Raw genomic sequence first — 1,153,433 nt, 5'->3', positions numbered from 1 at the left:
CTCAGCCTCTACAGGAGTCTCCTGTGAGGAATTGTATCAAAAGTCTTTTCTGAAATCTAAGTATAACATCATGAGAAATTCATCAGTGTAAGGCTCTCTGAATTCTCAGTGCTGTTCCCTAATTCATGCCTGTGTCAGTGTTTCCACTGCTGTCACTCTTTAATGCGAGCCAACCAATAGTAAAAAGCTGCCTACCTTTTTCAGCAGCAGATAAGCAACCCTGAAACACATCCTATCTGTGGCCTCTCAGTGAACCTATGGGGCTGATATTCAGAGCTATTTAAGCAGGATGGAGAGGTTCTGGTCACTTAAATCTCCTGTCCCTGCCCAACTGCCGATATTCAGCAGCACTAAACTGTTTAGAGGACTGTGTATAGTTCTGGAGACTGCATCTTTAAAAGATATAACAGGATGAAGTCAGTCTAGAGTACAGCTACTAAAAGGTTCAGTAGTCTTTATCATAAAACATATGGACCAGAATTAAATATCTCATCATGTAAAGTGGGAAAGGGGAGAGATGAGTGTGACAAAAAGTGGGAATGACCAAGGAGACGAGATAGTGTCTCCTATCTCATCTCCTTGGTCAGTGTCTCCTATCTAGATTTTATTGTGAAAATCCACAAAAAGCAAAATTGCAGGCCAGTCATACATATACTAATTTATGGACTCTATAGAGTTCATGTTTCAGCATAAACCTTCATCACGAGTCTCGGTAATGTAGACAACCATAATGGAACCGCTATCAGTGTGACTAGCACTAAAACTTGTAAAACAATCATGTTTGGAAAAACAAGAGTCAACAAAATTGTGTGCCAGATTTCCAGCAGAAAGTGAGTGAGCCACTTGTGACGCCTCATTGGTGGTACCAAACACTAACATGATTTGGAGCCAATTGCTGCATAGTGGTTTCTTTGGCATCTATCAGGGGCATTTTCGAAAGAGAAGGGCACCCATCTTCAGACACAAATCAGAAGATGGGTGTCCTTCTCTCAGGGTCACCCAAATCAGCATAATCGAAAGCCAATCTTGGGCGCCATCAACTGCAGTCCGTCGCAGAGATGACCAAAGTTCACGGGGGCATGTCGGAGGCATAGCAAAGACGGGACTGGGGTGTGCTTAAGTGCTGGGTGTCCTTGGCCAATAATGGAAAAAAGAAGGGCTTACCTGATGAGCATTTGGTCGACTTTATTTGGTCCAGTTTTTTTCACGACCAAGCCTCAAAAAGGTGCCCGAACTGACCAGATGACAACCGGAGGGAATCGGGGATGACCTCCCCTTACTCCCCCAGTGGTCACCAACCCCCTCCCACCCTAAAAAAAAATAATTTTTTCCAGCCCCTATGCCAGCCTCAAATGTCACACCCAGCTCCATGACAGCAGTATGTAGGTCCCTAGATCAGTTTTAGTGGGTGCAGGGCACTTCAGGCAGGCGGACCCAGGCCCTTCCCCCCCTACCTGTTACACTTGTGCAGGTAAATGTGAGCCCTTCAAAACCCACCAGAAACCCACTGTACCCACATCTAGGTGCCCCCCTTCACCCCTTAGGGCTATGGCAGTGGTGTACAGTTGTGGGGAGTGGGTTTTTTGTGGGGGTTGGGGGGCTCAGCACCGAAGGTAAGGGAGCTATGCACCTGGGAGCAATTTCTGAAGTCCACTGCTGTGCCCCCTAGGGTGCTCGGTTTGTGTCCTGGCATGTAAGGGGGACCAGTGCACTACAAAAGCTGGTTCCTTCCACGACCAAATGGCTTGGATTTGGTCATTTCTGAGATGGGCGTCCTCGGTTTCCATTATCGCTGAAAACCAGGGACGACCATCTCTAAGGTCAACCTAAATGTTGAGATTTGGGCGTCCCTGACCATATTATCAAAACGAAAGATGGACGCCCATCTTGTTTTGATAATACGGGTTTCCCCACCCCTTCGCGGAGACATCCTGCGAGGACGTCCTCAGGAAAACTTGGGCACCCCTTTCAATTATGCCCCTCTTTGCTTTTTTTTTTATTTTCTCTTTTTAAATATTGAGCATTTAACTTTAGTGCTTAGCAGCAAAAGAAACAGTTACAATTCTACGAGAGGGAGAGTAGATGGTATGGGTGGGCTGTCTGGATAGGCCATATTGTTTTTCTATGCCTTCATTTTTCTCTGTTTCTATGGAAAACCATGTTGGCAAGTCTCTTATTCCATCCACTTATTTCCAGCTTCTGCTCAATGCCAGGGAAGGAGTGTAGCCAGACCGGCGGGAAGGGGGTCCAGAGTCCGAGGTGAGGGGGGGGGCACATTTTGCTGGTGGGGAACCCCAATCCCCACCAGCCGAGGTCCTCTTCTTCCAGCGAAGGCTTCGTTCTGTTTCTGACGTCCTGCATGTTGTACGTGCGGGATGTCAGACTCACAGAAACAGAACAAAGCCTTGCAAGATGGCTTTGTTCTGTTTATGTGAGTCTAACGTCATGCACATACAACGTGCAGGATGTCAGAAACAGAACGAAGCCGTCACAGGAAGAAGAGGACCTTGGCTGGCGGGGATTGGGGTCCCCCACCAGCAAAGGTAGCCCACGGCGATGACAGCGGCAGCAACAATCCAAGGCTGTTCCTGAGGCAATGGACGGTTAAGTGACTTGACCAAGATCACAAGGAGCAGCAGTGGAATTTGAACTGGGTACTTCTGGATATCAAGACTGGTGCTTTAACTACTAGGCAACTCCTCCTCAATTTAATTTCTGCACACAATTTTGAGTGCCATATATAAAAGCCAGGGGTTAACCTGTGAATGGGTGTGCATTAACTGCCACTGAAGAAATGCAATTGTGTTTGCATTATTTTTATAATCAGTGTTTGCTAATTTGCATTTAAGGGCATTTTGTGTTGGGGTGTAACTAGGTGAGGCAGCATGGTGATTACATTGCATTTAGCACATGGTAACTACTTTGAGGTAACTGACAATTTTGCTGTTGACATGAGTCCACTTACAGCCTCCTAAATAGGAGGTGCTATGTGCATCTCTGCAAACTGTGACCAGGGTACCAGGAGCTGATGGGCATTTTAATGTGTGACCTGCAAAAGTAATCCAGTCTTGATGTTATCATGGCATGCACAACTGGGATAAGATTTACCTCAATGGAAGGAGAGAGGCAGCATAGCTGTCACAAATCCCTTTCATTCTTTCAAGAACTATTTAAAAGCCTGCTTTTGTTTTGGGTTTTTTTTTCAGAATTCTTATAACTGATGTATTGTGGTTCTTTTATGCAAGATTTGTAAGACTTAATGTATTTTCATTTTATATTTTGTTGTATTTTCTATTATGTGCTTAAGTTATGTATTTTGTATTTATGTGTATTATGCAATTTTTGGCTTGTTACCTTGTGCTTTTTTGGTGACATGTCCTTAGGTGAAATAAAGTAAAGTATTGCTTGCTAGTTCTTTAAAATCAAAGAAAAAGTTGATTTGTTTTTCTCAGAATCAAACATACATACAGAATAACTCTTCCAATCTATTCTGACACTTATCAAACTAATTTTTGAAAGTTCTGTTTCAGATTTGAAAAGCTTGTAAAACTGAATGTTCAGGGGTAATTAGATAAGGATTCAAGCAATTTACTATAAGTTTTGAATGCAGATCATCCTTCATATGTCACTGTGCTAGACTTGCTTTTAAATTAGAATATAATGAGCTTGGCAGCACTATTAATAAAACAGTAATTCACGGGAGACTTTGGCGTTTGTATACTACTTGTGGGAAGTATACAGTTGTACAGTCTTTGGCATTATAGTGGGTACCTGTATAAACCTTTTTACCCTTTGATGATTATGGACAAATAAGAGGAAATTGAATGCACGGTGCCAAACATTAGCGCTTCTTCCATTTTGAATTTTCAGCATGCAAAAAGGAATTCTAATGGATGCAAGGCAACAAAATAGGGTGAAAAGATTTATAGAATAGCGTGTGTCTCCACATGGATCTGCAAGGGGGGCGTGGCCATGGAGGGTCATGGCTGAGCTAGGGGCATTCCCATAAAATGTGCACAATGTTATAGAATTTGGGGGCTCGGCACCCGATTTGTGCACTGAGATTTACAGCTGGTTTCAGTTGGTGTAGCTCTTCATGCCCAAAGTTGCGTATGAATCCCAGTGCTCTGCGTTATTCTATAAAAAGGCAACAATCCTGGTTACAGAATACCCTTCAGCGCCAATTTTTTTCAGCACTGAATTTTGAGCACCATTTACAGAACTTTTCCCCATACAGTGCTATTACAGCACAACTGAGGGCAGCAGAAAATGAACCACATTTATTTGTTTTCAGTAGCAATAACCTTTCAAAAACATGAAGCATGATCAATCATTTCTGAGTGACATCATTTGGAATGCAGTTCAGCAAACGTCTTGCATGGTAACTACATGTCTTATATACTCTTAAATACTGATCACTTGTTTTACAGAATTAAAAGGATTAGTTTCCCCAGAAATGATTAGCAGGATTTCATTGCATTGTTTCTATTTTTCTTCTTGGTCATATAAGCTTTGGAATGACAGTAAAGTGACAGTGACTGTCACTTTGGTCTCTTGCACTTGAAAATTAAGGGTTGGTATAGATAGATAGGTATATAAATAGATAGACAGATAATAGATAGATGTAGATTCTATCCGTCCTTCCATTTAATAAGTTCAACTGGGTGACTTATATGTGGCAGACCATTTTCTTAAGCTTTGACCTCTTCCAATTTTCTTCCTGTTCTGTCTCTGTTCTTAAATATATTGAAGTTCATTTCCCGATTTGATAGATTGTAAAGAGCTTTGATTGTTGACTGAAAGTGCCAATAAACTATATATACAGACACACACAGTGTCTAGAAAAAACGAGATCCACAACCGTTTCCGAAATATCCCAAAAATGTCTTACTGCAGCGAAATTTGAGAACTTTATTTTTTAGCAGGATGGCACATCAGTGCATCAAGCTTACAAAACAGTTCAGCTCTTAATTAATGAAACCCCAGAATTCATTGAGCTAACAGCTCAGTGGCATCGAAGATTTCATGAATGTGCCAAGGTTGAAGGAAGACACTTGAACACAAATTATGAATTAACTAAGAAACCCCCCCCCCCTTCTCATTATAAAAACCAAGGGGTGCTCGGTTGGAGCAGCTACCGGAGCGAGCCTCGGGCCCATTGAGCCAGGCCCCGGGTCCGCGACCCGAGGGGTGCTTGATCAGAATGAGGGCAAGGAATGCTTGGCCGGAGGAGGGACTGATCTGGACAAGCGAGCCTGGGCTGAACAGGCCAGGAGCTTCGATCGAGAGGCCGGGCCCGGCTTACGAGCACTAGCGGAGTGCCAAGCGAACTTAGATGGGGAGGAGAGGTAAGAGGGAAACAGCGTCCTCTTCCCGATTCCTGGACATGATTGAGGATAATAATAATAACATCAATAATCTCCTCATTCCTTATACCCCTTCCCATAGTCTCCATTCTTTTCATCCAATCTTTTCACCCTCCCATCATCCTCGGCTCTCTGTTTGACCATCTCCCATTAAACAGCATTCAGCAATTTAGGTCCCAAACTTGGGAACACACTCCCTCTTCACCTTACGAACCAACCCTCTGTGCACACATTCAAAAAACTGCTCAAAACCCATTCTTTTCTCGGTGACTTTTTGTCACTCCCTCAACTAATGCCTCATTCACAAACCCCATCCTTCTCTTCTCCCCATTCCATCTCTTCCACTTCTCTTTCCTTTCTTCTCTCTTTTTTTTTATCATGATGTGAACCACATAGATGTCTTACAAGGTCCCCTTGTGGTATATCAAATGTAGCAAAATAAATTAATTGATGGGGCAGAAGGGTATGGTGACATGGGTGGGCAAGCTGAGGAAGAGAAGCTGCAGCATGCAGCAGTAGACATGTGGCTCCCCTGGCAGATATTATGGCAGTCATACATGAGTGAAGCCCTAACAGCGGGTGGGCTCTGTAGACATAGCCTCATCCCAGGCTGTGTGCTCTGTGCCCATCGCTACCTGCATGCCTCCAACATTTGCTGGACAAAAGGGAAGTCCCAGAATAAGTACATAAGTACGTAAGTATTGCCATACTGGGACAGACCAAAGGTCCATCAAGCCCAGCATCCTGTTTCCAACAGTGGCCAATCCAGGTCACAAATACCTGGCAAGATCCCAAAAAAGTACAAAACATTTTATACTGCTTATCCTAGAAATAGTGGATTGTCCCCAAGTCCAATTTAATAATGGTCTATGGACTTTTTCCTTTAGGAAGCCATCCAAACCTTTTTTAAACTCTGCTAAGCTAACCACCTTTACCACATTCTCTGGCAACTAATTCTAGAGTTTAATTGCACGTTGAGTGAAGAAATATTTTCTCCTGCAGGCTACATCCCTCTAAGTCCTTGTTTGGGGTTATACCTATCTCCCATAGAGGGGAATAATCGAACGTCGCCGGCGAAATAGATCGCCGGTGATCTATTTTGGCGGTGGCACAACAGCTGGCCAGAACTGTACTATCAAAAAGATGGCCGGCCATCTTTTTTTTTTCGATAATACAGTTTAGACCGGCCAAATGCCTTGGATGTCACTGGGTTTGAGATGGCCGGTTTTGTTTTTCAGCGATAATGGAAAAAAATGTCGGCCATCTCCAACCCGGCGACATCCAAGGCATTTGGTTGTGGGAGGAGCCAGCATTTGTAGTGCACTTACATGCCAGGACACCAACTGGGCACCCTAGGGGTCAGTGTGGTGGACTTCAGAAACAGCTCCCACATGCATAGCTCCCTTACTGTGGGTGCTGAGCCCCCCCCCAAACCCCCTACCCACAAATGTGCACCCACTAAAAGTGCTCCAGGGACCTGCACACACTCAGGACTCTAGGACTTGTTGCTGCTGTATAACCTTGGCACAGCAGTTGACACCTGAAGACTAATGTCTTTGAAAAAGTGCTTTATTTGAATAAGCACCTTTACTCACAGTTAACTGCAGATCAGAGGTTGTGCCCCACTGGCAAAGAGTCTCCCTGATATTGAGATTAGCAGTAGGTCCGAGCTGGCAGAATGCTGTACAATGCCCTCTTTCAGCAACATTCAAGGTAATAACGTTTTCTAACGTGGGTAACACATGAAAGGGATCTAAAACTGGCTTACAAAAATGGCCACTACCTCATTGACTACCGGAAACAAAACAGGGCACACTCTGACCCAGTTAGCAGGGGGGGGAAAGCACCATGGGAGTATAGCCCAGTACCCTACACCCAGCACAATGCATTGCTGAGGTGACTCTGCAGGGTACCTAACAGAAAAGGTGTCACACTCACCCGAGAGCCACATCGCAACCACGGAAAGACGATACAACACATTCTGCTGGCTGGCATACAGGCTGGCAAAAAAGGTTTTCAATTTAACTTTTTTATAGTATGGGAGGGGGTTGGTGTCCACTGGGGGAGTAAGGGGAGGTCATCCCTCATTCCGTCCGGTGGTCATGTGGTCAGTTGGGGCACCTTTTTGAGACTTAGTCGTGAAAATAAAAGGACCAAGTAAACCCGGCCAAATACCGCTTAACGCCGCTTTTTTTTTTCCATTATCGCTGAAAGCCAGCCATCTGGTAGCCACGCCCATGCCCCACTTTCGCTTCACCGGCGACACGCCCCGAGGCGACGGGAAAGTGGCGATGCTGTTAAAAAGCCAGCTTTCGATTATACGCTTTTAGCTGCTGTTGCGAAATCGCCGGCGATCTCCCGATTTGTGTCGGAAAATCGCCAGCGAAAAGTTTCGATTATAAGCTGGATAGTTAACCTGAGAATGTGTTATGGACAGAAGTGTGGGAGTAAGTGCATAGCTCTGTTACCAAGTGTAATAAAATTCAACCTCTTGTAGTTTAGCAATTATGTTGCATTATGTAGATGAAATGCCTGTGTTTTTTAAAAGCATAGTTCATTAGAATAATTTTCTATTTGAATCTGTGGCCCTATACTCAGTATTGTATTTTATTCAGGTGTAGTGCTTTTTCATTTGACATCTGATCTAATAGGAAGTTCATTAACAGTTAACCACTAAAGTCTGAAAAGGCCACAATACTCCTTGAAACCTCTAAACACAGAAATTAGGAGGTTCATTAATTAAGGGTATCATTCTGAAATGGCCCTATTAAAGCATTATAAAGTAATATCCCAAATCAAAGTAATCTAAGCTTAAATTTTAGATTAGTGCATATAGGAGCTTATCCTAGAAGTAGATGAGATGACTTATCCTCCTACATCCACGTACACACACACACATAAACAGGAACAATGCTAACGTCTACTTATTCTGATACAACATGAGTGAACAACACATATAATTGAGTAAAACACTGCTGCCAGATAAGTTTATTATCTATATTCTTCATTCAGTTCTTCACATGACCTCATAAAAGGGGTCCTACTTAAAATTCATAAAAAGTTAAAAGTATTTTTCTCCCCGAGTAATTAAACATGCCTTCATACGATCCTTCAGTCTTCATTTCTATTGTGCTAATAAAAAAAAAATGGAAATCAGTATTTTCTGGAGGCATTCATAACAGGATAAAACCTCTGACCTCCTCCTGCTTCTTTTGAAAATTAGCTTCTGGTTTTTCGTACTTAACACTTAGGCATCCCATTATTGCTCAGATTTTGCTACATTCATTTTAAACTTCATGATCTCACCAATAACTTAATATTAGCAAAAGCACATTTATCAAACACAGTAAGAACATAATTTGTTCAATATTAGAACTTCTGTTTATAAGGGAAATGATTTGTTCTGTGTATCTTGTTGAAAGTGTTCTGTTGTGTTTTTAAAAGGGGGGAGGTGCTTCCATCCCCCCCCCCCAACAAAATTTAATTTGAGGTTATGTATCCTTAAATGGGTTTGTACTGTCTTTATACTTTTTTTTTTTTTTAGAAATAACAGGGTAACTGCATGTGTGATCTTAGTCTAGTGGTATGTACTTCTGTTCCTTGAAGACTGCAATAGGTTAAGGTTTCAGGCTCTCTCTAATGAATATGCATGAGGCAGATTTACATACAATGGAAGTAGTATGCATGCAAATCTACCCATGCATATTTATGAGAAAACTTGACTTGTTTGAGGCCCTTGAGGACTGTCAGTGAAGAGCACTATCCTATCAGCAATTGAACATAGGAATGCAAATACGGAAAACAAAAACAAATTGTGAACTATAGATATGAAACGTTGCCCTGTTATGATAGTATGACAGCTAAACTTTATAATACAAAAATAAAATTACAGAGCTGGTGCGATTCTCTGACTTTTTTTTTTCATTCTGTAGAGCGTTTTCAACAAATTCGAGCCATGATTACTATGACTTTTCAAGTTTCTAAATTGTGGAAAAATAATTGTAATAATAAAGCTCTCGTGGTTTAGCTGGCAGGCAATATCACCATCTGTCTTTCTCCCCAGTGCATAATGGTCAATTGAAAATGGCAAGAAATGAGAGGCTTGTCATTTAAAAAACAGTAATTCCCCAGTACTTGTTAGTATTAATTCAAGCTGTTATTTTTCAGTGTGCCACTAAAAGGTAATTGCTTTCAAACCGTATGACATATCAAAGTTTGATTTAACAGTATCATATATCACTGAGAGTAGGATGAAACCAGTGAATTATCTGGATCTGCTCTCCTGAGACTGCTCCTTCTTGCTTGCAGCATGGATTGCTGATAACAGCAGTTGAAATTCCTCAAAGTATATAGTGTCACCATTGGCCTCTGCATAACACCAGCCAGCTGCAAACCCTCAGTGACCTGTCCCTTTAACCCCCCCTTCAGTCCATTCTCCCCACCCCTTGGCCACATAACAATGCTTAAACAGCTTTAGAAAGAGATGTTAAGCCAGAGCTGGGCAAACATTACACAGACCAGGCAGTCACCTGGGATGAACATGATAGTTGGGGGGGGGGGGGGCCTCTAGAGGTTGGTCTAAAAGTTACTTGGGGAAGGGACAAGGATTAAGACTTGCCTAGGGCACCTAATACCCTTACACTAGTCTTAAAATTACTATAGGCACGTAAACATGATAACCAAACCAAACTACATTTTAAGATTCACTGCATACTCTCCTTAGCAGTGTTGCCAATTACCTAGTCCCCAAACCTGCCCAAAAGGTTCACACCCCCGCCGTCATCAACCCCGCCCCACCGTCATCAGCTCCACCCCCGCCGTCATCAACCCTGCCCAAAATGTCATCAAACCCCACCCAAAATGTCATTACCCCTACCCCCTGCGACCCGAAAAACCGCACAAAAACAGCACAAAAACCCCCAAAATAGCCCAAAAAACCGCGACCTGCAGCGGACAAAAATTTCCCGCAGCGGGTCGTGGAAAACTGCCCAATTGGGCAGGAAAACTGCCCACCTGGCAACCTTGCTCCTTAGCAAGAGAAATGGACTCTCTTTTCATTGCAGGAGCAAACTTTTGATGAGTCACTGGAAGGTGTTAGATTTATGTTGAGACCTCTAAGGTTCTCCTCTGTCAGGATTCAGAGACTTCTAGTGGATCTACTAAAACACTGAACACTCCTTTTGGAGGGAAACTGCGATTGATATAAAACCCCCGACCGTATTTGAATTCTTTGTCTTTGGCTCTTGCTTCTCTGGACGTTATACCACAGAGTGAGGGGACAGGTTTTTGATACTCAGTGTACTAAGCTGCTGGAGGGATTAAGAACTTTGGCTAGTCCAGCTGTAGTGCTAAGAGAACTAAAGAAGTGGGTGAACAATAACAGGGTTAGTGAGGCTTTTGCATTTGCTCAGAGGTATACCTGGAATAGAGAACCAGCACCTGACTACTTCTGAGGTGGAAAAAAAGATTGGAGCAGTTGGAGGAAATAGAAGATACAACAGGAGATCATGGTCTTGAGAAGCTGGAAGTGGAGGTCACTGAAACCAGTAGTTCTGTTTCCAGCCAAAACTGAATCCGCAGTCAAAATCTGAACCAAAACTGAAACTTGACCCCCTCCCCCTCCCTGCCACTATGCCTCTGCTGCAAGTCTGTCCCCCCTGGAGTAGCCTCCCCACCAAACAGAAGACCTGTTCTTCTAGGCCACCAACTAACTCCGCCCTCTCCCCCCCCCAGGTCTATCTTCTAAAAGAAAAAAAAAGGAAGGAAAAAAACCCAAAGAGTAGAGGTGGACCAAACAGTCTTGCAGCCAGTAGTAAGTTATAATAAACTTTATTCAGCACCACTCGTGTATATGAACATGTGCCATTTTTCCTTCTAGTACGTTCTAATTAATTAATTTTCCCAATAGATCAGGTTCAATGTGGCTAACAACCTTTTGTGATCAACAGTAGAAAAAGTGATGCGGGACAGTATACATTAAGTAGTAATAACAAAATAAATGAGGAGTGAGTAATTACAATATGTAATATGGAAACGAATGCTAGATGCAAAAAGGTAACAGTTTTGAAACTGTTAATACTAAACGTCAGTAAACTGTTATATAGTACTAAGATATGTACTGCATCAGGCTGAGGGTTCCTGGTGCTTTATTTATGGCACACAGATTGCAATTGCAACTACTGACAGGGGTGGAATGAGAGTGGTCTGGGCCCCCGGGCACTGAGGATGGTCTGGACCCCCTGCCTTGCTGCTGCCCAACACCCCCCCTACCACTGCACTTCTGGCCCCCCTACCGCCGCAGCCAATGTCCCCACTGCAGGGCCTTGGTGGTCTAGTGGTCTCTGCAGGGGTGGGGGGGGGAGTATGTTCTTTCTTTTTGCTGCTATTCCCCCACCTGCCAGTGCCGCAGTGTTTTCAAAATGGTAGCTGTGACTTCCCATGCTAGTCTCGCGGGTCTCAACAGTCTCACAAGACTTCAGCAGGGAGTCTTGACTGCCATTTTTAAAATACAGCAGCAATGCTGGGCAGGGGGAATAGTTGCAGCACAACGGGCAGGAAAGAACATGTTCCCCCTCACAGAGGTCACTAGATCATCAGTGGTGCTCCTTTAAGGTAGGACTGGGGAAGGCTGTAGTGTGCTGCGGGCCTCTGAGCCGCCTAGAGTCTCTGGGCCCTCGGACACTGCCCGGTTGCCCAAAAGGTCAGTCCACACCTGCTACCACATATCCACCTCTACCTCCAGGAATACCAGGAATAGCACAAGGGCACTCTCACTCAAAATGGTATATCTGTACCCAGGGAGCAAACACAAAGCAGGGAAACCCTGCACCCAGGAAAGTGAGGATTTACATATGAACAGTGCCTAACCCCAAATCAGTGTGTCCTGTTTTGTTCTGGTCTACCACCTAATTCTAGAGTCTCTGCCTAAGTCTGAGACCATGCTGTCTTGTCTCTGTTGCCCCTTTTCTGGGCATTCATTGTCCCTGCCTTTTCAACAATACCTTTTTCTCCTCTTCTCTGGCATCATCCCCTGCCTACGCCTTGCATCTCCTCCCAGACCCCCTTCTCTCAATCCTCCAACTTAGCCCACATCAACATTTTCCCAGTCCCTAGTCCCAGTTTCAGCCTCTACCCCCTTTCTTCAAGCTCCAAGTCCTTCACCCCAGCATTAGCATTATTTTCCAGCCTCCAGTCCACTGCTCCAGATTCAGAATCAGTTCCAGCTCTAGTTCTTACCTGCTCTCAGCAGGAGTCTGAAGCCTCCATTCTCTAGCTTAGTGATCAGCCTTCAACCCTCAGCTCTAGTTCCTACCTGCCTCTACAGTGCCATTGAGAGCACAGTGGCAGGAAGCATGTTTTTCCCTTCTACAGCTGTACTTTTCCTCTTCTTCAGGCTACCAAAAGTTTTGAAACATGAAATATATGACGCTTTCAGTGTTTTATCATAGTTTCAGGGCTTTCTGAAATTATATATGAGATTATATAAGGTGAATGATTCTCGGGATACATTATGTAGGGCTCCTCAGGGGTCGCCCCTATCATCTTCATTGTTTAACATCTTAATGCAACCCTTAGCGGCTTATCTAGATCTTTTACAGTTACAGTTTTTCATTTATGCTGACGATCTCAGTGCTAATCCCTTTTTTTTAATTTATTTATTATTTATATTTTCAACTTCACTACATAACGATGTTCATACATTGAAATGTATAGATTTGGAACATAACTACAAGTATTTATATTACAAGCAAAATCTTATCATATTAGTCCACAAGAGGAGGATCCAAGATTAGGAAATTCTAAAAATAAAAAACTCACAATGTGACATTTATCACTAAACTGAACTAGAAGGACATTGGGATCCTGCAGCCTAGACAGTACAGCTATGTTGGAACGGACATCAAAGGCGGGTCACGTTTTACCTCTTGAGCTAAGACAAATTCTTTTAATTTAATAGGACAGAGAAAAAGGTAATTTACCCCATTTAGAGAAATCATACATCTAGATGGATATCTAAGGATAAAAGTTCCTCCCAGGGAAAGGATTCTTGGTCTAAATGCCAACAACTCCCTTCTCCTGGCCTGGGTTTCTCTAGCTAGATCTGGAAAAATACATATTTTCCTGAAATAAGAACGTAGAATTAATTATCTGACTCCAGAGCAAACGTTATAAGTAAAGTTGCTCGTTCTGAAATGTCAGAACGTTCTAGAAAATCAGTCAAATTATCTTGAGGAGGCTCTGAGTCTATGGGTGTAGGTTTCTTAATGTATTACATTTTAGACACCATAGGGTGATTTTCAAGAGGAATATCCAGAACTTCCAGAAAGTACTTTTTCAATAATTCAACTGGAGGAATAAACGATGATATCGGAAAATTAAGTACTCTGAGATTATTCCTTCTGCATTGATTTTCCATATATTCCAATTTCTTTGCCTGGATTTTGTTATCTTTTACTCCAGGAAATCTGTCACATGAGCAAATGTATTAAGTTGTTAGTAGGCATTTGATACCTGGATACATACTTTCAGTTTGAAAATTAATAAAGATATGACCAAGTGTCTATGGATAGGATCTCTGACTTATTTGAAAGATAACCCTACCATTAGAATAGGTAATTTCAATATTGTTTTGATACAGTCTTTAAACTCCTAGGAGTAGAATTGGATAGTCAGCTCTCTCTTGCTCCTCAGGTAACTAAGGTAGTGAATAAATCCTTCTAGTCATTAAAAAAAAAAAACTTAGGATCATTCACTAAACGTTGAGTTATCGGGTTTTTGTTTAGTTGTGCAGTCTTTGATTTTGTCTACACTGAACTATTGCAACTCTGTCTACATTGGTTGTTCAAAGTTTTAATTAAAAAACTGCAGAGTGTACAGAATGGTGCAACCTGGGTCATTTTCTTGGTTGATAAATATGATGTCTTCTCCTCTTATATGATACAATTACATTGGCTTTGATGGAGGCCAGATTACATTTTAAGATCTTTGTGTTGACATTTAAGGCTTTTCATGGAGACTCTCCAGATTATTTGACTAATCTTTTTGTATTTTTGAATAGGAACCGTAGTAGAGTTACCAGAAATTTGATTCTGTTAGAGTTTCCCTCAGTTCTTTTAATGAAGGCCTTGCGCCCTCATCAGTCTTCATTACGATATCAGGCTGCTTTTATCTGGAATTCTCTTCCTATTCATTTGAGACAAATAGAACACTTTTCTGAGTTTAAGTAATTGTTAAAAACTTTTTTATTTAGAAAATATATTTATAATTCATAGATATTTCTTTTCTTCATTTTAATTTAGGATAATTTGTCATGTAAATGTCTGCAGTATGCTTCTTATCTTTATGTTATTCGCTCTAAACTTATTGGTTGTAGCGAGTTATAAAACCTTAATGTAATGTAAATGCCTCATCTCACATTTCAAATCTGTAGGGCAGCTTGAGGAAGAGAAGCAGCAGAGCTCGAGGAGGGGAGAATATTCCCCATCCACTGTGAAGGGGTTGTTTGGGCCAATAGGTTCATGTTCCTGGGTAAGAATAAAATGTTGGTAAATGTGAGAAGCTTCTCTTGCTTATGGTTGTGTTTGGTACTTTACCCAGCCGGGGGTCTAAGAAATCAGTTGAGGAATTTGTCTGGGAAAGGTGTCGGGTTGCTGGTTCTGAGATCCAACACCTATTGGCCCAAACAAAAGTGGGGTTTCTGCTCGGTTCTATTTGGATCAGAACCGCCAAGCGATGACAGGTGCACATGTCACAATTGGCAAAGTCCAGAGAATTGGTCCTAACTAGCAACTCACCGAGGGTACGGTTCTTAGGACATACGGCGAACAGTGAGAAAAAAGGAAGACGGCTGTGGTAAGTACCTGGGGTTTATTTTTGGGGTTTAACTTTATATTTTCTTCTGTGTTCTTTCCTCTTTCTGCTTTAAGATTTTAAGATAGAATTTGTTTTGTTGTAATTGTGCAAACTCCTCTAGAGCTGGTCTCGAAAGGAAATTTTTGGCATGCCATAAGAAATGGGTTAGTGGTACTAAAAATGTGAGCATTAAAATGGTTACAGTCAGGCAGTTTTGACAAAGAAACTCTTTTAGCTTTAAAATTGTGGATAGAATGCACTAGAACGAAGAAATACAGTAAGGAGATACATTTAAATTTGTGGGGATTATGGAACACTATGGCAAACAGTGGTTATGATCAGGCAGCACAAGGTAATCCATGAGACAGATTGGCAACCCTAAGCTTGGACATTCCAAGTGTGCTCAGCCTGAATGAAGGAAGACCAATGACAAAGGGCCATGCCTAGGGTCTCTGGCGCCCCCCTGTAGACCATCAGTTGGCGCCTCCCCTCCCCCCGTGAAAATGATTTTGCCATAGGACTGGGCCAGCAACTTTTGTTTCTTTGTTTTGTCCTTTATGATACTTTTGTTAACTTCATTGCATGCTACGATTTTTGGTTTTGCAACTCCGATTCTTTGGGAGAAGAGCAGGAGATTAAAAAAAAAAAGTTCAAACAGTAATAATCAGAACAGAAAAGGGTCGGGTTTTGATGTCTCTGACAGGCCAGCTGAGTTCTGTAAAGTCTTGCACGTCAGTCCCCTGCCCCCCCTTTTCTCCCCCTAATTGTTTGTAAATTATTGCAGGCTCACGGTGGCCGAGGGGTCAGAGCAGAGGCAGAGTGCAGAGCCTTTCTGAGATTACGCAACGCTCCGGTCTCGGCGCCGAAATAAACAGAATCTCCTGAAAGGTCATTTCATAAGACTCTCTCACTCCAACTGGCAATGGAAACTCTGATCATTTCTCAGCTAGTGAACAAATTTTCTTTTAAATTTACCTCCGTCTGGTAGCGCAGTGTCAGTGAAGAAGGCGGTGCTCCCTGTCCCGACGTCTCTAGCCTTCCCTTCGCTCAGTGTCCCGCCTTCTTCTGATGTCATTTCCTTGACGTCAGAAGAAGGCGGAACACTGAGCGAAGGGAAGGCTACAGATGTCGGGACTGGGAGCGCCGCCTCCTTCACTGACGCTGCGCTGCCACGGAGGTAAATTTAAAAGGAAAAAAAAGGAAAGGGATCTTGGTGGGGAGAAGAGGGCGAGCAGTTGGGACATGGGAGTGGGAGGGCGAGGTAAGCATGGTGTGGCGGCGCCCCCAGAGGACGGCGCCCCCCTGCGGTGCTTACCCAGCTTAACATGTTGACATGGCCCTGCAATGACAGATGGCATGGTTAGAAGGCGGGGTGGTAAAAGCTATTACAGCCAAAATAACATCCTTCAAAAAATAGAAAGAAGGATTTGAATTAAGAAAACAGGAAACAGCATCAGCCTGGCAATCCAGATACACAGTATTTTTTAGTTAGGTGAAAAGAAAATTTGAAAAGGTGCTTGCTATAGAGGCAAAAATTCATAATAAAAACATTTTCAGGTACATTCAAAGCAGGAAGTCAATTGGGCAATTAGATGATCAAGGGGTAGAACAGATACTCATGGAGGAGAAGGCCATAGTGGAAAGATTCAATGAATTTTTTGCATCAAAAGAACTGTTATTACTATTACTGTGTGCAAATAGTGCCATGTGTAGCCAGGCAGCCTTATAGGCTCTATGAAATGCTGCCAAACCACTGTCCAGCTGGGTCAGCAGAAAAGAGTCAATGACATGAGACAGATTAGCAAATCACCTGGACCATATGTATATACCCAAGAGTACTGAAAGGTTACAGAATACTAATAGTAGATCTGCAATGCCATTTTTGAGTTCTGTCTTTATAATCATCTATGGTACCTGAAGATTGGAGGGTGGCCAACATGATGCCAGGGTGATGCAAGAAACTACAGAACAGTGAGCCTGACTTCAGTGCTAGGAAAAACAGTAGAAACTATTATAAAGAACAAAATTACTGAACTCAAATACAGACATTGTTTAATGTGACATATTCAACATGGGTTTAGGCAAGAGAAGTCTTTATCTTTATTACAACACTTTCTATACTACTATATTCTGTGTAGTGTCAAGGTAGTTTACAATATAAAATCAAATAAAGAACACACCAATAGAAGAAAAAAGGCAGAACAAAAGGAGATGATGAAGGAGAGAGAGAGAGAGAGAGAATGAAAATTAGAAGAAGAAATGACAGATAAGGTGAAATTATAAAGAGGGTAGATCAGTGTCCACTAACTGAACACCTCACAAGCTCTTCCCCACACCAATCCGCTATATTTTTGGAAGGCATTAATAAACATGTGGATAAAAGAGAACATAAGAATAGCCATACTGGGTCAGACCAATGGTCCATCTAGCCCAGTATCCTGTTTCCAACAATGGCCAATCCAGGTCACAGGTACCTGGCAGAAACTCAATTAGTAGCAACATTCCATGCTACCAATCCCATGGCAAGAGTGGCTTCCCTTATGTCCATCTCATTCACAGACTATAGACTTTTCTTACAGAAACTTGTCCAAACTTTTTTTTAAACATCTATGTTTAAAAAGGCTTTGGACAAGTTCCTGTAGGAAAAGTCCATAGACCATATGCTAACTGCTGTTATCACATCCTCTGGCAAAGAGTTCCAGAGCGTAACTATTCTTTGAGTGAAAAAATATTTCCTCCTATTTGTTTTAAAAGTATTTCCATGTCATTTCATTGAGTGTCCCCATGTCATTGTATTTCTTGAACGAGTGAAAAATCGATTACTTTTACCTATTCTATACCACTCAGGATTTTATAGACCTCAATCATTTTCCCCCTTAGCCATCCCTTTTCCAAGCTGAAAAGCCTTAACCAATTTAGCCTTTCCTCATGTGGGAGGCGTTCTTTCCCCTTTGTCATTTTGGTTGCTCTTCTTTGAACCTTTTACAATTCTGCTATATCTTTTTTGAGCGACGGTGACCAGAACTGAATGCAATACTCAAAGTGGAAATAGGAGGAAATATTTTTTCACTCAATGAACAGTTAAACTCTGGAACTCTTTCCTGGAGGATGTGGTAACAGCGGTTAGCATATCTGGGTTTAAAACAGGTTTGGACACGTTCCTGGAGGAAAAGTCCATAGTCTGTTATTGAGACAGACATGGGGAAGCAACTGCTTATCCCTGGGGGTAAGTAGCATGGAAACTATCTACCTTTGGGGGGATCCTGTCAAGTATCTGTGACCTGGATTGGTCATTGTTGAAATCCCATAAAGCAATTCATATAGTGTAATGTTCTTAGGTGAAATAGGTTAAGCCCAAATAAATCAGCATGTATATGATTAGCCAGAAAGGATTAGAGTTGGAGATGCAGCTTTAGATTGCTGAAACACCCCTGAAAGTCAGTATGGTAGTATGCAGTTTGAAGATTCATCTAGATTGAACATTGGACCTTAAAGCACAAATTCCTGTAGTGGTCTGATCTTATCTTGCTATTTAATGCTTGCTTAATCTATAAACCCATTTTTTGAAGATGAAGATTTTATTCCAATGATTCATACCTTAATTATTTATTGATTGGATTACTTTAACTATTTGTACTCTGGCCTGTCAAAAAAACTACATTGTATGCAATTGATTCAAAATACGGCAGCACGATTATTGATGAGTAAAAAGCGGTATGCCAGAGGGAGGGTGCCCATTTTTAGGTGCCAAGAATTCACCTATTTGGAGTCTATTCTAAAATGAAAAAAATAAATAGTCATCTACTTTTCTTTATAGAATACTAGTGTTAGATCAAAAGTGTGCCTATATTTTAGGTGTGATCTCTTATACCAGCCATTGAGCTGGTGTAAATGCTCATGCCTAAATTGTTAAAGAACATGCATAGATGATACTATTCTATCATGTACATCTTTCCCATGCTCCATGTAAACTCTTCATGTGAATGCCCGCCTGCAAAGTATGCACCATTGAATATTGATGCATACTTATAGAATATGGTGTATCAGAAAATGGACATATAAGCAGTTAGGCACTCAATTATGGAATGCTCTACTCAAATAAAATCTACCCAGAACTACCTAAACTTCCATAAATTATTGAAATCAGTATTGTTTAAGAAGGCTTATTCCCAAGGTTTTACTTAACTAGAATTAACTATTAATATAAATTTCAGACCCAAGGACTATAATTACCTGTTATTATCTCTTGTCTTTTGCTGTTTAATTGTTATTTTATTTCTTTATTCTCAATTTGTATAATTGTTCTTCTTGTACTGTAGCTTGCACTACAGACTTATGTAAGCCACTTTGAGCCTGCGGTCAATGGGAAAAGGTGGGATATAAATGTAATAATAAATAAATATGTGTCAATATATGCACATAAGTGACTAGAATAAGGACATTTATGTGCGTTATTACATTCTAAATCGAAGCAGATCCTTACAGAATTACTCCCATTATACCTATTTAACATTTGTTGCATTGGTTGCCTGTGGAAAACTGGGTTAAGTTTAAAGCATTATCCCCCCTTGTTTCCTAAGCCATGCTAGTGACTGCCATGCGCTAATGCTGACACTGCGCATTCACTTTGAATGGGCTGTGTCAGCATTGCCGTGCGGCTTAGTAAATGGGGGGGGGGGGGGGTATAAATTTGATCTTTAAGACTATGCATTATAAAATATTTGAACATTTGGTGGATATTTTGACTATGTATGAGCCTTGGAGGTCTCTTCATTTTTCACGACATCTATTGATAAGTGTTCCTTCTTGTGATCAATTACAATGAAGTAGACACAAAACTTTTGCATATTTTGCCTTAAAACTGTGGAATATTTTACCTTTATCAATCAGTGCTGAGACTGATTATATGAGATTAGTTAAAGAATGTTTTCATACAATGATACTTGATGATTTATTTATGTATTTAATTATAGAGGCTTGATATACTGCCATTCAAAACATGGTATGTCAAGGTGATTTACAAATGAAAATAATCTAAGAAAAAAAGAAATGGAAAGGCAGGATGGGGAGGAGGAGGAAAATAGGGAGGAGAATGAGAAAATGTTGAGAAAGTATAGAGAGGGGAGGGAAGAGTGATAGTGTGGCCCTGAGCGAGACAAAGAGAGAAAGCCTATCTAAGGGAGAGCTAGTCAGTTATATTGAAGGCATGTCGAAAAGCCATAACTTAGATGCTTCTTGAATTTGGAGGAAAAGAGAATATTTAGGGGTAGGGCGTTTCAGAAGGAAGGACAAAGGTATCAAAATGCAGAGTCTTCTGTGCGATCATGAAAGACATGTAATGGAGGCTGGAGAGAGAGAAGAGTAGATTGTGATAAGCAGAGGGTGAGACTCGGAACACAGATTGTCAGATCAGCCTGATAACTGGGGGAGTAGGGGCAGAAACATTAGGGTCTTGAATTTGATGCAGACAGAAACTGATGATGAATTTTGGCCATTTAAAATGTGTGAATTTTTAAAAATTATTTTATGAGGGTTTTATATATGATAATAATTGCTAGGAAGGTAAGAGTCAGTATTTAAAATTTAATTGTATGATTTTATTCCTTTTGTACCACTCCATGAGTAACCTTGTAAGGAAGGAAGGAAGAAAGAAAGAAAGAAAGAAAGAAAGAAAGAAAGAAAGAAAGAAAGAAAGAAAGAAAGAAAGAAAGAAAGAAAGAAAGAAAGAAAGAAAGAAAGAAAGAAAGAAATTATTCAAATATATTTATATCCTGCTGATCCCAAATCCTCAGCAGGTTACAACAAACATACATAAAATTAATAAAATTAAATGCAAATATACATAAATGAAGTGTACAAATACAGCATACAACACACAAACCAGAATATTCAAAGCTAACAATACTTCAGCTATCCATTTGACAAAATCAAAACAACCTACAATCATCCTAACTTAAATATTAAGGCACACTTTTACTACGCTGAAGTAGGTTAAGCAGTTAGCATGGGTTTTAGTGCATGCAGTTAGCGCAGAGCCATGCTAACATCTACCAAGCACTAATAACAGCCAGCACAGTAAAAACCCTGTGCTATTAAACATGGGATTAGTCAGGGCAAGGGCAGAGATTGGACATGAATCACACTTTGCAGTTTGCACACAGAAATTAATATTCACTGTCATGCACAATTAGCTTGGGTGCACTTAAATTCGCCTCTAAATGATGATGCTAAGCCATGGTAAGGAACTGTCTGGTAAGTGCAGGGGGGGAATGCTGGACATGACCACAGTTACCACCAAACAAAAAACAGTGGAGACAACAAAAAGTCAATGGTGCGCTAAAAGTGTCTTCAAGGAAACACAGTGACTTGACTCGGGTCGTGTTTCAGCTCAAAAGGCCTTCCTGAGGAGTCTTGAAGTGTTTGCCCAATGGATTTATGTAATATTTGTTCACTTGCAACATCAACTCAATGTCCAAATCAGGGACGTAGCTACGGGTGGGCCTGGGTGGGCCTGGGTGGGCCTGGGCCCACCCAATTTTGCCTCGGGCCCACCCAGAAACACACATCCATTTCTCTCCCTCTCCCACCCCTGCCGCGGCGCTTACTATTGGCGCTGCCTGGCAGCAACTCACAGACGTGGCGTCCTGCTCCAGGGCCTTCTCTCTGCCGTGTCCCTGTGTAAACAGAAGTTGCATCAGTGCGGTGGAGGGCGGGCTCCAGAGCGGGACGCCACGTCTACAAAGTGCAAGGCAGGGGTGGGAGAGAGGATCGCTGCAAAATGACGACGATGCCAGTATCCATGTAGCGGTAATGATGAAGTAACAACGGTAGGGCTCGCGGCAATGATGTAGTCTGTGGAAGGCAGCGCGGGACCTCTCAGCCACGTCACACTGATGACTCTGCGGTGTCTCACCCCTAAGACACGGACTTCCTGTTTCTGAGAGGGCAGAGGGGCGGGACTCCCGCCCTCCCGCCCTCACAGAAACAGGAAATCTGTGTCTTAGGGGTGAGACACCGCAGAGACACCGCAGAGTCATCAGTGTGACGTGGCTGGGAGGTCCTGCGCTGCCTTCCAAGGACTGCATCATTGGGTTTAGTGGTGAGGAGCTGTTAGTGGTTGAAGGGGAGAGAGCTGCTGTAGGGGCAGGAAGATTTGAGAGTGCCAGAGAACAAGAAGGGGAAAATTGGGATAAGGAAGGACACTGAGGAGGACTGAAAAATAGAAGACATGCTGGATTGGGGTGAGGAAAAAGGACACAGAGGAGGACAGAAAATAGAGGAGATGCAGAATTGGGGGTCGGGGATATAGGGAAGGAATGCTACTCATAAGAGAAGGAATGGGGGTGGGGGACACAGGAAGAAACAGGACATAGAGAGGGCATGCTGGTTATGAAGGAAGAATGGTGGAAGATTTTGGATACCCAGAATGAATGCTCACAAGGGTTGCTGGATAAGTGAAGGAATGAGGGAAGGAATGGCAGGGGGGGGGGGGGGGGAAGAATGGATGCCAGGAAGGACTGGACACAGAGAGGGGTTGATGGACATGAGTCAAAGAATGGGAGAAGAATCTGAACACAAGGAAGGACAGGATGCAGGACATGTTGGACATGAGATAAGGAATAGGGGGAGATTATGGCTACAGGGAAGGATAAGAGCAGGGTCACAAAGGTGAGGTGCTTGACATGGGGGAGGATAAGAGCAAAAACACAGAGGGAGGATAAAGACATGGACACAGAAGGGAGATGGATGGTGGACATGGAAAGAGAAGAAAGGTCAAATGGACTGAGGATATTGGAAAAAAAGTTAAGAGAAGAGAAGACAGAGGAATGCAGAAACCAGAGACTGGGACAACATGATTAGAAAAATAACATGACCAGACAACAAAGGTAGAAAAAAAATGTTATTTTCTGTTTAATAATTGGAATATGTCATGCATGAGAACTGAGCATGCCTATGGTGCCGAAGCCAGTGTCACATGGAGCAGTGCCTTTGACTGCTGTGCTTTTCTAAACAGGGATCTGTGGGCTAGAGATCTTCACCAGCTAAAGTATTTCATTTTTGTAAGTTCATGGTTGGGGGGGGGGGGGGGGGAGAAGGGAAGAGGAGAAGCATGCCCACCCAACCTGCCCACTGGCCCACCCAAAAACTGCCTTCTGGCTACGCCACTGGTCCAAATACTGTGCACCGTAGTACAAAAAACAGCAGGTTCTGGTGTTGATCCCAAAGGTCTTCTACTGAAGTGCCAAGCAGAGTGGTGTTTACCAATTCACACATGTTATAGAATAGGGCGTAGTGCATCAACACTCAACAACTATATATCATACAAGACCTCAGCAGCAAGAGAAACAAGCTAAGTTGAAGTTTATTATTTTGATTTAATTGAAAACATTAGCTCACTATAGTAATAATAACAGTACAAATAGTTGAAATACAAGATTTTGGACAATGAGTAGGCAGGCAAGTCATGGGTAGTTTGCCCATGTGAAACGAGTCACTGCCGAGGTCCTAGATGATATGTAGCTGCAGAGCGCTGAGTGTTTGAGTTATTCAGTATTGTGCAGCTCCCACTATTTATAAGCAGAAAGCTGACCAGTTTAATAGAATAGGGCATAGGGCAGATCCGCGCATAACTCCTAATTACTTCCAATTGAGTGCTTGTTAATGCCAATAATTGATGGTTAGCTTAATTGAATAATTAGTTTGTATACAGATCTGGGATCCGAGCCCAAATTTGGGCAACCTGTACTGAATCATTTCTAGGGAACAATGATTTAGGTGTGCTGGGCCGATATTCAGATTGAGGGAGTTAGCCCAGCTATCTCCCACGGTCACCGCTAAACCTGGATATTCAATGCCAGGCTGTTCCCGATGACCGGCATTGAATATCCGGTTTAATTTTTGGTCGGTTTAAAGAAAACCAGCTAAGCTGATTTTCAGACTTAGCTGGCTATCTTTAAACCGGCCAAAGATATCCCATGTTTTCAGGCGGCCAAATATGGCTGCTAAACCGACGTTAAAAATCAGTGTATAGCTGGTTATGTCTGGCGATGTAAGAGGCTGTTATCTGCTAATGGGATATTCATGGGGGGTAGTCGGGTTAAGCGCTATTTAACCTATTAGCAGCTGTTCTGGCCAGTTAAATAGCTTGTAAATTCAAATTATAGGTACCAATAATGCACATTAAGTGCTACTATTCTATAAACTAGGCACACTATTGGCAACTAAATTTAGATGCCTAAAAAATAGAAACCTGTTTAACTCCTCCTCAATATTTATACATATAACCACCCACCTAAACCACTAAAATAGTGTAGAGCCTAATAGAGCAGGACTAAATTAAATTAAAGTGAACAGTGATCAGAACTGGGTGCGCAAGAACTGCTGTCCAGCAATGCACTCGCCACCACAACCAACATCATAGCACCGTCAGCCCTCCCTACCTACCAAAAGATGTCAGTACCACTGAATGTTCAAAATCAAAACTGTAATGATGAATGTACTTAGCTTGGGCTGGCAAGGCAACTCCTACGAAAATGCAGTGAACAGCAGTGCTAGTCCCAGTCCTATATAACTCCTTTTTTTCTTATTTTATATGCTGTGCAAATATTGTGCAATTAAAATCGTGAATACACTTCCATCATAACTCAATCACGCTCTCAACATGTAGTCATATGTTTCACCTATCGGCGTCTTCAGGAGAACGGATCTAAAATACAAAAACAAATAGTCCAATCTGTAATGCTCTTACCACTCGTATTCTCAAACTACACTTATACTCATTAACGTTTTAAAGTCTTACTTTAAATACAGGGGCCATCAGACGAAAAACAGTCACCAGTCCTGATCCTAGTCGAAAGCACGCCGAGACATGCGCAATGGGGATTTATAATCCGAATTGCTCACAGGTGGGTAACCACCCACCAATCGATAGCTTTGTTGAGACCTCTGGGATATGTAGTCTGCCAATTATATATGTATTGAGCTTCCCTCTTCAATAGAATGCAGACAATATTACCACCATGTGGTTGATTTATGCAAGCTAGTACCACAAATCTCAAATCTTCCTCTTTGAGATTTATGGTACTAGCTTGCATACATCAACCACGTGATGGTAATATTGTCTCCATTCTATTGAAGAGGTGCTATGCCTAATTTAAGACTACCCCTATATCAGGAAGAAGGTGAGAGCCTAGCTCTTCTCCCAAATCTTTAATGCCTGTGGTGACTACTCACACCACATCTAGATTAGCTTGAGAACAGTTGTAACTAAGACCAGTACCATACCTTTGTATATATAATTTGCTTTCAATTTAGCTATCCACTTATTTATCTCAACACCTTTGTCCTATCCATTCTGTCTGAACTGCACTTGCCTGCCTCCCTCCCACTAACACCCCAGCTGCCTGTTAAGAAGTTTTATTTGTATTATGCTAACATCATAAGTTTTTATGTTATATGAATGCTCTACCATGCTGCCTAAGATGGTTTATCCTTTGTATTCTGCTGACATTTATCACATTTATTTTATATTAATGTTCTACTGTGCTGTTTTAATATGTACATTTCTGGTACTGTGTCATGTCACTGCTATTACTAGGATGTAATCTGTATATCCTTCTGACCAAGGAGTTAGGTGACTCATGGGGTAGGGATCTAGAGGCTAAGGGCCCCTTATACTAAGCTGCGGCAAAAGGGGGCTGGTGCTGACGTTGTTACGTGTTTTACATGCACGCCAAGGCCCCCTTTTACCATAGTTGGTAAAAGGGAAGTCTTGCCTTCCTGCAGGAAATGGCCATGTAGCAAGTAAAGCACTTGCTGCGCAGTCACTTCGGGAGGGAGCCCTTGCCTTCACCCACTGAGGTGACGGTAAGGGCTCCCGCATTAACCGGGCAGCGTGCGGCACTGCCTGATTACTGCTGGGTACACTCCAGAATACAAAAATAAATACATTTTTGGAGCACCGGAAATGACAGTGCGCTAGGGGTGGGAAGTACCGCCAGGCTGCTGCGGTAGCCTGACGGTACTTCCTGTATTGCGAGTGGTAAGCCTGCATTGGGCTTACCGCTACTTAGTATAAGGAGCCCTAATTGAGCTGCTGGTGTTGATTGGGCTTTGGGAGGATTGGCTCCCCTGTTGATTGTATACAAATGATATAACAAAACAAAACAACACAACACAAAATAAATAAAATTACAAAACAAATGGGCAATAAAAATTGGAAAGGCACACTTTTTTTCTATGAACACTCCATATTATCACACCACTAGGGCAATGAATAATGCAAGTAGAATACTCAAGGCAGAGTATACCAGCCAGCACTGTATGTTGCTCATTCCAAAGAGCAAGTACCTCTAGTGGCCAGCACCAGTGAATACATGAACCTCATATCGTTAAAACTCTTGCCAGAATTCATGCAATAAACTCACACTCTGTTAAAAGCTGTGCACAAGAACAAACCTAATAAGGGAAACTATTCACAACATAAATTTTAACTGACTACAAGAGATATTTTTAAAGGGCTGGGAAGTCTCCCAGGCACATTACACCTCCAATTAGACAGATCTATTTAGCTCATGCAGCATCTGGCATTCTGGGTCCTGGTACCAGTGCAAAGAAAATAATGAAAGCTAAAAACTGTAAGGAAAAAGATGGCATCATTACAAAAAGTGACAAAGCACACAGAAAAGATCAGTGGCATGAAATCAGTAAAGCTCTGAATAAGCATAGACCTGGGTATTTCAAATAAGACACTGCACATGGCTCCGTATCAGATATTCAAAACAGAAGAAATTCTTTCAGATTTTGCGAGTGCTAAAGCATTTTCTGTCATGAATGCTAAAGATAGACACTGGCAAATTCTGTTAAATGAAGAAAGCTGTTTATCTTACCATGTTTTGACAAAGACCAGAGCTGCCCAATCTGAGGAGAGCAGGAAGCCCCTTTAAGTAATGGTAAATTAGCTCAAAATAGGGCTGTGCAGCTGAAAAAAAAGTTTGGTTTATGCTTGTTTTAAATTATTATTATTTATTTTTTACAGTTCTGGGGGTATTTTTTGTTTCACCTATTTTTTCTTTGTGCATGCACTCTATGCATGCTAGAATTTTTTTTTTTGGGAGGGGCACACAGATCTATTGTGCAGATCTTCATTTCTAGGTATATACACATACACTTTAAATTTGAAGGTGCTGAAATGAACCAAATATGCACTCAGGAATGCACAGCCTTAGCCCAGAATCCACATGTGCAGCTCAAGAATTGCTGTTATGCTGTTGCACAGTCACCACTAGCCTCAAGCAACAAACTTGTGCACTTTGTAGTCAGCATCTGCATCAGCCCAGTTGTGATCCTGCAGCATGTGCCAACCTAGTAGCTAGTGTCATGCCTGACAGAAATGTTGGGATGCCAGGCAAGACTCAGCAAAGATTTATCACTGAAGTAGTACAAGTCAGTTTGTAGCCACTATGAGCAACATAAGTGAAATGAGGGCTTCTCAAGAGCATGGTCCACAAATTTGATTCCCTCAGCTGTGGAAAGGAGCATCAGAGACATGGCTTGTCTGAGTTAGACCCTAGCGAAGGAGGGAGGTATTGACATGAAAAGCTGATGAGCTGATGAAAGACTTTACCTTCAGTGGTATAGATTCTCACACTGGCTGACATCAGCTGTATGCATTTATTATGTGCTTATTTCACAAAAATGTATAGCCTATCATTCCAGGAAACAGTTCTTTCTCTTAAGGTGTTACAGCACAGACTGCATGGGGTGATTCTGAAGGAACAGCCATTCTAGCAAGTAGTACAAACTCATTTCAAAACAGACAAGAACTTAGGGGATATAATACAGATGAAAAGGCCCCTTTAAATAGGAGAGCTAAAAACAGCTATCAGCAGGAATTTCTTGGGAATAGTCCAGTCAAGCAGTCCCCAAGAGAACAGGGAAACCAAGAGCAGCAAGTGAAAATGTGGGTCAGGACACCCAAGTGAGAACATGGGTTACTAATGTTTTCCACTGCTAGTGTTCCCTAAAGTATGAGAGGGAGGGGCTACAGCTGACAGGGAACAGGGGTTAGCATAAGGCTGCAGACAGTATTAACCCAGAGGGAAAACTGAGGCTGCCAACTGGCAGGTATTCGACAAATCTTGTTGGTTTTCTTCAAGAGAGACAGGTGACAAGCAGGATTAGAAAGCAGCCATTGCAATTGCCAGTTTTCTACTGACCACCAGACTCTGGACTGGCAAATAATTATTCCTCTTCCTTGCTCCACAGATCTTTCATTTTATCAGCAGGTTTAGTATAGAAAGTGGCAGCAGTAGCACATACAACTTGTTCTCTTAAGATGGAGGACAGAGACAGTTTCAGTTTATTCAAAGCTCAATATATCTGACTGAACTTATTGTTTTCCCACCCAAACCCACTTCTCCTCTCCCTTCACTCTCTATCTCAGTTGATAACACCCTCATCGTCCCCGTCTCATCTGCCCGCAACCTCGGTGTCATCTTCGACTCCTCCCTCTCCTTCTCTGCGCATATCCAGCAGATAGCCAAGACCTGTCGCTTCTTCCTCTATAACATTAGCAAAATTCGCCCCTTCCTCTCCGAGCACACCACCCGAACTCTCATCCACTCTCTCATTACCTCTCGCCTTGACTACTGCAACCTACTCCTCACCGGCCTCCCACTTAGCCATCTATCCCCCCTTCAGTCCATTCAGAACTCTGCCGCACGTCTTATCTTCCGCCTTAACCGATATACTCATATCACCCCTCTCCTCAAGTCACTTCACTGGCTTCCGATCAGATACCGAATACAGTTCAAGCTTCTCCTACTCATCTACAAATGCACTCGATCTGCAGCCCCTCCTTACCTCTCTACCCTCATCTCCCCTTACGTCCCTACCCGTAACCTCCGCTCTCAAGACAAATCCCTCCTTTCAGGACCCTTCTCCACCACCGCCAACTCTAGGCTTCGCCCTTTCTGCCTCGTCTCTCCCCATGCTTGGAACAAACTCCCTGAGCCCATACGCCGGGCCCCCTCCCTACCCATCTTCAAATCATTGCTCAAAGCCCACCTCTTCAATGTCGCCTTCGGCACCTAATCACTACATCTCTTCTCAGGAAATCTCATCTACCCCAACTTGACATTTCGTCCTTTAGATTGTAAGCTCTTCTGAGCAGGGACCGTCCTTATTCGTTAATTTGTACAGCGCTGCGTAACCCTAGTAGCGCTCTAGAAATGTTAAGTAGTAGTAGTAGTAGCAATATATCATCTTTCACTACACCAGGTATCAAAACAGTTTTCAATCAAGCTAAATAAGATAGAGAGATTGGCTAGACAAGCGACAGATGATACTATTATTAATAGCATTTGTATAGCGCTAGCAGACGCACACAGCGCTGAACACTTCGGAAGGACAGGTAGGGTGCAATGATAACAAAGAGAATACCACAAAACAAAGACTGAATTAAGGAAAGAACAAGTGGAGACATATGCTGCAGCAAAATAATAACTTTTAAGCCCTTTTTTAAACCTGACATAGGAAGACTTGGTCTGAAAATAAGGTAGCAGAGCACTCAATAGAATGGGTGGTATAAAGAGGAAGGTGGTCTGCTGGGTTGGTTCAAGGAAGCAGAGTTACTGGGAGAAGGTGTAAAAAAAATGTTCATGTTGAGAATGAATAGGATATGGAGATATTACAGGAAGTAAGGGTACTTGTAACGCATTTGATATATTGCCTTTCAATAGGTGATTAGTGAGATATGAGAGCAGATCTAGGTAAAAGGATTTGCATGCAATTAATACAATCTTAAAATGTGTTTATGTTTATTATGATTTAGTGTACCACTGTTGGTGTGGGAGCATAACTAAACAGTTTATAACAGCAAATATAAGAAAACTGGGGAACACAATAATAATGGGCAATTTCAATTACCCCAATATTGACTGGGTAAATGTAACATGAGGGCATGCTAGGGAGGTAAAAATCCCAGTCCATTGCTATAGGACGTCTTGAAACAACCATGACAGTATTATCCTAAAACGATAGTTCCTGGGATGGTTCCTGGCCTAGTCAGAGTTTGGTTCATAGGCAATGCAGGCCTTATGCATACAAAAAGATATGGGTAGTATCTCCCTCCCACTGCAGCACTAGGATGCAGACCAGGGCAATGCAGGTGATGGCAACATTCACTGCTGGCACCTGCATTACTCTGCGACATAATTTAGGACAGCTTACAATCTGTCCTAAATTAAGTTGCTGAGTGATGTGGGTACTGGATGTGAATATTGGGGCTGCACTTAACTGTTTTTAAAAATCTGGTCCCCTGAGCACCCCTCTCACACACCTGACAAAGCCCCTCCTTTCCTGTCCCTCCCATCCTACACCAAGAAACTAGTCCCCCTCCCCCTGGATTGTCCCCCTGCCCCCCCCCAGCCATCCAGGTAGCACCCCCAGGGCCTACCTGTATCCCTTGTGGTCCAGTGGTGGTCATTGGGGGGTAGGAGGGCATCCCCCTTGCTCCTGCCTCTTGGAGCTCCCTTCCAAAATGACTGTTGTGACCTCTTGCTCCAGGCTGCTAGTGCTCTTACCCTGGCCTGTTGATATTTCTTCTCCTCCCTCTCTCTCAGGAACATGTGTATTATATATTTCCTAATGTCAGGAGAACTGCCTGAACTCCTCCCCTTTTCCCAGCTGCTGGGCACCAGTGTTAATCAGACTGACATCAGCACAAGGAACCTGCAGAGCTACCTTGTCCTCTGGTTTTCACACTCACCTGCCTGAAGTGGGAGCATGGAGCCTTGCTGTGCTGTTTTGCCCTACTCAGGCTTTCTTTCCTCCCCCATGGCAGCAAAACAACTGGAAGGTTGTGGGGGGTATTTCTAACTTTTCTTGTGGTTCTTTCAGCTTCAGCTACTTCTGGGGCTCCCCTATATCCATACCTTAATTATAGGTGCATATTTTTTTCTGTTATACTAGTTTTCTATAAAAGAAAGTAGGCACCTATGTTCCTTTATAGAATAGGCTTCTACCAGACACCCTCTCAGTTCCTATTTGCATGCACACAGTTATAGAATTATCTTAAGGCTGCTAAATGGATCCAGATTCGCAGGACAGGGTTGATCCAGTCTTGGGTTTACCCTCAGTTTATGCTTGGACTTGCAGTCTTGCTTTTCTCAGGGAATGCAATAGGAAAATAAGAACTACAAATCCCTGCATGCAATGGGGTAAACCCAGGACTGGATCAACCCTGTCCTGTGAATCTGGATCCAGTTGGCAGCCTTAAATTATCTTCAAGGTCTTTTTCTATCATCATATTCTACATTTCACTGTTGCTACAGACAGCAACTATTCTGTACTATATATGAAGAGACAGAAGGTCATTGAGTACCAAAGATGCAAAGGCTAGACAAACCTCACACAACGATATAGAAATGGGGTGCATCTAGTCTGATTAAAAATACTTTTAAGTGCATCTTGATACATTGCCTATATGTTGCTGGTCAGTGAGTATATTATACCTGAAGACTTGAAAAGTAAAAGTGAAAAAGAAATGTGCTGCTAACTTTCCTATTGAAAATGTCATGCCCATAGGAACCAAAAATGTATAACTGAACACAGGTTGCAGATGCAAACTCTCCACTGGGATGTATGCACAGAAAATTAAAAACAGACTCCTTGTGCATACTTTGCCAGGATTGCCCTGGCATGTCCCCAGTCCTTGCTCCATTTCCACACAAGGAAACGTACACACATTGTGGACAGCTTTCCTAATTTTTTTTCACAGCAGAGGGTGAGGGATGAAATTTAAGAAGGCATGCATTTATGGTTAAACACTCATTTACCCACATACCCCTGGGTTCTATATATGGTGCTCATAAGTCTGCATGGAAATTTGGATGTGTGTCCAATTTCCACGTACAATTTAATTGAATAAATCAGTGCCGATGATTGGGTACTAATAAGGTTAATTAGCAACAAATAGAATTTATTTGCGCATCTTGCTAGGCATATTTTTATGGATACGTGTGTAAAATTCTAGGGCCCCTTTTATTAAGCGGCGGTAAGCCCAATGCGGGTTTATCGATTGCTAAATAGGAAGTACCTCCAGGCTACCGCAGCAGCCCGGCGGTACTTTCCACCCCCTAACGCGCTGTCATATCCATCACTACAAAAATATATTTCTTTTTGTAGCACCGAAGTTTACCCAGCGGTAATTGGGCAGTGCCAAGTGCTGCCCAGTTACCGCCAGGTTAGCACAAGAGCCCTTACGCAAACCTCAATGGATGGCGGTAAGGGCTCCCCCTGAAACGGCCGTGCGGCAAGTGCTTTACTTACTGCATGGCCATTTCCTGCAGAAAAGAGAGACTTCCCTTTTACCTGCTGCGATAAAAGGGGGCCTCAGATCATGTGAAAAACAGACGACACCAGCGCAGGCCCCCTTTCGCTGCAGCTTGGTAAAAGGGAACTTGGCCATGGGAGGGGCATAGGCGGGTCATGGGAATTCCAAGAATTTGTGCACACTGTTACAGAATATGCCAGATTGATGCCTAATTTAGGTGCGGGGATTTACACCAGGTTTCAGTTGGTATAAATTCTTGCGCCTAAAAGTTAGGCATGGATCCTGGTGCTAAGTGCTATTCTATAGATAGCAACCAACTCAGAGCACCATTTATAGAATTGTGATTACCAATTATTTTTTTCAGTGTCGATTTTTCAGCACCACGGCTAGAACTGTGGCCATAAAGTCTTCTTACTGAAAACTAATATGATGTGGTAGAAAGTTTTCTGTGGTACAATAATTAGAAGCACGATAACCTCGAGTGTGAAAATAAGCAATTTTGTACTCGGTAGTATAATAATCCCTATGCGGGACTGAAAGGGTTTACTGGAATTGCAACTGAAAAAAATAACAGAATTTGGAGATGGAACCAGCAAGACTGAAATTATGCTGCAAGGCTAAAAAAAGAGTATAAACAGTCTTGGCACTGAACCGTCTCTGCTCTGTGTGACATTTAAATCTTAGTACCTGAAAATGTTCTAAGCTTTAGATTCTGAATTCATTTGTGTTATAATAATACGGTTGCCAATTTATATAATAAGTCACCGCTTTGTGGAAAAGAGGGGTCATTTTTATAAGCAACTTGAGCACGTGGAACAGCATTTTACACCCTCAGTTAGGCACCCATAAACCTGCCTGAGGTAAACATGCATTAAATGTAGGCACTTGAAATATGTGAAGGGTAAGGTTTTAACAGCTTGCAAAGGTTGGGAGCTCAAGTACATACCTATTTCAAGGCTATTTTCTAAAGGCAAATAAGCACTTATGTGTCAAAAATAGCCTTACAAAAACTATCAGAATTGCAGCTAAAATGCAGCAGTAGCTTAATGGTTAGAGCTGTGGGCTAAAACAAGGGGAGCCTAGTTGAAATCCCTCTGTGGTTCCTTGTGAACTTGTATTTAACCCTCCATTGCTTCAGGAGCAAACTTAGAAGCTCTTTTACTAAGTTTTGTTAGGTGCTATCAAGTGCCTAATGCAGCAAAAAATGAAGTACCATGGGGCTAGGGGCAGACTGACAGATCTCTGCCCCCCCCCCCCCCCTTCTACCTCCCATCTGACAGAGATTACTGCTTCTACATCTATCATAATATTTCTAAAGGTTACTCCATGTAGCAATCAGAGCCCTTCTTTTTTGCTATGACTTGATACACATAAATATGTATCCGCTCCCACTCCTTCAATAAAAAAAAAGATTACTGGTAGGGTGTTTCCCTGCCCCTATCTCCCTGCTGGTAATAAGAATACTATCTAGGAATTCCCTCTACCTCCTGTTCATAAAAGCCCAGTAGTAGAGTCCCTCAACTGGCACACTCTTTTTGTGGCCAATAGTGAGAGAGGGGTGGGGAATCCTCTACTACTATCTTTTTTTGTAAGCAAGAGATAGTTTTATGCAATTTTAAAATATGGAAGGAGGGCGAGAAGGGAACTGGTAACCCTGGAGAACACTGGAAGAAAGGGGATCTAGAATCCCATAGAGGTATGTTTGTACATTCAAGATGGAAATGGAGAAGGGGCAGTGGTCTTGCTTAGTCTCAAAGTTAGTTATTGTACATTAAAGTGCACAAATGTTGTTGAAACTGTTGTGAATTTAGGGGTCCAGAGCCCCCCAAGAAGGCTGGAGTGACCTTAAATCTGACTCCATCTCTAAATAGCACTAGTACTGGGGTAATCAAGGAGTTGTGAAGTTCTGAAAGGAATTGCCACTAAGAGAGATGTTAGGTCTAAGGAAAAGATACCAGCCTTATGACAAACTGGATTTAGATTACAAGTTATACAATGCAGAGAGAGATAGCCTGATACAGCAAAAGCATTTATACTTACAGCCTTTCATCATTAAGTGAAGCCCACAAATCATCATTTGGAATGAGGAGTTTATTTGCCAAGGTACAAGTCAAATCAGTGATTGACAACAGGCACGTACAATCAATTAGTTATAGGAATATAATAATCCAGCTGCAAACAGGTGTTAATTAGTTCCTAATCTTTTATAATTTCTCTTACCAATTAAAGGTTTTACAAGGGAAAGCAATTAGGTAATTTGTCAATTCTGCTGGACACATTGGTTTCCCTTGGAGAGAGAGAGTGCCAACCCTTCTCTCTCTAGCTTAAACCAGGAAATACCCTGATTTTTATAGGTGCCCTCAGGATATGGATAATATGACAGTAGATATACCTGATTGGATCTATGCTAATGTCATGGTTGTCACTGATTGGCTCATGCTAATGAGTTGCTTCTATCTTGCTAACATGGTTTTGTCTTTAGCTCGCTTGACCACAAATCTTAAGCAAGACCCTGCATCCAGCTACACCTGGCATGACTCACTCATTTCTCAACTTGTTTTTCTAACTTACATTAGAGAAAATTCCACTTTGTAACAGATACGGCTTCCATTTTGTGCTGAAATCCTCCATTTTGTTTCCATATCTATTGACCTAACTTTTAGGCCTCAATCCGGGCTACAAACTAGGCCATACTTTTCCAGTAAGCTCCCAGTTATGTCAGCCATCAGATTTCTGACTCAGCCAAGGTCTGTAATGGCCTGAGCTCTATGACTGGGCCCTCCACCATTCCAGTGGGGGGTCTCTGGCTGTACCATAATTATACAAAACTCTAGTGCAGTGGTTCTCAAATGTTTTTTTTCAGTGGGACACACCAGGCGATGCTCGTATATCTGACCACTGCTTACATGACTCTCATCTGGCACAGTATATAGCAGTTCTTAAGTTAAATGTAAACATGATCTGCATCCACAAAAATCCACACACACACCCCCCCCCCCCCCCCCCACACACCCCAACAACAGGTACAAATCAGATGTAGGACACTTCTCCATGGAAGGCACCATTCAAAAAATATTCTGACTCTCATGACATCTGAGCTATAGCAAAGTAAATCTCTCCACTACCAAGCAAAATGTGAAATAATACAAAACCTGAACAAAATCCTAACATACACGTACAAGCATGTCATACAAAGTTAGCACTAATTCCTATGATTCAAGCAGCAAGAACCCGACATATGAATAGGCAGCACTATAAATATTACACTGGGCACTATAATACTTATACACCTCCTTCTACTTGTAAAACAGAAAACGTGGGACAGCTACAGATCTCTACACAGCCCACTTATGCAAAACATAGACAAGCCCTCACCAAAAACAGAACAAGGGATCACACATTACAAATACAGATATGAAGACAAAAAGTGAACTGAGAACCCCAAGAAGTCAAAATAGGCATGTATAACAACATGTGACAAATAAACACAGAAATGCATGTCCTCTTATAATGAATATAACACATGGAGGGGCATAATCGAATGGGGTGCCCAAGTTTTCCTGAGGACGTCTCAGCGAAGGGGTGGGGAAACCCGTAATATCGAAACAAGATGGGCGTCCATCTTTCGTTTTGATAATACGGTCAGAGACGCCGAAATCTTAACATTTAGGTCGACCTTAGAGATGGTCGTCCCTGGTTTTCAGCGATAATGGAAACCGAGGACGCCCATCTCAGAAACGACGAAATCCAAGCCATTTGGTCGTGGGAAGAGCCAGCATTTGTAGTGCACTGGTCCCCTCTCACATGCCAGGACACCAACTGGGCACCCTAGGGGGCATCGTAGTGGACTTCACAAATTGCTCCCAGGTGCATAGCTCCCTTACCTTGGGTGCTGAGCCCCCCAAACCCCACTCCCCACAACTGTACAACACTACCATGGCCCTAAGGGGTGAAGGGGGGCACCTACATGTGGGTACAGTGGGTTTGTAGTGGGGACCTCCATACTGCTGTCAGGGAGCTGGGTATGACATTTGAGGCTTCCATAGAGGCTGGCAAAAATATTTTTAAAGTTTTTTTTAGGGTGGGAGGAGGTTAGTGACCACTGGGGGAGTAAGGGGAGGTAATCTCCGATTCCCTCCGGTGGTTGTCTGGTCAGTTCGGGCACCTTTTTGAGGCTTGGTTGCAAGAAAAAATGGACCAAGTAAAGTCAGCCAAGTGTTCATCAGGGACCCCTTCTTTTTTCCATTATCGGCCGAGGACGCCCTTGTGTTAAGCACGCCCCAGTCCCACCTTCACTATGCTTCCAACACGCCCTCGTGAACTTTGGTCGTCCCCGCGATGGAAAGCAGTTGAGGATGCCCAAAAATCGACTTTTGATTATGCCGATTTGGGCGACCCTGGGAGAAGGACGCCCATCTCCTGATTTGTGTTGAAAGATGGGCGCCCTTCTCGTTCAAAAATAAGCCTGAAAAACATCCAAGATGCACATTTTCTAAACTAGTTAATAAATTCAAAAAAACCCACTTGTTTCTACATTTGTTGTCTGGACATTTTATTTTTCCATCATATTGGTCCAAATTTTTCTGTCCTGCTTTCCTATCTTATGCTTTCTTTCCAGGGGCTACTGTTCATTTGTCATTTGTCATCTCTCCTCTCGTCTTGTTCCATTCCCTTATTACATCTTTCTCTGACATATTGATCTTTCCCTTTTACCTCTATCCTCCTTTTTGTTTCTTTTCTGCCTCTCTGTCAACTCAAACTTCACCCAATTTCTCACCCTGCACTTCTCTATCAACTTCTTTTTTACTTTTCAACTATCAGCTTTTCATATTCTTCTCTCACCACCTAGCACATCCAGTTCTATCCCATTCCTTCCCCTGTATCCCCTTTTATCTTTCCTCTACTCTTTATTACCACATTTTAAACCTCTGTACTTACTATCCTTCTTTCATTCATCCCCTTCTCAACCTCCCATGACCTCTCCCACATGGTTCCCCAATTCCCATCTTCTCCCCCTCTCTCTTTTCCATCCCCACTTTGTTGACCAACATCCCCTTCCTCTCTTTCTCCCGCCCTTGCAGTCTGACAGCTGCACGTTTCTTCCCTCCACCCTCCAGCATCTCCCTGTACAATTACTGTCCCTCTCTTGACCCTTTGGTCCAACATCTCTTCTTCTCTCTTCCATCCCTCCCTGCCTTTGTGGTCCAACATCTCTTCCTCTCTCCTCCCTACCTCTCTGCCCCTGTTGGCCAACATCGCTTCCTCCATCCCTTCATCCACATGTCCATCATTTCTCTCTCTTTCTTCCTTCCATCCCTTCCCTCCCTCCACCCCTATGGTTCAACATCTCTTTCTCCCTCCCATCCACCCTCAGGTCCATCATTTTTCTTTCTTCCCTCCCTCCACTCCCAGGTGTATCATTTCTCTCTCTTTCTTCCCCCCCCTTCCCTTCCTTAGGTCCATCATTTCTCTTATTCCTCTCTCCCCCTTGGGTCCAGCATTTTTCTCTTTCTTCCCTCTCTTTCCCCAACTTCAGCATTCTTCTCTTTCTTCCCTCCACCTCCTCTTGGGTACATCATTTCTCTCTTTCTTCCCTTCTCCTTCACTCCCAAGTGCAGCATATCTCCATCACTTTCTCTCCATCTCCTGTTTTACCATAAACTGTGTCTGCAAGGGGGTTCCCTGGCCATGGCAGCAATTCACGACTGCTGCCTGCAGCCTGTTCAGAGCCCCTCTTTTGCTGAGGCCCACACCTGTGTAACAGGAAGTTGTGTCAAAAGGAGTGGGTCATGGCAGAAGAGAAGCTGCAAGCAGTGGCTGGGAATTGCTGCCGCTGCCAGAGAACCTCCTCAAAGATGTAGTTTAAGGTAAGAGAGGGAGGAAAGTGGAAGAAACAGGGATGGGCAGTACAAGGATGCCATCAGCATTAATGCATATATTTTATAAATTACAAATAAATGTGCCAATTCCAACTGACACCTAGAAGCATCAAGTTACATCTGTTTGTTCACCTGTTACTGAAGTATGCAGTAGTTTATCTTATCCCTTCAGACTTCAAAATTGTGTGTCATGTATGTGAGCTAAAGAAATCCAGAGCTTGATTCTATATATGGTGCCAAAAAAATCAGCAACCAAAAAAGTGCTATTCTATAAGCCGTACTTAAAGTTAGGCCTGGCTTATAGAAAAGTGCTTATGCCTGGGAATTGTGCCTAACTTTAGGTGTGGCCATTTTTAAACATGATGCAAATGTATGTGCATACATTAAGCACGTATTCCTGTTATTCTATAACCATGCATGTTATGTTTAAATCATTTTTATTGATGGTATGAAACAATACAATCTTCAAATATTCCACTAGGACAACATCTACCATCGTTTTACATCCTTCCCTACCCTACCTTCCTTACCCTTCTACCTCCCCTCCCTTCTCTATCCTCCCTTCCCTCTAACCCATCTCTTCCCCCCCCAGCAGTGACACATAATTACATATTCAGTAGTTGGCTTCTTGTTTCAGAAGGCATTGTGTCTAGGAATGGGCTCCATCTGACTATGAATAGATCAAACTCTTTGCAAGGCTTTTCCTTGCACGCTAGTCTCTCCATCCTCATCAGAATTATCATCTGAGTTCTCCATATCTGGATCGATGGTCCTTTTACCTCCAACCAGTCTATTAAGATAGTTTTCTTCACCATCATGGTGGCTCTTTTCACAAAATCGGAGTAGCCTTTAGGTCTCGGCCTGCTGAGCTCCGGCTTGCCAAATAATAGTAGAGGCGAGTATGTCCAATTTGTCCTCCACAATCTCACTATTTGCCCAACTAGGCTAGTCCAGAACTGTACAACTCGTGGACAACTCCAGAACATGTGTCCCAGAGTTGCACCACCCCCTCCACACTTGGGGCAAGCCCCATCAGGAGACAAGCCCATGTGGAATGCCCTCCAGGGTGGAATATAAAGCCGCAGGGCAAACCGGTATTGGGCCTCCCAATACACGGCCCAGTTAGTTACTTGTTTCAGTGTCAACACATGTTCCTTAAACACACTGGGGGATATTTGCACTGATAGGTCCTTGCTCCAGTCTCTGTCATACTTAGCATAGTCCAGTTTCAACTTAGTGTCTTTTATATGTCTGTGGTGATACAATAATGGCACCTTTTGTTGTGAGTTCAAGGACAGAGCTGTGGGTAATTCTTCCTGAATGTCCTCTGCAAGTGCCTCCCAAGGCAGACTGGCCACATAATGTTTTATTTGCCAATAATGGAAATGGTCTTTAGGCCCTAAAAGTTTTAAGCCTTGTAATTGTGCATAGGATTGTAATCTCCCATTCTCAGTAAGTATTGGTTGTAGATAAACCATGCATGTTAATTTTAGGAATTCCTCCGTTACACCTTTGACCCTCCCATTTCCACACCCCTTTTTCAGATCATCCATTCATTTTAGTGGCAGATCCTGCACCTAAATTTATATGCATAAATTCCAATTAAATATAATTAGTGCCAATAATTGCTTGTTAAAAAGCCAATTATCGGTGCTAACTATCTCATTATTCAATTAAATTGCACATGCAAATTAGGCACATGCCCAAATTTGCACGCACAATTTTTGGTGACTTTTATAGAATTAGTGGGCTAGTGTGTTCCCTTGGACACTTAAGTCAAACTACTACTACTACTTAACATTTCTAGAGCGCTACTAGGGTTACGCAGCGCTGTACAATTTAACAAAGAGAGACAGTCCCTGCTCAAAGAGCTTACAATCTAATAGACAAGTGAACGATTTAATAAGTCAAAGATTTAATAAGGTATTCCTAATCAAAGCTGCTTGGGATATAATTAATCATTATCTTTAGGGATATATAACAATTGACCTACTGATAGTTCCTTCCAACTAATTGCAAAAACTTCTGTCTAATTCAAATCAACTAATTGGCGAGTAGGTCTCTATTGTGATGGTATTTGCTAAAATCTTTTGTATAATTGTGTTTGCATAGTTGTTTGTATAAAGAAATGGTTTATGAGCAATGCTAACACAACCCATTTGCCCCTATACTACCGGTGAACGTAGCAAACAATAAATCGGAATGTTCACACGTCAATGTTTTTGTCTTTTCTTTTTACTGTGGCACGTTCAGCAGAAAAATAGCTACATGCCACTACAAATCATTTCCATCTCAGACTCATGTTGCTTGTATTGCAAAATCTTTGACATTTCAGTAAAATATTCTCTAATTACCAGTTCTCTCTAATTCACGCTCAATAGGTCTGTTGAGGAAAATGAAAGATTGTTATTCTTTTTTATCAAGAAAACACTTGGCACTCTTATTTTGTGACAGCATAGGTCAAGAGAATGGTAATGTGATTGTCAAATGCCAAACTGACCAATATGTAAAGTACATTTTCTGTTTATATGAGTTCCTGTCTGTGTGCTGTATTGATTTCATATGGCGTGTGTTTAATTCCTTAGTTCATTATTAAAGCATAATGGTTTGTACATGAAGTTTATTACTCTGAAATTGATCCCTTTGTAAATGAAATGTATAGCTTTTTTGTAAAAATCTATAGATTTGTATATAATATATTGTTTTTCAAGTCAAGTGTATTGTTTTCTCAAACATTGATTTATGTAAGCCATATTTTGTTGTTGTTAGGAAGCCCTAACATTTCATAATACTGCAGGAAATTCTTATTTATACTAAACAAGCCTGCTATTTAAAAAAAATGTATTTTCACAGCACTTAGAGTTTTTTTTTTTTTTTTTTACTAACGTTTAGCTTGAGTTATCTGCAGCAGGGCCCATAGGAATAAAATGGGCCCTGCTGTAGATAACTCAAGCTAAGCTTTAGTGAAAGACCCCCTTAGACTTACAAAGTTACATAGGTCTTCTTTTACAAAGCTGCGCTAGCAATTCCTACGCAGCAATTGAGAGGAAGCCCATAGGAACTGAATGGGCTTCCTCTCTTTTGCTACACAGAAATCACTAGCGCAGCTTTGCAAAACAAGTTCATATCTATCATATATACACCACACTAGAAAATGATTCTAGAAAATTCAGTTTGTGGAAAGTAATTATTTTTTAAGCAACCCCTAAACATTAGAAATGGCCAGTACTTTCACTGAGTAATTTATGACTGCATGCATGGGTACAAAGAACACATACAGTATACTTTATTTTGTATAGCGTTTGTTAAATTTTCTAAATTCAAGTATATGTGTATTCCGCTTTCAAAATTTCCAAGCAAAACCATGTATTCACATTTGCACCTGATCTTTGGGGTATACACATTTTCTGGGGTAATTTTAGTACATATGCTTGAATTTTCAAAGAATATAGGCCAGATATTTAGCAGGCAGTGATCAGCATTTTGCTGATTGCTGCTGGCATTTGAACTGGAAATTCAGTGATGGGCTATGTCCAGGCTCCAGCATTGAATTTCTGGGTATACAGAACCAGCCAAAATGTAACCAGTTAAGTGAAATATTCATCACTTAACTGGCTATAAGAACTGCACAAAGATAGGACTCCCTTTTTTGAGGTCCTATTTAATTGGTTAAGACTCCTGCTCAGCTTAGAGGGATCAGTGGTCATAAATGTGCATGCATATAAGAACACTTGCATGTGAATAAGCTACTACCTGTGTTAACAGGATGCCTAAATGGAAGCAGCCAGTTGTAGACTTGCCTTCTATGGTGGAAATTCTACAACTGGGCACTTCCAATTAGACACCTCAGGGCCACGCTGTTGGAGTCTGTTCTATGACAGTGCTTCGGCACCCAAGTTCTGTTATAAAAATGCTAGCATAATCTGGTATTGGATGCCTAATATTTACACACTTACAGTTACACTAGCTATAGACCTGGCATCAATGCAAGCATGTAAGTGCAGGAGGGACATGAGTAACTTATAGTATTTTGTATGTTATGCACAGAAATTGGAGACACTCTGCCCATGCTCCTTTACATTTACATGCTATGTAAGTTACACACACTGGGCCAAATATTCAGACTGTGGGAGGTAGCCAGTTTGCCTCCCACAGTCAGTGCTGAGCCTGGATAGTCAATGTCGGGCTATTTCCAGTGACCAGCATTGAGTATCTGGTTCATTTTTGGATGCTAAGAGCATAGCCAGCCAAGTTGATATTCAGCGCTGGCTGGCTAAGTTCATAGCAGCTAAAGACAGACCTGCTTTTTTTATACATACACAATTATTTCAAGGAATTACTCTTGATCAATAAGTGTTATTTTCTCAAATTGATAGACAAAAAATATAATATAAATTTTAACATATTACAACACTCAAGTCCACTTTAAAGGAAGCTGGGGGTGGGGGGGGGGGGGGGCGGGAATAATGCTGGGCAGACTTGTGCGGTCTGTGCCCTGGGGGAGACAGGTGCAGGTCGAGGTGGGGTGTGCACAAAAAGTGGCACATATGAGTTTATTTTGTTGGGCAGACTGGATGGACCGTGCAGGTCTTTTTCTGCCGTCATCTACTATGTTACTATCCAGCTCATAATCGAAAGTGATCACTGGCCATTTCCCAACACAAATGGGGAGATGGCCGGCGATCTCGGAAAAGCGTCGAAATCGGTATAATCAAAAGCTGCTTTTTTTGACAGCATCACAGCTTTCCCGTCGCCTCGCCAGCGAAAGTTCAAAGGAGCGTGTCAGCGGTGAAGTGAAGGCGGAACATGGGCGGGTATGGGCATGGCTACCAGATAGCCGACTTTCGCCGATAATGGAAAAAAAATGGCATTAAGCAGTATTTTGCCGGGTTTACTTGGTCCTTTTATTTTCACGACCAAGCCTCAAAAAGGTGTCCCAACTCACCAGATGACCACTGGAGGGAATGGGGGATGACCTCTCCATACTCCCTCAGTAGTCACTAACCCCTCCCACCAACCCACCCCCCCCCCCCCCCACTTTAAACACTTTTTTCCAGCCTGTATGCCAGCCTCAAATGCCGTACCCACCTCCATGACAGCAGAATGTGTTCTGTCCTCCGACAGCCTTTTCCTGCTTGTGATGTGGCTCTGGGGTGAGTGTGACACCTTTTCTGTTATTTGCACTGCAGAGTCACATCAGCAATGCATTGTTGTGGGTGTAGGTATTGGTAGTTGGTAGCCTCTGCTCCCCTGGTGCTTTCCCCCTGCTTACTGGGTCAGAGTGTGCCCTGTTCTGTTTCCTGTTGTAGTCCATGCGGTAGTGGCCATTTTTGTAAGCCAGTTTTAGTTCCCTTTCCTGTGTTACCCACGTTAGAGAACATAGTTTTTTTTTTTTTGTTACATTTGTACCCCGCACTTTCCCACTCATGGCAGACTCAATGCGGCTTACATGGGGCAATGGAGGGTTAAGTGACTTGCCCAGAGTCACAAGGAGCTGCCTGTGCCTGAAGTGGGAATCAAACTCAGTTCCTCAGGACCAAAGTCCACCACCCTAACCACTAGGCCACTCCTCCACATTTACATTTACAAGTTCTTACCTTGAATGGTGCTGAAAGAGGGCATTGTACACCATTGTGCCAGCTGTGACCTACTACTAATCTTAGTACCAGGGGACTCTTTGCCAGTGGGGCACAACCTCTGATCTGCAGTTAACTGTGAGTAAACGTGTTTATTCAAATAAAGGACTTTTTCTAAGAGATTAGTCTTCAGGTGTCAACTGGTGTGCCAAAGTTATACAGCAGCAATAAGTCCTAGAGGTTGTATCCAGGTCCCTGGAGCAGTTTTAGTGGGTGTAGTACATTTGTGGGTAGTTGTTTTTTTTTTTTTGGGGGGGGGGGGGTTGGGGGGCTCAGCTCCCAAAGTAAGGGAGCTATGCACGTGGGAGCTTTTCTGAAGTCCACCCAAGTGACCCCTAGGGAGCCCGGTTGGTGTCCTGGTATGTCAGGGGGGCCAGTGCACTAAAAATGCTGGCTCCTCCCACGGCCAAATGCCTTGAATTTGGCCAGGGTTTGAGATGGCCGACATAACTTTCCATTATCGCTAAAAAACGACGGCGGCCATGTCAAGCCCCGGCCAAATCCAAGGCATTTGGCTGGCCGGAACGTATTATCGAAACAAAAGATGGCCGGACATCTTTTTTGAAAATACAGGTCTGGCCAGCCGTTTGCAAAATACATTGCCGGTCATGTATTTCGCCGGCGCCGTTCGATTATTCCACTCTATGTTACATAGGAGGAATTAAAGAAAAAGAAAATATCTATTTAGGAAATCTTATATCTAGGAGACATTTAAACAAGGTTAATTCTATTTCACTTCTTCAATTCTTTTAGATGTTACAAACGATGTTAATTGTGATGGGTCCATGAAAACATATTTTTGTGACTTATAACATACAATACATTTACAAGGAAATCAAAGGTAAAATGTAGCTCCTAGCCACAATACTTCTGGTTTCAATATAAAAAATTTCTACCACGTGGCACTTACCCAGTGGTAATTGGCAGTTGATGCACATTGAGCGCTTACCGTGTGGTTAGCACATGAAACCTTACCGCTAGGTCACACACACTATGGTGGTAAGGTCTCAGGCCGAAAATGGACGTGCGCTGGTTTTTATTTTGCCACACGTTCATTTTCTGGCACAAGAAAATGCCTTTTTTCCAGGCGCGCAGAAGAAATGGACCAGTCTGCATCCAAAACATGTGCCTACACCAGCACAGGCCACTTTTAGGCCACTAATTGTCAAGTTCCTCTAGCCAGTAATTCTCCTTTCATATGTCCCCATACATGGACCTCCTGATTGTCAATCTACTTCTGCATACAACACCTCATACCTTCCCACATAAACTTGCTGTCAAAACTAAACTGCAACCAGCATTGATTACTTCTCAGGACCTGAACTTGCTGACAAAAATACATTCTTGTAGTCACCGATCTCCCTCTTGACCTGAATACATAGTCAAAATAATCACAGCTATACCTTGATTATCATGTGCTGGACTCTATGCTTTGAATGCTTCTTAATCTAAAACCGTGATATTCATATCAAGCTAATATAAAAATCTAATACCATTTGATCATTGCTTTCAAGATCTATAATACTTTTTCATTTGGCGCAGGACAGAAAGTCAAGCTCAGAAAATAGAGATGAGATGACCCCTGATCCTTTGTCTACATGGAAAAGATGAAAGAAAATTAATGTTAAAAATGAAAATAAAAAAGTATTTGTCACAGATATATAATTTGATGCAGACATCTTGTTATACTTATAGAAATCATTATAGGGCGATTTTACTAAAATGCATTAAGAAATGGACTTAGCACATTTTAATGTGGGAATTTTCCCTGGACTAAGGTCATTTTTAATGTATCTGTAAAATAGGGCTTTTTTTTTTCCTTTTTATTTTTGCAGGTCCCATGCTAATTTTTCCATTAGCATGCCAGACCTGCAAAACTATTAACACGGGCACACTTATACCTCCTACGTTGGGGGCGTTAAATGCTCTGATATTGTCTATATTATTCAGTCAGCATATGCTAATGTGAATGCACTAGCTGGATAACTCTTTCATACCCATTCCCTGTCTATGACACACCCCCTCCTGAAAAATTTGTTAAAAAATGATTTGTACACACTGACAAGCAAATTACTGCAAAATGCTTTAATGCATTTTGTGATAAACCTTTTATCCCACATTAAGCACACGTTAGCACTTAAAGCAGTTTAGTAAAAGAGTTTTGTGGTAACGTGAACGAGGGTGGGTCCAGAGCCCAGGTAAGACAGCGCCACACTGCAGTTGCAGGTGAAAGGAAATATGGTTTAATATAAGTATAAAGTAAGGGTCCTAATTCCATTTACAGGTAGGGGAAGAAAATAAACACAAAAAAGTTCTTAAAATGTAAAACCCCAAAAGATTCTTAAATGTAGCAAGTTTCTCCAGTGGCCTGCTGCTGCAAAGCCAGTGCATACATTACTGTTTCTCAACACAGCAGTACACTTCACTTGTCTCTAGCCTGGTTCCTTAGAGTACCAATATAGTCTTAAGTAGTTACTTGAGTCAAAGTCCAAAGTTGCAAGGTTCAAGTTGAACCCTACCTGACTGTAGTAGTTGCAGTTCACACGTAGGTGGTGGTGGAGGCAAATGTAGTTGGGAGTTGCTGCTTCCCTGTGGGCCTCCTTAACCTAGCTATGGTCTCAGCTTATATACTTCCTTGACCATGCCCTACTGGTTCCAGCCCTCCCGTGTCACTTCCCCCTTGGCTCTGACACTGTGAGGGATTGTTATCAAGGAAGAGGGGCAGTGTCCTATAGACTCCCTCACAAACTCCTCTAACATTTAAAATGCAAGCAAGAAAAGGAAAACTTGGATCAACAAAAATTATGCAGTGGAGGTAACGAAGGCTATTTTAGAAGCCTTATTCATAACTTTCATATGGGAATTCAAGCAGTAGATTGAATCTTGCCATTTCTTGGAATTCTGTAAGGTACTTATGATTTGGATTGGCTAGTGTTGGAAGCAGGATATTGGGCAAGATAAACCTTTGGCCTGATACAGCATGAGAATCCTTATGTTCTAAGGACATCCACGTGTAAATGGTGGGTTTAGAAAGGGCTTAATTCACATATGGAAGTCCAAAATACATAGAAAGTGCAAGAGGGCATGTTGAGGGTGTGGTTTGGGCATGATCTGGGTGATCAACATGGTTTTACCAAAGGGAAATCGTGTCAAACAAATCTCATTGAATTCTTTGACTGGGTGACTGGAGAATTGAATCAAGGAAGTGCTATAGACATAAACTACTTAGATTTCAGCAAAGCTTTTGACACGGTTCCCCACAGGAGGCTCTTGAATAAACTGGACAGGCTGAAGATAGGACCTGAAGTGGTGAACTGGATTAGGAACTGGTTGACGGACAGAAATCAGAGGGTGGTGGTGAATGGAATTCGCTCGGAGGAGGGAAAGGTGAGTAATGGAGTGCCTCAGGGATCGGTGCTGGGATTGATTCTGTTCAATATATTTGTGAGTGACATTGCCGAAGGGTTAGAAGGTAAAGTTTGCCTTTTTGCCGACGATACTAAGATTTGTAACAGAGTGGACACCGGGGAGGGAGTGGAAAACATGAAAAAGGATCTGCGGAAACTAGAAGAATGGCCTAAGGTTTGGCAATTAAAATTCAATGCGAAGAAATGCAAAGTGATGCACTTAGGGAGTAGAAATCCACGAGAGAAGTATGTGTTAGGCGGGGAGAGTCTGATAGTTACGGACGGGGAGAGGGATCTTGGGGTGATAGTATCTGAGGATCTGAAGGCGACAAAACAGTGTGACAAGACGGTGGCCGTAGCCAGACGGTTGCTAGGCTGTATAGAGAGAGGGGTGTGACCAGCAGAAGAAAAGAGGTGTTGATGCCCCTGTATAAGTCGTTGGTGAGGCCCCACCTGGAGTATTGTGTTCAGTTTTGGAGGCTGTATCTTGCTAAGAATGTAAAAAAAATGGAAGCGATGCAAAGAAAAGCTACGAGAATGGTATGGGATTTGCGTTACAAGACGTATGAGGAGAGACTTGAGGACCTGAACATGTATACCCTGGAGGAAAGGAGAAACAGGGGTGATATGATACAGACGTTCAAATATTTGAAAGGTATTAATCCGCAAACGAACCTTTTCCAGAGATGGGAGGGCGGTAGAACGAGAGGACATGATATGAGAGTGAAGGGGGGCAGACTCAAGAAAAATGTCAGGAAGTATTTTTTCACGGAGAGAGTAGTAGATACTTGGAATGCCCTCCCGCGGGAGGTGGTGGAGATGAAAACAGTAACGGAATTCAAGCATGCGTGGGATAAACATAAAGGAATCCTGTGCAGAAGGAATGGATCCTCAGAAGTTTAGCCGAGATTGGGAGGCGGGGCTGGTGTTTGGGTGTTGGGGCTAGTTCTGGGCAAGACTTCTACGGTCTGTGTCCTGAAAATGGGGCTAGTTCTGGGCAAGACTTCTACGGTCTGTGTCCTGAAAATGGCAGTTACAAATCAAGGTAAGGTATACACAAGAAGTAGCACATATGAGTTTATCTTGTTGGGCAGACTAGATGGACCGTGCAGGTCTTTTTCTGCCGTCATCTACTATGTATATAAAAAAAATCTACACATATTTTCTACATTTCATAAAGGGACTGAACATGTATGACCTAATATTTTTGGGTCCGATATTCAGCCTGGGGTGGTGAGCGTACGTAAATATCCCAGTACCTAAAACTATGCGCCTCTATTTATACCAATGAAAATGTGGACTGGGCCATATTCTATAACAATGTGTGTAAATTTGGGCGTGCCCACAAAATGCCCATTTCCCCACTCATGGTCATGCCCCTTTTAAACTGCATGCTTTAGAATTTAGGCACAGTTCATTTCAGAATACGTTGAACGAGTTATGCATATAAATTCTAATTATTGCCAATTAGTGCTCATTATTGATTAAGTGTTGTTAAAAATGCTGATTGGCTTGTTAAGCCAATTAAGTTACGCACATTGTTATTGAATACGCATAGATCTCAGCACAGTACGCTAGATGTGATATATAGAATACAGCAGTAAATGCCTCTGAAAGTTAGCAGCTAGCCCCAATCAAGCAATTTAACCTGTCAATTGCTGGCTAAATCGCTTTAGTAATTATTCATTATTTTTCTCTTTTCATAAGAGTGGACTTATAGTATATGCCAGGGGCGTAGCCAGACTTCGGCAGGAGGGGGGTCCAGAGCCCGAGGTGAGAGGGCACATTTTAGCCCCCCCCCCGCTGCCACCGACCCCCCCCCCCCAGCCATTATCGACCCCCCCGCCGCCGACCCCCCCCCCCCCCCCCGCCGCCACTGCCAACTTTGTTGAACCCTGCCGATGACCCTCTTGACCCCCTCCCGCCACCAACCCTCCCCCGCTGTCACCATGGGCTACCTTTGCTGGCGGGGGACCCCAATACAATCATCATTCTTTATGCAACATCCTGTGCATTGAATATTGCTATGTTGGTAAGCTATTGTCTTTCACATTTTGATATCTGATTCTCCAGTGGGCACAATATGATATGTCTTTCAGTTATACACTTGGGGACCCTTTTACAAAGGTGTGTAAGGGCCTATGCGCATCCAGCACATGCCAAATCAGCACTACCGCCCGGTTACCACGTGCCCCAGGCAGTAATTTTGCATTTGGCATGCGCTGAAGACATGCGGTAGAAAATATTTTCTATTTTCTACCACATGGTGCTTATCTGGCGGTAAAAGGCAGTGGGCGTATTCTGCATGCCTACCACCCAGGTAGCATGTGAGACCTTACCGCTAAGTCAATGGGTGGCGGTAAGATCTCAGGCCGAAATAGATACACGCTGGTTTTTATTTTCCCGCACGTCCATTTCTGGCTCCTTAGAAAAGGGTCCCTTTTTCCAGGACAGGGTAAAAACTGGCCTGGTGCATGCCAAAAAGATGCACTCGCACTGCTGCAGGCCACTTTTTGCCACATTTAGTAAACGGGTCCCTTGGTTCTTATATCGTCACATCACATAAGTTATTCATACACATATAATATATCTTATATTTTTCATTGCACTATTTAATGCGTGATCCTCACATATGCGTAATACACTTACAGTGGATTAGCACTTATTTTCACATACACCTCAATGGGTTTTACCACATCTACATTTTCAAAGTTGTAATTATTTAGTAAAACAATTTGGGGGCGGGGTCACAGTACAGTTATTTGTTTACACATTGCATTTCTATGTAAATTTGATTTCCATAGCAGTTATTTTATCAGTAATGTTTTTTTATTGTAATGTTTTCTGTTTATGTTTTAGAATTGACCCTGAGGCAGGCGTTGGTTCACGCTGAAACACGGCTCATATCAGGTCATTAATAAAGTTCACTTGTTCCATTCTTAAGAGCCCTTTGTGCTTTTTTTCTGGACTACTAAGTCACTTTCAATATCAGCCCCTTTATGTTTGGATTTACATCTGCTCCCTGGCATGTATAAGTTTTTAAAAAGTACTCATTTTGTCCAACTGTTTACAGGAGAGATTTAAGGGAGGTATCATCCTTAATGACCTACTGTTTACTGCACCCTCCAAGATGAAAATAAAGATTGTGGCCTCTAGTTAATTAGCAGCATTTATACTTATAAATTTGAAAAATAGCTCCCATATATGTGTGCTGACAATACATCTGTTACAAAATACCAAATCATGTGTACATTTTTATACCTCCTCTGTTGATTTTTCCCATTTGTAAATGTGTACAATGGCTGTTCCCACTGCACATGGCAGAAATACACAAGTACTTCTGCCAGTACTTTAGAAAAGGTTCTACGTCAGCAGATCTCTTTCTAAAATGGCGTCACAATTGAGCACATCCTGACCTGGATATCTCAATTCCCAGCTTTACGTTCCATATAAGTCACCAGCAAATAAATTGTACATTTAAAAATATTTGCAAACTGTACAATTTTTGCATGTTCATTGCATTTTGCATTTGTGTCATTTTCATGATTTGTACATAAGGTTTTGCCTCTGTCACTTTAATGTGTACAAACAAATGTTATTCTAAAATAGTATCCACAGATTGGAGTAATCATACTTACAGAAGCAAGCTAAGAAACAGAGAAATTAAAGATCACATTTTGCTTCTCCCTCATGATGCAATCCTGGTCATATCTCCCACTATTGCCTCAGATTTCAACTTAGAGAGTAATATACCATAACTGAAGCAGTCACCACCTTGGCCCTTCCTTCTTCCCCCCCCCCCCCCCCCCCCCCTTAAAAGCACATGCAAGTCAAATTAGAGTCCAGTTTCTTTAGAAAATAAAGGCTGCAGCTTTATTGTAAATACCCTAACATTGAAGTCTATTTCCCAAGCCTATATAACCTATCTCTGCCAGAAAATGCTCAGCTTCTTCTAAGGGTTTCTGCCTCATATCAGTAGGAGAGTAGCTAGGAATAAATGGCAAAGAGGGTTTGTCAGATGATTCACCTCAGCCAAGCAAAATCACCACCCTTTTCAAAGCCTGTCCTGTATAACTAAGGGTGAAGGAACTAGTGGCTCTCTGGGGCTTCAAAGCCCAATGACAAGACTTGCAACCAAATGGTTTTACACAGATTGCCCATAAATCTCCCTTTTCTAACTCCATCTTAGTAGGCTCAGGTACCCACCCAAACTATGACAAACATTTTAAATGCTCGTAACTTAATAAAAAGTAGCAACATATGCAGCATAACAGATGAGTAACTAACAGGACATCTCCAACTAATGTGAGTACATAAAAGATGGGAAGGAGGGCTGAGGGGACTGGAAAAGAGGCCCAAACCAATGTCCATAGGCCCTTTTAAATCTATCTCCCTGTTGGCCTATCTCCAGCCAATGCAGCTTGTTTAATGGCATGTTAGCATGTTCTGATGTATGCTGGAGTCAGTATACTTACCACTCCTCCTCCACCCCTCCCTCTTCCTCTGGCGCGGTCATAACACCATTGCCAACCTTATTGGGGAGAGGGGAGACCTGCAGCATTGGCAGATTAAATATGACTGGACATGGATGCCCAGTTGCTGGTAGCAATTGAGCAGGCCACATAGCACACCTCTGGAATGGTGAAAGGAGAGTTTTGATTTCGCTGAGGAGGAGTTCACAGCAAGTTACATTCAGGGTTTCCCGCAGGCAGAGGCCACTTTTAGAGAGACTGTAAAAAGGCGTTAATCAGCTAGCACGTTCAGATTACTGTGCACTAACAGGTTAACACAGAGTAATGCAGGTGCACTTAATGTCCCTAAATAGGAGGCAGTAAATTTCTCATGTTAAGTTTTTCCAGGAATCACAAATTAATGCAAAAAAAAAAAAAAAAGGAAAGTGCCCTAAAAAAAAGTACCATTGTAAATCTGGGCTTAGTGTGTGGGAAAGTAAGGTTATATCGTTATAGAACCAAGGAGGCAACTGGAGAAAGACCAATAGCCTATGATGTTAGCTCATATTAATATGCACTAATAACCATTATTTACTGTAGGATTTATTTTATGCAATTTGGTCTTATATGGAAGACTGACCCCTAGTGGAAGTACTGCGGGACTACTTCTAAGGGGTTATGAACATCATTTTTCACCTGGAGCCAGGGACACTAAGAGACAGAGCCAGCCCCGAGCAGGGCCACTCCCCTACTTGGGCTGTCACTACCCCTGCCCCCTTATCTTCCTGCATCTGCTCCTCCCTTGGTCTGTCACTCTCCTGTTCTTGTGTGCCGGGACCCAGGTTATCTCGTTAACGCAATCACACAGGTCCTGACAAACAGGAACAGGAGAGAGACAGACTGAAGGAGCAGAACCTTCTGCCTGCCTCTGGAAGCCTTGCTGGTGCCAGGCCCCTCTTGGAGGCTAGGCCCGGGGAATCTTGCCCACCCCCCTCGGTGGATGGAGCCAGATGGGGCAGAAGCAGAGAGGGGCCAATCCTGTCCTGTACCTCTAGACCACCTGGGTTTACCCTGGGTAAGTCTTGTTTGTTCTGAGGAGGGTCAGGAGGATGGAGGAGGTTGGTTTGGTGTGGAGGGGAGAGGCTTTCTGAAAGAATGGAGCTTCATCTTTGGTGTGATTTCATGTGGGGGCTTATTCAAGAGGGGTTCAGATTGGGAGGATTATTCAATCGGATTTCAGTAAGATGGGGGCTATATTCAAGGGAGGGATCAGCTCAGGGGGCTTATTCAAGGGGGAATCAAATTGGGTAGGGAATTTTTGAGGGGAGAATAGATCAGAAGATTAGATTAGGTGGGAGGATCTTCGAGGGAAAATTGGATCAGGGTGGTCTTTTTCAGTGATGGATTGAATTGGGGAAGTATGCTGCTGTGGCAGTATTGTGTGTGTTTTTATAAGGCTGGCACTATGTTATATGCTGTGCCAGATAACATGGGTGCTTCCATGGTATCTACCATAGTATGTAACATGATCCCCCTGTGGTAAGTGTGACAAATGCAAGGTAGATATTGGGCACAAAACCTACATTTACTACACAAGCTTTCACATACCATGTGCTAGTTTTTGTTCCAAATGTGCAGTAAGTGGAATAACTTATTTATTTATTTATTTATTTATTTATTTATTGCATTTGTATCCCACATTTTCCCACCTCTTTGCAGGCTCAATGTGGCTGCAGTTTAGTAAACATGCTCATCAATTATGTATTCAACAGTGTGACAAGGCGGTGGCCATAGCTAGAAGGTTGTTAGGCTTTATAGAGAGAGGTGTGACCAGCAGAAGAAAGGGGGTGTTAATGCCCCTGTATAAATCATTGGTGAGGCCCCACCTAGAGTATTGTGTTCAGTTTTGGAGGCCGTATCTTGCTAAGAATGTAAAAAGAATTGAAGCGGTGCAAAGAAAAGCTACGAGAATGGTATGGGAATTGCGTTACAAGACGTATGAGGAGAGACTTGCTGACCTGAACATGTATACTCTGGAGGAAAGGAGAAACAGAGGTGATATGATACAGACGTTCAAATATTTGAAAGGTATTAATCCGCAAACGAACCTTTTCCGGAGATGCGAAGGCGGTAGAATGAGAGGACAGGAAATGAGATTGAAGGGGGGCAGACTCAAGAAAAATGTCAGGAAGTATTTTTTCACGGAGAGAGTAGTGGATGCTTGGAATGCCCTCCCGCGGCAGGTGGTGGAAATGAAAACGGTAATGGAATTCAAACATGCGTGGGATAAACATAAAGGAATCCTATTCAGAAGGAATGGATCCTAAGGAGCTTAGCCGAGATTGGGTGGCAGAGCCGGTGGTGGGAGGCGGGACTGGTGGTTGGGAGGCGTGGATAGTGCTGGGCAGACATACGGTCTGCCAGAACCGGTGGTGGGAGGCGGGGCTGGTGGTTGGGAGGCGGGGATAGTGCTGGGCAGACTTATACAGTCTGTCCCCTGAAAAGGACAGGTACAAATCAAGGTAAGGTATACACAAAAAGTAGCACATATGAGCTTATCTTGTTGGGCAGACTGGATGGACCGTGCAGGTCTTTTTCTGCCGTCATCTGCTATGTTACTCTGTAATTATGTATTCAAGTGACTTGGAAATCACTTTACTTAAAATCAAAAACAAACAAAAGCTTATCAAACATAGGGTCCTTTTACTAAGCTGCACTAAGTAGCCAGCACTATCCCCAGTGCAGGTCTTTCCAGTGTGCTGAGGCCACTTTTAACATAGTGGTAAAATGACCCCATTTTTCATTACTCCCATTAATGTCCATGCACTAATTTCCTCATTAGCGCATGGCCATTAGTGCATGAACATTTACCGACTATTTTCTAGTTGGCAAGGACTCACGTACTAACCACATGCTAATCGGTTAGTGTGTGGTATATCTGTGCTAACTGATTAGCACAGAACATGCCTGAGGAGTAGTAGCCTAGTGGTTAGTGCAGTGGACTTTGATCCTGGGGAATTGAGTTCAATTCCCACTGCAGCTTCTTGTGACTCTGGGCAAGTCACTTAACCCTCCATTGCCCCTGGTACAAAATAAGTACCTGAATATATGTAAACTGCTTTGAATATAGTTGCAAAAACCTCAGAAAGGCGGTATATCAAGTCCCATTTCTGTTTCCCTATTTGAGATTCAACATGGAATGTTGCTGTTGCTACTATTTGAGATTCTGGAATGTTGCTACTATTTGAGATTCTACATGAAATGTTGCTATTCCAATAGCAACATTCCATGTAGAAGCCTGCCCTTGCAGATCAGCAACACGGCCGCACAGGCTTCTGTTTCTGTGAGTCTGACGTCCTGCAAGTATGTGCAGGACGTCAGACTCACAGAAACAGAAGCCTGCGCAGCTGATCTGCAAGGGCAGGCCTCTACATGGAGTGTTGCTAGTGGAGGAGTAGCCTAGTGGTTAGTATAGTGGACTTTGATCCTGGGGAGTTGAGTTCAATTCCCACTGCAGCTCCTTGTGACTCTGGGCAAGTTACTTAATCCTTCATTGCGCCTGGTACAAAATAAGTACCTGAATATATGCAAACTGCTTTGAATGTATTTGCAAAAACCTCAGAAAGACAGTATATGAAGTTCCATTTCCCCTGCCCCTCAGGCACCCCCCCCCCCCCCCTCCAATGCTAAAAAAATAATCTTATATTTTAAAGTGTGGGAAGCATGTGCTAATCCCAAAATTTCCATGGGACTCCTGAGCGCACCCCCTGGTAGTGCTTTTTAACCTGCAGTAAGCATGCATTAGTGCTTACTGCAGCTTAGTAAAAGGGTCTCATAGATTGTTCGTATCAATCCTTTGACTGCTTCTCAACTTGTTTCTAATGCCTATAAAAATTTAACCAGCTTTAAGTATGTCAGAGTTCGGTTTCAGCTGTTTCAATCTGAATACTTTTTTAAAAGATAGAAAATAAAATAGCAAACGCCTTATTTACAGAAAGAAAGAAAGTCTTTACACAAAGGCATATAGAGTAGACTAGGCACCAGGAACTTGAAGTCCATCAGTGTGATGAAATAAGTGGGATGAATTTTAAGGAAATTAGAATTAGAAGGACCTCAGGAGACCCATCAAAACAAACTGACCATGGCAACATTCTACTGCAAGCTGCAGCTCTCTGGTGACTGTTCTGTCTGATTTACTTTGGATGATTGACAGTAAAGACATCATTATCTATCTAGACATCAAAAAGAAAAGCTATAAAAGCTTGTTCAAGCAAATGATATTTTCACACTTCAAAAGCATATGTTATGTAATAAATAAGCAAATAAACTTTTTAAACAACCTGTTTCTGAGAAGACAAAGAATCACATGCTATGTGTTAGATATAGAGAAGAAATTACATTTTTTTTCCCATGAAAATATTTGAAGAATATAATACTAGTCAGTTGCTTAAAAATCCAGGAAAATAAGAGGCAATTTACAAGAAGTCTAAATGGTTGCAGACTGTGGGAGTCATTTATTAACATTGGTTTGTCACAGGGCACATTGCCTAGAATGGACTCTGGCAAATACAATGCAATAACAGCATTAGCACAGGCTGTTAGTAAATGACCTTTTAGTTGAATAGGGTTTTTTTGTTGTTGTTTTGAATATATGTATATTAATAATTCAAACAGAGCAAACCACAGTTCTCAAGCTCATTTAGTTGTAAAATGCATAATTTCCCAGAATTTTCAGAAGAAAACCAAGTGGGTACTTTTCCTTTAAAAGGTTATATATATATATATATATATATATATATATATATATATATATATATATATATATATATATAAGGATTTATTTACCGCCTCTTTGAAGGAATTCACTCAAGGCAGTGTACAGTAAGAATAGATCAAACATAAGCAATAGACAATTACAGGAGTAAAAATATTCAAAAAAATACAAAGTATGGCATGGTATACTACTTACAATGTCAACACAATACGTAATAGAACATTATAGGCGATAGCGAAGGGTAAAGCAAAGATGTAATATATATATATATATTTGTGGCATTTATACTCCGCTCTTTCCCGCTCGATAGCAGGTTCAGTGCGGCTTACAAAGTATGGTACGAAGTATCACAGAGATAATACAGGTATGGAAACAATCCAGCTTATTTTCGAAAGAGACGGATGCCCATCTTCCAACACAAATCGGGAGATGGACGTCCGTCTCAAAAACAGGTATAATCGAAAGATGAATTTGGACGGCCCCAACTGTTTTTTTTTTTTATATTTTCAATGATACACAATACAATGTGACCATGCAATTCACATTTAAATCCATAAACAGAAAAACATTTCAATTAACACATGAGGAAACAATGAGAACATTTTTTTTGTCCACATAAGAAAAAGAAATTGGTTCCAAGATAGGAAAAATTTTAAACAAAAGTATTAAATCAATAACGCTGTTGCTACCTCTCTGTTTATACTCCAGCCTGTTGTATGGGAGGGCATATAACATTCACATCACCTCTAGCATCTAGGAAATCTTTAAGCTGTTTAGGGTCCACAAATTGAAACTGTTTACCTTCAAACATTACATTGCAAATACAAGGAAAACGTAATACAAAGTTTGCTTTAAATGTCTCAACTCTGGGTCGCAGTTCCAAGAAGGCCCTGCGTCTCATTTGTGTTGGCCTAGATAAATCTGGAAAAATCCTAACCTTGGAACCCATAAACAAGCTATCTAAGTGTCTCAGGGAAAGCCTTAGTACTGCATTCCGGTCTGGTTCCAACACAAAAGTGACCAGCATAGTCGTCCTGTGAGTGATTACTTCCAAAGAACTTTCCAGGAAGGAAGTAAGATTCATTTCTGCCTCCATCCCTCGTATAGGAAATTCTCCCCTTGTTCCCTTAGTGTTCCAGATATGATAAGCCCGAGTTATAGGAGGCAATGAGTCTTTATCCATTCCCAGTAAATCCGTCATATATTTTTTCACCATGTCCATTGGGGAAATTAAGGGAGATTTGGGGAAATTAAGGAACCGAAGGTTAAGTCTACGAGCTTGATTTTCCAGGTATTCTAACCGTTTGTGTAGAAAATTACTATCTTTAACCATAACGGATTCCACAGTCCCCATTTCTTGAATTTTGGTGTCCAAACTTTCAATCTTACAGGACTGCTGCGCAGTCACTTGTGCCTGTATCAGAACGGCTTCAGAAAGAGTTTTAATATCATTAGTATTTTCTTGCAACATTTTTTGCATAGAGGAGTGAGTGTCATAGACCATATCCCAAAGTGACTCAAGCGTCACATTTAAGGGTTTAATTATTCCACCTGCTGGTACCGAGGTGTGGGACGGGGACTCAGTACGTGATAACTTATTCACAATATGCTGTGGTAATACCTTTAGGGCCAGATCGGCCGAAAACGCCTGGTCCTGTGTCCCAATCCGATTAACAGCAGTCCTCCCCTCTAACAGTTGCGGATTCAACACTCCGGTGTCCGTTTCTGCTCGGGCTGCTGAAAGTAACTCACTCCCCGGCTGTGGTGGAGCCCTGCGTTCCACAGGGCTCAAGGAAGCCCCGTCTCCGCTTCCCATCGACGTCAATACGTCGGCGTTTACAGAGGGAGTCGATGTGCAGAGAGGACCCGGTAGCGCCGTGGGAAATTGCAGAATAGATTGTCTCAAGCCCGACGATGGTCCAGGAGTCGAGGGGATCTCCTTTACCTTTCCCCTTCGCTTCCCCATTGAAAACGAGGAATCGTGGGTCTCGGAAGAAACAGCAGTCTGCAACAAACACTCGGAGCCACTACAGGTGCATGCGTTCAGAGCGCCATCTTGGAACCCCAACTGTTTTTTGTCACGGGGACGGGCAAAATTCTCGGGGGCTTGGTCGAACAGTAGCGAAGGCGGGACAGGGGCATTCCAGGACGTGGTTAACAGATGGACCTCCGCGCCTGATAATGGAAAGAAGCAAGATGTCCCCGATGAGCATTTAGTCCACACAAAGTTGGTCCTGTTTTTTTCACGACAAAGCTTCCAAAAAGTGCCCAAACTGACCAGATGACCTCCGGAGGGAATTGGGGATGATCTCCCCTGTCTCCCCCAGTGGTCACTAACCCCCTCCCACCCTTAAAAACAAACTGTTTAAATATTTTTTCCAGCCTCTATGTCAGCCTCAAATACCATACCTAGCTCTATGACAGCAGTATGCAGGTCCCCCGAGCAATTTTAGTTTAGTTGGTGCTACGCGGGACCCATGCAGAGAGCAAAAATCGGAAGAAAAAAAAAACATGCAAGTGCAGTCAGGGACGTCCAAATTAAAACAATAGTAATAGTGGTATTTGAACCAGCCACCTTCTGATTACAAGACTTGTGCTCTGACCACTGCACCACTTATTTAGACATTCTTTCCCTTTCCATTAAGTCCCTCTAAGTTTCTGACAGCCAATCACAGCTCATTTACCTGACATCGGTGTCAGCTAAAGGAGCTGCGATTGGCTGACAGAAACTTGGAGGGACTTAATGGAAAAGGAAAAAATGTCTAAATAAGTGGTGCAGTGGTCAGAGCACAAGTCTGATAATCAGAAAGTGGCTGGTTCAAATCCCACTATTACTATTGTTTTGATTTGGACGTCCCTGACTGCACTTGCATGCTTTTTTTTTATGTCCCTGACTGCACTTGCATGTTTTTTTTTCTTCCGATTTTTGCTCTCTGCATGGGTCCCGCGCAGCACCAATTAAACTAAAATTGCTCCGGGGACCTGCATACTGCTGTCATGGAGCTAGGTATGATATTTGAGGCTGGCATAGAGGCATCTCAGGGGGACCAGTGCACTACGAATGCTGGTCCCTCCCACGACCAAATGGCTTGGATTAGGTCCGTTTTTGAGATGGCCGGCAGCGGTTTCGATTATCACTGAACACCGCGGATGGCCATCTCTAGGTCCAGCGATCTCACCATTTGTGTCGTCTATCTCTAGAGTCCACACAAATGATGGGATTTCAGCGGGCCGAACCGTATAATCGAAACCGAAGATGGACGGCCATCTCGTTTTGATTTTACGGTTCGCTCCGCCTCTTCGCGGAGCCGTCTCCGGAGATGGACGTTTTTACACATGGGCGTTCACGTTCAATTATGCCCCTCAATGTATCACAGAGATGACATAATTACATAGAGTGGGTTCAGTGCAGCTTACAAAGTATGGTACAAGTATCACAGAGATGAAACAAAGTGTGGAACAAAGTGTCGCAAAAGTGACATAATACATAGAGTGGGACGATAATAAGAGATGTGGGGAAGGGATTGGACTGTGGGTAATACTAATGGTGTGGAATTATGTGTGGAGTGATGTTTGAGAATTAGTACGGGTCTTTTGGGTAGGCTTGTTTGAAGAGGTAAGTCTTCAGCAGTTTTCGGAAGGGTAGGTGTTCAGTGGTTTTTCGGATGTGTCGAAATATATATATATATTTCTTTACCTAATAAATAATATATATTCCATCTGTGGAATTGTTCCTTTTTCCAGCAAGTTAGCTAGCCATAGGGTCAAACAGGTACACTTCCTCCTTCCCCGAGACACAAGTCCAGAATAATTGCTATTTAGTAGTGTTCTATCAGCTAAGTACCTTGGATATATATTAGGAGTTGTCCTCCTGAATATATACCCTTACAGTCTTTTAATGTCCTTGGCAAGATACAGCCTCCAGAACTGAACACAACACTCCAAGTGAGGTCTCAGCATTGACTTCTAGAGAGTCATTCTCATCACCTTTCTGCTGGTTACACCCCTCTCTATGCAGCTGAGTATCCATGGCTATTGCCTTGTCGCATTGTTTCATTACCTTGAGAACCTCAGACACTACCACCACAAGGTCTCTTTCCTGGTCTGTGTACATTAACCTCTTACCTCCTATTGTGTATATCTCCTTTGGGTCAGCATGGGTCATATAACAGAGGGGCTACAAAGCATAGACCAGGATCTATTCTTTGTAGCATCTCTGTTACATAAACCATGCTGACCCACATTTTAGCTGTGAATGCAATTCTCTGTTACTGTAAATGTTGCTACTTTTATAGCAGCAGCATCTAATATTATATAAAAAAAATAAGCTAAAATATTGAACAAAAAAACAATGTCCATAAAAATGTGTCTAAAAATCCTTTCCTCCAAAAGATGTACTTGCTGCAGTGAGCTGTTCATGTACCAAAAATGCAAACTAAATCCACAAAAGAAAGGTAAAACATGAATCAAAATACAGCTAGATGGCCCTTAGTAACATATAACACTACATGCTGTTCTCATGGAATGTTTTCCTTGAAATTGCAGACCAGACACGGTTCAGCTATTATCAAATCTTTAACTAAACAGAATAAAAGCAGCTGTGACATAAATGGAAGTCTAATTATAATAGCATCAAACACAGCCAGGTCTTCATACATGTCAACTGGATCATGTAAATGACTTAATTGCCTTGTCTATATTATTTATATTCATAAAATCATTACATCAAAATATCGGAGTCCATTCTTATTTCAAAGGGATATTTAATTTATAAATGACTTAGGTGATAGGTGAAAAAGCGGTATTTTGAATAAAAATTCTGATGTCACCTTATTTAAATTTGTCTAGACGAACTGAAAGGATAAGATGACTTGAAGATCATAACTGATTGTGCCAAGCAAGCTAGCACATAAAGGATAAGAAGATGGAGAAAAAATTATTATCTTTCTCGCATAAGTCATAATTAACACTCATCACATCATCATATGAAATATATATAGCTAGAAAAGGCCATAAGAACATAAGAATAGCCATACTGGGTTAGACTGATGGTCCATCTAGCCCAGTACCCTGTTTCCAACAGTGGCCAAGCCATGTCACAAGTACCTGTCAGAAACCCAAACAAGTACCTGGCCCAGTTTAATGTGCACAATTACAACAGGTGCTGTACATCCCTTCCTTCTACTTCCCACTTTCCCATTTCAGGGCCCTGAAGAAAAGTCTGCACCCAAAAAGTTAGTTTTTGTTTAATGGTTGTTTAGGCAAGGGCATATAGGGAGAGGCTAGGCTCAGGGCAAGGTCAAACAAGACAGAAACCAGGCAGGACCAGGTACCAAAAGTAGAGCATAAATCAAGCATGGAAGAGGTAAATTTGAATGAGACATGAAGTAGAAAAGAAGTGCACTGAAGTAGAACAATTAGCAGGGATGGCAGTAGACACAAGACAGGCCCACCTAAAATGAACCAGCAAAGGTATCTGGCTGGGCTTCTTTATATACTACAATTGATAACACACACCTCTTGCTGATCTAATGGGCTCCTCTAGGTGGGGGGTGGTGGGGAGGGGGGGCTCCTGCCTCTTGGGCCACATTTCCTGGAACTCAAGTTGCAGCTAGCAGTCTCTATGTTCTCCATCTGCAAGTCTACAGGTTCGTTTTCCGACAAATCCTTACAGTTGTATCATTGGAAGTACATCTTTATTGGCTTCTTTATTTCTTGTATTGTATAACCCCACATAAACTTCATGCAGAAGAGAGGGAAATAGAACAAACCATTCCAGGTTTTATTAAAATATCAGAAAAAATATCAGAAATTCAGCAGTTGTTTTTTAGCCATGTCAAAAAGTGACTTTAGTGTGTGGGAAAGACTTGCATATCTCGTGTCTGAAGTAGCAGTGTCTTAGTGTTCCAGTAAACATTGTCATTCTGTAGAGTATCTTCAGACCTTGGAACTTCTGCCAAGCTGGAACAGCACTGACAGTGGCCATTGTTTTGGTGATGCCTATGCCATGGGGAAGATAAAGGATAAAACATAGAAGTACATTCATGGTCATAAACATAGCTGCTGAGTCTCAGAGGGCCCTGCAAGCTCTACCATTACAAGTGGCTGAATACGGCAAGCTCACATCTTACTCCTGAGCTCAGAGACAATTAAACTAACCTCATCTCCAAAGTTCTAAACCATGGAGAAGAATGGAAGCTAAAAAGGATTTTGAGACCCAGTAACCAGACAGATGGTAAGTATAAGTTAATTCTGTATTTTAAATCCAATTTGGGGTATAGAAAAGGTGTTCAAGTTAACAAAATTGGTTCTTTTGTGTCATAAGCATATATTCAAACATTTCATCTGGTAGAACAATTTAACTAACATTAACAACTCAAATTTCTTTAACAAGTACAGTAATACTGCTCTGGAACAACAGTGAAACCATCAGATAAGTATTGACCAAATTATCTTCTTTTCTTTCTTTTATTCTATAGCCATAACTTTCTTTTGTAGTGTTATGTCTTAAGAATTGATTCTTTGTGATCTTTTTTTTAGGCTTTTCAGATGCAGACATCCAGTCTCTAGAAAAGGTAAGTTTGGTTAAACTCAGGGGTCCTTTTACTAAGCCGCGGTAGGTTCTACGCGCATGCAGCATGCGCCCAAATGAGTCTACTGCCAGGCCAGCACCCCCTCTTGGCGGTAATTTCAGATTTGGCATGTGCCCATAATGTGTGGATGAATTATTTATGTATTTCATCGTAAGCATGCCGGTTCCATCAGTAATTGGCGTGTGTCGACTGGTCACTGCATGTGTAGCGCACGAGCCTTTAATGCTAGACCAATGAATGGTGTTAAGGGCTCAGGCTGGTTTTGGGCGTGCACTGGTTACATTTTTACCGCAGGCCATTTTCATCTCCCATAAAAAAGCCATTTTTTGTAGATACAGTAAAAACTGGCCTGGCACACACCCAATATGCGTGCTTACACTACCGCAGGCCAATTTTTATCATGGTTTACTAAAAGGGCCCCTAGGTGACTTCTCAATGTCCTTTCCTTTGCTGTATATGGAGGTGCAGACTTATCTTTACTTTAGTCTCTCTTTGTGCTTCTTTTCTTCACTCTGCTTAACTATTGTAACTCCGCAGTAGCGGTAAAAAAAACTGTGATTTATCACGGTTACTGCGGAACTCCGCCGGGGCATCAATAAAATCTAGACCCTAGTGCTGGCCCAGAAGCGCTACACCACATGCATGAAAAGTCACACATGCTCGGAGCCTCCTCTTACAAGCACAATCTAGCCATTTTTTCACTTGCGCCCAGCTGGGAAACAGCACAACTCGGCTGGGCAGCATTGAGGGGGGGGGGGGGGGGGGGGTCATCTTGAGGAGGAAGAGGTTCAGTTGGTTGACTGATGGAGGGGTGGTGATCTGGACTGAGGATATGGGGGATCTTTTTGCAGGGTTGTAAACCTTGACTGGAGGGAGGAGGGTCATGTAGAAGGTAGCAAGTACCTGGCCACTTTAAGAAGGCACCCTGGGGCATTGGGCCATATGTTAGCAGCCTGATGTTACTAAACCGGAAAAATAAGAACAGATTCGAGCTGGCTTTTTTTTTACTCAGGAATACTGAAGCTTGTGATGAGGTATTTTGCATGCATTTGCATGCTTTGCATCCCATTATCATGCAGCTCACAGTGATGTTAACTAATATATTACAGTTAAATAATACATGATTTTGTCATTTAGTATATATTAAGAGGCAAACATCACACATTATTCCCTTAAGGTGTGTTTGTAACTCCCCCCCCCCCCCCCTTAAAAAATGACAGCTGTATCTGTCACTGAGAAGAACTATCCAGAACTTTTAGATAAATATATCATTATCACAGAATTGTCAACAATTATAAGTAGAGATATGCTTTTGTTTGAATCAAAATTTCCTATTTAATTGTTTTTAGTTTTGAAAATGAAAGACAAATAAAATAATTGTTTGATTCTCTTTCAATTAAATGGAAAAGTGAGGAAAGTGATCAACAAGACAATCCAATCCAATCCAAAAAAAAGTCTTTAATAGATAAATACTGTGTTTGTCTACAAACTTCTGTGGGAAGTTTTATAGTTTTTATGCTGTAAATATTATTAATTTATTCATACAATTGTTCATTCTTATGTGTTAGTTCTATATAATGTTTTTGTATATATTCATTCCTTTATATGCTCATATAAGTTGATTTTTTTTGATTTGATAGTATTTATTATTTATTCCTCTATAAAAGTTTTTATTATCTTTGTAATCTTTTATATTTATTTATTTTCTATTATTTATAGAATTTTGGGACTCCTGCCACAGGCATTCTTGATGAAACATGGCTGTGTTGAGTCATTTTATTTCTCTACCACAGATTTCCTCTAGATGAACACATTATTTATCTATTAAAGACTTTTTTTGGATTGGGTTGTCTTCGTTTGATCACTTTCCTCGGTTTTCCACCTTATTGTTGTTTGTGTGGGGACTTCATCCTTCTTCTGCATATTGACCTTGATTGTCTTTCAAACACCTTGAAGGTAAGGAACTGCCTAAAGCTAGACAGAAAGTATGCACACAGATGTTTGCATTCTAATCATTGATGTGCACATGCACATGCCCTCCTACCAAAAACGTATGCCTTATGCTTGAAAAACATAATACTGTCTCTATACCCATTCTTCTCACCCCAAACTCCTCTTACCCCCAATAATGTTCTGTAAGCCCTTGTCACCCCTGCCCCAAAGTTGCCTATTCAAAAACATCGCCAGCTGACCCCAGCATGGCACCATTATGAAGTACAGTCCATACTCCAAAACAACACTAGTCTCAGATCAGATAGTGTTATTTATTTATTTATTTTGCTGTACTTGTATCCCACATTTTCCCACCCATTTGCAGGCTCAATGTGGCTTACAATATGTCATAATATCAATTATCATTAACAGAGTAAGAAGCTCAGTATATTGTTACAATAAAGATGCGAAGAATAATAAGTAAATTAAGGTAAGTAAATAAGTAACGCATAAAATAAAAGTGAGATGAGGGTAAGTAAATAAATAATACATAACATATGAGTGAGATCAGGATGAGATATAATGATCAATAATGATATTGTGATTGAGGTAATCAAATTAAAAGGAGATCAGTATTGGTTGATTCAGGTGTAGTTTATGAGTCAAGTCATTGTGAAGGGTTTTTATTGTAAAGCTTTTTGAACGAGTTCATCTTCAGAATAAAGCACTAATGGAGCAGGAAGGATCCAATATTCAATGTGTTAACCATCCAGAAATGGCTCCTGGTTGGTTAAATCACCTGTTCAAGGCTAAATGTTAATTTTCAGCAGCACTAAACAAGTTAGTACTGCTGAAAATAACCAGTTAGCACTGAACTGAAAATCAGCTGTTTTGGGGGCAGAGTCTAGTCTTGGCCAGTTAAATGCTGATATTCAACACTTAACCAGCCAGAGTAGTTGCATCAGTAGGATCACATAAAAGTTAATCCTCTCATCACTGCGTTAGCCCAACATTGAATTTCCAGGCCATTGGCTAGGAGTGGCCTAGTGGTTAGCATGGTGGACTTTGGTTCTGGGAAACTGGGTTCAATTCCCACTGCAGGTACAGGCAGCTCCTTGTGACTCTGGAAAAGTCACTTAACCCTCCATTGCCCCAGGTACAAATAAGTACCTGCATATAATATGTAAGCCGCTTTGAGTGTGAAAGTGCAGGGTACAAATGTAACATAAATAAATATCAAGGCCATAGTGTCTATATGCTTTTTTCCTCCTGCATGCAAGAGGTTTGTAGCATCCCACTAGCTACCTCATTGACTGACATTGCATACTCAGAGCTGGGGCATCTGCCTTTCAAGCCTCCAACATTGGGTGGGAATTTTCCAGCCTTCCAAGGGAGAGGGGTGATTGCCTCCTGAAGTTGGAGACTCCCACCCAATATGAAAGCCTTGGAAAGTCTGTTCATGGGTAGCTATACCTGCATTAACATTAACAATGACATGCTATTGACACTGACTGGGGAACTCAGTCAAAGAAAGGACAAAGATTCATTTGGCATAGAAACTTCTAACCTAGCTCCCGGTAGGATGATCCTGCTACATAACCTAGTTAAGTCTTTTATCTGCTTAGTAGCACATTTTCTCCCAAACCCTCATCCTGCCTCTAGTATCTGTCTAAATAAATTGCTATTGTCCACTCTTTTTAAATGGAAAGCAGAAGTGGTGACAGTATAACGCCAAAGATAATGCCACTACTTTTTCATCATGATTCACTAGATCAATAATGTGAAGCTTATCCTGAATATAGAAAAAAAAAAAAAAGCAAAACAAACCTCTGTCTATGCTTCAGTGACAATTGCAAGAACATAGAGCAAGCACATAGCAAACAGCTGTGCCTGTTTATCTGAGAGCTAGGAGTAAATGACATGATCACTAACAAGGAAATAGAAAACAGCAGGGAAAGCTCTTTGTTTGCTTTAACCAAGAGTTCGGCTTATCAGCGATGGCTATAATGAGGTTCTAGTACATAAACACTGTCATATGCGCTTTTAAAATGTATGCTGTCTGCGCAAAATGGCAAGTGAGTAAAAATCAGGGTTTAGCTCAGAACAGCAGTTAGACTCCGTAAGAACGCCACTGCTAGCACGCCACTAGGAACTCAAAATGTAGCATGGAAGACACAGACGGTAAAGAAGGATATGCTAAACAATACACAAGAATCGGTTAGGCTTCTGTAAGATAACAGTGCAGAAAAAATGTTTCAGCAGAGATACTCATGTGCTTCTGAGATATCGAATGCTCAGATTAGCCTAACAAGATGATGTAATTGGAAGCCATATTTGAACCGAAACTTGTTTTTGGATAATTCTGGGATACATACATACATACGAAAATGTTCATGTAAATGTTGTAAAGTCATTCCTCTTTTAAAATATTGACTGGCCTAAAAGTACACACCATATGATGCCAGCATTGACTTTGCAGGTAGGCATGTACGGGGGTGAAATTTGGACAGTCTTCTCAAGTATTTATTTATTTGCACATTTATAGTTTGTTTAGGCTAAGCAGAGTACAAAATAAAACATCCATAATTTAAAACAATATACTAGTCACATATAACTACAAACATGGCTGACAGACAAACAAACTCTTAACCTATACACCTTAAAAGATAAAATAAAACAGACCATATGCTGCATTAAGGCTCAATGTCAAGTTTAAAACTCAGTCGGCAATATCTGCCTGAACATACGCTAACCTATATGTATCTTTGCATAATCCAGATGCAGATATTTATGTCTGCTCAAGCTCAGTTGTAAGTGTTCATGCTGCAGATCAATGTGATTTCTGCAGCTTAGGCTAATATTTTATAAAGACTTGAGGAATAACATTTTAGAAAGGACATCCCAAATAGATATCCAACAAAAGACGTGCAGCCCAACAGGGCATTGCTGAAACCCTGAAATGAACGTTCAAAAACATGTGAAATCAGCCTCGGAAATGGCTGGCCAAAAATGTCATAGTCGGACAAAATAAAAATATTCATGAACGTATGAAATATTGATGTCAGATCTCATGTGTATACATGTATAAGGGCCAATTGCCTGCCATTTTTGAGGGAACAGACAAATAACTGTAGATATCATATGCTGCAGATACAGGAAGCAAATCACACTGAAGAAAGTGTTGGGATATGTTGTCCAAGAGTTTGAGTGCCATATCAGGAAAATTTCAGATGTTCAACACATGTAGCATGATGTGCCCAAATGTACATCCACAGTAGCAGTGTGAGCAGTGCAGGTCCTGGATGTACATTTTCTGATGCTCACAATATTGTGCCCTCACCATTATCTAATGAACATGGATGCCAGGAGGGAGCCCAACTTCTTGATGGAAGAGAGTGATCTCCTGGCAGTCATGTGTATAATGCACCACAGGGATTTCTTCAGGCACCAAAGGAGGCTCTCACCTCACAATGTCTCCAGATGTCACTGGTGAGATATTAGACATATACTGGAAAGGTATGTTGCTATCACTGTTCTAATTTGCACATGCAAGAACCATAATACATTGAACACGCAGCTTGCATCTATAACTCCTCTAAGTTTGCATGACCATCCCAACAGCAGAAAGGCAAGACATGCACTGAGACCACATTACAACCCCCCCCCCCCCCAAAAAAAAAAAACAAAAAAAAAAAAACAAGGATCATATAGATAGTATCTGCGGGGCTAAAAGCTGTCAATTATTCTGATACACTGAGTATGTAATTATCCCTGGAAGGCGCACACAGTGTATATTTTTCTGAGACCGAGGTGACTTGGCCCTTATGCACTGAGATTTGAACCCACTTCACTAGGTTACAAGGCTACTGCTCTAACCATCAAGCTACTCCTTACTGATGGTAAGGTGTGATCAGAGTCCTTCACAGATATATTGCACATACCTCTCTATCCCAGTCTCCCTAATGAAGAAATTAGCGTGTGGTCATTTACCCCCCCCCCCCCCCCCCCCCCCCCCCCCCCCGAGCGTGACCATTTTTCAGCCATGCTAGAAAGTGACTAGAGTGCACGGCAAACCCATACACTAATTGCAATGCTGGATACTTTCTAGTGTGGCTTGATACTAGGACCCCTTAATAAGCATGAGCTAATAGTCAACATGCCACATTAACTGTTAGCTCTGTTAAAAGCCATATTAAGGGATCCTTTTACTACAGGGTGGTAAAAGGACCCCTGAAGTGGCATTGGCGCCAGGGGCGTAGTCAGAAAATAGATTTAGGGTGGGCCTAGGCAAGAACTGGGTGGGCACCAAGTGTTCTCCCCCCCCCCCCCCCCCGCCCCCAACCCAAAAAATATCTCAGCTGTTGAAAAAACGCTTCTTTCCACCTTGGCAGTCTGCAGCAGGCATGCCCTGAAAACTACTACTACTACTATTTAGCATTTCTATAGCGCTACAAGGCATACGCAGCGCTGCACAAACATAGAAGAAAGACAGTCCCTGCTCAAAGAGCTTACAATCTAATAACTGAGCATGTGCAGGTGCCGGTAGCGTGGAGACTAGCATTTTTGTTACCATCAGGGGAAGTCTTCAGCTGGTAGAGCTTGGGATCTCCACCAGCTACCATTAAATGTGTGCTACTGTTGGGTGGGCCTGAGCCCTAAGTGGGTGGGCCCTGGCCCATCCAGGCCCACCTGTGGCTACGCCACTGATTGGCGCACAGGTTTGCTGTGTGCCAAACCTCCTTTTACTTATGTCAGTAAAATGGAAATGACGGTGCAGTAAATGTAACACTTGTCACATGGCTATTTCCAGGGAGAGCCCTTACTGCTTGATGCATCCCATTTAGGATGCAATAAGGGTTTCTGCACTAACCTGGTGCTAAGAGGGCAGCGTGCAGCGCTAAAAAATTAAAAATAGTTTTTTGGCACCAGAAATGCCGCACAATAGGAGTCTGCTCTACCATCAGCCCGGTGGTAGGGCCGAATCGCTGTACGCCAAGCCCATGGTAGCCCTACTTCAGCTTGGTAAAAGGGCCCTTAAACCCCTTACATAGCTTAATAAATAGGCCTCTCTGTCGCTCTTGCTTCTTTCTTTCCTTCTCTTAGTTGAAATAAATGAATCATGAAAAGATGATAAATATAAGTTACAATGAAAGAAATGATTGTTTGAGCCTGGTTTTTGGCACACAGCTTAAAATACTTTGCACTATATATTTATAACTTCTTCAATCAAAAAGTTGCTTGTAATAAGAATGAATACTCTTGATCACAAGCTCAGTATGTCTATGGAAAGTACTGCATTTATAATTCTCTTGCTGAATATTTTTCTGTGCTGTATAGCCTGTGACTTTTTTTTTCCCAAGTCAAAAAACAAAAGTTTGCTTTTCCAAACTGACAAAAGTGGGCCTAGGGGGAATTACTCAATAATAAAGCTATTAACACATTTTAAGAAGCCAGGGCTTTGTTTGATTTTCTATAAAAATCAATCTGGCTCTCTATCAGTTAGTTTATCTTTACAAATGCTTATATTATTCTGATAACTACACCCTATGAAGGCAATCATGTTTGCGTCACACCTAGATTTTTCCCACAATTCAACAGCAATCAGTGCAAAACAACAGCTTCCTCGGTGTGAAAAATAAAACTGTAGATAATTTATAACAGTTGAGTATAAATAAAGTGCCAGTGACACATCACTTTTACTTAGCAAAAGGACCAGGCAACACTTCTAAGCTGTAGGTTTCTAGCTCTACAATTGTCAAAATAAAGTAATACATGTTAAAAAAATATGATTATTCTTCTCAATAAAAGGTATGAGTAATCTCTAGCTTTCTTTGTTGGGTGCTTATAATTAGGGTGAACATTATTTCATAAAGTCTTTTAAAGGTTTAAAACTCAGAATAAAAGGATCCATTCACTAGATCATGCTGTCGTTAGCATTCACTAATAACTATGCTAATTACTCTTGATTTGCCGCACAATCTAAATTAACAGGCCAATATTTGAACACTGTGGTTGGCATTTTTAAACACTAGCTGCACCTTTTAAATTATTCACATGTTTTTAGTGCTGCTACATGGTTAGTGAGTTGTGGTGAATATATGTATAGTGCAGCTAAATGGATAGTGGTGACATTTGGTCCACTAGACAGATAGCTATCCAGGTAAATTTAGGTCTACCATTTTGCTTGCTTACATTTATTCCGATAGCTATAAGGGTAGTGGATTAAATATTTGCACTGTCTGTATAGCTGGGGTGACATGTCCTTTCTCCACCCTTGCTCAGTTACTGCATTTTCTGGATAGTGCTAAGGTGGTCTCTAATTATTCTGAATGGCACTATCTCTATAGTGCTGCTGAAAATCAAATGGTAGAGACACCTAGGACACATATCTGGATAACAGCTTCCCATTATCCAGTTAAGCGCCTTTGAATATTGGAGCCTAAATAAATAGTAGGATAAAGAGCTCATTAGCTATTCTTGCTTCCAATAGTGACCAATCCAGGTGACAAGTACCTGGCAGAATCCTATAGAGCAGAAAGATTTAGGCATGCACTTACACTGTGCATATTTGCAAGGGGGCATACAGATGAGAGAAGCATGGGCAGGATATGAGAGGGACTCAAATTTATGTGCAAAACTTACTGAATACTATTAAGTTGTGCATCTCTGCCATATTTAGTTGCCAGCATGTATGCCAGCTCTATGGATTGTGTAACTGCTGCCATCTAAATGTTAGGTATGTCTATGCCGGGTTACACTAATATTCTATAATAGAACTTAGGCATCCAGCTTTTGTTATAGAATACAGCTCCTACCAGGTAGCCTCGGGGAGCCTAGATGGAGGCATCCCGTTTTAGAATTGCCCCCTTAGTGGTATAGAGGATGGAGTAAGGATCAGAAGTATTAAGGTAAACTAGGAGATGAATACAGACAGGCAGAGTAAGGTGGTAAATGCATCCCTCCAGGTTGGAAGGAGTTCTTCAGGGATCACCAACCCTTTACCCTTTAACTTAGGTGGTAATTTACTGTCATCAAGGATGATCTCTAGAGCCCATTTTATTCCTATGGGCCTAGTGTTAGTTAACATGTGACAGAAGTGTTAGTATGAACCAGATGTTAGCAAATGACTCTGTTGGTGAGCTGAGCACTATTATCATGGTAACTTTCCAAAATTGGTGTACCTTAGTGAAACAGTTCCCATGCTTTACATTGTTAATTACTTTTTACATTGATTCCATGGCCATAGTTGATTCCTGTGACTTGAATGAATTAAAAGAAACAGTATAATCAATCACAACGTTTTACTCTGCAAAACGTAGTGTACCTGTCTAGTCAAAGAAAGAGCTGATAGGCAGTGGTAAAAGCTAACATAGCATCTTTCAGGAAAAGGAATGCAGATCCTAATGAAGAAACAAGGAAGGAGAGGAAAGGAAATGGGATTTGATATATCATCTTTCTGTAGTTACAAGGTGATCAATAGAAATAAAAGAAAAGAAGATGATACCTTTTTATTGGACTTTTGAAGGTAGCCCTTCTTCCATCAGATCAGAAATAAGCAAGTATTGATAAATAACAGTATATATAAGTGAAACATCAAAGCATTCCAGTGACAGTCTCACAGGATGAGGGTGGGGTGGGTTAGGTGAGAGCCAGGGAGAGCCAGGTGGATGAGGGACAGGGAGATATGCATGGTGATAAGAGGGTGACAAAACAGTAGAATCTTATGGTTTATAATGGGCTAGAAAACCCAGATCTTTAAGTCCTGTCTGGTGGATATCAAAATATTTAATCATTCTGACTTCAAACTTCAAAGGTCTTACGTTCCTGGATTGCCTTAAAGTTTCCTTTTAGTATTCTCACCATAAAATCATTGATACAGTGTTCTGGTTTTGTAAAGTGCTGACCCACAAAGGTGACAAAAATATACAATGGTACTGGACTATTGGCCTCATTGAGGCTTCCACCACTGCTCTTGGAGCATTCTGAGCTCTGCCACAATCTAGCCAAGTATTTGTCGATGGGCCACCAGCTCCTGTTGCAAGTCTCTGTGCATGGTTGAGACTTGCAACAGGAGCTATACTAGGGTGTCTGTTTGAGGGAGCCCACCAGCAGTAATGGCCGCCATTTCATGGCAGACCTCAGCTGCTGTGCCCTCCAGTATAGCAGCTGGGGGGATATTTAAGCACCCATTCTTCCCCCTCCAGGGGTCCTCCCCTTCCTTGGCATCTGGATGTTACATGGCATGGGCCTGTTGTAGAGTGTGTAGCACCTCCCATGGCCCAGAGTTCATTTCTACTTCCACCCATGCTCTCTTGGAGGTGCCTTGGTCCTGGGCGGCCTGATCTTGGGCAGGCTGGTTCTGGGCATAGAAGCTAGCTCTGTGAGTGCTTCAGCACTCCCAATATTGAGAACATTCCTTATATGTGTCCAGGAAGGGGTTATTTCCACTAGGCTTAGCACCTCCAATAATTTTGAAAAGTTGACTCCTATGGTCCTGGGCAGATCCAAGGAGGGCTGGTTCTGGGCAGTCTGATCCGGGGTGGGCTGGTCCTGGGTGGCCTGGTCCTGGGCAGGATGTTCTGCAGCTAGATGTTGCTTTTTATGCCCCTAAGTTTGAGGAAGATACAGAGTTTTGATCTTTTAAAAAAAGAGTTGAAGAGCTTATGGAGGAGTCTGATATTGCTTGAAGGAGACCTGTATACTTATTTCACTTTCTTGGTTTTTGGCCTTCTCTTGTTTCATCCTTTTCCATCTTTTCTTTTTGGTCTTTGTCTAACATTATCTTTTTTTCCTGACATTCTTATGGCATCTTTCTTTCCGACTGAGGGTTCCTCCCTGTCTTTGTCTGCTATTCCGGTGCACTGGGGTCACCACCCATTATAGTCTTTTTCCCTTCCTTCCCACCCTAGTTCCTGTCACCAAGTTGTGCTATTTCATCTCTAATCTGTCCCCCTCTTCTTTCTCTTCCATCCCCTCATTTACCTCTATGGTTTCCTACTACTCTTTCGGATTCTTAAATTTTGGTTTTATTAATTGCCGTTCTCTTAAATCTAAATCTGTACTTGTGTTTGATCTATCTTCACAGCACCATCTGGATATTCTCTGCCTTGCTGAAACCTGGTTGAGGGATGGCTAGGAAGTGTATCTCTATCACTGTCTCCCTTCTGGATTCTCCACTTTTCATACAGCACATAAAACGAAAAGAAGCAGAGGTGTTGCAATTTGCCTTCCTGTTTCCCTTACTGTTTCTGAAATTCGCAATTCTCTTACTTATTCTGAAATTCTGATTTTGAAAATTATGTTACCTACTCCTCTGTTTATTGTGGTTTGTTATTGTCCACCTTCCATCACTAGTCTTGAATGGGATGCACTATTACTCAATCTTGCTGAAATTAGCACGCATTTTGAGAACTTGATAATTGTTGGTGATTTTAATGTTCATGTTGACCTTCACTCCTCACCCTGAGGTTCAACTTTTCTGCCTTTTCTTCATGACATTTCCTTTGTTCAAATGGTTTCTTTCCTTACACATTTTCATGGTCATACTCTTGACTTTAGTCTTAGTTCGCAACACCACAGTTTCTTCTGTTCCATGCTTTTCTTCTTTACTGTTGTGTTGGTCAGATCATCTTATACTTTCATTTATTTTTTTCTCATTCTGTTATCTTTCTGTCTGTCTCATTCAGGACTGAGTCTTCTTTAGCAATATCTTGTCTTCAAACTCATTTCATCTATAAGGCCCCTAAGACAGTTCCTCCTCTCTTTACTCATTTTCTTGTAGATTTTCTCTCTCTTCCCTTAAAGGACATGGTTTCCAGTTGGAATTCTGTTCTTTCAGACCAATTTTCCCAGGTTCCTATCTCCCCTGATATGTCCTCTCACTGTCCATTTCACCCATGGTTCCATCAAGGACTTCATCTTCTGCACCGTCAAGTCCATAGGACTGAGCGTATTTGGGGGAAGGATCATTCTGTTGTTCACCTTCGCTCCTTTCGGTCTATTAGTAGATTTTACCATTTGCAGATTAATCAGGTAAAAAAAACCTTACTTATCTAAGACTATTTCTAATTCCCAGTGTCCTTATAGGAAATTGTTCCAGGATTTTTGGGGTCTTTCATGTCATCCCCCCTCAAATTCCTTATCATCTTGTCCTACAGCTGATGCTTTAGAGTTATTTTTTGCTACTAAGGTTTCTCATCTTCAAAAATCTCTTCCCCTGTTACCCTGTCCTGCTGTGGACTCATCTACACTCTCACCTGCTCGTGATTTATCTTCCACCAACTTTTTCATCATGGTCTACTTGGACTTCTTTTTCTCTCCCTTCCCTCCCTTAGTTCATTATCATGTTATCAGCTATGAAGCTTCCTACTAGCTTTTTGGATCCATTACCCTCCCATTGGTTTAAATATTCCAGTCACGGTTTGACTCCTTTGGCCCTTCATTTGGTTTCTCAAAGTCTCTCCTTGGGGCATGTTCCCCAATCTTGAATGAAGGCGGTGGTTCACACGCTACTTAAAAACCATTCACTTGATCCAGCAATTCCAGAAAGTTATCGTCCTGTCTCCAATTTACACATTCTTTCTAAAATCACTGAATGTGTTATATTTAATCAATTGTCCTCTAGGTTCACTGATCTGTCCATTCATCATTCCCATCAGTAGTAACATAGTAAATGACGGCAGCTAAAGACCTGTACGGTCCATCCAGTCTGCCCAACAAGATAAACTCATTTTACATGGTATGTGATAGTTTATACCTGAGTTTGATTTCTCCTTGTCATTCTCAGGGCACAGACTGTAGAAGTCTGCCCAACACTCTTCTTGTACTAAGTTCTGATGCTAACGTCAAAACCCCTTAAAATTTACACTCCAGCCCATCCATATCTATTCAGTCATGATCAGGGCATAGACCGTAGAAGTCCGCCCTGCACCGGTTTCGTTTCCCAATTACCGGTATCACCACCTAATCTCCACTAAGATTCCGTGGATCCATTCCTTCTAAAAAGGATTCCTTTGTGTTTATCTCACACATGTTTGAATTCCATTACTGTTTTCATCTCCACCATCTCCCGCAGGAGGGCATTCCACATATCTGTTAAAAAATACTTCCTGACATTACTCCTGAGTCTGCCCCCCTTCAACCTCAATTCATGTCTTCTAGTTCTATCATCTTCCTGTCTCCGAAAAAGGGTTGTTTGCGGATTAACACCTTTCAAATATTTGAACATCTGTATCATGTCACCCCTGTTTCTCCTTTCCTCCAAGGTATACATGTTCAGGTCGGCAAGTCTCTCCTCGTATGGTTTACAACGCAAATCCGAAACCATTTTTGTAGCTTTTCTTTGCACCACTTCCAGTCTTTTTACATGTTTAGCAAGATACGGCCTCCAAACAGGGTTTTTGTAATTATCATAATACCAAAACTACTTTAGCAGCACTTTTGAGCGAACTTCATTCCACCCTAGATGCTTGTAAGGTGTCATGCAGGGTTCCCCAAGGGTCTAAACTTTCTCCTCTGCTTTTTAATATTTTCTTAGTCCACTTGCTACCTTGATTCAGAGTTTTAATATAAAATATTTCACTGCACAGATGATATTCTCCTGCTTTGTCCTGCTTCTCCTGCAAATCCATATCTTGGTCATCTACAAGCATGTCTTGATACTGTTTCCAATTGGTTTTCCAATAACTGCTTGGTATTGAACACATCAAAGACCATTGCTTGTTGGATTCTGGGCCCTTATGTTACCCACCCCCACACTCTTGAGTGTGATGTATAAAATTGACGGTGTTCCAACAGCCTGATGGTTGGGGATGGGACGACTTTCCTATGAAGAGAGGCTGAGAAGGCTAGGGCTTTTTAGCTTGGAGAAGAGACGGCTGAGGGGAGATATGATAGAAGTGTATAAAATAATGAGTGGAATGGATCGGGTGGATGTGAAGCGACTGTTCACGCTATCCAAAAATACTAGGACTAGAGGGCATGAGTTGAAGCTACAGTGTGGTAAATTTAAAACGAATCGGAGAAAATTTTTCTTCACCCAACGTGTAATTAGACTCTGGAATTCGTTGCCGGAGAACGTGGTACGGGCGGTTAGCTTGACGGAGTTTAAAAAGGGGTTAGATAGATTCCTAAAGGACAAGTCCATAGACCGCTATTAAATGGACTTGGAAAAATTCCGCATTTTTAGGTATAACTTGTCTGGAATGTTTTTACGTTTGGGGAGCGTGCCAGGTGCCCTTGACCTGGATTGGCCACTGTCGGTGACAGGATGCTGGGCTAGATGGACCTTTGGTCTTTCCCAGTATGGCACTACTTATGTACTTATGTACTTATGTAGTCCTGCCAGCCTGGTCGGAACACCTGACACCAAGAATGAGGAGTGGGTACAATAACTAACCACGTCACTCAGCCACTCGGACTCAGTGAGGAAATGAAACTAAATTTCAGGATACTTGCTTGCTTGAGCGTACAAACCCAGACAGCAACAGGTTTTTTTTATCAATAACAAAGTAATATTTATTAGTATCCCTTTTTCAGTGAAATAGACTAAGTAATTTCAATGCAATTAAAATTTGTAGCAGATAGAGGGGAAGGGGATTGAATTTTTAGAGTGGGTTTCAAATTATTTTGGGATTTTTGAGGGGGGTTTAGGAGAGATAATTGCAGGCGGACTGTAAAAAGTGGTATTTTTAAATTTTAAAAGCAGGATTTAATAGGGAATGGGAAGTTTTATTGGTGTAGAAATTTTGGGGTGATTTGGATATAGTTTTATAGGGTTTTTATTTAATTTTATTACTTTTCCATTAGTTTCTATGGGATTAAAATGGGGATTTTGCACTGCTGGCCAGAATTCCGCTGGTCAGCAGTGGAGATTGGAATGTTGGTACTAGTTAGGGATTGGCTGGAAGGGTCTTGGAACGCAAGCCAAGGCTGGTTTGGAAGGCAAGCCAAGGCTGGTTACCAAGGCAACCGGGGAGTTGCAGTTGGTCAGAGTGGGATTGATGGTCAGAGAGAGTGGAGGTGCTGAGGAGGTGCTGGTAGTGAGAGGAGGGTTTTAATGGTAAAAGATAGGATATTGGGAAAAGTTTCTGGTGATTGATGGTGAATGAAAGTGAGGTGTGTAAGGAAGGTGTGATTTATAAAATAAGTTTTAAAATTTTATTAGGATAGGGTGAATGTATGAATAGGGTAGGAGTTAAGGGGAATTTGGTAAGAGAGGGTTATTAGTGTATTTGTAGTAATAGCATAAGGAGTATTTGGGAAAGGGTTTAGGAATAAATTAAAAGTTTAATTCAATGGAAGTAGAGTTATAGCTTAAGGGGTAGTGAGTTAAAATAAGAGTTTGAATAAGTGTAATAAAAGAATTGTGTGGGAGTGATTGGGTGAAAGGGACAATCAATCTCTCTCACCTCAAGTTCAGGGAAAAAAACTAAAGTTTAGACCTGGAAGATAGGGAACATTTAATTAATTTTATTTTTGAAGAATAGTTGGCCACAGTTTTTCATATACCACTCCTTAGTTAAACTGGTTTCAGTTCAACCCAGGAAGAGAGGGTTTTGCTCCCATTTCGTTTGGTTAAGGAAAGGTTTAGAAGGAAGACTTCACAGAAGCAAGGCATCTATTGACAACGGGCCCCCACGAAAGAAAGACGGCGACAAGAACGGAGTGTGAACCAACGACAGCTAAGTGACATTCTGGGACACAAAAAGTGATTAGAAATAAAGAGAGAAAGACTAATAGGGAAAAAAAAAAAACAATACTTACCTTATTTCCATGGTGAGAGGGGTGGGCTGCTTACGGAGACCTGAAAAGAGAAAAGAAAACACCAAAGAATCAAATTCAGGGAAATACTCACAAAGAGAGAGAAAATATAGAGAAAATTTGGGTTTGCTAAGGTTAATTTATACTTATCTGATTTTGGGGTGTGTTCTGACGAAAGCGGACCTAAAAGAGAAAAGAGGTACAAAAATAAGTAAGATAGCACAACAAAAGAGTAAATCTGCACAATGTATTACTATTATTATTTACTTTAAATGTGATAAGATTTGTTATAGTGCTTTCTGAAATTAAAATCTGTCTTAATGTTTAAAACTTTAATAGTGTGGTGGTTTTAGTTAATTTGGTTAAGTATCCAATTTAGTTTATTTTTCCTCCCACATCTTTTTGAAAGGGTGGGACGTGGTTAGTATTCCTGCACCATCCCCTGAGCTCCGTGTGGTACCCAACATTAGCCACGACTACTAATAACAGGTGTTGGGTATACCACCACAGATACAACGGAGCGCAGGAGGGTGGTGACAGAATTGGCGTAGTCGGCAGGATACGGCTTCCCATGGCGGCTTCCCCTTCCATCTTCTCTTTCTTCTCTCCGGAGACTGGGTTTGTTGCAGAAACAGAGGCCCCAGGAGACAAAAACTCAGACCCTTTTTTTTTCCAAATAACTTTGTTAAATCAGCTATACCGTCCCACTGGAAGCTCTAAAATGGAAAATTAGTCAATTCCCTTTTTCCCAAATTCCCACAACACAATACACACTTCTGTATTTGCAGATTACCCCACTGGTTACCCCCCAAAACAGGAAAAATCCTGCCGACTACGTCAATTGTTACCCACCCCCACACTCTTGAGTGTGATGTATAAGATGACGGTGTTCCAACAGCCTGATGGTTGTAGTCGTGCCAGCCTGGTCGGAACACCTGACACCAAGAATGAGGAGTGGGTACAATAACTAACCACGTCACTCAGCCACTCGGACTCAGTGGGGAAATGAAACTAAATTTCAGGATACTTGCTTGCTTGAGCGTACAAACCCAGACAGCAACAGGTTTTTTTTATCAATAACAAAGTAATATTTATTAGTATCCCTTTTTCAGTGAAATAGACAAAGTAATTTCAATGCAATTAAAATTTGTACAACAAACCCAACAGTTAACTAAAACAAATACTTTCTTTTCTTTCCAGGAGTTCACACCTCTGCATCAGATTAAAGAAGTCAGATAAGTATTACATTTCTTTTTTCTTAGTTCTGTTTCCCCTTTTAAACTCTTCTTAATGCCCCTTTGGTTAACTTTCTTTCTGAATTTGATACTTTGTGTCAACTTTTATGTTTTTCAGGAGACGTCTCCACTCACTTTTTACAGGAACAGGTAAGTGCTTTATTTATTTTCTTTCTCTTTTCCTTTTCCCTTCCCAGGTAAGTCTCTCTCACTTTTCCCTTATCCTTTACCCCAGTCCCGTTTTTCCCCCCACAGTCACTTAGCTGCTGATGCTTCAGACTTCTTTTCTCCCAAACGTGCAGCGAAATCTTTTTTGCGTCGGGGCCCTTGCAGTCGTCTTCAGAAGAATGTGTACACGACTCTTCTTCCTAAACCTTTCCTTAAATTTAAAGTAAATGGAAGCAAGACCCTAGCTACTCTGTTTAAGTCCATAAGGATTCTGCACTTCAAGGAAGCAAATGTTTTTTTTTCACTGTGGCCTTCTAGCTGAAGAAATAAAAAAATAATTTCAGATTCCCTCTCTGTCAGATCCTTTCCTTCTCTACCTAAACTTTTTTTTATTCCCTAACTAGCACTAACACAGGTGTGTTTGGCAGTCTTCTTCTTTTCACCATTTATTCACAACACACATATCCTCCTTCCACATTCCCTTCAATTTAAAACTAAGCTGTGACCCTATTAACCCACAACTTAACCCCTACTTAACCCCTATCCCTATATGCTTAACTCTTGCTTAAATACACTATTTCCTAAACAATCCTTTCTAGACCCTTCCCCTGTTTCCCTTATAATTAGCCCCTTAACCCCCAAAATCCCAAAATTCCCACTAAAACACCCTAAAAATCTTCTCTTTTAACCTTTAACCTTCCCACTAAGCCTTAACCAATTTCACTATAAAATCTCTCAAATTAAAAACTCTCAAACACCATAAAATTCTCCACATCACCAAGTACACCTCCTCTCTCTCAGACTGTCCAACACACTCTCTTCACCATTCACTCCACATTTACACAAAATTCCCAAATCTCACTTTCTCAATCTCACTTTTACTATCACTCTCACCTCAATACTTTCACTACCAGCCAACTCACTTCCTAAAACTTTTAATTTCCTTCAATTCCACACTGCCTGTCCCACATCAAACAGCACATCCACTCTCTTCAGTTGCCAGAACCTCTCTGCAACTGCCAGCCAGCCCCGTCTCCCAGGTAACCCCTCCTTAGCTTCCCATTCCAAAACCCTTCTCAAAATTCTAAGCTACCTTGCTGACTGGCGGAATGTTCACCAGCACAAGTAAATCCCCATTTTACCACTTTGTTTTTTTCTTCTTTCCCTAACCCCATGTTACATTCGCCCATGCAGAAAAAACATAATATTGTCCCCAATATTATCCATTCTCAACTCAATTCTCTCCAAATATCCATACACTCATCCCCTACAACTCCCAATGCCAACCCTAATCCATACACACCTCATTTAAATAAAGGAACTATTCTCCCTCCCACTAAGCAAACCTTTTATAACTAAATTTTCTCAACTTAACCATCCTTTCCCAAATTAACCCAAAATAAAATTGTCTTTAAGAAATGAAGAACACATTCCCTTATTACATCTGTTTGAACTTCTGATTTCTCTAGTGCTTTCAGACTCACATGTATTTCCAGCAGAATTAATGGTTATCTCAGTGTACACAATATAATCACATAAACTCTTCCCAGTTACCTTTTCAGGTACTGGTTCCACATTTTTATCATTTTTTTCAACCTGAGTTGGTGCCATTACAATTTCTTCCACCTCCAAATCATATTTCTTCACCAAGTCTCTATTAACAGTTTTCTTCCCAAATTTGTCATTTTGAATCATTATCACATTACCGGTCTCCCCATACATTTGGACCACCCTATAGGGACAAGTTTCCCAAACATCCTGGATCTTGTGTCTACCCGGGAATCTCTGTCTCCGGAGCAAGACCCAATCTCCCACTTGCAGAGATTCTCCTCGTGATGTTTTATCGTATTGAATCTTCATTTTCATTTTCTTGTGTTCATCTGTTTTCCTTGCCAGCTCCTGTGAAAACTCCAAATTTTCCTTGTGGACTCTCAACCAATCCTCTAGACCTTTTATCTCTTCCCAATCTCTCCAATCTTCATTCTCAGCTACTAATGCAGTTTGGGGTAATAACGTCTCCCTTCCCAAGAAGAGATAGGCAGGTGTAAATCCAGTGGCACTATGAACAGAACTATTATACACCTGATTCAGTTCAGGAAGAAATTTCGACTAAGACTTCTTTTTATGATCTGGAAACGTACAGTACGCAAGATCTGATGCAACGTCCTGTTGAACCTTTCACATCTCCCATTGCCCTGGGGATGATACGGAGTGGTTCTAGTCTTCTTTATTCCGTACCAATTGCAAAGTTCTCTGATCACTGATGATTCAGGCCCCAAAAGTCTCTTCACTCCCGGGAATGTGTCTAACCATTCCCGGGAGCTGAAAATACTTTTGGGGCCTGACGGGGCCATGCGGAGGAGGCGTGTGTTGGGCCAGCCACTGAGGGGTGTGTCGGGGGTGCGCGCGTGCGCACTAATTGGTTTTTTTGGGGGGGAGCTCCGGCGAGGCCTACAAGCCTGGGCCTCGATTTTTAAGCCGGAGCTCCAGAAGAATCGCGGTTTTCGGGGCAAATTTTTTAAATGGCTCCGTTTTCGGCCCAGGACCAGCGGGACCAGATCCGTTGGTTGGGATCAGGTGTGGAGAAAATCGGGAACAAGGTAAGGGGTCGTTTGGCCCGGAATTTTGATTGGTTAATTTTTAATTTGCATAAATTGGGTTTTTAATTTTTTAAAAATCAGGGGTTTATTGGTTTTAAATTCTATTTGCATATTTGGGTTCAGGGTATTTTTCTTTATTTTTGTGGGGGGTTACATTTTAAATTTTAATATTTTTGGGGGGTGTTCTGGTGTAGTGTGGGTTTTAAGGGGTTAATTACATGGTAAAATTTTAAATTCGACGTAGCAGATAGAGGGGAAGGGGATTGAATTTTTAGAGTGGGTTTCAAATTATTTTGGGATTTTTGAGGGGGGTTTAGGAGAGATAATTGCAGGCGGACTGTAAAAAGTGGTATTTTTAAATTTTAAAAGCAGGATTTAATAGGGAATGGGAAGTTTTATTGGTGTAGAAATTTTGGGGTGATTTGGATATAGTTTTATAGGGTTTTTATTTAATTTTATTACTTTTCCATTAGTTTCTATGGGATTAAAATGGGGATTTTGCACTGCTGGCCAGAATTCCGCTGGTCAGCAGTGGAGATTGGAATGTTGGTACTAGTTAGGGATTGGCTGGAAGGGTCTTGGAACGCAAGCCAAGGCTGGTTTGGAAGGCAAGCCAAGGCTGGTTACCAAGGCAACCGGGGAGTTGCAGTTGGTCAGAGTGGGATTGATGGTCAGAGAGAGTGGAGGTGCTGAGGAGGTGCTGGTAGTGAGAGGAGGGTTTTAATGGTAAAAGATAGGATATTGGGAAAAGTTTCTGGTGATTGATGGTGAATGAAAGTGAGGTGTGTAAGGAAGGTGTGATTTATAAAATAAGTTTTAAAATTTTATTAGGATAGGGTGAATGTATGAATAGGGTAGGAGTTAAGGGGAATTTGGTAAGAGAGGGTTATTAGTGTATTTGTAGTAATAGCATAAGGAGTATTTGGGAAAGGGTTTAGGAATAAATTAAAAGTTTAATTCAATGGAAGTAGAGTTATAGCTTAAGGGGTAGTGAGTTAAAATAAGAGTTTGAATAAGTGTAATAAAAGAATTGTGTGGGAGTGATTGGGTGAAAGGGACAATCAATCTCTCTCACCTCAAGTTCAGGGAAAAAAACTAAAGTTTAGACCTGGAAGATAGGGAACATTTAATTAATTTTATTTTTGAAGAATAGTTGGCCACAGTTTTTCATATACCACTCCTTAGTTAAACTGGTTTCAGTTCAACCCAGGAAGAGAGGGTTTTGCTCCCATTTCGTTTGGTTAAGGAAAGGTTTAGAAGGAAGACTTCACAGAAGCAAGGCATCTATTGACAACGGGCCCCCACGCAAGAAAGACGGCGACAAGAACGGAGTGTGAACCAACGACAGCTAAGTGACATTCTGGGACACAAAAAGTGATTAGAAATAAAGAGAGAAAGACTAATAGGGAAGAAAAAAAACAATACTTACCTTATTTCCATGGTGAGAGGGGTGGGCTGCTTACGGAGACCTGAAAAGAGAAAAGAAAACACCAAAGAATCAAATTCAGGGAAATACTCACAAAGAGAGAGAAAATATAGAGAAAATTTGGGTTTGCTAAGGTTAATTTATACTTATCTGATTTTGGGGTGTGTTCTGACGAAAGCGGACCTAAAAGAGAAAAGAGGTACAAAAATAAGTAAGATAGCACAACAAAAGAGTAAATCTGCACAATGTATTACTATTATTATTTACTTTAAATGTGATAAGATTTGTTATAGTGCTTTCTGAAATTAAAATCTGTCTTAATGTTTAAAACTTTAATAGTGTGGTGGTTTTAGTTAATTTGGTTAAGTATCCAATTTAGTTTATTTTTCCTCCCACATCTTTTTGAAAGGGTGGGACGTGGTTAGTATTCCTGCACCATCCCCTGAGCTCCGTGTGGTACCCAACATTAGCCACGACTACTAATAACAGGTGTTGGGTATACCACCACAGATACAACGGAGCGCAGGAGGGTGGTGACAGAATTGGCGTAGTCGGCAGGATACGGCTTCCCATGGCGGCTTCCCCTTCCATCTTCTCTTTCTTCTCTCCGGAGACTGGGTTTGTTGCAGAAACAGAGGCCCCAGGAGACAAAAACTCAGACCCTTTTTTTTTCCAAATAACTTTGTTAAATCAGCTATACCGTCCCACTGGAAGCTCTAAAATGGAAAATTAGTCAATTCCCTTTTTCCCAAATTCCCACAACACAATACACACTTCTGTATTTGCAGATTACCCCACTGGTTACCCCCCAAAACAGGAAAAATCCTGCCGACTACGTCAATTGTTACCCACCCCCACACTCTTGAGTGTGATGTATAAGATGACGGTGTTCCAACAGCCTGATGGTTGTAGTCGTGCCAGCCTGGTCGGAACACCTGACACCAAGAATGAGGAGTGGGTACAATAACTAACCACGTCACTCAGCCACTCGGACTCAGTGGGGAAATGAAACTAAATTTCAGGATACTTGCTTGCTTGAGCGTACAAACCCAGACAGCAACAGGTTTTTTTTATCAATAACAAAGTAATATTTATTAGTATCCCTTTTTCAGTGAAATAGACAAAGTAATTTCAATGCAATTAAAATTTGTACAACAAACCCAACAGTTAACTAAAACAAATACTTTCTTTTCTTTCCAGGAGTTCACACCTCTGCATCAGATTAAAGAAGTCAGATAAGTATTACATTTCTTTTTTCTTAGTTCTGTTTCCCCTTTTAAACTCTTCTTAATGCCCCTTTGGTTAACTTTCTTTCTGAATTTGATACTTTGTGTCAACTTTTATGTTTTTCAGGAGACGTCTCCACTCACTTTTTACAGGAACAGGTAAGTGCTTTATTTATTTTCTTTCTCTTTTCCTTTTCCCTTCCCAGGTAAGTCTCTCTCACTTTTCCCTTATCCTTTACCCCAGTCCCGTTTTTCCCCCCACAGTCACTTAGCTGCTGATGCTTCAGACTTCTTTTCTCCCAAACGTGCAGCGAAATCTTTTTTGCGTCGGGGCCCTTGCAGTCGTCTTCAGAAGAATGTGTACACGACTCTTCTTCCTAAACCTTTCCTTAAATTTAAAGTAAATGGAAGCAAGACCCTAGCTACTCTGTTTAAGTCCATAAGGATTCTGCACTTCAAGGAAGCAAATGTTTTTTTTCACTGTGGCCTTCTAGCTGAAGAAATAAAAAAATAATTTCAGATTCCCTCTCTGTCAGATCCTTTCCTTCTCTACCTAAACTTTTTTTATTCCCTAACTAGCACTAACACAGGTGTGTTTGGCAGTCTTCTTCTTTTCACCATTTATTCACAACACACATATCCTCCTTCCACATTCCCTTCAATTTAAAACTAAGCTGTGACCCTATTAACCCACAACTTAACCCCTACTTAACCCCTATCCCTATATGCTTAACTCTTGCTTAAATACACTATTTCCTAAACAATCCTTTCTAGACCCTTCCCCTGTTTCCCTTATAATTAGCCCCTTAACCCCCAAAATCCCAAAATTCCCACTAAAACACCCTAAAAATCTTCTCTTTTAACCTTTAACCTTCCCACTAAGCCTTAACCAATTTCACTATAAAATCTCTCAAATTAAAAACTCTCAAACACCATAAAATTCTCCACATCACCAAGTACACCTCCTCTCTCTCAGACTGTCCAACACACTCTCTTCACCATTCACATCCACATTTACACAAAATTCCCAAATCTCACTTTCTCAATCTCACTTTTACTATCACTCTCACCTCAATACTTTCACTACCAGCCAAACTCACTTCCTAAAACTTTTAATTTCCTTCAATTCCACACTGCCTGTCCCACATCAAACAGCACATCCACTCTCTTCAGTTGCCAGAACCTCTCTGCAACTGCCAGCCAGCCCCGTCTCCCAGGTAACCCCTCCTTAGCTTCCCATTCCAAAACCCTTCTCAAAATTCTAAGCTACCTTGCTGACTGGCGGAATGTTCACCAGCACAAGTAAATCCCCATTTTACCACTTTGTTTTTTTCTTCTTTCCCTAACCCCATGTTACATTCGCCCATGCAGAAAAAACATAATATTGTCCCCAATATTATCCATTCTCAACTCAATTCTCTCCAAATATCCATACACTCATCCCCTACAACTCCCAATGCCAACCCTAATCCATACACACCTCATTTAAATAAAGGAACTATTCTCCCTCCCACTAAGCAAACCTTTTATAACTAAATTTTCTCAACTTAACCATCCTTTCCCAAATTAACCCAAAATAAAATTGTCTTTAAGAAATGAAGAACACATTCCCTTATTACATCTGTTTGAACTTCTGATTTCTCTAGTGCTTTCAGACTCACATGTATTTCCAGCAGAATTAATGGTTATCTCAGTGTACACAATATAATCACATAAACTCTTCCCAGTTACCTTTTCAGGTACTGGTTCCACATTTTTATCATTTTTTTCAACCTGAGTTGGTGCCATTACAATTTCTTCCACCTCCAAATCATATTTCTTCACCAAGTCTCTATTAACAGTTTTTCTTCCCAAATTTGTCATTTTGAATCATTATCACATTACCGGTCTCCCCATACATTTGGACCACCCTATAGGGACAAGTTTCCCAAACATCCTGGATCTTGTGTCTACCCGGGAATCTCTGTCTCCGGAGCAAGACCCAATCTCCCACTTGCAGAGATTCTCCTCGTGATGTTTTATCGTATTGAATCTTCATTTTCATTTTCTTGTGTTCATCTGTTTTCCTTGCCAGCTCCTGTGAAAACTCCAAATTTTCCTTGTGGACTCTCAACCAATCCTCTAGACCTTTTATCTCTTCCCAATCTCTCCAATCTTCATTCTCAGCTACTAATGCAGTTTGGGGTAATAACGTCTCCCTTCCCAAGAAGAGATAGGCAGGTGTAAATCCAGTGGCACTATGAACAGAACTATTATACACCTGATTCAGTTCAGGAAGAAATTTCGACCAAGACTTCTTTTTATGATCTGGAAACGTACAGTACGCAAGATCTGATGCAACGTCCTGTTGAACCTTTCACATCTCCCATTGCCCTGGGGATGATACGGAGTGGTTCTAGTCTTCTTTATTCCGTACCAATTGCAAAGTTCTCTGATCACTGATGATTCAGGCCCCAAAAGTCTCTTCACTCCCGGGAATGTGTCTAACCATTCCCGGGAGCTGAAAATACTTTTGGGGCCTGACGGGGCCATGCGGAGGAGGCGTGTGTTGGGCCAGCCACTGAGGGGTGTGTCGGGGGTGCGCGCGTGCGCACTAATTGGTTTTTTTGGGGGGGAGCTCCGGCGAGGCCTACAAGCCTGGGCCTCGATTTTTAAGCCGGAGCTCCAGAAGAATCGCGGTTTTCGGGGCAAATTTTTTAAATGGCTCCGTTTTCGGCCCAGGACCAGCGGGACCAGATCCGTTGGTTGGGATCAGGTGTGGAGAAAATCGGGAACAAGGTAAGGGGTCGTTTGGCCCGGAATTTTGATTGGTTAATTTTTAATTTGCATAAATTGGGTTTTTAATTTTTTAAAAATCAGGGGTTTATTGGTTTTAAATTCTATTTGCATATTTGGGTTCAGGGTATTTTTCTTTATTTTTGTGGGGGGTTACATTTAAATTTTAATATTTTGGGGGGTGTTCTGGTGTAGTGTGGGTTTTAAGGGGTTAATTACATGGTAAAATTTTAAATTCGACGTAGCATATAGAGGGGAAGGGGATTGAATTTTTAGAGTGGGTTTCAAATTATTTTGGGATTTTTGAGGGGGGTTTAGGAGAGATAATTGCAGGCGGACTGTAAAAAGTGGTATTTTTAAATTTTAAAAGCAGGATTTAATAGGGAATGGGAAGTTTTATTGGTGTAGAAATTTTGGGGTGATTTGGATATAGTTTTATAGGGTTTTTATTTAATTTTATTACTTTTCCATTAGTTTCTATGGGATTAAAATGGGGATTTTGCACTGCTGGCCAGAATTCCGCTGGTCAGCAGTGGAGATTGGAATGTTGGTACTAGTTAGGGATTGGCTGGAAGGGTCTTGGAACGCAAGCCAAGGCTGGTTTGGAAGGCAAGCCAAGGCTGGTTAGCAAGGCAACCGGGGAGTTGCAGTTGGTCAGAGTGGGATTGATGGTCAGAGAGAGTGGAGGTGCTGAGGAGGTGCTGGTAGTGAGAGGAGGGTTTTAATGGTAAAAGATAGGATATTGGGAAAAGTTTCTGGTGATTGATGGTGAATGAAAGTGAGGTGTGTAAGGAAGGTGTGATTTATAAAATAAGTTTTAAAATTTATTAGGATAGGGTGAATGTATGAATAGGGTAGGAGTTAAGGGGAATTTGGTAAGAGAGGGTTATTAGTGTATTTGTAGTAATAGCATAAGGAGTATTTGGGAAAGGGTTTAGGAATAAATTAAAAGTTTAATTCAATGGAAGTAGAGTTATAGCTTAAGGGGTAGTGAGTTAAAATAAGAGTTTGAATAAGTGTAATAAAAGAATTGTGTGGGAGTGATTGGGTGAAAGGGACAATCAATCTCTCTCACCTCAAGTTCAGGGAAAAAAACTAAAGTTTAGACCTGGAAGATAGGGAACATTTAATTAATTTTATTTTGAAGAATAGTTGGCCACAGTTTTTCATATACCACTCCTTAGTTAAACTGGTTTCAGTTCAACCCAGGAAGAGAGGGTTTTGCTCCCATTTCGTTTGGTTAAGGAAAGGTTTAGAAGGAAGACTTCACAGAAGCAAGGCATCTATTGACAACGGGCCCCCACGAAAGAAAGACGGCGACAAGAACGGAGTGTGAACCAACGACAGCTAAGTGACATTCTGGGACACAAAAAGTGATTAGAAATAAAGAGAGAAAGACTAATAGGGAAGAAAAAAAACAATACTTACCTTATTTCCATGGTGAGAGGGGTGGGCTGCTTACGGAGACCTGAAAAGAGAAAAGAAAACACCAAAGAATCAAATTCAGGGAAATACTCACAAAGAGAGAGAAAATATAGAGAAAATTTGGGTTTGCTAAGGTTAATTTATACTTATCTGATTTTGGGGTGTGTTCTGACGAAAGCGGACCTAAAAGAGAAAAGAGGTACAAAAATAAGTAAGATAGCACAACAAAAGAGTAAATCTGCACAATGTATTACTATTATTATTTACTTTAAATGTGATAAGATTTGTTATAGTGCTTTCTGAAATTAAAATCTGTCTTAATGTTTAAAACTTTAATAGTGTGGTGGTTTTAGTTAATTTGGTTAAGTATCCAATTTAGTTTATTTTCCTCCCACATCTTTTTGAAAGGGTGGGACGTGGTTAGTATTCCTGCACCATCCCCTGAGCTCCGTGTGGTACCCAACATTAGCCACGACTACTAATAACAGGTGTTGGGTATACCACCACAGATACAACGGAGCGCAGGAGGGTGGTGACAGAATTGGCGTAGTCGGCAGGATACGGCTTCCCATGGCGGCTTCCCCTTCCATCTTCTCTTTCTTCTCTCCGGAGACTGGGTTTGTTGCAGAAACAGAGGCCCCGGGAGACAAAAACTCAGACCCTTTTTTTTTCCAAATAACTTTGTTAAATCAGCTATACCGTCCCACTGGAAGCTCTAAAATGGAAAATTAGTCAATTCCCTTTTTCCCAAATTCCCACAACACAATACACACTTCTGTATTTGCAGGAAAAATCCTGCCGACTACGTCAATTGTTACCCACCCCCACACTCTTGAGTGTGATGTATAAGATGACGGTGTTCCAACAGCCTGATGGTTGTAGTCGTGCCAGCCTGGTCGGAACACCTGACACCAAGAATGAGGAGTGGGTACAATAACTAACCACGTCACTCAGCCACTCGGACTCAGTGGGGAAATGAAACTAAATTTCAGGATACTTGCTTGCTTGAGCGTACAAACCCAGACAGCAACAGGTTTTTTTTATCAATAACAAAGTAATATTTATTAGTATCCCTTTTCAGTGAAATAGACAAAGTAATTTCAATGCAATTAAAATTTGTACAACAAACCCAACAGTTAACTAAAACAAATACTTTCTTTTCTTTCCAGGAGTTCACACCTCTGCATCAGATTAAAGAAGTCAGATAAGTATTACATTTCTTTTTTCTTAGTTCTGTTTCCCCTTTTAAACTCTTCTTAATGCCCCTTTGGTTAACTTTCTTTCTGAATTTGATACTTTGTGTCAACTTTTATGTTTTTCAGGAGACGTCTCCACTCACTTTTTACAGGAACAGGTAAGTGCTTTATTTATTTTCTTTCTCTTTTCCTTTTCCCTTCCCAGGTAAGTCTCTCTCACTTTTCCCTTATCCTTTACCCCAGTCCCGTTTTTCCCCCCACAGTCACTTAGCTGCTGATGCTTCAGACTTCTTTTCTCCCAAACGTGCAGCGAAATCTTTTTTGCGTCGGGGCCCTTGCAGTCGTCTTCAGAAGAATGTGTACACGACTCTTCTTCCTAAACCTTTCCTTAAATTTAAAGTAAATGGAAGCAAGACCCTAGCTACTCTGTTTAAGTCCATAAGGATTCTGCACTTCAAGGAAGCAAATGTTTTTTTTTCACTGTGGCCTTCTAGCTGAAGAAATAAAAAAATAATTTCAGATTCCCTCTCTGTCAGATCCTTTCCTTCTCTACCTAAACTTTTTTTATTCCCTAACTAGCACTAACACAGGTGTGTTTGGCAGTCTTCTTCTTTTCACCATTTATTCACAACACACATATCCTCCTTCCACATTCCCTTCAATTTAAAACTAAGCTGTGACCCTATTAACCCACAACTTAACCCCTACTTAACCCCTATCCCTATATGCTTAACTCTTGCTTAAATAGACTATTTCCTAAACAATCCTTTCTAGACCCTTCCCCTGTTTCCCTTATAATTAGCCCCTTAACCCTAGAACGCATGACGTTAAAAATATACATATTAACGTCATGGGGGCCTTTTAGGCCCCCATGCACATAATGTAGAAAAACACACTTAAATAACTTTCACAAGTTTATTTCAAAATTGCTCAATAAAATATGAATAGTGGACAACATTTTAATTATAATTTTTCACAGAAAACACCAAAAAATCTTTTTTTTCCCAAATTTCACGCAAAGACATGAAAACACACAAAAATGCATAGAAATCTATAGCAAACTAGCTGCAGCTACATTTTATTCTAACTTTCTTTCTATTATATTAGTCTTCCAAACAATTCTGACATGTTATTTTTCAGAAGAGTGTTCTTTGCAAACAGTTTCCTTACAAGTGGAACAATATCGCTCAGTTTTCCTCTCTATGTTTCTTGGACACATGAAACAACGCTTTCGTTTTCTTTCTCCTGGCTCTGGAGTAATCTGAAACTGTACGCCACAACGTTTCATTGCTTCTTTAGTTTTCTTTGGCAAGCATTTCAAGTCGCTTCGCTCCATCATGTGAGGTATTACAAGTTCATGACAAAGGTCCTTCAAGAATAAGCGTCTCCCGTTCTTCCTCTGTGCATGAAATTCAGGATGAGTTTCTGTATAAATAATGAATGAATTTAGGGCTGCTACATCAAGCATATTTGAAAATAGTACTACAGGCCATCGTTTTGTTTGCCTCTTACACGAATATTCTCCCACCATCTCATCCATTTTATCTACACCTCCTTTTGTTGCATTGTAATGCAGGATGATTTCTGGTTTCAATTTTTGGTTATTGCTGTCAACACTGCAATCGTGATGCATGGTACTGAGTAAAATTACAGATTTCTCCTTCTTTGCCTTGTAAGATACCAAAGTCGCTTTGTTATTGAATCCAAAGACACTCTCATAAAGTGCTCGCTGACGATTGTGTTTGAGTGCTGCTGGAATTTCTCGTCTGTTTTGCTTTATAGTACCAACAAGTGTAATAGCTTTTGCAGCAGAAAATTGCCTAGTTCAACATTGGTGAAATAATTGTCCATGGTGATGTTTCTACCTGAATTGAATATTGGAACAGCAAGAGTTTTGACTATTTCAGACCCCAGATCCTTCTGTACTGGTGCACCAACCTCTTTGCCACAGTAGATTACGCCATTTATGCCATAATAATTTGCAGAATCACACATCCAGAAGATTTTTATACCGTACTTGGCTGGCTTGCTGGGCATGTATTGTGTGAATTTGCTGCGTCCTCTGAACGGTACAAGTTGCTCATCTACAGTAACATTAGTACTAGTATTGTAAAGTTTTGTGCAATTTTTGATAAATATGTTCCAGATATAACTGATAGGGGCTAATTTGTCTGTTTCAAACCTCGCTGCACGAGTTCGCTTATCATCAAAGCGAATGATCCTTCTAATTTCCTCATATCTGCCCACTGACATTGTCGCCTTATAGTGTGGATCAGAAAGTGGGTCCAGAAATAATTCTCGTATTGGGACATCATACGATTTTTGACTCCCTGCCAGCAGGAAAAGTCCAATATATGCATAAAGTTCCTCTTTTGAGATATTTTTCCAGGACTTATTTTTTGCTGAAGCGATACGTCTTCCTTCTAGGTTTGAACATAATAGGACCTCTTCTGCAATATTGTCAGAAAAATAAGTACAGAATACATCTTTAGGGGTAAAGTAACTGGGACTTCCCACAGCTCCTTGAGCCTGTCTCACAATATTGTGTATTGGAGTACGTCCGACTAATGTAGGATTACTGTCCCAAAAAACATTCATTTTGGATGTTCTACTTATCACTTCTTGAGGATCCACTAGATTCACTTCTTCATCATCAGAAGAATCACTGGATGAGGATGTTTGATTAGCTGGTGGCAGATATTCTTCATCAGACAAAGATAGTTCACTTTCATCATCGCTTTGAAACATAATCGCTTCAATCTCTTGGTCAGTCAGACACTTGGAGGAAGACTGTGCCATTGCTGACTAGATGTTAGAAAATGAAACAGATTTCCTCTCAACAGCTTATCTTATCACAGGTCCTTCAGCAATTAGCTCACAGTGTATACTGTCCTCAGTGTTCAGAGGACCTGAGGTGATGTCATGGCCTTATCACTCCCTCCAAAAATCACATGACATCCTCACATGTTATTATCCACACCCTGGCCCCTCCACCAGCATTACTGAGTACAAATAAAGTAACTTGAGACACAAACACTTCTGAGAACATGATAAAAACAGCGGGGGCCTAAAAGGCCCCCAATTCGTACAGATGTAGTTTTCACCAAACAAGCATTGTTACACCATAATGCCTATGAAAAAAAATTATATGAACAACTGGATATTATCAACAATGACATACTTGAGTAATACCTTGAGTTTCAAAATTCTAACTAAAGTAATTTTGCAGATAATAGCAAAAATGTAAGCATGGGGGCCTAAAAGGCCCCCAATATGCGTTCTAGGGTTTAACCTCCAAAATCCCAAAATTCCCACTAAAACACCCTAAAAATCTTCTCTTTTAACCTTTAACCTTCCCACTAAGCCTTAACCAATTTCACTATAAAATCTCTCAAATTAAAAACTCTCAAACACCATAAAATTCTCCACATCACCAAGTACACCTCCTCTCTCTCAGACTGTCCAACACACTCTCTTCACCATTCACTCCACATTTACACAAAATTCCCAAATCTCACTTTCTCAATCTCACTTTTACTATCACTCTCACCTCAATACTTTCACTACCAGCCAAACTCACTTCCTAAAACTTTTAATTTCCTTCAATTCCACACTGCCTGTCCCACATCAAACAGCACATCCACTCTCTTCAGTTGCCAGAACCTCTCTGCAACTGCCAGCCAGCCCCGTCTCCCAGGTAACCCCTCCTTAGCTTCCCATTCCAAAACCCTTCTCAAAATTCTAAGCTACCTTGCTGACTGGCGGAATGTTCACCAGCACAAGTAAATCCCCATTTTACCACTTTGTTTTTTTCTTCTTTCCCTAACCCCATGTTACATTCGCCCATGCAGAAAAAACATAATATTGTCCCCAATATTATCCATTCTCAACTCAATTCTCTCCAAATATCCATACACTCATCCCCTACAACTCCCAATGCCAACCCTAATCCATACACACCTCATTTAAATAAAGGAACTATTCTCCCTCCCACTAAGCAAACCTTTTATAACTAAATTTTCTCAACTTAACCATCCTTTCCCAAATTAACCCAAAATAAAATTGTCTTTAAGAAATGAAGAACACATTCCCTTATTACATCTGTTTGAACTTCTGATTTCTCTAGTGCTTTCAGACTCACATGTATTTCCAGCAGAATTAATGGTTATCTCAGTGTACACAATATAATCACATAAACTCTTCCCAGTTACCTTTTCAGGTACTGGTTCCACATTTTTATCATTTTTTTCAACCTGAGTTGGTGCCATTACAATTTCTTCCACCTCCAAATCATATTTCTTCACCAAGTCTCTATTAACAGTTTTCTTCCCAAATTTGTCATTTTGAATCATTATCACATTACCGGTCTCCCCATACATTTGGACCACCCTATAGGGACAAGTTTCCCAAACATCCTGGATCTTGTGTCTACCCGGGAATCTCTGTCTCCGGAGCAAGACCCAATCTCCCACTTGCAGAGATTCTCCTCGTGATGTTTTATCGTATTGAATCTTCATTTTCATTTTCTTGTGTTCATCTGTTTTCCTTGCCAGCTCCTGTGAAAACTCCAAATTTTCCTTGTGGACTCTCAACCAATCCTCTAGACCTTTTATCTCTTCCCAATCTCTCCAATCTTCATTCTCAGCTACTAATGCAGTTTGGGGTAATAACGTCTCCCTTCCCAAGAAGAGATAGGCAGGTGTAAATCCAGTGGCACTATGAACAGAACTATTATACACCTGATTCAGTTCAGGAAGAAATTTCGACCAAGACTTCTTTTTATGATCTGGAAACGTACAGTACGCAAGATCTGATGCAACGTCCTGTTGAACCTTTCACATCTCCCATTGCCCTGGGGATGATACGGAGTGGTTCTAGTCTTCTTTATTCCGTACCAATTGCAAAGTTCTCTGATCACTGATGATTCAGGCCCCAAAAGTCTCTTCACTCCCGGGAATGTGTCTAACCATTCCCGGGAGCTGAAAATACTTTTGGGGCCTGACGGGGCCATGCGGAGGAGGCGTGTGTTGGGCCAGCCACTGAGGGGTGTGTCGGGGGTGCGCGCGTGCGCACTAATTGGTTTTTTTGGGGGGGAGCTCCGGCGAGGCCTACAAGCCTGGGCCTCGATTTTTAAGCCGGAGCTCCAGAAGAATCGCGGTTTTCGGGGCAAATTTTTTAAATGGCTCCGTTTTCGGCCCAGGACCAGCGGGACCAGATCCGTTGGTTGGGATCAGGTGTGGAGAAAATCGGGAACAAGGTAAGGGGTCGTTTGGCCCGGAATTTTGATTGGTTAATTTTTAATTTGCATAAATTGGGTTTTTAATTTTTTAAAAATCAGGGGTTTATTGGTTTTAAATTCTATTTGCATATTTGGGTTCAGGGTATTTTTCTTTATTTTTGTGGGGGGTTACATTTTAAATTTTAATATTTTTGGGGGGTGTTCTGGTGTAGTGTGGGTTTTAAGGGGTTAATTACATGGTAAAATTTTAAATTCGACGTAGCATATAGAGGGGAAGGGGATTGAATTTTTAGAGTGGGTTTCAAATTATTTTGGGATTTTTGAGGGGGGTTTAGGAGAGATAATTGCAGGCGGACTGTAAAAGTGGTATTTTTAAATTTTAAAAGCAGGATTTAATAGGGAATGGGAAGTTTTATTGGTGTAGAAATTTTGGGGTGATTTGGATATAGTTTTATAGGGTTTTTATTTAATTTTATTACTTTTCCATTAGTTTCTATGGGATTAAAATGGGGATTTTGCACTGCTGGCCAGAATTCCGCTGGTCAGCAGTGGAGATTGGAATGTTGGTACTAGTTAGGGATTGGCTGGAAGGGTCTTGGAACGCAAGCCAAGGCTGGTTTGGAAGGCAAGCCAAGGCTGGTTAGCAAGGCAACCGGGGAGTTGCAGTTGGTCAGAGTGGGATTGATGGTCAGAGAGAGTGGAGGTGCTGAGGAGGTGCTGGTAGTGAGAGGAGGGTTTTAATGGTAAAAGATAGGATATTGGGAAAAGTTTCTGGTGATTGATGGTGAATGAAAGTGAGGTGTGTAAGGAAGGTGTGATTTATAAAATAAGTTTTAAAATTTTATTAGGATAGGGTGAATGTATGAATAGGGTAGGAGTTAAGGGGAATTTGGTAAGAGAGGGTTATTAGTGTATTTGTAGTAATAGCATAAGGAGTATTTGGGAAAGGGTTTAGGAATAAATTAAAAGTTTAATTCAATGGAAGTAGAGTTATAGCTTAAGGGGTAGTGAGTTAAAATAAGAGTTTGAATAAGTGTAATAAAAGAATTGTGTGGGAGTGATTGGGTGAAAGGGACAATCAATCTCTCTCACCTCAAGTTCAGGGAAAAAAAACTAAAGTTTAGACCTGGAAGATAGGGAACATTTAATTAATTTTATTTTTGAAGAATAGTTGGCCACAGTTTTTCATATACCACTCCTTAGTTAAACTGGTTTCAGTTCAACCCAGGAAGAGAGGGTTTTGCTCCCATTTCGTTTGGTTAAGGAAAGGTTTAGAAGGAAGACTTCACAGAAGCAAGGCATCTATTGACAACGGGCCCCCACGAAAGAAAGACGGCGACAAGAACGGAGTGTGAACCAACGACAGCTAAGTGACATTCTGGGACACAAAAAGTGATTAGAAATAAAGAGAGAAAGACTAATAGGGAAGAAAAAAAACAATACTTACCTTATTTCCATGGTGAGAGGGGTGGGCTGCTTACGGAGACCTGAAAAGAGAAAAGAAAACACCAAAGAATCAAATTCAGGGAAATACTCACAAAGAGAGAGAAAATATAGAGAAAATTTGGGTTTGCTAAGGTTAATTTATACTTATCTGATTTTGGGGTGTGTTCTGACGAAAGCGGACCTAAAAGAGAAAAGAGGTACAAAAATAAGTAAGATAGCACAACAAAAGAGTAAATCTGCACAATGTATTACTATTATTATTTACTTTAAATGTGATAAGATTTGTTATAGTGCTTTCTGAAATTAAAATCTGTCTTAATGTTTAAAACTTTAATAGTGTGGTGGTTTTAGTTAATTTGGTTAAGTATCCAATTTAGTTTATTTTTCCTCCCACATCTTTTTGAAAGGGTGGGACGTGGTTAGTATTCCTGCACCATCCCCTGAGCTCCGTGTGGTACCCAACATTAGCCACGACTACTAATAACAGGTGTTGGGTATACCACCACAGATACAACGGAGCGCAGGAGGGTGGTGACAGAATTGGCGTAGTCGGCAGGATACGGCTTCCCATGGCGGCTTCCCCTTCCATCTTCTCTTTCTTCTCTCCGGAGACTGGGTTTGTTGCAGAAACAGAGGCCCCGGGAGACAAAAACTCAGACCCTTTTTTTTTCCAAATAACTTTGTTAAATCAGCTATACCGTCCCACTGGAAGCTCTAAAATGGAAAATTAGTCAATTCCCTTTTTCCCAAATTCCCACAACACAATACACACTTCTGTATTTGCAGGAAAAATCCTGCCGACTACGTCAATTGTTACCCACCCCCACACTCTTGAGTGTGATGTATAAGATGACGGTGTTCCAACAGCCTGATGGTTGTAGTCGTGCCAGCCTGGTCGGAACACCTGACACCAAGAATGAGGAGTGGGTACAATAACTAACCACGTCACTCAGCCACTCGGACTCAGTGGGGAAATGAAACTAAATTTCAGGATACTTGCTTGCTTGAGCGTACAAACCCAGACAGCAACAGGTTTTTTTTATCAATAACAAAGTAATATTTATTAGTATCCCTTTTTCAGTGAAATAGACAAAGTAATTTCAATGCAATTAAAATTTGTACAACAAACCCAACAGTTAACTAAAACAAATACTTTCTTTTCTTTCCAGGAGTTCACACCTCTGCATCAGATTAAAGAAGTCAGATAAGTATTACATTTCTTTTTTCTTAGTTCTGTTTCCCCTTTTAAACTCTTCTTAATGCCCCTTTGGTTAACTTTCTTTCTGAATTTGATACTTTGTGTCAACTTTTATGTTTTTCAGGAGACGTCTCCACTCACTTTTTACAGGAACAGGTAAGTGCTTTATTTATTTTCTTTCTCTTTTCCTTTTCCCTTCCCAGGTAAGTCTCTCTCACTTTTCCCTTATCCTTTACCCCAGTCCCGTTTTTCCCCCCACAGTCACTTAGCTGCTGATGCTTCAGACTTCTTTTCTCCCAAACGTGCAGCGAAATCTTTTTTGCGTCGGGGCCCTTGCAGTCGTCTTCAGAAGAATGTGTACACGACTCTTCTTCCTAAACCTTTCCTTAAATTTAAAGTAAATGGAAGCAAGACCCTAGCTACTCTGTTTAAGTCCATAAGGATTCTGCACTTCAAGGAAGCAAATGTTTTTTTTTCACTGTGGCCTTCTAGCTGAAGAAATAAAAAAATAATTTCAGATTCCCTCTCTGTCAGATCCTTTCCTTCTCTACCTAAACTTTTTTTTATTCCCTAACTAGCACTAACACAGGTGTGTTTGGCAGTCTTCTTCTTTTCACCATTTATTCACAACACACATATCCTCCTTCCACATTCCCTTCAATTTAAAACTAAGCTGTGACCCTATTAACCCACAACTTAACCCCTACTTAACCCCTATCCCTATATGCTTAACTCTTGCTTAAATAGACTATTTCCTAAACAATCCTTTCTAGACCCTTCCCCTGTTTCCCTTATAATTAGCCCCTTAACCCTAGAACGCATGACGTTAAAAATATACATATTAACGTCATGGGGGCCTTTTAGGCCCCCATGCACATAATGTAGAAAAACACACTTAAATAACTTTCACAAGTTTATTTCAAAATTGCTCAATAAAATATGAATAGTGGACAACATTTTAATTATAATTTTTCACAGAAAACACCAAAAAATCTTTTTTTTTCCCAAATTTCACGCAAAGACATGAAAACACACAAAAATGCATAGAAATCTATAGCAAACTAGCTGCAGCTACATTTTTATTCTAACTTTCTTTTCTATTATATTAGTCTTCCAAACAATTCTGACATGTTATTTTTTCAGAAGAGTGTTCTTTGCAAACAGTTTCCTTACAAGTGGAACAATATCGCTCAGTTTTCCTCTCTATGTTTCTTGGACACATGAAACAACGCTTTCGTTTTCTTTCTCCTGGCTCTGGAGTAATCTGAAACTGTACGCCACACCGTTTCATTGCTTCTTTAGTTTTCTTTGGCAAGCATTTCAAGTCGCTTCGCTCCATCATGTGAGGTATTACAAGTTCATGACAAAGGTCCTTCAAGAATAAGCGTCTCCCGTTCTTCCTCTGTGCATGAAATTCAGGATGAGTTTCTGTATAAATAATGAATGAATTTAGGGCTGCTACATCAAGCATATTTGAAAATAGTACTACAGGCCATCGTTTTGTTTGCCTCTTACACGAATATTCTCCCACCATCTCATCCATTTTATCTACACCTCCTTTTGTTGCATTGTAATGCAGGATGATTTCTGGTTTCAATTTTTGGTTATTGCTGTCAACACTGCAATCGTGATGCATGGTACTGAGTAAAATTACAGATTTCTCCTTCTTTGCCTTGTAAGATACCAAAGTCGCTTTGTTATTGAATCCAAAGACACTCTCATAAAGTGCTCGCTGACGATTGTGTTTGAGTGCTGCTGGAATTTCTCGTCTGTTTTGCTTTATAGTACCAACAAGTGTAATAGCTTTTGCAGCAGAAAATTGCCTAGTTCAACATTGGTGAAATAATTGTCCATGGTGATGTTTCTACCTGAATTGAATATTGGAACAGCAAGAGTTTTGACTATTTCAGACCCCAGATCCTTCTGTACTGGTGCACCAACCTCTTTGCCACAGTAGATTACGCCATTTATGCCATAATAATTTGCAGAATCACACATCCAGAAGATTTTTATACCGTACTTGGCTGGCTTGCTGGGCATGTATTGTGTGAATTTGCTGCGTCCTCTGAACGGTACAAGTTGCTCATCTACAGTAACATTAGTACTAGTATTGTAAAGTTTTGTGCAATTTTTGATAAATATGTTCCAGATATAACTGATAGGGGCTAATTTGTCTGTTTCAAACCTCGCTGCACGAGTTCGCTTATCATCAAAGCGAATGATCCTTCTAATTTCCTCATATCTGCCCACTGACATTGTCGCCTTATAGTGTGGATCAGAAAGTGGGTCCAGAAATAATTCTCGTATTGGGACATCATACGATTTTTGACTCCCTGCCAGCAGGAAAAGTCCAATATATGCATAAAGTTCCTCTTTTGAGATATTTTTCCAGGACTTATTTTTTGCTGAAGCGATACGTCTTCCTTCTAGGTTTGAACATAATAGGACCTCTTCTGCAATATTGTCAGAAAAATAAGTACAGAATACATCTTTAGGGGTAAAGTAACTGGGACTTCCCACAGCTCCTTGAGCCTGTCTCACAATATTGTGTATTGGAGTACGTCCGACTAATGTAGGATTACTGTCCCAAAAAACATTCATTTTGGATGTTCTACTTATCACTTCTTGAGGATCCACTAGATTCACTTCTTCATCATCAGAAGAATCACTGGATGAGGATGTTTGATTAGCTGGTGGCAGATATTCTTCATCAGACAAAGATAGTTCACTTTCATCATCGCTTTGAAACATAATCGCTTCAATCTCTTGGTCAGTCAGACACTTGGAGGAAGACTGTGCCATTGCTGACTAGATGTTAGAAAATGAAACAGATTTCCTCTCAACAGCTTATCTTATCACAGGTCCTTCAGCAATTAGCTCACAGTGTATACTGTCCTCAGTGTTCAGAGGACCTGAGGTGATGTCATGGCCTTATCACTCCCTCCAAAAATCACATGACATCCTCACATGTTATTATCCACACCCTGGCCCCTCCACCAGCATTACTGAGTACAAATAAAGTAACTTGAGACACAAACACTTCTGAGAACATGATAAAAACAGCGGGGGCCTAAAAGGCCCCCAATTCGTACAGATGTAGTTTTCACCAAACAAGCATTGTTACACCATAATGCCTATGAAAAAAAATTATATGAACAACTGGATATTATCAACAATGACATACTTGAGTAATACCTTGAGTTTCAAAATTCTAACTAAAGTAATTTTGCAGATAATAGCAAAAATGTAAGCATGGGGGCCTAAAAGGCCCCCAATATGCGTTCTAGGGTTTAACCTCCAAAATCCCAAAATTCCCACTAAAACACCCTAAAAATCTTCTCTTTTAACCTTTAACCTTCCCACTAAGCCTTAACCAATTTCACTATAAAATCTCTCAAATTAAAAACTCTCAAACACCATAAAATTCTCCACATCACCAAGTACACCTCCTCTCTCTCAGACTGTCCAACACACTCTCTTCACCATTCACTCCACATTTACACAAAATTCCCAAATCTCACTTTCTCAATCTCACTTTTACTATCACTCTCACCTCAATACTTTCACTACCAGCCAAACTCACTTCCTAAAACTTTTAATTTCCTTCAATTCCACACTGCCTGTCCCACATCAAACAGCACATCCACTCTCTTCAGTTGCCAGAACCTCTCTGCAACTGCCAGCCAGCCCCGTCTCCCAGGTAACCCCTCCTTAGCTTCCCATTCCAAAACCCTTCTCAAAATTCTAAGCTACCTTGCTGACTGGCGGAATGTTCACCAGCACAAGTAAATCCCCATTTTACCACTTTGTTTTTTTCTTCTTTCCCTAACCCCATGTTACATTTACTTGTGCCATTACTATTTAATTCACCAGTCCCCACTGTATATTCATTCAAATACCTTGGTGTAGTCCTTGATTCAGCTCTTTCATTCTCTCCTCAGATTTCTTCTGTTCTTCAGCGTGGTTTCTTTTCTCTTAGGCTTCTTCACTTTGTCTTTACATTTCTGGAGCTTTTATACCTACACACTGTTGCATATTTTTATGATATCCCTTCTTGATTATGCTAATGTGGTTTATGGAGGGCTTCAAAATTTTCAACTTTGTCATTGACAGACATTGCAGAATGTTTCGGCTTGCTTTCTTTGTAAAGCTCACAGGACTGTCTCTATTATCCATCTTTTGTCTTCACTCCACTGGCTCCCAATTAAATATCAATCTTGGTTCAAAATTCTTTGTCTTACCCACAAAATTCTTCACTGTGACCCTCCAACCTATCTCTCTTCTCTTATCATCCCTTATACCCCTTTTTGATTCTTTCGATCACTTGATTCTCTTCATTTGGTTCTTCCTTCCCCAAAGCAAGCCTATGATGAAGCTACTTCTCACACTGCATTTTTTTTTCTGGCACCTAAACTCTGGAATGATCTTCCCCTGGCTCTGCAGTCTGAACTGTCCTTCTCCCTTTAAGGTTCTTTTAAAAAATCACTTTTTGTCCCTTGGTTTTTCACCTCCCCTTACTTAGTGCAGGTTGCTGGTCGCTGGTGGCCTATCCAGTTGAGCTATCTGACTGTATGTCTACTCTAGCATGATTGTTTTTTGTCCTATAGATTATGGAGTTCTTTTCTGTTTCAATTTTATTGTTTTTTATTGTGAACCACTGCGATCTTATTTAAGAAGTGGTGGTATACTAAAACTTTTAATAAACATAATAATATTAGGGGAGAAGTAAAGCCTCTTTTGCATGTTTGATAGATGTATTTTTAAGTATGATTTTGCATGGCTTTTTTGTTTGACTTTTTTAATGTATGTTTTATTTTGTTATCTGCTGAGCATTGTTTAGATAACGCGGAATATACATTTCTTAAATAAATAAATAAAAGGTTTGCAATTGAGATCAACACATCCTGCATGGCTTGCATAATGGTGCAGCTGACTATCGTGAAGCAAGGGTAGGGACAACTGGGGCAGTTGTTACCTGTGGGACATGTCTAAGGTGTGGCACCAATGCGATGACATAGCAGGAAATCCCTGAGGCAATTATTTCAGAGCTGTTTGTCCCCTGAGAAGGTTGTATGGCTTTGCACATGCAGGATGGATTCTGGCTCTGAAGGAGGGCCCTGGGTGAGCAGGCACTGGCTAGGAGGCAGTATGGCACTGTGCTGTCGCATGGATGAGACAATTGTTACCATTTTTGTCAGGGATGTGTGTGTGTACAACCCCATGCCTATGTGTCCTACAGCTGGTTGACAGATGGCAGGAGACCCTGTCAGAGCTGCCCATCCTTCTGTTCATCCAGGTGTTTTAGGGTCCTCACTGATGACAGTGGCTGAACATCACCTCCTGACTTATGTCCATACTTTGGGGGTGCCTGGGGGTAGGGGAAGTATACACATAATGGGGATTGGAGGTCCACTGTAATGTGGAGGTTTCAGGGGCCCCCAGCTTGGGACTTGAGGGATGTCTTACAGGGCAGCAAACTGAACTTTGGACCTGACAATGGAGCTAGCCTCTTAGAACAAGGTTGTTGTTATAGGAGGAGGGCTGGGGGCACAGGCCCCTACTAATTCTTCAGTACTAACTAGCATATTTTCCCCATTTCGGTGGCCCCTGCAACTAATGGAAGAACAGAAAGGAAGAATCTGCAAAAGCAGAAGGCATAGGCAGCATGAGCTGTTTTGTTCTTGCTCTTTCTGTGATTATTGTAGTCCTGATTAAGTCTCTACCTCTAACGTACACTGCATCCCTGCAAAAACTGTTACAATTTGTGCTGCTTTTGTCCTCATTAAACTCCATTCTCTCTGTGAACCATCAGCATACTTCAAACTGCACTGATGCAGGCAGTTCCATATGCTAATCTCATTCATGGAAACATCAACATCAATGACAACTTTGGCAGCTAATTTTGACTAGGAGTGTATAGCTTAAATTTTTTCATATCATTTCCTTGTCATTTACAGGAATTATTGTTTTGTTCATTTTTTTCTCAATTTTTTTTAATTTCTGAGCAATATTGTTGGTAATACATACTCTCAGAAACAATGCACCCCTTTTCAAAATGATGGGGAAAAATGCAGGTTTTCTTTCTTTGTAATTATTAGTGCACGCTGTTCTGAAAGAGTGAGCCCTCTTTTGAAAAAGTGCATACCTTGCTCAAAGAGTACACACACATTATCCCCTGGATTATATATAGGTCGCCAAATTTTGAGTGCCAAAATCGGGGCGTGGATCCCAGATGTGCTTGGAAACTAATGTCAATTAGGTGCTAACAATAATTGGGGTTAATTGGCACTAATTCGGACATGCATAGATCGGCATATGCACTATTATGTAACACTGGGCGCCTAAATTCCATACCACACAATTTAAAAAGGGGTATGGTTATGGGGGGCCATGGGTGTGTCAGGGCATTCCCAGAAATTAAGCATGATGTCATAGAATACTTGGATTTTTGCAACCAACTGCCATCTGTTAGGTGCCAGGATTTACACCAGGTTTTGCCAGGCATATGTCCTTGCACCGAAAGCTGGGTGTGAATAAGTTCTCAATACTACATGACTCACAATCAGGATTCCGCTCCCACTATAGCACTGAAACTGTCCTAGTCACTCTCCTGGCCAAATTCAAGCAGGAAATAGCCAAAGGTAAAACATACTTCTCCTCCAATTCAACATGTCGAGCGCATTCGACATGGTAAACCACAACATATTACTGAAACTCCTTGGCCACTTCGGGATTGATGGAAACATACTTAACTGGATCAAGGGCTTTCTAATTACCAGAACATACCAAGTAAAATCAAACTCAAATATATCACCACCGTGGAAAGCAGCCTGCGGAGTACCTCAAGGATCACCATTATCCCTAATACTCTTCAACATGATGATAATCCAACTGGCAAAGTCCTTGTCCAATCGAGGTCTCAGCCCATTCATCTATGCAGATGACGTTACCAATTAAATCAATGATGGCTTGAACATCATGAACTCTTGGACAAACTTATTCCAATTGAAACTGAACACTGAAAAAACTCACTGCCTCATCCTCTCATCTCAACATAACAATTACAAACCCACAACCATAAGCACCCCAGGACACACACTCCCTACTTCAGACAGCCTAAAATACTCAGTGTCACAATCGACCACGACCTTACCCTCAAGAACCAAGTAAATACCGTAATAAAGAAAATGTTCTATGCAATGTGGAAACTTCATCGCATGCCCCCTAGTCCTCGTATTTTTGGAAAGAGTAAACAAATGATTCATGTTATTCTATAAAGGCTGCTTAGTGCTAAGCGACCTTTATAGAATTTGTGCTTAGTGCAGTTTTTACGGCACCTAACTTTGGGTGTCATTTACTGAATTTGGCCCCTTTGTGCATCATTAGGAAAGATATTTTTTTCCAATGTATTTCAGGTGGAAAATGACAGGAGGAAAAAAAAATCCCCATGTAATTTCAAACTAATGCATATCCCTAGTTTTGCCATGTTTGTGGTGCAGGCAGCAAATCCTTGAATGGGTTCGAAGGGGGGGGGGGGGGGGATAGGGGATGGAGTGCATGGCTGAAGGTTTGTGCAGAGCATCAGATATCATTGGACTAACTCTGGAGAAAACATTGGAGCCTAGAATTCCAGTGAGGAAAGAATAAATATTGATAGTGGAGTGAAAGGAGCTTATTTGTTTCCAAATTTATTAATTGCTTTCTACCCCACCATATGGATACACCATCTAGGTGGCTTACATTCTAAAAGATGAAAACAATGAGAAAAATGTGATACACATGGACAGACAGTGAGGACCAATAATCCAGTTGATTAAGGACTAATGATTGAGCTAAAATACTGAAGGCCTGAGGCTGCAACAAAATGTAATTTGTTTAAAAAACAAACAAACAAAAAACAGCATACTACCTGTCCAACTTGGATCTGGAGAGCAAGATCTGTATCTAGAATTACCGCAAGTATACGTGTGGTATCAACTTGTGAGACTGGACTTCCACACAAAAGAATTAGGTGAGAGCGAGGATCCACGATGGCGGCGGTTTGACTTTGCGCTACGGACGCGTTTCAAGTTGCGTTCGAGCAGATCTGGAGGGAGTTACCTTGCCCGTTGATGCGATGGACAAGTGACGTGGGAAAGTCAGGGATTTTCCCTCAGACCCTGGCGTAAAACCCCTGCTCTCCCAGCCGACGCTTGAGCACTTTGGAATAGCGCCCGGGACTCCGTTGACTTCTACTCCAGTTGCTGGTGTCAGCGTCTCGGCGCTGACCAACAGTGTCGACGGGGCTTCTCTAAGGCTTGTTTTTCGTGCAGAGCCCCCTCAACCAGGAAGTGAGAGCTTTCAGTCGAGTCCTGCAGCGTCCGCCCAAAGTGGTAAAGGAAGCGAGCAGGGAGGGAACCCGACGGCATCACAGAGGTCATCTCCTGAACAACCGACTATCCCAGAGCAGAAAGCTGTGACTGTTGTGGATTCTGCGACAGTGAGTACCCTGGAACAAGTTGTTCAAGCGGCTCCCCTGGTATTTAATGTAGGGCAGTTTGAAAAACCAGCTGTAGTGACCCTAGAGTCACTTTGGGATCTGAACTCCACAACCCTCCTTACTTTACAATCTGCTATTTCAAAGAATAATGTAACTATTAAAGTTTTGGCAGAGTCTGCTCTCAAACAATTTCAAATTAACGAGACTCATGCAACTGAAGTAAAACTCCTTTCTCAAAAAGTTGAAAAAATGGAACTTGTGGATCAAACATTAATTAAAGAAAGGAACTTTGCTTCTAGACGCATGGAATACCTGGAAAATCAATCTAAAAGACTTAACCTACGTATGATTAACTTTCCCAAAATCACCTATTCTTTCTCCTATACAGATGGTTAAGAAATATCTTGTTGATATTCTGGGAATGACCGAAAACTCATTGCCACCAATTACAAGGGCATATTATATACAAATTGCTGGGCAAGTCCCAGGAAACTTAGACCCTCAGAATGCAATGAATTTAATGGATTTTCTGGAATCTTCTCTGGAGGTGGTCACTCAAAGGACCACTTTGTTAGTGACTTTTGCACTAGAGTTGGATCGAGATGCAGTACTCAGGCTTTCCTTAAGGCACTTGAATTCTTTATTTTTGGGTTCAAAAATAAGAGTTTTCCCGGATTTGTCCAGGGAAACTCAAAAACGTCGTAAGCTATCTCTTGCTTTGCGCCCAAGGGCTATTGCCCTGGTGGCAAATTTTCTTTTGAAATTTCCATGTGTGTGTAGGATTCTACTTCACACTAAACAATATCAATTTTTTGAACCCAACCAGCTGGATATTTTTTTGAAAAGTAAAGAGAGTATTATTGTGAAAGTTTAGACCTGAATGAACACTGTATAGCACTTAGGAGTGAATCTACAGGGCCTAGCACGGTCTTTGGTTTAATTGGAATGTTTGAAGCTTGATATTGATAGCTTGAAAATAATTTTTTTTTCTATGATTCTTGGATCATTTCTTGCTATTAGTGGACGATGGGAGTATTGTTAATTTTCTTTCTATTTTTATTATCTGAAGAAAGATTACAAATTGTGTAATATTATTCTGTTTTGAATATTAATCTCAAAATGTTTATAAAAAAAAAAAAAAAAAAAAGAATTAGGTGAGTCAATCGTTTAAGAGTGGTCAGGGAATAGGAGTAAAGTAGATTTTGTTCTTTGAAAGCCAGGAAAAAAAGTGACTTCTAGTGAAAATTGACATGTAAAGAGCAAGAAGCTGCTACAACATCACTAAGTAAAACTGAAGTGTCACATTGTACTGTTTTGATATATTTATTTCCCTCTATATCTATTACATTGCAGCTACAGGAATATGTGTTTGTGACACTTTTAGGTCATGACTCAAACAGGCAGATATGCTCAAGTTCTGCCCTCTTTCCTTTAAATTAGCTCCTCTCCTGCCCTCCTTCCCATCAAAGAATCTAGTATTAGACTCACTTCCTCTGTCCTAACCCTTTTCCCCCCATGACTTGCAGCTAAAGAGGCCTCCTAGTGCCTCTGGGCCTTCCTCTTACCCTAGTGCAGGGGTTTTCAACCCAATCCTTGGGGTACACCCAGCCAATTGAGGTTTTCAGGATATCCCTATTGAATTTGATTGAGATATCCTGAAAACCCCGACTGGGTTTTTCCTGAGGACTGAGTTGAAAACCTCTGCCCTAGTGCATCATCAGGTCTATGGGGCAAAAATGATAATCAATTTTGTTTTTCTGTTAGCACCAAAATTTAGAGAATCAGGTCAGAGAGAATCAAAGATATCTTCAAAATAAATTGGAGAGCATAGGGAGGGAAATATTCAATTGCATTTTCCTAGGAGCAAAACAGGTGGCCGGGCTGAAAATTGTCCATTCCTCTCAGTGGCCAAAATTAAATGTGTTTTTTTTTTTTGAAGGCAAGGGATATTGGGTTTAGTTCATGCTTTTTCCAGGTATAGATCAAGGTGAGCTACTTTCAGGTACTGTACATATATTTGCCATAGCTGAAAGAGGTCATATGGGGAAAACATAATGTGTGAGGATCATATTTTGAAGTCCTTTTCTGTGTAAATTAATACTGAATTTCAAAATTCTCCCTAAGACATGGTATACTTTGACTATTAGGAGACGTGGAGGGGCATAATCGAAAGGGGCACCCAAGTTTTCCTGAGGACATCCTCGCAGGACATCCTTGCGAAGAGGCGGGGAAACCCGTATTATCGAAACAAGATGGGCGTCCATCTTTCGTTTCGATAATATGGCCGGGGACGCCCAAATCTTGACACTTAGGTCGTCCCTAGAGATGGTCATCCTTAGACTTGGTTGTTTCTGATTTTCGGCGATAATGGAAACTAAGGACGCCCATCTCAGAAACAACCAAATGCAAGCCCTTTGGTCATGGGAGGAGCCAGCATTCCTAGTGCACTGGTCCCCCTGACATGCCAGGACACCAAACGGGCACCCTAGGGGACACTGCAGTGGACTTCAGAAAAAGCTCCCAGGTACATAGCTCCCTTACCTTGTATGCTGAGCCCCCCAAAACCCACTCCCCACAACTGTACACCACAACCATAACCCTTACAGATGAAGGGGGCACCTACATATGGGTACAGTGGGTTTGTGGTGGGTTTTGGAGGGCTCATATTTATCACCACAAGTGTAACAGGTGGGGGGATGGGGCTGGGTCCACCTGCCTGAAGTGCACTGCACCCACTAAAACTGCTCCAGGGACCTGCATACTGCTGCGATGGACCTGAGTATGACATTTGAGGCTGGCAAAAAATATTTTTAAACCATTTTTTTGAGGGTGGTAGGGGGTTGGTGACCACTGGTGGAGTAAGGAGAGGTCATCCCCGATTCCCTCCGGTGGTCATCTGGTCAGTTTTGGCACCTTTTCGTGTCTTGGTCTTAACAAAAAAAGGACCAAGTAAAGTTGTCCAAGTGCTCATCAGGGATGCCCTTTTTTTTTATTTTTGGTTGAGAACTCCCATGTGTTAGGCACGCCCAAGTCCCGCCTTCACTACCCCTCCAACACGCCCCACGACGGAAAGCAGTTGTGGACTCTCAAAATCGTCTTTTGATTATGCCGATTTGGGCGACCCTGGGAGAAGGACGCCCATCTTCCGATTTGTGTCGAAAGATGGGCGTCCTTCTCTTTCGAAAATAAGCCTGCTAGTGAAACCAGCACTACATTTTAAAGGAAATGAGCTAAAAAAGAAAGTTATATTTTGGTCAAGTAACTTAGGTCAGTGTTTCCCATGTTGGTCCTGGAGTATCCCTTGCTAGTTAGGTTTTCAGGATATCCACAATGAACATGAATGAGATTGATTTGCATCCACTGCCTCCATTGAATACAAATCTCTTTCATGCATATTGATTGTGGATATCCTGAAAGTCTGACTGGCAAGGAGATACTCCAGGACCAACTTGGGAAACACTGCCTTAGGGGCCTTTTCTAAAGCTTAGTGCATGCTAATGGATTTTGCATGTGCTAAATGCTAAGATGGCCACTATGGACTTCTTAGCATTTAGCAAGCACTAAGTTTTAGTAAAAGGGGCCCCTAGCAATTGCATAGATAATACATGAATAGGCTGTGTGAGCAGAAAACATCCTGAGGTCAATTCGGATTCTTGTTATTACATGCATCTGGACTAAATATGAAATCCAAGGTAAGCGCATCCCTTTACAAAGGATTAAAATAACCAGTCTTCTGTTATTTTTAATGGTCTTGCTTCAGGTAATTGGTGGTAAAGGTGGCTTAGTCAGCCACAAGGACCCAAGTATAGCCCCAGGAGAACAGATACAGAAATAGAACAATATAACTTGGAGATACAGCAAAAATAGAAGGTTGTAGGAGACATTTTTGGTCAAAGAAAGATCTATAAAATCTAGGAATTGAATTTATTAGTATGCTTCAGACTGCTATACAAAAGAGTGGACAAAATCAATTTAACTCAGCCTCTGAATTAAGATGCATTCATTTGATTCCAATCCACTAAATAGTTCCAACATAGTAACATAGTAGATAATGGCAGATAAAGACCAGCATAGTCCATCTAATCTGCCCAGATGGCAGCAGACAGTGTAGGTGGTTCAGAGACGGAGAAGACAATTGGTTTGGCACATGCAATTTTATTGTCCATTTAGTCTGGCCAACATGGCAGCCAGAGATGCATCAGACACTCTATGCAGGTTACAGTGGATTTGCCGTTGAAGCCTACTACAGCCAATCTAAATCTATATTTCAATAATTGGGACTCAGATTGGAGAAGTCTGCCCAGCAAAAGGAGAACTCAGAGAGGACAAGACCATAGCAGAGAAACTGAATGAATTCTTTGCTTCTGTTTTTATGGAGGAAGATGTAAGCCAAATCCACAAATTAAAGAGCAGTAAATCACCTGGACCTGATAGCATGTACCCTAGGGTACTGAAAGAACTTAAACATGAAATTAGTGATCTGTAACTAGTCATTAAAATTGTCCGTAGTATCTGAAGATTGGAGGGTGGCCAATTTAATGCAGATTTTTAAAAAGGTTTCCAGGGATGATTCGGATTATAGACTGGCAAGCCTGACTTCAGTGCTGGCCAAAATAGTGGAAACTATTATAAAGAATAATATTACAGAGAACATAGAAAAACATGGTTTAATGGGACAGAGTCAACAAGGATTCAGCCAACAGAAGTCTTGCCTATCCAATTTGCTTTATTTCTTTGAAGGCATGAATAAATATGTTGATAAAGGTGAGCCAGTTGATGTAGTGTATCTAAATGTTTAGAAAGCTATTGACAAAGTTCCTTATGAGAGACTCCTGAGAAAATTAAAAATTAATGGCAGAGGAGGCAATGTTTATTGTGGATTAGGAATTGATTATTGAATAGAAAACAGAAGGTACGGTTAAATGGTCATTTTTCTCAATGGAGGAGGTTAAACAGTGGAGTGCCACAGGTATCTGTACTGGGATCAGAGTTATTTAACATATTTATAAATGATCTGTAAATCATAACGACAATTGAGGTGATTAAACATAGACTGAGAGATCATAAGTTTAACATACTGCATCAGAAGAGAGAAGCCCCTCTAGTGGTCCATAGTTTAGATAAACTATACACATTTTCAGATTACAAAGGTATTGTCATAGACCAAATTCAGAAATCACCTAGAGGAGGCGACTGTGACTGTGTCTTGATCCATAGAGAACAACGATGGATCTACCTTCTTAACACCCTTATACCTAAGGGGTTAAAGAGTCGTATAGAGTGGAAGGCGTTCCTGTAATCTTACGCCGGCCCGTTCAAGAACATGAAGTAGTACTGTCCCTTTAAAGATTCTGTAGGAGTCTTGGTTCTTTAAATTCTCAGGTCCCTTCCGATAGGTTGTCGATGTTGGCGTTTGTTTAAAACCAGGTGCCATGTTGAGTGCTAGTTGTGTTGCTGATAGAAACACTCAGACACATTAAGGCAAGCTATAACCGCTAATAATTGCTGTATGCCTGTTTCCATCATACACATTCTCGTGAACAGTCACCTATTTATTCATTTCAGGGCACAATTTGCGATCGAGGGCTTAGCTCCCGATGAAGCATTTGGGACACAGAAGCTTTCTGTCGAGCACAAAATTTGGGACACAGAAGCTTTCTGTCGAGCACACCCTCCCGATGACGCTACAGCCCAGATAGGTGTATTTAAACCTTTACAAATTTGTGAAAATAGTGTATAAAAAAGAAAGTAATGCCAGTCTACTATTCACAAAATCTCAGATAGTGAATATAGAGTTTCTGAAGTTTTTCCTCCATAGATTAAGCATTAAGAGAATCTATTCTTGCTGTACTTATTATAGTAGCATTTAAAATAATAGAAATTCCTGCTGCGGCCTCAGTGCATGGCAATTTTCATGCACCCACACTACAGCAACCACTTTTTAACACAGCTTTGTAAAAGGGCCCCTAAATTCTATAAATGGTGCCTAACAAAATCCGTGCTGAAAAAAATAGCACTTATAGAATAATCATTTATAGAATAGCACTTAGTGTCGGGAACCGTGATTACATTTAGGCATGATCATTTACACCAGCGAAACCTAGGAGTAAATCCCCATGCCTAAATTAAGTGTGGATAGCCATTATTGTAAAACAACGTGCATAAATTGCAGCAATGCCCTGATCCACCCATGCCATGGCCACGCACCTCTTTTTTGACCTGCGCCTAAATTTACAGGTGTAAATTTTAATTAAATCCAATTAACACCAATAATTACTTGTTTAAAAGTCAATTATCATGTGCCCAAATTTGCACACGTGGAGGGGCATAATCGAATGCAAACGCCTATGTGTAAGAACGTCCATCTCCGAGAACGGGTCCGTGAAGGGGCGGGCCGAACCGTATTTTCGAAAAAAATGGATGTCTATCTTTTTTTGCGAAAATACGGTTTGTGCCAGGCAAATGCATTGGATTTGGTCGTTTTTTTGAGCTGGGTGTTTTCGTTTTTTAGCGATAATCGAAACCGAAGCGGCCCAGCTCAAAAATGACCAAATCCAAGGCATTTGTTCGTGGGAGGGGCCAGGATTCGTAGTGCACTGGTCCCCCTCACATGCCAGGACACCAACCGGGCACCCTAGGGGGCACTTTTACAAAAAAAAAAAAAAAAAAGTAAAAGAGCTCCCAGGTGCATAGCATCCTTCCCTTGTGTGTTGAGCCCCCCAAAACCCACTGCCCACAAGTCTACACTATTACCATAGCCCTAAGGGGTGAAGGGGGTCACCTACATGTGGGTAGAGTGGGTTTTTGGGGGGGGGGGGGGTTGGAGGACTCAGCATTAAGCAGCACAAGTATAACAGGTAGGGGTGATGGGCCTGGATCCACCTGCCTGAAGTCCACTGCACCCCCTAACAACTGCTCCAGTGACCTGCATACTGCTGTCAGGGAGCTGGGTATGACATTTGAGGGTGAAAATAAAAAGTTGTGAAACTTCATTTTTTTGTGGTGGGAGGGGGTTAGTGACCACTGGGGGAGTCAGGGGAGGTCATCCCCGATTCCCTCCGGTGGTCATCTGGTCATTTAGGGCACTTTTTGGGGCCTTATTCGTGAAAAAGCAGGGTCCAGGAAAAGTGTCCTAAATTCTAGCTAAAAACGCATACTTTTTTTCCATTATCGGTGAAATGTGCCCACATCTGTTCGGCCGATAACCACGCCCCAGTTCCGCCTTCGCTACACCTCTGACACGCCTCCATCAACTTTGTCTGCATCCGCGACGGAGTGCAGTTGAAAACGTCCAAAATCGGCTTTCGATTATACCGATTTATTCATTTTTGGGAGATAAATGTCTATCTCCCGATTTGGGTCGCAATATAGGCGTTTTTCTCTTTCGAATATAAGTAGGATGGGGCCCTTTTACTAAGGTGTGCTGAAAAATGGCCTGTGCTGGTGTAGGCGCGTGTATTGGACATGCTTAGGTCCATTTTTCAGCGCGCCTGCAAAGAAGGCCTTTTTGCCTAAAATGGATGTGCAGCAAAATAAAAAATCAGTGCGCGTGCATTTTGGGCCTGAGACCTTACCGCCACCCATTGACTTAGCATTAAAGTCTCACATGGTAACTGAGCGGTAATCGTCAGCACGCGTACACTGCCAATTACTTCCCGGTTAGCGCCATAAGGTAAAAAATAGAAATTATTTTCTTCCGCTCATTTGGATGTGTGTTAAACTTAGAGTTACTGCCCGGGGCACGCGGTAGCCGGGCGATAGTTCTAATTAGACGCACATTGTATGCGCGTAGGTACCTACGCGTCTTTGTAAAAGGGCTCCATAATTTTTAGTGACTTTTATAAAATTTGGGGGTATATGTCAATTTTCCATGCCACTATCTTGCATGCCATAGAGGCATAAGAAATGTAAACAGCATTCCTATGCTATAAGCACATTCAGCACCAGCAACTGTAGTTTTCTTTTATCTTTTTGGGAGCTGAAGATCTTGCAGATGATTGCTTTCTCTTGTGTCTTGGTAAAAAGGCTTTATGTGCATTCATTTCATTTGCCCCATCCCCCATACAGATAAAAGTAATGATAAGAGAAAAATGTAATCATTTCTTTTGGTTAGAGGCAATGATGAATTTTCAGCCGGTCATACTGTAGTCATATGTTTCTGCCAATGATCAATGCACTGCTTGGGTATTCATCCACTTCTGGGATAAATATAAAAGATCTTTTGTGTGTATGTGAGTGTGTGTGTGTGCGCCAGAATGCTGAATGGCAGTGTCACAAGGGAGGTGGGAAGACAGGGCCATATTCCATGTACAACGATGGCATTTTAAAATTGTCAGCAGTTCAATGTTCAGCGGAGTCAGTCAAGGATGCCCATGACAACCTTTGGCACACTGCAGATTTCTGTCAGCTTTAAACTGCTGTGCAAATAAGATATGACAATGCACAGTGCTGTGTATTAAACAAACCAAAATTGAGAAATTCCACAAAACATCACCATCAAATTAATACCTTAGCCCATCTCTACTACTTGCTCCCATCCAGCCTGCCTCTACAACTTTTTCTTAACATCCCAACCCTTGTCTACAATGCTGTATGACTTCTAGGCCTATTTTCACAACTCATCTTCCACTAAACATTTCACAATGCTATCTGTCTTCATGCATACACATGCACCCTCCACCCACAAAACTTACCCAAGTGGTCTCTGTTCCATGGAATCCTATTCTTCTCCAACTTCATAAAATTTGCAAGCAGAAGATAGTGTCAACCATTGTCCTCTGGCTTCGCTCCCCATGGTCAGAAGTTGGTCCTCAGTACTCCATAATCATCCAAACAAATGCTAGTCCACAATCTGCTGTAGTCATCCAACCAAAGTTTAGTCTGAGATCTGCTATAGTCCAGCTATTTTGATCTCCACAAAGTCAGCACCCTCTTCTGGTATCCATCTCCAGCAGATGAACCTCTCACCTTCAAGAAAGGAAAGATTAGTCTCCTAGCTCTTCAGGCTCAACAGGTGTAGGGTCTTTATTTGGGTCTCCCTTTACAGTTAGTGTGAGTCTGTAACCACCAGCAATCAAGCGTCTTGTAGTCCTTTCAGTCCTGGGGTAAACAGGTATCCCCTCCCCTACCCCCTCTGAGGGACAAAGAGGGTTCTTTCCTCCCTTCCTGGGTCTTATTAGTGTAATACCCCATAGAATGAGTATTACTAAAATGATAGATTTTTTTTCCAGCGCCCTGGGTGGAGGGAAGTCACTGCCAGAGGGTTGGAGTTGTAGGTTGTCCCTGGGTTGGAGAAAGCCCAGCCCATAGGGAGTAGTTGTGAAGTAAAATACAGAGAAATACTGCCCTATGCTCTTTAGGGGGTCCTTTGGTTGCCTGCGGGTGTTTGGTTACCTGATGGTTCTCTGCCAAGAGACCAGGAGGAGAAAAGGGGAATCCTAAATGAGGAGTGTGTTCACTGGCTGAGGGTTGTGGATCCTGAAAGCAGCAACCAGGAGTTTGTGTGTGCTCCGGGTGGGCACAGGAGAGACCCAGCCCGGGAGCAATGGATGAGAGCTCAGTTCTAGGACCAGGGTGGATCTAGAGAGGGGTCACCTCTGTAAGAGGGTCAGTCCAGAAGAAGGTCTGAGTCACAGAGATTCAATTTGTGCTGAAAATAGCACTGCCTTACAATATAGGCGTGGACAGGAGAAGCTGTAAATACCTGTAAATATAACACCAAGTATCCTGTAAATATAATTTGGGGAAGAAGTGGAAAAGGGAGTTACCTCTCGGGAATAGCAACAAGGATTATTTTGGAGTGATAATTTGCCAGTTGCTGTTTGCATGTTGTAAGTGTTCAAATAAAACTTTTCACTTGATTGAGACTTTAAGTACTGCCTGATTTGTGGAAGAGAGAGAGAGAGCTGCATAGCCTCTCAAAACCCCAGATCTCTGTTCCAGACCACTGACCCACTCCCAAGCTTGACTGCAAGTGTGCTGAAACTGATGAGTGAGAGGAGATTGGCCCTGAATGTGAAACTAGACTAGACTAAACTGAACTGAACTCTGTTTTGTGGCCCAGGGCTGGAATTAGCACTGGGGTGAGACCCGGGTTACATTAGCAAGCAATGTCCACTGTTCACTCACTTATGCAAAACAAATGCTAATATCTCTCTGTTAGTTCAGTCACTGGGTATTCTTCTGTTGCTTCCAGTACTCAGGGAATTTATGAATAGAATCCACAAGGGTTAATCCCCCCCTGCCACCTCTCACATAGCCTTCCCTGACAAGCTACAACCTCCCATGCAGGGTCCCGGGACTAACCTCTTATCCAACTTGTCATTCTATAAGGCCAAGTTATGGTATATCTCCTTGGCTGGGGTTCTCTCCTCCCCAAGATGGGACATACAGCCCATCACAGATAGACTATGCCACTTTTAAGAGTTTGTAGATTTTTTCAAGCCATAACAGAGTGGACACCCCGGAGGGAGTGGAAAACATGAAAAAGGACCTACGGAAGCTAGAAGAATGGTCTAAGGTTTGGCAATTAAAATTCAATGCAAAGAAATGCAAAGTAATGCACTTAGGAAGTAGAAATCCACGGGAGACGTATGTGTTAGGCGGGGAGAGTCTGAAAGGTACGGACGGAGAGAGGGATCTTGGGGTGATAGTATCTGAGGATTTGAAGGCGACGAAACAGTGTGACAAGGCGGTGGCCGTAGCTAGAAGGTTGTTAGGCTGTATAAAGAGAGGTGTGACCAGCAGAAGAAAGGGGGTGTTGATGCCCCTGTATAAGTCGTTGGTGAGGCCCCACCTGGAGTATTGTGTTCAGTTTTGGAGGCCGTATCTTGTTAAGTATGTAAAAAGAATTGAAGTGGTGCAAAGAAAAGCTATGAGAATGGTATGGGATTTGCATTACAAGACGTATGAGGAGAGACTTGCTGAACTAAACATATATACTCTGGAGGAAAGGAGAAACAGGGGTGATATGATACAGACGTTCAAATATTTGAAAGGTATTAATCCGCAAACGAACCTTTTCCGGAGATCGGAAGGTGGTAGAACGAGAGGACATGAAATGAGATTGAAGGGGGGCAGACTCATGAAAAATGTCAGGAAGTATTTTTTCACGGAGAGAGTAGTGGATGCTTGGAATGCCCTCCCGCGGGAGGTGGTGGAAATGAAAACGGTAACGGAATTCAAACATGCGTGGGATAAGCATAAAGGAATCCTGTGCTGAAGGAATGGATCCTCAGGAGCTTAGTCAAGATCGGGAGGCGGGGCTGGTGGTTGGGAGGCGGGGATAGGGCTGGGCAGACGTATACGGTCTGTACCAGAGCCGGTGGTGGGAAGCGGGAACTGGTGGTTGGGAGGCGGGGATAGTGCTGGACAGACTTGTATGGTCTGTGCCAGAGCCGGTGGTTGGGAGGCAGGGCTGGTGGTGGGGAGGTGAGGATAGTGCTTGGCAGACTTATACGGTCTGTGCCTGTGCCAGAGCCGGTGATTGGGAGGTGGGGCTGGTGGTTGGGAGGCGGGGATAGTGCGGGGCAGACTTATACGGTCTGTGCCCTGAAGAGCACAGGTACAAATCAAAGTAGGGTATACACAAAAAGCAGCAAATATGAGTTATCTTGTTGGGCAGACTGGATGGATCGTGCAGGTCTTTTTCTGCCGTCATCTACTATGTTACTATGTTACATAGATAACAATATTCTATATCTATGATTAGGGGTCCTTTTGCTAAGCCACAGTAAAAATTGCAGTTACTGCTGCTTAATGTGGGACTTTACCCTATAGTAGCTTCAAATTTAGTGTAGCAACAATTGGGAGCATTCCCAGCATTTGCCATTATCCCCCGCATTCTATATAGTGTGGCTTAAGTTACGCACTCAACTACAGTCATATTCTGGATTTGCAAGCACAACTTAATTAGTTAAGAAGTCAATCAGTGCCAACATGCAGAACTGTCTAAGCTTAGTCTATAACATTATGCACTACATTCTAAGTTGCATAGTTGAAAAGTGGGCATGGCCATGGGTGTGGAACAGGCAGGTCATGGGCATTTGTAAAATCTATGCATATTGTTATAGAATACATCCAGTCCACGCCTAATTTAGGAATTGGCATTTGCACCAAGTTTTACTTGACATAACTGCCCACGACTAAATTTAGTGTCACGGATGGGCACTCAGCGTATTCTATAAACTGCACTGAAATTAAGGTTTAATCTATAAAGTACATCTAAATTTAGGGGCATTTTACAGAATACGCCTAAGTGTATTTCGTTTTGGCACCGACTTTTTAGACTTGATATATAGAATCTAGTCCTATCGGTGCCACATTAACTTTACAGATAGTATGTGTGGTGCTGAGCTTGGAATCAGCACAAAAGCACTTAGGGGGCAACATAATAAATTAGTGCCAAAAATCATGGCACCAAGCAGTATTCAATAAGGGCAGTTTCATGGGAGAATGCAATTAAAGAATACAGGAATAAGGTGCCACGTATACACAAACATGTAGCCATGATCACTTATACCGTGTCAAAAGCTGGCATAAGCATTCTTGGCTCTGTGACATCACATTCGCTCGTTACTTACAGAATTCTGTAAATTATGCATGTGTCCGATCGAGCTGCCCATTGTTCATCAATGTCCTGCCCACATGAACTCACCCCTTTCACATATACATACGCTAAAGCAAATACACATGTATTTTATAGAATGACAATTAGTTCATAGGTGGGTAAGTGATAATAAGTGGTGCCTCTTACCCACATATGTGCCAGCTTGGGTCTTGAGGGATGCCTCATAGGGCAGCATACCAATCTTTGGACCTGACAATGGTATATCCAATGAGTTTTGATTTGGGGACATAATATACCATCCATTTGGGGAGCAAATAATGCTGTGATGGCTCTCTGTGGTCAGTGTACTGTCCTCCTTGAACACGTCTTTGTCAGATATGTGTCTGGAATAGGGGTTAGGGTTGTGTTCCCTGAATGCAGGGGAAATGGTCTTGATTCCTACTATGGGAGAGTGATGGGGAGGAGTCGGCTGTCTTGGTACACGCAGTACTAATGACATAGGAAAATGTGGGAGGGAGATACTGGAAGCCAAATTTAGGGCCCTATTTACTAAGCCATGATGTAGGCATGCTAACATTTTAGTGCATGCTAAAAAGTAGCGCACACTAATGCTAAAGACACCCATATATTCCGATGAGTGTCTCTAGCGTTAGCTCGTGCTAATTTTTAGTGCATGCTAAAAAGACAGCATGCCTGTAGCATGGTTTAGTAAGCAGGGCCCATAGACTTTTAGGTAAAAAGCTGAAGTCCAGATCCTCCAGGGTTGTGTTTTCGGAAATGCTCCCCATTCCACATGCAGGACCTGAGACGCAGGCAGAGCCCCAAAGTCTCAATATGTGCTAGAGAAAATGTTGTAAGACTGAGGGATTTAGATTTGTTAGGAACTGGGCAACATTCTGGGGTAGGGGGCGCCTATTCCAAAAGATAGGACTCAACCTTAACCGGGATGGAACCAGGCTGCTGGTGCTAACCTTTTAAAAGGACATAGAGAAGCTTTTAAACTAAAATGGGGAGGTAAAGCCAACAGTCACCCAAGAGTGCATGGTTCAGTATGGAGTATCCTTGATGGATACTACTGAAACAAGACATTTAGAGAATCCCAATAGAGAGGTTTCAACAACGGTGAAAGAAAGCCAGAAGTGTTTAAGGAAAGAGCAGGGTAAAGGATGCACACTAGCCCTGTCAACTTAAGAGCAGCTTGTAGATGTAAAGAAAAAACACAATTTGAAGTATACAAATGCTAGAAACCTAAAAAAAACAATATTGGAGAGTTAAGAGTATATAGCACTTAATGATCATGTAGATATAATAAACATCTCAGAGACCTGGTAGAAGAAGGGCAATCAATGGGACACTGTATCACAATGATAGAGTGGATGAAATTGGAGGGGAGGTGTTGCACTATATGTTAAAAAGGGAATTGAGTCAAAGAAAATAAACATATTACATGAAATATATAGCAACGAGAAATCCTTAAGGATAGAATTCTTGTAGGGCTGCATTGCTGTCTGTCCGGACAGAATAAACTGAAAGATGAGGAAATGTTTCCAGAAATTAGGAAAGCTGGCAAATTGGGCAACAATATAATAATGGGTGATTTCAATTACACCAATATTGACTGGATAAATGTTACATCAGGGAGCGCTAGGGAGGTAAAATTCCTAGACATAATAAATGACTGCTTCTTGCAGGAACCAAGAAAAGGGGGAGCCATTTTAGATCTAGTCATTAGTGCAATGCAGGGCCTTGTACAAGAGGTAACAATGTTGGATCCGCTGGGAAACTGTGATCATAACATGATCAAGTTTGAACTAATATCTGGAGTGAAGCCACAAAGGAAATCTATTGTAGCAGCACTTCATTTTCGAGAGGGTGGCTATGATAACATGAGGAAAATGATTAAAAAGAAGCTAAAAGGATCATCTGAAAATGTAAGGACTCTAAATCTGGCATGGATGTTGTTTAAAAATACCATCTTGGAAGCCCAGACCAGATGTATTCCACGTATTTACAAAGGTGGAAAGAAGAGAAACCAACAGCCTGCATAGTTAAAGGGTGAAGTGAAAGAGGATATTAGAGCTTGGGTATCAGTAGAAAAATGAGAGTACTGGGCCCAGATATGCAGGGAAAATTATGGAGATTTGCATAAGTGAGAGTAGAATGGCTTGCTTGTGGGCAACACCAATATGAGCAGAGGTGCAGTCCAGTATGTCCACAGGTCCTGCTTGGGTTGATGTCATATTGTATTTAATTTTTAGATGGGCTAGTTAGTTACCGACTAGCTGCTGTGGAGAATGTTGCACTGGGAAAGGATACCTTGTGGTATGTTTACTGGAATAGTTGTACGTTAAAAAAAATTTATTTGTTAATTTTAATGATTTTCTAATTTATTGTTTTGGCTTATGTATTATTTTGATGTGAATGAGAGCATGGTTATTAAAGCTGATACAAGAATTAGTGCAAATGCCAATGCAAAGTTTTTCTGTTTATATGTTCTTATAATGCAACCAGTACTGGCCACTGGTTTTCAACTCCCAACATACCTGCTAACTCCAGAAAGTAGGTTTTCGTTATTTTTTTTTTTACATACAGAAATAAGTATGAGCATTTTTAACACTTCCTGAATCATAATTGTTACAACAACTCAAAAGGCGTAATAAAGGAGTGTTGGAATATGAGTTTAGCACTTCTTAACACGGCACTTTCCTGTACACAAAACCCAAATTCAATGCAGCAGTATTTAGTGCTTTTTAACATTTTTATGTTATGCAGGTTCTATGCTAATCTTTCCGTTAATGCGCAGGACTTGCAAAAAATTAATGTGGGAGCCTTTACTGCCTCTTATTTAGTAGATACTAAGTGTTTCTGCGTTAAGTCAGCATTAGTCCGCAAGCGCCAATACAAACATGCTAGCTGGTTAATGCTTCCATGTCCATTCTCCGCTCATGACGCCCCCATCTAAAAAACGTATTTAAAAACAAAATAATGTTCAGTTAGCTTTAATGCATTTTGCAGTAAGCGTTTTCTCACATGTTAAAGCTTAATGCCCTGTACTAAAAGGACCCCTAAATATATTTATATTTGCCAAAAATGCACAAGCATTACAGAATAACTGGAATCAAACATGTCTTACTTTACTAACCTGAAACGAAAATGTCAATCCCATTACCCTTTAAAAAATGAAAAAAATTGTGTTTAATAAAAATTGTTTTTGATATTTTTTGTAGTCCCTCTTTTCTTCTCCCTACTTAGAGAGGTAATTACTAAACTGCAGTAAAACAACACATTTTACCACAGTGACATTTACCTTGGGAGTCACTAACATAACATAACATAACAGTGGAACTTATATACTGCTACTACCATAAAGTTCTAATCCAAGATGCCATACTCCTGGGAATTGCAGAGAATACAGTACAATGATAGAATATAATATTACAACGTTTTAGCTCAAAATATATTTCCTGAATAGCAGTGGCCTAGTGGTTAGGGTGGTAGACTTTGGTCCTGTGGAACTGAGGAACTGAGTTTGATTCCCACTTCAGGCACAGGCAGCTCCTTGTGACTCTGGGCAAGTCACTTAACCCTCCATTGCCCCATATAAGCCGCATTGAGCCTGTCATGAGTGGGAAAGTGCAGGGTACAAATGTAACAAAAATAAAATAGATACTATTGGAGATAGTCATGGAATGTTGCTACTATTGGAGATTCTACATGGAATGTTGCTTTTCCACTAGCAACATTCCATGTAGAAGGCTGCGCAGGCTTCTGTTTCTGTGAGTCTGATGTTCTGCACATACGTACGTGCAGGACGTCAGACTCACAGAAGCAGAAGCCTGCGCAGCCACATTGGTGATCTGCAAGGGCTGACTTCTATACATGGAATGTTGCTAGTGGAATAGCAACATAGAATCTCAAATAGTAGCAACAGTGGAGGAGTGGCCTAGTGGTTAGGGTGGTGGACTTTGGTCCTGAGGAACTGAGTTTGATTCCCACTTCAGGCACAGGCAGCTCCTTGTGACTCTGGGCAAGTCACTTAACCCTCCATTGCCCCATGTAAGCCGCATTGAGCCTCCCATGAGTGGGAAAGTGCGGGGTACAAATGTAACAATAAAAAGTCTAAAAACCTGAGAACAATAAAACTGATAAAAAGAATCAGAAATCTGTTGCCAAATTTTAGGAGTCTGATAAGCTGGCAACATCTCATGTATATTCAATCTCTCCCTACCTCTAGTAGAAATAAAAATAAAAGGTGAATTGTTAATAGCTAATAGATATGAACTAATCAACTTTCGCAAATCTCTGAAGACCTATCTCTTCAACAAGGCATACCACAACGATCAATAATTGAAACCGTAACACATCACCCCATTACCTTAAATTCTGACTGACTCTATGACGTTTTGCCTAATTCTACTAAATCATCCTATTTTCTATGTAACACCAACTATAACTTCCACTCTGGAATGGCATATGTCAGGACGGAGCTTTGTAAGCCACACTGAGCCTGCAAATAGGTGGGAAAATGTGGGATACAAATGTAATAAATAAATAAATAGCTCTTCTATTTCTAGAGTAACAAATTGAAATTGAGAGAGTAAATATTCCGAGCAAGTGCCATAAGACCTTAAACAAGAGATATGAGAACTTAAATAATATCCTGACTTCTATTGGAAGCCAGTGTAATCTTGTATAATACCTTGAAACACTGTCATGTCGAGTATAAATCTAATGAACCATGGTATTCTGAATTGTCTGAAGCCTTTTCAACATTTGATTAGTTCCACCTGAAATTAAAAGTGTAAGGCCGTTGGTGCATGCTGAAGGGCGACCGTTACCATGCTCTTTGTAGCGTTTCTGAAAATTACTTTTTAACTGACTTTCGCCCAGGTTTGTTATGGCACCTGCTTTACTATTGCTGCCCCCTTCTTATCCAATTCTGGTTCTACTTCGGCCATGCTCTACTGCTTTTTTTTTACACTCAGTCAATGTGCTGTTTCTTAACTCCCATACCTCCTGATGTTCCCTCACCCTTGATGCCACCACTACCCACACTCTTAAAATGTGGACTCTTGAACATTTGCTCGCTCCGTCACAAATCCACCTTGCCCTCTGACTTAATTTCTTTATATTCCTTCAATCTCTTGTTCACTTTGTCCAGACAACATCTCTGTTCTACTAGATGCTTGTCCCCCTGGCTTTCAAATGATACACATCCTCTGCCAAGCTCACCATGGCAGTGGAGTGACTTGCTTTTTTCACTCCTCCTTTCAGGTAACTCAATGGACTATTAAACTGTTCACAGGTTCTGAAGTCCTATTGCTCTGTTTGTTGACTAGCTCTCACCCGATCTTCCTTGCTGCTTTATATCAGCCCTCTACGTTCTTTCTCGATGAACTCTGTTTTCCCCACTTCTTCTTGTAGGGGATTTTAATTTCCCTCCCTCAGAGACTTGCTCCTCTCTTCCTTGCCTTAACTTCCAGTTTGTATTTGACCCAACACATTACCTTTTCTACCCATAGATTTTGCTGAGGACTGGACTGACCACCAGAATATGAGCTTATACTTATTTTTACTATTTCCTTCTGTCTTATTTAATGCTGATGTTCTTTTCATCTTTTTAAAAAATTTTATACTTATGTAAACTGCCCGGAAGGTCTTTCCAATTAGGAAATGTGACGGAAATGATAAAGGGGTGGGATGACTTCCCTTTGAGGAAAAGCTGAAGCATCTAGGGCTCTTCAGCTTGGAGAAAAGATGGCTGAGGGGATATATGATAGAGGTCTATAAAATAATGAGTGGAGTAAATGGGTAGACGTGAAGCGTTTGTTTCCTCTTTCCAAAAATATTAGGACTAGGGGGCATGCAATGAAGCTATAAAGTAGTAAATTTAATATGAATTGGAGAAAATGTTTCTTCAATCAACATTTAATTAGACTCTGGAATTCGTTGCCAGAGAACGTGGTAAAGGCAGATAGCTTAGCAGGGTTTAAAAAAGGTCTGGATGGCTTCCTAAAGGAAAAGTCCATAGTCCATTATTAAATTGACTTGGGGAAAATCCACTGTTTATTTCTGGAATAAGCAGCATAAAATGTATTGAACTATTTTTTTAATTATCTTGCCAGGTATTTGTGACCTGGATTGGCCACTGTTGGAAACAGGATGCTGGACTTGATGGACCTTTGGCCTGTCCCAGTGTGGCAATACGTATGTACTTATGTACAAATGCTTAATAAAATTGAAACTTTTAACTTGATTCATCCATTTTTTTATGGTGTCAACCCTGGGATCAATAACTGTTTAGAACTAGGGAGTCAAACCTATAGGAGGAAGGGTTGATGTTAGATTGGGAGAGGGAGTATGCACATGGGAGGAGTAGCCTAGTGCAGCAGACTTTGATCCAGGGGAACTAGGTTCAAGCCCACATGCAGTTCCATGAGACTCTAGGCAAGCCACCTAACCCTCCACTGCCCCAGGTACAAATACCTGTACATAATATGAAAACCACTTTGAATGTAGTTGCAAAAACCACAGAAAGGCAGTATATCAAGTTCCATCCCCTTTCCCTTTCAAAGTAAGAGTAATAAAGTTTTTGGCTTCACCAAGGAGTTTTCCTTTGAAAATTAGCTTGCAGACACACAGGTACAAAATACATATGGATCCTCAAGCGCAGCAAGCAGTCTCAAAATTGCCTCCCTTTTGAGTAATTTGTTTTCTCTTCTGGCACCTATTATATTCATTTGTATTTGTATAGACAGAGAACATTACTTTTACAATGCTGTATTGTTTCCGTGCATTTTTTAAACAATGGAACAATTGTCACTTTATGCAATTTTGATTGTACTCTACCACATTGCTCACCAGATTTATCCAAGAGAGTGAAGCTGTATATGGGAACTATTAAAGAGAGGATTAAAACTCACATCCATACCATATCTTTATTTTCTTTTGATTCAAGTGGTTTCTATACATGATGAATTTGTTTTGCTTTTTGATTCCTTATGCCGTAGCACAAGCAAATTAATAAAAAGAGGGTTGCATATTTTACAGGGGTGTGAACTGTGGTGCAGATAGATTTTATCTGAGCATATCTTTATCCTCATGGTGCAAAGAAAAGTAAGAATTTCATCCAGACAACAATAATAATAATAATAATAATAACATGATCACAAGCTGCAGTGAGCAGAAATTAATGAACAAATTAATCTTAAATGCTACTGGAGAAAAGTAGGTCGAAAGCAAACTATTTATTTAATTTTTTTCATTTCTAATTTTTCTATTGGTACCCCCTATTAGGATATTTATCCAAGGGACATCTATGGGGAGCGGAACCTTTTGAGGTTTGGAGGGTAGAGGTTCGGGGCATGGGGAACTCCTTTATGGGGAATTGGGGATGAGAGAATTTACATTATTTGGGGGGATATGGAGGTAACCTAAGGAAGCGGGTAATGGGTCATTAGGTATTTTTCCTTGCTGCAGAACAGCTAAACCTTCTATACTTCCTCTGAGCTGGCAATCACATTCTCACATTGTGCTCATCTTAAAGTCTTCTGCAGCAGTTCTCTGCATTGAGGTGAAATAGCTCATAGTCTCAATATCCATTTAAATCTGATGTATGCTGGTGTCTAACTTGGGGGGATGTGCAGGGTTACTTTCTGTGCAAACCCCTTTTCTGCATCAAGTGCTGGGAAACTGAGCATAGACATCACAAGAATTGCACGGTTCAGTCAACTCTAGCCTTCTGGATCAGCTCCTGAGTCTGAAATGGATGGAAATAAAATAAAAATGGAAAACTTTAAAACTAGCTTATTAATTGTTTTTTTTTTAACATAGAAAATGCTTTTAAACTAGCTTATTGCTTACTTGATATTTTTATAAACACTGAAAATGTTTATACTACCCTTTTGTTGAACTGATTTGTAAAAATAGAAACGGATCGTTTAAATGTGCCTATTACTCCAAAGAAATTACACACCCAAATTACCAGAACAATTCATATGTTGTGCTACCTAAAACATTCTGAGCAGCATTTTAGAAAGGATGTCCAACTCAGAGTGAGTGGAGGAGTAGCCTAGTGGTTAGAGTAGTGGACTTTGGTCCTGGGGAACTGGCTTCAATTCCCACTGCAGACACAGGCAGCTCCTTGTGACTCCGGGCAAGTCACTTAACTCTGCATTGCCCCTGGTACAAGTAAGTACCTAAGCTGCATTGAGCCGGCCATGAGTGGGAAAGCGCGGGGTACAAACAAATATGGATGTCCAAGTCAGATCATCACAGATGGATGACATTCTCCCATTTATTTTAGTACAGGATACAGCCTACTCTAGAATACATGTGAGATGCATGTCCATGTACTAGAAATATCCAGCATAAACATCCATTTTACAATCTGAGGGGTCCTTTTACTAAGGCGACCTGAAAAATGCCCTGCACTAGGGTAGGCACATGTTTTGGATGCGGGCGGGTCCATTTTTCAGCGTGTCTGCCAAAAGTGGACATGGGGCAAAATAAAAATTGGCACGCGTCCATTTTGGGTCTGAGACCTTACTGCCACCCATTAATTTAGCGGTAAGGTTAGTGCCACCTGCCAGAAAATAAAAAATATTTTCTGACGCGTGTATCAGACATGCATAAAAATTAGACTTACCACCCGGGGCACGTGGTAGCCAGGCAGTAGTTCTAATTTGGTGCGTATTGTATGCTCATAGGTGCCTACGTGCCTTAGTAAAAAGGCCCCTGAAATATCCAAATTAAGAATGGGGAAAACAAGGGACATGAACATTTGGGTGGCAGCGTAGGAATGCCCATGTTATGAAATGGCAAAACAAATGTCTGCAAAGAGCAGTAGGATAGCCTAATGGTTAGAATGGTGGGCTGCACCTCATGAGATCCAGATTCAAGTCCCACATCAGCTGTTTCTGATTTTGTTTTTTTTTTTATTTTGAGCCCTCCAGGAAACAGAAAAAATACCTACTGTACCCTGAATGTACCCCACTTTTATAGATTCAGGCTCGCCAGGTGTCTTTTATATATTCAGGTAAAGTAGGTATTTTTCTGTCCCTGGAGAGCTCACAATTAAAAAAAAAAAAGAGCTCAACTGTAATTTGAACCTGGGTCCCTTGGTTCTCAGTTTACTACACTAACCATTAGGCTATTCATTTTACCTATATGGTGTTCTGTTAAGAATGTCTATAATAGCTGAAGCTGTCATAGAACCTGGCTGGTTTCACATTCAGGGGAGAGGGAGGGGGGACAGCAAACACTGGGGGATTAAGAAGGTGATATGCCTTAATCATTCCAGTGGACAGCTGCTCTAGCAGAGCATATTTCTGTAACCTGGATGTGACAAGTGACAAGTCAAAATACGGACATTCATCTTTTTAGACCTGGACGTCCCTTCCCCTTCTGTGATTCGAGTTGGACCCTCCCTAGTCCCACCCAAAACACGTGCAGACCACACCTCCTTGCCATATGGGCATACTACGGTGTTAGATATCCATATCCTGCCTTTGTAAAATTGGGATCTAGACATACATGCAATATGGATATATAAATGAGAGTTTTCAAACATCCAAAACAAGAACAGAGCTTCTAAAATAACCACCTCTGTATATTAAACACTGCTGCGATTCATACAATATGTATGTGGTATTTTCAATCAAGGGACCATCAGCATAATGAACTGTATGCATGCTCTTGCAGCAATATCTCATTCTGTTTTAATGGCAATTCTTTCAGTCATCAGTCCCTTATTATGAATGCCACCTAAGGCATAATATAACTTGTGATTAGGAAACTTATAATTGTCCACTGAGAAACACAAAATCTTTTCAAGAATACGGTTGTGAGCTTCTTATAACTTGTTTCAGCCTATTGCAATTTTGTAAAGCTGTCAGTGAAAATCAGCACATCTACAAGATGGCATAGAGCAAACTCCAATAAATGCCCGTGTTGATAAACTACTTCAAGGGTTTGCACCAATTTTCTCCATGCACATTGCATGTTAGATGCTTATTAGCACCAGCTAAGGAGGTGTGATTTGGATATGATTAGGCATGGCTTAGAGGGGGGCTAAAGGCTTCTCGGATACGCACCAGTTTACAAAGGGACAAATTCTATAAACAGTGCCTTAAAAATCGGCGCAATTCTATAGACTATGCCTAAAGTTAGGCATAGTTTATAGAATATACTTATTGGCCATTCTTGTGGCTAAAATTTAGGCACACCCATTTAGGCCACCTAAAATTGGGCCTAAATACCTGCGCCTAATTTAGGCGCAGATCAGGTGTACTCTATAATAGTGCGCATAGTTCTTGAAATGTCCATGACCTGCCCATTCCACACAAATAGCCATGCCCCCTATTTGACTGCACACATTCGAATTTACATGCACCATGTTATAGAATATGCCTAGAAAGTTGTGCGTGTAAATTCTAATTAAAGCCAATTAGGGCCGCTATTTTGCTGTTAAGTACCAATTATTGGCTCCAATTGACTTGTTAATCAATTAAGTTGTACACACAATTTGACCATTCAGCCCAATTAGTGCGCACAACTTAAATCACCATTTACTGAAATTGGGGGGAAAGGGAATAACTTATTTGAAATTGAATAATGATTTAAGAAATGTTATTGATAGGACAAACCAATGATATTTGAAATGACAATATTTTAAAACTGAGCAATCCAGATTTTAAATTTGATTCCAGCGTAAAAATACTGTTTGCTTGTTTTCAAATCAAGTATGCTTTCCCCAGAGTTACAGGTTATATACTGGTAAAGAGATAATTTCTATTATTTATAAAGTTAAGTGAAATTAGAGGCTATCTTGAATTTCCTGCTTTTAGGATGGTGATACCAAGCCTTTTATTATCTCAATTAGATTACTGCAACATAATGTATTTAAGATGTCCAAATGTTTTATTAAAGAAGAAGCAGACCATTCAAAATATGGCAGTTTGCTTTATATTTTCTATTTTATATTTATCACTTTATACCGCTGCTTGATGCACCCTCCCTGGCTCCTACCCTGCTAGTTCACCCTGTTAGATGCTTCTCCCCCTGCATACTCCTTGTATATTCTTCTAAGTTTTCCTATTCTGTATTTTATTTAATGTTTGTAAGCCACATTGTGCCTGCATGAGTGGGAAAATGTGGGATATAAGTGAACAATAAATAAATAAATAAATAAATAAATATTTTCTATCCACAAAACTGATATAATTTCATTCTTACTTATTAAGTTGCATTGGTTATTATAGATGCTCAAATACAGTTTAAAATTCTGTATGGTGATTTTTAATATAGTCCAAAGTAGAGCCCCTCAATACTTGTTAAGCCTAATAGGTTTTTCAATAATAGCTAGGTGGGACATATCACTTAATCCCTTTTTATTAACATTTCATAATAAGAACATAAAACAGTCATATTGGGTCAGACCAATGGTCCATCTAGCCTAGTATCCTGTTTCCTACAGTGGCCAAAACAGGTCACAACTACCTGGCAGAAATCTAATTAGTAGTAACATTCCTTGATACCAATCCCGGGCCAGACAGTGGCTTTCCCCATATGCATCTCAATAACAGACTATGGACTTTTCTTTCAGGAACTTGCTCAAACCTTTTTTTAAACCCAGATATGCTAACCACTCTTACCACATCTTCTGGCAATGAGTTCCAAAGCTTAACTATTCTTTGAGAGAAAAAATATATCCTCCTAATTGTTTTAAAAATATTTCCATGTAATTTCTTTGAATGTCCCCTGGTCTTTGTACTTTATGAAAGAGTAAAAAATCGACTCACTTTTACCCATTCTACATCAGTCAGGATTTAGTAAACCTTAATCATATCCTCTATCAGCCGTATCTTTTCCAAGCTAAAGAGCCCTAACCTCTTTAGCCTTTCCTCATATGTGAGGAGTTCCATCCTATTTATCATTTTGGTTACCCTTTTTTGAACCTTTTCTAATTCTGCTATATCTTTTTTTAGATGCAGTAACCATGACTGAACGCAATACTCAAGGTGAGATCCCACCATGGAGTGATACAGAGGCATTATAATATTCTTGGTCTTATTTTGTATCCCTTTCCTAATAGCTCCTAGCATCTTGCTTGCTTTCTTGGCCACCATTACACACTGGGCAGAAGATTTCAGTGTATTGTCTACAATGACACCTAGATCTATTTCTTGAGTGCTGACTCCCAAGGTGGACCCTAGCATCGGGTAACTATGAGCCAAAAGGTTTTCATTTTAAGAGGATATTTTCTTCAGGTTTTTCATATGTATTAGCCCAAATATGGAATTCTCTATCAATTCAGATTAGAATTTTTAATAACTATGTTCTTTTTTGAAAAGTCTTGAAATCTTTCTTATATAATAGGTACCTATTATGTTAATATTATGTTTTGTAAAATGTAGTAATTTCCAGGGATTGCCTGGTATCTTAGATTTTGTTATCCATTTTAAACCTCACAGCAATTGCAAAATATAAGAATATATTTGTATTTGAATTTGTATTGGGAGAAAATATCCACTTTGAATTCTACAGAAACTCAAAGAGATGGCTAGATGTTCATTTTGGACAGGGCTTTCCATGAGGGATTACGGGAGTCATTCTCCTTAATCCCCTGTTGCTATTTTTGCTTCCAAAATGAGGCAAAGGTAAAATGGTGGATTCAATACTTATTAATAGCACTTCCATGTGTAGATTTGTAAAATGGATCTGCTATATGTTGGAGTGGCACCACATGCTGGCAAATTTGGATATATTCTTGGACATATTTTAGAAAAGGCTCTGCTATAGCAAAACCTTTTCTAAAATACCACCAGCACATCCTAACCTGGACATCTCAATTCCAATCTCTACATTTTATGTGTAAAGACGCCCCACATGTGTGTTAATTCACAGGTTAATACACATTAATTCAATTTAGTGTATGCTAAGGTAGGGCTCAACAAACCCCAGGTGCCAGGACACCATGGCAACTGGAAACCTGGACCTAGTGCTTAGGTTTTGCTGGCACCAAACTAGGGCCCCTGAATAAAGTAGACTTGCTGTCCATAGGAGCACAGCCATTTGATCATAGGGCTGATCCACCGTCTACCTTCTATAGCTGCCAACCGCTCAGAGTTCCAATATGCAGGATACAATGAAAAAGTAGTTGCCTGGCATCATCAGTAACAACCATATAGGAGCCTTTGAATCTATGCGCTGACAAAGACCCTGCTGGTCCCTGCCCCTCTGACCCCCCTCATTATTAAGCACAACTGAAGGGGCAGGACCAAAAGGGCCTTTGTCAGCACATAGACTAGAAGGCTTCTCTGCTCTCATGTTCCTGCTGATGCTGGGCCTGCTCCTTTTTTTTTTATTGTGTTCCTGCTCATTGGGACTCAGAGACTGGAAACACTGGATTTAGGGAGGCGAAGAGAGAGAGAGAGAGAGAGAGAGAGAAAATAGGGAACAATGTTGGACTGACGAAGAGGGTGGTGTTGAATGGGTGGCAGGGAGGGAAGAGAATATGAGAAAGAGGGGAAATCTGGATGGAAGGGAAGGGATGAGAGGGGGAAGGGAAAAAAGGAGAGAGGGATGAGATGCACATGGATGGAGGGGAAGGAAGGAAAGAGATGGATAACTAGTGCCTGTGTTTAAAAAGGTGTGCTATAGGTGCATTAGCATTTTTTAAATGTGTTAAATGCTAACACGCCTACTGAAATGTATTGGCGTGTTAGCATTTAGCGCACCTTATCTTTAAAGGCATGTTAAAAATGCTAACGTGCCTTAGTAAACATACCACTAGATTTGAGAAGGGGCAAAGAAATGGAAGAAAGCTGAATATGAATGATCAATGCAAAAGATGGATGTAGGAGAGGAACTAAGAAAAAAATACCAAATGGATAGGAGGCCCTGGAAACTGTGTCAAGTGCGCAGAGGGAATGAGAACCAGAGTCTGGGACCAAACAGATCAGAAAAATAAAATCACCAGACAATAAATATAGAAAAATAATTTTATTTTAATTTTAGTGATTGGAATATGTTTGTTTTGATAACTTGTACTATACTGGTTTCTCTCTCTCTGTTGTCCTGGTATTGTGTTGCATGCAGAGTCTGGCTTCTTGGAGTATCAGGTTTACTTTGTACATATTTCTACTTTTTCTTTGTAGTCACTTATCCTGTACTTGAAGAGGGGGCCATCTGTGTTCTGCATATGTTACCAAAGCCAAGTGTTTGAATAAGGATCTATAGTAATCTGGCTTGGTAATTTTTCTAGTTGGTGTATGCTATAGGGTTCACTGCAGTGTTCATGGGTATCTGAGCTGCAGCGGAGGGGAGAGGGGGAGGGAGAGTTGGGTGTCTGTGCAGTGGGAGTAGAAGAAGGGTTAGACCTGGGCATCTGAATGCCAAGGAAGTAGGGGGGGGGGGAGAGAAAGGGAGGGAATCTGTGTGCTGAAGGAGGAAGAAAGAGCTGGGTGTCTGATCCTGCAGTGGGGGTGGGGGTGCAGCAGGAAAGGAGAGAGCCAATTGTCTGTACTTGGGTGCAGGAGCTGGGGAGGTATTTTCAAGTGGAGGAGAGAGAAAGCTTGAGAGATGTATGAAGGGATTCAGTTATGGGGGATGGCTGTTGAGAGACAGATACAGAGGTCACCAAGAAAAAGCAATGGGGGTGTATGCTGTGGGGAGTTTGCAAGTGGTGATGACTGAGAGAAAGCTGTGTGTGCTGGAGGAGGAGGTTTTTTGTGATTGAGCTCTGGGAGGGTGCTGGGAGGAGGCAGTGAAAGCCATGGGGGATGTGTGTGTGTGCCAGGAGCAGGGAAAGAGATAGAACTGGTGGGGGGAGGGGCATTGCTGGAGGACAGTGGGAGAGAATAGAGAAATGCACAGGAACAGAAATCTTACCCGTCCCCGCCCATCCCCGCTTGAAGCTTACCCATCCCCACCCATCCCCACTGGAATCTTACCCATCCCTGCAAGAATTTAATCCAACCCCACCCATCCCCACAGGAATTTAACCTGTCCCCACCCATCCCCACACGAATTTAATGGTACATGAAAAAGTATTCTGGTCGGCTCTCTCAGTCTCTCTCTGGTTTGAGCCGCAGCACTGCAGGCAAAGAAGGAACAGAAGTTGGAACTTTGAACACTCTGGTGCGCACATGTAAGACTTGTCTCTGATTCATTGGCACTGTGTTCTAAGAGGTCACCACATGCATGCGAAAGTAGGTCAGGTGACATCTGATGCATGTGGCTGTTTCAGAGCTGAGGTCTGTGCATCAGCCCAGGAGCAGAGAGAATTAACAGTAACATAATAAGTGACAGCAGATAAAAACCTGAATGGTCCAGTCTGCCCAATAGTCATGCTCATTCTCAATTCATAACTAAATCAACAATGAACGTGATATTATATACTTGATTATGATCTTTCTTTGGCATTTCTGGGACATAGACCATAGAAGTCCACCTGGCCCTATCCTTACGGTCCAACTGCTGGAGTTATCGTCGAAGTCCACTCCAACCTATTTGTCTTCTTATTTGCAGAAAACAGACCGTAAAAGTCTGTCCACCACTGTGCTCACATGTTCCAGGCACTAAAGTTGCTAAGTCCCTTCCAGCCCATCCTAAACCAGATTGCCATATATGAGACACAGACCAGACAAGTCTGCCCGATAGCGGCCCTAGTTCATCACACACATGATGTCATGACTCTCGGGGCTTGATAATAAGAAGCCCCAATATCATGGAGCATAACCCTGGCGCAGCAATCACCTGAAGTCTCTATTATTTTATAAAGTCTCTTTTATTGAATAAATCACAGATAATTTACTCACAGATAGATGTTCAGGATACAGAGACTTCTTAATCTGGAGGCTGTAGGAGGTGGAGATCTGAAGAGAGGTAGTTGTATTGCAGGGGGAGGGGAAAGTAGTTGAACAAGTAGAAATAGTCCAAAGCTGGGTGACTGCAATGTGCAATATCTCATTTGGAAGAAGATATTTACAGGGTAAAAAATCCAGGTTCGTTACAGGGAGTTTGAGCTGGACAGAGCTGTCTGGAGCGAGATGGTGTTAAACTCCATGTCCCTGGCTGTAATGGAGGAAGAAGCCCCTCGTGGCTGAAAGGACAAGGAAGTGGTGGGGCTTCACACAGGGAGGAGCAGATAGAGACCAATGGGGACAGAGCCTGCTATCAGATAGCAAGGGGTAGTCCTAGAGATAGGAGGGAAAGGTCATACCTGACTGACCTCTGTGGACAGAGTAGTAAGACTGAGCAGGAAGACAAAAGAGCCAAGCTTGGCAGAGAGAGAGGGAGAGAGAGAAGGTCTGAGCAGCCTCACAACCAGTGATAGCAGTTAATACACAGCCAAACAAGTGTGGTTGCACTGCCTGTGAACTACATTACCCACAGTGCATTGCTCATGTATTTTTCCAGTGGGGAAACTGCAGCAATGATAGTCCTTGGGACTGAGAATAACAGTAAAGGCATTACACACATTTTAGGATCACGTTATAAACTAGTGCGAGGCTGTCGGAGGACAGAACACTCCCCGCCTGGTATCGGTAGATACCACTATCCTTATTATCACACTTTATCAAATTAATCGCATGCAAGGTCCATTATTGACATTCAGGCTGTCCATCGACTGTCACGATCCCAGACTTCAAACAAACAGTCGCGAACTCTGGAACAACGTGAGTTCTTGACCTATTGTCGTCGAACGGCAGCAGGAGGCAAACCTCCCAAGCAGGACTGGACTAACAAGCTTGGTTTGGCTGGAACCAGTTGCTAGGACGGGCTTCGCTTAGCAGGAACAGGATTCAAGATGCTGGAACCAGGTTCAGGATGCTCGAACAAGCTGGACGGTAACAGGATTCAGGATGCTGGAACAAACTTGACAGGAACGGGAGCTGAAAGCAAACAAAGCAGAGACGAGCAGGCAGGGGACTGGAGCTGAAGACAACCAGGATAGACACAAGCAGGATACAAAGCTAGCCCTCACAGACAAACAACAGGACTAAGGCTGAAGCTAAGGCAGAGAGGGACTAGAACAAACAAGGCAGGCTAGGCAGGACACAAACCGACCTAGAGACAGACTAAGGCTGGAGCTAAGGTAGAGGAGAACTAGAACAAGCAAGGCTGACTAGGCAGGACACAAATCTGACCTACACAGACAAACAACAGAACTAAGGCTGAAGGTTGAACCCAGCACACAAACAGACTGAGAAGAGCAGAGGCAGAAGTGCCCATAGGCACACAGACTATGAACGAGGTTGAAGTGCTACGCTTCCTTATAAACAGGATAGAGGCAGGAAATACACAGAACCCAAAGTGAGGCTTGACACACACAGGAGAGAAACACGCAGACAGTAGCCAGCACAGCAGCTGACCCTCAGGACCAGGTGTGGACCAGAGGGGAATCACGACCACAGTTGTGGTACTGGCTGAAGGGTCATCTTCTTCATCACACAGGAGCTGAAACGAGAGACAGACAACAACAACAACACTAGACAACACAAAAGAGAGAGAGTCTTTGAGTCCTTGGTCTTCATGGGAGGATGGCGACTCTCTGTGCTTGTGCTTCTTCGGGTGGTCCAGGAAGCGAAATCTTGGCGGTGGGTCATACGGGCCATTCACTGTAGACAGGATGCTTCGTTGGGTGCGCTGGCGCAGCTGGGTGGAGACCCAAAGGGTGAATTCCCAGTTTAGGCCAAGGCGGCGTTGAAACGAGGGTGTGTCCACACCCAAGTCTAGATCTTTCAGGTCTCTGGCATGGTCTACTGAAGGGAATGACTCATCTTTACTGAACTCTTTGTTCATCATGCTCAGGAACTCTTTATCTTTTATGGAGAAGGCTGGTTCGTCTCCATCTTTGGTGTTCTGGAACACTGAGCTTCCCAGGTGTTCTCCTAGACCTGCTGGAGAGACTGTTTTGTAGAGCGTTGGGACAATGCTCTGTTCATTCTGGGCGGGAGATTCTTTGGTGGTTAAGTGGTTGGTGCATGGCTCGAACAAGGAAGAGCACCCGCTGTCTAGGACATTGGTGTGAAGTACCTTGACATTTGACTTTCTTGTTCGCTTGAGGCAGGCATCGCCTGCCGTTGTCCCACCCAAGTTGAGTGGGTGTGCATAGGGAGCACTGCATGGGCTCTTGCCTGATTCATGGATACCCAGGGGTTCTGGTGCATCTCTGTCTGGCAAAGGCGAGATCTCAGCGTCTGGCTTCAAGTATGCAAGCTGGTCGGTGGTGGGCCTCAGGTAAGGGTGATTCCGGGCAGCCTGTAGCGTGGGACTCTCACCCTTGTCATTTGGTATCTGGTCACGTTCAAACTTTGTGAGTGACTGTGGCATGGTGTCGCCATTCATAGCCTCTATCGGGTAACCGCTTGCTGCTTGCCTTGCCGTCTGTACGGCCTTTGCACAAGTTTTGATGCTGTCTTGGGCGTAGTTTTGGTGGATGTCGAACAGGTCATGGCGCTCTGATCTTGCAAGAGGCCTGTTGCTCTGCTCATTTATGACAATGTACGTTTTGGCTGCTTCGTCACGTCGTCCTTTAAGGTGCACTTCGGTCAAGCATGTCTTGGTGCGGCATCTACCTTCGCAGTTTCCTTCACACACCTTCGTGCATCTCGGAGTGGCTTGGAATGTTGGTGCCTTCTCCTCCTCCGTCTCCCCGCCATGATTCGATGCGGGGTTAGAACTCGGTTCGGCATCATCTGGGTGTACGGCATAGACGCTCTGGTCGTTGCCATGTTCTGTACCCTTGATAGGTACTCTGCCATTTTTGGCAGGATGATCTGAATTCAATTCTTCTACACGTGTGGCTGTTTCCTTTCTCAGCCCGTGCAGCATCGTGTGCTTCTCTTGCTTAGGAGTAAGCTTCATACTTGCTATGGCATCCTCGGAATCGGATTTCTCCGTCCTGTGCCGCTCAGGGCGGTCATTGGACTGGGTAAGCTCTGCGCTCCCCAGATCTTTGCCGGTCAGACACTCTGCTGGCTCATCTCTTGCTGTGGCTTTAAGTCGAGCCGCTGACGTCACTGCCAGTTGGTTGGCTTGCGCCTTTCCGACACTTGATGCGGAGTGTGGCTGTCCAGCTCCCTCTGGTTTAGACCAAGGGAGTTCAGCCGATATTCTGCTTGAGAGCGACTGCTCCGGTCTCTCTTGCTTCTGCCCTGTGCGAGGGCTTAGACTTTGCGATGAGCGTTCTAGCTCGTTTCCCTTTCGCTTCAGCCCTGTGCGAGGGCTCAGACTCTGCGGTGAGCGTTCCTGCTCGTGTCCCCTTTGCTTCTGCCCTGTGCGAGGGCTCAGACTCTGCGGTGAGCGTTCTTGCTCATGTCTCTTCTGCCCCCAGTCTGCGTGAAGGCTCGGACTCTGTGGTGAGCGTTCTAGCTCGTTTCCCTTTCGCTTCAGCCCTATGTGAGGGCTCAGACTCTGTGGTGAGCGTTCTTGTTCATTTCCCCTTTGCTTCTGCCCTGTGCGAGGGCTCAGACTCTGCGGAGAGCGTTCTTGCTCATTTCCCTTTTGCTTCCACCCTGTACGAGGGCTCAGACTCTGCGGTTATAATCCTGGATTTTTTACTGTCATGACTCTCGGGGCTTGATAATAAGAAGCCCCAATATCATGGAGCACAACCCTGGCGCAGCAATCACCTGAAGTCTCTATTATTTTATAAAGTCTCTTTTATTGAATAAATCACAGATAATTTACTCACAGATAGATGTTCAGGATACAGAGACTTCTTAATCTGGAGGCTGTAGGAGGTGGAGATCTGAAGAGAGGTAGTTGTATTGCAGGGGGAGGGGAAAGTAGTTGAACAGGTAGAAATAGTCCAAAGCTGGGTGACTGCAATGTGCAATATCTCATTTGGAAGAAGATATTTACAGGGTAAAAAATCCAGGTTCGTTACAGGGAGTTTGAGCCGGACAGAGCTGTCTGGAGCGAGATGGTGTTAAACTCCATGTCCCTGGCTGTAATGGAGGAAGAAGCCCCTCGTGGCTGAAAGGACAAGGAAGTGGTGGGGCTTCACACAGGGAGGAGCAGATAGAGACCAATGGGGACAGAGCCTGCTATCAGATAGCAAGGGGTAGTCCTAGAGATAGGAGGGAAAGGTCATACCTGGCTGACCTCTGTGGACAGAGTAGTAAGACTGAGCAGGAAGACAAAAGAGCCAAGCTTGGCAGAGAGAGAGGGAGAGAGAGAAGGTCTGAGCAGCCTCACAACCAGTGATAGCAGTTAATACACAGCCAAACAAGTGTGGTTGCACTGCCTGTGAACTACATTACCCACAGTGCATTGCTCATGTATTTTTCCAGTGGGGAAACTGCAGCAATGATAGTCCTTGGGACTGAGAATAACAGTAAAGGCATTACACACATTTTAGGATCACGTTATAAACTAGTGCGAGGCTGTCGGAGGACAGAACACATGAAGCCATTTAAGTTTAGGTTTTTTTTATAACTTACATTTTATAATTAGAGATCCTCTATGTTCATCCGCATCTGTGCTGTTAAAGCAAGGAGGAGGAGGAGGAGACAGCACTCAATGAACTTGGTACTCGATAAGAGAGGCTGGCGCAAGTGCAGTGTACACTTCCATGGGAACCCCACAGGCAGGGCCGTGCTGATGCAGTAAGCGACACTGCCCTGCCGTCCCTCTGCTCACTTGCAAAATCTTTCACCTGAACTTATGATTCTCCTATCTCCGCTGCCCTCCCCTTTTCATGCAAAGGAGCAGTATTAATTGAGGCAGGCATGCTCTTCAAGTTACATGAGAATACAACCAGATTGCTATTTATGCTTCAGTTTGGGGCTAGCTCCTCAGTCAGGGTGAGTTTCAGAGCTTGAAACAGCATTCAAATTAAAGAGAACCTGAAATTTTAAAAGTGCTAAAAATAAGTTTTAAAAGTATTTGCCTTAAATCTAATTGCAGAATTCAGGTGCTGGGAGTCTGTACTTGGTTGTCATATGCTCAGATTTGTTTAAATCATATGCAAATTAGTCCGGTGTTTTTCACTAAACATTCCCATGAGTGTCTGTATGTTAATCTGCATTCAAATAGAGCTCTCTGATTGGATGATCAGCTTCTGTTAAGAAATCTGCCCGGGAAGTGAACAGAGTGAGAGCTGTCCTTTGCTAAGAGAGACATCCAGCTGTGACTTCCTGTGTTTGTTGACTGAAGTTATAAAAGAGTGCCTGATTGTGGTAAATGAGAAAATATAAGTGAAAAGAGATTGGTGGCGATTGAAGTTTCTCTAGTGAGAAAAGGATCTGAATATTTCAGGATTACTTGAAGTTTATGAAGAATAGAAAAGGGTGAATTTCAGTTTAAGAGTGTTTAAATCCTATAAGCTATATAAAGGCTAGGTAGATTTAAGTGACTGTAAGCAAGGAAACCTTAATATTTGATCTGAAATAAATATTTGATCTGAGATAGTTGATCAGAGATAAATGTTTGATCTGAATTATATCCTTTGGTGCAAAGGAGATTAGAATGCAATAGAGTATTTCTTTCTGTTTACCAGTACAGTCAAATAATTCCATTCCACTTAAATAATGTTTTGTTATATATATGAGGGAGTAGTATCTGGATTTATTGTAAATCAAATTCACCTTCATGCATTCATCCGATATTATCTTTTAAGGATGAAGTTTTATTTTATGTTCACTCTGTCTCTTGTGAGCTGAGCAGTTAGTTTCCTCGGCTGGCACGACTACATATTAGAGGTATTTTGATACTGTGTGAAGTTTTACCACAGATGGGTGACATATATAAAACATTCTCCTTCGATAGGATGTGATATGTGAAAATACATTTTGCTTTAATGAAATTGCTAAACTTTAGAGTCAGAGACTTATCAATGAGGGATACATACAGTGCTATTTTTTCCTGAGGTCCGGCTTACTTGCCTGCTCCCTTCTGTTCCTGCTCTGCTGGATGGGGGGGGGGGGGGGGGCGCCAACCGATAGTCTGCAGGGGGGCACCAGAGACCCTAGGCATGGCCCTGCCCACAGGAACGGCTTCCGTCCTCATGGGAACCCTACGGGAACAGCTTCCATCACCACGGGAACCCCACAGAACTGCTTCCATTTCCATGCGAACTCCGTTCCCATGCAAGCCTCTAGGACAGAGAGAGAGAGAGAGATAGTTGGCTATCCAGCTTATAATCAAAAGTAATCGCCGGCTATTTCCCGACACAAATCGGGATATGGCCGGCGATTTCGCAAAAGGGGCGAAAAGCGTATAATTGAAAGCTACATTTGTGATAGCTTCGCCACTTTCCCTTCGCCTCGCCGACAAAAGTTCAAAGGGGCGTGTTGGCGGTGAAGTGAAGGCGGGACATGGGCAGGCTTGGGCGTGGCTACCAGATGGCCAGCTTTCACGGATAATGGAAAAATAAAACCCGGCGATAAGCAGTATTTCGCCGGGTTTACTTGGTCCTTTTATTTTCACGACCAAGCCTCAAAAAGGTGCCCCAACTGACCAGATGACCACCGGAGGGTATAGGGGATGACCTCCCCTTACTCCCCCAGTGGTTGCCAACCCCCTCCCACACTAAAATTATTAAATTACAAACCTTTTTTGCCAGCCTGTATGCTAGCTTCAAATGTCATACCCAGCACCCTGACAGCAGTATGCAGGTCCCTGGAACAGTTGTTGTTGGTTGCAGTGGACTGCAGAAAGGCAGAGCCAGGCCCATCCCCCCCCTACCTGTTCCACTTGTAGTGGGTAATGTTGAGCCCTCCCAAACCCCCCCAAAACCCACTGTACCTACCTGTAGGTGCCCCCCTTCAGCCCTTAGGGCTAGGGTAATGGTGCACACTTGTGGGCAGTGGGTTTTGGGGGGATTCAGCACACAAGGGAAGGGTGCTATGCACCTGGAAGTTAATTTGGTTGTTTATAATAGATGTTTGAAGTGCCCCCTAGCGTGCCCGGTTGGTGTCCTGGTATGTGAGGGGGACCATTGCACTACAAATGCTGGCTCCTCCCATGGCCAAATGCCTTGGATTTTGCCGGGTTTGAGATCGCCGGCAGTTTTTTCCATTATCGCTGAAAAACAAAACTGGCGATCTCAAACCCGGCCCACACCGTATTATCGAAAAAAAGATGGCCGGCCATCTTTTTTGAAAATACGGTTCCGGCCAGCTGTTGCGCCACCGCCAAAATAGATCGCCGGCGACGTTCGATTATTCCCCTCTATGTGTGAAACCTGGAGAGGTCCTTGGGCTGGTTAATAACCCCACAAAGTGGGAATGTGATCCCATCTGCACCAGTGACACTGGAAACTATATGGCAGGCTGCATTTAAACTCTGAATAAGAAATTATTTCAAGTGGAGAAAGTCCTATATACTAATCTCCCCTATTTTCTGTATCAAGTTTTGTTTGCTTAAAGAATTGTTTATAATTCTGTATAAATAAAATGTAAAAAAAAAAATCTATAGTTATCTATGAGATGGATAACCATTCCCTATTCTTCCTAACAAAATCTATATATGTTTTACCAGATTTTTAACATGTTGCCTTTGTTTCTGTTTCTCACCTCAGGTTCTGGTTTCAGATAGCAAAGACCTGGCAGCTACGGCTACCCAAAGGGAAAATGGTCACTGTGAATGGAAGAACTCACCTATCTTCCCATGGACTTTGAGATTCATGTCCTGTGGAGAATTTGTCCTTTGACCTTGCCTGCTCACCATTCTTGCATCTTCCTTACTGATAAAAACCATCTCATCTCATCTATCTTGAGTGATACCCTCAATTTACTAGAAAAACTGTTCTTACTGGAGTCAGTGAAAGAACTGTGAGTTTTGAAAGACTGCCATTGTGGTGTTATTTGCCTGAAAAATCAGCAGGGACTCATGCGCTTCTGTTAAGTAATTTCCAGAGTCAGCTGTGAGACCTCAGAGGAACTGTGTCTTGAAGGGAAGAGGCTAAGTAGGGATTAGCTCCAAAAAGCACTTTTGCTCGGTAACAATGATCAAAAATCCTCTACTTTCAGGTTTCCTAAAAGGGATTGTTTTAAAAATTTTTAAACTGACTCGCCTTTATTTGTTGCATATATTGTTCCAGGATTAAATGAAGTATCACCCTAATTTTATATATGGTGCTCAAAATGTTATGGCAAAATATGGGCACGCACCCAATTTGCGTGCACAATTTAATTGCTAAATGAGCCAATTAGCACCAATAATTGGTCGTTAATAATTATCTGAGCTAATTGGCATTAATGTAAATTTACACATGCATCTTTAGGTGTCAGAAAAGGGGGCGCAGCCATGGGAGGGGCATGGGCAGATCAGAATTTGTATGCAGTTTTACAGAATAAGGGAGATCCATAACTAATTTAGGAGCAAGAATTTACAACAGGTTTTACTTGGTGTAAAATCCTCTTGCCCAAATTGGGTACAGATCCCAGCACCAAATGATATTCTATAAATGGTGCCCAACTCTGAGCACCATTTATAGAATAGCACTTAGTATGAATTTTTATTGGTGCCCAAATTTGGCACCATATATAGAACTGATTCCTAGGGGTTAATGCTATACTCCAACACTGGAAGAGCCCAATTGCCACCTAAACAACAATGCAGTGGCCAAACAAACAACCTGCAACATGAAAAGAAACATGAACAACACCCAACAAAACTACAACAGCAAAACAGGCAGACCACAAAGGCAACTACCAACTGTTAACACCAACATTAAATATGACATGTATGTCCCAATACAAATAGGTTACATAAATGCAAGATCAACAGTAGATAAGACAACACTACTAAGAGACTGGATAAAAATGGAACAACTCGGACTACTGCTCATAACTGAAACATGGCTGCACCTTGAAGATGACCCTGCACTACTAGACCTATGCCCACCACGATACAAAATATTATATATTAACAGAACCAAAAGAAGGGAAGGAGGCATTGCAATAATATATAAATCCTCCTTCACAGCAGAACCTGTCACTAAACACACATCCTCAACAATCTAAATCCTAGCACGCAACATCACCTACAAAACACTAACTGACCAACTATACATCACATTATTCTACTGCCCTCCGGGAAACTGGACAAATGCCCAAGATGATTTAACAGACTTCATATCAAACATCTGCACCAATCACCCAAATATCCTTCTAATAGGTGACATAAACCTGCACCTAGAAAAACAAAATGGCACAAACACCAGAACACTAATGAACTTCATAAACCAATAGAACTTCAAAAGGAGTTTCATCACACACAAAAGGTCACCAATTAGACATACTAGCCCACAGATTCTCAACGAGTAACAACCACATATTCACATACCACACATGGGAAGAGGTACCATGGTCAGACTACAGCAAGCTCACTTTTACACTATAATGGAAAGAAAATGGCAAGAAAAGAGAGCCAAGAACCCAACACACATTCACAACCAGAGGAAAAGTAGACAACCACACATTCTGGACAACACAATAAATGAATTCAATGACATACCACCCGAGGATAAACACTTCATAAGAAACTGGGACGAAACAAGTGAAAACACACTAAACAAAATAGCACCACTCAAAACAAAAACAAAACTCACAAAACAACCATGTCCCTGGTTTAATGACAAACTACTACACATGAAAAAACTCTGTAGGAAACTCAAAAGAGCAATGGGCCAAAAACAAAACAGACACAAGCAAAACCATATGGAGAAGAGCCATAGGAACATACACAAAGAGCACAAAGCGAAAGCAGAACACTACAGTACATATATGAACCTCAACCAGACCAATATGAAAAAAATATTCAAACTCATGAACAAACTACTGAAAACCCGGAACATATTGGTGACAAATGAAACACCACCAACTGCAGACTAGCTTTCACAAACACAAGATCAAAACTTGCAAAAGCACAAATAAATGTCACAGACTACCTACAGAACTGCAAAACAGACAACAACTACACCTCAGCAAACAGAATATTGACCACATTCAAACCACCCCAACTAGACATAGTAAAGACACTATTGACAAAATATGCACATGCGTACTGCCTACTTGAAAAATGCCCCAGCTACATGATGAAAACCCCACTAGACTTGCTTATTGAGTACCTCACCAAACACATCACACACATGTTTGAAAGAAGTCAATTTCCAACAGACAAAGGTGATATAGTACTCCACCTATCCTAAAAACATTACCAGCAAGATCAGTGATATTGAAAATTACAGACCAGTAGCCTCAATACTACTACTGATCAAAATGATGGAAGGTCTAGTAACACAGTAACTAATGGAATACTTGACAAAATTCTCAATTTTTTATAAATCCCAATTAGGTTTCAGACTACAACACAGCACTGAAAATGGTCAAAACCTACTACTACTTATCATTTCTGTAGCGCTACTAGACATACGCAGCGCTGTACACCAGACATAAAGAGACATAGAGGGGCATAATCGAACGTTGCCGGCCAAATAGATTGCCAGCGATCTATGTTGGCGGCGGTGCTACAGCTGGCCAGAACCGTATTATGGAAAAAGATGGCCAGCTATCTTTTTTGTCGATGATACGGTTTAGCCCGGTCAAATGCCGTGGAGTTCGCCGGGTTTGTTTTTCAGCGATAATGGAAAGTTATGTCGGCCATCTCAAACCCCGGCCAAATTCAAAGCGTTTGGCCGTGGGAGGAGCCAGCATTTTTAGTGCACTGGCCCCCCCTGACATGCCAGGACACCAACCAGCCACCCTAGGGGTCACTGCAGTGGACTTCAGAAAAGCTCCCACCACGTGCATAGCTCCCTTACTTTGGTAGCTGAGCCCCCCAAACCCACTACCCACAAATGTACTGCACCCACTAAAATTGCTCCAGGGACCTGCATACAGCCTCTAGGACTTATTGCTGCTGTATAACTTTGGCACACCAGTTCACACCTGAAGACTAATCTCTCTGAAAAAGTCCTTTCTTGAAATAACCACGTTGACTCACAGTTAACTGCAGATCAGAGGTCGTGCCCCACTGGCAAAGAGTCCCCTGGTACTAAGATTAGCAGTAGGTCAGAGCTGGCACAATGGTGTACAATGCCCTCTTTCAGCACCATTCAAGGTAAGAACTACGTTCTCTAACGTGGGTAACACAGGAAAGGGAACTAAAACTGGCTTACAAAAATGGAGGTGGGTACGGCATTTGAGGCTGGCATACAGGCTGGCAAAAAAGGTTTTTAGTTTTATTTTTTTAGTTTGGAAGGGGATTGGTGACCACTGGGGGAGTATGGGGAGGTCATACCCCATTCCCTCCAGTGGTCATCTGGTCAGTTGGGGCACCTTTTTGAGGCTTGGTCATGAAAATAAAAGGACCAAGTAAAGCCGGCGAAATACTGCTTAACGCCACTTTTTTTTTTCCATTATTGGCGAAAGCCGGCCATCTGGTAGCCACACCCATGCCCGCCCATGTCCCGCCTTCGCTAATCTACCGACACACCCCCTTGAACTTTCGCCGGTGAAGCAACGGGAAAGCGGCGATGCTGTCAAAAATGCCGCTTTCGTTTAAACTGATTTCGCCGCTTTTAAGAAATCACCGGCCATCTCCCGATTTGTGTTGGAAGATGGCCGGCGATCACTTTCGATTATAAGCTGGATAGCTTACAATCTAATTAGGACAGACAAATAGGACAATTGATAACAAAATTCAGAAGCATAATATGCCAAGGAAAAAATGAATTACTACTACAATTCGACATGTCAAGTGCGTTCGACCTAGTAGACCACACCACTACTACTACTACTACTACTTAACATTTCTAGAGCGCTACTAGGGTTACGCAGCGCTGTACAATTTAACAAAGAGAGACAGTCCCTGCTCAAAGAGCTTACAATCTAATAGACAAGTGAACGGTCGGTCCGATAAGGGCAGTCAAATTGGGGCAGTCTGGATTCACTGAACGGTAAGGGTTAGGTGCCGAACGCAGCATTGAAGAGGTGGGCTGACACTGCTCGACAGCATAGGAATCAGCGGTGCAGTGGCAACATGGATCAATGGCTTCCTAAACACCAAATCCTGCATTGTAAATATGTCTAACCAAACATCAGCCTCATAGATCTCTGACTGTGGGGTACCACAGGGATCACCAATATCACCAATACTGTTCAATGTAATGATGGTACCACTCAGAAAAAAAAACTGGAATTGATGGGTTTCAACCCATTTATATACACAGATGATGTTACCAATTTCATACCTTTCCAAAACAATATCACAAACATACAGGACAAAATAAAAAAAAGGATTGGACCTCATGGAAGAATGGGCAACAATTTTCAAACTCAAACCGAACAGAGACAAAATCAAATTCCTAGTACTATCCAGCCAACACAACCCCACATCCTACCAAAAATTCACAATCAACCAACAACTTACCACATCAAAACACAACTTAGAATACTAGGAATCATTCCTGGCAAACATTATGGAAACTGAGAAGAATAAGAAACTATTTCCCTAGACAATCTTTCTGGATACTGTTCCAATCAACTATACTATCGCAACTAGACTACTGCAACGCAGCATAAGTAGAGTGCAAGGAAAACACACTAAAATCGATGCAAACATTGGACAATCAAATATCAGCAGTAAGATCAAGTGCTTCAGAACACTATGGAAACTGAGAAGAATAAGAAACTATTTCCTTAGACAATCTTTCTGGATATTGTTCCAATCAACTATACTATCGCAACTAGACTACTGCAATGCAGCATATGTAGAGTGTAAGGAAAACACACTAAAATTGATGCAAACAGTCCAAAACATGGCAGCATGACTATCAAGAAACCAAAATATGAAAGAGCAACCCCACTGCTTGAAACACTACATTGGCTAGCAGTCAAGAATATTTTTCAAAGCAAGCACCCTAATCTTCAAGATACTATTCGGAATGTCACCTGAATATATGCTTAACTTGATTGAAGTATCCTCAAGAAATGCCAGCCCAGAAATCAGAAACTACCTACTCCTACATCTACCCAACTGCAAAAACACCATCTACAAAACTATCTACACAGCAGGATTTAGCTACCTGGGTTCCAAATTGTGGAACTCGATACAAAAAACATAAGAAGCATCACAAATCTCCTCCAAAAAAGAAATGAAAACCTACCTCTTCAAAAAATATTCTACAGCTAATCAAAAAGATATTTTTGCCTTCCTTTCAAATCTAGCTCTTCAAAAACTATATGAATAAATGTCACCAAAACTCTACAACTGAACACAAAAGCTACCACTACCTTTTCCACTTCAAATCCATCTCTTCAAAAACTCCATGAATAACCACACAAACTATAGATGCCCTCTCCACTTTGTGCTACACTATTGTAACTCCACCAAAACGTAAACTGTAAGACACTTTGAACCAAAACTTGTTTTTGGATAATATTGGGATACAAGAATAAATAAATGCATAAGGTGTTAACACATGTGGGCCAAATATATGCTGAAATTATTAGAATACTAACATATACATGTATATATGTGTACATACAATTGTAAATGCCAAAACGTTGCTTAAGCATTATTCTGTATATCTTACATAGTGTGTATTTGACAGATTGGTGATGAACATATACATGGGTGGAATCTGGGAAAAGCATAGGTAGGATTCAGATGCACATAGCATGCTATAAAATATACCTGTATGTCTGGCATTAAGATATGAGTACTTATACTAGCTTTATCCCTGTAAATGTATGATACGTTTATTAGGTGTTAAATATGTGTTTTTTGAGCCAAGTCAGCTGAAAACGTTTCTGGACTCTAAAAATCCAACTAGCCGTCAGACTGCAACAACTGAATCAGCGAATAGAGAATGACGGGATAAAGAACAGGACTATGCCAATTATGGTTTAAATTTTTGATTTGCCTTATTGACTTCTCCTTTTAGTTTTCTAAATCCACTCCCCCCAAACAACTGTTGTGGTCTAAGGAAGAGTTAGAATATTACGATTATATATATATATATATATATATATATATATATATATATATATATATATATATATCTTTTATTTTTTAATTGCCTTATAACTGTTTCTCTGTATTACCTTACAAATTGATATTCATTTGTAAACATTTGAAATTCAATAAATATAAAATTTAAAAAAAAGGTAGCACTAATAGGCTATACAGGTGGTCAGCTTGAGTATAGTCCCCACTATATTGTTAGGGTGAACATCTGGAATCCTGCTTGGGCAGTTGTAGCTAGACAGGGGAAACTATGTGGAATGTGGTCGGGGAGGACTAACCCATCCAGAAGTTGTTTGGATAATTCCATCAGCATTGGGAGTGGTAAAGCACTCAGAATCTGAATTGCATCCTAATTAGCATATGATTTACATAGGTGGACAAACTGAGAGTTTTGGCTTGTTCACAAGACCCAAGAGGGGTGAAACAAGACCCTGTTAGCACTTGGAAGTATTGGTGCCCCACCAGACTGCACTGAGCCCAGAGGTAGTGGAACTTTGAGGGTCTTAGACTCACTCTTAGTAAAGAGTGGGGCTCTGATCAGGATGACAGCAAGGTTGGCCAGGAGATTAGAGACTGTTTTTTTCTCTTTTGGGAGGTGTTTTGGTATGGGTGGATATTTTTTTAGGGCTTATTGGCAGCAGATGGACTTTAGAGGATCCTCAGTCTACTCTATTAGATAGATAGTACATTATTGGCTTCTGCATTCAGGTAGGTGGTAGATGTCTACTGGATACTCAGCATACTTTTCACATAGGCACCAACATCATAGTATCTCAATATAGGTACACTGTTATAGAATTGTCTTCTTACTATTTTATTATTATCCCCAGGAGAGTATGTCATGAGGCAAACTCACACTGGGCCATTGTACCCACCATAATAGGTTAGCTATCTCTCATGACCTCTCAAGACTGTCCAGATGTACTTTGGCCAAATGTGGTAGATTTACTCATTGCGGACTTATATATGTGTATATTTCATAATGCTAAACAACAATGGTCTTCATTAATTTTTAAGCCACACAAGGCCATGATACTGTTGACCAGCGTGTGTCAATGACATTCATCCCCACCAACCCACCTTCAAACTTAATTGGGGAGTATCCTCAAGCTTGTGTGCATTTCCAAATGCATTTTCTTTTCTCTGTTGAGAAATGCTTTGTTCTTCAAGCATGCTGTTATTTCCCAATCCACTTTCCGCTTTCTGTCCTGAGCATATGTAGAGAGGCAGAGTGGCAGAGGACAATGGGGCCAACCACATAGATCTCCAAGAGCCGTCATTGGTCCCTGGGCCTTGCATCAAAGAACACTGCCATACAAGATATATTGCAATGTTTAGCAATTAGGCAAGGCTGCAACAGAGACTAGTCAGTTATGTATCATTACTGCAAGTTGTGGTGGGGCTTACCACTTTGAAGGTGCACAGCACATAATGTGGAATAGTGTGTACTAAAGAAGGAGAGATGGACATTCTTTGAATTTTATAGCTTGGATGGACCTAACTATCTTGTCAGGTTTTATTCCAGCTGCATGAAGTGTGCAACCCCTTTCTTTTATGGACTGGGGTGATGCCTCACTGAAGGGACATGCAGCTTAGCTTGCAACCATGGATTTGTCTTTAGCCCATGTCTTTCTTAATAGTTCAAAGTAAGTTACATTCGGGACTCAACAATAAGAAATTTTATTGCAAGATAATACTGGCCTGGCTTTGATTGTGGTATCCTGTTTAAATGTCAGAAAGAATTGGCATTTATGGTTTATCTCTTACAGCATAGATTTGCAGTTTTTGGTAGGATACGGCAGGTCGAAACGGTTAGGCTTGTCTTGTGCACAGATCTGGATGGGAGTTTACCTTGGAGACAGACTTAGAAAACAGTTATATCATCTTATATACATAGTTGTAACACTGCATATGCTATTTTAGTGAGAGCTGTGACCATGCATTTATAGTTTATAAAATGTCTTACCTTTGAATCATGTATGCGCCTAAATCTTTGGAATGGAGAGAGGTGATAAGAAAAGGATTTGGGTTCCAACAATGTATTTAGTCATGTCGTGTCAATCATGGTTTAATTAATATAATTACCTGTGTATTAAAATCCAGAACAACTTTTCTGTGTACATTAAGCACAATCCATTATGTTGAAGATGCTCACCTGCGCAGTTTTCCCAGTAGAAGAGTCTGTACTTGTTGAGATTGCTGTTGTGAGGTGGGAGTCCTAGTTTATTTTATCAGACCTGACAAATCCCCCAGTCCTAACACTAATCATCATCCTAATTATCATGGGCTCTTCTTCCAGAAATAGAAGAGTGTCATTTGTCTTTGTCATTTTCATTTTCTCACATCTTTTCCCCAAGGTCTCGCTCCAGCTGTGCCAGCTTCTACAACATGGTTCTGTTGTTCTTTGCTTTGGGCTCCAACACCTCCATCTTAGTGTTATGTTAAATAATGGTTGGACCTAGATTTCTTAGGGGAAGCAGATGGATGGTCTGTTTTCTAAAACAGATAGGAAAGCTACCTTGACTACAAGGTAAAGACTCTTTCTTTGCCACTGGAGTTAATGAAAAAAAAATCCTGGTATTCTTTCAATGATGCTGCTCATGTGGCTATCTTTTTCTGCAGCTTTTCAGTGTGTTTTCCTTATCAGAAAGGACATACTTGCTAAATTTGCTAAATGCTAGATTGTTGTTTTTGAGAGGATGACATTTATAATGATAAAGGGGATGGTTCTAGAAATGGGGGGAAATCACCAGTCACCTGTTATCACATTAGTACTGCTAGATAGACACTTCATGTGTGTTTGGCATAGCTTTACCTTGCTTTTTGTTTTGGTTTGGCTTATCAGATGGTAAAATATCTCTGTGTGTGGAGCTTTGTATTTTTATGTGTATATCCCTTTTCTTCTAACTTGAAACAGCTAGACCAAACTTCGTTTCTTGATAAGTCCTTGACTAGCCTTTTTCCTTAATTGAACATTTGTCTAGTCTACTTTTCAAAATCGGTGATTGATTTTTACAGAGTAGGAGGGGAGGCAGGAGAGGGGGAAAGATGACAATTTTCTCTTCTCATTTCTGTATGTTGTGCTCCTTATAACCTTCAAGTGGACCCAGCTCTATCTGTTTGTGTGAAGGCAGCCATTTTTGGGGGTGCCTCAGGGTTCACCATTATCCCCTATGTTATTCAATCTTCTTATTTCTCTTTTGCATATTGCTATTGATGGAGGGGGAGTGAACGCTTGCTTTCTTATGCAGGCATATTTTCATGTTGGTTCTACTTATGCTTCTTTGCATGAAATGTTTCAATTGAATCAGGGCAAAACAAAAGCTTTTATGGTTTTCCAACTTTGAGGAAGATATTCATCATGATTTAACTAATGCGGCCACAGCCCACTCAAAGTGAAAGGGTGTGTCAGCATTAGCACACTGGCAGCTGCTAGCGCGGCTTAGTCAACAGGAGGGTTAGCTTTGTTGTTTTCATTATTTTTTTATTTCTTAAAGTTTAGTCCACTTCCCAGACCATTAAGTTCATTTTCAAGAGTTTTGTCTTGATATTTAAATAACATTTTTTGCAAAGAAAATGTTCCAAATATTTTTATATGTGGGAACTCCATATATATAGACAGTAAGGAACAGATTCTGTCACATCTAACATAGTATAAATGTTTCAAAATTATTTTTGAAGAGATTCACACATCCCTGTTGATCAGGGTCTAGAGCAGAGGTTTCCAAACCTGTCTTGAAGGAACCCTAACTACTCAGGTTTTCAGGATATCCACAATTAATATTCAAGAGTTAGATTTGAATGCAACAGAGGCAGCACATGCAAATCTAACTCATGAATATTCATTACACATATCATGAAAACTTGACTAGCTGGATTCCCCCAAGGCAAGTTTGGGAGCCACTGCTCTAGACCCTGATCAACAGGGATATGTAAATCTCTCAAAAATCACTTTGAAACAATTACACAAGTTAGATGTGTTGCCTCCATTGCATGCAAATCTGGCTCATGAATATTCATTGTGGATATCATGAAAACCTGAGTGGTTGGGGTTGGGAACCACTGGTCTACAGCAGCAAACGTTACTGAATTTTATAAAGAAAGCACATTTAAATTGCTTTAGATTATTCATTTCATATGTTCTCCGATAGTATTTAGGCCACGTGTTACTGGCACACTATTTCTGTTTTCTACTGTATGATAATCAATCCAAAGTAACAAAAGGAAGCAGCAGTATAGGTACAGCATGTAATTGAATTTTATTAGAGCAATATAGTTCTGAAGATCATGTCACCAAGCTGGTTTTCTTACAAACTTACAAAAATGAGTTTCTTCTGAATAATAGCTTTGAGCTTTTGTATTTTATCATTCACTACCTTTCAAAATCAGCTTTAGCAGTAATGCACTTCAAACCAATTTGATGTTTGCAAGCAACTGCTGTAAAGATGCCAAGTCTCACATTGTTTAGATAATAAAGTCCACTGCTGAGTGGCTAACCGAGTTTTCCCTTTCAAGTGGATTAACATGATGCCAGTTTCATGGTGAATTGCAATATTTTGGATGAAGCATAAACTATAGCAAACCAAGTACTGAATGCACTGTAGCTGTCCTGCTACGGCATGGAATTCATGTATTTATACCATTATATCTTTGTAGCACTCAGTAACAGGTGACATGGGGCACAAAACAGTATACAGCGTTTCATCAGATTGAAATGGGAGCACTCATATAAACTGCTCTACAGTGTTAGAACACTTTTTATGGCTACAACAAAATGAAATGTAATCGTGACTCCACAATCTTTCCAATTTCATTTTTCAAATTTTGCACTGCTATAAATAACATTCTGTGATACAATGTTTTGCTACTCATTTGGCTCACTTGCGCTCAACATTAAGTATAATATGTTCTATGTTCCAATATTATACAGTTCTTAAAAGCTACTACATTGGTATAAAACAGCAGATGCTATAACATTGTGCCCTGTTGTTTTAGAAACGTATCTATGAGTAAATTGGGGCCTATAACATTCACCCCTTTTAACAGCAAGTGACAACACGAGGTCCTCCTACACCATTTACCCCCTTCCAGGGAAGTGTGATAGAAACTCCAATAGACTCCTTCTCTCTTAATAGAAGGTAGCCATATAGCATACACCCCACCCCTCCCCTCCCCTCCCCGAGGAAACAGTAGGGAGATTAAGCTCTTCCACAAAAAAAAAAAAGACTCTATAGGAAACTTCCTTCTTTTTAAGTGCTTTAATTTCCTTTCAAAGTCAATCTGCACGGCTCTCCTTTAACTCGGAGTGAATAATCATGAGACATTTGTTATTTCATCCAACATCCCCCCTCTGAGGTTTTCCCCGTTAACAGGTCACAGTTCTGTTATCCTCCTTGCGGGCACTCTTTCTAGGGAATACCACTTGACAAACAGGCTTCACAGGATATGCAAATTAACCACTCAGAAGGCAAATCTTCTCACATGGGCTATACTTTAATTAGTCTGAAGGGGCATTCTTCTTACACCCAACACTTTAGCAAGCACTCTTGAACTGAGCCTTATACTGGGGAACCTGTGGGTCAGTTATACAATACTCGGTTAGCTGGCTTCCCAGGATATGCAAATCCACTCCAATTAGCTTCCCAGGATATGCAAATTAATTCTGCTAACCACTCTGTAGGGGTTACTCTTTCATCAAACAATTCATTACACTTTCTTCAACTGCGCTCTCCACTGGAAGATGAGGTTCTCAGATAAAAACAGCCACCACTCCTTGGACAGGACTTTACTTCACCTCAGCTTTATAATCCTGTCCTCCACACCTGGCTGTTGATGTTAGAGTCTTATTTCAAGGCTTGCAGTATTCCCTCCACACTGTGGTGAAATCAAATGTCCTTATGCTTCCTATTATTCTGGACTTCAGGGATCCTCCTTTGGAGTCCAGGCCCCGCAGTTTCCATCTCATCTTTATAAATCCTTTCCTTTGGTGTCCATCATCAATTGCTTGACATTCTTCTTGGTGGGCTCCTTCTCTTCCCCTCCTCTCTTTTTGGGAAAAGGTATTTTTAAAGGGCTGCTTCCTACCAACCCCACCCTTTCTAGGCTCCTCCTATATTTTGGAAAAGGTACAGAACCTTATCCAATGGGCTTATCTTCTAAAGGGAACTATTCCTACCTTCTGACATGGACCCTCCCTTTTTCAACTTAGCACATGGGTAACTTCCGCCCTTCCCCCTCCTCAGCTATCTGTGTCAGGGCTATCGTTGAGGCAGGGCTCCCTTTAGTGGTCTCTACAAAATAACACAGGGGCCTCCACCATTAGAATGCCCTCTAGTGGTTGTTACCCATATAAGCAGGCTTCTATTCCTGAGCGCCCTCTAGTGGCTCCCTTCAGGTCATTACAGCAGTCGTCTACCATAAGAGCTCCCTCTGGTGGCTAGGTCCTGTTGAGGCATGTCCTATATCACAGTACATCACATACATGTATAAATTCCTATTTCAGAAGATCCATACCATGCAGAACTTTAAAGGGTAAATGGTAATGGCAGGCCTAAAATCTACATGTGTATTCCCTGTTTTACAAAAGAAGTACATGTGTATGGGAAAATATGTTTGCTCGCTGCTCAATAGGATAGACGCATGGCCTGTTTTTGGATAAACTTTGGCAGCCTTTCTTTAATTGCATGAATTAGTCTCATTTTTTAAACCATTGTATGTGTTGGTAACACTTACCAATCTTTGGGCGAACAAAGGACTTATACTGATGACCCCTGATGCAGGTGCATTGTTGAAATACGGCTCATGTCAGGTCCTTTACTAAACTTTAGATGCCAACCTATCTTTGGAGGCACACTGTGACACTGTGATTTTTTCACTTGGCTTGATTTCTTGTGCTTTGAGCTCCCTCTCCTTTTCAATATGTCAGGTTTTACACCAGCTCAAAGCATGTATACATTGTTTAAAAGGTGCTTGTTTTGGCCAGGATTTACATGAGGGGTCAATACAGTGATTCCATGTAGTTTATGTCCATGTCCACAATGAAACCAAGTTAAAATTGCAACCTCATGACTTAATTGGTAGCACTTACACATGATTTGTAAAATGGGATAGCAACACATGAGAGTGACACCACTTCAATGCAGGTATTGCAAAATAGCCACTGTGAGAATCAGAGAAGCCACAGAGCCCAGAATGAAGGGGGGAAGAGAGAAAAGCCAGAGTGGAAAAACTACAGATCCCAGAATGCATTGCAGGAGGGGCGGAGGCAGGAGCGTAGAGAACACAGATTTCAGACTGCTTGGAAGAATAGGAGAGAGGAGGACAAACAAGTACCTGAGCCACATGAGAGGAAAGGAGAGGGGGCTGATTGGGAGATGGAATCAGCTGAGGAGAGGGTGGAACACCTGAGGGAGGGGGTGGAGAATGGGGGGATGGAATGGGAGGAGTTGGAGCAGATAGGAGGAGGAGGTGGGGAAGAGGAAATGGAGGTGGGAGAGGAAGTGGCTGGAGAAGAGTGACTTCTGGAGGAGCCCAAAAGTATCAGGAAAGAGTAATAGTCAGGAGAGATCCGGCGGGTGGTTGTCAAGAGGTAAAGTGTTGACAAGTGAGGGTGGTGGATCTTTTGAAGCCTGGCTAGCAGAACTGGGTTCAAAGCCTGACTAGCTGAACTTTGTGGGAAGTCTGGCTAGCCGAGCTGTGTTTGAAGCCTGGCTAGCAGAACTGTGTTTAAAGCCTGACTAGCTGAACTTTGTGGGAAGTCTGGCTAGCCGAGCTGTGTTTGAAGCCTGGCTAGCAGAACTGTGTTTAAAGTCTAACTAGCTGAACTTTGTTTAAAAGACTGGCAAGCGGAACTGTGTTGCACCGCCTTGCTAGCGGAACTGTGTGGCAGTGAGAGCGGACTGCACGGACGAGTGTGGAGTCGGAAGTGGACAGCACGGATAAGTGAAAGAGACAACTACGCGGCCGGGAGGAGCGGCTGACACCACTTATATGTAAAAGTACTAACGTCAAGTACAAACACACTTAGATCAGCTTCACTGAACAAATGAGACTACTCAATATCAAGAAGTGAAGGCTCAACAACACTCTCCAGTTAGAGGAAGAAAGGGTTCTCATCATACAGTGGCACGAAAAACAAACAGTTCTTCTCATGACTTTGAAGCACACAGTGAAAAAGTAATTAAAGATCCCAGAAAACCTCCTAAAAACATATTGTTTTTGAAAAGTTTTTTTATCTTGCAAATTGGTTTTCAAAATATTTACTGGTACATTCTCTCAATACATATACACTCAGAAGCCCATCTGGTATAACCCCGCAACACATACACAAAAAGGCTCGGGACTTGTCTGGGTCATGCAGTATTCATCTAGCAGCCACAATATCACAGCACAGAACAGTGGGGACCAGTAAATATTTTGAAAACCAATTTGCAAGATAAAAAACTAACAAATATGTTTTTAGAAGGTTTTCTGGGATCTATGATTACTTTTTCACTGTGTGCCTCAAAGTCATGAGAAGAACTGTTTGTTTTTTTGTGCCACAGATTGATAAGATCCCTTTCCTCCTCTAACTAGAGAATGTTGTTGAGCCTTCACTTCTTGATGTTAAGTACTAACATCTCCATGTGGAATCTGCCATGTTTGTGCTGTTCATTTTTTCAATGTGTACATTTGTAATATGGCTGCTCCTGCTGCATATCCTGGAAATGAGATTCTATCCCTGCAGGTATTTCAGCCCTGCTCTCCTACCCAAAACTGTATTGTCTTTGGCTCAACTTACTCCTATTCTGTCTTCCTGCTTTCCATCCTACTTTCAAGTGTTCATTTTCAATCTATTACCTCCCACTCCAAAGTCCCTTTCCCTACCACTGCACTCCTACCCCTGCCTTTCCATCTGCATGCATCTTATCCGGTCACTGCTACTGTTGTATACTGCTGTACCTGAGAGGGTGTTTGCAGTCTGATCTCACTCATCAGTGAAATTTCTTCTGAAAAATTTCATATTATACTTTTATTTAGTTTGCAAGAAAATTAATTCGCTTATATCGCAACAAGGAAAGTCTCAGTTCCGAGACTTTTGCTGGGAAAAGGTTATTTGTAATGACCAAATTCGTCACTGTTTGGAATAACTTAAAGGTCACAACTGAAGGTTCTTACTTGTTTTAAAGAAAGCTCTGTATTTTAAAAATAAATATGCTCTACTTTCATTTCATGGAAATATCAAAGATGTTTGCACTATAATTTACTTTTTGAGCTCCTGACATTTACCCAGCTGACTGTCTTTGGAGAACAATCAATTGGATATGCTATGGAAGATCTGTATGCAGAGGAAGAAATTGTCAATTATAATCTACAGAATGACGTACTGCAAAGTATATGAATCCCCCAGATTTAAAGATTGACCATTTGTAAGTATCTTTATTTTTTCTTGTTGGTCATTGAGTGGAGGACTTGCCTAGTAGTTAGAGCACCGGGCTGACAATAAAAGAAGCCTACTTCAAATGCAGCTGCTGCCTCTTGGGATCTCGGACAAGGCGTTTAATTCTCTATTGCCTCCGGTATAAACTTAGGGACCCTTTTATTAAAAGGCGTTAAGCCCTTAATGCTTGGTTAGTGTGGAACAACAGACTACCGAATAAAAGTGTTAAAGCATTTTGTGGTATTTTCCTAGTGTTGTTGTGCTAAACCAAGCATTCTTAGTGGTATGTTTACTAAGGTGTGTTAGCATTTCTAACGCGCCCTTAAATTTAAGGCGCATTAAACGCTAATGTACCTATACATTTCTATGGGCACGTTAGCATTTAATGCGTGTAAACCATTTACGTGCATTAAAAACGCTAACACACCCATAGCACACCTTAGTAAACATAAGGATTTATTTTTTAAGAATTAGTGGCATAGTATGGGTGGGGAATGGGTATGGAAGCGTTATGGACTAGATTTTATATATCACGCCTAAAAATTCAGCGCCAAAATGAAATTTGCCTAAGCACATTCTATGTAGTACACCTTAATTTAGGCATACTTTGTAGAATAAGCCTACATTTCTATATGGCTTATAGAATACACTGAACGCCCATCCATGCAACTATATTTAGTCACAGGCAATTACGCAAATTACACACAGACTGGGTGTTTTCTGTAACAATGCACATAGATTTTAAAAACATCCATGACCCGCTCTTTATACACTAATAGCCATGCCCCTTTTTCAACTATGTAATTTAGAATTTACATGCAGCGCATTCTAGAATACAACTAGGGTTTTTTGTTTTGCTTTGTTTTTTACTAAAGCTTAGCTCGAGTTTTCCGCAGCTGGGCCCATTTTATTCCTATGGTTGCTGCTAACTGCTCCTTCATTAACTTTTTGCAGGTACCGTACACTAATGGGAACATTAGTTCAAGACCTGGACAAAAAAAGGAAAAAGCGCTAAAACAGAACCACATAAAATCTAGGCTTAGCCAGGGCCGCTGAGAGGGAGGGCGGGGGGGGGGGGGGGGATTTCCCCAAGCCTGGTCTCCAAGGGAGGCCTGGAGCCAGGATCTCTCTCTCTCTCTCTCTCTCTCTCTCTCTCTCTTCTGCTTCTGACGGGACCTGGGTGATTGCATCCCAACAGGAGCAGGAGAGAGAAAACTCTGGTGCCGGGCCCCATTAGAGGCTGGGGAGGAGAAGACACAGGGCTTTGGGCCGGGGCCTCTAGTTTGGCTGGCATGGGTCCCCAAGTCCCACCAGCAGAAGTCTTCCTCCAGTGCTGTTCTTCACTCTGTCACACAATGCCTGCCCTGATGAAATCGAGCATGCACAATGTGAGGGGAAAAGCAGCCACAGGGGCAGGGCAGGCAATGAGGTGGAGTGAAGAACAGCGCTGGAGGAAGATTTCTTCTGCTGGCGGGGCTTGTGAATCCCATATTTGGAGTTGCGGTGGTGGTGGTGGGGTAGCGGCAATCCTGGGGAGGGGGGCAGTGGTGGCAGCTCAGTCTCTTAGTGGCCCTGGGTTTAGTTACAGGAAAGTCTCATGTAACAACATGTTAAACCCAGTTTCTAGCGCACTTTAGTAAAAGGGCCACTTTGATTATGAGCCCTCTTGGGACATTGAAACACAGCATCTAGTGTATCTGAATGTAACTCATCATGAGTCACTACTGGAAAAGGAGTTAGCTTAATCCAAATAAAAAAGAGGTCCATTTACTAAGCTGTTGTAAAAAGTAGCCTTAGCATGACGTTGTGCGGGTTTTCCACACACTAAGGCTATTTTTACCACAGCTCTAAAATGACCTATTTTAAAATTTTTTTTATTAATTTTTAGTTAATTCATAGTTTGTGTCCAAAATGTCCTCCTTCAACCTTGATACATTCTTCGACACCACTGAGCTGTTGGCTCAATGAATTTTGGGGTTTCATTCATTAACAGCTCAACTGTTTTGCAAGCTTGATGCACTGGAGCTCTGTCTTGTTGAAAAATAAAGTCCTCAGAAATGTCTCGAATTTCAGATGGAAGTTTCTGCAGCAGTAGAATGTTTTTGGGTTATTTGGAAAAATGTTGGGGGTCCCATTTTTTCTGGACACTGTGTACATGGTGTAACTGTCCATGTGTACATTTGGGTGCACCAATGCTGCCTTACTCTAGTATTCTAGAACAGAATAAGTGCATGGATGCCATTACACAATTAGCACTCAATATGGAGAACTGGTGTGCCTAAATTTTGTGGCACCCAAATAGCCTGTAAATGCATAACTTTTCCAGGCTCAAGGATGATGTTCTGGTGGCAGGGTTGGTAAGAGATTAGCATTTTCATAAATAATTAGAAAATTTGGTCTAATGGGTGTTATCCACTCTTACTACCCTAGCTGAGATAATATTTAACCATCTCTCTAACCTCATGTGCAACTTTCTTTAAATTAGTCACCTTACTTTCTAACTCTCTTACCTATCTATATGTTCCATCTTTGCTTATACCCTTCACTATCAATTAAAATGTTCTATTACGTATTGTGTTGACATTGTAAGTAGTATACTTTGCTATACTTTGTATTGGTATTTGAATGTTTTTACTGCTATAATTGCCTATTGTTCATGTTTGATCTATTCTTACTGTACACCGCCTTGAGTGAATTCGTCAAAAAGGCGGTAAATAAATCCTAATAAATAAACAAACAAACAAATAAATAAATAAATAAAATAACTCAAAATTGTGCATTCTAAACAGAAGTTTTCAAACTTGAAGCATGTATATATTTCTAGTTTGAAATATTGCCAAAACTCATAAAGGAAAAAGTAACCACATTTAGTTTTTAGATGTGCAAAATTATCCCTTTAGGCACGAAAACTTAGGTGTCAAAAATGTGGGTGCTCAGTTAGTATTTTATAATAGCATGTTTGCACCCCAAGGGCTAGATTCTATTTATGGTACCTGAAAAATTTGTGTGGTAAAAAAATATACCTAGGCATATTCTCTAAAATATGCCTATATTTTATAGAATAGGCTTAAATTTCCACAAAATATATAGAATACACTGAGCACCTCTCAACGTGACCAAATTTGGTTACATCCATTTAGGTCATGTTTTACTTGGCGTAAATCCTGATGCTTACATTATGTGCACAGTGAGTGTATTCTATAATAATGTGCATAGATTTTAGAAATGCCCATTCCACACACATAACCACACCCTCTTTTCAACTGTGCAACTCGGAAAATGCTTCTTTTCTTTTGCTGAAAATGGACTTGTGGCAAAATGAAAATTGCCGCATGTCCATTTTGGGTCTGAGACCTTACCACCAGCTATTGACCTAGTGGTAAAGTCTCACATGGTAACCAGGCTGTAATGACATATGCGTGCCAAATGCCCCTTGGTGCGCATAGCTGATGTGCGCCAGAAAATAAAAAATATTTTTCAGGCACACGTAGCAGATGCACGCCAAAAATGAAATTACCATAAGGGTCATGTGGTAGCTGTGTGTTAACTCCATTTTGGTGCACGTTGGGCACACATAGATGCTTATGCCTTAGTGTAAGGGCCCCTTAAATCATAATTAATGCCAATTAGCGCTGATAATTGATTGTTAGCATCAAATTCAGAGCACTGATGTGCTAGTTAGACAATTAATTTACTTGCATTGCTATAGAATATGTTCTGATTTGCACGTGGAAATTAAGGCATGATATATAGAATTTGGAGGCCAATCTGTTATAGAACATTAGTATAAGTACCCAGTTACATGCCCAATGTTAGACCTGATCACTAATGCCATGTATATGACTGGTGTAAATGTTCATGCGTAAATGTGGCAGTTGCATGCAGAAATTCTATACAGAGCGCACGCGAATAATGGAAGCACTCATGTCCCTCCCTGGTGAACATTCCCTTTGCAGTTACTCTCCAAAACACTTAGGCACCCAGTTATAGAATAGTGCCTAAGTGCAAGTTCACGTACAACTGTCATTTTGCTCTCATTTTGGCACTTAACTACCGTTATCTGCTATTTTTGTGCCTAACGGCAAACTATGTAGAACAGAATATGAAGAGCAAATTTATTAAATATAAATAAAAAGTGAACATATTTCAACAAAACCTAGCAATATACAATATAGAAATGTTTATAAATGTTGTATACACAGTAAAAAAAAATCTCTGGTCTGTGTGCCTCTTCTAGATCGTAAGCTCCAAAGGAAGCAGTAACTCTTTCTATTTGATATGTCTATTGAACACCACATATATATTATAGTTCTACAGAAATGTTTGAGTAGTAGTGGTAGCCAATACAAATTATTTGGTGTTGAGTCATTTAAATTTGGGTCAATATGAGGAGAATTGTCAAAAAGAAATGTTGGCCATAGACACTTTTATTTGGAATAGGGATGGCAATGTCTTGGACTCCTATAGATTATGACACCGGGGTGAATGTTGACAGAACATCATTATTTATTCAACCCTTCCTTCTTTCTGAAATATCAAAACCTTTGGAAATCTTTCTTTCAAGGCCACAATGGCAAAGTGTTTTTTAAAAGACCCTTTTAGTATTTTTTTTTATCTTTCTTCCTCATGAACTTTTAAAACCTTTAAAAGGCCATTTTAAATTGAAAGTCTAAAGATTGAAGCTCAACAAAGCCTGTTGTTGCAGTTCATCGCCTTTGTAAGAGGAGTCTTTTAAAAGGCTGGTAGGGTGGAGTCCCTTATTTAGTTTTCTATTTTCTTTTTAATGCTCCATGTTACACTTAATTCCTTGTGGTTGTACAAAAAGTCTTTGGAAGAGAAAAGCATTTAGGGATCAAGCAGTCTAGATATTACGAGTTGGCATTACATTTCTGGAAAACAACAATCATAAAATTCATAAAAATCATAAATTCAGCAATAAAGAAAATATTTGTTACAACCCGAAAGATGATATTTAGGTCACATATGATGAAGATTTATCCTAGATGTCCCATTATGAACTATTGTTTGCTCACTCACATGACCATTATCACCAGTTCATGACTACCACTATTACTATTAACCTTACTAATACTACTAATACGTCACAGTTTGGCAAACTTATACAACATATTTTATTGTGTAACAATAAAAGGTATCACAAAGTAGTCTGATTCCAATTTTCTAAACTCTACCCACTTATAAAGCTTGGGGCAATATTCAATGGCAGAAGTAAATGGAAAACCTCCTTGGGCACAGAAAGGGTGAGTGGGTTACTTGGGGGTTACTGGAAGAGGAAGAATGTGAAACAGCCAGAAGGTGCTGGGATTATGGAATGTTGTGTCCCTGGGCAGTGGCCCAATGGGTTAAATGGGGGGAGGAGCTGTATTTGATTTCTATACATATTGTTATGATAAGAGATGATTGACATGTTTTATTAAAATGGGGGCAGTGTGTGGATAATAAAATGGTAAACGCAGGCCTAGCTAAGACTGGAGTAAAAGCCAGTAGCTCCTGGGTAACTTCAAATTCCAGGTCAATCAGGCCCAGAACAATAACATTTGAAAATATATGGCTACATCACTGCAGGCACTTCCTCTTTCTCTGTGTTAACTAAAGAAGGAAAGGTCAGTTCTCTGTAACAGCTTTAAGCATAAACATGCACCACCTGCTGGCCAAACTAGAAAAATACATTGTAGGGAAATATCAAAATAATTATCAAAGGCTTAAAACACAGTGTACTGTCACAGTCCCCAAGTGTGACACAAACACAAATAATCAAGAAAAATCTAGAATGAATCTTAAAAAGAACTAAAATCAAACAATTTTTATTGTACATCCCTAATGATTATAATGACTCCACTTTCCCAAATTTCTTTTACAATAGATCACCATCCTTGTATTTGTTCTATACCCTTGTAACCAGAACACATTTCTTCAATATTCCATGTCAGAAAATGACCTATTATCTTAGAAAATGTGCCAGAAAAAATCTAACATTTGAAACATAGCATTTATCTTAATATCTGTGTGCCTCTTAATTCCTTTTCCAGTGTATTTTAGAATGTTCTTTGATCCTTGTTCAATAAATATATCTTCTTTTTTGTAACATCTTCTTGTACCTATTCTTCTGTCTTTCAAACACCATCTAGGTATTCTTTGTGCTATTTCAACTCTTTGACATAGGCTAAGGGCAGTAACAACCTAAAGGTGACATTTTAAGGATTTGCAGACAGAAATCAGAATCCTGTAAAACTGTGAAGTGTCATCTGCTTCCTATTAACCAGAAAACCTACTATTAGCTCACAGTGTGTTTCCTAGCTAGAATAATGTAGGAAGGTGGTGTATTATGTGCTAGATTTTGTTTTTGTGAGAAAAAAAAATCATCATACCATTCAATACTATGGCCCTGATATTCAGACCATGGGAGATTGCTACGCTATCTCTAACGTTCTGCACGGAACCTGAATATTCAATGCTGAGCCGTTTCCGGTGACCAGCATTGAATATCCAGAGGGGGGGGGGGGGGGGGGGGTTGTCAGTTTGAAGATAACCGACTACGTCGATATTCAGACATAGCTGATTATCTTTAAACTGTCTGAAGATATACCAGGTTTTTATGTAGCCAAATATGACCACCAAACCCAGTTTAAAAATCAGCAGATAGCCGATTATATTGCACAATATAACCAGTTATCTGCCAGCTGCTAACCTCAGATATTCAGTGGAGAATAGCCGGTTATCCCCAGCTGAATATTGATGAATAACCAGTAATGTGTTATCTAACAGGAAGAGTGGTCTAAGGGTTAATAGTTAATGCAGCGGGCTTTGATCCTGGTGACCTGGATTTGATTCCCACTACAGTTCCTTGTGATCTTAGGCAAGTCACTTAACCTTCCATTGCCCCAGGTACAAAAACTTAGATTATGAGCCCTCGAGGGACACAGAAAGTACGTCCACATAATGTGTACAGTGCTGCATACATCTAGTAGTGCTATAGAAATGACTATTAGTAGTAGTAGCATCCATTCTGACTGGTTAAATAATGTTAAATATCAGGTAGTATGTGTTTAATTATATGTGTTTTATTGTTCTTTACCCTTGATGAGGGCGGATTATAAATGTTAATAAATACAAATACTATAGACAAATATAAGGAAAAGAACGCCAAGTAAGACAAAGATCTCTCTCAAACATTACCATGGCCTTTTCCATATATACATATGTACCGCTTTTTACATATGTGGGTTTTTATGAATGTTGACCAGTCGTTTGAATTTGTTATAGTCAGAAGTAACTTCATCTCATTTGCTTTTTGTTTTGTTTTTAAAACAAGAATTTGATAAGCATATGGTCTTGCTTGTAACAAAACTATATTAATAACCTTCTGAAATGTTTTCAAACCCCTTTTGGATGCATTGCAAATAAGATGCACCCTTGCCTCACCAACTTGCACAGCATCCCCCAGATTCCATATAGCGTAATTTAAGTTGTATTCTGGATTTGCACGCACAACTTAATTACTGAACAAGCCACTCAGTGCCAGTACTTGGCACTTAACAAGCAATTATTGACACTGCCATTAATTTGAATTTACGCACAGAACTATCTAAGCATATTCTATTATGTAATGCGCATAAATTCTAAGTCGTACAGTTGGAAAAGGGGTGTGGCCATGGTCATGGAATGGACAGGTCATGGGCATTTGTAAAATCTATATGCTTGATGATAGAATACACCCGGTCCGCAACTAATTTAGGCGTCACATTTACACCATGTTTTTATTGGAGTAACTGCCCACAATTAAATTTAATTGTATGGATGGGCGCTCGGTGTATTTTTTAAAACCACGCAGAAATTTAAGGTTATTCTATAAAGTACGCCTCAATTTAGATGAACTTTATAGAATATGCCTAGGCGTTTTTCATTTCAGCACCATTTTTTTAGGCGTGATGTATAGAATTTAGTCCTATACCTTTGGTGCCAGTTAGAAAATAGAAAGTGCAAAATTAGTGCAAAACCTATTACCATGGTTTTGCACTAGCCACTTTTCCTACACTAACCATGAGGTTTAGTAAAAGGGCTCCATAGTTAATCATGATCAAACTTAAACTAAGAAGAGGCAGCCAAATTGTTCCTCTTCTCTACCTAATCATGAGTAAACAAAGACCACCAGGGTACAAAATGGCTCTTTAGAGCCAGTCTATCAGTCTGCATGGCATATGAAGCATGTGTCTGCTGCTTCTGTATCTTAATTTGATTTGTTTACATCTACCCCATTCACCTTCTGTTTCTCCCCTTTTCAGTCTTGCCTCTTTGGCCTACTTCCATGAACCTTGTTCTGGATCTGATATAGGGCTTGAGCCCCTTCTCTGTTTACAAGGAGAACAGTAGGGAGAACAGTGTAACATTGATACCCATGTTCAGGCTCCTCCTTCAGTCTAATGAAGGGCTCAGTGCCTATGACAAGCTTGTGTAGTGCTGTTACCTTCAAAAAAGCCAGTGGAGTATACATGGCTCTTATGTTAAGAGAGCTGCTGCAGAGCCAATCTCTAGACAATACCATATTGTTGATGAAAATTACTTGAATTAGCCTTTGGCTCAGCAATTATTCTATGCAGATAAATATTAGTTTATTAGAAAGGTATTACCTGAAAGCTGACAAAAACAAATTAAGAGTGCAATAACACTTAGAGGCAAATCAGCAACAAAATATCTGCAAACAAAACATCAAAAAATTATTTTGTTCAATGAAATCACAAGATGAGGAGAAAGCTGTTAAAACAGATTATAATCATCCTGAACAAAGTATTCTATTACCTTGTATACCATTTATTTATTTTGTTCTATTTGATTACATCCTTTGGTCAAAGATTTACAAAGTGTGGTACATATAAACATAAAAAATTATACAGGTCATATTACTTAGTATAAAAGAACACTCCATGAAAAACTGAAACTTGTTGCAGCAACTTAAACTGTTCTTAAGCCAGAGGATTTTCATAATAATCTTCCAACACTTATATTATCAAGGCTGAATTACTGAAATGCTATTTAAGGATGGGCAGCCAGAAATGTTTCTTATTATTTTTTTCTGTTTTTCTTTTTTTCATTCCAGAACAAATGTCGTCAAGAGCCAGTGTTGCTTTTCTAGCAAAAAAGGTGCCGGTACTCAAATGGTAGGCCACCCTTCAGGAGTGGAGTAATCACAGAGGGACCCACCCCATAAGAGCCAGGCCACCTGCAACCAGTCATAGAATCTATGACAAGACAGAATTGGTGTGTAGAGCCTGAGCTCTTTCATTAAAACTTGGGTTCCATGGGTGAATTATTTCAGACAATGGAAAAGGTGCCGGTACTCAAATGGTAGGCCACCCTTCAGGAGTGGGGTAATCACAGAGGGACCCACCCCATAAGAGCCAGGCCACCTGCAACCAGTCATAGAATCTATGACAAGACAGAATTGGTGTGTAGAGCCTGAGCTCTTTCATTAAAACTTGGGTTCCATGGGTGAATTTTTTCAGACAATGGAAAAGGTGCCGGTACTCAAATGGTAGGCCACCCTTCAGGAGTGGGGTAATCACAGAGGGACCCACTCCATAAGAGCCAGGCCACCTGCAACCAGTCATAGAATCTATGACAAGACAGAATTGGTGTGTAGAGCCTGAGCTCTTTCATTAAAACTTGGGTTCCATAGGTGAATTTTTTCAGACAATGGAAAAGGTGCCGGTACACAGTACCCCCAAGTACCCCCTCAAAAAAAGCCCTGTCAAGAGCACACATTCTTCTTAAAGAGTGCTTCCTGGTCGACTTCCAACTGCCTTGTTCTTAATCCATTTAAATGCGTCACCTACAGGATCACCAACCAGCAAAATCCACATTCTATGTTTCTTACTCTTCAAGGCTCAGCAACACCTTTAACAGAATCATTTTATCTCGGAGTTTTCATTGACCAATGTATAACATTTGCACCTTGATAGCATATGTAATTCATCCGTGTTTCTGAGCATTATGCCAGTTTAGATCAATATCCAGTCCAATTGATTGCCCTTCACATCAAACTCTTCTTTATGCTTCAGTTACCTCTTGTCTATTCCAACATGGTGTATGTGTGAGTCTCCCTAACTATCTTATTAAATGCTTACAGTCTGTCCAGAATATATTTTGATTTCCCTGATGAGACAGTAAATTTGATCATGTGACTCCTTTATTCATGCAGCATCACTGGTTTACAGTCACCTACCAAGTTATGTTTAAAGTTCTTACCCTGCTCCACAAAGCTCTACATGACTGCTGCTTACACTACCTCACCATTCTATTAAAGCTATTCACCACTCCCTACTTCATACACTCTGCTTGTGAGTGCCATTTGCTTCTCTCTTCCTCACATCAGCCCACCTTGACTCTACAAGAGACAGTGCTTTCTTCTTTCTTGGGCTGTACCTTTGGAACTCTCTACCCAGACACCTTCAGCTTAAAAAAGTCAAACACTCGATACAAATCTTTCCAGATCTCAGTAAATTTACTCAAAGAAGGAGAAGAGAATTTCTGGGACTTCGGTCCCGGGTTCTCTCTCTGGGTGGTACATACAAGTTGAAATTTGCCTATAGATGTATTATTTCCTTGAAAAATGTATATTATGTATTTTTTGAATCAGAAAAATTGAGACAATTTATAATTGCCAGAGAAAGTGGTGGTGAAATGGTTATGGATGCCCCGGTAGGGAGCTGAAACCGCTGGCAGGGAATGGACTCTACCCTCACAAATGTTTGTTTAAAGAGTTTCCTTAAAATAATTGCCTTGTGTCTTGATCAATATAATGTGGACTAAGTAACAATATCATTACATATTTGTTTTTTCTTTTTTTTTTTACTTAACGGACAAGGATTTGTCCTATATAATTTCCTGTATTTCCCACATTTATTATATGTAAATGTATATTTTGAAAATTGATAAATAAAATAATAATTAAAAAAAAAGTCACACACTCCATTTAAGATTGCTTTAAAAACACATTCCCCCCCCCCCCCCCCCCCAAGGTTTTAGGATCTCTGTCTAGGAGGAGTATGATGGTTTGCATGTGCGCCTTTTACTGTATTCTTATATTCATTTCTTCTTTTCTCTGTGTTATCCCTATTTCCTATTTGATTGAACACCATTTTGCTTTGCACCAAAAAAAGCAGTATGTTAAATTCAAACACACATAAACATGTGCACATAGGACATGCATATATGAACCATCACGCATGCACACACTATCAGGAAAGAGCGTGCACTCTTCCAGAAGAGTGCACTGTACAGGTTGCCTAAAGTTAGGTACTAGGATACCATGCACTAAGTGCAAATTCCATATTGGTAATTATGGCATAATTGCCCTTATATAGTACTATTACATGCCAACATTTAGGCACGGCTGTTTACACCATGTCAATGGTTAGCATAAATGTCTGTGACTATATGTTGCAGCTGCCTGCCTAACTGTAAGTATTCTATAATCTTAGCATGTAACTGCTGGTCTTGACCATGGTACACCCATGCCCGTCCCACATCCATATACCCCTAGCAATTATATACTAAAGAATTTCTGTGCTAAGATTATAGAATTATGACTATGTGCAGTTATGCGTAACTGCCAATTATGCAATTAGCACCAATTAATTCCAACTATGGCCAATTATTGGTACTTAGTACAATTGGCACCTAATTTAGCAATTAAGTTATGTATGTAACTGGCACTATACTATAATCTATGCATACAAGTTTGTGTGCTAAGTGCAAAAATGTGCATGCAAGATTAAAGAACGAGCAGGTATGTGCACATAGGTGTAAATTCTATAAATGATGCTCAGATTTAGGCTGTGGGAAAAATCCACATTAAGCATTATTCTATAAAGGGTGCACTGGGCTGAGCACCCTATGACAAAATAGTGCTTAGAGTGGATTCCTACACCCAACTATGGGCACAAGGTCGTATACCAGCTGTGGGAAAAATCCACATTAAGCATTATTCTATAAATGGTGCACTGGGCTGAGCACCCTATGACAAAATAGTGCTTAGAGTGGATTCCTACACCCAACTATGGGCACAAGGTCGTATACCAGCTGAAACCTGATGCAAATCCAAGTTGGGCATGTAACTAACATGAGTAACATAGTAGATGATGGCAGAAAAAGACCTGCACGGTCCATCCAGTCTGCCCAACAAAATAAACTCATATGTGCTACTTTTTGTGTATACCTTACCTTGATTTGTATCTGCCATTTTCAGGGCACACACCGTAGAAGTTTTGCCCAGCACTAGCCCCGCCTCCTAACCACCAGCCCCGCCTCCCCCCACTGGCTTTGCCACCCAATCTCGTCTAAGCTTCTGAGGATCCATTCCTTCTGAACAGGATTCCTTTATGTTTATACCACTCTGGTATTCTATAAAACTGTGCCTAAATATTTCAAATGCCTCTAACCCACCCATGCCCCCTTTTGAGTTGTGCATGAGACACTTTGGGCACACAGTGTTATAAAATAGCACATAGGCAGATGTTCAAGCAAATCCAGAGTGGTGCCAATGAAGTGCCAATGAACTCCAATTAGCACCCAACTGACTAATTAGTTTGCATGTGCATCTGGGCTCCATGGCCAAATTTGGGTGACCTATATAGAATCCACTAGACAGTGAACTCTCTTTAAGAAGAGTACGCAGTGAACAACATTCATTGTAAATGATAGTCCATCCCAAATGCAATTTATCTTGAACATACTTACCTAGCTTCTACAGGATGCAGTCACCCAGGTTGTATGGGGCTCAACAATTAGACCATATTTCTCCCATGATGAAAGCACCACATTGCCTCATTCTTTGAAGGTTCAAGTTTACGATCTTGCCTTGATTCACAAAACCCTGAGTAATCTTGCTCCAACTGGCTATTTCTACCATTTTTTAAAAATTGTATTGGCCTACTCACTATCTGACATCAGCAGGACAAATTCTACTGGACATTCTTTCATTCCAGCAGTTAAATTTATCTGAGACACATGTAAGATCCTTCGTCGTTCCAGGTCTTTCCTTGTAGAATGCACTTGTGTTAGAGTTATAAGGCAAAGTTCAAAATGCCATCTTCAGAAAACACTTAAAATCCTTGCAGTTTAAAGAGGCACTTCCACTGACTTGATTTATATAAAGCTTTGTTGGATGGAAGCACTTAAAGATGGCATCAGTTGATTGAGACCTGAGTCTTTCTTTTAGGAATTATTCAATGGTCAATTAGGCCATACTTTGCTTATGAGGAACATATTGAGGCCAATATTCAGCTCGCATGCTATGGTTAAAAATCCAAAACACTGGATATTCAGTGCCAGTATCTAGACACTGACTGGTATGGGAATATCCAGGAAAAAGCACTGACCAATGGTGCTATTGGATTAGTGGCCATATTCAGACCATTGACCAGATAGCTAGCCAGATAAAATTAGGATTACCTTATACATGGGTCCTTTTACTAAGGCACACCGAAAAATGGCCTGCGCTGGTGTAGGCATGTGTATTGGACGCATGCAGGTCCATTTGTCAGTGCCCCTGCACAAAAGGCCTTTTTTCTGTGGCCGAAAATGGATGTGTGACAAAATTAAAACGAGTGTGCGTCCATTTTGTGCCTGAGACACCACCACCCATTGACTTAGCGATAAGATCTCATGTGTTAACCGAGCAGTAATTACTGTATCAGCACACGTACACTGCTGATTACTGCCCGGTAGCACTATGCGGTAGAAAATAGAAAATATTTCTGTCGCACGTTTTGAAAGCACGTCAAAAATAGAATTACTGCCCGGGGCATGCGGTAGCCGAGCAGTAGTTCTAATTTGACATGCATTGGACGCACACAGGCGCCTACGCACCTTAGTAAAAGAGCCCAACAGTTAGCTAAGCACTTAATGGTCTGAATATTGTCACTAACTGGATAATCCCCAGCTGTGCGTAAGCTCTGTCCATGGGCCACCCTGGCATGCTCTGGATAATGCCAAGGCAGTCAGAGGAAATGTTCAGTGGTAGTGTCACTGAGTATTCTGCCAGCAGGCACTTATCCAGTTAATAGCACCTGTTAAACAATAGTAAGTGCCTTTGAATGTCAAATGATTTTATTGCTGCCGTTGTGGTTTTTTTTTTAATTTACATTGTTTTTTATTGTGCACATTGGCTTGTATCCTGCCTAGACCTGTGGATCTTGCAGGTTAGAAATATCTTATAAATAAATAAACACTCATAATGAATTAACTTTCCCATGCTCAGACTTATCTGGTAAATTCTTTGTAGCACAAATTATTATAAAGGTGCTATTTTTGCAGCATTGTATAATACCTAAAACACTGTATAAGTGGTAAATATTTTCATAATTGGAAGTGGGAACTATTCATACACTGCATATTTACTGCTTGCAATGTGTCATAAAAGCTAACAAAGTGCACTTGGAAATTCTTTTTATCCAGGCTACTGGTGCCCAATGTAATTGGAAATATTTCTGTATATCTTTCTGCAACTTTTTTTTGTTTGTTATTTCTGCTTACACTTTCTGGTTCTTGACACTTCTATTAACAATGTTATTCTTGTCTTATTCTCCTTTCCCACTATGGTGCTTATTCATGTTTTGGATATCTGAAACTGGCATTTATGCATCCATATTGCATGGACGCACAAATACCAATTTTATGAAGCCAGAATATGGACATCTAAGACTTTAGTACGTCCATATGGGGTTTGGGGCAAGACTAGAGAGGGCCCAAAAGATGGATAGCAGAAGGAGAAAGGACATCCATGTTCAAAATGATGGATGTCCTTATTTAGACCTGATACTATGCATATCCAGGTTACAGATAGGTGCTCTGACTGAGCAATTCTCTACTTAGTTGAGTAAGGGAAGTCACAGTAGGTATTTTCCTGTTTCTGGACGGCTCACAATTAAAACAAAAAGAAACAGTTACAAAAAGCTGCAATAGGACTTGAACAAGCAATCTTCAGCTCTCTGTGCGGGCTCTTAGAAGGCTGCTCTAACCATTAAGCTAACCTTTCCCTTGGAGAGCTGTGTAGCCATTTTGGTAAAGGGATGTTCCTCTGCTGCCACATAGACTTCCATGTCCCTTGTTTTGCTCTGCTCATTTTGGTTTGTAAAATGCATATTCATGCTGGATGTAACCAGAACTTGGATGTCCATTTCTTATGTACTTTAGAACAGGCTGTATGTAAGCAGATCCTTTTCTGAAACAGTTGAGACCTGGACATTCATATTTTGAGTTGTATGGCCTTTCTAAAATTCCACTCCACATCTGGCTTTCTTGCACTAAGTATTTAATATATTAGAATGGGAATGCCCCAACTGATCACAACTTCTTCAGTCTCCACAATTCTGCTAATATTGTGACCCCAATGTTTCTTGGATACAGCGATGGAAGAGGAAGCAATTCTATTAGTATAAAAGGTCATCAAAATGTGAGCATCATGTTTCTTCAGGCTGACTAGCATCATTGGCGTAGCAGACTGCTGATTTAGGATGGGCCTAAGCCCAATGTGGGTGGGCCCACAATTTCTTTTCTGCCCTCTCCCTCTTCGCCCCTGAAAACTAAAAATAGAAATACCTGAGTTGGTGGGAATCCCCAAACCCCACAAGCAAAAGACCTCCTCCTGGCTGAAATGTTTGCGACCTGGACAGCCAGCAGCAGTGTCCCTGAGCTGCTGCCACTGCTAGCCCCCATAGATGTTCAAGACTGGGGAGAGATTAGGGGAGCTGGTAGTGGAGGCTTGGGTACACTGCCACCTACTGCCCAGTTTGTAAGTGTTCTGGCTGGGAGGAGGTCTTCTTTTGGTGGGGCATGGGGATCCTTGCCATCCACACCAGGGGAGCACCAAGTTCGGATGGGCCTGAGCCCAAAGTGGGTGGGTATTGGTCCACCCTAGCCCACCTGTGGCTATACCACTGTCTAGTGTAAACATGCATCAATGTGCACACATTTAGGTGTACACATTTATGACGGGTCTATGGCTTACATAAATACAAGCACCTAAATGAGGCATTTATATGCATACATGACAATTTCAGAAAACTAAGCATATTAATGTCAGCCATGCTCATGCTAAGCCATTTGAGTGTGTAAATTATAGAATAGTGCTTATTGCAATGCTGCAATTTACACATGCAAATGCACACTTCCAAGCACTGAAACAGCATTCTATAAATTTAAGCAAGTAGATGGTACCTAGTGTACATGAATGTAACTCACCTTGAGCTACTAATGAAAAAGGTATGAGCAAAATCCAAATAAATAAATTTAGGCAACCTGTTATAGAATGAGGGGGATAGTGTTTTCACAGTTTCCAGTGGATGAGAAGTGCTACTTTATTGGGTCTTTCTTTGTACAAACCATCTGACATTAGTACATAATACCAAATAGCAAGCTCTATAGAGGCTTCCATTTCTGTTTTACAGAATCTGCATTTATTTGTTTGCTATTTTTTCTATATTTGCTATGGACCCTCCGTAGCATCTTGGCATATGACTGCCCATCGTTGAACCCCATCCCTCCCTGGTGTACCTTACAAGCATCCCTGGCGCCTGCAGCGATTCAATTATTGTTGCCTGCACCAGCTCCACAGGCTTCCATCAACTGGGTCCTGCCAGTCAGGAAATGATGAAAGCGAGGGTGGCACCCAGCTTTCATCATTTCCTGACTGGCAGGACCCAGTTGATGGAAGCCTGCAGGACCGGCACATGTAGCAATAATGAATCAGAGCAGGTGCCGGCGACGCCTATAAGGTACACCAGGAGAGACAGGGTTCAGTGACGGGCAGGCATATGCCAGGATGCCGCAGAAGAGGAGAGATCTTGAAGTGAGGTGCCGCCGCTGGATAAGCCTGAGCCAAGAATGGGTGGGCCTGTGCTCACCAAGGCCCACCTGTAGCTACTACACTGCATGAAACACCTTTTTGGAGTTCTCAAATCAGGATCACAGCTTTCCCTTTTTTTTAGTGTGTGAGTTTCCTGCACACTGAGGCCACTTTTAGTGCAGCTGTAAAATGGCCGCAATTCTTTTTTTCCATTAATGGCCACACGCTAAATTCCCAATTAGTGCGTAGCCATTAGCACAGGAGCCCCCTACCACCACCAATTTATAGGCGATAGGGGCTCCTTCACTAATCCTGTGCTAATCAGTCAGCACGAGCCAATGTCCACATGTTAACCAATTAGCGTATGCCTTCTCTCTACCTCCAAGCATGCCCCCTGTGCTAGAAAATAAAATCTTTTTTTTTTTTGGCACGTGGGAAACTTGTACTAGTGCCTTTTTAACCAATGGTAAGCAAGTGCTACTGCTTACCACAGCTTAGTAAAAGGACCCCTTAGCATCCCACCCACAAACATGGATTTTATGTGCCCTTTGCCCTTCTTTCTTGTGCCCTTTTTTCTGCAGTTTCATAGAAGCATCTCACAATGAATTCTGCATTCTGCTATACGTTCTGTAGTTGTAGCACACACAGCCTCAGTTTTTTTTAATGGCACAAAGACTTAAGGGTTCTTTCACCAAACAGTGGTAAAAAGTGGCTTTAATGTGTCCTTATGTGGGTCATTTCCATGTTTGATTTTTCTATCATCCTAATTATCCCATGTGTTATTTTCCCATTATCGAGTGGCCATTAGTTCATGAGCCTCTACCGTCACCTATATGCAGGTGGTAAGAGCTTAAACACTAAACCTGCACTGATTAGCACAGAATATGCCCACTCTCTGCCCCCAGACCCACTCCAGTGGTAGCACACATCCATCCCCAAATTACCATAGGAAGCCTCAGTGCGCCCCATGGTAAGCTATTTTTTGGTACAGTAAATATATTAGTGCTTACTGCAGCTTTGTAAAAGGGCCCCTTAATCTGACAGCTCAGCTCAGCCCAGTCTCTGTGCCTGAGCTCTGAGCATGGAATGTATTGCTTTATTTTAGTCTAGCGTTTTCAGTGTCTCTTGCGTTAGCACGCCTATAGCGCGGCTTAGTAAACAGGGCCCTAAGCCAAATAATATTTTTAAATTTTCAGCTTTTTCCTAGACTGCAACTACGAATATATTCTTTGAAACCAAGGAAAGAAAAGAACAGAAAATGGTGCTGCTCTCTCCTTTCTATTTCCTGCTGATATCATCAGCCAAGGAATTTGGAAGAACTGAGGCTGGGATAGGCTTGTTTGGCTTCTTGTCAAAAAGTTTTAACATGATTGATTAAGTGACTCCTGCTGCTTTGTGCCCCCCTTCCCTGCTCCAAAGTGCCTCCGTTGTATAGCTCAAGCAAAAAGATAGCCCATATTTTTGGTTCCATAGACTACAATGGATCCAAATACAAATGAAAATGATTGTTTTGCAGATTATATGTCCATTCGTATCATTTGAAAGAACTAAATTGAAAGTGGTCTCATTCATCATACAGTATGTTACCATTCATTACAAAATGAATGCACATCCTTCCTCCCTACCTATATTTCTGTCTCCCCGAACTAATCTATCATTCCTTTGTAACTACCTTGCTATAATTTCACTCCATACTTCTCTTTCTTGCTTTTCCCCATATTTTTCTCTGTCCCCTACTATTCGCCTCTCTCCTATACTATGCTAATCACATTTAAGAGCTGGCATGAGAATGTACATTTCTCATGAGCAACATCATGGAGACAAAACTGAAAAGTGGTTAGTTCATTACCACGAACAGTAAGTAGACTTTTCTAAGTATTGTGTAAAGCTTTGAAAACTAAAATAAATAGCTTCTTGACTGTAGTAATGAAATATAAAAAGATCCAAGAATTGTGTGGCTTTCAACACCCAGGGCAGTTGCTTACTTAGAGAGAGAGAGAGAGAGAGAGAGAGAGAGAGAGAGGAAGTAACTAAACAAATAACCATATAGATAGATATGTATATAGGGCCCCTTTTACTAAGCCGTGCAAGCTTCTATGCACACCCAACATGCGCCAAAATGAAGTTACTGCATGGCTACCATGTGGCCCTTGTGATAATTTCATTTTTGGTGCGTGTCTGCTATGCGTGCCTGAAAATATCTTTTATTTTCTGGTGCGCATCAGCTATGCACACCAAGTGGCATTTGGCATCTGTAGGTCATTACCGCTCGGCTACCACGTGAGACTTTATCACTAGGTCAATGGCTGGCGGTAGAGTCTCAGACACAAACTGGACATGCAGCAATTTTCATTTTGACACACGTCCATTTTCAGCAAAAATGTAAAAAAGGAATTTTTTGCAGGTGCACTGAAAATGATTCTGCGCACATCCAAAACTACCACAGGCCATTTTTCAGTAAAAGGACCCCATCGTTCTTGTTTTTTGAATATACATGACATGGAGGGGCATAATCAAACGGGGTGCCCAAGTTTTCCTGAGGACGTCCTCGCAGGACGTCCCCGCGAAGGGGCGGAGAAACCCATATTATCAAAACAAGATGGGCGTCTATCTTTCGTTTCGATAATACGGTCAGGGACGCCCAAATCTCAACATTTAGGTCAACCTTAGTCGTCCTTAGAGATGGTCGTCCCCAATTTTCGGCAATAATGGAAACCGAGGACGCCCATCTCAGAAATGACCAAATCCAAGCCATTTGGTCATGGGAGGAGCCAGCATTCGTAGTGCACTGGCCCCCCTCACATGCCAGGACACTAACCGGGCACCCTAGGGGACACTGCAGTGGACTTCAGAAAAACCTCCCAGGTGCATAGCTCCCTTACCTTGTGTGCTGAGCTCCCCAAAACCCACTCCCCACAACTGAAGGGGGGCACCTACATGTGGGTACATTGAGTTTGTGGTGGCTTTTGGAGGGCTCACGTTTACCACCACAAGTATAACAGGTAGGGGGGGAAGGGCCTGGGTCCACCTGCCTGACGTGCACTGCAGTACCCACTAAAACTGCTCCAGGGACCTGCATACTGCTGTCATGGAGCTGAGTATGATATTTGAGGCTGGCATAGAGGCTGGAAAAAATATAAAAAAATATATTTTAGGGTGGGGGGGGGGGTTAGTGACCACTGGGGGAGTAAGGGGAGGTCACATTTTTGTGGCTTGGTTGTAGAAAAAAAAGGACCAAGTAAAGTCGGCCAAGTGTTCGTCAGGGACGCCATTCTTTTTCCATTATCAGCCGAGGACGCCCATGTGTTAAGCATGCCCCAGGCCCGCCTTCGTTATACTTCCAACACGCCCCTGTAAACTTTAGTCGTCCCCGCGATGGAAAGCAGTTGAGGACACCGATTTGGGCAACCCTGGGAGAAGGATGCCCATCTCCCGATTTGAGTAGCAAGCCACCATATTTTTTCTTAGCAACTGAAGCAGAGGGATCTGAGCACCTCATGTTATATATTGTTGATTGTCTCATTTTGTGAGAACCTACTACTACTACTACTACTTAACATTTCTAGAGCACTACTAGGGTTACGCAGCACTGTACAGTTTAACAAAGAAAGGACAGTCCCTGCTCAAAGGAGCTTACAATCTAAAGGATGAAATGTCAAGTTGGGGCAGTCTAGATTTCTTGAATAGTGGTATAGTGGTTAGGTGCCAAAGGCGACATTGAAGAGGTGGGCTTTGAACAAGGATTTGAAGATGGGCAGGGAGGGGGCCTTGCATATGGACTCAGGGAGTTTATTCCAAGCATGGGGTGAGGCGAGGCAGAAGGGGCGGAGCCTGGAGTTGGCGGTGGTGGGGAAGGGTACTGAAAGGAGGGATTTGTCTTGAGAGTGGAGGTTACTGGTAGGAACGTAAGGGGAGATGAGGGTAGAGAGGTAAGGAGGGGCTGCAGATTGGGTGCATTTGTAGGTTAGCAGGAGAAGCTTGAACTGTATGTGGTACCTGATCGGAAGCCAGTGAAGTGACTTGAGGAGAGGGGTGATGTAAGTATATTGGTCCAGGCGGAAGATAAGACGTGCAGCAGAGTTCTGAACGGACTGAAGGGGGGATAGGTGGCAAAGTGGGAGGCCAGTGAGGAGTAGGTTGCAGTAGTCAAGGCCACAAAAAGTGACCCAACTTCTCGCTAAAAACGCCTTTCTTTTTTCGATTATCGGCCGAGGACGCCCATTTCTCCTCGGCTGATAACCACACCCCAGTCCCGCCTTCACCACACCTCTGACACCCCCCCCCCCCCCGTCAACTTTACCCATTTCCGCGACAGATTGCAGTTGAAGACGCCCAAAATCGGCTTTCGATTATACCGATTTGGGCACCCACGGGAGAAAGACGCCCATCTCCCGATTTGGGTCAAAATATGGGCGTCTTTCTCTTTCAAAAGTAAGGCGGATAGTCAACTTAATCCCAGAATGTTACTCAGTTCCTGACTAACCATAAACCAGGACAACTGTATTTTAGTACATCCCTACCATAGATGCCAATATGTTCCTACCCTACCACATTTCCAACAAAGAACATACAACATTGGATTTATCTTGTTTAAAATTTCAGGAGTCAAATACCGATATAATGTATTATAAGCATTTTCCATTAGGGGTGCCCAAATAGAGGCTTTTCTTACCCCTCTGAAAATCTTTTTCTAAAGTAAATCATCTAACTTTCCACCCTGATCCCTTTTCCATGGATTTCTAAACTTTAAAGAAGCCATCCCTCATATCTTAATACTTATATAACCCAATAATAGCCCCCCCCCCCCCCCCCACACACACAGAAGAAGACACCAAAGCCAGATTCTATATAAGGCACCTAAAAACTCCACGTGGTAAACATTTCCACCTAAGCATATTCTATAAGTGGTGCCTAGATTGTCAGGCTTGTGAATTCTTGTACCAAGTAGAGCACTGCTGAGCCTGGTACTCAGACCAGGTTCCGCTTGGCAGCCAGACAACCCCAGGTTTCACCTGCGCTGACCGCCGTTCCCCAGAGGTTGAGCCTCCAGGTGTGGGTGGCCTGCAGGACTTACGAGACGGAGCAGGGAACGGGGTGGTGAATGTAATGGCCATACAGGCAGCAGGCAAGAGAGTGATCCAGGTACAGGCAAAGTCAATAGGCAGGCAGCAGGCAAGGGAGTACTCCAGGAACAGGCAATGTCAACAGGCAGGCAGCAGGCAGGGGAGTGATCCAGGTACAGGCAAAGTCAGCAACGAGGGACAAAGTACAGAAGAGGCACACTACTGAGCAAGTAACACCTACCAAAGTAGAAGCCGAAGTGTGGAGTCCAGGAAGAGCTCAGCTGATAAAGTGCTGGAGTCTGACATCAGCAGGGACCAGCAGGGAGAAGGAGCACCACCATAAGACAAGAGCAGGGGAAGGAGGAACCAGAAAACCAATAGGAGAGAAGCAAGGAAAGCCAGGGAGAGAGAGAGCAGACTCAGGTGCGTGGAAGCAAAGCAACCAAGGAGCCTGCAGCCAGAGAAGAACTACACACACATGGCTCAGAGCTGTGCCAGTCAAGTGTGCGTATCGACGGGACCCACGCAGCCTGAAGACGCCGCTTGCATTGAGGTATGGGACATGACATAGATTTAGATGCAGTTAATAGAATGCACTTAGTTGATATCCCAGCACCTAAAACTATGCGCCTCCATTTACACCAATGAAAATGTGGTGTAAATCCAGACACATAGATTTACACGCACTGGGCTATATTCTATAACTACATGCATAAATGTTGGAACTCCCATGAAATACCCAATTCTCCACCCATAGCCATGCCCCTTTTGAACTGGCAGCGGTTTGGAGACAGAGACAACTTTAACACAAGTCCCTGAAGAAGGCTGATTGAAACCCACAGTGGGGTGTGTACAGGGGAGAGCAGTACTGCATAAGTATTTCCTGCGAGAAAATCCAAGGCGCCCTGGACGTCTAAGTGTCAGGACGTGGGTCTCATAAGATAAGTGATTCATTATTTTTTGTATTTTGTTACTTTTTACTATCAGCTGGCCATTGTTGGTTTAAGCTCTGACTTGAGTTTGAGTAGCACTGAAATAGCACATTTTTCACTATGATCACTAAAAAGAGAGTGAACCAATGAATGAAGTGCTATGTAACCCATCAGTGGTTATAATACACTACTAAGTGGATGTGGAAATCTCTGAGGGCACTCTTCTCTATATACACAAAAAAGTGTATGAATAGTAATAGTAGTATAATTTTCCTGGTTCTATAGAGGACAGGATCCTTTTGAACTGTGAGCTTTAGAATTTAGGCGCAGTTTATTAAAGAAAAGTTGTGTGCATAAATTCTAATTATTACCAATTAGTGCTTATTATTGCTTATTATGTACTCTTATCAACACTGATTAGCATGTTAAGCCAATTGAGTTACACACAATCTTATAGAATACACCTGGATTTCGTCACAGATCTCTAAGTGATCTATATAGAATCTGGGTACATAGTAACATAGTAGATGACAGCAGAAAAAGACCTGCACGGTCCATCCAGTCTGCCCAACAAGATAAACTCAAATGTGCTACTTTTTGTGTATACCTTACCTTGATTTGTACCTGTCCTTTTCAGGGTGCAGACCGTATAAGTCTGCCCAGCACTATCCCCGCCTCCCAACCACCATCCCCACCTCCCACCACCGGTTCTGGCACAGACCGTATAAGTCTGCCCAGCACCATCCCCGCCTCCCGCCACCGGCTCTGCCACCTAAACTTGGCTAAGCTCCCAAGGATACATTCCTTCTGAACAGGATTCCTTCATGTTTATCCCACGCATGTTTGAATTCTGTTACCATTTTCATCTCCACCACCTCCCGCGGGAGGGCATTCCAAGTATCCACCACTCTCACCGTGAAAAATACTTCCTGACATTTTTCCTGAGTCTGCCCCCCTTCAATCTCATTTCATGTCCTCTCGTTCTACCGCCTTCACATCTCTGGAAAAGATTCTTTTGTGGATTAATACCTTTCAACTATTTGAACGTCTGTATCATATCTCCCCTGTTTCTCCTTTCCACCAAGTCTCTCCTCATACGTCTTGTAACACAAATCCCATACCATTCTGGTAGCTTTTCTTTGCACCGCTTCAATTCTTTTTACATTCTTAGCAAGATATGGCCTCCAAAACAAAACACAATACTCTAGGTGGGGCCTCACCAACGATTTATACAGGGGCATCAACACCCCCTTTCTTCTGCTGGTCACACCTCTCTCTATACAGCCTAACAACCTTCTAGCTATGGCCACTGCCTTGTCACACTTTCATAAATTCTTTATCTTCTCATCTTGTTCCAATAAGCCATCCCTTTTCATTAATAACTGTACCCTTAACATTTCTACAGCATCCCCCAGGCTGAAACCATACTGCTTTTGCAGCTTTTTAGAGGGGACTAAATCTCTTCCTACCTTAAACTGAAAATACCTAATTAATCATCTAGTGCTCACAAATGGAGGAAATGTTTTCAATGTCCAGGTGGATGCTCACCTAGGCAATAGTTATCATCACACAATATGGTTTGATGTGAGAGCAAAAATGGAGTGCAGACACACAAAACTCAAAGTACTGGATTTTAGACATCCTGTTTTTGGTAAAATGGGGGAATACCTGAAGAAGGAGCTGATGGCTTGGTCAGGCATAGGAGAAGTGAAAGCACAGTGGTCCAAGCTGAAGGCTGCTATAAATATAGCAACATATCTTTTTACAAGGAACATAAACAGAAACAAGAAGTCTATATGGTTCTCCAAACAAGTGGCCAAAAAAATAAGTGCAAAAGAGGCTGAGCTCAAGAAATACAGAAGAAAGCAACAAGAGGATCACAGAAACGATTACGTGATTAAACTCAAAAGAAGTGAAAAGGGAAATACAGCTAGTGAAAGTACAGGTGGAAGAAAAAATGGCTAAAGATATAAAGAGAGGTGACAAGACTTTTTAAAGATACATTGAGGAATGGAGAAAAGCTAGAAATGGAATTGTAAGACTTTAAGATGCTGAGAATAGCTCTGTGGAGAGTGATGAGGATAAAGTGAATGTGCTAAACAAATACTTCTCTTCAGTGTTCACAGAAGAAAATCCTGGAAAAAGTCTGCAGTTAGCTGCTGAGGGTATATCTGGGAATGGAGTAGATACTGCACCGTTCATGGAAGAAAGCACTTATAAGCAACTTGAAAATGTGAAAGTGGAGAAAGCAATGGGGCCAGATGGGATACATCCCAGGATACTGAGGGAGCTCAGAGAAATCCTGTGTATATTATTTTTATAACTAAGATCTTTGGAAAAGCCTGACTTTGGTTCATGATCTAAAAATGGCAGAAAAGCTTACAGGCCTGTAACTGTGATTTGAACCCTGGAAGTTCCAGTAAAGCTCCTGAGCTGTTGGGACATACCATGCAGTAAAATAAGGAAGGGGCTAGGGTGCAAAAAAAAGTCATAAACAGGATGGTGCAGTCTACCAACAGGGCATAGTCAGTTACACCTGGGAAAATATGGTCAGAAATGTAGAACTGAGTGATCTCGCAAGATGACCAAGCTTTCCGAGTAATGCTAAAAAAAAGCCAAGCACGTACGGTAAATGGTACCATATATGGTCACTAAGGTGGTGACTACAATATATTGTATCCAATAAGGTGTGTTACTGTCATTTTGTCTGTATCCTAAATGGGTATATAAAAATGAGTATGTTTCCTATTTCTTTGGAGTGAGACAGTCACAGACAGCACCTTTGTGCAAGCAGGGCTGCTCTCTCACATGAGAAACCAATCAATTGTATCTGCATTGGCAAGTAATCCTATTGCTTTCTCATAAGTGGTCTTGAATCTCTTATACATATATTTGGAGAATAATAAATAAAAGCATTTCATTGCTTGTATATTCTTTGGAGTCTCAGATATAGAAGTAATTCTTGTGTAACAATGTTCTGTACTCCCAGTGAGACATCACTGATCTGCTAATAATTCAAATAATTGATAAGGTATCTAATAAAGAGTAAACTGCTGCAGCCTTGAGTGATTTATTTCTTCCTAGGTAGGGATAAATTGACCCTAAAAAAATTCACCTGGCAGGGCCTCTTAAAGATTTATTTAATAGATCTTTAGAGACAGGAGAGGTTCCACAGGATTGAAGATGAGCTGATGTGGTTCCTCTTCACAAAAGAGGGGACAAGGAAGAAGTGGTTGGTAAGCTTCACAACAGTGTTAGGAAAAATAATGGAGCCACTGCTGAAGGAAATTTTCTAGAATCCAGTGTGTTGCATGATCTAAGTCAACATGGCTTTACTAAGGGAAAATCCTGCCAAATGAATTTGATTGATTTCTTTGACTTGTGACCAAAGAACTGGATAAAGAACGTATGCTAGATGTAATCTACTTGCATTTCAGCAAAGCCCTTGATACGGCTCCTCACAGAAGACTGATGAATAAGCTGAGAGGGCTCAACTTAGGACCCAAAGTGGTGAACTGGATTGAAAACTGGATGACTGACAGGCGACTGAGGATAGTTCTAAATGGAATCTACTCAGAGAAAAGGAAGGTGCGTAATGGCGTGCCTCATGGGTCGGTACCAGGGGCGTAGCCAGCCTTCCGTGGGGGAGGGGTCCAGAGCCCGGGGGGAGGGGGCACATTTTAGCCTTCCCCCCGGCGCTGCCCCCCCACCGCCGACATTGCCGCCCCCCCTCCCGCCGCGAACCCGCCGCCGCTGCAGCCTACCTTTACTTTTGCTGGCGGGGGATCCCACTCCCCGCCAGCCGACGTCTTCTTCTCAGTCACTTCCTGCTCTTCAATTTGTTTGCTGACGTCCTGCACGTTGTAAGTGCAGGACGTCAGACTCAGAGAACAGAACTGTTCTCTGAGTCTGACGTTCTGCACGTACAATTACGTGCAGGACAGGACGTCAGCAAACAAACTGAAGAGCAGGAAGGACTGAGAAGACGTCGGCTGGCAGGGAGTGGGATCCCCTGCCAGCAAAAGTAAAGGTAGGCGGGGGCGGGGGCGGGGGCGGGTTCGCCGGGAGGGGGGTCCTGGGGTGAATCTGCGGGGGCCCCGGCCCCCCCAGGCCCCACGTAGCTACGCCACTGGTCGGTACTGAGGCCATTTCTGTTTAATATACTTGTGAGAGACATTGCTGAAGGGTTAGAAGGAAAACTGCCTTTTTGCGGATAACACGAAGATAGCCAATAGAGTGGATACCCCAGAGGGAGTAGAACCCATGAAAAGAGATCTCCTAAAATTAGAAGAATGGTCAAAGCTCTTGCAGTTAAAATTTAATGCCAAGAAGTGCCGAGTGATGCATTTGGGGTGCAGAAATCCAAAGAAGATGTACCAGATAGGAGGAGAGAGATGGGTAAGCACAGCTCAGGAGAGAGGCCTTGGGGTAATGGTGTCTGAGGATCTCCACAAAAACATAAGTGATTGCCATACTTGGACAAACCAAAGGTCCATCAAGCCCAGTATCCTGTTTCCAACAGTGGCCAACCCAGGTCACAAGTACCTGGCAAGATCCCTAAACAGTAGAACACATTTTATGGTGCTTATCCTAGAAATAAGTAGTGGATTTCCCTCAAGGCCATTTTAATAATGGCTTATGGACTTTTTGTTTATGAAGTTAGCCAAACCTTTTTTAAACCCCTCTAAGCTAACTGTGTTTACAAAATTCTCTGGTAATGAATTCTAGATCTTAATTACACTTTGAGTGAAAAAATATTTTCTCTGATTTTCTTTTGTAAATTACTACGTTGTACCTTCATTGTGTGCCTCCTAGTGCAAGTATTTTTGGAAAGAGTAAACAAGCGATCCATGTCTACCCATTCCACTCCACTCATTATTTTATAGACCTCTATCACATCTCCACTCAGCCATCTTTTCTCCAAGCTGAACAGTCCTAGCCACTTTAGCCTTTCCTCATAGGGAAGTCATGTCATCCTCTTTATAATTTTTGTCACCGTTCTATGCACCTTTTCTAATTCCATTGTATCTTTTTTGAGATGCGGTGAGTAGAATTACACACAGTGCTCGAGGTGCAGTTGCACCATGGAGCGATATAAAAGCATTATAACATCCTCATTTTTGTTTTCCCTTCCTTTCCTAATAATGCCTAACATTCTATCTGCTTTCTTAGCCACTGCCGCACACTGAGCAGAGGCAACATATCATCAACATGACACCTAGATCCCTTTCCTGATTGGTGACTCCTAATGGGAAACCTTGCACCACATAGCTATAATTCGGGTTCCTTTTTCCCACATGCATCAGTTTGCACTTGCTTACATTAAACATCATCTGCCACTTGGTTGCCCAGTCTCCCAATCTTGTAAGGTCATTTTACAATTTTTCACAATCCTCTTGAGATTTAACAACTTTGAATAACTTTATATTGTCAGCAAATTTAATTATCTCACTAGTTATTCCAATCTCTAGATAATTTATAAACATGTTAAAAAGCAGCAATCCTGGTATAGATCCCTGCAGGACCCCACTATCTACCTTTCTCCATTGGGAATACTGACCATTTAGCCCTACTCTCTGTTTTCTCTCTTTTAACCAGTTTTTAATCCACAATAGAACACTACCTCTTTTCCCAACAAGGCAGTGGCCACAGCCAGATGGATGCTAGGCTGCAGAGAGGCATAACCCGCTGAAGAAAGGAGGTGTTATTGCCCCTGTAGATGTCATTGGTGAAGCTCCACTTGGAGTATTGTGTTCAGTTTTGAAGGCCGTATCTTGCAATGGATGTAAAAGGAATTGAAGCGGTTCAGAGAAAAGTGACAAAAATGGTATGGGTTTCTGTCACAAGATGTATGAGGAGAGAGACTTGAACATATATACCCTGGAGCAAAACAGAGACAGAGGTGATATGATACAGACATTCAAATGTTTGAAATGTGTTAATCTACAAACCTTTTTTGGAGACAGAAAGGTGGTAGAACTAGAGGACATGAACTGAGCTTGTGGGGGGGGGGGGGGGGGGGGAGTCATGAATAATGTCAGAAGTACTTTTTCATGGAGAGGGTAGTAGATACCTGGAATGTCCTCCTGTGACAGGTAGTGAAGAAGAAAAGAGTAACAGAATTAGCAAATGCATGGGATAAACACAAAAGAATCCTGCACAGAAGGCAAGGAACCAAATAAGCTTAGCAGTGCTAAGATGGCAACACAAGTAATTGAGAAGAAAGCCAATGCTGGGCAGACTTCTACAGTCTGTGCCCTGATCATGGCTGGGAAGATTCAGCTTCAGTAGCTGAAGAACAAGGCCAGTGCCAGGCAAACTTTTACAGTCTGTGCCCTGATCTTGTTGGACAGACTGGGTGGACCATACAGGTCTCGATCTGCCATCATTTACTATGTTACTATGTAATAAGAAAACCCTGAGGAGTCCCATAATGAATAGAATGTGATATACAGACAGTGTTTTGCCAGTGTACTCTAATGATAAGATTGTAACCAGGAAAGGGCAATGCCAGAAATGCCCAGTTTGGAAAGCTAATGGATAAGAATAGTGGGGTCCAAAAGGTTGAAGGCAGCAGAAAGATCAAGTGAAAGAAGCAGGGCACTTTTACCCTGATCCCAATTGGTCTTAAAGATGTCTAGTACTGCAAGTACCACGTTCTCAGTGTTCTGATATGGGCAGAACCCAATTTGACAAGATTTTAAGATAAACAGAAGGTTTGAAATGAGACGGTAATTTAGGGGTCCTTTTACAAAGGCGCACTAGTGTTTTTAGTATGTGCTGAAAACGCTACCGCACCTTTGTAAAAGACTCCCTCAGTGGGTCACAAGGATCATTTTTATGATATTTGAGATGGGAACATACTACTTCTTTCCATTCAGTAGGGTAAACACCAGAACTGAGACTTAAGGAGGTTGTGGAGTAGATAAAAGAAATAAGGGGTAACAAGAATTTCTTCAAAGAAAAAAGGGGTAGGAATAGGGCAAGTAGGGGAAGTAGTACAGTTCATACCAGTAATGACCTGTGACATTTATGATGGGTTGAGGATGTGAAAGTAGTCTAGTTAGCTTCCTACAAGGCCTATCCTCCACACAACAATCCCCCTCAAGGTAATGACCTGTGGGGAGATTGTTGAATCAGGGACGAGCTATGGACGTAATCTACTTAGATTTCAGCAACGCTTTTGACACGGTCCCCCACAGGATGCTCTTAAATAAACTGGATGGGCTGAAGATAGAACCCGAAGTGGTGAACTGGATTAGGAACTGGTTGACAGACAGAAGCCAGAGGGTGGTGGTGAATGGAATTCGCTCGGAGGAGGGAAAGGTGAGTAGTGGTGTGCCTCAAGGATCGGTGCTGGGACCGATTCTGTTCAATATATTTGTGAGTGACATTGCCGAAGGGTTAGAAGGTAAAGTTTGCCTATTTGTAGATGATACTAAGATCTGTAACAAAGTGGACACCCAGGAGGGAGTGGAAAACATGAAAAAGGATCTGAGGAAGCTAGAAGAATGGTCTAAGGTTTGGCAATTAAAATTCAATGCGAAGAAATGCAAAGTGATGCACTTAGGGAATAGAAATCCTCGGGAGACGCATGTGTTAGGTGGGGAGAATCTGATAGGTACGGACGGGGAGAGGGATCTTGGGGTGATAGTATCTGAGGATCTGAAGGCGACAAAATAGTGTGACAAGGCGGTGGCCGTAGCTAGAAGGTTGTTAGGCTGTATAAAGAGAGGTGTGACCAGCAGAAGAAAGGAGGTGTTGATGCCCCTGTATAAGTCGTTGGTGAGGCCCCACCTAGAGTACTGTGTTCAGTTTTGGAGGCCGTACCTTGCGAAGGATGTAAAAAGAATTGAAGCAGTGCAAAGAAAAGCTACGAGAATGGTAAGGGATTTGCGTTACAAGATGTATGAGCAGAGACTTGATGACCTGAACATGTATACTCTGGAAGAAAGGAGAAACAGGGGTGATATGATACAGACGTTCAAATATTTGAAAAGTATTAATCCGCAAACAAACCTTTTCCGGAGGTGCGAAGGCGGTAGAACGAGAGGACATGAAATGAGATTGAAGGGGGCAGACTCAAGAAAAATGTCAGGAAGTATTTTTTCATGGAGAGAGTAGTGGATGCTTGGAATGCCCTCCCGCGGGAGGTGGTGGAAATGAAAATGGTAACAGAATTCAAACATGCGTGGGATAAACATAAAGGAATCCTGTTTAAAAGGAATGGATCCTAAGGGGCTTAGCCAAGATTGGGTGGCAGAGCCGGTGGCGGGAGGCAGGGATAGTGCTGGGCAGACTTATACGGTCTGTGCCAGAGCCGGTGGTGGGAGGCGGGGCTGGTGGTTGGGAGGCGGGGATAGTGCTGGGCAGACTTACACGGTCTGTGTCCTGAAAAGGACAGGTACAAATCAAGGTAAGGTATACACAAAAAGTAGCACATATGAGTTTATCTTGTAGGGCAGACTGGATGAACCATGCAGGTCTTTTTCTGCCGCCATTTACTATGTAAGGTGCCCCTTGGCAGAACTCCTCCACCCCATCCCTAATCCCCACCTTGGCCTTACTGGATGTCCACTGGTCAGGAGTGATGCCCACTTGCTCCCACTACAATAATCACAGCTCTCAAAATGGCCACCAACTTCTCTAACAATAATATTGCAGTATTACTACTAGGGGTCAGGTTTCTTTATAGGGGCAAAATGCCAGTTCCACTGAATATTATCTCAAAAAAATCCCTAAAGATATTTAGCAGAATCTTACTTTCTGGTTGCAGTTTCCTCATGAGATCCCCTAAGATTGAAAATATGTAATTTCTGTGAATTGTTATCCTTATAATTTAATCAACAATGGTGGTGCATGTAGGTGGTTTTCTAGTGTATAAAGAACTATTTGGTTTTACTGTAAATGTTATTGCTGATTTTGGCACTGTTAACCATCCATATGGGTAATTCCACTCACAAATCTCATAACATATGGTAGAAAATTCTACTAAGTATCTATTAAACAAGGTTGACTTTTGAATGGATGTTCTTGCATGCTTATTTCTAATTATATTCCCAGGGTCAGTGTAGCTTTCATATTGACGTGATAAGGTTTTTGTCTCTGAGGGGATAGTTTTAAATATTTTAGGTATGTCAGATACTACAAATGCTGAACCAGGAAAAAAGAATGGAATCAGTAAAAAAAAAAAAAGGAATGTTAGAAAATATAAAATGACAGGCTATGATATCATTTACATACTCTTTCTCCATTTTCAATTATTAAGGCCAAGATACCAATTAGGCACATTTGGCGCAGTGTCCAGTGTATGAGGGGGAAATATTAGATATGAGCATTCATTTGCAATGATATGGGAAATGTCAACAACATATCTAATGTCACTGCATGTCATTATCAAACAAAATAAGCAGAAAAAACTCATGACAATGTGTTTTCTATTAATTTCTGATAATTAGTGCTCACTCTTTCAGAAGAGTGTACACTGTTTACAAAGAGAGTGCCCATTGCGCATGTGCAAACTATCATGTATGTGTGAACCACTGTACATTCACACCTACCCCTTAATTCTATAAAAGTTGCTAGAAAGTACATTTGCAAATTTGCGCATGTAATTTAATTGAATGAGTTAATTAGTGCCAATAATTGGCTTGTTAGCAAGCAATTATAGGCACTAATGAGATCTCATTGGAATGTTCATGCATACATTTAGGCATGGGATCTGCGCCTAAATTTTACACATGAGTTCAAAAAGAGGGTGCGAAAATAGGTGGGTCATAGGTGAAACAGGGGCGTTGCTAAAATTAACACACAGTTATAGAATAAGGGTGATATGCACCTAAATTAGGTGCAAAGATTTGCATCACATTTCAGTCGGTGCAAATGGCTGCTTCTAAAGTTAGTCACGATTTCCAGGCATAAGTGTTATTTTATAAACTGTGCCTAACTTTAAGCATGGTTTATAGAATAGTGGTTATTTTTGCGTGGGGGGGGGGGGGGGTTGCATCATTTATTTTGCACCATATATAAAATTCACCCCATATGGAGAAGTTTTATAAATGGCACTCAAAATTCAGTGCCAGAAAAGAATGGCCTATAGACTACAGAAATATCAAAGAAATATTTTAAATCGAAAAGTTGAAAAGAAAAAAGAAAAGCACTACAGTTTTTAGATGGAAGGTAATCACAATCTATCAATATGGGTTTCATAAAACTTCTGCAATGAAATATAATGAGGTGTCTTTCAGTATTCCTATTCTTAGCCATCTTTTACAGTAGAATTCAAACTACTAAGGGCCCACAACCAATGTCACATGTGCTTATAAATAATCATTTCTGCATTTAACGTGTGCATAAATGTGAATGTGAGTGCCTAGATTATAAAATTGCTCTGTTAAAGGGTTAAATATGGAATATGTAAAGCACTGATAAAGAAGGCTAAAAGAGAATATGAAGAAAAACTTGCCATGGAGACAAAAACTCATAGTAACAACATTTTCAGGTACATCAGAAGAAGAAAGCCTGTGAGGGAATCTATGGGACTGTTAGATCATGAAGGAGGAATGGGACACTCAGGGAGGACAGTGCCATAGCGGAGAGATTGAGGGGCCCTTTTACTAAGCCACATAAACGTCTATGCATTCCCAACATGCATCAAAATGGAGTTAACACATGGCTACCGTGTGCCTCTTGCAGTAATTTCATTTTTAGCGTGCGGCTGTTACGCGCGTCTGAAAAATAATTTTTATTTTCTGCCACGTGTATCGGATGCGCGCCAAGTGACATTTGGCGTGCATAGGTCATTACCGCCTGCTTACTGTGTGAGACTTTACCACTAGGTCAATGGCTGGCAGTAAGGTCTCAGACCCAAAATGGACGTGCGGCAATTTTGATTTTGCCGCACATCCATTTTTGGCATGCTGAAAAATGGATTGGCACATGCCTAAAACCCATGCCTACATTACCGCAAGCCATTTTTCAAAGCACCTTAGTAAAAGGACCCCTGAATGAATTATTTGTTTCGGTCTTTATGGAAGAAGATGCTATGAGATCTTCCAGTACCAGAAAAGGTTTTTAAGGGTGACGATATGGAAGAACTGAAATCTTGGTGAACCTAGAAGACATACTGAGCCAAATTGGCATGTTAAAGAGTGATAAATCAGCTGGACTGGATGGCATACACCCCAGGGTACTGAAAGAACTCAAACATGAAATTGCTGATCTGTTGTTAGTGATGTGTAACCTGTCTTTAAAATCATCTGTAGTACCTTAAGATTGGAGTGTGGCCAATGTAACGCCGATTTTTAAAAAGGGTTCTAGGGGTGATCCTGGAAATTACAAACTGGTAAGCCTGACTTCAGTGCTGGAGAAAATAGTGGAAACTATTATAAAGAATAAAATTATGAAACACATAGACAAACATGATTTCATGGGACAGAGTTAGCATGGGTTCAGCCAAGAGAAGTTTTGCCTCACCAATTTGCTTTATTTCTTTGAAGGTGTGAATAAACTTATGGATAAAGGTGAACCAGTTGATGTAGTGTATCTATATTTTCAGAAAGCTTTTGAGAAAGTTCCTCATGAGAGACTCCTGAAAAAATTAAAAAGTCATGGGATAGGAGGCACACATCTTTCTGTGGATTAGGAATTGGCTATTGGACAGAAGACAGGTGGGGTAGGGTTAAATGACCATTTTTCTTAATGGTGAAGGGTGAATATTGAAGTGCTACAGGGATCTATACTGGGGCCAGTGCTATTTAATATATTTATAAATGATCTGTAAAACAGATAAAGAAGTGAGGTGATTAAATTTGCAGATGACACAAAACTATTCAAAGTCGTCAAAACACAAGCAGAATGTGAAAAAATTTCAGGAAGAAAACTGGATGACTGGGCATACAAATGGCAGATGAAATTTAATAGACAAGTGAAAAGTGATGCACATTGGGAAGAATAATAATCCGAATCATAGATACCTGATGCTAGGATCCACCTTAGGACTCAGCAATCAAGAAAAATAGCTAGGTGTCATTGCAGACAATACGCTGAAATCTTCTGCCCAGTGTGCGATAGCGGACAAAAAAGCAATCAGGATGCTAGGAGTTATTAGGAAAGAGATGCAAAATAATACCAAGAATATTAAAATGCCTCTATATTGCTCCATGGTGTGACCTTACCTCGAGTATTGTTTTCAATTCTGCTCGCCGTATCTCAAAAAAGATATTGCAGAATTAGAAAAGAACGGCAACCAAAATGATAAGGAGGATGGGAATCCTCCCATATGAGGAGAGGCTAAAGAGGTTAGGGCTCAGTCAGCTGAGAACAGAGATGGCTAAGGGGGATATGATTGAGGTCTATAAAATCCCGAGTGGTGTAGAACGGGTAGAAGTGAAACAATTTTTCAGTCTTCCAAAAAGTACAAAAACCAGGGGACACTCAATGAAATTAAATGGAAATTCTGTTAACACAAATAGGAGGAATAGTTAAGCACTGGAACTCACTGCCGGAGGATGTGGTAACAGCGGTTAGTGTACCTGGGTTTTTAAAAGGTTTAGAAAGGTTCCTGGAGGAAAAGTCCATAGTATGTTATTGAGATGGACATGGGGGAAGCAACTACTTGCCCCAGGATTGGTAGCATGGATTGTTACTGTCAGGTGCGTGTAACCTAGATTGGCCACTGTTGCAAACAGGATATTGGGCTAGATGGACCTTTGCTCTGACCCAGTATGACGATTCTTATGCTCTTATGTACCTAATTTCTGTTTTTTAGGCCATGTTGCAATCCCTGTACATCTATCCAGCAGTAATGTTGTCATTTAGATGCCATACAATTCAAGGTAGGGATCTGAAATCTTCTGGCAATGTTTATGACAGCTACATTTCATGTTTGGTTCAACATTTTGTTCAGCTTAGTAAAGGCTAACGTTTCTTCTTTTTGCACAGAATTCCACGTACCTTGCATAGACTATACACATTGTAAATTCTACCACTACTAGTAATATTAGTACTAATACATAATCATTGTTTTAGAAAATATCATTATTTTCCACCTAGAAAAGATAAGCAGTTTAATCTTGTCATTGGCAAGATTTAGAGTTAAAGCCACTTCAGATTTTAATGGAACTTTCCAGTAGCTGGGATTTTATATTCTCCTCAGGTATGCAAGACATTCAGTGCTTTGATTAATTGGGTAGGCATGATTTTTGATATTTAGAGCGCACTTGAAAGTAGAAGTGAGAAATGAATTCTGCCAAAAGCCTTTGGTATATTTTTTATTAATAGAGCAGATTAGATGGATCATGAAAACAATCTTCTTATTTATAAGAGTCAATCTGCAATCTTGTTGAACAGGAGTTATTATTATTGAACTTAAAACTGTTGAAGTGTGAGATACTAAAAGGGCCACTTTTTTCCAAGCAGAATGCTATAGTAATCACTAGCATGTTAACCACATGCTAATAGCTTCTCGGCAGTCTGATCTGTTATTGATTATCTCAGCTTGTATTAGACAGTATAGTTAAGAGGAACCCAAGTGCTTCCTTCCTAGAAGTTTGAGCGTGTTCACATGCTAATCAGTGACTTTATTCAAGGCCATGGCATCACATAAGGGGCTTTGCCTACATGTGGATGAATCTTTTCTGTTAGAAGCACCAATGCACACCATCATGCTGGGGTCTAGGAAAAAAATCAGCTTTTACAATAATTATTAATGCAAACAGCAGTTGATGTTCCAGACTGAAAAGCAGTTCAAGAGTGCCTAGTTATTGTTCTCCTGCTAATGTAGCTGGCATGGTAACATTATACTACATTTTTGTATGTTGTTCATTTCAGCCCTTAAGTAAATGAAATGGAATCAAATACAAAAGACAGAAATAATTATAAAGTCCATGTGATTGAACTATTCATATTAAAACAGTCAGCCTACACTAGGCTTCTGACTCAACAGATTTGATGTTGGTGCGTGATTTTAAGTAAGTGTAATTATTTTTATTACTTGACTTAATGAATGAGTTCAGCACTGTATGCTAACCAAATGTAGAATCGAAAAGTTAAAATGGATTTCAAAGGAAGGATATATGGAGATAAGACATAGGAATGGTTTTGTAGTTCAAAATAGCACATACTTAGAAAATTTATAATGAAGAGTATCTATAGGTTATAAAATATAAAATAAAAAGTGATTATATTTCACATAACATACTATCAAAATCGGTAACATTAATAATCATCTTGTAAACTTAGAATAAAGTATAAGGCTCAAAAGCTAATAAAGCTGAAAAAACCCAGAAGAATTTAACTATTAATGTGCTCCTCTCAAGTTAAAAGAAGCAGGATTTGATTTATGGAAGGTTTTTCCCAGACATGTGAATGTCAAAAAGAACCAAATAAATAAATGACATCTAATGGTGTACTCTTTTATGTTACATGGAGGGGCATAATCGAACGGGGTGCCCACGTTTTCCTGAGGGCGTCCTAGCAGGGCATCCCCACGAAGGGGCGGGAAAACCCGTATTATTGAAACAAGATGGGCATCCACCTTTCATTTGGATAATACGGTCAGGGATTCCCAAATCTCAACATTTAGATTGACCTTAGAGATGGTCGACCTAAATGTTGAGATGGTCGACCTTAGAGATGGTCATCCCCAGTTTTCGGCGATAATGGAAACCAAGGATGCCCATCTCAAAAACGACCAAACCTAACTAATTTGGTTATAGGAGGAGCCAGCATTTGTGGTCCCACTGACATGCCAGGACACCAACCGGGCACCCTAGGGGGCACTGCAGTGGACTAACTGATGCACTAACTGAAAAAGCCCTTCCCTTACCGATCCCTTAGCGATTCGGAAAGGAATGGGCATGCATGAAGGAAATCGCATGCAAATGAGCTGCTCACTGTTAGCTCATTTGCACACGATTTCCTTCCTAAGGAGGGGAAGCCAGTGCAGAGCAGCCAAGCATTATGCGTGGCTGCTCTATGCATGCCAAAGATGGCTTCATACATGCAGACAAGCTGTGTGTATAATAGTCATCTACAACCTTAGAAAAATATAAGTCCAGGTGAAAATGTCCAAGTGCTCGTTAGGAATGTCTTGTTTTTTTTTAGAATATGGAAGGACGTCCTTCGCTATGCCTCCGTCCCTGTGACAGCAGTTGAGGACGTCCAAAATGTGAATGTTTTCATCCATGCCTGGGTGTTTCTGTGAGAAGGATGTCCATGACTTTGCTATGCCTCTGACACCCCCTTTATTTATTTGGATTTTGGATCACAAGTAGTAGCAATGGGATTTGAACTGGCCACCTCTGGATTGCAAGACCAGTGCTCTAACTCCTAGGCCACTCCTCCACTCCACGCCCTTAAAATTTCGCCGTCCCTGTGTGTGTGTGTGGGGGGGGGGCAGTACAGACCGTCCAAAATGTTTGAAAGAAGGACGTCCATGCCTTCGCTATGCCTCCGCTGACACACACATACCTTCCCCCCCAGGGACCTGCATACTACTGCGATGGACCCTGAGTATGACATTTCAGGCTGGCAAAAAAAGTTTTTAAAGTTGTTTATTTCAGGATGGGAGGTGGATAGTGACCACTGGGGAAGTCAGGGGAGGTCATCCCCGATTCCCTTCGGTGGTCATCTGGTCAGTTCAGGCACCTTTTTGAGGCTTGGTTGTAAGAAACAATGGACCAAGTAAAGTCGCCCAAGTACTCGTCAGGGATGCCCTTCTTTTTTCTATTATCGCTCGAGGACGCCCATCTGTTAGGCATGCCCCAGTCCCACCTTCCCTACGCCTCCGACATGCTCCCAGGAACTTTGGTCATCCCCGCAATGGAAAGCAGTTGGGGACGCCCAAAATCGGTTTTCAATTATGCCAATTTGGGTGACCCTGAGAGAAGGACGCCCATCTCCCGATTTGTGTCGAAAGATGGGCGTCCTTCTCTTTCGAAAATAAGCCTGATAATAACACTTGGCTGTTACATATTCCTGCATTTCAATGACATTGAATTTACGAATTGTGAGGCTAAGTAATCAAATTATTTTTTAAAATATGTTATATTAGACCTTTTTTGCTTTTTGATGATGCTATCAACAGTGTGCATTGACTTTTTGATAAGTGTCCTTTAATAGCAGCATTTTCATTCACATACTAGCTCATGTTGTTTTTGAAATGGTAATTATGTAGCATATATTTTGTAGCAGGCATTCACAATAGTAAAAAGTATGAACGAGGCTGCTGTTTGAATGGTTTTATGTCAAAAAAAGCATGTTAACTGCTACATAAAGGAATTAACAAACACAGCATGTGTAATAAAAGTAATTTTAAAGATTGTTTTTCAACTCTGTCTTGACTGACCAGTGCACTCGGGGTCTGTATTGTTGTTTAGAAGTAATTCTGTTTAAAAATGATTGTTTAACTTTGTGTGAAAATAAGTTGGAATGCAGAAGATAAGACACAGCTCTAATTAATTTGGTATGTGAAGTGGAGGATGGTGCTTGTTTTCTGAGTTCAGCCTGGCCACCTGGACTTGGAAAACATGTGACTACATTCCCACAGTATGGCTTTTTACTTAAACAGAGAAGTATTCTGTGATTTTTCCTTAGCTCTGATATGAGTTCTAAGCCTTATAAAAAGGGGGGACTTGTTGCAGCAGAGTTTTGAGGCTCATCTGTGAGTAGACGTATCGCGCAGAGGACTTGTTCATGGTCATAAGTAGACTTCAGGCTTTCGCTGTAGTGGGCCTCCCAGCTGATGAGATAAGGGCCTGAAATTCCTGACCAGTGATGTTATATGTATAATAGTTAGATAATTTAATCATTGTATATATATCTTAATCATTGTAGATTTAAGCACCTCTAATAAAGGTCTCATTTATCTAATATGAATCCAAAAGAATCCACAGTAATTATTGAGTAGTCTGTGTTAGTGAGACAGGCTGTAAATCCATAGCAGTACAGCATGGCACAGTGTTAATGTGGAGCAGCATTTTCGAAAGGATGTTCAAGTCAGAATAGAGACGTCCGAGTCAGAACGTCCCATATAGATATCAATTTCTTATGTATTTTTGATCAGGATAAAGCCTGTTCGAAAATATGTGCATCATTCTTACAAACTGAAACATCCACATTTTGAACAGAGGGAAGCAAGGGACATAGATGGGAGAGTTGGAATATATTGCACTAAATGAAAAGATACATATAATTGACATCACTGAGTCCTGGTGGAAGGATGATAACCAATTTGACACTATAATACAGAGTATAAATTATATCACAGTGATAGGGTAGATCAGAATGGTTGAGGGGTAACATTATATGTTAAAGAGGGGCCTTGAATCAAATAGGCAAAAAATACTACAAGACACAAAATACACCTTGGAATCCTTATGGATAGGAATTCCATGTGTAAAGGGGACAAAGATAGTGATAGGAGTATACTACCAACCACTTGGCCAGAATGAACAAACAGATGTAAACATGTTAACAGAAATTAGGGAGGCTAACAAACTGGGTAATTCAATAATAACTGGTGATATTAATTACCCTTGTATTGACTAGATAAATGTAACAACAGCTTATGCTAGGGAGATGAGTTCCTTGACCAAATCAAGGACGGTTTTATGGAGCAGCTGGTTGAGGAACCAACAAGAGGGAGAGTAATTCTAGACCTGGTCATTACTGGAGTCTGTGATCTTGTGAAGGAGATAATGGTGCTGATGCCACTTGATAACAGTGATCAATTTGCTGAACATGGGGGGAGGTGCTCAAGCACCCACAGATCTGGCTGCTATGATTCCACTTACTTAAGAAGGTGGAAGGAAGGCCAAATGAAACCAAGAATTATTAAAAAGTGAGGTGTAGGGTGCCATTACAGCTAAACGAACATCCTTCAGAAAATGGAAGAAGGATCCAACTGAAGATAATAGGAAACAGCATAAGGAATGGCAAGTCAAATGCAAAGTTCTGATAAGGAAAGCAAAAAGAAATTATGAAAAGAAAATTGCATTGAAGGAAAAAATACACAATAAAACCTTTTTTTTAACGTATATTATAATCAAGAAGCTGGTAAAAGAATCAGTTGGACTGCTAGATGACCCTAGGGGGGGGAGGAGGGTGAAAGAGGCACTCTTAGAAGATAAGGCCATAGTGTAGAGACTAAAGGGGGGTGAATAAACATGGATAAAGGTGAGCCAGCCAGTTGATACTGTGTTTCTGGATTTTCAAAAGACGTTTGACAAAGTATCTCATGGATGACTCCAGAGGAAATTGGAATGTCATGGGATAGGAGGCAGTATCCCATTGTGGATTAAAAACTGCTTTAAAACATAGAAAACAGAGATTATAATTAAATTATTAGTATTCTCAACTATATAAGAATATATAAGTGAAACACAAAAGCATTCCATTTGTGTTTCAATCATATAGTCTGATATTTGTCAACATTTGCTTATTTCTGATCTGAAGAAGAGGGGGTTACTTTTAAAAGTTAATAAAAAAATGTATTAAATTAGTCGAGTAAAAAAGGCATTATCATATTTTCTTGTCTGTCTTGATCTATTTCTATTTATTACCTTTCAAAGTGGACTAACACTGCTACTACACCACGTCATTAAACGTGTAATTAAATTCTGGAATTTGTTCCCAGAGAATGTGATGAAAGCAGTTAGCTTAACAAGATTTTAAAAAAGGTTTGGATAGTTTCCTAAATGAAAAGTTCATAAACCATTATTAAGATGAACTTGGGAAAATCCACTACTTTTTTTCTTGGATAGGCAATTTAAAATCTGTCTTACTCTTTTGGTATATTTGCCAGGTACTTGTAACCTGGATTGGCCACTATTGTAAACAGAATACAGGACTTGATGGACCTTTGGTCTGTCCCAGTATGGCAAGGTTTATGTTCTTATGGTCTTATGTATAGTAGCATTCTTAGAACATGGCCACATCAACTTGCATGCAGAGCATAGGTCCAGTCTAATGGTTAGTGTAGTGAACTGTAAACTAAGGGGCCCTTTTACTAAGCTGCATAAACGTCTATGTGCGCCCAATGCGTGCCAAAATGGAGTTACCTCCCGGCTACCGCATGGCACTTGTGGTAATTTTATTTTTGGCATGCATCCGATACGAGCATCCGAAAAAATAATTTTTATTTTCAGATGCACATGTTGGACGCGTGCCAAGTGGCATTTGACATGCGTAGGTCATTACCGCCCAGTTACTGCTTGAGACCTTACTGTTAGGTCAATGGCTGGCAGTAATGTCTCAGACCCAAAATGGACACGCAGCTATTTTCATTTTGCCGCAGGTCCATTTTTGGTAAAAATATTTTTAAAAGGCATTTTTTACAGGTGCGCTGAAAAATGATTCTGCACAGTCCCAAAAAACGTGTCTACACTACCGCAGGCCATTCTTCAGCGCGCCTTTGTAAAAGGGTCCCTGAGGGTCCCAGGTTCAAATCCCTCTTTAACTCTTTTTTTTTGTAATTATGACTCCTTCAGGGACAGAAAAATATCTATTGTACCTGAATATATATCACTACAATAGCCTTCAGGCTTGCAGGTGTCTTAAATTTTAGGTAAAGTAGGTATTTTTCTGTTTCAGGAGGGCTCAGAATTTGAAAGAAAAAAAGAAATGTGTGGAATTTGAATCTGGGTCTCTTGATTTACAGCTCACTGCACTAATCATTAGGCTACTCCTCAGACTTCCTTCCTGTAACCACTGGGGGGTTAAAGAGGTGTCATACTTTATCCCTCCAATGGACAGTTGCACAATCATAGCACCTTTCTGTAACTTGGACGTTCCTGAAACAGGTCTAAATAAGAATGTCCTTCTTTTTAGACATGGGCATTTCTTCTCCTTGATAATCACTGTTGGATATCCAGATTTCAGGGCCTTCCTAGCCCTGCCCAAAACATTCCCATAATATGCTCCCTTGCCATTTGGACATATTGCAGTATTGGAAGTCCCTATTCTACCTTTGCAAAATCGGGATTTGGAAGTTTCAAGCACATAGACATCCATTTCAGTCTTCCATGCACTAATTGCTCTGTAAAATAGCCAAAAAGGAAATCACCATTAGAGGGTACTGAATGGATGAGAAATTGACCTTGCAGCTAATGTGGAGGTCATCACTATATATTAATTGCTTATGTGGTACAGTTAGCTAAACCTCAAAAGGTTGTAGCTACACACATTTTGATTTATCTACTGTTCTCTTCAATAACTGCATGCCAGCTGTGGTAGAAGTGATGGGTACACCTCCAATATTTACTGTTGAGGTTTTGCATCTAATATGCCCTAACATCTGCAGTTGATGCACATTAGATGCAAAAGCTTGCACACTTTGGTAAATGGGCCCCCAAATAATAATGCAAAATGTCATCATGACTCCAGAAACTACAATGTTTCAATAAGTTTTATTTGATTTTTATTCGGTATGCCTTGTCTTACTTAACAATGGCAGACTGGATTTGAGAATTTCCACAGGGGACTACTAGAACTGATGTAGAACTCTCCAGATTCACTGGGGGTGGGGGGGCAGATAACAGCAAGAGTGGGAGGGTGAAGAGCCCAGCCCATAGGGAGGTTTAGAAGAGAATAAGTGACAATGGATGTCCTAGTTGAGGTAGAGCTGGAAAGTTCTAAAAGTTATAGCTTTAGAGAGCACACAGTCTTTGGTTGCCTTCAACCCCACCAGGACCTGTGAGGAGAGGGGGTATCCTGATCAGGCCCAATAACCTAAGGCTGACCAAAGAGGTAGTGGCTGTTAACAAGAGAAGTAACTATGAGGGGAGTTCCGGGTGGGTAGAAAGGGTAAACCCCCTTAGACTCTTAGACTTGTTCCAACCAAACTTTGCTATCTGAAACCATACAGTAGGTATGTATAACATAGGATTTGCTTCTTTGAAACAGTGGTTGATTTGAACATTTTTACAAATCATAGCAATACACTGGTAGAGTTTAGAATGAAGCCTTGAGTTTAAGCTTGATCCTCAAACTCAACTCAGGGACCTACTGATCTTTCACAATATACCAAACACATTTTTTTATTATCAATAAAAAAAAAGAATAGATGTGACTTTGGACCATCTCCATATCTATTATATCACCAAACAATATTCCAGTCTATTGAAAGAAATATATTGTTACGTCTCTACAGTTTTTAAGTCAGAAAGCACAGTGCATTGAATGCTTCTTATCTAGGAAGTTAGGATCAGATATTATTTGATCCTACATTGTGCTATACTTGGAAGTGACCCATAATGGGTTAGAGTGAGTCAAGCTTTTAAAGCACAGGGATTGTTAAACAACAACAGTCCATCAGCTTTAGCTGCATTATCCCTCTACTCCTGAGAATAGCTGAAAACCAGCTGCACTGTTTTGTACCATAGGCTTTGACATCTTTACACTAACACTGTAAATTAGCTTGTTCCAAAAGGTCTCTTGATAAATAGCAGCTTTGAAATGGTACCAAATACTGTCTTGAAATTGTATCAACTCATAGAGCAACAAAATAATATGAAATACACAGGATTTTTGCAGTCCTTAATTTTGCAAAACTCTAAATCCAATCTCACAGATAAATAAATTGATATATTTTTTTCTCTTTGCTTTTGCCCAACTGAAGATCCTGATAGCTAATCAAAGGCTTAATCAAAATCCACATGCATGGAAGCTGCACAAAAAGATGGATTGAATCTCATAGATGGATTTTCAGTTAACTGAGAGTATGCACCTATTTTCAAATAGGGACATGTAGGGCAAAAATGTTAATTTTGTTTCGTTTCCCATGCCATTTATGTTTTTTTGTTTTATTTATTTCATTCAGCATTTTTTTTTTATTTGTTTGGGAGGCAATGTTGTCAATAGGGTACCTAGTGATACATATTATTTATTGTTGTAGTGTGCAACAAAATCACTGTAGATCAACTGGTCCTGCCCTGTTGATGAGGTCATTGGTGGGAGCCATAAAGCAAGGTCAATGTTCTGAAGTACTATCATCCCTGTATTGTCAGTGCTTGGATACCTTTTCAGAATCACACTGCCTGCATTTGGAAGAACTGAGTACTTGAACCTGGGACTGTGCAGTATCATCCCTATATAAAAATCAGACTTTGCGCATTGATGAGGTCATTAATGGGAGCCATAGAACTATGTAAACATTCTATCAGCCATTTCTTGCCAGATATTTGGATTCCTACTCAGAAGCATACTGTCTATACTTTAAAGAACTGAGATGTCAACAGAGATTGGAAAAGGGTTAGGGTTACTATTATTCATAAAGCAAGATTAAAAGTACAGAAACTAACTGGTTTGGAAAGTGAGGGGTTTGAAGGTCCAGAGATGCCAAGTTACCCAAACCTAGGTGGGAGACATTTTGGCCAATCCTGCTTTTGAACTTATATCCCAAAGCAATTTGGGATTTGTACTACCTGATCCTGCTCACTGAAATCAGTGCTGTCAGTCCCATAATGCATCTTGATGTGGTGGTCATAAATCTAGGACTGTCCCAAAATCTCCAGGCTGGAACTGGATAACTTGGCATCTCTGAATGTCTTGTGGTAAGAATGAAGGGTTGACAGTTTATCATCCTCTAGGTAGTACAAAGGTTTGTAAAGAAAGTTTGTTCAAGTGCCTGATAAGTAGTGGGTTAGCAGTGAGCTGAGAACCAGGGGATCCCAGATTAAATCCCAATGTGGTTCTTTGTGATCTTGGGCAACTAAGTTAACCATCCACTACCTCAGGTATGAACCTAGATAGTAAGCCCTTCAGCAATAATAATAATAAAATTATGTCCTGTGCACTGCTTTGCTAGCTTATGGCCTTGTAGGTGGTATTTGGTAGTAAATGCACTGTGGAAAAATCCGAACACTTTCATTCTAATGAGAGGGATATAGGAACAAGGGAATTTATGTAATTTCTGAGTTACTTGGACATAGAAAATTTGCCGAATTTCCCTATGCATGCTGAAGAACATGAACAGGATCTATTATTGCATGGATGAATTATTTATTTCCTCCTACCGGTAGGGTTACCATATGGCTCCAGAAAAAGGAGGACGGATTGAGCCAGCCGGGTTTTACTTCCATTGCTTTCAATGGAAAGCAATTGCACCAGCCAGGTTTTACTTCCATTGCTTTCAATGGAAAGCAGTGGAAGTAAAACCCGGCTGGCTCAATCCGTCCTCCTTTTTCTGGAGCCATATGGTAACCCTACGTCCTACGCACAGCACTTGATGCGCTGACTGGTCACAGTGTGTGTCGCATGTGAGCCTTTACTGTGTAAGGAGGAGGTAGAAGGAAGGCAGAGAAGAGCTGATAGTTACAGTAAGCGGGGAAAGGAGAAAAACCCTCAGAGGGGAAAAGGGAATAGGAGACTGATGAAAAGGGAAGAAAACTACAGAGCCCAGCAACACTTGCAAGGAAGGAGGGAACAAGAGAAACAGTACCACAACTCCCAGCAGGTAGTAGAGTCAGAGGGTGATTGGGAGATGGAGGATAATCAGGGGGAGGAGCAGCACCTGGGAGAGAGGGTGGGGGAAGACTCCATGGAGTGGGAGGAGATTGAACTAGGCGAGGAAAGCGAAAGGAAGGAGGTTGGTGAGGAGCAAATGGAGTTCTTTTGCTCAGGACAAAGGGCGGTGGAAAAGGCAGAGACTGCAGAGAGAGAGAGAAGCCAGAGATTTGGGGCCGCTAAGTGACATTGCCTTGATGCGGTCTGGCTTCATGGAACTGTGGGAATTAATTACCTGAAGGAGGTCAGTCTGAACATTGGTGGGAGGTTGTCAGAGTGTTGGTGTCTGGCAAATGAGGGTGGTGAAAATGCCTCTAACTCCTAGGCAATAGCAGAGAGGAGCGGAGGAATAGACTGAACCACAGGTTTTCCCAAGTCTTTAGCTAATTCTAAGACTGAACTGTTGTTTGTTTGGTGTGTTGGAAAAGTGAAGCAAAGTGCACGGAGACCAACAGCTGTGGTACAGTGAACATACTGTTTTTCCCACTGGTACCGCGGTGTAATAAAGTACTCTGCAGGATAAATTTGGTACTGTGAATAATTACTTTTAGCAAGTGAGCAGAAGCAGTTCCTCTTAGGAGGTGGATTAGCCCCAATTGTGTGGGTGAAGACAAACAGCACGGAGAGGTGCGGGTCGAGAGTGGACAGCACGGAGGGGTGCTTGCTGACAACTGCTAGATCAATGAGTGGCATTAAGGGCTCAGGCTGCGCGCGCTGGTTTCATTCTTACCACAGGCCCTTTTCCCGTCCCATTAAAAAAAAGCCATTTTTTGTAGATGCAGTAAAACTGGTCCCGCATGCATCCAATACACGCACCTACACTACCACAGACCACTATTTAACACGGCTTAGTAAAAGGGCCCCTAAGTGCTTTACGGATTAGGGAACGTATCATAGACAGAAAATGGGCATGGAAGGCATTGTGTGATTAGCAGGCTGCAAGTATTGCACAATAATTTACAGTTTTGCAGTTAGGTACAGTAAGGGCTCCTCATAAATAGGTGATGCTAAATGTTTCCACAGTAACTCCAAGTATAGTGGTACACAATATCTGCAAATGTATGCCCCAGTGGTTGCTGCATTACATTTGCAATGTTGCACGGTAAAGTTTTTCATCAAGCCATAGCAACTGCACATTTTACTGTGGCTTAGTAAAAGGGCTCCAAGGTCTATGATCAGTCCAAACCAACTGGAAAGTCTCTACCTTCTTGACTATTTTCAAAAAGGCAACAAGTCCATGTGCTGATTTTAAACAGTCAGAATTTGAAAGTTTCCCACTGCAAAAGTAGGACATTCAATTTGGATTGTTGAATTGGAAGAAACGTCTATGTCTAAAAAGAAGGAAGGTTTTATCTAGTCCTCTTTCAGTCCTCTTCCTGTGGCTTGCAATCACCTCTCATTGCTGATAGTTACATGATTACCCTATAACAAGAGGAGCTGCCAAGGTATGCACAGCAATGAGCAAGTGCACACAGGGTTAAGAAATAGATTTGCATGCATTGCTTCCATTGTATGCCAGTCTCTCTAATGCATATTTATTGTGGATACCATGAACACCAGACTGGCTAGGGTATACTGCAGGACCAGATTGAGAAATACTGATGTGTAGTATTGTAGGGATAAATACCTCTGTATGGATAACCATTAACAGAGTTGGTAACAACCTCAGTACCAGATACTTCAAGCCAACTGTGCCTTGATTTTCCCAAGGTCCTGCTTCAGCAAGAAGGGATTGCTTAAGAACTCTTGCCTAATGCAATCACCTGACATTCTTATACAGTGACATATACCCCAGGTCATGCTAACCCAGCCACATTGGAGCCTGGGCATTGAAGAAGGCAACAGAACCCACATCACTAGACTATTTGGTACCGAAGTTCGAGGAATTGCAACTTTGCTGATGCAAAATGGACATTCCGGTGGTTTTCCAGGTCAGAAGGTCCAGAAGAAGGAGTGATGTTTATGTTAACCTTGGGATCACATGCTACAGCCAGGAACAGTATATAAGAGGTGCACCTGTGGTCCAAAAGTTGTCTGGTGACCTCACCAGATCTGAGCCAATATCATCTCATGTTTCCTAGCTCGTAAAACTCCTTTGACCCAGTGGCGTACCAAGGGGGGGGTCCGCCCCGGGTGCACGCCACTGGGAGGGTGTCGCGCGCTTGTCCGCTACGTTCGTTCTGTGCTCCCCAGAGGCGTATCTGACCTCCGGCGGTAGGGGGGGCCAGAGCCAGAGGGAGGGGGCACATTTTAGCCCCCCCCCCCCCCGCCACCTACCCCCCTGCCGTCATTAAGTTCAGACGTCGCACGACGTCAGACTCCGAACTGGATTCAGCCGCTCAACTCCAGCACGTTGGCCACGGCGGACGAAGAACTTGAAAGACGTCACCTCGGGTTGGCTGGCGGGGGTATCCCCCGCCAGCTGAAGAAATATTTTTAAAGGCCCAGGAGGAAGTGGACCTCGGCGCAAAAGTAAGAAACAGCAGCGGGGGAGGGCTGGCGGCGGGAGGAGGGCCAGGGCAAAATCTGCGGGGGCCCAGGCCCCTGTGGCCCCACGCAGATATGCCTCTGGTGCTCCCTCTGCCCCAGAACAGGTTACTTCCTGTTCCGGGGCAGAGGGAGCATGGAAACGAACGACGCGGACAGGCGCGCGGCACCCCCCCTGCGGCGTGCACCCGGGGGGGGGGGGTTTCTTTCGCAGGGGGGTGTCCTTTCGCCAGGGGATGGATGCCAATTTTCATTTTGCTGTACATCCATTTTCAGCCCAAAAAAGAGCATTTTTTACAGGTGTGCTGAAAATGATCCTGTATGTGGCCAAAACACACGCCTACACTACCGCAGGCCATTTTCAGCACACCTTAATAAAAGGACACCAAAAGTGTTATTTAACTGGCCAGGAGCCAATCCTGGCCAGTAAAATAGCATTGACTATCGGCCAGAGTATACCAGAGTCCAGTCCACAAACAGTACTATATTTTCAGTACTATTGCACTCACGTGGCATATTTAATTCTAATTCCTTTCTTCAAACATGTTACAAAATAAACAAAAAAACTATCAGAGAAAAGTTTATTTCTGAAAAAGAATCTTAGTTACACTTTAAATAAGAAAGGGGAAAGGGAATACAGTGCATGCATGAGATAATTTATATGCATTAGACCTATCATAATTTTTCTCTAGTATATGTAATGTTCTCTGAGGTAAAAAAAAAAAAAAGAAAAAGAAAAAGAAAAATGAACCCTATTGTCCATTTTGGAAAAGAGAAATAGAAAGATATTTCTTTGACTTTATGCAGCATAGGACTGACCTTTTAAATATGCATTGGGAGATTACTTGGTTTATGTTGTTTATGACAGGAGCCTGTCACCAAGCGAAAGTTGAGCCTGACAATCAGTATACTGAAAGCAGACTGGACTTGGAATTCAAATTAAATAAAAAGAAATGTGGGTTTTAAAGCATATCTACTTTCCCATTAGACTCTTTGTAATAGCAAAGGAGGTCTTGGAGGGCTAGAAGAATGAATCAGTGAAAAAAAAAGATGTATATTTATTTCAACCCAGTGATCCACACAGCTCTCGGCTCCTACTGACAAATTTGGTTATTATCTGTCAACTAGAGCTGAGATGTGGGACAAGGCCCTTGTCCTAGTGAAAATTCTCCCACAGTGCTTCGTGATGTATTGTCCCATATATTAGCTTAGGATGGATGTTTGTAAATAACCAATCAATCATCGGTAGCAGAAACTGCACATGAGCCATTGATAAAATTAGAGTAGCCTTCCATCAGAAGGCAAAACAGTGACAGAATTCAAACATTCATAGAAGATACCATTAGAACTTATACCCAGGTTAGATCCTGGTAGAAGCAAGAAGATTACCATAGATTGAATAAGACAGCACAGCAAATAGGCACAAATGAGTTGAGTAGATGAAATAGGCACGAATGAGCTAGTTGGTCCTTTTCTGATGACAGACATCTGTACTATGTGAAGATATGACCCTACACGGTCCGTGTTTCGGCCAAGAGGCCTTCCTCAGGGGTCTTCAAATTGGCAAACACAGATAATCCAATCAAAAGTGCTTATGTGATAAACCTATCTGGATGGAACTCAGGATAAGAGCTATAAAAAAAGCGCTGAGTCTGTCCAAATACAGCGTAAGTATACTTGAATAAAGGCACTAACCAAACTGAAAGTGGGCAGGAGAGGATGTTACTGGTGCAAAGTCGTGGAGGAGCTAGCAGTTATACAGTTACTGGAAATACTAAGTGCGGGTGCCTTGCATAGCTAACCAGACAGATAGGACTGAACAAAAAACAGTCCTATCTTTGTTCATTTAGGGGTCCTTTTTCTAAGGTGTGCTGAAAAATGGGCTGCGCTAGTGTAGGGCGTGTTTTAGGCGCTCGCAGATTCATTTTTCAGCGCGCCTGTAAAAAAGGCCTTTTAAAAAAAAAAAAATTGCCGAAAATGGACATGCGGCAAAATTAAAATTGGCGTGCGTCCATTTTGGGTCTGAGACCTTACCGCCACCCATTTACTTAGTGGTAAGGTCTCATGCGTTAACCGGGCGGTGATGGTCAACCTGTGTACAATGCCGATTACCGACCGGTTTTCGCCACGCACCAGAAAATTTAATATATTTTCCAACGCATGTAAAAATCAAAATTACCACCTGAGCCACATGGTAGCCGGGCAATAACTACAAATTGGCACATGCTGGGCGTGTGTAGGTGCTTACGTGGCTTAGTAAAAGGACCCCTTAGCTACCTGGGTACTGACACTGAATATCAGCCACTGCCTGGAAAACATCTGAGTAGCAGCCTGAGGTTCTCTTGGCTTCTCCTCTCATCTGAGCACCCCGAAGGGTATTCCCATCCCTGACCCTTCTTAAAACATTTGCCCCTTCATGTCAATCCCCCTATCCTTTCTCCCCCTCCCTAAAAGCGTCATTGCACATAATAGTACCCCTCCCCCAAACTACGCAATCACCTAGACCCCTCAGGCCTACCTTTAAATCTTTGGTGATCTAGGGGGTCCTTAGGGCAGGAACAATCCCCATTCACTTCTGCCCATCTTGGCTGCCTCAACCTCTAGTGGCAGTCTTGTGGTACTACTGCTAATACTGTGAGACTGCTGCTACAAGTCATGGCAGCCATTTTGTTGTGAAAATGTAATAATATAAATATATAATGTATTTATTCTATTTCTATATTCTATTCTATTCTCCACCAATTAGATATAATGTAATATGATAAGAATAAGAATATGTAAGAAAAGGGGGAATTAAATACTATATTTGTTGAATTACATTAACCTGCACTGTAAGGTTTAAGGACATGTGCTCAGAACATAAAGACCATATATTTAACTTTAAAATGTTTATTTACAATACAGGTAATGTAATAATGTTACAAGAGAGAGGCAGTTTTTAGGAATCTTTCACAAGGGAAATGTGCTTTTCAAGATTAAAAAGTCTGAATTATAAATTAAGCTGGATAATGATAACTCACATTGATGGAGGCTGTTGGTTGGAGTGATGAAGGAGATCCTTGCTAGAAAAGATGTCTTTTTTGTTGCAGAGTTGTTGCTGAACCCTGGAGAAAGTCTTGTCAGGGATGCATGTGTAGTCTAGCAAGGGCAGGCTCAGCGAAGATCCAGATCAGGAAGCGGATAAAGAGAGCAGGGCCAGAGCGCAAGAGAGAAGCGAGAACTGAGCATGTTCCAGGCTTTTTATAATCTCTTGTTGGGCCATAGGCTGAAGTCAGGTGGGTGTGCTCCATCCAATGAAAACTCAGGGATAGTTGAAAACTGGTTTCATCCAGTTTTGAGATGGAGCATGGTAACTGGTCACATGTTTAATGACATCATAAGACTTTCTGTCTGGACATCTGCTGTGATATACATCCAGAAGGCATCTGACAGGATTAAAAGAATCTTTGTCTGAGAGTAAGTGGGCGTCTTTTGTCAGATTAGATAGGTATAGGGGCTTTTCAGTCTGAGTTGTGGTAGTGGGGGGTTTCTAGTTCAGAAATTGATAGTCTTGGGGAGGAGCATGGGGGAGAGATTGATATGGGGGAACAAGTGTTTTCAGGGGAGGGATGAATGGGAGGGGGAATTGGTAGATGGATTCCTTATATGGTTCCTAGGCAATATTCAGCCTTGAGCCATATGTCTTATATGGCTTCTGACTGACTTATCAGCTTAAATCCTGGTGGCAACCTCTTGGCTGGTCAGACCTGGATATTCAGTGCTAGTGCCCGGACTTGGCCTGGCATTTATTATCAGGCTTAATTCTGCCTATGGAGATCAGTGTTTAACCCTTCCCCCCCCCCCCCCCCCCACACACACACACTGAATATTAACCAAAGAGTTGAATGTTATTTTACCAGAAATAGGCATGCAGTAGAACCTAGTTGCTAATAACTTGCATTAATAATGTTAGCACGGTGGTGTTACATAATGGCAAACATTGGTAATTCTACCTTAGATAGATAGCTTTATCCCGATAGTAGCTGACTATAATTGTTCTCTGGATAAATTTTGTACCTGGTATGATCCCACCCTTTTTCAAGTTAAATGAATAAAATGTGGTTGTACATTAACGTATTTGAAGCAAAGCACTTAAGCAGTCACCACACAATATTATAAGAAAAAAAGTGAAGTTCTATTAACATATTACTTACTGTTAATTTAAAGAACATTAGATATTCCAATGGTCCATTATGCAGTAGGATTTAAGAACATTTCTAATGTTTAAAAACATTAATCTCATTTAGTTTCTTGAGTTGCATATTAAATTTAATCGGCTATTAGTGTCAGATTAAATAGCTACTGTTTATTCTACTGAGATCACTATTAATTGCTGTCTATATGTAAGGCTTTGTAGCCACCTTGCAACTCTCATGAATGTTTTTTTTTCTTTTTCTTTTGGAATGATGACAATTTGGCCTGGCTAAATCCTAATTGTTTTATTCAGATGCGCGAGTATGATAAAATTTAACTTGTAACATTATTCAAATGGAAAAAATATCTTTATGTAATAGTATTTTGCTTCTTTCTTTATTCAGATGGAATTTCACATTATAATATATACATTAGCAAGATGGGGGGGTGCCTATTATTTGTTTTTGTAATTACATAGAAATACTAGTTTTTGTTTTCCCAATTTAACTAAGTTAATTTTTATTAGAATTCCAAAGTCCCATCCAAATGCAAACCATAAACTCAAAAGTTTTAATCATTCTATAACATGCCAATACATTTCCAAAATGATTTCAAGTTTTTGATCATATTATGTCCATATTTGCTTCAGTTATATTGCTGATGAAGCAATGGTTGAGTTAATTCCAACACTTGGCTAGAACCCTTTGAATATGAGTAACTACAGGTTGCTATCATTGCTCAACTATGACTGTAAGATCTAAGTCAACGTTTTAGCGGATCATCTACTGTCTTATATTCATATATTGATCGCTCCAGAGCAGAATTGATTTATAAAAGGAACAATGGCTTTGAATAATTGTAGAATCTTTTCTCATATTCTCTAAGCTGCTCAGTATCCATATGATCCCACACCTGTACATAAGTACATAAGTATTGCCATACTGGGAAAGACCAAAGGTCCATCGAGCCCAGCATCCTGTTTCCAACAGTGGCCAATCCAGGTCACAAATACCCGGCAAGATCCCAAAAATGTACAAAACATTTTATACTGCTTATCCCTACATTCCTCCCCGTGAACTCCGCTCACTGGACAAATCTCTCTTGTCGTCCCCCTTCTCCTCCATAGCTAACTCCAGACTTCGCTCCTTGTCCCTCGCGGTACCTTATGCCTGGAAAAGACTTCCTGAGCCTATATGTCTAGCTCCATCTCTACCTGTTTTCAAATCTATGCTGAAAATCCACCTTTTCACCACTGCTTTTGGCTCCTAGCCACTACTCAATTGCCCTCCCCTTGTTCCTTCTCACCCAGTACTTCCCTCGCCCTTAATTGTCTTGTCTGTCTGTATTTTTAGATTGTGTGCTCTATTGAGCAGAGACTGTCTCTCTGTGTCAGGTGTTCAGCACTGCGTGCGTCTGGTAGCGCTATACAAATGCTAATAATAACAATAAATAGTGGATTTTCCCCAAGTCCATTAAATAAAGGTTTATGGACTTTTCCTTTAGGAAGTCGTCCAAACCTTTTTTAAACTCCACTAAGCTAACCACATTTACCACATTCTCTGGCAACGAATTCCAAAGTTTAATTACACATTGAATGAAGAAACATTTTCTCTGATTCGTTTTAAATTTACTACATTGTAGCTTCATCGCATGCCCCCTAGTCCTAGTATTTTTGGAAAGCGTGAACAGACGCTTCACATCTACCCGTTCAACTCCACTCATTATTTTATAGACCTTTATCATATCTCCCCTCAGCCGCCTTTTCTCCAAGCTGAAGAGCCCTAGCCACTTTAGCCTTTCCTCATAGGGAAGTCGTCCCATCCCTTTTATCATTTTCGTCGCCCTTCTCTGCACCTTTTCTAATTCTTTTTTGAGATGCGGCGACCAGAATTGAACACAATATTTGAGGTCATCTGTCATCTTGTTAGATGTGGAAAAGCTTTTGTCTATATTAAATGGTCCTTCCTTTTTCCAAGTTTTAAAATGGCTCAGTTTAGAAGATATTTATTAATATGGTAAAGGTCTAATACTTTCATTCCACAGCAAGGTTGTCTATAAACACTGGTAACCTCTTCTTTTTCTCTTTATAGGGGTGCAAAATAAAACAGCCTAAAAATCTGCCATGTTGAATCTGGGCTTAGCGTGTGGGGAAAGGAAAGTCCCACATTCAAATGCACTAAGCCCAGATTCTAGTCTGGTTTACTAAAAGGGCCCCTAAGTTTGTACTTGTGGTAATGAAGGGTTACATGACTTGCTTCATGTCACAAGAACCAGCAGCAGGATTTCAGTGCCACTGCTTAAGCATGAATCTACTCCCTCATTCTCTTCTTACAAGGGCTCATATAGATGTCCCTCCTTTTAGTTCTTTTCTTTTTACTAACAGGATTCATGTCATTAAAACCAAAAACAGGCAATACGTGGCTGAACTCCAGTGCATGCATGGATTTGTATTTCAAATGTTGTTTTCTCTTTGGGAAATCAATGGGACAATCAGATCTAAATGTTCATGGAATGCCATAGGGTAAAGTCAGGGTTGGAGAAACCTTTTACATGTATTTGTTTGTCAATTCTAACCTACTGCCTCTTGCAAAAGTGCCTCTTATGGCCTTGGTTTCACCTCTATAATATTATTGATAGCTCAGAAAGAAAATGTAAAAAATAACATGAGCCTTCTTTCACAATGAAGTCCCATCTAATTGCTATGTATTCAAAGATGTTTATACTACCTAAATTTGTGTTTATTTCTGATCTCTCAAGGGGGTGATACTTCCAAAAGAGTTTGTCTTACAACTTATCATGACAGGAATGAGTATCAGGCTTAAGTGAAGTTATACTGGGTACAATCTCATTCTCTCAAATTTACTGATGATCTCCTGTCAGCTTACTGCATGGTTCTATTAATTGACAAAAATAGCTGAATTCATAGTGATTTCTTCCAAATAAGATAATTATCTAATCATGGCAATTAAGTGGCATTTAATTGACTCACTTTTCCTAAGTGGGTCTTTCTTGAATCACATTAACTGCTTTGTTTAGATTATCCCCACATTGTCTGCATCGACATCATGTGTTATGGAAGTAATCTCCATTATGAATTAATGTGCTGTATGCAGCTGTAAACAGCCAAGTACAGCAACTGATCAGTTTATGTTTGCAACTCACAAATTAGGGGCCCTTTAACCAAGCTGCTGTAAGGAGGTAACTTGGGGGTTTCCATGCGGTAGATAGTAGCTCAGACATGCATTAGCATATCCTGGGTTAGAAAAGGCTGCAATTGTAGTAAAACTTCCTCACACAGGAGAGGGCAGGATCTGGGCATGACGTGGGCAGATGGAACTGTAGTCGGCTGTTCAGCTAGTAGGGGTGCCAGTAAACCACTGCTTAATTTCTGAGAAGCAGGACATCTTTGGGGCAATTATAAATCTTGGCACTTCAAGTCAGAAGTGTTGATGCCAAATGCTGAGCGCCAATTCTATAATGACTTCTGTGCGCTACCTCTAGGATTCTGTTATAGAATGCTAGTATAAATCTGAATTACCTTATACTATGAGTTTATCTTGTTGGCCAGACTAGATGGACCATACAGGTCTTTATCTGCCATCATCTATTTATCTATTTATTTGTTGGGATTTATTAACCACCTTAATGAAGAGATTCACCTAAGGTGGTGTACAGTAGGTACAGATTAACATAAACCTTATAATTTTGTTAACAGCATAATAGTAAAATAACCAAGAATAAACATAAATACAATAAATGAGGTAAACTTGAAAACAGTATATTGAAACCTAATAATAGAACTACCGTGAAACAGTATCAAAAATATAAACATGTAACAGCACTGGAACTCAAATACCAGAGATATAATACAATGTTATCATAATACTAATGATACACCTAATAAGCATGCAGTAGAACATTCAGCTAACATAGATATGTTACTATGGTGCACAAATGTTTAGACGCAACCATTTATACCGGGTCAATTGCAAATGCAAATGGGTACATTTAGGCACACATGCAATGCAAGTACCTTATAGTATTCTATAAGTTACACATGGAAGTTTGAGACTCACCCATGCTCCCCCCATGTATATACCCCCTTGCAGGTTTGCTAATAGGTGCAGATGATCAGAAGCCCTGTGCTGTTCCAAACAGCTCTCAAAAGTTAGCACCAGAATAGCACAAGGCATTTACGCCCCTATGATCAGAGCTAATAGCATGCAAATTTAGGTGCACTACTAGCTGTAATCATAGGGGTACTTCTGAGACAGGACTGTGCCTGAGCATGTGCCCAAGGCACAATTCTCCTTCAGAAGTTGTTTGACAGGTCCAGTCCATTAAAAAAAAAAAGCCCCTCACCTGTCAAATATCTAAAGAGGTTTGAAAGGTACAGGATTTTCTCCCAGACCTGTCAAACCTAAGCCCGCTCCCCCCCCCCCAAACACAACACTAAAAAGACCTGGTGGTCCAGTGGGACCTCTAGCCCTCCACACCCATTCCGACAACCCTCTGTGCCCTATCTCAAAGTTGAAGGAGCAAGGGACTATCAATCCCGCCCTCCTCTGCGTGAGCCTCCTCAAAATGGCGATGCCCTGCCCTGCCTGGTGCATCCTGAGATGTGCTAGATGGGGCTTAACCCTTATATGGAAGTTAAGCCCCACCCAGCGCATCCCAGAATGAACCAGGCAGGGCACCACCAGTTTGAGCAGGCACCCACAAAGTAGGGAGGAATTGCTAGTTTCTCCCTCCTCCAACTTTGATATAGGCCGCTAGGGGGGTGGAGGGCTCATAGTCCCACTGGACCACCAGGGTCTTGTTAGTGTTGGGGGGAAGTAAAAGGGGCCCTGTGGTGGCATCAGTGTGTGGGTTTGCATGCCCCCTTTTAACGCTGCAGGTAAAAGGCTTTCTTTTCTTAAAAAGGAAATGGCCGTGCGGTAAGTTAAATACTTGCCATGCAGCCATTTTCTGGTGGACCTCCTAAATAGATAGGGGCTATGGCAGTAGCTTGGTGGTAAAAGTATTTTCAAGCATCCTAATTGCTGCATGTTGGAAACGTCTTTTGGGAGAAGGCGCCATAATCTGAGAAGCCTGAAGTCTTCTCTGGATATGGCATTTGGTCTCCTGATGAAGCCTTTTGCGAAACTTGGCCAATGTCAAGACCAAGAGCACTACTAATGCAGTACTGGACTGATCAGCAAGTTGAATAGCGCGACACAGCGTTTGGATTCTTTTATGAAGATTCTCTGCATGAATTGGAATGGATGATTTTTGTTCAGGAATGCGTTGAATCTCAGTGGAAAAAGGATTTATGGTTCATAAGATGAAGGATTAATTTTTGTATTTTTTTGGGGGGGAGAGGCTTGTTTTCTATTTTTTGTTGACTCGAAGGACTGAGATTTATTAGTTGAACTTTTTGAACTATCTTCAGGATACAAGCCAGCTCATGTGGAGTTTGGAGTTTCTCCCTGGAACAAACATTGAGTTAGCACAGACAGCATATACAACAATTGAATTACCATCATTCTTTAAGGGCCCCCTTTACTAAGCTGTGGCAAAAAGGGGCCTCGCTGGCATTGGCATGTGCTTTTGACGTGTCGAGGCCCCCTTTTACCGTAGCTGGTAAAAGGGTAGTATTTCTTTTCTGCTGGAAATGGCCATGCAGCAAGTAAAGCACTTTTCCGGGGGTAGCCCTTACCGCCACCCATTGTGGGATACAAATGCAACAAATAAATAAATAAAATATAATCCATAAGGTATTTGAGTTAAAAAAAAACAACAACAATAGAACATCGGAATAAACAAATATTGAAACAGCATATGGTGGCACAAAAGTTACAGAAAAGGTTTTAGATCCATCTCCTCATTAAGTCTATTTTGTTCAGCTGTACTGAGGTTATAAAAAGTGTTGTTCAGCTTTTAATATCATCTGATCTAAGTCTCCATCTCACTGCCATTTCTGTCATTTCTTTATAACAAAGAATTTTAAATCATCTGTGGTGTGATCAAGCGAGTCCCAGTGTGTGACCAGAGGTGCAGAAGCAACATTTCTGGAAATAAAACTTCTGTGCTCTATGATTCTGGTTTATCCAACATAAAGTAAGTTGCATGACTACATATATGACAATTAGTACTGTGATGAAGTTTGATTAATCTCCTGGTGACCGGGTGTGCAAAAGCCGATATGGTTAATGCACGTCTGCAGACAGAGCAAGGAACAACTCTTGGCCGGTTAAATAGCACTTAGCCAGATAAGAACTAATATTCAGCACAAGATAGCCGGTTACAATATTAGCATTTATGGGGAGATTCTATACATGGTGCCTAAAACAATTGGTGTGGAAATCAGTGCCAACTAAGCGTATTCTATAAGTGGCACCTAGATTTAGACACAGTATTTAGAATACTCCTAGTTGATATCTCAGCACCTAAAACTATGCTCCTCCATTTACATCAATGAAAATGTGGCGTAAATCCCGGTGCGTAGATTTAGGCGCCCTAGGCACGTAAATTTTGGAAAGCCCACAAAATGCCCATTTCCCTGCCCATAACCATACCCTTTCCCCTGCGTGCGTTAGAAGTTAGGCGCAGTGCATTACAGAATGCACTTAGAGAGCTGTGTGCATTATTGCTTGTTAAGAGCTGTTATCAATGCTGATTAGCTTGTTAAGCCAATTAAGTTATGCACGTTGTTATAGAGTATGCTTGGATTTAGGCGCGGATCTCTAGGTGAACTATATAGAATCCAGAGGTTAGTGGCTAAGTGGCTATATCGCTCACTATAACCAGCTAGCCGTGAATATTCAGTGCTTTGCCGGCTAAGTTTAAAGGCCAAATTGGACCACCTAAATAGCAGTTCTATCATTGGCTGCTATAAACTTAACCAGCCAGCGTTGAATATGTACTTGGCTGGTAAAGTTTAAGCCAGTCAATCCCCCCTCCCACCCCCCCCACCCCCGTGAAATTCAGTGTCGGTCACCGGAAACGGCCCAGCATTGAATATCCAGGCTCAGCACCCATTGCAGCACTTAGCCGGCCTTCCTCCCAAGGGTTGAATATTGGCCAGTGTGTATTTAACACTTTTAGAGGCCCTTTTACTAAGCTGTGGCAAAAAGTGGCCTGTGGAAATGTAAGCGCGTGCAAAAGGTGCGTGCTGAGCTAATTGTTACTGCGTCTGCAATAAAGGGCTTTTTTTAATGTGACGGGAAAAGGGCATGCGGTAAAAGTGAAACCAGCACATGTTTAAAACCACCCTTAATGCCACCTATTGATCTAGCAGTAAGGGCTCATGCGCTACACACGCGGTGACCAGTCAGCGCACACCAACTGCCAATTACCACCAGAAATGGCACACGTATGAGGAAATAAATAAATAATTCATCCAGGCATTATGGGTGCGTGCCAAATCTGAAACCACCACTAGGGGTCACGCTAGCCTGGCAGTAGTCTCATTTGGAACATGCGCTGCACACACGTAGAGCCTACCATGGCTTAGTAAAATGGCCCCTTAGTGATAAACATGCATATAATGGATTAGATTCTATATATAGCACCTGAAAAATCAGCACCAAAAATAATTCCACGTAGGAGTATTCTATAAACTGCACCTAAATTTAGGTGTAGTTTATAAAATTATGTCTAGCGGGTTTATAGAATACGTCTAGCAGCCATGCCTATGCCTAACTCTAGGCACATCCATTTATGCCAACAGAGGACAGGTATATTCTATAACCCTGTGTATAGATTTTCGGAACACCCTTGGTCTGCCCATTCCACACCTATAGCCACACCCCCTTTTTGGCAGCATACCAGTTTACAGAATTTGCCTAGCAAGTTGTGAGTGTAAATTCTAATTAATGCCAATTAGTGTCAATAATTGTTTGCTAAGTGGCATGTTAAGTATTTAAATTGTGCACACAAATCCAGAATATAACCGGATTTGCATGAGCATTTTCAGTGACGCTAATCCGGGGGAATGTTCCTTTCTCCATTTTTCACATTGTCACATTTTTATTATGTGTTATTTATTTATTCATTTGCCTATATTTTAGATCCATATTTATTTATTTATTAGGATTTATTTGCCGCCTTTTTGAAGGAATTCACTCAAGGCGGTGTACAGTAAGAATAGATCAAGCATGAGCAATAGGCATTTACAGCAGTCAAAATATTCAAATAACAATACAAGTATGGCATGGTATACTACTTACAATGTCAACACAATGAACAATAGAACATTTTAACTGACAATGTAGGGGATAAGCAAAGATGGAACATATAGATAGGTAAGAGAGTAGGAAGAGTTGGAAAGTAAAGTGACTGTATTTGTTTATACCGGAACTGGCGAACGCCATTACGGTACTCTGTAAGCCACACTGAACCTGCAAATAGGTAGGTAAATGTGGGATACAAATTTAACAAATAAAGTTGCATATGAGGTCAGAGAGATGGATAAATATTATCTCAGCTAGGGTAGGAGTGGATAAACATGTCCTGCTGCAGTACGTGCAGCTCAAGTGTGTGAGTGAGACTAACACTTTAGTTACTTCTTCCATTAAAGGCCTGGTATATTGTTTATGCTCACATCATTTATTTTTATTCATGCGCATTGCTTTTTAACCCTTTTAAATTGCCCTTTCAGACAATAATACCGTTTTCCACATGTTTTTGTTCCCAAATCAGCACTCACATATATTTGAGCAGGGCAGTAAAAACCTACACTGGACCTGATGACATCATTTGCAATCTTTGGAATGCATAAGACTTTTTTTTGTTTTTCCAGCATTTTTTAAAATTAGTTTTTTCCTGGTGGACATGTCACGCTGAATCATATTTCATAATCGGTTCTGCCGTTTTTACCTTTTTTGAAATATATGTTTTTATTTTTATCTCAATGGCAAAAACAGCTTTTTTCAGCTGTTCAGTCCCATTTTTAAAATCTGCCCTCACTTTATTTAAGATCTATTACATGTATTTTATAGCCCCTTTGGTGCTTTCTACATTTTTTAAGGGGAAAGTGTATCCAAGAGAGTGACCCTTGACCCTTGCTGACAACATTTAAACTAGCTGTTCTTACTGGGTGGCAGATTCTTCTCACTACTTTGTGGAGGAGAAATGCTGCTGGACCGAAGGCTGTGATTATAAGTACTGCCACAAGTGTTTTTACATTTTATTTTTACATTCTTATTTTTCTTGCCCCATTGCTTCCATTTTTTATATCTTTATATCCTTTTGACCTATATATCCTAACTTCTCCATGTCGTCTAAAGAGGTTTGTGGAGTAGGGGGAATCCAAGATGGCCACATGTAACTGAGGCCCTGTAGACTTCTCGCTGATTCCTATGGAAATATTTTCGTCCTATGCCTAAATGACAGGGAAAAGCTGTTGCTTGAGCCTCCCAGTGGTTTGAAGCCCCTGTCATAGATCCAATGGATTTACATTTGAGACGTGCTGTGCCAGTGGCGAGGTCGGGAGGCAGCCTGCTTGAGATGCCGCCCATGAGGGAGGATTTGGCGGCCTCTCATGGGCTAGAGACATTGTTGAGCCCCAACAGAAGAGCCTCTCCCCTGCAGCCACGAGGACCAAGTTTCTGCTTTTCAAGACAGCAGTGTCCATACCAAGTGGTGTAAGAGACGCGGTGTTCAGCAAGAGGAGGTTGAGGCAGGCACTTTGAATGCCTCCCTTGGGGTGAACAGTGCCACAGTGAATTCCATTCAGACAGGGAGTAAAGCTGCCAAAGTGGTTTTGAATGGAGCCTTTTCTGAGCATGTTTTGGTGGTGTCAATTCCTGAATTCTTGCAGAGGAAGCCTGAAGAAGTAACTCTGGATTCCCTTTGGACTTTGGTATTGGACTTGGGTAAGACTCTGTTTCCCCAAACGCATGCCCCTCTCACAGAAGCTTTCTCAAGTAGAATTAAAGTCAGATAAAACAGAAATTAAGATGAAAGTTTTGTCTTCTCAAGTTTATTAGACTATTAAGGATATTTTTGATGTTAACAATTTGCAAATGTAAAGTTTTGGAGAACTATGCAAGGAACAATAACCTCCGTTTCTTGAATTTTCCCCGTTTGGTGACTCTTACACCCCGGGCTTAGCACCTAATTATTGATGTTTCTGAGCTCATTAGTCAAATTTGGGGCCCTTTTACAAAGGTGCATAGGCTCCTACGCACGTCCAATGTGCATCAAATTGGCACTACCTCCCAGCTACCGCATGCCCTGGGCAGTAATTCCGTTTTTGGCACATGCCCAAAAAACACAGTAGAAAATATTTTCTATTTTCTACAGCGGGGCCCTCACCCGGCAGTAATCGGCAGTTGGCGCACACTGTACGCTAACCACCCGGTTAGCGCATGAGACATTACTGCTAAATCAATGGGTGGCGTTAAGGTCTTAGGCTGAAAATGGATGTGTGCTGGTTTTCATTTTGCCGCACGTCCATTTTCTGGCACATTAAAAAAAATCACCTTTTTTCCAGGCGCGCTCAGGAAATGGACCAGCATGTGTCCAAAACGCATGCCTTTACCAGCGCAGGCCTCTTTTGGGTGCACCCTAGTAAAAAAGCCCCTTTATTTGCACATATGCACGCACAACGTTGGGTGCATAAATTTGGGCATGATATATAGAGGGGCATAATCGAAATGGGTGCCCAATTTTTCTGGCGAAGGGGCAGGGAAACCCGTATTATCGAAACAAGATGGGCGTCCATCTTTTGTTTTGATAATACGGTTGGGGACGCCCAAATTGTGAAATTTAGGTTGACCTTAGAGATCATCGTCCCCGATTTTCGGCGATAATGGAAACCGAGGATGCCCATCTCAGAAACGACCAAATCTAAACCCTTTGGTCATGGGAGGAGCCAGCATTTGTAGTTCAATGGTCCCCCTGACATGCCAGGACACCAACCGGGCACCCTAGGGGGCACTGCAGTGGACTTCAGAAATTGCTCCCAGGTGCATTGCTCCCTTACCTTGTGTGCTGAGTCCCCCAAAACCCACTCCCCACAACTGTACACCACTACCATAGCCCTTATGGGTGAAGGGTGGCACCTACATGAGGGTACAGTGGGTTTCTGGTAGGTTTTGAAGGGCCCACATTTACCACCACAAGTGTAAACAGGTAGGAGGGCCTGGGTCTGCCTGCCTGAAGTGCACTGCAGTACCCACTAAAACTGCTCCAGGGACCTGCATGCTGCTGTCATGGAGCTGGGTATGATATCTGAGGCTAGAAAAAATATTTTTAAAAATTGTTTGAGGGTGGGAGGGGGTTAGTGACCACTGGGGGAGTAAGAGGACGTCATCCCTGATTCCCTCCGGTGGTCATCTGGTCATTTAGGGCACCTTTTTGTGGCTTGGTCATAAGAAAAAAAGGACCAGGTAAAGTCGTCCAAGTGTTCATCAGGGACGCCCTTCTTTTTTCCATTATCAGTTGAGGATGCCCATGTGTTAGGCACGCCCCTGTCCCACCTTTGCTACGCCTCCGACACGCCCCCGTGAAATTTGGTCGTCATTGCGGCAGAAAGCAGTTGAGGACACCCAAAATCGGCTTTCGATTATGCCAATTTGGGTGACCCTGTGAGAAGGATGTCCATCTTGCGATTTGTGTCGAAAGATGGGTGCCCTTCTCTTTCGAAAATAAGCCTGATAGAATCCATTTGAGGCTGTGCAATCTTATAAATGACCATTTCCACACTGTTTTACTGGAAGAAATAGCTTTGAAAGGCAGTTTCCCTAAGGTTATATACATAGATTGGAGAGAGTGATTTCATTATCTACAACAAAACAGGTGTTTTTTATACTAAGGAGTAAAGATGAAGAATATATTCCAGAGAAGTCATCAGAGCTACTCAATTGGCATCGGACTGAGATAAATATGCAGACTGTTACCACAACGTCAAAAATTATAAAGGTATTTCACTTCAAGATTAGTGAATATCTGTCATTTGTCAAGTGTTTGCCTGATACACTAGACAGAAATGAAAAAAAAAATATTTGCATTCATCAATAGAAGACTAACATTTAAATGATTCTTTGAACACAAACTGACACATGCATCAATATGTGGTAACCATTTTTGACAACTAAATTTGAATGCTGAGCAACCAAAGTATTTTAAATAGTTCAGAAAACTATCAAACAATTCAGCATTTTCACAAGAGGGTGCTACGGTGTATCAACAAGAGCCTGGATTTTTCTAGATTTGAAGACAAACTAATGAGCATCTTCAAAAATAAACATTACAAATTCTCAAGCAAATGGTCAACTTTCACATTCCGTTTTGCAGTTTCTGCACTTATATTTTTGCTAACTGGCACGCCCTTTTACTAAGGTGCGTTGAAAAATAGCCTACGGTAGTGTAAGCGCGTGTTTCGGATGCGCGCAGCTCCATTTTTCAGTGCACCTATAAAAATGCCTTTTTTTATTTTGACAAAAAATAGACGTGCGGAAAAATGAAAATTGACGTACATCCATTTTGGGTTTGAGACCTTACTGCCAGCCATTGACTTAGCAGTAAAGTCTCGTGCGTTAACCGGGCAATAATGGTCTATTTATTTATTTATTGCATTTGTATCCCACATTTTCCTACCTCTTTGTAGGCTCAATGTGGCTTACATTTGTCAAATGCTTTTTACCACCTGGTAGTGCTGCTTGCCAGAAAATAAAAATTATTTTGTGGCGCGCATAGGGGACGCACACTAAAAATGAAACTACCACCTGGCACATGTGGTAGCCTGGCGGTAACTCAGAATTGGTGCACATTGGGCGTTACCCTTATGAGGCTTAGTAAAAGGGCCCCTGAGCTCTTTCCAAATTCAAGTAGGCACATCATACTGAAATAAATCTGACATTAAGCCAAATGATGAACCTTTGTTTGGTGTCTTTATATGAATAAAGCCAACTATATGATGGCATGCTTAATTAAGAAAAAAAATCATTTGACCATCAGGAAAGAAAGAGATATGATGCCTGATTTTGAATAGGGCACCCAAGTCAGGATGTTCACAAATCCCAGCCTATTTTACACAAGGGGGCTCATTTTTGAAACAGAAAAAAAAAAATCTACAAAGGGGCATAAAGCAGTATTTGGACATTTTTCTCACAAAACGTCCAAATTGGTATTTTCAAAACCTATTTTTTAGAGTGATATCAAGGATTCCATCTACCCCCTCCCCCCTTTCTAACACACCGAATGGGCACACCACCCTTTTCAATGTTGAATCCCATGTCACCACTTGGTCCTCCAGGGGTAAAACTCTCAAACAAGTCAGGAGCAAGAGCACACAATGGACTCACTGAATCTAAATCTACTGCCAAAACTTGAAGAGTTATCCTTTAAAACCTCAGTGTGACTTGATCCATACCTTAAGGACATCACAACTGGAATCAAAAAGTGATCCATTCACGATGATGACCTTGCTAAGGAAGGCATGAGAGACAGGCTGGCAAAAATAAGATCCAACAAATGGCAACTACCATGCATAGGACCTTGCAGCAACTGCCTGAGGTTTGATCTTCCATAAAGCCAAAATCTGCTTCGCTCTAATATCCATAGGATCATCTACATAAATTTACATCCCCCAGAATAACAATATTGGGGTAATGAACTACTAAACTGGCCATATTCTGATACACCATATCTCAATCTTTACAAGACAATTAATGCGAGCAATAGAATAAAGTACATAAAACTGATGTTGAAAATTGCAATTAAAAATATCTGATATGGCACTTGTACCCTAACTACCAAGACCTCCATGTATACCAAAAATGTACGGTGAACCTGTACACCAACCACCATATCAGCAAACAATACCACCAAACCTCTCCCTTGCTTACAAGGCATGCAATATTATATTGTATAATGATTTTTAGGTTTTCTTGAATAGTCTCAATTTTTCTACAGTTCCACTCATATATAAATTTAAATTCTAATGAAAAAAGAGCAGCATCTCTCACTTTGGGGTGTACTGCAGGACATGCTGAGATGGCCCGTGATAATTTTGTCATGTGCATGCTATCCATGCAGTAAAAAATAAAATTTATTTTTCAGCGCAGGGGTGTATCTGGGGAGGAGCGTGGGCATGTCTATGCAAATCAATTAGCATGATATCATTGCCAAACACTAACCGACTAATGCAGGTTTAGCACATGAGTTCCTACCATCTACAAAATAGGTGATAGTAGTAGTGGATCACACGCTAATGAACGTGTATTAATGGAAAATTCTGAAAATTGGCCATTTTGTCCCTATGGTAAAAATGGTCTTAGTGTACAGGAAAGATCTACGTAAGGACGCACTGAAGACACTTTTTGTCACAGCTTAGTTAAAGGGTCCTTTTATATTCCACTTTTCTTAGGTCACAATCTGTATATATCCTTATATGTTTACACGGAAAAGCCTCAGAGTTCCACTCGGCACGTAAATATACTCTTCACAATCAATCAGACAAAAACCTTCCTGATAATAGTACAAAACTCATTCTTATATTTACTTTGAATCAAGCTGAATGCTTATTATCATCATTATTTGGATTTTACTCACACCGTTTTTAGTAGTAGCTCAAGATGAATTATATTCAGGTATACTAATGTGAAATCTAAAAGTTTAAGACCCTGAAGCAGCAGCATTTGATGATCATGAAATGCTGGCCACCATTGAGGAGCACTGAAATATTGCAAGTTAAGAGTAGCATTTTAGAATGGGTGTGCAGATGGGAATTCCAATGTCCAAGACAGTAGATATGGAATTCCCATGCTATTTTACAAGAGGATCTATAGAGTCATATATATTTGAAAGATGACTCGTCGTCTTTCTTTAAGGCTAAGCGAACATGAATCCAATATTACTCACAACCAAATTGGGACACCTTTGGCAGCACATTGCAGACACTATGGTCATCTTGGCTGGAACTGGAACTCGGAGTGACCTCAGCATCTCGGCTGGAACTGGAACTCAGACTGGACTCAGAAGTGTAGCTAGAAGGGCAACTCAGGCTGGACTGCAGGTAAGCCCGGAGCTTGGGATTTCTAAGACGCCTTTTTTCAGAGTCAGCCTCAAAAAGTATTCCGCAGGACTGGAAGGGAGACAAGTAGGCGGAAGTATTGTCATAGGATCAATGGCTGAAACTGGGTTTTCTGCGATCATAAGTTCCCGGACACGCTTTCTCTCTGCTGCCGCTTCAGGAAATCTCTTCAAAGCTGGATCAGACAAAAGTGTTCCACAATACTTATAAAGTGTCATGAAAGGATCAAAAACCATAATTAAACTGGAACCGAACTTCACACGGGAAACAGTAGCTAAACCCGGGTGGTGACCCGGATTTCCAACAGGGGAAAGAGTCCTAGGCTGGAAGCCCAGCTGGTAGGATGATCTTGCCGAGCTCATGGCCTTTGCAATCTGTCAGGTTTTCAAGGATAGTCTGGAATCGTGAGCCCTTGGGCTGCTGATGAGGAGCGGCAGCAGCAAGCAAAGCCCTCCAACCAGGGCTAGATCAACAGGACTGGAGTAGGCAGGTGAGGCAGAGTGGAGGAGTGGAGGAGTGGCCTAGTGGTTAGGGTGGTGGACTTTGGTCCTGAGGAACTGAGTTCGATTCCTGGCACAGGCAGCTCCTTGTGACTCTGGGCAAGTCACTTAACCCTCCATTGCCTGCTGCATTGAGTCTGCCATGAGTGAGAAAGCGCAGGGTACAAATGTAACAAAAAAAAAAACCAGAATCAGGGAACACAAGCAGGATTCAGGAACTAGCGTGACTGGAACAGGACTTCACCTGTGCTTGACCGCCGTTCCCTAGGGGTTGAGCCCCAAGGTGCGGGCAGCCGGCAGGACATACTGGACGGAGTGGATCAAGACAAACTTGACTAGACAGGGTACAGGATACAGGGTCTCAAACAGGCTGGAAACAAACACAACCTGGGCTAGAACAGGGTACAAGGTACAGGGTCTCAAACAGGCAGGAAACAAACAAAAGCCTGGCTAGAACAGGGTTCAAGGTACAGGGTCTCAAACAGGCAAGAAACAAACACAAGCTTGGCTAGAACAGGGGACAAGGTACAGGGTCTCAAACAGGCAGGAAACAAGCACAAGCTTGGCTAGAACAAGGTACCAAGTACAGGGTCTCAAACAGGCAGGAAATACAGACTAGGGACATTAACTAAGAAACAAGGCTAAGCAAGACAAGGCAGAAGTGCACTAAGCACAAACACCAACCTGGACCTTTGGCGTTGCAAAGGCCAAGCAGAAAGTTTCCAGGTGGTTAATAAAGCCCATCAGCAGATGAGGCTCAGCTGCAGCAATCTCAAGGCAGCTAAGGGTGAGGCTAGCTGCCAAACTTCAAACCAAGTCTAGAGGGCTAGAATCTCTGGACCGGACAAGAAAGAAAGTCTGGAATGTATAAGGAGACAGCAAGACAGTCTATGGCAGCCACCGGCTCCGGCCACCAGAGGACGAGGCAAGCACAGCCAAGGAAAACAGTCACAATCGTGACACATGGTATCGAGTTTTGTCTTCTTGATATTCTTATCTTTAAGGGTGCTATTTTGTTTAGTACATTTCTGCATCTATCATCCCAATGAGTGAGATAGTGTATGGAATCCGTTCGTGCTGTCCATCCATTGTCATATATCAGTTGCTAGAATACTTTTGGGTCTATTTGCCCTCTCGTAGTGTAGGTTGTGTGTTCTAGCGTACAGTTTAATCCTTTCTTCCGCCAGTGTAGGGTTAAGTTCCGTTTGTAGTGATCAGTCCAAGGTGTTTCTGTCCATTTGGTTTCTGTTATTAGTAGGTTACTAGTAAAAAAGCCTCATTTCTGATGCAAATGAAACGGGGGCTAGCAAGGTTTTCTTCAGAGTGTGCATGTGGGAGTGTGTGTCCCTGCCCTCTGCCCTCTCTCCCTCCCCCTCCCCCCTTCGAGTCCAGTCCTTCAGTGTTAAGTTTCCTGCTGTTCTGTGTTTGTGTTACAGAGAGAGTGAGGGCATCTCTCTCCCCTCCCCCTCTGAGTCCTTCACTGTTACAGAGAGAGGGATTTCGTGCTGTGCTGTTTTCCTTCACTCATGGGGAAACCGGATATCTCTGGCGCTTCACACTTCCGGCTGGAGGTTTCATAGAACGTTGGTGGTGCCTTTTATATATATAGAAGATGATGTGTGGACAGTTTGTGTGATAAGAGGTCCAGTGTGTGTCCTTTGATGTGGGTAGCTTGCATGTGAGGCCATTTAAGATCCCATGACTGTAGGAAGACTTTACATTCACGTGCATTGGTGAAACTGAGGTCTTCTAAGTGAAGGTTTATGTCACCTAGTATTAGTAAGTTGGAGTTGTTTACGCAAGTATTTGATATGAAGTCCATGAAGATAGGTTGGGTTTCTTTCCAGTTACCGGGCAGTCTGTAAAACAGGACGCAGTTCAGATGATCGATCAGCAATGGTTTCGGTTAGTGCTATGCCTCCCCCTCTCTTCTCCATTCTGGTCCAGTGAGTTATTTTATAACTTGGAGGGCAAAGTTCAAGGATTATGGGGTCCTTTTGATCGTGAATCCATGTTTCATTGATGAAGATAAGATCAAGGTTTTCTGATCTGATCCAATCTGATATTATTGTTGTTTTGTTAACCGCGGACCTAGCATTAATATAACCCACTTGGATATTTTGGTATGGGGCTCTTAAGTTTGATGATGTGTGGATTTTTGTTAGTTGTCGTTCCTTGGGTGCTGTGTGATTGTTGTGATCTTTCTTTCCGTTTTGTTGGTATTGACCATATTTAGATAGTCTTCCTTTAATTTGGTGGTTGTCAGTTTGGTGAGGTATGGAGTGTCTGATCAGTCTTTGGTGATTTTGTAGGATGGGTATGATATTATTTCTGTAAGTGGGATGGATAGTGTTAGGTGGGTCAGTGAAAGGGAGTAGATTGCTAGGAGTATTTTAACTGTATTCATTTTGGTGTCAGTTTGGAGATAGGTAGATTAATCACAGTCAGATGCTCGGGAGTGATGTCCTGGGTGCAGAGACTCTGTAGCATTGGACACCGTATTGCTGGTAGGAGGCAGAGAGGATTCGTTGGGAGGGCAGAGAGGCTCAGTAGTGATTTGGGTGAAAGTTCAGTGACGGTACGCTTGGAAGGAACGGCGAAGTCCGGGGTCATTGGTCCGTTGGCCACAGGTGGGGCCCTCTGTCTTCAGAGCAGGTGGTGTTCGGGCCAGGTCAGGGATTACGACCACAACCCAACATACCATATATTTCACTAAGAAAGTCAACCAACATGGTCTCTGTACTGTGTCCAATTCTAAATCCAGACTGTCTGGGTGAAGTACATTGGTGGTCAAGAAAAGCCATAAGCTGATTCAAAACCACTTTTTCAAGCATTTTGCGTTACACCCACAGGACCAGTGGTACACTGAGCAGCAGCCGCTGCTACTACTACTACCATTATCAAACGTGTGCGACCGCCTTGTTGATCTTGGTCATTATGAGGTCTTTTCCTCCTTATTTTTGAAAATTATTTTGGATGCCTGTATTTCCATATATGATATACCATTGTTTATTTTAGATGTACTTTATCTTTTGTATGGTATAATTGATCCTTTATTTCTTTATTGGGAGATTGTTAATTTGACATTTCAAAAGGAAATTTTTAAGGACATTTTAAATACCAAACAGTTGGGCAGAATAACCTTCTCAGATTTCTAAAACCCTTGCCAAAAAAAGCAGTTTCTGACACTTGCATCTGCCTTGAAGGGGGTGCAAAACCCAAAAGGGATTTTTAAATAAACATGTACTTCCACAAAAAACTGGAAATGCAGGTATATTTTTGGACCACTCAAACTATTCACAGAGCATACTCCCTAGAATCTATGCATTCCATGCTATTTACATGTATAAATGCTGTTTTATTTCTGTGTATATGCAGCACAACAGTTCAAAAATTACCTCCTTAAAAAGGGAAGAAACCTAAACAAGGTATCTTGCTGCTGACTTCTGTAAGACGTGCAATAAAATTGACTAACGATCCGAAATGAGAAAGTGATATGAAAAGATTCATATGTATTGTATTATTAATGTAATTCTTGTTTATTTTTCAAATAAATCAAACAGTGCTTGCATAAGAAAGACTCTAAATATTGTCGTAGCAATATTTTAAAATCTAAGTTCAAAAGTCACTTGTCCATGTTGTGCTAAAGTACAGCATTGCACAGCTGTAAAAATAAACTATTATTAAAAACTTGCAGCACATACTATAAAATCTCATCTTTCATCTTGCCATGGTAGTTTAATCCTCCTATAAGCCTATGAATGTTCATTACAAAAAAAAAAAAACACTTTAAATGGAAAATCCAGGAAAATCTTATTGATACCTGGATAAAAGTAACAAAAACCCATAGACAGATATAAAAATGTCCAGCTTCAACCAAAGATAAAGCAGATAGTAGTGAGAAAAGCCAAGGAAATCTTTGTTGCTAGATTTTCAAGTGACATCCTCTGTGTTCAAACATGTTAAACCATACATAATCCTCCCAGGAAAAAAGAACTCTCCAAAACTGCTAAATCAAAAGAATCTCACCCAAATCTCAACGTAAATGGCCTATATCACGACCAACAAGTAAACACAATTTCACTATTTTTCTTACATATTTAGGGCCATGTTCACTGTAGCTTCGCTGGTGTTTTTAGTGCATGCTAATGCTAGAGACACCCAAAGGAATGTGGGTGTCTCTAGCATTTAGTACGCACTAAAATTAGCGCACACTAAAAATACTAGCACATCTTATTAAACAGGGCCCTTAATTTGTTGTCCTTTGTAGGAAACATTTTCTTGCATGAAGCAGCTCCACAGATGTCTTTTACCCTACATCTGAACTTCTATCCTACAACTTCTCTCTCCGGGGTACTTTTACTAAGCTGTGGTAAAAATAGGTATTAGGGCACCCTTACATGCGTCTTTCCCGCACACTAAGGCCATTTTTATCGCAGCCCGGCGGTAGTTCCCACTCCTAGAATGCTGTCCTTTCCGGCACTACAAAATTTTTACAATTTTTGTAGTGCTGGATTATACCTGGTGGTAATCAGGCAGGTTCTGCTCGGTTACCACCAGGTTAACGCTGAAGCCCTTACCACCACCTCAGTGGGTGGCGGTAAGGGCTCCCCTCCGAAATGGCCGTGTGGCAAGTGCTTTACTTGCCACATGGTCATTCCCTGCAGGAAGGGGAGACTTCCATTTTACCAGCTGCATTCAAAAGGGGCCTCGGTGCACGTGTGAAACACACACCGACGCCAGCGCCGGCCCCCTTTTGCCGCAGTTTTGTAAAAGGCGCCCTCAGTTAATGGCCATGCACTAATGTTGCCATTAGCATGCAGCCCTTTTAAAAAAAAAATTACCACTTCCCCCACCTATTTTGTAAGCGGTTAGGGCTCACGTGGTACCCATGCATTAAACAGTTAGCACATGGTAGTATAGATGTTCTACTTGGTTAGCACAGAAATGCCCATTCTCCTCTCTTAACCTAAATTTTCTAAAGGTCAATAGAGTCAGGGAATCATAGTAGGATCTATCAGATCAGCATACAGTACGTGCCCCTAGTTTGGCTAGATCATTCAATGAGCCAAGCATATTTTTTTCAGGGGTGGTACCGCAATCCTCATCAATCCTGAGATAGTACTCTTTTTAATTATACTTTTTTAGTGTTTTTTTCATTAGCATTTTACTTTCAGTTTTTCAAATTTATATATATACTAGCCTTTGAGCCCGTAAAAACGGGCTATTATAGGAAGGGGGGGGTTGAAAGGCCCGTCCCCGCCGCCGAGTTCGCCGCTGCCCCTCCCCCTCCAAATTCGCACCCCCCCCCCCCCCCCCCGAGCCATCACCACCCAACTTCCACCCGGCCGGGCCCTCGCTCCGCTATTGAAAAAGCGAGGGTCCGGGAACGCAGCACTGAGCTTTGCTGAGCTGCCAACGTCGGCCTTCCTTCTTCTTCTCTGCCTGTCCCGCCCTCGTGTGACGTAACGTCGTCGAGGGCGGGACAGAGGCAGAGAAGAAGAAGGAAGGCGATGTCGGCAGCTCAGCAGAGCTCAGTGCTGCGTTCCCGGACCCTCCCTGTTTCAATAGTGGAGCGAGGGCCCGACCGGGTAGAAGGTGGGTGGCGGCGGCGACTCGGATGGGGGGAGCGTTAGACGGCGGTGTCCCTCCCTCAGAAATGCGCAGTACAGACCCTCTCTGTTCCGCCCCCCCCCCCCGTCATCACGTATTGACGTGGGGGCGGGGCAGAGAAGGTCTCTACTGCGCATTTGCGAGTGAGTACGACACTCGCCTTTTATATATATATATATATGCTATACCCATATAGCGATTTCAAAGTAATACTTGTCTCCAGTATTGAGAACTTAGTAAAAGCTAAGTATTACTTTGAAATCGCTATATGGGTATAGCATATATATATATATATTTGAAAAACTGAAAGTAAAATGCTAATGAAAAAAGTACTAAAAAAGTATAATTAAAAAGAGTAATATCTCAGGATTGATGAGGATTGCGGTACCACCCCTGAAAAAAAATGCTTGGCTCATTGAATGATCTAGCCAAAATAGGGGCATGTACGCTGATCTGATAGATCCTACTATGATTCCCTGACTCTATTGACCCTTAGAAAATTTAGGTTAATGTGATGAAGCAGAGCGTATTCTGAACTATCTATGAGCTCCCTTCAAATTGTAATGATGTTTGGTGCCTATTGACTATCATTCTCCTCTTTGGACATGCCCCCTCAAAACAAATTAGAAAAAAAAATTAGCGTGCAGTTAGCTCATGCTGAACACATCCTTCTACACTCCTTTTTTTTCTAGTGTTAGCCACATATTAGCACCTAATGTAGCTTAGTAAAAGAGCATCTACAAAGGCTATAAAAATGTAATAAAATATGCTCATTTTATACAAGCTAATTAGATACAATCAAGGCATATACATTCAGAGATACTAAAGGGAATCAATCACATTAAATTGAGCCAAAAGACTGCACATTCTATCGAGCCTTTTTACTAAGCTGTGGTAGGGACCAGCACATGCCTACTGAGTGCCAGAAAGAACTGCCGCAGGACGCACTGAAGTGTCCCTCAGTAGCGTGCCAATCAGTATATGCTAATCCCATGCTAAAAAAATAGTTATTATTTTTTGGTGCAGGAGGGGTGTCTATGGGCAGAGAGTAGGTGTGCCATTTAGCGCAGGAGTAGTGCCAGGGCCCTTACCGCCTAGTAAATTAGTGTGTGACCATTACAGGACAATATACAAAAGCAGCCATTTTAATGCCATGCTAAAAGTGGCTGCAGCATGTAGGAAACCTACGCGCTACAAATAGCGCTGGCCACTTTTGTGCATGGCTTAGTAAAAGGGCCCTATAACTTTTTTAAATTTTAAGGGGCTTATTTACTAAAGCTTTGAACACACTAATGGACATTAGAGGTGCTAAATGTTGTGCATCCTATTTTGTACCTATAGGCCATGTGGCACTTAGCACACACTAACGGACATTAGCATGTGCTAAGTTTTAGTAAAAGAACTACTACGGTTTTTTGGGTGTTTTTTGAGAACCATCAAAGAGACATATCACCAAACCAACTCGCATGGTGAAGTCATTTCTCCCATTTCTTCATCTGCCAATTTTTCAGTCCATTATTATATAGTAAATGACAGCAGATAAAGATCTGAATGGTCCATCCAGTCTGTCCAGCAGTCACACTCATAATCAATTCATGATTAAACCAACAATGAATGCGATATAAAAATACTTGATCATGGTCTTTTTTTGGCTGGTACTGTCCTTACATTCCAACTATTGGAGATGCCGTCAAAGCCCACTCCAAGCTATCCAAATCCGACTTGTCATTTGTGGGACACAGACTGTAAAAGTCTGCCTGGCACTGTCCTCATGTTCTACTACTTATCATTTCTACAGCGCTACTAGACGTACGCAGCGCTGTACACTTGAACATAAAGAGACAGTCCCTGCTCGACAGAGCTTACAATCTAATTATCAAAGCCCTGTCCAACCTATCCTAAACCAGATTGCCATATACAGGACATAGACCACACAAGTCTGCCCGGCATCGGCCTTAGCTCTTCACAGCCAGAGTTGCCATCTAAGTGCCACTGGACACATCCTCACACATGCAGTCATTGAAGTATCCATTTTTTTATATCATCCATGTTCTAATTAGAGATCCTCTGTCCTCATCTCACGTCTTTTTAAATTCCATCACCATTTTTGTCTCTACCCACATAGAACCTTTACTCTGTCTATGTATTTCCAAGCATCAACAATTTGTAACTCGCTGACAGTATATATGTGAACAAAGACAGGCTACATAATTTTTGTCACCATCTTAAAACTTGGTTTTTTTTTTAAAGAAATACCTTTTATAGATAACTTTTTTTTTGCTTTATCTGCTAATGTAATTCTTGGACATAATGGGGGAGATTCTATATATTGCGTATTCTATTAGCGGCGCCTAGATTTAGGTGCGGTAAATAGAATGCACTTAGTTGATATTACAGCACCTAAAATTATGCGCCTCCATTTACACCAGTGAAAACATGGTGTAAATCCTGGTGCATAGATTTACACGCACTGGTCCATATTCTACATTTATGTGTGTAAATTTTGGAATTCTCATAAAATGCCCATTTCCCCGCCTATAAACAGGCCCCTGTTTGCCTGCACGCATTAGAAGTTATGAACAGTGCAATATAGAATACACTTAGACAGTTGTGTGCGTAAATTCTAATTATTGCCAATTAGTGCTCATTATTGCTTGTTAAGTCCTGTTAACAATACTGATTGGCTTGTTAAGCCAATTAACTTACATGTGCTGTTACAGAATCCGAGGGACTGTGTTCAACCTCTTAAAATTGTAATGCACACTGAACTAAATAGAAATAATGTGTAATAGTAGCAGTAGCAGAGAGAGGAGGAATCGGACCCCCAAACCCCTAAAGGTCCTGGATCAGTGACCACTAAGAGGTGAAAGGTAGTGGTGGTTGGCGATTTTCTTCTGAGAGGTACAGAAGTGTCCATCTGTAGACTAGACATGATGTGCCAGGTGTCAAAAATTCAAGATGATACAGAGAGCTTGCTGAGACTTATCAAGCCTAATGACATATTATCCAATGCTGCTCATCATTGCTGGCACAAATGACACAGTTAGGTACCCCTCCAAATTTATCAAAAGTGACTTCACGGCTCTGGGAAAGAGGGTGAAGCAAACAGGTACACAGGTGGTATTCTCGTTGATCCTCCCTGTTGAGGGTAAAGGCCAATGCGGAGAAGCTTGCATCCTGGAGATGAATGTGTGGCTACACAGATGGTGTCGTTAAGAGCATTTTGGCTTCCTGGACCATGGGATGCTTTTCCAAGGGCTGCTGAACAGAAGTGGTGGCACTTCAGACCTGCACTAGTAGTGATGCAACAATTTATTAAAACAACCCAACGTGGTCCACGTTTCACCCTTACAAGGGCTGCTACAGGGGTATAACATCTCTCTATATAAAACGCACCTCCAACATTCTAATGAAGCCTCAAGTTTCCCAACATTCTAAATGTGTCATGGTGTAGATCGCTTTTTCTCCATGAGTGTCTGCCCCGCCCTCGCGTCACAACGTGACCCCTTGGGATCTCCTGCTTCTTTTCAAAAACACCTTGATGGAGGGGGGGGGGGAGGTCCCTGCCGCACACTCTCATTCTTTATCACACACACACTCTCACACAGACAGCCTCAAACTATGTCACACACACCCACACTCGCACATTCACTCCATCTCTCTCTCTCACACAGTCACTCTCACACACACTTTCTCAAACATACACACTCTGCTGAAAACCTTGCTAGCGCCCTTTTCATTGGTCTCAGAAACGGGCCTTTTTTACTAGTTAAAAATAATAATCATAACATGATTTAATCATCAAGAACATACAATATTAAAACAATATATAACAACTAAAAACATATAAAACTATAAAAAACATATAATTGATATATATATATATATATATATATATATATATATATATACAGTGGGGGAAATAAGTATTTGATCCCTTGCTGATTTTGTAAGTTTGCCCACTGACAAAGACATGAGCAGCCCATAATTGAAGGGTAGGTTATTGGTAACAGTGAGAGATAGCACATCACAAATTAAATCCGGAAAATCACATTGTGGAAAGTATATGAATTTATTTGCATTCTGCAGAGGGAAATAAGTATTTGATCCCCCACCAACCAGTAAGAGATCTGGCCCCTACAGACCAGGTAGATGCTCCAAATCAACTCGTTACCTGCATGACAGACAGCTGTCGGCAATGGTCACCTGTATGAAAGACACCTGTCCACAGACTCAGTGAATCAGTCAGACTCTAACCTCTACAAATGGCCAAGAGCAAGGAGCTGTCTAAGGATGTCAGGGACAAGATCATACACCTGCACAAGGCTGGAATGGGCTACAAAACCATCAGTAAGACGCTGGGCGAGAAGGAGACAACTGTTGGTGCCATAGTAAGAAAATGGAAGAAGTACAAAATGACTGTCAATCGACAAAGATCTGGGGCTCCACGCAAAATCTCACCTCGTGGGGTATCCTTGATCATGAGGAAGGTTAGAAATCAGCCTACAACTACAAGGGGGGAACTTGTCAATGATCTCAAGGCAGCTGGGACCACTGTCACCACGAAAACCATTGGTAACACATTACGACATAACGGATTGCAATCCTGCAGTGCCCGCAAGGTCCCCCTGCTCCGGAAGGCACATGTGACGGCCCGTCTGAAGTTTGCCAGTGAACACCTGGATGATGCCAAGAGTGATTGGGAGAAGGTGCTGTGGTCAGATGAGACAAAAATTGAGCTCTTTGGCATGAACTCAACTCGCCGTGTTTGGAGGAAGAGAAATGCTGCCTATGACCCAAAGAACACCGTCCCCACTGTCAAGCATGGAGGTGGAAATGTTATGTTTTGGGGGTGTTTCTCTGCTAAGGGCACAGGACTACTTCACCGCATCAATGGGAGAATGGATGGGGCCATGTACCGTACAATTCTGAGTGACAACCTCCTTCCCTCCGCCAGGGCCTTAAAAATGGGTCGTGGCTGGGTCTTCCAGCACGACAATGACCCAAAACATACAGCCAAGGCAACAAAGGAGTGGCTCAGGAAGAAGCACATTAGGGTCATGGAGTGGCCTAGCCAGTCACCAGACCTTAATCCCATTGAAAACTTATGGAGGGAGCTGAAGATGCGAGTTGCCAAGCGACAGCCCAGAACTCTTAATGATTTAGAGATGATCTGCAAAGAGGAGTGGACCAAAATTCCTCCTGACATGTGTGCAAACCTCATCATCAACTACAGAAGACGTCTGACCGCTGTGCTTGCCAACAAGGGTTTTGCCACCAAGTATTAGGTCTTGTTTGCCAGAGGGATTAAATACTTATTTCCCTCTGCAGAATGCAAATAAATTCATATACTTTCCACAATGTGATTTTCCGGATTTAATTTGTGATGTGCTATCTCTCACTGTTACCAATAACCTACCCTTCAATTATGGGCTGCTCATGTCTTTGTCAGTGGGCAAACTTACAAAATCAGCAAGGGATCAAATACTTATTTCCCCCACTGTATATATATGTGTGTCATATTGTCTTTATTGAAACTTGCAACAAGACAAACCAAGCATACAAACAAGCGATAAAACAAGCAATAAAACCCGCTAACTAATACATAAATAAAACCTTACTGGCCAATACCCCCGCCCCTCAACAAACCCTCCCACTCAGGGAGGCTGAAACGAAAAACCCCTCCAATGCCTTGCCCACTGTAGTCCAGAACAATGCTCCTTCTCCCTCACTGCCAGCTGCTGGACAAAATGTACCACATCCCCTGCCACCTCCTGTACAGACAGCCACTTCCGATATAATGAAGCTTGGCAGCGTGCCTGCCACAGGAAGTAACAAAGGGCTGCAGCGATGATATACAGTGTCTCCCTACACCACCCCTTTCCTTTTGGAAACCCTCCATAGGCCCATTCTGCATAAGATAGCTGGTGGAAGAAAGGAATCCCTAATTGGCGGGCTACTGCCTGACAGACTTGTTGATTGAACGGGCACTTGAGGAGGAAGTGGTCCATTGTTTCATCCTCCGTCACGCACTCCCCCCTCGGGCACTTACGATCATTGCTGTTTCTATTTTTCATGTTAGCTCGAACATAAAGCCGGCTGTGGAAAGTCAGCCAGGCCATGTCCGCAATCTTCCGGGGGAGGCGTGATGAATTGAGGAAAGCCAGACCTTCCTCCTGTAGTGGACCTGGGCAGTCCCTCAAGGCTAGACGTGTTGAAAAGTGTGTCTGAATAATGCGGTGTTGTAGCTGCCTCCTGTCCTCCTTCTGGATTTCCTGTACTGTGATACCCCATCTCTTCACCAATCTCAACAGAGGTGAGATGTACTGTGGCAAGTATCCCGCCTTCCCTCGCAGGGGCATTGCCTGACCTCCCCTCACCCAATCCCTCAAGTACCGCTGAAGCCAGGAGGCCATGCAGTCTGCCCAAGCCGGCCTCCCTTCCCGCAAGACCCCTCCCAGATTTTGTTGGAAAAAGAAACAACTAAAATGTACCACAGGGTTGACCATTCCCAACCCCCCCTCCCTTTTGGGCAAATAGGTCACCTCCCTCCGGATAATATTCATCCTGTTCCCCCATAGCTGTTGGAAAAACAAGCTGTATACTCTGGCATGTAACGATATAGGCAGTAAACAGACCTTGGATATGAACAGGAGAAGGGGTATCAGATAGGTCTTAATGACATGCAGTTTTTCCACAAACCGCAACTTATATGATTTCCACTGGGCCACCCTTTCCTCGACTCTCCCCAGCCCCTTCTCCCAGTTGATCGTATCATAGTCCTGTCTGCCTACCCAGAGACCCAGGATCCGTACTTCATCCCTTGCTACTGGGTACTGACTGGGAAGTTTGAACGCTGGTCTGCCCTGTCCTACCCAAATTGCGGAGCTCTTATCCTGGTTTATCTGGGCCCCCGCAGCCTGTGTGTATTCTGCCATCCAGGTCTGAACTCGCTCGGCTTCCTCCTTGCTACTGATTACTACTGTGACATCATCTGCGTAGGCGACACATCGCCATGTGTGTGAACCCAAAGAGATGCCCTCTAGTTGACCGCTAAACCCTCCACTCAACCTTCTGAGGAAAGGATCTAAGGAAAGGACGTACAGCAAGGGGCTGAGGGGACACCCCTGCCGTACCCCTGACCTCACTGCAAAGCTCTTGCCCACCCAACCATTTATTAGAGTGCTACTCCTTGCATTGCGATACAAAGTCTGGATCCACCCTATAAACTGGTCGGGTATCCCATAGCACCGAAGCACTAGCCATAGGTACTCCTGGGACACCCTGTCAAAAGCCTTAGACTGATCAAGGGTCAGCAAATACTTTCCCTTTGTCCCACCTTGACTCCTTTCCACTATTTCACGGATGGTACAAACTGCTTCCACTGCCCCTTTCCCCTTCACCGAGCAAAACTGTGCTGAGGACAAGAGACCACCCACTGCTCCAGCCAGGCGGTTGTAAATAATCCTGGCCATTATTTTCCTATCTACATTCAAAAGACTTATGGGTCTCCAGTTCTCGATAAGTTCCAGATTTCCCTTCTTTGCGAGGAGAACCAAAATAGAACACTGCTGTGAAGGGGCCAAACGCCCGTTCTGCAAACAATTATTAAAAATTGCAGCTAACACTGGAATCAGGACCACACAGAATTTTTTGTAGAACTCTGGGGTCAGCCCATCGGGACCCGGAGTTGTACGTGCTGATAGCGTATCAATAGCATCATCTACCTCTCCTGTGGTAATGGGCCTAAGCAGTTGTTCCATCTCCCCCTCCGAAACCTTTTCCAAGCCTGGGGCACTCTGCACGTATGATAGCATGAAGTTAGAAACCAAGCTCTCTTTCCCCCACAATTGGGTGTAAAACCGAATGACCCTGGCCTCGATTGAACGTTGGTTCGTCAATCGCTGCCCTGCTTCATCTCTCATAGCATAAATGACCTTGTGTCCTACTGCTACCTTGCAATTCTGGAAAGGATCCGGGGAATACCGATGCCCATATTCCCTTTCCAGAAGCAAAGCAGCGTATCGATCATATTGCAACAGCCTCAACTGGGCCTGCAAAGCTTCTATCTCTCCCTTCTCTAGATGGTTGGAGACCGCGTGGTCCAATTGCTTACGAAGACGACAGCACTGTGACTGTAACCCCTGACTCTGCTTCCTGGCTAGGGACCGGAAAAGGGCCTTGACTCGCCCCTTTACCATGTCCCACCAGGCTCCCTTATCATCCATCACCTCCCATAGTGTTTCTTGGTCTGCTAAAAAACCCTCAAATATTTGTCTGTTTTCCTCTACTTCTAATAACTTTGCACTCAGTTTCCAAAATCCTGGGCCTTTCTGCGCCCCTTCGCATATTGTTAAGACTGTGGAAACTAAGGCATGATCTGAATATTCCGTCCATCTATTCGGCTGCCCCTGAAACCTAGCCAACCCGCCTACAAAGAGCCAGTCAATACGGCTCTCCGTGTCTCCCCTTCTGAAAGTGAACCCCTTCCCTCCCGCCACCTCCAGTCTTGCCTGTTTTACAATTGCTGCCAGCTGGAGGCTGTCATAACCCACCTGACGCCTGGACCCCTTTCTATCTGCTTGCTGTAAGACCATATTAAAGTCTCCTCCAAATACCACCAATTTGCTTGTATATAAATACGGTTTCACCCGGAGCAACAGCTGCTTGCGTTCCCAACTAATCTGGGGCCCATAAAAGTTAATGATTCGCACTGCTACCCCTCTAATGAAAACGTCTAAGACAACACACCTCCCTATCTCCACCTCTATTTCCCTCGTAATCTCCACTTCTCGGGTGGCGAAAAGAATAGCCACCCCTGCGCATCTTTCTTTGGCCAGAGACCAGAATGAGGGCCCCCCTTTCCAATCTCTCTTGGCCCGGTGCAGGAGCTGCAAAGAATCCAAATGAGTCTCCTGCAACAGGATGCAGTCTACCTTGCACTGGGTCAAATCGCTAAAGGCGACAAATCTAGTTCTCTCTGCCTTTATGCTGGCTACATTCAGAGTTGCAAAGATTAAGGACAAGGCAGCCATGGTTTATTTCTTAAATTTCTTACCCCTCCTCATCTCTTCACCGCAATCCCTCTTCACAGATATTCCTGCCCCCATCATTTCTTCAGGATCCTCTATAATTTCTTCTAATTCCAAATCCTCCCACTCTGAGTCATCTTCCCCGGCTTTCTTTCTACCCTTTTTTTTCTTGGTTTCCTCTGGACCAGCCCTTTCCCCTTTCATCCCTTCCTTACCCTCCTCTATTTCCTGCATGAGGCCCTTCGTTAAACTAGTAGGATGTGATGTTAGACTTGGGGGTAACACTGCTGGCTCCTCTCTGTTAAGTCTTTCAGATGATTCATTCCTTGCTCCCCTCCCCTCCCTCCTCTTCTCCTCCAAAACCTCCCTTTGGGGTGGATTCATCTCAAGATCACCCTCTCCTTCACCTGAAACCTGAAACACTGCATATCGATTACTCTGGCTCTTCTCCAGAATATCTGTTCTCCCCGCTCGGGCTAGCCCCCTCCCCTCCTTCCTCCGACCCCCCTTCCCTCCATGTTTCCCTACCAGGGTCCATGCTTCCCCTTCTTCTCCCCCCTTCTCCCCACCTCCTTCTTCCATCCTTTCACAAATACCCCTTCTTTGAATGTGATCCAAACCTGATGCCCTTTTCTCCCCCTTTCCCTTTCCCTTAGTGCCTGCCTCTGTATGAATAGTGGTATTTGATTTATCCATTAATCCCTTTAATGCTTCCCGCTTCTGTCCTTGTATCCTTGTAGTTTCTGCTTGTGCCCCTTCCTCCCCCCTCCTCTCTTCCTCTACCTGATTGTGCGATGCTTGTGGGCACTTGCTAAAAGGGTGCCCCAAGCCTCCACACAGGTTACAGCGTATGGTAGTGCAGTCGCTGGTGTCATGATCTGTACTACCACATCGCGAGCACTTTAACACTGTACATGACATGCTTAAGTGACGGAAAGATCCGCACCTGTAGCACTGTCTGGGTTGTCCTGCATAAAAGCATTGAATTCGATCCCTTCCAATGTATGCGGCTGAAGGTATATGTTGGGTGACATAGCCTGCCTGTTTTAATTTTACAAGGGCACTCCACCCCCCCGCCCACACACGACTCTGGTCTGGTATTTTGCTTAATGGGGTCCTAATTTCGGCATACCGTCCCAACCAGTATGACAGGTCTGCAGCCATAAGAGATTCATTACGTACCAAAATGGTAATCTGGACTGCGTCCTGTCTACTGATGGGGACAGCCTTAAAATCCACCCATCTACCCTGATGCTGCACCTCTGTGTACTTTTCCCAAAACAGGTCCAAACCTCGCCCTGTTAAGAAACTAATATCATATTCAGGGATTCCCACAGGGTGTATGCATGCATACAAATCTTCAGGGATAAAGCCAAGGGAGAATACCATTCTTAAAACAACCTCTCTAGGTGGTGCTACCCCTGTGCCCACCCAACGCAGCTGGACAACATTTCGACGTTTTGGGGTAACACCGCTCCCGGGACCCCGCAACGGACCAGAAAATGGATTTCCCCTTGTCTCCATGTCTGACTCCTGCCTCCCCTCCTCCTGCCCTGTCTCTGCCCCTCCTCCCCGTACTACTGCTGCAAAGGATAAAGGGGCTGATACCAGTATGCTCCCCCCTTCCCCACTCCCTTCCTGCCTTCCTCCCCTCCCCCTCTCTTCCCCTCCCTCCTCTCCCATGTCCACTAACCCCACTATGTTCAGTTCACTTGTGCTGTTTCTGTCTCTTCCCCCTCTGCAATATTCTACTTCCAGTCCTTTGCCAGTTGCTGCTGTTCCCAACCAGCACTCGTTCCCTTGCTCTGCAACTGTCCCACTCAGACCAGGTCTGGGATCTGTCTCCTCTTGTAGCTGACACTCTCCTCCATGCACTTTCTCTGTTTCTGACACTGTCATACTCAGTCTGAGTCTTGGCTCCGCCTCCTGGTGCAGCTGACACTCTCCTTCATGTACTCTCTCTGTATCTGGCACTGTCTTACTCAGTCTGGGTCTTGGCTCTGCCTCCTGGTGCAGCTGACACTCTCCTCCATGCTCTGTCTTACTGGGTCTGGGACTTGGCTCCGCCCCCTGGTGCAACTGACACTCTCCTTCATGTACTCTCTCTGTATCTGGCAATGTCTTACTCAGTCTGGGTCTTGGCTCCACCTCCTGGTGCAGCTGACACTCTCCTCCATGCCCTGTCTCACTCGATCTGGGTCTTGGCTCCGCCTCCTGGTGCAGCTGACACTCTCCACAATTCTCTCTCTCCTTTCTGGGACTCCTGCTTTGATGGGCATGAGTTTCTGAGAAGCTCCCTTCTGCTCTTTCTTCTTGTTTCTGAGTGGCAGAATCTATTGGGAGCCCCTGCCTGTCACTGAGCTTCCCCCATGATGTCATCAGCACTTCTGATTGAGATTGGATGGCAGCTCTTGGACAGCCCTGCTCAGAGGTCTGCCCTATCAATTCTGTCCATGAGTGACTGTGGTGTTCCCACGATGTTCCCGCCCTCTGTCCACCATATTTGCTCTCAGCTTCTTCCATCTCTTGTAGTACTCCACTACTCCATTCCTGTACTTTCCCATCCTCTTTAGTCTCTGTCTCCATCTGCAAAACCCCTTGTTTTTGCTCTACTTTCCCTCCCGTTGTTCCTGGTAACTTCTGTACTTGCTCAGTGTGTAGTGATTCTTCTCCTACCTCAGCATTCAAACTGTTCTGATTCTCCTCAGCATTCAAACTGTTCTGATTCTCCAGGCTGTCTTTCTTCTCTGTCTCTCCCAGCAAACCTGAGCTCTTCTCTGTGGGTTCGGCTATGCCCTGCCAGCTCTCTAAGTATAAGGGACGTTTTTGAATTTTTTTCAGTTTCATAGCTCTTTTGTGTTCCAAACTTGCCAGGCTCTCTTGCTGCATGCAGTGCTGGAGCCCCTCCTTATCCACAGTACCTGCCACAACTGGACTAGGAGCCTCTGTTCTACAAGGCTGGTAAGTGGATGGAGCACCTAGCTCTTGGGAATCCTGTAGGAAATAAAATACTGGTGATAACTGGGAATTATTTGTGTCAGTCTTGTCTTTTCCTCCTTCTGGCTGCTGCTGTTTCACTTCCCCTGCTGTCCCTTCCAGCATAGCCTCTGGGGTGTCTGGAACCACGGAGTCCTGTGTGTCTCTGGGTTCTGCTTCCTGCTGGATCTGGGACTGCGTCTGGGTCTGCTGCACGCGCTCCCTGTTCAGGAAAACCTCACGAAGGGGATTATCTCTGCAGTTCTTTAGTTTTTGCAGCTGCCTTTGTTTTGCTGTAAGCCGCTTCTGGAGCGCTTCAACTCCCTTAACATACTTGTCTCGTGGGCCAGTGGAAGCCAGGTTACACATAGTTTTTGCTAGCTTCAGCCGCTTCCTCAGTACCTCTATTTCACCTTCTACTCGATTCATTTTCTTCACTGATCTAATTACCTCTTCAGGAGTCATATGCTGGGCCTCTTTCTTCTGCCAGGCCCTAGGCCTGGATTCCTTCTCCTCCTCTTCTTCCTCACTAACGTCCTCTTCAGACTCTCCGCTATTCTCTTCCACCACCTCTCCTCTGATACTGGATGCAGAGAACCCTGCTCTGGAACCCGGGCCCTGCCTTCTTGCCCCCTGTTCTTCACCCAGCTTAGGAATGTTATGGCCAGGACTTACAGTCAGGGTGAGCTGGCTCCTCAGCAAGCGCTGCTGGGCTCTGGTCCTTCCTCCGTCCACAGGCCTGGGCTCTCCTGGTTCTCCTGGTTGCATGCTTGGGGCTTGGGTGGAGGAAGCCTCCCCTTCATAGTGTTTCTCAGCTCCAAGTGTGCTAGGCCTTTCAGCCTGGGGCCCTCCTGCAGGGGGGCCCCCTCCCCTCTGCATTGTTCAGCAGCCACAGGGTACAGCAGCTCTCCTTTCAGCACCTCTTCACCACAGGTCTGTACTCTGTGTGTGTGTGTGTGTGTGTGTGTGTATTCTATAACAATGCAAATAAATTAATTGGTTAACTAGCTATTCAGCACTGTAAACTGGATGTTAACAATTATCAGCATTAATTGGCATTAATTAACATGTATGGGCGTTTCTAAAATCTATGTGCATTGTTATAGAATACACCTGCTCTGCAATTAATTTAGGCATCGGGATTTACGCCAAGGAAAACATGGCATGAATGGCTGCAACTACATTTGGTCACTTGGAGAGGTGCTCAGAGTTATTCTAGATACTGCATGGAAATTTAAGTCTATTCTATAAAATGTAGACGTATTTTTTTCCATGCGGAATTTCAGGCATTATATATAGAATCTAGCCCTAACTGTCAAATGCATAGTAGTGCTTGGCAGTGCAATTTAAAAAATGTTAACGCACCAAAGGCCCTGTTTACTAAGCAGCGTTATAGGCGCATTATCATTTTTAAACGCACGTTACCATGTACATGCCTAAAATATCCCTATAGGCACCTACATGGTTAGCGTGCGCGCTAACTGTAGGCGCGCTAAAAACACTAACACACCTTAGTAAACAGGGCCCCAAATGTACAACAGTACTTGCCAGCTCATAGTACTAGCACTCATAATCAGTGGTAAAGCTATATGGGGCCAGGGGGGCCTGGGCCCCCGTTGATTTGGCCCTGGACTCTCTGCCGACGACCCGCCTGACGCCCCCTTCCCACCGCCAACCCGCCGTCGCCTGCCTTTGATGGTGGGGGACCCCAACCCCCGCCAGCAGGTCCTCTTCTTCTCGCAAAAGGCTTCCTTCTGTTTCTGACGTCCTGCACGTACAACGTGCAGGACGTCAGAAACAGAAGGAAGCCTTTTGCGAGAAGAAGAGGACCTCGGCTGGTGGGGGTCGGGGTCCCCTGCCAGCAAAGGTAGGTGGTAGGTGACGGCGGGTTGGAGGCAGGAGGGGGGGGGTCGAGAGGGTTGGCGGCTGGGGGGGACAAAGTCGGCAATGGCAGGGGGGGTGATGGCAATGGCGGGAGGGGGGTCACCGTTGCTGGGGAGGGGCTAAAATGTGCCCCCTCACCTCAGGCTCTGGACCCCCCTCCCGCCGAAGTCTGGCTATGCCCTGCTCATAATACATGCTGTAAGTGCTGAAGTGATAGGTGCAACTAAAAAGTGTTCCAGTTCTAAACCATACATACCAAGAATAGGGGTACACGTCTTATTTACTCCCAAACTCACTAGAAAGGACATTCAGCAGTGCTAAAAAAAACAAATGTACATATTATATAGTCTACTCAGTAAATACAGATAACATTGTCACTACATTCAGTATGGAATTGCTGAAAAAAGCATGCAGTAAAATTAGGAAATTGATCATGCAAAATCCTCACTGATGCTCAAATAAGTATTTAAAAATTGAAAACCTTATAGCTTCCATTATATCAATGAGGATTTGTTCATGTAAAATGTAAACTGCATGTTAATGGAACAAGAAAGTTAGATTAAGTATCTGGGCATTAGTCATTAAACTGCAAAAATATGGTAATAATTGTCTTTTGATATCAGTTTCAAGCTGACATTAAAGTCCTCAAGATGTCTTTTTTTTTTTTTTTAAATGTAGGTCAAGGTGTATTAGCAAACAGACTGGCATGCCTGCTAAAGAAGGCTTGAAACTAGAATCTCTAGGGAAAGGTATAGTTTAAAAAATGAATACAAGTACTTATCTTTAGCCCTGGGCTCAATAGGGATTATGAAGGCTAATGTTGACCTTTTGGTGGAGGTGTTAACTGCTATTGTTAAGTCATTCCTTCTCCAGAACTCTCTCCTACTTGAGTTAAAACAAGCAAGTGTTAGGCTGGTGTTATTAAAAACCTTCCTGAATAACAATGACCTCAATAATTTTTATCCTTGGTGTGCTGTAACTGTCAAATAAACAAATGGAATGCTAGATATTATTAGGAAAGGAATAGAGATGGAGAATAAAACAGTGAATATCATAATGCTTCTGTATCAGTCCGTGGTGTGACAACAGAACATGAGTACTATATGCGATCCTTATTGCCTTATCTAAAAAAAGATACAGTGAAACTCAAAAAGGTACAGAGAAAGCTGACGACAATGATTGAAGAGATGGAACATCTCCCCTATGGAGAAAGGCTAAGGAGGTTAGGACTCTTCATTTCGGAAAGGAGACTGCTGAAAAAAAAAACATGAAATCATGAGTAGGGTGGAGTGAGTACATCAGCTATGGTTGTTTATTCTTTCAAAGGTACTAAAACTAATGTTTTTGATATTTCTGCAAAAAAAAAAGGAGGAAAAAAACTCACGATGCCTTCAGAAGCAAAAGAAAGGCAGTGAGGTGAATCCAAGGAGGATGCCAAATATATCTTTACTAAAAGTACTTAAAAACGACCCGACATGGCCATGTTTCGGTCTGAAGGCCTGCCTCATGGGCCTTGATGAATCTACATAAAACAAACATAGACATGTACAATGTATATTCAAAAATGACAAATGAATAAAATTGTCAAGCCCTGTATTACAACATCAGAGCTACCAAAAGAATCTTTACAATGAATTTTTACATATTTTGTTACTGGGAACTGTTTATCTATTTCTAAAATATTATCAGTTCATTCATTAATTAGTCCATCGTGCAGTATCTTTAATTGATTTTATTTAATTTAACTCAATTTTACTTCATTTCACTTTTAATTGGCTGTATTCCTTTCATGTTTCGTAGCTGCACATAATAAACTTTTGTTGACGTACTTTCGTCTTGCCACTGCACATTCCTTTTTGCTATTACACATAACTTGTTTTCCTTGATGAATTGTCATATACTTACCTGTCTGTAGTCATATACTTGAAAGTTATATCATGTGTTTATGTATGCTTTTGATTGGTACGTTTCATAATGTATTTAGATCCCAATATTTTTTTGTTACATTTGTACCCCGCGCTTTCCCACTCATGGCAGGCTCAATGCGGCTTACATATACAGGTACTTATTTGTACCTGGGGCAATGGAGGGTTAAGTGACTTGCCCAGAGTCACAAGGAGCTGCCTGTGCCTGAAGTGGGAATAAACTCAGTTCCCCAGTTCCCCAGGACCAGAGTCCACCACCCTAACCACTAGGCCACTCCTCCACTCTGTTTATTTATGTATTTGGATCAGTATGTTTCATCAGTTTCCAATATTTGTTACACACGGTTTATATTATTGTTTCATATCTTTATAAGTCGTCACATTATGCGTTTTAATATATTGTTTACATTTTAATATATTGTTTACATTTTATTCATTTGTCATTTTTGAATATACATTGTATATGTCTATGTTTGTTTTATGTAGATTCATCAAGACCCCTGAGGCAGGCCTTTGGGCTGAAACACGGCCGTGTCGGGTCGTTTTTAAGTACTATATGCCAAATATATCTTTATTAAAAGATATATTTGGCATCCTCCTTGGATTCACTTCACTGGCTTTCTTTTGATATTTCTGCTACATTAGGCACTATCCTCTACTTGACCCTTCTTAACAAAATATGACATAATATTTTCATCCACCTTTGATCAGCTGACAGTCCACCAGTTGAGACTTTCTCTATCTGCTATAGTGCTATGGTTAATTGGCTTGCATGTGCAACTTGACCATCAGCTTGGCTGCAATAAAAGCCCCTACTATTGATCAGTCTGGACAGATGCAGTTAACTGACAGCATGGTACTAGGAAATGTTATTATCTTGGTGCTCAGAAACTAAGGGAAGTTATTATCCTGGTGCTACCTTAGAATTATGCTGGACACAAAATTGTCAAAGAGATCTCATACAAGGAAAATAGGAAAATCAATACTTTTAAATTCTATGTGCTGCAGTGTTTAAAACCATTGCTTTCTTGTTTTGATTTCTGTACACTGACCCAGGCCCTAGTTACCCCACAGTTTGGCTAATGTAATGTTCTGTACTTGGGCAAGCCACAAACTACAGTAAAGTTACGCCAATTAGCACAAATCAAAATGCAATAGTGCCAGTTTTGACAGGAAGAGGTCAATTGACCATATCACCCCAAGTTTATAGATTCATTACTGGTTGTCTAAGCAGCATAAAATGTATTGTACTTTTTGGGGAGCTTGCCAGGTACAGTGTACATGTGACCTGGATTGGCCACTATTTGAAACAGGATGCTGGGCTTAATGGGCCTTTGGTCTGTCCCAGTATGGCAATACTTATGTACTTACTAGTAAAAACGGCCCGTTTCTGGCACAAATGAAACGGGCGCTAGCAAGGTTTTCCTCGGAGTGTATGTTTGAGAGAGAGTGTGTATGTGAGAGAGAGTGTGTGTGAGAGATGGAGTGTGTGTGTTAGAGAGAGAATGAGAGAGATGGAGTATGTGTTTGTGTGAGAGAGTGTGTGAGAGTGTGTGTGAGACAGAGATATAGACTGTGTGTGTGTGACAGATAGAGTGTGATAGACAGAGAGCATATCAGAGAGAGTGTATGTGAGAGACAGTGAGTGAGTGAGTGAGTGAGTGCCCCATCCCCCTCTCTCAGGCCCCCCCTCCCCCTCCCCCACTTTATGGTCTGAGGACCCCCTTCCACCCCCACCTCTTTGGTCTCTGGACCCCCTCCCACCCATATCAGATCCCTGGACCCCCCTCCCTCTCCCCTGCCCCCTCCCATGCCCAGCGAGCCTCCTCTCCCCCTTTTTACAGATGGACCATGCATAGAGACAGTTCACCAGCAGAGACTCTTCCAGATATGTATATTGGTATAGGACAGAGACCTGCTTTTCAGGAAGCACAGCACTCTGACCCTGACCTGGAAGCCCTGAGACAGAGGAATGGGCAACCAACCAGTGAGACTTGTAAAGATTGTATCCTATGGAAAGGAGGCTTGTTGTACAGCGAGACTGATCCTGTTGATCCTAATAGGCCCTGGACAGCAGGCAAGCAGCTTGTAGTGCTCAGAAAATACAGAGATCAACTCTTACAGATTGCACATGATATTTTACTAGCATGACATCAGAGGGTGACACGCACACACACTAGGTTGATCCAGAACTTCTATTGGCCAGGAATATCTCAAGCCGTAGCTGATTATTGTCGAACTTGTGATGCGTAACAAAGAATGGGTAACACCTAAGATCACCCTCGAGCTCCCATGAAACCTTTACCCATTATCAGTGAGTCCTTTGAGAGAATAGCTGTGGATATAGTAGGACCTCTAGCTGTCCCTAGCCAGACTGGGAAAAGGTATATATTGACAGTGGTGGACTTTGCTACCAGATATCCTGAAGCAGTAGCCTTATCCTCCATAGAATCCGAGAAAATTGCCAGTGCCCTGCTAGAAATATTTTCCCAGGTAAGATATCCACGAGAAATACTCTCAGACCAAGGGACAGAGTTTATGGCTGAGTTGATCCAGAATCTGTGGGCACACTGTGGAGTGAAATCTGTATGTACCACCCCATATCACCCTGAAACTAATAAGTTGGTGGAGAGATTTAATGGGACATTAAAGCATATGTTAAAGAGTTTCTTAGAAATGGGAGACCATGACTGGGAAAATACTTGCCCTACCTACTGTTTGCATACAGAGAAGTACCTCAAAAGCAGGGCCGTGCCGATGCGGTAAGCGAGGTAAGCGCCGCAGGGGGGCGCCCAACTCTGGAGGGCGCCGCCGCGGTGCTTAACCTCGCCCCGCCAAGGACTTTGAATCTTTTGGCACCAGAGAGGGGGGTGCCGCCGCTCCTGCTGCTCTTCATCCTGGCACCCCCCCCCCCCCCCACCCGCACCAGCCCTTTAAATTTATTTGCCGAGCGAGCGCAGCACCTCGTGTGCAAGTAAAAGAAGCGGATCCGATCATCTCATTGGGCCTTCCCTCACTGTCCCGCCCTCCTCTGACGCAACTTCCTATTTCCTCTAGGGCGGGACAGTGAAGGAAGGCCCAATGAGATGATCGGATTCGCTTCTTTTACTTGCACACGAGGTGCTGCACTCGCTATCGCGTCGGCAATTTCTTTTTAAAGACGGGTGGCAGGGAGAAGACGAGGCAGGGTGAAGGTGGGGGACAGATGGGGTGACCGTGAAGGTGGGGGGGGGACTCGGATGGGCAGAAGGGACTGGGTGGGAGACAGATGGGGTGAGGGGGACTCGGATGGGCAGAAGGGACTGGGTGGGAGACAGATGGGGTGAGGGTGGGGGGCACTTGGATAGCAGAAGAGACTGGGTGGGAGACAGATGGGAGAAGGGGCATGGAGCTGGAACTGGGGTCTGAAAAGTGAGCAGGAGGGAGAATGGGGTCATGCCTGGGGCAGGGGTGGATGGGAGAATCAATGGATCTGGAACTAGGGGCAGCCGCAGGTGGGAACTGGGAGCCGAAAAGAGGGGGCAGTGAGAGAGGGGGGATAGATCCTGGATGGAATGGGGAGTGAGAGGGAGGGCAGGCCCTGAATGGATGGGAGGGCAGAGAGGCATAGATGGGAGGGCAGGGCCCAGGGAGAGGACAAATTGCTGGAAATGGAGGGGAGGGGAGAGAGGAGGCAAGGATTGCTGGCTATGGATGGAGGAGGGAAGGGCAGAGAGGGACAAGGATGGACATGGGGGCCCAGGGAGAGAACAAATTGCTGGAAATGGAGGGGAGGGGAGAGAGGAGGATTGCTGGCTATGGATGGAGGAGCGAAGGGCAGAGAGGGACAAGAATGGACATGGATGGGAGGGCAGGACCCAGGGAGAGAGGAGAAATTGCTGGAAATGGATATAGAGCAAGAAATGAAGAAGAAAGGAGAAAAGTAAAGAAATAAATGGAAAGGAAGCCCTGGAAACGGAGTTAAGAGGACAGATAGCAGCAGAATCAGATACTGGGCCAGCATGATCAGAAAAAGAAAGTCACCAGACAACAAAGGTAGAAAAAAATAATTTTATTTTCATTTTAGTGTTTGGAATATGTCCACTTTGAGAATTTACATCTGCTATCTTATTTTGCAATGTATAGCAATTTGTTTCTAAGAATATTGCTGACAATTCCTTTCAGTGTGGCAAGTGGTGAGCGATCATTTTCATGGGGGGGGGGGGCTGATCATTTTCACGGGGGGGGGGGGGGGCGCCAACTGATAGTCTGCAGGGGGGTGCCAGAGACCCTAGGCACGGCCCTGCTCAAGAGCCTACAGAGTTCTCCCCATTTGAGCTGCTTTATAGCTGGAGGGTGAGAGGGCTCCTTGACCTAATAAGGGGCCATTGGGAGGGGAAAGTTGATACCTCTGACACCCCTGTAATTGAATATGTAGTTAATATGTAGCAGAGATTAGACGAACTTGTTGGCTTTGTCAGAGATAACTTGCAGGCAGCTCAGACTAAGCAAAAGACCTGGTATAATCGTAGAGAGTAGAGAATTTTATGATGGCCAGCAGGTACTTGTTTTAGTCCAAGGAGCAGCAGTGGGATTTGAACTGGCCAGTCAAGACTGGTGCTCTAACCACTAGGCTACTGCCATGGATGACAGATTGGATAGGCAATATGCCTCCAGATGCTATATAGCGCGACTTAAGTTGTGTGCACAAATCCAATCGTATTCTGGATTTGCACATGCAAATTAATTAGTTAACAAGCCAATCAGTGCTGATAATTGCTCATTAACAAGCAATTATTGACACTAATTGGCATTAATTAGAATTTATGCGCACAACTGTCTAAGCATATTCTGTAATGTGATATGCATAAATTGTATGTCACATAGTTGAAAAGGGGGTGTGGCCATGGGCGTGGAGTGGGTGGGTCATGGGCATTTCCATAATGTATGTGTTTATTATAGAATTCACCCGGTTCGCACCTAATTTAGATACTGGCATTTACACCAAGTAAAACTTGGTGTAACTGCCCATGACTAAATTTAGTCATGCAGACAGGCGCTCGGCGTATTCTATAGACCATGTGGAAACTTAGGTGTATTCTGTTAAATTTGTCTAGATGTATTTTTTTTCATCATCCATTTTTTAGGCATGATATATAGAATGTAGCTCATGGTCTTTATCTGGCTTCATTTTTCTATGTTATATGTAAATTATTGGATGAGGGGTATGAGTAAGGTTGTGAGACTGAGTGTGGAAAGATGGGAAGGGGAGATGATTTGATGAACCTGAAGGAGGTTTGGGGCAGTTGAAAGGGATTTAGGGCTATGGAAAGGGTAAGATACAAAGGAAAGGGACATGCATTTGAAGGAAGTGAGAGGGAGATACATGAGGGAAGGAAAAGGAGGACTGGGAGCCTAGATAGGGGGTAAGATACAAGAAATGGACTGAAGGTAGAGAGGGGATGAGTGCCAGGGTAAAAGCTGATACTATTAAGGGGATGAGAAGCAGAAGATGCAGATTGCATCCAGGAAGGGGATATGTACATAGGGTAGAGATGTGGGGACTACAAAATAGGTTGAAAATGAGGGGAACATGAGGCTGGAAAAGGAATGACACAGCGGAGAATGGGAGGACAAGAGAGGGAATAGTAGGAAATAGATTGCTGGTAAATAGTTGAAAGGTGAAAAATGAAAAGGGAAAAAGGAGAAATGAAATCTATCTATGGGTAGATAAAAAAGGCAGATGAGAAAAATGGTGAAAAAGATGAAAGGAAGGACCAATTACAGAGATAGATGTAGGAACTGAAAGGAAAGAAGACAGGGAGAGTGAAGAAGCAGAAGATGGAATGAGGTATGGAAGACTTGGGAGAAAACCAACAGGAGGAAGTTGTAAAAATAGACCAGGATTAACTCAATTGGAAACATAAAATGATCAAGACAACAAAGGTCCAAAATATTTTTTAGAGAATGATGTACGTCAACGTTATGTTGATAGACTGAGTAAAGCAATGGCATTTGAGCTACAACACTAGCATTTTTATGGTGTAAGACCAATCTCACAGTATAGGCCTTGATATCTATGTGATTTTTGTCACAAGTTTGGCCCCAAGATGAAGGCAGAAAAGCAAAAGCTGGCTTTCCGTGTCAAAACCCCTTCAGCCTGTGCATATGATCTTCTGTGTAGATGTTTGAGTAAGCTGTTGTGCCTCAACATTTTGTAGAGTGTTTATCTTTCTCCAGCTTATTTCCAGTTCTTTGAGTAACTGCACCTTGGTACTTTGATTTCACTTGCTGCATGATATGTTAGCATTGTATCACTTCGCTCCTTGTTCAGAGTTCAGTAGACACTACTGATCAAAAGTGATGCATTTATTTGTAGTTTAGCAATGGAAAAGAATGAAAAAAATGCCTTAGTTGCTTTTCAGCTAGGGTATCATCATTCACTGGGTTGCTAAACATTTGTCATACTTTCCAGTTCACATTGATTACATGAGTGATATCTTGCCTATAGTAGTAGGGAGATACACAAATACCTTCATCAAATTCAATGCCACCATCAACTTTCAAAATATCACAAAAATGTCACCTATTAATGACTCAGTAGACTGAGCAGTATGTTGTGCCCATGTGTTAAAGCTGAAATAAAAGTTTTAGATCTGGTATTGAGTATATTAAGGAACAAAGACATAAGACATGTCTTACTGGATCAGATCAATGTTCTTTTGAGCTGAGTATCCTGTATCTATGGTGGTGAAACAGGGTTTCTTGGAAGAACTACTCAACTGATCCTAAAGAGAAGATCTATTCACTTCTGTTCACTTCCATCTCCTGGCAGTTAAAGACTGCACTCCCCAAGTCTATCTGAATAATAATTTTTAATGGACTTGAACTTCAGAAACGTATCAAAATCTTTGTATATCCTAGCTATATTACTGTTCTCCAACAACCAATTCCACAATGCACTGAATGAAAAAATACTTTCCTTAAATATAGCTCACATCTTTTTGTTTTTTAGTAGTAACTCAAGGTGAGTTACATTCAAGAACATATTTCCTTGTCCCAGAGGGCTTAAAATCTAATTTTGTACCTAAGGCAATGGTGGGTTTAAGCGATTGCCCAAAATCAGACGGAGGAGCAACAGAATTTTTAATGGGCTTCACTGGTTGTCAGCCTAGTATTCTAACCACTAGGCTATACTGTACTCTGTATATGTTTATTAAATGTAATTGTTACACTGAAATTCATTCAATAATAATAGGAATATGTTAAAAAGATCAATATTTAATCCAGTATAAGAAATCATTTCAGGCAATGAAAATACTTTTACAGCAAATCCACAAAAAATGAAAACAGAGGAGAAACCAGGTAATAAATATTGGAATCAATTATAAATGAAAATATAAAATATATTGGCAAAGGCCATTACTTCCCAGCACATGATCGAAATCCTTGGGTTACCCAGTTCCAGAAAATCCCTTATTTTCTGGCCCAGATATAAAGCAGCTGCCTTCTTAAAATAGAGATCTAAGATATTGCCCCAATCAGTGTGAAGCACAAAGGTGACCAGTAAAACAGCCTTCTTAGCCTCCTCTTCTGTGGACTTCTCGTAAGAGTCAGATCTAAACTGTCTACTTAGACATCACTCAGACCATAGGCGCCGACTCCGTGGGTGCTGTGGGTGCTCAAGCACCCCCAATAATTGAGGCAGTGGTGTAGGCATAAAGAGCCTGTCCCTCCCGCTCCCTGCCCTGCACCGCTGTCCTTCAATGTTACGGGCCACCGGCAGTGTCAGAGCAGTAAGCACACTGCCTTCGGCGGCCCGGAAGCTTTCCCTCTGTTACAATTTCCTGTCCTGCATAGGCGGGATGCTGCATCAGAGGAAGAGCTTCCGGAGCCGCCGAAAGCAGTGTGCTTACTGCACTGACACTGCCGGCAGCCTGGAATATTGAAGAAGCGAGCCAGAGAGGTACAGGGAAGCAAGCCAACCAGCCCAGAACAGAGCCAGATGACATAAAAAACCTGAAGGTAACTACTTTTCCCTCTCCTCCGCTCTGCTGTAGGTCTGGGTTTGTTTACTTTTCCCTCTCCTCCACTCTGATGTCCGTCTAGGTTTGTTTTCAGCCAAAAAGCACTTGTTTATTTAAAGTAAGCTTCAGCACTCTGAAAGAAAAAAGGAGGTATACATCTTTGAAGTATTTCACAAGAAGAAGATACTGTCGGAGAGAAGCCTGACTTTAGTGAGAGGACTAAAATAGTGGAGTAGGGCCCTTGAGGGAAGTACAATAGATCGCCTGACAGAACTCTATATTAAGGCTCTTAATATTGCTCCTTACAGATTAGTAAAGAAGGTGGGCGGTACTGAAGTAGAACAAAGTTGTAAACTAGATGATCTGAATGGCAGGATGCAGAAAATGATAGTACATGATGACAAAATGACCAGTATCCAGGGCTGGCTTTAAGGAAGGGTGGACAGAGGTTGTCTCTGGGAGCCCTAGGTGCATGTGTGCTTAGCTTGCTGTATGCTTCTAGAGGGGGGCAGGGGAGACAGTGTGCCACTTACCCCAGAACTGGCTCTGCCAGTAGCAGATGCTCAGAATATCCCGGTATAGGAAATTAAACCAAAACTGTGACAATTTAAGCATGTTAAAGACACAGTGTTATGAGAAGAGCAGATAGAGATACCAAGTAGAAGACAAAATAGAGATGGTGTGATGGTTTGCTTAGCTCAGTAGAACTTTAGAGTGTAAAAGAATAAATGTAAGCTAGTGCACAGTATGGTAATATCCATAGGAGCTGATTCTGTGGGTTCTGTAGGTGCTTGAGCGCACCTAATATTTAAAACATTCCTTGTATGTTTCCAGGGAAGGGTTATTTCCACTGGGCTTAGCACCCTCAATAATTTTGAAAAGTTGGCTCCTATGACTCAGACTTCCTTTATCACCCCCACTCGCTTCTTCAGACCATGAAGACAGACACAAATCTTCCTAAAAGGATAAATACCTCCTTCTGTGATGTTCAACCTCTCTTCTAAATATCTTTTGAACAGTTCCAATAGAGGATTGTAGGAGAGAACATGCAAATTCTACACCTGCAAATATACAGTTTTGTCAGAGTCCTGCAAGTTTTCCAGTCTATAGCACACAACCCTCCCCTCCCCAGCATTCTACTTATGGGTGCACCAATAATTGGGCGCTAACAGTTAATTGACATCAATTTGGATTTACATGTGCATCTTGCTAAGTGCTATTCTATAAAGATGTCGGTGTAAATCTTTCACCGTGCAACTGAAAAGGAGACAGAGCCATGGAAGGAGTATGGGTGCACATCCCCGTGTTATGTCCTATTCTATAAATGGCTCCCGACTCAGAGCGCTGTTTATAAAATAGCGCTCAGCACTAAAGACAACTGTAGAAAGCCAGAATCTAATTTCTCATATATCTCACTTGCAGAAAGGATCTAGAGTTGTGAAACTGAACTCGAGAATATATATTCATTGAAAGTATGTTCAATGAGGAAAAAAGACTGCTCTAAAGATATGACATTCCAAATGCTTTTTACAATTTATTCTATTTCTTTATTACAATTTATTACTATCTAGAGTAATGTTTACTTGGTTGGCTCGTGAGAGCTAAGCTTATAAGCCACATTTACCTCTAGAAAGATGACTGCAATATCTTTGGTCATATTAACTGCCTTTATGGTAGTGTACAGTAGTGTACAGTGATAGTTTGACATAAACAACTTGCATTGTAGTATCTGCATAACAATAGAATGACCCAAATGTCACTGTGGGGTACAACTACAACAGTTGCAATACAAGATAAGGAATTTAGGGGTCCTTTAACTAAGCTGCATTTGGTGCAATCACACACCAAATGCGGCAAAAAATGGAGTACCGTGGGATGCATTCAGGTATCCTGCAGTAACTTGGAAATCTGAAAGCACTAACCGTGTGCTAGAAAATTTTTCAAAAACATTTTTTAGGAGACATGTTTGTATTATTTTTTACAGCCCACATGCATATCCCCATATTTTTAAATATTAAACCTTAGCTGCCAAACTCTAGACTACTCTTTTAGTTTAACTAGATCCATCTTTATGTTTGCTACACCTTACAGGGTGTCTACCCTGTTCCAAACTTTGTTATCATTCATATAAAAAACAAACTGTTTCTGACAGCCCCTGTGAAGTCACTTACTTAAATATTACATAAATATTTCTTCACTCAACGTGTAATTAAACTCTTGAATTTGTTGAATGTAATAAAAGTAGTTAGCTTAGCGGGGTTTAAAAAAGGTTTAGATGGCTTCCTAAAGGAAAAGTCCATAAACTATTATTAAAATGGACTTGTGGAAAATCCACTTCTTATTTATAGAATAAGCAGAATAAAATATATTTGTATTGTTTTGGGATCTTGCCAGGTACTTGTGACCTGAATTGGCCACTGTTGGAAACAGGATACTGGGCTTGATGGACCTTTGGTCTGTCCCAGTACAGCAATACTTATGTTAACCAAACCTTGTGGCATACTGTTGGTAATATGCCTTTCCTTAGAGTGAATTCTATTTACCAGTGCCTTTTGTTGACTCTCACTCCACTAGCTCCTGAGCCAGTCAGTCACTTTAGGGCCCATACTAAGGGTGTCAGTTTATTTATTAGTCACCCATGTAGAACTGTAGGGTGAGATAAATAATACTTAGGGCAACAGGTACCCACAGATTACTTATACCAAGATTCCCTGATGCATAAGTCTGCCTACCAGACTCACTAGCTCTGTCTAGGGTGAGATACAGGAATCTTGCTTCTGGCACCTCTCCAGGTGTGTTGGTGTATAGAGTGAAAAAGAAAGACACAGCTGATAGATAGATATATATTAGCTTTATTATGGATAAGAAAATAGAAATACTCTGCGCTAGCTTATGCAATAACAATATCCCTTACTGATATGAGCACTACCGAAAATATATTGTCTAAACTACACTCTGATTATCCTGAGACTAAGTACGGTAATGATTAGAACAGTACAAATGATAACCTAATAATCCTTATGAAACTTATCACATCTTATGCAAAATACACATTAGCAGCTGTCCCTGACCAAGAGCTGACATAAACCAGTCGTACTTAGATAAAACCACTGCCTAACCCCAGACCAGGAAATATATCACTGTGATCTTACCACACTGTCCTGATGACGGCTTCAGATAAGACCGGAGCAGAATCTCCCCAGACGCTATCTTAGCTGTCTGTGTCTTATGTAGTGCAGGTCTTTATCAGCAAACAAGTAGGTTCCCGTCTCTCCTTTGGTTATCAGAGCCAATATCTCTGCCACAGGTATTTACACCAGGATGCAGGTCACGAGGTTGGTATCATACAAAGTCTCTGGCTCCCCCGAGCCTTGCTGGATTTCTCAGGTCCTCTTACCAGTTGCCCCTCTTCCAAGGGTCTCCGACTCACTCCCTTACTTCTGTTCCCGCTTTCCCCGTACCTCTCAGTCAAGTGACGGTAGGAACCAATCATGATCTTGTCCAGTTCAGTACATGGGCAAGAAGAGTTCTTTGTTTTGTGACCTTGGAGAATGGTAACTTCTGGAGCCATGTCTGCATCCCTACTCCGTTCTCAGGGTGATAGAAGGGGGTGTTTAGAACACAGACTGACCTTGGCTTTAGCAAGCCTGTCAGTGATTTTCCACAAGCTGAAGCTGGATCTTGCTGACACAGAGATGTTGCAGCAGCCATCTTATTATACCAAGATGTCATAGGCTTGTATAGGCCAAGACCAGCTTAGGCTAGATCACAGGGAAATACTCCTACAGAACCACATGAAAGGCCTTGTTAAAATCTAAGTGCATCACATCTAGGGGCCCTTTCATTGAGCTGCAGTAAACACTAACATGTTCTGTCCGGAGGTTAAAATCCAAATGCTTTGGTGGCGGAGGGTAGGTGTGCTCGGCATTGATTGGTTAGCGCAGCTGCTATGCTAACCGATTAGTGCATTGTTAGCATGGGAACCCTTACCGCCTAGAAAATAGGTGTCGGTAAGGGCTCCCATGCTAATGGTCATGAACTAACTGGGAAACTAGCTCGTGGCCATTAATTGAGTAATTGGAAAATGTGGCTGTTGTATAGCCATGCTAAAAGTGGCCTCGGCATGTGGGAAACCCACGTGCTGCTCATAGTGTAGGACACATTTTAGCGCAGCTTAGTAAAACAGCCCCCTAGTTCTCGCCACTGATCAGATTATCCGATAGGACCTATCCCTGGTAAATGCTGCCTCAAATTCTGTAATAAATTGAAGGGCTTATTTCCAAAACTAAGTCCCATTAGTTGCATTGAACTTAGAGGGTTTTGGAAATAAGCCCTTCAATTGGATTCCAGAAACTGCACTAGCCTGTTTTAACAGTGATTCCTTTAATCTACTTACTACCAAGATCAGGCTAATCAGCCTAGAGTTCTAGCCTCCTCCCCATGTCCATTTTTGTAGAAAGAGTTTACGTCCACCTGTCTCCAGTCGCTTTCTTAAAATGTTACTACTACTTATCATTTCTATAGCACTACTAGACGTACACAGCACTGTACACTGAACAACTTTTACTGCAAGGGATTAACTCCCTCTACACTTCCCTAATTACAAAAATATCAAATCCAAATCCAATCTAACTCGAGATTTCTCTCATTTGGGGGTCCTTTTACTAAGGTGTGACGAACAATGGCCCGTGCTGGTGTAGACACGTATAAAATTGGACACATGCAGGTCCAATTTCAGCGCATCTGCAAAAAAGGCCTTTTGGGGGGCCAAAAATGGACGTGCAGCAATATAAAAATTGGCACATGTCCACTTTGGGCCTGAGACCTTACTGCCACCCATTGACATAGCGGTAAGGTCTCACACATTAAACGGGCAGTAATGGTCTACATGTATACAATGCCGATTACTGCCCAGTTAGTGCCGCATGCTGGAATATTTCCGGCGCGCTTAGTGGACACACATAAAAAATGAAATTACCATCCGGGCCACGCGGTAGCTGGGCAGTAGTTCAAAATTGACGTGCATAGGCGCCTACGCTGCTTAGTAAAAGGGCCCCTTAGGCACTAGATGGTGGAATTCTATCCCAAAGGAAATGAGACAACTCAATAACTATCTGACCTTTCGCAAATTCTTGAAGGCTTTCTTTTCAATAAATTTCTTCACTAGATGTTGAAATCAGTTACTGCCAAGATCTTTCTCCTCACCGCTACTTTTTCAAGAATGTTTCTTTAACTCTTACAGTTTTCATAACATGTATTATACATGAACTTGTACTGTTTATTACTTAAGTAAGCCACCTAGAGCTAAATAATTGTATTCGGTTAATGCGGGATACAAGCATCAAATACATAAATAAATAAGCATGTAAGAGACAGTCCCTGCTCGACAGAGCTTACAATTTAATCAAGACAAACAGGGCAAATAAGGGATAAGGGAATTACTTAACGTGGGAATGATAAAACAGACCTGGGTACTGAATAAGTAAATAGGAGTTAAAAGCAACCTCAAAAAGGTGGGCTTTTACCTAGATTTGAAGAAGGCCAGAAATGGAGCTTGACATACTTATTCAGGAAGACTATTCCAGGTGTATGATGCAGCAAGATTAAAGGAATGGAGTCTAGAGTTGACAGTGGAGGAGAAGGGTACAGATAAGAGAGATTTACCCGATGAATTAAGATTCCGGGGAGGAGTGTAAGGACAGATAAGGGTGGAGAGGTACTGAGGAGCTGCATAGTGAATGCACATGTAAGTCAATAAGAGGAGTTTGAATTGTATGCGGAAATGGATAGAGAGCCGATGGAGCGACTTGAGGAGAGGGCTAACAGGAATATAGCTTATTTCTAGGATAAGCAGCATAAAATGTACTTTTTGGGGATCTTGCCAGGTACATGTGACCTGGATTGGCCACTGTTGGAAACAGGATGTTGGACTTGATGGACCTTCAGTCTGTCTCAATATGGCAATACTTATGTACTTATGTGCTCTGGGTACAACTAGTGTGGAGGCACTAAGTGGAGCCGCATTAGCTGTACACATGCAGGTTGACATGCAGTTTATGCCCCATGCTACCTGCAGTTCACTCGCTATGGCCTTTCTAATCCCATGCCCTGCATATTTTCCACCCCCTTACACATAATGCTCTTAATGCACAAATTTGTGCATGCTAACTATTGAAATAATACAAAACTATTTACTATGTTTGTGTGGTAGCAGTTATTGTGCACTAAATTGTGCATTAACTACCTAACACGTAATAGTAAAATGGTCCTTTTGACCACTTTTAATTTAGCTAACCCTTCCTGAACACAGTCTTCTGAAACTGAGTCAAGATCTAAACCACTTCCATTCCTGTTTGTGTCTTACTCCCAGCCATTCCTCAATGAACACCAAACAGAAATATTTTGTTGCTGAACAATTCCACTTACATGGAGGGGCATAATCGAACGCGAACGCCCATCTCCATGGGCGTCTATCTCCGAGAACGGGTACATGAAGGGGCAGGACAGACCGTATTTTCGAAAAAAATGGGCGTCCATCTTTTTTTCGATAATACAGTTTGTGCCGGGCAAATGCATCGGATTTGTGCGGATTTGAGCTGGGTGGTTTTGTTTTTCAGCGATAATGGAAACCAAAGGCGCCCAGCTCAAAAACGAACAAATCCAAGGCATTTGGTCATGGGAGGGGCCAGGATTCATAGTGCACTGGTCCCCCTCACATGCTAGGACACCAACCGGGCACCCTAGGGGGCACTTGTAACAAGTAAAAAAAAAAATTTAAAATACCTCCCAAGTCCATAGCTCCCTTCCCTTGGGTGCTGAGCCCCCAAACTCCCCCCCAAAACCCACTGCCCACAACTCTACACCATTACCATAGCACTTATGGCTGAAAGGGGCACCTAGATGTGGGTACAGTGGGTTTTGGGGGCAGTTTGGAGGGCTCCCATTTACCATCACAAGTGTAACAGGTAGGGGGATGGGCCTGGGTCCATCTGGGTGAAGTCCACTGCACCCACTAACAACTGCTCCAGGGACCTGCATACTGCTGTGATGGAGCTGGGTATGGCATTTGAGGCTGGAAAAAAAGTTGTTAAAGTTGGGGGGGGGGGGGTTGGTGGGAGGGGGTTAGTGACCACTGGGGGAGTCAGGGGTGGTGATCCCTGATTCCCTCCAGTGGTCATCTGGTCATTTAGGGCACTTTTTGGGACTTGTTCGTGAAAAAAAGGGTACAAAAAAAGTGACCCAAATTTGCGGTAAAAACTTTTTTTTTTCCGATTATCGGCCGAGGGCACCCATCTCTCCTCAGCTGATAAACACACCCCAGTCCCGCCTTTACCACGCCTCCGACACGCCCCATCAACTTTGTTCATTCCCGCGACAGAGTGCAGGTGAAGACGCCCAACATCGGCTTTCGATTATACCGATTTGGGCGCCTTTGCGAGATGGGCGCCCATCTCCCGATTTGGGTCGAAATATGGGCGCCCATCACTTTTGAAAATAAGGTGGATAGTAACATACAGTTGGTGATGGCAGATAAAGACTTGTATAGTCCATCCAGTCTGCCCAATAAGATAAACTCATTATATGTGATACTTTATATGTATACCTGTCCTTGATTCGTCCTTGCCATTTTCAGGGCACAGATCATAGAAGCACTGACTTTGCTTCCCAATTACCAGTGTTGTCACCCAATCTCCGCTAAGCTTCTGTGGATCCATTCCTTCTAAACAGGATTTCTTTATGTTTATCCTACACATTTTTTAATTCTTTTACCGTTTTCATCTCCACCACCTCCCGCGGAAGGACATTTCAAGTATCTACCAACCTCTCCGTGAAAAAATACTTTCTGATATTATACCTGATCTGCTCCCCTTCAATCTCAATTCACGTCCTCTAGTTCTACCACCTTCCCATCTCCAGAAAAGGTTTGTTTGTGGATTAATACCTTTCAAATTTTTGAACGCCTGTATCATATCACCCCTGTTTCTCCTTTCTTCCAGGGTATACATGTTCAGGTCAGTAAGTCTCTCCCCGTAGGTCTTGCAATGCAAGTCCCATACCATTTTTGAAGCTTTTCTTTGCACCACTTCAAGTCTTTTTACATCCTTAGCAAAATATGGCCTCCAAAACTGAACACAATACTCCAAGTGGGGCCCCACTAATGACTTGTAGAGGGGCATCAACACCTCCTTTCTTCTGCTTGGTTATACTCCTTGCTATGCAGCCTACCATCCTTCTGGCCACAGCTACCGCCTTGTCGAATTGTTTCTTTACCTTCAGATCCTCAAACCCCAAGGTCCCACTCCAGAGTCGAGCTTACTAATCTCTCCGCTGCAGCCCAAGTGCATTACTCTGCTCTTCTTTGCATTTTTCCCTGTACTTTTTCCTCATCAGCCTCTACATATTCCTCCCTTTTGATTTTGATTCTTGAAATATTGGTTTTGTAATTCTTCCTGGCACCAATATACTTTAAAAAAATGTCTTCATTTGGGGGAGGGGGGCTATTTTAAATTCTATTTCCATCTCTGCTTTCCTGACTTCTTTCATCTTTACCAGATATTGTTGCCTGTCTTTCTCTTTCTCTGATTTCTTTTGTTGTACCTTTTTGTTTTTCAAAAACCATCATAGCTTCTTTTTCATTTTTCCTTTATTCACGTTCCAAACAAAAAGGTTTATTGACTTGAAATATCTTTTTTCAGTTTTACTCAATGCTCTTCTATTTTTAGATTAATTATTTGACCTCCCACCTTAATAAAGTTTTTTTTTAAGTCTATGGGCCCTGTTTACTAAGCAGCGTTATAGGTACATTAATGTTTTTAAAGCGCGATAACCATATACGCGCGTTAACCATGTATGTGCGTTAACCATGCATATGCCTACAATACCCCTATAGGCCTTTCTAAATTCCGCCACCATTCTTTTTTCACCACCTGCCTCAGAAAGGCATTCCAGGGGCATCAACCACCCTCTCTGTGAAAAATAATTTTCTGACATTACTCCTAAGTCTACCATCCTGCAACCTAAATTTGTATTCTCTAGTTTCACCATTTCCCCTTCTCTGGAACATATTTGTTTCTATATTAAAACCTTTTAAGTATTTAAAGCTTGGGCAGGTCATAGGTGGGATGCACACTTCCATGGATAGTTGGGGTTAACAGTAAGGTAGCCCATTGTAATGACAACCCATTTTTTTAGTTACATTTGTACCCCGCACTTTCCCACTCATGGCAGGCTCAATGCGGCTTACATATTGTATACAGGTACTTATTTGTACCTGGGGCAATGGAGGGTTACGTGATTTGCCCAGAGTCACAAGGAGCTGCCTGTGCCTGAAGTGGGAATTGAACTCAGTTCCTCAATTCCCCAGGACCAAAGTCCACCACCCTAACCACTAGGCCACTCCTCCACTGTTGCTACTATTTGAGATTCTACATGGAATGTTGCTATTCCACTAGCAACATTCCATGTAGAAGTCAGCCCTTGCAGATCACCAATGTGGCCGCGCAGGCTTCTACATGGAATGTTGCTAGTGGAATAGCAACATTCCATGTAGAATCTCCAAAAGTAGCAACATTCCATGTAGAATCTTCAATAGTATCTATTTTATTTTTGTTACATTTGTACCCCGCGCTTTCCCACTCATGGCAGGCTCAATGCAGCTTACATGGGGCAATGGAGGGCTAAGTGACTTGCCCAGAGTCACAAGGAGCTGCCTGTGCCTGAAGTGGGAATTGAACTCAGTTCCTCAGAACCAAAGTCCACCACCCTAACCACTAGGCCACCCAAACTTCATATTGATAACTTTCCCCTAAAATATCAAGGTGGGCTACTGTTAAGACATGTTAACTACTTTTAAAGACTCCCCCTAAATAACTTTAAAATTTTTCTTTATCTGGGTTTATAAGATGCTGTTTTGAAACAATCCCCAGACCTATAGTCCTCACAACTGCTCCTTTTACTTTCTTCTTAGTACTTTCCTCATTTTGTTATAGTCTTTCATTTTAAAGCTAAATGCTTCTGTTGTAGCTTTAATTATTCTCCCTCCAGTAATTGTCAGATTTGATTGCATTGTGATCAGAATCACCAAGCTGCACAAAACTTTCTCTCGGGGTTAGTTAGGGATTCAATATCCATGAGGCTGCTATAGCATTAAACTGAGAGATCAAGAAACTGTAGACTACCAACTCCAGTATAAATCTGGAAGAGACTTTTTGCTCATACACCTCAGAAAGCAATGATCTGTGAAACCTCAAGTTATATAGTAGATGGCAGTGGAGAATACAAGAAGGACTATTGCAAAATCTATGTAGTGTGACTTTATAGCAACCAAAAGAAATTAGGGTTGTACAAAAGTATTTTTTTCCCTTTCTTCTTATTGGTGGGAGATTTAGTTCCTTTTTCTTGTTTTGTTTAGTTTTAGGTTTATTTTCCTTTTTGATTATATGTTTTACTGGCCTTCCAAAAATTGGGGCATCAGCAAGTCTCATAATTTCCCCTGCCTCCAGCCCTGGCCCCTTTTCTCTACTGCGACCTACCCCACCTCCGAGGAAACAGGAAGTACATCAGAGAGGCAGGCTGTAAGAGAGAAGAGGTCGGCAGCAGGGCAGCGTATGAGAACCACTGCTGCCCAGACTTTTGGAAAGCAAGAAAAGAAAGTAAATTCGGGGAAGGAAGGGTAGGGGACGATGCCAGAACGCAGCAGGCATGGGGGTGGATGCTGCTTCAAAAGAGTGTTGCCTGAGGCCCCAGCCTCAGGTAGCCTAATGGTAGGGCAGCCACATTAATTCCCTCAGGGCCCCTTTTACTAAGCAGGCCCAACGCAGGCTTACCACTCGCTAAGCAGGAAGTACCGTTGGACTTTCCCATGCCTAACACGTCATCATAACCGACGCTACAAAAATATATTTATTTTTGTAGTGGCCAGAGTGTACCCGGCAGTAATCACTGCCCGGTTAAAGCCGGGTTAGCATGGGAGCCCTTACTGCCACCTCAATTACTCTGGACTCATTTAGCTAGGGATATAATAGTGCCTATAGTGGTTGTCTGGGTCCTGGCTAGGTTTTATATATATAATATACAAACATAGCAGTATGACAAAGCAATATACAAAAATATAGTGATTATTGCACCAATAGATATATGAATATATATATATATATATATATATATATATATATATATATATATATATATATATATATATATATATATATATATATCTGTATCTCTCTCTCGATTACACAACTATAATATATCCTCAGAAAAGATTGCCAACGTAGCACTTAGACAGGGCACAAACACACACATATAATACACTTACATAGCACGTTTACATGTGGGACACATACCCACACATATAGCACATGTACATAGAACATTTAACACACATGCAGATTCTATTAACAAATGTTCCACAACAACTTTTTCACACTACTGTTACGTGCAGAACACACACATACAATATACACACACATGGAACATTTAACACAAATAGAGGGGCATAATTGAACGAAAACGTCTATCTCCATGGGCGTTTATCTCCGAGAACGGGTCCGTGAAGGGGCGGACCGAACCGTATTTTCGAAAAAAATAGACGTCCATGTTTTATTTGACAATTTGTGAGCTGGGCGTTTTTGTTTTTTCAGTGATAATGGAAAATGAAAGCGCCCAGCTCAAAAACGAATAAACCCAAGGCATTTGTTCGTGGGAGGGGCCAGGATTCGTAGTGCACTGGTCCCCCTCACATGCCAGGACACCAACCGGGCACCCTAGGGGGCACTTTTACAAAAACAAAAAAAAAAGGTAAAAGAGCTCCCAGGTGCATAGCACCCTTCCCTTGTGTGTTGAGCCCCCCAAATCCCCCTCAAAACCCACTGCCCACAAGTCTACACCATTACTATAGCCCTAAGGGGTGAAGGGGGGCACCTACATGTGGGTACAGTGGGTTTGGGGGGGTTGGATGATTAAGCATTAAGCAGCACAATTGTAACAGGTAGGGGGGGATGGGCCTGGGTCCACCTGCCTGAAGTCCACTGCACCCCCTAACAACTGCTCCAAGGGACCTGCATACTGCTGCCAGGGAGGTGGGTATGACATTTGAGGATGAAAATAAAAAGTTGTGAAACATCATGTTTTGTGGTGGGAGGGGGTTAGTGACCACTGGGGGAATCAGGGGAGGTCATCCCCGATTCCCTCTGGTGGTAATCTGGTCATTTAGGGCACTTTTTGGGGCCTTATTTGTGAAAAAACAGGGTCCAGGAAAAGTGCCCTAAATTCTAGCTACAAACGCATACTTTTTTTCCATTATCGACAAAAGGCGCTCATCTCTTCTCGGCCGATAACCACGCCCCAGTTCCACCTTCGCCACGCCTCCGACACGCCCTCGTCAACTTTGTACGCTTCCGCGATGGAGTGCAGTTGAAAACGTCCAAAATCGGCTTTCCATTATACCGATTTATTCGTTTTTGTGAGATAAACATCTATCTCCCGATTTGGGTCGAAATCTAGGCGTTTTTCTCTTTCAATTATAAGGTGGATATGTAAATACTATTTAGAAATGCAAGCAGACTGCTCCACCAAGAAGTCAGCCTCATGCAACGACACAAGAACTGCCTGAATATTTTGAACGTTAAAGGTAGAGGCTCCTTTCTGTGCATTGCATGGAAACATCTGTGCATCACATGGAATGCTCATTTTAATACTAATGAGCTTGTTGTAATACGTTTGCATAGGATTATCGGTAGCTGCTACCGCGAATGGTAAAAGTGATGCAGAACTCCTTTGTGCAATGCTGAATAATGTATGCGCTAGACTGGCTACAACCAGTCTAAAGCAAACGATGTGAGCACAGTAAGCTTTGAGCATCGGGACCTGAGTTACAAAGTGAGTGAATGCCTACTGTCAATCAATTTTTGACTGCTGCTTGTGCTATGAGTACTTGTGAAGAATGATGGTCTTATGAGTGTCTCCATCGGTCTCCTGTGAATACATTCTATGAGGATCCACCCAGTTATCCCCTATGTATGTGAATGTCTGCTCATCTACATTTCAGTCCAGCTTGTGTGCTCTACTTCAACTACCTTTCCTGTTGTTTTTTTGTTTGTTTTACTGTTAGTACCTTCGTGTCTGTCAGGAATTCTTAAAAATGTATGTCCCACATTGTCTAAAAAATACTAGTGTGTTAAACCCAACATACACATTCATCTGAACACAACAGCATAAAATTACCAACATAAAAATGCAAATAGACATTGCCAAACAGTGGTATAAGCAAATCAAAAGAAAAAAAAGCAGATCAAAAAAGACAAAAAAATAGAACAGGAGGGTAACAGAAGAAGTAGTTTATTACAAGTTACCCAACGTGGCCACGTTTCGCCCTCAGGCTGCATCAGGGGTAAAAAAACTACAAAATAAAAATACATAATGAGTAAAACATAAACTTCATTGTATATTTGATAATAAAACATATCTAAAAACACTATCACAACTTGTAATAAACCACTTCTTCTGTTACCCTCCTGTTCTATTTTTTTGTCGTTTTTGATCTGCTTTTTTTTCTTTTGATTTGCCATTTCTGTGGCAGATCTTTGCCTTTTTTTTTGTTTCTGTAAACAGTGATATAAGTGCAGGAGACTGGTTCATTTACCATGGAAGTATATACAAAACCCACAGATCGGAGCACTCTCTTCCATTACCAGAGTAATCATCCTCTGGCCATAAAGAAGAGCCTTCCGTTCTCTCAACTTCTTAGGTATCGGAGAATATGCAGTGACAAAGGATGTTCAGTTTTCAAGCTAAGACTTTACTCCAAAAATTTAAAGTAAGGCAATATCCAGCTGAAGTATTGAATTCTGCCTATACCAGGGTGAAATATAATGACAGAGATAGCCTTCTTCAACCCAAAATGGGGTCACCTGACAGGCATGTACAAACTTGCGTGCTAAGATATACTCATGGTGTGCAGAGAGTGGTACGAATTTTGAAGCACCACTGGAGAATTGTCCAAGCTCATCTGGTGTTCCATGATCGCATGTTGCGTATCGCTTTTTCAAGGGGTCGAAATTTGAGAGACATCATACATCCCCAGCTGTATGACATGAACATCGACACATCATGAACGGGGCATAAGGACTGCGGTTCGTGTATTTACTGTCCCAACATGACCGTCATGGATGTGTTTGTAAATCCCATCGTTAAAAAAACATACAAATTAAGAAACAACACTGATTGTAATAGCACCCACCTAGTTTACGTGTTGAAGTGCACTTGTCCTCAACTGTATGTAGGGAAAACCACACGAGCACTTAAGTAGCGTCTCCTTTAGTGGTTCATTGAATAGATAAGCAGCACACCTTCATGGACTTTAAATGCACTGTTATTGATCATGTTGTCAAATCTCTAAGGGGAGGTAATCAGGATCAGGCATTGGTACAAATTGAACGACATTGGATCTTCAGGTTAAATTCTTTAGCTCCCAGAGGCTTGAATAATAGGATCGAGTTGAAAGCATTTTTATAGGTTTCCAGCATCTGGAATATGTTCTTTATAAGCTTCTAACGTGACTAGCAGAGGGACTGTCTCCTGGGTTTTTCGGAGATGGGTTCTCTTTAAAAAAAATTGTTCTTGGTCTCTCCTGATTGCAAGGACTGGAGGCGTTTAGGGGTTTAAAATCCCCAATGCTATTTTTTGGCATAAGAATCCTGCTGTCAGAACGCGCAGGATCTTCCCAAGGTAGGCTCCCTGCAGTGTTACACTTTATACTGTATTTCCTTGTGTCCTCTCTCTAAAAGTTGATGTTTTCATGTTGTCTGTAGGGCATGAATAGTAGCCAAGGGCACAGCTCCTGAGGAAACACTGGAGAAACAGGGACTCTCTGTTGAGCATTCCTGATCAATTACGCTACTGCCCAGATAAGTGAATTCTCAATGTTGGTGTCTAATCGCACTCAGATCTTAGCCAGAGGTTTTCTGACTGATGACAATTCTGCACAGTTTTCCATTACAACAGATTATGGTCTGTATTGGGTAGGCAGCAGTCTGCTATATCCGGGAATAGAATCAGGGCGAAAGCAGTGAATCTGAAATCTTTCCTCCGCATCAAAGGAGAGAAATTGAAGTCTCTGTATCTTAAGAGAGATTTGTCCTTGCAAACTTATTGATTGAAATTAGTTTCATTGGCAAGCACCATATGAATGACAAACAGTAGAATAAACAATAAAACCACTACATCAATATAATTCATATTTCCATACAATTAAACCACCATTAGAGGTATACAAAGATCCCAATTCATGTCTAATAGTTACCTATGTCTGATTTAGAGTCACATAGCTATCATATTCTTTTATTTAAAACAAAATATTAAAATTCATATCATGCCATTTTACACCAGCTGATTATGTAAAGGCCTGTTCAAACAGATGTGCTTTTAATAATCTCCTGAATGCAATATTTCAGGCAGCACATTCCATGTAACTGGTCCTGATACTGAAAATATCCATGCACGAGTTTCTGTCATTTATATAGCACATGCATAAGGAACGTCCAACAAGCATTGCCTCAGGAGGGTGATGTAATCTGGATGATGCCAAGATATGTATTGGGTCGTTACTGTTCAAAGCTTTGTGTATCATTGCAAGAATCTTAAATATAATTTGTCCTATGATTGGAAGCCAATGCAAAATATATAATATTAGAGTAATATGCTAAATAGTAGTGTGCATTCGTTTGAACTGACATGGAGAATGTAAACATTATTTCCCTTCTAATTTCATATCGGTAATCCTAAAAATGATGCTTCTTTTCAGTGTTGCTAAACTTCAGCATTTTTTCCCAGTGTTAATGGCTATCAGGCCTTCAACTGAATCTTTCATATTAGAAGGCAACTAGATTCCAGGAAGAGATGTTCTGCCTTTTAAGAGTTTATATATCCAGTCCATGCCCAGCTATGTCTTGTATTTCTGTTTCCTGATTTGTTCTTTGATTTCGATGATTGTGTGCCCTTTTGTGCCGGATGCACTTCTTAGAGTTACATTAACATTAAGACTAACCTTGAGCAAAACTAGTTCTTTTCTTGTTCTAGTACAGTATAAGCTGAAGGAGATGCTGCTATGGATTCTGTTACAGAATGAACCAATCAAAGGAAAGGTAGTGAAAGACTGACTATATTATTTTGTGAGAATGTGAGTGAGGGCAGGCCAGGAACCCAGATAAATAGAGCCACCAATGGGTTAAAGGTGAACACAAAATAATTTATTAATGTGCTGGGTGAGGGTATCCTGGTCATTTCATAGGTAGGGATGAATGAACGCAAAACTCAGGGGGTCTTATACTAAAGCTTAGCTCCAGTTATCTGCTGCAGATAACTTGAGCTAAGCTTTAGTAAAAGACCCGCTCAGCTTTTAGACTCACAAACTTCCTCATGCAGCCTGCTCCTACAGGGCCACATTGTGCATCACTGTCTCTCAGAAAAGAGGGTACTCAACTGGCCTGAGTCCCAAGATACAGTTCGGTTTCACAAAGATAGCATCGCCCAGATGACATCCTGCAGGTTTTCATATACAGTTCTGCAAGGTTCTAAGACAAACATGGCCTACCTGAAGGCAGTGTTTTTAAGCTCTGCGAGTTATATATATGTGGTGGAGGCATAATCAGTAGGGCTCTGCTTTTACCTTCTGGGCCTCTGAACTGGCTGTACCTTGAGCTTTTTTACTTCCTAGACCATGTCCTCCCAGTTTCCTATGTTACCTCCCCCCTGGTTTGAGGTTTAAGGTGGTTCTACAACTGCGAGAGAGTATTGCTAAGGGGGAGTGGCAGCTTCCTATAGACTTCCTCATACTACCTAAATAAAAAGGCAGGTAGGAAAACTCAACTGCATTTGAATCTAACCTGAGAGACCAGGAAAAAGAAAATCCTAAATGACAGATTTCTGTTCCATGTCTTTAAATTTCAGTGTTTCCCCCCAATTTTAATAGCTACCATGCACAAGCCAGCCTTAAACATCTGATCTTGAGGTTAGAAGACAGCCACTTTCCTAAAGGAGCTATTTTACTTCTTAAAAATCTGCAATAGCCAGCCCATATCTAACTTTCTCTTGTCTTTCTGGTACTCTTAAGTTCCTGTTTCCTGACTGGCCCAGAAGGAACCAGCTGAGGGCAGGCTTGAGCATCTGTGCCCTATCTCTGAGTCTGTTTCTTGTTGCTTCAGTTTTGCTCTTGTCCAGTTGTGTCCTAAAAAACAAAAACAAATTATAAAAACAAAATGAAACAAAATAAAAATGTATAAAAACAAAATAAAATTAACCTGCAAATGACCCTGGAAATTAAACAAAACAACATTTTTTGCCTGCACATCCCTAATGCTCAAATCAACTCACTCCAGTCAAAACTCTGGCCACTGTGTTTTCAACTAACTGTAACTACAGAATTTAAGAATTTGGTAGGCCCATCTACAGGTCATTATAGTGATCCAAATGCGACATATATGCAATTGCTCTGCAGTCCTAAAATTATCTGCCTCTAAAAAGGGCTTCAACCAATTTATCATACATAATTTTTAAAAAACTGTTAAAAAAACTGGAGTTTTTTCACAATGCCTTTGATCTGGGCTTTTAAAATAAACAGAAATTCAGAATAAAGTTTAAGTTCTTAAGTTCATCAGAAACTGGAATATCCCACTCATCAATTAATATTTATCAATGTGAAATCTGTTTTGTATTTTTAATATTGTTCAATTCAGGCCTTATATACCACAAAAATCACCTTTTCAGGGTTTAGTGTGGTTTACATCTGTTAAGCTAAATGGTTACAATAATATGGATGTGTTGTCATGGAATGTGGTAAAGAGGTGAGAGGTCATAGGAGAAGTGAGACTGCAAGAATTGGTGTGAACAGTACGATGGGAATTATCAGGTTTTGGACTTCGGGAATAGGAAGGTTTTTAGCTTCCTTCTAAAGGCGAGGTAGTTGTTATCTGACCTTATGATAGTGGGAAGGGAGTTCCATAAGTGGGTTCCTAATAAATGGAAGAGTGAGCTGAAAATCCTCCAAAACCTGACATCAATATGTGGAGTTCCCAAATCAAATCACTTCTATATCATTTCCAAACTAGATATTAATATTGTTCCCATGTTTCTTCCATAAGTACCAAAGATCACAAGAGCACTGACATGTTTTCTTAAATGAATCAACAGCACTTTCTCAATGATCTTAGGGGCCCTTTTTCTAAGCCGCATAGGTGCCTACACACGCCCAGTGCACACCAATTCAGAACTACTGCCTGGTGGTAATTTCATTTTTTTATGCATGTCCACTACGCATGCCGGAAAAAATATTTTATTTTCCGGTGTGCGGCGCTAACCGGGTGGTAATCGGCATTGTACGTGCATTGATGATTACTGGGTTAATGCCTGGTTAATGCGTGAGACCTTACTGCTAAGTCAATGGGTGGCAGTAAGATCTCAGACCCCAAATGGATATGTGCTAATTTTGCCGTACGTCCATTTTTGGTTAAAAAAAAGGCATTTTTTAGGAGCACGCTTAAAAATGGATCTGCGTGCATCCAAAACACATGCCTTCACTAGCACAGGCCATTTTCAGTGCACTTTAGTAAAAGGACCCCTTAGTTTTAAAAGGCAACAATGAAATTGGCCTTATAAGATAGGCAGAAAACGTGCTTTCTTCAACTGATCTAGCAAATGGACTTCACTTAAAGATTTTATTCACTATCAAGGTTACTGTCTCCTGTGAATACCTTCTATGAGAATCCTCCAGGCACCCCATATGTATGTGAATGTTAGTCCAGGCTGTGAACCTACCTCATCTAACTTTCCTTCCAGTATTCTAAACATCTTTATGCATGTAATGCACGTGTAAATGTGGACACCTTGATTATATAGTTGCCCTTAAAATGATTTTAAAACTGGTATAGAACATGAGCTCAAAGGAGACAAGGATTCATAGATGTCATAAATGAGGCTTGCTTCCATATGAGGTCATTTATAAGAGTTAACATGTGCTAATGTCAATGTGAATGCATGCTATTCACTGCAGACTCTATTTAATGATAAGCACTGCAATAAATAACACTTGCTTTTACTGCATGACCTCCTTAGTTTCTTTTTTCTAGCACTCTGAGTTCCTGTCCTCCTGTTGAAATCTGAATGCCTAAAGGAAAAGTTCTGTCCAAAGGAACCATACGCTTTCAAAGAGCGCATGTCAGAATGCATACCATCTTGAAATTATTAGCTTGCCTCTACATAGGGTGCCTCTCTGAGTGTCTCCTTGAGTGAATTTGGCACTCTATTGTGGTAATTGAATATAAGCAAGAAGAACAGACAACCCAAATAAAAAATTTGAAAATGATGGTGAGAATTTATAAAGGAGGAAAAAAACCCATCTGAGGTGAAACTAAGGGGCTTTTTAAGTGCAGTAAACATTTCCATTTATCATGCATTGGGTAGCAAGAAAAGTGCATAGTGGAAAACAGCACAATGGGCCCCTAGAATTAGAGGGCCCAACACGGGCCATGTTTCAGAAGTACGCCTGTGTCAGAGGTCAAGTGGATAAAATGTTCCAGCACAAGTCAATGGTTTTATTCGATCAAATACAAATGATTCATCCAATGTAAATACTGGTCACCACATCAAATCCAGAGACATCACATATGATGTACATCTAGGGACATAGCCAGACAGCCAAGTTTGGGCAGGCCTGAACCCAAAGTGGGTGGGCATTAGAACCCTGCCTCCACTTGTCATCTCTCCCTCCCCTCCACTCCAGGTGATTGGGGTCTCTTAACTACAATCCCCCAACCCCCTGGTACTTCTTTAGTTCTTCACTGGCAACGAGCAGCGACTCATACCTGCCGCTCACATCAGCCCCAAGTCTTCTCTGTGATGCAATTTTCTGGTCCCACGAATTGGAAGTTGTGTCAGAGGGCAGACTTGGAGCCAGTGCAAGCAATGTGTATGAGTCACTGCTTGCTGTTGGAGAAATTTAAAGATATTGGAGGGGGGTTAGGGGAGTGCAGCTAAAGACCCCCAATCACCCTGGGGGGAGGAGAGAGAGAAATGCTGGGAGTCCTCAGCTGGCGGGGCTTGGGGATCCCTGCCAGCCACATCACAGCTGTGTCACTGCTGGATGGGTCTGAATTCATGGTGGGTGGGCCTGTACCCACCCAGACCCACCCATGGCTACGTCATTTTGTACATCAATCAAGCGAAACATAGAAGCTTGGTACTACAGGCTAAATCAGCCTTTTTGCAGTCCAAAAAACCATGACAGTTAATGCAGATATGCTTAGTACCACCTGCTGAGATGGTTAAATGATATGAATGGTTTACTGTAATAACAATTAATGCAGAATAAGTGACCATGTGCAAACTGCGAGGGGCAATCCATGCCCATCTCCTGTACCTTCTTATGCTATGCACTTAACGTGAATGAGCAGGTGCCTAGTGTCAAGCCACTTCAGTAACCTCTTCTGTGGCCATATGTTAACAGTGTGCACTAATTTAAATATTAAGGAGGGTAATTCTATTGCCTAGATTTAGGCAAGAAATACACACATAAATGCTGGCATTCTAATTATGTATTCACATATGTGAACACAAATGTGTATAACTGTCGACATTCTGGCTATACTCTAATCTGTAAGTATGTGCCATTCTTCAATTATGAATAATTTATAAGTGGTCACTCACATGGGTGGAGGTTAGGTGGGGCTCAAAATTACATGTACAAATTATAGAATTAGCATAACTTAATTATTTAATTTATTTATTTATTAGGATTTATTTATTGCCTTTTTGAAGGAATTCACTCATGGTAGTGTACAGTAAGAATAGAACAAACATGAGCATTAAGCAATTACATCAGTAAAAATATTCAAATAACAATACAAAGTATGGCATGGTATACTACTTACAATGTCAACACAATACGTAATAGAACATTTTAATTGATAGTGAAGGGTAAAGCAAAGATGTGACATATAGATAGGTAAGAGAGTAAGAAGAGTTAGAAAGTAGACTGATTTAAAGTAATTTGTACATGAGATCAGAGAGATGGTTAAATATTATCTCAACTAGGGTAGGAGTGGATAAACGCGTCCTGCTGCAGAATGTGCAGCCTGTGTCATTCCTTGTGTATGTGCGTGTGTGTGAGACTAACAAGTTAGTTACTTCTTCCATTAAAGGCCTAGTTGAAGAGCAAAGCTTTCACCTGCTTCCTGAAGTAGAGATAGTCTTGTGTTAAGCGGAGCCTTTCAGGCAGTGCATTCCAGAGTGTGGGGGCTACTCCAGAGAAGGCTCACTTGAGGGTTTCACATCATGTAATGTCTTTTGGAGCGTGTGTGGTTTGTGATAGTCCTTGGGAGGACCTTAGTGTCCTTGGTGGTGTTTGGAGGATCATTATGAGCATCATGAGCATTCTTTGGCAATCTAGACATAAGCATTTATACCAGCTCTATGGGTACTATAAGTACTCACATCTAAAATATGCACATTTTTGATATGCTACTCTAGAATTCTTTAAAATAAAGTAGGCTTCTACTTTCCTTTATAGAATAAATTCCAGAACAGCTGCTTCCTTTACAGACAGCTGAGCAAAAACTGGAACTTATCTAGAAAAAAATCAAAGATTGACTCAGGAAATAAGGAGTTTTAAGGAAAAAATAAACTTTTCATTACCTACTTCTAAGTTATTATAAAATGTGAAGTCCCTATCACAGAAGTTGAGCAAACGAATGTCAAAATCTGAATTTGTGAAGTTATATAGAAGCGTATTGCAACAGAGTCTTTCCCCCTTTCTGCCTCAGATTGGAACAGGTAAAGAGGCCCAATAAAGACAGCCATTTTAGTTCTAAAAACCTGACTAATTTTTAAGAAGGCCGGAGAGCTGACTAGTGAGCAGCCGCACGTAACATGGCAGCTGCCACACGGTAGCTACCTGGGATCCCAGTGGTGATTGGGGGGGGGGGGAAGGGGCAGGGCCAAGACCGACAGCAGCAAGAGGCAATAAGGCCCTCATGATCAAAAGCCCTGCGCTGTTCCAAACAGCGCCCTAAAAATAGCGCCAGGCAGGGCCGTGCCGACACGGTAAGCGAGGTAAGCATGGCAGGAGGGCGCCATCCTCTGGGGGGCGTCCCGCCGCACCATGCTTACCTCGCCCTCTTCTCCCCAGATCCTTGTCCTTTTTTTTTTTGTTAAATTTACCTCTCCGGCGCGTGGCAGCGTAGCGTTAGTGAGGAGGCGGCGCTCCCCCACCCCAACATGTCAGTCTCTTCCCTTCGCTCAGTTTCGCCTTCTTCTGATGTCAGAAATGATGTCAGAAGAAGGCGGGACACTGAGCGAAGGGAAGAAGACACGTCGGGGCGGGGGAGCGCCGCCGCCTTCTCACTAACACTACGCTGCCACGTGCCGGAGAGGTAAATTTAAACAAAAAGGAAAAGGATCTGGGGAGAAGAGGGCGGGTAGTGTAGCGATCGTTTTCGGGGGGGGGGCGCGCTGGCGCCAGGACAGTGCAGGGCTTTTCTGCATCGATGATCAAAGATAATGCATGCAAATCTAAGCAGCGCTATTATCTTTGATTATCATGTTGAAGTGCGGGAGAATTGTGCCTGAGCATGCGCTCAGCACAATCCTCCCGCACTTGTTTGACAGGTCTGGGCTATCAAAAGCCCAAACCTGTCAAACAGCCTGCCCCGAGGCCCGAACAACGAGCCCCCCCCCCAAACCCCCAGAAAACGTCGTGGCCGCTGCCGGCCAAACCCTCTCCCACCCTCCCACCCAGCTACGGGGGGGGGGGGGGCTGGAGGTCCAATGGGTCTCCAGCCCCCAAAACCCCCAGAAATCGTTGCTCCATCGACGGGGGGGGGGGGGGCTGGAGGTGCGGTGGACCTCCAGCCCACCCCAAATCCTCCCCCAGCGTTCTCCTTAAATTCCCTGGTGGTCCGTGGTGTCGTGACACCCCCCTGGCCCCGTCCCGGCCCCCTCCCGGCCCCCCTACCTTGCGTTGGAGGAGGGACGCATCATGCCTGCCTCCCTCCTCTTCCAGTCAGTCGAAGCCCAAAATGGCGGCGCCCAGCACCGCCCACTGCATCCTGGGAAGCACTGGGCGGGGCTACAGACCATGTAAGGGAGCGATTCCCTTACATGGTCTGTAGCCCCGCCCAGTGCATCCCAGGATGCAGTGGGCGGTGCTGGGCGCCTCCATTTTGGCCGTCGACTGACTGGAAGAGGAGGGAGGCAGGCAGGCTGCGTCCCTCCTCCAACACAAGGTAGGGGGGCCGGGATGGGGACGGGGCCAGGATGGGGCCAGGGGGTGTCACGACACCACGGACCACCAGGGAATTTAAGGACAACGCCGATGGAGCAATGATTTCTGGGGGTTTCGGGGGCTGGAGACCCACCGGACCTCCAGCCCCCGTTCGCGTTTGCCTTGGGGGGGAAGGGGGGCCTGCCAGCATGCAACTGCTCACCATTCCTCCCCAATAATCCGCAAAATCTAACGCCAGCTTGGAGCTGGTGTTGATTTTGCTGCGGCCAGCGACCCAGTCTTTGGCACGCTGGTCACTGATCATTGGGGATGAATGCGTTAAGCGCCAATTAGCATGCATATGCAAGCTAATTGCGCTAGAAGCCCTGTTTAGCGTGCATTTGCATGCTACTTGCGCTGAGAGCCCTCGAGTGCGCTGTTTCAGGCGCTCAAGGGCTCTGATCATGGGTCGGCTGCAAACTCTGGTGCTAGTATGGTGTTAACAGCCTCTAGCGCCAGAGTTTGCTTTTGATCATGAGGGCCTAAAGGACTTCTGCAGAGGTAAGGGAGCCTCTTTGGCGGTGGGGCAGCAGAGCGGCTGTTTCAGCAGGATCTTGTGGCTCAGCAGTTCCCTGAAGTGTCTTCTATTACCGAGCTTGTGGGTTTGAGTCCTGCATTATTATTATTATTATTAGCATTTGTATAGCGCTACCAGACGCACGCAGCGCTGAACACCTGATACAAAGAGATTCTTTCGTGGGGCAGCTGATCGTCTCAGACAGCAGATCGTTGGAGTCTGGGCACGGGAAGGAGCCTCCTTCAGTGGATCATTTCAGATCATGGGACGTTCGTATCGCTGTGAAATTTTATTTCCCTACCTCTCAAAGTGATGTGAACTTACATTCTGACTTAATGTACCAGCCTGCCCACGTGGTTTAATAGCTGAACAACACAAAGGCAACAAAAGAAACCCAATGCAACTGCAGCATCGGCACCTCCAGAATAGCTGAGCTACAGTGGGCCCTCTCTACAACATGACTGCAATAGTTAAAAAGACAAAAAAAAAAACCCCTCTGTGTTCCCCATTTCCAGCTCTATAAGTAAGGACCTGTACATGCACATTTTTAGTGCCCTCCTCTCCTACTCGATTGTTTCTGCTGATTGCCCCACCAGCATGCCTCGGCGCAACAATAGAAAAGTCTCTATGCCTACATGCCAGCCTGCTCCAGGTATAGGCTCAGATTGTACATCATTGCCACACCGTGCATCTACAAAATGGAGCAGATGACCTGAGTGCTACACTGACTCTGCAGATCTACCACGTCCCTGTGCTCTGATGACCTCGGGTGCCACAACTCCAGGTAACCAGCATGCACCTTCCTTGGCCGATGAATCAGGAAACAGCCACGCAGCAGGGAACGCAATACCCGTCCACCCCTGGAGCAAGACATAGGTGCATCAAGACCAACGGAGGAGTTTACGCTTTTGGACAACATACAGCATGTTGAAGCCCGCTCTGCCTCCCCTGGTTGTCTGCTGCAGACTGTCACTACACCACCCAGTCCGTACTCAGTACCAGACACCGTGGATCAAGGTCTTCTGAGAGACATCGACGACTACAGCACAGCACGGAACGGCATGGATCCAGGTCTGCATCCTCTTATGTATACTGCAGGGGTAGGCCAAGTCCCAGAAGCAGATCAGGATCTATACGCTACACATCAGAGAGCAGTATGGGACACCATAGATCTAGTGGCAGCAGCAGAAGCCAGATATCCGAGCCTCTCCATAGACACCGCAGATCCAGATCATGCTGCAGGCATCACAGACACAGCCAATCTCGACACTACCGCAGATCTCAGTCCAGCACACGGCATTATTGGTCTACTTCTAATACCGGGTGACAGGGATCCTGCTCTCACCGATGAAGCTCTGGCACAGGTCACGAATGCACATCCCTTATTGGAGAAGCAGAATCAAGAACATCAGCTCGTTACGCTTCCTCAACAAGAGCCTGGATAATGGAGCACCAGGATGCATAGGTTGCAACACACCGACAGGAACCTTGCACATGCTCAACTCTTGAGACAGCAATGCAAAACGTGCTCGTGGGGGCATCTAGAGAGTGCATTGAGCCTCAAGTTGACAACAGCCTCCCCTTGCAAAATGTGGCCTTGGATCAGGCTGCTGGTGCAACTCACTCATCCAAGAGGAGCAAGAAGAAAGGTAAGAAGCGTAAGCGTTCTAGGTAGGCTACCTCTACTTCCTCCTACGATTCCTCCTCCTCCTTTTCTTCCTCTTCCTCTTCTTCCCCTTCACAACCCCCTACACCCGCGCTGACATACTCTTATGGTGTACCACCAGAATACCTATGGCAAAAAGTCCTGAAATCCCTGCAAAAAAAGGTGATGAAACGCGAGTACTTTGACATTTTCAAGCTGGCAGAAGGTAGATGCAGGTGTCATGCAAGGAAATGCGCCAAATAGGGTGAATTACCCCCGGCTCACAATGAAGTGACGCCTCACAATCTTGCATATTGGATCATGTCCTATGCATGCATGATGAGCATCATGTGCATGAAACAGTCTGAACAGATTGATCCCATGCTCTGCTACCTGGAAACAGTTATTAGTATCTATCGCCAGCACGAAGGCAATGCCTGGCTCGCTTATGATGAGCACTTTAGAGATAAGATTTAATCCAACCCGAATATAGCCTGGGACATGGACGATCATGGACTGTGGATTCGGACTTTTTTTACATGGACTGGCGGAGCCCCTGCACGTTCTTCCTTCTTCAAGCCACTACAGTCAGGAAAAAGACAAGGGAGGCCTACCATGCTGTTAAGAGAGGTGTGCTGGAAGTATAACAGGGGCACCTACAACATTGCAGATTGCAAATTCAAGCACCTGTGTGCCCCAGAAGAAACACACCATGACCCGGAGGGTTGCAGAAACCGTGACCCTTTTGCAAGAGTGCCCACTCCTATACAAATACATGTAATGACCCCATGGCAGTGATGCCAACCTCCTCCTGCGTGGTTTCACTGACGGATTAACCATACCCTTTCGCGGATCCATACCTACAGCCTGCTCTGTAAGAATTTCTTACTCACGATCTCATCTTGCTCACATAGTTGCGGACAAAATAGCAGTGGAACTTGCTATGGGTTGCATTGCGGGACCTTTCCTCTCCTCTCCCCTCCCTTTCCCAAGATGTTTGTTCCCCCTCTCGCAGCAGTCCCTAAAAAGGAGAATGTAAAGTATTGCCTCATACACACTCTCTCATACCCTGCGGGTCAGCCTGTGAATGACTCCATCCCGGCCCATGCCACGACTATTCAGTACATGTTCTTCGATTCTGCCTTGCGCATGGTCTGTGAGGCCGGATGCGGGTCCCTCATGGCAAAAGTAGACATTGAATCAGCAATCCGTTTGCTCCCTATACACCCAGACTGCTTCCCCTTACTGGGTTTTTGCTATGCCAAACAGTTTTACTTTGATAAATGCGTACCTATGGAATTTGCAGTTTCATGCAATCTTTTTGAGGCCTTCAGTTCTTTTTTGCATTGGGTAGTGTCCAAACGGGCATCAGCTACTGTAATACCTAGATGATTTTTTTTTTCTTTCTGGGTCCCAAAGAATCCAACACCTGCAAGCAACATAGTAACCAAGGAATTCAGAGTGCCCATTGTATGTAGCAAAATCACAGGACCCAGCCCGATTATCACTTTCCTGGGAATTGAAATAAACTCCCTAATGCAGACCACGAAGCTCCCGGAGGACAAGCTGCATGACCTTAGGCAAAAGATTCTTAAAACTGTGGCCTCTCCCAAGATCAAGCTGCATCACATGCAGTCCCTCATTGGCTCTTTGAATTTTGCGTGCCGGGTTATCCCAATGGGCAGAGTATTTGTCCGCAGACTTGCGAGGGCTACAGCAGGTATGACACGCAAACATCATCACATACGAGTCACCTTGCCTATGAAACAAGATCTGCACATTTGGCTAAGCTTCTTAAAAGAATTTAATGGAAAGGCCATAATCAAATCTGTGCCTACATCTAATTTCGCCCTCAATCTTTTTACAGACACGGCAGGAGCCACGGGGTGCGGAGCTTACTACAATGCAGCTTGGTTCGCTGCCCTATGGCTGCAGCAGTGGATCCACTCAGGGTTCAACAAGAACATCATCATCCTCGAGCTATTCCCCATTGTCATTGCTGTCCACGTCTGGGGTTCTGCGCTGGCCAACAAAAGTGTCATCCTATGGTCCAACAATGCTGCAGTAGTGGAGATCATCAACAAACAAACTGTGCGCTGCCCACACGCCTCCAAACTTGTCAGGCATTTTGTGCTGCGCTGTCTGCAGATTAACTTGACAGCCAAAGCATGTGCCTGGAGTTGATAACCACGTTGCTGATGCACTCTCATGTTTTCAATTTTCGCTCTGTTGACAGCTTTCTCCATCTGCGCATGAGGATCCCACCCCTGTCCCCGAGCACCTATGGCACCTGGGAACTTCACTGCAACGCTACTCATCACCAGCTCCTTAGCCAGCTCTACCTGGTCTGCTTACCAGAGCGCTTTTATCCAAGTCAGTTCATACTTACATCGGCACAGATGAAAATGTGGGACCGTAGCAGAGTACCTTATTGCCCACTACATCACGGATGCCTATGACGAAGGCATTTCGAGGACAGTGGTCAACACACAAATTGCGGGCTTTGCCTTCTTTGCCAAATTCAGGGGATGGGGTAACCCACGAGCCAGTTTTCTGATCCAGACAATGCTAAAAGGATGGGCTAGGTGCACCGCTGGACTCCATATGCCCTGTCATAAGTACATAAGTAATGCCACACTGGGAAAAGACCAAGGGTCCATCGAGCCCAGCATCCTGTCCACGACAGCGGCCAATCCACGCATGAATTCCTACACCTACTGTGGCTGGTGCTCGCGAAAGTGTGTTCCACACTCTATGAAGTGCGCATGTTCAGGCAGGGCCGTGCCTAGGGTCTCTGGCGCCCCCCTGAAGCCTATCAGTTGGCGCCCCCCCTGCAGACTATCAGTTGGCGGCGGCGGTGCCCCCCCCCCCCCCGTGAAAATAATCGCTCACCACTTGCCACACTGACAGGAATTGTCAGCAATATTCTTAGAAAGAAATTGCTATACATTGCAAAATAAGATAGCAGATGTAAATTCTCAAAGTGGACATATTCCAAACACTAAAATGAAAATAAAATGATTTTTTTTCTACCTTTGTTGTCTGGTGACTTTCTTTTTCTGATCATGCTGGCCCAGTATCTGATTCTGCTGCTATCTGTCCTCTTAACTCCGTTTCCAGGGCTTCCTTTCCATTTATTTCTTTCCTTTCCTCCTTTCTTCTTCATTTCTGGTCCTCAGCTTCTGCCTATTTTCTTCATCCATGTGCAGTTTTTCTCCTCTCTTCCTTTTCCCTCATTTCATCTCCTTCATCTCTCTTCCCTCCCCTCTATGTCCAGCAATTTCTCCTCTCTCCCTGAGCCCTGCCCTCCCAATCCATGCCCATCCATGCTCCTCTGTCCCCTGCCCCCTCCATTCATCCCTATCCAGCAATTCCCCTCTCTCCCTGAGCCCTGCCCTGCAATCCATATCCATCCATGCCCATCTGTCCCCTCCATTCATCCCTATCCAGCAATTCCCCTTTCCCTGCCCTCCCAATCCATGCCCATCCATGCTCCTCTGTCCCCTGCCCCCTCCATTCATCCCTTTCCAGCAATTCCCCTCTCTCCCTGAGCCCTGCCTTGCAATCCATATCCATCCATGCCCATCTGTCCCCTCCATTCATCCCTATCCAGCAATTCCCCTCTCCCTGCCCTCCCAATCCATGCCCATCCATGCTCCTCTGTCCCCTGCCCCCTCCATTCATCCTTTTCCAGCAATTCCCCTCTCTCCCTGAGCCCTGCCCTCCCAATCCATGCCCATCCATGCTCCTCTGTCCCCTGCTCCCTCCATTCATCCTTTTCCAGCAATTTTCCTCTCTCCCTTCCATGACCCCCCCTCGCATCCATGCTCCTCTCTCTCCCATGTCCCAGCCTGGCCCGCCCTCTTCTCCCCCCCCTTCGCATCTTTGCTGTCGTTTCTCCCCTGTCCTCCCGCTCCCATTGTTCAACTGCCCACCCTCTTCTCTCCCCCCCCAACATCCCTTTTCTTTTTTTTTTTCTTTTAAAATTTACCTCCGTGGCGGCGGTTCCGGCAGCGCAGCGTCAGGGAAGGAGGCAGCGCTTCCGACGTCTAGCCTTCCCTTCACTGTGTTCCGCCTTCTTCTGACGTCATCATTGACGTCAGAAGAAGGCGGAACACAACGAAGGGAAGGCTAGAGACGTCGGGAGCGCCGCCTCCTTCCCTGACGCTGCGCTGCCGGAACCGCCGCCACGGAGGTAAATTAAAAAAAAAAAAAAAAGAAAAGGGATGTTGGGGGAGGGCGAGCGAGGTGAGCATGGTGCGGCGGCGCCCCCCAGAGGGAAGCGCCCCCCTGCCATGCTTACCTCGCTTACCGGGTCAGCACAGCCCTGTGTTCAGGGCTGCTTTCTCATTGGCCTTTTTTGTAGACCTACGCATTAGCGAGTTGATGATGCTATGCAAGTGGCATGCAAGGGGCGGACTGCGCATGGATGACATCTCCATTATGCAAGACCAGGTGTGCATTCATGTCCCTAGGTCAAAGACTGATCAGAGCAAAAAAGGTCACACCATCACACTACGTAGAGTTCCCTCCCTACCCACTTGCCCACTGGCCAACCTCTGGGCCTATCTGGCACTGAGGCCAGCTGCTGGCCAGTCCCTCTGGCTGCACCACACGGTACCAGTTTGCGGCTGTTTTTCGAAAAGCCCTACCCGAGGCTGGTCACTGCCCCCGATACTATAGGACCCACTCTTTTTGTATAGGAGCGGCCACTACTGCCTTCCAGCATGGATTCCCACCTCATATCATCAAACAGCTGGGCCGCTGGAAGTCATAGTAACATACATAGTAGATGATGGCAGAAAAAGACCTGCATGGTCCATCCAGTCTGCCCAACAAGATAAACTCATATGTGTATACCTTACCTTGATTTGTACCTGCCTTTTTCAGGGCACAGACCGTACAAGTCTGCCCAGCAGTATTTCCCGCCTCCCAACCACCAGTCCCGCCTCCCATCTCTCTGGCTCTGGCACAGACCGTATAAGTCTGCCCTCCACTATCCTCACCTCCCAACTACCAACCTCTCTTCCCCCACCTGCTCCGCCACCCAATTTCGGCTAAGCTTCTGAGGATCCATTCCTACTGCACAGGATTCCTTTATGCACATCCCACGCATGTTTGAATTCCGTTACCGTTTTCATCTCCACCACCTCCCGCGGGAGGGCATTCCAAGCATCCACCACCCTCTCCATGAAAAAATACTTCCTGACATCTTTTTTGAGTCTGCCCCCCTTCAATCTCATTTCATGTCCTCTTGGCAGCATGTAAGTCCTACATCAGGCCTGTGCACCTGGTGGATCTTATAGCACATCACTAACTGCTCCCTTCATCTTGCAGGTCCCCGGGCAAGACAATGGGTGGTGTGGATCATAGGGCACTCTTAGATTGAATGGGTCTCTAGATGCCTGGTATCCCGATCCCCTGGTGTGCATCTCGGACTGAGTGCAAGGGGTGCAACTCTCAACTGGCTAGGAGACCCGGGCATGCCCCTCAGCTCCTCCCAAATCTTCTCGAACATATCTCAATCTTCACCTCCCCAATTGCAAAGGTCTTAAATGCAAAACCTACTACGCTTCCAACTTCTCCATTATAGGCAGCCAACTCTGGAATGCCATACCAAGATACATCCGAACAACCAACGAACATCTACCCTTCCGAAAGCTGCTGAAAACATACCTCTTCAAACAAGCCTATCCAAACGACCCAACTCAATTCACGAACCTAATCCACACCACTAATATTAACCATAACTCATTCCTCCCCCCCCCCCCACATCTCTTCCTCTTATCCTTCTCTATACAATTGTGTTATTTCCGGGATACTTTGTACCCATACATTGTGTTATCTCTGTGCTATTTTGTACCATACGTTGTAAGCCGCACTGAACCTGCTATCGAGCGGGAAAGAGCGGGGTATAAATGCTACAAATAAATAAATATGTTCAGACATTGCTGGACACTGCAATCCTCCTGGACACGTTAATCATTCATTTAGGGGGTAACGACATTGATCACACCTCCTGCAAGCACCTCATCACAATGGCAAAGCGCGATCTCTGTGCATTGTCTGTGCAGCTGCGCCACACTTTGCTCTTCTGTTCCGACATCATCCCACGGTTGCACGAGTCTGAACACAGACTATGTGTAAGAGGTGTTAAAAAGGTTAACCGACAAATCAGTTGGTGGAGTAAACATCTGGCATGAATGGGCTTCCCCTGCCATCCCGGGCCACTTCTGTGAGGACACACTGCACCTTTCGAATATCGCACAGGACCTGATCATCAATGACTTCCAGGAGGCGCTGGAGCAGCATTTCTAAGCCCATTGTTCAAAATACTCAGACTGGGGGGGGACCTGAGAATGCTTCGCAGCCCCGGGTTGTGACGGAGGCACCCAAGCCTAGGGACTTTTGGAGGTGTTGGAACAGTGGATGAAAAGGAGTTTGGTTGCTTGAGGCAGCAACAATAACAATCACTGGTAACAGACTGAACACCTAGCTGGATCTAAACGGCAGGTGGTATGCTGGGCAAGGGTACAGTGCAAAGCGGAGAGACACGCGGCCATGCTGGAGGTGAGGGTATGGATGGCCACCATAAGGACCAGTGATCCAGGCTCCCTACCTAGAAAGGCATGGCAGGGAGACGAAGCCTCTACTAGGTTGGATTCAAGGCTCAGGTGCTCCCTAGGGGTGATATATTGATGTAAGCTGTGGCCATTTACTCCCAGAAAGAACTTGCATTCTGTTTGGTCATTGTGTGCCTTCTGTGTGGGGTGCTTTATGTATGGGGTGGGGAGCGTGAGTGTGTGCAGCCTGCCAATGTTACTTACCTTATTGTACACCTTCATTCTTCTCACCCTCGCTCCACCCCCATGCCCCAAAAAGAATCATAGTGATAGCCCTTTGCATAAAATCTGTTTAATAAAGCATCTAGAATATATGTGGGCAAGTCCATAATTTTTAAATTTCTTCAGTGACAGAAAAATATTGGGGTGATGGTGGGGGGGGGGGGGGGTCTGAATAGCGTTCTTCTAAGCAATTTGTTCTCAGCCTTCAATATCAGAAAATCAGTGAATCAATTACATTTTTTCACTAGTGACTTCCATGCCAAACTATGTGCCAGTGTGGAAGTCACTAGTAAAAAAAACAAAATAAAAAGTACTGAAATTGATTCACAGTGCTATCATTGTCTGATATTGAAGGCTGAGAACAATTTTGCTTGGATGAACATTATTTACTCATATCCCCCACCCCCCAATATTTTTCTCTCACTGAAGGAATTTAAAAATTATGGACTTGCCCACTTATAAATTCTTTATTACCAGATTTTCTGCAAAGGTTTACTATGACTATGATTCTTTTGGGGGCATGAGGGTGGAGTGAGGGTGAGAAGAATGAAGGTGTGCAAGAAGGCAAGAAAAACCAGTCCGGTTTTTAGAACGGAAATGGCTTTCATTATTGGGCCTCTTTTACCTGTTCCAATCTGAGGCAGAATAGGGAGAGACTCTGTTGCAATATGGATTTTTTTTTTTTTTAAGAAGAGTGCTGCTACTGTTCTGTATAAACTCACAAATTCAGATTTCAACATTCATTTGCTCTATTTGTGTGATGGGGATTTCACATTTTATAATAATCTAGAAGTAGGCATCATATATAGCTATATGGATTGGGGTATATTTATTATCGTGCATATATACTCTATAGGTGAGCAACTAGGAGCTGAAAATCACTTGGAAATGTTCTAAATGTGCTGGATAGGAAAGTATCATAAGACTGTATATCAAGCAAGCAGAAAACAGCGTTCTAAAATTCAGAGTAAAACATCTGAATCTAAAACAGGAATATGGTGATTTCAGATTATGGCATCTTCATGAGGATGCCCGAGGTGGAGAAGTTACCCCGAAATAGAGAGGGGGACAATCATTGAATCTCCATAACTCAATGGAAAAAGTCTTTCAGTCAAAACGTTGCAAAACCCCAAAAATGTCAGCAGTTTAAGGCAAGCAGGGCTGCACAGTGCTCCAGAAATGATGGCTCCGTTTACCATACCGTAGAAAGAAAATGACAGCCGACGACTAGGAGGTGAACGAAGTCAAATCGCGCAAGAAAGAAGTCAGCTCGCTTGATCGCATTTAACCGGATTTTAAAGATGGCATCGCCTGTACAATCAATGCATTGAAAATGGTGTGTGCGCGCTGGATTTCAGTTGTTGCACTACTCCTCGCTTGCTGTGCTCTATCAGCAGTCAGTGAGAGCGGTTGCTAAGGAAACGGCTGCATGGCAACAGGATCAGAGCCCGGGGGCTGTCTGCTGCTGTTCAGCTCTTGCTCTCATTTTGCAGCACGCTTCCTCACTAGATGGTGTGCGAGCCACCCAAGAATCCACTGCCTGAGCTTCCCGAGCGGGGGTTACTTTCTCTCTCTCTCGTGTCAACTGGAGGTCTCAGGCGAGACTCGCTGGGAATTGTTGCTCTCTATCTCTCTCTCCCCGGCTGCTAGCTGAACGGGCAGCCCCAGCAGTAATGGACATGATGATGCTGGTTCAGGGTGCTTGTTGTTCGAACCAGTGGCTTGCTGCTGTCATTCTTAGCCTCTGCTGCTTGTTGCCCTCCTGCCTTCCTGCCGGACAGAGTCTGGACTTCCCCTGGCCAGCTGTGGAGAATCTAGTGGTCAGACAAGGAGACACGGCAGTGCTTAGGTAGGAAACAAGAGATGTCATCCGCTCGGTATCGGTGACCAGAGTAAAAGAAAATCTGCAGATGTAGTATTCTGTATGTGTATTTTTAGTGGTGGGTACAGATGAAAATACGTTTGGAGTTATAAAGCTTGCAAACCAGGATGTTTTCAGTGCTTGCAGCTTACAGAAATGCAGAAATTGGCTTCAAATAAATAACCTTCAATTAGTAAGAGGGGGAAATGCGGTGTTTGGGTGGGTGATACCACTTTGGAAAGTACTGCTGAGTTCCAGAAGTCTTTTCCTTCGGTGACTTTCTTAGAAGGATGGGAGTTCTTTTCCTTGTATTTCCTCCCCCACCAGATCAGCTCTGACCCTAACAGAAACCCCCCAAAAGTTTGTGTCTTTTTTTTTCCTAGCCATGCTAGAAAAGCAGCTTGAACAGAGGATCATCATCATTATCCCTGAGCAGCTAGTACTGGTTCTAAGAGCCAGAAAGAATGCAGAGGATGTGCATGAACTGTAAATATTTCCAAAATGTTGCCCCCGACGTCCAGAGAAGCTCTGTACCAATCCTGCACATTCAAAAGCATTTCAGAGGCTTCCAATTCTGCAGTGATATGTCCGTGTTGCTATTGCAGATGGGTTAGGGTAGGGGTGTCAAATGTAGACTGTAAAAAGTCTAGGTATAGCATGTGGTGATTAGCATACGCCATGCAAAATGCACAGCCTAGCCTAAAATGGTGCAGACACATCCTATTTTAAAGCACAACTTCAATGCACAGTTTGAAATAGTGGGTGTGGTAGACCTTGCATGGAATAGGAGCCTTGGTGTGTTTTTACCTGAACTAAAAGGTACTGTATTTACAATGTTTTTCTACCTTTACAACCTGAGTATTGCAGGTCAGCAGCTCCCTTCCAAAGTGACCATATTGTATGATAGACATTTCTCATGGAATTTCATAGCACCAACAATGCAAAAAGATATACCTTTTATCAAAATACAGATGCCATGCAGTTTTCATACTCTCTGTGTTTACTTTCATGTGCAGACATTTGACAGCTGGTGATATTGAATGCATACATTTTGCCAAGCATTACATAGGTCTAAACTTAAACCTATACTGTAAACATGCATTTTTAGGTGCTAGTCAGTTTTCATTCTTGTGGAGGATTATCGTATCACACAACACAACTGCCTGCATTATTTATATTCAATATTTAACTGTTTCCCCTTATTCTTTACCAGATGAGGTAAATAAGGTGATTTAGTAAATGAAATGTCTAATCCTGTATTTTGGCGTTAGGAAATGGTGCTTTTATGCTTAGCTCGGTCTCTGTCTCCAATAATGAAGCCAAACGTTCTATATGTTGATATATGTATTTTTACAATCCAGATAGGTAGCATGAATGTGTTTCAAAATGCAGTGGTGTACAGTTCCTGCTTCCATTATCTTGATGCTTAATACTCTACCACTGAAAATGTTTTGGTTATTATTATTATTTAAAAAATTGTGTGTGTTCAAACCCATTTGAATGATTTGCTTTTCTCTTCACTTTGAAAGTGGTTAGGGTTGAGTGAAACTTCTTGAGCTGTGATCTGCCCTAGTGATTACCAACACATATTTTCTGTTTTAAACCATCATCTTTCCTTTTGTAGAGCTGATGATGTTTCCAGGATTTGCAAGTGCCTTAATTAAATGCATTTCCTGTAGTTTATTAAAGGGGCTGCAAACCAATTGAGAGAGACACTGTGTTGATTTATTTATTTTTATGTGGAAACCAAGCCAGAGCATTAGTTGAATAATTTATTTGCCTTTACAGACTGAATCGGTTTGCATCACTTTTCCAGTTTTGATACGAAAGTAATTTGTTGCTCGAAAGAGCCCAGAGAATTTTGTAAGTGTAATTCAGTATGAATTTCTTGGTGGACTCTAAATATTCTGAATTTCATCTACTTTAATTTTATGTAGTCAAGAAAAAGCAGTACACTAATGACAACAGATCTTACCCAGATTCTCTTAGCTTCCTAGTTGGGCTGCTTTGAGTGGCAAGCTGATAAGTTTTACCTCAGAATTCATGTTGATTTGTAAAAACTCCAAACTAGATAAAAACTTTGTGACGTTGTGTTTGCCCTTTAAAATAAACATTTTTGTGAAGTGTCTTCCGGGCATTATGAATTTGCTAAGTTTTGGCAACATCGTGCAAATGTAGTTTCTGATTTGGACTTTTTCAGGCCTAAAAGCATGTGGCAAAGCCAATGCACAGCAACTGGTCTCAGTTTGGAAAGGGAGCACATAGAAATGTAGACATTTTCTGAGAAAGGAAGATTTTGCTAGTAAATGGGCTTAATGTGTCCTGATGGAAGCCTTTCCCATGCGCTAAGCCCATTTCCAATGTATGTGGCATTGTGGCGGGGGGGGGGGGGGGGGGGGGGTGGGAAGGTGGGCCAAAATGTGCCCCCTCGCTTTGGGCAGTGGACCCCCCCACTTCAAGGTCTGGCTACACCCCGACCTTCCCTTACAGTGTGCAGCACACATCCTATCAAAGACTCCTGAGGAAGGCCCTCGTGGGCCGAAACGTGACTCGTGTCGAGTCCTGGATGTTTAATAAAGTTGTCAGTTTTGGACATCAGCTGCTGCCCTCTTTTTTGTCACCCTTGTTGTGACTGTTTCATCTATAAAATAAGCATGTTCTGTTTGTTGAGTTTCTGGCTATGCATTGGTTAGCATTACCACATGACCATTTTAAAAAACATTAACATGGGAGCACTTATCATCGCCTATTTAGGAGTTGCTAAGGACTCCTGTGTTATGAATGTGCTGACCAGTTGGTGTGCCAATGATGTCAGTGCACTGAGGGGCCCTTTTTCTAAGCTGCAGCAAAAAGGGCCCTGTAGGCGCTAGTGGTAGTGGCCGTTTTTGCTGTGCACTGAAGCCCTTTTTATCGCAGCAGGTAAAAAGGCCAAAAAAATACATGGCCACACAGTAAGATTGATCTTACCATATGGCTATGTGTGTGGGGGGGGGGGGGGGGGGGGCACTTACCGGCAACTTCATTGAGGTGGCAGTAAGTGCTCCCATGCTAACCTGGCGGAAACTGGGTACCATGCGGCGCTGCCCAATTTCCACTAGTGCCAGAAATGCTGCACGTGGGGGGTGGAACTACTGCAGGCGCCCACTGTGGGTCTGTGGTAGCTCCAAATTGGTGTGTAGTAAGCCTGCGGTGGGCTTACCACTGCATAGTAAAAGGGACCCTGGCTCAACAGCACCTCTGATACACCCCCTCCAAAAAATAAAAACAAATAAATACCATGTGCTTAATGTGTGCAGATGGCAAAAGTAATGCTGAATGCTTTAATGCACTTTACGTTAGGCCATTTTTCCTACATTAACCCCCGGATCCTATATAGCGCGACTTAAGTTGTGTGTACAAATCCAGTCATATTCCACATTTGCATGCACAACTTAATTAGTTAGCAAGCCAATCAGAATTGGCATTATTTAGAATTTACATGCACAACTGTCTAAGCGTATTCTGCAACGTGATGCATATAAATTCTAAAGTTGCATAGTTGAAAAGGGGGCATGGCCATGGATGGGGAGTGGGTGGGTCGTGAGCATTTCTCAAATCTATGCACGTTGTTATAGAATACACCCAGTCCATGCCTAATTTAGGTTTCAGGATTTACACCAAGTTTTACTTGGTGTAACTGCCCGTGATGAAATTTAGTTGTGTAGAATGGCGCTTGGTATATTCTATAATCCGTGTGGAAATGTAGTATTATTCTATAAAGTATGCCTACATTTACTTTATTTATTTATTTATTTATTGCATTTGTATCCCACATTTTCCCACCTATTTGCAGGTTCAATGTGGCTTACATTGTTCTGTCATGGCAATCACCATTTCCAGAGTGAGAGATGTAAGTGGTATTACATTAGAAATCATGATTGGCATAGTAGAATTAACAGTCAAGTATAAAGAGTTCATATTCGGAATTAGAGATAGAGTGGTATTGCTTTAAAGTTCATTCATGGTAGAGTAGACTTTGGTAGTCAAGTATAGAGAGTTGGGTCACCAACAGTTGACTTTATAGACTACGCCTAGGTGTATTTTTTTGGCATGGATTTTTCAGGCACCATATAAAGAATCTAGGGCCCTGTTCTTTTGGCCGCTGTCGGTGACAGAGTGCTGGGCTTGATGGACCCTTGGTCTGTCCCAGCATGGCGATGCTTATATACTTATGTACTAAGGCGCGTTAACGTTTTTAATGCACATACAATTAGCGCTTACGCTAACCGTGTAGGCGCCTATAGGGATACTGTAGGTGCATACACTGTTAATGTGTGTACATGGTTAACATGCGTTAAAAACCTTAATGCGCCTATAACGCGGCTTAGAAAACAGGGCTGACTAGTCCTTTGCGTGCATTAGCACTTAACGTAGCTTAGTAAAAGGGCCCCTTTGTGTCCAAGTTAGACATAGTATTTACTTTTAAAAAACAAAATATGGTATTGGGGACCTTTTGACTTGCCTTCACATCAGCCTATCTGAAATAAAGCTGAAGTGCACATTTATATTAAGAAAAAGCAAATATGCCATCTAAATAAAATACAGTTTTCAGCTAAACTTAACTTTTATTACAAATCCTGTATTCTACATTGTAGAACTTACGGTACTTGATATTTTTTTGCTAGGTTTTTTAAATCACATTTTTATAGAGCACATATATTTCAATGTAGCTCCCATAAAACCAACATTGTTTTTGTCTGTAAAATAATTTAGGAGCGTCTGGTATGTATTTTCATATTTGAAATTCATGCTAAAATGGGTCAATGCTTTATGCGATTCTAATCTCAGGAGGTATACAACAGACATATAGGAAAATATAGTTTTTAGAAATAACATATCCCATGCTTCTCTTAAACTCAATAGTAGTAAAACAGATTTTTTTTCCTCATCTGTACTGATTAATATCACCATAAGTCAGTTCTAAAAGAACATTAGTTTAAATAAAGCTTGTTGATATATGTGTAGGAAAGTTGCTTCCTCTCCTACTTTGCTTCCTCTCCTTTCTTAGATTTCTTTCTTTTTTTTTTTTTAGTACAAAGAGCTGTGTTGTAGCTAGAGAATTTTAGTGCCCTGTGTGAAAACAGTGAGAATAATTCTCCGCCTTCCATTCGCCAGCTGGGCAGCAATAACTTCTGCCACCACATGCCATCTCTGACAGCTTAGTCTATGCCCATCACTGCACCATCCTCACTATTTTAGCTATTACATTGACCTAGACACGGATATTCTAGCTCAGTCCTGCTGTCTACTGCTGACTGTAAAGTATATATATGCTATCTGTTCTGACTGCAGTTGAATCTAATAGACCAATGGTGGTATTTTGATAAATGAAACAGTGGTGTAGCTACGTGGGGCCATGGGGACCTGGGCCCCCGTAGATTTGGCCCTGGACCCCCCTGCCGACAACTCTCTCGATCCCCCCTCGACTCATAGAAACAGAACGAAGCCTTGCAGATCAGCTGATCTGCAAGGCTTCGTTCTGTTTCTGTGAGTCTGACATCACGTGCAGGATGTTAGACTCAGAAACAGAATGAAGGAAGAAGAGGACCTCGGCTGGCGGGGGTTGGGGTCCACCGCCAGCAAAGGTAGGCAACGGCGGTGGTGGGGGAGGGTTGATTGCCGGAGGTGGGGTTGAGAGGGTCGTCGGCAGAGGGGGGGTCAAAGTTGGTGGTGGCAGCGGCGGGGGGTTGGCAATGGCAGGGGGGGTCAGTGGTGCCAGGGGGAGGGCTAAAATGTGCCTTCTCACCTCGGGCTCTGGACCCCCCCTCCCGCCGAAGTCTGGCTACGCCCCTGAAATGAAAGCAACAATGTTATGATTTCACAGGTATCTTGAATATCTAAGAAATTTAGGGGCCCTTTTACAAAGGTGTGGGAGGGCCAACGCACGGGTAGCGTGTGCCCAAATGGCACTACCGCCAGGGTAGCATGTGCACCTTGAGTTAATTCTGAGTTTGGCTCATGCTGAATTCCACAGTAGAAAATAAGTTTCTGCCACGGAGGATGTTCCCAGTGGTAACCAGCGTTGGCGTGCACTGCATAGTTACTGCGTGGGTAGCACGTCAGCCCTTGCCACTAGATCAATGGGTGGTGTTAAGGACTCAGGCTGTAAATAGGCCGTAGTAGGCACACACTAGTTTTAATATTAGTGCAGGCCCATTAAAAATAGTCTTTTTCCCAGCTGCGGTAAAAAATGGCCCAACGCACACCTAAAGACACGCCAACAGTACTACTTTTTACCATGGCATTGTAAAAGGACCCCTTAGCTTAAGTATGTGGCCTGTTATTAAATTAAATAGATAAAACCTTTCTCTTCAGATTTCAAAATGTTGATCATCATTTTTATATGATTTAGGCACATGGAAATGACTGTATTTACATGTGTAAACAGGCATTTTGGAAAGACCATAATTTACATGTGGATGCACTGGCTATGTTCAATTATCCGTGTATAGAAAAGTGGCACGGCCTGGGTGGTACAGAGGCACATGAGTAGAACCAATTTTGCAAAGCACACCAGCGTGCAGGGTGGTACATTTAAACATCAGTATTTGCATTTACATTTCAGTAGTCTTTTGGGACTACATGATGACCAGAAGAGATTCGATTGCAAGTTGTTGGCCTAATTGTCAATTCTGGCCACAGAGGTGTGTTTTTGACTACTCCCTGTTTCCTTGCATTGTGCTTTATCCCTCTCATTTACCGTCTTCTACACGCCTGAAAACAACCTACGCACAACATTCTCCAACCCACCCTCCACATGTGCTCCCTTCAATATCCATCTGTATTCTTTCTTCCCAAGGGTCTCTTTCTCTCTCTCTCTCTCTCTCTCTCTCTCTCTCTTTCTCTCCGTGGGCCTGTGGTTGTTCGGGGTGCTGGTGGTGGGTCTCACAAGATACTCGTGTAGGGAATCAGGAGTCTTGAATGACCTTAACAAATGGGTAATGCAAAGCCATACTCCATGAGGCACGCAGGGAAGAGAGATGAGCCACAATGAGGCATTCCTATCATAGAATATAAAGGCGATGGAATAGCCACCAGAAGCACAGGATCCTTCAGAGTAGTTTTCTTCAACGGTTCAAAGGGAGATTTCTGTAAAGCCGTGAGGACCAGAGTCAAGTTCCATGTGGGACAGATCAAATGCAGAGGCGTAAAATGGTTGATCCCTTCAAGAAAGCAAACCACATTGGGGTTAGCAGCCACTTGAACTTTAAACAGGCCCTTCTTAAACCCTTCCTGCTAAACTAACTACTTTTACTACATTCTCTGGCAACAAATTCCAGAGTTTAATTACACGTTGAGTGAAGAAATATTTTCTCTGATTTGTTTTAAATGTACTACTTTGTAGCTTCATTGCATGCCCCCTCGTCCTAATATTTTTGGAAACAGTAAACAAGTGATTCACCTCTACCCGTTCCACTCCACTCATTATTGTATACCTCTATCATATCTCCCCTCAGCCGTCTTTTCTCCAAACTCAAGAGCCCTAGCCATTTCAGCCTTTCCTCATAGGGAAGTCGTTCCATCCCCTTTATCATTTTTGTCACTTTTCTCTGTAGCTTTTCTAATTCAATTATATCTTTTTTTGAGATGCGGTGACCATGTCTCAAGGAGATATTCAAGGTGTGGTCCCACCATGGAGCGATACAAAGGCATTACATCCTACCACATTTTCAGAGCCATCCTTATAGTGCCTACTCAACACAGTTTATAGCCTGTTTCTCACTCTATGATTGTTATTTGGTTGTTTCCATCCCACACAGGTGATACTGGCTCCCCTCAAAGGAGGAGGCTTATGTCCCCATAGTAGCACCCCATACAGATGCAGAAGAGTTTTACAGTAGTACCCACTGAAAATCCAGGGCCATAAATGGGAGGACCTTTGGCTATAGAAAAGTGAATATTACTCTAAATCTGCTTCCACATTTTCCCAGTTGTGAAAATAATTTTTTATATTCTCCTCTTCCCATCTTCCTAAGATATATATATATATATATATATATATATATATATATATATATATATATATATATATATATATATATATGACATACATCTAGGCAGAGGAAGCTCTGTTTGATTGAACATTATAGCTGAGTTCAGATTGGTAGTGCTCAAGCTCAGATTGTGGATCATTGTATTGACAACAACATTTTTTACCCCATAATTTACTTGGACAATTATTGAAGAATTTCAGATGGATGAACTTGATGGGAATTATAAAAATCTTCTAAATATCAGAACTTTGAATATTCACTTTAATAGCACCAGCGAGTTTGATAACCAAACCTGAGTGGACTAGTTTGGTTTGATCTCATTGCTGTTTTCTGATCAATTCTGAAGATTTAATTATACAAATTTGATCAAGTGTAGCTGCAATAACAACATATAGTAATCGATACTTTACCTGTGGGTCTGAGTGTTGCAACGTAGTGAAACATTTAAACTATGTAGAAGTAATTTTTGAGTGTCTACAGCTGATGTCATATGATGTAGTGATTACAGACAGGACATTATTTTGTTTAAATCACAATATATGCTGGTTTCCCTTTTACAGTCAAGGAGTGCTGTTGGAGAGATTTATAAATGGATTTCCTCTGATCCAGAGTTCCAACTGAAACACAGGCTGTGTTGGGGTTGGAATTTTGTAGCCTTGCACTGATGCTCAAGTGCTCTTCAGCCTTCCTTTATCTAGATAGTTCTTCATTGACAATAGGCCTGTGCTAATGTTTACTGCACTATTACACAGGCCAGTGTGGTAAAAGAAATCTGCACTACCTGCTTAACACAGGAGCAGGAGTGACTGGGGTGGGGCAGAGGAGTGGCCTGCTGTGACAGCACAGTTCATTACTGTAGACTACCTGTCACAACTGCCAATAATGCCACTACACTTACCACCACCTCAGAAGGATGTGCTAAATGCAATTGTAGTACCAGCAGTCCAGTGATTCAGCCACAGATCAATTTGTACAGGTCTTAGATTCCTCCTTGCACCAATCCTCCCAACATAATGCCCCCCCCCCCCCACACCAATCTATCCAGCGATATGCAGTGCCTAGGAATTAGCTGGTTATAGCATGCGATGCAGTCGGCTATCCCTGAATATTCAGTTCATATCCAGCTATTGTCAGTGGCCGGTTTAAAGTCATCTGGCTATCTTCCAATATCGACTTACCCGGTTAACTTTAAACTGGCTAAAATAAACTGGATATTCAATGCCGGTCACCGGAAATGCAGGAGTTAGTCAGGCTCCGTCCCACAGTCTGAATATCAGCCCCTCTATTACTAAAAAAAATTACAGACTCAAATTTCTCCTAAACTATGACTGCAAAATATGTGCCAAAATCCTAGCGGATTTGCTCTCAAAAATTATACCTAGCCTGGTGCATCCATCTCAAACAGGATTTATTAAGGGTAGACTTGCAACTGACAATACAAGGGTCTTCTGCCATTTAATTCAGGCTTCTCCGCATCTGGGGAAATCAGTGTGAGCTATTTCCCTACATGCTGAGAAAGCATTTGACTACATTGAATGGAAAATTCTATTTGCTGTACTCAGTTGGTTCCAACTTGGTGATACATTTGTTGACATGGCACAAGTCCTCTACTCCAGTCCATTGGCATGTATAAATGTTAATTCTATCATGTCCCCTTTCTTCCCAAGGGTCTCTTTCTCTCTCTCTCTCTTTCTCTCTCTCTCTCTCTCTCTCTCTCTCTTTCTCTCTCTCTCTCCGTGGGCCTGTGGTTGTTCGGGGTGCTGGTGGTGGGTCTCACAAGATACTCGTGTAGGGAATCAGGAGTCTTGAATGACCTTAACAAATGGGTAATGCAAAGCCATACTCCATGAGGCACGCAGGGAAGAGAGGTGAGCCACAATGAGGCATTCCTATCATAGAATATAAAGGCCCAGGACCTAGCACTATGCATTTGTCCAATGCCTGACCAGGTTCCACTTAGATAATGCTGCCATGCATCATCCCTGTTCATTGAATCTAGAGCCTCTTCTCTGTTCCAACATACAGAGGGGTCAGCACATGCCAGTCCACCTAAAGTTAACCACAGTCTTGGACTTTTTCACACTGGCAGTTTTTAGTCTATACCAGCTATCATAACAGGCCTTAGCTAGTCTTTCTCCTTCTAGTAAATTGCGCAGTTCCTCAGGACCATTCTCACCCACATCCCTAAATATATAGCCTTCCCCAGTGGTGTATCTATCTATGGGGGGCCATGGGGGCTTGTGCCCCCCCAAAATGGATCCAAGATCCCTGGTTTGGTTGGCGGGGGTCCCTAACCACTGCCAGCTGAAGCGTTTCTCCAGCGCTGCTCTCCTTACATTGCCTGCCCTGCTTCCCTCTCATCACTTGCATGTCCAGTTTTAGTGAAACTGAGCATGTGCGATACTTTGCGCATGCTCAATTTCATTAAAATTGAGCATGTGCAGTGTGAGGGGAAGCAGGGCAGGCAATGTAAGGATAGCAGCGCTGGAGAAACGCTTCAGCTGGCGGGGGTTAGGGACCCTTGCCAGCCAAGATATGTGGAATTGAGTCAGGGGGGAGCGGCAGGAAGGCAGGCCAAAATGTGCCCCCTCACTTTGGCGTCTGGACCCTCCCCCCCCCCCTACGTCCCTGGCCTTCCCTGACAATGTGAGGCACAAACAGCAAAGAGTAGCACTGTTTTATGCAATGACCCATTTTCCATCTATCCTGGGGTCATAAACTTCACACATGTGCTCATCAGGCCCCCAGAACAGGAGGGGGGGGGGGGGGACCTAACACAACAAAAAGGCCTTTTATTCCCTCAACATGCCTGGTGATCTACAATGCCCATGGTGAAATAAAACATGTTTTCTCTAGATTTTCTGAATCCTGACATGACGCCAACATTCATAGAATACTGGTGGTTTCCTGCTTGGTAAACTCTGTGCTACCCCATACTCACACTTCTACATCAACAAATAAAAGGAATGGAACTTTGTCCATATGAGGAAAGACTAAATAGGTCAGGGCTCTTCAGCTTGGAAAACAGGCGGCTGAGGGGGAATATGATTGAGGTCTACATGATCCTGAGTGGTGTAGAACGGGTAGAAGTGAATTGATTTTTTTCACTCTTTTAAAAAAGTACAAAGACCAGGGGACACTCAATGAAATTACATGGAAATATGTTTAAAACAAATAGGAGAACATTTCTTTTTCACTCAAAGAATAGTTAAGCTCTGGAACTTGTTGCCAGAGGATGTGGTAACAGCAGTTAGCGTATCTGGGTTGAAAAAAAGAGTTGCACAAGTTCCTAGAGGAAAAGTCCACAGTCTGTTGTTGAGATGGACATGGAGGAAGCCACTGCTTGCCCTGGGATTGGTTAGCATGGAATGTTGCTACTATTTGGGTTTCTGCCAGGTACTTGTGACCTGGATTGGCCACTGTTGGAAGCGGGATACTGGGCTAAATGGACCATTGATCTGGTCCAGTATGGCTATTCTTATGTTTTTATAAAGGTCCTTTGCCCTCTCACACATATATTTATTTAGTTAGTTATTAGGATTTATTTACCGCCTTTTTGAAGGAATTCAAGGTGGTGTACAGTAAGAATAAATCAAACATGAGCAATAGGGAATTACAGAAGTAAAAATATTCAAATAACAATACAAAGTATGGCATGGTATACTACTTACAATCAAATAAATTCCAGGGAAATTCTTACATGAATCATACCATTCAATTATCATACAAATTTATTTATCTCAAAAAAATCTTTTTTCCTTTTCTTACAAAAATCCCCTTTTCTCTACAGAGGCACAGCAGAACTAACATAACCATCTAAAACATATCCCCACATTCATTCATTACCCACATTTGTAACAAATTTAAAAATCTTGTCCAGGGTTTAGGAGTCAACACAATAAGTAATTAATAGAACATTTGAATTGACAGTGTAGGGTATAAGCAAAGATAGAACATCTAGATAGGTAAGAGAGTAAGAAGAGTTAGAGAGTAAGGTGACTAATTTAAAGAAAGGTGCACATGAGGTTAGAGAGATGGTTAAGTATTATATCAGCTAGGGCAGGAGTGGATAAACATATCAGACAGGCAAGGTGGACTCCTTAATCCACCTCACAATAGTAGCCTTAGAGGTTACATTACTCTTTGTTCACCCCACAAAGAGCGAAAAAAGGTGATTTGACTGACAGAAGTCAGAGAAGCGAAGAAAGGGTTTTCTAAAGTACAAGGCCTGCAATTCTGAAAGTCTTCTGGCTGATGGAATAGCCACCAGAAGCACAGGATCCTTCAGAGTAGTTTTCTTCAACGGTTCAAAGGGAGATTTCTGTAAAGCCGTGAGGACCAGAGTCAAGTTCCATGTGGGACAGATCAAATGCAGAGGCGTAAAATGGTTGATCCCTTCAAGAAAGCAAACCACATTGGGGTTAGCAGCCACTTGAACTTTAAACAGGCCCTTCTTAAACCCTTCCTGCTAAACTAACTACTTTTACTACATTCTCTGGCAACAAATTCCAGAGTTTAGTTACACGTTGAGTGAAGAAATATTTTCTCTGATTTGTTTTAAATGTACTACTTTGTAGCTTCATTGCATGCCCCCTCGTCCTAATATTTTTGGAAACAGTAAACAAGTGATTCACCTCTACCCGTTCCACTCCACTCATTATTGTATACCTCTATCATATCTCCCCTCAGCCGTCTTTTCTCCAAACTCAAGAGCCCTAGCCATTTCAGCCTTTCCTCATAGGGAAGTCGTTCCATCCCCTTTATCATTTTTGTCACTTTTCTCTGTAGCTTTTCTAATTCAATTATATCTTTTTTTGAGATGCGGTGACCATGTCTCAAGGAGATATTCAAGGTGTGGTCCCACCATGGAGCGATACAAAGGCATTACATCCTACCACATTTTCAGAGCCATCCTTATAGTGCCTACTCAACACAGTTTATAGCCTGTTTCTCACTCTATGATTGTTATTTGGTTGTTTCCATCCCACACAGGTGATACTGGCTCCCCTCAAAGGAGGAGGCTTTTGTCCCCATAGTAGCACCCCATACAGATGCAGAAGAGTTTTACAGTAGTACCCACTGAAAATCCAGGGCCATAAATGGGAGGACCTTTGGCTATAGAAAAGCCACTCTTAGTCCTTGGACTGATCTGAGGCTAAAGTATGCTGCACATTAATAGTATTCAGTATTCAGCAAACAACCCTTTCCAGAAGGAGCAGAGATGCGAGCCCAGGAAGAGCTATAACATCCTTACCAGCTGGGCCAGGCAGCAAGAAATGAATTCTCACATAGCCATTTCCATTGAAACTTTGTGAATGTGTTTCAAGTAATAGTGAATATTACTCTAAATCTGCTTCCACATTTTCCCAGTTGTGAAAATAATTTTTTATATTCTCCTCTTCCCATCTTCCTAAGATATATATATATATATATATATATATATATATATATATATATATATATATATATGACATACATCTAGGCAGAGGAAGCTATGTTTGATTGAACATTATAGCTGAGTTCAGATTGGTAGTGCTCAAGCTCAGATTGTGGATCATTGTATTGACAACAACATTTTTTCCCCATAATTTACTTGGACAATTATTGAAGAATTTCAGATGGATGAACTTAATGGGAATTATAAAAATCTTCTAAATATCAGAACTTTGAATGTTCACTTTAATAGCACCAGCGAGTTTGATAACCAAACCTGAGTGGACTAGTTTGGTTTCATCTCATTGCTGTTTTCTGATCAGTTCTGAAGATTTAATTATACAAATTTGATCAAGTGTAGCTGCAATAACAACATATAGTAATCGATACTTTACCTGTGGGTCTGAGTGTTGCAACGTAGTGAAACATTTAAACTATGTAGAAGTAATTTTTGAGTGTCTACAGCAGTGGCGTAGCCAGACTGTCAATTTTGGGTGGGCCTGAACCCAAAGTGGGTGGGCACAAAATTTTCTCTCTACCCCCCTCCCCCAGCAAAATTTAGTCACACTTTTCAGTGAGCTTTCAGAGGCCAAAACCTCCTGCCTCAGGTCAGTATAATGCTGTTACGATATCCTCTCCTGACCTAAGGAAGGAAGTATTGGTCTCTGAAACTTTATTAACACAGGTACCATATTATTTTATCCTAAATTAAAAATAAAATTATTTTCTTTACCTTTGTTGTATGGCCATTTACTTTTTCTCATTGTGTTGCTCCCAGTCTCTAGATTCTGCTTTCCTTCGTCTTTCTCTTGCCAGGGTTTTCCTGTCCATTCATCACCTATGGCTTTTCCTCTTTTCCTCACCCTTGTTCTCCACATGCCCCTTCCTCTTATTCTCCAGTCTTTCCCTACTCTGTCCTCTCCCTCTTTCCATCCAGCAGCTCCCCTCTTTCTCTCCCTATCCTTCCAGTGTCTCCCCTCTTTCTTTTGCATCCAGCGTCTCCTTTTTCTCCCTACCCTTCCATCCAGTGTCTTCCCTCTTTCTCTCCTTATCCTTCCACTCATCTACCCTCTCTCCTGATCCTTCCATCTAGTGTCTCTATCTCCCCTCTCCTTCTATCCAGTGTCTATCGCTCTACCCTTTTCTGTTCAGTCTCCTCCCTCTCTCCACATCCTTCTAGTTTCTCCCCTTTCTCTCTGCATCCTATCATCCATCTCCCCTCTTTCTCTCCCTATCCTCCCATGTCCAGCAGCTCTCTTCCCTCTAGTCCCTTCTTCCTCTTCCTTCCTTGTCCAGCAGCTCTCCAGCCCCTTCCTCCTCTCCCTCCCTTGTCCCAGCAGCTCTCCCTTCCCGTCAGTCCCTTCTTCCTCTCCCTCCCATGTCCAAGACGCTCTCTCCCTTCCCTCCAGTCCCTTCTTCCTCTCCCTCCCATGTCCCAGCAGCTCTCTCCCTTCCCTCCAGTCCCTTCTTCCTCTCCCTCCCATGTCCAGTAGCTCTCTCCCATCCAATCCCCTCCTCCTCTCCATCCCATGTCCAGCAGCTCTCTCCCTTCCCTCCAGTCCCTTCCTCCTCTCCCTCCCATGTCCCAGCAGCTCAGCCATTTTCCCTCCAGCCCGCCCATCCACAACCTTCCCGCTGCCCTTTTGTCCCGCGGAGGCAGCGTTTCCTTCCTGCCCTGTCTTTTCCCCAAGCTCCGCTGCATCACCCAAGTGGAATCCTTCTTCTTTTCGGCCACCACGCTGCGCTGCCGTTCACACACGCAGCTTCGCTCCTCCCCCACCGCGTTCATCCGGCCCTAACAGGAAGTGCATCAGAGAGGGCCAGAATGGACGTGGGGGAGGAGCGAAGCTGCCTGTGTGAACGGCAGCGCAGCGTGACGGCCGAAAAGAAGAAGGATTCCACTTGCAGGGACGATGCAGCGGAGCTTGGGGAAAAGACAGGGTAGGAAGGAAACGCTGAACGCTGCCTCCGCGGGACAAAAGGGCAGCGGGAAGGTTGTGGATGGGCGGGCCTGGAGGGAAAATGGGTGGGCCTGGGCCCGTCCAGGCCAACCCGTGGCTACGTCCCTGGTCTACAGCTGATGTCATATGATGTAGTGATTACAGACAGGACATTATTTTGTTTAAATCACAATATATGCTGGTTTCCCTTTTACAGTTAAGGAGTGCTGTTGGAGAGATTTATAAATGGATTTCCTCTGATCCAGAGTTCCAACTGAAACACAGGCTGTGTTGGGGTTGAAATTTTGTAGCCTTGCACTGATGCTCAAGTGCTCTTCAGCCTTCCTTTATCAAGATAGTTCTTCATTGGCATAGGCCTGTGCTAATGTTTACTGCACTATTACACCGGCCAGTGTGGTAAAAGAAATCTGCACTACCTGCTTAACACAGGAGCAGGAGTGACTGGGGTGGGGCAGAGGAGTGGCCTGCTGTGACAGCACAGTTCATTACTGTGGGCTAGCTGTCACAACTGCCAATAATGCCACTGCACTTACCACCACCTCAGAAGGATGTGCTAAATGCAATTGTAGTACCAGCAGTCCAGTGATTCAGCCACAGATCAATTTGTACAGGTCTTAGATTCCTCCTTGCACCAATCCTCCCAACATAACGCCCCCCCCCCCCCCCCCCCCACCAATCTATCCAGCGATATGCAGTGCCTAGGAATTAGCTGGTTATAGCATGCGATGTAGTCGGCTATCCCTGAATATTCAGTTCATATCCAGCTATTGTCAGTGGCCGGTTTAAAGTCAACTGGCTATCTTCCAATATCGACTTACCAGGTTAACTTTAAACTGGCTAAAATAAACCGGATATTCAATGCCGGTCACCGGAAATGACCCAGCATTGATTATCCAGGCTACCTGCAGGAGTTAGCCAGGCTCCCTCCCACGGTCTGAATATCAGCCCCTCTGTTACTAAAAAAAATTTCAGACTTATATCTCTCCTAAACTATGACTGCAAAATATGTGCCAAAATCCTAGCGGATTCGCTCTCAATAATTATACCTAGCCTGGTGCATCCATCTCAAACAGGATTTATTAAGGGTAGACTTGCAACTGACAATACAAGGGTCTTCTGCCATTTAATTCAGGCTTCTCCGCATCTGGGGAAATCAGTGTGAGCTATTTCCCTACATGCTGAGAAAGCATTTGACTACATTGAATGGAAAATTCTATTTGCTGTACTCAGTTGGTTCCAACTTGGTGATACATTTGTTGACATGGCACAAGTCCTCTACTCCAGTCTGTTGGCATGTATAAATGTTAATTCTATCATGTCCCCTTTTTTTTTCTTTAACAAGAGGTTCAAAATAGGTCTTCCACCTCTCACCCCTTTGTTTTATCCTTGCATTGAAACCCCTACTTATATCTATAAGCCAGTCCAAGGACGTTGAAGGTATAGAACTAGCTGGTCAAACTTTAAAGCTATTTGCTTATGTGGACGATATTTTATTGTATATCTCTTCTCCTGAAACTTTTACCCCAAAACGTTTCATTTAATTGAGCAATTTGGTTCACTATCTAGTTACACAATTAACTGGTCCAAAATGGAAGTGTTATGTTTAATCCCCCCCCCCCCCCCCCCCCCCCCCGAGTTAATGGAGTGTGTAGGCAGTAGTGCGGCATTGGCGCAGCTTTGTAAACAGGGGCCAATGTGTTTAGCTTTCAAGACAGCGTTCCTTCTTTACCTCTCCATGAGTGTAGAAATGGCTTAAAGTATTTGGGTTTGACTTTTAAAGCATCTAGTAATGAAATTATTGTTATTAACATTACACATATCATAAAACAAATGAAAACACCATGTTCCAATTGGATCCCCATCTTTCATGTTGAGGAAGACTGGATAGTAAAAAAATGATTTTGCCTCTTCCCCTCCCTATTTATTTCCTGTTTTTTCCATAATATTGATAAAATTATTTCGAACTTTTTATGGAACAATAAACCTCCAAGAATAGCTCTTAATAAATTAAATCCATGAGACAATCTGGAGGTTGGTGGTGTATCTGAACTAACCAATTAGTGCTGTGCATACCTACTGTCAACCCCCAAATGTGCCCCCAAATGCTGAAAAAATTTATTTTTTAGTGTATGGGAAGTGCATGCAGATGCCAAAATTACCGCTGGATGCCTGAGTGCAACCCACAGTAGTGGTTTTTAACCTGCAGTAAGCATATGTTGGTGCATTTTGGGGTTGGTGCCTGACTGGGCAGGAGTGACTAGGCATCACTTCTGCACAATGATCCCCCTGAAGTCCCTCAAGGAGCTTCCAAGAGCCCCTGAAAAGCCCCCAAGAATCCTCCAAGCAGCCTCCCTGGATCACCAATGATTGCAAGGTAGCCCTTTGAGAGGTCAAGGGCTACCTGTAAAGTGTGGGGAGTAGGAGACCTGATGTTGTGGGGGTAAGTGGGGTGACCCAGGGGGAGGCTACTAGGTTAGCCCAAGAGCATGATGCTCCCACGCACATAGAACAATGCTTCTTGCAATGTGGCTCACAAGCAGTGTTATTCTTTCGCCCCATGGTTCAGTGGTGCTAGGATTCCACAGGTTGCTGAATCCTGGGGGGATTTAAGGTGTGAAAAAAGGCAATTTTTTCTTAATGCATCTTGATGAATTCTACCTTTAAGGAGGAATACCAACTCCATGGTTGGCGTAAATGCTCACTCAGAGATTATCCCCTGATTCTATAAAAGTTCCTTAAAATTACGTGCACAGATTTGGGCACATACCCAAATTGTGCACATAATTTAATTGAATAATAAGCTAATTAGCACCAATAATTGCCATTTTAACAAGCCGTTAATAGCACTAATTAGATTTCATTGGCATATATGCATGTAAAGTTAGGCACGGGATCTGCACCTAAATTTTTCATGTGACCCAAAAAAGTTGGCATGGAAATGAGAGGGTCATGGGTGTTTTGGGCAGAGAATGGGCATGGATTCCAGTTATATGTGGAATTATAAAATAAGGGAGTGATGTGCGTAAACTTAGGCATGGGCATTTGTACCATGTTTTCTTTGGTGCAAATGGACATCCCTACATTTGCACCTGACCCCTGCACCTAAACACTATTCTATAAACCATGCCGAACTTTAGGAGCTGCTTAAAGAATAATGCTTAGACCTTTTTTTCAGCATCAATTTTTTAGGCGCCATTTATACAATCTAGCCCAATATGTGTACATCTAATCTGTTGCACTTGTATTTTATAATGGAAAGCAGGCGCCTACTTTCCTCCATAGAATATACTCTACTCATGTGCACGTTAGCCCCCAGATTATATATATGATATAGAAGGGTCATTGTTATCAACATTAACAACATTACCAGCATTTAAGCTGACAGTATCTAAACTGAGGACGGATTGTTGTTTCTTCCCCTTGTATGTAGCAGCGATTTACAACAGGGCAGCCTCGGACTTTTCCACCACTAGCAGCCAAGTACTGACCAGCTTTTTAGATGGTTTGGAGGGTCAAAGTAAGGGCTGTAGTCTTTGCAATAGGGGCTTTCCGTCTAGTTAGCATTACTTAACTGGGCTGGGTTCGGATTGTTATAGTTTGGTGGTTGGTGTCTCTCAATAGGTAATAGTTAAGGAGGAAAACAGTTTTTTCAATTCACTCGTTTTTCTCATACCATGAGTTTTTACGTTTGATGTTTTTTTCTCTTTTCCTCCTTGCTGGAACCAGTGATAGGAATGAACTCCTGAGTTTGAAGGGATTTGTTTAATACTTCTGCATTTTCTCTTCGAGGAGCTTTGAGGTTCCAATTTATATAAGTGGTTATTTATGATTTCCTGGCTGGAAACTTTACCAAATAATTGGGAGACACCCACAAACTTTATTTCATAGTTCAAACTTCTAATTGAGGTAGAATATATGATATATGAAAATCTGCTCTGAAACTGAAGCATATTCTACAACAATTCGTGTAACTTAATTGGTTAACTAGCTAATCAGTGCTGTTAATTGGATGTTAACAAGCAATTATCACTATTTGGCATTAATTGAGATTTAGGCGCGCAACTCGCTAAGTGTATTTTATAACGTGGTGCACCTAAATTCAAAGTCGCATAGTTGAAAAAGGGTTGTGGCCATGGGCAAGGTGTGGCCATTTCTAAAATCTATACACATTATTATAGAATATACCCGATCTGTGCCTAATTCAGTTGTCAGCATTTACTTCAAATAATACATGGCCTAAATGGACATGACCAAATTTAGTCATGTGGCAAGCTGCTTGGCATATTGCATGGAAATTTAACTCTGTTCTATAAACTTTAGGCATACTTTAGATAATACACCTAGGTGTAATTTTTTTTCCGTGCGGATTTTTCAGGCGCCATAATTGTCCAATTGTCCTCCCCGAGCGGTTGGAATTGGATTTATATATATATATATATATATATATATATATATATAATCCAATTCCAACCGCTCGGGGAGGACAATTGGACAATTCCCACCCTTATTAATCATAATGCAACATTTTCCACAGTGCAAAACCAAGAAAAAAGTATGCTCTAAAAAATTGACTGGGCCAGGACATTTGGCTAGAGCTCCTTCCCTTGAACACAAAGCCAAGGCAAGGGGAGGGACTTCTTATACCCTACCTGCTCTCTCCTCCTGCTCCCAGGCTGCCGGCGCTGCAGTCCCCAGTCTCACCTGCCCGCCCTCAGCTCCGTCGATAGCCCCCCTCCGTCCGCCACCATGACCGGGCCTCTTGCATTCAAATCGGCAGCACTTCACCTCCATGTGAAGGCGACAGCTCGCCTCCCTTCGGGCCCTCCCTCACTGTGCCCCGCCCTCGTGGAAACAGGAAGTGATGAGGGCGGGACACAGTGAGGGAAGGCCCAAAGGGAGATGATCTGCCGCCTTCACACTGAGGTGAAGCACTTCCGATTTGAATACAAGGGGCCCGGTCACGGTGGCGGACGGAGGGGGGCTATCGACGGAGTTGAGGGTGAGTAGGTGAGACCGGGAGCTGCAGCGTGGGAGGTGACAGTGGTAGGGATTGGGGGGCGGCAGTGGCGGCCCCGGGTACGGCCTTACCCTGGGCCCGGCTCAGTCTCTCGGCGGCCTTGCTCTCTGGGCTTGACATTCAGCCAGCAGTAGGCAGCGCTTTTGCTGTCCGCCACCAGCTTTTATCCCAGAGGTTCAATGCCGGGCCATTTCCGACAACCAGCAATGAATATCTGGGGGGGTTTAACCACTAAAATGTTAACTGGCTAAGCCGATATTCAGCGATATTCAGTGCTAACTGGTTATCTTTTTAGTGGTTAAAGATTGGTCTGCTGTTTATGTGGCCTATTTTATCCACTGAACATATCTGGTTAAGTACTGAATATCAGCACCTAGCTGGCTATATTGCGTGATATAGTTATCTACCACCTGAATATTCATGGTTAGGCACCGATATGCTATGTAACCAATCAGCGGCCATGTCTGGCCAGTTAAATATCTTTGAATGTCAGAGGGTCTTTGTTTATTTTTAAGGAGGTATTGTAGAGTTAGGAAGTGAAAGTGGTTTTGATGGACCCTAAAGTATCAACATGGATTCCCCATCTTATGAGGTCTGGCCCCACCCAATCCCCCCCCCCCCCCAATTATACCTGCTGACCTCCAATCCCTCCATCCTTCTGCAACTGATATGATCCTCCTACAATCAAATGCCTACAGTATGAAGAGCCCTCACCTGTAATCCCCCTGACATCAAATATCCCCTCGAGACCCCCCCCCCCAGCAACTCTACCTCCACATTCACAGCCTTATCAGAGTTCCTGATATCTAATGGGAGCAGGAATGATATCTACTCATTCCTGCTCATATGGCTATGCATTCCAGAATTGCAATTGTGACCAGTGTTGCCAGGTGGGCGGTTTTCCCGCCCAATTGGGCGGTTTTCCGCGACCCGCCGCAGGAAATTTTTGCCCGCGGCGGGTTGCGGTTTTTTGGGCTTCTTTTTCTTCTTTTCCGCGGTTTTTCGGGCGGTTTTTTCAGCCGCGAGGGGCGGGGTTAGTGACATTTTGGGCGGGGTTAGTGACGTTTTGGGCGGGGTTAGTGACGTTTTGGGCGGGGCCGGTGACGGGGGAGGCGGGGCCGGTGACGGGGAAGGCGGGGCCGGTGACGGCGGGGGCGGGGCCGATGACGGCGGGGCGGGGTTGATGACGGCGGGGGCGGGGGTGATGACGCGGGGGTGGGGGTGTCAGGGGCGGGGTTTGAGTTTGGGCGGGTTTTGGGCTGTTTTTGGGCTGGATTGGGTAGGAAAAAAATTTTCCACCTGGCAACCCTGATTGTGACCCCTATTGGTAATCACATGGTATTACCGCTAAGGGTCAGGCTACCAAAATAAAGGAAAATCCCCTTATTTGACAGCCTGACCCCCGACAGAAGTATTGTGAGATTACTGCAAGGGGTCACAATAGCCATTTTTTGGAACCCAGGGCTGTAGAAGTAAAAGCCATTGGGCATTGCTTCTGTTTCCACCAGACACCAGGGACCCTGGTAAGGCTGGAGATGAGGATGGGGGGGGGGGGGGGTTGGGGGGGTCTACCAGGGGCATTCTCAATGGGGTTTCTTGTAACTAGAATGGTTGCAATTACGGAATTTGCAGGTGGGGGAGGGGTACATTGTGAGAGGCATCAGATGCTTTAAGGGGGAGGTTGGACAGGTTGTGGAATTGGGAGTGTTGGATATCTATTGGGGAGGGGGAAGTGGGGGGGGGAGAATAAGTGCTGCAGGATCAGGACACGTGGAGAGGAAGAGCAGTGATTTCAAAAAGATGCTCTCATATATATGTGGAGGAGGGAGTTGCACATCTGTTTTCCCCCACCAGCACACGCAGCTTTTAGATATCTCTGATCCTGCTGGACATATGGAGCTATCAACTTGCAAATCCTGCACTTATTTTACAAGATGCTCGGTGTTTGGTTGATCCTCTTTTAAAATACTTTGGAAATTCTCTAGAACTCAACCTACACTTTTGAGTTCCCCTCTTCACATCCTTTCTAAAACAGGGATCATTATATTGTGCTTATCAAACAGGAATTCAACCCAAACTAAGATACGTCAAACAGAATGGGGTCGATATTCAATTACACTTATCCAGGTAGAAATGACTCCTACCCAGATGTGCCCCACTCATTCGGTCCATACCCAGTGGCATTTTCCAGACAGACTGCCTTGACACTAATCTAATAGTGATAGAGTGGTCCAGAAGAGAGCATTTATCTGATTAGCGACAATATTCAGTCTGCTAACTGGGTAACTGCCTTGATAAAGCAATAAGACTGTCCTAACCTTACCCAGATATGCATGCAGGTAACAGTCTGAATATCACTGATACATGGATAAATAGCATAGGCCTAGTTATACCTGAATATTCATAGCTGACTAGTAAAAATCTGCATTAGTTGGCATTTAAAAAAATGCTGACAATCCTGAGATGAATATCAAGTGTCAATTACCGGCAAACTCAGAACGAGTATGCATAGCATTTGAAATAATCACTTAACAGTTCCCTGACAGCACTCATCTTCATATCTACCCAGTGGAAACCTCTGCCTTGAGGATCACAGCCACATATGCACTCATGCATGGAGTTCTGCTTTCCCAGAGGAAAAGTCCATAGTCTGCTATAGAAATAGAAATGAGCAGGAAGCCACTGCTGTCCCTGGTTTTGGTAGCATGGAATCTTGCTACTATTTGGGATCCTAAAGAATATAAGGGAAAACAAGCACTCCTCAGTGAATAATCAACCAAATATATAGGCGTGCACAAAAAATATGGCAAAATACCTTGAAAATATAGTTTTACAAAACAATAAGAACATTTCAACATAAGAATAACCATACTAGGTTAGACCGGTGGTCCATCTAGCCCAGTATCTGCCTTCCAGCAGTGGCCAATCCAGGTTTCAAGTACCTGGCAGAAATCTAATTAATAGCAAAAATCCATGCTGCCAAACCCAGAGCAAGCAGTGGCTTCCCCATGTCTTTCTGAATAGACTATGGACTTTTCCTCCAGGAACTTGTCCACATTTTTTAAAAACCCAGATACACTAACCCTTTCAAGATACTTTATTTGGTTTATAATGCATTACATTCTGGCGTTCTGTGCTCTCTCCAATCTCTTGGTCCCTAATTCTCCTTCCAGAACACACTATTATTATTATTTTTATAGCAAAGAGGCATCATATAATGGTAATGCAGGCTATTGGATCTCTTACAGCCCACAGCCATTTCAGATCCATTGCACTTTCAATTGTATTAATCATCTGCCCCTCTAATGCTTCCACATTTTATTATAACATTCCATCTGAAAAGGAGTTAACAGCCAGCGACCGCAATACTTAACTGAATCACCAGTCACAGTGCTGAAAAAAAAAAAAACATTCTTGCTCCCAACACTTTTGGGGTCATTCTAAAAAAAGATTGCTGCATGCTGAAAAACATTAAAAGAACAAAACCAAATCAAGATATTGCCATTGACAAACATCCACAGAGTCTTAAACTTCTTAAAAAAAAAAAAAAATCCACAAGGAGCTTTCAGTACTTACAATTGCACATCACATAAAGAATGCAAAACCATCATAGGAATGCTAAGGCATAGAGCCCAGGGCAACACACTGCATGTTATAAAAAAAAAAACCATACACATATTAGCGTGATGATATCATAGGAGCAACTGTTAATCAGCCATGTGTCTCTTGAAGGCTGAAAACATTCACGTATATTAAAGTGCAGTATTACCCACAATCAAAAGTATGCATAATGAAATAATGTATTTTTAGACAGAATGTTATAATAAAACTAGTAAAAAAGCCCCGTTTCTGATGCAAATGAAACGGGGGCTAGCAATGTTTTCTTCTGTGTGCATGTGGGAGTGTGTGTGTCCCTGCCCTCTGGCCTCTCTCCCCTCCCCCCTCTGAGTCCTTCACTGTTACAGAGCCAGCGATTTGATTTCGTGCTCTGCTGTTTTCCTTCACTGACTGTGTTACAGAGAGGGCGGGGCAGACACTCATAGGGAAACCGGATATCTCACCCCCTTCACACTTCCGGCTGGAGGCTTCATAGAACGTTGGTGGTGCCTTTTATATAGAGAGATATGGAAGCATTAGAGGCAGATGATTAATACAATTGAAAGTGCAATGGATCTGAAATAGCTGTGGTCTGTAAGAGATCCAATAGCCTATATTACCATTATATGATGCCTCTTTGCTATAAAAATAGTAATAGTGTGTTGATTGTTTTGTAAAGCTATATTTTCAACGTATGTTGCCATATATTTTTTGTGTGCTCCTATGTATTTGGTTGACTATTTGGGATTCTGCCTGGTACTTGTGACCTGGATTGGTCACTGCTGGAAGCAGGATACTGGGCTAGATGAAGTATCAATCTGCCTCAGAATGGATGTTCTTATGTTCCTTTATGGGCATCAAATCCATTACTTGGTATTCTATTTGTGGTATAAAAGCAGAGATGTGATTTATATACATGAGTTTATTTGATAGAAAAATGACTGTATGTAGCAATCAGCTAGTGCTACATGTAATTGCTAAGCTACATTGTAGGTTTGTGATTGGAAAAGAATTTGCTTCATTTGTTAGGTAATTTTGCAGTTTTTCCATAAGTTTTGGACAATTTGTTGGTTCATTTCACACATTTGATTTAATAAAAATGTGTTAACATTAGTTTGAACTCTTTAATGTGCATTAATTCATAGATTTGACCCATATTAAATTAATTTAGAATGCCCTAAAGTTTTTAAGGTGTGCGAACGAACCAAATGTGTACTAAAGAATGCACATTTCTAGTTCTGCTTGTCAATTTAACAGTGTAATAAGCCAGAAAAGTATATCTCTTAATATTCTTGCTGTCCTTGAGGCTCATACTCCCATGGCTATGCACAATCTGCTCCTGTAGATGAAAGTTATATATACATATTTAAACCTGGTCTCACCACATGCAAGCCGGGCACCAGCTAGCTCTTCAAGGGTCAGTACCCGAGACCAGGCCCACAAAAATAATACCAAGTTCTTAGTCACTTCTGGCTCACTGAGCTGGGTTGGGTGTAGGCCGGGGCCAGTCTTACTCCTTTAGTCTGTAGAGAGTTAAGCCGGGGCTTTTACTCTTTATTCACCTTTTCTTTGGTTGTTTGGGCGTAAGTAAGTTTCACTTTCATGCCAAGAAAAGACTCCAGTCCAGGTTTCTTGTAAAACAAACAGGAACTTTACTCAATTTCTGCAACAGTTAGTTCAGAAGCTTTCAGAGTAGAACAAGTTAATTTATAATCCAACTAGATGTCTTGTAGAAATAAATCAAAAGCCAAACTCAGGGGTATGGTGTAAACCTTCTAGTTCAATTTATAATTCCTATAGTCCTTTGAGCAGGGACTGTCTTTCTTCTATGTTTGTGCAGCGCTGTGTATGCCTTGTAGCGCTATAAAATGCTAAATATTAGTAGTACTATAGTATGTACATATTTACAACTCCTTCTGTCCATTACCTCCCCCCCCCCCCCCTTTTTGGGTGAACAATCTGAGGCTGTGCCTGCAGCACAGTTACAGCAAGTGATCTCCATTGTGGATCATAGCTCCCTGTCTGTCCACTCTCACCCTAAAGGTGTACCTCTCTGGGCTACAACCTTGGGCTCCAAACAAGCTCTTTCCTGTTTCTGCTCCCAGGCTGGGTTTCCCTGCTCCCCACCTGGAGCACTCCTCCACTTCATGGTTAATGCATTTACTGGCAGAAACCTCCACTTAATTCAGCCTTAGTTTCTTGGACCCATTCAGGACATTCCCTCTCCACAAGGGAGTAGAGAGAACCAAAGACCATGTGCTCTACCCAACAACAATATTTATTATCTTCAGACTCCTCTCCTATTGTCATTCAATAACCAGAAACATTTCCCTCATCATTTTCTCATGACACACTCCCCTTGGGGCTGGGCTTCTCCCTCTCCCTTTCCAACCCACTTCCCTCCTCCCAGTGACTCTAGGGAGGGGTTGCTCAACTGTTTAGTAATCCCCATTTTAATGGGGGATTACACATAAGAGATGTGAAGACCTATTTTACATAGATCTTTGAGTCTGGAATTGAGATGGCCAGGTCGGGACATGTTTAGGCCCCTGTTTACTAAGCTGCATTAAGGGCAAGCTAGCATTTTTAGCGTGCGCTGAACACTAAAGACACCCATAGGAATATATGGGTGTTTCTAGCACCTAGCACGCACTAATTTTAGACGTGCGCTAAAAACGCTAGCGCGAACAAAGCCCTTAGTTTCTTAAGTATTTTACAAAAGGCTCTTCTGAATGTGTAGAGCCTTTTGTAAATTAGGTATAAGGACCTGCAGGAGGGCACAAGCTGGCACACACATCAGGAACAGCTATTTTTTTATAAATATACCCGTGGAAACCTGAGCAGCATGAACCAAGCAGTTTCTACTTGGAAGTGCTGTAGTGATTCTGTTTGGAAGCTGCAATTTAGTAACGTCCATGTCCAAATGGCACCACTTCCATGTGTAGCTGTCCTATTTTACAATCCTATAAGGGCTGTCTATTGAATAGAGAGGCTGCAATTCTATTTTTATTTCTTCATTTTAGGGAATTATGCACAAATACTCCTTTTAATCCCTCTTGTAAAGCCCTAGCCAAAATGAGCACTTAAAACAAATCCATGGGTGCCACTATACCTGACAGTGAAATATTGTCCCATAGACATATATTCCCTGTGTGAAATGGAGCATATATGTATGTATATTTGTATCCTGCACAAATGACCTTCCCCTTGAAATCTCAGTGTGGTGTGGAGCTTCAGCTGTAAATAGTGGCTTGCTGGAATTGCCTTTTATACATGTATCACTTCAAAATCATAAAGGCAAGAAGGAAAAGTGTGAGTGCTGTTATTTAAGGAGGAAAGACTTCAGAAACTCTGCATTCACCGTATATACTTGTGAATTACAGACTGTCATCGATCTCTAGCATAGCTTTACTGTAGAGATACATGATACAGGTTCCTTATTAGTCAAAGCCTCCGTTAACATCATCAATGTTAGAAAATTTTTTATCTGGGCTACATGTATGCAATCTATACATGTAAATGCCACCAGTTCAAGTGGACTTACTTCTAAAATAACCCCTTAGACATGCATGTATAGTGTGGTTAGACTCTGGAACTCATTGCCGGAGAAGGTAGTGACGGCAGCTGGCCTTGCTGAGTTTAAAGGGGGTCTGGACAGATTCCTGAAGGAAAAGTCCATTGATCGTTATTAAATTCTGGGTTTTTGCCAGGTTCTTGGGGCCTGGATTGGCTGCTGTCGGCGACAGAGTGCTGTGCTTGATGGACCTTTGGTCTTTTCCCAGTGTGGCAGTGCTTATGTGCTTATGTACTTATGTACTTACAGTGGTGGAAATAAGTATTTGATCCCTTGCTGATTTTGTAAGTTTGCCCACTGACAAAGACATGAGCAGCCCATAATTGAAGGGTAGGTTATTAGTAACAGTGAGAGATAGCACATCACAAATTAAATCCGGAAAATCACATTGTGGAAAGTATATGAATTTATTTGCATTCTGCAGAGGGAAATAAGTATTTAATCCCTCTGGCAAACAAGACCTAATACTTGGTGGCAAAACCCTTGTTGGCAAGCACAGCGGTCAGACGTCTTCTGTAGTTGATGATGAGGTTTGCACACATGTCAGGAGGAATTTTGGTCCACTCCTCTTTGCAGATCATCTCTAAATCATTAAGAGTTCTGGGCTGTCGCTTGGCAACTCGCAGCTTCAGCTCCCTCCATAAGTTTTCAATGGGATTAAGGTCTGGTGACTGGCTAGGCCACTCCATGACCCTAATGTGCTTCTTCCTGAGCCACTCCTTTGTTGCCTTGGCTGTATGTTTTGGGTCATTGTCGTGCTGGAAGACCCAGCCACGACCCATTTTTAAGGCCCTGGCGGAGGGAAGGAGGTTGTCACTCAGAATTGTACGGTACATGGCCCCATCCATTCTCCCATTGATGCGGTGAAGTAGTCCTGTGCCCTTAGCAGAGAAACACCCCCAAAACATAACATTTCCACCTCCATGCTTGACAGTGGGGACGGTGTTCTTTGGGTCATAGGCAGCATTTCTCTTCCTCCAAACACGGCGAGTTGAGTTCATGCCAAAGAGCTCAATTTTTGTCTCATCTGACCACAGCACCTTCTCCCAATCACTCTCGGCATCATCCAGGTGTTCACTGGCAAACTTCAGACGGGCCGTCACATGTGCCTTCCGGAGCAGGGGGACCTTGCGGGCACTGCAGGATTGCAATCCGTTATGTCGTAATGTGTTACCAATGGTTTTCGTGGTGACAGTGGTCCCAGCTGCCTTGAGATCATTGACAAGTTCCCCCCTTGTAGTTGTAGGCTGATTTCTAACCTTCCTCATGATCAAGGATACCCCACGAGGTGAGATTTTGCGTGGAGCCCCAGATCTTTGTCGATTGACAGTCATTTTGTACTTCTTCCATTTTCTTACTATGGCACCAACAGTTGTCTCCTTCTCGCCCAGCGTCTTACTGATGGTTTTGTAGCCCATTCCAGCCTTGTGCAGGTGTATGATCTTGTCCCTGACATCCTTAGACAGCTCCTTGCTCTTGGCCATTTTGTAGAGGTTAGAGTCTGACTGATTCACTGAGTCTGTGGACAGGTGTCTTTCATACAGGTGACCATTGCCGACAGCTGTCTGTCATGCAGGTAACGAGTTGATTTGGAGCATCTACCTGGTCTGTAGGGGCCAGATCTCTTACTGGTTGGTGGGGGATCAAATACTTATTTCCCTCTGCAGAATGCAAATAAATTCATATACTTTCCACAATGTGATTTTCCGGATTTAATTTGTGATGTGCTATCTCTCACTGTTACCAATAACCTACCCTTCAATTATGGGCTGCTCATGTCTTTGTCAGTGGGCAAACTTACAAAATCAGCAAGGGATCAAATACTTATTTCCACCACTGTATGAGAGGCAGGTGCTAAAACATGAGCAGCAAAAATCATTTGCATTAAAAAGATCTTATAACCCGCAGTTACCATTCAGGTTCAAAGTGATTAACAATGGGCCCCTTTTACAAGCTGCAGCAAAAGGGGGCCTGCGCTGGCATCGGTGCGTGTTTTTCACGTGCGCTGAGGCCCCCTTTTACCGCAGCAGGTAAAAGGGAAGTCTCTTTTAAATGTAGGAAATGGCCATGCAGCAAGTAAAACACTTACCGCGCGACCATTTCGGAGGTGAGCCCTTACTGCCACCCACTGAGGTGGTGGTAAGGGCTCCCACACTAATCCAGCAGTAACCGGGCAGTGCACGACACTGCCTGATTACCGCCGGGTACACTCTGGCATTACAAAAATAAATATATTTTTGTAGTGCCAGATATGATGGCTCGCTAGGGGTGGGAAGTACCGCCAGGCTGCTGCGGTAGCCCAGCTGTACTTCCTGTTTAGCAAGCAGTAAGCCTACTTTGGGGCCCAATAAGAGCAACTAGAGAGTAGCTATGAATTAAATAATAATAAAAAATTTTAAAAAGATGCCAACTAAAATGACATCAGATACCCTAAGATCATTACAGGCCTAATACATATTTACTAAACAAAAAAAAATTAAATCATTTTCTAGCAATGATAACCTATAGTTCCCCCTAATAGATAAAGGAAGAATATTCCAGATTAGCGCTGACTGGTGGGGTAATGAATCGCCTAACAATTTATGAGCATTTAGAGATGTTGGTAATAGAAATCCCAGCAGTAGTTTCTTTCTGGTATTCCTTGAGGATAAACCTGACAACAGTTGGAAAGATCTGCTGTATATGTAGGCAATTCTCGGTATAAAAACTTGTAAACAAAAGCATAAACTTTAAAATGTAACCTAGCTTCAACCTGGAGCCAATGCAATCTTATCCATAGGGGAGTTATTGAATCATGTTTAGATGGAGAACAAATCAATATGGCTGCGGAATTTTGAACCAGCTGAAATTAAGATTCCTGAGACTTGGTAAAACCTAAAATGACATTTCAATAGTCCAACTGTGAAAGGACTAAAGATTGAACAATACGTGTAAATGCTTATATTAAAAAAAAAAACTTTCTAACTGTTCTCAATTTTTTTCAGAAGTATAAATGAATCCAAAGAATCCAAAGAACCAGAGGTAACCTGAATAAGTTTCTTCAACTTAGAAATTGCATAAGATGTGGCTATGTTTTGCCCAAATGGACTGCATCAGGGCTCAAATAACATCCAAATGGATACTGTTCACTCAAGGCACAGCTGTCAGGTCCTCAAAGCAATGTTATCAAACATCTTTTCATAGGCAGATGCTATTTCAATGCTTGTGAAATGTGGAGTGGCATTTTCGAAAGAAACATCCAAGTTGTGATTTGGATGTCTTTGCAAAACGTCGAAATCCGGGAGCAGGGAAAAAAGATGGCCGTCCATCTTTTGTTTTGAAAATACCGTCAGAGACGTCCAAATCCAAGGACATCCCTAGATTTGGACGTCCTTCGATTTGGACGTCTTTGACTTTCGGCGATTTTTAAAACCAAAGACGTCCAAGTCAAAAACGTCCAAATCCAAGCCATTTGGACGTGGGAGAAGCCAGCATTTGTAGTGTACTGATCCCCCTGACATGCCAGGACACCAGCCGGGCACCCTAGGGGGCACTGCAGTGGACTTCATAAAATGGTCCCAGGAACATAGCTCCCTTACCTTACCCCTAAAACCCACTACCCACAACTGTACACCACTAACCTAGCCCTTACGGGTGAAGGGGGCACCTATATATGGGTACAGTGGATTTGTGGTGGGTTTTGGAGAGCTCGCTGTTTCCTTCACAAATGTAACAGGTAGGGGGAGTATGGGCCTGGGTCACCTGTCTGAAGTGCACTGCAGTACCCACTAAAACTGCTCCAGGGACCTGCATGCGCTATCATGGACCAGAGTATGACATCTGAGGCTGGCATAGAGGTTGGCACGAAACATTTTTAAAGATTTTTTTTTTGGGTAGGAGGGGGTTGGTGACCACTGGGGAAGTAACGGGAGGTCATCCCCGATTCTCTCCGGTGGTCGTCTGGTCATTTCAGGCACCTTTTTGTGCCTTATTCGTAAAAACAAAACACGTCCGGGTGAAAATGTCCAAGTGTTCATCAGGGACGTCCTTGCTTTTTTCGATTATGGGTCAAAGACATCCAAGTGTTAGGCACGCCCAAGTCCTGCCTTCGCTATGCCTCTGACACACCCCCTTGAAATTTGGACATCCTTGCGACGGACTGCAGTTGGAGACATCCAAAATCGGATTTCGATAATACCGATTTGGATGTCTCTGGGAAATGGACGTCCATGTTCTAATTTATGTCAAAAGATGGACGTCCTTCTCTTTCGAAAATGAGCCTGATAGACTTTAAATACTGCCACACAAGCATTGCAATAATGTCTGCCTCTGCATAGGAGTTGCAAAAAAATAAAGTGGGAAGTGGACCAATGACTTTAGGACATAAAGACTGAGATGATATTCACGAAGCAAATTTATTCTGAATAAACTGCTCTTTGATATTATCTCCCTATTGGTTTGCACATTCATCATTAAAGTATCACATGGTGGCTGTAATAGAGACTCCATGATGTGGGGTTCTGGAAGGAATGCTGGTGTATGGTTCCTAGTTTCAGGACTATCACTGCAATGGGCAAAGTAGGAGCAGTGAGAGAGTCTATAACAATAGGGAAAAAATCCCTAGGTTGCTGTAAATAAAGACTTATTCTGTAATAAGTTCTGATTGAACTTAGAGAAAAATGAGAAAGGAGGTCCCACCAAGCCTCAAAATAATAAAGAAATAAAAAATTATAATAGAAGCATGTTGAATAAATAAAGAAAGGATGCAGAGCATGACCTATGGAATTCTTTCCAAGTATGTGTGTGCACATGTGTTTGCATCTGTGTTGTCGTTGTGTACATGTGACAGTGTGTTATCTCTATGGGTGCCTCTGACCTGGAGGGGAGAGAGGAGGAGTGGCTTGAATGGAGAAATTTTGTTGATTTGGAAAGAATGAAAAAATAAAATCAAATGCAATAATATCACTGCGTTAGAAGTCAGCATATTCCAAAAGATGGATTTTAAATTTAAACCACAGGGTGCTATTGTAGCAAGACAAGTTTTGCTTGTGATTCTCTATTGTTATGAGGCTGTATTCATACACACCAATAACAAACTACGCGGCTCGGTCACTAAGGAGGATATTCAATAAATGGCAGCAAACCTTAGGCACCAAAAAAAATCAGCGATAAGCGTTATTCAATAAAGGACATGCACCTTATATAGAATAGCATTTAGTGTGGATCCCATACCTAACATTTGGGTGTCAGATTTGCGCCTGCTAAAACCTGGTATAAATGTTGGCACCGGTGCAGTTAGGTAGTATTCTGTAATTGTGCACACAACTTTTCGGAGTGCCCCCTTTTGAGATACGTGCCATGGGAGTTAGGCACTGTGCCTTGTAGAATGGGTGCATTCTAGAAAGCGATGCACCAACGTACCCCTACTAACTTTTCACTCGTCGCATATCTCAGAATCCCATAAACCCCTAGCTTTGCCCCCTGATTGCAACATCTCACTATCCCTTCAAGTGGCAACAATAGCTCTTTTGGTTTCTGTTCTTAGCTAGATCGCTATTTCCCCGCTCAGTCTTACCTGCATGTATGTAGGTGCAATTTAAGCGTGTCGTTTTTGCATTATGATGTTGCTTGTTTTGCATAAATTGTAATCTCTCTTGCCAATAACAACATTTTGAAAATAAAAGAATGGGTGCATATCGAGATGCGTGCACAAATTTTAATGAGTGCCAATTAACATCAATTACTGGTGGTTATCACCCAATTATTGATGGTTCAGAGCTCATTATTCAATTTATTTGCACACATATATATTGGAAGCAGATAGAATTTGTGACTAGGTGTCTCCACAGAAAGCATGCATTAAAAAAGATGCATAGTTCTATCAGGTGGTTTCATTGTATTGTAGAATACACAGAAATCTTCTGTCCAGCAACCAAAAAAGCAAACAGGAATCTAGGAATTATTAGGAAATGGATGGTAAATAAGACCAAGAATACTATAATGCCTCTGTATCACTCCATGGTATGACCTCAGCTTGAGTATTGCATTCAGTTCTGGTCGCTGTAGCTAAAAATAAAATACAGCAGAAGTAGAAAATGTTCACAGAAGAGTGACTAAAATGATAAAGGGAATGGAGCTCCTCTCATATGAGGACAGGCTGAAGAGGATAGGGCTCTTTTTCTTGGAAAAGAGATGGCTGAGTCGGGATATGATTGAGGTCTACAAAATGCTGAGTGGTGTGGAATGGGTAAAATTGAATAGATTTTTTTACTCTTTCAAAAAGTACAAAGACTAGGGGACACTGAATGGAGTTACATGGAAATACTTTTAAAACAAATAGGAGGAATTATTTTTTCACTCAACTAATAGTTAAGCTCTGGAACTCGTTCCAGAAGATGTGGTGACAGCGGTTAACGTATCTGGGTTTGAAAAAGGTTTGAACCATACACAACAAACTGTCGGTGGAGCAGCTCACACTTATTTATGCTTTAATAAGGGGACATCTCATACTGTCACACAGCCACTTCTTTTTTGTGCTTCCTTAAAGCCTCAGCTTTAGTGACTCAGTTATAATCATCGACTTCCCCCAACCACCGATAGTACTGTCAACCAACTCAAGTGTTCTGCAATAAATTAATCCATGTTTCAACTGTGCTTATATAACAAATAATTCTTCTTTGGTTTATGGAAGCACAAAAAAGAAGTGCCTGTGTGACAGTATGAGACATCCCCTTATTAAAGCATAAATAAGTGTGAGCTGCTCCACCGACAGTTTGTTGTGTATGGTTCAAATTATAAGTGGTGGAGGGTTGCCATTTTTTGCTATATTGTTTGAAAAAAGTTTTGGCAAGTTCCTGGAGGAAAAGTCCATAGTCTGCTATTGAGATAGGCATGGGGAAGTCACTGTTTGCCCTGGAATTGGTAGCATGAAATGTTGCTACTATTTGGTACTTGTGACCTGGATTAGCCACTGTTGGAAGTAAGATACTAGACTAGAAGGACCATTGGTCTAATCCAATGTGGCTATTCTTACCTTCATATGTACAATAAAAAATTGAATCAGTAAAGCCAACCCAGGTTGGATAGAGGTGTAGCAGCAAGAATGATACATTGGGGGAAACACATTTGGAGTATGCCTCATAGAATAATTTTCAACTTTCCTGCAGGTGTGCATGTGTATTGTATATGTTTGTGTGTGTTCATCTTTGAATGCTAGTATCTGTATCTCTGTGTGTATGAGTATCGTATGTTTGAACCTATGAGTGTGTGTGTCTGTGAATGTATATATGCCTGTGTGTGCATGTGTGCATCTGTGTATATATGTGTTTCTACATCTGTGCCTGTGTCTCTGTTTTAATGTGGGCCTATGTATAAGTGCTTGTGTAGGTATCTCTGTGTATGTGTGTGTGTGTGCACGTGTGTATCTCTGCATGTGTGTGCATATCCCTGTGTGTATGTATTTGTGCTGGTCTATGTGTTTGTGACTAGGAGAGGATAGGACAGTGGCATGTCAGCTGGAAAGGAGCAATTCCCTAACATCTATGTTTCAATGTTTTCTATAGTGCAAATACTGAACTCCTTCTCCCATAGAAATGTGTTCAGCCATTTCTTGTAATGTTTATTTCTCTGGAACCCCCAGTACAATCTGTCCCATTATTGAGATGGTTACATGTTTCCTACATACTAAATTTCATAGAAGCCTTAAGGTACAATTGGTAGGTCACTTGCCTGCTACATACATGACCTGAGTATGAAAACCACACTGAGATTTTTGTCAGTTACCCTCTGGCCAACTCAACCATATATCCACTTACAGTTGGTAAATAAGTCTCTGGTCTTAGCAAGGGGAGAGGTAAATATGGCTGAGGCTGGCAACGGCAAACCATCCACTGATTGCCAAGAAATCACCATGCAAGTATTGGTCCCATTAGCTGTTTGGTATTTGCATACATGGGGCTCTACTTTTACATTTAAAAAATTACATTTATATTTAAATTTAAAAGATTAAGACCATACTTTCCAAATACAATCTTTAGATCCCTAACCCAATCCTTAGTGCTATCAAAATTTGATTCCAGCAGTGCTGTCTATGCAGGACTTAAGACCTCATTAATCAGAAAATTACAAACTTCCCAGAACACACAGCAACTCACCTTGTACTTAAAATTTCCAGATACTCCGAAGTTACCCTGGTTCTGCTTAAACTACATTGGCTCCCTATGAATTCACACATTACATTCAAACAATGTGTACACGTAATGCTAAAAAAATTCTCCAGAGACTTCCTGGTATTGCACTTTCCTCAATGCAATAAAATCAAATACAGTATAAAACAATCCACACTGTTGGATTTTCCTACCAATGTATTACCAGATGGAATTCATTGCCCAAGCAACTACGTCAAATTGAAGTCTATTTCACATTTTGTAAATTACTGAAGACACAACTGATGAGACTAATCACTAATGACAGAAATAATCTCCAAATTAAATTACAGATGGTAGTAACTATGACTTTACTCATATCTTATCCTGTGTATTACAAATGTTATATTAATTTGTTTCCATTTGTTTCCATTGCGTTCCATGTAACCAAAACAGACTGTCAGTCTTAACATTTTTTTGCAATGTGAGCTGCATTGAACTTGAACTAGTTTGAGATAATGTGGGTTATAAATATCATAACAAAATAAATAAATTTTACATTTCATCCCATTCCATCAAATGTTCATAAAGTTCCTGTATTTTTCCCCCCGACACTCATTTTTTTCAATCTCTTATATATAATTAGGGCTTCTGATCCCTTCCACTAGTAATAATATTAGCCCCTACCCCTCTGCAGTATCAGCTCCAGCATCAATCTCTCTTTCTCCCAGCTCTGACTCACTTCTAACTGGCACAGCACTACAAAATTGTGCCTTTGCTTCCGCTGCTCTCTGCTATTTGCCAGCTCTGTAAGTGACACCATGGAAGGATTTATTATGATTATTATTATTATTCTGGTCAATATTAAAAGCAATTTAACCAACCAGAAGTGGCTCCCGGCAGGTTAAACCATTTGTTTGGTGCTAGCTAATTATTTTCAGCAGCGCATAATCACTTAAGAGGAGATTCTATATACAGTGGTGGAAATAAGTATTTGATCCCTTGCTGATTTTGTAAGTTTGCCCACTGACAAAGACATGAGCAGCCCATAATTGAAGGGTAGGTTATTGGTAACAGTGAGAGATAGCACATCACAAATTAAATCCGGAAAATCACATTGTGGAAAGTATATGAATTTATTTGCATTCTGCAGAGGGAAATAAGTATTTAATCCCTCTGGCAAACAAGACCTAATACTTGGTGGCAAAACCCTTGTTGGCAAGCACAGCGGTCAGACGTCTTCTGTAGTTGATGATGAGGTTTGCACACATGTCAGGAGGAATTTTGGTCCACTCCTCTTTGCAGATCATCTCTAAATCATTAAGAGTTCTGGGCTGTCGCTTGGCAACTCGCATCTTCAGCTCCCTCCATAAGTTTTCAATGGGATTAAGGTCTGGTGACTGGCTAGGCCACTCCATGACCCTAATGTGCTTCTTCCTGAGCCACTCCTTTGTTGCCTTGGCTGTATGTTTTGGGTCATTGTCGTGCTGGAAGACCCAGCCACGACCCATTTTTAAGGCCCTGGCGGAGGGAAGGAGGTTGTCACTCAGAATTGTACGGTACATGGCCCCATCCATTCTCCCATTGATGCGGTGAAGTAGTCCTGTGCCCTTAGCAGAGAAACACCCCCAAAACATAACATTTCCACCTCCATGCTTGACAGTGGGGACGGTGTTCTTTGGGTCATAGGCAGCATTTCTCTTCCTCCAAACACGGCGAGTTGAGTTCATGCCAAAGAGCTCAATTTTTGTCTCATCTGACCACAGCACCTTCTCCCAATCACTCTCGGCATCATCCAGGTGTTCACTGGCAAACTTCAGACGGGCCGTCACATGTGCCTTCCGGAGCAGGGGGACCTTGCGGGCACTGCAGGATTGCAATCCGTTATGTCGTAATGTGTTACCAATGGTTTTCGTGGTGACAGTGGTCCCAGCTGCCTTGAGATCATTGACAAGTTCCCCCCTTGTAGTTGTAGGCTGATTTCTAACCTTCCTCATGATCAAGGATACCCCACGAGGTGAGATTTTGCGTGGAGCCCCAGATCTTTGTCGATTGACAGTCATTTTGTACTTCTTCCATTTTCTTACTATGGCACCAACAGTTGTCTCCTTCTCGCCCAGCGTCTTACTGATGGTTTTGTAGCCCATTCCAGCCTTGTGCAGGTGTATGATCTTGTCCCTGACATCCTTAGACAGCTCCTTGCTCTTGGCCATTTTGTAGAGGTTAGAGTCTGACTGATTCACTGAGTCTGTGGACAGGTGTCTTTCATACAGGTGACCATTGCCGACAGCTGTCTGTCATGCAGGTAACGAGTTGATTTGGAGCATCTACCTGGTCTGTAGGGGCCAGATCTCTTACTGGTTGGTGGGGGATCAAATACTTATTTCCCTCTGCAGAATGCAAATAAATTCATATACTTTCCACAATGTGATTTTCCGGATTTAATTTGTGATGTGCTATCTCTCACTGTTACCAATAACCTACCCTTCAATTATGGGCTGCTCATGTCTTTGTCAGTGGGCAAACTTACAAAATCAGCAAGGGATCAAATACTTATTTCCACCACTGTATGGCACCTAAAATATCGGGCTAAGCATATTCTATAATCGGCACCTATATTTAGGCACCAATTATAGAATACACTTAGTCGATATTTCAGCACTTAAATCTGCATGCATCCATTTACACCAAATAAAACATTGCCTAAATTCCGGCAGATAGATTTTGGCACACTGGACCATATTTTATAACTAGGTTCTTAAATTTCAGAATGCCCACGAATTGCTCATTTCTCTGCCCATAATCACGCCCCTTTTTGCCTGTGCACGTTAGAAGTTTGGTGCATATCATTACAGAATACGCTTAGCGAGTTGTGTGCCTAAATTCTAATCAGTGCCAGTTAGTGCACATTATTGCTTGTTTAGATTGTAAGCTCTTCCGAGCAGGGACTGTCCTTAATTGTTAATTTGTACAGCGCTGCGTAACCCTAGTAGCGCTCTAGAAATGTTAAGTAGTAGTAGTAGTAGTAGTAGTAAGTGCTGATAGCGCTCATTAGCTTGTTAAGTTATGCGCTGTGTTATAGAATCTGTGCCGATTTCAGTGCCTAAATCTAAGCGCACTCTATAGAATCCGGGGTTAGTGCCACTGAAAATGTCCTATCTCAAAACTGGTTAAGGTGGCAGAGCTGGTGGTGGGAGATGCGGCTGGTGGTTGGGAGGCGAGGATATTGCTGCGCAGACTTATACGGTCTGTCCCAGAGCCGGTGGTTGGGAGGCATGGATAGTGCTGGGCAGACTTATACGGTCTGTGCCCTGAAAATGACAGATACAAATCAAGGTAAGATACACAAAAAGTAGCACATATGAGTTTATCTTGTTGGGCAGACTGGATAGACCATGCAGGTCTTTTTATGCCATCATCTACTATGTTACTATCCAGATTATAATCGAAACTTTTCGCCAGCGATCTTCCGACACAAATCGGGAGATCGCCGGCGATTTAGCAAAAACGGCTAAAAGCGTATAATCGAAAGCTGGCTTTTTAACAGCATCGCCGCTTTCCTGTTGCCTCGCCGGTGAAAGTTCAAGGGGGCGTGTTGCTGGTGAAGCGAAGGCAGAGCATGAGCGAGCATGGGCGTGGCTACCAGATGGCCAGCTTTCGGCGATAATGGAAAAAAAAGCGGCGTTAAGCGGTATTTGGCCGGGTTGACTTGGTCCTTTTATTTTCACGACTAAGTCTCAAAAAGGTGCCCCAACTGACCAGATGACCACCAGACGGAATGGGTGATGACCTCCCCTTCCTTCCCCCAGTGGTCACCAACCCCCTCCCATACTACAAAAGTTAAAATGAAAACCTTTTTTGCCAGCCTGTATGCCAGCACCCACCTCCATGACAGCAGAATGTGTTGTATCGTCTGACAGCCTTTCCGTGGTTGCAATGTGGCTCTCGGGTGAATGTGACACCTTTTATGTTAGGTGCCCTGCAGAGTCACATCAGCAATGCATTGTGTTGGGTGTAGGGTACTCGGCTCTACTCCCATGGTGCTTTTCCCCCCTGCTAACTGGGTCAGAGTGTGCCCTGTTTTGTTTCCGGTAGTCCATGAGGTAGTGGCCATTTTTGTAAGCCAGTTTTAGATCCTTTTCCTGTGTTACCCACGTTAGAAAACGTTATTACCTTGAATGTTGCTGAAAGAGGGCATTGTACAGCATTCTGCCAGCTCGGACCTACTGCTAATCTCAGTATTAGGGAGACTCTTTGCCAGTGGGGCACAACCTCTGATCCGCAGTTAACTGTGAGTAAAGGTGCTTATTCAAATAAAGCACTTTTTCAAAGACATTAGTCTTCAGGTGTCAACTGTTGTGCCAAGGTTATACAGCAGCAACAAGTCCTAGAGGCCTGAGTGTGTGCAGGTCCCTGGAACACTTTTAGTGGGTGCACATTTGTGGGTAGGGGGTTTGGGGGGGGGGGCTCAGCACCCACAGTAACAGTAAGGGAGCTATGCATGTGGGAGCTGCTTCTGAAGTCCACCACACTGACCCCTAGGGTGCCCAGTTGGTGTCCTGGCATGTAAGTGCACTACAAATGCTGGCTCCTCCCACGACCAAATGCCTTGGATGTCGCCAGGTTGGAGATGGCCAACATTTTTTTCCATTATCGCTGAAAAACAAAACCGGTCATCTCAAACCCAGCGACATTCAAGGCATTTGGCCGGTCTAAACCTATTATCAAAAAAAAAGATGGCCGGCCATCTTTTTGATAATACGGTTCCGACCAGCTGTTGCGCCACTGCCAAAATAGATCACCGGTGATCTATTTCACTGGCGCTGTTCGATTATTCCCCTCCACGTTACTATTATGGGGGTGGAGTCTGCACTTGGTCAGAAAAGTGCCAATATTCAGCACTTAACTGGCCAAAGTAACCGCATAAAATCAATCCTCTCTTTGGTCCTCTTTTATAATGCCGCAATACCAATTCTCGGTTCTGCAAATGCGAGGAAGCCCATTCAGTTCCTATGGGCTTCCTCTCATTTGCCATGTGGAAATCACTAGTGCAGCTTTGTAAAAGAAGCCTTTATTCGGTATCCCATAACTAACTAAGGGACCCTTTTACTAAGGCACGTAGGTACAACACACGTCAAATTAGAACTATTTATAAAAAATAATTTTGTATCATCAAATATGACATGCCTTGGAGGTGGAAACTACTGCTGGGTTGCTGCAGTAGCCTGGCGGTATTTCCCTTTTAGCGAGCAGTAAGCCCGAGTTGGGCTTACCACCACTATGTAAAAGGGGCCCTATGTAAGTTAATGGCTGAAATACAGTGATGTGTGATAGTGTTTCTTTACAAAGCTATGATGGGCTGTCAATTTTTTTTATTTAAATTCTACATAGATATATTTTGAAATTAGAAAAAATAATATAAATGTTACATCTAAGGTACAATTCAGCTAATTGCATGCATATGCTTTTTTTGAAAACAGGATGTATGTTCTACCTGGTCCTTGAACTGAACTGGATTGATTTAACTATGCAGAGCAGAACTGAGTTGAACCACTAAAGATATATTGCTGTGAAATCAAATCAATGAGGGAACTTTATTATTTTGTATATGGCTCCAAATTATAATGCTTTTTGGAGTTGTTTTTATTTATCAGAACTTGATTAATTGCCCATCCCATAGGCTCAAAGTAATCTATAGTAATAACAAATTTAACAGGAATAATAAAACATCTTTACAGAAAATAAAATTATACAAAATGAACAAAGGGTAACTAGAGTATACACATTATAATAACTGCAATAAAAATAAAACAAAATGAAGCTATCAAACATAATAACAGCTATAATACAAATTAAAAGAAAATAGGTACAAAATCTATGTCAGGAAGAAATAAAAACTCCCAGTCAACTTATTCAGGCATCCCAGAAAAAACACTATCACAATATTTTATAATACCTCACTCTCTTTAACTTCCATGAATTCCATAAAATATCAACCACTATAAAAAAAAGAACTATATGTTGGAGGGATAAAAACCCAGCATAAAATATTTCAAGGAATACATTCCTAAATAATGAGAATTTAATAGCTGCTTAGACCTCACACAGGGGTTCTTTTAGAAAGATGTGGTAAAAAGTGGTCTGCGGCAACATGGGCGTGACTTTTTGGCACACTGTGGGACACTTTTACCGTGGCTGGGGGAAAGGCTATTTTTTAGTGGGCCGGGAAATAGTCATACACAAATATTAAAACTAGTGCGCACCTATTTACGGCTGTAGCCCTTACCACCAGCCACTGACCTAGCTTGCAAGCTACCTGCTCGTTAACCGTGCAGCACATGCCAACATGGCCGTGCTGCCGATTACCACCAGGAACACACCCCCTGTGGTAAAAAATAGAAAAATATTTTTTACCACGGGATTCAGCTTACATCAAATTCAGAATTACCACGGCAAACTCACTAGCCCAGCAGTAGTGCCAATTTGGAGTGTGCTACTCACACGTTAGCCTTTCCGCAGCTTTGTAAAAGGGCCCCACAGCTCTCTAAGGGACCCTTTTACCAAGCTGCAGTAAGCACTAAAGTGTGCTTCCCACCAGGGGCGTAGCCAGACTTTGCCGGGAGGGGGGTCCAGAGCCCGAGGTGAGGGGGCACATTTTAGGCCGCCCCCTGCCATTTTTAACCAGCCACCATTTTTTAACCCCACCGCCACCACCACCACCTTTGATCCCCCCTCGACGCCAACACTTTGACCCCCTCTTCCCGGCACTGCCAACCCTCCCCCACCATTTTTAACCCCTGCAGCCATTTTTGACCCCCCACCAACCGCCACCACCACCTTTGACCTCCCCCTGGCGCCAACCCTTTCGACCCCCTCTTCCTGCCGCCGCCAACCCTCCCCTGCCACTGCCATTGGGTACCTTGCTGGTGGGGGTCCCCAACCCCCGCAAGCCAAAGTCCTCTTCTCCAGTGCGGCCATGTTGCTGATCTGCAAGGGCAGGCTTCTGTTTCTGTGAGTCTGATGTCCTGCACATACAACCAACGGCAGCGGCGGCAGGGGAGGGTTGGCAGCAAGAGGGGGGTCGAAGGGGTTGGCAGCGGGGGACCCGGGCCAAATCTACGGGAGCCCATGCCCCCTTGGCCCCACGTAGCTACGCCCCTGGTTACCGCAGCTTAAAATGTCATACTACCATTTAATTGAAGTGTTAATATTTTCTTCTTCTACTTTTCCGCTGATAAATAAAGCTTATTATTTACCAGTTGCAAAGAAAGTACTAGTATATATGTAAACTGGTTTGAGCGTAGTTGTAAAAACCACAGAAAGGCTATATATCAAGTCCCATTCTCTTTCCCTAATCTCTTGTTTGTCCCTCCAGAATAGATTGTAAGGTCTGTCAAGCAGGGACTGTCCCATATGTGTTTTCTGTACAGTGCTGCACATGTCTAGTAGTGTTATATATATATATATTTTTTTTTTTTTGTACCCCACACTTTTTCCCACTCATGGCAGGCTCAATGTGGCAGGCAATGGAGGGTTAAGTGACTTGCCCAAGGTCACAAGGAGCTGCCTGGGCCGGGAATTGAACTCAGTTCCTCAGTTCCCCAGGACCAAAGTTATATCATTATAAAGTTATTATAAAGTTATTATCATTATAGAAATGATAAGTAGTAACAGTAGTAGTTGTTGTAGTAGTAGTAAAAACAGCTGTAAGTTCTAACAAAATGAACACAAAAAAAATGTTTTCCTGTATCTAGCTCCCTCTTCACATCATCTACAATGGAGGCCAGCATGGTCTCACTTCTTAAATTCTTATGAAAGTAAAATTGGCAAAAATCAAGATGATTGTTCTTATTCAGAAAATCAACCAATTGTACTAAACCTATTTTTTTTTCCAAATAATTTAGAAAGAAAGGAAATATAGTATTTGAAACTGGCTGTAAGCTGTTAACACAGTTGGCACCGAGAACAGGCTTCTTTAATAATGCCTTTACCTCAGCATGATTCAATGGATTAGGGAAAGAGGTTTCACTAAAAGATAAGTTAATTATATCAGAAAGAACATCGCTTACGGTTTGCTTAGACGTTCTCATTAAAGCATATGGGCATGGTTCCAGTACTGAGGTAGAGGTTTGAGTCCTACTAAGTAAAGCTAATATATCTAACTCACTGATTGGATCAAATGTAGATGAGCAGACTGAGGTGAACAAAAATCTGTCCTAGCAGGACACTTATTTGTAGAATGGACAGAGTGATCTTGGTGAAGATTTTAGATTCTAGAGGGATCTTATGAAGCTGTGTTAGGTAACTTGCCATGTTATTTGCCCCTTAACACATTTTAGAGAGCCCTAAAACTGGAAGTGATGCTCTAAGACTATGATATTTAAGATAGTAATAAGATGCAAAACATGCAAATGCATATAAAGCAGCTTATTACTTTGTAAATAGGATACCACGACTTAGAGTGTGCACTGGGTGTTCACTTAGGCTCAAAGCTGGGGTTATTTAACTGCCCAAGAACATGGGACTACCAAGCTGTGGCCCGATGCTTGAGGACCATCTTTTAAAAGGACCATATGAACATAAGAATAGCCATATGGGACCAGATTGATGGTCTATCTAGCCTAGTATCCTGCTTCTAACAGTCACAAGTACCTTACAGAATCCTTAAGAGTAGGAAAATTCCATGTAAGAAGACACTTTCTCCATATCTATCTTAGTAGCAGATTATGGACTTTTCCTCCAGGAACTTTTCCAAACCTTTTTAAACCCAGATATTCTAACCACTGTTAACCACATCATCCAACAACGAGTTACAGAGCTTAACTATTCATTGAGTGAAGACATATTTTCTCCTATTCATTTTAAAAGTATTACCATGTAATTTCATGGAGTGTCCTCTAGTCTTTGTACTTTTGAAAGATTAACACAATGGGACTGCGAAGAAATTTCATAAGAGATGTCATGATCTAAGCATCCACTCTCATTGTCTGAGTTTCCTCATAACAACCGTAACTTGTATATTTTGTACTGTCTATTAGGGTTTGATTAATATAATTTTAGGGATGTGCATTTGTATAAAACGATATTGTTTATAACAAAAAATATGACATGAATAAACTCTGGAATAACAGGCTTCTCTCAGTGTCATTAAGTTTCAGTATTTTTCTGTGTTAATAGTTATCATATACCAACCAACCTTGAACCTGTGACCTTCAGGCTGGACAGCAGCTGTTTTTCAGGAAGAGATATTCTGCCTCTTGAAAGTCTGCAATTGCCAGGCTATGCCTAGTTGTGTCTTATATTTCTGGTAATCTTAGTTTCTGTTTCCTGATTGGCTTTTTGTTTTCAATAATCCTAGTGTGCATTTATGTGCTAGAAGCTCTTCGTGGAGATCCAATGACATTTGAACTTTCCTTGAGCAATCCTAATTTTTGTCTTGTTTTAGTCTATTGTTCAAGCCTCAAGAGTCCCTGTTAGGGATTCTGTCAGAATGAATCAGCTAAAGTAAAGATACTGAAATATTGACTCAGTCACTTAGGGCCTCTTTTACTAAACCGTGCTAGTGATTCTCAGCATGGCAAATTACACCACAGCTCATTCATTTTGAATGGGTTGCGTCACATTTGGCACGTGGGAATCACTAGCATGGTTTAGTAAAAGAGGCCCTTAAATAAAAAAGCTGAAAGAAGAACTCAGCTGTCTCACCTGAAAAGACAGGAAAATGCCTGAAATGTTAGGTTTCTTTCTAGAGACATTAAATTTGTGCTCCCCCCACCCCACACACACACTGTTAACAGCTATCAGGCACAAGCCATTCTTGAACCTGCAACCCTTGAATTAAGGAACAGCTGCCTTCCAGAAGGAGTTACACTGCTTCTTGAGAGTCTGCTTAAGCCAGCCCTTTCCTAGCTGGGTCTTGTATTTCTGATAATCCCAGCAGTAACCAGCTCAGGACAGATTTAAGCATTTCTGCCCCTCCTCTTGGCTTGTTGCCTGTTGCTTCAGTTGTGCCCTAAAAAATAAACAAATAAAATAAACAGTTATAAATGAAAACAAATAGCCTAAAATGGCATAGGAAACAAAACAAAATGATGTTTTTGCCTGCAAATCCGTATATAATTGTTTTCTATTAAGTACAAAATCATTTTGAAAAGCAAGAACTTTCTTCCTTTTCTTCGCTTTGCAGAAGAAAACTGATTAGGGCACTTTATTAGCTTTCTCGTACTTACATTAAGCTCTTTAATTATTTTAAACACAGAAAAGAAAATAATTAAGCAGAAAGTTGCCTCCTGATTTCCTTTCAGTAGAGGTAACTGTTTTGTTGTCTACACTAGAAAGAAAGTAGGAGGAATTGGTTAACTTTCTCAGTTTGAAAGGATGTTATAGCATAGTTTAGCATCTGATACAATGAAAGTCTGATATAATGAAAGGGACCTAATTAGGAACCGATCTTATACCTACCACCCAGGAATTAGCTGATTTTTTTTTAGAGCTGAAATTGAGAAAATACGTGTGACTTTGCTACCTCTACAATTAAGTACAGTTGCTGAATATAAAATGGAGAGAGGTTTAAGGGCCTCTTTTTCCAAGCTGCAGCAAAAGCGAGCTGGTAATAAATCCTATTGGTTATAATTTTAAGTTTATACACAAATGAGGTGGAGTATTTGTAATAAATCTATTTATCTATTTTTCTATATAATTTCTTTATGTCCCATTTATTACTTTCTAATATTATGTTTCTCTCAAATTGATCTGCATATTAAAAGATTTTCTAGAATTTTCATTAACTTTAATGAATATAGATACACATACGCTATGTACTGTTTTGTTTTTATTATTATATCTGTGATGTTTTTAAATTGATACATTTCTTATATTTTTAAATCGTTTTTAATAATCATATTAATATGTTTGTTTAGTATAATGTAAATGATTTTTTTATATATGTTGATACATGTGCTTATATGTTTATGATTTTGTAGACCCCTGAGGAAGGCTGATATAGCCGAAACACGGACCGTGTTGGGTCCTGATTAAAGGTTTTTTGGAGCATCTTACCCTTGTGTGTGGTGACTGATCTCTTGACATTGGGTCCTCTCCACCCTATTTCTGTTGCAGGCGGCAAGTAAAGCACTTGCCAGGCAACCATTTTGAGGGGGAGCCCTTACCGCTACCGATTGAGGTGGCGGTAGGGGCTCCCGCGTTAATCCAGGGTAACCAGGCAGCGTGTGGCACTGTCCAATTACCGCTGGGTACACTCTGGTGCTACAAAAATAAATACATTTTTGTAATGCTGGAAATGATGGCGCACTAGGGGTGGGAAGTACCACCAGGCTGCTGCGGTAGCCCAGTGGTACTTCCTGTATAGCGCGCGGTAAACCCACATTGGGCTTCCCTCCACTTACTAAAAGGAGCCCTAAGTGATCTAAGGACTCTTGGAGATAGATATTGGGCTTCCTTTAATTTAACTGGACTTGATGAAATCAATAGATTACTTAGAAAGTATTCTACTTCCTAATGTAGTTTAGATAACTGTCCTACTTATCTTTTTAGATCTCTGTCTTTAGTTTTGTTTTGTTTTTTAACTTGGTTTACAAATTGGTTAAATCTAAGTCTGGTATAAGGAAATTATCCCAGCTATCTAAAACATATTCTTACACCCATCCCTAACAGTCAGTCTTAATCTCTGTCCTTTGCACTAATTATAAACCAGTCGCATCAATCCCTCTTTTTGTTAAAATACTTGAGGCAATAGTCACTCAGCAGCTTACAAGTTATCATGATGTTTTATTTCCATTATGTAGTTTCCCACTGTTCCAGAACCTGTGGGGTTAGTTGTGTCCATCAACCAGCAGGTGGCAATAAGAGAACTGAAAACTGAGCTAAGACATATCTCTCTTGGCATCCAATCTAGCTCTCAGTATTTTCTGTCTCCACAGGTGGATGGACACACTTTTCAGCCTCTAGTTCTGAGTGATTTTCTCCTGGTCCAGTTGGTCAGCTAGTCCCCAGGTCAGTTTTGTAGATGGATTGAGTCTGCAGAGTCATATCTGGAGGTCTTCAGATCCCTGACTCTGGTGCTCTGTGAATTTACTTCTTCCCTCTCTTCACCTCTACCCTGTTTCCTGTGAAACTCCTTTTCTAGCAACCTACAAAGAAAAAGGAGAAGGAAAGAGATCTGCTTAAGAGTGTGGGAATACAAGACTGGTTCACTCTTCTTTTCTTCTAGTGGGAGAACATCTTCAGGAGTTTCAGGAGGAATGGGCAACAATCACATCAGACCAGTTGGTTCTAGATATTCTTATAGAAGGTTACAAGTTGGAGTTCTCTTACCCGGTCACTCCTCTCTTCTTCCAATCTCCTTGTCAAAAGGGAACCAAGGTGGTTGAGGTTCTGGCCACCATAGATTCCTTTCTGCTGCTCCGGGCCATTGTCCCCAGTTCTCCAGGCTGAACAGGAACAAGGCAGATAGTCTGTCTAGTTTATTGTCCTAAAGAAGGAAGGCACCTTTTGTCCGGTCTTAGATCTCAAATGTCTAAACCACTGCCTCTGAGTGTCCCACTTTTCATGGAGATACTAAGAGAAGTGATAGCCTCGGTTGAAGAGGAAACTTTCTCACTGCCCTCAATCTCAAGGAGGCATACTTGCATGTACCCATATGGCACCACATCAGAGGTTAGTATGTTTTACGGTTCTGGGACATCACTTCCAGTTCAGAGCTTTGCTTTTCAGTTTTGTCACAGCTCCAAGAACATTTACCAAGGTTATGGTGATGGTGGTGTCCTTCATTCTGCACCAGGGAATCATAGTTCACCCATATCTCAATGACTGGCTCATTTGTGTGTCAACCTATTTGAACAACATGGCAGAGACAGACAAAGATGTCTATCTTCTGTAGCCAGGTTAGATGATCAATTTCAAGAAGAGCAGACTAACTCCATTGCAGACTCTGGACTATCTAGGTGTTCTATTTGACACATCAGGGGAGAGAATCTTCCTCATGGAGCACAGGAGATTAATAATGGCTCAACATATTTGTCTTCTCCTCAGTCAAGGCAGGCCCAGGGTCTTGAACTATGTCCAGGTTCTGGGGTCAATGACGGTGGTGAAGGAAGTAGTGCCATGGACAAGGGCTCATATGTGGCCATTACAGGAATCTCTTCTCAGCTGCTGGTCTCTGGTGTTACAGAAGTATGACCTTCATCATCCTCATGCACTGGTTGCCAGATGGAGTATGCAGTGTTGGATTCACACAGGAATTTAATCGTTGGAGCTCCCTTTCCGATAACACTAAGGGAAGTGGTTACAATGGAAGCCAGCAAGTTTGATTAGGGAGTTCATTCCATGAGATGATCTTTTTTGATAAAGAAGCAACAAGATTTTCAAATGATATGGTACTATCCAAGATAACATCCAGAACTTTCATAGATGTTGCCAATGGAAAACAATTCTGATTACTAGACAAATTTTGATAAAGAGCTGATTGCTTTGGTGAGTGAGCCAAGAAAAAAATTGGTTTTGTCTAAATTAAACTTTAACCAATATGATGTAATCCAAGTTTCTACTACATTTATATACTTTCCAACTCTCAAACATAGGTCTACTATGGTATTGGGAATGGGAATCACCAAAGTGATATCATCTGCATAAATACAATTTTTTTGCCTCTAACTCTTCCAGTTTTCTACCCAAAGTAGAAAATAGTACATTAAATAGAACTGGTGACAGTGGAGAACCTTGTGGAACACCACATACTGGTTTTCAGGAATCACAGAATGTCCCTCTCATTTTTAGTCTATAAGCTCTAGAAGTCAAAAATACCTTCAAACCAATTTACTATTGTTCCCTTAATACTCATTTCCTGTAATCGATATAACACATGCTAAATCAAATTGAATCAGCAATACGTAAATCATTGATCCCAATCATTATCTAATTTCTGAAACCAATGTTTAGAACACCATCATCATGCTAAAATCCTTCCTAAAACAAGGTTCTGACTGATGTAAAATATTGTGAAGATCTAAATAATCAGAGAGTTGTGTAGAGACTAGTTCCTCCATAATCTTCACAAAAAAGAGGGTGGCCACTACTGGTCTGTAGTTCTAGACAACATATAGTTTTTCAGATGGATTTCCTTGGATGGGTGAAAGCACTATCGAGGAAACACTGTATTTGGTGCCTAACATTAGGCGTTATTTCTGCATTGAATTTTCAGTGAGGAAAAGTGTTCTAATGGATGCAAGGTGTCAAAATTGGGAAGAAATGACAGATCTGCATGAAAACACACTTATGTGCCCATTTACAGAATAGCACCTAAGTGTTTCCTTGTGGATCTTCAAAGGGAGCATTGCCATGAGAGGACATGGGCAGGCCAGGGGCATTCCCGTAAAATGTGAATGAAATTATAGAATAGTATGGATCCACACCCAACTTGTTCCGTTGGGTTTCCACCTGGTTTCAGTTGGTGTAACTCCTCACACCCAAAGTTGAGCACGGAAAATGACACTATGTGCTATTCTATAGAAGGCACCAAATCCAAGAATGCCCATTATAGAACACCATTCAGGACCAATTTTTGAGTGCCATTTATTGAATCCAGCCCTATATTTCCTAAATAATGAGGACATTTCTCCTGAGAAAGTGCTAAGTTCAACCAATTGTTCAACCAATCTACAGATTCTTCAGAAGGTGCTCTCAACAAGTAAGTGGGAATTTTTTCAAGAATACAATGAAATGTTGAATATTTACTAAGCAGCCTTCTTAATTGTTAGTTGTTGTTAGTCTGTTGGTCTGTTGAGCACTGTTGTATTGACTGTTTATGTGTCTTAATCATTGTATACCACTCTGATGATAACCAGGATGCAGGAATGCATATGTTGGTGACAGATGTATGTTTTTATTTTTAGGTGTACTCTTTTTTTTTTTTTTTTTACATGCCACTATGATTTCATAGAGAAGGGTGGGATGCCAAGTTGAAATAAAAATAAAGTAGCATAAAATCACTCCCAAAGTTAGGTGTGGGAAGTGTGCTAAGCTAGTATTCTATAAAGGGTGCTTTATACAGAGCATCCCTTACAGATATATTAGCTTAGTGAGGATCTTAACAGCGCCAAACTTTGAGCACCATTTACTGAATTTGGCTCCAGCTGTGTAAAATGTCACTTTGTGAACTGTACCTTCAATCTTGAAATCTGTAATAGGTGAGGAAACACATATCACCTGTGCTGGGATCTCAGCTGCCATATTGTGGCTCAATTTCCATAACAAAAAGCAGGGGGACAGTCCAGTCCTGTACCATATAAACTGGGAAAAATGCAGTAATTTTTTCATTAACTGTAATACTAGCTTTTAGGATGGACTGCTCATAGTAGCATTATACAGGGTAATTCAGTTTCTGTCTTACCCACCTGTGACACTGCTTAAAATTGTCAGTGGTTAAGATGATAAAAATGTTTTCTTTAATACATTTTTACCACCTCCCCCGTATTTACTAAGCTGTGCTAGCGGCTGCTACCCGTCAATGCCGATAGATCCCATTCAAAGTGAATGGGCTGTGTCTACATTAGTGCACAGCAGCCGCTAGTGCAGCTTAGTATATGGAGGGAGGGAGGGAGGGAGTTAGTTTGTACACAAAGCAATAGAGTATCAGTAAAATATGAACATTCTCTTCCTTTGCTCTCAGCCCATAGAACTAACTACTAAGCTGTTCCTCCACTCTACTTCCTTGAAAATGGATGTAAAACCCACTGTTGTAGTACAGAACTGCTTTCCCCAGTGGCTTTAATGGAAGCTAATGAAATGAATGAAACAAATTATTCGGTATCTGAAAACAAACTGAATGAGTGATTGAATCAGAAATGTATTGAACCAAACATTTGTTTTACCATGCACATCCTTAATGCATGGCTTTAATTAAAGTGGTTGTAAGTCATGACTGTCATCTGCATGCATAATAAACATTGTGACTATAGTTTACCAAAGGTGTTTAGTTGCACTGATTAATTCAAAATACTGAAATGGCAATAATTCAAGATTGTAGATTGAAGAGCAATAGTACAAATCAATATTTTTGAGCTAAGAGATTGTTTTTGTTTGTTTTTGCTTTGGATAAGTTCTCTAGTGTAACAGAACTTTCATGTATAGAAAAATCAAGTAACCTTGAGTTTATTGTGCATTTTGTCAGTATTATTTTAAAACTAACCCATGTGATGTTTTTTCAATCAACATATTTTAATGTATTAAATTATATATATAAAAAAATTAAGTCTTGCATTTTGGCAGAGGTTTGACCTTTAGTTGTTATTATGCATTATAATATTTTCCTGCTCTAAATGTTTAGCAATTATATGCTTCAGGTATTGTTTAGTGTTATAATTACTATGCAGATGATTATGTCTGCAATTTCTGTTCTAAAGGATAAGCAGTCCCTTGAAGTAAAGCAACTACCTTCCTGTTGAGTAAACTGGTGACAGGAATATCAATTCTCAGGTTTGTTAAACTTCACTAGTTTGAAGCAGTACCACTGCATTCCATAGATGAAAAATAACTGAAGAAAGTGTTCTATCCTGGTAAAATTCACCTGTTCAGAAGTATTGATCAAAGAAGCCTTCTAGAATGTCTCATCTAATATCTTTAGAACTTATTTATGATGTAGAAAATACAAAAAAATGTTTCATTTTTACTTATGGGGAATATGAATTTTTATGTTTTTTTGGAAAATCATTAATGAAAATGAGGTCAGCTTCCATCACACTCAAAATTGTTTCTATCCGTTCAACCACTCCCCACAAATATAAATTTGAGAGAGCACTAATGGGGATCCTGAAATGGTAGATTTGTTTTTTTTTTTTTTTTTTCAAAATTGCTGGGGGACACAAGGTTATGAGTCGGGCATGAAAACTGGGGCTTTTTTTTTACCAGAAAGCATAAGCATGGAAGATCAGAGCCCAGGGACCCCCCAGGGACCTTTTCTGGATGGATGGCTTTTGACGCAATTACACCCTTTTAAAATGGTTGTCAGAAATGTTACCCATGCAAGCTTCCATATAAAGGGGTCCTTTTACTAAACATTATTAAGCACTAATGTATGCTTACCTCTGGATTCTATATAGTGTGCCTAATGTTCTGCGACAAAATCCAAGCACATCCTATATAATAATTCTCACCACCAATGTTCTAATGTGGGACTGCCTGTGTCCATGGCTCCTGGAGTTGCTGAGCTAGGCTCCATATCCAGGATGACATCACTGACAGCTGATTCCCAGGCAGGGGAAGGAGTAGGGAAACACGCGTGTTTCCCTACTCCTCCCCCTGCCTGGGAATCAGCTGTCAGTGCGCCGCTCCCTGTCACTTCGGAGCAAGTGGCAGGAAGCGGCGCATCAAAAAACTACAAGCGTGGCACCACAGAACACCCCCCCCCCATCGGTGCATCACCCAAGCCCCCCAGCACATCAAACACTCCCTCCCCCCCAAAACACATCAAACACCCCCTCCCCCCACCCGAAGCACATCAACCCCCCCCCCCCCGCCACCTGCAGCTGCCACTGGTAACGCTGTCTGGCCGCTGCTGCTTCTCCTATTAAGCAGCAGCGGCCGCTACAAAAAGAAAAAAAAAACATAAATATTTTTAAACCCAGCCCAAATCATTCGCAAATGCTCGAGTCTTAAAACGCAGTCTCTGCAGCCGCTCCACCTCTCGCCTCCACGTCACTGCCCCTGGAGTAAGACCCCAGAGGAGTGCAGCAACGTAGTATTTAGAATATGCTTAGGTGTAGTTCATGTGACTAAATCTATGTGCGTCCATTTACGCCAACGAAAAGCTGGTGTAAATCTCTGCACATAGATTTATTTATTTATTTATTGCATTTGTATCCCGCATTTTCCCACCTATTTGCAGGCTCAATGTGGCTTACAGAGTTTTGTTATGACATGTTCATTCCAGGATGTCAGATACAAATAGTATCTGTACACTTACAATTAGTAACCGTGCTTAACAGCTTGTTAAAACAATCTATGCGTTTAGTTATAGAACACGCCTAGATTTCTGCACAGAACCCATGTAACTCTAGGCATGCTATATAGAATCTGGGGGTTAGTGTGCAGGAAGTTTCCACATTAGGACTGAAAGCGGTTAGGGCCTAAGCTGATTTTTCAATGCCCTCCCCCACTAAGTAGGAGACCGACCAGTTCAAGAGAGAGAGAGAGAGAGAGAGAGAGAGAGAGAGAGAGAGAGATAAAACATACACACACACAAGATAAATATACAAATCAAAGACCTTTGGAAGAGAGAACCAAGGGTCTCACATAATAGCAATGAGGCATTTAGAACTGTCTCACAATTCCTCAGGTCCTCTGCTCTTTTATTAAGAATGCATTAAGTCATAAATTAACTGGTTACATCACAAATCATGGGACACGAACTTTGAAAACACCATTGGCTAGATTATATTCTCCTTATATCTGCAAGTTTTATTTATTATTTGTTGCATTTGTATCCCACATTTTCCCACCTATTTGCAGGCTCAATGTGGCTTACATTGTTCCGTCATGGCAATCGCCATTTCCGGAGTGAGAGATATAGTGGTATTACATTAGAGATTGTGATTGGCATGGTAGATTAAACAGTCAAGTATAAAGAGTTCATATTCGGAATTAGAGATAGAGTGGTATTGTGTTAAAGTTCGTTCATGGTAGAGTAGATTTTGGTAGTCAAGTGTAGAGAGTTGGGTTTTATCTAGTTCAGGCTTGAGTTTCATTGTCTGGTAGTTAGGCTGTATCGTTGTGGTATGCCTTTTTGAATAGGGTGGTCTTCAGTGATCTCCGAAAGTTAGTTAGGCCACAGATGTTTCTCACGGCAAGTGGTAACGCATTCCATAGCTGCGTGCTTATGTAGGAGAAGCTGGATACATATGTTAATTTATATTTTAGCCCTTTGCAGCTAAGATAGTGGAGATTCAGGGATGTGCGAGCTGATCTTTTAGTGTTCCAGGGTGGTAAGTCTATGAGGTCTGACGTGTAGACTGGGGCCTCTCCATAAATGATTTTATGAACCAGAGTGCAGATTTTGAACGTAATACGTTCTTTTAGTGGGAGCCAGTGTAATTTTTCTCTTAATGGTTTGGCACTTTTGTATTTCATTTTTCCAAATATGAGTCTGGCTGCTGTGTTTTGGGCTGTTTGGAGCTTCTTGATGATTTGTTCTTTACATCCGGCATAGAGTGAATTGCAGTAATCTAGGTGACATAGCACCATTGATTGTACCAGGTTGCGAAATATTTCCCTTGGGAAGAAAAGTTTTATTCTTTTGAGTTTCCACATTGCTTGGAACATTTTCTTTGTTGTATTTTTTGCATGGCTTTCTAGTGTGAGATTTCAGTCAAATGTAACTCCAAGTATTTTCAGGCTATCTGAAACAGGAAGGGTATATTTTGGGGTGTTTATAGTGGTGGGTTTGCTCGTGTTGTGTTGTGATGAGAGGATGAGGCATTGTGGTTTTTCTGCGTTAAGTTTTAATTGAAATGCATCCGCCCATGAGTTCATGATTTGGAGGCTGTGATTAATTTCATTAGTGATTTCTTTTAGATCTTTTTTTGAACAGGATGTAGATTGTGACGTCATCTGCGTAGATGTATGGATTGAGGCCTTGGTTGGATAATGATTTGGCCAGAGGTATCATCATTAGGTTGAAAAGGGTCGGTGAGAGCGGTGATCCTTGGGGCACTCCGCATTCTGGTTTCCATGGTGCTGATGTATTCGAATTAGATATCACTTTATGTTCTTGCGGTTAGGAAGCCTTTGAACCAGCTGAGAACATTTCCTCCAATCCCGAAGTATTCTAGGATGTTTAATAGTATTTTATGGTTTACCATGTCAAACCTGCTGGACATGTCAAATTGTAGGAGAAGTACGCTGTTGCCAGTTGCAATTGCTTGTTTGAATTTGGTTAGAAGAGTGACCAGTACTGTTTCGGTGCTGTGATTGGATTGGAATCTTGATTGAGAATCGTGTAGTACTGAGAATTTGTTTAAGTAGTCAGTAAGCTGTTTAGTTACCATTCTTTCCATTAGTTTGGTTGCCAGAGGGATAGATGCTACTGGGCAGTAGTTGGTTATATCGCTTGTTTTTTTTTTTGAATCCATACATATTGGGGTTAGTAGAATGTTCAGGAGTTCAGGGTACTTTCCAAAACTGCTAGTGGTTCCAGTAAAGTCTAACATTTATAGAAATGCAGAAATATCATACATTTTCCATATTATATCTGCATGCTCAGACATCTGCATATTTCTCTCTTACTTCCCTATTCCCTTCCAAACATGAATGTTCTTAGTGACTTCCTAGAATCTGAACAAAACATTCATTACAAAAGTTGTTGAAACTGTTAATTAACTAGGTTAAATGCATCTGTCCTGCTCTGTTGTAAAATGATCTCAGTTTCACATTTTTAATATTTAACTCTTGATATTCCCTTCTGAGCTGGGGGTGCTATCATTTTCGTAGTACATCCTTAATACCATCAAGATGTGCTAAGCTCATTTACTATTGCAGCTTAGTAAAAGGACCCCATAGTTAGCTACACCTCTTAAGATTTTTTTTTGACTGCATGCCAGTCCTTCCCATGCCAATCAGCTGCTTTGCATGCGAGTTGCATGGGATATAGTTCAATTACATTTAGGCATTATACTTGATTTATGGACAATAAAATAATGAATTGAAATTGTGATAATTACAAATTCCACGCATTATTTCCATTTTGTCTGCAAGAAACTTTTTCACTGCATGGTGAACATCATTGCTACTCACATACTATTATCACAGCTTGGTAAATACAGACCTTAATAGGTTTAAATCAATCAAACTCAATTTAAAACATGAATCATAATCAAAGTTTTGGCTTTTTGTTCATTTTGTACAAATTAATGAAATCTTGCATTAGAGAAGGGTTTAGGATTGTTGTCTGAGCTTCCTGTCACTTTTCATACCTCAGCAGCATCAACAGAGAAGTTGGGCAGGGGTTAGCATTTACACATATATCACTGGATTCTATATATCGCACCGAGATTTTCACGAGGAAATTGAAGCATATTCCATAACAAAGCGCATAACTTAATTAGTTAAGCTATTCAGCACTGATAATTGGATGTTAACCATCAATTATCGGTACTAATTGGCTTTAATTAAAATTTATGTGCAGAACTGTCTAAGTGTATTCTGTAATGTGATGCGCATAAATTCTAAGTCGCACAGTTGAAAAGGAGATGTGGCCATGTGAGTGGAATGGATAGGTCATGGGCATTTCCAAAATCTATGCGCATTGTTATAGAATACATCCGGTCCGTGCATAATTTAGGCGTCAAGATTTACCCCAAGTTTTACCTGGTGAAACTGCCCGCAACTAAATTTAGTCACGCGGAGCAGTGCTCAGCATATTCTATATACCATGTGGAAATTTAGGCTAATTGGCCTACTTACCAATTAAATTGTGCATGCAAATTGGGTGCACAATTTTGAGCACCATATATAGAATTAGGGTATAGATGTATATGTCCCTGAAGTTATAAAATGACCTCTTAAACTGTCTCTTCTTTCATGCTTCTGTTTTCTCTTTAATTCTATCTTTTAGCACATGAAAGAACTGCAGGATTAATTCTTTTCCACTGATGACTTCCTGTTTACTTTCTCTCTCTTTTCTTGTTTGTTAAGCACTGTAGGATACAAGAGTATATGGGCCTCTTAATTAATTCACATTCTTTGCCTTCACAATTCCTATAAATGGCCTTATTGAAGAAATTTAGCTACTTAATATTTTATAACTTTTAAGAGTCACTCATCTACTACAAGATCCCCCAGTAACTTTAAAAGAAACAGTAGGAAGACATGGGGGGGGAGTCCCCTTTTCTGCAGTAAATATTGTGTAAAGACACCATGCCCCTCAGACATATCGTCTAGTTCCTTCCACAGAGAGCTAAAAATAATAAAAGCATGTCCTTGGGTGGAGAAAAATGATTTTAAATTCTAACTGATAGTTGCTATAACTCTGACAAAGCAGAGCATTTAGCATTTCAGGCCCAATTAAACTTTTGTAGTCAGTGTGAACCACTCATGGAGTTTATTTTATATGGCATAAACAAAGAAAACCACTTTGGCCAATATGGGTTTTATAGAGTGCAAAACAATTAAAACTGTGCAGGCGATACGCCATTCCCATTTGATTGACTCAGACTTTTGGTAGCTGCCACTTATTAAGTGCATTTTATTGGCATTTCATCATCTGGGCTTTCTTTTAATCTCACACCCACTGAGAAGGCAAACTACTCAGAAATCGCCTTCTCGTATTAACTACCTACTTTAGGAAGTGATTTCAGAATGAGCCTCAAGAGTGGATGTGACCAGTCTACACATTCAGTAAATCGCGTTAAAAAAATCGGCACAGAAAAATGTATGCACCAAGCAGTGTTCTATAAACAGTACTCACACTTTATAGAATAGTGCCTAAGCACTTAACCTGCACCTTAATTGTCACCTGCGTTTACGCCTGCTTTGGCCAAATTAAGTATGGGTCAGGCGCATTCTATAAAAATGCATATAACTCATAGGAAAGCCCCCAAAACGTCCCCTAAACATACCCCAACAAATATGAATCCTAGAATTTACCCACAGATCATTATAGAATACAATCCCAGTTAAGGCCAATTAACATCAATAATTAGTCAATGGCAGCCAATTATTGGTACTGATTGGCTCATTAATCAATTAAATTGTGCATGCAAATCAGCAATGTGCACTGATTTGCGCTTGCAACTTTATTCGCTACATATAGAATCCTGGGGTTAAAGGAGGATTTTAGAAAAAAAGTACACATATACCTTCTCTTTTAAAATTGCTGCTTGTACATACAAGCAGTGGAGCCAGACATATGAATATTGAAGCTTCCCCTGGAGCAGGCACAAGTACACACACTTGTACGCCAGTGATTCTCAGACTGGGTTCCGCAGAACTCTAGGATTCCTCAAACTCTCTTCAGGGGTTCCTCAAGAAATTAGATTGTAGAATCTGTTTTTATGAGCATATGTATGTTTACATAAACTCAGGGTTCCTTGATATATTTTAAAAATATTTTAGCGATTCAGCCATAGTAGAAAGTTTGGGAATCACTGGGTTATATGTAGAAAAGAAGTGAGGAAAAAAATGAAGGAGGATGCCAAAGAGCTTTATTGAAATTCAAAATTAAAACCGACCCGACACGGCCGTGTTTCAGCCCAAAAGGCCTGCCTCAGGGGTCTTGATCAATCTGGGTGTAGCAGTGTATTTTAATACACCGATAAGAATTGATGCCAAATATTGGGTAATATAAATCTTCCTCCAATCTTTTCTCCTTGGCAAAATGGCGTGTAAAATCGGTTGAAAGTGGCGATGCCAAAAAACAGCCGTCTAAATATGCTTTTCTCCTTGACAAAATGATTTGTAAAATCGGTTGGCATCAATTCTTATCGGTGTATTAAAATACACTGCTACACCCAGATTGATCAAGACATAGTAACATAGTAACATAGTAGATGATGTCAGAAAAAGACCTGCACGGTCCATCCAGTCTGCCCAACAAGATAAACTCACATGTGCTACTTTTTGTATATACCTTACCTTGATTTGTACCTGTCCTTTTCAGGGCACAGACCGTATAAGTCTGCCCAGCAATATCCCCACCTCCAAACCACCAGTCCTGCCTCCCACCACTGGCTCTGGCACAGACTGTATAAGTCTGCCCAGCACCATCTCCGTCTCCCGCCACCGGCTTTGCCACCCAATCCCGTCTAAGCTCTTTAGGATCCATTCCTTCTGAGCAGGATTCCTTTATGTTTATCCCACGCATGTTTGAATTCCGTTACCCTTTTCATTTCCACCACCTCCCGCGGGAGGGCATTCCAAGCATCCACTACTCTCTCCGTGAAAAAATACTTCCTGACATTTTTCTTGAGTCTGCCCCCCTTCAATCTCATTTCATGTCCTCTCGTTCTACTGCCTTCGCATCTCTGGAAAAGGTTAGTTTGCAGATTAATACCTTTCAAATATTTGAACATCTGTATCATATCACCCTTGTTTCTCCTTTCCTCCAGAGTATACATGTTCAGGTCCGCAAGTCTCTCCTCATACGTCTTGTAACGCAAATCCCATACCATTCTCGTAGCTTTTCTTTGCACCGCATCAATTCTTTTTACATCCTTAACAAGATACGGCCTCCAGAACTGAACACAATACTCCAGGTGGGGCCTCACCAACGACTTATACAGGGGCATCAACACCTCCTTTCTTCTGCTGGTCACACCTCTCTCTATACAGCCTAACAACCTTCTAGCTACGGCCACCGCCTTGTCACACTATTTTGTCGCCTTCAGATCCTCAGATACTATCACCCCAAGATCCCTCTCCCCATCCGTACCTATCAGACTCTCCCCGCCTAACACATACGTCTCCCGTAGATTTCTACTCCTTAAGTGCATCACTTTGCATTTCTTCGCATTGAATTTTAATTGCCAAACCTTAGACCATTCTTCTACCTTCCGTAGGTCCTTTTGCATGTTTTCCACTCCCTCCGGGTGTACACTTTGTTACAGATCTTAGTATCATCCGCAAATAGGCAAACTTTACCTTCTAACTCTTCGGCAATGTCACTCACAAATATGTTGAACAGAATCGGCCCCAGCACCGATCCCTGAGGCACTCCACTACTCACCTTTCGCTCCTCTGAGACCCCTGAGGCAGGCCTTTTGGGCCGAAACACAGCCATGTTGGGTCGATTTTAATTTTGAATTTCAATAATGCTTTTTGGCATCCTCCTTCGCAGTGGCATTCCTAGGGGGGCGGTGGGTGTGGTCCACCCCGGGTGCACGCCGCTGGGGGGGGGGGGGGTGCCGCGCACACCTGTCCTTCGTTCCATGCTCCCTCTGCTCCGGGGCAGAGGGAGCATGGAACGAAGGAAGGACAGGTGCGCGTGGCAACCCCCCAGCGGCGTGCACCCAGGGGGGGTTCTTTCGTGGGGGGGTGTCCTTTCGCCAGGGGAGGTCGCGCTGCATCCGGGGGGGCGCTGCACCCAGGGGGCGGGGCGCATCGGCGATCCTCCCCGGGTGTCAGCCCCCCTAGGAACGCCACTGCTCCTTTGTTTTGTTCCTCACTGCTTTTTCTACATCTCACGGTCACGTGAGGTATTTTACCTCCTTTTTTGCCTGAATTTAATCACTGGGTTATGCATACGTGCTTTGAATTTTGCAAAACATATTTTTGCCCAACTATGCCCCATGGAATGCTAATATATATATGTATATATGTATATGGATGATAACTACCTGCAGTATATTTTCATATGAGTATATGGTGACAAATTTTAAGTAACCTGCTTTTTATATGTAAACTAGATTTAATATGTAGCAAACCTTTTTATGGGTCTTATTTACTAAACATTCTGCCATAGACACAAACTGGCAGAAACCTATCAGCAATTTAGGGGTCCTTTCACTAAGGTGCTCTGAAAAATGGCCTGCGCTGGTGTAGACATGTGTATTGGATGTGCGCAGGTCCATTTTTCAGTGCACCTGCAAAAAAGGCCTTTTTTTGGCCGAAAATGGACGTGCGGCAAAATAAAAATCGGCATGCATCCATTTTGGGCCTGAGACCTAACCGCCACCCATTGACTTAGCGGTAAGGTCTCACACGTTATCTGGGTGGTAATCGTCAGTGCGTGTACACTGCCAATTACTGCCTGGTTAGTGCTACACAGTAAAAAATGAAAAATATTTTCTGCTGCGCATATCGGATGCACGTAAAAAATGGAATTACTGTCTAGGGCTCGTGGTAGCTGGGCGACAGATCCAAATTGACGTGTGTTAGACACGCATAGGCACCTACACGCTTTAGTAAAATCGCCCCTCAGGCCCTTAATTGTCCCTTAGAAAGTAATTCTATAAAAGGACACCTATAAGAGACTATTATTAAGAAGAAATTTGCAGAGCATATTCAGTAGAGAGGTGTAGTGTCCCTGTTAGTCCACTCTTAAGGTTATCAATAGAAATCAAATAAAATAAAACATGGAAAAGAAAATAAGATGATACCTTTTTTATTGGACATAACTTAATACATTTCTTGATTAGCTTTCGAAGGTTGCCCTTCATCGTCAGATCGGAAATAAGCAAATGTGGTAGCAGATAGTATATATAAGTGAAACATCCAAGCATTACTTTGACAGTCTGACAGGGTGGGAGGGTGGGGGTGGGTAGGAGGTATGCATGGGGACATCAAAGCATTTCATTGATATTCTAACAGGATGGGTGTGGGTAGGTGAGAGGAGGGTGTAAAACAGAGAAATACAATTTTATGGTTTATATTGGGCTAGAAAACCCAGATCCTTGTTAAGTCCTGTCTGTTGGGTGTCAAAATATTCAATCATTCTGACTTCAAAGGTCTTACGTTCCTGTATTGTTTTAAAGTTACCTTTTCAGGATTATTACAATGAAATCACTGGTGCAGTGTTCTGGTCTTGTAAAATGCTGGCCCACAGGGGTGGGAACCTGACTGGCACCGGCCATCTTCATGTGATGTCTGTGCAGATTAAATCTTGTCTTAAGCATCTGGCCTGTTTCTCCAATATAGCATCCTGCGTTACATTTTTTACACTGAATGATATATACCATATTGGAAGATGAGCATATGAAAGATTCCTTTATGTTGAATATTTTTCCTTTGTGAATGACTGTGGGGTCCTGTGAAATGTTTTGGCATAGCTTGCAGCTGGATACATTACAGGGAAATGTGCCCTTCTCTTCCTTTTCAGTCTGTGTTGGGAGTTTACTTCTGATTAGCTTGTATTTTAAGTTGGGTGGCTGTCGGAAGGCCAGCACTGGTGGGGATGGGAATATCTCTTTCAGTAATTCATCTTCCTGAGCACTTAATCCAGCCAAATGGCTATTGTCAATGCTTGTGCCTAACTTTAGGCAGTTAGACACATAAGCGCAAGTATTGTATAATTTATTATAGCAAATAACTGGTTGTGAATGCCAATTAGCAGCTCATTAGTTAATTAAGTTACAAACATAAGTGATCCTGTTCTATAAATTGTACACACAACTGCACACTAGTTGCAAAATTGGGCACCAAACTTTATAGAATAAGGGGGAGTAATTCTATAGAGTGAGCCAAATATTAGTCACCAATTAGGTGCCTAACTTTTGGCATGCAAAAGGAAATTGGTGGTAATAACCACCAAAGCAGGAGGTGAGGACAGACAACAGTTAGGTGCCTAAGGTCCTCTTTTATCAAACTGTGCTAACGGTCCCCGTGCGACAATGCTGATGGAGCCCATTCAAAGTGAATGGGCATTGTCGGCATTCCTGCATTCAGAGCCGCTAGCATAGCTTGATAAGAGGACCATTAGATGCACTCAGGTGTTATTCTATAACTGGGCTCTTATGTTCTCTAGCGTATAACTGCAAAGGGGGCGTTCACATGGGCAGGTCATGGATATTCTGATTATTTCAGCGCACACTTTATTGAATACTGTCAGGCTCCTACTTCTGCTGCAGGTGTCTCCTTTTAGACCTTTTTCTGTTGATTTTCAAACAATGCGTCTGGTTGGATGAGACAGATGACCAGTGTCGTTGGTAATCCATCCAGATTTTCTGAATAGCTTTAATTCACATATATTGTGAAGATATACTTGGACCCCTGAGGCAGGCGATTGTGCGCCGAAACACTGCCCATGTCATGTCTTTTCTACAATAAAGGACGGCAATTATCTCTTTCCTGGAGGCCCAGTGATGCTTTTTGTTTTCCTTTTAGACCTGCCATAGAGCAGCGTAAGTTGTGGCGCCTAAATTTGGGCATCTAATTGTTGACTTACACTAGTAATCTTTAACACATTAGGGGGCCCTTTTTCTAAGCAGCAGTAGGGCTAACAAGTGGGTAGCATGCACCAAATCGGAACTACCATCGGGGTAGAGTGGGCGCCCGGTGGTAATTCTGAATTTGGCGCACACTGATTCCCACGGTAGAAAATAATTTTCTATTTTTTACTGCGGGGGGGGGGGGGGGGGGGTGCCCAGTGGTAATCGGCAGTGTGGCCACAAGCTGCCTGATTAGCACGCTAGTAGCACCTGAGCCCTTACCGCCAAGTAAATAGGTTGCAGTAAGGACTCAGGCCGTAAATAGCCACACATTAATTTTAATGTTTGCACATGGCCATTCACTGCCCCCATTTAAAAAAGGCCTTTTTTCCCTCTGCAGTAAAGAATGACCCAGTCTGTGCCAATGTCACATGACCACACTAACGCAAGCCACTCTTTACTGCGGTTAGTAAAAGGATCCCTAAGAGCACAAATTTGCTGTTCTATAATACCAGGATAAGGCCTAGATTTTGGGCACCTAACATTTAGCATCCCGTATTGACTTGCCCCCTAAATGTACTTCTCATTTAATCAAGGAGGGAGGAAGCTGTTAAATGCTACAGCTTAAGGACCACTATACACATAAAGTTGGTCCCAGGCATTATAGTGCAGCGGGTTATGGACCTTGGGAACTGGGTTCAATTCCCAATGTTGCTTGCTGGTCAGCAGTGTGTTGAGATCCTGGGGAACCAGGTTCAATTCCCTCTGCAGCTCCGTGTGACCCTGGGCAAGTCACTTAACCCTCCATTGCCTCAGGTACAACAATAGTACAATGTACTACTTAGATTGTGAGCCCAAGAGGGACAGTCCCAGTACCTGTAACATAGTAACATAGTAGATGACGGCAGAAAAAGACCTGCATGGTCCATCCAGTCTGCCCAACAAGATAAACTCACATGTGCCATTTTTTGTGTATACCTTACCTTGATTTGTACCTGTCTTTTTCAGGGCACAGACCGTATAAGTCTGCCCAGCACTATCCCTGAAACTATAAACCGTTTAGGTCTAAGCAGTATATAAATACTTAAAATGAATGTATGAAATTATGTGCCATTATTGTTTCTGTATTTCTCTGATGATTATGCTTATCTCCAGAAAACTTGGTTTTTTTTTTTCCATAGAAAAGATATCAAGTATGCACTAGGGCAGTTGCCGGTTGAGAAATAATGTTGATTATGGTGGTCAGGACTTATTAATGGTTGGAACTCTGTAGCATATATTATTCTGAGAGAGTCTATTAAAGCAACAGAATTGTAAAATTTATGGAGTAAGAGGAAGCGCTGTGGCTTTTTTATGTACTTATGTATTTATGCCTTAATACAAAGGAACATAGAGGGGGGGAGCAAATTTGGCTACATCTTGTTTGAACAGCAATGGATAGATGCACAGAGAAACACAGACAGGCATCTCTATGTATGAAAATTTTGCACAACTGCTAACACAGTTTTATTTATCTGCATAAAACATATTCTGTTTACCCACATGGGCAGCTTTCATTGGGCTGAGTGACTGTGGTTTCCAGGACAGCTTACCCACTTCAGTCTGGGCTGTTCAGGTCAGTGTCAGAACTTCTTTCCATCTTGCAGAGCTACAGGAGTCCAGCAGCACTCACACCAGCAGGGTGCTGACAGACACAACTTGAAGGCAAGCTTATATATATATATATATATATATATAGTTATAGTTATAGTTATAGTTATAGTTATAGTTATAGTTATAGTTATAGTTATATATAGTTATATATTTATATATAGTTATAGTTATAGATAGATAGATAGATAGATAGATAGATAGATAGATAGATAGATAGATAGATAGATAGATCTGAAGTGCATGATTTTACACTTTTTAAAGCTGACCCTCATTTTCCAAATTCTTGACAATTCTTCCAATTTTTTCACATCACCTTTCTTTTTTTTTTCATCCATTTTGACGTGTTGACTCTTTCATGCAGAACAGTATTACACGGATTACAGAAGTCCAGATAGGCAATGTGCACCTCCATGAATCATCACTCTTGTCAGCTCATTATAACATTCAATCAAGTTTGGTTAGCAAGATCTTCCCTGTGTAAAACTGCATTGCCTGGTATCCTGTAATCTACTTGTTTCAAGATGCTAAGCTGTCTGCTCTTCTATGTTGTTTCCTTAGTTGTGATTGCCCACCTACTCCCAATCACAGCTTTTGTATAGCAGGACTTCTCAGTCATACAGAACCTCTCTTATCTTCAAGGACAAGTTGAAAAGAACTGTGAGAGGTATGGTCACCAAATTCTTGAGCTCTTTAAGAACCCTGGAATATAGGTCTTTGAGTTCCATGGCCTCATCCATTCTGATGTGTATGCAGAGGCAGAAATTCAAATTATGGGCCCCCTAACAACAATTTTGAAATGAGCTCCAGATTTCGGGAGAGAGGGGGAGAGCAATGTCAGACGATCCTGGACCAGCTCCAAGTTGGCCCCTTATTCCAGTTGGTCACATGGGTAAAATTTACACCATTGTGTATATATGTGTAAGAAACTCCATTGATTCCTCTGTAGTATCACCTTTATCAATGTGTGTGTGTATGTGTAAGAAACTGCATTGACTCCTTCGTAATACCACCATTATGTATTTGCCCCAAAGTTCATTATTATTAATAAGCCAAAATCTGATTTTGCTTAAGACAAGCCTTATCTAGAGCTGATAAAATATCATTAAATCATCTGGGACACGTCTATAAATTGGTGCCTCAGTTTAGGTGCCCCAATACCGTGCACCTGTCCATTAATAGTGCATTTGATATGTGTAAATGGTGTGTATTCCTATGCACCAGTTTACAGAATTGTCTCGATTGTCGTTAGCATCATCCTATCCTTGATAACTTAGATATAGTGATAATATCGCTTGTTGACACACATTCACCCTTCTCTTTACTAAAGCTTAGCTCGAGTTATCTAGTAAACAACCCCCTCAGTTTGGAAAGTTTATACATATAAAGAACGTACATTAAATCAGTTTGCACAAGTAAATCTCCATTTTAATGTTTGTAAAGTTGATTAACATGCATCCCTTTAATTTTATGCAAGTAAATCCAATTTTATGAACACAAATTTCTGAAACAAATCAAAAGAATGTCTGAAAATTGGCAAAAATTGGCAAATTTGTCCAAAAATGGGCTGATCTTTTTAAACATGCAAATCCCTAAGTAATATCTATGAGGTTGCTACTACTTCAAGATGAAGCACAACCTAATTCTAGTTCAAGCTTTGCCAAGAGATATAATCATTACCTCCTCATATATATTTCCAAATTCATTATTAAGCAATGATAATTTAATGCGCTTCTTGCAGGAAAACTAATGTCCTTGTTTGGAGTTCAAAAGATGTTGATTAGGCAATTTATGTCATCACAAACTATTTCAGTCTCTTCTAGTAAAATATAACTCCCCATAAGTGAATTGTTTAAATAGGAACTGTGCTAGACACTCTCATGAATAATAACAGGAAAGAACCTTCACATCAACTCTTCAAAAATAAAACTATGAATTTATACAGTATAGTAACCATTTGATATATTCTTCAGAATTCAGCACCATGAGTTAGATAAGTCTCTGCTTTAGCTTGAAATATCATAGGGGCTCTTTTACTAAATTGTGGTAAGTTTTTGCATTTATGCACCTTCTCCCAGATTCTATAAACGGCAATTAAAATCCTGTGCGCAGATCAGCACAAGTAGCCAATTTGTGCATGGAACTTAACTGGTTAACAAGCCAATTAGTGCTGATAATTAGATGTTAACAAGCAATTATCGGTACTAATTGGCACCAATTAGGATTTACTCGCATAGCTTACTAAGGGGCCATTTTACTAAGCCTCAGCAAAAAGTGGCCTACAGCAGTGCGAGCATGTCCTTTGGGCACGTGTCGGGGCCAGTTGACGTAAATGCCTGCACCTAAATTTTAGTCGCAGGATGGGTGCTACACGTATTCTATAAATAGCGCCTGATGTAAAGGGTCCTTTTACTAAGACTTGCTAATGGATTTAATGCACACTAACAATTAGCATACTCTAAATGCTAAGATGGTCATTATACATTTATAGCATCTTATCATTTAGCGTGAGTTAAATCCATTTGCGTGTCTTAGTAAAATGATCCCTTACTGCACAGCACCTTGTTATGTATAGTGACAGTGAGGACATTCATGGTATCTGCCACTGCAGATAACAAGATGCCAGACCACTCAATAATAATCATAAAAAACACACATGGAGGGGCATTTTAGAAAGGACGTCCAATTCAGAATATAGACATAATCATTAACTACTTATATAGTCTCCCCCCAATTTTTAAATATTTGGAACACTTATCTTTGTCAGCTCAGGGATAAATTGTCTGACATGAATCATGTTTCACATTCTGCTTTATCAAGGACAACCCCCCCCCCCCCCACACACACACACTATTTATCCAGTTCTTCTTCTTTCTTCTCTCTCGAAAAACACCAGTGAAGACAATGATGCTTAATTCATGATGGTATGAGTCTGATCCATCAAGGTGCATGGCTGAGGTATTCATAAATGAACAAAGCAATTATGTTCATTCTTTAAATTCTAACAATATTAGCAGGTTTTGATATTTTATTGATGGATTTTACTTTTTCATTGTCTATTTGGATCACGTCTATATTATAATATGCCCATACAGACATCCATGTGCGGGAGGAGCCTAATGGTTAAAGAAGAGAGTCAAGAGCCAGAGCAGAGATCCCAAGATCGCCAGTTAAATTTCCACTTCAGCATTTTGGAAGTTTTGTTTCTTTGTTTATTCCTTTTTTTTTTTTAATTGTGAACAATCCAGGGACAGAAAAATACCAAATTTGACTTCCTTTTTCAGTGGAGAACCTTGATGTGCCAAGTACCAGATCTAAATACAGATGTCCATCTTTTTAAAGATGGACAACCCTGCCCCTTCTGCAATCCTAGCACTGCCTAAAATATGCCCCCCACCGTAATATGGACATACTACAGTATTAGATGTCCATATTCTGGCTTAATAAAATTGGAATTTGAATGTCCTTGAAATATGGATGTCAAAATTTTCCCATCTTAGGTGTATCTACTGGCAATATATAGTACATAGCATAATATAATAACATATCATATTTATTCATAGCAGACATATATTCACTCAAGCTTTTCAGTGACTTGGACAGTTTTTTTTTGTTTTGATGATTTTCTGGCATATTTGTATAGTTAAGGGGTTTTGTTGTTGTTTTCTCTTGATAAAACAGTGCTTTATGGGGCTCTGTACTGCCCATCAGTAGGGCTATTGCTGGGTTTCTGAGCAAGAAATAAGCCCTACTGCTGGGCTCGCTAAGGATCCTGGCAGTAGTTCCAGGTTCTGGTACTCACTGTTTCCAGTGCTAGGAAATTGATTTTTATTTTCTAGCACTGGGAGCATGCCTGGTGGTAATCGGGCAGCGCCACACGCTGCCCAGTTACTGTTGGGTTATCACCAGAGCCTTCACCACCTCTTAAATAAGAAGCAGTAAGGACTCCAGTAGTAAATGGACATGTGACAATTTTTTTATTACCACATGGTCATTTACTGCCCCTTTATATAAAAAAAAACTTTTACCAGTGGCTATAAAGGGTTGCCTTGGTCCGTGGCAGTTCCACATGACAATGCCACCGTGGGCCACCTTTTACTTCTGTTTGGTAAAAAGAGCCCTCTGTGCAGAAACAATTATACAGACAGTGTGCTTACAAAGATGCATATGTGCAACTTACATAAACAGAAGCTTAGCTGGACTAAGTGGGGATAAGATTGGAAAGGAGTTTGCATTTATATGCATAATTTTGAAAATTCAGCAGTAAATGCTGAAAGTCAGAAATCTTGTCCCTGCAATGTAAGTGCACATTTTTCTTAGGGTAATTTTCAGAGCAGAAGTATGCATATATTTTTTGCCTAGAAAATCTAGCAAAGTCCACACAGAGGAGACCACACATACTTTTTAAGCATGTGCAATTATAAAATTAACTTTATAGAGATCATTTTGAATAGCTTGTGTTATTTGCAGTGTACCTGGACACTCTTAGGCTACATACATCTAAGTCATTTTTTTAAAAATTGAACAACACATGATTTTCATCTTGGACAATCAGCAAATGCACATGCGTAAAATTTTACCATTTGTGCAGGGGGTAAGTGAAAAACTGCATGCATAATTTTGAAAATAATAGTTTATTCAGGTAACCAAAATATGTACAAAGAAACATCAATTTCATGAGTACTTATTAGCCTTTCCTAGCTGCTAAGTCAGTATTTTTTTCCATTTAAATGGCATTACATAATTGCCTTCCTAATTACTTTGGACAAATATTTAAAGTTCAGTCATTTTTCTCACATAGGGCCTTATTCAAAGAGAAGTTTTCCCATTCTTCACCTATGGAGAAAAATCTATATTAAATAATGTCCATAGAGAGTGGTAAGTCTGCTAGACTTTCCATAAAGCACATCAATTTCAATTCTGACTCAAGACTGCCTTTCTTCAGGCTATCATCACTCTATTCTTCTTGGCTTAGTTCTTTGAAGATTTTTGTTCTCATGTGGTTTAGTAAACAAAAGAATAACCAGAATAATGTACCTATGCTATAAACCTACACAATATCACAAACCTTTTGTAATAACCACACTGACCATGCTCCCAGGTTCTAAAAATTATGGAGCTGTGACAAATAATCGATCATGCATGCAAAACAAGACACATGCAACCCTGTTTTCATCATTGCTTTACATTCTTGGATGAAAACAGAATAAAATAAAGGGGTCAATATAATCACTCATGTCCGCACCAGGGGTCAGGATTCCAAATAAGGACACATGCCTCCTAATTTGCTAATCTGATCCCTGGTGATAGTATCACAAGAATACCGCTAGGGATCACTGGCACCATTTTGACCAGGAGAGAAGCAAGTGGGAAATGCTTCTGCCCCCTCCTCCCCTAGTACCCCTTGGGGTAAGGGAATGAAATTGTTCGAGAAGGGGTGGAGCTTCAGAGAGGGAACGTTTCTTAACAATCAGAGCTGTATCAGAGCTAGAGGTATCTGGTCCACTGAGCCACCAGAAAGGGGAAGTTCCATGATGGAGGGTCTCCTGTAGGAAGGGTGTCCGTGCCTTGAGTAATGTTCACATCTGTCCCTATCTCGGTTTTACTATATCTGCTGGCAATTAGAACTACACATGAGACCATATTCAGATTATGCAAAAATAATAACATATTCTTGTATGGCAAGAGAAACAACAGAATCAAAAGAAGAAATATTTCCTAAAAGCAGACTCTTTACAAATTCCTTTATTATCATTACTAACAAACTTTCCTTAACAACCAAAATGTCACAAAACCTACCCCACACTTCTCATAATAAAGGAGATGCTTCTATTTATCCCCAAACTAGAACAAGGAATAATACAACCTTTTAACCTTTGTGGCAGACATGATTCCAGCTTCGCATATAGTCCCAGGAAGGCAGTTGACCCTCAGAGAGGTGGTTTATCTCCCACACTGCCTCCAGGCAATGTTGATACTCAGGATAGTGAGCTGCCTCCACAAACCTAAAGAAGTTTATGGTGGAATGTAGAGGAGAAGGCAGAGCCAATACAGTGTCCTAGAAAGTTTCTGAGTATTGTACTGGAAACAGCACAAACTTGCTCTGTAGAGTTGTTGGGTTTTTTTTTTTCACCTGTGATGGTTGTATTCCATAGATCTATGCATTAGTAAGGAATGTGGATTTGATTGCTGAGGTCTTCTTTCTCCACTTTTTGTTGATGTTGTTGGACACTGTGTTGTGTACAGACAGAGTGCATTGCTGATTAGTCTTTTGGGAAACACATTATTTTGTGATTTTCTGGATTAATGTTTCCAGCTCATACAACTTCAGCATTTCAGGTCTGTGTCCAGAATGTGAGCTTTGCCCGTTTGGCTCTTGGTTTATCTTGCTATGAGATAGGTCATCAATGGGATCATAGCCGAACCACATGCTCAGTCCCCTACCTTACTCTTTCCCATATGTCCAAAAAGCATGGCCAAGCAGGTCTTCCCTTAGCAGGATAATGTTCAATAGCACATATTCCATGTGGAATAGTGTGATAAAGGTCTATGTTTGAACAAGTATTGTTCATCATTTTTATTAATAATCAAAAGGAATTATTTTGATTTCCATAAACACTGCCACTTATGTCAGTTCATATTGCAAGTATACAGAGGTATACAGTTACCCTAGGCACATGGACAGAAAGTTCACATTAAATGCCATCTTCTACGAGAGCGAGTAATGAATGCACTCATGGATTCAGCCAGAACCACATCAATATATTGCAGTTTGAATTGGGTGGTACATTCTAGCGTTAATTAGAACATGGAGTGGAGGAGTAGCCTAGTGGTTAGAGCACCAGTCTTGATATCCAGAGGTGACCAGTTCAAATCCCACTGCTTCTCCTTGTAATCTTGGGCAAGTCACTTAATCCTCCATTGCCTTCAGTACAAAATTAGATTGTGAGCCCTCCAGGGACAGAGACATACTCAAAGTACCTGAATGTAACTCACCTTGAGCTACTACTGAAAAAGGTATGAGCAAAATACAAATAAATAAATAACTGAGTATATTGGATACTTAAATGGGAATGAATGTTATAAGTCAACAATCAGTAGCCAAATCTGAGCACTTTGCATTACTGCTATCTTCTTCCCAGAAATACTGTCTTGTATACAGACAGAGTGCTTTGCTGATTAGTCTTTTGGGAAAAACATTATTTTGTGATTTTCTGAATCCCTGCAATTAGCCATAACCTATTTGTGCATTCTTTCAGTCAGGAAAACATATATTTCTAAACTCTATCTTTTATAATCTGAAGGTCAACCATTCATGTGGTTCATATTTAAAAGGTTTAGCAAAATCCAAATCAATGGTGTCAGTGATATATACCAAATTAGTTTTTGCTGCTGGCATTCTACAAGATGATGGTCTGTCTGTCAGGGACCAGTTCTTAAATTTTTGCTGATCAGTCCTCTCCATGTGCTTAGCTATCTTCTCTTTCATAATGGTTGTAATATTTTCTCTGAAACTGATATCAGGCTAACTCATCTAGAGTTGATTAGCTTGTTAATGGATGGTGTCAACTCCTCAAGACTGAAAATACAGAAGCATTGCATGTTTTCATTGAAAAAGAGTCAAAATCAGTGCTAAAGTTAATAATGCAAGTCTAATGAAGAGGACAGTCAGTCAGAGCAGTAAGGAAGGAGGCATCCTTGCTTCCTTATAGTTAAGTAGACATTTTGTCCTTTTATATGAAGTAATAAATCTTGATTTTATGATTGACTTTACTGCTTTCTTAATGCCAGGCTTGCATTCTGAGCATACATTTGTCTGTATTTTACTGCAGCCTGGCACTTATGACTTTGGTAATCTGAGTACTACTATTTTTAAATCATAATATGACTTCACAGTACTCTTGAAAAAGAAATGTGACCAGCATTAAAAACAAACAACTTATATGATTATTACTAGCTGAGTATAATAAGTATAAAATAATTATATTTAACTCAAAATATTAATGTTTTTTGCTCAAAAAATTGATGCAGTGTGTGACTTTGTTATACTCCTAAGAAAGCTAAATATTAAGAACCTCTTTTACAAAATGGCGGTAAGCCCAACCCGGGCTTACCGCTTGCTAAAAAAGAAGTAGTGCCGGGCTACCGCAGCAGCCCATGGTAGTGCCCATCCCCAGTGCGCCATCATATCCGGTGCTACAAAAATATATTTACTTTTGTAGCACCGGTGTTTACCCAGCAGTAATGCATTGAGGGTAATGTATTGTTTTAACTTTATAAATGGTTTAGAAAGTTACCCTTTATGGGAGCAATTCTGGACACCTCCATTTAGATGCCCCCAGAATGCATGGTAGGAGCTTAACAGAAACTGAGCACCCAGATTCCATTTTAGAATACTAGTATAACCCAGCATGGATGCCCCTAACATTTAAGAATCTGCAGTTACACCTGCCATAAGAACATAAGCATCGGCATACTGGAACAGACCAAAGGTCCATCAAGCCCTGTATCCTGCTTCCAATAGTGGCCAATTTATGTCACAAATACCTGGCAGGATACCAGAAGAGTAAAATAGATGCTGCTTATCCTAGAAATAAGCAGTGGATTTCCCTGTCTATCTTAATAATGGCTTATGCACTTTTCTTTTAGGAAATTATCTAAATCTTTTTAAAACCCTGCTAAGCTAACTGCTTTTGCACATTCTTTGGTATCAAATTCCAGAGTTTAATTGCACATTGAGAGAAGAAATATTTTTTCCAATTTGTTTTAAATTTAGTACTTATTAGCTTCATTGTGTCCCCCCTAGTCCTAGTATTTTTAGAAAGTGTAAAAAAAATGATTCACGTCTATCAATTCCACAACACTCAGTATTTTATAGACCTCTATCATATCTCCCATCAGCCATCTCTTTTCCAAGCTGAAGAGCCCTAGCCACTTTGGCTTTTCTTTATAAGGAAGTACTTAGATTTCAGCAAAGCTTTTGACACGGTTCCCCACAGGAGGCTCTTAAATAAACTGGAAGGGCTGAAGATAGGACCCAAAGTGGTGAACTGGATTAGGAACTGGTTGACGGACAGAAGCCAGAGGGTGGTGGTGAATGGAATTTGCTCGGAGGAGGGAAAAGTGAGTAGTGGTGTGCCTCAAGGATCGGTGCTGGGACCGATTCTGTTCAATATATTTGTGAGTGACATTGCCGAAGGGTTAGAAGGTAAAGTTTGCCTATTTGCGGATGATACTAAGATCTGCAACAGAGTGGACACCCGGGAGGGAGTGGAAAACATGAAAAAGGATCTGAGGAAGCTAGAAGAATGGTCTAAGGTTTGGCAATTAAAATTCAATGCGAAGGAATGCAAAGTGATGCACTTAGGGAATAGAAACCCTCGGGAGATGTATGTGTTAGGCGGGGAGAATCTGATAGGTACGGATGGGGAGAGGGATCTTGGGGTGATAGTATCTGAGGATCTGAAGGCGACGAAACAGTGTGACAAGGCGGTGGCTGTAGCTAGAAGGTTGTTAGGCTGTATAGAGAGAGGTGTGACCAGCAGAAGAAAGGAGGTGTTGATGCCCCTGTATAAGTCGTTGGTGAGGCCCCACCTAGAGTATTGTGTTCAGTTTTGGAGGCCGTACCTTGCGAAGGATGTAAAAAGAATTGAAGCGGTGCAAAGAAAAGCTACAAGAATGATAAGGGATTTGTGTTACAAGACCTATGAGGAGAGACTTGATGACCTGAACATGTATACTCTGGAAGAAAGGAGAAACAGGGGTGATATGATACAGACGTTCAAATATTTGAAAAGTATTAATCTGCAAACAAACCTTTTCCGGAGGTGCGAAGGCGGTAGAACGAGAGGACATGAAATGAGATTGAAGGGGGGCAGACTCAAGAAAAATGTCAGGAAGTATTTTTTCACGGAGAGAGTAGTGGATGCTTTGAATGCCCTCCCGCGGGAGGTGGTGGAAATGAAAACGGTAACAGAATTCAAACACGCGTGGGATAAACATAAAGGAATCCTATTCAGAAGGAATGGATCCTAAGGAGCTTAGCCGAGATTGGGTGGCAGAGCCAGCCGGTGGTGGGAGGCGAGGATAGTGCTGTGCAGACTTATACGGTCTGTGCCAGAGCCAGTGGTGGGAGGTGGGGCTGGTGGTTGGGAGGCGGGGATAGTGCTGTACAGACTTATACGGTCTGTGCCCTGAAGAGGACAGGTACAAATCAAAGTAGGGTATACACAAAAAGTAGCACATATGAGTTTGTCTTGTTGGGCAGACTGGATGGACCATGCAGGTCTTTTTCTGCCGTCATTTACTATGTTACTATGTCCCATCCCTTGTATCATTTAAATCAGCTTTCTCTGTATCTTCTCTAATCTGCTATATGTTTTTTGAGAAGCAGTGACCAGAATTGCACACAGTATTCAAGGTGCGGTCGCACCATGAAGCGATACAAAGGCATTATAACATTCTCATTTTTATTTTCCATTCCTAATAATTCCTAACATTCTTGGCATAGTGTAGGCACCTAAATATGGCAGGGATGTGTGTAACTTATAGTATTCTCTAAGTTACATGGGTATCCTTAAGACCTTCCCTTGTTTCATCCATGCTTCATCCATGTGTATGCCTGTCCCCTTGAAGTTTTCATGCTACGAAAGTTAAGAGGGTATTTACAGAATAGTGCTTAGTCACCCTTCTAGCACTTTCCCAGGTATGTGCACACATACCACATAAGTGCTACTGTTCTAGACATTTATGCACGCAAGAGATACGTAAATGCAACACCTAGATTATAGAATTGCTCTTTATGTGTTCATTCTGTTTATACTCTGTTCAGAGGGAGGAGGCTGGAGATCCGGTGAGTCTCCAGCCCCCCCCCTAACCCACCTAGCATCCCCTCAACTGTCCCTGGTGGCCCAGTAGGCCGCGAGTCAATCCTTTCCCACCCGACCTGGTGGTCTAACAGCCTTTTCCCACTCCCTACCTTGGTTGGAGGAGGAAGGTGGCCTCCAGATCTCCAGTCCCACCTGAATCTGTATCAGGCAATCAGGGGGACCAGAGGTCCACTGGATTTCCAGCCCCTGTGTCGCTGGGGGAGGGTCGGGTCAGTGTTCCTGCAGGGTGGGCTGCTGCATTGGGTGGAATGGGGAGCCTGCTAGCATGCAAATGCATGCTGGACAGGGCTCACCATTCCTCCCCAATGGTCTGCAAACCCTAATGCCAGCTCCGAGCTGGTGTAGAGTTTGCCACCGACAGTGCACCAATGTTTGGCATGCTGCAAGTTGATTATTAGGTAGGAATACATTTAGGGCTGTTTTGCATGCTAGTTGCGTTCAGAGTCCACAAGTGCATTGTTTCACGCGCTCAGGGGCTCTGATCATGGGGCAGTATCAAATGCAGGCGCTAGTATGGTGTTAACAGCCTCTAGGTCCTGTGTTTGCTTCTGATCATCGGCCCATCAGTGCAGTTGGCTCCTAACGCTAAACAAGCACTGGAGAGGTATTGTAAATACCTTTGCTACAGTTATAGCTTTCTTTATTGCCTCTGCCACATTGGATAAATGTTATGTGCCTTTAAAGGTGACTTTGAAATATTTTAGTAAATTCTTAGTTCAAAACAAGAATTTTGGAGTTGGCTAAGTCATTGAGTGGAGTTTGCTAAAAGTTTGCTTATTCTGCCTCCTGGATTCTTCCAGTCTTGACTTTGCTCCCACCTACCGATAAATGTATTTATGTATTTGCTGCCCTTCACTCAGAGCATACATTAGGCAGCTGCCTAGATGATCATCAAAACCAGGGTTACATGTATACATATATAAACTCAGACTTCTATGTGAAATCTTGAAAACCCAACTGGTTTGTGACATTTGAGGACTAGGGTTGCCCACCCCTGTGCTAGTTGGATAATACGGGAATGCACGCTGTTTGCTCATGACACATCTCTTCTTAAAAATAGGTAATGCGTGAGATACCACCACACTAACAGGCAAAATACGGCAAAACTCTTTAACATATTTTATAGCAGGCCTATTCGCATGGGCTGATCGTATGTTAAGGGCTTAACACTTTTTAGTACAAGGCAGGGGCGTAGCTGCATGGGGCCTCGGGGGCCCAGGCCCCCGCATTCCTCTCTCAGGCCCCCTCTACACTAGTGGCCAGTCAGGTGCCTAATTTTAGGCACCACTTCAAGCAAACACAGTTTGCTGCAGTTTTAAACGACATGAGTAATTTTTCTGTTCCAGCTTCCCAGCAGCACTGGCACCTACCTTTGTGCCCTCCCCCCCCCCCACACTGGCTCCTGCCCATGTGACTCAGAGTGTCACAGGCACTGCTGTGGTGAGCCCTAAATTTCCAAGCTCCTTGATTGAGCCGCGAGGAGCGGAGCCCCGCCCACAGTATGATCGACGCACGGCACGAAGACCAGAGAGTATCGCTCACAACTCAGGTGCTGGAGCTGCAGAGGCTGAATGAGCAGTGAGCCCGCCATCCGCCATTAATTCTGATCAGAATTGAACTTGTTGAGCCAACACAGCCACATCAGCGCACAGCGCACACTGCTGTGCAGCAGCAGCCAGCTGCTAGCTAAACAAGCCTCTCCCGTGCGGTGCAGGCGTTCACATCATCGTTTTTTCAGTCAGCACGGCAATGAGAGAGAGAGCCTGCCATGAGTGGGAAAGTGCGGGGTACAAATGTAACTAAAATAATAATTTTAAAAAATCTGATGATCTGAAGAAGCAGGACTGACTTCTGGTGCGTGCTGCTGTGTTGTCTGAAGGGAGTGGGACCCCGTCACCCTGCAGATCTCATCTCACAGATCTACTCCCGTCTCCAATAGTCCGCATCAGCAGCCTCATCCCCGTCCACAATTCCGCTGCTGCCCGTCCGCCTCGCGCCTCATGCCTCACTCTTTCCGCCTCGCGCCTCACTCTTCCCGCCTCGGCCTCACACTTCGCGCCAAATCAGACTCCTAGATCATCATCTGACTGAGAGCTGGAGCTGCGAAGAAGAGCCCACCAGGGAGCCACCACCTGCCGCTTGAGTGTCAGTCAGTGCAGCAACACAGCTGCTGCTGAAGCCTCTGCCTTGCCTGTGCCCTGTTCTGCAGCCTGCCTAACTGCTGCTATACTGAACTTGGGCCTCGGCTCCACCAGACCAGTTGTCCAGGCTCTGCCTCCACCACTGTAACTGTCTGCTGTCCACTCCAGAGACTCCAGGTAAAAAAAAAAAAAAACACACACACACACAACGTTTTGGGGACAGTAGGTGATGCTGGGTTGGATTGGACTGTGGTGGTAGTGTGGGAACTGGATAGAGTTAACTCCATACTGGGTGAGTTGGAGTTAGAAAAGCAGAATTGATGTTGAACTGTGGGGATGGTGGAGTAGAGATGGGCAGGGGGAGTTATGAGAGGGTGCAGTATATAGAGAACAGCAGGGGTGATGCAGGTCTATGGGGGTGGGGTCTAGAAGGGCAGGGGATATTCCAGGATTTATATGAGGGGGCTGTGGGGGGTATGGAAGGTCAGGAGAGAAGATGGGCTTTATATAAAGGGGTTGGGGTATGAAGGGCAGAGGAGTGGAAAAGGAGCCTCTTCAAAGGTTATTTATTTTATTATTTATTTTATTAAATCAACTTTATAAGTCATTTATATTTGTTAAACAAAGTTGAAGGATATGCCACTGCAGTAATTATTTTGCAGGACACTATGATGTGTGCTTAGAGGTTGACCAGACTGAAGTCTACTATAATGGGATAATGCAACTTTTAAAAATGTCAGTGTTTCCAAGGTTTATATAAATATGTATGTGGTTTATATTGATGCAGGACTGACTGTGTACTTAGTAACCCATCATCAACAACACTGTAAAGCATTATTTAGCAGTATACCAAGCACTACTCAACCTGTATGCTAGTGCCCCCCCATTTTAACTCTGGCCCCCTCAAAATGTCAGGTCTAGATACGCCCCTGGTACAAGGGCCCCAAAGTTCCTTGATTTTTTGTTTCGTTGTCACTGAAACCCTTTGCAGCAGGCTCTAGAATTGTGTTCAGATAACTTCACAGAAAATCTTTTGTTCATTTAATACAGTTCTTTGTCCCTGAAGTTATTTTTATCCATAGCTAGTACAGGTCATATGAACTTTACACCTCAAATAAGGAATATTATTTCAGAGGATCAATCTCTCTCTCTCTCTCTCTCTCTCTCTCTCTCTCTCTCTTTCTGTCTCTAGTAGATTGTTTTCTGAAAACTGATATATTTCTCCTGCTGTTCCTTCCCAATTCAGAGTGTGCCAATTAAAAATTCATGGTATCTTTCCAGTTCAAAAATTTTATACTCTCTGACAGGTGTCAAGACGAGTGAGGTTTCAAATTACTATGAATAGGCAATAAAAGAATAGTAAAGACAAATCTACAAAAAATTCTAAGCCTTAGATTTTCAGCCTTGGACCTTTTATTGCTTGTAAAATATGAATTGCTGCTAGGCGAATTATTGAAGGATTCAGAGCAGTGATATGTGAAAAGAACAAGAAGACACAGCTGACAGCCCAAATATTTGAGTTACCATCTGGACAAATAAATAACTTTTGCAAAACAATGTCAATGCTTGGGGGACTTAGTTTTATAGTTGGTGCCAGTATTTTAAAATAATTAGTTATCATTTTGAATGTCTCGTTATTCTGTCAGTAGAAATATTTAGGGATCCTTTTACTAAGCTGCACTAAAAGGGACCATGCACTATAATTAGTGCACGAGTTTCCCTGCTCGCTGAGGTCACTTTTAACGTGGCTGTAACATGGCCATGTTGCCATTTTTTCTATTAATGGTAAGGCTTTAATTTCAAAATTAATGTGTGGCCATTAGCGCGTGAGCTCTTGATGACACCTAGGGCTAGGTTTACTAAGCGGGGCTATGGGTGTGTTAGCATTTTTAATATGTGTAAATTGTGTACACACGTTAAATGCTAACGCGCCAATAGAAATGTATACATGACCTTTTAGTTATCTAAATATCTATAATTGATATATTGTATACATCACACATTATAAACGTAATACGCTTCACATTATTTATTTATATCAGTTAGAGATTTAAATGCAACTCTAAGAACAGATTGATTCAGTTGTTATGCTGATTAATGTGCTGTGATGGATTCTATTTGAGATTGCATCTCGTTTTGGTTTGATATAAATAAATAATGTGAAACGTATTAAGTATATAATGTGTGATGTATACAATATATCAATTATAGATATTTAGATAACTAAAAGGTCATGTATAGTTTGGATGTTATAGTTAAGTGACTAATTGAAAGAAAAACTTTGACACCTAGCGGCCCAGTGCTCCTGGGATGGAAAAATACCTCCATCTTCTTTGGGTATTATTAGGAAAGGTATGGAAAACAGGTGTGAGGATGTTATAATGCCGTTATATCGCTCCATGGTGCGACCGCACCTTGGGTATTGTGTTCAATTCTGGTCGCCACATCTCAAGAAAGATATAGTGGAATTGGAAAAGGTGCAGCGAAGGGCGACTAAAATGATAGCGGGGATGGGACGACTTCCCTATGAAGAAAGACTAAGGAGGCTAGGGCTTTTCAGCTTGGAAATGAGACGGCTGAGGGGAGACATGATAGAGGTATATAAAATAATGAGTGGAGTAGAACAGGTGGATGTGAAGCGTCTGTTCACGCTTTCCAAAAATACTAGGACTAGGGGGCATGCGATGAAACTACAGTGTAGTAAATTTAAAACAAATCAGAGAAAATTTTTCTTCACCCAACGCGTAATTAAACTCTGGAATTCGTTGCCGGAGAACGTGGTGAAGGCGGTTAGCTTGGCAGAGTTTAAAAGGGGGTTAGACGGTTTCCTAAAGGACAAGTCCATAAACCGCTACTAAATGGACTTGGGAAAAATCCACAATTCCAGGAATAACATGTATAGAATGTTTGAGAAGCTTGCCAGTTGCCCTTGGCCTGGATTGGCTGCTGTTGTGGACAGGATGCTGGGCTCGATGGACCCTTGGTCTTTTTCCAGTGTACTTATGTACTTATGTACTTCATTCTGCAGCTATTCTTCGAGGAATACATCACATTATTTGATTTCCATAACAATCTGCTGTTTTCTATGTATTTGCATGCTTTTTATCTCATTATTGTGTATCCTGCAGTAACTTTTTAAAATATGTGTTACAGTAATAGAATGTATGTTACAACAATAACAATTGTTAAGGGACAAATAACACGTGGTAGGGCTGAACCGCATGTTAATAACTACCCCCCCCCCCCCCCCACACACACACTTAAATATTGTTGATCTCCTGTAGATTTTTGTTAAAGGTGGAGAGATTTTGTGGTCAAAGCAAGATGCAAGAGGGACCACAGCTGCCAGTTATTTGAAGATTACCAGTCATTCTTGCTTACACAATGGTGTATCACATCCCAGACTGTTGACTGTCCAGAAAGGGAAGACTAATATGCCACTTTAGTTATATTGAATTATTTCTTTTAGATTGATGCACAGTGACCATCACACATAATGAGATTCTCATTAAGCAAAATCTGTAGGACCACATTATTCTAATTAGCTTTCTCCCCTGGAGCTGCCCTCATTTCTGTCTTCACTTGTAATAGAAATTCTGTCACTGTTTCTTTCTTAACTCTAAAAAGCAACAGATTCAGTGGAATGCAATACATTGAAATGTACATACAGTACGTATGTATTTATTGATTGATTGATTGATTGGGGTTTATTAACTGCCTTTATGAAGAGTTTCACTAGTCTTTTAACCACGTATGTGTTTGCAGAGGGCCTGATAATCAAAATAGTTGTGGTTAGAAATAAATTTTAGTCACTTACATCTAATTAATTAAAAATCATTTTCTTCCAGTCTTTTTAAAAAAATGTCTGTATAGAATCACTATGGACAGATTTATCTAGAACAAAATGGGGGGGGGAGGGGAGGGCAGTAGCCTAATGGTGAGAGCAGTGGGGTGAGAACCAGGAGAGTCCAGCTCAAATCCGATGGTGGCTCTTTGTAATCTTGGGCAGGTCATTTAATTCTCCATTTGCTCAGGTATAAATTCAGTTTGTGAGCCTTCCAGGGATAGGAGAACATGCCTTCTGTACCTGAATGTTCAGCACTTCGATAGCTTTTGGGTTTGCAGGCAGTGTATAAGAATAAAAATACAAATAAAAAAAACAGCACCACGGGCCTTTAAAAATGGAACACAGTTCTTTAATGAATGAGCCTTGACAAAAAGACCCGACACAGGCCGTGTTTCGGTGACTACAAAGCAACAAGGCACTTTCACTTTCTGTATCCAAACAAATCCATTTGGATACAGAAAGTGAAAGTGCCTTGTTGCTTTGTAGCTTTTACTATATGAGACGTGGGGTAAGGAATAATATATTGTAGAGGAATATATTCGAGTTATTCCCCAAGTTTTCCACGTTATCACTGTGACTCCTGACGCAGGTGCTAGTCACCGAAACACGGCCCGTGTCGGGTCTTTTTGTCAAGGCTCATTCATTAAAGAACTGTGTTCCATTTTTAAAGGCCCGTGGTGCTGTTTTTTTGTTTGGACTTTAGTTTGTACTTCGTTCCCTCTCTTTTGTTATATCTAAGAATAAAAATAAAAATAAATGCAAAAAGACATTTGCCTGTGGTGATATTTTCAAATTTATATGGTTAGTGCAATATTTATGACTAATCGGCTTAAATTACTCTATTAAGTATGAACACATAAAGTTTAGTCTTGAGCTGTTTGGTTAGATTTAGTGAGATGTTCAGCTGCAAATTAAGGGCCCCTTTTTCCAAGCTGCAGCAAAAAGGGGCCAGTGCTGGTGTCGGCACGCGTTTTACATGCGCACAGAGGCCCCCCTTTACCGCATCAGGGGCCCTGTAGGAAATGGCCATGAGGCAAGAAAAGCACTTACCACATGGCCATTTGGGAAGGGGAGGGGCCCTTACTGCCACCCATTGAGGTGGCGGAAAGGGCTCCTGCATTAACCCGGCAATAAATGGGCAATGCTGATTACCACCGGGTACACTCCAGCGCTACAAAAATAAAAAAATAAAATTTTGTAGCACCGGAAATGCTGGTGCGCTTGGGGTGGGGAATATCGCCGGACTGCTACGGTAGCCCGGCGGTGCTTCCTGCATAGCGAGCGGTAAGCCCGCATTGGGCTTACTGCCACTTAGTAAAAGGAGTCATTAGGGCCTGTTTACTAAAGCTTAGTGCTTTAAGGGGTTTTTTTTTCTACTAAGGTGCGCTAGAGTTTTTAGCTCATTTTAAAAATCAGCTGATTTTTAGCATGAGCTATAAACACTAACGCACCGTAGTAAATGACCCCCTAAGTGTTGTATTGCCCATAGGAATAAAACGGGCTGCACAGCACTTAGCACGCACCAAGCTTTAATAAGCACGGTCCTTAGCCAGTTAAAAAATCTGGGCAAAGTTAACTAGAAAATGGTATGGTTCATTTGTGCGTTGACTTTTTAACCTGTTATTATGTGTCTACCTGGAATGATGGAAGTTTAAAATTATTTTTGACCTTATACTATGAAAGGTTGTTAGCTTGTAAATTGGATTTTTATTTCCACCTTTATAGCAAAGAGGCATGATGTACAGAAAACATATGGTACAGGCAAAAGGTAGTATTTAGAATACAGTATAATCAGAAATATAATAATTAACGATGTTATAAAAGGCTGCTCTTAGATAAAGTACTGATGTAGAAATAATACAGTAATGACAGTTGATTTTCCAAGTATGCATAACTCTACCAAATGAAGACCATTGCCCTTGATTGTGAAGTAGCACATTTCATGAAGCTCTATATATAATGAGATTTTAATGTTTAAAAGCATGAATAAAAGCTCAAAGATTTAATTGATTTCAGATTTGATCAGGTGTAAGGCAGCTACAGTAATTGACTAGTTCTGGAAAATCACTTAGGCAGCAACTTATGTATATTACAGTACTTGTTATCTTATGCTTAGGTGCACTTGACATGATATTGTGGGCCATACGCTCTATCAAGAGTTTTTCTTATATTCACATAATGTCAAACAACCACTGAGGATAATTAAGGCCTCATCTCACAATTTTGCTGCACTATTTCACTTTCTGACAGTGGTAGCCTTTGGAAAGACTACCATCCTAAGATAGAATAAAAATAACCAAACTTTTTGTCATTATTGTTGTTAAAAAGTTGGTGAAATTAGGCACGCTGTTTTATCGATTTACCTAAATAATGTATTATCCACTATTCCAAATGCATACGCTCAAACTAGGATATATAAAACAGATACAGATTCAGTATTGGGGTTCACCTCTCTTCTAGCCCAACTTCCGCTATATACATTGGGAAATGTCTCATCCACTGAGAACCAGAAAAGAGGCTGTGTTGCAAGATGAGGCCAGGTGTAGTGCTTTATGAGGACCCACTGCTGAAGCGTGTGGCCCTTTTCCCTGAGCACTCCTGAGATGTTTTATTTTTTGGCCTCACCATTCTTCCTTAAAGATCAGCTGCATACCTACTGCCATGGCTAGGATAACAAGTCAGAAAAAAATCTTAAGAGTCACAATGATTGGCGAAGATTGTTTTTAGAAAGACCGTTGTATGTAAACGCTGTTAAGTGATAAGACTGATTGCCTTGTGTTGAGTCATTTTGATTTTCAATAAACACTGTTTTTATTCAAGATTGAGTGCGTTCCAGTCTCTGGAAACAGTGGTCTTATTTCCCACTCCTCTTCTCGAGTGACTCCGTGGGATTCTCTGAAATTCTCCACACACGTGGCTTTCTTTTAGGATAACAAGTCTACTGACCAAGACCTATTGAAAGATGGGCAGAAACCCATCAGAGATTCCAGGGTAGAACTGCTCCTAGAGAGGACCTGATGCCTACCCATAGTAGCAGAAGACCACTGATGTCAGTGGAACTGGAAGCAGCTAGTGAGCCTCAGGAGCATATCAGCAATTCCAGCATGGAAGTATGCCTGTGGCAGACAAGCTGCATCTCCATGGCCTTGAGCAGCTATGACCTGTTCTTTCTTGGGCCAAAGAACATGGCAGCAGCGGTATTTCAGCATCAGACACAGAACCTGCATAGATCCATCATGGAAACCAAAATGAAGTGGTGGAGGTGAACATGGAATAAAATACATTCCTATCAGTGCCTGGTTTTGCTGCTCCAGATAAGGCTGCAGAAGATGCATAAGAGTACATCGGAGCACACAGTGATCACAGTTCTTGGAAAACATAGATGGAAGAAAGAGGCAAAATGCAGGTATATTGATGTTTCCAAGCAACTAGAATGCTGGCACACAAAAAAAACATTATCTGGAAAGCCAAAATGCAACACTCCAAAGGAAAAAGTTACAATAATGCCACACAATGTTGTGAACTGTTTGTGTACTTCCCTATCAATGATTAGAATTACCAACCAGGTCAGGATATCCCATTACAGTGTACCCTGATGTTATATTACTAGCACTATTCCATTCACAATCTTACACCAAGAACCTAGGGGCCCTTTTGCTAAGGTGTGCCGAAAAATGGTCTGCGCTAGTGTGGACGTGTGTTTTGGGTGCGCACAGATCCATTTTTCAGTGCACATGTAAAAAAAGGCCTTTTCAAAATATTTGGCAAAAATGGACATGCAGCAAAACAAAAGTTGGTGCGCGTCCATTTTGGGTCTGAGACCTTACCACCAGCCATTGACTTAATGATAAGGTCTCACACGGTAACCATGCGGTAATCATCTATGCGAGTAGAATGATGATTACCGCCCGGATTCTTCCGCGCTGCAGAAAATACAAATTATTTTCCGCCGCACGTAGTGGACACGCGTCAAAAACTGAAATTACTGCAAGGGCAATGTGGTAGCCGGGCGGTAACTCCAAATTGACTCATGTTGGGTGCATGTAGGCACCTATGCAGCTTAGTAAAAGGGTCCCCTGTTTTGTTAGATCATCAGAAGGTGAATCTGACTACCACTTCAGCACAGATATAGCCACCATACCTCTTCATAGATCCATATCAAGTTTTCAATTTATTTCAATTTAGACTTCTTTTTTCAATTTTGTTTTGATTAAAAATTTCTTTAAATATAATATTCAAGCAAGGCCCTTATCTAAACAGTATCTGCCAATGATGAAACCAGGCTTCTTCCCATTGGTAGACACTGTTCAGATGAGTGACTTGGTTGAACTTTGCTTGAACATTATATTTAAACACATTTTAATCAAAAGTAAAAACAAAAGAAGTCTAAATTGAAATAAATTGAAGACTTGATATGGATTTATGAAGAGTCATGGTGGACATATCTGTGCTGGAGCTGTATATGATATTATTTTATGCAGAAACTATAGTAGAAGCATGTTGGGGCACATATTTGAGGGTGATTTCATAAAGACAATACAGGTGCCTGAAGAGCTTATTTTTGAAGCATATGAACATCTCAAAATGCCCACATAGACATCCATGTGCTTGAAATGTCCACATCTCAAATTTGCGAAGGCAGAAAAGGGATGTCCAACACTGCAGTTTGTCAAAAATAGTAAGAGGGGCATGTTTTGGGCGGAACTAGGGAGGGACCAAAATCAGAATATTCAACACCAATTATCAAGCCTGTTAAACCTGTTTCAGTCACATCCAGGGTACAAAAAAGGTGCTCTGATTGAGCAGCTGGTCATTGGAGGGATTAAGGCATGACACCTCTCTAATCCCCCAGTGTTTGCTGCCCCACTCCCTCTCCCCAGAAAAGGAAACTGACAGGGGATACTAGGCTTTATGACAGCTTCAGGTATTATAGGCATTCTTAGTATAGAAGACACAAGTCTGAGGAGTAGCCTAGTGGTTAGTGTGGTAAACAACCACAGACCCTGGTTCAAATCCCACTTCAGCTGTGTGTTTTTTGTGACACCTACAGAAACAGAAAAATACCTACTGTACCTAAATAAATAAGCAACCTGCAAGCCTGAACAGTATTGAAGTGGTGTATATTCGGGTAGAGCATGTAGTTTTCTGTTCCTGTAGGGATCACAATTGCAAAATAAAAGAGGTAAGGTTCGATTTGAATCTGGATCTCTTTGGTGTAAAATCCACTGCACTACCAGTGGACTGACCCTCTGCTCTGCAGGGACATCTGGGCAACCATGCTTCTAAAAATGCTGGTAGATAGACCTTTTTACCGTTCATATGTTGGACTTTCCAGTTTGTAAAATGGCTGTTCATGTTGGACGTCCTTGGCAAATGGAAGTCCATCTCACATATTTCCTGTTGGAAAATACATGTGAAATGGACATCCATTTTGGATGCTATGAGCTGGATGTCTGTATTTTGACTTGGCCGTCCTTTTGAATATCCACCTCTATTTGTCTTTATAAAAAATCCTCACAAAAGCTGCAGTGATTGCAGGTGAAACGTATCGACGTAACCTGTTTATTGGAACTTCATTGGTTTCCAATGAAAGCTCATTTTAAAATTGATTTTTCAAATGATGAACATGTTTCCAAATTCAGATATAGCTTCTAAACTTCACATTAATAAGCAAAATCTACTGAGATCTAATCAACAAGATGTTTTGATGATTTCCCACTAGTCTGTTGCAAATAAAGCAGTCTACAGGAGCATGTGTTTCTAAGTAGGACACCAAAGTTTTGGAATGCACTTCTGTTAGACATTAGGCAGGAGAAGGATTGTTTAGCATTTCACAAAAAACTGAAGACATTTTTGTTTCAAGAATCTAGGGCTAGATTCTGTATATGGCATCTGAAAAACCCATGCGGGAAAAAATTACACCAACATTTTATAGAATAGGCTTAAATTTCCAAGCGGTATATAGAATAGGCAGAGCAGCTCACCATGAGACTAAATTTGGTCATATCCATGGCCATGCTTCCTTTTCAACTATGTGACTTAGATGGGCAATTTTGAAAGAAACGTCTAAGTTGGAATTTGGACGTCTTTGTAAAACATCCAAATTCGGAGGCGGGGAAAGGGTCATTTTCGAAAAAAGATGGACATCCATCTTTTGTTTCGAACATACCAAGGACATCCTTATATTTGGACGTCATTGATTTTTGGCGATTTTCAAAACCAAAGACGTCCAAGTCTAAAATGTCCAAATGCAAGCCATTTAGACGTGGGAGGAGCCAGCATTTGTAGAACACCGGTCCCCCTGACATGCCAGGATAACAATGGGGCACCCTAGGGGCACTGCAGTGGACTTCATAAAATGCTCCCAGGTACATAGCTCCCTTACCTTGTGTGCTGAGCCCCCCCTCAAAACCCCCCAAAACCCACTACCCCCAACTGTACACCACTACCATAGCCCTTAGGGGTGAAGGGGGGGCATCTATATGTGGGTACAGAGAGTTTCTGGTGGGTTTTGGAGGGCTCATTGTTTCCTCCACAAATGTAACAGGTAGGGGGGTATGGGCCTGGGTCCACCTGTCTGAAGTGCACTGCACCCACTAAAACTGCTCCAGGGACCTGCATGCACTGTGATGGACCTGAGTATGACATCTGAGGCTGGCATAGAGGCTGGCAATCAATATTTTTAATTATGTTTTTTAGAGGATGGGAGGGGTTAGTGACCACTGGGGGGGGGTAAGGGGAGGTCATTCCCAATTCTCTTCGGTGGTCTGGTCATTTCGGGCATCTTTTTGTGCCTTGGTCGTAAGAAAAACGTGACCAGGTAAAGTCATCCAAGTGTTCGTCAGGGACGCCCTTGTTTCTTTCGATTATGGGTTGAGGACGTCCTAGTGTTAGGCATGCCCCAGTCCCGTCTTCGCTACGCCTCCGATACGCCCCCTTGAACTTTGGCCATCTCTGTGATGGAAAGCAGTTGGGGACGTCCAAAAGCTTCCGATTTATGTTGAAAGATGGGCGTCCTTCTCTTTCGAAAATGAGCCCACAAGTCACACTAGAAGAGATAGCTTCTTATTATGGGACTTTGTGATATCTTTACCTGTTGATTTAGAACAACTTTGCTTTTTAGCTGATTTTAATATTCCATTGGATGCTGCCTCCGATTCATTTAAATATTGTGAACATGATTTTCTTTATTTTATGCAGGTTCTTGGTCTTCAGCAGATTGTATGTTCAACCACTCACAGAGTGGGTCATATCCTGGATTTAATTGTCTTGGAAAATGTAAAACCAGGAGGCAGATCATATAAAAAGGTAGTCTTTAATGAATTGAAAATGCTCCTAGATCAATAAACATCTGTGCCCGACATAGCCACGTTTTGCCAATAAATACTGGCTGTGTCAGAGGCAGTATGAACTAAGAACATAAATACATAAATACAAACAAAAATAAACAAATCATTAAAAGCTGGTTTCTCAAAAACATGAATAAAAAACAACATGAGACATGTAAAAATACTGATATCCATTTAAAACTACTTATAAGCTGAAACATATTAAAACAACAGATCATCTTAAAAAGTAAACTTAAAACCATCTCTTAAAAATGAGGATCGGGGAAAGGTTACAGAGAGGCTTACCTAGCTGGAGTGAACTGCACACTTCATCTGGTCTGGTCCAGCACAAAGGTAAAATAACCAGTGTAAAAAGCAAAGTGGATCAAACTTAGGGCCCCTTTTACCAAGCCACGGCAAAAGGGGCTGGCGCTGGCGTCAGCGCGTATTTTACATGCGCACTGAGGTCCCCTTTTACCGTAGCTGGTAAAAAGGAAGTCTCGACTTCCTGAAGGAAATGGCTGTGCAGCAAGTAAAGCACTTGCCACGTGGCAATTTTGGGGGAGCCCTTACCGCCACCCATTGAGGCACTGCCCGATTACCACCAGGTACACTCTGGCACTACAAAAATAAATACATTTTTGTAGCACAGGAAATGATGGCGCACTAGGGGTGGGAAGTACTGCCGGGCTGCTGCGGTAGCCCAGCGGTACTTCCTGTATAGTGAGCGGTAAACCTACTTTGGGCTTATCGACTTAGTAAAAGGAGCGCTAAGTATCTAAAAACAAACCAGAGGCTATGAAAAGCCATCTAAAATTTAAAATAAAGACATAGGTTGATGTAAACTTACAGTTTCTTGAACCTGGAGGCTTGTAGTTCAGTGTAAAACAAACTTGTTATGACAGCCTAGTAGTTTATATACACTGTGGGCATCATGCACATATATAATTACTGTAAATCTTAAAAACAAAAAATGAGGTAAAAAACTGTAAGAACATTAAAAGAAACATAAAAAATACTATGCAAACATCTCAAGAATGTGGTTGTACAACTGCAGACTATGTTATTACAGATAGGGTCATATAGATTATGTCATGCTAGGAAATTATTGGGTGCCAAAGTTATTGGAAAAGAATTTAGGAGATGTAGGTGAGATTGTGCTATGGTAGAATGATATCTTGAGGGCCTTACTTGATCAAATGACCCCAATTAAACAATGTATGGTGAAAATGACTCATAATATACACTCATATAGCCATTCTTTGGAGGAAATTAAATCTATGCTTTGCAAATTTGAAAGAGTTTGGCTAAAAGCCTCTGATGACCTTTATCGGCAAACATATGTTGGATCCATTAGTTTACAACAATGCAGTAGAAGAAATGCATAATAATTATGTCAAAGATAAGACTGCATAAGCTTTGAATCATCCTATAGAAGAAAATAATGTTACAGCAGAATGCTTGTCTTTCTATGAAACATTTCGCTCTTGGCTTTATTTTTAGAATTGACTCAAGAAGAAGTAACTTTGGTCCCATTTCTCTTCCTAATGAAAGATATATTCATTCAGAGAATGTTGGCCTAAATTTGAATTAATTGCTGAGAATGAAATACTTTCTATATCCATCCATGTCATGTCAGACTTTTGTTACGGACCAAGAAAGGGATCTGGGTGTCGTCGTCGTCGATAACACACTGAAACCTTCTGCTCAGTGTGCTGCTGCGGCTAAGAAAGCGAATAGAATGTTGGGTATTATCAGGAAAGGTATGGAAAACAGGTGTGAGGATGTTATAATGCCGTTGTATCGCTCCATGGTGCGACCGCACCTTGAGTATTGTGTTCAATTCTGGTCGCCGCATCTCAAGAAAGATATAGTAGAATTGGAAAAGGTGCAGCGAAGGGCGACTAAAATGATAGCGGGGATGGGACGACTTCCCTATGAAGAAAGACTAAGGAGGCTAGGGCTATTCAGCTTGGAGAAGAGACGGCTGAGGGGAGACATGATAGAGGTATATAAAATAATGAGTGGAGTGGAACAGGTGGATGTGAAGCGTCTGTTCATGCTTTCCAAAAATACTAGGACTAGGGGGCATGCGATGAAACTACAGTGTAGTAAATTTAAAACAAATCGGAGAAAATGTTTCTTCACCCAACGTGTAATTAAACTCTGGAATTCGTTGCCGGAGAAAGTGGTGAAGGCGGTTAGCTTAGCAGAGTTTAAAAAGGGGTTGGACGGTTTCCTAAAGGACAAGTCCATAAACCGCTACTAAACGGACTTGGAAAACTCCAAAATTCCAGGAATAACATGTATAGAATGTTTGTACGTTTGGGAAGCTTGCCAGGTGCCCTTGGCCTGGATTGGCCGCTGTCGTGGACAGGATGCTGGGCTCGATGGACCCTTGGTCTTTTCCCAGTATGGCATTACTTATGTACTTATGTATGTACTTGTGCTATAAGATGATTAGTTTATCTCTATCAGTTGGTATGGTACCCATTACTTTTAAAGAAGTCATAATTTGACCTTTGTTAAGAGTTAAGAAAAGAATCCTTAGATCCAGATACTCTGTCTAATTATCATCAAATTGCAGATTATTATGAAAAGTGATATTATGTCAACTTTCTGATTATGTAGATAATGTGGACCTTCTGGATCCATTTCAGTTTGATTTTAGAATTGAAGATATTGTTGAAACATTGCTTTTATCTATACGGATGTTTTACATTGTGCTTGTTGGGCTCGATATTCAGTCAGTGGGAGGCAGCCCGCATAAGTCCTGTGGTCGGCACTGACCAGTTAAGTTCCTAGCAGTTAAAGATAGGATTGCTATTTAGCTTAACCCAGGGTCCCTTTTACAAAGGCACGCTAGCATTTTTAGCACACGCTAAAAATAAGCGTGCGCTAAATGTTAGAGACGCCCATATATTCTTATGGGTGTCTCTAACATTAGCACATGCTAAGAATGCTAGTGCAACTTTTGTAAAAGACTCCCCCAATACTGAATATCAGCACTAGCTGGCTATATCAAGTAATATAGCTGGTTAGCCACTATCCCCCATATTCTATAAACGGCGACTAAAGTTGCACATGCAAATCTGCATGCATAGCCGATTTGCATGTGCAACTTAATTGTTTAAGATAATCAGTGCCGATAATTGGCCAAAAACAAGCAGTTGCCATCACTAATTAAGATTTATGCGTGCAACTTTCCAAGCATATTCTGTAAAGTGATACGCGTAAATTCTAAAGCACAGATCACAAAAGGTGGTGCGGCTATAGGAGGAATAGGAATCCACTGGTGATCCACATATAGTATAAATATAGGACACTCAGTCAAGTGTAAGCAGATATAGACTACGGAGGAAAAAGCCTCGAGAAGCACCTCTTCACTTCACTTCTGTGTAAAAGAGGGCTGGGACTTCCTCATCATCGGCAAAAAAACCTCCTGATTTAAATTAATGTGAATGGCTTTAAACAAAGCAGTTCAAGTATCACAAAATGGTACTTAGCTTGAAAAACTGAAGTACACCATTTCCTGCCTCTTCTCATTAACTGTGGTCAACGTTGGCGCCCGTTTCGACAAAGCTGCATCAGAACCACTTGTCAAAATGTAGACTCTAACGAGACAGAGACAAAAGATAAATCACACATTCTTGTTCGGCTGTATTAACAGCTAACTCTTTTGTTTGCTTACTTTCCGTTCACTATGCCGACGGTTGCAGGAAGGGCAGCCACTGGGAACATAGCGGCCATTTAAATCTTATCACGTCACACGCTGTCATCTGGCCAGCCAATCAAGCCTCAAAGTTTCATTCCTCCTCATATCACCTATTTTCTAGGTGTCTGACTAAAGTCTACTACAAAAAACAGTTCCAATCTATTTTCCCGTTTAAACCTAATGGAACTAAGGGTATTTAAATGGAAAATCTATTGTTGCTCTATTCTTAAGAGCGCCACTTAACAGTCAGTACTTCTCTGGCTGATGTTTAATTGTTGCAAAACTACACACTTTAAAGACTCAAACCGGTGCAGGTATTCAGCACAGTGTATTGCAAATGGTGAGGTCATTTTCTTGGTATTAATCACACTTTTATGCTCAACTAATCGCACATATAGTTGGTGTATGGTCTGGCCCACATGGAGCTTCCCGCATGGGCAAATAATGCAATAAATAACCGCCTTAGATTTGCACAAAGTATTAACATGCAATTTTTCAAGCAAAGTACCATTTTGTGATACTTGAACTGCTTTATTTAGAGCCATTCACATTAATTTAAATCATGAGGTTTCTTGCCGATGATGAGGAAGTCCCAGCCCTCTTTTACACAGAAGTGAAGTGAAGAGGTGCTTCTCGAGGCTTTTTCCTCCGTAGTCTATATCTGCTTACACTTGACTGAGTTTCCTATATTTATACTATATGCGGCTATAGGAGGATCATGGGTGGGTTGAGGGCATTCCTGAAAATTACACACACTGTTACAGAATATGCCAGATCTGTGCCTAAATAAGATATGGGCATTTACACCAGGTTTCAGTTGGCATAAATGGCTGTGCCTAAATTTTATTTATAGGATGGCTGCTACCAGGGGCGTAGCCAGACTTCGGCCTTGGACCCCCTGCCGATGACCCTCTCGACCCCCCCTTCCTGCCGCCAACCCTCCCCGCTACCGTCGCCGTTCGCTACCTTTGCTGGCGGGGGACCCCAACCCCCGCCAGCTGAGGTCCTCTTCTTCCGGCGCAAGGCTTCGTGCAGGACGTCAGACTCACAGAAACAGAACAAAGCCTTGCGCCGGAAGAAGAGGACCTCGGCTGGCGGGGGTTGGGGTCCCCCGCCAGCAAAGGTAGCGAACGGCGACGGTAGCGGGGAGGGTTGGCGGCAGGAAGGGGGGGTCGAGAGGGTCATCGGCAGGGGGTCCAAGGCCAAATCTACGGGGGCCCAGGCCCCCGTGGCCCCACATAGCTATGCCACTGGCTGCTACGTGTATTCTATAAACCGTGCCTAACTGTAGGCAAGGTATAAAGAATAGCACTAAGGGCCAGATTCTATATGTGGTGCCTAAAAAAAATCCATGTGGTAAACATTTCTGCCTAAGCATATTCTATAAGCAATGCCTAGACTTAGGCATGGTATATAGAATATGCTTAGTTGATATTCCAGCATCTAAAACTATGCACAACCATTTATACCAGTGAAAACATAGCATAAATTCCTGCACGTAGATTTACGCGCACCGGCCCACATACTATAACTATAGGCATAAAGTTAGGAATGCCCACAGAATGTCCATTTCTCTCCCTATAGCCATGCCCCTTTTGAACTGCATGCATGAGATGTTAGGTGCAGTTCATTACAGAATACACTTAGCAAGTTGTGTGTGTAAATTCTATTTATTGCCAATTAGTGCTCATTATTGCTTGTTAAGTGCTGTTAAAATTGCTGATTAGCTTGTTAAGCCAATTAAGGTATGTGCCTAGTTATGGAATATGCCTGGGTTTCAGCGTAGATCTCTTGAGGGTCCTTTTACTAAGGTGCATTAGCGTTTTTAGCGTGCGCTAAAAATTAACAAGTGCTAAATGCTAGAGACACTTCTAGGAATATATGGGTGTCTCTAGCATTTAGCGCATGCTAAAATTTAGCATGCACTAAAAATGCTAGTGCACCTTTGTAAAAGACCCCCTAAGTGCATTATATAGAATCTGGCCCTAAGTGTGTTTTTTTTCTGCGATGATATTTTTTGGTGCCATATATAGAATCGGACCCTATGCACTAACCATGAATATTCAGCAGAGATAACTGGCTATCTCTGGCTGAATATTAGTGGTTAGACACTAAAAACTATGGGGTAACCTTGTTTTTACCTTCGTTTTACCTGCTCATAACCTTGGGGTCATCTTTGACTCCTCTCTCTCTCTCTTCTCTGCTCACGTTCAGCAGATTGCCAAAACCTGTCGTTCCTTGCTCTATAACATCAGCAAAATCCATCCCTTCATCTCTGAGCACTCTACCAGAACCCTTATCCACACTCTTATCACCTCTCGTCTTGATTATTGTAACCTGCTTCTCACCAGCCTCCCTCGTAGCCATCTCTTCAATCAGTCCAAAACTCTACTGCACGACTCATTTTCCACCAAAGTCGCTATACTCACATTAGCTCTCTCCTTAAATCACTTCACTGGCTCCCTATCCGTTTCCGCATTCAATTCAAACTTCTCTTATTGACCTATAAGTGCATTCACTCTGCCGCTTCCCAGTACCTCTCCACTCTTGTCTCTCCCTACGCCCCTCCTCGGGTACTCCATTCTGTTGATAACTCTCTCTCTCTTATCTGTCCCCTTCTCCTTTATTGCTAATTCCAGACTCCGTTCCTTTTATCTTGCTGCACCTCACGCATGGAATAAACTTCCTGAGACTGTACGTCTAGCCCCCTATTTGGCTGTTTTCAAGTCCAAACTTAAAGCCCGCCTCTTTACCACTGCTTTTGACTCCTAACCACTGCTCACTTGCCCTGTCCTTTTATCCTCACCTCTATCCCTTACCCTTAATTGTTCTGTCTGTATGCCTGCCTTATCTAGATTGTAAGCTCTTTGAGCAGGGACTGTCTTTTTTGTGTATGGTGTACAGCGCTGCATATGCCTTGTAGTGCTATAGAAATGATAAGTAGTAGTAGTAGGGTCCTTTTACTAAGGTGCGCTGAAAAATGTCCTGCACTAGTGTAGGCGCGCATTTCGGGCATGCACAGATTTATTTTTCAGCGCACCAGTAAAAAATGGATGTGCGCCAAAATCAAAATTGGCGCGTGTCCATTTTGTGTCTGAGGCCTTACCACCAGCCATTGACTTAGCGTTAAGGTCTCTCGCGTTAACCGGGCAGTAATGACCTAAGCGTGTAGAAAGCCACTTGATGCATGTCCACTATGTGCACGTCCAATATGTGCATTGGAAAATAATGTTCGGATGCGCGTAACTGACGCACGCCAAAAATGGAATTACCACAAGGGCCACATGGTACAGTAAGTCCATTTTGGCATGCATTGGGCGCGTAGGCGACTACGCGGCTTAGTAAATGGGTCCATATTTAACCAGCCAGGAGCTGTTCCTGGCTGGTTAAATAGCACTGAGTATTAGGGGGATTATGTATTAGTCACTTGCTGGAATCACAGATATTGATTTGAATTGGTTTCACTTGATTTTCAGACAGATCTTTATACATCAGATTAAATGGTAACTCTTTTTCTTTACACCTATGACTTCAGGTGTGCCTCATGCATCTACCCTGTCAGCCCTATTATTCAATATGTATTTGAATCAGATATGTCAGGAATTTGATTTACAATATTGCTTATATGCTGATGATTTCCAATTATTCTTTTCCTGCTATGGTGTGATGTAACTTCTGTATTTGCAAAAATGAACTTGTACTAATCTTCTTTAGTAAAAAGGATAATTATTGTACTTTAAATTTGGTTAACACAAAAATTATGTTCATTAGTCAATCTACCTTATTGAAGTCCTGTCTAGATTTTCGTTTCAGGCAGCATCTATAAAGATCTGAAATTAGATTTCCATTTCGGGAGAGATCTTTAATCAAAATCATTCTCTGAAACCACAGATTAAATCTGTAATACATTCCACATTTTATAAATGTTGTTTACTGGAGGTTCTTCAAATAGTGAAAATTCAGCTGTCAGATTATTAACTGGAGCACCAAAACATCAGCATATAACCCCAATTCTTTATAAATTACATTGGTTCCTTGTGCCCCAAAGGATCAAATTTAAGATTTTACTATTGATTCATAAAGTATTACAGAATAATACATGGCCAAGTTGAGAATTTTCTGGGAAAAAGTAAGGTCTTAAAACCAAATCAAACAGGGTTTAGAAAAGGCCACAGTACAAAGAGACCACTCATTGGGATTATGAGCTTTATCCAGTACAACTTTGATCAAGATAAAACAGTAGCATTTGAGACTGTAGATCACAAGTTACTTCTTTGCCGCTTGCAGGAAATAGGCATTATTGATGTAGTGCATGGTTGCCTTACCTCTCATTTTACAGGATGCAAGTACACTGACCAGTGGGAAAATGGATAATCTCAGCCTTATTCCTTATTTTGTGCAGTCCCTCAAGGCTCACAATTAGCCCCTATTCTGTTTAATATCTTTATGGCTCCACTACTTAGTCTTATCTTATGTCTACCATAGATATCAACTGTCTACAAGAAATTTAGACTCTGAGTTTCAAACTTAATAAAATAGCAGATTGGCTTATTTTACGTGAATTAAAATTAAACTCCAAATAATCCCACAGTGTTCTTTTCTCTCAGAATGGAACTCCTGAATTATAAACCCCCCTTATGAAAACAGGTAGCAAAATCACCATTGGACCAACCATATTGGTCTTGGGGGTAATTCTCGATCAAAACTTGAATTTTCATGCACATATTTCTAGTTTGGTTCAACAAATTTTTTAGAAGCTAAGGATAATCTACTCGGTAAGAAATGTATTCTCCACATCAGCCCTCCATGTTTTAGTGCAGTCTTCTGTAATCTGCCAGCTTGATTACTGCAATATACTATGGGCCCCTTTTACCAAGCTGCTGCAAAAGGGGGCCTGCGCTGTTTAGCGAGCAGCAAGCCCGCGTTGGGCTTACCGCCACTTTGTAAAAGGGTCCCTATATAATGGTTTATGGATATCAGGTATCAAATGATTACAAATAGTGCAACACATGGTAGCAAAATCCAAACAATATGATCACATAACTCCTCTGTTACAAGATGAACGCTGGCTACCTATTAATCACAGAATAACTTTTAAGATCATATTCTTAGTCCATTAGGTGCATCATATTGGTATATCACTTCACTTATCATAAATGCTAATTCCTTATACTCCACTTAGGTTTTCAAGATAAACCCTCCCTCTTGTCTCTCTTTCCCCTTTCTGTCCTATCAGTTATTGCAGTTCTCTCCCACCCCAAGTAGTCATGTCTAAAATTATTTTGTCTACCTCATCTACTCTCTATTATATTTTAGATTGTAAGCCGCCTTGACGGCACTCCAGAGGGTGGGATAATAAGCCTGTAATAAACTTGAAACTTGAAGATAAGCAGAGCAGCACCACTTAATTGTTCCATCTCTTGGCTTAGAGACCATTTAGTCCAGGATTTTAAGAGTCGCTTGGCCTTCCTTCTGGAACTCCACCCCCTAAATTCTATAAAAAGCGCTAAAAAAATTATGCACGCAAATTGGGACATATGCTCAATTTGTTCATGCAATTTAATTGAATAATGAGCCAATTAGTGCCGATAATTGAGATCTTAACAAGCAATTATTGGTGCTAATTGGACTAATTAAAATTTACGCATGCAAATTTAGGTATGGGATCTGCAGGTAAATTTTACGCATGGGTCCAAAAAGGAGGCATGGCCATGGGTGGGTCATGGGCAGATAAAGATAGTTCCTTTAATTTATGCACATTGTTATAGAGTAAAGGGGATCTATGCCTAATTTATATGCAGGGATTCACAGCAAGGTTTCGTTGAAGTAAATGGTCAAGCCTAAATATACTCACAGTTCTCAGCACTAAGTGCTATTCTATAAATGGCACCTCACTTTAAGCACTTTTTATAGAATAGCACTTAGTGTTATTTTTTCAGTGTGAATTTTTAGGCCCCACTTATAGAATTGAGGGGCCCTTTTACTAAGCCATGTAAGCGCCTATATGTGCCCAACGCGTGCCAAGATGAACTTACTGCCTCGCTACCACGTGGCTCTTGCAGATATTTCATTTTAGGCATGCGTCCGATACATGCGTCCAAAAAATAATTTTTATTTTCAGACACGCTTATTGGATGCGTGCCAAGTGGCATTTGACACGTATAGGTCATTACCACTCAGTTACTGTGTGAGACTTTACCACTAGGTCAATGGTTGGCGGTAAGATCTCAGACCCAAAATGGACACGCGGCAATTCTCATTTTGTCGCATGTCCATTTTCAGCAAAAATGTTTTGCAGGTATGCTGAAAAATAATTCTGCACGCACCTAAAACACACAATTACACTACCGCAGGCCATTTTTCAGCACACCTTAGTAAAAGGACCCCTGAGTCCCATACGGCTAACCCTTCATGAAGAACACTCAAGAATAAATTAAAATCTTTCCCATTTTAGGAGGCCTTTGAATCTTAATTGTCTAACTATAGCTGGATAATTTCCTCTGTGGTCCTGATTGATCCCGGCACTGGGTTGGGCAGGTTTGGATGATTAGCACCAGATGCATGTCTGTCTCTATATTATTAATTCCTTTCAACTTCTTTTAAATTAATTACTGTAAGCTGCCTAGAAAGCCCCTTGTTTGGGCAGTATATCAAATTTTAAATAAAATTGGAATTACATTATTTTGAAAATATACAGATCTGTGAGGGCACGCAGAAGGAATTTAGGGACCCTTTTACTAAGCCATGCAAGCGTCTACGTGCGCCCAATGCGTGCCAAAATGGAGTCACCGCCCGACTACTATGTGGCTCTTGCAGTAATTTCATTTTTGGCACATGTCCGATATGCGCATCTGAAAAATATTTTTTATTTTTGGATGTGCGTAACGGACACGTGTAGGTCATTACTGCCTGGATTATTTACCGCAAGGTAATGGCTGGCAGTAAGGTCTCAGACCCAGATTGGATGTGCGGCAATTTTGATTTTGACGCACTTCCATTTTCAGCAAAAATTTTAAAAAAGGCCTTTTTTTTTCAGGTGCGCTATAAAATGGATCGGCGTGAGCCCAAAACCCGCACCTGCACTACCACAAGCCATTTTTCAGCGTGACTTTGTAAAAGGACCCCCTATTTAGCTTTCAACAGTCCCAAAAAAATACAAATTCACTTTGTTGAAATTATTGTACATTTGTAATTTCAGGACTCTTATGTGGAGCCAATTGCCTGTTTCCTTATAGTTATTGGCAGATACCACAATATTTAAAAGGAGTTGAAGGTCTTACTTTTTACAGAAGCTTTTCAAAACTGAAAGCTATAATTTAGCTTCATAGGTAGCAGCACAATCTGATACAGCAGAGAAATTAAAGATATAATTATGAAGGACAGTTTATATTTAGGTTTTAAACTATAAAAGAAATGAAAAAATGTCATGATGTAAAATCAAAAGAACAGAAATGAAGGACAGCCTATGCTACATAAATCTTTAAAACCTTGATTTTCTTATGTATATTTTATTGTAAACCACTTGGTATAACAGGTGGTATACAAATAAATAAATAAAATGAAATGTTCCCAGGGGCATCTGGGCAGCCATGCTTCTAAAAATGCTGGTAGATAGACAACCTTGTCCCTGCTTTTTTACCGTCCATATGTTGGACCTTCCAGTTTCTAAAATGGCTGTTCATGCTGGACGTCCTCGGCACATGGAAGTCCATCTCACATATTTTCAAACAGGAAATCCTGACATATTTCCTGTTGGAAAATACATGTGAAATGGACGTCCATTTTGGATGCTATGAGCTGGATGTCTGTATTCTGACTTGGCCATCCTTTTGAAAATCCACCTCTATTTGTCTTTGTAAAAAATCCTCACAAAAGTTGCAGTGATTGCAGGTGAAACGTATCCATGTAACCTGTTTATTGGAACTTCATTGGTTTCCAATGAAAGCTCGTGTTAAAATTGATTTTCTAAATGATTTTCAAAATAACTAAATGCCCGCTTGTAGGTGCACCCAGGGCTGCAAAGACAGAGCCGAGCCTGGGGCAGGGCCATCACAGCCACTGCTGCCCCCCCCCCCAACTCAGGACATAGCTGCTGCCTCCGCTGCCCCCCAAAAGTTTCTCAATCTAACCTCCCTGACCACCCCTTGCTTGCTTGCTCAGACTACCACCACCTCCCACCCCCTACCTTCCTGCGTCAGTATGTCTGCTCCTCCCCAGTCTCCAAGGGGGGGGGGGCAGCACCGGGGTTCTATTTCTCTCTCTCCTGCTCCTGAGTGCCAGGACTGGGTTATAGTGTTAACACAATCACCTGGGTCCTGACAGGAGCAGGAGAGAGACAGACTCCAGCACCAGGCCCCCCTAGGAGGCCAGGCCCTGGGAATTTTGCCCCCTCTATGCCCCTCTTGGTGGCCCTGGATGCGCCAATGCTGTACAGGAAGTACCTATTCTAGAACAGCATCTAGACACCTGGATTCCATTATAGAACATTAGCATAAACTCACATCAGATTGCTTAAATGTAAGTGGGCCCATTTACACCTGGTCAATGCCAGGTGTAGATGGATCCACCTAAGGGCCACATGCAAAATGGGTAACTTATAGTATCCTGTTAACTGCACATATAATTGGCAGCCCCACCAATGCTCCTTTCATGCTCTGTTTATGTGCATTCCCCCTGTGCAGTTATGCAATCTAGCACTTACGTTCTCCTTGATAGAAGAATGTACAGTGCACTTTTATGCACAAGTGACACTTTTCAGTGCACTTAACTGCATGCGCTCAGTTATAGAACTGCCTTTAACTGGCATAAATTTTAATTATGCCCGCTTCCAGTGTACATGTCATCCCTCAGATTCTCTATAGCGTGCCTAGCATTCTGTGCCAAATTCCTAACGTATTCTATGACAATATGCATAACTTACTTGGCTTAACAAGCACTCAACAAGCAATAATGAGCACTAATTGGCAATAATTAGAATATACACGCACAGCTCCCTAAGTGTATTCTGTAATGCACTGAATGGGTTATGGTTATGGGTGGAATAATGGGCATTTCATGGGTGTTCCAAAATTTGCGCTGTTATAGAATGTGCCCTCTGCAACTAAACCTATGTGCCGGGATTTACACCACATTTTCATTGGTGTAAATGGATGCGCACAGTTTTAGGTGCTAGGATATCGACTAATCATATTCTATATACTGTGCCTAAATCAAGGTGCTGCTTATAGAATACGCTTAGGCGGAAATGTTTTCCACATGGATTTTTTAAGCGCCGTGTATAGAGTCTAGCCTCATACCCTTAAACCAACACCAAACATCGGAGTGATTCCCATATCCTTAAGAGCAAGCAGCTTCGCTATCATTGGATCCATTGCTCATTCTTCAGTGGTGATGCCATCTTCCCTGGCTTTCTGCCACTTCAGTCCAGAAGGGACTGAATAGTGGGAATCTGATGTCATACTCTTTACTTTTGAAATTATTATGGGGTACTCAGTAATCTGGGTTGTAAATTTAATCAGGGTTGAAGGAAATTATTTATTGAAATTAGGCTTGGTTGTATGGGGGTCTCAACTCTTGCAACCACATGGAATGTTCTCTAAGGTGCCCCTCCCCCCCACCCCAATGTATGTTTATATATTAGTACAGCTGCAGCTTTTTAATCCCAGGCATGTTTTCACAGGTTTGCTTGTAGTTAAATTGAAGGGATGGATAGGGGGCAAGCCTTGACTACCTGTAATATGTGAAGAACTCCAGGACTGAGATATACTAATTAAAACTGGAAACACATATGAAACAAAATCATAAAACAATGATGACAATAATAGGGATGGTAGAGTAATCATTTAGGAAATATGAATGAAAAAAACAGAACGTGTACTAAAGGGGCATTATGGAGGATCAGGAGTCAAATTGCAATTTCCAGGAAATTGTGAGGAAGATTATAAATGGGGTCTGGAGTCACACCATAAATAAAAAGATGGAAAAATTGAAAATTAGAAGCTTAAGCGAATCCTGGAATGGTGTAATAAATATTGCAAAATCAAGGTTGCATGTTGTGCACAAGGATTTATAAGGCAGTAACATAATTTATGCTGTATTTTTTCCTATATATACTTTTAAATATTTTTTTCAGTGCTGTGTGGAGGGTAGCTTATAGTAAGGTGCCTATATGTAAAATGCTCCAAAATGCCTGTCTAGGGGACACTAAATACTCCAGCATTAACTCTACACTGACTAGTTAGAATGTACTAATGCAAACATGCTAGCTGGTTAACACGTCTACACCCATTCTCCAACTATGACTCCCCCCCCCCCCCCAGCAAAAACTATTTTAATAAAACAACTAATGCATAAGTTTTCACATGCTAACAGGCAAACTACTCAAAAATGCTTTGACGCATTTTGCGGTCATCCTTTTTCCAGCATTAAGCACGTACTAGCGCTTAAGGATGTTAAGTAAAACAGCCCCATAGTGTGCAACAAGTAGTTTCACAGATTTCAGATATGATCGTTTCAGTTTAAATTTGCAGACTTCAATAACATAACAATATGGTACACGGTTTACTAACAAATCATAGCAAAACACTTTGATCAGATGTAAAAATAAACATTTCCTATTTCTGTAGATTTCCTTATATTCTCATTGCAGATATTGCTATTGTCATGAATGTTATTATGATTATATTATTAGAAATTCAATAAATATAAAATTATAAAACACTTTGATCAGTTTCGGTTGTGTTTTCATTTCTTTGATCCAGTTGAAATCACCTGATAACCCCCCACCCCCTCCCCCCGTTTACTAATCCACGCTAGTGGCTGCTGTGTGCTACTGCTGACACAGCCCATTCACTTTGAATGGGCTGTGTCGGCATTGCCACAAGGCTTAGTAAACAGGGGGGGGGGGAGTGTCATCCATTGTTACCTCTGTGTCAGGGCTCTGGCGGTAGGGGGGGCCAGAGCCAGAGGGAGGGGGCACATTTTACCCCCCCCCCCCGGCGCCACCGATCCTCCCCCCCACCATTTCCGGACCCCCCCCCCCGCCACTGCCAGACCCCCCCCTCGCCACCAATGACACTCTCCACCCCTCCCACCACCGCCAACCCTCCCCCGCTGCTGTCACTTACCTTTGCTGGTGGGGGACCCCAACCCCCCGCCAGCCGAGGTCCTCTCTTCCATGCAGGCTGCAAGTTGCAATGCTTCCTGTTCATCTGAGTCTGACGTCCTGCACGTACAACGCGCAGGATGTCAGACTGAGTTCCAAATTCTGAGTCTGACGTCCTGCACGTTGTACGTGCAGGACGTCAGACTCAGAAGAACAGGAAGCGTTGCAACTTGCATCCTGCACGGAAGAGAGGACTTCGGCTGGCTGGGGCTTGGGGTCCCCCGCCAGCAAAGATCGGCGACGGGTTGGTGGCGGGCGTGCGGGAGGGAGGGAGGGGGAGGTAGAGAGGGTCGATGGTAGGGGGGTCCAGGGCGAAATCTGCGGGGGCCCAGGCCCCTGTGGTCCCACGCAGATACGCCCCTGCTCTGTGTGAAGTAGAGAGTTGCACGGGGACAGAAATCTTACCCATCCCCGCCCGTCCCTGCTGGAATCTTACCCGTCCCCACCCGTCCCTGCAAGAATTTAACCCATCCCAGTAAAAATTTAATGGTACATAAAAGAAAATTCCAGTCAGCTCCCTCAGTCTGTCTCTCGATTTGAGTCACAGCACTTTAGGCAAGGAAGGAACTTGGAACACTCTGGTGCGCACATGTAAGATTTGTATCTGATTCACTGACATTGTGTGCTGAGAGGTCGCCACATGCACGTGCCAGTAGGTCAGGTGACATCTGATTCTCGTGCCTGTGTCAGAGCTGAGGTCTGTGCACCAGCCTGAGAGCAAAGAGGATTAATAGTAACATAGTAAGTGACAGCAAATAGACCTGAACAGTCCATCTACTCTGCCCAATAGTCACACTCATTATCAATTCATCATTAAATCAACAAGTGTGATATTATATATTTGATTATGGTCTTTTCTTTCGTGTTTCTGGAACAAAGACCACAGAAGTCTATCTGGCCCTATCCTTATGTTCCAACTACTGGAGTTGCCGTTGAAGCCCACTCCAGTCTATTCGTCTTCTCATTTGTGGGACACAGACCGTAAAAGCCTGTCCAGCACTGTCCTCATGTTCCAGCCACTGAAGTTGCTGTCTAAGCCCTTTCCTGCCCATCCTAAACCAGATTGCCATGTATGAGATACAGGCCATACAAGTCTGCCAGGTATCAGCCCTAGTTCATCACAGCCAGAGTCGCCATCTAAGCGTCACTTGACACATCCACACACAAGCAGCCATTTAAGGTTAGGTTTTATATAACTTCCATTTTCTAATTAGAGATCCTCTGTATTCATCCCATGCCTTTTTGAATTCCAGTATCATTTGTGACTCTACCCCCTCCTTAATGGAAGACTTTCCACATTTGTGCTGTAAAAGCAAAGAGGAAGAGGAGGAGACAGCACTCAAAGAACTTGGTATTCGGTAGATGAGAATCTGGTGCAGGTGCAGCTTATACTTCCACGGGAATCCCGCTGACCTGCTTCCGTCCCCGTGGGAACCCTGCAGGAACCCCGCAGGAACTGCCTCCATCCCTGTGGGAACCCCGCAGAACTGCTTCCATCCCCGCGGGAACCCCGCAGGAACTGCCTCCGTCCCTGCGGGAATCCCGCGGGATTCCCGCAAACCCCGTTCCCGTGCAGCTCTCTAGTGTGAAGCAAGGGCATGTTCTCTTTGCATTCTTCTGCTATCCTGATCAACATGTTGCCATGGATACTTTACACCTTCAAGTGACAACCCCCTCCCCCCCCCCCCCCCGATGGAATAGTGAACAAGAAATGTCATGATTTTTATCATTATGGCCAGAAACATTATTGCACTTGAATATTTTTTAACTTGAATTTTTCCCTTCTTTCGTTTTTTTGATATTACTGTGCATCACAGGGCCTTTTTACAAAGCGCTGGTAAGCACAATGCGGTAGTTCCCTCCCCCAGCGTACACCATTTCCGGCGCTGCAAAAATGTTTCAATTTTTGTAGCGCTGGTATGTACCTGGCGGCAATCGAGCAGTGCCGCACATTGCCCAATTACCGCCGGGTTAGCGCAGGTGCCCTTACTGACACCTCAATGAGTGGCGGTAAGTGGTCCCCCCGAAATGGCTGTGCGGCAAGTGCTGTGGTAAAAGGGGGCCTCGGCAAGTGTCAAAAAACATGCACCGGTGTCAGCACAGGGCACCTTCGTAAAAGTGAGCCCCACATCTGTGGAACAGAAGGGCCTTATTTCCTAATTCTCAAATTCTATATATGGCGCACTAATTTGGCCACACAGCCAAATGGTATGCATAATTTAATTAACAAGTCTAGTGATGCTAATAATTGGCACTTAACAACCAATTAGTGGCACTAATTGATTTTAATTAAAATTTACACACACAGCTAGGCGTATTCTATAACGTGGTGCAAAAGGGGGTGTGGCCATGGGTGTAGAATGGGCATAAGTACATAAGTACATAAGTAATGCCATACTGGGAAAAGACCAAGGGTCTATCGAGCCCAGCATCTTGTCCACGACAGCAGCCAATCCAGGCCAAGGGGACCTGGCAAGCTTCCCAAATGTACAAACATTCTATACATGTTATTCCTGGGATTTTGGATTTTTCCAAGTCCGTTTAGTAGCGGTTTATGGACTTGTCCTTTAGGAAACCGTCCAACCCCTTTTTAAACTCTGCTAAGCTAACCGCCTTCACCACATTTTCCGGCAATGAATTCCAGAGTTTAATTACACGTTGGGTGAAGAAAATTTTTCTCTGATTTGTTTTAAATTTACTACAATGTAGTTTAATCGCATGCCCCCTAGTCCTAGTATTTTTGGAAAGCGTGAACAGATGCTTCACATCCACCTGTTCCACTCCACTCATTATTTTATATACCTCTATCATGTCTCCCCTCAGCCGTCTCTTCTCCAAGCTGAATAGCCCTAGCCTCCTTAGTCTTTCTTCATAGGGAAGTTGTCCCATCCCCGCTATCATTTTAGTCGCCCTTCGCTGCACCTTTTCCAATTCTACTATATCTTTCTTGAGATGCGGCGACCAGAATTGAACACAATACTCAAGGTGCGGTCGCACCATGGAGCGATACAACGGCATTATAACATCCTCACACCTGTTTTCCATACCTTTCCTAATAATACCCAACATTCTATTCGCTTTCCTAGCCGCAGCAGCACACTGAGCAGAAGGTTTCAGCGTGTTATCAACGGCGACACCCAGATCCCTTTCTTGGTCCGTAACTCCTAACGTGGAACCTTGCATGACGTAGCTATAATTCGGGTTCTTTTTTCCCACATGCATCACCTTGCACTTGCTCACATTAAACGTCATCTGCCATTTAGCCGCCCAGTCTCCCAGTCTCGTAAGGTCCGCTTGTAATTTTTTAGGGCAGGTTGTGGATGTATCAAAAAACTAATATCAAATTTTACTAAGGTGCGCGCTAAACACTGGAGACGCATATGTATTCCTATGGGCGTCTGTAGCTTTTGGTGTGTGCCTATTTTCAGCATGTGCTAAAAATGCTAGCATGCATTAGTAAAAGATCCCCTATTTGTACCATTATAGAATACACCCGATCTGCACCTAAATTAGGTGCAGGCATTTAAGCCTGGTTTTAGGTGGCCTAAATGGGTGTGCCTAAATTTTAGTCGCAAGAATGGCAGATGAGCATATTCTATAAACTATGCCTAACTGCGCTGTTCCTTGTAATCTTGGGCATGTCACTTAGTCCTCCATTATCTCAGGTACAATGGAGGGACAGAGAAATACCCATTATACCTACATGTACTCACCTTGAGCTACTACTGAAAAAGGTGTGAACAAAATCCAAATAAATAACTAAGAGTTTAAGCGATTTTGATTTATTTTGCAGATTTTAGAAATATTTTCACCATAGTTTTCACTACAAATAAAAAGTACTAATGGAACGTCAGACATCCTGACCTCGATGCCTCAATTCTGATTTGCATGTCCTTTCTAAAATGTCACTCCACATATATAATTTTCTACACATCTGCCTTCTCATCAAATCATCTTGGCTATTTTACATAGTAGTGGAAGAACCCATGGGAATCTAAACCCAGCAGCCTCAGTTCCATTTAATTGTATGCTAGATTATAGTGTAACTGCTTTTGAAGTAAATGAGAAAAAAAGTCTTATGCTGCTGAAGTGAGGGGGTGGAGGTGGAAAAAAGGGTTCACATATATATAATTGTTCTTAAACATTGCTAAATAATACCTGATATCATCACTCAGGGGCCATTTTACTAAGCTGTGGTAAAAAAAATGGCTTACGCTAGTTTAGAAGCATGAAATTAGTATGCGCTTGGCCATTTTTTATTGCTGAGGGTAAAAAGGCCTTTTTTTAATGGGGCAAAAATGGCTGTGCGCTAATATTAACCAACAAAAAAAAGCAACACTGGACCTTCAAGACTGAGACAACATGAGTATTTTATTTGATAAACTAGTAAAACAGGCCTGTTTCTGACACAAATGAAACGGGCGCTAGCAAGGTTTTCCTCGGAGTGTGTATGTTTGAGAGAGTATGTGTGAGATTGACTGTGTGTGAGAGAGAGAGAGTGAATGTGCGAGTGTGTGACAGAGAGAGAGTGAGACTGCTGGGTGCGAGTGTGTCTCCTCTGTCCCCCCTTCAGCCACCCAGCGATTCTACTTTTTCCCTTGCCCCCCTCCAGCCACCCACCGATGCTCTTCTCTCCCCTGCCCCCCTCCAGCCACCCAGCAAGTCTCCTCTGTCCCCTGCCCCCCTCCAGCCACCCAGTGATTCTCCTCTCTCCCCTGCCCCTCCTCCAGCCACTCAGCGATTGTCCTCTCTCCCCTGCCCCTCCTCCAGCCACGCAGCGATTTTCCTATGTCCCCTGCCCCCCCTCCAGCCACCTAGTGATTCTCCTTTTTCCATTACCCCCCTCCAGCCACCCAGCGATTCTCCTGTGTCCCCTGCCCCCCTCCAGCCACCCAGCGATTGTCCTATCTCCCCTGCCCCCCTCCAGCCACTCCTCCACTTTAGTCAGCATATATTAAATTCCCCCCATGTGCTACAGAAAAGTACCGAGCACATCTCCTATATAATAAAACGCACCTCCAACATTCTGAAGCCGTAGTTCCGGAACGTTGCAGGAATGCTTCAAGGCTTGAAGGCTTCACTTTCTCGGCTTCAGAACGTTGGAGGTGCATTTTATTATATAGGATGACCCGACATGGGCCGCGTTTCGGCGTTGAAAAACGCCTGCCTCAGGGGTCAGGGTTTGAATGTGAATTATGTAAAATGTGTATATGTCTAATGCCTCCGAAGTAGACAAGGCTAACACAGGAGTTTTTTGCCCTATATCGCGGTTGTCTTTTCCGACACGCTTGGTTTCAAAAATTTTCCCTATCCAATTTCGGAGGCATTGGACATATATACATTTTACATAATTCACATTCAAACCCTGACCCCTGAGGCAGGCGCTTTTCAACGCCGAAACACGGCCCGTGTCGGGTCATTTATCAATAAAATACTCCTGTTGTCTCAGTCTTGAAGGCCCAGTGTTGCTTTTTGTGTGTGTGTGCACTAATATTAAAAGTAGCATGTGCTAATTTACCGCCTGAGCTCTACATGGCACCTATTTACGTGGCGGTAAGGGCTCATACGCTACTCCTGTGGTAATCAGACAGTGCACATCAATTTGGCCATGCTGCCAATTACCGTTTACCGTTGGGAATGCCCCCCACGGTAGAAAATAGAAAATTATTTTCTAGCATGGGAAACAGCATGCACTAACTTCAAAAATGCCGCAGGGTGCCAATGCTACCTCGGTGATAGTGTCGATTTAGCCTGTGCGCCCCGTGCAATAGCCCTATTGAAGCTTAGTAAAAAGGCCCCTCAGAGAACAATCATTATCAAGGTTACTGTTCATTTTTCATTGAATAATTGTCAGTAAAGCTGAAGTGAGATGCCTAAGCTTTTAATACCAATAAAGAGTTCATCTCCTTGAACAATAAACAGATAAAATACCAACATATTTTCATATTCAGTAGGTATATTTTCAAGGTCTATGCTGGGAATTTACTATGCTCTCATATAGGGGTCCTTTTACCAAGCTGCAGTAAGAGCTAGTACATGCTTATCACAGCTTGAAAGGGCTTATTATGGGATGTGCTGAAATGTCCTGTGGTAATTTTTGCACTTTGTACACACACACACCCTGTGCTAAAAAATTCTTTATTAAAGTCAGAAATTGGAAATCGGCCATTTTGCAGCTGCAGGAAGACATGGCCTTAGCACATGGGAAAGACTACTACTACTACTACTTATCATTTCTATAGCGCTACAAGGCATACGCAGCACTGCACACCATACACAAAAAAGTCCCTGCTCAAAGAGCTTACAATCTAGATAAGACAGGCAGACAGACAGAACAATTAAGGGCACACTAAGGGGTCCTTTTACTAAGATACATTTAAAAATGGCTTGCGGTAGTGGAGGTGTGGATTGTGGCCACATGCCGACCCAATTTTTCAGTGCACCCCTAGAAAAGCCCTTTTTAAATTTTTGCCGAAAATGGATGTGCGGTAAAATCAAAATTACCACGCGTCCATTTTGGGTCTGCAACCTTACCACCAGCCATTGACCTAGCAGTAAAATCTCAAGCAGTAACCGGGCAGTAATGACCTAATTGCACCAAATGCCACGGCGTGCATCCAATATGCGTGTCTGAAAAGAAAGATGATTTTTTGGCCACACATATCAGACGCGCGCCAAATATGAAATTACTGCAAGAGCCTCGCGGTAGCCAGGTGGTTAACTCCATTCTGGTGCATGTTGGGCACGCATAGATCCTTACGTAGCTTAGTAAAATGGCCCCTATGGTAACTTTTCCCCACACCTTTGTAAATCCTGACACCTAAATTAGACGCAGTGTGGGTGTATTCCATAATAATGCACATAGATTTTAGAAACGCCCATGGCCATGCCCCCTTTCCAACTATGCAACTTGGAATTTACATATAGCATGTTACAGTATACACTTAGCCAGTTGTGCTTGTAAATTTTAATTAATGCCAATTAGTGCTGATACTTACTTGTTAACATCCAATTAACAGTGCAGATTAGCTAGTTAACAAGTTATGTTGTAGAGTATGCTTCGATTTCCATGTGCAAATTAAGGCACGATATGTAGAATTTGGGGGTTAGTATGGATCCCATACCTAACCTTTGGGCACCGGACTTATGCCTGCTAAAACCTGGTATAAATGTCAACAGCCAAGTTAGGTACGATTAGGCAGTATTCTGTAATTCCATTCACAAAGTTTTGTAATGTTTCTGACATACCAATGGCCACACCACACCCCCTTTTGAGATACGTGCCATAGAAGTTATGTATTGTACCTTATAGAACAGTGCATATACAGATGTACGTGCAAATTTTAATGAGTGCCAATTAACATCAATAATTGGTTGTTAGCTCATTATCCAATTTATTATCCAATTGATTTGCTCGCACATCTTGGAAGTTCACCCAAAGTTGGGAGCACATATTTGGGTGACATATATAAAATCCAGGGGTAGTTTATAGAACAGCATGAATTACATGTCACTTGGTGCACTTAGGATCTCCAGCATAGGCCCAGGTCCCCCAACGGCTACACCACTGATTAAAGGCCCAGTTTCTCAAGGTTCAGCTCTCCCTCCCTCTCATTGTCCAACATCCTTCCCTCCCTCCCTTCCCTCTACCCCAAGGTAATTCTCTCTCTCTCTCTTCCCTCTCTCATTCCCCCTAGTCCAAAACCTCTCTCTCTTTCTTTCTTCCTTCCCTCCATCCTCTTCACTGAGAGGTCCATTATCTCTCTCTCTCTCTCTCTTTGTTCCTTCCTTCCCTCTGACTACAACATCTCTCCCTTTCTCTTCTTCTTCCTCCATCCTTCTCCTTCAATTTGGCATCCCTTCTTCTTTCACTCTCTTTCTTCTCCCTGCACAGTCCAGCATATATCCCTCCTCTACTTGCCCTGCCAATGGTTCTCTCTCCTCCTCCCCTCATGCACCTGTCCAAAAGCAAGCAAATCTTCGGTCCTGCAGCACCAATGGCAGCCATGTTTCACATGAGCAGGGTGCATCAAGGGTCACAATCTGTTGGAAATTGTCTCAATTAAATAAAATCTTGTGGTGCTTCTTTCCATGAGTAAAATTTGGATTGTGTGGCTACTACTACTACTTAACATTTCTAGAGCGCTACTAGGGTTACGCAGCGCTGTACAAATTAACAAAGAAGGACGGTCCCTGCTCAAAGGAGCTTACAATCTAAAGGATGAAATGTCAAGTTGGGGCAGTCTAGATTTCCTCAGTAGCGGTGTAGTGGTTAGGTTGTGTGGCTGTATGATGTGTCAATTTTTAGAAGCATCAGAACTTTATTTCTCTGTTTTGTGGCCTGGTATTACTTTCCTGTGTCCTTTGTTGGTCCTGTAGCACTTGCCTCCTAGTTTTCCTGTGTGACTTTAGAATAGGCATGCTCAGGGAAGTTGTAGGGATACAGCATGGGCAGATTAATGATATACATGTGTATCTGGATATGTGTTGCTGCATATCGAGGTTAAAACAGAAGAACACAAGCCCTCGCAGTCTCAAAAGCACACGAAGCACAGCGAAGGTGACTTGAAAAAATGATAAGACAATGTACCAGTTGTCAACAGTCTTGAATGTTAGTAAATAAAGCTGCTGACAACTGGTAAATCATCTTTTAATTTTATCAAGTCACCTTCACTGTACTTTGTGTGCTGAATATCAAGGCCAATGATACTGCAGTTTCCCCAGAACATATCATAACCCCTCCAGGATTATAAACTAAAACATCCTTAACCTTCAGCACCCACAAGGCCATCTGCTAAAGCCAGGCTTTGTTACCATGTCACGAAAGTGAAAATAAGCACCTTCTAAGCCAATATTTGGTAATTTATTCACCTACACAATAGAAAAAGCCTTCTTCCTTACCCACTGTAAACACACAATCTTGTTAGAGAATATCTATAGGAACTATGATCTGGATGTATGCTGTGTGTTTTACTTGTTTACACTGTTATAATGTTTACAAAGGATATAGAAACATGTGAAAGGCTTTAATATACCAATATTGGGGTAATCAGTTCCAGAGAAGGCTCTCTACTGTCTGGCACTTGGAATTAGAGTCATATATTTCTAATCCCGTTTGCGAAAATGTTTAAATTTTCTTTACCAAAAGAGGCCTAGGTGCAGCAGCTACCAGGGCATGAAATTGTGTCCTGTCTTTCAGATAAGCATAAGACAAGAGTTGTATAAGGCAAGTTGGGCCAACGACTGCGACATAGGGATCTCTTTCCTTGTTGGCCTCATTTTAAAGAAAGAGACTAAGGGTAAGAGTATCGACTATCATCCTTTGAGACAGTTAAGGGGGAAGTTTTCAATATAGGCTGTCATTGAGATGGATTATTTTACTGTCAACTCCATTTATTAGTAACTAGGTCTCATTTCAGGGTCCTGTACTAAAATAGCATGAGTTAGTGGTGAAAAAAACCCATCTTAATGGAAGCCCACATTGATAAATTTCCTCCTTAGCTGGCTAGTGCTGAATATCAGCAATCACGCCTCTCACAAAGCCTGTTCTAAAATACATGGACCCAAAAAACACATAGGCAAGCGGTCTGAAAGATCCAACAATAGCAACAAAAAAGCAGACCCACACAGTAAAATAAAATAAAACAAAATGTATTAAATGCAGGTACATAAATTCAGCATATATCTCTCCTCTAACCACCCAACATGGCCATGTTTCACCCTCTCAAGGGCTGCATCAGGGGCTGAACATGAAACCAGCAGGAACAGTCCAATGTTTTCCCTGTCTGGTTAGTGCAGTGTAGCACAAAGAATAAAGCTCCCAAGCGGTGAGCTGTCTTCCCCTGCAGCTTAAGAAAGACAGCTCACAATATTTGGATGTTTTTCTATGAAGTCCGTCAGAAGTGTGTTCAAGATCACAAAGAAGCATGTCAGGGGTGTGTTAAGGGTAAGATCTGGGCTTTCCAAACACTTGGACGTTTTTGCCATAATGGAACAAAACAAAAACATCCAGGGCTACAAGTTCAACATTATGGTCTAGACCTGTTTTATTAAGGAATAAGACATGAAAAAGTGCCCTAAATGATGAGATGATTACTGCAGGAAAAAAAAGGAATGACACCCTCTTACTCCTTCAGTGGTCACTGATCCACTCCCACCCTGCAAAAATAATAATGAAACAGTACATACCAGGCTCTATCACAGCTTCAGATGTTATGGCCAGTCCTATTAGAGCAGCAAGTTGGTTCCTGGAGTGGTCTATTGTTCAGTGCAAAGCACTGTAGAGAAAGGAACCCAGGCTCTTAATCCACGCTATTGCACTTGTGGAGGAAAGTGACAGCCCCCTCCCAACCCCAACCCCCCAAAAGAAACCCCTACTGTATCCACATATAGGTGACACCTTCAGCCATAAGGGCTATTGTAGAGGTGTACAGTTGGGTACAGTAGATTTGGTGGATATTGGCTCACCACCAATATAATGGGGGAGCTTTTATGTGAAGTCCACTGCAGTGCTCCCTATGGTGCCCTACTGCTCTGCTGGGATGCCTGTGTGGCCAGTCTACCAAGAATACTGGCTCCTTCTACATCTCAATGGCTTGATTTTGTGTGTTTTTCACTTGGACTTTTTTTCTTTTCTTTTTTTTTTTAAAGATAAATGCACAGAGCACAAAAACATCTTGGAAATAACCATTAAAAAAAAAGATAGACATTTTTCTGTTTTGAAAATGGCTATATTTCCCACTTGAATTTTGGACTTAAACGTCATATCGTAAATGCCCCTCCATAGTTACATAGTAGATGACTGCAGATAAAAAGCTGTATGGTCCATCCAGTTTGCCCAACAAGATAAACTCATAGGTATGATTTGATACTACATACCTATACTTGAATTTGGTTTGTCCTTGCCATTTTCAGGCACATAACATAGACGTCTGCCTGGCTCTATCCTTGTTCTCCAGTTACTGAAGCAGAATCTGTCCAGCCATGATGAAGGCACAGACTATAGAAGTCTGCCCAGAACTGACTTTCCAGCTCATTTTCGAAAGTGATCGCCGCCCATCTTCCGACACAAATTGGGAGATGGGCGGCGGAGTGGAGGAGTGGCCTAGTGGTTAGGGTGGTGGACTTTGGTCCTGGGAAACTGAGGAACTAAGTTCGATTCCCGGCACAGGCAGCTCCTTGTGACTCTGGGCAAGTCACTTAACCCTCCATTGCCTGCCGCATTGAGCCTGCCATGAGTGGGAAAGCGCGGGGTACAAATGTAACATAATCAAAAGCCGATTTTGGGCGGCTTCAAATGTGTTCCGTCGCGGGGCCGGCGAAAGTTGAAAGGGGGCGTGTTGGCATGGTAGCGAAGGTGGGACAGGGGTGGGACGGGGGCGTGCATTGAGATGGCCGGCTTCGCCCGATAATGGAAAAAAGAAAGCCGGCCATCAGGAGAATTTGGTCCGTTTTATTTGGACCCTTATTTTTTAGGTCCAAGTCCCAAAAAAGTGCCCCAACTGACCAGATGACCACCAGAGGGTAGCGGGAATGATATCCCTTTACTCCCACAGTGGTCACCACCCCCTCCCACACACACAAAAAACAAAAGACATTTTTGCCAGCCTGTATGCCAGCCTCAAATGTCATATCCAGCTCCCTGACAGCAATATGCAGGTCCCTTGAGCAGTTTGCAGTGGGTGCAGTGCACTTGAGGCAGGTGGACCCAGGCCCATCCCCCCACCTGTTACACTTGTGCTGGTAAATGGGAGCCCCCCCCCAAAAAAACCAAAACCCACTGTACCCACATGCAGGTGCCCCCCTTCACCCCTTAGAGCTATGGTAATAGTGTAGAGTTGTGGGCAGTGGGTTTGGGGGGGGATTTGGGGGGGGGGGCTCAGCACACAAGGGAAGGGTACTATGCACCTGGAAGCTAATTTTGTTTTTTTAATTACTTTTTTAAATTGCCCCCTAGAGTGCCCGGTTGGTGTCCTGGCATGTCAGGAGGGGCCAGTGCACCAAAAATGCTGGCTCCTCCCACACCCAAATGCCTTACATTTCACTGGATTTGAGATGGCCGGCTCCGGTTTCCATTATGGCTGAAAATCAGAGTTGGCCATCTCATCAAACCCTGGCGAGCGATTTGGCCGGCACCAAGCATATTTCCCTTCGCGGATCCGGCCCCGAAGATGGCCGCCCATCGATTTGGCCGGCGCCGTTCGATTATGCCCCTCTTTGCTTCTCAGGGTTTTGCCATCTAATTACCACTAAGCTTGTTTGGTTCCATGCCTTCTATACAGGATTCCTTTATGTTTATCCCATGCATTTTTGAATTCTGTTACCATTTTCATCACCACCTCCCACGGGAAGGCATTCCAGGTTTTTGAAAAATAGCAAACTTAAAACATCTATATCACTGTTATCTTGTGGAAAAAAATTGCATAGTCTCTTTCTGCTAGCGTGCCTTTTGTAAAAGGACCACTAAGCTAATATTCTATAAAGTACACTCTGCGCAGGGTACTCTTTGCAGAATACTAGCTTAATGTGGATCATCCCAGCATCTGTCTTTGGGTGCCATTTATTGAATCTAGCCCTTACTGATTTGCTAAGAACTGTCCATGGTGCTTAAAACTCCTGCAGCCCTGTAGTGTTCCTTCCTTAACAGCCTTCATGCTGGCTGTTAGAGGGTAGTCAGTTTTGTGGCACTCAGAAGACATCCTGAGAATTTATAATGTGTATTTCATCACTATAGATTCTCAAGAAGCACTTCAACCCAGCTGGATATGAGTCAGCTGCAATGTAGGTTGAAATATTTCCATAATCTACAGTATCCTTAAGCATCTTTTAAGCATAATTCATATGATTCGGCTGCATTTTTATTTACTTTTATATTTATGTGTATCATTTATGATTCTATTTTATCATGTACATTATGTATGATTGTGTTTCACTTTCAAATTATTCTAGCAGGCCTTGGTACCTCTGCTTATTATATGGTGCACTCAGGACAAAGTAATTCATTTTTCCTGATATGTCACTCCTTGATTTAAAGCAACACTATAATACTGTCTATCTTCAAGTGTCTAACTGTTCTGTACATGTTCACAGAAACTATTTTATGCTTTAATCTTTCAGGCATTTAATGCTACAAAAGTTAAATGATGTAATATAGGTCCATGATTTGAGACAATTATATTTTCTAATGGAATTCATGTTTCTTATACATATGCTCTTCCCAAGCCTTTAATTAATTGCCTCTTGTGCAAAGATACATTTCCTGATTTACCATGATATGATTAGAGTACCTTAGTCTTCACTCCAAGTTCTCAAGGGCCATCAACAGGCCAGGTTTGCAGGATATCCTTAATGAAGGTTCAGAGAGAGATTTATATGTCCACTACCTTAACTGTATGTAAATCTTTCTCATTCATATTTGTTAAGGATATCCTTAAAAAAATCATATTTTGGATTAGATTTAGTTTGCACATTTCCACTAGTAATTTGATGGGAATTTCATTCAGGTACAGTAAGTATTTTTCTGACTCCAGAAAACTTACACTCTATGGGGCCCTTTTACTAAAGTGTGCAAAGTTTTTTTTTAAATACTGCACTTTAACATAAAAAATGAATGCAGAGTAAGTGCAAGGACTGCACGGTAGTTGTTGGGAGATTGCCCAGTATGTCCTCTGCAATTACCGCATGGTAATATTCATTAGCATTCATTAAACTGGGTTGCAAGCAGCCTCTTGAGGAGGCTTTAAGTGAATCCATGTTAACTGCAAAGTGCCAGTTAGGGATGTAGTAAGTACTTCACACTTACTGCAATATTTTAATTGGATTTTGCTCACACCTTTTTCAGTAGTAGTTCGAGGTGGGTAACGTTCAGGTACATTGGGAATTCGTATGTAGTTCATACCCATTTTCCTCCATGAACTGCATAGTTCTTACCACCAGAGGAGTCCTTTTACTAAGCTGCTGTAAAAAGGGCCCTGCGGTAGCAGTGGGTCCATTTATTCCCACACACCAGGTCCCTTTTTAGCGTAGTGGATAAAAAGCACCAAGAAATGGCCATGCGGTAAGATAGCCCTTATCACGTGGTCATGTGGAAGGGAGCACTTACCGCCACCCATTGAGGTGATGGTAAGGGCTCCCAAGGTAACTTGGCGGTAACCAGGCAACACATGGTGATGCCTGATTACTGCCAGGTTATCACTGTGCAACAGAAAAATAAATTCTGGAGCACCATAAATAGTGCACGTTCCGGGTGGAACTACCACCGGCGGTGACGTTGGGCCAGCAGTATTTCCAATTTAGCATAATCGAACGCGAACGCCCATCTCTATGGGCGTCTATTTCTGAGAACGGGTAGGTGAAGGGGTGGGACAGACCGTATTTTTGAAAAAAAAATGGGTGTCCATCTTTTTTTTCGATAATACGGTTTGTGCCGGGCAAATGCATCAGATTTGTGCGGATTTGAGCTGGGCGGTATCGGTTTTCAGCAATAATGGAAACCGAAGGCGCCCAGCTAAAAAACGAACAAATCCAAAGCATTTGGTCATGGGAGCGGCCAGGATTCGTAGTGCACTGGTCCCCCTCACATGCCAGGACACCAACCGGGCACCCTAGGGGGCACTTGTAACAATTTTAAAAAAATTAAAATACCTCCAAAGTCCATAGCTCCCTTCCCTTGGGTTCTGAGCCCCCCAAATCCCCCCCCAAAACCCACTCCCCACAACTCTACACCAGTACCGTAGCACTTATTGCTGATGGGGGGCACCTAGATATGGGTACAGTGGGTTTTGGGGGCGGTTTGGAGTGCTCCCATTTACCACCACAAGTGTAACAGGTAGGGGGGGATGGGCCTGGGTCCACCTGGCTGACGTCCACTGCACCCACTAACAACTGCTCCAGGGACCTGCATATTGCTGTGATGGAACTGGGTATGACATTTGAGGCTGGCATACAGGCTGGAAAAAAAGTTTTGACAGTTCTTTTTTTTTTTGGTGGGAGGGGGGTTGGTGACCACTGGGGGAGTCAGGGGTGGTCATCTCCGATTCCCTCTGGTGGTCATCTGGTCATTTAGGGCACTTTTTTGGGACTTGTTCGTGAAAAAAAAGGGTCCAAAAAAAGTGACCCAAATTTGCGCTAAAAACGCCTTTCTTTTTTCGATTATCGGCCGAGGTCGCCCATCTCTCCTCGGCTGATAAACATGCCCCAGTCCCGCCTTCACCATGCCTCCGACACGCCCCCATCAACTTTGCCCGTTTCCGCGACAGATTGCATTTGAAGACGCCCAAAATTGGCTTTCGATTATACCGATTTGGGCGCCCACAGGAGAAAGACGCTCATCTCCCGATTTGGGTCAAAATATGGGCGTCTTTCTCTTTTGAAAATAAGCTGGATAGTATATACAGGTACTGGGGCAATGGAGTGATTGCCCAGAGTCATAAGGAGATGCAGTAGGTATCGAACCCAGCTCCTCATGAGCAAAGTCTGCTGCATTAACCACTAGGCTACTCCTCTACTTCTCAGATGCAAATTAGTGCACTCTATTATGCCACTGCAATATTACATAAGTATTGCCATACTTGGAAAGACCAAAGGTCCACCTGTTTCCAACAGTGACCAATCCAGGTCACAAATACCAGGCAAGATCCCAAAAAAGTACAAAACATTTTATACTGCTTAACCCAGAAATAGTGAATTTTTCCCAAGTTCATTTAATAATGGTCTATGGACTTTCCTTTAGGAAGCCGTCCAAACCTTTTTTAAACAGGGTACTTATATTTCACTAATATCCAACTATATGGTTCTATGCTGACTACAAATCTTCATTTAACTCTCATTTGACGTGAAACAGGCCATGTTGCAGCTTTAGTGCCTGCATCAGGAGTCTAGAGATAAAATGAAATTGATTAAAAAAATGAAAAAAGGCATATTATCATTTTCTGGGTAATTTCAATTACCCAAGTATTGACTGGACACCAGGGAGTGCTAGGGAAATAAAATTCTTAGATGTAATAAATGACTGCTTCTTGGAACAACTGGTCCAAGAACCGACAAGAAAGGGAGCTATTTGAGATCTAATCCTTAGTGGAATGCAGGGCATGGTACAAGAGGTAACAGCGTTGGATCCGCTGGGAAACAATGATCATAGCATGATCAAATTTGAGCTGATATCTAGAGTGAAGCCACTAATGATGTTTACTGTAGCAGCTTCAGTTTTTAAAACAGTGTCTATTCCAAAATGAAGAAAATAGTTAAAAAGAAGCTGAAATGGTTGGCTGCAAAGATTAGGATTTTAAATCAGGCATAGATGTTCTTTAAAAAAAACATTGTGGAAGCCCAGACCAGATGTATTTCACATATTAACAAAGGTGTAAAGAAGAACAAACTACAGCCAGCATGGTTAAAAGGTGAAGTGAAAGAGGCTATTAGATTCAAAAGAGCATCCTTTGAAGAATGGGAAAAGGATCTGAGTGAAGAAAATAAGAAGCAACATGAGCACTGGCAAGTTAGATGCAAAGCATTGATAAAGCTAAAAGAGAATATGAACAGAAACTTGCCGCAGAGGCAAAAACTGACAGTAACAACTTTTTCAGGTATATCAGAAGTGAAAAGCCTGTGAGGGAATCTATGGGACTCATAGATCATGTAGGAACAAATGGGGCACTCAGGAGGACAGGTCCATAGCGGAGAGACTGAATTAATGTTTTGCTTCAGTCTTTAAGGAAGAAGATGTTAGAGATCTACTTGTACAGGAAATGGTTTTCAACAGTGACTATGTGGAGGAATTGAAAGAAATCTCGGTGAACCTGAAAGACGTACTGAGCCAAATTGACAAGCTAAAAAGTGATAAATCACTTGGACTGGATGGCATACACCCCGGGGTACTGAAAGGACTCGAACATGAAATTGCTGATCTGTTATTAGTGATCTGTAACCTATTCATTCGTAGTACCTGAAGATTGGAGAGTGGCCAATGTAACGCCATGTTTTAAAAAGGGTTCCAAAGATGATCTGGCAATTACAGACTGGTAAGCCTGTCTTCAGTGTCATGGAAGACAGTGGAAACTATTATAAAGAATACAATTATGGGACACGTGGAGGGGCATAATCGAACAGGGCCGGCCATCTATAAGGGCGGCCATCTTCAAGCGTCCTGACCGTATTATCGAAATAAGATGGCCGGCCATCTTTCGTTTTGATAATACGGTCGGAGCCAGCCAAATCTCAACATTTGGGCCAGCTTTAGAGATGGCCGGCATTGGTTTTCAGCGATAATGGAAACTAATGGCGGCCATCTCAAACCCAGCCAAATCCAAGACATTTGGTCATGGGAGGAGCCAGCATTTGTAGTGCACTGGTCCTCCTGACATGCCAGGACACCAACCGGGCACCCTAGGGGGCACTGCAGTGAACTTTAAAAATTGCTTCCAGGTGCATACTTCCCTTATCTTGTGTGCTGAGCCCCCGAAATCCCCCCCAAAACCCACTTCCCACAACTGTACACCACTACCATAGTCCTTAGGGATGAAGGGGGGCACCTACATGTGGGTACAGTGGGTTTTTTTAGGGGGGGTTGGAGGGCTCCCATTTACCACCACAAGTGTAACAGGTAGGGGGAAATGGGCCTGGGTCCACCTGCCTGAAGTGCACTGAATGCACTAAAAACTGCTCCAGGGACCTGCATACTGATGTCATGGAGCTGGGTATGACATTTGAGGCTGGCAAAAAAAAAATGTTTTTTTTTTATTTTTGGGGGGTGGGTGGGTGGGAGGGGGTTGCTGACCACTGGAGGAGTAAGGGGAGGTGGGGGCACCTTTTTGAGGCTTGGTCGTGAACAAAAAGGAACCAAGTGAAGTTGGCCAAATGCTCGTCAGGGCCAGCTTTCTTTTTTCCATTATTGGGCGAAGCTGGCCATCTCATAACCTTGCCCCATCCCGCCTTCGGTACACTGCCGACACGCCCCCTTGAAGTTTGTCTGGCTCCACGATGGAAAGCAGTTGAAGCCAGCCAAAATCGGCTTTCGATTATACCGATTTGGCTGGGTTTAGGAGATGGCTGGCCATCTCCCGATTTGTGTCGGAAGATGGCTGGCCTTCTTGTTCGAAAATAAGCAGGATAGACAAACATGGTTTAGTGGGACAGTCAGCATGAGTTCAGCCAAGGGAAGTCGTGCCTCACCAATTTGCTTCAATTCTTTAAAGTTGTAAATAAACATGTGGGTAAAAGTTGATGTAATGTATCTAGAATTTCAGAAGGCTTTTGACAAAAGTTCCTCATAAGAGACTCCTGAGAAAATTTAAAAAAGACACGGGATAGGAGGCAATTAGGAATTGGTTATTGGACATAAAACAGAGGGTAGCGTTAAATGGCCATTTTTCTGAATGGAAGAGGGTGAATAGTGGAGTGACACAGGATCTGTACTGGGACCGGTGCTATTTAACATATTTATAAATGACCTGGAAAACAGAATGACGAGTGAAGTGATTAAATTTGCAGATGACACATGCAGATTGTGAAAAATTGCAGGAAGACCTTAGGAAACTGTAAGACTGGGCATCCAAATGGCAAATGAAATTTAATGTAAACAAATGTAAATTGATGCACATTGGTAAGAATAATCCAAATCATAGTTACCTGCTGCTAGGATCCACCTTAGGAGTCAGCACTCAAGAAAAAGATCTAGGTGTCAGTGTAGACAATACACTAACATCTTCTGCCCATCTTCTGTGATGGCGACCAAAAAAGCAAACAGCATGCTAGGAATTATTAGAAAAGGGATGCAAAATAAGACTGTGAATATTATAATGCCTCTGTATCACTCCATGGTGTGACCTCACCTTGAGTATTGTGTTCAGTTCTGGTTGCCCTATCTCAAAACAGATATAGCGGAATTAGAAAATGTTCAAAGAGCATCCAAAATGATGGGAATGGAACTCCTCCCATTTGAGGAAAGGCTAAAAAGATTAGGGCTCTTAAGCTTACAAAAGAGATGCTCGATAGATCCAAAAGAGTACAAAGACCAGGGAACACTCAATGAAATTACATGTAAATACTTTTAAAACAAAAAGGAAGAAATATTTATTCACTGATAGAATATTTAAACTCTGGAACCCGCTGCCAGAGGATGTAGTACCAGCGGTTAGCATATCTGGGTTTAAAAAGTCCATAGTCTGCTATTGAGATGGACAAGTGGGAAGCCACTGCTTGCTCCGGGATTGGTAGTATGGGATGTTGCTATTAAACGTGTTTCTGCCAATTACTTATGACCTGGATTGGCCACTGTTGAAAGCAGGATACTGGGCTAGATGGACCATTGACCCAGTATGACTATTCTTGTATTCTCTGTTCTTTTTATTATCATGTTCATTTTATCTCTAGACTCCTGATGTTGGCACTAAAGCTGAAACACGGCCTGTGTTGAGTAAAATGAGAATTAAGGGTTAAATGAAGATTTGTATAAAGACTGCTATCTTGTTGTCGTCTCTGCTGTTTTGTTCCTTCTGATTCTTTGTAGAGGATTGTTCTTCTTTCTCCTCTATGCTGACTGCAGCAACAAGAAGCTAGAACATTTCCAGGAATTTACAATTTTAAAGCAGTAAGTTTACATTCTAAAGCAGTCTGGCCCTTCAGAAATTTCTGGAAAAGGAAAGCTTCCAGCTTCTTTTGAAAGCATAAATAATCATTTTCCAATCTAGCATCTAAAAGCAGAGTGCTCCAACAGTTAGGGACTTGGGAATTGAAAGTCTGTGAAAACATTTTCTTCAGGTGCACTCCTTGCACTGAGGGAAACTGCAAGATCAGATGCTCAAAAGAACATGATCCTCTGTTCAAGGAGGGAGGGGTCAAAAGATGACTCATGGAAGCTGTATAATCCTAAAGACTAATGTACATACTGCAGCTTGCTTCACCTCACTAGAGGCTGCGTCACAGGCTAAAATAGCTGTGTGGCAAAACATACAATAAATCATAAAACATAAAACACCAATCCTGAATGCTAAAAACTATTAAAATATCTTCATAAAACATGAGTTAGGAACAAACCACCAATACATTATTAGAGGCAAGGTCAAACAAGTATTATGTTTAAAGACATACTATTAAAGCAGATTTATTTAAAAAAACAGAAATGCATAAGGAACATTGTTAATATGTTAAATAACATGATATGCAAAACAGTATAACTGAAAATAACACAGAAATATTATATTAAACAAAACTAGTACACACTAACTGTAAACAGACCATTAAACCAAAGTATGATGGAACTCATAAGAACCAATAAAAATTCAAATTAAATACTACTGAATGTGGCCAGGGCTGCTGGGGGGGGGGGGGGGCAGGGGGACAAAATTTCCTGGGGCCAGCCTCTAAGAGGATCCCGGTGCTGGAGTCTCTCTCTCTCTCTCTCTCTCTCCTGCTCCTGACGGGCCCCTAATGATCACGTCCTCAAAGGAGCAGGAGAGAGAAAAGTCAAGTGCCGGGCCTCCCTCCAGCGCTGCTCTTTGCTTGCCTCTGCTGCCGTGCCGAGTGGCTGCTTTTCCCCCTCGGGCGCATGCTCAGTTTTGAAACCGAGCATGTGTGACAAGAAAAAAAAAGTAACCACAGGGGCAGGCATGGAGTGAAGAGCAGCGCTGGATTCTTCCGCTGGCGGGGTCTCGGGTTCCCCACCAGCCCCAAGGTGTCTCAGTTGCGACAGCGGCGATCCTGGGGGGAGGGGGCAGGAGTGGTGACAATCTGGGGGGGGGGGGGGGGATGACAACAATCTTGGAGGGGGTGGAAATCCGGGGAGGGGAGGTGGATGCAGCAGCCCTGCCCCTGGCCTTGTTCAGTCTCTCGGCGGCCCTGAATGTGGCAACTCACAGAAACTTGTACCAAATGAATCTGAATAAACAAGAGAAGGGACATATACCCATTGCAGTCCCAAAAGGCACAAACATGCAATAGAGCTAAAATCCAGTGAAAGCAGCAACAGTCAGCCTTGCCTAAAAAGGTAAGTTCAAAATAAGGGCAAAAAAAAAAAAGAGTTAAAAGCAACTAAAAACCAGAACAAAGTGGCCAAAATGCATACTCGCAGCTTTCAGGGTAGATAGAAACACAGCAACCGTCTCTGTTATTCAAGAGAACACATTTAACCATGCTTCCTGCCAGGAAGCAAAGCCACTAACAAAATAAAACAGTAAAAAATAAAATATGAATACACACATTTACTACTGCATGTAAAAGTATCATATAAGGGATAATAAGTAATCAAAGCAAGTTACAAGATAATAATAAATTAAGTGGTGACCAAACCTTATCATAAGTGGGAAGCAAACCAAATTTCTCTGCAGCTACTCATTCAGATTTAGCTATTAAGCATACAGTATTCCACCACGTTATAATTCAATTTGGAAAAATCTTTCCGGCAATGATATATCATTTTAATATGAGTATATACACTGGGTATTCTTAAAATCAGTTTCTTATATATGAATATAAGTAGAAATCAGAAACTTAAATTTTAACTCAAAATTTAAATATACAAGCAGTGAAAAAAAATTAAAACATTTTTTATGATATGTGCTCAGTTTTAAGTGTATACACTTAAACTCAGGAACTGAGATGTTATAGCACCTTTCCATACCTTTCCATGGAAAGGTGCTATAACATCTCAGTTCCTGAGTTTAAGTGTATACACTTAAAACTGAGCACATATCATAAAAAATGTTTTAATTTTTTTTCACTGCTTGTATATTTAAATTTTGAGTTAAAATTTAAGTTTCTGATTTCTACTTATATCATTTTAATAGCCATATGTACTAAAATGTGTAAGGGTTTAGCCTCATATTTGTTTATCACTGCGTCAAGACCAATATCACCAAATATTAAGGGTTCCTTTTACTAAGATGTGTCAAAAAATGGCCTGCGCTGGTGTAGACACTTGCATTGGACTTGCGCAGGTCCATTTTTCAGCACACTTGCAAAAAAGGCCTCTTTTTTTTGGGGGGGGGGGGGGGAGGGGAGCAAAAATGGATGTGCAGCAAAATGAAAATCCATGTTAGGCCTAAGACCGTACTGCCACTCTTTCACTTAGTGGTAAGGTCTCACGGGTGGTAATTGTCAGCACGTGTACAGGTATAAAATGGGCTTCTTTGCATTTAACATGTGCTAAGCTTTAGTTAAAGGGCTCCTAGGTGAACTGCATAAGTGCCAGCTCTGCCCCTGGACCACCCACAAAATATCCAGCCATAACTTTAGTGGCTAGTGCTGGCATTCAGCGGCACTAATTGAATATTGATCCCTTAGTGTTGAAAATCAGCACTAACCAAGGGCCCTGTTTACTAAAGTGCGCTGGTGTTTTTAGCGTGCGTTAATGCTAGAGACACTCATGGGAACGTACGGGTGTCTCTATCATTAGCTAAAAACAATAGCACGCCTACTGCGAGGCTTAGTAAACAGGGCCACAATTAAGTTAGTTTCTTTAACTGCCTTTAAATTTCAAGTTTCAAGTTTATTACAGATTTGATATATCACCTAAGAGTAAACTTTCTATGCAGTTTACATTAAAATCAAATTATAAAAGAAAAGAAATAAAAAGAACTGAAGAAATACGTAAAAGAAAGAAGAGCTCTATCATAAGATAGGCAAGGAGAGAAGAGGCTGAAGGAATATACAGTACAGCCTCTATCATTAAATTTATAAAATGTGTTTTTGGCAGCCCTGTTACTTCCATCTCAGCTCCCTAAGGGGTCCTTTTACTAAGCTGCTTAGGCACCTATGCCTGCCCAACGCATGCCAAATTGGAGTTACTGCCCAGTTACCGCATGGCCCTCACGGTAATTTCAATTTTGTCACGCGTCCGGAAAATATTTTTACATTTCTGGAGCACATCAGCTCCTTGCTTCAAGTGGTATTTGATGCGTGTAGGCCATTACTGCCCGGTTACCGTGTGAGACCTTACCAGTAAGTCAATGGCTGGTGGTAAGGTCTCAGATCCAAAATGGACATGCAGCAATTTTCATTTTGCCGCATGTCCATTTTCGGGAAAGATTTTTAAAAGGCATTTTTTGTAGGTGCGCTGAAAAATAATTCTGTGCGGGCCTAAAACTCACATCTACACTACCGCAGGCCATTTTTCAGCACACCTTAGTAAAAGGACCCCTAAAATTTTAATAATTTGCCCCATTGATGGCTTTTTCTATCTTCCTGCCTCCCACCCACCAAAGAAAAGATGTAGGGGGTCAATCTGTATTTGATCCTTCTTCATCTTTCTTCCTAAAATAATAGAGTAGTCTGCCAAGATTCTCCTACCCCTCAAGATAAATAAAAATTTGCAAAAAGCCCTGAACGTGATGTGTTATTCTTCCTACCCAACAAATAAAAGATGCAGTGAGATGATCAGTACCCCACTCCTATATCTGTCACAGCTGTTAACATACTATAAAGGTTTTTCCTCTGCAGTACATTCATCAGAGATACTGGTAATGATCTCAACAGTTATCATATGACTTTAGCCTCAGGCCCATCCAGCATCCAGGTGCACCTTTCATGTAACTGAAGGGATCCACAAGCCTTGCCATCCGAAGAAGCCTGTCCTAATTCAGCTGTGCTGTTCCTGAAAAAATGCAGCAGTCAGCAGCAGCAGCATTTTGAGCCTTTGATGCTGGTATCATGAGTAAGCTCAACAGTGGCTCAAAGTACTGCTGCTGACTGTTGAACTTTTTCATGCACAGCTGACTTGGGGCGGACTTCAGATTTCTTCAGCTGTTATAGGATTGGGGATTCCCACCAGCTATGATACTGGTGTACATATGCATATGTATGTGTATGTGTGTGGAGGAGGCAGATGAAACGGGATCTTCTATGTCTACTGTTCAATCATGTTGCACGCCCCCCCCCCCCCCCAAAAAAAAAAAAAACCTCACACACATTTCTGGCAGTATCACTGCCATCAGAGCTTTGCAGTTACCACATAGTAAATGCAAAACTTTACCAGACTTTACTCATAGGGTCCCTAAGTGCCTGTGTAGCTGACAATAGGCATCATTCAGTATTTGTTTATTCAGACCTGTCCCTGTTCAGACCTGTGATAAAAGACGCTAATAAAACCTTTTCAGCTGGCTTATAGAAACTTGTCCCCTTCTTCATTCAGAATTGTTATTATTCTTGAGAAAATAATGATAGTTTTAAGGTTTTTGAAACCTTCTTCTAATAAATTGTTTCTACCTTTTTCATGAAGCCACATAAATTTAGGTATTGCTTTGCTGATCTTCTGAGAGTATAATTTAAAAACAGAGAATGTAGCAATAAAAAATATATATAACATTGAGATATAAAAGAAAAGAGGCCGATAAATAAGACCAGAAGAGGAAGCAATAGAACCAATAAACATAGAAGTAGGTGTTTTTAGACAATTGATGAATTGCAAAGTGCCCGGATGATAATTCCAATGGACGGTATATCAACAAATAATAAAAGGGCCCTTTTACTAAGCCATGTAGGCGCTTACGTGTAACCAATGCATGTCAATTTGGAGTTACCGCCCAACTACCGCATGGCCCTTGCAGTAATTTCATTTTTGAAGTGCATCCGCTATGTGCGCTGGAAAATAATTTTTATTTTCTGGCGTGCAGCAGAAACTGGGCAGTAATCGTCATTCTATGTACGTAGATGATTACCTTACGGTTAACATGTGAGACCTTACCGCTAAGTCAATGGCTGGCAGTAAGGTCTCAGACCCGAAATGGACGCACGCCAATTTTTATTTTGCTGCACTTCCATTGTCAGCAAAAATAGAGAACAGGCCTTTTTTACAGGTGCACTCAAGAATGGATCTGCGTGCGCCCAAAACACACGTCTGCACTAGCTCAGCCCATTTTTTTTGGCGCACCTTAGTAAAAAGACCCCAAAATGTGAAACTTGAACGTATTTTGAAGGAGTTTTTATTCTTATTTTTCATGTGGAAGAGCAGGTATATGCCATTTGATTGTCCTTATTTTACATAACTGACTGATTTTGAGGACTGTTTACTTTCATAGAAATCAAATGTTTTCTAGGTTATGGGGTATCAATACAATAGATTGAACTTGCTGTTTATTAAATCTCTCTTCATATGTTATGTGATATTCTCAAGGTAGAACTACCTCCTAAAGGGTAGAGTGGCAAGTAGAGACACTGTCAGGCTAATCATGGAAAATGAATGAAAGTAAATTACTTTGATGGAATTTGAGAGCCATCAAAAATTATAGATAATGCAAGATCTTGTGAGTGTAATTTCTCTAGTAATTCAACAAAAATTAGTAGTCTTAGAACTGCCAAAATTATATAGCATGCTTCCTGTGCCCATCATCACCTACTTAACAAAATTGCAGGAATACGTTTTTAATATCATGCAAGCAGTAAAATGGTAAAGGGGGGGAGGATAATGGAGTGTAAAGGTAGATAGCAGACATGACACTGTGCAGTGCAATGAAAAAGTCCTCTCTCATGCTCTCTTTTTGTCTTCTCATTACCAACTTAAAATGTGAAAAATGTTACCAGCTCCTGAAAATGTTAAATTATTTTATTTAAAAATGATTGTGTGAAAGCATGTTGTTCATGAAGGCCCTGAGCCTTTAAACTCACACATCGATTATGGCATTGTGTTTTATATTTACAGCAAAATTCCTACACATTACACAATATATAGAAACTGTTTCTCTTGCACTGAATCAGATCAGTGTTTGCTAGAGGTAAGTGTGAGGCTGGTGGAGTAACAGAGGAAGCATAGGGCAGACTTATCCATTAGGCACCATAGGTATAGTGCCTAGGACCCAAAGAAATATTTTATTAATTAGGACCCTGTTTACTAAGCCGCGCTAAAAGCACGTTAGTATTTTTAATGCATGCTAACCATATAGATGCCTATAATATTCCTATGGGGGTCTACACAGCACGTGCTAATTTTTAGTACAATCTAAAAATGCTAGTACACTTTAGTAAATAGGGTCCATATTGTTTTTAAATCAAGAAATAATAAAAATGAAGTAGAAGATATTTATTTTCATGCCTTGCCTTTCAGTCTTAAAAATATGCACAATAAATAGAATATCAAAACATAAAATCAAATCAAAACCAAAATAAAGCATACATAGAATTCAAATTAAAATCTCTCTCATATATTAAATGCCACCAAGGGAGGAGTCCACGAGAACAAAAATGCAGAGGGCTCACAAAAGTCATAATGTAGCCTTGAGGAGGCAAAGTAGTTGATCTTGCAAAAAGACCCGTGCTGCAGATTTATATTAGTAAAAATTTAAAATACCAGTTGTCTTTTTTTCCATCTCCACACAGGAGAAAAAGAAGGGAAAGATAGTGCATGTAGGAGGCAACCAAGGAATGCCATCAAACTGTAGATACATTTGTACCCTCCAGAGAAGTATATGGAGCATTTTTATAAAAATACTGAATTGGATGAATCATTATATGAAGGATTTCCAGATACATAAGAACATAAGAATAGCCATACTGGGTCAGACCAATGGTCCATATAGCCCAGTATCCTGTTCCCCAAAGTGGCCAATCTAGGTCACAAGTACCTGACAGAAACCCAAATAGTAGCAACATTTCATGCTACCAATCCTGGGGCAAGCAGTGGCTTCCCCATGTCTGTTAATAGCAGACTATGGACTTTTCCTCCAGGAACTTACACAAACCTTTTTTAAACCCAGATATGCTAACTGTTATTACCACATCTTCTGGCAACATGTTCCAGAGCTTAACTATTTGTGGGACAAACAAATATTTCCTCTTATTTGTCGTAAAAGTATTTCTTGAAGAGACTGAAAGTTTTGCAACTGAGGAGAGTTTCTATAAGCTAGTTCCTAACATGATAGATGGTAAACAGCGGTAGGGAGGAATACTCCTAAGCCCAAGAATAAGCAGTGGAGAGTGAGATATGAAAATCAGGGACATCCTTTATACCAGTTCCAGCAGCCCTCAAAGATGTAGAATGGGGAGCCTGTAAAAATCAAATGTATTGAGGCATTTTCCAACACTTAAGGATCAATGTTTTAGAAAATGCATTGGAGGAAAACTGTTGGACCATCTTCCAGACAAAGCATTCTCCATCCTTTGTACAAAAACCCCTGTTAGAGCTAGTTTCAGGGGATGCTGCTTATGCTAGGCCAGAGACCCCACTCTGTACTCCAAGGAGCACCAGCAGGAGTTCGAAAGCTACAACAAAGAGGAGGTCCAAAATGTTCACTGAAGCTGTATTTGAAACTAATCAATAATAACTTCTTTATGATAGAAGAACAGTACAAATGAAACTTTAGGCTGCACTCCCACTCCCTTTCAAAGTAGGGACCCTAAATCCTTTTCTATGATCTTTCTGTGAGAGAAATTGGGCTCTTGCTGTCAAATTAAACCTGTCTATACAGACACTAAGGGCCTCTTACTAAACCACAGTAGCGATTCCTGGCATGGAAAATGCATTGCAGCGCATTCATTTTGAACGGGCTGTGTCGCATTTGCTGCACAGGAATCACTAGTGCAGTTTAGTAAAAAAAAGTACTAAGATATTTCTTCAAGCTATTTCCCACTGACTCTAACCTAACTCTTCACCCCTCCCCAGGCAATTTGGTGTCTTCATGGTAATGTGGATGCCAGTTCACCACTCTCCTGGTGCCTTGAGATCTTCATTCCACTGTTTATACCACTTTCTCCTTCTCATCCTCTTGGCACTCTTAGGTGGTAATTCTTTAAAGGTTGCCTAAACAGGCTTTAACATACGGGCACTAAACATGAATTCAATGATGGCATCTGGATTCCCCGACTCTGTTGTAGAATATTAAGTCAGCATTTTACACAAGAACATGAATGGATAGTGGAAATGCTCCCATCTAAATGTTAACTAAAAAATACAAAGGAAATAAAAAAAACTAATCCAAGAAAAATACCAAGTCAAAAAGGAACAGAAAGTATACTAAGATCTCAAAACAAACTTCTAAAAGAAGAGAAGATGGAGGACATCATACTCGTTTAATCAGGTCAAAGGACCTCTTATAGAAGCCCTTTTTCTAAGGCACACCGAAAAATGGCTTATGTTGGTGTAGGTATGTGCTTTGAATGCGTGCAGGTTCATTTTTTAATGCCTGTTTTGCCGAAAATGGATGTGCGGCAAAATAAAAATTACCGTGCTTCCATTTTGGGCATGAGACCTTACCGCCACCCACTGACTTAGTGGTAAGGTCTCACGCATTAACTGGGCAGTAATCATCAGTGCATGTACACTTCCAATTACTGCCTGGTTAGTGCCACATGGTAGAAAATAGAAATTATTTTCTGCCACACACTTTGGACGAGCTTCAAAATTAGAATTACCACCCGGGGCATGCGGTAGGCGGGCGGTAATTTGACACACGTTGTATGCGCTTAGGCACCTACGCAAAGGGCCTCATAGTGCACAGCTATTTCAAGTCCAGACCTTATAATATTTTAAATCACTTTACACTCTCCTAATAAATTCAAAAACAATACCACAAAAATTTTCAAAAAACTCACAGTGCAACTGTAACATGAAAAGAGGTCACTTAACTGACATTGCAGAGTACAGGACTGATAACATATAATAGACCCGACACCATCAAAGTAGAAATGGCATTTTGGCACCCAGCCTACTTCTGGGGTTAGCAATCAAGATTTCAGACCTCTGAAACTTTACTGCAGCATCATGCCATCAATTCTCCATGAACTTGTAATGAACTAAGCACAGGATATGTATAACATATATCTATCTATCTATCTATCTATCTATCTATCTATCTATCTATCTATCTATCTATCTATCTATCTATATATAACATCTAAATGATGGCAGTTAGTGCATAATAGCTTGGCACACCCCTTCCCTACCCACGCCCCTCCCAGGTCCACACCCCATTGCAGATGCACACCATAGAAATTAAGTACTAAGATTATAGAATAGGGGCGTAATCAGTTAGGTACATAATTCCACATTAATGCCACTTAGTGCTTGTTAATGCCAGTCATTGCTACTTGTGAAATGGCATTTTCAATATGACATCAAGGTCCAAATTAAGCCGTGTTGCCAAAAATGTTACAAAAAATGTCTAGCTCACAGCCATAGTTGAACCAGAAAGACTTCTATGTTTCTGGTTTGATTATGACTTTGAGCTAGACGTTTTTCAAGCTCAACACGTTCATTTGTAAGTACCATTTTTGAAAAAACAAGTCCAAGGGAAAAACGTAGAAAAACATGCATTGGGATGTCTGTCTGGCAGCATTCCTAGTAAAATGGCCACACAGACATCCCAGCAGTGAAGAGGGGAAGCCTAGTGGTCAGTGTATTGGACTTCACATAAATGGACCCAAGTAGAAATCCTACCTAAATCCCTTCATCCTGTATGAAGCCCTCCAGGAACAGAGAAAGCATACTGTACCTAAAGGTTCACCACTACAATAGCCCTCAGGCTTGCAGGTCACTTATATATTTAGGTGCAGCAGGTATTTCTATGTTCCAGGAGGGCTCACATATTTGTACTGAAATTAAAAAATTATAGTGGGAATTGAACCTGGGTCCCATTAATCACTATCCACTAGCTTGCTGCTTTCTTAGGAATGGACAATATCTGGAGATGTCATAGAGCTTGGTATCTACTGCCATTGTCACATCTTTGAGGGGTGGGAGGAGGTCACTGAACACTGGGGGATTAAGAGAGGGTTATGCCTTCATCCCTCCAGTGATCACCGAGGGATCCTTTTACATAGGTGTGCTGAAAAATAGCTTGTGGTAGTGTAGGTGTGGGTTTTGGGCGCACGCCGCTCCATTTTTTCAGCGCGCCTGTAAAAGTGCCTTTTTTTACATTTTTGATGAAAATGGACTTGCGGCAAAATCAAAATTGCCGCGCATCCATTTTGAGTCTGCGACCTTACCGCCAGCCATTGACCTATCGGTAAAGTATCATGTGGTAACCAGGCGGTGATGACCTACATGCATTTCGGATGCATTCCAAAAATGAAATTACCGCAAGAGCCATGTGGTAGCTGGGCAGCAACTCCATTTTGGCGCGTGTTGGGCACACGTAGAGCCTTACACAGCTTAGTAAAATGCCCCCCATGTTTTTGTACCAGACATAATTATATAGAAAGGTAGTTCGGTCATATGTGCAATAATAGTGCACTTTTTCACTCTTTAAGATATTGATTCTCTTTTATTATTCTGTGCTAAAAAAAATTGCCTGCCCTATTTTTAGTGCATGGATTTCCCACACGCAGAGGCCACTTTTATCGCAGCAGTAAAATGACCGCAATTTTGTTTTTCCATTAATGGCCATGCGTTGATTTCCCAATTAGCATGCAGACATTAGCAGAAGCCCTTACCACCACCTATTTAACTAGGTGGTAATGGCTCCTGCGCTAAACCTGTATTGATCGGCAGTGCATAGTGGTTTGCTGATTAGCACAAGGCATGCCTACTCTCCGCTCCCAAACACACCTCCCGCACAAAAAAATGTTCTTATATTTTTAGCTCAGGATTGGTGTGCACCGATCCCAGAACTACCGCAGGAGGCTGGAGCGTGTCTCACGGTAGTGCCTTTTAAGGTGTGGTAAGCAGGCGTTAGTGCTTACAGCTGCTTAGTAAAAGGTTCCCAAGGATTCCCAAACATCTTAAATTGATCATAGGTGTTATACCTACAGCCTGTTATTTATTCTTTGTAGATTCTTCTTAGTTATATAAAGGAGTGTCATGTGCATATGGAAATAATGGATTACCGTCCCTACAGCCACAAGGCATACACAAAAATTTGCATTAGATAAAATTAGCTATGCATCTTGTTTACAAAATCTATGCCTATGATAAAAAGGTAGGATAAAACAATATAATGTTTTCTAACAGTTAGAAAGCCCTATATCATATTTAAATATAATGTGCCAACAATTTGTCTTATACTGTATTTGCAACTATGGAATGTTATCAAATATTAATGTGAATATAGATAAATTGACCCTATTTATTCTGTTCTTTGGCAGTAGCACAATGTGCTATCTTTACTGTCATGCCATCAAACTGAGTAAGTGTTCTAGGATTTTCGATGAGGATAAGACATTTAAGTAAGCTTCAAAAACAAACGTATAAATTACAGCAAACTCGTAAATGGAAATAGTCACAAACCAGGGCCTCTGACTAATACTAAACAATGTTTCAAGTACTGCATAGCTCTATAATTTATCACAGAGCTACTAGAACTACAGTGTTTCGTTGAAGGTGCTTGAAAACATTGCAGCATCAGAAAACTCAATTTCTACTCAACAACTAAAAAAGGTTGGTTATGAGAGTTTATTTTTATAGGTTATAGTAACAATTACTCAGGCATAGTATGCTTGGAAAAAAACAAAAAGAAGAGCAAAACACTTCCACAAAAACATGCACAGCACAAGTCCCCAAAACCACAAGTCCGAAGACAACAAATTCCAAGGACGTAGAGGTTTAATGTTCCAAGTAGTTTATTCATCAATAGTCCATACAGGCAAAACCCAACATGGGCCGTGTTTCAGCACAGTAGCCTTCGTCAGGCGTTCTCTAAAAACATACAGAACATAAATTTAAGAAACCTACATAAACCCAAATATATATGTATATAAAATGGTGAATATAAATATAAGTGCATATAAAATGCTAGCAATCATAAAATGTATTTAAATTATATTTTATGTTTGATTGCATTTTTATGTGTTTGTATATGTGAATCCCTCTCCCTAATGTATCCTTTTAGGCTATTCTAGAATGCTGTAATGTGATAACTAAGGGGTCCTTTTACTAAGCCACACTAAAAAGTGGCTGGTGGTAGTATTAGTGTGTGGGTTTCCTGCGTGCTCTGGCCACTTTTTAGTACGGCTCTAAAATGTCCACATTTCAATTTCTTCTATTAATGGCCATGCGCTAATTTCCAAATTAGTATGTGACCATGACGACCTAAGCCCTTACCACCTCCTATTTAGGAAGTGGTAAGGGCTCATGCACTACTTATACAGTAATCGGTAGCATGCGGCATTGTGGTTGTGCTGCCCAATCACCAGCGGAAATGCCAATTTCCTGCCCCCACGCTAGAAAATAAAACTGATTTTCTAGCACAGGAAGCAGAGTATGGCAAACCCAGAACTATTGCAGGGTGCCTGAGCACACCCGGCAATAATGCTGTTTTGCCATGTGCTGTCCATGTGGTAGTCCTACCGTGCCTTCGTAAAAGGGCCCTAAGGCAGTTAAATTTGTTGTACTGCTAGCATCCAAGAAATACGTAGGAAATTACTTTTTACTCATCAAGTAATAACATCACAGAAGAAATCCATGTTGATTAAACTGCTTTTTTTCTACTTTCAGATTTGGATGATGTACAAATTAGCAAATTGTCAACAATGCATAATGAACAGAAAATATAATTGCCAGTGGCTCAGGATTCACTTAAATCATTTGTATTTGTTTCATCCCAGTTGTAGTTCAAGTAAGTTACATTCAGATGCAGTAGATACCCTCCTGTCTCTGCAGGGTTTATAATCTAAGCCTGCATTTGCCCAAGGTCCCATGGAACGGCAATGGGATTTGACCATGGCTTCCCTAGTTCTCAACCCTCTGTTCTAACCATTGAGTTACTCCACCTATGTAAGCAATAGAATGGGGGGAACAAATGAAAAGGATTGTTGGTGTTATGAACTTGAGATATGTTTAAGTTACTGAGGGGTCTTTTTACTAAGCCACACCATGTGCTGTAGGAAATACAAAAATAATTTGTCCAGGCATTATGTGTGCATTCCAAATCCAAAATTACCACCAGGGGTGCGTGCTAGCTTGGCAGTAGTCTCATTTTGATGCCTTATTCTAGACCAGGGGTTCTTGACCCAGACCTCGAGACATATCTTTCTAGTCAGGTTTTCAGGATACCCACAATAAATATTCATGCAAGATATCTGTGTGCCCCACCTCCACTGTATGTAAATTAATCCTACAAATATTTATTGTGAGTATCCTGAAGACCTGATTGGCTAGGCGTGTCCAGAGGACTGGGTTGAGAATTCCTGGTCTAGAAGAAGGGGCTCCCAAAAGTAAGGAAAACAGCTCTCATCTTTCCTTCTCTTTCATCCTTAACAAATTGATGGTGTGCCTTGATAATTTTTGCACCTTGTAAGTGTGCCACGAGATGAATAGTTTGAAAATCACTGATAGCGCTGGGGTCTCAATATAGTCCTTGGGACACACCTAGCCAGTCAGGTCTTTGGGATACCCACAATAAATATGCTTGGACAAAGCCAAACATTGCAAATAGAAACCTCTTAAAGTAAATTCAGATCACAATTAAAAACCCACCTATTCTCTGAGACCTTTGGATAATCTGCATTCTGTAGTTACCCCTCCCTCCTCCCATTTATTTTATATTACGCACAGTAGCCATGCTGGACCTCGTGTGGTATATGAAACCTCTGGAGATAAATAAAAAATAAAATAAAATGTTTGCGTTCGTCATAATTATAATGTTTTATCTTTACCCTATTTATCTAGGAAAGGTGGTGGGATGGTCATTTTGTTTGATATGGTCTTGTCGGCAACAATGGTTTCTGCTTCATCACTTTTGTATAAGGAAATGTTGTTTAATTCACATTACATCACATTCAACTTTGCACTTAGCATTATTTGATTTCCAACCAGGTATGTCATCTACCATTTAGGATAATGTTTTCCAAATTATCACAAAGGCTTTTGTTCTCTTTCTGAACTCGATCATTCTAAGGGATATGTCTGAAACTGCTCAGACTGCATTTTTCAATCATCCCTATCAGACTCAGGCCATTCTCAGTGAGTTAGGGGCCTCACTCATATTGAAGGCCATACCTTAGATTTGATCACTGCAAGTTCAGACAGTTATAGTTTAGGGGTTTTTCAAAACTATCATGGACAGACTAACACGCTATTTTGTTTAATATTTTAGATAAAACTAATCAACTGTAAAGGACTGAATATTATACTATCTTCACTTGGTTGATACTGCTGCTATCTTGCTTTCATTTTTTGTACCTCTTTTCCGGTGGGTTTTGGATCTGTATCTGCTCATTCTCAGGTCAATATTTGGAATACTGTTGAAAAAGATAATTGATAAGGTTGCACAAATGCAGAAAAAGAGCATTGCAATTAGCAAATGTAATTTTTGCTACGCTGCCAACACGCCCCCTTTTGCCGGCTCAGCGACGGGAAAGCGGTGATGGTGTCAAAAAAGCAGCTCTCAATTATACCGATTTCACCACTTTTGAGAGATCCCGATTTATGTTGGAAGATGGCCGGCGATCACTTTCGAAAATAAGCCCGATACTGGTCTTAAGCTACTGAAAGGACAAGTATGGAAAACGAGTGTCTGAGTGACTATGGGAATCATAGTACTTCATAACTAAATCTTTGTTGTAAGCAGCTGCAGAGATTCTATGATGTCCAAATAAAATTAGCAAATAAAAGCTATTATTCTGTAGTTATCTCTAATGCTGGAAGTCTGGCTCAGAACTTATTTTTGTTAGCTTCTGAACTTTTGAATAGTGCAATGAATAAAACAAGAGGCTAATTGATAAGGTTGCACACATGCAGAAAAAGAGCATTGCAATTAGCAAATGTAATTTTTGGTATCATACTGGTCTTAAGCTACTGAAAGGACAAGTATGGAAAATCGAGTGTCTGAGTGACTATGGTGGAATCATAGTACTTCATAACTAAGTCTTTGTTGTAAGCAGCTGCAGAGATTCTATGATGTCCAAATAAAATTAGCAAATAAAAGCTATTATTCTGTAGTTATCTCTAATGCTGGAAGTCTGGCTCAGAACTTATTTTTGATAGCTTCTGAACTTTTGAATAGTGCATTGAATAAAACAAGAGGCTAATTCTATTCCATCTGCAGGCACATTGGCCCATTCTTTTTCTATTAAAATATTAAATTAGAGAATGTCCTTCGTAAATTCACAAAGCTTCTGATGGTATAAAGTTGACTGTCCTATTGAGATTTTGCCAGCGGTCAAAGAAGGATAGGAACAGGTGCATGTTGTTAATAATTGAATAAACTGTCATTTAGTGTTATCTATGACCTCATTATCTAAATTATTTTCCTCTATGAATGTAATTTACTGTGAGTTGGACCCTATTCCATCCAAATGGCTTAAATTGACTACTCATGGTTTATTACCATTTCTGCTGCTGATAGTTAATTGAAGCCTCTCCACAGGACAGGTACCCACTTGTTTTGAAGAGATATACTCTTGATTCATCAGGTCCTACTAATTAGAAACCTATTTCAAATCTGTGTTTCATATCTAAAACTGTAGGGGAAATTGTAATGAAATAAGTTACTAATGTTATTGAGTCAGTCAGTGTGTTGCACCCACAACAATCGTATTTTTGCTATGGCTATAACACCAAAGCTTTATTAGTGGCTTTCTTAAGTGAAGTTCATAGTACTTTAGATTATGGGCAAATAATTCTGACAGTATCTTTGGATTTAGCCTGGGCCTTTGACTTCATCAGCTATTGGTTGTGAAGACTGCAGTCAATAGGAATTAGGGATATTGTCTTTGACTGGTTTAGGTCATTCTTGTCTGAACGTTCTATTTCCTACCTGGTAAACTGTGGAGGCCCACAAGATTCAGCTTTGTCACCTATCTCATTTAACATCTGTGAGTCCCTTAGCGACTGTTATTCAGAATGCAGGGATTAGTGTGTATTTTTACACCAATGATACTCTTGTGCTGGCTTATATGTCATCTTCATCATCCTCCTTAGACCTTTCACCCTTACAGAATTGTTTAGATTGAGTTGCTAAGTAGCACATTGAGAGTGAATCAGTATTGAATGTATCTGAATCTATTGCCTGTTGGATTATACCATAGCACTTGTTCTATTGACACTTTTAAATATTTGAGTGTTTTGATTGACACAAAACTTTCTTCACAGAACAGGTTGCGATTGTGGTTAAGAAAGTTTTTTTTTTAATTTTGTGTCAATTCTGAGCATTTTGGATGAGGGAGCTTATCTATGCTTTGCTGATTTCCCATCTTGATTATGATAATGTTGTATATACAGGCGTATTGTCTTCTAAATTAAATTATTATGAACCCTCCAGAATGCAGTGATTATCATTGGCTTCCTATACTATTCAGGCTCAACTTAAGACTATTAATGCTGAAATGCAGACAGGCTTATTTTTGAAAGAGAAGGGCGCGCATCTTCCGACACAAATCGGGAGATGGGCGACTTCCCTCAGGGTCGCCCAAATCGGCATAATCAAAAGCCGATTTTGGGCGTCCTCAACTGCTTCCCGTCGCGGGGACGACCAAAGTTCACGGAGGCGTGTCGGCACCGTAGCGAAGGCGGGACTCGGGTGTGATTAAGAGATGGGCGTCCTCGGCCGATAATGGAAAAAAAGAAGGGCGTCCCTGATGAGCCCTTGGCCGACTTGGTCCATTTTTTCCTGCGACCAAGCAGTGAAAAGGTGCCCGACCTGACCAGATGACCACCGAAGGGTATCATGGATGACCTCCCCTTACTCCCCTAGTGGTCACTAACCCCCTCCCACCCTAAAAAAAACTTAATTTTTTTTGTTTTTGCCAGTCTGTATGCCAGCCTCAAATGCCATACCCAGCTCCATGATAGCAGTATGCAGGTCCCTGGAGCAGTTTTAGTGGGTGCAGTGCACTTCAGGCAGGCGGACCCAGGCCCATCCCCCCTACCTGTTATACTCGTGGTGGTAAATGTGAACCCTTCAAAACCCACCCAACACCCACTGTACCCACATGTAGGTGCCCCCTTCACCCCTTAGGGCTATGGTAGTGGTGTACAGTTGTGGGGAGTGGGTTTAGGGGGACTCTGCACCCAAGGTAAGGGAGCTATGCACCTGGGAGCAATTTTTGAAGTCCACTGCAGTGCCCCCTAGGGTGCCCAATTGGTGTCCTGGCATGTCAGGGGGACCAGTGCACTATGAATTCTGGCTCCTCCCACAACCAAAGGGCTTGGATTTGGTCATTTTTGAGATGGGCGTCCTCGGTTTCCATTGTGGCTGAAAACCGGGGACGACCATCTCTAAGGTCAACCATCTCAACATTTAGGTCGACCATCTCTAAGGTTGACCTAAATGTTGAGATTTGGGCGTCCCCGACCGTATCATCGAAACAAAAGATGGACACCCATCTTGTTTCGATAATACGGGTTTCCCTGCCACTTCATCGGGCCGTCCTGCGAGATCACCCTCATGAAAACTTGGGCGCCCCATTCGATTATGCCCCTCAGAGTGTTTCATGAGAATACTCCATCTTATTTAGCTTATGTAGCTATGCTTTATGTTCCAGCAAGACAATTAAGATCCTTGCAAAAATATCTTTTTTTGGAATGCACCTGCAAATAAGCCCTTATACAGAAGCATGACCGCTAGTAGTAGTACCTTGAGACTACTGTTAGGGGTCCCCAGCACCATTTTGACCCTTGTGCGAGTAAGGCAAGAGTAACTAGGAATCACTCCTGCCCAGCCTACTAGGGACCAGGGATTTTCAAAGGTAGGCCTGGGGGGACTTTGGGAGGAGTTGATGACCATTCAGGTTGAGGGGCATCTCTGATTGGGGTTCGCTTTTTGGGAGGCTTAATTTGGGAGGTAGCTGTAGAAGGGGGTTTGTGATCTGGGGGAGACTTTCTTAAACCAGCTTTTTAAAAATGTTGCTGGCACCTTTAAGATGTGACCTGGGAGCATCGGTCTGTATCTGGGTGGCTCGATGCTCCCAGGATGACAAAAAAAAACATTGCTTGTGAGGTGGCTAACAAGCAGCATTATTAATTTTATATGAGATCCAATGACCTGCGATACTGACATATAGTGAATCAAGGTGTGGTAAATGCTGGCCTTTTATCACACTTTGTTAACTACCCACCTTAAAAGGTAGTTTTAGCCAGTTGCAGTGCTCACAGGACCTGAGGTGTTTCCCTTTAAAAAAAACAGATGGCTGGCACATTCCACAGGGATCTGTTGAAAAGTATGCCAACCGAGACACCCCCTCTCCCCCAGATTGCTTGCTTTCCTGCAGCTGGAGAGAGGAAATTTCAAGCACCCTTCTCTATGATTAAACACCAATTTACCCATGAAAATATCTTTAAAATTGTTCCCTGAGAATTCTGATACCTAATAACTAATGTTCCCTTTAAAATGTATGTGATTCCTCCAACCTCATTCCTGCCAGTCGGGTGGTACTTTAATATTGTGTTTTCAGGGACAGGCAGGTTCTCTGGAATCCAGCAGTGCTTGCCTGTTCCTTGCAATTGAAAATATGATATTGAAAAAGCAACCTCTACTGGCAGGAATGTAGGTGGAGGACTCCCGCACAACTTATTTCTGGTAACTCATATGACTTTTTGCTTTAGTCTTTTGTCTAGTTATGTTCAGGCTTATTGCCAAAGTGACTTACTTATAGCTGAGAAAAGACAGGGAGAATGATTGTTACTACAGCATAACACCTGCAGACAAAAATGTAACCCTCAGAGATGTAAAGGGGCATTTTCGATAGGATGTCTAAATCCAATTTTGGATGTTTTGCGGAAAGCGTCCAAAAATCCAGCGGTGAACACGGGCATTTTCAAACCAGAAAAAAAACATTCAACTTTTTATTTCAAAAATGGCCAATTCCTAGCATCTATCTATTAGGACCATTAAAAAAAAAGGTCCAAAGGAAAAACACACAAAGACAAGCCATTGTGATGTATGGGGAGCCAGCATTCTTATTAGACTGGCCACACAGACATCCCACAAAGCAGTGGGACATCCTAGGGGGGCACTGCAGTGGATTTCACATGAAAGGTCCTAGGTACACATCTCCCCGTTACCCTCTTATATTGTATGGTGAGCCCTCCAAACCCACTAAAAACCTACTGTACTTAACTGTAAACTACTACAATAGCCTTTTTGTGTGCAAGAGTCACCTATATGCGGACACAGTAGGTTGGAGGGCTCACATGCTCCACCACAAGTGTAACAGTTAGAATGAGATATGGGTCTGGGTTCCCTTCTCTACAGTGCTACTACTACTACTACTACTACTACTATTTAGCATTTCTATAGCGCTACAAGGCGTACGCAGCGCTGCACAAACATAGAAGAAAGACAGTCCCTGCTCAAAGAGCTTACAATCTAATAGTCAAATCAATTAATGTGGACGGGAAGGAAGAGAGGAGGGTAGGTGGAGGCGAGTGGTTACAAGTGGTTATGAGTCAAAAGCAATGTTAAAGAGGTGGGCTTTCAGTCTAGATTTAAAGGTGGCCAAGGATGGGGCAAGAAGTAGGGGCTCAGGAAGTTTATTCCAGGCGTAGGGTGCAGCGAGACAGAAGGCGCGAAGTCTGGAGTTGGCAGTAGTGGAGAAGGGAACAGATAAGAAGGATTTATCCATGGAGCGGAATGCACGGGAAGGGGTGTAGGGAAGGACGAGTGTGGAGAGATACTGGGGAGCAGCAGAGTGAGTACATTTATAGGTTAGTAGAAGAAGTTTGAACAGGATGCGAAAACGGATAGGGAGCCAGTGAAGGGTCTTGAGGAGAGGGGTAGTATGAGTAAAGCGACCCTGGCGGAAGATGAGACGGGCAGCAGAGTTTTGAACCGACTGGAGAGGGGAGAGGTGACTAAGTGGGAGGCCAGCAAGAAGCAGATTGCAGTAGTCTAAACGAGAGGTGACAAGGGTGTGGATGAGGATTTTGGTAGAGTGCTCGGAAAGAAAGGGGCGGATTTTACGGATGTTGTAAAGAAAGAAACGACAGTGCACTGCATCAACCCCTAGGCTACTCCATGGACCTGCTTTCGGCTCTAATAGGTCTGGCCATAACATCACCCACTTTCTCTCTTTCCCCTTCCTTCCCTCCAGCTTACCCTCTTGTAGTCTGTCCTGGTCAGTGGCAGTCTGGAGACAGTCAGCCAAAAATATCAATTTGAAGACATGCAGGTGCATTTTCCTGCATGTGCTCCACTAGCTTTGCCAGTTACACCCCTCCAATACAGGAAGTTTACATCAGAAGGGAAGTGACTGGCAGATCTAGTGAAGGTACATGCAGTAAAAGTGGCCCATGAGTCTTCACATTGGTTTTAGTGCTGCGCAGAACCTGGGAATACAATAGACAGTGCAGCGGTGGAATCAGGAGAGAAAGAAAGGTTACAGTTGGGACTGGGGAGGTTTAGCCTCCCCAAGCTTCTTCTGCCAGGTGCCTATGCATTTGTCCTCTTTGTTTATTTGTAAAACTCATCTATAATCTTCCAATGAGCCCCTGAGTCTGTATTAAATGCTTAACCAAACCAAATGCCTTAACTCCCCATCCCTATGACTCATCCAGAAATAGTACCTTGCCCCAAATGCTCCCAGTCCAGTAGGAAAGGGCTCCCATGTTGCCAATCCAACCCAAGTTAGGAATTAAGCATAGGCAAATATTTTACAATAGTGGAGGAGTGGCCTAGTGGTTAGGGTGGTGGACTTTGGTCCTGGGGAACTGAGTTCAATTCACACTTCAGGCACAGGCAGCTCCTTGTGACTCTGGGCAAGTCACTTAACCCTCCATTGCCCCAGGTACAAATAAGTGCCTGTAAGCCACATTGAGCCTGCCATGAGTGGGAAAGCACAGGGTACAAATGTAACAAAAAAAGCTGCATTGCAGGTTGTCTTTTTGATTCATCTTATTGTATTCTATATTTTGTTGTAAAATGAATTCCTCTCCCTATTATTTATGAAGAAACCCTTCCTTCCTTTTCATTGGAATGATTAAAGTGGAAGCATTAGATTACTGAAGCCATTGGATTACTACTTCATTGATGTGAGTTTAGATACCGGGTGACTTACTACAAATGGAAATCTGAAAAAAAGTCCACATGGCTAAAGAAAGATGAGTAGACTGAAGATTGAATCAGATGATGACAAAGTAAAGAGGGATAAAAAATCTACAAAATGGGATTGGTTTAAGTTTCCCAGCAGTAACTGAGATGGAAATGAGTTACTTGACAGCCGCAGACCATAGAAATACACTTTTCACTTGCTTTTGGACCACAGGAGGCCATTAAGCTGTGTGGATAATTAAAGGCTAAGTTATTCATTGGTTTTCTTTTTCAGACACTACAATATCATCATAGAAAGACTCATTGTATTACTAATTCTGTTGTGTTATCTATTCCAATAATATTACAGTACTACCATTTGTAAAAATACAGTTCAATAGGTTTTTGTTCTTGCTTTTAGGCAATCTTTGTCATTTTTTTATCCCCTTTTCCCTCCCTAACCTTCACCTCTAGGTAATTTGCCATGAGCAGGACAGAGAATCCACACTGACTGGAGAGCTGGAAAGGAACAGTCTCTGGGGTAACCTTATAAGTACATAAGTATTGCCATATTGGGACAGACTGAAGGTCCATCAAGCCCAGCATCCTGTTTCCAACAGTGGCCAATCCAGGTCACAAGTACCTGGCAAGGTCCCAAAAATGTATGATACGTTTTATGCTGCTTATCCTAGAAATAAGCAGTGGATTTTCCCCAAGTCCATTTCAATAATGGTCTATGGACTTTTCTTTTAGGAAGCCATCTAAACCTTTTTAAACCTTGCTAAGCTAACTGCTTTTACTACATTCTCTGGCGACAAATTCTAGAGTTGAATTACTTGTTGAGTGCCACTAGCTGTCCAGTAATGGCTATCATTGAAATGTTTGCTGCCTTGCTTTTTTTTCTAGTCTTAAGAACATGATCCCCTCAACATACCAAGAACTAGAGAGTCTCAATGAACAAGAGAACCAAACCAAGACTATTTTTATGTTGCTATCACCCAGCTTAAAGCACATAGCACTGCAATCAGATCACTGACACTACTGAAGATAACAGTTTATTCGCTTATCCAATAGCGCACCACTTCCTAGATTCCAAGGATACATGTATACATTTATAGGCACAAAATATTAATCAGTCATCACTTTTTTTCACAGCTGAAAAAATGAGGATAACTTACTATATATGTGCAGCCAGGCATGTGAGTACAGTGGTTAGCATATCTGGGTTTAAAAAAAAGTTTTGACAAGTGCCTGGAGAAGTCCATAGTCTGTTATTGAGATAGACATGAGGAAGCCACTGCTGCCAGGTATTTGTGACCTAGATTGGCCACTGTTAGAAGCAGGAAACTGGGTTAGATAGAGCATCGGTCTGACCCACTATGGTTATTCTTATGTTCGTATGTAGTCACATGAAGGGAAATTCTATAACCTAGGTGCTCCCATTGGTGTGCACATTATGAGCCAGATTATATATAAAGTGCGGTGAGTAGTGTGCATTAAATTGTGTGTGTGGCCAATTTAAACATGCTACTCAATCGAGTAACAAGCCAATTGGTGAACATAATTGGCGGATAGCAACCAATTATCATCACTAATTGGCAATAATTGGAATTTACGTGTGCTTCTTTATAGGCATATTCTAAAAAGAAGTGTGCGTAAATTCCAATGTGTGTAGCTGAAAAGGGGACACAGCCATTGGAGGAGTGTAGGCATGTTGGGGGAATCACATATTGTTATGGAATTCAGGGGAATGCATGTACATTTAGGCTTGGGTATTTACACCAGTGATATAAGTGGCCGTGCCTAAATGTACACACATTCCCTCGGCCAAAGTGGTATTCTATAAACTGCATCTTACTGGAGATACGGTTTGTAGAATAGCACTATGCATATTATTCCAATGCACCTACATTTTAGACGCCATTTACTGAATCTGGCCCTATGTCATATGCATGTTTATGTGTGCACATATGCCAATAAATGCAAAAATTATGTGTAAGCACAATTCTGCAAATACTCAGTTAACTTACATAACATGTGTTTGCAAGAGGGGTGTATAAAGGGTCAAAGCATGGGCAGAACATAGGCGGGGATCAAAGATATGCAAGTAACTTACACAATACTGTAACTTATATGGATGACTACTGCATTTAGATGCTCACACTTATGCCAGATCTATGACTGGCATAGGTGTGAGCTCCTAAATGTTAGATGCATTGATACCAGATAATACTAGTATCCTATAACAGAAACTAGGTACCTAGATTCCTTTATATAATAGGACAATTCTACAGTATAAAGAGGTACAAGTAGAGAAAAGGGGCTTCTGTCAGGTACTTATGGCCTGGATTGGCCACTGTTAGAAACAGGATACTGGGCTAGATGGACCATTGGTCTGATCCAGTATGGTTATAGGCAATAAACATTGATCAGTCATCATTTATTTTTAAATTCACCTTCTTCTATGGCTCTTAAATAAATAAGCAATTGTCTAAAAAGTTCATAATTCAACTCCTGAATTATAAAAGGAGAATGATCTTTGCTTAATTTAGTTGTCTAATAAGAAAGCAGAAAGTCTATGTATTTCTTTCTTACTTTACCCCTCATTGATGGAGAGGAGAATAAATTGATAGATCTAGAAACGTGAACAATATTTGATAAAACAAAACATTGAGTCAAATAAACAGGAACTACACCGTAAGAAACCTTGTGTCTCAAATAGGCTAATTTGAACATGACACTTGTGGCTACTGGCAACCAATAAACTTTAGAATAGTATTCTGGCAAATGATCAGAACATTTTAAAGAAAAAAAAATCAATCTTAATGTAGTATTCTGGATTGTCTGTAACTTATGAATAAGGACTTGAGAACAGTCTAGGTAAATAACATTAAACTAATCCAAAGAACTCAATAACAAAGCTTGAACGAGTAGATGAAACTGATAAATATGAAAGAATTTGTGAATGGAACATAGGTTTTTTTCATAAGATACAATGATTTTTATACCACCTTATTAACCTGAAGCTCCAAAGTGCCCATAGAATCCAGGATCACTCCCAAAATCTTCACTGAGGAGGGGAAAGAGTAAACATGTTGACCATACAATGTTGGATTCCATAGGCCCTCCAGAGCCATTGATCAGCAACAGCTGTATATTTGCTGTCAGACATCCACACAACTACCCAAGATACTGGCAGATAAGATCTGTGATCAGCTTGAATCTATGTAAGCTCCTCTAAATTTGCTAAGAAAAACTCTGCTGCAGAAGTCTTTCTGTTTCATGCAGTGTGTACTTTCAACCCAATTGAACTGAAGTATATACTGGAAGTTTATATGTACCCATTTGAGATCAAATGGAAAAGGAAATACCTTTGTATCCCATTTATGCAATCTGTTGAAGGATAAATGATGTAGATATTCATATAGATAAATTATACATAGTTACAGTCATCTAGCAAGGACAATAGAGGAAGCAGAAGAGGTGGAAGACATCACTTGATTATTCATCTAAAAATAATCGTGTGAAGATGGATATTTTTAGACTGTAGATGTTTCACTGTAAACGTTTTTTTTTCATTCATTAAGTTGAAAAATTAAAATGAAAATAAAAATATGAGAATTTGAAAAACAAATTAGAAAATAGCAACAACTAGTATCAGAGATCACACTACCAGTGAGTCCCTATCAATTCAGTGACAAAACCTATATGCAATCTTTTCAATTCAAAATGTTTATTGAATTGTGTAAATTACAATACAAAAGTGTGGAAATGTTGAAATTGTAATGCAATCTTAGAATCATTGATGGAGGATCATATGCTAAATATAGAAAAGGAGAAGTAGATCACTCCAGAGGCCTTGACAAAGTGAAGGAAGAGGGCTGTATATTTATTTATTGCATTAAAAATTTCCAGAAAATTCAGACTTTTGGTGGGTTACAATTAAAAAACATAAAAATACAAGAAAATCAGACTAAACAAACAACACTCGATAGAAACAGATAACAATAATGATTTATAAGCACAGGGGGACTCTCTTCCATCTTTAACCCAATGATGTTTCCAAAACTTGACTAAAAATTAAGTTTTGTAATTTCTTACAAAGAGATAAGTAATGCAAGTCCTGGTGTAAGGATAGGGATAAAGAATTCCACACATGAGGCAGCTAGAGAGAAGCCTGATCGTGGGTTTCTGAAGGCTTCATGGAACTTGCCATACATGGCCAAAAAAAAGGAAGAGAACCGAATAACAGGCTACTTGTTCAAAGCAGCCAGAATGAGAGTATTGTGATTCTGCTTTAGAAGTTAAAGCAACAGCAATACTGCCAACTTGTAACAGCAGAGGCTGGGGGAGACTGAGAACGAACTAACCCATATAGCTTTAGTATTACTGAAGTAAAAAACTAGATTATTATCCACAGCCAGCTCAGAAGTGGTATGTAAATTAGAAGCTGAACTTTCCAAAACAGCAACTATAAATGCTTTAGTCGTAAAAGCTAATTGAATGTTATCAGCATAGATTCTATATCACAGCACCAAAGATGCCAACAACTTGCAAATGGGTTGCAAATATTGTTAAAAATCTTGGGAAAGCAAAGAATTCTACAGCACACCAGAGCAAATAAGTTTCCCAAAGCAGAATAATCTTTCACTTTCACTTGCTGAAAATGATCAGAAAAGAATGAATGAAACCAATTCAGCAGCCTAGGATGCAAACCTAATGCTTGCAGCCTAATATCAGCAAGTGGTTCAGGGTATCAAAAGCAGATATGATGTCAAGAAAAATAACTAACACAATGTACCTTTACTACTACTACTTTTCATTTTTATAGTTCTACTAGATGTAAGCAGCACTGTACACTAAACATATATGAGATAGGCCCTAATCGACAGAGCTTACAATCAAGGCAGACAAAGAGGACAAATAAAGGATTGAGGCATTACTTATTGCAGAACTGATTAAAACAGAAATGGGTACTAAACAGGTGAATAATGAGTTAAGAGTTAAAAGCAGCCTCAAAAGGTGAGCTTTAAGCCTAAGTTTGAATATGGCCAGAGATGGAGCATGAGATATCGACTCAGAAAGTCTATTCCAGGCATACAGTGCAGCAAGATAAAGGGAACAGCACACAAGTTATACACCTGGGAGCAATTTCTGAAGTCCACTGCAGTGCCTCCTAGGGTGTCCTGGCATGTCAGGGGGACCAGTGCACTACAACTTTTGGCTCCTCCCATGACCAAATGGCTTGGATTTGGTTGTTTCTGAGATGGGCGTCCTCGGTTTCCATTATCTCCGAAAACCGGGGACGACCATCTCTAAGGTTGACCTGTTGAGATTTGGGCGTCCCCGACCATATTATCGAAACAAAAGATGGACGCCCATCTTGTTTCAATAATACGGGTTTCCCCGCCCCTTCATGGAGGCGTCCTGCCAGGACGTCCTCAGGAAAACTTGGGCACCCACAGGAAGAGGAAAGACCCAGGGACTGACTGAAAGCCGCCTGTCATGCTACTGCCACCAGCGACTGACAGTAGCATTCCTAGGGGGGCTGACACCCGAGGCGGATCGCTGATGCGCCCTGCCCCCCCCCCCGGGTGCAGCGACCCCCCCCCCCCTCGGCAAAAGGACACCCCCCCGGCAAAAGAACCCCCCGGATGCACACCACTGGGGGGGGTGTCGCGCGCCTGTCCGCTTCGTTCGTTTCCATGCTCCCTCTGCCCCGGAACAGGACCTGTTCCAGGTCAGAGGGAGCACAGAACGAACATAGCGGAGAGGATCGCGGCACCCCCCCAGCGGCGTGCACCCAGGGTGGACCGCACCCACCGCCCCCCCCCCTTAGTACGCCACTGGGTGAGGGAGTAGTGATGGACCCGTGAGGAGGGGGAATGAGATGCCAGCCCAAAGGATGGGGGGTAGAGACGCCAGCCCAAGGGAGGGAAAGATGCAGAACCTGCTGTGGGGAAGGAGGGGGCACCAGAAGCGATGCAAGGGGAGGCAGTAAAGCAAGTTAGCTCAGGGCACCACTATCCCTTTGAGCTGGCCCTGTTAGGCACAAGCATTTGCACCAGCCATTGAGCTAGCATAAGGGTTCATGACTAAAGTTAGGCACGTAACTTCAGACTTACCTAATATTACACATGTAAATGGTGATATTGATTTCATGCTTAGTGCATCATCCCAGTGCCTAACTTTAGGTGACTTGTAGAGAACTACTCCCTGCATGTTTAAGTAGATCTAAATACATGTGTAAAGACCTCAGTGATGTTATTCTTTTATATCACAACAAATATATTTATTTTTACAATGGTTCAACATCTGGTTTATAAAAGGCTCCACATTCAGTGAAGATTTTATAATGCAATTTTTCAGTTTTGTGTTCATGGGCCTAAACGTCTGTTTTCGGATCTAGACATTCTGTACAAAATAGTGTTGCACATCAGAAATACACTGGAACAGACTCTGCACAATAATTCAGATAAAGAGGCTAATAACTCTGCAGTAGGAAGTTGATCTTTTATGAAAAGTTTTAGTAGTAGGAACACGTAGGATTAATTGAGAAAAAATAACATTGTTTGGTCAAGGACTTAATTGTACCTTACATCTGCTACATAATATTGTACTCTCTGGAGATACAGCTGTGAGGCTAAGCCTTAACATTTTTCATTATAATTTACTCAATTGAGTTTCAAAATCAAAGTTGAGATAAATCCAGTATGTGTCAGTTTACCTTACAAATCATTAAAGGGCCTGATATTTAGACCGCGGGAGTCAGCCTGGCTAACTACCGCGATCGGCCCTGAGCCTGAATATTCAATGCCAGGCAGTTTCTGGTGCCTGACATTGAAAAAATGGTTTATTTTTGGCCAGTTCAAACTTAACCAGCCAAACCAATATTCAGCACTGGCTGGTTTGAGTTTAAACCACCCAAAGATAGTCCTGCTATTCATGCAAATATGGCCGCCAAACTTGGGCTGAAAGTTGGCAGATAGCCAATTTTATTACACGATATAACTGACTAGCCTCTATTTACTAACTGTGAATTTTCAGTGGATCATGTATTGTATATAATCAGGTAAAAGACCTGAATCATGTGCCTAAACGTATGCATGCGCATCTTAATTGACTCCAATTAGCACCAATAAATAGCTTGTTAAAAAGTCAATTATTGGCACTATTTGGCTAATTATTCATTTAAATTGTATGCGTAATTTGGGCATGCGACCAAATTAGCATGTGCCCTTTATAGAATTAGGGGGTAACTTTATAAAATGACACCTAAATGCAGTTCCACGTGTAACTACAAATTTGTGCTAATTAGCACCAATCAACACCACATAAAGGCTATTATTAATTTATTAGTACTTAAGGCCAATTGGCGCCTAACTTAACAATTAAGTTAGGCGCTCAACTGGAACTATTCTATAACTTGCACACTAGTTGGAAATTGGGGCGTGCAACTTTATAGAATGTGGGGCATGGGGTAACTCTCAAAAACTCATCCAAAGTTGGGTGCCTGGAAGCTGCGTGCTAAGTGCAAATTCTTTAACAGCAATTGCATGTGCGATAGTTGTTATATAAGTCCACATTTACACACTTAATATTAGGCACTAGCGCTTACTTCAGCAAAACAGCTGGTGTAAATGCTCATGGCTAACTGTATGCAGTTGGGCGTCCAACTGCAAATATTTTAAAACCCTCATGTTTTATCGCTAGGCATGCCCCTAACCTGCCCATGCCCCCCTTGCAATTGTACTCTATCGGGTTCTATAACCAATTATACACTGATTTTCAGCCCAAGTGTAGCAGCTAAATATGGCCGCTTGAAAACATGGGCTATCTTTGGCTGGTTTCAAGATAACCGGCTAAGTCTGAATATCTTCTTAGCCAGTTATCTTGAAACCGGCTAAAAATAAACCGGATATTCAGTGCCGGTCACTGGAAAGGGCCCGGCACTGAATATCCGGCATCACCGTGGACCATGGGAGTTAGCTGGGCTAATTCCCGCAGTCTGAATATCAGCTCCCATGTTTACCATATCAGTGTTACTTGAATGTTTTAATGTGTGCCTGTTAAGGTGTTTTATCTGTCTTGTGCTGACATTGTGAGTATCATATCTAAGTTTTATGGATGTGCTTTCACAGAAAGGGTGGTAAGTGGTGGAGATGAAAACAGTATCTGAATTCAAGAGAGCTTGGGACAAGTACATAGGATTTCTAAGGCAGTAATAGGGAGAGTAGATGGCATGAAAAAGTATTTCCTCAGGTTTCTTCTGAATCTATCCCATTTCACCTTCATCCTATGCCCCCTTGTTCCAGAGCCATCTTTCAACTGAAAAAGACTTGTTTCCCGTGCATTTATTCTGCATTGTTATTTAAATGTCTCTATCATATCTCCCCTCTCCCACCTATTTTAGCATACATCCCACTTTATGCAATGAGACCTAGCAACAGATAACTGAGATTAACAATAAAATAACATGTCTCAACGGTAGTCCACGTTGATTGCTTCCCCACTAATTGCATATATTTCGGATACTATGGGGGAAAGCGATCAACGTGGGCTACCATTAAGATGTGTTATTTTGCTGTTAACCCCAGTTATTAGTAACTAGGTCTCTTTGCATAAAATGGGACATATGCTAAAATAGGTGGGAGAGAGGAGATATGATAGAGACATTTAAATAACTATGCAGAATAAATGTACGGGAAACAAGTCTTTTTCAGTTGAAAGATGGCTCTGGAACAAGGGGGCATAGGATGAAGGTGAAATGGGATAGATTCAGAAGAAACCTGAGGAAATACTTTTTCACGGAAAGGGTGGTAAGTGGTAGAGACAAAAACAGTATCTGAATTCAAGAGAGCTTGGGACAAGTACATAGGATTTCTAAGGCAGTAATAGGGAGAGTAGATGGCATGGATGGGCAGGCTGGATAAGACCATATGGTTCTTTTATCTGCCTATATTTTTATCTGTTTCTATGTTCACTCCTATTTCTAGGATTCAATTTCCCATCTCCAAGTCTACTTCATTGATTGTATTTATACTTATATTTGATCATTTCACTATTGTTATGCTGGTAACAACATTTTTAAGTTTTATGTCAAGCTGTGCCTGCTGTACACCACCTTGGGTGAATCCCTTCATGAAGGAGGTTAATAAATCCCAATAAATCCATTAGTGCTCTTCTCTGAAAGTAATAGGAGTTTAAGTGCCAGTGATAAATTGATGTTAGGTTTTCCTTCTGCTAACAAAATTATTACAAAGAAAAAGCATGAAAAGCTGTTTGCCTATCCAGCTGCTTCAGAATGGAATAGACTTCCCTTGTATATTAGTACAGTTAGATCATACTCTTTATTTGGAAGGTTAGTTAAAACTTTTCTGATTAGATTTTTTTTAACAAAGGGGCCCTTTTACTAAGGTATGGCAAGCACTAACACGGACTTATCACAGAGTATAAGGCACTACCATGGGGAGCGCTCAGTCGTCTCATGGTAGTTTGGTGTTTGGCGTGCTCCACCTGCATGCTAAAAAATAGAAAATATTTGTTAGTGCTGAGGGCGGGTCTGAGGTTGCAAGTAGGCATGCCCAGTGCTAATCAATTAGCAGTGCTACATCACCATGCACTAACCAGTTACCGTGTAGTTAGCATGGGAGCTCATAATGCCTAGACAATAGGTGTCGATAAGGGCTCAGATGCTAATGATCACAAACAAATGGGAAAATTAGGGTACGCCTATTAATCTACCAAATGGAAAATGGGAGTATTTTACAACTGCACTGCACAGCTTATTAAAAGGGCTCCCAAATAATTATTTGATATTTTATTATGTTAGTTGTATAGTTGTATATTTTGTTATGTTAATTGCTTAGTTGTATTCTTATTTTATTATTATTGTACTTCCAATAACTTTATTTTGATTTGTTATTTTATGTATCTGTATTATTTTGATATCTTTAGAATTATTTATTTGTATATTGTACTGTATTTACTTTTTACATTTTCTATAATGTTTTGATTATATCAGCTCTAAGGCTGCTGTAAGTGCTCACCCCTAAATGCATAAACATATATATACCCCATTAAGATAGTATTCTATAAAGGAAGAGAGGTATCTACTTTCCTTTCTTGAATATGCACCAATCAGGTGCACTTTTATTGAATTGCCCTCCATATGCCTCTATTTTGCTAAAATATACCTATAAGTGGTGTCAATTAACAAATAAAGCCACATGAGTTTTTTTTTTTTACTCCTTCAATCCTTCATTTAAAGTCATGCCTAACCGGCACTGTTGGTGTAAAAGCCTATGTGCAAATTTTCTTAAATATCTATACAGTGGTGGAAATAAGTATTTGATCCCTTGCTGATTTTGTAAGTTTGCCCACTGACAAAGACATGAGCAGCCCATAATTGAAGGGTAGGTTATTGGTAACAGTGAGAGATAGCACATCACAAATTAAATCCGGAAAATCACATTGTGGAAAGTATATGAATTTATTTGCATTCTGCAGAGGGAAATAAGTATTTGATCCCCCACCAACCAGTAAGAGATCTGGCCCCTACAGACCAGGTAGATGCTCCAAATCAACTCGTTTCCTGCATGACAGACAGCTGTCGGCAATGGTCACCTGTATGAAAGACACCTGTCCACAGACTCAGTGAATCAGTCAGACTCTAACCTCTACAAAATGGCCAAGAGCAAGGAGCTGTCTAAGGATGTCAGGGACAAGATCATACACCTGCACAAGGCTGGAATGGGCTACAAAACCATCAGTAAGACGCTGGGCGAGAAGGAGACAACTGTTGGTGCCATAGTAAGAAAATGGAAGAAGTACAAAATGACTGTCAATCGACAAAGATCTGGGGCTCCACGCAAAATCTCACCTCGTGGGGTATCCTTGATCATGAGGAAGGTTAGAAATCAGCCTACAACTACAAGGGGGGAACTTGTCAATGATCTCAAGGCAGCTGGGACCACTGTCACCACGAAAACCATTGGTAACACATTACGACATAACGGATTGCAATCCTGCAGTGCCCGCAAGGTCCCCCTGCTCCGGAAGGCACATGTGACGGCCCGTCTGAAGTTTGCCAGTGAACACCTGGATGATGCCGAGAGCGATTGGGAGAAGGTGCTGTGGTCAGATGAGACAAAAATTGAGCTCTTTGGCATGAACTCAACTCGCCGTGTTTGGAGGAAGAGAAATGCTGCCTATGACCCAAAGAACACCGTCCCCACTGTCAAGCATGGAGGTGGAAATGTTATGTTTTGGGGGTGTTTCTCTGCTAAGGGCACAGGACTACTTCACCGCATCAATGGGAGAATGGATGGGGCCATGTACCGTACAATTCTGAGTGACAACCTCCTTCCCTCCGCCAGGGCCTTAAAAATGGGTCGTGGCTGGGTCTTCCAGCACGACAATGACCCAAAACATACAGCCAAGGCAACAAAGGAGTGGCTCAGGAAGAAGCACATTAGGGTCATGGAGTGGCCTAGCCAGTCACCAGACCTTAATCCCATTGAAAACTTATGGAGGGAGCTGAAGCTGCGAGTTGCCAAGCGACAGCCCAGAACTCTTAATGATTTAGAGATGATCTGCAAAGAGGAGTAGACCAAAATTCCTCCTGACATGTGTGCAAACCTCATCATCAACTACAGAAGACGTCTGACCGCTGTGCTTGCCAACAAGGGTTTTGCCACCAAGTATTAGGTCTTGTTTGCCAGAGGGATTAAATACTTATTTCCCTCTGCAGAATGCAAATAAATTCATATACTTTCCACAATGTGATTTTCCGGATTTAATTTGTGATGTGCTATCTCTCACTGTTACCAATAACCTACCCTTCAATTATGGGCTGCTCATGTCTTTGTCAGTGGGCAAACTTACAAAATCAGCAAGGGATCAAATACTTATTTCCACCACTGTATATCTCATTGTAAGATGGGAAATGTACATATATATTTTTAGCCTGCCTTAACCATCCGAAAACAAGCCCTTTTGAATTCTCTGCATCCTAGTGATTTAAATAACAGCTTCTGAAATCATAATTTACCAGTGGAGCCAATCTACACATGTAGATGCTGTGATCTATACATGTAGATGCTTCTAAAATTATATCAGGGCAATGTCTCCAAATGGGTTATTTTGCACATACAATGACAGTAATGAACCTCACTCCTCAACTCCGCTCACAAAAAAAGGAAGTACTGCCGGGCTACCACAGCAGCTCAGCGGTAATTCCCACCCCCAGCGCACCATCATATCTGGTGCTACAAAAATATACTTGTTTTTGTAGCGCTGCTGTGTATCAGGCAGTAATCGAGCAGTGCCACGCGCTGCCCAGTTACTGCCAGGTTAGCACGGAAGCCATTTACTCCCACTTGAATGGGTGGCAGTAAGGGCACCCCCCGAAATGGCTGCGTGGCAAGTGCTTCACTTGCCAGATGGCCAAATTCTTAAAAAAAGAAAGACCTACCTTTTACACACTGTGGTAAAAGGTGGCCTCAGTGCGCATCAAAAACACACGCTGATGCCAGCGCAGGCCCCCTTTTGCCGCAGCTTGGTGAAAGGGGCCCTTAGTCTCTTAAATTTACAGATGCTCACTGTATTACTTGGTGAATAAGACCGAATATACAATAATGCCTCTGTATTGCTCCATGGTGCGACCACACCTTGAGTACTGCATTCAGTTCTGGTTGCCGTATCTCAAAAAAAGAAATAGTAGAATTAGAAAAGGTTCAAAGAAGAGCGACCAAAATGATAAAAGGGATGGAATTCCTGTCATATAAGGAAAAGCTTAAGAGGTTAGGGCTCTTCAGCTTGGAAAAGAGACAGATGAGGGGAAATATGATTGAGTTCTACAAATCCTGAATAGAAGTAAATTGATTTTTTACTCATTCAAAAAGTACAAAGACTAGGGGACACTCAAGGAAGTTACATGGAAATACTTTTAAAACAAATAGGAGGAAATATTTTTTTCACTCAACAAATAGTTAAGGTCTGGAACTCTTTGCCATAGTAACAGTGGTTAGAATATCTGGGTTCAAAAAAGATCTGGACAAATTCCTGGAGGAAAAGTCCGTAGTCTGCTATTGAGACAGACATGGGGAAGCAACTGCTTGCCCTGGGATTGGTAGTATGGAATGTTGCCATGATTTGGGTTTCTTACAGGTACTTGTGACCTGGCTTGACCACTGTTGGAAACAGTATACTGGGCTAGATGGACCATTAGTCTGCCCCAGTATGGCTACTCTTATGTTTTTATGTTCTTGTGTTCCCTCTGGAGTTCATAAGATGTTACCTGAATAAGCAATTTATCTAGGTGGACTTGGAAATTCTTTTTAATGAGGTCTGTGGCATCCAAAACAATGGGAAATATTTCTGGACTAACACTTCAATAATCAAGGCTATTCTGGTGGTTTTCTTTACATGGCTTTTGTCATCACCATGACAACTTATTTTTATTCTGGAACAATTTTTCATGGTCATTCACATTCTTTTTTCTGTTTTAGTTTTTCTCTTTCACCATTATATCCAATTTCCAGGCACTCAATTTTTATCTGTTGGAATGGAGATGTCCCAGTTGATCACAAACTCTTTATTCTCATTGATTCTAAGTTGGGTCATGATCCTTTTCCAGTACAATGATGCTGTAGTGGTTACAAAGTTTTCAATGGATGAGGCATACCACTTTGTTGTGTCTTTTTGTATAGAGCTTTTCTGCTGTTAGAACCTGATTAAAATTAAACATAAGAATGATTAAGAAGAGGTGAATTAAAACCTAAGAATGAGTGATTGATAGTTGCAGCCTAGGATAGTGGATTATGAACAAGATAATTTACAATAAGCATGGAAAAAAACTGGTACAAAACACTTTCCTGCTTATAATCATAATAGAAAAACGCCTATCTTGTGACCCAAATCGGGAGATAGACGTTTATCTCACAAAAACGAATAAAGCGGTATAATCGAAAGCCGAATTTGGACGTTTTCAACTGCACTCCGTCGCGGATGCGGACAAAGTTGATGGGGGCGCGTCGAAGGCGTGGTGAAGCCGGAACTGGGGCGTGGTTATCGGCCGATCAGAGATGGGCGCCTTTCGCCGATAATGGAAAAAAAGTATGCGTTTGTAGCGAGAATTTAGGGCACTTTTCCTGGACCCTGTTTTTCCACGAATAAGGCCCCAATAAGTGCCCTAAATGACCAAATGACCACTGGAGGGAATCGGGGATGACCTCCCCTGACTCCCCCAGTGGTCACAAACCCCCTCCCACCACAAAATATGCCGTTTCACAACTTTTTATTTTCACCCTCAAATGTTATACCCACCTCCCTGGCAGCAGTATGCAGGTCACTGGAGCAGTTATTAGGGGGTGCAGTGGACTTCAGGCAGGTGGACCCAGGCCCATCCCCCCCACACCTGTTACACTTGTGCTGGTAAATGGGAGCCCTACAAACCGCCCCCCCAAACCCACTGTACCCACATGTAGGTGCCCCCCTTCACCCCTTAGGGCTATAGTAATGGTGTAAACTTGTGGGCAGTGGGTTTTGAGGGGGATTTGGGGGCTCAACACACAAGGGAAGGGTGCTATGCACCTGGGAGCTCTTGTACCTTTTTTTTTGTTTTTGTAGAAGTGCCCCCTAGGGTGTTCAGTTGGTGTCCTGGCATGTGAGGGGGACCAGTGCACTACAAATCCTGGCCCCTCCCACGAATAAATGTCTTGGAGTTATTCGTTTTTGAGCTGGGCACTTTCATTTTCCGTTATCGCTGAAAAACAAAAACGCCCAGCTCACAAATTGTCGAATAAAACATGGATGTCTATTTTTTGCGAAAATACAGTTCGGTCCGCCCCTTCACGGACCCGTTCTCGGAGATAAACGCCCATGGAGATAGACGTTTCCGTTCGATTATGCCCTTTCATGTATTCCCTGCATTTGCCACTTAGGCCTAACCTGTTGGTCTTATTCCTTGAGGAGTATTTTCTCTTCCTTCACATATTCTGCTGCTTCCTTCCCTTTTGGTGCTGGTGGATTCTCACCCGTTCTTTCTACTCTATGGAACGCTTGGCCAGGTTTCATGATGGGAATGGATTCTGGAAGTTTTCCTTCATATCTCAACACTTTTTGAGCATTTGGTTCTAATGACAGTAGCTTGATAGATATAATTCATTTCTATGAGATCCATTCCTTCTTCAGCTCTGAGGATATGCAGTCTTGGTATATATTGATTCTTATAAATGATGTCATGGCCATGGAAGAATTTTCTTGTTTGCACATCCAGTTTTTCAAGATCTTTATGAGGCCAGTCTACAATACCAAAGCTGTATGGGAATGTGGGAATTGCTAGCTGATTAATGGCCTGTGTCTTATTCCTTGATGTGAATGCACTCTTCGATATCAATTTTAGTCTCTTATAATATTCTTTACTGATTCTTTCTCTCAGTGAATTCTGCTTGATTGTTGCTACTTCCTCCACTCCTAGATATTGATATATACCTTCCTGTTCAGGTTCCTTTATCTCACAGTCATCAGTCAGGGGGATGTTTTCAGTTTTGCTCAACTTTCCCCTAAGGAATGTCACCTTAGCACACTTGTCCAGATCAAAGTTCTGGCTGCGGTATAAATGGCCTTAGCGTGTGGAAAAGATCCATGTAAGGGAGTGCTAAGGGCACTTTCTACCTCAGCTTTGTAAAAGGACTTCTATATATGTAATTGTGTAACCTATTCTGGGTGTTCTAGGGAAAGCAGGCTAAATAAATAAATAATCTCCTGCTGTAGTGGGTCCATGAATAAATTCAGCAAACAGAAAGGGAACCTCTATGGAGAAGAAAGACAAATTGATACGTAGTGGTTGCTTGGGCACTTTTCATTTTACAGGCATCTTTTATCCTGCTGATACTACTGTTCCAACCAGCACCTTTGCACCAGTTGCTCTAACTCACAGAGAATACTGAGGCAGGCAGCTCCATCCACCAAAACACAGCCAGTGTCAGGTCCTTGCCCTGGTGCTTTGAATAAAAGGATTTTCAAGCAACATCTAAGTTGGCTTGTCATTTGGTCAACCTCTACTTCACCCTGTTTTGGGTATAAATAAATCCACCATGGCCTTTATCTGCAGCTGTGACACCTAGCATTCTATTAAAGTCCTACATACCCATATAACTATTTTTTAAAACAGAATCCTCCCAATCCCCTCCCAACCTAATACCATCCTCGTATCCCTCCCTCATCACTGTTTACTAAGGGCCAAATTCTATAAATGGTGCCTTAAAAATCGGCCCCGAAATACCACACTCTTAGTGTGATTCTATAAACTAGAACATAAAAACATAAGAATAGCCTTACTGAGTCAGGCCAATGGTCCATCTAGCCCAGTACTCTGCTTCCAACAGTGGCCAATCCAGGTCATCAGCAGAATCACTAAGCTATATTCCCTCCCCTTCCCCCTCCTGATGTCTAAGTAGGCCCCCTGGGCCTATCTGTCTCCCTAGTGGTTCAGCAGTTGTCATTGGTGGCAAAATTGCAGCCCCCCCCCCCCCTGTCCCATCATGGCTGCCTTTCAAAATGGCTGCTATGACCTCTCACAGTACTACATGAAGTACCACAAGTTGCCACGAGAGGTTGTGGCAGCCATTTTGAAAGGCAGTCACGAGGGGGAAGGAGCAAGGGGGTTGCACTCCTGTACAAAAAGACCCCCACTAGGCCACTAGGGAGACAGGTAGGCCCATGGATATTCAGCAATACTCTCCAGTTAAGTCTCTTATAATATAATATCCCCACTTAGGTGGCTCCTGCCCACTTAAATCGCTTTGAATATTGGTCCGTTTGTATATAAATACTGCTATGCTAAACACATATACATGTAATAGGTACAAAATGTTAGCACCTATGTTACTGAATTACCCCCAAGTCTTTTAAATATATCAGGTAATTGTGTCCAAAAGCGTTTGGCATTTTCAACTAGGGCTCTTATAGAAGCAGCTAGAACTTAATTAACATAGGTTTGATTAAATCGGAATGAAACTTGATAGCAATAACACTGATTGTCAAGGTTTCAACCTCATCTAAATTTCAAGCCTTGATGACTGAAGCTACTATTTGCACATTTCAGAGTTGGGCCAATTTAGTACTTGTGTGTGCCTGTTTCTATGAGACTAATATATGTGCATATATTTTTTTCAGATATGAAGCTTGATTTTGTATAGGTCATCTAGGTAGGAAAAGAAGTATCAAAGTCTGGATACTTATAATGTGCAGCGCATTTTATGAAAGGTTTTCCAAATGTGGTGTCTGCCTATAAAATTATGGAAAAAGTGCCTGTAGTTGGTGGTACATGAATCAGGAACAGTCATTTTACAAAGAAACATGTTCAAAATAGAGGTGTATCACTCAGGACTTTGAATGCATACAAAGTGGCACTTACAGGTGTGAGCTGTTGAGTTTGCAATCTACTAACTGTATTGATGGGTTAAAATACTCAGTGCTTCAAACATACAAAAATTGTATATGGAGGAAAAGACCTCCATCTGCGGTACTTAAAAATTCCTTGTAAACATTGTACCTCACATGAGACTCATCACAGGTCAAACATCTGCAAAACTTGATAGTGCAACTTATTTGTACAAATTCCTAAGATTTTAATTTTTCAATGTTTAAGTTTTAAACATTTTTAAATCTGTATTTTGTAGAACAGGCACACATCTTTTTCACAAAATACCAGTGGGGTCCCATTTCGCTGATGGTCATGAAACAAAGGCTGTGTCTGGATTATATCCCAATTCTTTTTAATGATTTTAGCCACCTCTTCCCCTCCTTTGAAAATTTAAGGATGTCTCTTTCAGGTCTTCCTGCATGTCAGTTTTATTAGAATCCATCAAAAGGTAATATTCAAGAGTTAACTAACTATAGACCACTAGCATCTTCCCATTGTTCATGAAAGTCATGGAAGGTTGGGTTACTTAACAATTGGCTTCTTACTTGGAAGGGTTTCAGTTATTACATGGATCCCAATCAGGTTTTCATAAGGGTTTCAGTACAGAGATTGTGATTAGTTCCTTAATTACTTCAGGCCAGAAGATGTTGAGCCAAGGTCAGACGTCCCTTATAGTTCAATTTAACTTATTCAGTTACATCCTGGAGTGCACCGATTTTTTCTGGCACCTAAATTTTGGTGTCATTTACTGAATTCGGCCCTAATTGCCCTCTGTATATGCTTTAAAGTGACTCTTTTTGTTAGAAGGTAAGGATAGGCTGTCATTTGCAATGATATAGGAAATGTCAACAATATATTCTATGTCGTTGCATGTTGTTACCAAACAAAAATAAACAGAAAAAAATATATTTCATGTTTTGTCACTCATCAATAATAGTGCACACTCTTTGAAAGATTGCATACTATCCCCCGGATTAATGATTTGTTTATCACCTTTTTGAAAGAATGTCCTCATGGCGGTGTATAGTAAGAATAAGTCAAACATAGACAACAGACAATTACAGCAGTAAATATATTCAAATAACAATACAAAATATGGCATAGTATTCTACTTACAATGTCAACACAATACGTAATAGAACATTACAATATAGCACGTCTAGAGATCCATGCTGAAATCCAAGTGTATTCTGTAATAGCATGTATAAGTTAATTGGCTTAACAAGCTAATCATTGTTGTTAACAGTACTTAACAAGCAATAATGAACACTAATTGGCAATAATTAGAATTTATGTGCACAACTCCCTAAGCATATTCTATATTGCACTGTGTCTAAATTCTAATGTGTGCAGGCAAAAAGGGGTGTGGTTATGGGTGGGGAAATGGACATTCCAAAATTTACGCACGTAGTTATATAATATAGCCCAGTGTGTGTAAATCTACATGCCGGGATTTATGCTTTGCTTTCATTGTTGTAAATGGAGGTGCGTAGTTTTAGGCGCTGTAATATCAACTAAGCGTATTCTATATACCTTGCCTAACTAGGCACCGCTTTTAAAATATGTTTAGTCGGGACTGTTTTCTACGCTGATTTTTTAGGTGCCATATATAGAATCTCCCCCTAAGTGTAAAGAGGGCTCACTATTTCAGGAAGAGGGCACACTATTTCCTAACAGTGGGACCATCATGCATGCATGAATTATTACGCAGGTGCAAAATTATGTACACATGCATGCTGTCTCGGAAAAAGATTGCACCCTCTTTCCAAATAGTGAGCACTGTTTTCAAATAATGTGCACTATGACAAAATGAGAAAATGGCCAAACAAAAATGATGAAAGTGAAAATTCCCATAAAGGACACAGCAAACTATGTAACAAAAACTTTAATGGCTGCTCATCGTTATTAGAAAGTGGTTGAGTGGAAGATGTCAAAGAGAAGTGGTAAACTGAGTTCACTCTGAGGAAAGGACATTACCAGTGATCGGTTCTTGGCCAGGTTATTTTTAAAATTTTTGTAAGCAATATTACAGATGGGTTGTCTGTGAAGGTTTGCCTCTTTGCAAATGAAACCAAAATCTACAATAGGGTAGACACTCCTGATAATGTGGATAACATGAGGAGCGATCTAGTGAAGCCTAAATAAAGGCCTGGAATTTGGCAGCTAAGATTCAATGCTAAAAAGTGCAGGGTTATACATTCGGGCTACAAAATCCCAAAGGAGCAGTATACTATAGGGGATGAAGTACTTCCGTACATGAAGGAGAGGGATTTAGGGGTGATCGTATCTGATGATCTTAATGTGGACAAACAGGTAGATAAGGTCAGAAGGATGCTTATATTCATTTAGTGTACTCTTCAAAAATATATAAACAGGATGGAATTGGTTCAGAGGGTAGCAACTAAAATGGTCAGCAATTTTCATAATACTGCATATGGGGACAGACTTACAATCTCAATAGATATACTTTGGAAGAAAGGTGGGAGAGGAGAGATATGATAGAGATATTTAAATACCTCCATGACATAAATACACACGAATCTAGTCTTAATTGAAAGGAAACTCTGGAATGAGGGGACATAGGATGAGTGTGAAAGGGGATAGACTCAGGAGTAATCTAGTACTGTGATCTGCTGCAAGAGGTCACGATAGCCATTTTGCAAATGTGCCACAAGAGGCAGGAGTGAGGGGGCTCTGTTTCTGCCTTCAATGACCACCACTGGACCAACAGGGATTAAGGTAGGCATGGACTCCAGGGGGGTTGGTGGAGTGGTTCCATTTGTGGAGGGGAATGGCTTTTGGACGCAGGTTGGGAGGGGAGAGGAAGAGATGTGACATGTCAGGGGCTCAGGGGGATTTAAATAAAAAATAAATTTAATAAAACATATGCAGTCCCAGTCCGATATTCAGCCATGGCCGCATAACTCTTATGCGAGTTCGTCAGAATATCGGCCAGGCCCGCATAAGCTGCAGCAGCATACCCACCTCAAACTGTTTCCCGATATTCAGTGTTGGTGCCCAGACATGGCCAGGCACTGAATATTGGGGTATAATTTAGCCAGCGATGATCAGCATTTTAAAAAACACTGACCACCGCCAGCTGAATATTTGGGGCATATTCTTTTACCTGCTGTCATTTTCTCTGTTTCTATGAAAATGTCACATAACTCTTCTAAAATGAACTCCTAAATGAGAAAGGAGTCTTTGCCAGTTTAGTTGAGACTTCAGTGCATTATATTATCACACATTGAGATAACAAACCTTAAATATGCATCTTTTTCACTCTGCAGTTTTATATCTCTTTGAATTCACAGCAGCTATATTTCTATGGCTCTGACAGCTGCACATTCGCAGCTTGTAAATTCTGAAAAAATACTCTAAATATAGTCAATTGTTATTGGAAGACTGATGCTGACAGTTTTCTGAGTTTTGTTCCTTTCTTATACTGAGAAATATTGTCCTCATTTCTTGTCATTCATATTGTAGAATTCTAATTTTGAGACCAGAAAGTAACATTCTTAACAAACAATCAAATTCTAGATACCATCCAATCTGTAATGGTCTTTTGAATGGTTGCCTCTAAAATATGCTTGGAAAGAAATAGGCATGGGAATTCACAAAATGTATTTTGAGCTGTGAAGAGAGTATTGTAAAAAGACAGAAATCATGTCTAGGTAGTACATTCCTCTTTCATAGTCGCAGGATGCACGTATTCAAAATCCATATGGTTAAGGCCTTTTTCAGAAAGGGATAACCACATGTATCCTTGCTACATTGAATGACGGCAATTTTTTAAGTGTGTCTTGGGTTATAGCATTACCACTGGAGGAGCTTAAAAATGATCCTCAGCATCTCATTCAGGTACTATTGAGGCTCTCTGAACCACTTTTTAGGCAATCCCCCATTTGGAAATCTATAGACTGCATGATCTACAGTTCTCAGTGGTTTACAATACAACATACATAATTATATATTAATACATACAAAACAAAAACAAACATTACGTAATATCAATAATTAAAACAACATAAAATCATCTGAAAACCGCTTCATTAAATATCTTTTCTCTTATTAAATCTCAACATTAAAAGCAATTTGAAACAGATGGGTTTTTCACTATTTTTTTTTAATTCAGCTAAATTTCTTATCGATCACATAGTAATCGGTAGACTGTTCCGTAATGTTGGACTGACAACATAAAAAACTGAGGCTCTGTGTTTATCTAAATGATTAACCAAAATGAAGGCATGTCTAGTAGGCTCTCTGAAGCAGATCTCAAAAGCCTAATTTATTGATGTAAATGTAATGTAGCAGTGATCACACAAAACATTAAATCCATCAAAACCTTAAACATCAGTCATACGATTTTATATTGCATTCTGTAGTCCACAGGCAACCAACAAAATCTCATTAATGCCAAAGAAATGTGGTCATATCTTGATAGGCCACACAAAATCCTAGCAGTCGTATTCTCTGCTAACTGCAAGGCCCTAAGGGATTTTTATAGTAACCCTGCAACAGACTATTACAATAATTGAAATGAGGTATTATAGTAATTTCACTGCTATTTCGTTTGGTTATGTTTCGGTAGACTTTGGGACGTGTAAATTCTTATGCCGAAAGTTAGGCATGAAATGCACTCTAAGCTTGCATTCAATAAAAGCTTTTCCATGTGGACTGGCCATTATAGAATTTGCACATAGTATTCAACATCCCAGCACCTAACTTTAGGCGATCTATGTAAAATTACCCCCTATATATGAGATGTAATGGCGGGATGAGATTAATATACATAAGTACATAAGTAATGCCACACTGGGAAAAGACCAAGGGTCCATTGAGCCCAGCATCCTATCCACGACAGCGGCCAATCCAGGCCAAGGGCGCCTGGCAAGCTTCCCAAACGTACAAACATTCTATACATGTTATTCCTGGAATTGTGGATTTTTCCCAAGTCCATTTAGTAGCGGTTTATGGACTTGTCCTTTAGGAAACCGTCTAACCCCTTTTTAAACTCCGCTAAGCCGCCTTCACCACGTTCTCCGGCAATGAATTCCAGAGTTTAATTACGCGTTGGGTGAAGAAACATTTTTCTCTGATTTGTTTTAAATTTACTACACTGCAGTTTCATCGCATGCCCCCTAGTCCTAGTATTTTTGGAAAGCGTGAACAGATGCTTCACATCCACCTGTTCCACTCCACTCATTATTTTATATACCTCTATCATGTCTCCCCTCAGCCATCTCTTCTCCAAGCTGAAAAGCCCTAGCCTCCTTAGTCTTTCTTCATAGGGAAGTCGGCCTATCCCCGCTATCATTTTAGTCGCCCTTCGCTGTACCTTTTCCAGTTCCACTATATCTTTCTTGAGATGCGGCGACCAGAATTGAAAACAATACTCAAGGTGCGGTCGCACCATGGAGCAATATAACGGCATTATAGCATCCTCACTCCTGTTTTCCATACCTTTCCTAATAATACCCAACATTCTATTCGCTTTCCGAGCTGCAGCAGCACACTGAGCAGAAGGTTATTATGTATTATGTGAAAGGGAGAAAATAGAATGTCGCAGTGTTCTCATTACCTAATATGAACTTGTGCAGCTTAATAATGTACTTGCACCATAAGTCCATAGAACATATGCCTTTTTATTTTCCAGTTCTCTTGAGGAACCATATTGACATGAATAGTATACAAGAGAGATTGATGTGGGTAGAAATGTTTGCATACATCCATAAAGTATATGGAATGCAACTGATATTGACATATGTTTAGATGAGATAGAACATGTGTTAAGAGACAGAAAGGGTATAAAGTTGTTTTTGAAAGATCAGGGATTGCTTTGATCAAATAGGATATATGGCATTCATGGGATACAAACAAACCTAGAACCCTATTTACTAAAGTGCACTGAGCATTCAGCATGAGAATCAGTGCATACTCAGGTCCACTGAGAAACTGTGCTTTTTGTGCATGGCCCCATTTTATGCCCTGGTTCTCAGCAAATGAGACCCTGCAATGTGTATCTGCACATGGCATCATGTGCCTCTATATTGCCTGTGGGATTTTAATGCAAGGGCTTGACAGTGCACTCTAATTCCTAAATTAACTGCCAGACATTAAGAGGTCTTTTTACTAAGGTGCGCCAAAAAATGGCTCATGCTGTTGTAGACTTGTGTATTGGACATGCACAGGTCAGCACACCTGAAAAAAAGATCCTTTTTTTGCCAAAAATGGATATGCGGTAAAATTAATAGTGGTGCGCCTCCATTTTGGGCCTGAGACATTACCGCGGTAAGGTCTCATGCGTTAACCGGGCAGTAATGGTGTACGTGCATACAATGCTGATTACTGCCCAGTTAGCGCTGTGCGCCAGAAAATTTCCGGCACGCTTAGTAGACATGCGTAAAAAAAATGAAATTACCACCCTGGCCACATGGTAGCTGTGCGGTAGTTCAAAATTGACATGCGTAGGATACACATAAGTGTGTATATGGCTTAGTAAAAGGTCCCCTAAGTGGGGCAGGGCACGGGTGGCGACTGCACCTTACAGCTAATGCGGTAGAGATGACTGCACCCTTGTCATCCGCAATACATATGGTAAAAATACTGTCCCTGTATTAACTTGATGATACCTGCAACATAAAGACACCAAAGACCTTAATGGACATATCCCAACTCTTCCCCTCCCTCTTTAATGCCCCCCCCCCCCCAATTGTATTTACTCAGTGTGTTTTTTCTAGCAAAAAAGGAGCAGGTACTCAAATGCTAGGCCACCCTTCAGGGATGGGGTGATCACTGACAGACCCACCCCACAATGGTCAGGTCCCCTGCAACCAGTCACAGAACCTATGACAAGGCAGAATTGGTGTGTAGAGCCTGAGCTCTTTCATTAAAACTTGGGGTCCAAGGGTCAATTTTAGAACACGATGGAAAAGGTGCCAGTACTCAGTACCCCCATGTACCCCCTCAACAAAAGCCCTGTATTTACTATACATGTACCTCATTCTACCACAATATCACCTTGTAATTGTTCATACCTTGCATTTGTTCATACCGGAATTGGCTAATGCCGTTTACAGTACTATGTAAGCCACATTGAGCCTGCAAATAGGTGGGAAAATGTGGGATACAAAGGTACCAAATATAATAAATAAATAAACTGTATAAGAAGAAGCTGAACCATGACCCCAATCAATTTTCTTGGAGACTTTGCAGTCACCACACATTAATTTTAGTACTTAGTATGCAGTAATGCAAAATCTTATTGTACTTTAATAAACAGGGCTCCTAGGTGTTAGAATAGACTGAGGTGTTTTTAAAGGACTAGCATCACAACTCCCAGCAAAGTAAACCAAAGAATATCTGATGCCTAATAAAATTAATAAGTGATATGTTTTTTTCCAGACGCATTTTAAAAGACTTGGGTGTGCTGGAGCTTTCAGTTTCTGATGTCCTTGGCTATGGAATTTGCTACAAGATTTGGTTAGAAAAGTTGTTTTTTTTTATTCACTGAAAAAAACCTATGCACAAATGTAGCATCTGTGATTTATTTGTATTCTCTGGAAGTTTATTATTTCTGTAAGACTGCAAATAAAGATGATTTTGAAATAAAAATTGCTGGTAAATCTGACAGCTGTTAGACATAATTGTGAAGCTAGCTTATTTCAAGGAATAATAAAGCCTTTTATTTTGGGGGGAGGGTTAAGTAAAAGATTAGATAAACAAATGCTTCCATGTAATCTAGTGCTAGCCATATTTTAGCTACCTCACAATTTTATTTCACATTTTTTTCTGAATTAGTAATATGAGCTTTACTACCACTGATACTATGATTCATAAGTTCTACAGAGGGTCTTTCTATAACAGAGTATTTGGCTTCTTGCTTTCCTCTGTAGAATAGCTAGCTCAATAGAGTGGAGGAGTGGCTAGATGGTTAGAGTGACAGGCTAGCAACCAGAAGGACTCAAGTTCAAATCCCACAACCCCTCCTTGGGGAAAGGTAATGGAAAACCACTCCTGTATCATAAGGAGTCAAATCTGAATAAAGAGCACATCTGGACCAGTTATATTTAATAAGTACAACCCATGCTTATGATTAAACCCTGAGCACTTACACCACCTATACCAAAACATGCATAAATTATAGTATACTAAAGTTATGTGTGTAACTGTGCATCCCAACCTTGCTCCAGCCTCGGTTCGGATATGCCCACATTCAAACTACATGCCATCAAATTGAGGTGCCTTTTCTGTAGACTAGAATGTAGACCGAATATTAGCATTTAAGTATCTAAATGCAGTATTGTATGAGTGTCTCTTTATGGAATTGCCCTCTTTATGCACCTTCTTCTAGGTTTTAAATGATTATCTCATTTCTAATCTGAATAACTACTTTATTGTACTGAACAGATATCAAAAATATAGAGGTAAGCAGGGATAAACACAAGGGTCCCTTGTTTTGCTGAGAGCTGCGTGAGGGGTAGGGAGCAGAGCACCAGTTGAAGTGGACTGATCAGCAATCTTCTAAACATAAGTTTAATAATATTTGAAGATATTTTTGTATGGTTTTGCTGCCTTTATTGTCTGGTGCTGGGCATTTTTTGTCAGTTGGACTTGGTATTCATTTGATAGTTACCACACACCTTGAATTGTTTGGAGATTTTTCTGCCTTGTGCTTTTTTCTCCACTATTATTTTGTTTTGGTGGTTAGGTAGCCAGGGATTGTAACTGCTGTAGCCCCTATGTTTGGACATTAGTCTTGTTTGGGGTGTTTACCACACTGAGGCATTACCTTTGACTTTTTGCAGTTATATAGTGGTGTGGTTACGTGTTATCTATTGCTAGTTTACAGGTGTTGTATTGTGTTACTTTATTGTACCACCAGGATACAGCCCAGATTCAAATACATAGGAAGTGTGTCTTTAATCGCCTTTAATGTGATGGATATTTTAATCATTAGTTCACTATAATAAGAACATTCTCTGATATAACTATAGTGCTTAGGCTTATCATAGATCCAGAAAAGTAATTTCAAATTACTCAGGAGCATGAAATACATGTGAAAGTAGGGTAGATCGTTTGATTGCTCTATGTATATGTAATCCTCTGGTAAATTGGGTTTGAGAATTTCCCTAGGGGATTACTAGAACTGGTTTGTAGAACTCTCCAGATTCATTGCAGGTAGAGGGGGGGAACAGCATGAGTGGGAGGGTGAAGAGCCTAGCCCAGAGGGAGGTTTAGGAAAGAATAAGTGACACAGGATGACATAGTTGGAGTGGGGTCAGAAGCTTGATAAGAAGAGAAAAAATGCCATTACATCATCTGTGTATATACATTTTTTAATATTAATTTTATCAAGAGCTCCACAAGTGTTAGCAATAATAAATTGAACAGGATCAGAAGCAGTGTGGCTAGTTTCCCTTTAAAAACCGGCTTACAGACAGTGTGAAAATTGCTCTCTCCATATTTTATGCCAGATCTTTTTTTTTTTTCACTTGAAGAACCCCATAGTTCATTTTAAATGATCCGGTTTCTGTTTGTCCTGCTCTCTGATTACCTGAGTCTATTTGAAATTGTATGAAGCTGAGTCTAATTATATATAGAACTGTGCATCCTCTTGCCTTATCAGATCTGTTTTATGAAGTGTTGTTCCTTAAGCAGTGCTGATGAGAAATCTTTGCTAAAATTAGGAATATGTTATACAGATGTCCAGGGAATTACTCTTCCTTCTCTGCTAACAATATTAGGGCACTTTTCACTAAGCAGAACTAAGGGTGCACTAGCGTTTTTAGCACGCACTAAATGCTAAAGACACCCATAGGAATATGTGGGTGTCTCTAGCATTTAATACCTGCTCGTTTTAGGTGCACGTTAAAAATGCTAGCGTGTCTAAGTAAACAGGGTCCATAATGTTTTTGGTATCATATGTTTCAGGTAAGGTTTCTGAAGGACAGATTAGCAAACATATCACATGACTAAAAGAAAAATATGAAGTCCTGTTAATATCAGTGGAAAAGAATAGATTGTTAGTTTTATTTTTGCTTTAAATGCAGTGTACAATTTTAGTTCAAACATGAGACTTTTGCTGCATATAATGTGATTTTGTAAATCAGAACTATGAATTATTTATCAAAGACATGATCCTTGGAGAGAAGAATTCCTTATGAATGTGGAAAGTTCTCATTCTCAAATGCTGAGTTATTAACAGATAAAAGTTATCGCTTCACTAAGTTGCCAGATGAGCTTTTTACAGAAACCCTATTTTATCATGTTACATATTCTTATCAATTGTGAGGGCAATTTTCAAAGGAACTTCCTTGCATAAAATAAGATTTTCCATGTTTGAAAATCGTGTATCATGTTGGTGGATGTAATTATGCACATATGGCCAAAATGCACTTACCAGATTCTGGTGGGTCCTCTTAAAGATTTTGGGGCCGATATTCAAAGTGATTTAAGTGGGCAGAAACCTCTCCTGCCCGCTTAAATCACCTGTCACCACCCTACCGTCATAGACGGTCGGTAGCCCAACTGTTTGGGGAGGCTAAAGGGGGCGGAGCTTACCTCCATACACTCCGTGGCAGCGACGTCAATGAAGAAAAAGACACTACAGGCTCGCCGCCAGCTTCTCCCTTCTCTCTGCACACAGTGTCCCGCCCTCGCGGAAACAGGAAGTGCATCACCGCAGAAGGCGGGACACTGTGTGCAGAGAGAAGGGAGAAGCTGGCGGTGAGCCTGTAGTCTTTTTCTTCATTGACGTCGCTGCCACGGAAATAAAAGATCAAAATGCGCGGGGTGGGGGGGGGGGTGGGCTACATCACAAGCGGAAGTCCACAATTGGGCTGGGGAGGCTTAGCCTCCCCAAGCCTCTTATACAGGGCGCCTATGCCTACCATGGATATTCAGCGGCACTAAAGTGGGGAGTGCAGCTGAATATCGCCTCTGACCAGCCCACAAAAAAGAGGGCCAGTCAGGGGCGGGCCAAGGGGCAGTGCTAGGGAAGAGTCAGGACTTATGCAGACACCGGCAATATACAGCTGAGGCCCACATAAGGTAAGTGGGTGAAGTTAGTACAGCTCAAAAGCTGTCCCAAATTCACCTGCTTATCTTTATGCAGGCCCTGGCTGAATATCGGGTGGGGACCTGCATAAAAAAAGTGCATTTTCTTTCTCCCGCGGCACCACAGCCCCCGACAACATCGTCATCCTGGCAGCTCTGCTGCATACCACTCCCCCGGGTAGCTCCGGTCTGCCCACCTCCCCAACAAAAGTTCCAACCCACCCTCACCTCCTGGTCAGGATAGGACCCTCCTCCAGGGCTTACCTGACCTCCCTGGTGATCCAGCAAGGTGTCAGGGGCAGGAAAAAGTCCTCTTCACTGCTGCCCCTAGCGCAGCTTCCTGAAAATGGCTTCCATGACCTCTCACGGTAGTACCACTCGTCGATCACACAAACATTCTCCCCACAACATCAAGGGCACCCAAACAGGGAAGAGCTCCAAAAATGCCACACTGTGACACCAGGAGCAGATAGAGGAGTGGGAACAGAACCAGGCTCTTCAAAAAACAGACCAAAGACATCCAATATTTGAAGTATAATTTATTGAGAGAAGACTCTAAAAGGTACCCTGTTTCGGCACTAGGAGTGCCTTCTTCAGTAGTCTATATAGATATTTAAAAAAATATACAAAAATTATATATACAAACATCTTATCACGGGAACAATAAGTGAAAACATATGTGAACAAGTAAAATATAACGAAGGACAAATGTGAAAATGCAATAAAGGTAAAATAATTGTATATAACATTTCAAGTGTAATAACTGTATGCTTATGATGTTTAAAGTATGGTACACAATCTAAAGTTACAAAAAAATCTCTCTTAGATGTCAAAATACAGTAAGTAAATAATAGAAGGTAAACTAAAAAACAACTATAAAATAATGAATAAAATAAAATAAAAAGTAAGACGTCCTTAAAATGGTGGTATAATTACTAACCTGGATACTTTGTCTTGAAAGGTTAGTAGACAAAGCATACAGGGTTGAGTCTCTTGTGAATAACGTTTTGGTCTAAAAACAATATTTAAGGATAACAGTTAGATGGATATGAGAGCACTGGCCATAGGAAGCAAGATAGTGGTACCATGTGGAGGGCTCAATGACTGCTGAGTCAAAAGGGGCATGCTGCATGGAGAAATACTCTATGTCAATAAAAGAAACGCTTCTACCAAGAGAGAAGGGTAGATTATGTCTTTAAAATGGCCAAAATCTGAATAGAAAAGAAGGTCATTTTCAAAAAAGAAAAATGTCTATTTTTTCTTTTTTTTTTTCAAAAATACTGTTTTGAACAAGGTTTTGTAATTTGGACGTTTTTTTTGTCCATTAAAAAAAAACAAACATCCAAGTGCAAAATGCACAAAATCAAGCCATTAGGATGTAGGAGGAGCCAGCATTTTTAGTAGACAGGTCCCCTTGACATCCCAGGAAAGCAATAGGGCACCCTAGGGGGCACTGCAGTGGACTTCATAAAATGCTCCCAGGTACACATCTCACCATTGCTTCCTTACCTTGTCTGCTTAGCCCCCCCAACCCCCTCCCCCAACTTTGCACTGCTACCATAGCCCTTATGGGGGAAGGGGGCACCTATATGTGGGTACAGTGAGTTTCTGGTGAGTTTTGGAGGCCTCACAAAGTCAGCACGGATTTAGTGAAGGGAAGTCTTGCCTCACCAATCTAATGCATTTTTTTGAGGGGGTAAGCAAACATGTGGACAATGGGGAGCCGGTTGATATTGTATATCTGGATTTTCAGAAGGCGTTTGACAAAGTGCCGCACGAAAGACTCCTGAAGAAATTGCTGAGTCATGGAATCGGAGGTAGGGTATTATTATGGATTAAGAACTGGTTGAAAGATAGGAAGCAGAGAGTAGGATTGCGTGGCCAGTATTCTCAGTGGAGGAGGGTAGTTAGTGGGGTCCCGCAGGGGTCTGTGCTGGGTCCGTTGCTTTTTAATGTATTTATAAATGACCTAGAGATGGGAATAACTAGTGAGGTAATTAAATTCGCCGATGACACAAAATTATTCAGGGTCGTCAAGTCGCAGGAGGAATGTGAACGATTACAGGAGGACCTTGCGAGACTGGGAGAATGGGCGTGCAAGTGGCAGATGAAGTTCAATGTTGACAAGTGCAAAGTGATGCATGTGGGTAAGAGGAACCCGAATTATAGCTACGTCTTGCAAGGTTCCGCGATAGGAGTTACGGATCAAGAAAGGGATCTGGGTGTCGTCGTCGATGATACGCTGAAACCTTCTGCTCAGTGTGCTGCTGCGGCTAGGAAAGCGAATAGAATGTTGGGTGTTATTAGGAAGGGTATGGAGTCCAGGTGTGCGGATGTTATAATGCCGTTGTATCGCTCCATGGTGCGACCGCACCTGGAGTATTGTGTTCAGTACTGGTCTCCGTATCTCAAAAAAGATATAGTAGAATTGGAAAAGGTACAGCGAAGGGCGACGAAAATGATAGTGGGGATGGGACGACTTTCCTATGAAGAGAGGCTGAGAAGGCTAGGGCTTTTCAGCTTGGAGAAGAGACGGCTGAGGGGAGATATGATAGAAGTGTATAAAATAATGAGTGGAATGGATCGGGTGGATGTGAAGCGACTGTTCACGCTATCCAAAAATACTAGGACTAGAGGGCATGAGTTGAAGCTACAGTGTGGTAAATTTAAAACGAATCGGAGAAAATTTTTCTTCACCCAACGTGTAATTAGACTCTGGAATTCGTTGCCGGAGAACGTGGTACGGGCGGTTAGCTTGACGGAGTTTAAAAAGGGGTTAGATAGATTCCTAAAGGACAAGTCCATAGACCGCTATTAAATGGACTTGGAAAAATTCCGCATTTTTAGGTATAACTTGTCTGGAATGTTTTTACGTTTGGGGAGCGTGCCAGGTGCCCTTGACCTGGATTGGCCACTGTCGGTGACAGGATGCTGGGCTAGATGGACCTTTGGTCTTTCCCAGTATGGCACTACTTATGTACTTATGTACTTATGCACAGTTTTCTCCACAAGTGTAACAGGTAGGGGGACGTAGGAGCCTGGGTCCACCTGTCTGCAGTGCACTGCACCACCACTAGACTACTCCAGGGACCTGCACATTATTCTAATGGAAATGACTAAAACATTTGAGGCTGGCATAGAAGCTGCCAAGTAATGGGGGGGGTTAGTGACCACTGGAGGAGTAAGGGGAGGTCATCCCTGGAGGAGTAAGGGGAGGTCATCCCTGATTCCCTCCACTTATCATCTGGTCATTTAGGGCTCCTTTTTGTGCCTTATTTGTTATAAAAACAGGTCTAGCACAAAACATCATAGTTGTAGTCCTGGATGGTTTTGTTTTGTTCCATTATGGCTGAAAAAGTGTTAGGAACGCCCGGATCCCGCCCTTAGCACACCCCTGTCACACCCCCTTGTGATTTGAACGCACTTCTGACGGATTTCATAGAAAACTGTCTAAAAATAGATTTTAAAAATACCAATTTGGACGTTTTTGTGAGAAAAATGTCCAAATGCAGATTTATGCCACTTTTTGGACATTTTTCTCTTTTGAAAATGAGCTCCTCTTCAGCTTGGAGAAAAGAGATGATAGAGGTGTATAAAACCATGAATGGAGTGGAACTTCGTAGTATGTTAAGATTTAGAACAAATTGGAGATATTTCTTTACTCTACTAAAGTGCACTTAGGGGCTCATTTACAAAGCAGCAGTAAGCCCAGCGTGGGTTTACCAATCTCTAAAAGGGAAGTACTGCTGGGCTACTGCAGCAGCCTGGTGATAGTTCCCTCCCCCTGTACGCCATCATATCTGGCGCTACAAAATTGTTTTTCTTTTTTGTAGCGCTGGTGTAATCAGCAGTAAGCAAGAAGTGCCATGTGCTGCCCGGTTACTGCTGGTAAGTGTTCCCCTCCTCCCCCCCCCCCCCCCCCCCAAAAAAATGGCTGCATGGCAAGTGCTTCACTTCTCGCATGGCCATTTCCTGAAGAAAAGAAAGAACTCCCTTTTACCTGCTGCGGTAGAAGGGGACCTCGGCGCATGTCAAAAACATGCACTGACGCCAGTGCAGGCCCCCTTTTGCTGCAGCTTGGTAAAAGGGGCTCATAGTGATTTATTTATTTACTAGTAAAAAAGGCCCGTTTCTGACACAAATGAAACGGGCGCTAGCAAGGTTTTCCTCGGAGTGTGTATGTTTGGGAGAGTGTATGTGAGAGTGACTGTTTGAGAGTCAGAGTGAAAGTGTGAGTGTGTGAGAGAGAGAGTGTGTTTGTGAGAGAGTGTGTGTGTGAGAATGAGAGTGTGTGCAAGTGTGTATGTGAGACACAGTGTGATAGAGAGTGTGTGTGTGTGCCCATCCATGCTCCTCTGTCCCCTGCCCCCTCCATTCATCCCTATCCAGCATTTTCCCTCTCTGCCTGAGGCCTGCCCTGCAATCCATATCCATCCATGCCCATCTGTCCCCTCCATTCATCCCTATCCAGCAATTCCCCTCTCCCTGAGTCCTGCCCTTCCAATCCATGCCCATCCATGCTCATCTGTCACCTGGCCCCTCCATTTTTCCCTATCCAGCATTTCCCCTCTCTGCCTGAGGCCTGCTCTGCAATCCATATCCATCCATGCCCATCTGTGCCCTCCATTCATCCCTATCCAGCAATTCCCCTCTCCCTGAGTCCTGCCCTTCCAATCCATGCCCATCCATGCTCATCTGTCACCTGGCCCCTCCATTTTTCCCTATCCAGCATTTCCCCTCTCTGCCTGAGGCCTGCCCTGCAATCCATATCCATCCATGGCCATCTGTCTCCTCCATTCATCCCTATCCAGCAATTCCCCTCTCCCTGAGTCCTGCCCTTCCAATCCATGCTCCTCTGTCACCTGGCCCCTCCATTCATCCCTATCCAGCAATTCCCCTCTCTGCCTGAGGCCTGCCCTGCAATCCATATGCATCCATGGCCATCTGTGCCCTCCATTCATCCCTATCCAGCAATTCCCCTCTCCCTGAGTCCTGCCCTTCCAATCCATGCCCATCCATGCTCATCTGTCACCTGGCCCCTCCATTTTTCCCTATCCAGCATTTCCCCTCTCTGCCTGAGGCCTGCCCTGCAATCCATATGCATCCATGGCCATCTGTGCCCTCCATTCATCCCTATCCAGCAATTCCCCTCTCCCTGAGTCCTGCCCTTCCAATACATGCCCATCCATGCTCATCTGTCACCTGGCCCCTCCATTTTTCCGTATCCAGCATTTCCCCTCTCTGCCTGAGGCCTGTCCTGCAATCCATATCCATCCATGGCCATCTGTCTCCTCCATTCATCCCTATCCAGCAATTCCCCTCTCCCTGAGTCCTGCCCTTCCAATCCATGCTCCTCTGTCACCTGGCCCCTCCATTCATCCCTATCCAGCAATTCCCCTCTCTGCCTGAGGCCTGCCCTGCAATCCATATGCATCCATGGCCATCTGTGCCCTCCATTCATCCCTATCCAGCAATTCCCCTCTCCCTGAGTCCTGCCCTTCCAATCCATGCCCATCCATGCTCATCTGTCACCTGGCCCCTCCATTTTTCCCTATCCAGCATTTCCCCTCTCTGCCTGAGGCCTGCCCTGCAATCCATATGCATCCATGGCCATCTGTGCCCTCCATTCATCCCTATCCAGCAATTCCCCTCTCCCTGAGTCCTGCCCTTCCAATACATGCCCATCCATGCTCATCTGTCACCTGGCCCCTCCATTTTTCCGTATCCAGCATTTCCCCTCTCTGCCTGAGGCCTGTCCTGCAATCCATATCCATCCATGGCCATCTGTCTCCTCCATTCATCCCTATCCAGCAATTCCCCTCTCCCTGAGTCCTGCCCTTCCAATCCATGCTCCTCTGTCACCTGGCCCCTCCATTCATCCCTATCCAGCAATTCCCCTCTCTGCCTGAGGCCTGCCCTGCAATCCATATGCATCCATGGCCATCTGTGCCCTCCATTCATCCCTATCCAGCAATTCCCCTCTCCCTGAGTCCTGCCCTTCCAATCCATGCCCATCCATGCTCATCTGTCACCTGGCCCCTCCATTTTTCCCTATCCAGCATTTCCCCTCTCTGCCTGAGGCCTGCCCTGCAATCCATATCCATCCATGGCCATCTGTCCCCTCCATTCATCCCTATTCAGCAATTCCCGTCTCCCTGAGTCCTGCCCTTCGAATCCATGCCCATCCATGCTCATCTGTCACCTGGCCCCTCCATTTTTCCCTATCCAGCAATTGCCCTCTCTCCCTGAGGCCTGCCCTGCAATCCATTTCCATCCATGCCCATCTGTCCCCTCTATTCATCCCTTTCCAGCAATTGCCCTCTCTTCCTGAGCCCTGCCATCCCAATCCATGCCCCTCTGTCCCCTGCTGCCTCCATTCATCCTTTTGCAGCAAGTCCCCTGTCTCCCTTTCATGACCCCCCTTGCATCCATGCTCCTCTCTCTCCCATGTCCCAGCCTGGGCCGCCCTCTTCTCCCCCCCCCCCTTCGCATCCATGCTGTCGTTTCTCCCCTGCCCTCCCGCTCCCATTGTTGTTCTTTAGTGGCCACCCTCTTCTCTCCCCCCAACATGGTTGTTTTTTTTTTTTTTTCTTGTTTTTAAATTTACCTCCGTGCCGGTTCCGGCAGCGAAGCGTCAGGGAAGGAGGCGGCGCTCCCGACGTCTAGGTTTCCCTTCGCTGTGTTCCGCCTTCTTTTGACGTCATCCTTGACGTCAGAAGAAGGCGGAACACAGCGAAGGGAAGGCTAGACGTCGAGAGCGCCGTCTCCTTCCCTGACGCTTCGCTGCCGAGCGTTGCGATTGGTTGAGTGTCATTGCTCCGCCCTCGACGTCATCACGTTTGACGCGTGGGCGGGGCAGACACAATGCGATCTCACCCCCTTCACTTTAGAATGTTGGCTAACAGAGGCTTCATTAGAACGTTGGAGGTGCGTTTTATATAGAGAGATTTGCTACATTTGTATCCCACATTTTCCCATCTATTTGTAGGCTCAATGTGGCTTGCATAGTACCGGAGAGGCGTTACAGACTCCAGTGTAAACAAATACAAAGTGATGTTGTGGTAAGATCAAGTTCATGTGGCACAGCCACACTAGGGAATCGTACAACGGAAGAGTTGTGTTATGTCCATTATGTTCTTTAGTTTTGTTCTGTTGCAGAGATCAGGCATTTATGTTGGATTGGTAGGGTATGCTTTTTTAAGCAGGTTCATTTTTAGTGTTTTCCGGAAGTTTAGGTGGTCGTTTGTAGTTTTCAAGGCTTTTGGTAATGCGTTCCACAGTTGTGTGCTTACGTAGGAAAAACTGGACGCCTAAGTTGATTTGTATTTGAGTCCTTTGCAGCTTGGGTAGTGCAGATTTAGGTACATTCGTGTTGATTCGGGTGTGTTTCTAGTTGGTAGGTCGATCAAGTCTTTCATGTATCCCAGAGCTTCACCGTAGATTATTTTGTGAACCAGAGTGCAGATTTTGAAAGCAATGCGTTCTTTGGGAACCAGTGTAGTTTTTCGCGAAGGGGTTTTGCACTTTCAAATCGCGTTTTTCCGAAGATAAGCCTAGCTGCCGTGTTTTCAGCGGTCTGAAGTTTCTTTAAGGTTTGTTCTTTGCATCCCGCATAAATTCCATTGCAGTGGTCTACATGGCTTAGTACCATTGATTGTATCAAGTTGTGAAATGTTCCCCTCGGGAAGAATTGTTTCACACATTTGCAAAAACAATTAACATGGGAGTTTTAGCACCTGTTAAATAGGAGGTGGTAAGCGCTCCCTGTCAGTTTTTTTCAGGTTATTTGTATTAATGCCAACAAAAGTGCATGACCTCAAAAATAAATAATTGGAAAAGCCCTATATCCTGGGTGCCCTAGAAATGGATTTAGCATATGGAAAAGACCCACATTAGCATGCGCTAAGCCCATTTACTAGTGTACCTTAGTAGACATAGAGGGGCATAATCGAACAGAAACGCCTATCTCCATGGGCGTTTATCTCCGAGAACGGGTCCGTGAAGGGGCGGACCCAAGCGTATTTTCGAAAAAATTAGACGTCCATGTTTTATTCGCCAAGTTGTGAGCTGGGCGTTTTTGCTTTTCAGCGATAATGGACAATGAAATCGCCCAGCTCAAAAACGAATAAATCCAAGGCATTTGTTCGTGGGAGGGGCCAGGATTCGTAGTGCACTGGTCCCCCTAACATGCCAGGACACCAACCAGGCACCCTAGGGGGCACTTTTACAAAAACAGAACAAAAGGTAAAAGAGCTCCCAGGTGCATAGCACCCTTCCCTTTTGTGTTGAGCCCCCCAAATCCCCTCAAAACCCACTGCCCACAAGTCTACATCATTACTATAGCCCTAAGGGGTGAAGGGGGGCACCTACATGTGGGTACAGTGGGTTTGGGGGGGTTGGACGACTAAGCATTAAGCAGCACAATTGTAACAGGTAGGGGGGGATGGGCCTGGGTCCACCTGCCTGAAGTCCACTGCACCCCCTAACAACTGCTCCAGGGACCTGCATACTGCTGCCAGGGAGGTGGGTATGACATTTGAGGGTCAAAATAAAAAGTTGTGAAACATCATTTTTTGTGGTGGGAGGGGGTTTATGACCACTGGGGGAGTCAGGGGAGGTCATCCCCGATTCCCTCCAGTGGTCATCTGGTCATTTAGGGCACTTTTTGGGGCCTTATTCGTGAAAAAACAGGGTCCAGGAAAAGTGCCCTAAATTCTAGCTAAAAACGCATACTTTTGTCCCATTATCTGTGAAATGCGCCCATCTCTGTTCGGCAGATAACCACGCCCCAGTTCCGCCTTCGCCACACCTCTGACACACCCCCATCAACTTTGTCCGCATCCGCGATGGAGTGCAGTTGAAAACGTCCAAAATCGGCTTTCGATTATACCTCTTTATTCGTTTTTGTGAGATAAACGCCCATCTCCCGATTTAGGTCGGAACTTGGGCGTTTTTCTCGTTCAATTATAAGCTGGATAACTCAACATATAATTAAGCTCTTAAATTAATTGTCAGAGAATGTGGTAAAAGTGGGTAGCATGGCAGGGTTTTAAAAAAAGGTTTGAACACATTCCTAAAAGTCCCTAAACCACTTTTAGGGTGAGCTTGGGAAAACCCACTGCTTATTCCTGGGATAAGCAGTATAAAATCTATTTCAGGATCTACAGATACATGTGGTCTGAATTTGCCACTATTGGAAACAGGATTCTGGGCTTGATCGACCTTTGGTCTGTCCCAGTACAACAATGCTTATGTGCATATGTACTTTTGTAATTATATAGTATTTCAAATGTTATTAGCAACATATGACATGTATATGATTACTTTAGGAAAAATATAAAATCAAACTTTGACACCACTATCCATTTTTTGATCCTTTTTGTAGTTGAATATTAATGACAGCTTGAAAAAAAAAAAAATACATATATATACAGTATAAAATTGTCTCAGCATTGTATTAATGAAATTTAGCTAGTGTTGCTGAATTGGTGAATATCTTATTGACTCTTTTGCATGTTGTATACAGCGCAGCTGCTGATTTGTTTATTATTGATGCACCTGAAAGGAGAGTTATTAAAAATGTTTAAAGGTTTTTGTTTATTTATATTGCTTTGCTGATTAGAGAATTTTACACATGAATAGAGGAATTACTGAATCCCGTTAAGCCTTCATTTTAGTGTTTTGCCTCTAAATCAAACAGGAAAGTTACCGGAAGTAAAGTTGCCTTTGTTTTCACTTCCTTACGGACTGAGCCTTCCGTAACCTGATTTGAGAATAGTCTTCAAACGTTTCTCTTTTTCAAAGCTTTCTCCTGGTCATGATTTTGTCTTTAGCTTAGACTGCTGAAGGTTCTGGGGCACAATCTGCCTTGTGCTTTCCTTCCATTACTTTCTGGCCCCATTTTTGAATATGTTATTCTCTTATTTCCTGTTATTTTGGTCATTTAAAAAAAAAAAAACTTTTAATAGTCTTTTAAACCACTTTATTGTGAATGATCAAAAGGGGTGGAAGGGGGCATCCCTCTATAACACTATGGCTGAGCTGAAGTGGGAGGAGAGTTCCCTGTGTCCCTAATGCCTCTTTAATTTACAGCTATTACTTCCTGAACAGGTAGGTGCAAGGGTGCAAGAGAAGGATAGAAAGACTGGAGCTGGAGTTATGCAGGCCAAGTTTCAGCAAAGCATTTTGGGAATAACTTTAGGCGAGATTTATGTAAAACTATCTGAAGTCAAGTACAAGAGCTCTCTTGAGCAGTGTGGAAATTGGTTCAGCAATGTGCACTATTGACTTTCTAAGACCTTTACTATTCCATCTCCATTGTGGTGTGGGAGCATGCTCCACCCACTCCACCCTCCTGTCATCTGGTGCTGGGCATGGGAGCAAGCTCCGCCGTCTAACTCAGCCACATGGCATGATGCTTCAGACGCAAGCCGCACCTTTGTGCAGCACCAAGTGCAGTATCTGGTTTGCATTAATTTTTATAATGAGGTCATTTTGTTAGCGGTTTCTTATAATATTTTAATTTATCTGTGAGCACTGTTGATATAGCGTGATTTTATCATGGATTGGCTTATATGGTTTACAATTTGGTTGCTTTTGGTAGGGAGGCAAGGTGTTCGTCTTGTAATGTTAATCCTGGTTTTTATTATGATGATTACAGAAAGAAAATTATGTATTACAAACCATAAGTATTTGATAGATTGTTCAGATTTACTTGTCGCATAATATTGACAGTCAAATAGGTCGATGCCCATTTCACTGTAATAGTAAATATGTTAACATCAGACAGAGAACTTTGTCTAGCTTGAAACCAGATATATGCCCAAATCATATTTTGGCATATATACCTACTCCTTGTGCATACATTAATACAAGATCTATAGGCAATAAGGAACATATAATCAAATATTTGATTGTTGAACAGCAATTAGGATGTCTCATGTTGACAGAGATTTGGTTAACATCTGCAATGTATCCTTTAATTAAAGAGATTTGCCCCCACCAGGGTATAAAATGAAGGTAACATATAGAGAAAAGAAAAGAGGTGGAGGTACAGCTTTAATTTTTAAAATGTTTTAGAAATAAATATTTTTGATTCCTATATTTCCTCTGATCTAGAAATGGCAACCTATTAGGTGAAGGATAATTCTTTAGTGAATAACCTCATTGTATACTATCACGCTTATTTTCAAAAAAGGACGCCCAGCTTTCGACACAAATCGGGAGATGGGCATCCTTCTCGCAAGGTCATCCAAATTGGCATAATCGAAAGCCAATTTTTTGACACCCTCACCTGCTTTCCGTCGGGGGGACGACCAAAGTTCACGGGCGCGTGTCGGCAGGGTAGCGAAGGCGGGACTGGGGCATGATTAGGACATGGTCGTCCTCGGCTGATAATAGAAAAAAGAACGGCGTCCCTGATGAGCACTTGGCCGACTTTACTTGGTCCATTTTTTTCATGACCAAGCCTCAAAAAGGTGCCCTAACTTACCAGATGACCACCGGAGGGAATCGGGGATGACCGCCCCTTACTCCCCCAGTGGTCACTAACCCCCCTCCCACCATAAAAAAACAAGTTTAAAAATACTTTGCCAGCCTCTATGCCAGCCTCAAATGCCATACTGAGGTCCATCGCAGCAGTATACAGGTCCCCGGAGCAGTTGTAGTGGGTGCAGGGTACTTCAGGCAGGCGGACCTGGGGGGGGGGTTGGGGGGCTCAGCACCCAAGGTAAGGGAGCTATGCACATGGAAGCAATTTGTGAAATCCACTGCAGTGCCCCCTAGGGTGCCCGGTTGGTGTCCTGGCATGTGAGGGGGACCAGTGCACTATGAATGCTGGCTCCTCCCACGACCAAAGGGCTTGGATTTGGACGTTTTTAAGATAGATGTCTTTGGTTTCCATTATCGCCGAAAACCGAGGATGACCATCTCTAAATGGCAAGATTTGAGCGTCCCCCACCGTATTATTGAAATGAAAGATGGACATCCATCTTGTTTCGATAATACACATTGCCCCGCCCCTTCGCAGCACCGTCCTTAGAGTTGGGCGCCCTTAGAGATGGTCGTCCCAGTTCGAAAATGCCCCTCTATGTTATATAACGCCAGGTAAATGGTCAAAGGTCAGTGATTTATTTTTATTTTTAAGAATTCATTAAATTCTAAGTATAACTTGTTGATAGGAGATGTGAATGTGTATTTAGAAGAGGCAGATACCCAATCAAAAATTTCAGATTTTCTCTCCTGTTTAAGAGCTTTGAATTATCATATACTAACCCCTAGAATTACTCACATTAAACAACATCAATTGGATCTAGTTGCATCTCCAGGTTTTAAAGTTGATGAGGATATTTATTGCTCCGAAGGTTTTTGAAAAGAAGTCCCTTCGCCTGACCATTTATTATTTCAATTTATTATTTATTGGAAACAGCTTGATAAAAGGTCTAAAGTTAAGAGAATATCAATGGTATCAAGGGGAACTATTGATCCTACTGCCTTCTGGACAAAGTTTGATGACAATTATTTATCTTTAGAACCGTTGAATTTTGCATCAGAAAAGCAAAGACTTAGCAAGAAATTATTAGACACTCTAGCGCCATTGAAAATTAAGGAAAAATATTTAGAACCTCAGATAGATGGTTCGATTCTGAATTATTAGAACTGAAGCATAAATGTAGAAAACTGAAAAGAAAATGGCATAAATCTCCTTCAAAGGAAAATAAGATGCTATGGAGAATAGCCAATAAGGAATATAAGATAATGCTAAAATGAAAAAGAAAAGATTATTACTCAAAACAGATTAGAAGACATACAGTAGATTCTAAGATGATCTTTAACCTTCTTTATAGTCTTACTAACACTGAAACATGTACTACTTTAACTGTAAATCATAAACCATCAGCTGTTCAGTTGGCAGAATATTTTAGAGATAAGATCAGTACAATAAGAAACCTCTCTATCACTAGCCCATGTGGACCACTTTATATAGGGAAAACCATAAGACCCTTGAATAAACAGATTGCTGAACATAAAAGTGCAATTAAAAGGAAAGTGCTAGAGAAACCACTAGTGCATCTTTGCTTAGAAAAGAGTCATATATTTGAAGATTTTCACTTTTTTGTGCTCTGCATGCCACATCCCTCATGGAGAGGGGGTGATTTGGACAAGCTTTTATTATAGATGCAACAAAAACTTACATATAAATTAAATACATTAACACCACATGGTCTGAACCAAGAACTTAATTTTTCAGTGTTTCTGTAAAACTTGATGTTTTTTTTTCATTCAGTCTCTGGCACTGCTCATACTATATCACATTTTTACCCGTTTATGGCTGTTTGGACTGACTCTGTTGGTTTCATCATTTTTTATTACATACCATGCATTTTAGATTTACTGCTGTTTTTAATTTGTTTGTAGGAAATGGCTTACCCTGATTTTCAATCGATGTATTCAGTGGCAGATATCTTGCTTTATAAACTGTGTTAGGTAAATGTATACAAAATAGCAAGTATCTTATAATTTTTATTCTAATTTAAGTCATTTGATGAGGAGGAAAAGACCTCAGATGTTCGGGTCTTTCATGTGAGGTTTTGTACACAGAACTGCCGATGGAACCTCTTCACCAGTCAGGACAAGTAAGCCAAAGAGTCTGCAGTATAACGATTCACATAGAGTTGGTTGTCTCCCGAAGAAGCTGTTTATGAAACGGAGACGCTCTGTTGAGACATCCGCTAAGAAACTCTTTGCACTATGATAAGGGTTTATTTATTCTCTGCTATACATCATGAGATGTCCTTTCAGTAGAAAGCTTCTAAGTCGACAACACATCAATAAATAAAATAGGAGGTTTTCAAGATCGGTGAAGAGGTTCCATTAGCACTTCTGCGTACAAAACCTCACATGAAAGAGCCGAACATCGGAGGTCTTTTCCTCCTAAGCAAATGGCTTAAAATAGAATAAAAAGTTTAAAAAGACTTGCTATTTTGTATATATTTACCTGAATTTTAATCACAATATGGTTTATTTTTGATCTTATGAGTGGTATGATCCATGTTAAGCTGTTTTATTCAATTTTTATTAGTTTTTGGATCTTTTTAGAAGCTTTTAAGATGCTCTACATGTATTTTAAGGACTCTCTGATACTCTGAGATTTCTTCTGCGTTGATGACATCATTGAAATGCATAATTAAGCTCTCTATTGGGCTCATTTTCGAAAGAGAAGGACATCCATCTTTCGACATAAATAGGAAGATAGACGTCCTTCTCCAAGACACGTCCAAATCGGTATAATTGAAACCCAATTTTGGACATCTCCAACTGCAGTCCGTCGCAAAGGACGTCCAAAATTAAAGGGGGCTGGTCGGAGGCATAGCGAAGGCGGGACTTGAGCGTGCCTAACACTTTTACATCTTTGACCCATAATTGAAAAAAACAAGGATGTCCCTGACGAACACTTGGACATTTTCACCTGGACGTGCTTTTATTACGAATAAGGCACAAAAAGGTGCCCAAAATGACCAGATGACCACCGGAGAGAATCGGGGGTGACCTCCCATTACTCCCCCAGTGGTCACTAACCCCCTCCTACCCTCAAAAAACAGCTTTAAAAATATGTCGTGCCAGCCTCTATGCCAGCCTCAGATGTCATACTAAGGTCCATGACAGTGCATGCAGGTAATGGATTGACCTTATTTGTAGCTTAGCAAGGCTGTTTTTGTTCCATTTTGTAGTGCTTGCTAAGTTTTAACAGCTGCATCAGTCAGGCTGATTTTGGAATTTTACATCAGTTGGTGACCTAGTACCCTGGACACAGCCATTTGCACTGGTGAAACATGACAATGTCGGGCATTTTATGTTGACATTCTGGGAGCTTTTAATCTACTATTAAAGACTGGGTGTCTTTTACTAAGGCACACTCACATTTTTAACATGCGCTATAATTGTGGGCGTGCTAAACATTAGAGGCACCAATGCATTCCAATGGGTGTCTCTAACGTTTAGCGTGCCCGCAACTTTAGCGCGCGCTAAAAACGTGAGTGCGCCTTAGTAAAAAGGGGCCTGTGCTTCTTACGTCTGCCTTATTGTTTTATCTTCCATATTGGATTTGACAGACCACCTGCCTTGCTGTTTCTCCTCCATATCTTATGCATCATTTTGTTCTTTTACAAACATCTAGGATTACTAGATCATCAGCTTTATTTACTTACCCATAAATTCAATATTCAAAGAAAAGGACTAAACTGTTAGATACTGTCTTTTCCTATCAGGATGCTTGCTTGGACAAATCTGTTCAACGTATTTTATCTTCAATGATCAAGTATAGACAGTTTCGGAAACAGATAAAAAAAAGCCTATTTAAGAAATTTGAATTGAATCACACATGATTTATAAGGTCTATCAGTCTGTTTTAATATTGCTTATGTATTTCCTGGAAATGACTAGTCTCTTTAATGTGATCCGCATTGAACCAGAAGGTATGTAGTGGAATATAAATTGTATTGTTGTGTTATGTTATGTTACTACTAAGTATGTTTTTTTTCAGTGCCAATTTTTTTGGGTGCCATATATAGCATAGGGCCCTTTCAAGAGAGGCAATATAGACAACTGCCTCCACTACCAAATATTGATAGATGACAGAGTATTGCTAGTACGTTCCATTCCCCAACCTGTTATTGCCTTTCTCACTGCTGCATTGTGGTGGGTAGGGATGGGGCAGAGAGGTTAGGATGGAGAAAAGGAAAGTCTGGTATTAGTAAGGGATGGATAAGGTAGGAGAGGGTTATGGGAGGGGAAGCTTAAAAGGAAAGACACAGCAGGATGGCTTGGTTGTCTAATGGTTTGCATTTAGAATATATGTTGTTGCTCTATTAGAATAAGTTGAAGTAGATATTAAGCATGGTTAATGAAACGTACAATGATGTTTTGATAGGCCTTGTGGTGTTCCACCATTTGAATGGGTTTCCATGGTAATGGGAAACTTGTGCATAAAGAGAGGGTGGGGCACCACTGGGCCTATCTGAGCACAGGCTAGGACTATGGGGTAGCAAAGCAATGACAACATGGCAGGTGAAGTAAGACCAAGGGGAGGATCTAGGATCTAGGCAATGACGGTCAGTTAATCTGGCCCTCTTTGTACTTATTTCAATTTTATTTTTAATTTTCATTCTAAACTAACCTACTGAATATATTTGAATATCTTGCAAATTTTTTTTACCATTTTCAAGTAGCAAATGCTATATCCATTTCTCTTTAAAGTAAGATAGCATTATATTTGTCTGTCATTTTTTTCACTATTAGCCTATTAGCATTTACTGTAGTGCTGTCAAAGTAGATACCGCTGTATAGTACATGAGGTTTATAATGCTTTTAGCACAAATTGTACCATCTTCTCATGTTCATTAACTAAAGTCAAATGTTTTCCACTGGGAAGATAACATTTATGCTCATACGCACCATGCAAGGACCATTCTTGAGCAATGGGCAGACCAAAAGGTGTTGTATGATCACCTTCTCGCCAGAATTGGAGGATACAGTAAGAGGGAGCATGGTAAATTAAGATAAGTAACTGAAGAGTTGAGGTTAAAATCTTTGTATTCTAAATAGTATATTATCTGCCGGATTCTATATATCACGCCTTGATTTCTATGCGGAAATCAAAGTGTATTCTTTAAAAATACACATAACTTAATTAGTTAACTAGCTAATCAGCACTGTCGATGGGATGTTAACAAGCAATTATCAGCACTAATTGGCATTAATTAAGATTTACATGCAGAACTCGCTAAGCGTTTTCTGTAATGTGGTGTGTGTAAATTCTAAGTTGCTTAGTTGAAAAGGGGGTGTGGCCATGGGCAGGGTGTGGGCATTTCTAAAATCTATGTGCATTGTTATAGAGTACACCTGCTCTCCCTCAGATTCTATATATTGTTCCTAAACTATGTGCCGAAATGTAGGCGTATTCTATAACAATGCTTAACTTAATTGGCTTAACATGCTAATCAGCATTGATAACAGGTCTTAATGAGCAATAATGAGCACTAACTGGCAATAATTAAAATTTACACACATAACTCACTATTGTATTCTGTAATGCACTGCGCCTAAATTGTTATGCACGCAGCCAAAAAGGGGTGTGGTTATGGGGGGGAAATGGTCATTTTGTGGACATTCTAAAATTTAAGTGCACTGTTATAGAATATGCCCCTAGTCATCTAAATCTACATACTGGAATTTACGCCACACTTCCCTTGGTTTAAATGGTTGCGCATAGTTTTAAGCGCTCTGATATCAACTAAGAGTATTCTATATACTGTGCCTAAATAGAGGCGCTGCTTACAGAATATGCTTAGACAGAAATTTATTCCTTGTGGAGTTTCCAGGCGCCATATATAGAATCTGGCCCTCTTTGCCTAATTTAGGTGTGGGATTTACGCCAAGTAAAATGTGGTATAAAAGGCAGTGACTAAATTTGGTACGCGGTGAGTCACTTGGCATATTCTATATGCCGTATGGAAATTTAAGTCTATTCTATATAATTTAAGCGTACCTTAGAGAATACACCTAGGCATATTTTTTTCCACATTGAATTTTCAGACACGATATATAGAATCTAGCCTTATATGCTTAACTCAGGGGTCCTTTTAGAAAGCTGCAGTAAGGCCAATGTGGGCTTACCGCATGCCAATCTGGAGGTACCGCCTGCCCAACGCAGGCACTGGCGGTAGTTGTAGCCCCAGTGTGCACCTTTTCTCATACTAGGGAAAATCAGCCCGTATTTTTTAGCATGATGCTAAGCCAGTGGTAATTGGGCTTCACCTCGCACTACTCAGTTACCGCTGGGTTAGCATGGGAGCTCCTACCTTCACCTCAGTGGGTGGCAGTAAGTGCTCTCCCCCACATTTTCAGCCTTTTTTACTCACTGTGGTAAAAAGGGCTGCAGTATGCAGCAAAAATGGCTCCTGCCGCTAACGCAGGGCTCTTTTTACTGCAGCTTAGTAAAAGGACCCCTCTGTATTTAAGTTGATTTGAACTTGTGTGCCAGCTGGTCAGTTGTCTTGAAGCTCAATGATCTAACCAACAGGCCATATACACCTGTCATCCTTTATCATTCTTTACAGCTTTTTTATATCTAGATTTTTTTTAGAATAGAAATTATTTACCACAGTTTTTTCTGCTATATTCATTTTTATTTCATTCAAACATATTTTAACACACACATCACATGTTGCATTAGTTATGTAAACGTGATAGCGGTGATCCTTGTGTCTACACTGACTCATCTCTCTCATCATGAGCTATGAGAAATGGAAACTCAGTAATCATATACCTTAAGGTCTGGTGAGCGTGTCATTTTCATAGTGACTGGGCTACCAGCTGTACTAATGGTTTTACTTAATTAATTTTTAGATCATGTGTAAAATGTTTTTGAAAAACAATATTTTTAAGCAAAATTGCATATTCTACACTGTTACTGAAATATTGAACCAGGTTCATAGGACAATTGGAAGTGACCTAACTTTCGGGTCCTTTTAATAAGATGCGCTGAAAAATGGCCTGCGCTGGTGTAGATGCATATATGGGATGCATGCAGGTCCATTTTTCAGTGCACCTTCAAAAAAAGACCTTGTTGAAAATGGACGTGCAGCAAAATAAAAATCAGCGCGCATCCATTTTGGGTCTGAGACTTTACTGCCACCCATCGACTTAGCGGTAAGGTCTCATGCATTAACCGGTCGGTAGTCATCAGCACTCATACATTGCTGATTACCGTCTGATTAGCACCACATGGTAGAAAATAGAAATTATTTTCTGCCGTGTGTATTGGACACGCATAATAATTAGGGTTACCATCAGGGACACACAGTAGCCGGGCAGTAATTCTAATTTGATACATGTTGTATGCACGTAGGCGCCTACGCGTCTTAGTAAAAGGGCCCCTTTATTTTATTTATTTATTACATTTGGATCCCACATTTTCCCACCTATTTGCAGGCTCAGTGTGGCTTACATAGTACCGTAAAGGCATTCGCCAAGTCCGGTAGGGGACAAGTACAAAAGATGTTATGGTGGAATAGGAAAGATAAGATTCAGGCACGTGGGGTTAAAGGTAAGGAGGGTTTGATAATGTCCAATACGATCTTTGGTAGTGAAGTGTTGCCGAGTTGAGGCATTTAAGTTGGGTCAGTCTGGTATGCCTTTCCGAATAGGTGAGTCTTTAATGATTTTCTGAATTTTAGGTGATCGTAAATTGTTTTCACAGCTTGTGGTAGTGCGTTCCACAGTCGTGTGCTTATGTAAGAGAAGTTGGATGCATGGGTTGTCTTGTATTTAAGTAAGTCTTTTGCTATTATATAGATATAAAGTTCTTACATTATAACGCGGCTTAGTAAAAGGGCCCTTATGTATTTATAATTGTGTCTTAATACTTGTTTTCTCCAAATCAACAATTCTTCTATTCATTAGTTTTGAGTGTGCTAATTCTTCTCCATTCATTCATGAGTTCTCATCTCTAAAACCTGTTCCTCTCTTGCCTTGACTTTGTTTTATTATTTCAATAGCTCTCGCACTGACTCTAAATCCTGGGTTAATAGGCAGAATATTATTGTCCTGCTTCTGCTCTTTTCTGTATTCCAGCATTTTTATTTTTGCAGATCATGTTAATAAAATCAATAGTGCACTAGGCAAAGAACACCCAGCAGCTGGGTACTGCAGTTAAGAAAAGATGGGCATGTGGTTTCATTGGTGTACAGATTCAATTTTCATTTTACAGCATTGCCACAGACAGTAAAATTGGACAGATAACATGGGTCTGATGGTCCATATCTGTTTCTACGAATCAAGACTAGAAAACAACTGTGAGGACTCAAGGTTATATTTTGTGCTGAAATACATCATATCCTGATACTGCAAATGGTTGAATTAGCAGAAGTTGCACTTATTAACAGGGTTTTGTTTTTGATGATCATTTCTATTTTTTTGGGGGGTCCTTTAACAAAGGCACACTGAAAAATAGCATAGGTGCAGGTTTTGGACGTGCACAGAATCATTTTTCAGTGCACCTGTAAAAAAAAGGATTCTTTTTTTTTCCGAAAATGGATGTGCGACAAAATCCTAGCCATAGACCTAGCAATAAAAAATTGGGGCAATATGGACCAACGCACATCAGATGCCGCTTGGCACGCGTCCATTACATGCATCCAAAAATAAAAATTATTTTTCAGACGTGCATAACAGATACGCGCCAAAAATGAAATTACCACAAAAGCCACATGGTAGTCGGGTGGTAGGTCCATTTTGACGCATGTCAGGTGCACATAGATGCCTACTCGACTTAGTAAAAGGGACCCTTTGTCTGAATATTGCCACGCCTTATCATGGTATCCAAATATGTCCAAGCAGATTTGTCTATGAGCAATATGTTCCTTGAGGATAGAAAGCGAAGGTGGAGTTATTTTGCATATTTAAGGATGTATTTCAAATGTTCTATCAATAAGGAATCTGAAGCTGAATGCCTGTTTGATAAGGTGGGTCAGCCAGTAAGACTGGGGATCCTGCTGATTGAACAGACCTAGGCAATTTGTTCAAGTTAATGGCTGACCTAAAATCTTAATAAGTACTGTAAATTTACTGGTTCTGGGTGATTTCAATATGAATATTGTTTTTGAGGAACAAGACATTTAAGATCATTTTACTGAAGAGATAAATGGACTGGCCTTAACTCGGATTATAGATTCTGCTACCGTGTCATACCCTAGACAAGATTGTTTTTTTTTTATTATTATTATGGATATGGATTCAGAAATCATAGACAAAGAAATTATACCTGTGCCTTGGTCTGACTACCAGCTGGCCAATTTGATTACTGTGGGAAAGAGCTATGAGGAAAGAATAATTTCTCTATTATACATGTTGGATAAAGATGCTTTGCTCCCTTCCAAAATTAGTGAGGCATTTGACTCCATGCCAACCTGGAAGTAAAATTATGATCTCCTACAAATGTTGTTTACTTCTGAGGAGGAATTTAGTAAGACCATAAGAGCCCTTGCACCAAAGAAACAGCCATTTTGAAAGGTAAGAACCCAGAACCAAAGTTCACTAAAGAACTAAGGGGCCCTTTTACTAACCTGTGCTAATTTGCACTTAATGCAGCTTAAAATGGCATACCACAGAATGCGTTCAGGCATCCTGCAGTAAGTGACAAAAGTATGCTTTCAGCAGGCATAAATGCAGGCAACTTAAGTTAGGCACAGATTAGGCACTTAAGGCCCCTTTTACCAAGCTGCGGCAAAAGGGGGCCGGTGCTGGCATCGGCGCATGTTTTACAGGCGCACCGAGGCTCCCTTTTACTGCAGCTGGTAAAAGGGAAGTCTTGCCTTCCTGCAGGAAATGGTCGTGCAGCAAGTAAAGCACTTGCTATTAAAATGCTGATTGGCTTGTTGAGCCGATTAAGTTACATACTAAGTTTTAAAATGCACCTGGATTTCACGCGTGCAAATGTAGACGTCATATGTAGAATCTCCCCCAGAGGGCCTTATTCTAGAAAGTTTATATTCCTAAATATATGTTCCTAAAATTTACGCTCCTAAATTACGAGCCTATTCTATGTTCCAAAATAGATTACACTTGTAATTTAGGAGCATAAATTTTAGGAGCATAAATTTAGGGTCATAACCTTTATAGAATAAGACCCAGAGCGGGTGTATTCTATAACAACGTGCATAGATTTTATAAATGCCGATCCCCATACATGCCCACGCCCCCTTTTCAACCATGTGATTTAGAATTTAGGCACATCACATTTCAAATATGCTTAGTGAGTTCTGCACGTAAATCTTAATTAATAACAATTAGTGCTGATAATTGCTTTGTTAACATCCAATTAACAGCGCTGATTTGCTAGTTAACCAATTAAGTTATGCACTTTGTTATAGAATATGCTTCAATTTCAGCGCAGAAGTTAAGTCACCAAATATAGAATCCCAGTGTTATTGCTTACAAAATGGGTGGGCAGTAAGTGCACATGTGCTAATTTTTCTTAATGGTTGTGTGCTGATGCCAACATTATCACATGGCCATTAATAGAAAAAATAGAAAAAGGTCATTTATAGTGCTGCAGTAAAAATGACATTACTGCATGGGAAAGAACTGGGCAAGGATGTGCTAAGGCCATTTTTTGCCACGGCTTAGTAAAAGGACCCGTAATATAAACAGAATGAGAGGAGAGAAGACTAGAGCAGTGTTTATACCGAACCAAGGAAACACATGTCAGTACTGTAAAGGCAGAATACAAGAGGCATGCAACTAGCTATGCCCAGGCTATTAAGGTCACAAAAGGAAATGTATTTTTCTGAGAGGACTGAAAAATCATTCAGCAGACCAAAGGAATTATTCAGTATATTACCTGCGCTCACTCATCCAAAGAGTGAGCACCAGCAGACAATCTTGCTACAATCCAGCCTTGATTATTAAAAATTTCTGCACTATCCAAGACAAAAGTGAATGGAATATGGCTGAAAATGTCCACACTAACAGATAGGGACTATACACACACTGACCCCTCCAATATTCAGCTGGTGGCAATGAGGGGCCCTTTTACAAAGGCACAATGAAAAATGACCTGCAGTAGTGTAGACGCATGTTTTGGACGCACACAGAATCATTTTTCAGCGCACCTGTACAAAATGCCGTTTTTAAATTTTTACCAAAAATGGATGTGCGGCAAAATGAAAATTGCTGCACGTCCATTTTGAGTGTGAGACCTTACCACCAACCGTTGACTTAGTGATAAGGTCTCATGCGGTAGCCAGGCGGTAATGGTCTGCATGCGTAAAATGCCAATTACCACCCGATTACCACCCACACACCAGAAAATAAAAATATTTTCCGGCACACGTAGCGGACGCGTGTCAAAAATGAAATTACCACAAGGCCACGCAGTAGCTGGGCAGTAACTCAAAATTGATGCACATTGGACGCATGTAGGCGCCTACACGGCTTAGTAAAAGGGCCTTTGAATATTTTGCTGCCCACCGCTGGCATTAGTTCTGGATATTTAAAGCCATGCCCTGTCTTGGCTTTGGCATTGAATATCTGGAGTTTTTGAGCCCTTGCCTACATAAGATAGGAGTGATATTTACACGATCTGATTTAAGCGGTTTACTAATGCAGTGAAGGGCTGAATACCAGCACTTAACCCAACTCTAACCCAACTCTACCCCTGGAACACACATAAGTTAACTGCTTTTGGGTTTGTCGCTAACCAGTCATTTTCAGTGAAGATAACTGGTTAAGTTCCACTGAAAATGATCAAATAGCCATAACCAAGAAATTTAACCAATCTACAGCTGTTTCCAGCCAGTTAACTCATTACCTATTACCAGATCCGGCACTATGTCCGTGCCCTCCCATCGGCAGCACTGACTCATGAGTCGTGGGATGAATTGGATGAACTGCTGGGTCTGGAGGCGCTACAGCTGATCCCACTGAGTTATTTCCACAGACATCTTAGAGAATCGCTGCCAGAGCTTGACTTGTCTAGGGTGACGCAGGGGTGGAATCAGGAGTTGAGTCTTCACCTCAGTCAAGAGCAGATAGCAGAGTGCCTCCGATCCGCATATAGACAGACTGAAAATGTGGCATGGTGCGAAATCCAATATAAGTTTTTGTTACATCTCCACATCTCTCCACATAGAGCATTTCGAGCTGCCCTCCGGGACTCAGACACCTGCCCGAAGTGTGGAGGCGGTGATGCTAATCTGGGACATATGTACTGGAATTGCCCCAGAATCCAAGCTTTTTGGAAACTGCTATGTTCTCACGTGTCACAGATGTGGTCCTGTAGATGGAGTCCCTCTCCGGAACAACTGTTCGATATCTTTCGGACACAGAGGCCGACCCCAACAGGGCTTAAAGCATATTTGAGGAAGACCATCCTGATGGCAAAGCGAACTATTCTTCAACTCTGGATGGATGCTGAAAGTTCCAGGGTGGCCCATTGGAGGTCGGCCATGATTCAGTGCTGCTCATTAGAGAAAAGAGGAATCAAGGACTTAGCCTCTAAACGAGGCGATATGTTTTGTAAAACTTGGTCCCCATTTTGGGACTCTCTCACTCCAATAGCCAGAAGTAAGATTTAGAATTGTTAAGTTTCAAAGGTCAGGGGAGGGAAGAGGAGAGGGGGAGGGGAGGGCAAAAAAGTATGGGGGAGCGGGGGGGGGGGGGGGGAATTGGGACAGTTCAAAAAAAAGTTTTTCCATCCAGATTGTATGATTGTCACTGATGTTGTCTCCTTTTATGTTATTCATTCTGGATTTCAATAAACAGATAATTAAAAAAAAAAATCATCTACTGATAGATAGAAAGCAGCATTATAGTATATCCTATATAATAAAACGCACCTTCAACATTCTGAAGCAGACTGCATGGCTGAGGCATTCCTGCTCTCTGTATCCATCTCCTGAATTGACATCACGTACTTCCGGGTTCGAAACAAGCAGAAGTGACCAACCACACGAGGTTTCTCGGCTTCAGAATGGTGGAGGTGCATTCTATTAAATAGGATTGGTCAATTCCTTGAAGCACAGCCAGAGCTCAGCGTCCTGCACAGTAACGCTCAGACACCAGAGAGAGAGGGGGGGGGGCTGACACCAGAGAGGGGGGGGAGGTATCTCTGTCACACACACACACACACTCTCTCTCACACACACTCTCTCTCTCACAATCAATGTCTTTCTCTCTCTCACTCTCACACACTGTCTCTCACACACTCTATGTCTCACACTGTATCACATTCACTCTCTATGTGTCACAAAGTCACTCACACACTCTCTTGGTCTCATACACTCAGTCTCACAGAGAATCTGTGTCTCACATACACTCTCTCGCACACACTGTATCTGTGTGAAACACACTCTCTCTCTCACACTGTGTCTCACAGACACACTTGCATACACTCTCATTCTCACACACACACTCTCTCTCTCTCTCTCCCTCTCACAGAAACACTCGCACCCAGGCTCACTCTCTCTCACACACACACTCGCACATTCACTCTCTCTCTCACACACACTCTCACATACACTCTCTCAAACATACACACTCCGAGGAAAACCTTGCTAGCGCCCGTTTCATTTGTGTCAGAAACGGGCCTTTTTTTACTAGTGTAGTATAAGAGAGTGTGCCAGCAATAATATTTGTGAAAATATTGAGAGTGGTGGATACTTGGAATGCCCTCCCGAGGGAGGTGGTGGAGCTGAAAACGGTAATGGAATTCAAACATGCGTGGGATAAACATAAAGGAATCCTGTTCAGAAGAAATGGATCCTCAGAAGCTTAGTAGAGATTGGGTGGCAGCACAGGTGGTTAGGAGGTGGGGCTAGTGGTTGGGAGGCGGGGCTAGTGCTGGGCAGACTTCTACAGTCTATGCCCTGAAAATGGCAGATACAAATCAAGGTCAGGTGTACATATAAAGTAGCACATATGAGTTTATCTTGTTGGGCAGACTGGATGGACCATACAGGTCTTTTTCTGCTGTCACTTACTATGTTACTATGTATTTTGAATATTGGCTGGACAGATTCCAAGGGATTCAAGTTAGGCCTGCTCAAGCTTTGACCCAGCCAGCAGATAGCTCTTTTTTCAACAGACTTGCCAAAATGAAATTAAACTGGTACAAGCTGGATATTTTCCTATCTAATCTCCTGAAAACAGCAGATTTCTAAGAGAGAGCGACAACTATTTCTGGTTTCTTCCTTATCTGAGATAATTCTTCCTGAAGCATTAGATACAGTAAAACCTTCATTAAAAAAGACACACTGATCTAAATACCCAGAAAAAAAGTAACCTTCACTCTGTTGACTGGTTGATCTTAATTTTATGTTTATTATGTTTATTTTATTATTTATGTACTTGATAACCCGCTTAGACTGTTCAGATAATGTGGGAAATAAACCTGTAAGTTTAACTAAGGGGTCCTTTTACAAACGCGTGCTGAAAAATGGCTTGCGGTAGTGTAGGCGAGGGTTTTGGGCGCACCAATCCATTTTTCAGTGCACCTGTGAAAAAGGCCTCTCTTTTTTGCCGAAAATGGATGTGCGGCAAAATCACGTCCATTTTGGGTCTAAGACCTTACCGCCAGCCATTGACTTAGCGGTAAGGAATCCAAATGGTAATGACCTGCGTGCATCTGTTACTCACATCCAAAAATAAAAATTATTTTTCAGACTCGTGTAACGGATGCGCGCCGAAAATGAAATTACCACAAGACCCATGCAGTAGTTGGGCGGTAACTCCATTTTGGCGCATGTTGGGATGAGTCTCACACTCAGGATGAGTCTCCAAAGGCATGTGCCCAGATGCTGAATGCAAGTGGGGAAAGAGAGGGGCAAATGCTGGATGGGAGAGAGAGTGGCAGACATTGGATAGAAGTGGGGAAAGAGAAGGGCAGATGCTGGATGGAAATGGTAAGAGAGAGGGTCAAATGCTGGATAGAAGGGGGGAATGTGGAAGGGATTTGATTTTCCCACCTTTCTGTGTGGCAATAGAAACAAGCAGATCATATTTATTTATTTGCACATTTATAACCCACTTTTTTCCACAGGTATGCGGACTCAAAGTGGCTTACAATGTACTGATAAGGCAATTACAATTTCATGAAATAGGATAGAAGGAACAGAGGAAGAAGAAATAGGAAAAGGGTAAGAGAGAGTAAAAAAGGGCAATGGACATATCATTAGGAAGGGCTGCAGGGAATATGAGGAAAGTCTGAAGATGGCATTCAGAAATAGGCCGGTCTTAGTAGATTCCAGAAGCGGAGATGGTTCAGCTGTCTGCAAGGCAATCCATGATATAAAAGGTCAAACAAATCTTTATTAGTGACATGCAAATGAAGGGCCCCTTTAACCAAGCTGCGGCAAAAGGGGGCCTGTGCTGGCGTCGGCACAAGTTTTTCACAAGCACTGAGGCCCCCTTTTACCGCAGTGGGTAAAAGGGAAGTCTCTCTTTCCTGCAGGAAATGGCTGTGCAACTAGTAAAGCACTGGCCTGCGTGGCCATTATGTGGGAGAGCCGTTACTGCCACCCATTGAGGTTGCGGTAGGGACTCCCGTGCTAACCCAGTGGTAACCGGGCAGCACGCGGCACTGACTGATTACCACCAGGTACACTCCAGCACTACAAAAAATAAATATATTTTTGTAGCTCCACGCTAGGGGTGGGAAGTACCACCAGGCTGATGCAGTAGCCTGGAGGTACTTCCTGTTTAGCTTGTGTTGGGCTTATTACTGCTTAGTAAAAGGGGCACCAAGAATGCCCGACACAGGGCATAATATAATACACCATCTTAATGTAGAAAGAGGGAATTTGAGGACTGGACAGTATGAAAGAAAAATAATATGAAAGAATTAAATCTGGATAAAGGAATACATTGAAGAACACTGAAAGGAAAAGGAGGAGAGAAAAATGGCAAATGGATAGGAAATCCTGGCAAGAAAGGTAGGAAGATGAGGAGAGCAGAAACCGAAAACTGGGACCAACACAATGTAAAAAAAAGTAAATGGCCAGGCCTCAAAGGTATTTATTTTCATTTTAAGATGAGGTACTGTGGTAGCTGTATTAATAAACATTAATAAATAAAAATAGAAAATGGAAATAAGGTGTTATCTTTTTATTGGACTAATTTTAATAGCTTTTAGACTAACTTTCAGAAATCACAAACTCTTTCCTCAGGTCAGGACAGTATACCGCCGCTATGATATCCTGTCCTGACCTGATCTGAGGAAGCAGGGTTTGGCCTCTGAAAGCTAATTGAAAAATGTATTTAGTCCAATAAAATGGTATCATATTTTCCATTTTTTGTTTTATTTCTATTTGTTAATTTGTAGTGATTGGAATATATCAGTTTTTGAAATTACATCTGCTATCTTTATATATTGCACAATACAAGGGGAAAAGCATCACAGTTTCTTTTTCTCTGTTGTTGTACTGTAACCAGAGTCTGACTTTTGGGGTTGAGTTTAATTTTAATTTCCATTTCTAGTTCATGGTTACTTATTCAGAGCAACTACAAACTACAGGCGAACAAATAGGGAAAGTATGCAAAGTATGGCTCATGAAATTCTTTCCAACTTCCTTGCAAATGTTTATGTATGTGTGTCTGTGAACGTTTGAGTATGTATCTGTAAGAAGTGCTCACAAAGTAATGTAATGAAAATGTTTTGCTCATGTCAACTCAGTCTTTTGCTTGTGAAGAAAAATTTTTGCTCTATCCCCGCCTCCCAACTACCAGCCCCGTCTCCCACCACCGGCTCTGGCACAGACCGTATAAGTCTGCCCAGCACTATCCCCGCCTCCCAACCTCCAGCCCCGCCTCCCACTACCGGCTCTGCTATCCAATCTCGGTTAAGCTCCTGAGGATTCATTCCTTCTAAACAGGATTCCTTTATGTTTATCCCACGCATGTTTGAATTCCGTTACCGTTTTCATCTCCACCACCTCCCGCGGGAGGGCATTCCAAGCATCCACCACTCTCTCCGTGAAGAAATACTTCCTGACATTTTTCTTGAGTCTGCCCCCCTTCAATCTCATTTCATGACCTCTCATTCTACCGCCTTCGTATCTCCGGAAAAAGTTTGTTTGCGGATTAATACTTTTCAAATATTTGAACGTCTGTATCATATCACCCCTGTTTCTCCTTTCCTCCAGGGTTTACATGTTCAGGTCAGCAAGTCTCTCCTCATATGTCTTGGAACGCAAATCCCATACCATTCTCGTAGCTTTTCTTTGCACCGCTTCGATTCTTTTTACATCTTTAGCAAGATATAGCCTCCAAAACTGAACACAATATTCCAGATGGGGCCTCACCAAGGACTTATACAGGGGCATCAACACTCCCTTTCTTCTGCTGGTCACACCTCTCTCTATACAGCCCAACAACCTTCTAGATACAGCCACTGCCTTGTCACACTGTTTCGTCGCCTTCAAATCCTCAGATACTATCACCCCAAGATCCCTCTCCCCGTCCGTACCTGTAATACAAGCTCTGTATTACAGCTATATAAGCAGGGGTCTAACCAGCTTTGAAACACATATATACTACTGAATCAAAGCTTTCAAAATGAAAACACTGTGTGGACATTTCTCACACTCTTCCAGTACTCCTTCCAGTTATTTTTGCCCCTTTTCCAACACAGGTAAAAGACCTGCTTTGTCAGTAGCACAAGGAACTTTAACCTACAGCAAGGGAGGGAATTTTCACCAGGGTTTTTCACATATTCACCCAATGGAAAAAGCTTTCAAAATTGCCCTCTCTATGCATATTATTTGGACTTGTTTTTATCATTTCAGTTTCCAAATTTTAGTCCCCCCCTTCACTGAGATTTGCCCTACAAACACAAAATAGGAAGAAAACCAAAGTGAATTGGGGTTTAGTCATTCCAAGCACCAAACCAGTTTGCTTACTTGGCTTCAGCTGCCTGTTCTCTCAAGTAGTAATAATTTGCTAACAAACTCTGTGTACAGTGCCCTATATCATCATCCTGAAAGATCTGCCATGATGCAGCATGCATAAACAATTCAAAATGTTTTAAAGTAGAACAAAATTATAGCAAGGGACTCATAAAAAACCCAAAATGCATAGTTTTTCATCCTGCTGTTTTTACATAAAAGATTGCTGATCAGAGAGGTAATTTGTCTTGCTCAAGGTCACAAAATCAAGAAAGCTTAAGGTACCAAAGGGAACAGAGACGGTCTTCAGATGCACGAAAATGAAGCTGAAGTATAAGAGTTAATTAAAATCTAAGGGTCCTTTTACTAAGGCGCGTAGACGCCTATGTGCATACAGCACTTGTCAAGTTAGAACTACTGCTAGGCTACCACGTGCCCTGGGTGGTGATTCTAAATTTTACATGCGTCCGATATGCACAGCAGAAAATATTTTTTATTTTCTACCGCGTGGCACTAACCAGGCGATAAACGGCAGTATACGTGCATTGACGATTACCGCCTGGTTAATGCATCAGACCTTACTGCTAAGTCAATGGGTGGCGGTAAGGTCTCAGGCCCAAAATGGATGCGTGCCAATTTTGGTTTTGCCTCATGTCCATTTTTGGCGAAAAAAGCGCCTTTTTTGCAGGTCCACTGAAAAATGGACCTGCGCACGTCCACCTAAACCAGCGCAGGCCATTTTTCGGCACGCCTTAGTAAAAGTGTGGCTACCAAGGTGCAAGTATACTAATGACTAGAAGTCTAAGTGGAAATAGTGGCCCTCATAGAGCCCGGTGACAGAATTAATGAGCAGTTGAGTCTGTCTGGTAGACTGAAACATAGAAACATGACGGTAGATAAGGGCCGAATGGCCCATCCAGTCTGCCCATCTTCAGTAACCACTAACTCTTCCTTTTCTTAAGAGATCCCACGTGTCTGTCCCAAGCTTTCTTATATTCTGACACTGTCCTCGTCTTCACAGCCTCCACTGGGAGGCCATTCCACACATCGACCACCCTTTCCATGAAAGAGTATTTTCTCAGATTCCTCCTAAGCCTATTTCCTCTTAACTTCATCCAATGCCCTCTCATTCCAGAGGTTTCCTGTATTTGAAAAAAGGCTCACCTCCTGGTCATTAATGCCACAGAGGTATTTAAACTTCTTTATCATATCCCCTGTCTCCCATCTTTCTTGCAGCATATACATGAGCCTGTCTCTATATTTTTTATGACAGAAACCGCTGATCAATCTTGTAGCCACCCTCTGGACATACGCCATCCTGTTTATATATTTCGGTGGGTGTGGTCTCCAGAATTGCACACAGTATTCTAAATGGGGCCTCACCAGAGACTTGTAGAAGGGTACTATCACCTCTTTTTTCCTGCTGGTCATCCTGCTCCTAATGCACCCGAGCATTCTTCTGGCTTTGAGCGTCGCCTTTTCTACGTGCTTGGCCACCTTAAGTGCTAGTACAGTACTAACTAGGGGTTTGCAGCCATGTCATTTACGGGAATTTCTATTTTGTTGCTGTTTATTTTCGGAGACAATATCATAAATAGCGTGCACTCTTCAGAAAGAAGACGCGGTATTCATGAATAGGGTGTACTCCCTTGTGTTTGCAAATAATGCGCACATCTGCATGCTAGCTGGAAAGAAAGTGCACTCTTTGGAAAGAGTGTGCACTATGCATGAAGATGGCACAGAGTGCACACTGTTGGGAAATACTGACACTTCTTTGTATTCACCCATAGAGGGCCTGCAGTAGGAAGTGAATTAGGCAGTGCATTTTTTCTAGCAAAAAAGGTGCTGGTACTCAAATGCTAGGCCACCCTTCAGGGGTGGGGTGATCACTGAGGGACCCAACCCACAATAGCCAGGCCCCCTGCAACCAGTCACAGAATCTATGAAAAGGCAGAATAGGTGTGTAGAGCCTGAGCTCTTCCATTAAAACTTGGGGACCATGGGTCAATTTTAGTAGACAATGGAAAAGGTGCCAGTACTCAATACCCCCAAGTACCCCCTCAAAAAAAGTCCTGGAATTAGGCATCTGGAGGATGCGCACTAGGGGCAAATTTTATAGACGAAAGTAGGCATCTACTTTCCTTTAGAAAATACTAGAGTAACGGGGTAAATCATTCACGCAGACGCCCCAATCTACATGCTAAATCTCGTAGACCTACCTCCCAGAAATGCTACAAGATCATCCCGCAACTTCCTCAACCTGCACTTCCCCTGTTGTAAAGGACTAAAATACAAACTGATGCATGCCGCTACCTTCTCCTACATTAGCACGCAGTTATGGAATGCACTACCTACAGACCTGAAGACAATCAATGAAATAACTATCTTCCGCAAATCTCTGAAGACACATTTCTTTAACAAAGCCTACAATGAGAACCGATAACAGATAACCTCATCAATATCTCTCACCAACCCAATCAGTTATGAAAACCCACCCTCTATAACTACCCTAATCTCTCCCTTCCTTCTCCTTTCTTCCCCTACCTAAACTATGCGCAATACTACTGTATCTAAGATCCTGGAATGACAATGTTATATAACCATGTAAGCCACATTAAGCCTGCAAATAGGTGGGAAAATGTGGGATACAAATGCAATAAATAAATAAATACTCATTTCCCAGATTAGGTGCAATCACTTCAGCCATAGAGCTGATGCAAATGAAACCATCTCCGTGTAGTAGATACCCATTTAACTTACAGTATTCTCTAAGTTACATATGTAAGCTGTGGCCTTGCTCATGCTCTACACTTGTCTATGCCCTTTTTGCATATGTTCAGAATAGCACTTAGGTGGCATGCTGGCATATACGCACATATGTGTGCACAGGCAGGCATATATGTAGTGTTCTAAACATTTATGTATGCAATGGGCACATAAATGCTAGCGTCTATGTTAGAAAATCACCCCCTTAGGGTGCATTCTTTACTACTTAACCAGTTAGTGCTGCTGGAAATTACCAGTTAGCGCTGAACTGCAAAACTGGCTATTTTGGAGGTGGAGTTGACACTTGGCCGGTTAAGTACCAATATTCAGCATTTAGCTGGCCAGTTTAACTTTATAAATGGGACCACATAAAAGGTTGTCCTATCTTTGAGGCCCTTTTACCAACCGGCAGTAGGGCTACCGCTGGAGTAACACATGGCGAATCGGCCCTACCACCAGGCTTTCCCAGGAGCCCGGCGGTAGTTCTGGTTCCACCACACACCATTTCTGGCCACGTGTTAAAGAGGCCAACACCCTTCAGTTATATCAGTGCCCATAGTGCCCCTCTTAGACTCCCCAAATCACTCCCCCTCCTTGTGCCACCTCACCTTATATGGAAATGTAAAACTACTGCTAGGAGTTGCCAGAGCCATTTTGGAGGAAGGTACCAGTAGGGCAGAAACAAATGGGAACTGTTCCTTCCCAGACCACTAGATACCAGGTATTTGAATAAAGTAGATCTGGGAGGGGAGGTGCAAGTATATGTATAGGGGGACTTGGAAGGAGGATTATTGCCTTGGGGAGGTTTTGGTAGGTGGAGGTAAACTTCTAGGTGAGAGGTTTGATGACTAGATGGGGCTCTTTATAGAATCATGCTTAGCTCCAATTTTTTTACAGCACTGAATTTTGAGCTCCATTTATAGAATTTCCTCCTATGTGTGCACCTGGTAACTAATAGTAGGTACCAAGTTATGGAATAAGGGGGGGAAGAAATCTATGTGGTCTGAAAGGCTTTTTGCACAAAATAAATTGATACAACCTTTAGAAGTCTAAAGACTGAAGTAGAACTCAACCACGGACACAATCTTTCTTTCAAGTCCCACAAATTTTATAAGATTTACGAAAAACAAGAAGGTACAATAGTGGAGAAAAGCAAGTCAACTTAGATGTGTTCCTCACAAGTAGCAGTGCCACAAAAATGCAGATCAGCTATACAAAATAATCACCACATACCAAAAAAACCCCACCAAAGATCACAATCAAATATATCAAAACAAGTGCAACTAATATCTTTTTTTGTCCAAGTATTTTTTATTTATATATTAAATACTTAGCAATTACAACAATTAAATAAGAAAAGGGCCATGACATAACATATATTATGCAAGGTAGTAAATAGATATAACAACCAAAGAAATATATACTATTCGTATGTTAATATTGTCTGATCACACCACACTCCAGGAAAAAAACTAGTTAGAAGTTAAGGGGTCCTTTTACCAAGCTGCGGGGAAAAGGACCCTGCGCTAGTGGCAGGGGCCATTTTTCCTGCTTACCAGGGCCCTTTTTACTGCAGTGGATACCCCCCCCCCCCTTACCAACACCTGTTGAAGTAGCATTAAGGGCTCCCACGCTAACCTGATGGTAACCGGGCTGCATGCAGCGATACCGGTTACCGTCGTGCAAGCCATTTCCAGGGTTTTTCTTTTTCTCCCAGAAATGGCGCATGCTGAGGGTGGGACTACTGCCGGTGGCCACTCTGTAAAAGAGCCGCCAAGTAAATTACTTCAGTATGAAAAAAATATCTATCAAGTTTTCCACATACCTTGAGAGTAGATAACAAGGACCCAACCTCTTTTGTCAGCTAGTGAAGTTTCAAATGTATGTACTTGTAAAACCGATTGCCACCAGAAATGAACGATAATATGGGAGTTGTCCTTCTAATTTTGCAATATTATTTTCAGGGTCAAAGCAAGGAGAATATGTAAAAGCTTAGTATCATGGTTGTCCAGTTTGACAAAATTGGGTTCCAGGGGACAGACAGCCAAAAATAGCAATTTTCATTGATAGAGGTTGAGAAATGTTGAAAATGGAGGAAAATTATTTTCCATACTTGTTGCCATAAATCCTTTGTGATACCAAATTCATATAGTAAGTGCTTCGGTGTACCTGGATGGATTTTACAAGACCAACAGGAGTTACTAGGAAGAAGACCCACAACCATCATCTTCTGAGGGGTCCAGATGGCTTGATGATGAAGAAAATATATTGACTGTAAAATGTTAGCTGATGATAAGAATCTACTTAACTTGGACCAACTAATATCTAACATTGAAAAAGTTTACCTATAACTAATAAATGGAAAAATCGCTGGTTCAGAACTCCTACACAGAGTGTGTTTTATTGAAGAGGCATCAGGGAGGCAAAGCAGATTCATATTCTCATGATATAAAGCTTTTAAACCAAAGCATATGTCAAAAACATACATACATAAGTAATCCAAAAAACTTATAAAGGGTCTCTGCAGCACACGTAAAAGGAAATCAGATTAACTAGAGACAGAGAGGTGCTGTGTTTGCCTCAGTATTTAAAAAGAGTATAATACTCGAGCCAGCGTTCAACTCCTGATTGATTGCTTGTTGTTTTCCTCTTTGAATGCTGAGGCAAACTCTTCTCATTTGTTTCTAGTTGAATTCACAACCAGGTTGTTTATCATTCACTCTTAACTGTTGGCACCATAGAGTCAATACATGGCATACTTATGGAAAGACACAAAAAGACAGAAGAAAGAACTCCGCAATATCAAAAACAGCAGAGGTGGTCCAGAGAAGAAGACAACTATAGATTTGCCACATGTAATTTATTAATTAGTGACCCATAATGGTGTTATGATACAATGGAGTCCGTGCAGTGAGTGGATTTATGAGAAGTGTATCTATATTTGACATTTGCTTTTTTCAAAATTCAAGAGCTTGTTGACCCCTGATGAAGGCATTCTGTTGAAACTTGTCTGAGTTGGGTCACTAATTAATAAATTACATGTGGCAAATCTATGGTTGCCTTCACCTTCTCTGGACCACCTCTCCTGTTTGCTGCTACTTATGGAAAGATATAGACGATGCCACATATAGAGGAATGATCCCAATGCAAACCAAGTTTTTGTATTGGCTTTCATAAGAACATAAGAGTAGCCATAGTGGGTCAGACCAATGGTCCATGTAGCCCAGTATTTTCCAACAATAGCCAAGCTAGGAATAGATGTTTCCATGGCAAAATAGAGGTTTCAGGAAATACTGTTCAATGATCTTAAATCAGCTTTAAGGCCCCGATGATCCAAGGTAAATGCAGATGATAGTGGCTACTAGTGCTGGAATAGCACCCGCATTTACCAGCACGGGATTATCAGAGGGGTCTGGCGCGAGCATGCCAGAGAATAAGAACATAGAACATAAGAATATAAGAACATAAGAGTAGACATACTGGGTCAGACCAATGGTCCATCTAGCTCTTTTCCAATAATTCCTAGCATCCTGTTTGCTTTTTTGGCCACTGCCGCACACTGAGACGAAGATTTCAACATATTATCTACAAAATCACCTAGATCTTTTTCTTGAATGCTGACTCCCAAGGTGGACCCTAGCATCGGGTTGCTATGATTGGGATTATTCTTTTCAATGTGTATCACCTTACATTTGTCCACATCAAATTTCATCTGCCATTTGGATACCCAGTCTTCCAATTTCCTAAAGTCTTCCTGCAATATTTTTGAGTCCATACGAGTTTTAACAACCTTGAATAGTTTTGTGTCATCTGCAAATTTAATCACCTCACCCGGTTTCCATATCATTTATAAATATGTTAAATAGCACTGGTCCCAGTACTGATCCCTGCGGCTCGCCAAGGTTAAACCTTCACTGAGAGAAATGACCATTCAACCATACCCTCTGTTTTCTGTCCAATAAAAAATTCCTAATCCACACGAGAACCTTGCCTCCTATCCCATGACTCTTTAATTTTCTCAGGAGTCTCTCATGTGGAAATTTATCAAAATTTCTGAAAATCTAGATACACTACATCACCCAGCTCACCTTTATCCACATGTTTATTCACACCTTCAAAGAAATGAAGCAAACTGGTGAGGCAAGACTTCCCTTGGCTGAACCCATGCTGACTCAGTCCTATTAAACCATGTCTGTCATATGTCCCATAATTTTATACTTTATAATAGTTTCCACTATTTTGCCTGGCACTGACATCAGGCTTACCAGTCTGTAATTTTCCAGATCACCCCTGGAACCCTTTCTAAAATTTGGCGTCAAATTGGCCACCCTCCAATCTTCAGGTACTATGGATGATTTTAACAACAAGTGCAGGGAGGAGGGTTTTAGATTTGTTAGGAACTGGCCAACATTCTGGGGAAGGGGGAGCCTATTCCAAAAAGATAGGCTGTACCTTAACCAGGGTGGGACCAGGCTGCTGGCATCGGCATTTAAAAAAGAGATAGAGTAGCTTTTAAACTAGAAACTGGGGGAAGGCCAACAGTCACTCAAAACTGCATGATTCGAAAAAAGATATCTTTCAAAGATATCACCAAAACAGGGAAGATAGGATATCTTGATAGTGAGGTTGCAAAAGAGACCATAGTAGATCAGGTGTCCTTAAATAAAAATAAAAATCAGACAAAAGATTGCAAATTAATACTGTCAATTACCAAGCATGATGTAAATAGGCACAACAAACATAGTTTGAAATGTCTATATGCAAATGCCAGAAGCCTAAGAAATAAGATGAAAAATTAGATATAATAGGCATCTCTAAGACCTGGTGGAAGGAGGATAACCAGTTGGGCAGTGTCATACCAGGGTACAAATTATATCAAAGTGATAGGGTGGATTGAATTGGTGGAGGGGTAGTTTTGTATGTTAAGGAGGGCCTTGAATCAAATAGATTGAAAATTCTGCAGGAAACAAAGCACATCTTGGAATCCCTATGGATTGAAATTCCATGTGTAAAGGGGAAAAGGTTAGTGATAGGAGCAGCTGCGAGGGTCAAAAATTTACATCAGGCATGAATGCTGTTCAGACATACCATCCTGGAAGCCCAGGCCAAATATATTCCGCATATTAAAAAAGGAGGACGGAAGACCAAACGACAACCGGCATGGTTAAAAAGTGAGGCGAAGGAAGCTATTAGAGCTAAAAGAAAATCCTTCAGAAAATGGAAGAAGGAACTAACTGAAAATAATAAGAAATAGCATAAGGAATGTCAAATCAAATACAAAGTGCTGATAAGGAAGGCAAAAAGAGACTTTGAAAAAAAGATTACGTTGGAGGCAAAAACATATAGTAAAAATTTTTTTAGGTTTATTAAAAGTAGGAAGCCGGCAAAAGAATCAGTTGGACTGCTAGATGACCGAGGAGTAAAAGGGGCAATCAGGGAAGACAAAGCCATAGCGGAGAAATTAAATGAATTCTTTGCTTCAGTCTTCACCGAGGAAGATTTAGGAGACATACCGGTGCCAGAAATGGTATTCAAAGCTGACGAGTCAGGGAAACTGAATGAAATGTATATAAACCTATAGGATGTAATGGGGCAATTTAACAAATTGAAGTGTAGCAAATCTCCTGGACTGGATGGTATTCATCCCAGAGTACTGATAAAATTAAAAAATGAACTTACGGAAACTATTAGTAATATGTAATTTATCTTTAAAATTGAGCGTGGTACTGGAAGATTGGAGGGTGGCTAATGTAATGCCGATTTTTTAAAAGGTTCCAGAGGAGATCCAGGAAATTATAGACCGATGAGCCTGATGCCGGGCAAAATCGTAGAGACTATTATAAAGAACAAAATTACAGAGCATATTCAAAAGCATGGATTAATGAGTCAAAGCCAACATGGATTTAGTGAAGGGAAATCTTGCCTCACCAATCTATTACATTTCTTTGAAGAGGTGAACAAACATGTGGATAAAGGTGAGCTGGTTGATTGTATATATGGATTTTCAAAAGGCATTTGACAAAGTACCTCATGAAAGACTTTAGAGGAAATTGGAGAGTCTTGGGATAGGAGGTAGTGTCCTATTGTGGATTAAAAACTGGTTAAAAGATAGAAAACAGAGAGTAGGGTTAAACAATCAGTATTCTCAATGGAGAAGGGTAGTTAGTGGGGCTCCCCAGAGGTCTGTGCTAGGAAAGCTGCTTTTTAACATATTTATAGATGACCTAGAGATGTGAGTAACTAGTGAGGTAATTAAATTTGCTGATTACACAAAGTTATTCAAAGTTGTTAAATTGCAGAGGATTGTGAAAAATTACAAGAAGACCTTATGAGAATGGGAGACTGGGCATCTAAATGGCTGATGATGTTTAATGTGAACAAGAGCAAAGTGATGCATTTGGGAAATAGGAACCCGAATTATAGCTATGTCATGCAATGTTCCACGTTAGGAGTCACCGACCAAGAAAGGGATCTAGGTGTCACCGTTGATGATACGTTGAAAGGAATGGAAAACAAAAATGACATTATAATGCATTTGTATCGCTCTATGGTGCAACCGCACCTCAGATATTGTATTCAATTCTGGTCACAGCATCTCAAATAAGATATAGTGGAATTAGAAAAGGTGCAGAGAAGGGTGGCAAAAATGTTAAAGGGGATGAGACGACTTCCCTATGAGGAAAGGCTAAATTGGCTAGGGCTCTTCAGCTTGGAGAAAAGACGGCTGAGAGGAGATAAGATAGAGGTCTATACAATAATGAGTGGAGTGGAACTGTTAGACGTGAAATGTCTGTTTGCTCTTTCCAATAATACTAGGATGAGGGGGCATGCAATGAAGCTACAAAGTAGTAAGTTTAAAACAAATTGGAGAAAATATTTCTTCACTGAACGTGTCATTAAACCCTGGAATTCGTTGCCAGAGAATGTGGTAAAGGTGGTTAGTTTAGTGGGGGTTTAAAAAAGGTTTGGACGGCTTCCTAAAGGAAAAGTCCATAGACCATTATTAAAATGGACTTGGGGAAAATCTACTGCGTATTTCTGGGATAAGCAGCATAAAATGTTTGTACTTTTTTGGGATCTTGCCAGGTATTTGTGACCTGGATTGGCCACTGTTGGAAGCAGGGTGCTGGACTTGATAGACCTTTGGTCTGTCCCAGTATGGCAATTTCATGCTTCACAGAATTACATTCACTACATAAATTTAAAATTTGTGCCATGCTTTTTAGCCGTAAGAATGATCATATGCAAACTAATAGTGTCTATATTCTTTTATGTTTGTACTTCATTCTAAAAGATTCTTGAATGTCTCTCCATGTAGGCACTTTGAATTTGCTTAAAGCAATATTTAAAAGAGACTTTTAACACCCTATCATTTGACCTAGTGGAATCCTAGTTTGATTTAGCTTCTCTATGAGATGCTGCTAAAAACTCTTTTCAGTTCTGAAAATTAGGCTGAATTATAGTAGGTCTGCTTATCTCCTACCTTTTCTGATGCAAAGTCACAGAGTTCACTTCCCCTGGATGCACATGCTGTTCTTACCACAGTCCATTAAAGGTGAATGTTTGCAGGGCATTGTCCTCTCATAAGCGCTGGCCAGTGCTGAATCAAATTTATAAATGGAAAGAAAGAGCTGCAAGACAGCGTAAAAGGTCCTGCGGATATGAACATGTGTATGTTTCCTTTCAATATGTAGTTCAGTTTACTATTTATTGAACTGGAGGATAGAAAAAGGATAGCCAGATAGGAATAGCCTTGCCAATGAAAAAATAGAGGTTTCAGGAAATACTGTTCAAAGATTTTAAATCAACTTTAAGGCCCCAATGACCAAATGTAAATGCAGACACTAGAGGCCACTAATGCTGGACTAGCACCCGCATTTACCAGTGTAGGATGATCAGAGGGGTCTGGCATGAGTGTGCCAAGGAATAAGAACACAGAACATAAAAACATGAGTAGCCATACTGGGTCAGACCAATGGTCCATTTAGCCCAGTATCCAGTTTCCAACAGTGGCCAAGCCAGGTCACAAGTACCTGGCAAAAAACAAAATCATGGAAACATTCCATGCTACAAATCCCAGGGCAAGCAGTTGCTTTCCCATGTCTGTCTCAATAGCAGACTATTGACTTTTCCTCCAGAAACTTGTCCAAACCTTTTTTAAAACCCGGATATGCTAACTGCTGTTACCACATCCTCCAGAAAAGAGTTCCAGAGCTTAACTATTCATTGAGTGAAAAAATATTTCCTCCTGTTTGTTTTTCCTTGTAACTTCCTTGAGTGTCCCCTAGTCTTTGTACTTTTGGAATGAGTAAAAAATCAAATCACTTCTACTCGTTCAACACCACTAAGCATTTTGTAGACCTCAGTTATACTTCTCTCATCCGTCTCTTTTCCAAAGTGAAGAGCCTTAACCTCTTTAGCCTTCCCTCATACGAGAGGAGTTCCATTCCCTTTATCATTTTGGTTGCTCTTCTTTGAACCTTTTCTAATTCTGCTATATCTTTTTTTGAGATACGGCAACGAGAACTGAATGTAATTCTCAAGATGCAGTCTTAACATGGAGTGATACAGAGGCATTATAGTATTTCTGGTCTTATTCACCATCCCTTTCCAAATAATCCCTAGCATCCTGTTTGCAAATGTCCTTATATGGTAGGGGAGCCCTGCCCAGTGTATCCCAGGTTGCCTGGGCAGGGCTGGGAGCTACCATTTCTGAGGCAACACTGCTGGAAGAGGAGGGAGTCTACCTTCCTCCTCCAACAAAAGTATGGAGGGTAAGGATGAGGGCCACTAGACCACTAGGTTGGGGGAGGGGCTTGATTTGCGGCCCACTGGGCCACCAGGGCTTTTCTTGGGGGGATGCTAGTGTCAGGGGGTTGGGGGCACTGGAGGTCCACTGGACTTCCAGCCTCCATGTAGCTGGCTCAGGGTGGGGGTTCAGTAGGGGCACTAGGCCACCAGGGCCATGCTGTTTGGGGTCTGGTGGTCCCACGGACCTACAGCCCCTGTGTTTGACAGGTCTGGACTTTTGACAGCCCAGACCTGTGAAACAAGTGCAAGAGGATTGTGCCTGAGTGCATGTTCAGGCTCAGTCCTCCTGCACTTTACCCTATGATCAGAAATAATAGCACGCATAAATTTGCATGCTATTATCTCTGATCATAGGGGTGGTAAAGACCCACACTGTTCCAGCGCTATTTTTAGAGCACTGTTTGGAACAGCACAGGGCTTTCAAACATCTGGGCAATAGTTGTCTGCTGTATCCAAGTCCATTGGCAACTTGAAGACCTGAATATATATAAGCTAAGGGAAAGAAGAGACAGGGGTGATATTATAAGATGCAAAGAAGTTTGTCCACCAGATAAAGGTATAATGGGTGTTTGTTCATGCTAAAATCAATCTAACATAGTTAGATCAGGGGTTCTCAACCCAGTTCTCGGGACACACCTAGCCAGTCAAGTTTTTAGGATGCCTACAAGCAATATGAATGAGATAAATTTGCATTCACTGCCTTCATTGTATGGAAATTTAACTCATGCATATTTATTGTGGGTATCCTGAACACCTGACTGGCTAGGTGTGTCCTGAGGACTGGGTTGAGAACCCCTGCTTTAGTCTATTTTTATAAAAGTGAGATATAGATCCAGGGATAGATTCAGTAAATGGCACCCAAAGTAAGGCACCATTAAGATCTGCAGTAAACACCAATTCTATAAAGGTCACTTTGTGCTAAGCAATCTTTATAGAAGAGCACTTGGTGCATATTCCCATGCCCAAATTTAAGCATGTGGACTTATGCCTCCTGAAACCTGTGGTAAATCCTCGTGCCCAGCTGATTGCAGTTGGGCATATAAATTCAAGTCTTCTATAACATTGTACCAATTTTGAGAATGCCCTTGACCTGCCCATGCCCTCCCATGGCCATGCCCCCCTTTTGAGATGTGTGCTATGAAATCTAAGCATGGATATTATTGAATAGGGTGCAGGGTATATGCATGCGTAAGTCCTAATTATTGCCAATTAAGTGATAATCAACTCCAATTAATGCCAATAATTGATTGCTAGCACCTAATTGACTAATTCATTTATGTGTGCTTTTGGGATCCATGCTCAAATTTGGGCACCAAACTATGACATTATCACTTTCTTCCTTTTACTGATTATGCCTCACTCTATGTACCTTTGAGTCTTGCCACTATCTTGCCCCATTGTTTTGATATCTTGGCACACATAATTATCTCACCTATATTGTGTATTAATTCCTTGACTTTCTTCTACCCAAATAGTGGACTCTACACTTGTTCAATGAACCTTAGCTTCATAAGATTTCTTACCTCGCTTTTTATTGTGTCCCTTTTGCAGATCTCAGTGTCATCTGCAATGGGATAATTCTTTCCTACTGGCCCTTTTACTGTTCCACTTACATAGATATTGAACAGAACCAATCCCAATAGAGATGAGGCACTCCACTAATCCTCCTGTGACCTGACTACTATTTGGGGCCTCTGTTATTTGAAGAATTTCAAAGAATTCAGTTTCTGGTGCTGGTTAAGAGGGTGGTATACCTTTATAACCACTGCTTCTGCATTTAATAGAGATGTAGTTCAAATGGAAGTGATGGTGTTGGTGGCTGTCCATATTTGGGATATGACCATGGGTGGAGTAATCAGGTTAGAGTTTGTAAAGAGTGGTTTAGGAGGGAAAATTATATTTTGCCTTTCTTTTGTCTCCTGGAAGCAGACTGAGAGCTCATCAGCCAGGAGTCTCAGGCCTTGTAGATGGCCTGGGCCTTAAAATACCAAATCAGTCTTCGTTCAAAGGAAGAAAAGAGAGAAGGATTGTGTCTTCTTTTCCTTTCTACTCAAGCACTTAAAAGGGGACATAGGGCTCCTGAGAATGTTGTGGACCAAGATGCTGTCCAAGGCTCAGATACAAAGAAAAGGAAAGTTGAGGCAGTGCCTGAATATTGCATTGGGCCAGAGTGGAGATTCACTGAAAATAAACTGAGGCCTAAGATCAGAGATGGAATGCCATAGAAAAGAGGGCTTGTCAGTTGTTTTTCCAAGGGAGTTGGTGCTAAACTGAAGAGTACATTTTGGGAAACATTTGAATCTGGAATTCCCCTCAGTTCAGGGAACAGATTTAGTGGGCCTTTTTTCAAAGGCATGCTAGTATTTTTAGTGCACACTAAAAATAAGTGTGCGCTAAATGCTAAAGATGTCCATATATTCCTATGGGTGTCTCTAGCGTTTAGCACATGCTAATGATTAGCACGCACTAAAAATGCTACCGCTCCTTTGTAAAAGGCCCCCCTAAGAGAGTATGAGTACTTGTGCAAAGCTGTTTTGCAAATCAGTTACTGAAGAAGAGTGAAGGAGAATAAGAAGGGACTTCTGAAATGGATCTCTAGAAAGCCAGAGGACCAGGAGAAAGAAAAGTTTCAATCTAGAGGAAGATAGGAAACACAAAAGCAGAATTTAATAACCATAACCAAATGTTCTAATTTCTGTTTTTCTACTTTCAATTTTTTAATGCTTTGTACATCTGTGAATATTCATCTGTTGAGTATTCACAGATACACAAAACATAAAAAAAAAAAAAAAGTAAAATAAAAACAAAGGTTTAAACAGTTATTGTTGCTAAATTCTAATAAAATTTTGGTTCATTCAGAAAAGAATATTTTTACCCAAAAAGGCTTTTGGAGTGGAACCTTGGAGGTTTTTTCGGAATGCTTGCCAGCCCTGTAAGAGTTAGAGACATAAAAGAGTGACAAGAGGGAAAGGGAAATGGGACTTGATATACCGCCTTTCTGAGGTTTTTGCAACTACATTCAAAGTGGTTTACATATATTCAGGTACTTATTTTGTACCAGGGGCAATGGAGGGTTAAGTGACTTGCCCAGAGTCACAAGGAGCTGCAGTGGGAATCAAACTCAGTTCCCCAGGATCAAAGTCCAGTACACTAACCACTAGGCTACTCCTCCAGAAAGCATCTAGAAATCTAGAACAAAGAGAAGTCTCCCTCTCCAGATACATCCATAATCCATGGAACTGCTCTTCACCCAACCCTTGAAAATCCACTGTACCTCTTCTAGCCTTAGAATGCATTCAATACTCCTTGTTACATGCCTCCAGAACTGATGGTGAAACTAAAATAGCAATGAACTTCAAAAAGTTATAGGATACATTCTGAAAATCTATACTTTAAAAAAGTAGCACCAGAAGTCATGGGAGTAGTGAAAGGCTAATCTGCATGATGAGGCAATTATGACCCTAAATGCAATGCAAGAATACAATGGGATTCCAAGAACAGCATTGGGGTAATTTACATGAAGCATCACAGCAGTGATATAGTTGCATTTTGCATTCAAGGAGGCATGGGGAAGCCAGATATTTTGGACAATGATTTTGCTAATTTTGGTGACTTATTCAAAAATATATTAATAAGATTTGATAGGGAACTTGGATGCTGAATTTAGTGTTGGTATTCTAATAATCATAGAGAAAGATCACGAGGCCTAAACTGGCCAACTAATGGAGGTGATAGAGTCCTACACTTTAACAGATTTTGGGAATGCTATAAATTGATACGGAGGGCAGAGGTAGAAAAAAAGGTTCAACGTTCAGGTAAAAATCATAGGGAGAAAGTGGTAGAGAATTACTGTTGGGCTAAGTATGGGGACTTGTATGCTCATCTACTCAAGATGGAAACACAACTGGCTAGAATAGATAGGCCAATAAATGTTTGTGTCTGGTATTCTGATTTTTGGCTCCTCATTCAAAAACTGCTGAGAAGGAGAAGCAATAATAAATAATTAGATATTATAAATATAACCATTTCATGATACCATGGGGAACACTTTGAAGTTTCCCTGTGGGAACCACAAGTATACAGTGGAACATTGCCACAAACTTTCCTCAGTATTCAGGAAGGACATTTTTCAGTAGATGAATAGTCATTAACCCACTGAAAATTCTTCTGAAATTTGACTCCTAATAAGTTGACTATTCAAAATAACTGACAACTTGTTAAGTTCAAACAGTGTTACCTGAATATTTAGCCACAGCTAACTGGACAAGTTGTGGTTAAATATTCAGTTAAATCTAATTGCATGAAAGTTGTGCAGTTAGATATAAGGCAACCATTTGTGTAGATGCACTTAAGAGGACAATGTATCTGGTTAATACTGGATATAATGCTAATCTGTTACATAAAGATAGCTCCCCCCCCCCCCCCCCCCCCCCCCCAGCAGCACAGCAAGTCTTTGGCCAACTAAAAGGAACATTTACATTGGACACCTTCCAGGTTCACCTTGAACCTATATAAGTATTCACTGTATAGGCAGGGGCTTCAGATATGACCATATAAGATCTATTATCTCGGTGCTAGGGGAAGCATCAAATACTCATTTCCCACTTACCTCTACAAAAATCTCTCACTTTTAAGCACTATTAAACAACTTTGGACAAAATCTCTTCTCATCAAAGCCATCATTGAGGAATGGAGGTACTACCTGATATGATACTTGGAAACACAGATCCTACTGAGTCTTTGATTCTGGCTGCAAAGAATATCACTGAAGAGTTGCACCAAATACAGACTAAGCTCAGACTAAGCTCACCAGTGAACAACAGTTCAATCAGAGGAGATAGCTAGGAGGGGCATAATTGAACAAAAACGTCTATCTCCATGGGCGTTTATCTCTGAGAACGGGTCCGTGAAGGGGCGGACCGAACCATATTTTCGACAAAAAATAGACGTCCATGTTTTATTCAACGATGTGTGAGCTGGGCGTTTTTGTTTTTCAGCGATAATGGAAAATGAAAGCGCCCAGCTCAAAAACGAATAAATCCAAGGCATTTGTTCGTGGGAGGGGCCAGGATTCATAGTGCACTGGTCCCCCTCACATGCCAGGACATCAACCGGGCACCCTAGGGGGCACTTTTACAAAAACAAAAAAAAAGGTAAAAGAGCTCCCAGGTGCATAGCACCCTTCCCTTTTGTGTTGAGTCCCCCAAATCCCCCTCAAAACCCACTGCCCACAAGTCTACACCATTACTATAGCCCTAAGGGGTGAAGGGGGGCACCTACATGTGGGTACAGTGGGTTTGGGGGGGGTTGGACGACTAATAAGCATTAAGCAGCACAATTGTAACAGGTAGGGGGGATGGGCCTGGGTCCACCTGCCTGAAGTCCACTGCACCCCCTAACAACTGCTCCAGTGACCTGCATACTGCTGTCAGGGAGCTGGGTATGACATTTTAGGGTGAAAATAAAAAGTTGTGAAACTTCATTTTTTGTGGTGGGAGGGGGTTAGTGACCACTGGGGGAGTCAGGGGAGGTCATCCCCGATTCCCTCCAGTGGTCATCTGGTAATTTAGGGCACTTTTTGGGGCCTTATTCATGAAAAAACAGGGTCCAGGAAAAGTGTCCTAAATTCTAGCTAAAAACACATACTTTTTTCCCATTATCGGTGAAATGCGCCCATCTCTGTTCGGCAGATAACCACGCCCCAGTTCCGCCTTCGCCACACCTCTGACATGCCCCCATCAACTTTGTCCGCATCCGCGACGGAGTGCAGTTGAAAACGTCCAAAAATCGGCTTTCGATTATACCGCTTTATTCGTTTTTGTGAGATAAACGTCCATCTCCTGATTTAGGTCGGAACTTGGGCGTTTTTCTCGTTCGATTATAAGCAGGTAGGTCATTCATATACCTTAGACCCACAAAGTTTGGTTCACAACAAAACACCACTACAATAGCCCTTATGGCTGCAGGTGTCACCTCTATATGGGTGCAATAGGTTTTTGGTGGGTTTTGCTAGGCTCACACTTTTCACTACAAGTATAACAGAGTGATATGAGCCTGGGTCTCCTTCTTTATAGTGCATTCCACTGATCACTAGGCTACCCCAGGAACCTGTTTGCTGCTTTAGTAGGACTAGCCATAACATCTGAAGCTGTATTAGAGGCTGGTATATACTGTTTCTTTCACATCTTTGGGGTGGGCAGGAGGAGGTCAGAGACCACTGGAGGAGTAAGGGGGGTTCATGCCTTAATCCCTCCAGTGGTCATTTAGGGCACCTTTTACTGACTTAGTCATGATAAAAAAAAAAACAGATCTAGACCAAAACATTTAAATTGTATCCCTGAACATTTTTGCTTAGCTCCGTTATGGCAGAAAAAATGTCCAAATTCTGGGAATGCCCAAATTCCACACCCAAAATGCCCCCTTGTGATTTGGGTGCACTGCATACGAACTGCATAGAAACACGTCTTAAAAATGGATTTTGACAATAGTGATTTGGATGTTTTGGCAAAACAAAAATGTCCATCTGCCACTTTGTGCTGCTTTATGAACATTTTCCTGTTTCAAAAATGAGCCCCTTTATTCTTTGTGATTCTTTTAATGTATAGCGCCTGCAACCTACTGTTGTTAAGAACAAATCACTGGTGTTATATTAAACTGAAATGCTGAAAGTGGACTGTCTTATAAAAGCTATTAAGAAACACCCATTTAAAAACCACAAGAAGGATGAGTTTAATTTCAGACCTTTGGAGGTAGAAAATGTCAGAATGTTTGTAGTTAGCTAAAAATGCTTAGACTTATTAGATATTCTGATGCATTATTTTCATGCCTTAACACACACTTCAGTCAAATTATGATTCAAACATGGTTGAAATGAAAATTCTGAGAAAAACTGCTGCATTAATTTGAAACACTGCCCTGTGCACAGAAGCGTTACTTTTAAAGTGGTTTAGGTTTGTGCTCATTTCAAGAAAGAAGATGTCAATTACTTATTCTGTATGTAAAGGAAGTGTTCCCTGTGGCTCTCTTAACTGCTAAAGAAAAACAGGCAGGAAAGAAAACAACTCAAGAAATGATGTAACTCACACAAAACTTGAGAATCCTGAAACATAAACTGAGCTGAATCAGCAAAGAAGAAAATGCTTTCTGCAATCCTACACAAAAATATGATAAATACCCCCTGCCCCCCAATAAGTGGGAGGGGATCAGATCTTCAGCTATAGAGGCCTGGGTGGTATCTGCCCTGTTTGGTAAATGTAGGACAGATTTTTGCCACACCTCTATCATTTACCTCATAGAAACATAACGGCAGATAAAAGTCAAATGGCCCATCCAGTCTGCCCATCCTCCGTAATCACTAACTCTTTCTTTTCCTAAGGGACCCAAGTGCTTGTCCCATGCTTTCTTAAATTCTGACACAGTCCTCATCTCCACAACCTCCACTGGGAGGCCATTTCACGCTTCCACCACCCTTTCCATGAACGAATACTTTCTTAGGTTCCTCCTAAGCTTATTTCCTCTTAACTTCATCGCATGCCCCCTCATTCCAGAGTTTTCCTTCATTTGAAAAAGGCTTACTTCCTCTACATTAATACTCCCGAGATATTTAAACGTCTCTATCATATCTCCTCTCTCTCCCTCCTCTCTTCCAGTGTATACATGTTGAGGTTCATAAGCCTGTCCCTCTATGTTTTATGTCCAAGACCGCCTACCGATTTTGTAGCTGCCCTCTGGACCAACTCCATCCTGTTTATATCTTTCTGTAGGTGCAGTCTCCCACCATGACATCAGAAACATTCTCTCTGTTTGTAAGCACCAGGTCCAGAATAGCTCCATCCTGCACTTAACTGAACAGTGCCCTTGAAAATCAGCTCTAACCAGCCCTGCATCTTCTGATTAGTGCTGGGGTGGGACTAGGGTGGAACCGGTACTTAACCTCTTAGCTACGATATTCAGATCACTAACCAGCTAAATGAGTGGCTAAAGCTAGGACAATCTAAAAAGCTGTTATTGAATTGCCCATAAATGTCCACTGTTTCATAGTAATTTGTTTTATAATAGCAGATGTCCCAATATATCTATATGTATTAATTTTATATCAAATCTTATAGGCAAACAAATTTATGGGAAAACACCCATATATTGTCAGCTCAATCACAGCAATGCTTTCTCAAAAAACAGCTTAACTCTGGCCTCAGCAGTGCGGCTCGCCAATATGTATCTTTCTTAATTGCCAAGACTTACGCTCCTACATCATCATCGGTCATTATGGTGATTATTTATTATCTTTATCTATTAATATCTTTTCCTCTTCAATGGGCTTCAAGCCAAAGAATGGAGGCTTCCTGATGCCCATTGAGTTTAGGGAATTTCCTTGAGACAGTTATTTGTATATAGCGAAACATAGGCTATGTCGTAAGACATTGCCTGGGCAAACATTTACATCTAAAAGATGAATATATTTTTCTAAAAATTGAAAGAAAAATCTAAATTGGTTAAAGTTTGCTATATAAGGAAAATACATTAATAGATAAAGATAATAATCGCCGTAATGACCAATAACGATGTAGGGACGTAAGCCTTGCCAATTAATAAAGATACATATTGGCGAGCTGCAATCCTGAGGTCAGAGGTGAAGCTGTTTTATTTTTTGAGAAAGCTTTAATGTTATATCCAGCATGTGATTAGCACATTTTTAAAGGTGCTATCATGTAGGGGGTCACAACAATTGTCCTCAAGGGCCACAAACAGATCTATAGTTTTCAGAACAAAATGTGCAAATGAACCCTGGTCTTAGACCACACGTATACAAATATATCTGAAGAGCATTCATTGTGGATATTCTGAAAATCAGCTGTGTTTTTGTCCTTTAGGAACTGGATTAGAGGCCTCATGCTGTAAAGTAATTTTATATTTATACATGGTTCATTTATGACTATAAATATCAAAATCATTTTCTAGTTTAGCAGCATTATACGGTTAATTATGTGAAAAAAATATCCTCTAATTTCAAACCACTGTCTCAAGGTTTCCCCTGCATGTACTGAAACTATACTACACAGTTATATAAGTAATTCTTTTTTTTTTTTGCATTTATAATTGGAACCTGGCATATTGGCAAATATGCATGTAGAACATTTATTATAACTCTGGCCATTTAATACAGCAAAAATAGTGAAAGATGTCAGACTCAATAGGTCTGACTATCCTGCTGTAACTATGTTTAATGTTCAAGGCCTGTGTTCTATAGAGTGGATTAGAGAGTCAACCATGTGGGTATCTGCACTGAGAAGATAAAGAGCAGCAGCCAAGTGGAGATGAGATTTTGCTAAGTAATCTTCTTTCTTGACTGCCTTCTGTAGAAAGCTAAATTTCCTCTAGTTACAATTCTTTTCAGTATGAATGAATCTAATGGAAATACAGTGTGGAAAAAAAAATACCCTGAGAGTAGGGCTCCTGAAGTGCTTACAAAATATTTATCCTAGGGGCTGCATAAGCATTTGAAAGCTGAAGTCTACAGCAGGTACAGTATCAGCCCTTGAAGTAAATACATATCTTTAAAGCTTCCTCTTTGTTTTAAAGTTAGTTTGTCTACATTTCAACCCTATAGGAAACAGAGGCAGCGAGGCTATTCCCAAGCATTTATTTGACTGAAAACTCAGCAGTCCAAACCATCTTTAATATTCCCAAGCTATCCACAGCCATTAAGATCATGAAGAAATGCAACAGAAAATATGTGTTTCCATGTAGAGTATGTTATTGTACTCTTGGCTCCAAAATCAATATCGTTCTGTTCATAGCAGTAGAGAAGTGTCTCTCACATTCTTTTTTTTCATCCTCACCTTATTGATGAACAAATGTATTGTTCAAAGGAAACCTGAGACTAGTTGAAAAACAGTGCTGTTATAATTCCTATGTTTATTGCTTCCTAAACAGTTTTAGATGCCATATTTTAGAGAATTTTTACAATAGGGACAATTATAAAGTGCTTTTTAGAGGTAAACGCCACTTACATGCATCAGATTGACAGGCACCATCATACACTAGGCTATACTAAAAGACAACAATTAAAGGTCATTCCCCCGGATTCTACATAATGCGCCTAGTGTTCCATGCTGAAATCCAAGAGTATTCTGTAACTACGAGCGTAACTTAATTGGCTTAACAAGCCAATAAGCGTTGTTAACAGAACTCAACAAGTAATAAGCACTAATTGGCAATAATTAGAATTTATATGCATAACTTGCTAAGCCTATTCTGTAACGCACTGCGCCTAAATTCTAATGCGTGCAGGCAAAAATGGTTATAGGCGGGGAAATGGGCGTTACAAAATTTATGCTCAGTGTTATAGAATATGGCCCAATGCACCTAAATCTACGTGCTGGGATTTACGCCACATTTTTGTTAGTGTAAATGGAGACGCATAGTTTTAGGCACTAGGACATCAATTAAGCATATTTTATATACTATGCCTAAATATAGATGCCCCTTATAGAATACACTTAGGCAGAAATGTTTTCTTTCTAAATTTTCTAGATGCCTTATATAGAATCTGGCCCATAGTGCCTATCTGTAAGGCGGGTGTACAGATCTTTTTCTAAAATACTACCAGAACTGTACATACCCTAACCTGGATATATCAATTCTGATTTCTATGTAGTATCAAAAAGTGAGCAGTACAAACAGAAAAAAACATCTTGCACAGAAATCTCAGACAGCAAATCTCAAAAGTCGAAGAAACCAACCACAGTTCTCAAGTGGATCACAAAGTTGCTTATTCAACATTGGATGAATAAACAACTTTGTGGTCCACTTGAGAACTGTGGTTGGCTTCTTCCACTCTTGCGTTTTGCTATCAAAAAGTGAGCCTTCATGTGTTCTTAGATGCATCTGATCTACATGAATTTATCCAGATTCTAAAATAAGGTCCTGGACTAAACCTGAAGATGATTCTGTAGAGGTCAGGTGGATGGCAACATATAGAGGTATAAATGTAAAGTGCCATGTGAATTCTGTGGTATTTAGAAATATTTTCTCTTTCATTGTTTCTTTGTTTATTGGCAGATCTTCTCTCATTTTGTAGTTTCTAGGGTACTCCTGGTCAAAGTCTGTCACTGCAATGACTGGGTAGAATTAGACATGTAGAAACAGAGAATATGGCTATAGATAAAAATCTCAAAGCCCATTGAGTCTCTTCAAATTCATTCATTCTGCACTGCCTTAGAACTCATTTGATCTTTGCATTTCTCATCATGATTTCATAAACAGGAATTTTCTGTTCTTATCCCCATGCATTGTTGAAGTTTGTCACTGTTACTTTCTCCACCACCCACCCAGTGGCGTAGGAAGGGGGGGGGCGGTGGGGCGGTCCGCCCCGGGTGCACGCCGCTAGGGGGGTGTCGTTTCCGTTGGTTCCTTGCTCCCTCTGCCCTGGAACAGGTTACTTCCTTTTCCAGGGCAGAGAGAGCAAGGAACCAATGGAGCCGACGCAGCTCCCAGCGACGTGGACTCGGGGGTGGATCGGTCCTCCCGCCCGCCCCTCGCTTCTCAACTAAGTAAGATTGCTTCTAAACTAAGAGTGCGCTCCGGGGGAGGGTGCGTGCCGGAGGGGGGGTGCAGACCGAGGGGGGGCACCGTGCTGCACCCGGGGGGGGGGTGCGCTGCGGCGACCTGCCCCGGGTGTCAACCGCCCTCGCTACGGCACTACACCCACCCTTAGGGCTCATTGTATTCATCCAGTACCCTTTCCATGAAGAAATGTTTCCAGAAGTTACACCATAAACTGTCTTCTAGGATCTGCAAACAATGACATCTAGAGAAGAGCATTTTTCTTATGGAAACACTATTACTTTCTGTGCACTACCAAGTTATTTAAAGGGGTGATATAAAATAAGAGGGACAATCATGGAGTTCTGAGTGAAGGCTTCATGGCACTGTGCTTAGTGTAATTGTGTTCCCCATATATGCTAACTGAACAGATGCACTGCCATAAACCAGTTCAGCCAGCATAAATAACCTTCACATTAAATCAAATACAATAATGGACATAAATATGTTCACTTATCTGATGAGCCTTGCGCCGGTAAAATCAGACGCTAAGGTGGTAATCGCTTTCATATCATGATGAGAAGGCAGTGCATCTGTTCGGTTAGCATACATGGGGCACATAATTGCACTAAGCACAGACAAGCACATTATTGCACAAAAGTACCATAACAATGCGTGAGTAACCCAATGAATGAAGTGCAATGTTTCACCCGTTAGTGGTCTTTAATGACTACCAAGTAGGTGTTTAAATCTCAGAGGGCGCTCCTAGTCTATGGCTATATTAGGTACATTTTCCTGGTTGTGTTTGGGTTCATTCTATAATGATGTGCATGTAAATTCTTATGCACAGATCCAAAAAGGGGGTGTGGTCATGGGAGAGGCATGAGTGGATCAAGGGCGTTCCTAGAATGTACATGCACTAAATTAGGCAGATCTGTGCCTAATTTAGGAACAAAGATTTATACCAGGTTTTAGTTGGTGTAAATCCTCGCACTAAGCGCTATTCTAAAAATGGCGGACAACTGAGAGTGCTGTTTGTAGAATAGCTCTTAGTACTCATTTTTTAGGTGCCATATATAGAATTTGGGCCTTTGTGTGTTTGATGAATGTATTTTGTATACTGTTTTGGAAGCTGTCTAGAGCACTGAGTTATAAAGTAATCTCAGTCTAGCTGATATTCAACATTATTTAACCAGCCAGAAATAGCCACTGACTGGTGAAATAGTGTTTCAGCTCCTAACTACTAATATTCAGCATAACATAACTGGCTGTCTCTACTGAATATTGCCTGTTAGTGCTGAAAAGATAATCGGTTATATCGTGTGATAACCAGGAAATTCAGCACTGACCAGATAAGTTTAGTGGCCAAATGGGACAGCCTAAATAGCAGTCCTATCTTCGGCTGCTGGAAACGTAACTGAGCAGTGCTGAATATTGACACAGCTGGTTACATTTGAGCCAGCAAAAAAAAAGGATATTCAATGCCGGTCACTGGAAAAGAGTCCAGTACTGAAAACTGGGGGGCAACACTGATCATGGCATTTAGGCAGGCTGCCTTCCGTGGGCTAAATATTGGCCTCATCGTTTCTTTTTGATTGGACCAAATTTTCAGTGCACTTGCTTTCAAGAAACATACTTAATCGCCTATTCTACACTCTTAAAATAAGAAAGACATTTAACACTGTGAATGTTTATTGACTCATGCACTGATGACTAGAAAGGCAATCATTTGAAGCAGGGGCGTAGCCAGACCTCGGCGGGAGGGGGGTCCAGAGCCCAAGGTGGGGGGGAGGCACATTTTAGCCCCCCTTCCCCAGCCGTCGACCCTCCCCCGCCAATTTCAACCCCCCGCCGGCACTGTCAGGTTCCTTTGCTGGTGGGGGTCCCCAACCCCCGCCCCGCCAGCGCTGAAGAAGACTAAGGCTGGTGGCGGTTGGGGACCCCCGCCAGCAAAGGTACCTGGTGGCAGCGGGGAAAGGGTCGGCAGTGGGAGGGGGGGTCAAAAGTAGAGGGGGCCAGGGCTAAATCTGTGGGGGCCCATGCCCTCGTGGCCCCACCTAGCTATGCCCCTGATTTGAAAAAGGAAAATGTGGTGCATCTATTTGTAATGTCACCTTGGTGTAAGCAAACAAAAAAAAAAAAAGAAAAACTGATTCTGGATGATTTTAACAATTTGGGGCCCTTTTTCTAAAGGGTTGCTGCATGGCAACGGGTTTGCCATGTGGCAACCAAGAACTACCGCTGGCCCAACATGGCCGCCAGTGGTAGTTCTGCCTCCAGCATGCACCATTTCCGGTGCTGCTGGATTAAAAAAAAGAAATGACCACAGCGGCTTACTGTAGGGGTAGCGTGGGAGCCCTTACCGCCACCTCAGTGGGTGGCAGTAAATGCTCCTTGCCGCATGGCCATGTGGTAAGAGTTATCTTGCCGCGTGTCAATTTTTGGGGTGCTTTTTTACCTGCTGCAGTAAAAAGGTCCCTGGAACATGGGAAAAATGGCCCCTGCCACTACCACAGGGCCCTTTTCCCCACAGCTTAGTAAAAGGACCCTGTTGTAATCCACTAAATACAAAAACATTAGAATTCCACCACAAATGCAATTACCACACTTACTGCAATCATTACAGTTTCTGAGTTGCTATTTGGCACTCATTAGTTGAAACTGCCACTCACCTATAAATTATGAGGTGCGTACAATTATGTGTTATCTCTACTTCAAGTGATTATTACACTGTATGCTTTTGAGATAATGGCAGGCAATGCTCCATGATGAATTGTATCTCTATGGGTAGCTTCTCATCTGTCATTTGTTCTAAAAGAACTTCAAAAAGAAATTTACTGCAGGAATAGTATCTTGTGAAGGAGAGAACCTTGAATGAATTCTGAGTGACTAAATAAAACAGCAGAAACTAAATATTGCAGAGAGGGCCTATTTATTCAACTGCATTAGTTGTTAACATAGGTTAGTGTGTGCTAACAGTTAACACCTGATGTCCTGTCCTGTAATTGCCAATGGGCCTGATAATCGAAGTGATTTCACTGGGTAGGAGAGCCTCCTGCTCACTTTTAAATCACTTGTGCCTGCTTATCTGCCGATATTCAATCACACTTAACCAAACAGTGCCATTGAATATCAGCACTAAGGGCCAAATTTTGTAAACTTTGCCTGAAAAATCAGCACCAACTAAAAAGATACTTAGCATGATTCCATAAAAGTATGTGTCTTTTATAGAAAGGTGGTTAGCATTAAGCAGTGCCTAACTGTAGGCAGCTGCAATTAGGCCTGTGTCATGGCTCTGCCACGGCCTCGCATCCCGACTCACCTTGTTTTTCAGAGGCCTGGGTCCTGGACATTTTAGGCTGCTGGTGACCCTTCCTGCTACGTTGACCCACCAGCACAGCAGTCTCTGGTGGCTCAGTGGCCTGTAGTTCCATTCCAAGTGGAAGTCGGTCTCCCTAGGCAAGAGCGCACACATAGGGCCCAGTTTTTAAAGGTTCTGCTGCAGGGAGCCCAGGTCACCTTTCGACTACATCATTTCTTGTTTGGGGGTTTATAAGGAAGTTCCTGCCTCCCTATTGATTCCTTCACAACAGGTCTCCTCTTCTGTCTTCTAGTCCTTTTCTTTGAGTTCTAGCCTTGCCTTGCCTGTGTCTCCATGTCCCTGCCATGCCTTGCCTGTGTCTCCAAGTCCCAGCCTTGCTTTGCCTGCATCTCCAGGTTCCAGCATAGCCTTGCCTGTGTCTCCAAGTTCCAGCCATGTCTTATCTTCAAGTTCCAGCCTTGCCTTTTCTTCAAATTCTAGCAATGCTTTGTCTTCAAGTTCCAGTCTTGTCTTGTCTCCACGTTCCTGCCTTGCCTGCCATGTTTTCAAGTTCCAGCTATGCCTTTCTTGTCTTTACACTACTGCCTAGCCTTGTTTGCCTTGCCTTGCGTTGTCCTGTCTTGTTTTGTCTGGATCCAGTTTCTGCCCTGTTTTCTTTGCCTTGCCTTGTCTGGGTCCAGTTCTTACTTTGCTTGCCTTGCTCTGTCTGGGCTCAAGTCTTGCCCTGTTAACCTTTCTTTGCCTTGCCTTGTCTGGATCCAGTTCTAGCCTTGTCTGCCTGTTCTACCTAGCCTTGACTGCTTTGTCCTGCCTTCCTTGTCTTCATTCAAGTCCTGCCTTGTCTTCAGTCTAGTCCTGTTTGCCTAGCCTAGTTCTTTGCCTAGTGCTGTGCCTAGCCCATGTGACTTGCCTGCGGATAGTCGGTTGCAGCTACGGTTCAAGGGCTCAGTTTCCCTGAGTCTGTGACAGGCTGCTATAAGCAGGCTTAAATACTGACACCTAAATTAGGTGCCCTTAGGCGTGATTCAATATTAATGTGCATAAAATCTTGGAACACCCCCAGGAAAACCCTTAAACACCCCCCAAAATTATGTGCAATAGGATTTATGCGCATTCCATTATAGTATCAGATATGTGCATAAATCCTAATTGCTGCCAGTTAATGCTGATAATTGGCTGTTAATTGCCAATTATCTGCACTGATTGACTTGTTGTTCAATTAAGTTTATTTATTTATTTTTGTTACATTTGTACCCCGCACTTTCCCACTCATAGCAGGTTCAATGTGGCTTACATATTATATACAGGTACTTATTTGTACCTGGAGCAATGGAGGGTTAAGTGACTTGCCCAGAGTCATAAGGAGCTGCCTGTGCCTGCAGTGGGAATCGAATCCAGTTCCCCAGGACCAAAGCCCACCACGCTAACCACTAGGCCACTCCTCCACTAGTTGTATGCGCAATTTGGCTGTGTAGCCAAATTAGTGACAACAGCTTAAGGCGCCATTTACAGAATTTGCTAGTAACTGTCCCTGCACTGTCTGGTTAGTGCCGGGGCGGTCTTTGGGCAGAGCTGGGGTGGCGCATGAGCACAGCCAGTATTTATCTGGTTAGCAATGATATTCAGACTGCTAACTAGTTAAGTAACTGGCTAAAGTTAGGACAGCAAAAAGATTGTGCAAACCTTAGCCACTGAGCTACCCAGGCGCGGCCTGAATATCGGCTGGTGCCCGGTTAACTTTTGGGGAGTGACCTGAGAGATTCCAGTTATTTGAATTCAGCTTATGTCTTTTCATTGGTAGCTCAGTGTGAATTCATTTCAAGTACAATATAGGGTTTTTTTTTACTAAGGTGAGCTAACAGATTTAGCACGCACTAACGATTAGCATTCATTAAATGATAAGATGCCCATAGAAATATAATGGGTGTCTTATCATTTAGCACATGCTCATCATTAGCATGCACTAAATCCATTAGTGCACCTTACTAAAAGGACCCCATAGTATGGATAGGCTAGTTGAAAATCCACATAAAGATATAGGGATAACTTATCTTTATATGTTATTTTATTTATTTTTGTTACATTTGTACCCCGCACTTTCCCACTCATGGCAGCGGTGGTAAAAAGGGACCTCGAAGCCACCGCAGGACCCCTTTTATCACCGCTTGGTAAAAGGAGCCCTCAGTGTGCTTTATGTTTATGTCCTATCAATTCTGTGTCTTTAGCGTAATATACAACTTTGGAAATAAATAAATGTGTCTTCACAAATGGCTCCTTTTGATATGGCTAAAATCTTATCAGGGCTGGTCTTAGCAATTGCAGGGCCCTGTGCAGACCAGTTCAGTGCCCCCACCCCCAGTGCCGCCACCATAAGCCATAGTTTATCAGAGTTTAAAAGGAGATTTAGAGCTCTTGGAACCCCATCTCACCCTGTATCTTGATGTGCATCCACCACGTTTCAGTAGAGAGTGGAAGACAGCGGCAGCCATTTTCATGTCCCGTCAGCTGCCGAGCCCAGATCCTCCTTGCTGCTACATCTTGCCCTTGCGGAAGCAGGAAGTGACATCAAAACGGAGCAGGACGCAGCAGCGAGGAAGCTCTGAGCTCGGCAGCTGACTGTATATGAAAATTGCTGCCGCTGCCTTATGCTCTCTACTGAAATGTGGATGGACATTACGGTACGGAGCAGGGAGGTGTTCTGAGAGAGGAGGACAGAAGTGCCAAAGATGCGGGGCCCCTATGAGCGTGGGGCCCTGTGTGACCGCCTCTGTCGCCCATGCCTAGGACTGGCCCTGAATCTTATGGTGATTATTTTAGAAGCTGTATTCATAGTTTACACATGCAAATACCAGCATTTATATCTGTATCTCAAACAAATGTAGAAAACCCAAGTTTAGAAAGCAAGGATTTACATAAATGTGTAATTCTGCACTACATATAAGAGTATGAGGTCTAGGCAGAGCTTGGGCAGAAACAATATGCCTACTCCTTCACCTATCCAACTGCGGAAACAAAACTTACAAAATCATCTGCATGGCAAGACTTAGTTATATGGGCTCCAAGTGGTGGAACTCAATACCAAAGTTCACAAAAATCATCTCCAATTATCTTCAGTTCAGAAAAAAACTGAAAACCTGCCTCTTCAAAAAATTCTATAACTAACTAATGGGCTGATGATCAGAAGCAAACGCAGGCGCTAGAGGCTATTAGCACCATTAGCACTAATAGCCTCTAGCCAATTAGTGCTACTAGCCTGCATTTGCTACTGTCCCATGATCAGAGCCCCCAAGCGACTCCACCCAAATACAAATCTCTCTGCCTGTGTGGCTTAAGAGTAACGTAAGTCTTGCATACTCTTAACCCCATCATAGCATACCTATTCATACCAAATAAATCAGCATGACTCTTATTCTCTGTAATAATTGTGGTGCTTTAGTTTCAAGGCCAATCATCTGGACACTAAAAGCTTGTCCTATATGTCATCAGCTCGCTAGTTTAAAACAGGAGCTTAGTAAACTAAAGGAGGAATTAAATGCACTTAAAGCAGCTTCAAAGACTCCACAAAATCATACTGCTCAGAATCAAACCAAAATCCCACCACTGCCTCAAAGGATAAAACCACCTAAAAATAGATGGTTCACAGTAGGCTCAGGCAGAGTTCGTTATGTGACACACAAGCATCCGCCCTCACAAGTGTTGCCCCTACAGAATTCTTTTGCGCCATTACAGCACTGTGATATTCCTGAAAATAGAACGGATGCAGAAGAAAAAGGAATGAAGGTGGAACAAAAAGATAGGAAGGTACCTAAGGGGTTAAGACACCCCCAAATCACTAATGTTGAAACACATACCAGGAAATGTAGATGCAATGTGTTGACCACAAATGCTCGCAGTCTAAGCAATAAAGTTCATGACCTTCAAGCCCTGATGATGGAGGCAGACTTAGACATTGTTGCAATCACAGAGATGTGGCTAAATGGTTCCCATGAATGGGATGCAAATATACCAGGCTATAATCTATTTAGGAAGGATAGAGAGGGTCGTAAAGGTGGAGGAGTAGCTCTGTATGTGAGAAATGATACCACGGCGAGTGAAATGACAGGGACCTGGGGAAAAGAAGAAGCGATATGGATCACCTTAAAAAGAGATGAAAGAACCTCAGTCCACGTGGGTGTTGTCTACAGACCCCCGACACAAACTGGAGGAACTAGATAGGGATCTGATCGCGGATCAGTGGCGTAGCCAGACCTGAGATTTTGGGTGGGCCCAGAGCTAATATGGGTGGGCACGCACTGTCTATATAAGTATGAGTAGTGTCTCTTGGGATCCTACAAAATAATGCCTTGGAATTCACTTGATGATGGATTTCTAAGTAGTCTGCCCAACACCTGCCCTGCATCAGTATAACCACATACATACTTAATGGAAAAATTGATAGTTTTAAATACAATTACATTATCCCACAATCTCTCTACTGCAAAATGCTATACACAAACTTGTGCAAAAACACACTCATATCCTTACTAAACCATAACAGCACTAATTCCAAGGACAGGATGAGCTACAACCTTATGCTTGAAAAGGCAGAACTGTAATTACACTAGGCTATAAAACACCAATACACTACCTCGTGAAAAAAAAAAAAAGCAAAACAAAAAGGGCTGCAAGTACTATACGCTAGTACTGCCCTAGGGCGACTACGGGGGTGGGCTTCTGGGTGGGGGTGGGCTCTTCACTGCAGGGCAAAAAAAAGGTATATTTTAATAATTAAATATATACATTTTTTGCCCTAGGCAGTGAAGTGCTTACCCCACCCAGAAATTCCACAACAATACATTTTAATAGTGCCCAGGCCCCAGCTAGCTTAATTTAAAAAATTTTTTTTTAAAAAAAAGCATTTACAATGTATTACCTGCTGCTGGGCTGGGCTGACAGCTGATGCTGCTAACTCGATTCTGGAACTGCCTGGATATTCTCGATTCCAACTAGAACCTTCTTCTTTCCAAATTCCCACGTTTTTCAGGGCAGCCGCAGGGCCAGGCTGAGGCTCGCACTAATCGTCAACCCCCCTGCATGCCTTGCGTGCAGCCGTCCACGTGCCGCTAATACCCGAGAGAACTGACGATGGAGCCAAGGAGTGAGTCCAGAGCGAGGCTGATGAGCAAGCCCGCCGCCACGCACAGCCACGTCCGGCGCGTAGGATGGATACTTGGAACAGCTATGAGTCGACGCGCCTGGAGTGGAGAAATCAGCTGAGCCTGCTGGGCGGGTGCCGGCTGCGACGCGACGTGGTAGCAGTAGTAGTTTACAGCAGGGCCAGGCTGCTGCTTCGCAGAGTATGTATTGTGCGCTTGCTTGGGTGTCATAGTGGGCGGGCCAACCGGGCTGGAAGCAGGAAGGAACCTCGGACCTCCTGGAAAGATCAGCTGAGCCTGAGCCAGAGCGCGAGCGGGTTCCCCGTCTCTGCTGCACGGTAGGCTGCTGCTGCTGCTTCAGTATGCGTGCGCTTGGGTGGGCGGGCCTGGGCCAAAATTGGGTGGGCCTGGGCCCACCCAGGCCCACCCGTAGCTACGCCCCTGTCGCGGATATTCAAAAGTTAGTAAAGAAGAGGGAGGTGCTGTTGCTGGGAGATTTCAATCTGCCGGATGTAGATTGGAAGGTTCTGTCGGCGGAATCGGAGAGAAGTAGGCAGATCATGGATACTTTCCAAAGTGTTTTGCTCAGACAAATGGTGACAGAACCCAGGAGGGAGGAAGCGATGCTGGATCTGGTGCTCACAAATGGGGATAGCGTGTCAAATGTCCGAGTGGGTGCCCACCTGGGCAGCAGTGACCATCAAATGGTTTGGTTTAATATGACTGCTGTAGTGGAGGGCAGCCACTCAAAACTCAAAGTCCTGGATTTCAAGCGTGCTGACTTTACTAAAATGGGGGAATACCTGAGGAAGGACCTGATGGGCTGGGAGGAAGTACAAGAAGTGGAAGGACAGTGGTCCAGGCTGAAAGAAGCTATAAATAGGGCCACAAACCTTTATGTAAGGAAAGTAAATAAAAGCAAGAGAAAAAGGAAACCGATATGGTTCTCCAAACAAGTGGCTGAGAAAATAAAGGCTAAAGAGTTGGCATTCCAGAAATACACAAAAACTCAAGAACAGGAACACGGGAAGGAATACCGGAGGAAACTGAAAGAAGCCAAGAGAGAGATACATCTGGCGAAAGCACAAGCGGAAGAACAAATGGCTAGAAATGTAAGGAGGGGTGACAAAAATTTCTTCAGGTATATTAGTGAAAGGAGAATGACTAAAAAGGGAATTGTGAGACTAAAAGATACTGCGAACCGCTATGTAGATAGTGATGAAGAAAAAGCAAATTTGCTAAATGGATACTTTTGTTCTGTTTTCACAGAAGAAAATCCTGGAGCAGGACTGCGATGGACTGGAAAAAGTACAAATGAAAATGGAGTGGATACAGCATCATTTACAGAAGAGAGTGTGTATGAACAACTTGGAAAGCTAAAGATGGACAAAGCCATGGGACCGGACGGGATCCACCCCAGGATATTAAGGGAGCTCAGAGAGGTTCTGGTGGGTCCTCTTAAAGATTTGTTTAATAAATCCTTGGAGACGGGAGAGGTTCCGAGGGATTGGAGAATGGCGGAGGTGGTCCCTCTTCACAAAAGTGGTGATAGGGAAGTAGCTGGAAACTACAGGCCGGTAAGCCTCACTTCGGTTATTAGAAAAGTAATGGAAGCGATGCTGAAGGAAAGGATAGTGAATTTCCTGGAAGCCAATAAGTTGCAAGATCCCAGACAACATGGTTTTACGAAAGGGAAATCGTGCCAAACGAATCTCATTGAGTTTTTTGATCGGGTGACAGGAGAATTGAATCAGGGACGAGCTATGGACGTAATCTACTTAGATTTCAGCAAAGCTTTTGACACGGTTCCCCACAGGAGGCTTTTAAATAAACTGGATGGGCTGAAGATAGGACCTAAAGTGGTGAACTGGATTAGGAACTGGTTGACGGACAGACGCCAGAGGGTGGTGGTGAATGGAGTTAGCTCGGAGGAGGGAAAGGGGAGTAGTGGAGTGCCTCAAGGATTGGTGCTGGGGCCGATTCTGTTCAATATATTTGTGAGTGACCTTGTCGAAGGGTTAGAAGGTAAAGTTTGTCTATTTGCGGATGATACTAAGATCTGTAACAGAGTGGACACCCCGGAGGGAGTGGAAAACATGAAAAAGGATCTGAAGAAGCTAGAACAATGGTCTAAGGTCTGGCAATTAAAATTCAATGCCAAGAAATGCAAAGTGATGCACTTAGGGAATAGAAATCCACGGGAGACATATGTGTTAGGTGGCGAGAGTCTGATAGGTACGGACGGGGAGAGGGATCTTGGGGTGATAGTATCTGAGGATTTGAAGGCGACGAAACAGTGTGACAAGGCAGTGGCTGTATCTAGAAGGTTGTTGGGCTGTATAGAGAGAAGTGTGACCAGCAGAAGAAAGGGAGTGTTGATGCCCCTGTATAAGTCGTTGGTGAGGCCCCATCAGGAGTATTGTGTTCAGTTTTGGAGGCCGTATCTTGCTAAGGATGTAAAAAGAATCGAAGCGGTGCAAAGAAAAGCTACGAGAATGGTATGGGATTTGCGTTCCAAGATGTATGAGGAGAGACTTGCTGACCTGAACATGTATACCCTGGAGGAAAGGAGAAACAGGGGTGATATGATACAGACGTTCAAATATTTGAAAGGTATTAATCCGCAAACGAACCTTTTCCGGAGATACGAAGGCGGTAGAACGAGAGGACATGAAATGAGATTGAAGGGGGCAGACTCAAGAAAAATGTCAGGAAGTATTTCTTCACGGAGAGAGTGATGGATGCTTGGAATGCCCTCCCGCGGGAGGTGGTGGAGATGAAAACGGTAACGGAATTCAAACAGGCGTGGGATAAACATAAAGGAATCCTGTTCAGAAGGAATGGATCCTCAGGAGCTTAATCGAGATTGGATAGCAGAGCCGGTAGTGGGAGGCGGGGCTGGAGGTTGGGAGGCGGGGATAGTGCTGGGCAGACTTATACGGTCTCTGCCAGAGCCAGTGGTGGGAGGCGGGACTGGAGGTTGGGAGACAGGGATAGTGCTGGGCAGACTTATACGGTCTGTGCCAGAGCCGGTCTTGGGAGGCGGGGATAGTGCTGGGCAGACTTATACAGTCTGTGCCAGAGTCGGTGGTTGGGAGGCGGGGATAGTGCTGGGCAGACTTATACGGTCTGTGCCCTGAAGAGCATAGGTACAAATCAAAGTAGGGTATACACAAAAAGTAGCACACATGAGTTGTCTTGTTGGGCAGACTGGATGGACCGTGCAGGTCTTTTTCTGCCGTCATCTACTATGTTACTATGCTTACAGGCTCTGAATGCAACTGGCATGCAAATGCATGCAAAACAGGGCCCTTAGCGCCAGTAGCATGTAAATGCATGCTAAACATATTCCTTCCCAATGATCAGCGAGCAGCACGCCAAACATTGGCACACTGTCCATGGCAAACCCTATGCCAGCTTGGATAAATTTACATGCTATTATTTCCGATCATCTGGGCATAAATGAACTATCGATGTGCTTTCCACTTCCTAACTGCAAACCACTATTGTAATTTTCATCCTAATTGTAAATTGTAAGCTACTTTGAATCAAAACCTGTTTTTGGATAACAGGGGGATACAAGAATGCATAAATAAATACATTTCAGAAGGAAATGCTACTTATGCTACTTTTAAGAAACTCCTTAAAACATGACTTTTTCAGTGTTTAAAATATTTGAAACACTATTTCACATTCTCCATTTCTTCACTCTCAGTCGTTTCTCTTTTTTCTGCTCTGTCTTCAACATTTAGGGGCCATTTTGCAAAGGTGCATCAGGCGCTACTTGCGTGCAGTGCACGCCTAAATGAGACTACCACTAGGCTACCACACCCCCTGGTGGTAATTTTAGGTTTGGCGCATGGCCATAATGCCTGGATGATTTATTTATTTATTTTCTCCCACATATGTCATTTCAGGAGGTAATCAGCAGTTGGCACGCGCCGACTGGTCACTGTGCGTGTAGCATGTGAGCCATTACCGTTAGATCAATGGGTGGCATTAAGTGCTCAGGCTGGTTTTGGACACGTGCTGGTTTCAGTTTTACCACATGCCCTTTTCTTGTCCCATTAAAAAAAACGTAGACACGGTAAAAACTGGCCTGATGCACGCCTAATACACACGCCTATACTACCGTAAGCCACTTTTTACCATGGCTTAGTGAACGGACCCCTTAATGTGTAAACCGCCTTGATGCCATTTGGAAATTAGCAGTATATCAACATTTCCCCCAAATTCTATATATGGCGCCTTAAGTTGCACGCGTTAATTTGGCTGCATGGCCAATTGCACTCACAACTTAATTGATTAACAAATCAATCAGGGCTGATAATTGGTACTTAAAAAACAATTAGCAGCACTAATTGGCTTTAATTAGAAAATACACGCAAAACTTGCTAGGCATATTCTACAACACGGTGCATGTAAATTCAAATGCGCGCAGTCAAAAAGGAGGTGTGGCCATGGGCGTGGAATAGGTGGGTTGTGGGTATTCCAAAAAACTATGCGCACTATTATAGAATACACCCAATCTGAACCTAACTTAGGCGCAGGTATTTAGGCCTGGTTTTAGATGTCTAAATGGGTGCACCTAAATTTTAGTCTCAAGAACTGAATGTGAGCATATTCTATAAACTATGCCTAACTTTAGGCATAGTTTATAGAATCACACTAAGCACATGGTTTTTTGGTGTCGATTTTTAAGGCACTATTTATTGAATTTGGCCCTTTGTAAATAAATAAATAAATACATAAATAAATAAACATATGCCTAAATAGATCAACATCCAGATTTACAGCTCCTCCTGGGCATGTACAGTTTCTTTCTTTCTCTTTTTTTTAAGTGCTCATTTCGGGCAGCACTTTCCTGCAGTGATTCAGGGAGGACTCCTCCCACATTGCGTTTTCCCCCTCAAAATTGACCGCACAGAAAGATTGGTGTGATCTGTACTTAATTAGGAGCATTTACATGTTTCGGGTTTAAAAATGGCATTTAGACATTTATGGTCTGAAATATCAGCTCTTACACATATTCAGTTGCCATTTTGCTTCCGTTGATGTTTTCTAAGTTGACTGTTTTAAAATGGATGCTCCTGCCTCACATAGCTGGTACATACACCTGCATTGCTGCATGTATTTTAGACATATATCTTACATCTGTTTCTAAAAATACTACTGAACTGGGCACATCCTGACCTGGATGTTTCAATTCCAATTTCTTTGTTTTATCTAAAATAGGCTTTCACATCTTATGGAAATCTGCCTGTACTTCTTGTCATTGTAAGGGAAGACAATTTTCAAATTGCCATTTTAAGCATGTAAATCATTACTTACACACATAAATGCTGGGGTGAATTTAGGGGCCCTTCTACTAAGCTGAGGTAAAAGGGGCCCTATGCTAGCGGTGGTGGCCATTTCTGCCATGTGCCAGGGCCCCTTTAACTGCAGGGGTTAAAAAGGCCAAAAATGAAATGGCCATGCAGTCAGTTCACACGTGTTGTGTGGTCACTTTGGGGGGAGCACTTACTGCTACCCATTGAGGTGGCGGTAAGGGCTCCCGTGCTAACCCGGTGGTAACTCGGCAGTGCATGGCGCTGCCCGATTACTGCCGGGTAACCCCTGCAGATATATTTTTAAAATATTTCTGCTAGCACCGGAAATGGTGTGCGCTGAGGGTGGAACTACCGCTGGCTCCCGCTTTGGGCTGGTTGTAGTTGTGGGTCGCTGCATGGCAACATTTTAGTAAAAGGACCCCTTAAGAAAGTTAATGAAACCCAGACAGGCATTATCCTGTTTATCTGAAATACAACTAACACATTATATATTTCATTGTTCTATAAAAATAATCTCTGGCTTTTCATCTTAAAAAATGAGACTGTAAGAAAGCTATAATTCTACATTGTTTTAGGTCAAGCTGCAATATTTCAGTATCCATGGCCATGTTCTCTATTTATTTCATAGCTCTGTGTGTCAAGGCTGTGGATAAATGTGAAATGAGATGGAGTGTTCAGTTTTAAAAGCTCTCAAAATAGTGCAGTAATCTAATTATGATTTAGGAGAGAAAAAAAATCCTTAGACCCAGATAGTTTTGCTTTTTAAAACTAGTCTGTTATATAAGTCTTGGAAGCTTAAGCAGAAAAAGAGAAAGAGAAAAAGATTTCTCGCTTGCTTTTCCTTATTGAAAATATGTAAAAACTTTTTAAAGGATTCTTTTCAGGTTGTGATGCTAAATTTAATTGGATGGATGGGAGTTATTTTAAAATGTTGAAATAAGGGTGACCAAACAAGTTATGGGTAATACCTACTAACTCACTACATTTGTGACTAATATTCATTGACTATGGGGTCCTTTTACTAGGGTGCACTTAAAATTGGCTTGCGGTACTGTAGGCACTGGTTTTCGACGCGCCAATCTATTTTTTAGTGTGCCTATAAAAAATGCCTTTTAAAACTTTTTGCTGAAAATGGACGTACAGCAAAATCAAAATTGCAGCACATCCATTTTGAGTCTGTGACCTTACCGCCAGCCATTGACCTAGCGGTAAAGACTCACATGGTAACCGGACGGTAGTGACCTACGCGCGTCAAATGCCACTTGGCACGCATCCAATACGCGTGTCTGAAAATAAAAATGATTTTTCAGATGCACATATCGGGAGTGTACCAAAAATGAAATTACCGCAAAAGCCACATGGTAGCCAGGCAATAACTCCATTCTGGCACGCGTTGGGTGTGCGTAGATGCTTACACAGTTTAGTAAAGGGGTCCCCTAGTTATTAATAATTGGGGTTAAAATAGCACGTTTTAATGGTAGCCCATGGTGATAACTCCCTCCCCTCCACACACATGTGGAGGGGCATAATCGAACAGGAACGACCATCTCTAAGAGCGTGCTTCTCTAAGGACATTCCGGCAAAGGGGCGGGGAAACTTGTATTATCGAAACAAGATGGACGTCCATCTTTCGCTTCGAAAATACGGTCAGGGATGCCCAAATCTCAACATTTAGATCGACCTTAGAGATGGTCGTCCCCGGTTTTCGGCCATAATGGAAACCGAGGACGCCCATCTCAGAAATGACCAAATCCAAGCCATTTGGTCGTGGGAGGAGCCAGCATTCATAGTGCACTGGTCCTCCTCACATGCCAGGACACCTACTGGGCACCCTAGGGAGTACTGTAGTGAACTTCACAAATTGCTCCCAGGTGCATAGCTCCCTTACCTTTGGTGCTGAGCCCCCCCAACCCCCCCCCCCAAAAAAAAAAAACCCACTCCCCACAACTGTACACCACTACCGTAGCCCATAGGGATGAAGGGGGGCACCTACATGTGTGTACAGTGGGTTTCGGGTAGGTTTTGGAGAGCTCACACATTTACCACCACAGGTGGGGGGATGGGCCTGGGTCCGCCTGCCTGAAGTGCACTGCACCCACTAAAAACTGCTCCAGGGACCTGCATAATGATGTGATAGAGCTAGGTATGACATTTGAGGCTGGCATAGAGACTGGAAAAAATGTTTTTTAATTTTTTTAGGGTGGGAGGGGGTTGGTGACCACTGGGGGAGGAAGGGGAGGTCATCCCCGATTCCCTCTGATGGTCATCTGGTCAGTTCGGGCACCTTTTTGAGGCTTGGTCATGAAAAAAAAGGGACAAAGTAAAGTCAACCAAATGCTCGTGACGGGCGCCTTTCTTTTTTCCATTATCGGCTGAGGATGCCCTTCTCTTAACCACGCCCCTATCCCGCCTTCGGTACACTGCCGACATGCCCCCATGAATTTTGGTCATCCCCGCGATGGAAAGCAGTTCAGGATGCAAAAAATCTGCTTTTGATTATGCCGAATTGGGCGACCTCGGGAGGAGGCCCATCTCCTGATTTCTGTCGGAAGATGGGCATCCTTCCCTTTCGAAAATAAGCTAGTTAGTGACCCCATGACACCCTTTCGCTTCCACAAAAATTTTATTCTTGAAAATCAATTTTTAGGTATTTTCTATTTTTAGGGAAAATATACAGGTCATTATTTAAATACTTATCCATATAACAGCATCTACTACCAGGATAAGTCTCTCAGAAACAGATATTCAGAGACACTATCCGGATAGTGCCACTGACTGTCTTTACAGTCCACCTCAACACTATCCGGAGAGCGCTGGGGCAATCCAGGGACAGCTAGTTATCTACATAGTTGCAAATTTTCTGTACCACGACATGGATAACTATCCAGATAACTTAGGACAGCAAAAATCTGTTCTCAGTCCGGCTGATATTCAGCCGGCGGCGTTTTTATGTCCACTGTTGACTGTATTCCTGGATATTCAATGCCAGGCCATGTCTGGACACTAGCATTGAATATCTGTTTTTAGGTTGGTTGTTAAAGCTCACGTGGTTAAGGGGTTCTTTCACTAAGATGTGCTAAATAATAAGATGCCTATAGGAATATATCCCCAGATTGTATATAGCTCGCCTAGAGATCCGTGCCAAAATCTATAACAATGTGCATAACTTAACAAGCTTAGGGGCCCTTTTACTAAGCTGCATAGGTGCCTACTCACACCCAACATGCGTCAATTTGGAGTTACTGCCTGGCTACCACATGGCCCTTGTCATAATTTCATTTTTGACACATGTCCGCTATGTGTACAGGAAAATCATTTTTATTTTCTGGCGCATGGCAAAAACTGGGCAGTAGTTGTCATTCTATACGCATAGATGATTACCGCATGGTTAACTTGTGAGAACTTACTGCTAAGTCAATGGCTGGCGGTAAGGTCTCAGACCCAAAATGGACACGCATCAATTTTAATTTTGCTGTACGTCGGCAAAAATTTTAAAAAAGGCCTTTTTTACAGGCACGCTGAAAAATGGATCTGCACACGCCCAAAACACACGCCTACTCTAGCGCAGCCCATTTTTCGGCGCACCTTCCCCTTAACAAGCTAATGAGTGCTGATAACAGCACTTAACAAGCAATAATGAGCACTAATTGGCACTGATTAGAATTTACACGCACCACTCATTAAGCGTATTCTGTAACAAAGTGCGCTGAACTATCATGTGCAGGAAAGAATGTGTTTGGTTATAGGTGGGGAAATGGGCATTTCAAAATTATTTTCAGTATTGCCCGGGTTGTATCCAGTTAAGCTCTCTGGATAGTGGTTGAATATTTCTGCTCCTTGGATAGTGTCAGACACTGATTGGAAGATCCAGGTATTATGCAGCAGCTATGATTCAGATACTGCTGCTGAATAGCTGGATAATTCTGTCCATGGTCCTTCCAACAATACCTGTGACCATCCCAGGATCAATATCCGGGGGCTTTTCCAACTTTTGTTTATTTTTTAGGAATTTTGTAGGGATGTGCACAAGTTAACATATTTCAGTTGGCTTCCCCCCCCCCCCCCCCCCCCCCCAGTTTTCAAACCTTTATTTGCTTATTTCACAGATTTGAGTTAATGATTTTTTTTTATACGCTAAAAACTTATTAACATGTGCAAATTGACTTTATAAGTGTTAATTTGGAGGTTAAGGCTCATTAAATCAATTTTGCATACACTAATTTTTAAAGGGCACCGATGAACTAAATGTGCTCTAACAAATGTGAACCCCTATAATTTTGCCAATTGATCTGGAGCAGAAATAGGTACTTCATCCCATTAAACGTAAGCCTTGCAATATGGGTAGCCACAGCTAGAGCATTCTGCTCATGTATAACAAGCAACCATGAAAAATGTCTTTCCTTTCAGAGCACTATTACTGTGAATGCTAGCATAAACCTGCTGAAATAGTGTCTGCAATATGGCAGTGTATATTTGTACTACCTTTATAGCAGGGGAAACTACATTATATGCAGCTGAAGTGTTTGTGTGTGGTGCATATTTTATAACTTCCTACTTTGTGACTCCACTCATGCTCCACCTTTCATTGACACATATATACCCTAAAATCAATGCACAAACACAAAAAACATATGTGGGCCACAGCTTTATTAACAAAAAAAGTGAACATTATCAACAAAATTCTAACATCCCAATACTGGCCTGTATAAATAATTACAGTCTTTGTTTATTTATTTATTTATTCCACTTGCTATACTGTAACAGGCCCTTGCCAAGGCTTCTAAGCAATTTACAGATAAAAAAATTTTAAGGTTTAGAAAATAGGAGAAAAGGGAGAAAAGCAGTGAAGGAATGAAGGGTAAAAGAAAGAAGAGAGAGAGAGAGAGAGAGAGAGAATTTAACCGTTGGTGAAGCTGAAGGTCTCATTGAATATCAATATCAATCAATAAAAGACTTGTATACCTCTATATCACCTTTTGGGTTGTCACATTTTCAAAACTGGAACTAGGTTTGTGAGCCCTTGGGCCACTGCCGAGGAGTGGCAGTGGCAGGCAAAACCACCCTCAAACCAGGGACAGGGCAGAACAGGACTGGAACCCCGGACTGGGGTTGCAGCAGAGGCAAACAAGCTGGAACAGGCAGAGCAGGAACCCTAGTCTTCACCTGCACTTAGCCGCTTTTCCCCAGGAGTTGAGCCCCTGGGTGCAGGCGGCCGGCATGGCTTTGCAGGACAGGGCAGGGCAGGATACTAACAGGCAACACACAACAGAGAAGGACTAAAAGCTGCCAGTGCAGCCACTAAACAAGAATCACAAACAGATAAGAAATAGGACTGAAAGCTGCCAGGCAGCCACTAAACAAGACACACAGAGAACCAAGGACTAGACACAGAAATACAAACAAGAGTCAAGACTAGGACAGTACAAGCTAAGGTACACAAAACTAAACTAGCATCAGACAGGGAACTAGAACAAGAAACTAGACAAGACAGAAGTGCAACAAGCACCCACATACCAGGGCCTTAGACGATGCAAAGGCAAAGCAGAAAGGTTTGAAACTAGCTAATAAGCCCAGCAGCAGCTTAGGCTCAGCTGTAGCAATCACCAGGAAACTATGGGTGCTGTGTAGGTTCAAACAGAAAGAGCAAATCTGGCAGTCTGGAAGATCCGGACCGGACTGGGCTGAAATCTGGAACGGGTGACAGTAACCAGACAGTCCAATGCAGCCAGCACACAGAGACAGAGACAGAACTAACTCACAGAGAACAGACAGAAGCCAGCTCAGAAGCTGATCACAGGAAATAAGGTGAGTCCGAGAGGGGTCACGGCCACAGACGTGACATGGGTTCAGTGCGGTTCACAAAAATATCTAGATAGCAATAACAAATAAGATACAATAATACACCAAGGGGTCCTTTTACTAAAGTGCGCCGAAAAATGGGCTGCACTAATGTAGGCGTGTGTTTTGGGCATGTGCAGATCCACTTTTCAGCACACCTGTAAAAAAGGCCTTTTTAGAATTTTCGCCGAAAATGGACACGCGGCAAAATAAAAATTGTCACGCGTCCATTTTGGGTGTGAGACCTTACCGCCAGCAATTGACTTAGCAGTAAGGTCTCATGTGGTAACCATGTGGTAATCATCTACACATGTAGAATGATGATAGCTCCCGGTTTCCATTGCGTGCAGGAAAATAAAAATTATCTTCTGGCGCGCGTAGCGGACATGTGTAAAAACTGAGTTTGAAACTGGGTACTTAAATGCAGTTTCACATGAGATTGTTAAATTTATAGTTGATAGGGATGGAAGTGAAAGCAAATTATTGTCTGCTGACCGGAGGCAGCGGAGTGGTGAGTAGGGAGTAAGTAGGTTGTAGAGATAGGAGGAAGCTGCAGGGGAACAAAACATTTGAAAACCATTGTGAGAATGTTGCATTTGACCTGAGCACTGACCAGAAGCCACTGGTACACTTTTTAATCCCATAACCCATCCACAAAATCATCCAGCAAGCCAGTAATGAACTAATCAAGATGATGGAGATAAATTTCTTTGTGGATGTCTTCCCACCTGCCTGGAATGTGGTACCACCACACCAGGCATTGACCCCACCTTTAGGCCCATAACAATGTCGTACATGGGCCCACTTGCTCCCCACTCAAGATTCAATGCTTGCAAAATTCCCCTCAATCTAGCCAACATTTATTGGGATGGCTTCAAGAATGCTCCTCAGAAGTTCTCCCACTCTCAGCATTCTTCAAGTGCTCATTGGTTGCTCTGATTTCCCAGCTCCAATCAGTTTTGAACATGTTCTACTGCCATATCATCACAGCATTCCCTTAGCTCTCAGCCAACTGAACGTCCTCACAAAACATCTATATAGGTAAATAAAAGGAGGGGGTGGTAGAGCTGGCTCAGCTGTTAAGGTACTCCCCTCCCCCACTATCTTTGGGATGCTATTCCTAAACTCATCCCCCAAATGTGCCTGTACCTGAGTCATACACAAATATGCACCTATTTGTAATAGTGCATACCTGTACATGGGCATAATTTTATAATAGGTATTTTACACAAGTACTGGCCTGTACCCATGAAAAACCCTTTACAAAATTGTACCCAAGGTGTTTAAAATCCTTTAGTGTCCAATGTTCCCATCAATCCGTTCCCATACGGGCTATTACGGGAACATTGGACACTAAAGGGTTAATAATGACAAGACTCCTTTGAGCTTGTTATAGCCAATCTCTTGTCTTTTTCGCTGTTGAAACTGGAGAGAGATCTGTTGACTTTTCATTTATGGACAGATATAGAAATGTGTGATTAGTATTTGGAAAACAAATATTCTACTTGAGAATAAATGCATTACTTTTCCCATCTTTCAGGCCACCATTTTCATTATTATGATGACTGATCTGTTTTATCATTATATGAACAAAGCTGGCACATTTTCTATAGCTAATACTGATTTTAAGAGCACATATAAAATAAGTATAGGTTGGGAGAAGGTAGATGGGGGAAATAAAATAAATACCCCATGAATAATAATTTTTAAAAATCCTAACTGCCAGGAAATGATCTAAGAAATTACTTCGTATTGCAAAAACATGCACTGTCAATAAACTACAGAAGTTAACAATATGAATAGATAAAAATGTGATTATAAGGCATTCACCCCAACATGCACTTTTATGTGTCATATATAGCTCTTATAATTATGAAGAATATCTAGAGGTTTGTACTTATAGTACACCTTCAAAAATAAATGTGAAAGAGGTTCTGTCTGGTTTGTACCTCAACAAGCTTGATGAGAAAGAGTGTGAAAACAGAGTAGGAATCATATTAAAGGCTAGTAAATGTCTCTTTTCTATCTCTTGTGATAAAAACTGACCGATTCCAAATTTACGGTCACTGAGTCCTATTCAGCAAAAATGACTGATAATGAATCTGCAGTCTAAGTCATCTTTGCAGAATTCACAAATTCTAATTTGTACTCAGCTTGCAATTCATGGCTCATGCATAATTTTGAGAATCTTTTGTTTGAGTCATATAGAGGGGCATAATCGAACAAAAACGTCTATCTCCATGGGCGTTTATCTCCGAGAACGGGTCCGTGAAGGGGCAGACCGAACCGTATTTTGGGAAAAAATAGACGTCCATGTTTTATTCGACAATTTGTGAGCTGGGCGTTTTTGTTTTTCAGCGATAATGGAAAATGAAAGCGCCCAGCTCAAAACGAATAAATCCAAGGCATTTGTTCGTGAGAGGGGCCAGGAGTCGTAGTGCACTGGTCCCCCTCACATGCCAGGACACCAACCGGGCACCCTAGGGGGCACTTTTACAAAAAAAAAACAAAAAGGTAAAAGAGCTCCCAGGTGCATAGCACCCTTCCGTTGGGTGTTGAGCCCCCCAAATCCCCCTCAAAACCCACCACCCACAAGTCTACACCGTTACTATAGCCCTAAGGGGTGAAGGGGGGCACCTACATGTGGGTACAGTGGGTTTGGGGGGCGGTGTGGAGGGCTCCCATTTACCAGCACAAGTGTAACAGGTGGGGGGGGATGGGCCTGGGTCTACCTGCCTGACGTCCACTGCACCCCCAAATAACTGCTTCAGTGACCTGCATACTGCTGCCAGGGAGGTGGGTATGACATTTGAGGGTGAACATAAAAAGTTGTGAAACGGCATATTTTTGTGGTGGGAGGGGGTTTGTGACCACTGGGGGAGTCAGGGGAGGTCATCCCCGACTCCCTCCAGTGGTCATCTGGTCATTTAGGGCACTTTTTGGGGCCCTATTCGTGGAAAAACAGGGTCCAGGAAAAGTGCCCTAAATTCTCGCTAAAAATGCATATTTTTTTTCCATTATCGGCGAAAGGCGCCTATCTCTGATCGGCCGATAACCACGCCCCAGTTCCGCCTTCACCACGCCTTTGACACGCCCCCATCAACTTTGTCCGCATCCGCGACGGAGTGCAGTTGAAAACGTCCAAATTCGGCTTTCGATTATACCGCTTTATTTGTTTTTGTGAGATAAACGTCTATCTCCCGATTTGGGTCGCAATATAGGCGTTTTTCTTTTTCAATTATAAGCTGGCTAGGGGCCCTTTTACTAAGCAACGGCAAAAAGTGACCTGCAGCAGGCTCATGCCGGGCCAGTTTTTGCCTCATCCTTGAAAAATGGCCTGTTTTGAGGTGCCGGAAAATGGACATGCAACAAAATAAAAACCAGCGCATATTCATTTTTGGCCTGAGACCTTACCATCACCCATTGACTTAGCAGTAAGGTCTCACACGCTACCTGGGTGGTAGGCATGCAGTGTACATACACGGCCATTTACCGCCAGGTAAGTGCCACGCAGTGGAAAATAGAAAATATTTTTGACATGCACCAATTTCAGAATTACCACCCGGGGCATATGTTCGCCAGGTGGTAATGTTGATTTGGTGCATGCCGGACACATGTGGGGCCTTACATGCCTTTGTAAAAGGGCCCCGTATTGTGGAATCTTTTGAGCTTATGTGCAGTAAGTGTGTGGTCAAATTACCATTTGTGTTAGCTCTTTTTGAATCATAATTTGGAATTTCAGAAAATGCAGATCCAAATGTATATTTAACAGGAACCTATGTACTAAAAGTCATGCTAAACAAGTTTTAGGATGTTCATCAGTAACAATTCTATATGCACACTAAAATGCAACATTACAGGCAAAGCAGTAAGTTTATTGTGAGTGCAATACAATCTTCATAGTGTGTCAGCACTAGAGAATGCATAGCAACCCATAAAACTGTAGCTTCTATTCCCTAATAATGTGCACTTAATCCCCCTTTCTTTATGGCTCAAACTCTGCTGCTAACCTGTGTAAAAGTAAGCCTGGCGCATTAGACCAGGGGTGGGATGAGATCTATTTGCATACAATATAGGTAATGCAGGCAAATAGATCTCAGGCATATTCATTGGGGAATCCTAAAAACAAGACTGGGTTGCAGCTCTCAAAAACTGAGGTTGCCCACTCCTACATTAGACCAATGGTCAGTGTTGAGGGCAGATGCTAGACAGCATCTGGCACTCAAGAAAGGATGTTCTAAGAAGAGATGTCCATTAAAGAGAAAATAAACCAAGAACGTCTGCAGGTACGTCTACAAAGGAGAAGAACTGGCATTAGAAGGTACTTCAGAGAACCTCAGCATATCTATCCCATTAAAATTAGCTTTGTTAGAGGGACCATTCTGTTTCATGCCCTACATACACACACACGCACATACACACAAGCAATAGCTTATTGACAGCTTTTCATGCTGAAGCTTCAGAATGCCTGAGTTGTCTTTGCACAGCAGTGGCAATTGCCATATGACAGCAATTTAATTACAACAGTGTTGATTGTCATATGTTACCAAAGCAAGTTCAGGCAACTGATAACACCTCTGATTCCCCCATTCCCTAAAGCTACCCCTTCTCCTCAAACTTCATCCACTGTAACCAAGCCATGAAGGAATGGATGTCTCAGAAGGTTATTGACAAGAGGTAAAAAGGCTGGAGAGAAGTGATGAGCCTTGCTTGGGTAGAGACTAGTGACTATCCTTTCCTATTTCCTATGTGATCCCTTCTCTAGAGAACCAAAAGTTTAGGTGCTCCAGCCTTTCCACTGCAACATCTATCTTCATTCATTCTTTAGATTATAATGTACCTATTCCCCAAAATCTAGGCAGTTTAGAATTGACATAAGAGTATAAGTACTTAAGAGTAGCCATACTGGGTCAGACCAATGGTCCATCTAGCCTGGTATCCTGTTTCCAACAGTGGCCAAGCCAGGTCACAAGAACCTGGCACAAACCCAAATCATGGCAGCATTCCACACTACCAATCCCAGGGCAAGCAGTTGCTTCCCCATGTCTGTCTCAATAGCAGACTCTGGACTTTTCCTCCAGGAACTTGTACAAACCTTTTTCAACCTCAGATACACTAACTGCTGTTACTACATCCTCCAGCAAAGAATTCCAGAGCTTAACTATTCATTGAGTGAAAAACTATTTCCTTCTATTTGTTTTAAAAGTACTGCCATGTAACTTCCTTGAGTGTCCCCTAGTCTTCATTAGCCAGTTGGCACATAAAACAGACACATCTCCCACACTTGTCAGTCTTGTGTTTCATTAACTGTTTCTGATCTATTGATATCCAGCTCAGGGAGGTCCTTGTCAGCTGTTTGACACATTGTTGGTCTTGGCCTTCCTAGACCTCTTTCTCTTCTGGTTTTCAGTTCATGGCTCGCCTTGGTATGTGCTGTGCATCCATTCTTTGCAGGTGTCCAGTCCATCTAAGTTGCTGTTGTTGTAGTATCTTAGTTCCTGGTGGTTGTTTAGTTGTTTCTCCTATCACTTTACTTTTAGCCTTATCTATCCACTTAACATGTAGGATTTTAGTCTTTTGTGTCATGTCAGAGCTTTTTTACTCAGAAGATTTACAGAAATTTATATTATCTAAACTAGATTATTGCAACTCATATGTATAGGTATGTTCAAAGTTTACTGCAGAGGTTACAGCTCATGCAGAATACTGCTGCAAGGATAATTACGAGGAAACAAAAACAGGAAAGAGTATCCCCTCTGTAAGAGTCGCTACACTGGCTCCCAATAGCAGCATGTTGGATTTTCAAATATTATGTTTGACTTTGAGGTCCTTTTACAAAGCTGCTGTATACACTAGTGCGTGATTACCATACATGGAAAGGGCTTACCGTGGGATTTAAAAAAAAAAATTTCACCAACGGGGCATGTCTGGAGGGCAGATAGTGGGAATTTCTGCACTAATCAGTTAGTGCATCTGTGTTCCCGCGTGCTGATTAGCATGTGATTAACACGTGAACTCTTACCACCTACAAAATATGTGGCAATAAGGGCTCACATGCTAAAAAGGGGCAATCCCGAGACTAATTCAGTTGAGCTGGCGCTAGAACGGCATAAAGGGGGAGGTCCTTGACACAGCCCAACAAGAGAAACATGCATGTCGGACAGCTTCGAGCCCCCAATCCGAATATCTTTAAGGTAAGTGTCTAAGATATTAAAGATGTATTGAAATGATTAAGCAAAGCCGATGAGGAGTTTGGTGCTATTGAAATTGCCATAAAACATATTTTGGACAATTACGCACCACTGTGGCAAGATTGGAAAATGGAATAAGAATATTTGTGATAATATATGGGAAATATATTTAGGGGAGGAATATTGTTCAATGAATGAGAACGGTTCTGAGACCGATACATTTGAAGGTCTACATAGACGGGTCTCAGCATAGTAATATAGCATACTGCCTTGATATTGGTGTGTTACGTATACATTTTTAATGGTCTTGCACTAATGTCAAAATTAGCATGTGGTCATTAATTCAGAAAATGGAAAGTGGTCATTTTCCAGATGCACTAAACATGGCCTTAGCGTACGAGAAAGAGCTTTGTAAGGGCGTGTTAAGGCTACCTTTTAGCTCAGCTTAGGAAAAAGACTCCTTAGGATGTTATACAGTGACTATCCTTATTTAGAAAAGTTTAGAATTACTAACCCCCCTGTTTAGTAAGCTGCACTAGCGGCTAGCGCAGCTTAATAAACAGAGGGGTAAATTTGGTTTTGGATCTAAATCTGTGACACTTTTGAATCAAGTTGAACTACCAGCAGCTTCTATGATTAACAGACAATTGACACAAAGAATATTTTAGGTTTAGCTGTTCCAGATTTATGAAAAACTATATCCCTTGTGAAACTGACTATCTGAGTTTCAGAAATGATCTGAAAACTTGGCTATTTGGAAACAATTTATGTTAAATTTAATATGATCAATTTTTTATACTGGTTATTGTAATTACTGGATTAAGCAATGCTGTTCTGGTGATTCTCTTTCACTTTTTATTAATGTAAACTGGTTTCAGCTTCACCGTTAAAATGGTATATAAAAAATCATATTTATTATTATTATTATAAATGAAACAGACAATATATATAAAACTATAGTATACATGAAATGAGAAATGCTGGTTATATAATAAGCAACAACCTAAAACTCGCATGTCATCAAAACTTTATGCTAAGCAATTCTGAGTAAATGCATCATCAGCTCACTTTATAACAAAGCAAAATGTGTCTCCTGCCTTGCTGCTGGAAGAAATTGATTTCATGTTCTGGATCAGGTATTGAAAATTCACACTCTCGCAAGCATTTCCTTTTGCTTTCATCAAGAGATGGAATAAGAGCACAAAGCCCCGGCTGGTTCATAAAATTGCAACTGATTATTTTATTTTATTTATTTATTTTAAATTTTAGCCCGCTCTGTTCTACCATTCTAAGCAGGGTTACTGAATTCCATGTCCTGAAACATACAAAGGGGTCCTTTTACTAAGGTGCATTCACAGATTTAGCATGTGCTAACGGTTAGCGTATGCTAAATGATAAGATGCCCATACGATTAAAATGGGCTTCTTATCATCTAGCATATGCTAATCATTAGTGCATGTTAAATCCATTAGCAGATCTTAATAGAAGGACCCCAAAGACAAGGCATAAACATTTGAGTTTTACACATGACTGGCAACCAATGCAACTCAACCAACACACTGTTCTGACCATCTAAGACCATGCAGGATATAGAAAATATACAATGCAAAATGTGCAGTACAATCACAAAACTTTAGGAAAAGCCATTATTAAAAAAAAAAACCTTCCTATTCACTGTGCAGTTTAAACAAAGTAACATAGTAAGTGACAGCAGATAAAGACCTGAATGGTCCATCCAGTCTATCCAACAGTCACATTCATTCTCAACTCAAGATCAAATCAACAATGAACATGATATTATATGCTTAGTCTTTCTTTGTGTTTCTGGGACATAGACCGTAGAAGTCCACCCAGCTCTGTTCTTATGATCCAACTACTGGAGTTGCCGTCAAAACCCACTCCAGCCTATATGAATCCTTCTTGTCATTTGTGGGACACAGACCGTAAAAGTCTGCCCGGCACTGTCCTCGTATTCCAAATTGCTGACATTTCCATCAAAGCTCTCTACAGCCCATCCTAAACCGGATTGCTATATGCCGGACTCAGACCGTAGAAACCAGCCTAGCTTCGACCTTAGTTGATACAGCCAGAGTTGCCACCTAAGCACCACTTGACATGCAAACACATATGCAACCCTTTACGTTTTCTTTTTTTATACCATTCATTTGCTAATTAGAGATCTTCTGTGTTCATCCCACACCTTTTTGAATTCTGGCACTGTTTTTCTTTTTTTCTCCACTACCTCCCTTGGGAGGGCATTCCAGGCATCAACCTCCATCTCCGTGAAAAAGAATTTTCTGACATTTATCCTAAGTCTACCACCCAGCAACCTGAATTTATGTCCTCTAGTTTTACTGTTTTCCCTTCTCTGGAAAAAAATTGTTTCTATATTAATACCTTTCAAATATTTAAAAGTCTGTACCTCCTCTGTCCCTCCTCCTATCTAGGGTATACATACAGTATTCAGGTCTTCCATTCTCTTCTCATATGTCTTTTGGCTCAAATCTCATATCGTTTTTGTTGCCTTCCTCCGGTCTGCTTCCAGTCTTCCTACATCTTTTGCAAGATACAGACTTCAAAACTGAATACAATACTCCAGTGGTTGAAAAAAAAAAAAACAGTCATTACTGATGAATCATTGGTTGTCTAAATAACTATGTAATTTTTTTGTAAATTGTCAAGTGTGTGTTGATGTCTTTTTCCTGGTCTCCTCCTCTCTACTGCTGTTTCTAGTTCATCCATATTTCCCATGTCCTGCAATCCACAACTCCTGTGTTCTACCAGCCCCATCACTACCCCTTAAAGTATCTTACTATCTTAGCACTTGAAATGGAAGTGTTAACGTGTAGGTCTTAATGAGTATGTACCAAATAATGATACTATAACATGGAGGAGAACCTACTATTGAGATTTAGCATACACCTATTAAAGCTTCGTTTGAATCCGTGGTTCCTTCAAGAACTGTTGTTTGCAAATCATTGTTCAAGAAGAGTTCTGGTCACTATAAGATAATTTGACCAATTCTGACCGTCTTATTTTACTATTGGGAAGATAATGAAGAAATCTAGACACTTAGATCATCCTAAAGGAAACCTCTTGAACTGGACACCTAAATTTGAGTGCTTAAAAAATGGACAGAAGAAGTAAGTTAGGGGCACCTTTACTAAGCCGCGTGTCTATTCGCACCCAATGCGCACCAAAATGGAGTTACCACCCGCCTACCATGTGGCTCTTGCAGTAATTTCATTTTTTGTGCGCGTCTGACACGCGCATCTGAAAAATAATTTTTATTTTCAGATGCGCGTATCAGACGCACGCCAAGTGGCATTTGAAGCGCATAGGTCATTATTGCCTGGTTACCGCGTGAGACTTTACCGCTAGGTTAATGGTTGGTGGTAAGGACTCAGACCTGAAATGGACGTGCAGCAATTTTCATTTTGCCGCACGTCCATTTTCAGCAAAAATTATTAAATGGCATTTTTTGCAGGTGCGCTGAAAAATGATTCTGCGCGTGCCCAAGACACGTGCCTACACTACCGCAGGCCATTTTTCAGCACACCTTAGTAAAAGGACCCCTTAGGTTCCTAGTACTGATTGAATGCTGCTCCCTGGCCTTGCTACCACTGATTCATGGATTTGTGAAATAGTGGATTTATATAGTGTGGGTGGAGTGGACAGGGTAGAACTTGGAGCAGTGGATGAGGCTGCGTAAAAACCTGCTTTATAGTATAGGACAGCTTAAACTTTGGGCTCCTTTTACAGAGGCGTGCCTGCGATTCCAGCATGGTAAATGCGACAAAGCCTATAGGAACTGAATGGGCTCCATCATATTTGCCACCCTAGAATCGCTAGCACAGCTTTGTAAAAAGAGCCTTTTATTAGTATAATAAAGGAACATTAGAAAAAAAATCCGTTATGCATTTCCATCAACCAAAAGGTACAGTCTTTTAGAGAGGTCTGCACATTCTTCATTGAAAGCATGTACAAAGGAATTTCAATTAACAACGACCTTTAAGACTTCTGCTTGTTTTGTTTCCGCAGATGGCAAAGCTGAGAATAAATTAGTTTCTTCAATATACCTTGTTCCTGTTTTTTTTTTTAAATCCAAGTTATTACTTTCAAACAGCTAGCAGTAACCTATGCTGTTACATTCAGCTTGCAATTTTGTAGCAATCTTGAGTGCTGTGTTCAAACCCCCAAGGTATTCTGTAGAGATGCTGCTGAAGTATCGTGCAGTGGGTATGCTGATTTTATAGCTGCTCTTTGTATTCATTTAAAAGGACCAGTCTATAATTTGTAACAAAACATTTCCAAACCTGAATTTAAAAAGGTAGGGCACTGTAACTTTGACATTGGCAGCTCTTCCTAGTTTTATGAGCAAGAACTGCAAAAAAGAATAAACGTCCTAACCGATATTATTTTTTAGATTTTGCTCACACCTTTTCAGTAGTCGCTCAAGGTGAGTTACATTCAGGTACATGGGGTATTTCTCTGTCTCTGGAGGGCTCACAATGTAGCCACATGTGATAGTCCTGCACCAAGCATGTAGCATTTCTGGGGGAAAAAGAAAACCCCCGGAAATTGCTTGTGCACCGGTAACTCGGCGTTAATCGGACATCGCTGCATGCTGCCCATTTACCGCTGGGTTAGTGCGGGAGCCCTTATTGCCACCTCAGTGGGTAATGGTAAGGGCTCCCCGCCACATGGCCTTGTGTGTCTGGGGTCTTTTTACCCACTGTGGTAGAAAGGGCCCTAGTGCATGGGAAAAATGGCCCCCACTGCTAGCGCAGGCCCTTTTTCCTGCAGCTTGGTACAAGGACCCCCTAGGTTTGTACCTGAGGCAATGGAGGGTCAAGTGACTTGCCCAAAATCACTCCTAATTATGGACAATTAAGTGTCAATCATCTCCAATAATTGATTGCTAGTGCCTAATTGAGAAATTAGTTACACACACATTTGGGTACCCAACTATGGGCAACCTATATGGAATCCAGCGGTTACTATCCAGCTTATTTTCGAAGGAGATCGCCAGCCATCTTCCGACACAAATCGGGAGATGGCCGGCGATCTCCTGAACCCGGTCAAATCGGTATAATCGAAAAACAATTTTGGCCGGCATCAACTGCTTTCCATTGTGGAGCCGGCCAAATTTCAAGGGGGTGTGTCGGTCGGGTAGCAAAGGCGGGATGGTGGCATGCTCACAAGATGGCCGGCTTTGCCCAATAATGGAAAAAAGAAAGCCGACCCTGACGAGCATTTCGCCGGCTTCACTTGGTCCCTTTTTTTTCAGGACCAAGCTTCAAAAAGGTGCCCCAACTGACCAAATGACCACCGGAGGGAATCAGGGATGATCTCCCCTTACTCCCCCAGTGGTCACCAAACCCCTCCCCCCTGAACAAATATATATATATATTTTTGCAAGCCTCTATGCAAGCCTAAATGTCATACCCAGCTCCCTGACAGCAGTATGCAGGTCCCTAGAGCAGTATTTAGTGGGTGCAGTGCACTTCAGGCAGGTGGACCCAGGCCCATCCCCCCCTACCTGTTACATTTGTGGTGGTAAATGTTAAGCCCTACAAAACCCCCCAAAACCCACTGTACCCACATGTAGGTGCCCCCTTCAACCCTAAGGGCTATGGTAGTGGTGTACAGTTGTGGGAAGTGGGTTTTGGGGGGATTTGGGGGGCTCAACACCCAAGGTAAGGGAGCTATGCACCTGGGAGCTATGTTTGAAGTGCACTGCAGTGCCCCCTAGGGTGCCCGGTTGGTGTCCTGGCATGTGAGGGAGACCAGTGCACTACAAATGCTGGCTGCTCCCGCGACCAAATGCCTTGGATTTGGCCAGGTTTGAGATCGCCGGCATTAGTTTCCATTATCAGCGAAAACCGATGCCAGCCATCTTAAACCCGGCCATCTCTGACATTTGGCTGGCCCCAACCGTATTATCGAAACAAAAGATGGCCAGACATCTTTTTCGATAATACGGTTCGGGACTGCTCTTTGCGGCACCGGCCAAATAAATGGCTGGCCTTCTATTTGGCCAGCGCCATTCGATTATGCCCCTCCACATATGCAGAGGGTAATTCTATAACAAGGTGTCTAAGATAAGAGGTTAAGCAGGCTCCTATTTCAAGCCTATTTTTTATAGTATACTAGCTCAAGTGGCAGAAAACAGGGAGGTTCACATGGGGTAGAGCATAGAAGGGGTATGGGTGGGGCTGATACTTGTACACATCATTTACAGAATACACTCAGTTATATGTGCCCCTGTTACATTTACCCTACTGTAGTTATGCCAGGTCTATGGCTGATATAAGCGCATTAATGCCAGATTATGACAGAATTCTATGACGGAATCTGGGCATCCAGATGTTGTGATTGAATTGACTCTCACCATGTTGGCATCAAGGCACATAAAAAGAGGTGCCCACTTATGGAACTGCATCCTAATTGCATGGCTGGTAACATAGTTATAGCTGCGCTGTTGGCAGAGCAGTGAGTAATTCTATTACACTACATCTATATATAGGTAGCACAGCTTTGTAAACAGGAGGGATAAAGTCTAGCCTATAATGTTTATTTTTATATTTAAAGATCAAGATGGTTAACATAACAATAAAATCAAGACAAAATAAAGATCAAGGTGGTTAACAATCATAAAATTCAAATAGAAAGGATCTCCATTGATTAAAAATAAAGACCAAACTCACTCAAGATATCCATAACATACACCATGCTATTGTCTTCACAAATACAAAATCTTAATAGATTCTATGTTCCTCCTGTCCTATAAAATTAAATGTTTGATAGGTTAATTTCTGTGCATATTTCTCTAGGAATGATGTTCCATAGTAAGTCAATCAAGAAAAAGCCCTTTTTCTTGCCCAATCCCTCCTAACTTTAACTCTAGAGGGTACCACCATCCTTGAGTCTTGTAATGACCTGAGAAACCTTTCTAGAATATAAGGTATAGTCAAAGTATTTAAATATGATGGTTTAAAACCATAAAAGCCTTTATGAAATAAGACTAAAATCTTAAACAAAATTCTATATTTAATTGGCAACCAGCGGGATTACATGACCAAAAATTTTTGTTTATTACCTACAAGATTAATTGTAGCATTTTGTAATGTTTGGAGCCATTTTAACTTACTATCTAATATACCTGTATAAACTGTACTTGCATAATCTAGCCTTGAAATTAATAGGGCATGAATCAAAGTATGTAACGCATCTTCATTAAACAAATATTTTATGGACCGTAATCTTCGGGGTACCGTAAAGCCCTCTTTTTTATTTATCTGTCCATCAAATGTTAATCTAGAGTCAATAGGTATTCCCAAATATTGGAAACTTTGAACAGGCTGAATGGAATGCCCAAAATAAAGCAAGCGCCATTGTGGACCCATCTTATGATCCTTTAAACCAATAGACTCATCAGTTAGTTTTGGACATTCAGAACTAACTAAAGATCAATCAGCCATTTGATACTACATCCAACCCCGATTGTAATCTTGAAATATCCATTGTATGAGGATGAATCCATGCCATAATCAAAATGTTATCTCAAACCCAAACTTTGAATGGCACTCAACAAGGGACTTAAAAATATATTGAATAACATCGGAGATATTGCTGAACCTTGTGGCATTCCTCAATCCAACTGAAATTCTGATGAAAGAAGGCAGTGCAATGACACCTGAAAGTTCTTTGACTCAAAAATGAATCAAACCACTTAAAACAAGTCCTGTAATGCTTATAAACCTTGAACATTGCAATGATAAATAATAATCTATTAAATCAAATGCTGAAGGTAGATCCAAAGATACAGCAAAAACAATATCTCCCCCATTCATTCAACACAGCAGCAATGTCTCTGAGCTATGGCACTCTCTAAATCCCCCCCGCCTAGAGTACAAACTATTAACAGATCCACTAACTGTTCTAAGACCAATTGCTCAGTTACTTTTGTCATTAATGGTAAATTTAAAAGTGACTTATAGTTCTGAACTTTCAATCTACTTTTCTTAATACCCTTCACTTTAGGTCCAACAATAACATGTTTCCAAAATTTGGGAACTATCCCTATTTCCAAACTTTGATTTACCATGGGGCTCCTTTTCAAAAGAGAAAAAATGTATAAAAAGTGGCATAAATCTCCATTTGGAGTTTTTTCTCACAAAAGCATCCAAACTGGTATTTTCAAAACCAATTTTTAGATGTTTTTCTATGACGTCTGTCAGAAGTACATTCAAATCACAAGGGGCATGTCAGGGGTGTGTTAAGGGCACGATCTGGGCGTTCCTATGGATGTTTTTCTGCCATAATGAAACAAAACAAAAACATTCAGGGCTATAACTTGGTCATTTTGATCTAGACCTGTTTTATTAATGACTAAGCCGCCAAAAAGTGTCTTAAATGACCAGATGACCACTGCAGGAATAAAGGAATGACACTCTCTTACTCCTTCAGTGCTTACTGACCCTATCCCACCCCATAAAGATGTAAATGAAACAGTACATACCAGCCTCTAGGACAGCTTCTGATGTTATGGCCAGTCCTATTAGAGCAACAAGCAGGTCCCTGGAGTAGCCTAGTGGTCAGTGCAGTGCACTATGGAGAAAGGGACCCAGGCCTATATCTAACTCTGTTACACTTGTGATGGAAAGTGTCAAGTCTCACTCCCCTCCCAATCTCCCCCCAAAAACCTACTGTACTCACATATAGGTGACACCTGCAACCATAAGGGCTTTTGTAGTGGTGTATAGTTGGGTACAGTAGGTATTTTGTGGGTTTGAAGGGATCACCATACAATATAGGGCAGTAATGGTGAGATGTGTACCTAGGACCTTTTTACATTAAGTCCACTTCAGTGTCCCTAGGGTGCCCCACTGCTCTGCTGGGATGTCTGTGTGGCTAGCCTACTAGGAAAGCTGGCTCCTCCTACACCTCAATGGCTTGATTTTGTGTGTTTTTTTACTTGGACTTTTTTTTTTTTGAAAATGGTACAAAAAGATAGACATACTAAACACAACATCTAGGAAATAGTCATTTTCACTACGTGAGTTTTGGACATTTTCAGCAAAACTTCCAAAGTCAGATCTAGATGTCATAATGAAAATGCCCCTTCATGTGTAATAACAGAGCGACCAGGCCATGCCTATCCATTTTAAGGCTCAAAACCACAAAATTGCCAATTAGCACCAATTGATACCAACAGTAGCCAAGAGTTGGTTGTTAAAGCCAATTAGAAGCTAATTAATTCTTGATGTCATGTGTGCAACTTACCTTATTCTATAAGTTGTATTTGCAAATGTGTGTGCTAGTCAGAAATTTGGATGCTTATGCACAACTTTCTAGAATTAGGGGGTAAATGCCTTCCAAATTAAAGATTGTTTCTTGTCAGCATTTTAGACATTTTTGATATCTTTTAATGATTCTTGATGTTGGAGTAACATTCATGCAACATATAAAAATATGTCACACTACGTCAATGACAGTGCAATAGCTTAAGAAAGTCAACTGAGTCAATAATATTTTCTATGCTATTCAACAGGTGTTATTTGGAAGATGGAGCCTCAAAGGGAGCATGGCTGAACAGGTCAAGTATTATTTTTGCTGGAGCTGATAAGTGGTCAGTAGATCCTCGAGTTGCAATTGCAGCAGCCAGCAGAAGGGAATATAGTTTGCAGATCAAAAATGTAGACATTACAGATGATGGGCCATATACTTGCTCTGTACAGACGCAGCATAACCCAAGAACAATGCAAGTCCATCTAACCGTTCAAGGTAAGCACTCCATATCTAAAAGAATCATGTAGCACTTGTGATGTAGTTTAATAATTAGGTACAAAGCTATCTTCGTACAGAGTATATTTTCAGAAATTTCAATCATGAGCATATTTCAATATTTACTGCCGAGCTGTAGTTAGCTATTTATTGGCTCCACAGCAGTTCAAGAGTTCTGGGGCAATGACTGAACATGATACTCACAAAGTGACTTTGGATGTATAGATATTATAGTAAAGGTTCCAATGGTGGACAATTCATACTGCTTTGTATTTATTTCTAGGTTATTGTTGTATATTTCTACATCTGTTTATTGAGAAAATCAATAAACAATTTCTGGAAAAAGTTAACCAAAGATGTCCAGTTAACTTTGCTGTGCAATACAGTCCCTCATGTAACCTTCTAGCTATCTAAGAAAATTAAGACTTGATTTCTCACAAAGAAACATGTTCATTTATATATGCTAACTTTTTATTCCTGCAAATTAGCGATCTGGACCATCTTAAAATAAAAGTAAATAGAAAATACAGAATGAATTAACATTTCAGTAGGCATAAAACTTTCTAAAGTAAATTTTAAAAAAAAGTAAGAAAACTACTTTTCCCCAAACTTTTATCTTGTATCTTTATCTTAAAAGTGTATTTGACCCCCCCCCCCCCCTCCTGTCTTATTCACTTCTTCTGCACACTTGCGCAAAGCATGATGGTAGCAGCAGTAGTGGCAACAGTCAGCATAAGACCCTGTGTATCAATGAATAGTTAAGCTGTGGAACTCTTTGCCAGAGGAGGTGGTAACAGCAGGTAGCGTATCTGGGTTTAAAAAAGGTTTGGACAGATTCCTGGAGGAAAAGTCCATAGTAAGCTAGTGAGACAGACATAAGCTTATAACTTTTGCTGAGCTGGCGCTATAAGAAACACGGGGGGAATGTCCTTGAGACAGCCCATTGTGGGCGAAATGTGCATGTCGGACAGATGATCCCCTGGGTCCGACAATTGTAATAAATTGAAAAGATAAGTAATGCTAATGTATATATATATATATGGTTTTCTAAAGTTAAGAAAAAAGAAATAAGAAAAAAAAGAACCGGCGAAGAGCTTGATGTTATTGAAATCGTTGTATTTTAAATGGATAGCGATTAATATCACTGAGGTTCTGGGATAAACATACGATTGGATCCTGAAGTATCTGTATTATGAGCTGTGTGTTTTTGAAAAAGGACTTTATTATATTAAAGATCTAAAGGAGGTTTAATCTGGATTGTACGGATAGAAATATCTATTTATAAGAATCCAGCTTTAAAAAGATTTATTTTGCCTTAATATTGAGTGGTAGACTATCGTTATGAGTCTGCACAGGTTTCCAGTATAATAAGAATCCTACCTGGAAGAAGAGGGCAGGACTTGTGAACATTCATTCACATGTCCCCGGCTGACTACTTCCTTTGAGCATAGATCACAGCTGAGTTCAGAGGCAGGCAGGACAATCCTACTTCTGTGACTCCCTATACTGAAATTGTGTCCTCATTTGGAATCCTCAACTACAGTTTGGGAATCACTGTATCACAGAATCTGAGGCATCGGTATGGTTTGTATTTTCCATGCTTTTTAACAAGAACTATAATGAGCCATGTAGAAGAATCACATGATTTTGTTAATGCTGGAATAGAAGATATTTTCAGAGCTTTCTAGCAAATGATTCTCATCATGAATGGAGTTTCCATATAAAGTTGAACCTGCTGCTCCTTCATATTCCCGTTTTCCATCATTAGAAGATCATTTGGAGGACTGCTACTACTATTACTATCAATTTAAGTTCATGACAACGTCTGTCAAAGTTGTTGTTTTTTTTTACTGTGTGGACACTTAGGAGTCCCTTGGTTGGGGATATGTTTTATATTGTGACCTACTGGGCTACCTAACAGCTATATTTTCAAGCCTTTTGTTTTTCCTACTTCAGTGGACTTTCTGGAATGATAATGCAAACAATGTAGACTCCCCTTCTCATAGACCACTGAAAGAGAACCAGTCCTGTATTCTTACTGTCAGTACCAGGAAATTCCAAACCATATAATAATACTTCTCATTGAATGACTTCACCATTCCTATAATGTGCCTGACTAATCCATGCTCAGGAAAGGGTTAAAGTCTCATTTTTTGAGAATTATTATATTGGATTATGTCCATGTCAAAGACAATTTCAATCTGCTTGGATTGATAATCATTAATGAAACAACAAGAAGTCAAGAAAGCCAATGAAATATTGTAGTAGCCAGAATGGATATGAAAGACCTAGCAAGATCTTTAAGAGAAAAGGTGTCTCTCTGCATACAAAGATTCAACTTTTCCAAGCTGTGGTATTTTCAATAATTTTATATAGACGTGAAAGCTGGACAGTGAAGAAGCAACATGGGAAGAAAACTGATGCCTTCAAATTACGCTGCTGGAGAAGAAAAAATACTGTGTATACTGCGGACTGCCCAAATAATTAATCAATCGGTATTGGAAGAGATCAAACCAAAGCTTTTCTTGGAAGGGTTGAATAATGAGATTTCCTTTTTTATACTTTGGATACATCATGCAAAGAGAAAGATCTTTAGAGAATGATATCATGCTTGGCAAGGTTGAAGGTCAATGCAAAAGAGGAAGACCAACAATGAAATGGATTGATACAATAACAAGGGCCATGGATGCCACTCTATCAATGATTAGATGCCTGACTGAAGACTGAGCACAGTTCAGGACTACTATCCACAGGGCCTCCATGAGTTGGCACTGATTTGACGGTACTTAATAACAACAAAAATAGAGCCTACCAATCTTCTGTAAACATGACAAACCATTTCAAAATGTTAGATGCTTTTTTTAAATATGGTGTTTGTCAACTCTTTCCTGGCCAGTTGGATTTTCAGGATTACCACAATAAATATACATGAGATAAATTTGTATATACCTTCTTCAAAGACCAGCATGTTTGCTAGTCCAAAGCATATTTCCAGTTATATTTAGGACTCTTCACTGTGCAGTGTTTTATTTTTTGAGCTACTGCAGGCACCATTAAAAAAAGGAATCAGAAGCAATGATATTTCTATCAGAACTGAGCTTTAAAAGATGAGCAATAAAAAGATGAGCACCACAGTTTTCTTTATATATTAGCATGGGGCTTGCCCAAATAGTAACTCTTGCTGTGCCATTATTATAATTTTATTTGGGACTGTGAGGATATATTTATGGGGGCAACCTTCACTTGAGCAGCTGGACGCAGTGCGAGAAGCAAGTATTCTTTAATTGCATCTGTGTGCATAGATTTCATGATAGAATATTAGCACAAGTTGGCAGAAACATGAGTACATTTTGGTATGCCCACTTACAGCAAATCTATGGCAAGGGTAAATGGACATACCTATACATGTATAATTTATAGTATTCAGTAAGTACTGCATATCAATAGAAAACATGTTCATACTGTGTCCATGCTCCACCCACATGTACACCCTCTTGCATTTACATGCTAAAGGCAGTTATATGCATATGTAATGCCCCCCCCCCCCTTAGAAAAATACCTCTGCTGCAGGCAGGTGGGAGGATTTTATGGAAGGTCACTATGGAAATGGAGGCTTGTAAAGTTAACCTGGTTGGTGGAAGTAAGGGAAGCATTTCCATCATATGAGCAGAAGTGTACAAAAATCATTCTTTAAGATCAAAATCTTTTGATGACTTTGCTGTTCCCTATCAGATTGTGATTTTTGTTCTATATTCCAGGCTTTACATTTCCATGTCTGGATGACTGTATCATGATCTTGATGGGTTTACCAACATGTACCTTAAGGACATTACAATTTGTTCAAAATGCTGTAACATAGATTTTACTGAGTGAATCTAGATCTCACCATTTAGGCGGAAATTCTGCAACTGAAGTTAGACACCCAAATTAAGTGGGCTATGAGCCTGTTCTCTAAGAGCACTTAAGCACATAAGAGTTCCTATGAAATACTAGGAGGGTCATTTTCAAAGCACATAGACTTAAAAAGCTCCATATGTTACTATGGAACTTTGTAAGTTTATGTGCTTTGAAAATGAGCAATAGGTAATCAATAGAAATAAAACAAAACAAAACATGGAAAAGAAAATAAGAAAATACCTTTTTTATTGGACATAATACATTTCTTGATTAGCTTTCGAAGTTTGCCTTTCTTTGTCAAATCAGAAATAAGCAAATGTTGGTAGATGACAGTATATATAATTGAAACATCAAAGCATTCCAGTGACAGTCTAACAGGATGGGGGTGAATAGGTGAGAGACAGGAAGAGTCGAATGGATGAGGGACAGGGAGATATGCATGGAGACAGGAGGGTGACAAAGCAGTACAATTTTATGGTTTATAATGGGCTAGAAAACCCAGACTTTGTTAAGTCCTGTCTGGTGGGTGGGTGGGTGGGATATTTAAACATTCTGACTTTAAAGGTCTTACGTTCCTGTATTGTTTTAAAGTTCCCTTTAAGGATTCTTACCATGAAATCACTGGTACAGTGTTCTGGTTTTGAAAGTGCTGCTCCACAGGCGTGACATCTTTATTGGTACTAGCATTTTTCATATTGTGTCTATCCTGCTCATTTTCGAAAGAGAAGGGAGGCCAAAAAGCGAAACAAAAGGCACATGGGCGTCCCTGTGAAAGAAGGTCAGCCAAATCCAATAATCAAAACCGGGCCGTAAGGGCATTCTCAATGTGAGGATGCCCATCTATGGTCGCCCCCAAAGGGGGCGTGATGGTGTTACGTAATATGCACCCCCCCCCCTGTGTATAACGGCTTGCGAAATGGTTTTGCATGGGTCAGAACATGGGCATTTTTAATTAGACCTGAAATAAAAGCAACCAGAGTAAGGGGGAAGTCGTCTTTATACCCATTAGCGATTTTGTGGAGTTGAAGCGTGGCAAGATCGTTGTTGGGAGAGAAAACTGAATTGTTTGCAGAGAAAGCTGAGAGCTTGTTGAGTACCTGTTACCTTTGTCTGTGTGCTGTGGTTGGGATGTTTTCACTCTCACCTGCCTCATTTGTGTTTTACCTTTTCACCTTTCCCTACCTACCCCTTCTAGCCCCCAATCCCAGACACCACTATTCCTTCCTCTATCTCCCCTATCCCCTCCCCCTATCCCTCTCTATTCACTGTCCCCAAGTTCATATTTCATTCCCTTACCTGTTTGTAGTCTCTGTTTGTCTCTTTGTCCTGTGTACTGCTGCACCGTGTTTGTGAAGACTGCTTGGAGAGTGATTGGCTAGAGGGTGTGGCAGGAGTGCTTGCAGTGTGGCTCTGCTGTGTGTGACTGCATTGTTTGTCAGTGGTGGGAGAGTGAGTGTCAGCTTTTGTTTGTTCCTGCTGTGTTTCACCAAGTTGGTAGGGCGAGGTGAGCACTGGTGTCACTGCATTGCACCTGTAGTGTGGGGAAATGGAGGCACTAAATGCACAGGTGGCTTACATGTTGGAGGAAGAGGGGAGGCACCGCAGGAGGTATGCACACCCCAGAGTTTTCAGGCCTCGTAGCAGTTTCCTAGACCTCACTGACCTGCAGTGTCTCACTAGGTACCGCTTTTATAGGGCTGCCATTCAGCACCTTTGTGACCAGCTCCAACCCCTCCTGCAGCCTGGGACCCATAGGAACAACCCCATCCCTGTGCACCTAAAGATCACTGCTTCTCTCTCTTTTCTGGCCACTGGGAGTTTCCAGTCTGTCCTAGCTGTGAACATGGGTCTCACCCAGCCTTCCATTTCTAACTGCCTCACCCAGTTCCTTAATGCCTTCCTTACCCACACCTCTGAGTACATCACCTTCCCCACCACCCCCCAGCCCTGCAGAACAACATGGCTGACTTCTACGCCGTAGCTCACTTCCCCTCATAAGTACATAAGTAATGCCATACTGGGAAAAGACCAAGGGTCCATCGAGCCCAGCATCCTGTCCACGAAAGCGACCAATCCAGGCCAAGGGCACCTGGCAAGCTTCCCAATGTACAAACATTCTATACATGTTATTCCCGGAATTGTGGAGTTTTCCCAAGTCCATTTAGTAGCGGTTTATGGACTTGTCCTTTAGGAAAAACCGTCCAACCCCTTTTTAAATTCTGCTAAGCTAACCGCCTTCACCACTTTCTCCGGCAATGAATTCCAGAGTTTAATTATACGTTGGGTGAAGAAAAATTTTCTCCGATTTGTTTTAAATTTACTACACTGTAGTTTCATCGCATGCCCCCTAGTCCTAGTATTTTTGGAAAGCGTGAACAGACGCTTCACATCCACCTGTTCCACTCCACTCATTATTTTATATACCTCTATCATGTCTCCCCTCAGCCGTCTCTTCTCCAAGCTGAATAGCCCTAACCTCCTTAATCTTTCTTCATAGGGAAGTCGTCCCATCCCCGCTATCATTTTAATCGCCCTTTGCTGCACCTTTTCCAATTCTACTATATCTTTCTTGAGATACGGCGACCAGAATTGAACACAATACTCAAGGTGCAGTCGCACCATGGAGCGATACAATGGCATTATAACATACTCACACCTATTTTCCATACCTTTCCTAATAATACCCAACATTCTATTCGCTTTCCTAGCCGCAGCAGCACACTGAGCAGAAGGTTTCAGTGTATTATCGACGACGACACCCAGATCCCTTTCTTGGTCCGTAACTCCTAACGTGGAACCTTGCATGATGTAGCTATAATTCGGGTTCTTTTTTCCCCTCGGTCATAGGTGCCATTGACTGCACACATGTCACACTCAGACCCCCCTGGGCATGAGAGGCCACTTATAGGAACAGGAAAGCATTCTACTCCATGAATATGCAAGTTGTGTGTGATGCCCAGGGGGAGATTCTAGACGTGTGTGCCAGATACACAGGTTCCACCCATGACGCCTATATATATATTACAGCACTCAGGAATCTTCCGCAGGTTTGACCGAGGGGAGAACACCGGCGGATGGTTCCTAGGTTTCTTCATGTGTAGTAGTTTGTAATTAAACCAGGGACATGGTTGTTTTATGATTTTTGTTTTTGTTTTGAGCAGTGCTATTTTGTTTAGTGTGTTTTCCCTTGTTTCATACCAGTTTCTCATGAAATGTTTATCCTCGGGTGGTATGTCATTGAGTTCATTTATTGTTGTTGTCCAGAATGTGTGGTTGTCTTTTTTTCCTCTGGTTGTGAATGTGTGCTGGGTTCTTCTCTCATTGTTCTGACACCACCCTCTTGCCCGTCACCAATCTGACCAAGCCTGAGCACACAACACACCCTGGAAATAAATACCAACCCTATGACTCCCTGCTGTATCTGTAAACAATTTTAAATCGGTGTTTGACATTGAAGGCTGTGGCCAAACCCACATTCCATTAAACTGAGACAAAAAAGATCCTCCACAACTCCAGATCATCTCTCAGTCCCTGTGGGAGGTGTACCAGATAATGTTCTTCTGCACCCCTCTGGTAAACAGCATCAAATGGTGGGAGAACACATGACCCATAAGGATAATCCTTGTAGCAAAATTAAAATGACCAACTCATGCAAATTTATCTTCTTCCTCTTAGAAGTATGCCACCCTTAAAGCCCAGACCTTACCCCTTAGCAATCATGACTCCATCTTCACAGTATCCAGTTTGACCCCCAAGAACACCAGCTTAGAACAAGGGTCTTCAGACTTCTCCTCTGCCAATTGAATCCCCAGCTCAAACATCACTTGACAAAAAATAATATTCATGTCTATCTATTTCTATTCATGTTTTATATACTGCCAACTCCCCCAAAGGATCGAAAGCAGTTAACAAACAGAATAAGTCTTCACATGAAAGTGAATTACATTTAGTTAGCTAAAAGTTACATCAAATAAGTGCTATTATGTTATAACTCAAACAAAAATGTTTTTAAGGCCTATCTAAAAGCAGAATATGATGGAATAGATCTAATGTTTCGAGGGAGATCATTCCAAACCTTGACTGCCTGAAATGAAAATGCATTCTCATGAATCCTTTTTAAACGTATGTTTTTAGATGTAGGATAGCCCATTTGTAAAGTGAATAAGAAACAGTTACTCCACTCAATGACTAGAAAAACTAAAAGATCTATTACATCTTCAGAATTCATGCCATAAATTGCTTTAAAACCAAGCAAGCTAGCTTAAATCTAATCCATTGTTTAATAGGCAACCAGTGAAGATCTTTCATAAAAGTAGACACAGAACAAAAGTGACCTCTACTAAATATCAGCCTAACTGCTGTGTTTTGTTACATTTGTAATTGATGTTGCAATTTAACAGAGCGTGACCACCATCCAAATAAAAAAATCATTTAAATAATGTATGATGGACAGCACCCCTGCTCACTGCTATGTACTATTTATTTATTTATTTATTTATTTAGATTTTGCTCACACCTTTTTCAGTAGTAGCTCAAGGTGAGTTACATTCAGGTACTCTGGATATTTCTCTGTCCCAGGAGGGCTCACAATCTAAGTTTGTACCTGAGGCAATGGAGGGCCAAGCGATTTGCCCAAGATCACAAGGAGCAGCACTGGGACTCGAACCGGCCACCTCACTATGATATATAAAATAATATAATATACATGTCAGAGTTAATATATTTTCTAGAAGGTGACAAAATTGAAACCTTGCTCAACACATTGGCACTGCACTTTCCTGACCCTAAGTGGGTACATTACAGGAGTGTTTTTACATCAGGGTTTTCCTATCAAGCTTCCATTGTTTGGAACTCATTACCTTCACAGATCAGAATGATACAGAATTACCTGCTATTTAGAAAGAACTCCCATGGTCCTCCCATTCCATGCTTATGGACACCCCCCTTTTTGGCAGCGTGCATTAGAATTTATTCATACCACTTTACAGAATATGCCTAGCAAGTTGGCCATGTAAATTCTAATTAATGCTAATTAGTGGCAATAATTGCTTGTTAAGTGGCAATTATCAGCACTGATTGGCTTGTTAAGTAATTAAATTGCACATGCAAATCCAGAATATGATCGGATTTATGCGCACAATTTTGGTCACGCTATATAGAATTTGGGGGTTAGCAGTTAACTGGCTATATCGCCTGATACAGCTGGCTATCCATGAATATTTAGTACATTGCTGGCTAATTCTAGTTTTGACATACGTCCAAAACGCGTGGCAGAAAATGATTTCTATTTTCTACCATATGGCGCTATCCAGGCGGTAATTGGCAGTGTACGTGTGCTGATGATTACCGCTCGGTTAATGCATGAGACCTTACCGCTAAGTCAATGGGTGGCAGTAAGGTCTTAGACCCAAAATGTCCGTGCACCAATTTTTATTTTGACACACATCCATTTTCGGCCTAAAGAAAAGGACTTTTTTGCAGGCACACTGAAAAATGGACCTACACGTGTCCAATACACGCGCCTACACAGTGCAGGCCATTTTTCAGTGCACCTTAGTAAAAGGGCCCCTAATTTTGATGGCCAAATTGGGCCGCCAAAATAGCAGGCCTATTTTTGGCTGAATTAAACTTAACCTTAAACTTTTATTGGACTAACAATACATTTTTGGATTAGCTTTTGAAGGTAATACCTTCTTTTTCAAATCAGAAATAAGCAAATGATGGCAAATATCAGAATAAATAACTGAAAACATAAATGTATTCCAATGACAGTTTTATAAGGGAAGGTAGCGGGTACGAGAAATAAGGAAAGATGAATTGGTGATCAGAAGATGACAAAGCAGTATAATTTTATAGTTTATAATGTGATAGAAAACCCAGATCTTTGTTAAGTCCTGTGTGGTGGATATGAAATTATTTTATAATTTTAACTTCAAAGGTCTTATATTCCTTGATTGTTTTAACATTTACTTTTAGTACTCATATCATAACGCCATTGATATTGTGGTCTGGTCTTGCAAAGTTCTGTCCTAGAGAAGTGTCATCCTGGTTCACTTTCTGGTTTTTAATGTGGTGCCTGTATAAGTTGAGTTTTGTCTTAAGCATTTGGACTCTCTCCAACATAACATCCTTCTTCACATTTTTTGCTTTGAATACTATATACTACATTTGAAGATGAGCATGTTTAAGGATCCCCTTATGCTGAATGTTTTCCCATGTCATTGCATAAGACAGCCCATCCCTAATTTCTTCCCCTCAACCTTACCCTTAAAAAATTACCTTGCAAGAAAAGCATGAGAGTTTCCACAGTATACCCAGGGCCGCCGAGAAGGGGGGGACAGGTGGGTCAAAAGTCCCCGGGCCTCCAGAGGGGGCCCGGTGCCACCCCAGTCCAGCCCGCCTGCCCTCCGTCACCCCGGAACTAACCTTAAACGCCTCCTTTCACCACCTTCGCAGCAAGGAGCAGCAGGGCAGGCCATTCCTTCCTTCCATGTCCCGCCCTTGCCTGACGTAACGTCCGCGAGGGCGGGGCACGGAAGGAAGGAGAGGTCTGCCCTGCTGCTTCTTGCGAAGGTGGTGAAAGGAGGCGTTTAAGGTTAGTTCAGGGCCTGGCCCGGTAGCGGGTGGGGGGCCTGGTGACCTCGGGTGGGGGGGCCCGGCGAAGACAACGATGACTTCGACCTTGGGTGGGGGGGCCCGGGGGGGGCCTTGTCCCGGGCCCAGCTCTGGCTCTCGGTGGCCCTGAGTATACCTTAATATTCAATTCACTGAACAGCAACAAATTATGATCCACCAGATCAAATGTGGTAGAGAGGTTAAGGGTGTCTATCCCATTCTTGATTTTGGTATCATTCCCAAAAAGGCAAGACTTAACTAATAAACTTTCTACAATATCACTTTTAAAAACTGTTAAAAAACAACTGGACCAAGGATTGATCCTTGCAGCTCACCACTTGAAAGACCTTTTTCCTCAAAGAGGAAAATGAAAAGTTACTGAAAGAGGACAACTGGACACAGATCACTACAGCCTACAGAATCAACACCCCAGCTTCACTGAACTAAGGCATCTCTATGCAGCCCTTGAAGTGGATGAGGCAAGAACATTCCAGGAACAGGAGGAACCAGAGCTCAAAACCCCCAAACTTGCTAAATCAATTATCACTAGCAAGCAAACGGTAGTGGTGGTTGATGACTCTCTTCTAAGGGGTACAGAAACATCCATCTCCTGAGCATATATGATGTCCTGGAAGGCACCAAGATCTGTGATATTAAAAAGTCTTTGCTGAGACTCATCAAGTCTATTGACCAGTGTTCCCTCTATGACAGGGAAACAGATGTGCAGGTTATGATGTCTTCTGAGCAACAATAAGTTTGGGCTGAACATCCCTGAAACAAGTGGTGGTGGTGAAAGCAAGTGATTTTTGGAAAAAAATTATGCAAATTATTTAAAAAATTGAGACGAGTTATTTTTTATTGAACTGAAAATAACATATATATATATATATATCAAAACAATATTTAAAACTAACTTGCCCCCCCCCCCCCATTTACTCACGCCACTCTAGTGGCTGCCACCCATCAAAGTGAATGGGCTGTGTCGGCATTAGCACACCCGCAATCACTAGTGCGGCTTAGTAAACAGAGGGGGTTAAATAGCTATACTATATCTCAGTTTTATTTTGTAATCAATTTTATCCCTGGCTCATTATTTTCATTATTGGCATGATGAATAACTGTCAGTTCTTCTCAGTTTCTGTTGTCTGTTCATATCACTTTTCCAGACAAAAATAATAGAGTCAAGGTCAACTTCAAATCCATCAGCTAAATATGATTTGGTATGTATTAGCATTTCTAGATGATAAACCTCCAATTTGTTACAAGACTTTGTCTTAATATTGCTCATTAAACTGAAACCTTGCTCAGCATCTGCACTGGATGTCTGAAATGAGGCAACACACATCTAGTAATAGGAAAAGAAATGTGAACTTTGCATCAGTCATGGTGTAGGTCACACACGTCATTAAATGTTTTCAGTGTGCCAGTTTTCATCTTTTCCAGTACAACCAACTTAAGCTGATTGTACTCTGCGGCCATTATTGTTTTCATTATATTTATTTTCACTTCTGATAGGTCTTTCTTGTCAGCAGAAATTTGATTATGAGTCTGACTCATGGGTGGCAATTTCAGAATGTTTGCATATTTACTGTTTATCATGTTAGCGTACCGGGATTGTGGCTGAATATCTTCAAAATTGTGATAACTTACCCAGCGTTTGCTATCCAAGATTGAGATTTGTAATTTGCTGCTTTTCACCTGATTTAGTCTGTGACAATTTCTTAGAATTGAATGACTCCTGACGCAGGCATTTTTTTGCCAAAACACAGCCATGTCGAGTCTGTTTTCTGTGCCACGGACGCTGATTGATACTTCTAAGGATTAAAGCTTTATTGGTTTGACAATTGTTTTGTCTTTATTGATTCACTGGCCTCACTGCTTTATCCTGCATATTTGCACATTACCAAAAACATAATCTACTTGTTGTTGTAATGTTGATGTTTCAAATAGAACCCACTTTTTTACTTCATTATCTTGGTATCTATCTTTCATATTGTTAAGTAATCATTTGACAAATCACAGAACAGTATCATTATTCACTTTAGCTCCAATACTGGGAATAATTGTTTTCACTTGAGGGGCTAAAGTGAGCAGTGTGCCCTAAATATTGAGCTCTCAGCTTCCATATCTTGGTCTTAGCAAACTGAAAAATCTGAAGTGGTAGAATGCAGTTCTGTTGAAAAAGACAGCACATTTCTGAAAAAGCATTATTTACAATTGCAATAGAAACATGATGATTTTGTGGATTCTGTAACATTTTCAAATGGTGCTTGGCTATAGGATCATTTCCTTCCTCAACCTCCTTTGAGGAATACTGGACCAGTGCTTCATAAGTTGAAGACAATCCTTTTTACCACAAAGGGCTACATTTTATAAATAGTGCCCAAATTTTAGCAGCAAAAAAATAAACACTTAGGGGAAAGATTCTATATATGGAGCCTAAAAAACATAGCGAGGAAATCAGTGCCAACTAAGCGTATTCTATAAGTGGTGCCTTGATTTAGGCGCAGTATATAGAATACTCGTAGTTGATATTTCAGCACCTAAAACTGTGTACCTCCATTTACGCCTGTTTGTCTGTCCGATTGTAAGCTCTGTCGAGCAGGGACAGTCTCTTCATGTTCAAGTGTACAGCGTTGCGTACGTCTAGTAGCGCTTTAGAAATGATAAGTAGTAGTAGTAGTAGTACACCAATGAAAGCGAGGCATAAATCCCAGCACGTACATTTGGGCCATATTATATAACTATGTGCGTAAATTTCAGAACGCCCATTTCTCCACCCATAACCATACCCCTTTTTGCCTGCACACACTAGAAGTTAGGTGCACTGCATTACAGAATGCGCTTAGCGAGCTGTGCATTTATTGCCAATTAGTTCTCATTATTGCTTGTTAAGATCTGTTATCAATGCTAATTAGTACAAACTAATCAAATAATAAAAACAGAAAAAAATATATGTTATAATCAGATTCTTCAATACAACATAAAACTGTAAAGAGAAAGAAAAGGAGTTTTTAATCAAGAGAGGGAAATATGTAGCATGATAAAATATGTAGCATGATATAAAGTTAATTGTCAGAATTATTGATTTTGCTGGATCAGATACTAATATAAAAATACAGCTTTAAAGACTTATTGGGACAGAATCAGATAAACTGGTCTAGCTTTCATTTTACTTTCCCCTTCCCCCTGGAAAACTACTGAGAACATGAACTAGCTAGGTGGATACCTAAGGCCATCAACACCTCTCCAAAGACAGCAATCCCAGAGACTACAGTAACAAAAGACAGTGAAACTCCACCTATTACTCAGACTCAGAAGCCCATCTATCAGACAAAAGAAGCCCCATCACTCTCAGACAATGGACCAGCAGATGTTCCTCTCCAAAGACAGCAATCCCAGAGACTACAGTAACAAAAAGACTATACCTCCACCTATTTTCAGACAAAGACTAAGCCCATCTAAGCTCAATCACTCTCAGACAATGGACCAGAAGATGTCAGATGATGTCATTGACTAGGTGACCCGTTACTAAAAATGGATGAGACCATTTTACTAGAAAAGGAGCTGGGTTTCTCGCTCTTCCTCTGGACACTGGGCTCATGGATTCCTGACTGGTCTCGCTCTCTTTGGACCTGCCTCCTGCCTCTCTGCTGGACATTACCCACATCCTGACAAGACTTCTCTCCAGGCTCCAGCAACCAACTTTGCAGCAAAGACTTCTATAGCAGAGAAGATTTCCCCTGCATCACTTCAACCAGCAACTTCTATCAAAGTGAGTCACTATATCCAGCATAATTTGTAATTCAGACTTGATATCTTGAAGCACATTTCCGCTTGTGATAAGATTCTTAAAAACTACCTCTCTCTTGTAACATTATTACATTACCTGTATTGTAAATAAACCTTTTTAAAGTAAAATATATATGGTCTTTATGTTCTGAAAGCACATGTCCTTAAATCTTACAGTGCAGGTTAATGTAATTCAACAAATATAATATTTAATTCCCCCTCTTTCTTACAAATGTAAATTTTATTACCATATAGGTAATTAGTGGAGAATAGAATTAAAATATATATTATTATTTCATTGCAAACCAATCACAAGCAAATGGGGAATTCCACCTGTTTGTATTATTATTTGATTAGTTTGTAATCTGTTTCTTATTCAGGTTGTTTAATTTTTAACCATTGAGGGAAGTTTGTAGACCTCTGAAGCAGACAGTTGCCGAAACTTGACCAAGCCGGGTTCTTCTTCAATAAAGTTTTATGTGTGCCATTGTTTGTTCCTCCTTCCTTGGATCACCTTTGCTGGTGTCTGTTCATTTTATTTTTGTTACATTTGTACCCTGTGCTTTCCCACTCATGGCAGGCTCAATGCAGTGGGCAATGGAGGGTTAAGTGACTTGCCCAGAATCACAAGGAGCTGCCTGAGCCGGGAATCAAACTCAGTTCCTCAGGACCAAAGTCCACCACCCTAACCACTAGACCACTCCTCCACTCATTCTGTTCTGACCAAAGGAATGGAGAGTTAGGCCCGAAAAGCTCATCAAAAAATATATGAGGTTAATCCAATAAAAAAGTATCAGCTAATATTTTTTTTGTTTATTGTTAACCTTTATTTCCTTGAAAGGTAATTTGATGGCATGCTTACACTTTGGTCTGGTCAATACAACAGTGATCTTTATCAATTAATCCAGTTATACAGAACTTTCACCCAGATCCACAGCTGTGCTATAACAAACTGTAGAACTGAAAAATATGCATGTTTTCTTTCTGAAACAGGTGCACCAGCAATAAAGTAGTAAATTATTTGAGACTCTGCAGACAGAGCTCTATTTTAATTAAACCAACACTATTTTCTGTAAATAAATCCTTGCTATGAATAGGTTATGATTGAAATTAAGCAGTTCTGCACTATATTAATGATTCCTGCAATGTCACCCTTGCTTTTTCTGAACACAAAGCCAAGCAATTCTAAAGTACTGTTATAAGGATAAGAATGTAACATTGAGTTGCTATCAGTATTGTAAGGCTCTGTTGGGTACGATACTAATGCAATGTGTCATGAACATATAAACAACAAATGACAGCAGATAAAAACCACAGAGTAGATATTAAAAGGGGTTTAAGCTGGCAGGAGAAACTCCTGCCTACTTAAACCCCATTCAGTGGGCTGTCTCTGGATGTTCAATGGCTCTTAACTGTACAGTGTCATTGGACATTCCCTCTGATTGCCATGGCATGGTGCGGTTAGTGCTAGGGAGACCCATGATTGGAGTCGGGTAGGAACCGGCAAATAGCTGCACTAGCTGTATTTAGTGCCAGTGCCTGCATAGCTAACTGGACAGAAAGGACTACACAAAAGGCAGTCTTCTCTTCCTCTGGTTCACCACGTGGGTGATGGCACCCACGTCAGGGTATGAGCTTAGTGCATTTTAAGATGGGACTTTCCTGGCAGTATTTCAGGAATTTTTCAAATTAATACCACCTATTTAGAAGACTCTAATGGCCTCTTTTATCAAGCCGCACTAGTGGCTTCCAGTGCGGTTGTGCCTGTTCAAGCCTCCTAAGATCTGTCACTGTAAGATCTTAGTACCTTGATGTATAACCTCAGCACATCAATACGCCCTGAAGTCTCTTTATATTTCTGAAATATCCTTTAATGAATAACAAACAGTTTACTCACAAATCAGAAGAGGTGCTTCTTAGCACAGAGCCTTCGTGTTCTGAAAGCTGCCTCAGTAGATGGAATCAGAGACCTGAGGAAAAGGGCAGTTCTACTACTTAAGTAGAAAAGCAGTTACACAGGCAGAGCAGTTACACAGGCAGAGCAGCTCACAGATGGGAGATTGAAAATGCAATATCTCATTGGCAAGATATATATGAGGTAAAAACCGAGTTCTCTCCAGTGAGTCTATGAGGACAAGTGCTGACAGAAAATAAGATGGAGACAGCCATCAAGTCAGTCAGAGAGAGCACCTGGACAGGAGAGGGCGGGGGGGGGGGGGGGGGGGGGGGGGGGCTCCCAGAGCCCAAAGAACAAGAGGCCATGAAGACAAATGAGAAAAGAGCCAAGTTAGGCTGAGCAAAAAGGCCTAGGCAACAGCACATCACTAATAACAGTTTTTAAACAAGTGTGTTTGCACTACCTGTGAACTACATTTCACATAATGCCTTGCTTATTTAACATTACAGTGCACTACGGTAAAACATTAAACACATTTCAGAACCCATCTGAACCAGGCAAGGCTGTCAAAAGACAGAACAATGCCGACAAAGCCCATCCACTTTGAATGGGCTACGTCAGCATTGCCATGCAGGAACCGCTAGTGTAGCTTGACAGAAGAGGCCCTAAGTGTTCCCATGTTACCTCTGCATTAACCGGTTGGAATGTGCTAACGGAAATGTGCTAGCTGGTTTTCACTTCCACACCCATGACACACTCCCAGAAAAATATATATTTTTAAATAGCTAATGTAAGAATCTTTTCCTGCATTAAGGGACCCTTTTGCTAAAGGGTTGGTGTGCAGCAACAGGCTCTCTGCACACCATTCCAGAACTATCACTGGAGCCCGGTGGTAGTTCCCACTCCCAGCGTGTGCTGTGTCCAGCGCTACAAAAATATTTTCTATTTTTGTAGCACCGGTGCTTATCCGGCGGTAATCAGGTAGCACCACACACTGACCGGTTAACGCCAGGTTAGCGCAGGAGCCCTTACCGCCACCTCAATGGGTGGCAGTAAGTGCTCCGCCCACGAAATGATCTGAGGGCAAATGGTTCACTTACCGCATGGTCATTTCTTTTTGAGAAAAAGAGACAGCCTTTCACCCACTGCGGTAAAAGGGGGCCTCAGAGTGCATCAAAAACACACACTGAGGCTAACGCAGACCCCCTTCTATCGCAGCTTAGTAAAAGGATCCATAAGTGCATATAAGTGCTTAATACAGGTTGGTAAAAGGGCCCCTAATAGTGTAAATGTACATCTTACCCACAATCCACCCAAACTTATATATGATATATCATACATGTGGTCCCCCAATTCCCATTATTTAGGTTCAAAACAGATTATAGATAAATATAACGAGCAAGAAAAAAAATTACAAATAAGATTTCTAAGAATTAAACCTTCAAATTCTTTTGGAAATAGGAAATTGTAAATATATTTTCTGAAACCAATAAGTCTTCAGTTTCTTTTGAAAAAACAAACATGTGGGCATAGTCCTAAGCTTAACAGGTAATGAGCACCAAAATTGAGCATCCTGAGAAGGAAAAGATAGCTGCGAAGACGTTTTATATATAGCTCCTGAAAATGATGGAAAATAAAGATGACAAAAGTCTGCAGCTTGAGAGAAGGTAGGGGGATAAGGGAAAAGAAAATAGCTTTATCAAACAGTCTGGAAATAGACCATCCAACATTTTATAAACCCAACAAGCCAGCATAAAAGAAACTTGGGCATCCATAGAAAGCCAGTGCAGCTTAATCAAGTGTGAAGTAGTATGATCAAATTGTTTCTTTCCAAACATCAACTTTGCTGCTGTAATCTATAAACTGCACCAAACTTTAGTCGTGGCTTATGGAATTCCATTTAAGCGTTTTTTGGCTCTGGTTTTTTTTAGCACCATGTATACAATCTAGCCCTAACTGGACAATGCCATGGTGTTCACACCAGATTTCAGTGGCCCTGTGCAGTTAAGTGCAGCTGAAAATTTGGGGACAGCCTGCTTAGCATTTCCAGTATGGTAATCTTACATTGTATTTTTATATATGCAGATGTATTGTATATTAAAGGTAAACATTTTTTCATCTTATTACCATCCTCACTTTTGTTTTTGATCACCTTCCATTTATTCAATTTGCCTCGCTTCTTTTTCTATTGAATAAACCTCAAGCAATTACATATTACTCGTATTATGCTAGGAATTATTAGGAAAGGGATGCAAAATAAGACCAAGAATATTATAATGACTCTGTATTACTCCATGGTGCGACCTCACCTTGACTATTGCATTCAGTTCTGGTTACCGTATCTCAAAAAATATATAGCAGAATTGAAGAAGGTTCAAAGAAGAGCAACCAAAATGATAGAGGGGATGGAATTCCTGCTCATATGAGGAAAGGCTAAAGAGGTTAGGACTCTTCAGTTTAGAAAAGAGATGGCTGAGGGGGCATATGACTGAGGTCTATAAAATCCTGAGTGGTGTAGAATGGGTAGAAGTGAATTGATTTTTCACTCTTTCAAAAAGTATTAAGTCCAGGGGACACTCAATGAAATTACATGGAAATACTTTTAAAACAAATAGGAGAAAATATTTTTCACTCAATGAATAGTTAAGCTCTGGAACTCTTTGCCAGGGGATGTGGTAACAACGGTTAGCGTATGTGGGTTTTAAAAATGATTGGACAAGTTACTGGAGAAAAAGTTCATAGTCTGTTATTGAAATAGACATGAGGGAAATCACTGCTTGCCCCAGGATTGGTAGCATTGAATGTTGCTAATAATTGGGGTTTTGCCAGGTGCTTATAACCTGAATTTTCCACTATTGGAAGCAGGATACTGGCTTAGATGGACCATTGGTCTGACCCAGTAATTGTCTCTTGCCTATGTTCTTATGTTCTTATTATGAAGTGTATAGAACATAAGAACAAATAACTATAAGCTTGCATGGATCATGAAATATTAAATTGTAAAACACAAACCAAGATGTTAATCACAAGGTAAATTCAGACACATTTTTTCCTGTCAGATTTAAGTAAGATTAATTTCTACAATAGGTAAAATTAGTTATGTTGTCTTTTTGTTGAAATGAAAAATTCCTTCTGATCATCTGCATTAAAGAGATAGTTAATGCTCTTAAGTATGAAATACAAAAAGTCTGTCAAAAATTAATCACTTGTATAAAATATATAAATAGTAGCTTAGATTTCATTAAACTAGTTAGCAGAGAAAAAAAATGAAATAATGAACAAATAGCTAAAAGCATGAATAATTGTCAAGTGGTGGCATTTAGATCTTCAAAATTGCAAGGCATATCCTAGGGCTTCAACTTATTGATGTTTGGTATAATTATCATTAACATTTTCCTCTGAATCTTTAATGAGTTATCAAGCCATAAATATAAGAAATCAACATGCAAATGGCAAGCTTTAATAATCCATATAGAGCATAATATTACTCTTTAGATATTGTATGAAAGACCAGCTTCCTATAATTCTTGACAGAAAAATGAAAATTATCTATGCAAATCAGGAGAATAAGGTCCTTCAGTCCTCAAACATTAGGACACTGCATATCACAATGAATTTTCTTACGAGATACATATTCTATCGCATTAGGGGTGCTTCATAAAACCATTTAAACTGCACTAATCGTGTACAATAAACATAGCACATCCATCAGGTCCAAAAAAATTAACACTTTTTCCAGAGAGAGAATATGGAAATGATATTGTGTCCTTCTTTTTAAGAAATCCATCCATGATAGTAGCACTAATAGACAGATAAAGCAGACATTATAGAAGGGTTAGATGCATATGTAAGAAAGATGATCTGCATGTTTAAATAATCATATTCATTTTAGCAGCAATTTTTTATAAAGTCCTTATATGTGTATAAAAATATTGGGATAAAGTCAATATATGTGACAAAAATTTAGGGGTCAAAAACTGGGTGCTAAACTAGTTTTTTTTATAACAGCAGAGTTATGCGCCTAATCTGTTATAGAATACTGGTGTAAATCTGAGATTATACACCAAATTTTGAGGGTCTTTTGCAGATTCTATACAAGGTGCCTAACAGATCTGCACAGTAATATTTATGCCTAAGCATATTCTAGAGTTAGGTGCGGCATGTAGAATATGCTTAGTTAATATCCCAGTGCCTAAAACCATGCGCCTCCATTTACACCAATGAAAATGTGGCGTTAATCCCTGCGCACTGGGCCATATTCTATAACTACGTGTATAAATTTTGAACTGCCCATAAAATGTCCATTTTCATGCCCATAGCCGTGCCCCTTTTGAACTGCGCACGTTGGAATTTAGACGCAGTTTATTACAGAATACGCTTACTGAGTTGTGCACCTAAATTCTAATTATTACCAATTAGTTCTTATTATTGCTTGTTAAGTGCTGTTATCAACGCTGATTAGCTTGTTAAGGGGCCCTTTTACTTAGGCACACCTAAAAGTGGCCTGCGCTGGTGTAGGCATGTGTTTTGGATGCACACAAGTCAATTTTCAGTGCACCTGGAAAAAAAGGCTTTTTTTTTGTGGCCAAAAATGGACATGTGGCAAAATTAAAACCAGCATGTGTCCATTTGCAGCCTGAGACCTTACCGCTACCCATTGACTTAGTGGTAAGGCATCATGCACTAACTGGGTGGTAAGCGGCCAGCACGCATAAACTGCTGATTACCGCTGCTTAAGCACCACATGGTAGAAAATAGAAAATATTTTCTAGCACGTGTTTTGGGCATGTGTGAAAAATGGAATTACCACCCGGGGCACATGGTAGTCAGGCAGTAGTTCCAATTTGGCGCATGTTAGACACACATAGAAGGGCATAATCGAACGAGGGCACCCATCTCTAAGGGCGGCCATCTCCGGGGATGGCCCCGGGAAGGGGCGGAGCCAACCGTATTATCGAACAAGATGGGCGGCCATCTTTTGTTTCGATAATATGGATGGGGCTGGCCAAATCTCAACATTTAGGTCAACCCTACAGACCTAAATGTTGAGATCGCCAGACTTCGAGATGGCCGGCCTCTGTTTTCGCCGATAATGGAAACCGAGGCCAGCCATCTCAAAACCGGCCAAATCCAAGCTATTTGGTCATGGGAGGAGCCAGCATTTGTAGTGCACTGGTCCCCTCTCACATGCCAGGACACCAGCTGGGCACCCTAGGGGGCACTGCAGTGGACTTTATTAATTGCTTCTAGGTACATAGCTCCCTTCCCTTGAGTGCTGAGCCCCCCAAATCCCCCCCAAAACCCACTCCCCACAACTGTACACCACTACCATAGCCTTTATGGGTGAAGGGGGCACATACGTGTGGGTACAGTGGGTTTCGGGTGGGTTTTGGAGGGCTCCCATTTACTACCATAAGGCCTGGGTTCATCTACCTGAAGTGCACTGCACCCACTAAAACTGCTCCAGGGACCTGCATACTGCTGTCATGGAGCTGGGTATGATATTTGAGGCTGGCACAGAGGCTGGCAAAAAATGTTTTTAATTTTTCTTTTTTTTTTTTTTTTAGGGTGGTAGGGGGTTGGTGACCACTGCGAGAGTATGGGGAGGTCATCCCCGATTCCCTCCAGTGGTCATCTGGTCAGTTTGGGCATCTTTTTGAGACTTGGTCTTGAAAATACATGGACCAAGTAAAGTCGGCCAAATGCTCGTCAGGGTCGGCCTTCTTTTTCCTTTATCGGCCGAGGGCACCCATGTGTTAACCACGCCCCGTCCCGCCTTCACTACGCCTCTGACACACCCCCTTAAACTTTCACTGCTCCTGCGACGAACTGCAGTTGAGGGTGACCAAAATTGGCTTTCGATTATGCCGTTTGGCCGCACCTGAGAGAAGGGCGCCCATCTCCCGATTTGAGTCAGAAGCTAGGCGCCCTTCTCTTTCGAAAATTAGCAAGATAGACACCTATGTTCCTTAGTAAAAGGGCCCCTAAGCCAATTAAATTACATACGCTATTATAGGATCCACCTGGATTTTGGCGCAGATCTCAAGGCATAGTTTATAGAATCCAGAGGTAAATGCTGTGACACCCATAGGAATATAATGGACAGCTTAGTAATTAGCATATGCTAATTTTTAGCATGCAATAAAAATGGTGGACTTTTGTAAAAGGGGCCTTTTGGGTGCAACCACTTACAACGTGTCTATGGCTGGCGAAAATGGTGGCACTTAAATGTGGCAGCTGGGCATGTACATGCAATTGTTCCATAAAGAGTGTACAAGTTTAGTCAAAATGTCCCTGACATGCTTATTCCCCTCACATGTTAACATTCCTTTTGCAGTTGTGTGCAAGGAAATTTAGGCTCCCAGAGTCAGATTTTGTAAATGGCATCTAAAATCTAGGTGTGTCCAATTAACGCGCCTAACACTATTCTATATAATGCTCCTAAAGTTAGACACAGTGTATAGAATAGCACATAAGACTGGGGAACACGCCTCCATTTAGGTATGGTCATTTACACCACTGAAAGCCTGGTGTAAATAACCAAGGCCTAAATGTTGGAGCGTTCCTTTGAATTCTATATCAACATGTGTAAATTTGAGCAATGCCCACACTCCCCCCCAATGACCGTACCCCCCTTTTCAGACATGCTCCTGTTTTTAGAATATGCCTAAAAAGAAGCACGTGTAAATTCCAAATATTGCCAATTAGTGATGCTAATTGGTTATCAGCCAATTATCATCACTGATTGGCTCGTTACTCAATTGAGTAGCATGCCTAAATTGGCCACTCACACACAATTTAATGTGTGCTACTTGCCTTATATCAAATCCAGGGGTCAGTTTAAAGAACAGGAGCCCACGTCAGTTACATGTACATCGGCTAATTAGTGCCAATTAGTGCTTCTTAAAGCCAATTATTGGTACTTATCTCCAATTAAGTGCCAACTAGGTAGTTATGTTACACGTGTAACTGATCCTATTGTATATCTGAGTATGCAACTGCATGCATAACTGATAAAAGGGGCCCTCAATGACCTGTCAAAACACTGTGCCCCCCAACACCAAAAGACAAGTGAGTCAGAAGGAGATGGTGGAGATGAGGACTCTATCTGAATTCAAGAAAGCATAGGACAAGAAGAGAGAATCTCTAAGGGGGGAATGGAATTTTAAAGCTTAGTAGTAGGTATAGATGGGAAGACTTGATATATGCTCATTTTCAAAGCAGATTTACATCGTAAAATACCTTTGAAAAAAAAGCCATTCTGCTAAACATCCAAATTCCAATTTTTGAAAGTCAGAATTTGTATATTTTCCACTGCAGTTCATCCAAATAGCAAGGGGGATTGTCGTGGGTTTGTTCTGGGCAGGACTAGGAAGGGCTCAAAAGTAAGGTGTCCAACAGCAGTTTTCGAATCGGAAGAAATATCCATGTCTAAAAAGAAAGACGTTTTTTTATCTAGACCTGTTTCACTCACATCCAAGTTACAGAAAGGTGCTCTTATTGAGCAACTGACCACTGGAGTAGTAAGGTCTACCCCCTCCTTAACTCCTCAGTGGTTTGCTGTCCCCCTCCCTTTCCCCTGAAAGTGAAACCAGAAAGGAAAACCAGGATGTATGTCAGTTGCAGGTATTATGACCATTCTGAAGAAAGCAACAAGCAAATCAGGGGATAATGGTAGCTATTTTAAAAAAATTATTTTTGGAGGGGGTGGAGAGTGGGTGGAGAGTGGGCATTCATTCGTTAACCAGCTAGAGTGCTATGATCAGTGTGCACTAACAGGATAACACACTGTTGAAGCAGGAGCACCTAGTTTCTCCAAAATAGGAAGTGGTAAATGCTCCCGCATTAACCCCGGCAGGTGGTGCGTGCGCTAAAGGCTACATTTACGCATAACCTGAATAAAAAAAATATTTTTTAAAAAGTCTGAAATGTGCTGTGCAAAATCTGGGCTTGGCGTGTGGGAAACTTCCACTTTAAAACACGCTAAGCCCAGATTTCTATGCACTTTAGTAAGGGGGCTCCTTGATGTAGAGTCCAATGCCCCTTGTGAAAAATAAGGATTAGTTACCACTGTGATATAATATCCATTAGCTTTCAAAATTAATTTATTAGAAAAAAATGGATGTAATTAAGGGACCTGTTTATTAAAATGTGGTGTTTGTTCTTACTGCAACCTCCCTCAGATTATTAAAGAGAGAGAGAGAGAGAAAGAGAGAGAGAGAATGTATACCACATCTCTCTACTAAATTAATAAGATATCATGTAATTCTAAATTCTTATTATATTGTTATTTATTGTTCTATATTTTTGAGGCATTCACTTGTTGTTTTTGTCCATTTTATAAAGGCACATGGACACTAAGATGGTCACTTTACAACCACGATTTGTGCTTTAAACATCTCGATCTCAGCACGTATACATTTTGTTGCCAAAACACATGAGCACGTTTTTTACAAAAGGGCAGAACAAAACGTTTAAACCACTAAAATGTATAGAGCTGGCAGAGGTGTGCTAAGGGTGGCACTGTGTCAGCTACATCTATCTCTGATTCTGGAGAGATGAATGTCGGGATTTAGACCACTTTTAAATTATGACTAAGTCTTGCCACAATCCCCTAGATTTTATATACTGCAATGTGAGTTGCATGTGCAATTACTACTACTACTACTACTACTATTACTATTTAACATTTCTAAAGCGCTACTAGGGTTACGCAGCGCTGTACAATTTAACATAGAAGGACAGTCCCTGCTCAAAGAGCTTACAATCTAATGGACAAATGGACAGACAGTCAAGTAGAGGCAGTCAAATTGAGGCAGTCTACATTTCCTGAAAGGTATAAAGGTTAGGTGCCGAATGCAACATTGAAGAGCAAGGATTTGAAGATGGGTAGGGAGGGGGCTTGGCGTAGGGGCTCAGGAAGTTTATTCCAAGCAGAGGGTGAGGCGAGGCAGATTGGGCGGAGCCTGGAGTTGGCGGTGGTGGAGAAGGGTACTGAGAGGAGGAATTTGTCCTGTGAGCGGAGGTTTCGGGCGGGAACGTAAGGGGAGATGAGGGTAGAGAGGTAATGAGGGGCTGCAGACTGAGTGCATTTGTAGGTAAGAAGGAGAAGCTTGAACTGTATGCAGTATCTGATCGGAAGCCAGTGAAGTGACCTGAGGAGAGGGGTGATATGAGTATATCGGTTCAGGCGGAATATAAGACGTGCAGCAGAGTTCTGAACGGATTGAAGGGGGGCTAGATGCTTGCATTGGTGCTGACTGTGAGATAACTGAGAGAGAGTCTGTGAGCCTGATTGCTATTTATGTCTACCAAGGTCCGTTTCCACTCCTGCTTCCTCTCCCACCTTCCAATACCATGCCAAATACCTCTTGTCCCTCACCTGATTCCTCCCCCTCTGCCTCTCCCTCTGAGGTGCAGCAGGTCCCTTCTGTGATCCTGTCTGGTTCTCAGCCTGGTCATCAATCTGCCCCTTGTACCATGGGAGGTGTGGTTTCCTGTGCAGGATAAGAGCTCTAGATGTTATGCCTAGCAAGCCTCTATGCCGACAACCAGAACTTTTTTTTTAAATGGCGCTGCACATAAACACATTTTTGAGAATCCCATGAAGATATATTGAAAGAGAGGCAAATGTAAAGTGTATAGAATATATAATAAATACTAATTTGGATTTTTTTCAATAGCTTTAAATTGTTTTGTTTCATATGCCGGTTGTAAAGGCAGAGTAATTGTTTTACTCAAATATCTACTCTATGCATTCTTGCTAGTTCATTTGTCATCAAAAACTTAAAATACTGTATTCAATAACAGATGTTGCACGCGATTCAACAAGGATCAAAACTGACTATCATGAGACCACCAAATTCATTTCACTGGTGACGCCAAGCTTGACGTGAGCTTTCAGCTTTATCCATTAAGCCAGTCAAGCAGGATTTCAGTTTCGAAGAGCTGCGGCACCTAAAACTAATTTTCTAAATACATATACAGGTTATAGATGCAATGCATAATAAGCTATTTCATTAAACACATTTCTGGTGTAACATTCAGTGGCTTTTTAATACTATTAGATCCCTCTATGAGCTTCTAAATATTAATGCATTGATTCAGTCACCCCAGCATTTGTAACTTTTAATTTATTTTCTAAATCTGGTCATGTAAGACTTATATTTGTCACTAATAAAATCAATTTTAAGCAAATTTATTTAAAGTGAGGCAAAACAGATATGCTAAAGACCCCTAAGAGAACATAATAACACATTACAGTTGAAACTTCTGGTGGAGGAAATGACACCATTAGGCGGCAGAAAAACACTGAGACCATGACCCTGAGAGAAATGGGGAGGATAAAAAGGTCATGCTTGGACATTCCTAGATGGGGAAAAAAAAGAAGCATAACAGTAAAGGAGAAAAACAAGAGAATGGTGTTGCTAAAAGAAGTGTTTGTGCCAAGTAACTATTTTATAGATCAAAAATAGATAGAAAAGATCTTCTAATAACAAGAAATGGAATCAGAGACCAAGAAAGTGTGGAAGAAAGATACAGAAATAGTTCACATCATGCTGGTTCTGATTAAAACAATATCCAAGTGTACCTTGATTAACTGTATATACATATTTCATCCTATGAAATCAAGAAGGAAGCTCAATTAAGGCAAGCTTGCGATCATACCCAACATGCCCTGGTTTAGGAGTGAGGTTCATTAATGATTTGCGTTACAAGATGTATGAGGAGAGACTTGCGGACCTGAACATGTATACCCTGGAGGAAAGGAGAAACAGGGGTGATATGATACAGACGTTCAAATATTTGAAAGGTATTAATCCGCAAACGAACCTTTTCCGGAGATGGGAAGGCGGTAGAACGAGAGGACATGATATGAAAGTGAAGGGGGGCAGACTCAAGAAAAATGTCAGGAAGTATTTTTTCACAGAGAGAGTGGTAGATACTTGGAATGCCCTCCCGCGGGAGGTGATGGAGATGAAAACGGTAGCGGAATTCAAGCATGCGTGGGATAAACATAAAGGAATCCTGTGCAGAAGGAATGGATCCTCAGAAGCTTAGCCGAGATTTGGAGACGGGGCTGGTGTTTGGATGGTGGGGCTAGTTCTGGGCAAGACTTCTACGGTCTGTGTCCTGAAAATGGGGCTAGTTCTGGGCAAGACTTCTACGGTGTGTGCCCTGAAAATGGCAGATACAAATCAAGGTAAGGTATACACAAGAAGTAGCACATATGAGTTTATCTTGTTGGGCAGACTAGATGAACCGTGCAGGTCTTTTTCTGTCATCATCTACTATGTTACTATGTCATAGTATGTGGCAAAATTAAGCCATTCACAGACATTGCCCCCATTTGAAAATGAAAATACATTTGGGCCAATATTCAGAGGTAGTCATTCATTATTTGGTGGGTGGTGAGCACATAACTCCCCTCTCTTATGTTTACAGAAATTATATGGATAATATCAGTCACTATAGGCCCTTTTTAGCAAGCTGCAGCAAAGGGGGGGGGGCCTGCGCTGGTATCAGCACTTGTTTTTGACGCACGCAGAGTTCCCCTTTTATCACAACGGATAAAACGCGGGGGGGGGGGTTCAGGAAATGGCCATGCATCAAGTGAAGCACTTGCTGTGTGGTCATTTTGGGGGGGGGGGGGACCCTTACTGCCACCCATTGAGGTGGCGGTAAAGGCTCCTGTGCTAACCCAGCGGTAACCGGTCAGCACACAACACTGCCTGATTACCGCTGGGTACACACCGGCGCTACAAAAATAAAAAATATTTTTGTAGCGCCGGGTATGATGGCATGCTGGAGGTGGGAATTACCGCCGGGCTGCTGCGCTAGCCCGGTGGTACTTCCTTTTTAGCAAGCAGTACACCTGTGTTGGTAAAAGGGCCACTTAAATTGCTAAATAGTCAAATCCAGATTGGAGGTGGTCTCCTAAGTTGTGCTTCTTCTAGTCTTACAGACTGGCACAGTGGGACAAGCTTCAGGGTCAGGGGCTGCATGGTCGGCTGTAGCTGGTGAACAGGAGCATATGGCTACCTCTCTCCCACCCCTCTGGAGCTGTCCTCCTCCCCTGGGAAAAGCAAAGATAGCAGACATCAACTGGAAGGAGAGTTTCTACAGCTCTGGACAGATATAAGCAGGGCTATTTTTTGATGGGTGTACTGAGTACCGGCACCTTTTCCATTGTCTGCTAAAATTGACCCATGGACCCAAAGTTTTAATGAAGGAGCTCAGGATCTACACACCAATTCTCCCTTGCCATAGATTCTGTGACTGGTTGCAGGGGGCCTGGCTATTCTGGGGTGGGTCCCTCAGTGATCACTCCACCCCTGAAGGGTGGCCTAGCATTTGAGTACCGGCATCTTTTTTGCTAGAACAAAACACACTGGATATAAGCATTGTGGTTCCTGCAGCCCTGAGCTAGAGGAGCATAGCACAAGAAGGAGCAACCTATAAGCTCCATTTGTCTCAGCATTGTGGGCAAGAAGACAACAACCAGCATAAATATGAGGTTTTAAATTTTGTGACAGGTGATGTAAAAATGTTAGAAGTGGTATAGTCAATGTAAATATACGGCATAAATAGGTGTAACTATAATAATAGTGAAGGGAGCATATAATTCAAACAACTTCAGAGTACTCAACTTCACTCAAATGTTCAACGTAATTATTTCTTGAACAGGACTGAGAAAGGCATTATCTTCCTTATAGGATCATCAGATCAGCGCGTGTACTTCCGTTTTGGCTATAACTGTGCCATGCAATTTTCAAGGGGCACACCGCAATCCTCATTGATCCTTTATTTTAATTTAAATTTTCTTCATACTAGGTTTTCTTATTACTTATTTTTCAAAATTTACCAATTTCAAACACTAGATATCAGTCTTTTTCAATTTCATGTACATTTCATGTACTTAGCTTTAGCAGCAATACTTTTCATGCTGGAGTCATTAATCCACCGACATAGATCTACGTTTCGCAAACTTGCTGTCTCAAGGTCGTCTCCTAAGAAAAAATTACAAACAATATATTACTCGTTCCAACTTCTATCCAGGTTCTTAGCCTGGCAATTTAAAAAAAAAACAGACCTGTATCCACATCTCGGCGTTTTAAAATAGCCGCGATTATCTGCAATGAGTGCTTTTAAGAGTTCCTTTGGTGTGACGTCTAACGTACTTCCGGGTCGGAACAGCTGATCTGACATGCGCATCTACTAACGTCCCTCAAATTAATGCAGTCCATTCGATCTCTCGATTTAAACCATGGGGTTCTACAGTATTTAAAGTATATATCCAAAACTGTTCTCTGTAATTCAGAAGCATGAAAAGTATGGTGGATTAATGTCTCCAGCATGACAAGTATTGCTGCTAAAGCTAAGTACATGAAATGTGCATGCAATTGAAAAAGACTGATATCTAGTGTTTAAAATTGGTAAATTTTGAAAATTTTGAAAAATAAGTAATAAGAAAACCTAGTATGAAGAACATTTAAATTAAAATAAAGGATGAATGAGGATTGCGGTGTGCCCCTTGAAAATTGCATGGCTCAGTTATAGCCAAAACGGAAGTACACTCGCTGATCTGATGATCCTATAAGGAAGATAATGCCTTTCTCAGTCCTGTTCAAGAAATAATTACATTGAACATTTGAGTGAAGATAAGTGGTATAGTGGCACCTACAGTGAAGATTTTCCTTTACTTATAACAGTCTGTAATATGCAATGCCATCTATGGGAGTTTAATGTTAAATATTTAATTGGAACTTGATATACCACCTTTCCTAAGAAGGTCAAAGCGGTTTTCAATTACAATATTAAAACACAGCAAGGAAAAGAACTCCATTTTATGACAGGAAAGACACACTCAACAAGAAATTCGGTCACACTATACAAAATAATATAATACTTATCAATTTTGATTTATAAGCAAGTTTCACACGAAACAACCGCAAATTACTCAATCTGAAGGGTCATTAAATCTAAATGTAAGAAATGGGTTTTCAATAGGGTTTTAAAATGCAATAATGAGAATTCAAATCCAAGGTCTGAAGGCAGGTTATTCCATAAGCAAGGAAAAAAAAAAAAAAAAAAGTTGCTGTTCTGGTGGATTCATGACGGGCAACCCTAGGAGAAAGCAAGACCAAATGATTGGAGTTCAATGACCGGAACACCCAAGCCGGAATGTAAGGGTTAATCACAGAGGATAAATAAGGGGGTTTAGCTGTATGAAAACCTTATGGGTAAGGAGAAGAATTTTGAATTGTAGTCAATATTTTACTATAAGCCAGTGGAGTTGTTTTAAAATACAATCTAGCAGCAGTATTGTGCGAAGTCTGTAATTGAAGTATTTGAAACTTTAAAAGGCCATTATAGATTGTATTTCAATATTCTAGCTGTGATATGATATATATGTGATTCAGAGTTTGAAGAGAAGCAGTGCAAGATAGAACAAAGACGGCATAACCAAAAAATCCTGTCCTGATGACATGTGAAATCTGTTTATTAAAAGAAAGACTAGTGTCTATGATAATATCAAGATACCTAAAAAAAAGTCAACTGCTGAGATTGGAAAACCAAATAGGAAAGGAACTATAGAGGGCACAGACTGGGACCCAGTAAACCAACACATAGTAGTTTTTGCAGGATTAAGAACAATCTTATGTAACGAAAGCCATTCCAAAGCTGAAAAAAAGTGCTGATTGCAATGGGGTTAAATCTGGGGCTAATCCTGATGTGGGGAAAATAATATCATCAGCATAAATGTAAAAATGAAGGTTAAGATCCTGCAGTAGCATAACTAAGGGACTGATAAAAACGTTAAATAATAGCAGTGACAAAATGGAGCCTTGTGGAACTCCACAGTATAGAGAAATACTAGGAGACACAGATGTAGAAGTGTGAACAGAGAATGAATGATCCATTAGAAAATTATGCAAACCAGGGAAGCAATGTCTCTTCAATCCCTATATCATGGAGACATGCAAGAAGTAGAGAATAGTCCACAAGATCGAAGCCTGCAGAAAGATCTATAGATACTAAGGGGCCCATTTACTAAGCCGCGTAAGTGTCTACGCATGCCCAACGCATGCCAAAATGGAGTTACTGCCCGACTCCCGCGTGGCTATTGTGGTAATTTCATTTTTGTCACGTTTCCGATATGCGTGTCTGAAAAATATCTTTTATTTTTGGGTGCGCAAAACGGACACACGCCAAGTGGCATTTGGCACTCGTAGGTCATTACCGCCCAGTTACCACATGAGTCTTTACCACTAGGTCAATGGCTGGTGGTAAGGTCTCAGACCCAAAATGGATGCGCGGCAATTTAGATTTTGCCGCATGTCCATTTTTGGCAAAAAAAGAGGCCTTTTTTACTGGTACGCTAAAACATGGATCGGTGCACGGCCAAAATCCGTGCCTATACTACCACAAGCCATTTTTCAGCGTGCCTTAGTAAATGGACCCCTAAAACAGCAATGTCCAAAATTGAGTGAAGATCACTGACAAGTGCCAATGACAGTTATTTCAGTACTGTGATGTGACCTAAACCCCTTTTGTTTTCGGTGGAGAATGGATAATTGATCAATTCTTTGAGAGAGCTGATCAAAAACTACTTTTTCAGTAATTTTGGAAATCATGCTTAAATTAGAAATCAGCCTATAATTGGGTGGAATAAATGGATCTCAAGTAGGTCTCTTAATTAAATGTTTGACAATGGCCTTTTTCCAAACAGAGGAGACAAAACCTGATGTTAAGCTGGAAGATAGTAAATGAAGAAGAAGTGGTGTTAGACCATAACAGATCGGAATAAAAGGTATTAGCAGTGTACTTTTAATTGTTCATAACAGCACAACAGAACTGGGCAACCTGGTGGGATTTCAAACATTTCCCACTAAAGTAGTAGCAACAAATTAGGAAGATATTGTGTAGAGGCATCCTCCGTACCCCCTCTTCCATCTTTCCCTCCCCACCTCATCAGCTGCAACATTAAAGGAACCCCCATATGGCTGACTTGCTTCTGTTGACTACAAATTCTAGGAGCACCCCACCTATTCCCCAGGTTATCCCACTTTCAGATATATGCATTCCCAATGTGTCCTATAATACCAGACACAGAAAAGGTGACAAAAGGTCATAACCATGATGGCAAGTTTTAATGATCAATTTTATTGAATGGCAGAATCAAGACTCTACATGAATCATGTTTTGACCAAAAGGCCTTCCTCAGGAGTCTTCAAGAAACCGCCATAGTATCAATAAAAGTTGGTGCCATGGTTTAAGCACTCATAAAATAATGTCAGAATAATATCACAAATTGCATGTAGCCATCAACTTTAAAACCACTGCAAATGAAACCAACAAATCTCACACAATACACCAATAAGTCAAATTCTAACTGGAAGTTGATGTAATAAAGTTGGTCGTTACTTCTTGCCAACTTGGCTATTGTCTTTTGTCACTGCTGTGACTGGTATTCTTTTTCTTTGTGGAGGATAGTTCTTCTGTGTTTTCCTTCCCAATGTGACCTGCCTCTCAAATGTGTTTGGCTTAATTAACTCTGAAGACATACTATACTGTATTTGTCTGTGATCATTTTCCGGCTCTTCTTGATATCTCATGATTTTATGGTTCCCAAAATACTACAAGTATCTGCTTTCATAAGGATGTGAATGGAAATAATATTGATCTGCCAAAAATGTTTTATTCATTTTATTTAAAAATTATTTCTCTCTCACCCAATTGGAAATTCTGGATGGGTTACAGCTCAACATAAGTCTCTATCATAGAATCAGACAGATAAACAACCATAAATAACTTAGCCCAATAAAAGTAGCTTAACATATGTTTCATAAAGAAATATTCCTCAGCTCAAAAGAAAAGATTATGAGAGCAGTTATGCCTTCAACTGCTTTTCAAATTTCACTACATCTTATTCTAGATGGGGATTCAACAGTAATGTTTTCCATAGATGGGGCCAGATGCTGTAATTGTGCTTTATAAAGGTTCTTAACTGATTAGATTTTTATCAGTTCTTGATGTACAGACCACAGTGCACATGATGGATAGTAAAAATGTAAAAGCAACATAACATTGGGGCTAATTCCTGCAAAGTTTAATATAAAGCCATTGGTCATTTAAAAATATTTGAATGAAATGTGGCCTCTTTTTGAGTGAATGATCATCCTTGCTGCTGCTGCTGCTGCTGCTGCATTTTGGATCAGCTAGAGTAAGACAAAAGTAAATTGAACTGCAATAGCCAAAGGTTGGCAAAATCATTATTGAAGAATTATGTAAAAGTCAAATTCAAAAATACCAAAAGAAGCAGCTTGTAAAACAAAAACTGCATTCTACTCCAAGTTGTGGCTTCAATGGTTAACCAGTGTCTAAGACAACTCCTAAATAGTGAATTCCCTTCCAAACTGGGAATAAAAATAATAAAGCATCTGGGATTAACTTTTCTTCAGCTTGGCTGACCACCAGTGCTTTCACTTAAAACAAAAATGGTATTATTATTATCTAATATAATAATTCACACCTCCAACGTTCTGAAGCTGACTCCGTGGCAGCTGGCAGTGAAGCTGTGTAGTGTTCGTAGGGTTTGTAATTGCCCCGCCCTCGAGGGAACTCTGTATAGTTGCCATGGAAACACACACATACTGATGCAAGACATGGGGGAGGCTATGAAGGAAAAGAGACACTAGATTGGCCAGCAGAGGGGAGAGGGGAGGAGCTGCAAAGACAGGAGTGGCGAATTCGGATGCATCAGGGCCAGAGGGAAGAAACGAGGAAAAGGAGACACCAGTTTGGCTAGCAGAGGGAAGAGGGGAGGAGACGTGATGACAGGAGCAGCGAATCCGGACAAGTCGGTGCCAAGCCAGTGTGAGGCCAGCTGTGACGTGGAGCACCAAAGAAAATAGCAAAACAGCCCAGCCCGCGTGTGCTGGAGGTGCACGCCGCATGGCTATGGCAGCCCAGGCTCCGTGTTCCCCAATGGCGCCGCCTGGACAGGGGTAGGATGGAGGGAGGGACGGAGGGAGGGGGCCCTGGACCCTTGCTAGCGCCCGTTTCCTTTCTGTTTGAAACGGGCCTCTTTTACTAGTTTTTTCTAATGAGTCACTGGAAGATTATTTGAGAAAAACCAGGATTAGTGTCAGTCACCACAGGGGAAAAAGTATGATATCTTCTGCATCAATGAAAATCAATTCTCAATTCTCCTAAAATTTGGCAAAGAAAATGAAGATATAAATTAACAAAATGGCTGACAAGGCCAAACCTTGTGGTGTCTACTGCCAGTGGCAATCAGTACAACTCACTATCTCTTAGTCTGACCTGCTGTGAACAGTCATAAAGAAAAGATCCAACTCAATTAAGTAATCTTGGGCCAAGACCAAGATTGCACAGCAGTCACAGCTATACAAGGTGAGTAAATTGTCAAACATTGCTAAAATATCCAAAGAAATAATCAGTACTATACCTTTTGAAGTCTCTAAACAATGTAATACTTGATCAAATATAGCCAGAAATAAAGACTCAGTGCTGCAACCAGACTAGAAACCATATTAGTGTTATTAAAACATGCCATGGCCATCAGCAAAATCTCCATTACATTAAGATTGATGTTTGTATAGTCCCATGAATAGATATATTTACCCGGATAGCAGCTGAGCAACTCCAGTATCCAGATACATTTTGGCTCTGCCCTTTGGTCCCTATTAATTTTAAACTAATAAATTATGGATTAAGTTATCCAGGCAAAATTCATGCATTAGTTGGCAAAGTTGTTTTTTTTTAATCATTAATTTTTTGTAAAAGGATTATACACATTTAGCACCCAGTGCTGGTCATATATATGCTTTTGAATATCAGCCTAAGGGTTTCCAGATCCAGATGTGCCCTTGAGTCAAAGCAACTCTTGGTAACTACATAATGAGAGACCTTCCCCCCCTTTGGTTTACTTGGCATGATACAGGAGTGGTTTTTCATTGCCTTCTCCTATGCAGTGTGAGGCATCACTATGTTGTTGCTGCTGCCCAAAGTGGGGGGGGGGGGGGGGCACAACCCAGAATGGCAATGCCACCAGAACCTGCCCAGCTTTAGAACCAAGCCATGGAAGGTTAAGTGAGTTAGGGCCCCTTTTAACAAGCTGCAGTAAAAGGGGCCTTGCATTAGAGTCAGTGTCAGTTTTGCTGCATGCTGAGGCCCCTTTTGCCACAGCGGATAAAAGGTTAAAAAGAATAAATGACTGTGTAGTAAGTTCACACTTACCGCGCAGCCATTTCAGAGGGATCCTTTACTGCCACCCATTGAGGTAACAGTAAGGGCTCCCACGCTAACCCAGCAGTAACCCCCTGTGGTAAAAATTCTAGATAATTTCAGGGAGTGCTGGAAATGCTGCATGATGGGGATGAAACTACCGCCAGTGGCAACATTAGACTGGCAGTAGTTCCAGATTGACACGTAACAACCCTTTTAGTAAAAGGGCCCCTTAATCAAGGCCAGTGGCGTAGCTATGTGGGGCCTGAGGGGGCCAGGGCCCCCGCAGATTCACCCCAGGACCCCCCTCCCGGCGAACCCGCCCCCGCCGCTGCCTACCTTTACTTTTGCTGGCGGGGGATCCCACTCCCCGCCAGCCGACGTCTTCTCAGTACTTCCTGCTCTTCAATTTGTTTGCTGACGTCCTGCACGTAATTGTACGTGCAGGACGTCAGACTCAGAGAACAGTTCTGTTCTCTGAGTCTGACGTCCTGCACGTACAACGTGCAGGACGTCAGCAAACAAATTGAAGAGCGGGAAGCGACTAAGAAGAAGACGTCGGCTGGCGGGGAGTGGGATCCCCCGCCAGCAAAAGTAAAGGTAGGCGGCAGCGGCGGCGGGTTCGCGGCGGGAGGGGGGGGGGGCGGCAATGTCGGCGGTGGGGGGGCGGCGCCGGGGGGAGGGCTAAAATGTGCCCCCTCCCCCCGGGCTCTGGACCCCTCTCCCACGGAAGGCTGGCTACGCCCCTGATCAAGGCTACAAGGAGCTTTTCATTGCTTCGTCAGTGATCTGAAGCTGGAGCCCACTCCTCTGGCCTTAGGCTACTTCTCCACTACCCTGAGGGTTTAATGAAGTTAATATACTTCTCTGAAACCCATTAAGACAAAATGCTAGGACCAGCCTGGTGGTCCAATATAAGTACTATGCAATAGGGATGTGCAGGAGAAAAAAAATAAAATTTTGTTTTGCTTCCTGTGTCATTTGTAGACTGTTTCAATTTGGGGGGGTTTTAGGGCACAACTGGACAAGAACAATACTAAAGCAACAGAAAATAAATCCAGAGGCAGGGCCTGTCTTGAGCTTATTCCTGCTGGGCCATTCAGGAGACAGGGACTAAAATAACCAAAAACAGAAGACATAGCCCTTCAGCCTAGAGGTCACAGGTTAAAAGCTGACATGTATGATAACTATTAAAAGTGTGACTAACTGAAATCACAACCACTAGAAAGAAAGCTGGGTTCTTCTATCAGTTTTTTTAATTGAAGTGACTAAGAGGCCCTTTTACTAAGGCGATAGGCACCTACTCACATAGAATGTACATCAAATTAGAACTACTGCCCCGCTACTGCATGCCCCAGGTGCTAATTCTAATTTTGCCGCACATCCAAAACACACAGCAGAAAATAATTTCTATTTTCTACTGCGTGACGCTAACCGGGCAGTAATCAGCAGTGTACGTTAACACGTGAGACCTTATCACTAAGTCAATGGATGGCGGTAAGGTCTCAGGCCCAAAATGGATGCACGCTGATTTTTATTTTGCCGCTCGTCCATTTTTGGCCAAAAAAGGCCTTTTATTTGCAGGCACGCTGGAAAATGGTCCTGCGTGCATCTAATATACATGCCTACACCAGCGCAGACCATGTTTCGGCGCACCTTAGTGAAAGGTTTCTCTACCTTTACCTTCCATTGAATGCAAACTTAGAGGCCCTTTTACTAGGCTGCATTAGGAGCTAACGCAGCAAAACTGACCTAATGTGGTAAGCGCTAAAGCTTTCCACATTCGTTTTGTCTTTTACACATGCTAATTGCACAGTAATATTTTTTTTATTGGAGAGGGCATGTTAGAGATGAAGAATAAATGTTCCTGCATGAACCAGATAGCACATCTGCATTAGTGTGTGCTAACTGATTATCACACGGGTAACTCAGAAGCTCTTGCTGCCTACAAAATAGGAGGCAGTAAGTGTTCCCATGGTAATTTTTAAAAATGGCTACATTAACCCATGGCCATTACTGTAAAAAATAGAAAATTGGGGGTTTTATAGCCGCAGTAAAAATTACCTTACAGCAGCTTACTAAAAGGACCGCTTATACTATAAGCTCTCTGGGGTCAAGAAAATAACCGTCATACCTAAATGTAACTTGCCTTGAGCGACACCTGAAAAAAAGGCATGAATTAAATTCAAACTGCCTACTCTTTTCTTTCCCCCTAAGAAGCTATCAGATCAAAAATGTAAAAAGAAGGGGAAAGAAAAGCCTACTGGCCAACCTCTGTCCCTCTCTAGAAGGAGTTGCCATGAAAACGCACAACCCAGATGCAGTGAAGTTGCTTTTATCAGAACTGGCTATTACAGCAAGCCCTAGGAAAATTTACCACACTGCAGACAATGCGAATTTTAAAGCAGCCAACTCTGTAAACTGAGGAAATAGAGCAGGTCTTATTTATCTGGATTTTTGCAAAGGTATTTCATACGCTGCCGCACACAGACCGACCAATAAAATAAAATGACTCAAAATCAGATGCTGTCTACAAATAGATTAGAAACTGGTTCAGTAACCAAATGCAGAGTTGGAAGATTTTCTGATAGGTGAAAGTAGGGATGTGCTTTTCATTGTATCATATTGTTTTGCTAGCCTGAAGTTTCTCTTCTGGTCTGTGCACTTAGGCCTCCCCCTCCCCCGCCCCCCCATTACATACAGCTCTTTTGGATTTCTATAGCCCCCATTCATCACTCTTTGCACATCTTTACATTGTCTTAACTATCAAGCGTTATGCAATTCTTCTAATTGTTGTAGATCACTTTTCATTTTATCTTCTCCCTCTGGGGAGGCCACTGTGTTGCAGATGTTTATCCGCCTTATTTTTGAAAGAGAAAAACGCCTATAGTGCGACCTAAATCGGGAGATAGACGTTTATCTCGCAAAGGCACCCAAATCGGTACAATCGAAAGCCGATTTTGGGCGTTTCCAACTGCACTCCATCGCGGAAATTAATAAAGTTGGCGGGGGCGTGTCGGAGGCGTGGTGGAGGCGGAACTGGGGCGTGGTTATCAGCCGAGGCGAGATGGGCGTCTTTAGCTGTTAATCGGAAAAAAAAAGCGTTTTGACCGCGATTTTGGGTCACTTTTTTGGACCATTTTTTTTCACAAACAAGTCCCAAAAAATGCCCCAACTGCCCAGATGACCACTGGAGGGAATCGGGGATGACCTCCACGGACTCCCCCAGTGGTCACTAACTCCCTCCCATCAAAACAACCCCACTTTAAAAACTTTTTTCCAGCCTGTATGCCAGCCTCAAATGCCATACCCACCTCCATGACAGCAGAATGTGTTTGATCCTGTCACAGCCTTTCCCTGAGTCACATCAGCATTGCATTGTGGTGGGTGTAGGGTATTGGGCTCCGTGATTTTATTAGCTTGTGTTACAGTCTCACGATGTTGGTAGTTGGTAGGCTCTTCTCCCATGGTGCTTTTTCCCCTGCCTACTGGGTCAGAGTGTGTCCTGTTGTGTTTCCTGTTGTAGTCCATGCGGTAGTGGCCATTTTTGTAAGCCAGTTTTAGTTTCCTTTCCTGTGTTAGCCACGTTATAGAACTTAGTTCTTACCTTGAATGTGGCTGAAAGAGGGCATTGTACAGCATTCTGCCAGCTCTGACCTACTGCTATCTCAGTGGGGCACAACCTCTGATCTGCAGTTAACTGTGAGTAAAAGGTTATTCCAATAAAGGACGTTTTCAGAGAGATTAGTCTTCAGGTGTCAACTGGTGTGCCAATGTTATATAGCAGCAACCAGTCCTAGAGGCCTGCGTGTATGCAGGTCCCTGGAGCACTTTTAGTGGGTACCGCAGTGCACTTCAGCCAGGTGGCCCCAGGCCCATCCCCTCCACCTGTAACACTTGTGCTGGTAAATAGGAGGCCTCCAAAATCCACTGTACCCACATGTAGGTGCCCCCTTCACCCCTAAGAGCTATGGTAGTGTTGTACATTTGTGGGTAGTGGGTTTTGGGGGGGGGGTTGGGTGTTCAGCACCCTTGGTAAGGGAGCTATGCATGACCTAGGGTGCCCAGTTGGTGTCCTGGCATATCAGGGGGGGCCAGTGTACTACCAATCCTGGCCCCTCCCACGACCAAATGGCTCGGATTAGGACATTTTTGAGCTGGGCGTTTTTAGTTTCCATTATCGCTAAAAAAATCAAACGCCCAGCTCAAAAACGTCCATTTTTTCGAAAATACGGTTCGGCCCACCCCTTCACGGACCTGTTCTCGGAGATAAACGCCCATGGAGATAGGCGTTTCTGTTCGATTATGCCCCTCCACGTCAACCACAAAGGCAAACTTGTCCTTGTAATCCTTCAGTAATATTGCTCGCAAAGATATTCAGTGGCTAGATTATTGACAGGCAAGAGATTGTGGTTTTGATGGAGCTCCATTGGCTTCCAGTGGGGTCCCATTTTCATTTTAAAATGTTGTGCCTAATTATTCTGCCTGTATTTAGGAATGGACTGCTATATTCATGGGAGGTAATGAGGTTACATGTGCCAGTCAGAGGTTTAAGGTCTTCTTCGTAGTTCCACATGATGTAAAGCTGCAGTCTAAGCTGAAGAAAGCTTGTATGGTCCAAAGGCTTCACCTCTATCAATGGTGAGGAATTATTTGACATTTAGCAATATGGTAAATGTGTAGCTTTTTAGGGAAGGTAGTGGGGGATAATTTTTATTATTATTTCAATTAATGTTGTAATTGTTTTCTGTATGTATATGATATTTTGTTAGAACTTTTCAATAAAAGTTATCATTTATAAATGACCTAGAGATGGGAATAACTAGTGAGGTAATTAAATTCGCCGATGACACAAAATTATTCAGGGTCGTCAAGTCGCAGGAGGAATGTGAACAATTACAGGAGGACCTTGCGAGACTGGGAGAATGGGCGTGCAAGTGGCAGATGAAGTTCAATGTTGACAAGTGCAAAGTGATGCATGTGGGTAAGAGGAACCCGAATTATAGCTACGTCTTGCAAGGTTCCGCGTTAGGAGTTACGGATCAAGAAAGGGATCTGGGTGTCGTCGTCGATGATACGCTGAAACCTTCTGCTCAGTGTGCTGCTGCGGCTAGGAAAGCGAATAGAATGTTGGGTGTTATTAAGAAGGGTATGGAGTCCAGGTGTGCGGATGTTATAATGCCGTTGTATCGCTCCATGGTGCGACCGCACCTGGAGTATTGTGTTCAGTACTGGTCTCCGTATCTCAAAAAAGATATAGTAGAATTGGAAAAGGTACAGCGAAGGGCGACGAAAATGATAGTGGGGATGGGACGACTTTCCTATGAAGAGAGGCTGAGAAGGCTAGGGCTTTTCAGCTTGGAGAAGAGACGGCTGAGGGGAGATATGATAGAAGTGTATAAAATAATGAGTGGAATGGATCGGGTGGAGGTGAAGCGACTGTTCACGCTATCCAAAAATACTAGGACTAGAGGGCATGAGTTGAAGCTACAGTGTGGTAAATTTAAAACGAATCGGAGAAAATTTTTCTTCACCCAACGTGTAATTAGACTCTGGAATTCATTGCCGGAGAACGTGGTACGGGCGGTTAGCTTGACGGAGTTTAAAAAGGGGTTAGATAGATTCCTAAAGGACAAGTCCATAGACCGCTATTAAATGGACTGGAAAAATTCCTCATTTTTAGGTACAACTTGTCTGGAATGTTTTTACGTTTGGGGAGCGTGCCAGGTGCCCTTGACCTGGATTGGCCACTGTCGGTGACAGGATGCTGGGCTAGATGGACCTTTGGTCTTTCCCAGTATGGCACTACTTATGTACTTATGTACTAACTAAAAAAAAATGGAATTCATTGTCAAAGAACAGCATTAACTTATGAAGTTTTCAACAGAAAAACTACAGCTTTATTATCATTCTACTTTGCAGTCTTTTGATGATAAGTGAGTCCTGTATGCTTGCATCATCATCCATGTACTGAAAATTTATGATCATTTTTGCTTCCATTCCATTAACAAGTTTAAAAATGCAATAATGAGGAAATGTGTAGATCGCAGTAACAATTTCCTTGACTCCATGGGGTGCATTATTGTTCTCTACGACAAAAGAAGACAAAACAATAAAGCAATTATTTAGTGATTAAAACTACATTATGCTGCTCATGGAGGCAAAAATGATAACCATTAACCTAATGTTAAACGTATGTTTTGCAAGTAGTTTAATACAAACTATTATTATTATTATTATAAGCATACCTAAAACCAATTCACATTTTCTTTATGCCTTTGACAATTTAATAGAAGTGCCGATTTCCTTTCGTGTAGTAGGAATCAAAACCAGGTCAGCATGGGGGCCTTGCCTGCCTATGCTACACAATATGTTATGTCATTATACAAGCTCCTAGGGGCTGCATCTATTCCTTGCATGCATCTGTAAATAAATATGTACATAAATTTAAACTGACAGCAATAGGTACATATTTATCAACAGTATATACCATCAATAGCTATTCATGCGGCTTATGCACAGGAAGTAACTTATTCTCTGCACTGATACCTATTGCTATGTTCTATTGTATTAAGGTATTGTTCATAATTAATCATTAGTTTTGAATACAGCATTGCCATTTGAAATTATTAGTTGTTAAACTCAGAAGAATTTTAAATTTTAGATTATTTTTATGATCTATCACCACTTCTGCTATGAGTGTGATGGATTTTAGAGCCTTGTGCTTTCTCTTATATTTGTTAATAGTTTTAGAGGACAATTTCCAGAGCCATTTACTTATAAATAACTTCCGGGGGGGGGGGGGGGGGGGTTCAAATGATATGGCTCAAAATTGCAATTCTCTACCCAGGTGTCAGTTTCCATCGCATGTTTACTTTTACCTAGCTTAAAAGAAGCATTCCCATCAGCACGTTTAGGTTCATGGAGTAAAACAGCACACACATACATAAACAGCTGCCCACAAAATTTTCAGCTACAAAATATCTGAACAGTTTTAGTGCACACTCTCTGCAAAATGAAAAATGTGTTGTTTCTCTTTGAAAATTGGCAGCAATTTACCTGGATTAAATGCCCACATACATTGCAAACAATGCAGCAGAGCAGAGCCTCAGATGGTCCAAGGAGGCCTGGGCTGCTCCACTTTTGCCTTAGATCCCCTGAGCCAACACCACACATGGCAGCAGCCTGGACATCAGCAATTCATCAAAGGCATGCTACCACAAATAGAACACAGGAGACTTTCCAAGAGAGAGTGCTGAAAGGCTGTTATATCCCTAACCAGACTAAAGTGGGTGAGAATTAGCAGCCTTTCAGAATGTGCATGTGTGGAAGGCTCTATGAGTCCTTCTTGTTTTAGCTGCCAATGTGACCTTCATGAGTTATGGTTGTCTGGCCTACCACAGCACAGAAACTGCACCAGCAACATGAGGGAAGGAGAAAGGGGGAGATACTAGCAAACTAAGAAGGGACAGGGACAAAGCAAAGGATGCCGATGCTGGACTATTCCAGTGGGATGCTGGATTATAGGGAGAAAGAGATGGATGGGAAAATAATAGACTGTGAAGGGGGGAGAAGGGAGATGCTGGATCACAAGTAAGGATGGGAGTTGATTGACTCTGGGAGGAAAGATAGGGTGGTGAAGGTATAGACTATGGAATGGAGAGAAAAAGAGAAGAGATAGGGAGAATGCTGAACTAGGAAGGGGAAGAAAGGCAGGGGAGATGCTGGATGAAGAAGAGGAAAGATAAGATGTTAGACTGGGGAGAAAAAAGAAGGAAAATGCTGTGCAAGAAGAGAGGGAGAAGAGTGAGGAGGAAGATGCTGGACCAAACGAAGGGGGAAGGTAGAGAGAGGAGATGCAGGATCAGGAGAGGACAGGAGGGAAAGAGAGAGAGGGAAGATTCTGGACCAGGAGTGGGAGAAAAGAGAGAGGGGAGAGTCAAAGCGTAGTTGAAGAATGAGAGAGAGGTGCCAAAGAGATGAATGAAAGAAGGCAGGGAACAGAGATAGGGGAGTGTTAAAGAGGAGATCAGAGTCTGGATTAAAATAATAGACAGGAGAAAAGGCCTGGAGGGCATGACAAACAGTAGGTACTGGGTCTGGCGAGGGAGTGAGAGTCAGAGAAAAGTAGATATGGGTTGGGGTGGGGATGAAAACAAAAGTAATGAGGAGTAAGTGAAAACAGGGAATAAAAGCTTAATGAATGAGTGAGATGGGGAAAATTGGTAGTGAGTGAGAAGATAAGCAAGGAAGGAAATGAGAAAAGGAGATTGAAAGTTGATAGATGAAAAGTAAAAAGAGTAATTAAGGACTGTTGGGTGATTAAATAAGCCAAAAAGAAAGAAATAGATGAAAAAGCTGCAAGAAAAAGATAGAGACGTATGAGGTTTAAATAAAAGAAGACAAGAGGATAGAGGAGAAATGGTAAGGGAAATTCTGGAAAGAGAGTTAGAGGAAGAGGCTTTCTTGAACTCAACAAAAATGGCCACCTAAGCTCTCTACTCTAAATCACTATGGAGGTTAATACACCTTTTATAACCTTCTTTTGAAGGTTTTTCAAGACTCTGAATACTCAGACCCTACTCAAGAGGATAATGAACACTAAAAACAATCAATCAAACAGCTTAAAACTGAACCCCCTTCTCTGGAAAAGCAGACAACTGATAGAAATTGATTCAATCCTAACTAATTACTCAAATCTCTATCTGTTTACTCCAATCCATTGGACCAGATGCTAACTAGCTCTTTCTTTTTGTCCTTTCATTGCTCTCTCTCTCTTTCCTTTTAAAAAAAAAATCAACTGTAAACCGCTTTGAAACCTAGCACAGGCCATATGGTGGTACATCAAGTGTAAATAAATAAGGGGGTCCTTTTACTAAGGAGTTGGCGCGTGGCAACACGCTTGCCACATGCCAATCTGGAACTACCGCAGGAGCCCTGTGGTAGTTCCCTACCCCAGCATGCGCCATTTCTGGCACTACAAAAATAGTTTCTATTTTTTGTTGTGCCAGTGCTTACCCAGTGGTAATCGGGCAGTGCCATGCACTACCCAGTTACCGCCGGGTTTAGTGCAGGAGCCCTTACCGCCACCTCAATGGGTGGTAGTAAGTGATCCCCTCCTAAATGGCCATGCGGCAAGTAGTTCACTCACCGTATGGCCATTTCTTTTCCAGACAAAAAGACAGCCTTTTACCCGCTGCGGTAGAAGGGAGCCTCAGAGCGCGTCAAAAACATGTGCTGACGCTAGCGCAGGCCCCCTTTTACCACAGCTCAGTAAAAGGACCCCTAAATAAATAATGGATTTTAGAAGAACTTTAGGGGTCTTTTTACCAAGCTGCAGTAAAAGGGGCCCTGCAGTGGCATTTGCATGTGGATTTGCCATGCGCCGAGGCCCTTATTTACAGAAGCTGTTTTTCTGTGTGTGGGGGGGGGGGGGGGGGGGGTTAAAGGAAACGGCTGTGTGGTAAGTACAAACTTGCCATGTGGCCATTTCCTGGGGGAGTCCTTACTGCCTCCGATTTAGGTAATCCCCTGGCAGTAAAAATATAAAATATTTTCTGGTTGCACTAGAAATGACATACGCTGGGGACAACACTACCGCCAGCTCCCACGGTGGGCTGGCAGTAGTGCTGGATTGGCACATGACAGTGCAGTGGTAGCTCTACCCCTGCATTGTAAAAGGGCCCCTTAGAATTTAAAAGATATGACAGAGTCACAGCTGGACTTTACCAAGGAAATTCAGGCTGATATTGGCTAATTAACTGCAGAAATAAAAACATCTCAATAATTCATTGAACTATTAGAACAGTGTATATCGACCTTGGAATCCTGGCCTGCAAAAGTGATGCATTTGCCTGTGATCAGACTTTGAATGCATGGTGAACCAGAATAGATGGAATAATATTCATATATTAGAACTCAATGAAGTTTTGGAAGGAGTGAATATGGTAACTTTTCTGGAAATGTTTTGCCAGAGCTATTTACTCTGCAATTATTTAGTGTACCTTGTAAAGGGGGGGTCCGCTTCCTCCTCTTGGGTGGAGCCAGCAAGCCTGCGGGGCTCCCAGGGTTCCAGGACAAAATATTGCTGATACTGGGACTCAGGGCCAAAGTATTTTATTATCAAGGCAATTTCATACCAAAAATCATAACATATTCTTCAAAACAAATGGTACAGCCCTCTTAATATAGTCTTCAAAAGAAAAAGGTACAGTTCTCATAAAATAATCTTCAAAAGGAAAAAAGGTACAGGTCAGGTCCCAAAATCCCTCAGCAAACGCTCAGCTCCTCAAGACCTCAGGTCTTCTATTAGGGCATTAGCTTTCCCTTCCCCCTCCTTCAGAAGGGTTTAGTAAGAGTTCAGCACACTTCCAATATAGCACAATGGTTCAAAACAAATCTTCATGGACAGTCTTTGCACATCAAACCAATACCACAAATCACCTGCCTTTTCACAGCACAGAGGGAACCCTGTAAGGAGCAGGGTTGGCAGTTTCTCCCATCTCTCAGCACCACGCCCGGTGTGGCCTCCTCCACTGCCTTCAAGTGCTGGGCAGGGCAACCTTTGAATTCTCCCACTCCATGGTAGCTGGCTGTTCTCCCTTAGGCAGCTCTAGTGGCAGGCTACTTACTTCCTCCACATACTCCATGGAATCTCTCTCTCCATTTGTCTCCCCTCTCTTCTGGTGACTGAGAGCCTCCAGGAAATCTGCTCTCCCCTTCTCACAGCTGGGGGGAATTATATACTGATGGCAAAGCCAGGGAAACTGAGCTTCATCCTCCCCTCACCCTCTAGTGGGGAAGGGAGTAACAGGCTCACCCTGCCTCGAGCCATTGCTCCCCCTGCTGGGACTGGGAATCCATTCCATCTTTTTAGGACTACTCTCCTCACTCATCCTTGAAAGGACTTCTGGGACCCGTAGTTCTGGGCTCAACTGCTTTACTGGGAAATCTCTGGGGCTTGCCTTGTCACAACCTGAATGTAACTCATATTGAGATACTGCTGAAAAAGGTGTGAGCTAAATACAAATGAAAAAATAAAATTGGTAATTTGAAACGAAACGAGCCCACATAACCCGCAATGCCTACATCCTATCATTGCTAAATTCTACAGTATCCACCTACAATGGCACTATTAGCAACAACCAAATGAAAAACAGGCAACATATATAAGGGACAAAAGCTCACTATCTTACCAGTCTTCACCAAAGTGACTGCAGCCAGGCATTGGCAATCTCTGCCTGTGAGACCACAACTGCCTCATGCTTTGACCTTATGTACCCTGTGATCATGAGGATTACATATGGTAATAAAACATATAATTTTACAGATCCAGAGGTACTATGGGGCCGATATTCAGACTGTGGGAGTTAGCTTGGCGTGATAATGCCAGATATTCAATGCCAGGCCATTTATGGTGACCAGCATGGAATATCCAGTTTATTTTTTAGCCAGCCAAGACAATATTCAACACTGGCCGGTTAAGTTCAAACTGGCCAATGATATACCAACTATGCACGCAGCCAAAGATAGATGTCAAACCCACACTAACAATCAGCGGATAGACAGATTGTTAGCAAGATACTTATCGGCTGATGCTCAAAAGCATTTAACTTGCCAGGATCCGCACCTGGACAGCTAAATGCCCTCAAGCTGGCTATCTGCTGGTAGCCACGCAATATAACTAGTTATCTTCCGCTGAATATCGCTGCTTAGCAGCTAGCGGATAGCTAGTTATATTGCGCGGCTACCAGCAGATAGCCAGCTTGAGGGCATTTAGCTGGCCAGGTGCGGATCCTGGCAAGTTAAATGCTTTTGAATATCAGCCGATAAGTATCTTGCTAACAATGTCAGCTACTAATACATAAAGATCATTGCTGCTACGGGGGGGGGGGGGGGGGGGGCAGTTTGGATGGAGTGTACATGCAAATCTATCTCATGCATGTTCATTAGGGATTTTCTGGAAACCTAACCTGTTCTTGTCCCTCGAGGATTTATCTTGTGCACCTTTGCAATATGATAACATGTTGCAATATTATCGCTCATTTTATATGGTCTTATTATATAAGGGATTCATGATCATCATGCTGCATCCACTCGTTAAATTCTCTAGATTGAATATCACTAAGGGGCTCTTTTACAAAGCGGCGGTAAACCCAGCGCGGGCTTACTGCACGCTAATCTGGAGCAACAGTCATATTCTGGATTTGTGTGTGCAACTTAATTACTTAACAAGCCAATCGGTACTGATAATTGCCACTTAACAAGCAATTATTGACACTAAATGTCATTAAATAGAATTCACACGCACAATTCTCTAAGAGTATTCTATCATGTAATGTGAATAAATTCTAAGACGTATAGTTGAAAAGGGAACATGGCCATGGGTTATAAGCATTTCTAACATCTATGCGTGTGATTATAGAATACACCTGTTCCGTGCGTAACTTAGGAGGCAGAAGAGAGGGTCTAAAAGTACACTACTACTACTACTTATCATTTCTAAAGCACTACTAGACGTACGCATCGCTGTACACTTGAACATGAAGAGACAGTCCCTGCTCGATAGAGCTTACAATCTAATTAGGACAGACAACCAGGACAAACAAACAAATCCAATAGACACAAAGCAAAGCACAAAAGGGCCTCCAAGGCAGGAACAATGGCACAAACTTTAATAGCAGGGACCCGTGCCTAATTTAGGCTTCGGGATTTATACCAAGTTTTACTTGGTGTAACTGCCCATGATTAAATCTAGTCGTGCAGATGGGTGCTCGATGTATTCTATAAACCACACAGAAATTTAGGCTTATTCTATAAAGTATACCTAAATTAAGGCAACTTTATGGAATATGCCAATTTTCTTAGATGTGATATATAGAACCTTGTCATTGGTGCCTAAGTGGAAGTTCTGCCTATGTCCCATCCTTAATCCACAAAACAGCACAGAGAGGGTCCAAAATACAGAACAAAGCCTAAACAGCAAAAAGAAGCACCAGGAGACTTCAAAATCGGGACACAGTTCCTTTAATCGTATAACTTGAACATCAATCTCTCCTTAGTGACCCGACGCTCAACGTGTAATTAAACTCTGGAATTTGTTGCCAGAGAATATGGTAAAGGAGTTTAAAAATGATCTGGACGACTTCCTAAAAGAAAAGTCCATAGACCATTATTAAATTGACTTGGGGAAAATCCACTGCTTATTTCTGGGATAAGCACCATAAAATGTATTGAGCCTTTTTGAGATCTTGTCAGGTATTTGTGACCTGGATTGGCCACTGTTGGAAACAGGATGCTGGGCTTGATGGACCATTGGTCTGTCCCAGTGTGGCAATACTTATGTTTTGGCACACAGCATCTGCGTCAGGGGTCAATTAGGTTGCAACATCTAAGATGCTCAATGTGCAGCAATGGAGCTTTCTGCACTAAATCCCAATTATTCTGTTCAAGCAACGTAATCGCTTCATCAATATTTTTGATACCAGTGCAAGCCTGCTGGAAATGTTGCTCGCGAAACAGGGAAGTGTACTGATAGCCTCCTTGCAAATAAGCTGTTTGTGTAAGATACTTGTGTATTTACAGAATGTTGTATAGGCAGCATAAAGGCATACATGCATTTAAGTGCACACCAATGAACATCTATGTTAGTATTCTGTCGCTATGACTATAATACAGGGGTTCCCAAACCTGGTCCTAGAGGCACCCCAGCCAGTCAGTATATCCACAATGAATAATTACGAGATAGATCTGCAAGCAGTGGAGGCAACAGTAACAACCAATCAGCTCCTGCTCAAATTGCACTACTCAGGAAGGAGAATCACTCAAATTCCTGTTTTTCTCATCTAGTTCTAAAGGCAGCCTCAATCAATTCAGTGAATATATCTGTGTGGATTCTGACAGATATGTTAAGACACATTATTTAATGCAATGGGCCCACATTCCACTGTCAATCAAGAATGTTCTCAAGAATAGTCACACAAAGAGCATATTCATTATCAGTGTTAAAATCTCAGACCCTATAGTATCTAATTCAAAAATATATCTTAGTTTGGTGGGGGGAGGGGCTTATAGCCAAATTCTCATATATGCTGCCCATGCACAAAAAATCAGAAAGACAAAAACTGAAGAAAAAAAAAAAACAAAGAATCTAAGTGGGAAAGTGATCAACATGGGCCACTGTTGGGTGGGCTTTAAGCCTAGAAGACAGCCAGAGACTGAGCCTGACGTACTAGCTCAGGGAGTCTATTCCAGGCATAGGGAGCAGCGAGATAGAAGGAACAGAGCTTATGCAGGCTATGCACTAATTAGTCATTAGCAAGCAGTAGCTATTAGGATTTAACACTGGATCCCTCAGTGACTTCTATGTAGGAAGTGCTAACCCCTAATTCTACAAAAGTCACCAAAAGTTCTGCGCACAAATTTGGGCACATGCTCAATTTGCGCATGAAATTTAATTGAATAATGAGCCAATTAGTGCCAATAATTGGCTTTTTAACAAGCAATTATTGGCACTAATTAGATTTACTTGGCATTTGCCATGTAAATTTAGGCATGGGATCCATGTCTACAATTTACAGGAGATCGGAAAAAGTGAGTGCAGATTTGGGAGGGGTATGGGTGTAACAGGGGTGTAACTACAATTAATGTGCATTGTTATAAAATAATGGGGATATGCACTTAATATAGGCATGTACATTTGTACCATGTTTCAGTTGGTGCCAGGGGCGTAGCCAGACCTTGCGGTGGGAGGGGGCCAGAGCCCGAGGTTGGGGGACACATTTAGGTCAGCCGCCCCTCTGCTGCCCCCCCCCCCCCCGCCCCGCCGCTGCCCTGCCGCTCCCCACCCACTGCTTTAGCAAATACCTTGACCCCAACCAGCTGAAGTGTTGCCCCTGCTCTGTCTTCCCTCACGTCCTGCAAGCTCCTTTTAGTGAAATTGAGCGTGCTCAGTTTCACTAAAAGGAGCGTGCTGGACATGAGAGGATGACAGAACAGGGCAGGCAATGCGGGCAGCGCTTCACCTGGAAGGGTTGAGGACCCCCGCCAGCAAAACCAGGGGCCCACAGGAAATTTGGTTGGTGCAAATGACCACGCCTAAAGTTAGGCATGATTCCCTGGCATAAGTGCTATTCTATAAACCCAGCTTTAAGCATGGCTTATAGAATAATGCTTTTTTTCAGTGCTGATTTTTTTGGTGTCATATATAGAATCTAGACCTAAGTGTTACCTCAGCTGTTATTCAATTAGAACATTTTACCGAGAACACACTAGCAGGATAATGTTTTCATGCCGGTGCCAGTCCTTCTGGAAAAAATTCCCTAATGTGTGCTTTAACAGGTATATTACCACAGATTGCCATAACACCATTATGCAGTACCCCTATTAGTGTGCATTAAAGACTGAGGGGCCCTTTTACCAACCTGCGGGAAAAAGGGCCCTGCACTAGTGGTGGGGGCTGTTTTTCCCGTGTGCTGGGGCCCTTTTTACTGCAGCAGGTAAAAAAAAGCTCCCAGCATGCATAGCCATGCTTGGCCATGCGACAGGGAGCCCTTACCACCACCCATTGAAGTGGAGATAAGGGCTCCCGCGCGAACCCAGCAGTAACCGGGAAGCACGTGGCAATGCCTGATTACTGCTGGATTACGACTGCACAAGCCATTCTGGGGGGTTTTCATTTTCCCTGGAAATGACGCGCTCAGGGCGGGACTACCATTGGAAGATGTGTTGGGCCGGCGGTAGTCCCAAAAGAGCGAGCGGTAAGCCCGTGTTGGGCTTACCGCCGCTCTGTAAAAGGGCCCTTCAATGCCCTTTAGTAAATATACCCTGCATTGAGGTACATATTGTTGAGGTCCTTCATTCGTGTCAATCCATACTAGAGAAATATTTCTATCAGTATATAGTACTTATTTGATCGCCCACGGTGCTGTTTTGAGTATTCCCTTTGCATGAATCTTGTCTATATTTTCTTAGTTTACAATTTAAACTTGCACCTTTACTGATCTATCTTCCTCAGCTGTAAAAGCTGACTTACTGGGAGATTAATCCAAAGGGACCATTTCAAATCTAAGCATGGTAATGTGTTTTGTCAGCTTCAGATAAACTGTATATAGCATATCATTTGCCTGAATATCAACATATTTAGAAAAAGAGATGCCTGGTATCATAAGTAACTTAACTCTTACGGGGGAAATTTTTCATACACTCCACATAGCTACAAACTGCAGTCTGTGAACTCCATGCACACTTTTAAGTGATCTGAGTAAACTGGCAGTTTTCATAAAGGCCAATTTATTCAGGAAAGTTGATTTTCATCTATGTAAATGGCTTTGTACATTGCCTTCTAAATATGAGCACAAAAAGGAAAAGAGCAGCACTAAAGAGAAGATATATAAATATTACATTATGTAATAAAACCCAGGTATCATCTGCAAGTTTATTTATTTGTTTGTTTATTTATTTATTTATTGCATTTGTATCCCACATTTTCCCACCTCTTTGCAGGCTCAATGTGTCTCCACATTTTTTTCATATATACTTTTCATTTTGTGCATCATGGTGACCTTGTAGCTTTAGCCAATCAGTATGACACTCCAATTATATTTATTTGCTCTTGTATTTTGTAGAGCTTATGGTGGGACATATATTGTGATAGAGTCACATCCAGGATAGTTGGGTTAAGGCAGTTTCAGTCTAAAATACAAGTCCCAGAAGGCATTGCAGGCAAGGAGCCAGGGGTGAGATGAAGAACCCGGACTGGACTCCTAGCTGCAATAGGGGAAGACATGGGTGTAAGCTGGCAGGACGTGTAGATTGGCTGCCACTAGGGGGAAAGAGAGATAGGAAACCCTGTGTGCAGGAGCTCATCATTAGTCTAATGCTTAACTCAGCTGATATGGGTGTGGGGGAAGCTAATGAGAGGAGAATGATTGGTTGTGGTAGCAGAAGCCAGGGATTGATTAGGCAGGTGGGAAGGAGTCCCAGGGAAGAGAGAAGCAAAAGGAGAGAAGAGGATAGAGTAAAGCAGATGCAGGGTGAAGTCCCTTGGATGTAAGAAAGTCCCAAAAGTATTTGCAGGCTGAGAACCCTTGGGTAATAGAGGTCCCTAAAGTATTGAATCTATTAGTGAAGCTGATGTAAAGGGGAATCCCTTGGGGTATGAGAAATCCCTAAAGTATGGAACCCCTCCTGAAGGTAAAGAGAGTAGAAGGTAGAAACTGCTGTTTTGTGATTTGACTGTGATGATGAATTGAATGAACTGCTTCTATTAGGAATTGAACTACTATTTATTGTGCACTGGATAAAGAGCCCAGACTGGAGCTGACTGTGAGCCTGTATTGAATCCTGGTATGTGCTGATAGCCTAGTGCTTAAAGGGGACTATTTGCCACACACTTTCAGGTGGCTTATATGTGCTTAAGATGGAAGCTGAATGCTGCTGTTGGAACAGTATATCAGGTCTACTAGAAACCTGCATGGAATAAAGTCCTTAAGATTGAAGTTGCTTGTGGACATGTATTTCTTGACTGTACCGGGAGCCTGTGGCTGGAGGAGATTGTTCTATCCTTGGCTGCATCTAGAGGTACCTGGTTACAATATATTTATGATTTTAATTATGTTTGTAATAGTGTTTTGACAATTTGTTACTAGTCCAAAAATACTTTTTTAAAGCAGGGGCAATCAAATCCACAATTAAATCAACCGAGCGCTTAACATTTCTTTCAATATTTTGGAAAAGGAAAAAGTGGGAAAGGCTGTACTATTGGGTCCTATGGGAGCCTCGGCATCACACAAGGATACATCTTGTGGCTTGCCAAACTTTTATTATCAGTCTCCTTAAGTTATAACCCTATTCTATCAGTAATCATGTTTTTTGGGGTCTGATATAATGCTTCTAAGAAACAGACAAGTTTTATGGGAAATGTCATTAAAGATTTTGATATAAGTTATACATACAAAAAAAACATGATTAGTGATAGAATGGAGTCATAATTTAAGGAGGCCAATGATGAATTTGGCAAGCAATAGGGTGTATCCTTGTGTGAAGAGTTGACCCAATATTATAGCCTTTCTCACATTTTCCTTTTCCAAACTATTGAAAGAAATGTTATGCGCTGGGTTGATTTAATTGTTTATCTATTTATTCATGCATTATTTATTGATTCCTAGCAGTGGTTGCCATTTTACTTAAGGCACTGGATTGGGCAGGAGTGACTGGCCAGCTTATTTTTGAAAGAGAAAGACGCCCATATTTCGACCCAAATCGGGAGATGGGCGTCTTTCTCCCGTGGGCGAACAAATAGGTATAATCGAAAGCCAATTTTGGTCGTCTTCAACTGCACTCTGTCGCAGGAACAAACAAAGTTGATGGGGGCGTGTCAGAGGCGTGGTGAAGGTAGGACTGGGGCGTGGTTATCGGCCGAGGAGAGATGGGCGTCTTTAGCTGATAATCGAAACAAGAAGGGCATTTTTAACGAGAATTTGGTCCGCTTTATTTGGACCCTTTTTTTTCAGGTCCAAGTCCCCAAAAAGTGCCCCAACTGACCAGATGACCACTGGAGGGAATCGGGGATCACCTCCCCTGACTCCCCCAGTAGTGACTAACCCCCTCCCACCAAAAAAAAAAACACTTTACAAACTTTTTTCCCAGCTTGTATGCCAGCCTCAAATGCCGTACCCACCTCCATGACAGCAGAATGTGTTCTATCCTCTGACAGCCTTTCCCTGGTTCTGATGCGGGTCTCGGGTGAGTGTGACACCTTTTCTGTTAAGGGCACTGCAGAGTCACATCAGCAATGCATTGTGGTGGGTGTAGCGTATTGGGCTCCGTGATTCCACTAGCTTGTGTTACATGCTCACGATGTTGGTAGTTGGTAGGCTTTACTCCCATGGTGCTTTTCCCTCTGCTTACTGGGTCAGAGTGTGCCCTGTTTTGTTTCCGGTAGTCCATGAGGTAGTGGCCATTTTTGTAAGCCAGTTTTAGATCCCTTTCATGTGTTAGCCACGTTACAGAACTTAGTTCTTACCTTGAATGTTGCTGAAAGAGGGCATTGTACACCATTCTGCCAGCTCTGACCTACTGCTCATCTCAGTACCAGGGAGACTCTTTGCCAGTGGGGCACAACCTCTGATCTGCAGTTAACTGTGAGTAAACACGGTTATTCCAATAAAGGACGTTTTCGGAGAGATTAGTCTTCAGATGTCAACTGGTGTGCCAATGTTATATAGCAGCAACCAGTCCTAGAGGCCTGCATGTATGCTGGTCCCTGGAGCACTTTTAGTGGGTACCACAGTGCACTTCAGCCAGGTGGCCCCAGGCCCATCCCCCCCCCCACCTGTAATGCTTCTGCTGGTAAATGGGAGGCCTCCAAAATCCACTGTACCCACATGTAGGTGCCCCCTTCAACCCTAAGAGCTATGTTAGTGTTGTACATTTGTGGGTAGTGGGTTTTGGGGGAGGGGGGTTGGGGGCTCAGCACCCATGGTAAGGGACCTATGCATGTGGGAGCGTTGTCTGAAATCCACCGCACTGACATCTAGGGTGTCCAGTTGGTGTCCTGGCATGTCAGGGGGGCGAGTGTACGACGAATCCTGGCCCCTCCCATGACCAAATGGCTTGGACTGGGACGTTTCCGAGCTGGGCGTTTTTAGTTTCCATTATCGCTAAAAAAAACAAACGTCCAGCTCGGAAACGACTAAATCCATGCATTTTGGTCCGTACAAACCGTATTTTCGAAGCGGAAGATGGACACCCATTTTTTTACCCATTCTCGGACATAGACGCCCATGGAGATGGGCGTTCGTGTTCAATTATGCCCCTCCACGTCTCACTCCTGTTCAAAGATTCCCCCGCAGACCATCAATGTTTTCAAAGATAGCCCTAGTGGGCCTATGCCCATGTTGGGGTTGGGAGGAGGGGGGCTTCAGCCAGGAGCAGTCTTGTGTTGGGGAACCTTGAGCTGGGGAGGGGTCTTGAGCCAGATGGGGGGACATGCTGGAGAGGTTCCTGCTCTGCTGGTCCAGAAGCATCAGGCCACTGGCTTTGTAGTCCAATGCTCCCAGGAAATGAAATAACCCCAGCAAAAAGCTGATGTTATTTTACCATGAATTTAGGGCCCTCATGTGACTTGTGGTGTATCACCGTGTTGTATTAGGGTATTTACATAGTAATGAGATGCAAGATATATATTTGCATGTTTTGCATCTCATTACTGCTTAACCTACAGTGACTTAAATATTGCAGTGGAAATTTTAGTCAGGCAGCATTAGGCCCATTTAGGTCACATTAAGGGACAAATATCACGACTTAAGGCCCTAATGCTTCTTGATGAATTCCCCCCCCCCCCCCCCCCCCCCCCCACAATTCACAATGGCCATTTATAAATGGCAAGCATATAGTATACGAGGGTATGTGCCAATTAATGGTGCCTATTACCCGTGTGCATGTTACTATCCTATACTAAACAGTAGTAATCCCACCACAGGCTTACCGCGTTCCAATCCAGAACTACCTCAGGAGCCCAGCCCTAGTTCCTACCCCTAGCACCACCATTTCCAGTGCTATAAAAATATGATCTATTTTTGTAGTGCTGGAACTTAATCAGCAGTAATCAGGCAGTGTCGTACGCTAGCGTGGGAGCCCTTACTGCAATCTTAACGGGTGGTGGTAAGGGCTCCCCCCCCCCCCCCAAAAAAATGGCTAAATTAAAGTGTTTCACTTACCGCATGGCCGTTTATTTTCCTCAAAAAAAAGGCAGCTTTTTACCCACTGTGGTAAAAGGGAGCCTCAGCGCGCACCAAAAACAGAGGCTGAAGCCAACACAGGCCCCCTTTTATCACATCTTAGTAAAAGGGCCCCTTAGAAAATTGCCTTTTAAGTGACATTTAGACACATACGCTTACACTAGCTCTAGGGCTCATATAAGTGCTCACACCTATCCATATAGGCACATAAATACTTGATTAGACTAGTATTCTATAAAGGTTAGTAGGTAACTACTTTTGTTAACAGAATAAATACCACATAGATGTTTCCTATATGTAGGCTCACTGTTATAGATATTCTGAAATGTAAATTTCATAATTCAGTATAAGAAAGTTTCTCCTCCTTTGTGTCCAAGGAGGAGTAATTTGTGGTGACTTTAACACCCCCCAATCATTTGGAAAACTTGGCTATTATGGCTCTTTTCTTACTTTTCCTTCTACTGTATAAGCAGAAACGTTAAATCTAGAGAACAAAAAATCCTTCTGCATTAAAACAGAAAAAACAAATACACACAGATTAGCCATCGTGACAACCAATGAATCATATCCTTAAAGGTGATTTCAAATTTCACCCGAACACTATAGTTCTTCTATGATGTTAAGTTTGTTACTAGATGTCATGAGTCAGATCAATTTATACTAATGAATAAAATGTGAATAAAACAGCTCAACATGATTCTGAAACTATTATATGCAGACTGAATTAAGGCCTTTCAAGTGCTACACTCGAGTCAGCTGGCTATTTGACACTTAAATTGCACCTACTGCATTGTATTGAGCCTTTTCTTTCTAGAGCTGTGCTTTGTGTTGGAATTGAATTAAAGATTTAAACTTGCAGAGTTACTGTACACACGTTGGCTTTTCATTTCCATTCATGAGTTAAGAAGTTAGAGTTACTTAAAATTTTGTACCTGCTTCATACAAAATCCACCTCAACATCTCCCTCCCCCACTCCCTTCCCCCCATTCACTAATCTCTTATTATTAAACATGACAAAACGAGATAGTGTGTTAGATTAACAACTTCTAATTTTTGTTAAAATACTTCTTCAATAAAAATAAAGTGTGTTTCTTTTTACCTGCTTATATTATCTCTCCTATAAAGCACATTTTTCTCTTTACTGTATTTTTCAATCCAGAGTCATGTCTGGTAAATTAAAACAGCCTGTTAAAATTGACTCCAATTAAGCCAACTATTTTTAGGGATTTTGACAGTGCTATAACTAGGTATAGATTATATAAAAGTAACACAAAATATATTTCAAGTGTCTAGATAAATCACTGATTCAGGAATTTTACATTACAACCTTCAAGCAAATTAGATCTCACTGTCTATGAAATTGATAAAACAGTCACCCTGACAATGATACCTAGACACAAGCTTGTTTTACTCTTCTACTTTTACCACTGAGATCTAGTTCACCACACTATTTGTTGAGATATTCGGGCACTGATGCAAATATAAACATTTTCTCTTAATTTGTATAATATGATGTTTGTTACATAATACAACCTTGTAAAATAACTCTTAAACTAATTTTTGTAATGTTTCATATGGCCATATGTAGAAGATTTACTCAACATTTTCCCTTTATCAGAAAATTTATAACTATTATATATATAATATATATATATATATATATATATATATACACACAGTAGTACCTCGGTTTTCGTTGACTTCGGTTATCGTCAGTTTTGGGTTTCGTCGATTTTTTTCTGCAAAACGTTTGGCTCGGATTTCGTCGGCGTGCCCACATGACCTCGCTGCTAATTTTGCAAAAACAAAGGGTGACCCATGTGTTCTCCTGCTCAGTGTGGCGTTGTTTCTCATTGTGTGAGCATCACCCCGCGCGTCTAGCCAAACAATTCCATTGCTTTCCAGTGTTGAAGCATATGGAAATAATTGCCTCGGTTTTCGTCGGTTTCGGATTTCACCGATTGTTTTCGGACGGATTATCAATGAAAACCGAGGTATCACTGTACTAAATTGTTTGCACTGTAAGCCTCATTGAACCTGAACTCTGTTTGGGACCAGGCGGGGTACAAATGTCATTATAAATATATAAATAAATATGTAAACTAGAGTTAGGCTCCTATCCTGGATTTATGGGAGGATCACTGGTGCACGGTGACTTGGATAGATGATTTTGGAGAGGATTGTAAACAGGGAGACAGAATAGGGATGCAGGATAGTCCCAGACTGCAACATTGCTTTAAAAGTTGCTTTTACATGAATTATAACTTCAGACCCTTCTTTTGTTCAAATAATACAGTAGATCCTGCAGTTTAAAAAGGGGTGCTTTTACTAAGTTACGCTAATGGATTTAAGCACATGCTAAATGCCGTGCAGCCCATCATGAGGTGAATTCTATATATGGTGCCCAAAAAATTGCGCCAAAAAAGTGCTGTTCTTTAAACTGTGCTTAAAGTTAGGCGTGGTTTATACAATAGCACTTATGCCTGCGCATCGTGCCTAACTTTAGGAGTGACAAAAAAAAGGGGGTCCACTCCTTCCACTATAACGTGTATTGTTTTTTTTATTTATATTTTTATTTGTATATTGATTTTATACTTTATGTTTTTAGACCCCTGAAGAAGGCATTTCCATTGAAACACAGACCGTGTAGGGTCCCAATAAACTTTGTTTGGAGCTCTTACTCCTGTGTTTTGGCTGGTCACTTGGACTTGGTTTTCTTTCACCCTTTGTTTGGTTAACTTTAGGAGTGGCCATTTGCACCAACTAGGCAGCAGAAGAGAGGGTCCAAATGTACACAAGTCCAAAAGGCAAAACAAAAGGGCCTCCAAGTTGGAACAAAACACAAACTTTAATGAAAGGAAACCCAACGTGGGCAGTGTTTTGGTGCTCCAAGCACCTTTTTCTTTTCTTTTTATTTGGACTTTTCTCACACCTTTTTCAGTAGTTGCTCAAGGTGAGTTACATTCAAGTACACTGGGGTAGTTCCCTGTCCCAGGGGGACTCACAATCTAAGTTTATACCCTAGACAATGGAGGGTTAAGTGACTTGCCCAAGATCACAAGAAGCAGCAGTAGGATTTGAACCAGACACTTCTGGGTGTCAAGACCGGTGTGCTAACCACTAGACCACTCAGGGGTCGGGAAAATGAGTCTTGGATACCATTGAATGTATGAGCCACGTTATGGGTAAACTTACTGTAGCTACAATCACAAAGACTTAAACGTGTGGTAGCTGATTCTGTGAACCACCAAAATCTTTGGAGGCCCTTTTGTGCTTTTTGTTTTGCCATTTGCACCAACTGAAATGTGGTGCAAATGTACACATCTACCGTACGCGCATATCCCCATTATTCTATAACAATGGACATTCATTTTAGGAATGTCCCATTCAGCCCATGACCCTCCTATTTCCATGCCGCCATTTTCAAACCATGTGTAAATTTTTAATTAATTATATCCTGTATTCTCCCAAACAAGTTCGGGTTCAATGTGGCTAGCAATAAACATTTGCAAAAAGTTCAATACAATTAGTATTAGCATAAACTTCACTATTTTTGAATCACAACAGCAAGATTCCAAGCATGCCCGAGAGCTAACAGTTATGTGTGAATAAGAGATTTACTAAATAAAAATGTTTTCAACAGCTTGCAAAATAAGAAGTAATTGGTAATGTATCTTAATGGATTATGCAGAGAATTCCATATCTTCATACCTTAATAGGTAAAGCCTGCATTATGAATAGATTTAAAATTAAGTTTCTTAAAACTTGGGTAATGAAGGATGAGATAGTCTCTAGATGTAGGAAAAGCATTTTGTAAAGGCAGTTCTATCAGGATTTGCATGTAGCAAGGTAATAAACCATACAAAATTTGATAAACAAGTACACAAAGATTAAAGGTAATCCAAGAATTTATTGGAAGCCATTGTAATTTAGCCAGGAAGGGGACTTGGTGTAACGAGGAACTCTACAAACAAGTTAAGCATTGGTGTTCTTCATTGATTGAAGTATCTGGACTAAAGAGTACTTTAAACCTGAGTAAACGGCATTACAATAGTCAATCTTAGGCTCCTTTTACTAAGTGGAGGTAAGCCCAACATGGGCTTAACGCTTGCTATACAAGAAGTACCGCTCGCTACCACAGCAGCCTGGCAGTACTTCCCACCATAGGAGCCAACTTTTCAAAATTATTGGGGGAGATAAGTCCAGTGGAAATAATCCTTCCCTAGACACATACAAGGAATTTTCTCAATATTGGGGGTGCTAAAGCACCCATAGCACCCACAGAGTTGGCTCCTATGCTTCCCACCCCTAGCGTGCCATCATTTCCAGTGCTACAAACATTTATTTACTTTTGTAGCACCAGAATGTACCCAGCGGTAATTGGGCAGTTCTGCACGCTGCCCGGTTACCTCTGGATTAATGCTTGAGCCCTTACTGCTACCTTAATGGGTGGCGGTAAGGGCTCCCACCGAAATGGCTGTGCGGCAAGTGCTATACTTGCCACCTGGCCATTTCCTGTGGAAAGTGGGACTTGCCTTTTACCAGCTGCGGTAAATGGGGGGCCTTGGCGCACAAGTAAAACACACACCAACACCAGCACCGGCCCCCTTTTGCCGCAGCTTGGTAAAAGGGGCCCTTAGAGAGTACCAGTGTTTGGACCAATGAATGGAAGATTGGAATTTGGAAAGAAAGGTCTTAATCACTTCAGTCTCCACAATGTATTAAAGACACTGGATATCATTGTAGACATCAGAGGTTCAAATGACAGATACTAGTCAACAGTTATACCTAAGATTTTCATAGTGGTAACTAACGGGTAAGTCATACTATCTATAGTGAGGTTCCTAATAGCCATTATAAATTCATAAATTTATTAGTGTGTGCTAACTCCGTTAGCACATCTCAGTAAAAGGACCACTAGTGGGTTAGTGAGAGGGGAGATGTTATAACTTATGAGATTTGAAAGATTGGAAACAAATCAGCAGCCCCCCGCCGGAGACCTTCGATTTCAACGTAGGTGGGGCCCGTTTTGGGAAACGCTGACCCCCGCGGCCCGAGGACATTTATTAAATATGTGAATAAATGGAGACATAGGTAAATGGTTCCTTAACGATGATAGTCCGATTATTACCTCTAGGGGGGAGGGATGGGGTGTTTCTGGGAGGGGGGAGGGGGGAATAGGGGGAGGATTGGGCAGGGGGAGGGGGGTTGGAAAGGGTAGGCTTTCAGGGGGGGAGGGAAATTAGGAGGGTTTAAAGTTTATATGAAAATGTGTTAAGATGACAATACAGGTTTTGAATGTATATTGAAGATTATTTAGAGAATGCATACTGCATGCACTAAATGTTAAGTAAAATGACAATAAAAATCATTTAAACATAAGTTAGCATTCATGCATTTAAATGGCATGCATAGACCCTGTGTGGGTCTTCAAAATTATTTGAAACAAAAGTATACATGGACTTTAGTTTTGAAAATTACCCTAGGGAAGTTAGGACCCCTTTTACCAAGCTGCGGTATAAGGGCCCTGTAGTAGCGTCAGCATATGGATTTGCCATGAGCCGAGGCCCCCTTTTACCACAGTGAGTAAAAGGTATTTTAAAAGGCAAATGTTCCTGTGATAAGTGAACCACTTGCCATGTGGCCATTTCCCGGGGGAGCCTTTACTGCCACCCATTGAGCTGGAGTTGGCATGTGGCAGAGGCTCTATTTGTCACACACCAATGTGGCAGTAGCTCTACCACCCTTTAGTAAAAGGGGCTCTTTCTGACTTGTATTTGCACCCAACATTTGGTACACACAAAATTTCTGGTGTAATTTACAATTTCGAATGAAAGCACATAAATGCAACCCCCCCCCCCCACCATCCTTCCCTCTAGAAATACCTCTGATGTGCAAATAAAGTTTTGAATGTGCAGACCTTATCCCCCTTATTCTATAACAGGGCGTCTAAATTTAGGCATCATCTCCCAAATTCCATAAATGGTGCTAAACCTCGCGCATGCAATTTTGGGTGCACACCTTATTTGCGCACACAATTTAAATGAATAATGAGCCAGTTAGCACCAATAATTTGGCCCTAGCCATCAATTATCTGTGCTAATTGGCAGTAATTAGAAGTTATGCATGTAACTTTATGCAGCTGGATCCAACTTACATGCAGACCCCAAAAGAGGGTAAGGCTATTGGAGGGTCATGGACAGATTGGGGGCGTTCCCACAATTTATGCATGCTGTTATAGAATAAAGAGGATGCCCGGGAATTTACACCAGGGTTTCATTGGTGGTCTTTGTAAATGGCTGCCGTGACATTTGCAGAAGCTATTTTCTAAGGGAAGCTACAAGGGGCAGAAGTGAGTGGTCTTTGATTCTGCTCTCATTGACCCCTCCAGGTTTACATAGAACTTGAGAGGTCCTGGAGTCAGGTGGTCTTCTAGGGCGAAGGGATGGCCTTTGATTCTCATGGGTTGGGGAGGGGAAAGGAGGGAGGGGGCTATTTTGGAGGCCAGGAAGGGGATCGGGGGGGGGCTTTCAAATTTAACAATAGATATGCAGGTCCCAGCCGATATTCAGTGTTAACCCATAGCTAAATGGGTTAATTTAGGATAGCTTTTGAGCTGTCCTAAACTAACTTGCTTAACTATGCAGGTCCCAACACTGAATATTGCCAGCCCCTGCATAACCCCCTGCTCCTCCCTAATGCCATCCCCAGTGCTGCCCCTGATCTGCCCATTTTTTTTGTTGGGCAGTCTGTGGTGATATTCAGTGGCACTTTCCAGTTAAGTGCCACTATATATCACCACTTAGGCAGTGGTAAACAATTCAAGATCGTGCAAATGATTAGTGTGTGCTAAATGCTAAGATGCCCATTATATTTCTCTAGCCATCTTATCATTTAGCGTGCGCTAGTAAAAGGACCCCTAAGATTCACAAATAGAAATCACTGATGCATCTACTGGAGATCAACAATAATGAAATGAAACCTGTTTGAGTTCTTTAGATCTTTCTTCTTCCCCACTTTGAGGCTTATTTTCAAAGCACTTAGCCTCCCAAAGTTCCATAGAAACCTATGGAACTTAGCCTCCCAAAGTGCTTTGAAAATATGCCTCTATGTCTCATACATGCCCCTCCTTATCTCACTAATTCAGATCCTAAAGATTTCTTTACTTACACACTAAACTCACATTATATGGTAATATACAGATCAGATGCAGAACATGAAGTACTTAAAAATATCTCTGCAGCAGAAAATCAAATAATTATAAGTAGCTAATATAGGTTACATTTGGACATGAAGTCACTTGTTTAAATATTTGTAGCATGTGAGGTTTGCCACAGAAAACTAGTAAATTGAATGTCTTCAGCTTTTCTTACACATAGGGACCCTTTTACAAAAGGGCATTAAACCCTCACGTATGGTTAATGTGCCAGAAAAAGCTTACCTCAAAATGCATTAAAGCATTTTGCAGTAATTTCCCTGTTTTTGCTCACTAAGAGGCCCTTTTACTAAGCTGCGGTAAAATGTGGACTGTGCTAGTCTGGACACATAAAATTGGAGCGCGCTGGCCATTTTTTTACCATGGTGGGTAAAAAGGCCTTTATTAAATGGGGCAGTAAATGGCCGTGTGTTAATATTAAAAGTAGGAAATAAAAGTGGGAAGACGACCAAGGATACCAAAGACTGAGAAGATGTTTAATAATAGAAAAGTTTATTGAAGTATAGAGACTCGACACAACGTTGTGTTTCGGCCGTTAGGCCTGCATCAGGAGTCTTATCTGCAGACTTCTAAACGAATGATGATGGCAAAATCTTCAGGAAAGCACGGTCTTTAAAAATACCATTGTAGGAGCAAGCTTGCTCGTGTGTCTCCTTTGACTACACGCTTACAGCGAAATGTTTCAAATGGCAAAGAGAACCGAAATATTAAAAGTAGTGCATGGCTATTTACTGCCTGAACCCTTACTGCCACCAATTTACTTGGTGGTCTGGCAGCACGCGACAATGTGACCGTGCTGCCGATTACCGGCAGGAACCCCCCCCCCCCCAATGGTAGAACATAGAAATTTATTTTCTACCACGGGAAATAGTATGCGCCAATTTCAGAATTACCGCCGGGCATCCGAGCTACCTCAGCGGTAGGTCCGATTTGGCGAATGCAACCCATGTGGTAGCCCTACTGTGGCTTAGTAAAAGCGCCCCTAAGGGCTAGATTCAGTAAATAGCACTCATAACTCTGTACCAAAAAAGGGTACTCTGGGATGGTGCCCTTTATAGCAGTGGCGTAGCTACGTGGTGCCAGGGTGGCCCTGGGCCCCTGTAGATTTGACCCTGGACCCCCCTGCCGATGACCCTCTCGACCCCCCCCTCCCGCCACCAACCTGCCATCGTCGTCGCCTGCCTTTACTGGCGGGGGACCCCAACCCCTACCAGCCGAGGTCCTCTTCTCGCAAAAGGCTTCCTTCTGTTTCTGACGTCCTGCACGTACAACATGCAGGACGTCAGAAACAGAAGGAAGCCTTTTGTAAGAAGAAGAGGACCTCGGCTGGCGGGGGTTGGGGTCCCCCGCCAGAAAAGGTAGGCGACGGCGGGTTGGCGGCGGGAGAGGGGTCAAGAGGATCGTCAGCAGGGGGGGCAAAGCTGGTGGTGGCGGCAGGGTCAGCAATGGCCGGGGGGTCGGCGGCACTGGGGGGGGCTAAAATGTGCCCCCTCACCTCAGGCTCTGGACCCCCCTCCTGCCGAAGTCTAGCTACGCCCATGCTTTATAGAATAGGGCATAGCGCTGGGATCCACACTCAATTTGGGCATAAGGATTAACATCAATTGAAACTAGGTGTAAATCCTACTGCACAAGTTGGGTGCAGATCCGCATTATTAAGGGAAGGCCACTAGCCCACCCATGTCCTTCCCATTGTTATACTCTCTTTGCAGATCTGCAGAAATACTTAGGTGCTATTCCAGAAATGGGCATGTAAGTGTGTTTTCGCGCAGACCTACCATTACTGCTGCATTTTGGTTTCTTGATTTAGAAAATCCAAACATACCAATCATGAGGTAAGAAGCAGAAGTTCTACAGGATATTATATTTTCATTTATTCTTTTATTTCTTGCAGAAGTAATTCTTTGATAACATATATTCATTGTTACTATCTGTCCGTTAGAATGCTTTTCCATGCCAAAAACTTAGTAGCGTCTAACATTAGTCACCATGAGCCAGATTCTATATATGGTGCTTAAAAAATCTGCACAAAAAACATTTCTAAGTGTATTCTATAAGATTTAGGCGTGGTATATAGAATACGCTTAGTTGATATCCCAGCGCCTAAAACTACATGCCTCCATTTACAGCAATGAAAACATGGCGTAAATCCCTGAGCATAGATTTACGTGCACTGAGCTATATTTTGTAATTGCATATGCAAATTTTGCAATGCCCGTGAAACACTCATTTCTCTGCCCATGACCATGCACCTTGTGAACTGCACAAATAGAATTTAGGCGCAGTCTATTACGGATATGCATAGTGAGTTGTGAATGTAAATTCTAATCATTACCAATTAGTGTTCATTATTGCTTGTTAGGTGCTGTTAACAACACTGATTAGCTTGTTAAACTAATTAAGTTATGTGCGTTGTTATGGAATATGCTTAGATTTCAATACAGAACGCTAGGAACACTATATAGAATCTGGCAGCATATATTGAATCTAGAGGAAAGCATACTTTTTAAAAAAATACTTTTTGAGGGGTCACATCAAGGGAGAAGTGTGGGTGTTCCCGCATTATCCAGGTTATGTGTTAGGATTACTGCACAGTAACTGGATAATGCTGGATTAACACAGAAGCACTTAGCGCCTCCTAAATAGGAGGCAGTAAGTGATCTTGCATAATAATTTTTTTTTGCATGTGTCATACGCTAATGAGAATATTAGTATATGACCTACAAAAGAAAGAAAGAAGAAAATGCCTAACTTTAATATTGCGGTAAATCTGGGTTTCGCATGTGGGAAAGCCTCATGTTAGAACATGCTAAACCCGGATTTTCCTGCACCTTAGTAAAAGAGCCTTCATAGTCATTTGTAAAACAAAGGAACTATTTTGGCTAAACAAGTCCAAAATCCCATAGTTAACATCATAACCACAGCATAAGCCAGTCAGTGTGATGTCCTTTGTGATTTAGTTCCTCTTAAGCATGCAAGGACAATTGCAGTGAAGCAGCTTAAAGAATTTCTTTTATAATAATATATCATTTTCAATTAGTTTACAATAGGTCCTTCTTGCTTCCCCACATGGAATAGGGGTTATGATCCTTTTCAGAATTTTTCTTTTCACAGTGTTCTTGGTGTTACAGAATAGTTCCTGAAATCACCAAGGATTCAGAAATGAAGCAAATTACAACTCACCTCTAACGTAGCTACCCACTCTGACCTAATTGGACATTACTTATCTCTTTAGGGTCAGGACCTTTTTCACATAGAGATTAATAATGCACCAAATAAGAGGGGAAACAACAATACAATGTCAACAACAACCAAAAGAAGTCAAGTGGGCCGCAAAGTAGATTGATGAAAGCACGTACTCAAAAAAACTCAGGAGAATATGTCACGGCTTCAGCAGAGACAATTTTAGACTATTGGTACAATCTTTCATTCTTGCACAAATCGATTATTAACAACGTATATGTAGGCTGTGCAACATCAATTAGAAAAAAGATGCAGACAGTACAGAATGTTGCAGCTAGACTGATCATTTCTAAATCAAAATATGAGAGAGTAATTCCTTTGTACATCGCATTACACTGGCTACCGTTTGAAGCAAGAGGGTTTTTGAAACTCTGCAGCATGTTACATGGAAAAAGGTCAGAATATCTAAACCATTGGATAATACTACTCGGAAAGAGGCTGAGAAGAATGAAAGGAAATCTTTTGGACCTAGTATTTCCATCAACAAAAGGTGTCAGATTTTAGACAGTACACTCAACAACCTTATCCTATCTATCGGCAAAATGGTGAAACGATATACCAGTGACAATAAGATCAATATCAGAGTATGGAATTAACTGTAAACAGTTGAAAACTCATCTATTCAAAAAATATACGTTAGGGAATGAGGGATAATGTGTAAAGCACCCCAATACCCCCTAACTATAACCATTATGACCCTAAATTGTAACAATATTTTTCTTCTTGAAATGTGTGAAGTCTAAAATGTAACAGTTTACTTGATCTCTTAATGTAAGTCACGCTAAACTCAGTCTGGGAATGCTTGTGACTAATAAGAAATAAAGTAAAGGAAAAAGTAAGAGAAAGATAGTCCTGGATTGCACCATGTAGAACATTCGATTTTGTGAAATTTGTATTTCACAGGAAGTGCTACTACATGATAGAACTTTCTGTTTGATGACCCCTGATGCAAGCTATACTCAGAAACATGATTTATGTCGGGGACTTCAATAAACTTTCTTCCACAAACCTACTTCATGGCAACTTCACTTCTTTTGGTGGTTGTTCTACAGCAGGGTTGTCCTACTTCAATCCACGAGGGCTGTATTCCAGTCAGGTTTTCAGAATTCCTGGCAAGGACCAAGGTTGGACACCCCTTTTCTAGAGATTAATAACTTCATATGCATCATTAATATTTATTGTATTTATCTCTTAACGTCTAATCTTTATTTGGTGTCTCATATGGTCTCTACAAAATTTTGATGAAATAGTAACACCTCCAAAGATGTATCGAGGGCCACCGTGAATGAAAGTAACTTGATATATCATGGATATGGATTTTGAAATTTACCACATAAGACTGATAGTAACAATGAATGTTGTTATCAAAGAATTACTTCTTCAAGAAAAAAATTAATGGAAATTTCATATCCTGTAGAACTTCTTCTTACTTCATGAGTGATATGTGTGAATTTTCTAAATCAAGTTCACAGGCCTTCCAAAGAACCTTTGGAAATCTATGGCAATCAGATTTGCTTATGAGCCTTATTCTCAAAAATGGTATAATTTACAGAAATCCTGTAGCAGATTTACTGAACAGCTGACAGATCTGACAAAATTCACAGCAGAGTTTTACTTTTCCACTGTAGACATTGTTCAAACTGTTGATTTTAAGCAAAACTATCAACATATTATTTTACTCAGATTTGTAACAAATTTGACAAATGTTGCTGAAGTTTGAAATTCACCTTCTTCCATTTTGTATCCAATTTATTCACAGATACTTGTCTTATCTTTGCCCTATCTGGAAACCTTTGAGTAGGTCTATAGGTGAAGGGTGGTGGCATGGTCATCCTCTTTTCTCTCCCTGCCCCACCTCACAGAGACATTGCCCCTGATCTTCTCCAAACTCTCCTATTCCCTTCCTCCCCTTGCTCGTCCTTCTCTCTTCCTGCCCCCCCTTTATCTTTGCTTTCTCCTTTCACCCTGTTTTTATCTCACCTTACTCAGTTGCTACCACCTCTACTATTGCCCCCTCCCTTTGCTAATGGGGGAGTAGCCCAGTAGTTAGAGCACTGGATTGACAACCAGGAAGGCATGGTTGAATCTCTACTGTTACTGCTTATGATCTTGGGAAAGTCACTTAACCTTCTGTTGCCTCGTGTACAAAAATTAGATTGTAAACCATTCAGAGACAAGGAAATATCTAGTGTAGGTTTTCAGGATTATCACAGTGAATATGCATGAGATAGATTTGCATACAAGGGGTGTCCAATATATGCAAATGCATCTTATGCATATCCACTATGGTAATCCTGAGAACCTGACTTGCAAGGTGTGCCTTCTGGAGAGAGTTAAGAAACACTATCCTAGGGTACCTGAATCGAATTCAGCTTGAACTACTAAAAAGGTGTGAGTTAAATCAAATAAATAAAAATATAGAACACAGTGAATCAATTAGCAGTGGGACACACGGAAGCAGAGTCAAGCTGTGAAGCCTTTCTCTCTAATTCTCCTCCTGAGCTGGCAGCACTGGAGCAACCTGGGTGCCTGCAGCTCTGTCCTTCTTGCACTGAACAACTTATGTTGCTGGGGGGGGGGGGGGGGGGGGATGACAGAAGCAAAGGGAGCTTCTATGTACCAACATGGCACGGTGAAAATATGTTTGGAGCATTCAAACATATGAAATATGTATTTGAGTCCTAGAATTTCAAGATAATGCACAGAGTTCCTTGTTATAATTCTAGCCCAGGACATCCCTTTGCAATGGCTCCTTATACTATACATTTAAGACTTAAATGGTTGACCCTACATGCTTCTCAAGTGAAGACTGCCATATGGTGATTAATAACTATGTCCTCATAGTATACTGCAAACGCTGTGGAGTAGAGAAATAGGCATTTGAATGAACCATAAATCCTTAGATTTATATTCACCCATTTTTAGTTGAGCTGCAGATCTTGGAACAAGCTGAACAGACTCTACTAGAACAGCAAGAAAGGCAGCTACAATACATAAATTTGGACTGACTTAATCTTTGCAGTAAGACCTGTGTAGATTGTAAAATATAAAATGGAGGTATGTAGAGTCATACAGTTAAAGAGAGAACCGAAGCATTTTGCTACCCGAGGTGCACTGCCTACCTTAGAAGTACTAACACAAAATCCTTTTTCAGGTTAATGGCCATTTTTGTGAAATTTAATTATGGGATGTAAATGAGCTCCTGGCTCATTTGTAAAACATAGCTAAATTTCAAGAGAATTTTTTTCAGGTTCCCATAACTGGTAACTTCATTCATTCCCAGTATTGGCAGTGCATGCAAATTTTGAAAAATGAATTGCTCCCTTGAACAACAGTAGAAGTTGTTTAAAGAGGCTGCTAGCTTCAAGTCAGAGGCTCCCTTGAGGCCTAACATCCTTAGGGGGTCCTTTTACTAAGCTGCAGTAAGCACTGGTGCGTACTTACAACAGCTTAAAATAGCATACCATGGGATGCTAAGGCACCCTGTGGTAAATTGGCAATCTGCTTGTCTAAACAGCACATTAAAAAATAAATTATTTTTCTGTGGAGGGGGTATGTATGGGGGGTGGAGAATGGGCATGATAGTGTGACTCAATTAGCGCAGCTACATTACTGCAAACTGATTAGTACAGGATTAGCACGTGAGCCTTTGTTGCCTAAAAAACAGACTAATTAATTTAATGGCCATGCACTAAAGGAAAAATTAGTGCATGACCATTAATTCAGAAAATAGGAAAATCAGCCATTTTCCGGCCATAGAAAATATGACCTTATTGCCCAGGAAAGGCCCACATAAGGGTGCACTAAAGCCACTTTTTACTGCCTCTTAGTAAAAGGACCCCTTAGTAAGCCAGTGGTCCTGATTACCTCTGACTTCTTGAAGGTCCTTAATTCTCTGGTGGCATAGTGGACCTGATCCCTCCCCTCCTTTCACACATATGTACAGATCTAGTCTAGGACTCAAGAATCAGCAAGAGACCCCGTTCTGGAAGCACACAGTTCCTGGGGGTTTCCAGCTCCCTTCGCCTTCTCAAAGCCTCTATATACCCCAAAGTTGCAGGTCCTTCAGATATCCACTCACTGCTTTCCCCAGTGCTACTATCTTCCAAGATGGCACTGTCTGACCCTTGGTGTATGCCAGACTGTACCACTAGTGGTCAGTTTGCCAAATAAGGAAACACTCTTTAAGATTAAGGATAAATCCATGAGTCAAAAAGTTAATAAGTATATTCAGTTAATATAGTGCCAACCAAAACACAATTAGTGACAGGAAATCTCCCTGAGGTATTTGTTGCTGGATCTTTGTGTTAGAAGTAATACATTGTCTATCTTCATAAATCAGATGGAGTATGATTTGCCATATTTTCATGCTGGATTTGATGTACTTGATCAAACCAGGTTTTATGCTATAAATTTCAAGGCAATTTGTTATCGAGGAGTATTAGAGGACCTGGGTTCTGCATGGGCCCTCCACCCCTAGAGAAAATGGCAGCCACAAAACCTGGCTTAGCAAATCAGGACTTCTTACTGGAAAAACTATGCAGCCCCGAAGATTTGATTATTGATCATTATGAAAAGATATGTAAAATCAGATTGGAGATGGAAAGGCTTATCATGGTAGTTTCCAATTTTCAACAGTGGCTGAAGAAAGTGGAATTGCAATGGTGGAGTTTGTGGAACTGACCTCACAATTAAAAAGGAAGCTGTGCAGTTTGAAAGTACTTGAGTAGTAATTAGATGTACAGGATCTTTCTAATCCGAGTCACTGCAGCAATTTATACATGCATGAGCTCAAAGACAATGCAGAAGGTTCAAATATGATTGTTTTGGAGAAATGGCTTCCAACTATATCAAATCTTACCTTTGAAAATGATCTAGAAATCAAAAGCTGGTGTAAATGTTTGCTCCTAAATCTAGGCGCATTCCCAAAAAAGTTTATAACCATGTGCACAGATATGATTGATGACCTTGACATGCCCACACTCCTCCATTGACCGTGCCCCTTTTTGGCTGCAAATGTGGAAATTTACATGTGCCGCTTTTTAGAATATACCTAAAAGAAGTCCATGTAAACTCCAATTATGCCCAATTAGTGTTGATAATTGGTAATTATTGGCCAATTATCAAGATGAATTGGCTCGTTACTTAATTTAGTAGCATGCGTAAATTGGCCACACACACAAATATGCACATGCTACTCGGCACACCATATGTAGAATCCAGGGGTAAGTGCATTTTAGGTTGGGGGTGGAAACTAGGTGGCTCATGGATGGAGAATGGGCGTGGATAGCATACAGCAGTTAGCATAGGATACAGTTGTGCAGTTAGCGTAACTTCACTTAGCGTCTCCTCAGTAGGATTTTCTAGATATGCTAGTGCACATGTCCATGAATTAATTGCACAGAACATGATGGGTGTGTCCCCAGAACTGGCATGTAACTGTTGCACCTAATACACCTAATTTTGTTTTTAGGGTACATTAAGTGCAGTATTTTAGTACGGAAGGACCTGGGAAGGAGAAATGCAAAAAAATGATCATCTTACTTTTGTCAGAATAGCTAACCAATCATCACTTCTCTTGGTTTATCTCAATGCACATGCAAGGAAAGGGTGGCAAACATGTGGAATGGCCTCCCAGTGGAGATGAAGACTGATATCTGAATTCAGGAGAGCTTGGAACAAGTACAGATGATTTTTAATGGAGAGGAAGGGATAGTAGATGGGATGGATGGGCAGACTGGATAGACCTCGTGGTTTTTATCTGCCTTCATTTTTCCACTGTTTGTTTCAATGAAAGCACCCAATTAAAAGGAAAAGAGTAATGCTATCTTTAAAAAAATTGTGGTCTTCAGAATCAATGTAGATAGACAAGTTATTGGACCATAATTTTTGGAGAAGTTGCTTGGGTTTCCTTTTCAAAGGAAACATTATTTGTGTTAAAAACTTAACTATAAGTTATTCTGTCTTCTGGTCTCTCTGTTCCCAGTGAGAGTCAGGCATTTTTTATTCACTTCTTCTCCAACTGAATACTTCAAAGAAGCTGTCTCAAATATAGACTACTAGGTTAAAAGCCTATACATGTGAAGTGCTAAAATATATCACTACATTGACTCATAATAAGAAACCATTTTCAATGTAATTTGAGGTCTTTCTATTAGTATTGTTCTTTTGTTTGCTCTCAAACTAGGTGACCAATCTGTCAGGGAATTGACTTGAGAATGCTGGGCCTTTTGAGACACACAACATGAAGCAGGCAAGCCACTGCGAATGAAGCAAATAGTTCCTGATATATTCCAATGTTCCATTTACAGGGGAAATAACCATTGTGGAAAAGTCATATTTCCTCCCAAGAATTTATATTCCCATGTTTACTAAGCCACGCTAGTGGCTGATGTGTGCTAACGCCGACATAGCCCAATCACTTTCAATGGGCTGTGTCGGCATTGCTGCGTGGCAGCTGCTGGCGCGGCTTAGTAAACAGGAGGGATAGTGTTTTAATTTTTGTATTCTACATTTATAGGAACTATTTATTCTAGATCAGATAGGTTGAAATGCTGCTGCTGCTGTGAAGTTCTTAATATCTTTATATTATTAAGGGATCCTTTTACAAAGCTATGGTAAACGCTAACGCATGCTTACCGCAGCTTAAAATGGCTTGCTGTGGGACGCACCAAGGTGTCCCACAGTAATTTTGCAATGTGTGCACACAAAACATTTTTATTTTTCGCAGAGGGGTGTGTCTTGGGGCAGAGAGTGGGTGTTTCTGTGCTCATGGGTTAGTGTGTCTGCATTACCATGCACTGATTAGCACAGGAGTAGCATGTGAGCCCCTACTGCCTACAAAATACATGTCGATAAGTGCTCTCATGCTAATTTCTGTTAATGGCTGTGTGCTAATGGCAACATTAGCTGCACTAAAAATGGCTTTAGCATGTGGGAAAGACCCATGTAAGAACACGCTAATGCTCTTACATCTAGTCATGTTGGGTCCGGTGATCAGGATTGTTTTCCTTCAGCTACTAACCAAGCAAATTATTTTTTGAGACCAGATAGTCAAGATCAGGGACCTTGTACCTCCTAATTTATAAGCAGTTGTTGAGATGTCTAACTCTGTAACATAGTAGATGACAGGAGATAAAGACCTGTACTGTCCATACAGTCTGCCCAACAAAATAAACTCATAGTATAAGGTATGATATGTACTTGGTCTTGATTTGTTCTTGCCATTTTCAGGGCACAGACCATAGAAGTCTGCCCATCACTGGCCTTAGTCTCTAGTTACAGAAGCTGAATCTGTCCAGCCATGATCAGAGCACAGACCCTAGAAGTTTGCCGAGCACTGACTTTGCTTCCCAATTACTGGTGTTGCCATCTAACCACCGCTGCTTTTTTGGTTCCATGCCTTCTATACAGGATTCCTTTGTGTTTATCTCATGCATTTTTAAATTCCATTTTCTTCTCCACCACCTCCTGCGGAAGGGCATTCCAGGTATCTGCCACCCTCTCCGTGAAAAAGTACTTCCTGACATTATTCCTGAGTCGGCCTCCCTCCAACCTCAATTCATGCCCTCTAGTTCTACCACCTTCCTGTATCTGGAAAATATTTGTAAATTAATACCTTTCAAATATTTGAACATCTGTATCATATCACCCTTGTCTTTCCTTTCCTCCAGGGTATACATGTTCAGGTCCTCAAGTCTCTCGTCATATGTCTTGCGACCCAAACCCCATGCTATTTTGGTCACTTTTCTCTGAACCGCTTCAAGTCTTTTTTTCTTTCTTAACAAGATACGGCCTCCAAAATTGAACATAGTACTCCAAGTGGGGCCCCACCAATGACTTTGTCAATAGTTAATTCAGTAATTCCTTTTGATACATTTTGGAGTTCCTTCTCAACTATCAGAAAGGATACGATCAAATCCCTACTGTCGTCTCCTGGAAGTCATCCATAAGTAATTGTGGCTGAAGATACTGTCAAAAAATACATTTTATAATAATAAGAGTCACAGTAAGAAATAAATATAGTTAGTGATCCAAATCAAATGGACATAACAATATATGCATGGTAAATAGTATTGTAGGCTCTTCTTTGCCTACTCTTTAGTGTGTGCTCTCTGAATTTGATATGTGCACCGAACCATTTTTTCCATTGATGTTGCTTATCAAAATTCCCTTTGATAACTTTTAGCTATGGTTCAATGGCTACATAAGTACATAAGTAATGCCACACTGGGAAAAGACCAAGGGTCCATCGAGCCCAGCATCCTGTCCACGACAGCGGCCAATCCAGGCCAAGGGCACCTGGTGAGCTTCCCAAACGTACAAACAATCTATACATGTTATTCCTGGAATTGTGGATTTTTCCCAAGTCCATTTAGGAGCGGTTTATGGACTTGTCCTTTAGGAAACCATCTAACCCCTTTTTAAACTCTGCCAAGCTAACCGCCTTCACCACGTTCTCCGGCAATGAATTCCAGAGTTTAATTACGCGTTGGGTGAAGAAACATTTTCTCCGATTTGTTTTAAATTTACTACACTGTAGTTTCATCGCATGCCCCCTAGTCCTAGTATTTTTGGAAAGCGTGAACAGACGCATTGTTAGTCCATAAAAAGCTGGAAAATAACTGACACTCCACAGAGTCCAAATGGAAACTGGGACCATTTTGGATTCTAATGAGCTGGAGGATAGCTGCCAAATATCTTCCCATGTGGGGCCACAAAATTGCAGTGTGTGTAAATGACATCTATCCCCACCAGACTACCTTCAAACTTCATTGGGGTGTATCTTCAAGGTTGTGAGCAATTCCACATGCTTTCTCTTTTGTCTATTGAGAAATTCATGTCCTTCAAGCTTGTGGCTCTATCTCCTATCCATTCCCCTTTCTGCCCTGAGCCTGGGTTGAGAGGCAGAGTAGTAGTAAAGAAACAGAAAGACAATGGGGCCACTTCCAAGTTCTCTGGGGTCCACCATTTGCCTCCAGGCACTAAATTGAAGAATACTATGTTAAACATTATCTTATTTAAAATGCTGAGGTAGAAACATTTTCAATGGTAAAAGTATCATTGTTTAAAATATTTTCTTGCATATTATATTGCCTGATAGAAACGCCCAACTTTTATCCTTGGACTTTCAGCCTCTCTGCTAAGCATTACAGAGTAAAAGTGAGAATAACTCTGATACTCTGAATGATCCCAATAGGGGGTAAGAGATATATCAAGGAAGAAGAGAAAGTTCCTATTACACTTGTCTCTAAAATATAGATAAAACATATTTACATCAATTTAGATCAGATAGCATAACATAACATTAGCATAGTATTCAATAGAAGTGATTTCCTAATTGACTTTCTGGTTAGTTTATTTTAAAATTAGACAAATTTACTTTGCCATGTTTCCTTAATTTATGGTTGTTCTGTTATATTGCACCACCAACAAAACTATATTTTTGGGGAGGAAGAGAAAGCAATGTAGATATGATGATCTTTTTCCTACAAATATCTATATAAATATCCACATAGCTATAAAATCTATTTTAAATGAAATGAAAGCAGCACATCAGTAGTCAAATGTATTAAAAAAAGGCACAACTTTCTTTCTATTTGAGTTTTGCCTAACTGGACATAGGAAGATTCCTTCTTCATTTATTTGGCAATTGATAATGATGACTTGGTAACAGCATTAAAATATTCTAGTGGATGTAATAATTTGGAAGACCAGTACCCTTTAATCAGTGAAGCTCTGCATTAATTTTAATTAATTCTGGTATGAGAGCTCAAAATCTTGAGCAATTCCAATTTCAGTATGCTCCTGAAAAATGAAGACTTACATTATATTTTATATTCAAGCATTTAAAACTGGATTGATTCTTAATTTTCAACAACTATTTTGATAAAGTTTTATTTTAGACCATTGGAAGTTTTCAGCATTTTCCATTCTGAATGAGTCCAGCTTCATTCCAATGCAAGGAAATAAGCTTTATTTTCCAGTAGTTCATGTTTTTATTTACACCCAAAGGCATGCAAAGTGAAACATGTGTTTTTTCTTCTGGTTCCTTGGACTATTATTCTTCTGTTTATCCTAATCATTACAATTCAGAAGCAGCATAACTAATAATGGACCCTTTTACTAAAGTGAGATGAAATCTGGAATTAACGCATTTTACATGGGACTTTCCTGCACTCAGATTTAACATGGCACTTATGGGGGAATTTTTGTTTTAATGTTGTAATGCAGGTCATGTGCTAATATCATTAGAACATTTACCACAGAGGATAAAAAAGGCCGAAAAAAGAAATGGCCATGTGGGGGGGGGGGGGGAGGCCGAAAAAAGAAATGGCCATGTGGGGGGGGGGCACTTACCACCACCCACGGAGGTGGTGGTAAGGGGTCCTGAGCAGTAACCAGGTGCTGCCCGATTACCGTTGGTTAGCGCCTGAATATTTCTGCCAGCACCGGAAATGCCGCACACTGTGGGTGGAACTGCCACTGGTGCCCGTGTTGGGTCAGCGGTAGCTCCAGATTGGTGCAGGGTAAGCCCATGGTAGGCTTACCACCATTCTGTAAAAGGGCTGCTAAGGGCTTAAGACCTTTTAGTAAAAGGGCCCCAATGTAATAATAATAATTATAATAAATGTTTGCAGCATACTTATTACACAATTTCATAGTTCTGTCAAAGACTGGTAAAAATGGAGAGAAAGTCACCATTTTAACATTTTTACAAATATTGTTGAATATATAACAGCATTGATTCATCTGTGGTTGATAGTCATCTGCTAGTGCTCAGCGTATTGCTGACAGATGCCATCATTATACCCGGAAATTCAATGCTGGGTGATGTTTGGGTTTCGGCATTGAATTTCCAGGTTTGCAGAGCCGGTGATATTTAGCACTTAACTGGTTATGGGGCACCACATAAAGATAGAACTGACTTTTATGTGGTTCTATTTATCTGGTTACCTTGGCTGGTTAAGTGCTGAATATCAGGACAAGCGCTGACTCCACCCCAGATTGCTCCCCAAATAGCCGGTTTTGACATAGCTGCTACCTGGATGTTTTCAACAGCACTAAGGGGGGAATACATCAAGCGGTGTTAGGGCCATTGCGCAGTCATCAGGGCCTTTAACGAGCATTAAGGAGCCCTTTTACTAAGCTGTGCAGAGGCCTATGCGCATACAGCGCATGCCAAATCGGCACCACCACCCGGCTAGCACGTGAGCCAGGTGGTAATTCTGAATTTGGCTTGCACCAAATCCCACAGTAGAAAATAATTTTCTATTTTCTACTGCAGGCCGCTTACCTGGCAGTAAACAGCAGTTGGCACATGCTGCATGCTTACATTGCGGGCGGTGTGTGAGACCTTACCGCTAGATCAGTGGATGGCGGTAAGGTCTCAGGCCGCTGATTTCAAATTTAGCGCACGTCCATTTTCCAGCTCCTTAAAAAATGGCTCCTTTTCCTAGATGTGGTAAAAAAATGGCCCAGAGTGCACAGGCCACTTTTTTACCGTAGCTTAAAGAAACGGCCCATAAGGGAATTAATGCACGCTAAATGCTAAGAAGCCCATTATATATTTAAGGACTTCTTAGCATTTAGCATGCGTTAATTCCCTTAATGCATGTTCAGATCTTAACGTCCACGTGAAAGCCATAGCACTGCTTGATGAATTCCCCCCTTAATTCCAAGTTTATTTAAAGTTTGATATTTGATATAACAAATGATTCTACATGAGCAAGAAGTGATTATGATTTTGAAAATGATAATAGACCAGAAACTTTGAATAATAAAATGAATATTATTATAGATGATTAATATCGAGATTATTGTTTTTCCCAGAGTTCCGGGTATGACTCCTAAAGTTTTCCTCAGAAATATTTCCTCAATTATTACTTTAAAAGGAGTGAAGCCTGTGAAAACTGGGATTACTTTAATTAGTGGAATCTGAATTAGCGACTTAAGTATATGTATTGTTAAATAACTTCTGCTTTTTAAAAGAGAGAGAATGTAATCAGATCTATTATTTTTAACTAATATTGGACAATAAGTATGTTTTCAATGAAATTATTTGACCACTGTATTGGCCTTGAAGAAGCCAACCAGATGATCAATGTGGAATAATGAATTAGATGAGTAATATCTGGGGATAATCAGGTTAATACCACGTTTTTTTTTTCTGTTTACTGTTTAATTGATCTCCTTGTCTTGTTTCACTCTCCCTATTTAGTGGTCTAAGGAAGAGAATAGAATTACCTGACTGAAATAATTCCTATATATTACTTTCTCTGTATTTCCGGCAAGTTGTTTTATCGCTTGTAAAAATTTAAATGGTTATAAATAAAAAACATTTTTAAAAGTTTGATATACTGCCCATTTAGATGACCTTCTAGGCAGTTTACAAACTAAATGGTTAAGAATCGCTCGATATGACCAGTTAGCCCTGAACAAGCGATTTACGGGTCCTTTTACCAAGCTGCGAGAAAAAGGGACCTGCACTAGCAGCGGGGGGGGGGGGGGGGGGCATTTTTCCCCACGCGCCAGGACCCTTTTTTACTGTAGCGGGTAAAAAATCACCCAGACACACATGGCCATGTGGTAAGAGAACTCTTACAGCATGGCCATGCAGCAGGGAGCCCGTACCCCCACCCATTAAGGTGGCAATAAAAGGCCTAAAATGCTAACCTGGCAGTTACCGGGGGTTTTGTTTTTCCCACAGAAACGGCGTGCGCTCAGGGCGGGACTACCGTCGGCGGTCTTATTGGTCCAGCGGTAGTCCCAGAAGACCAAGTGGTAAGCCCGCATTGAGCATACCACTGCTCTGTAAAAAGGCCCTTAAACCAGCCAGGAGTCGTTATAGGCTGATTAAATTGCTTTGAATATCAGCCCCTCTATTTTTATTGTTTTTTTTTCCATTTAAGTTTTTATTGTGAATTATATCTGTTACAAAGAAAAAAAAAATAATACAACCTTTATCACAACAGGCGACAGAAAAATAACCGTACAACTGAAGAATATAAAAATATGCATCAAAAATGTTTCTCAGAAACCACAAATTGGGGGAGAGAAACAAAAGTAAAAGAATAAACTTACAACAAAACATACCTAAATACATTAATAGGGAACTATCTGTCTACATAAAACAAACCAGCTGTATACCTCTGAGTAGTTTACCCCTCGTCTCATCACATTCTGCTCTTGTGATTTAATAAAATCTTCAAGATGGTCTGGCTCAGTGAATACATGATATCAACCTTTAAAATTTGTATGAGGCCCAGCATCAAGCTACCTCAAGAAAATCAAGAAGGAATATGAAATGGAGAGGATAAGCCACATGCTGCCCCCAAGAAGCCTAGTAAGAACAAAGCAGGTGGTAAAATGAAACCAGGAGGCTGTTTCTCATACTTTAAAAACCCAATTTCCGTACTTTAATCTTGGAAACAAGTGTGGATATATTCACAAATGGCCTAGGAATTGCTTAAGAGCCTGGGTAGGTCCCTCTCCTCCTTAAATCCATGCAGAAAACTGGTGGTTAGAAATGTAATTCCCACAAACCCTCAGGGGACTGGCAGGCAGGTGAAGAGAGGAGTCAAGTCAGTTGAACTCAGGGGAGAGGGGATTTATTAATGTCGGCTACCATACCCTGTGCTACAATAGAACAACTTATGGTAAAATAACCCATCTTAACGGTTGCCCACATTGATAACTTCCTGCCTTAGTTAATAACAGGGCTCCAGGAGTGAAGAAGGAGGAAACCCTATGGCCAGATGCAGAGCTAGGCTCTGAGCACTCCCATCATGTTGATTTCAGGCAAGAGAAGAAGCACCTGGAGTGGAAAGGAGGAATCAAGGGAGTTCCCTCAGTATTCACTCATGCCCCTAGGGAAAAGAAATGAACCCCTAGCCAAGGGAAGCCAAACCAGCTTGTGAGGCCAGAGCTGAGGTAGGGCAGAGGGAAAAATGTTTTTAACTCACTCATGAGGGTCATGGAAATAGCCAGGTTAGTTTAAATTTATTGGGCATGCAGAAGTTATAGACTGCAGAAGGACAATGTTTTAAAAGACTTCTAGCAGCAGGGGGAAGAGGAGGAACACAGAGAACTGCTAGAGTTGCCTGTTAAAATGCCCCTTAGAGATGCCTGTCAGAGTTGCCTATTTAGGGCTCATGAAGAAACCGGCAACCATTTTTTAGTATCTGAGAGAAGAAGATTTTTTGTTTGCTTTAGAACAAACTGAAGGGCAGAAGAAAAGGACAGAGTTCAGATGAGGTGAAGGCAGTGTGTAAGGGACTGCAGCTTTGCTGCTGGGAGACTGACATTGCTCCTGAGGTTAAGAAAGCCAGTTCTAAATAAGGAAGAAACTGCTGGTGCTTTTGAAAGATAAACTGATTACCACTGTGCGTGCGTTGCTAAGTATGCACTTCTTTGAAGAATTGTTAGTATTTTTCTTTTGAATTGAACTGAATTTTGCATGATGTTTAAATGCATAAAATAAATCCCTGCCCAAGGGCCCTCACATGAATTGGCTAAGGTTGTGAACTTGTCTTGTTGGAGAGAGAGAAGGTTAAAAGCTGAATAGACCCTAGAAAGCACTCCCCATAGGAGCTGAGTGGGGAAGGGGTCTAAAAGCCACAGGGAAACTCTGGGAGCTGCTACAGGAATCTGCACAGGAGGAATGCACAAGAATGAACAACCTATCACATTTCGTAAAACACTTTCTGGGAAATTTCAAATGAAAAACCTCATGCCAAGGGCAACAGCTCAGGCATGAAGCTGAATCAAACTGTCTAATCTGCTGGGTTCTAGGAGAAACATCAGGAAAATATATATCTTATGCCCATGAAAATGTAGACACCTAGCTGTCTAGCAGAAATATAAAGCCTGAGAATTTTATCTCAATCTGAGACCAACATAAAGTGCTCCTATTGCTAGTCTTTTTTTTTTTATCAAAGCCTCTAAACAGGTTGTCAAATCCAAAAAAATCATATTGGATGCCTACTACTACTACTACTATTTAGCATTTCTATAGCGCTACAAGGCATACGCAGCGCTGCACAAACATAGAAGAAAGACAGTCCCTGCTCAAAGAGCTTACAATCTAATAGACAAAAAATAAATAAAGTAAGCAAATCAAATCAATTAATGTGAACGGGAAGGAAGAGAGGAGGGTAGGTGGAGGCGAGTGGTTACGAGTCAAAAGCAATGTTAAAGAGATGGGTTTTCAGTCTAGATTTAAAGGTGGCCAAGGATGGGGCAAGACGTAGGGGCTCAGGAAGTTTATTCCAGGCGTAGGGTGCAGCGAGACAGAAGGCGCGAAGTCTGGAGTTGGCAGTAGTGGAGAAGGGAACAGATAAGAAGGATTTATCCATGGAGCGGAGTGCACGGGAAGGGGTGTAGGGAAGGACGAGTGTGGAGAGATACTGGGGAGCAGCAGAGTGAATACATTTATAGGTTAGTAGAAGAAGTTTGAACAGGATGCGAAAACGGATAGGGAGCCAGTGAAGGGTCTTGAGGAGAGGGGTAGTATGAGTAAAGCGACCCTGGCGGAAGATGAGACGGGCAGCAGAGTTTTGAACCGACTGGAGAGGGGAGAGGTGACTAAGTGGGAGGCCAGCAAGACGCAGATTGCAGTAGTCTAAACGAGAGGTGACAAGGGTGTGGATGAGGGTTTTGGTAGAGTGCTCGGAAAGAAAGGGGAGGATTTTACGGATGTTGTAAAGAAAGAAACGACAGGTCTTGGCGGTCTGCTGGATATGAGCAGAGAAGGAGAGAGATGAGTCAAAGATGACCCCAAGGTTTCGAGCTGAGGAGACAGGGAGAATGAGAGAGCCGTCAACAGAAATAGAAAACGGGGGGAGCAGGGAGGTGGGTTTGGGGGGGAAAATGAGAAGCTCAGTTTTGGTCATATTTAATTTCAGGTGGCGTTGAGACATCCAGGCAGCAATGTCAGACAAGCACGCTGAAACTTTGGTTTGGATGCAAGGTGAGATATCAGGGGTAGAAAGGTAGATTTGGGAGTCATCAGCATAGAGATGGTAGGAAAAGCCATGGGATGAGATTAATGAACCAAGGGAAGAAGTGTAGATAGAAAAGAGGAGGGGACCAAGAACAGAACCCTGAGGTACGCCGACAGGCAGAGGGATAGAAGTAGAAGAGGATCCACCAGAGTGAACACTAAAGGTGCGGAGGGAGAGGTAGGAAGAGAACCAGGAAAGGACAGAGCCCTGGAATCCAAGTGAGGACAGGGTATCGAGAAGTATGCTGTGATCCTCTTTCATTTATTCTTCTGTTTTTAGTTTCCTGCTGCACACATTTATCGCAAATAGGGAGATGCATCCCGTAGATAATCATTAAATGCCTATGATGTCTTCCTTCTGCTGTGAGGTAAGGAAAGCTATGACATAACTCAAAATCTCTAGCACACTGCATGGCTTCCTGCCTCTCAATCAAATCTCAACTACTGCAGTGCAGCTTCATTCCAGCTCCTAGTAGCTTCTATTTTAGTTTCTCTGTTTATCCTTCAAACTTTTCTTCCTTCCATTCTTCTGTCTTTCCTATGTTAGAATCCCTTTGGAACTTTCAGTAGGCCAGGACGCTTCTGGGAACGCTTCTGGGAACCATACTTCCTTAGGGGCCTTTTTACTAAAGGGTATTGTGCCCAAACCCATGCTTAAAATGTGCATACCACAAAACACGTTAAATCAATTTTTGTAAGTTCCCCGTTTACACGCAATAACCACACATTAAAAAATATATATTTTTGGGAGGGGGCATGTCATGGGTAGGGAATGGGCATGGAAGCATTATCCAGCTAGGGCGTTCTGATTAGTTTGCTGTAACTGCATAATGCAGACTTAACGGAGCACTTTGGCAAGTGCTTTCACGTCAATTATTTGCAGTTGCCATGCACTGAGGACAATGCTAGCATACGGCCTACAAATAAACCAAAATAAAAAGCCTGAGTTCACTCCCATGTTACACATGGGCTTAGTGTGAGGGAAAGTTCTCCATCAAAATGGGCTAAGCATATATTTTAAAGCATTTTAGTAGAAGGGCACGTTAGTATAGTTAGGAGATATAAACTATTTTGCTACACCATTCTCTTTTAGGATGTCTGCAATGTTTCTGCCTATCGTTATATAAAACAGAGACCCTTAAATGTTAGCATGGATTTTGCTTTGGATTTTCTGGATTCATGGTGCATTTCTTTTGCACTCAGCTTTAAGTCTTTTGCTATGCCATGCAAAGAAGAAGCTTCCCTTGAGCTTTAGGTTCATGTCCTTTTTGAAGTACACGTGAGAAGACAGAAGCTTCAACCACTGCACTACCTGACTGCAAAACAAAGAGAGAATTCAGGACCTTGGACTGTAAACAGACAAGATGTACAAGAGAATTACAGCACAAACTCATAGTTTGACTAAAGGAGAAAAAGTATTCTGTGGGAAATTTTCTTGATGAGAGAGCCTGAATGCAGAAGAGGATCCCAAAGTGGAAGGGAATACCTTGTAAAGCTCAGCCAAAAGGATTCAAAAGTTTATCCAGCTCTTGGGAAGCCACTAATCTAAACGAACTGAGAAAAAGTGAAAAGGGATTCCAAACATGGTTAAAGAAAAAGTATATTATAGTAATACAGTGAAATAGTGTTAAATCAATACTATAACCACTGAAAATAAAATGTACCTTAAAGCAACCTGCTTTGCATGAGTCTTCAGTAAAGTTTAGTTGGAGTACCCCATAAGAGACTTAGCAGAAAAGGTGTCAATATGGGCTATCACTAAGATGGGTTATTTTACAGCTAACTCTGGTTATTAGTAACTAGTTTTCATTGCATACAATGCAACCTGTGCTAAAATAGCATGAGTTGTGATAAAACAACTCATCTTAATGGTAGCCCACAATGACAACTTCCCCCCTGAATGCTTGTGTCAAAGTAAGAAAACATACTCTTTGGGCCTTGAAGAGGAAACCCTCCCCCCCCCCCCCCCCCCCCCCCCCCCCCCGTGGGAGGTGGTGGAGATGAAAATGGTAACGGAATTCAAACATGCGTGGGATAAACATAAAGAAATCCTGTTCAGAAGGAATGGATCCTCAGAAGCTTAGCCGAGATTGGGTGGCAGAGCTGGTGGTGGGAGGCGGGGCTGGTGGTTGGGAGGCGTGGCTAGTGCTGGGCAGACTTCTACGGTCTGTGCTCTGAAAATGGCAGATACAAATCAAGGTAAGGTATACACAAAAAGTAGCACATATGAGTTTATTTTGTTGGGCAGACTGGATAGACCATGCAGGTCTTTTTCTGCCGTCATCTACTATGTTACTATCGTATCAGAGAATCTGCCCCAGAAGGCATGTACTCAGTTAAAATGGAGAGAGGACTAGGGAAAATAAATGAATGTTTATGTGTATCCTTAAGTAATTTTCACATCCTACGGCCTATGTACTATTCTAGGCAAAGTATAGTGTAGCTTAAACAGCCAGCAAAAACCTATCTCCAAGCAGAGACTTCACCAGTAGTCTCTCAGTTCTTAAGCAAATCTTCTTTATTGTAGTACTCAGAATAAACAAAGAAAAAGAATTGTGGCCTCCTGCCCATAGAGTCTGTATAGCCACCTTAGAGGCAAGTAGATGGCCAGAACCTTATCCCAGCTGAGAGGAAAAGCTGTAACATTCTAGGAAAATAAGGGGGAGAACTCAGAGAAAAATAAATGGGGAATGACTTGGGGTAAGATGACTTTGGGAGATGACTTGAGGAGATGGCTTGGGACGAAGATGACAAATCTTGATGGAATTACATGGATCAGCCCCTAGAACAGCTGCTGATCACAAAGGCATGCTAGGAAGATTGGGCTCTCTCACACAGCCCACAGGGGCAGAGAGGGAGGGCTGGCCCTAGCTCACAGCTAACAGTCATTACAGAAATCTCACAAGGAGTCAATCACAGGAACTGCAAACTATAGGAAAATCAGTCCTAATATACAGTGTTATTTATTATACAAACAATACAATTAAATGCAAATAATACTCATCTATATAAATAATTCTCACCTGCAACATTTTGAAGCTCACTCTGTGGGAGGGAAACACTGAAGCCCTGCAGTGTTGGTAGGCTAGGTTGTCAGCAACACTCACTCTCACTCATGCACCACTCACTGTTACTCATAGACCCGCCCTCAGCCACACCCCATCTACACATAATTCACAACCCCAATGTTCTAAATGAAGCCACCACTGGAAGTTGAGGTGTCGAGATATCCGCTTTCCCCATGAGTGTGTGCCCCGCCCTCGCATCACTACGTGATGACGACGAGGGCGGAGCACTGACACTCGACGAAACGCCATCTCTCCCTGCCCCTCGGCGGCCATTTTTCCGACAGAACCCACATCACGGAGCGCCAGCAGTGGACAGGTGCCTGGAGGAGGGCTGAGGGACAGCTAGGTCAGTGGCCATGGGTGGCTGCAGGGGGGCCCAGGGAACAGGAGGCTCGCAGGACAATAAAACCTTGCTAGGGCCCATTTCATCTCTCACTGAAACAGGCCTTTTTCACTAGTATTAAATATAAATCATAATATACCCTGCCTCCATGAATATGGGGACAGAACAACCTAACTAAAGAAGAGATTTTACTTATATCCTTTTTTCTTTTTATACCCAATTTTTCTCTCTCACCTTCCTCCCATATTTCCTATTGGCAATCTGGGTCTAATATTTAACCAGAGCAAGGCAAGAGCTGGCCAGATTTCCTTCTCGTCATTGCTGCAATCGGAGAGTTACCAGCATGTATTTAATGATTGCCTGCAGTGTTCTTTCTTTCTATACAACAGATAGATGAACAAACAGACAGATAATTGGACTGACCCTCAAGAAAAGACAATATTACCTGATGCAAAATATGACTGAAGATAGGTCAATGGTGTATTATTTGCAGAGCTGGCTTAACGCTGTATTGTATCCTAGGCAAATATATCTTTGTAACCCCTTGTGGAAATATATTTTCAATATTTCCACTAGCAACGGAAATGTGGCATGCTGGGGGGTGGAACTAGGCCAGCAGTAGCTCCAGATTGGCACGCAGTAAGCCCGCAGTGGGCTTACTGCTGCTTAGTAAAATGGCCCCTAAAATCACTGTTTGGCAACCCTATCTGGGCCCCAATTTTCCACATCAATAAGGAATTTACTATTCTCAAGTGAGACAACTGGCAAGCTAGAAGGCATTCTCTTGAATATAGGCCACTGACATGTGCCTAGCTTTCCTAATCCTGCCATGACTATTTGATTTTCATGAGATACACAGGCTCTCTGCCCATAGGTCTTTTTTTATTTAATAAGGTTTGAATTTTATTTCGCAAATCCTTTTCAGTCCCACAATTTTTGTGCATCTCAAATTTGTATGAATTGAGCTGGAAAAAGCAACCAAACTATATATTTTTGGAGGGGGTGGTGAGAAGGTTAGCTTACACATTTTTCAGTAGTAGCTCAAGGTCAAGGTGAGTTATGTTCCAGTACACTAGTTATTTCCTGGTCCTCAAAGGGCTTGCGATCTAAGTTTATACTTATGACAGGGATCCTTAACCCAGTCTTTCAGGATATCCACAATGAATATTCATAAAATAAATTTGCATGTACTGCCGCCTTCGTATGCAAATCTATCTCATGAATATTCATTGTGGATGTCTTGAAAAGCAGACTTGCTTGGTGTGTCCCGAGGACTGGGTTGAGAATCCCTGACTTAAGGCAATGAATGATTAAAAAAACCTATCCAAGATCACAAGGAAAACCAATCAATTTTAGCCTTGTTGTAGCTCATTTTACTTACCTCATTTCTGCCCCTCATAAAAGCTCTCAGACCCCCACCTTCATCAGTAATCAGCCTAATGTTATGTTTAATATGTTCTAATGTGAATAATGTTTGCTACAATGGAATCTGACATATTTATCATAACCTGACTCAGAACATTGCCTAATTGTTCTAATTAAACTTGAGCACAATTAAAATCTATCTTCTTTTGTGTTCAACAAGTTGCATCATTCTTGTCTAAACTGCAGCGTCTGATGTTTCTGTTCTTTGCCCTGTAAAAATTATACCCTATAAAGTCTATTGCATCTGAGAATATTTAAAATGCAATTATTACTGAAAATTGTACTATGCGTTACAATAATGACATGAATATTTAAATAGCTATCAAAAGTTAAAAGCTACAAAATACGTTCTAAATCTTCAAACCATACCTAACAAGGGAAGGCAAAGATACAGAAATGTCCCGCGGGTAAAATATTAGCTTAGGACAATATTAGCCATTAGGGCAATCCATGCACTCTGTGGGCTGCAGTAACCGATAGCTTTAAGTAGTCTGCTCCATTTACAAGAAGCCTGGTTTTTAGTGTTAATTCAGGGTTTATTATTTACATTGATCTTGTAAATTCTTTTTAATGCTCTTACATTTTGCAGTAGGGATAATTGACTGCTTTAATCTATAATTTCTTAGTCTTCTGATATTTACTTCCACTGACAGGCATTACTTTATACATTACTTTCTCATGCTGAAAGCAAACAGAAAACTAATTTCTGACATTACTGAATAGGAGAGAAACACAATTAAAATCACCCAGGCTTGTAGCCAGAATTAGTTTAAACAAAGGTGGTTGAGAAGAAGGTGTGTTCCTGCACTGTCAGACACTGCAAGCAACCTAGTGCAGCAAAGTGAAACTTCCTGCCTGTGGTGGCACATCTAGCCACCCCACCCCCACTAATCTGATCACCTCTACCAATCCTCCCAGTTGATGTGAGCACCCTTCCTGATCCCCCAACAAACATCTGAAGAATACCTACATCTCTGATCAATGGAAACAGCAGATTTTATGTGCAGTATGGCTAAGCTGCTCCTTACTGCTTAAACCTACTAATACTACATATTATATCTATAGTACTATTAGACATACACAGTGCTGTATACATTCCCCAAAAATTGCGCTTACAAAGTAAGGTGTGCGCCTGATTTGTGCATGCAATTTAATAGAATAATGAGCTAATTAGTGCCAATAATTGGCTTTTTAACAAGCAATCCTTGGCACCAATTAGATTTAATTGGGACTTGTGTAAAGTTAGGTGCGGGATCCATGCTGAAAATTTACACGTGACCCAATAAAGGAGGTGCAGAAATGGGAGGGTCATAGGCATTTTGGGGTGGATTAGGGGCATGGTTTAGAGTTACACATGTAATTATAGAATATGCGTGCTCTGCACATAAATTTAGACGCGGGCATTTGCACCACATTTCCATTGGTGCAAATGGTGATGCCTAAATTTATATGTGACCTTTCTGCTTAAGTGTTATTCTATAAATTGTAATGTATTTATTTTTTTTAATATACAAGTACTTTCTCTGTCCCTAGTGGGCTCACAATCAAAGTTTGTCTATCTGGGGCAGTGGAGGGTTAAATGACTATGCCCAGGGTCACAAGGAACTGCAGTGGGAATTGAACCCAGTTCTCCAGTCCACTGCACTAACCATTAGGCTACTCCTCCACTCTAAGCTAAGCAAGTTGTCTGCCAGTATTCAGCTGCACTTAACCAGGCTATACTGCTGAATATCAGCTCTGACTGTTGCATGTAGTCCAGATAGTGCTGGAGGGGTCATCAGGGGACAGAGTTGAAGCAATCATGGAAGTTATGTGGGCACCAGTGGTATTCAGGGCTAGTGGGTACGCAGGATCTCTGAAGGGTTTCACAGAATTTGCACGTGAAATGGTGGGTTTACAGAGTATTATATAATACCCTCTTTAACGGTCTTCATTAAAAAAAGAAGTTAATTGAACTGCAATGTGTGCAGAACCCTGCAGCTAAAATTTAATGGGTCTTAAAGTACCTGATCACATTTCTGCCCTGTAATGACAGATGGAAGTAAGTCTATTTTGACTGATTTGTGGGAAAATGGGTAAAAAACAAAACAAAACATGTTTTGCTTGGATTCTCTGCAATGAATTTACTGCCTTTTACCTCTGATATACTGGAAATCCTGAAGGGGGTCTGCGGAAGTCTAATATACACTGGGCAGACTTATATGGTCTGTGCCAGAGCCAGTGGTGGGAGGCGGGGCTGGTAGTTGGGAGGCGGGGATAGTGCTGGGCAGACTTATACGGTCTATACCAGAGTCGGTGGTGGGAGGCGGGGCTGGTGGTTGGGAGGCGGGGATAGTGCTGGGCAGACTTATACGGTCTGTGCCCTGAAGAGGACAGGTACAAATCAAAGTAGGGTATACACAAAAAGTAGCACATATGAGTTTATCTTGTTGGGCAGACTGGATGGACCGTGTAGGTCTTTTTCTGCCGGCATCTACTATGTTACTATAATGCGATATACTTCCTAGATTACAGTTAGGCATTTTATTTTTAAGCATAGGTGGACTTAATGCCTTCTGCCATTGAATTGTGCTGGAAGATCTTCTCTGATTCTCAGTTATTTTCTGGGAAAACTTTAACGTACACTGCTTGCAAGGATCTCTTTAAGAAGCCCCCCCCCCCCCCCCCCAGAGATACTGATTCATGATTCTAATAGTGAGTTAAGGTCCTTCCAGGATGACTTGTTGGCCCTACCGATTACTTCTACCATTACCTATATGGAAACATGGAAGAAAACATTTCCGTTTCCCCCTCATTTATAGAATAAGAATAAGGCTCACATGGAGCTGGAAGACCTAGCATTTTATAAAGATTATAAAGACATGTCTCTTTAATAAGGATGTTAACTTAGTCTTTGATTTGTTCATTTATATTGATCTTCATTTTGCTATGCTATGCTATGGGGGGGGGGGAGGGTCCTTTTACCAAGCTGCGGGAAAAAGGGCCCTGCACTAGCGGTGGGGGCAGTTTTTTCTGCACGCCAGGACCCTTTTTACCGCAGCGGGTAAAAAGCCCCCAGACACACATGGCCATGAGGTAAGAGAACTCTTGCCATGTGGCCATTTGGCAGGGAGCCCTTACCGCCACCCACTGATGTGGTAATAAGGACTCCTGAGCTAACTTGGCGGTAACCGGACAGTGCACGGCGATGACTGATTACCGCCGGGTTAGCGCCACATAAGGCATTTCTGTGGGTTTTCTTTTTCCCCCCCAGAAATGGCGCATGCTCGGGTCAGGACTACCACCAGTGGCCACTTTGTTCTAGCGGTAGTCCCGGAAGAGCGAGCTGTAAGCCCGCGTTGGCCTTACTGCCACTTTGTAAAAGTGCCCCTAGGTGACTTATATTCTGTAATATCTCCATTTGGATTCAATGTGGATTACAATCAAGGAAAAGAAGCACCCTAGTCAGGTAGATCAGTCTGTCCAAAATTCTGCAGCACGACTTATTTTCCGCCAAAATCGTTATACCCACACTAGCCCACTCCTCAAGTCACTTCACTGGCTCCCTGTCCGCTTCTGCATACAGTTCAAACTTCTCTTACTGACCTTTAAATGCATCCATTCTGCAGCCCCCCCATTACCTCTCCACTCTCATCTCTCCCTACATTCCTCCCCGTGAACTCCGCTCACTGGACAAATCTCTCTTGTCGTTCCCCTTCTCCTCCACTGCTAACTCAAGACTTTGTTCCTTTTCCCTCGCAGCACCTTATGCTTGGAATAGACTTCCTGAGCCTCTATGTCTAGCTCCATCTTTACCTGTTTTCAAATCTATGCTGAAAACCCACCTTTTCACCACTGCTTTTGGCTCCTAGCCACTAATCAATTGCCCTCCCCTTTTCCCTTCTCACCCAGTACTTCCCTCGCCCTTAATTGTCTTGTCTGTCTGTATTTTTTAGATTGTAAGCTCTATTGAGCAGGGACTGTCTCTCTGTATCAGGTGTTCAGCGCTGCGTGTGTCTGGTAGCACTATACAAATGCTAATAATAATAATTATAGAAAAAACATAGCAGACAGAAATCATACCTAAATGTTGTTACTCAGCTAGGTCTGGTGTTTTTATTACTGTTTTATGCTTGGGTATGATGTACAGTATGTTTTACTCTTATATGTTGTTTCATATGTGTATTGTAAATCACCCGGAGCATTAATATGTGTAAGTGTTTCAGAAATCAATGGGCTCATTTTCAAAAGAGAAAAACGTCCAAAAAGTGGCATAAGTCTGCATTTGGAGGTTTTTCTCACAAAAAATGTCCAAATTGGTATTTTCAAAAACAATTTTTAGATTTTTTTCTATGAAGTCCGTCAGAAGTGCATTCAAATCACAAGGGGGTGTGTTAAGGGTGGGATTTGGGCGTTCCTAACACTTGAAAGTTTTTCAGCCGTAATGGAACAGAACAAAACCGTCCAGGACTAACTCTAAGACATTTTGCCTAGACTTGTTTTTATAACGAATAAGGCACAAAAAGGTGCCCCAAATTACCAGATGACCACTGAAGGGAATCAGGGAAGACCTCCCTCTACTCCCCCAGTGGTCACTAACCCCCTTCCACCTCCCAAAAATTTGATTAAAAACATTACTTGCCAGCCTCAGATGTTATACTCAGGTCCATTAGAACAGCTTGCAGGTCCCTAGACTTAGTGGTGGGTGCAGTGCACTGCAGACAGGTGGACCCAGGCCCATACCTCCCCCTACCTGTTACATTTGTGGAGAAAACTGTGAACCCTCCAAAACTCACCAGAAACCCACTGTACCCACATATAGTTACCCCTTTCACCTGTAAGAGCTATGATAGTGGTGTGCAGTTGGGGGTAGTGGGTTGTTGGGTGGCTCAGCAGACAAGGAAGCAATGGAGAGATGTGTACCTAACAGCATATTATGAAGTTCACTGCTGTGCCCCCTAGGGTGCCCTATTGCTTTCCTGGGATGTCAGGGGTACCAGTCTATTAAAAATGCTGGCTCCTCCTACATCCTAATGGCTTGATTTTTTGTGTTTTGCATTTCGACTTTTTTTTTTTTTTCCAAAATGGACCAAAAAACAAAATGCCCAATTCACAAAACCTTGTTAAAAGCAGTATTTTCGAAAAAAAAAAAAAAAAAAAAAAAGATGTTTTTCTTTTTTGAAAATGACCTTCTTTCCTATTCAGATTTTGGACGTTTTTTTTTGCAAAACGTCCAAAGTCGGACATAGACGTCATATCGAAAATACACCTCTATATGTAATAAATAAATTAGCAATTAAAAATAAAGCCACTACTTACAAGTGTATAATTCACAGCATGCACAATATTCAAAATGAGTGCTCTGAGCATGGTTTGGGCAAGCTTGAGAAATATGCATACGTTTTTATGTATTTTTTTTTCTTGCTGTTCCCTGCCTTTAGCTATGTCAATGGTTAAGCGGGTTATAAATGTGATATTAAATTAAAGTACATTTATACCTCATAAAATTTAGATATCCACATTTATACCTGCTATGAGGCATGCAAAAGTTTCACCTAAATACTCAGTTTGACCTCCACCTCAACAACCTTGGCTCATTACTTGGCTCCCCTTGGATGTCTGACCTTGTCAAACCAGACTCTTCTGCATGTAAGTGGTGGCACATGTGTAAGTTGCAAAATAACTGCTTACGTATTCAAAACCCTGAGTGATGCTGCCCTTTATTTTTATTTTTTTAAATGCCGGTTCCCACTATATTGTATTGCCAAATACACATGTATTTCCAACACGGGCTTTCTGCTCGCTATTCTGGGACTTCTGCCAGCCCAAGGTGGCCAGCAGCGATAGTCCCGCCATAAGCATTCATAATTTTCATGGGGGAAAAAAAAACCCTGGAAATGACTTGCACGGTGGTAACCCGGTGGTAATAGGGCATTGCTGCACGCTGCCCGGTTACCACCGGGTTAGTGCGGGAGCCCTTATCGCCACCTTAATGAGTGGCAGTAAGGACTCCCCAACGTATGGCCATGCGATAAGAGTTCTGTTACCGCATGGCCATGTGTGTCTGGGATCTTTTTACCCACTGTGGTAAAAAAAAGGTCCTGGTGTGCAGGAAAAATGGCTCCCACTGCTAGCACAGGGCTCTTTTCCCCGCAGCATGGTAAAAGGACCCCTCAGTGAGCCTTTTGTAAAATAGTCTGGAAATTTTGAAAGCCCTGACTGGGACGTCCCTTTTTCTACCTTGATGAAATGTTCGAAAGCAGGCTTTAAATGTATGCAAATATGCTAGATGAATATTAATTGTAGATGTCCTAAAACCCAGACCCTTTTATAGTACAGTACAATGATTTTCAACCTTTTTCATCTCGCAGCACACTTACAAGGTGAAAAAATTGTGAAGGCACACCACTGGAATCTAACCCATACCTGCCCGTCCCTACTAAGATCTATTCCATCCCTACCCATACCTTTAACCTTCAGAAATAGCTATTTTATTTAATTATGCTACTGAAATTCATTAGAGCACCAATATACCTGCTAATGGGAAACTGGAACAAGATGGACTGTTACAGATTCCTACACAGACACCACTTACCAGCAGAATCCTTTACCTCAGTTGCAGGTGTGAACATGACTCTCACCTGATACAAAATAAGGGACTGGAAAAAATATGCAGACAAAAACGGAAAACAGAGATACAGGATTCTAACAAAAAAAAACAGAAAGAAATGCATGTCCTCCTACTGTATATAGTGCAAAATAAAGCGGACAGATGTAAATTTTGAACACCTACATAATTCAATCACTAAACTGAAAACAAAATCATTTTCCTACCTTTGTAGTCTTGTGATTTTATTATTCCAATCATATTCTTCCCAATCTTTGGTTCTGCTTTCCTCTGTCTGTGCTCTTAACTCTGTTTCTGGGGCATCCTTTCCATTTGCTATTTCTTTTCTTACCTCCTGTCCTATGTCTGTTTGGTACTGATCTTTCACATTCAGCTTTCTTCAATTTCTTTGCCTCCGTCTCAAATCTGTCTTGTCTCCCCTCTTCCCTTCCCTTCCATATGTGTTTAGCCTGTCTTACCTCTTCCTTTCCCTTTATGTGCAACCTGTATCATCTCTTCTCTTCCCATTATGTGCAGCCTGTGTCCCCTCTTCTCTTCCCATTATGTGCAGCCTGTGTCCCCTCTTCCCCTTTCTTAATTGTATGTGCAGCCTGTCTCGCCTCTTCCCTTCTACATATGTGCAGTTGCAGCCTGTCACCCCTTATCTCTTCCCTTCAATATAAGTGCAGCCTGTGACCCCTTTTCCCCTCCCTTATCATTATGGGTAGCCTGTCTCTCCTCTCTTGTGGGTCTAATCTGTTTTCCTACCTTCCTCCTCCCACAACTTGGGCCACTTTCTCCTCTCTGCCAGAGCCTCCGAGAAGGGGGGCAAGATTCTCTGGGCCCGGTGCCTGCCTTTCTCCTGCCCCTGATGGGATCTGGGTGATTGCGTAATCACCCGGGTCTCGGCAGGAGCAGGAGAAAGACAGGCGCTGGGGAGGAGCAGACAGGATTCCAAATTGGATTTGGGGCCCTAGTTTGGTTGGCAGGGGTCCCCAAATCCAACACTGTTCTCTGCCGCATTTCCTTCCCTGCTCGGTGCTTCTCCTCACGTTGCTCAGGCTCAGTTTTGATGAAATTTAGCATGTGTGACGTGAGGGGAAGCACTGAGTGGGGCAGTCAATGTGGCCGAGAACAACGAGCATGCGTGACACAAGGGAAAACATTGGGCAGGGCAGGCAATGCGGTGCAGAACAGCACTGGAGGAAGGCTTCTGCTGGCATGGCTTGAGGACCACTTTCAACTCTGCCCCCCCCCCCCCCCAAATCTTTCAAATCTGGCTACGCACATGGCGGCAGGGGTAGCCAGGATGAGTGAGCCAGGGAGGGGCAGCAACTTTGACTGCTGTGAAGATCCTTCCCTCCACCGGAGGGTCTTCGGGATCTTGCCTCCACCCTGGCCACTCAGCCTCCCGGCCCACCGCAGTCCACAGGGCAGGGCTCAAAGAAAATAAACTTCAAAAAGGTAAAAGTCACCAAGCTCCTTTATTGTCAGGGATTCACAGTTCAGTAACTTTCAAAAGGAATCCTGCAGCCCTTCAAAACAATTGCTCCTGTTTTCCTCTCAGGGCCCAGGTACAGCAGAAACGCAAAACAAGTTCCCTTCCAACGGCTGCACAAATCAGTTGGAGCCCAGTTAACAGTCCCCACAGATAGGTTCCTCTGTAGTCCAACTTCACACCCCAAAAAGAATCCCTGTATCTTGTCCACCCCCACGGGGTTTCTGCAAACAGTCTAAAACACACCGTTCTGTGGGCCTGGGTTGCCAGGTGGAAAATTTTTTTCCAGCCTAAAGGAGCCCAAAATCCAGCCCAAAACCCGCCCAAACTCAAACCCCGCCCCTGACACCCCCGCCCCCGCGTCATCACCCCCGCCCCCGCCGTCATCAACCCCGCCCCCGCCGTCATCGGCCCCGCCTCCCCCGTCATCGGCCCCGCCTCCCCCGTCATCGGCCCCGCCTCCCCCGTCACTAACCCCGCCTCCCACGTCACTAACCCCGCCTCCCAACGTCACTAACCCCGCCCACCGCGGCCGAAAAGCCGGCCAAAAACCGCCCAAAAAACCGCAACCCGCCGCGGGCAAAAATTTCTTGCGGCGGGTCGCGGAAAACCGCCCAATTGGGCGGTAAAACCGCCCACCTGGCAACACTGCTGTGGGCCTCAGCCCACAAAAAGGAAAAAAAAACAATGTAACATACTTTCCCCTCCCCCACACAAAAGAAGGTTTGTTTTCCCAACAGTTCAAACTCCACAGTGCTTAATGCCTTAGCACTCAGTTCAGACACACAGTCTCTTCAAAGAACACAGCCTGAACTCTTTTGGGAAAGAGGAAAAGATCCCCCCCATTAAGGGTCACTCTATTACTTCACTGACCCTCCTCCCGCATGACCCTTCCCCTTTCCACTTTCAGCCCAGCTCTGACACCAAGAGTTCACCTGGTTTTTCAGTTTAGTTTTCAAGGCATGAGCCCAGGCAGAAAGGTCCATAGGTTCCCCAGAGCCTGCCTCCTGCTCCTGCTCTCCAGCAGCTTGCCAGTCCATGGACTCCTTCTCCTCCCCCACACAAAAGAAGGTTTGCTGTTCCTCTCTTACTTGATTATCTTCCAGGTGCCCCTCCCTTGCCTTGTCAGAGCCTTCTCCCGGGGAATGCTGGGTCCAATAATCCCTATACCAGGGTTTTCCCCGGGGATGCTGGGAAATGTAGTCCTTCTCCCACCTCCATTTTCTAGGGGGCACTACCTTTTCCCTTCTTTCTCTCTCTCTCTCTCTCTGAGGAATGATTAAAGGTAAGGCTCTGCTCTGTCTCCCTCGGCTCTTGAGCCTCCTTCCTTTTCCCTCCTCCACTTCCATCTGTTCAAAACCCTTATCCTCCCCTTCACACTGCATCCTGAGTGGGGGGGGGGGGGGGTAGGGGGACAGTGGTGGCAGCGGTCCTGCCCCAGACCCGGGTCTGTCTCTCGGCAGCCCTTTTCTCAGCTCTGATCCTTCAAACTTTCATTGCCAGCAGCTATCAAAACAGGCCTTCCCCTGGTAGTCCCGAGGCTTTCTCTCTGCCGCATCCCTCCTGAGAGGCAAAATGAAATTGCGTCAGAAGGAAGTACCCTGGGGTTGTCTAGAGGAAGGCTTGTTCTAATATCTGCCAGCAACCGCAATGTTTGAAAAATTGCAATGGAGAGAAGAGAGGCCTGAAGGGTTGGAGGAGGAAGATCGCACGATCTGGAGGGGATTCCCAGACTCCCAGTAGCATACCTGGGGAGCAGACGAGGCACACCAATTTGCTGAGGGACACGGCTTGAACAAGTGCTGGTATAGTGCAGTGGTGTAGCCACAGGTGGGCCTGGGTGGGCCAGGGCCCACCCATTTAGGGCTCGGGCCCACCCAACAGTAGCACACGTTTAGCGGTAGCTGGTGGGGATCCCAAGCTCAGCCAGCTGAAGGCTTCCCCCTGATGGTAACGAAAACACCACTCTCCACAATACTGGCACCGAGCATGCTCATTTTTCAGCACATGCCTGCTGCGGACTGCCAAGGTGGAAAGAAGTGTTTTCCCACCAGCTGAGATATTTTTTGGTGGTGGTTGGGAGGGGGGGGGGGGAGAACACTTGGTGCCCACCCATGTCTTGCCTAGGCCCACCCAAAATCTGTTGTCTGGCTACGCCCCTGGTATAGTGACATGATGTCATGGTTGGCACTTATCTGGTGAGGTGTCAAGCTCTTATTTATATGTACCTTGTCAGTACTCCTGAAAACAGCACTTTATTATTTTTCTTCCTGTTTATTAATGGTTTAGAATTCTTACACATCTGCTAATCCTACAGTACGTCTTTGGAGTCTGTGTAAACACCACTAATCACTGTAAAGCCAGAGCAATTTCACTTTGTATTAACAGAAAATTGAACTGTTTTATTTCATGCTGGTATTTTAATAGTCTTTTTCATATGGTATGGTAATAATAACATAGCCATTGATGGAACTTTATTACATTGCAGAAGCCTGTGTTGGTTTGGTTATCTCTAGGAAGGCAAATCTAGATTATACATTTGGTAATATGGACACAAGCCCATGGCCCAAACTCCGGACAATAGAGAGTCCTAATTTAATGAAGAACATATGCATTTTTATTCTTGATTTCCCTTTATGGGATCATGAATGACAGACACCATTTTTTTAAAGCATATTTTTCTTGTGAAAAGGCTCATTATGGGCTCCTTTTAGAAAGCAACGTTGAATACAAAGAAGCTCTTTCAATTCCCATGGGCTTCCTCATATTCAGCGCATGCTAAAAGGTAGATACGAGGTAGAATCCTTGGAAAATTGTGTTAGTGCTATCTGTGATTTTATCATAACAGTGGACAATTTCGTAGTCTGTCTGTCTATAAAAGAAAGGGGCAGAATTCTGCAATAGTCGATATGGCCTTGGGGGTAATTGTAGAGGCATTTCCATATGTAAATAGTAGCATTTGCATGTGTAGATTGCATACATCTGTAAATGGTGATTTCAGAAAGCCCCTATGTTCACTTGGAAATCTACACCACGCATATTTCAAGAGAGCTTGGTGGGGGTGTGGTTTGAGCAGAACTTGAATAGGACAAAAATCTACACTTTCCTACAAAAGGATTACATGTTTATGGACAAATGGGGGTTATTTATTTATTTATTTATTACATTTGCATCCCACATTTTCCCACTTATTTGCAAGCTCAATGTGGCTTACATGGTACCGTAACTGCATTTGCCAGTTCCGGTATGAAAAAATACAAGGTGATATTATGGTAGAATAAGGTTCAGGCATGATGAGTACTTTGGGGGAATTTAGGGGGGAAGAGGAAGAGTTTGGGTATGTCCATTACGGTTTTTGGTTTCGTTATGTCGCAGATATCCATATTTTTAAAGTTGGGTCAGTGGGGTATGCCTTTCTGAACAGGTTTGTTTTTAGGGCCTTTTGGAAATTTAAGTGGTCGAGCGTAGTTTTTACTACATTTGGCAGTTCTTTCGATAGTTGTGCGCTTAAATAGGAAAAGCTGTATGCGTAAGTTGATTTGTATTTGAGTCCTTTGCTGCTTGGGTAGTGGAGATTTAGGTATGAATGTGATGATCTTGTAGTGTTTCTAGTGTTTCTATACCAACTGTATGGCAGAATCCCACAGAGTTTAAGCATATGGGAGGCCCTATCCTTCATCCTCCTGCTGATGATGTCACAGCTGGGAATACAGTTCTATTACCCTCACTGGTTTTCAAGCTAGCAGGTTCTCTTTCTATTATACGCCAGGATTTGGAGATGCTGGACTATGGGAGAGTGCATGGCTGAAGGTTTGATTAGGGCATCAAATACCCGGCCAGCATTTTGCCTCAATCACAGTGACAAGGATCTCCCCCTTCCCTCCTCCTCCCCTTCCCCCCCGCCCACCACCAATGCTAGTCCAAATGCTAGAAAAAGAGGGCCAGAGGCAGCATGGTTCTCAAGGAGCTATCCAAAGGGGATTACCCCTTGGGGAACTTGTAACTAAGTGATTCTTTACAGTAGAAGAGATTAGTTTTTATGTGCTGGACTTTGCAATTTTAGTTAGACTGAGCTCAGTAGTGGATTTTGATTGGTAAAGTTTAGATGTAAATGGTTTCAGTGATTGTATTTAATTTGAATTATTGATTGTATGCCCTCATTCACCCAACTGACATATTCTCTAGTGACTGAGAGTGGGGATTGAGACCTAACTGAGTGGTTAGACTTACTGGGGGTAATTTTATCAAGGTTTTTCTATATGTAAAGTTTGTTTTGCATGTAGAAAAGAGTTTTGTTTTTTTTTATAAAATTGTGTGGCCTTATACGCACATGTAGAAGTATTTTACTTGAAGCAGATTTTGACTGTTTACTATCCATCAGAGACTGCTATGCGACTCTCAATTAATGTACTTCTGCAGCTACGTTATGTAGATACCTGAGTCTCAGCTTTTGCTCCCGCTGGAAATTTATTGTGGAATGCATTGTGCGGTCAGCTTTGGCAATGTACTAATAGAAAGTTGTTGAAAATGCAACTGTTTATGTCTGTGTTTTTATAATTTTATAAAGATAGAATTTTAACGTGGACTGTCTTGTTTGTATGTGCATCTGTATTTTGTTATACACCACCTAGTTTTAGATGGCATAAAACGTTTTTAAAGTAAATAACTAAATATGCACACTGGGGCGTAGTTTGGGTGCATTTTATTAAATGCGTGTGTCAGCATCTATAAACTACAGATGCTGGTCCTGGGAGCCTGTTTTACAAAGGCAGAAAGATGACCATGTTGCATGTAGAAAACAGAATACTCTAGGTGCAGAAGTACAACCAAATTACTAAAACTTAGCTTGACTTATCTGCAGCAGGACCCATAGGAATAAAATAGGTCCTTGTGTCTCTGGGCAAATCACTTAATCCTCCATTGCCCCAGGAGGAGGGATCACCGGCCATCTTCCGACACAAATCGGGAGATGGCCGGCCATCTCCTGAACCCGGCCAAATCGGTATAATTGAAAGCCGATTTTGGCCAGCTCCAACTGCTTTCCGTCACAGAGCCGGCCAAAGTTAAAGTGGGTGTTTCCGCAGGGTATGGAAGGTGGGACAGGGGTGTTTTTAAGAAATGGCCAGCTTCAGCCGATAATGGAAAAAAGAAGGCCGGCTCTGAGGAGCATTTTGCCGGCTTCACTTGGTCCATTTTTTTTCAGGACCAAGCTTCAAAAAGGTGCCCCAACTGACCAAATGACCACCGGAGGGAATCGGGGATGACCTCCCCTTACTCCCCCAGTGGTCACCAACCTCCTCCCACCCCCCCAAAAAAAAGAAAAATATTTTTTTGCCAGCCTCTATGCCAGCCTGAAATGTCATACCCAGCTCCCTGACAGCAGTATGCAGGTCCCTGGAGCAGTTTTTTTTAGGTGCAGTGCACTCAGGCAGGCGGACCCAGGCCCACTCCCCTATCTGTTACACTTGTGGTGGTAAATGGGAGCCCTCCAAACCCCAACAAAAACCCACTGTACCCACATCTAGGTGCCCCCCTTCACCCATAAGGGCTATGGGTGTAGAGTTGTGGGGAGTGGGATTTGGGGGGATTTGGGGGGGGGGCTCAGCACACAAGGTAAGGGAGGTATGCACCTGGGAACAATTTTTGAAGTCCACTGCAGTGCCCCCTAGGGTGCCCGGTTGGTGTCCTGGCATGTCAAGGGGACCAGTGCACTACAAATGCTGGCCCCTCCCACGACCAAATGCCTTGGATTTGGCCGGGTTTGAGATGGCCGACATCGGTTTCCATTATCAGCGAAAACCGATGCCAGCCATCTCAAACCCGGCCATCTGTGACATTTGGCTGGCCCCAACCGTATTATCGAAATGAAAGATGGCCAGCCTTCTTTTTCGATAATACGGTTCGGGACCGCCTTTTGCGGCGCCTGGCATATAGATGGCTGGCGCCGTTCGATTATGCCCCTCCACGTAAACCACTTTGAATATAGTTGCAAAAACCACAGAAAGGTGGTATATCAAGTCCCATTCCCTTTACCCTTCTTTATATTGGAAGTAATCCATGCAATTCACAAAGATGAATCGATTATGAAACTAAAAGGATATATTAAATAGCACAGAGATTTCCTGCAAAACTTCATTTAATATGGTGCCTCCAAAAAAGAGATACCTTTACACACCCTATGATGGTTATTTTAGAAGACCTATTCAAGATTTGCTTGTGTAGATACAGGCATTTATACACAAATTTATTAATTTTAGAAAGCTGGTATTTACACATATAAAGCTAAAGAAAATGCAGATGGCAATGGGGTGTGGTTTGGGCAGAGGCAGACCCAAAATCTACACATTTGCTCCTGGATTCTATATAGCGCACCTAGAGATCCGTGCTAAAATCCAGGCATATTCTACAACAACGCGTGTAACTTAATTGGCTTAAAAAGCTAATCAGTGTTGATAACAGCATTTAATAAGCAATAATGAACACTAATTGGTAATAATTAGAATTTACACACGACTCACTAAGCGTATTCTATAATGAACTGTGCCTAAATTCTAATGTGCGCAGTTCAAAAGGGGCTTGGCTATAGGCAGGGAAATGGGCGTTTCATGGGTATTCTACACTTTATGCGTGCAGTTATAGAATATGGCCCAGTGCATATAAATCTACACATAGGGATTTACACTACATTTTTGTTAGTGTAAATGGAGGTGTGTAGTTTTAGGTGCTTAGATATCAACTAAACATACAGTGGTGGAAATAAGTATTTGATCCCTTGCTGATTTTGTAAGTTTGCCCACTGACAAAGACATGAGCAGCCCATAATTGAAGGGTAGGTTATTGGTAACAGTGAGAGATAGCACATCACAAATTAAATCCGGAAAATCACATTGTGGAAAGTATATGAATTTATTTGCATTCTGCAGAGGGAAATAAGTATTTGATCCCCCACCAACCAGTAAGAGATCTGGCCCCTACAGACCAGGTAGATGCTCCAAATCAACTCGTTACCTGCATGACAGACAGCTGTCGGCAATGGTCACCTGTATGAAAGACACCTGTCCACAGACTCAGTGAATCAGTCAGACTCTAACCTCTACAAAATGGCCAAGAGCAAGGAGCTGTCTAAGGATGTCAGGGACAAGATCATACACCTGCACAAGGCTGGAATGGGCTACAAAACCATCAGTAAGACGCTGGGCGAGAAGGAGACAACTGTTGGTGCCATAGTAAGAAAATGGAAGAAGTACAAAATGACTGTCAATCGACAAAGATCTGGGGCTCCACGCAAAATCTCACCTCGTGGGGTATCCTTGATCATGAGGAAGGTTAGAAATCAGCCTACAACTACAAGGGGGAACTTGTCAATGATCTCAAGGCAGCTGGGACCACTGTCACCACGAAAACCATTGGTAACACATTACGACATAACGGATTGCAATCCTGCAGTGCCCGCAAGGTCCCCCTGCTCCGGAAGGCACATGTGACGGCCCGTCTGAAGTTTGCCAGTGAACACCTGGATGATGCCGAGAGTGATTGGGAGAAGGTGCTGTGGTCAGATGAGACAAAAATTGAGCTCTTTGGCATGAACTCAACTCGCCGTGTTTGGAGGAAGAGAAATGCTGCCTATGACCCAAAGAACACCGTCCCCACTGTCAAGCATGGAGGTGGAAATGTTATGTTTTGGGGGTGTTTCTCTGCTAAGGGCACAGGACTACTTCACCGCATCAATGGGAGAATGGATGGGGCCATGTACCGTACAATTCTGAGTGACAACCTCCTTCCCTCCGCCAGGGCCTTAAAAATGGGTCGTGGCTGGGTCTTCCAGCACGACAATGACCCAAAACATACAGCCAAGGCAACAAAGGAGTGGCTCAGGAAGAAGCACATTAGGGTCATGGAGTGGCCTAGCCAGTCACCAGACCTTAATCCCATTGAAAACTTATGGAGGGAGCTGAAGCTGCGAGTTGCCAAGCGACAGCCCAGAACTCTTAATGATTTAGAGATGATCTGCAAAGAGGAGTGGACCAAAATTCCTCCTGACATGTGTGCAAACCTCATCATCAACTACAGAAGACGTCTGACCGCTGTGCTTGCCAACAAGGGTTTTGCCACCAAGCATTAGGTCTTGTTTGCCAGAGGGATTAAATACTTATTTCCCTCTGCAGAATGCAAATAAATTCATATACTTTCCACAATGTGATTTTCCGGATTTAATTTGTGATGTGCTATCTCTCACTGTTACCAATAACCTACCCTTCAATTATGGGCTGCTCATGTCTTTGTCAGTGGGCAAACTTACAAAATCAGCAAGGGATCAAATACTTATTTCCACCACTGTATTCTATATACCGCACCTAAATCTAGACGCCGCTTATAGAATACGCTTAGGTGGAAATGTTTACCATGTGGATTTTTTTAGACGCCTTATATAGAATCTGGCCATTAGGAGGGAAATCTATAAATTATGTTAAAAAATGGACACTAGAAAAGATTGGAGCTAAGCGCTATTCAATAAAGGCTGTGTGTCCTTTATAGAATACTGCTTAGTGCCATTTCCATGCCAGACATCTGCCTGCTGAAACTTGATATAAATCCTAGTGCTCAAGTTGGGTGCAAAACCCCAATATTCTATAACACTGCACATAACTTTTTGGAATGCCTAGAACCTGCTCATGCCTCTCACTGCCATGCCCCCTTTTGGGTTGTGGGTACCCAGCATCCGGATGCACTTGCAAATTCTAATTGATATCAATTAACATCAGTAATTAGTTGTTAGCATCCAATTATTGCCATTAAGTTTCATGTGTAACTTGGAAGCATGTCCATGAGGAGTGGCCTAGTGGTTAGGGTGGTGGACCCTGGTCCTGAGGAACTGAGTTCAGTTCCCACTTCAGGCACAGGCAGCTCCTTGTGACTCTGGACAAGTCACTTAACCCTCCATTGCCCCAGGTACAAATAAGTACCTGTATACAATATGTAAGCCACATTGAGCCTGCCATGAGTGGGAAAGCAGAGGGTACAAATGTAACTAAAATAAAATTTGGGCACTAAAATCTGAGTACCATATACAGAATCTGGGAGTTATTATCCATTTCAGGAAGGAGATACAAATACTGTATCCCCCAAATTCTGTACAGGTGACTAGATTTGGGCACAGATCCAAGATCTGCCTTTAAACTAATTAACTAATTAGGCATTAACAATCATTTATTGGTTTAACAAGCACTTAATTGGCAGTAATTAGCAGTTTCATGCGGATCTGCCTTATTCTATTCTATTCTATTTTGGTACTTTTATACCACAATTAACATATATTTCAAAGCAGTTGTCTTATATGAAGATGCTTGTGTATTGTTCTAAAGGTTTGAGAATCCCATCTACTAATTCAGATGTTTCTCTCTGATTATGCTGTACTAGATATTTTTGGTCCTGGGTTTGTATGTACTTTGGCAGCACTCTTCCCGAACATTTTGCACTGACCTAATGGTGGGAGCGTAGCTCTTAAAAGTTTATTATAAGTGTATATACTCTAATAAAATGATATTGACATACAATTCATTTATTGACCTTTATTTTTTTATGTATCCAAGTAGATTAATATAGGTTTTACATTGCTTTCATGAAACAATACCATCACTTGCATTTATGGAAACCCTGGTAGCGTAAGGTCATGAAGAAGAAAGTTGCACTGTAAAAAAGAAGATCACGGTGAATTGAGAAAACAGAAAAGGCAGTTGAAATTTGAGCCTAGCAAAAATTGAATCATACTGAAAAAGGAACTGATTTAAGCCGATGAGAGAGTTCTTCTATGATTATCACATCCCTATACTATACAGTATACTTCTCACTAAGTTCAAGATATGAAAGGAACATATACAGCTAGACTCGATCTTATGTCCTTCCACTTTCAGTCAATATAGTAATTGGGTTTTCATTAAATCCAGTTTCCTTATATGTCACATGTATATAAGTCAGAAACTATATCAGTTCAAAATTCACAACTAAACAATTACAAAATAACAAAATAAAATAAATTATAAATAATGTGTGCTAAACTGAGCTTCTGCTTTCAGTGCCATTAAATAATAACATCTTGCTTGTGAGAGTCTACCACATCTTCCTATCCAGGGCAGAGGACTAACCTACTGGCTGGAACCATAAACTAGGAACCAGAGAAGCCAGGGTCAAATCACACTGATGCTCCTTGAGACCTTGGGCAAGTCACTTCACTCTCCATTGTCTCAAATACAGATTGCAAGCCCTCTGAGGGTAGAAAAGGTACCTGAATGTAACTTTCCTTAAGCTGTCAATGGGAAAGGTGAGCTAGACATACGTGCATGCAAAGCTTATTTCTAAGAGAATTGCCAGAGGCAGCTCCTTCTCCAGTATTGGCTCTTGAACTTTCATTATTCCCGCTATCTTTCTGTGTCTCTCTTGTTCCATTTTGTTTTGCAGACTGTGGAAAGTACAATCTACAGTTGTTGATAGCCTGTTTTTGATATCTCCAGGGTATATGAACTAACAATAGTGGACATCACACTTCATGACATTTATTCACCATCTCTCTCCTTGCTTGTACACTCACATTGGATGTAAACTATCCTGCTATTTTCTAGTATTAGAAAGGAAAGAGTATTCTGGTGGTCAACAAAGACAGGTCATATAACATTGTCACCTTTAGGTGTTTTAGTGATTTGCTAGTTTTTCTTATCACAGAGTAGAAAAAGGCCTTTTGTAAAATATAAATTGCACTTTGTTGTTTCATATTGTTACTACGTCTACATGTTTAAACTACAATAGAGAACTTTTTAGCTAGAATGGTTGGGAGCAAAACCATTCTGAATAATTTATATCTCTGGATAATGGGAATTCCCAATATGTCAAAAAAAACCCCAGAGAAACCACTTCTAGAATTACTACTAATCATCTCTATAGTGCTACTAGATGTACACAGCACTGTACACATTATATGCAGGTACTTTGTCCCTAGAGGGCTCTCAAACTAAGTTTTTGAACCTTAGGAAATGGAGAGTTAAGTGGCTTGCCCAATGTCACAAGGGACTAGAGTGGGCATTAAACGCAGGTCACCAGGATCAAAGCCTGCTGCACTAACCATTAAGGAAGGAGCAGTACTGTTGCTCTGCCATGACTGTATCTGCACATTAATAACTTAGAAGCCAGGCAATGTCCCTTATTTTAGAAGCTCTATTTGTGTTTTGGATGTCTGAAAGCTGGTGTTTAGACATCCATGTTATATGGACATCCATATCCTGATTTTATAAAGCTGAGATTTGGATGTCTACAATTGCAGTTTGTCTTTATGGCAAGTGGATGTGGTCTGGGTGTGTTTGGGTGGGACTAGGGAGGGGACAAAATATGGACACTCAACTTTGTTTTCAGAAGGAGAAGGGCTGCCCATGTTCAAAAAGATGGACTTTGGTATTTAGACCTGGTACCCAGCATGTCCAGATTACAGGTGCTCCAACTGAGCAGTTCCTCACTGGAAGGAGTAAGGAAAATCACAGTAGGTATTTTGCTGTTCCTGGAGGGCTAACAAATGTAAAGAGAAAGGGAAAAAAATAGAAATTCAGAAAGAGCTACATTGGGATTTGATCTGGGGTCCTCTGGTTCTCTGCTAATCACTTTAACCATTAGGCTACTCCTCCATATGGACCTCTACATGGTCACTTTATAGCATAAAACATTTATATGCTTCCACAAAGACATCTGTGTTCCTGTTTTTGCTCAATTCAAAATATGGACATTTCAGTTTGTAAAATGGATGTTCATGCTAGCCATAGCCAACACTTGGACATGCATTTCTCAAGTATTTTAGAACAGGCTGTATGTTGGCAGATCCTATTCTATAATACATGAGAAATGGATGTCCATATGCAATATACTGACTTGGATGTTCTTATTCTGAGTTGAATGTCCTTTCTACAATCTGCCTCAAAGCTAATGGGTTATGAGGTCTACATGGTGCACAAAATCCAGATAATGGAATATCATCCAGGGACTGCAACATTCTGTGGATATTAGGCATTCTCAGAGAATATGTATCTTCATATAAGTTGTTTCACTATATATTAAAGCCATTTGGACTAAGCCTTATATCAAAACTTTCAGGTATGCAGTATACAATTTTTAGCACCTAATCCAGGGCTGATCATACAAAGAGAAGTTGAAGACACGGACAGCAGAACATAAATGGTGCAGTTGGGCACTACTATTTTCTTACTATGGGGACTTTATATTGGGGTACAGGAGTAGCCTAGTGGCTCGACCAGCATGTTGAGAGCTATGAAAGACAAGTTCAAATATCATTGATGCTCATTGTGATCATGGGCAAGTCACTTCATCCTCTATTGCCTCTGGTACAAGCTTAGATCAGAGCTTCCCAAATGGTGGGTCATTGACCCCAAATGGAGTAATGAATCCCCCATTTGGGGTCATGACCTGGGTATGACCTCCATAAGAAGTCATTACTGTGTGGGGACTTGAGCTTTCCGTGACCATATTAATGGGGTCATGTTTTAAGCTACCAATCAAAATGTCATGAGCTAAATCCCAGTAGACATACTTCAGGGATGGGGGTTTTCTTGAATGATAACAACTGATAAGGAGAAGATAACACTAGATAGTATCCAACTTCCCAATTTTCACATGTCAAAATATATTGGCAGTGACGATATCATATATGAAAATATCAAGAAAATACCTGTTCTGTTCGTGCAGAATCTGTATAAGAATAGATTCTATCACTGCAGTCCTAATTGGTAAGCTAAGGATTTTTTTTTCTGAGAAGCTTAGATGTACAAGGCTTTTGATGAAGTGAGGAGAATTTTTCCTTATGCCTTGAATTAATGTTTCTGTTCACACTAATCTCTTTGTGTCTAGAGGCAGGATTCTTTTAATTATAAAATACATTATCACTGACAGAACAAGCTCAAAATCTGTGGGGTCTAAAAGAAACCATGCCTAGGGCAATGATACTTGGAATGTGAGCTATATCTGTTTCTGTTTCTGAACTTGAAGGGAAAGTCATAATGGGATAACAAAGGTAAAAGCAAGTGAAAGAGGTTTGCTGCATGCCGAGACCCCCTTTTTCCATAGTGGGTATAAGGTTTTCTGGGTGTTTTTTTTTTTTAAACAAAAAGTTAAGCACTTGCTGCATGGCCATTTCCAGGGGGAGCCCTTACCACTAAGTAAGCCCCTGTGCTAAAAAATAAAATTATTTTTTAAGCGCCAGAAATGGCATGCGGGACACACTGGCACTACCACCAGGCTCCTGTGGTAGTCTGGCAGTAGGGCCAATTTGCCGCATGTCATTGCCACAGTAGCCCTACTGTGACCTTGTTAAAGGGCCCCTTAGTGTGCATTTCTCACAGATTCTATATAGCATGCCTAGCGATCCGTGCCAAAATCCAAGCATATTCTGTAACAGCATAAATAAGTTAATTGCCTTAACAAGCCAATCAGCATTGTTAACAACACTTAACAAGCAATAATGAGCACTAATTTTCAAAAATTAGAACTTACATGCACAACTCCCTAAGTGTATTCTATAATATACTGCGCCTAAATTCTAATGCACACAGGGAAAAGGGGTGTGGTTATAGTCGGGGAAATGAATGTTCCATGGGCGTTCCAAAGTTTACACACTTAGTTATAGAATATGGCCCAATGCGCCTAAATTTACACACAGGGATTTACACCACATTTTCATTGGAGTAAATGGAGGTGTGTAATTTAAACACTGTAATATCAATTAAGCGTATATAATATATACCGCACCTAAATCTAGGCATCACTTATAGAATATGCTTAGTTGGCACTGTTTTCCATGAAGATTTTTTAGGCACCATATATAGAATCTCCTCTTTCACGCCTAACTTTGGGCGTGAGCATTTATGCCTGCCAAAGGCTTGTGTTAATGCTTGCGCTCAACTGATGGCAGTTAGGTACACAAATACAGGTGTTCTATAACTATGCCTAATTTCTAGGAATGCCCCTGACCCACCCATGCCTCTCACATGGCCATGCCCCCTTTGGAACTGTGACTTATAAAAATTTAGGCACACGTGTTAGAGCATAGGGCAGATCCATATGCTCTAATAAACACAGACCTTCAGCAATACAGAATTAGAAATAGAATTATGAAGACAAAAATTGAATTGGGAACCCCAAAAAGTTAAACTTGGCCTTTTTCCTTTTTCCTGCCTACAGACTATTTATAGCAAATCATAACTTGTTGTTGGAGGATCAGAATGTGAAAACCTAGCAGCATGAGTTATTAATCATTCAAAATGAACACCTTTAAAAATAATACATTACACTCGGACTTATTTATGCCACTAATACCAACAAGTTCTAAGCGGGTTACATATTTCAAGAAAGCCAGAACATGCTCCTGGGAAAAACTAATAGATTCAATAACCAATTAAATGAATTTCCTAAGTAAAATGGTTTTCACATTTCTTTTAAAGAAGAGGTACGGTTGGGAGATAATAAGTTTCCCAACTATGTTTCTCCATAGACGAACAGCCAGGCAACCATCAAAAATCGAAAATCACTTTTTCCCTCTGATTGATGGCAAAGTAAAATTGCTATCGAATCTATGATACGAAGCAAAAATAATTAAACAAATAAACTGGAGTATGGATTTTAAACAGATATACTGCACAATGTGACAGATAATATCACTAAAATCAAGCACCTATGTTTGCAATGACAGACTTAACTTTTTCATTATTAGGCACAACTGCACTAGTAAAGACAGTTATCAGGTGACTTTTCGAAGGAGAAGGGCGCCCATCTTCCGACACAAATCGGGAGATGGGCATCCTTCTTTCAGGGTCACCCAAATCGGCATAATCAAAAGCCGATTTTGGGCGTCCTCAACTGCTTTCCGTCGCAGGGATGACCAAAGTTCATGGGGGTGTGTTGGCACCTTACCGAAGACGGGACTGAGGCATGATTAAGAGGTGGGTGCCCTCTGCCGATAATGGAAAAAAGAAGGGTGTCCCTGACAAGCATTTGGCCAACTTTACTTGGTCCCTTTTTTTTCACGACCAAGCCTCAAAAAGGTGCCCAAACTGAGCAGATGACCACCGGAGGGAATCAGGGATGACCTCCCCTTACTCCCCCAGTGGTCACTAACCCCCTCCCACCCTAAAACAAAATTATAAAACATTTTTCCAGCCTCTATGCCAGCCTCAAATGTCATACCTAGCTCCATCACAGCAGTATGCAGGTCCCTGGAGCAGTTTTTAGTGGGTGCAGTGCACTTCAGGCAGGCAGACCCAGGCTCATTCCCCCCCTACCTCTTACACTTATGGTAGTAAATGTTGAGTCCTCCAAACCCCCTCCAAACCCACTGTACCCACAAGTAGGTGCCCACCTTCACTCATAAGGGCTATGGTAGTGGTGTACAGTTGCGGGGAGTGGGTTTCAGGGTTTTTTGGGGGGCTCAGCAAAGAAGGGAAGGGAGCTATGGACTTGGGAGCAATTTAGGAAGTCCACTGCAGTGCCCCCTAGTGTGCCCGGTTGGTGTCCTGGCATGTGAGGGGGACCAGTGCACTACAAATGATGTCTCCTCCCACAACCAAATGCCTTGGATTTGTTCGTTTTTGAGATGGGCGTCCTCGGTTTCCATTATCGGTGAAAACCGAGGTCACCCATCTCTAAGGTTGACGATCTCAACATTTAGGTTGACCTTCTCTAAGGTCAACCTAAATGTTGAGATTTGGGCGTCCCTGACCATATTATCGAAATGAAAGATGGACGCCCATCTTGTTTTGATAATACAGGTTTCCCCGCCCCTTTGCAGCACCGTCCTTAGAGATGGGTGCCCTGTGAGATGGTCGTCCCCGTTTGATTATGCCCCTCCACGTTGCCCAGCCTATTTTATCCACTGAAGGATAAGCCTCTTTGGGTCATGCAACAAGATGAAACTCTGTACAAAGTGATTATTAGGAATTTTATCTGGATATTAAAGAATTCAAGAGTAAATCACATAAAACTTGTGCATGCGGTGGTCTGGGGCATCTGAACCTCTGGATCTATAATGTTTCTGCTCTAGTTAGGTGGATACATGACAGTTACATGTGTATATGGAAGTATTCTTTAGTGGAACTTCTAAATGACTGGTGCGCCCCACATGTTTTTTTAATGCTATACATGGGATTGTGAGGGAAGGTACTGTAGATAGGTCTAGGAAGTTAAGCTTTCTCCATCCCTTCTGTATGATGTGGAAGAGATTGAGAACTAATGGCCAGAAAACGTATTGAATGTCATCTTTTGTGCACCTTACAAGCAACCCAGATTTTCCAACAGGAATAGGACACATGAGTTGGGATCATCTGCTCAAATCGGGACAGGGACAGTCTCCCTCTGTTGACCAGGTGAGAGTGAAGCGGCAGTTTCCAAAATCACATATGTGGTCCTAGTTTCAGGTTCAACATTATTTTAACAAACTGCAGCACAAGTATAAGGAAACATTTTTCAAAATCTCAGCAAGTTTGAAAAGGTTGACAGTGTAGTATAAATTGGGGAGAGATGCATTACACATGAGTAATTTGCTTGTCTTGGCACAGATCTGAACTAAAGAGATGGGAACAGAGTTGTTTCATAGTGACATGATCTGAATATTTATTGGGATAAATGAAATCACAAAATCAGCAGATTTGAAATTGTAATTGTGCATATATTACTAGAATGGTGGGGGGGGGGGGGGGTAAGAATGGGACTTGGAAGGATGGGACATGTGTCAAGTGCAGGACTCAATTAAGAACATTGCTTCACTCTTTAGTGGAATACCCATTCCTAAGCACGTGGAGAAAAACTACAGCCTATAGTGGAGGAGTAGCCTAATGGTTAGTGCAGCAGGCTTTGATCCTGGTAACCTGGGTTTGATTGTAACTGCAGCTTCTTGTGACTTTGGGCAAGTCACTTAACCCTCCATTGCTCCAAGTACCAAAACTTAGATAGTGAGCCCTCTAGTGGCACAGAAAGTACCTACTTATAATGGGTACAGCATTGTGTATATTTAGTAGTGCTATAGAAATAATTAGTAGTAGTACTATTATTGATTATGTAATAAAGGTGTGTTTAGAATAAATATGCCAAATAGCTATAAGGTGATAAAATCTCAGAGTGTTCCCAATCCTAAGTGCAGGTTTATTTGAATATTCTATTCTATTTGCAATCTTATATGCCGTTATATTTCTTAAATAAGGATTCCAAGCAGATTATAAATAAAAAGACCATGGCAATTACAGGGAATTACAGTGTTAAAAACTAACGCGATTATAAAGCATGATCAAAAGGATATTGAATCTGAAAACAAATATGTTTTTAATATTTTCCGAAAGAGTAGGTAAGAGGGCAATTCCCTGATCTGCCTTGGAATACTATATCAAATCCTAGCCTGGTGGTTCCCAAACCAGGTCCTGTAGGCAACCCAGCCAGTCAAGTTTTCAGGATACCCCCAATGAATACTCATGAGAGAGATCTGCATGCACTGCCCCACTGCATGCAAATCTCTATCATGAATATTCATTGTAGATATCCTGAAAATCAGACTGGCTGAGGTGCCTCCAGGACCAGGTTTGGGAACCACTGTCCTAGACCCTTGAAAGAGGAAGGACAACTTTGTCTTCTTTGATGAACTCTTTTAAAGAAGGAAAGCCAAACTTCAATTTGTGAATCTCACGTACAGTATGCAATTTGGTAGGAATATTTAAAATCCTAACCAAAACTTCAGAATTTAATCCATAAAATGACTCAAATATCAGACAAACAATTAAGAAAAACAATATGTGAGTCAATTGGCAACGAATGCAAAGAGATAAAAAGAGTGGCAGCTCTTTCAAATTTATTTCTGCAAAAAAAAATTAGAGCTTTCATCACAATTTTGAAAATAATGTACAATATAAAGAATTACAGTAATCTAACTGAGGGAGAAGTATAGCTTGAGAAATGACCCTGAAACTCTCATTGTTCAGCAATGTCCTTATAGTCCTTAATTGACTTAGGAGCCCTTTTACAAATCTGTGGGAGGGCTAAGGCATGTGTACTGTGCTCCAAATTGGCATTGTGTGTGTGCCCGGTGGTAATTTTGAGTTTGGCATGCGCTGAATCCCGCGATAGAAAATATTTTTCTATTTTCTACTGCGGGGGTGTTCTCGGCAGTAATCGGCAGCACGGCCACATTGGTGCATGCTGCATGGTTATTGCACGGGTAGCATGTGAGCCACTACCGCTAAGTTAATGGCTGGCAGTAAGAGCTCAAGCCTTAAATAGGCGCATGCTAGTTTTAATTTTTGTGCATGCCCATTTCCTGGTCCATTTAAAATAGTCTTTTTTCCAGCTGCGGTTAAAAAGTGGTCCACCGTGCACCCAAAAGACACACCCACAATACTGCAGGTCACTGTTTACCACAGCTTTGTAAAAGGACCCAACAGTTTGAACAAAAAATTTCTTAGTTAAATTATTTATTTGTGATTCAAATGTTAATCTAGAATCTGAAAGAAACCTAATTCCCTTGACTCATTCTCAATTTTCAATATTTCACCAGAGTCCAATATTAATTCTCTGGTTGAGAGGGACTCAAAATCGACAAACCATATAATTTTAGTCTTCAATTTAATGTTGGTGAAAAAAAAAGTTATTGTTCAGGATTGGCCCACACCCGAGGAGCTACCACTGCAGGGTGGGCTCAGTAAAACGTCTAGTATGGCAGCGTTTGAACAACAGAGCTATAAGCTGAAGAATAAATCAAAATAGCCAAGCTTGGACTAAATTTGTAAGTAAGCACCCGATGTCTAATTTGCAGGAAATTGCAGGTGTAGACATGTGGGGCTTTCTCACATCCTACTACAATCTAACCACCCTGTGATTTGTGCTAGTTCTTATCATGCCTTAACATGACGGAACTCCAATAGCAATGTTTCTGTTACTTTAATGTTACTTGTCAATACAGAGTCTTCAATATTTATGGAAGCATGCATTTTAATGGCAGTAGCCCCTCCTAATGACTCACTATTATTGAATCCCAGTGTAATTCTTACGATGTTACTAGATCTGGTGTGGGTATAACTACAGGGTACGTGATTGATAGGATGAGCATCTATTATGTGGGGAGAATGAGTGAATGATGTATGAGTGCTATGTGATGGCTGTAATAGAGATCAAGTCATGTTTACAGGTGAAAGGATACATATAACGATTTAAAAAGATTTTGAAGGAGCAGTCATGTGTGATGTGTGATGTCTGTTCTTTAAATTTAGAAGATAATAGACTTTCTTCCTTCTTTTGTGAATTGCTCTTTAATATTATTAACATTATAGTTGTTGATCTATAAAAATTGCATTTTGTAATGTGACAGTTACTGACATCTTGTTTTTTGCAGTATCTTGGTAGTACTGTATGGCTGCTGTTGTATTTTCCTTTGTTATGTCTGTTTCATGCAAACATTGACATGAAAAAAATATATTTCTTTTTGTTCTGAACACAAAGAGACATCTGTGATGAATATTCCCCAGAACATTCTAGTCAATAAATTCAAAATAGAATACTTTGTTGTCTAAACATTTTATTTTTCCATTATGTTGGTCTCAGTTTCTCTTTTCATGTTTCCTGTGTGTCTTTTTATAATTCTTTTTCTAGTGACTGCTGTCCATTTGTATTTTTTCCTATTAATAACTATAACTCTGAAAGTTCATTTTTCAATTCTGTCATTACTCTGGGATGTATACCATCTGGACCAGGAGATTTGCCACTCTTCAATTTGTCAAATTGCCCTATTACATCTTCTAGGTTTACAGAGATTTTTTTCAGTTTCTCTGACTCATCAGCATTAAATAGCATTTCTGGCATTGGTATCTTTCTCTGTGAATACAAAAAAAAAAGAATTAATTTAATCTCTCCGCTATGGCCGTGTCTTCCCTGAGTGCCTCTTTTACCCTTCAGTCATCTAGCAGTCCAACAGCATAGGGCAGATCCATGTGTAACTCCTAATTACTGCCAATTAAATGCTTTTTAATGGCAATAATTGATTGTTATCACCAAACTGGCAAATTAGTTTACATATGGATCTGTTATCCATGTCCAAAATTTGCACCCAAGTTTGGCAACCTTTACAGAATTCAGTGATAAACTTCTACGCTTGGATTAATAGGAAGGCTAAAATTTAAATGGCATAAACTGGAAAACATCTAATATTGTGTTCAGTTTTGGAGGCCATACCTTGCTAAGGATGTAAAAAGGCATGTAACAGTTAAGCGACAAAAATGGTATGGAGTTTGTGTCTCAAGTCATATGAGGAGAGACTTCAAGACCTGAACATGTATACCATTTAAATGTAATTCTATAAGTCACATCTAAAGTTAATCACAGTTTATAGAATAGTGCTTAAGTCTTGGGGTCATGCTGAAATTTAGGCGGGTCCATTTGCACCAATTTATGCGGAATTTATGCGGGATGCAAAGAACAAACATTAAGGAAACTTCAGACCGCTCAAAACATGGCAGCTAGGTTTATCTTCGGAAAAACGCAACTTGAAAGTGCAAAACCCCTCCGCGAAAAACTACACTGGCTCCCAATCAAAGAACACATAGCTTTCAAAATCTGCACTCTGGTTCACAAAATTACCTATGGTGAAGCCCCGGGGAGAATGAACCACCACAAAATGAGGTTGGCATATTTATATGGTAGTTGACGTCAGGGAGGCTTAGGATACTTCAATTAAAGCGGTATAATCAGGTGTGAGACACTTGAGGGACTGGGTGCTAGGCTTAGAATACTTTTCACCGACTGTGTGGGAACGAGATCTAATTTTCTTCTACAGACTAGAACTGATCTGTTACCCCCCACCCCCAATACACAATAGTATATTGTTGCAACCACTGTGTCCTCTGGAAGGAGTTGATGGTATATTGGAAGCAAAATGCAAATATTAGTGATCTGTTAACATTAAGGGGGAATGCAGACTTTAAGCCTGCTATGGAGCAGGGTGTATTTCGACCCTGGCAAGTATTTGGTATTACATTGGTTCAGCAACTATTTAAACGAAGAGGGGTGACACTTCTTTGCAGAGTTACAACAAATTCCCCCCCCCCCCCCCCGAGCTCACGAGAAGGCCGGAGATCTGATGGATCTCCAACCCCCTAGCCCCCCACGCACCCCCCCCCAAAAAAAAGAAGACCTTGTGGCCCAGCCTTAAAAATGGCCCAGCCCTGCCCAGTGCATCCTGGGATGTGCTGAGTGGGGCTTCACCACCATATAAGGGAGTTTCTCATATTGGGGGGGGGGGGACTGGTGTGGGAGGGTCCTCCTGCTTGCATGGACAGAGCTCACCATTCATCCCCAATGGTCTGCAAACCCTAAACACCAGCTATGAGCTAGCGTAGGTTTTGCCACAGACAGTACACCAATGTTTGGCATGCTGCCCACTGATCATCGGGGAAGAATAGGTTTAGCATGCATTTCAATGCTACTTGTGGTCAGAGCCCGTGAGCACATTGTTTCACACGCTCAGGGGGACTCTGATCATGGGGCGGTAGCAAACACAAGCGCTAGTATGGCGCTAATAGCCTCTAGCGCCCGCATTTGCGTCTAATCATCAGCCCATGGGTGCACTATATGGGAGGAAAGCTCACTAGTAGAGCACTTGAGGCAATCCAAGGACTGTAAATGGAGACATGCTCCCAGTTTGAGGAGGTGCGCAAAGCTCTGTTGAACCATTATGCCATTACCCCCGAAACCTACAGACTAAAGTTCCGGACTTTGCAAAAGGGGGTGGATGATACATCGGGTTTGTGATCCAGCTAAAATACTACCACCACTGGTGGCTCGGTAAAGCCGGAGGTTAAAATCCTGGAGGACTGCCAAAACCTGATGGTCCTGGAGCAGTTTCTTCAGCACAGTCGTCCAGAGGCAAGGGAACACTACTACTACTAATCATTTCTATAGTGTACTAGACATACGCAGCGCTGTACACTTGAACATAAAGAGAAAGTCCCTGCTCAAAAGAGCTTACAATCTAATCAGGACAGACAGGACAAATAAGGGATAAGGGAATTAATAAGGTGGGAAAGATAAAACATACAAGGGTACTGTACAAGTGAATAGGGATTAGGAGTTAAAAGCAGGATAAAAAAAGTTGGGCTTTTTGAAGGCAGCCAGAGATGGTGCTGAACATACTAGCTCAGGAAGTCTATTCCAGGCATATGTTGCAACAAAACAAAAGGAACGGAGTCTAGAGTTGGCAGTGGAAAAAAACATGACAGACTTGATCGACCTACCAACTAGAAACACATCCAAATCAACACGAACTTACCTAAATCTGCACTACCCAAGCTACAAAGGACTCAAATACAAATCAACTTATGCATCCAGTTTCTCCTACATAAGCACACAACTGTGGAACGCATTACCATAAGCCGTAAAAACTACAGTACGTACGACCACCTAAACTTCCGGAAAAAACTAACCTGTTTAAACAGGCATACCCTACCGATCCAACATAAATGTCTGATCTCTGCAACACAACAAAACTAAAGTAATGGACATAACACAACTCTTCCGTTGTACGATTCCATAATGTGGCTGTGCCACATGAACTTTATCTAACCACAATATCACTTTGTATTTGTTTACACTGGAGTCTGCAAACGCCTCTCCAGTACTATGAAAGCCACATTGAGCCTACAAATAGGTGGGAAAATGTGGGATACAAATGTAACAAATAAAATAAATAAATAAATAAATAAATATAGGTGTGGAGCCCCCTTATTATATAATTGCAGTATAATCAAAAACCATGCCCACAATCCACTCCAAACCACCCAATACCCTCCCATTTCTGTGTCCCCTTTTTCAGGAAATGCATAAAATTTAGGAGTGGATCATGCACCTAAATTTATGCATGTGAATGCCATTTAAATCTAATTATTACCAGTGACCAATTAATGGTGCTAATTAGCTCACTATTCAATTAATTTGTGCACACAATTTTTGGCAACTTTTATAGAATTAGGGGGATAATGGATTTTTTGTTTGTTTGTTTATGAAGGATAGAAATTTGAGCTGTGATGGTAGTTACATCTGTTGGTTTTCTTTATTCAGATGTTTGTAGGTGTCCATTGTTGATCGAGACCTTCATAATTCTCTGTGAATGTAGTGTACATGATTCAATGCTAAAACGTAAAGAAGGATGCTATATGGTGAAACAGGTTAAGAGCAATTATCAAACATCCTAGACATTATTTAAAACACTAGCTGAAACCTGTAACTTTTTTTGAATTGTTTAGAATTTTTCACACATTTTCCTGATTTTCTGACTTTTTTTTCCAATTCATTTTACAAATTTGTTTCATTTTAAAAAATTATATACATTAGAACTTTTTAATGCATACTAATTGATTGTACCTGTGTTAGGTTGTAGGTTGAAGTGCAATAAATTGATTTGGTGCACATTTACCCACAGATTCTATATATGGCGTTCAAAGTTGCATGCATAACTTTGAGCACACATTCAATTTGTGCTTTTTATTTAATTGCGTAGTGACTCAATTAGTACCAATAATTGGGTGCTAACAATTAACTATTGGTGTTAATTGACAACAATTTGGATTTATGCATGCATCTTAGGCACTATTCCATAAAGATGTGGATATAAATCTTACAGCGGGCAACTGAAAAGAGGGCATGGATATGAGAGGAGCATTCACTAAAGACGAAAGCACTATTAGAGAATTCAGGAGATCCACACCTAATATACATGTGAGGATTTACACCAGGTTCAAGTTAGTGTAAATAAATCCTCACACCCAAAGTTGGGTGCTGATTCTAGCACTATGTGCTATTCTATAAACAGTGCCCAACTCGGAGCACCATTTACAGTGTTCATTTTTTGGGGCATCCACATTTGGGCACCATTTACAGAATCTAGTCCTTAGGGGGCAATTCTAGAACTTGGCATCTTCATTTAGGCAGCTTGAGGGTAGGTGCTAGGATCTTATTCTGTAACAGAACCCAAACACCTAAGTTCCTTTATAGCATACTAGCATAAAGTGATATCAGCACACGTAACATTTATGTGCCCGTACCTACACCAAAAAGCAGCCAGGACACACAATTTACAGTATTCTGTAAGTTGCATGTGAAAGTGGGAGCCCTGCCTATGTCCCATCTATGGTCCATTCTTGTGTATGTCCCTGTGCAATAATGCTATGTAAATGAAGCGGGTATTTGCAGAATAGTGGTTAGGTGCCCTCCTTGCATTTATATGGGTATGTACACTCATTTGTGCATAAGTGCTAGTATAATACATATTTATGATCGTAACACACACATAAACATGGTCCCCGGGGTTGTAGAACTTCCCTTCACTTTCTTAAGGTGAACCAGATATGTACAAACAGATGCAAATTCCTTTTATAGACTATTTCAATATTTACATATCACTGTTTCTGCCAGCTCCTTTCCCTTTTCCCATTATTGAGCTGCAATGACTTCAACAGCTACCCTAAGACTAAGATGCCCGTACTATTTAAATCTAATATAATTGCTTCCTCAATGACCTAGTGAAGACAGGATAAATCTGGAAAACATGTCATAGATATGTTGTAATCCCAATAAAAAGCTATCACCTTCAGCTTGTTGATTGAGCCATATTTATACATAACCTGATAAACTAACATGACAACCAAGTTTCCAAGTTTCTACGTTTATTAATACTTGATATACCGCCTAGAGGACATCCATCAAGGTGGTTTACAGAGCTGAAAAACCACAGCAGAAATTGAACAGAACTACAATAAAGATAGGCAAGCAGCCACAGTATATTGTAGAATATACTTACATTAATATGGAGGGTGCTATTTTTAATAGATTGACAAATATTAAGGTTAGCGTAACAAAAGTTTTGAGATATCCATTTCAAAAGAAGTATTGCTAACAGGTGTCCTTTTACTATGGTGCACTGAAAAATGGCCTGTGCAAGTGTTGGCATGTCTTTTGGACGAGTGCAGATCCATTTTTCAGGGCACCTATAAATAAGGCCTTTTTTGGCTGAAAATGTACGTGCGGCTAAATAAAAATTGGCACGCATTCATTTTGGGTCTGAGACCTTACCGTCACCCATTGACTTAGTGGTAAGGTTCCACGGTTTAACCGGGCGGTAATCATCAGCATGCACACAATTCCGCAGATTGCTAGAAAATAAAAAAAGATTTTTGGGGGCGCGCGTAGCGGATGCACATAAAAAATAAAATTACCGCCCGGGCCATACAGTAGCCAGGTGACAAGTGTCATACACATGTAGGTGCCTACGCGACTTAGTAAAAGGGCCCCGCAGTGTTCTGACTTGCCAGCATAAATCTCTCATTGTTTTGGCTCTGCTTAAAGAATCATTTTTGTAAGGCCCAGTGAAGTGCTTCCAATTTCTTATAAACGGGATATCACTACTAGCCATTTGTTGTTGAGAAGCTTTCACCACTTCCGGAGACATTCTTCTTTGTCATGAATTAACTTAACAAGCCCCCAATAGCCCCCTCCATCCCATCACTGTTAATGTGTAATAACAGAATCCCAAGCAGAGTCATTAAGATTTCAGCCTTCCCTGAGTAGCACAGATGATGTTCATAAAGTCTATAGCGTTCGATACATTAGTATGCCTTCCTGTGCCCTGTTTTACCTATCACGGAGTGCAAACTCTCACGTGAACATCAATCCATTCTGTGTTAAAGTGGATGTGTTAACCTTTCCCCATAAAGTGTTACATAACTAGTGATGAAATTTTGAGAGTCAGTGAACAAGAAGTAATATATGCTTCTTCACAAAAAAAAAAGTCTCTGTGAAGTGAAAATGGAACATTTCGCACCAGTTCTTCCCACACCTTCCAGAAGCAGCCGAATATGTCTTTCAGATGCCAGAGAAACAGCATAGTGATGTAGTATCATTCAAGTCATGTGCAGGCTTGAAACTCCAGTATTCAAGCATGAATAATTTACTTACAGATAAGTGATTAATGAGGATCTATAGTCTGAAATATATGTAGTGAAGAAAACAAGCAGTTGCCAAGAATGCTTAGTGGTCTATTTTCATGTAGAGGGCAATATTCAGTGCCATTTGTCTGTCTCCCATAGCACACATACTTTTCACCAGACTGAAAGGAGGCATGCCCAGAGGCATATTTAGGTCAGGGAGGACAACACTTGAAGATTGAATTTTCAAATCTATGTGCATTATTTTTCATTGAAATTTCATCTGCTCAAAAAGCCTCCAGGCTAGTTAAAAGTGTAGATGCTACAGAAGACTGTGCATATTTTTAACTAGGCCTAGAGACGGCAAATTTCAGACAGCCAGTGCATAAATGATAAATCATTACTTACTTGGGTCAGTGATTTTGAAAATGGATCTCATAAAATGTTGTCATTGGTTTACTTTGAGCTTAAAAGTTAAACACCCTGGTATTTATTCCAGGGTGTCATAACAAGGCTTCGCAGTCATACCCACTTACTTCTCAGGGGGGAATGTTAAGATGGGTAATAGGGGTAGGGAAGAGAAGGGGTAGCAATGTTGGCTGTGTAGATAGGAAAAGAATAAGGAAGAAGGGAAAGGGAAAGTTAGGGTGTCAGACGCAACAGTTTGAGTATCAATCAGGTGGCAGCAAGTGAGCAGGATAGTGAGAGTTTTTGGCAGGCTGTGAATTTTTCTGAGGAAGGAGCTCAGGTGAGATGTGGGTTGACCCCCCTCCCCCATTCCCTTTATAAATAGGGGTTTTTTCTTGGGGTTAGATATTTTAGGCTTGAGATTGTTAGTTATGCTGGTTGTAGTTGGGGACTGGGAAGAGAGGATTGAATAACTGTTGCAGCGGAGTGGTTTTGCCATTCCAAGCAGAGATTGGTTGGGGTTATAAAGTTTTCTGGAATCAGTTTGGTGGGTTGGGGTGGAAGATGGATCTCTGTGCCGCACGACCATGGATCTTGGGAACGAGCATGACTTGGTGATACTGCAGATTTGCATGGGGTTTACAGTATTAACCTGGTTAGTGAGTGACCGTCTAATTTGTTCTGTTACTGGCATGTACAATATTAGGAATGGTTGGTGAAATCAAATTGTATTGTATTGTGAGAAGTTTAGTTAATAAAAGCTGCAGCCAGTTCTGCCACAAGCCATATGTTTCTGTGTATTTTGGGGATCTATATCTTGTGTGCAAATGCCTTTGTTAAGGTTGTAGTTTTGCTATTGTTTTCCCAGATCTTTTATGTGAAGTGTCAGAGTTTTGTTATCTGGTTGGGACACAGCAGTAGGGCAAGTGCACACAACACAACTTTTTTTTTTAAATAAAGAACAAAACCATACAATACAAAAACAAACCCCCGAATCCCTACAACTGCTAAACTAGACATACTGTGATTCTTCAGTATGTGACCAAATTATACATCAAATTAAAGCCACAAAACTTTTAAATACTTTTAGAGACTAATATTTCACCAGTTGAGAAACGGTAACACTAACTACAAAACTTTGGTTAACCTTATCTAATAAGGTCATACTGAATATCTAGACTGAAGTTAACCAAAGAAGGGACCTGTATACTAAACTATAATAAGATTTTGTACCTAGAGTGTATTAAGTCACGGATTCTATATAGCGTAACTGAAGTTGTGTGCGCAAATCCATTTGTATTCTACTAGTTAACAAGCCAATCAGCACCGATAATTGTCAATTAACAAGCAAAAATTGACACTAATTGACATTAATTAGAATTTACATGCACAACTGTGTGTATTCTATAACCTGATGCGTGTAAATTCTAAATCAATAGTTGAAAAGGGGGCATGGCCATGGGTATGGAATGGGCAGGTCATGGGTATTTCTAAAATCTATGCGCATTGTTATAGAATACACCTGGTCTGAGCCTAATTTAGCCACACGGACGGGTGCTTGGTGTATTCTATAAACCGCATGGAAACTTAGGAGTATTCTATAAATTATTTAGTTTTGGTGCCGATTTTTTAGGCATGATATATAGAATCTAGTCCTAAGCGTGGAAGTTTATATATTTATTTACCTCATTTGATAACACGCTACTTCAGAAAAAGTTTGAAGGACAACATAAAGCAATAATTTCAACACAAAACACAATAAAACCCCATACTCACTCATCCCATCCCAACCCAACCAGCTAACTTGCTATAACTTCAAAGCTTCTGTGGTAACTTTCCATAGTATTGTCAGCCCTACAGAAGGCAGTTCTGCCACTAACACTAATATGTTTTAACAGCATGGTCACTAATACAGAATTCAGTTATCCGCAGCTCTAAAGATGTAGCTAACTGTTGCATATTATCAGCCACATTAGCAGTTAACACGTGGTATTTAGTTCCAGGTTAAGAACAAGGCACAGTTCCTGCCCGTTCACTGTCATTACAGACCCTCTAAAAGGGATTGCTGCATTAAAAGGGAAATTTATACACCTGGTTTTAAGAGGGAAAGTAGGCGCTATTTTATAAAGACACATAGGTTTCAAAGCATATGATGTCTGACACTGCCATACATCCAAATTACAAGGGGCAGTGTTGTGGCCGTGTTAGAGAGGGCCCAAAATCAGGATGTCCAACAGCAATTACCAAAGTGAAAGAAACATCCACATCTAAAAAGGACAGGATTATACCTGTTTCAATCACATCTAGAGTACAAAAAGCTGCTGTGATTGAGCAGCTGTCCACTGGAGGGACTAAGGCATGACACCTCCTTAATCCTCCTGTGATTGCTGTCTCTCTCCTCCTCCCCTGAATGTGACAACTTTCTTCACCCTTTTCTGTGTTTGATTGGATCTATTTGAGTGACTGCTTCCACTATCCTATAAACCTGTAATTATTTATATATTTTTGATTGTAAACCACCTTGTTCCAACTGTCGGTATTGTGTGGTATAGCAAATTAAAATAAATCAATCCATCCATATTATGGACATTCTGAACAAAGCAGCACACAGATCTGAGGAGTAGCCTAGTGATTAGTACAGTGAACTGTAAACCAAGGGATCCAGGTTTAAATCCCACTTTAACTCTTTTTTATTTCTTTGTTTAAATTGTGTATCCTCCAGGAACAGAAAAAAAAAACCCCTACTGTACCTGAATGTAGACCACTTCATTAGCCTTCAGGCTTGCAAAGCAGATATTTTTCTGTTCCTGCAGGGCACACAATTTGAAAACATTAAAAAAGAGTTAAAACTGGATTTGAACCTGGATCCCTTGGTTTCTAGTCCACTGCACTAATCACTAGGCTGACCCTCTACTCTGCCTGAATGCCCATGTTGCCTAAGAATTCTGTCATACAGACATCCATGTCACCTGTCTTCCCCCTGCTCATAATTTGCACATTCCAGTTTGTAAAATGGCTGTTCAAGCTGGACATCTCTAGCACACATACATCCAGCTCATGTATTTTTGAATAGGGAATCTCTATGTATTTCCTGCTCCAAAAGAAATGTTAGGCACGGATAAGCGTTATTCTATAACATGGTGCCTAACATTTGGGAATGCCCATGACCCACCCAGACCCCTCCCACGGCCATGCCCCTTTTTGGGTTGTCCGTGGGAAAAGATAGGCACCATATTATAGAAAAGCACACAGAGAAGATCCACATGCAACTCCAATTAAGTGCTTGTTAACACCAATTAAGTGCATAATTGGTGCTTGTTATCTCCCATTTATCGAGTTGTGCTCAGATCTGCACACAAATTCCAGTACTCAACTTTGGATGATCTATATAGAATCCAGGGATAACCTCTCTACCTCCTCTGACTGATCTGAATACTAAGTACAGCAGCACTGTCAGCTATTCGAACTGCATATTCATTCACTCATTGCACTCTAGAGTTAATAGACCATATCCAAAGCATAGCCAATTGTAATCACTGGAAAAATGTCTTGAAAAAGACACAATCCAGACAAAACCCTGGTGTCTACGCAAGATTTGTAAATATAGCAACAAGGTAAATAAAGCTGGATTGCATCTTTTTCAAGACATTTTTCCAGTGATTACAATTGGCTATACTCTTCAGTGATCTTTCAAGACAGACCCCTGATGTAGGCTTTTTTTGCCGAAACAAGGTGCTGTGTCGGGTCATCTAAAGAATAAAAGTTTTATTTTCTCAATCAATTGTCCTGTTGTTTTCTTACAGAAGAGCTTTGTTGGTTACACTACACCTTTCCCTCATGCTTCTGCCATAGTGCATCACAGTCCTCTGCTTTTGCGGTGCTCCCTTAAAAAAATAAAAAAAAGGCAGCCTTTTACCCACTGCAGTAAAAGGGGGCTTCAGCACGCATCAAAAACTATGCCGATGCCAGCACAAGCACCCTTTTATCGCAGCTTAATAAAAGGGACCCTGAATCTTTGAATACCTATCTCAACTTTAGCAATGAGACTCACTACTACTCTTGTTCCACACCAGCAAAGTATGTGAATTCTACCCTCTTCAGAGAGAAAGTAGGGCTCATGGCCTTTCATTTTCTTTGGGGTTCAATGGAGGATCCAACAGCTTCTTGTCTCAGTTTTTGCAGCAATAGCAAGAATGAAGGTAGGAGGCAGTTAGGAATCATGGAAGAAGTACTGGCTTTGCTGTCATCCCTTATCTATCAGGTAGTGACCCAAGGGCCTATAATCTCGCTACTTCTATCTTGCTTCCCATGCTACCATTAGGGGAGTGTATTCCTAGCATTTGGGGGTAATTTTGTAACTGTCTGCATTGGTAAAAAGTATGCACGTATTTTCACTTAGCAGACATTGCTAGGCTTACAAACTATCACTTTGAAAATTAACCTGAGAACACTATCCAGCTGATTTTCGAAAGAGATCGCTGCCCATCTTCCGACACAAATCGAGAGATGACCGGGGATCTCCTAAAGTCGGCCAAATCGGCATAATCGAAAGCCGATTTTGGGTGGCTTCAACTGTGTTCTGTCGCGGGGCTGACGAAAGTTAAAAGGGGGCGTGTCGGCATGGTAGTGAAGGCAGGGTGTGGGCGGGAAGGGGGCGTGTGTTAAGATGGCCGGCTTCGCCCGATAATGGAAAAAAGAAAGCCGGCCCTCACGAGAATTTGGTCCGTTTTATTTGGACCCTTTTTTTTAGGTCCAAGTCCCAAAAAAGTGCCCCAACTGACCAGATGACCACCGGAGGGAATCGAGGATGACCTCCCCTGACTCCCCCAGTGGTCACCAACCCCCTCCAACTAAAAAAAAACAACTTTAAAAACTTTTTTTGCCAGCCTGTATGCCAGCCTCAAATGTCATACCCAGTTCCCTGACAGCAGTATGCAGGTCCCTGGAGCAGTATTGAGTGGGTGCAGTGCACGTCAGGCAGGAGAACCCAGGCCCATCCCCCCCTACCTGTTCCACTTGTGGTGGTAAATGGGAGCCCTCCAAAACCCACCAAAACCCACTGTACCCACATGTAGGTGCCCCCTTCAGCCCTTAGGGCTATGGTAATGGTGTAGAGCTGTGGCTAGTGGGATTTGGGGGACTCAGCACACAAGGGAAGGGTGCTATGCACCTGGAAGCTAATTGTTTTATTTTTTAATTTTTTTAAAAGTGCCCCCTAGGGTGCCTGGTTGGTGTCCTGGCATGTCAGGGGGACCAGTGCACTACGAATCCTGGCCCCTCCCAAGACCAAATGCCTTGGATTTGGCCGGGTTTGAGATGGCCGACTCCGGTTTCCATTATGGCTGAAAATCGGAGTCGCCCATCTCATCTAACCCCGGTGAGCGAATTGGCCGGCGCCAAGTGTAGTTCAAAAATATGCTTGGCTCTGCCCGCTTACGGTGCCGGCCCCGAAGATGGCCACCCATCGATTTGGCTGGCGCTGTTCGATTATGCCCCTCCATGTGTAGATAAGAGCATGCACTCTGGGCTTGTACACATGTATTTTTGCCTACAGTGATCAGCAGCGTCCCTGGGTTGGACTGGAGAGATGTTTACACTTATACACATGCCTTTGAAATGTCAAACGTTGGACATTCAAATATATTTGCGTAAGTGTAAACTTCTCTCCAGTGCAACCCAGGAATGCTTCTACTTGCTGCAGGTAAACGTACATGTATGCAGGCCCTTGCAAAGGCCTATTTTCACAGGCAGGGGCAATGGAGCACCTTTTTTTATTTTGGAAAGGGGGGAACAAATAAACCACCTTCCACCTCCACCTTTGAGCTCCCTATTTCATGATGCCATGTGGTCCACAAAATTGGTTGGCCAAGGTCTAGGGGGCCCACCTCATTCCCCTGCTTATGTTCACAAGTTGTTTTTTTTAAAAGGTTGTTTTAACCATAAAAATTGGCTTTGAAAAATAGCATCCCTAAGGGCTCAGGTCTGTTTCTGCTGCTTGAGAGATATACTGTGGTCTCTAAAATGCAGACTTTAGAGAACAGGTGATTGGACTTCAGGTGTGTCCATATGTTTGTGCATGGGATAGTTACTTCCATGAGTGCTGACATGCATCCCTGTCAAAAGTAATCATAGTAAATAGTTTACAGGTCATCCTAACCTAAAGGTCTGTGCTAGTCCATATATAATGGCTGTCTTGCAGAAGGTGAAAAATTGTTTGAAGAACTGGGATGTATGAAGAGAGATTACTGTCCACTATGATATGACTGCTGGTGATGCAGCATAGGTGTGAAAGCCCTTTTGTGTGACAGATGAAGTTGAAGTAGCCAGTAACCCCTAGCTTTGCTGTCCTATGTGATAAAGGGTATTCAGAGTGTGATAAGGGGTATTGAGAGTGAGAGGATTTCATGGTATATGTGTGGGCAATACTGTCCAGTGTATAATGTCAAATCATAAGAAGGATAGCTATGAGTGAAGGATAACAAATAGAAATCATGAAGTTGACATTTAAAAGCTGGAAAGCTTATCTTACCAGCTTGAACTTTTAAATATGGACTTCTGTGTAGAATGAAAAAAAGTGGGTTCTGTATTCAGCAGCAGATACCAGAAAACAATCAGGCAAGCAGATATCCATTTAAAGATATCTAGATAAAGTTATTTCGTTATATTTAACCTGATACTCAATAGGGGTGTGCATTTGTTAGCATGATGTTGGTTCTTTAATGTGCCTTAAAATATTTTTTGTTATTGAAAAAGGTTTTCACTAACACAACTAGGCAATCATTTTTCATCTTCTTGTGTTCAATGCTCACGATGTTGGTAGTTGGTAGGCTCTACTCCCATGGTGCTTTTCCCCCTGCTTATTGGGTCAGAGTGTGCCCTGTTGTGTTTCCGGTAGTCCATGCAGTAGTGGTCATTTTTGTAAGCCAGTTTTAGCTCCCTTTCATGTGTTACCCACGTTACTGAAAGTGGGCATTGTACACCATTCTGCCAGCTCTGACCTACTGCTAATCTCAGTCCCAGGGAGACTCTTTGCCAGTGGGGCACATCCTCTGATCTGCAGTTAACTGTGAGTAAACGTGCTTATTCAAATAAAGGACTTTTTCAGAGAGATTAGTCTTCAGGTGTGGACTGGTGTGCCAAGGTTATACAGCAGCAACAAGTCCTGTCCCTGGAGCACTTTTAGTGGGTACTGCAGTGCACTTCAGGCAGGCAGACCCAGGCCCATCCCCCCTCCCTGTAACACTTGTGGTGGGAGGCCTCTAAAACCCACATGTAGTTCACCCCTAAGAGCTGTGGTACTGTTGCACAGTTGTCCCTCCAAATGGCTTGGATTAGGACATTTCTGAGCTGGGCATTTTTAGTTTCCATTATCGCAAAAAAAAAACAAAAAAAAAAAACCCCGCACATCTCAGAAAGGACCAAATCCATGGCATTTGGTCCGTACAAAAACCGTATTTTCAAAACGAAGGATGGACATCTTTTTTGAAAATATGGGTCATCCCATTTCAAGCCCTCAGTCTCTAGCTCTCAATGTTCTTAATAATTTACTCATCAAAAATGTGTTTTTTTAAAAGTATATAAGCACTTTCAAACAACCTAAAAATGTGGTACAAAAAACAATATTCTATAACAAGGCATTCATGTTCCGGGATTGACACACTTTACAGAATAGCTCATAGTGCCAGAATTCACACCCAACTTTGGGTGGAAGGAGTTACACCAACTGAAACCAGGTATAAATCAGGGCATGCAAGTTGGGCATGAGTTCCTACCCATGCCTCTCCCATGGCCACGCCCCTTTGCAGATCCATATGGAAACAATTACGCACTGCACTATAAATGGCGTGTAAGCGTGCTTTCATACAGATCTGCCATTTCTGTTAAAATGCTTTTTCACACCAAACATTCAGCACGGAAGTAGCATCTAATGTTTGTCGCCATATATAGAATTACCCCTATGTGTGTAAGTGTGCAATTACCCATAAAAGTGCTACCATTCTATAATTTTTCATGTGCAAGTGGCCAGAGGCACAGCCAGACCTCAATTGTGTGGGGGAGGAGCTGAACTCAAAGTAGGGGTTCCAATTTTGCCCCCTCTCCCCACTGCTTTCCACCACTGCCACAACCCCGCATACCTGGGCTGGCAGAGGTCCTCATGCTCCACCAGCAGAAGACTTCCTGAGGTGATATTCCATGCAGCGCTGCCTGCCTTGATTTCCTGCTCCACTGCACATGCTGGGTTTTAGTGAAACTGAGCATGCATGAAGCTCTTGCATGTTCAGTTTCATTAAAATCCAGTATGCACACAGGGGAGGGGAAGCAGGGCAGGCAGCGCAGTGGTGAACATTGTTGCAGGAAAATTTCTGCTATTGGGGTTTGGGGACCCCTGCCAGCCAAACCAGCAGACTTTGGGGGGCACAAACCCAAATTGGGGGGCCCAGGCTCCCAAGACCCCCCATGGCATGTAAATGTAGGTGCTTTACTATACAATTGCCTTTCACATGATTACAAAAAGATATCTATTATAGAAGCCAAGTGAATACCCTATTTCACACACTCAGTAAAATACATATTAAATGTTTTATTTAGTTCTTCTCCAACTGAACCTATCAAAAGGCTCATAAATGTTTTATAAAACTCATACATAATGTTTCATTATGGCGAAAAATGTGCTGTTGGCCATCCTACAATAGATTTTTTTGTACCAATCAAGTATTTTGTTTTGTTTTGTTTTAAGTGAGGGTAGTGGTGAATTTTTATGCAATAGCAGGAAACTAAGACAATTCATGAATTCTGTACCAGTACTGAGGGCTTGATTCACTAAGGTTTTTCTCCCATTCTCTATCAATGAAGAAAGAAAATAGTGAAACAGTTCCTACATCCAGTGAAGGTTACCCTAGTTGTGTAAATCAATTAATTATCAATACTTGGCTGTCAACTCCATTTTACAGCTTGAATCATCACCATACAGTATACAGCAGACATCACAAAACTATAATTTCCTTTCACATTCCCTAGACAAACTATATTCTGTTCTTCAAAATGTAATGTTGTCTTGATATGTCAGAATAACAGCCAAGCCCTTACAGTTCTGACACACACATTCATATGTTTCAGAATTGCACAATATAAGGATTTCAAGGATTAGTCACTCTATTTCCCCTCCCTCATAAAGGTTCTGTACTGAACATTTGAATGTACATTAAGGAGGTCAGTTTTGAAGCTTTGTAAAGAATAACATGTATAGATTAAATACACGTGCAAATGATGATTTCGGAATGCTGCTATTTGTGTATGGGGATGGCCCATAATGCACAGATTTCAGGGAGTATACTAAGGGCAGATTTAAAAAATTGTACATTTATTTCCCATTTTTTTAGTGGGAATGCACATATAGTTCCAAAATCTTCCCCATCAGCTTTTGCATCTTCTACAAGACATGCTTAAAGATCTGGAAAGTGCTTATTTTGGCCAGGGATTGAAATGAATGATCGAGTTGTTAATTTGTGTTTTTTCGCCTTTAAATATAACATTTTAGGGCAGAGGTTTTCAACCCAGTCCTTGAGACACACAAAGTCAGGTGTTCAGGATACCCACAATGAATATGCATTAGATAAATTTGCATGCACTGTCTCCACTGTATGCAAATTTTCTCATCGTATTCATTGATCCTGACCTGTCTGCCATTTTCTGAATAGACTGTAGAAGTTTGCCCAGGAGGAGGTTACTGAAGAGCTTCAGCATTTGCTGCTTTGGTAATTTCAATTCGCTGCTGTAGTGTTAGTTTCAGCTGCTTTCAGATGTATGTGCCTTTAGGAACCCTGATAGACTCCTGATGCAGGCCCTGTAGGCCAAAACACAGCTGTGTTGAGTCTTGCTCATAGACCATTAAAATTGTATTTTGAACTGGATTTTTATTTGAAGCGTCATCCTTTTTTTTTTTTTTTTTTAGTCACCTTTGCTGTTTTGTTTTGTAGCATATTTTTTTGCGAAAATTTGTTTCTTCTGTTTTTATATTGTGATGACTACTCTAGCCCATCCTGATCTGTCTTTGACATTTTCAGGTCAAGACCATAGAAGTCTGCCTGGCACAGGCCTTCCTTCCCATCTTTTGGAGTAGTCGTGTAATGACTACCCCTGCTCACTATAAGTTATCAACAGCCGTGAGATCATTTAAGCTTTGTTTTGAGTTTCATCAGATGGGGCCTCCTACAGATATTTTCTTGATGGATATTTTGATTTTCTTGGCTTATAGTTTCTTGGACTAAGGGCCTACTGAAAACACAATGTCTGAATTATGTTCTTTACTACTTAAACAATAATTTTCAGATATTGGACATGGAGTTTCATTTCCAATGTATTGACTCTAAGGCATTCTCACTACAATTGTCTTCTTGAGTCTCCACTATTAAATATAGTTTATATATAGCTATAGAGGATACCTTAAAGCCAGTGAATATGAAGTTTCTCAAGTTTCCAAGGACCCATTACCTATCTCCAGAGATTTATTTAAAACAGTATGTGGAGGAGGTATTGAGCTTGTCTAAGCCTGATGAAACAGTAATAATGAATCGTTATTATGTTTCAAATAGGAAATTGTGAAAATAAGAGACAGTGGGGAACCCAAGATATTGGCTCCATTAACTAGTGCCAATATGACTAAGTTATTATAGAACTCCCAGGATGAAGTACCTGCTTGGACAACCCTTCTGGTTACTTTTTAGCAGTGCAAAATTAATATAGAAGGCAAACATTTTGCTTGTAAGATTAAGAAAGATGACACTAACCATTAAATGAATTACGTTAATCAAATGAGCCTCAACAGCCCAGGGAAAGTCACAGACCTTTACTCTATATAACCCCAGTGGGCTTCTCTCATTGGCTCAGTATGATGGACTGCAAAAACAATAGTGGGAAACAACTCCTTAACAAGGAGAAAAGACCACTACAGAAAAAAAAGCAGCTTCTCATCACTAAGAAGTCCTGTTACTAAGCTGTGTTAAAAAAAGGCCATGCGCTAGAAGCATGGGCCATTTTTGCTGTGCGTTGAGGCCCTTTTTACTGCAGAGGGTAAAAAGGCCAAAGAAAGACATGGCCGTGTGGTAAAATTGCTCTTACCACTTGGCCATGTGGGGAGAGCACTTACCGCCAAACACTGAGGTGGCTCCCGTGCTAACCCAGTGGTAACGGAGTAGAATGCGGTGCTGCCTGATTACCGCTGGGTAAACCCCCCCCCTCCCCCCTGTGAAAATATTTTTTTGGAATAATTCCACTAGCACCAGAAATGCTGCTCGCTGGGGGTGGAACACACCCTTGTCACCTCTCGTTTAGACTACTGCAATCTGCTTCTTGCTGGCCTCCCACTTAGTCACCTCTCCCCTCTCCAGTCGGTTCAAAACTCTGCTGCCCGTCTCATCTTTCGCCAGGGTCGCTTTACTCATACTACCCCTCTCCTCAAGACCCTTCACTGGCTCCCTATCTGTTTTCGCATCCTGTTCAAACTTCTTCTACTAACCTATAAATGTATTCACTCTGCTGCTCCCCAGTATCTCTCCACACTCGTCCTTCCCTACACCCCTTCCCGTGCGCTCCGCTCCATGGATAAATCCTTCTTATCTGTTCCCTTCTCCACTACTGCCAACTCCAGACTTCGCGCCTTCTGTCTCGCTGCACCCTACGCCTGGAATAAACTTCCTGAGCCCCTACGTCTTGCCCCATCCTTGGCCACCTTTAAATCTAGACTGAAAGCCCACCTCTTTAACATTGCTTTTGACTCGTAACCACTTGTAACCACTCGCCTCCACCTACCCTCCTCTCTTCCTTCCCGTTCACATTAATTGATTTGATTTGCTTACTTTATTTATTTTTTGTCTATTAGATTGTAAGCTCTTTGAGCAGGGACTGTCTTTCTTCTATGTTTGTGCAGCGCTGCGTATGCCTTGTAGCGCTATAGAAATGCTAAATAGTAGTAGTAGTAGTAATGCACATGTTGGGCCAGAAGTAGCTCCAAATTGGCGATCGGTATGCGGGTTTACCACCACTTAGTAAAAGGGCCCCTATCAAATCAAAATTCAATTGGAGATACCCTCTTTATTTAATCTTATGTTATTACAAAAAAAAATAGTTCCATAGGATAGAAAAAGCATGCCAAAGATTTTTGGGTGGATTTTGTGTAGTTACTTTTTAGCAGTGAAATAAAGGAGTTGTTCTAAAAGTTTATTTCAAACAAGAGGCTTTTCTTGTTTTAAGGTCAGATGACTCAAATTTTCCCTGATGTGGCCCATACAACTCAATTGTTTAGGAAAGCTTTCTTGGCTTTAAAGGTTAAGTTGCTTGCTATGGAAGGGACTTTTTTTCTTGAAGTTCCCATCTAGAGGAGTTATTATCGTTCAGGGAAATTATTATACTTTTTCTGGCCCTTCCCATTTAGAGAAGTTTATTTCTGACCATGTAATTAATGGTGATACTTAGCCCTTTTGATGTGAGCGTTGCATTTGCATTAGTTATGTAGATTGTTTTGTTTCAGGTTTTTTCCTGTGCCCTTTCTTTGGGGCCTTCTACAAAGCTATGGCAAAAGCTGACCTTAGTGTGACCTTAGTATGTGTATATTTCCTGCATGTTAAGACCATTTTTTCTTCAGCAGTAGAATGGCCACATGCTGATTTAACCATTAGTGCTTGAACATTAAAATTTAGCATACAAGTCCTTACAGCCACCTATTTTGTAAGCGGAAAGAGCACATGTGCTAATTAGTTAGGGGTCCTTTTACTATGGAGTTCTAATGGACTTAGCATGCACTAGTGATTAACATACAGTGGTGGAAATAAGTATTTGATCCCTTGCTGATTTTGTAAGTTTGCCCACTGACAAAGACATGAGCAGCCCATAATTGAAGGGTAGGTTATTGGTAACAGTGAGAGATAGCACATCACAAATTAAATCCGGAAAATCACATTGTGGAAAGTATATGAATTTATTTGCATTCTGCAGAGGGAAATAAGTATTTGATCCCCCACCAACCAGTAAGAGATCTGGCCCCTACAGACCAGGTAGATGCTCCAAATCAACTCGTTACCTGCATGACAGACAGCTGTCGGCAATGGTCACCTGTATGAAAGACACCTGTCCACAGACTCAGTGAATCAGTCAGACTCTAACCTCTACAAAATGGCCAAGAGCAAGGAGCTGTCTAAGGATGTCAGGGACAAGATCATACACCTGCACAAGGCTGGAATGGGCTACAAAACCATCAGTAAGACGCTGGGCGAGAAGGAGACAACTGTTGGTGCCATAGTAAGAAAATGGAAGAAGTACAAAATGACTGTCAATCGACAAAGATCTGGGGCTCCACGCAAAATCTCACCTCGTGGGGTATCCTTGATCATGAGGAAGGTTAGAAATCAGCCTACAACTACAAGGGGGGAACTTGTCAATGATCTCAAGGCAGCTGGGACCACTGTCACCACGAAAACCATTGGTAACACATTACGACATAACGGATTGCAATCCTGCAGTGCCCGCAAGGTCCCCCTGCTCCGGAAGGCACATGTGACGGCCCGTCTGAAGTTTGCCAGTGAACACCTGGATGATGCCGAGAGTGATTGGGAGAAGGTGCTGTGGTCAGATGAGACAAAAATTGAGCTCTTTGGCATGAACTCAACTCGCCGTGTTTGGAGGAAGAGAAATGCTGCCTATGACCCAAAGAACACCGTCCCCACTGTCAAGCATGGAGGTGGAAATGTTATGTTTTGGGGGTGTTTCTCTGCTAAGGGCACAGGACTACTTCACCGCATCAATAGGAGAATGGATGGGGCCATGTACCGTACAATTCTGAGTGACAACCTCCTTCCCTCCGCCAGGGCCTTAAAAATGGGTCGTGGCTGGGTCTTCCAGCACAACAATGACCCAAAACATACAGCCAAGGCAACAAAGGAGTGGCTCAGGAAGAAGCACATTAGGGTCATGGAGTGGCCTAGCCAGTCACCAGACCTTAATCCCATTGAAAACTTATGGAGGGAGCTGAAGCTGCGAGTTGCCAAGCGACAGCCCAGAACTCTTAATGATTTAGAGATGATCTGCAAAGAGGAGTGGACCAAAATTCCTCCTGACATGTGTGCAAACCTCATCATCAACTACAGAAGACGTCTGACCGCTGTGCTTGCCAACAAGGGTTTTGCCACCAAGTATTAGGTCTTGTTTGCCAGAGGGATTAAATACTTATTTCCCTCTGCAGAATGCAAATAAATTCATATACTTTCCACAATGTGATTTTCCGGATTTAATTTGTGATGTGCTATCTCTCACTGTTACCAATAACCTACCCTTCAATTATGGGCTGCTCATGTCTTTGTTAGTGGGCAAACTTACAAAATCAGCAAGGGATCAAATACTTATTTCCACCACTGTACACTAAATGATAATGTAGCTGCACTAACTGATTAGCACCAGTGGCGAGCTACAAGGGGGCCTGGGCCCCCCTAAATTGGATCTAAGGCCCCTGGTTTGGCCGGCAGGGTCCCCAACCCTCACCAGCTAAGCCTATCTCACTAAAACTGAGCATGCATACTACATGAGGGGAAGTGGAGCAGGCAATGTCAGAGGACAGCGCTGGAAAAAGGCTTCAGCTGGCAGGGGTTGGGGACCCCTGCCAGTCGAGGAATGTGGGGTTGCAGCGGGGAGGTGGGCCAAACTGTACCCCCTCACTTTGGGCTCTGGACCCCCCAAATGTTGAGGTCTGGCTATGCCCCTGATTAGTGCAGACATGCCTCATCTGTGGAAAATAAAAATTAACTTTTACACACACACATTCCAAAATTACCGCAGGATGCCTCAGTTCACCCTGACGTAGTCCCTTTAAAGCTATTTAAGTAGTGCTTCCCACTGCTTTGTAAAAGGACACCTTTGTGTATATTGGGAATGTAAATTGATAAAATTCTAACAAAAAAAAATTAACAGTTTACATTTTGGAGCCTTGCTGCTTAATTGACTGCTCATAAGTGTATAGAATATGGCTTTCTTATGTGTAATTACTGGCTTTTATACATGGGAGTAACAAAAATTGGTATTTAAAAGTGTCCACGTTTGATATACTGCTCATCTGGGGACCCTTTTACTAAGCTGTGTAAGCGTCTATGTGCACCCAACACACACCAAAATGGAGTTACCACACAGCTACTGTGTGGCGTTTGTGGTAATTTAATTTTTTTTTTTACATTTGTACCCTGTGCTTTCCCACTCATGATAGGCTCAATGTGGCTTACATATTGGGGCAACGGAGGGTTAAGTGACTTGCCCAGAGTCACAAGGAGCTGCCTGTGCCTGAAGTGGGAATCAAACTCAGTTCCTCAGGACCAGAGTCCACCAACCACTCCTGCCACACATAGTGGACACACTCCAAGTGGCATTTGACGCTTAGGTCATTACCGCCTGGTTACTGTGTGAGACTTTACCGCTAGGTCAATGGCTGGCGGTAAGGTCGCAGACCCAAAATGGATGCATAGCAATTTTGATTTTGCCACACGTCCATTTTTGGCAAAAATTTAAAAGGCATTTTAGTTACAGGTGCACTGAAAAATGATTCTGCGCGCACCCAAAACCCGCACATACACTACCGTAAGCCATTTTTCAGCACATTTTAGTAAAAGGACCCCCCCGGTAAACACACTGAGCAGTTTACAAAACTATATAATATTCAAAGAAATACAATATTGATAGGAGAGCAAAGAGAACAGATGAGGACAGACCCAAGAGGAGCCTGAAAGCAGACTGATATCCACTGGGACTATGTCACATAGGAATCTATGAATAAGAATGTATTCAGACATTCTTTGAATATTTGTAATGATTATTTTAGCCTGAGACAAGGAGGTGATATTCAGCCAGCAGTGATCAGTGTTTTGCTGACCACTGCCTTTGGTTAAACCCCAGAAAAAGATCTAGGTATGGTTGTAAATAATACACTGAAATATTCTGCTCAGTGTGTGGCAGCAGCCAAAAAAGCAAACAGAATGCTAGGAATTATTAGGAAAGGGATAGTAAATAAGACCAAAATTACTATAATGCCTCTGTATCGCTCTATAGTGTGACCTCACCTTGAGTATTGCATTCAGTTCTGGTCACCATATCTCAAAAAACATATAGCAAAATTAGAAAACGTTCAATGAAGAGCAACCAAAATGATAAAGGAGATGGAACTCCTCCCATATAAGGAAAGGCTAAAGAGGTTAGGGCTCTTCAGCTTGGAAAAGAGATGGATGAGGGGAGATATGATTGAGGTCTACAAAATTCTGAGTGGTATAGAATGAGTAGAAGTGAATCGATTTTTTACTCGTTCCAAAAGTATAAAGACTAGAGGACACTCAAGGAAGTTACATGGAAATACTTTTAAAACAAATAGGAAGAAATTATTTTTTCACTCAAAGAATAGTTAAGTTCTGGAACTCTTTGCCAGATGATATAGTGACAATGGTTAGGATATCTAGGTTTAAAAAAGGTTTGGACGTGTTCATGGAGGAAAAGTCCATACTCTGTTATTGAGACAGATTTGGGGAAGCTACTGCTTGCCCTGGGATTGGTAGCATAGAATGTTGCTATTATTTGGGTTTCTACCAGGTACTTGTGACCTCGCTTGTCCACTGTTGGAAACAGGATACTGGGCTGTGTGGACCATTGGTCTGACCTAGTATGGCTATTCTTATGCTCTTATCAATATTGGGTCATGTCCGGGCTACGGCATTGAATATCCAGTTTTGTGGAGCTGGCTAATGCATAGTCCAATATTCAGCACTTGGGGTCCCTTTTACCAAGCTGCAGCAAAAGGGGGCCTACACTGGCGTCGGCCCGTGTTTTTGATGTGCAAGGCCCCCTTTTACCACAGCAAGTACAAGGCAGGTGTTTCTTTTTTTGAGGAAATGGTCTTGCAGCAATAGAAGCACTTGCCGCGTGGCCATTGTGTGTGTGTGGGGGGGGGGGGGGGGGGGGAGCACTTACTGCCATACATTGAGGAGATGATAAGGGCTCCAGTGCTAACACAGAGGTAACTGGGCAGTACACTTTGCTGCCTGATTACTGCCGGGTACATACCGGCACTACAAAAATAAATATATTTTGTAGCGCCAGATATAAAGGCATGCTGGGGGTGAGAACTATTGCTGGGCTGCTGCAGTAGCCTGGCAGTACCTCCTTTTTAGTGAGCGATAAGCCCATATTGGACTTACTGCCGTTTTATAAAAGGGGCCCTTAACCGGCTATGGGTTACCACATAAAGATAAGACAGTCTTTTATGTGATCCTACTTTTGCAGTTAACTTGGCCGGTTAAGTGCTAAATATTGGCACTTAACCAGCCAAGTGTCGATTTCATCCCCAGAATGCCCCCCAAATAGCCTGTTTGCAGTTTGATGCTAACTGGTTATTTTCAGCGGCATTAACTAGTTAAATGCCAGTGAAAATTAGCAATTATTCCCAAACAGGCAAATTAACCAGCCAGGAGCTATTTCTAGCTGGTTAAACCACGTTGATTATCGACCCCATAGTGGCAAAGCTTTATTATAAGTATTTATTATATGTGGAAAATGTCGTGATGCTCTTTTTCTGCATATTTAGGCTCTTGAAATTACTGCTCCTGCTGTACCTGCAGGCAAATACATGTGTTTTTGCAGTCTCTTTATACATATTTTACAAAAGGCTCCAGGCTAAGCAGAGCCTTTTGTAAAATACCGTGAGGAACTGAGAACATTCTGACCTGGATGCCCTAATGCTGACCTCAACATCCTATGCAAAATGGTGTTTCATAGATAGTTTGCTGCTCCTTTAAAGGACCTTGCATGGATTTAAGTTGAAGCTCAATTAAATTTCACTCCTAACAGTTTTTAATATTTTCTCCATAGCATTTTTTAAAACCATCTTTAGTTTGCTTCATGACAATTACATGAACCAAGTAATAACTAGAGAGCTTGTACTTCGAGAAGACAAAATACATTGATAAAATGAAGAGGTTCTTGATAAGAAGTGAGGAAAGTCATACAAAACAGTGCCATATGTTCCTCCCCCGTGCTATGACAAGTATATTAGCAGATTACTAACTTGTACAGTCTGTTGGATGTATCTAGCACATTAACAAAGCAACTAAAAGGTAATTTTATTACAGGGCAGCCAGGCTTTCAAGGTCCATAGGTGAATATGTTGCACTGTTTTAATGAATTCAACACATACACTGATGGGGTTTTTATGAAATTATCTGCTTGTTACCTTCCACACAAAGTTAGACTGCTCTGAGGCATCACTGCCTTTGTACATTTATTTATTTATTTATTTATTGCATTTGTATCCCGCACTTTCCCACTAAAAGCAGGCTCAATGCGGCTTACATAGTAATAGGTAACACATAATTTTGTTATGTAAAGTAGGAAATTAAGTACAAACATAGTAATAGGATGGATGGGTAGTAATAGGATGAATGGGTAGGTAGAGACAGGTGATAGAGAGGAAGGTAAGGTGGGAGATAGTCTGGGTCAATGTTGTTTTCTCTTCGGTATATGTAAGGTAGATGGGTTCATAGGATTAATATGGGTCCTTTGGGTAGGCTTGCTGGAATAGGTGGTCATGGATTGCTCGGATAGGTCTAGGGAGAGCGTTCCAGAGTTGGCTGCCCAGGAAGGAGAAATTGGATCCATAATAAGTTTTGTACTTGACAGATGGGTAGGAATCAGCCCGTATTTTACCAAATATTTTACCAAATATCCCCCCCCCCCCGTATTTTACCAAATATCCCCCCCTCATTCCACAAATGGTTGTATAAATTTAAGCACCATTTGCATGCTTAAATTTATAGAACGCTGCCATCCACAGCTGTAAAGGCAAACTTGGGCATATAAATGGTGCAGTGGAGGAGTGGCCTAGTGGTTAGGGTGGTGGACTTTGGTCCTGGGGAACTGAAGAACTGATTCAATTCCCACTTCAGGCACAGGCAGCTCCTTGTGACTCTGGGCAAATCACTTAACCCTCCATTGCCCCATGTAAGCCGCATTGAGCCTGCCATGAGTGGGAAAGCGCGGGGTACAAATGTAATAAAAATAACTGCTATTCTACATCTCCATGCTACAATGACTTAAAATGTAAATACAATGAGGGCATTCACAGGGGAGGAGGGACATAGGTGAGACTGACACTCAGGGTTGGTTTTAGACATGGTGGGGCCCAGGGCAAAAATTAAGGAAAGGGCCACTGATCCCTGATTCCCCCCCCCCCCCCCCCAATTACCCCACCTGCGTTGCTACTACACGGTCTGGGCATCTCCTCCTCTTCTCCCCACCACAGTCCATCTGTCTCCCTTCCCCTCACCTTGCGGTCTTCTTTAAAAATTTTATTTCCCTTCTCAGAGGGGCCCCAGCATGGTAGCCATCCTCAAAAGTTGCCTCCAACTGACCTGAAGCTTTCCCTGTCTGCCACGATCCGCCCAGGCAGAAACAGGAAATTGCAACAGAGGGGGGTAAATTGAGGCAGAGAGGGAAAGCTTCGGGGCAGCTGGAAGGAGCAAGTGAGAATGGCTGCTAGGTGGAGGCCCCTCTGAGAAGGTAAATACATTTTTAAAGAAGATTGGGAAGGGAGAAAGAGACAGACTAGGGGGGGGAGGGGAAGAGATGCCTGGACCACGGTGCCCCATGGAGCTGTGGGGCATAGGGCAGCTACCCTATTTGCCCCCCCCCCTAATGCCGGCCCTGCTGACATTTATGTGCTTAGTTTATAGAATAATGTAATTTTTGTGTATAAATGTCACATTTAGGCACTTGCATTTACCTGTCATAAGCAGGGGCGTATCTGAAAGTTGGTGGTAGCGGGGGCCAGAGCCAGAGTGAGAGGGCACATTATAGCCCCCACCCCGCCACCGCCGCTGCCATTTCCGACCCCCCCCCCCCCTGGCCACCATTGCCAACCCCCCCCTGCCGCCGTTACCTACCTTTGCTGGCGGGGGACCCCAACCCCTGCCAGCCGAGGTCTGCTTCTTCCTGCCGCTTTTAAGTTCTTCTTCGTCCTAGGCTCCGTCACTCTATGCTGTTCAAAGAAGCTGGCGCTGCTACCTCAATCCACTTTCGGAGTCTGACGTCACTGCACATTGTACGTCAGACTCACTGTGGCCCTACACAGATACGCCCCTGGTCGTAAGTGTGCATACCTAAATGTAGGAATGTTGATGCAAGTTTATGCTAGTATTCTATAAGAAAACTTATGAATGTAAGTGTTCTTGTAGAATAGGCCCACCAACCACAGAAAGTAGGCACTTAAATTTTGATGACCTGTTGTAGAATTGCCTCCTAACCCTGAGACTCTATATAATGTTCGATGAGTGGCACACATTAAATTGGATGTGTGCCCAATCTATGCATGTACCTTAATTGATGATAATTGGCTGACAACTAATTATCATCACTAATTGGCAATAATTGGAATGTATGCATGCTTTTGTAGACATATTCTAAAAAGATGTGCATGTAAATTCTAACGGGTGTAGCTGAAAAGGACAGGAATGTGGGCATGTTGGAGACATTGCTCAAATTTACGTGCATGGCTATGGAATTTGGGGGAATGCACCTACATTTAGATGTGGGTATTTACACCAGGTTTTCAGTGGCATGAATGGCAGTGCCTAAATGTAGGCATGTTCCCTAGCCCTATGCGGTTTATAGAATAGTACCAAGAGCTTTTTTGGATGCATCTATAAATTAGATGCCATTTATAGAATCTGTCCCTGAATGTATAAATACCAGTTCAAGTAGGCAACCATTTTGGAGCTATTCTATACAGCAGTTTATAATTTATTTACTTTTTGACATACCAAAATTGTAAATAATACATCTAGATGGTTTACAGTTTCTAAAAAAAAATAACACAAATTAAAATTTAGGTTAAATAAAGTAAAATATGATGTTAAATTATCATTAAAAATTTTTTGTTGCACTTTAGACATAAGGGATAAACACCAAGGTAAACCTAGTTTACAATATTTTCATTAAGAACAAAAGGGATATATTTCAGTGCATAAGTACATAAGTACATAAGTACATAAGTACATAAGTAGTGCCATACTGGGAAAGACCAAAGGTCCATCTAGCCCAGCATCCTGTCACCGACAGTGGCCAATCCAGGTCAAGGGCACCTGGCACGCTCCCCAAACGTAAAAACATTCCAGACAAGTTATACCTAAAAATGAGGAATTTTTCCAGTCCATTTAATAGCGGTCTATGGACTTGTCCTTTAGGAATCTATCTAACCCCTTTTTAAACTCCGTCAAGCTAACCGCCCGTACCACGTTCTCCGGCAATGAATTCCAGAGTCTAATTACACGTTGGGTGAAGAAAAATTTTCTCCGATTCGTTTTAAATTTACCACACTGTAGCTTCAACTCATGCCCTCTAGTCCTAGTATTTTTGGATAGCGTGAACAGTCGCTTCACATCCACCCGATCCATTCCACTCATTATTTTATACACTTCTATCATATCTCCCCTCAGCCGTCTCTTCTCCAAGCTGAAAAGCCCTAGCCTTCTCAGCCTCTCTTCATAGGAAAGTCGTCCCATCCCCACTATCATTTTCGTCGCCCTTCGCTGTACCTTTTCCAATTCTACTATATCTTTTTTGAGATACGGAGACCAGTACTGAACACAATACTCCAGCTGCGGTCGCACCATGGAGCGATACAACGGCATTATAACATCCGCACACCTGGACTCCATACCCTTCCTAATAACACCCAACATTCTATTCGCTTTCCTAGCCGCAGCAGCACACTGAGCAGAAGGTTTCAGCGTATCATCGACGACGACACCCAGATCCCTTTCTTGATCCGTAACTCCTAACGCGGAACCTTGCAAGACGTAGCTATAATTCGGGTTCCTCTTACCCACATGCATCACTTTGCACTTGTCAACATTGAACTTCATCTGCCACTTGCACGCCCATTCTCCCAGTCTCGCAAGGTCCTCCTGTAATCGTTCACATTCCTCCTGCGACTTGACGACCCTGAATAATTTTGTGTCATCGGCGAATTTAATTACCTCACTAGTTATTCCCATCTCTAGGTCATTTATAAATACATTAAAAAGCAACGGACCCAGCACAGACCCCTGCGGGACCCCACTAACTACCCTCCTCCACTGAGAATACTGGCCACGCAATCCTACTCTCTGCTTCCTATCTTTCAACCAGTTCTTAATCCATAATAATACCCTACCTCCGATTCCATGACTCTGCAATTTCTTCAGGAGTCTTTCGTGCGGCACTTTGTCAAACGCCTTCTGAAAATCCAGATATACAATATCAACCGGCTCCCCATTGTCCACATGTTTGCTTACCCCCTCAAAAAAATGCATTAGATTGGTGAGGCAAGACTTCCCTTCACTAAATCCGTGCTGACTTTGTCTCATCAGTCCATGTTTTTGTATATGCTCTGCAATTTTATTCTTAATAATAGCCTCCACCATCTTGCCCGGCACCGACGTCAGACTCACCGGTCTATAATTTCCCGGATCTCCTCTGGAACCTTTCTTAAAAATCGGAGTAACATTGGCTACCCTCCAGTCTTCCGGTATTACACTCGATTTTAGGGACAGATTGCATATTTCTAACAGTAGCTCCGCAAGTTCATTTTTTAGTTCTATTAATACTCTGGGATGAATACCATCAGGTCCCGGTGATTTACTACTCTTCAGCTTGCTGAACTGACCCATTACATCCTCCAAGGTTACAGAGAATTTGTTTAGTTTCTCTGACTCCCCCGCTTCAAATATTCTTTCCGGCACCGGTGTCCCCCCCAAATCCTCCTCGGTGAAGACCGAAGCAATGTATCTGTATCTTTACAAAATAGTCTCAGAGATGCTGCAGAAACTGAGGCTAAAATGTGCCCAGTTTGTTCTCTTGTATATTAAAAGCTATAGGGTTGATATTTGAAATGGTTTAACTGGGCAGGAGAGGATTCGGCCTGGTTAAACCTAGGGAGGGGCATAATCGAAAGGGGCGCCCAAGTTTTCCTGAGGACGTCCTCGCAGGACATCCCGGCGAAGGGGCGGGGAAACCCATATTATCAAAACAAGATGGGCATCCATCTTTCGTTTCGATAATACGGTCACAGTTTGTTGTGTTGTTCCTTTCATAGTGGATGTAGTTTCTCCACATCCATGGCCAATTCTGACCTAGACTAACGTGCCACTACATGCGTCAGAGGTACCAAAATTAGCAGTTATGCATGTAGGCGCACTAGGTGCTAGTCTTCAAAGTTTTCTAAAGTACTAAATTCTATGTATGGGGTCAAAAAATTGGCGACAAAAAAGTTAGGCATGATTTACAGAACAGTGTTTATGCCCAGGAATCGTGTCTAACTTTAGGTGTGGCCATTTGAACCAACTGAAACATGGTGCAAATATAAGTGTATATCACTGTTATTCTATAACAAGAAGTGTGAATTTTAGGAATACCCTCATTCTGCTCATGAGCCTCCCATTTCTGCACCCCCTTTTTCAGATTGTGCATAAAATTAAGGTATGGCTCCTGTGCCTAAATTTACGCATGTAAAGTTTAATTACATTTAATTAGTGCCAATAATTGCTTGTTAAAAAGTCAATTATTGGCACTAATTAGCTTATTTAATTAAATTGGGCATGCACAATTTTTGGCGACTTTTACAGAATAAGGGGGATAACGTGTAACTGCAAGGGAGTGTATATGTGAGTGTAACATGAGCAGGCTATAGGTGTGTCTCCAGCTTTGAATACTACAAGCTTTGTGCCTTGCATGGTGTACTTAGATGTAAATGGATATGACCTGACATAAATGGTCATGCTTAAATTTAAGCATGCAAATTCAGGTTTATGCTAGTATTCCATAAGGACATCTTGAACAGTTGCCATCACAGAATTGGTGTTCAGCATGTTGGCACGCCTAGATGGTGGCACCAAGCTACAGAATTGCCTCCTATCTGTTTAACATGGCAGAGAATATGCATATACTGTTTTGGTTTTTTTGCACTCTATGTTAACAGTTAATACTAAAAGATGTGTTAAACACCTAAAGTGATTTAGTAAGTAGACCACTATATTACCCTGAGAACTGAACCTCTGGCTATCTTCTATAAGACATTTCTTATAGCAACAGCATTCATGTATTACTATAGCTTAAAGCTGAATGCTTCATTAATTGTAAAGCCATCTGTGACAAATAGCAAACGCTGACACAACTAAGTAACCAATGAAAATTGTGAAGCGTAACTGTTTGCTCAAATCCATTTTCTAATCCTGACTGTAAAAGAAAAAATTGGAAAAGTACATTGTTATTCGACATATTCTCAATGTATTCTGCAGAACGAGCCTGTACGCAAATAATGAATCAAGACCTGGCATTTCTATTCCCTACATGCACATCACTTAGGGGCAGTGGTGTGCTGGTAAATGTTTAACAAGAGGCTCTCTCTCTCTCTCTTTCTCAACCCCCCCCCCCCCCCACCCCACAACCGTAGATATGTACATAACTGTATTATGCATTCTGTTAGTACAAATCATAAATATCACAGTGAGCCCTATTGAGAAGAAACTGAACAAGCCGGAATATTATAGTAGAATAACTGACCTCAGTCACACTTGCAGAACACAAATAGACCATCTCCAAATACAGAATGTGACCACAAACTAAAAGTAAAAATATGTAGACAAAATTAACATGAAACTTCAAAAGGCCAGATTCTGGATGCAGCACAACACCAGAGAAATTGAAAGAGATGCATTTGCTCCTGTAATGTGCAAAATATAAACACAGCAGATGTCAGTTACCAAAATTGACACTTCCAATCAATAAATGTAAAATACAATTATTTTTCTACCTTTTTTTGGTCTGATGTTTTTTTTTCTAATCATATTGGTCCTAGTCTCTGCTTCTTCTTTCTTCTATCCTTTTAGTATGCTGTCCATTTGCCATTTCTTGTCTGTATTATTATTATTATTATTATTATTTGTTACATTTGTATCCCACATTTTCCCACCTATTTGCAGGCTTAATGTGGCTTACATAGGACCGTTATGGCGTTCGCCAGTTCCGGTATGAAACAAATACAAGGTGTTATTATGATAGAATAAGGTTCAAGTATGGTAGATACATTGGGGAAATTTAGGGAGGAAGTGGGAGGTTGGGGTGTGTCCATTGCAATCTTTGGTTTTGTTGTGTTGTATGTGTTCACACTTTTATGTTGGGTCAGTGGGATATGCCTTCCTGAACAGGATTGTTTTTAGTTCTTTCTGGAAATTCAGGTGGTCATACGTTGTTTTTACTGTTTTTGGCAGAGCGTTCTATAGTTGTGCGCTTAAGTAGGAAAAGCTGGATGCATACATTGATTTGTATTTGAGTCCTTTGGTGCTTGGGTAATGAAGATTTAGGTATGTTCATGCTGATCTCATTGTGTTTCTAATTGGCAGGTCTATAAGGTCTGTCATGCATCCCGGGGCTTCGCCGTAAAGAATTTTATGGACCAGGTGCAGATTTTGAAGGCAATACACTCTTTGATTGGGAGCCAGTGCAGTTTTTCTCGGAGGAGTTTGGCGCTTTCAAAACATGCTTTACCAAATATAAGCCTGGCTGCTGTGTTTTGAGTGGTTTGAAGTTTCTTTATGATTTGTTCTTTGCAACCTATCTTCTTCATTTCCTCATTGATTTTTCACACTCCAATTTATTTTCTGCCTCTCAAATTTCACATCTCCTTCTGATCCTCCAGTCTTCAATCTCCCTCTTTTTACTGTTTCTATCTAGCTCTCCATCTCTCCCCCACCCTTGTAGCCTAGTGGTTAGTGCAGCGAACTTTGACCCGGGGGAACTGGGTTCAATTCCCACTGCAGCTCCTTGTGATTGTGGGAAAGTCACTTAACCCTCCATTGCCCCAGGTACAAAATAAGTACCTGTATATATGTAAACTGCTTTGAATGTAGTTGCAAAATACCACAGAAATAAGGTATATCAATTCCCATTTCCCTTTCTCCATCCATCTCAGGCACCTGTCCTGTCTTCCCGTCCCTCATGTCCAGTTATCTCTTCCTGATCTTCCCTGTCACCTACCTCCATGTTCAGTACATCCTCTCATCTCCCTTTCCACTATGTCAAGCATGCCCCCCGATCTTCCCTTCCACCTTCCTCTATGTCCAGTACATCCTCCCATCTACTTTTCCACCATGTTTAGTGTCTCCCCCTGATCTCCTCTTCCACCCGGCCTCCTCTCCAGCATCTTCTCCTGATGTCTCTTTTCATATGGCCTTCTCTCCAGCATGTTCCGCTGATCTCTCCTTCCATCCACCTCTCTCTAGTTTCTTCCCAATCTCTCCTGCTGCCCGCCTCCTCTCCAGCATTACCTCCGATCTCTCCTTCCACCCACCTCCACTCCAGCGTCTTCCTCAATCTCTCTTTCCACCCACTATCCCGTTTAGGTAGCGGGTGGGATGAGGGAGGGAGGGAAGAAAGGAAGGAAGTAAGGAAGTGTTAGTTGCTTGTGTCCCAGATACAGAGGAAGGGGTGGGGTGAAACGTGGTGGCAGGTGTGAAGGGCCCAATCCACTGCGACAAGTTTTAGGTGCTCCTACAATTGAGCGCTCTGAGCCCATGTCTTGCTGGGCCTAGTTTCCTCCATGTATTCCTGCATCTCCCCCCCCCTCTCTCTCTCTCTCTCTCACTCCCTCCTCCTTCCCCATCCAACATTGTCCCTTCTTGCCCCCCCTGTCCACCTCCTCTCCTCTGAACTGCCCTTTGCCTCCATATTCCCTTCTTCATAGTGTCCAGCATATCCCCTCTCCCAAACCAAAACTGTGTGCCATCTTTCTTCTCCCTCCCTTGCCTCACATATTCCATCATCCCCTCTCTCTCTCTCTCGATTTTTGTCCAGCTTTGTCCATTCCCCCCCCCCCCCCCCCCCCCACCATCTGCTCCCAATCCTATTCTTGTTCCGTGGCTGGACTGAGTGCCTTACTCTCCCTCCCCTGCCTGATGAGTTCTTCTTCTTCTTCTTCTTCTTCTTCTTCTTCTTCTTCTTCCCTGTTCTGCTTTGTCCCTTCTTGCCACCCCCACCCCACATCTGCTCCTTCCTCTCAAACCTGTCCTAGTCCTGCAGCTCCTTCCCAGTGCAGCCACTGTAAGTAAGAATTAGAAACAGCGGGTGCAGAGCCTTGGAAAGTAGTGCTTTGAGTCAAGTTCACAGGAATGTCCCTTTGGCAGCAGGAAGCACGTCGGAGGGAGTCCTGGCAGAGCCCCACTGGAAGCACTGCAGCACAGGATTCTGTTCCAACTGTTTTTAGTTCCTGCTCATCGTGGCTGTACTGGGAAGGAGCAGGAGGACTAGGACAGGTTTGAGGGGAGGGAGCAGATGCAAGGTGGGGGGGGGACAAAGCAGTGGCATACCAAGGGGGGGGCGGTGGGGGCGGTCCGCCCTGGGTGCACGCCGCTGGGGGGTGCCGCGGCGTGCGCCTGCTCTGAGTTCGCTAAACTTCGTCGCTCGTTTGCTGCAGCTCCCTCTGCCCCGGAACAAGTTACTTCCTGTTCCAGGGCAGAGGGAGCTGCAGCGAAGCGAAGTTTAGCGAACTCGGAGCAGGCGCGCGCCGCGGCACCCCCCAGTGGCGTGCACCCGGGGGGGGTGTCATTTCACCGGAGGGGGGGAAGGTGTCATTTAGCGGGGAGGGGCGCACTGAACCCAGGGGGGGCGCATCGGCGCTCCGCCCCGGGTGCCATCCAGGCCAGGAACGCCACTGGGACAAAGCAGAACGGTGAAGGAAGAGAGAGATACTGGAACACATTGGGGCAGGGAAGTGAGAGAGTATGGCATTCAGTCCAGTAGTGTATGCTTTTGCTCTTACACCAGCTGATCTTGTGCAACATCTGTCTCACAAAGTTAAAAAACAAATAACAACCAGCTCTCGCGAGCCGGTGCGAGCCAGCTCCAGTACATCACTGCTTAGGGGCCTATTTACTAAAGTGCAGTAAGATTTTACCCACAGTTGTAAGTAGCATTAAGTGCAATTGTGGTACTGGCAACCCTGAGAGTTATTGTGTGGCAACATCATATGCTCTAGCTGTTATGGCTGGTCATGCCTCATCGCCACCCATGATCTACCTAGATCCCACCTCCACCCATGTTGAACGGTGTGAGAATTTTAGTACATTGGATGATTTTAGCATGTATTAGCATTAGTTTGGGTCCACTAACAGCTACTGCACTCTAACATTCACACTAACTGCTTAGCATGGTTTAGTAAACAGGCCCCTTATTTTGTCAGGTCTGATACTAATACTGCCTTTGTTCATAAGGAAGGATATATTTAATAAGTAATAGGTGCAGACTACTAATGCAATGCTCTTAAATCAAATGGAAGGATCTAATCATGTAAATGAAGAAAAAATCTTTAGCCTTCCTCAGTTGGTGACTGATTGCCACATTCTCCCAGTATCAGGGATTTAACAGTATATGAAATTGCTCACTAAAGTATCAGTTTTCTTACACTTATTATGTTCTTATTCAGAAAGCTTTAGAAAATGTGGCAGTCCCAAATGGTTAAATAAAAAATATTTCATCAATATATTTCGAGATATGCATGTCAGAAGAAGAATGAGGAGAGTAAGAGCCCACCTGATCAGTGTAGAGATTAGCAGCCAAGAAGAGATGCTAGGCATAAAAGGAGGAGTCAGCAAAGATTCCTCCCTCTCTGGTGGTGAAGATGAAAAGGGACCATGGCTGAATAAAGATAAGCTGGGACCAGATCTAGTATAGTTTCTAGGGTCAGCCAAGGTTCCCACCCCTCCAACACTGAAGGTGAGAATGGACAATAGTTGTGTAACCCAGTCCAATAACCTGGGTTGGGGGGGGGGGGGGGGGGTTCAAGAGACTGGTATTTAATAGGGTCCAGGTCCTGTCCTCATCCACCCAGGAACCACACAAAACTCAGAGGATTAAGAATAACTGGAACATTTATTGAACTGGTTAATTGGTGATTTCCACTGCACTGATCTTAATACAGTCTCACCTCAGCCATGGGTGGACTGTATCCTAGCTGAGCCTTAGTTACACTGGACAACCCAATATGCTGAGTTTCTGGCTCCTAGAATTACTGATGCAATGTCGTAGCTTATTGTCTGTATCTACTGGGTTTGACACTTCAGGACCACCTTAATTACAATGGGTCATCTGGCAGGGGGCTATAGGTAGCTCAAACCTCAGGCAACCAAGGACAATTCACAGCTCAAGCTGGTCCCTTTTATAACCTCTCAACTCTCAGAAAGTGTACTGGACATCCAAATATCAGGTGGCCTTATTGTAGACAAGTTCAAAGTGTTATACATAGGGAAAACAATAATCCTAACTATGGACTTGATTTACTGAGGTTTTTGTCCCTCTCTGTTGTCTACATTCGTTGTCTAGGTATGATCCCGGGTCCAGTCCGTAGAGGCAGTGAGTTTTCAATAATGCACAATCCACACGGTTTTGGATAGAAAGTATATTATATTTGCATATATATATATATAGGCTCACAGCACTTAGTACAGATAAATATTGCAATGCTGTATCTGTGGGTTTAGATGAGAATCAATGAGAGAAAAAGTAAGAATGAGGGGGAGGGGGGTGCAGAGAAAGAGAGAAGCCTTGGGGTAAGGCTGAAGATGTGTGTGTGCAGAGAAAGAGCCTAAGAAAGCAGAGCCATGTGTTCTGAGAGAGAAAGCTTTGGGGTAGGGCAGAAGGAGAAAGGGAGGCCAGAGCCAGGGGCTCTGGTGGTTGAAGATGTGTGTGTGTGCAGAGAAAGAAAAAGGAAGAGAAGCGAGAGCAGAGCCATGTGCTCTGATTTATATATACCTAAAAGGAACAGAGAAGGATCAAATGACTTCTTCCCTTCCCAGCCTTTTGTTATCAGCTCTTTCCTTTGCAACCTCCAGTTTAATTTTCTGATGTAAGGAAGGTGAGCATTTTCACAGGTTCTACTGTTTGAAGTCTCTAGTTTTGGAGCCTCTCTGTCTGGCTTTCATTATTCTCAGAGCCCTGCTCCCAGATGCCCAGAGAGGACAAAGGTATGTTAATTAGGGGTAATCAAGAAAACAAAGGGCTAGCAGGCAGCTGGGCACCATTTGGTCCATCTGCCATCCTCCGGGCTTCCTGAGGGAGGGGGAAGTTATCAGAAGCTGGTTTCATCAATCCTGACATCCAGCAATCCTGACATCTGTGTCTTTAGAACTTAAGATTTCAAAAATGAAAGCAGAAAGAAAATGCCAGAAGAATGTCTGGGTGCATATGGAGAGGAATGGCCTGCAGGAAAAAGGAGGTGATGATGTCTCTGTATAAGTCTCTGGTGAGAGCTCATTTAGACTATTGTGTACAGTTCTGGAGACCACATCTTCAAAAAGATATAAATAGGATGAGGCTACTAGAATAGTTAGTGGTTTTCACTATAAAGTACATCAACCCCCTCTGCTTTAAGTCTCCAAAGAAATTCACATAGACATGCTAAGTACAGCCATTTGTTTTTCTATTACTGGAAGCCTTTGATCTCACAGGCCTGGTCTGAATTTACAACTTTAAAGGGGTTTGTTCTTTTAGATTATTTAAAGCCTTAACCCTGCATTGCCAACTAGTAAGATTTCTGATCCACAGGGTGAACTCCACAGGGTGGACTGCAGTGCCACTCAGTGAAATTTTGCCCAACTAGCTTCTGACACAAAAAATGTGCCTTGGTCCTGCAGACCATGAGACTTCAAGGATCCCAGTGGTATGTGAGAGAGGAAACCATAATCCCCACCAACCAAAGAGAAGGCAAAAGTGCAAGAAATCAAACACCTACATAACAGTACTTAAAAAGATCACCTCATTACCACACCAAAGCTACCCCCAGCACCCCCAGACCACCCCTGGGAACTATAGGACTGGTGAATGCCAGATCAGCTGCAAAGAAATAATCAGTGATCTATGATGCCATACATGAACAGCATCTTTGCATTCTATGAATAAGTGAAACCTGGCTAGATGAAAGTGGGGGTTTACCACTGGCTGAACTATGCTTAACAGGTTTCAACATCAACCAAGACCAGGAAGACGGGGTGGAGGGGTAGCAGTCTTGATTTGGGATACAATCAAACTGCACAGAATATTCACCCCCCCAGCTACATGAATCAGAATCGCTTTTAATTCAATTTAAAGAGGAGAGACCAATCTGGCTTCTCATGGTATACCAAGCACCTCATAACACATTATCTGTGCAAGAACACCTTTCTTTGTAATGGGCAACTACCAACAGCATTAAAAAGGGCATTGGTTCAACCTTTGCTAAAGAAAAACAATCTTGACCAGGACAAACTTGAAAGTTACCGGCTAGTATCCAACATCCCATTTATAGGGAAACTTATAGAACAAACAGTCTGTGTTCAACTTAATTAATTAATTAATTAATTTATTTATTACATTTGTATTCCACATTTTCCCACCTATTTGCAGGCTCAATGTCGCCAAGGCCGGTATGGAAACAAATACAATTTGATATTAGGGTCGGGTAAAGTTAGTATATTCAGGTGCCTAGGGATCAAAGATAGGAAGTAATATATAATGTTTAATACAGTCTATGGGTTTGCTGTGATGCATATTGGAGGCATCTAGGTTAGGTCGATGGGGAATGCTTTTCTGAATAGGTAGGTCTTTAATGATCTCCTGAAGTTTAGATGGTCGTAGATTGGCTAGAAGAGAGAAACTGGCCAGATCCATGTCGATCTGGATTCAGACCTGGTTATGGAACAGAAACGGTCCTCATATTCCTACTAGATGATCTTCACAGAAACCAAGACAGGAGAGTCGCCTTGTTGTTAGTACTGTACTGTAGATCATGATATCATGCTAGCATGACTGACAGAAATAGGTATCAATGGAACAGTACTTGCCTGATTCAATCCTATCTATCAGACAGGCAACAATCCATAATGTTTTGCAGCAACTCATCACCACCATGGGCAATGACCTACATGTCACCTATTCTGTTCAATATCTACCTCAAGCCACTAGCTGAGCTGATTTGGTTAATAGACACTCAGTTCTGCATCTATGTGGATGATGTGCAGCTACTCATACCCATTGAACCTGACTTACTTACAGCCTTGAATAAACTGATTACCTGTCTAACATCAATTCAAGAATGGGGTAGGGGTGGTGTTCCTATGTCATGAACAGTGTACCTTATTCTAAAAGAGTGCACGTTATTAGAAAATAGTGCACTCTTGGAAAATAGTGTGCATTCTTTCAGAAAAATTCTTACTCTCAATAGTGAGCACATGTGTACTGTTTGTACATGTGAATAGTAAATAGGAATTTAAAACATTGTTTGAAGCATCTGTATACTAGTGCCAGAAATCTAAAAAATAGGAGAGTTAAAATATAGTGCACTAAAAGAAGATAGATATAATAGGTATCTCTGAGATCTAGTGGAAAGAAGATAACCAATGGGACACTAATATCAGGGTAGGGTGGGTCAAATTGGTGGAGGGATTGTGTTACATGTTAAAGAGGGCCTTGAAACAAGCAGGCTAAAAATACTGCAAGACACAAAATACACCTTGGAATCCCATGTGTAAAGGGGTAAAGGATAGTGATAGGAGTATACTAATGTCCACCTGGCCAGAATGAACAGACAGATATAGAAATGTTTGCAGAAATCAGGGAGGCTAACAAACTGGGAAACACAATAATAATGGATGATTTTAATTACCCAGATATTGACTGGATAAATGTAGGGATGCCAAGTTCCTAGATGAAATCAAGGACAGTTTTATGGAGCACCTAGTTCAGGAACCAACAAGAGTAGAAGTATTCTATACCTAGTCTTTACTGGAGCACATAATCTGGTGCGGGAGGTAATGGTGCTGGGGCCACTTGGTAACAGTGATCATAACATGATCAGATTTGACATAATCTCTGGAGTAAGTACACACCGGAAATCCAATATGTTAGCATTCAACTATCAAAAAGGAGATCATAATAAAATAAGGAGAATGGTTTAAAAAAAAAAAAAAAAATCTTAGAAGAACAGCTGCAAAGGTCAAAAATTTGCATTAGACATGTATGGTATTCAAAAATACCATTCTGGAAGCCCAGGCCAAGTATATTCCATGTATTAAAAAAGAAAGGCCAAATGATAGCCAGAATAGTTAAAAAGTGAGGTGAAGAAAGCTATTAGAACTAAAAGAATATCCTTCAGAAAATGAAAGAAAGATCTGACTAAAAATAATAGGAAAGAGCAGAAACGTGCTCAGACCATGCTCCCTTACCATATGGATGTACTGCAGTTTTAGATGTCCATATCCTGGTTTTATAAAATCGGGATTTGGACATCTATGAAATAGACTAGAGCTTCTTAAAAAAAAAAACACCTTAATGCAGGTCCTATACAGTGAAGTCTATTCACTAAATAATATGTGTACTATTTATGTTAAAGTTAGTAACTGTTATGTGGTATTAGCAGGGCTTTTTTTGAGGGGGTACTGAGTACTGGCACCTTTTCCACTGTCTGCTAAAATTGACCCATAGTCCCCAAGTTTTAATGAAAGAGCTCAGGCTCTACACACAAATTCTGCCTTGTCATAGATTCTGTGACTGGTTGCAGGGATCCTGGCTATTGTGGGGTGGGTCCCTCAGTGATCACCCCACCCCTGAAGGGTGGCCTGGCATTTGAGTATCGGCACCTTTTTCGCTAGAACAAAATGCACTGGATATTAGTGAATCAGTCTCACAAGAAGAATAACTGTATCTGATATTGCTTCTCAGTTCCACTATTACATATATTTCACACAGGTTTAACAAAACCTTGTCCTCAGGCACATATGTAAGGTAGGTGGCACATTTGTTATGCCCAACAGATGTAATTAAAGTCTGAAATCACTATGCTTGCTGCTCTACTTCAGTTCCAATGGAGAGCATAAAAGAGTAATATTGGATTTATAACAGATACCACTCTATTCAGTACATTTTCATTCTTTTTTCTCTCTTTTCTCTTTTACCTTTTCTCTTTTTTTTTTTTTGGTTATGGTACTTACAGACACAGCAGCTGTTCAAGAGATGACATTGTTAAATTTTATTCACATAACCTTGAGCTATAACAGATATTTTCAGGCTTCTCTTTGGAAAAGAAAAAAATTATTACACATAGTTCTTACAGCTTTCTACACAAACTCACATTTATTTCCACCAGGAACATGACTTTTCAAACCAAATATTAACATAAGACTTTCAAAAGTTGTTTTGCATACCATAATATACTAGTAAAAAAGGCCCGTTTCTGACACAAATGAAACGGGCGCTAGCAAGGTTTTCCTCGGAGTGTGTATGTTTGGGAGAGTGTATGTGAGAGTGACTGTTTGAGAGTCAGAGTGAAAGTGTGAGTGTGTGAGAGAGAGAGTGAGTCTGGGTGTGAGTGTGTGTGTGAGAATGAGAGTGTGTGCAAGTGTGTATGTGAGACACAGTGTGAGAGAGAGTGTGTGTGTGTGGGTGAGACAGAGAGTGTGTGTGAGACACAGATTCTCTGTGAGAGTGAGTGTATGAGACCAAGCGAGTGTGTGAGAGTGAGAGTCTGAAAACATTGTATATGAGAGAGAGTGTGAGCCCTGCCCTCCGAATCCATCCATGCTCCTCTGTCACCTGGCCCCTCCATTCATCCCTATCCAGCAATTCCCCTCTCTCCTTGAGGCCTGCCCTGCAATCCATATCCATCCATGCCCATCTGTCCCCTCTATTCATCCCTATCCAGCAATTTCCCTCTCTCCCTGAGTCCTGCCTTCCCAATCCATGCCCATCCATGCTCCTCTGTCCCCTGCCGCCTCCATTCATCCTTTTCCAGCAAGTCCCCTCTCTCCCTTCCATGACCCCCCCTCGCATCCATGCTCCTCTTTCTCCCATGTCCCAGCCTGGCCCGCCCTCTTCTCCCCCCCCCCCTTCGCATCCATGCCCCCCCCCCCCTTCGCATCCATGCATCCCTTTTTGTTTTTTTTCTTTTTTTTAAATTTACCTCCGTGGCGGTTCCGGCAGCGAAGCGTCAGGGAAGGAGGCGGCGCTCCCGACGTCTAGCTTTCCCTTCGATGTGTTCCGCCTTCTTTTGACGTCATCTTTGACGTCAGAAGAAGGCGGAACACAGCGAAGGGAAGGCTAGACGTCGGGAGCGCCGCCTCCTTCCCTGACGCTTCGCTGCCGGATTTTTTTTTTTTTCCGCCCTCGACGTCATGACGTTTGACGCGAGGGCAGGGCAGAGACGGCTGGCTGGCTGGCTTGAAGGCTTCACACCACGAATCCACGAACCCTTCAGCCTGGGAGTGACGCCAGATGGCTTCATGGCTTCACAGAACGTTGTCCTCAGAAAGTTGAGGGTGCGTTGTATTATATTAGATAAGCAGTGGTGTACCAAGAGTGGGGCAATGGAAGCAGTCCACACCAGGAGCAGGTAGCAAGAGGATGCATTGAGCAGTTGTGTGGCTGTTGGCTTTGTTGGTCTCTTGCCCCACTCTGATGTCAACTTCTGTTCCGGGGCAGGGGACCGGAGAGCCGACTCTGTGCGACTGCTCAGGGCACTCTTTTACTGCTTGGAGGGAGGGAGGCAGAGGATGGCGGGGGGATGCGCCTGGCGGAGGGTGGCAACCAAGCTAGATACGCCACCGTGTATAAGGCCCAACTGCTTTACTGTCCATAATAAAGTATCACAAAAGAAGTTACTATAGAATGGCATGGTTATAATGATCCTTGCTTTCCTTGCATTTATGAAACTTACAGTAATTAATGGGTCACCAGTGCAAAGACTATGCATGGGCATTCGTTAGAACACATTTTGTTTGGTGGCACACCTTACAATAACTTAAGGGTACCCTTTACTAACCCGCATTAGGGGTCCTTTTACCAAGCTGCGCTAAAAAGTGGCCAATGATGTTGTCAGCGCATGGGTTTTTCATGTATTGTGGCCACTTTTAGTGTGGTGGAAAAATGGCTGCCTTGCCATATGTTTTTGTAACGGCCATGCGTTAATTTCCCATTAGCATGTGGCCATTACTGCGGGAGCCCCTGTTGACACCTGTTTAGGAGACAGAAAGGACTGTCATGCTACTCCCTTGCTAAATGGGTAGCGTGCGGTAATGTTCCAATGCTACCAAATTAACGCAGGCATGCCTACTTTCCGCCCATGGGCACACCTCCGATGCTGGAAAATAAAAAATACTTTCCAGTGTGGAATTAGTGCGCGCTAAGTGGAAAACCACCCTGGGATGCCTCGGTATGACCCACGGTAATGCTCTTTTGGCAAGCATTAGGCCCACGTTAGGCCTACCGTGCCTTAGTAAAAGGGCACCTATGTGCTAAAATGTTCTTAACGTGGGGAAACAAGGCTTAAGGCAAAATGCTATAATGTATTTTGTGGTAATCTGCCTGTCTGTGTGTGCTAATCATGTGGGTTCTTTTTTTTTTTTTTTTGGGGGGGGGGGGGGGGGTTCGGTATGGGGCATGTCACAGGCAGGGAATGGGTCCGGAAGCATTATTCAGCTAGTGCATTTGCATTAGCACATAGTAACTGGATAATGCAGAATTAACAGCAACTAGTACCTCCTAAGAGGAGGTGGTAAGTGCTCCTACCTTAATTTTTTTCAGGTAATATATGTTAATGCGAACATTAGCGCAGAACCTGAAAAATAAATAATTCAAAAATGCCTTAAATACTGCAATGTTAGAAATGATGCGCAGGAAAGTCCCATGTTAAAATGCACTAAGCCCATTTCCTAATGCATTTTAGTAAAAGGGCCCCTTAGTGCATGGAAAATTGATTTAGTGCATGCTAATGTAAGAATTACAATGTGTTATGTTGATTTGCATGCACTAGAAATTCTAACACCTGTTTACAAACTGTAATAAATCAATGTGGTGTAGAATGAGTAGAAGTGAATCTTTCAAAAAGTACTAAGACTAGGGGACATTCAAGGAAGTTACATGTAAATACTTTTAAAACAAATAGGAGGAAATATTTTTTTTACTCAATGAATAGTTAAGCTTGGGAACTCTGTGCTGGAGGATGTGGTAACAGCGGTTAGTGTATTTGGGTTTTAAAAAAGGTTAGGACAAGTTCCTGGAGGAAAAGTTCATAGTCTGCTATTGAGACAGACATGGGGAAGCCACTGCTTGCCCTGGGATTGGTAGCATGGAATGATGCTACTATTTGGGTTTCTACCAGGTATTGTGACCTGGTTTGGCCTCTGTTGGAAACAGGATACTGGGCTAGATGGACCATGGTCTGACCCAGTATGGCTACTCTTATGTTCTTAATGTGTGAATATGAGAAAAAAAAACACCCACATTTCAGGAACAAGGCCAAATTGAGAAGCAAAAAATCCAAAAAATGTTTATCCTCTGCACATTCAGGTGCTTAGAGTCCTTGTATGAAGTGTTCTTTGAGGCCAGCCTTTGTGGTCCTCCTTTTGGTTTGATTGCAGAACTTTTTTTCTAAGAGTTTAGAGACACTCACGGACTGTGATATCCCAGTGGCGTACCTAGCTTGGTTGCCACCCGGGGCGGAGCACCCCACCCCACCTTCCCTCCGTCCAAGCAGTAAAGGGGTATATTGACAAGTTGTGTGGCTGTCGGCTCTGCTGACCCCCCTGCCCTGGAACAAGAAGTTGATGTAATCCGCATGCGGGATCTGGAAAATGTTTTGAAGTAAGCTCTTTTCATACGCTAAATGCGCATTAAGGTTTAACGTCCTTTTGTAAAAGGGCTCCTCAAATTGATCCATATCTATCAGCCTCAGAAGGACATAGTTTCAAGTAATTTTGAGCAATTTTTTTTTTGTTACATTTGTACCCCGTGCTTTCCCACTCATGGCAGGCTCAATGCGGCTTACATGGGGCAATGGAGGGTTAAGTGACTTGCCCAGAGTCACAAGGAGCTGCCTGTGCCTGAAGTGGGAATCAAACTCAGTTCCTCAGGACCAAAGTCCTCCACCCTAACCACTAGGCCACTCCTCCACTAGCAACATTCCATGTAGCAGTCGGAAGTCGGCCCTTGCAGATCACCAATGTGGCCGCGCAGGCTTCTGCTTCTGTGAGTCTGATGTCCTGCACGTACGTGCAGGACGTCAGACTCACAGAAACAGAAGCCTGCGCAGTCTTCTACATGGAATGTTGGACACTAGCAACATTCCATGTAGAATCTCCAATAGTATCTATTTTATTTTTGTTACATTTGTACCCTGCACTTTCCCACTCATGGCAGGCTCAATGCGGCTTACATGGGGCAATGGAGGATTAAGTGACTTGCCCAGAAGTGGGAATTGAACTCAGTTCCTCAGGACCAAAGTCCACCACCCTAACCACTAGGCCACTCCTCCACTTCACATATCTTATGGGAATCTGAAACAACCTCCCCACACAGTGCTTCAATAGCACAGGTAGAAATCTGCTGCTTAAGCAAAAATGCTAATGACATGCTACCTTCATTGCCCCATCTTAAGAGTAGTGTTGATTACTTCTCAGGAGAATATTTCTGATGTTTTCATTGACTGATATACATTATGTAAAGCTATATTGTTGAGAATTAGCTCTGTTTAATGGTTTGACATATATTTCCAATATACGTCCTCTAATCTCTTTGATTCAGCAAGTGTTTCAATTTTTTTTTTGCTTTAGTAGCTGTTTTAATAATTGCACAAAGCAAAATAATCTTGCCTTCCTTCAGTAATTGCTGAAGGCTATAGTGGATGAATTCCTATATCCCATGAGGCCAGTGGAAGCAGTCCTATCTTTGAAAATAAAAAAATCCAATATAGTGTTGCAGTTACCTTTCCCTACAATTATGTCACCATCCACAAAGGCTGACAAACCAGACAACAGGCAGGAAATAAGTCATTTTGATTATTATTGGGACACTGTAAGGAAGATAAAGAGGTGCTTCAGACAAGGTCCCTATTGTTATCAAGAACCTGCCCTTCTGATTCTCTCTCACTTTACCCACTTTCCAAGAGAAATGCTTAAAAACCACTATCCCAGTGCCCCTTCTTATATTCAGAAGAGGCAAAGTGTGTTTCTTTCAGCTGCCTGTTTTCATTGAGCATTCTCTATTTTTACAGACGTGGGTTTTCTATAATAAAACATAGTAAATAATGGCAGACGTCTGAAACACAGTTGATGAATACTGTTACATTTAGTAGCAAATATCATCTGCCCTCCACTTGGATGCCGCGGCCCCCCCCCCCCCCCCCCCCCCCCCCCGATGCGGTTATTGAAACATTTCAAAAATTGGTATTACGAGATGTAGATGATATGGAATGGAGGAAACGATACTCTCCAAGTGACCTGACGAAAGTGCAACAATTAGCTCTTAGACAATTACAACAGGATACTAGCATCATCATCTTAAAAGCTGACAAGGGCGGGGGAGTTGTGGTGCAGGACACTAGTAAATACGGAGCAGAAGCAGTGCGCCAGTTGAGTGACCGAAATTTTTACACTCCTCTGGATATGGATCCTACCAAACAAAACCAGCTAGAAATTAAAGCATCCCTGCAGGAGGCTAATGAAAAAGGTGTAATTTCCAGTAAGGAATTCCAATATTTGTATATAGTAAATCCTAGAATGCCTCAAACCCGCTTTGTTCCTAAGATACATAAAACATTGTTGGATCCCCCCCCCCCCCCGTGGCGTCCAATTGTGTCCATTTATTTTGGAGAACTAGTATGTGTCGACCAGTGTATGACTGATGTGTTTTCCGTTCTTGATATTAGTGATGGTCTCCTTCTGATAAATTCTCTGTCATTCCTTTCTCGCCTGTTAATTTAAAATTGGAAAATTTGTAAGCCGTCTAGACCTGCATGTTGGAATAGGCAGTATAACAAGTTCTTAATAAACAAACAATAAACAACAGATGTGTCTGTGTGTCAATTCCAAAGGACATGTTAGGCATGTCCTCAACAATTAGAGTGCAGCCTTTGCCCCTAATGTGCATTGATTTATGCTGTTAAGGTGCATTATGTGAAAAAAATTAACTCACTTTAGTAAAAGACCCTCTCAGTTAGCAAGTTAAGTACTTTCCATTGGGGATTAAACAAGAGAACAAATACTCATTTTACTTTACTACAGACCTCCTTTATAATTCAGTTTATTTCATTTATTTATTTTTTTGTTGTGATGCCTTTTGCTAGTACAAACAATAAAGCAGTGTAGTATCAAACAACAATGAGTCCATTAGATGTTTTTTACCATCATCTTCCTTGTCAACTTCGCTGTGTGTGTTTGCCTGTGTTTACCTATGTGGAGGTTCCTTGGTTCTTCTGTATTTGTCGCTCATGACATATTCCAGTGTACAGCAGAGCTAAAACAGAAATGTTATATAACTGTCACAAAGTGACAGGGAGCCAACAAAGCTCTGAACAAAAAGGTCCTAACATTAAATCATAAACAAGTGGTAGCTAGACAGAGACGGATATAAGCCACTGATGAATGAGACAGTATATGGCAGGTGTCATCCTTTGCAGATAAAGAATTGCAACAGTCAGATGACTTGGGACAAACGTGTAAGATTACTCCATAGTTTTACACATAACTCTTCCAGATATACTACCATCTTAGAAAATGATCCAGGAGCTATATTTAAACTCCACTGGGAAAAATCACCATCACTGGTCATTTAAAAAGCCCTCACAATCAATCAATCTAGAACAATATCATTGAGATATCCATCAAAAATAATTTATATCAGTTCATTGTGTTTTGTATTACATATTCAACATGTACTTAACTTCTAGAAGTGATTGAAGACTGTAGGTGTTAATTATACTCTCTTCATAGAGTATTGAACACTGTGTATTGGCAGTAGACTTCTGTCTGCATCTATCTTCAAAAGTATTTGATATCTTCACAAAAATTACAGACACGGTCCCCTGTTTTGCCTGCTCAGTTGCTTCAGGGAGACTTTTCTAAACTCTGCAGTCCAACGTCTCCAGATATGCCATGAGATACAGACATAGAGAAACTGGTAAAGAAATAAATACCTGTAGATGTAGAGTCCCTTTTCTTCCTTTGCAGAGAACCTTCCCACCTGCTCCCTTCCCCCATCTATCCCTAGATAATGCCATCACTCTAGAGCTCAGCTCTGATGTTCCTATGAAACAAAGTGGAGACATGCAAGGGACTCATCATTATGTAACCTTCTGTCCATCCCACCCCCACATCTATCACATTAATAATCAATCTTTTTTTCTGACTATAGGATATGAACCTGTGCTCATGTGGAATTTTTATCACCTAAAAAAGGTCTACATCCTCTCTCTAAAACCCAACATCACACTTCCAGGGACAATTTTTTGCACATTACTTAGGAACAAAGTACACAGGTCTATTTACCTGCAAACCTACTAGGCAATGTTTAGGAAAATTCATGCATATTTCGTCTTTTGCTTATTTGGGTACACAGGCAAAACATACCCCTGGACTTTGTGCCTCCTTTGCTGTGGGTAGAAGAAAGGAATGGAAGAAAGAATGCATGCCAACTTATCCAGTTAAATTGCTTTTAGGTTTTCAAAATTGATCTTGAAAGGTTGTGATATAGTACATGTAAATTAAGGGTAACAATCAACAGGGGAAGTCTTTCTCCTTTGCCAAAAAACAGCATCTATTAATAATCACCATCCCCTCACCATAGGCACTAACATTTCAAAATCATTGGAGGTGCCAAACACAATGCTAATTACCTCTCATTAGACACAATGAAATAGCTTGTTCAGTATTAAGGATTCACAGCGCCTAATGGCACCTATAGAGCTGGCCCCTATGCCACTTATCCTTCATGAATGTAATAGAAAATTATCCAGAACAAGCTGTATGAAAATTCTGAGATCTTTCTAACTTCATATAAAGAGTAGGGCTGCAAGTTATTTGCAGTTAACTCTGCGATTAGTGCATTAATTATTAATCACGATTAAAAAAAACTGAACATGTTGCAGCATCTCTGTCTCCTTCATACGCTTCTTCTGCTCTCTTCCACTCCTAACACCTGTTCTTTACTCGATTCGGCATCTTTCCTCCCATATGCAATTCAACGTCACTCCTCCCATGCCAGTTTACCTTATAGGTGGTCTTCTGTTGGTCCCTGACAGCAGCAGCTTTACTCATACACTGCCTGAAGCCTGATCTGAAGCTTTCCCTCTGACCTGTTCTGCCCATGCAGAAACAGGAAGTGATGTCAGAGAAGGCAGGTGGACCAGAGGCAAAGTTCAGAACCAGCTGCAGGCAGTGTATGTGCAGGGCTGCCACTACCAGGGATCAACAGAAGACTACCTTTAAGGTAGACCGGGGGGGGGGGGGGGGATTGAGAGGGGTGCTTTGCATTTGTTGTTTTATTGAATTTTATTAAATTTGACTGCTTTGATCGCACTTTGACTTAGGAAAGTGGTATATAGAGTATGGGGTTTCTTTTAGGCTCCCGGTGCAGTAATGCTGACAAAGTCTATTCACTTTGAATGGGCTCCGTCGGCACTGCCGCACGGGAACCACTAGTGCGGCTTGATAAAAGAGGCCCATAATTTTCTACTACAATTGTTATACCTTAGTGCCTATTATGCTATTTTCTAATTTTCTTTTTGTTTCTTTTATGAATGACTTAACTTTCCTATGAATTATTGCAGTTCTGTTCTTTTCTGTCAATAATTTTTATCATTGCAAACTGCATTAGACTGTGAGCCAGTGAAGGGTGGTATATCACATAAAGATAACCTAACCTAATTTTTTAAAAAAATAAGCCAAACAGTCACTCACTTCTTCCAATGCTTAACTTATTTCTTATCATATGTATGCAGTTTGATGTACTCATTGTACTTAGTTTTCTGTATTCCACCCTGTGCCTTACCCTTAATTAAACTTGTACCTGCATGTGTGCATCCTTCTTGTATTCAGGGTTTTTCTTCATTTATAACATGCACTTTGTGACTTCCCCTACAAAAAGGTGAAATATCAAATGCATATAAATAAGTAAATACCACAAGATTAGGGCCCTGTCAACAAAAGGAGATTTCCACCACCAGAATCAAGTCCACTGTAAGCTTCACTGAAAAGACATTCAGCTTACATGCCAGCCATCTCCTTTTCTCCTCTCATCCTTTGATCCCTGTCATGTGCTCAGCTCTGTCGGGTTTAGTGTTAATACAAGACACTGCCACTCTGCATGCTAAGAAGCTTCAAGTACTGCTTTTGTTGCTCTCATTATTCTACTGGGGTTATGAAAATTTTAATGACAAAATGGGTGTGGAATTACAAACACAATCTAGCAAAAACAAACACTACTCCACAAAGTGTGAAACTGTAATATAGTGAACTTATAAAGAAAACAGAGACGGAAAAGCCTCAAAGTAGCTTGAGACAAAGTTTTGCAAAGCTGTGTCGGTCGAACAAAGACCTGACTTCATCATCATCGGCAAACACCTTCCCAGGGATAGAGCAGCTTCATTCAAAATACAGACTATGCATAATGTCAGTGCTCAAAGAAAAATCAGGTATCTCAAGGCAAGAATGAAGCATCCAAAGCATTTCTGGTGGAAGTTTCAAGATGCAGAAATGCCCCTGGCAAATTTCTACCAGATGCGCTTTCCGTGCTTCATTCTTGCCATGAGATAAGTGATTTGTCTTTGAGCACTGACATTATGCATAGTCTGTATTTTGAATGAAGCTAATCTATCCCTGGGAAGGTTTTTGCTGATGATGAAGACAGGTCTTTTTTTGACCAATATAGCTCTGTAAAACTTTGCAAAACTTTGTTTCGAGCTACTTTGAGGCTTTTCCTTCCCTGTTTTCTTTATAAGTTTGCTATAGTACATTTTCACACTTTGTGGATTATAATAAAAACAATAAACCAACATATTTCTCCATATAAACAAGGATTTACTCTAATTTTGTTAAAAATGGGGGAGAAAAGCTGTTTTGCGGAGCTTACTCATGAACACTCCTCTTTGAGTGTTTACAAGCTGAAAAGTACAGAGTTAGGCTCCTTTAATGCTGGAAGTATTTCTTCTTTCAGTGGAGCAATAATTTGAGAGTTTCACCTGCAGGTTTTCACATTACTTTGCAAACTGCTTATTAACTCAGGTGCAAGCACTCAATATGAGCTTTAGGTCTCATTGTGCTTGCATAAATTGATACTATACTCCTTTGTTTTCTAAAGTTTACTTAGTTACGTTTCAGTGCTTCATGTGTAATTTTTCCCTGAAAGTAAATCACCCATTTTCTCTTGGGTCCAAATATAATATTCACAGATTCTTTTATATATAACCTTTAAGCTTGCTAATCTCCATCAGTTTGAATCTTATGAAACTACCTTTGGGAGAAGGATAATTACTTCCCTAGAATTGTTCTAAGAAGGTAGTATTTACATGGGTTCATAAAAGTCACCCACCTTTTCTTGGGGGCTTGCACACTGAATTATCTCCAGATGTACTCTTGCCTAGGTTGATAGGGAACTGATAGCTGAAGAAAACAGATGGCAATACATTGTAGACAGGGAGCTAAGCTTAAAACTTTAAGATAGGGAAGCTTCTTGGCATGGAGCCCAGCAAGAGATAGATCACATGATCACCCATTAGTATGAATCCATCAAGATGCTAAGTTTGGGAAATAATTACTGGTATGTAACTATCCTCTTTATTTCTATAGGAGAATTTCCCACTGTTTGATCACAAGGTTGAAGTCATAAGAGGGAATGTGAACAACCATTAATTGCTTACCCATACTCTTTAAGACATTTTATATTTAAATATCATCAGACATGAAGGATACAGTTTTGAGTACTTGATTTTGGGGGAAAAAATCAGGGAAGCTGTAGAATGAACTTTGTGCACTCAGATGGGATCCTGCTGGAGACCTATGCCCCAGATTCTATATAGGTCACCCAAAGTTGGGCACCCAAATTTGGACATGGAGCCCAGATGCATGCGTAAATGAATTAGTCAATTGGTTGTATAATCACTGGTTAGGTTCAGGTTACTGAATAGAGTGAGCCCGAGTAGAGAGTCACTGGGGGGAGTGACTGGGAGGTCCCTAAGTGAAAGGAAGCCCAGCCCATGGGAGGGTTTATAGAATAAAATGCAGATAGTGCCCATGTTGGGGTAAGTGGCAGCTCTGGGAGGAGTTTGGAGTTAATAAATGTAGTTGTATGTGAGAGCACATGGTCTTTTGGTTGTCTGAAAAGTCCCTGCCAATAGGTCTGTAGGAGAGAGGGGAGTCCTGTTGGAAGGAGTGTAACCTTTGGCTTACAAGGGGGGGATGACTACTACACAAAGTGGCAACCGGAGAATTAAAAGTGCTACGGGTGGGCAAAGAAGGGTGCTAACCTGGAAGCTGTAGGATTGGAGCCAAGGAAAGCTCAGTCCCAGGTCCAGGGTGGATCTAGAGAGAAACGACTGCGGGAGGAGGGTCAGACAGTGAGGGGTCTGAGCCTGCTGGAGATAATTAGATTGAGAGAGGAGAAACCAGCCTTTGGGATTTAACACTGCCTCCCAGGATAGGCATGGACAAGAGCAGTTGTCTATATGTAAATAGTCCTGAAGTATCTCTGTACATATACCCATGAAGAAAGTGGCATAGGTGTTCCCCACGGAATGTCAGACGTTGGAGATTAAGTTATAATGGAGTGCTGCAATCAGTTGTGTTGCAAGTAAATCAAGTTGCCTCCTGCTTATTGCAGACGTTTGCGTGGTTCCTGGACTGAAGAGCTCAGTGGAACCCAGAACTGGTAAAGTATCTCCCAAACCCCCGGATCGCTATTCCAGACCATTGACCCACTCCCAGCTCGACTGCTAGTGGACTGGAGTTGATGTGTATGGCAAGAGTGACCCGCGTGACAGCGAAGGCTGCGAGGTTTGAAGTGAGAAAGATAGTGAACTTCTGTGGTTCAGAACCGGAGCTAGAACTGGGTGAGACCTGGGTTACAGATGCTAACAACCAATTATTGATGTTAATTGTTGTTAATCAGCATTTAATTGGCTCTAATTTGGATATATGTGCACATCTGCTTATGTGCTATTCTATAATGCTAGACACCCAAAGTGTCTCATGTGCAATCCAAAAGGAGGTGTGGCCATGGGAAGGGTAGTGGCAGATCATGGGTGTTCCAAATATTCCAGCACAGTGCTAAAGAATACCAGGGTTTTGTGCCCAACTTCAGGATTTACACCAAGTTTCAGCAGGTGTAAGTCCTCACACCAAAAATGGGTGCTGGATTCTGCTCTAAGTGTTACTTTACAGGGTGCAGGTGCTCAGCCTGGAGGGTCCTTTATAGATTAGCTCTTTGCATGGATTTTTCCTGATGCCTAAATTTAATTGCCATTTACTGAATCTGGCCCTTATTGCCTTATTTATTTTGATTTTGTTCACACCTTTTTCAGTAGTAGCTCAAGGTGAGTTACATTCAGGTACTCTGGATATTTCTCTGTCCCAGGAGGGCTCACAATCTAAGTACCTGAGGCAATGGAGGGTTATGTGACTTGCCCAAGATCACAAGGAGCAGCAGTGGTATTTGAACTGGCCACCTCTGGATTGCAAGACCGGTGCTCTAACCACTAGACCGCTCCTCCACACCTTGCATTCCATTTAATTATTTAAAAGGGAATGAAAAGTTTTAGCTATTACAACCTTATTCAGGCTTTTATTTAACCACTAAACAATTGTCCACTCACACAAACAAAAAAACAAATGCATCATGCACATAAATTAATGGACTTTACCTGCCACTGAAATGACAGTGGGGCCCTTTAACTAAAGTGTGCTAAGCATAGTGGACAAGTCTATAAAGGGTGCAAAAAAATTAGACACGTAAAATCTGTGCACTGATAGTATTCTATAATGGCACCTGGGCATCCAGGTTCTGTTATGGAATAGAGCCTAAGTTGGCATTTTAGGCAGCTAAATTTATGCAGCAATATTTAAGCACCAACCCTTATACCTTGTAAAAGGCAAGTGTAATTGTTAATGCCTAATGTTGGCACTTAGGTGCATAACTTACAGTATTCAATAAGTTTAACACCAAAATGTGTGACCCACCCATGACCCACCTACATGTATTCCCTGCATTGTAGTTGCATCTTAAGAGGGTCTTTTACAAAGGCACGCTAGCTTTTTTAGCACACGCTAAATGCTAGAGATGCATTTAGTGCACGTATAATTAATGCACGTCTAAAAGCGCTAGCAAGCCTTTGTAAAAGACCCTCTAAGGCACTAAGATTCAGTTATAGAATACTAGGGTAAGATGGCTTAGGTGTGCCTATAGTTAGGCATCAACAGTTACACCAAATCAGTGGCAGTTGTAACTGACAGTGTCTAATTGTGCCCTAAAGTTCACATAACATATAGCATTCTATAAATTACATATGTATCTCAGAGACACGCCATGACTTGTCCACGTTGTGCCCACTTACACGCCAATCAATTTTGACAGGTGTGTTATAACAGAATAGCACGTAACACCAAACAAACAAAGGCAAAAATAGTGAGGCAAATACAAAGTGGATTCCAAGTTCAAGGACCTTTATTGTGATAACACATCTGGGACTCACAATATAGGTCCGTGAACTTGGAATCCTCTTTGTACTTGCCTCACTATTTTGTTTGGGCTTTACATGGTGTTGAGGATTTTTCTTCTCCTTTTTTTGTTTTCCATAGAATAGCACTTAGCAGTTATATGCGTAATTGCCAATTAGTGGCACCAATCAAGTGCATAAATGCTATTATTCTATAACTTAAGCCAGTGAGGAACCCCAAGGTTCCACAGAACCCGGTTTGGGAATCACCGACTTAAGCACCCAACTGATACTTGTCTTTAGGTCCCAATCAAAGAGCGTGTTGCTTTCAAAATCTGCACCCTGGTTCATAAGATTATCTACAGCGAAACCCCGGGATACATGACAGACCTCATCGACCTACCAATCAGAAATACATCCAGATCAAACCGAACATACCTAAACCTCTACTACCCAAGCTACAAAGGACTTAAATACAAATCAATTTATGCATCTAGCTTTTCCTACATAAGCACACAACTATGGAATGTGTCACGTCCCTCACCTGTTTGACGCTCCTCCCGGCTAGGTCATCCCGCAGTTCCGTCTGAAAGGGACGAGGATCAGTCTTAGGAGGGTCTGTTTCTGTTTCCTATTTCTGGCAGCCGTCATCTTGGTTGGATCAAGGGCCACAGCCATCTTGGATAGCTCAAGAGTCGTAGCCATCTTGGATAGCTCTAGGAGTACAGCCATCTTGGATAGATCATCTCTTAGGAAGCCATCTTGGAGTAACGAGGACAGGAAGAAAGCCCATATTTGGTCCTTTGAGATCTCCTGTGGGAGCAGCCATTTTGGATTCAGCTGAGGATGGTTGACTCTGATTACCTTACTATTTAAAGCCTTGCCTTCAGTCCTTCTGTGCTTCGGCTTCTATTCAGTTCCTGGGTAGTTGCAGTGCAGTTGGACCTTCTTGTATTTGTGCCTGATTTTTGACCTTTGCATGTTTTGGACTCTGTTATTTGCTGCCTGCCCTGACTTCAGACTGAATCCAGATCATTGCTTGTTTGCTGCCTGCCCTGACTGCGGACCAGATCCTGACTACCTCCTTCTGGGTATCTGTTTTCCACCCGTGTCTTTCCTGGGCGACAACCCCGCGTGGTTCCAGAAGACCTGTAGACCGCCCGCACCTGGAGGCTCAACTTCCATGGAACGGTGGCCTTCCCAGGCGAAGATTCGGGGTTGTCTGGCCACCTTCTGACACCGACATTGGACTCAGCTAAGGTGTGGGATCAAGGCACAAGGGCTCACAGTCTGACAGAACGCACTACCAAAAGCCGTGAAAACAACGTATAACCACCTAAACTTCCGGAAATCACTAAAATCTTACCTGTTCAAAAAGGCATACCCTACCGACCCTACTTAAATACCAGAACCCTGCAACACTACAAAACCAAAGAACGTAATGGACATAACGTAACTCTTCCTCTATACGATTCCCTAACATGTTGTTCCATACAGACCTTATTCTACCATAACATCACTATGAAACTGTTCATACCGGAATTGGCAAATGCCTTTACGGTACTATGTAAGCCACATTGAGCCTGCAAATAGGTGGGAAAATGTGGGATACAAATGCAACAAACAAACAAATAAATAAATAAATAAATAAATAAATTTATAGAATCACCCTTATTGTGTATTTTATAGCTCAATTAAAAGGTAGGGGATAATTATGATGTATGTATAAGTCACTTTGACTCCCCCCCCACCCCACATATCTGGTTTGCCTCCCTAATGCCACCTGAAATATTTCTGTCTAAAGACGCCACTGTTGTAAAGACAATGAAAGGGGATTTCTTTATCAAGAGAAAGTAAAAAGGTCTGCAATAATAAAAAAAAATATTTCCATAACTTTCCCACCTCTCTCTCTGCGTAGCCGCACTGAGTTAAGTATTGCTGGGTAGGATAAATTGCATCTAGTTCATAGGTCAGTAGATAAGGATGTTTCAGAAAATCAAGCTATTTATTTGTCTCCGCAAAGACAGAAGACCAGGTAGTTGTAAAGCAGAGACATTTTATTATTATGTCTTGGCTACCAGGCTTAGCTAATTGATGACTTCACATAAACATTATGGAGTATATGCTATGTCTACCAATGCAATAGGTTAATTGATTCCCTTGGCTTAAACTACCTTTTACTGTGAGAAATTTACATAAGAATGCCTATTTATCTTCAGTGTCTTCTGTTACAGAGGTTGAAGTTTTGGAGTAACTGATCTGATTAATTTGTATTCTTCAAGCAGTATTATAGCTGGCAATCATTACTAAAGAAATTATATAAATGTGTGAGTGAGTGTGTGTATAATGCAGAATTTATAGCTATAGGATGGCTCTGGTCAATATTCAGTCCCTGGCAATCAGTTTAAAAATGCACTGAATATCCATAGCTAATTCTAAATGTGCTGGCCACCAGGGCTTAGGTAGGTCCCGGCTGATATTCAGCTGGGACCCACATAAGACACATATGTGGTCCTTGGCTGAATATCATCTGGGACCCGCATAAGGGATACAGATGCCCTTGTCAGCTCTGTTTCCCCCTCCTTCCTCTATGACCACAATCCTCTTCCCTCCCACTGATGATCTGAAAGCCAGACCAAGTCCACCCTCATCCCCCATCCCTTCTCAACTGGTAGCCCCCCCCCCCCCCCCAGGCTTACCTTTTATAGCCCTGGTGGTCTAGTGAGATCCCCTGTGGGCAGGAGTGCCCATCACAGTTTTTTTCACAAAATGACTGCTGTGACCTCTAGCAAGAGACTCACAATACCGACATCACAAACCGGGCAGGTAGCACCTTAGCACTCTCATTTCATTTGAACCAAATATTACATATATGCACGCTTAACAAGCTATCTGAGAAGAAGAATGGAATTTATTATTGCCAAAGCATTCTACAATGCACATATGCAAATACATTCATAACAGTGAACAATTGCATACATGAATACAGTTTACAGTATGATGCAATTAAATACCCGACTTGCCCTTCTATCTAGAGCATTTTATGATAAGGGGGTCTAGCCTTTTGAGTCACACAGCTCCCTCTACTTCCAGCTTTACTCATGAAGTTGAATCTGCACTGCAACTGGGGCATGCCTAGGCGCTAACCTCACAGCCTTGATCATGGGATTACGGTCAAAGCATTTCCCCTTCTTAACCGTTGACTTTCTTGAAGCCTTCAGCCTCCTCATCCCATCAAAGTCTGAGGTAGGCACCGCCAATCATCTGGCACTAGCCTTCCTTCATACAAGAGAGGGACTGCTCCTGGTCTTAGACATCATCCATGCCATTGCTAGCATGGGACAAAACTAGGGCACCTTGATGTTTATTTGGTGTAAGACATACTGCTGTGTACTCTATCAGGCTAGGACCCACTGCCTGCCGAATGTTGTGACAAGATCCTATCCTCCCTAACCTAGGGGGGGTGGGATGGGTAAGTCGTCAGAGCAGCATGTAAGATGGTGGTTGCACCTTGGCAAGCCACACCTAATGCTTTGAATACCATCCCCTCTCCCTGCCCTTAGGACTCCTCCCCATGTCTCTCTACTTTTCCTGCGCCCCCCCCCCCCGATTATACCAGATGTAACTGCTTTCCTACCCTCAGTCCCTTCCCTTGTCTGACCCCACCCCTATCCTCCCCAGACTACCCTTCCTGGCTGGGCAGGGGCTGTCACCCATTTGTGCATCTGACCACCTATACGGCTGGGTCATTGTTCTTTCTCAGCTCATTTTACTGATTTGATGAAAGCAGTATGGGGGGGGGGGCGTAATTTTAAAAGTCACTTAAGTTCATAAAGCAGAAAGAACTTGATATAAGATTACCTATGAAAAGATATGTGTAATGTCATTATGTGCATAAAGTATATTTACCCAGGGTGAGCTAAGGTATTCCTGGGGAGGAGTTGGAGCAGAATTCAGACTCGCATGCAAACGTTTGGATTTTCAAATATATGCGCATACATTTTCTCATAAGTTTTGTGCATAATAAATAGTAGTTACCAAATTCTGTTTAGGCAGCCAAAAGTTGGGCACAAATTTGGATGTCGATTCCCAGATCCACGCGTAAACTAAGAAGCCTATTAGGCACTAACAATTGTTCTGTCTGTTTACCTGTCTTATTTAGATTGTGAGCTCATTGAGCAGGGACTGTCTTTTCGTGTTTAATGTACAGTGCTGCGTATGCCTTGTGGTGCTATAGAAGTGATTAGTAGTAGTAACAATTATTAGCATTAGCAAGCAATTAATTGGCATTAATTAGGAGTTCCATGCTATTACCTCTGCAAGCAAACTCGAACTGGGGTTACATCTCAGGGAAAGATTCAAGGTTGAAGTGATGACCCTCCATTTCCGGCATCCCAGGCATACCAGGTGTTAATCCATGCCAGATTTTTATTCTTCCCCTGACTTCAAAACAGTAGACATTTATGTCTATTAGATTGTAAGCTCTTTGAGCAGGGACTGTCTTTCTTCTATGTTTGTGCAGCGCTGCGTATGCCTTGTAGCGCTATAGAAATGCTAAATAGTAGTAGTAGTAGTAGTGGTAGTCCAGGGCTGCAGAGGAATTCTCCACCTCCGTTACTCAGGCTTTAGGGTCCAAACTTGTAGAACCAGTCTTCCAAAAGAAATTTGCCATGCCTTCGATCATATAAGCTTTCACTGCTTCTCCTTTTCAGCATTTTAAACGTGTGTCCCTGCCCCATAGGTATCACTTCACTTCCCTGACTCCCTTCTGCTGCCAGGGCTGCTATAACCTCATTTCAAATGTCAGGCTGATTCTTTTACATCTCCCAGCACCATATCAAAGAGCAAAGAGGAATGCTAAACCCAATCCTTTTTTCTTCAATTAATACTCCTACATCTTCCTTGGGCAGGCAGCAGAAACAATGAGTTCAATAAAGTGGTGTCACCTAAAACCTGTTTGTTGGCCTCTATTTCTATGTTTCCAGGTAGTAGACTCTTAATCCGAAGTGGTCCTAATGAATCTATGTAACATCACATATCAAATTTACATTATACCTTGCCACTACTTTCTTATGCAGGTATAACATAGGATGGGATTGTCAAGAGAATGAGATTTTTTTTCACGGGAAAAATGCCTCTGAACGTCAGCGGTCTGAATGTTTTTATTTTTACAGAGTCGCTGAGCCACTCATCTTCACTGGCAAAAGAACCCGATTACCCTCAGTCTCTTTCTCTGTTTTAGTTGGTTGTTGCTAAATATATATATAGTTGGAGGCAAATAAAGCTGACTTTAATCGTTTTGACTTAAAACGTTCATTTATCTTTAAGTGCTTAGTCCGTCTGCTGTGTTATTCAAACCACCCTACGGAGTCCCGTTCACCCCCCTTGAAGGGCTTTGTCAGGGAAACTTCTAGTGGTTCACAATATTCAGACGTGCGGCTTTCCAGCTCTCCTTCCAATATTATCAAGAACTCCTGGGCTTCGCCGCGACAGTTACCCTCGCTTTTCTCCCGCACTCGTACCACGGCACGCTCCTAGTAGCACCCCATGGCAAGGTATAATGTAAATTTGATATGTGATGTCACACAGATTCATTAGGACCACTTTGGATTAAGATTGGTACTCATAAATGAGTGGTTAAAGCTCTACTATTTTGAGAAGTATTTCCAGGTAGTAGACTAACATGTCAACCTTATTCCTAACAGTTCCCTTTCTAAGTGCCAGTCTTTATACAGCAATGTGCATACCTTCTTGAATCAGTTTCAGGCAATGGGGCAGTAGTATCTTTAGGTTCTGGGTCAGGGACAGCTTCTAGTTTCAGTGGCTGTGACTGCTCTCCTCTCTGCCTATGACTGAGAACATTTTAGGGTGGTGCACGAGAGCACGTGAACCTAGAACCTCACCCTTTTCCTGTCTCCTGGGAAAGACATGACATCACAGGGGTTCCTACTTCCCGTTGGCTCCTTATCCTTCTCATTACATTCCCTAGAATGCCTGGCTTGCATGCCTCTACAGTCCCACCCCTCCCCACTCAGGAACAGGAAAAGTTTCTACTTTCTTCCTGGGATATTCCTTTTACAGTGGTTACAGGTAGGGATCCTTCTAATCCCAAAGGGTTTCCTCTTCTATGAGCAGGATAGCCATTTCCCTGTGGAGGTTTCTAACAAACCTCATTGTAGGAGCTTTACCCCAAACAACTGACTTTAATAAAGACTTATTTTCCTTTCCAGATTAAGGCTTACTTCTCTAGACTGCTTTACTCAGCTTCTTCTTAGAGACATCTTTCCCCCATTCTTCCTGTGAGAGATCCTTGTACAGAAATTTCCCGAACTGCTTAACCCACTATGGTTGAGCTGCCCCACTTCCTCCAGGCTGCCAAAGTAATCCCTGGGGTTTGGCAGCCTGTCTGACTATAGCAGTGCTTGCTAAACTTTCCCTTGAATGGTCCTAATCATCTTGGGGGGGGGGGGGGGCTTGACTGCTTGCCTCACTATGACTGGACTTGCACCACTTTTCCCTGGATTTCCCTAATAATTCCTGGGGCTTGGTGCATGCCCCTCCCCTAGCTTCTAAATTTGAATCCTTATGGTTCCCTCTGCAACTCCCACATTAATCCCTGGTAATTCAAAATATTCTAGAGCTCTTATGGTCATTTTATTGCTATGATACCCTTAGGTGACGTATAGTGCAGATCTGCCCTACACCTTCATCTATAAAGTGAATGCTTAAATTCCATAGTGTTCAGTTCCAAAGGAGATGTAACCATAGGAAGGGCATGGACAGTCAAGGACATTCCCAGAAATTAGGTGCAATGTTAGAGAATACTTGCATTTGCATGCCTAACTGCTATTAGCTGGGCATGAGTATTTTTACCAGCTTGTGGCAGTCATAAATGCTCATGCCCAAAGTTAGGCACAAAATGCACGCTAAGAATTAGATTCTATATATGGCACCGAAAAATCCATGCGGAAAAAAAATACAGCTGGGTGTATTCTCTAAAGTTCACCTAAATTTATAGAATAGGCTTAAATTTCTGCACAGACTATAGAATACACTGAGCACCTCTCTACGCAACCAAATTTGGTCACATCCATTTAGGCCATGTTTTACTTGGCGTAAGTCTTGATGCCTATATTAGGCACAGAGTGGGTGTATTCTATAATAATGTGCATAGATTTTGGAAACACCCTTGACCTGTCTATTCCACGCCCATAACCATGCCCCCTTTTCAACTATGCGACTTAGAATTTACCCACATCACGTTACAGAATACATTTAGTGAGTTGTGTGTGTAAATCTTACTTAATGCCAATTAGTGCTGATAATTGCTTGTTAACATCCAATTGACAACATAGATTAGCTAGTTAACCAATTAAGTTACATACATTGTTATAGAATACACTTTGATTTCCACCTGGAAATTAAGGCGCGATATATAGAATTTCAGGGCAAGCTAATATTCTAAAAAGTACGCTCCACACAGAATGCACTTTACAGAATACTATCTTAGCGTGGATCATCCTGGCGCCTAACTTTCTGTGCCATTTACTGAATTCCACCCTAGGTGAAAATGGGTATGGGTAAAGTAGGTACCTACTTTCCCTTTGGAAATTGGTGTAGCTTATGTGCATACTTACTGCAGTAGTTAGGCAGTCTGTTAGAAAATGACCACCTCCTATGGTCGCTTCCTGTTTTGAGAAAATGGCCTTCATCTCAAAAACTAGCAAATGTATGGTATGAGTTCAGTAAAATGGTGTCACCTAAAACCTGTTTGCGGACCTCTATTTCTATGTTTCTAAGGTTATCAATAGAAATCAAACAAAATAAAACATGGAAAAGAAAATAAGATGATACCTTTTTTATTGGACATAACTTAATACATTTCTTGATTAGCTTTCGAAGGTTGCCCTTCTTCGTCAGATCGGAAATAAGCAAATGTGTTAGCAGATAGTATATATAAGAGAAACATCAAAGCAACCTTCGAAAGCTAATCAAGAAATGTATTAAGTTATGTCCAATAAAAAAGGTATCATCTTATTTTCTTTTCCATGTTTTATTTTGTTTGATTTCTATTGATAACCTTTAAGAGTGGACTAACACGGCTACCACACCTTTCTACTTATGTTACTAAGTAGACTAACATGTCATCCATACTACTTTAAACATAGCAACTAAATGAAGAGGGACAAAATGCTACTTATTAAAAAAAACAGGAATCTAAATGTTTGTCTTGAAATCACTGTATGATCTCATTTATAACAGCAGAATTTATTCTATCCACTAAGTAATATTTAATAGTCTACCCATTATGTTGTCTGGTGGCTGCTGAAGTGCTGGCCATCCTGAATATGAGTGAATAAATGACTTGATTCTATTTAAATGTTCGTGACATGATTATAGGAAGGATAATTTGCAAAGCCATTAACCTGGGCAAATTAGCTGTCTGAAAATTGCCCTCACTCAATGCAACTAAAAGCATGTGAGAGATCCCATAGTGTGTGCACTTTTAACTGGATTCATGGAAGGCATTACTAGTTGTTTAATGCAGCTTAGAAAACGGGTCCCTATGGATGTTATGATCTCCCCAACCAAAGTCCACCAATGAGAACATCTCTACATAATGGAAGTAAAAGTACCCTGGTAAAAGCTGAACGTTGCATGTATTACCACATTAAGGGAGGGTAATTGAACAGTCCATATTATTCATGACTTTACCCACAGAAATGGCATTGATTATTGCCTTCATGTATGGTAGTTTTTCAATAGGTTGCCAATGTAGAGAAGATACATATGTTGTGCCTATATTATAAGGGAAAAATAAGTAAGACTATAAATTAAAATGATACCAAAATAAATCAATAAAGTCAGTACCACATTTGGTAGTGACTTTGTTGGTGCAAATAGCCGCACCTAAATTTATGACCAACTTTCCGCTTAAGCGTCTATTCTATAAACTGTGCTGAACTTTAGGCTTGGCTTATAGAATACCGCTTAAGTATTTTTTTCTGTGCTGAGTTTTTAGACAACATTTATAGAATTTAACCCATTACACAAAGGTAGATGCAAATGATATATTAGTATATTCTTTCTTTATGAGATTGAAGAATTGATAAAGGTAAATGAACTGATTTTAGACATCGCAAAGACAGAATGGTTTAGGTTAAGAAACTCTCTATGAAGTATGAGCAGTCTCTGTCACGTCTGATGATCATCTCTTATCAATTAGGTTTTGGCTTGGTTTAGTTCTTTTTTTGATTGCTTAAAGATGATATATTTTCTTACACTTGGATCTCTCCTTGTGGAGATCTACAGGGATCACCCAAAATAAATACTTCACTTACTGTGCAGAGTCAATTAAGCATGGAGGAATTGTGCTGTTCTAAAATGTACATTGATCCAGAACTCCCTGAAGTAGCACCAAGCAAAATGCACATATATTTTAGGGGTGACCACTTACCCAGTAAGAGCTGGTGTAAATGTTCTCACCTAGATGGCTAAAAAAAGCATCAAGAGAATATATCTTCCCCAGCATTCATACAATAGTATATCTTGAGGACCTGAAGATGTATACCCTGGAGGAAAGGAGAGACAGGGATGTTATGATATAGGCATTCAAATATTTGAAAGATATTAATATCCAAACAAAACTTTTCCAGAGACGGGAAGGTTGTAGAACTAGAGGACATTAACTTAGAAAGTATTTTTCATTGAGATACTGGCTGATGGTGTCTGAATAGCTATCCCATAATTTGAAGATTTATAAACTGCTTTGTTGTGAATACTAGAGGTGTAATATTAAATGCAAAAAAATAAATACCACATAAATGATTTGAATATCAGCATCTACGTGTGCACTAGCCACCTAAATCTCCTTATTGAATGACCTCTTTAATGCTTAGTGTGACTTTTTAGTTCTAGTGTGTTTTAGGGAGAAAAGGATATAATAGAATATTATCTGACTTTCCTGTGTTTCTAAAGTTCCCTGTGAATAAGTATTGTTTCTGCTTCAACAATATTGGCAATAGATAGATAGATAGCGTCGGATCCATGTTTGGCAGTATTTCAGTCTGGTAGATAGTCCTCATCTAATCAAATCTGAGGAAAGCCAGAAAATACTCCTGTAAAACACATTGTGCCAATATCAGGAATTACTTCTATAGGAAAGATACAATATAGCGTAGAAGATGTTTTTATGAGTTCATAAAAATGAAGCATTGATCATCACCAGGTACTGAGAAATTTGAAATGTCAACAAATGTTCATGTTTACTGGGAAAATATGATAGGAACAGTGCAGGCTGCTGACACACAAGGTGCAATGGCATTATCTCACTGAAATGTGATGTAGCAGGAATTATGAGGAAACCAGGAAAATGATTATGACAATTGCTTGTTTACTTTTCCAAAAATACTAGGACTAGGGGGTAAGCAATGAAGCTACTAACTAGTACATTTAAAACAAACTGGTTAAAATTTTTCTTCACTCAGGGGTCCCTTTACTAAGCCACAGTAAAAAGTGTTTTGAGGGAGTGTGGTCACGTCTTTTAGTCAATCGCTGGGCCATTTTTTACCACAACTGGGAAAAAGGGCTTTTTTATTGGTCCAGGAAACAGATATGTACTGAAATTAAAACTAGCCTATTTATGGCCTGAGTCCTTACTGCCACCTTTTGACCTAGCGGTAAGGACTCACACGCTAGCCTAGTGGTAATCTTGCAGCACACGCCAACTGCTGATTACCACTGAGAACGCCCCCACGGTAGAAAATAGAAAATTATTTTCTACCACAGGATTCACCGTATACCAAACTCAGAATTACCACATGGTGCATGTACTAGCCTGGCGGTAGTGCCGATTTGGCACACACTACCTATATGTTTGACCTCCCGCGCCTTAGGAAAGGAAAACAAAAGTGAGGATGTTATAACGCCTTTGAATTGGTCCTTGGCTGAAGCATCTAGGGCTCTTCAGCTTGGAGAAAAGATGGCTGAGGGGAGATATGATAGAGGTATATAAAATAATGAGTGGAGTGGAATGGGTAGACGTGAATCATTTGTTTACTCTTTCCAAAAATACTAGGAGTAGGGGGCATGCAATGAAGCGACAAAGTAGTAAATGTAAAAATGAATCGGAGAAAATATTTCTTCACTCAACTTGTAATTAAGCTCTGGAATTCGTTGCCAGAAAATGTGGTAAAGGCAGTTAGCTTAGTGGGGTTTAAAAAAGGTCTGGACAGCTTCCTAAAGGAAAAGTCCATAGACCATTATTAAATTGACTTGGGGAAAATCCACTGCTTATTTCTGGGATAAGCAGCATAAAATGTATTGAACCTTTTCAGGATCTTGCCAGATATTTGTGACCCGGATTGGCCACTGTTGGAAACAGGATGCTGGGCTTGATGGACCCTTGGTCTGTCCCAGTATGGCAATACTTATGTACTTATGTATATGTAAAAGGGCCCCTCAATGTGTAATTAATCTCTGGAATTTGTTACCAGAGAATTTGGTAAAAGAGGTTAGTTTAGCTGGGTTTTAAAAAAATGTGGATAATTTCCTAAAAGTCTATAAGCCATTATTAAGATAAAATTGGAAAACAATTCACTGATTATTTCTAGGATAAGCAGCATAAAATTTGTTTTACTCGTTCTGAGATCTTGTCAGGTACTTGTGATCTGGACTAGCCATTGTTGGAAACAGGATACTAGGCTTGATGGACCATGGGTCTGTCCCAGTATGACAATGCTTATGTTCTTAATAGGACTGGCCATAAGAGCTGATGCTGTCATAGAGGCTGGCATGTACTGTTTCTTTCACATCTTAAGGGGGGTGGGAGAGGGTCAGTGACCACTGGGGAAGTAAGGGGGGATCATGCCTTAATCAATTTAGTTCAAATATGTTTATTAAGTACATATATGGAAAACAGCAAAAAGAAAGTTGATAATCATCAAAACAGATAAATCCTCCATAGCCCTCCCCATTCGGTCCCACCAAAAACCAGAACAGATAAGTTAAGGCTGTAACAACATAGGAAATCCACCAATGGAGGAGAGCCTTGTCTCTTATGATTCACCCCCAGGTGATAAGAACTATGATACAAGCATGAATGATGGGAAAAGAATACTCCCCACCAATGGTTATTTAACAATTTAAAGGTTCCAATATCTTCAGAGCAGGAAAATCAATAGTTCACAAACAACACTGCTGAATACTAATTCAACTTTTAATTAAAAATCAGGTTTATCAAACATACAGCTATAACTAATTCATCTACACATCAAACCAACATCATCAGACCTCAGCAGTAACTCTTTTCATATAAGAACTTAGTTTTATGACTTACTGATATCGTCATCAGTCTTTTCTGTAAAATATTTAAATATGTATTCACTTTAAACTATAGAAACTCTTTATATCATTATAAGAGGTTTTTTTTTTTTTTTTTGGGGGGGGGGGGAATTAATTCACTTAACTTAAACAAAGGGGACCCGCAACCAACATGAAGCATGTTTCACCAATTACGCTGCAACAGGGTATGGTCCTCCAGTGCTGCTACTAAGCTTTCACTTCTTCATCAAAGCAATTAAAATGGCATCACTTGTTATTTAGGGCACCTTTTTGTGACTTAGTTGTGATTGAACCAGGTCTAGACCAAATCGTCTAACTGTTAGCATGGAAATTTTTGTTTTGTTCCATTATGGCAGAAAAATGTCCAAGTTTTGGGAATTCCCAATATGCCCCCTTGTGATATGGACACACTGCAGATGAACTGCATAGAAAAATGTCTTAAAAATGGGTTTCAAAAATAGCAATTTGACCTTTAGGGGAAAAAAATAACAGTCCATCATACGCTTTGTGCCGCTTTTTTGATGGTTTTCTGTCTGAAAAACGAGACTTATGAAGCAAACTATCTAAAGTGGATGGAACATGTGGAGGGGCATTTTCGAAAGGGACGTCTAAGTTGCGATTTGGATGTCCTTGCAAAACGGCGAAATCTAGGGGCGGGGAAACCCGTATTTTCTAAGCAATATGGACATCCATCTTTCATTTTTAAAATACAGTCAGGGACGTCCAAATCCTTAAATTTCGCCGTCCCTAGATTTGGACGTCCCTAGACATGGTTGTTTCTGATTTTCGGCGATTTTCAAAGCCGAATGGAGGAGTGGCCTAGTGGTTAGGGTGGTGGACTTTGGTCCTGGGGAATTGAGGAACTGAGTTTAATTCCCACTTCAGGCACAGGCAGCACCCTGTGACTCTGGGCAAGTCACTTAACTCTCCATTGCCCCAGGTACAAATAAGTACCTGTATACAATATGTAAGCCGCATTAAGCCAGCCATGAGTGGGAAAGCGCCGGGTACAAATGTAACAAAACAGAAGACATCCATGTCAGAAACGACCATATGCAAGCCATCTGGTTGTGGGAAGAGTCAGTATTTCTAGTGCACTGGTCCCCATGACATGCCAGGACACCAGTTGGGCACCCTGGGGGGCACTGCAGTGGACTTCATAAATTGCTCCCATGTACATAGCTCCATTGCCTTTTATGCTGAGCCCCCAGAAAACCCACTACCCACCACTGTACACAACTACCATAGCCCTTATGGGTGAAGGGGGGGCACCTATATATGGGTACAGTGGGTTTGTGGTGGGTTTTGGAGAGCTCGCTGTTTCCTCCACAAATGTAACAGGTAGGGGGGGTATGGGCCTGGGTCCGCCTGGCTGACCTGCACTGCAGTACCCACTAAAACTGCTCCAGGGACCTGCATGCGCTGTCATGGACCTGAGTATGACATCTGAGGCTGGCACGACATATTTTGAAAGATGTTTTTTGAGGGTGGGAGGGGGTTAGTGACCACTGGGGGAGTAACAGGAGGTCATCTCCAATTCTCTCCGGTGGTCATCTGGTCATTTTGAGCACCTTTTTGTATCTTAGTCGTAAGAAAAACAGGTCCGGGTGAAAATGTCCAAGTGTTCATTAGAGACGTCTTTGGTTTGTTTTATTATGGGTCAAGGAGGCATGTTGGGGAAGGGGGCATGTTAAGGGCAGGATTTGGGCATTACTAAGACTTGAACATTTTTCAGCCATAATGGAACAAAACAAAAACGTCTAGGACTAAAACTAAGACGTCTTGAGCTAGACATGTTTTATAACAAATAAAGCACAACAAGGTGCCCTAAGTGACTAAATGAGCACTGGAAGAAATCAGGAATGACCTCCCCTTACTCCCCTAGTGGTCACTGACCCCTTCTCACCCCCCCCCCCCCAAATCTAATAAAAACATTACTCACCAGGCTCTATGCCAGCCTCATATGTTATATACCGGGTCCATTAGAGCAACACTGTAGTCAAGTGGACCCAGGCCCTATCTGGTACACTTGTGGTGGAAATTGTGAGACCTCCAACACTCACCAGAAACCCACTGTACCCACATATAGGTGCCCATTTCACCCATAAGTGCTATTGTAGTGGTGTACAGTTGAGGGTAGTGGGTTTGGGGGATCAACAGACAAAGGGAGCAATGGTGAGATGTGTACCTGGAAGCATTTCTTTGAAGTTAACTGCAGTGCCCACTCTGGTGCCCCATTGCTGTCCTGAGATGTCTGGTGAACCAGTCTACTAAAAATGCTGGCCCCTCCTTCATCCCAAAGGCTTGATTTTCTACATTTTTCACACAGACCTTTTTTTTTTTTTTTTCCTAAAAATGGTAAAAAAAAAAAAAAAATAAGTACAAAGCACAAAACCTTGTTCAAAACAGTATTTTTTTTTTTGGGGGGGGGGGGGGGGGGGGAAGATAGATGTTTTCCTTTTTTCAAAAATGACCTTCTTTCCTATTCAGATTTTGGATGTTTTGTGCAAAACATCCAAAGTCGGACTTAGACATCATATCGAAAATGCCTCTCAAAATCTCTGATCAAACGCTTCTTCAAAGACTGCAAGCAAGCAGTCTCCTTTTTTCCTCCAAAGACTTTCCAAACCCTCTTCAGGGTCCTTGTGGGACACAGAACCCTGAACTCTCTTCATGGTAAATGCACTTGATCACTTGTCTCAGCCTCCTGACCCAAGGAACCCAGTCATGATAGAGATACGTAAATACTTCCATGAACTAAATGCACAGGAAGTAGGCCTCTTCCAGTGGAAAGAAGGCTCTAGAATGAGGGGTCAGGGAATGAAAATGAAGTAGAATAGTCCAGAAGTAATCAAACAAAACGTGTATTTACAGAAATTGTGGTGGATAAGTAGAGCAGCCTTCCAGTTGAGATAGTAGAGGTAAAGACAGTATTCTCTTAAATAGAGAAGGAGATAATACTATAGAAAAAATATATCTTCACATATACAGTGTGCAGTACTTAATTAGATCATCTAAGCACAGATTCTCAATACATATCTTCTATTATTCAATATATTCTATTACATTATCTCATTTTTCAATATTTTAATTTTTAATAAGGAGGAAAAAAGCTCAGAATAATGAGGGTGTATATCAACTTGTTGTATCTCAAGGTGCTTATAAGTTCCACACTTTTTTCCTCAATCATTGGCTTCAAAAAACCTCCTCCACATTTTTAATCTTGATTAATTAATTAAAAATCACTTTTAACCTAGCTTATTAGATTTGTAGTAGACTTTCAAGCTTCTCCAAGTATTCAAAATATAGCCAAAACCACTGCTTCAAGGGGTAGTTTATATTTCAAGAAAGCTGTAGGAAAAAGCATAGAAATGTGTTATCTACCACAGCATTTTCCATAATTCTTAACATTCATCATATTATGTACTCACTGCTCTTGGACTTAAGTACTGCACACTAAAAGTGAAGATATATTTTTTTTCTATAGTGGTAAGACAGTATCAGAAACCAAGAAATCATGGGACAAGCATAGAGGATCTCCAAAGAAAAGGAAGGAAATATTGGGGTTCTTTTACTAAGCTGCACAATGTGTACGTGTGCCCATTGTGCGCCAAAATGGAGTTACTGCCTGACTACCGCTCTTGCGGTAATTTCATTTTTGGCATGTGTCCGATACACGCGTCTAAAAAATATTTTTTTTATTTTCAGATGTGCATAATGGACGCGCGCCAAGTGGCATTTGGCGCGCAAAGGTTATTACCGCCCGGTTACCACATGAGCCTTTACCACTAGGTCAATGGCTAGTGGTAAGGTCTCAGACCCAAAATGGATGCACAACATTTTTCATTTTGCCACACGTCCATTTTCCGCAAACATTTTTTAAAAAGGTCTTTTCTACAGGCGCGCTAAAAAATGGATCGTCCCGCACTCAAAACCCGTGCCTATACTATTGCAAGACATTTTTCAGCGTGTCTTTGTAAAATGACCCCATAGAGCAGAACAAGTGATATAGCTAGGCTGACAGAATGGGCCTTCTGGTCTTTATAGACCATTATGTTCTCATCGATATGTGCACACTGCACAGGTGTTAAGGAGATCGATGAAGGAATATTATTGAACCTGCGATGTTGTTCTTTATTTTTAATTTCAGCCATGGTATAGAGCTTCAGCTGTGGGCTGCAAGGGAGAACTCCTTCATGAAAAAGCAACTAGCGTTTCTTCCAATGTTTACTTTATATGTTGGATTAGAAGGCTGTTTGTGCATTCCTACTGTTTTCTGTTTGGATTCTATATGTAGGGTTGCTTTTCCTTTCCTGTTATGTGCTTGTTCTTACTTTATATGTATAATGCTTTGGGCTACTTTGAAACTTTGGATTACTAAGTCTGAGATATAAATAAGTAAATAAATACCATAAATAAATAATCCCATTGACTCAAAAAAAGATATTGTTTTAAGGACTGGATATATGTTTTGTCACTGACATCTGGAGATATTTAAACAAATGGAGGAAAAATTAACAAAAATGCATTTAAAATAATTTAAATTACATATTACTAATAATAGCTCTGCAAGTTCATTTTTCAATTCTGTCATACTCTGGGATGTATGCTATCTGGTCCAGGTGATTTGCTACTCTTTAATTTATCAAATTGTCCCATTACATCAACCAGGTTTCAAAGATTTATTTGTTTGTCTTGCTTGTCAGCACTGAATACCATTTCTGACATTGGTATCTCTCCCACATCTTCCTCGGTGAAGACCAAAGCAAAGAATTCACTTAGTCTCTCCTATATGGCCTTGTAGGTTTCTTGCTTCTAATGTACCTAAAAAAAGGTTTTATTATGTGTGTTTGCCTCCAACACAATCTTCCTTGCCTTCCTTATCAGAGCTTTGCATGACTCGCCATTCCTTATGTTGTTTCCTAGATCCCTAGGCACCTAGATTCTGTTATAAAATAGCAGCATACCTTGGTATCAGCCTGCCTAACATCTATGTCACAGAGCTGGTTCAAGTGCAAGCAGCTAAATATGGTAGATATATGTAATTTATAGTATGATGTAAGTTAAAGCGCATAAGTGGGAGCCCAGCCTATGTCCTGCCATTCTGAGTCGATGTATGCGCCCCCTTGCAAATACATTCTATGCAAGATAGGTACAGATTTACAGAATAGCACTTAGGTGGAATTTTGGTACATATACACGTATATAGAAGTATTCTAAACATTTACATATGTATCATACATGTAAATGTTTATGCCTGGTGTATAGAATTGTTCTTCACGTGGAATCAGCTAAATGTTTAAGAGGGACAGTTATTAATGTGGACTGCTGTTAAGATGTGTTATTTACTGTCAAACAAATTGCCAGGTCTTTTGCATTTATGTCATGGGGTGGCACAGTTCAAACAATTCTTGAAAACACATCTTTCTGTGCATTACTTTTTAACTAAGGGGTCCTTTACTAAAGGGTCGCTGCGCGGCAATGGACTTGCCCACAGCAAATCGGAACTACTGCTGGCCTAACACGGATGCTAGCAATAGTTCTGCCCCCAGCACATGCCATTTCCAGTAGGCCTGGAAATGTTTTCTTATTTTTACCACCAAGGATTTCCTCGTGGTAAGGTTAGTGCGAGAACCCTTACTGCCTCCTCAATGGGTGGCAATAAAGGCATCCCAAAAAATGGCCGAACGGCAAGTTTTTACCTACCACACAGACATTTCTTTTTTTGGGATTTTTACCAACTGTAGTAAAAGGGGCCTTGGAACTCTGGAAATCCACGTGCTGATGCTACTGCAGGGCCCCTTTTACAACAGCTTAGTAAAAGGACCCCTAAATGTGCGATATAGCAGTTACATAGTAACATAGTAAATGACGGCAGATAAAGACCTGTATAGTCCATCCAGTCTGCCCAACAAGATAAACTCATTTTACATGGTATGTGATACTTTATATGTATACCCGAGTTTGATTTGTCCTTGCCTTTCTCAGGGCACAGACCGTAGAAGTCTGCCCAGTACTGTTCTTGTACTAAGTTCTGAAGCTAACGTCGAAGCCCCTTAAAATTTACACTCCAGCCCATCCCTATCTATTCAGTCACGATCAGGGCGTAGACCGTATAGGTCTGCCCAGCTCCCATTTTGTTTTTTTTTTCACACATTAACATTAAAAAGTTAATATGCTGTGTTATGCAGACAAATAATGTTTCTACTAATATAATATTTTGCAGTCTAATGCTGGACAATTTTACAGTGAACAATAAGAAACTTTAGGTTTTTTTTTAAATTTTTACTCTTTCAGTTTCTCCAAAGATATACGACATCTCATCAGACATGGTTGTCAATGAAGGAAGCAATATTTCACTCATTTGTTTGGCCAGTGGGAAACCAGAGCCTTCCATTTCTTGGAGACACCTTTCTCCTCTAGGTAAGTGTGACACTCTAATGTAAATCCCTTTAAGCAGCGTGTGTCGACAGCCATCTACTGTACTGCAGCTCTCTACATACTTGCATTTTTCAAGAGAGAATGACAGAGAGGTTGTTGTACTGGTAATTTTGGGAGTTCCCCAGCAAATCTTAGGTTTTTACAATTGTATCCCACAGATTACTTGCATTTTGATCTGTCAGTTCACTGGCCAGACAATTTAATCTGTTATAAGTGGGCAGTTTGAGAGGTGTACAAGGGTGCAGTTAATTTTTGCCCAATCTGCATTGATATTTCAGAACATACATGTATTTGTCAGCCATTTCAGAAACATACACTTCTCTGCTCTCTGAAGCTGTCAAAGAGGCCAAAACCTGTTCCTGGAGGCATCCCAGCCAGTCAGGTTTTCAGGATACCCAAAACAAATATTCATAAGCGAGACTTGCATGCACCACTTCATGCAGATCTCTCTCATAAATATTCTTTGTGGATATCCTGAAAACCTGACTGGCTGGTGTGTCTCCAGGAACAGGTTTGGGAAACACTGCACTAGGGAATTAAGTTGGCCACCACCTCTAATCCCTCCAGTGGACTGTACAAAACAAGCAACTTTGAATGTCAATGTTGCTGGATAGCAGCAACAAGAGCAGATCACCAGATGATCACATAGCAGTAGTAGTATAAGGATCTTTAATGCACAAATAAAATCACAAAGTCCGGTGTGGCCATGTTTCGTCTACAAGGCTACAACTGGGAATGGTATCCCAGTGGGAAACAAGCTTTGCTCCTTTTCACTCCAGTTGCCCTTTTTACTAAACGTACCACCTAATTCTGTAAAAGTCGACAAAAATTTGCAAATGTGTCCAATTTGTGTGTGTAATTTAATTGAATAATGAGCTAATTAGAATCAATAATTGGCTTTCTAATCAGCAATTATTGACACTAATTTGATTTAATTGGCATTTACGCGCATAAATTTAGGCAATCTGTCCCTAAAATCGAGTGTAGTACCGGAAGACTGGAGGGTAGCCAATGTTACTCCGATTTTTAAGAAGGGTTCCAGAGGAGATCCGGGAAATTATAGACCGGTGAGTCTGACGTCGGTGCCGGGCAAGATGGTGGAGGCTATTATTAAGAATAAAATTGCAGAGCATATACAAAAACATGGACTGATGAGACAAAGTCAGCACGGATTTAGTGAAGGGAAGTCTTGCCTCACCAATCTAATGCATTTTTTTGAGGGGGTAAGCAAACATGTGGACAATGGGGAGCCGGTTGATATTGTATATCTGGATTTTCAGAAGGCGTTTGACAAAGTGCCGCACGAAAGACTCCTGAAGAAATTGCAGAGTCATGGAATCGGAGGTAGGGTATTATTATGGATTAAGAACTGGTTGAAAGATAGGAAGCAGAGAGTAGGATTGCGTGGCCAGTATTCTCAGTGGAGGAGGGTAGTTAGTGGGGTCCCGCAGGGGTCTGTGCTGGGTCCGTTGCTTTTTAATGTATTTATAAATGACCTAGAGATGGGAATAACTAGTGAGGTAATTAAATTCGCCGATGACACAAAATTATTCAGGGTCGTCAAGTCGCAGGAGGAATGTGAACGATTACAGGAGGACCTTGCGAGACTGGGAGAATGGGCGTGCAAGTGGCAGATGAAGTTCAATGTTGACAAGTGCAAAGTGATGCATGTGGGTAAGAGGAACCCGAATTATAGCTACGTCTTGCAAGGTTCCGCGTTAGGAGTTACGGATCAAGAAAGGGATCTGGGTGTCGTCGTCGATGATACGCTGAAACCTTCTGCTCAGTGTGCTGCTGCGGCTAGGAAAGCGAATAGAATGTTGGGTGTTATTAGGAAGGGTATGGAGTCCAGGTGTGCGGATGTTATAATGCCGTTGTATCGCTCCATGGTGCGACCGCACCTGGAGTATTGTGTTCAGTACTGGTCTCCGTATCTCAAAAAAGATATAGTAGAATTGGAAAAGGTACAGCGAAGGGCGACGAAAATGATAGTGGGGATGGGACGACTTTCCTACGAAGAGAGGCTGAGAAGGCTAGGGCTTTTCAGCTTGGAGAAGAGACGGCTGAGGGGAGATATGATAGAAGTGTATAAAATAATGAGTGGAATGGATCGGGTGGATGTGAAGCGACTGTTCACGCTATCCAAAAATACTAGGACTAGAGGGCATGAGTTGAAGCTACAGTGTGGTAAATTTAAAACGAATCGGAGAAAATTTTTCTTCACCCAACGTGTAATTAGACTCTGGAATTCGTTTCCGGAGAACGTGGTACGGGCGGTTAGCTTGACGGAGTTCAAAAAGGGGTTAGATAGATTCCTAAAGGACAAGTCCATAGACCGCTATTAAATGGACTTGGAAAAATTCCGCATTTTTAGGTATAACTTGTCTGGAATGTTTTTACGTTTGGGAAGCGTGCCAGATGCCCTTGACCTGGATTGGCCACTGTCGGTGACAGGATGCTGGGCTAGATGGACCTTTGGTCTTTCCCAGTATGGCACTACTTATGTACTTATGTACTTATGATCCACACACATAAAATGTGATCCACACACATAAAATGTGATCCACACACATAAAATGTATGTGCGATCTGACAACGTGCCACCCTGCTGCCCCCTACCACCATGCCTCGCCTCCCCACTGCCTCACCTCACCCCCTCACAAACAAATACCTTTGCTGGTGGGGGTCCCCATTCCCCTCCAGCCAAAGCCTTCTTCAGTGCAGTCTCCGGCAAAGCTGCGTTCGCTGCCTGCCCCCTGCTCTTCTTTCTTCTTGCTCCTCCTCCTCCTGAGTGTCAGTGTGCACAGGAGGAGCAAGAAGAAAGAAGAGCAGGGAGCAGGCAGCAAACGCGGCTACGCCGGAGACTGTGCTGAAGAAGTCTTTGGCAAGCGGGGGATGGGGACCCCCACTAGCAAAGGTATTTGTTTGTGAGGGGGTGAGGCGAGGCGTGGTGGTAGGGGGGCGGCAGGGCGGCACTCAAAATGTGCCCCCAACCTCGGGCTCTGGCCCCCTCCCACCGTGAGGTCTGGCTATGCCCCTGGGCCACGGTACCTAAAAACCGTACCACAGTTTAGTAGAATTTGTCCCTTAGAATGCATTTCCAATGTAGGGGCCCTTTTACTAAGCAGTGCTAAAAAGTGGCTTGAGCTGTCCTCAGATCAGGTCTTTCCCGTGCTAAGGCCACTTTTAGCGCTGCTGGCAAATTGCTAATTTTTCTCTCTTGGCAATAATGGCCACATGCTAATTTTCCCATTAGCACATGGCCATTAGTGTGTGAGCACTTACCGACACCTATTTTTTAGGCATTAAGAGGTCCTTTTACTAAGGTGTGCCAGAAAATGGCCTGCACTGTTGAAGATGTATGCATTGGATGTGCACAGGTCCATTTCTCAGTGCGCCTGCAAAAGAGGCCTTTTGGGGGGGGGGGGGGGGGGGAATGGATGTGCAGCAAAATGAAAACTGGTGCGCGTCCATTTTGGGCCTGAGATCTTACTGCCACCCATTCACATAGCAGTAAGGTCTCACGCGTTAACCGGGCGGTAATTGCCAGCGTGCGTACAACCTGCAAAATACTGGGTGTATTAATTCAGAAATGGAAAATCAGACATTTTCTGACTGTGGTACAAATGGCTTTAGCGTACAGGAAAACCCCGTGGAAAGGGGTGCAAAGGTCACTTTCCATCGCAGCTTTACAAAAGGAGTCCATAATGATTTGGGAAGCTACCTTAGGAACTTCTGTTTCCTACTCTTCACTATTTCAGTTCTATGTTTGTTGCCCTACCTGCTTCATCTGGATAAGATGTTCGGAACCAGACTATATCCAGATAGTGGCAATATTCAGGGGTCCTTTTACTAAGCTGTGGTAAAAAGTGGCCTGCTGTAGAGTGGGTGTGTGGTTTTGGCGCATGTTGAACTATTTTTTACCGTGGCTGGGAAAAAAGGCGTTTTTCAATGAGGTTCAGTAAATGGCCGTGTGCTAGAATTAAAGGTAGTACGTGGCTATTTATTTCCTGAGCCCTTACCACCATCCATTGACCTAGCAGTAAGAGCTCACACTGTACATGTGTGGTACTCATGTAGTGCATGCCTACATGGCTATGCTGCTGATTACCGCCAGGAATGCCCCTCATGGTAAAAAAATAGAATAATATTTTCTACTGTGGGAAACAGCACATGCCAACTTTAACATTACTGCTGGGTGGGCGCGCTAACCAGGCGGTAGTGTCGATTTGGCACATTCTACATGTGCAGTAGCCCTACTGCCGCTTTGTAAAAGGGCCCCTCGGTTTGCTATCCAGACAACTTAGGGAAGCCTTTTATCTGCACTCAGTTTTCGGGGTAATTTATCTAAATAGCACACGGAATATTGTCATTATCCAAATAAGTTCTGGCATGTACCACCTTATCTGGAGAGTCTGTGCCAGCCATTATCTAAATAATAGATGCCATTATCTGGCAAACTGCTTTCAATTTTGACCTGATTGTTTTGACTGGTTTGGTTTTCTTGTTAATTATCCTCATTTTTAGAAGAAGAGGAGCTGTACGTATATAATTTTTCATATTATCTTCTGTTTCGGGAAGATGAACAAGTAGCTTCTGGCATATGATCACTGATACTATATGTAATAAAGGAAACAAACTTTGGTTAGTCTAACAACTTACTTTACAAAAAATACAATCACAGACCTTCAGTTCCTTCATATTGTACATCTGTGGTCTGCAAATGTTTTAAATAATTAATAGAACAATATTTTTGCCGATGGCTTCTGATTTTCTCAGATAATAAAGTGATTCCCACACGCCTCATTATTCTGCTGTCAGCATAGTGCATGTTGGTAGCTTTCCTTAGTTCACTGAGCTAGATAAAATATTTTTTCCCTTAAAAGATTATTAACACTGAAATGCAGACAAATGATCAGCAATTCACCCAAAGGCAAAACAGTATTACATAGTCATTCTAGTATTCCTTATATATAAATAAGAAATACTAGAATGACTATGTAATACCATTTAGAAAATATACTGTATTCCTAAGTGCAAAAACAAATTTTTTCCTAAATCACCATGTAATCTTCAACATACTATAGTCTTAAATCTTGTTATATAGCTGAAGGTAATATTGGAAACTATTTTTCATAATAACCACAGTCAACCATCACATACACTTTTTACTATATCTCATAGTACACCTAGGGGGTCTTTTACGAAGATGCACTAGAGTTTTTAACTCACGTTAAAAATTAGCTGACGCTAAATGCTGAGATGTGTATGGGCATTTAGCATCATCTAAGTTTTAGAGCAAGCTGAAAACTCTAGCTCACCTTAATAAGAGATCCCTCTAAATTAGCAATTAGCAACAGTAATTTAGTATAAATAGAGTGATTCTCCCAACCCAACTCAGTGATAAGAATATGCAAGCACACAAACAAAAGACAGCTTGGTAAAATATTGTTTACCTTCAGATATTAAAAGAACTTGGAAGGGATGGGCAATGGCCTCCATTGGCCTTACTTGCTCCCCTGTTTACAAAGCCACGCTGTCGGCTGCCGCTTGGCAATGCCAACACAGCCCATTCAAAGTGAATAGGCTCTGTCGGCATTACCGCACTGACAGCCGCTAGTATGGCTTTGTAAACAGGGGGGTTACACATTATAGGGACACAACACTTGTGTTTTATCTTTTGAGTCCATCAGTTACCTATTGCTAGGGTCCACCTTGGGGGTCAACGCTCAAGAAAAAGATCTGGGTGTCGTAAGTAATACACTGAAATCTTCTGCTCAGTGTGTGACGGTGGCCAAAAAAGCAAATAGGACACTAGAAATTATTAGAAAGGGGATGGTGAATAAGAGCAAAAATACTATAATGCCTTTGTATCGCTCCATGGTGCGTCCGCACCTTGAGTATTGCATTCAGTTCTGGTCGCTGTATCTCAAAGTAGATATAGCGGAATTAGAAAAGGTTCAAAGAAGAGTGACCAAGATGATAAAGGGGATGGAACTCCTCTCGTATGAGGAAAGACTAAAGAGGTTAGGGCTCTTCAGCTTGGAAAAGAGACAGATGAAGGGAGATATGATTGCGGTCTACAAAATTCAGAATGCTGTAGAGCGAGTAGAAGTAAATTGATGTTTTACTCATTCCAGAAGTACAAAGACTAGGGGACACTCGAGGAAGTTTAAAACAAATAGGAGGAAATATTTTTTCACTCAATGAATACTTAAGCTCTGGAACTCTTTGCTGGAAGATATGGTAACAGCAGTTAGCATATTAGGGTTTAAAAAAGGTTTGGACGCATTCCTGGAGGAAAAGTCCATAGTCTGCTATTGAGACAGAAATGGGAAGCAACTGCTTGCCCTGGGATTTGTAGTATGGAGTGTTGCCACAATTTGAGTTTCTTCCAGGTACTTGTGACCTGGCTTGGCCACTGTTTGGAAAACAGAATACTGGGGTAGATGGACCATTGATCTGACTCAGTATGGCTACTCGTATGTTCATATGTAAAATGTTGACATTGGAGACTGTATTTGCAACTTCTAAAAAGGCTCTTAAAAAATATTTATTGTGCAAAGCTTGTGGGGAGAAAGTTATGCATACGTTAGCCCTGGATGGGTAACAGCCCTTTGTAGAGCTGAGGTTTAGTGTTGTCTCTTGATTTTTTGAGTAGTCTGTGGTGCTGTTTCCTCTATGTGTTTTAATGATTATAAACTGCTCTGAAACTAACCCCAAGGGTAATATAAATTATTAATAAACAATTCCTTTATAAAAAAAGCATACAAAGAAATAGATTACTAGACAGAGGCTGATACATGGATAAGTTATTGATAAGGAATGGGCGCTGGAATCAAATCCTAAAGTACTTTGAAATTTCTGCCGAGAAGTCCATCCTGCTGATTGGATAATCCAATGCATATGCAGGCCAATATTCTTGCTTTAACTTTATTCAGTGTGTTTGGAATTTCTGTGTATTTATGCAGATAACATACAGTTTCTGCATTATTTGGATCCTTTAGAAGCAGAAGGATCTGGCAGATCAGACAATTATTTGGCTGTATTTGCTCAATCCTACAAAACCTGAATCCATATGATGTTTGGGAAGGTCTACATTGCTGCCTTTCATACCTTCCAATAATGGGAGTCAGCATCAACTAAACGAATATATGACCATCCCTTGGATTAGTACTTGATTATTTTTTTTATTATTATTTATTTATTTATTTATAGTTATTAACATACATATAACAAGTTAATTCACTTGACAGGCAAATTCTGCTAATACAATATTATAATCCTAAGAAAATTTTTCCCTAAAAATAGGGAAGAAAAAAATAATACAAAATTTTTCTATTAGCATTCTTTAAAGTCCACAAAAGGAGTCCAATTTTCCAGCTACTGGAGATAAAAGGAAATAAAAAAAACATACAACTTAAATCGAGACTTATTCGTATTCTGTCTAAAACTGATAAAATCGGTGTGGACTTATTTAACTCCAGCTGTGATTCGTACAATAATTCATGCTAGATTATTGAATTATTGAAATAATCAACTGGATTACTGTAATTCTGTTTTTACAGGCCACATTTCCAAACTTCCAAGTTTATTACAGTCTTGCTATCTCGCCCTATGGGAGGCTTCAGGTCGGCTTACAATCTAAAAGTGAAAGGCAAGACATAAATTCAAGTAGAGGGGGATAGAATATGATACACAAAGGATATGGGGGTGGAACTACAATATTAGATAGGATGGGGGGGATGAAGAAAAGGAATTCTACAAATATCTTTCATCTAACTTAAGTTGGGTGCAGTTACTAGGGATGGGCAGCCACAAAATTTTCGTGTTGTTTTTTCCAAGTTATTTTTTTATTCCGGAACAACTGTCATTATGAATGTACACCCCTTTAAAGACGGTGTACTGTGTTCAAAGAGGGTGCATTCATATTAAAGATAGTGCAATCTGTGAAATAGTATGCATTGTTCTTACAGAGCGTGTACTCTTTTTCCAATAGGGTATGCATGTTTGATCCATTGTACATGAATGCTCTATTGGAAAAGAGTGTGCACTCTTTAAGGAGAATGTGCACTATTATCAGTGAAAGACAGCCTATCCCTAGCAATTATTGCAAAATACTTTGGCTAAACCAATACATTATGTGAGAAAATCTGACCACATGATGCCATTATTGGTACAAGCTATCATAAATGCTCAGTGTAAAAACACTATTACTTCATAAAATAGTGAAAAGAAGGACCATCAAACTCTTTTGACTTTAACAACTAAAAGCTTAAACTGTCTTTCACCAGGATGTTAGTTTTAAATCATATGTCCCTCTTATAATGTATGCAATACTCTTGATAATAGTTGAATGTATAACTTCAGTGCTATAATAAACAGTTGAGGGTTCATTTTACTAAGCCACGTAAGCGTCTATGCGCGCCCAATGTGCCCAAAATGGAGTTACCACCCAACTACCACATGGCCACTATGGTAATTTCATTTTTGACACGCATCCGATATGTGCTTCTGAAAACTATTTTTTATTTTCGGGCACGCATAACGGACGCGTGCCAAGTGGCATTTGGCATGCGTAGGTCATTATCATTCAGTTACCATGTGAGTCTTTATCGCTAGGTCAATGGCTGGCGGTAAGGTCTCAGATCCAAAATGGGCGTGCAGCAAATTTCATTTTGCCACACGTCCATTTTCGACAAAAATTTTAAAAAGGCCTTTTTACAGGTGCGCTAAAAAATGGATTGGCACGCACCCAAAACCCGCGCCTACACTACCGCAAGCCATTTTTCAGCACAGTTTTAATTTGATTAATTTGGTGCTTCAGAAACCACTACATAGTCAATATAGCCCTCTTATCTGTCAGCTGTAAAAACGCTATAATATTATGAGCAGCATTTTAGAAAGGACTTTGAACTTGGAATAGAAACATCCATGGCAGTGCATTGCAGGTACCGCTTGGATTTTGAACAGAATCTACTGACATGGAGTCTGTTCTAAAATACATGGTAAAATGGACAGCCATGTGCTGCTTATGTGTGACATGAACTTCCATTTTAGAAAATGAAACATCTAAACTATAAATGGGGCAAAACAGGAACATGGACAGCTATGTGACAGCTTATGTCCACATTATGAAAGTTCAAAATAAACGTCCATATGCCAGAGCATGTAAGTTTGTCAACCATTTTAGTAACATGAACGTCCATATTCCCCGAAGCTGTCAAGAAGTTCGGTACCCCTTGCCAGTTTTGCTTTTGGGGAAACGATTAACTACTGAGGGATAAAGGGAGTAATTCCTTCAATCCCTCCAGGAAAGTGATGCTCAATCAGAGTACCTGCACATCCCGGATAACAGATCTAAATGCCAACATCCTTTTTTGAAAGATTGGTATTATATTTGTTTCCCTCTACTCATTAGAAATGACACCAGATTTTAGCGACAGATTAAGTTACAAGTTGTATATCTAGAATTTCGTATTTGAATACTTACAGAACTCTGGGACAAATACCATCTGCTGCTTTTTAAACATGTCAGTTTTCTCTTATACATCTTCTTATTTCACCCTGAATTTCTTCAGTTCCTCAGAAATCTCACCTTCAAAAATGGCTTCCATGTAGGCATCTCCCCAACATCATCTTCAGTCAAAATCCAAACTGAAAATTCATGTAGGGATCAATATTGAAAGGAAGCTATATATTTGCCAGTGGCTGTTAAGGGCCAGATTCAATATAAGGTGCAGTGAGTAGCACATTAAATTGTGTGTGCGGTCAATTTATGCGTGCTACTCAATTAATAAGCCAATTAGTCATGATAATTGGCCAATAACAACCAATTATCATCACTAATTGGCAATATTTGAAATTTACATGCACTTCTTTTTAGGTGTATTCTAAAAGGTGGCATAAATAAATTCCAATGCATGTAGCTGAAAACAGAGTGTGGTCATGGGAGGAGTGTAGGCATGTTGGGGGCATCCATCAAATTTACACATGTTGTTATAGAATTCAGGGGAACTTGCATACATTTAGGTGTGGGTATTTATACCAGGTTTTCAGTGTCATAAATGGCTGTTCCTAAATTTATGCATGTTCCCTCAGCCTATGCGCTATTCTATAAACCATGCCTTACCATAGATACAGTTTATAGAACAGCGCTACATGCGTTATTCTGACGTGCTTACATTTTAGATGCCATATACAGAGTCCGGCCCTAAATGTATGATGTGCCTATCCATGTATTTTTAGCCACTATTGAGGTCATTCTATAACATGGGCACTAAAGTTTACATGTTTAGATTGATGGTGTATATACCTAAAAGCATGCATATATGTGCATAAATCAACAATCTGCCTAAACACTATTCTGCAAATGCACACATCTCTTCGATAGCATATGTTTTACAGGTATGCATGCATATAGGCAGAGGCTGCAGAGCATGGGTGAGATTCACACCTACTTACATAGCTTATAGAATACCATAAATTATACGCCTATATGTCTACAGCCTAGGCACAAACACCAGTTCTATGGCTAGCATAAGCCACATAGTTCACCTTCTATACTAGTATTCTGTAAAGGAAAGTAGACACCTACTTTCCTTTCTAGAATAGACACCACATAAGTAGCCTCTGGGAATCTATTTTGGCACACTGTTCTAGAATTATCCCCCACAAGGGTAGTTCTATGGCACCAACATTCAAGTGCCAAGAATGCGTGTAAATGTGAACATATGTGTGCACATATGTGCATAAAGGCCAATTTCCAGCTATGCACTAATCCAGTTGTTCCCAAACCTGGTCCTGGAGGTCCCCCAGCCAGTTAGGTTTTCAGGATATCCACAATGAATATTCATGAGAGAGATTTGCAAGGAGAAGGACGCCAGAGCCCAGTCTGAAGCCTGCTATGCAAATGATTGAAATGCAGTATTTATATAGACCGTAGCTCTTGAAGCAGGTCTGTGTCTACTGAAGCTTTTTTCCTCCTAATGTTTAAGAGATTATAATGTTTTCCACGTAATAAGTGTGAAAATTTCTTCTGATGTGGTTTAGCATAATTTGAACTCCACTTCCTTCTTGTCTAAGAATGGTGTGAACTAGTGCAACCTCAACTTAAATGCCATTTTTGTGCTTACATTATGGAACACTAGCACTTACATTGGTAAATATACACTTGTGTGCATAAGTGCTAGGTGCATGATCGGCACTATTCTATAAATGATGCATTCAAATATAAGGGGGGATGTTCACAAGGGTGGGGCTTGGGTAAAATACTGTCATTTATGTGCTAAAGTGTTATATTTGGGCATGCATGTTTATGCTTGCTATTTTTGTGGTGTAAGTGGGCACACTTATTTATTTAGATTTTGCTCATGCCTTTTTCAGTGGTAGCTAAAGGTGAGTTACAGTCAGGTACACTGGATATTTCTCTGTCCCAGGAGGGCTGACAATCAAAGTTTGTACCTGAGGCTAGATCACAAGGAGCAGCAGTGAGATTGGAACTGGCCACCTCTGGATTTCAAGACTGGTGCTCTAACCACTAGGCCACTTTGCCCCTTAAATATTTACCCCTATATTCTATATATGGCACCCAAATTTTGGTGCAAAAATGTGCACATGCATCAACAATGCATGCACAAGTTAATTAGCTAACAAGCCATTAACTAGCAATAAATTGATGTTAGCAATCAATTATTTGCAGTTAGTTGACATTAATTAGATTTTGCGCGCATATCTCCCTGCATGCTATTTTATAACTCTGTGTGCCTAAGTCCCTTAGCACACAACTCAAAAGGGATCATGACCAGGGGAACTCAGTATTAAATGTTCTTATTCAAGGTTCCTGGAGCTAAATATAATAGTGCTGAATATTGTGGCATAAAATATACATACTTCATCTCAGTGGTGTAGCCACAGAGGGCCCACCCCCTTTGGACTCGGGCCCACCCAAAATTGTGGCATCTTTGTTGGTGGGATCCTCAAGCTCTGCCAGTTGAAGAGGTCCTGCTCAGGCAGCTTAGAATGTTCCCATACTCGCTGCAGCCAGTGGCACTCTCTATGGATTGTTGCTACACCGGCTCACTCCTTTCCCGTGCATGCTTGGTTTTCGAGCATGCGCAGGAGGGAGGAAGGCCAGCTTAGCAGTGGCCCAAGGAGACTGCCACTGGCTGGAGCGAGTATGGGAGCATTCTGGGCCGCCACAGCAGGATTTCTTCTGCTGGCAGGGTTTGTACTAGATCCCTATTAGCTAAGGCATTGATTGAATTTGGGGTTGCTGCAGGAGGGTGGGGGGAATAGTGTGTGCTGCCCACTCATTTTGTGCTCAGGTCTTCCCAAGTTGGCATGTCTGGCTACACCTGATCTGTCTTTGCTGTTTTCGGGACACACACTATAGAAGTCTATCTGGCACTGGCCTTACTTCCTAACTGCTGGAGTTGCCATCAAACCCACTCCAGCCCATCCTGATCTGTCTTGCCATAGATGGGACACAGGCCTTAGAAAACAGTCCAGTATTGGCCTTACTGCCCCACTAGGTTGCTGTCTAAACATCCCTTCTGCCCATCATAACATATTACATCCATGAGGTCATTTAAGTTTTGCTTTGATACCACCCTCTTTCTATTTAGGAATTTTCTGTGTCTATTCCACACATTTTTTAAATTCCATCGCTGTTTTTGCCTCTACTACCTTCTCCATGAATGTTCCAAGAACACATTTCCCTAATGTGTAAGACCCCTCTAGGCCCTATCACTGATTCTCTTCCTTCCACAGCATCAGCCTTCTCCAGAAACTACCAAAGATCCCCAGCTCCCACTCACCCTTCTGAAATTGCCACTCTATATTCCAGAGACAACCTTTTTTGAACCCTTAAACGTTGCAGTGTATTTTCTTGCACAGTCTCCTTAGTTTATTTTCAAGCATAGGAAAACAACACTGATAAAACCTGAATTTTCACATTTATGGCAAAGTTACAAACACATTTTTGCAGAAGAGGACTATCAGCAGATATCCTGACAGAAAAATGAACAACCCTTCAGGAAAGCATAGGCCATAGATGCTGCCAAATTCAAAGCATTGGAGCCACAGTTGAGAAGTAATCATTTACAGTTCAGTTACACTGCTGAATTTTTTTTAATGTGGTAGGAGAGCCAAAGACAATAGGGACTTTTTATTAAAGTATGGTAAGAATTTTCAGTTGCCATGTGTTAGTTGCAAAACTTAATGCAGGGTAACTGAAAAGTCTCTGTAGTAATTATGGGGGCATGCTCAGCATCTTCTCATTCAGTTACCATACAGAAAAAATATTTACCACTTTTTAATGCCATTGTAGATAATACAGATGTATGTAATTGTCTTGGTCTTCATTCCTAGTCATTGAGAGCCGTCAGAACGTCAGGTTTCAGGCTAGTCCTAATGAATATGTGTGGCAGAGCTTAGCATACAATGGAGATAGCATGCATAAAAAATCTCCTTCATGAGTATTCATTAGGGATACCCTGAAAACCTGACCAGTTGGCAGTCCTCTAGGACTGGAAGTAAGGACCAAGGACTTCATGCTACCTATGCATTAATCTTTCTGCACTATCTTTCACGGTAATAGTTACTGCCCACGAACTACAAGGTGCAGCCCACGCCCATTTTCCACACTGTTCTATACTATGTACTTAACAGGGTCAAAATTCAAAGAGATTTAACCAGGCAGGAGAGGCTCCTACTCAGTTAAACCCTGCTGAGCTCTCCGTTCACTAATATCTGGCCACATTTAAAGCTGCTGAATATCTCCACTAACAGCCATTCCCTAACTAGCAGGGCAGAATTTGGGCAGAACTACAATTTAGCCGGTTAGTGGTGATATTTGAGCTGCCAACTGGCTAAGTAAGTGCATAAAGTTAGGACAGCCAAGTTAACAGGGCTCCAGTCTGAATATCAGCCAGAGCCCGATTAACTTCTGGTCAGTGCACATACTTGGATATTCAGTGTTAGGAGTTGCATATGCCCCGGCATTAAATATCCAGGGTTACTTCAGCCCATGGCTGTGAGCAGCTTACAAGACACTTAGGAACCCTTTTAATAAGCTGCATAAGCGTCTGTGTGTGCCCGATGTGTGCTGAAACAGAGTTACCGCCCGACTACTGCGTAGCTTTTGCGGTAATTTCATTTTTGGTGCGCTTCCGATATGCATGTCTGAAAAATATTTTTTTATTTTCAGGCATGTGTAATGAATGCGCACCAAGTGGCATTTGGCGCGCATGTCATTGCTACCCGGATTCTTTACCACTAGGTCAATGACTGGCGGTAAGGTCTCAGACCCAAAATGGACGCGCGGCAATTTTCATTTTGCCACATGTTCATTTTCGGCCATAAAAGAGGCCTTTTTTACAGGTGTGCTACAAAATGAATCGGCGCGCGCCCAAAATCTGCGCCTACACTACCGCAAGTCATTTTCAGCATGCCTTTGTAAAAGGACCCCTTATTGCCAAAAGCTGAATATTACCTTCCAATGTGTGAACTAGCACATGCTATGGGGTCCTTTTACAAAGGTGCGCTGAAAAATGGCTTGCGGTAGTGTAGGCACGGGTTTGGGCGTGCACAAATCCATTTTTTAGCACACCTGTAAAAAAGGCGGGGTTTTTTGCCAAAAATGGACATGTGGCAAAATCAAAATTGCCACGCGTCCATTTTGGGTCTGAGAAACCTTACTGCAAGCCACTGACCTAGTGGTAAATAATTTGTGCGGTGATGACCTATGAGTGCCAAATTACGCGAGCCCGAAAATAAAAAATAATTTTCAGACGCGGGTATTGGACACATGCCAAAAATGAAATTACCACAAGAGCCACGTTGTAGTCAGGCGGTAAATCCCTTTTGGCACGTGTTAGGCATGCATAGACATGCGGCTTTGTAAAAGGGCTCCTATGTATCAACCAATGCAGCAACCATTTGGCAGGCATGCACAAACAGAGCATGCTTATTCACGTGTTACATGCTTAACCTACTTTCATAAAAGGGCTCCCCTAGTGTTTTATTTTTAAAGTTTTGGTTTTTTTTTAAAGCCGGTAAGCACCAGTTCAGAGTACCGCTGCCTTCCAAATACGTCCTAGCCATCCTGTTAAATTTCTCACTCAAAATTTCTGAGCTTGTTTCCCCCCCCCCGGTACACCAGCCAGCCTCAAACCTATGACCCTCAGATGCAAAGACAGCAACCTCCCAGGTAGAGCTATGCTGGATCACATGGCTGTGTATACCGAACCAGCTAAAAACAAATTTAAAAAAGAAGCCCTGTCACTTTATTTTGTAGATCTGTAGTTTCCATCCAAACAAAGTGAACTCAGAAAAACTCCAAAGCCTTGCTTTTAATTTTGTGATTGAACTACATCCAATACTAGCCATATCCTTCTTAGACAGTGTCAAAGCTCTGAAGATGTATTACACTAATGCCTCATCATAGCACTGTCATTCTGACTATATATTAGTGCAATACATCTTCAGAGCTCTCCAATGATGAAGCTGTCCAGGAGGAACATGTCTAGCAGCAGATTCAATTCAATTACAAGGGGAAAAAGACGTCGCTGAACTGAGAGAAATGTTCACCAGAAAATCTTCACTGAATCCAATTTCCATGAAGACAGAAACAATCTTGGCCTAGTGTTTATACAGCTTTTTAATGTTTAATTTAGCTCCTTGTAAGCCATGGGACCAAACATGTAAGGTGCACAGTGCAAGCCTAGTGTGAATACTACTCTGTTTCTTTTATTATTTGTGTTTGACTTTTGTTGCAATAGAGTGTGGAATCATTACTGCTTACCCCTGAGCTCCTACAAAATATTTATTTCTCCTGGACCTCTCCGCTCTTTCCTTATGCAAGAGAGCAGGTTTTCTCTGGTGGAAGCGATTTCCTTTCAAGGCCCTGGTGTAGAGGTCCTTGAAACAATCACACAGAGGTGCAAAACAGGGCTCTGTTTACAAAGGTACACTAGCGTTTTTAGTGTGCACCAACCGTGTAGACCAGTGGCATAGCTACGGGGGCCACGGGGGCCTGGGACCCATCAAACTGGCTCTGGGGCCCACAGTTTGGCTGGTGGGGCTCTCCAACCCCTGCCAGCTAAGGTGTTTGTCCCGCATTGCTCTTACATTGCTGGCACCATGTCCTGTTTTTCAGCGTCGTGCATGCTCGTTTTAATGAAATTGAGCATAACGTGCCATAGAAAACAGGCCCCTTACTGCTTTGTGTAAGTCTTTCTCTCCTGAAGGTGTACAGCATTGAATAAACACAGTTAATATTCCAGACTCTTCCTTTTTCTATGTCTCTGATCCCTTTCAATAACAACCAGTCTTTTGAAGTAAAGAGCAAGCCTATTCCATTCTAAATAAATACACAGTCCCTCCTTTCTGGGATCCTGTTCTACCCAGATCTCTCCAAAGAGAAATTATCTGGCACACAATTCCTCCTCCAGTAGTCCAGCTCCTGAGTGGGTCTTCTTCGCTTTGAGGGTCAAGCTGCTGCTCCACTCTAATCCAAAAGCAAGCAGAGGGGTTGGTAAAACCTCTATCTTTTTTACATCCATTTCACACAGAATGCAAACTCAAAACTCAAGGGAGGATTCACACTGGACACAAAACTATACCACCCCAAAGACTAAGCTTTAAATGCACACTGTTTCTCTCAACAAATTCCCACATTTCCACCAGAAAAAAAAATCCACACTCGCTCTAGTGATCTCTGATTTATATCAGGGCAGGCACTACCACAGCAGCCATCCCAGAAAGGGGATGTTGTAATCCATGATATACACCTCCTCTCTACTCTAACTTGGTATGATCCTGAAACGAGGAGCATACTGAGCTAGTGAGGGTCCTGAAAGGATCCTTACATATGTTTAACTCTCATTTGTCAAAGTCAAGGTGGCTTCAATGACATTGGGGCTATTATCATAACATCGAAGAGAGAATATTCATCTAAAATTAAAGAAACCCAAGTGAATTTCAAATTGTTTCTCTTTCTTTCAATTTACAATAGCGAATCTAGTCCTATCCAAAAGGCCTCCCCCTCGACAATTAAACCAACTGCCAAATATACCAAAATGGGCCCAGCAGAATTTCTCTTATCTCAGCACCCTCCTGGGTCATCCCCTGCATTTTACTCCATTCTTATGTTTTCCACAGGGAACAAGATTGCACCAGTTTGGAGTACAGCAATAGCAAGGTAGGAGCAGCTACCCTTTTTGTAACCTACAGGGTGGAGTAAGAAACAGGAGAGTTCTGGGAGACAGGGACTGAGACAAGCCTGAGGAGATGATTTGTGTTTTCTTTTAATTTAATATGTATGCTTAGTTGGTAGAGGCAGGCCAACTTTTTATGCATACTGCTAATCACATGTGCTATAGCGTTCTAGTATATGCTATTGGAAGATAGTGCATGCAGTAAAAGAATGAAAAATAGAAAAAAAAATCACCAGTAAAGAAATAAAGAGGGTCTATGACTACTTACGTTATTAGTGGGAAATCCTTATGCGCCTTCTTTGCCTTTATATCCTATGTTTCTGTGTTTTACTAATACTAATCAGAAACCCACCAGGGCCTCACAGTATGCAAAGCACCTTCCTCCAACAACTGAACAGGTCACCCAAAGTTAGGCACACAATTCTGGGTGCAGATCACAGATACGTGTACAAAGTAGTTGACTAAATTGGTAATAACAATCAGTAATTGGCCTTAACATGCACTAATTAGCACTAATTGCTGGTTATGTGCATATCTTCTCTGCACCCCTATTCTATATGCTGCATACCCAATTTATCATGCATAGAACGCCAAAGGAGCATGGCCAAGGGAGGGGAATGGGTGGGGCATGGACATTCCCAGGATTTTATTTATTTATTAATACTTGTATCCCACAATTATCCCAAAACGAGTTTTGTTTCAATGTGGCTTACATTTAACAGCTGTTAGATAGTACATTGATTCAATTACATTTACAAGGTTGTATGATGCTTTATTTTACAGTGGTTGGCAAGATAAGTGCATGTGGAATAGTCATTGGGTTTCTTGAAAAGATATGTCTTAGTTTATTCCTTAATTGAAAAGATGCATTAAAGTTAGAGGTTGTGTTGTATATTGTTGTTCCAGAATGATTCGTGCATATTTTAGTCATAGAATTTCCTGAAGAGGTAGGTCTTTATGTCTTTTCTGAACTGAAGGTAGTTCGTAATGCTTCTTATGACTATGTGAATTGAGTTCCACCATTTTGAGCCCAGGTAGCTAACTCCTGCCATGTAAGTGGACTTGTATAGTACGTTTTTGCAGTTGGACAGGTGGAGTAGTAGGTAACCTCTAGTTCCTGGGTTTGTATTTCTTGGTGATAGTTTGATCATGTCTAGCATGTAGTCCGGTAACATGCCAAACAGTATTTTTGAAGATGATTGTGTTGGTTTAAAAATATAGTCTGACCTTGATCGGGAGCCAATGTAACATTATGAGTAGTGGGTTAAAATGAATAGTTCTTTTTCAGACACTTGGACCATTCTATGTGGGGAACCACAGGGTTACCCCTTGTCCCCATTATTGTTCAACATTTATATTAACATGTTGGGATTTACTTTGGAGCAGGTTTTCTTAATTTTATCTACACTGACGACATAACAGTTTTGATTCCAATTCCTTTTTCTCTAGATCTTTCTAAAGTTGATATTTCCAACTGTATCAACCTTGGAATTAAGAATTGGATGTTACAACATCAATTAAAATTAAACAAAGGAAAAACATAATTGTTATTAGTGGGAGGTGAACGTTCAGTTTCTTCAGAAACAATTAGAAAAACTAGCAAATTTGGCAACAATATAATAATGGGTGATTTCAATTACCCCAATATTAACTGGTTAAATGCCACATCAGGGAGCACTAGGGAGGTAAAATTCCTAGACATTCTTGGAGCAACTGGTCCAGGAACTGACATGAGGGGGTGCTATTTTAGATCTAGTTCTTGGTGGAAAGCAGGACTTAGCATAAGAGGTAACGGTGTTGGGTCCGCCGGGAAACAGTGTTTATAACATGATCAAATTTGACTTATTTACTGGAGACTGGAGTGCAGTTAGTAAGGAAATCTACTGTAGCAGCATTTAATTTTCAAAAGGGTAGCTATGATAAAATGAGGAGCTTAGCTACAAAAAAACTGATACTCAGCTGCAAAGGATAGGACTTTAAAGCAGGCATAGACATTGTTTTTTAAAATATCATTTTGGAATCCTATATCAGATGTATTCCATGTATTAATAAAGATGCAATGAAAAGTAAATGACAGCCATGATGTTTAATGGGAGAAGTGAAAGAGACTAGCAGAGCTAAAAGAACATCTTTCAGAATATGGAAAAAAAGATCTGAATGAAGAAAATAAGAAGCAACAAAAGTACTGACAAGTTAGTTGCTAAGCATTGATAAAGAACGTCAAAAGTTAATATGAAGAGAAACTTGCCTCAGAGGCAAAAATTCATAATAATAATTTTTTCAGGTATATCAGAAGCAAAAAGCCTGTGAGGGAATCCATGGGACCTTTAGATCATCAAGGCATAAAGGGGCATTCAGGGAGGACAGAGCCATATCAGAGAAGCTGTACCAGAGATGGTTTTCAAGAGTGATGATGCAGAGGAACTGAAAGAAATCTTCATGAGCCTGGAAGATGTACTGAGCCAAATCAACAAAGAGTAGTAAATCACCTGGACTGGATGGTATACACCCCAGGGTCATGAAAGAACTCAAATATGAAATTGCACATCTACTGTTAGTGATCTGTAACCTGTCATTAAAATTGTCCGTAGTACCTGAAGATTGGAGGGTGGCCAATGTAACATCTATTTTCAATAAGGAATATAGGGGTGATCCAGGAAATTACAGACCTGTAAGCCTGATGTCAGTGCCAGGCAAAATAGTGGAAATTATTATAAAGGAGTGGAGGAGTGGCCTAGTGGTTAGGGTGGTGGACTTTGGTCCTGGGGAACTGAGGAACTGAGTTCAATTCCCACTTCAGGCACAGGCAGCTCCTTGTGACTCTGGGCAAGTCACTTAACCCTCCATTGCCCCATGTAAGCCGCATTGAGCTTGCCATGAGTGGGAAAGTGTGGGGTACAAATGTAACAAAAAAAAGGATAAAATCACTGAACACATAGAGAAATGCAGTTTACTGGGACAGAGTCAACATAGATTTGCCAAGAGAAGTCTTGCCTCACCGATTGATTCATTTCTTTGAATGTGTGAATAAACATGTGGATAAAGTTGATGTAGTTAATCTAGATTTTCAGAGAGCATTTGTCCTTCATGGGAGACTCCTGAGAAAATTAAGAACACATTGGATAGGAGGCAATATTCTGTTGTGGATGAGGATTTGGTTGATGGATAGAAAACCTCTCAGTGGAGGTGTGCGAATAATGGAGTGCCCAAGGGATCTGTCCTGGGACCGGTGCTATTTAACATATTTATTTATGATTTGGGAATGGGAACAACAAGTGAGATGACTAAATTTGCAGATGACACGGAACTATTCAAAGTTGTTAAAACGCATGTGGATTATGAAAAATTGCAGAAAGACCATAGGAAGCTGAAAGACTGGGCATCCAAATGGCAGATGAGATTTAATGTGGACAAGTGCAAAGTGATGCACATTGGGAAGAATAATAATAAACCATAGTTATGTGATGCTAAGGTCCACCATAGGAGTCAGCACTCAAGAAAAAGATCTAGGTGTCATTGTAGACAATACGCTGAAATCTTCTGCCCAGTGCATGGCAGCAGCTAAAAAAGCAAATAGAACGTAGGAATTATTAGGAAAGATAGAAAAGAAGACAAAGAATATTATAATGCGTCTGTATCACTCCATGGTGCAATCGCACCTTCCGTATTGTATGCAGTTTTGGTTGCTGTATCTTTAAAAAGATATAGAAGAATTAAACACGGTTCAAAGAAGGGTGACCAAAATGATTAAGGGGATGGAATGCCTCTCATATGAGGAAAGGCTTAAGAGGTTAGGGCTCTTCAGCTTAGAAAAGAGGTGACTGAGGGGGAATATGATAGAGGTCTACAAAATACTGAGTGTTGTAGAATGGGTAAAAGTGAATTGATTTTTTACTCATTTCAAAAGTATGAAGACTAGGGGACACTCGAGGAAGTCACATGGTACTGCTTTTAAAATGAACAGGAGGAAATATTTTTTTCACTCAATTAATAGTTGAATGGAAGTCATTGCCAGAGGATGTGGTTTTTATTAGAGTTTTCCCTAAGGAACTGCTGCAGTACTCATTCCCCTTGAGTGTTACACTAGAGAGAAGTGTGTATTAGACTTTGCCTCTTTAATCATTTTTCTCTGACGCAGACTTTGGCAAAATGTGGCCACATCAGTCATAAGTTTTGGGTTGCTGTTTGTTCTGCTGTGTTTGCATCATAGATCTTCTGCCTCTCTTGTTTTTCTTTGCTATTTTTATGTTTTTATGTTGCAATAAATAATCCCTCAGATTCTATATATGGCGACTTGAGTTATGTGTACAAATTGGCATGTGTAGCCAATTTGTGCACGTACCTTAATTGATTAAAGAGCCAATCAGTGCTGATAATTTGATATTAACAAGCAATTATTGACACTAATTGAGACTAATTTATGTGCACTACTTGCTAACCCCAAAATTCTATATATGGCGCCTTAAGTTGTGTACGCTAATTTGACCACATAACCACATTGCACACACACACCTTCATTGATTAACAAGCCAATCAGCACCAATAATTGGTACTTAACAACCAATTAGCAGCACTAATTCATTTTAATTAGAATTTACACGCACAACTTTCTAGATATATTCTACAACATGTTGTGAATAAATTCTCACGTGCACAGTCAAAAAAGGGGCATGGTTATGGGCATGGAATGGGCGGGTTGTGGGTGTTTCAAAAAACTATGTGCACTATTATGGAATACACCCAATCTGCTCCTAAGAGGCGCAGGTATTTAGGCTTTAGGTGGCCTAAGCATCTAAATTTTAGTTGCAAGAACAGCACATGCGCATATTCTATAAACTGTGTGTAGCTTTAGGTGAAGTGTATAGGATCACGCTAACCGTGTGTTTTTTTACATCAATTTTAAGGCACCATTTATAGAATTTGGCCCTAAGCATATTCTATAACGTAGTCCACGTAAATTCTACCATGCGGGTCTTAAAAGGGGGCATAGTCATGAGAGGAGCATGTGTGGGTCATGGGCATTCCTAAAATTTTTGAGCAATGTTATAGAATATGCCTGATCTGCTCCTAAATTAGGTGTGGACATTACCACAAGGTTTTATTTGGTGTAAGTGGCTGTAACTAAAATTAGTCGCAGGAACAGCCGCTAAGAAGTGTTTATATAATACCCCTAAATGCATTTTTGCACCAATTCTTTAGGTGTTATCCCCTGGATTCTATATTGTGCGCTTAGATTTAGGTGCTGAAATTGGTACAGATTCTATAACACTATACGTAACTTAATTGCTTTAACAAGCTAATGAGTGCTGATAACAGCACTTAATCAATAATGAGCATTAATTGGCAGTAATTAGAAGTAGGTGCACAACTTGTTAAGCGTATTCTGTAACAATGTGCGCCAAATTTCTAATACACGGAGGCAAAAAGGCCATGGTTACGGGCGAGGAAATGGGCATTTCATGGGTGTTCCAAAATTTAGGCGCCTAGTTATAGAATATGTGCCAGTGCACCTAAATCTATACACTGAGATTTACACCAGGTTTTCATTGGCGTAAATGGATGCGCACAGATATCGGCATTGAAATATCAACTAAGCATATTCTATAATCGACGCCTAAGTCTAGGTGCCTATTATAGAATATGCTTAGTCTGCACTGATTTCAGTGTCGATTTTTCAGGGGCCATATATAGAATCTCCTCCTGTATATAGAATTTGGTCCAATATGACTTCAATGATTCAGATTTTAGGAGTTCTGTTCGATCAAACACTGTCCTTGGAACCACAAATCAATTTGTTAACTAAGAAATCTTTTCTCTTGATGAGAAAGTTACGATGGATCCGAAGATTTTTTAGGGAGGCAGATTTTCAATTATTAGTACAAGCTTTGGTCCTGTCTCAGATTGATTATTGTAACATCTTCTTTCTAGATTGCCCCACCTTCTTACAAAATAAGTTACAAACTGTACAGAATATGGCAATATGGCAGATTTTTTTCTTTCTAAATAGACATAAAGAAACCCTCTATCTTGTAATAGTGCACTGTGCAATATATTCTCACTCTTTTTTAATATTTTTAAATATGCTAATAGTGCTCAGTGAATGGGGGTTTCGTCCACAGGACTCACATGCAATGCATGCTAGCATAACTCCTTTAGTACATCATTGCACACCTCCTCCCTACCCTATTTCACGTTGTACCGGGTACTGGTTTCTATTCAACAGTTGTTGTCATTTATAGAAAAAAACTATCGCTACTTAGCTTGTTCCAGGGTATTAGCTGTGCTCAGATGTATCACTGTCCTGTGGGAGATCCCCCTCCGTAGTGTGGTTAAAATCGATACTGCAGTCCCATGCTGCTCCCTAAAATCGGGGCTAAATTCCGATTGGTTTTCATCAGCAGTTCTTCCTGGTTGATTTTTTTTCTTTGCCTAAAACAGAGAGAATGACTCCTTTTCTTAATTTGCCTCTTCTGGTTGCCGGTTGAGGCTAGGATTTTGTTTCAGTTCTTTTGTATCCTTTTTAAAATTCAACAAGGGTTTGCTCCATATTATATGTATTCTTTAGTTGAACTAACTTCTGCATTTTTGTGTATTTATTACATGCTGTGTCATCCTTTTCCTCTCAAACTCCTAAAGGGATAAAATCAAGGAAACTCTTTGGTGCATCTTTTGTTAATCAAGCAGCAAAGAACTGGAAAACTTTACTAGCTTGTATTCGCTCCGTTAAAAATTATTGTCTATATAGAAGAGCTTTGAAGATTTTTTTTTGTATCACAAGTATATCTTAGGCAACTGATGATGTATGAATAATAACAATGATTTTTTTTTTAAGATGTATTTTAGTTGGTAATTTCTTAGTATTTGTAATTCATGGTAACTATGACTCTGTTGTAAACTGTAGTGAACCACTTTTAGAGGTATCTGTAGTACTTAAGAACCAGATGATGTTATGTAGGAGAGAAAGGGAAGAAAAAGAAAACCAGTTTTAATTTATAGCCTTGTGTGGTCCAGTTATGAATAAATAAACTCATACAATGTGCCCATTTCCGCTGCTGTCTTCTGTACACGTCATGCTTATATATTCAGTAGCAAACTTTTAGAGGACTCTGTCACTAATGAATGTGTCGAATAGAAAATCATAGACCATGAAAACAAGCAGTGCCTCAAAATTCCAATTATAAATAGATTGGTCACTCTCAATTCAAAAAGTAAAGTTTTCAGGCTTTAACAGGCTGACTTCGCTGTAGTCTAGAATGACATATGTGATGTATTTTGAAGTGTCACCAGTGAATCATCGTCTGATTGTCAGAACGGATATATTATTTATTTGTTTATTTATCCACGGTAACAGAAGTTAGGAGGCTGACATTTCTCAGCCCAGCATTGAATATCCCTCTTGTCAAAACTGTGCATTTATAACTGAATGGTGCTTCAACTTGTTGAAATGCGGGGCTATTAGGACTCTTTTACATTGGTGGTAAAAATGTCTAGTTAAAAGGAAATAAAGCATTAATAAGGCAATTCCAAAAAGATTCTTTCACAATGTCATTTTTTAAGACTTTTTTTTAACTTAAGAGTTCCGGTTCAGCCATAACTCAGATGAAAATGTAAAAATCTGTTTGGCACCTCTCAACAGAAATATTAAGAAGCAACACACAACATTTGGGGGGAAAAGAAGTTTCATTAATGTACTTTCTAGTACCATCCAAGAACCTAGGAAGGTTAAGAAAAAAGAAATAGCTGGATCAATATTTAAACTTCAAAGCCAGTGTTTGTTTTAAATGCCAGCCACAGTGTTTAATTTGATCATGGATATTGTGCACCAGTATCTGGATAATGAGCAGTGTTGAATATTCATGCAGCAATAAATAAGTAAATATAAATAAAAATAAAGGAAGTCCTAAGCACAAGGAAACAACAGACCAGAGAAAAGCACCAAGGGCCTCCAAGAATAGATGCGTATCAACTCCCTGATATTCAGCCGGTGGCAATATGCAATTTTTTTAAATGCTAATCATCGCCGCCTAAATTATCCCCTGATATTCACTGCCGGATCATGTCCGGGCATGGGCACTGAATATTGGAGGCTAATTTCAGGCGGGTTTGGTGCTGGAGCTTATGCGGTCCTGGTTCAGCTGGGCAAGAACCCCCTGGAAGACACCCCCCTGCTCCCAGGTCTACCTGTATCCCTGGTGATCCAGCGGATCGTTGGGGGCACGAGCACAGCCCCCTTGCTCCTTCCCCCTGCGGTGCCTGTACAAAATATAGTACCATGAACTGCCACAAGAGAATGCAGCAGCCTTTTTCAATGGCAATTAAGCTATGTATAATCCATGTCCTGGAAGCATCGTCATTTAGCCCCTGATTCAGGCATTACATGTACTGAAACATTTTAGGTGTCTGGTTTATTATCTGAACAACTGCATAGTGTGATCCGCACCACTGTACAAAGGATGCTATCTGAATAAAAGTTGTTTATATCTATGACCACTGGTTGACATTGTACTGCTCTTGTTTCTTGGACTTCTTGCTTCAGCCATTCATTGCCTCTCTATTTCCTGTCAATTCCCCCTCCCACATCCCATCTAAAATGAGCTTTTATGCGGGCAATTCTTTAAAGGGCACTTAATTTTAGGCACCAAATGCCACCTATCAAGGGGGGTGCTACAGAGCGCTGACAACGATGGATGCATAGGTAAGGAGCTCTCTCACAGGCTACTAAATAAAGTTTGGTTTTTTTGTGGGGGGGGGGGCGGGGGAGGTATTTTCAAATGCCACCTATTTGTTCCCAAGCTATATAGGAAAGTAGGAACCTATATGCTAGTATTCTGTTCATTTATACACAATCCTGGTGCCTAGGAGTGGCCTAGTGGTTAGGGTGGTGGACTTTGGTCCTGAGGAACTGAGTTCAATTCCCACCTCAGGCACAGGCAGCTCATTGTGACTCTGGGTAAGTCACTTAACCCTCTATTGCCCCATGTAAACTACACTGAGCCTGCCATGAGTGGGAAAGCACAGGGTACAAATGTAACTAAAATAAATCCTCTTTATAGAATTACCTTCTATGTGTTTTAATAAAATAGGGAAAAATATAAAAATTACTCCTTTGAGCACTCTGTTATAAAATACCTTTCTATCCCTCAGATTCTATATAGCATACCCAGAGATCCGCTCTGAAATCTAGGAGTATTCTATAACAATGCACACAACTTAATTGGCTTAACAAGCTAAGCACTTAACAAGCAATAATGAGCACTAATTGGCAATAATTAGAATTTATGAACACAACTCGCTAAGTGTATTCTGTAATAAACTGCACCTAAATTTTAATGTGTGCAGTTCAAAAGGGGTGTGGCTATGGGTGGGGAAATTGACGTTTCATGGGTGTTCCACAATTTATCGCACAGTTATATAATATGGCCCAGTGTGCATAAATCTACGTGCACAGATTTAGGCCCTGGGATTTCTGCCTAAGCGTATTCTACGTACTGCGCCTAAATCTAGGCTCTGCTTATAGAATAAGCTTAGACGGAAATCTTTACTGCACAGATTTTTTAGGTGTCATATATAGAATCTGGCCCTATATGAATAGTGATAGGCCAAAAATCCCTGTAACCAGCCTAACACTCTCTGCATGGCAGAGAGAAGGAGGGAGGGCTGGGCTGCAAAATTATCCAGATAACAACAGAAGTCAGCCACTGTCTAGGTTTAGTTTAACCAAGGAGCAGGTCTCAAGGAAGCAGCAGCGGCATTGACTGCATTATTCACATAAGGGTCCTTTCACTTAGGTGCGCTGAAAAATGGCCAACGCTGGTGTAGACGCATGTATTGGACGTGCACAGGTCCATTTTTCAGCGTGCCTGCAAAAAAGGCCTTTGGGGGGGGGCGAAAATGGATGTGCGGCAAAATGAAAATTGGTGCGCGTCCATTTTGGGCCTGAGACCTTACCACCACCCATTCACTTAGTGGTAAGGTCTCACGTGTTAACTGGTGGTAATCGTCAGTGCACATACAATGCCAATTACCACCTGGTTAGCGCCAAGCGCCGAAATATAAAATATATTTTCTGGCGTGCATATTGGACGCATGTAAAAAATGAAATTACCTCCCAGGCCATGTGGTAGATGGGCGTTAGGTCCAAATTGGTACGCATATGCACCTACGCAGCTTAGTAAAAGGGCCCCATAGTCAGTTCTACTGACTCTAAGGGCAATTTTATAACTATGTGCTAATGTTAAGTGCCAAGTACATGCAATAAGCACTTTCAGGTGTCAGAGGCACCAGTAATTGACAGGAAAACTAATAAGCACTAAGCCAGGTGTTTCCAAACCTGTCCTAGAGGAAACCCAGCCAGTCAAGTTTTCAGGATAGCCATAATAAATACGCATGAGAAAGATTTGCATACCAAGGAGGCAGTGTAAACAAATCAATCTCTTGAATATTCATTGTGGATATCCTGAAAACCTGACTGACTGGGGTTCCCTTCACTAGGCGCTATTCTATAACATTCCCACCAAAGTTGCTTCGCACATAGCTGCAAGGGGGCAAACACATAGAAGCAAACCATGGGTGTGTCATCAAATGATGCCTGCATTGTAGGGAAAGGGATGGGGTTTGATATACAATTAAAGTGGTTTACATTATTATATGCAGATACTTGTTTTGTATCTGGGGAAATGGAAGGTTAAGTGGCTTGCCCAGACTCACAAGGAGCTGCAGTGGGAATTGAACCTAGCTCCCCTGGTTTGCAGGCCACTGCACTAACCATTAGGCTATTCCTCCGTCATACATGGATGTACTTATATTTCAGCACAACAAAGTGGCTGCAATAGTGCACCCTGAAGCCATTATGCCATTGGTGCTCTGCATGCTCCATTGTGGTGCCTACATCTTGACATCAAGTTATAGACTTGTGCTGAATATACATATTAATTTAAACATTGGTGTCAAAGTTTAAATTAAGCTAGTCACTGCTACCATTGAAAATGAACCCTTCAATTTATTAAATCAAAGGCTCTCAACTTAATCCTCAGGACACATCTAGCCAGTCAAATTTTTAGGATACTCATTTGTATACAATGCAGGTAGTGAATGCAAATTTATCTCGTGCATATTCATTGTGGATACTTTGAAAACCTGACTGGCTAAATGTGTCCTGAGGACTGGGGTGAAAACCCATGCACTAAATGTATCTCTTGCACTACTATCGAGCTCATTTTCGAAAGAGAAGGACGCCCATCTTTCGACACAAATCGGAAGATGGACGTCCTTCTCCCAGGGTCATCCAAATCGGTATAATCGAAAGCCGATTTTGGACGTCCCCAACTGCTTTCTGTTGCAGGGATGGCCAAAGTTCAAGGGGGCGTGTCGGAGGCATAGCGAAGGCGGGACTTGGGCGTGCCTAACACATGGACATCCTCGACCTATAATGGAAACAAAAAGGGCATCCCTGACGAGCCCTTGGACGACTTTACCTGGTCGTGTTTTTCTTACGACCAAGGCACTTAAAGGTGGCCGAAATGACCAGATGACCACTGGAGAGAATCAGGGATGACCTCCTCTTACTCCCGCAGTGGTCACCAACCTCCTCCTACCCTCAAAAATATCTTTACAAATATTTTTTGCCAGCCTCAGATGTCATACTCAGGTCTGTGACAGCAGTTTTAGTGGGTGCAGTGCACTTCAGGCAGGCGGACCCAGGTGGAGAAAACAGCGAGCCCTCCAAAACCCACTGTACCCACATCTAGGTGCCCCCCCTTCACCTGTAAGGGCTATGGTACAGTTGTGGGTAGTGGGTTTTGGGGGGGTTGGGGGGCTTAGCACACAAGGTAAGGGAGCTATGTACCTGGGAGCAATTTATGAAGTCCACTGCAGTGCCTCCTAGGGTGCCCAGTTGGTGTCCTGGTATGTCAGAGGGACCAGTGCACTACAAATGCTGGCTTCTCCCATGATCAAAGGACTTGCATTTGGTCGTTTCTGAGATGGATGTCCTGGGTTTCCATTATCGCCGAAAATCAGAAACAACCAAGTCAAGGGACGACCATCTCTAAGGACGACCTAAATTTCAAGATTTGGATGTCCCTGACCGTATTATCAAAACGAAAGATGGACGTCCATCTTGTTTCAATAATACAGGTTTCCCTGCCCACTCCATCGGGACGTTTTGCGAGGACGTCCTCAACAAAACTTGGACTTCCATTTCAATTATGCCCCTCTTTGTCACCTCACAGTAACAGGTAGACAAGCAAACCAAGATATTCTTGCTACAAAAAAAGAAGCATAGAAAAAGAGAAATGGAGCAAAGGAGAAAACAAAATCTTGACGTCTTTCCATGTTTCCTGTTGTCAGAAGCTTTTCAGTTTAGTACTGAACTCTTACAACTCACAGCAATTGTTCTAACAGAACTGACCTGAGGACACTTTGAAATACAAGGGGAAAAAAATGTGTGTGCCAAAGCAGGCTGTTGTTCATTAAATCTAAAAATACATCTGATAAAGTACAGTCCAAGTCACAAAAGGTCCAAAGCTGGCATCAGACCATGGCAGACTGCCTGTGCAAACTGATGTAACCATTATCTTTGGCTTCCACTCAAGCATTTTGGGTTCTTGGCCAAAACAGAGCCCAGTATTAAATTTTCTGAATGAGTTTGTTATTGAAAATGAATAGGGTTATAATGATATAGAATATGTGGCATAGAAATGCATAGAAGTCTGAATAATGAGACCTGTTTCTATATGTTTCTGAATGTTGAGCACAGCATATGTGGAAGGTGGATTGTGTTCTAATTAGTGTTTTCATGAAATGAACAAAAGGAATGTTTTTGGTAGAGAGAGGAAGATATGGATTGCAATAGCAGACAAAAGTATGAAGAGAAATGATTTTCCCCTCCCCCCCCCCATAGCTCCCATCCAGTCTGTTTGTTTTTCCTTTTATTTTCCAGAGATTGTTGGATTTAAAGACATTGCCTAGTGTTGAAAACATTTTCCAATTGATTTTTTATATTCTATAAGGACTCCCAATTTTAGGGGCCTTTATTAAGCTGTGTTAATGCAGCTCAAAATGGCATACAGTGGGACATGCTCAGATGTCTTGCAGTAACTAGCAAATGTGCACACACTAACCACAGTCTAAAAAATTTTTTTAGGGGGCATATCAGAGGGCAGAAAGTGAGCATTATGCTTCTAAATTTAGGAGCATAACCTTTATGGAATAAGGCCCACAGTGCGGGAGCACCTATGCTGTATACCACTGCAGGTAACACAGTGGAGGTCCAGCCCATAAATGAAAGAATAAAAACAACCAAACTGTGGAGCACCCCTCCTGAACACATCCCCCCCCCCCAATAAAACTCCCCCAATCCAGTCCGGTTTGGACACTTCCTCTTCCTCCTCCCTCCCCCACCAATCTAATTCCCTACTCACAGGTCATGTCTCCATAGTAAGATAGTCACATTTGCAAATTTTTCAAAACTACCAAAGCCAGAAATTATGGGCTCCTTTTACAAAGCCGTGTAAGTGATTCTGGTGTGGCAAATGTGACAAAGCCCATTCAATTCCTTTGGGCTTCACTGCATTTGCCACGCAGGAATCACTAGCGGGCATGCTACAGGCATTCTGGTCAATATTGGATATACTACCATCAATGTTGGATGTAAATGCTGGTCATTGTATTTAAAATTATACCTGAATATTCATTACCAGTCAAGACCCAGATAACAGTGCTGAATGTCCAGATATAGACCGATCACCAGAAGTTATCCAGGTACTGACAATATTCAGCACCACTATGTCAATAACCTCTGGCTTCAACTTGGCTCCATCCCTGGACTGCCTGGACACTATTCAGAAATCCAGGTATGGCCCGATGAACAGCAGTTATCCAGATAGAAGCAGCCCCTACCCAAATAAATGCCCCTGAATATTACACTCATAATTCCCATTTTACAGTGTGAATACACATATAGTTCTAAAAATGTCCCATTGACTTTTGCACTTCATCAAAGGCATAAATGTGGGGAAAGTGATCAAATGGGCAATTTAGATCCCATATAAAATATAAAATGTTACTTTAGAAGCTTTGTCCTTTGATTGGCTACATTAATATGAATAATTCCCTGGAATATAGCTCTTACATGAATAAATGCAATGTATCATTTATAGTCCACCAACTGCATGTTAGATTACAAAAGATATTTTTTAAACAAATAAGTCTTCAACTCCCTTTGAAAAGATGCATAGGAAATGATAATCCTCATTTCCTTTCATAAGTACGAAAGTATTGCCACACTGAGACAGACCAAAGGTCTATCAAGCCCAGCATCCTGTTTCCAATAGTGGCCAGTCCAGGTCACAAATACCTGGCAAGATCCAGAAAAGTTCAATACATTTGATGCTGCTTATCCCAGAAATAAGCAATGGATTTTCCCCAAGTCAATTTAATAATGGTCTATGGACTTTTCCTTTAGGAAGCTGTCCAGACCTTTTTTTAAACCCCACTAAGCTAACCGCCTTTACCACATTCTCTGGCAATGAATTCCAGAGTTTAATTACATGTTGAGTAAAGAAATTTTTTCTCCAATTCATTTTAAATTTACTACTTTGTAGTTTCATCACATGACCCCTAGTACTAGTATTTTTAGAAAGAGTAAACAAATTATTCACGTCTACTCATTCCACTCCACTCATTATTTTATAGACCTCTATCATATCTCCCCTCAGTTGTCTTTCTCCAAGCTGAAGAGCCCTAGCCACTTCAGCCTTTCCTCATAGGGAAGTCGTCCCATCCCCTTTATCATTTTTGTCGCCCTTCTCTGTACCTTTTCTAATTCCACTATATCTTTTTTGAGATGCGGCAACCAGAACACCAGGCATACACAGCTTGGTTTCAAACTGAACTATCCAAAAACATTTTATATTGAACACCAGATAAAGAGGGAAAATAAATTAAATGTGTATGAATAGTTCTTGAAGACTTGAAGTGTTATTAGGAAAAGAAAAAAAATCAACTAAATATTCCAGACTTGTGCCTTCAAAAAATCTTATAAATCAAGCATGCTGGTTTAAAAAACACGCGAGCCTACACTGGCAGCCAATGCAAATGAATCAACAAGGGATAGCACAGCAAACTTCTTCAGATCAAGTACTGTATATAATATCACATTCATTGTTAATTTAAATTTTGAATTGATAATGAATTCAGGTCTTTATCTGCCATCACTTACTATGTTACTATGTAGATGGAAGATCATCTTAGCAGCAGTGTTTTGAAGGATTTGTAATTTAGAAAAAAGCCTTACAGAAATGTTTTAATACAGACTATTAAAAATAGTCTAACTGAGATAAGTTAAATATTGTATTTTTCCTCGAGCGGGCGGCACCGGCATTGCAAGCAGCAGCAGGCTGCAGCCTTCCCTCGCATGATTCTGCCCTCTTCTGACGTATTTCCTCTTTCCGCGAGGGCAGAACCATGCGAGGGAGCTGGGGTGGAAAGTTGTGTTTGAAGGAAAGAGCGTGAGAGCTGCCTAACCCCCAACAGGTTAGTGGTGGTGGTTTGTTAAATGTATTCACCCAAAAAAGGAGGCACAAAAGTTTCCAAAGGAATTTCCTCACCACATCCATGGAAGAGCCCCGGGTGGTAGGGGAATATCGGTCCTGAAGTAAGTGACGCATAGGGCCGTTGTGCCGCATGGTCTGCAGTGATTATTTACCTGCATTGGATCTCAGAACCTAGTTATTAGTAATATAGTATATGATAACAGGTAAAGATCGGTTGGGTTGTCCAGTCTGCCTAGTTGAGATGCTTCATCTGGTTTCCTAGCACATTAAGCGTCCGGTCCGGACCTAGATGATGAGCTTGTAAACTTCTCCTTTGAAAACCAACACTAGTTCACATAATTCTTATCAGTGCTCTTTAAATTGTTGTCCTCCGTTTTCTGCCTTCGTGTTCAAATTCTCTGTTCACCGTTGGTAGGTGGCCCCAGTCTTCTTGTTGGGTTTTATGCAAATATCACTGTTAACCCGATGACTTTTACCATGTAGTCTCTTAAGAATCTTCTGAATAGATTTACTTTGAACCATAGAAAAATTGAAATTCTAGGCGTTTGCTGTAGGTTTTATTCCCCCTTATTAACTCGGAAAGGGAATAACAATTTATTGTTTATGACATAAAAAATGGTGGCACTTTATTGGTAATTGTTTCACACTTGTGTACATAACATTGGTTCCTAGGCCTGGTTCTGGAGGCGCCCCGGCCGGTCAGATTTTCATGATATCCACTATTCTTGAAAGAGATTTGCATGAGTGGAGGCAATGCATGTAGATCTCTCTCATGAATATTCCTGGCCGCCTTCAAAATCCAGGCTAAAGGCCTACCTGTTTGATGCTGCTTTTAATTCCTAACTTGTCACCTGCTCGTAACCTTTATCTTGTCTTCCTCTCTTCAATAGTCCCTTCCCCATATGTCCTATCTGTCTGTTCTACCCTTATCCCTTATTTGTCCTGTCTGTCTGTCTGTCTGTCCTGATTTAGATTGTAAGCTGTTTTGAGCAGGGACTGTCTTTTCTACATGTTAAATTGTGAAGCGCTGCGTATGACTGGTAGCGCTATAGAAATGATTTATAGTAGTAGTAGTAGGAAGGCTGGAGCCTGCTGCTGCTTACAGTGCAGGCGCTGCCCGCTCAAGGAAAATTACAATATTTTAAGGTAGGGCGAGGGCAGGAAGGAAACGAGGGCTATCAGGCAGCTGAGGGCAGATGGGAGATGATTGACGACCTGGGGATCGGGGGGGGGGGGGGCTGGAAGAAGGCAGGAAGGGAGATGGTTGACATGGGCTGCTGGGGGGGGTGCTGGAAGGAGATGGTTAACATGAGTAGATGGAGGGCAGGGGGGACAGGAGGGTTGCTGGACATGGGTGGATGGAGGGGAGGGGAGAGGAGGGTTGCTGGACATGGGTAGATGAAGGGAAAGGCAGGGGGGAGAGGAGGGTTGCTGGACATGGATGGAGGGGAGGGAAGAGTGAGGAAGGAGATGAAATGAGGGAAAAGGAAGAGAGAAAAACTGCACATGGAGGAAGAAAATAGGCAGAAGCTGGATCCACTGGACAGTCAAGTCTGTGGAGGACCCAGCTTTTACTTACGGATGTAGGACAAGAAATGAAGAAGAAAGGCGGAAAGTAAAGAAATAAATGGAAAGGAAGCCCTGGAAACGGAGTTAAGAGGATAGATAGCAGCAGAATCGGATACTGGGCCAGCATGATCAGAAAAACAAAGTCACCAGACAACAAAGGTAGAAAAGATCATTTTATTTTGATTATAGTGTTTGGAATATGTCCACTTCGAGAATTAGATGCTCAACATTAAAAGTTTATATTTATTTACTTATTTATGGCATTTTATCACACATTAAACATGAATTAGGGTGTTTTGTGGCTCTACACGTATCATGATATTATGATCCCTTGTTTCATATTGTTGACGGTCTGCATTTTCCGTATGGGTGGTTTATTGGTGTATTAGGTTCTGCCCAGTGTAATATTTATGGTACAGTAAGGTTCTGAGTGTGTTTTTGCACAAAGTTGTGCATAGTGTTTTGCAGTTGAGCGATTGTGGTTAGTATATGCTTTGAGCAACCACTTTATTCTTTGACATATGATACATATCTAATATCTAAATTTAATAAAAGGTATTAATTGTGACTTATTTTTATTTATTTTTTCTGTGTGTTATCAGACAATTATGGATTTAAGCCCCACCTCCAACCCCGCCCCCAACCCCGCCCCATTTAGCCTCCCCAAACAGTTGGGCCATCGACCGCCTATGCAGCTTTGCTTTCTGCTGACACCAGACCCCCTTCCCTTCCTTTATGAAATGTTCACTTCCTCCCAAAGTGATACAAATCAACCGAGAGCCACTAGGAAACACTGGTGGATAGCAGCATTTATAGGTGGCAAGAATAAACAGCTCCAATATTTATGAAAGGACTTGCAGGCGTCTGAAGGGGTTCTGCCATGAATACAGTAAAGAAAAATATTGTTGATGTCCTTTGAAACGGGAGACACACTTCAGAGGCATTTCACAGCTCTTTGGGTTTTATATAACAAACAATGTAACACATGTAGCTGTAAGAAATCTTCCCCTCCCTCCATGCCTCACAGACCTGGCCTTAAAGAAAATTTCAACTGACAGTCGCTGCCTGCTTAGCTTTGCTTTGATTTCCAGCAAGGATCACTGTTTTAAAATATCTTTGTGACCTAATTAAGGATGCTATGTTAAAGAGGTCAAAAAGCAAAAAAAAGTAAAGTGGTTGGTGGACCAGTGATTCACATGGAGCTGAAAAGCAGTATGGGTAGCTCATTTTATAAACATCCTCAATAGGAGGGTGAGGTGGGTGATGAGGTCATCATCAGCTGTGCAGTGCATGAGGCTTCTGCCAGCTCTGGTACTACAGTATATATGCACTTGAGCAGGAGAGGATGCAAGGTGAGCAGCAGCACATATGATGTGGTAGCTAGGATGGAGGAGGAGACAGAGTGAGCTGAATACAATACAGGTGAGGCAGTGAGTGACTACAGGGTGGGGGACTATGGATGGAGACAGACGGCCCCCTCCCCCAATAGCTATATTTGGTGTTGCTATTTTGGGGCTACTTTCCAGCATGAGTTGGGCTGGAAATTTTTTCACCATCTTAACTCCTTAGGCTATAGCAAGAGGGTGTGGTTGGAAGCACACCAGCAGGCAGCATTTGAAGTAGCTACAGTCAAGAGCACAAGAGGAAGGAACACATACAGGCTGAAACTCTCTAGTGCAGTGTGAATAGGACCCTGAAGCAATGATAAAGCAGAAAGGTAAAGAGACTGCTGGGAGACGAAAACCTTTATGAAACATTTAAAGGATTATTGCAGCTTTGAAAGGGGAGTTTGGAAAGTTGCAGCCTTGAGAGAGAGAGAGCCCAGAAGAAGGCTTAAACTGAGGAATAGGTAGCCTAGGTGAAGATTATGTGCAGCTTGGTTTGTTCACATGGTGCAGGATTACAGCAGTGCTAAGAATTAAGGGGCCCTTTTACTAAGTAGTGGTGAGCCCAATGCCGGGCTTACCACTTGCCAATCAGGAGCAACCGCCGGGCTGCTGCAGGAGCCCAGCGGTAGTTTCTACCCCCAGTGTTCGCCATTTCCAGCACTATAAAAATATTTTCTATTTTTGTAGCACTGGTGCTTACTTGGTGGGAATCGCTGCCCGGTTACCACCAGGTTAGCACGGGAGCCCTTACCGCCACCTCAATGGGTGGTGGTAAATGCTCCCCCCCAAAAAAAATGTCCACGTGGTAAGTAGTTCACTTACCGCCCAGCCATTTCTTGCCCAGAAAAAAGACAGTCTTTTACCCACTGCAGTAAAAGGGGACATCAGCTAGTGACAAAACCAGGGCTTTTTTTTGAGGGGGTACTTGGGGGTACTGAGTACCGGCCCCTTTTCCATTGTCTGCTAAAATTGACCCATGGTCCCCAAGTTTTAATGAAAGACACCAATTCTGCCTTGTCATAGATTCTGTGACTGATTGCAGGGGGTCTGGCTATTGTGGGGTGGGTTCTTCAGTGATTACCCCACCCCTGAAGGGTGGCCTGATATTTGAGTACCGGCACCTTTTTTGCTAGAAAAAATGCACCGGACAAAACCACACACTGATGCTAGCGCAGGTTCCCTTTTATCGCAGTTTAGTAAAGGGGGCCCTAAGAGCACTCAATGCTGGATTTAGCTGTGAGAGAAGTCCTGCTGTCTTTGGGAAAACATCCTTCCCAGGTGCATAACTTAGGGATCAATATTCAGTGGGGTTTAAGCAGACAGGAGAGGCTACTGACCTCTTAAATTATGCTAGTGGGCTGGACACAATTATGCAGTGAAACTTAACTGGGCTGTGCTGCTGAATATTGGCTCTGACTGGGGGTGCATTTGGGGAGGAGCCAGCATTTATGCAGGCACCACCCCTAATCAGTGCAAGTGCCTACGCGCAGCTAAGCAGACAGATAGGACTGCACAAAGGGCAGTCTCATCTTTGCCTGCTTAGCCATGTGTGTGCCAGCACTGAATATTGGCTGGCACTCGCATAACTCCTGCTCTGCGGCTAGCCTGAATATTAAATGTTGGTATTAGACATGGCCGCAACACTGAAAATCCAGGCTTAAATCAGCATGTGACCGTCAACGGCTTACAAACTGCTTACCATTATGAACAGTAAGTTTGTTCACTTTGCAGTACAGTTTGTAGATTAGTCTACCTATAACCCTTTAACTTTCCTGATATCTTCAGGGGTCCTTTTACTAAGCCGTAGTAAAAAGTGGCCTGTGGTAGTGTAGGCACATGTATTGGGCACGCGCCAGGCCAGTCTTTACCGCATCTACAAAAAATGAAACCAGCGCGTGCCCAAAACAGGCCTGAGCCCTTAACACCACCCATTGATCTAGTGGTAAAGGCTCACGCGCTACCTGCGCGGTGACCGGTCAGCACGCACCAAGTGCCAATTACCACCGGAACCAGCATGCGTAGGAGGAAATAAATATTTCATCTATGCATTATGGGTGTGCACCAAATCTGAAATTACCACTAGGAGGGCATGCTGGCCTGGCGGTAGTCTCATTTGCGCATTCACTGCATGCAAGCAGAGCTTACCACAGCTTAGTTAAAGGACCCCTCAGTTTGTTTAAAAAAAAATGTTTTCATATAATGCCTTTTTCTCAAGTAATTCCAGAACTGGCCTCTAGTTTCTTTTGAAACTGAAAGTTTTCTCAGGATATGAGTATTAATCATTTGTTTTTGTTTTTTTAGCAAAACCATTTGGAAATGGACAGTATCTGGATATCTTTGGAATTACAAGAGATCAAGCTGGAGAATACGAATGCTTTGCTGAAAATGATGTCTCTTTTCCAGATGTGAAAAAAGTGAAAATCACAGTAAATTGTAAGCCTAAGTTTATTTCATTAAAAATTATTATTTAAAGAAATTTGAGATGATACCATATGTAGAAAAAAAAAATCTTAACATAGTTTGAAGCCAGAATATTGGAATTATTGTCTAGATTCACCACAAACAGTAAATAGCCATGCCACACTAGGCCCTTCATTCAGTAAGTGGGTCTTTTACAAAGGCACACTAGCGTTTTTAGCATACGATAATGATTAGTGTGTCCTAAACATTAGAGATGCCAACTGATTTTTTTACTGGCTGCTTGCTTCTAATTTACCAAAGGTTTTTACTATTCCCCACTGTTTACTAAGCCATACTAGCAGCTGCCGTGCACTAATGCCAACACAGCCCATTCACAACACAACCTTCTTTTCAAAGTCTGTTTGCCTTCCTTATCAGCACTGTGCATTTGACTTGCCATTCCTTATGCTGTTTCCTATTATTTTCAGTCGGATCCTTCTTCCATTTTTTGAAAGATTTTCTTTAAGCTCTAATAGCTTCCTTCAACTCACTTTTTAACCATGCCAGCTGTCATTTGGCCTTCCTTCCTCCTTTTTTAATGCATGGAATATATCTGGTCTGGGCTTCCAGGATGGTATTTTTGAATAGCATCCATGCCTGAGGTACATTTTTTACCTTTGCAGCTGCCCCTCTAAGTTTTTTTTTCTTTTAAATGTTCTCCTCATTTTATCATAGTCTTCTTTTTGAAAGTTAAATGCCAATGTATTGGATTTTATGTGTGTACTTACTCTAGAGATTATCATATTATGATCAAGTGACCTCAGCACCATTACCTCCTGTACAAGATCATGCACTCCACTAAGGACTAGGTCTAGAATTGTTCTCTCTCTTTTTTTGTTCCTGAACCAGCTGCTCCATAAAGCAGTCCTTGATTTCATCAAGGAATGTTACCTCCCTAGTATGTCCTGATGTTACATTTACCTAGTCAATATCAGGGTAATTGAAATCACCCATTATTATTGTTACTCAGTTTGTTAGCTTCCCTAATTTCTGATACCATTTCTGCATATGTTTGTTCATCCTGGCCACATTAAGAGTCAACACTCAGGAAAAGGATCTAGGTGTCATCACTGGTGATACATTGAAATCCTTTGTCAGTGTGCAGGAACCAATAAAGCAAATACAATGCTAGGAATTATTAGAATAGAAATGGAGAATTGTATTGCTCCATGGTGTGACTGAATCTCAAATATTGTATGCAATTCTGATCACCGCACCTCAAAAAAAAAATTTTAGAATTAGAAAAGGCACAGAGAAGGATGACCAAAATGATGAAGGGGACGTAGCAACTCCCTTATGAGGCTAGGGCTCTTCAGTTTGGAGAAGAGATGGCTGAAGGGAGATATGATAGAGGTCTATAAAATCATGAGTGGAACGAAATGGCTAGACATGAATTGCTTGTTTACTCTTTCCAAAAGTATAAGGATTAGGGGGCACACAATGAAGTTACTAAGTAATACACTTGGAACAAATTAGAAAAAATATTTCTTCAGTCCAACAAGTAATTAAGTTCTGGAATTCCTTGCCAGATAATGTGGTTAAAGTGGTTAGCATAGAAAGGTTTAAAAAAGGTTTGGACACATTCCAAAAAGAAAAGTCTATAAACTGTTACTAAGGTGGACTTGGGAAAATCCACTGTTTATTCCTGATAAGCAACATGACATCAATTTTATTCTTTTGAGATCATTAGGTGTTTGTGACCTGGATTGGCCATTGTTGGACACAGGATACTAGGCTTGATGGACCTTTGGGCTGTCACAGTATTTGCGTAGTTATATACTTATTCTTTTCCTCCAACATTTTTAAAAATCTACATAAAGAATATAAGTCATGCAGCCAGACTCTGGCAAAAGCAGAAAGTCAGTGTGGCTAACAAATAGTTGGGAGAGAGAAAGCAGGTTTAATCCCAAAGAGTTGTTGGTGAGGACATACCACCTAATAGAGGTTTGCTCAACTGATCTGGATACAGAAGGGATGTCTAAGCCCCACTATGAGTGTAGCTGGCCATTGGAAGCTCCAATGAAAGAGCCTCAATAACATGGCAAAGAAGATGGCAGGTCAAGATCTAAATATCGATAGTCACTGGCTCTCTCAATTTCACACTCAAGGATTTTACTAGCAGTAGGAAAGATTTGCTGTTAAGTTTATTTAACATCTCAGAGATGCACCCAGGAACAACCTATTTCCTCCTTTTCCCCCTTCCTCCTTTTCCCTTTTGGAGAAAGAGATTACCGGAGAAATAGGGCCTAAACTTTAAGAACCAGCATACATTTTCTATTCCGTACTACATTTTGTGTAGCAGCTAAATTGTGAACGTGCTTAGAAGAACAGGCTGCGCTAGCATGAACAAAACACTTCAACATACTGCACATAAGCAAAAAAGAAAAAGAAAAGCTACCGCGAAACTCTTTTTAAAAACATTTTAGACATTATTGAAATGTAGTCGTATTCAATATCAATACGTTGCAGGTGTCTTGTAACTTTATGCAGGTACTTATATATTTTGCATTGTATTCATAACTACTTAAGGCCTCTTAAAATGAAACAGCAAAGCAATTTTTGCTTTCAGACCATTTTATGAAAAATAAAATTGCATAGTCTAGAAATCCAGTAACATGGAATTACCACACTTCAGATGCTGAGAGCACTTGACTACCTCATGCCTCAAAACTCACTGTGTGCAGGTTTCTATTGCTGCATTATTCACACCATTATGAATATTTCTTTATAGGAAATATAATGAAAAAATATATCATATTACTCTTTATGGTAGGAACATGGCAGATTTAATTTTCTTTGGTAGCACTCAACATATTTTTCTTTTCTTGCAGTCCAAATCACCTTGAATCATAATCATACAGAAAAGAAAATTATTATAAATCTAAAAACTACAGAACCTTAGCTATTCTAAACCTTTTATTCCTATGACAAAACAAGAACAACTTACTGGCTAGCCTCAGATAGTTTAAGCAGCATTTTTTATGGAAAATCTATTATGAAATATATTTTTTGAATTAATTACTCTTGATTAGAAACTGTAAATATTTATTAATGAGGTAACTCCATTTTTGGCACTGGAAAGGAAGTTAAGGTTAACAATAAATACAAATAAGTGCTATTCAATGATCAGTAATAGATTTCATGAAAGGCTGCCTAGAAGAAAAGATGGCGGCCATTTTTTCATATGCAGAAGCAAGTTATGAGATGCGAACCTCTTTCCTGAAGAAGGATTACGAAACCTGGCCATGTTGGCGGACGTTTGACTCGGGTGAAAAATCGCTGCCAAAGCTAAGTAGTGTTTGATACGCATCTCGAATGTTAAAGCTAGAAGCTGTCTGGAAAATGTTTTCAAAGGATTGCATAAAAAGAAAAAAACTTACAAAAAAATGATGTGAGCTACGGGTAGATCAATGACGATGTGCACAGCGCCCTGAGTACATGGGGGCGCTGTTCCCAAATGGTATATACTGTCAGATATTCTGATGATCCCCGTTAGTAAAGTAACCAAGTTGGTTTGAAGTTTTAAAATTTGTGGAAAGGCTTGGACTGTGTAAAATACATCAGTATATAAAGTAGTAAGAGTTGGAAGTGTTTGGGACAGAATATACTGGATTTCATAGTGAGTCCCCACACTAGTACTGTAAGATCTCTTTAAGTAGAAGAAAAGATGGGCATTTAATTAAGTATTTGAGGCTTTGCCATGCTCCAAAACCCAGAGTGCAATAATCAGATGTTTTTAATAGTTAAACTGTCTGCATAAAAGGACAGAATTGGGTCAGAAAATTAGGTGTGGGTACTCCACAAACTTTGCATTTGCTTTGAAGTAGGCAAAAAATATAGGGCCCTCCATTTATGGCACCAGCATGATTTTTAAGGAGAACCTCAGTGAATAGTTTCTTTTTTTTAATATCCTTTTTTAAATTCATTAGGATGCTTACCATCTGACAAGCTATTTTTAGTTTGATCAGACTAACATTCTAGAATGTACAGTAAAGTCTCGATGATCCAACCTAAATGGGACCGACTCATTGTCGGATAAATGAAAAGATTGATAATAAGGAAAACAATGGTAACCCCTCAAACAATGCAGAAAGAAATACCAGACAAGGAAACCGGCACCAGACATAGACAAAATGAACTTTTCTATACTTGACTACTTCACCTAAACTGTCAACTACTGAACTTTAACGCTTTACCGCTTGATTTCTTCCCCAGAAAAAACTTTTACACTTGATTGCTTAACTTACTTTATCTATTTTGACCTTTACTTTAATAACATTATGTATTTCTTGATCCGGAACTAGCGATCGCCATTACGTTACAATGTAAGCCACATTGAGCCTGCAAATAGGTGGGATAATGTGGGATAAAAATGCAACAAATAAATAAATAAAGGCAGTAAAAGCAGGATCTTGGCTCACAACAGTGGTAAAAGTAGGGTCCGGGGTTCGTAAAATGGAAAGAGAAGCCGTGTGATGTCATCGGGGATCTGTCGGATATGCCGGATAGTTGGATCAGCGAGGGTCAGATATTCGAGTCTGTATTGTACTTCTTTTGTACATCAGACAGGCAATTTCATTTATCCATCTCAAGAATGATTTGAAAACATACTTATTCCAAGAAATATATGAAGCATAATTTCTATCCCATAAGGCAATTTAGCCTAGAAGTAGAGTGCTAAAACCAGTATGAGTCCTGAATATTATAATTCTCTATCTTAGGGGGCCCTTTTACTAAGCCACGGTTGGGCAAACGTGTGGATAGCACATGCTAAATCGACACTACCACCCGGGTAGTGCGGCGCCCGGAGATAATTCCAAAGTTGGCGTGTGCTGTTTCCCACAGTAGAAAATAATTTTCTATTGTAGGGGAGAGGGGTCCAGGCGGTAATTGGCAGTGTGGCCACATTGCCTCTTACTGATTACCGCACAAGTAGTGCATGAGCCCTTACTGCCAAGTAAATAGATGGTGGTAAGGGCTCAGGCAGTAAGTAGCCACATGCTACTTTTAATATTAGCACACAGCCATTTACTGCCCCATTAAAAAAGGTCTTTTTACCTGCCATCATAAAAAATGACCTAGTGTGTGCTAATTTCATACGTCCAAGCTAGCACAGGACACTTTTTATCACTGCTTAATAAAGGGCCACTTAGTCTTTTCTTCTACTAGAATATTGTAACAATATAGGGTTACTTTCCCTTACTGTTTTGTAATAAATCATTTAACTATAAAACAGCTGAGGAGGCTACTCAATCAGCAGTTTATCAAAATTGAATACATTTGAAACCTGAATTTTAAACTTTGGACAATTGTTTTGGTTCATGGGGAGCTTCATTATTTTCCCCATGTATCAGCTGTCTCATTTCCCTGTTACTGTGAGCATAAAAAGAGGTGAAGAAACCTAATTATTACTATTTTGATATTTATAATATACCCTAAACCAAGGAAGAATAAATGTCAACTGACCCAAAAGTGACTCTATAAATCTATACAATCTATGCTTTGCAAACAATACTAAGAAACTCCGTACACTTGGTATGTGATATTTCCAAAAATAATTTAACAAGGGTCTCTTGGCGAGCCTATTAGGCAAGCCCTCCTCAACACACTTGGCATATCATTGCTTTAAACAGTATCAATTACAGTGTAACTTTTGCTTTCACAAGCTATAAGATATGTGATCTTTAATAGGTATATTAATTATGTTTGATATTATGAACTGCCAGTACTCATGACAGAAAGTCACTTTGTGTGAGTGTGTGAATTAATAAATCCATCCTAAAATACTAGTATCCTAAGATGCATTGTTAACTCATGCAAAATTGGAACAAAAATATCACATTTTCAGTCTTCTAGTGTATAAGAAATTAATTGCTTCAAAGATTTGGGAAATTACTTTGAAAGTTCATACGTTTGAAAAAAAAATTGATATTTAAACCTAAAAACTCATTTAAGTTTATATGTCAAGTGAATTAAAACAGAAAAAACGACTCTTTTCTTTCTCTTTTCCTCTGTGCTTGCACTCTTGTCCTTGCAGAATCCTCAAACAAAACTGTGTGTGTAAATCTTAGCAAGCCAACACCAACAGAGAGAATCCAAAGCGCACAATGCAAAGAGAAAATAATAAGCACAAGGAACCTTCTGAATTGAGTGCATTAAAGTGTTTATTCATATAGGTCCTGGCATGGGTCATGTTTCGGCAGATGCCTGCATCAGGGGTTGTACATGTGGAGGAGCATAATCGAATGGGGCGCCCAAGTTTTCCTGGGGCCATCCTCGCAGGACGGCTCCGTAAACGGGCGGGGAAACCCGTATTATCGAAATATCTTTTGTTTCAATAATACGGTCGGGGACGCCCAAATCTCCACATTTAGGTCGACCTTAGAGATGGTCGTCCCCGGTTTTCGGCAATAATGGAAACCGAGGACGCCCATCTCAGAAACCACCAAATCCAAGCCATTTGGTCATGGGAGGAGCCAGCATTCGTAGTGCACTGGTCCCCCTCACATGCTAGGACATCAACTAGGGGGCACTGCAGTGGACTTCAGAAATTGCTCCCAGGTGCATAGCTCCCTTACCTTGTGTGCTGAGCCACCCAACCCCCCCCCCCAAAAAATAAAACCTCACTCCCCACAACTGTACACCTTACCATAGCCCTAAGGGATGAAGGGGGGCACGTGCATGTGGGTACAGTGGGTTTCTGGTGGGTTTTGAGGGGCTCACATTTACCACCACAAGTGTAACAGGTAGGGGGGGTGGGCCTGGATCCGCCTGCCTGAAGTGCACTGCACCCACTAAAACTGCCCCAAGGACCTGCATACTGCTGTCATGGAGCTGGGTATGACATTTGAGGCTGGCATAGAGGCAGTTGTACACAATGCCGACTCCTGTAGAGCAAGGATAAAATTCCAACTGCTATAGGACTCGTGAGTCCTTTCTCGCTATATATATATGACCCCTGATGCAGGCATCTGCCGAAACATGGCCTGTGTCAGGTCCTATATGAATAAACATTTCTGATGTACCCAATTCAGAAGGCTCCTTGTACTTGTTTCCTTTTTCTTTTCTCTTCTTTTTTTTCTCTCTAAATCTTAGCAAGGAAATTATAGAGACTGTATAAGGGCAATTCTATAATCCTTGCACCTGCATTTACATGCCCCCTGTGCATGGAAATGTCTACAATACTAGCACCTACCTGCATAAGTGTAACTTACACAGAGCATAAATGCAAGGGGTGTATACAAGGGTGGAGCATTGGTGGGATATGGGTGAGTATCCCAGTTACACGTATAAAACATTCAGTAGGTCCCTGCTGCATTTACAGGTCTATGTCTGGTGTAACTTTGGATGTGTAAATGTTAGGTACACCAAGCTTGAATTATACTACTATTGTAAAACAGAACCCAGGTGCCATTATAGAATAGGTTCCAGCATTTATCATCCAAGCATCTAAATAGAGGCACTCAGTTGTAGAGTTTTTAACCTGTATAATTAAGGGGCCCTTTTACAGAGCAGTGGTAAGCCCAATGCGGGCTTACTGCTCGCTCTTTTGGTAGTCCCACCCCGAGCATTCGCCATTTCCAAGGGAAAAAGAAGACCCATAAAATTGGCTTGCACAATGGTAACCAGTGGTAATCACTGCACACTTCCCGGTTATCAATGGGTGGCGGTAGGGGCTCCCTGCCTCATAACCACATGGTAAGAGTTCTCTTACCGCATGGCCATGTGTGTCTGAGGGCTTTTAACCCACTGTGGTAAAAAGGGCCATGGCGTGCGTGAAAAACAGCCCCCACTGCTAGTGCAGGGCCCTTTTTCCCGCAGCTTGGTAAAAGGACCCCTAACTGCATTATTTATTTATTTATTTATTTATTTATTTGTCACATTTGTACCCCACATTTTCCCACCTATTTGCAGGCTCAATGTGGCTTACATAGTACTGTAATGGCATTCGCCAATTCGGTTGATAACAAATATAGGTTGTATTGTGGTCTGATGAGGTAGGTGTGTATCAGGCAGCAGGAAGGTCGAAGGGAATGTAGATTATATATTGTCCAGTAAGATCACTGGTTATGCTATGTTGCTGGGTTTGGGGATTTACGGTGGGTCGGTGGGGTAAGCCTTTTTGAAGAGGTTGGTTTTTAGAGATTTCCTGAAGTTTAAATGGTGATGGATTGTTTTCACAGCTTTTGGGAGTGCATTCCATAGTTGTGCACTTATGTAGGAGAAGTAGGATACGTAAGTTGTTTTGTATTTAAGTCCTTTGCAATTAGGGTAGTGTAGGTTTAAGCATGATCGTGATGATTGGATTCTGTTTCTGGTTGGTAGATCTATAAGGTCTATCATGTATCCTGGGACTACGCCGTAGATAATTTTGTGGACCAGGGTGCAGATTTTGAAGGTGATCCTTTCTTTGATTGGGAGCCAGTGCAGCTTTTCTCAGAAGGGTTTGGCACTTTCAAATTGTGTTTTACCAAATATCAGCCTGGCTGCTGTGTTTTGGGCGGTCTGGAGTTTTTTTGTGAGTTGATCTTTGCATCCCGCGTAGATTCCTTTACAGTAATCTTCATGACTTAGGACCATTGATTGTATTAGGTTTCGAAAAATTTCTCTCGGGAAGTAAGGCTTTAATCATTTAAGTTTCCACATTGAGTAGAACATTTTCTTTATTACGGAGTTTACTTGGCTCTCAAGGGTAAGGTTGCGGTCAATAGTGACTCCGAGTATTTTTAGGCTGTCTATGGTAGGAAGGGTGTGTCCTGGGGTGTTTATGGTTGTGGGTTTGTACTTGTTATGTTGAGATGAAAGGATGAAGCAGTATGTTTTTTCAGTGTTAAGTTTCAGTTGGAATGAGTTTGCCCAGGAGTCCATGATGTTTAGGCCGTCATTGATTTCATTGGTTATTTCTGTTAAGTCATGTTTGAAGGGAATATAGATTGTAGCATCATCTGCGTAGGTGAACGGGTTGAGACCTCGAATGGACAGGGATTTTGCTAGAGGGATCATCATTATATTGAAGAGTATTGGTGATAATGGTGATCCTTGGGGTACTCCACAGGTTGCTTTCCAAGGTGGTGATATGTTTGAGTTTGATTTTGATTTTACTTGGTATGTTCTAGTGGTTAGAAAACCCTTGATCCAATTGAGTATGTTTCTATCAATCCTAAAGTGACCAAGGAGTCTTAGTAGTATATTGTGGTTTCCCACGTCGAATGTGCTCGACATGTCAAATTGGAGTAGGAGTATGTTTTTACCTGTGGCTATTTCCTGCTTGAATTTCGTCAGAAGAGTGACTAGGACAGTTTCAGTACTGTGGTGGGCGTGGAATCCTGATTGTGAGTCGTGTAGTATTGAAAACTTGTCCATGTATTCTGTAAGCTGTTTGGTTACCAGGCTTTCCATCAGTTTGATTACTAGTGGGATAGACGCAACTGGGCGATAGTTGGTGAGGTCGTTTGTGTTTTTCTTTGTGTCTTTTGGTATTGGGGTAAGTAGGATGTTACCATGTTCCTCAGGGAAGAGACCTTGTTGTAGCATGAAATTAAGGTGGGATGTGAGGTCTGCTATGAAGCGCCCGGGGGCGGATTTAAGTAGATGACTGGGACATGTATCCAGTTTGCAGTGGGAGTTGGCGAATCTATGAGTTGCTTGTGTAACTGATTCAATGGTGAGGAAGGTAAATGTTGTCCAGATGCGGTCAGCTGGGTATCCACCAGGGATTAGGTCCAAGTCGTTGATGAAGTTTTCAATGTCGGAGTTGTTCTGAAGAAGTGTGCTGCGTAATTTTATTATTCTTTCGTTAAAGTAGATCACAAGTTTGTCTGCGGGTGGGATGTCTGTATTGGTTGTGGTGATAGGGGTGGTGTCTACTAACTTATTTACGAGTTGGAATAGTTTCTTCAGATCTTTGTAACCTGGTCCTATTTTAGTTTTGTAGTATAACCTTTTAGTTTGTCTTATTGCATATTTGTATTTTCTATGTATTTGTTTCCATGCTTTAAGTGTATGTTCGTCTTTTATTTTTTTTTCCATGCTCATTCAAGTTTCCTGGTTTGTGTTTTGAGTTCTTTTAGTTCGTCATTGAACCATGGTATCGAGTTTTGTCTTCTTGATGTTCTTGTCTTTAAGGGTGCTATTTTGTTTAGTACACTTTGCCTTGGTGAAAAGCTTCCCCCTTTGAACAGGTAAAGTATGTGTCTGCATTCACAAACAAAGGGGAAAATGTCACGCGCTGCATGTGCATAGAGCCTACCATGCCTTTTTAAAATGCCCCTTTATAAATGATCAAGGGGGTCAGTACAGCAACATAAACACGTATTTGCTGGAACATACACGTGTATGTCAGCCATTTTAGAAATATATAGGGTCCCTTTTACTAAGCTGTGGCAAAAAGTGGCCTGCAACAGTGTGAGTGCATCTATTGGGCGCTCGCCGGGCCTGTTTTTGCTACATCCTGGAAAAAGGGCCCTTTTTTTTAAGGGGCGGGGAAATGGACATGCGGCACAATAAAAACCAGCGCGTATCCATTTTCAACCAGATATCTTACTGCCACCCATTGACAGCAGTAAGGTCTCACGCACTACCATGTGGTTAGCGTGATTCTATAAACTACACATAAAGTTAGGAGTACTTTATAGAATACGTTCCTGCGCCTAAAATTTAGGCACATCTATTAGGCCATTTAGACTGAATTCTATAATAATGTGCATAGTTTTTGAAACATCCACAATCCATATGGCCATGCCCCCCTTTTTGACAGTGCACATTAGAATTTACACGCACCACATTATAGAATACACTTAGAAATGTATGCATGTAGATTCTAATTAAAGCCAATTAAGTTGTGCATGCAATTTGGCCATGCGGCCAAATTAGTGCGCATAACTTAAGGCACCATATATAGAATTTGGGGGATTGGGGATAATACTTTAGATTGCCTACAGATTGGTGCTGGAATGATGCATGCTAAACACAAATTTTATATATATTTTTTTGTTACATTTGTACCCCGCGCTTTCCCACTCATGGCAGGCTCAATGCGGCTTACATATTGTACACAGGTACTTATTTGTACCTGGGGCAATGGAGAGTTAAGTGACTTGCCCAGAGTCACAAGGAGCTGCCTGTGCCTGAAGCGGGAATCGAACTCAGTTCCTCAGTTCCCCAGGACCAAAGTCCACCACCCTAACCATTACATGTGTAATTGCCATCATGGAAAGCTAGCTAACTACGCACCTAACTATAGACAGTAGGAAGAAATCTGAGCACACCTTCTTGCATAATTTACCTTTCCCTGCTCCATCACATTCTTCTCACCTACAAGCATCTGTGAAACCTACATACTTTTAGCCGCTTTATAAATTCCTTTGAAAATTGTCTCATATTGCCTCTACTCTATGTCCTTTCAGAGGCACCAACAAAAAGCAAATACCACTTTCATGTTACTTGTCTCATTTGCAAGCAATATGGCACTTAAATCTTTATTCAGTAGATGTTTCCACCAGTGGCGTAGCCAGAAGGCAATTTTTGGGTGGGCCAACAGGTTGGATGGGTGGGCACTAGAGTTGCCAACTTTTTTGAAAGAGAAAAAACAGCAACCTGATGCACCCATGCTCTGTCCCTAACCCACTCCCCATAACTTCAATGAGGGTTGCAGTGCAGGCTTCAGTGGCTGCAGGCCAATTGAGAGCTAAGGGAAGTGCAATAGACTGCACTATTCAGCCCCATTGAGCCACACATTCTGCATCCAGAGAACCTCCTGGCTCTCCACCAACAATGGATACAGAGCACAGCAAGGACAATTCTCCATAAAACTCATCATACAAAGAAATTTTGTTTTCTAGTGTAATCTCAATTACAGACATATTATAAATTAACTTTAAAAAAATCTATAAAACAAAAAGTCACTCAGAACCTAGAGCAAATCTACCATGCCAACACTAACTTCCAAAAACAAAGATCCTAACTATGAAAAAGAAGTGCCTTAAATATTATAGTAGGGCCCTAAAATACAAATACATTTATCAGGAAAGCTGAACAAGCCAAAATACTACAGAATGCTACATGGAAACTTCATGCTAACAGAATACCTCAGTCACACACACAAGACACAAATGCCAAATACAGAATAAGTGACCACAAACTCTAGAAATATAAATTAAAGGAAACCCCAAGAAACTAGACCTTGCATGTAGTACAACACCAGAGCAACAAGAAAGAAAGGCATTTGCTTCTGTGCAAAATATAAAGATGGCACATGCCAGGGATGGTGTTAGGGGATGGAACTAGGGCAATTGTGCTTGGTTCCTTGGCCAGAGAAAGCCTGCATGCTGGAAGCTGAAGGCGCAGCCTGGTAATGGACTTTGGGGTCCTTTCCTAGATTTCTGTCCTGGACCCCAGTCATGTTTAACATCAACTTTGGCAAGATGTACATTTCAAATCCAACATGTTATATTCACAACATTCAAAATAAAATATTTTTTATACCTTTTTTTTGTCTGGTCATTTTTTCTCAAATCATATTGGTCCCAGTCTCTGGTTTCTGTTTCCCTCTGTCTTCTCTTAACTCACTTGCCAGTGTCTCCTATTTGACATTTCTTCTTTCTTCATGTCCATCATCCATCTCCTATCTCTGTTTTCCTATATTTCCTTGTCCAGCATCTCCCCTGTGTTCATATCCCCTCATCCATCATCATTCCTCTGTGCACCTATGCAACCCGTGCCCAGCATATCCCTTCTGTGTTCCTATTCTCCCCCTTGTCTGGTATCTCTCCTCCCCCCCTCTGTGTCCATATACCCCCCTCTCCAGTGTCCAGCATTTTATCTCTATTCCATATCCCCGCCCCCCCCCCGTCCCCTTGTCAGGCATTACCCCTCTGTGCCCATGTGCCATCCCCATACAGCATCTCACATTTGTGTCCCTGTCCCCATGCTCCTACCTAATGCCCATCATCTCCCTTCTGTATCTGTATACTTCCCTATGTCCCCTTTCTCCCTCCTCCACACCAATGTATCCCTCTCCTCTCTAATCCCACCCCCCAACCAGCTTCTCTTCCTCTCTTTCCTTCCCCTTATGCATCTGGCTCTTTCTCCCTGCACCTCTCTCCCTTCCCTCTAACCCCTCCCATAGGTCCAGCACCTTTCTCCCTTCGCTCCAGCCCTCCTTGCAGGTCCACATCTGTCTGCTTTCCTTTCAGCCATCATTTGCATATCCAGCACCTCTCCTTCAGCCCCCCCCCCCCACATGACCAGCATATCTCTCCCTTTCATCCAGCCCCCCCTACGTGCTCAGCACCTCTTTCCCTTTCATCCACCCCCCCTGCATATCCAGCACCTCTCCCCTTCCCTCCTACACCCCCTGCAAATCCAAAACCTCTCCCCATCCCTCCAACCTCCCCTCTGCAAATCCAAAACCTCTCCCCTTCCCTCCAACTTCCCCTCTGCAAATCCCAACCCTCTCCCATTCCTTCCAACCTCCTCTCTGCAAATCCCAACCCTCTTCCCTTCCCTCCAACCTCCCCTCTGCAAATCCCAACCCTCTCCCCTTCCTTCCAACCTCCCTTCTGCAAATCCCAAACCTCTCCCCTTCCCTCCAACCTCCCCTCTGCAAATACCAAACCTCTCTCCCTTCCCTCCAACCCTCTGCCCCTGGCAAGTCCAGCACCTTTCACCCTTCTGTTCCCTCCCCTCCCCTTCCTGGGTCAGCACCCTGACTTCCTCACCCTCTCCCACCCCTGCAGCGCTTCTTTTAATGCTGTCGGCTGCTGTGCACAGTCTCCCACCCCCGCGGCGGCGCTTACACTTCCCTATGGCGCTGCCCGCCTGACAGCAACTCTAAAGATGCGTCACCGACGTCCTGCTCCGGGACCTTCCCTCTGACGCGCTGATGTAACTTCCTGTTTACGGAGGCTGGACGCGGAATGCCCCAGAGCAGGACGTCGGACGTTGGTGACGCATCTGTAGAGTTGCTGGCAGGCAGCGCCATAGCGTAATGTAAGCGCCGCCGCGGGGGTGGGAGACAGTACACAGCAGCGCCGACAGCATTAAAAGAAGCGCTGCGGAAGGGGTGGCAGAGGGTAAGGATCTTCATTTGGGCGGGCCTGAGGCTAAACTGGGTGGGCCTGGGCCCACCCAGGCCTACCCATAGCTACGCCCCTGGTTTCCTCTAGACACTGCTTCTGAAAAATCTCACTCTTGGCCTTCAATCTTACTCTTTGGGATGGTTCACCCTTAGCTTTTCTTCATTTGTGTTTTACTCTGTATGACAGTTTTTGTTTTCTAACAATAATTTAATAGGAGGCTCCTGAGAGCTTCTGGAAATTCCATCTATCACATCAACAGTGATGTCAATTTTGAAATACAGCATGCTATGACGTAAAAGAGACAGTGTGCCACACTTGTAGCAAAGATGGCACCCATAGCCACTCAGCCTTTGACAATGGTGTATAGTATGTACCTAAGTATTCTAAACATCATAAAGAATTGCTAAAAGGCAGTTTAAAAGAGATAATCTATGCAGCCAGCATTATGAGTAATTGCACTGCAGCTGCTAAACAAATGTGAAGCAATATATCACATCATATTGATACTAAAATATACAACTCCTCCATCACCCATCCATTTTGGGTTTTGTAATCCAATGCTGCTCCTGATAACTTTGGTCATCATTTATTTCCCTCAAGATCAACTCCCCCCCCCCCCCCCCCCCCCCCCCCGGCTGTTGTCCTTACAGCAATGCACCTCTCAGGGTCACACCCACTCCCAGGCTGGGTTCTCCTTACCCACCTAGAGCTCTTTCCACTCTCACAGTTACTGCTCTAAGGGGCATGAACTCCTCTTTATTTCAGCCTTAGTTTATGCTGCCTTTCCAAGATACCCACTCTTCTTCTAGGGTCCTGGCAGGGGTGAAGTCAATCAAAGACCATGTGCTTAAACATGCAAGAACATTTTTTACCTTCAAGCTCCACCTTTACCGTCAATCATGAAGTAGAACCATTTTTCTTGCAACTTATTTGGACTGGGCTTCTCTCCAACCCAGGGATATCCCACACACTCCCCCCCCCCCCCCCCCCCCCCACACACACACTTCCCCCAGTAACTCCAGGGAAGACCCATACCACTCAGTAATCCCAATATAACGGGGGATTACATTTATATTTCTTTTCACACATTCGTTTATAAATGCACTGCAGCAGAAATTTCGTCCGATAGCCTACAGTGGTGGAAATAAGTATTTGATCCCTTGCTGATTTTGTAAGTTTGCCCACTGACAAAGACATGAGCAGCCCATAATTGAAGGGTAGGTTATTGGTAACAGTGAGAGATAGCACATCACAAATTAAATCCGGAAAATCACATTGTGGAAAGTATATGAATTTATTTGCATTCTGCAGAGGGAAATAAGTATTTAATCCCTCTGGCAAACAAGACCTAATACTTGGTGGCAAAACCCTTGTTGGCAAGCACAGCGGTCAGACGTCTTCTGTAGTTGATGATGAGGTTTGCACACATGTCAGGAGGAATTTTGGTCCACTCCTCTTTGCAGATCATCTCTAAATCATTAAGAGTTCTGGGCTGTCGCTTGGCAACTCGCAGCTTCAGCTCCCTCCATAAGTTTTCAATGGGATTAAGGTCTGGTGACTGGCTAGGCCACTCCATGACCCTAATGTGCTTCTTCCTGAGCCACTCCTTTGTTGCCTTGGCTGTATGTTTTGGGTCATTGTCGTGCTGGAAGACCCAGCCACGACCCATTTTTAAGGCCCTGGCGGAGGGAAGGAGGTTGTCACTCAGAATTGTACGGTACATGGCCCCATCCATTCTCCCATTGATGCGGTGAAGTAGTCCTGTGCCCTTAGCAGAGAAACACCCCCAAAACATAACATTTCCACCTCCATGCTTGACAGTGGGGACGGTGTTCTTTGGGTCATAGGCAGCATTTCTCTTCCTCCAAACACGGCGAGTTGAGTTCATGCCAAAGAGCTCAATTTTTGTCTCATCTGACCACAGCACCTTCTCCCAATCACTCTCGGCATCATCCAGGTGTTCACTGGCAAACTTCAGACGGGCCGTCACATGTGCCTTCCGGAGCAGGGGGACCTTGCGGGCACTGCAGGATTGCAATCCGTTATGTCGTAATGTGTTACCAATGGTTTTCGTGGTGACAGTGGTCCCAGCTGCCTTGAGATCATTGACAAGTTCCCCCCTTGTAGTTGTAGGCTGATTTCTAACCTTCCTCATGATCAAGGATACCCCACGAGGTGAGATTTTGCGTGGAGCCCCAGATCTTTGTCGATTGACAGTCATTTTGTACATCTTCCATTTTCTTACTATGGCACCAACAGTTGTCTCCTTCTCGCCCAGCGTCTTACTGATGGTTTTGTAGCCCATTCCAGCCTTGTGCAGGTGTATGATCTTGTCCCTGACATCCTTAGACAGCTCCTTGCTCTTGGCCATTTTGTAGAGGTTAGAGTCTGACTGATTCACTGAGTCTGTGGACAGGTGTCTTTCATACAGGTGACCATTGCCGACAGCTGTCTGTCATGCAGGTAACGAGTTGATTTGGAGCATCTACCTGGTCTGTAGGGGCCAGATCTCTTACTGGTTGGTGGGGGATCAAATACTTATTTCCCTCTGCAGAATGCAAATAAATTCATATACTTTCCACAATGTGATTTTCCGGATTTAATTTGTGATGTGCTATCTCTCACTGTTACCAATAACCTACCCTTCAATTATGGGCTGCTCATGTCTTTGTCAGTGGGCAAACTTACAAAATCAGCAAGGGATCAAATACTTATTTCCACCACTGTAGCTCTGAAGCAGTGGTGTGGAACACCACGAAATGCTGGCCACTGATTTCTTGATGTTGTTATCTTTCCTTAAAGGTCTAGGCAGTGAATGAGGACAAAGGAGCTGTTGACTAATTTGGGGGAAAATTGTACAGATGTAATTTCCTCTTGAGCTACACTCGTATTCACTGCAGAGAAGGACAAAATTCAAGTTTTGGAAATATATTTCTAGAAAAAAATAATTTTTTGTGGTCACAAAATTCAGGGCCCCTTTTACTAAGCCACGTAGGGGCCTATGTGCGCCCAATGTGCACCAAAATGGACTTACCGCCCAACTACCGCATGGCTTTTGTGGTAATTTCATTTTTGGCGCGTGTTCCATATGTGCGTCTGAAAAATATTTTGTATTTTCTGGCATGCGTAGCAGACGCGCGCAGATCATTACAGCCCAAATTCTTTACTGCTAGGTCTAGCAGTAAGGTCTGAGACCCAAAATGGACGCGTGGCAATTCTGATTTTGCCACATGTCGATTTTCAGGGGAAAAAAAGAGGCCTTTTTTACATGGTGCACTGAAAATGATTCTGCATGCACCCAAAACCCGCACCTACACTACTGCAAACCATTTTTCATCGCGCCTTTGTAAAAGGACCCCTCAGATGTTCCCTGATGTGGCTTGCACCACGTAGTTAAGAAGGAAAATGTTTCTGAATTTAAAGTCAAAGGTTTTGCAAATGGGAGGTACTTTTTTTTAAGGTTCGCCTATAAATGTTTGATTTCTTGGCAGTGGAAGCAGTGCTTTTTTATTTATCCCTCTTAATTAGGTTTCTAATTGATAAGATTGCCTAATAATATATTTTACCTTGGATATGGAGTTTTGTTTAGGTCCATAATTGAATAATGCTACATATAGTTTAGATTTAGATAAGAATCTTGTTTGATTGTTGCCTTTTTTTTTATTATTTCTTGCTGTAAGTCTCCTTCCTTCCCATGATGGGGATTGCTTCACCTATTTTCCTTTGTATTTCTTGACATTTATTTTTATAATTTGTTGTTATAAATGGTGTAATTTCTTGTTTTTTTTTAATCTAATGTAATAAGAAATATATTAATTAAAAATAGTTAAATTGATAGTTTAATAGTTTACTTCACTGGATACACCACTCTTCAAATAGACCAGAGTGGTTTACAATATTAAAACAGAAGTGGTAGAATGAAAACACTTTCAGTAGAATGCAAGTTGGTATCTATCCCCTTAATATAGATGTCAAACAGCTTGCAAGTGGGAACAATTCCAGCCTAACAGATGGCTGTAAATATAGACAGCTAGTAAGTATAAGCAGTCAAGAGACCCACGTTGTGTGTAAATTAAGATGTCCAAATGGATGAGTGTCCTGTCCTTATACACATATGCTGCAGTTATCAGGATCTGCTATTTTGCCTCTAAACTAGGAAATAACATACTGTGAAAAATAACAGCATATATAGGTAGTGAAGCTATTTAGTCAAGATATATATTAGGCAACATGGTACATAGTGATAGAAGGTGTTAGAAGGAATTTTCTACTGTGCTCTTGCTTTTGTATAAGAGATTCAAATATTTTCCAAAAATTATTCTAGCTTTTTGGAACATCTTCACATTACTATAACAAAGGAGTATTTCAGCTGCTCAATCATGTCACATTGACAAAACACATCTCTAGAATTTCTGTGGATTAACACAAGGCTAAAGATTCCAATTATGCTTGTCAGAAGCTCTGCTTGACAAAGAAGAATAATCCTTTCACAAACAAAATATAACTGCTTTTTACTGCTCTGATGTCAGTCAACATTTCATCCTTCCTAGCATAGAATGTCGATAGTGACTAAGCATAGGTGTATTTGCATAGACTGCCTCTATTTTTGCATATATTTCTTTTTTTTTTAATTGTGAATATCCAAAAAACAGATTAGTTGGTTAGGCTCTAAGAACCGAGTTGAGAATCACTGCTATCTACAGCAACCTAGCATAATAAATGCACCTTCAGAGTACACTCTCGTGGATCTTCCATCTTCAAATCCTTGCTCAAAGCCCACCTCTTCAATGTTGCTTTCGGCACCTAACCTTTATACCTTTCAGGAAATCTAGACTGCCCCTATTTGACTGACTGTACATTTGTCCTTTAGATTGTAAGCTCCTTTGAGCAGGGACTGTCCTTCTATCTTAAATTGTACAGCGCTGCGTAACCCTAGTAGCACTTTAGAAATGTCAAGTAGTAGTAGTAGTAGTAGATGAATGGGGAAAGAGTTGCTCATTTACCTGATAGGAGGGCCATTATCAACCTTCTGCACTTCATTTCCTCCAACAGCAGTCCAGGAGAGGTATGCTTCAAACAGCACAATAACACATAGCATCACACATTCAAATCTGTTGCTTATGGTCACCAAATCTGATCAATATAACTTTACACTAGGGGTGCTCAGTGTTGGTCCTGGAGAACCACTAACCAGTCAGGTTTTCAGGATTTCCACAATGAAAATGCATGAGCTCTATTTGCATACAGTGGAGGCAGTGCATGAAAATGATTTCATGCATATTCATTGGGAAAATCATGAAAACCCAACTGGGTTGTGGCCCTCGAGAACCAACATTGAGCATCCCTGCTTTACACCTACCTTCAAGATTTCAGGTGTAGTACTGACTCATGATCTGTTTTATTAGAGAAGTTGCTACAGTACATGATGGTCCCACCTCCTTTGTAGTCTCTTGAGGATTCATACATCTTAGTGCTAACAGTCTTTTATTCTGTTTAAGACAATGATTGACCTACATGATGCACACTTCAAACTCTTTACAAAAGTCAGCTAAAGTTAAAAAGCAGAAAATCTCCACTGCAGTCTGCAAACACTTATTTTCAGGAGCTGAGATACATGGAGGGGCATAATCGAAAGGGATGCCCATGTTTTTCTGAGGATGTCCTCACAGGACATCCCTGTGAAGGGGTGAGGAAACCCGTATTATCGAAACAAGATGGATGTCCATCTTTTGTTTCAATAATAAGGTCAGGGACACCCAAATCTGGAAATTTAGGTCGACCCTAGAGATGGTCGTCCTTAGACTTGGTCGTTTCTGATTTTCGGCGATAATGGAAACCCAGGACGTCCAGCTCAGAAACGACCAAATGCAAGCCCTTTGGTCGTGGCAGGAGCCAGCATTCGTAGTGCCAGGACATCAACCGGGCACTCTAGGGGGCACTGCAGTGGACTTCACAAATTGCTTCCAGGTGCATAGCTCCCTTACCTTGTGTGCTGAGCCCCCCCCCCCCAAAAAAAAACCCCAAACCCACTACCCAAAACTGTACACCACTATCATAGCCCTTATGGGTGAAGGGGGCACCTAGATGTGGGTACAGTGGGTTTCTGGTGGGTTTTGGAGGGCTCACATTTACCACCACAAGTGTAACAGGTAGTGGGGGGGATGGGCCTGGGTCCGCCTGTCTGAAGTGCACTGCACCCACTAAAACCTCTCCAGGGACCAGCATACTGCTACGATGGACCTGAGTATGACATTTGAGGGTGGAATAAAGGCTGGCAAAAAATATTTTTGAATAATTTTTCGAGGGTGGGAGGGGGTTAGTGACCACTGGGGGAGTAAGGGGAGGTCATCCCCAATTCCCTCTGGTGGTCATCTGGTCAGTTCTGGCATCTTTTCGTGACTTGGTCGTAACAAAGAAAGGACCAAGTAAAGTCTCCAAGTGCTCGTCAGGGACGCCCTTCTTTTTTTCGATTATGGGTCAAGGACGCCCATGTGTTAGGAACGCCCAAGTCCCACCTTCTCTACGCCTCTGACATGTCCCCAGGAACTTTGGTCATCCCCACGATGGAAAGCAGTTGGGGATGCCCAAAATTGGCTTTCGATTATGCTGATTTGTGCGACCCTGGGAGAAGGATGCCCATCTTCCAATTTGTGTCGAAAGATGGGCGTCCTCTTTCAAAAATAAGCCTGATAGCTTTCCTGGTGAAGCAATGTACATTTTGTTGTACTTTTCTGAGTTTGCAGTTATCAAGCAAGACAAGAGGAGATGTTTCCTTGTTGTGGTGGTAGGTAAAATTAGTTAGACATCATTACTTACAGAACTCACTTCAGTTTTGTCTCAACACTTTATTCAAGGGTTTGTTCATTCCCACATTGTCTAGCAGAATTTTCTCTCTAGTATCACAACCACATGTTTTGTTTGTGCTTCAATCTGTTCTTGATGAAGCAAAAAGACAACTCTCCAATACAGCATTTTACAAGCCCCTGGCTTCAGAACACACTGGAGAATACCAGAGGTATATCATCACAAACTTCTGAAGGATTCTCCACTGAAGTGCACAACCTTTGACCAGGAATATTCTATTGCTCAAAATACACAAAACAGAAAACCCTGGATGCCCTATTGTTTCCAACATCAGCAGCATCGTGGTTAGAGTATATGTCTATATGTAATCCATTCTCCAACCCTAAGCTACCAGCACTTCTAGCTACGTTCATGTCACCACTGACTTCCAAAGGAAGCTCTACTCTGTTGGCCATCTTCCAGGGAATACCATCCTGGCCACCATGGATACTGAATCCCTTTATACCAACATATCCCATGAAGATGGACTACAAGCCATCAGGAACATTATCCCAGATGCTGCTACAGCTGACCTGGCCATGAAATTCTGCCACATTTCCTCACACACACAACTATTTCATATTTGAAGAGGACTTGTATCTGTAAATCAATGGCACTGCCATGGGTAGCTGCATGGCACCACAATAACATTTTCTTACACCCAGAAGCCTCTACTATACCTAAGATACATTCCTGCTTATAATTGAAAGAGAAAAACGCCTATATTGCGACCCAAATCTAGAGATGGGTGTCTTTCTCTCGTGGGCGCCCAAATCGGTATAATCAAAAGCCGATTTTGGGCGTTTCCAACTGCAATCTGTCGCGGAAACGGGAAAAGTTGACGGGGGCATGTTGGAGGCGTGGTGAAGGCGGAACTGGGGCGTGGTTATCAGCCGAGGAGAGATGGGCATCTTTAGCTGATAATCAAAAATAAAAAGGCGTTTTTACCGCGATTTTGGGTCACTTTTTTTGGACCCTTTTTTTTTCACGAACAGGTCCCAAAAAAGTGCCCCAACTGACCAGATGACCACTGGAGGGAATCAGGGATGACCTCCCCGGACTCCCCCAGTGGTCACTAACCCCCTCCCACCAAAAAATCCCCACTTTAAAAAAAAATTTTTCCAGCCTGTATGCCAGCCTCAAATGTCGTACCCACCTCCATGACAGCAGAATGTGTTCTATCCTGTGACAGCCTTTCCCTGGTTCTGATGTGGCTCTCGGGTGAGTGTGACACCTTTTCTGTTATGCGCACTGCAGAGTCACATCAGCAATGCATTGTGGTGGGTGTAGGGTATTGGGCTCCGTGATTCCACTAGCTTGTGGCAAATGCTCACGATGTTGGTAGTTGGTAGGCTTTACTCCCATGGTGCTTTTCCCCCTGCTTACTGGGTCAGAGTGTGCCCTGTTTCGTTTCCGGTAGTCCATGAGGTAGTGGCCCTTTTTGTAAGCCAGTTTTAGATCCCTTTCATGTGTTAGCCACGTTACAGAACTTAGTTCTTACCTTGAATGTGGCTGAAAGAGGGCATTGTACAGCATTCTGCCAGCTCTGACCTACTGCTAATCTCAGTACCAGGGAGACTCGTTGCCAGTGGGGCACAACCTCTGATCTGCAGTTAACTGTGAGTAAGCGTGCTTATTCCAATAAAGGACGTTTTCGAAGAGATTAGTCTTCAGGTGTCAACTGGTGTGCCAAGGTTATACAGCAGCAACAAGTCCTGTCCCTGGAGCACTTTTAGTGGGTACCGCACTGCACTTCAGCCAGGTGGACCCAGGCCCATCCCCCTACCTGTAACACTTGTGCTGGTAAATGGGAGGTCTCCAAAACCCACTGTACCAAAATGTAGGTGCCCCCTTCACCCCTAAGAGCTATGGTAGTGTTGTACATTTGTGGGTAGTGGGTTTGAGGGGAGGGGGTTGGGTGCTCAGCACCCGTGGTAAGGGAGCTATGCATGTGGGAGCATTGTCTGAAGTCCACCGCACTGACCTCTAGGGTGCCCAGTTGGTGTCCTGGCATGTCAGGGGGGCGAGTGTACTACGAATCATGGCCCCTCCCATGACAAAATGGCTCGGATTAGGATGTTTTAGAGCTGGGCGTTTTTAGTTTCCATTATCGCTAAAAGAAACAAATGCCCAGCTGAAAAACGTCCATTTTTCGAAAATACGGTCTGTCCCGCCTCTTCACATACCCGTTTTCGGACATAGACGCCCATGGAGATAGGCGTTCGCATTTGATTATGCCCCTCCATGATGACATCATACCATCTGGACCTGTGGATTAGAAGGCTTTAAAAAATGCTATCAGGAATTTAACAAATCCCAGCCTACCATCAATCTGAGCCTAGAATAGTTCACTCAGCAGGTTTGCGTTCTGGATACCATTGTGCAATTACATGAGGCATACAAAAGAACCGCATTATGCTGGAAACCTACTGACTGTTACATATATCTACATACTTCCAGCTTCCACTCATCACCAATCATTTGGGTCTCAGAGAGACTCCCATTTGGAGAAACTATTACTACTACTACTACTTATCATTTATATAGCGCTACTAGACGTACGCAGCACTGTACACTTGAACATGAAGAGACACTCCCTGCTCGACAGAGCTTACAATCTAATTAGGACAGACAAACAGGACAAACAAGAGATAAGGGAATATTAAAGTGAGGATGATAAAATAAGGGTTCTGAATAAGTGAATAAGGGTTAGGAGTTAAAAGCAGCATCAAAAGGTGGACTTTTAGCTTAGATTTGAAGACAGCCAGAGATGGAGCTTGACATACCAGCTCAGGAAGTCTATTCCAGGCATATGGTGCAGCAAGATAAAAGGAACGGAGTCTGGAGTTAGCGGTGGAGGAGAAGGGTGCAGATAAGAGAGATTTACCTAGTGAACGGAGTTCCTGGGGAGGAATGTAGGGAGAGATGAGAGTGGAGAGGTACTGAGGAGCTGCAGAGTGAATGCACTTATAAGTCAATAAGAGGAGTTTGAACTGTATGCGGAAATGGATAGGAAGCCAGTGAAGTGACTTGAGGAGAGGGCTAATATGAGCATAATGACACTGGCGGAATATTAGTTGTGCAGCAGAATTTTGAACAGATTGAAGAGGAGAGAGATGGCTAAGTGGGAGACCTGTGAGAAGCAAGTTGCAATAGTCTAAGCGAGAGGTGATAAGAGTGTGGATGAGGGTTCTGGTAGTGTGCTCAGAAAAGAAAGGGCAAATTTTGGTGATATTATAAAGAAATAAATGACAGTTTTTTTGCAGTCTGCTGAAGGAGAGGGAAGAGTCAAAGATGACCTCAAGGTTACGAGCTGATGAGACAGGAAGGATGAGAGTGTTATCCACAGAAATAGAGAATGGGGGAAGAGGAAAGGTTGGTTTAGGGGGAAAGATAAGAAGCTCAGTCTTGGTCATGTTTAGTTTCAGATGGTGCTGAGACATCCAGGCAGCAATGTCAGACAGGCAGGCTGATACTTTGGCCTGGATTTCGGTTGAGATTTCTGGTGTGAAGAGGTAGATCTGGGAGTCAGCAGCATAAAGATGATACTGAAAACCATGGGATGAGATCAGAGTACCAAGGGAAGAAGTATAGATGGAGAAAAGAAGAGGTCCCAGGACAGATCCCTGAGGTACACCAACTGACAGTGGGATAGAAGTAGAGGAGGATACACTAGAGTATACACTAAAGGTACGCTGGGAGAGATAAGAAGAAAATCAGGAAAGAATAGAGCCCTGAAATCCAAGTGAGGACAGCGTATCAAGGAGCAGGTTGTGATCAACAGTGTCAAAAGCAGCAAATAGATAGAGAAGGATGAGGATACAATAGAGACCTCTGGATCTGGCCAGGAACAGCTCATTGGAGACTTTTTGAGATTACCCTGTCTACTAAATTAAGTTATAAAGCAGATCAACAGGGCCAAACAAATACCCAAGAACAATCTGCTACAGGACTATCCTAAAAAAGAAAATATTCCTACTTGTTGCCTACAGCTGCCAGCTGAAACCATTAAAATGTATCATCAAGAATCTATAGCCTGTCCTGGACAATGATGCTGCCCTCTCACAGCCTTTGGGTTTCATTCTTATCTGGTATAACAACAGCTTCTTAACTTCAAATAGGTACTAACCAACATTCACAAAACTGACACCCACTGAGGGACTAGATCCTGCCAGAAGCCCAGATATTATTACCTGCCTGGATGTGGGGACAGACTTAGCATCAAGTCTGTCCCCACATCCAGGCAGGTAATAATATCACAAGACCCAACATCAAATACAAATTATGGGACCAGGGATTATTACAGTTTCCTATGCCCAAAGGAGTTAGATTTAAATCAATTCATGTCATGGCTTCATTTATATTTCAACACAAAGCTGGTAATTGGGAAGCAAAGCTAGTGCTGGGCAGACTTCTACGGTCTGTGCCCTGAAAATGGCAAGGACAAATCAAGGTCAGGTATAAATATAAAGTAGCACATACGAGTTCATCTTGTTGGGTAGACTGGATGGACCATACAGGTCTTTATCTGCTGTCATCTACTATGTTACCACATTACTATGAATCCATTGCCTATAGAATTAAGACTGATTTATTTATTTATTTATTTATTTATTTATTTATAACAGCATTTATATCCCACAATTATCCAAAATGAATCGGTTCAATGTGGCTAACAAAATTTTAAAAGTAATAACATATTCAATGGTGTTGTTTATGCTAGGTCAGGGAGTGTGGTGTGCTTTGGGTATGTGGGGCTGACAATTCATAGTTTTTGGTTATGCAAAATTGTTCTTGGGGAAGAATTTCTTGAATAGAAGAGCTTTGAAATGTTTGAGAAATTCTAGATAGTTCGACATGTGTCTAGGTTGTTTGGAAGGGAGTTGCACCATTTTGTGCCAAAATATGAGAACTCTATTGATTAAACTGACTTGCATGCAAGTTTTTGACAGTTTGGGAAGAGGAGAGTTTGCCTTTACATTTACCTTTTTTGATGGTAGTGAGATTAAATCACTCATATATTCTGGGGTGGTACCAAATAGGATTCAGTAAATCATGGTACACAGCTTGAACATAATCTGTGCCCTGATGGGGAGCCAGTGGAATGCCTGCATCAGTGGTCTGGCACTTTTGAAGTGAGGGCATCTGAAGATCAGCCTGGCTGCTGTATTTTGTACTGTCTATAGCTTTTTCAGTAGTTGTGCCTTGCAGCCCACATATGAGTGAATACCATTGATTGTACTAGTAAGCGGAATATGGTCCTCAGAAAGTATCCTCTGATTCTTCTCAGTTTCTACATTATGTGGAACATTTTAGACATTACGTTTTCCACTTGTTTTTCAGAAGACAATTTTTGGTCTACTATCACTCCTAGGACCTTAAGGTGGTCAGAGATGGGATATGAAGTTCTTTCTATGGTGATGCTGGAGTATATAGTATTGCAATATGGTGATGTTACTACAAGAAGTTGTGTCTTTTCTCTGTTTAGTTTTAATTTGAAGGCTGATGCCCAGGACTCCATTCTGTTTAACCCTATTTTAATCGTGTTTGTGATTTTGTGCAGGTCTTGCTCAAAAGGGATGTATATGGATACATCATTGGCATAGATGAATGGGTGAAGTCCAGTTTTGCTAGCAGGATCATCATTATGTTGAATAAGGTGGGTGAAATAGGGGACCCTTGTGGGATTCCACTGATAGCTTTCCAGGTTGGTGAGATTGTGTTGTCCATTTTCACTTGGTATGACCTAGACGTGAGAAATCCCTCAACCAATTGTGAACTATTCCACCAATCCCGATTTTGTCTAGCAACCTTAGTAAGATGAGGTGGTCAACAATATTGAAAGCTGAGGACATGTCAAACTGAAATAGTAAGATCTTTTTGCTTAGTCTTATTTGCTTTCTGAGATTAGTGATTAGAGTTTTTAAGATAGTCTCCGTGCTGAACTATGGCCTGAAGCCAGATTGTGATTCGTGGAATAAGGAGAATTTACATAGGTATTTCATTAACTGTTTGGCAACAATTCCTTCCATGACTTTGGCTATAAGAGGGGTCGATACCACTGGTCTATAATTTTTAACATCACCTCTGCTAATTTTCATGTTTTTTGGGATGGAGGTTAATATTATATTTCCTTTCTCTGTAGAGTAACGACCCTTTGATATCATCATTGTCATGTAGGTCAAGAGTTGTTTGAAGAAGCAAGTCAAGGCTTCTTTCATTATGTAATTAGGACAGATGTCCATCATGCAATAGGCTGTAGAGAATCTAGTTGTCATGTGACGGACCTCATCCAGTTGGGGTTCGTTGAACGAGGACCACATTCTATCAGCCGCTATGGTTTCATTGTAGTCGTTCAATTCCTCGATAATGGGCTATATTGCTGTTCTGTTGTTCATGAGATCCTTACTTAGGGTTATTACTTTGGTTTTGAAGTAGCATGCTAGCTCATCTTCTATGGGGGATTGTCATTTCCTTTGGTTAGTGATTAGATGTTTAACAGGCTATTAATAAGCCCATACAATTTTCTGGTGTTGTTGCAGTCTGGTCCGATCCGTTCTCTCTAGTATTAGAATTTGTATTGTCTCAGTTTATATTCCTTTATAGTCTTTTCCCATGCTATATTTTTTTGCCTGATTAGTTTTTCTGCCATTTTCATTCTTGTTTCCTGCAGGTCCTTTTCAGTGTCCCTAGCTCATTGTTAAACCAGGGTGTCACCTTCAGTCTGGAAGTTGTTTTTGTTCTCAGTGGTGCTTTTTCATCAAGTACATCCTTGCATCTGGTCTCCCATTCTGATAGAACGTCTGGAGCCCATTGGTGATCATAGAGCTTTGAACAGTAGAGCTTGTTGTGTATTTTACCTTGTATCTTGTAGGACTCGGTTACTGTTTCTTGCCTGGGTGTGTTTTCTACCCAGTTGAGAGTGAAGGTTGGTTTGAAGTGGTCTGACCGTATCACTTCGTCCCAGTTGATATTTTTTAGCTTGAAGTTGTGTGCTTCTGTGAGTCTATATGTGAACAAATCAAGCGTGCACCCTTTTACATGGGTTTTAGTCATAGTTGGGTGGTGAAAGTCCCATTGTTGTAGGAAGGTTATACTGTCACTTACATCCTTATTATTGAGGTTGTCTACATGTAGGTTTAACTCATCAAGTAGTAGTATGTTGGAGTGGTTAACACAGATGTTTGAGATGAAGTCCATAAAGTCTGTCTGTGATTCTGACCATTTACTTGAGGGGGTAGATAGAATACAAGGCAGCATAGTTGGCCTTGTAGAGTACTGTTGTGTATCGTGCAGATGAATATTTGCAGGTAGGGGGAGCTGAGTGTAGAGATATGTTCTACCTGAAAAAAGGATCTATATAGTATAGCTAGGCCCCCTCCCTTTTTTTGTCTCTTGTCAAATGTGAGATCTTATACCCTGGGGGGCAAAGTTCTTTTAGGATTGGGTCATCTCAGGAATGAAGCCTAGTTTCTGTTATGAACAGAGTGCCCAGTTTGTCCTCTTCTAGCCATTTTCTTATAGTTTCTACTTTGTTCACTACTGACCTAGCATTAATGTATCATACTGGAATCAGTAGGAATTGTTCTGCAGTTTGTTTTTGCAGTGGATTTTTATTAGCTGGTGGTTTGCTAGTCTAGGGGTTTTATTGCTCCCTGTTTTTGTTCTCCATGGTTCATGTGACTTAGAGAGGTCGGAGTTATGGGCAGCATGTTGGGTCTCTTGTATGATCTTGGTGTATTTCTGGTGGCGTTTGGTGTGGATGAGAATGGGGAGCTTTTGACCTTCACTGTAGAATAGGGAGGTGGCGATGAGGGAAAATAGCAGTAGCTTAAGAGAGGGGGTTTCTTCATTTTTGTGTCAGAACTTATTGCAGGGTGACCAATATTCAGGTGGGATACCTATCGTATTAGTCTAAGCCATTTGTTCGGGCTTGGTGTGGTCTTGTCTTTATAGGGAAGTAGATTGTATCTTGATCCATGTGTGCAGGCTGAGTGTGTTGCTGATCTTTTTGTTTATTGCTGCTGACCTTAGTTATGGGTTTGTTTGTTTGTTTGTTTATTATAAGTACATAAGTATTGCCATACTGGGAAAGACCAAAGGTCCATCGAGCCCAGCATCCTGTTTCCAACAGTGGCCAATCCAGGTCACAAATACCCGGCAAGATCCCAAATATTTATGTATTTGTTTATTATTATTATTATTATTATAGGGGTAGTTTCTCACTTGGTATCAGGTAGTAGTTCCTCTTCTGATGGGTTTCTGGACAGTCGTTGTCTCCTCAGCCAAGTTTCATTTGCAGTTTGTCAGCCAGGTGCTCAGGTCCTCCTTCTGATTTACCCTCACTGGTTGCGCCTGTGGGGAGAGCTCGCCTGTCCCTATGAGGGTCAGAATCTCCTCTTTTGGGCATTGGGGTGCCAGCGCTGTGCTGGTATCTTGGTTTACAGTGGGCATGTACTTGGGAGGAGTTTTTTTCAGAACAAGAGGGGCTAGTCCTCGTCTCTACGATGCTGAGGTGTCAATTCTTCCTTATGTCAGTAGTCTTGTCTCGTTCAGTATTGCCGATGGCAGAGAAGGCAGCTGCAATACCCCTCATTGTGGGGTCTGGTCCTCACCTCTTGGATGCGACCCTGACTCACTCCCTCAGTCTGAACTCACCCAGCGTAGTGTGAAGTCAAGGAGCTGCCCCGGCTCTTTGGCACTTGGAAGGGGCCTATCTTGTTATGGGGGAGCTGGGAGGGTGTCAATTCTATCCTAGAACTGGGCCCTGCTTGTATAATGAATTGAGTGAATTCCTTCAAAAAGGCGGTAAATAAATCCTAATAATAAATAAAGAATGTGGTCAGTGGCAGGGAGTGCAGAGGGAGTAACTCTTGTTGCAGGGGAGCTGGTTCTCACCCTTGGATGTGAATCAATCCCTGTTTGGGGGCTCAGCTCCGCTCAGCATGTCTCGAGGGCAGGGAACTGATGTGATACCTTGGCTTCATAGCTCTTCCTTTCATGGAACTCTGGTCTCCAAGGTTGCCTCATTCCTAAGGCTCCACATGAGATTGTTGGGGTCTAAGGTAGAAGATCTTTGTCTCCTCCTTCAGTATCATCCTGCTTGGTGTCCTCCAGCCCAGACCAGCAGTCCCTAGGTCCTTCTGCTAATTTTGAGCTTTTGCTGGTCTTGCTGCTGCTGGCCTCTCTTCTGCCAACCTCGGCTTATCCGACCTTGGAACCAGAAGCTCGCTGTACTGCTGCCTCCCTAGTCATCGGCCATCTTGTTCATAATTACTTTCGTTTTCACAAGTTACTAAAAACTCACTTATTTGGACAATATTTGTAGGTAGATGTGTGATTGAAGTCATTTTACGGGTATTGACTCTGTTGAATTGATGTCTTTTTCTAGGGTTGCCTCGTCTCTTTTTATTGTAATCTGCATGGATTCAGTAATGGTATGTAGCAGAATATTAATTTTATTTTTCTATTGTATTGTACAGCATCCAAGGTTCATTTAGTTGCTCTTCCTCTAATGTAAAGTATGTCACCATCTGCCAGCAATGTCCATCTGCTGTCTACATAGGACAAACAGATCAATCTCTAAGAAAAATAATACAGGACAAGCATACGGGATCGCTTAGGAAGAGGTAAAATTGGGGGTTACAGAGGATGGGCAGACTGGATGGGTCATTTGGCCTTTATCTGCCGTCATGTTTCTATGTTTCTGTAATAACTGGACACAGATCTGATATTAGAAATAGCAACATTCAAAAACCAGAAGGAGAACATTTCAAGCATACAGGACACTCTCTATGTGACCTTATTGTTGCCATACTCCTAAGGAACTTCAAAGGGAAACTCCAGTGTGAACCTGCTGAATTGGAACTCATCAAAATGCTTGACACTGTCACCCTAAACCTGAATAGACACAATGAATTCATGGCTCCCTACAGGTGTGAAGGGGCTTAACTACTCTAAGATCATCGTTCTTCTCTCTCACCTGCCACAGCTGTCTGCTAACTGAACCATGCAGCCATTATCTCTCCCTCTCCACACCCTCCCCTGCACTTTCCAATACTTTATTTTTCTATCCTACTCCCTCACTCATACATCTTCCTTTCATGTACCCATGTCCTGAACTTCATTTTATGCATCTGACAAAGTAGACTTTGGTCCTCAAAAACCCATACCTCAAGTCTATATGAGGTCACCTATCTCTGACAATTTAGCTACACCAGACTAACAGAGTTACCCCTTTTAAATTTTTTATTAATGGTAGAATACATTCTGATTATTTTTATTCATGTTGTAACAAATATTTTCATTTTTAACAAATATCTTCTTAATATCCAATTTTAAGGCAATTGATATTTGAATTTTTCCTGATGTTCATTTCTAGAGGTTTGTCTACATTTTTGTGAATCGCGTCTCATTATTGACCAGTGTCTCATACATAGGACTATGAAACCCAAGTGAATTCATATCATTACAATATATTGTGCTTAGTTCTAAAATGACTGCTCACTTTATAAAGTACTTCATAATGAAAACACCTCCTGGTTCTGAATTTTGCCTTTTATTTTATAAGCAGACATTGTACTGTACATTACAGAGAAGTGTTTTGGCTGGTACAGTTCAAAACCATGAACTTGTGCTATTGGCAATGTAACATGGCAGAGACAGTTGCAATGTAATGTGGCAGTAGCAGTTAGTTTGGGCTAGCTTATTGCTTAATAGAATTGATAGCTTTTTATTGGGGGAGGGGGGTCACTCTGGTAGTGACTAACTCCCTAATTCTATAAAGTTGACAAAAATTGCACGTGTAAATTAGAGCTAATTAGTGAATTTACATGTCTAAGTTTTATGTATTAGTTAAAAAAGGGGAACGGGTAGACGTCAATCGCTTGTTTACTCATTCCAAAAATACTAGGACCAGGGGCAGGCAATGAAGCTACAAAGTAGTACATTTAAAACAAATCAGAGAAAATATTTCTTCACTCAACGGGTAATTAAACTCTGGAATTTGTTGCCAGAGAATGTGGTAAAAGCAGTTAGCTTAATGGGGTTTAAAAAAGGTTTGGATGGATTCCTAAAGGAAAAGTCCATAGATCATTATTAAAATGGACTTGGAGAAAATTCACTGCTTATTTTTAGTATAAGCAGCATAAAATGTATTGTACTGTTTGGGGATCTTGCCAAGTACTTGTGACCTGGATTGGCTACTGTTGGAAACAGGATGCTGGGCTTGATGGACCTTTGGTCTGTCCCAGTATGGCAATACTTATGTACTTATGTAGGGAGCGTTGCTGCTGATGCCCTGCACATGGTCCTCCCCTAAGAACTCTTCCCATGCATTATGTGCTATGCAAGAAGCACGTGTCATTTATAGGATAGATTGAGCACTCACGTAGCACTTATGCATGCAAGCATACACTTACCAGCATAAGTACTAGCATTCCATAAATTTAAGTGAGCAAATGGTGCTTAAATTTAGGCACCAAGTTATAGAATGAGGAGGTAAGAGGACAATTTGCAGGGAGCATTACTTTGCTGGGGGATTTGGTGGCTTAAAGCTTGTGAATAAAAGAAAAATTGTAGGATTACTGATAAAAATCTGGTTTGATTTCATTAAACAAAGTAAACATTAGTTAGTATAGCTTGTTTAACATTCTTGTCCCCTAATTTCAATTTAATTGTTGTAACCAAAGGAGGTCTTTTACAAAGTGCTGGTAAGCCCAACACGGGTTTACCGAATGCTAAATCTGGACTACCGCTGGCCCAACGCAGCTGCCGGGGGGGGTAGGTCTGCCCCAAGCACATGCCATTTCCAGGGGGAAAAGAAATCCCCCAGAAATGGCTTGCACAGCAGTAACCCTGCGGTAATTGGGCATCGCTGTGCACTGCCCAGTTACCACTGGATTACAGTGGGAGCCCTTATCGCCACCTTAGTGGGTGGTGGTTAGGGCTCCCCACTGCATGGCCATGTTTGTCTGGGGGCTCTTCACCAGTTGCGGTAAAAAGGGCCTTGGCACATGGGAAAAATGTCCCCAGCTGCTAGATTGTAAGCTCTTTGAGCAGGGACTGTCTCTCTATGTCCAGCGCTGCGTGCGTCTGGTAGCACTATAAATGCTATTAGTAGTAATAGTAGTGCATGGCCCTTTTCCCCACAGTTTGGTAAAGGACACCAAAAAGCAGTAAAAAAAAAAAAGTAAAAGGTGTGCATTATTTTGCTGTAGCTTAGTCTTCTTTCCACCAACCCTAGGCAAATCTCTTACAGCCAATTATCCCATTAAGAGGACAAGAAAGAAATTTATTACCACAAGCTTTGTTCATCTGCAAGTGGTTTGCCCTAAACAACAATTTATTTGCAGTTCAGTGAGAAGCAAACACTAAATATAAGCATATAATATACCAAATAGTATTAAGGCCATTTATATTTGCTTAGTATCCCTACTCCTTTAGCAAGTTTAAACAACTAAACAACTCATCACTAAGATGCAGACAACAGTCCAGCAGCTAGGTGGGTGCTTTCTGGTCTTTTGCACTGAGTGTCACAAACATGATTAAGTCCCAGTTAGCAAGAGGTTGTATGTGTGCACTCAGTTCAAAGAGCTCCTAGTGCTTAGGGAATGAATTCTTTACATTATATTACATTAAAAGTACATTATATCTGATATACAGTAAAAAAAAAATGTTATGACATCACAGCTTGATTTTCCCATGTATAACTGAAAACAAAAAATAATGCTCAACATGTAACTCTCAGAGTATATTCTGTTTTCAAAAAGGAATGTCCAATTATCCGGATTTATGATTATCCGGACCACCCACTGCAGAGCATAGTCCAGATAATCGGAGTCTTACTGTACTTATATTCCGCAAATACTTATGCAGAAATCAACAACAAGAGATATGCATTTCTCATAGCTTATGCAGCTTGGTAAAAGGACCCCTATATGAAAGTTGGAGTTTTTTTCTGACCTATGATGGTACATTGTGCTCTAGCAATTACAGTGAAAACTTGAGCTTCATCTCTGAGGTCTGTGTTCTCCCTATTTTTTTGAAATTAAATGCTCATCTCATTCAGAATGTTACCACATGCGTAATATTTAATTTTAATTGATTTTCAACTGTGGATTGTTTTTGCTCATGTGGATTTATTGTTCTGATCTGAATTGCATTGGGTTGCTGTTCCTTTGAAAAGCCAATCAGAATCTTTGATTTTACTTTTCTTTCTGTTGATTTCCACACTGTAGTTTGCCTCCTGTTTTTATTTATTTATTTTTGTTACATTTGTATCCCACATTTTCCCACCTATTTGCAGGCTCAATGTGGCTTACATAGTACAGTAAAGGTGATCGCCAATACCGGTAGGAACAAATACAAAGTGAGGTTATGACAGAGTAATGACCAGTATGATAGACGCATTAGGGGTCATGAGGAAGGAGAGTTGGGTTATGTCCAGTACGATCTTATATATTGTTATGTTTCGGGGTTAAGGCATTTAGGTTGGATCATTAGGGTATGCCTTTTCGAACAGGTTAGTCTTTAGGAGTCTCCGGAAGTTTAGGTGATCGTATGTTGTTTTCACAGTGATTGGTAGTGTGTTCCATAGTTGCGTACTTATATAAGAGAAGCTGGATGCATAGGTTTATTTGTATTTGAGTCCTTTGCAGCTAGGGTAGTGGAGATTTAGATATGTTTGTGTTGATCTTGTTGTGTTTCTGGTTGGTAGGTCTATGAGGTCTGTCTGGTATCCCGGAGCATTGCCGAAGATTATTTTATAAACCAGGGTGCAGATTTTGAACGCAATGTGTTCTTTGATTGGAAGCCAGTGTAGTTTTTCTCATAGGGGTTTGGCGCTTTCGAATCTTGTTTTTCCGAATATAAGCCTGGTTGCTGTTATTTGAGCAGTTTGGAGTTTCTTTACGATTTGTTCTTTACATCCTGCATAGATTCCATTACAGTAATCTAGATGGCTTAGTACCATGGATTGTACCAAGTTGTGAAATATTTCCCACGTTTCCTTTGGTGTAAATGGATGCGCGTAATTCTAGGCACTGGGATATCAACTAAGCATATTCTATATACCATGCCTAAATCTAGGTGCTGCTTACAGAATATTCTTAGGTGGAAATTTATTCCACGTAGATGTTTCAGGCGTCATATATATAGACTCTAGCCTTTAGGGGTACTTTTACTAAGCTGCAGGAAAAATGGCCCTGCGGTAGCAGCGGGGGCCATTTTTCCCATGCGTCAGGGCTCTTATTACCATAGTGGGTAAAAAGCCTTCAAGAAATGGCCACATGGTAAGATAACCAGTGATGATCCTAGGTCGGCTGCCATCCGGGCCGGATCACCGATGCGCACCCCCCCCCCCCCCGGTGGAGCACAACACCACCACCCCCTGCACAATGACACCCCCCCAGAGCATCAACCCCCCCCCCCCCCCGGTGCATTCTTGGCTGCAGGAAGTAACTTGTTCCGGGGCAGAGGGAGCAGGGAAACAGCAGAGCCGACAGTTGTGCGGCTACTGCCTGCACCCCTCCAGTGGTGTGCACCCGGGGCGGACCTCCTCCACTGCCCCGCCCTTGCTACGCCACTGAAGATAACCCTTACTGCATGGCCATGCAGTGGGAGCATTTACTGCATTGTGGCGGTAAGTGCTCCCATGGTAACCCGGCAGTAACCAGGCAGTGCATGGCGATGCCCAATTACCACATGCTCCAGTCGGAACTCCCGCCGGCAACCGCATTAGGCTGGAAGTAGTTCTGGATTAGCGAGTGGTAAACCTGTGTTGGGCTTACCGCTGCTTAGTATAAGACCCCTTTAATGCATAAGTTTATGTTAATGTCAAAAAAGTGTGTTAATATTAACTCAAAAACATTAGTACACACTTTCAGCAGAAACCCTGATGTGTAATACAGATTAATGATTGGAGTAGTATTAACTCTCTTTTGTAAATAGGTCCTCGGTCAAACACAAAGAAGAAAAAAATCAAAAAGCAAATATTAGACTACAATTACCACAAAATATGTCAAAGTATAGCAACATTTCTCAGAGAAACATATCACTTGGCACTAGTTCTTTGATCACAGCATGTTTCTTTTTTGAAAGAAATGTCAGCTTTGACTTGAAACTGGCTGTCTCATTTCTAATAATTCTCAGTCAGATGTAAGCATATGGGTCAAAACAGTGCCAATGTTTGGTGCACATTCCGTTCCCCATCATTACAGTTACAGAATTACATGAAGGCTTATGTTGTAGATTTATGGTGATTTTCAATATATAAATATATGCATTTCCACAAAACAATTATAACTGTTGAAAATATTCAGTTCAGTTCAGAATGTTTTTTTCTGGGTTTTGTAAAAAAAAAAAAAAAAGCCAGTTTATCTTCCTTCGAAATATCAATAGAGGCAAAGTCTGTGTGCTAAAGTATATTAAAACCAGGCAAATATGACTTACTTTTTGTTTTAAAGTCAGTGTTATTATCAAGACTTGTGATTTAAAGAATGCTGTAAGTAGTGGATATAAGGTACGTGGAGGGGCATAATCGAATGGCGCCGGCCATCTATATGGCCGGCGCCGCAAAGAGCAGTCCTGAACCGTATTATCGAAAAAGATGGCCGGCCATCTTTCGTTTCGATAATACAGTTGGGGCCGGCCAAATGTCAGAGATGGCTGGCATCGGTTTTGGCCGATAATGGAAACCGATGCCGGCCATCTCAAACCAGGCCAAATCCAAGGCATTTGGTCATGGGAGGGGCCAGCATTTGTAGTGCACTGGTCCCCCTGACATGCCAGGACACCAACCGGGCACCCCTGGAAAAAGTGGGGGGATTGGCTACGTTCGGTAAAATTAAAACCAGCACGCGTCTATTTATGGCCTGAGCCCTTAACGCCACCTATTGACTTAGCGGTAAGAGATCATGTGTTACTCCATGTGGTAACCATCTAGTGTGCACCCATAGCCAATTGCCACCGGGAATGCTCCCACGGTAGAAAATAGAAGATTACTTTCTACTGCGGGATTTTGACTTGCGCCAAACTCGGAATTACCATTAGATGCACACCTAGCCGGTCAGTAATGCTGATTTGACATGCGCTGCACGTGTGTAGGCCTTTACATGCCTTTGTAAAAGGGCTTCTTAGTGAGCCTTTTACAAAGGCATTCTAGCATTTTTAGCATGTGTTAAACACTAGAGACACCCATATATTCCTATAGGCATCTCTAGCGTTTAATGCGTGCTAAAAACACTACCACATGCATACCAAATTGTTACAGGCCTGATCATCAATTTATCCTGACTGAGCAACTACTACTACTACTATTTAGCATTTCTATAGCGTATCAAGGTATACGCAGCGCTGCACAAACATAGAAGAAAGACAGTCCCTGCTCAAAGAGCTTACAATCTAATAGACAAAAATAAATAAAGTAATCAAATCAATTAATGTGAACGGGAAGGAAGAGAGGAGGGTAGGTGGAGGCGAGTGGTTACAAGTGGTTACGAGTCAAAAGCAATGTTAAAGAGGTGGGCTTTCAGTCTAGATTTAAAGGTGGCCAAGGATGGGGCAAGACGTAGGGGCTCAGGAAGTTTATTCCAGGCGTAGGGTGCAGCGAGACAGAAGGCGCGAAGTCTGGAGTTGGCAGTAGTGGAGAAGGGAACAGATAAGAAGGATTTATCCATGGAGCGGAGTGCACGGGAAGGGGTGTAGGGAAGGACGAGTGTGGAGAGATACTGGGAGCAGCAGAGTGAATACATTTATAGGTTAGTAGAAGAAGTTTGAACAGGATGCGAAAACGGATAGGGAGCCAGTGAAGGGTCTTGAGGAGAGGGGTAGTATGAGTAAAGCGACCCTGGCGGAAGATGAGACGGGCAGCAGAGTTTTGAACTTATACAGCTGGATGCTGGTACCCCTCTGAGTATGTTTACAATTTGTAGGCTGGGCTTACTATGGTGATCTCCCTCATATCATCAAGGCTAGAGAAGTGACCCAAAAATATAGGGGTCCTTTTACTAAGGTGCGCTGAAAAATGGCCTGTGGTAGTGTAGGCGTGGGATTTGGGTGCGTGCAGAATCATTTTTCAGTGCACCTGTAAAAATGGCCTTTTTAAAATTTTTGCCGAAAATGGACGTGCGGCAAAATTTAAAATTGCCACACGTCATTTTGGGTCGGAGACCTTACCGCCAGCCATTGACCTAGTGGTAAATTCTCACACTGTAACTGGGTGGTAATGACCTAAGCGTGCCAAATGCCACTTGGCGTACATCCGATACGCGCGGCAGAAACTGAAATTACTGCAAGAGCCACACGGTAGCCATGCGGTAGCTCCATTTTGGCATGTGTTAGGTGTGCATAGATGCTTACATGGCTTAGTAAAAGGGCCCCATAATATGCTTTCTTGCCACTGGGCTCATCACAAGGCAATGGGTTTTATGGTCAGATGCATGTTAGACTTTAGCCTGGTAGAGCCCGTCATACTAACTATCCCAGGCACCACTGCTAGCAGGCAACATATATCTCTGAGCTGTAAATGGCAGCGGCTTCTACCTTAGTTCTTCTTACTTCAGTACATGATAGCACTTCTTAACAAAGCACAGGAATAATACAGGATTAGGCATAAACAAACTAGGCACATGTCTAGGGCTCAAACATTTAGACTGACCCCTCTCACATGTGCTAGGGACTTAGTGAATCAAATAGAGATACCTTGCTATACCCTCCAATAAGCAAGTGGCCTGTGGTAGTGTGGGTGCGTGTTTTTGGTGTACTCCGGGCCAGTTTTTACCACGTCTGGGGGAAAAGGACTTTTTTTCAATAGGCCCAGAAAAGGGCCTGCGGTAAAATTGAAACCAGTGTGTGCCTATTTACGGCCTGAGCCCTTAACGCAACCTATTGATCTAGCAGTAAGGGCTCACGCGCTACACATGTGGTGACCAGTCGGCATGTGATGCCAACTGACGATTAATGCCAGAAATGGCACGCACAATTTGTCGTGGCATTATGGGCACATGCCAAATCCCAAATTACTGCCAGGGGTGTGCTAGCCTAGAGAGAGCCTCGTTTTGGCACACGCTGCATGTGCATCGAGCCTACCGCTCCTTTGTGTAAATTGTGTCTGAGCCTGGGATCTGCCCATATTGTGCTCCTGTAGGTTGCATAAAAGTATGCACCTAATTGCACCGTGCATACTTTTATGCATGAGGTACTTCTATAAGAGGCCTTTCATGCACAAATACAGACATATAAGCACAATAAAATCCTTTATCGAATTAACTCCTTAATGTGGCCATGGTAACACTGCAGCATTCTGTATCGGTGGTGGGCAACACTGGAATTTGATAAGGCTACCGGGTGACATATTAGCTGGATGGATGGATGAATGCTCCAATTGCTGAGTCACTAGTCCCAAAAGCATTTTCAAAACTTGCATACCAACTGTGCTGAGCTGCTGATTGCAAATGTTTTTTGGAGTTCAGTCAAGGACCTCCACTATCCAACAACAGTGACCCATACCCATACATCACATATCTTGCTACCAAAGTAAAAGGCAACCCAAAATTGATTTGCTCTATCTAAACACATTTATGAGGTTTTTCTCCTACTTCTAAATACAGGGTGACCACATTTATACACCGTTTGGATGTATAAGTGTATTTAATACGTCACTTTGGTGGGTAAGTGTACATTTACACAAGTGAGTGGCAGCAAAATATCTAAACACTATTAGGGTGTTCATCTGTGGCATACCCTCAGATTCCATGTATTAGGCACCGGAATTTGCATGCGGATCCAAGATCTGCACCCAATTCAGTTGATTAATGGACATTAGCAAGTACCAGTTAGGCACAGAACCAGAACGTCTATCACCCAAAGTTAGGCATGACCTGCATGCTATGCTAGTATTCTATAAAAGTAACCAGGGCCACAGAGAGATGCCACTGGGCCCGAGGCAAAAAATGCACCCCCTCCCTGCCGCTGCTGCTGCCGCCACCGCCACCACCGCACTCCCACCTGGTTCAATATTTCTCTTCTTTCCCGCCTCCCCTCTGCAGTGTCTCCAGCTGCAAGCAGCATCAACAAAGAAGCAACTTACCTCTGGCTGGCCTCTGATGTGTTTGGCTCTGCTGTGTGCCCTGCCTGTGAGGGCACAGGAAGTTTGTCAGAAGAGGCGGGACAAATCAGAGGGAACATGTCAAAGGCCAGCTGGAGACAGGTTGCTTTCTTTTTTTATGCTGCCAGTAGCTTGCAGAAACACTGCCAAGGGGAGGACACTTATGGCCGGGCCCCCCTTGGAGGTCAGGTCCGGGGGAATTTTGCACCCTCAGCAGCCCTGAAAGTAAAATATAATTATGAAAGATAGTTGTGCTCCTCATTTGTGGAAAAAAACATGTCATTTACACACTATTTATTCTCAGATTTTAACAAGCAGTTTTTAAATGACATAACTACAGGCAATCTGGTGGTTTAGTAAATTGAGCCAGTGCCTTCTAATTTCTGAACAAAATACCTTCTAGAAATCAAATCAATGCTAAGAAAAGTGTGCATGCAAATTGGGTGCATGCACAAACACGCAATTCTAAGCGCCATATATAGAATCCAGGGGTTACTATCAGGCTTATTTTTGAAAGAGAAGGGCGCCCATCTTTCGACACAAATCGCAAGATGGGCGTCCTTCTCACAGGGTCGCCCAAATTGACATAATCGAAAGCTGATTTGGACATCCTCAACTGCTTTCCGTCACGGGGACAACCAAAGGTCACGGAGGCGTGTCAGAATCATAGCGAAGGCGGGACTGGGGCGTGCTTAACACATGGGCGTCCTAGGCCGATAATGGAAAAAAGAAGGGCATCCCTGATGAACACTTGGATGACTTTACCTGGTCCTTTCTTTTTACGACCAAGCCACAAAAATGTGCCCTAAATGACCAGATGACCACCAGAGGGAATTGGGGATGACCTCCCCTTACTCCCCCAGTGGTCACTAACTCCCTCCCACCCATAGCCTAGTGGTTAGTGCACTGGACTTTGATCCTGGGGAACTGGGTTTAATTCCCACTGCAGCTCCTTGTGACTGTGGGCAAGTCACGTATCCCGCCATTGCCTCAGGTACAAAATAAGTACCTGTATATATGTAAACCGCTTTGACTGTGGTTGCAAAATACCACAGAAAGGCGGTATATCAAATCCCATTTCCCTTCCCCTAAAAAAAAATTTAAATATTTTTTCCAGCCTCTATGCCAGCCTCAAATATCATACCCAACTCCATGACAGCAGTATGCAGGTCCCTGGAGCGGTTTTAGTGGGTACTGCAGTGCACTTCAGGCAGGAGGACCCAGGCCCATCCCCTGTTACACTTGTGGTGGTAAATGTGAGCCCTCCAAAACCCACCACAAACCCACTGTACCCATATGTAGGTGCCCCCCTTCATCCCTAAGGGCTATGGTAGTGGTGTACAGTTGTGGGGAGTGGGGTTTGGAGTGGTTGGAGGGCTCAGCACACAAAGTAAGGGAGTTATGCACCTGGGAGCTTTTTCTGAAGTCCACTGCAGTGCTCCCTAGGGTGCCCGGTTGGTGTCCTGGCATGCGAGGGGGACCAGTGCACTATGAATGCAGGCTCCTCCCACGACCAAAGGGCATGGATTTGGTCATTTCTGAGATGGGCGTCCTCGGTATCCATTATCGTCGAAAATCGGGAACGACCATCTCTAAGGACGAACATCTCTAAGGTCGACCTAAATGTTAAGGTTTGGGCATCCCCGACCGTATTATCGAAATGAAAGATGGATGTCCATCTTGTTTCGATAATACAGGTTTCCCCGCCCCTTTGCAGGGACGTCCTCAGGAAAACTTTTGTACCCCGTTCAATTATGCCCCTCCACACGTGCTAACAATATCGTTTGCTCGTGACCAGCTGTAAATGCCTGTGGCTTTGATCTAGCTATGATGAAAAGACATATAAGTGCCTATATGTACCCTTTATAGAATACGGGCTTTGCACAGATCTTCCTGGCACCTAACTTTCGGTGCCGTACACAGAATCTGGCCTATTGAGTGTAAACACAAGGGGGGAATTCACATTGGTGGAGCATTGGAGAAGCTGACAGGCATGAACACAGTATTCTGTAAGTTACCCGCATCCTTGCTGCATTTACACAACTGCTGGTATGCCATGTCTCTGGCTGGTTTAACAGCAGGCCCTTCAAAGTTAGGCGTGCCGATACTGGGTTAAGATAGTATTCTAAAACAGATTTGGGCACCCAGATGCTGTTCTAGAATAGGTTCTCACTCTGTGGCCTCAAGGCACCCCCAAAAAAGCATCCATTTATAGAACTTCCTCCTTCATGCACAGTTCTATTCTAGAGATAATTCAATAGCTGCCTTAAAGGTTAGTATGAGCTTTTGCCCATGTATTACATATCCCCTCAGATTGAATTTCAGTAGGGTAGTACATATAGGGTGAGAGAAAAAAAAGTAACCCCCTAGAATTTTTTGCCATTTTCTCAGCAACTGCTTTGAATTTCAATGAGAAATTTTGCATACTTATTTAGGGGTCCTTTAACCAAGCTGTGGTAAAAAGGTCCCTGCACTAGCAGCAGGGGCTGTTTTTGCTGCATACTGTGACCCTTTTTATTGCAGTGGGTAAAAAAAGACTGAAAATAGCCATGGCCATGTGGTAAGATTGGTCTTCCCATGTGTCCATGCGAGGGGGAGCACTTACCACCACCCACTGAGGTGGCACTAAGGACTCTTGCGCTAACCTGGTGGTAACCAGGTAGCACACAACCCAATTATTGCCAGATTAGTGCCACACTAAAAATTACAGCCCTATTTTCCTCAATACAGAAATGGAACGCGTGGGGCTGGAACTACCGCCGGCACCCACGTTGATCTGGCAGTAGCTCCAGATTAGCATGCGGTAAGCCTTGCCTTGAAAAGGGTCCCTTAATCATCATACTTACATATTACTATTCAACAACATTTACGAGCCCTTTTACTAAGCCTTGTAGGCACCTACTGCTTGGCCCTTGCGGTAATTTTATTTTTGATACATGTCCACTATGTGCATCCCGAAATAATTTTTATTTTCTGGCACATGTCAGCTACGTGCATCAAATGGTATTCTACGCACGTAGGTCATTTCTGCCCGGTTAATGCATAAAACTTTACCGCTAAATCAATGGTTGGCAATAAGGTCTCAGACCCAAAATGGACGAGTGCCAATTTTTAATTTGCCGCATGTCCATTTTTAGCAAAATGTTTTTAAAAAGGCATTTTTTTCGAGACGCGTTGAAAATGGATTTGTGTGCACCCAAAACCTGCGCCTACTCTACTGCAGGCCAGTTTTCAGCACACCTTAGTAAAGGACCCCTTAATTATCTTAACATACGTTGATATGACTGACATTTTTCCTAATGATTTTTGCACTTTAAAAATGTTCAAACTAAAACACAGTAAAATAACATCATTCAAATGATACAATTAACAATTTGTCAAAATTTCAGTCACTTTGAATGCTCAAAATGTCCACCCTCAGCTTTAACACAGGCCTTCAGTCACTACGGGGAATTCTTGTCGATTGACAGGCTGTGACAGGCTGTCCCAGATCATTTGCAGCACTTCCTTGAGTTCGGCAATTGTTTGCGACTTTGAATGATGGACCTCCAACATGGCTCCTGCGACAAAAGTCTACATCATGGTGATGACATTAACAGTAAGCTGGTACCCCCATTTCTTTTTCAAATAATGGTAGTTCTATAGCGCAAGCATTTTTGAAAGCTCGGAAAACGCTAGTTGGTCTTGCTAAAAAGTCTGTAACTTCACCATGTTTAAGGATAATCTCATTCCACTTGGCACATAAATGTAGATAGTAACAACAAACAAAGCTGTGCAATTTCACATTGAAATTCCATGCAGTTGCTGAGAAAACAGCAAAACACTCTAGGGGGTTACTTTTTTTTGCCTCACCCTGTACATTTCTTTCCATAGCAATAAAGTGCATTGTTTGGTCCAAGTTAGCAAAAGTGTTTATGTGTACCCACTAAAGCAATTTTCTTAGCATTGATTTGATTTCAAGAAGGTATTTTGCACAGAAATTAGAAGGCACTGGCTCAATTTACTGAACCACCAGATTGCCTGTAGTTATGCCATAAAAGAACTGCTTGTTAAAATCTGAGAATAAATAGTTGTAAATGACATGTTTTTTTCTGCAAATGAGGAGCATTTCATAATTATATTTCAGTTACTTTGTTTTATGAATCCACTGTCTGCAGTTTAAATGTTCTTCATGGTATGTGGTAGAAGAAAGATTTTTGACAGTTTGGAAATCATTCTTTGTGAGATATAGGAGGAATGATAGTCTGTTTTAGTGAACGATATGTAGCATATGGGTATAGGTACATTAAGTACAGCCCAGGATTCAGATGTGTGGAACTGGTGCCGAGTTTGCTTTTTGCGTTCTGAACCTCACTGTGTGGCAGGGAAACACTGAAGCCCTGTAGTCTTCTAGGTTGTCAGCACCACTCACTCTCACTCTCACTCATAGACCCACCCTCAGCCACGCCCCATCCACACATAATTCACAACCCCAACATTCTAAATGTAAATTTGTAGTTGCAAGATCCCATGAGTGTCTGCCCCACCCTCACGTCACAACGTGATCATGTGGAGGGCAGGGCTATGACACTCAGCCAATCGCCAGTTCCACCGCACTCCGACGCTACCCCCTCGATGCACTGCGAGAAACAGCAGCCTACGCAGGGCCTCCACCCCCCCGACGCACAGACAAACACCGAGCTATGCAGGGGGAGGAGTGCCGTCCGAACACCTGATCTGCCCCGACGCACTGCAAGAAACAGCAGCATACGCAGGGCCTCCACCCCCCCCCCCCACACACAGCGACAAACACCGAGCTATGCAGGGGGAGGAGTGCCATCTGAACACCTGATCAGCCGGGACCCCGAAGCTGCCGCCCTCCAAAAAAAAAATACCCTCCTGCACGCTCCCGACGCTGCCCTCCTGCGCCCTCCCGATGCTGCCGCAGGTAAACCTTGCTAGCGCCCGTTTCATTGCTCAGAGAAACGGGCCTTTTTTACTAGTATAGAAATAAAACCTTCATTTCTATACATTAACACAAAACCTTTTAACTGACAGTAAATTCTGAATATCTTTATTCAATGTTTACATTTTATAGACACTCGCTAGTTCCATCAGAATGTTTTAAAAACAATTTTGGGTAAATTCCAACTTTGATCTTCACACATCGACTAGTCACTTAAGAGATGGGTCATAAGAACATAAGAGCATAAGCTTTGCCATACTGGGCCAGACTGAAGGCCCATCAAGCTCAGTATTCTGTTTCCAACAGTGGCAAATCCAGGTCACATGTACCTGGCAAGATCCCAAAATAGTAAAACTGATTTTATGCTGCTTATCCTAGAAATAAGCAGTGAATTTCCCATGTCAATTTTAATCATGGCATACGGACTTTTATTTTAGGAAATTATCCAAATCTTTTTTATACCTTGCTAAGCTAACTGCTTTTTACCATATTATCTGGCAACAACTTCCAGAATTTAATTACATGTTAAGTGAAAAAATATTTTCTCTGGTTTGTTTTAAATTTACTACTTAATAGCTTCATTGCGTGCCCATTAGTCCTAGTATTTTTGGAAAGAGTAAACAGGCAATTCACTTCTACCTGTTCCACTGCACTCAGTATTTTATAGACCTCTACTATCATATCTCCCTTCAGACATCTCTTCTCCAAGCTGAAGATCCTAGCCACATTAGCATTTCCTCAAAGGGGTCATCCCATCCCTTTTATCATTTTATCCCTTTTGTCACACTTCTCTGTATCTTTTCTAATTCCATTTTTGGGATATGTTGAGCAGAGTTCCACAAAGCATTCAAGATGCAGTTGCACCACGGAGCAATTCAAAGGCATTATAACATTCTCATTTTTGTTTCCCATTCCTTTCCTAATAATCTTAACATTTTATTTGCTTTCTTAGCCACAGCTGCACACTCAGCAGAGGGTTTCAACATATCACCAATGATGGCACCTAGATCCTTTTCCTGGATGATGATTCCTAATGTGGAATCTTGTATCCCATTGCTATAGTTTGGGTCCCTCTTTCCCATATGCATCACTTTGCACTTGCTCACAATAAATGTCATCTGCCATTTGGATGCCCAATCTCCCAGTCTTGTAAGATCCTCTTGCAATTTTTCACAATTCTCTTTCGATTTAAGAACTTTGAATAACCATGGGTCATCAGCAAATTTATTTGCCTGACTAGTTATTCCCTTCTTTAGTTCATTTATAAATATGTTAAAAAGCAGCAGTCACAGCACAGAACCCTGGGGAACCCCACTTTCTATTCTTTTTCATTGGGAATACTGACCATTTAAACCTACTCTGCTAGGAGTCTGAAATAGGTCATTGATTATGCTTTTAGAATTACATATGAAACAGTTTTGGTTTTCAAAAGTTCTGGGTTACTCCAACGCATCTTGTTATTTTGTAAAGGATAACTGGTGGCAATATAATATCCTTTTTATCCTCAGGTAGTCCCCTTTGCTATGTCATCCAACTATTACTAGTAAGACCTAAAAAGAGATGGTTGACTCTCTGAATGCTCTGGTAAATCCTCACATTTCTGAGATCCTACGGAACTGCAGCACTGGCCATCACTACTAGGTGGATAGAACTTGATACTGAACAGAGGCTGACGTACTGAACTCTGTTGACTTCATCACTAATGTGCATATTTGCTGCTGATGTTAATGAGATGTAAATGAAGCACACATTATTACAGACAGCAAAGTATGCATATAAAAGTACACACAAATATTTATTTATTTATTGCATTTGTATCCCACATTTTCCCACCTAATGGTAAGTTCAATATGGCTTACATGGAACAATAGGGCAATTACAAGGTATCGAGTGAAGAAAAACAATTCAAAGAGACAATGTGAGTTTTTAGGGATTTCTCGCAGAGGTGTTGAGTCTGGTTAAGACCTTAAGAGAGTCACAGTGGTTTAGATGCTGCATTGATTGAGAGCATTGAAAGGGTCGATTAAGGTCATAATATAGTCGAAATGGATTAAGTCATTGACCAGGCCAAGTTGCTGTTTCAGAGGACAGTAGGTACTTAGTTCGAAGGGTAGGTTGGGTTGTAGACTATGGGAGATGTGTTCAGTGTTCCGGTCTCGGCTGGTCTTTGTGAGTTTGTGATGTTTTCTGTTCCAGTTGTCTAGTTTGCAGGTTGATCTGAATGGTCCACTGAAAGATTAGGTTGGTTTATTGGGGATGTGTTTTTTAAATAGATGGGCCTTTAGGTGTTTTTGGAATGTTAGATAGTTGTCTTTCAGTTTTAGGTCTTTTGGAAGTGTATTCCAGGTTTTGGTGCAGATAAAGGAAAAATTAGTTGTGACAGTCGATTTGTGCTTAATGTCTTTGAATGATGGGAAGTGGAGGGTGAGGTAGGATCTAGCTGATTTGTTTGTGTTTCGGATTGGTAAGTCAATTAGGTCGGTCATGTAGCTTGGTGAAAGGCCGCATAATATCCTGTGAACCAGCGAACAGATTTTGAAGGTTATGTGGTCCTTGATCGGTTTGGCGCTATCGAATCTTGTTTTTCTGAAGATGAGTCTTGCTGCTGTGTTTTGTACTGTTTGTAGTTTATTTTAGGATTTGCTCTTTGAAACCCATGTACATTCTGTTGCAGTAGTCCACGTGAGCTAGGATAATAGTCTGAATCAGGATATGAAATATGTCTCATGAGAAGTATCGTTTTATGCGTCTGAGTTTCCACATTGAGTGAAACATTTTCTTTGTGGTGATCTTAGCTTGTTTTTCAAGAGATAAATCTCAGTCAACAGTGATGCCCAGGATATTCAGGTTGTCTGCTATAGGGAGCTGTGAACCCAGTGCGTTGATTGATTTAAATTGTGTAGTCTTGTATGGGGACATGAGGACCAGACAGTATGTTTTCTCTCTGTTGTGTTTTAGCTTGAAGACAGTTGCCCAAGCTTCCATGATATTCATGCTGGTTGTAATTTTGGAGTTGATTTCTGATGGGTTGTTTTTGAAAGGCGATGTAGATTGTGATGCCATTTGTGTATAAGAACGTGTTGAGTTCATGGTTGGAAAGAGGTACTCAACATATTCTTGCATCTTATTAGCAAGCTAATTTATGCAATTTAATAGTGCTTTTAATGCACTTTAATCACTTGTGTTAAACAATACTTTTAATAAACATTAATGCTCGTTTAAAAATGAATATCATTATTGTGTGGCAAATAAATGACAAATAATAGAAGTCAATCAAAAAAGCTGCCTATTGGTGGATAAAAATCAATCACGGAGAAAAAGACTTGTTCACAGCTCTATGCTAATTCTATTTTAAAAAGGCTTTCAGCCGTCAGATGTGGAGGGGCATTTTCAATAAGACGTCTAAATCAAATTTTGGACGTTTTCCTGAAAACATCCAAAGATCAAGTGGTGAGCATAGCCATTTTTCTGGTTCGAAAAGTTGCTATATTTTTGTTTCAAAAATGGTCATTTTCTAGATGACCATTTTTGAAACAAAAAAGATAGCCATTTTTCCCCTAATCATATAAAAGTCACCAAAATTGCACACACAAATTTGGGCAAGCACCTAATTTGCACATGCAATTCAATTGAATAATGAGCTAATTAGCGCCAGTGAAAAGAAAGGATGAGGAAATTGGAGGGTGATGGGCGGAACAGGGGAATTTCTAAAATAAACACAGGTTGTTATAGAATAATTGGGACATGTGCCACATTTCAGTTGCTGCAAATGGCCATGCCTAAAGTTAGGCATGATTCCCAGGTATAAGCATTATTCTATAAACTGCGCCTAACTTTAAAAGCAGCATATAAAATAGTACTTTTATCTGTGACAATTTTCTTTTGTGCTATACAGAGATTTTAGCCCTTTGTGCTTGTTTTCTTTTGTGACCATTTTCAGAAAAATAAAGTCCAAGGAAAAACGCACAAAAACAAGTAAAGCAGTGGAGCACCCTAAGGGTCTCTGCAGTGGACTTCACATAAAAGGTCCCGAGTACACATCTCACCATTACCCCTTTATATTGTATGGTGAGCCCATCAAAACCCACCAAAAACCTACTACACCGAGCTGTACACCACTACAATAGCCCTTGTGGCTGCAGGTGTCACCTATATGTGGGTACAGTAGTTGTTTGGTGGGTTTTGGAGGGCTCACACTTTCCACCACAAGTGTAACAGTTAAGAGTGGGCTATGGGCCTGGGTTCCCTTCTCTACAGTGCATTGCACCAAACACTAGGCTACTCCAGGGACCTGCTTGCTGCACTAATAGGACTGGCCATGCCATCTGAAGCTGTCATAGAAGGTGGTATGTATTGTTTCTTTTACATCTTTGGAGGGTGGGAAGGGGTCATTGACCACTAGGTGAGAAAGGGGGAGTCATACTTTTATCCCTCCAGTGGTCAACTGGTCATTTTGGGCACCTTTTTGCGACTTTAGTCATGATTGAAACAGGTCTAGACTAAAACATCTAATTTTTTACCCCGGACATTTTTGGGTTTTTTTTTCCATTATGGAAGAAAAACATCAAAGTTTTAGGAATGCCTAAATCCCGCCCCCAAAATGCCCCAACACACCCCCCCCCCCTTTTGATTTGGATGCACTGCATACGAACTGCATAGAAAAACATCTTAAAATGGGTTTTGAAAAATAGCAATTTGGACATTTTGGCAAAAAATTCCCATCCCTCTGCAACTTTGTGCCACTTTTGTTTTATTGAATTTTAAATGCATTAATAGGAACTAGTCCTTACAGAAAATTAGTGAAATAGCACATTTAAATTGAATCATGAAAATAGCTTAACATAATATTTCTATTTCAACCAATGTACCAGTCCTCAATATAAATAGATCCAAGTATATAAACAGTATGAGCAACACTATCTCATAGGATAAATATAGGAATTACCCTAATGAAAGGACTAACATTAATAAGATATTAACTCGGGAAGTTAATCTAAAAAAGCCGCTTTTTGAATGTTGTTCTGTTTCAAAAATGAGCCCTAAAATCATAAGCTAGAAATCTCTTTAACCTCGCCGTGCTTTAGTGCAATATGCATATTTATATAAGCAAATAAAATCAATGTCAAATTAAATTAGTCTTATATCATCTCTTCCCAATACACTTTACTCCCTAATTCTATATAGTTTGCCACAAGTGAAGCACTCAAATGGTTTGAACAACAGTTAGATGCCTAACTGCACTTAGGCTCTATTGTATAAGTGAGTGTCTAAGTGCTTTAGTGCCTAATTCCAAAGGGGGTGCACATGTGGGCAAGGTCACACATAGCCACCAAACTTATAGAATACTGTAGGTGCCAACATTTAGGTGCCCACATTGGTACCTGCCTTATACATGTTGTAAGTGTGAGTGTCTTTATGCTGGTGCCTGAATGTTGCCTCCTAAAGTTAGGCACCTAAATGTTGACACCCAAAATTAGGTCCTATTCTATAACATTACACAAGCATTGCAAATTCCAAACTGAAGAGGCTGGAAACCCTCCAAAGCACTGCTGCTCATATTCTTTGCCATCACCCTCTTGCTCTAATAATTGCTTTGACTGTCTATAGAATACAGGATAAAATGTAAGAACCTGACACAATTCCATGTCCATACATGCTGCCTTCTTTCACTGAATGATCACAGATTAGTCCTTCTTGGCCCATGCTAGTTGGGAAACCACTAGACATAGTGCATTTATTTTCATGGTGCACTCCATCTAAAACACCTTGCTCCTTTCACTATGTGCAGAGGCATAGGAGCCAACTTTTCAAAATGATTGGGGGGTGCTGATTTTTTTACAGGTGATGCATTCCCCCCACCCTCTCCCCTCCCCTCCCCTCTGAGTCCCAGGCCTCTCCTCCCTCCGAGTTCCAGGCCCCCCTCCCTCCCAGTTCCAGGCCCCCTCCCTCCCTTCGTGTTCCAGGCCCCCTCCCTTTGAGTTCCAGGCCCCCCTCTCTCCCTCCCTCCCTCCCTCCCTTCGAGTTCCAGGGCCCTCCTCCCTCCGACTTCCAGGTTTCATTTTTTGTAAATCCTCATGCGTAGATCCTGGCACTACACACTATTCTATAAATGCCTCCCTACTCAGAATACCATTTATAGAATGGTGCTCGCCACTTTGGGGCACCATTTACTGAGTCTAGTCCATAGGAGCAGCTGCTAACAGCACAGTTCTATAAAGGGGCATCTAGAGGTTACCTCGTGGGAGCCTATTCTATAAAGGAAAGTAGGAACCTACTTTCCTTTATAGAATACCAGTATAACTGCAAATATATGTGCATAGGTGTTTAAGCATGAGAACTTACACTAGCTATAGAGCTGGTGTAAATGCTTGAATCTTAATTTCAAAGATATGCACGTAACTTATAGTACCCTATGCATTACATAAGAACATAAGAATAGCCATACTGGGTCAGAGCAATGGTCCATCTAGCCCAGTATCCTGTTTCCAACAGTGGCCAAGCCAGGTCACAAGTACCCAGCAGAAATCCAAATCACAGCAACATTCCATGCTACCAATCCCAGGGCAAGCAGTTGCTTCCCCATGTCTGTCTCAATAGCAGACTATAGACTTTTCTTCCAGGGACTTGTCCAAACCCTTTTTAAACTCAGATATGCTAATCGCTGATACTACATCCTCTGGCAAAGAGTTCCAGAGCTTGACTAGTCATTGAGTGAAAACTATTTCCTCCTATTTGTTTTAAACATATTTCCATGTAACTTCATTGAGTGTTCCCTTGTCTTTGTACTTTTTGAAGGAGTAAAAAAAATGATTCACTTCTACTCATTCTACAACACTCAGAATTTTGTAGACCTCAATCACATCTCCCCTCAGCCATCTCTTTTCCAAGCTGAAGAGCCCTAACTTTTTTAGCCTTTACTCATATGAGAGGAGTTCCATCCCCTTTATCATTTTGAGTCTTTTTTAATTCTACTATATCTTTTTTGAAATAGGCAGAATTGAACGCAGTACTCAAGGTGAGGTCACACCATGGAGTGATACAGGTGATTTATAGTATTCTTGGTCTTATTTACCACCACTTTCCTAATAATTCATAGCATCCTGTTTTCTTTTTTGTCCACCACCACATACAGAAGTTTAGTGTATTGTCTATAATGACACCTAGATCTTTTTCTTGAGTGCTGACTCCCAAGGTGAACACTAGCATCAGGTAACTATGATTCGGATTATTCTTCCCAATGTGTATCACTTTGCATTTGCCCACATTAAATTTCATCTGCTATTTGGATGCCCAGTCTTCCAATTTCCTAAGGTCTTCCTGCAATTTATATGGAGGAAATTCTATAAATAGCACAGACATTTAGGTGCTGAAAAGATCTGCGCTCATTCAGTGTTCTGTAAAGGGTGTACAAACGTTATAAAATACTGGCATAGCGTGCAGATCATGCCTAATTTTGGGTGCCGGACTTAAACCTGATAGAAACAAGTGTACATCTGGTGCCCAAAGTTAGATGCAGATTGACCACATTTTATAACTCGGTGCCTAATCTTTGGGAATGCCCATGACCCTCTCATGGCCATGCCCCCTTTTTGGTTGTGCATGAAAAAAGTTAGGCACCAAGTTGTAGAATAGCACACAGGGGCGATCCATGTGTTATTCAAATTAGCCCCAATTAAGTGACCAACTGGTGCCTATTACTTCTTTACATTGTATGTGGATCTTGGATCATGCACAAATTCTGGCACCTAACATTTGGCGTTATATTATAGAATCCAGGGATACATGTGTAGGTATGAACCCTGCCCCTATTCTGCCCAGACTCCACCAGTATGAATGCCTACCTGCAGTACTTACAGAACAGTGCATAGCTGGATTATTGCTATTTATATGGATATATGTTCACATATATGTATACGTGACTAGAGTACTGGCATTTATGAGAGTACATACTGCGTAAATTCAGACAACTCCTCATAGATTTACCTCCTAAATCCCTTTGAATAGTATCCTGCATATCTTATAGTAAGTGAATGGGAAACACTTATGTTCCATTTCATTTATTTTAATGCATTTCAGAAATGTGAAAAGTGTTATTGGTTTTGATATATGCATCTCTCTCAGAGGAGCTGTCCAGACCATGGTACTGAACAATAGCAAACAACACTTTAATAAACCCCTAGGGTTTTTAGTTGTCTGGTTAATTTTATGTCTCTGTTTTCCTTCTTCAGTTATTTTCCAATTATGCTGACATACTTTACTTAGTCTCCTGGATGCTCATAGTTAAAGTGTGAATTGAGTGAGAATACATTTCAAATTCCATTTTCCCACCAGAAACCACTATTTTATGCATGGAATTGGCTTGTTATAAAAATAGCTGGACTGTATGGGGGTAAATGTATATATGTATTGAATTGTTTTTATACTTTTCCCTATGGCAACTAGAGGCTTTGGGGCATTTATGCTTATTTTGGGCATAGTTGGGGAGTGTTTGGATTATATAAATTTGGATTTTTAAAGTATGCATATTCAGGCCGATATTCAAAACTACTTAACCGGCCAGGAATAGCTCCTGACTGGTTAAATAGCATTTTATTTATTTATTACATTTGATATCCCATCAGTCATCATATGGCAGCTAGGAGGTTAACAATAAAACCCATAAAGGAAAGGAGGCAGGTAAAAGTAAGATTAGAAGAAAAATGGAAGGAAATAGAAGAAAGGGTAGTCAGGCAAGTAGTAGAAAAGTTAACAGGGAAATGCCAGATTTAAAAGCCAGGATTAGAGAAGCTTTTTAATGGCATGGTTAGTGCCTAACCTCGGATATTTAGCTAGAGATAACCAGTTACCTCCCACTGAATATCCATGGTTAGCTGCTAACCAGCTATATCGCGTGACATAGCCAGTTAGGCATGGATATTTAGCACCAAAACAGCTATGTTTAACGTTAAAATAGGCCGCATGAATAGGAAGCCTGTCTTTAACCACTAAGCACTTAACCGGTTAGTTCTGAATATTAACACAGGCAAAAATGAAGCCGGATATTCATTGTCAGTTGCCAGAAATGGCCCGGCATTGACTATCTGGGTTGAACGCCAGCAGCAAGCAGTGAAAGTGCTGCCTGCCACCAGCTGAATATCAGGGGGATAATAAAAATATTTGCATAATAAATGCCAGATGTAAATGTATATGAGTAGCTTTAGCAGTATCATTTTAAAAGAGAAAGTATGCATATCATTTTCCCTTTGAAAACTGATGTAACATATATGCATATTGGTTGCTCACGTTCAATGGTTTTTAAAAGTATATATATCCTCAGTGTGAGTAGACGTACTACTATTTCTCTGCTAGAGACAGAACATTCAGGTGTTACTTCTAGATCATCTAGATCAGGGTTGGGCAACCACAGTCCTCAAGGACCATAACCCAATTGGGTTTTCAAGATTGCCACAGTAAGTATGCCTGCGATTGATCTGCATGTACTGCTTCCACTGTATGGAAATAGATCTCATGCATATTAATTGTGGAAATCTTGAAAACATGGCTGTGTTGTGGCCTTCAAGACTGTGGTTGCCCATCCCTGATCTAGATGGATATGATTGTAGAAGACGAAATCTTCACTGCTGGTCCAAATTTATCTTTGAATACTGCTAGTTAGTTGTATGTGTCTTACATTGCTTTCCTGGGGAAATGCTAGCATACTTCAATGCTAGCATACTTTAATAATTGCTAGGACAGCCTTCACTTGATGATCACCATTTGCAGATCACAGGAAGAAATGACACTGTGGTTATCTGGATATGGGGTTTGATACCTCAGTTTAACTGGCAAGGATTCTATTATTTCAAATACTATTACATAAAATGAGTTTACAACTGACACAGTGGTAATAGACACCTGGGAATATATGAAGTAGATTACCTCAGGTCAAAGCTCAAATCAGAATGATCAAAAACGTGGATTACATTTTTTATTCCATTTTTTTAAAAATTTACATTTCTAGAAAATACATTTTATTCTACCTACAAGTACTTAAATTACTGTAATGCTTATGATGTGTAATTATATGTAATAAGAAACAATCTCTTACAAGGCTATTATACTGGTTGTGTTTTAACACTGGTGTGCTGTGAAAGCTTAAAATTAATAAGAATGCAATTCAAAATGCAAACATGCCTGGCCTTTCAATTGGCACTGCACTGCGAGAGTTCAGTGAGTATATTTCAGTTACGACAGATTGCAGACTGGAAAGCAATTTATCTTTCTGAAAACAGAACTGTCCAAAGCTAAGGGTATGAGTTTAATTAACGTCAGTAGAATCATCATGAAGAAAAACAATAGTTATGGAGTTTAATGGTTTAACACACAGTGCTGTGATCTTGTTCTTCTCCTGACTGCTCCATCTCTCAGATTAAAGCAGACTTCCTTGTCCCCCATGAAAGAGCACAATCCAAAATATTATTAAAAATGTGGCATTAAAACTTATGATATCCCCATTTGCTTCAGCTCCTAGTCATTCTAGCTGACTTACAGTCCCTTACAAATAATGCAATACATTGTTTTATTTATATGGTTTATAGTCTTGGTTTTATTTAGCATGCATACTATTATAAATATATATTATGTTTATTATTGTACATTATCTAGGGTCCTTTTAAGGATCGGTATCTCATCTAAAAATAAATATAAAGGCGTTAAACTTAAGAAAACAGGGAGAATCATTCCCGTCTCATACATCTACAAAACTACCACTGGCCCTAATATTCCCAACCATTGGAAAAAAATCATTAGGAAATCAAGAAGAAAAGAACAGCTTCAGCGCCACTGCTTTCTTCCTCAACCGTTTTATTTAATTTACTGATTATTCTGATCCAACTCTCTCTCTTCATTATGTGGGCTAATGGATTGGACTAATATAATAGAAGTATGTCATCTAATATTTTTTCTCTCTATGAATTGATTCTTTTGAATTATTCATAATGTAATGTTCAAAATTATAATTAAAAAATACCTGGTAACTAACTAAGGTGCCATGTTACTAATGACCATTAAGCCCTTAGGACCAGATTCTATAAATAGTGCTCAACAATCAGCGCCGGAAAAGATCGATGCTAATCAGAAGTGTAGCCAAGTTGTGCTACCAGGGGGAGTGGAGAGGCACACATACGCACCGCCTAGGTGCAACAGACCGCCTGGGCTAATTGTGATGTTATAAAAGGCGAGCGCTCTTTATAGAATCATGGCCAATTCCTGCACACAAACTTTATGCGCCAGACTTATGCCTGCTGAAACCAGTATAAATGCTGGCACCCAAGTTGGGCATATCGAGCCAGTGTTCTATAACCACACAAGCAACTGTTTGGAATGCCCCTGACATGGGCATGGCCATGCCCCCTTTTGAGATATGTTCTATGGGAGTTAGGTACACTGCCTTATAGAACAGCGCACAGCCAGATGCCATGCAAATTCTAATGGGTGCCAATTAATGCCAATTGATGGTTAACAGCTCGTTGGCCAATTAATTTGTGCACGTATCTAGGGGGCATGTCCAAATTTAGACACACAAATCTGGGTACCATATTTAGAATCTGGGAATTAATGGGGGGTTGACATGCACATACAAGGCATTTGTGGTATTTTGCCTGATAGCTCACACTAACACATGCATTACTGATTTTTAAAAAAATATTTTGGGGGGAGAGGTGTGTCATGGGCAGAGAGTGGGCATGTAAACATTAACCAGCTAGCGTATTATACTTAACGTGTGCTAACTGGCTAATTCAGCGTTAATGACACAACAGCAGCGGCGATCCAGAAGAGTAAGCAAGATTTCATCCAATCAAGATTTTATTGTAAAACAGGACCTCACCTGGCCAGGTTTCAGACAAACCTTCATCAGGGGTCACACAGGTTTCCAAACCAAAATAATGAGGCTTATAACAGATGCTTCAATTCCTGTATGAGTACAAATGCCAAAAAAAAAAAACCAGCTGAAACCAGGGTTAACACAGCAGCACTTAGTGCCTCCTAAAAATGAGATGATAAGTGCTCTCACGTTAACTTTTTGCAGGTTACACACGCTAATGACATTAACATGTGACCTGCAATAAAATATATTAAGATAATTCCCCCCAAAATGCTGCATTAAATCTGGTCTTAGCACATGGTAAAATCCTGCATTACTACATGTTAAGTCTCAGCACATTTTAGTAAAAGGGCATCTAAATAAATAAGGAGCCTATTTACTAAGCTGTGTTAGCTGTTAATGTGACATGAAAAATAGGAATAGGATATGTATTATTAAAAATGTGGCATGCAGAGTGTCTCCTTATGTGCAATTTAACCTTACTCCATCTCTGATCCAGGTTTTCGACATGATCCTGGAGGAAAAGTCTATAGTCTGCAATTGAGATAGACATGGGGGAAGCCACTGCTTACCCTGGGATTTGTAGCATGGAAAATAGTGTTAAGCATTGCATTACAGTCTTTTGGAGGTGTTGGTGCTGCTGTCTTCAGTGGCATCTTTGCTTTCTTTTATCATAGTTACTTGATGCTAGGGTCCACCTTGGGGGTCAGCAAACAAGAAAAAGATCTAGGTGTTGTATATAATACACTGACATCTTCTGCTTAATATGTAGTGACAGCCAAAAAAGCAAACAGGGTGCTAGGAATTATTAGGAAAGGGATGGTGAATAAGACTGAAAATACTGTAATGCCTCTGTATGGCTCCATGGTGCAACTTCACCTTGAGTATTGCATTCAGTTCTGGTCACCGTATCTCAAAAATGATACAGTAGAATTAGAAAAGGTTCAAAGAAGAGTGACCAAAATGATATAGGGGATGGAACTCCTCTTATATGAGGAAAGGCTAAAGAGGTTAGGGCTCTTCAACTTGGAAAAGAGATGGATGGGGAAAATATGATTGATGTCTACAAAGTACTGAGTAGTGTAGAACGAGTAGAAGTAAATTGATTTTTCTTACTCGTTCCAAAAGTACAAAGACTAGAGGATAATCAATGAAGTTACATGAAATGCTTTTAAAACAAATAGGAGGAAATATTTTTTTCATTCAACGAATAGTTAAACTCTGGAACTGTTTGCTGCAGGATGTAGTAACAGCGGTTAGCATATCTGGGTTGCCCTGCGATTTGTGGCATGGAATGTTGCCAAGATTTGGGTTTCTGCTAGGTAATTGTGACCTGGCTTGGCCACTGTTGGAAACAGGATAATGGGCTCGATTGACAGACTCATATTTGGGAAAGCGAAATACAAAAGTGCCAAACCCCTAAGAGAAAAACTACACTGGCTCCCACTAAAAGAACGAATTGCGTTCAAAGTTTGCGCCCTGGTCCACAAAATCGTTCACGGGGAAGCCCCGACCTACATGTCAGACCTTATAGACTTGCCTACTAGGAACGCAAAAAGATCAGCACACACATTCCTCAATCTCCACTACCCTAACTGCAAAGGGCTAAAATATAAATCCACATACGCGACCAGTTTCTCATACATTTGTACCCAGCTATGGAATGCACTACCATAAAAACAGCGCAAGACCTAACTATCTTCCGAAGGCTGCTGAAAACAGATCTGTTCAAGAAGGCATACCATAAACATCCATCTTAAATACTAAATAATAAGACTATACACGACCTAGACACAACCAAAATCTTATCAATTGACTGATTAACCTCTTTGCTATTAGTGAACAAGCACTACCACTTCAATCCTTATGTCGAATATGGTCTCTCCATAGTCGATGACCTAATGTATGTTATAATCCAATTATTACTCAGGAACCTTCATGCAATACCATAATGTATTCTTTACCATGTATATATGCACATGGTATATATATATATACCATGAACTGTTCCATGTATGTTATGTTCCATTTATGTTACCATGTATGTATGCACCTTAATGCAACACCATTTGTAATTCTGTTACCCGGAAATGGCAACCGCTATTACGGCAAATGTAAGCCACATTGAGCCTGCAAATTGGTGGGAAAATGTGGGATACAAATGCTACAAATAATAATAATTGGTTTGACCCAGTATGGCTACTCTTATGTTCTTATGTACTAAATCACTTCATTCAAATTGGATTTGTATGGAGGCACATTAATTTTAGCACAATTTTTACTCCCATGTTAGCACCCATTTTTTTTAAACATATAAAATGTTAAAAGCAAATGTATTTATTAATTTAATTTTGTTTCATAAGTTTTCTCATCCAGAAGTAGCAAAGTTCTGCTTACATTTATACCTGCTCTTTACCATGAACAAAATTTCTGAATTAATTTATACAATCATCAGCTCTTCCCAGGAATGCCTCTGATCATTCTATTTAAAGTTAGAAGTGCCCAGACTATACATGGATGACTTTAAATGTATATTAATATGTATCCAAAAAAATGTTTATTGATTTTTTATACATAAAGCATTTTACAAAAAGGAAGAAAAAGCCTCATCTGACTCCTTTATCAGGCAGAATGCCTTAAATTTCCTGGAGTACAAATTGTCATCATTGGCTAAAAAACCTTCCCAACTGCCTTAATAGTGTGCTTATTTCAAATTCGTAAGCAAACAAAATAACGAGCAACTACTTAGCTTTTAATTGTTAGCTTTTAGCTCGTGTCACTTTGCCGGATCTCATTCCCATAATGTTATTCCACTGCCGACTGTGGCCAAGGTTTCATGACCTTCTTCAGGGCTCATGGAGCAAACTGTCAAGGCAAAGTAAAAATCGTATTCAAACTGCAGTTACTTTACATCATTTTATACAAAACCTACAATATACTTCTTCTGCTTCTGACAGCACAATATGGCACTAGATTTAGTACATTTTATTACATCAACTATAAATTTAGCCAGATAAACCTTTTAAACATGGACTACAAATGGGGTAATTTTCACATTTTCTACATTAAGTTAATGTCTATGACTACTTTTAAACCACAAATGTTAGGGGGGGGGGGGGAAGCAGACATCTTCCGGGGAGGGGTAGGAGGGCCATCAGAACACAGGCCCCCTGGCTCTCTCGCGGAGGGGAGTAAGTTCCCACATTTTTGCTTGATTTTAATTCAATGCTTTTGATTGTGCAATGTAAAGCTGACACCTGAAAGTGGTTATACTTTGGGGGTTAAAGCATTTGAATATATGTTGCCAATTGGTAGAAGGAAAGAGATGGGAGGAAAAGGGTTGTTGATAAATTATTGTTAATAGATCCTGTTGAATAAATGTTAGCTATTAGTAACATAAAAGGGGGGGGGGGATAAAGTTAAAAGATTAATGGAGATGAGTAATATCGCACAATTATCGTACTTAATGTATGTTGGTTGATTGTAGTGATACTTACATTATGTAAACACCATTTTTGTGCTTCATTAATAAAAATTGTTGAAACCTTAAACCACAAATGTTACACCGATTTCAAAATAAAGTTAGGCACATGTTTTCGCTTTGAAACTTGTTCCAGCCAATATTCAGCGCTATTTAACCAACCAGGAATGGCTCCTGGCTGATTAAGTAGCACTTATCCAGCTAAGCACTAATAATCAGCATGAGATAGCCGGTTATCTCCACTGAATATTACTGCTCACCGCATTGCAGCTAACCAGCTATATTGCGCGATATAACTGGCTAGCCATGAACATTCAACGCATTGCTGGCTAAGTTTAGTGGTCAAATTGGACTGTATAAATAGTAGTCCTATCTTTGGCCACTATAAACTTAACTGGCCAGCGCTGAATATTATCTTGGCCAGTTAAGTTTAAACTGGCCTAAAATTTCCAGATATTCAATGCCAGTCACTGGAAACAGCCCTGAATTGAATATCTGGGCTAAGCACCAATTGCAGGCTGAATATCGACTGGACTATATACAGAATGCCTGCAAATATTTGCATTTGCTTAATACAGGCAAACTTTGACTGGAAACCTGTATGGGTAGATTTGAAAATGAAATCTACAGGCATACATTTCTTCACAGATTTAAACATGCCCTGGGAAAACCTTCTCTCAATATGGCTAAAAGCACATGTGTTGACTTTCAATCAAATATACTATCGCCAGAATAGATTCTCTAACAAGAAATCTGTCAAAGCCATGACTATTTGTTTGCTACCTCATAAATCTGTTCTATTGCCAAACCTTGCTCACATTTATCATTTAGCAGCATTCTGAACAGTATCCTCAAAAATAACCTGAAGAGAAATTTGCATACTTTGAGTAGGCAATATAACATTCAACCTGTTTGGCAAACTATTGAGAAATTATGCTATTAATTGTACAGTATGAGCCTATGCAATGAAACTCATTCTAAAACATTTTAGAGGGCAATTTCATAAAGCATTTTTTACATGCAAAATTGCACAAATGAATGCAAATGTACATGAGGGCCAAACCTTCAGGCTTGCAACTAGAGTTATGTGCTACTTACGTACATTATAGGTGCCTTTAATTACCAGTTCTATAGGTAAGTGCTGTAGGCACTATTCTATAAAGTTGTGCCTGAGTGATATAATGCTTAACTCCAAGGTAGGTGCATACATGGGAGGAGCTAGTGCGGAATTTTAAAGAGAAATAGAAAAGTATCCTCTATGAAAGTCTGAAGGAAACCCAAGAAGTAGAGGATAACACAAGAACTTCCAACATGGAGTGTGGTCAAATGTGTTCTTTATTAGGCACCAGAAGAAACCCGATAAGGGCCATGTTTCAGCGGGAGAGCCCACCTCTAAGGGGTCAGATACAATTGATCTTAAAAACTCTAGAGTGTAATACACAGTGCCTTTAATGAAGTGCTCTGAGGATGGGCAGAAGTAAAACTAAGGAAACCCGCAGCTAAATTCAAACAGACGCAGGTAGGCTTTTAGTCATGCATGTTGCTTGGTGTGCTTAGGTATGACCATTATTGTGTGACCATTATTGCATGAGAGAAACACAAAGGAGTCCTGTTTAGAAGGAATGGATCCACGGAATCTTAGCGGAGATTGGGTGGCAACACCGGTAATTGGGAAGCAAAACCAGTGCTGGGCAGACGTCTACAGTCTATGCCCTGATTGTGACTGAATAGATATGGATGGGCTGGAGTGTAAATTTTAAGGGGCTTTGACAGTAACTTCAGAACTTTTAGTACAAGAACAGTGCTGGGCAGACGGTCTGTGCCCTGAGAATGGCAAGGACAAATCTAACTTGGGTATATATATAAAGTATCACATACCATGTAAAATGAGTTTATCTTGTTTGGCAGACTGGATGGACCATGCAGATCTTTATCTGCCATCATTTACTAAGTTACTACATTACCATTTGTACCAGCCATTGACATGACATAAGTGTTCACACCTAAGATAAGGTGCGCCAAGGTCAACTTGCATTAATATTCTGTAATGACTTAGGCGTGCCTATATGCCATTATAGAATTAACGCTCAGATTGCAGCATTGGAGCACCTAAAATGAGGAGCCAAGTTATAGAAGTGCCTCCATAGAGTATGCATGTTGACAGGAGCATGTGCACTTATAGGTAAACTGTGAGTAAGGGTTCCTAGGAGTGGGATTTGGGCAGATCCGAGATGGAATTACAATGTGTTCAGATACTTTATAAACTACCCAGCCTATGTTCAAAGATACTTATGGCAGGTTTTTTTGAATATTTAGCAGCACTGTACAGGAAGTGCCACTGAATAGCTCCTCTAACCACCACAGCCCTATCCAGAAAGTGCCAGGGCGGTCTGTGGGCAGAGCTGGAGGTTATCCAGTTGCCATAACTTTAGACAGTTAGCTTTCCAGTTCACAGTCTGAATATCCCTGCTAACCTGAGAGATCCGCCAATTAGCACTAATTCCTGAATATTGAGTGCTGGCCATTATCCCAATACCAGTGCTGAATATCTAAGGGTTAGATATTCAACCAGTGATGTTTGCTTTGGATATTGACTCCTATAGTGTTTCTTTACCCACATTGGCCAGCTTAATATTGTCCCCTACATGTGTCTACTCGTAGAGGGCACACATAGTTGCATCTGCCTTGGAGCCTATGTAAGTTTGTATAACAGCATTGTATAGGGGATAGTTTCATTTTATATCCACAAATCAAAACACTTTTTTAAAGAGGTTTAAAGAATAATGGTGCCATTTTACCAAGCTGCGGCAAAAAGCGTGTTTTACACTTGCACCGAGGCCCCCATTTACCGCAGCTGGTAAAAGGGAAGGTCCCACTTTCCTGCAGGAAATGGCCAGGTGGCACTTGCTGCATGGCCATTGTGGGGGAGAGCCCTTACTGCCACCCATTGGGGTGGCGGTAAGGGCTTCGACGCTAACCTGGCGGTAACCGGGCAGCATGTGGCACTGCCCGATTACCACTGGGTATAACCCAGCACTACAAAAATAAATAAATGTTTGTAGTGCGAGAAATGATGGTGCAGTAGGGGTGGGCTGGGCTGCTGTGGTAGCCTGGTGGTACTTCTGTTATAGTGAGCGGTAAGCCTGCATTGGGCTTACCGCTGCATATTTATTTATTTAGATTTTGCTCACACCTTTTTCATTAGTAGCTCAAGGTGAGTTACATTCAGGTATACTAGATATTTCTCTGTTCCAGGAGGGCTCACAGTCTAAGTTTGTACCCGAGGCAATGGAGGGTTAAGTGACTTGCCCAAAATCACAAGGAGCAGCAGTGGGATTTGAACTGGCCACCTCTGGACTGCAAGACTGGGGCTCTAACCACTAGGCCACTCCTCCACTCCACTCTGCCATGCTTAGTAAAAGGAGCCCAAAATGAGGGGAGGGGAGGAACATAGACAGAGATAGGTGTTGAGCATGACAAATTGATTGTAAGCTCTCTTGAGCAGGGACTGTCCTTCCCCATGTTTTAACTTGTACAGCGCTGCGTAACCCTAGTAGCGCTATAGAAATGCTAAGTAGTAGTAGTAGTAGTAGTAGCAATAGGGGGAAAATAAAAGGGAAGTTTAAAATATTACAATGTAGGAACAGTAGAAAGAAGGAAATCACAGGAAAGGTCAAGGAGCCACCAGCAAGCCGTAGATAAGCTAAGGAGAGAGGAAGGAATGTATTTATGTCTGTGAAAAGGCCTGGGAAAAGAGATACCCCTGATATTCAGCACTATTTTAATTGGCCAGGAATGGTCCCTGGCTGTTTAAATAGCATCTACTCGGCTAACTGCTTACTCAGCGGGAGATAGCTGGTTATCTCTGCTGACTATTCATGGTTAATGCATAGAACTAGATTCTATATAACGCTTAAAAATTCAGGGCTAAAATGAAATTTGCCTAAGCAAATTCTAAAGGAATTTACAAGCTAAAGCTTGTAAAGGATACAACAAAACTCTTCCTCTCTACGATTCCCAAATGTGTCTGTAACACATGAACCTTACTCTATCATATCATCACTTTGTACTCTTTACCGGAATTGGCGAACGCCTTACGGTACTATGTAAGCCACATTGAGCCTGCAAATAGGTGGGAAAATGTGGGATACAAATGTAACAAATAAATAAAAACAAGTACACCTCAATTTAGGCATACTTTATAGAATATGCCTAAATTTCCACGCGGTTTGAAGAATACATCGAGCACCTGGATATATGACTAAATTTAGCCACAGGCAGTTAAGCCAAGTAAAACCTGGTGTAAATGCTGATCCCTAAATTAGGCACAGATCATGTGTATTCTATAATAGCATGCATAGATTTTAGAAATGCTCATGACTCGCACATTCTACACCCATGGCCATGCCCCCTTTTCAACTATACTACTTAGAATTTACATGCAGCACATTATAGAATATGCATAGACAATTCTGTGCATAAATTTTAATTAATTCCAATTAGTGTCAATAGTTGCTTGTTAATTGCCAATTATCAGAGCTGATTGTCTTATTAACCAATAAGGTCATGTACATTGTTATGGAATATGCTTCAATTTCCGCACAGAAATCTCAGTGCGATATATAGAATCCAGGGAATAGTGGCTAACTGGCTATATCACGAATATTCAAGTGCTGGCTGGCTAGGTTTAGTGGGCAAATTGGACCACATAAATAGAAGTCATATCTTTTCCTGCTATTAACTTTACCAGCCAGAACTGAATATTCACAAGTGATTGGTTTCTTTGATTAGAAGATTGGTTGAAATAGTGGTAGAAGAGGGTTACATTAAAGTGAAGGAGATCAGGAAGTGTTCTCTCCAGGGAAACAATAGAGTGAATAGATGACTAATATGACAGAAGAAGGCAGGTGAGGTAAAGAAGACAGCAAGAGTGTGTCCTCCAAGATGGGTAGGACAATCAAGAGCTGAGCCAGGTCATTATCATGTAGAGAGACTATGCATTATTGTATAATTGTATCCAGGGGTTATCAAAATATTTATTAAGATTGCTTAACAGGATGTGGGCCTGAGAAGAGAGAATCTGAGAGAAAAATACATCATAAAGGTTGAGAAGTGTGATGAGATTAAAGGGGAAAGTCAATAGGAACTCAAGGGTTGAGAGTTGATGGGTGCCTAGTGGATGAATAACATGTTGGGAGGAATATAACAAACCACCACTACTTTTAACAGCAGATAACCAGCTATATTGTGCGATATAACTGGCTAGCCATGAACATTCAACGCATTGCCGGCTAAGTTTAGTGGTCAAATTGGACTGCATAAATAGTAGTCCTATCTTTGGCCACTATAAACTTAACTGGCCAGCACTGAATATTATCTTGGCCAGTTAAGTCACTAGAAATATCTAATATCATGAAATCATTCCAATAGTCGTTAGCAAGAATAATAGCTTCTTTGAATTACATTGTACATCCTAGTATGGAATTAAAGTTATATACGTATATAAAACTTTACTACATTTTTTGCAATGTAATACACCAAAGATTTATATTAATCAGGAAAATATAAATCAAATACATTTTAACAAAGAAAATAAAAGAAATAAAAAAACAAATCACTTCTAATATAATAATTTGCTCCTGCAACGTTCCATTGCATTCGTAACCTCCTCATTGCGTTCGTAACCATCTCCTGACGTCACTCTCTCTCCCTCCACTCCCGTCTTCCGAGTTCCACGGGCCACGACATTCCCACTACCATTCGAGTTCTATGCCCCCCCTCTCCTCTGATGTCCATGCCCTCCCTCTCCTCCCATTTCCGCCGGCCAGCGCCTCCCTCCCTCTGTGCCTGTGGCCTGCGAGTGCAAGGAGGACGTGTGCTGTTTAAAAAGTTTTACCTTCTGCTCGGCCACCAACACTGAAGTGCAGCAAGTACAGACGCCGCTTCACACAGGCTGTGGTTTCGCTTCTGCTTCTGCAATTCCTGTGGTCCCGCCCTTCCGCAAACAGGAAATGAGGGCGGGACCAGAGGAACAGCTGAAACCACAGCCTGTCTGAAGCGGCATCTGTACTTGCTGCACTTCAGTGTTAGCGACCGAGCAGGAGGTAAAACTTTTTAAACAGCACACGTCCTCCTTGCACTCGCAGGCCACAGACACAGAGGGAGGGAGGCACTAGATGGCGGAAATCGGGGGAGAGGGGGGGCGCGGATAGAGGGAGGGTCATGAGATGAGGGGGGACCCTAAGACGAGAGAGAGAGAGAGAGGGGGGGAGGGGGGTGGGCTCCTGAGACGAGAGGGAAGGGGTGGGGGTCCTGAGATGAGAGAAAGGGGGGAGGGGGTCATGAGGGGGGAGGAGGAGGGGGAGGGGAGGAAGAGGAGGAGGGGGGAGGAGGAAAGGAGAAGAGGAGGAGGGAGAGGAGGAGGGGGTGATGCAGAGGGTGAGAGGGGAGAAGAGGAGGGGGGAGGAGGGAAGAAGAAGAGGGGAGGAGGAGGGGGTGATGCAGAGGGGGGAGAGGGAGGGCAGAGGGGTGATGAGGAAGGGGGGAGGAGGAGGGAGGTGAGAGGGGAGAAGAGGAGGGGTGAGGGGAGAACAGGAAGGGGGAGGGGGCCCTAGAACCTTGCTAACGCCCGTTTCCTTTCTGTTTGAAACGGACCTCTTTTACTAGTAAAAAATAAATAGAACATATTATAGAGAGGATCAAGTCACCAAATCAGAGGAGAAGGTAATAATATAAGAAATAACAGTGATAGGGTTCCAAATTTTACAAAAGACTACAGGGCCCTTTTACTAAGCCACGTGCACCTACATGCTCCCAACAGGAAGCAATTCCAAGTTACCGCCCGTCTACCATGTGGCCCGTGCGATAATTTCATTTTTTACACACGCCTATTATGCGTGCTGGAAAATATTTTTATTTTCTGGCACGTAGGTGGTAATTGGCATTTTATGCATGTAGATCATTACCGCCCAGTTACTGGGTGAGACCTTACCACTAGATCAATGGCTAACAGTGATGTCTCAGACACAAAATGGACGTGCGGCCATTTAAATTTTGCCGCATGTCCATTTTCGGCAAAAATTTTAAAAAGGATTTTTTTTACAGGTGCGCTGAGAAACGATTCTGTGCATGCCCAAAACTTACATCTACACTACCACAGGCCATTTTTCAGCATGCCTTAGTAAAAGAGCCCCTACTGCTGTCCCATCCAAAAAGAAATGCTATTGGGACAAATCATGGAACGCATAGGAATTATTATCAAGAGTAATCACACAGTTACAGAGACATCTTAATTGAAAATTAGCTCCCAAAAATATAACTTCTTGTCTATAAGCAAGACATTTCTTTCTTCTAAAAAATTAGAATCAGAAGATCTAAGGAAAAGACACAACAAAGCATCTTTATCCTGTAAGAAGGCTTCCTACATTGCTCTCTACATTTCACTGTCAATCCTAGATCATTTCCCACTGTATAAAAAGACTTGCCCCAATTTAGTTTTATGCTTTTAATTTCATCTTATTTACCTCTGACCATTTCTTTATTTTGGTCTGATCCTGATTAAAATCCACTTGCTAAACAGTTTCACTAATTTAACTTATTCAAATCCTGGAGTTTTATTTTGATAATTTGCTAAGGAGTTTGCCAGACCAGAAGTAAAATAAAGCACACATTGACTGGGATATTTAGCACAGCAACAATATTTCCTTAATCAGACAACATGGTTAATCACACCAAGGAAACTGAATGTTACCGCCATTGTGTACTGGTATAAAAGTTAATAAATTCAGCTCATAATCATTATGCATATGCTAGTTAGAATAATTTACTGCCCATACCAAAGTTCTATAAGCATTGTAATTAAATATAAAATGCACATTAGAATTATAATGAGTAATTAGGGTGACATAACTGATATGCATAGAAGTCCCAAAGCTTGTTAAAATGTTAAGAGAAAACCTGTTGGAGCTGATTTTGCATATTATCTGTACCACTTTGCATACCATTTCTATTAGAAATAATTTCCCTTGTTCTAAATTTTATTCTTCATCTTAAAAATGAGGAAAAAAGATTATCCTAGGAATAGTCAGATTCAGTAGCATTTAATGCAGTCTTTGTTTTTGGAGACTTCTGGGAATGAGATTTTAACTTTTTTACTGGCAAGTGAACTCATTTCTTTCATTCAAGTCACCTTCTGTATTAGAAATTAAAATGATCATCATTTATTAAGAATAATATGTTTTCTATTCCAAATCTAAGAATGCTAAATGTATATGTTAGTTTGTATACTAACTGACCTATTATTTGACTGTGCATTTTCTGATTGGCCCAGTCAATTTCAGTGGATGATATCTTGAATTCAAATGAGTCCAAATAATTGACCAGCATTGTTACCTTGTTTGAAACTTATTGACTCATAAGCTGGATATTTAACTTTTCTCATCATTCCATCTACTAAAAATCACAACATGGTCGAATAATACATAGTAATATAGAGGCATATTTTCAAAGCACTTAGACTTACAAAGTTACCTGGAGAGGCGTTTTCGAAAGAAACGTCCAAGTTGGGATTTGGACTTCTTTGTAAAACGTCCAAATCCGGGGGCGGGGAAAACTGTATTTTCAAAAAAAAGATGTACGTCCATCTTTCGCTTTGAAAATACCAAGGACGTCCTTGGATTTGGATGTCCTTAGACATGGACGTCTTTGACTTTTGGCGATTTTCGAAACCAAAGACGTCCATGTCTAAAATGTCCAAATGCAAGCCATTTGGACGTGGGAGGAGCCAAATTTGTAGTGCACTGGTCCCCCTGACATGCCAGGACTCCTTCCGAGCACCCTAGGGGGCACTGCAGTGGACTTCATAAATTGCTCCCAGGTACATAGCTCCCTTACCGTGTGTGCTGAGCCCCCCAAACCCCATTACCCCTAACTGTACACCACTGCCATAGCCCTTACGGTTGAAGGGGGGCACCTAGATGTGGGTCCAGTGGGTTTGTGGTGGGTTTTGGAGGACTCGCTGTTTCCTTCACAAACATAAAAGGTAGGGAGGGGTAGGGGCCTGAGTCCACCTGTCTGAAGTGCACAGCACCCACTAAAACTGCTCCAGTGACCTGCATGCGCTGTCATGGACCTGAGTATGACATTTGAGACTGGTATAGAGGCTGGCACGAAATATTTTTAAAGATGTTTGTGAGGGTGGGAGGGGGTTAGTGACCACTGGGGGAGTAATGGGAGGTAATCCCTGATTCCCTCCAGTGGTCATCTGGTCATTTTGGGCACCTTTTTGTGCCTTATTCGTAAAAAAAAAAACGTCCAGGTGAAAACGTTCAAGTTTTACTTTAGGACATCCCTGCTTTTTTCGATTATGGCTCAAAGACGTCCAAGTGTTAGGCATGCCCAAGTCCCAACTTCACCATGCCTCCGACACCCCCCGCACATTGAAATTTGTACATCCTTGCGACAGACTTCAGTTAGAGATGTCCAAAATCGGGTTTCGATTATACCGATTTGGACGTCTCTGGGAGATGGACGTCCATGTTCCAATTTATGTCAGAAGATGGAGGTCCATCTCTTTCGAAAATGAGCCTGATAGTAACCTATGGAACTTTGTAAGTCTAAAAGCTTGAAAATGAGTATATGATGGCAAATAAAAACCTGCACAGTCCATCCAGTCTACCCAACAAGATAAACTCATACATGATCCTAATCTGTCCCCACCACTCCCAGGGCACAGACCAAAGAGTTCTTCAACCACTTAAGTTGTCATCGAAACCCCACTCCAGCCCATTCAAATCTGTCCACTTACGATCAGGGGACAGACCATAGAAGTCTGTCCAGCACTGGCTTTACTTCTCAATTACTGGTGTAGCCATCAAATCACCGCTAGGCTTTTTTGGTTCCATGCCTTACATTCATGATTCCTTTTGTGTTTATACCATGCATTTTTGTTTTCTGTTACTGTTTTCATCTCCACCACCTCCTATAGAAGGCATTCCAGGTATCTTCCACCCTCTTTGTGATAAAGTACTTCCTGACATTATTCCTGAGTTGGCTCCCCGCAACCTCAATTCCTCACCTTGAATATTGTGTTCAATTGTGGTCACCGCATCTCAAAAAAGATATAGTGGAATTAGAAAAGGATGACAAAAATGATAAAGGGGATGGAACGACTTCCCTATGAGGAAAGGTTGAAGCAGCTAAGGCTCTTCAGCTTGGAGAAAAGATGGCTGAAGGTAGTTATGATAAAGGTCTATAAAATAATGAGTGGAGTGGAATGAGTAGATGTGAATCATTTGTTTACTCTCTCCAAAAATACTAGGACTAGGGGGCATGCAATGAAGCTACAAAGTAGCCAATGTTACTCCGATTTTTAAGAAGGGTTCCAGAGGAGATCCGGGAAATTATAGACCGGTGAGTCTGACGTCGGTGCCGGGCAAGATGGTGGAGGCTATTATTAAGAATAAAATTGCAGAGCATATACAAAAACATGGACTGATGAGACAAAGTCAGCACGGATTTAGTGAAGGGAAGTCTTGCCTCACCAATCTAATGCATTTTTTTGAGGGGGTAAGCAAACATGTGGACAATGGGGAGCCGGTTGACATTGTATATCTGGATTTTCAGAAGGCGTTTGACAAAGTGCCGCACGAAAGACTCCTGAAGAAATTGCAGAGTCATGGAATCGGAGGTAGGGTACTATTATGGATTAAGAACTGGTTGAAAGATAGGAAGCAGAGAGTAGGATTGCGTGGCCAGTATTCTCAGTGGAGGAGGGTAGTTAGTGGGGTCCCGCAGGGGTCTGTGCTGGGTCCGTTGCTTTTTAATGTATTTATAAATGACCTAGAGATGGGAATAACTAGTGAGGTAATTAAATTCGCCGATGACACAAAATTATTCAGGGTCGTCAAGTCGCAGGAGGAATGTGAACGATTACAGGAGGACCTTGCGAGACTGGGAGAATGGGCGTGCAAGTGGCAGATGAAGTTCAATGTTGACAAGTGCAAAGTGATGCATGTGGGTAAGAGGAACCCGAATTATAGCTACGTCTTGCAAGGTTCCGCGTTAGGAGTTACGGATCAAGAAAGGGATCTGGGTGTCGTCGTCGATGATACGCTGAAACCTTCTGCTCAGTGTGCTGCTGCGGCTAGGAAAGCAAATAGAATGTTGGGTGTTATTAGGAAGGGTATGGAGTCCAGGTGTGCGGATGTTATAATGCCGTTGTATCGCTCCATGGTGCGACCGCACCTGGAGTATTGTGTCCAGTACTGGTCTCCGTATCTCAAAAAAGATATAGTAGAATTGGAAAAGGTACAGCGAAGGGCGACGAAAATGATAGTGGGGATGGGACGACTTTCCTATGAAGAGAGGCTGAGAAGGCTAGGGCTTTTCAGCTTGGAGAAGAGACGGCTGAGGGGAGATATGATAGAAGTGTATAAAATAATGAGTGGAATGGATCAGGTGGATGTGAAGCGACTGTTCACGCTATCCAAAAATACTAGGACTAGAGGGCATGAGTTGAAGCTACAGTGTGGTAAATTTAAAACGAATCGGAGAAAAGTTTTCTTCACCCAACGTGTAATTAGACTCTGGAATTCGTTGCCGGAGAACGTGGTACGGGCGGTTAGCTTGATGGAGTTTAAAAAGGGGTTAGATAGATTCCTAAAGGACAAGTCCATAGACCGCTATTAAATGGACTTGGAAAAATTCCGCATTTTTAGGTATAACTTGTCTGGAATGTTTTTACGTTTGGGGAGCGTGCCAGGTGCCCTTGACCTGGATTGGCCACTGTCGGTGACAGGATGCTGGGCTAGATGGACCTTTGGTCTTTCCCAGTATGGCACTACTTATGTACTTATGTAAAACGAATCGAGGAAAATGTTTCTTCACTCAACGTGTTATTAAACTCTGGAATTCATTGTCAGAGAATGTGGTAAAGGTGGTTAGCTTAGTGGGGTTTAAAAAAAGGTCTGGATGGCTTCCTAAAGAAAATTTCCATGGACCATTATTAAATTGACTTGAGGAAAATCCACTGCTTATTTCTGGGATATGCAGCATAAAATGTATTGAACTTTTTCAGGATCTTTCCAGGTATTTGTGACCTGGATTGGTCACTGTTGGAAACAGGATGCTGGGCTTGATGAACCTTTGTTCTGTCCCAGTGTGGCAATACTTATGTACTTATATCCTCTAGTTCTTCCACCTTTCCATCCCTGGAAAAGGTTTGTTTGTAGATTAATACCTTTGAACTATTTGAATGTCTGTATTATATAATCCCTATTTCTCCTTTCCTCCTGGGTATACGTCTTCAGATCCTCAAGTCTCTCTTCATACATCTTGTGGCACTAACTGTAACGTCACTTTGTAAGATAACAGAAAATCACTTATGCAGTAATTACTCTGGACTCGTTTGCTAAGGGATATGACCAAATACCTAATATGATCCTTAGGTTTGTGTAAAGATGTCTAACAATAAAAGGAACAATGCCAAAGTGGAAATATATTATTTATTATAGATTTAGTGTGATCTGACTTTCATTCTACTCTGCCTATAGCGTGCTCTGTTTAATCTGCTCTGCCTGTTGTGATTTGATTGTTGTTGTTTCTAATTGGTTTATTGGTATCTGTAAATCTGAAAAGGAGATTTCAGATTTCAAAACTGCTAGCAAGTATTAGAACTTTTTTCCTTTCCTGGAGATAGATTTTAAAACAAACACATTCCACAGGTTTGAAACTTTAACCCCCCCCCCCCCCCCCCCCCAAGACTGACACTTCCTAAATAAATTTCCTAACTATTCTACTTATTGCAAATTAACTCCACCCAAATTATAACTGCCTCTGGTGGCCTATGTATGGCTGAGGAGTAAAGTTAATCTTGCACAGTATTAACCCCATCATAGCATACCTGTTCATTCCCATTCCAACAAACAGGATGACTTTTATTCTCTGTAATAATTGTGGTGTTTCAGTTTCAAGGCCAATTATCTGGAGACCTAAGGCTTGTCCTGTCTGTCATCAGCTTGCTAGTTTAAAACAGGAGCTCAGTAAGGTAAAACAGGAATTAGATGCACTTAAAGCAGCTTCTAAGACTACACAAAACCATGCAGCACAGAATCAAACCAATTTCACACCACTGCCTCCAAGGATAAAACCACCTAGGAATAGATGGTTCACAGTAGGCTCAGGAAGACTTCGCTATGTGCACCAGAGGCATCCGCCCTCACAAGTGTTGCCCCTACAGAATTCTTTTGCTCCATTACAGCATGGTGATGATCCTGAAAATAGAACTGAGGCAGAAGAGAAAGAAATGAAGTTGGAACAAAAGGATATGAAGGTACTCAAAGAGAAAAGACAACCCCAAATCACAAATGTTGAAGCACATACCAGGAAATGTACATGGAAAGCGATGGCCACAAATGCTCGCAGTCTAAGCAATAAAGTTCATGACCTTCAAGCCCTGATGTTGGAGGCAGATTTAGACATTGTTGCAATCATGGAGACGTGGCTAAATGGTTTGCATGAATGGGATGCAAACATACCAGGCTATAATCTGTTTAGGAAGGATAGAGAGAGAGTCGTAAAGGTGGAGGAGTAGCTCTATATGTGAGAAATGATATCACGGCGACCGAAATGACAGGGACCTGGGAAAAGGAAGAAGCGATATGGATCACCCTAAAAAGAGAGGATAGAACCTCTATATACGTGGGTGTTGTCTACAGACCTCCGAAACAATTGGAGGAACTAAATAAAGACCTGATCGCAGATATTCAAAAGTTGGGAAACAAGAGAGAGGTGCTGTTGCTGGGAGATTTCAATCTGCCGGAAAAAAGTAGAGAGATTGTGGATGCTTTACAAAGCGGTTTGCTCAGACAAATGGTGACGGAACCCACGAGGGAGGGAGCGACACAGGATCTGGTGCTCACAAATGGGGATAGAGTGTCAAATATCTGAGTGGGTGCCCACCTGGGCAGCAGTGACCATCAAACGGTTTGGTTTGATATTACAGCTAAAGTGGAGAGCGGCCACTCAAAACTCAAAGTTCTGGATTTCAAGCGTGCTGACTTTAGTAAAATGGGGGAATACCTGAGTAAGGAGATGATGGGCTGGGAGGAAATACGAGAAGTGGAAGGACAGTGGTCCAGGCTGACAGAAGCTATAAATAAGGCCACAAACCTTTATGTAAGGAAAGTAAATAAAAGCAAGAGAAAAAGGAAACCGATATGGTTCTCCAAGCAAGTGGCTGAGAAAATAAAGGCTAAAGAGTTGGCATTCCAGAAATACACAAAAACTAAAGAAAAGGAACACAAGGAGGAATACAGGATGAAACTGAAAGAAGCCAAGAGAGAGATACGTCTGGCGAAAGCGCAAGCGGAAGAACAAATGGCTAGAAATGTAAGGAGGGGTGACAAAAATTTCTTCAGGTATATAAGTGAAAGGAGAATGACTAAAAAGGGAATTGTGAGACTAAAAGATACTGCGAACCGCTATGTGGATAATGATGAAGAAAAAGCAAATTTGCTAAATAGATACTTTTGTTCTGTTTTCACAGAAGAAAATCCTGGAGAAGGACCGCGATGGACTGCAAAAAGTATAAATGAGATTGAAGTGGATAGAGCACCGTTCACGGAAGAGAGTGTGTATGAACAGCTTGAAAAGCTAAAGGTGGATAAAGCCATGGGACCGGATGGGATCCACCCCAGGATATTGAGGGAGCTCAGAGAGGTTCTGGCGGGTCCTCTTAAAGATTTGTTTAACATATCCTTGCAGACGGGAGAGGTTCCAAAGGATTGGAGAATGGCGGAGGTGGTCCCTCTTCACAAGAGTGGTGATAGGGAAGAACCTGGAAACTACAGGCCGGTAAGCCTCACTTCGATTATTGGAAAAATAATGGAAGCGATGCTGAAGGAAAGGATAGTGAATTTCCTGGAAGCCAATAAGTTGCAAGATCCGAGACAACATGGTTTTACCAAAGGGAAATCATGCCAAATGAATCTCATTGAGTTCTTTGATTGGGTGACAGGAGAATTGAATCAGGGACGAGCTATGGAGGTAATCTACTTAGATTTCAGCAAAGCTTTCGACACAGTTCCCCACAGGAGGCTCTTAAATAAACTGGAAGGGCTGAAGATAGGACCCGAAGTGGTGAACTGGATTAGGAACTGGTTGACGGACAGAAGCCAGAGGGTGGTGGTGAATGGAATTCGCTCGGAGGAGGGGAAGGTGAGTAGTGGAGTGCCTCAGGGATCGGTGCTGGGACCGATTCTGTTCAATATATTTGTGAGTGACATTGCCGAAGGGTTAGAAGGTAAAGTTTGCCTATTTGCGGATGATACTAAGATCTGCAACAGAGTGGACACCCTGGAGGGAGTGGAAAACATGAAAAAGGATCTGCGGAAGCTAGAAGAATGGTCTAAGGTTTGGCAATTAAAATTCAATGCGAAGAAATGCAAAGTGATGCACTTAGGGAATAGAAACCCTCGGGAGATGTATGTGTTAGGCGGGGAGAATCTGATAGGTATGGACGGGGAGAGGGAGCTTGGGGTGATAGTATCTGAAGATCTGAAGGCGACGAAACAGTGTGACAAGGCGGTGGCCGTAGCTAGAAGGTTGTTAGGCTGTATAGAGAGAGGTGTGACCAGCAGAAGAAAGGAGGTGTATAAGTCGTTGGTGAGGCCCCACCTAGAGTATTGTGTTCAGTTTTGGAGGCCGTACCTTGCGAAGGATGTAAAAAGAATTGAAGCAGTGCAAAGAAAAGCTACAAGAATGGTAAGGGATTTGCATTACAAGACGTATGAGGAGAGACTTGATGACCTGAACATGTATACTCTGGAAGAAAGGAGAAACAGGGGTGATATGATACAGATGTTCAAATATTTGAAAAGTATTAATCCGCAAACGAACCTTTTCCGGAGGTGCGAAGGCAGTAGAACGAGAGGACATGAAATGAGATTGAAGGGAGGCAGACTCAAGAAAAATGTCAGGAAGTATTTTTTCACGGAGAGAGTAGTGGATGCTTGGAATGCCCTCCCACGGGAGGTGGTGGAAATGAAAACGGTAACAGAATTCAAACACGCGTGGGATAAACATAAAGGAATCCTATTCAGAAGGAATGGAACCTAAGGAGCTTAGCCGAGATTGGGTGGCAGAGCCAGCCGGTGGTGGGAGGCAAGGATAGTGCTGGGCAGACTTATACGGTCTGTGCCAGAGCCAGTGGTGGGAGGCGGGGCTGGTGGTTGGGAGGTGGGGATAGTGCTGGACAGACTTATACGGTCTGTGCCCTGAAGAGGACAGGTACAAATCAAAGTAGGGTATACACAAAAAGTAGCACATATGAGTTTGTCTTGTTGGGCAGACTGGATGGACCATGCAGGTCTTTTTCTGCCGTCATTTACTATGTTACTATGTTACTAAGTTACTATGATATAAAAATAACAATATGGCAAAATGCAAAGCAAGTTACAAAATTCTGTACACTGCCAAAATATACTGATTTTTACACCAATAGATATATGAATATCTATTGGTTTAATATAAGTAATGATGCAACTATTACATCCTGAGAAAAGATTACCAGCAGTATCAGTATTAGGTTAATGACTACCTGTCCTGATACAATCAATCAGTTACAGGGAACACCAGTTAACTAAAACCTGAGCTATAAGAAGAAAATTCCTGCTTCTCTTACTCTTGTGGTCCCATAGGTCCAAGACTTCAGGTGATGTGCAGAATCGGCTTTTCTAGTCGCTAGCAGATTACCTGCAAGCTCTGATAGATCTGGAATAGTCCAAGGTCCCTGCTCTGTGCAGCTGATTACTCAGTTCACAGAATGCCACAGAGGTGCTTCTGAACTTTTTCATTCATTGCTCAGCACAGAATTCAGTTCAAAGGTGTTTGGGGCAAATTAGTCTCTCTAGCTCCTCTGAGAGAAATCTATACCAGGCAATCTTCTTCTCTTATCCACAAACTCTTTTTCTCTCTCATGCCTAGCATTGGCATTCCTTTGGGTCAGATGACACATATGGACCAATCACCAGCAGTGTATCTCTGTCCAGCAGAGTACCTACGGTATAACAATGAGGCCTTATGAGCTTCCAGGAAGAATATCTTATCATTCACAAGGCTGATGGTAGCAAACTCCCCTCCATGGTTCACAGATGCTTCCGGAGACTGTGTCGTTACGGCACATTTCTACGCACCTTCCCAGGAGATAAGGTGGAAGCTAGTGCATGTACACATGTCATTGATAAAGTCACTAGCACACCTATGCCAAGAAGTAGTTTTCCTTGAGGAAAGCTGGTTTCTGATATATTCATGCCTCAGGCTGCAGAATCCATATTTGGTTCAGGAAAACATGGTTCAGGTCTAACCAGCAAAAGTGAGACATTAGGAAAAGACCCCTGCTAAACCCTATACCATTTTTTTCACTTTTCTCTGTACCACATCAAGTCTTTTTATATCCTTAGCGAGATACGGCCTCCAAAGCTGAATACAGTACTCCAAGTGGGGCCTCACCAATGACTTATACAGGGGCATCAATACCTGCTTTCTTCTGCTGGATAAACTCCTCTCTATGCACCTCAGCATCCTTCCTTTACAGCAATGTGGACAAAACTAGTAATAGATGTTATTAAAAAAATTTTTATCTACAATCTTTTGTGACTGAAGATTTCCTTAATTTGGCTGGCCACAACTAGACTAGCTAAGTGGACTACTCTATGGGGCTCTGAAAATCAACTCTCAAAGGGTTATACTTAGTGCATGACAGCAGATAAAGACATACATGGTCCATCTACTCTGCCCAATAAGTTGGCCAGAGCCATACCTGCCACTCCATGCAGGTTACACTCCATGATCAAGTACTGGCATCACAATCATGGAAACAATATTACAATATTCCAGGTCAGACACTACCAAAGGTTAGATGAACTGCTCAGTAAAAGAACCGTTGGTTCAGGAGATCACCAGAGACCACCGTGCTCTACCACACTGACTAAGTTAGGGCACTTAGTCCTCCAAATAAATGTATAAGAGATTGTGGAAGCAGATATAATCAATAGAAGAAAAAGCCTTTATTAATGGTTAAATTAAAAGTGCACCCAACATGGTTGTGTTTCGCCCTCCATGGGCAAAACACAGCCAATGTTGGGAATGCTTTTAATTTAGGAGTAAAACAGTACCTTATGGAGTATAACATTCACTTCAACAGAAGGCAGTACAGGACCTCCAAACTCCAGGGAGGGTCACTATACTGTTTTTTCCCTGAAGCAGCCCATGCAAGGCAAAACATAGCTGTGTCAGGAATGCTTTTAATTAACCACTAATGAAGCCTTTTTCTTCTACTGATCATGTCTGTTTCTACTATTTCTTTCTTACTGGACCTAGTGGACCACCTGCCTCTTTGTTTTGTATGGCCAAGAGTGTCAAGGCAGCATGAGCAGGCCATAGAGCAGCAGGAAGAGTGGCATGAAAAGCCCAAGAAAACAAGATAGGGCAGAACAGATCAAAGAGTAGCATGAGCAACTCAAGGTGCCAAAAGAGGGGCAAAGCAACACCAACAATAAGTACAGCCAAAATCACTATGAATGGGTGCAGATAAGGAAAGAATTTTTTTCTTCTGCTTTTTCTTACTTTTCTCTGGTTTTTTTGTGTGTTTTTTTTTTTACTGTGGAACTAAAATGTTTCAGTGGAATGGCAGCTAGATTAGGCAGTCCAATAGCAACAGCAGTAACTCGAGGGGTAACAAGATGCCAAGGCATCCAAAGAGGGGCAGGGGGAAGCCACGATTGTTTTTGCTTTTTTCTTTTTTTAATGTTTTTGAATTTAGAGCCAAAACACAGGGTGAGCAACCTCAACTAGGTAGAGTAGCCACTGCAATAATGACTGATATTGCCAGTCAAGAGAACCCTCTCAGAAAAACCAAGACATTGAGAGCCTGAGAGATGGCCCTGGCTTTTTAGCTCCTGGTCTACCTTCAGCTCTAGTACCAACAGCAGTTGTAACATCACCCATGGACAAGATGCTGCAACATGGCAATGCGTGGAGGCAATGTAGTACTATGGAGGATCCTTGTTTTGCATAATCCCTTCTCTTTAGGAAGTTCATCAACAGTGGAAAGATAATGAACCATATTTCAGATAGTACCTCACACCAGACTATCTGGCATGAAACTAAGCATGCAATACTGCTGTTTCTCCCATAGACTTTAATGATCCGTAGTCTTGAGTGGAAGATGAAACAAAACGAATATTTTATTTCATTTCGTTTAAAAATGAAAGCCTTTTTGACTGTATTTTTTGCTTCATTTTCAATTGCACATCCTTAACGAAAACAGAAAGGTAGGATTTGTTAATGTTGAAAAGAAACAAAGAACTCTCTCTCCACAACGTACGTAAAAAGATCATTTAAAACAAGTGAACAACAAATGAATATTATTTTTGCATTTTTAAGCTTTCCTTACACTGTTTGATTCAGATAATGCCATCTCTAAAACATGTGGAAATGCAAATTATCCATTATAAAAGAGCTACAGAGGCAATTATTTTTAATTGTCAAGAAACTGAATGGACAAGGTTTTACTTTATATTATCCCCCTGCAGGTGTACTTTCATTTGCTTTTGTTTTCCATTTTCTGTATGCTGTGGATCTTTAATTATTTCCTTTCATCTGGTATACTGCACTGCTGAAATTTTAAAACCCTGAATAGGAAATCATTTTTTGAATTGAAAGCAGAGTTACTTCAGTTTTGGTCTGTATCATCTATCTAAACTTAAAAATATACCCTGACTCCTCAACTATGAATCTGCAAGAGTACAATAGTAGCTGAGATTAAATTGTCCAATTTTCCACATCCATCATCATTTTGTGTAAACACAAAACTTTTTTTCTTTTACATTCTCCTAATTCTAAGAAATGCAGATCAATGATGATAGCGTGAATAGAAAAGGGAGGTTCATTTTAGTCTTACACTAATGATGGGTTTGTTGCAATAGATATAAGTTGTTCATGTAGTTTATAATGAGTGCAGTTTTCAAACAACTTTCCCTGGTAAATAGGCTATCTGAAAATTGGCCACCTTCTTCCAGAGTAAAAGGAGCACAGGAATCAACAGTGGGAATAAGAAGTCAGACTTTGGGTGGTGACAGATCAGCAAAAGCATAGTGGTGTGCAAAACTCTGGAATAAGTTTTTTGCAATATGGAATTTCAGTATCATTAGGTTATTTTTCTCATTTCCATTTTTAAAAAATGTGTGCTTTATTTAGCAGCCCTTATACAAAACAGCATAAAAAGTTGGCTTTAGTGCAGCAGTAAAATGGTTGGTTTTTGAATCTGTGTCTTACTGTCCATGTACTAATGTTGCCATTAGAGCGTGGCCATTTAAAAAGATTAGTGCATAAGGGCTCATGCACTAATGAGTGCTAACATTACCATAGAAATGCCCACTCCCCACCCTCTCCATGGTAAAAATTAAAATAATTTTTTAGCATATGGTGTGCGCGTGCTAACCCGAAACTTACCCCGCAATCCTGAGCACGCCTCCATGATAAGATCTTTTAAGCTGCAGTAAGCAGGCACTGGTTTTGTAACCCCTTAGTTTTGTTATTCTTTGTGACATCCCTGCACAATGATTCTGAAATGCTGTTTCAGTCATAAATGCAACAGCGTAAAACACAGCTTCGGCCTTTACTCTTACAGGTGGTTTTCAACCATCCTAGCATTGAACAAGCCAACTTTGGAAGACTGTGACTAGTGACCACTTGATTTCAGGCTGTTATGTGTGTCCCTGTCATCTCGGGATGCCTCATAGATATTTCCAGTGCTATTTCATGTCACAAGTTCTCAATTGGATTCAAGTCTGGTGATTGGATAAGCCAATCGAAGGTAGAGATCTTAGCTGCCTTTTCTTGATGACATGGGGCATTGTCATCCTGGAATATGTAGTCATCTGGAACAAGTTTCTCTGCAGATTGAATCATGCACCTCTGCAGTATCTCAATGTATTCCTTGGCATTTACCATGCCAGTGGTAAATGCTACTTGCTGTCATGCAACCCCAAGCCATAATTTTCAATGGATGTTTAGCAGAGAAACTGAAACACTGTGGCTTGCATTCTTTACCTTGAAATCACCTTACGTATGTGCGAGCCCGATCCCCAAAGAGGCAGAAAGTACGTTTGTCAAAGAAAATTACCTTTTTCCACATCTCGCAGTCCCATTTTGAATACTTCTTTGCTCACTTGACTCAGTACTTCCTCCGTGCCGCTGTCAAGAACAGCTTCTTCTTGCTTTACACTCCCTCAATCCATATTCCAGAAATCTTCTACACACCGTGCATGAAGAAACTGGCACTCCACTGTTGTCAAACCACTGCTTGAGTAGCTGAGGTGAGGTGAGCTTGTGGTCAGAATTTATTTATCCGGTTTTGTATACCATCTTGGGGAACCAAGTTCATTCAAAATGACTTACATTTAACAAAAGACAATAAAGGCAGAATAAAAGAATAAAACAGGATTATGCACTACCACATTTTTGCACACTAATATGCAATAACATTATTTATCACAGGTCACATTTTGTGCACTGATACCTATTTACTAATAATGGGGCCCTTTTACTAAGCTATTGTAATAGCCTGGTAGTAATCTCACTGGAATGGTGGTCAGTTCACTAGTGCTTCTCCCTGCAAGACTGCAGGAAACTGGGTGATCAGCAATCCAGCTTCCCCCCCTTCAGTGGTCCAATCACAAAGTCTCTCAAGACACCGGGCAGTTAGTGAAAGCCTGTTTATTCCTCTGCCCCCACGTCCCCTTCCCCCAACACAGTTTGCATAAGCAGTTGGTGTCAAGCACTGCCCCCAATGCAGTAATTCAAAAAGGGTTCAAAATCTCAGCAAAACTCCCCCTGTGTGAATTCCAGTTCCAAAGTTCAAACCTCCTAGTTTTTCAGCAAAGTCTTTTCTCCTGAGTGGTTGTAGGATGGCAGCACACCTCCCTCTACACAGCAACTGGACTCCTGTGACTAGGGTTACCATTTTGTGTCCTCTGAAAAAGAGGACACATGTCACGCCCCCTACCCCGCCCCCGCCACACCTCATACCCCGCCCCCGCCACGCCCCCTTCGGGTCCTCGTTCCGCCCCTCTATTCCCCGCCCCCCGTCACATGGTTCCCCCCCTCACTTACTATCTAGCCCTGGTGGTCTAGTAGGGTCTTCTCTTCGGGGCAGGAAAGAGCCCCCTCTTTCCTGCCCGGAGCGCTGCCTGTCCTTGCCTGCTGCATCCTCCTCGGTCTGGCTGGAGATTCAAAATGGCCACCGAGAGTTGAAGTGGCCTCGCGAGAGTTCAACTCTCGGCGGCCATTTTGAATCCCCAGCCAGACCGAGGAGGATGATAGACAGGGGAGGCAGCGCTCCAGGCAGGAAAGAGGGGGCTCTTTCCTGCCTCGAAGACGTCACTAGACCACCAGGGAACATGGTAAGGAAGGGGAGGGGACGGGAGTAGGGTTACCACGGCGCCGATCGCCCGCCCACACGCACGCGCCTGCCCGCACCCGCGCCCACGTTTGTCCAGAAATCCGGACAAACGTGGGTGCAGGCAAAATCCGCCGGACGCCCCGGACATGCCCTCAAAAAGAGGACATGTCCGGGGAAATCCGGACGAATGGTAACCCTACCTGTGACCATCCAACTGCCTTCAAACCCTTGAAACCCTCCACCAGAGTACAATCACAGTCCACATCCATTTGTTCATCCAAACCTGGCAGTCCTGCACTCTCTCCTTCTGCTTTCACACACTCCATTAACTCTGGCTCCTTTCCAGCCTGTCGGTTAGCTCCCCCCTCTGCCTCCCAGGTGGAAGGCATCTTGTATTGATTTTTGACCCAGGGGAATTGAGTCTTTCCATTATTGCTCCCCCTCCTGGTTACTGAGCGCCATAGCTGCTGCTCCCTCCAGTCTTTCCCTCCACCTCCCCAATGTGAAGTCTTTGACAGGTTTTTGAATTCACCTTCCTGCTTCCCTTTCCCACTACCTTCTGGGATGTGTAGTTTGGCCCTGCACCTGATCCTGCCTGGCTTGAATTCTCCCACCTTATCACACTATGTTAAGCGCCGCTGTGTGCTTAACACAGGTTAAAATGGCATATTGTGGGATGCCGTAAAAGCCAAATCAGCATGTGGAAACCAAGTGCTAAAAAATATTTTTAATTTTTTCTTGGAGTGTGCAGAGAGTGGGAATTCCAGTGCTAATCAGCTCAGCTACATTACTGCATGTTAATTGATTAGCACAGGAATAGAGCATGAGCCCTTACCACTTACAAAATGCTTTCATGCTATTTTTTTGTTAATGGCTCTGCTCTAATGACAGCACTAGCATATGGTCTTCAATGCAAAAAATGGAACAAGCACAGCTATAGTAAAAATGGCTTTAGCATGCAGGTAAAACCCCTGAAAGGGCACTAAGGAGTAGCCTAGTGGTTAGTGCAGTGGACTTTGATCCTGGGGAATTGAGTTCAATTCCCACTGCAGCTCCTTGTGACTCTGGGCAAGTCACTTAACCCTCCATTGCCCCTGGTACAAAATAAGTACCTGAATATATGTAAACTGCCTTGAGTGTAGTTGCAAAAACCTCAGAAAGGTGGTATATCAAGTCCTATTTCCCTTTCCCTATTGGAGATTCTACATGGAATGTTGCTATTCCACTAGCAACATTCCATGTAGAAGCCTGCCCCTGCAGATCAGCAACGCGGCCAAGTAGGCTTCTGTTTCTGTGAGTCTGACGTACGTGCAGGATGTCAGACTCACAGAAACAGAAGCCTGCACGGCACGGCCGCATTGCTGATCTGCAAGGGCAGGCTTCTACATTGAATGCTGCTAGTGGAGGAGTAGCCTAGTGGTTAGTGCAGTGGGCTTTGATCCTGGGGAATTGAGTACAATTCCCACTGCAGCTCCTTGTGACTATGGGCAAGTGACTTAATCCTCCATTGCCCCTGGTACAAAATAAGTACCTGAATATATGTAAACCACTTTGAATGTAGTTGCAAAAACCAAAAGGCAGTATATCAAGTCCCATTCCCCATTTATATTGCAGCTTAGTAGAAGTGCCCCAATGTGTAGTAACAGTGTTAGCATGCAGTAACATGGTAGCAAGCTTTTGTAAATCCAGTCCATAGTTTTGTGTTTTGTCTTGGTAAAAGGGCCCCATAAGTTCCTATTTTTGCTAGTATTCTATAACAGAACTTTGGCACCCCGATGCCATTATAGAATTTGCTCTCAGCACCTAAATTTGATGTCAAGTTATAGAATTGCTCTTTAATTGTTATTATTTCGTACAATCTGATTAGCTTGACACAGCGGCATACCTACATTAGTTGCTTCCCAGATGGAGCAACCTCCTCCTCTGAGCAAGGGGGTATGCAGAGCAAGCGTGCAGCCATTGGCTCTTCCGGCCCCCTGCCCTCTCTGACGTCAACTTGCTGTTCCAGGGCAGGAGACTGGCAGAGCTGACAGCCATGTAACTGCTCTGCATACTCCCTTGCTGCTTCCACCTTGGGCAGAGTGCCCCCACCGCGCTGCCCTTGGTACACTAGAGGCTTGACAAGTATGACAAGAATAAACTTGAAAATAAGAGGAAAAAAAGCACAGTTGGGCCTTCAGGGTTGAGATAAACAGAGTCCTTTTATTCTGAGAGAGACCCAACACGGGCTGTGTTTTGGCGCAATAAAGTCTGCCTCAGGGGTCTCTTAACAAAACAATAAAAACAGACATATCTTTAAATATAATATAATTAAATAATAAAAATGAACACATACAGACAATACATGATATGGTGAAGAAAACAAACATACTTTGAAACAGTGAAATTACATGCAAATATATGTGAAAATCTGTTTGTGTGTATAAAATAAGTATCCAAAAACTACTGATGTAAGACCATCCAGTTTTGTATAGATTGACATAAAATATTGTGAAGGAAACCAACGTGAATCTGACTGTGCAATGAAGTGAAAGAAGTAATAATGTGTTTGTCTTACTTAATATCTGAGTGCTCACAATAAAAGAAGACCCTGCTGTATGTATCATTATATAATTAGATGGAAGTGTCTCATACAGTCACTAAAGCACCATAGCAGTGTGCTGTATCAAAGCAAACGCTTATGTGATGTTTTTTAATCATAGACAACCTCCAACCTCCGATAGTGCAAATAATTGCTTAATAAGTGCCCTTAAAGTCTTAGTACTTCCTAATATTAATGTCCAAGTGAAAAAAAATCTTTTTGTTGTTTTTTAAGCACTATCGGTGTACATAAAGCTTAAAAATATATAGGCAGGAAAACACACTTATCTTGATATTAAAGATTCTGAAATCTTGTTGTGGTTTAAACATCCTGCATTTTCAATTCTCTTTAATCATCACTCTGTTCTAGTCCCGGTATATGCCCAGTCCCGACAGGAGCCTGTTTCGCACTTCAATGCTTTGTCAAGGGACACCTTTACATATACCTGTTGAAACATACAAAATGTTTAAGTACTTGTTATTCCTGAAATCTTAATAAATGAAATACTTGGCGTCTGGACTCACTTCAATAGCAACCGGCAACGGCAGAGAACCAACAAACATGGCGCCGGCATGATTTTAAAGTCTATGAGGACCGCCCACTGCTGGTATCGTCATGAACAGCTGTACCCAATCACAGAAAGCAATTCCACTGAAGGTATGTGTTTAAACCATGCGGTTCTAGCGTATCAAGAAAATAAATCCATTGTGTTTCCTTTTGCAGAAGTAATCTGTCAATGTTTCCTCCACGGGCATTAGGTACAATGCAATCGATGACCATGCATCGTAGGGATTCACTGGAATGATGTTTATCCTGGCAATGTTGTACAAGTGGAGCCCCGGTACTATGGCCCACTATCCTAGACCTCTGTTCCACCATCCTGGCATTCAGAGATCTAGTCGATTTTCCGATATACACTTTCTGGCAAGGACAGAAGATGTAATTATATGACATAAGGTGTCCGACATGTAGTATGGTGTTTAAGAAGATAAATCTGGCCATTATATCGAAGAGTAATGGTTTCTATTGTCAGAACACAGGTTTTACAGCCCGTCTTGTTGCATTTAAAATGGCCACCTATCAACCTGCTTGCAGTTGCTTCCATGTGTGTAAAATCAGCCAGGCTAAGAATTTCACTTAGATTACGTGCCCGAGAAAAAGCTGTACGTATATGATGTTCGGCAAAAACTGGGTGAACTCTTATTATGTCCCAGTGTCTTCTAATTATCTTCGCAGCCCACTCACTGCCCGGGACATACCGTATAATGAAGGTCATAATTTGATCATCAGAAGTTTCTTGTTTATTGCTCTGTAAGAGGAGCTCTCTGTTGTTATATTTTGCCCTGGTGTAGGCTTTTCGGAGAACCCGCTTGGGATAATTTTGATATAACATTTTAACCCCAAAGGAATGCGCTTGTTGCTGAAAATCATTGTCATCAGTGCAAATTCTTCTGAAACGAAGAAACTGGGAAAAAGGGAGACTGTCACGCAACGATTTTGGATGGCAACTGCCATATTCCAAAATCGTGTTTCTATCAGTGGATTTGGTATAAACTTGTACAACATTGCTAGGATAAACATCATTCCAGTGAATCCCTACGATGCATGGTCATCGATTGCATTGTACCTAATGCCCGTGGAGGAAACATTGATAGATTACTTCTGCAAAAGGAAACACAATGGATTTATTTTCTTGATACGCTAGAACCGCATGGTTTAAACACATACCTTCAGTGGAATTGCTTTCTGTGATTGGGTACAGCTGTTCATGACGATACCAGCAGTGGGCGGTCCTCATAGACTTTAAAATCATGCCGGCGCCATGTTTGTTGGTTCTCTGCCGTTGCCGGTTGCTATTGAAGTGAGTCCAGACGCCAAGTATTTCATTTATTAAGATTTCAGGAATAACAAGTACTTAAACATTTTGTATGTTTCAACAGGTATATGTAAAGGTGTCCCTTGACAAAGCATTGAAGTGCGAAACAGTCTCCTGTCGGGACTGGGCATATACCGGGACTAGAACAGAGCGATGATTAAAAAGAATTGAAAATGCAGGATGTTTAAACCACAACAAGATTTCAGAATCTTTAATATCAAGATAAGTGTGTTTTCCTGCCTATATATTTTTCAAGCTTTATGTACACCGATAGTGCTTAAAAAACAACAAAAAGATTTTTTTCACTTGGACATTAATATTAGGAAGTACTAAGACTTTAAGGGCACTTATTAAGCAATTATTTGCACTATCGGAGGTTGGAGGTTGTCTATGATTAAAAAACATCACATAAGCGTTTGCTTTGATACAGCACACTGCTATGGTGCTTTAGTGACTGTATGAGACACTTCCATCTAATTACATAATGATACATACAACAGGGTGTGCTCCATCCATTTTCTAGTTGTGTATGTTTCAATAAAATTAGGTTGGAGCGGTGCCATATTCCTAATTTTTGATTACACAATAAAAGAAGGGCAGTGATGGAGAAATGTGTACTGTGCAAGATAAAGAGGCAAAATATCTATCTTACCCAAGGTTGCAATGTTCAAAAATGCAAAATAGAAAAATAGATCCCTAGCGGCAATGATGTGTCTCCTACCAGGTAACAAGGAGAAAACAATAAAATAAAAGTATAATAAAAATACATATGTACGGTATAAAGAAACTTGAAACACTGTATAACTAACATAATGAATAATATAAGAATCAAATAGAGCCATATAATAAAACCTATATCGATATCATAATATGAAAACATCTCTAATATGCTGCATCATTAAGCCTCATAAAGCAGCAGGACGATGACAATAAGAAACATAAGGAATGTCAACATAGTGGAAAAATGGGAAGACCATATGTTAAAACATTTTTGGACTGAAAGATAGATCACTATCATAGTGTCCAAATAAACGCATCTGTAATGCAAAAACATCTCTAAATGCTGCACCTCTAAACTAAAAACGGGTAAAATCTTATGAAATTGCAGATCGGTGACGGCAGCCCATGGTAAAATAAAAAGTGAAAAATATAGGGGTCCTTTTACAAAGGCGCGGGTTTTGGGTGCGTGCCGATCCATTTTTTTAGAGTGCCTATAAAAAAGGCCTTTTTAAAATTTTTGTTGAAAATGGACGTGCGGCAAAATGAAAATTGCCGCACACCCATTTTGGGTCTGAGACCTTGGGCGGTAATGACCTATGTGCACCAAATGCCACTTGGAGTGCGTCCGTTACGCGTGCCCGAAAATAAAAAATATTTTTTTCAGACGCGCGGATCGGACACACGCCAAAAAGGAAATTACCGCAAGAGCCACACGATAGTTGAGCAGTAACTCTATTTTGGAGTGTGTTGGAGTACTGGGGAAAAAATCAAGAAAGCATTATTAAAGACTTTTTACCATATTGCTTTGTTTTCTTGGGGGGGTTTTTCAAACTCTTCTGACTGTGAACGGTCTGTTGGTTCTTTTGCCTCTCTTTGATGGTTTTTTTCACATAAAATGCTGATCATTACTCAAATAAATTTTGACTGTAATAAGTTGATTTTTGTCTTAATTTATACAAGTGGTTCCCAAACCTGGTCCTGCAGGCACCCCAGCCAGTCAGGTTTTCAGGATATCCATAATGAATATTTATGAGAGAGATTTGCATAACAAGGAAGCAGTGCATGCAAATCTCTCTCATGAATATTCATTGTAGATATCATGAAAATCTGACTGGCTAGGGTACTTCCAGGACCAGGTTTAGGGACTAGTGATTTATACAGATAGCAGAAGGAGGGTCAGGAATGTTCCAAGTGTGGGGCCTCACATTATACAGATAGTGGTGGTATTCACCGCCTATCCAAAGGAAATAGCAGGTCTGACTTTATGGGAACAAGTCTGTAAATTGGCACCCAATCCAACAAAAAGAGGCAGTATATATCTGTAGATAGGGTAACACAAAAAGCAGAGCAGATCACAGATTATTAAAAAAAAAAGACCCGACATGGTCACGTTTTGCCCGAAGGCTGCGTCAGGGGCAACATTAATATAAGCACAAAAAATTACATGTCTTCTCTATTAGCCAGCTGTACTTGCTCAATATAGAGCATTAAGGAGTTCAGCACACAAGCTGTAGTAACACACCCAGCATGACATCTGTGTGCCAAGATGCTCTTATACAATACTAGTGTAAGTCAGCCTGAGTGTACCTCAGTTTAGACATACTCATTTATGCCATGTGGTGTAAATGGGTTTGTCTACATGTGCAAAGTAAAGCATGTAACTGATAGCATTCTATAAATTATGCCCGTTGCATGGAGACACGCCCCTGGCCCGCCCATGCTCTATCCACAGTTACTATAGTATTTAGGTGCTACCTTATAAAATACAATTTATGTGTAACTTCCAGTTATTGGTACCTATGATTCATATATGTGGTATGTACATCTAGGTGCCAATTTGTAGAACTGCCTCCTATATGGATCCGAATAAAGTCAGACTGGTATTTTGAGCAGGCTAACCTAAGGGATTAGACTTAAAATCCCAATAAATATATACAGTTAAATTATTAGTGCTTCTTTAAGTAGTCAACACACCACTAAATACTTACTCTGGAGAAAATACGAGAAAATACAGCATACGATCACCCATTTAGATATGGCAAGATGCATTGTTGTTCACCGCCTTCTCAGTATTTATCTGAGACTGAGGACATGCTGGTGTAGCTTTCTTATGGGCTAGTTATTTTTTGATAGGGCATAATCATTGCATAAACTGATCCAAATTTGACCTTGACGGAGCATATCTGATCTCAAAAATCAGAAAGCAAATTAAACATCGTACATCACACTGTCAAAGGGCTTCATTCTTTGGCATGATTAAAAAACAGTATACCATGTGTGAGAAACAGATTAAGAAGTAAATGTTTAATTGTAGTGGTTTGCCGTAGACATTTTTTAACTTAAAAAGCAAACTTCTTTTCCTTTCAGTTGCTCCGACAATCCTGGAAATGAAACCCGCTGGAGTAGCCCTTGGGCGCACTGGAATAATAAGGTGTGAAATTGCATCAGTTCCTCCACCAAGCTTTGAGTGGTACAAAGGAGAAAAGAAGTGAGTTGTCTGAATATAATTATAATAAATGCAATCATTAGAGTTCTGTTAAATCTAGTATGTGGAAAATCTGCGTTCCCAGACAAACCAAGATCAGGGGCCCATGCACTGAAACTCATGCTAACATTTTTTTTTGCTCATGCATTAAAACTTCAATTTGCATTCTAAAACACCACTTAGAAGACAGTGCCCTAAATGGTGTGTCCCAAGGATTGAGTTGAAAACCCCAGATTTAAGGCAAATGTTAAATTTTTCCCTTACTGAGTGTACAGTAAACTAGGGATCGGCATTCATTTTCAGCTGCTCGGGAAATGTCAATGACATATCCCATGTCGTTGCATGTGGTTATCAAATGAAAATGAGCAGAAATAAAAACACAAACCATCATGTTTTATTGTTTGACTGTAATGTTATGCAGTCTTTCAAAAGAGTGCATACTATTTGCAAAGAGAGTGCCCATTGCGCATATGCAAACAACTGTGCATGTTCTTATAGTACATTCTCTCTCACAGGACAGCACACTCAACAACTTTACTCTTCTGATGAAAAAAGGGCCAAATAAAAACAAATACAATGAACATTCATGGAAACGATATGGGAAACAACACAAAACCAAACTTTTCTGGCTGTGCATCCCCACAGTAAACCGAGGAGGGGGGGGGGGGGGAGAATAAGCTATGCTATTTATCGTGCACCCACTGTTCTCTAATGTGCACATACAATTTCCTCATCTACATGCTAATTGTAGCTCATTCCTGCTAACATCCTGTGATCCCAATAAGCCTGCATGTTACAATCTTAGATGGCAATAAGAAACAATTTAGGAACCTACCAAGGTGCTAGGTGCTTAGGTCTGCCTAAATTTTAGTGCCTGAAAAGTGTGCATGGCCAAGGTGAACATCTAGCACTCATATGCAATATTAGACCTCTAACGTGGCTAGTCAAATTTAGGCAGTTCAATAGCAGGCTTGAGTGTAATCTACCATCATAAAACAACCCTCTCCTTTCCACCTGCCTGATGCACTATTAACTAGCAGAGTTAACAGCCCCCCCCCCCCCCCCCCCGGCTCAATAATGTTTTAAATACAGAATCTTATGATGACGCTAAAGTAACTTCTTATCTGCACATCAGAATGCACCACTCAAATTGCTTTTCTAAGTAGCATTTTGTATCCATGACTCAATTTGCATTCTAAAAACATGACAACAAATGAATGGCATGGCTATGCAAGTGATTTTATGATTAAATAAAAGACCACAATCAATTTATTATGATTAAATAGAATGATTGCCCAAGAAAGGGTTCTGTCATGAAACAGATTGCATTTATGAAAGCTTCATTCACCATAGAAATACTCCAGAATGATAGGGCTCATCCCAGCTGTTTGAAATTTCGGTACCTGGAGATGGCAGAACCTTATTTTCCGCAGTCAGAGACTGAAGGCCAATGGTTGGGGATCATAGTACTTTACTTGTTAGAGCTGAAACATCAGAGGCCTGTGATCACAGTTCAAAATATCACTTACAGAAGATGTTGGTTTGCCCTACTGGCATCTGATGATAAGAGAACATATTACAGTGCTCAGATCAATGGCATGTAAAGATTTGTTCACTGTGTAATGTAGATGGCTAGCGGAAAATTAATTGTTTGATAATATTTGGTAATCACTGAAAAGGCGTGAGCTAAATCCAAATCCCTAAATCATAAATGAAGCAGCGCTGAGGCCATTAATCTTGAGCATATTGTAATTTCCTGTTAATGATAATAAGATAAAGTCAATATTTCATATAATCAAATTGAGAATCATTAAAATGATTAAATGTATTCCATAGCTTTAATGCTTTCAAACATTAAAGCTGAATACAGGTAGCCCGTAGAGCAATCTTTGAGACATATGATTATCCTTTTGCCATTTTCACTTTCAAATACATAATAACATGATAATTATGAGCAGATAAGAGATTTAGGATTTAGTTCATGCCTTTCCACAAGTAGCTCAGGGTGAATTACAGTACATTCAAGTACTGCAGGTATTTCCCTGTCCCCAAAGGGCTTACAATTTAATTCTATACCTGTGGAAATGGAGGGTTAAGTGAGTTACCCAAGGCCATAAGAAGTGTCGGTGGGATTTGAACCCTGACTTCTCTGTTTCTTAGCTCCCCCTGCCCCCCCTGAACAAGACAAAAGAAGAGGGGACAAGCCTCAACACCTCAAAATGCAGCAAAGAAACAGTGATGGATGAAAAGACCAGAGTGCAGCCCTCCACCCCCACCCATACTAACCAATAAACTAGTCTCCACTGGTCTATTTTCCATTGAGGATCCTAATTAATCTAGAATCATCTCTCTTTTGTCTTCACCACTATCTTGAACATATTTCCCAAGTATGCTTAAATTTTGTAGCTATTTTGGTTGCTACTATGCTAAACCATGATTGGAAAAGGAAGTAACCCCTAGATTTTGTCATCTAACTTCATGTATTGTTTAACAGCATAACTTAAGCAAATGTAGATAATTTTTGCATGGTAGAAAAAGTAAGTGAGCAGCCTAAATAGCTGTGCCTAAGTTAGGCGTAGATCGGGTGTATTCTATAATAGTGTGCATAGTTTTTTTAAATACCCACAAAGCGCTCATTCCACACCATGGCCATGCCCCCTTTTTGACTGTGCGCATTAGAATTTATGTGCACTGCATTGTAGAATACGCCTAGAAAGTTGTGCACGTGAATTCTAATTAAAGCCAATTAGTGCTGCTAATTGGTTGTTAAGTACCAATTATTGGTGCTGATTGGCTTGTTAATTAATTAAGTTGTGCGTGCAATTTGGCCATGTGGCCAAATTAGTATGCACAACTTAAGGGGCCATATATAAAATATGAGAGCTAGCACATAATCTCTTTGATGCACAACTGCTAGGGGGTGTGGATATGGGAGGAACAAGGCAGGTCATGGACATGCCCAGCACTTATGCCCTAAGGTTATAGAATACTGTCAGTTACGCACGAACATTTACACCAGTCTTCGACATGAGGCAATGTCAGTACTTGTGACTAAAGTTAGGTGCTAAAACGTAGACTTATGCTAGTATTCTAAACAGCAATCATATACATAATTGTCGACATAGGGCCCCTTTTACAAAGCTACAGTGAAAGTTAGCCCGTGTTGGCATCGGCACGTGTTTTTGGCGCTCTCCAAGGCCCCCTTTTGCCACAGCGGGTAAAAGGCAGGTCTTTCTTTTGTCAGGAAATGGCCATGTGGCAAGTGAAGCACTTGCTGCGCAGACATTTTTTTGGGGGGGTGGGGGGAGCACTTACTGCCACCCATTGAAGTGGTAGTAAGGTCTCCTACACTAACCCAGCGGTAACCGGGCAGCATGCAGCACTGCCTGATTGCCTCCAGGTACGCACCCGATATGACGTGTGCTGAGGGTGGGAATTACCACCAGGCTGCTGTGGTAGCCCGGCGGTACTTCCCTTTTAATCAGTGGCATAGCCAAGGGTGGGCCTGGGTGGGCCCAGGCCCATCCACTTTGAGTTCAGGCCCACCTAGTAGCAGAACACCTATGATGTGGCTGGCAGAGATTTCCAAGCCCCACCAGCTGAAAACTCCCAACAACTTTCTCTCCTGCATACCTTGAAAAAATAGCAAGCAGTGACTGATACATACTACTTGCACTGGCCCCATAGCCTTCCCTCTGACATATTCCCAACTATGCAGAAACAGGAAGTTGCTTCAGAGGGAATGCTGTGGGGCCAACATGAGCAGTGTGTATTAGTTGCTGCTTGCTGCTGGTGAAAATCTTTCATTTAAAAGGTATGCGGGAGAGGGAGGATATTTGAGAGACCATATGGCATGCAGGTGAGAGAAGAAGAGACCAAATCACCTGTGGGATGGGGTGGGGTTCTTCTGCCCACCCATATTGGGCCCAGGCCCACCCAAAATTGGGTGTCTGGCTACGTCCCTGCTTTTATTGAGCAGTAAGCCTGCATTGGGCTTACCGCTGCGTTGTAAAAGGGTTCCATAGAGTTCATGCTTAGCATCTGGCATTTAAGCACCTAACTTTAGGTAACCTTTATAGAATTATCCCTATAAGGATAGATCAGGAGGAATCATTTACAGTTTTCAGCAGCACCATCCGTATAGACCACTGAAAATTGATGAACAGAAGGTTTATATGTTTAGAGGCTACCGCTAATGAGGTGATTCTATAAGAAGCCACCTTAGATTAGGTAGTCAGTATAAGTATAAGCGATGGTGTTCTAGTCAATTTACATGTATATATGAACACACATGCATGTAAATAACAATAATCCAATACGCACTATTCTGTAAGTCTGTGCATATATTCAATAGTATATAGTTTGCAGGTGGGGGTACATATAGGCAGAATTTGGGGGAGCATGGGTGGGGCACACACATGTGTAGGTTATTGAATACTATGAGTCAACCATATATCTCCCAATTCAAGGTGTGAGCATTTACTCCAGTTCTATGGCTGCCACAAGTGTTGTATACCCAGTTAAATCCATAAAACATAGTAGGCGTCTATTTTCCTAGGCTCCATATAGCACCCTCGAGGTCAGTGGTCTTCACTCATTTTTAAGTCAGGACCACTTTGAATCTAAATGAACTGAAAGGGAGCCGCAAAATGAAGTAGTGGGGCTGCAACAATGCTTATAAGCAAGTAAAGGTGACATCCATCCCTTAAAGCCCACATTTAAACTTTTCATTGGGGGTATCCTCAACGAGGCAGGCATTTCCAAATGCTTTCTCCTCTTCTGCTGTGAAATGCCTCGTCCTTCAAACATGCAGCCTTTCCCCCCATCCACTTCCTGCATTATGTCACAAACTTGTGAAGAGAGGCAAAGAGTAGCGAAGAAAAACAGGATGATGGGAGCCACCCCAGATCTCCAGTGGCCACCACCGGCCCCAGGGCCCCAGGGCCTTACATTGAAGAACACTGCTCTAGATACACAAATATAGGTGCCCCTTTACAGAATTTACCCCCCCCCCCCCCCCACACACACACACACACATGTATAAATGCTTTTGGATAATAGTCCACCAGTGCTATATTTGATAATTAGATGTTTTGGAACATTGAAAGTGTAATAACAACTTTTATTCTTTTTGTATCAGATAATGTCTCCACTGCTGCTGAACAACTATTATGAAAATTTTATATAAACTTTTCAAATATTTTATTTATTTATCTGTCTCTTTCCTCTTTTATCTCTTGCTTTGTTTAATTGATGTTCTTGTTCCATATTTATATTACAGGAATACAGCTGAAAATATCAAAGCTCTATGTAGTTGTATGGATCTCCATTAATTTTAAGGAACTAATTTGTGTTTTACTATTTCTCATTTTATTTTAATGCCTACTAGTTCTTTCTCTGAGCTAAATCACAGAGGGTATAATTAAAATCCATATCCATCCATCGACGAGGCCATAAGACTACACGCTACAGCACAGCCAGCCAATCTTGTGTTCTAATCCGTTCCTAGTGTGGTCATCCCTGCCAGCTGTAGCATAGCACCAATGGTTAGTCTGGGAGACACTTCCTTTTAGTGCTTAGAGGTCAGCAAAAATGCCTGAGTAATCTTACCTCATGGCCATTTATTTGGGGGGGGGCTTTTTAGCTGCTACAGTAAAAAGGACCCTGGCGCACTGGAAAAATGGCTCCCGCTGTTACTGCAGGGCCCTTTTTACCACAGCTTGGTGAAAGGATCCCTTAAGCAGCATGCCTAAATGCCAGTGCTTAAGAGGTCCTTTTTCTAAGGTGCGCTGAAAAATGGCCAGCACTAGTATAGGCATTTGTTTTGGACGCATGTAGATCTATTTTTCAGCGCACCTGTAAAAAATGCCTTTTTTTTATTGTGGCTGAAAATGGACATGCGGCAAAAAGAAAATTAGCATGCGTCCATTTTGGGTCTGAGACCTTACTGCCACCCATTGACTTAGCAGTAAGGTCTCATGCGTTAATCAGGCAGTAATGGTCTATGTGCGTACAATGCCTTTTACCACCCGGTTAGCGCCGCGTGCCGGAAAATAAAATTTATTTTCTGGCGTGTGTAGTGGTCGTCCATAAAAAATGAAATTACCACCCGTGCCATGCGGTAGCCGGGCAGTAATTCCAAATTGACGTGTATTGGGCGCTTAGTAAAAGGACCCCTAAATTAGGGGATCAGGAGTAATCTATAAGAGTGCACGTAATTCATGGGAACACCCCTGAAACACCCCCTAAACATGCCGCCCCTCCCCAAAAAAATATGCATCCTAGAATTTACCCTCAGATCTTTATATAATACGATCTGCAACTAAATCCCAATTAAGGCCAATTAACACCTATAATTGGTTATTAGCAGTCAATTATGGGTGCTGATTGGCTAATTAATCAATTAAGTTGTGCATGCAAACTGGCAGTTCGCGCTGATTTGCGCACAACTTTACTCACCATATATAGAATCCGGGAGCTAGTGCATAAATGCGGGTGCCAGGTTAGAGAATGAGGGGGTAAGTAGGCATGTTGTTGAAAAGGTAATTTAAAAATTGTAAGCTGTAAGTCTAAACTGAATAGTTTAGTACAGTTTTTTGTTATGAGTTGTTACACAGTCAAAAATATTAATGTATAAATATAGTGTGAAAGGAGTATGAGTCACATTCTGTTTTTTTGTTTTGTTTTGTTCTTTGTCTTCTAGACTCTTCAATGGAATAAAAGGAATTACTATACAGAACTATAGCACAAAATCAATTCTTACTGTTTCCAATGTAACAGAGGAACATTTTGGGAACTATACATGTGTAGCCATTAACAAACTAGGGGCAACTAATGCCAGTCTGCCACTCAACCGTAAGTAACATGAATGCGCTATAGCTTGGCATTTCTTTTCCATAGCACATAAGGGGAAATAATGATCATTATTTTTCTCACTAATATAACCATACTGAAAGGCACAGCATGTCTGAAACAATTTTATGTGAACTACCTCTTGCTGTAAGATTACTGTAGGACTGTGCATTCATTTGAAATACTATTGGAAATGCCAACACTTTCCGTATCATTTTATGTTGTCTTTAACCCAAAACAATAAGAGAAAAAACATTTTTGGATATTTTCTATGTCCTCAGTATTGCACAAATAGTGCACATTATTGCTCAATAATGAGCACTATTTATCAGTGGATGGACTGTTGAAGAATAGTGAGTGCCATTTGGGTGATAGACTCGCTATTAACAGTATTGTTCCCAAAGCAAGAACAGCAAGAACAGGAATTGATGTATCCTACTCAAATTCACCTTCCACTTCCTTGAGGATCATAGAGACTTACACAACAGCCAGCATGACCCATCACATTTCCCTCACTTTAACTAACAGTTTTCTATACATCAATATGGTTTTCTTATGTATTTGTCAAACATATCCTGGTAGGTACTGTGATATGCTGTACTTCCATGGCTGACTGTGGCCTAGGTATCGGGGAGTGTGACACTTCTGGGTGATTTGGGCTTTTGGATAGAGTATTATTTTGTAGAGTTTCCAGGTTGTAGCGGTACCTCTTCTGTGGTAACTGAAGGTACCCCTACCCTGGTAGCACAATCTAGATCTTTCACTGCAACTAGGGACTCATGACTCAGTCGAATATGTCTGGATGTTCTTCTCCTGTCGGATCCATCCTCTATTTTGACCAAGAATTGTTTGGTAATCTCTGCCTTCCTCCCTGGTGTCATCAATTTTGGCCCAGACAGTTTGGCTTTCTTTTGGGACCGGGCTTTCCTTGGCCCTTTTATTGTAATAGTAGGTCTGTTTCTAGACAAAGGATGAATTGTCTGCACTGATTTAATCTTTAGCAGAGCATTCATAGTACGCAGAAGAGTCTGTGTCCATCATCCAAACATGATTTCAGCTAAAGATTCTCCTGATGCCTCGGAGAAATAACTTGGACCTCAGAGGCTTTCTGTAAAATTCCCTGTGCTGTTTGGACAACATTTTCTGGATTGAGGATATCTGGGGGAGGACATTGTATGGTGAATTCTATATATGGCGTGGAAAAAAGTGTTATTCTATAAGCATGCTTAAAGTTAGGCATGGTTTATAGAATAATGCTTATGCCTGGGAATCGTGCCCAACTTTAGGTGTGGTCATTTGCACCAATTGAAATGGATGCGCCTAAATTAGGCACATTTCTCCCTTATTCTATAAAAATGCACATTGTGGTAGGCAGGGCCAATCACAGTTTTAGAAGACCAGGAAAGAAAAGGTTAGTAGGGAAGACGAGTACTGTAGTTTTCCCTATTCTTCCATAAAGAAGGAAAAAGGGAGACAACTAACTATCCTTACCAGAGCAAGTAGGCTGGCAGGTTCCTGGAAAACCCAGTTGCTGAAACAGACAGAGGTCCTGGGAGGAGTAACGGGTGGGAAGCAAAGGCCAGGAAGCTGGCCAGGCACACGGCTTGGGGAACACAGAGGAAGATTATGGGAATTGTAGCTCTCCACATGTGAGCAGAGGATTCCTTGACTGCCCAGCAGGCAGTGTGAGAGTAGCAGACAGGCAGCCTGGGAGCTGTAGGACCAGGAGCTGTTCACTGCAGGGTAAGCAATCAGTTACTAGCTACCTTCTATTGGGGGAGGAGTGTGTATCTCTCTGGCTACAGCAGGCAAGTAGCATATTAACAGGCTCTGCATGCACAGAAAGAGAGGGTCTAGGAGATGTGAAGCAAACCTCAGTTGCAGGGAGAGAAACTAGCTCTGGAGACACAGTTGCTGCCCTAGCGAGGCAGGCAAGGACTGGGGGAATTAGACTGTTCTTTTAGAACTGCTCTGTCTGCAGGAAGGGAGAAGGACTTTGTGTAGGGTTACCATATTTGCTCTCCCCAAAAAGAGGACACATGGCCCGCCCCCATCCTACCCCTGCCACGCCGCAGCCACACCCCCTGTCACATACCTCCCCCCCTGAGTGGCTCCTATCCTCCCTTCCCCTTACTGTACTGCCCTGGTGGTCTAGTGATCTTTTCGGGGCAGGAAAGAGACTGTCTTGCTCCCTCCCGTTTCAGCACTGATTCAAAATATCCGCCGAGAGTGACCTTGTAAGACTTTTGCAGAAGTCTTGCGATGCCGCTTCAACTCTCGGTGGCCATTTTGAATCAACGCTGGGACCAAAGTCAGCAAACAACAGTCTGCAGGCCCTTCGGGCAGGAAAGAGGGGGCTCTTTCCTGCCCCAAAGAGGTCATTAGTCCACCAGAGCAGTACAGTAAGGGAAGGGGAGGATAGGACACCACTACGCCTACCTGTCTGCCCGCCAGCCTCCTCGTTTGTTCACAAATCTGGATAAACGGGCAGGATGGCAAAACCCACCCGGTTGCCCAGCCATATCCTCAAAAAGAGGACATGTCCAGGTAAAACCGGATATATGGTAACCCTAAGTTGGTGTGAAGCTATCCCAGAGAGGCTGCTCAGAAGCACAGGATAAAGACAGTGGGAAAGATATGGTACAGCTGGTAAAGGGTTGGAAGGGAAATGGTTTAGTGCTGCTCTGCTTGAACAGTGGAAGAAGTGCTTAAGGTGAAGCTAACTTTGGGAAGGTGCACAGGGGGCACAGAGAGGGTGAAGGAAGCTGGAAAGGGATAGCAGCTACCTTGTAGGAGTTTGCTATTAGGCTGGGTAAAAAGGAAGCCATAGGAATGTGGACGTTAGTGTTTTTTTACTTAGTAAGGTTTGTTTGTTTTTTGGATTGCTGCGAACCTAGGGGAATGAATGCTGGGGAGGTACATGGAACCTGTGGATAAATTTCTATGGTTAGCTTGCTCATTGTTGGAGAAATAAAAGTAAAATCTTATGAATTGTAGTTAGCCTCCTGAAAGGAAAGGGGGAAGTTTGCAGACTCTAATTATCCTCCAGAAGGAAAAGGAGGCAGTTTGGAGCATACATTAAATGGAATAGCTCACAGCATGTATGAAGCATGGAGTGTGGTTCTTTGTTACAGGGGAGAGAGTCCTTAGTAGGCTTGATGACTTAGGCTAAAGAGGGTGTGGGGAGAGGGCCTCTTACTTGGGGGAAGAGTGCCGGGTAAATAGAGCACTCTGTTTTGGGGCCATACTATTTCCAAATTGTGCTAGTTCCCAGAAGCAAACTCTGCTCAGGCGGGTGACTGAGCCTGGGCGGGCCGAAGAAAAGATGTTCATGCGAGCTTGTGGCGGGAACTCTGGGGATTGATTGCAGTTGTGCCTGCATCCCCCTGACAATGTAAATGCTGGGAATGCCCCTGTTCCGCTATGACCCTCCTATTTCCGCATTCCCTTTTTTACTCAAGCGTAAAATTTAGGTGTAGATTTTTGCAAAAAGCAGGCCCCTAGACTATGTTGGCTAGTATTACATTGCCTCACAAGATCAGTGCTAACATCATAGTAACTCAACACCGTTATGAAGGTGCTGTTTCTATGAGGTACCCGCTAACAACGCCAAATCTCTTGAATAAATCATTGGTATCTATGGTTTGTTTATGTATGACCATTGTCTGATCATTGTACATATCAGATGTTGTGATCCCCAAGGCAGGCATCTTTTGCTAAAACACAGATCTGTGTCGGGTTGTTTGGCTGGGCCACTGAATTCATTTTTTTTACATCTTTTGGTGGACATTGTTATTGCTGTTATCAAGATCCTGTATGATCATCTATTCTAATAAAGAGTGGTTTATGTTTTACCTCTGATCCCTCTTTTCTGTGGAAATCCATTGGTCCATCCCTACTCTGAAGGATTTGCTGTGACTTTCAGCATAGGGTTCTGTTCTCCTATTTTTTGCCTTTGGAATTCTTCCAACACATGTCCCGTAAATTCTACAGACTTGCAATTGAAGCACAGCTTCTGTTGGTTTAAATGAATACATATTTGTCTGCATCTGACTAAAATGGCTTAGAGGTTACAATTATGGACCTTGCTCGATGGTATCTCCATAACTATTAACCAGCAGGTATCCACTGCTTTCAGGCCAGACAGTGCATCATGAAAGCGCCTTTGAAATTCTTTCAGTGCCATAGATATTCAAAAATGAAGTCTGTACCACCTCTATTTCCCAAATGGAGTCTTGACTGTAGTCAGTTTGCTGTTCTGCTTATCTAGGATCACATGCTAGCGCCCACTTGTAACATCAAGACAGGAAAAAACCTGGTGTAAATCTAGGAAAATATCCTCCAGGGTAGACATGGCGAAATGATTTTGATGGAGAGCATGGTTGAGTGCTTTCAGGTCTATACGTATTCTGATCTTCTCAATAGGTTTTCTGACCACCAGCAGTGCTGATATCCATTCAGACGGCTCCTACATCTTAACCCTAGAACGCATGACGTTAAAAATATACATATTAACGTCATGGGGGCCTAATGTAGAAAAACACACTTAAATAACTTTCACAAGTTTATTTCAAAATTGCTCAATAAAATATGAATAGTGGACAACATTTTAATTATAATTTTTCACAGAAAACACCAAAAAATCTTTTTTTTTCCCAAATTTCACGCAAAGACATGAAAACACACAAAAATGCATAGAAATCTATAGCAAACTAGCTGCAGCTACATTTTTATTCTAACTTTCTTTTCTATTATATTAGTCTTCCAAACAATTCTGACATGTTATTTTTTCAGAAGAGTGTTCTTTGCAAACAGTTTCCTTACAAGTGGAACAATATCGCTCAGTTTTCCTCTCTATGTTTCTTGGACACATGAAACAACGCTTTCGTTTTCTTTCTCCTGGCTCTGGAGTAATCTGAAACTGTACGCCACACCATTTCATTGCTTCTTTAGTTTTCTTTGGCAAGCATTTCAAGTCGCTTCGCTCTATCATGTGAGGTATTACAAGTTCATGACAAAGGTCCTTCAAGAATAAGCGTCTCCTGTCCTTCCTCTGTGCATGAAATTCAGGATGAGTTTCTGTATAAATAATGAATGAATTTAGGGCTGCTACATCAAGCATATTTGAAAATAGTACTACAGGCCATCGTTTTGTTTGCCTCTTACACAAATATTCTCCCACCATCTCATCCATTTTATCTACACCTCCTTTTGTTGCATTGTAATGCAGGATGATTTCTGGTTTCAATTTTTGGTTATTGCTGTCAACACTGCAATCGTGATGCATGGTACTGAGTAAAATTACAGATTTCTCCTTCTTTGCCTTGTAAGATACCAAAGTCGCTTTGTTATTGAATCCAAAGACACTCTCATAAAGTGCTCGCTGACGATTGTGTTTGAGTGCTGCTGGAATTTCTCGTCTGTTTTGCTTTATAGTACCAACAAGTGTAATAGCTTTTGCAAGCAGAAAATTGCCTAGTTCAACATTGGTGAAATAATTGTCCATGGTGATGTTTCTACCTGAATTGAATATTGGAACAGCAAGAGTTTTGACTATTTCAGACCCCAGATCCTTCTGTACTGGTGCACCAACCTCTTTGCCACAGTAGATTACGCCATTTATGCCATAATAATTTGCAGAATCACACATCCAGAAGATTTTTATACCGTACTTGGCTGGCTTGCTGGGCATGTATTGTATGAATTTGCAGCGTCCTCTGAACGGTACAAGTTGCTCATCTACAGTAACATTAGTACTAGGATTGTAAAGTTTTGTGCAATTTTTGATAAATATGTTCCAGATATAACTGATAGGGGCTAATTTGTCTGTTTCAAACCTCGCTGCACGAGTTCGCTTATCATCAAAGCGAATGATCCTTCTAATTTCCTCATATCTGCCCACTGACATTGTCGCCTTATAGTGTGGATCAGAAAGTGGGTCCAGAAATAATTCTCGTATTGGGACATCATACGATTTTTGACTCCCTGCCAGCAGGAAAAGTCCAATATATGCATAAAGTTCCTCTTTTGAGATATTTTTCCAGGACTTATTTTTTGCTGAAGCGATACGTCTTCCTTCTAGGTTTGAACATAATAGGACCTCTTCTGCAATATTGTCAGAAAAATAAGTACAGAATACATCTTTAGGGGTAAAGTAACTGGGACTTCCCACAGCTCCTTGAGCCTGTCTCACAATATTGTGTATTGGAGTACGTCCGACTAATGTAGGATTACTGTCCCAAAAAACATTCGTTTTGGATGTTCTACTTAACACTTCTTGAGGATCCACTAGATTCACTTCTTCATCATCAGATAATAGCAAAAATGTCCTATTGTGGATTAAAAACTGGTTGAAGGATAGGAAACAGAGAGTGGGGTTAAATGGGCAGTATTCACAATGGAGAAGGGTAGTTAGTGGGGTTCCTCAGGGGTCTGTGCTAGGACCGCTGCTTTTTAATATATTTATAAATGATTTAGAGATGGGAGTAACTAGCGAGGTAATTAAATTTGCTGATGACACAAAGTTATTCAAAGTCGTTAAATCGCGACAGGATTGTGAAAAATTACAAGAGGACCTTACGAGACTGGGAGACTGGGCGGCTAAATGGCAGATGATGTTTAATGTGAGCAAGTGCAAGGTGATGCATGTGGGAAAAAAGAACCCGAATTATAGCTACGTCATGCAAGGTTCCACGTTAGGAGTTATGGACCAAGAAAGGGATCTGGGTGTCGTCGTCGATAACACACTGAAACCTTCTGCTCAGTGTGCTGCTGCGGCTAAGAAAGCGAATAGAATGTTGGGTATTATCAGGAAAGGTATGGAAAACAGGTGTGAGGATGTTATAATGCCGTTGTATCGCTCCATGGTGCGACCGCACCTTGAGTATTGTGTTCAATTCTGGTCGCCGCATCTCAAGAAAGATATAGTAGAATTGGAAAAGGTGCAGCGAAGGGCGACTAAAATGATAGCGGGGATGGGACGACTTCCCTATGAAGAAAGACTAAGGAGGCTAGGGCTATACAGCTTGGAAAAGAGACGGCTGAGGGGAGACATGATAGAGGTATATAAAATAATGAGTGGAGTGGAACAGGTGGATGTGAAGCGTCTGTTCACGCTTTCCAAAAATACTAGGACTAGGGGGCATGCGATGAAACTACAGTGTAGTAAATTTAAAACAAATCGGAGAAAAGTTTTCTTCACCCAACGTGTAATTAAACTCTGGAATTCGTTGCCGGAGAAAGTGGTGAAGGCGGTTAGCTTAGCAGAGTTTAAAAAGGGGTTGGACGGTTTCCTAAAGGACAAGTCCATAAACCGCTACTAAACGGACTTGGAAAACTCCAAAATTCCAGGAATAACATGTATAGAATGTTTGTACGTTTGGGAAGCTTGCCAGGTGCCCTTGGCCTGGATTGGCCGCTGTCGTGGACAGGATGCTGGGCTCGATGGACCTTTGGTCTTTTCCCAGTATGGCATTACTTATGTACTTATGTACTTATGGTCCAGGTATAGAATATTTGCATCATCCGGTATCAGAAAGCCTAACATGTAGGCGCCTGCACTTACCCCAACCATAGAGCTGGGGTAAGTGCAGGTGCCTAAATAATAACCTAAGAGTAACCATACTAGCCCAATATCCTGTTTTTCAAACAGTGTCCAAGCCAGGTCACAATACCTGGCAGAAACCCAAATTGTGGCAGCACTCCATACTATAAATCCCAGGGCAAGCAGTTGCTTCCCATGTTTGCATCAATAGCAGACTATCGACTTTTCCTCCAGGAATTTGTCCAAATCTTTTTTAAACCCAGATATGTTAACCACTGTTACCACATTCTCCAGCAAAGAGTTCCAGAGCTTAACTATTCGTTGAGTGAAAACATATTTCCTCCTATTTGTTTTAAAAGTATTTCCATGTAACTTCCTCGAGTACACCCTAGACTTTGTACTTTTGGAACAAGTAAAAAATTGATTTACTTCTAATTGTTCTACACCACTCAGGATTTTGTAGACCTCAATCATATCTCCCCTTATCTGTCTCCTTTCCAAGCTGAAGTGCCCTAACCTCTTTAGCCTTTCCTCATATGAGAGAAGTTCCATCCCCTTTATCATTTTGGTTGCTCTTTTTTGAACTTTTTCTAATTCCACTATATAATTTTTGAGATACGGCGAGCAGAACTGAACACAATACTCAAGGTGCGGACGCACCATGGAGTGATACAAAGGCATTATAATATTTTTGGTCTTATTCATCATCCCTTTCCTTATAATTCCTAGCATCCTTTTTGCTTTTTTGACCAATACCGCACACTGAACAGAAGATTTCAGCATATTATCCACAACAACACCTAGATATTTTTCTTGAGTGCTGACTCCCAAGGTGACAGGGATACGCATAGTATTATCTAAGTGAAAGCCCCTCCTATGTTCTACCCATGCTCCACCCATGCGTATGCCCCCCTTGCAAATACATGCTATGCAAGGTAAATGTATATTTACAGAATAGTGCTTAGATGGCATATAAGTGCATATATGCTGCTATTCTGAACATTTATGTGCATAATTTACACGTGTAGGCACATATGTGTATCCTAGGCACATCCTACACATGTCAATTTTGAACTACCACCTGGCTACTACATGGCTCGGGTGGTAATTTCATTTTCTACGTGTGCCCACTACGAGCCCTGGAAACGTTCTGGTGCGCAGTACTAACTGAGCAGTAATCATCATTGTACATACACTAACAATTACTGCCCAGTTAACGCGTGAAACTTTACCGCTAGGTCAATGGGTGTTGGTAAGGTCTCAGGCCCAAAATGGACGCGCACCAAATTTTTTTGCCGCATATCCATGTTCCGCTAAAAAAAGGCCTTTTTTGCAAGTGCGCTGAAAAATGGGCCAGCGCATGTCCAATACAAGCATCTTCACCAGCGCAGGCAACTTTTCAGCGCACATCAGTAAAAGGACCCCTTCTTAAGGGGCTCTTTTACTAAGGCACGCCTAAAAGTGGCCTACACTGGTGTAGGCACGTGTTTTGGATGCACGCAGGTCAATTTTTCAGTGCGCCTGGAAAAAAGGCATTTTTTGTGGCTGAAAATGGGCGTGCTGCAAAATTAAAACCAGCGCTGAGACCTTACTGCCATCCATTGGCTTAGCGGTAAGGTCTCACGCGCTAACCAGGCAGTAAGCAGCCAGTGCACATAAACTACCGATTACCGCCGAGTAAGCACCACACGATAGAAAATAGAAAATATTTTCTACCGTGTGTTTTGGATGTACGTCAAAAATGGAATCACGACCCGGGGCACGCGGTAGTCAGGTGGTAGATCCAATTTGGCATGTGTTGGATGCGCGTAGGCACCTACAAAAGGGCCGCTTATAGAATTGCCCTTTTAAGACTAGATTCAGTCAATGGTGCCCTAGTTTGGATGTCAAAAAAATGTGCACTGAACGCTATTCTATAAATGTGCTCTGAGTTGTGAACCATATATAGAATAGCGTGTAGCACCACGATCTGCGTCTAACATTTGTGTGCGAGAATTTACATCAACTAAAACGTGATATAAATCCTTGCACATAAATTAGGCACAGAACTCCCAAATTCTATAATACTGCGCACATCTTTGGTAAATGCCCCTGATCTGCCCATGCCCCTCCCCATAGCCACACCCCTTTTCAGTTGCATGTTAAAAGATTTGTGCACGCATCTTTATAGAATAGCGCTTAGTAAGATATATGTGCAAATCCACATTGTTGCCAATTAGCACCAATAATGATTGTTAATACTCAATTGGCTCATCATTTCATTTGTGCTAAAACTGCTAGTGTGATTTAGTACAGGCAGTCAAATTTAGGCACTCATATATGGGAAATTTTTCATTAGAGATCGAGGGACTCTTGAATACCAGCCTCAGTTTTGAAATAATTTTTAGAAACATCTAAGAACTATAATTACACTTAAATAATGAATTTAAAACTGGAATTGCAACACAATTATGGAGTAAGTATCATATGTGATCAGTTATTCTTTCTAACAAGTTCTTTTTTAATCTTTTAATGAAACTTTTGGGTCTTTCATTCAGTAGCAAGTTAACATCCCACATATATTTTGACAAAAGAGTCTGGGGAATGAAATGTCTAATTCACTCCCATGATAAGCTCAACTGAGGTAATGTCAATTGGCTCCGTTCTCTCTCTCTGCTGCATCAGCAGGTAATGGCAGTCAATTTGATAAGTACTGACAAACAGCTTTCCTACTGCCATCAAAATTTACCTCAGTTAAAAGTAGAATAAATGGACCATGTGAATTGCTCCCATTAACCTGCACCTTTCCTTCTCTCTTATGTATTTGGAGATAAAAATGCTTTCCTTTCATACCCCATAGGGAAGAAGGAAATTAGGAATAATGGGGAACTGGTGAAGGGTGTCTTATGGATAAAAATGGTGCTGGGTTGTCCATACTGAGTTGCCCAAGGACTTGGAATCTCTGACCTAGGCTTCTCTATGAATTGGTGCAGGACTGGGGTCTGAGAGCCTCATTGCAGTTCTCCATGAGGAAGAATCTTTTGTTCCTTGGTACAGCTACTACTACTACTACTCAACATTTCTAAAGCGCTACCAGACTTACGCAGCGCTGTACAGTCAAACATGAAGAGAGAGACAGTCCCTGCTCAAAAGAGCTTACAATCTAAAGGACATAACAACAGAGACAATCAAATTAGGACAGCATAGTACATCTGATTACACAATAGTTCATAGGGACAGACTAATAGATCTAAACAGCTAAAGTTATGCGCAAAGGGGGTAATTCTGCAAAGAGCTGCCTAGTTTTACATGACAAGAATGCACATACATGCCAATATTCTAAGTCAATTACACGCATACGTGAATACACATAGATAAGCAATTTCTGGCTAAGCTGTATTCTGTAAGTTTGCACCTACATATGAAAGTGCATATTTTGCAGACAGGTGTTCACATGTCACAGTGGCGTAGCTAGCTTGGTCACTAGCTGGGGCTGAGCACCCTCCTCCTTCCAGGTGCGTCATGTCACCCTGGACCCGCCACCCACTGCCACCTCCCTCCCTCCAAGCAGTAAAGGGGTGCACTGAGAAGTCATGCGGCTATTGGCTCAGCCGGTCTCCAGCCCCAGAACAGGAAGGTGACATCAGGGGGGGCAGGAGACCGGCAGAGCCAACAGTCGCACAACTGCTCAGTGCACCCAGGGCGGACCGCACCCATCGCTCTACCCTTGGTAAGCCACTGCATGGGCGGAGTTTGGAATTAGTACAGGACTGGGGTCTGAGAGCCTCATTTCAGTTCTCCATGAGGAAGAATCTTTTGTTCCTTCGTACAGCTAAGTTTGGACTGCGCCACTTAAGTTACCTTAAACTACAATCTACTTGGAATTCACATAAAATCAAACCCTCTCTATCCACTTACTCTCAACAAGTGGAGGAGTGGCCTAGTGGTTAGGGTGGTGGACTTTGGTCCTGGGGAACTGAGGAACTGAGTTCGAGCTGCATTGAGCCTGCCATGAGTGGGAAAGCGCAGGGTACAAATGTAACAAAAATAAAATAGATACTATTGGAGATTCTACATGGAATGTTGCTACTATTGAGATTCTGTTGCTACTATTGGAGATTCCACATGGAATGTTGTTATTCCACTAGCAACATTCCATGTAGAAGACAGCGCAGGCTTCTGTTTCTGTGAGTCTGACATCCTGCACATACGTGCAGGACGTCAGACTCACAGAAGCAGAAGCCTGCGCGGCCACATTGGTGATCTGCAAGGGCCGACTTCTACATGGAATGTTGCTAGTGGAATAGCAACATTCTATGTAGAATCTCAAATAGTAGCAACAGTGGAGGAGTGGCCTAGTGGTTAGGGTGGTGGACTTTGGTCCTGAGGGACTGAGTTCAATTCCCACTTCAGGGACAGGCAGCTGCTTGTGACTCTGGGCAAGTTACTTAACCCTCCATTGTCCCATGTAAACTGCATTGAGCCTGCCATGAGTGGGAAAGCATGGGGTACAAATGTAACAAAAAAAAAGACAGACTTATAGATATAAGGAGGTTTTTTTAACTCCATAACAATACAGGGTGTTGTGATCTAAAGAAGGAGAAATGCTTTCGTTAGTTGATCAAAAGTGCAGAACAGATTATCAGAGGACCAACAAGTAATTTATATAGATAGATATATTCAGACAAGCCTTTAAATCTGAGAAATAATATGTAAACAGCAGCAGAAAATTCTAATTAGGATATAGATCATACCCTTTCACTTAGTGGCCATGTGCTACACAGTGCATGATCAATGCTAGATGTTACATGGGAATAAAGAGATATTATCAGGTATCTTGTTTTCATGGCCAAAAGTCATTGATTTTGGAAGGTGGTGTTCTATATGATTCAGTATATTATGCAGTTCCATATACCCCGTGTGCTGAGTGCTGATTAATTCATGGAGATGCTAACTGGAGTTTTCATGCAAATTGAATGCAACAAACAGTTGCTTGTGGGAATGATAGTTATACTCTTCAGATGAAAGGAATTTTCCTCAGCCTTCTTATAAGTTATAAACTGAAACTGAATTTACAGGAAACAAAATTTTTCATCTTATCTGATCCTCAACAGAATGTTTTGTGTCTTCTTGCCATAAACATAGATCAGACCTGTTTTCCAACTGAAACCGAACTAAAGCTGTTGTGAGTGTTATTGGATACTAATCTATCTTTTGAAAATTATGTAGGACAACTTACTAAGAAAAATTACTTTACTTTAAAAAGATTAAGAATGATTAGACATGGTTTTGATCCCCTTCAAATTAGACTGATTGTTCAGGATCTAGTTTTAAATTGACTAGATTATTGTAATGTGCTTCTGGCCGGTTGTTCACGGGATAATTCTGAAGAAACTACAAACGTTATAGTTTGTCTAGTCTATGCAGCAAAGAAATTTGACAGGGTTACTCCACTGTTAATTAAAGCACATTGGCTCCAGATTCAAGCCAGGATTCATTTTTTTTTTTTTGCTACATTTGTACCCTTTGCTTTCCCACTCATAGCAGGTTCAATGTGGCTTACATATTATATACAGGTACTTATTTATACCTGGGGCAATGGAGGGTTAAGTGACTTGCCCAGAGTCACAAGGAGCTGCCTGTGCCTGCAGTGGGAATTGAACCCAGTTCCCCAGAAACAAACTCCACCACACTAACCACTAGGCCACTCCTCCACTCCATTTTAAAGTTTGCACTATGATATTTAAGATACTTTGGTCTTGCAGCAGAGCATATGTTATCATTGATGTCTTTTCCATCTTCTGCATCTGTTAACAAAAATGAGAAATAGATTAGTTTTCAATCTGCCCTATTTAGAGCAGTTAGATATAAAAGAATGTTTCAATCCTAGTTCTCTTTTATAGGTGCCAAAGTTTGGAATGATGTTCCTATATCTGTTAGACTTTCTGACAATCTTATGTACTTTAGAAAGATCCTTAAAACATTTATTTCAGAACTTTTTTATATTAATATTTTGACTGTATGACGTTTTAATTCTTTAGTTGTGTTGTCATTAATTGTAATTCTTGTTTTGTGCTGGTTTTTTATTAATTGCAAACCACTTAGAACCCACAAGATCGGTGGTTCCTAAACCTGGTCCTGGAGGCTCGCAGCCAGTCAGGTTTTAAGGATACTCACAATTAATATTCATGAGAGATATCTGTATGCACTGCCTCCACTGCATGCAAATCTATCTCATGCATATTCATTGTTTCTTCCTGTTGAGTACCCTAATTCTAATCTAGTTACATTTATAAGTACCCTAAGTGAAAGTAACCTACTCTTTAATTTTCTATGTTCTCAAATTCCTTTATTGCAAAGCAATTATTAAAACAAATTCTAACAATATCAACATATAAATATAAATTCTCCTTCCTATATTATTATTACATTCTCACACACTCTCATCATTCATACCCAATCTTTCCTGTATCAAAATGCATCCTTGTCTCCTCTACTAGAAGTAAAGATGCTTACATGAATAAAAAAAAATTCATCCCCTATCTATATTTTAAATCTTCAGAATTCTTTCATCATATGTCTAACAAACTCTGATAAACTCTAAATAAAATAAATGTACTTTCCATAAATGATCTAATCCAATTATTGACTATTCAAATAGATATCAAAACATCTTGAATCCTATGATGGTTTTCAAGTATCTTATAATATCACCAGCATTATCTACATTATACTTGTCCAGTAACCATCAAGTCCTTTATATGTAGAACAAAAGATCTCATTTGCAATGCTGCATATCTTTCATGCACGCTATTCCTTTCCCAGCTCATATCTTCTTTGTCAGTCCCTTCGTCATTCAAGTCTGGCGTCAAACCCGACACAGTCACCATGTTTCAGTCTAGGTATCTATTGACTCCATAACCAGAGCGGACGCCATTGTTCCTGGTACTGGTTTGCAGTCCGCTTTGGTTATGGAGTCGATAAGTGTTTGGAAATTTAAAAAGTTAAACCCCTGAAGACACCTAGAGTGAAACACAGTGACTAAGTCGGGTATGACACCTGACTTGTAAGACAAAGGAACCGATGAAGAAGATAAGAGCTGGGAAAACAATAGCATATGTGATAGTTTTGTAGCATTACACATGAGATCTTTTGCTCTACGGATGAAGGACTTGATGGTTACTGGACAAGTATATCATGGATAATGCTTGTGATATAAGATACTTGAAAACCGTCATAGGATTCAAGATGTTTTGAATAGTCAATAATTGGATTAGATCATTTATGGAAAGTACACTTATTTTGTTTAGAGTTTATCAGTGTTTGTTAGACATATGATGAAAGAATTCTGAAGATTTAAAACATAGATAAGGGATAAAGTTTTTTTTTATTCATGTAAGCATCTTTACTTCTAATAGAGGAGACAAGGATGTATTTTGATATAGGAAAGATTGGGTATGAATGATGAGAGTGTGTAAGAGTGTAATAATAATATAGGAAGGAGAATTTATATGTTGATATCTTTAGAATTTGTTTTAATAATTGTGTTTGCAATAAGGGAATTTGAGAACAAAGAAAAATTAAAGAGTAGTTACTTTGTCTTAGAGTATGGATATTCATTGTGGATATACTGAAAACCTGACTGGCTGGGGTGCCCCCAGACTAGGTTTGAGAACCACTGCACAAGGTCATTGCGGTATATTTAATACTTCTTATTTAGTTTAGTTTAATCAACTCAGCAAAGCATGGAAGGATTAGAAATAGGTGCTGCAATATTTACACTATGGAGTAAATATTGAGCTGGGGGAGGTCAGAACTTTTTTGTCGCATTCCAGCTTTATGCCCAGATATTCAATGCCAGGCCATTTCCAGGGACCAGCATTAAATATCCAAATATGTGCAGCGAACCAGCACTTCAACAGATAAGTGCTGATATTTACCCCTTAACCAGTTGCGTTAAACTAATCAAAGTTAGTACTCCTATTAATGTGGTTGACTTAACTGATTAACAGATGACTATAAGCACCTATCTGGTTAAGTGCCAACTCTGCCCCTGGACCACCCACAAAATAGCTGGTTTCCATTTTCACAGTGAAAGGGGATATTCAGTGGCACAATCCAGGTAGGCGCTGCTGAATATCCCCAGATAGGCAGCTGAGCACCATTATACCAGTTAGGAGCCTCTCCTACCCAGTAAAATGGTTTTGAATAATGGCCCCTATGTTATTAACTTGAATGCTTTTTACTGACCAAGAAAGAGAGAAAATGTCGATCACTTAATATTTCATAAAACAAAAGATTAAGGGGTGCTTTTCCTAAGGTGCGCTAATGGATTTAGCGTGCACTAAATGATAAGACGCCCATTATATTCCTATGGGCATCTTATCATTTAGGGTGCATTAAAAGTTAGCACTCACTGTTAATGCATCTTAGTAAAAGGACCCCTAAAATTGATCATCAATGAAATATTATAACATTTAATCATTTTATATTTTTAAGAACTTCTTCTAAGGAGGAATAGAGGGGTGTGGAAAGTACAAGTGAAGGATTGGAAATGAATAAAAGAAAACATGAGTAGAGTTTTGTACTGTACCTTGGAATTAAATGGGAAAGAGTGTTAAACTTGTGTCTGTTCCAAATTTAATTGTTACGGATCCATTACAGCTCACACTCTCTATAGGAAAATATATTATTCTTTTACATCTTCAATATTGAGCATATAAATGTTTGAATGCAATTTTAACTACCTTAGATATTTTGAAGGTGAAAGAAGCAATATTGTAAGGCACATTAAAAATACTTTGATTGTAAATCTGAGTTACGGTAGTGCTATAGCTGAGGTTTGGAGCTGCAAAATCTACAGTATAACAATGAGAGGGAAAAGATGAAAAGGTGTGAGCAAATCTAAATAAATAAATGATAGAAGCATGTACGCAGAAGAACTCAGCTACCATATTTCACCCTCTTGCGGTTATAACAGTCTTTCTTAATCTGGTCTGCTAAACCTATCCAACCAATCTGGGTTTAAAATTATGAAGAAAGTGTGTGAGAATTTATAGCTGTATACACTGTACCTCTGTTTGTTTATAATTATTATAGAATCCTGGACTACATAAAATTTGGATAGGCCAGGTTTGGACAACTGAAATTACAATCATATTTCCCTGTGGAATGTCCCATGAAGCGATATTTGAAGGAAAGGGTGAGACCCACTCTGAAGAAACAGGAACTGGGGGGGGGGGGGTGCAATCCTCCTTGAAGGATGTGAGAGTTGGACAAAAGATATGGTCGCATTCCTCTAAACATGCACCATGGTGAAATAAAGTTCCGGTTGCAACCAACCCACCCACTTAAAATCAGTAATTTTGTTTTAAAGTCCTAGTCCCCCTCCTCCACATTTATTGGGTTGGATACGATACTCCTCCCTCTCCTTCTCTGCGCATATCCAACAGACTGCCAAGACCTGTCGCTTCTTCCTCTTCAACATCAGCAAAATTCGCCCTTTCCTCTCTGAGCACACCACCAGAACTCTCGTCCACGCTCTCATTACCTCTCGCCTTGATTACTGCAACTTACTCCTCACCGGCCTCCCACTCAGCCATCTATCCCCCCTTCATTCAGTTCAGAACGCTGCTGCACGTCTTATATTCCGCCAAAACCGATATACTCATATCACCCCTCTCCTCAAATCACTTCACTGGCTTCCGATCAGTTATCGCATACAATTCAAGCTCCTCCTCCTTACCTACAAATGCACTCAGTCCGCGGCTCCTCACTACCTCTCCACCCTCATCTCCCCCTATGTTCCCGCCCGTAACCTCCGCTCACAGGACAAAGCCCTTCTCTCAGTACCCTTCTCCACCACTGCCAACTCCAGACTCCGCCCATTCTGCCTTGCCTCACCCCATGCCTGGAACAATCTTCCTTCACCCATACGCCATGCCCCTTCCCTACCCATCTTCAAATCTCTGCTTAAAGCTCACCTCTTCAATGCTGCCTTCGGCGCCTAACCACTCGAGATATATAAAATACCCCAATCTATCCACCCTATCAGACTAACTGTTCACTCGTCCTCTAGATTGTTCACTTGTCTTTAGATTGTTTTCTTGTCTTTTAGATTGTAAGCTCTTTGAGCAGGGACTGTCCTTCTATGTTTAAATTGTACAGCGCTGCGTAACCCTAGTAGCGCTTTAGAAATGCTAGTTAGTAGTAGTAGTAGTAATATGGCTTCTCGGAGTCTACTGCCAGGATTGAGGAGGACATGCTGCTTTCAGCAAGTGGATTTCTATCCTAGAGGTTACAACAGAAGGCTGAGAATCAAAAAAGCCAAGGTTCGAATTTCACAGACATTCCTTGTGATGTTGGACAAGTCACTTAGGAGTCCTTTTAATTAACTGGGGTAAGAATTGGCCTTAGTACGCCCTTACGTGAGTCTTTTGCATATACTCAGGTCATTTATACTACAGCTATAAAAAGCCTTTTTTTCTATTATTTTCATTAATGATCATGCTTTAATTTTACCACTAGTGCGTGAACATTTTAAAAAATTACTGTAGGATCACTTAATACAACCTATTTTGCAGACAATGAGCATTATAGGTATGCTAATTGGGTAGCACAGGAAGGCCCACTCTCCACACCTGACATGTCCCTTCAGATTTACAATCAAAAAATAATTACAAAAAAAAAATACCATGCAGTTATTACACACACATGCCTATACATGCCCACAGTGTGTTTTGCAAGCCCAAGTTGGCGCTGTGACTCTGCCCCCTGACATCATCAGATGGGACATTTAATTGCTGGAGTTGCCCGATGGCGGTGTGTTTGATATGTTCCACTCTACCTGTTACTGTGACTGTGTGTGACTGGAGGGGACCATTTTGTGGTACCCTGGAGAGAAACTCACCCACCAACTACAGTGTGTTTTGCAAGGCCGTAGCGGCACTGTGACTCCACCCCTAACGTCAGCAGCCGTGACATCTACATGTTGGAGCTGCCTCACGGCAGCTTGCGCCACTGGCTTGCATAAGGAGTGTCTTGGAGTGCCTCTTGGAGACACTGGAATAATTTGAGTGACCTTTGGGTGGGTTAAGCTGTGAGTACGGTGGTGATCTGCAGAGTCACTCACAGATTTATTTAGTGAGTGGAGTTCTATAATGGGTGATTTGGAGACTAAGCCTTTGACTGAGGCTGTGGAATGGTGGCATGAGTCTTTGGAATTAGCCATGGATAACCTATCTCCCACTCAGGTGTGTGAGTTTGGACGTCGGGTACATCAACAGTGGTATACCTCTGAGTTGAGGGTTCATAAACACGAGTTGCATAGGAAGGAGAGAACTTGGCGTGGATGTCCTGATGCATTTACACAGCAGGAATATTATAAAGTTCTAGAGGCATATAAGAGGGCAGTGGTAGTGGTGAAGCGTGTGTATTTTGTTGCCTGTATTGTGCAGGCATCTTCACAGTAAAAAGAATTGTTTGCTGTTGTGAAGTCTTTCGTTACACCATCAGTAAATGAGGCCTCATTCCCTTCAGAGTGGAGGAGTAGTCTAGTGGTTAGTGCAGCAGACTTTGATCCTGGGAAACTGCAGCTCCTTGTGACTCTGGGCAAGTCACTTAACCCTCCATTGCCTCAGGTACAAATAAGTATCTGTACTTATACTATCCACCTTATAATTGAAAGAGAAAAACGCCTAGATTTTGACCCAAATCTGGAGATAGACGTTTATCTCACAAAAACGAATAAATCGGTATAATGGAAAGCCGATTTTGGACGTTTTCAACTGCACTCCATCGCGGAAGCGTACAAAGTTGACGGGGGTGTGTCGGAGGCGTGGTGAAGGTGGAACTGGGGCGTGGTTATCGGCCGAGGAGAGATGGGCGCCTTTCGCCGATAATGGAAAAAAAGTATGCGTTTGTAGCTAGAATTTAGGGCACTTTTCCTGGACCCTGTTTTTTCACGAATAAGGCCCCAAAAAGTGCCCTAAATGACCAGATTACCCCCAGAGGGAATCGGGGATGACCTCCCCTGACTCCCCCAGTGGTCACTAACCCCCTCCCACCACAAAAAATGATGTTTCACAACTTTTTATTTTCACCCTCAAATGTCATACCCACCTCCCTGGCAGCAGTATGCAGGTCCCTGGAGCAGTTGTTAGGGGGTGCAGTGGACTTCAGGCAGGTGGACCCAGGCCCATCCCCCCCCCACCTGTTACAATTGTGCTGCTTAATGCTTAGTCGTCCAACCCCCCCAAACCCACTGTACCCACATGTAGGTGCCCCCTTCACCCCTTAGGGCTATAGTAATGGTGTAGACTTGTGGGCAGTGGGTTTTGAGGGGGATTTGGGGGGCTCAACACACAAGGGAAGGGTGCTATGCACCTGGGAGCTCTTTTACCTTTTTTTTTGTTTTTGTAAAAGTGCCCCCTAGGGTGCCCGGTTGGTGTCCTGGCATGTGAGGGGGACCAGTGCACTATGAATCCTGGCCCCTCCCATGAACAAATGCCTTGGATTTATTCGTTTTTGAGCTGGGCACTTTCATTTTCCATTATCACTGAAAAACAAAAACGCCCAGCTCACAAATTGTCAAATAAAACATGGACGTCTATTTTTTTCGAAAATACGGTTCGGTCCGCCCCTTCACGGACCCGTTCTCGGAGATAAATGCCCATGGAGATAGACATTTTCATTCAATTATGCCCCTCCACGTAAACCACTTTGAATGTAGTTGCAAAAACCACAGAAAGACAGTATATCAAGTCCCATTCCCTTTCCCTTCTAGTCAGCAGTTGGCAGCCTCTTTTCAGTGTAGAACAAGGACTTCTAGTGTGGAGGATGAGTTGCCCAATTTATCTGGGCAAGAATTGTGGGCCTTCTTTCAGCTCATTGATGCAAAGCAAGTAGAGAGGATGATACATTCATTGTCCAATTCAGGCAGTCCTTTGAATGTTTGTTCTATATTAGTATTGAAGGTGTTGCATTCTAAAATTTCAGGTAATGTTGCATTACTTGTTAGTCAGATGATTGATGAAGCATTGGTGCATGCTGTTTTAAAAAATAAGTTGCAGTTACGGTTAATAGCTAAGTTTTCACTCTGAAAAAAATGTTTGTACTGTTTTGCAGGCATATGTTTTGGTGCATTTTAATTACATGTAATGCTCTTTTGTGTGGTTTGCTGTGTGTGACACTGAAAGCCTTATAGGTGGCACAGAATTATGTGGCTCGGTTGTTGATGAGGATGAGTAGTTTTGATCATCTTACCCCGCAATTGCAGGAGTTGCATTGGTTGCCTGTTGAATGACGTATAGATTTCAAGATTTTGGTATTGGTTTTTAAGGTTTTGCATGATATGGCTCTGAAGGAATTGGGGCAAAGTTTGCATTTGTATTGTCCTTCTTGGTCACTTCAGGCACACGATCAAATACTGTTGGTTGTTCCTTCATTTTGATAGGTTCTGTTACAGACAATTCATTCACAGATCTTTGCAGTGGTTGATCCCCATCTGTGGAATGCTCTTCCTCTGTCTTTGCAGCAGGTTTCTTCCTATGTTTTGTTTTGAAAGCAATTGAAGGCTCTTTTATAGAGCTTTTGGTGGGTCTTCTACTACTACTACTACTTAACATTTCTAAAGCACTACTAGGGTTACGCAGTGCTGTACAATTTAACATAAAAGGACAGGCCCTGCTCAAAGAGCTTACAATCTAAAGGACAAGTCAGTAGTCAATTCGATAGGGGCAGTCAAATTGGGGCAGTCTGGATATCCTGAAGGTAAGAGTTAGGTGCCGAAGGCAGCATTGAAGAGGTGGGCTTTAAGCAGAGACTTGAAGATGGACAGGGAGGGGGCTTGATGTAAGGGCTCAGGAAGGTTGTTCCAGGCATAGGGTGAGGCGAGGCAGAATGGGCGGAGCCTGGAGTTGGCAGTGGTGGAGAAGGGTACTGAGAGGAGGGATTTGTCCTGTGAACGGAGGTTTCGGGTGGGAACATAAGGGGAGATGAGGATAGAGAGGTAGTGAGGTGCAGCAGATTGAGTACATTTGTAGGTAAGAAGGAGAAGCTTGAACTCAATGCGGTATCTGATTGGAAGCCAGTGAAGTGACCTGAGAAGAGGGGTGATATGAGTATATCGGTTCTGGCGGAATATAAGACGTGCAGCACAGTTCTGAACAGATTGAAGGGGGGATAGATGGCTAAGTGGGAGTCCGGTGAGAAGTAAGTTGCAGTAGTCAAGGCGAGAGGTAATGAGAGCGTGGACAAGAGTTCGGGTGGTGTGTTCAGAGAGGAGAGGGTGAATTTTGCTGATGTTGAAGAGGAAGAAGTGATAGGTCTTGGCTATCTGCTGGATGTGTGCCGAGAAGGAGAGGGAGGAGTCGAAGATGACTCCGAGGTTGCGGGCAGATGAGACGGGGAGGATGAGGGTGTTATCAACTGATATAGAAAGTGGAGGAAGAGGAGAAGTGGGTTTTGGTGGAAAGACGATGAGCTCAGTCTTGGACATGTTCAGTTTCAGGTGGCGGTTGGACATCCATGTAGCAATGTCGGTTAAGCAGGCCGATACCTTTGCCTGGGTCTCCGCGGTGATGTCTGGTGTGGAGAGATACAGCTGGGTGTCGTCCGCATAGAGATGATACTGGAAACCATGAGATGAGATCAGGGAGCCCAGGGAAGAGGTGTAGATTGAGAAGAGAAGGGGTCCAAGGACAGATCCCTGGGGAACACCAACAGATAGAGGGATGGGGGTGGAGGAAGATTCACGAGAGTGAGCTCTGAAGGTGCGGTGGGAGAGATAGGAGGAGAACCAGGAGAGGACAGAGCCCTGGAACCCGAATGAGGACAGTGTGGCAAGGAGTAGATCATGATTGACAGTGTCAAAAGCGGCGGACAGATCGAGGAGGATGAGGATGGAGTAGTGGCCTCTGGATTTGGCAAGGAACAGGTCATTACAGACTTTAGAGAGTGCTGTTTCTGTCGAGTGTAGAGGGTGAAAACCGGATTGAAGTGGATCGAGGATGGCATGAGAGGAGAGAAAATCAAGGCAGCGGCTGTGAACGGCACGCTCAAGTATTTTGGAGAGGAAGGGTAGGAGGGAGATGGGGCGGTAGTTGGAGGGACAGGTAGGGTCAAGTGATGGTTTTTTGAGGAGAGGTGTGACTACGGCGTGCTTGAAGGTGTCAGGGACAGTTGCAGTGGAGAGAGAGAGGTTGAGGATATGACAGATGAGAGATGGTGGTAAGTAAGTTGGTGGGGATGGGATCTGAGGAACAGGTGGTACTTTTCAAGGAGGAAAGAAGGCGAGCGGTTTCCTCTTGTATCTTGTATCCAGCTTCTCCCTGTTTGCTCCAGTCCATCTGCTCCTATCCGGCTTCTCCAGCCCGCCTGATCCAGCTTCTCCAGCCCATCTGATCCAGCTTCTCCAGCCTCTGGTCAGCCTCGGGAGCTCTTGCTCGCTCGCTTCAGGATGCTGTGGGGTCCGGGATCCTGATTGAGTTGATTTTAGGTATGAAGAATATGTGTATTGTTGTTATTCTATGATATTATTGGTTGGTTGGTTGGTTGGTTTGTTGTAACCCACTCAGATGCTTGGATGGGTGAGCTATAAATTTTGTTAAATAAACAAAATAAATAAATAAATACTAATGTGGAATGCTTTAGTGCATCTCGCGTTATTTTTGATGTGTTAAGCACACACTAGCACTTAATGCAGCTTAGTAAAAGGACCATTGCCTCTTGAACAAATTATAAGCTCTCTGGAGAGAGGGAAATACCTACTGTATCTGAACGTAACTTGCCATGGGCTACTACCAAGAAAAGGTATGAGCTAAATCCAACTAATAACAACAACTTATCCCTAGACATCTGCCTATACTAATTAGTGGGAAATCTGGCCTGATAGAATTACAGTATCAGATGTGCCAAGTCAGACACATTAGGTGTGTGACACACGTACTTGACCCCATTTCACCAGCTCACATGCTTAAGTGCCGTCCACTCACACATTGGGTTTCTGCTCCTGCGGTTTGGTGTATCTTTCTCTTTCTCTCTCCATCCATCCCCCACCCCTTGTAGCCCTCCAAACTTGTCATAGGTCATTGCCAGCCAAACGACAGGCTGCCTCCAGCCAATCCAGGACCTTCCCTTTGGCATGCCCCGCCCCTCCTGTGATGCTGTTTCCTGTTTCCGCAAGGGTGGGATGCAGCAAAGCAAAGATGCCAAGTTGGCTGGAAGCAGCGTGTCTTCAGCGCTGCTGATTCCAGCTAGAAAGGCAAGTTTAATGAACTACCCCTAGAGAAGAGAAAGGAAGGGACGCTGGGACTGAAGCGGAGAGAGGAAGAGATGCTGCAGATTGCAAGGGAAAGAGGAAGAAGGAGAAATGCTGGACTCACAGGGGGGATCAGGTGGGTGGAAGAAGAGGAAGACACTTGCTGGACGGAAACATGGGAACATTGTAGATGACAGCAGATAAAGACCTGCATTGTCCATCCAGTCTGCCCAACAAGATAATACTCATAATAAAAGGTATGATGTGATACCACATATGCATACTTGATCTTGATTTGTTCTTGCCATTTTCAAGGCACAGACCATAGAAGTCTGCCCAACATTTTCATTATTCTCCAACTACTGAAGCTGTCATCAAAATCCACTCCAGTCCATCTAAATCTCTCCAACCACAATCAGGGCACAGACTGCAGAAGTCTACCTGGCACGTATGGGATATATTTACTTGCATTAGAAACTCAATGTACACAAATATATCTTCACTGCAGACATCCTGAAAATATAACCTGCCAGATGGTCATAATCATGGAATTATGAACCACTGTTCTAGAAGTTAAATCAGGTTATCTTGATATTACTTGCTGTCTCCTGCTTAGTTATGCCCAGCTTTTCAGTTGTTGTTTTAAGCTGTCTAATGTGAACATTAACATTTTTAGTATTGTGTAGCAGGCATTTATTGATAACCATGGCAAACATTAAAATAGAAACGTAGCAACAGCAGCAACAACACAGCAAGATAAGCCAAGCTCGCTGTTTCCATTTGCCGACCTTTGCTGCTACACCCTAGTCATAAAGAAGACTCAGATGTTTTTAGATTCCCAGGTTACCAACCCCGACAGTGTCATTTTAAGCAGCTCATTTTCACTCATCTCAGTTTTCATTTGATTCTCCCTCACCGTATCTCTATCCCCTCCAGTTCTCTCTGTAGATATAGTCATGCTAACTGCTTTCTACCAGATGCAGACATTATCTTCAAAGGACTGTCTTGGCATTTCTGTGTTTAAAGTGTGACTGGTAAAATATTTGTAAGGTAACAGTGACCTTTAAATCGAAAATGAAGAAAAGCATAGACAAAAACATAAACATGATGCATGGCAGTCTGCATGGGTATCAAGTGTAAAGCGCCTTTCATACACAGACTCTTAATATTGAAACGGAAGACAGAAGATTTAAATGGGGAAAATTGAAGTTTTGTGGACTGCATGATGATTTTATTCAATATTATTTTGACTGTACTTTATTCTGGTTGTACTCAAGGTGTTCTAGGTCTTCTTGAGGGCACAAATTGATAGATATGACAAAGGGTCTGATATACTAAGGTTTCTCTACCAATCTGCATCTATAAGGGAAAAAGTTTAGTAAATCAGATGCCACACAGGAACCATGCCTAAATTTTATGCACAATTTGAAAAGGGGGCATGAAAATGGGAGGGTCCTGGGTGGAAAGAGGGTATTCCTACAAGGATATGAGCCTAATGTAGGCACGCCTAAACTTAGGCATGATTTCCAGGCATAAGCACTATTCTATAAACTGCTCCTAAATTTAAGTGTGGCTTATAAAATAACACTTTTTTCTGTGCCAAAATTTTTTTGTGTGCCATATATAGAATCTAGCCCCATGTGGATACTTTTTACCTGTGGATTCTGCATCAGATACAAGCACCTCCTTTTCTGCCCCCTCCCCCACAAAGATTTCTTAAAAAAAAATTCAGGTTGACAGGAATTCATATATATAAGAGAAGGAGAAGGGAAATGGGACTTGATATACTGCCTTTCTGAGGTATTTTGCAACTACATGCAAAGTGGTTTACATATATTCATTCAGGTACTTATTTTGTACCAGGGGCAATGGAGGATTAAGTGACTTGCCCAGAGTCACAAGGAGCTGCAGTAGGAATCAAACTTGCTTCCCCAGGATCAATGTCCACTGCACTAACCACTAGGCTACTCCTCCATATAAAATTAGATGGTATATAAAGGATGGTTCTTAATGGGACCTTACCTGTTAGCACCTTTGACATAGTTTCACACAGGTTACAGTCTGTCACTGGACATGAGATTACAGATATTTTTGCTCCTAAATTTATAGTCAATTTTTGGGAGAGACACACAATTTCACTATCAGCCTCAGCAGTTATAACAAGGGGGCATTTCTGTCCTCCAGCTTATCAGAGAGGAATGGTGAGTCACACAGGAACAGAATTTCCTGCCAGGCAGGATCTAATTACCAGCTGAGCAGTCCACATGGTGTGTCAAGATTGCATCAAGATATTCACTGACACAAAGATACTGATACACCTTATTTAGAAACTTGCAAGAAGCCGAGCTGTTCTGCACTCAAGAGAAACAAAATGAGACTGGGATAGCTGCACGCTGAATGAAAGCTCATTAATTTCAAAATAAAAATGATTCAGTGATTTAATACACTATGATTATTATAGCTACCAATAAATGTGAAGCTTAATAGGTATTGTCAGAGATGTTTATTATCTATATACAATATAATTGTGACCTACACAAACAATAAAAAGATAGATACACAAGACATGCAGCAGGGATTTAATGCTACCTTACAAACCCTGGTGGATTATTTTGGGGAGTCTCCTATGAATCTTTGAATAGGGGAGGGGGTTCATTACTTTCTTTTCTTCTGCCTTTTCTAGCCTATGTTTCTCATGTGTGTGTCTTTTTTTTTTTTTTTTTGCTTTTCATAATTGGATTGCTGTGTACCTGCGATTTCAAGAGTGGTGTCAGCTTTTCAATCTCTCACCTATACATTTTGCCCTTATTCCTTGTGTTTTTGCCCCCCTATTTCTTAATTATGTACTCCATTTGTTATTTTCTCTGCTCCTGACTGTATTGTGGGCTAAATTGAAATATCAGGATTTTTGATATACATTTTTGCTTGTAGTACAAATTTTTTCTTTTTCATTTTTATCATTATTACTTCTCCCTGTATTTTCTCTGTTTCTGTAAGCAATATTTCTTGTGATGATTATGTTTAAATTCTAGAAATCAAATTTTTAAAAAAATTTAAAAGGATATAGCGGAATTAGAAAAGATTCAAAGAGGAGTGACCAAAATGATAGAGAGGAAGGAACTGCTCCCATACGAGGAAAGGCTAAAGAGGTTAGGGCTCTTCAGCTTGGAAAAGAAACATCTAAGGGGGGATAAGATTGAGATCTACAAAATCCTGAGTGGTGTGGAGTGGGTGGAGGTGAGTTGATTTTTTACTCATTCAAAAAATAGAAAGACCAGAGGACATTCAATGAAACTGCTTGGAAATTCTTTTAAAGCAAATAGGAAGAAATATTTTTTTCACTCAAAGAATAGTTAAGCTCTGCAATTCATTGCCGAAGGATGTGGTAATCACTGTTTGGGTATCTGAGATTTAAAAAGATTTGAACAAGTTCCTGAAGCAAAAAGTCCATGGTCTGTTATTGAGATGGACATGGGGGAAGACACTGCTTGCCCTGGGATTGGTAGCATGGAATGGTGCTACTAATTAGGTTTCTGCCAGGCAGGGCTGGTGTTAGACATTCAGGGGCCCAGGGCAGAAACTGGGGAGAGGCCCCAAAGCCGGTCTTCAGCCTTCTTCAGCTTGAGGTTGGTATGGGGCCCCCTGTAGTATGAGAGCTCAGGGAAAGTGCCTTTTTTTGCCACCCCCTAATGCTGGCCCTGGCTAAATGGACCATTGGTCTGACCCAGTATAGCTATTTTTTAAGTCCTTATGTGTTTTGCTATTTAATATTTCTGAGCAACATATACTGTTCTCTCTGGGATGAATGTCTTGCAGGAGTTTTATGTAAATTGGACTGCATAATAACCTCGAATTGGGAGCAGAGAGAAAGATTATGATTTGCATATTATGAGTTTCTTAAATTGAGGTACTGAGGGAAATGATGATTTGCCTAAGGAGTCATACAAAATTAGTGCAGATTAGATATTTAGAGCTTGATATGTTTCTTTCTTTTCCCCTCTCTAAGGGCATACTTTTTAGGGCCTGTATCTCTACGCTTCTTTCCCGTAGACACAGGTTGGTAGGAGGAGATGAAAAGCTTTAATATATCAGACCTGTAGTCTCCACTTTTCCTAATAAACTGACATTTTTGATGGATTCATAAAATGAACAGAATTCCTTTTTTGTGTGTGTGTGTGTATGTATGTGTTGTTGCTGGCAGTTGGAAATGAAAACGTATATTAAAAATCAACTGACAATGGTTACAAAAAAAGAACAGTAATTGATGGGCAAGAACAGGAGTGATTAGAGCAGCAGGTTGAGAAGCGAGAAAACCAGTGTTCACATCTTGTTGATGCCCTTTGTCACCTTAGCCAAGTCAATTTGCCTTCTTATTGCCACAGGTACAAACTAAGGGCCCTTTTACAGAGCATCTGTAAGCCCAACGCAGGCTTACTGCTTGCTCTTCCGGGACTACCGCTGGCCCAGCGCAACTGCCAGTGGTAGTCCCGCCCCGATCGTGTGCCATTTCCAGGGGAAAAAGAAAACCCCTGGAAATGGCCTACTTGGAGATTACCCAGCAGTAATCGGGCATCGGTGCACACTGCCCAGTTTCCGCCTGGGTCGTGTGGGAGCCCTTATCTCCTCAGTGAGTGGGCGTAAGGGCTCCCCGCAACACAGCCACACAGTAAGAGTTTTCTTACCACGTGGCCATGTGTGCCTGGGGGCTTTTTTACCCGCTGCAGTAAAAAGGGCCATGTCGCGTGGTAAAACCATCCCCCGCCACTAACGCTTTATCCCACAGCTTAGTAAAAGGACCCCTTAGGGACTAGTGTAATAACGTTTGCTCTCCTTTAGGGGCCTTTTACTAAGGTGCAGTAGGCCTAATTTGGGTCTACCATGTGCTAAAAGGGCACTACCATGAGACGATCTGAGGTGTCCTGCGGTAGTTTCCTACTCAGCACAAACTAATCCCACACTGAAAAATATATTTTTTATTTTTTAGCGTGGGAGGCATGTCCATGGGCGGAGAGCAGGCATACCTCTGCTAATTGGGTAGTGTAGGCACCTTACCGTGTTCTACTTGATTAGCATGGGAGTAGCATGGGAGCCCTTATTATCTTCTACATAAGTGATGGTGAGGTCTCCCATGGTAATGGGCATAATGGGGCTTTGGTCCTGGGGAACTGAGGAACTGAGTTCGATGCCCACTTCAGGCACAGGCAGCTCCTTGTGACTCTGGGCAAGTCACTTAACCCTCCATTGCCCCATGTAAGCCGCATTGAGTCTGCCATGAGTGGGAAAGCGCGGGGTACAAATGTAACAAAAAAAAAAATTAGCATGTGGCCATTACAGAAAAATATGCCATGACAGCCATTTTACTGCCATGCTAAAAGTGGCTGCAACATTCAGAAAACCCACGTGCTGACACCAGTGCCGGCCACTTTTTAGTGCAGCTTGGTGAAAGGACCCTTTAGTGCAGAGCTCTACTCTTTAGTACAGATTTCTATGCACTAAGATTGCACTAATGTAATAAGAGTTTAATGGGAAAAAAATGTAAACCACCACGTTAAGGGTTGGAGAGTTAAGCATATATATGCTTGCAAAATCAGCTGAATACAGATTAAATCATGCAAAATTTTAGTGTCATTTTGTACTTCTCACTTGGGAGCCCATTTTCTATATTGTGATTAAAGGGGCCCTGCGATGTCCTCAGTGCATGGGTTTGCCATGCGTCAAGACTCCTTTTACCACAGCGTGGTTTTTGTGAAAAAAAGAAAATGGGCTGTGTGGTAAGTTTATACTTGCCAGAGTAGGGAGTATTGTGATCAGCAGAGTTCTTCCAAAAAAAACAGCAAGACAAGGAATCTAGTGGAAAACGATCTTTATTCTTCAGGACCAGACACAGCACTGTGTTTCGTCAAAAAGCCTACATCAGGAGTCTGTGTTCAAGATTGTTTTCCAGTGATTACACTGAGTTATATATATTCCACTTTTGCTGTCTTTTGCTGTTCATGTTGGTAATCAGTTAGGGGGCTCATTTTCAAAAGAGAAAAACATGTAAAATGTGGCATAAAGCAGCATTTGAAAGTTTTTCTCACACAAACGTCCAGATCAGTATTGTCAAAACCTGTTTTTAGGTGTTTTTCTATGCAGTTTGTCCACAGTATGTCCACATCTCAAGGGGGCATGTTGGGGGGTATATTAAGGGTGGGATTTAGCCATTCCTAAGACCTGGACATTTTTCTGCCATAATAAAACAAAACAATAATATTCAGGACTAAAACTAAGACATTTTGATCTAGACCTGTTTTTAGAATGAAAAAAATGCCTTAAATGACCATGAGGGGCATAATCGAACGGGGCCGGCCATCTATATGGCCGGCCCCTTAAAGCAGCGTCCCAACCGTATTATCGAAACAAGATGGCCGGCCATTTCAGTAATACGGTCAGAGCCGGCCAAATCTCAACATTTGGGCCGGCTTTAAAGATGGCTGGCATTGGTTTTCAGCGATAATGGAAACTAATGGCAGCGATCTCAAAACCCAACCAAATCCATTGCATTTGGTCGTGAAAGGAGCCAGCATTTGTAGTGCACTGGTCCCCCTCACATGCCAGGACACCAACCGGGCACCCTAGGGGGCACTGCAGTGGACTTCAGAAAAAGCTCCCAGGAACATAGCTCCCTTACCTTGTGTGCTGAGCCCCTCAACCCCCCCCCAAAACCCACTACCCACAACTGTGCACTACTGCCATAGCCCTTATGGGTGAAGGGGGGCACCTAGATGTGGGTACAGTCAGGGCCGGTCTTAGGCAGAGGCAACCAAGGCGGCCGCATAGGGCCCCGCCCCTAAGGGGGCCCCGCTCTGCCTCCGCTCCGACCTCCGCTCGCCTCGGACAACCGTCTGCATCATTCATGATGATCCCGCGGCTTGGCCACTCCACTTCTGGGGAGGGGAGGTTTCATGATAGCATTGTGCTTATTATTTCAATCAGTTTTTTTGTACAAGTTTAGCTTCATTTGTCTTTATTTGAAATTTCATAAATAAGATTATTCCATTTTTAGAATTTTTTTTATCAATGGGGTGGAGCTAGGGTGGGGGCGGAGCTAGGGCGGGGCTAGGATGGGGCCCCACCAAATTGGTCTGCACAGGGCCCCGCACTTGCTAAGACCGGCCCTGGGTACAGTGGGTTTTGAAGGGCTCACATTTACCACCACAAGTGTAACAGGTAGGAGGTGGGGCTGGGTCCGCCTGCCTGAAGTGCACTGCCGACACGCCCCCTTTACCTTTGGCTGGCTCTGTGACGGAAAGCAGTTGGAGCCAGCCAAAATCGGCTTTCGATTATACTGATTTGGCCGGGTTTAGGAGATGTGTCAGAAGATGGCCGGCCATCTCCTTCGAAAATAAGCAGGCATATGACTACTGGAGGACTAAAGAATGACCCCCCTCCTTACTCCCCTAGTGGTCACTGATCCCCTCCCACCCCCCAAAATGTAAAATAAACAGTACATGCCAGCCCCTATGACAGCCTCAGATGTTATAACTAGTCCTATTAGAGCAGCAGACAGGTCCCTGGAGTAGCTTAGTGGTCAGCACAATGCACTGTGGAGAAGGGGACGCCAGGCCCATAATCCATTCTAACTGTTACACTTTTGATGGAAAGTGTGAGCCCTCCAAAACCCACCAAAAACCTACTGTACGCACATTTAAGTGTCACCTGTATCCATAAGGGCTATTGGTGTACAGATGGAACAGTAGGTTTTTCATGGTTTTTGGAGGGCTCACTATACAATATAATGGAGCAATGGTGAGCTGTGTACCTTGGAGTTTTTGGGTGAAGTCTACTGCAGTGCCGCCTAGAGTGTCCCACTGCTCTCTCGAGATGTTTGTGTGCCCAGCCTATTAAGAATGTTGGCTCCTCCTACATCCCAATAACTTGATTTTGTACATTTCTCACTTGGATGTATTGTTTTTTCCAAAAATGGACAAAAAGATAAACGCACAGAACACAAAGACATCTTGCAAATAGCCCTTTTCGAAAGAAAAAAAAAGATGTTTTCTGGTTTGAAAGTGGTCATTTTCACTACTCATTTTTTGGACGTTTTCAGCAAAATGGCCAAAGTTGGACTTAGACGTCTACTATCATTCCACCATACCTTTGGGGAATATTTTACGTCAAAAGGTTGCCTTTCTTTAGAACAATCTTACACAGTCATCTTCTAGTGCTGTATTCCCATGTTTGCTTGAATCTGTCACATCAGTAAAATCTCACTTGTTGCCATTCAATCCTATTTCTTTTAGTTGGCATATGATCCTGAGAACCATGAGTACAACTAGAACTAGGATTGGTCCAATTCTGTTATGGTAACTAAAGCCCTCTTTGTCTATCACAACTGAACTTTAGAATAACCAGTGTTTGTTTGTCTTCAGGATATATTTGGTTGACAAGGCCAAATCCTAACATTGACTACTTTCAAACCTGCTTTAAATATTTAAAATTTTGGAGCAGATTGTTTAGAATCATCTTATTGATTTTCTTGAAAACGACCACTATTTTACAGCCTTGCCAGGTTGGCTTTACAAAGATCAGAGCACTGAAACAGCTAGATAGCCAGCTCTCCATTTGGTCTTCTGTTATTTAGTACTGATTCTTTGGAATTCTTTACCTTTCTTTCTTTCTTTGACGTGATACCTTTTAGCATAAATTTAAGGTTAATTTGAAGTCATATATTTAAGAACAAGCATTTGTGGATCTTGATTACTAAGAAAGTGATCTCAGTGTGGCGGGCTGGTAGTTTTTCTCCCTTTTTGTTTTTCCCTTCCTTCACTTGTTGTGTACCTTTTATAAGTTGTCTATCTTTATATATATATATATATATATATATATATATATATATATATATATATATATATATATATGCTTAATTATGTTGTATTCCTATTGTGTCATGTTTGATACACTTATGTTTTATAAACCGCTTTGCTGGAATCATCAAAAGGCAGTATATCATATTCTAATAAACAAATAGCTGTTTTTGCAAGACAAAAATGTGCAATGAAAATGGTATTGTGAGTAGTCATTCCTGGTGGGATAACACAAATGAAGTAATCCATTAGCAACTTGCTTCTGATGTGATTCCCACTCATATTTTCCTGACATCTAGAAGTGGAATACAGGAGATCTTATTCTAGATTAGGGATGGACAGCCCAAAATCTTTGGTTTTGTTCTGATTCCCATGTTCGGAGTATAATTTGTTTTGTATTGGTTAGTCTTCATTTTCATTTTGAACACACCCTTTATGAAGAGGGCACACTCTCAGAAAGAATGTGTGCTGTTTTCTAATACCGTAGACATGGTTCATGTTTGCATACACAATCAGGAAAGAGTGTTCCCTATTTGCAAATAGTGTGCACGGTACTGGGAGACTACAGACAGAGGTTGCGGTGTCCATTTTATGATAGGTGCTAGTGTGGGAAAAGCGAGTGGAGTGGGATTTACTCCTACCTGAACAACTGCCCTAGATCACTAGGTAGAACCGGGAGTCCTACAAGTGGGGCTTTAGGAGGAGAAAGTCACATCAGGAGGTTCTGGGATGCGGGCCACTCTTAGGGATGTATTGGGATGAGGGTGTTCTTTTTGGGAGGAGCTATGTCTTTGGGGGGAGGGTATCATGAAGAGGGGGCCACTTGTTGGGGGAGGCAATCCCTTTGTATGAGTATTGGGAGGAAGGGGCCTCTTGTTGGAGGGAGCTATGCCTTTGCAGGGGTGTCAGGAGAGAGGATTGGTCATATTCAAGAAGAAAGGAGGGGAGAATGTGGGAGAAATCATGCCACTACCTGGAAGTTATGTGCGTGATGGTCCTATTTGGTCACTTAGCTATGTGGAACTGGCACTTAATATAGCCTGAATCTGCATACCTCTCGGTTCCACCTCAACTCTAGCCCCGAAACATCCCTTCATTGGCTGGTTTTTCATTGTGCAGTCTGAGCCAATATTCAGTGGCACTGCCCAGCTAAATGATGACACAGACCCGTGTTTTGGAGTAAGAACTCCTGCATCAGGAGTCATACAATCTACTTGTGAACATATAAACAAACGTAAATATTCCATCTTCCCCTGATATTCAGCTGGTGACGGTCAGCGTTATTTAAATGCTGACCGTCGCCGGCTAAATTAGCCCCCAATATTCAGTTTCAAGCCATGTTTGGGCACTGGTACTGAATATTGGGGGCTACATGTGGACGGGCTGGGCAGTGGAGCTTGTGCAGGCCCAGCCGATATTCAGCCTGGGCATGCATAAGAGTTATGCGGACCCTGGCTGAATATTGGGATGGGACCTGCATAAGGTTTTTAAAAATTGAAGTCTCCCCTGAGTCCTTGATGCATTGCATCCCCTCCCTCTCCCAACCTGCGGCCACAAGTCATTCCCCCTCCCCCCCAAAATGTCATCCATCCACACTCCAACCTTTCCCCCCCCCCCCTCTGTATTTCATCTAGATCTCTCTTCCAATCCTACCTTAATCCCTGGTGGTCCAGTGGTGGTGATTGGGGGCAGGAGCAGAGCCCCTTTGTGGCATCTTTGCATCTTGGCCCAGGGGGCCTACATGAACTATGGAGGGTTTAAGATGTGGACAGGTGACATTTTCATGGGGGTGTGGCTTGTGGCTGCAGGTTGGGAGGGGGAAGGGAGGAGGTGTGATGTTTCGGAGGCTGGGGACTTTAATTTTTTGTTTTGAAAGCTTATGAGGTCCAGGAACAGCCCAATTTTCAGCCAGGGCCCACATAACCTTAAACGGGTGAATTTAGGGTAGCCTTTGAGCTGTCATAAATTCACACATTTAAGCTTATGCACGTGTCAGCTGAATATTGCCGGCATCCACATAAGCCCTGACTCCTCCCCAACACACCCCCTGGTCCACCCCTGACCAGCCCACCTTTTTTGGGGGGGGGAGGGCAATGCATTAAATCACTCTGAATATTGGCCTGCTTATTAATATAATAAACATAAACCTATACTTCAGAGTAAATAATTTGAACTTAAAAACAAAAATAATATACTCACAAAAGGTAACTGACGTAATTAAAAAATAACATAAACAACACAGTTGTATTAATATTGATATATGTATTTCATAAACATGCAGGAAATGATCTTCTGTGATTTTATTTTACCAGCCATGTCAGTCCTAGTTTTGTCTCTTTTGCTAACTCTTTCCAGTGGGTGCTGTCCATTTATACTTTCTCTTCTCTCTCCTATCTTCTTCCATTCCCTCACATCTGTCTCTGACATACTGATTTTCCCTTTTAGCTTTTTCTTCTCTTTCAACTCAGATTTGACCCTTTTTCTCATCCTCCAGTTCTCCACCTCCTTTTTTACTTTTCACCTACCTATCAACTTTCTATCTCATTTTCTCAGTCTCCAAGTCTCCCATTATTAATGTCTCACTTCTTTTCCAGTCTCCTATTCCCTTCTGTCACTCACTCCCTTTTGCTATACTTCCACTCTCTGTATTCACTATCCTCCTCTTACTCCTTTTTTTGTAACCTACAGCTCCTCCCCCACATGGTTTCTTCATGCCTAGCATCTCCTCTTCCTCCACCTTTGTACATCACCATCTTTCTCTCTCTCCCCCATCCCACATTTGTAGCCTAGCATCTTCCTGTTCCCTCTTCCTTCCCCCAATAATATAACTTTCTCCCCTCCCTCTTCAGTGCTGCTTCTTCTCTCTCCAACAGTGCAACTTCTCCTATCCCCAACAATGCAGCTTCTCTCCTTCTCCTTCCCCTGCTTCTTCTTCTTTTCTCCATAGTCAGCATTTCCTTCTCTCTTTCCACTCCTTCTCATTGCTCCACATAGTCAGTATTTCACCCACTCTCTCCATTCTTCTTCCCCTTCTCTCTTCTTCTTCTCTTTCTCCCCATACTCAGCATCTTTTCCCTCTCTCCCTTTATTTTCCTCCCCCTGGTCCAACATCTCTCCTTCTTTCTTCACTTCAAATTCTAAAGGTTGCTAGCAGGCAGCAAGCAGCAACTCACACATGGTACTCATGGCTGCTCCAGACCCTTCACTGTGACCTATCCTGCCTATGTAAGGTAGGGGATAATGCTGGCCCAGGTAGGGGCCTGGTAAGAAGATATGAGATGCTGGACATGGGAAAGGTGAAGATGGGGAGAGAAGAAGAGATAAGATACTAGACCTGGATGGGGTAAAGGGTAAAAGGCAAAGATGGAGAAATGAAATGCTGGACATGAGAGGGATTAGGGAGGGAAGATGCTGGCCACCTGGGGCTGGAAAGTAGGGCAGTGAAGGGTAGGGCTTTGAGGTTCACCAAGGGGAGCACAGCTAAAGGGTCACCTCATTGGGTACTCTTGGGTCAGCACTGCTCTGAAATCTAAGGGATTGATATGCAAAGCAATTTAACCAGCCAGAATGGTTCCTAGCCAGTTAAAATGCTTGTTTGTTCAGTGCTGCTGAAAATAACTGGCTAGCACCGAACTGAAAACCCGCTATTTTGGGAGCTTTCTGGGGATGGAGTCGACACTTGGCTGGTTAAGTGCCAATATTCAGCACTTAACTGGCCAAGGCAACCACATAAAAGTTATTCCTATCTTCATGTGGTGCCCCATAGCTGATTAAATGCTGAATATCACCTTTAGCCATCTCCCGAAACCTGGAAATTGAACGCCAAAGACTGGACATTGCCTGGCATTGATTTTCCAGATTTAACACCAGCAGAGGTCAGCAATATACTGATCACATCAGGCTGAATATTGGGCCCTAAATACATTAAATACGTGAAGGGGCATTTTCGAACGGGGACACCTATCTCTAAGGGTACCCATCTCTGAGGATGTCCCCGTGAAGGGGCGGGGAAACCCGTATTATCGAAACAAGATGGGTGGCCATCTTTCGTTTCGATAATATGGTCGGGGACGCCCAAATCTCAATATTTAGGTCAACCTTAGAGATGGTCGTCCTTAGAGACGGTCGTCCCCGGTTTTCGGGCATAATGGAAACCGAGGACGCCCATCTCAAAAAAGACCAAATCCAAGCCCTTTGGTCATGGGAGGAGCCTGCATTCATAGTGCACTGGTCCTCCTCACATGCCAGGACACCAACTGGGCACCCTAGGGGGCACTGCAGTGGACTTCACAAATTGCTCCCAGGTGCAAGCTCCCTTACCTTGTGTGCTGAGCCCCTCAACTCCCCCCCCCCAAAACCCACTCCCCACAACTGTACACCACTACCATAGCCCTTAAGGATGAAGGTGGGCACCTACATGTGGGTACAGTGGGTTTGTGGAGGGCTCACATTTACCACCACAAGTATAACAGGGGGGGGATGGGCCTGGGTCCGCCTGCCTGAAGTGCACTGCACCCACTAAAAACTGCTCCAGGGACCTGCAAACTGCTGTGATGGAGCTGGGTATGACATTTGAGGCTGGCATAGAGGCTGGAAAAAATGTTTTTTTAATTTTTTTTAGGGTGGGAGGGAGTTGGTGACCACTGGGGGAGTAAAGGGAGGTGATCCCAGATTTCCTCCGGTGGTCATCTGGTCAGTTTGGGCACCTTTTCGAGGCTTGGCCGTGAAATAAAAGGGACCAAGTAAAGTCGACCTAATGCTTGTGAGGGACGCCCTTCTTTTTTACATTATCGGCTGAGGACGCCCAAATCGGCTTTCGATTATGCCGATTTGGGCGATTTTGGGAGAAGGACGCCCATCTCCCGATTTGTGTCGGAAGATGGGCATGCTTCCCTTTCGAAAATAAGCTAGCTAGCCTCTAATTAGCTGGAAAATAAACACCTACATTTGAAATTAATAAACACTTACGAATAGAAGCGTTAAGTATTAACAAATGGAAAACATGCAAGCTGGAAATTGTTACTACTGTTATGCACTCGAGTTAAATTCTGTTTGAAACTTTTTTTTTTAAACCTTTTCGTTTTCCTGAAGTCAGTCCCAGCTGTTTAGCTTCACAATAGTCATTAATGTATACCCAGTAAAAGAATGCATCTGTTAGAAAGAAGCTCATTTACTTGACTACATTGTAAATGAAGCAAATGCGCTGTGTGCCATTCTTCAATATCCCTTTTCATCAGAAGGGATTTACCAAGAGAAAGGATTTTTCTCCCATTTATATTAGATTCAGACAGTCTAGCCTGCTTCTTTAGCTTACAGATTAGTTATTCTGTTTTTAAATAAATTATTATCGTAGCAACAAGAAGTAAAGATGCCTTAAATAGCTATTAAAAAGAGTGAATTCATAAATAAGAAGTGCTGCAAGTTAAACATTTATTCACACTCTGACTATGCCTGCTGATGAATTCCAGGACAGACAATTAATTGTCAAGTATACAGTGATGGAAAAGAAAAGATTGTTTAAGAGACATTGAACAAATAGAAGCACCTAGCACCCACCTAGGGTTACCCTGTGGCCATCTGAAGGGTTTGCCCAGCACTGCCCAGCCTCGCCTGCACTTGGGCTCATGCTGTATACTAGCACCCTCCACCCACCTACTGGGTCCTACTTGCCTCTGGGCTAGTCTTCCACTCTCAAGTTATTCCCCGGTTATTTCTAGGACATTGGGACCACACTCCAGAGGTCCCACAGCTCCCAGAAAGCACCCACAAATCCAAAAACACAAACCAGGATTCTTAGTCAGTCCAGGACAGCAGAGTCAATAAACCAAATAAGGTTTATTGTCACAGAACTTGAACAGAAAAAAGCTGAGATGGGTTGGGGGAGGTAGGAATGCTTATCAGTAATTGACAATGGTACTTTTGTTGTATGAGTTTTTTTTAAATTTCTTTGTTAGTGGGAAGGGTGATGTTTGGAGCATTATGAACCAGGTACTGAGAGTGTATTTTATTTCATTTTCTGTATGGTATCGTGAGATGTGTGGGAGTGCAAATGCCTGAGTTAAGTCATGTCAAGATATAACTTATTTATGAAGGATAAGGATGGCAGACCAGGGAGAAGAGTAAAAATGTGTTTATGGACCCCTCAGATTCCACACTAATATTTGACCAATTTACAAAGACATTTTCTTGGAGTAAGAAGTAGGTGATATGTTCCTTTTTGGAAGAGTACTAAAGTAGAACAGGCTTATTAAAACTTTAAAGATGAGAGAGTTTAAAATTGTATAATCTATTTTCTGGGATAGAGTTGTGTTATTTAGTACTCTGCCATTTAAACTGGCCACTAACTAGCATTTTTGTTGCTTTTCAGTTAGATTTTTGGTTGTAAATCACCCTAAATCTAAATAGCTAGGTGTCTCAGACTTTGGAGAGCTAAACTTTGCTGGCTAGTACTGAAAGACACCATTTGACAACTAAGTTTGACACCAAAATAAAATTAACATATGGTCCTTGGTCCCCTCAAATCCTGCAGTCTTCTCTTCCTCCCACTGATGTCAAAAAATGAGTGAGGTGATATCACCACTTCCTGTACCCTCCCTCGCCCCTTCCATGTATGTGAAAGTAGAAGCCCCTATGACCCACCTTGAATCTCCACTCGCATCCTTTAATCCCTATAAGAAGCTTGCTCTTCTCTCATGACAGCTTGGCATCCTGCATTGCTCTTGCAACAAGTCTTTGAGGAGGAAATCAGCCAGCCCCCATGATGCTCCTTCCCTTCCATTCAGTTTCAAATGTAGAAATTATCCATATGCATCCACCATCTTGCTGAATATTTCTCTCAGTATGGATTTGTATGGGTTCTTTTAGAAAAACAAAATTGCCATAGATTTCAGTTGCAGAATTCAGGCAATGGTGTGAATATTCAGGGCTGGTTTATCAAACTCTTTTAAGGAGCTGGCATTGTGGGTTGTTATTTAAGGAAAGCATCTGCTTTGTTAATACACTCGGCAAGAGATTCAAGCTGTATGCTGTGCAGTAATGGAAAAAATAGCAGGACTAAAATATTCATTTTTCTGGCATGATGTAGCATCACATCACAAGAAAACTCATTAAAATAAGTGGGAAAGTTTTGTCATCCAATATCCCAAGTTTTATGGGCTTTCTGAGATCTCGATTGCAATCTTCAAGAGTCCAGGACCTAAGTACAATTGATAGAGCTGTAGAGGCATCTATCTCACCCAGTGTTGTTGGTGCAGAAATGGAAAGCTTTAAAACCACAATGGACGTGTGCATTGCACTCAAAGTGAAACTGGACATTCTTGCATACTTTTTCAAGGACAGAGTTGACTAGTTGAAGGAGAAACAAGAATCTTGCATAAAGGTTGTATGACTGCTCTTTATCTATCTTCCTCACAAGATTAATAGACAACATGATTTTCTTTCTTTCCCTGCTTGTAGAAACTATTATGTCTACTACTTCTAGTCCAGTCACAAGCCCAGGTTAGTATCCACATACATTCCCAAAGTATGTTTGGGTACTTGGTCATCGCTCAAGGCTTTGCTATTTTCATCCTAATCAACTGATCAGAGATAATACATAAGCAGTATCCTTACGCTACTGCTAAACTGCCTGCTTCTAAACTCCGCTTGACCCTCCTCCATGGCTTCTTAAGTTTCAAACTTCAGTTGGAACATATAAGTCTACATTTCAGCTATCTGAACGCAATTGAAAGCATGACATGGCTTATCCTGTTGAAACTTCCCAGCTGTGAAGTAACCTGTGAAATGTGTGGCTGTTTACTTATGCTGTGCAAGCAAGATGTTCACCTTGAACTTTGGTTTGCATAACTGTGCAAAAACAGTTGAGGAAATGTAGCACTAAGAAAAAGAGCAGTAACTCTAAAACATGTCACAGATGTGCTGCACAGATTTTATCAGTTCATATGCAGAATTGAGTGGCACTGCCAGCCTACTCTATGTATATGGTTTACTGTATGCTGATAACACACACACAAAAAAATATTACATCTTATACCTATTTACTGGTGACAGAGATTCTAAGTGGCAATACAAAACATAAAAATGTGTGGAACGAACACTTTCTCATCCGAGCACACTCTTAGGCTATGATTTATCGAAGAAAGTGTAGACTCACACATCAAAAATATCAGGTGAAGAACTGGGTCTTGAAACAGTAATTTGATTTTTGTACACTACCATATAATTTTTGCAGCATTGCTGTCTCCTGTGCTTGGAGCAGTGTGAAAGGTGTTGGTGAGCTATCTGCAGTGAAATTTGCCATTAGCTATTCTTGCTGCTGAACGCTTCATGCACTTTTCCAGCTGAAGGCCTTTTCCTCACCAGGGCTTGCCTGACTAGCGAGCAGCTTGCTACATCGCTGCCATTTTTGGTTAAAAGTATAGAATTCATTTAACCTTCTGTGTATACCAATTATTCTGTACTCTTTTTTTTTTTCATAAAAATACTTCTTTACAGGACCTCTTACAGATTCAGCTACTTTTTCAGTACAGTCCACAGGTATGTAGTAACATTTTTGTTGCTTGTGTGTGCTAACAAAACAATTTATGTGATCAGACACTATCCCCTGGATTCAGTGGCGTACCAAGGGGGGGGGGGCAGTGGGTGTGGTCCGCCCTGGGTGCACGCTGCTGGGGGGGTGCCGCATGCTTGTCCGCTACGTTCGTTCTGTGCTCCCTCTGCCATGGAACATGTTACTTCCTGTTCCAGGGCAGAGGGAGCATGGAAACGAACGAAGCGGACAGGCGCACGGCACCCCCCCCCCCCAGTGGTGTGCACCCGGGGGGGGTTCTTTTGCCGGGGGGGTCGCGCTGCACCCGGGGGGGCGCTACACCCGGGGGGTGAGGCACATCAGCGATCCGCCCCGGGTGTCAGCCCCCCTAGGAACGCCACTGCCTGGATTCTATATAGCGCGCCTAGCGTTCTGTGTCGAAATCCAAGCATATTCTGTAACACCTTGTGTAACTTAATTGGCTTAACAAGCCAATAAGCATTGTTAACAGCACTTAACAAAAACAATAATGAGTACTAATTGGCAATCATTAGAATTTACACGCACAGCTCCCCAACAGTATTCTGTAATGCACTGCACCTAAATTTTAATGCATGCAGGCAAAAAGGGGTGTGGTTATGGGCAGGAAAATGGGTGTTTCATGGGCATTCCAAAATTTGCATGCATTGTGCACCACGTTTTTATTGGTGTAAATGGATGCATGTAGTTTTAAGCACTGGGATATCAACTAAGCATATTCTATATACCGCGCCTAAATCTAGGCATTGCTTGTAGAATATGCTTAAGTGTAAAGGTTTAACGCACAGATTTTTTAGGCACCATATATAGAATCTGGCCCTATGGGGCTGTTTTACTAAACCACTGTAAAACTTGCAGTTACCATGGCTGAACGTGAGACTTTAGCCTATGGTAGCTTCAAATTTTTACACTGCAAACATTGGGGGGAATTCCCAGAATTTTGAATCGAAGGTCATGTGTTAACAGATTAACATGTGGTGCCTGCTCCTGGTTATCGTGAAACTTAGCACCTTCTATTTAGCCAGTAAGGGTCAGATTCTGTAAATGGCATCTAAAATCTAGAGAGAATCCACGAGCGTGGCGAACTCAAGAAGTCCCACGGAGCAACTCAAAAGCAGAGGGAAGTGGGAATGTGAACCAGGATTCCCAAAGACCGGACCACAGCAGTAGTAAAAACGAAGCAAAGTTACTCGACACAACTTTATGTTTCGGCCAAAAAGCCTACATCAGGAGTCTATGGATTGAAAACAATATAGAGAGAAATGAAATTTAAAACATAAAAATGCAATGAAAGCATATGGAAGTAAACAAATAAATGATAGAAATATAATATATAAAATATACATGTGTAAATTATACTCCATCTGTTTCTGGTATAAATGCAACATATATTTATAGGTTTTCCATGAAGGACCTGATGGAACATTGATATATCATAACAGAATTGATTAATGAAACATAAATGTGACACAAAGGTATCGATTAAGCATGAGTACAAATTGACGCATTCGATTAGTGCGTCTAACGCTATTCTATATAACACGCCTAAAGTTAGTTGTGGTGTATACAATAGCGCATAGGACCAGGGAATGCACCTATATTTAGGCACAGCCATCTACGCCACTGAAAATCTGGTGTAAAAACCCGTGCCTAAATGTAGGCCTGTTCCCCCGAATTCTATAACAATGCACATAATTTTGAATAAAGCCCCTGACATGCCCACACTCCTTCCATGGCCACAACACTACTTCAGCTACACTTATTGGAAGTTACACACACCTCTTTTTAGAATACACCTAAAAAGAAGCGCATGTAATTTCCAATCATTGCCAATTAGTGATGATAATTGGTTGTTATCAACAGATTATCATCACTGAATGGCTTGTTGCATAATTGAGTAGCGTTTGAAAAATTGGTCACACGCACAATTTAACACGGGGGAGAAGGGTAACCTCAGAAGGCACAGCTGTTCCGGGCTGCACTATAACATCTGACAAACCTGCTAGTGGAACCACCCAAGCTGACCCCCAACTCCAGCGCCTGCAGCAAATCTCAGCCATGCACAGAGACTTGCAGCAGGGGCTGGCAGCACATAGACAAATACTGGAGCAAACTGTAGCCCAGCTTCAGAGGCTCCATGAGTAGTAGCCTTTCCCTCAATGAGAGCAGTGGACTATAGTTAGTATAGTTATGTTTAAATGTTGAGAAATAAAAGGTTTAAATATTTTGACATACAAAGGTCGGTGTCTCCACTTGGTACAAAATATGTTGATATCCTGATATACAAGACTGACAGGTGCTGTGGTGGCACCACTACTAGGCAAGCCTTGAAAGGATGTAGGCATCGTGAGTGGAACCTGGGTAGCAGGTACACACATCCACAGTCTCCCCATGGGCATCACACATGACTTGCGTGTTCATAGAGTCTAATGAGTTTCTATTTCTATAGGTGTACTTGGGGGAGGGTCTGAGTATGATGTGTGTGCAGTCCATGCAGGGCCGGTCTTAGGCTGAGGCGACCGAGGCAGCCACATAGGGCCTCGCGCTTAGGGGGGGCCCCACGCGGCGTGCCTCAGTCAGCCTCCTCCCAGGCATTCACATGACCAAGTTTCGCCGCTCGTCCCAACTGCCCGCCCTCTTCTCGCCCCCAAGATCCCTTTCCTTTTTTTTCTTTTAAATTTACCTCCAGTCCAGCAGCGCAGCGATAGCATCAGTGAAAGCGCTCCCAGTAAAAGTGCTTCTCTTCGCTCAGTGTCCCGCCTTCTTCTGACGTCATGACGTCAGAAGAAGGCGGGTCACTGAGCGAAGAGAAGCGCTTTCACTGACGCTGCTCTGCCAGACTTCGGAGGTAAATTTAAAAGAAAAAAAAAAGAAAAGGGATCTTCTTGGGGGGGAGAAGAGGGTGGGCAGTTGGGGCAGGGAAGAGAGGAACATGGATGGGATGGCAGGACTCAGGGAAAGAGGGGAATTGCTGGATGTTTGACCAATCGCTCCAATGGGACCACAAGACTTTTACTTGCAGATCATGAGGCTCTCCAAAGATATCCAGTAGCTAGCCTCTCAGGTAACGTATATATGCAGGGCTACATGCTATCTTATTCTCTGGACAGTGATAGAGATGCAGCAAAACTCTAGCACTTGTCCTTTACTCTTAATGATTAGTAGATGCAGCTTGCAAGGGCCCTGGATACATGTGGATCAGGCCTACAGACCTCCAGCACTACTATTAGCATAATTCTCTAGATAGAGGCCATCACTCCAAGCCTTCTATCAGACCATCAGATGATGTAAAGTGGGGACTCACCATAGCAGTGCTAATGAATGCCAAAGCAGAGGTATCTTGAAAATACTCTACAGCTACCCACACAAAACAAGAGGAATGTCACCTTTCATGGTACACGAAAGGTCACTGATACACGATGGGATGGCAGGACTCAGGGAAAGAGGGGAATTGCTGGATATGGGTGAATGGAGGGGGGTAGGGGAGAGAGGAGCATGGATGAACATGGATGGGAGGGCAGGGCTCAAGGAGAGAGGGGAATTACTGGATATGGGTGAATGGAGGGGGGCAGGGGAGAGAGGAATATGGATGGGAGGGCAGGGCTCAGGGAGAGAGGGGAATTGCTGGACATGGAGGGCAGGGGAGAGAGGAGAAATGTTGGGCAGGAATGGAGGGAAGGAAAGACAAAGGAAGGAGATGCACATGGATGGAGGGGAAGGGATAGAGGAGAAATGCTGAACATGGATGTAGGGGAGGAAAGTAGATGCACATGGAAGGAGGGGAGTGAGGAGAAATGCTGGATATGCATGGAGGGGAAATTGCTCAATTTAAGGGCTGGATTGGAACACTTTGAAGGCAGATGCTGAAACTGGAGAAAGGATAGGAACAGGGCTACAGATGGTAGACAGGACACATAAGGACACAGGAGGATGGTGGACCTGGTGAGAGAAAAAATATCAAATGGAAAGAAGACACTGCATAAAACAGAAGACACTGGGACCAAAGCAAATAGAAAAACCAAATGATCAGACAACAAAGGTAGAAAAAAGTATTTTATTCAGAATTTATTAATTGGAATATGTCAGCTTTTGGAAATGTGCATCTGTGATATTTTGCATGTAAGTTTCAATTTTTCTAGTATTGCTGCATGCTGAGTCTGACTTCTTGAGGTAACTTTCCAGTTCAGTATTTTGCCTTCATATCTGTTGTCATGTGTTTTTCATGTGTGATCAAGGTGCAGTATCCTGCTAGCATGTAGCATTTGCAGCCCTTTTTGTTTTGTTTTTTCACGAGGTAATGTATTGGTGTTTTAGAGCCTGGTGTAATTACAGTTCTGCCTTTCCACGCATAAGGTTGTGCTCGTCCTGTCCTTGGAATTAGTGCTGTTATGGTTTGGTAAGGTTATGAGTGTGTTTTTGCACATGTTTGTGTATGGTGTTTTGCAGTGGAGAGATTGTGTGTCCACACCTCTGACCCCTTCCCCCCCCCCCCCCCCCCCGGGGGTTATGAGAATTGGAACTACTAATTGTAGTAGACTTGAACTGAATAATTTCTGGGGAGAGGGGGTTTCATGATAGCATTGTACTTATTATTTCAATCAGTTTTTCTGTACAAGTTTAGCTTCATTTGTCTTTATTTGAAATTTCATAAATAAAAAATTTTCTAAAAATTGAATAATATCAATGGGGTGGGGCTTGGGTGGGGGCAGGGCTAGGATGGGCCCCACCAAATTGGTCTGCATAGGGCCCCGCACTTGCTAAGACCGGCCCTGAGTCCATGAGGCCTATGACTGAGAGGAAGCAATCTATGACGTAGAATTGAGCCATGTTGTTCTGGAGTGCCTGGGTGGTTGTGGGGAAGGTAATATAGTCAGAGGTGTGGGTGAGGAAGGCATCGGAGGAACTGGCAAAGCCGTTGGAGACGGTAGACTGGGTGAGGTCTGCATTGACTGTTAGCACTGGCTGGAAGTTGCTGGCGGCCAGAAAGGCAAGGGTGGCGATGACCTTCAGGTGGACTGGCATGGATTATTCCTGAGTGTCCTGGGATGGAGGAGGTGTTGTAGCTGGTCATAGAGGTGCTGTACAGCAGCCCTGTTGAAGCAGAACCTAGTCTGGAATTCCTGGTCAGTGAGGTTCAGGAATCGGGTATGATATGGATATCTCTTTCAGGGTCTCCCCTCCAAATTCTCATTCACCTCCAGTAAGGAGCGAGCCACCAAAACATTCAGTGCATCCATGATTGGTGTACAAGTGTCCCAGCACCACAGGTGCAACCCCCTGACCCCAGAAACACCTCCACCTTCATGGAAGCATTTTGTTGGTCACATTACTTCCTCAACTTTTTGTCTACTGTCTGTAGTGTTTCATGTTCCTCCACCTTGGTGGTTGATCCTTACATATCAGGTTTAAGAAACATAAACATTATCCCAGAAAATCTCCCAGGTAAAATCTACTCTTTGAGTATGTACAAATTATCTACTCCACGGTATGTTGCATGCCTCCAATTTCTGTACTGATGGCTGGTAGTTTGACTAGTTCTGGCATGCAGCTAGAGAGAAATGAAGATCATGTGGTATTATGGTAAACTGAGGACCAGGATTCCATTGGGACCAGACTTCCATTGCTCCCTGTTACCCTGTTCAGAGTTGCACAATTTTAACAAATGCACAACTCCAAAAAAAAAAAGAGCAACGGGAAGCACAGAAAGTATATATGGGAGGATTGGGGTAAAACCAGGGGCATAGCTACGGGTGGGCCTGGGTGGGCCTAGGCCCACCCAATCTCAGCTCAGGCCCACCCTGTCTCAGCCTGTGCACCAATCAGGACTTTGGTTTTCGGGCTGCCCTAGAGTCGGGCTTCAGGAGGACCTCCTACAAGCTTACCTTTGCGGCCAAGTTCCCTTGGAGTGGATGCTGCTGCACTTCTAGCCTCTGCTCCTTCACCTGCGCACCGGATAGGGCACTGTTCCTGCACTGCAGAAAAATCAGCCCAGGGGCAGGGAGTTGTTTATTGGAGCTCCAGAGCTGCTCTCCCCTTCCACCCAGGGCCCCCTGAGGTGTGCATGGTGCATACCAATGGAAAAGAAGTTCGGCCCTCACAGCACTCATCCACAGCCACAATCAGGCACAGCAGTCAGAGCACATAACTGCAGTCTCTTTCGGGGAAACTCTACACTTAAAACCCAGGTAAAAACAAATGTTTCAATTTTAGTTATGTGTAATACTGGTGGGTTTATGGGTGGGGGTGGGGTGGGGTGGGCTCTTCACTACCTAGGGGGGGAAAGGTATATTTATTTAATACTGCTGGATTTCTTTCTGGGTGGGAGATGAGCTCAGTGCCCAGCTTACAATTAAAAAAAAAATTGTATTTAATGTTGGTGGGGATAGTCTCTGCAATACCCAGGTTAAAATTAAAAAAAAAAAAAAACATTATTTTTTAATGTAGGCAGGTATCTGAGTAGGACTGTAATCTGCAGTACCCAGGACATTAAAAAAAAGTTTTGCATTTAATGCAGGGGGGTGGTGGAAATGCCAGACTCTGGGTGGGGGGGGATGGGTAGGGAATAAGATAGGGCTTACATTAGGCTGCATGGAGGGGTAGTGAGATAGGGTTGAGCTGATGCCTAGCTACGGGATGGATGGTGGGGACAGCAAGGGCTAATGTTGGGTTACAGGAATGGATGGATGGAGGGGGTAGGGAATGGAAAGTATTTTTTAAGTCAATGCCGGGCTACAGGGACAGATGGGGGGAGTAGGGAAGGGCTGATTCTGGGCTATGGGGATGGATTGGGGGGGGGGGGTAGGAAAGAGGGAAGAGCTGATGCCAAGCTACGGTATGTGGTTTATGTTGATGCAGGGCAGCTGTTGGGCAGACTACTTAGAAATCCTTATCAAGTGCATTCTAAGGCGTTATTTTGTAGTATCCCAAGAAACACTACTCATATCTATACACATAGTGCCCACCCATATTAGCTCTGGGCCCACCCAAAATGTCAGGTCTGGCTACACCACTGGGTAAAACCCTTCAAGCTAATTTTCAAAAGCAAACTCCCCATGGATTTTGCCTTTGAACATCTATTAGGGGCTGTTGCCACCAAAAGTTGTGTACCCTGCCTATTCTGCAGAGTTAAGAACATGTGGTAATTTCAAAATGAAATCTGGGGGGGGGGGGGGGGGGGGAGGAGGTTTTTTCATTGTGCAAACTGCCATTTCTTGGAGGAAATCCCTTTAAAAGTGTATTCCAAAAGTACTGGTCAAGTTCCCCTGTACAATAGGATCCCTAATACCTCACAGGCATAAATAGCAACAACCACATTCACAAATGAATCAGTTTTCATAATTTCAGTAAATCTGTACTTCTGAAAACAGTCAGGCCTTTAGGAATATAAACAGAAAAAAAAATGCTGTGCACTGGGCAATCAATATCCGTAGAAGCTGAAGGAACTGGGAATTCTCGATTCTGGTAAAACATTGACTTTATTGTACTACCTCAGCAAAGTACATGCTGAGATTCAAAAATAGCTGTTTGACTCCAAAGTCGATTTTTCAAATTTAGTGAAATTCTCATTAAGGTTAAGTGTTCAATAAGAAGAATACATCAAGGCAATTACAGTGTATCAGAGACAGATTCTCTTGTATTTTGCACAAAGAATAAGGTATAAATCTTTGAAAAATGACCTACTTCCTACACAATTCTATACTTTGAAGGAAATAATGTGTCTAATTCAAAATGATACATTTATTCAATTTGGGCTCATTTCTGTCCAGCCAAATTTATTTTCACCTCTTGATAGCAAGTATTTGGGGAATAAAGCAGATATTCAAATTATTTTTTTTTTTACACATTGGAAAATAAAAAAAATTAGTTCACCTTGAAATGCCTTCCACATTGTACACCATCCTGTCACGTTGACCTATTTCAGTCAATACACTTTCAATTTTGCTTGTTTCTGGAAATCTTAGAACCAATCCTTGATGCCCACAGCTTGTGTTGCTACACAGTATTCATTCATTGTTGTGGCCATTTCTTTAATTACATTCCAAAAAACATTTTTGTACCCTCTGACTGTCCAGAAGAACCTATGAGGTCAGTACTACCTAAGTGGGCAGTACCGCTGAATATCAGCTCTAAGTGTATAAAGGAAAACCAGAGTGGAGTCAAGGAGGACCTGGCACTTATATAACTATCAGCAATATTCAGTGCTAGTGACCACATAGCAGACCACAAAAAACAATCCTAACTTTGCCCGTTTTGCTACGTAGGTGCTGGCATTGAATATCAGCTGGCACCTGCAAAACTTCAGGGTAGCCGCCCATATATGTCTAGGTTCACCTCTCCCTCCCTCCATGAACAAGAACACACCTACCTCTGTCCATTGTTGCCTCTGCTTGTCAGTGGCACAATAAGTGGGTGCAGGGGCACCAGTGGACGAGTGGCACAGGGTGCTTTTCCAGCTCAACACAGTCCTGGGATTTTCTACTTGTAAAGCCTATTTTATTCACAGAAAAGGCCTTTTATATCTGATGTGGACTATAATAAATATTATGAGCTCCTTCTACCAAGCAGCGGTAAGCCCAATGCGGGAATTCATTGGCAGAGAACGTGGTAAAAGCAGTTAACTTAGCAGGCTTTAAAAAAGGTTTGGACAATTTCCTAAAAGAAAAGTCCATAAGCCATTATTAAGATAGACTTGGTAAAATCCACTGCCAGGTATTTGTGACCTGGATTGGCCACTGTTGGAGACAGGATACTGGGCTTAATGGACCTTTTGTTCTGTCCCAGTATGGCAACGCTTATGTATTTATATAAGAGCTCAGGCAGTAAATGACCATGCACCAATTTTTTTTATCAGCGCACAGCCATTAACAACCTCCATATTAAAAAAATCTTTTTATTACAGCTGTGGTAGTAAGTTGCCTCGGCTACCACAGTTCACTTTCTACTGCAGCTTAATAGAAGGGTCCCTTTATATGGTAATTTTTCTTTATACATAAGAAAAAAAAATGAAAATCCTGTTGTGCTGTTGAAGTAACTCTTGAGAATGTTCAGACAATGAAGGAGAAAATAAGCTACATGCTTTTACTGAAGCAGTGTCTTAAGAAAGTCTCCTAGACTATCATTCTGAAGAACAGTGAACAGAATGAGTCAGTGATCACATGGGGCTTTATCAATTTCATATACTATTTTTAGCAGTTGCATTACTCACTTACTAAAGAATCAGTATAAATATAAAGATTAGCAAAACTTTAAGAGCAATTTGTAAATGTATTATAAAAGCTTGAGATATTATTGTAGAGAACGGTACAGCAGCAATGCTGTTAGTTGCAGGTTAGGTAACATGAATGCACCTAATTTCTATAGTTGGGTCTTTTTTTGAAGACTGCTACAACTAATCAAGAGGTCCTTTTACAAAGCCGCAGTAAAAAGTGGCCTGTAGTAGTGTGGTCGTGTTTTTTGCCACGTGCTAGGCCACTTTTTACCGTGGCTGGGGAAAAGGCCATTTTGAATGGGCTGGGAATTAGGCGTGTTCAAAAATTAAAACTAGGCTATTTATGGCCTGAGTCTTTACCACCAGACATTGACCTATTTTTAAGGGCTCATGGGCTACCCGCATGGTAACCATGCAGAGCACGCTAATATGGCCTTGCTGCCGATTACTTCTGGGACCATCTCCTCTGGTAGAAAATAGAAATATGTTTTCTAATGTGGGATTCTGTGCATTCCAAACTCCAAATTATCACCTGTCACATGTGCTACCCACACATTAGTCCTTCCGTGGCTTTGTAAAATGGACCTCCAAGTAATTTGGTGATGCCCCACTGATTCTTGGAGGAGATCTTAACACAGGGATCCTTTTACAAAGTAGCGGTAAGCCCAATGCATAGCAGCCAAGCGGTAGTTCCCACCCCCGGCATGAATCGGTGTGTACCCGGCGGTAATCTAAACAGTGCCGTGTGCTGCCCAGTTACCACCGGGTTAGTGTGGAAGCCCTTACCGCCACCTTAATAGATGGCAGTAAGTGCTCCCCCCCCCAAAAAAAAATGGCTGTGCGGCAAGTGCTTCACTTGCCACATGGCCATTCCCTGAAAAAAACAAAAACTTGCCTTTTACCCGCTGTGGTACAATGGGGCCTCAGCGCAGGCCCCCTTTTGCCACAGCTTTGCAACAAGGGCCCACAGTTTGGACTGGATTAAGTAAATGGCACTGAAACTTGGTGCTGAAAAATTCAGAGGTAAGCACTATTCTATAAAGGGTGTGCCTTATATGGAATAGCATTTAGCCCGGATTCCGCATCTAATTTTTGGGTGCCGGACTTACAACTGCTAAAACCAGGTATAAATGTTGGCACCGAAGTTGGGCACCATTAGTCAGTATTCTGTAATTCCACTTGCAACCTTTGCAGCGCCCCCGATATGCCCATGGCCATGCCCCCTTTTGAGATATGCGTCATGGGAGTTAGACATCATGCCTTATAGAATAGTGTGCAGCCAAATGTGTGTGCAAATTTCAATGAATGCCAATTAACATCAATAATTGGTTGTTATCGCCCATTTATTGATGATTCGGAACTTATTATCCAATTTATTTGTGCATGCATCTCAGAAGCATACCCAAAGTCTGGTGCAAAACATTGGGTGCCATATATAGAATCTGGGAGTTTATGACCAAAATTAAACCCATAATTTGGGGATTAATGTTGGTCCTTGTAGATGAGAAGGGGATTAATGTTGAACTTTGTAAGAACATAAGAATAGCCATACTGAGTCAGACCAATGGTTAATCTAGCCTGGTATCCTGCTTCCAACAATGGCCAGTTTCAGAATCTGAAATAGTAAAATCAACACAAGATAAAGGAATACTCCATAAGAGCATAAATGGCAAAATCCCTGAAACGTGTGAAACAACTAAATAACTGAATAGCTGCATCTGCATTTACAAATGTTTTATTTTGTAAAAGTCAATGAAAGTAATTTAGCTCAGAGGCATCTTATAACAATTTCATAAGACTATGAGATTTTTTTATAGCCCACAGCTATTCTGGATCTGCAGCACTTTCAGACATACTAATCATCTGCCTCTTATGGAAAAAACAAATTTAATTTTATACAAAAACCTTTTATTTCACCTTAAAAATAAAGATCAGCGACCCCCAGTGCTTAACTGACACAGAAGGAACACAGCGCTGAGAGGAATTGAAGCTCCTGACGCTCACCAATTATATATGTGTGGTGTCCACAAAATCAAAACATATAAAGTGTGTAAAGTTCAAACCATATATCATAAGAACATAAGACTAGAACATAAGAATAGCCATACTGGGTCAGACCAATTGTCTATCTAGTTCAGTATCCAACAGTGGCCAATCCAGGTCTCAAGTACCTGGCAGGAACCCACTTACTAGCAATATTCCATGCCACCAATCCCGGAGCAAGCAGTGGCTTTCCCCATGTCCATCTCAATAACAGATTATGGAATTTTCCTACAGGAACTTGTCCAAACATCCTCTGGAAAAGAGTTCCAGAGTGTAACTATTCTTTGAGTGGAAAAAATATTTCCTTCTATTTGTTTTAAAAGTATTTCCATGTAATTTCATTGAGTGTCCTCTAGTCTTTGTTCTTCTTGAAAGAGTGAAAAATGGATTCACTTCTACTTGTTCTACACCACTCAGGATTTTATAGACCTCAATCATATTCCCCTTCAGCTGTCTCTTTTCCAAGCTGAAGAGCCCTAACCTCTTTAGCCTTTCCTCATATGGGAGGAGATTCATCCTCTTTACCATTTTGGTCGCTCGTCTTTGAACCTTTTCTAATTCCACTATACTTTTTTTGAGATATGGAGACCAAAATTGAATGCAATGCTCAAGGTGAGATTGCACCATGGAGCGATTCAAAGGCATTATAATATTATTGGTCTTATTTTACATCCCTTTCCTAATACTTCCTAGCATCCTGTTTACTTCTTTGGCTGCCGCCAGTCCAATAACTATGGTCACAACCATTACCAAATGTAAATAATATTTGCAACTTCACCCCCCCCCTCCAAAACATAGCAACAAAGCCACGTATATTTGCATTAAAGTCATTATTGGTGGGTTTTTACAGAGCCCCATTTCAGACATACTTCCTTCTTCAGGAACCCCCAAGATACAAAATAGTCAATGCTTGCATAATTCAACTGTCTTCAAAATGGTAGGACCCGAAAGACACGCCGACTTGACTTCCTGCAGAGAATATACCCAGTGTGATGTCTTCAAAATAACTTTATTGATACAAACAAAGAACAGTAAGAAATACTATCCTATTCAATTAATTCATTTATGGGGGGGGGGGGGGGGGTTAATTAAGCATTGGGCTTACCACTAATTAAACAGGAAGTACCTCCAGGCTACCACAGTAGCCCAGCGGTAGTTCTATCCATCAACCAGTTCCTAACCCACAATAGAACATTGCCTCCTATCTCATGGGTTTTTAATTTTCTCAGGAGTCTCTTGAGAGACTTTGTCAAACATCTGAAAATCTAGATACACTGTATCAACCTGCTCACCTTTCTCCACATGCTTATTAATGCATTCAAAGAAATGAAACAAATTGGTGAGGCAAGACTTCCCTTGGCTGAATCCATGTTGACTCTGTCCCATTAAACCATGTTTGTCTATGTGTTCAACTATTTTATTCTTTATAATAGTTTCAATTGTTTTGTCCAGCACTGACGTCAGGCTTACCAGTCCGTAGTTTCCTGGATCCCTCTGGATCCCTTTTTAAAAATAAGCATTAGATTGGCCACCCTCCAATCTTCGTATTCTCTTTTGGCCTTTTTTATCAATGATTTGCATCTAATTTTCCAGTACTTAGGTTGCTTCTTGTTTTCTTCATTTGGATCTTTTTTGATAGATGTTCTTTTATCTCTAATAGCCTATTTCACTTCTCTGTTTAACCGTGCTGGCTGTCATTTGCTCTTCTTTCCTTTATTAATACGTGGAATACATCTGGTCTGGGCTTCCAAAATGATATTTTTAAACAATGCCCATGTCTGATTTAAAGTCCTAACTTTAAAGTTGAGTCTTTGAGCTTTTTTTTTTGTAGATGTGTGGAGAGTGTTGCACACTATGGAAAAAATATTACACATATTTATCGAGAGCTTATGTAATACAGTCTAGAATAAATTACTTGCTGGTGTCTAGTATTTTTTCCCCTCAGGGTTCAAAAATGCAGTGATTGGCCCCTTCAAAATTTCCGTTTACCTTCAAAATTTCCATTTTTGCCATAATCTAGATAACTGTATAATATGAGAAGCAAATCTTATCATGTGTGTTATATTGTAAGCTACACAGAATCTTAATATTCCCATAACAATTTTTTTTAATTCTTTGACTATCCCCCTAAAAAAGGACAAGATTTTTTGGAGAGCACATTTTACCATTCAGAAGCTAGGCTAAAGCTATCAGTCTTTCAACATACATAAAATTGAGAATGTGCATCCTGTCTTCCAAGGGAAGAGTAAAGTTAAAAGAAAAATATCCTTATGTATATAAAATAGTCAAAATAAGTTTTAGGGATTCAAATTCAAGAATAGGATTGTCTGGCAAAAACTATTTGTGCCTAGATCTCTCTCTCTCTCTCTCTCTCTCTCTCTCTCTCTCTCTCTCTCTCTCTCTCTCTCTCTCTTCTAGGCAAATAGATTGAGCTGTCAAATGCATGTTTCAACATGCACAGATATTTTTTCTACTTCTCTGGACATATAGATAGAACAATCATTCTTAAATTATAATAGCATTCTTTAACTATCCAATGACACTGAGGGAACCGCGCTAATATTGAACCATGGAAAATGGTGCAATCAAAGGCTGTAATCAATTTTGGAATGGCAGATTAAAACAGTTCTTTGTTAAATGATATGTTTTATTATTCAGTGAAAACCTTGCAATGTGACTGCAGTTTTTCATCATTACACTCAAGACGGAGATGTTTTTCAGAGTTCAACTGAATAGCAGGAAGAGGGGTTGAAAACCTAATCATTTGACAGCTGTGTGGTTTAAGCAGAAGTACTCGATCTTCCCTTTTATGCCAACCAAGACAGTCCAGCAAACTGCAGAATATAATCCTTGATGCATGTAGAAGTATTCAAATACACGTGCAAGGCTGTTGTAAGGAGTAGGGAAGAAAGGTAACCACCCTGAGCTCAAAGCTAATGGGAGGAGAGGATGCCATATCGTCTTTTTGAGTCAGACTAAAAGGGGTAATTTTATAATAATCTTTCTGTGTAAAGCTTTTTTTTTTTTTTACACATAGCTAAGGCCTATGACCTATGACCTATGGTATGTGCACTTTTAAATGTAACTGCCACAAGATGAAGATCTGTGTAGGTATTCCCGGGGGGCAGAGAGTGGGTGGAGCAGTGGCAGAGTTGTGATCTACCTGCATGTTTTATAAACTATGTGAGTGTGTACATAGAGTATTTCAGAGTGGAGGAGTGGCCTAGTGGTTAGGGTGGTGGACTTTGGTCCTGAGGAACTGAGTTTGATTCCCAGCACAGGCAGCTCCTTGTGACTCTGGGCAAGTCACTTAACCCTCCATTGCCCCATGTAAGCCGCATTGAGCCTGCCATGAGTGGGAAAGCGCGGGGTACAAATGTAACAAAAAAAAAGATATTTGCACTTGCATAGAGCAGGTATAAATGTGCCCATCGGCATTAGCACACTATTGAAGCTAAATAAGAGTGCCTATCATAGAAAGACATATAAGCCTCCTAAAATACTTCATCCAATACTCACAAACCACCAACATAACATCAAAATATGGAAAAGAAATCTTCTACTATATTAGCTATTTCCAAAATAATTGTGGGACCTTCAGAGGAAGATCTGAGCCATGCTCAAATATAGAGCTCTTTGCTGAAATTTTCCTTTTATTTGGAGGGTTGACCTCTAGTGGTAGAAACAATGAGATTACCGCTAGGGGTCAAAGGTGCTATTTTTGTTCCAGTAGCCGGACAGGGTGGGAGCAGAGGGAGACCATTCCCCATCTCACCCTTAGACCTCTAAGATCCCTTCCAAGTAGGTCCCCAAGGATGAGTGGAGGATATCTACCAGGGGCTAGGGGAGGGTTTGGAACAGCTGGGAGGGTTTTGCCACTAGAGGGGTCCATTCAGCTCACCTACATGTATATACAGCCTTACCTCCTGCCCAATCGCTTGTGTGGTGCTTTCCGAGGATATTCAGGGACATTTAACTGGATAATGTTGCTAAGTATCACCTCTAAATGCCTATGTGGGTAGTTCAGAGGTGAAGTTGGAGAAGAGCAGAAAGTTATGTGGTTAGCTATGATTTTCAGTCCATTAACTGACTAAACACCGCATGAAGGGGTCCTTTTACCAAGCTGCGGTAAAATCGGCTATGCGCTAGTGGCAGGGGCCATTTTTGCCACACGCCAAGGCCCTTTTTACTGCACCGGGTAAAAAGCCCCTAAAAGAGACGTGACCACAGGGTAAGATTATTCTTACCGTGTGGCCATGTAGAGAGGGGGGGCACATACCGCCACCCACTGAGGTGTCGGTAAGGGCCCCTGCTGTAATCCGGCAGTAACCAGACATCACGCAGCGCTGACTGATTACTGCTAGGTTAGTGCCATGCTAGAAATTATGGAATTATTTTCCTTAGCACCGGAAATGGTGTGCGATCGAGGATGAACTACCGCCAGCAGCAACGTTGGGCCGGCGGTAGTTCTGGGTTGTCATGCGGCAACCCTTTAGTAAAAAGGCCCCAAAGTTAGGACAGTAAAACAGCTGGATATTCAATGCTGGACCATGTCTGGGAACTGCATTGAATATCCAGACATATGTGGCTGGACAACACTTATGCGCTTAAGTGCAAAAGTTAGCACTTAACTGCATAAAATGATTCACATAAAGATAATTTATGCAGTAGTCTTATGCATTTTAGTGCTGAATTTTAGTCCCAGGACCACCCACAAATTAATTGATTTTGGCTTAGGCACCAACCATGGATATTCAGGGGTACAATCTAGTTAAGTGCCACTGAATATTGGTGGTTAATTCCAGACAATCGATTTAAATGGCCATGAGCCTATCAATGAACCTATCAGTATTTGAAAGCAATTAATATAGGGGTCCTTTTACTAAGGTGCGCCGAAAAATGGCCCGCACTGGTGTAGATGTATGCAAAAGAGGCCTTTTTTTTAAACTGAAAATGGACATGCGGAAAATAAAAATTGATGCACGTCCATTTTGGGCCTGAGACCTTACTGCCATCCATTGACCTAGTCGTAAGGTCTCACACGTTAACCAGGGGCATAGCTATGTGGGGCCACGGGGTCCTGGGCCCCCGTAGCTTTGGCCCTGGACCCCCTGCCGACAACCCTCTCGACCGCCCTTCAGCCGCCAACCCGCCATCGCCTACCTTTGCTGGTGGGGGACCCCAACCCCCGCCAGCTGAGGTCCTCTTCTTCCTTCATTCGTGCAGGACGTCAGACTCAGAAACAGAACGAAGGAAGAAGAGGACCTCGACTGGCGGGGGTTGGGGTCCCCTACCAGCAAAGGTAGGTGACGGCCAGAGGGGGGGTTGTGAGGGTCAGCTGCGGGGGGTCAAAGTTGGTGGTGGTGGCGGCGGCGGTGTGGCGGCAATGGCGAAGGGGTGTCGGCAATGGCGGGGGGGGGGGTCGGCGGCGCCAGAGGGGCTAAAATATGCCCCCTCACCTCGGGCTCTGGACCCCCCTCCCGCCGAAGTCTGGTTTACGCCCCTGGCATTAACTAGGCGGTAATGGTCTATTCACGCATTCGACGATTAGCACCCGGTTAGCACCACGCACTGGAAAATTTCCGGCACGCTTAGTGGACGCGCAAAAAAATGATATTGCCATCTGGGCCACACGGTAGCCAGGCAGTAGTTCAAAACTGGCGCATGTAGGATGCACGAAGGTGCCTACACGGCTTAGTAAAAGGGCCCTATAATACCTACTACCCATATTTGTAATCACAGCAAGAAACAGATGCATTATTTAAATTAAGCTGCAGAAGATCCTGTTCCAAAAGTTTTCTCTTGTGTCCTATTTATTTCTAAGCAAGCATTAAAGGCAATGAAAAATAGATAGAGGATTAATGAAAGAGTGCATAGAGATTCATGTCAGGGGTTGTTCGGAGTTCAAGAGCCCTTCATTCAATGATAAAAATTACAGTCTAAGTTCATGCTCCTGTTATTAAAATAGATCTGATGGAAATTTAGCCTTCAAAAAAAAAAAGTGTCATCTCCTATGTGACGCTTTAGACATTGAAATCTAGAATATAATTGTTCACAATTTGCATGGCAATTCGAGTGATTTAAATCCTTTACTCACCAAGCAGGAACTATTTCAGCCTAGTCCATTTTTAAATCAGTTAGGTTTAAGTGATCCTTGAAACAAATGCCTCCTTTTGTTGAAAGCATTTAAGTTTCTTTTTTTTTAATGCTATCTATAGGCAAGTAACATCAAAATGAATTAAGGAAAAGCAGTATTAAGAATTGTCTGCTACCTGTCACTGAGAGGCCCTTTTAGCAAGCTGCGGGGAAAAAGGGCCCTGTGCTGTCAGCGGGGGTTGTTTTTCTCGTGTGCCAGGGCCCTTTTTCACTACAGCGGTTAAAAAGCCCCCAGAACACATGGTCATATGGTAAGAGAACTCTTTACCATGTAGCCAAGCAAAGGGGAGCCCTTACTGCCACCCATTGAGGTGGCAATAAGGGCTCTCATGCTAACCCTGCGGTAACCTGGCAGCACGTGGCAATGCCTGATTACCACTGGGTTACCACCACAAAAGCCATTTCCGGGGGGTTTTCCCCAGGAAATGGCACATGCTTTTGGTGGGACTACTGCCGGTGGCCGCATTGGGCTGGCGGCAGTCCTGAAAGAGCAAGTAGTAAGCCCGCATTGGGCTTACCACCACTCTTTAAAAGGGCCCCTGAGATTGTAGATTTTTATGTGGGGGATCTGTACCAAGTACCAGAGCAACAAAAGTTGAGGAGCGAAATGGATGGCCAAGCTATTTATTTTTTTTTTGGAACATAAGAACTTAGGTGTCCATTTATAAAGTCGCGGTAAGGCTACCGCGGCAATGGTGTGGCAAATTAGCCCTACTGCTGGGTCTCACTCAGGAGGCCAGCGGTAGTTCTGGCTTCCACCATGTGCCATTTCCAGCACTAGGAATACTTTTTTTCTAGCGCCAGGGTTTTACTTGGCGTTAATTGGGCAGCACCGTGCGCCATCCAGTTATTGCCGGGTTAACGTGGTAGCCCTTACTGCCTCCTAAATAGAAGGCAGAAAGGGCTCTGGGAGTAAATGGCTGTATGCCAATGTGCTGACTTAGCACACAGCCATTTACTTCCCCTTTGAAAAAAAAAAACCCTTTACCTGCTGCTGTAAAAGGGGACCTCATCACATGGGAAGCCCGTGTGCTGACACCATCTCAGGCCCCCTTTTGCCACAGCTAGTTGAAAAGGCCCCATAATTAGGTAGCATCAAGCAGAAATTTAAAAAAAAAAAAAAGAATAACCATCAATGCTCCCCAACCCCCCCCCCCACCCAAAAACAAAGCCCACCTCCTGTCCCAAAAAGCCCATACCAATGATTTTCAGGATATCCACAATGAATATGCATGATCTTGATTTGCATACACTGCCTCTATTATATGCAGATCTTTCATGCATACTCCATTTTGGATATCCTGAAATCCTGACTGGCAAGGGATACCAGCGACATAACGTAACCAAAGACCATAACTGGACATATCTTAATCCTTCCTCTCCCTCTCTAAGTTCCCCCCCAATGGTCTTTACCATGCATGTACCTCAATATCACCTTGTTCATACCGGAATCGGCTAACGCTGTTTACGGTACTATGTAAGCCACATTGAGCCTGCAAAAAGGTGGGGAAAATGTGGGATACAAATGTAATAAATAAATAAATAAACAAATGTAGAGACCCTTTTACTAAGCTACATTAGGCACTAATGCAAGTCTAACACAGCTTAAATGGACTTACCACGGAATATACTCAGGTGTCGCATGGTAAATTTGGCATTACTGCGTGCAAAAGAATTTTTTCATTTTTCTGTGGAGTGGGGTGTATCATGGCAGAGAATAGATATTTCTGCATTAATCAGTGCATCTATATTACCGCATGCTAACTGACTAGCACAGGATTAGCCTGTGAGCTCTTACTGCCTACAAAATGGGTGGCGATAAGTTTTCAAGCACAAATTTTTGTTTATGGCCATGCACTAATGGCAACATTAGCGCATGACCATTAAATCAAAAACTAGAAAATTGTCCATTTTCCAGCTGTGAGACAAATGGACTTAACGTGTGGGAAAAACCTGCGTAAGGGCACGCTAAGGCCAACTTTTCTTGCAGCTTGATAAAAACAATTACTTAATAAATAAAAAGAAAATTAATCACAAATAATCTGTAGGGGACATTTTAAAAAACCCTTACACCTAAGCCCGCATTATCATAGACACTTCCCCCACTGCTCTGCCCCTAACATTACGTGCATGTTTTTGATGTGCACTGAGGCCCCCTTGTACTGCAGCAGGTAAAAGGTAGGTCTTTGTTTTTTCAAGGAAATGGCCGTGCAGCTATTTCGGGGGGGGGGGGGTACTTACTGCCACCTATTGGCGATAAGGGCTCCCATGCTAATCTGGCCGTAACCAGGCAGCACACAGCACTGACCAATTACCACCGGGTACACATCAGCACTACCAAAATTAAAATTTTTAGCATCGGATATGACTCACGTTGGGGGTGGGAACTACCGCCAGGCTGCTGCGGTAGTCCAGTGTACTTCCCCTTTAGCGAGCGGTAAGCCTGCATTGGGCTCACTTTTGCTTTGTAAAAGAATCCCTGAGCATCCTGATGAATAGTCAAGTTAGAGTGCTACAACAAATACATAAGTTGCACATGGCATAGCAAAGGGTGATTCCATATCTCTGGACATATAGATATAGACTCATCATGTCTGACCGAAGACATAATGAGTCATTCTGGGAAAATGGTTGCTCTCAAAGAGGAGAACATATGACAGAGTTCTATAAGGGTAAAACGAACTGTCAGGCCAGAGCTAACAGAAGCCTTCTTATACCTCTACTGATGAACGGTTGCTTCATCTCAGTGGTACTGTGTGTGTTTGAACTTGAAGGTTCCAAGTTCCACTCTTCAGATGTGTGACTGCTTCAGCACTGCAGGATTTATCCGGCTATTGTGTGACCTTCAGAGGTTGAGAGTATGGCCCATACTGAGCAACAGATGAGCAAACACCAAACATTACCACTTGTTTGATGATTCACAAATATATATATTTTTGAATCATTATTTTATGATGAGGAAAATGCTTTACACATGAACAAATATTTCCTTATGTCTGTAAAACATTCATGGGAAGTGTCCAACAATTTGCTAAAGAAATAGTAGATACTCGCACAGAATTATTTTCCTCTTCACTTTACTTCATGTTTCCAAGTGCATTTGTTCTGTGCAAGCAGGAGAGAATATTGTGTCAAACACTGGCTTTCAACAAAAGCAATGTTCTTGTTCAAGATTAACAGCTTGATAACAATAGACAGTGCTACAAAGCTTGATACCCAATGATCTCAGAAAAAGACTGAGGTGTTTTGAATGCTAGAGCTGTGTCTTCAGACAGCCTTCTCCTATTGTGTGCCTATGGAGGACTTTGCCTTGAAAATAGGGCACCTGGGGTTTACTACTATGATACAAAATGCTTTTGCAAGCCTTCACTGTTTGCCAAGGACCCCCACTCAAACCTCTTGCATAGCTGAGATGCAGCTGCATCTTTGGACTTCATTTCCCAGAAAAGAGTAGCTTGTGTCAATTAAAATATTTATGTTTCTTGGGAAAAAAAATAACAGTTAAGATACATATTATTTTCTGCTGTGAATGGTATTCCTAAAAGCTTAGAGCAAAGCAAAGCTAGTTTAGCTCAGTAAATTAAAATGCCTGGTTTTCACTGAAAAAATGAGTGTTTTCTGGCAGTATTTTGCAACCAATTCAGTCTGAAGAGCTGAATGCTTCACATCTGTAAAGCAGAAATGCCCACTGGCGAAACAATCATACCAATTTCAGCAGGAATATTTTTATTATTTCCTGTATAGTCTTATGAGCTGCTGATAAAAAAAGTAGCAAATTACATTTCATAAATCCCCAATTTTGTTATAGGCCACAACCAAATTATCTTAATGGGTAGGGAAATGGCAGACTAGATGAATAACATCCCCTTGAGTCATTTTCTGATAAAGACACAGCACTGAGCTGCAAGATGACAAACTATGTATTGAAAGTGACAAATCATTTAATTAAAATATACAAGCAGTTAAATACTGTTTGACCCAAATGGAGGTAGTTATCATGAATCAATTTCAGAGGAGGAGCAAAGGCTTTCTGAAAAATCAATCCCCCGACAGCTACCTGGACACACTCCGCATATCTTATGGCTTTCTTTAAAAGCTCGTACAGTGCTGTGCAGCATATGTCTGACTCTGTAAAGATTTCAATCAAATTGAAAAGTGGGAACAATTTTACATAGGCTGCGTTTGAACTCCCTCCAGCTTCATGAATACTTAATTTCACGTACGTAGTACAAGGGGGAAAGGGAAATGCTCTTGTATCTTAAGAGCAAATAGCACAAACTTTGATGAGTTATAGAATTATATTGCATACACAGGCCAATGGAAATTGCAATCATCTTTCATGAAAAGGCTAGGTAGTTTTTATTGTAGCAAAATAAGGGCGGCCATTGCATTTACTTAATAATAGTAAATGTGAAATTGCCAGAGTAACATGTTTTCTTATTTATGCTACCAGTCAAATAAATGTCCTAGTAGTTCCATAAGCATATATATATTAGAGTTTTTTCATCTGCCAGCAAATTCTAGATCTATTTTTATGAGTACATCTTATCAAATGCTCTCACATTTTGTAGTCAGTAATGGAGAAAATGATTAAACAGAATATAAAGTAAATAAATTAAACTGTACACAATAACTCTGCCATTTAGGGGGTGATTCTGTAATTTGGCACCATGTCTTAGGTGACCAAATGGTTTGTGCTGTGCACCAATTCTATAACAGCACCTTGACGCCAAGAAACCATTATAGAAATGGCAGAGAAGGGACCTAGCAAAACCTGATGAAAGGTCCAGGATTTGGCAGCTAAGATTTAATGCTAAAATAATGCAGGGTCATGCATTTCTAAGGGAGCAGTACAGTTTAGGGGGTGAAGTACTTCTGTGCTTGAAAGGGGAGCGGGACTTTGGAGTGATCGTGTGCAATGATCTTAAGCTAGCGAAAAGAAATAGGAAAGGTGACAGTGAAAACCAGAAGGATACTTGGGTGCATAGAGAGAGGACTGGTCACTGGAAGAAGGAGATGGAATTGCCTGGTGAGACTTCATTTATCCAAAGGTACTATGTACAATTCTAGAGAACACACCTTCAAAAACATATAAACAGGATGGAGTCAGTCCAGAGGGCAGCTACTAAAATGGTCAGTGGTCTTCATCATAAAGCGTGTGGGGATAGACTTGGAAATCTCAATAAATATACTTTGGAATAAAGCCAAGAGAGGAGAGATAGTATAGTGACAATTAAATACTTCCATGGCATAATTGCACAGAAAGTGAGTCTCTTTAAATTGAAAGGAAGCTTTGGAATGAGGGGGCATAGGGTGAAGGTAAAAAAGGGGGATAGACTCAGGAGTAAACTGAGGAAATATTTCCTTATGGAAAAGGTGGTGAACACATGGAAATGCCTCCCAGAGGAGGTGGTGGAGACGAAGACTGTATCCAAAGTCAAGAAAGCTTGGGACAAGAATTTGATACAGATAGGAATAATCTGTATATTGTCCACCTTATAATCGAAAGAGAAAAACGCCTAGATTTCGACCCAAATCGGGAGATAGACGTTTATCTCACAAAAACGAATAAATCGGTATAATGGAAAGCCGATTTTGGACGTTTTCAACTGCACTCCATCGCGGAAGCGTACAAAGTTGACGGGGGTGTGTCGGAGGCGTGGCGAAGGTGGAACTGGGGCGTGGTTATCGGCCAGGGAGAGATGGGCGCCTTTTGCCGATAATGGAAAAAAAGTATGTGTTTGTATCTAGAATTTAGGGCACTTTTCCTGGACCCTGTTTTTTCACGAATAAGGCCCCAAAAAGTGCCCTAAATGACCAGATTACCACCAGAGGGAATTGGGGATGACCTCCCCTGACTCCACCAGTGGTCACTAACCCCCTCCCACCACAAAAAATGATGTTTCACAACTTTTTATTTTCACCCTCAAATGTCATACCCACCTCCCTGGCAGCAGTATGCAGGTCCCTGGAGCAGTTGTTAGGGGGTGCAGTGGACTTCAGGCAGGTGGACCCAGGCCCATCCCCCCCTACCTGTTACAATTGTGCTGCTTAATGCTTAGTCGTCCAACCCCCCAAACCCACTGTACCCACATGTAGGTGCCCCCCTTCACCCCTTAGGGCTATAGTAATGGTGTAGACTTGTGGGCAGTGGGTTTTGAGGGGGATTTGGGGGGCTCAACACACAAGGGAAGGGTGCTATGCACCTGGGAGCTCTTTTACCTTTTTTTTTGTTTTGTAAAAGTGCCCCCTAGGGTGCCCGGTTGGTGTCCTGGCATGTGAGGAGGACCAGTGCACTACGACTCCTGGCCCCTCCCACGAACAAATGCCTTGGATTTATTCGTTTTTGATCTGGGCGCTTTCATTTTCCATTATCACTGAAAAACAAAAACGCCCAGCTCACAAATTGTCGAATAAAACATGGACGTCTATTTTTTTCAAAAATACGGTTCGGTCCGCCCCTTCACGGACCCGTTCTCGGAGATAAACGCCCATGGAGATAGACGTTTTCATTCAATTATGCCCCTCTGTATGACCCTACACAGTGTCATGAGATTTGGGAATTCCTCTATTAATGATTTGCATCCATGTTTACCCTACTGAACATAATTCTATTTATTAAATCTGGGTTCACAATCTACAAAAAAAAGTGGTGTGATCTATATGTACAACATATTATACAAACCACCTAATATCAATTTGAAATCATTTATAACATCTTTAATCAACACATTATAAAATTATCCCCAAACATTCTTCTTTTTGTCATACCCTACTTTCTACATCTAAATTACTTCTAAACAGAGAATAAATAACTACTGTTAGCATTATAATCTACTATCCATACTTTCCTTAACTCATGTTGACTCTATATAATAATTAAACCAACCAATTCAATTCACCTGTTCAAATATGTTATACAATCTTATTTTAGAGCACACTAACCACTGTTGAACTCTTAAATTTTCCATAAAAGATTCAAAAACTAATCATCTAGTTCAACAATTATGATCAATGTTCATAGGTGTCCTTCAAATGACTCTGCAGCTGAAATTGTTCTCCACACAGATTCCTTGTCAATATTAATACCAGTCAAAACTCACCCAGTTGTTATCCTCATTCAACACTCCAAATACAACTATTTGAAATTCATGGGTCAGCAACTTGATCAAAATTCCTTTCAAACTCCACATTCGTCTGGCCTCTACACAGAACCATGTTTCGCCATTTCAGCGTCATCAGGAGTCAAGACTGAAAATCAAACCATTCATAAAACCTACATTACTATCAAATCACATAAAACTACTAAACACATTATCTAAACTTCTTATCCTACCTGATACAAATTTTGTTATATATATATATATATATATATATATATATATATATATATATATATATATATATATATATATATATATATATACACACACACACACACACACTTGGATCACCTCAAGGTGGATATTCTTGGCAGCTCACTCTTACACTGGAGTACTGCCAACCGGGAACTCTGAATTGTCGCTGGATATGATGCTATTTTTAAACTGCCTTGCTGAATTTCATACGTGTGTCTACTCTGTTTCTCTATTCAATCAAACTGGTTTCATTGTATTTCAGGAGTATATCATTTGTTCTTTACACAAGTTGAGAGACATATCTCCCCCTCTCCATGAGTCCACCTACAGTAGTACAGTGAATTGTATAAATCATTGGGTTGATGATTATCTGACTCCAATGAGCTACAAGAGGGGCTTCCAAACGATTAAGCCTCAAATTGCTTAAGTGTTGAGCTATTCTGTCGGTAATAACTGGCCTTATTGTTTGGTCAATGTACCACTTTTGACCAAGGCATCTAATGCCGTATATTGCTTGTTTAGAATTGTAGTCAGTACAAGCCCTCAGTCTGAAGTCTTTCTGACTATTGATAAGTAGTAGTAGTAGTTATCAGTTTCAATGGATAAATGGCAATATACACAGCATTCACATTTAAAATAACCTACTCTACTAGGTTTCTGTATTTGTGTATTTCTGCTATAAGACTTAGCAGTTCACTCACAGACCCTTATATAAGCAAATTTGGATACTCAGTCAACTGTGTGTGCAATGAAAGTATTGGTCAGTGTTTACATGTAATTGTCCTAAACTAATTTACTTGATTACAGTAAGGAAGGACACACGTTATTCTGGAATCTGCAGATACTGCTGATTTCTTAAACAACCATTGTCTATGTGCATTTAACACCCATTTGAAAGCTTTATGTACTATTCGCTTGGGGTACCTCCTTTGAAAAAATCTTGGTTTCATTACTAATGCCTGACTAACAAACATATCTTGTTCCATACATAAATGCTTGACGTGCAAGAACATCCCTGCTGGGATGCTCTCCTTTAATTGCCTTAGATGTGAACTGCGATAATGCAGTATTGTGTTCCTGTCAATGGGTTTCCAGTAAGCTTGAGTCTTAAACGCTCCTTGATGCTACTGGATATTGATTTCCAAAAATAGATTCCCCCCCCCCCCGCCCCTCCACACACACACACACAAAAACGTGGAGTTAAAAACAATATTAGGATCACAGCCATTTAAATAGCACATAAATTGATTCAACTCACAATCTTCTCCTGTCCATACCAACAGCACATCATCTATAAAACGCCTCCACAATATTATGGGGCCCTTTTACAGAGTGGCAGTAAGCCCAATGGGGGCTTACTGCTCGCTCTTCCGGGACTACTGTTGGCCCAATGCGGCTGCAGGTGGTAGTCCTGCCCTGAGAGCATGCCATTTCCGGGTGAAAAAGAAATACTCCGGAAATGGCTTGTTTGGCGATTAACCGGTGGTAATCAGGCACTGCCGTGATCTGACTGGTTACTGCCAGGTTAGCACGGGAGCCCTTATTGCCATCTCAGTGGGTGGCGGTAAGGGCTCTCTGCCGCATGGCCATATGGTAAGAGTTTTCTCATTGCACGGCCATGATTTCTAGGGTTTTTTTAGCCGCTGTGGTAAAAAAGGCCCTGGCGAGCGGGAAAAATGGTCCCCACCGCTAGCACAAGACCCTTTTTCCTGCAGCTTGGTAAAAGGACCCCTATATTATTTTTAAATCTTGAACTATCAACAAACACCCTTTCAAATTCAGCCATGTAGAGATAGACTACCGTGAGGGCTACCGTAGCCCCCATGACTACTCCTTAATTTGCAAGAAAAAATATTTTTGAAATTCAAAATAATTTTTGGTAGTGATCAATGTAGCTATCTGATTCAACAACCAAATATGTTTACCAGACAAAGACAAATACAATAGATGATGGTTAATTAACTGCAGTGCAACCTTTTTGGGGCACATTGATATATAAGGCATTTACATCCAAAGTGACTAACACTATTCGCTGATCTACTGGACATCGCATCTGTTCCAGCATTTGTAACAAATGTACTGAATCTCTTACATACGATGGAATTTTGCTGACTAGGGGTTGCAGAAAGAAATCCAAATATTGTGAAAGGGGTTCGAATATTGAACCCTTACCTGACACGATCGGTCTTCCAGGAGGGTTGCACAGTGTTTTATGGATTTTAGGAACAAAATAGATAGCCGGAATTTTAGGACGTAATCAATAAATATTTATATTCCTTGGGAGTAATGATGCCCTGTTGTTGACCTTGAGTTAGAATATCCTGAACGTGAGAAACATCACCTATGGGATCCTTAGGCAATTGCACATAAAATTGACCATCACTTAACTACCGATCAGCTTCCCCTCAAAAACTGGATTTTATCTTGCATGGATACTCCTCCCCTTTATCGGCCTTCATGATGACCAAGGATTCATCTTCTGCCAATTGGTATAACGCTGCCTTCTGATTCTCAGTTAAATTGTGTCTTTGATATTGTAGTCTGGCTTGCATATTCTACACATCTTGTAGCACTAATGTTTGAAAAGTATTTATGACAGAAACAGGGCAGGAGGATACCACATAAAAGATACTGATCAGAGAATTTCCTATCAGTGTTTGAAACACCAAATGGCTTGACCAAAATGAACCTGCAATCTTCATTTTCTAAAAATGTATACAAATGGGAATGGGTCGAAAAAGAATCATAAACTTGAGATGGCAAAAAGACAATTCTAGTTATAAAAACACCAGTTGATCTGATAAAGGTTTAGATGATAAAAACTACATTCACGGTTCCTTGATGTTCTGACACAGTCTGGACATGGTGCCCCCCTGCTGTACCTAATTGTTGTTGTACTAGTGTGGCAGACAGTAAAAAAGACGTTGTAGTCTCCAAAGTTGTTAAGCTATTAGATACACCATGAGTAGTAGTAGATTGCACTGTTGTTACCATTTTCTCCTCTTCCGAGGAGTCACTACAGGAATTTATAAACCCAACTTTTTTGGATTTATGATTTCTACTTCAGCATGCATTCCTATCCATCCAGAGAAAAATAAATCCTTTGGTATAATCGTGTTCATCACGTTTATATTTAGCTATTTTTGTGCTCTAATCTCTTGCTTATATTTACCAATGAAACTAAATGTTCTGCTCATTATTGGTCAAATATTACTTGAGTCCATCTGAAGAAAAAATACTCTGAATTGTACAGACCAAGCCGACAAGTTTATGAACTGATTATCAAGTTTGTTAGTAAAGCAAGCTAAGTCTTTTGCAAGCTGAGACTGCTGACTATTCTTTTGAGTGAAAGTGCCCAGAGAAAGAGTACCCTCAGCCTATCGGAGTAAGTCCGGCCCCAGCCTAAACCCAGCTCAAGTGATTCTGCCAGTGGAGCTGTGCGGGCAGCATAGAAAGAACTTTGGATTTTGTTTGTGTGCCTGCCTGGGACCCCGGGTGAGGAGGTGGCCATTGGATTAACTTACTAATTCACAAGCCAATGGAAATTGCAATCATCTTTCATGAGAATGCTGGGTAGTGTTTATTATAGCAAAATAAGGGTTAGCCATTGCATTTACTTACTAATAGTAAATGTGAAATTGCCAGAGTAACATGTTTTCTTATTTCTGCTACCAGTCAAATAATGTCCTTGTAGTTCCATAAACATATATATTAGATTTTTTTTCATCTGCTAGTAAACTATAGATCTATTTTTATGACTACATCTTAACACATGCCCTCACATTTTAGCTATAGTTAGTAATGGAGAAAAGGATTAAACAGAATGTAAAGTAAATAGATTAAACTATACACAAGAACTCTGTTAATGTTTCTTTACTTAGATTGTTTACCTTTTCAGCCATTTAGGGGGTAATTCTGTAGGCAGGGTATATTGTGATGTATATTTAATAGGAGTATTATTTGTATTTAATTGCATTGTTTGTGTAATAGATAGCACTGTGTATTAGAACTGCTTTTCCTATAGTTTGCAGTTTCCTGTGATTGACTCCTTGTGAGCTTTCCCTATTGGCTGTTAGCTCTGAGCTAGGGTCAGCCCTACCTCTCTGCCCCTGCGGGCTGTGTGAGAGAGCCGAGTCTTCCTAGCATGCCTTTATGATCAGCAACTGTTCTAGGAGCTGATTCTTCCATCAACTACTGTAATCCCATCAAGATTTTCCACCATTGCTCCAAGGCATCTCTTCAAGACATCTCCCAATTCATCTCCCAAACACATCTCACAAAGACATCTTAGCCCAAGTCATTCCTCACTTATTTTCTCTGAGTTCTCCCCCTTATGTTCTTTGAGTGTTACAGCTTTTCCTTTCAGCTGGGCTGAGCTTCTGGCCATCTACTTGCCTCAGAGGTGGCTAGATACAGATTCTATGGGCAGGAGGCCACAATTCTTTTACAATCAACTGAACAGTAAGTTCGATTTTCTTTGTTTATTCTGAGTACTACAATATAGAAGATTTGTTTAAGAATTGAGAGTCTACTGGTGAAACTTCTGCTTGGGGATATTTTATGCTGGCTGTTTAAGCTACACTATACTTTGCCTAGAACAGTACATAGGTTCTTGCAAGGACCTTCATATGCATGAAACAATAATAAATGGAAAAGGTTGGGTGCTATGGGTAGAAAGGAGGGAGCTGGAGGAGATATACACAAGGACCTTGATGGCAATAGCTTGGCTGACACAGGGTGAAAAGCTAAAGTGGAGGAGTGGCCTAGTGGTTAGGGTGGTGGACTTTGGTCCTGGGGAACTGAGTTCAATTCCCGGCACAGGCAGCTCCTTGTGACTCTGGGCAAGTTACTTAACTCTCCATTGCCTGCTGCATTGAGCCTGCCATGAGTGGGAAAAACACGGGGTACAAATGTAACAAAAAAAAAGCATGAAAAAGGATAGAAAGTGAGGTGCTAATATACAGTTTGTAGAAGATGTATGATCTTATAATTGGTTCATATAATGTTAAAGGTATGAATATCCCAATGATAATGCAGTTATTGGTTAAGGAAATATTGAGAATGAAGTTAGATATTAGTTTTGTACAAGACATCCATTTAAGATCTAGAGATACCAAGATTCTGCTCCATAGAAAATCCTCATGTGTGCATCTAGTCAGTGAGGGTCTAAATCAGGAGGAGTACTGGTTTTAATAAGATGGAGGTGCCGCGCAAAATTATTGAGGTGAAAAATGATAGGGGAGGTCAGTTTATATTTATCAAATATACATTGTTAGGAAGAGGACCACACTGGCAAATACATATGCTTTGAATAGTGAATAGGGAACAGGGCTCTTCAAAATGGGAGGAGTAGCCTAATGGTTAATACCAATGGTGGCCCTAACATTAGGCCAACTGAGGCAGGGGCCTCAGATGGCACTCTTCTGAGGTGACATTACCCTCTGCCCTTACTTCCACACACCCCTTCCTCGAATTTACCTTTCCTTTTCTTGTTTTGTCAAAAGTTGGCGGTGACAGCGACAGCAGCGATTCCTATAGGCCAGGACCGGTGCCCTGACACCAGTCCTGGCCCCTTCTCTCTACTGTGGCCCACCTCTCTGACATAACTTCCTATTTCCTCAGAGGTGGGTTGCAGTAGTAGAAAGAAGGGGCCAGGACCAGCGGCAGGGCAGTCTATGGGAATCGCTGCTGCCGCTTCCACCTTTTGAAAAACAAGAAAAGAAAAGGTAAATTCAGGGAAGGAGTTGGAGAAAGAAGGGGGAAGATGTCAGATTGTGATAAGGGGTGGCAGAGGAAGAGCCAGGGTGGCAACTCATTCCTTGCCTCAGGCAGCAGATTGTCTTGGGATGCTCCTGGTTAGTGCAGTGGATTGAGATCCTGGGGAACTGGGTTTGATTCCTACTGTAGCTCCTTGTGATCCTAAACAAGTCACTTAACCCTCCATTGTCCCAGGTACAAATAACCTTAGATTGTAAGCCTATTAGGGACAGAAAAGTACCTGCAAAAATAGTATATAGAAACCTCTTTGACTATTGAGCTCATTTTCGAAGGAGATGGACGTACAAAAAGTGACATAAATTGGCACTTGGACGTCCTTCTCACAGAGACATCCAAATCGGTATAATCGAAACCGCATTTTGGACGTCTTTGTCAGAAGTCCGTCGCAAAGACGTCCAAATCTCAAGGGAGCGTGTTGGAGGCATGTTCTAGGCGTGGCTTGGGCGTTTCTATGAGTTGGACATTTTTGAGCCATAATGGAACAAAGCAAAGACGTCCAGGACTAAAACTTGGACGTTTTCACCTAGACCTGTTTTTAATACAAATAAGGCACAAAAAGGTGCCCGAAATGACCAGATGACCACTGGAGGGAATCGGGGATGAATTCCCATTACTCCCGCAGTGGTCACTAACCCCCTCCCACCCTCAAAAACCTTGATTAAACATATTACTTGTCAGCCTCAGATGTCATACTCAGGTCCATGACAGCGCCTGCAGGTCCCTGGAGTAGTTTAGTAGTAGGTGCAGTGCACTTCAGACAGGCGGATCCAGGCCCATACCCCCCTACCTGTTACATTTGTGGAGGAAACAGCGAGCCCTCCAAAACCCACCAGAAACCCTCTGTACCCACATATAGGTGCCCCCCTTCACCTGTAAGGGCTATGGTAGTGGTGTACAGTTGGGAGTAGTGGGTTTTGGGGGGAGGATTTGTGGGGCTCAACACACAAGGTAAGGGAGCTATGTAGCTGGGAGCATTGTATGAAGTCCACTGCAGTGCCCTCAAGGGTGTCCAGTTGCTGTCCTGGATTGTCAGGGGGACCAGTCTACTAAAAATGCTGGCTCCTCCCATGTCCAAATTGTTTGAATTTGAACATTTTAGACTTGGACGTTTTTGTTTTTGAAAATGGCCGAAAATCAAAGACATCCAAATCCAAGGACGTCCATGGTATTTTCAAACACAAAGATGGACGTCCATCATTTTTCAAAAATTACCTTTTCCCCGCCTCTGAATTTGGACATTTTTCAAAGACGTCCAAATTCCAACTTAAACGTTTCTTTCGAAAATGCCCCTCCACATCTACAGAAAGGTGGTATATCAAGTGTGGAATAAGCATAAGCATATCCTTGGAGAGTGTGTTGGATTGCTCCGGAGGACAAGGACTGAGAGTAAAGGGACATAGAAAGCAGTTAGTATGATTGATAAAAGAGTAAACCTTCATTGATGTTTGGTGGCAAAAAATGTCCTAAGTAGATTATTTTATATTATATTCAAATGTCCATAGGCTATAAATGAGAAATGATTATTTTCTTCTTGACATTAATATCCATAAATTCAGAAATAGGATCTGTTAAATGGTCTTACCATGCACCAGTGCGAATTGAGATAAAGGGCTTTGAAACCCATGGGGAGCAAATGTTTAGGGGGATTAAATGATAGCTTATTGAAGGATAAGGAGCTCTGTGATGTTATCAGGAAAGAGATCCATAGCTATACAACACATATAGGCTTCTTTTCGAAAGAGAAGGGCGCCCATCTTCCGACACAATTCGGGAGATGGGCGTCCTTCTCTCAGGGTCGCCCAAATTGGCATAATCAAAAGCAGATTTTGGGCATCCTCAACTGCTTCCCGTCGCAAGGATGACCAAAGTTCATGGGGGTTTGTCTGCACCGTAGTGAAGGCGGGACTGGGGCGTGATTAAGAGATGGACGTCCTTGGCCGATAATGGAAAATAGAAGGGCGTCCCTGATGAGCACTTGGCCGACTTTACTTGGTCCATTTTTTCTTGCGATCAAGCCATGAAAAGGTGCCCGAACTGACCAAATGACCACCGGAGGGTATCGGGGATGACCTCCCCTTACTCCCCCAGTCACCAACACCCTCCCACCCTAAAAAAAAATTTATATTTTTTGCCAGCCTCAAATGTCATACCCAGCTCCATGACAGCAGTATGCAGGTCCTGGAGCAGTTTTAGTGGGTGCAGTGCACTTCAGGCAGGTGGACCCAGGCCCATCCCCCCCTACCTGTTACACTTCTGGTGGTAAATGTGAGCCCTCCAAAACTCACACGAAGCCCACTGTACCCACATGTAAGTGCCCCCCCTTCACCCCTTAGGGCTATGGTAGTGGTGTACAGTTGTGGAGAGTGAATTTTTTTTTTGGGGGGGGGGGTTGGGGGGGCTCAGCACCCAAGGAAAGGGAGCTATGCACCTAGGAGCAATTTGTGAACTCAACTGCAGTGCCCCCTAGGGTGCCCGGTTGGTGTCCTGGCAGTCCTGGCAGGGGGACCAGTGCACTACAAATTCTGGCTCCTCCCATGACCAAATGGCTTGGATTTGGTCGTTTTTGAGATGGCCGTCCTTGGTTTCCATTATGGCTGAAAACTAGGGATGACCATCTCTAAGGTTGACCATCTCAACATTTAGGTCGACCATCTCTAAAGTTCACCTAATGTTGAGATTTGGGCATCCCCAACAGTACTATCGAAACGAAAGATGGACGCCTATCTTGTTTCGATAATACAGGTTTCCCCGCCCCTTCATGTAGCCATCCTGCGAGGATGCCCTCATGAAAACTTGGGCGCCCCGTTCGATTATGCCCCTCATAGGGGCCCTTTTACTAAAGGATTGATGTGCGGCAACAGGCTTGCCGTGCGCCAATCCAGAACTACTGCAGGAGCCTGGCAGTAGTTCCCACCCCCAGAATGCACAATTTCCGGCACTACAAAAATATTTTCTATTTTTGTAGCACCAGTGATTACCCGGTGGTAAGGGCTCCCATGCTGCCTGGTTACCGCTGGGTTAGCACTGGAGCCCTTACCACCAACTCAATGGGTGGCGGTAAGTGCTCCTCCCTAAAATGGCTGCACGGCAAGTGGTTCACTTATCACATGGCCATTTCTTTTCCAGAACAAAAGACAGCCTTTTACCCGCAGCAGTAAAAGGGAGTGCAGGCCCCTTTTTACCACAGCTTAGTAAAAGGGCCCCCTAATGACAATGGAGAAGTAGGACCTGATATGTTATGGGACTGTCTTAGAGCAGTAGTGAGCATGAAAAGGATCTGGGGGCGGGGGGGGGGGGGGAGGAGACAAAAAAGTGAAAACTTTTAAAAAATGGAAGAACTAGAAACAGTGTATGAGAGAACTGGAGAAGCAGGAATTAAAAGAACTTTGGATAAATTAAGAGAATTACAGAAGCTGCACTTGGAAGGTGTTAATTTTAAGCTACTAATCCTTACAGATGTGCATTTTTCACAAAAAGCATACACTATTTGTGAAGAGGGCATATTCTTGTGGAAATAGTGTGGTACTCTTTTTCAACAGAACACGTGCAAATCATTGTGCAAGCATGCACTATCAGGACAGAGTATGCAGTCTTTCAGAAACAGTGCACTTTATGTGCAAATTTATTTATCTATTTATTTATTTCTTTATTTAACATATTTATAATCCGCAAGTAAAATGTATTAAAGTACGTCCCCACTTTGGAAGTATTTTAGGAGCCCTTTTACTAAAGTGCGATAAAATCATAGCACATTCTAACATGGGAGTTTCCCACGTACTAAGTCCAAATTTAACAGACCATTTTTATGTTTTTTTTTCTTTTTCACAGGTTTCCATTAACGCAAAAAAAATCGACACAGGAACACTTACCACCTTCTATTTAGAGGCGCTAAGCATTAACCCTGCGCTATCCAGTTAGCAAACAGTAATTTTAAAGCACTAGGGACTCAACTCTGTAAATTACTCCCAAATTTAGGTGTCAAAAAATGCATGCTAAACATTATTCTTTAAATGGTGCTCAAAGTTGAATGTCATTTATAGAATCTCTCTTAGCACTTGGATCTGTGCCCAATTGTGGGCTCGAGGATTTGCACCAACCCTGGTGGAAATGTCTATGCCTAAATTAGGCGCAGATCCCCCAAATTCTAGAAATTTGACCTGACCCACCTATGTCACTGCTATGGCCACACCCCTTTTTTGGATCCATACAGAAACATTTACACTCATGTTGTTATAGAATGATGACTATAAAGATGTATGCATAAATTCCAATTATTGCCAATTGGTTCTGATAATTGATGGCTAGCGCCCAATTATCAGCACTAGTTGACTCCTTAAGCAATTAAATTGTGCACACAATTTTGGCACATGCCCAAATTTTCATGTGCAATCTTGGGCATTTTGGGCATTATACATAGAATTGGGGGTAGCTGAATAATGGTAAAATATTGCCCTTAGCGCATCCTTACTGAGTCCTTTCTGCACACTGAGACAATTTTTATCACCAAGAATGCCCACTCTCTACTCATGATATGCTCCCTCCTAAAATATATATTTTTAAAAAGGTAACACACGTTACTACATGCAAATGGCTTAACACCCTTTAATAAAAGGGCCCCTTAGTCATTTAGGTGTGTGGATGTGACCACATATGCGTGTAAATGACCTCTCATAAAAATACCAATTCAAACAAAAGTATGCCTAATGAAATGATAATGTGTACTTTGCCAATAGGCATGCACAGGGGTGGAGTTTGAGCAGACCATGGGCAGATAATGCTAGTATGTGTGCAGATTATAAAATACTTTAATTTGCATACATACTATAATTGTGTCAGTACAGGAGAAGCAAGTAGGATCCACAGTAAATAGCAGCAATAGAAGAAAGCAGATCACAGGAGGTGAATTTTAAAAAACTTTATTAAAATAGCTCAACAAGGCCACGTTTCCCCTATGAAAGGCTGCATCAGGGGAAGCAACTATTGATCAGACATGTTTATTCATGTTTTTAATTAGTTGATTATATTGATCTATGTACATTTATTTTATTTGTGTATAAAATATGTTTTATGAGTTAGTTTTAATTTATTTGTTCTTATGTTTGTTTTTAATTTATGGATGCCACAAACCAATACCAGCCAAAAGGATGAAATAAAAGTCCTGCCATGAGTGGGAAAGCGCGGGGTAGAAATGTAACAAAAAAAACAAACAAACAAAGCACCAGTGATCGGACCTGAACGTGGTCTGTGTTTCGGTGGAAGGCTGCCTGCAATACAACTTGCCAAGCACAGTTAAAATCAGGGGAGTCTGGTGCAGATTAATAGTATGGACTGCTGCTTGTTTGTCCTGTGCTACTGTGTCCGTCCGACATTACTGACAGATTTGTTTTGCTGTGCTATTGCTCTGCACCAGCCTTCCTCTACTGTTGCGGCTTCCTCTACTATTGCTTTGTGTTTTGGGAATTTACATAGAGGTTTCTCCAAGGAACCCAGACAATAACCTTAGATCGCTAGAATGAATTCCCGAGAATTCTAGCAATCTAAGGTTATGGTACTCACACAGCAAGATGCTGGATTACATCTGCTACATATTGGGTTCAGCTACATATCAGCACACATCCTACTCCAGACTCCTGAGAAAGGCCCCTGTGGGCCGAAACTCGACTCCTGTCAAGTCTTCGATGGTTAATAAAGGTGTTAATTGAGACATCGTCAGCTGTCCTTTCTTTTGTCATCCTTGTTGTGACTGTTTTGTCTGTTTTTAATTTATGCCTTTTGTCTGACAAACAGCTGCTGCCCCAATGCAGCCTTTCATAGATGAAATGTGGCTACAAAGGGCTATTTTAATAAAAGGTTTTGTTCTTTTTTTTTTAAGTTCACCTCCTGTGATCTACTTTCTTCCATCAATGCATGTTATAATTTACATACATTGAAAAATATTAGTGTCGGCATTTATACCATCTCTAGGGCTGTTGTAGATATCCATGCCTGCCACTTACATTACCATTGTATATAAACAGTAGGCACCATCTTATCTTGATAAAATAGCCCTAACATAGGCACTACCTTATAAAATTACTTCCTTAAAGTGTTCTAGTCAATATGAAACTGCTAGTGTGTTGGAGACTCAATGAAATCTATTTGATAGATGAGAGAGACTATCAAAGGTTACCAAGACGTGCATACATTTAATATGCTTTTTAATTCAAGAACTTGTTTACAATGCCAGACTTTATTTCATGGATAAACAGTGGTTTTGACAACCAATTTGTAAAAATACAGAATGGTTATTGTAGAAAAAGGTCAGAAATTTAACATTTTCACATATTAGCCTCCAATAAATTAAAGATTAACTGTTCTACCAGTGTTCGCAAAGCTATTTACAATGTTCCGGCTATGACAGCATAAGCCCTAATTACACGCCTTATATTATAACAGTAATAAATAAATGTCAAGAATAAAAATAGGGAAAATGATATTCAAAATTTGTTTGGAAATTTGCTCATATGAGAGAACATACTTATGAATTTCTAATCCAGCTATGAAAAATAACAATACGAAAAAGAGGTGGTTTAATAGAACGCATGTTAGATATTTAAGTACAAAAAACCTTTAGAGTACTTTGGGACATTTACCAAACTGTGATATGTGGAAGGGCATAATCGAACAGGGCATCCTCGCAGGACGTCCCATGAAGGGGCGGGGAAACCCATATTATCGAAACAAGATGGGTGGCCATCTTTCTTTTCGATAATACAGTTGGGGCGCCCAAATCTCCACATTTAGGTCGACCTTAGAGATGGTTGTCCCTAGAGATCGTCGTCCCCGATTTTCGGCGATAATGGAAACCGAGGATGCCCATCTCAGAAACGACCAAATCCAAGCACTTTCGTCATGGGAGGAGCCAGCATTCGTAGTGCACTAGTCCCCCTCACATGCCAGGACACCAACTGGGCACCCCAGGGAGCACTGCAGTGGACTTCAGAAAAAGCTCCCAGGTGCATAGCTAGTACATAAGTACCGCCATACTGGGAAAAGACCAAGGGTCCATCAAGCCCAGCATCCTGTCTCTGACAGCTGCCAATCCAGGCTTCAAGAACCCGGCAACCCCCCCCCCCCCCCCCTTAAAAAAAAAAAAATTAATAAATGTTCAATGGACTTTTCCCTCAGGAATCTGTCCAACCCCCTTTAAATTCCGTAAGGCCAGATGCTGTCACTACATTCTCCGGCAACGAGCTCCAGAGTCTAACTACACGGTGAGTAAAGAAAAACTTTCTCCTGTTTGTTTTAGATCTACCATATTCTAGCTTCATCTTGTGTTCCCTTACCTTTTGTGCTGAGCCCCCCAAAACCCACTCCCCACAACTGTACACCACTACCATAGCCCTAAGGGGTGAAGGGGGGGGGCACATACATGTGGGTACAATGGGTTTCTGGTGGGTTTTAAAGGGCTCACATTTACCACCACAAGTTTAACAGGTAGGGGGGGATGGGCCTGGGTCCGCCTGCCTGAAGTGCACTGCAGTACCCTCTAAAATTGCTCCAGGGACCTGCATACTGCTGTCATGGAGCTGGGTATGATATTTGAGGCTGGCATAGAGGCTGGCAAAAATATTTTTAAAGTTTTTTTAGGGTGGGAGGGGGTTAGTGACCACTGGGGGAGTAGGGGGAGGTCATCCCCGATTCCCTCTGGTGGTCATCTGGCATTTAGGGCACATTTTCGTGGCTTGGTCGTTAAAAAAAAAAATAGCACCAAGTAAAGTCGGCCAAGTGTTCATCAGGGATACTCTTCTTTTTTCCATTATCGGTCGAGGATGCCCATGTGTTAAGCACGCCCCAGTCCCACCTTCACTATGCTTCCAACACGCCCCCGGGATCTTTGGTCATCCCCGCGACAGAAAGCAGTTAAGGGTGCTCAAAATTGGCTTTCGATTATGCAGATTTGGGTGACCCTAGCACAGGAAATGGCACTCGCTGGGGCTGGAACTACTGCTGGCACCCATATTGGGCCAGCAGTGGCTCCAGATAAGCATGCGGTAAGCCCACATTGTAAAAGGGCCCCTAGAAGCTAAGAAGCCCATAGGTATAAATATGGGCTTCTTAGAATTTAGCACACACTAAGGGGTTCTTATACTAAGCCGCATAGGTGCCTACGCTTTACCAATGCGCGCCAATTTGGAGTTACCATCTGGCTACCGCATGGCCCTTGTGAAAATGTTCATCTTTGACGTGTGACCACTACATGCATCCAAAAAATAATTTTTATTTTCTGATGCATGTCAGCTACGTGCGTCGGTCATTACCGCCTGGTTAATGCATGAGACCTCATCACTAAGCCAATGAGATTTCATTATTGGCGCAAGTAAGCTAAAGTGTTAATGCATTGGTATTCTCTTACAGTCACAGTCGCACAACATTTGTGTACTGATACCAGCATATATTCTACTGCACTTTTCAGTGTACTCAAGTCACTACTGTACTGTCCATGCTGCAAATGTTGATCTTGCAGTTGAACAGCCTGTACTGTGCACTCATTTCCAGCTTCCTTATCACTGAATGATAAAAAAGATTTATGGGGTTCAGAGGGTTTTTAAATGTTGTAGTTCTTTCTAATGCTTGCTACTTCAAATTATTTCCTCAGATTCATTCCCTGGTTCTATGTTAAGGCTTTCCACACTATGAGACAAGCCAGTTTTTTTTAAAGAAGCAAACGGGGGGGGGGGGGGGGGGGGGCATAATAACTACAGTTCCTTTAGATTTGGCAGTCAGTGCTGATTTAATTATGCACGAAGTACAACTAATTTTATCTATATATTTTTGTGTGAAAGTGGGCAGTTTTTTTTCAGAATGTTTTGCATTTTAATCAAAAGTATACTTATTTCTTTAAACCTCTTACCATTTATATATTTGATTAATCTAATTCTAAATATGATGCATACTTACTTTATCTATTGAACAAGTTTCTATTAGTATACTTTTCCATAGGATACTTATGAGGACTGAATGAAAAGTAATATCTCTACCTCCATAATTCAACAACAGATGGCAGCACTGATGTGTTACACCAGGGGCATAGCCACGGAGGGAGGGGGGAGGGGGCTGGGCACCTCACTTTGGGCTCAGACCCCCTTCAAAACTGTGGCACAAGATGAATGTCTGGCAGAGATGCCCAAACTCCACCAGCCAAATAGATTCTCTGCCAGAGCCGCACCTACTGCTGAAGCAGAAAGGAAGCTGGCAGGGTGCTCCAGATGCCAGTGAAAGCACATCTGCACTGAAGCAGCAGCTGGTAGTCAGTTCAAGCGGGCTGCAGATGCTGGCAGGGCACTGCACAGCACTGGAGGGTACATGGTAGTCTAGATGAAATATGTGTTTTGAACTTGCTGCGTGTTCTTTGGGTCTCGGTGTCTTGGATCTCTACTCAAGTGGCAGGTTTGCAGCATTGCCGGCCTTGATTCCTCCCCCATGACTGTCGGAGATGCACGTGCAAGGTTGTCTTGGCTTCTCGGCGCTGCTTCTGGGCGCTCTGCGGGTGGGTCATTTTCACTCCTCGGTGGACTCATTTCAGTGGCTCAGGCCTCTCAGTCTCCATGCATGTGTTGCGATTTCTTGTCTGGGCTCCTTGGAGAATTGTTTTACCAGTATTCTACATGCCTCAGATGGTCTATGAGGCAGCCTTGCCATGTTGACTCAGATGATGGCATACTGGAGATGAGCGGCGGATGTGGCCCCCTCCTTTTTTATCTGCAGTCTGCCTGCATTTGGGCCTTCAGGACTTGAGAGCCCAGAGGGTTGCTTTGGGAGGGGATGGCCCCCTGGCGGTACTCAGCCGAGATTTACCATGGGACAGGCAATCTGCAAAATGCAGTGCGGTGGCCTCGCTACAGAAGATACAGCCAGTTGTAGGTGCTTTGGTACTGGCGGTGAGGCCCTTGGCTGGGCAGGTTTACAGTTTGTGTTTCCCCCCCATATTCAAAGAGACAAGGCACTTGTTGGTTATGTGTTTTGTGCTGTAGATTAGGACTACAAAGTGATGTAATTGTAGTCCTCTTGTGATGGACTCTCCTGAGCATCTATCCTGTTTCCTAGGTCATGAGGGACTTCTCCTATTGGCTGGTGTCTTATCCCTGTGTGTGTGGACTGTGGCCCATCCTTTCTCTTTCCATTTTGAGTTGGGAATATGCTTGCAGTGTTGTTTCTGGGAACTGTATGCTAACTTTTCTGTGCCTGCTGCTTGCCCCCACTTTCAAGCTACCGTGGATGACTGTTTTTTTTTGTTTGTTTTTGTTTTTTTCCCAGTCTGGAAGTATTTACGAGCATTCCACTGTTCAGTCTGTGTTGAAAGCCACCCCAGCTTATCTCTGTGGTGAGAGATGTGGGCTAGTGGGAGCTGACTCCAAGTTCTGCAGAACAGAGACTCTTGTTCAGCATTCTAAACTGTGGGACATAAGGCAACAAAAAGGGGTCTTTCTCACACATAGAACCTGGATTCATTAGGGAGCGTAATCCACAAAATGGCTTATGAATCTGACACACAAAACTTTATTAACAAGATGGGTATGTAATTATGTGCCCGGCTTTGAATGGTTCTCATATAGCGAGTTGTAAATGAAGTTTTTCTTCTTTTATTATTATTATTATTATGATTGGCTTATCTGAGATGCAAGGTCTGTGTGAGTTTAAGAAGTGGCAGCAGTTAAGAGTTTTACTGGTGGGGAGACCGCACCAAGCGAGGTTTCGCTGTCCCGGCCTGTGGCAGGTGGGTCCTAGTCTAGTAGAGCACACAGCTGGACGTTTTCAGACCAAATCATACTGCAACAATGGTCAAATGTGTACATTGTGTTGTCACATGCTAGTAGTGGAATGGATGGTGTCAAAATCATGGCCAGTCCCCCTCTGATATGGAGGGGGGCCAGTGTCATAAGAGAAGGTTGGCAGAGCCTACCTCAGACTTGGACGTAATTGGGAGGCTGAAGGCATCAAGAAAGAGTCAATGTTGAAGGGGAAGGTGCTTGTACAGCAACCCCTATCAAGGAAGTGATGGTAGTGCCTTGGCATGTCTATGGTATATGCCACAGGCAGCGCGGGAATGTACTTCATGTAAGGCTGAAACAGTTGGAGCTCTGTGACTCGAAAGGCTATACACCCTGCCCCAATGTACTAGATAGGAATTTCAATTCTGTATTTAATTGTCTGATATTGTAAGCTGTATGCATGAATGTAATTGCATGATAGTGTAAATGTTTTTTGCTGATGTAAAAAAATAGAATGCTGTGGCCATAATTCCACTATTTAATCAGATATTTGTGTCAAGTGTGGATATATGGAATGTTCTATGTGTGATGAAAGGTGAGTGCCTTGGTGCCGCTTGTCCTGTTTGAGCCCTTTTTGGAAATATATATCCTCCCACAAGAAATTTGTACTTTTGTTCCTTCCATAAAATGATGAATTAAATCGATTCCAGTCTGTTCTACTGTTAACTGAAGGCCCAATTCCTGATTCAGTTGGACCACTGTATGGTTTCTGCCCTCTATAAGAATTTGGTAATAACCTATTATTCTGTGGCCATCATTACCTTCCGAGTGTAAATATATATATATATTCATTCATTCATTCATGGCTTGATATAATGCTTTAACTGACAGGCAGATCAAAGCGGTTTACAATCAAAAATAAAAAGCAAATTGCCTCTCCTCCCCCTCTCACAGTGTTTGAATAATGTTTTGTCTGTAAATATACAAAAAGTCTTTATTTGACAAGTGGTAATTTCAGATAAGGCACAAAAGTACTTTATATTGCCCTCATTGTCAAATATACACCACAAGCTTTTGTCTAATTAATCAGCAAATAGCTTAATCTACAAACCTGCTATGAAGTCAGTATTTCCTCATATGGGAAGCAGTGAAGTAGCATACAGCTTACAATTTAATTGCTACATAGCTTTCTGCAGGTTTGTCTCAAAGTCATAATTAATAAGCGAGTTTTAATGTGAGTTGGAAGCTGCCTAGCATATAACATGGAGTTTGCCTCTGAGGGATGAATCATGTGTTACTCAATGTGTCAATCATTAAAGTGTCTTCCAGTAACAATACCCAGCTCCAAAAACAGTTAACGATTTTTCTTCTCAATAACCTTTATGTTAGTAGTACTGGATCTATCAGATGCGCATGTCACCACTACTCTGGCTCAAATACTTAGCTTGAAAGCTTCTTCTCAATACTTCCCCATATAATATTGACGGGGACAGCAACATCTTCACAGCCTGCGGAATTTCCTGTATAGTGGAGACAATCCTTGATACAGCATTTTGTGCGAAACATGAGTTCATGTCGGTTGAACGTCTCCATCCCCGTCAATATTATATGGGGAAATCAAGTATTGAGAAGAAGCTTTCAAGCTAAGTATTTGAAGTTTGAAATTTGAAGCTCGAATCTTGTATCTGCAAAATAAGTTTTGATATTGAATAGATTTAAAGTAAAAAAACCCTTTTCTTAAAAATATTTACAAAAATATGTTAAAAGCTGGATCAATGACGAATACATGCCCACTCTAAGCCCAGCTTGGCTTGATAATTTGAGCCAGAGTAGTGGTGACACGCGCTTCCGAAAGATCCAGTACTACTAACATAAATGTTATTGAGAAGAATTGTTAACTGTTTTTGGAGCTGGGTATTGTTTCTGGAAGATATAGCAACCCCCTCCATTGAGAGAAGTTATTGATACTACTAAAATTAGAGAATCATTAAAGTGTGGCATATATTTTATAATAAAGGTGAGCATCTGAAAGAGTGGTGGTGACAAGAAAAGGAAATGAAATGTTAGGAAAGGAATAAATAATAAAACAAGAATATCCCAATGTCTCTGTATCGAACCATTGGTGTGACCACAGCTTGAGTACTGTGTGCAATTCTGGTCACTGCATTTCAAAAACAACATCGAGCATAAACCTCTCTCACCAATAACCCTTTTCCTTATCCACTCCAAAAATCATTTCCTCAATAATCCCATTATTTAAATTATTTAAATTTGGCCACCCAACTGCATATGCATGACCACTCCTCATCTACCATATGCAACTCTTTGCATTCACCTTATTCTCCCTTCAATCACAACTGGAACCTCTGATTCAGTCACACACACTGTTCAATCTCCATTACTTGACTCACCTACTCAATAAGTAACTGCAAGACAGAAGCCTGCTGCTCTGAAATCTTTACAAATGTTCTATCCAGGGTATGGATGACCACATCATTGAGATTCAGTATGAAAGCCCATTTCAGGAGACATCATTGATCTCCGGTCCTTTTCATGCCCAGATATTCTTTTCAATCATTGTCCCATGACAGTAGCTTAAGCTAAGGTAATACATAGCCCTTGTCTGTTCTTTTCTATGTATCTATCACAATCTGGGGGAATTTTCTAGAACAGAGTACTCACATATAAACATTCATCAGATAATGTACTCATTAATTATAAATCAATTCATTTTTATTTCTACATCCCTCCAAAACCATACATACATTTAGAAATAATCTAACAAGAGACTGGGGAACTCACTCACTCAACCTTTCACTCCACTATCCTACCGCGGCTCTATATAAATCATTGATTACACATCACTTCTTAAATCTATCAGCATGAAATCACAAAAGTTCTTAATAATGTCTATGAAATTTCATGTTTCACTTCCGTTTTTGATCTTCATATGGTGTCCAATAGTTGATTAATTCAATAATTCATCGATGTGTAGCAATAAAACTCCACTGCTTATAATGAAGAAAAAGTTCATAGAACCTCAATATCTTCATAGGCTCACTCGAATAGCAAAGCGCGGCTTGAAGAGGGCTTCTGTCAGACTCCAGGCAAAGTTAATGCAGCTGACCGCATTTTAGCTCCTCTATGCGAGGCCGCATTTCTTGTTGCTCTACATCAGGAGGAGCAACTTCCATCCCTTATAACATTAAAGCATAAGTATGTATTTTGTCTCACTAAAATACTAGGTAGCACATTCATTAAATATATTCATCAATCTGTATTAATGCATTATAGAGGTTGTCTACCTTCGGGACTAAAAACCAGCTTTCCAAGCAGGACCCACAGAATCCTGCACCTTTTTCTCCCTGATCCATTCTAAATGTGTGACCCCTTTATATACACCTAGAAGGCCTATCAAATTCACCTGAACCCAATCGCTAAACTCAAATCCATTCCACCTCCAGGTTGAGACCCTGGGGAACCACCATGCCCCATGTGATGTAGAAATAAAAAGCAATTGATTTATAATTAATGAGTACATTATCTGATGAATGTTCTTTTCTGTGGCCAGTAAAACCCCATGCTCACCTCCAAGGCATCATCAACAGTATGAAGCTATCAACATGGGCTACCATTAAAATGTGATATTTTAACTGCAGTTATTATTAACTAGGCCCCATTGCATAAATCCTTGCTAAAATAGCACAAATTAGTTATAAAATGTGTCTTAATGGTGGCCCATGTTGATAACTAGACCCCTTAGAGGCAGTACTTCACCAAGGTCTGTTCATCATTCTGTTTGCTCAAGACTTGTTTTTTTTCTTTATCCTTTCTCTCCAGCTTTGAAATAATCTCTAAAGACTCTGCCACCTTCCCCCATTGAGAGTTTGTACTCTATAGAATTAATCCCCCCACCCCAACCCCATCAGTCACTTTGACTGTTTGTACTTCTGACTGCTTTCCACCTCCCCTCCTCTCAGGAACGTCGATGTACTATTACGTCTCTTAACACTACCATTTCTCCATCTGATCCTCTCCTAATGAATATTATTTAAAAAAATATCTGGGCGTGTTTCTTCCATTCATTCACATTATGACTCATCTCATTCTTATGCCAGGGAAAGTTCCTAGTCCATGAAAATCTACAGCAGTTTACCCTAAAATTAAGAACTCCTCTCAACTCTCATCTGATGTATTCAAATTGGAAATGAATGTTCATATTGTATACATTTTGAATATTAATTATTCCAGAGAATACAGCTTTCTTCTAAACTGATAGAAAACAAACTTCTAATTTAATGCACTAGTACTCTATATTTCCTACTGACATAAGCTCCTTATATAAATGATTAATGTAACATAATGACTTGAAAAGGTGTTTAAACCAAAAGTCATAAATAGTGATGCATTGTGTTTGTCATTCTAAAAGGAGAGAAAAAAGCTGATGCCTGGGCTCCAGTCAGTGTATAGGTGATCTCAGAAGACTTGGGAACAGCAGGAGATCCCACTGGGGAGAACGAGATGAAAGGAGTCTGCTCTGCCTCTCCTTCTCTCTTATGGCAGCATATTCAGAGAAGTAACTCTACATAGCCTTCCTTAGAGATTTTCTGTCTTCAGGATGTTGAGCAGCTGGTCATCAGTTTGCTATATGGACCACTTTCATTTCCTTTCTTATTAGCCAAGTTTTTTTTTATGTAATTATATTTAAGACTAAAAACATGCACAGACCATTTACTAAAAGCATGTATCGTGACTGAGATGGGAAAGGATTTTGGATTTAGTTCATGCCATTTTCTGTAGCAGCTCAAGATGAGTTATATTCAAGTACAGTAGGTATTTTCCTTTCCATGGAGGGTTTACAATATCAGGGGCCCTTTTAATAAAGCTTAGCATACGCTAAATGCTAAGAAGCCCATAAGTATAAAATGGGCTTCTTTGCATTTAGCACAGTCTAATTTCACACTGAGCTTTAGTAGAAGGGCTCCTCAGTTTGTACCTGAGGCAATGGAGGAGTGAGACTTGTCCAAAATAACAGGAAGCAACAGAGTGGCCACCCAGGCCCACTCAAATGCCGCAGACCTATGATGGCAGGGATTCCCAAGCCCCACCAGCTGAAAACTCCAGGCATCCCCCCACCCCCACCCACCCACATACCCTTTAAATACCACTTCTTCACCGGCAGTGAGCTGTGACCGATGCACACTGCACAGTGCCAGCTCATAGCCTTCCTTCTGACATAGGCCGGACTATGCAGAAACAGGAAGTTGTGTCAGAGGGAAGGCTGTGGGCTAGTGCTGAACAGCATGTATTGGTTGCTGCTCGCTGCAAAAGAAAAAGTAGCATTTAAAAGGTACATGGAGGGGACGTGAAAACCTGGATTGCCTGCAGGGGGTGGAATTGAGAGCCCAGATCGCCTGCAGGGGGCAGGGAGAGAGATGTTAGGCAGAGAGCAGGGGGTAGGGTGGGGCCCAGACCCACCCCAAATTGGGTGCCTGCCTACACCACTGTCGGGGATTTTCTGAATAATTCTTTTCATTATAATTTTCATGCTTAAGGTATTTTTGTTAAGTTTTTACCTGAAAAGTACAATAGTATATTCAAACTGCCAAATTATGGTTCATATTGCCATCATCTTCCTTACTATGTCAACCAAAATACCCATGCACTCACCATCTTGCTGAATTTGATTATTTTTGTCACTGTCTTTACAAAGTGTTCCTCTTATTCTGTTTGACAGTCACTTTAAACCCAAGTATACAATATTACCAGGTGTAGACTCAAACTCTGATCCATTTCTTCTTTAATGCAGTAATGAAAACAAGGAAAAGCAAGACTTACAGTTCAGATATAGTAGATAAGGGCAGGGCCGCAGAGAGACTGAGCAGGGCCTGGGGCAAGGGTGCCCCAGGGGGCCCCGCCCCCCCCCCCAATTCCCACTCAGGCTGCCCAGCACCGCAGTTCCCGGTCTCACCTGCCCTCGGCTCCTTCGACTGTCCGCCACCGGGCCTCCTGCATTCAAATCGGCAGTGCCGCGGCCTCACCTCCTTGGAGGCCCGGGGAATTTTGTCCCCCCTGCTCCCCCCTCTCTGCAGCCCTGGATAAGGGTTGCTGCCCTCTGCAAAGTTAGAGTCTGTTCTTAACCAGCCTTCCCCAGGCAAAATGGGGGTTGGGGCATCTTTTATATGCTGAGCTGTAGTGCTGTTTATACATATTGTAGAGGTGAAGGTGGAATCACAGGAGACTTGAAAGGTTCATGCAAGGCTGCCGAGAGACTGAGCTGGGCCCAGGACAAGGCTGCCCCCAGCCCCCCATCCCCCCCAAGGATCGTCGCCGCCTCCCTGCCCCTGCATCCCCCCAATCACTACTGCTGTCACCTCCCTCTCCTGATCCCAGGCCACCGGTGCCGCAGTCCCCAGTCTCCACCTACTTTCCCTCAGTTCCCTTCTGTCTGCCATTCGAACCCCTTCATTTAAAAAAAAATCTTGAAATTGGCAGCGCAGCGCCTTCTGTGTGAAAGCAGCAGATTGCCTCGGGCGGGCCTTCCCTTACTGTGTCCCGCACACGTGGAAATAGGAAGTTACATCAGAGGAGGGCAGGACACAGTGAGGGAAGGCCCACCCGATGCGATCTGCAGCTTTCGCACAGAAGGTGCTGTGCTGCCGATTTCAAGATTTTTTTTAAATGCAGGGGACCGGGTGGCAGACAGAAAGGAGCTGAGGGTAGGCAGGTGGAGACTGGGGACTGCAGCGCCGGCGGCCTCAGAGCAGGAGAGGGCGAGAGACCCCGGTGCCAGGCCCTCCTTGGAGTCCCGGACCTTGGGAATTTTCCCCCCTGCCCCCCTCTTAGCAGCCCTGGGTTCATGCAACAAGAACATATCATGGGCAGTTATAGCTCACAGAAGAAGCAAGCTGCAGACTAGTTTTTACAGGCCCCAAGGAGAGAGAGGGGGCCTCCTTGCCCAACATGCTTAAAGACATGACAAGCCAATAGAAAGAGTCCCATAAGACACAGAGAGCTGGAACATGTGCTCTGAAAGAGTCTACTACAGGGAATTACAAGGCTACAGGAACTTGTAGCCCTAGTACATAGCATTATTTATAGACAATATTATCTGTCACAGACAGTGCTTAATATATATACATAACAAGCAGTCTGCCTCCATGCAAACGGAGGCATTACAATTTTATATAACAAAACATGTTGGAATGTAAAATAACATTTGGTGGAAAGTTCCAGGCCTACAAAATAGATTGTGTATTTATACAAAAAAGCCTAGCCTTATTGATATACAAAGAAAATTGCATTGCTATTCAGAACTCTCTAGAGCGTGCCTTTGGAAAAACTAGATATTTCAATTCTGATACCATAACTAAATACTTCTTATGCACTTTTGACTAGTATGGGAAGAGATTTATTTGTACCAAACAATACTGAGGTAACTATCTACATATACATTTGCAGAAAAAAAGAGGGATAATTAATAAGATGTGATAATATTTGCAACTTTACAGCAGCCTAGTTTACTGTGCAAGTTACTAACTGCTGTTATGACCCGGTAGTAGTGAGCCCCTGTGCCCCGACTGAGCACGGCAGAGATGGAATGGCACCGCACTCGGTCAGGCAGCCAGACAAACCCTAGCTTCACCTGGGAAGCGACCACCGTTTACCGGGAGTTGAGTCCCCAGCTGCAGGTGGCCACCAGGACTTCTGGAACCGGCGGGGTTGCACAGCCGCTGACCAGACTGGCAGGAAACAGACACAGTCCAGAACTAGTACTCCAACAGGCAAAGAATAGTCAAAATCAGTCCAGGGTTAAGGCAGGCAGCAAACAAGCATAATCTGAGAAAACAAACCCAGGTCCGGTACACAGGAAACAGAAGTAGTCAGCGAACAGCACTCCAACAGCAACTTCTCAGAACAATTTAGGCCAAAGCAACAAAGGACTGGAGGCAGGGCTTTAAATAGAGCAGGAATCAATCCTAAACATGTGCAGCTGAAACAAGATGGCTGCCCCCATCAGCAGAGATGCCTACGTCCAAATATGGGCTTCCTTCCTGACCTTGTTACTCCAAGATGGCTTCCCGAGGCCTGATCTATCCAAGATGGCTGCGGCCATTGATCCAACCCAGATGATGGCTGCCAGAAATAGGAAACAGAAACAGACCCACCTTCCTTCCTGAAGCTAAACCAACACCAAGATGGCTGGCTATCTTTGCCGGACCACGACTCGCTGGCAAATCGGCCGCGCAGGCCTGGCACCAGGTGAGGAACGTAACACCTGCTATACCTCAGATTAGTGATTCACACAATAAATTGAAATTTACATTGCTGAGGTTAAGAACATTACATATTTTTTAGCACAGAAATGCAAGATACTGGGTCCATAGTTGGGCACAATATTTTATAAGGAGGACAGTGATGGAATCAATTAACCCCACATCCTCAGACATTCCCTTTTGAGCACCCCATCCCCCAAAAACCTTCCTGAAGAAATCCCACTCGTCCCCATTCCCCTGGTAGCTATCAGTGGCTACCTTTATGGATAGTGGGTGGGAAGAAACAATCTACACTCACTTCTGCCCCATCATCATCTGGGTTCCAAATAGGACCTCAATTCCTTTAATAGTACTACTTGTGATGAACACCTTCCTCAGGAGGTCTCAGACAATTGGAAAGCAATCCTGCCTACAGTAAACAGAGGTGTTCAGCTGTCAATCCCCACACACCTAAATGGAGTCAGTGAACCAACTCCTCTCAAGGTCTAAGCCTAAAGAGAAAATGGAATAAGCAAAGCTTCAAGCTTGGAAGCTCTCTCCATTACTGTCTACTCACACTCGAGGTGAAGAAAAAAAAAAGCTCCAGTTAATCCATAGGAATATTCTGCAATATATTTATTAAAACATTCAGTAATCCTTCTTCACATTGATATTACTCTTCATATACATACATTAGCATTCAATACCCTAAAGATAAAAATCATTTCCCAGCATCCTTTAAGTATACTAATTAGTTCTTCAGTGGCTGCTAATGCTGCCCCCTCCCTTGGGAAAGGCACAAACAAAAACCTTTGGTTGCTGCATCATTTCTGCCTTAATTCCACAAGCTTATTAGTGACCTTCTGCTGCTTTCTATCAGGTTTAAAACATGCAATATTCTCTATTCATTAACCAAATTTGTATCTTTAATTCAGCTGCTTTACTTTCACACAGCCAGTCCAAACACTAGCAGCAGTTGGTTTCTCTTTCTCAAGAACCATGCCCTTTTCTTCTGCCGTAGCCTTTTTAATACCTTTACTGCTCAAGGACCAAGGTAGAAGCAAGTAAAGGGAGAAGGTCCCACCCACATGACTTCCTTTTGCCAAAAAAACCTCCCTATCACCATTCCCAAACAAAAAGTGCAGCCAAACTACTAGAACATTTGATCTCAAAGCAAAATTATATACAGTTTATTCCAACTGTCATTCATCTAAAGTCCATCTTCTCTAGTAGAGAGTTCAACAGGTGTTAGCACCAGCATTCTCAGGGTTTCTGGCTCAGGGAAATGCTTTACCTTTCTCCTCTAATTTCTATATCAGTGGTTCCCAAACCTGGTACTGGAGGCATCCCAGCCAGTCAGGTTTTCAGGATATCCACAATGAATATTCATGAAAGAGATTTGTGTGCTCTGCCTCTGCTGCATGCAAATCTCTCTCATGAATATTTATTGTGGATATCCTGAAAACCTGACTGGCTGGGATGCCTCCAGTACCAAGTTTGGGAATCACTGTTCTATATCCTACAGAACTAACATCTCTTCTCTGTGATTAGAGCATTAAACCTCCTGGGTGGATCTAAGAACACCAACTTGCTGGTCAATTGAACTACTAAAATCCCCTTCTAATAAAGAGGTGCCACCCCAGGTTTTCCTCAGCCCCTCTCTTCCCTGAGCTGGTGATGCCCAATGCCTTCTGGAACATGTAGTTTCTGACTTTCCTTGCTCCATTGACAAGCAATGACCACTTACAAGTCACATACTGCGTGACTGCTGTTCGGGGAATTTGGGCACCATTTTCTACCCAAATACTTGCAGGTCAAGAGTAACTTAGGGTTACTTCTGCCCACCTTCTATCACCACAGCAGATAAGAGAGATTGGGGGTGCTGAGAAATTAGTACTAAGAGAATGGTAATAAACTGATTCTACCAGTGTCTTCTTCAAGATGTTCCTTGGGAGCAGCTCGATGATCCCAGGGAGGAAAGATAATACCAGCTCAAAGATTATTCTATGAATAATGCACCTTGTGAGGATTTGAGGTTCACACAAGCTGTGTTATTAATTTTTTACATACTAATGAACTGCTTTGCATACAATTACATGTTTAGCATCTCCTTAATACTTAACCTGCATTGTGCTACAAAAGCATGCATTAAGAGGAAATATTGCATGATTTTTCTATTTAATGCAAGTTGTCAAAAAATGTGCATTAATGCATATCATTTGGCAAAAAATGAGCATAATTTCCTTAATGCACATTAGCAACTACAGCCATTATGCTTTTTCTTTGTAAACTGTGCTGAAGCAAGGAGGGAAATAATCAATGTAACATCCCTTTCCTCACATCAGTTCTTTTAAAGGAAAATATCAATATCTAGCTCTTACAGATTAAGGGGTATGCTTACTAAGGTGCATTAGCGTTTTTAATGTGCCTTTAAAGTTAAGGCGCATTCAACGCTAATGCACTAATACATTCCTATAGGCACGTTAGCATTTGACTCTCATTAGCATTTAACGTTCTTAAAAACTCTAACATGCCCCCTCCGAAGGGACACCACCTTGTAAGTGGTGGAGGGGCTTCCGTGTTTCAATGACTCAGAGGGCTATGCTGTAGGGTTACCCATATCAGACAGGCCTCTGAGGAGAAACCAGACAAAGAGTGTCCCAACCTGGAGGATCCAAGATGGCGTTGAGGGAGGATGTACGCTAGTTGAGTTCCCGTTTTACACCAGAATACCTGAAGAAGAGGGCGCGCTCCCCAGAGAATGGGGAAGAGAAAAGGCAAAGCCGTGGTGCTGTCCTCCTCGAACACGGCTGGGGTTCCCACCACTTCTCAGTCTATTTTGGAGAGATTCGGGGTCATAACGTCGGGGATATCGGTTCTTGCTTCGGGGAACAGCAAGGCTTTATTGCCGAATCTCAGTGGAGGGAGTGACTTTGAGTCCCCCTGTTGGCACGACCCCTCCAAGACCCAAAAATAGTAATGCTTCGCTATGGAAGTCAATAATGGAAACGCCCGAAGTGGGTTAGGATTTTCATGTGACCCGAGGAGGTCCTGGCGCAGCATCGACTCAGATAATAAACCAACTGGGGGATTGGAGAGTGAGCTCTTCCCCCCGAAGATATCTGGAGCGGTTTCTGTGGAGAAATTGGACTTGGTGAAGCCAATAATGTCATAATGGATGTACTATAGGAACTGCAGCATAACTCTCTTCTTCAGATGTTTAAAATTTTTCACTATGTGAGTTAAAGAATTTATATTAATACTTATCTAACAAAGTGGAAGTCCAAGATATAAAAATAGAGACTTTGATTATGGAAATGGCTTCTCTATGAAAATCAGATAATTTGGTAATGAAGAATAGTTATCTTTCTTGTAAAAATTGGAATTTCTGGAGAACCAATTAAGGGAAAATAACTTGAGAATGATAAATTTACCTATAATATCCTATATATCATCTACTGAATTATTGAAGAAATATTTCTCTGATACTTTGCTAATACCTTCTGATAGCCACCTTTTGGTGACTAAAATTATATTTCCTTTAAAATCTACTTTATCAGAGAAAAGAGATGTAACTTTAACTGAATTTTGGAAAATTCAGAAGTTATAGATAGAGTTATTATTAGTGACTTTCGTCTTTGATTTAGATAGGAACAATGTTTTGAAATTGTATTTCCGATACATGGTTGATAGTTTTTTGGGTTCAAAGATGCATATATTTCCTGACACATCAAGGGAATCGCAGACTGGGAGGTGTGAGGTCTTGGCTTTTAAGCCAGGAATCATTGCCCTAGGTAGGACCTTCCTAGCGCGATTCCCTTGTAAGTGTTTTATTTCCTTATTACTTATTTGTTTGAACCTAAGAAATTATAAGAGTTTGTGGAAACAGATGAAGAATCCTCTGCAGCAACTTCCTTCAGTTACCACTGTACCGGCTGCAATAACCGATTAACCTTCCTCCCTCAGAAAATGTGAAGTGTAAGATTAACCATTTTGAATTTTTCTTATTTTCTTTAAGATTGTTTTCCTGATCTTGGATCTTCCAATTGTGGACAATTATGTAAATATATATTGTTGAGAGAAAATATTTTCCTTTTTATATTAATTTCTGTATTTCCTTACATTTATGTGCTAAATGTGAATGTAATTAAGTAAAATGATAAATAAAATTAAAAAAAAACTCTAACATGCCTTTAGCACACCTTTGTAAACTCAGGCGTAAGAGCATCAACTTTAGTTTCACAGAAAGTATGTATACATGATTCTTAGATACTACAGCATTTTTGTGAAATATTTTTCAGCTTTTTAGTTATTTCATATGGGATTTTTGGCTGCCATTTTGAACCTAGAGCCGGATAGGGTGGGAGTAGAGGGAGACTGTTCCTGCTCAGTGTTGTTCAAAGTACTATCTCAAAGTGTAAAAGTAAAAATAAATGTATATTTAAGTAAAAGTACAGTGAAGAACAGAAGAAAAAATTACTTAAGTGAAAGTAAAAAAGTTATTGCCTAATATAATACTTTTTGAGTGAAAAGTACTGCAACTACAATGAATGTATTTATCCCAACAAATTTATTGCCCTACAATTCAATGCCACTTTGCTTTCTGTACAACTACATTTTTAAAAATGACTGTCACTCATGTGAGTGTGCTCGTGAGTCATTAATCTAGCACAGCTGAAAAGGTTGCTGGGCTTGATAGACCTTTGGATTGTCCCAATATGGCAATACTTAAGTACTTATTGTTCAGTCTGATAAAAGTTCCTTCAAGTCAGGCCAGGTTGCACTATTACTGATGTCTTCTGATTAGGTCTGCAGGTTTTCAACTGAGGGAATCTCTAAAACATTTGACTTCCCTATAGCACAGAATATTTTATCAACATTGTTGTCATTATCATCTGCCTCAGAAGTAGTGTTGTTTAATTCATCACTTGCATCTTCACCTTCATCTTCGTTATCATCATCATGCTGTCTAATTACAAAGAAGGCTTTCACAAAGTTGGAATCATTGTCTCTTGTTCTAATAATTTTTTGCCTAACGACAAACTCTGTTTGAATATCTTTGAGAACTGATGCAAGAATGTCAAATGTGTGGTAACTCCTCAGTCTTAAGGCCAGACTTCCTTTCTAAAGACTATCAATCCAGTGGACAATCACCCCAATGTAAAAGTTCCGATGAGATGACCAACAGTCTGTAACCAATTCAACAAACAAAGGCAACTCTACTGTTCTCATAGGCTATATTTACTAAACAACAAAATTTAAGAAGAGATGATCCACTGTTTATGCGACAAGGTTTGCAATAGCAAAATTCTGTTCCCGTTTTTGCTGTTTCATTTGGTTTACTGTGGAATCGTCATTTACATCTTACTTTTAACTGCAAGCATCATAAGTAACTGAGTGAAAATAATAAATATTGGTGAAATTATTACTTTGGTAAAAGTAACAAATCTTATCCTGTACTTATTTACAAGTTAAAAGTAGTAAAACTTATACTTAAGTACAGTAACTAGTTTATTTATTTAGATTTTGCTCACACTTTTTTCAGTGGTAGCTCAAGGTGAGTCACATTCAGGTACACTGGATATTTCTCTGTCCCAGGAGGGCTTGCAATCTAAGTTTGTACCTGAGGCAATGGAGGGTTAAGTGACTTGCCCAAGATCACAAGGAGCAGCAGTGGGATTTGAACTGGCCACCTCTGGATTGCAAGACCAGTGCTCTAACCACTAGGCCACTCCTCCACATTTATTTTGTTACTATACAACACTGTTCCTGCCCTATCCCACTAGATCACCAGGGATCACCTCTACGTAAGTTATGGGGTGGCGGGAGCTCCAGGGAAGTGGTGGGTTGCAAGACTTGGGTGGGGGATCATATCACATGTTGCTAAGATTAGGGGGCTGGTTTAACAACTTTGAGGGTACGATTGTCAAGATTAAGGAAAATCAGAATGGAGGTATGTTGCAAAGTTAGAGGTTGTTGTGAGATGAGGGGGGGGGGAGACTGGTAGCGTGGTCAGGCACAGATCTAGAAGTTATTCAGTGCTGCAGTCCACGGCTAAGCGGCCAATATTAGGACTGCTTTTTATGCAGTCCTTAGTATATGGCCACCAGCACTGAAGGGCTAGTGCCCACATAACCGCTGTCTCCTCCCTGACTCCATTCCTGAACTGCTCCTCCACTTCCCAGTTTTAAAGTAGGCAATTAGAGCCAATATTCAGCAGCAATGCCCAGTTAAGAGCCACTGAATATAGGTGGCCGACATTTCATGAAAACCTGTTGCTGCCAGACACTCTCTGGGTCAGCTGACACAAGAAGGTGTACGTTCATATTTGACTGTGGTGTTATTCTGATGTACTGTAGTGAGTTTTCTTTTGCCAGTACCTATATGTTGCTTTATTAGCACAATTTATATTTTTTATTTAAAAAAAATTATAATCCGCTTATACCTAGACAGATCATTTATTTTAGAAGCCCCTGAAGCAGGCATTCTGCCAAAACTTGTCAGGCACATGATATTTGGTGGAAATAAATACAACAGTCTGAGGGCATATGATATATGGCAGAGATACCAATTGTATTACTTTTCTGTATATGGTTTTATATATATTTATTTTTGTAATAAAACTTTTTAATCTACTGTGACCTTAAAACCACACCATGCAGAAAGCTAATTCTATACACATTTTATATGTGCAGAACTCAAGCACCAGTTGGGGGATGCCTGCCGGACACATATGAACAATGGTTCGATGGTAACCACAGCTTTATGTGTGCATGTCCGAAGAAAATGAATTTGCAGCACACATCTGCAGCTGTTATTCTGTACATAAATATTAGCTTCACAAAAATGTCTTGCACGTGAAATTTTTGCGATGCTAACGTATATGCACAGGACAACAGTTGCAAATGCGCTGCACTTTCATTTTTGTTCAGACATGCACACACTATTGCTGTTACCTCCCATCCATAGGAGGCAACTTTTCAAAATGATTGGGGGTGCTTAATTTTTTCTTTTTACAGGTGGTGCATTTCTCCCCCTCCCCTCGCCCCCTCTCCTCACTCCCCTCTCCCCTTGCTCCCCTCTCCCCCCCTCTCCCCAGAGTTCCAGGCCCCTTCCCTCTCCTCAGAGTTCCAGACCCCCCTCTCCTCAGAGTTCCAGACCCCAATCCCTCCCTCCCTCCTTCCTCAGAGTTCCAGACCCCCCTCCATGTTCCAGACCCCCCTCTCTCCCTCCCTTCCTCCGAGTACCAGACCCCCCTCCCTCCCTCCGAGTACCAGACCCCCCTCCGAGTTCCAGACCCTCCCTCCCTCCGACTCGAGTTCCAGTCCGACCTCTTCTCCCACTCCCACAATAGTCCTTCACCTACCCCTTGTCTTCCTGCATGCCGCCCATAACTTAAAAGTCATCTTACCGGGGTCCCGGCGGCAGCAGTAGTGAAAGGTGAGCACGAGCAGGCTCAGCGAGTCGGTGCTAAGTTCAGCCTGCCTTCCCTTCTCGTTTCTCTCAGCTTTGCCTCTGGTCCCTGCGTCATTTCCTGTTTCCGCAAAGGCGGGACCAGAAGAAGAGCTGAGAGCAATGAGAAGAGAAGGCAGGCTGAACTTAGCGCCGACTCGCTGAGCCTGCTTGTGCTCGCCTTTCACTACTGCTGCCGCCGGGACCCCGGTAAGATGACTTTTAAGTTATGGGCGGCATACAGGAAGGCGAGGGGCAGGCGAAGGACTGTTGTGGGAGTGGGAGAAGAGGTCGGGCAGCAGACTGGCTCCTGGGGAACTTCTGGTTCCGGTGGGGAAATATTGGGGGTGCTCGAGCACCCACAGCACCCACGGAGTCAGCGCCAATGCTCCCATCTGTGATTTAAAGTTGTAGATGCTATACTGGCTGGACAAAAATTTAAAAATGAGGCATTTAAAATTGTAATAAGACCATGAAATGCTCTCAACCAACCTTTCTATGTTGTCCCAGACCTGGTGAAAAATGTCTGTGCATTTTAACAGAATATATACTGGCCTCATTATCATTTAGTTTAATGCTATGTATGCCCATGTCTTCCGTGTAAGTTAAACACCATTGCTCAACCCCTCTGCATTGCTTGGCCTGTAAAATGTGCGTACAAATCTCAGCAATCATGCAGTAGCTTTCTTCATCAGCCTCCGAGACTAATTGTCAACAATCTGATATGAGAGAATACATCTGTTGAGATTTTTAGAAAGAATGGGCAGGTGCTCTTGTCTCTTCTGTGGAGCACCTTTGGTGATACCTTGAAATAATTAATTTTATATAACACTAAGGAAGGTCATGGTCATTTTATTTTAATTACTTAGGAACACGTTCATAGCCAGTTGAAGCTTCACTGATATTTTTGCATCTGTGTAGGCTCGTGGCTTAGATGTAGCTCATTAGAACACCAGACCGGTATGTGGCTGTGAGTTACACAATTATGAAGACCAAAGCTATCATTAATTCATTTTCCCTCTTTCTTTCTCTCTTCCACTCTGTATTAAGTTGACCGTAATTGTTTTCAGTATGATTGTTCTCGAATGCAAAGAAACCAACTGCTTAAAATAATTTAAGAAGTTTTCTGCTTGTCCTATAATTTTGTAATTTTAATTATAAAGAAATTTATGTGTGCATCCTGTTAAAATGAGGGCTGTTAAAGATGTTCACTCTTATGTCTACAGTGTTTTGCATTTAAAGATTTATAAAACCCACTGTGAGGAAGTGAGTAGTATAGCAGCAGGTTTCCCTAGAAACCCTCACTGAGGTTGCAGTTTAGCCATCTTACGACAGGTGGCGCTAAACCTGCCATGTCAGAGGCTGAGTTAGAGGGACGGGGTTCAGGCCAGGAGGTGGTTAAATGCCCTAGAGCAGAGTGGATCAGAGTTGCCCCAAGGTAAGAGGTCTCCAAGAGAGGTCCTGAGAGCAAGGCTCCTCACAAAGTGATCTAGCTTAGGTGGAGTTTCAGGAAAGAAAGGTAGCCCTAGCCCAGACCTTGCATGCTGAGTAAGAAATCTGAAGCTTATGCTTGAAGGAATTCCAAGGTTGAGTGCTTGTAAGAGAGAAGACTGCCAAGTTAGTCTCAGAGTAATGAAGACATTGTATATGTAAGAGAGCAGCCATGCCAGAGGTGGACTATTGAAAGTGAGATTGTATTTGAGAGACTTCCATGAAGAGTATTGAACATGTGAGGACACAGGCTTGTTTATTTTCCTTGTACATAGTAAGTTTTTCCTTTTGACCTTACACTGCTCTCCAGTGTGCTTTCTGAGGGTTCCATGCCTCCCTGCCAGGTCACACTATCACACCCACACTGATTTCTTTGGTATGTAAATTGCACATAAAATTATTGTTTATTTAACAAATTTCATTTGAAAAAAATAAGTATTTTATGATTTCTGTCATGTTAATGTTTTTTTATGAAGCATTTTTTTAAATGAGTAATGAATGAATCTATTTGCCTGGCTATGTGGGCGGTTGTTGGGAATCCTTACAGCTATAATTAAACAGATCTCAGTTAAATGTTAAAATGCTCACCTTTTTAGCTTTCAAAAGAACTTGCAACATCTGGGGGCAGTCCTCCCTGTATCATAGATGCAAGCCCAGACCTGTCTTTAGAAGTTCCCTTTTGTAGCAATTGCAATTAGTACTACCACCTGGATCTGAGTGATTAGAAATCCCACCCCTCCCTCAGCCATGGACCCCCCACCCCACCCTCCACAAGGGATCTCTCTCTCTCTCTCTCTCTCTCTCTCTCTCTCTCTCTCTCTCTCTCTCTCTCTCTCTCTCTCTCTCTCATCAGTTTCATTTGATCTGCTTTCCCTGGAGTTGACTCACTTCTTTTAATTAGTCCCTGTCTCAGGAAAATAGGCTTCCTAACAACCTGTGAATGACATAGAGTATTTGCCATTTAGAACTCTACCATAATAGATGATAAATGATTTGATAGCCTTGGAAGTAACATCATTCTTGTAGTAGATCTCTATTGATTTATCTACTAAAGATTATTTTCCTATTTTTCTTATTTCTCCTTTCCCCTCTTTATTGTATCTATTTCTTTTAACTGTAGTGAATGGATATAGAATGTCAAAATAATGAAATCTAGTAGTATACAGAAGGGGCATTTTAGATATGACATCTAAATCCAATTTTGGACATTTTGCTGAAAACATCCAAAAATCGAGTGAACCGGAAAAACATCTATCATTTTGTTTTGAAAATAGCCATTTGCTACCCGTCCGATATTTAAAACCATTTAACTGGCCAGGAACAGCTCTTGGCTGGTTAAATGGCACTTTTAACCAGCTATCCGATAATATTCAGCGGGAGATAGCTAGTTATCTCCCGCTGAATATTGCCCGTTAGATCTTAGTTAACTGGAAATATTCAGGTTTTTGGTGGGTTTTGGACTGCTCACACTTTCCACCACAAGGGTAACAGTTAGAATGGGATATGGGCCTGAATTCCCTTCTCTACAATGCACTGCACTGACAACTACGCTACTCCAGGGACCTGCTTGCTGCTGTACTAGAACTGGCCATAACATCTGAAGCTGCAATAGAGGCTGGTATGCACTGTTTCTTTCACATTTTTGGGGTGGGGTAGGAGTGGGGTCAGTGACCTCTGGGGGAGTAAGGGAATCATGCCTTAATCCATCCCTCCAGTGGTCATTTGGTCATTTAGGGTACCTTTTTGTGACTTAGTCATGAATGAAACAGGTCTAGACCAAAACATCTAACCTTTTAGCCCTTGATATTTTTGCTTTGTTCCATAATGGCAGAAAAATGTCCAAGTTTTGGAAACATACTGCATATGCTAGCAGTCATGCCTATGCAGTAAAGATTAACCTCATCATGTGCTAACAGTTACCTCATTCATCAATAATCAAAGCAAAACTATGAGCATAATTTATTGTCTTTGGAAGAACATGTATAGATTTACACATTAGTATCTTGCTAAGGATGTAAAAAGAATTGAAGCGGTGCAAAGAAAAGCTACGAGAATGGTATGGGATTTGCGTTACAAGACGTATGAAAAGAGACTTGCTGACCTGAACATGTATACCCTGGAGGAAAGGAGAAACAGGGGTGATATGATACAGATGTTCAAATATCTGAAAGGTATTAATCCACAAACAAACCTTCTCCGGAGATGGGAAGGCAGTAGAACTAGAGGGCATGATATGAGATTGAAGGGGGGGCAGACTCAAGAAAACTGTCAGGAAGCATAGGAGCCAACTTTTAATGGAAATGACCTCTCCCTGAACACATACAAGGAAGTTTTCTCAATATTGGGGGTGCTCAAGCACCCACAGCACCCACAGAGTCGGCACCAATGTCAGGAAGTATTTTTTCACGGAGAGAGTGGTGGATGCTTGGAATGCTCTCCCACGGGAAGTGGTGGAGAGGAAAACGGTAACGGAATTCAAACCTGCATGGGATAAACATAAAGGAATCCTGTTCCGAGGGAATGGATCCTCAGAAGCTTAGCTGAGATTGGGTGGCAGAGCCGGTGGTGGGAGGCGGGGCTGATGGTTGGGAGGCGGGGATAGTGCTGGACAGACTTATACGGTCTGTGCCCTGAAAATGACAGATACAAATCAAGGTAAGGTATACACAAAAAGTAGCACATATGAGTTTATCTTGTTGGGCAGATTGGATGGACCGTGCAGGTCTTTTTCTGCCGTCATCTACTATGTTCCCACTTTCGATCAAAACACACCCTGTAATCATTTCATTGGCAATTTTCCAGTAGCCTGTTTCCACAGGTACAAATACTGTTTTACTCATGTAAATCATCATTACGACAAATAAAACTTCTTTGTAACAAGCGAGAGTTTACAGAGTTTTGCTGTTCTGTGCCTTAAGTGGGCAGACTATGGTCCTTGAGTCAGCTCTTGCCTGCAAGACCCTTTTATCTGACCTATTCAGTGTTAAAATAATAGGACTACTGATCTGCCAATGATGTAGCACTAAGACCATGAATGCCACAGTCATCAGAAAAGCTCAATGTATCTTGCACCTCAATGATGATGGCATTGGAAGGAAAAAGGAATAGCTTGGGATCAATAGAGATATACTCTGGTCAAGGGTGGATAGTGGCATGTGCATTGATATGAGTATGCAGGATCGAGATCCCATGCTGATTAAATAACAAATCAATTTCCCACCTAGATGTGACCTTTTTCAGATGTCTGTGTGATATGTTTGCTGTCTTAGGGATTCCCAATATAGTGTAAAACATAGAAGAGAAACAGAGAAAATGACAGCAGATTAAGACCACATGGTTTGTCCAGCCTGCCCATTCATACTAATTACTAATCTCTGTCTCTATTATATCTCCTCCTTTCCTCTAGAGCAGTGATTTTCAACCCAGTTTTCAGGGACTACCTGGCCAGGTGAGTTTCCAGGATACCACCAATGAATATGCATGAGATAGATTTGTATATAATGGAGGAAGTGCATGCAAATAAAATGTATACAAATCTATCTCATGCATATTTATTAGGAGTATCCTGAGAAAACCACTGCTCTAGAATGTACACATTTTTTTTTACATTTGTATCCTGTGCTTTCCCACTCATGGCAGGCTCAATGTGGCTTACATGGGGCAATGGAGGGTTAAGTGACTTGCCCAGAGTCACAAGGAGCTGCCTGTGCCTGAAGTGGGAATCAAACTCAGTTCCTCAGTTCCCCAGGACCAAAGTCCACCACCCTAACCACTAGGCCACCCCTCCACTCCACTCCGCTCTACTCCAGTCTTGAAGTCTGTTTTCATATGTCTTTTGGCGCAAACCCCATACTATTTTTGTCACCTTTCTCTGAACCACTTCAAATCTTTTTATGTTCTTAGTAAGATACAGCCTCCAAAACTGAACACAGTATTACATGTGGAGCCTCACCAATGACTTGTACAGTGGTATTAACACTTCCTTTCTTCTGCTGGTTATGCCTCTCTCTATACAGTCTGGCATCCTTCTGGCTGTGGCCACAGCCTTGTCACAATGGTTCACCACGTTGAGATCATCAGACACTGTCTATCTCCAGATCCATGCATATCAGCTTCTCATCCCCTAGCACAAGCAACTCCTTTGGATTTCTACTCCCCACTCTTCACTTCTTTATATTGAGTTTTAACTGCCAAACATTAAACCACTCTTCTAATTTTTGTAGATAACTTCGCGTATTACCCACTCCCTCTGGTGTGTCCAATCTATTGGCAATCTTTATGTCATCCACAAGAAGGCAAACTTTTTCTTTAGCCCTTCAGCAACATCACAAACAACATCATCAATATATATAAAAGGCGAGTGTCGTACTCACTCGCAAATGCGCAGTAGAGACCTTCTCTGCCCCGCCCCCACGTCAATACGTGATTACGGGGGCGGAACAGAGAGAGTCTGTACTGCGCATTTGCGAGGGAGGGACACCCCCATTCGCTAATGCTCCCCCACACCCGGAGTCGCCACCGCCACCCACCCTCCACCCGGTCGGGCCCTCACTCCGCTACTGAAACAGCGAGGGTCCGGGAACGCAGCACTGAGCTCTGCTGAGCTGCCGTCGGCCTTCCTTCTTCTTCTCTGCCTGTGTCCCGCCCTCAACGACGTTACGTCACACGAGGGCGGGACAGGCAGAGAAGTAGAAGGAACTTGGAAGGCCGACATCGGCTGCTCAGCAGAGCTCAGTACTGCATTCCCGGACCCTCGCTGTTTCAGTAGCGGAGCGAGAGCCTGACCGGGTGGAGGGTGGGTGGCGACGGTGACAGCTCAGGGGGGGGGGGGAATTCAGAGGGGGAGGGGCAGCAGCAAACTCAGCGGCGCGGGGGGGGGGCCTTTCAACTCCCCCCTTCCCATAATAGCCCGTTTTTACGGGCTCAAAGGCTAGTATTTAATAGAATTGGTTCCAGTTCCGATTCTTGAGGCAACCCACTACTCATCTTTTTTTTCCTCTGAGTAAATTACTACTACTACTACTATTTAGCATTTATATAGCGCTACAAGGCGTACGCAGCGCTGCACAAACATAGAAGAAAGACAGTCCCTGTTCAAAGAGCTTACAATCTAATAGACAAAAAATAAAGTAATCAAATCAATTAATGTGTACAGGAAAGAGGAGAGGAGGATAGGTGGAGGCGAGTGGTTACAAGTGGTTACGAGTCAAAAGCAATGTTAAAGAGGTGGGCTTTCAGTCTAGATTTAAAGGTGGCCAAGGATGGGGCAAGACGTAGGCGCTCAGGAAGTTTATTCCAGGCATAGGGTGCAGCGAGACAGAAGGCGCGAAGTCTGGAGTTGGCAGTAGTGGAGAAGGGAACAGATAAGAAGGATTTATCCATGGAGCGGAGTGCACGGGAAGGGGTGTAGGGAAGGATGAGTGTGGAGAGATACTGGGTAGCAGAAGAGTGAGTACATTTATAGGTTAGTAGAAGAAGTTTGAACAGGATGCGAAAACGGATAGGGAGCCAGTGAAGGGACTTGAGGAGAGGGGTAGTATGAGTAAAGCGACCCTGGCGGAAGATGAGATGGGCAGCAGAGTTTTGAACCGATTGGAGAGGGGAGAGGTGACTAAGTGGGAGGCCAGCAAGAAGCAGATTGCAGTAGTCTAAACGAGAGGTGACAAGGGTGTGGATGAGGGTTTTGGTAGAGTGCTCAGAAAGAAAGGGGCGGATTTTACGGATGTTGTAAAGAAAGAAACGACAGGTCTTGGCGGTCTGCTGGATATGAGCAGAGAAGGAGAGAGAAGAGTCAAAGATGACCCGAAGGTTTCGGGCTGAGGAGACAGGGAGAATGAGAGAGCCATCAACAGAAATAGAAAATGGGGGGAGTGGGGAGGTGGGTTTGGGGGGGAAAATGAGAAGCTCGGTTTTGGTCATGTTTAATTTCAGGTGGCGTTGAGACATCCAGACAGCAATGTCAGACAAGCACGCTGAAACTTTGGTTTGGATGCAAGGTGAGATATCAGGGGTAGAAAGGTAGATTTGGGAGTCATCAGCATAGAGATGGTAGGAAAAGCCATGGGATGAGATTAATGAACCAAGGAAAGAAGTGTAGATAGAAAAGAGGAGGGGACCAAGAACAGAACCGTGAGGTACGCCGACAGGCAGAGGGATAGAAGTAGAAGAGGATCCACCGGAGTGAACACTGAAGGTGCGGAGGGAGAGGTAGGAAGAGAACCAGGAAAGGACAGAGCCCTGGATTCCAAGTGAGGACAGGGTATCGAGGAGTATGCTATGATCGACAGTGTCAAAAGCAGCCGAAAGATCAAGAAGAATGAGGATGGAATAGAGACCTCTGGATTTAGCCAGTAATAGGTCATTGGAGACTTTAGTAAGCGCAGTTTCGGTTGAGTGGAGAGGGCGAAAACCAGATTGTAGTGGGTCAAGAATAGCATGTGAGGACAGAAAATCAAGGCAGCGGCGGTGAACAGCACGCTCAAGTAATTTGGAGAGAAAGGGAAGGAGGAAGATGGGTTGGTAATTAGAGGGACAAGTAGGGTCGAGTGAAGGCTTCTTAAGGAGAGGTGTGACCACAGCATGTTTAAAGGCAGCAGGGACAGTTACAGTGGAAAGTGAGAGGTTGAGAATGTGACAGATAAAAGGAATAAGAGCAGGAGAGATGGCATTAAGAAGGTGGGTGGGAATGGGATCAGAGGAACAGGTGGTACATTTTGAGGAAGAAAGGAGAAGTGTAGTTTCCTCACTAGTAACTTCAGGAAAGGAGGAAAGGGAATGAGGGGAAGGAGAGAGAGGGGAACGGACTAGTGGAGGGAGAGGTGGCGAGGTAGAGAATGCAAGGTTTTTCTTTTGAACCTTGTCGTGAAAGAATTCAGCAAGGGTCTGAGGAGATAATGAAGGGGGAGTTGGGGGAGGGGGCACCTTGAGGAGAGAGTTCAATGTGATGAAGAGAAGTCGAGGATTAGAGCCAAGAGAGTTGGTCAGTTGGATATAATAATCCTGTTTGGCGCGTAAAAGAGCAGATTAGAAGGAGGTCAGCATGAACTTAAAGTGTAAGAAATCAGCAAGGGCCCGAGATTTCCGCCAGAGGCGTTCGGCGGAGCGGGTACAGGAACGTAGGTAGCGGATATTAGAAGTCAGCCAAGGCTGGGGTTTTGTACGCCTTATAGGGCGGGTCATCAAAGGTGCAAGAATGTCTAAGGCAGAGGATAGAGTATTGTTGTAAGAAGAAACAGCCTTGGTGACAGTTAACCAGTTTTTTTTTTAATGAATAACCATATTTTTTATTTTTGTTACATTTTGTACCCCGCACTTTTCCACTCATGGCAGGCTCAATGCAGCAGGCAATGGAGGGTTAAGTGACTTGCCCAGAGTCACAAGGAGCTGCCTGTGCCAGGAATTGAACTCAGTTCCTCAGGACCAAAGTACACCACCCTAACCACTAGGCCACTCCTCATATCAGAGGTTTGGCTGAAATTCAAGTAGACTACATATATTGCAGTTATCTGGTCACCAAGACAAAGAAAGCAATCAAATTCATTTGCAACAAATTTCCTTTGGTGAAAACATGTTGCCTCAGATCTTGTAGCCATTGGATTCCAGGAAGTTCACTCTCTATTCCATCTGCAGTGCTTCCATTACTTTTCCAACCACCAAAGTGAGGCTTACCAGCCTGTACATTTCTACTTTTTCTCTGTCACCATTTTTGTGATGAGGGACCACATCTGCTCTTTTAAGATCCTGTGGAACCTTTCCCATCTCTAAGAAATTATTAAAGACATTTCTAAGAAAACCCACCAGAAACTCTCTGAGCTCCCTCACTATTCTGAGATGGATTCCATCCAGTCCCATGGCTTTGTCGATTTTCAGTTTTTCAAGTTTTTCATAAACATCTTCTTACCATCTGGAATGTCTATAGACAACACCTCCTCAATTTCAGAGAGAAAGCATATTTAAACTGACTTTCCCTTCCCTCATCTACCTGAATGAGATGTACAGGGTGTGGGGGAGAGGAAGGCCTATGGAGGAAAGACTGGAATAGAGCAACAGTAAAGGGGACGGAAGCAAGGTATGCTCTGATTGGTGTACTGACAACCACTCAGCACCAATCAGAAGGAGGCAGCATTGTTGTGAGAAGAATCTATTTTTATTTATTTATTTGAAGCATTTGTATCCCACATTTTCCCACCAATTTGCAGGCTCAATGTGGCTTACATTTGCCGTAATGGCGGTTGCCATTTCCGGGTAACAGAATTACAACTTACGAAGCAATTTTTTTTTAGGTAGCCAAAACAGGAGGACAGCTCTTTGCTGACCCTCCCACCCACCTGTAATGCTGCACATATTTGGGTGTATATTAAGAGCAGACTGAACAGAGCCTGTAGTGATCTGTTAGGTTTAAGAGGATGGTTTGAAGAGTCTTAGGGGATGGTCGCTGCAGAGTTTCAGAGATCATTCTCCATTGGAAGATTACTTTTGGAGTGATAAAGTACTGAAGCCAACTGGTGATCAAAAGCAGAAAGGTGATTCATGCATGGTTTGGCAGTACCGTGGACCTTCTCTATGGGATATGTTCAAAGTGTTGGGCTAAATGGTTCACAGTTAGTTTGATACCTACTAATGTTGTTCACATAGTTGAAGGGTAAATAGCAGATAATTAATTCTGGTTGCTTATGTTTCTGGGGAATAGGAATATCTCAGCTTTAAATTGTAAAATACAACTCATTAAAGCTGTAGCCAATTATTGCCACATGCCTGTCTTTATGAATTTTATTAATGTCAGGAATATGTATGCATGAATGAAGGAAGTAGTGTGAATACTTATGCTATGTACTGCAGATTTTGATTTAATCAGCAGAGGCAAACCTTACCAGACAGCTCTCCTGCAACATCATTTACAAAAAAAGAACTATGGAGTGTGCTGCTAGAAAATTTTTGTTTCATGTCATTTCCTGTGTTGTTTATGGGAATGTTGGTTTGGTTTGGGTTTTTTTTTTTTGGGGGGGGGGGGGTCATTTTTCATTACAAAAGCAATGTTATTAAGTGTATATGAAAGTGTTACAAGTAATAATTTTATTATAATGGAGGAAAAATATCTCATCAAACTGTAGGACAATCTCAATAGATATCATGAACGGTCTTTTGCACTCATTGTAGCCAACAGTTAAAACAGTCATTATTCACTGTAGTGGGTTTGGATTTTTCAGTCTACTGTTTTAGGTGAATTAGATCCAATTTGTGTATTCCAGTTCAGCACAATAGTACCTGCTCTGATGGCAGTTTGCAAAAGCATGCCCTTTCACACTATCACATAAACCGAAAAACGGTTTTCAATATCACAAATATATCATTTTTGTACAGCAATCCAACTAATCAACAAAGCACACTACTTTGTAGTATCACATAAACTATCTTCAGTATCATAAACACAGTGGACTCGATATTCAGTGCTATTTAATTACCTAGGAACGGCTCCTGGCCGGTTGAATAGTGCTTAGCCAGCTAACTTCTAATATTTAGCGCAAGATAGCCGGTTATCTCCAGTGAATATTAACGCTTAGCAGATAACCACATGACATAGTCGGTTAAGCATGAATATTCAGTGCTAACCCTCAGATTCTATATAGCTGACCTAGAGGTCCACACCAAAATCCAAGCGTATTCTGTAACGATGTGTGTAACTTAATTGGCTTTATCAAGTCAATCAGCATTGATAACGGGACTTAACAAGCAATAATAAGCACAAATTGGCAATAAAGTATTCTGTAACGCAACTAATTTCTAATGCGTGCAACCAAAAAGGGGCATTGTTAAGGTGGGGAAATGGGCATTTCACCATATATAGAATCCCCCTCTAATCAGCTAAGTTTAGCGGTTAAGATAGGCCGCATAAATATCAGGCCTATCTTTAACCACTAAGTATTTAGTGGCCCCTTTACTAAGGTGTGTAGGCACCTATGTGCATCCAACACACATCAGATTGGAACTACCACTCAGCTACTGCATGTCCCAGGCAGTAATTCCATTTTTGACATGCGTATAAAACATGGTAGAAAATATTTTCTATTTTCAACCACGTGTCGCTTACCCAGCAGTAAGTGGTAGTTTATGCGCGCTGCTGCTTACTGCCAGGTTAGTGCGTGAGACCTTACCGCTAAGTCAATTTGTGACGGTAAGGACTCAGGCCGCACGTCCATTTTAGGCCACAAAAAAGGCCTTTTTCCAGGCACGCTAAAAAATGGACCTGCGCATGTCCAGAACACATTCCTACACCAGTGCTGGCCTCTTTTCGGCACGCCTTAGTATAAGGACCTCTTAATTGTTAGCTTAGGTTAAACTGCCGTGGGCAAAACTGAAACCGGATATTCAATGCCGGTTTGCATGATATGGCCTGGCAATGAATATTGGGAGTCAGCGCCGGCGAATCTGCCACCGGCACAAGGCACAATTTATGCTGGGGATCTGAAACAAAAATATTCTCCATTGTTAAAATACAGGAAATTGGCATATTCTATCTCAGCATCAAAGATATCTCAATCAAAAACGGTGAGGACAAATTTCAAACCCATCCATTATGAAAATAATGATTTATGTACATAAGTCATGTGACTGAAAATTGCTTTCCTTCAATACAATTAAAAGCTACATAACATGACAACGGAACATCAATAGCTCTTCTGTATTAAGAATGAGGTTCTTTACTGGCATGATATGTGCAAGACTAACCCATTTGCAGGCACTGACTCCAAAGATGTTGGGGTAGTTTATTCCTTAAAGATGGAATTACAAATTAGAAAGCCTGTTTGCATATAAAAGCTACTTTCACCTTTTTAGCAGTAGGAAAACTCAATTGATTTTCTGACTGAGTGTGTATCATCCTATCAGGTGCATACTTATGTAACTTGTTCCTTCTGTTATGTGCAACCTTTGCCACCGTTTGTCAATACAAATTGTGTGTTTTAGAAATGAACGACTGTGTGTTAATGATTTAGTTTAGATGTGAAGGTATCTTTCTTATACATCAACCCTTGGAAATGATTGTGTCTACGTGTGTTTGTTTATGATTTGGTTTGTTTATTTTGTAATTTTTGTATTTATGTTAAAAATGTATATGCTGCTTGCAACCTAAGTGACTCATAATTAGATAAGAAGGAATCTTTCATATAATCCACCCTTTCCTCAGGTTAGTCTTTGGAATAAGGTATATGACACATTTCAGCAACCTATTTGAAGGGTACAACCCTGATTCTGATGACCTAAACTTCTACCTTCCTGTGCCTCTTCCCGGCCCACTCCACCACTCATAGCAGTGGCGTAGCCAAGGGTGGGCCCAGGTGGGCCCAGGCCCACCCACTTTGGGCTCAGGCCCACCCAGTAGCAGCACACCTATGATGTGGCTGGCAGGGATCCCCAAGCCCCACCAGCCAAAAACTCCCAACAACTGTCCATCCTGCATACTTTTTAAATAGCAGGTCTTCTATTTAAAAAGTATGCAGGGGAGGGGGTATGATTGAGAACCATATGGGATGCAGGTGAGAGAGGGAGAGACCAAATCACTTGTGCGACAAGGTGGAGTTCTTCTGCCCACCCATCTTGGGCCCAGGTCCACCCAAAATTGGGTGTCTGGCTACGCCCCTGACTCATAGGGGTCTAGCCTGTGTCTCCCTGGGACCTTCTGCTATGCATTTGTTGTCACTGAGTGCTGCCTACATACATCAGCATAGCATGTCTAGGGATGCCCACACATGCTATTGGAAATCGAATGTTCTTGTTCTCTTTTGGGACATGCAACATAATCAGTCACGTTGTTGATCTCTACAAGCCAAGCCACCAGACTGGTTGACTATATCCCAGATACTAGTGCCGTAAGCCAGCCACGCACCTCTGACAGTTGCAGTGTGATTCCAAATGCAGGAGAGGGTATGTCCTACATGGAGCTAATGTACACGATGCATCCCTTCTCCCCATCCCATCATTACAGGTGCCTTTGCCACATGTACAGAGCCTACTCAGTACAGATCATGCCCATTTGCAAAATAACACTGCATATTGGAGTGTGTGGTGCATGTGGCTGGCTTGTTAACATATGGATGCCATATAGAGGACATATATTGCATGGGAATATGAGTCTATCATCCTCTGTGTAGCTGCTCATCCCAGAAATGGCCATGCATATGATCTTAGAGTAACATAGTAACATAGTAGATGACGGCAGAAAAAGACCTGCATGGTCCATCCAGTCTGCCCAAGACAAACTCATATGTGTATACCTTACCTTGAATTGAATTTGTACCTGTCCTTTTCAGGGCACAGACCATATAAGTCTGCCCAGCAGTATTTCCCGCCTCCCAACCACCAGTCCCGCCTCCCATCACCGGCTCTTGTACAGACTGTATAAGTCTGCCCTCCCTTATCCTTGCTTCCCAACCACCACCCCCTCTTCCTCCCACCTGCTCCGCCACCCAATTTCAGCTAAGCTTCTGAGGATCCATTCCTTCTGCACAGGATTCCTCTATGATCTTAGAGTGATATGGCCTGTGACCCTGAATGCAGAGAATGAGAGGTGGTTGACATTATGACTGTCTACTATGTTACAGTTTGGATGTAGATGCAGCAGCAGCATGGGGGTGAGGCTTGCTGGTTTGGTTGTGTGTTTTGAGAGCTATACCTCTAAACAGTTGCAGCTAACACCTGATACATACCATGGGGTTTGTTCCCTGGATGGCCCTGTAATGGCTCTTGAGAGCTTCAACATCTCTGGTGATGCCAAAGATTCTGTAAGGTAGGAAGGAGATGGCACAAGCTCTCTAGACATAATAGACAGGCAATTATGGATTAAGAACTGGTTGAAAGATAGGAAGCAGAGAGTAGGATTGCGTGGCCAGTATTCTCAGTGGAGGAGGGTAGTTAGTGGGGTCCCACAGGGGTCTGTGCTGGGTCCGTTGCTTTTTAATGTATTTATAAATGACCTAGAAATGGGAATAACTAGTGAGGTAATTAAATTCGCCGATGACACAAAATTATTCAGGGTCGTCAAGTCGCAGGAGGAATGTGAACGATTACAGGAGGACCTTGCGAGACTGGGAGAATGGGCGTGCAAGTGGCAGATGAAGTTCAATGTTGACAAGTGCAAAGTGATGCATGTGGGTAAGAGGAACCCGAATTATAGCTACGTCTTGCAAGGTTCCGCGTTAGGAGTTACGGATCAAGAAAGGGATCTGGGTGTCGTCGTCGATGATACGCTGAAACCTTCTGCTCAGTGTGCTGCTGCGGCTAGGAAAGCAAATAGAATGTTGGGTGTTATTAGGAAGGGTATGGAGTCCAGGTGTGCGGATGTTATAATGCCGTTGTATCGCTCCATGGTGCGACCGCACCTGGAGTATTGTGTTCAGTACTGGTCTCCGTATCTCAAAAAAGATATAGTAGAATTGGAAAAGGTACAGCGAAGGGCGACGAAAATGATAGTGGGGATGGGACGACTTTCCTATGAAGAGAGGCTGAGAAGGCTAGGGCTTTTCAGCTTGGAGAAGAGACGGCTGAGGGGAGATATGATAGAAGTGTATAAAATAATGAGTGGAATGGATCGGGTGGATGTGAAGCGACTGTTCACGCTATCCAAAAATAATAGGACTAGAGGGCATGAGTTGAAGCTACAGTGTGGTAAATTTAAAACGAATCGGAGAAAATTTTTCTTCACCCAACATGTAATTAGACTCTGGAATTCGTTGCCGGAGAACGTGGTACGGGCGGTTAGCTTGACGGAGTTTAAAAAGGGGTTAGATAGATTCCTAAAGGACAAGTCCATAGACCGCTATTAAATGGACTTGGAAAAATTCCGCATTTTTAGGTATAACTTGTCTGGAATGTTTTTACGTTTGGGGAGCGTGCCAGGTGCCCTTGACCTGGATTGGCCACTGTCGGTGACAGGATGCTGGGCTAGATGGACCTTTGGTCTTTCCCAGTATGGCACTACTTATGTACTTATGTACTTATGTACTTATGTAATCCTGTGCTTTAAGTGATCTGTAAGAGCAGCAGCCATACTTTTGTTTCCAAATGGATCAATTTATGTGTATATTGCAAAACTAACTCAATAAATACCTTTATTGATAGAGAAAGGAGAGATCAACTAAGGCAATATAGCAGAAATTAAATTGGGCAGACTAGATGTGATTATGTTCCTTATCTGACATTTTATTTTATTTATTTATTTATTGCATTTGTATCCCACATTTTCCCACCTCTTTGCAGGCTCAATGTGGCTTACAATGTGTCGTTATTAGTAGATAGTAGATTAAAGAGATAACAGTTATTGTTACATAGAAAGTAGCATGATTGAATTTTAGGCAGGTAAATATAATTAGAAGACATTACTGACAGTAAGTAAGGTGGAGATGTCATAGAAATTAGCCTGATCAAATTTCAAGCAAATAGATATGAGCGAGAACATTGTTGATAGTATATAGGTTGTAATATGTTACATTTATAGTTACTGCTCATATTCTATGTTTCTATCAGCACTGATACATTTCCAGGTATGCAGGGCATCCTAGCCAATCAGAGGGCAATTCTATTGCTGGAGATATTTATGTAACTTATAGTCTGTAAGTTGTACATATAAATTTACACCCCATTCATGCTCTGCTCAGGCTCCACCTGTCACATACATGCTATAACAAATATACAAGTACTTACAGAATACCACTTAGGCCTATTTTTGGCATTTACATGCATATATATTGGATGGATAAAGGCAAGACCTGTTGGGGGTGGAGGGTGGGTGGTTCAGTGATTAAGGCTTTCTATGTGAAAGATAAGGCTTAAGGGCCAAATATCCCTAACCTTACTGGCCTGGGTAAAAGGAGGCTGTGATATTGTGAAACCATCATAGCACTGCACTAGTTGAAGGTTACACAGTAAGAGTAAGCCATCCAGATGGATATGTTAGGTATGGTATAAAATGTGAATAAATACATAACAATTAAGGACAGAATGTATAGCTGGTGTCCTGTGAATGCAGACCCTTTATGGAGAAAACAATTGTGAATGGAGGGTACACAAGACATACAGGAGCCCTTTTACTAAGCTGTGGTAAGTTCCAATTCGGCACGCGTTAATCTGGATGCTAACAGTTTTTTGTACTTTTTTGTTAAAGGCGTGCATGTGAAGGGGCGGAGAGTGGGATCCCTGCACTAATCAGTTAACACAGCTAACTGATTAGTATAGGATTTCCATGTGAGCCCTTACTGGCTACAAAATAGGTATCAGTAAGTGTTCCCACAGTAATTCTTTTTAATGACCACATGCTAATGGCAACATTAGCACATGGCCATCAATAGAAAAAAAATAGGCAAAACCTTATGCAAAACCTGCATAGTGGTTCACTAAGGCCACTTTTTACTGCAGCTTAGTAAAAGGACCCCTTAACTAAGAAAATATATATATTGATTCATATGAATGCATTTTGGTCTTTCATGTCAAATATTCCTTATGCCCTACTTAATGTAAGTACGTGTATTTTGTTTTAGTTTTTAAATTATTATTATTTAGCTCCCTCCTTTTCAGTAGTGGTAGGTCAAAGTGAGTTACATTCAGGCAATGGAGGGATTCCCCTGTCATCAGAGGGCTTTCAGTCTAAGAGCCTCTTTTATCAAGCCTCACTAGCAGTTCCCGGGGCAACAATGCCGACAAAGCCCAACCACTAGCGCGGCTTGATAAAAGAGGTCCTAAATTTTGTACCTGAGGTAATTGACAGTGAAATGACTTGCCCAAGGTCACAAGGAGCATCAACAGCTTAGAACCTTGGCTTCCCTGATTCTCAGTTGGCTGCTCTAGCAATTATCGTAAGCTACTTCTGTCTAATTGTAGTAAGTTTATTTTTCCTACATCTGTGAGTTTTGGAACTTATCCCTTTGATTCCTGTGGAACCAGGAAGAATACATATTTTAGCCCATATGCAGATAAAGATATGAAAAAACAAGGGGGCAGCCATTTCTGGTTCCTTGTTTTTCAAGAAACAGCACTGAATATGTTGGACTGTACTGCAAATAAGATGTCTTTTTCTACAAAAACCTGCAATGACCCAAGCAACTTTATACATTTCACAAGGGAAAAGGAGGCAAATCCATAAGGATAAGCCAGCTAATGCAGTTCAAAGAAGGTCAAGCACAAAATACCTCATTAAACAACTGTTTTTGCTCTATTTAGCTTCTGGTGCAACCTCTGCTCCGGTTTAGAACAGTATATCCAGAGAAATAATACAGACATTCAAATATTTGAAAGGTATTAATATACAAACAAACCTTTTCCAGAGATGGAAAGGCAGTAGAACTAGAGGACATGAATTTAGGTTGCAGCGGGGCTGACTTGAATAACATTCGGAACTACTTTTTTACGGAGAGGGTGGTAGATACCTGGAATGCCCTCAGGAGGTGGCGAAGATGAAAATGCTAATGGAATTCAAAAATGCATGGGGTAAACACAAAAGAATCCTGTATAGAATGTGTGGGACCAAACAAGCTTAGCAATGATTTGATGGCAACACCAGTAATTGAGGAGCAAAGCCACTGTCAGGTAGATTTCTATCATGGCTGGACAAGTTTAGATGGACTGGAGTGGGACTTCGATGACAGTTTCAGCAGTTGGAGAACAAGGCCAGTGCCGGGCAAACATTCGTGGTATATGCCCTGAAAATGGCAAGACCAAATCAAGATCAAGTATGCATACTGTATGTAGTATTGCATTATACCTTATGCTATGAGTTTATCTTGCTCAGCACACTGGATGGGCCGAACTGGTCTTTATCTGACGTCATCTAATATGTTACTATGTGCTACTATGTAAATATTTATACTAAGTCTTAATTACCTTAGGGGTCCTTTTATAAAAGTGTGCGGTAAAAAAATATGCATGCTCTAAATGCTAGAGATGCCCATATATACCTATGCCTTCAAAACTCATCCCAAGCACAGATGGAGTTTAGTGCAGTTTTAACCTATTGTGAAAGATCTTCAGAATTCCTGCTTCCCAACTGCTTAACTCACAGTTTTCTAGGCAGTCAGGTGCACATCGTCATTGATCCTTTAGTGTATCTGTGCTCGGGATGAGTTTTGAAGGAATTGATTTATGTTAATCCCTGCACTGTTCTAAGAATAGTTGTCCAGCTCTAGGTGATTCATATATTCCTATGGGCATCTCTAGCATTTAGCGTGCGCTAAAAACACTACCATGCCTTTGTAAAAGGGACCCTATAATGTCCTTTCCAGCCCCAAACCCCAGATTCTGTATAGGTCATACAAATTTGGGCACAGATCACAGACTTGTGTATGAACTAATTAGCCATGCGTTACCTGGTTACTGCCGGGTTAGCGTGGGAATCCTTACCACCACCTCAGTGGGTGACAGGAAATGCTTCTCCCCATATGGCCACGTGGTCAGAGCAACCTTACTGCATGGCCATGTATTTTTACAGCCGCTGTGGTAGAAAGGGCTTCAACGTGCAGCAAAAATGGCTGCTGCTACCACAGGGACCTTTTACCACAGCTTGATAAAAGGGTCCCCTAGGGATCTGTGACTAACTGACAGTAGTTTGGCACAAACATTTACACCAGCCCTTGGCAGACATAAATGCTCACGCCGAAGGTGCAAAATGCATGCAATGCTAGTATTCCAGAAAGTATGCTCCGCGCAGAGCGCCCTTTTGAATACTGTCTTAACGTGGATCATCCCAGTGCCTAATTTTAATGTAAGTGAACCCATACTTTCACCTCTATGACCCCCACTTGTCTATAAATCTAATATGTGCAAAGAAATTCATTGACCTACAGTCTTCCAAACAGAGCAGATGAAAGTGGCTTCATCTTAAGATCTCATAGGATTATTTTTTTTAAGTTATTCAATTTAGGAAAATAAAATAAGGAACAGCAAATCTCAGCCCTGCCAAAACTGAAAGATTTGTTTGGTAGTACTGCAGAAAGTGGATGCAAGCTGTGATGCAAAATGGCATAAGTATGTTTTACATCGCAGAAGCAGTCAATATTACAGTTTCCTTCTTGCTAAAAATATGTCCTTTGCAAATAATTTAGTGCTAGAAGCCAACAGCAAATATTGAATTTACAGACACTATTATCCATGCAGTTGCACCATCTTTATTTTTGCCTTTGTAATGAAAATGGCATTAGATAAGAGTTTAATAGTCACCTAGAACTGTCTGCCCAGTGCTCCTTTATGTATTTTCATCTTCCTTATTACACAGAGTGCTGTTTTGAATTTAAAATGAAATGTTTGTGAAAGAAGCACTAATTCCTTCTCACAGATGCATGCAGACTCCTTTAAAGCCAGGTTGAAAAAGTAAAAGCTTCAGCAGAAAGCACGGTAGTGCTTTGGCCACATTTTCAAATCAAGCACTTAGAGGGCACAGTCCCACAGTGCTTTTTACTGATATTTTGTTTGTACAGTTTTATTTCTCTGGATTGGTTTTCTCCCTGAAATTGCAGGGAATTAAACCTTTGGGCACCGTTTCAGAGCCTTGTAAGCAAACTCAATTGCAGGCTTCTAGCGCATTCTTGGTCCTACTTTTACTTTAAACTTAAATACAACCCAAGAGCTTTTCGGAAACTGGTACTGGTAATTGATTGAAAGAAGAAAGGAAACAGCAGAGGTGACAAAGATCAAAACTGTACACCAGAAGTGCTCAAATGTCCTTTATTAAAAATCTTCACTTGACTTGGCTCGGGATGTCTTTCAGGTAGATGCAGTATTGAGTGCAATATTCAAAAAAGGTTGAGGACCTAAATTGAGGCTCCTTTATTAGGTTCCTAAGGGGTCATTTTACCAAATCACCAATGAAATCAACCAAAGCTTCCAAATCTTGCACTCATGGGCGGATGCATTTCAACTAAAACTCAATGCAGAAAAAACACAATGTCTTATAATTACATCACAACACAACACAAATAAATTCTCCACCATAACCACCCTAAACATTTCCCTCCCTGTCTCAAACAATTTGAAAATTCTGGGTGTTTCCATTGATCGAAATCTTACACTTGAAAACCACGTGAAGAATATAACTAAGAAAATGTTCCATTCCATGTGGAAACTCAAAAGAGTAAAACCTTACTTCCCAAGGGCCATCTTCCGGAACCTGGTACAGTCAATGGTACTGAGTCATCTGGACTATTGCAATGCACTTTATGCTGGCTGTAAAGAACAGACCATCAAAAAACTTCAAACAGCCCAGAATACCGCAGCTAGACTCATATTTGGGAAAACAAAATATGAAAGTGCAAAACCCTTGAGAAAGAAACTACACTGGCTTCCATTTAAAGAACACACCACGTTCAAGATCTGCACAATTGTTCATAAAATCATCTATGGAGATGCCCCGACCTACATGCTAGACCTAGTGAACCTACCACCCAGAAATGCAAAACAATCTTCACGCACCTTTCTCAACCTGCACTTCCCCATTTGTAAAGGATTAAAATACAAACTATCTCACGCGACCAGCTTTTCTTACATGGGCACACAGTTGTGGAATGCATTTCCAACTCACCTGAGAACGATCAATGAATTAATTAACTTCCACAAATCTCTGAAGACTTACCTCTTTGACAAAGCCTATCAAGAGAACTCATAGATAACCATAATACAACACCTTTCCAACTTTAAGCAGAATCTATCTCTCTACAACTACTTGATCAAATCATTTTGTCTTCCTTGACTTCTTTGTAACACCAAATGTATACTTATTTGTGACACCAAATGCGTACTTCTTTGTCACATCGAATGTATACTTCATCCTGTATGGCGATGCCACAACAGGTCTTTGTAAGCCACATTGAGCCTGCAAATAGGTGGGAAAATGTGGGATACAAGTGAAATAAATAAGCTGTGGGAAAAAGGGCCCTTGTGGGGGCAGTTTTTTCCACACGCCAGGGCCCTCTTTACCACAGCGGGTTAAAAGTCCCCAGGCACACATGGCCATACAGTAAGAGAACTCTTACTGCATGGCCATGCGATGGGGAGCCTTTACTGCCACCGACTGAGATAGCGATAAGGGCTTCCATGCTAATCCAGCAGTCACCGCCAGGTTATCACTGCACAAGCCATATCCTGGGGTTTTCTTTTTCCCCCGGAAATGGCTCGCGTTAGGGGCAGGACCACTACCAGCGGCCGCATTGTGCCGGCGGTAGTCCCGAAAGAGTGAGCGGTAAGCTCGCATTGGGCATACCGCCGCTCTATAAAAGGGCCCCTAAATTTGTCCCCTATTTTCAGTCAAATGTAGGAGAATAAGGGACCCTTTTACTAAGGTGTGTGTGGGAGGTTTTTTTATTTGTTTTAGTTTTGTTGTTTTTGCATTTCAAATGCATTAGATGTAAAAACTAGTGTATGATAAGTGCAAAGACTGTGTGGTAAATGCAGGGGGCACGTCCAGCATCTGTTCTGTATTTACAGACCAGGGCAGACATGTACCACATTGATACCACATTACATGCAGTGGCAGATAGCATGGGTGCTCATGTGCTATCTGCTACTGCATGCAATGTGGGGAGGAGAGCACAACAATATATGAAAGGTATCCACAGCAGGCATAACCTCATCCCCAAATATCTCTCCAATTCCCACCCCCATCCCTGTCTAAAAACCTCACCCTGGCCAAATATCTCAGTCCCCAATGAAAGCATTTTCCACCCCTGTGGCCGTATTCAAATCCCCTGAAGAAGCCAAGAGGTGAAAGGGGTCCGTTGGGAATACTATGGACCATCCGACTGCCCCAGATCGCCCTAAAGCTAAGTTTAGCTTTCAGGTTGTAAACTTTGCTTTTTGTTAGAATTGAAGATTGAATATGCCACAATATATTTTTTGTTGATGAATATTATCTTTCACACAAAAATTCTGTCACAAAATTGATCCACGGTTTGGTTGGAGGGTTTTCTGACCGATGATAGAAACTGTGAACTGTAGTTTGAGTGCTATGTCACTATAATTGATTATAAAAACACTCTATGGATACCACAGTCATCTGAGGTCTTTTCCCCCACCTTTTTTTTTTGTGGTGTTATATTGTAGTGAGTTAGCCTCTCACTCTTCATTTTGGATTGAGGTTAGACATTTATTGATTGAGTTTTCCCTTCTTTATATTTTGTTCCTATGTTCCCTAGCAATAGTCTTGTAGTACTAATGCTAGGGGGTAGCCTTCCTCATAAGGACATTTTCTTCTTATATGGAAGGATGCCTCCCAGCAGGCCTATGCTAACGTTTAACAATAGCTTAGTAACATTTAGGTGCTTAAAAATTAGGCCTAGATTCTAATTAGGTGTCTATTCCTGAAAATCAGCCCCCCCCCCCCCCCCCCCCCCACACACACACACACTAACACCACTATCACCATAAATCCAATCACCTATTTATTTAGGAACTCAGCCCTAGTAAATTTTAAGAAGCAGATTTAGGAATGTAATTCTCAAAGTTAGGAGCATAAACCCTTTGAAGATCATTCTTTTTGTTACTAGCTATTTAATATATACTATATGGTAGAATCTCAGGGATATGTTTACTAAAGCATGCTATAGGTGCATTAGCGTTTTTAACACATGGTGATGGTTGATGTGTGTTAAATGCTAATATGCCCATAAGAATCTATTGGCGCTTTAGCATTTAACGCGTCTCTTTAAAGGCACGTTAAAAATGCTAATGCACCCTAATAAACATACCCGTAAGAAAGCAGAAAGTATTTGCCCACACTCATGTAAAAACATTTAATAGTCTTGGATGTCATCTTTACCCAGCTACTTGATCTTTGCTACAAGCATTGATATTTTGGAATTTTAATTTTCAAATGAAGACATGCTTTAGATTATCCCCATACAATGCTTGACTTAAATTCTGTTGTGCTATGTGGTGGCATTTTAAATAACCACAGCTTAGGAAGTAATAAGGATGTAAAATATGTAAATGCATATGTTGTATCTCATTATTATGCAAATAACCTAACACCACAAGTCGTCTTAGGACCAAAAAAGCATGATAAAAATTTTACTGTCTGAGAACATTGAGCTGCAATTCTGTGGCCTGATGCTCCTAGGCTGACAGGGCTAGGTCCTTGACCCCCCCCCCCCCCCCACCCATCTCCATCCTCCACAGGGACTGCCTTTCATAACAATCATGGTCCATTGGAGGTAAATTATGGGGGAGGTCTTCCAAAGTGTCATCTAGGGGTTCAGGGGGTCCAAGGAGTCTTCTGGCAGAAGCGATACCCAATTGCTTGTGCCCTATCCAGCTATCCAGTGCTACTCTCAAAATGGCGTCCCTAGCGGTAGTCTTACATGACTACCACTGGGGGTCAGATTTCCATATAAGGAGGGGAAATCCGAAGCCAGAGAGGGGTCTAGATCAGGAAGGGGGGCTTGTTCAGGGGAAGGAAAACCCAACCCTTTCAGCCCAGGAGCATCTGGCCGCGGTTTTGTGGCTAGATGCTCCCGGGTGGTAAAATAACTCCAGCAAAAAGCTGGGGGGGGGGGGGGGGGTTATCGTGCTTTTTACTGCGAAATTTAGCAACCTGCAGTACCAGGATCCCACAGGTTACTGAATTCCACAGCGGATCAAGGTGTGGTAAAAGGTGAACGTTTACTGCACCTTGATGAATTCCCCCTCCCCCTCCTTTTAATCTTAGAAGCCATCAAAGACGTTTTTAGAGGGAATTGATGTTTGTAAACAGAATTTTGTCTAACCCCAATAGACTTATTTCATTTTTTTTCCTCTCTTTGCAGCTCCAAGTACAGCCCAGTACGGGATCACCGGGAGTGCCGAAATTCTTTTCTCCTGCTGGTACCTTGTGTTGACAATGTCCTCTCTCACTAGTATATTCTACCTGAAGAGTGCTGTTCTACAGTAAACAACAACAAAAAAAACCCGTAAAAGGCTTTAAAGAATTTTCTGAAAATGCTGATGACGGGACCCAATCTGGTACAGTTTGTTAAAAGCAGTGTGGGATATAATCAACACCTGCTTACACAGGGACGATCGCCTTCTGTAGAATTGCTCATTATGTAAATACCTTTATTTTACTCTTTGATTAGCTGAATTACCTTGTGAAGCAGTACACATTGTCCTTTTTTTTTAAGACATGAAAGCTCTGAAATTACTTTTAGAGGAAACCAATGGCGATTTCATATTTGTAATCTACAGGGTTTTCAAAAGCGTTCAGCCATGATCGACTGGAGGCAGACTGTAGTTTACAAAAGGAATATTGCAGAGAAAAATAGCATTCATTGAAGCTTCAAGATAAGCATTTATTTTCCTGTTTAAACAAGGTTCCAAAAGCATTTATTTTAAAAAGGATTTTCTCTTTTTTTTTTCCTTGATTCTTTTTTTTTTTATATAAAAACAAAAGCTAATATTGCCTTCAAAAGATTTCTTCAAAATATTACACATATCTAGATTTCCTGCTAGCATGATATTCAGGTTTTAAGAATGAGCCTTGTGAAACGACTGCGTTACGCAGCGCGCTGCTTCTCTCTTGTACATTCAGCATGGGTGTGCCTTTCTGATCTACAGCTTATCTCCTCTCCCTCCCCTCCGATAAATTAGAAATGCTTGTTTTTCCTTGAAAGTTAACTACTGGAACTATTATTCCCATCTGTACCTCATTTCTCCCTGAGAATATGAGTGAGAATGGCTAAAACTAAATAGTGCATCTCCAGGCTCTGGCAGGCTAATGGAGCTATCATAAAAAGTAGATTTAATTGTGATTTTATTTTTCATAGAAGCAAACAGTGCAGACACATTGACTCTCTTTGATCATTTTCCTTTGCTGCGGATTTACATTTTGGATATAGCTCACTCCTTTTCAGTAGTAGTTCAAGGTGAGTTGTGTTAAGGAACATTGGATCTTTTCCCATCCCCAAAGGGCTTACAATCTGAGCGTTAAGTGACTTGCTCAACTTCACAAGGAGCATCAGTGGTATTTCAACCGTAGCTTTCATAATACACTGCCCAGTCATCCAACCATTAGATCTTTCCTTTGTAGACAGACCTTTTGTTTACTTTCCCCTCTAACAGCAGGGCAGATAGATGATATTAATATCCTTGATTTTTTTTTACCACCATATGTTAAAGGGGCCAGTGGTGATTTTCTGCCAGCATCATTTCTGAATTTGCTTTCCTCTTTCCTGCTTCAGTTGAAGTGGAAGGGGGAGGCTATTGCTGACCCCTAACTAATATCTTTTCTTTGAAAATTACTACTGAATGGGACTTGGGGGACATGATCAGTGAGCTCCCTGATGGTATAGGCCAGGAATGGCAACAACAGTCCTCAAGGGCCGCAACCCAGTCAGGTTTTCAAGATTTCTTCAATGACTATGCATGAGATTGATTTGCATGTACAGCTTCCATTGTATACAAATAGATCTTCGTGCATATTCATTTTGGAAATCTAAAAACCCAACTGGATTGTGGCCCTCGAAGACCATGGTTGCTGATGCATACTATAGGCAATCATCTAGAACCCACCCATTTACCACAATGAGAAAGAGCTTCAGCCGACAGACAGGGAGCGCTAGAACACCTAGAATTACATGCTTCTGATGTCATCTAAACAACCTGCTGCATACGAATTTGCCTGAAGAAAGCCACTGCAAGATGGCTGAAGCACCGAACAAGCAAACTCAGACATGGCACTATCCAGAGAGTGGCAAGAATCATATCACCAGTCATGGAAGCCTAAGAGAACTCATAACCTGGATTAAGTCTGACATTAAGAAATCCCTAATTTGGATTTCCCCTCTCCCCAGCCCTAATATCAAATTGAACAGTATTATCTAGAGAACTGAATTAGTAGTTTCAGAGCTCTGTTGCCAAAACTAGGCCAAAATTTGAAAGCGTGTTTTCCCTGATCGTGTCAGCCGCAGCTTTTACCCCCAATTCTACCACTTTCTCTTTCCTCATGGGTTGCTTTTCACAATCATTTCCTAATTCCCTGTGCCTCGCTTTAGCTCCCATTATGGGAAAGTGGATAAACTTGCAGGTGGGACTGCAAGAAATTGTCTTAAAGTAGGAATGCAATTTATCACAGGGTCCCATTTTATGCAATGAGACCCTGTGCTAAAATAGCACGACTTGTAGTAAAATAACCTATCTAAACGGTAGCTACATTGATAACTTCCTCTCGTTATCCAGATAACAGCAGCTATTATTTGGATACATGACTAAATATTGTCCCAATATGATAAACTTCAAAACATGCTCAGTGGGACTTTCTTTTAAGGAAAATGAGAATCGTGTGATCAGAAGAGTGTTCAACTTAATGAAGAACACTGTCCATCCACACTGGTCTTTTGCTAAGCTTTGTATTGCTTTTGCCTACAGTATATGAATTTATTAAAAAAGGCAATAGCAAATCACTCCAGTATTCTTCCAAGAAAACCAGGTGGGAGAGGGGTCCCTCATTTTGTGGTCACCAGGAGCTGAACCAAGGGCACATCTGGATATAAATTCTTACTCAGAATGGTCCCAAGCCAAATATTTGAACTCATTTCATTGAAAACACACTGCAAGAATTCACGATTGCATTTATTTAATTGTTTTACTGGCAGTATTTGAAAGGAATTTCTGTCACGGAATAGGATGAGATAAGCCAAAAAAGTAGCACAAATGTTAAGTTTTAATAGCTAGTGAAGGGATAACAACAGAGATGGGTTTTGTTTGGGGGGAGGGGGTACAGGGAGTGGAGAAAATAGAAATATGTAAATCATAGAAATTAAAATCCAGAGAAAGTGGCAAATGACATTCCTCCCCTCCCCCCCCCCTTGGAGCCCCTTCTACCCAACAGGGACACCCATAACTAAGTGCATGGTAGACATCTAAAAATACGATCCCATTATGAACATTGTTTTTTCCACCAACCATGCCTTGTATCATTTGTAAATCTAATCACATCAGAATTTCTCTGTCACAAGTTATTTTCTATTAAATTACAGATTTGTATATTTGCAAGCAGACATTATTACTTTGCTGATCTACTGAATAATAATTCAAAGCTAAATCTAAAAAAAAAAAGATAACAGCAACTTCAAAATTGTAATTTAGTAGTTTACCTGACCCATGACATAGGATTTATTTGGATTTCTGTAGTTTCACCATGTTATTCAGTAAGTTTTGATTCACAGTAGGTATATCATAGTTTCACATATTATGGACTGTAACTTGCTATTTGATAATCATTTTAGAGAGTTTTTGTGTGACTATTTTATAAAGCAGGAGACATTTTGAATTTTTTTTAAAGTAGATGTAAAAAGCACATGCCGGGGAATTCTGAACGCCAAACATTTGAACTCTCTACAAGTAGTACTTTGGCTATTCAAGAAATGTGATCCAAAATTTGTGATGTCACTCGTGAGCCATGAACTTTCCTGTAAATGGTCCATAATTCAATTTGTGTTTTTGTAATCCTTCTCGTGTTTCACGGATCATTGGGGACTCTGGTTAATATGAAAAGATTTGGTCTGATAATAAAATCATATGAAATTAATATTCCATTAGTTGTTCAATATGGGAATGTATCTTAAAAGAATGTTCTTCTATATTTCACTGAATAACACAGCATAATTCAGTTATTTGGTCATTTTTCAGTATTGCTACCCAATACAGTATGCAGGAAAATAGAGCATGTTTGAGGCTTTGAAAAGAAAAGCTTAGTGAAACTGACTGCATCAATAAATTAATGGTGAATATTTGGAAATTGCAGGGCCTGAAAAATGTAAAGGTTTGAGTCTAGCGATTTCTAAAGATGTCTGCATATATTAAAAAAAAGAAAAAAGAAAACAAGGGCCTGATATTCAGCAGGATATGTGGGTATTAGTGACTCCTACCCAAATAGGTGCCGCTCACTAGGTTATACCTGCATTTTCAGTGTCACTCACCTGGATAGTGCCATTGAAAATGTAGCCAGACTGCCTTAGCACTATCCAGGCAGTGCCAGGGCAGTTGAGGTGGGAGTTATGTGGTCCCCGGTTAGTGGCAATATCCAGCTAATTATGTTTCTGGCTGATATTCAAAGCGAGTTAACCAGCTGGGAACAGCCACTGGCCAGATAACTCATTTGTTTATGACTATCTGGTCACTTTTTAGTGGAACTTAACCGGTTGGTGGCACTAAACATGACCAGTTAGTGCCAAAGTGGAAGCCAGCTATGTTGGGAGCATTTTGGAGACATTTCAGGGGCAGAGTCCAGTTAATGCCTAATATTCAGAGCTTATTGGCCGTGTTGAGCGCATAAGTAGGACCGCATAAACAGCTATCCTATCTTTAGGCAGTAGCCCATGGCTGGTTAAGTCTGAATATTGACTTAACTGGGCATGCACTAGCTGGGTTTTAAAGGAATTCAATGCTGAAGCCTGCACAGGCCCCAGCATTGAATTTCCAGTTTTTGCACCAGCAGCGGACAAAAAAAAAATGCTGTACACTGCCAGCTGAATGTTGACCAGTTTATGTTTAAGTTTTATTACATTCGATATACCACTTTCCTTGAACAGACCAAAGCAGCATACAATCCAAATATAAAGATAAAAGCAGTAAAATAAATACATGTAGAAAACACAACAAAAGGAACTCCATTTTTAAGAGGAAAGCACATCCTAATCATTCAAGAGCACACATGCCATCAATCTGCATATGATATATATATTGTGAGTTGCAGCAATATCGAAAGGGATGATATCATCATACTCCATAAAAGCCTGATTACAAAGATAAGTTTTCGGAAGTACCTTAAACCTTTTAAAATCTGCCTCCTCCTGTAATGACTATGGTAAATTATTCCGTAAGTATGGGCCTAGCCAGAAGAAAAGCTCTCCTCCTAGTCCACTCACCTGATGCCCTGCTACAATATGGAAGGGACCATTCTATGATCTTGTAAGGATCCCAATGTTTTAGCCGTTGTATAAGGAATTATTCATGGATGCAAATAAGATGGCTGCTGTGTTTAATAAGCACTGTGGGCCAGATTCTATATATGGTGCCTAAAAACTCCATGTGGAATACATTTCCATTTAAGTGTATTCTGTAAGCAGCACCTTTGTTTAGATCCAGTATATACTTAGTTGATATCACAGTGCTTAAAACTACGAGCATCTATTGACACCAAGGACAACGTGCTGTAAATGCTGGCACGTGGATTTAGGCACACAAAGGCATATTCTATAACTAGGCTCGTAAATTTCAGAATGCCCACGAAACACCCATTTCTCTGCCCATAACCGCACCCCCTGGAGCTTGGCAAGTTGTGTGCGTAAATTCTAATTATTGCCAATTAGTGTTCATTACCACTCGTTAAGACTTTTTCTCAACGCTGATTAGCTTGTTAAGCCAATTAAGTTACGCACATTGTTATAGAATATGTTTGGATTTCAGTGTGGAACACTAGACGCAATATATAGAGTCTGGGGATATAAAATTTTAAAAGTAATGTGTAAAGATATTAGGAACCAGTGATAATGCTTAAATAATGGTGAAAGATGATCATAATTCCCAGCATTACCCAATAATCTAATTTCAATATTTTGTAGTGTTTGTAATCATTTCAAATTCAGTCTGGGTACTGGTCTGAATACCCCTGGTACTCGGATAAATACTGATGGCCACAATATACCCAGGTATTCAGGGTCAGTATCCTGATATGGCCTGGCTCCAACACCTTATATGGTGCTCAAAATTGCATGCACAAATTTGGGTGTGCACTCAATGCACGCACGCAATTTTACTGACAAATTAGCCAATTAGCACCGATAATTGGGCACAGATAATCAATTATCGGTTCTGCTTGCCATTAATTTGAATTTATGTGTGCATCTTTAGGCGCCAGGATCTGCACATAAATTTTACATGCAGATCCGAAAGGGAACACGCATGAGTGGATCAAGGGCATTCCTGGAATTTACATGCAGTGTTACAGACTAAGGAAAATCCATGCCCAATTTAGATGCGAGAAGTTGTACCAGGTTTCAGTTGGTATAAATCTTCGCACCCAAAACTGGGTGCAGATCCCAGAGCCAAATATTATTCTATAAACGACACCCAACTCTGAGCACAAATTTTAGACTAGCGCCTAGCGCTAATTTTTATCGGTGCCCAAATTTGGGCATCGTTTATAGAATTTAGTCCTGAATATCCAGGTATAAAAAGCCCATGGCAGCCAGCATTAAAAAAAAAAACACTAACCACTGTGGGATGAATATTAACCCAAACCTTACTTCACTAGTGTGAAGATGCATATTACAAAAGCCCCAAAATGCATTTCTTTCCTTTTCAGCAATGCATGAAAGTGCCAGTTTATAAATATATTTTTGAACTGGTTTATATTCAAACGATCTTTTTTAACCTGTGAATTTCTTGGTACAATATAGGGTCCTATTTACTAAGCTATGTTAGCTGTTTAATGCACTAACTCCCCCCCCCCCCCCCCCACCACCACCACCCTTTTACTTTGAATGGGCTGTGTTGGCTTAACCACACCGGCAGCCACTAGCACCACTTTGTAAAGGGGGAGGGGGTAACAGTGCAGGCCCACACAAACAGTTAACACTGCACCTTAACAGACGTGTAATTCCTGTGTTAAAAATGGGTGAATGCACTGTATGTGCTTCTGTGTTGTTAAAACTGTGAATATATTTGAGTTGAAGTAATAACTAATGCCCGGAAAGGGGAGGGGGTAGAATGGGCAGGAGCTGCACCTTACAATTAATAAAGAGGTAATTACCTCACGCTAATGGCTAATGTGGCAGAATAATGTAGAGCACTTGATGTTACCTTATGCTAACTGCATTATATGCTGTGCAAGTAACACATGGTAGTGAAATTTTCATTCCATCAACTGCATGCAAAATGCTGGGACTGCCTCCAACCATTAACACATAGGTTTTGCAGTTACTGCCTGTTAGTTTTTTTGCAATTGCCATGCAATAACTTAAAAACCTTAGTGCAACTTAGTAACTAAGGGGGTCTTTTACTAAGCCGTGATAGTGTTTTTAGCTCACGGTAGAAATCAGCTGGCAGTAAACGCTGAGACGCCCATTGGAATATAATGGACGTCTCAGCGTCACTGCCAGCTGATTTCTACCGTGAACTCGCTACCGCAGCTTAGTAAAAGACCCCCTGAGGCCCAGAGATGGTGCAGTATAATTGTTGGCACCTTCATCCTTCATCTGAATCAGTTCTAGTTTCTCTATCCCTGATTGAAAATATACTCTTAATAAACAAACATTTGCAACAGGACTTGAGGACCCAGAACTGCCTAGTCTGTACTTTAGGGCCTGGAGCCAGGTTGTCATCTTAATATCGGGCACTATTATGTACAAAGCAGAATCATCCCTATAAAGTTATTCAAATACCAAGGTCATGTAGTCTATCAAACCGTGTGGCCTTTTCCAGTGGCGTTCCTAGGGGGGCTGACACCCGGGGCGGATCGCTGATGCGCCCCGACACCGGGTGCAGCACGACCCCCCCCCCCACCAGCAAAAGAACCCCCCCCCCCCCGGGTGCACGTCGCTGGGGGGGGTGCTGCGCGCCTATCTGCTTTGTTCGTTTCCATGCTCCCTCTGCCCCGGAACAGGAAGTAACCTGTTCCAGAGCAGAGGGAGCACAGAACGAATGTAGCGGACAGGTGCATGACACCCCCCCCCCCCCAGCGGCATGCACCCAGGGTGGACTGCACCCACTACCCCTCCCCTTGGTACGCCACTGGCCTTTTCAGATTTGTCATTCAGGGGCCAGTATTCAAAAGCAGTTGTAATTGGTAGGGGTGGACAGCCAGAAAACTTTTATTTTGTGTTGTTTCCCATGTTTAGGGTAATCTTCATGGGGATTTTTTTGGCCATTTTGTTGTTTTAACAGTTGCTGTTAATAGTATGCACTATGTGGAAAGAGGGTACAGTGTTTCAGAAAGAGGGTACACTCAACAGGTGAGGCAAAAAAGAGTAACCCCCTCAATTTTTTTGCCATTTTCTCAGCAACCGCTCTGAATTTCAATGATTAATTTTACGTACTTATTTAGTCTTCATACTTACGTATTACTATTAAACAACATTTAATTATCTTAAGCTATGTTGTTGTTACTTACATTTTAGCGATACTACCTAGTGATTTTTGAGTGTCCACCCCCAGCTTTAACACAGGCTTTCAGTTGCTTTGGGGAGTTCTTAACAGCCCTGTCGATCAGCTCCTGTAGCAGGCTGTCCCAGATCATCTGCAGTGCTTCCTTGAGTGCAGTGATTTTTGAGGCTTTGAATGGAGCGTGTTATAGGCCTCCAACACTGCTCCCCAAACAAAAGTCTACGCCACTGTGATGTCATTAATGGTACCCCATTTTTTTCTTCTTTTTTTCAAATAATGGTAGTTTTACAGTGCAGGCTGAGCAGCATTCACCTTGACACAGAAACAGACAAAGCAAAGACAATTATGGGAGAGCATTAATCAATTTTGAATGGCTGCTCCTGAGGAAGTTGTAAAGAGAAAAGGAGAGGCTCCATCGAGCATTAGCCTTTTCAGTTAAGCTGCTGCTGAAATCTTTTTGTTGCCAGTATCATGTATAAGTATTATAAATTTTGATAAATAACTTGAGTAGGGAAGGTTTTTATGACTGGTGATAGTTTGGCTCAGTTTTATAATCCTTTGCAGTTTGCAGCTGAGCTTCTGAAATCTTTTACTTCCCCTCAGAAAAAAAAAACCCTGTATATTGAATAATTAAATATAAATTGTAAAGATATTGGAATAGTGAAGACTTTGAAGGACTTATATAAGTTACTGTAGTGGACATGTGAAAGCAAGCCTTGCCGATATTAAATTTTTTACAGTGCAAACATTGCTGGGTGGTCACACTAAAAAGTCTGTAACTTCACCAGGTTTAAAGATAATCTTATTTCACTTGGCACATAAACAGAGATCGTAGCAACAAATAAAACAGTAAAATTTCACTTTGAAATTCCAAGCAGTTGCTGAGAAATCAGCAAAAAAAACTCCAGGGGTTTCCTTTTTTTGCCTCACGCTATAGTTTGTGCGTGCGCAATAACATGAATGTTCCACTGTCGGGAGATTGTGCGTCTTTTTTTCTACATAGTGCACAGTATTATTGGCAAATGAGAAAATACAAAATGTCATGTTTTTTTCTGCTCATTTTCATTTGGTAACGACTTGCAACAACCTAAAATAAGTCATTACAAATGAAGACCAATCCCTAGTAATTAATAGCAGGTACTGACCACATAACTTCAAAAAAATATATATTTACAGCTCTTAAATACAGAATTGTGGTTATAGAGGTTGCTATAAAGCCGAAGTTTATGCATCTGAAATCAGGGAAGGATTTGGAACTGGCCTTAAAGTTATCAATAGAGTGGTGATATTTAGCCAGCTTGTCAAACATTTAATTCCGCCCACAGAAATAGGATGAATAAAGACAGAAGGATACGTTATCTATTTATGTTTATCTGTATATTTTCAGCAATCTGACTTACTGAAAAATCTTCATAACTTTATAAGGTTAACAGATCCATAACTGTATCCTCATTATTCTATAACAGGTCGCCTAAATTTAAATGCCATTTGCGCACTTAAATTTGTACAATACTAGCCATCCATTTACATGCATAAATGACAGCAGTGTACTAATATGTGAATATGGCTTAGGGACTGTTTTACTAAAGGGATAAAATGGGCTTCATAGCATTTACGGGGCCCTTTTAGAAAGCCACGGTAAAAAAAGTGGCCTGCAGTAGTGTGGGTATGCCTTTTTGGTGTGCACTGGGTCACTTTTTACCGCAGCTGAGAAATAAGCCATTTTTTAAATGTGCTTGAAAAAGGGCACGTGCAAAACTTAAAACTAGTGTGGGCCTATTTACAGCCTGAGCCCTTAACACCAGCCACTGACCTAGTGGTAAGGTCTCACGTGCTACCTGCGCAATAACCATGCAGCATGCACTAATGTGGCCATGCTGCAGATTACCGCCAGAAATGCCCCTCTGGTAGAAAATAGAAAAATATTTTCTACTATGGAATTTGGTGCACACCAAACTTGAAATTACCACCAGGGACACGTGGTACCCCGGCGGTAGTGCTGGTTTGGTGAGCGTTAGCTCTCCCGTGGCTTAGTAAGAGGGCCCCTTGGTGCACTATGCTTTAGGGGGCATTGACAGGGGAGGGCCACAGGTAGAACCCTTAATTCTACCTAGTGTGCAACAAGCATCAGAGGCAATTAAGCACCAAAACAGAGGGTAAAAGGCAGTTATGTGCTTATTCTATAAGGTAACACCTATGCACTTTAGGGACCCTTTTACTAAAGGATTGATGTGTGGCGACGGGCTTGCCTTGCATCAATCCAGAACTACCACTGGGCTACCACAGAAGTCCAGTGGTAGTTCCCACCCCCCAGTTCATGCCATTTCTGGTGCACAGGAATTTTTTAGATTGTTGTAGCACCAGAACTTAACCGGCTGTAACAGTGCTGCCCGGTTACTGTGGGAGTCCCTACCACCATCTCAATGGATGGCAGTAAGGGCTCCCCACAGAAATGGCTATGCAGTAAGTGAATCGCTTACCGCAGGGCTGTTTCTTTTCATCAAAGATGGACAACCTTTTAACCGTTGTGGTAAAAAGGGGGCCTTAGAGTACGTCAAAAACGTGTGCTGAAACTAGCACAGGCCCCTTTTTACTGTGGCTTAGTAAAAGGACCCCTTAGTGCATAACTGCAAGGGGGGCATGCACATGGGCAGTGAATGGGCAGGTTGCACGCTTACATGTGTTACTGGAAGTTGCACATGTATATTTAAGCATTAACATTTACACCTGCCTTTTACATGGCATAAGTGATAGTGCCTGAATGTAGGTGCACAAATGCCAACTCGCACTCTATTTAATGAGCCGGTGGGGGAGGCGGGGCTAGTGGTTGGGAGGCGGGGCTAATGCTGGGCAGACTTCTACGGTCTGTGCCTTGAAAATGGCAGATAATGGCAGATACAAATCAAAAGTCAGGTATGCATATAAAGCAGCACATGAGTTTATCTTGTTGGGCAGACTGGATGGACCGTACAGGTCTTTCTCTGTCGTCATCTACTATGTTACTATGTTACTGGTAATAATGGAATCTGGGCACCTAGATGCCATTATTTATTTATTTGTTACATTTATACCCCACATTTTCCCACCTATTTGCAGGCTCAATGTGGCTTACAAAGTACCATAAAAGTGTTTGCCATTTCGGTTGATAACAAATACAAGATTGTGTTGTGGTCAAATGAGGTAGAAGTGAATCAAGCATCATGAGGTCGATGGGAAAGAGGAAAGTAAATTGTCCTGTACGATCATTGATTGGTGTGTTGCTGGGTGTGAGGATTTATGTTGGATCGGTGGGATAAGATTTTTTGAAGAGGTGGGTTTTTAATGATTTCCTGAAGTTTAGGTGGTCATGTATTGTTTTCACTGCATATAGGAGTCCATTCCATAGTTGTGCGCTTATGTAGGAGAAGCTGGATGCATAAGTTGTTTTATATTTTAGCCCTTTGCAGTTTGGGTAGTGTAGGTTTAGGTATGATCGTGCTGATCCGAGTCTGTTTCTAGTTGGTAGATCTATGAGGTCTATCATGGATCCGTAGATGATTTTGTGGACCAAAGTGCAGATTTTGAAGATGATCCATTCTTTGACTGGGAGCCAGTGCAGCTTTTCTCATAGGGGTTTAGCGCTTTTGAATCGTGTTTTACCATATATCAGTCTGGCTGCTGTGTTTTGGGCGGTCTGGAGTTTTTTTTGTGAGTTGTTCTTGACATCCCGTATAGATTCCATTGCAGTAATCTGCATGGCTTAGGACCATTGATTGTATTAGTTTATGAAAGGTATCCCTTGAGAAGAAAGGTTTTATTCATTTGAGTTTCCACATTGAGAAGAACATTTTCTTTATTACGGTTTTTACTTGACTCTCGAGAGTGAGGTTGCGGTCGATTGTGACTCCAAGTAATTTTAGGTTGTCTGAAATAGGGAGTGTGTGCCTTGGGGTATTTATGGTTGTGGGTTTGTAGTTGTTGTTTTGAGATGAGAGGATAAGGCAGTGTGTTTTTCAGTGTTCAGTTTCAGTTGGAATGAGTTTGCCCAAGTATTATGGAATACTATCTTAGCATTGGTACCTAACTTATAGCGCTCTTCATAGAATTGACTCCTGTGTTTCTACATTCCATAAAAGTCACCAAACATTATGTAAGCAAATTTGGGCATGTGTCCAATTTGCACATGCAATTTAATTGAATAACAAGCTAATTAGTGCCGATAATTGGCTTTTAAGAAGCAATTATTGGCACTAATTAGATTTAAATGAAACTCGCATTATGTAAATTTAGGCATGAGTAAAAAAAAAGGGGTGCGGATATGGGAGGGTCATGAGCGGAATGGGGTGTTCCTAGCATTTGCGCACATTGTTATGAAATACAGGGCATATGTACCCAATTTAGACGCATACATTTGTACCATGTTTCAGTTGGTGCAAATGGCCATGCCATGCCATGCACTATTCTATGAACCGCGTTTCTATGAATAGCAATTTGTTTTTTTTTGTTTGGTACCATATATAGAATTCACCTCTAGGTGCATAAATGCAAAATTTAGGTATGCGCATTTATACCAGCCATAGAACCGGCATAAGAGAATGTGCCTCCATTTAGGCATGCCAGTACCCAATTTCACAATAGTGCTCAGTAGGAACATGTATGGGCATAAATGTTCTTGTAGATCAGGCTCACAGCCTGCGGAAATATCACACCTAAATTGTGGTGCCCAGTTGCAGAATTGCATCCATAATACATGGGTAGTATATTCATATAAAGTTATATCACTGAGTATTGACCATTGAGTATTTTACAGAGCATTTCTGAAATGGTCTGGAGACCTTATTTTGCATTATGTTTTAAAATATTTAGTTACTAGTGTACATCGGAAAATATACCTGATAATTAGTTACTAATTAGTTCCTATTTTGTGAAACTTCCATATCTTAATTTAATTTAGGGAGGAAGTTATTAATGTGGCCTACAATTAAATGGGTTATTTTACTGATAGCCTGGGTTATTAGTAACTAGGGGGCCCTTTTACTAAACCGCGTAGGTGTCTACGTGTGCCCAACGTGTGTCAATTTGGAGTTACCATGCGGTAATTTCATTTTTTATGTGTGTCTGCTTTTTTATTTTCTGGCGCACGGTGAAAATCAGGCAGTAACTCTGATGACACGCATTGGCGATTACTGCACAATTAACACAAGAGACCTTACCGCTAAGTCAATGGCTTGCGGTAAGGTCTCAGACCCAAAATGGACATGCGCCAATTTTTATTTTGTCGCGTGTCCATTTTTGGCAAAACATTTTTAAAAAGGCATTTTTTACAGGCGCGGTGAAAAATGGATCTGCGCGTGCCCAAAACCAGTGCCTACAGTGGGGGAAATAAGTATTTGATCCCTTGCTGATTTTGTAAGTTTGCCCACTGACAAAGACATGAGCAGCCCATAATTGAAGGGTAGGTTATTGGTAACAGTGAGAGATAGCACATCACAAATTAAATCCGGAAAATCACATTGTGGAAAGTATATGAATTTATTTGCATTCTGCAGAGGGGAATAAGTATTTGATCCCCCACCAACCAGTAAGAGATCTGGCCCCTACAGACCAGGTAGATGCTCCAAATCAACTCGTTACCTGCATGACAGACAGCTGTCGGCAATGGTCACCTGTATGAAAGACACCTGTCCACAGACTCAGTGAATCAGTCAGACTCTAACCTCTACAAAATGGCCAAGAGCAAGGAGCTGTCTAAGGATGTCAGGGACAAGATCATACACCTGCACAAGGCTGGAATGGGCTACAAAACCATCAGTAAGACGCTGGGCGAGAAGGAGACAACTGTTGGTGCCATAGTAAGAAAATGGAAGAAGTACAAAATGACTGTCAATCGACAAAGATCTGGGGCTCCACGCAAAATCTCACCTCGTGGGGTATCCTTGATCATGAGGAAGGTTAGAAATCAGCCTACAACTACAAGGGGGGAACTTGTCAATGATCTCAAGGCAGCTGGGACCACTGTCACCACGAAAACCATTGGTAACACATTACGACATAACGGATTGCAATCCTGCAGTGCCCGCAAGGTCCCCCTGCTCCGGAAGGCACATGTGACGGCCCGTCTGAAGTTTGCCAGTGAACACCTGGATGATGCCGAGAGTGATTGGGAGAAGGTGCTGTGGTCAGATGAGACAAAAATTGAGCTCTTTGGCATGAACTCAACTCGCCGTGTTTGGAGGAAGAGAAATGCTGCCTATGACCCAAAGAACACCGTCCCCACTGTCAAGCATGGAGGTGGAAATGTTATGTTTTGGGGGTGTTTCTCTGCTAAGGGCACAGGACTACTTCACCGCATCAATGGGAGAATGGATGGGGCCATGTACCGTACAATTCTGAGTGACAACCTCCTTCCCTCCGCCAGGGCCTTAAAAATGGGTCGTGGCTGGGTCTTCCAGCACGACAATGACCCAAAACATACAGCCAAGGCAACAAAGGAGTGGCTCAGGAAGAAGCACATTAGGGTCATGGAGTGGCCTAGCCAGTCACCAGACCTTAATCCCATTGAAAACTTATGGAGGGAGCTGAAGCTGCGAGTTGCCAAGCGACAGCCCAGAACTCTTAATGATTTAGAGATGATCTGCAAAGAGGAGTGGACCAAAATTCCTCCTGACATGTGTGCAAACCTCATCATCAACTACAGAAGACGTCTGACCGCTGTGCTTGCCAACAAGGATTTTGCCACCAAGTATTAGGTCTTGTTTGCCAGAGGGATTAAATACTTATTTCCCTCTGCAGAATGCAAATAAATTCATATACTTTCCACAATGTGATTTTCCGGATTTAATTTGTGATGTGCTATCTCTCACTGTTACCAATAACCTACCCTTCAATTATGGGCTGCTCATGTCTTTGTCAGTGGGCAAACTTACAAAATCAGCAAGGGATCAAATACTTATTTCCCCCCACTGTATATTACCGCAGGCCATTTTTCGGTGCACCTTAGTAAAAAGACCCATAAGTCTCATTACATAAAATGGCACTTGTGCTAAAACAACACGAATTGTGGTAAAATAGCCCATTTTAGTGAAAGCCTACGTTGACAACTTACCCCCTTAATTTCACATTTCTATTCTACCATAAATGTTTAGAGTGGATTAAGGTAAACGCAGAAATATACAAATCATCATATGGTTTGTAAACTACCACATATCCCCCTTGACCTCTCCAATTGCCAACCTACAATTGCAACTACCAGTATTGCCCACAGGGGCGTAGCCAGACTTCGGTGGGAGGGGGGTCCAGAGCCCGAGGTGAGGGAGCACATTTTAGCCTCCTCCCCCCCGCTGCCGACAACCCCCCCTGCCGCCACTACCACCACCACCACCTTTGACCCCCCCTGCCGATGACCCTCTCGACCCCCCTCCCGCTGCCAACCCTCCCCTGCCACCACCGTCGCCTACCTTTGCTGGTGGGGAACCCCAATCCCCGCCAGCCGAGGTCCTTTTCTTCCGGTGCAAGGCTTCATTCTGTTTCTGAGTCTGACATCCTGCACGTTTTCAGAAACAGAACGAAGCCTTGCGCCGGAAGAAGAGGACCTCGGCTGGCGGGGGTGGGGTCCCTCGCCAGCAAAGGTAGGCGATGGCGGGTTGGCGGTGGGAGGGGGGTCAAGAGGGTCATTGGCAGGGGGGGTCCAGGGCCAAATCTATGGGGGCCCAGGCCCCCATGGCCCCACGTAGCTACGCCACTGGCCCAGTATGATGGATTCTTATTATACCATCAAATACTTATGAAAGAAAAACATTTTTAGTAATCTTTATTAAGCTTTATAAATACAGTATATTTTTTCAGTATTTGAGTTTAAAGACAGTATATTTTTTGAACACTTGAGTTTGAAAGCACTTATTTACTGTATGTGTCAATTTACTGTTAGCTATTTAGCTCTTCATGGTGCCTCAGTAGTGCAGGTTTGGATCGGTCTTCAAATGCCAAGAATGCTTGTGATGGTTGTTCATGTTTGTAAGGTGTTACCGCCTTTGCGGCTATGGACCAATAGTTCCAGTTTTTTGCACTGTAGACACAGTGTGAATACACCAGGTCTGACTCAGCTTGTGCTATATTACTTGGAACTATCTGGTGACCTTAATATTTGTGGCTCACATATTTATACATTGTTATTCTCCAATACCAGACATATCACTCCTCACCAATGGGATTTTTAGAGGTACTCTAAGTGGCCCCTTTTACTAAATTCAGTACGGTTTTGCACTTACTGCATGGTAAATAGAAAACCTGTGTACATACAGTTACCTGCAGGAAAGTATTTAACTGTGCAGTAAGGGGTAAATTCTAGAAGCAGTGATTAAAAATCAGCATTGAAAAATTTACATGCTGAGCACTGTACTATAAAGGGTACGTGTCCTTTATAGAATAACGCTTAGGGCATAAACTGCGCTTAACTTATGGCATCAGCAATTAGGCTTGCTAAAAGCTGGTGCTAATGCCGGAACCTAAATTAGGTGCAGTTTGGCTGAATTTTGTATTTACGTGCATAACATTTTGGAATGTCCCTGGAATGCTCCCAAAATGTTCCCTAGCCATTCCCCCCCAAAATTTACTTAAGTTAAGATTTACATGTAGATCATTATAGAACATAATCTGCATGCAAATACTAATTAAGGCCAATTAACGCCAATTGGTTGTTAGCAGTCAATTATTGGCACTGATTGGATTGTTAAAGAAGTTGTGCAAGCAAATTGGCTCCATGCGCTGATTTGCACATGCAACTCTAGTCGCCTTTTATAGAATCCGGAGGTAAAGGGATAATTTTATAACTGTGTGACTATCTTTAGCCACCTAGAGGGCACCTATAGAGCACATATTCTATAAAGGAAAGTCAGTGCCTACTTTTCATTGTAGAACACTAGTGTTACCGATTATATGTGCAAGTATAAAAGGATTTAATAAAGAGATTATTAAAATATACAACATTTTTATGTGTTGGACCAATGACAAAGCGAGGTGAGTCATGGACCAAGAATAGCTCAGCCCATCTAAAACAAATTGCCACTGATGGTCCTTTTTCTCACTTGTGAATAAGCTTTCATTTTGAAAATGCACTATGTGCTGGGAACGTGTAAAGGTTGTTGATTAATCCCTGCATTTGCATTTGATTAGACCTAATTAAGAGATCTGCACATATGTGCTTAGGCACGAGTAATTATTGCAGCCATAAAGCTAGTGTGGGTGCGCCTAAATGTCATAGAAAAATGTATAAATTATGGAATTCTATAACTTATGCATGTAAATTTAAGTCCCATCCAGACTCTACCAATGAGTACTCCTACCTGTAAAATACATGCTATGTAAGGTATGTGCATATTTTGAAAATAATATATTTTGCATTTACATACATGTGTGCATACGCACATAACTGCCATTATTCTAATCATTTACACCTGCAATTGGTGCAGAAACATTAATGCCTATTTTATAGATTTACCCTTTAGCATGAGCGATCCTATCTGCATCGATGACAAAGTGATAAGGTGCCATGCGCCAACTGCAATGCACAGTCCATTCCCATTTTCAGTGCATAAATTAACGTGTACTGACTGTCAAGTCAGCCATGTGCTGTTACCACATGCTAATTCACACATATACACAGCAATTTTAGAGCAGGTTGGACGCATTTATGAATCAACTGTACATCTAAATGTACAACATACTGACATTTAGATGTCACTTACTCACAAAACTGTCATTAGGGTGCCTGAGTGGTATTCTATAAATAGCATTCAAATGACACAGGAGGGAATTCAATAAACAGCACTGAAACTTAGGTGCCAAAAATTTCAGTGATAAAAGTTATTCTATAAAGAGTGTGCACCTTATATAGGACTCCTTTTACAAAGCTGTGGTAAGCCCTACACGGTCTTACCGCTCGATAAAAAGGAAGTACCACCAGGCTACCACAGCAGCCCATTGGTAGTTCCCACCCCCAGTGCGCCATCATATTTGTTAATAATTTGCGTGTTCCCCCACCTATTCTGATCTCGTACTTCCCCAGACTGCTCTTACACAGTCCAGGAATTAACGGACTCCATAATCAGAAGGACTCGCTGGGATATAAGAAGATAGTTTATTTCAATCTTACCAATAGCAATACAGGCAAATCAGGTATTCATATGGTTTGAACAGCAGTCCACAACACGTCCACGACACGTCCACGACATGTCTCTCTCTCTCCTGCCTTCTGTTGTAGCCTTCCTTCTGTTGTCTGATATAATACTCTTCTGACTCCCATTTTTATACCATTTTCACCCTATTCATTTCAATGGACCCTAGCTTTGTCACCAGGGTTCTTGGACCTTATCAGTTGATCAAAATGACTTCACATACTATCAAGCTCTAAGTATAAACAAGATATGCTCAGAGCGCATCTTATTAGATGACTTTGCATATTCCCCAAACTTTCCCTAGCCCCCTCCTTTGGATGTTCTCACCCGGGGTGCAGCTGACCCAGTACTATCTCTACACAACCATAGCAACTCTTGCTCATGACGTCTTGTAGGTGCCAGTCTCAGAGCAAATGCCCCCCTCCCTTGCCAGCTCAGCACTTGCTACAGTGAAATGTAACTGTGTCAAAGGTGATCACTGATTCTTACAAGCTAGCTCTCTTTTGTATCAGAGTTGATTTTGGTAATTTAATTGAATACCAAACCAATTACAACAAGCAATTATTGGCGCTAATTGAAATCAATTAACATATACGTGAACTGACCTAAATTTTGTGAGTATCCCGGAAAAGGGGGCATGGAAATGGGAGAGTCTTGGGTAGATCATGGATGTGGATTCGAGTTACGTGCATACTTACAGAATAACGGAGTTCTGCACATAAATGTATGCAGGAGCATTTGCAGCATGTTTTCATTGGTGCAAATAGATGTGCATAAATTTACTCACGACCCTCGCACTTATGCGCTATTCTATAAACCATTCATAAATTTTTGTGGGGGTATTTGCATCACGTGTTCCTTGGTGCAAATGGACATGCCTGAATTTACACATGATCCCTGCACTTAAGCGCAATTCTATAAACCGTGTCTAACTTTAGGCGCAGCTTATAGAATAGCACCAATTTTTTAGGCACAATTTATAGAATTCACCCCATAGTGTAGATCCCGCTCCTAACATTTGGGCGCCGGACTTATGCCTGCTGAAATCTGGTGTAAATACCAGCACCTCAGTTAGGCGCAGTTAGGCAGTGTTCTGTAATTCCACACGCAATCTTCAGATATGCCCCAACTTGCTCTTGACTATGTCCCCTTTTCAGATACATGCCATGGGAGTTAGACGCCATGCCTTATAGAATAGCACACATGCAAATTTTAATGAGTGTCAATTAATATCAATAATTGGTTGTTAGCACTCAATTATTGATGGTTCAGAGCTCATTATCCAATTTATTTGTGTACTCATCTTCAAAGCGCCCCCAAAGTTGGGTGCGCAACTTTGGACATGATATATAGAATCAGGGATAGAGGGCCTTATTCTATAAAGGTTATGCTCCTAAATTTACACTCCTAAAATTTACACACCTAAATTTAGGAGCATAATTTATGCTTCTAAATGTATGTTGGAACATAGATTACGCTCGTAATTTAGGAGCTTAAATTTTGGAGCATTACATTTTGTGCATTAATTATGCTCATAAATATAGGAGTGTAAATTTAGGAGGCACGTTCACATGGGTGAAGCATGAGCAGTCCATAGGTGGGGCAGACATTTAGGTGGACAATTTACCGAATATTGTAAGTTGCCTGCATGCCTGCTATATTTAGGTTTCCCCATATAGGCAGGTCTATAGTAGGTGTAAATGGGGCACCTAAATGTACACTAGTGTTCAGTAAGAACACTTGGGTGCTCAAGTGTCCGTATAGAATAGTCTCTTACCCCACATTACTTGGGTGCCTAAATGGAAGTGTCCAGTTGTAAAATAACTGCTTAGCACACTTTAGTAAAAGGGCCTTTAAGTTGACTACCCTGCTACTGCAATTTTGAAACAAAGGGAAAAACTACCAGAGTGGAGGAATAGAAAAAATCCTTATGGAATCTGTAAGAAAGGTCAATCAGTAATGCAAAATGGATGAGTCTTCCAACACTTAATCACATGTACAATTGGTGAGTTCTCAAGGATGTAGTTTATTAAAAAGCAAAAAGGACCTGACACGGGACCGTGTTTCAGCTTGAGAAAAGCCTGCCTCAGGGGTCTTTTTGCAGATGAAATCTAAAGACTGTTCTTCAAAGTGAAAACACAGGGAACATCTGGGAGGAAGACTACAGTCTGCTCATAAATCAAAGGCTGTCACTGGACAAAAGTACAGGAACAGCAGAAAACCAAGAAGACTCATCCATTTTGCCTTACTAATTGATCGTTACTGCATTTTTGAAGGCAGATATACTGGAAAGCTCACTTTTAAAATATGAGTCACTGGTACAAAATTAATGTGGAGAAATTTGTAAACATTTTTAGGACCCCCACTCTGCTCTCTAACACCACCACCACCAGCAGCAATGCAGGTAAAAGTGTTGTTTCTGTTTTTTTTTTTTTAACATAAACACAGTTATTTATAGTGCAAAAAGGTAAAGTTTAGGTCAAGGAAGAAAAGCACAAAGTAGGTGCAAAATCTATAGATATTTTTGAACTTGCAATGTCCTCATTGGTGGATTTCCAAGGAAAATCAAGCAAAGAATATCCTTTAGATCCATGCCTACAGATCAGCAAGCAAACCAAGGAGTCTGAGAATTGCCCTACATGCTACAGGGTCACATAGAGCTATTTTATATCATGCTGAGTTATTATACAGCAGGAAATAGTTTTTTTCTATACTGTGAAATTCTTCCAAGCTGTGCATTAGGACAATACCATTTACGTCAGCATTTCAATTTGATTTCTCACTTTAAAATCATATGTCAAAGTTTCCATAAATATTGTGTTGGCAGCACTGTATACAAACATACATATATCATATTTCCATTTTGTATTTCAGTTTTCAAGTAACGCTCTTCGGAGTGTATTCAGAAAATATTACAGATAAGTACAAATTTATGAAGAAAAATGCAGGCAAAGAATAAATGCCCAAAGCTATCTTGAATCACAGAGGCTTTGTTTTGGAGAACTGATTCTGTAGCTTTCTCTCCATTACTACTTGACCATCTTGTACATTGCAGTAGCTGTTTCCGAGGTTGCCCTTTTGTTTTGGCTTTCCTCACTGTTTCTTCTTATCCTAAACCTTTACCGTTTACCAAAACTTTGCAAACAGTAGACACTTGATCTAATTGCAAAGGTCTCAAATACAAAACCTACTATGCATCCAACTTCTCAGTTATAGGCAGCCAACTTTGGAACACCACACCAAGATTAATCCGAACAACAAACGAACATCTACGCTTCCGAAAGATGCTGAAAACATACCTCTTCAAACAAGCCTACCCAAACAACCCAACTTAAGTTATGACTCTAACCCACACCACTAACATTAAACATGCCTCAATCCTTCCCTCACATCTCTTCCTTTTATCCTTCTCTATAAAACTGTATTATCCTAATGATACTTTTTACCCATACATTGTAGTACCTCTGTGATACTTCGTACCCTTAAAATATGTTATCCCTGTGATACTATGTACCTAGACGTTGTAAGCCGCACTGAGCCTGCTATCGAGCGGGAAAGAGCGGGGTATAAATACTATAAATAAATAAATTGCCCTAACTAATATTGTCACATTGAGGAAAGCTTCCATCAGGGTACCTCACTGCAAATGAATGTAGATAATTTAGGTTACATAATACAAGCCAAATTTAAACACAAGGTATCAACACCCATTCGACTAAATTCTATAAATGGTGCACAAAAGAAATGAATGATAAGCGCTATTCTATAAATGGCACTCAAAATAGGGCAAAAATTCATATATATATATACTGGTGAGCAAAACATCATCAGAAACCTATCATAAATTAATTTGCTCTACGTTTGGCTTTAACCCAGGCCATAATACACATCATAGATTTTAAACAAAAAGAGACCTCAACAGCCTGGGGTGCTTACAGAGATGGTCTCCCCCAATTTTAATGGCTCCTATCATCGGTTTCAATAATCCTCTGAAAGATTATTTCCGTTGCTAGATTCCTCCTGAGGCAGAGACAAAACAAGTTTAACAGGGGCCCTTTGCCGAGGATTTTGCACGGTGCTACAGTTGACTGATTTGGAGCTAGTCCCAGTTGGATGTCTTTGGAAATTGAAGGCTGCGGTTATCACCCGGGTGGATAAGCTAAGTAAAAATAAGTTTGTTCTGTGCACATGTAATAAATTCCTTATACCTTTTTTGATCTTTTTCAGCATAGTGTTGACTTTAACCCGACACATTATTATATAATTATCTCCTTTGTTTTGTTTTTTGTGGCAAAGGTTTTTTTTCTCCAGTTGGTTTCAGAGGATTATTAAAACCGATGATAGCAGCCGTTAAAATTGGGGGAGACCATCTCTGTAGGTTTCTTTTGTTTAAAATCTATGATGTATATTATGATCTGGGTTAAAGCCAGACTTAGAGCATATTAATTTATGATAGACTCAAAGTTGAGCACCATTTATAGAATAGCACTTATGCCAGGATCCATGTCCAATTTTAGCCAGAATGATTTATGCCAACTGAAACCTGGTATAACTCCTTGTGCAGAAATTAGGTATGGATCCCCCACATTCTATAATAGTGAACGCCCCTAACCCACCCATTTTCCTCCCGTGGCCTCACCCCCTTTTCATTTGCACGCTAAAAGATTTGCATGAGCAGCTTTATAGAATAGCGCTTGGCCAGATGCATGCATAAATCCAAATTGTTGCTAATTAGCACCAATAATAGATTGTTAGCACCCAATTATTGCCAATTGACTGCCTATTTGTCAAATCAGTTATAAATATGAAATACACCCAATGCATGCCAAATTTTGGCGTGCAATTTTAGACATCATATATAGAATCTAGGGGATTAAGGGCAATTCTATAACTGGATGCATACAGTTAAACACACCTTACACATATAAGCGGTGCCTTAATTTACATGTACACGTTAGTGCTCTAAGCACAAATCTGTAACAGAGTGCTTAAGTGCTATAGAGGGGCATAATTGAATCGGGCCGGCCATCTATATGGGCGGCCATCTCTAAGGCCGGCCCCGTAAAGCGGCATACCTGACCGTATTATGGAAACAAGATGGCCGGCCATCTTTCGTCTCGATAATACAGTTAGGGCTGGCCAAATCTCAATATTTGGGCCGGCCTTAGAGATCGCTGGCATTAGAGATCGCCACCATTGTTTTTTGCCGATAATGAAAACTAATGGCGGCTCTCTCAAACCTGGCCAAATCCAAGCCATTTGGTCATGGGAGGAGCCAGCATTTGTAGTGCACTGGTCCCCCTCCCATGCCAGGACACCAACCGGGCACCCTAGGGGGCACTGCAGTGGACTTCACAAATTGCTCCCAGGTGCATAGCTCCCTTACCTTGTGTGCTGAGCCCCCCCAAAAAACCCAAACCCACTACCTACAGCTGTACAACACTACCATAGCCCTTAAAGGGTAAAGGGGGGCACCTACATGTGGGTACAGTGGGTTTCAGGTGGGTTTTGGAGGGTTTCCATTTACCACCACAAGTGTAACAGGTAGGGGGGATGGTCTTGGGTCCGCCTGCCTGAAGTGCACTGCAGTACCCACTAAAAACTGCTCCAGGAACCTGCATAGTGCTGTGATGGAGCTGGGTATGACAATTGAGACTGGCATAGAGGCTGGCACAAAAATGTTTATTTTTTTTGGGTGGAAGGGGATTGGTGACCACTGGGGGAGTAGGGGGAGGTGATCCCTGATTCCCTCCGGTGGTCATCTGGTCAGTTGGGTCAAGTAAAGTCACCCAAGTGTTCATCAGGGATGCCCTTCTTTTTTCTATTATTGACCGAGGACGCCCATCTCCTAAGTACGCCCCAGTCCTGCCTTTGCTATACTGCTGACATGCCCCCGTAAACTTTGGTCGTCCCCGCGATGGAAAGCAGTCGAGGGCGCCCAAAATCGGCTTTCAATTATGCCAATTTGGGTGACCTTACGAGAAGGACACCTATCTCCAGATTTGTGTCGGAAGATGGGCGCCCTTCTCGTTCGAAAATTCACCTGCATGCCTATGCATTAGCATGTATATACATAAATGAGAGAATTCTATAACTCATGTACCTAAGAGCTGCACCCATGCCCCCCACCAAAAAAAGGCAAATTACACACTATCAAATCATGGCCACTATTCCCTCTAAGCTAAGTGGGAGCCCTAAAATTGCATTGCAGCCAGTAGAAGGTGCTGCTTCAGACACTAGGGACAGGCAGGTTTCCCTGGAGTTCTGCAGAGCTTCCCTATCCCTCATTATTAAAAATATGATCGTGAGAGAGCACCCACCCCCACTGGCAGGCCTATAAATGGAGGACTCTCGCTCAACTTAGAGGGAGAAGTGATCATGGTATGTACTTTTCTACTAGTTGATATTCTAGACAACATCCTTTACAAGTAGCCACTTGTGCATGTAAATGACCAGAATACCACCATTTATGAATCTTTCTGCTGCCTGAAACTAGGTGCCTGCTTGTAGAATTACTCCCTTTAGGTTTGTTTTGTAAAGTCACATGAGATGGCTAAGTCTCTTTATAAAATACTAGCACAAAATCTGTAGAAACTGGGCTACAATGTGGCCTCATACTGTACATTTACACCAGGCTTGTCCAAGTTCAGTCCTTCAGGGCTGCAAACAGGCTAGGTTTTCAGGATATCCCTAATGAACATGCATGAGAACGATTTGCATGCCCACTACATCCATTGTAGGCAGATCTCTCTCATGCATGTTCATTAAGGATATCCTGAAAACCTTGTCTGCTTGCAGCCCTTGAGGACTGAATTTGGACAAGCCTGATTTACACTTTCTGCACAACAGGTATACATGTATGTGACTGATATACACATGTAGGTAAGTTATTTCATAATCTACATGCATACTTCATGACTCCGCTCACACTCAGGCCAAGCTCCTCCCCGCAGCCAGACCAATACCTAGATCAGGGTTGTCCAACTTCGGTCTGTGAGGGCCGCAATCCAGTCGGGTTTTCACATTTTCCCCAATGAATATGCATGAGATCTATTTGCATGCACTGTCTCCATTGTATGTAAATAGATCTCATGCATATTCATTGAGGAAATCCTGAAAACCTGACCTGGCGAGGGCTAAAGTTGGACACCCCTGTCCTAGATTGTATACAAATATCAGCATATTTGTCATAGCTTGTATATGGGTGGTAATTTTAAGAGGCATTTTGCATGCATATACTCGCAAAAACACATGAAAACTCCTTTATAAATTATCCCTGAAGTGTGCATTTAATATATTCAGACGCCTATTCTTATTTGTAGCTAAAATGACCACAAGTGTCAGACAAGAACATGCTGTCAGAATTTCCAGTTACAAATCAGCAATGACTTGCATCTGGTAACCTAAAGGAATTTTCACAGCTCAGCTTTTGAGTTGACTGAATTGAGCACAAAAATTGCATGAAATTGAATCTCACTTCAATCTGCAGTATTGATGTACATATGGTTGTGTGTACATCTTTAAATCACTTTTTTCTTTCAATCACAAATATTGCTATTGCTTATTAATCATGTGCCACTTGAAATGTCCCACTAATAATAAATTATTTTAAAAAATGTTCTCATTTCTCCAGTTAATTTAAGAACCAGTATCAGGAGCCATTTGCAATTGTTTTTATTCTGTTGCTACAGTGGTAAAATAATTTTTTTGCCCCTGTATGAACAGTGATTACTTTTACTGTTGTTGGTAAGAATTATCCACCATGACTAAGGCACTCTTAGATCATGTTCAAGTTATACTGGAGTATCTAGGTCCCTACTTTTCATGGTTACATTATACCTCCCTAACCACACCTTCATTATATCATTGTTTGCATTTTTCTTCAAAGCAAAACTCATAATTTAGGGCTCTCTTCTTGCTTTTTACATAACCCCCCAAATTCTGAATAGGTCACCCAAATTTACTTGTGCAAATTTAGGAGCCGATTACAAATATGTCTGTAAAGTAATTGGTTAGATTGGTGATAATCAATATTTAGCCTTAACCAGTGCTAATTGGCACTAATTACTGGTTATGCCTGTATCTGCTCTGGATCCCTATTCTATAACCTTTGCACCTAATTTATTTCATGCGCACTCTAAAAGGGGTGTGGCTAAGGGCGGGGCATGGGCAGGTCATAGGTGATCCCAGGATTTGAAAAATACTTCCATTTCCATGCCTGAAAATATTTAGGAGCCAGCATTTGCACCAGCTTTTTGCAGATGTAAAAACTCACGCCTAAAGTTAGGTGTGGAAATGACTTAGCTAGTATTCTATAAAGACAGTTCCACGTGGGACTGCCTTTATAGAATTCACACTTAGCACACATCATCCCATCACCGAACTTTGGCCGCCATTTACTGAATCTAGTCCAAAGTTCATAATCTTTGACTACCTAATTTCCAGCTTCAAGCTCCATTGTTCCTAATTTACCAATAATCTCTAAATATATTTTTTGACATTTAACGTAAGCCTCCCCCTTGCTTCTTTATATTATTTATTTACCATTTTCCCTTGTCAGATCATGCTGTTCATACAACTACACTGGCTGCCAATCAAGGCAAGACTGATCTTCAAAGCCAGCACCCTCATTTCCAAGATAATATTAGGAATGGCACCAGAATACATGCAAGACATGATTGAATTATCTCTAAGAAATGCAAATCCAGAAACTAGAAGCTACCTACTTCTCTACGTAGCCAACTGCAGAAACACAACTTACAAAACAATATACACAACAGGATACAGCTACCTGGGTTTCAAATGGTGGAACTCAATACCAAAAGCCATAAGAAGCATCATTGACTATCTCCTGTTCAGACAAGCTATGAAAACTTACCTATTCAAACTATTCTACAACTAACTACATAAACTATCGACAACCTCGTTACATCACAAATGCAAAACACTAACGCAACTCCACCCAAATGTAAACTGTAAGCCACTTTGAACAGAAACTTGGTTTTGGATAACAGTGGAATACAAGAATGCATAAATAAATACATAAATAAATAAACAGAAGTTGATGCCAGCATCCATATAGTCTTGCACTACAGTGTGCATCTCTCCACCAGTACCCATGCACATCCAATCAGCCACCAATGTACACCACTTCCCCAGTTAAGCATATTACCAGATGTTACCAAACAGGATTCTTCCTCTTTGAATCTGTTCCCACCTTTTCTGTTTATCTGGAAGAATCATGCTTCTGTGCTTTGTGAATCTGAGGTATCTTTATCATATAGTAACATACGTGAGTAACATAGTAGATGATGGCAGTTAAAGACCTGTACGGTCCATCAAGGCTGCCCAACAAGATAAACTCATTACATATGGTATGTGGTACTTCATATGTATACCTGGTCTTGATTTGTCCTGGCCATTTTCAGGGCATAGACCATAGAAGTCTGCCAGGTACTGTCCTTGTTCTAAAATTTGTGAAGTTAACATTGAAGCCCCTGCTAAGCTCCACTCCAACCCATCCAAATCTGTTTAGCCATGATCAAGGCACTGTCCTTGTTCTCCAACTTCTGAAGCTGAAGCTGAATCTGGACAGCCATGATCAGAGCACAGACTGTAGAAGTCTGCTCAGTACTGGCTTTGCTTCCCAATTACCGGTGTTGCTTCCTAATCTCCGCTAAGTTTCTTTGGATCCATTTTCTTCTAAACAGGATTCCTTTGTGTTTATCCCATGCATTTTTGAATTCTGTTACCATTTTCATCTCCACTATCTCCCACAGGAGGGCATTCCAGGAATCTACCACCCTCTCTGTGAAAAAATACTTCCTGACATTATTCCTGGGTCTGCCCCCTTTCAACCTCAATTCATGTCCCCTAGTTCTACTGTTTTCCTGTCTCTGGAAAAGGTTTGTTGTGGATTAATACCTTTCAAATATTTGAACATCTGTATCATATCACCCCTGTTTCTCCTTTCCTCCAGGGTATACATGCTCAGGTCAGTAAGTCTATCCTCATATGTCTCTTGCAATCATAGGAGCCAACTATTCGTAATTATTGGCGGTGCTAAGCCCAATGGAAATAACCCCTCCCTCGACACATACAAGGAATTTTCTCAATACTGGGGGTTCTCAAGCACCCACAGCACACACAGAGTCAGCTCCTATGCTTGCAACACAAATCCCATACCATTTTCATCACTTTTCTTTAAACCGCTTCAAGCTTTGTCCACTTTCACATTCTCAAGCTGTTTATGTATGCACTGTATGTATCAGCCATACTCTCGTATCAACCACACTGCTTGTATCAGCCTCAACACTTCTCTGCTAACATACTCATTCACTCCTTTGTGACTTTTAAGTCCTCACTTCTATAGTTGTGACCAATCTCAACTCCATAGATTTCAACTTCTGCAAAATGCGGCTAATTGACACCTTACATTCACCAAACAATGGGGCCCTTTTACTAAGCTGTGTTAGGCAATAATGTGCACCTTACACAGCTATAAATGGATAATGCAGGATGCATTCTGCTGTCCTGCAGTAACTCTGAAATAAGTGTACACTAACCATACATCAATCTGGAATATGCTGCCAGCCAAATTACATAGGAAAATCTATCTACGTATCATTTCTATAGCGCTACAAGGCATGCGCAGCGCTGTACAAAATCTGAAAATATTTCTATTTACTCAGACTTTTTTGGATTAGTAGTGGGTGGCTGTGCATAATATAAATGGTAATTTTATGTTTGAAGGATGATAATTTGCTGTTTTTTGTTTTGCTTTAGTTTTTATTGATTATGTATGTTTTTAATATGTACACTGCCTAGTACAACAGGATAGAGTGCTTTATAAATGTTTTAAATAATTAAATATTTTTATTTTTTTTTTTTTTTTTTGTGGGGCATATCGTGCAGAGAATGGGTATTCCTGCATTTAAAATGGCCATTAATACAAAAAAAAATAGAAAATCGGCCATTTTGCAGCTGCTGTAAAAGTGGCCTCAGCGCATGGTAAAGAGATGTATAAGGGTGCGCTATGGCCACTTTTTGTCACAGCTTAATAAAAGGACCCCGAAGTGATTACAGTTCTCCTACTATCAAAGAATTTCTGTGACTTCCCATCTACTCCCCTAACAATAATAAAATCTTATGACAGTTGTGCATCTGCCTCTAATATCTTTGCTTACTCCACCCCTCCTATAGCTCTCGTCTCCTTCTTCCCATGTTTTACCGCTGCTGACAGCAAATCCTTTTCATTTTGTGCATTTAAAATTTGGAAAAGCCTCCCTTCCTTCCTTTCTTTGCATGCCTGACTTTGCATTTTTCAAATCGCAGTTGAAATGTGTTTTGCCTCCAATTCTTCTCCTTTGCTTTAATTGAAATCTTTGCACAGTCTGGTCCTCAGCTTATGCAGTATCCTCCATTGTATTCCCCCCCCCCCCCCCCCCCATTATTTTCATCTTCTCTGACATTTCTGGCATTATTTAGATACATCTCTTACATGGACTGTAAAGTGTTTGGGGATATATTTGCACAACTGGCATTATATAAAATAAATGTTCTCTGTAGTATCTCCTACTAATACAGTTAAAATTGTTTTTGCATTAAATCCTGTAGTCCTAACAGTATACTCTTAATACCTGGAAAGCTCTACGGGTTACATTCATCGAGACATTCTCCCACATGCCTAGAATGTAAAAAATTATTTAACAAATTTGTTTCTCAGTTTTAAAATCTATCCATGCAACATTATTAAATGCAGGAGACCACAAGGTTATAAAATTAAACAAATATTTATATTTTATTTGAATGTCTGTACACTGAAACTAATGTTGCCATAAAATGCATTAGCAGTATTAATAATAATAGACTAATTAAAGACAAAAAGGAAGTTTTCTTTATATTGCAGTTAGAAAGCCATTATTATAGTGTAAATTTATTCCCACATTTGATATAATTTAACAACAGTGCTTTTATTCTACTTTCAATCACAGAAAATACAGCATAATAAATGTAAATTTATTTATTTCAATAAATAAATTCCTAGCCTGTCAATCCGAGAAAAAAATGCTTCTGTTGGAAGATTGCAATTTGTACATGTAACAAAGTATGCGAGAGCCTCTTTTTATGTAGAACGTGGAGATCAAAATTAAGGCATTTAGGTCAGGACTTGCTCATTTCTGGTAATTTGGAGAAGGAACTGCTGATACCAAGCCTTCTTTAAAATGCAGCATGGCTGCATGGGTACTGCCAATAGATGCAGCAAGAGCAGCCATTTTACAATGATACACATTGAAAAAATGAACAGTACAAACCTGACAGCTTCCATGTGGAGATATCAGCACTTACACGCAGAAGTGGCCCCAATTCCATGTATAGTGACCTCATTTTACAAATCTAAACATGTAAGGTGGTGTTTTACTAAGGCGCGCTCACGTTTTTAGCATGCGCTAAAATTGGGTGCATGCTAAATGTTAGAGACGCCCATAGGAACGCATCGGCATCTCTAACATTTAGTGCGCACCTATTTATTTATTTATTTATTTGTTTTACTGCATTTATATCCCACATTTTTCCACCCATGGGCAGGCCCAATGTGGCTTACAGTAATTTACAAAAGCATACATCAAATCTTTAACAAACAGTCAACGGCATTGTAGGGAAAGGGACAAGTGAGTAATAGCAGAGGTGGGAAAATATGGATAGAAAATAGAATTCAATAGGTAGCGGTGTGGGGTGGGTCAAGAGCGCAAGCCTTTTCAAATAAGTAGGTCTTAAGGTATCTTTTGAAGGTCGGATGATCAGGGATGACTTTCACAAATTTAGGTCGACCATTCCACAGTTGTGCGCTAATATAGGAAAAGGTGGGGGCGTAAGTGGTTTTATACTTGAGGCCACCGTAAATTGGGTAATGCAGATTCAGGTACAAAGGAGCTGATCTGTGAGAGTTTCGAGGTGGTAAGCTGACAAGGGCGTCCATATACGCAGGGGCTTCACCACAGAGAATGTGCTAAAAATGTGAGCGTGCCTTAGTTAAAAAAAAAAAACTAAGTATCTTTTTGGAAATGAAAATGAATTACACAGGATTAAGGTCAATGACTCATTTAATCCCTCATATAAATTCATGGCCAAAAGAAGCATTTATTTAAAATCTATGCATCCTTTTTTTGCTGATATGAAACCTAGTGTGGATATTGTTTCCACATAGGTATTCCATTTGTAAAATGGGACATACGCATATTGGGGTCTTTTACTAAGCCACGGTATTGTTTTTAGCGTGCTCTAATGATTAGCATGCGTTAAACGCTAGAGACGCCCATATATTCTTATGGGCGTCTCTAGAATCTAGCGTGTGCTAATCATTAGCGCGCATTAAAAATGCTACCGCAGCTTAGTAAAGACCCCCACAGATTTTAATTCTGCTCAAATTGCCCTCAAGCCACATCCAAATAATGTCTCCTTTAAATATCTGTGAGTTGTGGATCTCCACATGTGAACAGTGGCTTTATGAAACTGACGTGTAAGGAGGAAGTAGCAAAACCCCTAGTATAAAGGCAGCTCCAGCTGGAGCATAGATCAAGATATAAGCACTGTCTATCAAGGACTTGTTTTGTCAGAACTGGGGGAAGGGGGGGAGGACAGGTCAGAAAACGCTCCTGCAGTCCTGCCTGCAGGTGGAGGAATAGGTCGTCCGGCCTTGAGAAAGTGGTTGCCTAGCAGCCAGAAGGCAGAAGAGGTGGATCCAGAAAACCCCTGGATGACACATCAAAATTAACTGGATCCGGAGCGGGGGCTCTCCAGAACAGGATGCTACTCCTCAGGCAATGGACTTTTAAGCCGGTGACACTCCTACACCCCGTGAAGAAGCAGCCATAGAATTGGGAGACCTGAAGCTACAGTGCTAGGAGAATATGAAACCATGGAACTGGAAGAATAAGCCAGTGGTCATTTTGTTCTGTAGAAAATAAGTGGGCTCTTAATTTTTGAGACTTTGTGGAAGGTTTTTGAAAGTTGTTTAAACAGTCTTTTAAACCTCTTTATTTTGGTGCAGCTAGTAGAGGTGGGGATGGGCTTGATAGGGACTTAGCCGTCCCTATTGTTAGCAGATTATGCAATGGCCTGCTAGCAATAGCTAAAGGCTTGGAAAAGGCCAAACCAGTTTCTTTGGACTATTTTGGCACCTGTTTAAGACCTGCTGGGATTGAGTGGTTTGCATCCCCAATTCGGACTATACCAAGAAAGTCCTTACAATGGACAGTCAACAGAACTTCAAACGGATGAAGCATACCAAAAGCAGCTTGATTGCCTGCCACAATCCGATATACGATATTTCTAAAATAATGACTAAAATGTCAAATACATCAATAATAATAATCCGCCAATCTATAAAAATCAATGTGCCTAATCAATAACAACCTATCACCAAATCACTAGGCTTTAGTTGATAAAAGTTTGAATGATTTTAATGAATGCTAAAAAAAAGATTGCTAATTATGATCAACATTACCAATATAAAAAAGCAGGGACAATATTTTAACTAAATATGTTGTTTCTGAAATTCTGGCGAGTTTCTACATCCTCACCATTGCAAATCATACTGTCCTAAACATAAATCAACCACTATTTTCAGATTTCCTCTTTTCAATAACCACTCTATAAAAGGAGTCTAATTTAAAATTTCATTATGTATTCTCTTTATATATATATATATATATATATATATATATATATATATATATATATATATATATATATATATACAGTGGGGGAAATAAGTATTTGATCCCTTGCTGATTTTGTAAGTTTGCCCACTGACAAAGACATGAGCAGCCCATAATTGAAGGGTAGGTTATTGGTAACAGTGAGAGATAGCACATCACAAATTAAATCCGGAAAATCACATTGTGGAAAGTATATGAATTTATTTGCATTCTGCAGAGGGAAATAAGTATTTAATCCCTCTGGCAAACAAGACCTAATACTTGGTGGCAAAACCCTTGTTGGCAAGCACAGCGGTCAGACGTCTTCTGTAGTTGATGATGAGGTTTGCACACATGTCAGGAGGAATTTTGGTCCACTCCTCTTTGCAGATCATCTCTAAATCATTAAGAGTTCTGGGCTGTCGCTTGGCAACTCGCAGCTTCAGCTCCCTCCATAAGTTTTCAATGGGATTAAGGTCTGGTGACTGGCTAGGCCACTCCATGACCCTAATGTGCTTCTTCCTGAGCCACTCCTTTGTTGCCTTGTACGGTACATGGCCCCATCCATTCTCCCATTGATGCGGTGAAGTAGTCCTGTGCCCTTAGCAGAGAAACACCCCCAAAACATAACATTTCCACCTCCATGCTTGACAGTGGGGACGGTGTTCTTTGGGTCATAGGCAGCATTTCTCTTCCTCCAAACACGGCGAGTTGAGTTCATGCCAAAGAGCTCAATTTTTGTCTCATCTGACCACAGCACCTTCTCCCAATCACTCTCGGCATCATCCAGGTGTTCACTGGCAAACTTCAGACGGGCCGTCACATGTGCCTTCCGGAGCAGGGGGACCTTGCGGGCACTGCAGGATTGCAATCCGTTATGTCGTAATGTGTTACCAATGGTTTTCGTGGTGACAGTGGTCCCAGCTGCCTTGAGATCATTGACAAGTTCCCCCCTTGTAGTTGTAGGCTGATTTCTAACCTTCCTCATGATCAAGGATACCCCACGAGGTGAGATTTTGCGTGGAGCCCCAGATCTTTGTCGATTGACAGTCATTTTGTACTTCTTCCATTTTCTTACTATGGCACCAACAGTTGTCTCCTTCTCGCCCAGCGTCTTACTGATGGTTTTGTAGCCCATTCCAGCCTTGTGCAGGTGTATGATCTTGTCCCTGACATCCTTAGACAGCTCCTTGCTCTTGGCCATTTTGTAGAGGTTAGAGTCTGACTGATTCACTGAGTCTGTGGACAGGTGTCTTTCATACAGGTGACCATTGCCGACAGCTGTCTGTCATGCAGATAACGAGTTGATTTGGAGCATCTACCTGGTCTGTAGGGGCCAGATCTCTTACTGGTTGGTGGGGGATCAAATACTTATTTCCCTCTGCAGAATGCAAATAAATTCATATACTTTCCACAATGTGATTTTCCGGATTTAATTTGTGATGTGCTATCTCTCACTGTTACCAATAACCTACCCTTCAATTATGGGCTGCTCATGTCTTTGTCAGTGGGCAAACTTACAAAATCAGCAAGGGATCAAATACTTATTTCCCCCACTGTATATATATATATATATATACCACTGAGCCTAGTGAATTTCAGATTTTCTCCTCACCTCCTTGCATCTAAAGATCGTCTGTGCTTATGATGTGCTTTCTTGAAACCTCTTACTGTTTTGGTCTTCAATTGAAAGCTGTTTCATGTGTCCGCCATCCTTTCTGTGAAGAAATATTCTTTTACATTAGTTCTGAGTTTATCCCCTCTGCCACATTTTTGTATACACACACATTCATACATACATACATATTAGAGTCTTGCTAGAAGCTTAAAATTGGTTTTGAAATGTAATTGAATGTTTTATGCTGGAGCTGCAATAGGAGCATCAGTAGCTGGGCTAATCTTGTGGATGTATTTACTACACTAACATGTGGTCTATTTATTTTTCAAATTTTCTGTCTTAGAGACCTATCATTGAATGGAAAATTTTAGAAACTCATTTAAGAAGGGATGGGGATGTTTGCTGGTACTAAAACCCTGCCCACATTATCGATGTATCTGCAAAACACTAAAATCCTGAGGAAAGAACTTTTTCTTAGAGCAGAAACCTATACTGAGAATCTGAAAGCTGTACATTTTAAATTAAGAAGTGATAACTCTCACTTTTCCATATCACACTTCAAAACTCTGTAAGCAACATTATTAACATTTTGTGCTTTCCCTGCTTTGCCATCCCAATCTCAGTGTTTCTGTACATCTTATAATGCAGCTCTCTTCAAGCAAAATACAAAACATGTGAAGGGCACTTCTGTAATGGGTGCCCAAATATAGGCACCAACCCCCAAATTCTACAAATGGCATCTTAAGTTGTATGCGCTAATTTGTTCACATGGCTGCGTCCACAACTTAATTGATTAACAAGCCATCAGTGCTGATAATTGGTACTTCACAACCATAAGTACATAAGTATTGCCATACTGGGACAGACCAAAGGTCCATCCAGCCCAATATTCTGTTTCCAACAGTGGCCACTCCAGGTCACAAGTACCTGGCAAGATCCCAGAACAGTACAATATATTTTAAGCTGCTTATTCTAGAAATAAGCAGTGGCAGTGGATTTTCCCGAAGTCCATTTTAATAATGTTCTATGGATTTTTCCTTTAGGAAACCATCCAAAAAAATTTTTTAACTCTGCTAAGCTAACCACTTTTACTACATTCTGACCAATTAGTGGCACAAATAGGCTTTAATTACAATTTTATGCGCACAACTTTCTAGACAAATACTGTAACGTGGTGCAAGTAAATTCAAATGCATGCAGCCAAAAAGGGGCCATGGCCAAGGGTGTGTAATGGGCGGGTCATGGGCATATCAAAAACATATGCAGTAGAATACACCCGATCTGCACCTGTTAGGTGCAGGTATTTAAGCCTGATATTAGGTGGCCTAAATGGGTGCACCTAATGTTTAGTCACAAGAACAGTTCCTAAGCATATTCTATAAACTATGTCTAACTTTAGGCATAGTTTATAGAATCACACTAAGCATGTGGTTTTTCAGCGTTGATTTTTAAGGCTCCATTTATAGAATTTGACCCCAATTGTACACACTAATTTATAGAATAGGTGCATTAAGCATAGGAATGATGTCACAAATTGACATGTAGGCGCGTATGTGCTAGGTGCTATTCTATAAAATTGGCACACTAGTCACATGGGTGTGAATTCTATATATGGTGCTATTCTATAAACTGTGCTTAAAGTTAAGTGCGGTTTATAGAATAGGTATGCCTGGGAATCACGCCTAACCTTAGGTGTGGCCATTTGCACCAACTGAAATGTGATACAAATGTGCACACCTAAATTTGGTACATATCCCCTTTATTTTATAACTACATGTAATTTTTAGGAACGCCCCCCATTCCACCCATGATCCTCCTATTTCCACGTCCCCTTTTTGAACTCGCACCTAAAATTTAGGTGCAGATCCCACGCCTAAATTTACACGTGTGTATTTCAAAATTAAATCGAATTAGTGCCAATAATTAGCTCATTATTCAATTAAATTGCACATGCAAATTAGGTGCATGCCCAAATTTGTGCATGGAATTTTAGCAATGATTCTAGAATTCGGGGGATGGGGTACAACAGCCAATGGGCTGTACCAGTTGGTAGAGTACGGTCATGTCATGGGCATTCAGCCTAGCAGTGCACACATTGCAAGGCATACTTAGGCATGCCAATTTATGCCTGCCATTGACCTGGTGTAAGCTATCACGCCTAAGTTTCAGCATTCCACAGCAGCTTTGCACTACTATTCTGTAATATTCTATAACCGATTAGGTGCACCTTAAGGCCATTAGAGAACTGACGCTATGCACGCTTCTTTGTCACACATACATTTCAGTGCCACTTTATAGAATTGCCCCTAAAGGTTTTTTAGAACATATTTGGGGTCATATTTCCCATACAAACACAGGAAATAATGGCAGATAAGACCGCAATACTATTTTAGTTTGCCCATCTCTGCAATGCTACCTAGCCTACTGAATTTCAAGCTTTACCCTCAAATCCTTGTATTTAAAGTCCGGCTGTGCTTATCATGTGTTTTCTTGAATTCTGTTTACAGTTTTGGCCTATAATGGAAGGCTGTTTCATGTGTTCATCACCATTTCTGTGAAGAAATATTCCTTTATGTTGTTTCTGCATTTATCCCTTCTGTCATATTTTTGCATTAATACCTTTGAGATATTTGAATGTCTCTGTTATATCCCCATTTCTTCTCTTCTAGGGTATACATATGTAGGTTCTCAAGCCTCATTTCATAGCGCTTATGGTAGCCATACTGCTAATTAGAAAAAATAATCTTAAAACATAATTGAAGAAGAAATTGGGAAAAACACACTTTATTCTCAAAAGGATCATAAAGAGTTGATAGTACAAAAGATAACCAAGGTGAAGTAATATCAGCTCCATCTCAGTCAAAGGTGAGATGGCAAATTAAACAATCGCTAGTTTGAACATCCCCTTTCTATTCTGAACTACAACTGTATTGATTGCATTTGTGATGCCTCCGTAATGGAACTAATGGGCCCAGACAACTACTTCTTTCATCTGGAGAAGAGTTACTGGATGAAAATGAGGCAAATAACACTTTTTAAACTTGTTTTGCCTTTTATATGTTTGACTTTAGTGGTGGTTTGATGTTCTTTGAGATTATGCCACAGTACGTCATGATTCATGAAGCTTTTTGTCCAGGTGCAGTGATTAAACTTTGCAGACTAGTTTAAAGTTTGTTTTTGGCCTGCAATTAATTAGTTCTGAGCATTTGTTTTTTGCCTTCATTTTTTAAAATAAATATTTGGTGTGATATTATAGTAGTTTTCACATATACAAACATCATTGAAGCACTGCTTTTGTTCTAGTCTGTTTTGTATATACAGAGCATAAACATGGCAGATCAGCAGTAAGTCGGAATGGTATTTCATAATATGTTGTATATTAATAGGGATAGTTTAGGACACTGGGGCACCAGGATAGGAGGATCAGCAGATATTACACCTATCCTTACCCTAAACTCTGTCAAAGAAAAATGCAACCATTTGTTAGTAATGCTCCGAACGTATAACCCCTTCACCTTATGTAGAACAATATGGTCTGCCACAGGGATGGGCAACCATGGTTCCACCAGGGCCACAATTCAGTCGGGTTTTCATGCATGAGGTCTATTTGTATACAATGGAAGCATGACATGCAAATCAATTTCATGCATATTCATTATGGAAGTCTTGAAAACGTGACTGGCTTGTGGCCCTCATGGACCATGGTTGTACCAGATCAAAAGCAGAAGATAGCTCTAATAGAACAAAGAAGACAGAGGTACCCTGATCAAAGAGCTGTTGAAAACCTGCTGGTGGGACATCATTATTACTTCAACATTAAAACATATCCTGAATGTTGGCATATTGGTGTAAGTCTCCAAAAGAGTCCAGAAAAATAATCTGCAATATTATTACTCACTTTATTATCCTGACCAACTTTTATTGAGGATTATAATAATACAGCAATATATTTCCATCATTATCTTTAAGCAGACATTTTACTTCTTAAATAAGCTTAATTTAATGTTTATAGAAGAGGTCAATAGATATATCTCACAATTTTTGTAGTGTTACTTTGTCCCTGAAAAGGAGTTTTGAGAGGTCAGTGTAAAGGCTGGATAATTTTCTTCCAGTAAATGCTACTAAATTAGTTTCTTGCAGAAACGTCAACTTATTAGAAGCTACAGGAGCTAACATAGTTCATTAGGCTTTTAAGCAGTGTTGTATAATAGCTAAGTAAAAGTAACTAGTTACTGTACTTAAATAAAAGTTTTATCACTTTTACTTGTAAAGAAGTATAAGAAACATTTGTTACTTTTACTTTTATCAAAGTAATAATTTAACCAATTTTTATTACTTTTACCTAGTTACATCTGATGCTTACAGTTAAAAGTAAAAAAATAAAAATGGAAGCAAAACATTTACAGTTTTTCAGTAAACCAAATTAAGCAGAAAAAACTGGAACAGGATTTTGGTAATGCAAACCTCGTCATTCAAACAGTGGATCATCTCATCATAAATTTTGCTGTTCAGGGAATACAGCCTATGAAAACAGTAGGGTCTCCTGTGTTTATTGAATTAGTTACTGGTCTCCAGCCATACAGAACAGTGATGTTTGGTCACTTTGAAGTGGAGATGAAGCTGAAGCTGTTTGCAATGCTTGCAACAGACTGCTAGTCATCTGGTGGAAAATTTTACATTAGGGTGACTGCCCACTGGATTGATAGAGTCTTCAGAGAAGACATCTCCTTGTCTGGCCTTAAGAAGATTGAAGGGTTCGCACACATTTGACATTCTTGCACCAGTTCTTGAAAACATTCATAAGGAGTTTGCAATCAGACAAAAAATTGTTAGAATAACAATGATTGCAGCTTTGAGAAAGCCTTCTCTGTAAATGAACAGCATGACCGATAAGGAAGACCAAGATGCAAGTAATGAATTAGACAGCACTACTTCTAATGAAGATAATAATGACAATGATGATAAGACATTCTTTTCTATAAGAATGTCTATGCTGAAATCCCACCTTTTCACTATTGCTTTTAGCTCCTAGCCACTACTCAATTGCCCTCCACCTTGTCCCTTGCTTCCTTCTCACCTTTACTTCCCTCACCCATAACTGTCTCGTCTGTCTGTATTATTTAGATTGTAAGCTCTTTTGAGCAGGGACTGTCTCTCTTTATGTCAGGTGTTCAGCGCTGCATGCGTCTGGTAGCGCTATACAAATGCTAATAATAATAATAAGGAAGTCAAGTGTTTCAGACAGAGGTTCCCTTGAGCAATACCTACAGACCCAGTCAGAAGACATTAGTATTGCAGCCTGGTCTGATCTGAAGGAACGTTTTATCAGACTGAACACTACTTCCTGTCAGTGCAGTTATTAAATGGCTTTTTGGATGTGCTGGTTTAACAATTGGCATGAGTGACATTCAAAATGTTATTGTACTAAAAGCAAAGTGGGTTGAACTATAGAGCAATAAAGTTGTTGGGATAAAAATGTTCACAGTAGTTTCAGGGTTGATGAGGTATTTTTTACTTTTATTCAAAAAGTATTATTTTAGACAATAAGGGCCCCTTTTACAAAGCAGCGATACCACTCACTAAAAGGGAAGTACCGCCGGGCTACCGCAGCAGCCATGAGGTAGTTCCCACCCCCAGCACACATCATATCTGGTGCTACAAAAGCTTTAAAATGATCTGTCCAAGGAACAGCTGACCATATAAGATTAGAGATCAGCTGATGTGAGCTAGAAGCCAAAAAATCTGAAGTGTGGCCTTTTTCATGAGTGATATCTTGAGATATTAATTTTAAATTGCAAGCATTTAAAAAATGCTTAACATTTTCCACTCTAGTATCTGAGTTTTGTTTCAGAGGCAGATTCAGGTCCACTAATATAACTAACTTGTTATAATGTATGGCATAGAAAGAAAAATACTCACATAAAGTTTGCTGTACTAAGTCCCAGGTACCTGGTGGATGATAAAGTAATAATATACCTATAGGGTTCGTAAAGAAATTTCCACCATCTGGCAGTCTGCAAAACATATACTCCAGTCCCGGCAGGACTACAGAGTCCAATAATGTTAAGTGAAAAATTTTTTTATAAATAATAGCCAAGCTCCCACCACACTTATTCAGTCTTGGCGAATGTAAGACACCAAAACACCTGGAGGAACCAAGTAAGATAGTTCAGGACCATTAATGTCTGTTAACCATGTTTCAGAAAGGAAAAAAAATCCTAAATCAGAAACCTCAATAAAATCTCAAAGTAGCAGAAGTTTGTTCACTACAGATCTTGGCACAGGTACCAAAGAACAATTAGAGACTAAACCATGATCAGCAGGAATATAATTTGTTTGAGATATTCTTGTGTAAACATCTTAAGCCCAGATCTGAAATAGCTGTGGGTTATAGGAGATCCAATAGCCTGAATCATCATTGTATGATGCTTCTTGGCTATAAAAGAAAAAAATATTTTTAAAAAAAACCATAGTAATAGGGTATAGCATATATTGTAAAATTGTATTTTCAAGATATTTTGCCGCGTTTTAGTGTATTGCTATATAATTTGTGGACTATTTAGGATTCTGTCAGGTATTTGTGACCTGAATTGGCCACTGCTGAAAGCAGTATACTGGGCAGGATGGACCATTGGTCTTACCCAGTATGTCTATTCTTTTGTTCTTATGTGGAGGCAGATTTTAGAAAGGGTGTACAAATCAAAATTGAGATATCCAAGTTGAGGCACCTCAAGTTCTGCTGTGTAGAGCTTGTTCTAAAATACATTGATAAATGAACACTTATGCATTGATTATGTGCAGCGAGAGCACCCATTTTATACCCATAAACATCTAAAACATTAAAAGGGTCAACTTAAGCTTGTAAATGTATACATTCTGGCACATACATGTGTATGTTATGAAATAGCAACATACACATGCACAGACAGAGAGAGAGATCTTGGGGTGATAGTATCTGAGGATCTGAAGGTGATGAAACAGTGTGACAAGGCAGTGGCCATAGCCAGAAGGATACTAGGCTGTATAGAGAGAGGTGTAACCAGCAGAAGAAAGGAGGTGTTGATGCCCCTGTTCAAGTCGTTGGTGAGGTCCCACCTGAAGTATTGTGTTCAGTTTTGAAGACCGTATCTTGCTAAGGATGTATAAAGACTTGAAGCGGTGCAAAGAAAAGCTACAAAAATGGTATGGGATTTGCATTGCAAACCATACAAGGAGAAACTTACTGACCTGAATGTGTATACCTTGGAGGAAAGACAAAATAGGGATGATATGATACAGATGTTCAAATATTTGAAAGGTATTAATCTACAAAGAAACCTTTTCCTTGAGACAGGAAGGTGGTAGAACTTGAGGACATGAAATGAAATTGAAGGGGGGCTCAGAAAAAATGTCAGGAAGTATTTTTTCACAGAGAGAGTGGTGGATACTTGGAATGCCCTCCTGCGGGAGGTTGTGAAGATGACAACAGTAACGGAATTCAAAAATGCATGGAATAAACACAAAGGAATCCTGTTCAGAAGGAATGGATCCACAGAATCTTAGTGGAGATTGGGTGGCAACATTGGTAATGGGGAAGCACAGCAAGTGCTGGGCAGACTTCTGCAGTCTGTGCCTTGAAAATGGTAAGGACAAATCAAGGTCAGGTGTACATATAAAGTAGCACAAACAACTTTATCTTGTTGGGCAGACTGGATGGATCATACAGGTCTTTATTTGCCATCATCTATTATGATACCATGTTACCATATCAGGCTCATTTTCAAAAGAGAAAAACATGTAAAAAGTGGCATGTCTGCATTTAGATGTTTTTCTCACAAAAACGTCCCAATCAGTATTTTTGAAACCTATTTTTAGACGTTTTTCTCTGGTCTGTCAGAAGTATGTCTAAATCTCAAGGGGGTATGCCAGGGGCATGTTCAAAGCAGGCCTTGGGCATTCCTAAGACTTAGATGTTTTTCAGCCATAATGGAATAAAACAAAACCATCCAGGACTAAGATGTTTTGAGCTAGACCTGTTTTTATTACAAATAAGGCACAAAAAGGTGCCCTAAATAACCAGGTGACCACTGGAGGGAATCAGGAATGACCTCCCCTTATTCCCCCAGTGGCCACTAATGCCCTCCCACCCCCCCCCCCTCGCACCCCAAAATGTGATGAAAAACATTACTTACCAACCTCTATTCCAGCTTCAGATGTTATACTCAGGTCTATTAGAACAGCATGCAGGTCCCTGGAGTAGTCTAGTGTTGGGTGAAGGGCACTGCAGACAGGTGGACCCAGGCTCCTACCTCCCTCTAACTGTTACACTTGTGGAGGAAACTGTGAACCCTCCAAATCTCAACAGAAACCCACTGTATCAACATATAGATGTCCCATTCACCTGTAAGGGCTATGGTAGTGGTGTATAGTTGGGGGTAGTGGGTTTTAATTGGGTTTTGGGGGGCTTAGCACACAAGGTAAGGGAGCAATGGTCAGATGTGTACCTAGGAGCAGTTTAAGAAGTCCACTGCAGTGCCCCCTAGGGTGCCCTATTGCTGTCCTGGGATGTCAGGGGGACAAGTCTACTAAAAATGCTGGCTCTTCCTACATCCGTTTTGCACTTGGACTTTTTTTTTCCGAAAATGGACTAAAAAAAAAGTCCAAATCACGAAATGTCCAAAAAACAAAACGTCCATAATATTTTCGAGAAAAAAAAAAGACGTTTTTCTTTTTCAAAAATGACCTTCTTTCCTGTTCACAATTTGGAAGCAGTCACAGATCCTTGTAGCCTTTGCTAGTTTGGCTTTCAAAGGGAACATAAACCATTGAGGGATTCATGGGGTGATATCCCCAAATCCCTCCAATGAAGCTCTGCTCAATACAAGAACTTTTCTGGGTAGGAAGTGTAAATCCCAACATTGATGTGTTTGGACATGGATGTGCATTCCCCTTCTGAAATGCAGTATGTATGTTTGTTTGTTAGGATTGCCCTAGAGCCACCCAAAACATGCCCAGACCATGCCACATTGCTATATGAACATTTTTTTTTTTCATTTTAGACATGTATACCCCAGGATTTAGATTTGAATGCAATATAAGAACATAAGTACATAAGTATTGCCACACTGGGACAGACCAAAGGTCCATCAAGCCCAGCATCCTGTTTCCAACAGTGGCCAATCCAGGTCACAAATACCTGGCAAGAGCCAAAAAAAGTTCAATACATTTTATGCTGCTTATCGCAGAAATAAGCAGTGAATTTTCCCCAAGTCAATTTAATAATGGTCTATAGACTTTTCCTTTCAAAAGCTGTCCAGACCTTTTTTAAACCTCGCTAAGCTAACTGCCTTTACCTCATTCTCTGGCAATGAATTCCAGAATTTAATTACACATTGAGTGAAGAAAAATGTTTTCTGATTAGTATTGCATTTACTATTTTGTAGCTTCAGCACATGCCCCCTAGTCCTTGTATTTTTGGAAAGAGTAAACAAATGATTCACTTCTACCCGTTCCACTCCACTCATTATTTTATAGACCTCTATTATATCTCCCCTCAGCCGTCTTTTCTCCAAGCTGAAGATCCCTAGCCGCTTCAGCCTTTCCTCATAGGGAAGTCGTCCCATCCCCTTTATCATTTTCGTCACCCTTCTCTGTACCTTTTCTAATTCCACTATATCTTTTTTGAGATGCAGTCTAAATGCCAGTTTATGCACATCTAAAATATGAATTGCAATTCTAAAATAAGCCCTTGGTCTTCCATGGTTGACACCCAGCTTTCTAATTTGCTAGTGTGAGCAGTAATGTCTGACAGTAAAGATTAAATGTGGGTGATCTGGGTGGACATTTTTTCCTAGCAGGGCTCGAAAGCTTTTGTGATCACTGCCTTGAGTTCTGACAATACTGATGCAGTGAATTGAGAGACAGCACTCCCTTGTTGTCCTGCTGTTTAGGCTGGTCTTTTTCTTTTCAGCTCCATTTACTTGACATTGTCTCTCCTGACTCGTGAAAGTACTTGTCCATAAGCTAAGTGCAAGTCCACCAAAGTTATCAGCTGATACATCCAATTTAAAAGCATTGATGGATGTGGCTAGAGCAGGGGCTCTCGGAGCAGGCTGAACTGCTCACTGCATCACGTGACTCCTTCATCACCCTAATTCTACATATGATGCAAAAAATTGCACATTTAAATTTGGACACCCCCCCAATTTGTGTTGTCAATTTAATTGACAAACAAGGCAATTGGCACCAATAATTGAGTGCTAATAATTATTGGCATTAATTTAAATTTGCATGTGCATCATTAGGTACTGGGATCTGTGTATAAATTTTACCTGCATATCTGAAAAGGGGACATGGTCATGGGAGGGGCATGCGTGGATCTGGGGATGTTCCTAGAATTTGCATGCAATCTTGCAGAATAAGGGAGATCTACACCTAATTTAGGCATGAGAATTTACACCAGGTTTTGCTTGGGATAAATCCTCATATCCAAAATTGAGCACAGATCCTGCTGCCAAATGCTATTCTATAAACACCACCCAAATCTGAGTGCCATGTATAGAATAGCGCTTAGTGCTAATTTCTTATCAGTGATTATCTTTTTGACACCATATCCAGAATTCAGTCCTATATGTGTAACGTCAGCATTTAGGTGCTAGTACTTACCCCAGCTCTATGGCTGGCATAAGCGCTCACGCATCTCCACATATGCATGTACATACCTGGTTACGATAGTATTCTGTAAAGCAAAGTAGGCACTTACTTTCCTTTATTGAGTAGGTGCCACATATGCACCCTCTAGGTGCTTATTTACTATATAGGTGCACAGTGGCGTTCCTGGCCTGGATGGCACCCGGGGCACAGCGCCGATGCGCCCCCCCCCAGGTGCAGTATCCCCCCCTCCGCTAGATGACACCTCCCCCCTCCGGCGAAATGACTCCCCCCCGGGTGCACGCCGCTGGGGAGGGTGCCGCGGCGCACGCCTGCTCCTCCGAGTTCGCTAAACTTCGTTTGTTCGCTGCAGCTCCCTCTGCCCCGGAACAGGAAGTAAACTGTTCTGGGGCAGAGGGAGCTGCAGCGAATGAACGAAGTTTAGCGAACTCGGAGGAGCAGGCGTGCGCCGCGGCACCCCCCAGTGGTGTGCACTCGGGGTAGACCGCCCCCCCTTGGTACGTCACTGTAGGTGCACTGTTATAGAATTACCCTCCAAGTGCATAACACACTAAGAACATAAGAACAGAAGTGTTGCCATACTGGGATAGACCAAAGGCCCATCGAGCCCATTATCCTGTTTCTAAAAGTGGTCAATCCAGATCACAAGTATCTGGCAAGATCCCAAAACAGTAAAACAGATTTTATGCTGCTTATCCTAGAAATAAGAAGTAGATTTTCCTAAGTCCATCTTAATAATAGCTTATGGACTTTTCTTTTAGGGAAGTATCCAAACCTTTTTAAACCCTGCTAAGCTAACCACTTTTACCATATTCTCTATCAACAAATTCCAGAGTTTAATTACACCTTGAATGAAGAAATATTTTTTCCAGTTTGTTTTAAATTTAGTACTTAGCAGTTTCATTGCTTTCCACCTAGTCCTAGTATTTTTGGAAAGGGTAAACAAGTGATTCATGGTTACCCCATTCCACTCCACTCAGTATTTAAGACAATTTAAAACTAAATCTGAAATCCCCCAAAAAGCTTAATTTGGAGAGTAAAATAGCATCAATAGTATCAAAAGCTGCAGTTAGATCGATCTGCAATAATTTAAGATACTTACCTCTTGCTAAGGATAATTTAACATCACTGGACAAATCTTCAAAAAGCCCTGCTTGGAATGAACTGGATGGCTCCAAATGCAGTTCCCAATTATTATTATAGCACCAAATTATCAGCACTAATTGGCTTGTTAATTAATTACATTTCATGCATAAATTGGGTGCATGCATGGCCAAATTTGCACAAGCAATTTTAAGCGCCAGTTATAGAATTTCAGGGTTTATGTGTAGAAATTATAAATGTACACTCTTCATTCTCAGCACTGCACTTTGTGTTGAGCATTTCTAAGAGATGGGTCAGAAGGTTTTAGACCAAGATACATTAGCAAAAAGCTATATGTTAACCAAAATTCATTAATATGTAAATCTCTTTAGAGTTGCCATTAGAAGCTTGAATTGTACGTTAAAAAGGAGATGGAATATGTGATATTCACCAGGTGGCATTGTTATAGCTTAAAAAACTTTTTGGTATTTTTCAACATGTAACCAGCTTTTTTGCTTTTTGCTTCAATCAAACTAGGTTTCTTTTTAAATTACAATTTAATTTTGTTTGTAAAATTAATGTCCAAAATGTACCGGGCTTTATGATATTTGCACTGGAAAGTATTAACTGTGGTTGGTATTCTGTATTTCATAAATTAATTAGACTTAACTGTTATCAATAAAAAAAACACTCTATCCGCTGTACAGCTACTGCAGGCATTCCGTTATTTATTCATACTATTACAAATGTTATCAAGCGAGTGACTCGGGCTTATAGCTTTCACCATTTTATAGGAAATAATTACATCATTAGCAGCAGCTCCAAATATTTAAGGTATCTATAAATCTGTTACAGTTTAAGCAACTGTGGTCTTAACTACAGGTTTTAAAGCCTCTTCTGTAGTGAATTAAGAAAAACTACACAGTTTAAAGAGCTGGTTCAACTAGGTATATAGGCATAGATTGTACAAAAGGTGCCAGAGATTAGGTGCCAGAAATATGGGTGCTAAGCCTTAATTCCATAATGGCAATTGTGTGCAAAATAGCTGTTATAGAATGGAGTGTAAGTTGGCGTGTAAATGCTGGCATCTAAAGTTGGCAGTTGCACACATAAGTGATAGTATTTTTTTATTTATAGTAACATAGTAACATAGTAGATGACGGCAGAAAAAGACCTGCACGGTCCATCTAGTCTGCCCACGATAAACTCATATGTGTATACCTTACCTTGATTTGTACCTGTCTTTTTCAGGGCACAGACCGTATAAGTCTGTGCAGCAGTATTTCCCGCCTCCCAACCACCAGTCCCGCCTCCCATCACCGGCTCCGGCACAGACCCTGTATAAGTCTGCCCTCCCCCATCCTAGCCTCTCATCCACCAACCCCTCTTCCCCCCGCCACCCAATTTCAGCTAAGCTTCTGTGGATCCATTCCTTCTGCACAGGATTCCTTTATGCCTGTCCCACGCATGCTTGAATTCCGTTACCGTTTTCATCTCCACCACCTCCCGCGGGAGGGCATTCCAAACGTTCACCACCCTCTCCGTGAAGAAATACTTCCTGACATCTTTCCTGAGTCTGCCCCCCTTCAATCTCATTTCATGTCCTCTCGTTCTACCGCCTTCCCATCTCCGGAAAAGATTCGTTTGCGGATTAATACCTTTCAAATATTTATGCATTCTTGTATCCCACTGTTATCCAAAAACAGGTTTTGGTTCAAAGTGGCTTACAATTTACATTCTGGTTGAGAATTACAATGATGGTATATAGTTTACAATGATGGTTTGCAGTTTACAGTCTGGCTGAAAATTACATGATGGTTTTCAGTTGTGAAGCGGAAAGGACAACGGTTAATTGTAGAATTTTTTCAAAAGGTATGTTTTCAGTTCTTTTCTGAACTTAAGATAATTGGTGATGCTTCTTATGATCTTTGATGTTGAGCTCCACCACTTGGAACCCAGGTAACTAAATCCCGCCATGTAGATAGTTTTATAAGTTATGTTTCTGCAGTTGGATAGGTGGAGAAGTAGGTAGCTTTTGGTTTCTGGGCTTGCGTTTCTTGGGGTTAGTTCGATCATATCTAGCATCTAGGAGACATACCAAATAATAACTTATAGATGATGCTGCTAGCTTTGAATATTAGTCTTGGCTTGATTGGCAGCCAGTGTAGTATTTTGTGCAGTGGGGTAGCTCTTTCATACTTTGTCTTTTTGAATATTAGCCTTGATGCCATGTTTTGATGGTTTACAGCGATTTCAATGTGTTTTCCTTGCATCCTACATATGCTGCATTACAGTAATCTAGATGTGATAGTATCGTCGATTGTACTATTATCTGGAATGATTGTCTATGAAAATAGTCTCTGATCCTTCTCAGTTTCCATATTTTTAAAGCATTTTGTTCTTACTGCTGATATTTGACTGTCCAGTGAGAGGTGTTGGTCAAGAATGATTCCCAGTATTTTTAGTTGTGTTTCGATTTGGTATGGTTGATTGTGAATTTTTTGCACGATGTGGAGTTGTACGAGCTTGATAGAACCAGGAATTTTGTTTTGTCTCTGTTTAATTTGAGTTTGAATGTTGCTGCCCTGTTTTCCATGAGGTCCAGACCTGTTTTAACTTTGTCCAGTATTTCTGTGACACTGTTATTAAAAGGAATGTAAGTAGCGACATCATCTGCATATATGAATGGGTTGAAGCCCAGAAAATAACTGGTTCCGAGTGGAGCCATCATTACATTGAACAGTGTTGGTGATAATGTAGAACTGTGTGGTACCCCACACTCGGAGATCCAAGATGCTAATATCTGGTTGGATATCTGTAACTGCAAGACACGCCCATGAACCACCAATGAACATGCCCTCTTTGTAGGCACTATCCCTGAAATTCTATAAATGGCACTTAAAATTGTATCTGCAAATTTAGATGTGCACCCAATTTGAGTGCACAATTTAATTGAATAACAAGCCAATTAGCACTGATTGGGTGCTAATAATTGGCCTTACTTGAAATTTACACATGTATTTTTAGTCCCATGGCTCCGAAAATGGGATTCAGCCATGTGATGGTCATGAGTGGATGAAGGGCGTTCCTACAATTTATGCACAATGTTATAGAATAAGGGGAAGCCTTGTGAATTTAGACATGGGGATTTACACCAGAACAGAGCTGTTTATAGAATAGAGCTTACCCCCAGATTCTATATAGTGTGCTTAGATTTAGACTCCAAAATTGGCATGGATTCTATAATACCACACATAACTAAGGCTTAACAAGCTAATCAACGCGGATAACAGCACTTAACAAGCAATAACGAGCACTAATTGGCACACTGATTATAAGTTAGGCACACAACTCTGTAACGATGTGCCCCAAACTTCTAACGTGTGGAGGCAAAAAGGGGTGTGGTTATGAGTGGGGAAATGGATGTTTTATGGGCGTTCCAAAATTTAGGCACCTAGTTATAGAATCTGGCTCAGTGCACCTAATTCTACACTCTGAGATTTACACCAAGTTTTCGATAGCATAAATGGATGCACACAGATATCAGCGCTGAGATATCACTTAAGCATATTCTATAATCGGCACCTAAATCTAGATGCCAATTATAGAATATGCTTGTCGGCACTGATTTTAGCGCTGATCTTTTCGGCTCCATATATAAAATTGCCTTCTTAGTGCGTTATTTTTGGCGCCACTTTTTTGGTGTTATTTATAGAATTTGGTCCTCTGTTTATAGAATAGTGCCTAAATGCATTTGTGGTATAACTACAAATTAGTTCCAATTAGCACCAATTAATGGCACTTAAGAGCTATTATAGGTACATAATGCCAATTGGCACCTAATTTAACTATTAAGTTAGGTGTCCCACTACCATTATTTTATAAATTGTGCAGTAGTCAGAAATTTAACTGCCCAATTTTACAGAATCTGGGAGATAAAGTATGATTCTATAACTTGGCACCTACAGATAAGATCCAATTGGGTTCCTAAGTTATAGAATAGTAGTACTTATGCATGTGATTGGTACCACAAACAGGCATTTACACAAATACCCCTGGATTCTGTATATGATGCACTGAGTAGCACAAGTTAAATTTTGTGCATGGCCAATTTATGAGCACTACTGAATTAGTTAATGAGCCTATTAGGGTTGATAATCAGCTGATAATGACCAATTATCAGCACTAATTGACAATAATTTATGCGTGCATCTTTATAGGCGTATTCTAAAAAGAGTTCCTGCTGGACTTACGTAGCGGCTTCTTCCTGTTTACGCCTCATCATGCAAAGAGAACCACCATATTTTTCCCAGTTCCCTTCCCCTTGTCTTTATATACTTTCTGAAACTAGCCCAGTCTTTCCATTTCTGTTCCATTTATTTGTTCTTATATCCCACATTATCCAAATGGCATTCTGTTCAATGTGGATTACAGTATAACAAAAGAAAAGAAACAATTTCACGATGTTCAAAGAAGTAGTACATGAGAGCTATCAATTAAACAGTGTAACAACTATACAGTGACAATAGTACAGTATGACATTTGTTTAGTATAATGAAATAGTATTGTGAAATAAAGTATTTTATTTATTTATTTGTTTGTTTATTTATTTATTTATTTATTGCACTTGTATCCCACATTTTCCCACCTATTTGCAGGCTCAATGTGGCTTACAAAGACCTGTTATGGCATCGCCATTCCAGGGTAGAAGATACAATTGGTGTTACAAAGAGATCAGGGATGACAGAAAAGAACTAAGCAAGCAGTTATAAAGAGGACTCTCAGAATGAGGGTGGAGTGGTGGGGTGTTATAATTAAGCTATGGATTCCCGTGGTAGGCCTTGTTGAAGAGATAGGTTTTCAGAGATTTGCGAAAGTTAGTTATTTCGTTAATTGTTTTCAGGTTAGTTGGTAGTGCATTCCACAGCTGCGTGCTCATGTAGGAAAAGCTGGTCGCATGTGATAATCTGTATTTTAATCCTTTACAGCTGGGGAAGTGTAGATTAAGAAATGTGCGTGCAGATCTTTTAGCATTTCTAAGAGGGAGGTCCACGAGGTCTAGCATGTAGGTCGGGGCATCTCCATAAATGATTTTATGAACAATCGTGCAGATCTTGAATGTGATACGTTCTTGACCTGCACGATTTTGGTGCTAATGCTTCCTAGTACATTCGTAGTGTTGGGTTAGCTAACAAACAAGGTGGACAGTATTTAGGTGAGCAGATTGAATATGATAGTTAGATGTTGATTGGTTCATTTTCATTAGCCTGCCTCTGTTAGGAAAGGTTTGGAGAAGTGTGATTTGAGTATTTTTCAGAAAAGTTGGCAATCGGTTATCTGTCTTATAGCTATTGGTAGTGAGTTACATAACTTTGCTGCTATGTAGGGAACCCCACAGCATGTATGGATTTGTATTGTATTCCCTTGCAGTTGGGGAGGAAGTTCTGGGATCCCTTTATAGTGTACCTTTTCAGGAGGGCAATTAAAGTTCTTATGTAGTCAGGGGCGATTCCATATAGTATTTGGAAGACAAGGAGTGGAGGAGTGGCCTAATGGTTAGTGCAGTGGGTTGCAGACCTCGGGAACTGGGTTCAATTTCTGCTGCTGCCTGATGGTCAGCAGTGGGTTGACCCTGGGGAACCAAGTTCAGTACCCCCTGCAGCTCTGTGTGACCCTGGGCAAGTCACTTAACCCTCCATTGCCCCAGGTACAAGAGTAGTACAATGTACTACTTAGATTGTGAGCCCACTAGGGTCAGACCCAGTATCTGTAAAAATGAAACTGTAAACTGCTTAGGTTTAAGTGGTATATAAATGCTGAAATGAATTCATAATAGTTTTAAAGTGGATTGTCATTTCTATTTTCTTTTGTGTTTTATGATTATGGAATTGTTGTAATGTGTCATATCAACTAAGTGTATTTATATTAGTGATGGGATTGATTTATCCAAATGTATTTTTGATTTGTGGGGGGGAATATTTTGTATTGGGGGAGTAGGTGCAGAATATAATCTGTCACGAAGGCAGATAATCTGGAGATACGAAAGCCTGAGAGCCCGAGGACTATTACCATTGTTTTCACTCTCCACAGACATCCCACCTATGCACCTTTCATTCCTGCAGACTTAAATGCATTTACTCCTGCTCAAGGCTGGTTTAAATTCATGCAAGATTGTTGCTCCTGCTGCAGAGATTCCATTACTCCCCATAAATTGAATTTTTACATTTGAGAAAAGCAGGAAAGCCAGCTAAAACAAGCATATAAGCTCTCTTTAACTATATCAGATAACACCCCATGAAAAATTATAAGAAACTATCCTACTTTCAAACATGCTTATATGCAAAAGCCAGTGCCAATTTCCCACCAACAATGGTTATGCATTTTTCAAAATGGCATAGAAAATGTACGTGCTCACAGAGTAAATACTCATAGCTGTGTCTGCCGTGGTACAGGTGTAACTTTGTGCAACAGTATTTGTATGCAACTGGGTTTAGTTCTGGGAGCCTATATGAGAAGGGCACACATATAGGTATATTGCATTTATAACTATAAATAATAAAAGTGGCCCCTTTGCTAAGCTGCAGTAAGCACTAACATCTGCTTACTGCAGGGAGTGCTCAGAGGTCCCACGGTAATTTTTGCATGTGTGTGCGCTTCCCACACACTAAAAAATAAACTTTATTTTTCAGCGCTGGGGGCAGGGCTGGGCAGAGAGTAGGCATGTTCTGCATTATTTGGTTACCACCACTATATTGCTGTATGTTAACTGATTAGCATGTGGTTAGCACATGAGCCCTTAATGCCTACAAATTAGTGGGGTCTTTTACAAAGGCGCGCTAGTGTTTTAGCACACATTAATGATTAGTAAACGCTAGAGATGCCCATAGAAATATATGATCACAGTAATAACTAAGCATACATACAATTTAGATAGTGAAGGGAGTTCACAGTCAATCAGTCTCGCTATACTCAACTTCACATAAAGCACATTCTTGTTAATCGGAAATTTGGATTGATGAGGATTGCGGTGCTGCCTCTTTAAATATGCTTGGCTCATAATAATCATTAGCCACTATAGAGGCAGGTACACTGATCTGATGATCCTATTAAAGCGCATCTGATCATTTAGACCATCGTGATATTTATTTATTTGTTGCATTTGTACATTTTCCCACCCATTTGCAAGCTCAATATGGCTTACAATGTTCCATCATGGCATTTGCCAATTCAGAGTAAAAGGTATAATTGATATTACAAAGAACATGGATAACATAATAAAATTAAGCAATCAGGTATAGTGAGAAAACATTCAAAATATCAGGTAAATAGTAATGCGTTACAGTTCCTATTATGGATCATTGTGGTATGCCTTGTTGAAGAGATATGTCTTCAGTGATTTACAAAAGTTGATTAGGTCGTAAACTGTTTTCAGGTCAAATGGCAATGCATTCCACATCTGTGTGCTCAAGTAGGAAAAGCTGGACGCATGTGTTAATCTGTATTTTAGACCTTTACAGCTGGGGAAGTGAAGTTTCAGGAATGTGCGTGCTGATCTTTTAGGACAAGACGTGCTTTATGTGAAGTTGACTATAGCAAGACTGTTTGAACATAGGAATATATGGGCATCTCTAGCATTTAGCGCACACTTATTTATAACGTACGCTAAAAATACTAGTGGGCCTTTGTAAAAGGACCCCCTATGTGTAGATAAGTGCTTGTGTGCTAATTGCCACGTACTCATGGGGAACCCAGCAGAAGGAGTAGTGAAGGTAGCGAAGCTCTTCCACAAAATAACAGAAGGACAAGAGATGTAATGAATAAAATCTTTATTCTTCAAGACCCGACACAGTACTGTGTTTCGGCAGGGGCGCCGAGAGGGGTGGCAAAATTCCCCGGGCCCGAGACTCCAAGGAGAGCCCAGCACCAGAATCTCTCGCCCTTTCCTGCTCCCTAGCCGCTGGTGCCACAGTTCCCAGTCTCCACCTGCCTACTACTACTACTACTACTTAACACCCTCAGCTCTCTTCTGTCTGCCACCACCCGGTCCCCTGCATTAAAAAAAAATCTCAAAATCGTCATTGCAGCGCCTTCTCTTTGAAAGCAGCAGATCACCTCGGGCAGGCCTTCCCTCACTGACACTGTGTCCCGCCCTCCTCTGATGTAACTTCCTAAGTTATTTATTAAGATATTTAAGGAATTTTATCGGAATAATTAGAAGTGTTATAAAAGAAGAACTCATGGTTTATTCAGTTCTTTCTGATATTATAGTGGCATTTATAAATTAGGCATGAAATAGACACAGCTTTATACATTTTTATAAGGACCCAATATTAAAATTACCCTCACGTTTGGAATTATTGTTCCTAAGTGTATCACTTGGGACTTGCCCACACAACATTTCATCTTCCATTTTGATGTGTCTGCTCGTGCTTTAAATATTTGAATAATTTTGAGCTATTTGCAGATTTGATTACCTTAGTTGCTGCTACTGCACTAAGTGCACGGATGCCATTTCATCCAGGCACCCATTCAACGGACCGTTAGAGGAAATTCAGGAGGGAGATGCCTTCCCTATCTGTGGATGGTGAAGGCTTTTCAGGTTATCACACTTCTCTTCTGGGTTGCTCTGGTAGCCCCTAGTTTATTATTATTATTAACATTTGTATAGCGCTACCAGACGCATGCAGCGCTGAACACCTGACACAGAGAGACAGTCCCTGCTCGATAGAGCTTACAATCTAAAAATACAGACAGCCAAGACAATTAAGGGCGAGGAAAGTACTGGGTGAGAAGGAACAAGGATAGGGGAATTGAGTAGTGGTTAGGAGCCAAAGCAGTGGTGAAAAGGTGGGTTTTCAGCATAGATTTGAAAACAGGTAGAGATGGAGCTAGGCGTACAGGCTCAGGAAGTCCATTCCAGGCATAAGGTGCCACGAGGGGAAAGGAATGAAGCCTGGAATTAGCAGTGGAGGAGAACAACATGTTTCAACAACATGGGGTCAGAGGAACACCGCCTGTGGACATTGCTCGTCATAGACAGTACCACACAGCCAGATTGCTTCACTACTGGTGTAACAGAATGCTGCTTGGCACTCCAGGTCTGTTAAGTTCATACTCATCCAGCCTCTGAAGGAATCCCCACCCTTACTCCCAGCCAACTGCTCCATTGGGAGATTTTTAAATGTAGGTAGGGAGCAAGGCAACTGCTGAAGAAAATGCAGAGCTATGCTAGCTAGGATCTGGTCTCTTTTTTTGTCTCTCATGCAATTGTTATTCCAAGTTTCCCACTCACTCCCCCATTATGCTTGTTTGTCATTAAGAAAAATATTAGTAGTGCTTCCAGCCTGCTTGTTTGGATGGCTACATTTATCTAGTTAGATTAAACTAAAAGCCCTGTAAGTTTGTATTACTAAGGAGGTCATTTCAGAAACACACACATTTCAAAAAGCCACTATTTACATGTACAGGCCATTTATAAATATGTTGAAAAGCACCAGTCCCAGTAGAGGTCCCTTGGCCACTTCACTATTCACTTCTGTCTAGTGGCAAAACGGAGTATTTAATCCTGTTGACCAATTACCAAGCCACGAAGAATTTTTGTCTCTTATTCTGACTTTTTAATGTCCTCAGCTGTTTTTCCACAGGATATTTTATTTATTTTAGCGCATTAATATCCCACATTTTCCCACAAGCGCAGGCACAATGTGGCTTACAACAGTGCATGAAACAATAGAATAGGAAAGGGAAAACACAGGATGACAGAATAGACAGAGAAAACATGAGGAGGTAAACTGTTTGGCAGGAGCCAGTGGATCAGAGACCCCACCAACCAACAGCAGGATAGATTTTATCAGTTGCTTTCTGAAAATCCAAATGCATTATACTGACTGCTTTGACCGTATCCATATACGGTATTTATGTGCACTCACGAATAATTCTAATAAATTAGTAAAGTAAGAGTTCCTTGCTGAGTCTTTACCATTAAGTTGTATTTATCTATATGCCCAATAATTCTGTTCTTTACAGTCATTTTCACCATTTTGTCCAGAAACAGTGTCATATTCACTGGTCCATAAATTCTACAATCTCCACTGGAACCCTCAGGTAAAGTGGCAGGTTTTAATTAGAGATTACCAATTAACAGTAGTGGACCTGCAATTTCATATTTGAGTTCTTTCAGAAATCGGTAATGATTTTTTAAGCACATGTAGGCTCACACAACATTAAATATAAAATAAAACTCACATTCATTACAGTAACAGATGGTAAGCACAAATAGCATTCTAACGGACAATTTGATATCAAGCAACACCTTGTCCAGTGCACAAGAGACACAGCTGTCATGTTGTCACAAAAGCATATACTAAAAAGAGATACCTTATAAGTTTACACTTGCAGTCCTAAGTATGCAGTTAGTCAAGCATTTGCCCAAAGAGACAAAATTGTAATCACCACCCTTTTTTTAAAATTCTTTATTTATAATTTTAATTACAATACTCAAGGATAACCTTGTTCAGAAATACAGGGTCAAAATAATAATAAAGGTATTCCAAACACTTTCCATATCTTATTTATCATCATTAATCCTTCAGAAATCAATAATTAAAGTGTTTATACAGTCAATCATAGTAATTTAAAACCTTTCTTAGACCACAAATCGTGTACGGGGGGGAAAAGAGTTAGAGAAGTAATACAGGAAAAATTATCAAATTTATAAGAAAAAGCTGCATTATTCCAGGTTATATTCATTTCACTTGTTTCAATCCCAAAAACGATTTAAGTTGATCCGGTGAAAAGAAAGTGTATTTTGTTTGACCAAGTTTAACTATACACTTGCATGGATATGCGAGAAAAAAGGAGGCTCCTATATCTATTGTCCTCTGTTTCATAGCAAGAAACAGTTTCCTTTTTTGTTGAGTCAACTTAGTGACATCTGGGTAAATCCAGACCTTGGAGCCATAAAATTGAGCTTTAAGATTTTTAAAATAAAGCTTCAGGATAGTGTTATAATCCTGCTCAAAAACCATTGATACTATCATTGTAGCTCTGTTCATTATAGTATCCGAGGATTGTTCCAGGATATCAGAAATATTTTGTAAGTCCGGAATATCTTTATCAGAGCCATATTCTCCACTTCTAGACCTAGGAATTGAATATATTTTATTTAGCGGGGGTATTGCCTCTGGAGGAATTTTCAAAATTTCTATCATATATTTCTGGAAGGTATCTGTCAGAGTTTCCCCAGCTACTATGGGAAAATTCAGGAAGCGGAGATTTAGGCGCCTGTTAAAATTTTCAATTTGTTCAATTTTACGTCTAATATCCAGAGAGTCTTTAGCGACCACACTTTTAAAGTCTTTTAAAGTATCCACCTCTTTTGTAATGATTGAACTTGCGTTGTTAGATCATTTTTAACAGAGTCTACAGTTTTATGCAATTCTTCAAATTTAGTATTAAGATTAAGTACATCACCAGACGTCTTTTGTAGTGTTATAGTAATCTGGTCCAACATCACCTTAAGCATTTTTACGGTCACCTCCGAGGTCTGCGCTGTGGAAGAGGCACTTCCCTCAGCACCCCGAATCATCGCTTGCATGCCTGAGTCCTCACTAGATGCCCCTATCGACGCATCTCCAAGGTCGACAGGGTTTCCCACCAGGGCTGCCCTCGACGCCGGGCTGGGAGGGATCAGTGAGACGGATGGTGGAGACAGGGAGACTTCCTCTCCCGGCGGGGAGTCTGCTTCTCCAGACGCGCCCGCAATGGGATCTTCTCCCCGTAAAAGACTGGAAGCCCCGGGGAAGAAACACTCCAGAGATGTTTGAGCCAGTGAGGAGGTTGAGGTAGGTGCAGGTGCTAATCTCAACACCCCTTTGCACTTAGAATGAGTCATTTCGAAAACAGGAAAGAAACTTCAGCTCAAAGTCTCGCAGAGCGTCTCAACAACTGACCGGTGCGGCAGCCATCTTGATTTCCCCCATCACCACCCTTTTAAACATGAGGTATCAGAGCTGCCCTCCAGGTGAGAAATGTCTTCTTCTAGCCATTACGGAACCGTGTCATCCTGGCAATCCTCAACCTTGTATCCTGGAGCCAAGGATAAAAGGTTGAGCGCAAGATGTTGCTTGATTGCTCCCTCAGATAAGTCAGAGAGATTTACCCCCTCCAGCATCAACTTAAATCAAGGAAAAGCATGACAAGCAGGCTATAGTAATTTATTTGTTAAGCATATTTTAGTACAAATTATCTGTATAAAGACAAGACCATTAAAAAAACTATAAATATGCACACACATACACAAACACACATTTTATAATCCAAGAGAGATTTTTAATTATTATTTTGTAAGGAGAAAAACTATTTATAGGTAACAACGCTAAACTATATGTAATGTTGTTTTCCTGTTTATCTATATACTTTCATTTCTGTCGTAGTCTCATATAGAGAGGTTTGCTAAATATTTTAAACTACTGAGTTCCCTGAGTAAGGATTTTTGTCTAGCAAAATACATTATACTTTATACATAATTGTAGGTGCTCAGAATCAATAGCATTAAGTAAAACCTAGTGCAAATAGGATGCAAATTCATGAACTTCAATGGATCACCATTTCAGGGCATTATTATTCTTGCAGTCACAAAATAAACTCACACTGAAGTCTTTTATTTGCAAACTGCTTAAGCAAAGCAGCAAAAAAAGACTCCTTACCACTTCTTTGCCAACCTTGAAGTGTATCTACACAGGATATAAGTCCAGTTCAACATATCTAATCCCTGTTTTAGTGCATTCATCAGAACCAGCCAAGGCTGGATCCATGACAACCTCCATCCTCAGTACACTGTGCTGTTGAAGATTAGTGTTTGATTACTTTGCTCTTTAGTGTCAGTGATATGTAGAAGTAATGCCAGTGGATCTTCAAGTCAGTCACATGATTACTACTACCAAGAAAAGGCTACGGGCACAGAGAGTACTGAAGGGTTTAATCACAATGGTGCTTCCCTTCCAGCTCTCACTCACAGAGATGGCACCTACGTTGTCTAAAATTGATGCATGTCAATCGGACCACATGGATCTCAAAAGGGAGCATGGCCATAGGAGGGGCATGGGCGGGGCACAGATGTTCCTAATATTTATGCACAGTTATAGAATATGCCCAATCCATGCCAAAATTAATCATGTGGCCACAACTAAATTTAGTCACAGAACAGTGGCGTCCTTGGTCAGACTGGCACCCGGGGCGGATCGTCGCTGCGTACCCCTCCATCGGGTGTAGTGGCATCTGCCCCCCTCCCCGGGTGCAGCACGACACCCCCCCCCCCCCCGTGTGCATTCTTACCTGCTGGGAGCAGCCGCATGGCTGTTGGTTCCGCAGGTTCCCTGCTCCCTCTGCCCCGGAACAGGAAGCAACCTGTTCCAGGGCAGAGGGAGCAGGGAACCAGTGGAGCCAACAGCTGTGCGGCTGCTTTCTGCACCCCTCCAGCGGTGTGCACCCGGGGTGGACCACCCACACCGCCCTCGGTACGCCACTGTCGCAGAAACAGGAGATATGTGTATTCTATAAACATACATGATAAGTAACATAGTAGATGACGGCAGAAAAAGACCTGCACGGTCCATCCAGTCTGCCCAACAAGACAACTCATGTGTGCTACTTTTTGTGTATACCCTACTTTGATTTGTACCTATGCTCTTCAGGGCACAGACTGTATAAGTCTGCCCAGCACTATCCCCGCCTCCCAACCACCAGCCCCGCCTCCCAACCACCGGCTCTGACACAGACCGTATAAGTTTGCCCAGCACTATCCCCCGCCTCCCACCACCGGCTCTGGCACAATAAACCGAGCCTAACTTTAGGCGAGGGTTTATAGAATAGTGCTAAGCATGGGGGGGGGGGGGGGGGGTCGGTGCCAATTTTTAGGTGCCATATATAGAATCTATTCCTAAATGAATAAAGTTGGTGCTATTTTCATCCCTCCACTAGCCTGCCCTTAATTGTATGCGTATTATCTCTCCCGCTACTTGATTAAATGGGCCTGATATTATCTGTATAATTTTATAAATCTATGGATAGGGGAGTTAGGCATTCATCACCTACTAGTGAATACATGCCATCAAGCTGAATATCAGCCTGTTTGAGAATTGTCCTCCATATGTGATAGTTGAGAAAAAAAATCCTAATTAAGGGAGTCTTTACTAAAACTTAGCTCGAGTTATCTGAAGCAAATGGGCCCTGCTGCAGATAACTCGAGCTAAGCTTTAATAAAAGACCCCCTAAATGACAAGTGAATTATTTTCTTGGGTTAGAGGGTTACATATACCATGTTGAAGATGACAAAAACCCTAAATCTGCATCTGATTTGAATAATCCCCATAAATCATTCTTTTTTTTTTTTTTTTGCAGCATACAGTATGACCTAAATGTCTTTTTTGTTTCTCCTATATTAAAAAAAAACAAACAAAAATAAAACAAACCAGATTTTGGAAAAGTATGGTTTAACTTCATGTCCCATGAGTGTTTAAAAAATCAGTATTCTGATATCATAAATGTTCTTGCAGTGTAGAAAGGATATGTTGACAGCATTTCAAGGATGAATTCCTGTCTTAGTTTGGTACTGAGAATATCCTCTCTGAGATACATCCAGTATATCCTTCCTAGGTGAAAATATTCCTTTGTGCCCATAGGTAGCCTAGCAACTAGTATGGTTAGTCACCTTAGTATTTTTAACAGCTGTAGAGGTCTGTCAATCAGCTTATGGTCTTCAATAAGATATAGCACAGCCCCCACTGGAATTAATTTAAGCAAGATAAGGTTGAACATTGCTAGGTGCAGAAGACAGTCTGCCTGTATCTCAAGCAAACAATCTACCATCAAGCAGGAAACCAGATAAAGCCAGAGACTTAGCATCCTTCACAAACCATCGCAAAAAGATATTTGTAAAACTGAAGCAGGGCTTTGTCAAGTCTGTGAAACAGGTGTGTTCTAACAAGGATAAGCATGAGCAGCTAAGCAGATCTTTCCTAGACTGTCCAGAACATTATCTTTAATAACTTTACAATTCAGCTGGAAATATTATACTATACCATACTATACTATAAAATGTTTTATATTCTGTATTACAATTTAAAAAAAAAAGTCCCACAAATGTTATATACAAATATAAAGAAAAATAGTTTCCATTTGTTTTATAGGGTGGAACAGGGACGGAGAGATTAGCATAGTGTAGGGCAATGGTTCTCAAACCTGGTCCTGGAGGCACCCCAGCCAGTCAGGTTTTCAGAATACCCACAATGAATATTCATGAGAGAAATGTGTATGCACTGCCTCCACTGCATGCAAATCTATCTCATGAATATTCATGTGTAATATCCTAAAAACCTGACTGGTTGGGGTGCCTCCAGGACCAGGTTTGGGAACCACACTGGTGAGGGGCATGCAAGGTCCAAACTATTTCATATTTGGCCTTAAAGGGATAGACAGGATCAATAGCTGAGAATAAAAATGGCCTGACAAAAGCTAGATTTTGAAGGCATTGTTAAATTAATTAACTTTACCTGGCCAATTGTGATACTTAATTCTGAAAGTAATTATTAATGGACCACAGCAAGAGAAATTCCTCCCACCATATACTAAAGCAGGGGGTTCTCAAACCTATACTGAGGAAAACCCTAGCCAGTCAGGTTTTCAGGATATCCAAATGAATATGTATGAGATAGATTTACATACCTAGTAAGCAGTGTATGCAAATGAATCTCATGAATATTCATTGTGGATATCCTGAAAACCTGACTGGCTAGGGTTTCCCCAGAACAGGTGTTGGAATCACTGCAGTAAAGGTTCAAAAAGCAACACTACTTTTTCTGAATTAGTACTTTATAGATCTGTTCTAACACCTCTCCACTATTATTAATGATATAGTAGGTATTCCAATTGCATTGTTTATTTCATTGCATGCTCTTTTATAGGTGCCAGTATACATATATATGTTAAAATGACTGTAAATGAGTTGGCCGAGTGGCTCAGGTGATTGTTCTCCACTGCCATGTGAAGGGTCCCTGCTTCAGTCCTCAAGTCAGTGTTTGAGGGAGACAGAGGTCTGATCACTGCTTAATGATGATACCAGATTCAAAGTCCATGATTGCTGGTTCCAGAAAGAGACCCGATGTATGGCTTCTGCTCAGGGCTGTCTCTCCAACATATACTAACACGGTAATTGACCACACATCCATCTAGTCTGTCAACACGGCAGCCAGAATTGTATCTGACACTTTATGCAGGTTACTTTTCTTCACGATTAAACACGGGCATCATAAACAGGGCAGTTGGCAGCTGGCCACCTTGCAAGCCCCATATAGGTAGTTGCATGATGCAATCTTGGAACATAATAGCACAATATCATAACACAACCAGACTAGATGTGTTGGGAGAAGATGGGGGGGGAAATCCTTGACTAGTTGTGAATGAAGGCTCCTGGCAGCAAATGCCCCAGCCTGGCTCTGAAGGAGGAAACAGCTGTAAGTACACCTCCATGATCGAAAACAATAACTGCATTCCCACCAATATGTAAAGAGAAAAATATTTGCTACTTTGCAGATGAGAACATAGGATGCAGACTCCACCCTCCCCCACCTGAATATCCACACACACACAAAAAGAATACAATATGCATTAGTTCACTAGAGAGAGAGATTAAAAACCTTGAAAATAAAACATTAACAAATGAGAAAGAAACAAAACTAAAATCTGATTCAGAAGTGGGGCAGTGCACTTTAAACAAAGACCCCCTAAATCTATAAAACTGGGCACTTATGTCCAGGAATTGTGCGTAGCTTTTGGCATCGCCATTTGCACCAGTTGAAACATGGTACAAATGTATGCACTTAGATTAAGCCCATATCCCCGTTATTCTATAACAAAGAATGTTAACTTTAGGAATGACCCCGTTCCGTCCATGACCCTCCCATTTCCACACCCCCTTTTTCAAATCACGAGTAAATTTTGGGGCAAAAAGTTCCATTAAATGTAATCATTCCCAATAATCGCTTGTTAAAAAGCAATTATTTGGCACTAATTACCTTCTTATTTAATTAAATCGGGCATGTGCCCAAATTTGTGCATGCAATTTTTCGGCAACATTTACAGAATTAGGGCATTAGTGCACAAAGTTGCATGTGCAATTTAAAGAATAAGGTCTGTCGCACGTGCAAGTTAATGTAATACTTGGGTATTATTTGGAGTTAGCCAATTATTGTCTTACATTGGTGTTAACTGACACAATTGCTCTTAGCGCTATTCTAGAAGTTATGCATTCAATTTCTATTGCATACAACTTCTAGGGGAACAAAGACATGGGGGAAGGCATGGGCAGGTCAGGGGCATGCCTAAGAGTTAGGCAAGCAGGTTATAGAATACAAGGAGTTAGACATGTAACTGCCAACAGGCGCAACTACTTACACCAGCTTTTTACAAAGATGCACTAGCATTTTTAGTGCATTCGTTAAATGTGCATGTGCTAAACGTTAGAGATGCCCATATATTCCTATGGGCGTCTCTAGCATTTAGCACATGCTAATCATTAGTGTGCGCAAAAACACTAGCATGCCTTTCTAAAAGACCCCCTTAGACATGAAATTGCAGACTTACACTACTATTTTATAATGACAGTTCCGTTCCGTGCCATGCCGAACTGTCGTTATAGAGTTTGTGCTTACATCACATCATCCCTGGGCCTAAAGTTTGACTCTCTTTTGTGAATCTACTCCAAACTCCCCAAAGCCAGCCTGGGTTCTGATTCCTTAAATTTACCAATCCCAACCTAAGACATTGCAATCTTTTAGATTTCAAACAGGAAAGAAGGCAGAGAGGCTCAGGAAACACATCAATGACATCACAACACTTTGCTGTACTGTGTATTTACAAGGAAAGCAGACACCTACTGTAGCAGTGCACCTAAAGCAGCACAATCCTGGCCATTGCAAAAAAAGGTTTCTATGCCAAATCTGGAAATATTCAAGTATTTGGCCATTTCGCTTATTTCACTCATAAACTGCCCATCTTATACAATCTGGACTGATGTAATGCAAACTAAAGGGACCTGTCTTTGGCAGGGGCGTAGCTATGGGGGGCCCCTGGACCCCATAAATTTTGTCCGGGCCCCTGGTTTGTCTGGTGGGGATCCCCAACCCCCGCCAGCCGAAGCCTTCTTCAGTACCAGTCTCCAGTGCAGCCGCATTCGCTGCCCTGCTCTTCTTTCTTCTTGCTCCTCCTGTGCACGCTGACACTCCTTTACGTGAAACTGAGGAGCATCAGTGTGCACAGGACAGGAGAAGCAAGAAAAAAGAAGAACAGGGCAGCGAACGCGGCTGCGCCGGAGACCGGCACTGAAGAAGGCTTCGGCTTGCGGGGTTGGGGACCCCCACCAGCAAAGGTATTTGTTAGCGAGGGGAAGCGGCGAGGCTAGGCGGGGGGGGCGAGGAGTTGAGGCGTGGCGGTGGGGGGCAGCACTCAAAATGTGCCCCCAACCTTGGGCTCTTGCCCTCTCCCACCGTAAGGTCTGGCTACGCCCCTGGTCTTTGGTAGTCTGCAGATCACTGTGTTTATGGTTTCTTTTGACTGGGCTTGTTAATTTGATGAGAACATTTCCGGCGAAACACTCTATAAAGAGCAGGAGGGCTAAATAATACTTATCTTCAAAGAAAAATGACATACTGTATAAAAGATAAAACCATATACTGACAAAAATGCAAGACTAATCAATCTTCTTGATAGATTAGGCGGTGAAATTTGCAGCCTAATGAGAGCAGCTCGAAAAGAGCTTCCTGCGGTACAGGCATCCAAACAGTTACCCCATACGTAGAACTATAATTCTTCTGCTTCTCTTTCAGAAGATGCAGTTCATGTACTTTGTACAACAGTGAAATATCTTACAGTACATTAACAGTTTGCAATCTGTATGTGTGATCTTTCATTGTGCCCATGAGCCATATGTAACATATCATTTCATGGGGTCAAACTGCAAGAATAGTGACAAACTTTCTTGCTGAAATGTGAAGCCTTAAATCTGAGTGGGGGCATCCAGATCAGAAAGTTCACAGTCTCCCTGGTGTTTTGCAAAAGGCTCTGCTGAATATGAAGCCGTTTAAGGATTCTGGGAAATATTTGCCCAAACTATATTATTTCACAGCAATAATGATGTCTCTATAAACTTGTAACTGTAGAATCGCAATTTCTCATCAGTCAGATGACCACATATCACACAAAAATAAATATTGTAAATATTATTTTGGGACCATCAGAATAGCATCTCTCGCATTTGGAGTCAAATTGGAGTCAAAGTGCTCCTTCAAATGCCTTCAGTCTTCATCGGTCCATTTTTGTATAAAACATGATGTATAATAAATCTCAATTGTGCATAGAACATCTCTACATTGTAGAAAAAAATATATATTATGTACGTATTGTATTTTATGTATGTTTCACTTAGTTTTTAAGCTTCAAAAACGGACACACTGCCGACATGGCCAGGTTTTGCTAACTTCTTCAGGGAAGCGGTCCATAAACGATGTTGATATTCTCTTTGTAATTCAAAATATTTCCCAACATGTTCAGCAGGAGCAGCCATTTCAGTGAAAAACATAAGAATGGCCTCACTCAGGGCTTTACATGTGTAACCACTGATATGTAGACATGCAATTGCTGATCTCCCAACATGCACATGTACTTGCTGGCTTTTACACATGTATGTGCCAGATTTTGCAAAGCTGCACATACAAGAGGAACCAATGAAGGAGCCGAGTGAAATATCTCTTTATAATGACTTTTTGAATTTTTGAAGTTAGCACAGTTGCCCCCTAAATCGCTTGTGGAGACACCAGGTCCAAGTAATCAAGCAGGTGCAAAGACTGGCATGAACATTTGTTAACATTTCCCCCTATGGGGTTGATATTCAGTGCATTTCTCTGGGTAGAAACAGCTCCTAGACAAGATAAGTGTTGCTCACTGGGGCCAGCCATGGGATTTCAGTGGCATTATCCAGATTTTACTGAAAATTACTACTGACCATCCCAGTGCTATCCAAATAGTACCAAGATGGCCCAGGATATAACTAAGGCAAAGCTGTGTGCTGCTGCAGCTAGGAAAGTGAATAGAATGTTGGGTATTATTAGGAAAGGTATGGAGAACAGATGTGAAGATGTTATAATGCCGTTGTATCGCTCCATGGTGCAACCACACCTTGAGTATTGTGTTCAATTCTGGTCGCCGCATCTCAAGAAACATATAGTAGAACTGGAAAAGGTGCAGCGAAGGGCAACAAAAATGATAGCGGGGATGGGACGACTTCCCTATGAAGAAAGACTAAGGAGGCTAGGGCTTTTCAGCTTGGAGAAGAGACAGCTGAGGGGAGACATGATAGAGGTATATAAAATAGTGAGTGGAGTGGAACAGATGGATGTGAAGCGTCTGTTCACGCTTTCCAAAAATACTAGGACTAGGGGGCATGCGATGAAACTATAGTATAGTAAATTTAAAACAAATAGGAGAAACGTTTTCTTCACCCAACGCATAATTAAACTCTGGAATTCGTTGCCGGAGAACGTAGTGAAGGCGGTTAGCTTGGCAGAGTTTTAAAAGGGGTTGGACGGTTTCCTAAAGGACAAGTTCATAGACCGCTACTAAATGGACTTGGGAAAAATCTACAATTTTGGGAATAACTTGTATAAAATGTTTGTATGTTTGGTAGCTTGCCAGGTGCCCTTGACTTGGATTGGCCGCTGTCAGGGACAGGATGCTGGGCTCAATGGACCTTTGGTCTTTTCCCAGTATTGCATTACTTATGTACTTATGTAGAGTGAATATTGCCGGTAACCTGATAAGTGCCAGTGGCTACTTTATACCTGGATATTCAGCGTCAGTTTCTGTATGAGTAACATAAAAAAACCTCCAAAGAATTATGTTTCAAACAATTTCTAAATTTCTTAAATAAATACTTTTATTGTGCTATAAATATTGGTGTCATAAAATCACATCTCATTCAGGGGCCCTTTTACTAAGCCACATAGGTGCCTACGCGTGCCCAATGTGCGCCAATTTGGAACTACTGCCTGGCTACCACACGGCCTGGGCAGTAATTTCATTTTTTACGTGCGTCCACTACATGCGCCAGAAACTTTGCGGCATACAATGCTAACCGGGTGGTAATCGGCAGTGAGACTTTACTGCTAAGTCAATGGGTGGCCCAAAATGGACGTGCATCAATTTTAATTTTGCCACACATCCATTTTCAGTCAAAAAATACACGTGTCTAAAGCGCAGGCCATTTTTCAGTACACCTAATAAAAAGGACCCCTGAATGTTTAATCATTACACATAACTTTTCAATGTATCCAAAAGGTAAAAAAGTGAATTGAAACAAAAGTCAAAAAAGGTTACAGAAACTTCTTTAACCAATAACAATAGTAAAGCCTGACTTCTGATCTTATAATTCACTTGAGTGCCAGCCAGAGTTAGTCATAGTAGTGGAATATTTTAAAGTGGTTCACTTTCCTCCTACTAAAGTTATTTACCCAGTTTGTTTTTGTGGTTTTACTGAAATGGCCTTGTGTTGAATATCTTGACATGAAAATCCATGTTGGCTGACATTTTCAAACACTGATCACTGTAGACTGAATATTGGTGGGGGGGGGGGGGGGGTATATGTACAATTTCTTGTTCAGTCCAAATTACATCCCCTTGAAATCTTTCCATTCCAGGTCATCTATGTGGAAATAGTGGCTTTCTGAAATCACCATTAATATGTGTATGCAAGCTACATATGCAAATGCCACTATTTCCATGTGTAGATGCTTCGAAACTTATCTCTTTAATGTCAATCATAAGGCAAGAAAGAAAGGTACAAAGTCATCAGGTCAGCCAACACCATCTTGAATTTCAGTGTTTCTGGAGGAGGAGCAACTCTCCAGCTGTTTTGGGAGGTCAATGTTTTTTGATAGTGCTGATCTCTGTGAGCAGACTTAGGTCGAGATATTCAGTACCAGCATCAATCTGGCACCCCCAATAGATTTGTGGATCTAGTGGGTGCTGAGCAATTCTCAGTGGAGGAGGGTAGTTAGTGGGGTCCCGCAGGGGTCTGTGCTGGGTCCGTTGCTTTTTAATGTATTTATAAATGACCTAGAGATGGGAATAACTAGTGAGGTAATTAAATTCGCCGATGACACAAAATTATTCAGGGTCGTCAAGTCGCAGGAGGAATGTGAACGATTACAGGAGGACCTTGCGAGACTGGGAGAATGGGCGTGCAAGTGGCAGATGAAGTTCAATGTTGACAAGTGCAAAGTGATGCATGTGGGTAAGAGGAACCCGAATTATAGCTACGTCTTGCAAGGTTCCGCGTTAGGAGTTACGGATCAAGAAAGGGATCTGGGTGTCGTCGTCGATGATACGCTGAAACCTTCTGCTCAGTGTGCTGCGCGGCTAGGAAAGCGAATAGAATGTTGGGTGTTATTAAGAAGGGTATGGAGTCCAGGTGTGCGGATGTTATAATGCCGTTGTATCGCTCCATGGTGCGACCGCACCTGGAGTATTGTGTTCAGTACTGGTCTCCGTATCTCAAAAAAGATATAGTAAATTGGAAAAGGTACAGCGAAGGGCGACGAAAATGATAGTGGGGATGGGACGACTTTCCTATGAAGAGAGGCTGAGAAGGCTAGGGCTTTTCAGCTTGGAGAAGAGACGGCTGAGGGGAGATATGATAGAAGTGTATAAAATAATGAGTGGAATGGATCGGGTGGATGTGAAGCGACTGTTCACGCTATCCAAAAATACTAGGACTAGAGGGCATGAGTTGAAGCTACAGTGTGGTAAATTTAAAACGAATCGGAGAAAATTTTTCTTCACCCAACGTGTAATTAGACTCTGGAATTCATTGCCGGAGAACGTGGTACGGGCGGTTAGCTTGACGGAGTTTAAAAAGGGGTTAGATAGATTCCTAAAGGACAAGTCCATAGACCGCTATTAAATGGACTGGAAAAATTCCATAGGGAGCAAGCTCTTTTATTGGACCTGGAAGGAGTAATTTGTATTGTGTCTGGCACCCCTAATCATTTTGAACTGTTGACACTTATGCTGCACCAAAATATCTGGGAGAGGAAAATGGGTTTTTTGTAATGCTAAAGAATTAGATGCTAAGATTATTGACTTTAAATCAGGCAAAGATATTGTTTAAAAATACCATTTTGGAAGCCAGATCAGATGTATTACATGTATTAGTAAAGTATGGAAAGAAGAACAAATGACAGCCGCATGGTTAAGGGGAGAACGTGAAAGGGGCTATTAAAGTCAAAACAATTCCTTTAAAAAATGGAAAAAGGATCTGATTGAAGAAAACAAGAAGCAACATAACCACTGGCAAGTTAGACGCAAAACATTGACAAAGAAGGCTAAAAGAGAATACAAAGAGAAACTTGCCACAGATGGAAAACTCAAAGTAATAACTTTTGGGAGTATATCAGAAGCAGAAAGCCTATGAGGGAATCTATGGGACCATTGGATCATCAAGGAGTAAAGGAGCACTCAGGGAGGCAAAGACCATAGCAGAGACTGTATGAATTCTTTCCTTCAGTCTTTACCGAAGAAGATTAAAGATATCTCCCTGTGATGATGCAGAAGAACTGAAAGATCTCTCTGTGAAATTCGAAGATGTACTGAGCCAAATCAACAAATGAAAGAGTAGTAAATCACTTGAACCGGATGGTATACACCTAGAGTACTGAAGAACTCAAACATGAAATTTCTGATCTTCTGTTAGTGATCTGCAACTTGTCGTTAAAATCATTCATAGTACCTGAAGATTGGAAGGTGGCCAATGTAACACCAATTTTTTTTAAAAAAGGTTTCAGGAGTGATGTGGAAAATTACAAACTGGTAAGCCTGACATCAGTTTCAGGCAAAATAGTGGAAACTATTATAAAGAATAAATTACTGAACATATAGACAAATCAAAATGGATTCAGTCAAGGGAAGTCTTGCCTCACCAATCTGCTTATTTCTTTGAAAGCATGAATTAACATTTGTATAAATGTAAGCCGGTTGATGTAGTGTTTTTAGATTTTCAGAAAGCTTATGACAAAATCTACTACTACTACTACTTAACATTCTAGAGCGCTACTAGGGTTTACGCAGCGCGGTACAATTTAACAAAGAGAGACAGTCCCTGCTCAAAGAGCTTACAATCTAATAGACAAGTGAACGGTTGGTCCGATAGGGGCAGTGAAATTGGGGCAGTCTGGATTCACTGAACGGTAAGGGTTAGGTGCCGAACGCAGCAGTGAAGAGGTGGGCTTTAAGCAAGACTTGAAGACGGGCAGGGAGGGGGCTTGGCATAAGGGGTTCAGGAAGGTTGTTCCAAGCATAGGGTGAGGCAAGGCAGAATGAGTGAGCCTGGAGTTGGCGGTGGTAGAGAAGGGTACTGAGAGGAGAGATTTATCCTGTGAACGGAGGTTATGGGCAGGAACATAAGGGGAGATGAGGGTAGAAAGATAGTGAGGGGCAGCAGACTGAGTGCATTTGTAGGTAAGAAGGAGAAGCTTGAATTGAATGCGGTATCTGATCGGAAGCCAGTGAAGTGACCTGAGGAGAGGGGTGATATGAGTATATCGGTTCTGGCGGAATATGAGATGTGCAGCAGAGTTCTGACAGACTGAAGGGGGATAGATGGCTAAGTGGGAGGCCGGTGAGGAGTAAGTTGCAGTAGTCCAGGCGAGATGATCCCTCATGAAATCCCTCATGAAAGACTCCTGAGAAAAACTCATGAGATAGGAGGCAATATTATGCTGTGGATCAGGAGCTGGCTAATAGGTAGAAAACAAAGAGTAGGTTAAATGGTCATTTCTCTCAGTGGAGGAGGGTGAATAGTGGAGTGCCCCGGGGATCAGTACTGGGACTGGTGCTATTTAACATATTTATAAATGATCTAGAAATAAGAACAATGAGTGAGGTGATTAAATTTGCAGATGACAGAAAACTATTCAAAGTTGTTAAAATGCATGCAGACTGTGAAAAAATTATAGGAAGACCTTAGGAAATTAGACGACTGGGTATCCAAATAAAATAAAATCAATTCTTGTATACTGCTAATATCCCCATTCCAGAGTTCAGTGCAGTTTACAATCTTTGGCAAAAGAAATTTAATGTGAACAAATGCAAAGTAATGCATATTGGGAAAAATAATCCAAATCATAGTTATTTGATGCTAGGTTCCACCCTAGGAGTCAGCACCCAAGAAAAAGATCTAGGTGTCATTGTGGACAATTCGCTGAAATTTTCTACCTAGTGTGTATTGGCAGCCAAAAAAACCAAACAGAATTAGGAAAGGGATATAAAATAAAACAAAGAATATTACAATGCCTCTGTTGCTACATGATATAGCCTCACCTTGAGTGCTGTCTGTAATTCTGGTTGCCGTATCTCAAGAAAGATATAGTGGAATTAGAAAATGTTCAAAGAAGGGCAACCAAAATGATTAAGAGGATGGCATGCCTCTCATATGAAGAAAGGCTTAAGAGCTTAGGATTCTTCAGCTTGGAAAAGAGATAGCTGAGAGGGGATATGATAGAGGTCTACAAAATCCTGAGTGGTATAAAATGGATAAATGTGAGTCAGCTAGGAGAAAAGATGGCTGAGAGGAGATATGATAGAGGTCTATAAAATACTGAATGGAGTGGAATGGGTAGACATGAATCACTTGTTTACTCTTTCCAAAAATACTAGGACTAGGGCGGCACCTAATGAAGCTACTAAGTAGTAAATTTAAATCATCCAGAGAAAAATTTCTTCACTCAACGTGTAATTAAACCTTGGATTTCATTGCCAGAGAATGTGGTAAAGACATTTGGCTTACTAGGGGTATGGTTACTAAGGCGCGTTAGCATTTTCAACGCACCTTTAAGTTATGGCGTGTTAAACGCTAAAGCGTCCATAGATTCCTATGGATGCATTAGCATTTAATGTGGCTTAATCATTAACGTGCATTAAAAATGCTAACGCATCTATAGTGCACCTTAGTAAACAGGCCTAGGGTTTGGATAACTTCCTAAAAGAAAAGTCCATGAGCCATTAGTAAGATAGACTTGAGAACCCCACTGCTTATTTCTAGGATAAGCAGTATAAAATCTGTTTTACTGTTCTTGGATCTTACCAGGTGCTTGTGACCTAGATTGGCCACTGCTGGAAACAGGATACTGGGCTTGATGGACCTTCAGTCTGTCCCAGTATGGCAAAGCTTATTTTCTTATGTTCTTATTGTTTATTTTTTTCAACAGTACAAAGACACACATGAAGTTACATGGTAATACTTTTAAAACGATAGGAGGACATATTTTTTCACTCAATGAATAGTTAAGCTTTGCAATTTATTACCAGAGGATGTGGCAACAGCGGTTAGCGCATCTGGTTTTTAAAAAGGTTTGGACAAGTGCCTAGAGGAAAATTTCATAGTCTGTTATTGAGTTAGAAATGGGGAAACCACTGCTATCCCTGAGATTGGTAGCATGGAATGGTGCTACTATTTGGGATTCTGCCAAGTACTTCTACCTGGATTGGCCACTGTTAGAAGCAGGATACTGGGCTAGATGGACCATCAGTCTGCCCCATTATGACTATTCTTATATCTTATGTGCTTGATGGTACCAAGAATTTAACAGGTTATAGCTGATTTTCAGTGCTGTATCCAGATAGCTATGTAGGCATAGTTAAAACTACTTTACATGCATAGGCGTAGACTGGGGGGGGCGAGGGGGGGCAATGCCCCCCCAAACGACGACGAGGCACCGCCGCGCCATTAGTTTAAAAAAAAAACACATGCAGGCACGCGCTCCTCTCCATCCGCTTGGCTTCCCTGCCCTCTCTGTCTGCGTCCCGCCTTCCTCTGACGTCAGAGGAAGGCGGACGCAGACAGAGAGGGCAGGGAAGCCAAGCGGACGGGAGGAGCGTGTCCGTCTACCCCTCTCTCTTCCCCTCCCTCCGCGCAGGCAGCAGTCTTTTTTAGCGTTCCTGGCAGCGGTAGCGATGTACACGCTGCCATCGGCTCTGCCCCAAAGCCTTCTCTTCAAGTTCCTGTTCCCGCATAGGTGAGAACGGAAGAGAAGGCTTCCGGGGCAGACCGAAGGCAGCGTGTACATCGCTACTGCTGCCAGGAACGCTGAAAAAGCTGAAGACTGTTGCCTGCGCCGGAGGGAGGGAGGAAGGAAGAGAGGGGTAAACGGAGTCACGATCTTGGACCTCGCGGGGGGGGGGCAGTAGAAGGAAGATGGATGGAACTGGGAGGGGTGGGGAGCAGAGGGAAGATGATGGTACTGGGAGGGATGGGGAGCAGAGGGAAGGAGCAAGAGATGGATGGGACTGGGAGGGGTGGGGAGCAGAGGGAAGGAGCTAGAGATGGATGGGACTGGGAGGGGTGGGGAGCAGAGGGAAGGAGCAAGAGATGGATGGGACTGGGAGGGTGGGGAGCAGAGGGAAGCCTACTGGAAAGAAGACGCATAAACAGAAGACACTGGGACCAAAGCGAATAGAAAAGCTAAATGATCAGACAACAAAGGTAGATAAAAGTATTTTATTCATAATTTATAAATTGAAATGTGTCAGCTTTTTGAAATGTGCATCTGTGATATTTTGCCTGTAAATTTCAATTCCCTCCATATTAGCATATTCATTTGCATATGTATATATGCAAATGATATGCTAATATGCTCCGCCCATTCTTTGCCCCCCCCCCCAAATGAAACAGTCAAACTACGCCTATGTTTACATGCAATCCAATATGCCTAATTAGGTATACAGAATCCAGCATTCGGTCTGTCCCAACTCTGTCCCCAGACCACTCCGGCACTAACTGGATAGTGCCATGGAAGTTAGTGCTAATATTCAGCTGCATTGTAAGCTTAAGTGATGCTAAATATTAGCAGTTAGGCTAGTCTGTGGAATTTAACTGGGCAAGATCCTCACCTGCATGGCAGTGGCATAGCTACGTGGGCCCCCCAAATTTCCTCTGGGCCCCTGGTTTTGCTTGTGGGGGTCCTGCATGCTCAATTTCACTAAAAGGAGCGTGCAAGACATAGCACATAGCAGGGCAAGCAACACAGCGGCATCGGAGACCGGCACTGGAGAAGGCTTCAGCTAGTGGGGGTGGGGACCAAAATGTGCCCCTCCACCCTGGGCTCTGGCCTCCTCCCACCACGAGGTCTTAGCTACACCCCTGCAGCATGGTTAATTGTTTTGAATATCAGACTCTACATTGAACTTTTCAAACTTTCTTCACTCACGTTAACCATTTTGATATTAATGAACTGTTTTGCATACATTTCCATGTGACACAGCTCATTGATATTTGTGCATGTTAGACCCAAACCTTTTTGTGATATCAAGAGCTTGCTTTAATGTATCTTTGTTAATAAAGCCCATAATGAGATTTGCAGAGCTAATAATAATGTTTAAAAAACAGGGAATTTTACATTACTATGAATAACAACTAGAATATTGGCTATACCAAGAGAAAGGACTGCCTTTCCATAGCACTTATGGGCCCCCTTTTACAAAGTAGAAGTAAGCCCAACGCAGGCTTATAGTTCACTAAAAAGGAACTACCGCTGGGTTACCGCAGCAGCCCAGTGGAGTTCCCACCCCCAGTGCACCGTCATATCCAGTGCTACAAAAATATATTTATTTTTATAGCTCCAGTGTGTACCTGATGGTACTTGGGCAGTGCCGCACAATGCCGGTTATTGCCTTAATAGCACAGGAGCCCTTAACGCAACCTCAATGGGTGGCAGTAGGAGCTCCCCCCCCCCCCTGAAATGGCCGCGTGGCAAGTGCTTCACTTGCCACACCGCCATTTCTTTAAAAAAAGAAAAGCCTACCTTTTACCCCTGAAATCTCAACCAGCATCCAGATCAAGGTTTCAGCCTGCCTATCTGATATCGCTGCCTGGATGTCTCAACGTCATCTAAAACTTAACATGGCCAAAACCGAGCTTCTCATCTTTCCCCCTAAACCTACCTCTCCTCTCCCCCCTTTCTCTATTTCCGTGGATGACACTCTCATTCTCCCTGTCTCATCAGCTTGTAACCTTGGGGTCATCTTTGACTCCTCTCTCTCCTTCTCGGCTCATATTCAACAGATTGCCAAAACCTGTTTTCTCTTTCTCTATAACATTAGCAAAATCCATCCCTTCATCTCTGAGCACTCAGCCAGAACCCTTATCCACACTCTTATCACCTCTCGTTTTGATTATTGTAACCTGCTTCTCACCGGCCTCCCACTTAGCCATCTCTCTCCTCTTCAATCAGTCCAAACTCTGCTGTGCGACTCATCTTCCGCCAAAGTCGCTATGCTCACATTAGCCCCCTCCTTAAGTCACTTCACTGGCTCCCTATCCGTTTCCGTATTCAGTTCAAGCTTCTCTTATTGACCTATAAGTGTATTCACTCTGCCGCTCCCCAGTACCTCTCCACTCTCGTCTCTCCCTACGCCCCCCTCGGGTACTCCGTTCTGTAGATAAATCTCTCTTATCCATCCCCTTCTCCTCTACTGCTAATTCTAGACTCCATTCCTTTGTCTTGCTGCACCTCGTGCCTGGAATAGACTTCCTGAGCCCGTGCGTGTAGCCCCGTCCTTAGCCGTTTTCAAGTCCAAACTCAAAGCCCACCTCTTTACCACTACTTTTGACTCCGAATTCACTTGCCCTGTCCTTTTTATCCTCACCTCTTTATTCCCTTACCCTTAATCGTTCTGTCTGTTTACTTGTCTTATCTAGATTGTAAGCTCTTTGAGCAGGGACTCTCTTTTTGCGTATGGTGTACAGCGCTGCGTATGCCTTGTAGCGCTATAGAAATGATAAATAGTAGTAGTAGTACCCGCTGTGGTAAAATGGGACCTGCTCTGGTGTCAGAGTGTGTTTTGACATGCGTCGACGCCAGCGCAGGTCCCCTCTTGCTGCAGCTTGGTAAAAGGGGTCATATATTTTGTAGTCACAACTTACTATTGAAATGCTTTACACTTCATACTAATTTGTGATTCTCAAGTAAACAGTATCATTTCTCTACTTTATTTACAAGGCATCAAATTTTAATGGGAAGGTTTCTTTAATTTCCATCTGTTCTTTTTGGTATTTTGTTTTGTTTTTTAACAAATACACTAATTAATGCCATTTGGCCATTTTAATATGCTAATGAAATGAATACAATTGTTAATTCGAAACTGAAGCACAGCTTCCCCTTCAGAAAAGTGCAATAAAGAAGGTGCTGTGTAGGTGCGGTAATTCCCCCCCCCCCCACCAAACATCTGCATGGCCTTTAATATGTATGATTTTGTGAAATGCTGACAAGTTTCATTTGCAACCATGCAGAGTTTGCAACAATATGAAAACAATTGGACTCTGATGCATAATAACAGCACAGAAGTTGGAGCAGTAGATCCTCAGAATAACATTTTGCCTGTTTCTTGGTCCTATTGATTTCTCATTTGTTTTTTCCATTTGGACAGTTTTCCTATTCTGCCCTTGTAGTTCATTCACTTGTGAAATAAAAGGTATGTACAGTTTATGGTCACTGCCATAACTTTACATTTTGCCCTTTCCTAACTCCTAAGCGGTTTACAGTTTCTTACAGGTATTGGCACTGTTATTTATTTATTTATTTATTTGATGCATTTGTATCCCACATTTTCCCACCTTTTTGCAGGCTCAATGTGGCTTACATTATGTCGTAATGGCGATCGCCATTTCCGTAAAAAGAAATACAAAGTAGTATTACATTTAAAGTTCATAAATGTTAAAATAAATGATAAAGTAAGTTAGATAACAGTGCATTTCAGGCGTGAGAGATAAGGGGGTAAGTCATTAACATTCATTAGTGACAAACTGATTGAAGCAACAGGTATAGAGAGTTCGATTTTGTCTGGTTCTGGTAGAGTTTTGATGCCAGGTCATTTATGAAGGATCATTATGGTATGTCTTTTTGTAATTTCCGGAAGGCTACCACTATCCCTTGTGGGCTCACAATCTAAGTGGTAATTGTTCCTGGGGCAATGGAGGGCTAAGGGCCATGTTGACTAAGCCACACTGTAGGGAAGCTAACTTTTTAGCGTGCTCTAAAAATTAGCATGATAATGATGGAGACACCCATTATATTCCTATTGGTGTCTCTAGGATTAGCGCACGCTAATTTTTAGCATGCGCTAAAAACGTTTGCACACCTACTGTGCAGCTTAGTAAACAGGGCCCATAGGGGTCCTTTTACTAAGCCACGTAAGCATCTACATGCGCCCAACATATGCCAAATGGAGTTACCAACTGGCTATCACATGGCTCTTACAGTAATTTCATTTTTGGCACGCATCCAATACCCACGTCCAAAAAATATTTTTTATTTTTGGACACGCATATGAGACGCACACCAAGTGGCATTTGACGCGCATAGGTCATTACCACCAGTTTCCGTGTGGGTCTTTACTGCTAGGTCAATGGCTGGTGGTAAGGTCTCAGACCCAAAATGGACATGCAAGCAATTTTGATTTGGCCACACGTCCATTTTCAGCAAAAATCTTTAAAAGACCTTTTTTTTTACAGGCGTGCTGAAAAATTAATCGAAGCACGCCCAACCAACCCGCGCCTACACTACCGCAAGCCATTTTTCAGTGTGCCTTTGTGAAAGGACCCCTAAGTGACTTGCCCAAGGTCACATGGAGCTGCAGAGGGAATTGAACCCGGTTCCCCAGGATCTCAACCCACTGCCGACTGCTAGGCAGCAGCGGCATCAACCCGGTTCTGAACCCACCGCACTAACCCACATGGGTTATAAGACCTAAAAATCATGATAAATGTCTCCTCATGCATGTCACATCTACAGGCATGCAAAAGCTCATTAATATTTAAATGGATTAACATGGTCAAGAAACTTTGAAAAGCTTGTTGTACCTGAAGAAGTGTAGTCAACACTCCTCAAGATCACTGGCAGATTAATGCACTTGTTCATATTCTTCTGTCTACCCTCAGTCAACAAGTGGCAAGAAATCTTAAACATTCTCCCCATGAATCCAGCATCCTTTCCACCAGCATAAACTCCACCTAATAGCAAATGCTGCATTCTGATATTCTTTATGTGATATTCATACTTTATACGAAAAAATCTTTAAAAGACCTTTTTTTTTTACAGGCGTGCTGAAAAATTAATCGAAGCACGCCCAAAACCCGCGCCTACACTACCGCAAGCCATTTTTCAGTGTGCCTTTGTGAAAGGACCCCTAAGTGACTTGCCCAAGGTCACATGGAGCTGCAGAGGGAATTGAACCCGGTTCCCCAGGATCTCAACCCACTGCCGACTGCTAGGCAGCAGCGGCATCAAACCCGGTTCTGAAACCCACCGCACTAACCCACATGGGGGTTATAAGATCTAAAAATCGTGGCAAATGTCTCTTCATGCATGGGGTTACAAGGACTAGGACAGCAGCACCTCAGTTTAGATAAATATGAGAGTCAAGTCACCCAAAGTATCTTTGACCCTATAAGGACAAATAATAGAAAACATCCTGAACGGCAATTGTTTGCAAACATAGATAGCAGGCAAAAACAATTTTTAAAAGAAATATATTAATTATAACCAGAAAAAAAAAGATTTGGAGTGCACAGGAGAAGTAACTGTCAATGTGCCATATTAATGCTGTATTCAGCTAAATGCATACAGTGCATGCGTCTTATTCATCTCAGACTTGAATATACTCCTGTTCCAGATTGGCATAAGTTTGCGTCAGCAGGAAGAGGGTATGAAAGTGACATAGCCATGAGGGGTTCTTGTGGGCCTGGATTCCCCCATAACCCCCCCCCCCCCTCACTGGCTCCCTATCCGCTTTCACATCCTGTTCAAACTTCTTCTACTAACCTATAAATGTACTCACTCTGCTGCTCCCCAGTATCGCTCCACACTCGTCCTTCCCTACACCCCTTCCCGTGCACTCCGCTCCATGGATAAATACTGCAGCCTTCACTCAATGGCTGGCAGGGATGCTGAATCCCTACCAGCCAAAGAGATCCACTGCCCAAGTTGCCCCCTCTCCCTCGTGCTGCTTCAAGAGTGAGGAAGTCAGCAGTATGCCTCCAGGCACTGATGCTGGCACCCCCCAAAATGTGCTCAGTTTATGGGCGAACTGAGTATGCTCAATCCATGCACAACTGAGCATGCTCACGTCTTGCACAAACTGAGCATGCTTGGATAGTGCCAGTGTCAGTGGCTGGAGGCAGTACAAGGGGGGGGGGGGGGGGGGGGATGGCTCAGGCAGGTGATCTGTTCAGCTGATGGGGCTTCGGCATCCCTGCCAGAAAAGGCAGGATGTTTAATGTGGTGGGGGCAGGGGGAAAGTTCAGCCCCTCCAGTCCACCACTGCCCCCCTCACCTAAAATAGACTGTTGGCTATCTCCTGGAGTCTGACATACAGCACAGAATAAAGTGGCCAAGGTACTCCACAGGAAAGTCTTTTTGTTGCTGGAGCAAAAGTTATCCCTTATCACACCCAATCACTTGCCTCTTCTTAAGTGTCAGTAAATAATAGCGCACTCCTCTAAAATGCAAATCAACATTATTTCATGCTATGTAACCCACTGCTTATAAAGGTGAAGGGGATGGAATCTGCTATATCACCTTTCTGTGATTACAATCAAGTGGTCTACATTTTTTACATACAGCCTGTACTTTTAAAATAGAATACAATTAATGACTCACAGAATGTTATAAGAGAATTCAGCAAAACTCTGTACAGGGTAGATTCTGAATGCTGCATGCAAACGTAAGGAGTTGTTCTGGTTTTACAGATGCAGGCTGCTAATTAGGAAAGCACCTGGGAATCAACAGTATGTCAAAGGTACAACATAAGCATGCACCTGATTCACAGAGTCAGCCTCACCGATATGAAGGTGTCATTATTGTTTTTCCCAGCCACAGCCAAAATGCAAAACCAGAATGCGGTACTCCAAGTCTGATGAGTTAGAGGAACTGTTTATGACCCTTTGGTAACTTTGTTTAACTCTATGTCTGCAAATGTCTCCTTCACACTAACTTATAATGAAATCTTGGATTTAATTGTGCAATCTCATGGTTGTTTTTCCCTATCCTACTTCCAATTGATACTGGCGATCTGCTAATAATTAAGGGGTCCTTTTACTAAGGTGCGCTGAAAAATGGCCTGCGGTAGTGTAGATGCGTGTTTTGGGCACGCACATAATTATTTTTTAGTGCACCTACAAAAAATTCTTTTATTTTTTTTTGCCAAAATTGGACGTGCGGTAAAATGAAAATTGCTGTGCATCCATTTTGGGTCTGAGACCTTACCGCAAGCCATTGACCTAGTGGTAAGGTCTCACGCGGCAGCCAGGCGGTAATGGTCTACATGCATCAAATTCCACTTGACGCGCGTAGCTGCCGTGCGTCAGAAAATAAAAAATATTTTTCAGATGCGCGTAGCGGACGTGCGCCAAAATTGAAATTACCGCAAGGGCCACGCGGGTAACTGGGTGGTAACTCCGATTTGGCAAGAGTTGGGAGATCGTAGCCACCTAGGCGGCTTAGTAAAAGGGCCCCTAAGAGAGCTCTTTGACTTGGTAGATTATTTCAGTTGTTAATAAAATTCAGTATTTGTTTATATTTTTGGTTTCTAAACCTGAAATGCTGATTCGGTGTAACGGGCTATGAAGTTTGACCTGTTTTAAGATGCAGCATTATCATTTGCGGCAGCAGTATGCAAGTCCATCCGGTATCCTTAGGGCATAGCTTTAGAGCTTGCTACTCAGCACTTGCTTTCAAACATTTACAAAATCCCTCCAGAAACAGATGTCTGCTGTGGCTCCTAAATTCTTTTAACCCAGCTAGTGAAATAGAGCCGTATAATCCGCAGAAAGCAGTTTGATTGGATCATGAGGATGCTGCTGAGTGGACAGGATTTGGAGTCCAAACAGATGGGATTTCTGAAATGAAATGCAGCCATTTCAGAGCTATCAGAGGTTTCATTTTATTTACTAGATACATCATTCTGTTACGGTATATCCCATATGTAGAAAATGGAAACAAAAGAGAGATCGCTGATCTGTATGTTTAGGAGTTGGAATGCAAGTTAGGAATTTCAAGACACAGAATCCAATGTGGCAAAGGGGACAATGAAAACTTCAAGAAGGAAATTCTGTCTATGTGGGTCGACAAAGATAAATAGTAAAACCCTGCCGAAACTAGCCCTGACTCAGGAGTGTCCCAAGTCGCAATCTTGCCCTGTGTGACATGCCCATGCTCCCTGGTACCACAGCCACCACAGCAAAGACAATAGGGGGTCCTTTTACAAAGGCGTGCTGAAAAATGGCTTGCGGTAGTGGAGGCGCGGGTTCTGGGTGCGTGCAGAATCATTTTTCAGCGCACCTGTAAAAAAGGCCTTTTTTCCCCAAAAAAATGGACGTGCAGCAAAATCAAAATTGCCACGCATCCATTTTGGGTCTCAGACCTTACCGCCAGCCATAGACCTAACAGTAAAGAATTTGGGCAGTAATGACCTATGCGCGTCAGATGTCACTTGGCGCACGTCTGTTACACGCACCAGAAAATAAAAAATATTTTTCAGACAGGCGTAGCAGACGCACGCAAAATTTGAAATTACCACAAAGGCCATGCGGTAACCGGGTAGTAACTCCAATTTGGTGCACGTTGGGTGCGCGCAGGAGCCTACGCGGCTTAATAATAGGTGCCCTAGATTTCTGCACTTTCATCTTCCTTGGAACCTGCATGGCTGCACCTCTCACACATCTCTTGGGATGGCCCTGCCATTATTCAGGGATTCTTTTACTAAGCTCTGTTAGGTACATACATAGTAATGAACAGCGCCAGCCAAATAGATGGCCGGTCATCTATTTCGCCGGCGCCGCAAAGAGCAGTCCCGAACCGTATTATCGAAAAAGATGGCCGGCCATCTTTCGTTTCGATAATATGGTTCGGGCCAGCCAAATGTCAGAGATGGCCGGGTTTGAGATGGCCGGCATTGGTTTTCGCCGATAATGGAAACTAATGGCGGCGATATCAAACCCGGCCAAATCCAAGGCATTTGGTCATAGGAGAAGCCAGCATTTGTAATGCACTGGTCCCCCTGACATGCCGGGCACCCTAGGGGGCACTGCAGTGGACTTCAAAAATAGCTCCAAGGTGCATAGCTCCCATACCTTGGGTGATGAGCCACCAAATCACCCCTAAAACCCACTCCCCACAACTGTACACCACTACCATAGCCCTTAGGGATGAAGGGGGGCACCTACCTGTGGGTACAGTGGGTTTTGGGGGGGGGGGGGTTGGAGGGCATAACATTTACCACCACAAGTGTAACAGGTAAGTGGGGGTATGGGCCTGGGTCCACATGCCTGAAGTGCACTGCACCCACTAAATATTGCTCCAGGGACCTGCATACTGCTGTCAGGGAGCTGGGTATGACATTTGAGGCTGGCATAGAGGGTGCCAAAAAAATATTTTTCTTTTTTTTGGGGGGGTGGGAGGGGTTTGGTGACTACTGGGGGAGTAAGGAGAGGTCATCCCTGATTCCCCTCCGGTGGTCATTTGATCAGTTGGGGCACCTTTTTGAAGCTTGGTCGTGAAAAAAAGGGACCAAGTGAAGCCGGCGAAATGCGCGTCAAGGCCAGCTTTCTTTTTCCATTATTGGTTGAACTCGGCCATCTCGTACCACGCCCCCGTCCCGCCTCATCCCGCCTTCGCTACCCTATGGACACATCCCCTTGAAGTTTGGCCGGCTCCGCGACGGAAAGCAGTTGGCGCAGGCCAAAATCGGCTTTCTATTATACCGTTTTGGCTGGGTTCAGGAGATCGCTGGCCATCTCCCGACTTGTGTCAGAAGATGGCCGACGATCTCCTTCGACAATAAGCTGGATAGTAACATAGTAGGTGACGGCAGAAAAAGACCTGTTCGGTCCATCCAGTCTGCCTAACAAGCTAAACTCATATGCCACTACTTTATATGATTACCCGACCTTGATTTGTATCTACCATTTTTTTAATTGAATGAAGTCTTTATTAAAGTTTGGGAGCATTACAAATTATTTACATTTAAGTAACAGTTGACACATTACAGAGTCAAAGTAGAATAGCATTTAAATCTTATAGAACCTCAAGTAGCACAGTAAGGAACTCTCAAATAATAGGTAACAGCGCACAATAAACTTCGATTACATTAACGCAGCTTAAAACGGTGCACTGTCGGACGTGCTGAGGTGTCCTACGGTAAGTGATAATTTAGCGCAGCTAATCCGCATGATAAAAAATGTTTCTACATTTAAGGGAGTGGGCATGTCAGGGGGTGTTCTTGCACTAATCAGTTAGTACAGCTACATTATTGTTTGGTAACTGGTTAGCATAGGATTACCGCATGAGTCCTTACTGCGTACAAAATGGTTGGCCGTAAGTGCTTATACATGCTAAAGGCAACATTAGCACATGGCCATTAATTTAATGGCCGGTGCCTATTTTTCACACGTTGTGTTACATTTATAATACACGCCAGCGCCGTTGGCAGTCCACTCTCCGCACCCTCAACCTGGCTATGGTTCTGGGCCACATGTTTGATTTTTGCCCACAAATGTGAGAGTTTCTCTACTATTGAGGAAGCTCCACTGGTTACCAGTGGAGGCCCAAATCCAGTTTAAAATCTGTATTATGGTCCACAAAATTCTTTTGTGGATAGTCTCACGAATGTATGCTTGCTTGAGTCCAAAAGTCCACTTGGACTAAAGATCTTTGAGATAACTTTCTACTCCATTATCCTAGTCCTGCTAAACTGAAAAGTAAAACCATTTATTTGGCAAGTCTTATGTTTCAAGCTCCACAAATATGGAATTCTCTTCCTGTACAATTAAGAAAAATGCTAAATTTTGCTATCTTTCGAAAAGCTCTGAAAACCGTTCTTTTTAAGAAGTTTTATGTTAATTATTTGACTGCTTGTGAATTCGCAGGATTTGCCTGTTTCTTCTTGTGATCTGTGCTGAACTCATATGAATGTTTGTGAAATATAAACAAGCAGAGTAACTTAAAAAATAAAGACACTGAGATAACTATTTAATTCTAAATCTACCTGTCCCCAAGCTTAAAAGCGATTTCCCAGCAAATAACTTACCTATGTAACCTAAGTAGAGGAGTGTGGTAGCCGTGTTAGTCCACTCTTAAGGTTATCAATAGGAATCAAACAAAATAAAACATGGAAAAGAAAATAAGATGATACCTTTTTTATTGGACATAACTTAATACATTTCTTGATTAGCTTTCGAAGGTTGCCCTTCTTCCTCAGATCGGAAATAAGCAAAGGTAACTTAAAACCATACAAGAACGTAAGACCTTTGAAGTCAGAATGATTGAATATTTTAACACCCAACAGAAAGGACTTAACAAGGATCTGGGGTTCCTAGCCCATTATAAACCATAAAGCTGTATGTCTCTGTTGATCACCCTCCCCTCACCTATCCACACCCACCCTGTTAGAATATCAATGATATGCTTTGATGTCCCCATGCATACTGCCTACCCACCCCCCCTCCTCCCACCCTGTCAGACTGTCACAGTAATGCTTGAATGTTTTCACTTATAAACACTGTCAGCTAGCACATTTGCTTATTTCCGATCTGAGGAAGAAGGGCAACCTTCGAAAGCTAATCAAGAAATGTATTAAGTTATGTCCAATAAAAAAGGTATCATCTTATTTTCTTTTCCATGTTTTATTTTGTTTGATTCCTATTGATAACCTATGTAACCTAGAAACATTAGAACTGTGAACACCCATCTAAAATTCCAAAAAGACCTCAAGACTAAACTTTTCCGGAAAGCCTACCCAGCAGACCCGAACTAATTCATGAACAATGCATCACATTGTAGCGCTCCATGGTGCGACCGCACCTTGAGTATTGTGTTCAATTCTGATCGCCGCATCTCAAGAAAGATATAGTAGAATTGGAAAAGGTGCAGCGAAGGGCGACTAAAATGATAGCGGGGATGGGACGACTTCCCTATGAAGAAAGACTAAGGAGGCTAGGGCTTTTCAGCTTGGAGAAGAGATGGCTGAGGGGAGACATGATAGAGGTATATAAAATGAGTGGAGTGGAACAGGTGGATGTGAAGGGTCTGTTCACGCTTTCCAAAAATACTAGGACTAGGGGGCATGCGATGAAACTACAGTGTAGTAAATTTAAAACAAATCGGAGAAAATGTTTCTTCACCCAACGCATAATTAAACTCTGGAATTCATTGCCGGAGAACGTGGTGAAGGCGGTTAGCTTAGCAGAGTTTAAAAAGGAGTTAGACGGTTTCCTAAAGAACAAGTCCATAAACCAGTACTAAATGGACTTGGGAAAAATCCACAATTCCAGGAATAACATGTATAGAATGTTTGTACGTTTGGGAAGCTTGCCAGGTGCCCTTGGCCTGGATTGGCCGCTATCGTGGACAGGATGCTGGGCTCGATGGACCCTTGGTATTTTCCCAGTGTGGCATTACTTATGTACTTATGTACATCTATCGAACTAAGAAATGAACAATACCCTTCCACATAATGCTATTACTTTCAAACTGTACGACCTTTACCACTCCAGTTATAGTTAAGTGTACTTCTACCCTTATCCTACTCTGTATGCTCACTAGAAGCTGTAGTCCCATCCCCGGAGACTTATCAGCCTCATTGGGATTACTTCTCTCTATATGCTACTATATATTCGTCCCAGAGTTGTATTCTCTTTTCCGGAACCTTATCAGCTTCCTTGCACCTACTGTTACTCTATTTTCCACTCTGTATATATTCCCGGAGTTGGTACTGTCCTTTCCGGAACCTGTAAGCCACATTGAGCCTATTGCTATGCGGGAAAATGTGGGATACAAATGTAATAAATACATAGAAAATTGGTCATTTTACAGCTGTGGCAAAAATGGCCTTGGCACTAAAGTCACTTTTCCCACAGCATAATAAAAGGGTCAATTTTCCACTTTTTGTATTAATAGCCATGCGAGGGTGTGAGGACACCAGCAGCTTTGAAATTCAGCATTTCTATCCATATGCGTGTATTTGTGAAGAGCTAAAAATCATGACAAGTGTCTCTTACAAAGCTCTCTTTCTCTTGAATACCAGAGCCATCAGAACATTTCATGGACTCACTACACAGTAAAAGCGAGCATCTGCCATGGATGAGAAACCATGCAGAAGATTTTCATACCATAGCAGATATTTCTCTAATTTCAATGATATGCATAGAATGGAGTATTCTCATTAAAGTGTTTATCTTAGTAAAATTACAAGCCATTTAAAAAGGCTGCCTTTTTTTCTGTTCAAAGCCAGTAAGAAAAGAAACATAACATCACTGAATAGCGTGAAAGCTTTAGTATAAAATATTTGTAAATCAAAGTATTATGCTTTCAGTGGATGCTAGAACTGGTAAATGTACTTACTCAGCAAATCACCAAAGAGCTCAAGGACTTTTGCCAGCATCGCGGAGTTTCCTTCAGCATCTTGGATAGGTCTTCTATTTTAATCTAATTTCCAACAAATTAACCCCTCATTTTACAAAGCCGCACTACCGGCTGCAGAGCGGTAATGCTGACACAGCCCGTTCATTTTGAATGGGCTGTGTCAGCATTACTGCACTAGCGGCCGCTAGTGTGGCTTTGTAAAAGTGGAGGGGTAATTTATTCATCATTGCATGAAAATGTCCATGCTAGTCATATTTAACTCATCTTTTTCCCCCATTTTAACAATATCTTGTTGAATTAAAGAAATAGGACTCATGTTCTTGTCTGTTTACATAGGGGCCCTTTTACTAAACTGCGCTAAAAAGTGGCCTGCTCTCTAACGTGTGCATTTCCTACGAGCTGAGGCCACTCTTAGTGGAGCTGTAAAAGAGCCGCAATTTCTATTTCCCCATTGATGGCCACACGAAATGCATTATTGTTGGATATCAAAGCTAACAGGAGCCAAATCATCAGACTAGAGGGAAAGAAATAGATTTAAATAACTCCGACACATCAAGGTCCTTTTACTAAGCTGCGGTAAAAAAGTGGCCTTCATGTGCGCCAATGCATCGAGAGCTGCAAGCAGACCAGGTTTTCAGGATATCCCTAATGAGCATGCATGAGAAAGATCTGCGTGCAGATATTTCTCATGCATATTCATTAATAGAATACCAAAAGAGTTATCGTATTCTACCTAAGTACAATTATCAATATAATACTTCAAGTACAAGTCTTTTTGTTTTAGAATCACTTAGTATACATCATTTTATTATTTTTTAAATATTTTTTATTATTTTTTTAAATAAACTATTTATAGTTTATTTAAAAAAAAAATAATAAAATGATGTATACTAAGTGATTCAAAAACAAAAAGACTAATACTTGAAGTATTATATGCATATTCATTCGGGATATCCTGAAAACCTGGCCTGTTTGCAGCCCTCAAGCACTGAACTTGGACAAGCCTGTTGTAGGCTAAGCTCTAAATATAAGCACCTTCTTTTAAAATCGTAGACTTATAGGGGTAGATATTCAGAAAATGTAACTACACAGGAAAGGCTCCTGCCCAATTAGATCATGACGAGTGGGCTATCCCCAGATTTTCAGCTGCCACTGAAAATCCAGTGTGACCACTGAGGCACTATGGACTAGATTCTATAAATGGCGCCTGAAAAATCGGCTCCAGAAATATTTCTGCCTAGGCATGTTCTGTAAATCGCACCCAGATTTAGGGACAGTTTGTAAAATATGCCTAGCAGGTTTATAGAATAAACCTAGTGGCTATGCCTGCGCCTAATTCTAGGTGTGTCCATTTACGCCAAGTAAAACTTGGTGGAAATGCCAATGCCTAGGTTTGGCACAGAGCATGTGTATTCTATAATCCTGCATGTAGATTTTTGGAACGCCCACGGCCCACCCATTCTACGCCACCTTTTTGGCAGCACGCATTAGAACATACCACTTTACAGAATATACCTAGCAAATTGTGCACGTAAATTCTAATTAATGCCAATTAGTGTCAACAGCTGCCTATTAAGTGGCAATTATTTGTGCTGATTGGCTTCTTAAGTAATTAAATTGCACACGCAGCTCCAGAATATGACTGGATTTGCACACACAATTTCGGTCGCACTATATAGAATCCAGGGGTATATAGTTACTGCTGGGGCAGTCTGGATATGATCTGGGGACAGAACTGAGTCTGCCAACCATAATTTGTAGTAAAATAAGCTATTTTATCAATAATCTACGTTGATAACTCCCCCCCCCCCCAAAGTTACTAAAGTGTGCTACACTATTAAAGCGTAATTCTATAACAAGTCAATCGCATTTACACACCAACTGTGCACCTAAATGTACAGAATTCTTACATTTGTATGCTTAAGTGTACAGTTACCTGTGAAATGCCAGTAGAGTACCTAATTGGTATTCTTAAATATGTACTCAAAAGGCATAGCACATATGCCGAATGGCATTAATCTGTTAACAGTTACCATGGTCATGTACTTCCAGCACAAGCTACTCCACATACTAAGAGAGGTTAATTCTATATGGAAGACTCCTACATATAGACAACAGGACAGTGTGTAAACAACCCAAATTCTGGCATATAGGGGGGGGGGGGGATTCTTTATATGCCACCTAAAAAATCATTGCAGAAATCAGTTCCGACTAACCATATTCTATAAGCGGCGCCTAGAGTTAGGCGAGGTATATAGATTACTCTTAGGTCGCATCCTAGTGCCTAAAACTACACGCGTCCACTTATACCAATGAAATATGGTGTAAATCCCAGCACGTAGATTTAGACGTACTAGGCCATATTCTATATCTATGTGCATAAATTTCAGAACGCCCACAAAACGCCCATTTCCACGCCCAGAATGCGCTTAGCGAGTTGTGTGTGTAAATTCTAATTAGTGCCAATCAGTGCTCATTATTGCTTGTTAAGAGCTGTTATCAACGCTGATTAGCTTGTTAAAACAATTAAGTTATGTGTGTTATAGAATACGCTTGGATTTCAGTGCAGATCTCTAGGCACGCTATATAGAATCCGGGGGATGCAGTGTGGTCAATTTAAAACGAATCGGAGGAAAAGTTTTCTTCACTCAACACGTAGTTAAACTCTGGAATTCGCTGCCGGAAAAAGTGGTTAAGGTGGTTAACTTAGCAGACTTTAAAAAAAAGGTTGGACGGCTTCCTGGAGGAAAAGGCCATAAAATGTTACTGAATGGACGAGGGAATAATACACTATGGGCGGGACAAATTGCTTGTTCTTTTGGCCACTGTCCGTGACAAGGTGCTGGGCTTGATGGACCCTCAGTCTGTCCCGGCATGGCAATGCTTATGTACTTATAAGTATGAATTTGCCTGCATTTGTAATTAGCCACTAATTATTTCAAGGAGTAGAATTAAGATCTAATACATGAAAGCAAATCAACAGAATGCCAGTGAACCTAGACAGTGTTATTACACAGTTTTATTATCTTACTATGTAACTTGTTAAAAGTGTACTTTAACTTTTGTCTTGTGCCTACCACAGGAAGTCATTAATGTTAGGAATGGTGCTGTGATTTTTCATAATTTAGTTTCCATCTGCTCAGTCTTTTTTCTAGCTTAAGAATCAGGGCATTATTTTGATGGAGTGATAATTTAGTGACAGTATTCATCATGACATGCTCTTCTGCGGGACGAAAGATGCTGGTTCACTGCAAGTGGTCCCATCTTATGCAGCTGGGACTGTGGCTGCTGATTCATTAGCTTCTCGAGATTTCTCTTCATGGCAAGTAAGATCCGCACTTGGTCACAATGTTTCGTTCCTAATCCTCTTCACAGCTAAATTAATCATTGTCTCTTCTCACATTATGACATGCACGTGATGATTAGGGGACAGAAATGAAGTGACTGCTCATCCTCAGTCCTTATGTTATTTTTTTTCTTTGTAAACAGATTTTTAAAAACACAGTTTCCCTTTAAAATATAGAAAGAGAGAAAGACTTTTTTCAGAAACTCCTGTAGGTGTTTCGCTTTACTCCTATGTTTCAAATCATAATACTTGGGGGCCTTTTACAAAGCTGCGACCAAAGGTGGCCTTAGCATGTCCTTGCATGTGTCCAGTGGCGTAGCAAGGGCGGGGCGGTGAGGGCAGTCCACCCCGGGTGCACGCTACTGGAGAGTGCAGAGAGCAGCCGCGCATCTGTCGGCTAGGCTGGTTCCCTGCTCCCTCTGCCCCAGAACAGGTTACTTCCTGTTCCGGGGCAGAGAGAGCAGGGAGCCAGTGGAGCCGACAGGAGCACAGCTGCTCTCTGCACCCTCCAGCAGCCAAGAATGCACCCGGGGGGGGCTTTGATGCACCGGGGAGGAGGCTGTCATTGTGCCGGGGGGGAGCTTGATGCGCCAGGGAGGGGGGTGTCATTGCGCTGGGGGAGGGGGAGTGTCGTGCTGCACCCTGGGGGGATGGAAGCCGCTGCACCCTGGGTGGGGGGGTGTGCAGCGGCGATCCGTCCCGGGTGGCAGCTGACCTAGGATCGCCACTGCATGTGTCTTTCCCATGCACTAAAGCCATTTGTTGCCATGGCTTGAAAATGGCCGGTTTCCAATTTTCTGCATTAATGGCCACTCGCTAATGTTGCATTTAGCACATGGCCACTAGCATACGGGCTCTTACGTCCACTCAGTTTGTAGGACTCAGTACTAATCACACACTAATCAGTTAGCATGCAGCAATGTGGCTGTGCTGATTAGTGCAGACAAGCCTAGTTATCCAAAATGTAAATGTTATTTCTTAGTGTGTGGGTAGTGCATGCATATCAGAATTTTACTGCGGGATGCCTCGGTGTGATCCTTGGTAAGTCCTTTTAAACTGTGGTAAGCACATGTTAGTGCTTACCTCAGCTTGGTAAAAGGACGACCTAGAAACTGGTGTTTCTTTTTCTGGAAATTTTCTTTACTCAGATGTCCTTTTACCAAGCTATGCTAGAAAGCGGCCATGCTGCGTTTAGTGCATGAGTTTGCCATGCACTCTGGCCACATTCTAGCGTGGCGGTAAAATACCAGAATTCTAATTTGGGTCAGTAATGGCGTTGTGCTAATTTTACAACTGATGCATGGCCATTCCCACCTGAGCCCTTACTACCACTTATTTAGATGGCAGAACGGGCTCACGCGCTAATCCTGTGGTAATCAGGCAGCGGGTGACGATGGCCATGTGCTGCCTGATCACTGCAGGACATGCCTACACCCCGCCCCCTGCACTGGAAAATAATTTCTATTTTCTTGCACGAGGATCAGCAGTGCTGATCACAGCAATACTGCAGGATGCCTCAGCATGCCCCATGATGGTGCTGTTTTGCCGTGCACCTTTAATAAAAGGGCCCCTCAGTATGTTCCGTGAGATATTTTAAATATGACCAGGTCTACTTTCAGTGGTAGTGGTGAGTCTATTCTTTAAAAAGTCAGCTTCAGCATTTAAAAATATATGTGCTCCTTTTACTAAGCCCAATGTGGGCTTACCGCTCGCTACACAGGAAGAACTGCTTGGCTGCCACCAGGCCAGCGTACTTTCTACCCCTAGTGCGCCGTCATTTCTGGGGCTACAAAATTTTATTTGTTTTTGTAGCACTGGAGCATACCCGGCGGTAATCGGGCAATGCTGCGCGCTGCCCTGTTACCGCCGGGTTAACGCAGGATCCCTTACCGGCACCTCAGTGGCCACATGGCAAGTTGCCATACAGCCATTTCCTTCAGGAAGTCGAGACTTCCCTTTTACCAGCTGCAGTAAAAGGGGGCCTCGGCACACATGGAAAACACGCGCTGACATCAGTGCCGGCCCCCTTTTGCCACAGCATGGTAAATGGGGCCCTATGTATATTCAGCATCACTTTATGGATAGGCAGCAGTGCTGAATAATTGTGTAAGGCAGTCAGTATTTGTTAACTATAAAGTCATTTTACTAACCTACAGTAAGTGTTATATGCTTACCGTGGAACGCTTTCAGGCGTCCTGCAATACGTTTCAAATCAGTACGTGCTAACTGTTCCAAATAAAATATTTTAAATTTTTTGTTGAAGGAGGTGTGTCTGGGGGCCTGAGAGTAGGCATTCCTGCACTAATCAATGTGTACATTCACATTACCACACACTAACTGGTTAATACAGGATTACCGCTTGAGCCCTTACCACCTACAAAATAAGTGTTAGTAGGTGCTCATGCAGTAATTCTTTTTAGTGCATGGCTGTTAATAGGAAAAAATAGAAAATCAGCCATTTTCTGGGTGTGGCCAAAATGGCCTTAGCACACAGGAAAAACCAGTGTAAGGACGCGCACTAAGGCTACTTTGTACCATAACTTAGTAAAAAGGTCCCTATGAGCTAGATTCTAAATATGGCGAATGAAAAATCCGCACAGAAAAAATTACACCTAGGTGTATTCTCTAAAGTATGCCTGAATTTTATACTTAAATTTCCGCAAGGTATATAGAATATGCCAAGTGGCTCGCCACGTGACTAAAGTTGGTTGAGTCCATCTAGGCCATGTTTTACTTGGTGTAAATCTCGATGCCTAAATTAGGCACAGATTGGATATATTCTATAATAATGCACATAGACTTTAGAAACGACCACGCCACGCCCATGGCCATGCACCCTTTTCAGGTATGCAAATTAGTATTTAGGTGCACCACATTCTAGAATATAAGTACATAAGTGTTGCCACACTGGGACAGACCAAAGGTCCAACAAGCCCAGCATCCTGTTTCCGACAGTGGTCAATCCAGGTCACAGAATAGCTCAATACATTTTATGATGCTTATCCCAGAAATAAGCAGTGGATTTTCCCAAGTCCATTTAATAATAGTCTATGGACTTTTCCTTTAGGAAGCCGCCTAGGCCCTTTTTAAACCCCGCTAAGCTAATCAACTTTACCACAGTAAATAAGTATATAAGTATTACCATACTGGGATAGACCAAAGATCCATCAAGCCCAGCATCCTGTTTCCAGCAGTGGCCAATCCAGGTCACAAATACCTGGCAAGATCCCCAAAAAAGTACAGAACATTTTATGCTGCTTATCTCTGGCAACGAATTCCAGTTTAATTACACATTGAGTTATGTGTGTAAATCTCAATTAATGCCAATTAGTGCTGATAATTGCTTGTTAACATCCAATTAACAGTGCTGATCGGCTAGTTAACCAATTAAAGTTATGCGCATCGTTATAGACTTCGCTTCAGTTTCCGTGCAGATACCGTGTTTCCCCGAAAATAAGACACTGTCTTATATTAATTTTTGCCACCCAAAATGCGCTAGGTCTTATTTTCAGGGGCTGTCTTATTTTTCGAGGAAACATTGGGGTTGGATTGGGGTTGGCCCGCCCGCCCTCCGTCGCTCCCGGAACTAACCTTAAATGCTTCCTTTCATCTTTGCAGCAAGCAGCAGCAGGGCAGGCCACTCCTTCCTTCCGTGTCCCGCCCTCGCCTGACGTAACGTCTGCAAGGGCGGGGCACGGAAGGAAGGAGAGGTCTGCCCTGCTGCTGCTTGCTGTGAAGGTGAAAGGAGGCATTTAAGGTTAGTTCCGGGAGCGACGGAGGGTGGGTGGAGGGGGGGCCCGGCGACTTCGGGTGGGGGGGGCGGCCCGGGGGTGGCCTTGTCCGGCTCTCGGCGGCCCTGCTTTCAAACAAAAATTTGCTAGGTCTTACTTTTGGAGGAGGCCTTATATCTACCAATTCAGGAAAACCTCTACTAGGTCTTATTTTCGGGGGATGTCTTACTTTCGGGGAAACAGGGTATATATAAAATCCGGGGGTATATGTACAGTACTGATATTCAGCTGCTATATATGAAAGGGGGCAATTCTAAAACTGGCACCTAGAAGTAGGCACCACTTAGGCACGTCAAAGGCACCATTAATTGGCAGGTAACAATGTACACTAGGTTCTATTCCATAATAGGACAGGCCTGAATACAATGGAAGAATGGGCCAACTCATTTCAATTTAAAATGAATGCTGAGAAGACTCATTGCCTCATCTTAACCTCTCAGCACAATAAGTTTAAACCTACTACTTTACAAATCCCAAACTACTGTCTCCCCATTTCGGATAGCCTAAAACTACTTGGTGTTACAATTGATCGGTACCTGACTCTCGAAACCCATGTAAACTGCACCGCGAAGAAAATGTTCTACTCAATGTGGAAACGTAAATGTATAAAACCTATTTTTCCTCGTGATGTCTTCTGAACACTAACACAATTCTTGGTACTTAGCCATTTAGACTACTGCAATGGAATCTATACAGGTTGCAAAGAACAGTTAATCAAAAATCTACAGACTGCCCAGAACACTGCAGCGAGACTGATCTTTGGTATATCAAAATTCGAATCTGCCAAGCCCATTCGTGAAAAATTGCATTGGCTCCCCATTAAGGAACACATTGCCTTTAAGGTTTGCACCTTGATCCACAGGATAATTTATGGAGAAGTTCTTGGTTACATGCTAGATCTTTGACCTTCCACCCAGAAACAGTTCTAGTTCTGCCCGATCATACTTAACACTACATTACCCAGATGGCAACGGCCTTAAATATAAGTCCACCTATGCATCCAGCTTCTCTTTCATAGGAACTCAATTATGGAATGCTCTACCCAGAATCTTAAAATCAACCCAGAACTATTTGAACTTCAGGAATCTATTAAAGACCACCCTGTTTAAAAGAGCTTACCTCAAAGATTCAACCTAATGTTACTCTTCTTTGATTCAACAAATTCCATGGACTATACCACCTTCATATACTTTTATCTTTTTGTCCTATTTGATTCCTTACCTTTCACACTGTTTAATTGTAATTACTGAACTGTAGCTTGCACTACGGTCTTGGGTAAGCCACATTGAGCCTACAACTAGTGGGAAAATGTGGGGTATAAATGTGTTAAATAAATAAATAAATAAATAAGGTAGTGCCTAAGTGCACAGTGCCTAATTACAAGGGGGTTGCACATGTAGTGGAGCATGGGTGGGTCATGGACACGTCTTTACAAATTGTTAGGGGTCCTTTTAATACGCCACGTAAGTGCTTACACGTGCCTAACTGGTTACCACATGGTTACCACATGGCCTGGGCGGTAATTTCATTTTTGACGCGCATCTGATACACACATCATAAAATATTTTTATTTTCTAGCGCATGGGCGGTAATTAGCATTTGGACGCGCGTTGACCATTATTGTCTGGTTAACATGTGACACCTTACCACTGGCCGGCGGTAAGATCTCAGACCCAAAATGGATGCGCGCCAATTTTCATTTTACTGCATGTCCATTTTCGCCCCCCCCCCCCCCCCAAAAAAAAGGCATTTTTTACAGGTGCGCTGAAAAATGATCCTGCGCACGGCCGAAACACACGACTACACTACCGCAGGCCATTTTTCAGCACACCTTAGTAAAAGGAGTAAGGAATACCTGTTGAAAACACTCCAAACGGCTCAAAACTTCAGGCAGGTTTATATACAAAATACCTCGTTTTGAAAGTTCCTCCCCTTTATTAATCAAATTACACTGGCTTCCCATCAAAGCGAGAATCACCTTCAAATTATGTACCTTTGTCTTTCAAATCCTAAATGGCACAGCTCCAGACTATATGGTACCACAGAAACGCTGTATATGAGGCAAGAAATTATCTCCAACTACACCTCCCAAATTGCAAAAAAGTGATCTACAAAACTGTCCACTCTGTAGATTTCACTTACCTAGGAATCAAATGGTGGAACTCCTTACCACCCAAAATAAGAAACATACAGGAATATACTAGATTCCACAACATCCTCAAATCATTCCTAGTCAAACAAACCCTCACAAGGAGCAACCATATCTGAAACAATTAATTATTACCTGAATTGGTTATTACTCTATTTACCATTAACTTTCTCTTTGCTCCATGTACAATTTGTCATTCATACTAGATTTTCTAAATATTAAACATCCATAGCTATCCCAGTATGTATTATAAAATTGGATTCTTACAACAAATTGCTTACTTATGCATTATTCTTTCATATGTATCCTAGACTGTTTATTGTAAGCCACATTAAACTCAAACTTGTTTGAGAAAATGTGGGATATAAATGTCACAAATAAATAAATTTTAGAATTGGCACTAGGTGCATGGCATTGGGATGCTTAAACTGAGATGTGTACACTTAAAATGGTATCTGCAGGATGCATTCAAGCTAATTCACAGCCCAAAAACATTTATTTTTTTCATGGGAGGGAGTTTGTCAGGAGGCGTTCACGTACTAATCAGTGGCAGCTTCATTATTGCATGCTAACTGGTTAATGTGTGGTTACCATGCGAGCCCTTACTGCGTACAAAATGGGTGGCAGTAAGTTCATGCAGTAATTCTTTTTTGTTGCCCTTCTCTGTACCTTTTCTAATTCCACTATATCTTTTTTGAGATGCGGTGACCAAAATTCCAAAATTGCACACAATATTCGAGGGACGGCCGCACCATGGAGCAATACAAAGGCATTATAACATCCTCGTTTCTGTTTTCCATTCCTTTCCTAATAAACCCTGGCATTCTATTTGCTCTTTTGGCCACCGCTGCACACTGACCAGAGGGTTTCAATGCATCATCGACCGATGACACCTAGATCCCTTTCCTGGTCAGTGACTCCTAATGTGGAACCTTGCATCACGTAGCTATAGTTTCGGTTCCTCGTTCTCCACGTGCATCACTTTGCACTTGCCTCACATTAAACATGGACAGTGCCACTGAAAAATGGACAGTTCTGCTAAGCACGTAACTTCTTTGGAATATTGATCTGTCCATGCTTCAATACTGAGCTATATTAGAATGCACCTTTTCACTGAGCAGAAATCAGGGTAATTGGTTATGCATCCCATGGTGTGAAAGACAAAGATATTTCAGACATGAAGCAAAACAAAAGAATGTTGTGGGGTTTTTTTCACACTGATGCATGTCATAAGAAAAACATTGCAGGGGGAAAAAAATCCGCAAGGCCCAATTAGTAGCAGAATGATATACCATAAGAGACCTAATACCAACATTATAAGAGACTGAAAAGTACTGCATCTCATTTCACATGGTGTGTTAAACAAAACAACCAGCCAATTCCCAATGACTTAGAATCTTGTTTCAGATTAGTTTTAAAAAGATAATGGATTATTTCTAGCAATCATGTAATGATTTAAACTGCTTCAAAACATTTCAAAGGCATTGAGCAGATGGTTTATAAGGGCTGTATATTTTTCTCTTTTTATTTTTTTTTTCCGTTTCATTCTTTGAACAATGATTGCCAAACAAGTTGAAGGTGATACACTTTTACTGGACTCACCAAATACATTTCTGACTAGCTATCAAAAATTTCCCTCTCTTCGTGAGGAATTCAAAACAAAGGATCCCTTTTACTAAAGTACAGTCAGCAGTTAGCAGGGAATTCAGTGGTGTGTTAGCCTATGCCACGCGAGTACAGTTTAACATGGCAAGTTGACCCTTAGCACCACATTAATTCTCACAGTAATATCAAAAGTGGAATGAGATGAGCATGAGCAGATACTGAGGGGCCCTTTTACTAAGTGGCTGTAAAGCCACCATGGGCTTTTCCGCTCGCACAATCTGGAGCTATTTCCGGAAACAACGCAGGTGCTGGTGGTAGTTCTATGAGGTATTTCTAGCACTAGTGTAAATAGTCAAAAAAATATTCCACAGGGGTTTACCCGGTAGTAATCAGGTAGCGCCGTGCGCTGTTTACCACGCCGGGTTAGTTCCCCCATGCATGGCTGCGGTAAAAAAAAAGGCCTCAGCACCCGGCAAAAAACGGCCCCTGCCGCTAGTGCAGGGTCATTTTTACCGCAGCTTAGTAAAAGGGACCCTGAGTGAGGACTACATCTTACACTTACACACGGTATAGTTAGTGGATTAACGCTTAACATAGCAGAAAACACCAAGAAGTTAACACATCCCAGCAGATTATGTTAAGTGCATCTGTGTTAGCCGCTCGCTAAAACGGAAAGTACCAACCAGGCTACCACAGCAACCTGGGTGGTAGTTCCACCCCAATACTCCGTCATATACTGGTGCTACAAAACATCTTTTTTTTTTTTTGTTGCACCAGTGTGTACCCGGTTGGTAATCGAGCAATGGTTTTGCCACCAGGTTAGTGCTCCCCTGAAATGGCCGCACAGCAAGTGCTTCACTTGCCGTACAGCCATATCCTCAAAAAAAAAAAAGAAAGACCTACTTTTACCTGCTGCAGTAAAAGGGGGCCTCAACACACATCAAAAACATACACTGACACCAGCACAGGCCCCTTTTAGCCACAACTTTGGTGAAAGAGGTCCTTTGGGCCCTATTTACTAATCCTATGGGTGTCTCAAGCATTAGCACATGCTAAAACTGCTAGCACACCTTAGTAACAGGGCCCCTGAACAGTGGCGATCCTAGGTCGGCTGCACCATGGGGCGGATCGCCGCTGCGCACCCCCACCCCCCAGGTGCAGCAGCGTTCATCACCCCCCAGGGTGCAGCACGACACACACACCCCCGGCGCAATGACAACCCCCCCTCCCCGGTGCATCAGGCCCCCCGGCGCAATGACACCCCCCCTCCCCTGCGTATCAAGTCCCCCCGGGTGCATTCTTGGCTGCTGGAGGGTGCAGAGAGCAGCCGCGAGCGCCTGTTGGCTCCACTGCTCCCTGCTCCCTCTGCCCAGGAACAGAAAGTAACCTGTTCCGGGGCAGAGGTAGCAGTGGAACCGCAGAGCCGACAGCGTGCGGCTGCCTCTGCACCCTCCAGCAGCGTGCACCCAGGGCGGACCGCCCCCACCGCCCCACCCTTGCTACGCCACTATCCCACTGAACTCTAGCATTAAGTCTGCATTATCCAGTTAATGTGCACTAATGAGAGCGCACTAGCTGAATAACGCTTCTATGCCACCTCCCCTAAAAATGTGAAATAAGTAATGCACAATTATTGCACGCAAACAGGCAAATTACTGCAAAACACTTCAACATAATTTGTGTTACACCTTTTTTTGGTGTACTAACTGTGCATTAGGGCTTAATGCTCTTTGGTAAAAGGGTGCCCAAGTGAAGTAAAACCAAGCAATGTTGCTTTGTTCTTTGAGTTGACATTTTTATGAATTGTCAAACTCCTATACAAGGGACTGATATTATAGCTGGTTACATCCAGGTAAAGTTAAGTGTTTGCTCCCGTAACTTTAAAATGGATGAATAGAGGTTCACAGAACAAATTTTATTTATTAAGATTTTATCTCTAATCTAATCTAATACAGAACTTGTACACTGTACAAATCCCAGCAGGAGGTTCAAGACAGTTAACATCATAAGAAGTTCAAACAACAATATGGGGAATTATAGCAACCTATAATAAAAGGAGATAAAATGAAATAAACACATTAAAATGTATCAAACAGGGAGGTTTTCAACTTCCTTTGCAATCTCATATAATTTAAGTCTAATCTAATATTTAAAGGAAGTGTATTCCAGATAGCAACAGCCTGGAAGGAAAACAGAGAATCCAGCTGACACCTATAACACAGACCTTTTAAAACTGGAAGTTTTATTAGAAGGCTATCATGAATCCAAATAGAAAAATAAAAAGAATGTGAAATCCCTGAATTAATAATTCTGAAGAACTACCATACAAAATATGAAAAACCAAACAGATAACTTTATTGTGCTTTTGAAGTTTCCAAAAGTATTCAAAAATACTACCATATTTTTTAGATGAAAACCAGTCACACCACTGTGGTTTTGTATCGGTTGTAATTTGTGTAACAATTTAGCACTCGGCCCAATATATAGAGTATTGCAATAGTCCAAATGGGATAACACCTGTATACGGACTAGAAGAGCAAATGAGATTCATGAAATAGGATCTAACCAAACATAACTGTCCTCAAAAGACAGGGAGTTCTTTTCCATAAATTTTTGAAGAAATTCATCCAAGGCAGTGCACAGCAACTTTAAGCTAGATATAGGCAAAATAATTACAACTGAAAATATTCAAATAACAGTACACATTATGGCATGATATGCTACTTAACTGCAACTCAATACACATTAAAGCATTTAATAGCAGAGGGGACAAGCGGAGATGGGACATATAAACAGATAACATGGACTAACAGGAGATTAGATAGATAAGGATGACTAACGGGGAAAAATTACAAATAGGGTCAGAAAAGGTGCAGGAAAAATTTTTTCAGCTAGAGTTAAGAGTGATAAACAAATCCTGCTACAGTATATGCATCTGGTTTAAGTCCTTGTGTGTGTGACTAACTATTTAGTTACCTCTTCTAGTAAAGGCTTGAGAGAAAAGCCAAACTTTTACTTGCTTCCTGGAATATAGTCTTGTCTTAGGCAAAGCCTTTCTGTGAGTGCATTCCAGGAATTAGGGGCTACTTCATAGAACACTTTGGCAGATGACACATCATTCGATCTCCTTTAGAGAGGGTATGGTTTAAACGAAACTCCTTGGAAGTACCTCAGAACATCTGAAGGTGTTAAAGAGGGAGATCCCGCTTTCCAAGTACTCTGACTCAATACGTTAAGGGCCTTGAACATCAGAGACAGAATTTTAAATGTAGCCCTGTATTGTTTTTGCAGAAATGGTGTGATGTGATGTATTCATTCTGCTTACAACCTTCCACCAGTCATGAAGTGGAATTCCAAATCAATTGAAGCTGGTGCAAATACTTTGTAGTCATACCAGTGTAAAGCAAATTATAGTAATCCAGTCTTGATGTTATCATGACATGAGCCTCTGTGACAAAGCATGCCTTCTCAATGTTTGCAGGTGTTGGAGACAGTTCTTAAAGATCACTTTGATTTGGGATATCAGCATAAATGTTGAGTCCAACTCCAAGGTCTGTAACCTGTTATTTAAGGGGAATTCATAGCTTCCAGAGTGGATTTTGATGCCATATATGTGACTGCTTGTATTAGGGGCCCACTGGAGCTTTGTTTTACTTGGATTTAGACAAAATTTGTTGTTTGCAGCCCATTCTTGAATTGCTGTTAGACAGGCAGTCAGTTCAATGTGCATGATTGGCTGCACTTCATCCATGTAGATGTAGAACTAAGTATCCATCACTGAATTAACTTAGCTAAGGTTGAAGTAGATATTTTTAAAAAGTAGTTGATAATATGAATCTCTGGTAGTCCATAGTGCAGACCCAGAACCGATGAGGTGCTGCATGAGCATTATGGACTGTTGCCTACCTGACAGAAAGGATCTGAACCAGGCAAGAACTGTGCCATTGATACCTGCTTCTGCAAGTCATGCGAGAATGATATTGTAGTCCACACTGTCAAAAGCTGCTGAGTAAATCCAGCAATACTAATACTGAGGCAGATTCCATGTCTTCGTTTCTGGGAAGATCATCTAGTAGGGATACAAGGGCCATCTCCATTCCATAACCAGGTCTGAATCCAGACTAACATTGATTCATCCAGTTTCACTCTTCTGGCCAGTTGTTCAGTTGATTGCAGACTGTTCGTTCTATAAGTGTTCGTAAATATTGGGTCTTAGATACCAGCTGGTAACTTTCTAGCTTCTCCTTCTCAAGGTTGTTTTGTTAGCAAAGGGCATACCACTGCCCTTTTAATGCTCTTGGTAGCTGCCTAATAGAAAGAGGGCATAATTTTTGTGGTTCCTTCTATGCAGCCTCTGCTTGCTAGCTGCACTATCTTTGATGGCAGGGGTCGAGGAAGCACATGGTTGGCCTGAAGGACTCAGGATTTTTTCAAGACACTCCTTTGTTATCAAGTTAAGAGTCTCATATGTATGTGCATGTTAAAGGCAAGTCTGTGTGCTCCTAGTTAACTGGCAGGAGACTGGGTGAGATTCCCTATAGATCCTGGAGGAAACTTGGCAAAGTATACAGCAAAATCATTGCAGTTCATTTTCAACTGGGCAGGCTAATTCCACTGTGGGAGCTGCAGTAGGCTATTTACTATGCTGAATAAGAGCTTGGTTGACTTGGCAGGTTGTTCAGTGCATTGAGAGAAATACTGTTTTGTTTTTTGGCTTCTAACTCTTGGTGGTACTTTATCTTGTGTTTCCTATAGTTTAGCCTGTCCTCATCCAGGTAAACTTTATGCTATCTCCTTTCCATCTTCTATTCTTTGTATTTAATGGTTCAAAGTTCTGGAAAGATACAAGGTGAGCGTTTTGTGAGTGGGGCACTTAGCTTAGTGTGTATTCCAAATATCAACCTGCTCTAACACTGTTCATCTACGCAGAGATAGTCTAAAGCATCTAGGAATTTGTCATCAGTTGGATTTTTCTTGTCTTTGATCTCTTTCTAGACTTTGAAAGGCGCCATCCATTTCAGGTTGCCACTTAAAGGAAATTTGATTAGAAATTTGTCTGTCCATCATAGATGTATTTTCTTAACACCACTTACTAAGGAGTCCTTTTACAAAGATGCGCTGAAAAATGGCTTGCGGTAGTGTAGGCACGGGTTTTGGGTGCGCAGATCCATTTTTCAGCATGCCTGCAAAAAATGTCTCTTTTTTTGCCAAAAATGGACGTGCAGCAAAATCAAATTTGACACGCGGCCATTTTGGGTCTGAGACCTTACTGCCAGCCATAGACCTAGCGGTAAAGAATTTGGGCAGTAATGACTTACGTGCATCAGATGCCACTTGACGCGCATCTGCTACATGCGCCAAAAAAATAAAAAATATTTTTGAGATGCGCATAGGGGACATGCGCCAAAATTGAAATTACTGCATGGGCCACACCGTAACCGGGTTGTAACTCCAATTTGGCACATGTTGGGCATGCATAAGCGCCTACGTGGCTTAGTATAAGGGGCCCTAGGTGTTCTGTGATGTTGATCCCTTTGCAGAACACCAAATCTAGAATGTGACCCTTTTCGTGGGTTGGAGAATTGATCACCTATGTGAATCCTAGTGCTGGAAGATAGTTGTGGTAACATCTGTGGTTTAGATATGTAGATTAAAATCACTCAAGATCCACAACCTAGGGAAACTATGGGCCACATCTATAATCAGATAAAGGGATTCTTGCATAGATGAGTTGTGTTTTTACGTGGTACTTGGTATACCATGACCACCCAGACTGTTTTTTCTTCTTCTAGCTGGATTAAAAGGAATTATGATTGAATTAGATGGGACATGGCGGCTCTGCACAGTTTGATTGCATTTCAGGTCAGCTCTGCTACCCTTCTACCCCATCTCCATGATCTTGGTTGATGCTGAAATCTGTTGGGCAGACAATTGTAATACCCTGGTTTCATCTACCCAGATTTAAGTTATTCCTAAAATGCAGTTCACGGATTATATCATAGATCATAGGGGATTTCTTAGTAGATGATCTGGCATTCATCAAGACTGTGGTTCCCAAAGTTAGTCTTAGGGTGCTGAAGTTAGCTTGGAAATGGCAGGGTGGTAATTGTTTGGGTACTATTAGGCAACTGTTTGACCTCTTGCCCTTATGTCCAGTCTGTGGTTGGTGGAGATCATAGTTTAGATTTCTGCAGATCACTGGGATGCCCATGGTTTCTTTGTCTTTGGGTCCAAGGCACATTTTAGATACTGCTTCAGGTGCTATTAGGCGATTTTCTATTGGAGGCCCAGCAGGGATAAAAACCTGTGCAGACCTAGGGAAAAATGCACAAAACCAAACCATTGGGACATATGTGGGGGGGGGGGGGGGGGGGGGGAGGGGGCAGCATCCTTAGTAGACTGGCCAAACAGACATCACAGCAGAGCAGTGGGCATCCTAGACAGCGCTGCAATGGACTTCACATAAAAGCTCCCAGATACACATCTCACTGTTGCCCCCTTATATTGTATGGTGAGCCTTCCAAACCCACTAAAAACATACTGTACCTAACTGTATACCACTACAATAGCCCTTATGGATGCTGGTGTCACCTTTATGTGGTTACAGTGGGATTTTAGTGGGTATTGGAGGGCACACACTTTCCACCACAAGTATAACAGTTAGAGTATGATATGAACCTGGGTTCTCTTCTCTACAGTGCACTACACAACCACTAGGTGACTCCATGGACCTGCTTGCTGCTCTAATAGGACTGACCGTAGCATCTAATGCTGTCATAGAGGCTGGTATGTGCTGTTTCTTTCACATCTTTGGGGAGTGGGAGGGGTTAGTGACCATAGGGTGCATAAGGGGGGGGGGGGGCACGCCTTAATCCCTCCAGTAGTCATTTGGTCATTTAGGACACTTTTTTGTGACTTAGCCACGATTGAAACATGTCAAGACCAAAACATCTGACTTTTAGCCCTGGACGTTTTTGCTTTGTTCCATTATGGCAGAAAAAAGTCCAAGTTTTGGAAATGCCCAAATTCCACCCCCAGCTTGCCCCCTTGTGATCTGGACACAATGCAGATAAACTGCATAGAAAAATGTGTTTAACATGTGTTTCGAAAATAGCGATTTGGACATTTTGGACAAAAAAAGTCCATCTGCCACTTTGTCCTGCTTTTTTTTGGATGTTTTTCTGTTTAAAAAAATAGTCCCTAAACATACGTCTTGCAAGGTTCCGCGTTAGGAGTTACGGATCAAGAAAGGGATCTGGGTGTCATCGTCGATGATACGCTGAAACCTTCTGCTCAGTGTGCTGCTGCGGCTAGGAAAGCGAATAGAATGTTGGGTGTTATTAGGAAGGGTATGGAGTCCAGGTGTGCGGATGTTATAATGCCGTTGTATCGCTCCATGGTGCGACCGCACCTGGAGTATTGTGTTCAGTACTGGTCTCCGTATCTCAAAAAAGATATAGTAGAATTGGAAAAGGTACAGCGAAGGGCGACGAAAATGATAGTGGGGATGGGACGACTTTCCTATGAAGAGAGGCTGAGAAGGCTAGGGCTTTTCAGCTTGGAGAAGAGACGGCTGAGGGGAGATATGATAGAAGTGTATAAAATAATGAGTGGAATGGATCGGGTGGATGTGAAGCGACTGTTCACGCTATCCAAAAATACTAGGACTAGAGGGCATGAGTTGAAGCTACAGTGTGGTAAATTTAAAACGAATCGGAGAAAATTTTTCTTCACCCAACGTGTAATTAGACTCTGGAATTCATTGCCGGAGAACGTGGTACGGGCAGTTAGCTTGACGGAGTTTAAAAAGGGGTTAGATAGATTCCTAAAGGACAAGTCCATAGACCGCTATTAAATGGACTGGAAAAATTCCTCATTTTTAGGTATAACTTGTCTGGAATGTTTTTACGTTTGGGGAGCGTGCCAGGTGCCCTTGACCTGGATTGGCCACTGTCGGTGACAGGATGCTGGGCTAGATGGACCTTTGGTCTTTCCCAGTATGGCACTACTTATGTACTTATGTACTTATGTACTTTGTCTATAATACAACTTTTACAGACCCACATTTTTCCAGAGCTTTCTAAATCTAGGGAAATCAAGAGTAGGCCTAAATTTAGGATCTTACATGCAGCTACATTTTCAAGTTTTGGGAGGAAGTTATCATTAAACTTGTTATTTTACTGTTCACCCCAGTTATTAGTAACTAGCAGGCTTATTTTCCGGAAGACTGGAGGGTAGCCAATGTTACTCCGATTTTTAAGAAGGGTTCCAGAGGAGATCCGGGAAATTATAGACCGGTGAGTCTGACGTCGGTGCCGGGCAGATGGTGGAGGCTATTATTAAGAATAAAATTGCAGAGCATATACAAAAAACATGGACTGATGAGACAAGTCAGCACGGATTTAGTGAAGGGAAGTCTTGCCTCACCAATCTAATGCATTTTTTGAGGGGGTAAGCAAACATGTGGACAATGGGGAGCCGGTTGATATTGTATATCTGGATTTTCAGAAGGCGTTTGACAAAGTGCCGCACGAAAGACTCCTGAAGAAATTGCAGAGTCATGGAATCGGAGGTAGGGTATTATTATGGATTAAGAACTGGTTGAAAGATAGGAAGCAGAGAGTAGGATTGCGTGGCCAGTATTCTCAGTGGAGGAGGGTAGTTAGTGGGGTCCCGCAGGGGTCTGTGCTGGGTCCGTTGCTTTTTAATGTATTTATAAATGACCTAGAGATGGGAATAACTAGTGAGGTAATTAAATTCGCCGATGACACAAAATTATTCAGGGTCGTCAAGTCGCAGGAGGAATGTGAACGATTACAGGAGGACCTTGCGAGACTGGGAGAATGGGCGTGCAAGTGGCAGATGAAGTTCAATGTTGACAAGTGCAAAGTGATGCATGTGGGTAAGAGGAACCCGAATTATAGCTACGTCTTGCAAGGTTCCGCGTTAGGAGTTACGGATCAAGAAAGGGATCTGGGTGTCGTCGTCGATGATACGCTGAAACCTTCTGCTCAGTGTGCTGCTGCGGCTAGGAAAGCGAATAGAATGTTGGGTGTTATTAGGAAGGGTATGGAGTCCAGGTGTGCGGATGTTATAATGCCGTTGTATCGCTCCATGGTGCGACCGCACCTGGAGTATTGTGTTCAGTACTGGTCTCCGTATCTCAAAAAAGATATAGTAGAATTGGAAAAGGTACAGCGAAGGGCGACGAAAATGATAGTGGGGATGGGACGACTTTCCTATGAAGAGAGGCTGAGAAGGCTAGGGCTTTTCAGCTTGGAGAAGAGACGGCTGAGGGGAGATATGATAGAAGTGTATAAAATAATGAGTGGAATGGATCGGGTGGATGTGAAGCGACTGTTCACCGCTATCCCAAAATACTAGGACTAGAGGGCATGAGTTGAAGCTACAGTGTGGTAAATTTAAAACGAATCGGAGAAAATTTTTCTTCACCCAACGTGTAATTAGACTCTGGAATTCATTGCCGGAGAACGTGGTACGGGCGGTTAGCTTGACGGAGTTTAAAAAGGGGTTAGATAGAATTCCTAAAGGACAAGTCCATAGACCGCTATTAAATGGACTTGGAAAAATTCCGCATTTTTAGGTATAACTTGTCTGGAATGTTTTTACGTTTGGGGAGCGTGCCAGGTGCCCTTGACCTGGATTGGCCACTGTCGGTGACAGGATGCTGGGCTAGATGGACCTTTGGTCTTTCCCAGTATGGCACTACTTATGTACTTATGTGATCGCCGGCCATTGCCCGACATAAATCGGGAGCTGGCCGGCGATCTCTCAAAAGCGGCAAAAGTGGTATAATTGAAAGTGGCTTTTTTGACAGCATCACCGCTTTCCCGTCGCCTCGCTGGCGAAAGTTCAAGTGGGCGTGTCGGCGGCATAGCGAAGGCGGGACATGGGCGGGCTTGGGCTTGGCTACCAGATGGCCGGCTTTCGCGGATAATGGAAAAAAAAGAGGCGTTAATCAGTATTTCGCCGGGTTTACTTGGTCCTTTTATTTTCACGACCAAGCCTCAAAAAGGTGCCCCAACTGACCAGATGACCACCGGAGGGAATGGGGATGACCTCCCCGTAGTCCCCCAATGATCACCAACCCCCTCCCACACTAAAAAAATAAAAATAAAACCTTTTTTGCTAGCCTGTATGCCAGCCTCAAATGTCAAACCCATCTCCCTGACAGCAGTATGCAAGTCCCTGGAGCAGTTTTTTAATGGGTGCAGTGCACTTCAGCAGGCAGACCCAGGTCCATTCCCCCCCCCCCCTCTACCTTTACACTTGTGGTGCTAAGTGTTGACCCTCCAACCCCCCCCCCCCCCAAAACCCACTGTACCCACAAGTAGGTGCCCCCCTTCACCCATGAGGGCTATGGTAATGGTGTAGAGTTGTGGGGAGTGGATTTGGGGGAGATTTGGGGGGCTCAGCACCCAAGGTAAGGGAGCTATGCACCTGGGAGGTATTTGTATATTTTTTTTAAATTGTTAGAAGTGCCCCCTAAGTTGCCCAGTTGGTGTCCTGGCATGTGAGGGGCACTAGTGCAGTACAAATTCTGGCTCCTCCCACGACCAAATGCCTTGGATGTCGCCGGGTTTGAGATGGCCAGCATTTTTTCCATTATCGCTGAAAAACAAAACCGGCGATCTCAAACCCGGCGAAATCCAAGGCATTTGGTCGGGCTAAACCGTATTATCGAAAAAAAAAGATGGTCGGGCCATCTTTTTTGATAATACGGTTCCGGCCAGCTGTTGCGCCGCCACCAAAATAGATTGCCGGCGAACTATTTTGCCGGCGACGTTCGATTATGCCACTCTACGTCCATTGCATAAAAGGAAACTGTACTAAAATATCATTAGTTAGTGGTAAAATACACATCTTAATGGTGGGCCCATATTGATAACTTCCCCCCTTAGGGGCCCTTTTAACAAGCTGCAGTAAAAGGGGCCCTGCAGTAGCGGTGGCAGCTGTTTTTGCTGTGCACCAGAGTCTCTTTACCAGAGTGGGTGAAATAAGCAAAAAATGAAATGGCCGTGTGGTAAGTTCGCACTTGCCATGTGGCCATTTGAGGGGGAGCCCTTATCTCCATCCATTGATGTGATGGTAAGGGCTCCCATGCAACCCAGCGGTAAGCTCCCTGCAGCAATGTTTTTTTTTCAATATTTCCGCTAATGCCAGAAATGGAGCACGCTGGGGGGGGGGGGGGTGGAACTACCACCGGCACCCATCCTTTAATAAAGGGCTCCTTAGTGACCTATATTAAAATAGATTTATAAAAGTACACTACTTCTTTAGTTGAGATTTTACAAAGTCGTGCTAGCGTTGTTTAGAACGTGCTAAGATAAGCATGCGCTAAAATGCAAATAAGCATGCATCTCCAGCATTTAGCGCATTCTAATGATTAGCATGTGCTAAAAACACTACCGCGCCTTTGCAAAAGACCCCCTTAGTGCATGCTAACACTGCTTGCTGACCTACATTATTCATGGTATATAAGTTGTGTTATTGTGTGTTAGAGCGTGGTAATGTGGTAGCACCTTTTAGTAAATCTAGCTCTTAGGTTCCTAAATTTAGGAGCTCAGCTGTTTTGGAATCTTAGCTCCATCATCAATGATTTTTGTAATCTGACACCACAGGCAAGCTTGGCTTTTGCATTCCTTTAAATGCTTTGTTATTTTCTAAATAGATTTTGCTTAGTTATAAAGCAGACTCTTTGCTAATAACATACCAACTAAAAGCAAGCAACCAGCCGCAATGTTAATAAATGTGAAGCCACACCCATTGTGCATGCTTCATTGTTACCTGCTGCGTGCTGAAATTAAAAGACCCCTTAGTCACACGCAAAGACATTCCACAAGTAATTTATTTTTAATCTGTTAAATAATGATATTTGTATATAAATCACTATCCTGTATGTGAATTTTAGTGCCTCCATTTAATTCTTGCAGGTTTTTTTTTCTTTTCTGCTATTCTTAGGAAAATTGGTTTGTAGAAAAATGCCATCCTGATAACAATAACATATTATTCACAGCAAATCTGCTACACCAGTCAGGACAAAGGTGGCCCCTAACATTTCAAATGTGAATGATTTATGCTTTTTAAATGAACTTTGTTACAGCTCACTGCTCTGCTGCTACCAAACAGTAGATGAACATTCTTGTAGGATTTCTTCTTTTATTTATTTTATTTTATTTTAGGAGCATTAGACAAAGAACTATGATGAACTGTGAAATTCAAGGAGATATTTATAATTGGAATCACTAGGGTACTGCAGCACTTCCAGTTATCACTGCTGTGTTCTGCATGGACAATTGTGTTTTCTAAGGTTAAAGAAAGGAGATCAAAGTTTTTTTTATCATACAGTTGATACATCCATGCAATACAGCTGTAAAAGAAAGTATATTTTTTCCACTTTCTGGATTATTTTAAGAAGAAAATCAATTCACAGAAAATTATTTACTGCAAAAATGTTGAACTAGTAAGTTTTATTGATATAAAGGATGATTTTATAAACAGGTGCACAGTTTAAGACAGCAATAGGTACCTGCTTAGGTGCTGTTTTATAAAGGTACATAGGCACCTTCATGTCATTATAAATTACTACCAAAGCAGATTACACCTGCTCGAGAGCTAGTGTAAAATATCCACACTTAGGTTATTTAAGTATGAATGTAAATTAGCATATTTTATAATCTGCATACATATTTATGAGCTCCACATATGCTGTGCCCAAACCTCATCTCTGTACAAACCTACTGACAAAGTGTGTGCTATCATGACAATGTGCTTACGCTAGTCAGAATTTCCTATCAGACCATTTATATATGTAAGTGGCCACGTACAAGTGAAAATCACTTAACATTGGCACTCACATCCACTTCCGTTCTCACTCACAAATTAAACCACACAACTTCCATCTTTCACGAAAGAAAACTTGGCCGTAGCTTTATTTCAATATCAACCAATCAAAAAATAATTACAAACTACTAGTTAACAAGTGACCTTCAGATGACCTTACCATCTATGTTGCTAGTCAGTGCTGAACTAGTTGTCTAAATTTCATTAAATATATTTATTTATGTATTCCAGCGAGACCTGCAGTGTCAACAAAGCCTCACCTTGGCTTGTGGAGGTTGCGCACACAAGCATCGCAAACCACAAATAGTAATTCAAATCATAAATGCAGGCCGCTTGCCAATTGTTCATTGTTTTTTCCTGCCGCTACCCACAACCCAAAAGAAACAATTCCACCAATACAAACACAGCACAAAACAAGAATGTTAAACATATACACCAAGCAAAATTTGAAACCAAACTGATAACCCCCAAAAAGGGGCAGACCAGGTGGGAGTAAAGTTATCAAATTTAACACTGCCACGTTCCTGCTCCAACCACCCACTGCCCTAGCCCTTCTTCACAGAATATCTCCTCAGCCTCATCATTCCATTTCCTCCTTCCCGCCTTCACAGAATTCCAATCACATCCCAACTTCCATTAACCCTTTCCTTCTCAGAACTCCTCCCAATCCTCTTAATTAAATTCCACATTAAGTTCCCCAAACCTCTCTTAAATGTATTTAATTTAATTCCAATTTCTTTTAATATAATTTTAATGTTATACCCAGCAGCTCCACATAAATTAATTAATTAAATTTACTTGGATCTCACATTTAATCCTGCTATTAAATGCTTCCTTCTTTCTACTACTTCTACTAATAACACTTATATAGCGCTACCAGGTGTATGCAGCGCTGCACATGAGACACACAGAGACAGTCCCTGCTCAAAGAGCTTACAATCTAGGTAAAAACAGACAGACAAGACATTTACAGGCAAGGGAATTACTGGTAAAGAGGAACAGGAGAGAAGGAGGGCAAATGAGTAAGGTTAGGAGCCAAAGGCAGTAGTGAAAAGGTGGGTTTTCAGCTTAGATTTAAAAACAGGTAGAGATGGAGCTAGACGTATGGGCTCAGGAAGTCGATTCCAGGCATAAGGTGCCGTAAGACAAAAGGAACGAAGTCTGGAGTTAGCGGTGGAGGAGAAGGGGGACGATAAGAGAGATTTGTTCAGAGAGCGGAGTTCACGGGGAGGAATGTAGGGAGAAATGAGAGATGAGAGGTAGTGAGGGTTCATAGAGTGGATGCGTTTAAAGGTCAGCAAGAGGAGTTTGAACTGAATACGGAAGTGGACAGGGAGCCAGTGAAGTGACTTGAGGAGTGGGCTAGTGTGGGCATAACGATTCTGGCGGAAAATAAGTTGTGCTGCAGAATTCTGGACAGACTGGAGAGGAGAGAGATGGCTGAGCAGAAGACCAGTGAGAAGTAAATTGCAATAGTCTAAGGGAGAAGTAACAAGGGTGTGGGTAAGGGCTCTGGTGGCGTGTTCAGAAAGGAAGGAGTGAATTTTGCTAATGTAGATAAAGAAGCGACAGGTTTTGGCGATTTGTTGAATATGGGCAGAGAAGGAGAGAGAGGAATCGAAGATGACTCCAAGGTTACGAGCCGAGGAGACAGGGAGGATATGAGAGCCATTGACGGAGATAGAGAATGGGGGAATGGGGGAATAGGGGAGGAGGGTTTAGGGGGGGAAATGAAAAGTTCGGTTTTAGACATGTTTAAACATGAATAAACTTTAACATGCCATTAATCCTTCTTTTTTCATTTCACCCCCTCTCCCTACCCCATCCCACATCATAAATGCACTACCCAGATAGCATACACATCAGCTGGAGCAAGTGCCAACGTTACATTACCCTTGGGCTTTCTTTATAAAATTACCCCTATTTTTGCACAGTTCATGGACAAAATGACCTTATTTACTAAGGCATTTGCCTCGCTCTTTGTCCATGGGAAAATAAGTTTAGGGGTGGATTTTGAAAGGTTTGAAAGGGTTAACTCACACTGAGAGTTAACTGTTAAACCTCCAGTGCTGCAAATGCAGCCCCCTCCCATCCTACTGCAGACCAGCCTAATCTGAGCACCACATTGCAGGACACTCAAATTTGACTCATGTAAAAAGAGGTGGCACCAGAGAGTTTGGTTAAATCATGTCTAGTGAGTGCTGATATGCTGTGTCCTCTGGCCAAGTTAAACTGGCGCTGGCCACCCAAATAGCAGATTTAAAGTTAATTGAACTTGTCTCTGATTAACTTTAGACTGAATATTCCACACGAACTTAACTGGTTAGGCTGGAGTGAAATACGAGCTCAGACTAGACAGTCAAACTTAGCAGGTCAATGTATACGTTCACAGCAACTTTAAAAAGCTATCCCTTAGCAAATCAGGTCCATAGAGAGTTAATACGCAGCCATGCAGTTTCATGTCGTTATTTCAGGATATTACCTTGTTATCTAAAAATGTGTGAGTTACCTTTTGAGAGAGAAAAGACAGTAAAAACTCACATTAAGTGGAAACAAATGCATTTATCCATCTCTTTGAACAGCCATACTATGAGAACTTCAGAAGGCAACAACCAGTGATCTGCAGCTAGTATGATTTATCTGTAATTCAGTCAACTCTACAATCATACGGGACAATATTCAAAGCAAATTATGCATGAGCCGGCAGCTGGTGAATGCATAATTTCCTTATCTGTAGAAATTCAAAAGTTATATGAGACATTTAAGGGGGACGTTATCAGCACGGGTCTTGCATGCTGAGGCCATTTTTACCACAACTGGAAAATGGCCAATTTAATACTTTTTGAATTAATGGCCATGTGCTAATTTTGCTATTAGCGCATGGCCATTAAAAAAATATTAGCACATGAGTCTTTACCGTCACCTATTTTGTAGGTGTTAAGGGCTCACACGGTAATCCTGCACTAATTAGGTAGCATGCAGTAATGTGAATGCGCTGATTCGTGCCGAAATGCATTTTTTTTGCCCCCAAACAAGCCCCCTCTGAGATAAAGAAAAAAATAAAATATTTTTTAGTGTGGTTTGCACTCAAAAATTACCACAGGATGCCTGAGCTTGTCCCATGGTAAACCATTTTAAGCTGTAGTAAGCGTAAATTAGTGCTTACCACAGCTTAGTGAAAGGACCCTTTAGTGAACCTCTGTGAATAAGAGTCTAAACAAAACTTTTGTTGTATATCTACTCATCTTCATTTATTGTTTAAAAAAAAAATAAATCAATTCCTGGGCATTACTTTTAGCAAGAAATTTGAATAGTTCAAACTTTTCATATCATTCATGTTATCTAGCAATCTGTAGGTAATTCTAAATTACACACACACACACTGAACATAAAGGGGCCCTTTTACAAAGTGATGGTAGGGCTACTGAGTGTGTAGCACACGCCAAATCAACACTACTGCCCAGTTAGTGCCAGGGGGTGAGAGGGCACATTTTAGCCCCCCCCCCCGGCACCGCCGACCCCCCCCCCTGCCATTGCTGAACCCCCCACCAGCAACTTTGACCCCCCCCCCTGCCGGCGACCCTCTCGACCCCCTCCCGCTACCAACCCGCCGTCGCCTACCTTTGCTGGCGGGGGACCCCAACCCCTGCCAGCCGAGCTCAGGTCCTCTTCTTCCCAATCCCGCGCAAGGCTTCGTTCTAGTCTGACGTCCTGCATGTCCAACGTGCAGGATGTCAGACTAGAATGAAGCCTTGCGTGGGATTGGGAAGAAGAGGACCCGGCTCGGCTGGTGGGGGTTGGGGTCCCCTGCCATCAAAGGTAGGCGATGGCGGGTTGGCGGCGGGAGGGGGGTCAAGAGGATCGTCGGCAGGGAGGTCCAGGGGCAAATCTATGGGGGCCCAAGCCCCCATGGCCCCATACTGGCTACGCCACTGGTTAGCACGCCCACCCAGCGGTAATTTTGAAATTGGTGTGCGCCGTTTCCCACGGTAGAAAGTATTTTTTTCTACTGTGGGGGCATTCCAGGCAGTAATTGGCAGCGCGGCCACATTGGTGCGCACTGCATGAGTACCGCACGAGTAGCACAGAGCACTTACTGCTAAGTCAAAGGGCACGCTACTTTTAAGTTTAGCACACGGCCATTTACTGCCCCCATTTAAAATAGCCTTTTTTCCCAGCCACGGTAAAAAATGGCCCAGCGCATGCCAAAAACACCCACCCACACTACCGCAGGACACATTTTACCGCGGCTTAGTAAAAGGACCCCTCAATTTCTTGTGGCTCCAGGCTTGTGACATCTACAACTCCTTCACTGAGGTCTGGATGTACAGAAATTAGTTTGTACAATAATGACATAAGGCAGCAACCAGCCTTTTTACCAAATGCTACAGGTTTTGAATTTCCCCATTGCCTAATGACTACTCAAGGCAATTCAGGTTCTTTACCATCTGAGGAACAGAGCAGCATATACTCAGCATTGTTCTTGTGCCAGCAGGGGTCACTCTTGTAATGGAGGCTGTTTACTTTCACTCCTAGAGGCCCAAGCTTATCGATTCAATAACTACTACTACTATTATTTAGCATTTCTATAGCGCTACAAGGCATACGCAGCGCTGCACAAACATAGAAGAAAGACAGTCCCTGCTCAAAGAGCTTACAATCTAATAGACAAAAAATAAATAAAGTAAGCAAATCAAATCAATTAATGTGAACGGGAAGGAAGAGAGGAGGGTAGGTGGAGGTGAGTGGTTACGAGTCAAAAGCAATGTTAAAGAGGTGGGCTTTCAGTCTAGATTTAAAGGTGGCCAAGGATGGGGCAAGACGTAGGGGCTCAGGAAGTTTATTCCAGGCATAGGGTGCAGCGAGACAGAAGGCGCGAAGTCTGGAGTTGGCAGTAGTGGAGAAGGGAACAGATAAGAAGGATTTATCCATGGAGCGGAGTGCACGGGAAGGGGTGTAGGGAAGGACGAGTGTGGAGAGATACTGGGGAGCAGCAGAGTGAGTACATTTATAGGTTAGTAGAAGAAGTTTGAACAGGATGCGAAAACGGATAGGGAGCCAGTGAAGGGTCTTCAGGAGAGGGGTAGTATGAGTAAAGCGACCCTGGCGGAAGATGAGACGGGCAGCAGAGTTTTGAACCGACTGGAGAGGGGAGAGTTCTTGATGGCCAAAAGAGACACAAGCATTGACCACAGCCGAGTCACAGATCCAACCATACGAAAGTGACTTTAAACAGTGAAGCAAACAACTGTAATCAATAGGTCACAGAGCGAAAAAGTATATGCATCCCAAGAGTCGTATTTTACAGAGAATTTTTTGTATGGTATAAATGCTTGCAGGGTTTCCAACATATAATATGATTACTACATTATTGCATTTGGGATTTCAAAGAACAGGAAACAACAAACTGCCATGAAAATATTCCTGGCTGTGAGCCATCTGTCTGCCTTTATATATTCTCAACAATGGTCTAAATCTGGTTGTCAGGGTAATGTGATGTATTAGCGTTATTAGAACAGCAAACAACATTGAGCAGAAACTGTTACACAAGAAGTCATTTTATAGTCAGTCAACTAAGGTTATCTGTTTATATAAAGTGAATATTTTTAAATATTCACTTGGGCATTCAACTTTGAACCAAGACTATCTTCTAGGGGGGGGAAATCAATATTTAAATGTAGTATGGGATATGAAGTCAAAACAGAAGACTATCCAAAAATTATTTTTGCCTCAAGAAGATAATCAAGATATATTTAGGTTTTATAGAACAAAAACTTTCTTTATGATCTGTAAAATGATATTTAGAGCGTGCATGAAGAGTAACCATCACAGACAATCCATTTACATTCTGACACTTTCTACAGATCTCACAAACACTAATTCACCCAAATCATAGATTATATTATTTTCATTCTCCTCTCACAAACCTCAGATATTGTCTTATCCAAGCTGCACAAGCCCCACCTAAATCACTACTGCAACTACATACACAGTTCCCATTATTCTCTGTGGAAGCCATTTTGACATTTTTTTTAAATTGTTGCAATGAAATCTAAAAACTAGCTGCAATGTGCTCATGTCTTTTACTCTACCACATAATATCCAAAAAGGGAGCAATTCATTTGGTTTCCTGAGATACAAAGTACCTAGGGGTCATTACTTTTTAACATGGGATGTGATTATTTCTTATCCAATAAAGACAAGGAATAACCTCTACTGATTCTTAAGGTCCACAACTGGGTGAATTAAATTTCAAATTGAATTGTAAGCAATGACAAACAGAATTTGCTTGGGTTTTTTTCCAGTACTTAGCAATTTGTAAGATGATAGAATTAGAGGCTGACCTCCTGCTCAGAACAAGTGGCTAGTGGTTACACCATCCAGTTGGTAATCTATATCTAATTCCAAGATCAGGGTGTAGGTTCTGAAGTTTACTGCATTAGGATTTTGCTTCTACAGAGAGGTCTGAGCAGAATACTGTACTGTTTCTCTGGTCTTACCTTCTGATCACTGGTTGGACAATGAACAGATGTAGACATTTCTCTAGACTGGAATTTTGTTTTCAGTTCCATTGACTCTCTGTGGTATTTATCTGTATATACAGGAAGTTAGAAAATGGGCAATATTCAGGTAGAGTTTGAAGTCTAGGAACCAGTACTTAGGGCCTGGCAGAACAGAAACACAAAACGTAAAAAAAAAATCAAAAACCAAACTATGGTAATAACTTTTTAATGAAGCTTTGAAATGTGTTCAATAGCCTTTTACTGGTTCCAGAGAGTATACAGCACTTCTGCGTTACAGATATAATCAAAACCAATTTTTATGTGTGTTTCAAGCTGAATGTTAAACAGCATCTCATCTACTGCTGATAAAAGAAATCTCAACATTAAACAAATCGGCGGTGGCCTAATAACATGACATTGATGTATTTCCACTTGTCACTCTCTTACACTAATTTTCAGAATTATGCCCAAATAATGACACTTCTGACAATTTCAAGGACACTTACCCGTAATTATGAACTTTTGCTTTACTTAAAGACGATGTCAAGCTTAATTACTCATCTTTCCAATATTAGTCTCAGTAACATGAAGCAAATGCTAATGAATTAGGCAGTTGAACACCACTTCCGTATACAGATACTAACCTTGTGCAGATAGGCAGTTTGCAATACTTATGTACAACTGATACAACGCTGTATAGAAATCACAAAGAATGTCACAAGCCCTCCTAATTACATCAGTCCCCTGGATTCCCAGCACCTCGTGTGGAAGTAAAGGAAGCGGATCCGATCATCTCATTGGGCCTTCCCTCACTGTCCCGCCCTCCTCTGACGCAACTTCCTATTTCCTCTAGGGCGGGACAGTGAAGGAAGGCCCAATGAGATGATCGGATTCGCTTCTTTTACTTCCACACGAGGTGCTGCGCTCGCTATCGCGTCGGCAATTTCTTTTTAAAAACGGGTGGCAGGGAGAAGACGAGGCAGGGTGAGGGTGGGGGACAGATGGGGTGACCGTGAAGGTGGGGGAGGACTCGGATAGCAGAAGGGACTGGGTGGGAGACAGATGGGGTGAGGGGGACTCGGATGGGCAGAAGGGACTGGGTGAGGGGGACTCGGATGGGCAGAAGGGACTGGGTGGGAGCCAGATGGGGTGAGGGGGACTCGGATGGGCAGAAGGGACTGGGTGGGAGACAGATGGGGTGAGGGGGACTCAGATGGGCAGAAGGGACTGGGTGGAAGACAGATGGGGTGAGAGTGGGGGGCACTTGGATAGCAGAAGGGACTGGGTGGGAGCCAGATGGGGTGAGGGGGACTCGGATGGGCAGAAGGGACTGGGTGGGAGACAGATGGGGTGAGGGTGGGGGGCACTTGGATAGCAGAAGGGACTAGGTGGGAGACAGATGGGGTGAGGGGGACTCGGATGGGCAGAAGGGACTGGGTGGGAGACAGATGATGGGGTGAGGGTGCGGGGCACTTGGATAGCAGAAGGGACTGGGTGGGAGACAGATGGGGTGAGGGGGACTCGGATGGGCAGAAGGGACTGGGTGGGAGACAGATGATGGGGTGAGGGTGGGGGCACTTGGATAACAGAAGGGACTGGGTGGGAGACAGATGAGGTGAGGGGGACTCGGATGGGCAGAAGGGACTGGGTGGGAGACAGATGGGAGAAGGGGCATGGAGCTGGAACTGGGGTCTGAAAAGTGAGCAGGAGGGAGAATGGGGTCATGCCTGGGGCAGGGGTGGATGGGAGAATCAATGGATCTGGAACTAGGGGCAGCCGCAGGTGGGAACTGGGAGCCGAAAAGAGGGGGCAGTGAGAGAGGGGGGATAGATCCTGGATGGAATGGGGAGTGAGAGGGAGGGCAGACCCTGAATGGATGGGAGGGGGAAAGAGAGAGGGCAAATGGTGAATCGAAGGAGCAGAGAGAAAGGGCAGACAGTGGATAGAAGGGAGTGAAAGAGCAGAAAGTGGATGGAAGGGGGCAGAGATAGAGGGTAAATGCTAGAGGGAAAGGCGAGAGAGAGGGCAGATGGTGGATGGAAGGGGGAGAGAGAGATGGCAGACTGGGGCAGATGGTGGATGGAAGGAGCAGAAATAGAGGGCAGATGTGGCTGGAAGGGACATTAGAGAGGGCAGACACTGGAGAGCAGAGAGAGAGCGAAGACAGATGCTGGATGGAAGGAAGACGGTGAAAAGAAGATGAGGAAAGCAGAAACCAAAGACAACAAACTGTAAATATATATTTTTATTATTTTGCTTTAGGATATAGTATTTTAGCTGTGTTAATAAATGTTTATAAATAGAACATGTAAATAAGGTAATCTTTTTATTGGACTAATTTTAATACATTTTGACTTAACTTTCAGAGAACAAAACCCCCTTCCTCAGATCAGGATAGGATACTGTAACAGCACTATACTGTATTGACCTGAGGAAGGAGATTTTGGCCTCTGGAAGCTAAATGTATTAGTCCAATAAAATGGTATTATTTTATTTTCTGTATTTGTTTTATTTCTATTTGTTAATTTGTAAAGTGGTGATTGGTATTTGTTAGTTTTTTCAAATTTACATCTGCTGTCTTTATATTTTGCACAGTACTAGGGGACAGTTTCTGTTTCTGTGGTGTTGCATTGTATACAGAGTCTGGCATCAGGGGTTCAGTTTAATTTTTGTCTAAATAGAAAGTTTATGATTACTTATTCTATAGTGGATTAGGGTGTATCTATTTGTGAAAAAGACATGGCTTTCGGTTGGCATTGACTGTGCAGGATCGACGATCTGTACTAATCTGTCTGTTTTCGTTTTACAATAGGTGAATTGATGTTCTAGTGCTCACTAGTGTTTAAGATGCTTTCCTTTCCCTTGTGTGACTCGTAGAAACGACTGCTTATGGTATGGTAAAATTGCTCTATAGGTCGTGAGTGTTTTGTATTCTCGGTATGCCTAGTACTGGATTTGGGGGGGGGGGGGGGGGGGGGGGGGGGGGGGGGGGGGTTGTTAAACAATGACTGGCCCCGGGTGTCAACTACCCTAGCTACGCCACTGCTGCCGACGTCTCCCTTGCCTTGCACTCGTTGGTTCCCTCAGTGTCCTGCCTTCTTCTGACGTCAGAAGAAGGCGGACACTGAGGGAACCAAGAGCGCAAAGGGAAGGGAGACGTCGGCAGCGCTCTGCTTTCACTGATGCTGCTGCGACCGGAAGTAAAAGATTTAAAGGCCCCAGGGTGCGGAGGGAAGGGCAGAGAGGCATGGATGGGAGGGCAGGGCCCAAGGAGAGGACAAATTGCTGGAAGGGAAGGGGAGGGGAGAGAGGATTGCTGGCTATGGATGGAGGAGGGAAGGGCAGAGAGGGACAAGGATGGACATGGGGGCTCAGGGAGAGGACAAATTGCTGGAAATGGAGGGGAGGGGATAGAGGAGGCAAGGATTGCTGGCTATGGATGGAGGAGGGAAGGGCAGAGAGGGACAAGGATGGACATGGGGGCCCAGGGAGAGGACAAATTGCTGGAAATGGAGGGGAGGGGAGAGAGGAGGATTGCTGGCTATGGATGGAGGAGGGAAGGGCAGAGAGGGACAAGAATGGACATGGATGGGAGAGCAGGACCCAGGGAGAGAGGAAAAATTGCTGGAAATGGATATAGAGCAAGAAATGAAGAAGAAAGGAGAAAAGTAAAGAAATAAATGGAAAGGAAGCCCTGGAAATGGAGTTAAGAGGACATATAGCAGCAGAATCAGATACTGGACCAGCATGATTGAAAAAAGAAAGTCACCAGACAACAAAGGTAGAAAAAAATTATTTTATTTTCATTTTAGCGTTTGGAATATGTCCACTTTGAGAATTTACATCTGCTATCTTATTTTGCAATGTATAGCAATTTGTTTCTAAGAATATTGCTGACAATTCCTTTCAGTGTGGCAAGTGGTGAGCGATCATTTTTATGGGGGGGGGGGGCGTGATTATTTTCACGGGGGGGGGGGGGGGGGGGCGCCAACTGATAGTCTGCAGGGGGGCGCCAGAGACCCTAGGCACGGCCCTGATTCCCCTCTTCTTCCTTCTCCTCCTGCCCCACTACACCTCTACTGACCTTTCTACTGTCTGCATCTTGAATTTTCTTTTTCTAATGAGGCCTTTGAGAATGAGGTGAAACATGGACAGTAACAGAGCGATCATTCTTTTTAAAAATTTAAGGCCCAATATTCAGCTGACAGTGGTCAACATTCCTTTAAAAACTGGCTGCCACCAGTTAAATTAGACCTGGACATTCATGTACCAGCACTGAATACCTAGGTGTTTGACCATGCCTGGAAGTTATCTGGATACAACTGGTATTCAGTGCCATACCTGGAGAGCCTTTTGTGCGATCCAACATGCCTAGTTAGCTATCCAGGCACTGGCCCTGAATATCTCGAGGAAGTGACATAGAAATACTTTTAAAACAAATAGGAGGAAATATTTTTTCACTCAACAAAAAGCTAAGCGCTAGAAGTCTTTGCTGAAGGATGTGGTAACAGCGGTTAGTATATCTGGATTTAAAAAAGGTTTGGACAAATTCCTGGAGGAAAGGTCCATAGTCTGCTGTTGAGACAGATATGGGAAGCAACTGCTTGTCCTGGAATTTGTAGTATGGAGTGTTGCCACGATTTGGGTTTCTGCCAGGTACTTGTGACCTGACATGGCCACTGTTTGGAAAACAGGATACTAGATGGACCATTGGTCTGACCCAGTATGGCTACTCTTGGTTGTTATGTTCTTATCTGCGGTGCCCAGAAAACTTCTGGATCTGCCCCAACTTTCCCTTACACTAGCCAGATAGTACAGCAGTTGTCAGAGCAGAACTTCAGCAACATTATCTGGTTATGTTCCACTGAATGTCTGCTCTAGGACCTGCCAACAAAATTAACCAGGCATGATCCTCTCCTACCCAGTTAAGGGGCCTTTTTACTAAAGCACGGCAAACTGGCACTACTTCAGGAGCCTGGCAGTAGTGCTTGCCCCCACCGCACACCATTTATGGTACATGGGAATTTTTTTTTTTTTTGGGGGGGGGGGGGGAATTAGTGCCAGAGGCTTACCCAGCGGTAATTGGATAGCGCCACCTGCTGCTCAGTTACCACTGGGTTAGGGCAGAAGCCCTAACTGCCTCCTAAGTAGATGACAGTAATGGCTTCCTCAGGAAATGGCCTCACAGGAAGTGGTTAACTTATCGCATGGCCATTTCCTTTTTTAAAAAAAAGCCTTTTACTCGCTGTGGTAAAAGAGAACCTCAGCAGACAGCAAACCAGCATGCCGATGGCACCATGGGTCCCATTTTATCACAGCGTAGTAAAAAGGGCTTTAAATCATTTAATATATTGTCCCCCCCCCCCCCCCCCCCCCCCCCCAGTGACTGGTGGGTACTCCAGACTCATTTGCTACAAGTGTAGTTTCTACTGACTATAGGAAGATGAAATGAAAAGAAGTTCTGCTTTAAAAAGTAATTGGTAATGTGTTCATTGTCCCTTGTCAAAGATAATATTTTATATTCACAGAAACCCTATTGATAGAAATTAGGGAACAATTTGAATGCTGTCTGTTTTAATGCTCTTTATTAGGGATGTTCATTCATTTAAAATGATTGAAAAAAAAACCCTGACATTTTGTTTTTTTCCCCATGTTGTTAATAGTGCAAACTCTTGCTCAAAAGACACCTATTGAAGTATTAAGTGGTTGTCTATTGAAGAATAATGCATTAGTGAACACTATTGTTACATACGTACGTGCAGGACGTCAGACTCACAGAAACAGAAGCCTGCGCGGCCGCGTTGCTGATCTGCAAGGGCAGGCTTCTACATGGAATGTTGCTAACATGGAATGTTGCTAGTGGAATAGCGTGTAAAAAAAAGTGGGAGAGCGACCAAGGATACCAGAAACTGGAAGATGTTCGTTAGTAAACAACTTTATTAATAATTTGAAGACTCGACACAACGTCGTGTTTCGGCCGTCAGGCCTGCATCAGGAGTCTGCTTTGCACAGTGCTGTGGAGCAATAATAATGACAAACCTTTGGAGATCACACAGCAGACTCTAGGGCAAAGTATTGCTGAGTAACATTGGAGATGATCCTTCAGGTGTGACGTAGTAGTCTTTAAAAAGACTGTTTTAAAAAAGGGGGGGACCGTCAGAAGCACTGCACGCGCTGCTTGTGATGTTTGAGTTCTCCGTTTTTTGGCAGATTTCCTCTCGCTAGAGGAATAGCAACATTCCATGTAGAATCTCGAATAGTAGCAACAGAATCTCAATAGCAGCAACATTCCATGTTGAATCTCAAATAGGGAAATGGAAATGGGACTTGATATACTGCCTTTCTGAGGTTTTTGCAACTCCATTCAAAGCAGTTTACATATATACAGGTACTTATTTTGTACCTGGGGCAATGGAGGATTAGGTGACTTGCTCACAGTCACAAGGAGCTGTTGTGGGAATTGAACACAGTTCCCCAGGATCAAAGTCTGCTGCACTAACCACTAGGCTACTCCTCCACTCCTTAGCATAATTTAACTGCTACCACACAAGCACTCTGTTTCCACAGTGGTTTAGTAGGGCACACAAAATCCTGCATGAAGTGCACTTTGCGTTAGAGGGCGGTAAGCAGATGAGAAGAAAATAGGCATGGCAGCATACTACAGTTAATACAGGGTACATACCATACACTGTCACTTGTACAGTTACCATAGCAGCGACTTACCGAGGGCAGGGTGGTGGGGGCAGTCTGCCCTGGGTGCACGCTGCAGAAGGGGTGCTGGGAACAGCCACACAGCTGTCAGCTCCGCCGGTTCCCTGCTCCCTCTGTTGTTACTTCCTGTTCCGGGGCAGAGGGAACAGGGAACCGGAAGAGCTGACAGCCACGCGGCTGCTCCCAGCACCCTAACAGGTGGGGGGGGGGCTTGGAGGTGATGCGCTAGGTGAGGATGACACTGCACCTGGGGGGTGTTGTGCTGCACCCAGGGGGGATGGCGTTGCACCCGGAGGGGGGTGCACTGTGGCGATCCACCCCGGGTAACAGCTGACCAAGGAACACCACTGTGCCGTAGGTTCACTTACGTGTCATTTTACTAAGGTGTGCTAATGGTAACTAAAAAAAACTGGTTCCGGGAAAAAAAAGGGTTAAGCAGTATTTTATCAGCCACGCCTAAAGTTCAACGTTGTTTATAGAATAACAGTTAAGCACAGAGGTTCCATATAAATGTAGGTGGTGCAAATGCCTACGCCTAGATTTACACGGGGAGCACCCATATTCTATAATTGTACATGTAAGTCAAAAACCACACACACTCCGATCTGGCCACGATCCTTCTATTTCCACGCCCCCTTTTTCAGGGGCAGGTTATTCCCAATTGAATCTAATTAGTGCCAATAATTCCTTGATAAAAAGCCAATCAATGGCACTAATTGGCTGATTATTCTATTAAATTGTACATGCAAATTGAGGGGGGATAGCTGATGCTAATGCTTAATGCATGCTAAATGCTAAGAAGCCTGTTGGTATAAAATGGGCTTCTTAGCATTTAACATATGCTAAATCTGTTAGCGCACCTTAGTAAAAGGACCCCTTAGCGCCTTCTCAATAAGAGGTACTAAGTGTGTCTGCACGAACTGCGACCGGGGTTAATGCATGCTAATAAAATATTTCTGCAAGCCTTTGTAATTACTGCATGTTAAGTTTTGCTGTTAAAGTGTGGTAAGTGCAAAGCTTAATACACTTTAGTAAAAGATCCCTTAAGATTGTGTTTGGAAGATTCTTACAACTTGGCTTAGGTACCCTGCCATAGATTCAAGGTAGACACCGGCTTGCCTGAGACACCCCACTAGAGACACTGCAGGTAATGAATGAGATTATAAATTTAAGGCCTCCTGGACGTTTTGGAGGTTATTAAGAAGGTTTCAGACAATGTCAGGTGAACTAAGTCATCTAAATATAGGCCTGTATAATCGACAGACTTCTACTTAATCTGTCACAGAGCTGCCAATTTATCCAGGCCCAGAAGGGGGATTCTAGGCCAGTCCTAGATCGCTGACAACCCCAGTCCAAGGGACCCTGCAATGCTGATTTTAATACATAGAATCAGGGACTGCAAATACCACAATAGTCAAATGAATTACTTATTCATGCGGATTGGATTATGTCTCTCCACTGCTTAAAGATTTTCACTGGCTGCCCACCACATACAGCATTAAATTCAAAATTCTCATTCTGGCACACAAAGCATTTTACAGAGATTCCTCTAATTATTTATACAATCTTCTTCTCCCCTATGTACCTAACAGGCTATTGCCGTCACAAATCCAAAATTATCTAGCGCTTCCTTCTTTATCTAATGCTAGACTGTCTTTTTATTATTATTATTATTATTATTTAGTGCCAGCATTGTGGAATTCATTATCCCAATGTCTTAGGGTCAAATCAGATTTCCAAAACAATAAAAAGGGATTTAAAAAAGAAAAAACATTTTCACTAGCATTGTGAGGATAGTGCTAGTGAGGATAGTGATGGTTGTGACAGAGGCTGTGGGATTTGCAGGGTGATAGATCTACCTGATAAAGGTATATAAAATAATGAGTGGAGTGGAACAGGTGGATGTGAAGCGTCTGTTCACGCTTTCCAAAAATACTAGGACTAGGGGGCATGCGATGAAACTACAGTGTAGTAAATTTAAAACAAATCGGAGAAAATGTTTCTTCACCCAACACATAATTAAACTCTGGAATTCGTTGCCGGAGAACGTGTTGAAGGCGGTTAGCTTGGCAGAGTTTAAAAAGGGGTTAGACGGTCCATAAACCGCTACTAAATGGACTTGGGAAAAATCCACAGTTCCAGGAATAACATGTATAGAATGTTTGTACGTTTGGGAAGCTTGCCAGGTGCCCTTGGCCTGGATTGGCCGCTGTCGTGGACAGGATGCTGGGCTCGATGGACCCTTGGTCTTTTCCCAGGGTGGCATTACTTATGTACTTTTGTAATGCTATGTCTAGATTTGTTTCAATGTTGTAAACTGCTCTGATTTTTCTTCAGAAGAGCGGTTTTGCAAGTGGGGAAATAAACACAGACAGATCACAATGCTTCGAGGAGGTGTAAGTTCAAAACCAGGACTGGGCCTAAAAGTGTCCCTCCTGAACTTGGGTAACTTAGCTAGGGTTTGAGGACATGTCCGGGCAACCAGGCGGGTTTTGCCAATTTGCCCGTTTGTCTGGATTTCTGGACAAACGGGCAGGCTGATGGGCGGGCAGATTGCTAGCCTCCCCTTAGTTACTACTGCCCTGGTGATCTAGTGGCCTCTTCCACCTTCAGGGCAGGAAAGAGCCCCCTCTTTCCTGCCCGGAGTGCTGCCCTGCATGCATCCTTCCTGTTGGTGATCTCGGTGCCAATTCAAAATGGCCACTGAGAGTTGAAGTGACCTCTCAAGACTTCAACTTTCGGTGGCCATTTTGAATCGGCGCCAAGATCACCAACAGGAAGGATGCATGCAGGGCAGCGTTCTGGGCAGGAAAGAGGGGGCTCTTTCCTGCCCCGAAGAGGTCACTAGACCACCAGGGCATTAGTAAGGTAAGGGGAGGGGGGTAACGGGGAGGGGGGGTGATGGGGTGTGTGACAGGGGGGAGAGGAAAATGTGACAGGGGTGGAGCGAGGGCGTGAAAGGGGGCGGGGTGGGGTGTGAAAGGGGGTGGGGGCAGATGTGAAAGGGGCGGGGCATGTGTCCTCCTTTTGGGGGGACAAAATATGGTAACCCTAAACTTAGCAGACCTGCTGTCACCTTCCTAAACACTCCACCCATAAGAAGGTCAACCAGTTCACCTTTCTGAGCCTGTAATTCTGTAACTTTAAACGGTACCTTGAAATGCCTGATGCTTCTAGATCTTTTCCTATGTTCCATTTTGGTAAGGATGCATCGGGCAGCTCCCGTATACCCTGAACACCTTGCTGGGTGATTCGCAGACTTTGCTCTGCATCTTGCTGTATTCCGTACACATATACTATTCATGTCAGCAGACCGAAAGCGTTTGGCCTTTATACTCCACGAGTCTGCTGGTTAATTATAAGATGCTTCTATCTGAACTGCCAGATGAAATTGCTCAGTAGTAAAATCTGTATGCGGCGAAGACTGCACAGTGTGAAGTCTGGTTAGTATTGCACAGTGTGACTCCCTCACATATGGGAAATCATTCAGTAGAATTATAGCTTTTGATGGCAAAACTACTTAAGAGCAAATAAGGTGAAAAAAAAAAAAAGGCATTAAAAAGCATGAAGAGGAGCCTCAGATTATTCATCAGCTGGAAAGCATGAAGCCTCAGTGTCAAGTGCTAAAAGTTAAATCAAATATTTGCATAATGACTCACTTATGTAAATCAAATTAATACCGGGGCACTATTTGTATTCTGCAATATATTGATTCCTTCATGGAGACTGCACAGCATATGAAACTACTCAGGGGGTGCTACCTCCGTTTTTCTCAGTGTCATGATTTTATGGGTACTAAGGGAATGTAGCAATTACAGCTTTAATCACGCGATCAGTTCAAGGCTAGAAAATAAGGGGAGAAAAACAACTGTTTTCCAGGCACCTATTTAACCTACAGATTCTTTTTTTTTTATTTATCTCTTACCTTTTCAGTGGTAGCTCAAGGTACATTAACTGCAGGTACTTCCCCATCCCTAGAGGGTTTATAATCTAGGGAGCCCTTTCACCAAACTATGGTAAAAAGGAGTCTTTGCGAGAGCCTACATGGGTCATTCCCATGCGCTGAGGCCATTTTTACCGTATGGGTAAAATGGTCACATTTTGGCTTTTTCCCATTAATGGCCACACAATAATTTTTCTTCACTCAAAACTGAGAAAATATGTACCCTGTTTACTAAGGTGCACTAGCGTTTTTAGCACGCTAAATGCTAGAGTTGCCTATATGTTTCTATGGGTTACTTTAGCGTTTAGCATGTGCTAATCATTAGTGTGCGATAAAAAAGCTAGCACACCCTTAGCGTTGCTTAGTTAGGGTTACCATATTTTGTCCTCTGAAAAAGAGGACATATGCCACACCCCCTATCCCACCCACACCCCGCCCCTTTTGCATATTCCCCTCCCCCCGGGTCACATATTCCCCCAAGTCACCTCCCCTCCCCCCACATCACCTCCCCTCCCCTTACTTACTATCTACTGCCCTGGTGGTCTAGTGACCTCTTTGGGGCAGGAAAGAGCCCCCTCTTTCCTGCCCGGAGCTCTGTCCTTGCCCTGCATCCTGTTGCTGTGACGGTCTCGGGATTCAAAATGGCCACCGAGAGTTGAAGTCTCGCAAGGCCTCTTCAACTCTCGGTGGCCATTTTGAATCCCGAGACCGTCACAGCAACAGAATGCAGGGCAAGGCAGCGCTCCGAGCAGGAAAGAGGGGGCTCTTTCCTGCCCCGAAGAGGTCACTAGACCACCAGGGCAGTAGATAGTAAGTAAGGGAAGGGGAGGGGAGGCTAGGATAGGCCCTCCCACCCGTTTGTTCAGAAATCCGGACAAACGGGCGGACTGGCAAAACCCGTCCGGACGCCCGGACATGTCCTCAAAAAGAGGACATGTCCGGGTAAATCCGGACGTATGGTAACCCTATGTTTAGTAAACAGGGCCCTAAGCATAGGCGTAGTTTGACTGTTTCATTTGGGGGGGCAAAGGATGGTGCGGAGCATATTAGCATATTCATTTGCATATATACATATGCAAATGAATATGCTAATATGGAGGAAGGAAGGAAGGGAAAAAAAGCTGGCTTTTTTTGGGACTAACCATAATGAATATGTATGAGATATCAAGCCAGCTCTTTCTCCCTTCCTTCCTTCTTTCCTTCTTCCACTCCAGTAGTATTTCCCCACCCCTTTTCCCACACCATGCCAGTGTTGACCTTAGAAATGCATAAGCTCTATATGTAGATCCTTCAAGAGGTAGTGTGTCATGATTTAGGCTCTACACCCTTTCTGATGTTTTGGTGCCACCTCAGTAAAGCCAACACACAATCTCTCCACTGCAACACACTATACACAAACTTGTGCAAAAACACACTCATAACCTTACTAAACCATAACAGCACTAATTCCAAGGACAGGACGAGCTACAACCTTATGCGTGAAAAGGCAGAACTGTAATTACACAAGGCTCTAAAACACCAATACACTACCTCGTGAAAAACACATGACACAACAGACATGACACAAGGAACTAGAAAGCAAAAAATATGAAGGCAAAATACTGAACTGGAAAGATAACTCGATGTCAGACTCAGCATGCAGCAATATCAGAAAAATTGAAACTTACATGCAAAATTTCACAGAAAGCTGACATATTCCAATTAATAAATTCTGAATAAAATACTTTTTTCTACCTTTGTTGTCTGATCATTTAGTTTTTCTATTCGCTTTGGTCCCAGTGTCTTCTGTTTTATGCAGTGTCTTCTTTCCATTTGATATTCCATTTAATAGATTCAAAATAAAATACTTTTTTGTACCTTTGTTGTCTGGACATTTTACTGTTCAATCATGCTGGTTCCAGTTTCCTCTTTTCCTGTCTTTCTGCTAATTCTCCTTCAACTGCTTGCTGTCCATTTGTCTTTTCTCTTCTCTCCTGTCTTATTCCATTCCTTCACTACACCTACCTTTGACACATTATTTCTTTTTTAGCTGTTTCCTCTGGTTTTTTTTCTTTGCTGCCTCTCTGTTCACTTAAATTTCACCCTCGTCCTCATCCTTCTCCTTTTTAGTTTTCAGCTATCAAATTCCATTTCCTTCTCTCACCCACTAGCTGCCCCATTCCTCTTCTCAGTCCTTCCTCCAACCTTCCATTTCCTTTCATCTTTAATCAACTCTCCATTACCACATTTCTGCCCCCCCCCCCCCCCCCCATCACTTTCATCCTCTCATTTGTTTCCTTCCCACCTCCCCTTTGGCCTCTCCCAAATAGTTCCACCATTTGCAGCATCTTCCTCCCTCCAACCTTCTAGCCCAGCATGCCTGCTCCCTTTCTCCCCTTGTAGCCTAATATCTCCCTGTCCCTTCCACACACACATCCACACCCCAGTATCTTCCAGCCCCCCCCCCTCCCTGTGGTCCAGCATTTCTTCCTCTCTCTCTCCCCTCCCTCCAATTGTCCAGCATTTCTCCCTCACTCCCTTCTGTCCCTGGATCCACAATCTCCCTCTTTTTCTCTTTCCCCTCTAATGTATATCTATCCCTCCCTCTCATCCATCCCCATGTACAACCTCTCTTCCCTCCTTCTTCTCTCCCACTGCCCACATCACTCTCAGTATCTCCCTTCCTTGCACCCTGGGCCCAACATCTATCTCTTTCGTTCTCTTCCTTCCCCTTTTAGCATCTCTCCCATCCCCATACAGCATCTCTCTCTGTCTCCCTCCCTCCCACTTCCATGTTCCAACATTTCACCTTTTCTCTTGCTGTCCCTCCCTCCTCCTCCACATCCAGTATTATTTCTCCCTCTCTCTCCCCCATGCATCTCCCCCCACCAACATTCCCCACCTCTCTCGCTCACCTCTACCTAGCATTACCCCATCACCTCAACAGTGCTCCTGTGACTGTCTCTCCCTGCCACCAGCCAGCATGCTGCCTCGCTCTTCCTCGCTGGCGCTGCCTTAGTCGCTGAGACTCCCTGCAGCATTTTTGTCCGTCGCCGTCAGCGCTGCCATTCATTCTCACAGGCAGCCTCGTTCCCGCTCCCCTTTGCCGCGTCCTCCGGCTCTCTCTGATGCACTTCCTGTTTAACAGGAAGTGCATCAGAGAGAGCCAGTCGGAGGAGTGGAAGCGGCAAAGGGGAGCGGGAACGAGGCTGCCTGTGAGAATGAATGGCAGCGCTGACGGCGACGGACAAAAATGCTGCAGGGAGTCAGTGACTGAGGCAGCGCCGGCGGGGAAGACACAATTAAGCCCCGCCAGTTCGCCGGTGCGACTCGTTTGGGGGGGCAATGCCCCCCCTCGCCCCCCCCCAATCTACGCCCATGGCCCTAAGTGTTCTATTACCTCTGAAATAAAGTGAAATAAATCACAATGGCAATCAAAATAAACATAAAAACAATAATAAGGAGGAAAAAGACTTCAAATGTCCAGACAGTGGCAGCAAGTAAAATATCTTAGTGGCTAGATTAATTGGACTCCATTTTTCTCATTGGTCTCAATAAACCTCCTTATAAAATGTTTTGTTTTTATCATAATGTGCACTTCATTTCACTCTTTAATCCCATCAACAATCTTCTGGATTTTCACCATAATGTCAAACGTTGTATCAACGATTGGAAAAAGCATTTTGGGGCCCTTTTACTAAGCCACTTAAGCGTCTATGCGCTCCTAACGTGTGCAAAAATGGAGTTACCACACGGCTACTGCATGGCTCTTGCGATAATTTCATTTTTAAAATATTGTTTATTTTCTGGCGTGCGAAGTGACATTTGGCACACATAGGTCATTACCACCCGGTTACCATGTGAAACTTTACAGTTAGGTCAATGGCTGGTGGTAAGGTCTCAGACCCAAAATGGATGCACGGCAATTTTACCGAATGTTCATTTTCGGCAAAAAGTTTTGAAAAGCATTTTTTGCAGGTGCACTGAAAAACGATTCTGCCCGCGCCCAAAACATGCATCTACACTACCACAGGCCATTTTTCAGTGCACCTTAGTAAAAGGACCTCTTAGCTCTCAATATACAGTAATACCTCGGTTTTCGTTGACTTTGGTTATCGTCGGTTTTGGTTTTCGTCGATTTTTTCGCGAAAAATTTGTCTCGGATTTTGTCGGTGCCCATATGACCTCGCTGCTAATTTTGCAAAAACAAAGGGTGACCCACACGTTCTCCTGTTCAGTGTGCCCAGGATGTGTGCATGAGAGAGATTTTGAAGGGTTTGAGCCCTACACATGTGCCTCGGTTTTCATCAGTTTCAGATTTCGCCGATTCTTTTCAGACGGATTAGCGATGAAAACCAAGGCATCACTGTAGTTCCCATTAGCACACAACCATTAGCGAGTGAACCCCCTACTGCCACCCATTATGTAGGCAGTAAGGGTTCACACGCTAACCACGTGATAGCATGTGGTAATATAGCTGTGCTAACCGATTAGTGACGAGCACACCTACTCTCCACCCCAACCCGCCCTACTGCTAAAAAATAGAATCCATATTATAGCACATGAGACGTGCATGCCAATGCCAAAATTACCACAGGATGCCTGAGCGCCCCAAGGTAAGGCATTTAAAGCTGAGGTAAGCACACATTAGTGCTTACTGGAGCTTGGTAAAAGGGCCCCGTCACCATGGGTTCTGTCTCCATCCCCACCCCCGTCCCCGCAGGTTCTGTCTGCGTCCCATTCCCATGGGCCCTGTCTCCTTCCCCACCCCCCATCCCCACAGGTTCTGTCCCTGTCCCCACCCCATTTCCACGGGTTCTGTCCTTATCTGCAGAAGCCTCAAACACTTATGATTTAATTTACTTTAAATTATTAAAGTATAAAAAGGAACAATATATACACTGTCATGCGGTACCCCTGTTAATGCGTGTTAAGGGCTTAATGTCCTTTAGGGGTCCTTTTACAAAGGCACGCTAGCGTTTTTAGCACGTGCTAAAAATAAGCGTGTGCTGAACGCTAGAGAGACCCATATATTCCTATGGACATCTCTAGTGTTTAGTGCATGCTAATCATTAGCGCGCACTAAAAATACTAACGCACCTTTGTAAGAGACCCCCCCCTAGTAAATATACTCTATAAAGGCCAGGGCCGCTGAGAGACTGGGCCAGGCCTGGGACAAGGCCGCCCCTGGGCCCCCCACCCACCACCGGGCCCCTTCCACCTGCCACCAGGCCCTCTCTCCACCCCCGGGCCCTCTGCACTGACCTTAAGCGCCTCACCTTCAAAAGCGCAGCAAGCAGTGGCAGACCACTCCTTTCTTCCGTGTCCTGCCCTCGCGGAAGTTACGTCAGGCGAGGGCGGGTCACAGAAGGAAGGAGTGGTCTGCCGCTGCTTGCTGCGCTTTCGAAGGTGAGGCGCTTAAGTTCAATGCCAGGGAGCGACGGCGGGCAGGCGGGTGGGCTGGAATGTGGCAGCAGCGCCAGGCCCCCCCCCCCCGGAGGCCCGGGCCCAGGGAATTTTGTCCCCCCTGTCCCCCCATCTCTGCGGCCCCGATAAAGGCTTAAAGTTGACTGTAGCTATGATTGAACAGCTAAAGTAATATACTGGCAGTATACAGCACCTTGTATAAGAACCATATACCAATAAACTGGAAGAAAATGTAGAGTACATACAAGAACAGGGAAAAATAATGGTCTCTGATTTCAGAGAAAAAAAAACATTACAAAGTTATTATTAAAATTCCTGAGCATTTTTTTCAGTATGCATGGAATGGTATTTTTAAAATCACCAAATCCAAATGACAAGAGAGAGAATTTAATTGAAAAGGTTAGGTTGATCATATAACAAAAGCACAAGACAGCTATTTGCATTGGACTTATACATTTTCAATCCATCAATGAACAGATGTTTCTGTTCCAAAAAGAAAGCAGGGAGAAATGGATCGACAGCAAAGAAATGCACTTCTACACCAGGACACCGTGACTGCGCTGCGATAAGCCTCTACCCTTTCCGTGTATTTATATGTATTCATTCCTTTATCAAAGTTCTGCATAAATGTGGTTTGAAAGCACCAGTCTGCATCCATTGGCCCACGTCAAAGATGGCATTACAGGAAAAAAAAAGAAAGGAAGAAATGTGTTTAGAAGTGATAAATGTCAGAAGGAAAATTAAGCAGATAACAGTCCATTCAAAATCATGGGGAAAAGCTTTGTCTGTTTTTAAACTAAACTAGAGAAAGTGCATACACTGTCTCCATTCCTATGTGTGCTACCTCCATCACCACCTACCCACTGTGAGCAATACAAACTGAGAGCATAGGTGAATGAGATACTATTTAAATACTTCTGAAAAGAAGTCTTCCATTACAAAACAGCCCATTTTCTCCTCTAAATGCACTGCTAGGGAGTAATGGAATTAAAATTGTTTTTACACAATTAATTATGTGAAATCAAACATACCTAATGCAATTAACCTAGCTTAGGTGGTGCATTTATGGCCTGATTCATCAAGGTCTTCTTCCCCTGGACACAGAATAGAATGAAAGCCTTAGAGTCTTAGTGAGTCAGGGATGAAATCTGTAAGGAAGCAGTTCACACAGAAACCAAAATGTCTGCTTCTGAAAGTTTTGAACATAGACAAAGGGATGTTAACAGACATGTGGGTGGGAGTATTTTGTGAAAGGTTTTTTTTTCATGCATAAAGGCCTTTTTATTTGTGAGGAAGTTACATGGAAATACTTTTAAAACAAATAGGAGGAAATATTTTTTCACTCAATGAATAGTTAAGCTCTGGAAGTCTTTGCCGGAGGATGTAGAAACAGTGGTTAGTGTATCTGGTTTAAAAAAAAAAAGGTTTGGACAAGTTCCTGGAGGAAAGGTCCATAGTCTGCTATTGAGACAGACATGGGGAAGCCATTGCTGGGATTGGTAGGATGGAATGTTGTGTATATTTTTCTGGGTTATTTCCAGTTCTGAAGACACCCCAGACCAGCTGAAGGTATCCTGAACACAGGAAATTCCCAAGGCCGCTTTTAATACATTTACCTCGTTCATCTGTAGTCCTGAATTACAAGAGCTTTGCACTAGCTCTGAAGTAACCAAGAACACAGACCATATATAATTAGAAGTATAAGAAGGTATCTTTTATTTCTTAAGCATCAAGTATGATTACAATTAGTCATTGCTCTGTAGGTACAATTTACAGAACACCATTTGTCATGAGAAGTACCATTCAGTTGGTTATAGGAATATAGTATTCCCAGCTGCACATAGGTGCTTTCTGGGTCTTAGTCTTATGTGATATACTTTATCACTCAAAGGTATTCATGAGAAAGCAATTGGGTAATTTGCCAATTCTGATGCGCTACATTGGTTTCCCATGGAGAGAGAGTAGCCGTGGCCGCCCCTCTCTGACTTGAAGTAGGAAGTACACTCACTTTTATATGTCCATTCAGGATACGGGTAATATGACAGTAAGCACCAGGAGCGTAGCCAGACAGCAGATTTTGGGAGGGCCTAGGCAAGAAGTGGGTGGGCACCAAGTGTTTTCGCCACCCCCCCCCCCCCCAACCACTACCAAAAATATATCTCAACTGGCAGGAAAATGCTTCTTTCCACCTTGGCAGTCTGCAGCAGGCATGCGCTAAAAACTGAGCATGCACAGGTGCCGGTATCATGGAGAATAGCATTTTCGTTACCATCGGGGGGAAGTCTTCAGCTGGCGGAGTTTGAGATCCCCACCAGCTACCGCTAAACGTTTGCTACTGTTGGGTGGGCCTGAGCTCTAAGTGGGTGGGCCCTGGCCCACCCAGTCCCACCTGTGGCTACGCCACTGGTAAGCACACCTGATTGGATCTATGTTAATGTCATGGGGGGAGGGTGCGCCGTGCTGCACCCAGGGGGGGTGCACAGCGGCGACCCGCCACGGGTGTCAGCTGCCCTCGCTACGGCACTGAACTCACCTTAAAATGTTTTAAGTTAGTTCAATAAAAACAGTATGATATAATTTCCTTTCCTTTTTTTTTTTGTATTTCTATTTATTACCTCAGCAGTTGAATAACATGGCAATCGCACTATAGGCAGCTACATGACCCTCCACACATAGGTAACCTGCTATAATATTATCCTTATGTAGGGGCCCTTTTGCAAAGTGGCGGTAAGCCCAATGCAAGCTTACCGCACGCTAATCTGGAACTACCGCCAGTCCAACTTGGGTGCTGGCGGTAGTTCCAGGCCCAGCGTATGCTATTTGCCATGCTATAGAAAATAGCTGGCTATTTCCTAGTGAAGCGCTAACCCCGTGATAATCAGGCAGCACTGCGCACTACCTCTGTGCCACCATGTTAGCATAGGAGCCCTTACCACCACCTTAATGGGTGGCTGTAAGTGCTCCCCTTCACATGGCCACATGGTAAGAGCAATCTTACCGTATGGCCATGGCTATTTTCACTATTTTAGAACAGCTGCAAATCTTCCACTTCAATTTCACCACAATACTTTCTAGATTTACTATATACACTTATGTTCTTTCAATTGGTTTTTAAGAACCTCAGCGGTGCTCATTGCTATTATTTATAAGAAGCAATATTTACAGCACCCACTTCTTCATTGGCTCTTCCGATTACCTCCTCCTCTATTGTTTATATTTTAACATTTATGTTTCGTAACTTAACTTTCAGTAACAATACTCATCTTATAGATTGTATCTGGCTCAGGGGGTTATAAGCATCCGACACGCATGTTTCGCACTCCCTCGGGCTGTCTCAAGGTCATTCCCCTAAAGAATAAGAATAAAACTATTGCACATAACCATGCGCATGGCTATTTTCAGGCATTTTTACCTGCTGCAGTAAAAGAGGCTGCAGCATGCAGCAAAAATTGTCCCTGCCGCTATTGCAGGGCCCTTTTTACCGCCGCTTAATAAAAGGACCCCATAGTGCTCCTAGGTCATCTCATTTCTTGCTTCACACCATCCTCCCTACCATCAACCATATACTTCATAAAGGGGCCCTTTTACAAAGCAGCACTGAAAATTGGCCTTTGCATACCCTTACGTGGGTCTTTTCAGCGTGCTAAGGCCATTTTCGGAATTCTGTTTTAATGGCCACGTACTAATATCGCCATTAGCAGGTGGCCATTAAAAGAGATTAGTGCACGTCTCCCTTTCCTTTTGTTTCTCAGACCCCACTGTTTTTAGAATTGTAAACCACAGTCGTTTTTACGGACAACTTGCGGCATCGAAAGCAGAAGCGCAGCCAGGTCGTGACGTCAGGTGAAGCGGAGAGGCACGTGCACTGCACAGGTGCGATGGACCACCTGAAAAACAGGTGCCGTCTGAAGTCCGTTTGAGGGAGCAGTCACTCCCCTGGTGCCCCACCAAGTTATGCCACTCATAGCAAGCAAGGTGAATAAATAAATAAATATGTTGTAGGCGGTAAGGGCTCGTGCACTAATCACATGTCAACCAGTGAGCATGTGGCAATCTAACTGCGCTAATTACCACAGAAAGGCCTACTCTCTGCCCCTCCAGACACGCCTCCTTCCATAGTAAAAATAAAAGTATTTTTTCAGTGCATGGTGTGCGCGCATGCTAACCCAGAACTTACCACAGGATGCTGACGGGTCCTTTTACTAAGCTGTGATAAAAGGGGCCCTGAGCTAGTGTCCGCACGTGTTTTTGACACACACTGAGACCCCCTTTTACCGCAGTGCAGTAGCGTAGCCAGACCTCAATTTTTGGGTGGGCCTGGGAGTGGACTGGGTGGGCATGACCCACATATTTCCTCTCTGTCCATCCCCCTCCCATAAAGAAAAATACCTGGGCTGGCGGGGATCTCCGGGCCCTGCCAGCTGAAGAATCTTGTGGAGGCCCCCAAGGCTTGAGAAGTCTCATCCCTGCGCCAGTCACCAGCGTGGTGGGAAGCAGCGTTCAGCAGCATTGCCTGCCTGCCTTTTAAAATAATTTGTCTCCCCAGGCTCTGCTGCATTTACTTCTTCGCCCGTCACAAAGCGCTGCCATTCGCACAGGCAGCTCCGCTCCCCTTTGCCGCGTCCATCCGGCCCTCTCTGATCCACTTCCTGTAGTGGATATGTAGGGCCAGATGGATGCGGCAAAGGGGAGCGGAGCTGCCTGTGCAAACGGCAGTGCTTTGCGACGGGCAAAGAAGTAAATGCAGTGGAGCCTGGGGAGACGAATTATTTTAAAAGGCAGGCAGGCAACACTGCTGAACGCTGCTTTCCGGATCCGGCGGAGCCGAGGGAGAAAAGGCAGCAACAGCAGCAGGATTTTGGATGGGCGGGCCTGGAGGGAAAGTGGCTGGGCCTGGGCCCATCCAGGCCCGCCCGTGGCTACACCCCTGCCACAGTGGGTAAAAGACCGTCTTTTTTTCTCAAAAAGACGGCTGAAGGGAGACATGATAGAGGTATATAAAATAATGAGTGGAGTGGAACAGGTGGATGTGAAGCATCTGTTCACGCTTTCCAAAAATACTAGGACTGGGGGGCATGCGATGAAACTACAGTGTAGTAAATTTAAAACAAATCGGAGAAAATGTTTCCTCACCCAACGCGTAATTAAACGCTGGAATTCGTTGCCGGAGAACGTGGTGAAGGCGGTTAGCTTGGCAGAGTTTAAAAGGGGGTTAGACAGTTTCCTAAAGGACAAGTCCATAAACCGCTACTAAATGGACTTGGGAAAAATCCACAATTCCGGGAATAACATGTATAGAATGTTTGTACATTTGGGAAGCTTGCTAGGTGCCCTTGGCCTGGATTGGCCGCTGTCGTGGACGGGATGCTGGGCTCGATGGACCCTTGGTCTTTTCCCAGTGTGGCATTACTTATGTACTTATGTGTGGTAAGTGAACCACTTGCCGCACGTCCATTTCAGGGGGAGCACTTACCACCACCCATTGAGGTGGCGGTAAGGGCTCCTATGCTAACCTGTGGTAACTGGGCAGCGTGCAGTGCTGCCCGATTACCACCGGGTAAGCACTGGTGCTATAAAAATAGAAAATAGGAAATGAAGCATGCTGGGGGGTGGCAACTACCGCCGGGCTCCTGCGGTAGGTCATGATTGGCATGCAGCAAGCCTGTTGCCTGTTGCCTTTAGTAAAAGGACCCCTTAGTGTGCTTCATTTTAAGCCCTTTCAACCTGCATTAAGCATGTGCTAGTGCTTACTACAGCTTAATAAAAGGACCCCGTAGAACTGTATAGGATGTAGGACAAACTGGAAAAAACACACTTTAGCTTTAACAATGATCCTATACAAATAATCCACTATTTCAGTTTAAGACAATGTATAGCCACAAATAGGAAAAGTTCACATAGTGAGGCCGTCGTGCTTGAGTCAGCATCATTCCTCTGTGTGACAAGACAGTGTAGATCTGAAGGAGAAGGTGGTGCTGTTCAGTCCGCAAAACACCAGCTGGCTCTCATCAACCTGGAGAACTGCCAACCTGCCAGGAGTCTCCAGGAATAAAAGTGAACCTCCAGGACAGTGCCTGGAGCAATCTTAGAGAAAACTAATTAGAAATGTTCAAAAAAAGAATACCTAAGAGGGGAATCAGATTTATCTTGCTGGCAGCTTCTCATTAGCGCCATATTTTCCAGCAGACTGTAGCCAGCCGGTGTTTGCAATGTCAAGGTTTAAGAAGAAAGATGCCATGAGCCAACACATTCAATCACGAATGACTCAACTTCCTGAAAATATTATTTTTTGCTCAACAAAGGCATCTTAAAGTATTGATCGGTTTGTGATAGTATATGGTTTAAAGTAATGAATGAATTTAACAATAACACATACATTCCCTTGCACATTAAAAGAGAAAGAAAACCCCATCTATGATTTGCAGCTTTGCTGATGATTTTTAATTTTTTTTTTATATGCAATGTATTTTGAACACTGGTACACTGGGGTTGATCATCTGGTACTCAAAGCTGTTGTGTCATATGGTGATACCTGCAAGAATAAGTACAACCAAAGTTGGCAGCTCTCTCAACCTGGCAGCAGTGGCGTAGCCAAGGGTGGGCTTGGGTGGGCCCAGGCCCACCCACTTTGAGCTCAGGCCCACCAGTAGCAGCACACCTATGATGTGGCTGGCAGAGATTCCCAAGCTGAAAACTCCCGACAACTGTCCCTCCTGTATACCTTGTAAATAGCAGATCTTCGCCTGCAGTGAGCAGTGACTGATACATACTACTCACACTGGCCCCACAGCCTTCCCTCTGATGTCATGAGCAGTGTGTATTAGTTGATGCTCGCTGCCGGTGAAAATCTGCTATTTAAAAGGTGGGCAGGAGAGGGGGGATATTTGAGAGACCATATGGCATGCAGGCGAGAAAAGGAGAGGTCACATCACCTGTGGGATGGGGTGGGGTTCTTCTGCCCACCCATCTTGGGCCCAGGCCCATCCAAAATTGGGTGTCTGGCTATGCCCCTGCCTGGCAGGCAGGATAGAGTCAGTTTAGCCTAATGGATAGTACCTGAAAGCTAGAAGCAACTTGAGGCTCCTCTCATGCTTATATTTCAAGTTCACTGCAGATCAACTGGTTTTGATCTCATCAGAGACTGGGAGTCGAGTACCACAGATATTACTTTACCAGTCTTTCAGTTCTTTTTAACCTAGTAAATATATCACCTACACCAACTAGTTTGATATTTTTGCCTAGAACAGATTTAGAAGCCCTTTTACTAAAGCTTAGCATGTACTAACAGAATTAGCACACACTAAATGCTAAGATGCCCATAGGTATAAAATGGGCTTATTATTTAGCATGCACTAAGCTTTAGTAAAGGGCCTTTAATTTTTAATTGGTGGACCCCTATTATGGAATCATTTACCTGGATACTTGCACTTATGTGCAAATTTGGGGCAATTTAAAACATTTGAAAAACATACCTGTTCCTTGGTGCATTTCCTTGAAGGGTAAGGCAGTAATTTATGTGGACAAAGTTATTTCAGTGCAATTCAGCATGTTTTTTTATTCTACTTATTTTTGTTTGGAATATGATTTGTTGGCAAGGGGAATGTGATATTTTATGGGGGTTTTATGAATGTTTTATTGTGATTCACTTAGTTGTGGGTGGAATATAAATGGGAAATATTTAAAATATAAGTAAATAAACTGATTAGAAGAATGTGTAGAATAATACTGCAAATATTCTTTCACACCACCAAATGTAGCTTATGCAGCTCTTCCTAGAACACAGCCACCAGGGTATCAAAAATTTTTTTTAAAAAAAGCTTAATTAAAAATGGTAGAATAATGGATTTATATAATAAAAGTCTCAGGGTTTTTTTTAACTAAAGCTTAGCTCGAGTTATCTGCAGCAGGGCCCATTTTATTCCTATGGGCGCTGCTGCAAATAACTCGAGCTAAGCTTTAGTTTAAAAAAATAAAAACTCAAATCTTGTAACAGGTACCTATCTAAAGTTAATCCTGTCAATATTCCAAGCCTCTGTTAAACATGTAAGACCCCTACACATTGGCAATATATAGCCACAATCAGGGACGTAGCCAGACTTCGGCGGGAGGGGGGGTCCAGAGCCTGTGGTGAGGGGGCACATTTTAGCCCCACCCCCGGCACCGCCAACCCCCCCGCCGTTACTGCCTCCCAGCCGCCACCACCAACACCAACTTTGACCCCCCCCCTGCCGACGACCCTCTCGACCCACCTCCTGCCTCCAACCCTCCTCTGTTGCCGCCGTCGCCTACCTTTGTTGGCGGGGGACCCCAACCCCCACCACCCAAGGTCCTCTTCTTCCGGCACAAGGCATCGTTCTGTTTCTGTGAGTCTGACTTCCTGCACATTGTACAGGACGAAGCCTTGCGCCAGAAGAAGAGGACCTCAGGTGGCGGGGTTGGGGTCCCCCGCCAGCAAAGGTAGGCGACGGCGGGGGAGGGTAGGCGGCAGGAGGGGGGATCGGGAGGGTCGTCAGCAGGGAGGTTCAGGGCCAAATCTACGGGGGCCCAGGCCCCCGTGGCCCCATTTAGCTTCGCCACTGGCCACAATATAAAGATGTTGCTTCAACTGCTGTGGCACTATATGGAAGATGCCGGAATGTAGAGCAGAGCACCCAGGAATATATGGGTATCTCTAGCGTATGAGTGTCTCTAGCATTAGAGTGTGCTCTAAAAACGCTAGCGCACCTTAGCAAACAGTGCCCTAAAGAATCAAAAACAGCATGCAGAATACCTATAAACAGCCTTGTAGTTTTCACAGTCTACTTCAGAAATGCAGCTAGTATTCAGCCATTATCCATATCATGTGGTTTAATTTAGGACAAAAAAAGGCTGCCCTAAATTAAACTGTTTAACTATGGTGCTTATTTTAGAAGTGCCATTCATAAGTATGAATAAAGTGACACAAATGCTTACCTTGCATAAAATGCCTGTTGTACAAATCCAGGATGTACCAGTAGCAAATGGGATGTGGGCATGGTCTGGGTGTGTTTCAGGTGGGACTAGACTGGGCCTAATAAATGAACATTTATTCTCCATTTAAGAAGGGGAGTGAACGTCTATGTTGTAAGAACTCAATGTTGGGATTGACACCTACTATTAGGATTTCTAAGTTTCTGAAAGTGCTCCTATTGAGCAGTGCTTCACTAGAAGGATTAGGGGAGGTCACCCCCTTAATCCCCCAGCGCTTAATGCCCACCCTAAAAGCCAAACTGACAAGAGATACCAGGCTCTGTGACAGCTTCAAGAAAAATAGATGTTTATGTTTCTAAAATGGCTAAGATAAATATTTATGTTCTGGCACATATACATTTATTTTGTAATCCCTTAACATAAACACTTATGTGCTGCCATATAAATGTTTATGTACCTGTTTTGACTCATTGATATTTTAGACATTTATTTAGACGTATATTTATTTAAAATGGATATTCATGCCATGTGTACCCAGCACTTAAACATCCATTTCTTTAATCGCTTTGAATTTCAACCTCTATATCTTATTTTATAAAATGGGGCCTGTGTTAAACAGCACAAGTTAGTGGTAAAATAGCCCATGTTGATAACTACGCCCCATAAACTTACTAGAACATCAATCAGTCCAGTATGTATGTGGAGAAAAAGTATATTTGTTACTTCTTTCTTCTATGTTTAAAAACTTATTTATGCTATAGGCAAACATTAGGTCTCAATGATGGCCCAGGAGTAGTGATCAAAAAGTTTGATATCTTGTCTGTTTCAAAGGCATCACAACATTCAGGGCAAATAATAATAATGCTTTTCATCATATATGGACCGGTGTAACAGCCGGGGGTGGTGGGAGTCCAGGGGGTCCCACTTCTACCCACTTTGGGTCAGGTCTCTCCAAAATTGTGGCACCATTGCTATGGTTGTTGGGGATCCCCAAGCTTTACCAGTGGAAGAGGTCCTCTGGTGGCCAGAAACTCCTCTATGCTCCCAGTTGGCAACATTTTCAATGGGATATGCCTCCCCCCACCCCCACACACACCCTTGCACATACATGGTTTTCACACATGCACAAAAACCTGAGTATGCGCAGTGAGTCTAATGCAGCAGTGGCCCATGGAAATTACCAGTTAAGTCACAGATGCGGTTATTAGAAGTGATTCTAGGTTCACGACTGACTATGCTTGATCAAGTACTTCAGGCGGTGAAGTTTTCATTCTTCTACTTTCTCCAGCTTTCTAAATTGAGACCGTTATCAGGAAGCGATTTTAGGATTGTGATGAAAAGTTTGACAACATCAAGGATTGACTATGGCAATGCTTTATTTCTTAGAATTGTGATTTCTAGAATTCATGCACTGCAAGTAGTTCACAATACTGTTGCCAGAATAATAATGGGAGTCTCTAGGTTCACCCATGTGATGCCTTTATTAAATCAATTACATTGGCTTCCAATAGCATATTGAGTGCAGTACAAAGTTTTGTCAATTATCCATCAAGGATTGTATGCAAATGCACCTTGGTATTTTTCACAAATATTGGCAGTTTATTGACCAGGGAGACAGTTAAGATTTGAAACCACAATGAAATTATCTATTGATAGGGTAGCAGCAACAAGATATGCAAAAACCCATGTGACAGCATTTTCAGCAGCTGGTCCACCTTTCTGGAATGTATTAGCAGAAATGGTGAGATTGTGTCATAGTGAAATACAGTTCCAAAAGCTTCTGAAAACACGTTTTTTTTGTTAGTGTTTTGTTGAGGATTTTCACAGGGTTAAGGGGGTAGGAACTAGATAGGATGATGAAAAGGTACATGTACTGGCATTTGATTGTTGGTGACTTTTTTTTTTTGTATTTTTATTATGTAGATTATACTCTGCTTAGTTTTTAGGTGGAATAGAATTTTTTTTAATAAATAGATCATTTTAGAAGTGTGAAGAGCAGCATTTTTAAAACTTTATTTATTTGATTCGTTATATACTGCTTTTTCTGTGATACAATCAAAGTGGTTTTTATATTGCATTCAGGTATTTTCTCTGTCTCTAGTTTTGAACCGGGGGAAATGGAGGGTTAAGTAACTTGCCCAGGTTCATAAGTTGCTCCAGCGAGAACTGAACCTATTTGTGGCACCGTTGCTGTGGTTGTTGGGGATCTCCAAGTCTCATCAGTGGAAAAGGTCCCCTTACATAGTAACATAGTAACATAGTAGATGACGGCAGAAAAAGACCTGCATGGTCCATCCAGTCTGCCCAACAAGACAACTCATGTGTGCTACTTTTGTGTATACCCTACTTTGATTTGTACCTGTGCTCTTCAGGGCACAGACCGTATAAGTCTGCCCAGCACTAGCCCCGCCTCCCAACCACCGGCTCTGGCATAGACCGTATAAGTCTGCCCAGCACTATCCCCGCCTCCCACCACCTGGCTCTGGCACAGACCGTATAAGTCTGCCCAGCGCTATCCCTGCCTCCCAACCTCCAGTCCCGCCTCCCACCACTGGCTCTGGCACAGACCGTATAAGTCTGCCCCGCACTATCCCCGCCTCCCAACCTCCAGCCCCGCCTCCCACTACCGGCTCTGCTATCCAATCTCGGTTAAGCTCCTGAGGATCCTTTCCTTCTGAACAGGATTCCTTTGTGGCCAGAAACTCCTCTATTGTCGCAGTTGGCAGCATTTTCAATGGACTATGCCCCACCCTTACACATACATGGTTTTCACGCGTGCACAAAAACCTGAGCATGTGCAGGAAGCCCGATGCAGCAGTGGCCCATGGAAATTGCCACCAACTGTGAGCATAAGAGAGTCTCTGGCCACAAAAGGAGGATCTCTACAGCTGGTGGGGCCCAGGAATCCCAGGCAGCTCAGGTATTTACAGTTAGAGTTGGGGATTGTGAGGGGAGGGGCACAGAGAGCATGACAGGGTAGAGATTGAGGGTAGGGCAAAATTTTGTGTCCACTTTGGGCTCAGGACCCCCAAAAGTGAACATCTGGCTACGCAACTGATTTGGACTTTGCTGCTTGGATTCCATTTTTTCTTGCTCTTAATTTATTCTCTAGATTTTAGTAATATTTGCTTCCTTTTTATACATTGCACTCACACCAGCAGGAGCACAGTGAGCTTTTCAGCTCCAATTCTTCAAAAATATAAGAGCAGTCATCACTGAGGTGAAGTCTTGCTATCGAGACTTTGCACCCCAGTGTTGGCTGCAATGTCTGGACAGCTTTTCTGCTGGTTTGGTGCCCATTCTACACAATATGATAACTTAGAAAAGGGAGGATTGACAATGCTATTAGAACTCAATTACAGCTGGATAAAGTAAAGTGCATTAAAATGTTTCTCATTATTTTCTATCAGCTTTTAAATGACATTTTATGAACAACAGGGCTAGTATAGAATAAATGCAATGTAATTGCCTTTCTGCCAGAAGGAACAAGGCCGCAGACTTCTAGATATAGGTTTTCCATTAAGTTTTCTAGTATGCTACAATTACACTAGCAGGCTGTGTCCAGTAATATCCGATTAATTTGTATCAGTCTTCAACAAGCACATTGTAAGTCACTGCTCTTAGTTGTTTTCAGATGAGAATTTCTGCATTCAGGTTTCATCAATACTGCATCCATTTCACCAACACTTAGACCACATCTGTTCTTTTTAGACTCATTATCTTACACATGTTGCCTTCCATGTGGATATCTCTAATAAGCCCAAGTATATCAAACAAAAAGAAAGCTTTGTTTTCAAGAGGCACTACCTTCAGTAATACCACTTTTGCTAAACTGCTTATAACAACTTTTAATGTTATTACTAAGCTGTCAGATGGTGCTCAGGAATCAATTGTAATCTGAACGAACATTGATTTACAAGAAAGCTAACACATGGTAGTTGAAGGCTGTGCCGGATCAGGTCAGCTGTCCATCCCAGCAGAGACAGACCGTGGTTTCCAATACAACCTGGGAACATGAAAAAAGTAGGCATAAGAACCAGCCCGTGGCTGAAAAGTCAATTGAAGTTTATTAAAAGTTCGGTAAAAGCAATAAAAAAGTGCTTGTATGGTTCTATCAGGTGCTAATAAAAGCCCATAGAGACTTAAACAAGTGGGTGTGGATTAAACAAATGTAATTATGAAATCACAGAATCAAATCCACTCAAATGAAAAATAACCTATTTCATATATTTGAATAAATGGAAGGAAAAGCCTGAAAGAGCTCAACATCAAACAGGATTTAAAAAGCTGGAAGGCTCCCGCAGATCTCTTACTCTTTCACCATTGGCAAAAACCTTTTCTAAAAATATTTTTCAGAAACTAGCTTTATTCGCTGCTTGTAATAACTTATTATATTTGCACATAAATATGTCAATATCTTCTTTAGAATGTTAGTCGACAAACACTTATCTTTATACAATCTGTGTTGTGTCGTGTCCAAAATCAGAGCCAAGCTGCTGCAGTGCAGGCAATCCACAAGCCTCTGGGCCAACGATGGCCAGCGTTTTCCTAAGCTTCTTCAGGGGCCACAATAGCGGGATGTCTTCCATGGAGAACAAGAAACATATTGGGGCAGGTTCTAGAAAAAGTGCAAGACAATGTGTAAAACAACCACAATCTCATACAGGCACAGCGCTAATCATGCATCCTCTTGAGCGATCGCCAACACAATGGAACAAACAAGATGGCTTCTATTTAAACAAGCTATGACATCAGACGCTGTCAATTAAGCCTACCAATAGGAACTCTTCAGACTTAAACAAAATGTGTGTAACACTTAATAAAGAAAGATATTTCAAATTAAAAGAAATGGCACCATTCTACTCTCAAATTGAGTCCATTGGGTTCTAAAGAATGCAGCTTGAATATCCACTTCTGTTCCAATTACAGTAAAATTCCACAGTGCTCTCCACCTCTTTGAAGAGGCGGTACATGCTGTAAGACAGCATATCAGAGGTCGTAGAAGGTTTTTGCCAATGATGAAATTGTTAATAAAAGTCTAGCATGTTTCAGCAATGAACTGCCTGCATCGGGGGCATGCTCAATCTTTTATCATAAGGACATATAGCACACCTTAAAACAAGACAGGGCATAATGGTTGCTGACACCGGACTCCTTGAGAGTTGCTCTGAAAACAGCTAAAAAACACTGCCAACTTCCTTTTGCTCCTAGTCTCGAAAGGTCAAGATTAAAGAGAATAAGCTGATATATAAGGTTGGAAGTTGTGGTCAATGGTGGCTTTCACTGCCAGTTGACCAAGTCTCATTCTACCCAATATTCAAAAGGGTTTAACCAGGCAGGAGAGGCTCCTGCCTGGTTAAACCCTGCTGGGTGACTCGGCACTCGATATTCAGCGGCAGTTTACCGGTTAGTGCTACTGAATATCACTGCTAACTGGTCATCTCCTAGCCAGTTAGGTTAGGGATGGTCCAGGAGCGGAGCATGGGTGGAATGCCTCCTTAGCTGGTTAGTGATGATTTTCAGGCAGCTAAATGAATAAGTAACTGCATAAAGTTAGGACAGCAAAAAAAGTCTGTCCTACAATTAAGTGCAAAAGTTAACCAGGCACTGGTCTGATTATCAGCTGACCACCACTAAAAACAGGGAAACAAGAGACCAAACCACATACAAATGCAAAAGGAGTCTCTTGGTAAAGTGCAAAGAAAATGTTAGGGCTTACACACGCCCAACGCATGCCAATTCTGAGTTACCTCCTGGCTACCGTGTGTGCTGGGCGGTAATTTCATTTTTGGCGTGTCACCGCGCGCCAGAAAATAATTTTTATTTTCTGCTGTGTGGCGCTACTGGGTGGTAAAAAGCATTTGATGCATGTAGACCCTTACTGCCCAGTTAACAAGTGAGACCTTACGCTAAGTGGCTGGTGGTAAGGTCTCAGACCCAAAATGGACACATGCCAATTTTCATTTTGATGCACGTCCACTTTCGGCCAAAATTTAAAAAAGGTATTTTTACAGGTACAATGAACAAATGATTCTACGCATGGCCAAAACACGCGCCTACACTACCGCAGGTCATTTTTCAACCCACCTTACTAAAAGGACCCCTGAATGTGGATTAATTCCCTTAATTTTGAATAAATTTTGACATTTTCTTTGCACTCTACCACGAGATTCCTTTTGCGTCTGATTATCAGCTGACCATTGAGATCCAGATATTCAATGCCATGAGCTGTATATGCCCCCAGCATTGAATATCCAGGGTTGTTTCAGCACACACCCGTGAGCGGCTCAGACGTCACTTACCGCTGTGGGTTGAATATTGGGCAGATTGTGCTTTAACATTCTTACAAATCCAAATTTGCTGAAATTAAAAGCTATTTTACCGGTGCATGCTAACAAGTCACCTGACTACCTAGCAATGACTAAGGGTGGGTTGTCATTTGCAATGACATAGGAACATCTCCTAAGTCGTTGTATGTTGGTACCAAATGAAAATGAGCAGAAAAAAAAAACATGACTTTTTGTGTTTTGTCGTTCACTGATAATAGTGAACACTCTTTGGAAACAGTGTACACGTGGGAAGAGGACTCACTATTTCAGAAAGAAGGTGCACCCTTTCCCAATTGAGGAATCATCACACATGGGCAGATCATTGTGAATGCATGAACTACTGCACATACATGAATCGGTGTGTGTGCATGCATGCTTTATCGGGAAAAGCGTGTGCCCTCTTTCCTCATCGTGTGCACTATTTCCAAAGAGGCTGCATTATTATCGGCAGTTGACAAAATGGCCAAACAAAAACGATTAAAACAAAAGTCCCATAAATGACATGGAAAAACAAAAACACTTTTCTGGCTGCCCAGCCCTAGTAGTAACTTGTAAAGATGTATCAAATTAAATCTAGTTTGAACTGTCTTAATAAAGAAGTGCATCTTTAAGACTTTTCAAAAAACATTTTGGTAAGTTGTTCTTGTGATCATACAATCATAGAATTTATTTGCAGTGTGTGCCAACACAGTATATGCAGCCTGTGACCTTAAATTTACTGAGACTGAATCTTATCAAATCCTAACATGGCTCTACTGGGACTACTGTATCTGACCTCTGTATTTGCTTCCTCCAGCCACTCTTTACATTAAACAAGACAATGTTTATAAAAAAAAAAGAGGCCTGTTCAACCCTCAGGGTTGCTCTCAGAGAACGCTTGCATTTTGGTAAAGACCTTTGAGATGTAGCATTCAGAAAATATCATTTTGATTCTAGAGCCTTCTTTCTCTATGCTAGGAAGGAAAATGTCACCACCTTTGGTCTTTAACATAAAATTTAGGGGCAGACAAGCTGCATGTTTGTGAGGCAGAACAATTTATTGTTAAAATACTGTATTATTTTAATATCTGGATCATTCTTATTATCATGCACAGACAGGAAAAGTCAATGTGCCATTACTGTACAGCAGAGCTTAATGGTTACCATTAAAAAAAAAAAAACCCTTATACAAACTATAAAATATGTGAAAAGCCCAAACTTTGAACACTGTACAGCATTTTATGAAGCATGTAGTACTTTTACTAGCAACAGAATATACAATTTCAAGACTGTAGAATACTAGAATATTCCAGTGTTCCTTGCTTCTATGTAATATTTTGTAAGGGTGTAGAGAAGATGGCCTCTGTTGTGAATTGTTTGTGAAATGTTCCTTTTCTCAGAGAGGTGTACGATGTAAAATACGTGAGTGAAAAGTGTATATTTTATGTGAGAGGAAAATACATTTTAATAAAAGAAAAGCTTTGTTAGCTGTAAAAATGGCAACTGTTCAAGTGTACAGTAACTTCTTACTAATGTATGAAAATCTGTGATATTTTTGATTTGATTGTATTTGTATTGCCCAAATAAAACATTTTGGCTGTATTGTTCATAACTCTGTTGTTGTTTTTTTTTTTTCCTTTGTTTTAAATTGCATTACTCCATGTTGTCTAAAGATAGCCAACTATTTTTTTCTAATATTTAAAGGACGGAGAAAAACTTGGGTGAATCAGACCATAGTCACTTTAGGGGTGTTTTTAAAAAGGAGTCACCTAAAGTTAAGCAGCAAGAATGTGCATTGATGTCAGTTTTCTACACAGTGTTTTTCATCAGACCCATTAGGAGTGGAGGACTAACCTAAGGCTTAGTACAAGGGCCTTATAACCTAGGGAAGTGGGTTCAATGCCCTCTGCAGCTCCCTGTAACTTTGGGCAAGTCACTTAACCCTCCACTGCCCCAGGTACAAAATACGTGCCTCTACATAATGGACTCGATTCAATAAATGGCACTGAAAAACATAAGTGCTCTGTATATTATTTAAAGAATATGTGTCCTTTATAGTAAGTGCAAGGTGATGCATGTGGGAAAAAAGAACCCGAATTATAGCTACGTCATGCAAGGTTCCGAGTTAGGGACCAAGAAAGGGATCTGGGTGTCATTGTCGATAATACACTGAAACCTTCTGCTCAGTGTGCTGCTGCGGCTAGGAAAGCAAATAGAATGTTGGGTATTATTAGGAAAGGTATGGAAAACAGGTGTGAGCATGTTATAATGCCGTTGTATCACTCCATTGTGTTCAATTCTGGTCGCCGCATCTCAAGAAAGATATAGTAGAATCGGAAAAGGTGCAGCGAAGGCCGACTAAAATGATAGCGGGGATGGGACGACTTCCCTATGAAGAAAGACTAAGGAGGCTAGGGCTTTTCAGCTTGGAGAAGAGACGGCTGAGGGGAGACATGATAGAGGTACATAAAATATTGAGTGGAGTGGAACAGGTGGATGTGAAGCGTCTGTTCACGCTTTCCAAAAATACTAGGACTAGGGGGCATGCGATGAAACTACAGTGTAGTAAATTTAAAACAAATCGGAGAAAATATTTCTTCACCCAACGCGTAATTAAACTCTGGAATTCGTTGCCGGAGAACGTGGTGAAGGCGGTTAGCTTGGCAGAGTTTAAAAAGGGGTCAGACGGTTTCCTAAAGGACAAGTCCATAAACCACTACTAAATGGACTTGGGAAAAATCCACAATTCCAGGAATAACATGTATAGAATGTTTGTATGTTTGGGAAGCTCGCCAGGTGCCCTTGGCCTGGATTGGTCGCTGTCATGGACAGGATGCTGGGCTCGATGGACCCTTGGTCTTTTCCCAGTGTGGCATTACTTATGTACTTTTACCAAGCTGCAGTAAAAAGAGCCCTGCAGTAGTGGCAGGGGCCATTTTTACCATGCACTGAGGCCCTTTTTACTACAACGGGTAAAAAGGCTGCAGAAATACATGGCCATGCGGTAAGATTGCTCATACCATGTGGCCATGCAAGGGGGGGACCACTTACCGCCACCCATTGAGATGGTGGTAAGGGCTTGTGTGCTAACCTGGCGGTAACCGGATAGCATGTGGCGCTGCCCAATTACCACCAGGTAACCGTCACTCAAAATAAATTGAACCTTTTTTTCCCCAATGTGGGAAATGGCGCACACTGGGGCTGGAACTATCGCCGGTGCCCATGTTGGGCCGACAGTAGCTCCAAATTGGCACACGGTAAGCCTGCGTTGGGCTTACCGCCACTTTGTAAAAGAGTCCCTAAGTGCAGGTGTTAATGCAGGCACCTAAGTTAGGCGACAAGTCTATTCTGTAACAATGTGTGTAAATTCTGGGAATATCCCTGGAAAGCCCCTCCCCCAAAAAATAATCCCTGTCCACACCCCCTTGATATTATGTACTATAGGAGTTCTGCACACAGCGTTACAGAATATGATGTGCGTGTAACTCCCAATTAATGCGAATAATTGGTTATTAGCGCCAATTGACTCATTAATCAATTAAGTTGTGCATTCAAATTGGCTATGTACGCTGATTTCTGCTCGCAACTTTATTCGCCATATGTAGAATCCAAGGTAATATTTAAACTCCTTTAACTGTAACCACAGAAAGGTGGTATATCAAATTCCACCCCTTTTCCCTTAGAGCAATTTGTATGTATTTTCATTTGTTTTATTCCAATTAGGTTTCATTTTATTTTATTTTAAATGGAGGTCCTTTTGCTAAGGTGCACTAGTTGTTAATGCATGGTTTAGCAGTGGCGTAGCGAGGGCAGCTGACACCCGGGGCGGGTCGCCGATGCGCACCCCCTCCCCCCCCCCCCCCCCGGGTGCAGCACGACGCACCCTCCCCCTTTCCGGAGCGCACCCGCCCCCCTCCGGAACGCACCACCCCCTCTGTAATGCACCCCCCCTTCTGGAGTGCGTACTTACTTTGAAAGCGGGGCGGGAGGGCCGAACCGCCTCGGGTGCATGTCGCTGGGAGCTGCGTCGGCTCCGCTGGTTCTCTGCTCTCTCTGCCCCGGAACAGGAAGTAACCTGTCCCGGGGCAGAGAGAGCAGGGAAGCAGTGAAGCCGACACCCCCCAGCGGCGTGCACCCGGGGCGGACCGCCCCACCGCCCCCCCTTTCTACGCCAGTATGGTTTAGCACACAAACAGCTCATGCAAGGACTCATTAATCTGCCTTTATGTTAAAAAATCCATTAGCACACGATAAGTCATACACTAATGAGGTTTTTGGTTAGGAGGTGTTACTGAGTGGAGAATGGGTGTGAAGTGCTCCCTACAGTTAACGCACTGAACTTATCACACATTAATTGACTAGTGTGCTGTCAACGCAGAGGAACTCACTTCCTCCTCTTTAGAAAGTGTTAAGCGAGTCTACGTTAACTGTACATCGGTCCCGCAGGTTAACGGTCCAAATAAGAAAATGTAGGGAATGCCCCTTCTAGGTGCCGCATTGGGGACCCTTTTACTAAACTGTGGTAAAAAGGGCCCTGTGCTAGCGGTGGAGGCCGTTTTTGCTGGGTGCTACAGCCCTTTTTACCACAGCGAGTAAAAAGGTTGCAAAAAAACATGGCCACGCTGGTAAGCTCCCACGCTAACCTGGCAGAAATCGGTTAGCATGTGGCGCTGCCCAATTACTGCCGTGCTAAAACATAGTGGCCAATTTTCTCTAGCACAGGAAATGGTGTGCGCTAGGGCTGGAACTACCGCCAGTGCCCATGTTGGGCAGACGGTAGCTACAAATTGGTGTGCGGTAAGCCCACATTGGGTTTACCGCCGCTTAATAAAAGGTGCCCTAGATCTGGTCTTGGCATGCGGTAAAGTTCCGCTTTATAGTGCCCAGATCTTGGTGCATTTTAAAAGGGCTCTTTAATTAGCTAAGGGGCCCTTTTACTAAAAAGTGCATTTGTGCACTTACCCCAGATTCTATATATGGCACGCAGATTTGCACCCAAATTTGTTGATGTGCCCAAGATGGGTGTGCAATTTAACTGAGCAACAAGCCCTTAATAATCAATAATTGGGTACTAACAACCTACTGTCACTTCCACCCCCCTACAGCTGATACCGCCTCCCTGCCGCCACCCTTCTGCTGCTGCCCCCCCAACCGCCACTACAAAGGTACCTTGGCTGGCAGGGGTCCCCAAACCTCACCAGCTAAAGCATTT

General features: G+C 41.9%; 1 protein-coding gene and 1 long non-coding RNA gene across 3 annotated transcripts; one reads left to right on the top strand and one right to left on the bottom strand.

Moving 5' to 3' along the window:
* Window positions 1-291,174: 291,174 nt before the first annotated feature.
* On the top strand, window positions 291,175-1,001,188 carry NEGR1 (neuronal growth regulator 1). 2 transcript variants are annotated; one of them, XM_030207025.1, is made up of 9 exons: window positions 291,175-291,522; window positions 553,116-553,348; window positions 741,513-741,638; window positions 779,688-779,819; window positions 870,168-870,288; window positions 876,989-877,140; window positions 917,219-917,260; window positions 918,257-918,298; window positions 999,594-1,001,188. In XM_030207025.1, the coding sequence occupies exons 1-9, from the start codon at window positions 291,347-291,349 to the stop codon at window positions 999,716-999,718; spliced, it is 1,149 nt and encodes a 382-aa protein (XP_030062885.1). In that variant the 5' UTR covers window positions 291,175-291,346; the 3' UTR covers window positions 999,719-1,001,188. The 2 variants fall into 2 exon arrangements, with proteins under 2 accessions (XP_030062885.1, XP_030062886.1); XM_030207026.1 differs by lacking the exons at window positions 917,219-917,260; window positions 918,257-918,298.
* Window positions 1,001,189-1,072,316: 71,128 nt separating this feature from the next.
* LOC115471823 lies at window positions 1,072,317-1,082,418 on the bottom strand. The gene is made up of 4 exons (XR_003942428.1): window positions 1,082,407-1,082,418; window positions 1,079,573-1,079,582; window positions 1,072,713-1,072,789; window positions 1,072,317-1,072,331 (listed from the first exon to the last, which is right to left on the bottom strand). It is a non-coding gene; the product is annotated as an uncharacterized LOC115471823 (long non-coding RNA).
* Window positions 1,082,419-1,153,433: the final 71,015 nt, after the last annotated feature.

This window comes from Microcaecilia unicolor, chromosome 6 (assembly GCF_901765095.1).
Source record: "Microcaecilia unicolor chromosome 6, aMicUni1.1, whole genome shotgun sequence".
In the NCBI taxonomy this organism is placed as follows: domain Eukaryota; kingdom Metazoa; phylum Chordata; class Amphibia; order Gymnophiona; family Siphonopidae; genus Microcaecilia; species Microcaecilia unicolor.
Note: the sequence above shows the minus strand (reverse complement) of the source record. Positions and strands in the feature narration are given on the sequence as shown.

Coding starts and splice junctions, on each gene's coding strand:
- NEGR1 (XM_030207025.1), top strand. CDS start 291,347: ATGGACATGATGATGCTGGTTCAGGGTGCTTGTTGTTCGAACCAGTGG. Junction 741,639..779,687: donor GAGACACCTTTCTCCTCTAG/GTAAGTGTGACA, acceptor TTGTTTTTTTAG/CAAAACCATTTGGAAATGGA. Junction 917,261..918,256: donor TAGTCCAGTCACAAGCCCAG/GTTAGTATCCAC, acceptor ACTTCTTTACAG/GACCTCTTACAGATTCAGCT.